Below are 1,153,433 nucleotides of genomic sequence, written 5' to 3'. Positions count from 1 at the left end.
TAGCCTAAGAAAGTAAGGATGTTTGTGGCACATGGTAAGGATGGTGGAATGAAAACAGTGTCTCCAGCCTCCCCTCAAAACACGAGACACCTTTAGCCACAGACCTGCTGATCTGCAACACTGAGATGGCAATACTGGAATGGGACTTTCCGCACCACCACGCAACAAGAGTTGACATGGCAAAGGTTCCTGTGGGTTGGGACCTCTCATGACAAACACCCCTGAGAGCTGGCATGGCCAGACGGAGAGAAAGAGAGAAAGGGAGAGCGAGAGAGACTTGGATCCCCAGTCTGTTTGGACTCCAAAGTTCACCTCAGTTAAGTGCACCCTCAGGATGGTGGAGACCAAAGAGAATATTCTCATTGGTCACAAAGCCAAGCTCTTAGGACATGGAACAAGATAAAAGGAAAAATATGTGTACATTAACAGCTTTCGCTGAGCTTTGGGTCTATTGGAGCCATATTAACACCTAAGAGGTATAATGCCATGGGGTTGGTGACTGTATGTAACCACAGTGTACCTCACTGCACGGAAGTTTTCTTGAGGTTAGTAGGTGACCTAGTGTCAATGTAACCCGTTCTGTGACCAACTTATCCCATCATGCGCATCTTCTTGAGGTGTGAGCACTCTAAGAGGTTTTAAGTGCTCAATCTGCACCCATGGGTTTTGTGGCTTTGGCTTCCAAGATGTCCCTTAGCAACAGCCTTTACCTCATGTGCACATCAAATGACATGACTCCACAGATATAGAGATGTCAGGAGGCTTCCATGGCAAGAAATGTTAACATGTGCTGGCTGTTTGTCAGGTTTCCCAAGGACCTCTCAGCTGCAGCCGTGTCCGGGGCAAGCGGTGTCCAGTGAGTTAAAGTGTCCTACCAACTATGTCAATTGTTGGAGAGGAAAAATGTACTCTTCTCTTCAAGGTCCTTCTAGCTGGACTAAGAATCAAATTGACATGAGACAGATTAACAGGAGAAAATCAAATTTAATCACATATGTGCAGGGAATCCACAGACATGGAAATTCCAAAGACAATGAAGCAACATGATGCTTCTGTGAGCTAAGGAGAGGGGTACGGGTCTGAGCATACAAAGGGGAGAAAGACCATTAACAAGAAGGTGAGAGGAGATGTTTGGAGAGCAAAGGTTTCCTTATTATGTAGGTAAGTTTCATAGGTAGGTAAAGAGGAATCTCTGTTAAATAGCTTTCTTCCTGGTGTAAGCAGGCAGTTGAGGGGGTGGAGAGAAACAGCTTTTCCAGAATCCGCTGGGTTTTGATTGCTTTTAACTGAAAATAACGTTCCTGCCGAAGTGGCCCATCTTGGGGTGGCCTGCCCTTGGCCCTTACATAGAGAAGGTACAAACAAATACATAAGTGTTGGTGACATGGTATTTATGGTTGCAGACATACTGTTGAAACTGCGTGATCCAATTTCCTTCTACTCTTGCTAACCTTAGTGATTCATTATTTTATATTCAGATGTCAGAATGTTGAGGTTAAAAACTCTCTTAAAACTCATCTCATCCATTTTTTTTCCTTTTTAAAAAGATCTTTTTAAATAAACTTTTAATTTTAGAATAGTTTTAGATGGATAGAAAAATTGTGAAGATTGCACGGTACATAGAGTTCCCATATATCCCCACACCTAGTTTTCCATATAATTAACATCTTAGAGTAGTTGGTACATTTGCTACAATTAACTAAATAGAGGTTATGTTTTATTCAGTCTATGTTAGTTTTTAGCTGATGTACTGTATCTGTTCTAGAATCCCATCTAGGATACGATGTAGATGTATTTGTCATGTCTCCTCTCAAGTATAGCAGTTTCTCAGACTCTCCCTTTTTTATTGTTTTTAATGACTTTGCCAGTTTTGAGTTGTAATGGTCAGGTAATTCCCAGACTGTCCTTCACTGGAATCTGTCTGATATTTTTCTCATAATTACACTGGAGAAGAACACCAGAGAAGTAAAATACCATTCTCATCACATTGTATAAAATGTACATATATTTTTTAAGATTTTATTTATTTATTTGACAGAGAGAGACACAGCCAGAGAGGGAACACAAGCAGGGGGAGTGGGAGAGGGAGAAGCAGGCTTCCCGCGGAGCAGGGAGCCCGATGCGGGACTCGACCCCAGGACCCTGGGATCATGACCTGAGCCGAAGGCAGATGCCTAACGACTAAGCCACCCAGGCGCCCCTAAAGTGTACATATTATTAACATGACTTATCTTTGATGTTAACCTTGATCCTCTGGTAGAGGTAGTGTTTGTTAGGTTTCTCATCTGTAAAGTTATTCTGTTTTCTCCTCTTTCTATGTTGTAATGTTTGAAAGGAAGTCGCTATGTGCAGCCCACACCACTCTCCTTTTTTAAAAAGAGAAATTGTAGGGGCGCCTGGGGGGCTCAGTTGATTAAGTGTCTGACTTCGGCTCAGGTCATGATCGCATGGTCCTGGGATTGAGCCCCGCATCGGGCTCCTACTCAGCGGAAAGCCTGCTTCTCCCTCTCCCCCTGCCCCTCCCTCCACTCGTGCTTTCTCCATCACTCCAATAAATAAATAAATTTTTTTAAAAAGAGAAATTGTAGCTCAGAATGATAAAGTAATTTGCCCTAGGCCATAGCATTAATCATACTTAGTCCAAGGTATGATTTGGGCAACAGTAAAAGGATTACTTAATGTATAATAGTTTTTTTTTTAATATTTTATTCATTTATTTGCCAGAGAGAGAGAGAGAGCGTGCGCACAAGCAGGGGGAGCGGCAGGCAGAGGGAGAAGCAGGCTCCCCTTGGAGCAGGGACCCCGATGCGGGGCTCGATCCCAGGATGCTGGGATCATGACCTGAGCTGAAGGCAGACGCTTAATCGACTGAGCCACCCAGGCGCCCCACTAGTTTCATTTTAAAACTAATCAATGTGATTCAACAAATTTTATTTTACTTAAATTTTACTTTAATTTACATGTCAAATTAAGGTTATGGTGGTGGATTTAGTACGTACACAATCTAGCTTCCCTTAGCCCCCAACAACCCTTCTACTCAAAACACAGAGAATTATTAATGTATTTTTTTTCAAATTCACGCCACTGCCGCACACACATAGCTGAGCTCAAAATGAATAAAGGAAAATGTATGCATGTTGGAAACTAGGAAGGAACTAGTTCAAAGAGCAGGAGCTAAAGTTTCACTGGGACTAGAAACTTATACTGAAAGCCAGCCCCTAACAGTTTGCCATCCACACAGGAGAGTCCAGAGTCCTGAATCTTTGAAACATGGTCCAGAAGAGGACAAGAGGTGCATGCCCAGAAGGGTGTGTCTTCTTGGGCTCCTGGATTCCTTGATTCTTGAAGATGGCCACTGTGAATGGCGGGCAAGAGGAACCCTCTAAATGCTGGGTCACACGCCGGGGTCCCAGATATCCAGTTCTGAGGGTGGTGCTGTAAACAGCCATGGGGACTCTACCTGAGGATGAAGAAAAATGTTTGCAGAGTGAAGCTATGAGGTCCGAGAAGCAATGATGAATAAAAGAGAGCAGTAAAACATGGAACATGGTTTTAAAAAGCACTTTCCGTAAAATAACAAGTATAACAATATTTGTGTTTGTGCTTGGAAACAACCTGGAAATAAAACACTTTGTAATAAATTGGAAGTCATTGTTACCAAAGTCAACTTGTCGGTGCACCTGACATGTGGTAAGACACTGGGTTTGAAGCAAAGAAAGCTTTGTTATCAGAAGGGCAGCCCAAAGGAAGGCAAGGGATCATTCTTGAAGCTGTCTTGTCATGTGGAGCCCAGGGGCCGCTTATATACGTTTGGTGAAGGAGGTGGATACATGAGAGGAGAGTGAGGGGTTTCTTGAAACCCTTATGGGGGCGGGGCTTGAGACAACCTAGAGCTATGCGTTTTTTTTTTAAGATTTATTTATTTATTTATTTATTTATTTATTTATTTATTTATTTATTTGACAGAAAGAGACACAGTGAGAGAGGGAACATGAGCAGGGGGAGTGGGAGAGGGAGAAGCAGGCTTCCCGCGGAGCAGGGAGCCTGACGCGAGGCTCTATCCCAGAGCACTGGGACGTGAGCCGAAGGCAGACGCTTGACGACTGAGCCACCCAGGCTCCCCGAGCTATGCGTTCTTTTGGACAACAAGGTACCCTTCAGACCTGCTTCTATCAGGTACATCAGAAAATTTCATGACAGATAGTACCGTCCAGTCCCCATTAGGTTTCTACAATCAGTACGTAAACAGAGAGTCGGGGTAAAAAGGCCAAGTCAATGACTGTGCATGAGGTTAAGAGGTGCATAAAATATACTTAAGTAGGGAACAAAACAGAACGTGGAGCTAAGTTAATAGCACAACTAACACAACTACAATTCTGCTTATGTTTTCAAAACAGGTCCGGGAACCAAGTGTCCGGCCTCATCGGGAGGCAGAGGAAGTTACTCTGTGCCAAGGTCCTATATTTTTCAGTAGGGAAAAGAGATACTGATTAACTTTGACTTTGTCAGCATATTTTAAATGTAAGAATGTATGCTAAAAATTAACAAAAGGCATAACTTCCAAACTGGAAAGTGAAAAGAAAGAAGTTTAAAAAATTGATCTATTTAATGAAAGCAGAAAGAAGAAAAACAGTAAGAATGAATAGTAAAAAAAAAAACAAAAAAATACAAAGATGGTAGAAATTAATCCAAATACATCAATAATTATAATGCATAGATGCAGGTTATACTCACTTTTCTAATACTGGGTACAAAAATCAGTTTGAGATTAAAAAGTGAAATTTGTAAGAAGGTAGATCCTAAAAGTTCTCTTTGCAAGAAAAAATCATGTAGGGCGCCTGGGTGGCTCAGTCGGTTGAGCGACTGCCTTCAGCTCAGGTCATGATCCTGGAGTCCCGGGATCGAGTCCCGCATCGGGCTCCCTGCTCAGCGAAGAGCCTGCTTCTCCCTCTAACCCTCCCCCCTCTCATGTACTCTCTCTCTCTCATTTTCACTCTCTCAAAATAAATAAATAAATCTTAAAAAAAAAAAGAAAAAAATCATGTAACTATGTATGGTGACTTGTGGCGATCATTTTGCAGTAAATACAAATACCGAATCGTTATGTTGTACACCTGGAACTAACATAAGGTTATATGGCACTTATACCTCAGTTTAAAAACAGTAATAATTTTATGCTATTTATAGATATACCTTAAACAAAAGGATTTGGAATGATCAAAATGAAAGGAGAGAAAATGATATACTAACTGAGAAATTTGATATAACAATATTAATATTGAAAAATGTTTATATTAAGAGAATTCTAATAGGATATTAAGGAAGAAATTGAGTAGAGAACAAGAAAGAAAATACACAATGATAGGAGGTGGCCCTGATAGATAAAGAGGAGGGGGTGTCTGGCTGGCGCAGTGGGGAGAGCATAAGACTCTTGCTCTCGGGGTCGTGAGTTTGAACCCCACCTTGGGGGTAGAGTTTACTTAAAAAAAAAAAAAGAGAGAGACAAAGAGGAATATCTCTCTTAGAGACTGATAAGGAGCCAAATTAAGGAATCACCCTGATGAATCATCAAAGTAGGAAATAGGCACTCTCTTGTTCTCCAGTTCAAGATCCGTGGTTCAGTTTGCTTTATAGTGGAGCCCACATATTTCCCCTATATTTCCTAAGTACATATTTTCAGTTCTCCAGACCACCCACAGATGGGGGGTTTAATTTGACCTGAGGAATTGACTTCAAAGAGGAAGTGCCCTTTAAGAAGAATCTTGGAGAAAGAAAAAGGGCAGAGGTTGCTCCGGGTAAAGGAAGCAGTGTGAACAAATGTCCTGACGCTACCAGGGAATTTTGAGTGGTCAAATTTAGTGTAGCTGGAGTGTGTGTGTGTATGTGTGTGTGTGTGTGTGTGAATGAAGGAGGGAGAAATGAAGCTGAAAATCAAGAGTGGGGTCACTACATAGAGCCTGGGATGCCATGCTAAAGAGTGTACACCTTTCCCTGCAGGTGGATGTATCCACGGAAGATATTTAAACAGCAGGATGACTGTGGTAGCTGTTAGAGCTATTCACTGACTATTTCCAGTATTTCCCAGTTCAAAGCCTCTATCGGGATTGTACTTCTCTGCCTGCCTTGAAGTTGGCATGGCCACAGAACTTACGTTGTTGACCAGTGCTAATGAGTGAACGTGACCCATGCCATTTTGGGGCAGAAACCCTAAGAGACGCTATCTGATTTGTCATTGAGCCTTTTCCTGCCTGAGCTACTATGGAAGCATGAGCTTTTGTCCTCGAGTGAGAATGACATAGAGAAGATCCTCAGCTCGCTTGTCACAGACACAAGTAAGACATAAACCATTGTTTTAAGATACGGAGACATGGTGGTTGTTATTGTAGCATAACCTTGCCTGTTTGGGCTATTATAGGTCTTTTGTTTTGTTTTGTTTTGTTTCAGATGTAACACTTGTTAGACTTGGAGCCAAGAGAAAAATTAGGAGACCGTTTCCAATGGGGTATTGGCAGGAGGGAAGGTGAAGAATTGTCTGAGCCTGAGGATAAGGACTGCATTGATTTTACTCATTTATGGGTTTCTGGTACCTGGCTCAGTTCCTGGAATGAAAGAAGGGGGTGTGTAATCCTTGTTTTCATGCTACCAAAAGGACTGTGCCGTGTTCCCCCAAAAGATCTGTTCAAGTCTTAATCCGCAATACCTTTGAATGTGACCTTATTTGGAGGTTGGGTGTTTGCAGATGTAATAAAGTTAAGGATCTTGGGATGAGATTACCCTACATTTAGGATGGGCTCTAAATACCATGACAGGTAGCCTTCTAAGAGGAAGGGGAGGAAGATTTGGCACAGAGTACAGGGCAAAGGCCATGCGAAGCTGAGGACAGGGACTAGAGTCATGCGATCACAAGCCAAGGAACGCCAAGGATTGCCAGCCGCCAGACAGCAGAGAAGAGGTAAGAAATGGGTTCTCCTTTCAGAGCCTCGAGAAGGTACCAACACGGATGACAGCCTTGATTTTGGACTCCTGGCCTCTAGAACCACAGGGCTCAGGTAGGGAGAAAGAGCAAATGTTTGAATTCTGTTCACAAAAGTATACTTTCCAAAATTGCCGACAGCTTAGAGAAAAGAGAAAAAGCTTTCCTTAAATCTGGAAAAACGAAACATTAAAGAACCACGGTGTTTCAACTTGAATGATACCCAGGTCGACCCACCCACCCAAGCACGTTATTAATTTGCTTCTTTACATCAGGGAGGAGATCTTCAACTAAGGTGGAAATCAAGCACAGAAAGTCTAAGTCTGACGGAGTCCCTTTTCTCAGTTGGACCCAGTCTGACCCCAACCTTGCTCCAATTTCCGAGTCGCACCCAGTCGCACCCAGTCTGACCCGGGTCGGGATTAGTTTCCAACTCAGACTCAGTCCGACCGATACCCGGTCTGGTTTCCAAGTCGGACCCAGTCTGACTCGGGCCAGTTTCTGGACTCAGTCCTGGAGAAAAATGCTTGGCGAGTCTGAAAGCTCCTCACAAAATGCGTGAAGCTGGGATGGGAAGGTGACCGCCAGAGCCAGCTGGAATGCAGTGAGCTGAAGGGCTTCAGCAGGTGGGTGGGTGGGCTTGCTCACTGCTCCCGGGACACGTGGTGGCGGTGGGGGGGGGGCTTGAAGAGGGTTGGGGGCTCTCCTTCAGTTCCCTCTCCTGACATGAGAACTGTTAAAAGATAAACTGAGGCACATGTAAAATTTTAAGACTTTATTTGAGCAAAAAGTGAGTCAAATCCAGCAGGCCCAACCTGCAAGTGGCTAGGCATGCTCCACCCAGAGCAGCTGGGGAGAGTTTCTTCTGGAGACAAGGTGGAAGCAAAGTAAGGAAATGATTGATTGGCTACAACTTAAAACCTAGTTGGCTGTGATTGGTGTTTTGATTTTGCAACCTTGAGGCAGAGACAGATCCTCCTGCACTTCAGATGGGGTTACATCTCCATAAACCCTTTGTAAGTTGAAAATATCGTCTTAAATTGAAAATGCATTTAGTACACCTAACCTAAGGAACACCATAGCTTAGCCTAGCCTGCCTTCAACATTCTCAGAACACATCAGCTTACAGTTGGGCAAAATCATCTAACACAAAGCCAATTTTATAGCCACGTTTTGAATATCTGATGTAATTTATTGACTACTGCACTGAAAATGAAAACCAGAATGGCTGAGTGGTTACAGACCAGTTATAAGCCTGTCTGTTATTTACCCTGGGTGATTGTGGGGCCGACTGGGGGCTGTGTGGCTTGATGCCCCTGCCCAGCTCAGGAGAGGGTATGGTACTGCATGCCGCTAAGCCAGGAAAAGATCCAAATTCGAAATTCGAAGTACAGTTTCTACTGAATATATGTCGCTTTTGCACCATCCTAAAGTAGGAAAATCTTACACCATAGGAAGTCAGGAACAGTCTGCATAGGCTGAGATTTTGGTTTGCTTACGTAAGCTGCTACGACATTAGAGTCCCATTAATCAATGGCCTCCCTATTTAATTAAAATTTAATGGAAGCCAGGGTTCTCAATGCTGGGCAGGTGTTCTTTACTGTCCGTTACACATTCCCAAGCACCAACCCTCTCCTCCATCCCCTGTCTCTGTATTCTGCCTTCCAACAATCATACCTGTTTCTTGTCATTTCATTTTGCTTTGCTTTGTTTTTGTCCCCTGTTGGGTCAAGTTTGGCTTGTTCTGCAGAAATAACAAATGCCTGAATGATTCCCCTTCTTCAGAGCTCTGGGGTGAGGTAAAGCTACAGATGTTTATGAGTGGTGACAATCCCCGTTGGCGGATGTAGGCGCAATACTTTTGTTTGGGAATGGGCTATCCTGAATGATGCCAGCCGAAAGGGGATTTCAGGAATTTGCTTTCATGTCGATCATTCATTTAAACACATTGAAGAATGGCCCCCACTTTCTTTAGCTTTCATAAGCCCTTAGAAGGCCCAAATTCTCTTGTGCAGTCTGAGAATATTTTTTTTTCTTTCTTTCATCTGGGTTGGCGGGGTTTGGGGGAGTGGAAGACAGTTGTTCAAAGGGAAGCTCTTTATTCATTCTGACTCTCAAATCTGTTTCATAGGAAATTTTCCATAGGAATTCTAGGAAGAGAAACAAATGACTTAGGCTGAGAGCCACATTTGCTCCATGAAACATTCCAGCAGCTCAGTCTGTGGCCAGTGGGGCAGCCAAAGCCTACGGAATTTCAAGGAACGCAGCACTTTTTAAAAAATTGGAGCCCCCTGTCTGGCCACAGTGCTAATTGTTTCACAATAGCCACTTGGTCCATAGTGTTATGGGGACGTCAATGGTTTCTTTTGTCTGAAACAGTTTAACTCCTAGTGTTTATTCAGAAAGGTTACAACTAGGGCGCCTGGGTGGCTCAGTTGTTAAGTGTCTGCCTCCGGCTCAGGTCATGATCCCAGGGTCCTGGGATCGAGCCCCGCATCGGGCTCCCTGCTCGGCGGGGAGCCTGCTTCTCCCTCTCCCACTCCCCCTGCTTGTGTTCCCTCTCTCGCTGTCTCTCTTTCTGTCAAATAAATAAATAAAATCTTTAAAAAAAAAGGATATGGGAATAGAGCTTGAGAAAGTAATCGTGGGCACCAATATCCCCTTTCACTGTAAGTCGTTTCCTTTTCCCTGCTTCTGTAGTGGGGCGATGCCAAATGCTTGTCTTGTCCTGGGGTTCTCTTTTCCTAGGGAAGGCCATGGTGTAACGGGGCGGCGGACACCGGAATGCTGAAGCCCAACAGCTGGCTTGGGGAACAGGAGTGTAAATGGAGGCTGGTGGTGATTTGAACAAAGCCCAAACATGCCTGGGGTTAGCTTGATTTACTAGAATCAGCAGAACCTGGAAAAGAACCAAGCTGTGGAGCCTTTGTTTGGAAAGTTTTGTAGGATAAAGGCTAGTTGGATTTCAATAAAGCTCTTCCATCAGGATTTCGAAACAAAACATTGAAAAAGAACAGAGGGTGTCTCTATCTTTCCTTCCTACTGGCCAGGTTTGAGTTCCACGACTAGTGAGTTGGAAGAGATGCAGTCAGTGTCTTTGAACAACCCAAGAATCTATTTCGCCCTGGAACCTAGAACACCCTGGGCTTGGATTTATTTCCATCGCATAAGGCAAAAGCTGATTAGTTAATTTTTCCTGATTTTTTATTGTGGTTGAATATAAATTGAAGGCAATGTTAAGTTGACACAGAAAGGATAAGTGACCTAAAAATGGCTGTACTGAGATGTGGCCATCCACTTTCGATTTCTAGCTTCCTTCCCCAGCATGGTCACCAGAGGCAGTTTGAGTCTCAGTATCCTTTTCTGTGCAATGGTAGTACTAAAAATACCAATTTTATTTTATTTTTTAAAGATTTTATTACTAGAGAGAGAGAAAGAGAGCACAAGGTGGGGCGGGGGGGGCAGGGCGGGCAGAGGGAGAGGGAGAAGCAGACTCCTTGCTGAGCAGGGAGCCTGATGCGGGGCTCAATTCCCGGACGCTGGGATCATGACTTGAGCTGAAGGCAGACGCTTAACCAACTGAGCCACCCAGGCGCCCCTAAAAATAGCAGTTTTAAAATAAGTCAAGTGAAAAACTGCCTGTAAATGTAAACTATGACATTCTCATGACTTTGTATGAGTCTATGCCCTAAATTCTGTGGTTTCCCCCAACACATAATTTCATCTTTGTGGAGACGGAGCATACATACATGACACCCATTTAGTATGTGTGTCAAAGTATCATCGTTATGTTCTATAGCAGCAGCAGGCCGACTATAGCTCACACGCCTCTTTTCCTAAATAAAGTTTTATTGAAACGCAGCTACCCCCATTGTTGACTATGGCTGCTTTTTTTGCTACCATAACAGGTTAGTAGTTGTGAGAGACCTTCTGGCCCATAAAACCCCACATACTTACTAACTGGTCTTTTATGGAGAAAATTTGCTAACCACTGCTTTACCTCCAGACTTCTTTACTTTCCCGTACACGATGGATCCATGAATTCTTCTAGAACCATATGTCTCCAAGTCTGTTCCAGGGAACACTCACTCTATGAGCTGTTCCTTCCTGGTTTAGGAAGTTCGGAAAATAGAAATGAATAACATACATGGTGAAGTTTGGCAGTTAAAAAACAACTGTATAATTTTGATTCAGTATTTGCAAATTCATTTGACATTTTAATAATAGTAATTTTTTTTTTTACCAATTAATAATGTTTTATAGAAGGAAGCTTCCTCAGACACAGCTTAGGAAATATGGATAACAGAATTGATTTTGCATGCTAACTCCAGTAAAATGGAAGCGACTAACCAGAGCATTGCACAGAGAGGGGTCACGAGGTACTGCCAAGGGACTGTGGGAGGAATACAGCAATCTTACCTAGATCAGCCATGTATCTGTGATAGCATTTGTCAGCACTTGTTTAGGTCTTACTCAAACTACACTACAGTGATGGTCTATACCGTTTCTACCTCTGATCCCTGCTGCACATGAGATGTGACTTCAAAGATGCTCTTCTTGGGTGGCTTATGATCTAGTGATGAGGAAATTTCACAAAGAGTTACGGGGAGAGTACTTGTCTTATCTTCCAGGAGAAGTGCTTGGAAGATGAAATTTAATTGGTCCTACAGATGCAGACTTGATTACTATACATCATTCCGCTTCTGATATTCCCATTACACTTACTACACTTCTTGTAATTGGTGCACAGCCCTTCCATATTCTGTTTTTATTCAGTCCTCATTCTTTTTGTTTTTCAGATTTTGAAGTTCCTATTGACATTTGCACAAACCTAGAGATTCTTTCTTCAGCCATTTCTGGTCTACAAACAGGCTCATTAAAGGCGTTTTTCATTTCTGTTACAGTGGTTAGCATTTCTTTTTTTTTTTTTTTAATAGATTGCCATGACTTTTTTTTTTAAGATTTTATTTATTTATTTGACAGAGAGAGATACAGCGAGAGAGGGAACACAAGCAGGGGGAGTGGGAGAGGGAGAAGCAGACTCCCTGCTAAGCAGGGAGCCCGATGCGGGGCTCGATCCCAGGACCCTGGGATCATGACCTGAGCCGAAGGCAGACGCTTAATGACTGAGCCACCCAGGTGCCCCTAGCATTTCTTTTTGATTCTTTTTTAGAATTCCCATCTCTCTGGTTACCCATCTATTCTTGTATGTTTTCAATTTTGTCCATTAGAGCCTCAGGCATATTGATCACAGTGGTTTTAAATTCCCGGTCTTGTAATAACAGACCTAATAATAGTTCTCATTCCTGGCATATCTGAGTCTGGTTCTGATGCTTGTTCTGTCTCTTCAAACTGTTTTTTGTTTGTTTGTTTGTTTGTTTGTTTTTGCTTTAGCATGTTTTGTGCTTTTTTGTTAAAAGCTAGACATGATGTACTGGGTTAAAAAAAACTCTAGTAAATAGATCTTTAGTAATGTGGTGGTGAGGTATGGGGGGCGGGGAAGTGTTTGATAGTCCTAGGATTAGGTTTGTCTTTTAGTGAGCCTGTGCCTCCGCACTGTCAACTTCACACATGCTTCTTCCTCCCCTGCCCCTCCCACTTAGGTGGGTTAGGATGGGAGTGGGCTCTAGTTGGAGAGTTCCCATCCCAGAAATGGGTTAGGCTCTGATAAAATCCCAGCAGGTTAGGCTCTCTTGAGAGCAGGTCTTGTTAAGAAGAACAGAATTCTCTAGAGTATTTCAAAATGGATCCTTTTCCCCTTCTGGAAGCAGGAGAGGATTTTTCTCTGATACTCACTGTCTACTTGTCTGCACTGAGCCTCCAGCAATTTGTCAATTACTCTGAGGTTTCCTCCCCTGGTACTGGTTGCAATGGAGGTTTCTGCTGTGATTCTGTTTGTGTTCAGTTGTTGATCTTCAGTTTATTCAGCTTTTAACTCATTGTTAGGGTGGAATGACAGCCTCCAAGCTCTTTTTTTTTTTTTTAATTTTATTATGTTATGTTAGTCACCATACAATACATCATTAGTTTTTGATGTGGTGATCCACAATCCATTGTTTCCGTATAACACCCAGTGCTCCATGGAGTACGTGCCTCCTTAATACCCATCACCAGGCTAACCCATCCCCCCACCCCCTTCCCTCTAGAACCCTCAGTTTGTTTCTCAGAGTCCATCGTCTCTCATGGTTCATCTCTCCCTCCGATTCCCCCTCTTCATTTTTCCCTTCCTTCTCCTAACGTCCTCCATGCTGTTCCTTACGTTCCACAAATAAGTGAAACCATCTGATAATTGACTTTCTCTGCTTGACTTATTTCACTTAGCATAACCTCCTCCAGTCCCATCCATGTTGATGTAAAAGTTGGGTATTCGTCCTTTCTGGTGGCTGAGTAATATTCCATTGTATATATGGACCACATCTTCTTTATCCATTCATCTGCTGAAGGGCATCTCGGCTCTTTCCACAGTAAGGCTATTGCGGACATTGTGGCTATGAACATTGGGGTGCATATGGCCCTTCTTTTCACTACATCTGTGTCTTTGGGGCAAATACCCAGAAGTGCAATTGCTGGGTCACAGGGTAGCTCTATTTTTAATTTTTGAGGAACTTCCACACTGTTTTCCAAAGTGGCTGTACCAACTTGCATTCCCACCAACAGTGTAGGAGGGTTCCCCTTTCTCCACAACCTCTCCAACATTTGTTGTTTCTTGTCTTGTCCATTTTTGCCATTCTAACTGGTGTAAGGTGGTACCTCAATGTGGTTTTGATTTGAATTTCCCTGGTGGCTAATGATGAACATTTTTTCATGTGTCTGTTAGCCATTTGTATGTCTTCTTGAGAGAAGTGTCTTTTCATATCTTCTGCCCACTTTTTGACTTGATTATTTGTTTTTTGGGTGTTGAGTTTGAGAATTTCTTTATAGATCTTGGATACCAGCCCCTTTATCTGTAGTGTCATTTGCAAATATCTTCTCCCATTCTGTGGGTTGCCTCTTTGTTTTGTTGACTGTTTCCTTTGCTCTGCAGAAGCTTTTTATCTTGATGAAGTCCCAAAAGTTCATTTTTGCTTTTGTCTCACTAGTCTTTGGAGCTGTATCTTGAAAGAAGTTGCTGTGGCCAATGTCAAAGAGGTTACTGCCTATGTTCTTCTCTAGGACTTTGATGAATTCCTGTCTCACATTGAGGTCTTTCATCCACTTTGAGTTTATCTTTGTGAATGGTGTTAAGAGAATGGTCGAGTTTCATTCTTCTGCATGTGGCTGTCCAATTTTCCCAGCACCATTTATTGAAGAGACTGTCTTTTTTCCATTGCATATTTTTTCCTGCTTTGTCAACGATTATTTGACCATAGAGTTGAGGGTCCATATCTGGGCTCTCTGTTCTGTTCCATTGGTCTATATGTCTGTTTTTGTGCCAGTACCATGCTGTCTTGGGGATCACTGCTTTGTAATATAGCTTGAAATTGGGCATCGTGATGCCCCCAGCTTTGGTTTTCTTTTTCAACATTTCTTTGGCAATTCGGGGTCTTTTCTGATTCCATACAAATTTTAGGATTGTTTGTTCCAGCACTTTGAAAAATGTCATTGGAGTTTTGATCGGGATGGCATTGAAGGTATAGATTGCTCTGCATAGCACAGACATTTTAACAATGTTTATTCTTCCGATCCATGAGCATGGAATATTTTTCCATCTTTTTGTGTCTTCTTCAATTTCTTTCATGAGTGTTTTGTAGTTCCTAGGGTATAGATCCTTTACCTCTTTGGTTAGGTTTATTCCGAGGTATCTTTTGGTTTTTTGTGCTATTGTAAATGGAATCGTTTCTCTAATTTCTCTTTCTCCAGTTGCGTTGTTAGTGTATAAGAAAGCAACTGATTTCTGTGCATTGATTTTGTATCCTGCCACATTACTGAATTGCTGTGTGAGTTCTAGTAGTTTGGGGGTGGAGTCTTTCGGGCTTTCCACATAAAGTATCATGTCGTCTGCGAAAAGAGAGAGTTTGACTTCTTTGCCAATTTGAATATCTTTTATTTCTTTTTGTTGTCTGATTGCTATTGCTAGGACTTCTAGTACTATGTTGAACAATAGTGGCGGGAGTGGGCATCCTTGATGTGTTCCTGATCTTAAGGGAAAGGCTCTCAGCTTTTCCCCATTGAGGATGATATTCACTGTGGGTTTTTCATAGATGGATTTTATGAACTTGAGGAATGTTCCCTCTATCCCTATACTCTGAAGAGTTTTAATCAGGAAAGAATGTTGTATTTTGTCAAATGCTTTTCTGCATCAATTGAGAGGACCATATGGTTCTTCTCCTTCCTCTTATTAATGTGTTCTATCACATTGATTGATTTGCGAATGTTGAACCACCCTTGCATCCCGGGGTTAAATCCCACTTGGTCGTGGTGGATGATCCTTTTAATGTATTGTTGGATCCTATTAGCTAGGATTTTGTTGAGGATTTTGGAATCCATCTTCATCAGGGATATTGGTCTGAAATTCTCCTTTTTGATGGGGTCTTTGCCTGGTTTGGGGATTAAGGTAATGCTGGCCTCATAGAATGAGTTTGGAAGGTTTCCTTCTGTTTCTATTTTTTGAAACAGCTTCAGTAGAATAGATATTATTTCTTCTTTGAATGTTTGGTAGAATTCCCCAGGGAATCCATCAGGCCCTGGACTCTTGTTTTTTGGGAGGTTTTTGATCATTGCTTCAATCTCGTTACTGGTTATTGGCCTATTCAGGTTGTCAATTTCTTCCTCTTTCAGTCTTGGCAGCTTATAGGTTTCCAGGAAGGCCTCCATTTCATCCAGATTGCTCAGTTTATTGGCATATAGTTGTTGATAATAATTTCTAATAATTGTTTCTATTTCCTGGTGTTAGTCATGGTCTCTCCCCTTTCATTCATAATTTTATTAATTTGGGTCCTTTCTCTTTTCTTTTGGATAAGTCTGGCCAGTGGTTTATTGATCTTATTAATTCTTTCAAAGAACCAACTTTTAGTTTCGTTGATCTGATCTACTGTGTTTCTGGTTTCTAATTCATTGATCTCTGCTTTAATTTAATTATTTCTCGTCTACTGTGTGGCTTAGGCATCGTTTGTTGCTTTTTCTTTAGTTCTTTAAGGTGTAGAGTTAGTTGATGAATTCGGGGTTTTTCTGTTTTTTTGAGTGAGGCTTGGATGGCTATGTATTTCCCCCTTAGGACCGCCTTTGCAGTATTCCATAGGTTTTGGACTGATGTGTTTTCGTTCTCATTGATTTCCATGAATTGTTTAAGTTCTTCTTTGATTTCCTGGTTGACCCAAACATTCTTGAACAGAGTGGTCTTTAGCTTCCAAGTGTTTGAATTTCTGCCAATTTTTTTCTTGTGATTGAGCTCCAGTTTTAAAGCATTGTGGTCTGAGAATATGCAGGGAATAATCTCAGTCTTTTGGTATCGGTTGAGACCTGATTTGTGACCCAGTATGTGGTCTCTTCTGGAGAAAGTTCCATGTGCGCTCGAGAAGAATGAGTATTCTGTTGTTTTAGGGTGGAATGTTCTGTAAATATCTATGAGGTCCGTCTGGTCCAATGTATCATTCAAAGCTCTTGTTTCCTTGTTGATTTTCTGCTTAGATGATCTGTCCATTGCTGAGAGTGGAGTATGGAGGTCTCCTACGATTAACGTATTGTTATCAATATGACTCTTTATTTTAGTTAACAGTTGGCTTATGTAGATGGCTGCTCCCATGTTGGGGGCATAGATATTTACAATTGTTAGATCTTCTTGTTGGATAGACCCTTTAAGAATGATATAGTGTCCTTCTGTGTCTCTAATTACAGACTTTAGTTTAAAATCTAATTTGTCTGATGTAAGAATTGCTACCCCAGCTTTCTTTTGAGGTCCGCTGGCATGGAAGATGGATCTCCATCCCTTCACTTTTAGTCTGGATGTATCTTTAGGTTCAAAATGAGTCTCTTGTAGGCAGCATATGGATGGGTCCTGTCTTTTTATCCAATCTGCAACCCTGTGCCATTTTATGGGAGCATTTAGGCCATTCACGTTGAGAGTGATTATTGAAAGATATGAATTAATTGTCATCATGTTGCCTGTGAAGACATTGTTTTTATAGATTGTCCCTGTAAATTTCTGTTGTATACCACTCTTGGGGTCTTTCTCCTTTTATAGAACCCCCCTTAATATTTCTTGCAGGGCTGGCTTAGTGGTCACATATTCTTTCAGTTTCTGCCGGTCGTGGAAGCCCTGCCTCTCTCCATCCATTCTAAATGAAAACCTTGCCGGATAAAATATTCTTGGCTGCATGTTCCTCTCATTTAGTACCCTGAATATGTCTTGCCAGGTCTTTCTGGCTTGCCAGGTCTCTGGGGATAGGTCTGATGTAATTCTGAGGTTCCTCCCTCTGTCCGTAAGGAATCTCTTCCCCCTAACTGCCCTTAAGATGGTTTCCTTGGTTCTAAGATTTGCAAGTTTTACTATTACACGCCAGGGTGTTGGCCTTTTTTCCTTGCTCTTGGGAGGGGTCCTCTCTGCCTCTAGGATGCAAATGTTTGTTTCATTCCCCAGATTAGGGAAGTTCTCAGCTACGATTTTCTCAAATACATCTTCTAGTCCTCTCTCTCTCTCTCCATCCCCTCAGGGATTCCAATTATTCTGACATTGGAACGCTTCATGGTGTCACTTATTTCTCTGATTCTATTTTCATGGATTCTGAGTTGTTTTTCCCTGGCCTCCTCTTTTCCTTTTTTATCTATTATATTGTCTTCCAGGTCGCTTATTCGTTCTTCTGCCTCAGTTACCCAAGCTGTTAGATTATCTAGATTGGGTTGGATCTCATTGATAGCTTTTTTAAGTTCTGCCAATTCAGCTTTCATTTCTGCCCTTAGAGACTCTATGTTGCCATTAATTGATTTCTCCATTCTAGCCATTGTCCTCACAATTGCTAGCCTGAATTCCGTCTCCGACATCTTGGTTATATCTGCATCCATTTGTAAATCTGCAGCATAAGTCGTAATCTCTGAGTGTTTTCTATTTTGGGGGCTCCTCCCCTAGTCATTCTGTTGATGGGTGTTTGAGGGAATGTATAGAGTCCAAATTATTGACCAGAACTCAAGCAAGATGCACCTGTTTTCTTGGGACCTTAGGGTTGCTGACCTCTTGTTTTCCCAGCCTGTCTTCTGGGGGAGGGGCCTGCTGCCCTATTACTCAGGCAACCCTGTTTGGGCGGAGTTGCCCTGCCCTCCTGTGGCGGGGGAGGGGCTCAGTGGGAATCGTTTTTGGGGCTTTTGTTCTCTGGCGGTTTTCCCTGGAGGCTTTCTGCGTCTTCCACGAGTCAGAGCAGAAGAGACCGTTTCTCACCCTCTGCCTCAGAGCAGAGAGACCACAGTCTGTTCTTCAGTGAGCTCTCCAGGCCACACCGGCTCCGTTTCTGTCTGTGCTACTATAAACTGCAGCCGCCTGGGTTTTGCACTCCTCTGCAGCACCCCCAGTCCTGCCTCCAGGTCGGGGCACGTCTCTGCCCTTTGTGCTTCTAAAACCGCCAGCCACCCCCAGATCACACGCGCGACCCTGCCGCTCTGGGTCTCCGCCCCGGGGACTGCCCTAAAGTCCTTTCCCTGCCATACCGGTCTGTGCCCGGTCCTCAGCATGCGAGGCTGTGGCTCACCGACAGTGGAGGATCCCCACAGCCAGGCTCTCTCCTGCTGCTGTTTATCCTCCGATATCTGCCCGCAGAATCACAGCTTCCCGCTTCGTACCTCGAAACCAACAGCCTGGGATATTCTGTTTGTAGAGATCCAGATCTTCTTACATCTCAGGCTGGTTTCGTGGGTGCTCAGAGTGGTCTGGTAGATATCCAACTCAATTCCAGGGACCAGTTGAAATAGGGTCCCCTACTCCTCCGCCATCTTTCCTTCCCAGCTTCCAAGCTCTTTACGTGCCAGACTGGAAACTGGAAGTCTACAGCATTCTGTATACCTTCCTGGGTCCTAAAAACATAATAAAGCAGATTCCTTGTCAGACCTTGGGTATCAAGGAGATGTTATAAATTTATTTTTTGAAGCTGCATCTTTGCTCCAAACATGTAACAGTATAAAAAGAGAAAATGAAAGAAATAACTACATTAACAAGAAAGAATAACATTTTCCCATACCAGAAACACAACAAAAAGACAAAGCTATGTTTGGGGTTGGGGTTGGACCCCCCTGGGCTGTATGTCTGAAAGTAGATAGGAGCTTCTAGAAACTAGGGTCTGGAGTGAGGCTCCCCTAGTTAAGAAAGGAGACTGGAAAGCTCCTTAGGGCTGCTATGTCTATGAAACTTTGTTTCCAGGAAAGAAAGACACTGTACTAGTTCACAACCCCAAAATGAGGCAAGCCCCAGACAGTGGCAGAGCCTCACTATCTGCAGTACCATCAAGGGCACAGAGGGCCAAGGGCAGTTACAGGTCCACCACTAGAAGTGGGAGGCTGGCTGGAAGGGAAGGAAAGATAGATTTCATCAAAGAGAACTTGAGGTGCAAATTCCAGAACATATGAAGAAATCTAGCCTATGACGGCCAACCAGTGGAGACAAATTCACTTTAGATACAGTGAAAATAATAGAGAAATATGAAAAAGATTTTAAATACATGTTTTTAGGATCCTCAGAGTGGTAAATGAAATAAGGACTTCCAAAGAAAGAGCAAGAATTAACCAAACAAAAATAAGCAGAAATGGAATTAAGAAGTATATATGAAATAGAGCCACTTAGGTATCTTGTGCATGAAAAACATAGACTGAAATAAAGCACACAATAGGTTGCATCAACATGAGGCTGACATATGTGAAGAAAAATAGCGTGCTCTCAATAATTGTATTAGAACTTCACCAAGAATGCAGTACAGAGGGAAGAGGAAAAAAAATATGGAGAAATAAGGGAAGGACATGGAAGACTGACTGAGAAACTTACATCCAACAGGAAGTTCAGATGAAAGGAAGGAGGGTGAGAAGCAATATTCAAAGAGAGACTGAGGGCTTTTCAGATTTGAAGTCACAAATCCTCACATGTAAATGAACAGAAAGGATAATGAAGAGAATAAATAGAAATAGATGCACATGTAGACACAGAATGGTAATATTGTGGAACTCCAAGCAGGGAGAGAAAAGTCTTAAAAACCACAAGAGAGACAGAATGCCTGCTAATAAATACTTATTAGATGAACAACAGGCTTCTTACCCACAGCCAATGCCAGATTATAACAAAGTAACACTTTCAAGGTGCTGATAGCAAATAAGTGCAAAAATTGAATTCTAAATCCAGATAAAGTATGACTCAAAAATAAGGACCGTACAGTTTCAGAAAGCATTAGGAAAATTTGCTGCTTAACATTCTCAGTGAAAGGGCTATTAACAGATATCTAAGAATTGGGATGCAAAAAACCAGAAAATAATGTTATTATTTTAATTAACAATTGGCACTATTCACATACGCACACACGTGCACACACTCAAAATTCTACATAAGAATACCAAGGAAGCAGGAAAGGCAGAAGTGGGAGTTGAGGTCTTTCGATTGGGTAGGAAAAGAAGACTTTGGTTGTTTAGCAGGTGGGTAGAGATGTTCAATAATTCTCAAACTTTGGCATGCGTTAAGAATCATTTGGAACACACAGGTTATGGGCCCCACCTGGAGTTTCTGATTCATTAGGTCTGTGGTGGGACCTGAGAATTTGCATTTCTAACAATTACCAGGTGATACTGAGGCTACTGGTTTGGGGTCCACACTTTGAGAACCATTCCTCCAGACTTCAGTAGAAAAATATTGTAGCTAACTCTGTAGGTCAAAAAACTGAGTAACCGTGGAAAGCATAGAAATGACATATAGTTTTAAAACCACAAAGGAGAAAAAAAATGTATATAAAAATGTTATAAGTATAACAGAAGGCAAGAAAGAAGAAAACATAATGAGGAAGAAAAGGAGAATAGTAAGCACAAATGAGGATAGTAAAACTGAATCTATAGACTGGAAGACAGTTTTTGCAACATATCAAACTGAAAAGGAATTTGTATCTAGAATATATTAGGAACCCTTGCCAGTCTTTAAAGAAAAGGACAAAGCCTTGAGAAAATTTGCAAATGATATGATTAGGCAATTCACATAAAAGGAAACCAGCATGACCAACAAGCCCAGGGAAGTGTTTTGTCTCATCAGCAACCAAAGAGACACAAAACATGCGTTCTTATCCAACACATCCGTGAAAACTTAAAAGCCTGATAATTCTAAATGTGAGTGGGGATGTGGAGAAACAAGACCGAAGTCTCCCACCCAGGTGGTGAGCGGGTACACTGGGATAATTCCTTTGTGAACAATCTGATACTACCTCAAAGGATATGGTCTTCAAAGATGCATATTCTCTGGGACCCAGCAGTTCTGCTTACTGGGATCCTATCAGAACTGTGTACCAAGAGGTGTGGGCATGAATGTTCTTGCAGCATTGCTTGTGAGAATCAAAAGCTGGAAATAACCTAACTCTTTCACCAGCACGTGGATAAAAATGTTGGATCTTCACATAAAATGGAATACTGCAAAGAATTAAAATGAATTGGTACTATGTGGAGATAAATTCTACCTATAGGTTCTTTAATGTTCTTTACTAGACAACATTGTTGACCCCAAATACTTGGAAGTAGCCTCAGCTAAAATTATCATCAAAACATGTAGTTTGCAGTTTCAATGATAAATAAGAAATTTCTATGGGCTTTTGTGAACACAAAACATTGGGTTAGCCACTATTTGTTTAGATTAGAAAGATAATGCAGAAAAGTTAGAGTATTTCCATTCCAGTAACCACAGTTTTTAAATTAATCTATGCTTCTTTTAGATTTTGTTATCATAAAGTTATCTCTATCTAAGTCTGTTGACTAAACAGAACAAAGAACTTTGTATAATATGCAGAACTTTGTTTAATAGTTCTTGTCCAAAGATGGTTGATTTGTGAACTTAAAACAATGTCTGTTTATTTTGTCAAAGAATTTGTAATAGATAATTGTATTTCTTACAAAGAAATAAAGTGTTCTTTTGTTCTTGTTTCAATTAATACAACCAGTATATTAAAAAAATTTCTTCATTAAAATTAAGAAAGCATGGAGTGCCTGGGTGGCTCAGTCAGTTAAGCGGCTGCCTTCAGCTCAGGGTCCTGAGATCAAGCCCCACATGGGGCTCCCTGCTCAGTGGGGAGTTTGCTTCTCCTTCTCCCTCTGCCCCTCCCCACCCCCATGCTCTCACTTGCTTTCTCTTTCAAATGAGTAAATTAAAAAAAAAACTCTTTAAAAAATAAAATTAAGAAAGCATGACTAAAACCTAGCTCTCTGTAAAAGGATTTTTTTTGAAGTAAAATTAACTAGTGTTTCCAACATTCACTTAAAACCATAATACTAAATCTAATTTCTCAGTTACATGTATTAATATGGTCAATCTCCAAAACAAAAAGTAGAGTGAAAAAAGCAAATTGTTGAATTTGTACCTTGAAGTGACACTTATTTAAACAATTTAAACATTCAAAACAATACTATATATATATATATATATATATATAATATTCTTTTCTTTCACTGGAAACTGTAGTGTCATGTTAATATCAATATTGCTCATAGATAATACACCTTGGTGATAAATTATGAAAACATAGAGCGTAGTGAAAGAATCTGGTGATTTCTGGGGACAGAAGAAGGAAGCGGTACTAAGAGGCTTCAATGATACCTATCGTGTTTCTCTCTTTTTCTTTTTTCCTAGCTTTATTGAGCTATGATTGACATATAACCCTGTGTGAATTTAAGGAATACATGTGTTGATTTGATACACTCATATATTGATTTCATATTGATAATCATATATATGATTACCACCATAGCATAAGCTAACACCTCCATCTTGTCATATAATTACCATTTTGTGTGTGTGGTGAGAACATTTAAGTTCCACTCTTTAGAAACTTTCAAGTATATAATGCAATATTTTTTTTAAAAGATTTTATTTATTTATTTGTCAGAGAGAGAGAGAGAACAAGCAGGGGCAGAGGGAGAGGGAGAAGCAGGCTCCCTGCTGAGCAGGGAGCCCGATGAGGGACTCGATCCTAGGACCCCGGGATCATGACCTGAGCTGAAGGCAGACGCTTAACGACTGAGCCACCCGGGCATCCCTATAATGCAGTATTATTCACTATAATCACCACACTGTACATTAGATCCCCGAATTTGTTAATCTTGTAACTGGAAGTTTGTACCCTTTGACCAATGTCTCTGCATTTTCCGCAGTCCCTGGTAACCATCACTGTCCTGTTTATTTCTTAAATGATGCATATATGGCAGAAATAACTTTTGTTGAAGGTAGGTGGTGAGAACTTAGATATTTGGATACTTGGATTTTAAAAGGATAAGCCATCATGTATTCTTACTGATATTACAGAATGTGAGTTAAAGGTATGTAAAAAAAAATGTGTTCCTTCCCTCATAAACATAATGCTTATAACCCAGTGCCACACAGCAGGGTCCTTCTCCATCCTCCTATGTCAGCTCGGGTCTTTTATTCATAGAGGTGCTATGCAAACCTGTGGAAGTCCCGCACCAGGGGCCCTGTGGGGGCAGGAGTGGGCTGTTGGCAAGCCGCAAGCCGGCAGCATCTTTCGCACGGCATGGTAACCTTCCCGCACGTCTCCAGTTAGCAACTTCTTGTTTGTCCACAACTGCACACACCTTCACCAGTCTCCTAACGTTCCCAAGCAGGGCCCCACACTCAGCAGAGGATGCTGCCTAGCATTCAATCAGGAAAATAGAGGTCAGTAGGCATTCCCACCTGAGCTCCTCCTCCTCTGCTTCCTGACCCATGGGTCTGAATCCAAAGCCTTTATTCCTTTCATTCCCTTCCGTTTCCGTGAGAACAGCGGCCCTCCTTCTACGTCTATTCACTGGATCTCCTCTCATTTTGCTTTCTCAGAACATCAGTTTATTAGTGGTGCCTCTGACTCTGGTGTTTTTATTCTCTCCTTACATGTTTTTATTTCCCCTTGGTCTACAGTTATGCTTCACTCTCTTCCAACTTAAAAAAAAAATCCCCCTTGATTTTCTGTGACCTTCCCATTCCCACTATGCCTATTCATTTCTCCTTTAACAGCATTGCTTTTTGAGAACTTTGTCGCTAAATGAAGACATTAGGGTGAAAATCCTTTTCTGACCAGCTCTTACATGCAGTGACATAACCCTTGACCCTCAAATTCCCTAAAAGAGAAAGCTGCTGGTACTTTTGACACTGTCTGCATCCACTTCCATGGTTGTTTGGTTTCTGCCTCCCTTAGTTCACTAAGTTCTCTTGCCAAGAACATTGTCAGTTCACTGTGGCTAAGTACAGTGTTTTGACTTGGCTTCTTGGAAGTAGCCCATAAAGTGGATTCTTTCCTCCTATTGAATGCCTTTCCTGCCATGATTTCAATTTAGTTGAATGAACATTTATTGATGGGACAGATAGGATGTACCGGAAACCAACCTAGGTGCCAGAGGCATGGAGATGAGTAAGACTTAGACCCTGTCCTTGAGAGCTTTAGAGGCTGGAGATTGGGGGTATGGAGGAGACAGGGAAATTGTGCTTCAGTAGAAGGTTATGGGCGCTGGGCTATAACTCTGCTCGTGAGCAAACAGCAGAAACAGTTAGGGTGGTGAGGTGGGGGGAGACCAAGAGAAGGCTTTTCTGGAGAAGGTGGTACCTGACCTGAGTCTTGAAACTTGAGTATTAATATGATTTCCAACTCTTCTTATTTCCTTTATAACTCTTTGGCGTTGTCTTTCCATGTCTCTTCTTTTTTGGTATTTATGATCCTCAGTCTTGCTTCCTTGATCCTCCATTCTCTTCTCATTCTGCTCATTCTTTTTTTTTTTTTTTTGTAAGATTTTATTCATTTATTTGACAGAGAGAGACACAGCAAGCGAGGGAACACAAGCAGGGGGAGTGGGAGAGGGAGAAGCAGGCTTCCCACCGAGCAGGGAGCCCGATGCGGGGCTCGATCCCAGGACCCCGGGATCATGACCTGAGCTGAAGGCAGACGCTTCACTGACTGAGCCACCCAGGCGCCCCACATTCTGCTCATTCTTGACATGTGTCTCTGACCTTGATTACCACTTATGTCCTCCTTAGATCTGTCTCTTAGACTCCAAACTAGATTTATTTCACCACTTCCCCCACCACAGGCTTTGTTGAGATATCACTGATATATAACACTGTGTAAATTTAAGACACACAATGTAATGATTTGTACACATACATATTGTGTAACGTGTTTACTGCACCATTCTTTCTATCTGGTCTGGATATTTTATGGGCAGTTCAACCTAGGGTACCTAAAAGTGGGTAGCTGTTTGCCCCTTACATCCACCTTCGCCCTGTGCTTCCTGTCAGTGAATGCCACTATGATCTCTCTGTCTAGATGCCTAGGTCAAGTGTTTAAGAATCAGCTTTGATCGTTTTTTCCCCCTTACCTACCACGCCTATATGGTGACCGAGAGTTATTGATTTGGCTACTTCATGTCTCTTTAACTCTCTGCTTCTCTGCATCCCACTGCTATTGCCTTGGCTTTGACCTTCCTCATTTTCTGCCTGTTGTACTCACCTCCTAAGTGGTCTCTCCATCTTCAGGCTTTCTCCCCTTTAAGTCTTTCCATATCCCTCCCAAGCAACCTCTCCAAGAACAGGTCTGGTCTCTTCATTCCCCTGATGAAGGTCCTTTGATCACTCCCCATTGGCGTCAGGATGCAGTATAAACTGGTTGAACTGGCTCACAGAGCCTCACCTCGGGGACCTCCATTCCCTGTTCCTGATTTCTCCCCAAATCAAACTGCACATGGTTCTCTGAGCATACCAGTCTCTGTCGTGGTTTTGTAATTATGCATGTGCTGTTTCCTCTGTCTGGGACTTCCTTGTCCCCTTTCTTGGCTGACTATACCTCAGTCACTCATTTGTCACTTCCAAACTGCAAAATGCTTCTCTGTCTCCTTCTTTCCCAGTGTAGCTTACTCCGACCCACAGGCTCTGCAGCGTCAGAAGTTTCCTATCTAGCATTTCTCACACCATACATTTATTACCCCTTGGCTTCTCTGTATCTTCTACTTAATCACTAGGGTGCTTGAGGCCAAGGACTGTGTTTGTGTTCTCTGTGGCCTCAGTTCCTAGAGTAGTGGGGCATAAGACATGTACTCAACAGGTGTGTGTGAAGTGAATAAATGGATCTAGCCTCCCCTAAAAATTTCCCCCTGGCTATCATCCTGGCCCTGGTTCCTTCGCAGTCTGCATTATAAAAATAAAGAAAAAAAGGAAGTAATAGAAATTAGGTAAAAGGATTTTTCAAAAAATTTTGGACAAATGACTCCTGAATAAGATTTTTATAACAGTCAAAACTGACATCTACAGCAAAACCACACAAAAATATTCCTGTCAGGCAAAACAGCGTAAAGGATCAGAAAAAAGTAGAAGACTTTTTGAAATAATTAAAAAATAGCAACACAGTGAAACAAGTCCTGAATAGTAAGTTGGAGGTTTACTTAAAGGCACGTGTTTTAAGACAGTCATATGAGGTAATGCTTCTCAAAGACTAGAAAGACATCCTTAATAATAAGTAGACGTACTTAACAATAATGTGAGCTAACATGAATGAGCCGCTAGACTGAATGTTTTACATACATGATCTGAGCTGGTGTTTACATGACACTGTGAAGTGTGTATATGATGCCCAGGTTATTGATGAGAAAACTGAGGTCTTTGTCTGGATCCAAACCTAGGGCTTTCTGCCTTGCCATAACGAGGTTTTTGCTCGGGGGCAGAGCTCAGCTAGTCAGGGAAGACACGGGCTGCACTTTGTCTTCCAGGATAGAAACATGCCTTGGCTCATGTGGCCACTGGCAACCTGGTTGCCTTTTGTGGATTTCCCTATTGAGGAGACTTTGAGCAGAGGGATTCTCAGGGTCACATATGATAATGGACCAGAGGCTATGGAGGTTGGTAAAATTCTTACTTAATCCCATCTACTGTGGAAAACTTCCCTCTGAGGTCTCCAGGCCTGAGTGCTGAGAACGAGCTGCTTCTTCCAAATGAGGAGGTCATGGAACGAAAGCCAGAACACCTGGTCAGAAGTCCCCATGGAGTCAGGACTAGAGCAGGAGGCCCAGTTGTCACTCCTGGACACTTGGGTGGCTTAAACTGGACACGTGTGTGGGAGAAATAGGACCTTAAGGAAATGCACCTTCATACCTGAGTTATGCCGAGACCACGTGTGCAAACCCGTCTTCGTTGATTTTGAGATTCCTCAAAATCCCTGGTTCAGAGCTCAGCTCACATGTAGACCCTCCACTGTATGTTTTTGATGAATTAGGGAGATTTTATGGACAACTCGTTATCTGATTTAACCTTCACAGACTTCCTTCAGCTAGATGCCATTGATCCTCTTATAAAAATGACAATATGGAGACGAAGAGAGGGAAAGCCATTCCGAAAGCGAGGACTGCAGTTCGGGTCCCAGAGCAGCCGTCCTCATGGTCACGGGCTCAAAGGCTTGCCTCCTGCTCCCAGAGTCCACTGTTAAATAGTTGGGACTTTTCAAGCTGGTTATGAGATTGCTCGTAGCTTGAAATCGCATGGTCTAAGTCGACCACAGAAATTTGCGAACCCTACACATCAGGGCTTCCCTGTACGTGCTGTGAGCCAGTTGACAGAACGGGTTTAGTGGGTCTAACCTGTGACTGCTTCCATGACTATCCCAAGTACCTAGTGTTGCCATTAAGTGTGGGATCTCCACCCACGTCACAGCAGTCTCCCTTCAAGCTTCCGTGCAGCTAAGCCACGGGGCTGCCTGTGATGTGCTCTTTTGTAGGACTGGACTCCTGTGAGTCATTGATCCACGGAGCAAACGGTAAAATTAGTGAGACCCTTTTAAAGAGATGTTATTTTCCCTGCCTTTTATTTCCATTGAAATACCGTGAAACTTTCCTGTCTTCACGAGTTTGGTTGGTTGGTTGGTTTTCTCCCTCCACTAGAATGTGAGCTCTCCTAGGACAGAGACTCCATTTCTGCTGCTTCCCTGCTAGACAGTAGTGTGAAAGAGGATCAGAAAAATCTCTGTTCCTCAAACAGCAAACGTGGTAGAAACTAGCAGTGAGTTCAGTAGCAGCAAGCAAGCAGGGAAATGGTTATAATCTCACTCTCTTAACTGTGAGAACCTGGTAGCCATAGGGAGAATCAGGAGATTCTATAGTGGCTGTGCTTAGCATGGCTTCTTGCCCACTTCCACCTTCCAGAAGCAGCACAAGGGGAGACAGTAAGTGAATTTTTTTTTTTTTTTTAATAAGAGAGGAAGAGGGAGAGATAATCTTAAGCAGTCTCCACGCCTACCATGGAGCCCGACACGGGGAATTGATCTCACGACCCTAAGATCATGACCTAAGCTAAAATCAAGAGTTGGACGCTTAACTGAGGCAGATGCCCCAGGAGGTGAAAGTTCTTATAAAATTTTTATAAATATTGCCAAATTTCTGGAGAAGCAGGTGAATGAAGTGAGTAGGTAGTATAGGAAAAAGTCTGGGCACCCTTGCCCCATGGGAATAGTTTTAGCGGGGGACAGCACTCATAGTTAGGTGATGTGAATTCTTAGGATATTAAGAAAATTTCTGAAAAAATAGAAGAACTTGTGTCCTCAAATTAAGGCTACCCAGAGCCCCAGCAGAGCTCTCTCCTTTTTCTTTGCACCACAGACTATGGAAAAAGGAATCTAAAACAATATTCACTCCTTAGCGCGTAACTCGGGAGAAAACAGTGCAGTCTCAAATGAGCTGCAAAGCTGTCAGTGAGAACTGACTTGCGTTCTGTCTGAGCAAAGAGAAGTTTGGTTAGAGCCGTCCACCTTAAAGGTGGGTACAAAACAAAACACATGGTGCTAGATAGATGGAGAAGAAGGAAGGAAGGAAAAAAGAGAAGTGGGAAGAAAGGAAGAGAGAGTTGAAGGAAGTAAGGGGAAGGAGATAAGGAAGGAAGGGCCAAGGTAGAAGGAAGGAAGGATGGATGGATGGAAGGAAGGGAGGGAGGAAGGGACAAGGGAATGAGAAGAAAAAAGGAAAGAAGGAAGGGAAGGAGAGGGTGAAGAAGGGAAGGAGTGAGAACATAGTGGGTAAAACACAGATGAATAGTTCAATCCATATTTCCATGGGTGCTTTGGGTCATAAAAGATGTATGAACAGGAATTTTTTTTTTTAGAGCGGGGAGGGGCAGGAGAGGGAGAGAGAATCGTAAGCAGGCTCCATGCTCAGTGCGGACCCCGGCGCTGGGCTCAATCTCACCACCCTGAGATCATGACCTGAGCCGAAATCAAGAGTTGGTTGCATAACCGATTGAGCTACCCAGGCGCCCCAGGCATTCTTTATTAGAATAGGAACATAAAAAATAAGAACTGAAGGATAGAATGGCAAAAAACAACAGCAGGAAATGCAGAAGATTTCAGAGCTAAGGGAACAAATTAAGGACCAAAACAACGTCATTACAAAACTTACGCATAAATTAAAGACAACAAAGAACAGAGTACACACAGCTGAAATTCAAATGATTTCCATAGAGAGAAAGCTGAAGATTTCAGAGTGCACCCAGAAGGAAAATGCAAGAGTTGAAAGCAATTAGAACAGAGTCTCACATGACTGGGCTTCTGGCTCATTCTCAAGTCCACATCCTACCAATTCTTCCACTTGACTGGGATTATCAGCCCAATGACCTGCCACGTTTCATAATTCGTCAACCTTTCTCCCCTCACTCCCTGTATCCAGCTTAGATTTACTTGACGCACTCCTTGAAAGTAGGAGTAATACTTCTGTTGCCGTTTTATTTTCTTTTTGGCAAATTCTCCCTGGAACGATAGCGTTTCTGGCATGGCTGGTGCTTGGTTTAGAGCAAGAGATATCCCATATTGAAGGCTTTTATGCTATGGGCTGTCACTGCAGTCAACCCTGAGGAAGCGAGGGTATGAGTTCACTGTGTTGCCTCTCTCTCTTCTTTTATTATATTCACTTGGCAAACAAACAAAAAATAAAAACTCTAAACAAAAACCCTACCATTATTAAATCCAACCATCTGCTTCTTTGAGCACCTGAATGAGGTTGGAGTAAGTAATACAAATAGATTGACCAGTCCCACTTTAAATTTATGCCCATAATTTTCAGAAGAGCCTTTGACACTTCCTGGCTTTCTTTGTGTGTTCTCCTTCCTCTCTAAATCTTCAAAAGGATCTTTATAAACTTTCCTCTCTCTCCTACAACCTTTAGTATAACTCTGTCCCTACACTCTCTTAGCTGATGGCTTCCCTTTACCTGATAAAAATAAACAGATGGTAATTTGGCTTCCTCCTCCATAGATACTTGATTCTCATCTTTCTCAATGTCTCAGCGGCAGAGTGGCCTCTCCATCCTTCATGAATCACTTTCTTTTCTTGGCTTCTAGGACAACACCTACTTCTCCTTTCCCCCCCAGCTCTTCCTTCTCGGTCTTCTTTACTGGACTGTCCTTTTCCCAACCCCTAGAGGTGACTGTATCCAAAAGCTTAGTCCTGGGTCCACTTTTCTATCTACATTGGTGCCACGTTCAATCTTCACATATGCCATTTCGGGGTTAGAAAACTGGGTGCGAGTATTTCTTTTTTTTTTTTTTTTAAGATTTTATTTATTCATTTGAGACACAGAGATACAGAGAGAGAGAAGAGAGAGCATGAGCAGGGAGAGAGGCAGAGGGAGAGGGAGAAGCAGGCTCCTTGCTGAGCCAGGAGCCCGATGTGGGGCTCGATCCCAGGACCCTGGGATCATGACCTGAGCCGAAGGCAGACACTTAACCATCTGAGCCACCCAGGCGCCCCGGCGCGAGTATTTGTTAAAACTCAGATGATTTTGTTGCACAGTGAGGACTGAAGATCACTGTCTACCCATGGTGATTTTCCTCCTGGTGTTAATTTTATCCATATGTTGACCACTTCTAAATTTCTCTCTCCACTGAACTCTAGACTAGACATAGATACCTCTTGTCTACTGGATTTCTGATAGATATCTGAAATGTGACACTCCTGGATCCCTGTTCTTAATCCAACCTATTACTTCTCCAGCCTTGCCCATTTCAGTAAGTGGCACTAATTTTAACCCAGTTGCTCAAGTAGAACAAAACCAACCAACCAACCAACCAACCAAACAAACAAACAAAGCATTAGAATTTGTCCTTGCTTCCATTTTTCTTATTCCTCCATCAGTCATTCCATCCACTCTAGGAAGTTCCATCCATTTTACTTGTGATCTACATCCCAAAGATGTCACTCTCCGTGTCTTCACTCTTACTGCCTGAGTCCACATCATCGTCTCTTGCCTGGATTACTACTATTATCTCCTAACTGGACTTTCTGCTTCTATTTTTTCATCCCACCTCTTCTTTCAGTTCATCCTCTACACGGCAGTCAAATTGGTCTTCTAAAAATGTCAGTCAGTTCACATCCCTCTTCCCCCCTCTTGCTTACACCTTCTAAAGCTTTTACATTGCATTTTGAATTTCATCATCTGAAATTCTCTGTGTGAAATGACTCCTGACTATCTCTCTGATCACATAGGCTCCTCTCCTACTCTCTCACTAAGCTGTAGCTACCTTGACCTTCTTTCTGGTACTTAAATAAGCCACACTTATTTTTACCTTAGGCATTTTCTGTTCCTTCCATGTAGAAGGTTTCTCCTCTAAGGCCTTTTAGTGATGGAGTCTTTTGAATTATTCAGGACTCAGCTTACATGTCACATCTAAAGAGACGTCTTTCTTTGCTAAAATAATTTTCTCCCCTACTCATTCACCAGGTATCCTTACATACGTAGCACTTATTACACACAGTCTGAGAAGTATCTTGCTTTGTTTTGCCTTATTTTCTTTCTCCCCCTTTAGAATGTAAGTTTTGTGAGTGCAGGGATCTTACCCATTTTTCATACTCATCTCCCCAGTGTCCAGATACCCCAAACATATGTATTGAATATACTCAGGAATGGAAAACCTACGGTAAAAATGATCAGTGTTCAGGATGAGATACATTTAAATGGAAAACCAGGACTGAGTACTTGGAGGCTTATAATCACAAAACAGATTTTAAGTATTAAAAACCTTGACAAAGTTAAAATAATAATATAACTTATGAAACCAAAAATGTGAATTACAAAAGGCGAATTTCCTTATTGTACAAAGTAAGGAGTCAGTCTTTATTTTCTAAACATTTCTTCTGTTAAATTCAAGAAAAATGAAATTTTACTTTAAAAAGATTGTACTTAGAGTACAATTTCACTTTACATTTTGCATCTCCTCCCCTACCTATCCATCTTCTTTTTGGATGAAAACATGTTACAAAGGAAAAAAAGATGCATATTTTGGGGTTGTGAGAGTTCCAGTAATTTTTTTTTTTTGCTTCTTTAATTTTTTCCTATTAATTAAATAAAAAAATGATCATACATCAATGAAGTCATTCTGAAAAATAGTGAATAAGAGGGATGCCTGGGTGGCTCAGTCCCTTAAGCGTCTCCCTTCAGCTTGGGTCATGATCCCAGGGTCCTGGGATGGAGTCCCAAGTAGGGCACTCTGCTTAGCAGGGAGCCTGATTCTCCCTCTCCGTCCCTGCTCCCCCTGCTTGTGCTGTCTCTCTCTCTGGCAACTACATACATACATACATACATACATACATACATACATACATAAAATCTTTAGAAAAATAGTGAATGAGAGATGAAAAAGCACAGACTACATGTGTGGAGAACTTTACAAGCTGCCTATGAACTAGAGCATTGAAATAGGGATCGAATTAGAGAGGTTTTCTCTAAGATTTTGCTAGTTTGCTTCTTGTTTAAGAAGGGAGGTACTAGAATAAACCTGAATGCTGATGAAATGGACTCAGAAGCAAGAATGTGTGCATGTGGTATATTTAGGGAAGAGAGGTGATCTATGGAGCGGGGGTCCCTTCCAGAGAAGAGGACAGTGAATGTGTTTCACAGAATCTATTCTGACCTAGCCTTTGTTAGGAGATGGGTGATTTATCTACTGTAAAAAGGGGACCAGGAGAAGATGAGTGTTGGCAGATGCAGGGGTTATGTTGATTTAGAATCGGTGGTGGGAAACTGAGGGGTTTGATGGCTAATTCCTTTTATGACCTCTGAAGTTGGAGATAAGTCATTACTTGAGAATGCATGATGGTAAGTGTAAGGAAATTGGAAAAGGTATAAAAATGGTGGAAAAGCTACTTCTAGAGAAAAACAGCAAGATTAATCGGCCCTGCTAAGGGTTTGGCTGAGGTTTGATTTTAAATGCGAAGTGATAGCAATCTATTCAGTGGAATGATTTTTCTCCAGCTTTACTCAGCTCTTTGGGTAGAGGTATGGAGAACGTGGGTGGTCGAGTTCTTTCATGGTAGGTGCTATGAGAAAGGGGCCTAAAAAATTCAGGAGTTTGCAGGAGGAGGAGGATTGTAATGGACTCCAAGATGATGAAGACAGAAGTGAAGAGTCTGACGGATAAGGGGAAATTGGTTTGGCCTGTAAGTTGAAAGATGGTGATGAGTTTGAAGGAATTTTGTTCCTGGGGCATTTGAGCTGTATGTCTTCCTTCCACATAATGGCAAAAGTAGACTAACTGAAGCATTCGTATCCATTAAGTTCCTTGTCATGGCTGCTCTGGTGTATAACTTTATGGTTTGGCACAAGCTACTTACTTGAGACTGTTTCTTTGTCTGTAAATAAATGGGTTGAGATCCTTGTCTCTCAAACTGAAGGGTGCACACAAGTTACTTGAGTATCATGTTTAAATACAGATTCTGATTTAGTAGCTAGTACCTAGTAGCTCTTAGGTAGGGTCTGAGGTTTTGCATTTGTAATAGGCAACCACGTAATTCGATGCTGCTGGTCCAGGGATCGCACTTTGAGTAGCAAGGAACAGATAAAGTCTATGAGGCTTCAAAATTCTGATGATAAAATCTTTGACCTTGAAATATGTTTCCTCCTCTTTCTTGTCTTCCTTTTCTAAGCTTTGCCAATTCATCTTGAAACTAAGTCTTTGGACACTTCGATAGTTTTCCCTTAACTGAGCAGGAAGTCAATAGAGAAAGATGCAAGCCCCGCAGAATAACCAACGCCCAGCAACGGAAACGGAAGAGTTCTGATGACGTCTTACAGCTTGTGTCTGCCTGGGTGGGGGTAGGTGATACTGCCTTTTCCCAGGCATGGTGTGTCAAACAGGAATGTACTATCATGCAGGAAATGGCTCCAATACAAACAGGGACGCCAGAGATCAGGCTTGAATGAGAGACTGATCGCAGCAAATGGCACATTACAGACAGACACTTAGATCAATTTCCTTCCTTTGTTGTGTCAAAATGTTTCACTGTGTCAGGCTTCCTTTCCTTAAAAAACATATGTTCCCAATCTCATATACAATACAAAGCCAACCACAAGTCCTCCTTTACTCCCCCAACTTTAGGTTTCATTTCGTCTTAAAGCTAAAGACTACTGGAAGGTCAGCTGGTACCGACAAAGGGGAACCAACCTAAACTGTTGCCGTATTGTATATTTCCCATATGTAACCTTCCCATTTCAAAAGGTCCCACCTACAGGGATGTGTTTTTCTGGACCAAACATGTTTTTTGCAGGCAATCAATTCACATTTCAATTATTAGAAAAATAACGGAGTGCTTTAGCAGATTGAATTTGATGTATTTGACCCAAAGGGAAAATTTGTTGTAAGGAGAAATATATGAAAGAAAGGAACATAACATTTTTGTAACAGCTGTAACTGTTTGAGGACAGTTTTCTTTTAATGAGATGGGTGTTAGTGATCGTAGGAAATGCTGAGTATGAGCAATTGAGGGAAAAGTCAGAGTCAACGTTTCCTTTCCTTTTGGGATGTTTCAAAGGAGGAGGAAATCATTCTGAGAAGTACTTACTGACTTATACAGCGCAGGACACTGCCCATAGGCCAAGTTTACAGTAGAATTGAGAAATACATATTCAGGATCTAAATGTCAGTTTCTCGCCTTTTGTCCGGTGGGGCACCCTGCCATCCCTGAGACTGACCAAGGGGCTAATGATATCGAATGGTTCCTTCTTGCTTTCTGGAGCTGGGTTGACGCCATATTGGAAGATGGCAAAACATAAAAGAGCGAGAGCCAGCTTACCGAAGGTCTGTCTGTTAGGTTTTCTTTAAATATCCTAACTTCAGGGGTGCCGGAGTGGCTCAGGTCATGATCCCAGGGTCCTGGGATGGAGCCCCGCATCGGGCTCCCTGCTCAGCGGGGAGCCTGCTTCTCCCTCTCCCTCTCCCACTCCCGCTGCTTGTGTTCCCTCTCTCGCTGTGTGTCTCTCTCTGTCAAATAAATAAATAAAATCCTAAAAAAAAAAAAATCCTAACTCCATTCAAGAAATGTCTTGGAGTATGTTTTACGTTGTGCTGAAATCTAAGCCACTTTTATCTCCAGGAAATGGTGGTGGGGGTCTCACAAATGAAAGTAAGGATGCTTATTGAAAGGCCTTTTGCAGTGGGGCAGGCAATCCACCAAACTAGGAAAAGAACTGTCACAAAAGCCCATTTCCACAGGAAAAGAACATTGTATGCAATAAACACAAATGAACTCGCTGCTGTGCCCCTCACGCTCATCCTGCCACCTCTTATCACGCCTTCACACGTCGTACTGTTGAATCCACAGGCCATGGAATAGGTAGATGACAGCATTGAATAATTAGGCTGAAATAACATAAGAGGCCACTTTAATTATAAGGCCAGAGCTCATCAATGCATTGAAATGAGGAAAAAGGAATTGGAATAACCTTGCTTGAATTGCATTAAGTTACTATTTTGCAAAGCCAAAAAATTCCTAGGGTCTTCACAGTAGGCATTGTGGAGATTTTCTTTTTTTCCCAAAGGGGGTGTGTAGGGGTGCCTGTGAGTGGTTTCTAAAAGACTGCAAATTACTTTGAATAAAGAAGAATTTTTTTATTTTTTTAATGAAAAGGGTTTCTACTACATGTAGCAAATTAAATTCCAGATGTTCGTGGCTACAAAATCTCTACCAGATGTAGGGACTCATGGTGGCTGGGGATGTTTATTGCAAGTAAGGCATTCAGCACCTGTTTAAAGAGACCTCCCCCTTACCTTTTCATGTGCACTAGCATGTTAATCATCAGGGATGACGAAATATTTAGCCTCCGTAATTAGAGAGGCAAGGAAAATTTCTGAAACTAATAATTATTTTACTCTCAATGCCAGTTAAGTCAATGACTACAGTGTTTCTCCTGGGACATTTTTGAAAATCCATTAATCACACTGTTTCAAAATAGGGGATCCATTTTGGGAAGTTAATTCAGAGTGGAAAAAAGGACTTCAGGTCACATAATCCAGCCCAAAGGAAAGACACTGACTTTTAGCAGTCCTGCCCGATTGCTGCTTTAAGGTAACCCGTTTGCTAATGAGTCCTTTTTACAGAGCCTCCCCGTTTATGAGCCACGGTGTTGCTACTGCGTTTCCCATTGCATAAGAGCAAACAAGTGCTGTGCTCTCAGCACACTGTCCATCAGCAGAGCTGGACTGTCCCAGGCTGCTGGAGGAGGGTCCTGAAGAAGGCCACTTCCCCCTCTGCTGTCACACTGCAATCCAAATATCTGTGTGAGCTCTACAGTCTGGAATGCATGTTAAAAATGTGAGTTAATTGAGATTACAGTCTCTGCTACTTCGGAGTGAATGTTTCAGTGTTTCCTGAATCAGTCACAATGTAAGCCACATGTAATGATTGTCATTGTCTTTGGGATTCATTGCTTGGTATGGAGGTTGGGCAAGAGGAAAGAAATAATGTGACATTTTTTGAAGCTCACCATCATACATTCCCTCACACACACATCCTCTCTTCCAATCTGTGGCTCCTTTAGATGGTAAAACAAATTACCTTTTTATGAACTTGTTTTGCCTCCTGAGCTCTGCCCTTATGAACTTAGCTGGAATTCATGTTTTCTGTTTTTTCAATAGACTTGATTTTTTAGGTTCATGATAAAACTGAGCATAAAGTAAGAGAGTTCCCATATATACATCATCCCTCCCCCTCCCCAGTGCTGCCTCTTCTACTATCATCATCCCCCACCAGAGTGGCACACTTGATACAGTTGATAAACCTGTGTTGACACACGATTATCACCCCAAGTCCACAGTTTACCTTACAGTTCCCTCTTGGCGTTATGCTTTCTGTGGGTTTGGACAAATGTATAATGCCATGTGTCCACCAGAGTCATTTCTGCCCTGCGCATTTCTCTCTTCTCACCCCTGGGAACCCCTGATCTTTTTCTGTCTCAATGATTTTACTTTTTTCAGAACATCATGCAGTTGGAATCATTATGGTACGTACACTGTTCAAGTTGGCTTCTTTCCTGTAGTCATATACGGGTAAGTTTCCTCCATGTCTTTCATGGCTGGATTTCTTTTCATCCACATAAAATGTTGGGATGGGAGAATGAAAACACATGGTAGCTTGCCAGGAGTTGAGGCTCCAGTGTTGAAGTCATTTTATGAAAAGGCCCTAGGCTAACCCACCTTGGATTTCCATAGCCCACCAATCAACCTGGAAAGCTTTTATATGCTAGTTAGCCTGAGCCTGTTTTGCCATGTGACGTTCACATGTGTTTGATGTTCCTTTGTCCTCCTTTATTGCCTCCAAAACCAATAAGCATAAGAATCCGATGAGACTCAAGATGGATTGAGGGAAAGAGGATATTTATTCATTTCTACAAATAAAAGGGTATAGAGAGTGTTCTTTAATATAAACAGGACTAGAATAGTTTGTCTTCTGATTCCAGCTTCCTATTTCAGCAGAGGGCACTCTGACCTTACCTAGAGCCCAGTGTTTGTTCATTTGACCAGTTTGGGAAAGTAGCTGGCTTATCAGATCCATCTTTCAGTTTACCTGTCAGCAGTGAGAATACTGTTGAAGTGGAAACCACATGCATCTAGGCCCAGCCCTATGCTGTGTGATCCTGGGGTCTTTCGTTCATCTCTACCCTAAAGCTGCTACTGTTCTCTGGTGTAATCCATGCATTTACATGTAGGCTTTCTGACTAGTCTGTGAACTCCTTGGGGCTGGGACCCATACATTTCATCCTAGCACAATGCCTGGCACAGACTACACGCTCAATAAGTACCTACTGAATAAATGGAAAAAAAAAAAAGAGTGGAGTCCCTGAGGGCACTGTAATGAATGGAAGATGTGCATGCGTTTGATGTTTCTATAGAAGCCACCATTTGCCCTATGGATTCAGTAGTGTTCCTGGTTGGGGTCATATCTGTGCTGCATATTGCTCTACGTCAAGAGGCAAAAACGGCATTGGCCTCAGGTCCAGAGTAGAAGAACCCACTGTATCACCCCATTCACCATGGCATTATGTTTGATCCCCCTAATGGCTTGGTCACAGCAAGTCATGTAGGTAAAGCAACGCTAGATTTCTCAGCAGAGTTTGGACTGACAAAAGCCCAAGACAAATCCAGCTTGCGAATTTGCATGTACCTTTCCCTGGTCCTAACATGTCCCCGTCTTCATCTCTGAATCTCAGAATCTTACTACACATTCAATCACTTGCTCAAATGCCACTTACAGAGTTCTGTTTCAGGCCACCAGGAACCTTTCTGCCCCATCTCCTATAGCGGTGAAAACTTGGAACAACCCTCATGGCACTTAGCAAGTTCTCTCATGCCTTACAATTTTTCATATGTATGTCTTATCTTTCAGAGTTTTATCTCCTGTAGTAAGGGATTTGACATTTTTTTTTGAGCGCCAACTGCATATGTTATTTCATTTAATCCTTACAACATTTCAGTGGCAAATAACCATCCTTAGCTTGCTGATGAACTGGAGCTCAGATAAGCGAATTATCTTGACTGTTACCACCAAGCTAGCAAATGATGGAGCCAGATTTTAAGAGCAGTTTGATGCCAAAGTCCATGTTCTTTCCATTACATTATGCTGCTTAAGAACAGGACCCATTATGCCCCGGAGAGAGCTGAGCCTTAGCAAGTTGAGGGAGGTAGAGCCCCTTTTTACTTTGCCCTGTTTGTAGGTCTCCAAAATCTTTATGCACTATCATGACAAACTGCTCACAGAAGAAAATCTGTGGGCCTGTCATTCATATTACTTATGTATTTAGATTTTAAAAACTGATATGTAATCTACATGAAGTAAAACACCAAAATCTTAAAAGTGTAGCTTGGTGAGGTGTTTTTTTTTTTTTTTTTTTTTTTACATATTGTGCAGGAAAGAGTTAGCCGAGAAGACTTGACTGCTATCCTTAGAAAGACCCGCTTGCAAGGTTGCTAAGAATTTGAAATTTGAAAGGGTTTGTGTTGTTTTCTGATAAGAATGGCTCATTGGCTCATAAGCTCATCTGCCTGGGTGTTGGAAGAGCATGCGACTCTCGATCTCAGGGTTGTGAATTCGAACCCCACATTTGGCGTAGGGATTGCTAGAAAAAAAATAAACTTAAAAAAATTTTTAAAAAGTGGCTCATTGTATATTCATGGGAACAATATGGTACATGCTGAAGACTTGCTTTTCTTCTGGGAGTTTGTAATTTGGTACATGCTAGGCAGAAGCTACCTTTGTGACTAGTTCCCAATAAAAATCTTGGCACTGAGTCTTTAATGGGTTTCCCTCGGAGACACCACTTCACACATATCACATTTGTTGCTATAGGAATTAACAGCATCCTGCGTGACTTCACTGGGACTCTTAGACTCTTGCTTCTGGTTTACTCTGAACTTTGAACCATGTGCTTTTTCTCTTTGCTGATTTTACTCTGCGTCTTTATTTTTTGGTAATACATTATAGCCATGCTTGTCACTCTATGCTGAGTCCTTTGAGTCTTCTCGGTAAACTGCTGAACTTGGGAGTGGTCTGCGGTCTCCTGCCTCACGTATGTACACACCTGTGTAACCATCACGCAGATTAAGATATAGAAATTTCTATCATTCCAGAAATTTCCCTCATGCTTCTTTCCAGTAAAAACCCTTACTTCCTAACTTCCAACTTCTGTTGCTGGTGATTGGTCTTGCCTGTTCTTGAGTTTCAAATCAGAGGATCATAAGATAATTATATATACTCTCGTGCCTGACTTCTTCCACTCAAAGTAATGTTTTTTTGAGATTAATAAAAAATAATCATTACAATATCCATACACCACAATTTATTCTTTCTTCTGTGGATGGACATTTGTGTTGTTTCCAGATTTTGGCTATTATAAATTATAGCTCTGATGAACATTCTTGTATAAATCTTTGTGAGAACATATGCATTCATTTCTCTTGGAAAATAAATCTTGCAGCCAAAGTGTTGGATCATAGGGCAGATGCATTTTTACCTGTATTAGAAACTGCTAAGCAGTTTTCTAAAGCAGCTGTACCATTTCCCATTCCCATTCCCAGTGTATAAGAGTTTGTCACCACATCCTTGCTAATGCTTGGTGTCATCAGTCTTTTTGATTTTAGCTGTTCTAATGCAGGGGTGGGGGGGTGAAGTGATACTTTGCTGTGGCTTAAATTTGACTTTCTGGTGATTAGTGACACTGAGCATTTTTTCACATTATTATTGGCCATTTGGGTGTCTTCTTTTGTGATGGGATTTATTTACATTTTGAAATGATTTAAATTTTTTTTTTTGTATTTTATTCTTCTATCACCTCATTTCTGAGTTTTTTGCATTCTGACTGATAAGGTTTTTGTGTTTTTTTTCTTTGCATACTCTATCATGAAAAAAATCTCCATTAGTTCATTTGAAAAATATTGAGTTATAGTTTTCATCTGTTCTGTGGCCTTTTTTCTGGAGAGCTTTCATTATCTACAGAGATATTTTCCTGTGCCTAGTTTTCGATTTTCTTATAAAAATGTTGTATAAAATTCAACTGTAATTCCTTTCTGTTCCTTATTTTCCCATGAGATTGGTTTTCCTCAACTTCTAGGGGGAAGGGATGGGTTAAGATAGCTTGTCTAGCTTGATTTTCATAGAGTTCTATCTTTCTGTTGTTTTATTGTTTTTGTTCAAAAATATGGTGTCATAATTCTGGAGCTCTCCTGGTTTTGTTCCTCGTCCCCACTTTCTTTGGATCTTCTCTTTTCTTCCTCCTTCTCTTTGTCAAATTAGGTTATATCTCTGGCAGTTTTTCCCTAGTGCAAAGCTTTGTCCTGGAATAGCACTTTGGCAAGTTCACTTCCACAGTTAAGTCCCACATTAATCTGACTTCTTAAAATCTTCCTGCTGTTTCATTGCACTCACCTGCAAACAACCCTTCCAGTTCAGCTGCGGTCCTCAAATCGGCTACCCACACTTTCCAGTAAATATATACTGGCGTGGAGCCTGGGTGGCGTAGTTCGTTGAGTGGCCAACTCTTGGTTTTGGTTCAGGTCTGATCTCAGGGTCATGAGATTGGGCCCTGTGTTGGGCTCCGCACTCAGCAGGGAGTCTGCTTGAGATTCTCTCCTTCTCCCTCTGCTCTTCACCTTGTGTGTGTGCGTGCGCTCTCTCTCTCAAATAAATAAAATATATAGGCAATTCTGGGGTTAGCTTGTTCTCAGATCTGCTAGATGCCCCCTTACTTCCCTTGGCTTCTACCTGTATAGATGTTAATGATACATGAGTCTTGGTGTGTTGTCCTCATAGACTCCAATTCTGGGAATAACTTATTACTTAATGTTATAGATACTGTATGTGGCTTGCAGGTTGGGCTCTGTTTTTATGGGATGATTAGGGATATTAAAAATGCTACATACCCTCACCACTGTCTTCCCATATTATATTTTGAATTTAAGCCAGGGTGGGTTTTTTTTTCCCCTTTAGTGTATTTATATTTTAGGTGTTACCTTAAATTGTGGAACAGGAGAACACATCTCCAGTTAAAGAGCTCACAGGAAACAGATATCAAATTTTTAACCTCTTGAGATCAGACCATGGTAAACTGATGTCTACTGGGCCTTTGCATCAGACTCTTTTGAAAGAAGAAGCTTGAGAAGAACATATAACTCTATGTTTGGCTTTTCTCTTTTCTTTTTAAAAAACCATTCCCCTACTTCCTCTACTTGTTTCCCTTCCCTTGATTTAAATTCCTGGGAGTATATTTCACCAGTTTCTTATGTAAGGGGTGGCAAAAGAAACTTCTTAAACTCTATTCCCGCTTCCCAAAGCAACTATTGACAAAGGTATGGCTTTCAATCCAAACATACAATAGAACACATGGGACTGTTTGAATCTTTATGTAATGAAATTTCTCCATGGAATTCTTGCTTTCTTTCCTATCTCTTTAGGACTCCTCCTATACTGAATTTAGATAATGAGCCTTCTGGTTAGGGAAGTTTTTCCTTATTCTATGGTTAGTGACCAATTTCAGAGTGCTGCAAATTGGGGTAACCGCATAATCCAATGGTTCTCTAACTTTGTCTACATAAGAATCTCCTGGGATTTTTGGATTCCACAAACTGGAGATTCAGAAACAACATTGTAGGGTGGATCTAGGAATCTGCACAGGATATACATCCCAGAAGATGCTGATGCAGTTGGTTTGTCTAGGGATGTCAGTTCGAAAAACATTAGTGTAAGCCAAAAATATTTTCAGAGACCAAATCAAAACTAAGTTTGGTGACTATATTCTAAAATAGGCAGTGAGGTTTCAGAAAATGCTCTGTGTGAACTTTCATTCATTCATTCATTCATTCATTCATTCATTGTTTTAGTTAACATCTTAAATGCTGTGTGTCAGGGCCTGTGCTTGTTCATTTTGAAATGAATAAGAGAAGGATCTAGACTTTATGGCTAATATGAGAGAAACATGCAAAGGAATAATTCCAATATAATGTTAAAAGGTAAAAGCGTTGACCCATGGCATTCTCAGGGGAGGTATCTGTGTCTTTCCAAATTTGCCATATAATTCCTTCCTCAAAATATGTCTGTAATTAAGAATGAAGAGTGATAATTTTAGTGATATGGAGAGTCTGGGCTATTATAATTTTTTTTTTCATTAAATGACCTCCAATTCTGTTCTAATTTTGTTCAATAAAATGATGGCTCCATGTCATGAACCTTCTGGTCTGTCAAGTGTATTAAATCTACAATTACCAAAGGGTATTTGAGATTAAATTATTGTGGAACAGTGCTTCTTAAATTTAAGCAAGCTTGCTAAAACTGAGATTCTCAGGCCCTACGCCCAGATCTAAGGATTCAGTAGGTCAGAAGTGGGACCTGTGAATGCCCAGTTTCAGTAATCTCCCAAGACGTGCTACTGCTGTTGGTCTAAGGACTACATTTTGAATAGCGCAGTTTTCGAAGAGCTCTTGGTAGCACTCAGGAACTAGTAATTAATATCCTAGATTGGGGAGTGACAGAGCATGATGAGAAGAAGGCTCTTCACAAAGGACCTGGGTGTTGGAGATTCAGTAGGGGTTCGCAGTGTGGGAGAGGGTGGATCACAGGTAAAGAGAAGATTTCCAGGCAGATGGCAAAGTAGGTTCAAAGACACAGACACAAAACAGTACAAAGTGTTTAGGGACCTGTTTAGAGACAGATCTTCCTACAGTTCAAAAGCTCACAGTGACTCTGGAGACAGTGGGGAAAACTAAGCTCCTACTTGAGCAGCAGAGGAAATGAAGACAATGGTATGTGAGCTTTAAGGAAGCGAACTGTGCCAAGAGATAGCAGGACGCACCGGTGTATGATGTCCCTTTGAGATATTTCTGAGGAAAGGGTGGCTGGTTTGCTTCCAGGGATGAGTTAAGTAGAGTTCTGTCTGTGTGGTGTGGCAGAGCTTCCTGTGTTTCAAGCTTCCATCCAAATTTCTGATTCTGTGATATTAAATATGCATTTAAAATTTGGGGGCACAAAGAGGAAAAATATACGTATTCCTATTTGATTAGGCTTGAAACTTGCACACAAGTAGAAAGCCAGTTTCTGCCACAGAGGGGGAAAAATCTCCAAAGATCTCTCTCTCTCTTTAAAGATTTATTTATTTGAGAGAGAGAGATAGAGTGCACATGTGTGTGTGTGGGGGGGAGGGCAGAGGGAGAGAATCTCAAGCAGACTCCCCACTGAGCTTAGAGGTGGATGTGGGGCTGGATCTCATGACCCATGAGATCATGATCTGAGCCAAAACCACTAGTTGGACGCTTAACCAACTGAGCTACCAGGCCCCTTCCAAAGATGTCTTAACTATACCTCTGAATATACGCATTTGTGGTTGCAAGTTCAAAGTAGACTTTGACTTCTTGACTGCATTCATGGGCAAAGAATCTGCAATAATCCAGTTTCTCATTAGAATGAGCTGCCAGACAATGTTGTATTACTGGGCAGCAAAGAAGACTGCCCCTGGTCAACAGATGTAATAATTGGGCATTCTCATTAGTGGTGTCCGGAGTTTACAGGAGAGAAAACGCCACATGAGAAAGAACATTTCTAATTGTGGCCCCAAAGACTTTCGCATTGCTGGGTCTTCATGTCTTTACCCAGGAGCACTGGCAAGCCTTTTGCAAGAGGAAAAAATAAGACCCACCAAACCAAACAGTTTGTGCGTGTGTTGTTAAAGAGAAAAAGAATATCCATTTTTACCACAAATTTTTCTGATGAAAGGTGAATTTTCTTCCTCAGCCCTTCCCCTCACAGCTGCTGTGTAATTCTGGAGCCTGAAGTACTTCCACTCTAATAAAAATTTTCATCTTATCTCTCAGCAGCAACTAATAGCAGACCCTAGGCACATGCGAATAGCCTGGCATATTCTCTCTTCCTTCAATTTTAACTGTCCAGATCCGCAAGCGGAGGAGTCCTGTAGGCTCAGCTGCAGAACAAAAGCCAGGGGCTCTTTATTTGCGGCTTGGTAAATGGATTGGTCACAGAAATCCTCTCTGAAAGGAAGTGACCCAAATCTTTGGGCTTTTTTGTATTTATTTTATGCTGCTAAGAATTGGGTTTGACTCTAGTTTTTAAAGAAAGAGGCTTGATAGTTCATTCATTCAGTCATTTATATATTTATGAACACGTATTGAGTATCTGCTATGTGCCAATCGCTGTACCAGGCACAGGGGTACCAGGAGCAGTGAGACTTGGCTTTAGAACTTTCTTTCCAGTGTGAGAATTAGATAAGTAAGCAACTTTTCCCATTATCTCGAGGTACAAGGGACATTTAAGTCTACCCGGGGAAGCTCCCCAGACAAGGAAAATTGTGACCTGACTCTTCGAAGAAGGAGGCATTTGTCTTCCAGATGAAGGGTTGGTTGGGGTCTGGGGAGCTGAGGAAGGCATATAGGATGCAGCAATAGCAAATGCAAAATCCTAGGAACTCGGCAATCTTTGGAAAAGAGGAGGGAGTTTGCACTGGGTGTGGGTTGGGACAGATGGAACTAGCAATTGAACATGGAGATCCAGGAGAGGCCACACGGTGACAGACTCAATACACAAACACAAGGAAAATCCCTGGGATTTCTTTAAGGGTCTGGATCTGGGCATGTATTCTCTTTGTACCCCATGCTTTATCTGTAGAATGGGGTAACGGTTGTGCTTACTTCACAGCATTGTCGTAAATATAAAGTGAGGTAACATGTGTCAGGGTCTTAGCCTGATTACTGGCAATTTTTTGTTCCCCATAAATTGCAGTGATTACAGTGACAGCAGTGATAATAGCTGTTCTTGTTGCCTATGCCGATTATAATATTTCTGCAGTCTTTTCCATCTGGGCCTGGGAACAACTGTGGGGAATCTGAAAAAGAACCCTGGTGAGTCTATTATCATCCCACTGGGGGTGGAATGGTAAGATACTGATTGGAGGAAGCGAGCGAGTTCTGGGTTCCCAGAGCCGAGAATGAACAAAACCTTGATCAGGAGAGTGAGGATGAAGACGCAAATCTGATTAACATACAGGTCTCCCAACTCTCCACCCTAAACTAGGCTCCTCTGCACTTGACACTGCTCCAATGGTGCCCTCTAGTGGCCCATAGGAAAAGAACGTTTCCTATCTGTAGGATCGGGACTGAATACAGTAGTCCCCCCTTATCCAAGGTTTTTGCTTTCTGCCTTTTCAGTTACCCAAGGTCAACTGCATCCGGAAGTGGATCATCCTTCTGACAAAATGCTACGTCACAGTGCCTACGTCATTCACCTCACATCATCTCATCACGTAGGCATTTTATCATTTTGCATCATCGCAAGAAGGGTGAGTACTGTGTAGTAACATATTTTGAGAGAGACGACGTTCACATAACTTTTGTTACAGTATATTGTCAGAATTGTTCCAATTTATTATTAGTGATTGTTGTTGATCTCTTACCATGCCTAATTTATAAATTAAACTTTATCACAAGTATGTGTGTATAGGAAAAAACAATATATATAGGGTTTGGTACTCTGCATGGTTTCAGGCATCCACTAGGGGTCTTGGAACGTATCTTGTGTAGATAAGGGGGGGGAGAACTACTATAAATTATACGCAGACCATGGAATACTATGCAGCCATTTAAAAAGAATTAATTAGAGCAGTCCCAGTCAACTTGGAGGAATTTCCATGAAGGTTTGAGGGAGAAAAGCAGAAGGCAGAGAAGCATAGTTGATGTGAACTTCCTCTTGTAAAACAATAATCAAAAAACTTGTCTCTGTAATGTGAGATGTGTATGGATAAGTGCTTATATAGGATTAAATAGAATTATGTAAGCATAAATCATATATGAGAGGATATAGACTAGCTTTTGAAAGTGAATTCTCTTGGGGTGGGAGTAAGAGCTGATGTATATAGAGGGAAGATAAGAGATTGCAAAAGTCAAACAAACAAACAAAGGTCCATATTTATACATTCATGTAAAATTATGTTTAAATGCATATATTCATAAATAAAAGTTCATTTGCAAGTAAAATAGTCTAGATGATGGAATTAATGAAAAAGGATGTTCCATAAAAGTGAAATAGTATGGAAGATAATTTACTCATCTATTTATAATTTCTGATATGTGACTTTTTTCTTTCTTGCAAAAGCCTAAAATGGCTACTGTTTTAAATTATGGTGTTATAGAAGTTCAGTGTGTACGGTAGGATCTGTGGAGCTATTTCTAAACTCCTCCCAGTGTAAGTTTGTTTTCTGGAATGCTCAACTTTGGTTTCTTACCACAAAAAGTATGAAAAAGTCCCAAGTCTGACCCTGGTACTGTGTTTTCTTCCACTTGGCAGCCTTTATATGTGATAAAACTATGTTTGTGATTGTTTGCTTGTCTTGTAGTGACTTATTCTTCACTTTCATGTGAACGGCAATAAAAATCTATTTGAAGATGCCGACCGAAATCTATAAGAGCAATATGATAGATATCAGACTTGGATCTCAGTTTTATCACTCACTATGTATGTGAACTTAGGCAAGCTATTCTATTTCTGCCCTTCAGCTTCTTCATTTGCAAAACGGGGACAAAAATAGGACATACGCTATAGGTTTGTTTTGAGGACTGAATGAGATAATTAAGGTAAAGTGTTTAGCGATCCTCCTGGTACATGGTATTCATTTATTCATTCATTTATTTGTTTGTTCATTCAGGAACTACTTCCTGAATGCCTCTATGTGCCAGGCTCTGTGCTGGGCACTGGGGATGGGAAGCAGCAGATCTATGTAGCCTACACATTAGCAGATGAGACAGATGAATCTAATGGCCACACAGTGAATAGCTGAAAACTGTGATACAGGCTGAGAAGAAACAGTGCAGGGAGCAATGAGATATTTGAGCTGGCTAGGGAGCCAGGGAAGGTTTTTCTGAGTAAGCAATGTGTAGGTTGAGAAATTAAGGATGAATTAATAGTCAGTAGATGGGGCACCTGGGTGGCTCAGTCAGTTAAGCGTCTGCCTTCGGCTCAGGTCATGATCCCAGGGTCCTGGGATTGAGTCCTTCATCCGGCTGCCTGCTCAATGGGAGTCTGCTTCTCCCTCTGTCTCTCCCCTGGCTTGTGCGCTCTCTCTTGCTCGCTCTCTCTCTCTTAAATAAATAAATAAATAAATAAATAAAATCTTTTAAAAAATAGTCATTAGTTGAAATTGAGCATGCAGAATATTCTAGGCAAAGGGAAGAGCCTTTACAATGCCTGTGGCAATGGGGAGAAGGAGGTGTTCTAAGAGTGGCTTTTTAATAAATGTCTGTTACCATTTATTTCACCAAGCTCACTCCTCATTTTCTTATGATACCTATTTTATGGGGACTGTGAAGATGAAATAATAGCTACTTTGTAGTGTTGTGTGGATTAAATGAGAGAATGCATTTGATGCACAGTACTTAATACATAGTAGATATACCATAAATGCTCCCCCACCTCCAATATCTAGGCTTTGGTGCTGAGATGGTAAGTGTAAATTAGTTATTATTAGCTATAAATGTAAATTAATGATTTCACACATACCTGTGCACCCCCCCCCCACACCAGCCATTGTGTGGACATCTCGTGTTACCCCTAGAGACCTGGTTTTGTTTGTGAAAGGTGAAGTTTTAACCCAGTGAGATCTGTGCCTTCCATTTTTGAGTCTTCGTTTTAAAGTTTTTGCGTTCTTAGTTTCCCTAGCCAAACCTCCAGAAGTTGGCTGGTATAGGGAAAAGAAAAGTGGTATAACCTCTACCCGAATCCTCCAGACTTCAGGTAATAATCACTTCTGTTCTGGGTATCAATGAGGCACTCATTTCAGCTTGCTACAATTTCATGTGTGCCAACTATGTGTTAGGCATCATATTAGTTTCTGGGTAATAAAATGTTGTTAAAACAGAATCCTTATTCAGAAGAGGAGAGGTTCATATAATAACAACTAGCACTTTTTAGGATTCTTTTTTGGAGGGCGGTAAACCAACCGTGGATTCTCAGTTGAAAACAGTGCAGCCTGAAGAAATCTCCAATCCTGCCAAAAACTCTTCTAGTGCATTTTCCTTCTAATGCCGGTTTCTGTTCTCCTCCAGTGGCTTTAGGGATCACACAGGAAAATCTCCACCATTTTAGCACTAAGAGAACCAAACACTCCTGCCACTGTGCTTGTCTGAATATCTAATCTCCTTGAGGCTGCTGTCTTTCTCTTTATTCATTTCTACTCTCAGGTCTTGAATGAATGTATCTTTTTGGTGGAACTTAGGTAACATGCATAGCCCCAGCTGAGACAGATTGTCACAAGTGAAGTGTTAGCTTTCCACTCTCTACTGTACAGGAAAACATGGTAAAAGGGATGGGGAGTGGAATTGAGTGAGTGAATTTGTAATACCTTCCACAGTCCACCTCTTTAGCTGGGTCTACAAAGACTGATAATTAAATTTCAAAACAACAATGACAACAAAAACATTTTCCTGCAAAACAAAATGTAATGATTCCGTACCCTCTTCCCAAAGGGGAGAGTCAAAGTCTCACCAGTTACTGCAAATATCCTGATGCACACTTTTATCCTTTAGTTTAGGATTTGGCAAACTACAGTTTCCAGGTTAAATCCAGTCCATCACTCATTTTTGTTGTAAATAAAGTTTTGTTATTGTTGTTGTTTGTTTTTTTGGAAGATTTTATAAGTAATCCCTACACCCAATGTGGGGCTCAAACTCAGAACTCTGAGATCAGGAATCACGCACTCCACGGACTGAGCAAGCCACCCGCCCCTGTTATAAATAAAGTTTTATTGGAACATAGCCTATCATTTGTTTATGGATTGTCTCTGGCTGCTTTTTTGCCCCAATGGCAGAGTTGAGGAATTGCTATAGATACAGTATGACCCACAACGTCTGAAATATTCACTAAAATATCCGCTAAAATTGGACCCTTTACAGTAAAAGTTTGCCGATCCCTATTCTAGCTAGTTTTAACCCTGTCTTGATATCCCATAACTAAATTTACATTAATCGCCATGAATGCACCATGTATGAAATAATAGGAGAAGGGGATTTCTCTTCAAAAGAAAAGGTTAGTTAGTATATTTGAGCAAGGAAGAAACTGTGAGTATATGCTGTGATCATCGTAACACATTGTAACAATTTCCTTTTCTCACTCCTCATTCTACATTCCTTTTACCCCCAGTGAGCATATAGCCTGTACTTCTAGTTCTTACGGGTCTGAGCCTCAGTGGACCTGTCTTTATGTGGTTGCTAGAGTTGTTCACTATTACTATTGGACATGGCAGTACTAGGAGCGGATCCAGAGGAATCACTTCAGACATGCAGCTTCTCTGCTTATGTTGTGGAGTAGAAATCTCTTTTCCTTTTGATTATTAGACTCCGTCACCTCAACCAACAAAGTATTCCCCCAGCCCTTTCACCAACACATTTAGTGGACCGAGGAGCTCAGAACGATCAGGTAGGATTCTTACTTTCTAGATCAATCATTTTGTCACCTAAAGTTGTTCTTTCACCCTTAGGTGCTCAGATCTCTAAACAAGCTGAGCCCAAAGACACCAGAATGGAAAACAAACATTGTGTCAGGAGTTCATCAGGGGTAACATTGACAAGTGCCATTCTGAATTCTACCCTTTGGTCCCTGTTATGGGCAGAATTGTGACTTCCTCAAAAGTTTGTACATTGAGTCATAGTCCCCAATCCCTGAGATTGTGACTGTATTTAGGAATAGGATCTTTATAGAGGAGATCAAGTTAAAATGAGGTCATTAGGTTGGGTCATAGTCCAAACTGACTGGTGTCCTTATAAAAAGAGGAAATTCAGACACAGACACATATAGAAAAAAGATGAAATGAGGACACAGGGAGAAGAGCAACTACAAGCCAATGAGAGAAATCCGGAGCAGATCCTTTCCTCATGGGTCTTAGTAGGACCAACCCTATTGACACCTTGATCTCAGACTTCCAGCCTCCAGAACCGTGAGAAAATAAATTTTGGTCGTCTAAGCCACCCAACCTGTGGTACTTTATGATGGCAGCCTAAGAAAATGACTATAATCCTGGGCCCTTATATTTTGGCTCTGGGAGAAACAGCACAATATATTACTTACTTGTTCAGAGCAAACTGTAGAAGAGCAGTCCAAACTCCCAACTAATGTTATGACTCTTCAATTGGCAGTTCCACTATTCAGTAGTGTCAACTGCTTTTTTTTTTTAATTTTTATTTATTTATTTGAGAGAGAGAGAGAATGAGAGACAGAGAGCACGAGAGGGAAGAGGGTCAGAGGGAGAAGCAGAACCCCCGCTGAGCAGGGAGCCCGATGCGGGGCTCGATCCCGGGACTCCAGGATCCTGACCTGAGCCGAAGGCAGTCGCTTAACCAACTGAGCCACCCAGGTGCCCCGTGTCAACTGCTTTTGAGTGATGGAGAACATCACAAGATCAGTGCCTCCTGTAAGTGGTCCCCATTGTTTTATTTCTTTTGCTCTAAAATTGAGTTCATTAGTCAGAAGTGGTATTTTTTTTTAGTCTACTTTAATGGAGAGTCCCAGAGTGGCGATGTTGGCATAAGCATGGCTGGCCTGGAAGGCAAATCCATATTCAGAATAAATGTCTAGTCTAGAAAAGACAGATTCATTTCTCCATTCCACCAAGTGGCTGGCTGATCTCCCAGAGGTGTGGTGCTAGCAGTTGGTTTCTGTGGCTGGAAGTTTGAACAGTCATCGATGGTATTAGCCAGATAGACCCTGATGCCATTATACTAGTGCATAACTTTATTCCTGCCACTATTGTTACTTGATAGATGAGCCCATTGAGAAGGGTCTGGATAAAGACGTCAGTTGACATACACAGAATAAGTCATGTTGTCTACATGACTGCTGTTAAACACTCTAAGGAGGCCACTTTGGATGGGTATTAAATACAAATGTGTTAATGACTTGGTTTATTCTGAAAAGATCACACATATACTTCTTTCCAGATATCTTGTCATAAACCCAAGTCCACAACCATATGGACAAAACCAATAGCCTCTACCTTCTGTTAATTATTGTACATCGGAGTCTTCAGTCATTTCTCCTCTATACATTTTCCTCCTGCCCTTCTTTGAGGCCACCCCTAACTAAGGCTGTACTTATGCGGTAGCCCATTTACAGCTGATGCCGGCGTGCTGAACAAGCCCATTTGTAAGTCCAGCTGATATTTTTCCCCCCACTTTAATCAACCTCTAAAAGGCAACTTCCCATTAGTTCGTGTATGTGGCAGGACAACAGGCGTAGGCATATAAGGGATGTGTATATAAAAATACATGCTCATGCAACTTACTCGTGCTCTCGGGATCTACCCGAGCCTGATTTTAAATACAAAACTTCATTAATGATGAGGTGCTGCTGGGCACACTCAGGCTTATGGCTTGGTGGGTCAGTAACCTCCATTTATCACACATATTTCAGATCTCATGGTTACTTTGTATCCCATTGTCCGTCTTCTCAGGACTTAGGACCAAGTCAGAAACAATTTTTTAGAAGGAAAATAGTGATTTGCTAAAAAGTGCGTGGTTATTTCCCAAATTCCAGATTGCTTACACTGTGATCATCCTTTTTAGACTTGCCACTATTGCCACATAACATCCTGATTTGTGACAGATATTTTAAACACTTTGAGTTTGTTGGTTCATAAGGGCCAATTGGCCGAATTACTTGCCCTGCAACTAGTTGGCCGAGAGCCTTCTTTTGCTCTGCCCCATTACTCAAAGCTGCCCCATACAAATTACTCAATGAGGGAGTAGGAGCAACATACCAAAATGAAGTATGTGTTATCACCAGCTGTCTCAAAGCATTAGTCCCTCCAGAACTTTCCTGAAGGGGCAGATACCTGAGTATTCATGAAATTTACCTCTAATGTTCTAACATGTATGTGTCTCATAATGGCGTCTAGTGTACCTGGCCCTCTCTGTCTGTAAGTTACTGTCATCATGTCGTTCAAGTAGTGGGTCAGCATGGTGTCCCATGGAATGGTGACACAAAGTCTCTGCAGAATAAATAATGGCACAGAACCAGAGGTCAGATAGAGCCCTGTGGCAAAAGAATGTAGGCAATCCGCTGACCCCACTAGGGGAAAAAAAAAACTGCTGCTGGGGTTTCATAATGGAAGAGAAGCAAAGCATTCTTCAGATGAATAGTTGCAGATCACATGCCAAGTGCTAGGTTGACCTGCTCCAGTAAGTTGTCTCAACTGGAAACAGCAGCAGCCATTGGAATTAACATCTGATTAAGTTTATAAGACACCTGTTATTCACCGAGAAACAGCTGTGCTTTACAGAAGTCAAACAGGCAAGTTAAACAGAGATGTAACAGTATTACCATCTTGCTCATGGGTTCTCTCATATATGCAGTATTTTTTTTAAAGATTTTATTTATTTATTTGAGAGAGAGAATGAGATAGAGAGAGAGAGCATGAGACGGGGGAGGGTCAGAAGGAGAAGGAGACTCCCCGCTGAGGAGGGAGCGTGATGCAAGACTCGATCCCGGGACTCCAGGATCATGACCTGAGCCGAAGGCAGTCGCTTAACCAACTGAGCCACCCAGGCGCCCCATATATGTAGTATTTTTTAAGCTATTATTTTGGGGGGCCCCTGGGTGGCTCAGCAGTTAAGCGTCTGGCTTTGGCTCAGGTCATGATCCCGGGGTCCTGGGATCAAGCCCCGCATCGGGCTCCCTGCTCGGCGGGAAGCCTGCTTCTCCCTCTCCCACTCCCCCTGCTTGTGCTCCCTCTCTCACTGTGTCTCTCTCTGTCAAATAATAATAATAAAAAAAAGCTATTATTTTGGAAGTTGTCTTAGCTCAGGCTGCTCTGATATAATACCATGGACTAGATGGCTTAAACAACAGACAAATTTTTTTTTTTTTCCACAGTGCTGGAGGCTGGGAAGTCTAGGATCAAGATGTTGACAGATTTGGTTCTTAGCGAAGGCCCTCTTCCCGGCTTGCAGATAGATGGTGGCCATCTTGCTGTGTGCTCATATGACCTCTTTGTTGTTCATGTTCATGGGAAGAGAGAGATCAAGCTCTCTTGTATTTTTTCGTCTTCTTCTAATGGCACTAATCCTATGATGAGGGCACCACCCTCATGGGCCCCACCTCCAAATACATCATATTGGAGGTTTGGGCTTCAACATATGAATTTTGGGGGGTACACAGACATTCAGTTCATAACAGAGGTCTTTACTCAATGGTCATGAAGCCAATGGGGGATGGTTTATGTTAATTTCCAGGTATCTTCATTTCGATCATAAACTCAGGGTGCATGGAAATGACCACAGAGTAGATTTAAAGATCCTCTGAGCCCTCTGTGATAGTCAGTACAAAAGTAGTTTATCAGCTGATTCACATAGGCTCCCACTGTGGCAGGTAGATGGCAGTGGTGTTCAGGGCCGCCAGAGATTAGTATTAGCTTCACTGAATCTCCAAGTGGTATCAATATGTCCCTTTCCCCTGATAAATAGCCACAGTGCAGGTACCTTTGAGGGACCTTCTTTAAGAGGATCAACCTCCTCTTGATTCAGGGGGCCCTGGGGCTGCAAACTGACTCAAGTCTGAAATTGGTTCACAGAACATTAATTGTCCATTGCCAGATCTAGAGTTTTCTGTTATACAGATCATGACAGTGAGTGCGCTGCCAGTTTTCATCTAAGGGACTTCAAGATTTATAAGCCACTGTAGAGATTTTTGCAGGTCAAATCATTCTCATTACCACTTATTTCTTGCTATCATCACAGTAACTACTCTCGCTTTGCTTCTTATAGTTAAATGATGTTACTTGGCCTCTGTTGCTCCAGGATTTTATCTTTCCCTTTGAAATTAGGAAATTTATCTCAGCAGCTATGTCTCCCATCTTCATTTCTGGCCTAGAGAAGACAGACACTAGGACACTTTGAAAAACCCTGCTACTTTCTTCATTGATGTAAGTGGGTTACACCCAATATATCCATTTTAATCTTCCTATATCCTCAATCTTTAGATTCCTTCATGTACCTTTCACCAAGGAATTTCTGGGATCGCAATTTTTGTTAGCAGAGGCCCCATTAGGCTGAGTTTTATTAATTAGTTGGGCAATCAGAGTTACTGCCAACTACTCAAACTGGCATAGTGAATCCAGAATCTGCTAAGTGCATCTGTATAAAAAAGATCAGCCTGATCTTAAATTGGGTTTTTTTCCCCCTCAACTCTGTTTATTACTCTCAGAAGCCATCCCCACCCATCTCCTTTAGGATTATGTTGGTATAAATTTATACCTTGAAATTTTATTGCTGTGTAATTTTATTGCTGAGTCTGTAGTGGGCCTCCTGAAACATGCTGGAATCTGACTTTTTTATAGGTTTGGAGGTAATAAGGAGAGGACAGGTAAGGAATAAAGAGAATTGACAACTCCTTTTAAAGAAACATGGCGAGGTCATTCTCTTACACCATACGCAAAGATAAAAATGGATGAAAGACCTCAGTGTGAGACAGGAATCCATCAAAATCCTAGAGGAGAACATAGGCAATAACCTCTTCAACATTGGCCACAGCAACTTCTTTCAAGACACGTCCCCAAAGGCAAGGGAAACAAAAGCAAAAATGAACTTTTGGGACTTAAGATAAAAAGCTTCTGCACAGCAAAGGAAACAGTCAACAAAACAAAGAGGCAACCCATGGAACGGGAGAAGATTTTTGCAAATGATACTACAGACAAAGGGCTGATATCTGAGATCTACAAAGAACTTCTCAAGCTCAACACCCAGAAAACAATCAAGTCAATAATTGTGCAGAAGACATGAACAGACACTTCTCAAAAGAAGACATACAAATGGCTAACAGACACATGAAAAAATGTTCATCATCATTAGCCATCAAGGAAATTCAGATCAAAATCCCACATTGAGATACCACCTTATACCAGTTAGAATGGCAGAAATTGACAAGACAAGAAACAACAAATGTTGGAGAGGTTGTGGAGAAAGGGGATCCCTTTTACACTGTTGGTGGGAATGCAAGTTCGTACAGCCACTTTGGAAAACAGTGTGGAGGTTCCTCAAAAAATTAAAAATAGAGCTATCCTATGACCCAGCAATTGCACTTCTGGGTATTTACCTCAAAGACACAGATGTAGTGAAAAGAAGGGCCATATGCACCCCAATGTTCATAGCAGCAGTGTCCGCAATAGCTCAACTGTGGAAAGAGCCGAGATGCCCTTCAGCAAATGAATGGTTAAAGAAGATGTGGTCCATACATACAACAGAATATTACTCAGCCATCAGAAAGGATGAATACCCAACTTTTACATCAACATGGATGGGACTGGAGGAGATGATGCTAAGTGAAATAAGTCAAGCAGAGAAAGTCAATTATCAGATGGTTTCACTAATTTGTGGAATGTAAGGAACAGCATGGAGGACATTAGGAGAAGGAAGGGAAACATGAAGGGGGGAATCGGAGGGAGAGATGAACCATGAGGGACTATAGACTCTGAGAAACAAACTGAGGGTTCTAGAGGGGAGGGGGGTGGGGGGATGGGTTAGCCCGGTGATGGGTATTAAGGAGGGCACGTACTGCATGGAGCACTGGGTGTTATACGCAAACAATGAATCATGGATCACTACATCCAAAACTAATGATGTACTGTATGGTGACTAACATAACATAATAAAATAAAATTAAAAAAAAAAAAAAGAAACATGGCAAGGTGTTCAAGTAGGACAGCAAGAGTCCTCTCAGACAGGGTGGCAAAGGGCTACTTTTGCTAATAAGGGAGGTTCAGTGGGATTTGAGAGGATGGGTAACTTGAAGTCTTCAAATTCCACAAATTTCTCTATTCCTATTCTTGAGGTTCCACTCTTTCTAATTAGTGCTCCAATTCTCATATAAGACTCTAAGATGAGGCTAAAATTGAACTTACAGTGTATTTTAACAATCCATAGGATCAGACCCTGCAAGTTCTGTTTAGCTATGTCCGCCCAGCAGCAGCAAGAGATAATGTTCACATTAGGCAAGTCATGGTTCTCTGACTGTGACTTTGGCCAAGAATTTAAAATCTCAAACTTACTATTTTCTTTATTAAAACTCTCCAGCACAGTTTGAAATAGGTAGTTCACATCCCACATAACCATTGCGTGCCCCATGTTGATCGGCATAGCTTTTCATAGCAGTATCTTCATCTGCCAAAGCCTGCTAGGAGCCCCTTTCCTTTAAGATGCCCATAGCGATAAGTTGATACTGAATTTCATGGAAACCCATTAGACAGTGCCCCAACCTCTAATGCTCACCAGCGTTAGCCGACTTTACACCTAAACAGAATAGATAACTGTTATGGACTAAATGTTTGTGTTACCCCCCACCCCCATTCATATGTTGAAGCCCTAATCCTAGTGTGGATGATATTTGGGGAGGGGGGTGTCTTTGGTATGTAATTAGGTTTAGATGAGGTCATGAAGGTGGAGTCCCCATGACGAGATTAGTGTTTTTATAAGAAGAGGAAGAGAGACCAGAGCTCTTTCTCTTTGCCATGTGAGGACACGGCGAGAAGGAAGCCATCTGCAAGGCAGGAAGAGGGCCCTTACCAAGGAACCAGATCATCTGGCGCCTTGATCTTGGACTTCCCAGCTTCTAGAGTGTGATAAAATAAATTTCTGTTGTTTAAACACCCTGTCTTTGGTATTTTGTTATGGCAGCCTGAGCAGACTTAAATAATAACTAACATTAAGTGACCATTTTCTTAAAGGGTCCATTCATGGCAAGTATTTCTGGTGCAAATTTCTATATGGGCCAGTATTATTAGTTGCAGATAACAGAATCTACTCTAAGTAGTTTAAACAGAAAGTGATTAATTTTAGAGCATTAAGTAGCATATCGTATTTCCCAAGAGGGCCAGGGAGCTAAGTTTGTATACTATACAGTCAAACATGGTTTAGAGAAGCTCTAAACCACTTTGGAATTGTTTGAATGAACATTTTTCTGTTGCTATTACTTGCCACTTGACATCTATGATGTTAGTGGCCCCAGAGTAGAATCTTAGTTGCAGTTGCCCCTGGAGATCCAAATGCTTCTTCTTGTGGGCAGATCTGATCTCCCTGCCTCCCTTTGTTTGGTTATGCATTACAATTCTCTAAAAGGTATTTTTATAAGAGAATCTGGGTTATGTAGATATTAGCTTTCTAGTACATGAAGGCGTATACTAAAAAGAGCCTGAAGTGGGTGTTGAGTGCATTGATCTATAGTACCTACTGCCAACTTCCATGGAATCTAATGAGAAATACTTGCGAAGACATAAACAAAGAAGATTCTTGGTCTGGTCTTTTGTTATCAGGTCTGAATATTCAAAAAGACCTCTATTTTGGGAATGTAATTCGTGATGATTAGCCGAGTCTCTGTCGGAAAACAACCCGTTATTCTAACTCCAGTTTAGGGGAGACAAAAAAGTATCATCCTTTTATTTTAATGAGCTTCCCATTAGCACTACATTATTGGACCTGGATGCCTCATTTCCTGACTAGAAGGATAAGCCATCTTTTGCAAGGATGCTTTCGGGAAAACTGGCCATAAGGGAGGAAAACTAGGTTGAAACTTGAGCTCTTTTTTCCTTTTTTTAAGCATTACTTCCCATCTGGAGTCCAGCCTGTGTACCTTTCTCAGTTCTCTAAGATGGAGCTGGATGGCTCAGGGCTTTGTTGTTGCTTTCACGGCAGCAAGGAGCAAGTCATAGCACATGTTGACAGCCCTGTAGCCCACTATCTCCCTCTCTGGTCCTCCTGGATTTGGTTCTTCCAATGGCACGTCAATTCCTTTTTAACCATCCAAACAATGAATTGTGTTTAGCAACGAATGCTGTTTTCTCATAATCTTTCATCTTCTGTGAAAAAGCCATTTGTCTTCTCAAATAATAAACGGCAGGGATTCTTGTCTTCCCACATGCCATTTTCTCACATTCTTAGGTCTGAGTGTTGAAAAAGATGTACAACATTTCTACAAAAATACTATTAAAATGCATCTCTCAGAGCTTGGGTGTCTCTAATAGGAGCAATGTGGCCTTTGGCTAAGGGCAAGAGCTAAGGGGAGACTGGATGTTTCGATGCCTGAAAGACTTTTCTCTTCTTTCTTTCTTTTTTTTTTTCCTGGTAGGAAAAAGAAACATAAAAAAAACAAAACAAACTACCCACTCAGGAACCTTGTTCAGGCAGTGAGGAGAAACTATGGACCATATTTTAATGAGACATGTATTCTGCCTAGGAGATAGATGTTTGGACAAAAAACCATGAAGCGGGTGAGAACGGCCAGGCTATTGCTTTGTTAAGAAATAGTAATATATTCTTTTCTGGAAGGAAAAGAAATGATCTTTGGAAAGAGGAATCTTAGAAGAGAGGTTTTTGAAAGTACATTAGATTTGAATCCAAATCCTAACTATTTTACTTACTATCTAAGTGAGTTTGGGCTAGTTATCATCGCTGAAACATTTAGGTTTCCACATCAATATAATGGATATAAATATTAATAGCTATTAAGAGTATTGTGAAGATTAAATATAATATTATATGGGGGCACCTGGCTGGCTCAGGCAGAGCATGTGACTCTTGATCTCAGAGTTATGAGTTCGAGCCCCACATTGGGGATAGAGTTTACTTAATAAAAAATGTTTTTAAAAAATGTAGTAATGTATAAAATATTTTGGTGCCTGGATATAGCCAGTAGCTATTATTAACATTGGTGATTTTATAAGCATCTTGAACAATGTAAGGTTGCGTAGGAACTTTCAACTGGAAAGCTTCAAGACCACATAGATGTGTACACCCACACACCCACACACACACACACACACACACACACACACTTTTTTTTAGGTATATATGATTGATCTTTTAGTTGTCTTTGTAAATAAAAATAATCAGCAGATATTGAGTCTTTATTTTTTTAAATTTTTTTTAAGATTTTATTTATTTATTTGAGAGAGAGAATGAGAGATAGAGAGCACGAGAGGGAAGAGGGTCAGAGGGAGAAGCAGACTCCCCGCCGAGCAGGGAGCCTGACGTGGGACTCGATCCCGGGACTCCAGGATCATGACCTGAGCTGAAGGCAGTCGCTTAACCAACTGAGCCACCCAGGCGCCCAGATATTGAGTCTTTAGATCGCAGATAAATCTTATTGTCTACACAATATTTTTTCTTCCATTTTTCCTGACTAAGAAAGTCATAATGTGCCCTGCTAAAAAACTCACCTTCTTGCAGTTAGAAGTAGTTAAATGACACAGTTCTGACCAAGGAAAAGAAAGCAGAGGTTTGCAGGTGATTTCTGGAAAAGTCTTCCTTTCCTAATATTGCTACCCCCTCTTTCTTCTTGTCACTTCCAGTGCTGCGTTTTGATTGGAAGGTTGAGATGAGGTTAGAGTTAGAGTTTCCATCTTGAGGCAACAAGGAGACCATAGGATCAGGGCCATTCACCGAGGCCGGCAGAGCAGAGAGAAAGAAAGGAGTAACTCGGGACAGCTGATGATGCTGAAGAGTTGCTCTCTTGGACCACCTCGATGTGAAATTTTTTGAGGAAACAATAAATTCTTATTTGGTAATCTCTGAAGTAGATCTTCTGTTCTATGTGCCGGAATTTATCCCTAACTGGTGATTCTTGCTGTTTGCTGATGGCATGCTAATTGGCTTTTCATGAATTATCTGACTAAACCCTAACACTAGTGCTATCCTGTGACATACAAATATTTCCCTCATTTAAAATATCAGGAAAGGGGCGCCTGGGTGGCTCAGTTGGTTGAGCGACTGCCTTCGGCTCAGGTCGTGATCTCAGGGTCCTGGGATCGAGCCCCGCATCGGGCTCCCTGCTCGGCGGGAAGCCTGCTTCCCCTTTTCCCACCCCCCCTGCTTGTGTTCCCTCTCTTGCTGTCTCTCTCTCTGTCAAATAAATAAATAAAATCTTTAAAAAAATAAATAAAATATTAGGAAAGCTCAGAACTGTTAACTGACTTGTCTGTGGTCACAGAGCCAATACATGGAACAGCCAAGATTTAAAAAAACCAAGACACTCAGACTTCAGAACCATTGTGTATCTACTCATACCTTCATATCGTTCTACAATGGATTTCAGGCTCTTTCAAGAACTACATAAAATAAAAGAAACAAACATCAATAAACCATTAATATAAAACCCCCCCAAAGTGTTGCTGTACAAGAAGGAGGCAAAAATCAAGGAGTAGTGGCCAGGGGGAACAGAACACCGGGGGATGGACCATAGAGTCACTCCAGGGAAGATCCATAGACTTAATCTCTGAACTTTCTGGTAGCTAAGGGAAGGTAAGATATATTTTTGTGTGAAAAGAAAAAACAAACCCATTCTTAACGGGAAACAAAGCTTTTCCATAGTAAGTTCTAAAAGCAATTGCTAACATACGGTTTCAGGTGGGACAGAAATGTGATTAAGAGACCAATTTTTTTTTTAAGATTTTTGTTTATTTGAGAGAGAGAAAGAGAGAGAGCATGAGCAGGGCAGAGGGAGAGGGACAAGCAGACTCCCAGCTGAGCAGGGAGCCCGATGTGGGTCTCGATCCCAGGACCCTGGGATCATGACCTGAGTCGAGGGCAGAAGTGTAATCGACTGAGCCACCCAGGCGCCCCAAGAGACCATGTTAAGACACAGATTCCTGGAAGCTACCCTTAGAGATTCTGATTCAGTGGGTCTGTAATAGGGCCTGAGAATCTGCATTTATTCCCTGCTTCTAGGTATTACTGATTCTGCTTGTCTGTGGACTGCATTTTGAGTGGCATAGTTATAGGACACAGTGCACAAACTTATATGCCCAGAGTACCAGCCAAGTAATATAAAGGAGTGAAGTGGGCCTCATGGAAGACAACAGGGAGGGCTTGCTGCTACAGCCAATCAGGAACTGAATGCTTCGTTTTAAAGAGGTAGTTGCTTCTCAACACCAGCCAGTTGTTGCCTTGTGAAAATTCAGGCAAATATTGCTAGACTTTCAACCATTTCAAGAGAAACCCAAATGTTTCAAGAGAAAGTTACATAAAATGTCTATTTCTGAAAATACTGTTCAGGCCATCTCTCTCTCTGTGTCCCTCTGTCCCTTCTTCTCCTTCTTTTAATGTGGGCTCCATGTCCAGTGTGGAGCCCAAAGTGGGGCTTGAACTCACAACCCGAGATCAAGACCTAAGCTGAAGTCAAGAGTTGGATGCTTAACCAACGGAGCCACCTGTGTGCCCCTAGATACATCCATCTCTTAATAAATGGGCTGTAGGGGGTAAACGTATCTTATTGCTTTTGTTGTAATTTCTCTATATTTTTGTGAGTTTTGTAAAATATTTTTCTGCATGTTACTAATATAGCCATTCATGTTTAAGGAATTCCTCCTGAGATAATGTGTGTTTATGGTTTTATTTATGTCAGCGACTTAAGACCCCTTTCTTTTCCTAATGGAAATTCTTATGTAAGGCGTAGGCAGGCAGCCAGACTGCAAAAACTCACTCCAGTATCTTAAAGCTGAAGTGTTTGCTTCCATTTCCTTGGAGATCAAGGATTAATGGGAAATAATTATAGGGGTCCAAGATCTTGCAGATGAAATTATTCTAGTTTTTGGTCCAGATTCCCTGCAAATATGAGCTAGAAGATTTCACATAATCTTTTCCTTAAGGTAAATTTTTTCTTCCGATAAATGGACAGAAGAGAAATCTCTTAGAAATTTATAGAAAAACTTCTTTTTGTTGACTGGTGATATGCTGATATACTGTGATAGCGCCTTTATTGTTGCTTTGATAATTTCTTCCTTTTTATTTCTTGTTCTCTTTTTCTAGAACTGCTAATATTCAGATATTGACCTCTTAGACTGATCCTCTAAATGTTTGCTCTGTAGCTTTTATGTGGATACTCATTATAAGATAAAGGAAGTTCCCTTCTATTCCCATTCTGTGAATAGCTTTTTTTGTTTTAAGTCATAAATGGATTTTTAATTTTATCAAGTGATATTTTTGCATCTATTAAGATTTTCATGATTTTCCTCTTGTTAATATGAAGGATTTCTTAGACTGATTTTAGCACATTAAATCATCTTCACCTTCCTGAAATAAACTTTATTTGATTAAGGTGTATCATAAATTTTATGTATTTGCTGATTTGATTTTCTAAAATTTCTCTTTATAAGGAATTTTAGCCTATAATTTTCTTTCTTATAATGTATTGTCAGGTTGTGGAAGCAAATTATCCTGGCTTTATCAAATGAGTTAGAAGTGTTTTTTCATATTTATTCTCTGGAAATAAGGAATATTAAATAATGTCATTATTTCCTCCTTAATTATTGGTAGGATGACTGATGAGGCCAGCTGAACCTACAGATTTCTCTGTAGAAAGATTCTTTTTTTCATTATTATTATTATTTTATTTAGATTCAATTTAATTGACATATAGTGTATTATTAGTTTCAGGGATAGAATTAAGTGATTCATCAGTTGCATATAACACCCAGTGCTCATTACATCAAGTGCCCTCCTTACTGCCCATCACCCAGTGACCCCATCCTCTACCCCTTCCCCTCCAGCAACCCTCAGTTTGTTCCCTATATAGTTAGGAGTCTCTTATGGTTTGCTTTCCTCTCTGTTCTTATCTTATTTTGTTTTTCCTTCCCTTTCTCTATGTTCATCTGTTTTGTTTCTTAAATTCCACACATGAGTGAAATCATATGGTATTTGTCTTTCTCTGACTTATTTTGCGTAGCATTATACCCTCTAGTTCTATCTATGTCATTGCAAATGACAAGGTTTCATTCTTTTTGATGGCTGAGTAATATTCCATTGTGTGTGTATATATATATATATATATATATATATATATATATATATACACACACACATATACACACCACATCTTCTTTGTCCATTCGTCTGTTGATGGGCATCTGGGCTCTTTCCATAGTTTGACTATTGTGGACATTGCTGCTATAAACATTGGGGTGCATGTGCCTCTTCAAATCATTACTTTTGTATCCTCTGGATACATACCTGGTAGTGCAATTGCTGGGTGATAGGGTAGCTCTATTTTTAACTTTTTGAGGAGCCTCTATACTGTTTTCCAGAGAGGCCGTACCAGTTTGCATTCCCACCAACAGTGTAAGAGGGTTCCTCTTTCTCTGCATCCTCGCCAACATCTGTTGTTTCCTGAGTTGTTAATTTTAGTCATTCTGACTGGTGTGAGGTGGTATCTCATTGTGTTTTTTTTTTTTTTAAGATTTCATTTATTTATTTGAGAGAGAGAGAGAATGAGAATGAGCAGAGGGAGAAGCAGACTCCTTGCTGAGCAGGAATCCTGACACAAGGCTTAATCCCAGGACCCTGGGATCATGACCTGAGCTGAAGGCGGATGCTTAACTGACTGAGCCACCCAGGCACCCCTCATTGTGGTTTTGATTTGTATTTCCCTGATGCTGAATGATGTTGAGCATTTTGTCATGTGTCTGTTGGCCATTTGTATGTCTTCTTTGGAGAAATGTCTGTTCATGTCTTCTGCCCATTTCTTGACTGGATTATTTGTTTTTTTGGGTGTTAGTTTGATAAGTTCTTTATAGATTTTGTATACTAACCCTTGATCTGATATGTCATTTGTGAATATCTCCTCCTATTCTGTAGGTTGCCTTTTAGTTTTGTTGACTGTTTCCTTTGCTGTACAAAAGCTTTTTATCTTAATGAAGTCCCAATAGTTCATTTTTGCCGTTGCTTCCCTTGCCTTTGGAGACGTGTCTTGAAAGAAGTTGCTGCGGCCAAGGTCAAAGAGGTTGCTGTCTGTGTTCTCCTCTAGGATTTTGATAAATTCCTGTCTCATATCTAGGTTTCTCATCCATTGGGAGTTTATTTTTGTGTATGGTGTAAGAAAGTGGTCTGGTTTCCTTCTTCTGCATGTGGCTGTCCAGTTTTCCCAGCACCATTTGTTGAAGAGACTCTCTTTTTTCCATTGGATATTCTTTTCTGCTTTGTCAAAGATGAGTTGACTATAGAGCTGAAGGTCTGTTTCTGGGTTCTCTATTTGTTCCATTGATCTATGTGTCTGTTTTTATGCCAGTACAATACTCTCTTGACGATTATAGCTTTGTAATATAGCTTGAAGTCTGGAATTGTGATGCCTCTAGGTTTGGTTTTCTTTTTCAACATTCTTTTGGCTATTCAGGGTCTTTTCTGATTCCATACAAATTTTAGGATTATTTGTTCCAGCTCTGTTAAAAATGCTGGTGGTATTTTTTTTTTTTTTAGATATTATTTATTTATTTGACAGAGCAAGAGAGGGAGAGAGAGAGCGCAAGTAGTGGGAGTGGCAGAGGGAGAGGGAGAAGCAGATTTCCTGCTGAACAGGGCACCCGATGCGGGGCTCAATCCCAGGACCCTGAGATCATGACCTGAGCTGAAGGCAGATGCTTAACCAACTGAGCCACCCAGGCACCCCTGCTGGTGGTATTTTGATAGGAATTACATTGAATGTGTAGATTGCTTTGGGTGGCATAGACATTTTAGCAATATTTGTTCTTGCAATCCATGAGCATGGTATGTTTTTCCATTTCTTTGTGTCTTCCTCAATTTCGTTCATAAGTGTTCTATAGTTTTCAGAGTACAGATCCTTTACTTCTTTGGTTAGGTTTATTCCTAGGTATCTTATGGTTTTTGGTGCAATTGTAAATGGGATTGATTCCTTGATTTCTCTTTCTCCTGCCTCATTATTAGTGTATAGAAATGCAACTGACTTCTGTGCACTGACTTTATATCCTGCAATTTTGCTGAATTCCTATATCAGTGCTAGCAATTTTTTTGGTAGAGTCTTTCGGGTTTTCTACATAGAGTATCATGTTGTCTGAGAGGAGTGAAAGTTTAACCTCTTTGCCAGTTTGGATGCCTTTTATTTCTTTTTGTTGTCTGATTGCTGAGGCTAGGACTTCCAGTACTATGTTGAGCAACAGTTGTGAGACTAGATATCCCTGTCGTGTTCCTGACCTTAGGGGAAAAGCTCTCTTTTTTTGAGGATGATATTAGCTGTGGGTCTTTCATATATGGCCTTTGTGATGTTGAGGTATGTTCCCTTTATCCCTACATGATGGAGGGTATTTTATCAAGAAAGGATGCTGTATTTTGTTAAAAGCTTTTTCTGCATCTATTGAGGGGATCATATGGTTCTTATCCTTTCTTTTATTAATGTGGTATATCACATTGATTTGCAGATGTTGAACCACCCCTGCAGCCCAGGAATAAATTCCACTTGGTAGTGGTGAATAATCTTTTTAATGTGCTATTTGATCTGATTAGCTAGTATCTTGAGAATTTTTTGCATCCATGTTCATCAGGGATATTGGTCTGTAATTGTCCTTTTCAGTGGGGTCTTTGTCTGGTTTTGGGAACAAGGTAGTGCTGGCCTCATAGAATGAATTTGGTGGTTTTCCTTCCATTTTTATTTTTTGGAACAGTTTCAGAAGAATAGGTATTAATTCTTCTTTAAATGTTTGGTAGAATTCCCCTGGGAAGCCCTCTGGCCCTGGACTCTTGTTTCTTGGGAGATTTTTTGATTACTGATTCTATTTCTTGGCTGGTTATGAGTCTGTTCAGATTTTCTATTTCTTCCTGTTTCAGTTTTGATAGTTTATATATTTCTAGGAATTTATCCATTTCTTCCAGATTGCCTAATTTATTGGCATATAATCGCTCATATTATTCTCTTAAAATTGCTTGTATTTCTTCAGTGTTGGTTGTGATCTCTCCACTGTCATTCATGATTTTATTTATTTGGGTCCTTTCTCTTTTCTTTTTGCTAAGTCTGGCTAGGGTTTTATCAATCTTGTTAATTCTTTTGAAGAACCAGCTCCTAGTTTCTTTGATCTGTTCTACTGTTTGTTAAATTGCTCTATTATTGATTTCTGCTCTAATCTTCATTATATCTCTTCTCCTGCTGGATTTAGGCTTTATTTGCTGTTCTTTTTCCAGCTCCTTTAGGTGTTAGGTTGTGTATTTGAGACTTTTCTTGCTTCTTGAGGAAGGCCTCTATTGCTATATGCTTCCCTCTTAGGACTGCCTTTGCTCATCCCAAAGGTTTTGAACAGTTGTGTTTTCATTTTCATTTGCTTCCATGTATTTTTTAAATTCTTCTTTAAATTCCTGGTTGACCCATTCGTTCTTTAGTAGGATGTTCTTCTTTAACCTCCATGTATTTGTGGTCCTTCCAAATTTTTCTTGTGGTTGACTTCAAGTTTCATAGCATTGTGATCTAAAAATATGCATGGTATGATCTCATTCTTTTTGTACCAGTTGTGTCCTGATTTGTGACCCACTACGTGATCTATTCTGGAGAATGTTCCATATGCACTCAAAAGGAACGAGTATTCTGCTGCTTTAGGATAAAATGCTCTGAATATATCTGTGAAGTCCCTCTGGTCCTGTGTGTCATTCAAAACCCTTGTTTTCTTATTGATATTCTGCTTAGATGATCTGTCCATTGCTGTGAGTGGGGTGTTAAAGTCTTCTACTATTATTGTATTATTATCAGTGAATTTCTTTAAGTTTGTTATTAATTGATTTATGTATTTGGCTGCTCCCAAGTTAAGGGGCATAGATATTTACAATTGTTAGATCTTCTTGTTGGATAGAACCCGTTATTATGATATAGTGTCTTTCTTGATTTCTTATTACAGTCTTTGGTTTAAAATCTATTTGTCTGAGGGTGTCTGGGTGGCATGAGTTTAGTGGTCTGGCTCTTGGTTTTGGCTCAGGTCATGATTGCATGGGTCATGAAATTGAGCCATGTGTTAGGCTCTAAGTTCAGCAGGGAGTCTGTTTGAAGAGTCTCTCCCTCTGCCCCTCTCCCCACTTGCATGCTGTTGCTCTCTCTCTCTCTCTTTTTAAATTTTATTTTATTTTATTATGTTATATTAATCACCATATATCACATCACTAATTTTTGATGTAGTGTTCCCTGATTCATTGTTTGCTTATAACACCCAGTGCTCCATTCAATACGTGCCCTCTTTAATACCCATCACCAGGCTAACCCATCCCCCTACCCTCTTCCTCTCTAGAACCCTCAGTTTGTTTCTCAGAGTCCACAGTCTCTCATGGTTCATCTCCCCCTCCAACTCCCACCCCCCTTCATTTTTCCCTTCCTACTATCTTCTTCTTCTTTTTTAACATATAATGTCTTGCTCTTTCTCTTAAATAATTAAGTAAATCTTTTAAAAAATCTGGTTTGTCTGATATAAGGATGGCTACTCCAGTTTTCTTTTGATGTCCATTAGCATGATAAATGGTTCTCCGCCCCTTCAATTTCAATCTGGAGGTGTCTTTGGGTTTAAAATGAGTCTGTTGTAAGCAGCGTATTGATGGGTTCTGTTTTTTTAATCCATTCTGATACCCCATGTCTTTTGATTGGCGCATTTAGTCCATTTACATTCAGAGTATTATTGAAAGATATGAATATAGTATCACTTTATTACCTGTAAAGTTGCCATTCCTGTGGATTGCCTTTGTTCCTTCCTAGTCTTTGTTACTTTTGGTTTCTCTTTCCACTCAAAGGGTCCCCTTTAATATTTCTTGCAGGGCTGGTTTAGTGTTCATGAATTCCTTTAGTTTTTGTTTGTCTTGGGCATGCTTTATCTCTCTTTCTATTCTGAATGATAGCCTTGCTGGATAAAGTATTCTTGGCTCCATATTTTTCCCATTTAGCACATTGAATATATCATGCCAATCCTTTCTGGCCTGACAGGTCTCTTTGGACAGGTCTGCTGCCAACCTCATGTGTTTACCTTGTAGGTTAAGGACTTCTTGTCCCGAGCTGCTGTCAGGATTTTCTCTTTATCTTTGTAATTTGCAAGTTTCACTTGCAAATAGGTCATGGTGCTGACCTATTTTTGTCGATTTTGGGGGAGTTCTCTGTGCCTCTTGGACTTGAATGCCTGTTTCTTTCCCCAGATTAGGGAAGTTCTCAGCTATAATTTGTTCCAATAAATCTTCTGCCCCTTTTCCCCACGATTCTCCTTCTGGATCTCCTATAATGGGGATATTATTTTGCTTTATGGAATCGCTGAGTTCCCTAAGTCTACCTTCATGATCTAATAGTTTTCTTTCCCTCTTCTTTTCAGCTTCATTATTTTCCATAATTTTCCGTATCTATATCAATCTATATACATATCTATATCTTCTATATTTCTGTAATTTCCATAATCTATACCACGGATTCAATCTTCTGCTTTGTTCATCTCTGTTTTTATGGACTGCACTTGGGACTGTATCTTGGTTATAGCACTTTTAATTTTGGCTTTACTAGATTTTAGTTCTTTTATCTCAACAATAAGGGATCCTCTAGTGTCTTCTATGCTTTTTTCAGGCCCAGCTAGTATCCTTATAATCATTGTTTTAAATTCTAGTTCAGACATCTTACTTATATCCGTATTGATTACATGCCTGGCTTTAAGTATTACCTCCTGTTCTTTCTTTTGGGATGAATTTCTCCATCTCATCATTTTGTCCAGATTAGAAAAGAAGAAAGAAAGAAAAAAAAAACAATAAAAACGATTTAACAAAAACAATTACAAAAAAAAAAACCCACAAAAAACTAGATCCTGGTTGTGTTTTGTTCTGCTTGTTAAAAGAAACTAGACCCCAAAATAAGAAAGCAAGAAAAAAAAAATATAAATAAAATAAAATACAGTGAAAGGAAACAAAAAATAAAAACAATATATAAAAATTAAAAAAGAATAAAAAGAATTGAAAAAATAAGAAAATAAAAAAATAATAAAAAACTAAAAAATAAAAGTATAAAGGATGCTAGATACTATTTTCCCCTAGAGCTGAAGCTTTGCAGCCCTCTATGATCAGTAGTCTTGGTGGGAGGGAGTTCTTTGTGCTGGTTGTCTGGGGTGGGGGGGGGCTTTTGCCCTGATTCTCAGGTGGACTTGTCCTAGTGGAAATGCGCCTCCCGTGCGCCGGGTGGCCGGCCTTGGTGTAAGTGGCTCCAGACTCCACTAGGTGGTACTGTTTTGCTCCCTGAAGGCTTTCAGCCCTGATGGGTGGGATTAATATGGCGGCACCCTGCTCTTTAGCCCCAGATAAGTCTTCACAGAAGAGCAGTCACTCTTTTCTCCCTGGTTTCCGTCAGAACTCTGTGTTCACCCTGCCTATGTCTGAGCATTTTTATCTTGGGCACATGACTGAGTTTCAAAACTCCAAATTTTAGGGACTCCTGGGGAGTGGACCTGCTCCGTTTCTCCCATGGAGGGTCTTGCCATGCTTCTGCATTTTGCTGGACCCATCCGAGGATAGCAGTCACACAGCTGTGCAGTGGTTCACAGTATATGGCAATACAGAGCAGGAAGCCAGCATGTAGACTTGCTGTTCTCAGATGGCTTCCCAGTGCCTGTGTCTGGAAACCATGCTGCACTTAGGCACCACCCATTCTTCTCACAATCCAGGGGATCCTCGGATCATGGTGTCATACCTGGGATTCTTCCCTGCTTCACTGACTGAGCACTTTTAAGCCAGGCATGTCCCCCACTGTAGGCAACTTCTAAAAGTTCTGATTTTGTGCTCTGCTGCTTATAATACTTTGCGGTAGCCTCCTTAAGCAGGCTCCCTCTCCCACGCCATATACTCAGCTGTATCACCCTGGGTTCAAGTCTCCACACCTCCTACCTTCCGAAAGGTGGTTGTTTTCTACTTCTAGAGCTGGAGTATTTGTTTTCTCAAACTTCCAGTTGATTTCATGGGTGTTCAGAATGATTTGATAACTATCTCATTGTATTCAAGAGATGAGACAGATTTAGGGTTCCCCTACTTCTCTGCCATCTTGAGAGAAAGTGTGGAAAGGTTCTTAAACTTCCAGTTTCTTTAACAGATAAAGGATTATTCAGATTTTCAGTTTTTTCTTATGTTAGCTTTGGTAAATTGTATTTTCCCAGGAGTTTGTCCATTTCACTGAAAATTTCAAAATTTCAAATTAATTAGTCTAAAATAATTTATAATAGCATCTTTTTAAAAAAGTCTTAAATCTGTGATGTCCCCTTTTTATTTCTGGTAAGGGTAATTTGTAATTTTCTGCTTTTTCTTGATATAAATTACTAGGAATTTATTGATTATTAATCTTTTAAAAATGAAACAACTTCTGGCTTTGTTAATTTTTTTCTATTGAATAATTTGTTTACACTTCATTAATTATTTTTTGTATCTTTGTCATTTCCTTGTTTCTTCACTCTTTGTGTGTAATTTGCTCTTATTTTTCTAACTTTTGGAGATGTATTTTTAGGTCACCGATCTTTAGCGTTTTCTAATAGACGTGTTTAAGATGCTATAGTTCTCAGGTGCCTGGGTGGCTCAGTTGGTTAAGCCACTGCCTTCGACTTAGGTCATGATCCTGGAGTCCCGGGATCGAGTCCCACGTTGGGCTCCCTGCTCGGCAGGGAGTCTGCTTCTCCCTCTGACCCTGTTCCCTCTCGTGCTCTCTATCTCTCATTCTCTCTCTCTCAAAAAAATAAATAAAATCTTTAAAAAAATAAATAATCTTCTTGTTCTATTAATTACTGAGGAGGGTTTATTTATTATTTTATTTATTTATTTATTTGAGAGAGTGAGAGAGAGAAAGAGAGCTTGAGAGGGGGGTGGGCCAGAGGGAGAAGCAGACTCCCTGTTGAGCAGGGAGCCCGATGCGGGACTCGATCTGGGGACTCCAGGATCATGACCCGAGCCAAAGGCAGTCACCTAACCAACTGAGCCACCCAGGCGCCCCATGAAGAGGGTTTAGATCTCCAACTATAATTATGGATTTGTCTGTTGCTCCTATTTCATGAATTTTTTTGTTGATTATAAATTAAAAATTTTTCTTTTTAAAAATTTTTATATCTTCCTAGTTGACCCATTATTATTATGAAATATCTCTGTTTGTCTCTAGTAATTTTCTTGCCTTAAAATTTACTTATGTGATATTATTATAGCTAAGTGAGCTTTTATTGATTGGCATTTGTGTGGTATGTATATTTCCATTAGTTTGCTTTTTTAAAACATATGTTGCTTTTTTCCCCCCTCAGCTTTATTGAGATATGACTGACATATAATATTGTTTAAGTTTAAGGTGTACAACATGATGATTTGATGTGTATATATTGCAAAATGTCATCATTTTACTTTTATTCATTTTATATCCTTATATTTAAAGAATGTTAAGTAGCATGTCATTAGGTCTTGGATTATATCCACCCTGACACCTTTGACATTTAATTGGGGTCTATAGTCCATTTATACTTAATACAATTACTGATGTACTTTAGTTTATGTCTACAGTTTTTTATTTTCCCACCTATTTTACATTTCATTTTCTTGCCTTTCTTGCATTTTCTTTGATTAATTAAATATTTCTCATTATTCTATTTTCTCTCTAGTTGCTTGTTATTAATACATTACTCTTCTTTTAATAGTTACCTAGAAATGACAGTCTGTATCATTATTTGTTAGAGATTAATATAAAGTATTACTTTTAATACATCCAGGACAGTGCAAGAAACTAGAAGAGTTTTTGTTTTTTACCTTCACCTACTGGTGTGCTAGTACTGGCTTATATCAGTTCCTGAAGTCTGATTGATAAATTTTCAGAAATTTTGCAAACCAATTGGTAAAACGTTGATAGTTTGCAGTTGGCCATGGTGGGGACTATTTATATCACAGAAACAGAAATAGTCAAAGTAAGATATTTTGTGTTTTCTTGAGAACTTGTTAAACATCTACTACCACATTCCTGTTTCCATCCCCAGCTATTTTACTGTTTCCATATATTTTTCCATTTTTTAAAAACCATATGTTTAATATTATATATATTATTTTGCACAGCTAGTATTCATATATAAGTGGAATGACTAGAATCATAGATCTCTGACAAAACTTCCTAACTATGTATTTTAAAATCAGCATATTTTCCATAGCACAAAGAATTGAAGTACAATGAATAATTATCTAACCAGTTGAATTGACATGAGTTGTGGGCAGAAGCTTTGCCTGATTTTGACTCCTTTTCGTGTTAGCAACTTGAGGAATGTCAGCTCTCCTCTTAGGCATTTAGTCCAGTATGTGCTGAATGAAAGACAAAATTAATATACACATGATCTATAACTTATAGAGAATAAAGATAATATGATCTTTGATGCTACTGATTACTATTAATATAATAACATTAAGAAGGGAACCCCTTTCGTTGTGTACCTGAAACACAGTGTGTGTTCAATAAATATTTGTGGAATTGGTGAATGAATAATTCAAGTTATAAACAAGCACCTGTCCTTACCAGCATAATATTTTCTAAAACTGGGAGTGTTCCTGTTTTATCTCGAAAAGTCTATTCATAGTTCTGGCTTTAGCCCTCTCTGGAAAGCCTTTCTTGACTTTTCCAAGCTCATGGTAGCTATCTATTTGTGCCTCCATACCATCCCAGACTTTCTCTAGTATGACACATTGTAACGCTTGTTTAATTATCTTTTAAATTTTATTTTATTCTATTTAAAAAAAATTTTTTTTAAAGAGAGAGAATGAGAGAGAGAGAAAGCACATGGGGGGGGAGGGTCAGAGGGAGAAGCGGACTCCCCGCCGAGCAGGGAGCCCAATGTGGGACTCGATCCCAGGACTCCAGGATCATGACCTGAGCCGAAGGCAGTCGCTTAACCAACTGAGCCACCCAGGCGCCCTAAAAAAATGTTTTATTCATTTATTTGTGAGAGAGAGAGAGAGAGAGAGAGAGAGAGTGCAAGCAAAGGGGAGGAGAGGGGCAAGCAGACTCTGTGCTGAGCATGGAGCCTGATGCAGGGCTCAATCCCACAACCCTGAGATAATGATCTAAGCTGAAATCAAAAGTCAGATGCTCAACTGACTGAGCCAGCCAGGCACCCCATGTAATTGCTTGTTTAATTATCGATCAATTCACCATTCTGAGCATTCTATGAAGGCAGGGATCATGGCTCTTTTGTTCTATAGTAGATGCTAAATACAATTAACTTGAACATATGAATTACAGATTTTCAAGGGCAGGTGCTAAATCTCATTTGCCTGTTTTTACTTTGCAATGTAGGCATAGTACTACATTGCTATATGGTTTTCAATTAATATTTTTCATTTGAAATTGCCTCCCCATTAGAACATGTGCTCAGAAAAAAGGAAACTGCTTTTGATATTAACTTTGCAGAAAACATAGAAAACCAAGCTTGACTTAAATAGCCATGCAGTGATACTTGAAATATTTTCTGTTGCAGCTTTCCACCTTTTGTTATTCTTCAACTACATAGGTGACTGAGCCTTTTGGCATTTCCAAGAAAGAAAGGGGAAAATGTGGTCACAGAACACATTAATTAGAAGATTTCCAAACATTTATGTGGTATTGGATGGTGATGTTTAGCAAAACTTGGGCAGAAGTGAATCAAATATGGTATCGGAATTAAAGTCAGGAGTTTTGACTTCCAGCTTCATGGTTGCTCAACAGGCAGAAGGCCTTGGGAGCTGTTTGTTGTGCCCCATGCAGTACCTTTGTCCATGTCATACCTAAGAAGGCAGAATATAAGTTTTTAAAGATTTTATTTATTTATTTGACAGAGAGAGGCACAACGAGAGGAACGCAAGCAGGGGGAGTGGGAGAGGGAGAAGCAGGCTCCCCACTGAGCAGGGAGCCCAATGCGGGGCTCGATCCCAGGACCCTGGGATCATGACCTGAGCCGAAGGCAGATGCTTAATGACTGAGCCACCCAGGTGCCCCAGAATCTAAATTTTTAAATGCAGTCATCATATTTCCACAAGCCTGGGCTCCACTGAACAATTGCTTTAACTGAAATAACAATTTTCACTTTGTCTTGCCATTGTCAAAGCATATTGAGAAAGTTTAGAAACGAGGATTATGTATTTGGCACTATGCAAAATTTATAGAACTCCCTGGACGTGGCCTTAGGCTCAGAACCAGTTGGCAACTCCAGTTGGTTGGAAGGGTTAGTTACATTTGTAAAGGTTTTAGTTCTTAGAAAATCATACTCTGGGAATAATGAGAGGTAAAAAAACCCCACAAAAACAAAAAACCAAATGCTCCCCCTCCCCGCTCCCAAGCCCAAAGCCCCTGTCTAACTTGGCTGGGATGAGGCTAGTCATGTCATCTGTCTTAAATTTGTGGGCGATGGAAAGACATTAAGCTCTATTTTTAATGATTACAGGTCATGATTTCCATAGCCTGACTGCATTTGGCAACATGTTATTGTGTTATATGGCACATAGACAGTTTTGAAACCTAAACCATGAGATTTTCTGCCCCCTCCTTTTTTTCTTTTTATTTGCTAATCATAGTTGCTTTGTCTAGAACTTCTCTTTTGCTTTGCTGTTAGAGAATCTTAAGCAGACTTTCCTTAGGGAAGATTCTTTTTCGAGGTTGGTCACTGACCATATTCCTTCTACTTAACAGAGCACTTTTAATGACTAATTGAAATCAATAGATGGTCTTTTGTCTAGTTTGGAGAACTGTTCGGTTTCTTGTGGCCAGAAGTGGCCAGGGCTTTGAAGCGAGATGGTGCCTGTGTTTACTATGAGGGAAGAAGGTTTGCTGCCAGATCAGGTTGGAAGGGTGTCTGCTCTAAGTCACATGCCACATTATTTATCTAGCTCCAGCTTCTGTCATCTCTACTGAGCAAGTGATATTCTCCCCATCTCACACAATCGTGTGTGTTTATTTTTGTGTGTATGAGATGGGATATGATGGGAACCATATATCTTTTTGATTTTCCAACAGTGTCTGATGCCTATTAAGTACAGAAAAAAACTGAGGGGCAATTCAGGGTTACTTAAAGGAGGCAGGGTGAAAGTCCCTCTGTCTAAGGCATTTTCTTCAACCTGTGCACCATATAGGCTCCCACCGTCTCATCTCTGAGCTGTCAGCCCCAAGAAAGAATGCTTGCACAAACCTGCATCCTCTACCTCCTTTCCCTTAGTCCCTTTAATCACTTTGGAAGAGCGGCCTCAGGATAGATTTCTACTGTTGGAAGGAGTGTCCTCTCTGCACTGTGGTAGAACCTGCCTGAGGCCATCACAGGGATCTCGATATTGGAGCCACAGGGTGACTTGGAACTTTGGATTATTGAGAATGAAAACACATTGGCTCAATTCCTCCTCCTTGAAAATAATGCCCTGCTACATGCATTTAAAAAATAGGGTCATAATATCCATTCTTTCAACCTACTTGAAAATATATATCATCGACAGCTTTCTGTGCCCTCAAATATAAGTCTACATTGTCATTCTTATTGATTCCATATGATTCCACTGTAGTTTACTTGACCTTTTGTTGATATAGAAAATAAAAGATTTCATTAATAAAGCTCTTTTGTAATAGAGCTCATAGTAGTTGCTATATTTATTTCAGACCAAAAAGTTGCTACTCCTATACTTTAGCATATTCTAAGACTTCAAAGAAATTCTAAGTCTCTTAAGGTTTCCCAGAACGTTCTAAGTTAAACTTAATGCTCATACCAACTATTAATAGTCAATTGCTGGTGAGGCTTAAGGTCCCATAGAGAAGATTATAATCTATTTTAGGAAAATTCCCTAACTTTCAAGATATACTAATAAATGATTTTTAGATACCCAAATCTGTGTAAATCTGGGTCTAGTTCCTCTGGACAAATGTTGTGTGGCTCCACCATTATTAATATGATGTCAGAAACAGCCTCTTGCCTCAAAATATTTTGCAAAGAATTGAATATCCTGAGATCCTAGGTAGAGTAACCTCATTATATTACCTTACATATTTTATCCTGTGGTTATGAAATGCCATTGCTGTTGGCCTCATTTATACTATGGTGTGAATGAATTTCAGAAGGCTTGTGGATTTTTTTCCCCCTCCATTCTCTTCTTGAAAAACTCTGAGAGGAAAAGAGGATAAGCATATCGGGTACCTCAAGTAGGAAAGTGGCCTGATAAGTGTGATGGGGTGGGTGGGTGGGGGTGGGTGTTGGGGTCTGGGATAACTACAGGGCAGTTTGCCCCGTCCTAATTTTGTCCATCACGATTTCTGATGCGGTCATAGATGGGAGTGTAATTTTAAGGCCTTACTGGTGGGAAGGGGTAGTTCTCACATCCCATGGACAGATCTGATAAGGACCTTAAAGAACAAGACTGATTTCACGAAGTTGCAATGAGGGGCGATGCTCTTTAACTTTCAACAGGTGGCGAGCAGTCCCTTTTAGGCAATATATTGCAGTAGGCAAAGGAACCATAGGCAAAAGAACCTAAAGATGCTTGCGGATAGTAACTTACTGACAGTTGAGTGCCCCCTAGGGGATGGCCAGTAGAGAAGATGGTCCAGGTTCCTGAATTTTGGCCCCTTTTCCATTTTTCCAGTCCATGGAGCAATGCCTGATGCCGCTTGGGGATAAAAAGAGCCTCCAGGCTCATAATCATTCATAATAGAACAATGAGAGTTCCAGCTCTGTTTATGACCAGCAGTTGTGAGAATTAAGGTCAGTGGCAGTACTTTGCCATTTATGAGGTGCCGCACGGATGTTAGTAGTCATTACCGCTGTGACTGTAATGCTGTCTGAGATCTTATTTGGGAGAGAATGTATTCCCTGAGAATAAGGGAAGACACTATTTGAATTTTACAAAACAAAAACAGCTTTATTTTTTTTGTCCAACTGTGGAAATAATACCTACATGGAATATCCCCCCCCCAATAAATGTAGCCAAAGAGAATACATATTTAAAATTTTGATACATATCACTAAAGAGCACTTTAAAAAGATTTAGTCAGTCAATATACTTACCAGACATGTCTGAGAGCAGCCTGCACACTTGCAAATGCTGGGTTTTGCCCATCTTTTTGATCATAGCCAATCTGTTGTTTTATTTATATTTCTTTGATTACTAGTGAGGCTGAACATCTGTTCATATAGGTATTGGCCCCATTTTTATTGAATTACCTGTTCATATCCTTTACCCATTTTTTTCTGTTTCATACTGATTTATAAGAATGTAATGCACTGCACATATTTACCCTTTCCTGGTACATATGGACAAATAAATAAGTAAATAAAATCTTAAAAAAAAAGATGTGAAATTATTCATCTGTATTTTCTTTGAAAGTAGCATTTATTGGGTGCCTACATGTCTTTGTCTCATTGCATGTATAATTTCATTAAATTAGCACCAAAATCTTATGAGGTAAGAATTGTCCTCATCTCCATCTAACAAATAAAAAACTCTCAGGTCAGAAAACATGAGTCACTCAAGGCCACCCAGCGGAGAAGCGGTAGATTGACCACTGGAGGTCCGTCCGATCTCTGACTTTATAGAAGATAAACTTTTCTTTTTTTTTTTTTAATTTTTTTATTGTTATGTTAATCACCATATATTACATCATTAGTTTTTGGTGCAGTGTTCCATGATTCATTGTTTGTTCATAACACCCAGTGCTCCATGCAGAACGTGCCCTCCTCAATACCCATCACCAGGCTAACCCATCCCCCTTAGAAGATAAACTTTTCAACTACTTCATATTCCAGAGATGATCCCGCCTGCAGATATTTAATTTGAATAAATTCATAAGTTAAAAGGAAGCTATTACAAATACTTTCTCAGAAAAAATGCCCAATTCCGAAAAGAATTACTTTAATAGCTTTATACAGGCCGGATAATAAAAAGTAGGAATAATGGCTGAGAATGCCAAGAACTAGTTTATACAGTAAGATTCACTGATTTCTATAACTTGGTGAATGGAATATTTTGGTTGCTCAAATATTCCAGCTAAAATAAAATGTGGGACAGTGTCCTCATGAACCAGTGGATAAACATTCTGAGGTATTTTTCTGGGCAGAAATCATATTCTTCTCTAATAATCAGGAATAAATGAATGAATGTTATGTTTCCTTCTACAATAGCCCCTGACTAAGGGTGACATTTTATTTCTACCCTGCCCACACATTTCATGTGTTAATTTATTTTTACAGCCAAGCCTTGGTAACATAACCTGTTCTCTTTCAATTCAAGTGCTGTTTGATACCATACTTAATTGTTTTCTTTGAATTCTTTGTCATGTTACACATTTGTGACCCATTTCTAGCAAAATCAAACCAGTGAGCTGTGAGATGTTCTGTAAATGAATTATCTAGGTTCTTGCTAAGATGAGAACTGGTTGGCAAATTTTTAAAAACTGTGAAGTATGGTAAGATATTGGTGTTGAGATGAGTCTTTCATGTTGATACTTTGAGCTTTGGGTACTTTCAGAGAACTTGTACAGGAAATGAGATGTTTTAAAATTACATGGAAAAAGTGTTATTAACATTCTTTTGGACATTTCATATCACAGAGAAAATAGTGCTTTTTCTTGACTGGTAATTCAGGAGTTGAGGGTGATTTCCAAAATTTTAAAGCCAAGAAAAAACAATTACACAGAATGGTAAGGCAATGGGAGATAGTTTTAACCACGACAACATGAGAAAGGGTTGCAGAATAATTTTGATTTGCTTAAGAAATGTGTGTGTCAGACACAATATCCAAGGAAGTTCTTTGCTTTTGTTTTTGTTTGGGGTTGGGGTTGTGGTTAAAAAAATAAAAATAATTTGGGCACCTGGGTGGCTCAGTCGGTTAAGCGACTGCTTTCGGCTGAGGTCATGATCCTGGAGTCCCGGGATCGAGTCCCGCATCGGGCTCCCTGCTTGGCGGGGAGTCTGCTTCTCCCTCTGACCCTCCCCCCTCTCATGTGCTCTCTCTCTCTCTCTCTCTCATTCTCAGTCTCTCAAAATAAATAAATAAATCTTTAAAAAAAATAAAAATAATTTTACATACTTGATTTAATGACCTGAAACATTAATTTTAAGTTATGAAGAGGGAAGTTTGCAGGCTACTTATCCATCAAGTAAGGGGATACAGTGAAGGCAGGAGGATGTCAATCCAATCTTTGTTGTCTTCAAGGAATGTTTATTGGACATAAAAAATTCCTTTGAATAAGCAAAATTTCTTTTTGCTTGCTTCTTGTTAAAAACATGAAAGGGAGAGTGAGAGAGACTCTGACTATTGGGTAATAAGTTAATTTCTCTTGGGGGTGATCTGTCCTTGGTGGAGAGAGCTGGAAGATGATGACATGAATGACATGTGGGGAATGGTTCTGTTTACTAAGATGGGACAGAAGAAGGAAGGCTCAGGGGGAGTGGACTGGAGTTCATGACAGGGGTCTGGACCAGACATACAGATTTGGGAGTCATTTCTTGATTGATTTAGTCAAGAAATATCTATGGAGTACCTATTAGGTGCCAGGCATGTTTTGGGGAGCAGTAATGGCTGTTCCCTGTAGCTTTAGCTCATAGATAATTGGACTAACTGGGGGAGTGCTGGGGAGCATGCTTTGTCTCTTCTCACGTCTCTCATTTACTCTGTGCTAAGGGAGAGAGAAAAGGTCCAGCAGTAGCTCAGAACTTGAAGTTAATGGACTGCCTTTTACTGTGGGCGGAGCTGCTGTATTAATGGTGTCTTTAATGGCATGCCTTCTTCTTTTTCTGTTCTCCAGATGCATGATGCTGGCAGGTTAGACAGTCAAGGACTTTCCCCTGTGTGCAGAGCAGCTATTCCCTTTTGCTGTTCTGTCTGGTCCTGTGGGTCGGACTGGCCTGCCAGGTGGCAACTGCAAAGCTGTATCAGCTCAGGGCAAAGCTTTGGAGTGAGCTTGCTCTATCTGTGGCCATCTCTCTGTTCCTCTGTGTTGGGGCTGGTGAGGCAGGCCTCTGCTTCTTGTCCATGCGGGTAGATACGTAAGTGGATTTGGGGTTGCCTGTGCAGTGCTGGCCTTTATTGCTCACTTATTCCTGGCATAGCAGAGTCTCAGCGTTCAAGGCTGGGAAGCAGTGGGTCCCTTGAGCCTGAGCTGTGTTTCCCGTTCCAGCTTTTGCTAGAGCTCTGCTCCGCTAATGCTATTAACAAACAGCATGTTTTATTTGGCAAGTGACGTTTGTGTGCATGCTCTGTTGGCCAGGCCTTGAAGGGAAGGAGGAGAGAGGAGCAATTCAATTCAATTCAACCCAACGCTAAGGGCATTTGAATAACATGTAGGGTACCCGAAGCCTGGTTAGTACGTAGATTAGCCAGGAACAGTACGTAAGATGAGAAAAGAGGGGAAAAGGTGACAGGATCCTAGGAAAAACGCCACAACATTCAAGGGGTAGGTATTAACATTATAGAACTACAGTGAAAGAAGAACTAAGTGTAGGGAGTGAGAAGTGTGTGGATAGTGACCTATGGACACGGATACCAGGGGAGGTTTTCTATTTGTCTTGTTTTTACTTTTTGTACCTTGTTTTTTTTTTTCCCCCATCATAACAATGAGCAGTAGCTACTTTTATTGTAATAATAAAAAAACCTAGGGGTGCATGGGTGGCGCAGTTGGTTAAGCATCCGACTCTTGCTTGGTTTCAGCTCAGGTCATGATCTCAGGGTCATGAGGTCAAGCCCTGTGTTGGGCTCCACACTCAGCATGGGGTCTGCTTGAGTTTCTCTCTCTCCCTCTGCCCCTCCCCGCCATGCTCACTCTCTCACTCTCAAATAAATAAATAAAAGCTTAAAAAAAAATGTTATTTTGCTGTCTCTCTATGAAAGAGGAAACTTCCTTCCACCTTGGGCTGGGGCTGCAATGAACAAACCCACAGTTTGACTGCAGGTACATTAGTAGAGTACTTCTTTTGCAGATAACACATGTATGCAGCAAATACGGATTCTGAGAAAATTCATTTTGTGAGGAACCATCTGGGACAATAAAATCTGAGGCCAGGAAGCACGTGCCACAGCTGGAGAAAGTGAGTGCAAAAGGGAGAGAAGAAACCTGATCTCAGAGTAAAGGAATTTATTTCTCCATTCAACAAACACTCACTGAGTGTGTGTTATGAGTCAGGTTCTGTGCGAGGTGGTGGGAATTCAAGGGTCGACAGGATCAATGTGATTTCTGCCGCCACTGACCTTCCATTATTAGCGAGGATGCACCAGTCAGGAGGGCGTTGAACAGAGTGAAAATGCTGTGATGCACCATTGCTCCAGAAGCATCTGGAAACACCTAAAACAGACCCTGGTGAGTGGTGAAGCAGACAGTGGTGGTCAAGAAGAGCATAGAACTCCGCTGTGGACCAAATCCTTCCCTAGCTACCTATCTGGAGATTTCTCCCCAGACAAGGAATGACATTTTCCCCAATAACTGTATATGCAAGGTTGGGATGCTTCCCCATGGATGTGCTGGTGTTTCCATGACTGATAGAGAAATGACGGTTCTACTAATCAAAAAAATACCTAAATATTATGAGTACTTGGCTCAGCATCCGAATATGCTTTTTAGTTCTGTTCCAGAAACCTCTTTCACTTTAGAAGCTGTCTGGTTTCCACACCTAAACTCAGCTGAAAAGCTAATTTATGAACAGAGGATGTTGAATGCCAAGTCAGACAGGCCGTTCCATAGCAGCTGTAGCAAATTACAGCCTATTAAGTTTGTAAAGACACATGTCACTGTGCTCTTCTGCTTCGAGGAAGCCATATGCTCTATTTTTCAAATGTTTTGGGTCTGCGTTCCCCCAAGGTTTCAGCTCTATGGTGGTGTGTCTTGTTGACACGTAGGGAACCAAGAACATCAGTGCTATGTCTCCCAGGCTTAAAGAAAGGGGGAAATGCATAAGCAGGGATTGAAACAAAGACCGGGATTAAAACATGTAGGCCTATGATTTAACTCTCATTGCCATGTGCCTCTGAGCCTATGATCTGCCTAAAGTGTTAATCCAATTTCTGGTAAGCTTTTCATTAGTTAAGTGGGGATCCCCAGTGTAAAATGCGTGTAAAATGGCCAGGCTAGGTATATGAGGGGCTTGCCTTTGCTTTTTGGATTGAGAGATGCAGGGAGGTTTTTAGGAGAGCATGATGGTAGATGCTAACCTCTCTGGGCCAGGTGGTGTGGGCAGGAGGGTTGCTCTGAGAAGACAATGGAATGGTAAAGTTGGGAGGATTTAATGAGAGAATTGTCAGGAAGCACTCATAACATATAATAAGTATATAGTAAGCACTCAGTAAATGTTCTTCTCCTTTTCTCTCCTTACCCTGGGCCTCAGATCATAACAGTTCTTCTGCCAGCTTGTTTGGGGACACAGAACAGGCTTGGTGGAAACAGAACTGTGTGTAAAGGCCACTTACTTTTTTTTGGCTTTCAGGGCAAGAGCATAGTTTTCTCAAAATAAATGATGGTTCTGGGGCATCCTTGACCTTGAACGGAAGTACCTTCCAGGGTGGTTCAGGGTCCATATCACATCTGGTTACCCAGTCAGTGCCTGAGGACAGATGATCAGAATGTTGGGTGCAAAAGAGCAAGGTTCGGGGCGTCTGGGTGGCTCAATCAGTTAAGCATCTGATGCTTGGTTTTGGCTCAGGTCATGATCTCATGGGTCGTGAGATCGAGTCCTCTGCACTCAGCAGGGAGTCTGTTGGAAGATTCTCTCCCTCTGCCCCTCCCCCTACTCACGTGCATGTGCACCTACGTGCATGCTCTCTCTTTCTCAAATAAATAAATCTTTAACAAAACAAAACAAAATGGCAAGGCTCTCAGTTATAACAGTGTTCCCTCCCTTCCCTCTTTGCTTTCTTTTTCCCTTTCTCCCTCCTTCCTTTTATCCTTTTCCACCAGAAAAAGCAGAAACAATGTAGGTGTAGGAAGATACCTGAATTAGAAATCTTAGTTCGTTGAGGATGATATTTGCTGTGGGTTTTTCATAGATGGATTTTATGAACTTGAGGAATGTTCCCTCTATCCCTATACTCTGAAGAGTTTTAATCAGGAAAGAATGCTGTATTTTGTCAAATGCTTTTTCTGCATCACTTGAGAGGACCAGAGGGTTCTTCTCTCTCCTCTTATTAATGCGTTCTATCACATTGATTGATTTGCGAATGTTGAACCACCCTTGCATGCTGGGGATAAAGTCCCTTAAGGTCAGGAACATCCCAAGGATGCCCACTCTTGCCACTGTTGTTCAACATAGTACTAGAAGTCCTAGCAACAGCAATCAGACAACAAAAAAGAAATAAAAGCTATTCATATTGGCAAAGAAGAAGTCAAATTCTCTCTCTTCACAGATGACTTGATACTTTATGTGGAAAATCCAAAAGACTCCACCCCCAAATTACCAGAACTCATACAGCAATTCAGTCATGTGGCGGGATACAAAATGCACAGAAATCAGTTGATTTCTTATAAAGCAACTGATGTTCTTATAATGCAACTGTAGAAAGAGAAATTAGAGAATCGATTCCATTTACAATAGCACCAAAAACCAAAAGATACCTCGGAATAAACCTCACCAAAGAGGTAAAAGATCTATACTCTAGGAACTACAGAACACGCATGAAAGAAATTGAAGAAGACATAAAAAGATGGAAAAACATTCCATGCTCATGGATCGGAAGAATAAACACTGTTAAAATGTCTATGCTACCCAGAGCAATCTATACCTTCAATGCCATCCTGATCAAAATTCCAATGACATTTTTCAAAGTGCTGGAACAAACAATCCTAAAATTTGTATGGAATCAGAAAAGACCCCGAATCGCCAAGGAAATGTTGAAAAAGAAAAACAAAGCTGGGGGCATCACGTTGCCCGATTTCAAGCTATATTATAAAGCAGTGATCCCCAAGACAGCATGGTACTCGCACAAAAACAGACATATAGACCAATGGAACAGAATAGAGAACCCAGATATGGACCCCCAACTCTATGGTCAAATAATCTTTGACAAAGCAGGAAAAAAGGGTGCCTGGGTGGCTCAGATGGTTAAGCATCTGCCTTTGGCTCAGGTCATGATCCCAGGGTCCTGGGATCGAGTCCCGCATCGGGCTCCCTGCTCCTTGGGAGCCTGCTTCTCCCTCTGCCTCTCTCTCTCTGTCTCTCATGAATAAATAAATAAAATCTTTAAAAAAGCAGGAAAAAATATGCAATGGAAAAAAGACAGTCTCTTCAATAAATGGTGCTGGGAAAATTGGACAGCCACATGCAGAAGAATGAAACTCGACCATTCTCTTAACACCATTCACAAAGATAAACTCAAAATGGATGAAAGACCTCAATGTGAGACAGGAATCCATCAAAATCCTAGAGGAGAACATAGAGAGTAACCTCTTTAACATCAGCCACAGCAACTTCTTTCAAGATACATCTCCAGGGGCTAGTGAAACAGAAGCAAAAATGAACTTTTGGGACTTCATCAAGATAAAAAGCTTCTGCAGAGCAAAGGAAACAGTCAACAAAATAAAGAGGCAACCCACAGAATGGGAGAAGATATTTACAAATGACACTACAGATAAAGGGCTGGTATACAAGATCTACAAAGAACTTGTCAAACTCAAAACCCAAAAAACAAATAATCAAGTCAAAAAGTGGGCAGAAGATATGAAAAGACACTTCTCTGAAGAAGACATACAAATGGCTAACAGACACATGAAAAAATGTTCATCATTAGCCATCAGGGAAATTCAAATCAAAACCATATTGAGATACCACCTTACACCAGTTAGAATGGCAAAAATGGACAAGGCAAGAAACAACAAATGTTGGCGAGGTTGTGGAGAAAGGGGAACCCACTTACACTGTTGGTGGGAATGCAAGTTGGTGTAGCCACATTGGAAAACAGTGTGAAGGTGCCTCAGAAAATTAAAAATAGAGCTACCCTATGATCCAGCAATTGTACTCCTGGGTATTTACCCCAAAGACACAGATGTAGTGAAAAGAAGGGCCATATGCACCCCAATGTTCATAGCAGCAATGTCCGCAATAGCCAAACTGCGGAAAGAGCCGAGATGCCCTTCGGCAGATGAATGGATGAAGAAGATGTGGTCCATATATACAATGGAATATTACTGAGCCATCAGAAAGGACGAATACCCAACTTTTACATCCACATGGATGGGACTGGAGGAGATGATGCTAAGTGAAATAAGTCAAGCAGAGAAAGTCAATGATCATCTGGTTTCACTTATTTGTGGAACATCAGGAACAGCATGGAGGACACTAGGAGAAGGAAGGGAAACATGAAGGGGGGGGACATCTGAGGGGGAGACGAACCATGAGAGACTATGGACTCTGAGAAACAAACTGAGGGTTCTAGAGGGGAGGGGGTGGGGGGATGGGCTAGCCTGGTGATGGGTATTAAAGAGGGCACGTTCTGCGTGGAGCACTGGGTGTTATATGCAAACAATGAATCATGGAACACTACCTCAAGAACTAATGAGGTACTGTATGGTGACCAACATAACATAATAAAAAGAAAAAAAAATCTTAGTTCAGCCATGTACTAAAGCTAGGTACCAAATGTTGCTCCAAACTTCCTAGAAGCAAAGCAAAACTACTCCAGCATCCAAAAGCTGAAGAGAGGCTATCTTGGCAACTTGGAAATAAGACATTTGTGAATAACCCTAACTCTGGCTTGCCCAGTAGACTGCATTGTTTATGCAACCAGAGGCAAAAACAGATAAGAAGAGTGTTTCACTTCTCATTTTCTTCATTGTTCAGTTTCTTCTTTGCATTGATGATTATTTGTAGTTATATAAAATTGCCTATTTACTGGTTTCCCTGTTTAGACTGAAAGCTTCTCGAGGGCAAGGACCGAGCCTGCATTGTTTACTATTGGATACCTATTGCCTAGCACAGCGACTTTTTCACAGTACAATGTTGGTGAACACATGAGTGAATGAATGATTTTGAAAAGACGCAAACATAACATACACAGATGAGTAAATGAAGTCAAAAGCAGCCCACCAAGAATGAGACCAAGGATGAGATTAGCTCATATGTTAAAATTTGAGATCTAAGATCAATAGTAGCTTAGTATCAATCTGCTTCCAATGGACCCAAGATATTGAAGAGTAAATAATTAAGAGGGCTTTGCCAAATTATCTCTCTCCTACATATGTAACTTACAGAACTGAGTATCACATTTGTGTTGTTTTTCTGTCAGAATATTTCATAGACAAGCCCCATAGAATTTCTTCCCCTTAGGTCGGAAGACAGGAATGATCCTATGGATGAAAAAAGAAAGAAAGGGATTACTTGTCCAAATCCAAATGGTGAGTCAGTCACAGATCCCAGAAATGACTAATGAGCCATGGAAACCTCCCCGAGTCATTGAATTCTTTTGGGCCTCATCTGGCAGGTGGGTGTAATAATAGATGCCCTATTACTTATCTCATAGGACTTTTGAGTGAATTAAATCTCCTACTAGACGTGAAAGCCTTTGAGAGACACATTACATAAACATACGATAAGAAATTGTTGTGTTTTGTTTTGCTTGCTAGTATGCAGTTTTGTATTACTTGAGGAAGCCTAAATTGCTGAATCAATTAACCTAAAAGTAACAGCTCAAACAAAAGAGAGATTTCTTTCCTTCCCATGTAACAGTTTGGGCTGATTTGGGTGGTGGCAGTGGTAGGGATCTGGTGGTGGGGGTGGAGTCTTTCCACGTAGTCATTCAAGAACTTAGGCTGACTGAGGCTCTGCCATTCTCAACATGTGACTCATGGTTGCTCTGGGCCTTGTCATTGTCGCTAATGGGAGTGACCGCGAGTTTAACGGCCCAGGCCTAGAAATGGTACCGATTGCCTTGTACTCATTGGAGAGGACTTTGTCACATGGCCACACCTAAGGGTACAAGAAGTAGGGAAATGCCGTACAGTTGGACAGCCTTCTGCCTTCTTCTATGGTAGAATGTGAGAGTGGATTTTGGTGGGTAGCCAGCAGTCTGTGCCCTGGATGGGGTCACATTCTCTCTTTATAGGATCTCACATTCTTCACAGTGGTCCAAGACACAATTACATTTTATGATTATTGGATTCATTTTGCCCCACCAGACAAGGGCAGGGATCATGTCTCTTGTTCATCACGATGTCCAGCACTTGACATAGTGCTAAACTCATAATAGACCTTCAATCAAGATTCATTCCATGAGAAAGGATTGGTTGATTCTAAAGAACCTCAAATGAGACTGTCTGCATGTGTCCGGTGAGGCGTTAGAGCCTTGTGCTTGTCAGGCATCTTTTGCAACTTTTGATACACTTTGGGAAAGGGGGTGGGGTAGGCAGAATTCCAAGATGACCTACAATGACCCTCACCCTTGTATAATCTCCTTTCCTTGAGAGTGGCTGAAACCATTAAATATGATGATGATTAAGTTATGTTATTTGGCACAGATGACTTTAAGAAAAGGAAATTATCCTGGGTGGACCCGACCTACTCAGGTGAGCCCTTGAAAGGGACTGGGCTCTCCTTGAACAGGTTGGAAGTGTGAAAGGTATTTGATGCAAGGGAGACTCTCCGTTGGTGGCTATGAAGATGGAAGGGGCCACATGGCAAGGAATACAGATGGCTTCTAGGAGCGGAGAATGGCCCCAAATGACAGCCAGGGAGATAATGAAGACCTCAGTCCTACATCCACAAAGAACCGAAATCGGTCGACAACCTCAATGAGCTTACTATTGGATTTCCCCCCACGGCCTTCAGATGAGAACTCAGGCTGGCTGATACCTTGGTTTCTACCACAGAAGATCCTGAGCAGAGATCTCAACCGAGATGCACTCAGACTTCTGGTCTACAGAAGCCGTGAGCTAATGAATGGGTGTTGTTTTAAACCACCAACTTCGTGGTAATCTGTTAGGCAGTACTAGGGAGCTAATACAGGTTTATGTTTGTTTACTGGGATGGGGTGGAAGTTGGATAGAGAATGATGTCTGCTCCCGTGAGGGCTTCATAGATCTGGTGCCTCAAACTTAGGTAGGATAACTATTCTAGTTTACCTGGGACCTAGGCTTCTTAAGTATGTGGGATTTTCAAAACTAACACCAGGACGGTCCCGAGAAATGAAGGCAGTTGATTCCCCTATACACTGTAGGAGTTGCTTTGTGAAGAAGAGGTACGGTGAGAGCCATGGTGATTAGCTTTCTTCTGTTCAGCAGACAGCAGGAATGTGATGCTTACTTTAGCCCTCAATGGCTGCTTGTTTTAGAACCACTGGAGGAACGGGCTAGCCATTCTCAAATGTGCTAGGATCACAACGTCTTACATGGTGGATACTGTGAACCCCATTTTGATTATGAGCAATCTGAGGCTCGGTGAATTTACATAATTTGCTTAGGAATGCCACCTGGGGCTATTTTACATGCACGCTAAATCTCCAGGAGATGTTAAAAACAGCTTTAAGAATCAGTACATATAACATCTTCAAAACTCTGGAAGGACTACTTGGGAGAGCCCAGTGGTAATTTATCTTCTTTAGTTGTCTTTGCTTAGCTTAGGAGCTCAGAGCTCTGTGGGGAGAGGTAAGGAACACATTGAGTCTGAAGGGCATCTACCTAGGTTTCTGTGGCCAAAACATACACATTTATCAAGGACGACTTAACTCCAGTATCTGACCAGGAATATCATTATTGTATTATTATTATTTTATTTTATCATTTATTTATTTGGGCGGGGGGCAGAGGGAAGGAGAGAATTTTAAGCGGGCTCCACGCTCACAACCCTGAGATCATGACCTGAGCCAAAATCAAGAATCAGACGTTCAACTGACGGAGCCACCCAGGTGCCCCAGGAATGCCATTATTTTAAAGGCATTTGGAGTTGGATTGACTGAATTAAGTAAAGAAACAAACATTAGCACATATCCTTCTACCAGGTTACTTCATAAAATACAGAATATCTGACAAAAAAAATCAGAAAAACATCATGTTTCCTCTGCATCTGCTCCTTATTTGTGGTGCCAGGGCTAATAACAACCAGAAAATGAGCATCCCTCCTTCTAGCTCCTGTTTGTGAAGAAAATAGATTAAGTTTCTCATTTGCCAGCGAAGGGCCACTGTGTACATTCAGGCAGGTTGTTTACTGCACAAAAGTGCCTGGCATAACAGGCATCTTTTTCTGATTTGCAAAGAGTAAACCCTCAGTGAGCTAGAAGCAGCCCTCCTAACCCCACGTGGTGCCATGCCTCTCTCCATACTGAGGCAGAGCTGAACTAGGCTCTGAAGGGGTCCAGTGTATGCTGGCAGCTGTAGTCTGTCTGTTGGGTGGGACGGGCTTGGGACAGATGGAAAGAACCCAGTCAGCCCCGGAGGCTGGGAGTTACAGTTTTCACGTCCTATTTCTGGTTAGTAGATCAGAGAACATAATATGGGGGGTAACAGGAAGATCTCCCTGTGTCACAGAGAGCTGGACCTGACCCCAAATTTATGAAGGGCCCTGAATTTTCTGGGCCTAGATGTGCCAGTGATAACTCTCTTCGGTTTCTTATAACACAACTTGTCTTTATTGTAAGTGCCTCGTGACAGGACTGACAGGACACTTAATCTCGGTCCATTTTTGCTAATTTCAGTTATGTCAGGTTTCAAGTCAGATAATTCAGGTCTTCCAACCTCCTCCCTCCCCCACCCCCATGAAATGAGTTTATTTCCTGAGTTCTAGGGGCCTAAATCTCTCTTTTTTATTGTTATGTTAATCACCATACATTACAACGTTAGCTTTGGATATAGTGTTCCATGTTTCCTTTTTTGTGCATAACACCCAGTGCTCCACGCAGAACGTGCCCTCCTTAATACCCATCACCAGGCTAACCCATCCCCCCACCCCCCTCCCCTCTAGAACCCTCAGTTTGTTTCTCAGAGTCCATCGTCTCTCATGGTTCGTCTCCTAGGGGCTTAAATCTCATGATGGTACTGCAGGGAGGGGGATTGTCCCCTGTGATTGTCAGCTGTCCCTTTGCTAGGTAGAAGATTAAAGTCATCCCATGTGGACTTTGGTATTTCTCATCTATGCCTGTTGACCTTCAGTCCTTCCTTAGTGTCAGGGTCCTCAGGCTGCACTTGTTCCTAGTCTGCAAGGAGCTGCCCCGTGGGCAAGCCTTTCTCAGCTCCTTCTGCATCCTCTTGGGAATACAGGAAAGTTTTAGCTCTTCTCTCATACCACCCCAGGCATGTGCAAGAGTCTTGAGGCCCCTCCTGGAAAGTAAGTTCAGGTCCTTTCTGCTTTCCAAGCCCCACTGCAGTGTGGACTTTGCTGTCTCTCCCTTGAGACCTGTCCAAAGAGGGTGGGCACTTGTTGGGGACACTTTGCAGGGTCTGACTTTTTTTACTTTTACTTTGCTCTTTTAATCAAATTTGGGCCAGAGAACTGACTTTTCAAGCCATCTATTATTAGTAAGACAAACTTTTCCTCTTGGTACTTAAAACTGAGTTTTTAAGACTCAGCAACATCTTTCTCACCTTATTACCTGTGCTAAGAATTTCAGAACTCTATATGGAGACGGCTGAGACATGACTTTTCTCTGTTCTTCTGTGGCCTTCCTTCCCCTAAGACATAAGCCTGGAGGGCCTGAATGCATCTAAAAAGAGGGAGTAGAAAGCCCAGAGCAGTTAATACTAAAATATTCCTCCCTTACGCTTGCTTGCATGAAATAGGGATCTTGACCGAGGCTGGACAGGAGTAGATGGAGAGCGGGATGCAAGTCATGTACATAGCTGGCTCACTGACAACCCCAAGCCCAGGCAAATCGTCCCCCAAATCAACCTACAGCAGGTCTAGGAAGAAGCCCTGCAGAATAAAACAGAGGCAGCTGGCCGACCCAGAGGAAGGGCAGAGCTTTGAAAACTCACCCACCATTGGGAGGCCTGGCTGGCTCAGTTAGAGGAGCATGTGACTCTTGATCTCAGGATTGTGAGTTCAAGCCCCACGTTGGGTGTAGAAGCTACTTTAAAAAAAGTACTAAAAAAAAAAAAAAAGAAAAAAGAAAAATCACCTACGGTAGCATCTAGCGAAAAAATGTCATCGTCTTCAAAAGAGTGCATTGTGAACAAGTTTAAAAGGGAGAAGGCCTTGCCGTGTTTGTCCCCTACTTAATTATACTTGAAGGAGGAGAAAATGCAGATGACCTTGGCTTAATTCTGTTCACTTAGGGATCATTTTCATCTCTTTTGGTGCCACGGTTGAATCTCAGATGAACTAACATGTTTGGTCCTGCCTTCCCAGCCCCCAAGATTTCTTCTGCTTCTAGATACTGATTTTATTTTTTTTTAAGGAGGCTCCACACCTACCAGGGAGCCCAGTCTTGACCCTGAGATCAAGACCTGAGCTGAGATTCAGAGTCAGACACTTAACCGACTGAGCCACCCAGGTGCCCCCCCCCATATGATTTTTAAATCGCTTTTATTAACTATGTGGAGAACGCAAGTACCTCCTAGACTTGGTGGTATATCAGCCTTAGATTTTGAAAACGAATTATGTTCTTGTCTTTTTCTATTTCTGGTGATATTTTGTTGACAAGTTTGGAGAGGCTACATTGGGGCCGCCACCCTAAACTGGATGTCCCATTGTAAGTTATTTTTAATAACATTTAATAATAGTGCAAATAAATATTTTTATTTGGTAATTATTACAGGCATTTAAAATATTGAAAAACTGGGGTACCTGGGTGGCTCAATGCGTTAAGTGTCTGCCTTCGGCTCAGGTCATGATCCCAGGGTCCTGGGATCGAGTCTGGCATTGGGTTCCCTGCTCGCGGAGAGCCTGCCTCTCCCTCTCCTTCTGTGTGCCGCCCAACCTACTTGTGATCTCTCTCTCTCTATGTCAAATAAATAAATAAAATCTTTAAAAAACATTGAAAAGCCAATTAGTTGTTTTTAAATGTAAGTCATTAATGTTACTGGAGTCAAAGATATCCTAAAAAAGTAACTTTTTTCAAAATAGTTAAAAGTGATAAATAAATAAAATGAGTGTATGAATACTGTGAGTCTGTATAGGCTTTGCATTGCACAACTCAGGGGATGAATGATGCCTTTGGAGTTGATGAATTCAACAGCTCAGAGTAAAATCAACCACTAAATCTACCCTTTAATAAATGCCATAAAGATATTTAAAACTGGAAATTCTTTTCATATACTGAGATCTAAAACCATATATGATTTAAAAAAAAGGTATAAAAGAGGTGGCAAATAATTTTCCTTTTACATAACTGATGATGGACAGCGGCTGTCTGAAGAACTGTGTTAAGAAGGATTCTGAAGCCACGTCTAAACCTAGAGGGAAATGGGTCAGGATCAGTTGTTAATGCTTGTCATAGGCACCAACTGCGATGTGGCAATCAAGACCCGTGTCAAGCTTTTGCTATCTTCAGTATAAGAGAAAAGCATGAGTAAAGAAAAAGAAACTAGAATAAGTAATATGTAAAACTAAATGCATTAGTTTCAAAAAGTCCAAAGATGTCTTTCCCCAAATATCATGCATGTACAAAACCCTGTGCTGTGAGTTCTGCGGAGAGAGAGCTTTTCAATGAAGCTGAGATCCCTTCAGATCCACAGACGTCCATCCGTCAGGCTTGAATGCCAAAAGCTTTTATTTAGGCAGAAGAATATTGACAGTCCTTACACAGTGATCTTACTGAGCATTTTGTGACGTATCAAATTTAGGGGACTTCACAATGATGAAACAGAAATTTGCTTTATTGTGTTTATTCTCACAGTGTTTTTCTGGCATATTTGTTCCAGCATTGTATTTGTTTCCTTGGGCTTCCATGTCAAGATACCAAGGTGGATGGCCTTTACAACAGAAATTTATTTTCCTCAAAGTTCTGGAGGATACAAGTCCAAGATAAAGATGCTGGCTAGGTTGGTTTCCGGGGAAGCCTTTCTCTAAGGGCTGTAGATGGCCCTTTTCCGGCTGGATCCCCCACATGGCCTTTCCTCTGTATGTAAACACACACCCCTCTGGGGTTCATCCTCTTCTTGTAAGGACACCAGTTTTATCTGGTTAGGACCCCACCCTTATGACCTCATTAGATTTAATTACCTTCTTAAAGGCCCTGTCTTAACTCCAGTCACATTGCAAGGGAGGGCTTCCGAACATCAATTTTGGAGAAGCTCAGTTCAGTCCCTGTCAACAACCCCGTGCCTTCAGTGGCACACTGTCTTCTGGAGGAGCCAGGCATGCTCACCTGCAAGGCAAGGAGGATGGAATCAGCAGTCGGACAAGCATACAGGGAGTGCTGAGGGAGTTAAGAGGGAGAGGTTGCCATTAGCAACGACCACAGCCTTCTGCAAGTTAACTGTTTCCTTATCCCTCTGTTTCTCCCTCAACTTCAATCACATCTGCCTCCATGGGGTTTTCAAACTGTGCTCTGCAGAGCCCTGGAGTTCCACGGCCCCCGATGTAGTGATTCCTTAAAACGTGTGATTCAGATTCCATTTAAAGATACACTTCAACCATTAAAACGGTTATAAAATAACATGCAAACAAACTTCAAGAAATAACTCATGTGTGTTATTACCAAATCTTCACACATTACGGATCGCTTACACACCAACTTAGGGTGCCAGGTTATCTCGATTTCCTGTAGGCTTTGGAATAAGACCTCTGCGGTTGCATGCTGCTTGAAGAATATCTTGAGATCATAGGACTAGCTGTAAGGAACAGCTTATCTGTGTGAAGAAACAAAAAAAAAAAAATATGCAAATAAATTGAGCATTGAGGCTAATGTATGATTTTCATTTAAATCACGATTTCTGGGTGCCAGGTGGCTCAGTAGGTGAAGCATCTGCCTTCAGCTCAGGTCATGATCTCAGGGTCCTGGGATAGAGTCCCACATCAGGGTCCCTGCTCAGCAGGGAGTCTGCTTCTCCCTCTGCCTGCTGCTCCCCCCTGCTTGTGCGCTCGCTCTTTCTCTTGCTCAAATAAATAAATAAATAAATAAATAAATAAATAAAAATCTTTAAAAAAATCATGATTTCTGCTTTCTTTAATAAAGCAAATTTACTGACTTAAAATTGTTGCCTATATAAACTAGGAAATTACATTTATGCTAATGAATGGATGTTAATAAATAATGACTTTATATTTATTTAGTGTAAGGGTTCATGTGAAGGTAGGGTTGCCACTAAAGCAAGTTTGAAAACCATTGCTCTGTTTGTCTACATGTCTTCTGTGCTGCCTGCTCTATTAAACTACTAAAAACTGCAGGAGCCGATCATATGCTGTAAAGCAAACAGTTAAGATCAGGCACATGGACGTCCAGGTGGATAGACGTACATGTTCTTTATGTGCCCTTGAGTCATTGGTTTTACAGCCTGGCAGTGAGCAGTCATTCATTATAAACCATTAGAATTTTAATTTAAAAAATTAGTGAAAGGAGCTGAGTTGTGGGGGGCATTAATATGAGTATTTGGTATTAAGATGAGAGCAGCTCGGTAGGAAACTTCCTAATGGAAATGTCACTGATAGTAATTACCCCTTTCCAGTCAAGCAGCTCTTTGATTTTCCTCCAGCATTAGGGGACCCAGCAGTCTGACAGATCCAGTGTAATGAGAAGGGGGATTTTAGAAAGCTAGAGAATCTGGAAAAGCTGGCTAGGGAATTTGGAGACAGCAGTGTGGTTTGCTATTTCTACCATCTGAGAAGTGCGTCTGAGAATCGCGTTGGGTCACGCTTTTCCATCGCTAGGCAGAAACTCGATGGGGGCAAACTGGTGTGGGATACTGAGAAGGAGAGCCGAAGCGCGAGAATTTCAGGACCCGCAGATGCAGATCCGTGCTGATGGGCAGAGGGGGGGGTGGGCAAGGTGAGGGGAACGCTCTTGCACTCCTCCCGTGAGAGGTGTCCCACTCTCAGGGGGCCCATGGGTGGTGCGCCAGTGACCCTGGGAGGAGTTTTAGAACGACGGTTAGCATCATTGTTCTTGTAGGCAGCATTTGAGATGGTTATCATTACTATAACCTTACGAAATCTTGTGTTGATTAAACCGAATGTATGAAAAGCTCTAACTACGTCCCTGAACCAAAGTAGCTTTTTTTAGTTTTTTTTTTTTAATTAGTTCTTGGAATCCTTAAGCCAAGTACCAGCAGCATCCTACTTCCAAAGAAAATGCTTACAAGTTGAAGGGTGAAATTTTCTGATGATTACACAGCCTCTTGCCAATAGATAAATATGTGTGTCTTCCATTCTTTAATTTTCTGTATTATTTTTATCCCCTGTGTTTCTGTCATTCCCTCTCTCATAGAAACAGCCTTGTAACCTCAAAATGAAGAGATTGAATGAGAATCCTGGTCCTGTTTTTTTTTTTTTTCTTTCTTCTTCTTCAATGATTAAAACTTTCTTTATTAAGAACATTAAAGGAAACATGTCAGAGGGCTTAAATTATCTATATTTGAGTGTGACAAGTTAATAATAAGATTGAATTCTTCTCTCTGTCTCTGAAATAAGTCTCATTTCTCTGAGAATATGTAACACACACAGAGAAATACACATTGATATGACAGTGGGCAAATACGGCAGCTATGTTTAAGAATATCCATGGGTGAAATTAGACAAATACTTTTAGTATATAAATTTTTTTTTCTCAAGAAAGGAAATACTGCAGAGACCTCTCTGCGCAGCTATGCTGACTGTCTGATAGAATGTTCAGGGTATTTTTTGGTTGATTTCCTAGCCGTCAGAGATAACATGACAATTCACAGTATTTTATTTTTGGTTGATTTCCTAGCCGTCAGAGATAACATGACAATTCACAGTATTTTATTTTTTTGTGGGTTGGTAGTGGTTCAACACATGGGAGTAATTCAAAACTTTGTTTTTTGCAGGTTCAATAATTCCATCACCACTTAGAAATGAAATGACAGATTTCTTTTTTTTTTTTTTAAAGCAAGTGAATAATGCATGGTGTGACGGGATGAAGAGAGTATTGCTAAAATTCACATCAAAAAGCATCCTTTATCATCCTGCTCAGTTCTCAGAGCTGTTCCATTAGTGCCCCTTTAACATGTAATATTTTCCAATTAAATGTGTTGGTAAGAATTATTCATTTTAATAATTAAAGAGCTTCCCCAGCTCCCTGAAGAGCGTTACCATGGAGGCCCAGCTCCACTGCTAGGAATAATCACAGCATGCTAATGTAAGGAGAGGGTGACAGTTGAATGCTAGTGTTGCCATCGGGTGAAACTAACTTGGGGCTCATTTCAATGGCTGGGCCCTGGGATGCCTGTGAAGTGACCTTTCGCTGTAGCAGGCTGTGATATGGTTTGGTTTTGCGGCTATCATGGACTGTAAAATTTATCAGTTATTATGTATTTAGACTATGCTTTGAGACATTCTAGGATGATCTGAGAAGGCTTTTTGACTGCCTTTAATACTACTTTACTATTACACCGTGATTCCCCCCCCCCCCATGAGAGTTTTGTAATGCCTTAGGGCTGCCATGAAATTCTGCAAACAAAAATTTCTTTCATTTTAATTAAAAAGAAATACAGGGCCTTGGGGCTTTCAGGAGAGGCTGATGTAAAAGCAAACTTTGAGAAGGGGTCATAACTAAATGCAACAGAAATCCTCTGTCTGTTGGCAGCAGCTATGTTGAATCCAGTTCTCTGGGCGAGTAGTGAGACACTGCCTTCTTGGGTATAAGATGCTGGTAAATGTGATCCCAGCTGATAGTATTAGGGGATTGAAAGTTTCCCAAACATTTGAGTTCCTATTATAAAAAGGTTATGTAGTATAATAAAACCAAAACCCCCATCCCATTACTGAAAATAGTGATGAGAATCATGGTAACCACTACCACTACGAATCATCATCCTAGGGGTGCCTGGGTGGCTCAGTCGGTTAAGTGGCTGCTTTCGGTTCAGGTCATGATCTCAGGGTCCTGGGATGGAGCCCCGTTGGGCTCCCTGCTCTGTGGGGAATCTGCTTCTTCCTCTGTCCCTTCCCTGCCCCCCCACCCCCCAGCTTGTGCTGTCTCTCTCAAATAAATAAATAAAATGCCATCATCCTAATAAAAATCTCATGCTTACAGAGTATTGAACATGGAACTCTATTCTAAGTGCATTACATAAACAGACTCATTTAACTACATCTAAAAAGATCAGGTCCTAGATTCTGACAACTTGCTAGAGATATCAATGGTGATAAGTATGTCTACAAATATTAGAACTACCCCTCTGATGATAATGCTTTGTGACTATTTAGTACTACACAGCTCTCAAACCCCTCCTACATTTATTCATATGATTCTTGCAATAAACCATTGAGGCTATAAATAGAGCTACTTTTATGTTAATTGTACAGAGAAATGATGGGAGTTTTCCTAAAATTTAACAGCTAATCTTGGATTCCCAGAATTTTCAAATTGGAGTTATTCCACAGATTTTTATTAGTGAGAGAACTAACAGAGATTTGTGCTCTGCTCAAGCTTTAGGTCTTGTCATTGTCATTCTCATGAACTTCCCATGACATCAGTGTTTTTGCTTTGATTATCAGAACTGGAATGATCATTCCTTAGCTTTCCTTGGTAAGAGGCAGCTTTGCTTAAGGTCATTCAGGAGTGCTCCAAGAAGGCAAAGTACCTTCTATAAAGGATTCTCATGGTTTCCCAATGTGGTTAACCTGAAAAATGAAAAAAAATGAAAAATGACCAAAAAGGATCAGAAAGCAGAGGGAGGGGGGATCAGATTACCTGTCTGGTTTCTGACCCCCTCCCCGGGACAGGAGGAAACTGAGCACTTTCTGGTTTCTCGGGCAATGAGTGGACTATGGTGCCATCCCCCAGAGGATCCCAAGCTGCCCTCAGCCATCTTGGGGTGGCTCGCTCAGACTGTTTTGTCTACATTTAGGAGTAGTCACGATGGAATTGGAACATGTGAAGGGATGGCCAGAAGCCTGGGCCACGTTCCTCCCAGGCCTCGCCACCATGTTCTCTGTAATCCAGGGCCCATCTTGACAGAGGTCCTTATGCGGTAATTATAGCTGTTTTCCTTTTGGGGCGAGCTCTCTCAGCCCTCAACTTATAGTTAACATTTTAGCTAAATCTTTCTCTGTTCTCTTTGGGCAGTATATAGACATGACCTAGTGATTTTCGTACGCACGGGGCACTCTCAATAACTTGCCGATTCTTAAGCTGCAGTACCATAATCATGCACATGACGCTTGCAGCACCCTTGAACCGAAGGTAGAGTCCTCACTCTCCGTTATGAGAAGAAAGAGAGAGGGAGAGTCCTTTCCTGGTTTGTCCCTAAGTCCCTGTGGGTCCCAGGCGTCCTGTTGTGCATGTCCCCAGATTATTATGATCTGCTATTTGTCTGGCTGACTTAATCAGGACACATTTGGTTGCAAGGAATACAACTTTTTTTTTAAGAAAAGGAGGGATTCATTTCAAGGATACAACAGGGAATTTCAAGGTAATCCACAGGTGGGAAATGAAGCCTGGCCTGTTTTTATGGGACTGGGACTTGGAAATAGGGTGCAAACTGTCTGTCTCTTTCCTCTCTTGGACTTTCATTTTTCCAGAGCCTCATTGTATTTGGGGTCTGCTTTTCTTGGTGAACTGTTGGACTGTCGTTTGCTCTCACATGGCTTATCGTGGCTGTCTCCAACAGCAGCTTCATGTCTCCGATTTGCTCTATCTTGTGGTCTCAAGCCGGCAGCCATTTGACCTGAACTCTGCGTATCAGTCCCTCTTCTCTGGTGTAAGCAACAGAAACCACCGTGGCGAATTTAAGCAGGAAAGGAACTTCCTGGAGGATATTACATAGCACGCAGAATTGTTTGGAAGGGCTGGAGAATGGGCAGGAAACAGATGACTCCACAGCCAGAACCACAGCCACAGAATGTGCCACAGAACTGGTCCCGTGGGAAGTTCACGGCTGCTGAATGGTAGACCTGACTCATCCTTGGCCCCCTGATGCTAGAGGCTCTTGGATTCTGCTGGTGCTGCTTTCACGGCTGCTCATCCTGTTCCTTCTGAAATCAGATTCACTAGTGTCCCTGCATCTGAGCATCACTAGCTTCCACTTCAGCATCCAGGGCAGGGAGTTCTGACTGGTCAAGCCTAGGTCATGTGCCAGTTCCTTGCCTGCAAAGGAGGCTGGGCAAGCCAGCATCAGGGGCTTCTGGGCTCTGTAGTGGAAAGAGGGCTATTCCTCCCACCGTGTCTCATAAGGTGGGAAATTTCTCAAACCTAAGAAGGGGATTTAGATTCTGGGCAGCCCCCCAAAACCAAAGCCAAATTATCACTGCACTCAGTGTCCCTGTTCCTCACAACTGATTGAATATAAACAGTCTATTTTGAGTCAGATATCCTTCCCTAGACCAACGGCCTATGACCAGTGAAGCAAGAAGCCTTTATACAGAGAACTGCACTTTCCAGAACTCTGGTTGAGTATATTCTTCTCTAAGAAGCAGGGGTGTGTGTGAAATCATGAGTGGGAAATCATGGCTACCTCTGTTTCTGATAAGGGTTCGTGATTAATATCCTGAGGTGACTTGTAATATTGCTAATTTTCCATCAGTTGCATTAATATGTTCGTATGGTTTTTAGCTTCCCTAGAATAGAAATGGTTACTTTGGGACATTTGTTAGCCTCAAGGACCCAGATCTCTTCTAGAAAGTCCAGTTTCTTTTCCTGCTTAGATAATGGACATATTCAGGCCTACTCCTTGGCTGGAAATTTGGAATTGTAGCTTCTAATATTCACCAGATTGTGTCTAATGAAACAACCCTTTGGGGCTTTGATGAGGGTCTGACAGGTATTATCTTTGAAAACACCTGCCTGTGTATCTCTCAGAGATAGGTTTAGTGTGAAAATGGAAAAATGCTTTGGGAAGATAAAATGCCACTAAATAATAATTTATTACAATTACTTTGTTCACTTGAAAAATACATATTGAGTGCCTTTTGTATGCTCGGCACTGTGTCAGACTTTATTAAAGTTAATTTTTCTTAAATGGGCAGAGGACCCAAATAGATATTTTTCCAAAGAAAACATAGAGATGGCCAACAGACACATGAAAAGATGCTTAACATCACTAATTATCAAGGAAATGCAAATCAAAACCACAATGGGATAGCACCTTATACCTGTTAGAATGGCTAAAATAAAAAAGACAAGAAATAACACTTTTGGTGAGGATGTAGACAAAGAGGAACCCTTGTGCACTGCTGGTGGCAATATAAACCGATATGGCCACTGTGAAAAAGAGTATGGAGGTTGCTCAAAAAATTAAAAATAGAAATACCAGGGCGCCTGGGTGGCTCAGTTGGTTAAGCGACTGCCTTCGGCTCAGGTCATGATCCTGGAGTCCCGGGATCGAGTCCTGCATCGGGCTCCCTGCTCTGCAGGGAGTCTGCTTCTCCCTCTGACCCTCTTCCCTCTCATGCTCTCTATCTCTCATTCTCTCTCTCTCAAATAAATAAATAAAATCTTTAAAAAAAATAGAAATACCATATGATTCAATAATTCTACTACTGGGTATTTACCCAAAGAAAACAAAAACACTAATTCAAAAAGATACATGCACTCCTATGTTTATTGCAGCATTATTTATAACAGCCAAGGTATGGAAGCAAACTAAGTGTCCATTGATAGATGAATGCGCTAAGGATGATGTGGACACACATGTGCGTGTGCGCACACACACACGCGGAGGAATATTATGCAGCCATAAAAAGGATGAGGTAATGCCATTTGTGACAACATGGATGGATCTAGAGGGTATTATGCTAAGTGAAATAAGTCAGAGTGAGAAAGACAAATACCATATGATTTCACTCATATATAGAGTCTAAAAAAATAAGTGAATAAACAGACAAAAAGCAGAACCAGACCTGTAAATACAGAGAACAATTGATAGTTGCCAGAGGGGAGGGAGTTGGGGATGAGCAAAATGGGTGAAGGGGAGTGGGAGATACAGCCTTCTGCTTATGGAATGAATAAACCATGGGAATAAAAGGCACAGCATAGGGAATATAGTAAAAGATACTGTAATAATATTGCATTGTGACAGATGGTAGTTATACTTGTGGTGAGCATATTATAATGTATAGAGTTGAATCACTGTGTTGTTCACCTGAAACTAATGTAACATTGTGTGTCAACTCTACTTAAATTAAAAACAAAATAAAGTAGGCTTTCTTAGCAATGCTCCTGGTAAATTGAAATAAAAGAAATCTCTTTCAACTGTCGCCAAATAAATAACCAGTAAGAACCATACATAGCTGTGCATGGTAAAAGCTATATACAGCTTTTCATCTCTATATTTTAATAATTTGGATATTTGGGATTCGAATGTGGGGAGACTGGATATCTAGCTCAATATTACAGTCCGTCCTCAAGAGAGTTTAACATTTTTTTTTCATTTAATAAAGAATTCTGAAACTCTTTCTGGAGTCTTTGTTTGGGGGTCTGAATTTTAAAAAGTACAACCGGGTATTTGTTTCAAATGAGGTAAGTGGTGCCAGGAGCAACAATTATCATTAATAATTACTGTTATTTGAGCTTTAAGGGAGAAAAAAAGAAAGCTCATGGAAAATACCAAAGTTGGTAAGCAATAAAAGGAGTCTATGGGAAGCAAAACACAACCAAGAATGAATGTTACATGAAAACTCCATCATATTGAGGGGGCAAGCGTAGTAGAAAGAGTTCCTCGATTATATACAGCCAGATTTTAAAAGAATGAGGCTGTTATATTACATTTGGTAAAAAGATTTGGGCTTTGGAAGGAAAATGTGGATATTGAAACATGGGCAAATATTAAAAGAATATCAGTGATTTACTCCATTGTCAACTTATTTTACTAGTCCACCTTATGATCCACATCCATGTCTAATCTCTTGTTTTGAAGGTCTCTCGAGTCCCAAAAGCTGTTGTAGTTGTATTTCCAAAGTAATGGCACAGTTATGTCAGAAAACAGAGGGGCACCTGGGTGGCTCAGTCAGTTAAGTGTCGCCTTTGGCTCAGGTCATGATCTCAGGGTCCTGGGATCAAGCCCTGCATTAGGCTCTCTGATCAGTGGGGAGTCTGCTTCTGCCTCTCACTCTCCCTCTGTGCTCTCTCTCTCTCTCAAATAAATAAATAAAATCTTAAAAAAAACACACACACAGAGTGGTGGGGTGGTTCTTTTTGACAACATGGTTGTATGTGAGATGTAGCAAAATAAACCGTGTTCTTTGATAGCATTTTAAAAGAGAAGAAATATGATGACATATGAAATAGTAATTTGTCTACCCAGTAAGATTAAGACAAATTACTATAGAATAATCTCCTTAGGCTTTAGAGGGACTGAGTTTTCTTTCAAGGGGCAAATACACACAGAGCAGCAGGCCTGACTGTAACTTAGACCCATATGCTATGGAGTAGTCCAAGGGAATAAGACTCGGTGTAGCCAGTCCACTCCTATTCAACAAAAATATGGGTGGATAAAACCCTCCTTATGTTAAAGATGAAAAGCAAGCAAACTTACTATCCAACTGCATTCTCTAAAGTAAGAGGAGGCCAACTTTCTATAAAGGGCCAGATAGCGAATATTTTTGGCTTCGTGAGTACTACAGTCTCTTGTCACAATTACTCAACTCTGCTCACAAAAGCAACCATAGGCAATATGTAAGCAAGTAAGTGAAACTGTGTTCCTGTAAAATTTTATTTATGGGGTGGGAGGGATGGGGTGGCTGGGTGATAGACATTGGGGAGGGTATGTGCTATGGTGAGCGCTGTGAATTGTGCAAGACTGTTGAATCACAGATCTGTACTTCTGAAACAAACAATGCAACGTGTTAAGAAAAAAGAAAAAGAAGAAGATAGCAGGAAGGGAAGAATGAAGGGGAGTAAATCAGAGGGGGAGACGAACCATGAGAGACGATGGACTCTGAAAAACAAACTGAGGGTTCTGGAGGGGAGGAGGGTGGGGGATGGGTTAGCCTGGTGATGGGTATTAAAGAGGGCACGTTCTGCGTGGAGCACTGGGTGTTATGCACAAACAATGAATCATGGAACACTACATCAAAAACTAATGATGTAATATATGGTGATTAACATAACAATAAAAAAATTTAAAAAATTTTATTTATGGGCACTGTAATTTGAATTTCACATAACATCATGTGTCATGAAATATTCTTCTTCTTTTGATTTTTTTTCCCCCCAGCCATTAAAAAAGGTAAAAACCATTCCCAGGTTTGTGGGCCATACAGAAACAGGTGGTGGGCCACATTTGGCCTGTGGGCTATAATTTACCAGCCCTGCTTTAAAATGTACTAGCATTCTCCTTTTCTCAAAGCTTCCAAACCCAATTGGATTAAATGCATTTTCAGGAGGCACAGCACATTTCCTATTGTGTCCCAACTTTGTTGTAAAATATTGTGGTCTCGTCTTTCATGCCCCCTTCCCCATCCAGGTGTTGATAGCTCCCAGTTAATAACGTCAAGAATGTGGGATGTAGGTGAGACTGGTCAGGATTTATAGATTCGGTATTTAACTACTCTCTTCCACGTTATTTAATTCATCTTTTCTCTCCCCAGTTTCGTGGCATAAATCCTAATCCCCTGCTCTTCATTTTCCCCTTCAAATCTAATTTGTATGTGACATATATAATCTTCTTTAGAAAAGATATTTACTGTGACTCAAACAATCCCTCCATTCGCTCTTGGTTTCTAACTCTTGAAATGAGAGAACACACATCTTAGTCTGGATGAATAAGAGAAAAAAAAAGTAAATGGAGTTGAACATCAGCCAAAATACAGGCTTTGTATAAGATGCCCAACTAATTTCCCTCAGCTTTGTCCGCTCTATTAATTTTCTGCCAGTTGCTTATTTTCTCCCAAATCTTACATATCCTCTGCATGCAAAAGCAATACCAGTGAAAGCTCATATTTGAGCCAGAGCAGCAGGGAGAACTCGGCCATTTTTACTATTACAATGAAAAAGCATTTCTTAATTCAATTTAACCAATAGTAAGGGTGTGAACATGTGTTTTTCCATAGACAGTACTATGCAGAATGGGGGATGCTGAAAGCCCATATGGTAGATACCCGCAGGGAACTTGCAATTAAATAATGTACTTAATATATTTAAATACAAATACAGAAGAAGAACTATGCCAGTCCAAGCTGGGCAAGAGGGTAGCAGCACTGGAAAACAACAACATTCTGTCGGGCTTCTTTACCTTCCTTCTTCTGGTGCTGCGCCTTTGAGGAAGTTTTAGTCCTTCTGATGTTCTTAGGCGCTTGGGTTGCTGAAGGATTTCTCACGCATGCTCTCTGTTGTAATTCCATCTGTATGTCATGACGGCTTGGTGTTCCACCTGGTTGAGCGCATGTTAGATCACAGCACAGAAGATTTCTGCTAGCCCGAGTTCCCCTCCTGGACAGTGCCCCAAACCTGAGGGTTCCTGGCTGTCTATTCTCTGTTGTTTCTAGATGGGCACCCTGAATGTTCCTCGTCTGGAGGAAATGTCTTTTGCCCATTTTTGTTATTTGCTGTTGCAATGCACTACCATCTCCCTGGCAAGTTTCTTATCAGATAGAGAACAGAGCTGTCACATTTTAATTTCATGTTAATTGCAGTTCCGTTCCCCACCTCCAGACTCAGGAACTCATCCTTAAAAGACTGCTTTGAATAATTTGAGGGTCAGACACCAAAATATAGTCATCTCTTCCCTAAGAACTTGATAATCTTGACCCAAACGTATGCACCTCCATTCTCTCTTCTCTTAGCATGAACGTCTTCCCCTAAGCTTTCTCAGCCACTCAGTCATCTAGATCCCAGGCCGGGCAAATCCCATAAACCCTACACAAATGCTCCATAGCCACACACACCTTACATTTCCATTCCGGGGTCTCCACAAACAAACATAATTAATAGCCAGAGTAAATCACACAAACAAAGTTGTAGATAAGTGTTTGGAGAGAGTAACATAAAAGATTATGTTTGAGCTAGAGTTGTCAGAGGAAGAGTCTATTAGGAACTAAAATTTAAGCTAGATTTTGAAAGAACAAAAATTTAGGCGAAGAAATCGGTGGGAAAGGCGTTCCTTATATGTTGTTGGTCAGTGCTTTTTGGGGCCACACATCAGAGTCCATATGTTGCCCTGTAGCATGTTTCAATTATATCTGCACAAGATATGAGCAGATTTGTGGGCAAGAAAGGCTTTCTGGAAGAGATGGAATTTCAGAAGTTTCTGATCACTTCCCTGAAGGCGTAAGAGGCTCTGACCAATATTAATTCATAAGATTTGTAGGATAAATTTTCTTGGAATACCACGAAGATGAAACCCTGGGTAAAATTGCTTATTTTTATTTTCATTTTTTTGCATTTACTTTAACAGTTTTTCCCTTGAAGAGATTTTTTTTTAAATTTCTAAGAGGTTGATTTTTTTTTTTAAAGATTGTATTTATTTATTTGACAGAGAGAGACACAGCGAGAGAGGGAGCACAAGCAGGGGGAGTGGGAGAGGGAGAAGCAGGCTCCCTGCCGAGCAGGGAGCCAGATGCAGGACCCGATCCCAGGACCCTGGGACCATGACCCGAGCCGAAGGCAGATGCTTAACGACTGAGCCACCCAGGCGCCCCTAAGAGGTTGATTTTTGACTGAAAAGGAACATTTGTTTCTGTGGTAAACCACTGAAAATGACAAAAAAAAAAAAAAAGCGCATAGCTAGTTGAATTCTCTGGTTATGGTTTTCATGGTTGCGTTTGTGTTGAGCCAAAGACAGTACGGGAGAATGATTAAATGTGGCACAGGACAACTACTAGGATTGAAAACCATGAGTTGATTGTGAAGTGGCAATAGCTCTTAAGAGTGCCTGACTCAAATTCTTCCTTCTCTTTATGGATTATTGTCGTTTAATGGTGGAGGGTACTCATCACACGCAGTTTCTAGGGCTGATGGACCCAGTCATGGTAGATGGTGTCTTGTATGATCTTTGTATTGTTCTCCCTTTTCCCTCTACACCAGCATTTTCACCACAAATGAGGTCAAGGACAAGGAATATTTGTTATCAAATCCTTCAAAAGTTCATTCATGGATAAAATTAAGGGGAGGTTTGAAATAATGCGGGGCTCGATCCCAGGGCCCCGGGATCATGACCTGAGCTGAAGGCAGACGCTTAACGACTGAGCCACCCAGGGTCCTGGGATCGAGTCCCACATTGGGGTCCTTGCTCCGTGGGAAGCCTGCTTCTCCCTCTCCCGCTCCCCCTGCATGTGTTTCCTCTCTGGCTGTGTCTCTCTCCGTCAAATAAATACATAAAATCTTTAAAAAAAACCCAACAAATGTAATCATAATGAAAAAGTTGGAAATATTGTAGGAATTACCAAAATGTGACACAAAGTGAGCAGAGGCTGTTGGAAAAATGGCATGGATAGACTTGCTTGATACAGGGTTGCCACAGACTTGTAATTTGTAGAAAATGCACTCTCTGTGATGTGCAGTAAAGCAAAGCTCAACAAAACCAGGGATGCCCAGAGGTGCCTGGGTGGTGTAATCGGTTGAGGGTTCTTACTCTTGGTTTTGGCTCAGGTCATGGTCTCCCGCTTGTGGGCTCGAGCCTTGCACTGGGCTCTGACTTGCCCTGGGCCCTGAACTTGGTGCTTCAGTTTTTTTCTCCCTCTCTCCTGCCCTCTGCCCTTCCCCAGTTGCATGTGCTCTCTTTCTAAAATGAATAAATAAAATTTTAAAAAGGGGATGCCTGTATTTGTTTTTGAGGGGGGGAGGGTGGGAGAGTTTTGATATCTTCATGGTCCTGTAGCCAATTTTATGTTTCTAAAGCATGAGAGATTATGAATGTCTTATTTTATTTATAAGTCTAGCTTATGGCCATAGCAGGGAGAACATGCTTCCTTAGCCCAATACTTCCCCCTTTTCAGAAGGATCACATTAGAAGAGATAGTTGATGGTGTCAGATACAATCTATTTAAAAATGGCAGTAACTTACGGATTTAATTTAATTTTCTTTTATCACATGTGGGATCATGCTCACTGTAACACTATTGTGTAGGTGGTGTGACTTGGTTCTTATCTGCATATAACTAATGATGAGTTGGATGCACATCATTATTTCAAAGAGGATATTAAAATTTATGCATTTGCAACTCATAAACTTTAACTCTTAATTATCAGTATTAATGGAGATAATAAAAATGTGATAATATCCAATTATTGGGCAATATGATAATCATATACATATATGGATTTATATTGGAAAATAGTTTTATTTATCACACAACTGTTTTTAGCCACCAGGGTTAAACACTGTTTATGTGTTCTTTGATTGAGTCTTGACATTTCTTTGAGGTGATTATTATATTATCATCCCTTTACCAACATGGAAACTGTGGCTAAGAGAAGTTAAGTAACTTGCTGAAGGATGGACATATATAACTTGGTGTAATGCAGGGGCACCTGGCTGGTTTAGTTGGTAGAGCATTTAACTCTTGATCTTTGAGTCATGAGTTCAAGCCCCATGTAAGGCATGGAGGCTACTAAAAAAACAACAACAACAACAACAAAAAACCAAACAAACAAACCCCAAACCACAAAACCTTGGTATCATGGAAATTAGAAACCCAGTTGGTGTGACTCCCAAGACGTTTATGAAGAATGTGGCCATGTGACGTGAAAATTCACAGTGTTATTTTCAACTGGGGGTAATATGAATTTTAGAAGTGAGATTTTTCATTTCCTTATCCTCCTTTTCTGCTGAACTTTTAGCCTTGCTTCTGAGACTGATAAAAGTGTCCACTTACAGCAGTTCTAGCCTCTTCTACCTTGCTGGCCTTTAACTTCCCTAGGGCCGAGTGGTAATTGCTTTTACATACCTCATCTTATTGTCTTGCTTTGCTTGAGACAACAGAATTTATAAGCACAACTGTTTTACAGTCATTTAAATACAAGTAATCTCTTTGCCTTCCAAGTATTAGAAAAACTTGGGTTTTTCTTAAAATTAGCATCTTGGAAATTCACAGCTTTCAGCCCTGTTGCATTAAACAGAATGGTGCTCCCAATTTATGTCTTCTATTGCATTTATTATAAGCAGAATACATAACAATGACATAAGGAATATGCAAGCCAATATATTTTTTGTCCCTAGTAAGAAGCTTTGGGATAAACAGAGATATATACTACCCTTGAGTTTCATTCATTTATTCCCGACGTATGATTCTCCCTTAAAGACGTCATGAGCTCTATATTTGGAAAACAATTGTTAGATGTGGGTGATATCTCAGATATGGAAGAGGCTATTTATTTACTAACTTCGTTTTTTGTTTGTTTATTTGAGAGCCTGCGGGAAGAGTGACCCAAGTGTTTCCCCAGTATCTCTGGGAGCCAGCCTGGGATGGACACATGGCCAAATAGACTATGTTAATGTTTACCTTTTGAGAATGAATGTAGCCCAAATTATTTCATTGTCTTTGATGCTCACAAAAGAGGTGAAAAAGATCTCATGAACAGGCAACATAAACTAATAGTCTTCAACTTTGCTGAAGTGCTGCTGCTAGCTGCGGGCTTTTCAGAGTGCTGGGGGTGATTCTGAGTCCCGAGGTACACAAATAGCACCAGAAGCCACTCTTGGTGAAAAATGAGCAAAAATCAAGGTATAAGAAGAGCTCATTTTCCTGAAGTTGGAATCGTGTTCATCTTTTCACCAGAAGCTGTTTTGCCCATAGCTTATTTCATTCTGAGGTGGCTCAGCATTTCAACCTATCAGAGCATCACTTTGCATTCCGTATGGTTCACTGAGCAGGTATTTTTTAATGTAAAGAAGGAACTAGTAGAAGATTCTTTGCTACAGAGGTTTGCTCACAAGTGTCCTGCATCTGAAGATATGCTGAAGCCCCTGGATGTGTTCACTGTCTTTAAAAATCACCAGCACAACCACCACCTGCTCGTCAGAGTCCTTCAATTCTGTCTGCCCTCCCCAAACACACAGTTTCAACCACCTATACATGTAGTCCTATAGAATCAAGAATGTGATGTGGTGGCTTCTGATAATAAAATGCAAATAGGCAGTTATAGAAGAGCTAGGTTCCAATGCAAAAATTATATCTTAATGCATTGAATGCTGCTATGACTTTTGGGGCGAAGCATCATTTTTTTTCAGGCTGCCTTTCCTGGGCAATGGGGTTTCCAAACAAGCTACTTTCTTTACAAAAGGAAATTATTTAAAAACCAGCAGAAGTTTAAGGACTCTATAATAGGAAGGAAAAATTGAAGAAAGTTTCTAAATGTGGCTCCTGCATGTGTAATGCAATATTCTGGCTTGTAATTAGAATTCCCCAGGAACAGAAGCACACAGGTTGGACAGCTGAGAAAATGAATGCGAGGGATTATGCGCAGATGAATGGTCCACAGAAATATTTCAGAAAGCAGTGCATTGATGTGCAGTCCCAGACTCCCCAAGAAAACTCCCAGACAGGAGGATTTTTGAAGAGGAGATAAATGTCCCTCCGTACATTTTTAGATAAATGATACGAAGAAAACAAAATCTTTTTCCTTTTTTCCTTCAAATTGGTGTGAAACCTGCTCAATTGGGAAACTACTGGTCTAGAAAATAAAGGAATTAGAGTTGACACTGAGATGTGACTTTTCCATACAGCTCTTCGGAATTCAAAATCAACACAGTGGAATGTCAGCTATTGTTTATAACCGGACATGGCTGTGATGGTCCATAAATAATAAATGCTCATTTTGTCTTCTATCCAAGAGCCTGGGATGCTGGGATGACCTTAAAAACATTGCCTCTTTCTCCCTGGCAGTGATTTGAGGACTGTCCTGGCCAATCAAGGTGGAAATCGGCATTCCTATGGTGAAGCACTAGGTTCATGCCATTGGCTACAAGAAAACAAGCTAGTTTGGTTGTGTTCTGATTTCTTTGGAGGTTTCACTCACATTCTCAAATGGGAATAAGATCAGGTAAGTAGGGATACTATTTATACTACCAGCTACATTATTCCTACACCTCAGAGTATGTAATCGTGTATAAGTATCAGCCAGGATCCAAATAGAAAGTACTCTGAGTTGGAAACAGAGGAAGAGCTCATTTTCATGAAGTTGGAATCGTGTTCATCTTTTCACCAGAAGCTGTTTTGCCCATAGCTTATTTCATTCTGAGGTAGCTCAGCATTTCAACCTATTGGAGCATCACTTTGCATTCCGTATGGTTCACTGAGTAGATTTAGTGCCAGGTTAGGAAGGGGTCTAACTTTAGGTAGCTTAAATGCCATTTATAATGAGGAGGGGACATCTGCTCTGGGGCCATCTTTTGACCCCTGGCTCCTACTGCAATGAATGCAGCTTGCCCCACCTGTCCATGGGCATCTTGTCTGGCACCTGCCAGGCTACGGGGCATCGGCTGGCACCTTTGATGATGTCTAGGTCCTGCCATGCCTGTGATTTGAGGGTCTTACATTTTGCATCTCTCTTATCTCAAACTTGGGTTCACATCTTGGCCTTTAGAAAGCCCGAGAAACTTCAGCTGCCTTCTCTGTACTGCCTGAGAGTATATAGGTCCCTCAGGCTCCCATGGGTCCGCCTGTAAGTTCTATTTTGATCACCTAAGCACCATGTCCCTGCACTGCCAGGCTCCCTTGAGGCAGCTTACACTCTTTCCAGGATATTCCCTGGAAAGGCAGACTCAGCTGACTTTCCCTGTTATTTTGCCAAGCCTCCTTGGGGGTCCTATTATTCTACTTTCTGCAACCAAGGCCCAGAGAAATAGGGTGTTGGAAACTGTCTCAGTGACCCACGTAACATGTTAAACCTGTTCTTGCGTTCTCCGAATCCTTCCCTTTCTTCTCGACTTTATGACTTAATTTTGTAAACTGTCTGAGCTCAGTCCTGTAAACTTAGTCTTCCTTGCAGTTCAAAATATAACCCTCTTTCACCTTAGTGCCTCGATCTGACTAATCTTAATGCACTTTGGCTTTTGGAGGATTATTTTTCCTCTGGGTATAAAACAATGTTTTATTTGAAACTCAAAACCTGACAATGACTTCTTTGTTATAGGAGGTATCTGCCCTCCTTTTATCCAGGGAACTTAGCTGTGTGTTCAGGGCTCAGCTTTACTTACTGGTGGAAAGTACAACAACAAGTTCAAAGAAGAGAGGTGGGCGAGGAAATTTAATATCAAAAAAATTCTACTACATTTGTAGTTATAACTTATATTGCATTTGTGCAAGAAATTTATATAAATCTTTATAGTTTTCAAAATGCTTTCACGTATGTCATCTTGAAGCAGTATAGAATAAAGGTTAAAAACCTAAACCTTGGACCTGGGCTTTGATTATGGTTCAGCCACTCCAGAGCAATATGTTGTTGGATGAGCTAATTTAATTTTCTTCATCTGTAAAATAAAGACAAAGGGCATAGTAGTAACAGTATCATTGTAAGGTGTTCAGCATTAAATAAGACTTCATCTGTGTAAAGAACTTAGCGTGAAGACTGATACACATTATTTATAGTTGGCATGACTTCTATTTCAAGAAATTGGGGAGTATAAATAAGGACCACATTTAGGTTCTTAACGTTGGTATTAATCTCTTTGAACCTTCCATCGGTCAGGTTTGTTCAACCTCCAATCTTACTCGTGGATTCCATATCTTTGTCTAAAGCTGGGTGAAGAAGATGGAGGCCCTTAATGGCCAAAATATTTGGCAGTTCATGTGTGCCACCATGTGTATGGTCATTCCACTAGGCGAGGCAGGGCTTGGGGGCTTTGTCAACTCATGCTGGGAAGCTGGGGGCCCTAGCGCAGCTTCGCGACGCGGGAGGCACGGAAGAGTTCCGGTTCTCAGTCAGCCTGCAGCCCTGCAGATGTCTCTGTGTCTTCTCTTTCTCACCCAGTAGCACTTCTTTTCTTCTGTCCTCCTCCGGGACAACCTAACATAATGTCAAGAGGTTGACACTTTAGGAACAAAATGTGGAAGCAGGATTGATGTCAAAGCATTTCTACTTCTGGGAGGTACCTCCTGTGTTTAAGCAAAGGCGTGCTGCAGGAAAAACAAAGCATATGTTAATATCTCAACAGATTATCCTGATATGCATTGAATTCCTGGAAGCAGTTAGTATAGGTATTCCATGATGTGATGGAAAGATAAGGAATTTTGAGTTACACTTTTATCACTTCACCTAAATCCAGTGAAGGAGTTTTAGGAATAAATATTTAATAATATTGAAAATGAGGATAAGACATCAGACTTAATTTCTGTCAGGCTCGTAGAAAGAAGAAAAAGGAATCAGTCCAATACTGAATATTTAAATGATTTTAGGAATTTGTCCTAGCAATTGGAATAAACCTAGAAATCTATAACTAGTTGTCTATGATGATTAAAGATGGAAATGCAAATATATATATACAAACAAAAATTTGCAAGAAATCCTAGATTATACATAGAAGAGGGAAAGAAATTCACAACCAAGACTGAAAACTCAGATCTATAAAAGAAAAATATAGTTATATTTGTCAAAAGTTAAAAATAATTATGGTATCTGATATGATAAAGTCAAAAATAAATGATGGATTTGGAAAAAGTATTGGTAATACAGAGGACAAAGGGGTTATATACATAATCATACAGAGAACACTTACAACTTGAGAAAGGCCAGTAGAAAAATGAAAAATTATGTGCTCAATAAACACAGAAAAGTTGACATGATATATCAATTCACCAGTATTAGGCTGACAAAATTGAACAAACACGGAAATGTCAAGTCCTGCCTTGGGTGACACACACACACACAGAAGCACACATTCATCCATTGATGATAGGATCTGTGACATTTTCTTCTGGAAAGAGACATGGCAATGCCTCCTAAAATTAAAATAAAAAATATTGATATCTGTAGACTTAGCGATTCCACTGATAGAAATGTATTCCATGGAAATAAAAAGTCAACCTCAAAGGGAAATATATGCAAGAATATTTATCGCCATGTTGTCCATAATAGTTAAATAAACTATGGCAAACTCATAGCATGGAAAGCTATGCATCTATTAAAAGGAATGAAATAGAACTCTCTCAGTCATCTTGGAAGGATTTCCATGAAATATTGTTGACTAAGCAAACAAAGAAATGTGTGCAATACAATCTAATTCTTATAACAACTCTCCCATTTAAGACTGACTGTATGTGTGTGTATGTGATTAGAGAGACACACTGTCAATTTTAACATGGGTTCCCTGGAGGAGTAGTGATGGGGTGGAGGTAAAGGAAGACGTTGGATGTAAAGCAAGGAAAAAAACCATCTAGACTAAAAAGCAGATGTACAGTCCTCAAATAAAAATACACACACACACACACACACACACACACACACACACACACAGAAATTAGGGGGGAAAAAGGATAAATTTGGGCCTTGTGAATGGCCTGTAATCTGTCAAGTTTCAATTTACAGAATAATATATAGAGTATGCTATCTTTGTTAAAACAAGTAAATAATCTCATACATATGTATATATGTTTCTATCTATGTGTACATATTCACGCACACACATTGTGCAAGGGAAAAGCACACACTACACTTAGTGTTGCACCCTTTCGGAGGTGGGAATGGAGCAAGCACAGGATTACATCTTTATTTCTTCCCTTATGCATTGTTTGACTTTTTATACTCAACTTCAATGAATTTTAAATTTTAGATAGTAATGCCTAACATACATACGACTTCTAGATCCCATAAATCTGTTGATTCAATCAAGTAATGCACCAACCCTGGCCCGTGGTCAACATTACCAAAGCCAAACTCTGATCTTATCCCAAAGCAAAATTTATTTTCCTTATGCTAAGTGATTGCTAAGATGCCATTTCCCATTCATCTCTCACCTACTTCTCATCAGTAGCCTGAGAAGGTATTGTTATCCCCATATTTATATATATGGAAGAAGGAGTCAGAGGGCTCAGTGACTTGACAAATGTCACAGAGGACCTAAATCCAGACCTCAAGTTCTATTTTTTCCCCCTTTCAATTATATCACAAATGCTGCTAAGAAAATGCTTTCCTAGTTCCTTCCAAAAATCCAACACTTGCCCAGGTCCTAGCAATGGATGGATTTCATGCCACATAGTGAAATTCTCCCCCCTGGTTGTCAAGAGATCATTTATTTCTTCCAATCTCTGATGCCTTCTTTTCTTCCCCCCTCCTTGGCTAAATTCTATTTGTGAAATCATTTGGATACCTTCCAAATGTATGGCATCAAAAGAAGACTCAGCCCTATTAGCTGCCTTCTGTTTCAAGTAAAATAGCGTGGTTCTTAAGAAAGTACATGATCAAGGTTTTCGCAGCCTGAGTGCTAAAGAAATAAGATGAACAACACTAATAAAAAAGGCCTCATAGCCTCAGGCTACTACAGTGAAAGAAACAGAAAAATAGCCAAAATAGAAGGTTGGTATGGACTGAATGTGTCCTCCCCAAATTCATAGATTGAAGCCTTAACTGCCAGTGTGATGGTATTTGGAGGCGGGGCCTTTGGGAGGTAATTAGAGCTAGAGGAGATCCTGCGAGTGGGGCCTTCGTGAAGGAATAAGTGCCCTTCTACAAAGAGGAAGAGACGCGAGTGCTCTCTCCTTCCACCATGAGAGAAGCTGTGTGCCAAAGACAAGAAAAGTGCCCTCACCAGATGCTAATCTGCTGGTACCCTGATCTTGGCCTTCCCAGCTTCCAGAACTGTGAGAAATAAGTGTTTGTTGTTTAAGCCACCCAGTCTGGCATTTTGTTAGAGTAGCCCAAATAGGCGAAGACAAAGGTGTAGCTAGTGAATAGAAATCACTGATACAACCAGTCTTTTCGCATTTGCTATTAGGCAGTGTAGGACTGTTGCACGTATGTGTGTGTGTTTTATTTCTTAAATCATAAATCATACTTGTGGTAGGCAGGATTCTAAGGTGACCCCTGACTGTGTGTAATCCCATTCCCTTGAACGTAGGCAAAACTTGGGTCTTGCTTTTAGTCAATAGCGTATAGCAAAGGGAATGGGATAGTTAGTCCTGTGATTGTGTTACATGACCTAAGACTGTTTTAGGAAACCGGAGAGGGATTCTCCTGCTGGCCTAGAGAATGAGTCAGCTGCCATGTTGTAAAAGGGCCATGTGGCAAGGTACTGAGGGTGGCCTCTGGGAGCCGAGAGTGTTCCCACCTGACAGCCAGCAAAGAAACCCAGGAACTCCAGTCCTACAACCCCGAGGGACTGAATTCTACAAATGGGTGCATGAACTTGGAAGAAGACCCTGAACTCCAGAAACAAATGTGGGCTGAATGACATCTTGATTGCAGCTTTGTGAGACCCTGAGTAGAGGATCCAGCTACACAGTGCCTGGACTTCTGACCCATGCAAACTCTGAGTTAGGAAACATGTTTTGTTTTAAGCCACTAAGTGTGTGGTGATCTGTTAGGCACCAATAGAAAATGAATACAGTACACAACAAGTACCAACCATGATGTCATGGAAACACAGCTCTGGAACGTAGAAGACTTGGCTTCAATCCTCATGTTCCAATGAACTTGCTACGGGGGCATCAGCAACCTTTGGCAGCTTCGGGGACCTGCTCTGTGAAATGAGGGCCTCTTCAAGATCTCTTTAGGGTCTTGTTGCTAACACCTCCAGGCTAGTGTTGACATTAATTACTACAGGATTTTTAGCCATATCAAATGTATCATATCAAATATCCTATCAAGTGCTTGTTATCATATATTTTAATCTGGCTCACTTATTTATTGTCATTTTCACTCTTCCCCTGCCCCCAAGGCTATTAAATTAGCATGCTCAAATTTTTTTTTTTTGCTTTTTCAAAATTTAAATTCAATTAGCCAACATATCATTAGTTTCAGATGTAGTGTTCAGTAATTCATTAGTTGCATAGAACACCCAGGGCTCATCACATCACGTGCTCAGATTTTGATTTAAGAACTCAGGAAGAGGTCTAAGGACTAGTTCAAAAAGGTGTTTAAGAAACATGGTATGATGATCAGTATTACCTTTGAGAAATTTAATTGTAAAAATGAGAAGTAAGACATAGCTAAGGTTAAAAAAAAAAGGGAAGTGGGGATTTTACTTTCCAAAACATTTTCAGGAATGTGAAGGATCGGTCAGATGTGATTTGTGTCTCTATTTCTGGAGCATTGCATAATGTGGGCAAACAGAGCAAATCTCCAGCATCTCTGGAGAGAATGGTGCACATTCCCCAGGTGAGACTCTTGCATCAGAAGGCAGCACCTTCCCATCACCATCAGGATGCTAGTGGTTCAGCAGGTTCGTCTTAATGGTGTGCACTTGCTCATGCATAAAAGAGAGAAGTGAACAACAGTGGAACCACCAACTGTTTTATTGTACTTTGTCACTATCATGAAGCATCGTAGTTCATATTTATTATAAGTAATGAGGCTTGGAGAGGCAAAGCTGCACAGGGTAAGTGGTATTTTCCCTCCTGATCCCACAAGGCGCTGCGAACAAAGGCGATTTCTGCTATAAATAGCACCTGGGTCAGGAAATGCTTCATGCACGTATTAATAATCGATGTCCTACACAGGCAGCATAAGGTGAGGGCTGGGGTAATTATCACTGAGTTAGGAAAACGAAGAAATGACTTCCTATGCTCCAGGTGGCAGTTGGTGTGACCAGATGAAGGAATTCTCTATTAATTTAATTTTCCCTCCTTGCATTGACTTAGCTCTGCCGTTGACACAGGAGTACTGGAGCTTACTCTAGGAAGGCAGCCCTTTGGAGCAGGGGAGTTAGCCATCATTTGCAAACTCACCACCAGACTGGAAGCAAAGCTAGAAGACACAGCTGCCAAAGCCAATAGCTGCAACCTGTGGCAGGCTTCACAGCCTGGGCTCTCCCATCACCCTAGGAGAGAGGTCCCTCCCCCTCAGGCCTCCTCGACGGGCGCATGGGCGCCGGGGGGGCTGCTCTCCCCGCACCTGTCGCACCTCCCGGCTTTGGCAGAATGAAATGAGGAGACAGCTGGAATCATTATAGTTCTGGTGTTTGAAGGTTGCCCAGATGAAAAACAAACAAACAAATCTGGTGAGTTTCATGTTTCTTTTAAGTGTACAGAAAAGCAGCTGCTAAGTGCTGTAGGAGATCAAAGGAGACTTTTAAATTCAGGACACCAAACTGTTCTTCCTGGCTTGATCCTTGGTGGAGATTTGTTAGAAAACTTTAGAAGGGAGTTGCAGAAAAGTATTAGGTCTGTTAAACTTGGCTGAATTGCGAAAAGTTCTTTATAAAGCTCCTTAAGTGTCTTCGTTGCTGCTCTCTGCGGAGAATGGGACAGTGTGGGGGAGCACCTAGGTTGTTATTTCGGGTGGTGAGTCAAGGGCACAGTTGAAAAACATTTATTTAATAGAGTGATGAGGTAATATGTTTGGTTGGCTATTAATTGTCAGTTTCTTAGAAACAAAGGTATATTCTGAAGCCTCCAGTAATTCCAGTACTTGGAATGAAATGAAGTTTAATCTTAGCCCCCAAGTTTGAAGTTGTGTCTTAAAATATAACGATATTATGTAGGTAAAATAACCGGCATATTATTTTCAATGTACATTGCATTATTTTGAGTAGCTTAGACTCCAAATGATTGGGGCAAACAAAAATGTGTATTTGTTTTCTATCAGTACCTCGGCAGTTACAAATTTTCTTAACAGTAAGAGAATGTAAAATTACTTTGTCATTTTGGATTACAATAGAAAAAGTGAATGATAGTATTTGAATATTCAAGGTTTCTGAACATTAAAAAAATCTTATATTTTTTAAAGTTATAGTTTCTATTTTGTCCAGAATGGGTTAAATGCCTGGTTTGGGAATGGTTTTTGCTCTAAAGTCACTTTAATTTGGTGTGCTTTAAATGACTTCTTGATCATGTTACCTTTCCATTTAGCAGCAGAAAAATTTAAAATATGTTATATGGATAGAACTAACATTGCTAATGTGTCCTAGAATACATTTTAGTTACTGTTGTTGATAGTGTTTGTACGTGTGATAAGATCTATTTTGGTTATTCTGAGATTTTTTTCCCCATTTGTTATCCAAACTAAATGAGTTGCTTTCGGCTAAGTTTTTCCCCCCCCTCTGGCTAAAATAATATATCTTAAAAATTAATTTTCACCTGGAATTGTTTTAATCCACACATTTAATTGAGAACTCTCTAATACCTAGTTATTTTGGTCAAGTTTGAATCTTATTTTGACAGTTTTAAGGGGCTTGCCGAGGAGGGGGGGGTGGAGAAAGGGAATGTGAAGAGGCTCTTGAATTAAATAATGTATAAAGGTTAAACATCAAACACTCATGACTGTTATCATAATTCTAAATCACAGCTGACCATAGATATTGATCTCTTCCTCCAATAAATCCGCACCTCCTCAATGTATTTTTTCTTCCGTTGACCTGATTTTCATTTTCGTAGCCTCTGGGATGTAGCTCCATAAAAGGTAGGTTTGAGGTAGGTTTTCATTTTGGATACATGCCACAATTTGGAATTGAAATTACCAGAGGAATTCCAAATGAGGTCCTGGGTGGGGCACATTCTCCAGGTGGTCTTGTCAAGGTACTGAGCTATAGCGTTGGTTGGTTCTCCAACGAAAGGCAGGTGAATATGTGTGCGTATCTAACTGCAAGAGAAATTCTGGTTTTTAAAGGACGTGTGTAGAGTTTCTGGAAATGAAACTTTAAGAACAGTTTAAAGTCATTCAACAAAAAGCCATTTTTATTTATTTGCTCCCCACATTTGAGGATTAATTCACAACTGTTTTAATTTGGTGATCGGAATATGGTTTGTGTGGTTGGAAAAGAGCTGTGCTTGTCTTCTGTCTTCTGTGTGAAATGCCCCCATTTTTTCTTATTTTGGTGCCCAATGGTATAGGTGTAGCTTTTATTTAAAAAATAAAGTCACTCAATTTCAAAGATAGAGCCTAGTATTTGTAAATTAATTTTATTAGAAATTTGACTGGAATATGTGTTTCACAAGGTCCATGGGAGTTGAAAAATTCATCACGGTAGTTGCTTCTTAATTTGTAGTAAAATACATGTCCCTTTGAGAACAAATACTTTAAACATGGTACATGTTCATTGTAGATAGATCAGAAGATATAGAAAAGTACAAAAATAGTTTTAAAAACCACTCAGTCTCAGAGTGAGAGAACTATTAAATATGGTGTATTTATCAGTATAAAGTATGCATATTTTAAAAAAAGTGGGATCATACTGTATGCAAACTATATTCTGCCTTTTCCCATAAAATATTAATTATTTTCAAGCACTCTTGACTATTTTAAGTAGCTATATAATGGTTTTTTTTTGCACAAAATTCAGTTTCTATTATTAAACTTGCATAATTATCTTTTCCTCTTTTGATTTTTTATTCTTTGGATATATCATGTATGAATATGGAACATAAGAATTACAATCCTAATGGTAGAGCATTTACTATGTACTTCTTACCTAAATGCTGAATAGCCTCATATTTAAAATTTTAAATTCATAATGACAAACTCATTGTTGTTAAACATGGATCATTAAGTATCTACATAATATTCTATTAAATGGATAAATCATAATTCTTCAAAATATTCCCTTGCTGACATTTAAAATTTCATTTTAGAGTAAGAGGGTATAATAAGATTTGCTTGGTACAGTTCATTTTATATGTTGAAAACACAGGCTCTTCCTTATTCCCCAAATACGGATGTTTTCACTTCTTCACAATGGAATACTTCATGATGGGCATGGATAAAGGAAGTTCTTTATTTCTACACCTTCATTTTAATTTTAAGCATTGCAAACACCAGTTATTATAACTAATATTGGCTGAGTGGGTTCTATAAAGATTCATTTAAAAAAGACTTAATAGGCCATTAATATGTCAGGTGAACACCTTGTAAAGAGTCCCCCTTACAAATCATTTAGAACACTCTTCTCTCTGATGGGTACCATTACACTTGTATATTTGTAAGCAAAGAGAATATTGGCTTTATTAAAATTCTCAGGTACTTTTGATACAACTCCCTCTAATATAACAATAGTAGTGTCAGCCTGTGGTTTTAGGTGGGGTATAGAATCGGTATGGGGTGATAGATTTTGAAAAACTAATTATCAGTTACTAGCTTAAAATAGCGTTTGGCTAGCAGTTCCTACTTAATAGTTCCCCACTTTACACTAAAATTCTTAGGAAGACATTCTAGAAGATGAATTCATAATACTTCCAAAGACCAATACTGATAGTCAGTGTTGCCAGGATCTGGGAGAAATTTCACCGGACTAAAAAATATCAGTAACTCAAAGGTTCACTATGACCAGAAAATGGGAAGAAATCAACATTTATGCCTTTTTTGTGTGTGTTTGCCTTCTAATTCACAACCTCATGGTCTATACCAAACAGGGAACTGAGTTTCTGTCCGCTTATTGAGTGCTGCTCTTGAGGAAGCCACACCAAAGTACTCTGTCTGTGTTCCTGCTAGATATTAGCATTTCTCTTTCTAAAACTCTCCGTGATGGCAGACCACATCAACAGCTGTGGAGAGAGGGTGGTGGATTACCAGTGTTGATGATGCCATGCACCCCTGTGTGAATCTGTGCAGGTGGGTAGAGGGCGTGGGAGAAGCCCAAGAGCAGTGCACATGGAATTGGGGGTTATCATGTACTCCATCTCTTCAGGCATGGCTCCCTGAGCAGGGCTGCGCAGTTTGTACTCTGCCCGAGTGAACGGCACATGGAGACTGCCTTAAAAAGGAATGGTGCCTTTTTGGTGTGTGTGTGTGTGTGTGTGTGTGTGTGTGTGTGTGTGTGTGTGTGTGTGCGCGCGCGCGCGCGCGCGCGTGCACTTCACACAAAGTCCTTGCATGGGCTGGTGGTCACCTTCTCTTTAGAGCATCAGAAATCCAGACTGTGCAGGTAGGAAAAATACAAAAAAAAAAAAAATGTGCAAATCAGTCTACCTGCTAGCAGCAGAGATCTGAGAAGGGGATGTGAACAGTGCCCAGTGGACCACGACTGAGGCCGAGGGAAATTCTCAAGACCTCTTTCTGTGTTGGTAAATAGCTGGCTGAACTCTTTTTTTGAGATGGAGTGCAATTCTGTTAAATAACAGGTGGCATTGAAAAATACTAGAAGGAAGATAATCTGGCTGTCCTCCATCTGGTGAGATTATGGGGTTAAGAATGATTATTATTTTATGTAAAATAATACACATAATATTTTAATAATCAGAAAAATGAAGGTCCTCCTTAAATAAGAAGAGAAAAATCTGCTGAAAGTTTTATATTCATTGATATTCTAACAATAGAATTGGGGGTCTTTCTTGCCTCTTTTTAAATTTTCTTTCTTTCTTTTTTTTTTTTTTAAAGATTTTATTTGTTTGACAGAGAGAGACAAAGCAAGAGAAGGAACACAAGTAGGGGGAGTGGGACAGGGAGAAGCAGGCTTCCCCGAGCAGGGAGCCCAATGTGGGGCTCCATCCCAGGACCCTGGGATCATGATCCGAGCTGAAGGCAGACACTTAACGACTGAGCCACCCAGGAACCCCCAAATTTTTGCTTTTTTCTTAATCAGTGAAGGTATCTAATAAGATATCGACGGTTCTGTTTTCCTTTTGGACGGATGCTCCAGTGATGGTCACCTTTTTTGTGTATTACACACAGGTTGGTTAGATCTGGTGGTAAGAGGGGGAGGATTGCTTAGTCACCCAGATTTTCCTCCTTCCTGGAGCAGTGACACCACAAGCCACACCTGAAACAACTCTTTTAATCTCAAAAATTTCCCTCCTTGCTCTGGTTAGAGAATGTCAGTGTACTGGGCAACCAAGGTTATGTGATCTAGTGGGCCAGATCTGATTAATGTTTTTAATTGTGATTTCAAGATGTAACACACCCAGGGAGATTTGTTCCAGATGGATGCAGTACAAAATGAAAAATAAAATAAAACCCCCTCCAAGCACAATATTGTTCTGAATACTTCTTTGAGGCATCAGCAGGTTTTAAATCATTGGAAGATGGGCTGAAGGCATTCTCTACATCATTATGCCTTTCCAAGTTATTTGAAAAAAGTTTTGGTTTTAAAGACTTCTCTCTAGCTCTATTTTCTACCTGTCATTGGCGACCTCACCTAAGGTATTAAAAAGAAGTAACAGAGAAAGGTATATAAGTCATAATGTGGATGATTATGACTCTTAAGAGCCTTTTATTTGACTACCTGATATTTTCTCTTAGTGCCTCAAAAGTTCTGGATGTGTTTGTGTGTGTCTGTGCATCCTCTACAAGGTCAAAGACAATATAAAAACTTTGTTTAGAAAATAATAAATTAAATATGAAAGGTATATGAGCAAACCATTTCATAAAAACTAATGAAACAAATATATTTGACTGTTTTCTGTATAAATACACACGTTATTGGGATATTTTAAAATATCAAGAGAGATTAATTATGTAGTAATTTCTGATAGCTATTAGATTCTTGTTACATATCCTATAAAGTAGAAATAAATAATTGAAATGGCTCTTAGAATCTGCAAGCAAAAACAAATTTGGGGGGAGGACATTTTCAAGAGTAAATTAATTTGGATTTAGGTCAATAAAGATCTCACAGACACATTGGGTTTACAAACTGATGAGTTTCATCTTGGTGCTCTTGGTTTAATAGCTAGTTCTTACAACTGACCACTAAGAAAATATTTTTGCATATTAAGATGCTGCTTCATATCTAATGCAATTTTAGTTTAGTTTGTTGTTGTTGGGGACGCTCAAGATCTCTCCCCAGGGTATTTCAATTGTGTAAACACAATTAAAAACCTAGCATGGTTACTTCTCTTTGATTTTGTAATCATTTGCCCTTTCTCTTTGGATTTGGGTAGCCTTAGAAAAATAAAAACTTCCTTAAACTCTCCTCTTACAATATAGAGGAGAAAAGGAATGCATCATAATTGGGGGCATTAGGTGTTTGAGGAATAAAACTCTGTTCTATATTAAATCACCATCCAGAATGTAATTATCGGGTTGAGCATGACCTAGGAGATGTGGATTTTGTCCTGTGTGATCAGATCATGGGGAAAATTTACACATGCATACAAGATGAAAACTTAAGAAAGTTACTAAAGAACATGTTTAAAATATGCACACCTCAGACAGTTTAAAACAGGCCTTTGCATGACTCCACTTTTAGGTGAATCCATGAAGCAGTTAGCCACGAAATTCTTCCTACTGGAGATTCCATAATCTCTAAAACAAAAGAAATAATATAAACCTATTTCAAATGTTTAGGCCATAGTCACTACTATTGAGGCTTTGTTCCCAGAATTCCTTTTGTTTTTTTCAGATTTTATTTATTTGAGAGAGAGAAAGAGAGAGCATGAGCGGGGGGGGGGCGGGCAGAGGGAGAGAGAGAAACAGACTCCCCCGCTGAACAGGGAGCCCAAGGTGGGACTCGATCCCAGGACCCCGAGATCGTGACCTGAGCTGAAGGCAGACGCTTAACCGACTGAGCCACCCAGGCGCCCCTGTGCCCAGATTTCTATATGACGTTAAAATCACATAAATGTAACAAATAGCACAAGCATCTTTGGTTAAATAAACTATTTGAGCTGGTGGGAGTAGTTGCCTTGATTTTTTTTTTTTTAAGATTTTATTTATTCATTTGAGAGAGAGAGAAAGAGCACACAGAGGGGAGGGGCAGAGGGAGAATCAGACTCCCCACTGAGCAGGGAGCTGATGCAGCCTCGACCATGACCTGAGCTGAAGGCAGACGCTTAACCAACTGAGCCACCCAGGCGCCCCTCATTTTTAAAAGCTAATCGCATTAGGAGAATGATTTGTTGACAGCGTCCTGGATTAAGTGTGGAAAAGCTAGGGATCTTTGCGATCTGGGTGCTGTCCTACAATTATTTTGATAGCAAATTGATTCCTTATAGGCCCAGGCGTCAGGTGTTCTCTTTATCTCCAAGTTCCTGAGCTACTCTTTGAAAGCCAAATTCTCAGCCATGTAGCTATCCACAGAACAGATACTTGCAAGTGAGGACAATTCAGGAAGCCAATAGAATAGGAACTGTTTTAAGTTGTTCTTTTGATCTGAATACAGTTGCTAAAATAACAATGCTGTTTGGTTTTTGTACAGGAAAACAAAACATATGCCAAGGATATCGTTTTCCCTTCAGTAAGTCTCCAAGGGACTGGAGAAAACTTCCCAACTTGCATGGTTGAAAGGATATGACTTGTGTAGACCTCAGGTTATGTATAGATATGAGTTGGAAATTTGGGAGCAGAGGTGGGGGGAAATGGCCCAATTACTCTCTCATTCCCTGAATCCTTTGTTGGTCTATTCAATTTTTCTTGGCCTCTTTGGGCACAGTAGATGTGTGCTAAAATTCACTAGCAAAACCTTTCTCTGTACAGGAGTCCACTTTATGTGCTATTTCACTTTCCCCTGTGTCAGTTACCAGGGGTCAATTGCAGCCCAGAAGCAGACGATTCTCCTGCTGACTTACTGTCAGAACATCAACAATAGCCTAACCTATATCACAGTGCCTCCATTGTTCACTTCTCTCCATCTTATCACATGGACATTTTATCATCTCACATCATCCCAAGAAGAAGGGTGAGTATGGTACATAAGATATTTTGAGAGAGAGAGGCCACATTCATATAACCTTTATTATAGTATATTGTTATAATTGTTCTATTTTATTATTAGTTGTTGTTAATCTCCTGCTGTGCTTACCAGAGGTATGTAGGTATAGGAAAAGGCATAGTATATACAAGGCTCAGGGTGGTCCACAGTATATATATAGGGTTCATTACTGCCCAGGAATCCACTGGGGGTCTTGGAACATTTCCCAGGCAGATAAGGTGGGGGGGAACTGTAAACATTGAAAGACCTTGCCAGTTCTAAATTGACAATTTGGCAAATATGGAAATCAGTATTGTGGAGAGGCAGAAATTTCACAGGCAAAATGTTTTCTGGGCGCCATTTAATTTCGTGGCAATGGGAGAGAAAACCTCTTGGAGATGATTAATTTTCAGCAAAAACTGTTGAACAGGTGCTGCATAATCAGCCTGACTATGGCTACTGTTTTCCTCAAGCCAGGCTTCCATCGCTTACCTTTTGTCAGCCATGACTTTACCTTTTACAGAATTTATGCCGAATAGAAAAGTTAAAATTGAATGTGGAGTTGGAACATCTTTTCACTTTTTTTTTTTAAGGTGGCTATTTTGGTTTGTGAGTTATGTAGATTTCTTCCTGCTCAAATCTCATTTTGCAGCTTGTCTCTCGGTATTTATCAAAGTGGGAGCAAAAGCATAATGGCCTGAGATGGGGCCGTGGGATCTGTCTTTTCAACATGCATCTCTAGGACAGCTTTGGGAGTCAATGCGTCAGGTGCTCAGAAGTCACCCCTCTGAGGTGAAGTACATGTCCGTCTCACTCCCCACCCCCATCCAGTAGATCTTTTTTTTTTTTTCTTGGCATTTTGACAAAAGGTTTCATGGGGAAGAAATTAGCCTGGATGGCTAAGACTGGATTGTCTAGAAATTTAGTTTGTCCAGTGCACCACAGGTTAATGCAGAGCGGACATGTAGCATGACTGGTCCAATAATCATACATCGTTGAGTGTAGGTATAACAGTTATGGAAGGAAATTTCCTGAGTAATAAAAATAGGAGGTCAGTTCTTCAACACTATTGTCAGTCATTGTCATTACTGCCATCATTAGCAATGGCAGTTTAAAACACTGTGCTTTTGAAGTTGAGCTAAGAGATCCAAATGGTTTCCAGGCTGTGGGGAAGATCTTGACCTGGAGCTGTTGGTTTATGGCAAAGAAATATTGCTACATAGATGAGCCATTGCTAAAATCTAATAATATAAAAGTCAGTTGTTTGTACCTATGTTGATGTTTCTTTTAAGGGAAATTTTGGCTCTTCACAAGGCAAAGGAATAATTAAATATGTAGATACCCCAAAGTAAACAAAACACACACCATCTTGGTATGCTACTGAAAACAGAATGAGATTTAAAAAAAACAGCTAGGAGGAAAGGCATAAGCTCTTAAAATCTGCTAATTTGAGACTTTTAAGATACATAAATTTAGGAATAAAATGAACTGTATGGACTAAGCCAGATGTATATAGAGAAGCGAGTGACTTGTGAGGGAAACGGTATTTAGTAGTATTCTAGGAGAGCAGATAAAGCAAACTGTTATGATCTTGGGGTTCCTAACATCAAGTAGCTCCCAGCTCTTAGCAGCCCCACAATTACCATATGGTATAATAAGTACCATTTTAGACACACAAATGTTGGAAGAGGAGGTAGGCAGTGTTCTAAGGGGAGGTTCTGAAAATTTCATCAGAACAGATAACCCTAGAGGTCCTTATGGGTACTATGTGCTCAAGAAATGTTTGCCTGTCATCATTATTGTCAATCTTCAGGACAATGAATTGGGAATCAGCTATTTTTCAGATTAATTTTTCACTGAGTTTAGTTTGACTTTAGTCTGTGGCTTTGGATATTGTTGTTTGCTCTCTTTCTTCCTGTCTGTAAATACTGTAGAAGGAGTAGTAAGACCAGTTTGATGTTTGATAGAATGCTTCTTAATAATGCTGTTCAACATGCATTCAAGTTTTAGAACTCAGGGCCTTTCAGCAAATAGCTCTGGAAATGGTGTTGGGTTGCAGCTTTTGCATCCGGGAAAGGATATCGCAGACGTAGATGTCTTATACTTAAAGGCTAGTTTGAGTTTGTTTGTTTTTTTAAGTTGAATAGACAGTGGGTGTGGCTGCTAACAATACTGTGTGTCTTTCTATTCAGGAAGGCTGGTGGTATCCCAGGGGCTGGTTGGTTGGCTTCTCTAATTATTTCCCTCAAAGTCATTTCTTCTTTAAGAGCTAGAAAAGAAATGAAGAAAGCACAGAATTCACAAACAGGGCAAAGTTAAGTAAGGTCTTGGCATTTTAAGTAAGTAACCTGGGTGAGGTGCTTAGATTTAAGAGGAACCTGGCTAAAAATGAGAAGCAGCTTGAGGCCAACTGGATATTAAGCAAAATTGAAACTTTGGGATGAATTTCCTGGAAGAGCATTTCCTGACAAGCTAAGAAAAGTTTGGAACACTGACTTCTAAAACGATGCTCATTTAATGAGAACTTTTGTTTTAATTTGCCAAATTTAAATTTTGCAAGTAGAAAAACCGATCTTTTAAAAATTTATTTTTAATAAATGTTTAATTCAATTATAATTAACATAAGTCTTATAATAGTTTCAGGTGTACAATATAACGATCCAACAATTCTGTACATTACTCAGGGCTCATCACAGTAAGGGTGCTCTATATACCCTTCACCTCTTTCATCCGTCCCCCCCGTAACCATCTGTTTGTTCTCCATATTTAAGAATCTGTTTTTTTGTATGTCTTCTTCTTTCTTTGTTCATTTATTTTGTTTCTTAAATTCCTTGTATGAGTGAAATCATATGGTGTGGTGTCAAATGTGCTGTCTCTCCCGATCGGATGGGGCCCCCAAATGTGGGGTGACAATCAGTCGGGTGGAAGCTGGTGCCGAGGGCAGTGAAAAGAATTCACCTGAAGTAGAACAAAGGCGATAGAAGTTGATCGAATACACCGCATGGGAGCAGCAGGTAGTACAGCAAAGGAGAGGCTGTCTGCAAAGAGGCGGCAGGTGGGGCTGTTTTTAAAGGGGGAAGGTGAGGAGCTATGGGGATGTATAGAACTTTCCCTTTTTTGGTGACTGTGCCTGGTTGTAAGTAGCCCAGTGGTCAGTTAGGGACTATGTATAATTTGAAGTGGCCACCTGAGGGGCCTGTCTGGATTCAACCAGGTGGTCACTGTGGGCCCTTTCGACATTCCATCGCTCAAGACTGTTTGCCTAAAAGTGGCCTCTACATGTGGTATTTGTCTTTCTCTGATTCATATTTCACTTAGTATTGTACCCTCCAGATCCATGTTCATGCAGATGGCAAGATCTCATTCTTTTCTATGGCTGAGTAAAATTCCATCTCTCTCTCTCTCTCTCACACACACACACACACACGCACACCACTTCTTTATCCATTCACCAATGGATGGACACATGGGTTGCTTCCATAATTTGGCTATTGTAAATAATGGGTGCAAATATCTTTTCAAATTAGTGTTTTCATTTTCTTTGGGTAAATATCCAGTAGTGGAATTACTGGGTCATATGGTAATTCTATTTTTAATTTTTTGAGGAACATTTCTACTGTTTCCCACAGTGGCTGCACCAGCTTGCATTCCTACCAACAGTGTATGGAGGTTCCTTTTTCTCCATATGCTCACCAGCACTTGTTATTAAATCTATCTTTTATGTGGAAGATCTGACTGGAGTCATCCACATTTGCGGTAGGGCATGCACCATATGACTTGAATTATATGATGGAGGCAGCCTTGCCACCTAGTGGTGGTATATTAAAATTGCAAGTTTAATTTCAGTTCAGTTCATTTAGGAACTTCTAAAAAATATTTAATACTAAACAGCACAATAGAGAAGTGATGGGAAATATCATCTTAGTTTTTCTTCAGATACACCATATGAAGCATATGGTTAGAAAATTATGGAAATCTCTGGAAAGCTGAAGCTGGAAAAGAGTCCTTTAATTGGCAAAATCTCCTTCACTGATGGGATCTTTCTTATTAAATGTAGAGCACTGAATACTAAGAAAAAATTAAATATCTTTCTTGAAAGGTAAGTGAGTAGAACATAGAGCATTGCATGTGACATTTATCAAGGTTCAGAGAAAAAAAAGAGATTGTCAATCCCTCGTCTGTCACTCATTGGGACAATACTTTCTATATATATTAAGTCAATGATATGCAGCCCACAGAACCACAAGGGCAGGCTGATGTTCTTAAGGAAAAAAAAGGGAGAAGAAGAAGTCTAATATTTTAGCAAGAAATGGGTAAACCTGCGGTTGCTCTTTATGTTTCATTGTTTGGCCTTTGTGGCTGTTACTACTTTTAGTGACCTTTTCCCATCTACATTCTTTTTAGCATTAAGAATGGAATTTCTAGGGCGCCTGGGTGGCTCAGTTGGTTGGGCGACTGCCTTCGGCTCAGGTCATGATCCTGGAGACCTGGGATCGAGTCCCGCATCGGGCTCCCTGCTTGGCGGGGAGTCTGCTTCTCCCTCTGGCCCTTCCCCTGCTCGTTCTCTCTCTTTCTCATTCTCTCTCTCAAATAAATAAGTAAATAAGTAAATAAATAAATAAATATTTTATTTTATTTTTTATTTTTTTAAAGATTTTTAATTAATTTATTTGACAGAGAGAGACACAGCAAGAGAGGGAACACAAGCAGGGGGAGCGAGAGAGGGAGAAGCAGGCCTCCTGCCCAGCAGGGAGCCCGATGCTGGGCTCGATCCCCGGACCCTGAGATCATGACCTGAGCGGAAGGCAGATGCTTAACGACTGAGCCACGCAGGCACCCCTAAATAAAATATTAAAAAAAAAAAAGAATGGAATTTCTAATCAGCCAGACATACCATTAGAATCTATAAATTATCACTTTGGCATTATGCTTGTAGAAACTGAGTTTCCCCAAACTGACTTCAGGATAGTAAAAGCAAAAGCAAACATATCATTTTAAATGTGTTTCTTTGCATAAATCTTCAGGTGTTTTAGCTATCAAGCCATAAAAGCACACAATTCTATTCTCTTTTTTATTCACCTCATTATGAGAGTTTCCTTAGGGAAAAGCTGACAACACTTGGTGAATTGAGTGCTGCCACTCAAACATTTTGTAGAAGAATCTCTTTTGGGGCGCCTGGGTGGCTCAGTTGTTAAACGTCTACCTTCAGCTCAGGTCATGATCCCAGGGTCCTGGGATCGAGCCCCGCATTGGGCTCCCTGCTCAGCGGGAGGCCTGCTTTTCCCTCTCCCACTCCCTCTGCTTGTGTTCCCTCTCTCACTGTGTCTCTCTCTCTGTTAAATAAATAAATAAAATCTTTAAAAAAAAGAAAAGAAAAATCTCTTTTGAGAGGTGAGCGACCAAATGTCACCCTGGACTTTTGACATATGATTGGTGATTTCTTGGGAGTGATGAGGTATACTGGTCTAGTTTTGTGTCTTTCTTGTTTTGGATATGGACCATCCCTTCCACCATTTCCACCATTTGGCCTCCTCATAGGAAAGGCACACCCTGCAGGGTGCCAGTTAGCTATGCTGGCAGAATGACTTCCCAACTTGTTCAGGTGGCTGAGAACCCGGACACTGCGCAGTTCTTTGAACTCAATCACACATTATCTCAAACTGGATTTTCTGATAAAACAAGTGGTAGTAGCGATCAGAAGTTGAAGAAAACTCACAAGAGAACTCTAGTTCTGAAGCCATGGTTTGAAAAATACTATGCTGAGGTCAGTGCGCCTCCACCCTGGATGTATATTAGAATCACTTAAGCAATTTTTAAAAGTCACTTTAATATCTGGGATCTACTCCAGATGGAGTTTATTGAGAATTCTGAGGTGTTTTGCTCAGACACTTATAGCTTTAAAAAATTTCCCAGGTGATTCCAAATGCATAGCCAGGGCTGTGGGCAAGGCCATGGATAGATATTGAAGGAGATCCAACTGGAACCTTGGCTGTGATAGGCAGGGCAGCTTTAATGTTACTCCCCCAGTGTGTTCTGCTTGACTGTAGCGACAAGTCCAGCCAATCAGCTGCTGCAACCTACCAAAGATAGATACATTCAGCGTCTATATCACATAGGCTAATCTTGCCAAGGTATGTCTGTTCTTCTGCCTCCTATTGGCTCCTCATGTGCATGAATTCCTTCAATACCTGGTTAAAATTCACTTGTCCTTAGGGTAGGGAGGATTGCCTAGTGGATAGAGCATAAGCAGTGAGTCAGACAGACTTGGTTAAAATTCTAATTCCAACATTTATATATGGATAGTTTCTGAGGTTTTTTCTTTCTTTCTTTCCTTCCTTCTTCCTTCCTTCCTTCCTTTCTTTTGTTAAGATTTATTTATTTATTTTAGAGAGAGAGCTTGCGCAGGGGGAGGGGCAGAGGGAGAAGGAGAAAAATCTTCAAGCGTACTCCCCACTGAGCGTGGAGTCAGGCATGGGGCTCGATCCCAAGACCCTGAGATCATGACCTGAGCCGAAATCAAGTCAGACACTTAACCAGCTGAGCCACCCAGGCACCCCTGCATTTTGTTTCTTCAACTATACGCTACAGATTAAGATGGAGTCATCACCACATGTAAACAGTACCTGCCGCTTCCTGCTGTTATTGTTCCTGCCTTAGATCTACACCTCCCTTCTGTATGACTTTAATGAACATTTTATGTTTATGGTTACATTTTAACTTTATGGTTATATTGCAAATGTGTTTGCTTCATGACTTTATGGTCTGGGACGATAGCTAGATTTCACATATTTTTGTCAGGGATTCCACCTTCCATTTCTTGGTCTTCACAGTCTTCTTTTCATTGCCCCCAACCCTGATCTTAAAAATATCCCAGCTTTTATATAGTTTCCTGTATGGTAGTTATGTTCTAATTGTTGATGACACACTGTCCTTTCCTGATTTCAAAATGCCATAGACTTCCTAATGTAGACATTGAAAACTGTGCCATAGAATCAAGTCTTGAGTAGATCCAGGACTAAACTATGTAGAGTTACATTATAAGTATTTTAAAATATGATGTTTTGAAATATTTGTTCAGTCCCAAGTAGAATCAGCACTTTAAACTAGTATGGAGGCATAATGGTATTTTCACGTAAAATACATTTTTTCATTAATAATCAGAGGCTGTATAATTATATAAATGCATGCAGAAAATCAGAGACTGTTTTCATTTATGATTTCTTTCTAATGTAAAATCAGTTACTGTGGCCTTTTTTTCTTTGAGCTCAAATATAGCTTTGATTATATCTGGGGACTGTGCCTTGTGGTCCTGCAAACTCTCACACTGTGATGCTAAGAGCAGATGGAAAAAGGTGTTATAATATTGCAATGTAGTCTTGCAAATAGGTGTGAAGAATCAATCTTCTAAAATTTCATGGTCTTTGTCTTCTGGTGGCTGCACCTGTGTAGTTGTTGCAAACAATTTTATAATGTAAGTGACATTTCTTTTTTTTGAGTTTATTATAATTTCTTTTATGCTCCAAGTCTGGTTCCCTAATGACTTATTTGAGCTCCAGCCTATGGAACTGGGACAGACAAGAAGGCTGCAATGTATGTGCAAGTTGTGTTGACTTGTAGGGTCATGGAAGACCATTCTGGATCTGAAGTTGCTTTTCTATTATCACCATCTCATCTAAGGGACTATTTTGCTCTGTGGCAAACATGAAGAAACTCCAAAACAGATATGCTAACTTTGGTTTGGACTTCCCAGCATTTCTTTCCTGCCTACCTCCATTTTGGCATAGGCACTGGGGGATGATGAATGTTCTCTCCATACACAGGCGACTCAAGCTCCAGCAATGTGTGCTGGTGAGGAGCCTTGGTCTCGAGGGAGGGGGATCCATGTGGATTTTGGCAGTGGACTCTGCCTAGAAGCAGTTGAAAAACAAGAATGTAGGGAATGCCTACTTAGCCTTTATAGATAGCATTATTGAGTGGGTGGTATTTGGGTCTTGAATGACCCTGACATCCTTGGATTCTGGCAAAAGACTTTGAGTATTGTTTCATCTCAGGAATGACAACAGAGTGCTTTCCCAGTGATTCTAAATAAATAATTGACCTTGGCATTTGCTTAGGTTGTCTATAATTTTAGGCCCTGTGTAGAAAAATTTCAGAGCAAAAGTTCTGGTCAGGTAAAACGGCGTTCCAAGGCAGCTGTCTTCATATTGGAGTTCACGCACACTGGGAGTGCATGAAGACTTCCCAGACTCTTAACATTCATAAGTACTTTTCACTAATATTAATGCACCCGAGATTCACCATTCCTCTCCGCCTCCCTCCTACCCCGCCACAATTGCTCTTTCTTGGGTTGCCATATAATTTGTCGTTCAAACTGGAACACTTTTGAGAGCGAACTGGGGCACTATTAGTAATTATACCAAGGCAACAAGTGTTGGGATTATCTTGGACAAAACTGCATTGTACTGCCCCCTTACACTTCTCCCATTTTACAAAAGAAATGCAAACCTCTTCCTTCTCTTGATTCTTACTGTGGTGAATGACCATAGGTTTGTAAACTCCTGGATACCAAATAAACAGACAAGTGAGAATGCATGACTCCACAGGGAATAACTAGAGATAGCAAGTCAAAGAAAGTTTTAATAGGGATGGCACTGTATGTCATTTATGCAATGAACTCATGGTGAGTTCATATGACTTCTCTCTCTCTTGTTATCTTAAAATTTGGAATTCACCTCACCTCACTCACTTCATCTCAAGTGAGATGGTTATCATAGGCATGTGTAGTAACAAACATTTAAAATGAAAATGAAACCTGACTTTTCTAGAATGGAACATAAATCTGATTTGGCTGATGGATTTGGACCCCCATTACCTATTAGGTGATGTGACAGATATTGTCCGTAATTCAAATGAGCTAAATCTTTAGCTCTAAGGTTTTGGAAACAGAACAAAACAAAACAAAACAAAACATTCAGCCCATATGCATTTTACCGTGTGCCAGGAGTTACACCTATAGCAACTATTAAACATTTTTAACTAATAACAATTTTTAAGCAATAACTTAAAAGTACAAGTGGTAACATAGTTTTTCATGGTTCTATAAGCAAAAACCTTTGAAAACCATTTGAAGCATTTGCATTGAAGCATTCATGATGTTTACTGTCCTGGTCTCCTGCCTCAGAGCCACTGGTCAGCCACAGCAGGTGCTACGTATTTCCAAATGTCACCTTCCCCCACCCATGTGGGACCACTGTGGGCCCAGTAACTCCTCAGTAAATGAAGCCCATGCTAGAGAAGGTATCTGAAAGGAAGGCTCTACCATCTTGTCCGCCTGGCCTGGACACTTTATTTGTGATTGGGTCTGTCAGGGTCCAAGTATACTTATATCTGGGAAACTTGCTAAGGCCAATTTATTCCAAAACATATATACTTTTCCCTTCTTTTTTCCTATTTGGCAACCACGAGGTAAATTTCTGTTCAAAGAATACCAGAATTACACCCTGGCCATGGTCATCATTCTAATCGGGTCCTTATTTCTGAGATTAGTAAATTTTTCCTGGTACCTAGCAGATAGCTGTTTTGTGTCTTATTTTGTCCTTCAGTGAATCTTAATACAATGACAGAGATGAAACCAAAAGGAAGGTGATTGAAATTTTCTTGAGGAAATTGGACTTTGGTCTTATTGGTCAGTGCACAGAGGAATAAAATCAGGTTTATGTAGGAGAATATATTGATGGGAATGATGTCCACACTCTTCTTTGTAATGCTCTAACTCCAACTTGCTAAAACTCAACTGGAAAAAACAAGGTTTTTGGAGTATGAGATTAAGGAAACAAGCAGATTCAGGAAAAGGGCCTGCTGCTTTGGAACAAGAGACAGTATGGTGGGAAGCTGGCTTGCTCACCTGTACAAAGGGGCTACTGTAAATACTTGTAATCACATAACTACAGGTGGAGGCAAACTTGTTGGTGGGCACCTGGGAATTCCCATCCTAATTCTTAGTTTACATCTGGATGGTTCTGAAAAAGTCCGTTATCTCTGAACATAGTAGCAAAACTAATGTGTCTTTGGTACTTGACAGAGCTACAAAAAGTGGCTTATATTTTTGTGGATTCTTGTAAGAAAATGGCACCCTCTCATGTATGAATCCGTTTGACTTCGACAGGAGTAGCGTACCGCATGTGGACATCACATTCAGGCCGAAGCTGCAGCACTAAGAGTGTTCTTGCAGGGTCGGTAGGTTTATAAAAAGCATCTTCCAGGTTGCACTTTGATTCTGGTATAAATTTAACTCCTATCAGCAGATTAGCCTGTGAAACAGTTAGTTGACTCATGCCCAATTAAAGAATGTCTCTGTATCCATGATGAAAACAATTACATGAGTAATTTACAAAATTATTTTTTAACATTTGACAGAGCTAATTATACCAACGCTGCCACTGTAGGTAACCCCAGACCAACTGCATTGTAATTACAATGCTGGCACAGATTGAACCCGCGGCCTCAGGCTTTCAAAGATGATTTTCCTTCTTCTGCTCCCAAACTAGTAATTTTTCACAAAAGTCCATCCAACCTTCTAAAATAATATATCATTAGAAAGCCAAGGACAATAAATTCATGTTAGGGAACACAAATTGCCACAAATCTGCATGCTACTGAGGTGAAGGAGTGGGTGTAAATAGTGTAATTTGATTGAAATAGATGAGCCCACAGGTGAAAAAGATGGGTTGGCGCACTAGATATTAATATTTGTGTAGGATTTCTCATGTTTGTTGATTTTCACCTAACTTCTTTTTCTTTTTTTGCTAGCAATTTACCACTTAATAGTTATGATGAGGTTTTATTTCTCATGGAAGTCCTTACTTAATAAACTGAAATGTTAGTCCAGTACATGACAGAGGGGAAATTACCTAAAATTGTTATAACCATGAGTCTTGTTCCAGTTTTTCTTCCTCTTTCTGCTGCCACTGAGTAGATTCAGACACTTATTTCATGGTTGGTTTATTGTAATAGCACATTAAGCAGTCTTGTATCCTTCTCATTCACTTCATTCTGCTGATTTAGAGTAATCTTTTTTAAAAAATGTTCTTTTTAGGGGCGCGTGGGTGGCTCAGTCAGTTAAGCAGCTGCCTTCGGCTCAGGTCATGATCCCAGGGTCCTGGGATCGAGCCCCACATTGGGCTCCCTGCCCAGCAGAGAGCCTGCTTCTCCCTTTCCCTCTGCCTGCCGCTCTGCCTACTTGGGCTCTCTCACTCTCTGTCAAATAAAAAAAAATATATATATCTTTAAAAAAATGTTCTTTTTAAAAGATTTTTATTTATTTACTTGAGAGAGAGAGAGAATGCATGCAAGTAGGGGGAGGAGCAGAGGGAGAGAATCTTAAAGCAGACTCCCCGCCGAGTGTGGAGCCTGACTTGTGGTTCGATCCCAGGACCCGTGAGATGATGACCTGAGATGAAACCAAAAGTCAGATGCTCAACCGACTGAGCCACCCAGGCACCCCTGATTTAGTTTAATCTTTGAGTGCTTACTTCATCATTTACACCCCTTCAATAGCTCAATGGCTCATGCAAGCAACAGTTGATATGTAAAGTACTTAGCCTGCCAATCAAAAAGTAGCTACCATTCATTATTTACCAGATACTAGGGGCTATGCAGATACAGTATCTTATTTAATCCTCCCAATAACCCTGTGAAGTAGATACCATTGACCCCTTTTATAGAGAAAGGAAAGTGAAGCTCAGGGAATTTGAGTAGTATTCTCAAGGTTTTACAACTCAAAAGTGGTAGGGCTGAAATTTGAAGGTGATCTACCTGATTTGAAAACCTGTGAGTTTAACTGCTAGGCTAGACTTCCTCCAAAGAGACTCCAAAATCTGACTCTAATTTACCCTTTTGCCCTAATGCCAATTACTTCCTCACATCTAATATCATTCATTCATTCTGAAATATTTCGTAAGCATCTACTATGTGCCACAGACTGGTAGGAAAGGGTTGGTCCCAGCCCCACCCTTGCGTATGGTCTTACAGCGATATGATGTCTGTGCTCCAGGCACCCTGGTCAAATCCCACTGTTCTCTTCTCACTCAAGGCACCTTCCCTCCCCAGTGCCATTTCTGTTCATTCTTTGAGGACTATCTCATGTCTTTCCCCTCCATGATGTCTTTCTAGACCACTCAAACCTATGGTGATTTCTCCATCTCTGAAGTTAAAATTAACACTCATTCTCTAAGTTCAAACACTAGCTCTGTCAGCAATTAGCTGTGTGATCTTGGAAAAATTATTTAACTTCTCTGCACCTTAGTTTCCTCATCTGTGAAATGGAAATAACAGTAATACCTATCCCATAGTGTTATTGGTAGGATTAAATAAACTTACGTGGCACTCGGAATAGCACCTGGCATATATTAAGTACTGGGTTAGCTAGTAATGTTACTATATTATTAGTCTATGGTTCAATTGTAAAGAATCATGTGACATCTCTGGTATACAGGTAACTAGTATCACATGCCTCTTGTATTATTATTTTAAAACTGTTATAGATTTTATTTCTGTGACACCAGAGTTTTTTTTCCCCTGCTCTAATTCTGTTCCGATTTCTTTGTAAGAAAATTTACCATTCAGGGGCGCCTGGGTGGCTCAGTCAGTTGGGCGTCTGCCTTCAGCTCTGGTCATGATCTCAGGGTCCTGGGATCAAGCCGCACATTGGGCTCTCTGCTCAGCGGGGAGTCTGCTTCTCCCTCTCCCTCTGCTCGTGCTCTCTCTCTCACACTTGCTCACTCTCCCAAATAAATAAATAAATAAAATCTTTAAAAAAAAAAAGAAAATTTACTGTTCAAAGAAACTTACTTTAGTATTATTCTTATTTCTAACAGGGTCATGATGAATTAATTAATTGGACCACAATTTTACTACTTTAAAGAATTTTCTTTAATCCAGGCTTTTAATTAATTCTAATTGATCTGCTTTTATGGTTTCCCTTAGGTCTAATTGTTTTACCTGATGTCTCTTTTCTTTTTTCTTCAAATTTTTATTCAAATTCTAGTTAGCTAACATATAGTGCCATGTTGGTTTCAGGAGTAGAATTTGGTGATTTATCACTTATATATGACACCCAGTGCTCAACACAACAATGCCCTCCTTACTACCCATCCCGCCCACCACCCCTAAAAAACAGGGTCATATTTTAGAAGTCCATTGTGTTCTACGTTGTGCAACAGAACCTCTAACAGGGTCATGTTTTAATGGGGTTCCAAATATTGTGTTCCTATTGTGATTTAACCTCATTCTATTTATGTTCATATATTTTACTCAGCCGTATAAATGAATGCAACTTTTTGGGATTACATATTTACTCTATATAATAAATTTATCTTAAAAATGAAGACCAGAGTGTAGAATATGTTAGTAGAACCTTTTGCCTCTGAGTCTGTTAATTGTTACTAAACTCTGGATCCTGAAGCTGTGATTATTATTTGGAGCTCTTACTTACCTTAACTCGTCTACTTCTGACAGCAGCCACAGAAATAATCTAATCAGGAAAATTGCCCCTTTTGGGTGAAACAAATACTTGAAAAATGTTGAAGGGTAGAAGAAAATGTGTGCATGGTAGCAATAAAAATATTGGAGGAACATTTTGTTTAAGGAGAAAAATCAGTTTCTTATCTTTTCCTCATGGAATCTAGGTGCCTGGGATAAACTCTGATCATGGAGATCTTCATGATCTAAAAAAAACATAAATTCCTGGAGAGAGTGGGGACTCTCTTTCTAAAAATCTTTGTATTTTTCCATCCACAAAGGAGTTCTGGATACAGATATATTGTTGATGAAGGATACCCTTAACTGAAGGAAGAAAAGTAGGCATCAGGATTTAGTGGATGGAGGAGAAACAACTCCTAGGAGGGCCACTCTGGGGCAGACGCTTGGCGAGATGTTTTGTATGTTATTTTATTAGGGAATATTTGATAGAATTTTTTTTTTTTCTGGTGGCAGGTAAGAAGAACTCAAAGCAGCTTAGTTAAAGCAAAAATAAATTGTGTTGTTACTCTATTAGTGAGAAATCCAAGATTAAGGCACAACTAGATGTTCTGCTTTCCTTTGCATTGGCTTAATGTTCAAGAAGACTCTTTCCATTAAGAGGCACAGATGGCCGGCCACTGGTTGATCTAGTCTAGGTTTACATTATTCTTTCTGCTAGGAATTTCTGCAAAAGCCAGTGGGGGAATGCTAATCAGCCTTAAACCTGGATCTTGTGCCCGTCCTTGAACAACAAGTTTGCTTAGAGGGATGATGTGATCTGACTGGCCAGTCTGGGTCACTTGTTCACCCTCGTGCTGGTGGACGCAAGCTCTGTGAGGTAGAGGAAGAGCGGCTTCCAAAATGGGAAAATGATAATGAATATCCATATGAATAAAAACACTAACCATATCCTGGGCTAATAAGAGTGGGTATGATAAACATTTCTATAAACCACGGTAAAAGCCTTAAAGCCCTCCTTGATTGTTTGTCCTTAAATCCATGAGGCCCAGGAGGTTGAGCATACTCAGTACACATTTGTAACTGCAGTTTTCACTTCAGGCTCTGGAGGGTAGCCCTACTCTTCATCTTAGAAAGGGGAAGGTCCCATCGAGAGCCCAGCGTGTGTAATTCCCCAGCACTGCCTCCAGGTAGCCTTGTTCTTGCTGTGTCTGCACACGTATATGCCAGTTCCCCATTCATTGGGTCCTGCTATGACTGTTCATTATTGAGTTTACTATGGCTGACTTCCTGTCCTGTCCCCCAGGGTGACACCACCTGTCCCCTTTAACTTTATGATCCACTTCTTTTTACTTCCCTTCCCCAGTTACTGAGAACGCCAGTTTCTGCTCTGTCATTTGACCGAAGCCCTGCTTATTACCCCGGCTCTGCCAGGAACTGAATTTTCTCTCTACAAACTCCTTACCACAGGATTAGGTCCAACACGGGCTTCCTGGTCCCTCTTCTCTGTTTCTGCCCATCTCGCTGTAAGAACATCTTCCATTATCTTGTCCTTTGGGTTCGACTATTTACTTACCCATGTATACTTTTATCCACTAGTTATACCTTTTTTCCTCAATCGATATTATTTCAGGTCTAGTAGGTATTTAGTTCTGGGCTAGGGCTGGAGAAAAGAAGATGAATGGTTCCCACCCTCAATATTTTGAGTTCAGAGAGAAAAGGGTGCCTAATAATCTCCAAATCATTAGAGAGCCCTAGGGTGCATATATAAAGGGCAGGCCTGAAAAGAAAAAGGTCAGGAAGGCTTCCCTGTGAATGTGGTCCTTGAATGAGTAGTGGTTAGCTGGGGCAAGGGATATCAGCTGCCCAAGTTAGCGGAACAGAATCTGCAAAGACTCAGAGTCATGAGAGACTGGAACCAGTTCAGTATGGTGTCCCACATGTGATGTGTATTGGAGAGCATTAGCAGTTGAGAAAAGTAGGTAGAGTGACAAGATCAGTGAGGAACTTCTGAGTCAAAGAAATGAGTTCGGTCTCTTTCTTAAAAAAGCTAACTCTCTCCTGCTTTTCCCTATCGAACAGACCCCTTTTACATTTATCTCATTGGAGGATTTGGGTGAGTGGCAATTAAATTCTGCCTGACTTCCCTTCTCTGTGACAAATACGCAGGCATCAATTCACCATAGCACTTGGATTTCTGACGCATGGCTGTCCTTAAAACACCTCTCCTGCGTCCCATTTCTTGAGGTCCAGATAGCTGGGGCCTTCTCTCTTCCACTGTAAAGCTCTGAAAATTAGCTGCGGGCTGATAGTAGAGATGGTGGAGTAGACATCCTCCTTTTGGAGTAATCTGTTATTACAGAAGGGTACACCTCACAAAAAATACTTTCTCAATCCCGGTGTCTGAGATCATGATTAGAATTATTTCTTAAGGATCTTCTAGGATGAGGGTGGATGTCTGTTTTCAAAGCAACAGGAGAGAAAACGTCCTAGCTTACTGACACATTAGAAGGGCTTTGTCTATCCGATTCAATGTAAGTTTTTATGATGTTTAAGGGAATGAGATCAGAAAAGAGAAACATGGAGTGCTTCTCAAGTCTGTTAGCCTTCACCACCACTAACCTTTAGAAGGGACTCTTGAGCCTGTAGAATTCTGATGGTCTTCAGTTATCCAGTAAATGGGTAAAGGGTTCTGCAGTAATGTTAGCCTAGTTCATATTTTTATGAGAGCAAACATAATTGAGAAGGAGAAAAATACTAGTTACAAGGCATGAGGGGGAGGAAGGTTCAGCCATAGAACCTGAAAGATGAGCTAGATATGTATTCAGAAGTTAAAAGTAGTTCTTGGCCAAAAGAAAATTTTACAGCTCCTGGGAAGGATGGGCTAGACTATCCTCTAGACCATACTAGAAGTGAGCCAATGACATTTAAAATTTACAACAGGAAGCAATTCCACATTTTTACTTGTCTTCATAAATGCCTTTATTGCAAGGAGTAGGGGAAGGGGGTGGGATGGGGAAGAGTAGCAAGTCATCCTCCCTTCTGAAGACGCTGCACAGTTCTGCGGCGATCTGGCTGTTCCTTGGTTCTGAGGGCATTTCCTTCTAAATTCATGGCAATGATTTGGCCTGACCCCCTCTTTGCTTTATTAGAGCGGCCCCATTTACAAAAGACAAAGTCATGAAAGTGAAATTCTATGTACATACATTTTTATGGGCACCAGACCATATCCCATGCTCTAAGCCTATGTCTCCTCCCATCTTTACGCACCTGTAAGGTCAACACGACTCCCTCCTGCCACACTAGAGCATGGCCTAGACTGGGGCTGGCTTTCTTCCAGGACACTATGAGCAGATGAGAAGCTGTATTTATTTATTTATTTTAAGATTAAAGTAAAATTTATTTTGGGGCGCCTGGGTGGCTCAGATGGTTAAGCGTCTGCCTTTGGCTCAGGTCATGGTTCCAGTGTCCTGGGATCGAGCCCCACATTGGGCTCCTGGCTCAGCGGGGAGCCTGCTTCTCCCTCTCCCTATGCCTCTCCCCCTGCTCATGCTCTCCCTTTCTGTCTGTATCTCAAATGAATAAATAAAATCTTTACAAAAGTTAAAATTTATTTTTATTGAAGTATAGTCGACATACATGTTACATTAGTTTCAGGTATTCATTTGTTTTGTTTTTTAGATTTCACATGTAAGTGAAATCGTACGGTGTTTGGCTTTCTGTCTGACTGATTTCATTTAGCATAATACCATCTAGGTTTATCCATGTTGTTGCAAGTGGCAAGATCTCCTTTTTTATTCTTTTTTATGACTGTGTAATATTCCATTACATACACACACACATGCACACACACATATTTAAAATATTCCATTATACACACACACAGCCCCCACATCTTTTTCATCCATTCATCTCTTGATGGACACTTAGGTTGCAGGACCATTATTTAAAACAAGCATATATGAAGTATGACTCATATTTCTTTCTTTGTCAACTCATTGCAGTTGCTTTTACTTAGGGTGAATTGAGTTCTGCAGAGCTGAACCTACCTCGTATATTCTCCACAGGGCTGAGCTTTCCTTTCAGAGCTATGCTTTTGGGCAAAGAACTGGTCTCATGAAAATATGTTAAAAGAAAGCTGCAGAGCTGTAGCATTTAAGAGCAGGAACATAAGAATGGTGTAAGGATGATAAATGCATGGTGTGAATGCTACTTGTCCCCTACCCCTGACCTGTGGCAGACATTGCAAATCAAGCACAACACTGTTTGCCACTAAATCTCAATAAGGCCTTAAAATCCTTGCCCAGCCATGCCCCAGCAGGCATTACCAATCAGTTAGGATTGGTACTTGGAATAAAATCAATCTGCTGTCGGTTGCTTGGATTGAGTAGTTTATAAAATTGGCATAGCAGAGAGCCATCATCAAATAGTGGGTCATTAGAGCACTTATCTTTTGGTAAATGGAGGGAACTGAGGAAAGACAATGTGTCCTGATTGTAGATGAGTGGAACGTTAAAGAAAAATTGGATATAACAAGAATGAGTGTTGAGACAGAGACAGACTTCACAGGTTGTCACTAAACTACTTCTGCTCAGGTGCCTTGTATTTCTCTATGCTCTAATAACAATAGGAGAGCTGAGAGGCTGCACAAAAACATTAATTAAAAATATCCACCCCATTAGTTTCCACCATTCCATAGCACTTTAAGGCTCTAGGGAAGGTCTCTGCTGGGTAGAACGCTGGCATGAAAAAAATCACATTGAAACCCTGTTAGGATCTGAATTTCTAAAATTACGTATTGACTGGAAATTTTTTCTTTTCTGATCTTCTCTGACTACTGTTCTTCAGAGTCATTTCTAATATATTTTAAAAGAAATTACTTCCCGTTTTCACCCTCTTGATCAGAACTTCCAAATGGATAAGCTCATTTTATCCAAAATAAGGTTCTGTTGAGTAGAATCTGTTTTCAGTTCCTCTCTCGGGTAAGGTGTGACATACAAAGAGAAAATATATCTCACTAAATTTAAAAGACCCTCTCTGGGCACGCCTAGGTGGCTCAGTCAGTTAAGCGTCTGCCTTCTTCTGCTCAGGTCATGATCTCCAGGTCTTGTGATCAAGCCCCATGTCAGGCTCCCTGCGCAGCTGGGAGTCGGCTTCCCCCTCTCCTACTGCCCTTCCCCCTGCTTGTGCTCTTTCCCTCCCTCTCTCGCTCAAATAAATAAATAAAATCTTTTAAAAAAATAAATAAGTCCTCTCTGTCACCTGTGTACAGATATATTCCCAGGTGGACAATACTTTAGGGAGCTTAACTTTGGACAACTACATTTAGGAAAAATTTATCAATGTTCTCTGAGTGTCAAATAAGTTTTATTGAGGAGATGTTCCAAAAGGAAGGTCTTGGAATCCAACCCAGACACATTAATGATTGGGGACTGTGGTTTTAGAGAGTGTTTGGATTGCTTTTTGTTTTGTTTTGCAATAGTTAGATATTAAAAAAAAAAAAAAGCTCTATACAGTGAAGCTCATCTATATAATTCTTCTGAGTAATTTTTTCCTGTGCTATTGTTCATGTCTGTGGTCCTGCCAGAGAGAACATGGGCTTCAAATGAATTTTTCCTACACATGCTATTTTGTATGTGTTCTGTCTTTATTTTTGGTTGTTGTGAGGTCACCAATTTTGTTTTCCCTTTGGTATCCAATATTCTTGGACAATTCTCTGTGGCTTCAGAGAGACTCAGAGGGAACAGATGTTGTGTAAACCGTATCCCCCGCATATTTTCCTACTTATATTTTCATTTTGAAAGAAAAAACAGAGGATAGCTCTCTGTGTATGGAACCTTTATCTGTCTGTTTTTTTTCTTTTTTAAATGCCCAGAGACTATTTGTTAAGTCTATCCTACTTCTATTGAGGGAGAGAATGCTCCTTTTTGAATGGTAGGACCAGTAAATTGTTCTAGCTGCTCAGAAAGGTTGATAAAGGACATTTTGTAAAGATACCCATCACTCTGGATAGCAGCTATAAGCCACTGGTTTGCTTACTTTTTAATCCCCTTATGTAGAGACCTTTTAAAACACGTATTAAGTTTCAGCAAAGGTCATCAAGTCCGGGACCATATGGCAAAAATTTCAGCAGTGACTTACCACCCTACTTGGTTGATAAACACAATTTTAGTATCTGTGAACTTTAATATCTGGATATTATATCCACGGGCCTGTTCCAATTTGCCAAGTCAAACCAGAAATCCACGTCACAGCTTTCATCCTTTTTCCTCTGTGTAAATTTTGTGCCCCCCTCCCCTGCAAATGTTTGAAATAAGCTGAATAAACAGAACACAGTAGGTAACCTGGAGAGTGTTCTAATCAGAAATATTTTCACTCATGGGGTAAGGCTTTATATAACCCACCAGGAGCTGTGATTTGAACCACCCATTGCAAGCAATAAAGCACTGAAATAAGGACGTATTTTTATCAGATCTCTAGATCTATATTTATTTATTTTTTCTCAGCTGCTCATGTAAAACTTCATTGTGAGCCGTGCAGATGCATAACTCTGCCTGTCTATTGGGCAATGCATTCAAATGTCAACTTCTATTCTCTGTTAATCTTTTCCATTATGTTTTTCCTTCTGTCTTCCAAGTGTCAGAAGAGAATATAAAAACACAAGTGCTCTGAAGAGACAAATGCAAAATAAAATCTACCCTTGTGCATTGCACATTCAATATTGGCTAGCTGACTTCCAACACATACTGGAGTCCAGTGTCTTCTAAAAAAAATAATTTGGTCCTATGGCATCAGCACAGTGAGATGTGAAAAAGATTCTCTTTACTTAGCTTTCTAAAGCAGATTTTGGCATAAATTGTATCCCCCCAAAAGTTGTGTAATGCCTATGTGTAACATGTATGTACAGTTTAGATTAATAATAAATCAAACAGCTGTTGTTCGCCAACAGCTTAAGAAATTATCAGTTCCTTCAGCCCTTTGTGTGTTCCTTTCTGTTACCCTTCCCATCTGTCTACTCCGAGATCACCCACTTCTATCCTGAAAGTTGTTACCATCTCCTGCTTTTCTTTAAAGCTTTACTGTGCTTTACTTTGCATGTTTCTGGAAGTAATTTTAGAGCAGGCAGGATGTTAATATTATGTTTGTAATATTCATCCATGTTAGTGTGGGTAGCTCTAGTTCATTTATTTTCACTACCACATAGTATTCCATTGTACGAAGAAAAAACCCCTCCGCTGCTCAGTCCTTCTCCTTTCAAGGGACATTTTGAGTGGACCTTCATTTTTTCTTATTTCAAGTAACATTGCTAGAGAGATTCCTGGTCCATGTTGCCCGGTAGTTGTGGGTAAGAGTTTCTCTAAGGTGCATATCTAAGAGTGAAATTACTGAGTCATAGAGTATGGGTGTCTTCAACTTTACTTGGCATTGCTATCCTGCATTTGGTTTTTATTCAGTCTTTTAAAAAAGTATGTATGAAAGAAATCACACTTTTGACTACAATTTCAACATGATGCTAATCTCTCCCTTTTTTCCCATATGCTAAAACAATGATCCCTGGCTTATAGTTATAAGCCATAAATCTGCATGAAGCTGTTGTTGGTGGCTTTGCTGTGTTTTTCTTTCCTGCCCACTTTGATTGTGTGAAATTAGTCTAGACAAGGCTCCTTCCATGCCTCAGTGTAACACCGTGGTTCCTTTGTTCACCTACCTCCAAGGTGTTTCCAATCAGTAAGGGGATGAATAATTTTTCTCCTCATTTGTGACTGTAGCACTCATGGATGGTTTCATCTGAAACAAACTCCACCACCTCCAACACCCTTCTGGGAATGATATTTCCTTTTCTTTTTAAGAATTTTTAAATTTATTTTTTATTGTAAAATACCCTTCATATAAAATTTACCTCTTAAGCACTCTTAAGAGTTAATAAGTTCAGTAGTTTAAATACATTCATATTGTTGTGCAACGGATCTCCAGAGCTCTTTTCATGTTGCAGAGCTGAAACTTTGTACCCATTAAACAATCCCCCTTGCCCCTGTGCTGCTAGCCCTGGAAACCACCCTTCTGCTTTCTGTCTTTACGAATTTGACTACTCTAGATAGCTCACATAAATGGAATCATACAGTATTTGTCTTTTCATGGCTGACTTAGCACATTGTTCTCCAGGTCCATTGGTGTCACAGCATGTGTCAGAACTTTTATAAGGTTGAATAATATTCCATTGCATGTGTAGATCACATTCTATTTATCTATTCATCCATCAGTGGACACTTAGGTTGCTTCCACCTTTTGGTATTGTCAGTAATGCTGCTATGTACATAGGTGTACAACTATTTTTTTGAGACCCTGCTTTAATTCTTTTGGGTGTATAGCTAGAAGTAGAATTCCTGGCGTACTTTCTCTTCTTTAAGAAGGCTGCTCCTACTCCTATTCCAACCATGAGAGAGTCCTTGCAGCATTTATTTTCCTGTCCTTTCCCACAATCATGTGAGCTAATAAATTCCTCTCTTCCCTTAATCAAGTTGAGTAGGACTTCTGTTTTTTTCAGCAGGTGTCCAGACTAACATAGTGCATAGTTACATCCATCTTATGCACTAGGCCAGTTCTTTCTTATGTTGGCCAAGAGTCAATATTGATTCCTATAATTCTGTTGTAATGAGAGAAGAAGAAATATAAAGCTATGAGACAGAATAAGTGGTGTCCTACATTCCTTACTGAAATTGGCAGGTGGAAAGAATGAGAGAATGAAACGGCTAAGGATTAGAACTAAGAAGGTAATGAGACAGGAATGAGCCGTCAGAAGAAAAGACTTGGGTTCATCTCAAATGTTTGAGGAGTAGGCTGTAAACCTAGGAAATATGACTAATAGAGAGATTTCTGGGATTATGGAATGCAGAGCAACAAAATTTTCTGAGAGGGCATATTTATCTTAAATCATAAGAGGGGGTATAGACTCTACTTCCAAATGGCTTTGGTCTTTCCCAAAGTTCGGAAGCTGAGAATAAAACAAAGTGTTCTAGGGGCGCCTGGGCGGCTCCGTCGTTAAGTGTCTGTCTTTGGCTCGGGTCATGATCCCGGGGTCCTGGGATCGAGCCCCGCATCGGGCTCCCTGATCAGCGGGAAGCCTGCTTCTCCCTCTCCCGCTCCCCCTGCCTGTGTTCCCTCTCTCGTTGTGTCTCTCTCTGTCAAATAAATATATAAAATCTTAAAAGGAAAGAAAGAAAGAAAGAAAGAAAGGGTTCTAGCTTAGCTCGTCGGGAAAACAGACATTATATATAGCCTTAACTATTTCCTGGTTATAAGAAACAGAAATCCTCTCCAATGGAATTAAGTTTAAAAAAAAGAAAGAGAAAAAAAAGGAAATTTACTGGAAGGAAACGCTAGTGGCTAAGAATTCAAGGACAAGACCTACAAACTGTGGCCTCATGAAAGACTAGGGACTCAAAGGAGAATGCCCAGGGAGTGAAAGCATTTATTTTCTTGCTGTCTTTTTTTCCTCTTTGGAAATTCTCTTTCTGTCTGTGTTTCTACTTTATCCTTCTCTGTTTCTTTTTATAGTCTGGCTTTCTCTGTTTGCTCATCATATTTCATGCCTTGAACATAGCCACCTCAGCCCTGACTTTACATGTCTTCACACATCCAACACTCGAATTTCAGAGAATGAGAATTTGATTGGCCTAGGTTGGGTAGTATCCCCACCCACTCCAGTCCAACTAGCAGTGCTCAGAGAAGCTTACTGTCAATTCAGCACAGAACAGGCTAGCTCATGACCTGAGTGGAAGATGTGGGCACATTCTCTAACAAAGAAGTGGGCAAAAGAGAGGACATGATTGACTTGTCTAGGTGTTAATCTGGACCAAGTTGGGCACCATATATAATGCTCTAGACCTGGTTGATACAGCATGTACACTGAACTATCAAATTCCTCAGAGTTCTGTCCTCCACTTTTCTCCGATGCCAATGGTTTAGCTGTAGTTTTTATACTTGCAGAACCTTCACCATGTATATTTTTGCTACCCAGAGGATATATATGGCTAACTTCCATGTTAGTGGTAAGGGCATGTGGTCTGGAGCCAGAAGACTGTGGAAGATAATTAGCTACTGTCTAATTGCATGAGATTTGAAAAAAAGTTATAAAAGTTGAATGAGATGTTGGTAGTAAAACTGATTTGTAACGTACAAAGTAGTTCTAAAGAAATAGTAATGAGAACTGTGCTTCTCAACCCCAATGTAGATATCCTGGGATATTATTCTAATTTGTGAGAGATAAATGATTTGTTGCCTGTAATTTATTACTAATCATGAAGAATCTAATATTTATGAAGGCTTTTTAAAAATGAAGAGTATATTCAGAGTTCTGTGTGTAATAGTGTTACCGTCATTTATTTGCATTTGAACATTTTCCGTAGTGGGAACAGAAGAAGGAGTGGGGTTTGGATAGCATGGTGAGAGTTGTCTGTAACTTTGACCTCACCTCTGAGAGTGTGTGCAAATGTGTGTTTCATCTGCCATGGCTATCATGGCAGAATAAGGTCGAGCAATTGGGAAACCAGTAGCCTATAAGCTGTGTGAGGTAGGATCCATGTTGTCTCATTCGCTACTGTATGCCCAGCAACTAGCACAGTTCCTGCCACAGAGTTTCTCAGTAAGTATTTAAATGACCAGAAGCTGACTTCCTATGGGACTACAAATAGTTTTGCTCATGCTGTAGATAGTAGAATTTCATTATTGTATCAAGTGGAAAGGAATATGTCTTCTCTTCACCTTCATTTGAGAAAAAAAAAATGTGATGCTCAGAGTATTTGTAGTTGATTTAAGGTATTAGTCACAGTTGCTAAGTTGTTGCTTTGAGGTTCTAGAGGGAGTTGCGAACAGAGACGTTTATTTACTTGAGAACATCCAATTTTGAGGCATCTCCCGATGTGTACATCCTACACCATGAGGGATTTTTTGCTGTATTAAAGAAAAGAATTGATTGAAAAAATATACAAAATCTTACTGTAGAAGGTGAGTCTGAGGAACAGAAGTTTAAAAGGGTGCTTGCTCCCTTGTTTTGAAGGAAAATGAATCTAAATAAAATTATCCCATTAAAGACTCCAGATGGGGGAGAAATTTGAATTTCTCTAAGAATGAGTTATAGAAGATGGTGGTGGTCAACCAAGGGATTGGGAAACAAGATAAGGAGCTAAAGTTGACGACTTTGGTTTTGAAATATTATTTTATTTTTTTAAAAGTTGGTAACCAGTCATAAAGTGATTTCCTATGGTCTTGGCAGAGTGGGTGTTGGGGAACAATTGCTCCTTTGAGGGAGCTTGTTGGGTGCTTGCCTCCTGCAGTTAGATTTTTCTATTTAAGAGAGCCATCTGCTTCATTAAACTTCCCAAGATCAGGCACTATCTACAGGGAGTTCCACAATGTCTTAAAACTGAGAACTGCAGCAAAGTTTTAAGTTGCTGCCAGAAAACCAGATGTTAACCAGATTGTCAAGTTCTTTTTTTCCTTCCAGAACCAAAGGTTTCAAGTGAGGCTGAATAAATGTTGGACAATCCTTATGGTTAGAATTTGGAGCCAACATTGATCTCCTTTGGCTTCTATTCATGAAGCCCCTCTAAAGTCAGTCAAAGGGAACTCTGTTTACGGCTTTGTTTTTTTGTTTTTTTTAAAGAAGTGTTTTTTTTTTTTTTTTAAAGGAGTGTTGAGGGGGCGGAAATTCTGGCCTTCCACATTCCCTAATGTACATTCCTTGCTGAAAAATTATGCAATGCTAGATGCTGGTGAATTCAATAGATATTCCCAGTGCTGCTTCCTTAATCCAACATGCATTTCTCTGCATTTGGATGGGTATTCATTTCTGATTATACCCTGCAGACTGTCTACTGATCTCAAAAAGACTGAGTGGAGAAAAAAATATGCAGTAGAAACTGAAAATGAAAACTCCTTTCTACATCCCCTAAGAGCTGACATTAGAATATCTGAATTATTTGAACTGGGGCTCTCGGTAGAGATTTGCAGGCAGAAAATAGGTATATCCTCTTTAGAAACAGCTGAGGGAAGGTGTGTAGTCAGATGCTGTGGAGGTAGGAAGGCCTCCATTTGTGTTTTGACAAGTGCTCATTTATTTTCTGGGATTAGGGGGAATCAGAAGTTCTCCCTGCACCAACCGAATGAGGCAACGTTTATATTTCAGGGATCCAAACTCTTATATTTCCCCTTCTTAACCTCTTTTTAAATTAAATGAAATCAAAACACTAAGCAGCTGGACAACAACAAAATGAAACAACAATCCTTCCTTGCCTCTAATTGGGTTTAATATTTTAAAAATAGAATAAGTTTTAGGTGAAATACTATTCGTTAATGATTATCCTCCCATTTTTATGAGACTAAAACAAGAAAAAAAACCCATAGTTTTGTTTACACTTGTTATTAGTTTTTAAGTCTAACATGGCTTTTTAATTTAATTTTATTTTAACTGAAATTGGCCATGTTTGAGCTTAATACGAATGCCAGGCTACTAATGTATAGGAAAACCTGAATTTTAACAGTATTAGGAAAATCAAAATAGACTGAATTCTTGGCGTGACAGAGGTGAAGGTGTTCCACAAGTGTACCCAAAAGGACTGATTCTGCTTTTTGGCCCAAAGATGGATCCTCTTGTCTTGCAAGCAAGAAGGCATGATTTCTCCTTTATGTGAAAGGCGTGATTTTGCTCTCATAATTTCCTATCATATCTTCAAAATGTCCTTACCTCTGCTCATTTTCCTTGAGGACCATGAGAGAGAGAGAGAGAGAGAGATGTATAAAACAGACTCTCCCATTGCTAAGGAAAGAATGACCTACATTTCCTACTGCTTTATTTTTACAGGTAGAATGGTTTCCACCAAGACTCATTTCCTAATTTGGGAAGATGCCAACTGTTACGTCAGTGTTACCTCTCAGGATTCTGTGGGTCTCTCCATAGCTGTTTTTGTGATCACTTATGATATTTCACATCTTTCTATTTTGAGCCTTATTATCCAGCTGAATCAATGTATCCTTCTGAAGCATGAGTTAGTGGCTGCTACAGGAGAAATGTCCTGTCCCTTGTAATAACAATAGCTTAAAGTTGCTGGCATCTAATTGTTCACTCACCACTGGCAAGCAGAACGCTCATTGTCATGGCTGCTTTGCTCTTTTTTTCAACAGTATTTTCTTCTCTCCAATGTATTATCCTGTAATTCCCCAGAAACCCTTGGGTTTCTGCTACTCTAAGAGCAGCTGCTACACACAGAACAGCTTTCTTACCAAATGAGCCATGGATTTTAAAGCTGCCAATTCAACATGAATTAACATGAAGTTTCACTTGAAAAATGAGACTATCTTTCAAAGATTATTTTTCTTAAAACCAAAAAGCAGTCACATCTTCAAAAAAAAAAAAAAAACCCATCAATCATTGTAATCCCTTTCTGAGAACTCTCTTCACTCCTAGGATCAGCAAATAATATGTCCCAGATTTCTTTACAAATCTGAGTAGTCTGCCTTTTAGTTTTGCAAATATGAGAGAGACTTCTTGGCTGTTTGCCTGGGTTCTGCAGCTCCTACACCACCAAACAGAGTTTGAATCAATTTTAGACCGGTGGTGATATGAGGAGAGTAGAAGGCCCTGCAGAGATGTCAGTAATACCCACAGCTAAATATAGCCTCGGACCATTCTAAGGCTAGAATTCAATTGTGAGCTCCTTTTTTTTTTTTTTTTTCTTTTTGCCAGGGACCATGCCTTTTGCTTTTTTCTGTCTTCCTGATTCTGCCCATCACAGAGTTGACCATGTAGTAGGTGCTCGATGAATACTCTGAACAATTATGACTCATTTTTTCTCCCAGTTCAAAAAGCATACTCATTAAACAACTTTAAGAAAATGTAGGAAGAGGGCGCCTGGGTGGCTCAGTTGGTTAAGCGACTGCCTTCGGCTCAGGTCATGATCCTGGAGTCCCGGGATCGAGTCCCACATCGGGCTCCCTGCTCAGCAGGGAGTCTGCTTCTCCCTCTGACCCTCTTCCCTCTCGTGCTTTCTATCTCTCATTCTCTCTCTCTCAAATACATAAATAAAATCTTAAAAAGAAAAGAAAATGTAGGAAGAAGAAAAAAATTACTCAAGACTTCACAAGCCAAATATCAGCACAGTTGGTTTAGTAAATGTGTTGTTTGAAGTAATTTGAAATAAGGCTTCTATTGACTCTGCTGGTGCCCACCTGTCAGGTCATTAGCCCCACCCACTCTTTCTCACTCCCTGTAAACCTAAAAATAATTCTTAAAATACCCTCTATCTGAAAAATTCCCATCTGCCACACCCACGACCACAGCTGGCTGAGTGAGACATCACATTCCTTCTAGTATGCTCCTATGGTTAGGTTTAAGGGAACTCCAAAATCCGTATGCAGAAAATGATATATAGAGCCCGTTTACCCATCCATTCACCTAATTCCATAATATGTGATTAGCGCTCACTATGACCAAGGTCACTATTATTATATTCTGAGACCACAATGGTGAACGAATAGACCAGATCTCTTTTATTCTAGAGCGTAAAATATGGTGGGAGAGAAAGGAAATAGACCAGTAAGCAAGGAAATGAGTAAACATAGAATTCTTAGAAAATCAGAAAGCCAAGAGGAACAGGAAAGTAGACCAGATGTAGTTGCTTTTGATTTCTTATTTGGCTAAGTGCTTGTCTCACTTAGTTTTTCTGTTTGTTTTTGTTTTTTTCTTTGAGCATCAATGCAGCTATTCAGTGGGCATGCCAAGAAACCATAAACTGTACAAAGGTTGTTTGAGTCGAAGTTCTTACAGTAGGAGACCTAGCAGGGTATGCAAACCAAAAACCAAAAAAGGAACAAAGAAGACAAGCTGTATTAAACTGTTAGATTGTAAGTAACAGATAAGTCACTCGGAAGACGGGATGTGTTATGGGGCCTGTTGTGTTTTGCAGACAAAGAATAATGCCGGTAACTTAGTGCAGGCACTGAGTGTACTCTACTTCTGGACAGTTAGAAGTTTGGAGTGTTCAGGACCCTCTTCCACTCTACACTGCTGCTTCACCGTGCTACCCAGTAGTAGTGACTTCTTCAAATATTATTGTAACAGGAGCTTGTTGATAGGGAGATGTTGACTGAAAAATACTTAAGTACTGTGAGATAGGGGTGGGTGGGTTGAGAATGATACTGCATCAATTGTCATTTTATTTCCCTGCTAAAGTCACAATTACTATATGTTGCACTGTAGTTGCAAAGGTACTGACTTTGATATGAGTTGGATACTCATTTCTCTCTCCTCTGTCTATTCCTTTTCATACCTCTTTTTTGGAGTAGTTTCTTCATGATTTCCTATTTTTACTTTTTAATTTTTCCAGCTTTATTGAGATATAACATTGTGTAAGTTTAAAGGTTTACAATGAGCTGATTTTTTAAAAGATTTTATTTATTGATTTGAGAGAGAGAGAGAGAGAGAACGCCAGAGAGCATGAGAAGGGGGAAGGGCAGAGGGAGAGGGAGAAGCAGACTCCCTGCTGAGCAGGGACCTCAACCTGGGACTCCATCCCAAAGTCCTGGGATCACGACCTGAGCCAAAGGCAGATACTTAACTGACTGAGCCTCCCAGGTGCCTCTACAACAAGATGATTTGATATACGTATGTATCGCAAAATGATTACCACAATAAAGTTACTTCACAAATCCATTGCTTACATAGTTACTATTTTCTATTAATTTGGGGGAGGGCTAAGAACATTTAAAATTTGCTATCTTAGCAGATTTCAAGTATATAAAACAGTATTGTTACCTAGAGTCACCACGTTGTATGTTACAGCCTCAGAAATTTTTCATCTTTTAATTGGAAGTTTGACCCTTCGACCAACCTTCAGTGAGTTTTCCCTACCCGCCCCCACCCGCAGACCCTGCCAACTACCAATCTCCTCTCGGTTTCTGTCAGTTCATTGGTTTTTGTTTTTGTTTTTTAGATTCTACATATAAATGAGATCATACAATATTTGTCTTTCTTTGTCTGGCTTATTTCACTTAGCATAATACCCTCAAAGTCCAACCATGTTGTGGCAAATGACAGATTACCTTATTTTTATGGCTGAATAATATTCCGTTGTATATATAAACCCTGCATTTTCTTTATCATCCGCCTGTCAATGGACACTTAATTGTTTTTATGTCTTGGCTATTGTAAATAATGTAATAAACATGGGGGTGCAGGGAGCTCTTCAAGATGGGGATTCATTTCCATTGGATATGTATAGCACCCAGAAGTGGCATTGCTGGATCATATAGTAGTTCTATTTTTAACTTTTTGAGGAATCTCTATACTGTTTTCTATACACCAATTGACATTCCCACCAACGGTACCCAAAGGATCCCTTTTTGCCACATCCTTGCCAGCACTAATTATCTCTTGTCTCCTGTTTGATAACAGCTATTTTAACAGGTGTGAAGTGATAACTCATTGTGGTTTTAATTTGTGTTTCCTGATAATTATTGATGTTGAACACCTTTTCATGTTTTCATTGTACCTGTTGGCCATTTGTATATCTTCTTCAGAAAAATATCTATTCAGGTCTTTTGCCCATTTTTAAATCAAATTATTTATTTGCTTTTGCTGTTGAGTTGTATGAATTTCTAATTTTATTTTTTTCTTCCCCTGTTTTATTGAGATATAACTGACATACAACATTGTATAAGTTTAAGTTGTACAGAATAATGACTTGATTTATATATATTGTGAAATGATTATCACAGTAAGTTTAGTTAATATCCATCATCTCATATAGGAACAAAAAGAAAAAAGTTTTTTTTCTTTGTGATGAGAACTCTTGGTATTTACTCTCTTAAGAACTTTCAAATATACCATACAGCAGTGTTAATTATAGTCATCATGGTATACATTACATCCCTAGTACTTACTGATCTTGCTAACTGAAGTTTGTACCTTTTGACCACTTTCACTCACCCCCCCACCCCACCTCTGGTGACCATAAGTCTAATCTCTTTTCTATGGATTTGAGGTTTTTGTCTTGTTTTTTGATTCCACATGTAAGTAAGATCATACAGCATTTGTCTTTCTTTGTCTGACTTCCTTCACTTGGCATAATGCCCTCAAGGTCTATCCATATTGTCACAAATGACAGAATTTCCTTCCTTTTATATGGCTGAATAATGTTCCTCTGTGTGTGTGTGTGTGTGTGTGTGTGTGTGTGTGTGTGTGTATCTTTTTCCATTTATCTGTTGGTGGACACTTAAGTTGTTTCCATGTATTGGCTATTGTAGATCATGCTGCTATGAGCATGGGGGTGCAGATATCTTTTTGACATCATGTTTTCATTCCCTTTGGATATATTCCCAGAAGTGGAATTGCTGAATCATATGCTAGTTCTACTTTTAATTTTCTGAGGAACCTCCATACTGTTTTTCATAGGGGTTGTACCAATTTGATTTCACCAACAGTGTGCAACAGTTTCCTTTTCTGTGAGTTTCTTATGTATCTTGGATATTAAGTCATCATCAGATAGAGGTTTTCCCATTCTTTAGGCTGTCCCTTCATTTTGTTGAATTGCAGAAGCTTTTGAGTTTGATGGAGTTCCACTAGTTTATTTTTGATTTTGTTGCTTGTGCTTTTGGTGTTATAGCCAAAATATTATTACCAAGACCAATGTCCAAGAGCTCTTTCCCTATGTTTTCTTCTACAAGTTTTATGGTTTCTGGCCTTATAATCCTTTATTTTGAGTTAATTTTTGTGAGTGGTGTAAAGTAGAGGTCCAGTTTCACTCTTTTGCATGTGAATATCCACATTTCTCATTGTAATTAATTGAAAAAACTATCTTTTCTTGGACCCCTCATCAAATATTAGTTGACTGTGTATGTGTGGGTTTATTTCTGGGCTCTCATTTCTGTTCTTTTGATCTATGTGTTTGTTTTTATGCCGGTACCATATTGTTTTGATTAGTATAGCTTTATAATACAGTTTGAAATTAGGATGTGTGATGCCTTCGGCTTTGTTCTTCTTTCTCAGGATTGCTTTGACTAGTCAGGGTCTTCTGTGATTCCATACAAATTTTAAGATTGTTATTTCTCTGAAAAATACACTTGGAATTTTTGATAGGAATTGTATTGAATCTAAGGATGGTTTTGGATAGTATGAACATTTTAACATTATTAATTATTTCAATCCACAAACATGGGATATTTTCCATGTATTTGTGTCTTCAATTTCTTTCATCAATGTCATAGTTTTCAGTTTATACATCTTTCACTTCTTTGGTTAAATTTATTCTTTTATATTATTATTTTTTATTCTATTGTGAATGGGATTATCATTTCTTTTTCAGATAGTTTATTGTAAGTATATAGAAATGCTAATGATTTTTGTATGTTGATTTTGTATCCTGCAATTTGAATGAATTCATTGATTAATTCTAACAATTTTTTTAGTGGAGTTTTTAGGGTTTCTATATATAAAATCATATCATCTGCAAACAGAGACAATTTTGATTCTTCCTTCTGATTTGGGTGCCTTTTACTTCCTTTTCTTGCCTGAGTGTTCTGATTAGGATTTCTAGCACTGTGTGGAATAGGAATGGTAAAAGTGGCACCCTTGTCTTGTTCTTGATCTTAAAGGAAAATTTTACAACCTTTTACCATTGCATATGATGTTAGCTGTGAGCTTGTCATATATGGTCTTTATTATATTGAGGTAGATTCCTTCTACAACCAATTTATTGAGAGTTTTTATTATAAAAGTATGTTGAATTTTGTCACATGATTTTTCTCCATCTATTGAGATGATCATATGATTTTTATCTTTCATTCTGTTACTGTGATATATTGCATTTATTGATTTGTGTATATTAAACCAACCTTGCATTCGGGGATGAATCCCACTTGATCATGGTATGTGATTCTTTAAATATATTCTTGAATTTGGTTTGGTAGTATTTTACTGAGAATTTTTACATCTGTATTCATCAGGGATATTGGCTTATACTTTCTTGTAGTGTGCTTCTCTGGCTTTGGTATTAGGATAATGCTGGCCTTATAAAATGAGTTTGGCAGCATTGCCTTCTCTTCAGTATTTTGGAAGTGTTTGAGAAGGCTTGGTATTCTTTAAGTGTTTGGTAAAATTCACCGGTGAAACCATCTGGTCCTGGGCTTTTCTCTGTTGGAAGGTTTTTGATACTGACTGAGTCACCTTACTTGTTATTGATCTGTTTAGATTTCCTATTTTTTCGTGATTCAGTCTTGATAGTTTATATGTTTCTAGGAATTTACCTATTTCTTCTAGATTGCCTAATTTGTTGTTACATAATTGTTCCTATTATTCTCTTATGATCTTTTGTATTTGTGTGGTTATCAGTTGTAACGTTTCCTCTTTCATTTATAATTTTGTTGATTTGGGTCCTCTCTCTGTTTTCCTTGTTTAGTTTCCTTGTTTCCACGTCTAGTTAAAGACTTGTCAATTTTGTTTATTTTCAGAGAATCAACTCTTAGTTTTGTTAATCTTTTCTATTGTTTTCCTATTCTCTATTCCATGCATTTCTGCTCTAATCTTTATTATTTCCTTCCTTTTGCTAACTCTGTGCTTAGTTTGTTCTTTATTTAGTTCCTTGAGGTGTAATGTCAGATTGTTTATTTGAATCTAACTTTCTTTCTCTCTCTCTTTCCCTTTCTTTCTTTCTTTCTTTCTTCATATGTCTGGATGCCTATAAACTTTCCTATTAGAATTGTTTTTGCTGCATCTCATAAATTTTAGTATGCTGTTCCCATTTTTGTTTTTTTCTCAAGATTTTTTTTTAAAGATTTTATTTATTTATTTGAGAGAGCGAGAATGAGAGAGAGAGAGAGCACATGAGAGGGGGGAGGGTCAGAGGGGGAAGCAGACTCCCTGCTGAGCAGGGAGCCCGATGTGGGACTCGATCCCGGGACTCCAGGATCATGACCTGAGCCGAAGGCAGTCGCTTAACCAACTGAGCCACCCAGGCGCCCTCAAGATGTTTTTATTTCCCTTTTGATTTCTTCTTTAATCATTGTCATTCAGGAGTATGTTGTTTAATTTCCATGTCTTTGTGGATTTTCCAGCTTTCTCCCTCTTATTGATCTAGTTTCATACCATTGTCATCAGAACAGATACTTGATATAATTTCTATCTCCTTGAATTTGTTGATACTTGTTTTGTGGCCTAACATTTCATCTGTCTTAGAAAATATTCCATGTGCACTTGAGAAGAGTGTATGCTCTGCTGTTGGATGGAATGTTCTTTATATATTTGTTAGGTCCATTTGGTATATAGTGTTGTTCAGATCTGCTGTTCTCTTAATGATTCTCTGTTGGATGATGTCTCCATTGTTGAGAGTGAGGTACTAAAGTCCTTAAGTATTATTGTGTTGCTGTTTATTTTTCCTTTTAGTAGTTAGTATTTGCTTTATATACTTAGGCACTTTGATGTTGAGTGCATATATATTTAGCATTGTTATATATTCTTGATGAATTGTCTACTTTATTATTATATTATGACCTTTTTTGTCTCTTGTGTCCATTTTCAGCTTGATGTCTATTTTTTTCTGATAAAATTATGGCTATCTTTGCTTTCCTTTGGTTATCATTCTCTTGGAGTATCATTTTTTATCCCTTCGCTCTCAGCCTATGCATGTCCTTAAAACTAGAGTGAGTCTCTTTGAGGCAGCAAATCATTGGATTTTTTTTTTTTCTATTCAGCCATTCTCTTTTGATTAGAAAATTTAATTGATTTACATTTAAAGTAACTAACCAAGTAAATAAGGACTTGCTCTTTTATTCATTGTTTTCTGACTGTTTTACAGATCCTTTGTTTCTTGTTTCTCCTCTTGCTGTCTTCCTTTGTGATTTGATGACTTTCTGTGGCAGTGTGCTTTGGCTTCTTTGTCATAATCTTTTGCGTATCGACTACAGGTTTTTTCTCTGTGGTTACCATGAGGCTTACGTGAAATATGTTATAGTTACAACATACTGTCTTAAACTGCTAACGACTTAACTTTGAGAACGTACAGGAGTTTTATGTTTTTACTCTCCCCCCTCACATTTTAGGTTGTTGATGTTACGGTTTTCCTTTTGTCCATATTGCGCATCCAGCAAATAATTAATGTACTTATAGCTATTCTCAGTGCTTTTTTTAACTTTTAAACTAGAGGTGTCAGTGATTACTCACCACCATTATAGCATTGCAGAATGTGATTGTCACTATATATTCACCTTTACTGGTTAGTTTAGCACCTTCACGCGTTTTTATGATATTCATTATCATCTTTTCATTTCAGTTTGAAGATTGCCGTTTAGCATTTCTTTGAGGCTGGTCTGGTGGTAATGAATTTTGTCAGGTTTTATTTAAGAATATCTCTGTCTCTCCTTCATATCCGAAGGACAGCTTTTCCAGGTATAGCATTCTTGGTTGAGTATTCTCAATCTCCTCTTCTGGACTTTGTAGGTTCGCTGTAGAAGGGAAAGACCTTCACTAGTCAGCTCAGCTTGGCATACTGGGTGGGTGAGTTCATAGTGTTCATGGGCAGGCAGGGCTTTATCAAGATCTCCAGTTGGGCAAGGTCACTACCTGTGCTCAGAGGTTGGTGGAGGTTGCTGCTAGCTGGGCTCGGTAGGTAGATGGCTCTATTGGCTGGGTTCCATGTTCAGGTAGGGCTACTGGTGGGCTCCTAGTCAGGTGGGGCTGCTGGCTGTGTTCTGTGGTTCACTGGGGCTACTAACTTGGCTCTTCAGTCACCTCTAGTCAGGGAGGGTTGCAGGCTGTGTTCCCCGATAGGGTGGTGCTACTGGTTGGACTCTGCAATTTGGCAGGGTTGCAGGCTGTGCTCTGCAATTGTTACTGGTTGAGTGGGGCATCAGGCTCATCCAGTTGGTACTGCTGGCTGGACTTTCTGTTCAGGCAGGGCCACAGGCTGGGGTTCATGATTGGGTAGGCTGTTGACTGTGCTCTTCTTTTGGGAAAGACTGCTGGCCAGGTTCTCTGGTCAGATGTGGCTTCCAATTGTACCCTGCAGTTGAGGCACTGGAGACTGTGCTCTGCAGTCAGGTTAGGGCAGTGTTTGGGCTCCCTGGTTGAGGGGGGCTGCAGACTATGCTCTGAAATTGGGAGGTTGACTGGCTGGCCTCCCTGCCTGGGTAAGGCCACAGGCTGTATTCAGCAATCAGGCAGGTTCTAGGCACTGCTGCTAGGTGGGGTTATAGTCTGGGCTCGGTAGCTGGGCAGTACTGTAGGCTGGGCTCCACCTCTGCTCACTGTTCAGGCTACCTGATTTTTTTTTTTTTTAAGATTTTATTTGTTTATTTGACAGATAGAGACAGAGAGAGAGAGGGAACACAAGCAGGGAGAGTGGGAGAGGGAGAAGCAGGCTTCCTGCAGAGCAGGGAGCCCGATGTGGGGCTCAATCCCAGGACCCTGGGACCATGATCTGAGCTGAAAGCAGGCACTTAACGACTGAGCCACCCAGGTGCCCCCAGGCTACTGACTATGCAGAGCCTGAAGCTATGCTCAACAGTTGGGCAGGGCTACTGGCTTGGCTCCCTGCCTGGGTGGGCCATAGGATGTGCTCAGTGTCTGCCTAGTGTCCGTGGCCAGGATTCACTGAGGAGTAGTCCTGGAGGCCATGTGCCACAGTTGAATTTGTAAATTTGTACCCTGGCATGGGTGGGGTCGAAGAGTGGTCTTCACAGCTGGTACGGCTCATTGGCTGGGAATCCAAGTCAGGCAGAACTGCTGTCTGAGCTTGGCCTGATGTGGTCAACTGCTCAGCTCTACAAATTGGCAGAGGCTAGGATCTCTGTTTTGGCACTGCTGCAAACTGCCATGATCTGAGCACTATTTCATAAGCCTTGCCTTCCTTCTCTGTCTGTATCTCATCACCTGTGGTTGGGCTCTGCAGATTTTCCTAGTGAACCCTGCAAGGTGAGTCCGAGCAGGCCTCTTGGAAAACATCCTGCAATGCTGGGGAACCCGGTTGTTGACCTTGAGTTCCCCTTCCTCACTGGAGAAACCATAGGCCAGGGGGTAGAGTGGGCAGGAGTGGTCTTTTTGGTGTGGCACTCTGCTTGTCTGGGGGAGGGGAAATGCGGTCAAAGTGAAGCTGACCCTCTTACTTTTCTAATGCAGACCTCCATCTCTTTGGTCCAGGGGGATGGTTCAGGCTCACCCCCAGGTTCTGGGATTTTCACAGTGGTGTTGTCTATGATTAGTTGCTAGTTGATCTTCTGAGGCAGGCTGAAGTCAAGAATAACCTGTGTTGCCATCTTGACCTTACTCCTCTTCTCATGATTTCCTAATTTCCAAAGTTTGTGTTTGGTCCTTATCCATGTGCATGTAGGAAAAAATAGAGCTCTGCTGTGCATTTCAAGACAGTTAATATCTTGACATCATATGTACTCTAACACAGAATTGTTTACCCATTTCTATGGGCTTTAGCTCATGACCTGAAAGGATCTGAAAACAGAACAACTTTACTTTGCTTACATTGTGTGTGTGATAAAGGGCATTTCTAACAAGGGGTAGAAGTTTTCAAATGACTTGAGTCAAAAGTCTTGGAGGCTGCTTGGTCTGAATCTCAATATGCCTACTTGTTACCAGTGTGAGTATGGGCATGTTAAACTTCTCTGGGCTTCAGAAGTGTGCTCATCCATAAGATGGGGAAAATTCCTACCACAGTTTTGTTAAGTATTCAGTAAAATACTATGTGTGGATTTTGATGCCCAAAGCCTGGCATTTTATAGACATTCAGTGAATGTAAACACTCTCATTCATTAATGGATGTTTGCAAGAACCTGTGCATTTTTCAGTATCCAGAAGCTAAGAAGAATTTGAAAGACTCACTTTCAGCTCATATATCACAGTGGTTCTTTAAGACAAATGTTATATAAGTCTTAAAAATTAATAGCTAGTACATTAGACCATTCAGATATGTAAATCATACAGATCAGTAGAAATGGAATAATAGTGTGGTAATAGCAATAAACATAAGAAAAACAAAAATAATGATAGTAGCTAAAATTGACTAGAATCTTATTTTGTGCACAGAGAGCACTGTCTCATTTAATTTTTGCAAAAACATTTGCGCTTTTATTATTTCCATTTTATGGATGTGGATACTGAGGCATAGAAATTAAATTCATTGCTGAAGGTCATGTAATTAGTAAGTAGAAGATCAGGGCTGGAAACTTCTCTGTCTTGATCCAAAACCGAAAACTTCTCTGTCTTAATCCAAAGCCCAAGGTCTTCTATGACCAGTATCATTTTTTTTTTTAAAGATTTTATTGAGAGAAAGAAGAGAAAGAGAATGAGAGATAGGGAGCACGAGAGGGAAGAGGGTCAGAGGGAGAAGCAGACTCCCTGCTGAGCAGGGAGCCCGATGTGGGACTCGATCCCAGGACTCCAGGATCATGACCTGAGCCGAAGGCAGTCGCTTAACCAACTGAGCCACCCAGGCGCCCCTGACCAGTATCATTTTTAAAAGGCCTACAAAAATGGGCCCTTGCCCTGCATCCCACACTTTAAAGGATCTATTCTGACCTTTCTATGGCTGTGTGCTTTCCCAAGAGGCAAGAGCCTGAGGAGCCCAGGGGACATGTTGACCTGCACACAGCTTGTGACCCCTTCTATACCATAATCTGGGTGCTCAGGGCCTTGGAATTCTCTGCACTAAAAGTTCTCAGCCAGATTCCCATACTTGCTTAAACCTATCCCCAGTGTGTCCTCTTGAGCATGGACCATTTGTGGTGTACACACCCCAAGTGTAGTGTGAGAAGGAGTGTCCATAGCTGGGCATATAGGGCACCTTGAGGTGTGGGAATGAAATCGGGGGTGATAAGGGAAGGAGGTTGCATAAACACAGACAGGATGCTGCCTGGCTTTCCCGGGATTGGCTGTTATATTCTGCCCTAGACCTTCAAGGAGTTGAGGTACCCTAAATTTGAATCTGGTCTTTCTGGTCAGAGCAAGGCATTGTTCTCAAGGCAGGAGATACAGCAAATTTTATTTGACAGTTTATTGTCTTGATTTATAATTTTAATATATTTAGTTTTTGAGTTACAAGAGCTGCTTTTTTTTTTTTTAAGATTTTATTTATTTGACGGAGAGAGAGAGACAGCGAGAGAGGGAACACAAGCAGGGGGAGTGGGAGAGGGAGAAGCAGGCTTCCTGCTGAGCAGGGAGCCTGATGCGGGGTTCAATCCCAGGACCTTGAGATCATGACCTGAGCCGAAGGCAGTCGCTTAACCAACTGAGCCACCCAGGGACCCCAAATCTACCTTTTTTTTAGGTCACATGTAAACATAATTAATGAGTTCTTTACTAGTGTATTTCTACTGTTGATTACTTTAGTATATATATTTTTTATTCCTTGGGCATGAATATTGCTCCTTTTCAGACAAGCAGATAGAATTTCATTTTATTTAAAATTTTCAATCAAGAGAAAAGATAATATATCATCAAGGCTTTGCTTCTTGGGTTGATATATTTTTTTCCTGTGCTTAACTACAAAACGATTGAGTACTACCAAATTATCTATCTTTGGACATTTCAAGCATATATCTTACTGATAGTGAGTGGATCAAAGTCATAGGCAATGTGTATATTATTTAAAGAAGAAATCTGATTTTCATGAAAATAAGTGTCTATTTGTTGAAGGCAAAACTGCATTGCCCATTTTCCCTCTTTGTCCTACAACAGCATCGACATATTGGTACTTGAAGTTAAAGGACTCACAGACCCTACTTGCCTCACTACTTATATCCATTGAAAAAATGTAGTAGTAATACTAACTCCAGGTTATAGCACTTCCTTCATCAAGTTTAGCAGTTGTTTTTTAAGCCAGAGCAAGTTCTTTTGGAGCGGTCTAAGTAGTTGAGATAAAATATACTACAGACCAGTAACAGAGATTCAATATCCAAGGATCTTGCTAGTAAAACATAATCCAAAGAGAAAAAAAATCTAAAAAAGATTATTTTTTTCACTCACATGTGCTACTTCTAAATCTCTTAAGAAGGGTACACATTTGAATAGAAGATGTCTGAACACTTGTAAAAACTCTGGGTATTTTTCATTTCAAAGAAAGGTTTCAAATGCATATGATCCTTTATACCAAAATATACTCATATCAATAATTAATAAAAGGAATTCAACTCTGAAGGCATTACTGCTGGTTTCTAATCAGCCCATAAGTCAGGGCAGATGACTGCACTGGAGTCAGGGGTGGTAAATATTTCAGGGAATATGACTAAATAGAGGGGTTTTAACATCATCTGTCCAAGTCAGTTTGCTCTACTTCCTATAATCAACGTGATGGTTCAGACCAACCAAAGAAAAAGGCATTTTGTAAAAATAAGCTACTTTTTTGGGGGAACACTAATATTTGTCTCCTTTTTCTGCCCCCAAAATATATTTTATTCATTAGTGCAAAATTCTATGTATAGCAATTTCTCTGTAATAGCCATGGTTAGAAAATAAGATGTTCTGACAATAAATGTCTTGATTAGTGGAACATGTTATTTTTGGCCCTTCTTTGAGGATTCCTAAAATAATTCAGTATCTTACTGTACTTTGCAGCCATTACAATTACAAACATCATTCTTTTACTTAGATGCTGATTCATATATTAATTTCTCTACAACTCATATGTTGAATATTTTCAGTGTATAAAATACCACGTTATGCATATGAATAAGAATGCTGTTAGAGTGTTATTTAATTGAATAATGTTAAGTTAATCATTATACTTTGAATAAGCTTCTGTGTTTCCCAGATTATGTTTTTCCCATATCTCAGTATACAGTCCAGAGGAAACTGAGGAATAAGCGAATTATTAACTGCCAGAAATCTGGTAGAAGCTGAAACATAAATAGAGCTACCTAAATTTGGAGACATAAGTCATAGTTCTTTTTGCTTTTTTATTATGTTTTTTGACCAGATGGAAAACCAGAACAAGATAAATAATGAACACTATCGGGGCCCCCCAGGTGGCTCAGTTGGTTAAGCATCAATTCTTGACTTTGGCTCAGGTCATGATCTCATGGGTCGTGAGATGAGCCCCAAGTCGAGCTCCCTGCTCAGCAGGAAATCTGCTTGAGATTTCCGCCCCCCCACCTCCCTGGGTGCTCACTCTCTCTCTTTAAAATAAATAAATAAATCTTTAAAAAACAAACAAAAACAATGAAACCAACACGATCTTCTGGAGAAATTTGCTGCTGTCCCATAAGATTTGGCATGTGCAATCTTGATGCCTCCATCTCTGGTGGAAGAGTGTTTATCTTAATTTATGCTCCTCTTGGGAAAAACCTTTCACCCACTCACTGCTTTCCTTTCTCATTCCTTTTTTTTAAACCCCTTATTCTGTGAGTCAGAGACCTAGCATGAAACATACAGAAGGCTCAAACTGAGTAATTGAAGAGCACTTAATAAAAGGAAAATGTGTGGCTAGGGTTTAGGGAAACCAGTAAGTGTCTTTACCCTCCCTAGGACTGAAGGGGCGATGGGAGAGAGGACTTACCTGTTACTTAGACAAAGTAACTATTTAAAGAGGGCCTCCTGACAGAAGCTGTGACCTCCAGGAGAGGAACACAGCCAACCTGTGACAACCTGGCAGGGAGAGACCCAGGGCAAGAAATTCCCTGGCCTCACTCTCTTCCTACATTTTCTGCTACTTCCAATTAAACAAATTCAACCAGCAATTAGAGGCAAGGAAGTCTCCAGGGGCTCAGGGTAAGTAAAAAAGTGTGGAAAATAATCAGCATACACTGCCTTGTATGTTGTCAACTCAGTGTCCCCACCACTATCTTCTAGATGTGAGGAGTCATGTTACCCGGAAACCCTGTCACCATTAGGTTCATCTTTTTTAAAAATATTTAATTAATTTATTTATTTGAGAGAGAGAATGAGATAGAGAGAGCATGAGAGGGGGGAGGGTCAGAGGGAGAAGCAGACTCCCTGCTCAGCAGTGAGCCTGATGCGGGACTCGATCCTGGGACTCCAGGATCATGACCTGAGCCGAAGGCAGTCGCTTAACCAACTGAGCCACCGAGGCACCCCATCTTTTTTTTTTTACTTTTATTTTATTATGTTATGTTAGTCACCATACATTACATCATTAGTTTTTGATGTAGTGTTCCATGATTCGTTGTTTGCGTATAACGCACAGTGCTCCATGCAATACGTGCCCTCCTTAAACCCATCACTGGGCTAACCCGTTCCCCCCACCCCCAACCCCTCTGAAACCCTGTTTGTTTCTCAGAGTCCATAGTCTCTCATGGTTCATCTCCCCCTCCAATTCCCCCCCCCTTCATTTTTCCCTTCCTACTACCTTTTTTTAAAACATATAATGTATTATTTGTTTCAGAGGTACAGGTCTTTGATTCAATAGTCTCACATGATTCACAGCGCTCAACATAGCACATACCCTCCCCAATGTCCATCACCCAGCCACCCCATCCCTCCCACCCCCCACCACTCCAGCAACCCTCACTTTGTTTCCTGAGATTAAGAATTCCTCATATCAGTGAGACCATATGATACTTGTCTTTCTCTGATTGACTTATTTCACTTAGCATAATACCCTCTAGTTCCATCCATCTTGTTGCAAATGGCAAGATTTTGGGTTTTTTTTTTTGATGGCTGCATAATATTCCATTATATATATGCCACATCTTTATCCATTCATCTGTCGATGGACATCTTGGCTCTTTCCACAGTTTGGCTATTGTGGACATTGCTGCTATAAACATTGGGGTGCACGTACCCCTTTGGATCACTACATTTGCACCATTAGGTTCATCTTTAGGGTCTGCCAAGGAAAGCCACTTGTGGGAGATTAGAAGAGGAAGGAAGAAGAGGGGGGATTTATTTTTCTTTGGCAGTGGTAGACAGATGTGTGGGTGACACAACCTTTTGAAATCTTCTATCCTATAGTTTGTAGCAGCTTCTAGGAAAATCCTTGAGTACCACCCACTTCATGTTGAAGGCTGAGCTGGTTGGTTGGAGCACCTCAGAAGTTTGGGAGATTCATAGCCACTTTCCAACAAAAGGATCATAGGTTGTGCTCATGGGTAGCAGTTTTTCTATTGCTTGTTCTCGTAGTACTTACTGTGACCTTGTATGTCTCTACCTGCAAATTTGGGAAATGAACAGTCGCTGCAGTTTTCCTGACTGAATCCTGATTGATACCAAGTACAATCCCTGCCTGCTGAAGTGCCTGAAATTCCCACTTTATCTGAAGAGGGAATCTTGGGAGAAATGGTCAGGTTGGCACTGATACTAGGCTGCGACTGTGAGCCTTAGGAATGTTGGGATAGTGGGAGGCCCCGGGAGTACGTGAGGGTGAAGAAAGGGAAGAATGTATTCAAGAAATGAAATGGAATCATGCAGTGCCCTGGAGTTCCCTGGGGTAGCCATGAAGAAGAATTCATTTGTAACCATGGAGTTGGGTGGTACGATGGGTACCTGGTAGGTGTCAGGTTTGGTTTTGTAAGCAGCAGTCTGCTGTTTCTTTTTTTTTTTTTTTAAAGATTTTATTTATTTATTTGAGAGAGAATGAGAGATAGAGAGCACGAGAGGGAAGAGGGTCAGAGGGAGAAGCAGACTCCCTGCTGAGCAGGGAGCCCGATGTGGGACTCGATCCCGGGACTTCAGGATCATGACCTGAGCCGAAGGCAGTCGCTTAACCAACTGAGCCACCCAGGCGCCCAGCAGTCTGCTGTTTCAAGCATACTGTTATTATAATTGTCAGGACTGTTAACCTCTTCAGAACATGACTGTGTCTCTTTTGCATAAAATTTAGCTCATGGAGATGCCATCTGGTATAGCTTTAATCACAGCCTAAACCAGTGGTATTTAACTTTGGCTCTCTATTAGAATTAACTGAGGAACTTAAAAATATCCCAGATTCCCAGAACTCACCTCAGATTAGTTAAATCAGAATTTCCAGTTATCAGTTATTTATTTGTTTATTTATTTATTTATTTATTTATTTTTGAAGCTCCATAGGTAATTATAATGGAAACCACATTGAGAAGTGGTTCTAGAGCCTTTCTACCCAAACACTGATCCACTAATAGCAGCATGGGCATCCATCCATCCATCCATCCAACCATCTGTCCCTCCCTCCACCCATCCATCCATCCATTCCTCCCTCCCTCCCTACATTCATCCATCCATCGATCCATTGATCCATCGATCCATCGATCCATCCCTCCCTCCCTCCCTCCCTCCCTCCCTACATCCATCCATCCATCCATCCATCCATCCATCCATCCACCCATCCATCAATCCATTCATCCATTCATCGATTCGTCCGTCCATCCATCCATCCATCCATCCATCCATCCATTCATCCATCCATCGATTCGTCCATCCATCCATCCATCCATCCTTCCATCTATCCATCCACTCCCCTACCTTGATAGCAGCATGGGCAGCCTCACCCCAGGCCTACTGAATCAGAATCTGTATTTTAACAAGGTCCCCAGGTGACTTGTGTGTACTTTTAAAGACCAAGATGCACTGGTCCTGGCCGTTCTAAGCAAGTAATATTTACCTTGGTTCCATCATACCTTCCCATCAGCGCTTGACTTTTTTTTTTAAATAGCTTTTTGGGGGGATAACTGATATGTAGTAAGATTTACATATTTAGAGTGTACAATTTGGTGAACTTTGACTTATGTATACAACTGTGGAATCATCACAATCAAGACAGCAAAAGCATCCATCATCACCAAAAGTTTCCTCCTGTCCTTTTTTTAAATTTGACTTAAAGTTTATTTTACTTAGCAGAAATAATAAGGTTCCCCTATGTCTGAGGATATTTTACACTTAACTAATTCATTTTTTTATTATATTCAGTTAGCCACTATATAGTACATCATTAGTTTTTGTAGTGTTCAGTGGCTCATTAGTTATGTATGACACCCAGCACTCGTCCCAACACGTGCCCTCCTTAATTCCTATCACCCTGTTACCCCCTCCCCGCACCCCTACCCCTCTGAAACCCTCAGTTTGTTTCCCAGCGTCCACAGTCTCTCATGGCTTGTCTCCCTCTCTGATTTATCCCCCTTCAGATTTCCCCTCCTGTCCTTCGTAATACCTTCTTCCCACTCCCCTCCTCAGTCTTTTCCCCCCTCCCATCCCTATGTAACCAGTGATCCACTTTCTGTCACTACAGATAAGTGCATTTTCTCGAGCTATTTATGCACACATTCATATTGTATGGACTTTCCTTGGCCTGGCTTCTTTCACCCAGAAGAATTGTTTTGAGTTTCATCTGTGTTGTCATATGTATCAGTGGTCATTCTTTTTCATTTCTGAGGAGTGTTTTTTTTTTTTTTAATTTTATTATGTTATGTTAGTCACCATACAGTACATCATTAGTTTTTGATGTAGTGTTCCATGATTCCTTGTTTGCGTGTACGTGTCCTCCTTAGTACCCATCACCGGGATAATCCATCCCCTCAGCCCCCTCTGAGTAGTGTTCTATTTCATGAAGTCACACAATTTGTTTATTCATTCATCTGTTGATGGACATTTGGGTTGTTTCCAGTTTTTTTGGTTTTCACGAATAAGCTGCTAGAACTTTCATGTACAAATCTTTGTGTGGACAAGTATTTTCATTTTTCTTGGGTAAATACCTGGGAGTGGAATGGTTAGGTCATACAGTAGATGTATATTTCACTTTTTATAAAAATACTTTTCAGAACAGTTCTCTAAGGTAGGTATTATTGTTGATCTCATTTTGCAGTTGAAGAGGGGAAAAAAAGCCCAGGGGGTGTAAGTAATTACGTTGCCTGTTGTGAGATATTTTCCCACTCTTCATAGTGATTCCTCAGTGATGACAAAATTCATATGTTCTTGGTTATTTACGTTGTAACCATTATTACAGTTTGGGGCTCACAGCTGGCATCTCAGCCAGATATGACTCAAACCCTTTGGTCCAGGAGGGTCCTTATATATTCAGTAAGCTCCCTTTTCCTCCGGTCATTATATATATATATTGCGAATTAACAGATGATGCTGGTTGAAGCCAAATCCCACTATGACCTTGAATCAGGTCAAAGCCCATATCCATATACAACTTCTTCAGCTAACAGTATTCTATATTTGTAGTGTATTTGTGAAGAATGTAGACATTCCCTAACTCTTGCCTTTGTCTGGCACGTAACTCATATCTTAGCATAAAGATTTTATTCAACCTGTAATTACTAATAATTACCTTCTGAACAGTTTTACCCAACCTTACACTCCCGCCTCACTTAAATTATTTGCTTAGTCTGTAAAAGAACTCTGCCTCATTGTATTACGAATCCTATTAATTTAGTCAGTTTGTGATATTTTCTTAGATACATAAAACAGAATATATACGAAATGCATACAGGTTGTAAAGTGTAAGGAACCCTCACAAAACCACCACAAACCTAGCAGCTAGAACCTTACCAATCCTGTTGCATTTCTGAGTTTCTCTGTCTCCTGCCTGCCCCCACCAAAGGTAAATAGTATTTAGAAATTTATATTTACTATTATCTTACTCTTAAAATGTATAATTTTACTTAATGTATATTTTCCCCTATACATTATATCATTTAGCTTAACTGTGTATGAGCTTTAAAAAATGGCATCATGTAATAATTATCTGAAAATTGCTTTTCTCATTCAAGACTATATTTCTAAGGTTTGACCACATTATTGTGCATTGCTTTTCATTTATTTTCTCTTCCTCTAGAATGATCCTTTTAGGACAGTCAGTGCTGTGATACGAATATTCTTATACAGGTTTACTGTTGCACTATATAAGAGATTCTCTTAAGAGATGTGCCCAACTTTGTAAGGTTGTTGCCAGTATGTTTTCCAAAGGGGTGTAACCTGTTTACATTCCCACCAGCAGTGTGCAAGAGTTGTCTTTACTGAATCTTTAGCAACAGCTGATGGTGGCTAGAAAATTGAATTTCACTATGATCTTACTTTGTATTGCTCTGTTTATAAATAAATCTGGACAATGTTTTATATTTTAATCACTGTGTTCCCTCTTGTGTGACGTTTCAGGTCATATCCTGCACATGTTTTAAAGTTTTGAATTGTCTTTTTCTTATTGGTTTCTCGGAGTTCTTTGTCTTGGTATTAATCCTTTGTTATATGTATGCACTACAAATACTTTTTCCCCGCTGTGACTTGTGTTTTGTTTTCCCCACTTCTTGATAGGTTTTGAAATAGAAATTCTTATTTTTAGTGTAGTTGAATTTTTCAACATTTTCCCTTATGGGTAGTGTTTCTTGCTTTGTGTTTAAGAGATTTTTTTCCTACTTAACAATAATAAAGATGTTGCATATTTTTTACTTTTATATTGTCCTCAATACACTGGCAATTGGTTTTTGTGAATGGTGTGAGGTAGGCACTCAATTTCAGTTTTTTTTGCCTTATGGATAAACAATCGTCTAAGCACCATATGTGTTAAATTTCCATATACATGTAGGTCTCTTTCTGGAATTTCTACGTTCTTTATTTTGTCATTTTTTTGTATTATTCTTTCTTGCTTTTAAACCTTATTTGCGGTTTTCATTTGCTCACTAGCTTTTCCTATTTAATTTTTTCTCTTACTGGCTTAGAAGTTATATATTTTCCTTCTCTTCTTTTTGTGATTACTTCTAAAATTTTAATGTGTATTTAACTTAACAAAATCTATCATTACTATCTTAATCATTTTCCTAAGTATTACAAGAACATCAGAGACTTTACTGTCACCAGGATTATTATCCAGTATTTTAATTCTGTTCTTTAAAAAGATAAACAATCTTGTTAGTTAGAAACAAGTATTCTATGCCAGCCATGTTTGTTTAAATATAACTGCATACTTTCCCATTTCTTTCCTCACTATTCTTTCTTTAATCTCATACTTCCCTTCTGGGGATGATATGCTTCCTTCCTGAAGTTCCTTTGGTGAACATCTGTTGACTGTAAATGCTTAATCTTTTTTTCTTTTGTTCATCTATTTAAGAATGGTTTTTTGGGTTATAGAATTCTAGATCAGCTATTATCTTATATTAGCACACTGGTAGTGTTAGTTTTATTGATTTCTGGCTTCCATCCTGGCTGTTGGGAAGTCTGATGTTAGGCAAATCATCATACTTCATAAAAGATTTCCGTATCAGTCAGCCATTGCTGCGTAACAAACCTGAAGCCTAAAAGCTTTCATTTATTCTCACGTATGTGAGTTGGCTGGGAGTCAGATGATGTAGGCTGAACTTGGATGGATAATTGCTTCCAGCTGTAGGTCTGACTGAACTTGGTTTTTCACTGTGTGTTGGGCTCAGGTCAGCTCCATTTTTCATCCTTCTGGGGCCCAAATATTAGTTACGATTACAATAATTCTTTGTGAGACCAACTTGCACACTGAATCTTCTAGAAGGGAACTGCCAAGTACATGGGTTGGTTTAGTAGAGTGGTAGAATAGAAACTGCACAAGTTGGGATAAAGAAGGACAGAAGAACACAGATTTTTTTTTTTTTTTTTTTTTTTTACAACTAGGATACCTGTAACAGTCACTGCAATTATTTTTTATCATCTAGTCTGTGAAGAGGCTGACCTGTTCACCTAAGGAATCTTGGCTAAATTAGGGGTCAACATGTCAAATTACACCAAGAATACTGCATCCCATTGTGCCGCTTGAGAAAAACCTGAAAACAACCTGAAAAGCTTATAAAGGACAGTCATAAACTCTAATCTGCAAGTTTACTCAAGGTTTGACTTTTAACAGACTGGTGATCTAGCAGTAGGGAAATAAGTGTAGTATAGTAGGTTACAATGAATATTCTGGCAGAATGTGCAAGGCACAGACCCAAATGACTTTGCATGGGATCATCAAAGTTGGTGATAAGAGAGTGGACATAAATTAATGATTGGCAGGTAAGAGCATTATATGATTTTTAAGTGATAATGGCATTCTTACTCTGAGATACTTCTATTAGCTACAAATACTTTAAATGTCATTAGACAAAATCAGCCTTTGACTGGAATACCATTTCATTCTTTAGTGTTTGTGGCTCTGGCATCAAATAAACATTTTTCTCACTCATATTACCTAAATGCCAGATGAAAATGAAAGCATAATTTGTATAAACATTCAGATCTTGGTAGGATGTCCCAGTCTGTTAATTCTAATTTCAGAAATTCATTGTCCTTACAAAACAAGTGAGATAAAACCACTTGGTTTGCATATAATAGTACCAAACCATCACCATCAGTGGAACTAATTTGATGTGGCATCATGCAAATGAAACATAGGTATGGTTCCTTTGGGTGAATTGCCTTCAAAGATGGGCAGAACATTGGCAGATGATTCATACCTGCCAACCATGGAAAGGGTGATACTCTGGCCAGGGACATTGCTATCTCTTTAATTTTTTTTGTAAACAGAAGCTCTTCACTGACAGGTTAAAAAATGAGTCATTTCCATTTCATAAATTGGTAAAACATTCAACTAACCTTTGCTTTCTTATTAATATCATAACACTTGTTGGAATACAGAATTTGTAGAAGCTGGAGTTCTAATTAAACTCAAATTAAGCCTGTGATATTTGGCTGGGAAAGTAGTATAAGGCAAGACCAGTCCTCCAACTTCAAATTCAGGTCCCTGACACTAATGTTGCTTTAACTTTTGTCTACGACATGCTACAAAGTAGAGCAAGAGGTGTTTTCCTTGTATCATTGTTTCTGTAAGTTGAATGATAATAAGTATATTCAGGGATGCTTATTAAAACTTTAGATTCCTGGGTGCCACCCCAAGCTTCTGATTCAGCATATCTATCTTGGATTAGGCTGAAAAATCAGCATTTTTAGTAAATACCACAGAGATTCTTTTGAAAGTGGTTATGAGCTCCTGTTTTGGTGTACACTTCATTGGACCTTTGTGATACAGAGTAGAACTGTCTCGCAGAGATAAGGGGTGATGTAGCTTAATATCTTGGTATCTCCATGTACCCCCATCACCTCTTCTGGTTGTTTACACAGAAGAATTGAAGCAGAAGTGGCTTAAGACAAATGTAGATTTAAAAATAACCTATTATTAAGAAACAGTAAAACAAGGAAGATTTAAAAACACAATTTCAGTAAGAAACTAAGATTGAGAGATTCAGGCTATCAAATCTCAATTATTTGCTATAATTAAACTAACAACTTGGTTTAAATTCTCCAGGCAACCAAAACAACAGGAAGATATAGTCTGTTCTACAGTGAGTTTTGTTGTTGTTGTTGTTGTTACCAAAATGAGGGGGGAAATACCTGTGCTTTACCAGAATTTTCCCTGGCGTTTCCTTGGCATAGAAGGGCTGGTATGGGCGATATCCTCCATGGCTTGCTTCATCGGTTGGAAGGGATGTTCCAATTCTCTACCTCACTGTTAATTCCCTATTCATGGAAGATGAGGTACGTGTTAGTGTAGTCTGGATACAGGAGGCATTCGTCTGGTCCACAGGGCCCAGATCTTCTCTTTATTTCCTTTGGAAACCGGAGATCAGTACCCAAGGTATTTTCCTCTAACCCTCATGCCTGTATCCTCCCTGTCCTGCCATCATTTGTAGCAGTTACTAACACCAGCCTACTCTCCTGCCATGGAATTGTGTTATTCCAGCTATTAGAGTCCTGCACAGGTGCTACGTTCTCCAGGAGGCCTCCAGCCAGATGATGGTTGTTGCCCCAATTCCATCCAAGGAAGAATGCAGTATGGAGTCTGTACAGTTGAAAAGATGATATGAGCCAGAATTATAACATCTTGGCCATCAATCTCAGATCCCACTCTGTTTTTAGGTCTGGAAGGGAAGAATAAAACTGACCTAGGCTCCTGATGTATCTTGCTCCTGAGTTTAGCAGGATGAGAGGAAATCTTAAAAGTTGCTTTAGATCTTGTCTGGGAAGACAGTTCCCATTTTTGAACCATTGCTAATCTTAGGTGGAGGTGAAATGAGTAGTCATCTAGATGTGTAATTTGTGGGAGTAAGAGGCCCCACACTAAAAAAACTATCTCCCCTAGTAATAAGTAATTTGGGCTTGAAATTCCACCATTACCGACTCATTCCTTTGTTTGGAACTTTCAACTCTGTATGGTTGCATCCTAAAACGTATGATTCAGTGTGAGTGCATTCATCAGCTTACCCTTCTTTGCACCAGTAGGACAAGGATTAATTGAGAACCTTGATATCCTAGGGGCAGGAGTCACTTTCGGAGGCATCGTGATTGTAGAAGGGTGGCAGGAATTAATGATATTTATGTATCTCATAATTTTTAAAAAATATTTTATTTATTTATTTGACAGAGCATAGCGAGAGAGGGAACACAAGCAGGGGGAGTGGGAGAGGGAGAAGCAGGCTTCCCGCTGAGCAAGGAGCCAATGAGGGGCTCGATCCCAGGACCCTGGGACCATGACCTGAGCCTAAGGCAGACGCCTAACGACTGGGCCACCCAGGTGCCCTTGTATCTCATAATTTTATCTAGGGCTATTTTACCTCCCACACTTGGGTGAAATAAAATGAAATTATCTTTATTTTCTCTGTGATGTGCTATGTAATCTGCTCTTATTAGTCTAAGAGAAGAAATCTAGAAACAAAGGAAACACTTTAATACTACGAATGCTTGCTTTTGTTAAAATTCACACATGTAGTGCTGCTATATTTAAAAGGGGCCAGAGGAGATCATAATTAACAGCTGAAGCATGAGAAGGAGCAGACAGGTTGTACAGCGGATCCCAAGGAGAACCTTGAATGACTCCCCCCCGCCCCCAGACAACCCTTACATTACTTGTGCATAGCAAGGTCTGATGCCACTGGGAGAAGTCACAGATCTGAGGTGGATTTTATCCAGAACACCAGGGAGGGGACATTTTCAGAGGGACTGCTAATCACTGCTGTCCCTATTTAATATGACAAAGTTTGTGTTAAGACTCCTGGCAGTCCCAGTATTTGGGTATTCTGTCAAAGTCTGGACAAAATGGAAATGTTATTCCATTTGAAAATGGGTATAGCCTCTTTGTTTCACAAAGTACGTCTTAAGAGAACAGTAAGGTGTAATTGTCATTGCACATAGAAATAAGCCAAACTTTCTCAAGATTAACCTAAGGGAATGGTCCAAACTGGAGAAGGAAACTGTTAACTGGTAAGTAACTGGTCTTGAGAACATTTCAATTACACATCAGAAAGGAAAATTACATCAGCTTTTCATGGAGGGGAAATGGGAAGAATTTGTTTCTTTTTACCTTTTTTAAAAAGACTTATTTATCTATTTTAGAGAGGGGGGTTGTGGAGGGCCAGAGGGAGAGGGAGAGAGAATCTCAAGCAGACTCCCTGCTGAGCGTGGAGCCTGATGTGGGGCTCAATCTCACAACCCTGAGATCACAACCTGAGCCAAAATCAAGAGTCGGATGCTTAACCAACGGTGCTGCCCAGGTGCCCCTGTTTTATTTTATTTTTTTAAATATATACCACTGGTATATTTTTAGAAGCTATTTTGGAAGTATCTAGAAAATCTTTTGTTTTACTCAAACATCTTTAAACCCTATTTGTAGGCTAAAGTCCAGTTTTTCTTTATGAATTACAAAGTCTATATTATTATTTGATCAATTCCATTATTATTTCAATCTTCATTGATTTTTCTTTTTAATATCAATAGAAGGCATAGCACTTAGAATATACACCCATAGACAACATTACCCATAGACGAAATGGTGTAAGTAAAAAGTAGATTCTTTAGTCCTCCCTCGGACATGGTGGAACCCACAATGTGGTCTTAACCAAATCGATTCTAACCACTCTGTCACCTGTTCTTAGACCTCTGTATTCATTACTCTGTGGCCCTCTAATCCTTATGGGTAGTGTTCCTGCAGAGAATAGGATCATAGCAATGAAGGGCAAGCTTGGAGAAGAGGAATGAAAGAACAACTGAAGACTCCATTAACTGTTCTGAGGTGGGATTTGGGAGGGGTTCCATTGCCATTGGAATAAGATAGTTGTTGGTAATTCGTAGCCCTCAGGACTTTAAGGTGGGGATTACCTGTCTCTCATTTTTGAGCATTTTCTTTGAGTGGGGAAAAATTGTTAAATCTTTCATATTGCCCCTGTAGTCAACCAATAAAGCTGGTTGTAGATATTTTCTTCTAGTGGCTCATAAATTTGGAGAGAAGAATTGGTTCAAACTGATTATATGATATAATCTCTGCTTAGAAGTTTGACTCGCAGCCAGAAGCAAATGGATGTTACAGATCAAAGGGAATGCAATTAATAAGAGGTAAGAAATAGAGTTATCTAGGAGATCATTCTCCTTCCAGGTCCACCTATAGGGGATCCTTTTTTCTTAGAAATGCAGTGGATTATATGTTGCGGGGCCTGGGTGGCTCAGTTGGTTGAGTGTTGGACTCTTGCTTTTGGCTCAGGTCATGATCTCAGAGTGGTGAGTTCAAGCCCTACGTCAGGCTCCACGCTCAGCAGGGAGTCTGCTTGAGATTCTCCCTCTCCTTCTCCCTCTGCCCCTCCCCCCACCCCTCTCTCAAATCTTAAAAAGAAAGAAAGAAAGAAAGAAATGGATTATGTGGATTATGTGAATTGGATTATGTGAAGGGCCAGCAACAGGGACACAAATATGGAATTGTGAAAATATTATGCCAGCCAAATAAATAGCCTTTGTCACGTATGCATTATTATATTGAAGCTGTCTTTCTTGTAACGTAAAAGACACAAAATCTTAGTTTCTTGAAAAGACAAGCCCATTCATGGAGGAAATCAGTAAATAAATAAATAAAAGCTATAGAACATTACAGCTGGGAGGGTTCTTAAAGAGAATCTGTCCAGCTGCCTCCTCTAGGTGTGGAAGCGCACTTAGAAAAGTTAGTGACTTGCTCAAGTTTGCATAGCCCGAGGCAGGAGTAGAGGGTTGGACTAGAATCTGGGGTTCCTGATTCCTAATCAAATCTTTTCCCCCTCATTTCTCTACATCCTCTTCCCAGAGCAGTGGTTCTCAAACAGAGGCAGGGTTGCTTTCTAGGTGTTCGTTGGGCAAATCTTGAGACATTTTTGGTCGTCACAGGTGGGTTCTTGGCAGGTGGCTGTTACCAGGAACCAGTGGGTAGAAGCTAGGGGTGCTCTTAAACATCATACAATGCACAAGAAAGTCTCCATGAGAGAGAATGGTCTACCCAAATGCCAACAGTGTTGAGGTTGAGAAAGCCTGCTCTACACCAATAATAACAAATCTCAGTGTCCTGCATTAAGCAAACAGAGAATAGGAAAATCTAGATTTAAAGACAAGCAAATACTTTACAAAGGACTTACCAAAGTATTTTATTAATTGATAATATATTGTAATGTCAAAATCTTAAATAAGTTTTAGTCAACAACAAAAAGACAAATGTCAAAGTCACATGTACTGCCGACAAGCCTGACATTCATGCATGAACTAAGCATGAAGACAAGTGAGAAAAAAACCTAATAATGCTGTTATTTCTATACTTTCTATAGAATATAGAACAATCTCTCATGTATTTTCTTACTATTAGAGTCTTATAACAAGCAACTGAAGAAAGAAGGGCAAGCATTCCTATAAAATATGAACACTGAAGTTCAAAGAGCTCAAAAGATTGACTCCTGTCGTGCAGTGTCGGAGCTGACACCCAAACCCAGGATTTCTGTCTCCCATGACATAAAAGTTCTCTCTACTTTTAACTGTCGTATGTACAGTATATAGGTATTTATATGTGTATATTTTAAGAAACCATAGTCTATAACAAAAGTTCACACATCTTAACGTGTTTTCAAAGAACGTGCACGGAAAACCAGTCTTGCATTATTTTTCCCTGGGAACTGAAAATGAAAATAGTAGTGATATTTTATAGGGACTTCTCTGCCTGAAAGTGGATTAATTTCATTTTTAAAAAAATTTTAAAAGTCACAGCTTGTCAAAAGCCTCTCTTCTTGGGATCACGAGGCCTGTGTTAAGATTAGGTGGAGAACACCATGCCCCAAATCCATGGAGGGTGCCAGGTAACTGTTACATCTGATGCTCTCAGCTAATTTCTCAGATGCTTTTTACATGGTTTCTTTGCTCATTGACTTCAACAGTGTTATGGGCATGCGGTAAAGGTGACAAGACTTCATTATGATTTGTTGAGTCAAAAGGCCACCATCCTCAAGAAATGTCAGCTCTGTAACTTTGGAACTAAAATGTTTATTGTTTAATTTCTCTCTCAATCTGGGTTTCTGTCCCTTTCTGAAAAATTTCAAAAGAAATAGCATCCCCAAATGAGTATTTCAGTGACATGACACTTGATATTAATAGGGTATCTCTGGTGGGTTCTAGATTTTGCTGTATTGTTTTAAATTCACAAGATAATTGTTTCTCCTGTTTTAAGGAAGTGGTAATTTAAAACTTCTTAATTTTGATCTTTTTAATACAGGCATTTTTATAACATGCAAATGCCATAGAGTACATGTTATATACCACTTCATACACCAGGAACAAAAACAAAGTCAGAAGATTTTTATGGGAATGCAGTTTGAATTGTTTGATTTGGCTTTCTGAAGCCAAATTCTGAGTGTCTTTCCAGTAGGCTGGAAGGTAAAATGATTCATTCTTAAGCTCTTTTTCTCTTTTTCATTTTTTAATCTGTCCCATGGCAGAATGAAGGCGTCTTTATTTTCTACTTTTACTCCCTCCCAACTCTGTTTCCATTTTGTACCCAACACTACAGGTCAAGGAAATTTCTTCTTTGAAAGTAACATTCTCCTCAATGTTCTAAGGAAGAAGACATTCATATCTGGCCGGTCCTTGGCATCTCACGGTTCAGAGGCAGGAGCTGGGTTTGGTCTGGGTTTGTTTTGAGCTCTCTACAACATTTTACGCTTGTGTCTACTCTTAGGAATGCTGGCCATGGAAAGACACTGCAGCAGGGGGTAGGGGCTTAAGAGAAAGTGAAGGTTCTGAGCAGCCGTCCCTGGCAGCCCCATGGGTGGGTATAACAACGCCGGGCAGAACAGTTAGAAGTGCAAGAAAATACCCAACTGTTTCAAGATATTGCCCTGGGAGGCTTCTATCCACAGCAACGCATTTGTCTGCCAGAGTTCCATTTACTCATCGTTTCATTCCTATATTCTTAATTCATCCATTTAGGTATTCATTTAATCAAATATCTGTCACTAATTGTGGGTGATTCCCAGCCCTGCATTTTCAGGAAATGAGCTGCCCAGTAGTCTCAGGAAAGACTCTCCTTGTACATGAATTCACCCATGACATGAATTCTCCCAACGAGTAGAAGGGTAGGGCTATATTATTACTTTTAGCAGTTGTGGAAAGTACTTGAATTATGGAAAGTACTTAGGGTTGCATGCTCACATGTGTACACATACAGAGAATCCTTAGAGACCGATGGAAGCATGACTTCCTTGCCGTACAAAGACATCATTATGTGTACAGAGGAGTATTATTGAGGTACTGAAGCTGATTTTATAGTCAGGCATGAACCTTAGTCTCATCACTTTAGAGCTATCACTTTGCACAGAAATATGCTGCAAAGTCAGGAAGGGTCATAATCTGAGACAGAGTCAAAAATGTTGGGCAGGGGTTCCTGGGTGGCTCAGTTGGTTAAGCATCTGACTCTTGGTTTTGGCTCAGGTAATGATCTCAGGGTTGTAAAATCAAGTCCCACTTCAGGCTCCATGCTCAGCAGGGAGTCTGCTCGAGATTCTCTCTCTCCCTCTGCCCCCCACCCCTACTCTCTCTCTAAAATAAATAAATACATCTTTTAAAAAGAATATTGGACAAAAAGATATATCTAGCAATTCCAGAGGGGGATGGAGTCAATGCATATTTGAGGACCAAGGGTAATATTTTGTGGAATTAATATTTTTATAAGCTATTTCCAAAATGATATATAAATGATATTTTTATCTCTGCATGTTATGGGTAAAAATAGAGAAATACATATAAAGGACTAAAAAAGCTTGTGTCCATACTTTCTCAATCCTCTGTCTTACTGAAGAAATAAATATCAGTCTTTTCTTCAGCAAAAATGATTTGTTTGTCATAACATAAGATGGATCAGAAAACATTACTACCTGGGAGAAGTAGCTAAATAAATACATGGAGAGAACTTGAGAAAGAGATTTATTTTTGTGAGTTTTGCAGGCTGTAATATTAGATCTGGGCAGATATAGGGTGTTGTGGTGTTTGTAGCTTCACATCCTTCCAACAGAGCTATCTTTGTATTTATTAAGAGTGTGGAATGCGGGGTGGGACAAGAAAACCCCAAATTCATCACAGCAAGGCTCAACAGGGGAAAAGTACATGTGTAAGAAGCATCAGGAGAAGTCCATTTAGCAATAGGAAGCTAATTGCTTCATTTTTATTCTACAGCAAAATCAAAACCAGGTGGCGGGCAGGCAGCCCACACGTGAAGATGTTTCTTAGAGTTCCTCAGTCATGGGCCATGGCTGCTGTCAGATGAAGTTGGAAGGGTGAAACAGCCATCTGGTGGCCGGTCCTGTTGTTGAAGTCAGTGGCCTCAGCTCCATCACAGAGCTTTCTAGGTAGATCACCTCCTGGTGATCTGCACATCTTTTATCAAGAATCAATAGAGCCACTAATGCTAGCCAGACAGGTAAGGGACACACACCTCATTAACTCACGTAAGGTTGATACGCCATTCTTTGTAGAAGTAGGACTCATCAAGCAGTGTTTCTTAGACTTCAGCACGCATCAGGATCACCTGGAAAGCTTGTCAAAACACAGAGTACTGGGTCTCGATCGCAGCCAGAGTTTCTGATCTGGGTTAGGTCTGGGGTTGGGGGTCTGAGAATCTGCATTTCTAGCAAGTTTCCAGGTGATGATGCTGATCTGGAGCCATTGATTATGTTAGGTATAAATAAGACAAGAACAGAGCTATGTTACAATATATTGTTTTCCCTTCACGTTTGACCTAAAATTTCTGATTCTTTATTTCTGATAAAATTATAAGGCAGGGTTGTGTGTATTAACTTTTTTTTTCATATTGATTCCTCTTGATCATTGCTTCTAGATGATACACTTATCCCCATCCTGTCACCCTGAGAAGTGCAAACAAATTAATGTTCTTATTTAGAATGACTCATTACTTGGTCAGAAAACAAACTCACATCCAGTGTGGGCTGACCTGACCTACAGGCTGGTCTATCAAAAAATATCAAATCTATTGTGCTTTCACACTAACAAGCATTTAATAAGAAGTAAGGTTTCTTTCTTTTTTCTTTTTTTTTTTCTTTTCTTTCCAGGGAACTATATTGACCTACACCTGGTATTCTGTTGCCATTACCATTTTCCAGGGATTGCAGTGATAGAAAAGTAGAGAGCGGAGGTGGGCTGCAGAGAGATGCAGAAGTTAAAAGAGGTGCTTTACCATGTATCTGGAAATGCATGTTATTTCATTTTTAGTAAAAATTATAAAGACAGGCTCTTCACCTACAATTTTAGTATAAATGACTAAAATAAAAGGTGTATCAAAAGAAAGAGAAACTTTTTTGTAACATCAATCTTGAAAAAGAGGAACAATGTAATTCATCAGCATAGGCCAAAAGGAGGCTTGCTGGGTTAGCAGGATGCAATGTCTTTTCCAGTTTGGGGATTTAAGAAAATCTCACCAGTGGCCACATCAATTTCCTTCCTCCCTTCCATTTTCTTCTCTTTCCTTTCCTTCCTATCATTTGCTAAATTTTGATTTGCTTTTAGGATGTAAAAACAATATTCAAGATTATAGGGGAAGAAGATTCTGTCTTCAAGGAAATGTAGGTTGCCCGTTTACAGTGTTTAAATCCACTTGTGCTTGGGGCGCCTGGGTGGCTCAGTCGTTAAGCGTCTGCCTTCCGCTCAGGTCTTGATCCCAGGGTGCTGGGATCGAGGCCCACATCCGGCTCCCTGCTCGGCGGGAAGCCTGCTTCTCCCTCTCCCACTCCCCCTGCTTGTGTTCCCTCTCTCGCTGTGTCTCTCTCTGTCAAATGAATAAATAAATTCTTTAAAAAAAAATAAATAAATCCACTTGTGCTCAAACTGTAATAATTTCACCCAGTTCCTTAATATACATTTGTATGATGATAGATTCCTTTGAAGAGGGACAGAGTTGCCTTCTACTCTCCACCGTGTTTTGCTTGCCCTGGAAATTCCCTCATCTCATCCTGGGTGCCTCTCTAGTAGCCTCTGTCCTTTAATGTGGTTTCCTGATATCTCTTAGTGGGTTCAAATATGTGTAGCTTACAGTAGGTAAGGCTGGGTGTTCCACACTCAAGGGAACCGGGCATTCAGGATGAAGAACGTGTGCCCTTTTAGCCTCTGAACCTCGGCATGTGCCCCAAAGGTGGACAGTATGCCAGAGGTCTGTCAATGGAAGCAGTTACTAAGTCCATACAGCTATGACTAATACTAAGTTATGTTGGTTCATTGAATGGTTTAATGTATGGTCACCAAATTAAATGATTTCCATTCTGGGCATGTTTGTTGATCGCTTCATTGATCTGGAATTCTCAAAGAGCAGAACATGGTTATAGTTTCCATGAGTCTGTCTTTGGGGCATGCTGAGACCTTGTCAGCATTAATATTGGGGGAGGGAAGGAACTGGTGAGTAAGCAGGACTGGGAGGCATGCTTTGGCTCCTGACTGTAGCATTGACCAGTGGGAAGCAGCAGAAGTACAATATATAGAGAAACATAACTTGTCATTGTTACAAAAAAGTGACATGTGAGGAGTCAGGACCAGCTCCACCATCTACTGCCCCATATGAACTCACTCAGCCCAAATTCCCAAGGGCAATAGGGGATCATTAATAATACACAAATTATAGGGTAGTTGTAAGGATGTCGAGAAATATTAGATCATAATAATATCAATAAATATTAGATTGAGTGATTGTCTAGCTTTTTATCCGTGCCTTGAAATGCAAGCCACATATAAGCTTCCTTCCATATTCAAGTGATCCAGTCAGTCCCTTACTGCAGAGATTCTCAAGGCTTGGTCCTCAGTGATAATGCCCTTATCATGGGCGTTTTACTAAAAATGTAAATCCTCAAGCTCTCTGCAGGCGTACTAAGTCAGAAACTCTGAGGTTGGGCCCGGCAATCTGTATTTTCACAAGCCCTCTGGGGGATCTTGATGCATGTGCGAGTTTAGCACCACTGCTCTAAGAGGGCATAGTAGTGTCATTTTCAGCAAAAGGTGATGCTCAAAGCTGGTGAGTGATAGCACCATGGTTCAGGGGATTGGCAAATAGAGCAGAGGCTTCCAGCCATCAGCCGGAGGTACTGGGGATGGGGTCTAACCTTCCAGGAAAGGAGGCTACGGCCAAAGATAGGCAGGGTGGTGGGCTCTGTCCTATCCTTCCCTTACCCGTCCCAGCCAAGCCAACAGGCACTGAGGACAGGGTTCTTGTCCTTTGGGGGAATAGGAATGCTAATCAACAGAATCCCATCATACATCAGGGTGAGGTAGGCAGAGGGGAAGGGAGGCCTGCAATTCTGTAAGCATGTAGACAATCAGATTCCACTTCCTGGAAGAGCCAAACTTGTCCCCAGTCGGGTACGAATAAGGCTCTGGAATTAGGTTGGAAGTGATGTTGAAGATTAAACAGTCTTCATTCCTTGGCTAAAATGAACAAGTTAGGAAACGACAGATGTTGGCGGGGATGCGGAGAAAGGGGAACCCTCCTGCACTGTTGGTGGGAATGCAAGCTGGTGCAACCCCTCTGGAAAATAGTATGGAGGTTCCTCAAACAGTTGAAAATAAAGCTACCATACGATCCAGCAATTGCACTCCTGGGTATTTACCCCAAAGATACAAATGTAGGGATCCGAAGGGGCACGTGCACCCCAATGTTTATAGCAGCAATGTCCACAATAGCCAAACTGTGGAAAGAGCCAAGACGTTCATTGAGAGATGAATGGATAAAGAAGATGTGGTTCATATACACAATGGAATGTTATGCAGCCATCAAAAGGAATGAGATCTTGCCATTTGCTGTGACGTGGATGGAACTGGAGGGTGTTATGCTGAGTGAAATAAGTCAATCAGAGAAAGACATGTATCCTATGACCTCACTGATATGAGGAATTGTTAACCTCAGGAAACAAACTGAGGGTTGCTGGAGTGGTGGGGGGTGGGAGGGATGGGGTGGCTGGGTGATAGACATGGGGGAGGGTATGTGCTATGGTGAGCGCTGTGAATTGTGCAAGACTGTTGAATCACAGATCTGTACTTGTGAAACAAATAATGCAACATATGTTAAAAAAAAAGGAAAAAGAAGAAGATAGCAGGAGGAGAAGAATGAAGGGGAGTAAGTCGGAGGGGGAGACGAACCATGAGAGACGATGGACTCTGAGAAACAAACTGAGGGTTCTAGAGGGGAGGGGGGTGGGGGGATGGGTTAGCCTGGTGATGGGTATTAAAGAGGGCACGTTCTGCGTGGATCACTGGGTGTTATGCACAAACAATGAATCATGGAACACTACATGAAAAACTAATGATGTAATGTATGGTGATTAACATAACAATAAAAAATTAAAAATAAATAAATGAATAAATAAAATCTTTAAAAAATAAAAAATAAAAAATCTTTTAAAAAAATCTTGCTGTTACAAGTGGACTATTTCCTTTATTTCCATTTCTGGGTACTTACTGTTAAGTAGCGAAAAGTCAATAGCTTTTCAAATTTCTGTATTAAATTCTTATATTTTATCTTTAGGCACATTACCGAATTCCCATAGTAATACTGATAGATTTTATTAGAGTGTCTTGATTCTTTGTAGATATACAATCATGTAATTAGCAAAAAGAGGTCATTTTAACTATAACTTTAACTTTCAATGTGTCTACCAGTTAATTTTCTTGTTTTCAAACAATATTAAATATTAAATAATATTAAATAATAATAATGGCAAAAAAAAAAGTCTTCATTCTTCTGGTTGAAAGAGCTTGGCAACGCAGGGACTGAGATGCTGGTTATATTAACACGGACTCTTTGGCAACGTGTAATCAACCTCAGTTCAAACCACCTCTGATCTTCCACTTTGTAGGCCTGTGGCTCTGTGCTCCTGGCTGACAGATTCACAGGCCTCATGGAAAAATACTCTTTACTTTGTGTTAGCATTTTCTTTTTCAGGCCAGCGACGGGCTATGGCCATGCTATTTGTGTCTGGTGGGAGCCGCATGAAGCCCCTGGGATTGCCTGCTGATCTACATACTGTGTCTGGGGGCCCAGGGCTGCAAATCAGTAAGGCGTGTTTGTGGGGGTTACCAGCCTTGGCTCTAGGTGATGCTTTCCACAGTGTTCCTTGTAGAAGCCTCAGGGGAGGAAATCATAGGATGGTATAACTGGGAGGCCTTCTGAGAAGTCATTTAGCTTTGCCTCCAGTGGAGAGCTCAGGACAGAGCGAATAAGGAAAAGAAAAGAATCCTTATTCTCTTCCCTCTTGCCGACTCATTGTCTATTTCAATGCTTTCTCCCTATCTTAGCAGATAGAAGTGAGGGTCAGACAGCCAGTTGGGTTGTTTTTTTTTCTTATGCCCTGTCATTTCAGCACCCACAGTATGGTACTCAACAGCTTGAAAATTTTAGCCCTAATCTATAAGATATAGTTTGAAATTCAGCCTCACAACCAGGATTACAAACAAAATCAAGTTGAATTGATGAGTTACATTGTTATTAAATAGAATTTATTATTGTTATTGAGTAGTGTCATATATATTGTTATTAAATAGTGTCACATTGTTATTAAGTATAAATTAAACCTTCAGAATGTGAATGAGTTCAACAAATATTTTTTAAGTTCCCATTAGGGTGGTTCTCAGATGACAAGTAGAAGAATCATCTGAAAGACTTAATTAATTAATTTATTTTATTTAATTAATTTATTTTTATTAACATAAGGTATTATTTGTTTCAGGGGTACAGGTCTGTGATTCATGAGTCTTACACAATTCACAGCGCTCACCGTAGAACATACCCTCCCCAGTGTCCATCACCCAGCCACCCCATCCCTCCCACCCCCCCCACCACTCCAGCAACCCTCAGTTTGTTTCCTGAGATTAAGAGTCTCTTATGGTTTGTCTCCTTCTCTGGTTTCATGAAAGACTTATTTAAATGGTCCCAGGACCCCACACTCAGAATTTCTAATCCATTGGATTAGGAATGAGGCCCAGAAATCCATATTTTTAACTATTGTTCCCAGATCATGCTCATGTTAGTGCTCTCCAAAGCAAACACTGAGTAGCACTGTTTGGGAAAAAGGACAAATATTTGGTGAGCAGTAACTATGTTCTGGTTCTAGACTGTAAGCTTCCTGCCAGCAGGAATTCTGAGGTTTTCATTTGCCACAAATCATTCAGTGTCATGGCTTTGGATACCTTTTATTTGCCCCAAACTCCAAATCTGTATCTTTAGGCCATACGACAACTCCGGACTCCAGCTTGATGATATACCCAATAGCACCTTCACGCAGATGTCTGGTAGGCATCTCAAAGTGAACATGTTGAAACTGAACTTCTAATTTTCCCCAAACCTACATCGACATCTCAGATGATAGCAAACACATCCCTCCAACTGTTCAAATGAAAAGTCTTAGGGCCATCTTTGACTCTTCCCTTTCAGTTATACCCCTCATCTAGTCTGTTAGAAATCCTGTTACATCTGTCTTTAAATTATATCCAGAATCTGGCTACCGGCTATTTTGTCACCCTGATTCAACACCCTCTATCTAATTTCTCTTGAGTTACAGTCATTTGCCTCTTAAGTGATCTCCATGCTTTCACACCTGCACCTACAGTCTATTGTCAATGTTGTAGCCCGACAGATCCTGTTAAAACATAAATCAGGTGATTAGACTCCTTGGTTTAATATTTCTCATGGGTCTCCCCATTTTTTCATGTCTCCCCATTTTATTAGGAGTAGAGTTCAAAGTACTTACAAAGTACTGCAAAACCCTATAAGAAGCGACTTCTTGTTGACTCTCTGACCTCATGTCTTGCTACTCTCCTTCTTGCTAATTTCACCACATCGAGTGATATTCTGGCTCTTCCTGCCATAAACTTGGAATGTTTGCATGTAGGTCTTTATATTGGCTGTTCACTTTCCCTGGAACACTATTTTTCCCCATGTACCCACATAGCTCACTCCCTCCCCTTCTTCATGTTTGAGTCTTTACTCAAATTTGTCTTTATTACCTTCTCAGTAAGGTCTGTCTTGGCTGCCTTATTTAATATTGTAATGACCCCACCGCCCATCCACTCCAGGCATTTCTGAAGTTCTCCCCTCCTCCCCTGTGCTTTTTCTTCTCTATAGCATTTTTTTAAATTTTATTTTATTATGTTATGTTAGTCACCATACCTTACATCATTAGTTTTTGATGTGGTGTTCCATGATTCATTGTTTGCATATAACACCCAGTGCTCCATTCAATACGTGTCCCTATAGCATTTACCATCATCTAACATACTATGCAATTTACTGATTTATTGTGTTTATTATCTCTTTCTCCCCCTAGAATGTAAGCTTCACAAGTGTGGGGATCTTTGTCCATTTGATTCACTGATGCATCACAAACACCAAGAACAGTGCCGTAGATGCTCCATTAACATTTATTGAATAAATTAATGCTTGACAAATAGTAAATTCTCAATATTTATTGAATGAATATCACTTCATTTAACACATAGCAGCCCTTTTATTCCCATTTTACAGATGGGAAAACTGAGGTTGGCAGATATTAAGTCATGTGATCAAGAACAAACATCCAAATTTGTCTGATTCTGAAACCCCTGTTTTCTATTCTCATTACCTATACAATGTCTCAGGTACTACACTAGGTATTGAAAGGTTACAAAATGAAAGAGGCTTGGTCCCTTCCCAAGGATCTCATCTGGAAAACGTAACTATCCTACGAGGAAGTTACAGGTTATTATGATAGCAAACATAAACAATTAAGTACACTACAAGGCGGATTATGGCATGTATTATCAGAAACGGATGAAGTGTCATAGGAGAGAGCGTAAGCCACTGCCTGTAGTGATAAGAAATTGAATTTTTAGAAGAAGGAAATAATAATCAGTGAACATGTGAATAGTCCTTAGTTACTGAATAATGGGCAGGATTTCATAGGCAGAGATGGTAAGAACTAGCATTTCAGCATGAGCAAAGGAAATAAGCAGGAAAGTGAAGATTAGGTGTGGGGAATATGATATTTTCTAGAAACAGTAAATGAGGTGGCATAAAGGTAACAGCCTGGGTAAATCTGTTGGATCTTTCTCTGAATCTATATAGAAAGCTTTTGTTAATGGGAAAGCTGTACTTTGGGTGAGCCATTCTGGGAGGCATGTATTCACTTATGTAATATTTCTCAAGTGGCGGCTGGGTGTTTGATGAAGGGCTTAAAGTGGAAAGAGACAAGGAGGATGCCTCAGTTCTTTACAGCTTGTAATCTGGTCCAGATGGCAGCTAATTAAGCAAATACAATCCAGTGAAATATATACAATGAAAGGAGACAAGAATCTGTAGCAAGGGACAATATCCTAATCTGGGAAATTATCAGAGATTTACCAAAGGAAGTTACATTTCAGCTGAAGCTTGAGTGCTGTGTAGGCATTACGAGAGCAAATAGGAGGGTGAAAAGTGTAGTAGGCAAAGGAATGACATGTGGGGAGAACCGGAAATGACCAATACCTTTCACTGAGCCCTTCAGGACCCTGAGAAAAGCTCCGAGTAGCTGGGGTGTAGAATGACAAAGGAGGGTGTAGAAAGAGGCGATGCTGGAGGAGTGGGCAGATCAGGTCATGAAGCACTTTGTAGGTATGCAGAGAGTTTAAACTTTATCATACAGGGAAAGGGATGTCATTATGGGTTTTAAGCAGGGAGGGGTTTTTTTTTTTGCTTTTTTTTTTTTTGGTTGGGGTAAGCAGGGACATTTTATTTATTTTTTTCTTTCAAGATTTATTTATTTATTTATTTATTTATTTATTTATTTATTTATTTATGAGACACAGCACATGAGGGGGCGCAGAGGGAGAGAGAGAATCCCAAGCAGGCTCCACACTCAGTGCGAGCCAATGCTGAGCCTGACACAGAACCCAACTAGGGGCTCAATCTCACTATCCCGAGATCATGACCTGAGCTGAAATCAGGAGTAGGGCAATCAACTGACTGAGCCATCCAGGTGCCTCATTTCAGGATTTTATTTAAATTCAAGTTAGTTAACATATAGTGTAGTCTTAATTTCAGGGATAAAATTTAGTGATTCATCACTTGCATACAACACCCAGAAGCAGGGACGATTTTATGATCAGATTTACATCTTCGAAGCTTTACTCCTGCTTCAGTGAGCAGAGTGGGTTGGAAGGGACTAAAAATGGAAGTGGAGGAGATCTGATTAGAGGCGACTGTAATAATCCAATCAGGTGGGGTTGGGTTGAAGTGTATGGATGAGATTGTCAGGATTTGCGGAATGATAGGATGTACGAGATGGAGAAAAGGGAAGGGTCAAAGGTGACTTGCAGGTTTCTCAGTCGAGCATGTGGGTCATGGTAGAGGCAGTTACTGAAACATGACTGGGTACAATGTTGCACATGTGTGGGCATGTATATACGCACAAGGGCACGTGTGTGTAGGAGTAATCAGCTATTATCGTAGACCAGGTACAACACTGAAAAATGGTAACAATAAAATGGAAATCAGGCAACTGATCTTTCATCCAATTCATAAACATCTTAAGGTTATTGATGAGAATCCAGGTATCTTTAGAAAGTGATGACAGCACAGTTTTTCCATAACCCATTTGTCGTTTTCTAGATCATTCCTTGGATAGTCTGTCAGCACACTGAGTTTTCAGTCAGTGCTTCATTTATTTAGTCAATGCTTACAGAGGGAGAAGACTTTAAATCATTTTATAGGATCAAAATTTGTTATTAAAAATCTTTAAAAATATCACTTTATCATTCATATCTCTGATGTAAAGAATGAGTTCGCTCTTCAAAAAAAGTGTTAATTTGTTAAGTACAGAGCAAAAGGAGCTGCTACCTACACGTGAGAATTCTTTTTTAAGAAACACAGCAGTTTGGGAATTGTTAAAGTGTAAATGCTTCAAAAGTAAACAGAGGCAATGAAAAGCCACATACAGCTCATCTACATGAAGGATGGATGCAACTTCAACTTAGTTTGATTCTTCAGGGAGTGATTTTCTTCAAACACTTAGCTGAATTCCCATGTAATATTCATCCAAGTGCCTCATTGCATTTGCAGAAAAAGCCCAGTTGTGGACTTGCAAACATTTTAAAATGGTAAACTTAAACATCACTTTTGAAAGCACCGGTATAGAAAATGAGCCTTCAAAAGCTCTAGTCAGGGTAGTAATCGATAACATGGCAAGCCTCACTGAGTTAAGAATGATGGGCAGCCAGTGCACAGAGGCTACCTCTGCCCATTCTGATGGAGATCAGTAGAGCGAGAAAAGATCCAGCTTATGGGAAAATTAGCCTTTTCAATAAATGCACTTGGTGGGATACTTTTCCTTTCTACCATTTGGAGTAAGCAGATGGGCTTTGTTTTTCATATAATTCTCAGGAATGTGGTCTGCTTTTGTTATATACCTCCCTCTTCTCAGAAAAAAACAGATAAAGAATTCCAACCCTCTAACCAGGCACTGTGCTAAGTGTTGGGGATACAAGATACAGGTTCCGGCTTTAAGAATCTTACAGCCTAGCGGCGGGTGCCTTCCCTCCATGCCATTTCTGGTAATTGAGCCAATAACATGTCGACCTGCTTATGAAAGGTATTCAACAGATAAGTGAAATAATAAACAAGAAATGATTTATAATCCATTCTGTTCGACTTTACCTCCCTGATTCCCTGTAGAGACCCTGGCACTTGGGAGGTCAGGTTTTCATGCCCAAAGGAATACTTTGGGTAAGAAGTGTTTTATGGGCAGTTACTGCAGAATCCTTAAATTTGCCAAAATAGGTTCTTCACTCGAACTGTTGCTATTACCTCCCTGAACCTCTAATATCAAAATGATTTCTTGCTGAACATTTAGCCACAGATGGAGGAGGATGATGAGCAAGTGTGTGGTGGCTTCAGGGGTCTCCAGTTTCTCCTGTCACTATCTTCTCCTCTCCACTGGTGCCTTCCTCTTTGGGTCTCTAATGCCATTCACGTTTCACAATTTGCTCTCAGGAAAGCATCTATAACTGTGAAGAAAATCTTGAAAACTACATCATTCTCCAGGTGGCTCTGAAATTTTAAGGCCCAATTCTCACTGTGAAAAAAATACTTGGTAACTCCATAAAGATTTTATATCTTTTAGGATTTAGTCATGAGGGGAAGGGTAGGAGGTCCTTCTCAGTATCCCTGTAATCAGACCACGCAAGCACTGTCTTTGGTGTCCACAAGAGTGGGTTGCTTCAGAATAAACTTTCAGAATAAATTAACTTATTCATTCATTCCTGCAGTAATTGAGTGGTTAATAAGACTTATCAAGTTCTTGGGGTTTGTGAGGTAAGATGGAGTTATGAAGTGACAGAAATTATGATTCAGAAGTAAAAAGGGAATAAGGGGGTCAGTTGGTGAGAGAGAGGAGGGGAGAAGACGCAGAGAAACATACACACTACCAGGGAGAGTAGCTGGTCTCTAATGTCTTGAAAGGACTGAGATCTGGGCTATACCTGACCCTCATGCCTTTAGAAAAGCATATGGGAAAATAAAACTCTAAGTGGAGTAGAAGTGAGAAGAATGCCTCTCTCCCTTCTAACTCCAGCTCCACCTCTTCTCGTGGCCACTTCTCTTCTTGACATCCTTTCAGCCTTGGCCCATCTGCACGCTATTTGATTTGTTTCCCATTTCCAGAAGACAAATTCCATGAGAGTAGGATGGGCCCAGCTCATATGTTCACGGCGTTGGCGGGACTGATGTCAAGTGCCTATATTCTGGTCTAATCCATCATCCATCAGTGGCTGCCTGAAGCTGGGCCTGTGGGTAAGGCTGTTTCTTTCCGAAGAGATTTGGGACTATGTAGGCATGAAGACTGAAAATTCTAGAACAACCATGAATCGTTAGAAGATAAAAAGAGCTGACTTCTTTGAGTATTTGCTATAGGCTGCATACTGCTTTATACATCTTAAATTTATTGAACCTTAATAACAATCCTTTCAAGCAGGTAGCATCATTATACTCCCTTAATGAGGAAACTGAGCGCAGATTTATTCAGTAACTTGCCCAAGTTGATTCAGACAGTGAAGGGCCGAGTTGAGATTTGAACTCAGGCAGCCTGGCCCCCAAACCTGTGCTCTACTGTCTAGGTTTTAAATTCCATTTTCTCGTTTTACTATGAGGTGTATGCTTCTAGGCCAATGGTATGACTTCTTTAAACTCCAGTTTTTTCAGCCATCCAATGAAGATAATACCTGACCACATACCACACATTGTCAGGATTAAATAAGAATGTATTTGAAAAATTCTTTTTGAACTGTGGAGCAAGTTATTAAAATTTATTTATTTATTTATTTTGCGAAGATACTTGAAATATGTTTAATAATAAAAGGCCACCAACATTCTCTTTTTATTTTTATTTGCATTTATTCTGCAGAATTTACTCCCGGGCCATAAATTTTTGTTTCTTCAGTTTCTTCTGGGATATCTTTTTCTTCTGTGCAACCTCCTCTTCTGGTTTAGGAACAATCTGCTCTTTTTCAGTAAGGATCATCTCAATGTGGCTGGGAGAGCTCATGTATGGGTTAATCCGACCATGAGCCCTGTACGTTCTACGCCGCATCTTGGGGGCTTTGTTCACCTGGATGTGCTCAATGACCAGAGAATCAACATCTAAACCCTTAAGTTCAGCATTACTCTCTGCATTTTTAAGCATGTGCAGTAAAAATTCAGCACTCTTCTTGGGCCACCGACCCTGTGTCCAGTCCCACTGTTTGGCCTGGGCACACCTACCAACTCCACCATTGTAGCGACGGAACGGCATACACTGCTTCTGTAAAGTGACATCTTTCAGATACCTGGTGGCTTTTCGGATATGCATACCGTTGATGGCCTGGGCAGTTTCATGTGTGTTCTTAAAGTGAACACGAAGATTTGAACCTCTTGATTTACATGATTTCGTAGGGTTTTCTGGGTCAAGCGAATAGCGAACCATTTTCAGAGGTCACCTCAGGCCGCTTAGGGGGAAGAGGAAGAGCAGAGGCTCCTGCAAGTTATTAAAGTTTAAAACAACAATATTATCCATAATGATAAGAATAATAAAACTGCTGAGAAGTTTTGTTGAGTAGTTAGCTTTCTGATAGCTCCTTAAAAAATTCATGTCCTTTGCCCTCAAGTTCCATTATAAAATAGCTATAGTAATTTTTACACCTTAACATGACAAGCTTTGGGGGATTTTTTTTTCCTTGAAGCAGATCAGATTACTGCTGTATCATCCAAGAAATTATGATATTATTGAAAAGGGGCAAATGTCCAGGATCGACATCTATTTTTCTCTTCTTTCTCCCACCCATGATTATTTGTAGGGTAGATAAATTTGTAACATGTTTTAAAAGATTTAGATGAAAGGTGTTAATATGCAATTTAGTAACAGTATGCTCTGTTACCTTGTTTTTTTTTCTTGAGATTTTCTATAACAAATTGCCCAATAGAACTTCTTTTGACTTACTACTTATCTCTTAGTTATATGTTTTATTTTACCGTGCTCAGATTTGCACAGCATACATCTACATAAAGCTCTAAAAAAGAAATCATTTCTTAATTTTTTTCTCATCTCTGAGCCTTTCTTTTAACACGGTTCTGCAGAACAAGCAGACGCAATGGTGTGTTTAAAAGGGTTAGGAGGGGAGACAGCTTTTTTTTTTTTTTGCCTTCTAGGTTTTTCTGTCGAAGGAGCAAGCACATTAAATGCCAAAATAGCAATAGCCCCAAGAACATATTAGCTTGCTATGGGATACTTAAAGCTCCATGGTAACAATTATTTGCAGAATTCACAAGATATACTTTTGGAATTAAAAGATGCTTATCTCATTTTAGAAAAAATACCATGCCTAGATGAAGGAGAATAGGGGAGGATTTAAACCAGACTGTTTTTTTTCAAGAACTGACTTTATCCATAATTAATCCTTTCCTGTGGTTATATTTATGTTCTTTCACGTTCATTTCTTATATTTCTCATCTTTTACACTGAAAAAGAGTAGGCTTGTGCTTGCAGTCTGCTGGGGCTAGTGTATGGTTATGAGGTTGGGAAGATATTACATTTCACCTCATAAGTTGATTATGTCCTCAGAGTATGCATAAAAATGAATTTCCCTTTATTTGTTTGCTCTTAGAGAAAAATCCTCAAATAAACTACTTGTCTACCTTTTAAGTAGGTTTACAGCCATACCCTTCTCCTATTTTTCATAATGTTCTTCCTGTGTCCTTACGTCTGGGGCAACAACCTGTATTCATAATCACAGAGACAAGAGTTGGGGCTAGTCACCTATGGACATGATGTACAAGATCAGAGAGTCGGCTATTACCAAGCAGTCCTGGAAGAAATTATTACAGGCATAAATGAAAAATGAAAGGGGTCCTTAGGAGTAGGAGAGTTTAGGAAATGTGAAATGAATATTATCATCAGTTTTTTTCTGGTCATAGAAGCAATGAAAACAATAGATGCAGAAAAAGCGTTTGACAAAGTCAGTACTCTTGTGATTAAAAATCCTGAACAAACTAGGAATAGATAGGAACTTCCTTAACATGATATAGGACATCTATGAAAAAAAAAAAACCCTACAGCTAGGATCATATTTAATGGTCGATGACTGGATTCCTTTCCCTTAAGATCAGGACAGATTTAAGGATGTCAGCTCCCACCACTACTATTTAACATTGTACTAGACATTCTAACAGGGCGATTATGTAAGAAATGAAACAATACAACTATCTATATTTGCAGACGACGTGACCTTGTATGTAAAAAATCCTGAGGGATTCAATTAAAAATTATTAGACCTGGTAAATACATTCAGCATGATTACAGCCTACAAAATCAATATACAGAATCAGTTGTACTTCTGTACACTAGCAATAAACAATCAAAAAATGAAATTTAAAATAGCACAAAAAGAATAAAATACTCTGGGGCACATTTAGCGTACAAAACTTGTACACTAAAAAGTATAAAACATTGTTGAAAGAAATTAAAGCAGATTCTTAATAAATGGAAAAAAAATCTCATAGTCACAGATTGGTAGTCTTATTAGAATATTATTAGGATAACAGTATTCTTTAAATTGATTTACCAACTTGCTGCAATCAATATATACCAAAATCCCAGAGGCCTCCTTTTTCAGAAATGGAAAAGCTGATTGTAAAATTTATGTGGAATTTATGTGGAAATGCAATTCAAGATCATGATGAGATATCACTTTGCTCCCACTAGGATGGATATGATAAAGAAAATAATAAGTGTTGGCACAGATATGGAGAATTCGAGACCTTGATACAAAACGTAAATTGGTAAACCATCTTTCAGTTCCTCAAAATGTTAGACAAAAAGTTACTATGTGACCCAGAAACTCCACTGCAAGTATATATCCAAGAGAAATAAAAACATACATGCCTACAAAAACTTGAAGGTATGTCCCTAGCAGCTTTACTCATTGTAGATAAAAAATGTTAACAAACCAAATATCCATCAGCTGATGAATGGGTAAATAATTTGTGGTATATCCATACAACAGAATATTATTTGGCAAAAAAAAAAAGGAAACAAAGTGTTGGTATATGCGACAGTAGGGATGAACCTTGAAGGTATTATGCTAAGTGAAAGAAGCCAGGCACAAAAGAACATATATTGCATGATTCTATTTATATGAAATGTCCAGAAAAGACAATTTCTAGAAACAAAAAGTAGATTAATGGTTGTCTGGGCTGGGTGGCTGGGAAGCAATATGGGGAGTGATTGCTAATAGGTATAAGGTTTAGTGGAGGTGATGAAATCGTTCTAAAGTTAGATTGCGTTGATAGTTGCAAATTCATAATGAGAACATTAAAAGTCATTGATTTAACACTTTAAATAGATGAATTTTATGGTAATGTGAATTACATCTCAATAAAGCTGTTTTTTTTAAAGCTGAACAAACCCCCAAAAGGATAAACCCAAAGAAATCCATGTCAAGACACATCATAATTAAACCTTAGAAAACTAATGGCAAAAAAAAAAAAAAAATCTTGAAAGCTGTGGAAGAGAAACAACAGTGTCAAAATGACGACTCAAATGGCATTAGATTGTCATCAGAAACTACAGAGGCCAGAAGGACTGGCCTGGATTTGTGGAGCGCTGAAAGAAAAGAATTACCAACCCTGTATTTTATATCACACAAAATTTGCTGTCAGGAATGAAGAGGACATAAATGAAACAAAGGAAAACAATAAAGAATTTTTACAAGCAGACGTAACTTAAAATAATAGCTTTTAAAGAAGTTTTTGATAAAGAATATCTTAGGACATTAGGAAGGAAGAATAAACAATAGAAAGAGCCAAAATATGGTTAAATGCAATGGACTTTCCTTTTCTTGAGTTTTCCGAATTAAGGTCTCAGCAAAAAGTAAAACATTGATGTGGATCTCAAAATATATAGAGGAAATATTTAAAACAATGGTATTATGAATAGAGGAGGATAAAGGGACTTAATGGAAGCTAAGTAGAGTTTTAGAATAGTTCTCTATCCTGATTCCTGTGGTGGTTACAGGACTCTACACAGGTAGTAAAATGGCATAGAATGATACACATACATTTTACTGATGGAGATTTCTTGACTCCGATACTGTATTTTAGTTACACAAGATGTAACTGTTGGACGAAACTGGGTGAAAGGTACATGGGGCCACTCTGTGTTATATTTGAAACCCTGTAAATCTACAGTTCTTTAAAAATGAAGTTTAAAAAAGTAATGATGACCCAAGGACTAGAGAAACACCTATGGTGTATGTGTGTGTGTTTGTGTGTGGTGTGTATATGTATGTGTGTGAAAAATAGAGGGAGACAGGGGTGGGGGGCAGGGAGAGATTGAACTATACTGAATAGAAAGATGCCGAATGGAAGATGTGCAGATATAAAAGGCAAATTTCACGAGTTTCGCAGTCTGGCTTGTGGTAGTTCTCATATTTCCCATATAGTGTATTCTCTTCCCACAACTGATTTCTGATTTTTATCTCAATGTCTTCTGAGAATTCATACACTTTCACTTCTGAAGCCATCATTGTTATATGGTATATCTAAGCAATTACTTGGATCCTATTCTATCCCAAGGGCTGCTCCTTCATCCATTCTCCCCCGAAGACTGGATGCATGCTTCAGTCTTGTGACTTTCACACTTAAGTTTGTCTTTGATGTTTACTGGCATCCTTCATGATTTTATCTATTAAAAGACAGACTTTAAAAAATAAGCATGTGTTTACTAAGTGTAACCTTTGTGCAAAGTAGAGTAAGTTTGGAGATGAGAAGATTAAATGGGATATTTGAGAAAATAAAGGAATAAAAGATGTTGTACCATGTCTTTTAAAACTTTATTTGTAGCAGTTTTAAACCATTATAAGAGATTACACCAGAAATACAAAGTACAATAACCTTACCAAACAGAGAACCTAATTATAGTTAAATCAGACAGAAGGTGGGATCTCTTGTTGACAAAAAGGAAAAATAAAAGCAATGATTAAGATAGTGGGAAGACTTGAAACAAAAAATAAACCCGCTTATAAATAAACAGCCCTTCCCTCATAAAAATGTTGATAAAAAGTTCATGTTAATTTTTATTTCCATTGAGGAAGGCAGGATGTATGAGAAACATAATAACCTGTAAATTTTATCATATTCAATAAATATCCACCTGTTACAATGAATGACAGATGCTTCCTAGAGATCTGCACCTTTGAGCAAAGTGGCAGATTGAGACATTTGAGGGGGAGCAAGTAGGCATGAGGATGAAAAATGAGTGTCATAGATTTGCATGGCATTACTTTTAGTAAGTAGATAAAACTGGGATGTAAATGGGAATTGAACACCATAATCAGATCTGTCAAGAACTCCCTGAACATATCCAAGAGGTACCTCGTACCTGTTCCCAAGCTCAGAAGGATAGCTTGTGAAAAGAGCGGCAAGTGTTTATATATTCATTTGTCAAAGATAAGCCAAGAGTGTTTATAGTTCGATTTTGGAGCTTAACCCAATTGGCATATAAGCGGTATTTGTTTTACTACACTCTTATCTAGCAGAATGTAATGATCTGTTTCGGGAGTAAGGTAGTACAATTCAGGGGCGCTGGCATTTGCTAGAGAGATAAAGAACTAAGGTCCATTATCCTGCGCATTTACCCTTCCCCTCCACTTTGATATCAGAGTGCTGAAAAAAAAAATCCAGCTCAAACAAATTTCAAAAATGAAAAGAAGTAAAAAACTGATGATGTGTATCTCACCACATTGGCTGGCTTGTTGTGGAGGCAAGGAGACTGTGAGTTGAAGGTATAACGAAAGCCCTCAGTTATTGTAAAAAATAATCATTGGTGGGTAGAGCTGCCACCCCCCTCACCAACTGCCTCCATGACTCAGGACCCACTCCATCAGGCCTGGGCAATGGGGAAGAGGGTGGCTGGGCAATAGACCTTATGTAGTATTCAGTTGTTTGCCGAAAAGTTCGGCAAAAATCCGGCTGGTGGGAAGTGTTTCCTGAAGCACTAAAATGCTTGATGACATCATCAGGGATTAGGCCAGAACCGAACCTTGGATAAAGTAGTACAACCTGATGCAAATAAATAGATCATCATCATTATCATTCATAGTCCCCAGCACCATCACCGCCATTGGACAGGAGATAAGAAATCAAGAACTGGGCGACTTTTCTCCATTAAAGACTGAATAAATTGTCAGCTCCTGCGATAGAGCTGTTTAAATATGATTATTTATGTTTTTTAATACTGTTTGTCTCCCCACTCTATCTCACATGGCTGTTGGGAGGATCTAAAATTGATTCTATAAGTAAAAGAGGGAAACAATATACAAGTGCCAAGCATTGTTTTAAAATGTATATTTGTCATATTTTCTCCAGTTTGTTCTAAAGGCAATTATCACTCTCTGTGATGGCCTTTTTTAGTACAATGAGTAGCTCAAATTTTGAGGCACAAAAAAATCATCCATGACTTTTCCATTCTTCACTTACTGTAAAAAGATTATTAAAATAAAACTTGAGAGTACATTAAGTTGATACATTAAGAATAAAAATTTTAAAGCCACTTTTAATCAGACAGCCCTCCCGTCTCTTTCCAAAAGGAATAATAAGCTCAATGTTTCTTTTCTTTTTTTCTCTTTTTTTAAAAGGTTTTATTTATTTCCTTGAGAGAGTGAGCAAGAGAGAGAGCATGAGCGGGGGGAGGGGCAGAGGGAGAAGCAGAATTCCCTGCTGAGCAGGGAGCCCGATGTGGGGCTCAATTCCGGGACCCCGGGATCATGACCTGAGCTGAAGGCAGATGCCTAACCAACTGAGCCACCCAGATGCCCCTCAGTGTTTATTTTCAAGTGTAGCAGCATGCCTTACATATTGAATATATATATATACATATATATGTCAAAATTGGCATCAACAAATTCTCTATTATTGAGGAACACTATTAAAAATAAATAATAAAAATAATAAAAAATAAAACATTTCACAATGTATAGGTTAAATAGTTTAGACAGAAGGTGACAAGAATTTTTATTTATTTTTTTAGAGGGGGGAGGGGCTGTGGGAGAGGGAAAAAGAGAATCTTAAGCAGGCTCCACACCTAGTGTGGAGCCCAACGTGGGGCTCAGTCTCACAACACTGTGATCATGACCTGAGCTGAAATCAAGAGTCGGACATTTAACTGACTGAGCCACCGACAAGAATTTTTAAAACACTTTATTTTGAAATAATTATAGATTCTCAGGAAGTTGCAAAGAATGTACAAGGAAGTCCCTTGTACCCTTTCCCAGCCTCTCACTGTTAACATCTTACACAATTATAGTGCAATATCAGAACCAAGAAACTGACCTTAGTACAACCCGTAGAGCTTATTCAAATTTAACATGTGACGCATGAACTCATGCAAACGTGTGCGTATGTGTGTAGCTCTATGCAGGTTTATCATGCATATAGCCTTGCACAACCACCACTATCCTCAAGGTGGTCAAATGCTCCATGACCACAAGACTCTGCTGATAAGGACTTTAATTATAGATCTTATGTGGTTTGACACTATACAATTATTTATAGAGAAATAAGTATATACTATGCATAAAAACTGATATAAATGGTAGAAAACATTACTTCCCCAGTTTCTCTCTTGAAAATTTGTATATGTTGAACCGTCAGAAAAAAAGCACATGTGCACATGTTTGTGTACGTGGATATAGACAGAGAGGTAGTCCCTATAACCCTTCTGGCAAGTCTGTACAGGACAATGGCAGCAGAAATAATGAGAATAAAAGCAAATTATACATGAATTCCAACTTATAAAAAAAAATAAAATGGGATTATTTGTGGAGAGGAGAAGGATCCTGAGCCTTTGCCTATTCCCTCTTCCCCTAACCTCTTTTTCACTTAAAAAGATTCTTAGAACTTTCCAATCACTATTTCAGGACATACTCTTATATTCCTTCTCTTGCAGCTGCATCTCAGAGCACTGTTCCTTATACCTTACTATCTCAGCATTTTAGTGAAAAGCTCTTCTGGGGGCAAAATAATTTTTTTGTGTGATACTAATTTGTGTTTTACTTTTGTTTCCATTTCAAGAAGGAACCTGACTTTTGATAATTCTTTTCCTTGGGGGAATTTTGGAGTGCCTATAGCAGGAGCCGCTTGAAGTCAAAGGCTGCTTCCTTTTGTTGAGAGAGCCAAAGCTCATTGAAGAGAAGGTGCTGGATCTCTCAAAGGGAGAGGGAAGTTGTGAATGCTCTGGTGAGCAGTAGGAGGAGAAGAAGAGAGAATAGAGGGAACAGAAGTCACGGGCATGGGGTTCTGGAACAATGGGGACCTGTACATCAAATTGTGGCAGGGCCCCAGGAAGGTGGTGAGTGTACAAGGAAAGGAATTCATGAGGAAGTAAGAAAGACTAAGTACAAGTCTCAGGCCTCCAAGCCTTGACAAAGAGTAGGGGCTTGGCAGGGAAGCAACAATGCAGAGAACTTCAAGAGATCTGATATCTCTTTGATTTTAGTGCAGTCAAAGGAGGTGAAGCAAGTCCCAGTAGATTTTCCGGTGAGGTGGCTGTTAAAGAGAAACAGAGAAAAATGCTCTTTCTTGTATACTAGAGTATATGGATTGAGATTCATACTTGCCTTCGAGTTTTATTGATGACTTTCTCTCCTACCACCACCTCCTCAGGTCATGTAAGGCAGAAATCTAGAATTCCTCTAGATCCTCAGTACCTGAAAGAGTTCCTTGCACACAGTAGGGACTCCAGACCTCATTGCCGAATGGAGACTGAACCGGAGTCCATACATGGAGACCATACCTCTTTGCTGAATGAAGACCACACACAATTATTTGTAGTCACCTTTAAGTGTTATGTTTTCATGATTGAGTGAAAGTTTTCATTAGACTCTTGCTTTAGAAGGAGACTTCTGAATCCCCAAAAGCCCCTGGACAGAAAAGACTTGGAATTCCAAGAAAGTAAGGCATAGGTTTAGCTGTTCCTAGTGAAATAATTCTTAGCTCTTTCCAAAGATTTGTCACCCTGATCCCACTTGGAGAGTTTCTACTGTAGACTGTTTCCAATGGGATTAATATTCCTGTAGGTGATGGGGCTATGGTGATGACCAATATATATTTCTAATCTCTATGACTTATACTTCTTGAAAACTTTTTATGTACTTCCTACATACCACTTTGAAACAATGTGAAGCAGGCAGTCTTGACATAGAAAAAGGAAATGTGAGCTAATGCCTTAAAGTGAGGTCTCTGGGATCAGACTGCTTGGGGTGTGAAGCCTTGACTTATGACCAAAGGCAAGTTACTTGACCCCTCAGGCCTTAGTTTCCTCTTCTGCAATATGGGGATAATAATTGTATCTACATCATAGGGTTGTTGTGAGGCTTAAAGAGCTAATAGGGGTAACACTTGGAGCAGTGTCTGGCATATAATAATAACTTCTATTATAATTAGCTTTATTTAACATTACTTATAGATTGTAGTCATTAAAAGGTTGAGAGTAGTTCCTAATCTACAGTAAGTCTTCAATAAATATTGGTTATTATTTGTTACGTGTTTCATTGACAGGAGGTATTTCCTCTGGCTAGAAAAATGTTTAAGAACATAGTTTTCACTTGGACAAGGTTAGCTTTCTTGGAGGAAGTCACAGAAAGGTTATTTTTTTGTATTGTCCTTTGGTTTACATGAAGCTTCTCCTGTGTTCAGTGTAGCGTAAACCTATCCTTTGTAGGCTAAAATATTAAAGTAAAACCATGGATAAACAAAATAAGCTCAGTTTAGAGATTTCTGCTGAACAAAATAAGAAAGTGCTTTGGAATACTAAAATTTACCAGAATTTTGCATAAAGCTTTGCAAAGATAACCTTTCTCCAAGGAGTGAGGTTTTAGTATTGAAAATAAAAAGTGGATGAGTTGATAACCCTAGGAGATTAGGGCATTTGTATTTTAATGATGTCAGTGTGATTCCATTCCCCTCTTCCCTGAAGCAGTAGACCTTGGGTCCTTCCTGCGAGGAATTAGAATATTTGTTTTCCTATATTCACGTCTGTATTACAGGGCATCCCTCAGGGTCTTCATGTTGTGACCTGCAAGCCTGAGCTGGAGCCTGACCAAAGTGACCGAGGGACTGATTTTGCTCGGTCGCCTCTTGAAGTTTATTCTGCACAAGGTTGCAATAGCTTTCTCAGGCTTAAGCCATTCCCTGTAAACAATTTATTCCCCTCAAAATTACACAGATAGGAGTTTTAAATCCTTTTTTTCTGATAGAAGCTCAAAATGCAGGTTATTTAAACTTCCTAAATCCACCAACTTCTTAAACCCCTACATGTTACTGTTTTTCTGCCTTGCTACACTGTTGAAATTATGTGACAAACATTGTCATGATTTTCTTATGTCTTCTAAATGTTGTCATAGCTCCTTGATGTTTTGGATTTCCGTGGTTACTTTTCTAAAAAGGTCTAACTGCCTTTCCATTTACTATTAATGGTGTGTGTGTGTGTGTGTGTGTGTGTGTGTTTGGTGTAGCTCCAATCTGTTATTTTTTTTTGCTTTATTTTTGCAGCTACAGTGTTATGATACAAGCAGTATTGCAAAACCCCTTTGTGGAAGCAGGGTGTAGAAAGTGGTTTCATGACTCTCAAGTTATTGTGGTTTCTACTGTATTGTGACTAATTAACTGAGAGAAAAATGCTTTAATTCTTATATATTCTGATTCTTTGAATTTTTTCCAGCCACACATGCAAAAAAGCAAATAACATTTCTTGCTAAAAATAAAGGAAATCTATTTAAGGGGAAAGAGTTGGCTTGTTTATGAAACAGAAAAGAATAATGCCAATAAAATTATTGAGTTAGTTCCAAACATTAATAAATATATATATGTGTGTATATATGTATATATATAATATATATATATAATATATATAAACTGAAAATAGTACACCTATAGTAAGTAATTATTGTACACTTGGGAAATAATAGGTATCATTTAGCCATTTTATACATGCTAGGCAAGGTATTCTGTGCTTTATAATCACTACAATATTCCTGCTAGATAGGTGTTATTGTGTCCATATTATACCATATTGTACACCACAGCACTGTGGGTCAAATAAATGAAGATATTTGCCTCAAATCACATAGCAAGTAAGGGCTTCAGCCTGAACCCAGATCTGTCTGATCTTCAAATCTTGTACTTTCGACTTAATTTTATTTTTCTGACATACAGTATTTTTTTTCTTTGCAAAGACAAGACCTGATATAAAGGTGAAACTTCTTGGCCTCTCTTGAGTCCAAGATTTAGCTGCAAATAAAAGCATGTTCTTGATAAAACATGTGGTAGTCCAGGGAAAGATCACCTAGGAAACTTTTGTCATTTCTGAAAGGTAAGCTTGTAAGGGAAACCTTGATCTGCCGCAGTGCCAGATTTCTTAGTGCTAATCTTATGGTGGGAGTATTTTCCCCAGAAACTTTCTGAATTTAAGAGAGGATTATAAATATATAATTGTCAACAGACATTGGCATAATATGTATTTTTTTTAATAAATGCCCAAACTACCCTCCATTATCTTTTGCAAATAGAAAAAGCTTTATAATTCCAGGCATTTTGTTAAGGAGAGAGGAAGTAATGAGTGCCATATGGCATGTCTGCTGCAAAAAGTGGTACACTATTTTCTCATCCAGAGAACAGCACTAGGTACCAAACTGGGATCGATGCCATGGGACCACGAAGCCAGGAATACTCAGGGAAGAACTTGCCAGGCTCCTCTAATTTGTCCACATGCATAACCCTCACGTTACCACCTTCTTCAAAGGCAGACACACATTCCCAAGTGTGAGAGGCTAGGCAGCATGGAGCTCAAAGAAAGCAGAACATAAAAGTCTCATGAGTTCTCAGGCTGGTCCAGAGAAGGCCCCAAGGTGATGGATCTATTCTACTGAAATCCTAGAATACACCTTGAAAAGTCAAGAATCCCTGTGGCTTCTTTGGCTCTGGCTTCCCCATGGGCTATTCTCATCTGTTCACAAATCACATTGTTCGTCTTGAAACATAATAAGCCTTTAAGAGAGGAGAGGTGGGTTGAAAGTGGGTGGGGTGTTATGTCTGAGGCACCATCCTTAATCAAACTTTGGATGCTATGTGTCATGTATTGCCCACTTTGGGGGCTGGAACACACACACACACACACACACACACACACACACACACACACACTTCTCCATATAATTCTTCCAAACAGAAAAGAATCTCCTTTGTTGAGATCACTGTTTCTGTTTCTAAAATTCTATGTAAATGTTCAGCTGTAAACTCCTATAGCTAGGAGATATCCTAGGGTAAAGGGAATTAAATACATCTGGAAAAAAATGATTGGCTTTTCAAAGGGAGATTTTACAAGAAAGCCAAAGACTCTAGTTTTGGGGCTATTTACAAATATTACAAATGGAAAAGGAAATCTCTTTCATATCCTCTCTCTCTCTCTGTCTCTCTCTGTCTTGGTCTGTCTGTCTGTCTGTCTCTCTCTCTCTCTCTCTCTCTTTCTCTCACACACACACACACACACACATGCACACACACACACACAGAGGTTATAATAAACTAAAATATAAAGGACAGACTGGGTGGCTTAAATACTTTCCTTTTTCTCTCCAAGGTAATAAACATTGTGCCTGAGTTATCTGCTCATTAAGTCACTGAAAAATGCACCACCAGTTAGTATAAAGTCCTTTGTAAACAGTGAAAGTCTCAAAGGTGACTCCGCACTTAGAAATAATCATTTACTCTGTCAAATTAATAAGAAATTGATGGAGGGCAGATGCTCCTGAGAAAGAATAAGTAAATATTTGATGGCTAGTTTGACAAATAGAATTAACACTCTGTGTACCTATCTTTTTAAAAAGATAAGCAGAAGCATAAGATATGAGTTCAGAATATTTTGAATTTTGAGTTATTTCATTTCAAAAATGGGTAAGACCTAATCCTGTTTAAGTGATAAGGAAGAATGAAGACAGGAGCCCAAAGTAAGAGTCAGATTCATTAAAGTGAATGTATGAAAGACTCAGTCAGAGTCTTTCATACATAAAACATGCACTGAGCCAAACATTTGGATGCCTAATTAAATAAGTTCAGGCCAATGATAAATCCTTCTGACTTTTAGGAAGAATTTAGAATGCTTTACGTTGGCCAAGCTAGAGGAATTCCACACAGCTGACTGGGTATGAGAATGAGCTACCAGGGGCAGAAGACCACCACTGCTCCCGTCCCACATTGTTTTGTGCAAAGCCAGTAGGTATCTCATAGTATGTGGGCACATTCCTATGTCATTCTCCAGAGATGATCTCTCAAACAAATCATTTAAACAGTGTTCTTTAGCCTGGGGCCATGGACTTCATGAAATTGTGGGCAAATGTATGGGGATTACATATAATTCAACTTCTCTTCCATGCAGATGATCTATAACCTCCCAGAGATTTTTCAAACTATTATCTAACCTCCCTCCTCAACCACCACCAGCTTGAAAACACCTACTTGATGTTTTTATTTGGTGTTTTTTGAAGTCAATCACAATTATTGAGATGGTATTTTATGGTGATTCTCTTGTATGATAAGGTAGCCACTAGCCATATGTGATTACTGAACACTTGAAATGTAGCTAATCTAAACTGAGTTATGCTGTAAATGTAAATGCTCACTGGATTTCAAAGACTTAGTATGAAACATAATGTAAAATATCTCAGTATTAATTTTATATTGATTACATGTTATAATAGTAACAACAATATAATAGTAACAGTAAGTTCTAGCCACTAGAAGGCACCTATCTGTAGAGGGAGGGAAGGCAGCTAAGAATGTGCCAGATACCGAGTAAAATGCTTTACTCGTATTAACTGACTGGATTCTCACAACTCCCCTGTGAGAAAAATAATATTGCCTAAGAGAATCCCCAAAAAACTAGAGAACCTCATCACCATCCCCCAGCTTTAAATCCTGAACCAACAACGACAATCCATTATTTTAATAGCAACAGTTATGTTTTTTTAAAATTTAATTAGTAGTATAATGGTTGAATGTACTAAAAATAAAGTATACAGGTGTGTCCCTAGGCTCAAGGGTCAGATACACAGAAATGGAGTCAGGGTTCTCTCGATTATTGCCTGTGTGTCCTGGGAAAGTTGCTTAGACTCTCCAGACCACAGTTTTTAATCTTCAATATAGATGAAAGGATGAACTGAGAAGTATGTGCTCAGTAGTACTTTGCACTGGACCTAATTATATAGAAAATACTCAATAAATATTGGTTATTATTTGTTTATAGGCTGCAACTGTGAAGAGGTCAGGCAGATTGGAGATTAATCTCAATGCTGCAACTTAAAAGTTGAGTAATTGGGGTCATGTTATTACCTTGTGTGAGTCTCTGTTTTTCTCATCTGAAAAAATGAGAATATTTCCTACTTCATAGGGTTTCAGAGATCAGTGATCTCATTCGAGACACTTAGCGCAGAGCATGGCAGAAAGGAAGCAGTCCCGCATCAGGTGGTTATGATAATTATTTCCTCCCTCTGCCTGCTTTCTTGCATATAATGACATAATAATAAAGTACATGGGCTCTGGAGCCAGACTCCTGGGGTCGAAGTCTAGGGTCTGCTGCCATCTCGCTATGTAGTCTTAAACAGTTTCTTTAGCCTCTTTTGTCTCAATTTCCTCATCTGTAAAATGGGATCATTGTGAGAATTAAATGAGTTAATCCCCGGAGGTAGACAGTGCTTGACAAGGTGAATGCTTAATAAATGTTAACCATTTTAATACCATTGTTACTGGTTTTTAGTTTCTCCTGTTCTATTCCTACTTTCATACTTTTACTATCTTTCCTTTTCTTTTGTATTCTTTTCAACATATTCCTTGGACCTCCAGGAATACTATATGAATAAATTGGTGACACTTAGAACTAATGTTACTGCCACCATCATGATCATTGTGTTCACTTCATACCATAAAAAACTTTTGGAAAGAAAGTGGTCATGGCAGACACACAGAGTTTTTTGTTACGCATTATCTTCAAGTTAAGTTTCATCACAGACACAGTCAAGAAGTTCAGATGCACCCCAATGTTCATTGCAGCAGTGTCTGCAATAGCCAGACTGTGGAAAGAGCCGAGATGCCCTTCAGCAGATGAATGGATAAAGAAGAGGTGGTCCATATACACAATGGAATACTACTCAACCATCAGAAAGGATGAATACCCAACTTGTACATCCACATGGATGGGACTGGAGGAGATGATGCTAAGTGAAATAAGTCAAGCAGAGAAAGTCAATTATCAGATGGTTTCACTTATTTGTGGAACATATGGAATAGCACGGAGGACATTAGGAGAAGGAAGGGAAACATGAGGGGGATTGGAATCGGAGGGAGAGACGAACCATGAGGGACTATGGACTCTGAGAAACAAACAGGGTTCTAGAGGGGAGGGGGGTGGGGGGATGGGTTAGCCCGGTGATGGGTATTAAGGAGGGCATGTACTGCATGGAGCACTGGGTGTTATACGAAAACATTGGATCGTGGACCACCACATCAAGTACTAATGATGTATTGTATGGTGACTAACATAACATAATAAAATTTTTAAAAAAAGTAAAGATTCTGAGATCGCCTTTTAAAATCACAAATATTTGTAACATTTGAAATCCAGCTGGCCAGGGCGTATCACTGTTGCAGGGCTGGTTAGACAGAAATTTTCAACCAGCTTGCAAAGTTGTTCACACAAGTGAGCAGTGTGTAGCATCCAGTGGGATCTTTATCAATGAATAGGACAACTTCATGTGTTTTCCAGGGCTCCATGTTGGGTCTGGTTGGAAAATACCGGTAGGCACAAGAAGTAAAGCTGATTAACCAATCACCAAAGACTGAGGCATTGCGTTGGCAGGAATCTTAAAAACCACTTAATTTTCACCTTTAGATAAGGTAAACATTTATCTATAAAGCTTTCAAAGAAAGAAGTTTAGAAGGAGTATGGCTTTCCCATTTGCCTTTCTCATTTTGGTTAAGTTTTTATTTTAACCAGCTTGGCATCACTTTACATCTTCTTGTGCTTTCAACATCCTAAAGAGTTTTGTTTCTATGACACCAATCTGGTCATACAACTTTGCTAAGCTTTTTTACTGTCATAGCATGCATCCTATATTTCAGCCAATCAGATCAGCTTTCTTTTCTAAGTACTTGGCATAACTACATGACCTGGCACAAGGGACTTCCTCTAAAATTCAGTTTAATACAAACCATCTTTTTATTTTTTAATTTTTAATTTTTTAAGGATGTATTTATTTGAAAGAGAGAGAGGGAGAGGTGGGGAGGGTCAGAGGGAGAGGGAGAGAGAAACTCTAGCAGACTCCACGTTGAGCGCGGAGCCCTGTATCTCAGCATGATACCTGAGCCGACACCAGAGTCAGATGCTTAGCTGACTGTGCCACCCAGGTGCCCCTACAAAACCTCTTTTAATGCCAACAGTCATAGTAGGCATTGGAATCTCTGCTGAATGTCTCAAGACCCCATTCAGCAGGCAAAGTTAATTTTAGCGGACTACATTGTGTTGATGACAATAGCCTGTCTCATTTTTAGCATATTGTTGGCTTTGCTTCTTTCGTAGAAGTCAAAGGAGACACGTGAAACACTTGAGAATTTTAGTTAGTTCATTGAGTCTCTGCCTTCAGACTTTTTAAGCTCCAGTAAGGATTTTGCATGAGGAAAGGAATTTTGACAGTACATCCAAGATGGAAAGGTAACTATGCTGCTACTTCTTGTTTAACTAACTGCTTTCACTTCATTCACCTTTGTGTTTTGGAGGGAAACATGCACAAATTTGTTTTGTTTTGAGTAGTGAAAAATGCTTAATAGTACTCTAATATGCTCAGATTCAAAATCACATTTCTTTTCCAGCATGAATAGAAATTGTGACTCTAAGAGATGGAGGAATTTTGCATGGTCACTTCTTCGTCCCCCTTTCACTTTGTTTTGTAATGGACCAGGTGTTACTGTTTGTACTTTTGCACAAAAGGACAAAATTGCACAAAATTGTTCAAATGGACAGTTTAAAAGTTAGTTTCATAAGGCCATTTAATGCACTTACATTTAGGAAACGAAGCATGCCTAAGTGCTTAGCTCTAACCTGTTTCGGACGCTGTTGAATATTTTTATTAACCTGCATGGTGCTTTGAGAAATTCATACTTTATTTAAAATAAAAAAAGAAAAAAATATAAACGTTCTCCTAATGGTTAGCCCCTTCCTCTAAAACTGTGCATTCCTTTTTAAAATGATCTTTGATGTTTTCCTGCCATTTATACTGGACAAACAGAAATAATTGGACTTTAGCACAAATGATTGCCTTCTGTTTTTGTGTTGTAACTCAAGAGCAGGCAGGAAACAATAGTTTACCTTTAGAAACCCCCAGGCACTGGATTCTGCCTTTCTCCTTGACACGGCTGTGTTATATGTCCTTCTCTACCAATATCCTAGAGTTCTTGCTACACAACTAAAAATCCTGACCTCAGAAAGCTGGATAATGAGGGACAAATTTTAAGGATTACTGATTGTAGAAGGAGTTGCCTTTTTAAAGAAGCAAAACTAATGAAATTGTAAAGGTAGAAGTCCAGGCATCTATGAAGCCAGAAAAGGAGTTTGAGGAAAAATTTAGCCTTTCTAAATGGGTAACAACCAATTTCTTTGTTCCTCCTAGGGCTAGTGAGATCTTCTACCAGTTGAAAAGTCAGCTAAGCTTAAACATCTTTTTTTTTTTTTTTTGAGGCTCTTTTTAACATTGAAAAAATTCATCTACTTGGAATTTATCTTCCTTTTTTTAAAATTTAAATTCAGTTAGCCAACATATAGTACATCATTAGTTTTTGATGTAGTGTTTGATGATTCATCAGTTGCATATAACACCCAGTGCTCATCACCACACGTGCCCTCCTTAATACCCATCACCTGGTTACCCCATCTCCCACCCCCCCTCCCTTCTGTAACCCTCAGTTTGTTTCCCAGAGTCTTTCATGGTTTCACTCCCTCTCTGATTTCTTCCCATTCAGTTTTCCCTCCCTTCCCCTATGGTCCTCTGCACTATTTCTTATATTCCACCTATGAGTGAAACCATATGATAATTATCTTTCTCTGATTGACTTATTTCACTCAGCATAATCCCCTCCAGTTCCATCCATGTCAATGTAAATGGTAGGTATTCATCCTTTCTGATGCCTGAGTGATATTCAATTGTATATATGAACCACATCTTCTTTATCTTATTTGAACTTAAACAGGTTATATTTATTTACTATTTTTTGGTATAAGGATAAAGTCTTTTCTTTGAAATGTTACTAGTAATCGAAATTCTGAGTTACCTTTTTACATAAATTACATCTAGCATGTAGGATCTATTTCTTAGTTTTATTCCTTGAAAATAGAGACAGATCTAAATGGTGATGGCAGAGCAATCGGGGAAAGCCAACTTCTATGTTTTTTTCAACTTTGTTCTTTTTTGAAAACAGTTGTCTTGTCCATACCATGTTATTGCTGTTACATCACCCATGGTTTTGCATGTAATAGTGGTTCATTGACTCTCACTGCTGAATAGTATTCCATTGTCTCAATATACCATAATTTATGTATCCATTTTGCCCTCGATGGACATTTGTGTAGTTTCTAGTTTAGGACTTTCACAAACAGTGCTGCTATGAATATTCTTGCAGCCTTTTATTTTATTTTAAGATTTTATTTATTTATTTGAGAGAAAGAGCCTGAGAGAGAGAGAGAGAGAGAGTGTGTGCGCAAGCAGGGGGGAGAGGCAGAGGGAGAGGGAGAAGCTGACTCCCCACCAAGCAGGGAGCCTGATGTGGGGCTCAATCCCAGGACCCTGGGATCATGACCGGAGCCAAAGGCAGATGCTTAACCGACCGAGCCACCCAGGTGCCCTCTTGCAGTCTTTTATTGGTCACATGCATACATCTCTGTTGGGTATATACCTTGGAGTAGAATCGCAAAATCACTGTAGGCATATCATTAGTGTTAGTGGATAGTGCCAAGTACTTTTCCAAAGTGGTCACACCAGTCTTCTTCTACCAGTGGTATGTGAGAGTTCTAGTTGTTCCACATCCTTGGCAAATCTTGGTATTTTTTGTCTGCTTAAATTTTCTATCTACAGAGTTTTATTCATCCTGTTGGGAGTATTTATGAATTTTTTTATTCATCTATTTTATACATTATTTTATAGTAAGTGGGAATTTAGTTCAGTTACATCTCCCTTTCCTCCCTTCTCTGTTCTATTCTCTCTTCCTTCTCTCCCCAATTTTAATGGTTGTGTTATTTTTAATTATATTATTATTTACTTTCATAATTTTTATACCATTTACCGTAGTCATTATCTCTTAGTCTTGAAATAAAATTTCAGAAAACTGTATATAGATTTAGAAAGAGGGAAAACTGTTATATACATATGCACTTATGCAAATGCATCAATGAAAACTAAAGAGGTATTATAGTACACATTCCTATGAATCATAATAGTGTTTAAAGTGTAGGAAGCCTAGATAATTGGAGGATTTTGTTTGTTCTATGGTCTACAGAAAAATTAATAGGCGGGAAGGAAGGGAGAAGGGGAGGGAGGAGGAGAAGAGGTGGAGGGACAGAGGGGAGAGAGGGAGGAAGGAAACAGAGCAGATCTGTTGCTAGGTTCTCTGACCTGCATTGACCTCTGCAGAGAGGACGTGATGGGGTGTATAACCAGGAAGACTTGTCAGCAGGTATTTCAGAGAAGATATGCGATTATTTTTCATTAAGAAGGAGGATAATTTTTCAGGAAGCCATCACCCAGAGAATTTCATCCACATAGATGGCCAATTTGCATAAACCAGGATAACCCTACTGCTCCTTGTCTTGATTAATAGTCGTGGGCTTTGGGAGATTTTTTGCTCGAGTTACAGGAATAATTGTTTCAACTCTCACGGTTGTTTGGCTTTGTGTGAGACTCAGCCCTCATGTCTACTGAAGGGAATCTAATCATGACTAAATGCAGATTCTACATCCTGTTTCCAGCTTCATAGGCATTGACGAAGCCTACTTGTCTGTGAGTCTAGTCACAGTGGCTATGCTTTGAGTGAATTCACAAAGCAGTTGGCCCCAAATTCATTTAACAGTCACATTTAAAAATCTCTCTTAGTACGCAAGAGTGCCAATTCAGACTTTGCTTCCCCGTGTGTGTAAGGACGTGACAGAAGGACATCGTTTGGCTTAAGAGAAGAGATATTCTAGGGGAGTTGTAAAGGCCCTCTTCAAATACCTGATGACTATCACTTGGAAGAGCACATATGTTAAATTAGTGTGGCTCCAGAGTTTAAAATAAAGGTGGAGGCATGGATTTCAGCTTAGTTTATAAAGATGGGCTTCCTAATGCTTAAAATTGTTTAATAAGGAAATGTCCTGCTTATAAGAAAGCAGATATCTAATGCTGAGGTCTGAATGTGTAGGCAAAGGGTGAATGACAGCTTGTTGGGTTTCAAAGGTCAGATCTATAAACATGTAACTCACCATTCAACTCTATGATTCTGTATAACATATTATACTGAAGCTGAGATATGCTCCATTTTCAAAAGCATCCTGATTTGAGAGTGTTAAAATGTGAAAAATTGGGAGAGTTAAAACTGATGAAATATAGTTGATATTCTCTTATTTTGCAAAGAGAGTTTTTGGAACAAACATGGCTTTTCAGTTTTCATCACTTTCTCTATGTTTACCCTCCCCTCTTGTACTTTGCTTGATCATGTTAGTCTCTGGGTATGCCCATGGGTTTCCATGTCCTGGAATAACCAAAGGAAAAGATATTTCCTAGTAACTCTTTTGCAATAAAGTTCATGACCATCTGACTTAGAGCAAATGGGTTTTGGAGAGAGTTTCTTCTGATTATACACTCAACACATGCGACAGGCTGGTAGGATCATGTAAGGTTCATAGAGTGTGTAGGGCTAATGAAAGACTGTTGGCATTTGATATTTTCTTGATAATTTTTTTAAATACTATTTAAAACGCACTTTTCAGAACATTTCACTATATTATATTTGGATTGATTTGTACATAAAGATTTATATATTTGCATTTTTATGTAGAATATCTATTATATAACAATGTAAGTATTTTTTGCCTTAATTTAATGCACAGAAACCATGGAGGAAAAAAAAAGGTTTTTGGCATACTTCCCAATAGTTTTTTGATGTATTTACACTCACCTTTGCAATTGCAGTGACTCTTCCAGTAAAGTTAAGTTACTCTGGAAATGGCTTCTAGCCTTGATTCCAGAATTTCAGTGCTGGTGATTTTAAACGTGTTCTTAGCTTTGATGCTGCCATTCTCTGCTAACTTGTAAGAAAAATGATAGACTTTCCATGTAGTTTTCCAGTTCCTAGTTATTAGAAAATTTGGGAAAAGACAAATGAACATCAAAAGAGGAAAGGGTCAATATTTTGCTTGTCTATCATCACATCTAGTTTAGCCTCTTGTGCAGTTCCCAGATATTTTTTCTTGTACTTGTCAAGTGCAAAAATGAAATGCAGAGATCATCTTCTAACAAGGCTTTAAAACACAGCCCTAAGGTAACAGCAATACAAGGCTCATTTTTGGACCAAACAGGTAAAAAAAAATAAGATATACAATCACTACTCGTTGAATTTTTCTAAATGTATCTAAAAAACTTACCAGGGCTCTGAATACTCATGGATGTCCTGGTGCCGTCATTCATGGTAGATATTCTTTTTATTTCATTTTATTTACTTTATTTTTTAAAAGATTTTATTTATTCATTTGAGAGAGAGCATGCACAAGCAGGGGGAGAGGCAGAGGGAAAGGGCGAAGCAGACTCCCCGCTGAGCAGGGAGCCTGACGTGGGGCTCGATCCCAGGACGCTGGGATCATGACCTGAGCCCAAGGAAGACACTTAACCATCTGAGCCACCCAGGCACCGCCATGGTAGATATTCTTGACAGCAGTGTTATTTCCTCCTTAATGGGCTGATATGGGTGAACCAGGGTCTTGTGGCTCCGTGAAGTGAGTGTTCTTGGATTATGTGCCTTGATACATCTGTGAAAGCCCCTCTTAACTCCTTTACAGGGCTTTTACCATTATAGCAAAAGAATGAACTTTCAAGGCATCCAGGTTAGCACACAGGCTTTTCATCTCCCAAGAAGTTTTCACTTATATTCCCCTTTGTTGACAACGAAAGGAAAAGGCAAACAACTACTTTAAGTCCTAGTTTGCTGACTTTTTTTCTACTCCCTAATTGGTATTTAGCTCTCATACCTGTCTAATCTGTAAACTATGCATAATCATTTTGATTCATTTTTGTGAGGGGGAGAAATCTGGACCAAATTATTGTATTTCCGTGAAATGTCACTAATAGTTTCAAATCCATGAACTTAAACAGGGAGCGAGGAAATGCAAAATGGAGCCTGTGGTTTTCTCATCACATGACATTGTGTGTTGGAAACATTGTTTAGAGCTTCATTTTGTTTAATATGGGTGTGTGATTTCTGGACACAGAGGGTTGTTTAAAAAGGTAGGAAGTGTGCCCCGTGAATCCCTTTGCTTAAAATGACAGGATTAATATTAATGTAGCACTACACACAAGTGTACAGCTGTGGGATTTTAGAGCTCTGTATTCCATTCATGAGAACTAGTCAGTTCCAAAGCCTCTGCTTCATCAGACCGACCACTGACAACCCAGATTATGATTTTCACAACTGGCACCGCAACACAAATTTTCTTACAGCATTTCTCATCCTCTCCCCTTCCCTCTTAATCCCTTTCTACCTTTTCCTCCTGGAAGGACCTGGCCTTATTCAAATTGGAGAGAGAATGCTCCATTTCGGAAAGAAAATGAAAATACATCTGTTGCCATTGCAACAGATAAGCAACCAGACAGCTCTTTTCAACCAGGAGGGATTTTAGGCCTTCTACCCTTTAATAAGGAGTAAGGTCATTGTTTCAGCTTTTGTAAATTTGTGACACCCCCATTGGCTCTCTCTTATCTGATCAAGGAAATTCTTGAACACGGGGACAGCTCAGTCTGGTAAAATAACTGACACAAAACTGAGGAGAGACTGCTGGATTTCCTTCTAATGAGGAGAAGGCAGATAGATGAACCAAGGATGAGGTGGGGGTGTCAAAGAATATTCCACACACAGGAGATCACACATCATCCTCACTGCGTTAACTGCTGTATCATCATCCCGGCCTTGGGAGTGCGAGGGTAAACTGAATACCCAACTCCTACCCCCGAGAGAAAAACGAATTGATTTAAGAAGCATCCACCGTCTTCCCTTCCAAAGACTCTCCTCTGCCCTGTCCCCATAGCACAGGTTGTCCAAGATGCTTAATTGCAGTTAGAGCAGCAAAAATCAACTGGAGAGATTTCAGAGATCCTGATTCCCAGGCCCCAGCCAGGGCAATTAATTTGGACTCTGAAGACTATCAGCATAAAAAAAAAAATTAAGTAACTCCAATGTGCAGCCAAGTTTGAGAACCGGCGGGCTAATCAGAGCAAGCGTGAGAAGGAATTAGTGTGGCATCTGACAAGGAGATGAATCTCTACTCCCCCCAAGGATACTTAGGAGGCAGTTGTTGCTGCAAAGAGGAGAAAGGGAAGAAAGAGAAAAGGCAGGAAGGCAAAATTGCATGCTTCCTTGTCTTTCTCCAGGTCAACTGGAGTCTCCCAGTGTGGGAACATAGGCTTGCACCTGCAGCTCGGGGTGGGGTGGGGTTGGTCCCCAGGCCTGGGGAACTGGACTGGGCGGGGTGGGGTGACTGGAGGTAGCTCCCCAGGGGCGCATCAATAGCCCCAGGCGTGGGCCGTGTGCCCCCCAGAGAAGGCGGTGCCTGCGGGGTGGAGAGCAATTTGGGGGCGCAAAAGGAAGCTGGCTCGGGCGCAGGTGGCGCTCGCAGCCCCAGCCGACAGCTCAGCCAATGGCGGGCGCAAGCGCAGCCTGGTGGCGGCGGCGGTAAGGGAGCGCAGGGCTGTGGCAGGAGCCCGCGGAGGCAAAGGCGGCGCCAACAGAGAGCAGCGCGCAGGCTGGAGTGAGAGCCGGCGGCGAGAGGAGGGAGCGAGAGCTCGGCGCCCCGGTGTTGCCTGGCAGAGCGAGGCAAACAGCATGGGGAAGAAGTGGAGGGATGCGGCGGAGATGGAGCGGGGCTGCTCCGACCGCGACGACAGCGCGGAGAGCCGCAGGCGCAGCCGGAGCGCCAGCCGGGGCAGGTTTGCCGAGTCGTGGAAAAGGTTAAGTTCCAAGCAGGGATCCACCAAGCGCTCGGGACTCCCATCGCAGCAGACTCCGGTGAGTGGCCCGGGGAGAACCCCTAGGTCTCTTCCTCCCGCCGCCCGCGACTCGAGCCCTTTCCATGGTGCTGAACTTGCCTCCTTAGGGGCTCGAGCCTGGGAACTTGTGGAGTCGCTTCTAATGAAAGTGTTGGGGGCTGTGAGGAGGGGCAAGAAGGAACGATTTCCCTTTCTTCAGAGAGGGGAGGGTCTCCTGACATATGTGGTATCTTTGCAAAAAATGGAGAAAACGTTCGAGAGGCGAGGGGCTCACTGTCAGATCGTTAGAGTTTTGCATTTAACGGAGTGTGCGAGATGTTGCCGAGGGTACTGTTGTGACTCCTCTGCGTCCCGAGGGTCTGTCTGTGCAGCATGTTCGAAGGTACTCGGCATCCGCTGAATGAGGGCGGCATAGGAAGGGCATGCCATTTTTCACTCTCTTAACACTTGCTCTTTTTCCTCCCACACCCCCACTATGTTAGTGGGTGCGTTTAATTGTTTGCAGAATGTATTTGCATGCAGAGAATAGCGAGAATATCCCGGGTGCTTATAATCCTACTGTTAACACAGCATTCAGAAAACAGTTTTCCCATGCGTCAGCTCCTCTTCAATGTCTAATTAGTGTGATAAGAGCACTCAGTGAAATTAATATAGGCATCGTATGTGTGTAGAGAACTACAGTTGATAAAAACTTTAGCTGCATATGCATTTTTAGTAGTTAAATATTATCTGTTTTCCTTTAGCCTAGAGGGAAAGAACTGTTCCAGAAGAGAGTGCAGAGCCCTCCTGTTGCTCCTAGGGAACAAGGGCACACCACTTCAACTTAGGAGACATCATTAAGAACATCAGCGTGTGTGCGTGCTGGTGTGTGTACCTATGTTTTACATTCAGAGGAGTTGACAGCAGATATTGTATTGTATAGAAGAGAAACTGAATTAATTTTTTAAAAGGGTGGTACAAAAGCATTGTATCTCATAGCGTGAATAGAGGTACCTTCTTCTGTTTTCAAGAGATCATCACTAAAGGATAAAAATTAATCTGTAAAAAGCAGGATGTTTAAAACATTACTTCAGTAGAATGAAATATAAACATGTAAAATTTTTGGTATGTTTATTTTGTTTGCTGTTCACAAAAGCTAGCAGAAAATGTTATTAAATTTGAAATATTTTTCCTAATATTAGTGTCAAGTTTTTTTTTAATCTAAAGATGGATATAGTACACTTAAAATGCGATTAATTTTATTTCAAGCATTGTAATATCATTTTTAAATAAAGGTAAATTTAATATTTTAGAAAGGAGAATATTATTCTGAAGATAGGAATTGATGACTTCTGGTTTTCATCAACTACGTGAACTAAGAATTTTATCCCCCTTTTAATAGAAAGTATTATTCTAAATAACTTCTTATACTGCTTCTTTGATTCTGTTCAACAGGTGTATGCAGAGTCTCAGGAACATATACAATCTTCATATAACCATAGGTTAGGCTCAATAACTTACAGGTCTGTTACTTAGAATAAAAATATGAGAGAGAGAGGGCATAATAGGATACCATGACAACAGAAGACATCTGGAAAAGTAACTGTGTCCTCCTGTTTACTAAGGGTAATGATGGTGTTATATTTCTCTGTAGTACTTGTTAATTGAAACATTAGTAATTCAGTTAAAAACCAGTCATGGCAAAAGCCTGTGCTTACTCTCACATTGCATGACCTGTTTGATACCGATTTTGTTTTAAAAATCTAATAAGTGCTCCTAGCCATGATTTGAATTATCAGAATATTTTAAACAAAGGTAATGAGATTTTGTAAATTTTAGAGCTGGGATGGTGGTTTTTAATCGAGGTTTGATTCCATTAGTTGTTAACAAAGACTTTATACTTCATCTGTAAGTGATACATCCAACTTACTTAGGCAAACAAGAGGGAGGAAATAATAAGGCTTGCAGCAGACATGCTGATAAAAGTTTTTAATCTTCAAGGGAAGATTTTTTTTTCTGCCTCCTAAGGTGAGTTGGTGCTATTTTCAACTTTCATTGTGTTTTATGTAAAAAAAAAATAGCTTAAATTACAGAGATTAAAGGAAGTGATTAAAGCAGTTAATATGGTTAATGCTGTTTTTTATTTATTCTTCTGAATAAATAAGATATTCTGTGATGTGACTCTGGATCTTATTCATTTTGTGTTGGACTCAGAAATGTTGTGGCATCATGGTAATAAAACTGGTAGGAGAATTTTTTCTTTCTTTGAAGACGAGGTAGATAAATGTGGAAAAAGGTAGTTAATAATACAACATGGGAGCATTCTTAGATCCTTCTTTCATCTTTCTTTTGAGAATGTAAAATGATTATATAGTTGTTTAGTGATGTGGCCTTTGTTACTGTCTTTTCTGCTATAGTTAGAGTCTTGAAATCACTTCCAGTTCAAGTTCTTCCCAGGGAACAATGACAGTCCATGACCCTGTCCCCAGTGGGAATGACTACATTCGTTTTCATTTTCACTAACAACAAAGCATGCATACATCATAGATAATGGGGGAGATTTTCTTCCAGCAAGCAGAGGGCTGCCATATTCTTGATTATCCAGAAATTCTTTTCTTCTCTGATCTGAGTCATGGTGTTTTATGTGTCAAGGGTAGGGGAGGTCTGTTTGAATCAACCTTGGTAATTAGATTTCCTCTCTACTTATCACTAGATATGTTGGCGTTTTCTTACAGAAAGCTTAGAGGTTGGGCTGGACCCATGATTTTGATGTCAGTATGAGAACTCAAAAAGTCACATTTCTGGCAATCTCTTTAGCACTCAGAAGATGGTCTAGTGATGTTCTTCGTGGACTGTGGCAGGCCCAGGGCAGGACAATATGTGCCATCCTTGCCTCAGCTCCCTGGGGCCTGCTTCTATTCTGGCACCAGGCAGAAGCAGCCCTACTCCATACGATAGTGAGGGGAAGGGGCAGCTGATCTGGGTCCTAAAAGTGGTATTTAAAGGCCCTGTCCAAGTTCTGGGCCACAAGAGTGGATGTGTCTAACTCATCAGTCCTTGCTGATTTGAAAAGATTTTTTCCCCAAGCAACCTTCTTCTTTCCCCTTATTTTTAGGCTTCGTGGTTGATAATTCACAGCCTAATTCAGTAATCTGCAGTACTCAAATTATACCCCAAATCATACAATTCTGATAAAGTAAAGTAGGATTTAATCATATTCATTCCTTGGAATCTGTTCCCCCTTGACGTGGGTCATAGATTATTTTTTAAATCTAAAAATGGTGGGGTGTTTTTTCGGTAAAATAGTAAGAGAATTTGATACCAATTTTATAGTTATATTAATATAAAAGTTACATATTTGCATTGTGGATATGAAATTGGTTTTCTGGACATTAATATTTTACATAATGCCACCGTTAAATTGGTCAGTAGGCGTAAAAGGATTTTAAAACTTCTTTGCCTCTATTCAATACTATCTGGATTTCATATTTCTCCTTGAAGTATTATTCTTATTATTCCTATTACTTGTTTTAATTCTATCCACACAAAAATACATGGGAAATCTACTGAAAGGTGATTCAGCAAGTGCTGTCTGGTGTTACAAATATCACATGTTCACCTCAGCCTGTAGATATTTTTAATTTTGAAAGGTGATTTCCTCCTCTAGTCCCACAACTATTTCAGGGCTTGTTTTCAAATAGATGCAGATTTCATTTAATTTCCAAGTAAGCTCTGTGTAAAAGGGAAAAAAAAAAAGGAAAGAGTTCTAAGGGAGTAAAATGATGGAGTTGTAATTAGAGTTGTTTTTCAACCTTAGATGGCATGCTTGCTTCCACTAATGCTATAATTACCCTAATCAGCAGGTGGCAACCACAGAACATCACGCCTTGTGCAGACAAGTGGGCAGCTGAGAGTGTATAGAAACAACCACGCTGCAAAGGAGACCAGTCCGGTACAGTTGGGTACCAAATTCAGTCTTCCTACAGCTGTCTGAGAGGCGATGTGGGCAGGGAGGGATTCCGGGAACAAATCTGCTTCCGGTCCTGAGGCGCACTTGTCCTTTCTGCGCCTAGTAAGTGCCTTCCGGTTACTCCTGCCAAAAGCTGGGTCCTTCAAGATCTTATAAGAAATGAGGAAAAGCTGAGTCAAAGGCAGGGCTAAAGTCAGAAAAACCCATCTCCCACCCAGTTGCCCATTTAAGGATGATGGGGATGGTAATTCTCGTGGTGGCTGTGGTGGAAACTGCCGCAGATTGGTGAAAAGGATCCTTGCTCCTTTTTCAGTGTTCTGATATGTGATTGCAGTGTCATTAAACCCTTAATGGTTTGTTCTTGTTACGCAAAGGGCTCTCCTGGTGAAAGCAGAATGAATCCCCTGCAGGGCTAGTCCATTACTGAGTAAACCATTTCTTGACAGGTTGATTTTTGTCTGCTTTTTACAAACTGTGTTAAAAAAAAATAAAAGGGGACAATGTTGTATCACTCAGGAGTACAGACGTATTTTCTTGTTATTGTGAATTTTTGATGGGAAGAAAACCATTTTCTGATAATGGTTTATTTTGTTTAAGCCCTTCTGAAATGTTATCTTTTTTCTAGTAATTAACAACTAAGAAGCTTGTTCTCATTGATCACAGTGAATAGTGAAATAAATTTAATTTCATCTTTAATTTGAGGACCACAAATGTATTAGGTGGCCAGTGAGTAATTCAAATATTTTAAGTCTTGAGGAGGAAAAGATCCTTGTACGGTGATGGTTAAATGTGTTTTCAGTTATTCCAAAATATATTAGAACATTTCCTCCTGCCATTATTTATTGAGATCTTGAAAAACAATTGAATCATTAAAAATCATTTATAAATAGTAGCAACACATTATATTCATTTGTTTCAACCAGCTGTGATGTTCTGTGCATTGGCTTTACTTTTTGTTTCTTTCATTTGCAAAGCCCAAAGAGGACTGGTGGAGCAAAAACGCAAGGATGATAGAGAACAGCATCAAAACAAACTTTTAATTTATCTAACATTCATTGAGTACCTAGCAAGTGCTAGACACCATGGTAGGTACTGGACAACTTTTCTAATAGAACTGATGGCTTCATACAAGACAAAGCAACCAGACAGAGATATATGCAGTCTAGCTTTATGGTCAGAATACAATGGAGTAAAGGTTAAAGTAGTGAATGCCTGTTAAGGGATGTTAATGAGAAATTTAGATAAGACGCTTCCTCCACTTGATGCCTGATTCTCAAAAGGTGAGGAAGAGAAAGAGTTGTGTGGATCTGGCAGTTTGGAAAAAGGGCAATAGTATCTTTCTCAGTCATTTCAACGTACTCATGCGGGTGGATGCCTGAATGCAGTGAGTAGAAGCCAAGGCAGATGAGAGAGAAGTAACCACATCAAGAGCAAATGCACTTAGTATGTGCCAGGCACTCTCTAAGCACGTCACATAATTTATTATGCGTTGCCTGACTTCAACTAGAATACAAGCTCCACGAAGGTAGGGATCTTTGGTTCACTGATTTATCTGGATGCCTTGAACAGTGCCTGGTGTGTAGCAAGTCCTCAAATGTTTGTTCAATGAATGAATTGACCAATTAATAAATACATTAATAGACATGGTATTTTCTCATTAGTATGAGGTAGACTTTAAGTTCTTGGCTGTGAGAGCAAAGAGAAATAGAGGCAGAAGAATTTTTCTTTCCTTTTTCTTGTGTGGCAAGATGGGAGAGATTTGAACATGTTTATTTGTTGAAGGAAGAACCTATTAAAGGGTTTAAACAAGTAGGAAGAAAGAATAGCAGTGAATCTAATCCATAGCCTTGGAGGAGTTGGGATTTGTTGTACGGGAGAGTTGAAGACCTGTTTTTTGGTTGTTTTCAATCCTGGCTCTGTCCTCTCTTTGTCTAATGAACTTGCCTGGTGGACACTGGATTTGATTGCTAATTCTTTTGCAGGTTTTACATAGTACATATTTAGTCTATAATGTTGGTAAATTAAATCACAAGTTATGCAAAAAGAATGTATTTTTATGAAAACTTTTGTTAGTAAATCAGAGATGCTGAACTATAACTTTGTATCTCCCTTTGACCTCTCTAAATACCTCAAGGAATGTGGGAAAATTCTCAGACAGATTTCAAAAAGATGGAAATCACTACTTTAGCTCTTCAGAAGATAGTTATCCAAGTTCAGAGCTGACACATCAAACTGCCAATCCGTGCGTTCAATGTCATGAGATTGCATATTCATTACAAATACCTCTCTAAAATCCCGGAACTTCAACCCCGAAATAGTCACACAAAAGGGAATACATTCATGCTAATAACCAGCTAGGTTTTTGTCCTCCCTGAAGGTTGATTTTTCTAGGACTTCCTTGGGAATGAACTTCACAACAGTGAGATTAGGAGGGAGGGCTCTAATGATAAGCATTCTGAGGAGGAGGTTCAGTTTGAATGCAGGTCATCTCTACTTTGGGAGTTGTATGGAAAATCCAAATGGGTCTTGAGAATAATATGGTGCTTTGGAATCAACCAGATCTAGATTGGAATCTTGGCTCTGTCCATTATGAGTTGTGTGGCCTTAGCTGAATTATATTTCTAGGTCTCTTTTCTCTTGAATTCTATCAGGAGAATTCCTTTTTCCTTTCCCGCTGAGTGTAAGATTCACTCAACTCTTTGTCTTCTTTTTATATAAAGAAAAAGTATCTATTTTTATTTAAAATTTAAATTGTCTGAAAATAGAAAAAAAGAAAAATCAAAGAAAATATTATGAAAAGATTCCACATACTCATAATACATATTAAACCGAGGTTAATAATTTGGCATATTTTCTTCATATCTTTTTAAAAGAAGTAAAATATTATAGGCACAGTTAAAATACTCCCCCGTACCATTCTCTTGATTCCTTCTCCAAAGGTCAGAGATATTCCGGACTTGAGGTTCATTCTTCTCATATAATTTTTTAGATACCTCTAGTATATATATGTGTGTACTCATAGAGTGTGTAAATAGTATGGTTCTGTGTGTCTAAAAATTTTACATGAATTGTGAGACATAGCTTCTTTTCAATTTGCTTTTTTCACTCAACATTATATTTTTGGAGATATATGGTTATATATAAATGTTGCCTTTTATTTTAGTATGTGTTTGTACCACAAGTAATTTATTCATTTCTCTACTATCAAAAATTTAGTTTCTTTTTCTCTTCTTTTTTTTTTTTGGCGATGACAAACAATATTCAGTTACCATCTTTGTACTTGTCTCTGGTTCTTGCAAATATTTTTTGACAAGATAAAAATTCAGGAACTTACCTTGCTTTTTGGAAGACATAAGGACCGGGGCCTCATTTGTAGTTGTTTTGCACCAGAGAAAGGTCAAGCTTGTCTAGATCCTAACCTCTGAACAGAGTCAAAATTTGCAAGGGGCTGAAGGGTAGTGGCGCTCTTCTTTTGCTTTGAGATTATATTGGCATTCAAATCAGACAGACTTGATTTTAAGTCTGTCTCAGGTCATTAACTGATTTTGCAACTTAATCTTTCTGTGTCTCAGTGCCTTCATCATAAAATGAGGATGGTAATCCCTGTTTCCAGGATGAATTGTGAAAGTTAAATGTATTGTGTAGCTAGTACATCTTCTGGCAAGAGATACTTGCTACATGGAAATAGTTACCTAACTCCTGGTATTAACTAGAGGTGTTACAACAAATACCAAAACCAAAGTTGCCTTTGCTTGATGGGGAAGTGTTGTTTGTGGTCTTCAGTTCTTCTGGGATTAGAATGTTGTCGGTTATAGTCAAGAAGTCATATAAGGCTAATGATTGTATTGGGCTTTTTGTTTGGAAAGTATTTCAGAAAATAAAATCAGCTTGTTTTCTCCACAGTAGGTCCTGGTCTTTGAAATGTCCATTACTCTATGTTTTTACTGAAGGTGAATTCACTGACCTTTTTCGAGATAAAATATGAAATTTCTACCATATTGAAAAATATAAGATACTCTTTGCTTTTCGTATTTTTATCACTGGGTTCTGTATCATTGGGTTTTGAAACAAATTATGGTTACCAAATTATTCTCTTCATGACCCTCAAGACCTTTGAGAAAGGATTTTTCAAAAATCCTTTTATTAAGGAAAATTCAACCATGTACAGTAGGAGAGGGGGTAGTATAATAACCACATATACCCATAATCCAGATTCAACAATTATCAAATCATGACAATTTTGCTTCATTTGTACCTCTATTTTCTATTTCTTCCCTCCCCACTAGATTATTTGCAGGCAAATCCCAGATGTCATATTATTTCTTCTAAAAAATATCTGAAAGATAAGGACTCCTTATTAAAACAAAACTAGGGCACCTGGGTGGCTCAGTCGTTAAGCGTCTGCCTTCGGCTCAGGTCATGATCCCAGGGTCCTGGGATCGAGCCCCACATCGGGCTCCCTGCTCCACGGGAAGCTTGCTTCTCCCTCTCCCGCTCCCCCTGCTTGTGTTCCTGCTCTCACTGTCTCTCTCTGTCAAATAAATAAATAAAATCTTTAAAACAACAACAACAAAAAAAAAACACAAAACTATAACACGGTTATAAAATGTAAACAAATTAATAATTTCCTAATACCCACATATATTAAGAACACATTTCCTTAATGATCTCATAATTCTGTTTTTTACCCTCAGTTTGTTTGAATCAGAATACAGTTGTAATTGGCACATTGCAATTGTTTGGTTTTTCATCCCTAAGTTTCTCTTCCTGATCTTTTTTTCTTGTTGAAGATCATTTGTCAAATAAATTTATTTGTCCTGTAGAGTTTCCCACATTCTGTATTCTGCTAAATACATCCCAATAGTGCCATCTTATGTGTTCCTCTGTCCCTTGTATTCCGTATGACTTGACAGTTTGAGCAGGAGCCTAGATCAGTTTTGACTTTTTTTCCACGTAGGTATTCTGTTTGCCTCCTATTTCAGGTATTAGCTACCATTGATGATCATCGCTTAGAGTAGGGGTTGGCAAATTTTTTACGCAGAGGGCCAAAGAGTAATTATTTCAGGTTTTGCGCACCATAATGTCTCTTACAACTACTCACCTCTGCTGTTACTGTTTAAAAGCAGTCACAGACATTGTGTAAGTAAATGGACATGGCTGTGTTCCAAAACCACTTTATTCATAAAACACTGAAATCAGAATTTTGTATAATTATTTATGCCGCGAATATTATTCTTTTGATTTTCTTAATCACTTGAAAATGAAACAAATAGTTCTTAGCTCACAGGCTAAGAAAAGGGGCAATGGACTGGATCAGGCCCTTGACTAGAGTTAATGGATTCCGGGTTAAGATCCAATGCTTCACTAGGGTGTTGCAAAATGGTGATATTACAATTCTGTCTTTCCTTTTTCATTTAATAGCTCAAACATTTTTATAAATAGGAACCCCCATCATCAACTATTCACTTATTCTGAGTTATAGTTCATACAGTGAAGTCAAGATAAATGCTTGAGATAGTTTTTTAAAAGTTGAACCAATAATAATAGGAACTATGTATTGGCATTGATCTGTAGGTTTACTGTCAGGCCTTAGATTTTAATTGGGTCATGTGTTCAGTTAACTATGAGGAACTATTTGGTCTATTTATTGTGGAGGCCAATTAAACTCTCATTAAGAAATAGAATGTATAAAAATATATTGTCAAGTTATTCCTATATTAAAGTTTTTGCTTTCAGCCCTAAAAAGAAAGTCCTGGGGAGGCGGAGCAAGATGGCGGAGGAGTAGGAGACCTAGATTTCGTCTGGTCTCAGGAATTCAGCAGAATAGGGATCAAACCATTCTGAACACCTACGAACTCAACAGGAGCTCAAACAGGAGAGTAGCAACAACTCTCTGAACAGAGAAGCGACCACTTACTGGAAGGTAGGGCGTGCGGAGAAGTGAATCCGAGGCGATATTCGGGAGGATAGACGGCGGGGGAGGGGCCTCCGCCGGCCGCTTCTGGCAAGTGCTAGAGCCGCGGAGCACAAAATCGGACCTTTTAGAAGTTGGCTCGGCGGAGGGACGTCGCTCCAGTGGCTAAGTGGGGGGTGGAATCCTCCCGGGACAGTGTGGTCTCAGGACCCTTGGGGTCACAGAGAGACCGGGGGTGCCTGAGTGCGCCAGAGCTCCCAGGTATCGGAGCAGGGAAGCCGGCTGCAGATACGGAGCAGAGTCGCGGGCTCTCAGCTCGGGGTTGCCATAAACTGATCTGCGGCCCAGTCGGGGCACGGCTCCCCCAGCAGGGACCCAACAAGCAGCAGATCCGGGGAGACTCCCCTTCCTTCCCGGGGAGGAGCGGTGCGGGAACGCACTGCAGGGATCTGCTGGGTTTGGAGACTCCGCGCGGGGTCGGGTGCCAGAGATAGAAACGCTCGATCACGGGCCGGGTGAGCACAGAGTGCGGCCGGAGACCGGGGACACGGAAGTGACTGCTTTTCTCTGGGGGCACACTGAGGAGTGGGGCCCCAAGTTCTCGGCTCCTCCGAGTGGAGATTGGGAGGCCACCATTTCTGCCCTGGTCCTCCAAAGCTGTACCGAGAGCGTGCAGGGAACAAAAGCTCCTGAGAGCAAACCGGAGCAGCTTCCTTAGCCCGGACCGACAAGGGCGGGGCAATTCCGCCTCCGGCAAAGACATTTGGAAACCACAGCAACAGGCCCCTCCCCCAGAAGATCAACACAAACAGCCAGCAAGCCAAGACCAAGTTGATCGATCAAGGAGAATAGGAGAACTCCAGCGCTAGGGGAATACTGCACATAGATTCATGGCTTTTTTTTTTTTTTTTTTTTTACCATGATTCATTATTTCATCAAAGTTAATTTTTGTTGACTGTTTTTTTTTTATTTTTCTTTTTCCCTTTTTCAACCAACATCTTATAAATCCTTTTTTAAAAAAAAAAACATTTTTTATTTTTCATTTTTAGAGTCATATTTTATCCCTTCATAGTAGTTACCCTTATTTTTGGCATATATATATATAAGTTGTTCTCTCTTTAAAATTTTGAGGTACAGTTTCTTCTAACAGATCAAAATATACCCTAAATCACTAGTGTATGGCTTTGTTCTAGTCTCCTGCCTGATCACATTCTCTCCCTTTTTCCTTTTTTTTTTTTCTTAAATCTTCTTTCTTTTTTCAAACAACTTATCTTACCAAGTCCTTTTATAAAATCTTTTATAATTTTCATCTTTACAGTCATCTTCCATCCCTTCATTGTATCAACCCTTATTTTGTACATATTTGTCTTTCTTCCTTTAAAATTTTAGGAGGCACTTTTTTCTAACAGACAAAAATACGCCCAAAATCTAGTGTGTGGCACTGATCTATGCACTAGCCTGATCATATTTGATCATATTCTGCCTTTTTTGTATTGTTTTGTTTTTGTTTTTATCTTTTTTTTTCTTTTTCTCTTTCTTTTTTCTTTCTTTCCCTTTCTTTTCCCCTGGTTTCAGGTCTTTTCTGATTTGTATACAGTATATTTGCTGGGGATGTTGTAAACCTGTTAGCATTTTGTTCTCTCATTCATCTATTCTCCTCTGGACAAAATGACAAGACGAAAGAAATCACCTCAGCAAAAAGAACAAGAGGTAGTACCGTCAGCCAGGGACCTACTCAATACAGACATTAGTACGATGTCGGACCTAGAGTTCAGAATCATGACTTTAAAGATACTAGCTGGGCTTGAAAAAAGCGTGGAAGTTATTAGAGAAACCCTTTCTGGAGAAATAAAAGAACTAAAATCTAACCAAATCGAAATCAAAAAGGCTATTGATGAGGTGCAATCAAAAATGGGGGCACTAACTGCTAGGATAAATGAGGCAGAAGAGAGAATCAGCGATATAGAAGACCAAATGATGGAAAATAAAGAGGCTGAGAAAAAGAGAGAGAAACAACTACAGGATCACGAGGGCAGAATTCGAGAGATAAGTGATATGATAAGACGAAACAACATTAGAATAATTGGGATCCCAGAAGAAGAAGAAGAGAGAGAGAGGGGCAGAAGGTATATTGGAGCAAATTATAGCAGAAAACTTCCCTAATGTGAGGAAGGAAACAGGCATTAAAATCCAGGAGGCACAGAGAACCCCTCTCAAAATCAATAATAATAGGTCAACACCCCGACATCTAATAGTAAAACTTACGAGTCTCAGAGACAAAGAGAAAATCCTGAAAGCAGCTCGGGAGAAGAGATATGTAACCTACAATGGTAGAAACATTAGATTGGCAACAGACCTATCCACAGAGACCTGGCAGGCCAGAAAGGACTGGCAAGATATCTTCAGAGCACTAAACGAGAAAAATATGCAGCCAAGAATACTATATCCAGCTAGGCTATCATTGAAAATAGAAGGAGAGATAAAAAGCTTCCAGAACAAACAAAAACTAAAGGAATTTGCAAACACGAAACCAGCCCTCCAAGAAATATTGAGAGGGGTCCTCTAAGCAAAGAGAGAACCTAAAAGCAGCAAAGAGCAGAAACGAACACAGACAACAGACAGTTAACAGTCACCTTACAGGTAATACAATGGCACTAAATTCATACCTTTCAATAGTTACCCTGAATGTAAATGGGCTCAATGCCCCAATCAAAAGACACAGGCTATCAGATTGGATTAAAAAACAAGACCCATCAATATGCTGTCTGCAAGAGACTCATTTTAGACCCAAAGACACCCCCAGATTGAAAGTGAGGGGGTGGAAAACCATTTACCATGCTAATGGACACCAAAAGAAAGCCGGGGTGGCAATCCTTATATCAGACAAACTAGATTTTAAAACAAAGACTGTAATAAGAGATGAGGAAGGACACTATATCCTACTTAAAGGGTCTATCCAACAAGAAGATCTAACAATTGTAAATATCTATGCCCCGAACATGGGAGCAGCCAATTATATAAGGCAATTAATAACAAAAGCAAAGAAACACATTGACAACAATACAATAATAGTGGGGGACTTTAACACCCCTCTGACTGAAATGGACAGATCATCTAAGCAAAAGATCAACAAGGATATAAAGACTTTAAATGACACACTGGACCAAATGGACTTCACAGACATATTCAGAACATTCCATCCCAAAGCAAAGGAATACACATTCTTCTCTAGTGCCCATGGAACATTCTCCAGAATTGATCACATCCTAGGTCACAAATCAGGTCTCAATCGGTACCAAAAGATTGGGATCATTCCCTGCATATTTTCAGACCACAGTGCTTTGAAACTAGAACTCAACCACAAGAGGAAAGTCGGAAAGAACTCAAATACATGGAGGCTAAAGAGCATCCTACTAAAGAATGAATGGGTCAACCAAGAAATTAAAGAAGAATTAAAAAAATTCATGGAAACCAATGAAAATGAAAACACAACTGTTCAAAATCTTTGGCATACAGCAAAGGCAGTCCTGAGAGGAAAGTATATAGCAATACAAGCCTTTCTCAAGAAACAAGAAAGGTCTCAAATACACAACCTAACCCTACACCTAAAGGAGCTGGAGAAAGAACAGCAAATAAAGCCTAAACCCAGCAGGAGAAGAGAAATCATAAAGATCAGAGCAGAAATCAATGAACTAGAAACCAAAAGAACAGTAGAACAGATCAACGAAACTAGGAGCTGGTTCTTTGAAAGAATTAACAAGATTGATAAACCCCTGGCCAGACTGATCCAAAAGAAAAGAGAAATGACCCAAATCAACAAAATCATGAATGAAAGAGGAGAGATCACAAGCAACACCAAAGAAATACAAACAATTATAAGAACATATTATGAGCAACTCTATGCCAGCAAATTAGATAACCTGGAAGAAATGGGTGCATTCCTAGAGATGTATCAACTACCAAAATTGAACCAGGAAGAAATAGAAAACCTGAACAGACCTATAACCACTAAGGAAATTGAAACAGTCATCAAAAATCTCCCAAGAAACAAAAGCCCAGGGCCAGATGGCTTCCCAGGGGAATTCTATCAGACATTTCAAGAAGAATTAATACCTATTCTCCTGAAACTGTTCCAAAAAATAGAAATGGAAGGGAAACTTCCAAACTCATTTTATGAGGCCAGCATTACCTTGATCCCAAAACCAGACAAAGACCCCATCAAAAAAGAGAATTACAGACCAATATCCTTGATGAACATGGATGCAAAAATTCTCACCAAAATACTAGCCAATAGGATCCAACAGTACATTAAAAGGATTATTCACCACGACCAAGTGGGATTTATCCCTGGGCTGCAAGGCTGGTTCAACATCCGCAAATCAATCAACGTGATACAATACATTAACAAAAGAAAGAACAAGAATCATATGATCCTCTCAATAGATGCAGAAAAAGCATTTGACAAAGTACAGCATCCTTTCTTGATCAAAACTCTTCAGAGTATAGGGATAGAGGGTACATACCTCAATATCATAAAAGCCATCTATGAAAAACCTACAGCGAATATCATCCTCAATGGGGAAAGGCTGAGAGCTTTTCCCCTAAGGTCAGGAACGCGGCAGGGATGTCCACTCTCACCACTGCTATTCAACATAGTATTAGAAGTCCTAGCCACAGCAATTAGACAACAAAAAGAAATCAAAGGCATCCAAATCGGCAAAGAGGAAGTCAAACTCTCACTCTTTGCAGATGATATGATACTGTATGTGGAAAACCCAAAAGACTCCACCCCAAAACTGCTAGAACTCATACAGGAATTCAGTAAAGTAGCAGGATATAAAATCAATGCACAGAAATCAGTGGCATTCCTATACACCAACAACAAGACAGAAGAGAGACAAATCAAGGAGTCGATCCCATTTACAATTGCACCCAAAACCATTAAATACCTAGGAATAAATCTAACCAAAGAGGCAAAGGATCTGTACTCAGAAAACTATAAAATACTCATGAAAGAAATTGAAGAAGACACAAAGAAATGGAAAAACGTTCCATGCTCATGGATTGGGAGAATCAACATTGTGAAGATGTCAATGCTACCTAGAGCAATCTACACATTCAATGCAATCCCCATCAAAATACCATCCACTTTTTTCAAAGAAATGGAACAAATAATCCTAAAATTTGTATGGAACCAGAAGAGACCCAGAATAGCCAGAGGAATACTGAAAAAGAAAAGCAAAGCTGGCGGCATCACAATTCCGGACTTCCAGCTCTATTACAAAGCTGTCATCATCAAGACAGTATGGTACTGGCACAAAAACAGACACATCGATCAATGGAACAGAATCGAGAGCCCAGAAATGGACCCTCAACTCTATGGTCAACTTATCTTTGACAAAGCAGGAAAGAATGTCCAATGGAAAAGAGACAGTCTCTTCAACAAATGGTGTTGGGAAAATTGGACAGCTACATGCAGAAGAATGAAACTGGACCATTTCCTTACACCACACACAAAAATAGACTCCAAATGGTTGAAAGACCTCAACGTGAGACAGGAGTCCATCCAAATCCTAAAGGAGAACACAGGTAGCAACCTTTTCGACCTTAGCCGCAGCAACTTCTTCCTAGAAACATCGCCAAAGGCACGGGAAGCCAGGGCAAAAATGAACTATTGGGATTTCATCAAGATAAAAAGCTTTTGCACAGCAAAAGAAACAGTCCACAAAAACCAAAAGACAACCGACAGAATGGGAGAAAATATTTGCAAATGACATATCAGATAAAGGGCTAGTATCCAAAATCTATAAAGAACTTATCAAACTCAACACCCAAAGAACAAATAATCCAATCAAGAAATGGGCAGAAGACATGAACAGACATTTCTCCAAAGAAGACATCCAAATGGCCAACAGGCACATGAAAAAGTGCTCAACATCGCTCGGCGTCAGGGAAATCCAAATCAAAACCTCAATGAGATACCACCTCACACCCGTCAGAATGGCTAAAATTAACAAGTCAGGGAACGACAGATGTTGGCGGGGATTTGGAGAAAGGGGAACCCTCCTCCACTGTTGGTGGGAATGCAAACTGGTGCAACCCCTCTGGAAAACAGTATGGAGGTTCCTCAAACAGTTGAAATTAGAGCTACCGTTCGATCCAGCAATTGCACTACTGGGTATTTACCCCAAAGATACAAATGTAGGGACCCGAAGGGGTACGTGTACCCCAATGTTTATAGCAGCAATGTCCACCATAGCCAAACTGTGGAAAGAGCCAAGATGCCCATCGACAGATGAATGGATAAAGAAGAAGTGGTATATATACACAATGGAATATTATGCAGCCATCAAAAGGAATGAGATCTTGCCATTTGCAACGACGTGGATGGAAGTGGAGGGTGTTATGCTGAGTGAAATAAGTCAATCAGAGAAAGACGTGTATCACATGACCTCACTGATATGAGGAATTCTTAATCTCAGGAAAGAAACTGAGTGTTACTGGAGTGGTTGGGGGTGGGAGGGATGGGGTGGCTGGGTGATAGACATTGGGGAGGGTATGTGCTACGGTGAGCCCTGTGAATTGTGCAAGACTGTTGAATCACAGTTCTGTACTTCTGAAACAAATAACGCAACATATTTTAAGAAAAAAGAAAAAGAAGAAGATGACAGGAGAGGAAGAAAAGGGGAGTATGTCAGAGGGGGAGACGAACCATGAGAGATGATGGACTCTGAAAAACAAACTGAGGGTTCTAGAGGGGAGGGGGGTAGGGGGATGGGTTAGCCTGGTGATGGGTATTGAGGAGGGCACGTTCTGCATGGAGCACTGGGTGTTATGAACAAAGAATGAATCATGGAACACTGCACCAAAAACTAATGATGTAATATATGGTGATTAACATAACAATAAAAAATTAAAAAAAAAAAAAAAAAAGTCCTGGGCCTTGTGTTAGGTTTCTACTGTTGCCATAAAAGTTACCACAAATTTAGTGGCTCACAGCAATATGAATTTATGATCATACAGAGTTCAGAAGTCTGACATGGGTTTCACTAGACTAAAATCAAAGTGTCAGCTGTGTTCATTTCTGGTTTCTAAGGAGAGAATGCATTTACTTGCCTCTTCTAGATTCTAGAAGATACCTCAATTCCTTGGCTCCTGCCTTGTCTTTTTTCTCTAAAATCAGTACAGTTGCATCTCATTGATCCTAGTTCTATCATTAGGTTGCTTTCTTTGACCCTCCCTTCTGCCTCCTTCTTCGACTTTTAAGGACTCAAATGATTACATGGGACCCCCCTGGATAATCCAGAACAATCTCTTTACTTTAAGATTAGGTGGTTAATAAACTTAATTACGTCTGCAACATTAATTCCTCTTTGCCATGTAAAGTAACATATTCATAGGTTCTGGGGAGTAGGATGTGGACCTCCTCTGGAGGCCATTATTTCGCCCGTCACAGGCATCGAGACGTTGCTATTTGGTTTGTTAAATCTTTACTGGACAAAATTGCAAAATGGTGGTGAAAGACCCTCTTTAAGGTGCCTTTAAGTTCATGATAAATGCTCGTCTCTTTGGAATGAGATTCTGCGGGCAAACAAAAGAACAGAATAGATGAAGATTCACTGTATTCTTTTATCCTCCCCCCAGCTTTATGAGCTATAATTAACAAATAAAAATTATATATATCTAAGGTGTACAGTGTGATGTTTGATGTAGTATACCTTGTGAAATGATTATAACAATCAAGCTAATTAACATATCCATCACCTCACACAGTCACCGCTTTTTTGTTTGTGTGGTGAAAACAGCTGGTATCTACACTCTTAGCAAATTTCAAAAGTACCATAGAGTACTAGTAACTATAGTCACCATGCTGCACATTTGATCTCCAGAATTAATACATCCTGCATAGCCAAAACTTATATTCTTTTGCTTTCTGAGGGTTGAGTTTATAATGATGATTGTAGACATGGAAATTACCTTTCCTACCAGTGGATATTCAGTAGATTTGGGAATATGAATGATTTGTTTTGACATACATTTTTTTTTCTTCTTTAAATTTTTTATTGTTATGTTAATCACCATACATTACATCATTAGTTTTTGATGTCATGTTCCATGATTCATTGTTTGTGCATAACACCCTTGACATACATTTCAATGAGCACCCACTCTGTATAAAACCTCAAATGCTACAGGAGAAAGAAATGTGAATAAAACTTCTGGAAGACTTATGATGGTGGGAGGGATGAAATAATTTGGTGTATAACATGATACAAGCATACTGAGTATATAGTTAGCAATTATAAGTAAATGTTCTATTATAACAATTATTTGTATTTTGAGTATATTAAGATTGCCTTAATTATATTATTTGTCTGCTAAAAAGCTTGGTAAGACTGGTCAAATCAGTGGGAAAATCAATTGGTTGGAACAATAAACAAACAAAGGATGGTATTTTCAGTTTCTGATTCACCAAATTGAAGCTTCCCAGGTAAAATAATTTGGGGGATATTCTTATTTAATCTTTTCTATATAGATGTGGCAAACAGCAATTTTTTACTAATTTTTAAATGTTTTATTGATTTTTTCTTCTTAATGAATGAAAATAACCCTCCACTTAAAAGTTTGAATCACAACTTTTTTCCTGTTATTTGAAGACGTCTGATTTTTCATATAAGTGCTTGTCTCCTGTACTCAATAGACAATCATTATAACAATAGATAATTATTACAAATTACTGTTAATAGGCTAGAAAGAAGGGCAAATAATTAGCACCAAGTGAGGACACAGCAATAGAGACTGTCTTCAAATGCTAAGGTTAAATAAGGGGAGAAGTTGAGTCTTTCTTTTTAAGATCATGCCTATTTCTTTTTTTTTTTTTAAATATATTGGACATATAACATTGTGTTAGTTTAAGGGGTATAATGTGTTAATATGATACACTTACATATTGTAATATCCCTAAAAAACAAATTTTGATGTGGAAGACAAAATTACTGGAAATATAACTGAAGGTCTGTTATTTTGAAGGAAATATTACATCTTTAAAATAATACTTTGATGATAATTTTCTAGAGCACTAGACAGTGATTGCCTGAGTCTACCAAATTGGACAATGAACAATTAAACTATCAAACTTTGGGGAAGCAGCAAGCAGGTTGTTTTCCCAGAAACATTTGTCTCAGAGGATAGAAGACATTCAATGGTGAAATTGGGAAATTTCCAAGGTGCACTGAGGCCTCTAAATTGGGAGAGCAGAGAGCTAGGAAGTGAGAGAAACTCAGGCCTGGAGCTGCCATCTTCCTGTCAAACATCAGAGAGGGGTGGGGGAGAGAATTATTCTGAGCTGGTATTCTTGGGTTAAGTCTCTATAGCAGTCATTTGTGCATCTGGGGAATGTTTTGAGCTTGACATTCTAGCACATGTTCAGAATTAGGGAAAAATAAACAGATATATTTGTAGATATACAACTGATGGAGATTATGCAAGTGGTTGGGTATCGAAAGCTCAAAAATTCTACAATCTTTTTTTTAATTTTTATTGTTATGTTTATCACCATACATTACATCATTAGTTTTTGATGTAGTGTTCCATGATTCATTGTTTGTGCATAACACCCAGTGCTCCATGCAGTATGTGCCCTCTTTTATACCCATCACCAGGCTAACCCATCCCCACCCCCCTCCCCTCTAGAACCCTCAGTTTGTTTTTCAGAGTCCATCGTCTCTCATGGTTCGTCTCCCCCTCCGATTTCCCCCCTTCATTCTTCCCCTCCTGCTATCTTCTTTTTTTTTTTAACATATATTGTATTATTTGTTTCAGAGGTACAGATCTGTGATTCAACAGTCTTGCACAATTCACAGCGCTCACCATAGCACATACCCTCCCCCATGTCTATCACCCAGCCACCCCCTCCCTCCCACCCCCCACCACTCCAGCAACCCTCAGTTTGTTTCCTGAGATTAAGAATTCTGAAGGGATACATGCACCCCAATGTTTATAGCAGCAATGTCCACAATAGGCAAACTGTGGAAAGAGCCAAGATGTCCATCAACAGATGAATGGATAAAGAAGAGGTGGTATATATAGAGATACAACGGAATATTATGCAGCCATCAAAAGGAATGAGATCTTGCCATTTGCAACGACGTGGATGGAACTGGAGGGTGTTATGCTGAGCGGAATAAGTCAATCAGAGAAAGACACGTATCCTATGACCTCACTGATAATGAAAAATTCTACAATCTATTATTAGTGGCTGCAAAAAAGTACCAGGGAAGTAAGGAAGAGGAATTAGAGAAAGCTGAAGACTAGGTCCGTAGCAAGGCAGAAGGTCCAAGATAAAGAGAAAAGATTTGAATCTTGACTCAAGATAGAGACGTTTTCCTTTGTCATTCCTGACTAAGGGTTTTACTGTGGTTATAGCTATGTGGTATGTTGTTGGTGTTATTAGCAGTAGTAGTTATTACAACTTGTATAGGTCATCAAGTACAAGGTCATTGGTATGTAAACTCTGTTCATTTAATTTTGTTGCTGTTGTCTTTATAAAGTCTGTCAAAATGGAAGTCCTTCAGGGATTATTGAGGGGTTGTAGCAGAAATGGGCCTGATGGACGTCTGTTGTCACCAACCCACTGCCCAGAGCAGGTGCCCATTTCAAAGTACTATTCCCATTCCTTTTGACTTTGTATCACAAAGTTATCTCCATGTAAAGACACATTTTGAATACAACACTCAACTTTAAATTTCCTTTAAAAGCTTTCCTCACTGTATGCTAACTAGCTGGAATTTAAATAAAAACCTGGAAAGAAAAAAAATTGCTTTCCCTTGTTCTGAGTTATTGGCTGCCATTTTGTGGGAAATAAATATGAGTTTTTAAGCATTTAAAATTATTATCCTGCCCCAGCACTAAATGAAATTAGTTTTCTTTAAAAGATAAACAATAATGATTCAAATTACTGGAGCCTAGGACAAAGTGGAAATGATTTGGGTTATAGCGACAAAAAGAGCTCATTGTTTAAGAGGTGCACCAAGTTATTGGATGTAACTATAGAATGCACTGGTAACAGTAACTAAAACAAGAGCTTAATTCATGTTGTGAAGACCACATACTCCAAATAAACAGACTATGAAAAATGAATGCAGAGGAACCAGAGATAAATAATGGCTAAGTCCTACTTTTGTCTCATTACTTGTTAAGTACAGCTGGGGGAAGGAAACACATTATTTTTTTTTTTTTTGCAATCATACCGTGCCTTGTATGACTGGTGCCTTTGGGTCCACCGATGGAGACAGACAGGTAGGCTGGTGTGATAACATCACAGGACTGTATTGATCTCAGCAGTGAGGTAATTCACAGGATATTGTATTACTGTATAGTTCATGAATCATACACATTGTAAAACCTTTGGAAGGCTGGGCATTATTTCTTCTTCCTAGGGAAAATGTCTGATTATCAAACATAACCTTAGATGTGATTAGAGTAATTTAGTCCTTTGGTTTAGGATCTCCTTCAGGATAAGAAATGCATTTTGTTCATTGGTGTGGTCCCAGATCTTGCTCAGTGCCTGGAATGTTATGGAAACGCGGGTGTGGAGCCAGGGAAAGAGCATAGTGAAAGAGCTCTAGACTTAGGTGTTTCATATCCTGGACAGAAAAAGGATGAAGAAGGAGAGGAAAGCGAGCATCATTTCGGTATTTTTTTAAATACCAGGCACTTAACAACGATCTCTTACACAATCTTCTTGACATCTTTCTGAGGTAGGTTTTATGCAGATGCCCAGAGCACAGAGGAAGAAACTAAATTTCAGGGAAGTTGTTAGTTTTAACCGGGATAGCTGGGAAGTGGTAGAGATAGAATTCAGATGCAATCAGTCTTTAATCTTTTTTTTCAATACCCTGCTGACTTTTGAGTTAGAGATAAGATAATTAAAAAAGCATAAACAAAGCTTATGTACTTCTTTTCCCTCACAAAGGTGATTTGTGGGGGTTGCTTAACGGTCACTATGGGGGATGCCTGGGTGGCTCAGTCAGTTAAGTGTCTGCTTTTGGCTCAGGTCTTGATCCCAGGGTCCTGGATGGAGTCCTGCATCGGGCTCCCTCGGCCTCTGCCTCTCTCTCTCTGTCTCTTGTGAATAAATAAATAAAATCCTTAAAAAAAATAAAGGTCACTATGGATGGTGAGACTAAGTCAGGGCAATAGGAATAATGAAAGCAATTGAACCATGTTGTTAGCAGCCCTGCGAACAAGCCTAGTTCCAGGAATAAACTGTTGAGGGGAAAAACAAAAACAGGTAATTTATTTTTGAGGCTCCTTCTCTCACTGTTGTTGGGTGAGAATAGGGCAATATGTTTGTATTCACATAATTTTAAGACTATTTCCTTTATTATTTTTAATGTGTTGAATTTTTTAGTTATTCTTTCAGATTTTAAATAAGCTGGCTATTTAATTATGGGATGCCAATCAAAACTAGATCTAGAAAACTTAAAATTTGAGTGAAACTTGAGCATAGAATCCTTGTTAAATAGGCTTTGTGTGTGCGAGTGTGTGTGCAATTTACTGTTAGAAAAAATGTGACAAATAAGAGCTAGATAAGAGCTTTTATTGAGAGTTTCATTTGAGAGAGTAATTACCTAGGTGTGTCTTGGGGTCAGAATAAGTTTGGGTCAACATGCTGAGTCTTCAGTATCTTCAGTTATATCAACGGGGAGCCAATGTCTGTGACCATGACCCTCAGCCAAGATGTTGTACTCAGACTTAAGAGAAAGATGGATTTCTCTTCCGTCTTTCCTACTCACTAAGGCAAGGGAGTGCATTAAGTTCAGGAAGAGAGTTGTTCAATAACAATGGGTGAATGAAAATGAGTTGATGATTGACTAGAGAAATCACTTAATTAACAAACCTGTCTTTTCACAAGCACTCCTAGTTAATCTTACTCTGTGTACACGTAGGAAGTATATGCCCGTATTTTCACAAGCGAGTATATTTAAAATCTAATAGGACATGCTGACTTTTGCTGCAAACTTAAATAATAACGGTAACATTGAAGAGTTTCCATTCGTTCTTCTCAGGTCTCAGGGACACAGTGAGGGGATGACAGTGGTTGCAGGGAATATAAGAGAAGCAAAACGTGCCCACTCTCTTCATTTGTTATCATGAGAAAAGAGCAGAAATGAACATTTGCTACATGCTCAGCGTTTTGTTAGACTTTATATTTATAAAGGTGTTATATTTTATACATGTTTTCTCATTCAATCCACAGAACAACCTGATGAGGTAAGCGTCATTTCCATTTTACCAAATTCGAGCTCTCCCGGAGCTTATATGCTAGTGAGGGCTGACAGAAGAGACACAAACAAGCAAATAAATATATATAATAAAATGTCTAGTGATTATAAAGACGACGAGGAAAAACAAAGCAAGCATGAAGAGGGGCACTATTTTAGCTACAGGGAAAGCCTTTCAGATTGGTGTTATCGGACAGATGTCAGGATGGAGTAGGGAGAAAGCCCTGGAGATACCTGGGGAGGAATGTTTCAGGCAGAGAGAACAAGTTCAAGTGTGCTGAAGCAGAGGAGGGTTTGAGGAACAAGAAGGCCAGAGACACTGGAACAGAGGAAGCCAGGAGGAGAGGTGAGGGAGATAAACATTCGAACCCGGGACCATCTGCCTCCAAACCTGTCTACAGTGTTCCATTTACACCATGAAATGGGGGACACAGAACAACTAGAGAATGACACAGGAAGTTAAAAACAACTCTAGGCCTTATAGGAGAGACTGTAAAGTATTGCAGAAAATCAGGAGGCAGACAGCAAGATGCTTTGTTGAGGGCAGGATGACATGGGCTCTTGGGCTTAGGATCTAGGAGAAAGGTCAGTGTGGATTTGCAGATTCGACTGCAAAGAGCTGTGATGTGGGACTGTTAACAGTTACACATATTGAACTTATGTGCCAGAACCTGCCCCGTGAGGCTTCCGTATATTGAATGATTTGTTCCTTATAATAACCCCATTGTGCCCATTTTACTGATGAGGAAACTAAGGCACAGAGATATTAAGGAATTCGCACAATGCCATGGAGTTGAGGTTTGAAATCAGGCTGCCTGGCACTATATTCTGTGTTCTTAAAAAATGGGGAATAGAAGAAAATGTGGGTTCATTTTTTCTTTTATTATTTCTTTTTTTTTTTTTTTTTTTGCCTTCACCCATCACTTTCCTAAAATATGGAGCAAAGATTGACAGATGAACTCTTAGGAGGAAAAATTTACTCTGATCCCTCTAAAGAATATAAAAGAAAATTTGGGAGGAAAGAATTGGGAGGGTGGTGAAGATACATACTTAGTCAAAGTACTTCCTCATTTTTCTCATTCTAGTTTCCCTCTTGGCCGGGGTGAAAATATGATTAACCAGTGAGGTGCAGTACCATGCATATAGTGGGTCCTCACTAAAGAGCTTATTAAATCTGCTTTGAAATGTTCTTTATATTAAACTAAGTCAAGAAGCCAATTACTAGAACATGGGACAATTTGATGATTATAATGTATTCCATAGGTGCTCCACGGTTAAAAGAAGCCAGAATATCTTTTTGTTTGTGCGGTCTGTGTTTTTCACTAGGCAAGACTTTTAGGCTGGTTTCAGTGGCAGTTTCCTGAAATATGCCAGAAGCGTCAGAACAAGTAGCTTCAGATCAAATTTGTCAAGGTCTATAGAGATAGATACATCAGTGAGATAAAGGAACAAACCAACCACCACCTATCCACCAATTCTGCATGTAAAACTGTTCCTCAAAACGTGTAACTGATTTGAAACAGACATGGCATTAGAGAAAGTTTCCCAAAGCTGCTGGCCTCTGAACACCTGGGTAGAGGTTAAAAAGACAGATTCCTGGACAGGCTACACCATGCCTGTGGACACTCTATCTTCGGTGGCAAGGCTGGGAAAACTGTAACTTGAAAAGATCCCCAGCTGATTTAGAGGCTATTTGGAATGACAACTTCAATAAGTTTTACCTGTGATGGTGGGTCTCAACATTAGCATCTATTGGAATCACCTGCAGGGCTTGTTAAACCACCCTCCAGGGGGCCCGACCTTCCCGTGGGCCCCCTCTTCCGGGTGTTTCTGAATAAATGGACCTGAGGCAGGGTTTGAAAATTTGCGTTTCAAGCGAATTCTTACACGCTGGCCCTGTTGCTGCCCTAGGCAATGACTTTGAGGACCCCTGGCATATAAGGATTATCAGAGTTAAGATACGGGAGGCTGCAGGACAGGTAAGTGACATCACTTTCATTAATGGCATATGGAAAGCTCCCTGGTCCGGGATAGAATCACTAATTGCTTAAGAAAAATAATATAGTGGGTAAGGCGACGTTATCGCTCTAAGGTATATCTAAGCAGTTTGGTTGTTTGGGGTTTTCGTGAGTTTGTGAATTATGGGTTAACCAAAAAGCCTTTGATTGCGTTCTATGTTAAGAATTTTGAAAATAATTTAGTTTCATGGGATTAGAAAGAGTCAAGGTGGGAAGGAAATACTTTGAATGGGCTCAGACTTAATGGCAGACATATAAAAAGGAGATAAGCAGACGTATCTCGACATAGAAAAAGAAATAGTTACCTCTGGGATTAGGTCTGGAAATTTCTTTCTTAACACTACTAAATGCCTTACAGCTGTGAAGGCAGTGGTAAATCACTGTTTCCTTAGATCCAAAATTCTGCCTTGTAAGAAATGCCAAGCTACTAGGAATAAATTGAGGTAGCTCTTCACAACAAAACCTGTGGTAGAGTCAAGAATGGCTGGGTAATTTGTGGGGCCCAGCGCAAAATGAAAATGCAAGGCCCCTGTTCAGAAACTATTAAAGATTTCAAGACGGCAATTCCAGTGCATTAAAAAAGCATGGGCCCTGTGTGGCTAAACTAGGTCTCTTGCCTGGGAAGCCGGCTCTGGGTTCATCAAAGGGATTCAAAAGATGTCTGACCCAGTTGAATTCTGACCCTGATGCTCTGTATCGTTGTGACTTGCTTTTGCTCCTCAGTTTCTTTATATGTGCAGTTTGCTAACTGTGCAGTTTGAAAATTGTGGTAGTGCATGGCATAGGGCAGACAGCAATTGAAAAAAAAAGACAAAACACAAAACCTAAAAAAAGCCTTGGCAGGGCTGGAGAGCTGACTGATCTCCCCACTGTAGTTGGGTCACTTCTCACCGCCTTATAAAGCTAAGGTGTTAAAGAGATGTTTGTTGATTGCTCATAAAGTGCAATGCGGCGTCCTAGGTGCCGGGCTCCTCCCTGTCCTTGGGCAGGTCACAGTCTAGTGGGAGAGGCAGTTGCTAAACAAGGTGATGGAAACTTCTATGAAACACAAAATGCAGGTAAAGGAAATCACCGGTACGGGGTAGATGATTTGGGAGGAAGGCCAAGAAAATTCTCCTGGAAAAGGTGACTTCTAAGTTGCTACAAATCTCAGGTGGAGGAAAGTTCCATTTAGGGAACAGCATTCTAGGTAAAGAGGACAGCCTCTTAAACCGGAGGGTCCTCGATGTGTTTGAGGGACGAAAAGAATGCCAGTAGGCTGCAGAGAATGGGGGTATAGGGTGCTAGGAGATGAAACTGGTGGGGGGACCTGGGGCCAGATACGGATCCCCTTATGGGTCATGGGAAGAAGTCTGGGTTTTATTCTAAGCACGATGGGAGACCATTGAAGGAGAGTTCTGAGCAGGGAAATGATGCGAGGGGGTAGATTTTGCTAAATCTGGTTCTGGATGGTTTGTAGAGAATAGTTCAGAGGGACAAGGGAGGAAGTGAGAGGCTGTTGTGGGAAAACATGGTAAGAAATGATCTGGGGCACCTGGGTGGTTCAGTCGGTTAAGTGGCTGCCTTCAGCTCAGGTCATGATCTCAGGGTCCTGGGATCGAGCCCCGAGTCGGCCTCACCTGCTCATCGGGGTGTGTGCTTGTCCCTCTCCCGCTCCTCCAGCTTTCTCTCTCTCTCTCTCAAATCATTAAAAAAAATTCAAATCATTAAAAAAAAAAATGCTCATGGCCTGGACCAGCTCGGTGGCGATGGTGATGGGAAGAAAGGGACTTTCTAATGTATTTTGGTGGTAGAAGCAAGGGGCTCTGCAGCTGGGATGCGTGTGAGTGTAACGAGAGACCATTGAATCAAGAACCGATTCCAGGTTTCTGGCTTGGGCAACTGGGTGGGTGGTAATAGTCACAGAAATCATGAAGATGTGGAGGCAATCCGGCTTTGGAGGAAAGTCAGAAGTCCAGTTTTGAACAGGCAGATTTTGAGATGGTATCAAATTGAATATATGTGACAAATCGAGAGGAGAGGTGGGAGCTAGAGATCCTTTAGATGTTACCAGTTTATAGATGGTTTTAAAGCCCTGGGAATGAAGGTTGTTAAGATGGCCGTGCATAGAGCCAGAAAGGGGCTTAGGAAAAGCTCCTGTGGATTTACTTAGTAGAAGGGCTATTGAGGGAAACAGAACTAGAGATGCACACAGGTAATTATGTCCCAGCAGCATGGGGAGGAGGGTCCTTCAGGGGGAAAGTCACCGAGAGGGTTGAATAGCAAGAAAAATGATGACACTTGATATCCTACTGTATTCAGCAATTTAGATACCTGGTGTATTTGCTGAGAGCCATTTCATTGCAGGAACAGGGACCAAAGCCAGCTTGGAGTGGGCTGAGGAGTGGGGTGAGGTGGTGGAGATGGTGTGTGTACTTGGTATTCTGAGAAGTTGAATGTACAGGGGCCGAAAAATGGGATGGAACCCTGGAGGGCATATGCAGTCAAGGTACTTCTGTCTTTGAGATGAACAGTACCACAGCTTGTGTCCTGATGGAAATGATCCCACACAGAGGGAGGGGATGATTATGGAGCAAGAGGGACATCTATGAGACACAGTTGTAGAGCCCACTGGAGGGATGTGTCAAGCTGTGCAAAAGGATGGATTCTGAGAAGAAGAGGGTGCCAGGGTAACCCTGTCACTGTCCATAATATTGGAAGGAACTATGCCCTCCCTGCCTTATGGCACTGCTTATATTTGCATTATATAACCTGTCTTGGATATTTTGTTTCTCTCCTTGGCTTACCCGAGGGGAAGAGAATATGAGGTGCCAACTATAGGAGTTTCCTGCAGTGTTGTCGGGAGAAAAAATGAATTTGAACCCAGATCTTAAGACTTGGTAGATGGTTTGCCGTAAGGCACAAAATGGCTGTACCCTGAACAGTATAAACACACAAATGCAAATCAAGACTTAGGGCTGTGGACTCGGAGTATAAAACAGTGGAGAAATCTCATTTCACAAAACACTGTATGAAATGATCTGTAAGCAACCTCATGACCTTGTAAAGTTGACGGTAGTATATAAGACCTCCTTAAGAACTCGGGTGACTTCAACTCCGGGTGGAAGGCAAAAGGCAGACCTGGAAAGTTGGAGAACTATCCAACTGTGCTCACTGCCATAGGCAGGGTCTGGAAGCTCAGCCAGTCTGATTTCATTCAACCCCTATTGTCAACTTGTCCCAGACGAGGTGGAAACATGACTGAATTTGGAGGAAAAGCAGACGAAGGAAGTAGGTTATTTATGGGAAGGCGTGGTTGATACTTGAATAATTCTAGCCTTGTTAAGAAAATTGCACTTTTCTTGGTTATGAAATTGGGGGCTGAGGCTAAGTGTTAGGAAGAAATAAACTGTCAGATCTAGCAGAGAAACATTAAGTAGATTAGGTGAAACTGTCATCTCTCTAGGAGGTTAATATCCTCGATCATCCTAGGTTTCTTCAGAGTGAAGTTTCATAGGCTCACAAAGGTATAATGTATGTTGTCTTCTGTTTCTAGACAAACATAATGTTTCCTATCCACAGAATTTCGGTAAGGAGCGTGAATACTGAGAGAAAACAAACTTAACCTGTTTTCATGCCAGGGCCTTACTTCTGGAAGCCTGTTCTGTAGAGAATGGTGACCATAAAACGAGAAAATCAAGGTATGGCTACTTGGAAAATGCCCAGTTTCTTCATCATTTAGATGGAGGGTTTGCATCTCCTGGATTCTGGTCACATTCACAGGTAGTCTCAAAAGGATCACTCTTAAACAAAAATGGCAAATTTGGATTGGTTCTTAAAGGGTAGTTCATAAAAAAAATTGCTATTTAAGGTTGTTTGTTTTTTTTTTTCCCCTGGCCATTTTGAATCTTTGCTGTTTAGGTCTAATGTTCTTAGAGTTACTGTCAAAGCGAACATCTGCTACAAACCTGAGAAGTGAATTTAATGTTCATGAAAGCAAGTTGCTTGCAGCGGGGAAATGGAGGTTTACTCAAGGGTCTTTGCTTTGGTGAACAAGCGATGGCAGACCACAACAAAAGTTCTAGGACCTGGGCAAGACTAAAGAATCCACTGTATCGGGGCTCCTCATGGAATGCACTTGAGTTGACTGGGCTGAGATTTAGACAGCAGGTTTTGCATTGTAGATAGTCCATCTTAATGCAGCAATATGCCTGGGGAGCACTTCAAAGGTCCTCTATCTTACTGGGGATGTGTGGTGAGCTGATAGTCAAAGGTTTGAAAATTCTTAAATCTCCACTGAACACAAAGGTATCTGACTTGTCTCGAAGGTTTAGAGATACTGGGAAATAGCTATCTGTGTGTCTTAATTATCAGCTGAATAATTTCCAAAAGCTAACGGTTTTTAAGAAACCAAGCATAGCGATATGATATGGGTTCAGCCAGATGTGTCTCATTGAGAGTACCTCTTTAATTTCCGTGATGATGGAAATGTTTTTAGCTCCTTTAGAAGTCTTTGGAGGTATACTTACTAGATAAAAGCTGACAAATCCTCTTGTCTGTACAGTGTAAGGGGACAGTGATTTTCAAACTCTATTTGGTGAAACCCTAGGTTTTCATCAAGGGTCAATTGGGAATCCCTGGGAAACTGGGCCTGTGGTCAAGGAGTCCAGCCCTTTGCCACTAGGTCAGTAGCAAATAGAGCTGGAGGGATCTCAAAGGCAGAAGGGTCCCCTGAGTCAAGAGGGTGGAAAACCATTGCCCATAATATATGCTCTCAATATGTATGGCATTGCTTGTCATGTCTGCTTATAATTGTATCAATGATCTGTCCCATTGTCCTTCTTAATCTACTCTAGGATTTTTCATTTCCTCTCTGTATGTTAGAATAGTCCTGGTTCCTTCATAAGGTGGTGGTTGTATCATCCTAGCTCTGTGATACTTGATACATTTATTACTCCCTTCAGAGTATGTTTTACACATTTGCTCTACATATCATACTGAAAGAAGGGAGAAGTTTGTATAAAATGAGCTTGGTCACAAGTAGGAAACTCTTTGAGGGGGTAAGTGGTCCATGGAGAAAGCATCTGCAGCATTTTGTCCTCCGTGTTTTCCTTTGATCTCCTTCAAGCTCTCCTTTGCCTGTCCCTTCCTTACGAGGCTTTGCACCCACACCACCCACCTTGTGATGTCTCCGATCCCTAATGTTCTCTCCTCCTCATGAAGAGTAATGAGAGCGAAAGAGAGCAGCTAATGTTCATGAAGATTTTCAATATGGAAACAATGAGAATTTTTATTTAAAACAAGCTGTAGTAGAACATTTTACAGGTCAGATATATAACCAGTTGGTCTTTGATTGGTTGACTACTAGTAATTCATGATTGGATAGAATAGTCTTGGGTTTCATTGAACTGCTGAAGCTTTAATGTTCAGAATGTCAGAATTAGACCCAATATATGCATCTGAACTATCTAGGAGCACAGTTGTGCTTATGACTTATGGAATAGAAATAGTAGAACTTTTATTATGGGAAGGAGATAAGCCAAACTATTTATATTGGAACTTAATACTGTATTTTAATTTTTTTTGTTAAAATGGTAATATTTCCTGCATATTTTACATTAAGTATACAGTTCAATGGCATGCATTATGTTCACATTATACAGAACTTTTAGGGAAACATCTTGTGTCCTGTATTTCTGGTTATAAGCTCTTGGTGAATGTTTTCTCTTTTGCTATTATAAGAATCTAAGCACATTAAGATGTATAGCCAAAAGAAATTAACTGGCTTGATACCTGATTTTTTTTTTCCCCTTCAATTTGCTCAGAAATTTTCTGAGAACTAAATTCCTCAGACCAACAGAAGCCAACCATTTTGCAAACAAAAACACCACTAGAAAATAGGGTGTATTTTATATATCTTAATCTCGCAACCTTGAAACCTTGAACAGTCATTTGATTTCTGGGTCCTTGCGTGGGGAAATGCTCTTTAGTAGTAGTCAGAACAAAGATCCACATCTTACTATCATTATGATTAAATCCTATCAATAAAGCCTTTTATTAGTCCAGAAAGTTATTCTGCAAGAAAAATTGCCTTAGGAAGTAAAGGGGGTGTGAGGATGAGCAAAACCTATAAAGCAAAACCCAACATTATACATTTTGAGTGCTTTTCAGTTTTATTTTCCTTAGATTTGCATCTACTGTGTGTTTTCAAAGATTTCCTCTCTAAGTTAATATGCTTGCAATGAAATGTTAATATTTTCTGGGTGCCCTATGGCTTTTAAAGCCCTTTCGCACACAAAGTGCATTGTTAGACCTTTCAGGAATTCCTTTCAGTAGGGGAGTAGGGTCCATTCTCGGTGGAGTTTTAGAGGTTGAAAGCTTTAACTTCCGAGGTCATTAGTGGAGAGTATTAGTTCTGACCACTCTGGACCTTTTTTCCTTTCCTAACACATGAATACCCTAGATACCGTCGGCTCGGATGGTAGTGAGGGGCCCACCAACACCTGGTCATCAGGGCAGGTGTGAGACCTTAAGCATAGGTAGTGGCTCCCTTTTCGGAGGGTGGCCACATTCCTTGCCCTCAACAGAAGCGTGTCTTGATGAGACTGTATCTGCTGAGAATTGCTGAGCTTCCAGGTTCCTCAGTCTAGAATTGCCTTGCTTCCTGTCTTTTCCATGATGGCAAACGTCCTGGCAGTACTATTAAAATTTTTATATTTTTTAATTAAGATTTTTGAGAGAGCGCGTGTGTGCGCACAAGTGTGAGGGGAGGGGCAGAGGGAGAAGAGCATCCCAAGCCAACTCCCCGCTGAGCGCAGAGCTTGACTCCTGGCTGGGTCCCAAGACTCTGGAATCATGACCTGAGCCTACAGCAGACACTTAACTGACTGAGCCAGCCAGGTGCCTGCCCCCAGTACTTGCTGCTTGTAGGTTCTTTATACACTAATTTAGATGAGGACACTGAGGTCTTAGGATTTGTGATAATACTTTGGAATACCAACAACATTCGGTCACCATGTGAGTGCCTATGGGACAGGTACTGTGCAAGAGTGTAGGTATCTACCTTTCAACAAAAGGTATAGTCCCTGCTCCCCAAGAACTTTGAACAGGGATCTCACAAAAGATCTATAAATGGCCAATGCTTAATATTAGGGAAATACAAATCCAAAGCACAGTGAGGTGTTTGGATACACACCAAATGGAGTGGCTAAAATTAAGATTGACAGTACCCAGTGTCATCAGGGAGGTAGAGCAATTGAAACTCCCATATGTTGTGAGAACGTAAGCCAGTATAGACACTTCTGAACACTTTAGAAAACAGCTTGACCGTTTCTCATAAAATTAAACACTTAAAATATATCCCAGGTATTCCCCCGTGAAAATATATCCCCAAAGACCATCCTGTGAATATTCATAGAAAATATGAGCTGTAGGAGCCCCCAAACTGGCCAAATGTCCATTAATAGGTGACTGGATAAACAAAGTGTAGTGCATCCATATAATGGAATACTCCGCAGTAAAAGGATGAATGGGGATACAGCTGTATGGGGAAGTCCTAAAGATGTTGAATGAAAAAAATCAGACACAAGGATACACATCGTATGGTTCCATGTGTATGAAACAGGTAAAACCAGTTTAGAGTGACAGATCAGTGATTGCCTAGGGCAGGGGTGAATGTTCCATCTGGGAAAAAGACACAAAACCTCTTGGTGTGAGAAATACTGTGTATCTTAGGGAGGTAGTTTCATAGGTGTTTAATTGTTAAAACTCCTTGAAACACTTAAAAGGGGTGTATTTTATGGTATTGTACTTCAAGATCATTGACAAAAATACAGTTGGATACTGTTCTTAAAAGACTTTTTTTTTTCCTTAAAATTAGAGAATGCATGAGCAGGAGGGGCAGAGGGAGAGAATCTCAAGGAGACTTTGAGCTGAGCATGGAGCCCCACATGGGGCTTGATCCCATGACCCTGAGATCACGACCTGAGTCTAAACCGAGAGCTGGTTGCTTAACCAACTGCGCCACCCAGCCACCCCTAAAAAGACCTTTTATAAGGCATATTTGAAATATTTTAATTATAATGAAAATATCCAAAGGTACTTAATAGTTACATTTTTAAAGAGTATAGTTCTAAAAAAAGTATAGTTCTTTGAGAATCTTAAAAATTACCATCTATCAGAAATGATCTAGGATGAGGAAATTATCCAAGGAAGTAAAGTACATATTTTACTGATGATAAACAATATTTTAATTGTGGAACAAGAGTTAGATAAGCCCTTATCTTTAATTAGCTTGTGGTATTTGGGAAAAAAATGTGAAAATAGCAAAAAAAAAAAAAATCCTCATAGATGGTAAGAAATTTTACTACCCGTCACCTATTTCACCCATCTCCCCTCTGGTAACCACTAGTTTGTCATCTGTATTTCAGTCTTTTTTTTTTTTTTTTTTCTCTTTAATCTTTTGTTTCTTCCACTTCTGAGTGAAATCATACAGTATTTGTCTTCCTCTGGCTTCACGTCGCATTATACTCTCTAGATCCATCGATGTTGTTGTGAATGGTAAGATTAAACGATCATAATTTCTAAATCTTTGTCCATATTTGATTATTTCTCCTAGAACTTATAAAAGCCATATTACCGTGTTTAACTTCTCTTATAACACCTGTTTTAAATTATATTGATTTACATTGATCTAAATTAGTCATTGATGTTGAAATCCTAAATAATTCTTTGATTCTTTAGGTAAAATGCATAAGTCCTTATTTTTCTTTGTGAAATAAAAGCCTATAAAAAATTTATTGGGAAGGGCAGTTCTCAGCCTACTGTCAACGAATGGAAAGTAATACTTTAACAAAAGTCCTTGGGATGTTATAACAGGATTATTAAAAAACGTGTTTCTCCCAAGGCCTCAGGCAATAGAAATTCAATATTTTTCTACCATCCATTCCTTTAATGCAATTTCAGAGTAAGTTGTTTGGAAACAATCTTGCAAATTACTTCAAATTTTCACTCTTCTAATGCTTCTTAATTTTTAGTGTTTATGAAAATCCTTGCACCCTAAATAGAGGCTGTTATAGATGAGGACCTGTGCCTCTCAGCCATTGGGGAGGGTTACAGGAAACTCTCCCAGTAAGGCAGCAACAGAGGGGAGGTGAAGCACTTTCTAAGCTGGGATCCATTTCAATATTAAGAGTTTAATGGCAGCTGAGGTTTATGACTGCTTAACGTCTGTTTGCCTCCCCCCCCCCCCCCCACCGTGGTGAGCAGAGGAGGGGCAGAAGGGGGGAGAGAGAGAGAGAGAGAGAGAGAGAGAGTGTGTGTAAGTGTGTGTGTGTGTGTGTGTGTGTGAGATCTTCCCAAGTAGGCTCCACACCCAGCGCAGTTTTCTCCAGTCATGACCAAAGCCAAAATCAGGAGCTGGAGGCTTAACCAACTGACCCACCCAGGCACCCCTGTTTGCAATTTTTAAAAACTGTTCTGAAACTTACTTGAGGGTCTACCTCCTTGAAGCATGGGTCAGTATCACCCTTCTATTCATAATGTATGGAAAAGATTTTCATAGGTTTTTAACAGATTGAGATGAACAGAAAAATGTGTTTATGTATTTGAAGAATAATAGACAGTAATGCTGTATCGACAGAATCATGACCATTTTAGTTACCTGTGGCTAACAACCATGAACTTGATGGTTGAAGACGACAGAAATTTATTCTCTCATAGTTGTGGAAGTTGTCAGAAACCTGAAATTATTATTAGTTGAAATCAAGGGGTGACAGGACCACATTCCCTGCAGAGGCTTGAGAAGAGTATCTTTTCTTGGCTCTTGGAGCTTGTGGTGGTTATAGGCATTCCTTGGCTCATAGCCACATCAATCTCTATTTCCATGATCCTGTTGCCTTCTCTTCTGTCTGTGTCAGATTGGCCTCTGCCCTCTTCTGTAGTCACTGATTTCACTTAGGACCCACCCAGATAATCCAGGATAACCTTCTCATCTCAAGATGCTTAACTCCACCCTACAAAGACCCTTTTTCCAAATAAAGTAATAATTATAGTTTCCAGAAATGAATTAGGACCTCCTATATTTGGGTGCCATTATGCAGGCTACTACAAAGATATTAAAAAAAAAAACAACCAAAAAACCTGCTATTCTAATTATATTGCTCTTTTTGCTGTCACTTCAAAGCACATATGGTCTTTACTACACATTGTATAGTTTAAGTATATTTATTTACTCAGACTATTTCTGTTGTCTAAGATACTGTTGTCGTTTGTAATCAGAAGAATCTTCGTTCTCTGCTTCATGAGTTAGTGTTTTGTCTCTAGCATGATAGTAGAGACTTAGAGCAGAAGAACTATGTGTGTATTATGGCATGCATGCTATAGCCGAGAATTGCCCTGACAATACCAACTTAAAATTTTCAGTCCTGGACACCTGGGTGGCTCAGTCAGTTGAGAGTCTGCCTTCGACTTGGGTCACGATCCCAGGGTCCTGGGATTGAGTCCCGCATTGGGCTCCCTGCTCGGCGGGGAGTCTGCTTCTGCCTCTGCCCTCCCCCCTGCTCATGTTCTCTCTCTCTCTCTCTCTCTCTCTCAAATAGATAAAATCTTAAAAAAAAAATTTACAGACCTGTTGTGAACCACTGTATCTGTTGAATATTACATTTTTGACTTAGAAAGTGTGACTGTTGTATACGATCATCTGGCAGAGTAAGCCTTCTAAAAGTATTGGTTCAGAAAATAAGGGCATCTTAATTTTTCTTCAAGCTTGTCTAGTATATCCCCCTTCTATTTTCCTTTTGGAAGGAAGTTAAAAGGTAATCAATGAAGAAGCTGTTCAGAGAGTGGGGATATCAAGTCTGTTTCACAACAGCCTATTAGGATGATGAACTGATTCTTGTAATAAGGCATTGATGCAGGAAAAAAAATCCATCCTATTAAAATTTCATTTCCATGGTCTTACTTAGATGCTGGCAACTGACCTCAAATGGTATCATCATTTTTAAATCTCCCTACCTTTTAGCTTTGTAGACTGCAGAACATGCAGCCTGTTGGAGAGGTTGGAGCTACCCTATACATTGTGAAGAAATAACAGTTGAAATACAGTGGGACAAATGAAGCCTAACCTTTTAATTGTGTTATGTGAAAAATTATGTTTGTTTAGCCATGTGATTATTACGAAGCAGAGGGTTATTCTTACGCTTTTAATTCAAGTTAACATGCCGTGTTACATTAGCTCCAGGTGTACAATATAGTAATTTAGCAGTTCCATACATCCCCTGTGCTCATCACAACAAGTGCACTCCTTAATTTCCATCACACAGAGGGTTATTCTTAGAAGCCATTTTTAGAGAAGTGTCCACAGATGGATATGAAGTACAAAAGTGTGGAAAGTGAACAGACTGTATAAGAGCCAGGGAGGAGGTGAACATGCCCGGGAAGCACTATTCGTCCACTCAACAAATACAAAGAGATTATAATACTGATAGACTTGTTAAGGGTTTATTTTGGGGGGCTGACCACATGCATACAAATCATGACTACTTATGTTATGACCTTGAGAAGGTTATCTATAGTATTATCTAATATCTTAGGTTATCTATAAAGATAGTTCATATCTCAAAAGTTGAGGGTTAAATTAGATAAATTGTACAAAACCTTGGGGACTGGCACATACTGTTCAATAATCTGGTTTATTGATTTTTCAGGTTTTGAACTAGATGTAAAACCATTTATGGAGAAAATAACCAGCTTGATGGAATTGAAACCACCACCTCACTCCCCACTGATCCAAATTAATACATAGTCCATACTCCATGCACATCCCAACCAGTTTTTCTCCTTCAGTGGGGATCAGAACTTCTTGAAAACCCCACACTGGCTCTTGAATCCCCTATATCAAACCTAATCATCGCTCTAAACCCGCATCCCTACAGTCTGAGTTCTGACTGTAGACCATCGTGTTGTCTGAGTTGAATCCTTGATCGCTCCAGCAATACGATCATCTCTCTTTTCCAAGAGAACTCAATACCCCAAAACAAAGTCCCCTAAGTCAATGGAAACTAGTTCTAGTTCATGAAGGCCATGACAGAGATGATCTGATTGTAACAAAGGTGGTAAAACAGCATCTTTGGGTTGGGTTGGGTTGATTTCAGGGTCCTCTAAATCTCTAAAGACACTTTGGCCCCATTGATCTTTCTCCACTCCCTGCTCCATGGACAGAACTTCCATTTGCTCTATTATTTATATATATATATATATAGTGTTGTATTTCTCTTGATAAACTGCTATAAATGGCTTCCTTATTTAGGAAGGCTGGCCTTGGCTCAATACTGAGATGAGGTTTAAGTTAACTTTCAGATGGCTTCTTCCTTTGGAGATCTCCCCTTACCGGTATTTCTCACTGTCCTCTTATTTCTTGAGGAAAATCTTGGCCAACTTTTCATGTTTATTTCTCTTTTCCGTAGAAGTATCTGAGTACATGGTTTTCCTTTTTACGTTGCTCTACATTCATTTCTTGTTTCATTTACCCAACAGATATGAAGCATTCCGTGTATCCCGGGCATTGTCCTACGCACTAGGGATAGTAGTAAACAAAATACAGGGCTGGAGCTTCTCATAAAGGGAGCTATTTACCAACTTTTTATTGTCTTCACAAATAAAGCCTTCCATAATTGACTATAACGTTATCTCTTTCTTGTTCTCACTCTATTACTTTGAATGTTCCTGTGCTTAGACATGAGGCAAGGAAGAATAGTTACCTAGATGTTTTCTTAGCCTTTGGCATCCTTTACAATGTTTTCATCTTGACTATGTATTGTCATCTGCTAACTATTTATAACTGTGCTTTGAAGTAGCCCTGGTACAGGGAATAAAGACAGTTTTTTGTTTCTTTTTAAAGAGCACTGCGAAAAAAGAGCCATTAGGAAAAGAAGAAACTTATAAAATGGCATTTTTATTATAAAGCAATTATAATTAGATTTCAATATGTAAGCAGATTTTCTAACAGAACTTTAGTTTATGGTGGTTAGAGTGGTTTGCTTTTGTCTTCTGTTCCTGATGGTAGAAGACCCCTATCGATTCATACAACATTGACAAAAAGAAAAAAAAATCTATGTGGCTGAAGTGTCAGGATAAGATCTTCACAAGTAAAAGAAAACCTAATTATTGTGAAATACCTTTGGGGTTGGATGTGGCAGCTAGTTTGTATATTTACCTAATCTAAACCAGGTGTCTAATGATCACTTCTGCCTTGTTCCAAATTCGTGGAACTTAGCACAGGAGAAAGGATTCTATTTCTTCTTGACATTTGTATATCCCCTTGGGCACAGGACAGGGCCATACATGTATTAGGTAAGGAAGTGCTAAATTCTGCTAAACTCAGAATTAAGTTGTTATATGATGGAAGAACCTGTGAAGGCAATCAGACAAGGAATAATTATCACTTAATAGTCCACAAATATTTATTGGTAATTAGTATCAAGCAAGAAATATGGAAGGTGTTGAAAATGGGAAGTCAAATGAGACCGAATCCCTGCTTTAGAGAGAACCACAGCTTAGGCGTGACACGTGCATATTGATAAAAGTACAAAGTAGGACCACCAAAATGTAGATCTCTGGGAAGGACCGCAGGAACTGGAGGGGTCCATGGACCAATTCTGCTTGAGTAAGATAGAGGAGGGCCTTAAAGAACAGGAGATGCTCGGTCTAGGTCTAGAATGTTCTAGGTGTCAAACAAGACTAGGGTCAATGAGCCTGGTTTGTGGGGAAGTGGCAGAAATTGAGGCAGGGAGGTTGGATGAAAGCCAGGGAGGATGGCGCTTGTGGGGTGTGAAGTCCAGGCCGAGCCCCCCATGCAATGGGGAGGATGTAAGAGGACTAATGTCCTCCTCTTAAGATTCCATCAGCTAGTTCTGAGAATGGGCTAGAAGGGAGAGAAAGATCTGAGGAAGCAAAAGCAGTCAGAAGGTGATAGCACCAGTCCAGTCAAGAGATGACCAGGGTTTAACTGACCCGAGCCACGAGCAGGACAGCTGTAAGATTACGTTAGGTAGATTTGAAAGAAATTGGGGAATAATTAAATTGTGGGGAAAGGGAGAGATGAGTAAGAGAAAGATACTGGGAGTAATTTCAAATCCTAAAAAGAGTCCCATGTTATGCTGTTAAGTGGAAATGAATCTGAGTAAGGTCGACAGTTGCTAAATTCACTTCCTAGTGAAAATCTATTAATGCAACAATTACGAGACACCTGTTTATTTCTCTTATGTGTTGGGTACTGATTTCTCTTTAAAAATTCAATGATAATAACAAGCTTTATTGAGCTGCTCTATGTTAGGCAAGGTGCTAGGAACTTAGATGTTTTTAATCATCTTCCATCGCCTTGGGATGTGTATTATAGCCCTTGTTTTATGGATAATACCAAGGCTCTGAGTAACTAGCATCTTGTGTACCTTCCTGAACTTGTAGGTTTCATTAGTAGGACAAAAATTACATTTTTAATTCTAAAACGCTGCTCTTCTCACTGGCTTGCTCAGCCTCCATATGTCAGAATTCCCTATACCTATGCTTTCAGGATTTTGAAAAGGGAAATATTGCTGATTAGACATTAGGAAGCATCAACTTGTTGACATGTTCTAACTTCCTTTAAGTTCTTATATCCATGTTTCCTTAAGAAAATCCTCATCTGCTTTATATTGTGGTGGCCTGTGGGGTTCCATAGGTCCTAGCTGCTTTTTTTTTTTGTTTTTGAGCATAGTTGACACACAATGTTATATTAATTTCAGGTGTGCAACGTAGCGATTTGACGAGTTTTTGCATTATGCTGTGCTCACTGCAAGTGTAGCTACCATCTGTCACCATACAGTGCTATTATAATGCCATTGACTATATTCCTTATGCTGTGCCTTTTATTCCCGTGACTTATTCCATAACTGGAAGCCTGTATCTCCCACTCCCCTTCACCCATTTTGCCCAATCTCCCACTCCCTCCCATCTGGCAACCATCAGTTCTCTATATTTATAGGTCTGATCCTGCTTTTTGTTCATTTTCTTTTTAAGATTTCACTTGAGAGTGGATTCATGGTATTTGTCTTAGTCTGACTTATTTCACTTAGCATAATACCCTCTATGTCCATCCGTGTTGTTGCAAATGGCAAGATCCCATCCTTCTTTTTATGGCTGAATAATATTCCATCGTGTATGTACTACCTCTTTATGCTATCGATGGACACTTAGGTTGCTTCCATATCTTAGCTATTGCTAATAATGATGCAATAAATGAAGGGGTACGTATTTTTTCAAGTCTGGGTTTTCATTTTCTTGGGGTAAATACTCAATGGTGGAATTAGTAGATCAAATGGTATTTCTGTTTTTATTTTTTTATAACAAAACTTTATTTTTCTAAACAAAGATTTTATTTATTTGACTCAGTGAGAAAACACAAGCAGGGGGAGCAGCAGAGGGAGAGAGAGAAGCAGACTCCCCACTGAGCTGGGAGCCCGATGTGGGGCTCCATCCCAGGAACTTGGATCATGACCTGAGCTGGAGGCCGACGCTTAACCAACTGAGCCACCCAGGCGCCCCTGCTATTTCTATTTTTAATTTGGAGGCCCCTCCATACTGTTTTTAACAGGGGCTGCACCAATTTGCATTGCCACCAACTGTGGAGGAGGGGTCCTTTTTCTCTACATCCTTGCCAACACTTGCTGTTTCTTTCTGATTTTACCTATTCTAACCGGTGTAAGGTGATACTGTGGTTGTAACTTGCATTTTTCTGACTAGTGAGGTTGGACATCTTTTCATGTGACTAATGGCATATGTCTTTGGAAGAGGGTCTATTCAGATCCTCTGCCCATTTTTTAAATCGGATTGGTATTTTTTTTTTTTTTTTTTTTGGTGTGGAGTTGTAGAAGATATTTAAGTATTTTGAAAGTTAACCTCTTCTCAGATTATTTGCAAATATCCTTTCCCATTCAGTAGCCCTTCTTGATGATTTCCTTAGCTGGGCAGAAGCTTTTAATCTTCTGCAGCAATTTGTTTCCTTTGCCTTAGGAGACATATGTAGAAAAAATGTTGCTATGACCTATGTTAGAAACTATTCCCTGTGCTCTCTTCTAGGATTTTTATGGTTTCTAGGTCTCATATTAGGGTCTCTAATCCATGTCGAGTATTTTTGTGTAGAGTGTTAAAAGGTGGTCTAGTTATATTCTTTCACATGTAGCTGTCTGGTTTTCCCCGCACTGTTTATTGTAGACATGATCTTTTCCCTGTTGTATTTTCTTGTCTCTTTTGTCATAGATCAATTGACCATATAAATGTGGGTTTATTTCTGGGGTCTTGATTCTGTTCTGTTGATCTATGTGTCTATTTTTGTGCCAGTACCATACTGTTTGGAGTACTACAGCTTCTTTAAGATTGCTTTGCCTATTCAGGGCCTTTTGTGGTTCCACACAAGTTACAGTAATGTAGTTTTGTGTAAAATGCTTTTGGTATTTTGATATAGATTGCACTGAATCTGTAGATTGCTTTAGTTGGTATGGACCTTCTAACAATATTCTTCCAGTCCGTAAGCATAGAGTATCTTTGCATTTGTTTGTCTCAATTTCTTCAATATTTTAATTTTCTGAGTGCAGGTCTTTTACCTCTTGAGTTTATTCCTGGGTATTTTATGGTTTTTGGTGCAATTGTAAATGTTTTTCTTCATTGTCTTCATTAGTATAAAGAAATGCTACCAATTTCTGTGAATATTGTATCCTGCAACTTTCCTGAATTCATTACTAGTCGTGATTGGTAGAATCTTTAGGAATTTCTTTGTATAGTATCCCGTCATGTGCAAATAGTGACCGTTTAGGCTTCTTCACCAGTGAGGATGCCTTTTGGTCCTATCTTTTTCGGTATTATCTCCCAAGGACTTGGTGGTGATAACTACTTTTTATTTGCCTTACGAATGGAATAGAGCTTAAGAGTCAAACTGCCTGGGTTTGAACCCCTCCCCTGTCGCTCAGTAGCTATGTGATCTCACTGTGATTCCCTGCATCTGCTTGCTTAACAAAGGAAGGTCAGTCTTTCTTCATATGACTATTACAAAGAGTAAATGAGCTACCAAATGTAAAAGCTCGTAGTCTGGGCGTATAGCAAACGTTAAAAAATGTTAGTCATTATGGGCATGTAATTTTCAACTACCTAAGCATGAAGTGCTTTTGAATCCAGTGCATGGTTATCCCTCAGGCCATATTTCTTCTCATTCCCCAGACACACTCTGTGCTCTAGCCACTCTAACCTACACAGTTTCCAGAAATAACTGTTATTTTTTTTTTTTAACTTTGCCATCTGTGCACATGCTTCCTTACTTGGGATGGCCAAACTCTAGCTCCAAATCCTTCATCTCCCCTTTCTCTAGAACATGAGTTGGCAAAGTTACTTTGCAAAGGTCCCAGTCGAAACTATCTTAGGCTTTGAGGTCCATGTAGTGCCTAGCACTTCTGCCATTGTACTGTGAAAGCAGTCCTAGACCATGATCGAAGGAATACTTGGGCCTGTGCTCCCACAAACCTTTTTCTTTTTACTTTTTTTCTTTTAATGTCGAGCTGTATTAGACCTGCAGGCATATAGTTTGCCAATCCCTTTCCTAGAAAATTCTCTTAGAGCTCCCAGTCTGAAGTGGGAGGTGGGTGCCCTTCTAGGTGAGCCTTTAGCTGTTCACTACCTATAACTAAGAACTCTCTGCACCTGGGAAATTTTCTCTTTCTCCCTCCCTCCCTCCTTCCCTCCCCCCCCATTAGACTGAGAACTTTGAGAACATGGATTGCATCTTCAACTTTTTACACCATTTCCAAGGGTAGAGAAGGCTCATTAATTTTGAGTGAATGGATGTATTCATCAACCGGATGCTATGCACTAGCTTTGTGATTCAAGTGCTCTTTAAAAAATTGGGTTTAAATGACTAAGATTAGTGGAAGGTTCAAACTGAGGCCAAAGCAAGGTGGATCATTGTTAGGAAAGGCGTGGCGTCTCTGCATCAGATAACCCAAAATAGGCATAAAACACCTTTATGTTTGCTTTAAAATAAGTATTTTCCCTACAAAACAGTAGAAGCCATAGAAACGAAACAAATATAAACTGTTCCTTTGTTTCTCAGAAATGGGATATTCAGTTAAAGTGAATTTTAAGTGTGAACTTTTTAAATTTAGTGATAGAAGGAAAGATAATTGGGAAGGGGATGTTGATTGTATACTTCAGAAATAACTGTCAAATAGATTGAAATAATATTATAGACCTTTGCTACACCCATATAAGACCTTAGGTCATCTTCAACATACCTGAGTACGGAGGATAGGGGTTATCCACATTACTAAAGAACAATTGATCTGGAAGAGAGGATAAACCAGGTGATAGATTATGATCCGATTTAAGACCTTGTTTCTTCAATTTCAGGATATTCTATGTACTTCTTATTGACTACTAAAACAGGAAGATTTTATAGCATCTTTTCATGTTTTCATTAAATTGTCCTGCCACATAAAAATGAATCTCATCTAAAATAGCTTTGGATTTAAATTTATTTTGGCATATGTAAGCAGCAAAGCGACAAGCTATGTAGACTTGCTGTTGATTCTAATTTGTCATAAGTAATTGATGACCTTTTGTTTGAATGTTTACTTCTCTCTGCATTTCAACTTTGCTGGCTGAAAGTTGGCAGAAACTACTCTGATATGTAGGCCAGCCATCACTTTACTATTACACAATGATCATTTATGGTGTGCTTTTAAAGAATGGTCTTTCTCCTGGTAACCCATGAGAATGGGTGGATAATAACTTTGGGAATTTCAATTTTTGCCTCTGCCTAAGGCTTTTCAGGTAGATAAGTAATTTATTTGAAAAAATTCCATTATTCAGTTGTATGTGGTCATATTTGAGTCTGAGCTTTATTTTGACAGAGCCAAAGGAATCGGTTTCATTTCCTTTGAAATGGCAAGCAGGTGCTTTGCTTTCTCTCCATTCTTTTTTTTAATTTTTAAAAAATTTTTTATCGTTAATCACCATACATTACATCATTAGTTTTTGATACAGTGTTCCACGATTCATTGTTTGTGCATAACACCCAGTGCTCTACGCAGAACGTACCCTCTTTAATACCCATCACCAGGCTAACCCATCCCCCCACCCCCCTCCCCTCTAGAACCCTCAGTTTGTTTCTCAGAGTCCATCGTCTCTCATGGTTCATCTCCCCCTCTGATTTACCCCCCTTCATTCTTCCCCTCCTGCTATCTTTTTTTTTCTTAACATATATTGCTTTATTTGTTTCAGAGGTACAGATCTGTGATTCAACAGTCTTGCACAATTCACAGCATTCACCATAGCACATACCCTCCCCCATGTCTATCACCCAGCCACCCCATCCCTCCCACCCCCCACCACTCCAGCAACCCTCAGTTTGTTTCCTGAGATTAAGAATTCCTCATATCAGTGAGGTCATAGGATACATGTCTTTCTCTGATTGACTTATTTCGCTCAGCATCACACCCTCCAGTTCCATCCATGTCGTTGCAAATGGCAAGATCTCGTTCCTTTTGATGGCTGCATAATATTCCATTGTGTATATATACCACCTCTTCTTTATCCATTCATCTGTCGATGGACATCTTGGCTCTTTCCACAGTTTGGCTATTGTGGACATTGCTGCTACAAACATTGGGGTGCACGTACCCCTTCGGATCCCTACATTTGTATCTTTGTGGTAAATACCCAGGAGTGCAATTGCTGGATTGTATGGTAGCTCTATTTTCAACTTTTTGAGGAACCTCCATACTGTTTTCCACAGTGGTTGCACCAGCTTGCATTCCCACCAACAGTGTAGGAGGGTTCCCCTTTCTCTGCATCCCTGCCCCAACATCTGTCGTTTCCTGACTTGTTAATTTTAGCCATTCTGACTGGTGTGAGGTGGTATCTCATGGAGGTTTTGATTTGGATTTCCCTGATGCTGAGCGATGTTGAGCACTTTTTCGTGTGTCTTTTGGCCATTTGGATGTCTTCTTTGGAAAAATGTCTGTTCATGTCTTCTGCCCATTTCTTGATTGGATTATTCTGTGGGTGTTGAGTTTGATAAGTTCTTTATAGATTTTGGATACTAGCCCTTTATCTGCTATGTCATTTGCAAATATCTTCTCCCATTCTGTCGGTTGTCTTTTGGTTTTGTGGACTGTTTCTTTTGCTGTGCAAAAGCTTTTTATCTTGATGAAATCGCAATAGTTCATTTTTGCCCTGGCTTCCCGTGCCTTTGGCGATGTTTCTAGGAAGAAGTTGCTGCGGCTGAGGTCGAAGAGGTTGCTGCCTCTGTTCTCCTTTAGGATGTTGATGGACTCCTGTCTCACATTGAGGTCTTTCAACCATTTGGAGTCTATTTTTGTGTGTGGTATAAGGAAATGGTCCAGTTTCATTCTTCATGTGGCTGTCCAATTTTCCCAACACCATTTGTTGAAGAGACTGTCTTTTTTCCATTGGACATTCTTTCCTGCTTTGTCGAAGATTAGTTGACCATAGAGTTGAGGGTCCATTTCTGGGTTCTCTATTCTGTTCCATTGATCCATGTGTCTGTTTTTGTGCCAGTACCATACCGCCTTGAAGATGACAGCTTTGTAATAGAGCTGGAAGTCCGGAATTGTGATGCCGCCAGCGTTGCTTTTCTTTTTCAACGTTCCTCTGGCTATTCAGGGTCTTTTCTGGTTCCATACAAATTTTAGGATTATTTATTCCATTTCTTTGAAAAAGGTGTTATTTTGATGGGGATTGCATTGAATGTGTAGATTGCTCTAGGTAGCATTGACATCTTCACAATGTTTGTTCTTCCAATCCATGAGCATGGACTGTTTTTCCATGTCTTTGTGTCTTAATTTCTTTCATGAGTATTTTATAGTTTTCTGAGTACAGATCCTTTGCCTCTTTGGTTAGATTTATTCCTAGGTATCTTAGGGTTTTGGGTGCAGTTGTAAATGGGATCGACTCCTTAATTTCTCTCTCTTCTGTCTTGTTGGTGTATAGGAATGCCACTGATTTCTGTGCATTGATTTTATATCCTGCCACTTTACTGAATTCCTGTATGAGTTCTAGCAGTTTTAGGGTGGAGTCTTTTGGGTTTTCCACATACAGTATCATATCATCTGCAAAGAGTGAGAGTTTGACTTCCTCTTTGCCAATTTGGATGCTTTGATTTCTTTTTGTTGTCTGATTGCTGTGGCTAGGACTTCTAATACTATGTTGAATAGCAGTGGTGAGAGTGGACATCCTTGCCATGTTCCTGACCTTAGGGGGAAAGCTCTCAGCTTTTCCCCATTGAGGATGATATTCGCTGTAGGTTTTTCCTAGATGGCTTTTATGATATTGAGGTATGTACCCTCTATCCCTATACTCTGAAGAGTTTTGATCAAGAAAGGATGCTATACTTTTTCAAATGCTTTTTCTGCATCTATTGAGAGGATCATATGATTCTTGTTCTTTCTTTTAATGTATCGTATCACGTTGAACTTTCTCTCCATTCTTTTGCCACCACTGGAGTTCAGCTCTTCACCTCTGCCTCCTAGCTCATGGTCCATTCTCTACTCTCTAACTCCCCTACATGTTCATTCTGCTTTCAGAATATCATCATTCCAGAATATTCAGTGCACTCCTGCTGTTTAACACATAAAGAGCAAACTCTTCAACTTGGCTTTTTAGACTTCTAACATTGAGCTCTATTCTGTCTATCCAACCCTTGATTCCTCCCCCCAACCCCCTTTACCTAACTTAAAACACTATTTTCATATCTTGGCTCTTGTGAATAATGCTGCAGTGAACCTGAGTGTGCAGAGGTCTTAACTTCTAAGAAGTAGAATAGAATGGCAGTTAGCAGGTAGGACAAGGAGAAATCAGGGTACAAAGTTACACAAGAGGAATGGGTTCTGGAAACCTAATGTCACCATGAGCGTGGTGATAATAGTTAAGAGGACTTAATACTGTATTGTATACTCGATTTGCTTAGAGGTAGACCTTAAGTCTTCTCACACACACACACACACACACACACACACACACACACACACGATGGTAACTATGTAGAAGTGATAAGTTACTTAGCTTGATAGCTTATCTCAATATATGCATATATCAAAACATCAAGTTGTATACCTTAAATATGCACAATTTTTTATGTCCAAGATCTCTCAAAGTTAACTCCCAACAGATGAATTTACTGTCCCCCGAAACTGCAAAAACCGTGTCCTCCATCTGCATGCCCTTTCATCAGTCGTCTGCTCGAATGAATCCTGGATGACCTCTGAGATGCTCTAAGTACCTCCGCCTACCCTCATCTGATCCTGTTCTCTTCCTCCTATCCTGTGTGCACTTGTTTCAGTTAAATGGAACTAAATCTCATGAAAGCAGAAGTTGCTGGCTATGTTATTGATTCTTAATATGTGTTTGGTTTTACTAATGAAAATTAGAAACCTTTTCTTTGAATGTATTTTTATAAACTTTCTTTCCATGTCCCTAAACCTCTGGAAAACATAGGAGTAAAATTCGCAACCTATCTTTAGAGATTTATTTGAGATGGGGAAGGGGCAGAGTGAGAGAGAATCTCAAGCCGACTCCTTGCTAAGCACGGAGCCCAATGTGGGGCTCAATCTCACGACCTGAGCTGAAATCAAGAGTCAGACACTTAACCAACTGAGCCACCCAGGCACCCTGTCATCTATTTTCTAATGATCTAAAAATAAGTGTTCTCATTTTATAGGTTCCTTCTGTCTTTTTCAATATGTATTTAATATATAACTATAATCACTGGATGAAATTCAGTTTTCTATCTAGTTATTTCTACTTAGACTCTAAGCTCCATGAAATAGATTTGCTCCTAGTATCATGAAAATTCTGTGTATGCTAGGCATTGACAAGCTCAATCCATGGTGATTATTGCTACATTAGTCTTCAAAGTCATGGCTGTTAATGGCTTCATTACCTTCCATCTTTGAATTCTATGTTATTTAAAACATCCCCCTTCTACATTATTTTAAACATCCTATTTCTGTGCATTTAGGTTGTTAACACATTTTCCCCTATAAAATTGCTATGAAGCTTTGTGAACACAAATACTTCTGTATATATTTTTAAAAAATACTGATTTAGGAGCAAATAATACGGCCAAAGCCTTTCTATTTAAAGACAGATTGTGGATACTGTTAATGCCCTTAATAGCAATTTTGAGAGGTTTTTCTTTGTTTAATGGGTAAAAGAAGCTTAAGGTTTGCATCATTCATGAAATTAAATTTTTCCTAACATTTGTGGATAATTTCCTTTTCACTCTGTGGCCCTCATCTTAGGAGGCACGTTTCTTTACATTTATCACTTTCCAGTTCTCTAGTGACTTAGAGATGTGAAGTACATACAGCCCTTCATTTACCCATTTATAACAACCTTGTGGGATAAATAGGGCCCTTTAGGAATCTTACTTAATATGAAACTTAAACTGCTTACTCAGAGTAATGGGCTAACAAAGATGCAGCTGGGACCTGAAACTGGCTTTTCCCCTCCATTCTACCTAGTCTAAAGGAAACCTTTTCAAAGGAGAGATCTTTGAACTTGTAAAACAGAAATAAAGACTACTTGAGAATCAAGTATAATTAAACAGAGGTATTGTGAAGCAGCTGTGTTTATGCCAGCATTCGATGCCTGTAGAGCACTTAATATATGACTGCAGAGTAAATGAGTGGACAGTCTATTTTATTTTTATTTTTTTGGACAGTCTCTTTTAGATAGACTGGATAAAGTTGCTGTGAGGGTGCATGTTATGGTTGAAAATCCCAACGATTGGGCTGGGAGTTTGGCTGGATAAAGGATTCTGCTTATCAGGCAAGGTTCAGATCTAGGTTTGAAAGCCGTTTTTGTCAACTTAATTTAGAATGTGGGCTCAATGAGGCTCGATGGACTCATTCTAGAATACAGACCCCCCATCTTTTTTTTATGATGTAAAAGTTAGTTCTGAATGTATGTATTGTAATAGACTCACAAGTTTGTTGCTGCATTGCAAATTGCATAATCTTCCAAAATTTCGTTTCAGGCCTCTGATTTAGGTGGTCTGTGGTTTAATGCCAGAGTATTAATTCTTTGGCATTCCTTCTGCTTTGGAAAGAATGTGCCCAAAGAGAACCTTGATGGGGTGGAGGAGTGCCAATTCTTCCTGTGTGAAGTTTGCATTTTTCTTAGGTTTAATTCAACTTCACTGTGATGCTGTAATAACAGACCATAGGGTGTCAAGAATCTGTGAAGATATGGCTCATAAGATTATCTGATTTCAGAAAGACATTCTATAGTGCATAAAAAGGAAATAGCAAAGGTTGAGAAAGGGGCTTACACTTACAGGTATTAAGCCAGAGACTAGAGCAGGACTGGAACATCATGCTTTATGAACAAAAGAAAAAAAATGATCCTTACGTAAAGGGAAATGCATATCATCATTGGAAGGACATGGTTTTATCCTGATCACCAGCTGTGTTCTTTATGTGGAAATATCTTATTGTGCTATGTTAATGTTACTGAATTCTTTGTTGGAGACACTTTTTTGTGATAGGCTTTATTTTTTCCTGCCTAAAAAATTAACATAGTTAAGTGTGAATATAAAGTGACAAAAATTTAACCTTGTATATTTTCTTCATTCAACTGTGTCTCTATTTTTTTTGCCTGAGGGATTTTGTTCCGAAGATGGACTATTTTTCCTAGATACGGTTCTTAAAACCTCGTTTCTCCTGAGTGGTTACTCCTATGATTGGGAGTTCCCAAGTATAAGAGGACTACTCGCATGTACAACTATGGCTGTCTGATTGGAAAACTCTTGAGTATAGTTGACAGTTACATTAGTTTCAGGTGTACAACATAGTGATTCAATATCTCTCTACGTTGTTACACTTCCCACAAGGATAGCTACCATCTGTCACTATACAGCACTATTACAGTATCGTTGACTATATTCCCTGTGTTGTTCCTTTTATTCCCATGACCTATTCCTTCCGTAACTGGAAGCTTGTATCTACCCCTCCATTTTACCCATTTTGTGCATCTCCCTTCCCTCTGTCAACCATCAGTCCTGTACTTACAGGTCTGATCTTGCTTTTGTGTTCATTGTTTTGATTCCACGTATAAGTGAAATCTGTTACTTGTATTTCTGACTTAATTCACTTAACATAATCGCCTCTAAGTCCATACATAATGGTTGCAAATGGCAAGATCTCATTCTTCTTTATAGCTGTATAATATTACGTTGTACATATATATGAACCGCATCTGTATCCGTTCATCTGTTGATGGACGCTTGGATTGCTTTCATGTCTTGGGCATTGTAAATAATGCTGCAGTAAACATAGGAGTGCCTGTATCTTTTCAAATTAGTGGGTTTTGTTGTGTTTGGGTAAATACTGAGTAGTGGAACCACTGGATTATATGATATTTCTATCTTTAATTTTTGGAGGAAACTCCATACTGTTTTCCACACTGTACCAATTTCCATTCCTACCAACAGTGCATGAGGGTTCCTTTATCCCTACATCCTCATCAACACTTGTAATTTCGTTCTGATTTTAGCACTTCTAACAGGTGTGATGCCTCATTTTGGCTTTAGTTTGTGTATCCCTGATGAGTGATGTTGAACATATTTTCATGTGTTTATTGGCTAACTGTACGTCATCGGAAAAATGTCTATTGAGATTCCCTGAGGTGCCCTCTGACCTTTAAATACTCTATTCCATTGCGACAAACCTATTGCTTTAAATGAAAATGAAATTGCTGTTTTTATAAACTGTGATTACAGTGTATAAGACCAAACTGTCACTCTCTGGACTTTGAAATATTATATGAAAATGTTAAATAGTGCTTTGATAATTATATGTAGGTGATCTACAACCATGTGCACATCAAGAATATTTAAAACAATAGTTGATGAACTTGAATATAGAGAAGGTGTATGTGCTAAATCTGTGATAAATCTTAAATATCAGGAGCCAGAGCAGAAAACAACTTACAAAATCATTTGTCACTTGATTGCTTGAATCCTTTTATGGTCTTAGTAGTTGCCCATTGATCATGGAATTAAGACAAAATTGCCCAAACTCTTTTTCAAAGTAGTCCTATTTTTTTTTTAACTTTTATTCTCCCTTTTCTCCATTTTAGCTTTTCCAGGTCCTTTTCCTGAGCATTTCCTTCACCTTATTTTTTTTGGTCTCCACTCCTACCCTTGCTCATTCCCCGAATTCATACTCAACGGAAATTGTTCCCCTGCTTTCAGATTATAAATTCCTAGGTATTTACATTAATTCTGTAATTCCATCTCTCCCACTAAATCTTCACTTAACTGGTTAAAGAAGGGCATCCCACCATACCTTTTTCAAAGAGTGTAATTTTTTTGTTACCATCTTTTGCTTCAAGGCTCTTTCTCCCTCACCACCATCATACTAGGTCCCATAAAATTCTTTATTTCTATACATAGTAAAATTTTGCTTGTTTTGTTTTTTTTTTAATTTTTGGAAACCACTAAAAAATAAACTTGGGTTTTAATTGGTATGAAGTTTCCCAGCATATGAACCTAATAAATACTTTTTAAAAAATATTTAAATTCAAGTTAACATAGTGTTAGTTTCAGGGTAGAGTTTAGTGATTCATCAGTTGTATATAGCACCCAGTGCTCATTATATCACATGTCCTCCTTAATGCCCTTCAGCCAGCTCCCCCATCCCCCCACCCATTTTCCCTCCAGCTACCCTGTTTGTTACCTATACTTAATAGTCTTATGATTTGCCTTTGGTTTTCTATTTTCCTTACCTTCCCCTCTGTTCCTCTGTTTAATTTCTTAAATTCCACATATGAGTGAAATCCTGTGGTAGTTGTCTTTCTCTGAATCATTTTGCTTAGCATAATACCCTCTAGTTCCATCCATATTATTGCCAATGACAAGGTTTATTCTTTTTGATGGCTGAGTAATATTCCATTGTGTGTGTGTGTGTGTGTGTGTGTGTGTGTGTGTGTGTGTGTGTGTACACCACCTCTTTATCCATTTAATGTGTTGATGGGCATCTGGGCTCTTTCCATAGTTTGGCTATTGTGGACATTGCTGCTATAAACATTGGGGTGCATGTGCCTCTTCGAATCACTACTTTTGTATCCTTTGGATAAATACCTAGTAGTGCAATTGCTGGGTCGTAGGATAGCTCAATTTTCAACTTTTTGAGGAACCTGCATTCTGTTTTCCAGAGTGGCTGCGCCAGTTTGCATTCCCACCAACAGTGCAAGGGGGTTCCCCTTTCTCCGCATCCTCGCCAACATCTGTTGTTTCCTGACTTACTAATTTTAGCCATTCTGGCTGGTGTGAGGTGGTAGCTTGTTGTGGTTTTGATTTGTATTTCCCTGATGCCTAGTGATGCTGAGCATTTTTTCATGTGTCTGTTGGCCATTTGTAGGTCCTCTTTGGTAATAAGTGCTTTTGATCATGATAAAGAATGAACTAGAGTTTTAAGACCTTAGCTAAGATGTCTAATCAGAATGTTGACATAAGCTTTCATTAATTTGCTAGCAACTAGAGAAATCAGAAAGAGGAATATTATGTGATCTTCCACTTGGGTACCAGTGCTGCTACTGTCAAGTTCTAAATTAAGGTTAACTTCAGCTCAGCATGTACGTGGGTTTTTTGTTTTGTTTTGTTTTTTCCTTGTCGTTCTGTTTGTTTTGTTCAATGACTCTCCCTAGAAAGTCTAAAGCTATTACAATATCTGACTTTTTTTCTGTACTATCTATCCTGGTTTGTTCAGAGTCCTTAGCATTTTCCTAGATGATTGTATTCAGAATTTTCCTAGAGGACCATGCCTTTGAGAGCTAATACTTCTGTTGAGGAGAGCAAAGCATTTATATATGAAGCTCTTAAATTCTCCTATAAGAAATCATATGATTTAGTACCATATGAATACAAGAGAAGGAAATAGAAGGGATGCAATGAGGTGCTTGGGGAAGGTTCCCTAGAATAGATGGATTTGGACTTGAGGCCTGCAGAAGAAGAAAGGGTGGGAAGAACACAGGCAAAAGGCTCCATCTTTCTCAATAGAGATGCTATTGGCATTTTGGCAGTACAGCTCTTTATTATGAGGGACTGCTCTTGTGGTTGGCTGTTGAGCATCCCTGGCTCTTGTGTTCTAAATGACAGTAGTAGCCCCTGGTTACAGTGATAATCACAGTATCCCACACAGGTCCAAAACAGTAGCTTGGGTGCCCTACTACCCTTGGCTGGGAACCACTGCTGGAACATGCCATCCTCCTAGGGATGGTCCTGATTTTGGCATTCTCAGGTACAGCATTTATGATGCCAAGGAGATGGAGGTTTACTGACAATTTTAGAAGGTGTAGACTTGTATACTTCTAAAGGACAGGTCGGATTTTTCTCTTCAAATTATTTCTAAAGTAGAGTTTCTATTACCTGGGAGGAACCTTATTATGGATTAGAGAGGGGGAAGTCTGTACTATGAGATAAGGAGATCATATATAATCAAAAAGCCTGGGATATGAGGACAATATATGCACCAACAAAAGAATTTTCTCAAATTGGTGGGTATCCAGAAAAATCAGAGTGGGTCATTTTTGGCTGTCTCTTTAAACCCACATAGGCAAAGTATTCTTCACGTTTAATCTTGGATATTTAATCTCCATGTATCTTTATAAATTACGTACAAACATACAAATTAAACCTAATATTCAGTACATGCTGTAACAATTTGGAGAACACAAAACATCTTGAAAAACTAAAATTTATCTTTTCTGAGGGAGAGAGTATGAGCGAGGGAGTGGGGGTGGTGCAGAGGGAGGAGAGAGAATCTTAAGCAGGCTCCATGCTCAGTGCAGAGCTGCCACAGAACTCGATCTCAGGACCCTGAGATCATAACCAGAGCTGAAATCAAGAGTTGGACCCTTAACCGACTGAGCCATCCAGGTACCCCTAAAATTGGGATCCTTGAGGGACTTTTCCCCCCCCAAAATACATTTTCTATGGTTGAAATCCTATAATATATACAACTTAGTTTCCTGCATTTATTCCTTTTAATGCATGTAAAATACTTGCATAATTTTAAGTCTTTATAAGGATATCTATTATGCAGCAATAAAAGGATATTAATATGAATGGTTGAGTCAGTTGTATATATTTTTCTATGAGAATTGTCAGGATTTATTTAACATGGTAAGTAGGTATCATTGACTTTATCCTTCAGAAATAGTTTCTAATTTCTTATATCCCAAATCTCTGAGGATCAAAGGAAATCAGTAGGTCTCCCTTCAGAAAAAGGCATATATGCACATACAGAAAACTTCTAGATAATCTGAAGACTAAGGATCTCCTGAAAGAATATAGACCTTGGATTATGACATCCTATTTTTTCAACATAAATAGGGGGATTTTCAACAAATGTGGGGAGAAGTCAGAAAAGAATTGTACTGAGAGGTCTATGACTTGGTGGTGGTCTCCGTGGTACTGAATATGCTGTGTTCTGTACTTCTGCCAACTGTTCTGTACTCCGCGGCCATCTAGAGTTTATTCTAGACCGTTGTACCAGAACTTAATTATTGATGGAACTGGCTATGTGGAGTTGGAACGGGTATGTTGCATTCTTAAATTAAGCTTGTACTGCAACTCTGCCCCCAACAAGCACCCCTAAGTAGCTCTTGGCAACATTCCCCTTTTCGGTTCTTGCCCTGTTACTATCCCTTCTATTTTATTCTTTTTAACCTAAGCCAGGTTCTGGGACATGAGAATGAAAATAGATATTTTTCTCAATACTTGGAGTAATTTCTTCTATATTATGCCATTTAGTATCTGGAGAAACACCCAGAAAGAGGTGTTCTCTCTCAAACTTAATTCTATGCTTCCTCTAGGTGGTTTTATTGCCATAGAAACCTGAACAGATCTAAAGTCAACTTACTTCTCTCTCTCTCTTGGCCTGAATCAGTCTCTGCTTTGCTTTTCTTACTATGTTATTTTAATCCCCTCACACTGAACTTCCCAGTCATCTTTGACTTGTTCGTCTCACTGGCTTTTTAGAACCATGATGTCCTACTTCTTCCCAGAAAACCAATCACACCTTCCATGTAGGTACTGGTGCCCTGATCCAGGCCAATAATTCATGACCTAGATTTCTGGTCTTCTTTCTATAATGTTCTATGTTCCTACCAAATAGCTTTCCAAGACATTACTTTGATTGCATTACACATGTACTCTAAAACATTTAATGGTTTCCCCACTTCCTAAAGGGTAGAGTGCTTTCAGGGGAATAATGATTCAATTTCCAGGTCTTCAGTGCCATTTTTCTATGTTATACAGGGTACAAATGTGATTGAGATATAGTTTCTCAAACTCCGCGTAGTAGGAAAACCAAGATAGACATGGCTAACTACAGTGCTGGGTAGAAGGTTCTGTAAGTCTTGAGAGATGAAAGGTCCTAGTGAACTTGAAGAAAGTGGTGATGGCTCCCTCTGACTGAGGGATGTGGGGCAGACTTGTTAAAGCTAGATCCCAAAAATGAATGGGAAATAGATGAAAGGGGGAAAAAAATGCAGCAACAGGCTTTGAAAATGTTCTAATAGGAATAGTGATACTGAGCCCAGGCACATCTATGAAAATTCAAGCCATCTAAGTTTAAACTTGTTAGTCTTATGTTGATGGCCTTTCCGACCTTGGCTGACCTTCTTTCTGGGCTTATCTCCTCCCTTCTCCTTCTGAGCAGCCTTTGTGCTAACAAACTGGCCTTTGCTTTCTTATCTGGCAAGCGCCTTGATTGTCCTCTTCGCTTCTCTGCCTTTTATGTTCTTTTTTTTTTTTTTTTTAAAGATTTTACTTATTTATTTGACAGAGACGGAGACAGCGAGGGAACACAAGCAGGGGGAGTGGGAGAGGGAGAAGCAGACTCCCCGCCGAGCAGGGAGCCCGATGCGGGGCTCGATCCCAGGACCCCGGGATCATGACCTGAGCCGAAGGCGGATGCCTAACGACTGAGCCACCCAGGCGCCCCTGCCTTTTATGTTCTTATAGGCTTGCTGAATTTTCTAACCAGAGTTCACAGACCATCAGTCTCAAAACCTTCACTTCTGAAGATGTGTTTTGTTTAGTAAGTACAGTGTTTGTTTTTAAAGTAAATTTGAGTGTCTGAATGCAAGGCACACACACTTTATCTAGTTCACTACAGTGCCCTTAATTTCTGTTGTCCTTAATAGCTTTTCTTCTTGGTTCTACCCAGGCCCTCATCAGCATTTGAATTTGCCATCCCTCTAAGCCCCATCACATTCTCCTGAATTTTTAAGGTTTTCCCCAAGTCCCTCTAGCCCTTGGAGATGTCTTGTCTTTAAACTATCTTCTCTCTCTGAGCTTACCGTTTTATGCCCTTCAGTTGGAAATTATGTACTGCTTTAAGATACCTGGATTTAAAGATAAAATTCGGTCAAATGCTTAAGTTTAAACCTTGTCCCTTCAGCAAGCTGAAGGAGTTAGAAGTGTTCTATAATCTTTTCCATGCTCATGAGAATGCCATACATTCAGCATGAATGAAACAAATACTGGGTTGAACTGCATGAAATTATTTTTGTTGATTCAAATGGTTGAATATTAACAATTTCAAATGGTTCAACATAACAATCAAACTTGATTTTTTTTACTCGCAAATTTATGAAACTTCCTAAGATGGATTTTTAATATGCATAAACGTCTATTTCACATTCTCCATGTGGAAAATTCCAATAACATTTAATAACACTTGACTATTTAAAAATTAGAATTTTAAGAAGAGACTTTAATCTGAATATAAACAATAATTAACCTACATTTGAATAGGAAAAATTTTTGAGAAAATATTTCACAAGAATCATTTTATATATTTTACTAATAATTCTTCCAAGAAACAAGGAGATAAAGGGAGATAATTGTAGTTGCTGAGTATCACTGTGGAATCTGTTGTCCAGAACCAGAAATTAAGTTCGGATAAGTTTGTTCTTTAGCTTTTATTTTCTCCCAGGTTTGTTGGGAGGATCAAATAAGCTAATAACTATCAAGAGGCCAAAGATGGTACCTAGTATATAATCGATGCTCATGTCTGTTTCCTTCCCTTTAATGTGCAGGAAGGCATGGTTTTAGGGAGGAAGTTGGTGGTAAATGCAGGTAATTTATAATCCTCAAGGCTAGGGGGAATGTTTGCTTTTTTCATATTCTACTGACTTGGGTTGCCTGATAACTCTGGCCTTGTGTTCAACATCTTTACCTCTTTGGTCTGCTCCCTTTGTTCCAGCCAACAACATCACGGTATCTTTCAATCTTTGCTTGAACTGCAGTCTTCCTCATACTCATGGGGACACATCTCCCAGTTCCCTGGGCTGCTTTGTCCTTGGTAGCACTTCCCACAATTGCTTTGAAAAGGCAATCATGTACTTAATATTTAATAGCTCTTCCTTCACTAGATTTAAAATTGCAGTTTCATTCATTGTCACTACAGAGCCAAGCGTGGTACCTAGTCCATAGCAGTGTAGTGCTTGGTATTTGCAGAGTCAATGAAGAACAAATCTACTTAGTCTAGACCTAGAGTGGCACGTGCACAACCAGGATGGACCAAGAATGTTAGGTGGCCTCCTTAAGGTCACTTTTCAGCTATAAGATGTGTCCAAAGGAGGGGACTGCTGGCCCTTATTTATGGAGCTGGTAGTAAGGAGAATCCTGTCTTTAGCCAAACCAAGGATGTGGGCTTTACATTTAGAATTGTCAGAATTTAAAGATTTGCAAGTGACTGAAGGTGAAATTTGGAGAATTCCTAGAAATAGATGTGCTGTTAAGATTATAAGAGCCCAGATCAATTGTTAACTCAGATGACGAAAGTTATTTAAATTTCCAGTGTATATGTGCATAATGAACTTGACAGAGTACATTCATTCCTTCTTCCTTCCTCTTTCCCCTTCTCCTTTCCTTTCTTCACCTAAATGGGCTCCTAATAATTTCACCTCTTGTTTTATTCTAAGTGCCACTGAGATCTATCCATCTGTCTTTTGAAAGGAGGATGTAGACCAATATATGTGCATATGTCTTCTTTCACCAATACTGTTAAATAATTTTCTAGATGGGTTATTGGAATGTTACACGGGGATGAGATTATCTTGTTTCCCATTATATTTGATTCTGTTCTGTTTTTCACTCAAAGAAGCTGTTTGGCTGTAATTCTTCCAGCAGGAGATGCTATTTTTCAAGTGGCCAAACCTATGCACATTAGTTCAAGTCCTCAGAATTCTCCTCTTGCTTTCTCTGGGGAAAATAGACTCTGTTCTTTGGTCTCCAGACTGCACATGTACATTTCTTCAAACTGTGGGTACTATTTCCTGAGGTGCTGGACCCACATAAAGAAAATTAGAGACACAAATTCTTTTGTTCGTGAGTTTGAAATGAGTTTGCTCTGAAGCTAACATTCCCCTTGCCTGGTCTATGTAGAGCTGTTAGAGAATGGAGAGGCTACCAAAATGTGTGTGCAGGGCCCTAATTTACTGTGCCAACTACTCTCGAGGCTGAAGTAGGTAGACCTGACAGGAGCATGGCTTAATTTCTGCTTCAGCATCAGATGACTTACATGTTCCTTAAGGTACTTTTCACACTGTCCCTGGCTTACCTGCATGCATCCCACATTACCAGGCCAAGATAATACAGCAGATGGCTTGCATGTACTCCAAGACTTACCTCTGAACTTTGGTGGGGAGGAATTTGTGGCAAATTTTTTTTTCAATTTTTAAGTCTTTTTTTTTTTGTAGATGTAATTTGACTCTCTCAGACAGAAGTAATTAGCCAGAGTATGTACTTTTTTTTTTTTTTTTTTAAAAAGATGATGATCTTTAACTTTATGGCCCTAAACTTTATATGCCTATGTTTGTGTGAGACTGGAGGAAGTAAGGAAAGACAAACCTGAAGGCAAAGGCAAGATTTTTCCCTACTGGCTCTTCTCCTGGAACTGGTGGTGTGTCTCCCCTTCCCCCCCTACCCCCACCCCTTGAATTTGGCTACATAAAATGGGTACTGCCCAAATCTTCTGGACAGTGGCACAGAAATCTAATGAGCTGTTGATTACTGTGGTTTCTTTGAAGACAGGAAAAGAACCTTTCAACTTCTTAGAACCGGAGCTATCCAAAGAATGTTGTTTGGCAGGCAGTAGAAAAGTTATTGGAGAAGAGACAAGTATGTGTTTTAATGTGGAAATGTATTCACAATCTATGGTGGATTAGAAAAGCATGACACATCATAGTGTCTAAAGTAGGATATTTTATCCAAAGAGCAGAGTTCTGTGTATATGCATCTGTGAGCTTTTATCTGTCCATATTTTTCTGAATATGCATTTTGGTGCTAATATAAATTTTAAAGTTAAAGTAGTGCTTATTACACGTCAGGCATTGCTGAAGCCTCATCTAAATTATTTCACTTTTCATGTAATATACATATTTCAGTAAGTAATATTAAAACCATGAAAATGTTTTATAGTTTTTAAGATTTTATTTCTTTGAGAGAGCGAGAGAGAGAGAGAGCACATGGGCGGGGAAGGGTCAGAGGGAGAAGCAGACTCCCTGCTGAGCAGGGAGCCTGATGCAGGACTCAATCCCGGGGCTCCGGGATCATGACCTGAGCCAAAGGCAGTCGCTTAACCAGCTGAGCCACCCAGGTGCCCATAAAAAACATTTTATTTTATTTCATTTTTTAAAAGATTTTATTTATTCATGAGAGACGGAGAGAGAGAGAGGGGAGGAGAGAGAGGGAGAAGCAGAGGGAGAAGCAGGCTCCCAAGGAGCAGGGAGCCCGATGTGGGACTCCATCCCAGGACCCTGGGATCATGACCTGTGCCGAAGGCAGACGCTTAACCATCTGAGCCACCCAGGTGCCCCCATAAAAAACATTTTAAAAAAGGATGTCCCCATCTTTCCCCTTCCTGCCAACTAAAAGTGAGGTGTATAAATATCAAATATTTAATTTGAAAAATTATGGCATTAATATTCCTTGTAAAGAGTCCGTCTTAATTTATTTCCTTTAGTTAAACCTCTTGATAGATTTTGTGTGAAATACCATGGTTCTTGGCTTAAAAAAAAAAAAAGTAGTAGTATTGAAGATCTTCAGGTCATCAGTGGATGTGCCAACACTAAATTTTTCTGAGTGAGAACCCACAGATAATCTGATGCTATTGAATTAGAGATCAGGTTCTCATCTCTGATTTTGGGACCATGAGGATATAGAATTCAGAAACCATCATGTTTGGCGATTGGTAGCTTCTGGTACTGGTGGTCTCCAATTCAGTGGTTCTTGAGGCTGTTGAGGAAGCTGCTTACCTGGCTCACTATCCAGAATCAGGGAAGATGTTGCTCTCTTTACAGAGGCAACCTAAGTTTTAAAATACTGAGTGCAGTTTTCTTCTTATAAGCTCCTAAATCATTGCTCTATTTATAGTCCCTTTCTTTGCCAAGAGCATTTGCCTCAACTTAGTGGCCCACAACCTCGGGGTTCCTGGGTGAAATTTGAAACTGGCCCTCTTACATGGAGGGTAAGGGGAGAGACCAAAGGAAGCAGAGCACTGCAGATGGGTAGGTAAGGGTGGACTTACTCAGCAACAGAGCTTATGAACAAGCCCTGTCATGGGCACAGCTACCAGGCGAGTTGATGTTAGTACCTGCCTGCCAGAATCTTAAGGCTTTCTCTAAAGCCCTTAAGTGACTTAGTCACATGTTCAGCCCAAATGGTCTCAACCTCTTACTGTCTCAAGGCTGTATCCTTGAAAAACTTCTCGCGTGGGTGTAGTAGGTAGAATATACATTTCAAGGACAGGGGAGATGGTGTAAGGAGCCTCGGATTGCCTGGGGCCAGATTACTGGCCAACTGGCCGTTACATCCTCTTAATGACCAACTGTAACCCAACTCTCTTTGACCTGTTCGATAACTTGAATGAGTGTGGGGAATTAATCAGTTGAGTAAATGTCCTCCCTGCAGAGAAGCTGCATACAAGCACATTTTCCAATATTCTGATTGTTACTCAGCTGTAGCTCTCCATGCCAAGGGGGAAGAACATGCTTTTACTAGAAAAGTACATGTTTGTGCTCCATGTATATGTCTCAGTTAAATCATATGGAAAACTAAGAATCAGACTGATACTGTGGAACATTGTTATTTTCTTCAGGCCATTTCCTAGGCTTTTGAAGACTCTTTAAAGTTACTGCTATCAATATTTTGAGTACCTATCCATGGCTTACGCTTACAAGTCAAGTATGAGGGATCTAGTATCCTATAATGAACACTACTATGTAGTATTAATTTTTTAGAAATTACCATCAATAATAGCATGAAAATTAATGCAAGCTATGTATACATTCCCCCAATATTGACTCCCTGCTGTGTTTGTACCTTGATCTTGCACAGCTACTACAAGGCCAACATTTCCAGATTTTCATTAATGCTGTTCCTTTAGTCCCTCTAGATGTATCTTCTTGTATTTTTTAAAGGACTTAATCATTTTTAGAACATGTACACATACAGTATGGGGGGGAGGGGCAGAGGGAGAGAATCTTCAATACACTCCCCACCGAGCATGGACCCCTTGTGCAGGGCTTGATCCCACCACCCATGAGATCATTACCCAAGATGAAACCAAGAGTCGGATGCCTAACCGACTGAGCCACCCAGGCGCCCTATCATCGTCTACTTTATTCCAGGGATTTGCCTGTCACACTTTTCCCTTTCTCCAACCAAGAAATCTCAGTCATTCTCAGTTCCATTCTTTATCTTATAATTTCCGCATCCAACCAATCACTATTTCTTATGGGCTTCATGCCTGCATAATCTAAGGATCACATTTTCGAGTGTGACACATGTTTTTATTGTAGATAGGGACTAGTCATGCCATTGGAAAGAGTGCCATAGTCTGGTGGTAATGCAGTTGGGAATGGCAGGGATTGTGCTAAGCCAGAGAGTAACCATGTGGAAGTACTCATGTTTTCAGATATCTCAGTGTCTTTTTTAAGAGGGGGGTGGGAGGGAGAGGGCAGGGTGTGGGGGCAGAGGCAGAGGGAGCAGCATACTCCCCGCTGAATAGGTAGCCCCACGCGGGGCTCAATCCCAGGACCCTTGGATCATGACCCGAGCCGAAGGCAGATGCTTAAACGACTGAGCCACCCAGGCGCCCCAGATACTTCAGTGTCTTAAGAGAAGCTGGGAATCTGAATCTGGGGCTGCTCCTGATTTTTAGATGGAATATGCCAGGCCAATTGAGTTCTAGAAATCTAATTGACCCTTTGGGTTGCCAGTTTTAGATGTACGCATATAGATCATGTTGGCTACCATGTTTCATATACAGTTAACTTTTTTCTTAAGTTATTAAATAACTTAATTTCAGAAACTGGTTTTCTAGATTGAGAGGCTGAGAATACTGAAGGGGCAAATGTGTAATCATGTCCCCATTGACTTATCTTAGAGATTCCACATCTTATTTCCTGGTTACCCTTTTGCTGAAAGGGATGGACTTCAAAGTCTATTAGTTAAGTAACTTTTCCTCTATTACTTGAGAGATTTTTATTAGGAATTAGTGCATTTTATGACATTAGAAATCTCTTTAGAATTTTTAACTGCTGAATCGTTTTAAGGCTCACCTGGGATTCTATTAAAATTATTACTAACATGGTGTTCATGCCATAACATTTGACTGAAATAAATTTTTGCACTTAAGTACAGGAAATGAAGAGTTTTTGTTTTTCTTTCTGGCCTTGCCAGAAAGCCCTAAGACTGCTAAAGGTTAGGAAAATCATAGCTGAAATTTCAGTGGTATCTATGGGAGCATCGAGGAATAGAAAGGCTAGTGACTGGCAGTTTCCATGGCAACAATGGAATTTCGGGGCTAGAAAGATGTGTAGGTTACACCATCAAATGTGTCAGATTGGTCTCCATGACGACAGCAATGTGAATGGGGAAATGTATGCTCATGAGATTTTTGTTTCAAAAGCCTATTGGATTGATTTAGATGAAAATGCTTGCCAAATCAATATTTTTCATATCTTTAAAAAAATTCAAAATAAGGGATTCCATTTATTCTTGTATTTTTGAGAACATGACATTCTTGAATATTTGTGTTAAGAGGGGTTATTGACTTAGAAATAACTCCTTTGGCAACATATCTGAAATGAAGCACCCAAAGAATGGAGATTTTTTTAAAATTTACTTTTAAATTTCAGCATTTATTTCAGGGAGCCCTGCCTCCAAATGTGAAATAACTCGTTATTTCACCTTTGTAATGTTTTTGAACATGAATCAACCACCAGAATGCATAATGTATTAAAGCTTTATTCCTGTTGCCTCTAAAAGATAATAGGATTTATAACAATAGAATAGAAGGATGCTCAAAACTAATTACTACTCAAGTTCCTCCCATGCTTCAATTTGTAACAGCTTTTGCTGAAATTCCCTTATTGTTATGTTTTGAAATCTCTAATTTAACATGAGGACCAGGGACATGGACCATGCCTTTTAGTGTGTTGTGTGCATAATTAAGGACGCATATTCAAAGTATTAGTAAGGGATCAGTTCAGCCCTAGAAACAAATGCTGGCCTTATGCCTAAGGTTTAAAACCCTTTGTGAACACATTTTGTTTTTGTTTCATGGGCAGATGCTTGTATAATCACTTCTTGAGATCTGCCTGGTAAGATTAATCTGTTTGTGTCGGTGGAGAAATGTATAACTTACAAAACTGTAAATGGGGTTTTGGGAAAAGTAAAGAAGGGTTAGTATACTCAGGACTGGTACTGGCTGGGAGCAGTTAGACTAAATGGGACAGGAGGAAGGAGGAGAATGCCTGTGGGGGAGAGTCACTGGATAGGAGCCGCTGCCTTTGGTAGAGGGACACAGCTGACTAACTTGGAGCAGCCTAACAGGAGCAGGGGGATACTGCTCTCTCCACCCACCACTCTCACTGACTACTCTTCCCACACTTCGCAGTTTCCTGTTGGTGTCACCCACTGGTTGAACCCAACAGAACCGAGAAGACCAGGACCTAAGTAAACAAAGTCCCTCAAGGCCCATCTACCAGGGCACACAACAGGGAAATGGGGGGACGATGGATTCGGTGGGCCAAACACAAGCTCTCCAGCATCACAAGTAATGACACTTTTTTTGAAGAATGAACATTTTTTTTATCTAAAAATAGCCTATGCAATATTATGCAGCCGTCAAAAGGAACGAGATCTTGCCATATGCAACGATGTGGATGGAACTGGAGGGTGTTAGGATCAGTGAAATAAGTCAGTCAGAGAAAGACATGTATCATATGACCTCACTGATATGAGGAATTCTCAATCTCAGGAAACAAACTGAGGGTTGCTGGAGTGGTGGGGGGTGGGAGGGATGGGGTGGCTGGGTGATAGACATTGGGGAGGGTATGTGCTATGGTGAGCGCTGTGAAGTGTGCAAGACTGTTGAATCACAGATCTGTACCTCTGAAACAAATATGTTAAAAAAAAACAAAAGATAGCAAGAGGGGAAGAATGAAGGGGGGAAATCAGAGGGGGAGACGAACCATGAGAGACGATGGACTCTGAAAAACAAACTGAGGGTTCTAGAGGGGAGGGGGTTGGGGGGATGGGTTAGCCTGGTGATGGGTATTAAAGAGGGCATGTTCTGCGTGGGGCACTGGGTGTTATGCACAAACAATGAATCATGGAACACTACATCACAAACTAATGATGTAATGTATGGTGATTAACATAACAATAAAATAAAAAATAAAAAAGTAAAAATATCCTATGCATACATGTATATATATATATGTGTATTTATTAGTTTGGGTAAATATTGATGTAAATATTGATGTAAAAGTTTAGAAATCTTGTTATACTCTATAAAAACATTGAAGAATGTAGATTATTGACTTGAAGTATTTTTGTTTGAGTTCCATTCATTTTTGATCATTTATTCAGTATCCATATACCATACGCAATATTGTTTGGGGTTTATACAAAGTGAGCTGAATAATGCAGTCCCCTTTTCTAAAGTTCAGTATCACAGACCTGAAAAGGATGATCATATACTACTTTAATACTTAGCTTTCAGACAAGACATTATAAACTAAGACTATCTTAGTGAGTGGATGAGTAAAATTCATATACTCTTGATTAAGGTAGAAAAAGGAACTATAAAATGTAACCTTCAGAGAGCTGGTCATCTAATGGAGAATTTATGTTTGAGGCACTGGAAGACATAAAAAGCAATATGTGATGAACTGCTTAACAGATAAGAGTTTTATGTTGGGAAGTTTGTTGTTTTTCAGTATTACCAAGCAAGAAGAATCAGAATATCTCTGATACAGGGATCATCTGGTATTTTCACTGGGTCTACACAAGGCAAGCATTTTCTATTCTCTCTCCTGTAGCCTTGTGTGTAGATCTCTTACTCTTACTGCTTAAACTTAATTATAAATACCACTGTACTTAGGGTCAACAAACATGAATTTAAATCTTGGTTTTATCCTTTTCTAGTAGTAGGATTTTGATTAATGTATTAGTGCCTGTTTGTGAAAAAACACGGAATAAAACAATGAATGGAAAGGCTTTTTACCTGTAGCTGAAACACTGCAAATCCTGTGAATGAAGTAGTCCTATCTTTTGTTTATCAGCAAAACAGTTAGTTGGGTTTTTTTTGTTTTTTTTTTAAGATTCTATTTATTTAGAATGTGAATGGGCAGAGAGGCAGAGGGATCTCAAGTGGACTCCATGCTGAGCAGGGAGCCTGACATGGGGCCCAATCCCATGACCCTGAGATTATGACCGGAGCCAAAGTCAAGAGTCGGACGGCCAGCCGACTGAGCCACCCAGGTGTGCCTCAGTTGTTTTTTCTTTTTTTTAATGAAGTGTTAGAAGAGTAACCATTTCTAAAGTTTAATTAGAAGTCTCATTGACTTTTTTCTAGTCTATGACTCCTTTTCCGCTAGGTTAAAAAAAAATTTACTTCCAAGGACTCCATTGGATAACTGAATCCTTAGACTGGCTCCACGAGGTATCCAACCTTAGCTTCTCACCAACTTGTAAAAAAGATTCCATATTCCAAGTCTGCAGGAAATACGAATTGGTTTCTTTAAATTCACGGACTGATGTGGCGATTACGCACACATGAACAATAAGAAAGGTAGACATTTGTTCATGTTCACACTTGTTGATGCTTGTGTCTAGTGGCACAAAAACATAGGTGTATTAGATCACAGGATGCCACCACTTCTAACACAATAAGGATAGCATTTGAGTGCTTATCCAAGTCAGAAATAGCACTAAGGCTTTACATACGTGATTTTACTTGAATGGGAACCTGTAACTCCTAGGTATTCTCATTTTATGGCTGAATAAACTGAAGTTTTGAGAAATTACGTTGCTTGTACAAAGCCGGGCAGCTAATAAATATCAGGGATGGGATTCAAAATGAAAGCGGACACTAAAGCCATATTCTTAACCAATATCACAATTTCACATACCTTAGCTGTGTTAAATGGCAAGCATTTATTCATTCCCTCAGCCTCGGCAGGAATCACAATAGATTATTACAGTTAACTTCTGTCTTCTGTGAGTTTGTTAGCACTGTGAGGTCAGGTCCAAGCAGAAACGAGTTGCTCCAGAACTGTAGAATCGCTCAACATTTACTGAACCCAGGCCCTTCTCCAGGTGTTGAGGACAAATAAGAGTGATTCTTTTCTCTGAAAACTAAGCCACTCCCAATACTAGAGAAAAGTCTGTAGCATAATGAATTGTATGGGCTCTGAAATACATACATGCTTTCACATCTTAAGTTTCTTGTTTTTTGAGTAATCTTAGTGGTTAGTAGTGGCTACATCATTATGTTGTTAGCATTGGTGTGCTGCCAAATATACACACCCAACACATGGTCACTAGTTATAATACTTGAGTGTCATCTGTTTTTCAATCCAGCAACAAATGTTTTTTCAACTTTGAACTTGGCAGTTGCCTAGAATCCCACTTAATAAGTGCATGAGGGTACACACAGGGCATTCCCAGTCAGTGAAATGGCCAGGTTCTTGCTTTGCCATACTTGGGAGACTTAGTTCCCACCACTCTGTGGTCTCCAGGGATGTGCTCACTTGCTCTATTCTACCTCCGATTTTCATTATGTTCACCATAGGTCTGGGAACGTTCTGTTTTCTGTTCACCCATCTGAATATTACTAGCTCTTTAAGACTCAATTCAATCTTGATTGTTTTAAAAAGTCTTCCCTATTTTCTAGTACTTATTGATGTGTGAGTGTTCTAGGCCTTTCCATAAAATACAATATTCTCTCTTACGCTGTCTGAGGTTGTCTGATAGCATTCCATTCGCATGAGGCTTAAGGGTAGTGGTTATGCCTTATATTCCTATATAATATTAGATATTGGCTGTACTGGTTTCTGAGTTCTCTGCTGATGAAGTTTCTTTCTCTGGGGAACCGTGTGTTAGAGAGATTGATCCATGATCCAGCCCCATGGACTTCAGTTGGTTACTGTTGCTCCAGAATCAAGATGACCTGCCTCCCTCCTTAGGAAATGACTGATAAAGATGAAACCAAGTTTAAACTTTTCTTAACTGTGGTATTATTAGAGGAGGAAGCCCAACTCTTTGGTAATATTAAACAAGCATACAAAATTTCTCATAACCTTGTGCATGATCTAAAATATTTACAGATGGGGGGCATCTGGGTGACTCAGTCAGTTGTTGGACTCTTGGTTTTGGCTCGGGTCATGATTTTGGGATCCTAGGATTGAGCCCTGCGTCTGGCTCTGGGCTCAGCAGGGAGTCTGCTCGGGATGCTCTCTTTCCCTCTTTCTGCCTTCCCATACTCACGCTAAAAAAAAAAAAAATCTTTAAAAGTATTTCTGGAATATTGCATGTGTGTGTTCCCTCATGTGCCAGGTACATATGTTGGGATTATCTCTTGGAACTAAAACAGCCCATGACTTGTATCAAGCTCAAAGAACATCAGTGACGTTTTGGTAGCCTTCTTCAAGAAGGAAGAACTTCCCTAGGCAAAGAACCAAGACACAGTGAGGAAAAACTAGGGTCCCTTCTAATGCAGGGAATGTTGGGTGTTAATATCTTAAATCAAGACTACTTGAATCTACATGTTTTAGTCAATTGGCTGTGTTGAAGGATTGTGAAAGCAGTGAAAACTAATGCTTTCACAAACCTGACCAATCTGTAGAACCTTATTCTACAAAAACTGATAGTATTTATTGTTCCAAATACTCTTCAGTATTTTATATCTGCATAAGATTTAGTTGAACAATGCATGCTGTCATGCATCATAAAGATAAGATAAAGCATATGTATTTTTTTTTTTTTTTGAGCGTGAGAGCGCATGAGCACGTGAGCATGTAAGTGGTTGAGGGGAGGAGAGGGAGAGAGAGAGAATATCAAGCAGACTCTGCTGAGTGCAGAGCCCAATGCCAGGCTCGATCTCACAACCCTGAGATCATGACCTGAGTTGAAATCAAGCGTCAGACCCTTAACCAACTGAGCTATCCAGGTGCCCCTAAGCCTATATATCTTCTACATAGGCTACTTGATGTTTTATGTTTGTCTAAAGTTGAAAGATGATTTAAGTGTTCTACAAACAGAAACATGGTCTTTTCAGTCAAGGTAGTTATATATTTGTGATGCAATATCGAGTTTAAAAAATAAGACACCACTAATATTTAGCACTTAAAAATTGTGCTTTTTAATTTTATCTTCAAGCTTATGGTATACAGCAATTCCAATTTTACTATTGCTAGAATTTGATGAAATTACCTCTGAACTGTACCATTGTGTTTGAGATGGTTGTGTACATTATATATTACTCAATAATACATAATTCTATAATGGTATATAATATAAAGGCTGGACATGCTTAGATCCTAGCCAAGGGAGTTAATTTTTTTAAATTAAACCTCATTTGTTAAAAAGTTTTTCTTAGAAAATTGAAGATGTCCACTCAAGGGCATTATTATAGATATATTCTAAAGTTTTGATAATTTGGGGGTGTTTCCGTGTTCTCACTATGCAGAGTTTCCAAAGGCAACCACGGGAAGCATCTCAGTGTGAAAATACAAAGGAGAATTAAGTTGGAGTCCTGTAGACTTAGAACTCGGTATGAGGTCCCTATGATTTATGTAGTCAGTGTTTGTTGACTGAAGAGCACTTGATTTTGTCAGAACCAGGAAAACGATGGTCCAGGCAGGTCTTCAGCACCTTGGAATGGCTCTAACTATAGCATTATCAAGTGAGGAATACTACAGGTCGTGGTGCTATGAACATTTTTGCTCAGTAGTTTTCTGAAATGTTTGTACCAACTTACAGAGTGGTTGTATCAGCAGTACGCCTAAGTTCTAGTTGTTCCAACTTTGTTGCCAACACTTGATGTTCCGTTTTTTGTTTTAGCCATTTTAATGTATGTATAGTGGTATCTTTGTAAACTTGCATCACCTTGCTGATGAATGAAACTAAGTCCTTTTTGGGATGTTTATGGACAATTGGCCTATTCTCTTTCTTGAAGTTCCTTGTTGCAAGTCTTTTCTTTTATAGGTTAATCTGTCTTTTTACTGGAATTATTTATGTATTCTAGGTATTATTTAGCATATGTATGGCAAATATCTTCTCCCACTTTGTAGCTTGTTGCTTTATTTCTTGAATGTCCCTTGACAATCCAAATGTCTATCAAGAATAGAATGGATAAATGAGAAAAATGGACTACAGCTACGTGGACAACATAGATGAATTTCACAAACCTAATGTGCAGTGAGAGAAGCCAGGTACAACAGAATATATAATGAGACCTGTAACATTCACAAATGGGCAAAAGTAATTGATGGGGGAGACTAGTAATGTCCTATTTTTATATCTAGGTGCTGTTCATGCAGATGTTGATTACATTGTGTTTCATGAGTAAAGAGACGTGGAGCTACACTTTAGGATTTGTGTTTTTCTGTATATTTCTATACATTCTATTTTCTATACATTCTATCTTCAATAAAAACTTTAAGATAGACTGAACACATTTATAAGAATGTATCAAAGTCAGAAATAATCTTACAGAGGAAGCAATTAATGGGCATGATTTATTACAGATCTGCCTCACACTAAGTTTGTTCTGATCAAAATTTTGGCTATTGAATGTAAGCAATGGAGCCAACAATATCTCCTATTAAGCTTAAAATTTACTTAGTTTAAAGAAACTTAGACCATCCATATGATCCCTTTATCTTATAAAATGACTCAAATGTTCATCTTCAGATGGTGGTTATTAACATTCCATTTCTGAGGTTAAAAGTTAATTTCTTAGATTTTTAATGCTCATACACCCTGTATTTATTATATTCAATTACCAAAATATCTTTGGTTAAGAGAAATTGTTTGAAGGAATGACTATCTAAATATTTTATCCATATCAGACAGTATAGCATGGTGAAAAATTTAAAATGACTTGGCATCTCTAAAAAGTGGTTTAAACTCTTCTCTACCATTTATCAGTTGTTTGCATTGGGTAAACTTCTTAATTTTTGAACCATCTTTTAGTTGGCTAAGAAACCCTCTCGTGGCATATGGTAGCTATTCAATTTTTTGAGCCTTTCAAATTTTACAATCTAAGAGAATTTCAATTACAGTGAGAGATAAAAATTTTTTATAAATCGCATGGAAAATAGAAAACACTTTTAAATTTAACTTAAATATTGAGCAGAAATCTAAGCATCTTTGAATCCATGCTTCACTGTGCGTTTGAGTAGAAACACAATTTCCAAGTTTTGTTTTCTTTGTATATTAAATGAGAATAGAATTGAATGTAAATCCTACTACCTATTTGATGACTAGACCCTGGAAGTACATTTAATTTGGAGAAAAGGAGTTATTCTCATGGTCAAGATGATGATAAAGCAGCCAGCAATTAGTGGGCTCTTACTATGTGACAGGCAGTTTTATTACACATTTCACTATTTAATCCTAACAACCTGGATTGAAATAGAATACTACATTCCTATTACACTGAGTAGGAAAGAGAAAGGTTAAGACCTCATTTTAAACATGCTAAAAATATAGAACTCTCAGAAAATTACTTGTTATATAGCCTTTTACTGATAATTATGAAATGCAATGTTGTAGATTTCAAATCTCATTCTATTTAAGGAGTTTTCTGTAAATCACTTGCAGAGGGGAAAATTGTTCTGAATCGAGAGTTGGCTTTAAAATTCTTAAAGCTCCATTATAGTGTTCCGATCTCCTTTAATCATAAATGAAAATAATGAAATATAAAAGCTAATTTTCCCCAGACTTCTAGGTTAATTCAGCAGAATTTGGAGTATGACCCTTACCCCTTTACCACCCAATATTAGAAATTATGATCTATGAGCTGGCGGCGGGGGGGGGGGGAACTGTAGTCTTGTCAGGAAGTGTCTAGGTATGTAACTTTCTTTTTGAAAGAAATGGTTTATTGTAGCATTCCGTACAGGAAAAAGTGTACAAATTAATAAGCTCAGAAATTGAATATTCATAAACACACCTGTCTAACCATAACCTCAATCCAGAAATGGACTACCACCAGCAAGTCAGAGATCCCCTTCCAGATCCTTCCAAGCACTGGGCCTCTAGATACAGCACTAGTAGACTGTCCATCTTAGTTCAGCTTTTCTAAGTGGACTTTAAAAAAAAAAAAAAAATACGCCCTTTTATCTATATGTGCAAGTATGTTGGCATAAAGTTCATAATCTTACTATTTTTAAATAGAAGAATATCCCTTTTGATCAGTATTAGTGGTCGTTTCAGAAAAAAATTTCATTTCTCCTTTGTGTGTTTTCCCTCCCATTTCATTTATCTGTTCGTACTTTCACTATTTTTCCCCCTTTTTGCGGGGGGTTAATTTGTGTGTGGTGGTTTTCTTTTCCCCCCTTAAGATGGATAGTTAACTCATTTTAGTTATTACTGATCTTAGCTTTTACAGTTTGTGTATTTAAGACTCTATTCCCCCCGGGTACAGTTATTTTTTTCCCCCACATATTTTGGTATGTTCAATTGTTATTACCAGTTTATCCATTTTAAAATTTCCACTGTGATTTCCTTTTTGACCTTTGTGTTTTGGGGAGTTCTGTTTGTCCTGTATCTTATTTATTTTTTAAAGACTTTATTTGATACAGAGAGAGGGAACACAAGCAGAGGGAGCAGCAGAGGGAGAGGGAGAAGCAGACTCACCAAGCAGGGAGCCTGATGCGGGGCCAATCCCAGGACCCCGGGATCATGACCTGAGCCGAAGGCAGACGCTTAACTGACTGAGCCACCCAGGTGCCCCTGTTTGTCCTACATCCTATTTTCATATGTATTTTTATGTGAAATTGGGTGGATTTGGAGTCTATTATTACAAGTTGCCTGACTTGTTTGGTATTTGTCTCGTTGTTATGGAACATATAGAAAACACATCCTTTTTTGGGGTGCCTGGGTGAGTCATGATCTTTCTACATCCCAGCAAATGGTTTAACAACTTAAGAGGCAGAGTAGAAATTAATCTGCCATATTAGCATTTAGATAGTAAAAATGTTCTAGAGTAATTGCAGGTAACCAGAAACTTTAACTCAAAATTTGGTATCCTCTGTTTTGATATTAAGCTCACAATTTCTACAATGAAGATTAACTCCATTGTTAGGCAGAAAATTGAGAGGATCTCTGCAACAGGGTGAAGTGAGATTTTTAAAAAAATGGGTATGTGGGGTATTCTTAAAACAGATGCATGTAGTGCATTTGAGGTTTCTGGTGAGGAATTTGAATCTTCTCAAAGCAATACTCTAGGTGTAGGAGATAGTAAAGTGAGGGTTTTTTTTTTTTTAAGTTTGAGTAAATGAAATTCCTTTATTTTAAAAACTGTGTTTATTTGTATTACAGTTGCAAACTGTCTTTAGAACTTACTACCCTTTTTCTCTTAGCTTGAAGTTACAAGTGTAGCTTTTTTGCAAATTGTTAAGGGGACTTAACGATTTGCCTCTGCAAGATGTCCTATAAACAAACCCATTTGGGTTTTTGGGTGGGGTAGGGAAAGGGGACAATTCCTGAAAAAATTAGTTTCCATTAGAATAGAAGGCATGAGTGAGAGCTAAATAAAATAGCTTTGGACCTAGGCTTTATGAAGGCAGGTGACTTGATGGCCCTCATACGGTGCTGCTTTTTCCAAAGCAGGTCTTTGGTGTGACTGGCAATTAAGACTATTTTGTTGTGTTATGGTTCCTGATGTTGAAATGGCTTCAGTTAGTCGAACCAGTAATTCTTAAACCTCTTTTAGCTCAAAATTTTCTCTTTAAAGTTAAGGAATTGACTTAAAAAAATTGTCTGACTACCTTATTTTACTTATGCAAAGGATGGTGGGTTATTGGTCAACACTGCCTAAGTCTACAAATAGGGAATTTAAAAAACTTTAGAGGAGGATATATTTATAGATACGGTTTTATAGATTTATTATTTTCAGGCTACCACTAGACCATCTTAGTGACTACTGCTAAAAAGCATTACCTACATAACCAGCTAACTTGAAAACTTAATATATTAACTAGCTAATCGAGCTATTGACCAAACTTTCCTTTAAAAAGGAAAATGAAAAGGTGAAGAGTAATAGAAAAAAGAGGAAGTGAGACCGTTAAATGAAGAATGTGGTTTGAAGTACACAGGGCCATATGTGTATTTGGTGGCAGCTCTTAATAAATACTTGCTAAAGGTGCAGATCATGTCTGCTGTATGCAATGGAAATACACCATCTGTTGTAGTAGGTTGTAACACTAAGAGATTTGATGAATGCTATTAAGCAGGAAATTCCAGGACACACAGAAGTACTTAAGGCATATTGAGAGCTTTAAGAAATCCTATGATCTGTGTCTCAAAGCTTCACTGGAACAAGTTCTGGTATAAATGATAGTAAGTAAATTCATGTACTTGTGAATTACCCTGGAGTAGCTGTGGGTCTCCAATCATAAAAATACCTCTACTTTGCTTCCTCCCTTCTCCCCCAACCCCAGACTCCGTTTATGGACTTTGTGGGGCTCTGCTTAGAACCTCTCATTTTATTGCAGGTCTGTTCATTCCCTCAAACGTATTTCAGAGCATGTCACTATATGCTAGCCCTTTTGCTGTCTGTTGGGCAAACGTGATAGAATAAGAGACATGGTCCCTGCTCTCAGGGGGCTTTCCATCTACTGGAAAAAAGGCAGTTATACCCCCCCATTGTGGACCCCCCCCTCCCCCCACCCCCGACAGGCTTTGGTATAAAAGTTTCTTTGCTATCACTAGGATTCACATCGGAATTCAGGCTTGGAGTTTGGCCAGCTGCCTGAGAATTTTCCAGTCACTCCGTTTGTTAGTGAAAATTTCAGGGTGGCATTAGCTCCCTTGAGCTAATGGACACATTCTGCAGCTGTGAAACAAGTAATCAGAGGTCCAAATCAGCTTCTGCAGTTGTACTCCCAATCAAAGGGAACAGCACTGCTGGGAGTCCCATCACATTTTACCAAAGAAATTTATTTTAAGGTCACTGTGGCTCATCTAAAATCTTGGTCCTCTCTTAAGGGGTTGCAGGTCTGTTTCCAGTTACTGATTTGTCTTAAGTGAGTGAGCCTGATGTAGATACCTACTTAGGAAGACCCTATAACAGCAAGTTGGAAGACGAGTTGTTTAAGATCTCTGAAGTAGGGGAAAATCTCTATCAGGAGTTAGGAGGATGGCAAAAAAGCTACCACAACCACCCTAAGAGTAACTGAACTAGGACCTATGCAGACACTAGCTGCATACATTGCCGAGAGATGTGACCATTTCTGCAGGGGTATTCTGCCAGTCATTTAGCAGGCTGGGGACCTGGCTAATTCCCGAGGCCTTGTTCTTTGGTTCAGAGTTCTTTTGTCTTCATCCTGTTATTTGATGGTTTTGGCAGCTCTTGACCTGGATTAGATCTTTCTGGCTGAGAAAAGAGGCCGGGAGAAAGTGGGGACCCAGTACTTGAGCTCAGGCCGCCTTTTTCCTCCTGCCACTAGTTTTTAAGAACATGATTTTGTTCCTAAACAAGAGAATTAAAAAAGTTGATGATATTAACTTTTGCTGAAGTGCACCAAGAGGTCTACGTGTTACATAGTAAATCTCCATGGCCTGATACACAAATTGAAGAGAATAATAAAATCTCCCTCAGGGAGTTCTCCCGAGGATTTCAGGGCTTTGGTGCCAGCATCTGGGACAGAAGCACACACGCCAGGCGGGTCAGCTGGTACAATGCAAGACTTGCCAAAATGCTTTCCTGTGCGTGGTCTCTGAGTTGTTTATATACAGCCTTTTCAAATTGTGCTCTTAGCCTGGGGTAAAACATTTCTAATATCACCAGATTTTTCAAGCTATTGTTTTAAGGAAAATTTGATTCGGAGATTACATTGAATGCTTTTCTTAGAATCATTTTGTTTTGTTTATCATCTTGTTTGCACAAGAGAGTCCTAAAAATCTAAAAGAAATTCCTTATTAATTCTATTCATCATAGAAAAGTTAATGCCCTCTGTCTCCCTGGCATTTTCAAACCATCAATTAAATAGGCTCATTTGCCTTGAAGTCTTCAACTTCTTTCTACTGGTGGAATCACATCTATAAGAAATCCATTTGAATTTGTAACGACCTTTAAATTTCTGAGTATGCAGATTCATCACTGCCAAATTACTTCTATTAGAGAGTAATCTGCATTGAAATGACTGAATTCATTTTTTTGATCTCTCACATAATAAAAACATGCTTAAAACGTCTCAGTGGCAGGGGGACTCTTAAGACCCACTGCCCTATGGAATAAATTATGAGAAGAATGTTCTCTTGGGGGAGATATTTTAAGATAGCACTGAAGTGTGTCCTTAAACTATAAAGGCCATCACAGTGGCTCTATAAGGTCAAGCCCTAAGCAAGCAGGTCACATGAGCAGCCTTAGGTGTGCAGACCCAGATTTTCTTCTCTTCTCCCCACACCACCTCAACCTATTCTGATGCTTGTGCCTTGAGCCCCCAAGCTGCCTGGAGGGCTGCAGAGGGCTTCACATGGTCCTTCACTTAGGTCAGTGTGTGTCCCAAGCCCCGTGTACCTCCCTACTCCCTTCCCTGGAGCTGTCCCAAGGTGTCATTCCTTTAAGCTCTAACTCCATTTCTCTTGTTTTCCAAGGAAACCGTAGTAGGAGAAAGCTGCCCATGGTAAGGTTCTTGTGGGTACTCTCGTACAAATAATAACACTTCAAGTTTTAATAACTTGGACCTTAATGATAGAAAAGAAAGGAACTCAAATTTTTGTATGTATCAATTTTTGTAGGAGTGCTTTTGCGGTACTAAGCATGTACTTTACTAGGTCCTTTGATCATCATAAACTTTATTAATCTCTGAAATTCTTTGGGCAGCCTTTACCGCCTTTTAGTGATGATTCAGCTCAAGTGTAACCTCTAAAAGGCCCTCCTATCTAGCATGGCTCCCATCTCTGTCCATCTTTGTCCCCTTTTCTTCTGTTCCATTTTATTTCACATCATTTATCACTGACATTAAGCCAATACTTATTCTTATATTTGCTTATATTTGGACACATCAGCTAGAGTGGTAACCCCATGAGAGTATGCCCTTTGTTTGCCACTGTATCCCCCATAACTAGAATAGGTGTTACATATTGAGTGAGGGTTAGACATTATCCCCAATTATACAGTTGAGGACGCTGGGTTCAGAACAATTAATGAGATTAAAGTGTCATAGTAGACAAGTGTAACAAACTCTGTCCTATAAGCAAATAGGTGAGTAACAAACTCTGTCCACCTATTTCATAAATATTTGGGTGCATATATTACGTGCTGGGCCTGGGGACACAGTGGGCTCTGAAACGTGTTCAGGATCTACCCTCACAGAACTTAGGCCGGTGGGGTGGCAGATTCATTTAGCACCGAAGTCTATCAGGATGTGATTTGGTAGTGCACGGGAGTGATGGGGACGTGAGTCAGGGGTCTCCCGTTCGGGGAGCAAGGAAGAATTCCCAGAGGAAGTGTGATATAAGCGGAGATCTGATGAATAAGAAGTTAGCATAGACACTTTAAAAAGCACACGTGTACGTTGTGCTTCCCAGCTTTTAGTTCCGGCAAATGTATTTTCTGTAGATGGCTAGGGACAGAAGAGTTTTTTTTTTCAGACAACTAGTAATGAAGTTGAAAATACTAAGATGTAGAACTACACTGTATGCGGTATGTGGCAGCCTAGTAACCTGAAAATTAAACGGTACTGGAATGATGGGGGCTTGGGTTCAAATCCCACCCCAGCTGTTCAATAAACTGTGTGTCCCTGGACGGGTTACTAAACTAAACCAGCCTTGAGTTTTCTCTTCTCATTTGTTTAAATGAGGTCTAAAGTATCAGCATACAGTAGCTGTTGTCTAACAGATACTATTTTGTTAATCTTTCAGGACTCTTGGACAGGATTTGAAAGCCATTTATCAGCTTAAACATCTGCAGTAGGGTGAGCAAGTAGCCTACCAGAAGGCATTTGAGGGAATTTGGCTCCCTTAGTCATGACATGGCATAGGTACCTTTTTCAGGATAAAATTACCTCGTGCCAGGAAAGATGGTGATTGTCATTGCAATGGGCTTGCAATCAGTAGTGAATACAAATGAAGTTAGTTTTACGGAGTGAATTTTGTATGTTCCTTATGGGTGCAAGAACCTGTGTCAACATTTTAGAGTATTCCATTACTATGTAGTTTTCTGAAGCACACTTTTGGAGTTCTAGTTTTTATTCCTTTAATGTAAAAATGAATTTTATGGAACTAAGAGTATTTAATAACCTCTCACTTCAGATTCTGTGGAAAGCATTTCCACTTCCCATTTAAGCAGCATGCATGGGCATCTGCATGGGAAGTGGTCCTGGTGGAGCCTGGGGACTTGGATTTCAGAGTTACCCTGATTATGTTCTAGCTGTGGCTCTGCTCCATATTAGCTTAGACAAGTTAATATCACTAAGCCTCAATGATGGTTAATAATTAGAATAATGATTATAGTAATAGCCACCTGACCGTGATTTCAGGGTCCATTAAGATAATACAAAGCACATACTACATTCAAGAGCAAGTGATAATCTTACATTTAAGAGTAGTAATTATAATCTCTCAATTTGGTTTGGAACATAAAAGCACAATTTCAAGTCCATCGGTAGACTACTTATTTGTCTAGTATAAGCAAGACTTAAGACAAAATTACTAAGTCCGTGATCACCCTTAGAAATGGTAGAATGATGTTACTGGCCTGGGAGTAATAGCAAGTATCCTCTTACTTTAGCAGTGTTTCTCATAATATACTCCTAACTCTCCAGTGGTAACTGGGGATCCAGCAGAGCCCACATGCAGAAATTTTGCCATGTGAAAATTTGATTGGAATGGTCCCTCCGGAGTAGTACAGGTAGTAAAACAAATAAAAAGAACAGTTCTGATTTGTCAACCTGAGCATTAGCAAGCCTTCTTGGTGCCATAGTATTGCCCAGAAGATGATTTTGCTTGTTTAGTTCGTTTGGTTATTTCAGATGAAAGGATTTACTGTTAGCTCTTAAGCAATTCCAGTGAAATGCCAGTGTGCTTGCCCGAATCCATGCCTGCTAACTTCCCTAAGATGGTTATTTTATCTCTACAAGGTCTAGAATAAATCTCCTGTATTCATGAACTAGTTATAATGTGTGTTCCCAAGTCACTCAGCTTTAGCAGGCATAGGTACTGTTTAATTTAAAACTTGAGATCTAATTCATTATGTTAGAAAAGTTATTTAATTACAAGTTACAAGAATTGTTACCTATTATGTTCAGAAGGTTTACCTAGAGTCCCAGGGACTGGCAATGATGTTAAAAATATCCTCCTGAATGTTGGCTGCTTGAAAGCTTGAACTTCAACTCTTAAGATTTTCAGAGTGGGTGAGCGCATGGCTACCCTTGCTGAAATTTCCTTTACTAGCCAGGAGTAACAATGTATCGTCCTGGGGCGCCTGGGTGGCTCAGTTGGTTAAGCGACTGCCTTCAGCTCAGGTCATGATCCTGGAGTCCCAGAATCGAGTCCCACATCGGGCTCCCTGCTCAGCGGCGAGTCTGCTTCTCCCTCTGACCCTCTTCCCTTTTGTGCTCTCTATCTCTCATTCTCTCTCTCAAATAAATAAATAAAATCTTAAAACAACAACAACAATGTATCGTCCTTCAGGGCCACCACAGGGGAAGGTGGAGTTTCCCTTTGACATGGTCATAATTTTGGGTACCACAACTCTCTTTGTGGTTCTGAAGAAAGCCCTGAGGCCAACATCCTGGACTTCCTATTCACTGGAACTTCCCCTCTCTCTAAGGTCAATATCCTTTGTTCTGAGCTGACTGTGAATGGCTCCAGGTACATCTCCCCCCGACGGCCCCGGGAAATTAGTTGTGTAATTATTTCCACATAAGGAAACCTTAAACTTGTGCAGTGAAAGATGTGCTGTGAACCATGCGGGGATGGAGGAAACCTGCCTAAAATTTCTGTAGTCACCCATATATACTTGTGTGGCCTTACTGTGGGCATGATTAACGCAATAGAGTACCACCCGGGACTCAGCCTGACCGCGCACTCCAGTGTGGCATTAAGTAAGGTGCAGTGGTCTTAAATCACCCTTAATCTGAGCCTTGGGTCTCTTACCTCTAAAATGAAGAGACTTCAATTCGAACATTCTGTGATTCTATAATCTCTTTCGTCTCTTTTTGCACAGCTGCTTCTCTTCGGCTGCAGGTCAAAAAAACATGGCAGGGTTTTATTTTTCAAATATTTGAAACTGATCAGGGAAAAATGACTAGTCCTCCAAGTGTAATAAATCTGGTTTAATGCCATCTTTTTGGCAGAGTTTGTAGTGGAGACTGAGAAAATCTAGAAGAATTTCATATGGAGGAATTCATTAGGCACTAGAAACAAAGCCATTTTTTACATGCCAGAAATTTCTCCATTGCTGTGGTAGTGCCAAGGGGACATGACCAATAAATACACAATGTGGGGAAAACATTGATCTTTAGATACAACCAAACACAGGTGCAAGAGAGAAACCCTTGCTGTCTTCTTCCAGCCAGCTGGCCATACCTGACTCCCTCCCTGTGGCCACTACTGTGTGACCTTCTGGGTTATGGTCAGCCCCAAGGACTACCCATGAACTGATCCCTGCTGCCATCAATACTTCTGCCTCAGGGAGGTGACATTTTTGGAGACATGTTTCCAGTCCCTTTGCTTTTCCTGCAGATCTTTGCATGTGAAACTTAGCATGCCAAGGTCTCTAAAGACCTCATCGGGACATTTATTTTCCTCCCCTAGCCATTACTTCTTGGAAATGCAAAGCCTATTTCAAAGTTAGATGGTAGTTAAGATTTGTTAATGCCTAATTTTTAACTTTGGAATTTCTGATACACACAAAGGGGAAAAACATAATAAACTCCCCCCACCTATCTAATCTGGATTCCACAATTTTCAACATTTTGACAATCTTCTTGATTATTCTTCTGGAGCATTTTTCTGTTAACTCCACTGTTAACAAAAAGGATGATATTTGAAATTAGAAGTTAGAAGTTGTTATAGATTATAGAAACTCCTAATGTACAAGAAACTACAAATAGTCTCTGATTATATAGCATTATCTCTTTGGAATTAGGTAAGAGTTTATCTCCAGGGGTTAGTATATGATACTCTCTTACTCATGAATCCCCTACTAGAATGTAAGCTTGTGAGAGCACCTTTTTAAAAAGTGCGTTCAGGGGCACCTGGGTGCCTCAGTTGGTGAAGTGTCTGCCTTTGGCTCAGGTCATCATCCCAGGGTCCTGAGATTGAGTCCCGCATCAGGCTCCCTGCTCAGCGGGGAGCCTGCTTTTCCCTCTGCCTGCCGCTCCCCCTGCTTGTGCTCGCTCTCTCTGTCAAATAAATCTTTAAAAAGTGAGTTCACTTAATATTTGGTCTGTGGTTATCTATATAGGGATTAGAATAATTTAGAAATTTAGAAATCTAGAAATTGAGTCTTTGTTACCTTTTAAACACCCAACTCTAATATCTAATCCAACACCTTATTGTAAAATATCTGACTAAATTTCACTGGAATCCACTTTAAAATAACATCCTTCTGAGGTTCTTAACATTTTCACTGTTCAGTTCTCATTTTTGGACTCAGAAATATTAACAAAATTATCATATTTGTCATTACTATTCTATCCGTTCATTGATGACCAAGATAGTAGAGACTTGTCCAAAATAAAATTATGTATGGTTGAGTGATTCCTGATTGAGACCAGGACATTTATCACTCTCCATAGTGCTTTCTAAAATCCAGTAGAAACGTAAATAACTATCTTACGGTCTCTCAGCTGGGAAGTAAAGATTAGGAAAATATGATGTAAGAATGAAAATGATGAAAGTAATTATTTTAGCTGTGTGCCAGCCATTTTTCCATCTGCGTTGTTCATTCCTTAACATTGACTCTTAAGTGTCCAGTCCTATTCTAGGTGCTAGAATGTAGCAATAAGCAAAGCCCTAAATTCCTGCTCTAATGCATCTTACGGTATAGATCCTCCTACTTGGATCTATGCAGCAACTGTACGGATAGCCACACTTAGCTCCATTTTATTGTTGGGGAAATTGAATCACTGGGGGTTGAAGTATCTGAAACCCAAGGTCACACAGGTGGGATGTGAATACATGGTCTTGTTTCAGAAACCTAATCATGAGCATCATGCTATACTGTGTCTATATTGAACTCCAAAGCGTTTATCTGTAACCACTCTGCCATGCTGCCTCTCCAGTTGTGCATTTCTTCCTGAAGTTCTTAGCTTTGTCAGTGAAAATGAAACCATGGATCGCAAAACATAGGTCCGTATGATTCAGCCTATTTCTAGGGAACTGCTGGAGGCAAGGGGGCAGTTTTATCTCCACACTCATTTGAGCCCTGGGATGTGAGTCAAGATCCTCGGTTGTGACTGTGATTTTTCTGATGGCAACACAGACTGCTGGCTCATCTCAAAATTTGAGCAGCTTTGTTCCTCGGGATCGTTCGTAGAGTAGCTTTGCTAATATGCCCTAAGGTAGCCCATATAAAATTGGATTTAGAGGGAAGAAAGATGGATTTAGAAAAAAAATCACAGCCACATTTTAAGCATTTTAATTATTTCAAAAGAATAGTTTTTTTTTTTAATGGAAAACGAGAAGTAGGTAAAAAAACCAAACCGTGTATTTCTTGTACTCTCTGATCAAGAGTAGATCTGAAAATAAGATAGGTAGTAATCAGCCATAGAAATGAATTAAAGCAGCCAGAAATTGACAACATGGGAATTTAAAAAGTTGCTTTTAGCAACAGAAGCATTCTCTTAAAGTGTTCCATTGAAAATAAGCCAATTGATGAACTATTGGAGCTGAAAAGGTAACACAGGTATTCATAATCCAAAGTCAGGTTTGGTTCCCTTTTAAAGGCTTTATACAGAGTGTTTTTCTCCTCAGTGTGAGCTATTAAATAGGGGTGTTAACGATATTAGGTTGGGTCTTGAAGACCCTAAACTGCGAAAGTTTCTATGAAAGAACCCATCTATGGAAATGGCTATGAAGAATTCTGAAATGGATTGAGACCAGTAAGGCATTATAGGCATTTCTGTTATGAGGGAAATCAAGGGTAATTCTTGATTAAACCTAGCAGCATTCATAACTTACCTTGGCACTTTGGCCTGGGAATCAAATACTACCTCTGTGCCCCTTCTGTTAGCCTGAGTCCTGAAAATAACAAGGTTTTCTGCCTAATGTGAAGATCCAGGAACATCTTAAAATCTGGGTGGAATATATGCCCCAAAAGAAAATTAAGAAAACAGAGGGCCCATATGCCCCCCCCAAAAAAAACCCTTAAAAATACTGTCATAATAACAGAGAGGTTAACCATATTTGCCATTAGTAATTAAACTAAGATGAATGCAGTGGGTTTCAAATTTACATTTTAGAACAACAGGCATTTATTTGGACGTATCTCAGAATTTTCTGTTACAGTTCCAGTGACTTCCATTGGAGAAATTTTTTTTTTTCCCCATGGATATAGTCAGAAATACATGGATGCAGATCATAAATACTGTACCCAAAACATATGTTTGCCCTTTACCTCATTAGCCATTATTTGAGTCTTAACGAAATGGATTATGTAAATTCTAATGGCCATTGCCTCATATTCAAGCTGTAAGCCTCTTGTACATACTGATTGCTCTTCCCTCATTCTCGCTCTGGGTGGAACAGGGTAATTTCTATAATCCTCCCCTGACTTTGGTTCTGAATATTTAGATAAATGACACCTAGCCTTGGTTTCAAGGCTCAATGAGGCACCATAGCATCGAAACAGGTATGACCAAATTCTTGAATTTGGTCAGTAGAGTTAATTGAAATTATTTTGAGGTGTAAATGTCCTCCATCTTTAGAAAAACTGAAAAAGCCTTGAGTTGGCAAAAAACTTGGAAATTAGAGACTGTGCCTGTTCATCCCTTCGGCGAAGCATCTTTGTATTGTGAGCCCCGATAATCGCCAAATTCATACAATTTCTGTAAAGCTTAACCTACAAATTATTCGGTTCATGATTTAGGCTTTATGGGTCTGTTTGAAGAAATTTTTTTTGATCCTGAGGTTGTACATCTATTCTCCTACATTTTCTTCTAGTAGTTTTCATGACGTTTTTTTTCTCCCTTCTACTTTTATGTCTTTGGTCTATTTTGGACTTAACTTTTGAATATGCTATGTGGTAGGAATCTAATTTTACATTCTTCCATAGAGAGAGCTAATTTTCCCAGCATTATTTGCTAAATAACTCATTTTCAAATTGACATATTCTAAGTTTTCATGTAAATGCTGTGTTTCTGTATTTTTTTTATTAGATTTCGTCATTCTACTAATAGTTCCAGAATTGTGCTGTTGTGAACTCTGTGGATTTATTATAGGACTCAACATATGACAGGGAAAGTCTTCCCTTTTTTCCTTCTTTGAAAAACTAATTATCTCTGTATTAAACTTCTTCCATGGGGAAAATAATTCACATGTCATTTTTTTAAATGTACTTCCCTATGATGAGCTCCTTGGGAGAAGACAGCTATCCCATCAACACATTACAATTTCTGCTGACCTCCACTTTTACCTTGCCTTGTTTTCTGCTTGCTCTTGATTTTTCTGGCTACCCCTTATTTTCTATTCTTACTGGTAGCTTTCTGTTTAGGGTTTGAAATTTGAAATACCGTGTGATGAGTGGGGTTGTCAATACACTGTGGAGCCTGTAGGCTCAGGTCCATTTAGTCTGAAGAGAACAGAAAGCTTGAGCAAATGGATATGCTCACAGCCTTTGATTTTTGGAAATTACCTTTGAACGCACAATCAATAGTGTAGATGTCTTCAGTTTGTCCAGTATTGGTGATGGACCGTGTTGGTTTAGCCATAGATCTTGCTTGGCCCTGTCAGACAAATAATAAGCACTTCTTAAAATTTGTCTAAGGCCTAATGCTGTGATTTTTTTTTTTTTAAAGTGATGTACAGGTAACAGATTCATGTAAGGACTGAGCCCATAACCTTGGTCTCCTCAAACCCTCCCAATGAGTGAGTTGTTTAAAACAAACATGGGGAATGGTAGTTCTTGATAACAAAGTAAGTTGATGGGAGTCTTTACTGAACTTCCAGAGTACTTGGCCAAAAGTGAGATTTGAACCTGAGCTTTATTGAATTTAATTGAAGGTAAAATGCCTGTTACTTTCTAGTCAGTAATTAGGTTCAGTTAGGGGAACTAATGTATTCTTTTAAAATAATAAATATTCCATGTCCATTGTGCTGTTGAGTTGTTCCTGCACTTTTTCCTATTTCCCAAGGCCCTTCTTGCATTAAGATCTGGGATAGAAACATAGAATGAGTGACCTAGCCCATTTTGACAAACTGAAATTTGTTTGCAACGTGCGGTATTCTCTCTCCTATGCTTTCCAAGTGCTCTTGGAATCCCTTTGCTTCATCACAGATTCATGGCAAAAAGCTTTAGAACTGAATAGCTATTTGACTATGGGTCTCTCTGTATAATTAAAAAATGCATTTCTTTTGAGGATGGCAGATCACTCGAGTGTGAAGCAGTTAGGCCTGCTTTGAACTTAGTCCCAGTGAACTGAGGGCATGATTTGAATTTCAGAGGACAGTTAATTTTGGTGTGGGACATGACAATGTTCCCAATTCCAGCCAAACATCTGACACATGCATGCTGTTCTTAGACTGGACCAGGAAATGTTGGTGGACCTAAGTTCATGCCAAAGCAAGGGGAGAGGAGTGCTATCTTTGTGACAGAGATTTGCCGTGAATTTCTGTACAATAAAATGTGTCTGTTTATCTTTGTTTTTGGAACTTCTAGGGTTCATCAAGTGACACTTGTCACAACTTCAGCTAATGGCACTTAAAGAATGTGAACGTGGTTCTTAGGAACTATTCACACTTTAGGATGAAGATAAAGGACATGAAATTGTATCTTTAACATGGGCCATTTCCTTCTTAAGAATATTGGTACTGCTGCAAGAAGTGAAGCTTACCGCGTTAGAAAAAGAATGAAAGAAATCCGTGGCAACTGATTTTTTTTCTTAGCCCCCCTTCCCCCTCCCCCCCCAGCAAACCTAATGTTGTGTTAACTCTAAATGCAGGTATTTGCTGGAGGGTGGGTTCTCTCTTCATACACGTCCCGCTGTTCCTTTTTCAGTTTCTTTTCATGGGTGCCCTCACACAATCGAGAGCTGCTCTGGGAGAATTTTTTGTCCCCATTTGGACCCATTGTGTCTTGGTTCCTGCCCTCCCGCTAGCCTCCCAGCTCAGGCTGGAGTACAGAAGAACATGAGAAAGATTCAGAACTAAATAAGTATACTAAACAGAACATGATACAAGTCTCTAGGTTGTATGTCACCAAGTCAAAAAGTTATGTTCTTAATAGCCATTGCTAGTACTGAGAACTTACTGTGTAACAGACCCTGACTCAGGTGGATCCCATGGACTGTCTCCCTGGCTTCCCAGAGCATCCTAATGAACTCATCCCCACGTTAGAGTTGTGAAACCGGAGGCCTAACTAGTGGAGGGAAGGAGCTGAGATGTGAGTTCAAGTATTCTGTCATCACTTGACTGTTCTACCATTTTAGAGACGTTAACCTCTGAGTTTCTGTAGACACACACACACACACACACACACACACACACACACACACAGTTCAGTGTACATGATATTCTGGGCCACAGTCAGTGTAGCTGTTCCCATTGGCTGAACAGATAATCACTTCCTTGGCATGATTTCAAGTGTGGCAGAGGGACCCACCTGCTTGTTATAGCCTGAAATTTTATTTTATTTTATTTTATTTTTTTTAAATTTTTTATTTATTTTTTTTAAAGATTTTATTTATTTAGTTGAGAGAGAGAGAGAAGGAGAGATAGAGAGCACGAGAGGGAAGAGGGTCAGAGGGAGAAGCAGACTCCCCGCCAAGCAGGGAGCCCGATGCGGGACTCGATCCCGGGACTCCAGGATCATGACCTGAGCTGAAGGCAGTCGCTTAACCAACTGAGCCACCCAGGCGCCCAGCCTGAAATTTTATGATTAGGCTTCGAGTGCTCGCTTCGGCAGCACGTATACTAAAATTGGAATGATTAGGCTTCGATGTGTTTTCATGCCTGGAGGAAATCCCTAATCAACAACTACCTGGCAGGTTTGTTCTTCCTGAAGTGTGCTTTTTCTAAGCAGTGTGATTTAGATTATTTGGATGTTAAAAGATTTTTTTTATCTATTAAAAATCTTAATTATTTTCCAGTGTGTTAGGTCCTTTGAAGGGATGAAGTTATAGCCTCTGGAAAAACCAGGATAAGACTGTATTATGCTGTGGTGAAAACACCCCTATGATCAGTAGTCTGCAGTAACAAAGGTTTGGTTGTAGCTCATGCTATGTGTCCATGTCCATTGTAGGTTATTAGACACCCAAGCCAGAGGGAAAGCATGGGAGGGTCTCACATCAGTGAATTGTTTTTGCTTGTAATACATGTACTTCCCCTTATAGCTTATTGGAGAGAAATAGTCACAGAACTTCAAGTAGCCACAAGGGGACTTTGTCCTGGCAGCCACAGGAAACTAAAACAAACTGGGTGACTTAAGACAACAAAGTTATTCTCACAGATCTGGGCTGGAAATCCCAAATCCGGGTGTTTGGTAGGATTGGCTTCTGTTGAAGGCCTCCATAAGAATCTGTTGCATGCCTCTATGCTAGCTTCTGGTGGTCATCAACCATCCTTGGCATGTCTCTGCCTCTGTTTTCATGTGGGGTTCTTGGCTGTATGAGTCCATCCATGTCAGTCTCAGGATTTCTATCTTATAAGGAGACCAGTCATTGGATTAGTGCCCATCTTAATCTGGTCTGACTTCATTTTTTTTTTTTTTTTTTTAAGATTTTAGTTATTTGACACAAGAGCACAAGCAGAGGGAGAGAGAGGGAGAAGCAGGCTCCCTGCTGAGCAAGGAGCCCAATGTGGGACTCGATCCCAGGACCCCGGGATCATGACCCAGGCCAAAGGCAGCTGCTTAACCGACTGAGCCACCCAAGCGTCCCTGGTCTGACTTCATTTTAACTTAAATCTGCAAAGACCCTTTTTCCAAATAAAGTCACATTCACAGGTATTAGGGATTAGGATTTGGACATATCTCTTTGGGGGAGGGGGTCAATCCAACTCACAACAGGGACTGTAAAGCACAGTTGGACCAGGAGGTTGGAAAGGAAGAGACGTGGAAACAGATGGTGAATAGAGCATGACAATGGCTACATTGCCCTTTGACACTGGAAACAGGAGACCCTTCTTTGCAGAATTTGGTAGGAGTTTAAGAAAGGTTAGCAGCTCCAGGAATTAAGACACACTTGATTGTGAACATAAAGCAAATAGTCTGACCTATAAAAGAGCGTTCAAATAAAAGCTACTATTTGGGAAAGTAGCCTCAAGGATATTTATAGTCTCAGTGGTTTGAGACCTCTGCATATCTTATCTCTGCCACCTCATGGAAGGAAGTGAATCAGCTTTTGTGACCATAGGGATGGAACTCAAACCAAATCCTTCTACCCAACTGGGTCATTTTGTATGGGATGTGAATATTCTCTTGCTGGTGATGGGGACAGAGGATAACCTAAAAATAAGACCTTTGGGTGCCAGGGCGTCTCAGGTTGAACATTTACTACAAAGAACATAATCTGGTTACAAACGATGTGTGTGTGTGTGTTTGTGTGTGTGTGTATAAATTGATGGAGAAGTGCAGGATTGATTGAAAAGTTGACAATGTATATCTCTGGTTAATTATTGGGTGTCTTTTAAAATTGCTTTGTGTTTAAATTCTGTAGGTTGGGGTGAATTTCTATTTGGATAGATAAGCTGTAGGAAATGCATGTTTGATATCTCTGGGGTTAAGCAGGCCCCCTCAGAAACTTGTTTAAAGTATACATGAGTCAAATCCATGGGATTTGGGTCAAGAGTCTAATATAAAGGATGATCCAGGATCCAAAGATCAAAGTAGTAGCAACGTGTGCCAAGAATACTGTGTACCTAACTAGTAGGCAGGTAGTTGGGATGTCGAGAGTGCTTGGGATCTGCCAACTGGCAAAATGGTCGCTGAGATGGGGGCATCTGAAAACACCTTTCCCTAAGGGCCATCTCTTATTACAGGATGAATCTGCTTGTAGCTGGACCCTTCTCTGTGGCCTTTTGCTGCTTGACTCTGTGTCTCTCCATTGCCTGTCTCCCATAGTTTGGAGGGGTTAGGGGTTGGTGATGATGAGACCCTTCATCAGAATCTCCAATGTCAATATAAAGGGACAAAATATTTCACGAGTAAAGAGGGTGGAGAATGTGGAAATGAGTGAGAAGGGCTACAGCTGTGGTGTATGAAGAATGGCGTAGATCCAAAGGAAGTCAATGGTCAATCAAAATGAGAGGCCATAAATAGAGTAGAAAGTCCGCAAGACAGAGGAGCTGGGTTCTAGGCTAAGCTTTGTCACCAACCACTTACGGCTCAGGCAAGTCACTCCTCTTCTTTGTAATCAAAATAGACCTTTCCTAAGCTCCTTTCTAGCTAGAACACAGGGTTAAGGATATTTGCAACTTTCTGTTCATCAATATATGTGGTCAGTTGTTCATAGAGAATAAGGAATTGTCAACATTAGGGGGAAGGCTTTCATAAACCCGCCAAGTGTTCATAAGAGCGTTATCTCAGGTTTGGTATCAGAACTGTATACCAGGAACATAAAAAAAGTACACTAAATATTTATTGAGTATAATCATAAGTGTTTGTTGATACTGTTCTGTTCTCTGTGCATTTAATTTTCATACAGTCCTAGAGGGGAAAAAAAAAACCCACAGAAGGTTAAAATAATTTCCCAAAGTAACACAACTAATGGAAGGCAGCCTGATTGTTGAGTCTTTGCTTCTAACCCCTGCATCATAATGCCACCCTGGTTATATACATAGACATAGACATCAGGTGGGGAGTAAAGCCAGGACTCTATAATGGCCTGAGACCTCACTTAGTCTATGTGTCCACCATTTACTCAACATTGACTTTGCACTTACTGAATGCCAGGCATTGTTCCAGCTACTAAGGATAGAATTGTGATCAGAGGTCCAGTTCCTGCCTTGAGTGTCCTCAGTGTAGTAGAAGGACGTAGGGAGTTCAGCTGCATTTAGACAGAAATGCTGCTAAAGGACCAGGTAGTTAAGAACATGTGTGTAGGGAGGTCAACTAGGAAGAAATAACACTCAAACTATAACTTAAAAGCTAAATACCAAGGTGAAAGTAGAAGGAAGTAGGTGAAGAAGAATGTTCCTAGCAGAAAAAAACCAGTGTGAAGAATCCAGAGCTTGCTCTTCAACTTTGGACTGGCGCCGACGGGGCTGCTTTCAGCATCCCTTGAGATTCTGACTTGGTAGATGTGGCTTGGGGGCTGGGTGTTTATAGTGTAGAGTGGTGTGAATGCCAGGCTGGTTTTGAACCCCGAATTTTGGGTGGTTTTCACTCTAGGAGTCTCATAGGCAGGTGGGGTGGTTGTCAGGCCCCCGCTGGAGAACCTGAAACGTTTTGGAAGAGGGCACGAAGAGAGCCTGGTTGGGTATGAAAGATGACCATTTCCGAGGGAGCTTCCTGCCCTGGTGGACTTGGCTGGTGTCTGAGACAGACAGACTGGCTGTACTTTCTGGGGAGGAGTCAGGGAGAGGCTGGGGCTAGCTGGGGGCATAAGTTCGAGGAGATGCTGAAGTGACGTGGGTGGGACCTGTTTCCCTCTCATTAAACTATTTGGGGGGATATCTAATTCTCAAGGACTTGTGGCAGAGATATGTCATGGGATGAATAAGATTCACTTTGTGAATTTTTGTGCCTTGTGAACCATGTGGTAAATGTGTTAGTAATGCAATGGCATTTGTAGATACTTCGTATCAACTTCTTAGGCCCAATGCTGTGGTGGAATATCCCCTTTCTATCCGTAAATAACCATAAAAGAACATAAACAGGATCACTTTTTCATGGTGTCAGTGACATATCTCTGCTGTTTCCTAGGAAAAAAGAATTCACTGTTTAATGTAGTGGGAAAAAATACCTGAAGTTACACAGTATTTGAGTTGCTTTCAGAGTACTCATGAGAGAAATTCTTGTTTTTAAGAAATTGTTAAATATTCTCTTGTATTACAGTATTTTTCTAATACATAAAATGTAAAAAATGATCATCTATATATACACTATTTTTTTTAAAGATTTATTTATTTGACAGAGAGACACAGCGAGAGAGGGAACACAAGCAGGGGGAGTGGGAGACGGAGAAGCAGGCTTCCCGCTGAGCGGGGAGCCTGATGCGGAGCTCGATCCCAGGACCCTGAGATCATGACCTGAGCCAAAGGTAGATGCTTAACAACTGGGCCCCCCAGGCGCCCCTATATATACACTATTAACTTAAACTGTTCCCTACTCCCTTTCCTTCCCCTTACTTTTTAATCACCTCCCCACCACCCATAGGACTTCTTATTGAACTTGCTGTTGAATTTCCATTGCTTTTGAATTTAAATGTTTTAAATATCGACCTATATGTTTTAGGGTTATACAGCTACGTAGAAAATAACATTTAGGGCATTTAAAAAAATATCCTAAAAACAGAGTAATTTGGACATTTTAAAACATTATTTAAATCCTAGCTTCCTGTATGTATCTTTCCAGAACATTCTTGCCCAATGTCATATTTTGAAGATGATTGTTGATTAAATATATGTATGTCACTACTTCATTTTCATTGCTTTATAGTATTTCACTATAGAAAAAGACCATGATTTATTTATTCATTCTTCTGTTGATAGACATTTAAATTGGAAACAATCTAAATGTCAAGTTCTTTGACTAATCACACAAATAATTTAAATTATTCAGTCTTTGCCATTTATTGCTGTCTCCTTCCATTTTCAGGGATCCTCTAAGTTATACAAACATTATTTCTGAAAGAAAATGAAAGAGAAAACATTTCAATAACAAAATTTTGCTGTGTGAATCCAGTTACAACTTGAAAAATGTGTGCCTAAGCTTAAAATTAGAACTAATGATGACTTTCTAAATGGAGAGTAGTTGGTTAACCATAATAAAGCTGAAGCTCTGGTTTTATTCCATAATTGAGTACTTTCTGGCTCCAGTGAGTTTATTAAAGGGGCCAAATGAATTGGTAGCTATCTGCAGGAAAATATTTTCATATCCACTTCTTTAGGATGACTTGGCAGGTTCACCTTTAAAAGATGGACTTATTGTAAGAAAAGGTCACCCAATCAGATCCTGTCACACTCTTGGCCTTTTCAGTGTCGAATTCTGAATTTTAAAAAGCCCTTGTTTTTAGCCATTCCTAATTTCTGGAGAGTCATAAAGATATTTGTTTCATGAGCTTGGAGGTAGATGTCAATATGGCCTAATCACTGGGGTGTATGTGGAACTAGGATCCTCTCCCACCAAATACCTCCCACACCCGTTATCATTGATGTTTCCAGTGTTTTCACCAGAAGACATATTCTTTCTGCTGTATGACTAAAAATAATGCTTATTAAACTTGAGTGACACAAACCTTGGAAAATGACTCGGAAGCTAGATGACAGAGCCGATAATTTAATACACTTGAAGGAGAAATCCAAGTCAATAAAATAAAATTGAACTCTAGAATGAATGGAAAAATTAAAAGAATCAATGAAAAGGCAGTAGATTGGGTCAAGTATATTTGGCAAATTTCCGTGTGGGAAAAACATGTCGGGATTTTGGATTACACTAGTGTTCTAATGTAAGTCAACAGTTCAATTATGTGGTGAAAAGGAAAAAGTAAACTGACGGCTGCATTAATAGAAGTATAATTCCACAGCCAAGGGAGATAATGGCCTATTCTACTCAGGGACTGGTCAGACCACAGCTGCAGCCTTGTTTGCAGTTCCAGGACATGGATTTTCACTGGCACATTGATAAACTAGAAGTCTGGAACCTGACCAGAGTAGTGCAGGGTTTGGAAATAGTGCCACTGAAGAATTTCTGTGAAAGTTTCTTCATAATTGCCTATAGTTCTAGTGTTACGATCCGCCACTTGACACAGAACACATTGGACAGATGGAAGCACTGCAAATTGTGACTTATTCTCTTCATATAATACATAAATTATTTTTGAATAGACGTCATCATGACCACTGCAGACAGGACAAATCATAAATAGGAAGATGGAAAAAAGGAATCAATTTAATATATTCTCTAACCTGTTGATAGAGTAATTATCAGTATGTGGAAGAAAATCAAAATTTAGGAGTGTGTGTGTGTATATGTGTGTGTGTGTGTATATATGTACACAACACACACACATACATGCTTTGAAGAGAAAAGTGAAAAACCCTTAAGTCAGAGCAAAAATTCTTCAGCTTCCAAGCAGGTTTTGAGGTCCTTCTATAGGACTACAATATAAATAATATTGGGAGGGGTGATGGACTCCAGGTTCACACACTATGACTCATCCCTGTGATGAAGAGTGGACCGTCTATTCAAGGAGGAGATGAACGTGTCCTCCCTATGTAGCAAAGGGAAAAAAAAATCATGGAGGGGTAAAGATTACATAGCATGAGTGAATTGCTTTAGAGGCCTCCTGACAAACATGTTTTAGAAAGAAAATTAGTCAAAGGAAAAGACATTAAAATCATTATTGATAGTAATTATGCTTAAATGTGCATGAGAAAGGGTGTTTGTTAACTTTAAAAGGAATTTGGGAACAGACCTTAAAAAGATTCAAGATTCTAGTGAAGTAGAATGTCTTGGGGTTTTAAAAACCTAACATGGGGCTCATGGGTGGCTCATTCGGTTAAGCGTCCCACTCCTGATCTCATCTCAGGTTTTATCTCAGGGTCATGAGTTCAAGCCCTCTGTTGGGCTTGATGCTAGGCATGGAGGCTCCTTAAACCACCGCCTCCACCACCAAAACCTAAGGTCAGTCTCCAATTAGGGAGACCATTTATAGAACACTATGCTGAGGTCTCCTTAGTGGAATTTGTCTCAACTGGTTTTCTGGAATGTGAATTGCTAATTCTCACTGTTAAACTTTGGTCATGCCTGGGGAGATGTACATTTCTGTTAAGCTTTATGGTGGGGGTTTCATCTTCTCCACCTGATAACCTCTGATCAACTGAGCCTTCCAAAGAGTACAAGGTCTTGATATTGGACACCTGTAGCTTTATAATTTTCCTCAAGTCAAATATTGCTGTAGATTTTGATTCTAGGATACTAGAGAGACTGTTTCAGAGCCATCATAATACTGATAAAAGATGTATTTCTATATTCATATTTCTGCTCTACTCTGAAGTCCTCCTGTTGGAGCAGGCAATCTTCAAAGTAACAAAGCCTTTTCTGGCTTTAATATAAAGCCAGTTGATATTCTCAAATGTATAATGTACCTGAAGGCTGGGAAGGTGGGGTTTAAAAAAACAGAATATTTACTTGTGATCTCCTATATCGGCTAACCTAACTGATCTTCAGTAGCTTTTTAAAGGAAATGTCACAAAAGAGAAATATAAAACTTACAATTGATTCTGATTACTGAGATGGAGTTCAAGGGCCTTAAAAAAAAAAATGTCGTTCTCCTTATTTCTGCCCTAATGGTATCAGGGATTTAAAAGTTAAACACACAGCGCCCCCCCCCCCCAAAAAAAATTAAACACACTGCAGTGAGCCCGGGTGATGGTAATTCACATAAATGTTTGTGATGATTCAGAGATTACCCAGAAAAGGGTTTGTGGCTTATTAACAAATCACTGCTACACTTCATCAAGTCTCTGTATTCATTAGGCAAATTTGTTACTTGTGATTGAATATCTTAGGGCAGCAACATTCTCTCTTTCTTTGGGGTAGTTGATGCTGTACTAAGCACTTTCACAAACAGTATAGTTGAATTAATCCTCAAAATCAAGAAAACGTTTTGTCATTTTTGCAGATACTTTTTCAAATTCTTCAGTTAACATGGTATCACTTGGATAGGTGATCAGTTTTAAGTTGATAGCAGTTTAATTTTGAACACTTTCCAAAACTACAACTTTTTTCTCCCTCCCCCATGTTTTATAGTTTTGATGTCACGTTTACATTTTTATGCACCCCTTAATTGTGGTAGGTTTTAGTTAATTGTACTGTTGGTGTCTTTTAGCACTTGGGCTAGCTTTATAAGTGATCCTCTGCTCTTACTACATATTTACCTTTTCCAACGAGATTTTTACTTACATATTTGTAGCTGTTGTTAATTAGTGCCAATTCTTTTCAGTTGAGAGAAGTCCCCCTTGACATTTCTTCTAGGGCCAATTTAGTGGTAATAAATTCCTTTGGTTTTTGCCTATCTGGGCAGCTCTTCATCTCTCTAGTTCTGGATGATACCCTTGCTGGCTTGGACCTGCTTTTTCTTTTAGCACTTGGAACATGTGATGCCACACTCCTGTGGCTTGCAGAGTTTCTGCTGAAAAATCTGCTGATAGCCTTATGGGGTTTCTTCTCATGTAAATTCTTCTCTTGCTGCTTGTAAGTCTCTGTATCTTGAACTTGTGTCATTGTAATGATAACGTGCCTTGGATTCATGTTATGTGGAATTGTGTGTTTCCTTGACCTGGATGCCTGTTTGCTTCCCCAGGTTAGGGAAGTTTGCAGTGATTATTTCTTCAAAAATTTTCTGGCCCAGTCTTCTCCTTGTGGGACTGTTAGAATGTGAATGTTGGTCTGCGTGGTGTTCCAAAGGTCCCTTAAGTTACCTTGATTTAAATTTTTCTTTTTGTTGCTTTGTCTGTGCAGGTTCTTTTTGTCTTCCACCTTGCTGATCAGAATTTCCGCTTCATCTAGTCAGCTGTTGAACCCCTCTACTGTATTTTTCACTTCAGTTCTCACTTCTGTTAGGAGCTTAGATTTTGTTTTTTAAATCTATTTGAGGATTTCATGGTGCTCATCAGTTCTCCAAAGTTTGAACATTTTTATGACCATTACTTTGGTTTCTGTGTGTGTGTGTGTGTGTGTGTGTGTGTTCACTTATTTTGAGTATAGTTGATAGTGTTATATTAGTTTCAGGTATACAACTTGGTGATTTCATAAGTTTATACATGATGCTAGGTTCACAGGTAGAGCTACCATCTGTCCTATTACATCGCTATTTCAATATCATTGACTGTATTCCTTATGTTTTTATTTTTTTAAAGATTTTATTTATTTGACAGAGTGAGCGCGAGAGCGCACAAGTAGGGGGAGCAGCAGACAGAGGGAGAGGCAGACTCCCTGTAGAGCAGGAAGCCCGATGTGGGGCTCAATCCCAGGACCCCAGAATCATGACCTGAGCTGAAGGCAGATGCTTAACGACTGAGCCACCCAGGCGCCCCTGTTCTTTTTATTCTTATGAACAACTCATTCCATAACTAGAAGCCTGTGTCTCCCTCTCCCCTTAACCCATTTGCCCAACCATCTGTCTCTTTCCCCTCTGGCAACCATTAGTTCTCTGTATTTATACTTCTGTTTTCTTAAGATTCCATTTAGGAGTAGAGTCATATGGTATTTTTCTTTTTCTGTCTGACTTATTAGCACAATACCCTCTGGGTCCATCCATGTTGTCACAAATGGCACCATCTCCTCTTTTTAGTGGCTGTATAATTTTCCATTATACATAAGGTTTTCCATATCCATTTGTCTATTGATGGACACTTAGGTTTCTTCCATGTCTTGACTATTGTAAAAATGCTCCAATAAACACAGGGATGGATGTACTGCTTTGAGTTAGTGTTTTCATTTTCCCTGGATAAATACCAGTAGTGGAATTATTGCATCATATGGTAATTCTATGGGGTTTCTTCTTGTGTAAATTCTTCTAACTTCTTGTGGAACCTTCATACTCTTTACCCCAGTGGCTGGACCAATTGACATTCCCAGCAACAGTGCATGAGGGTTCCTTTTTTCTCCACATTCTCACCAACACTTGCGTCTTGTCTTGATGTTAGCCATTCTCACTGTTGTGAGGTGATAATGTAGTTTTGATTTGCATTTCCCTGATGATTAATGATGAGCATCTTTTTATGTCTTTTGGCCATCTGTTGCCCATTTTAAATCAGATTGGGGGTTTTTGTGTGGTGTTGTGTAAGTTATTTATATAATTTGGCTACTAACCCTTTATTGGATATATCGTTTGCAAATATCTTCTCCCATTCAGTAGGTTGTCTTTTTGTTTTGTTGGTTTCCTTTACTGTGCAAAAGCTTTATTTTGACGTAGTAACAATAGTTCATTTTTGCTCTCTTTTTCTCTCCCGCCCTGTCTTAGGAGACATATCTAGAAAGAGGATGCTGTGCTTGATGTCAGAGAAAGTACTGTGTTTTCTTCTAGGATTATGATTTCAGGCCTCACATTTAGGTCTGTAATTCATGTTGAGTTTATTTTGTGTATGGTGTTAAAAAGTAGTCTGAGTACAGGTAGCTTTCCAATTTGCCCAGCACTATTTTTTTTTTTTTTTGGAAGAGACTGTCTTTTTCCCATTGCTTATTCTTGGATCCTTTGCTGTAGATTAATTGGCCATATAAATGTGGGTTTACTTATTACGTCCCTATTCTCTTCATTGAACTGTGTGTCTGTTTTTGTGCCAGTACCATACTGTTTTGACTACTACAGCCTTTAGTATATCTTGAAATCTAGAATTTTGATACCTCTAGCTTCATTCTTCTTCCTCAAGCTTGCTTTGGCTCTTTGGGGTCTTCTGTGGTTCCATACAAGTGTTTAGTATTTGTTTTAGTTTTGTGAAAAAATGCTGTTGGTATTTTGATAGGGATTGCATTGAATCTGTAGATGGCTTTGGGTAATATAGATATTTTAACAATATTAATTCAATGTATGAACACAAAATATCTTTCCATTTGTGTCACCTTGAATTTCTTTCATCATTGTTTTATAGTTTTCAAAGTTGAGGTCTTTCACCTCCTTGGTCAAGTTCATTTCTAAATATTTTCTTTTTGGTGCAATTGTAAATTGTTTTTAAAAATTTCTCTTTGAAACATTGTTAATGTACAGTAATGGTACTGATTTCTGAGTGCTAATTCTATATCTTGCCACTTTGCTGAATTCGCTTGTTCCAGTTTTTTGGTGGAGTCTTTAGGGTTTTCTATGTAGAGTATTGTGTCATCATCTGCAAATAGTGACAATTTAACTTCTTTACCAATATGGATGCCTCTTACTTCTTTTCCTTGTTTGATTTGCTGTGGCTAGGACTTAAAGTCCTATGTTGAATAAAAGTGGCAAGAGTGGACATCCTTGTCTTGTTTCTGGCCTTCCAGGGAAAGCTCTGTTTTTCACCACTGAGGATGTTAGCTATGGATTTTTCATATATGGCCTTCATTGCATTGAGGTATGTTCTCTCTATCTCTATTTTATTGAGAGATTTTATTAGGAATGGACGTATTTGCAAATATCCAACCACACTTGTATCCCAGGAATAAATCCCACCTGATCATGGTGAACGATCTTTTTAACGTATTGTTGGATTTGGTTTGCTAATTCTTTGAGGATTTTTGCATCTATATATGTCAAGGATATTGGTCCATAGTTCTCCTTTTTTAGTGGCATCTTTGTCTGGTTTTGGCATCAGGGTAATGCTGGCCTCATAGGAAGTATTTGAAAGCTTTCCTTCTATTTTTTTTTTTTTTTGAATAGTTTGAGGAGAATAGATATTAAGTGTTCTTTAAATGTCTGGTAGAATTCACCTGTGAATCCATCTGATCCTGGACTTTTATTTTTTGGGAGGGTTTTGATTACCAATAAAATGGAGTTATTTGCAACTGGTTTGAGATTTTCTATTTCTTCCTGGTTCAGTTTTAGAAGATTGTAGGTTGCCAGGAATTTATCCATTTCTTCTAAGTTACCCAGTTTGTTTATTTTTTTATAGTAATAGAAGCATTTGTATTTCTGTAGAGTTATTTGTTACTGGCCCTCTCATTTCTGATGTTTGTTTGCGTCCTTTCAAAAAACGAGCTCTTGGTTTCATTGTTTTGGTTTTTTGTCTCTACATCATTTATTTCTGCTCTGATCTTTATTTCCTTTGACTCACCTTGGGTTTTGTTCTTTTTTTTTTTTTTCTCTAGTTACTTTAGGTGTGGTTAGTTTGAGGCTTTGTTAAGGTAGGCCTGCATTGCTCTATCTTTCCCTTTTAAAACTGCTTTCTCAGTGTCCCAAAGAATTTGGACTTACTTTCATTTTCATTTGTCTCCATGTATTTTTTTTTTTTTTTAATTTCTTTGATTACTTCATTGACCCTCTGGTTGTTTAGTATGATACTGTTTGGTCTCTAGATGCTGGTGCTTTTTTTTTCAGGTTTTTTTCCTTGTGGTTTCTAGTTTCATAGTACTGTGGTCAGAAAAGATGCATGGCATTATTTCAGTCTTCTTAAGACATAAAACAGGACTCAATAAATGTAATATGTGATCTCTTCTGAAGAATGTTTCATGTGCCCTTAAAGAGTGTGTGTTCTGTTTTTGGATAGAATGTTCTGAATATGTTATGTCCACCTGGTCCATTATGTCCTTCAAAGATTGTTTCCTTACTGATAACTCTTTCTGGATGATTTATCCATCGATGTGAATGGAGTGTTAAAGTCCCATGTTCTATTACCATCAATTTCTCTCTTAATGTTCATTAATATTTGATTTATGTATTTAGGTGATCCAGGGTTGGGTGTGTAGATACTTAAAATGTGATATCCTCTTGTTGGAGTGATCATTTTATCATTATGTAATGCCCTTAATTGTCTTTCATTAGTGTTTGTTTTAAAATCTATCTTGTCTAAGTATTGCTACTCTAGCTTTTTTTTTTTTGTCCACTTCCATTTGCATGGTGAATGTTTTCCCATCCCTTCACTTTCACTTTGTATGCATCTTTAGATCTAAGGTGAGTCTCTTGTAGGCAGCATATAGATGTCTTTTTTTTTTTTCTCTCTTTAAATCCATTCTGCCACTCCATGCCTTTTGATTGGAGCATTTAGGCCATTTACATTTAATGTAATTATTGACAGGTATATACTTGTTTTTTAAGAATTTGTTTTCTGGTTGTTTTTGTAGTTCTTCCTTTTTGCTCTCTTTGTGATAGATGAGTATCCATTGGGTTTTATTTGGCTTTTTAATTTTTGAGTGTCTATCATAGATTTGGGGTGTGTAGTTACTGTGAGGTTCATATATCCTAAGTAAATAATCCATATTAACTTGGTTATTTAAGTTCAATTATGTTCTAAATAGGAAAAGAAGAAATCCTTATTTTTCCCCTTCTTTTCTCTTGACTCCCTTCTCCACATTTTATGTATATGTTGTCATATTTTACATCTTTGGTTTATTTTACATCATGGTTTTTCTTACGTCTAATTATGGCCATTTGTTTTCTACTTAAAGAAGTCCCTTTAACGTTTCTTGTAAGGCTAGTTTAGTGGTGATAAACTCCTTTATCTTTTGTTTGTCTGGAAAATGTTTGTGCTTGAGATTTGAGGGAGAGATAATCTTATTGGGTAGAATATTCTTGGTTGTATTTTTCCTTTCAGAACTTTGAATATATCCTGCCATTCTCTTATGGCTTGGAAAGTTTGTGCTGAAAAAATCAGCTGATAGCTTTATAGGTTTTTCCTCATAGGTAACTTTTTTTGTTGTTTTTCTCTTGATGCTTTTAAGATTCTATATTTTTCTTTAACCTTTGACATTTTAGGGATGCCTGGGTGGCTCAGTCATTAAGCATCTGCCTTTGGCTCATGATCCCAGGGTCTTGGGATCGAGCCCCACATTGGGCTCCCTGCTGGCGGAAAGCCTGCTTCTTCCTCTCCCACTCCCCCCTGCTTGTGTTCCCTCTCTGTCAAAAAAATAAAATCTTAAAAAAACAAAAACAAAAACCTTTGACATTTTAATTACATGCCATGGTGTGGACCTCCTTGGATTTATCTTGTTTGGAACTCTGTTTCTTGGACTTGGATATCTATTTCCTTCCCTTGATTAGGGAAGTTGTCAGTTATTATTCAATTAAGTTTTTTTTTTTTTTTGACTTTTTCTGGAACCTATAATGGGAATGTGTGATTGATGTTTTCTAAGAGATCTCTTAATTTATCCTGATCTTAAAAAAATTCTTTACTCTTTTTGCTATTCAGCTTGTGTGTTTCCCATTTCCCTGTCTTCCAGATTGCTGATACATTCTTCTGCACCCTGTAATCTGCAGTTGATTCCCTCTAGTGTTTGTTATATTTAACTCTGGTTGGTTGTTTTCAGTATTTTAATATTTTCTACTTACTGAATATCTCATTGAGTTCTTCTGTTTTCAAGCCTAGTGATCTTCATGATCATTACTTCAAATTCTTTATCAGGCATATTATGTCTGTTTCATGTAGCTCTGTTTCTGAAGTTTTTTTTCCCCTCATTCTTCTGGAGTATATTCTTTTATCTTCCCATTTTGCTTGACTTGCTGTGTGTGTTTCTATGGATTAGGCAAGATGGCTACTTCTAAGCTTGAAATAGTGGTCTTGTGAATGGTGTCCTGTATGTACAGTGTGTGTGCTTGGTGACTTGCTGGCTGGCTGGAGCCATGACTTTCTATGCTAGTTTTTCTTTTAAGCTATGGCTTTTTAGTGAAAGAAAAAAAAAAGTATAAGAAAGGAAAAAATAAAAACAAAAACAGGAGAAAATAAGTCTTTAAAATAAAAAAGTAAAAATTAAAAACAAACCCCCACAAAACTATGGCTGCTGCTTTTTGGTGCCCCAGCATCTTAGGGCAGCTGTTGTGGGCTTGAGGACCCTGAGATTGCTGAGGTTGCAAGTTCCCTGTGAGGACCAGACCTACCAGTTAGGGAGTCTAGACCCATTCATTATGGTGTTGGGACCCTCCAGTTACGGCATCCAAACTTGTCCCTTATGGCATCCAGACCCTGCTCTGGTCTGGGCTTTTAAGGTGGATGGTGGGGGGTCGGGGGAGAGCATTCCCATAGCCCTTGACCCTTTTAAACCCTGGTCTCTTTTCTGTGCTCTGGCATGACTGCAGCTGGTGTAGACCTGGGCACCCTGAGCTTGCTGAAGTAGCCAGCTTGCTGAGATGACCACACTCACATGTTGTGGAGTCTGGATCCTGCTCCAGTCTAGGTATTTAAGATGGGGTGTGAATGTAAACTGGGTTCTCCAGTCCCCCTGACCTGGAGAGCTTTCCTGCAGCTCCTGCACCATTTGGCAAAATTCCAGAGTTGGCTGTTTTATATGCTAGTTATTTTTTTGTCTTCTTAAACTATAGTGGTTTTTTTGGTTGTTGTTGCTTCGTTTGTTTGTTTATCAAGGACAGAGGGATTGGTTTTCAGTCTCTTAGTACTACCCTCCCCACCACCATCTGCAGTGTTGGGGATGGGGTTTCCCCTTTTACTGTATTTCTGTGTCTCTTGCTGTTCTATCTTTGGTTTAGTCATCTTTGTTCTTCAGGAGGGATTGTTCTCTTAATTTGGTGTGTTCCATGGAGGAGGTGAGTTCAGAGTCTTCCTAAGACCAATTTGAACTAGAAACACCTGATGATGACTTTGAACTCTTAATTGGATAGATGGCTAATCTTCATTCAGTGTCTTTTTCTGATGTCTTGTTCTTCATTTGGACTGTATTCCTCTGCCTCCTCATTTTGCTGGACTCTTCTGTGTTTCTGTGTGTTAGGTAAATCAACTGCCTCTCCCAATCATGGAGTGGCCTTGTGTACAACCTGTTATGTGAAGAACGGAAGTGTAGTCTCTTCTGACCACTAGATCTAGGTGCTCAAGGGTGTCCTCTGTGTGCCCATCTGCAGTATGGTCCAGGCCCTTTTCAAACTGGCATTTTTGTGCTGAGTTCTAGGGGAGTGAGTCTGTGCATAAGTCCTTAAGGAGTATGTTTTCCTTTCCCTGCAGATCTGTGGTTTTCCTGCATATAATCCCCATTGTTTTTCACAAAGCCCAGCATTTAGAGTTTGTGTTTCTCACGCAGGATCTAAGGGTTGGGGTGTCCGATGTGACCTACAAATCCTCACTTCTTAGGGAAAAGTTGAGTATTTTTGAGTGAGATCCCTCACAATTGTGAATCATTATACCTGGGTTTTTTTTTTTCTTTTGATGAGATGATGTCTGTGCCTCTCCTGTCGGTCAGAATGCTGTCCTTTCTGTTCTTTGTCATAGAGGCTCTGTTTATACAGGTTTTTTTTTTTTTTTGGTCTTTTCCAGAGGAAATTATTCCCCATGTAGTTGCGTATGTGTTGTATCTATGCGAGAGAGGGAGTTCAGGATCTTCCTATACTGAGCTCTTTGAACCCAAATCCCATATAAATTTGTTAAAATCCAATTCCAAGCTAATCCCACAAGGTTCTTCTGTGCTTTTTTTTCCTTTCCATATTTGAATATTCTTTTTTCTTTGTGAATGTCTTAGCTCCCAATAATATCCATACATTTATTTATTGTTAAATATACACATAAAATCCAGAATTCCTGCCCAATGCCCTTGTGAAAGACAACCTACTAAAAAGTTCAAGATTGGTTTGAATACTCTCCCCACACCTACAATGAAGGTATATAGTAAACACTGTGATGAAAAGCTACTTGGACTAGTTTTTTCCTCTTCAGTAGCATTGTTTTGAAATAAAATTTGGTACATTCCTTTGCATTCAATACCGAAGATTTTCCTTATTCTTGGTTTAATTTTATATTCTACATCTGTAGGATATTAATATGCTTACAGAAGTCAAAATCCTACAAAAAAAAATGATACCCTATACTTTCTCTTGCACTAACCCTAACTCTAAGCCTCTATAGGAAATAAGTTTATTCTCTGGTTTATTCTTGTTTTCTTTGGCAAAAATATATATCTTCTTTTGCTTTTTTTTCTTACACAAAAGGTAGAATGCCATAGATACTACTTGAAAAAAAATTTTATGGACTTAGGAATACGTATTTAGGAACTTAGTGTGTTTTCATAGCTTGATAGCTTGCGTGTCACTAAATATTTCATTACATGAATTTTTAAAATTTACCTCTTAAAAGAGAACTTGATTGTTTCCAATTCATAGTAATTGATATTGCTGTGAATGTCAATGTATAGGTTTTTATACGGACATAGTTTTCAACTCCTTTGGTTAAAAATACCTCGGGATTGCGTTGCTGTATTGTATAAGCCCATCTTTAGCTTTGTAAGAAAATTTGTAAGAACGTTTTTGCATTTCCATCGGCAATGAATGGGAGGAATTCCACATCCTTGCCAACAATTGAAAAGTTTATTATTTTTCACTTGACTTTTTTCCCTAAACATGTTTTGGAAAGCATTCCATATCAATTGATGGAGCTTACTCTGTTTTATGCCATATAGCGCTCAATTGTGTGGATGTCTCAGTTTATTCCACCAATCTTCTAAATTTGGTCTTATTAGTAGTTTCCAGTGCTTCTGCAATGATAAATGCTGCAATGAATAGCCTTGGGCACTTGTGTTTTCATACTTTGGAGGTGTAGCTTCAGGATAAGGATTGCTGAAGAGAAGAGGAAAAGGCTAAGTGTTTTTCTTTTGATATCACCAGTTTCCTCCATAAATTTGGGCCCAGTTTCCATTACAGCTAGCAATATTTGAATGTGCCTGTTTCCGCGGCCTTGCCAACATATCTGATGGATGAGAAGTAGTGTTGGAGCATAGTGTTAATTTGCATTTTTCTTATGGGTAAAGTTGTTTATCTTTTCATATGCTTAAGGTCTTTTTTTTTTTTTTAACGATTTTACTTAGAGAAAGAGAGGAAGAGAGAGGGTGTGTGCTCAAGAGAGCAAATGAGGGGAGGGGCAGAGGGAGAGGGACAGAGAGTCTTAAGCAGGCTCCATGCTCAGCACAGAGCACAATGTGGGGCTCGATCCCATGATCCTGAGATCATGACTTGAGCTGAAATCAAGAGTTGAATGCTTAACTGACCGAGCCACCCAAGCTCCCCACCGTTCCTGTTGAAAATGGGTTTTATTAGGTGTAGGTGTTGAATTTTGCCAAAGACTTTCACAATCAAATATTATATTTCAGGAATTGCTTTTTCTTTAGCTCTAGAATTTCCATTGGTTACTTCTATAGTTTTCATATCTGTTTGAAATTCCTCTTTAACTCAAACTGAGAGCTTCATAGGAATGATCAAGGTGTATACTGTGCTCCTGAATGAATGTGAGAAGCAGCTGCTAGAGTCTCTAGTCAGCTCTTTCAGCTTTCTAGATATTTTCCCCCTGGGTTGTGTGGAGTCTTGCCTTGAACATGTACAGTTAGGAGGCATCAAAACATTTTGAGAGAATTTTATGCAGATTTTGGGACTCCCTACTTTGTGGCTCCCTTCCTTCAGGGAGTGTCTTCCTTGATTTATAGTTTTTCTGGTCACCTCAGACTCTGACATCTGATCCTTCAGTCCATTAAGATTACCAGTTTTCTTTTCTTTTTTTTTCCTAGCCCTTGCTCTGGAAAGAACAGATAGTGCTCTCAGAAGAATGGCTGTATACATGTGGATCTCATTCAATGTCCTTTGCATCTTTCAAGGGATGGATTATTTCTAGTTTTATCTACTTTTGGTCATTCTATAACCAAAGTTACACACATTAAAAAATATTTAAAAAATATTTTGCCTGGAATTTTTTTATTGGCATGATACAGTACAGTCTGATATGGACAACTGTGCCATTACCTGGATTCAGAAGTCTGATAGGACAAAGGAGTTTGATTCTTTTCTTGGTATTTTCAAAGCCAGCGTTTTAGAAAACACATGGTAGTATTTTTAGAGTGTGGTACTAAACAAATAGTTTTTTTAAAATTTTTTTATTTTTTTTTAAATTTGTATAAATTGGTAGGTTGGAGGTACAACCATCTTGAATATTATCTCCTGGACTAATTCTCACTGACCCTGTAATTTTCCTGACTTGAGTAAACCTGTCTGTTGTGTTTATGCTGTTTATGTACAGAATCTAAACTCAAAGACAGCATATCTTCCTACTTTTAGCGGGGTGAAAGATACTTAGTCTTGAAGCCCAAAACGTGTTTCTAAATGATAGATTCTAAAAGCTTCTGCTTGATATTAAACCTTACTCATATATTTCTCATGTTTATAAAATTAAGTTGAAGACTTGGAAAATATATATGCTAAAATTTGTAAGAGGAAAAACTCATTAAAAAAGATTATTTGCTTATTCTTTAAAATAACCCAGTTTATTGGTCCTGTAGGCATAATATCACACTAACATAGTTTTCTTTCTCCTATTTTAAATGGAAAAAAAAAACCTGGTGAATTTAATTTTGACAATTGTCTTCAGAATTGTTTCATATCAGCCATGAGATATTTTCATGTGCAGCTTTATCAAGTTATTAAGTGTTTGGTGTGTGTCATACTGGGAAGAGTATAAAGGTATGTTCTATTTTAAGTGCTCCATATATGAGAATTGAACCACTAAAGAGCGGCTACTCCGTGAAGTAGTATTTTCTTAGTAATCACTTTATATAAGTCTTCTGATAAATTGAAATAAAATGTAATCTAAAAGTGTATGATTTGCCCAAGTTCTCCCTAGGGTTTTAGGAGAGTCTAGGTTTACTGCAGTCTATGATAACTAATCTTTTTGAAATAGCAAATCTTGCGAGGAGGAGAGCTGACCTCAGGTCCTTAGTGAGCCAAGATCATGTCTTATGTCTGCAACATTATTAATACTTGCAGGTCATTAAAATTGATTGCAGTTGGTTTTATCTGTAACTTTTGGTTATTCACTATCTCCTTCCTAATGCCTCCTTGCTTAATTCATTCCATTATGGCAGTTACAAATTCGGTGGTAATTGCATTTTGTAATGCAGGGCAAAATTCTGTCTCATCATCAATCACTGACATTTTATTCAAAGAGCTCGATATTGGTATAGATGTGTAGTGTAAGTGGATAGTGAGGGAGTCGTTGGAAAGAAAAAGGTGAACAGAAGAAAATAACATAGCAATTAGTGTGTTAGTTGGTGAGGGCTTGAACCAGTATCCTTTGGGAGAGCTAAAGGAAGCAATGTTTAAGATACTTAGGTTAGATGTTATTTGTTTAATCAGATTTGGTAATGGAATGAAACTATGGTCAAGTAGTGCAGTGGGGGGAGATTGCAGAGAAGGGACTGTGGAATAAGACGGAAGGCTGAGAGAATCAGTTGTAGCTTAGGGATGTGGACAGGGGCAGAAATGCATATTTGGGATTCATTCTCATAGAAGTGATAGATGAAATGTTGAACAAGACAAGATTAACCATCATCTAGAATAGAGCAGATGAGGTTGTGCTAATTTTGTGGCACAAATTTATAGAAACTTTTATCCTAAAATATTTTAGTATGACTTCTATCCCTGAGTACATTTCTGTATTAGAAATCAGCCTCTTTTCCCTAGCAGTTAGCAACTCACGAATATTAACTGTAGTATAGTTTAAGTTTTTTTAAAAAGGAGAAAATAATCCCTTGGGTTTACTTGGCTGCGTGCTTATTATCATTCGGTAGAAACACATGAGCAAAATGTTAAGCAGACTTAATATTAAAGGTTTGATTGATTCAAGGTCTCTTTCTGCCGAATTACTCAGTTACAATTTTTTCTTCTCGTTTCATTACTGACTGTCATACCTATTTGCAACAGAAACATCTTATCTTTCAGTATACCAGCTCTGTTGTCAGGTTCAACTTGATGACAGGAAGAAATACTTTTTAGTATATTTTACTGTAGAGGACTTCTTTCTCATTCCACGTGTTTATCAATGTGTGTTCACTTTTGATGATGATCTCTGGCATTTTCCCTGTTAGTGTATCAATGAGAAACAAGAAATTCCTAACCCCTTTTATCTTTAGATGTGGCTACATATTGATCTATTAAATGGTTTTCAACTTAAAAATAAAAAGCTGAGAGATTTCATACACGTGAATCTGGATTTCCAGGTGCTTTAGAAAAATGAGAAAATTTGACATTCTTCCTTAGCTATCTACTGCTTAACAATATTCCCGATCTCATTATCTATCGGTCAGGAATCCAGGTGCAGCCTAACTGGGTCCTCTGACTCAAGATCTCTCACAAAGCTGCACTTTAGGTGTCCTCTGGAATTACCGCCATTTGAGTAATTGAGTGGGAGAGGATCATCCAAACTCACTGTCCAGGTTTTTGGAAGGATTCACTTCCTTCCAGGAGGTTGGGTAAAGGCCCCCCTTGGTTCCTGTTCACATGGGTCTCTCTAGAAGGCAGCTCATCACATGGCATTTTATTTTATCATAACAAAAATGAGAGCCAATAAGAGTCATAGCAAGACCCCAAGTCAGAATCTTTTGTACACTAATCTTGGAAATGCCATCCTGATGCTTTGACTGTGTTGTTGTTGTCTTTCCACTGTAAATAAGTTACTAGGTCTGGTCCATGCTCCAGGAGAGGGGATTTATCCGAGGATGTGAGTGCCCTTGGGAGGCACTGTAGAATCATCTGGAGCTCACTGTTCTGTTGCCCAGCAGCTGTGGGTTGGTCATGAACTCTTGGCTCCACAGCAGACCTTGTCCAGTCCCGTTCACCTGTTTAGATTCCCTGGTGGGACTCTCGATGCAGCTCAGTTTGTGATCCCTGCTTCATGTCATGGCTACCATCTCTTTAGTAGGAATATTTGTTCCATAGTTGTAAATCCCTCCCTTTCTCTGACCTGTGGAGACCGTATAAGCACATGGAGTCACAGGAATAGCCTTGAAGAAGCAGAACTAACACTGTAACTTTCCATTCCATGATTTCACATTTTTTGACAAATCAGAGTCGAATGTATTTTCATTTAATTGACTTTATAATTAAATTATTTTAGGTGAACTTATACTAATAAAATACTACTTTCAGATTTAATGGGAATATTGTGTAAGAAAGAGCTTGAACAAAGGGTTTCCCTACTGGAAAACACAGGGAAAACCAATGATGTAGATTAATTTTCCTTTGGGTTAGATAAAGGGACTTCAAAAGATTTCCAGAAGAAAAACTTGCTTTTGATAATAGTTACAAGATTTAAGATACTTCAGGATATCACGTGTCAACATTTGTATCTTTTTAATCCTTCAAGATATGATATCCATAGTATAGTTGTCAAGGTGAGGAGATTGTCAGTTATCCAGATATGTTATTTGACAGCTCTATTCAGTTGGCCAGAATTTTCTGTTCCCTGACCACACCATGTCGGTTTATCTTAAACACTGCACAAGGGCGCCTGGGTGGCTCAGTTGGTTCGGCAACTGCCTTCGGCTCAGGTCATGATCCTGGAGTCCTGGGATCGAGTCCCGCATCGGGCTCCCTGCTCAGCGGGGAGTCTGCTTCTCCCTCTGACCCTCCCCCCTCTCATGTGCGCTCTCTCTCTCTCTCTCTCATTCTTGCTTTCTCAAATAAATAAATAAATAAAATCTTAAAAAAATTAAAAACGAAAACACTGCACAATAACCCCTGTAAACATTTAGCATATTTACCACGATTTTCCCTATTTTAAATAATTTAAATAGTAAATATAAAGTATGCCTAGTTATCTACCGGGCTACTGGGGTTCCTCGGTGAGGTTGTTCCTGCCCTCCCCCACTGTGGACAATTTAGTAGAGAATTGTAGCTCTGTGCAGTAACAGTATTAGCAGATCAAATATTAGTTAGCCATATTTGTTATAAACCTATGTTATAACCTAAGTCAATATGAGGGATAGTTACTATGAGGCAAAAAAAACATGTGGCTAGCTTGTTACCTGAGCATTAATAAAAAGTTTCAGTATCTTAGACAAACATTCTGAGAGCTCAGTGTAACCTTTTTGAGTGGCCATTGTATAATAAAATTTTGCAAGTTCATCTGAAAGTTTACCTAATTGAAAGATGTTTTGATTGGATTATAATGAACACTCACTTAGGGTTATTCTCAAAATCTTCCCAACAATTAGTGTTTTGTAAAATCAAATCACATAAAACTATATATACTATCTCAGAGTTCTAATTTTAATTTTATAGATGAAAATGGAGATCTAGGAGTTGAACTAAGTTGTCCAAGATCTCCTAGCCATTTAAAGATAAGGACTTTGTCCTGCTTCTCAAGCAAATCCTTTAAGAAAAATGGAGGCTTGATCTAGGCCAGGTTTCCACCTCTGTTAGCTCCTGCCACACCTGAGGCTGTAGGGACCCTACATGGAAAGACTCTGGTTTCTCACTGATGTTTGTAGGCTTTGCCTCCCTCAGCTGCTTGTGTCTTTCTCCCTGTCATCTGGTGCCTTTTGCATCTGATTCTGATTGCAACCTTCTCATTCAGGACAGATACTAAGGCCTCAAACGCTGTGTACCATATCCCTGCAGACTGTGCCATTTGCCAAGACTGCACGTGAACGTTGCCCTCCAACAGTGTGCAGTGCTCAAAATGCGCAGGTGCATGGTAGCATTATCCTTCAGCCCGTTTGGATGGACCACCTGTTGGGATGGTTTTCCTTCCTTTGACACTTCCCCCACCACATCCTTGTCTCTACTGCAAACTTTAGCACATGCCTTAGCGTTAGCCTTTGAGATACCTGTCACCTTTGTTGCTGCTTCTCTCCGATGAAGTGAGAAATGTTTTCTGTGCTCTCCTATACAATAGTAAGGATTTCCTCAGTATTAGAAGAAAAAATAGACAATAATAAACTCTAACCTTTCAGGCATTTTGTGATCATTAGTATAATACCTAGTAAATGGTTCACATTCAGTAAATAATATTCATTATCTTTTTAGTGCAGCTGATTAGTGTAAGATATTCCATTTTGGCAATGCTACCTATGTATGAATTAATACAATGATGAAGTTCTTTCTCTCATGAAAGTAGTCCCACACCAAATTGAAAACCTTTTGTTAGCCTGAGTTACTGTATGTTTTCAAAAGTAAATAAACTAAAATAAAATTTAAAAAAACCCTGCAATTTCGTTTTCCACAAATTCAGACTGCAATTATGGCTGTGATTAGCCAATGTGAGTGAGCTGTTCCTGTGGGGGATGGGACAAACATGAGCGTTCCCTGCATGAAGGGTGCCCCAGGACTGTACGTTAAGGATGTTTAGGTGCTACATTGGAAAGTAGGCTATAGCTCCTACCAGGCTGTGGTTTCTGAAGGGTTAGCGTTCTATTGTCTTTCTAAATTTGGATCCTTTTTTACTCTTTTTTTTTTTTTTTTGGTCTGCCAACTCACATCCCATAATTGCTTCAAACTGAAACTTGGACTATGATGCTTCCAAGAAACTTTCTATATTTGTTTGTACAAATGTCTATGAGTACTTATGTTTGAGTTACTGGGTGCTCAGCACACACCAGCTGCTCAGGCATGTTCCTTTAATAGAATTCAGGAATCATAAACTTTTTTTTTTTTTTGCCTTGTTTTTGGAAGACTATTCATTGTCCCCACCTCCAAATTCTGGAGTCCTATGTGTACCTTTTTCTCTCAGGAAAAAATGCAGGAAGAATGTAGAGGAAGCCTGCTGCAGAACTGAGATAAATGGTTTGATGTAAGACATCTAAGATGAATATTGATTTGTCTTCATGGTTGCATATTTTGATTACCCATGGCAATGATTTTCAACACCTCTTTTAAACTCTTGCCCCCTTTTACCCAATTTCAGTTTTATTTAGGTCTCCAATTTCTGAAACCTATGGAGATTCTATAGTGGTAGCCACATCTTCTTGTCTTCTTTGAGCCCTTTGCTACATCCCCAAGGCTCAGCTCGGCTATATGGCTTTGGGACACTCTACACTCTTCTTGACCAATTGAAATACTGAAGAATCATCACATAATTAAAACTATATTCTGTATGCTCAGAATCACATTAGCAAGTGTAATTGTACAAAATACATTTGCTGGCATTCAGGGTTGTCCATGTGTGAGTGTGGAAGGTGTTAGCCTCTGGTGCATGGTGATAAGGATGCATTTCTTTGTATGACAACAGTGACGGTAGCAGTTAAAATACAAATGAGAGGTATTGCTATAATGCAGTACAGGAGACAGAGTAAAAAATCAACTGAATAATCCTTTGTATTTTGAAAGCAGCTTCATATATGTGACCATAGATATGAATTTATCATGACAAGCTACAGTGTTATAATGAGTATTACTGTATGCATTGGAAAGATGAGGAACTCTACCAAAAGACCTTAAATGACTTGTCTTAATGGGCTAGGGATAGATTCTGGCAGGGGAAATCAGTATCCCAGACTATTTTCCATTGAGGCTTTCTTCAGAATTGGGAAACAAAGTAAAAACAAAACAACAACAACAAAACACTTTTGTGGGATGCTGGACTACTTTCATTAACAATAGTTTTCAATCTATAGCAATGATCCATGCTTCTCAAGTATGATAATTTAACACTGATTGCTTGAACATGGGTACTTGATATGTAACAGTTTTTCATTTTTAAAGAAATCGTTCAAACGCCTCTGGAATTTAACCCTTAATTATTTGATCCCATTCTGTTCTAATAACAATCATGGAGGAATGTAGACATGCTAACGTGAGACCTAGTGGCAGTCACCTAGAGAGTATAGTGATGGGCAGTCTTTAGATTCTTGTGGTTAATTAGTTCCTGTATATTAGTAAGTTAGCAAATACCATTTCTCTCTTGGCTCAACATCTCAGACCCCATTTCGGTCAGGTGTTGAGCTTCTGGTCATTGTACCCCATGGTTTGGTGGGCAGGGAGAAGGTGGGAGAGAATCGGGGTAAACGATGACGTGTCCTAGTAGGACACCCTAGTGACAAAGTGGGGACAGGTTGAGCTCCTTGGGATGGAGCAAAGATGAAAGAGAAACCAGAGAGCACAGCCAGAGGACTGGGGACTCTCTGGTTTCTTCATCCTGGTCACTAGAGTTTTTTTTTTTTTTTTTTTTTTTTTTCAGAAAAGTAGTAGATCTTTTCTTTGGCTAATGGCATCTATACTCAGACCCACTCTTTTTGATTCCAGAGGCTCATCATCATTTCCCCAAAAGAATTCAGCCCTGCAGTGCTGGGGAAGAGCTTCAAGGCACAGCTTCAGGGCAGGAGAACTGGTTACTTGAAGGGCTGCATTCCCATTGTGCTACTTAATGTTAAATACTACACATAGCTGACACGAAGTAATTCCCCTTACAGCCTTTTTGGAAGTCGGCAAGGTATAATGATTAATACAGTACAACATTTTTAAAATATAGACAGAACTTCTCAGAAAAGTGGTAGTAGGCACAGATTGTTTCAGAAGCAAAGCCAACTTCGGAAGGGAATTCAGAGGTGGTTGGAGAGAGAAAAGAAGGGTTGAAAGAACCTAAGAACAGTGTATTTTGTTCCAGATACACAGATACAGCGTATGAAACACTGTCTCATTCACTGTTTCATTGCATCATTCTTTTGGTTTGAAAGCCAGTAGGTGATTTGTTCTGTGCTGTTGTATATGGTTGTAGTGTTAATCTCGTATTTCATATTTATCTGATGAATTTTGTCTCAAAGGCAGTCAGTGTGACTCCTGTTGTGGATAAAAGACTTCTGTATCCCCTGAAAGCCCCTATATCTCTGCTGGAGGGTCCATTAGCTGGGCGAGGCAGAGAATATGGTGTGGCTGATCAGCCTGCTCCAGCATGCTAGGTTCTTAGGCATCCCCAGAAGTACTAGCTTTGGCTGGTTGTCCCTTGCTCTCCACAGCTCACCTGCTTTCAGTGATCTTTTGGCCCTTAGAACATCCAAACAAAATCCTAACTTGACATCATATCTTTAGCTTCTCTCTAATAAAAGCTAAGGCATTCAGTCTCAGTACCACAAGGAAGCAGAGACCAGCGCCCAGGGAAAGTAGAAAAGCAGCGTTAAGTCCAAACAGCAGGTCCTAACAGCCAGTGTAAGTGTTGTGAACTCAGATCTATAACATGGGAGAGTTTTCTGTAGGAGTAGAGGCTCTGCACATATAATGAGTAGCCCATGTACCCTTATCTAGAGACACAGTCCTGATGTCATCATGACAGATGAATTCCTAACCAGTGTGTTTTGTACTTGGAGTGAGAACTCCAGAGAACCAGGGCTTGGGAGTCACATCAGCCATGCTGGCCCTGTTCTTTTTTTGTCTTCTGGATCAGAGAAGGGGACCCTCATCCATTACTAGGGCTCCGAGTTCCTGAAAATAGGAAGGTATTTATGGGCCTGAGGAAGCTACAGCTGTCTCCAGTCTCTCCTGTTCATCTTCCCTGTTTAAGGGAGTATCCTTGGGCTGCTTTGCAAGCCAATCAGGAAGGCACAATGATGTCATCAACCATGGTAAAGATTGCATTAAAACAGCTGTCATCTACTTTTAATTCATGCCTGAAAAGTTTGAGTTGGATTTTTTTGAGTTCTTTACTCATTCAGCTGATGCTTACAGCATTCTCAGGTTGAACCAGTAAGTTGTTGGGTACTGTTCATGCAAAGATGAATGAAATACATATTCTGTGCCGTCCAAGAGATGGAGCTAAAGAATCCTAATACAAAGAGTACCTGATAAACATTGCTAACCTGCTAGTCATTTGGGGAAAGCCTTAGTTTCTTTATCTCTAAAATGGAAACCTTCTATGAAAGAGATTCCTGGCTCTTCAGATTTGAATTTCCAGGATTCCTACTGACCTATTATCAACAAATATCATGGTTCTTGGGAATATATTTTATTAGGGTAAAACTGTTCAGTCACTACCTGTGCTCCTGCCCAACAGTCTTAAGGAAGGATGCCCAATGTTTGTATTTTAAGGCTTTAAAAACCTAAGCAAAGGAAGAATGAATGAGAGGGGTGCCTGGGTGGCTCAGTTGTTAAGCATCTGCCTTCGGCTCTGGTCATGATCCCGGGGTCCTGGGATTGAGCCCAACATTGGGCTCCCTGCTCAGTGGGAAGCATGCTTTTCCCTCGCCCACCCCCCCCCCCCCCCGGCTTGTGTTCCCTCTCTTGCTGTGTCTCTCTCTGTCAAATAAATAAAATAAATAAATAAATAAATAAATATAAAATCTTAAAAAAAAATGAGAATATAGCCAGCATCTTAGAGAAGAAGAAGGGAAGTTGTGTGTTTGTTGACTTGGTTATTGCTCTGATTCTTGCCCTCAACCAAAGCAATTCTTTCATTCACTAAGAAACTTACTATGTGAAAGGCAGTTCTTTAAAATGTGTCTTTTCCCGGGCATCTGGGTGGCTCAGTCGGTTGAGCGTCTGACTCTTGATTTTTGTCTCAGGTCGTGATCTCATGGTCATGAAATTGAGCCTGTGTCAGGCTCTGCACTCAGCAGGGAGTCTGTTTGAGATATTCTCTCTCCGCTCCCCCCCCTCCCACCCCACTCTTGCTTGTTCCTGCTCTCTCTCTCTCAAAATAAATAAAATATTAAAAAAAAAAGTCTTTTCCTTTCTCTCACCTAAAACTGGATTTGAAGTTACACGATGATCCCTTCAGTTCTTAATTTTATGACATAAAATCTCTGTGACTAGACTCGACAACCTCAATTTGATCACCCAGGAAATGGAGGAACACTTACCTCATCAGGGCGGTTGTGAGGGTTAAACAAACATGTATTAGAATAAAGGTCACAGATAGCCCAGCTGCCTGCAAAGATGACGAGTGGTGCTTGAAGACCTGTCAGCACCTTTTCTTATACGTTGACTCTAAATGTAGAAATTGGCTTCTGTCGACATTAGTCTTGCTTCACAGATATGTGAAACAACAGGTTTTTACCTGTTTTAAGACATGTTCAATTAAAACGGGTCTGCCTTTTTGATTTCAGTTATAGAAAATAGTGATAATTGTGTACCAATTATTCAAGAGACCTGATTTCTAATTATTACATTTATGTATTTTTTATTGACCAATTTTTGAATGATTTCCATTTATAACAACTCCATTACATTTACAAAGTAACAGTCTATATATAGAGAATAGAAAGACCTACTGGTGAGCACATGGACACTGTTTAAAGGGTCAAACAAATGAATTCCATAAGGAAAAGATTAACAATGTGACACATGACAAAGAACATTAGGGATAAAGAGCATCGTGATTCAAGTCCTTTGTCTACCACTGTTTTTTAGTCAAGGCAGTTTTGGTTGTGACAGAGCCCACGCAGCCCAGCCTAAGCAGAGGGGTTTACTGTAAGTCTCCAGTAGTCAACTAAATTGTCCTACAAGGTCAGGCAGTATGGTCTCATCAGACCTCATGGGCATCAGAACTGGAAAACTAGGTATGAGATCCCTTTCTTCTAGGCTGCATGGTTCCCTTCATGTTATATTCTCTCTAATCTTAGTATGTCAACTTAGTTTTATTTTCTTTAGTTTCTTTGGCTTGTTCATATTGGAAATGGTTTAGATAGATCATTTCCTCATCCGTCAGACAATAGCATGGGCTTCCATTTCTAAAGTCTACATCCAACTGACAACAGTCTGTCTTGGTTCACATTCTCAAGACCATCTCCCGGGTTGTTGGTTTAGGGTCAAATATACATGTCTAATCCATTTAGCAGTCTTGGGTGGGGAAGGGTGCAGACAGTGAACCATATTTGGTAAAGCCCTTCCTAGTTTGGTAAGCTTGGATAACACTCAAGTAAATTTTGTCATCTGGAAAAAAGACAATGCTACTTCCTTCAAAGTAGACTGTGAAGATTAGATAGAACAACATATGTGATACTGTTAGGTAAAGTGTCAAGAGTTCTGTAGCAAGAAGGAACTATTGGGGTTCATGGTTACTGGGTAAGTTGAGGTGTTTGGCAGCTGGTATTCCTGAGACTACAGCTATTCTACTTTAAATTCACTCCAACTCATTTTCAGGACTTGAGCCTGAATTGTGCTAGAAGACAGGGAGGCTAATGAAATGGTGTCTCTGAAGAACAGAGACTGCACTGTGTTTAAATGCCTAGCATGTGAAAATAGGATGAATTAGTTTGAACTGAATAGGAGAAAAAAAAGCTGTGTTCTGAAATGTTGAAATATTAAATACACCATCCCATCTTGACGTTTAGAATGGATTATCTTTGTCATTACAAAGGGCAAAAAAGATTTAGAAATACTCCAAAAAGGTGAATAAAAGTGGCATTTTGTTGTTGGCAAACATTTTAATAGCTGAACTATTGCATTCAACTTGAAATAACCACTTATTTTTTATCAAGTCCATGTATTTAATTTATAGTCTATCTTAAGTTTTACTTTGGAAATGATGGGACCTAGGGAGAACTGCTTAACCATGCAACTCACATTGAAAGTATATCTGAACTTGGAGTTTAGCTGAGATGATAAACAAAAAAACAAAACCAAGAACAAAAAACACCCACACAAAATTAGCTAGTTGATGTGGTGCTTTTACATGAAATTCTGGGCTACATGTCTGTACAATGTAAGTTTATTTCTTTAACGGTCTCTACTGAGCCCATAAAATAGAAGACTCATCCTTGCTCCCAAAATGTTCATGAGATAGGACTTGACATTTTCCTTGTAGCCCCCCTCACTTTCACAGAACAGGGTGGCATAGTCTAACTTTGCTATGACCTGGGGCAATATGGCTGCGATGTCATTTCTTGGATAATATATCAGTTTGGATAGCTAGTTACACATGCAGATACTTAATGAATTCTTGTTTAAGAGAATTTACTGTAATCCTACAAGAAATACTTCAAATAACAATGTTTAACCTGACAATGATATTATCTTCTAATTGGACGAATCGCTGGGTGGTTTGTTCACATGTGAATGATCAGTGCAAAATTTCCCTGTCCACATTCATTTAACACACCAGTAGGGTCTCTCTTGACCTCCCAAATGGCTTATGGTCAAAAGAATCACAACTGATTTTAATGATCTAAAATATTGAAGGAACATATAATGGAATCTTAAACTTGATTAAGTATAATGGCATACCATTATTCCTCACCATTGCAAAAAAAAAAAAAAACCCAAGTTTTCTATTCAACCAAAATTTATCCCATGAAAGCTTTAAGTCAAAGCTCTTGCCTAAACCCATAGGTTACTTCACCTACAACTTTTTATTAAAATGTAATTCTTTTATTTCTGTTGACTTTGCATAAAGTTTTTATGCACCTCTTAATCTCCCTTGCCTCCCTTATTTCCTTCTGTGATAACTTCTGGTCACATGCTTTTAAACTTTTTCTCATAAATTAGTTTCATCTCAAGTAGATGATGCGCACCTTGAGAGTAGTGAAAGACCACTTGAAAGTCTGTATGTGCTAAAAGTTGCTTAAATGTGCATGGACTAGCTACTCAATAAAGCCTTTCTGAATAAAAACTTGTCTCCTTACAGGTCATAGTCCCAGCTCAGACCCCTCAGCAGCTCATAGACTTATTTAATCTCTCTTGTCTAGTAGGTAATATTGACCAGGAAGTTCTTTTCATGGTAACTATTGTCATTTAGTCTATGAAACATGTATGCAATACACTTTACATCTTGTTCAGCAAATGTGCAAAATTTCAACTATCTATTTTTATGTTGTTGGTGTCATGACATATTCTAAAAATGGGAAGCTTCATATGAATGCCTTGTAAGATGAAAGTGTCATTTATGTGTATTCATAATTTTATGTTACTGGTTTTTCTATTTGTATGATTTCAACTCTGTAGTTAAATGAGAGCAGTATAATCTTTTGCTTTAGGATGATCAGTTTGTATTTCTAAGTGAGGCAAAGACTGAAGATAGCATCCAGTTTCAAAGTGGTTGATATAATCTAGGCAAGAGATAAGATATGTCAGAATCTAGTTTAGTGGCTTTGGGTTTGGGGAAAGGTGGATATAATTAAGAGATATTTAATAGGTAGTCTAAAAGATGTTGGTGATTGTGTTTCAGAAGCTGAGGAGCAAGAGGGGCTGGTTGGTGTTTTGAAAGATCTTCTGGCTGCATTGCAGAGAATGAATAAGAGGTTGGGAAGGTATGGGATGACTTGCTGGGGAGTTACTGCAGCTGTCTGTGATGGCAACTTGGATTAGGACAAAATCAGTGGAAATGGATAGAAGTGGACCAATTTAAGAGGAAGATTATGTTTGGAGAGTAAAGACAACTGATGATGGCTTAAATATGGGAGGGGGCTGAGGGTGAAGGAAATGTCAAGGATGGCTCCTATGCATGAGTGGCTGGGTGAATCACTCACTGAGACAGGGAATTATGGAAGAGAATCTTGATTGGGAAGAAGACTAAAAGTTTATTTTTGGCATGTTGATTTTGAGAGGGCTTTGGAACAGTTAATAAGATTTTTCAAGTAGCTGAGTGACTATGTACCTCTAGAGTTAGGAGCAAAAGTTTGGGCTGGAGGTGTGAGTCATCATGTATAGGTGGCAATTCAAGGCATGGGAGTGGACGAGGTTGTCAGGAAGTGAAATGAAGAGGGATGACTGCTGAGCTGAGAGAAGTTACAGCATTTACACAGTAGGTCGAGGAAGTTAAACCTGCAACAGGGCCAGGAGGAATAGCCAGGGTTATGTTCTACTGGCAAGAGTGAGGAAAAGACTATTTAGTGATGAAGAGCATGAAAGATAATGCCAAGAGAATTATTTTTCTCTCCTTTCTGATGAACTCTGGTTCTCTTATTTCTACACAAATCTTTGTTGCTCTGATATAGTTGTGGAGACTCTTGTGATAAGCAGAGAATTGTTTCATGAGCATTTGCTCAGTGCTTGGTCCATAGGAAATGATAAGGGAAAAATCTGTGTCCTAAGATGGCTGACCCGGCCAGCAAGGGAGTCCCAGCCCCTGCCCTGGGGCCCTTCTGGGTTCTTCTCCCTGCTCTGCTTCCTGCGCACGCCAATCCGGGTTCTTCTCCCTGCCCCGCTTCGCGCACGCACCAAGAGTGCCCAGTATGTGGAAGTAGAAGTGTGTAAATTGCCCCCTTTGTGCTCGGGGCTCAGACCTTTGGAGATCACTCTCCTCTGAGCCCCCTGGCCTTAAATAAACCTCCTATCCTCCAAGATCTCCCGAGTGCCACTTGGTTCTTCTGTCGGGCGACCCAGTTCAGGTTCTGTAACAGGAATGCTAATACTGCAAATACATTCACAACATCAGAATTACAGGAAATGAAATTCTAGGATTAGCTTTGCTATATATCTTGCTGCTCTTCTTAATGGACATTTCACACTTGAGGGAAGATTAAGAGTATCTTCTCTTGTAGGATGGCTGGGGCCCAGAAGACGCCTGCCCAGCCCCCTGCCCTCCTCACCCAAATCCCTATCCTTCTGAAGTTTTACTGGAAGTTGTTTCAACTGATCCATGATCATGTTTTAATTAGAGTAGTACAAATCTTAAAATAAGCACAAAAGTCTTCTCGTATGAGGATTTTTGTAATACCTCCTTTTCAGATGTCCCAAGGGGAACAGTGGTGGCCCCGGGGGAATTTATGTTCCTCCCCTGCTCAAAATTTCCTTCCCATTCCATGCAGTCAAATCCCCAGCCTGACTGACCCCTAAGGGCCATTTGCTTGTTGCCAAGGTACTGGAATATCTGAGGTTGAGGTTAACATTTTTAAGTAGTAGTATTAAACTAATAATACATTGTAAGGTGCATGTAGTATTTGAGTATAGAGATGATTATGAGTCCCAGCTCCTGATTTACCCACTGAGTTCGTTACATGGACAACAACAACAAATGTGATGCATAGTACTCATCGATGAGAAATGGAAAGCAGTTCAGTGGTGGTTGGGGGTACCTAGGGAGGATGACCAAGGGGCAGGGGGAAACTTTAGGAGATAACATTTCATTATTTTGATCGTAGTGATGGTTTCAAATGTCAAAACTAAACACGTTATGTACTTTAAATATGTAGAGCTTATTTTACTTCCATTATGTCAAATTAAAAAAAAAACACTAAAACGTAAGGAGTCAATGGTATTGAAGCTGTGCTGTATGGTGACAGATGGTAGCTGCACTTGGGGTGGGCACGACCTAAAGAGTGAGTCAAAAAATCCATTTTAATGTTACTTCTAACTCTGACTTTCTATGATTGTTATTTTAGAAGTGAGGGAACCAGAGGTAAAGGACAATGTATCTTAGAAGTTACCTCTAGTATTAGAGCTAGTTGGTTGATGACTAATGGCTTGTTCAAAACAACCCGCCACTCTAACAGACCATCTTTTCCTTCTGAGAACCTAAGCTAGTGGGGAAAATGCTCTGAAATAGTAACATGTTGGTTGAAAGAGAGATGTATATGTTGTGAACGGTTACTAAAACAAAATAAATGTTACCATTGAGACGTTCTTGAATTACATGCTGTAGAACCTCATCATCAAAATGTAGAGGTGTGTGAATCCTGTCCAAACTTAGAACAAGTCAGAATTTTAGATTTTGAAAGGAGATATCATTCTAGTTATCAAAAATGATAGATTAATGGAAGATGATTACATTTGGAGTTAAGCCTCTATTACATAATATCTTTTTAAAACATCTCATTTGACTACTTTTTCATAACTTGGATTTCAATGATGAGCAAACATTTTTGAATTAGCATGAAATCTATTAGTAGACATCACGGACAACACTTCACTTTTTCCCAATGTATTTTAAATGTTGAAGCCCAACATTCTGCTTAACGATTTTTCCTGGATGTACTTAAATAATACGTTTTTGTCTTTCAAGCATTTGGTCATAGATGGTCCAAACTTAATCAGTGCTGTTTTTGATAACTTCGGAATACTTAAAAATAAAAGTATTTCATTAAGTACAAGAATGAATGAGAATAGCAGTTCAAAAAGGTAAATATAATTAAAATGACAGGGTTTTTCATAAGAGACTCTTGACACTGGGAAACAAACTGAGGTTGCTGGAGGGCAGGTGGGTGGGGGGATGGGGTAGCTGGGTGATGGGCATTGAGGAGGGCATGTGATGTGATGAGCCCTGGATGTTACACACAACTAATGAATCATTGAACACTACATCAAAAACTAATGATGTACTATATATTGGCTAATTTAATTTTAATAAAATGGCAGGGTTTTTTTTTTATACTTTGAATAATTTATTTTCTTGGCCCTATAGAAAACACAAAAAATGTTTTTATCAGTCATCACCTCTTCACAAAGCATGGTTATCATTCTGGCCAAAGTATTCATGGTTTCTACTGGAAAGAACTGATCTCTTCTTCATGCATTCATGTTTTGCATTCATGTGTGCCACGGTGAAAACCTATGACAGGTCAGAATGTATCTGGGTCATTGACAGTAAGTACATTCTTGACATCTGGGGGAGGGAGCAAAATAGAATGACAGAAACCAGGGGCGCCGGGGTGCCTCAGTTGGTTAAGCATCAGACTCCTGATTTTGGCTCAGGTTGTGAGATCAGCCCCACACCAGGCTCTGCCCTGGGCATGGAGTCTGCTTAAGACTCTCTCTCCCTCCCCCCTCCAACCCCTTTTTCCCTCCCTTTGCTCTTCTGCCCCTCGGCCTTCTGTCTCCCTCTCTTTCTTAAAAAAAAAAAAGGGGGGGTAGCACAGGGAATATGGTTCATGTAGAACCTCAAATCTTTCATGCCTCAAGTTGAGGATTCAATATGTACAAATTGTCTTAATAGGAAAAAAAAAGCCTTTAAAAGTACAATCACAATGCTGTGGATGACCCGATGCATCTGAAAAGCACACCAGTCACTTGGCCCACAAGATTTTTTTCCTTTAAAATGTGATTTAACCTTGTGGGTTGTTTCAGTTTCCTATTGCTGTCATAACAGAGTCCCACAACTTGAGTGGCGAAAACAATAAAATGTAATCTCTTCAGCCTCTGTAGGTCAGTCCGATGTGGGCCTCGCAGGGGTAAAATCAGTGTCAACAGGGGCTATTCCCTTTTTGGAGGCTCTAGTGGGGGATCCTTTTCTTTGCCCTTTGCGGCTTCTAAAGGTCTGCCCTGCATTCCTTGGCCCATGCCCTCCTTTCTGTCTTCAAAGACAGTAAGTGTGACCTCTCTCTGGCTCTTAGCCAGAAAGCTTCTTCTAAGGACTCAGGTGATGAAGTTGGATTCACCTGCACGATTCTGGGTAATTCTTTCTCAAGGTGCTCAATCTTGATCACGTCTGCAGAGTCCGCTCTGTAGTGGACAGTAACCCAGTCACAGCTTCCAAGGATTAGGATCTAGACCTCTGTGGGAAGCCACTGTGCCCACCATACGGCTGAAACACAAGAGGAGGAACTAAAACCAAGGACAGGAGATTGAATTAATGGATGTGTTTTGGAGGGTGTCAGTTGGTGTGGTTTTCAACAGAAGAATCCACAAATGAAAAAATAACAGAAGTAGCTATTAGGATAATGCTTTTAATTTACCAGTTGCCACACTTTCACATACTGATTCTCTTTGTTCGTTCAGTGTTTAACCACACTAATAAGCCCTTTTGGTCTGCTGTTTCTCAGTCTGGGTGGCAGATGGAACTCCATTTAGGTACTTAAAATTCTATGGCAAACATTTGTGTGCATTAAACTATTAAGATAAAATAGAGCTAGGTTCATACAGTTATTAAACTTTGAGTTTCTTGCTTACAGCCTACTTAGGATCCATAAGAGAATGACAAGGACCATAGACCAAATAAACTAGGGAGCAGATATTTTCTTAGAAGATGTTTTCTATTTAAACAGATAAGACTATGATATGTGAGTGTCAGCAGAAGGGCAGGGTTTAGTTCTCGCTTTTAAAGTAGCAAAAAAAAAAAAATTCCAATCTTCACAAAACTAAGTCGATAAGGAAAGGCATATTACATTTTAAAAATCATTTTAAAACATGGCTGGATAATAGCCTGTTTTAGTTAATTAAATGCCTTTAATTTCTTACAGAATCCTTTTAAACTGTATTTTTCTTAAATTGATTTTAATAAATGAGCTGGGTTGAATATTCTAGTGAATCTAATAGCTGCAAGCATAGCTGGATTTGATTGTCTTAAAATTAATTGTAGTTTGAAATTGAGAGCGGAAGCTTCAAGATCAGTGACAGGTGAGGAAAGCAGAGATCTGCACAGAGTGGGAAGATAATTTTGCATGATTTAGAAAATTCCTCTGCTTGAAATGTATAGAATTTGAAAACTGCCTGTCCCCCAACACCTTCATAAAAGCAGTAACTGGTTTTACATAAAAATAGACCAAACCATTCTATTGCATAATCCAGCTATTTCTAAAAGTTCACTTGTGATTGTAAATGAACACTGTGTTTATGTGTATAATTCTAGTTCTACTTCCGGGAGTGGGTTGGACAACCTAGAAAGAATCCAGGGTCTTACTGATCTCACTCTTCCCTGAGTCAGGAGGAGCCAGAGGAAAGATCGAGGGAAGTAGAGGTGGTCTAGGACAGGGCAGGAAATGAATGCTTAATAAACACCTGCCGTGTGTCAGGTGCACAGCTGCGTGCTTCGCACACATTGCCATAGCTCTTTGAATTAATCATCCAGCAGAGAAATATCAAGACTCAGAGCAGCGAAGAACCTGTGCAAAGTCAAACGTACCCTAAGCAGCGTAGCCTGACTGGACTCACATAGACTTGGCTCTAAAGCCCCGTTCTTGCTATTGCCTCCATGCCGCCTCCTGAACCTGGAGACCCATTTTTCTGACTTCTCCCCTCGATAGAAGGCACTGTGTGCTGAAAGGAGAAAGCAGGTGGCATCTGTTCAAAACCTCTGACCTGGACCAATCCACAGGATTCCCCGGAGCATCCCAGGGCCCCCAAAGCAGAAAAGTCTTCAAATCCCGGAGGCCTTCTCGTTCTTCTGGTTGTACGATCCATTCACCCCAACCTAAGGCATCACTCTGCAAGTGTGGTAGTACCTGGACTAGGGCATCGGCCATGATGACTGTGCGGTGATCGGACCTGGTTGTACTGCAGCTCACATCTTCCGCATCTTAGCAACTGGCATGAGATTCTCTGAGGACTCCTTCTTCCTTGTCTATTCCTCCCCTTTTCGACTCATCAGGGGTTATTAGGGTAGGATAGAAGGGCAAAATAACTGTTAATAATTTTAAAAGAACTTCAGTAACATGGACTATAGCTGAAACCAGAGAATAAAAAAAATTACACATAGGCTACTGAAAGGGGCAAAACAAAACAAAACAAAACACACCCAAAAACAAAAACAGAGAAACCCACTAATGAGGAATAAAGGAGATGTGAGACTTGGGAAATCGTTGGATAATAGTGATCCAGATATATCTGACATTTTATTTTTTGTGATAAAGAAAAATATGACATTGATGGCCTATCTATTACAGGTATATTTGAATTATATCTAAGACCATTAAGGTATTAAGCACCACCTGCAAGGGGTGCTTAAAATGGAGGCAGGCTTTCCTGTGAAAAGGTGTTCATTGTAAAATCCTACTGCCTGGCAACAGGAAAATGTTTAAATAAAGAACAAGATGGGAAGTTAGGGATATGATTTTTTTTTTAATTATGAAGATCCATAAAAATTCTAAACAAAATGGCTAAAATGCTAACAGTGGTTGCCTGGGGAGTTCTGGTTTATTGCTGATACTTTTTTCTGCTTCATTATATTCTTGGACTATTTACAACCAGAAAAACAAATCAGATTCTATGATGAAAAGGAAAAGCAGAAGCTTGTGAGCATTTTCAGTGACTAGGGAGGAAACAAAAGATCTTTCTGGCCAGATAGGACTTACCGTTGTTGCCTGTTAATTGATCCAGTGATCCTTCTGTTGAAAGGAAAGCCAGTAGGAATAAGGTAGTGACTGTGCACCTAAATATCAGGTTATCTTAGCAACAGGAAAAAATAATTAGAAAGTTAGATAACCCAAATCTGTCAACTTTGCTAAATCAAGAAAAGGCCTATCAGGACTCCTGTAAGGAACATGTTTTAAATATCACAATGTATTTACTTGTGGAACATTTCTATATTAATTATATAATCTTTAAGTGCAATATGAATCTTAATGCATTTGCTATGTTCTCCTTTTTGTTACATCCTTTGATTTCCTGTCTGAAGAAGCAGTTTATTTAGAAATAAAAACCAGCTATCAAGTATCAGCTCATCCTTTTAAAGCTATTAAAGTACTAGATTTGGGGATTCATATCAGTAAGCAATAACTTAGGTTCTATAACTCCTAATGGTATTAGTTGACAAAGTTTTAGTGTTTCATTTCTTTTAACTGCCTTTTCAAGAGCAGTTTGAGGTTTATAGCTGAGTTGAACAGGAAGTGTATAAAGTGGCCGTATTCCTGTATACCTCCTGCCCCTAGACGTGCTCCTCACCAACCCCCTGCCCCGGTCAACATCCGCACACATCCCATGTTTGGTACAATCGATGAGCCTACCCTGACACAGCATTATTACTCCAAGTCCAAAATCTACATTTCAGTTCACTCTTGGTGGTGGTACATTCTATAGGTTTGGACATATTGATAATGATACGTATCCACTGTTTGAGTATGTTACAGAAGAGTTTGACTGCCTCCCAAATCTTCTGTGCTCCACCCGGTCATTTTTCTCTTCATTAACCCCTGGCAGCTACTGTTTGTTACTTTTTTCCCTTACTATCTACATAGTTTTGCCTTCTTCGGAATGTCCTGTAGTTGGAATCAAACAGTATGTAGGCTTTTCAGATTGGCTTCTTTTGTTTAGTCATATGCATTTAAGATTCCTCCATATCTTTTCATGGCTTGATAGCTTCTTTCTTTTGTGCTGAGTAATAGTCCCTTGCCTGGATGCACCACGGTTTACCCGTTCACTTACCAGAGGTCATCTTGGTTGCTTCCAAGTGTTAGCAATTAGGAATAAAGCTGCTATAAAAGTGTGCAGGTTTTTGTGCACACAGAAGTTTTGAACTCCTTTGGGTAAGACCAAGGAGCACAATTGCTGGATTGTATGTAAAGACTTAATAAGAAATTGCAGAATTATCTTGCAAAGTAGCTAAATAATTTAACATTTTTAGCAACAGTGAAAGAGAATACCTGTTGTCCCACACCCTCATCAACATTTAATATTGTCCGGGTCTGAGATTTTGGCTATTTTAATGGGTGTACATTCTAATGGGAGTACATGTATAATGTAGAGCCTCTTTTCATATACTTGTTATCAATATATCTCCTTAGATAAGTTGCTGTTCAGATCTTTGGCTCACTTTTAAATTGGGTTTTCTTGTTGAATTTAAGAGTTCTTTGTATATTTTGGATGCTAGTCCTTTATTAGATGGCTCTTTTACACATATTTTCTCCAAGTCTGCAGCCTGTCTTCTCATTCTCTTGACAGTGTATTTCACATAACATAAGTTTATAATTTTAATGAAGCCCAGCTACTCCATTACTTCTTCTATAGATCATGCCTTTGATGTTGTATCTAAAGGTCATCACCATACTCAAGGTCCTCTAGATTTTATTCTATGTTACTTGCTATTCTACTTTTGAATGTTGGTGGTCTATAATTTTTGTGTATGGTATAACATCTGTGTCCAGTTTCATTGCATGTGGATGTCCAGTTCGAGTACCATTTCTTGAGAAGACCATCTTTTCTCCACTGTATTGCCTTTTCTCTTGTCAAATATCCACTATTTATGCAAGTCTATTTTGGGTTCTCTATTCTGTTCTTTTGATCTGTTTGTCTCTTCTTTTGCCAACACCACACTGTCTGGAAGAGATAATACTTCTGCAACTAATAATAGGTAGAGATCTTGATACCCCCTATTCTAATAAGTATGATACATTCTCTACAAAATAATTGTGTTCTTGTAGACTATGTTTCTCTGATGTTGAAATTAGATCTAACATCTCAGAGCTTATGTAGTTTCAAAGATTAATTTACCAAAAAATATACTTGCAATTTGGCTTCACTATATTAGTGCACAAGTTTTAAGCTATTTCTCCAAGAATGGATATGAGAGAAAATACTACAATGATACTAGGTTATATTTGTATGTGTGTTTGCATTTTCTTTAAAGTCACTGCCCAAAAAAGCATATGATGAAAAAGAGCTAAGAAAAGAGAAGTGTAACATTATGGGTTTCATTCACCACAATTCTAGGATAATTTTTGTAGGAAGTTCTATTTAAGGATGAAACTCAGTTGAGGAGCAGATTGGAAAGTTAAATCAATATCCGATTTGAAACTGTTACTTTATGTCTTGATGGGTTCTGGTGTAAAGATAAATACATTAAGCTATTTCAGGTTGAGTCTTGGTGCCCAGATTTTGGTAAAGAGTGTTATTTAGGATATTGTTCTATGCTTGAAATCTCAGAGCATATCTATTCAGCAGGCAGTTAAACAGCCTAAAAGATTGATTCATATTAGCTACAGTCACAAGAGATTGATCTGTAAGTCTTAATGCCCACTCATTAATTTACAGTGGAAGTTACATTTAGTACAAAAACTGGATCAGTTAACTGGAAAAGACACTCCCTTTGGGTGAGTAGATGTACGCTGGTGGCCAAATTATAGTAAAGAAACTTGTTGGGAGGCTATGAAATTAGAGTAATAGGAATTGAATATTAACAGATATTTCTTTCCATTTAGGAGAGCCTGATAATTTACCCTTTGTCCCCTCCACTGCTAGGATTTTTCTATTATAATAACCAGAGACATTGCCCAGATTTCCCCTTAACTATTTTTACCCTACCATTTCTTTCTCTAGATTGTTTAAAGTTATTGTAACATACTGTCACTAAATCGTCCTTTATGAAATGTTGCTATCTATTTCTAAGATGGTATATTTCAGATTTGTTTTATTTTACTATGGGTTCATTTTGCTGACTTTTAGTTCAGTAGAGAAAGATCTCTATCTGAAAATAATAAGATAGGTTATGATGAAATCCAGTTAGGTATTCTTACCTTAATTTCAGAGATTGCCATAATTGACCTAGGGTTCTGTCCTATTCTGTGGGCTTGGTGGTTCTTTCCTTGTAACATTGAATGATAGGTTACCTATGTTCTGAATTTTAATTTGATATTTTATTTTGATGGTTTACAAATATCAGTAATTAAGCATTTTTGCTACCACCTCAGTATGTGTTACATTCCTTTATGAAAGGTAAGTTCTTTTTGAAGTTTTGTTCTCCACTATAAATTTCTTTCACAAACCTCATAAATGTGCTAAAGGACAACATAAATCCTTCATTCAATTTCAAACCCCACAAATGAATTTTTAAAAATAAAATAGTTGATCTTGGAACAGCTCAGGGGTTAGGGATGCTGACCCTCTGCATAGTGAAAAATCTATTGCTTCTGACTACCCCAAAACTTAACTACTAATAGCCTACTGTTGACTGGAAGGCCTGCTGGTAACAGTAGCACACATTTTGTATGTTGCATGTATTATATACTGTATTCTTACAATAAAGATAGAGGGAAAAAAAAGGTTAAGAAAACCATAAAGAGAAAACACATTTGGGGCGCCTGGGTAGTGCAGTTGGTTAAGCATCCAACTCTTGGTTTTGGCTCAGGTAGTGATCTCAGGTTCCTGAGATTGAGCCCTGCGTTGGGCTCTGCACTCAGTGCAGAGTCTGCTTGAGATTGTTCTCTCCTTGTCCCTGTTGCTCCTACTTGTGCTCTCTCTCTCTCTCTCAAATAAATCTTAAAAAAAGAAAAAGAAAATATTTATAATACTGTACTGTATTGATCTAATGAAAATCCATGTATAAGTGGATCTGTGTAGTTCAAACCCATATTGTTCAAGGGTTAACTATGTAGCCAGCTGGCAGAATCTTGATTGCGGTCATTTTTGTCAATTCTGCCATGTGTTCATAATGCACTTCTGTTGTGAATTAACATGTCAACATAGAGTTTGTGGAAAGTATGTCATTGTAAGAAACTGGAATCGATGGATTCAATATTCATGTGGCTCCCTGGGCGTGTTTTCAAATGCACATTATTTCAGAATTCCAGCAAAATATAAGATCAAGAAAATAACTGGAGATCCAGCATTGGGAATAGGCAGTTGTGTTGGATTTGCAAAGCTACTTTATTTTTGAGTGATCAGTGGTTATAATGATGGCTGGGATAGTTCCATTGGTCTACTAAGTAAAATGAATTCACTCACCTTTAACAATCTCTATCGAGACATGTCCATTGTGTTAGCATTAAAAATGTAACTATGGTGTTAGTATTTTTCTGAAGAAAACATATGAAATGTTTACTATATTACTTCGAGACTGTTTGTATTAAGAACATCTATGAAGCAAATGGAAATTGTACCATGAATACCACCTAACAGTAGAATATTGAGGAAACTCAGCTCAAAGCCTAGGTGTGCTAAATAGATTGCATTGCTCCGGGGAAATGGGCAATAGACAAGATTGTTGGATGTGAGTCATTTTTGAAAAGGAAAAACAATCTGGAGAAGCCACACACCTCAATGGACATGAAAAAATTAAAAGTGAGTTTCAGATAGCGGTGTTAATTTGTCTTACACCAAGTTCTGTTTCTTCAGGTGGCTCCTAGCATGCCTTGGAATATGTAGCAGCAGCTTCAAACATGGGCCAGACAAGGGCAAGTTCCTACTCAGTGGAAAACTCTGACAGCTCATTAAAGTCCCAGTGAATCTTCTGTTATGTCCTTCAAGGAGGAAGACAGCGTAATTCTAATGCTACCTTTCAGTGCATTAGAATCGGCTTCATGTGTACTATTACTAAGGATGGGGAGTCCTTTTTTCACCTGAAGCACATTGGTTTATATTTCTTTTCAGGAAAGTTTACTTGGGTTTTCTCCTTCTGTGGTTTCATAATCTATCTCTGAGCTTCAATTAGAGAGCACAGCAGTACTGTTTATGTCAAAGCCCCCCATTACTTTGTTTGCTGAAGTGTAAGATAATTTTCATTCTGAGCCAGACCAAGTCCTACTAATTTCCACTGGCCCTGGAAAAGAAAATGATGAGGTCCTTTAAGGTTGTTAAATACTACTTTTAGGACAGACATTTTAATGAAGTGATAACTAATCATTAAGTAGTTATGACAACTACCTTCTGCCTGAATTGCTAGGAAGACCGGATAAATGTAGTAATCACAAATTGATGTTTAAATTAGATGTGTAAGCAACCTTATTAATCTTCCCCTCAACTCTCCTGGATTCATGCTGAGAAAATCTCAGCTAACCCTCTATACTTAGGCAGTGACAATGTGTGAAAACAATTGTTTTAAAGAAATATTTCTTAATTATATTTTCACATAGATTAAAAATAGAATTTAGTGATTTTGGGAAGGGCAGGATGTTAGAATCTATTTGGAACTTACCTAAACCTTAAGCAGTTACTTACTGGAATCAGTAAAAGTCAGATGTAAATATTTTCGAGAGGTAACACACAAAACATAAAAAAACTCTAAGCCTGAAACATATCTATTGTTTTGGAGACCTAAAAGCCTATAATAGAAATGTTGGACAATACAGTAAAAGAATAAGCCTACCCAGATATCTCAGATTTATCCTAGAATGTATTCAGTAGTAATAAGTTCACTAATGCAAGAGATCAAAACTGCCAACCAGTGGAAACCAATAGGGTTATGTTAATAGATGGGGGAAAAAGTATTTAATATTACCACAAATTCATCTGAACCGCTCAAAATACACTTTCTTGACATAGTTAACATGTATTCCAAAGTAACGTGTTTGTCTAGCTAAAAACAATTTTAATAAAATGCAAATAGGTTTATCATGATTATTTTAGCATGAGACTATTAATGTTTTGGATGGTTTGACGAATGCAATATAATATAGACCCTACAATATCAGTATTAGAATAACCAGGAAAACTCACATACAATTAAAAATAACTTAATAAAAGTCTTCAGTAAAATAGATGAATAGAAGTAAAGAACGAAATGCCTCAGAAGTACTCATTTAGAAGTGATAATGAAAAAAATCAACTCCTAAAAAGAGCAGATACATATGAAATAGCTAAGAATCTGCAGAGAGGATGTGCATTTCTTAGGAAACTTAGGTAATAAAAAGCAAAGGTGAAGAAACAGACATACTTTCAGTGGAAAAACTAAAGTTGATAAATATGTTAGTACATCCAAAACTGATCTTTAAAATGGCACTGTTATAAAAGATGAAACACGAGTTCTTGGAAAATTGGTAACAACTGATTAAATCTAATTATAATACATTCTCTGCTTAATCCAGCGGCCCCCCTGCCCCTTGCAGTCCTCCCAAAAAGGAAAGATGGACTATATAAATGGTTGAGAATAAATGGTTGGCAGTTTGGGGAGAAATTTAGTTGGATGCACTCATTATACCATTTGCTATGATAATTTCCAAAGAATCAAATTACAATATGTAAATAAATAAAATTGAATATAGCTCTTAGAGGACAAAAATCTAAATTTAGAAGTGCTAGGAGAAATCTAAAAGAAAAACTTAGATACTTTTCAAAAGATAGGCAGCCCCCCCAACATCCAAAATTAGGTAATTACATAGAATACTTGAACAACATTAAGAGCAAATAAAGATATTCAAGGGACAAGATACATACTTACATTAACATATAAACATATATGTTATATGTACTTACATGTAAATATTAACATATTTAAATATGTAATGTTGAAAGCGTTTGGTTAACTAGATAAAAGGCCAAGTCAAATATAAAAATCAGAAAAGAGGAACAATATTGGTAAATAAACATGAAAACAGAGAAAGATCAAAGCACCAGTTAGGAAAAAATTAAAAGAAAAAGGAAAAAGAAAAATAAGAAAGGAGAAAATGGTTTCTCTTGGTAAGGTTGCCATTAAACCACCTATCATATGTATTGCTGCAGTCAGCCACATAAAACTGACTTTGAAGATGGTCAGTATTCACAAAACTTGTTCACAGCCTTTAACCCAGTAATCTCACTCTGGCATTCTGGATTGATCCCAACGAAGGTCAAGATAGAATCATTGGGCTTAAAGACACACAAAATCTTTAGCATGGCAGCATTTATTCTTGTAAAAAATTGGAAGCAAACTAAATCGTGAATAATATATGCAGGCTCAGGTGAATTGTTCTCTAGTAATGTCAAAAGAATATTTTTACAGATAGTAACAATGACACTGCAAGGGTATTTCCATATTCTCCTTAAACAGATATTTCAAGGTTTTAAAACTATAGATTTAGACAGATTGGTAGATCTATTAGAATAGTGAATTTGCATATAGTTTGTTAATATGAAGAATAAATTGAGGTATAAAAAACTATATTGGCTATGTCTATCACTTAACAAAATATGAAATAGGGAAATTAAAAAAAAACATCCGCGGGGATGCTCCTCATTCAATTCTGGCTGGAATGCTCTGCTGTGGGGTGCCAATCACAATCATTTGCTGCCTGGCTAGCAAGAACTCAGATAAGCGAGGAGAGATAGTTCAGCATATTACAGAAAAGCTAACGAATCTGTAGGAATTTCCTGTTCAGTCCAGAATTGAGACTGCAGGATTATGATTTGGTCTCAGTAGCCAAAATGTTTCTTTCCCACCTTTTAAACTGTAATCAACCAAATAAGCTTAAGATAAATAGTTAGCAGGGCACCTGGGTGGCTCAGTTGTTAAGCGTCTGCCTTCAGCTCAGATCATGATCCCAGGGTCCTGGGATCGAGTCCTGCATCGGGCTCCCTTCTCAGCGGGAAGCCTGCTTCTCCCTCTCCCACTCCCCCTGCTTGTGTTCCCTCTCTCAATGTCTCTCTCTCTCTCTCTGTTGAAAAATAAGTAAGATCTTAAAAAAAAAATAGCAAACAGCAGAACCAGGCCATTTCCCATCTGCATTTTTGCTTGAGAGACTGTGCACTTAAAACAACGATGTATATGAACTACAGTCAAACATCCTTTCTACTCCTGTCCACCATAAAACACTCTAGGAGGATTAAACCACCAGCTTGAAATGCTGACTGGGAAAACATAGCATACACGAGTCCCCTTTCTCAGCTGTCCTCCTTGCAATTAGAGAAAATAGAAAAAAAAAATCCTGATCAGGAATAAGCCATGACTGCGACAAGAAATTTCCAAAAGAAATTGGGTATATAAGGTAAAGGCTGTGAAGAACAGGCCCTGGGACCTACGTAGGGGGAGAAAGCAGGGTAACACTAGCTCTTTAAAACTTGGAATCTGAGAACTCACATTGTACATCCTCCTGTATTCTGTAGAGTGATTCTCAACCCCAACTGCACGTGAGCAGCGTCTTCGAGTGCTTAAAAATTACTGACGTCCAGGCCAAGGCAGAGAACAATTAAAATAGGATCTCTGGAGTTGGATCCCAGGCATGAGTACTGGGACATCTCCCCGCGAGATTACTTACATGCGACAAGTGTTGAGAACCAGTGCCTTAATGAAATACCCGTGGTCTAAGAGTTATTTCATAGAACGAGGGTTGCAGATAAAAATATCTGGGGGGTCCAATAGGTAGTGAAATGAATGAAGCTGGCCAGGTGTGTGTGGGTTCCCCGCCCCCCATAATAGTGTCTTCGGTGGCATTTTTTCAAGCAAACACTCTGCTTATGTAGTCCACATGTTAGGAATCGTTTGTTCTTGGACCAAAGAAATTTGTTCTCTGTAAAACACATGGCCATTTGGGGCTATGTTTTGTTTGCCCAATTTTGATAGAGACTTGGCACAAAAATACTTGACTTTCTACTTAATGTATAAAGACGTAGCGCTAGGGTGATAATAAAAAACAATTAGCATTTGTAGGCCACAGTAATGCAAGCGACTCTTCAACCCTGGCCTGTGGTCACCACGCAGGGTCCCACACCCAGTCCTTGTCGCAGTTTCAGATATTTCAGATGAAGACAGATTTAGGTTGGTATGTGAAGTCGCTCGGTATTTAAACATTGGCAATTAGATTTTTTAAAAGACTCTGTATCCACATGACAAGCCAAAGAACACATCTGTGGGCTTTTTCTGCTGACAGATGAAATCTGGCTGGTAGAGTGGCCGTTGATAATTTTTAAGCTCCGTTGATGGAGGCCCCATGATCCCTTGACCCTTACTGTATCATTTGAGCAGGAATCAGTCATTGGCTATAAAAAAATAGGTTGGGGATTCAGTTAGAAAAAATATTTGGTCTCAAAAATAAGGTTAAGATGTTAGAGTGAAGGCACGTGATCAGAGTTAGATTATTAGCCACAGATTTGTTAATGAGGGACCTTCCAGAGTAACACTAGATTGTCTCTTACCTTGGCGGGGCAGGTTCCATAGACCCTGGCCAGGTTTGTAAGGTTTGAGGGAAGATGGGAACTCTAGGAACAAATGGACCAACCATCCGTTGAGTCTGAGTCCTTGGAACAGATCTTTGTATTGATGCCTGTGTGGCTTGTTGACGTGGAAACCACATCTGCCTCTTCTTGGTTTCACGATCTAAACAGCTCCCTTAATCTTCCATACTTACCTTTGTACCAGGTTGCTTTTTAGGAAGAATCCGGGAAGAAAAATATGTTCTCTTTTGGGTGGCTAGACAAAAGAGCAAAAGTTACATCCAGGGAGCGTGGTCCTCAAACTTCAGGGGGCATCAAACGCACATGGAGGATTTGCTACAACACAGCTTGCTGGGCCCACCCCTGGGGTGGTGATGCTGATGAGTAGGGGTGAAATGGGACCCGAGAATTTGCATTTCTAACAAGTTCTCAGGTGATGCTGATGCTCTTGCATTGGGCATCGCATTTCAGATCCTCGGGCCTTGAATCTGCAGGCCTCATTTTCCCGCTAACCTGCTTTTGTACGCTTTGTCTCTGAGTTAGTGGGATGTGGCACTCTTGCAGCCTATTTGTTACAGGGCTTCTTAGAATAAAAAAAGACATAAATGCCAAATAAAAGTTACAAGGTATTTCATAAGGCTTGCACTGATGTTTGGGTTCTATTAACCAACAGTTTTAGGAGCTGCTTGCGATCCTTTTCAGGAAAGCTTTCCAGGACGATCAGTGGAGGCTGTTCCTGCCCTCGTCACCCCTGCCAGAGTGCCAGGAAATGCGTTGACAGTTGAACCCAGAGCCCGTACCTCATAGTCCAAGCACATGGGCTTGGATCATCTGGTTGAAAGTTGGGGTTCTTTTCTTTGTCTTTATATATATGTAATGTTATTTTCAAAGATACTTGAATCATCCTGGAAGAGGTTCATCATTGCCTTGTTAGTCTGATGTTCCTGACTCCAGCTGCCATTTGTCAGGCCTGGTCCCAGTAATGGAACTCTCTGGAGGTCAGAATTACTCAGAGGGAAAGCATTAGCATATTCACTTCAGCCCAGATATTTTTTCTGTGTTTTCCGGGAGGGATACTATGTGTATTAACGTCATTTGAAACAAATCTTAACAGGCCAGTGGTCCCCAACTATGGGTGTGAGACAATAGAGAATTGTAGGCATCTTTGGGGTGGGAGGCCAAAGGCCTGGGTTCCACCCTAGAGTAATTGAAACTAATGCTCCAGGTGGAGCCCTGGTATTGTTTTATTTTAGAATCTTCCAGAATCAGTGGTTCTCAAATTTTGGCCTAGGTCAGAATCAACAGGAAAGCTTCTTGGGGATTCCTGCATCCCACCTGTAGAGTTTGATGGAGTAGGTTGTGTTGGGAGCCCCCCCAGTTTGCATTTATAACAAGTTCTCATGTGATGTGGATGCTAGGACCATACTTGGAAGACCGCTGTTCTCAGTGATGACCGTGTACACCTCCAGATAGTCTGACTGCTATGGGCAGATGTTGCGTTGTCTCCAAGCTTGGCTGTTCTATTTCATTAATCTTGGCTTGCCTAGCAGGCTACATAAGCCTTAAATCCACTGCGAACACTTCTTTGTAGACTACAGTATTTGGGGGAGTTATACTCTTAGTTATTTTGGAGTCAATTAAACTATATGGCAACTTAATTCTGTACAAAGCGATAATATTTGTATCAAAACTTGTCAATCTAGCTCCTTCTAACTAGATCAGTCGGCTTCAAAGAACTCTCTTTGCTGACATTTTTCACTACATTTTCCTGTAATTGTATTTACCAGATCCTTATGTTGTAGAAAAATAGCAACCACAGCATCAGCAGGCCTAAAATAAATTAGATCTATGTGGGCAGTTTTCTGTTATACTCCCCTGGCATGAGAAACGCAGTCTTCTTTTTATGAAGCTTGCCATTCCAGGAAAGGTTATTTTTACCCAAGTGTCTAAAGATCATTCTCTGGCTCAGTGAATCTTAGGAGTTTCCAAATCTTGGCTCTTGGTTTTATTCTCTGGAAGCGTTCTGTATATATTTTAATCATAATTAAACCTTTTAAAATACATATGTACAGTGGTTTCCTCTCAGCACCTGTCTGTGCCTCTCTTGCGAGTGTAAAGAGAGAGCAGCAAGACCTTCACAGACAGATTGGTATTATTATTACTAGCTCAGTAGGTTTGGGCTAATTACTTGCTCTCTCTCCTACCTTCTTTTTTCTTACCTGTAAAATGTTAGACTAATTCTTGTCTCACAAGAATATTCTAAGCATCAAATGAGATAAGGCCAAGTCCCTAGCATAGCACGTGCTATAAAGTTCTCTAGAAGTAGGGACTATTTTTTGTGGTGATGATGGTGTCTCAGAGGCTCTTGGAATCCTATATGTAGGGAAAAGGTGCCCTAATCAAAACTAGGGATTGACCCAAGCCACAGAACCAAACCCAATGTCACTCTACCACAGAACTCTCTTTGATCTATGCACAGAGTCACTACGTGTCTACATTACTTGTGTACTTCTTGACATATGTCCTCAAGAGAGAACATCACAGGCCGGATTCCCCTTCTTAAAAAGAACTTTTGCAAATGTAACTACTGACCTAATTTTTAGTCCTATATTTCATATTCACAAGGAGGCATGATGTGTCTGTCAGACACTATTTTCAGTGTGGAGTCTGGGTAGTAATTCGTTTAAGCTTAATTAAAAGTGGAACTTGATTTCATGAAAGGATTGCCTTCACAATAAAAGCTAGTTTGGGTTTCTTTGAAGTTTTGTTAATCTTCCTTTTAATTATCATGTGGCTGATGCCTTGTGAGACTATGCTTATTTACAGCTTACAACCGTCCTTGTACGTCTGACTTCTCCTTTCGGGGTACAAAAAAGGGCTTTTGGAACTTTACCCTCCTTGGAACGAGGTGGGCACACAGAGCAAGCGACTGCCAGGTTTTCAAAGCTGGTGCTCATTTGAAAGAAATAAAGTCCAGGTGAAAAATCACCAAAAGCACACCTGGAGAACTCTGATTACTCTTATCTTGGTGTATTCATCCAACAAGTCCACTTGTTACCTTGACTATAAAACGAAAATTATCCTGTAACTACATAACTCCCTAGACAACTTATTCGAAGTATGGGAAGCATAATTTGTTGCATCAGTTTTGTGTGCCGTTGCTTCAGGTGAGGAATTTTCTACATTGGTCCTCAAGATGTGTGTGTCCCGGTGTTCACAGGAATGTTTATATGAGTGTTTTCTGTAGAAGTCTGAAGAGGAGGGTTTTTGTTGATAATTCACAGAAACAAACCTTGAATCAATGCAATATAATGAACATAACACATAGTTTTAGTTTCCTTAAGTATTTCTGTTAAAACACCATTGAAAAATAACATAAAAACCTCTATAGTCTACCTTGTCTCTTGGGCTCTTGATAATAGAATTTAATTTTTTGTACCTTTTTATATTTTAATAAGCAAGTGAAACAAACTAGCTCTTAGATTTAATGTTGCCTAACTCTGGGTAAGAGATGAATTTTCTTATGTAGAGTTGACCATGCCTCTCCTCTCCTCCTCAGAGACCTATCTCTTCTCAGTAATGAGCTAGACTTAAAAAGAGTCAAGTGCCGTGCTCGCTTCGGCAGCACATATACTAAAAAAAAAAGAGTCAAGTGCCAAGAAATGCATGGGATTATGACTGCTGGCATGAGGACATCGCCCTCATCTTGTCTTTCTTGCCAGCTCTTTTCTTCTGCCTTGAGATTCTTAAGTACTTTTGCTTCTGTTCTGCCAGTGTTCAAAGCTGGCATCTAGACAAAGAAGGAAAACATTGTAGTCTTAGAATTTGCACTACAGGATGCAGATATACAGAAATCTGACTTCTTTCCCCCTGCAGTTGCACTCAGTTTGGTCCTAAGCTTCCATTTCTGTTGATAGTGGGGGGAAAAAACTTTTTTTAAACTTTATTTTCTTCTTTATGTTAATTTAATTTTATTATGTTAGTCACCATACGATACATCATTAGTTTTTGATGTAGTGATCCACAGTTCATTGTTTTTGCATAACACCCAGTGCTCCATGCAGTACGTGCCCTCCTTAATACCCATCACCGGGCTAACCCATCCCCCCACTACCTCCCGTCTAGAATCCTCAGTTTGTTTCTCAGTCTCTCATGGTTCATCTCTCCCTCCGACTCCCCCCCCTTTCATTTTTCCCTTTCTTCTCCTATTCTTTTCTTCGATCTCTTGTTGAGTTCATAGGGGTTCAGAATGGTTTGATCCCTATCCAGCTGGATTCCTGGGACCAGACGAAATCCAGGTCTCCTACTGCTCCGCCATCTTGCTCCTCCCTTCCTTCTCCTAATGTCCTCCACGCTATTCCTTATGTTCCACAAATAAGTAAAATCATATGATAATCGATTGACTTATTTCACTTAGCATCATCTCCTCCAGTCCCATCCATGTCGATGTAAAAGTTGGGTATTCATCCTTTCTGATGGCTGAGTAATATTCCATTGTATATATGGACCACATCTTCTTTATCCATTCATCTGTTGAAGGGCATCTCGGCTCTTTCCACAGTTTGGCTATTGCAGACACTGCTGCTATGAATGTTGGGGTGCATATGGCCCTTCTTTTCACTACGTCTGTGTCTTTGGGGTAAATACCCAGGAGCGCAATTGCTGGGTCATAGGGTAGATCTTTTTTTAATTTTTTGAGGAACCTCCACACTGTTTTCCAAAGTGACTGTACCAACTCGCATTCCCAGCAACAGTGTAGGAGGGTTCCCCTTTCTCCACAACCTCTCCAACCTTTGTTGTTTCTTGCCTTGTCAATTTTTGCCATTCTAACTGGTGTAAGGTGGTATCTCAATGTGGTTTGGATTTCAATTTCCCTAATGATGATGAACATTTTTTCATGCGTCTGTTAGTCATTTGTATGTCTTCTTCGGAAATGTCATTGTCGTCGTCGTCGTTGTCTTCTATGTCTGTTCATGTCTTCTGCCCATTTTTTTGACTTGATTATTTGTTTTTTGGGTGTTGAGTTTGAGAAGTTCTTTATAGATGTTGGATATCAGCCCTTTATCTGTAGTGTCATTTGCAAATATCTTCTCCCGTTCTGTGGGTTGCCTCTTTGTTTTGTTGACTGTTTCCTTTGCTCTGCAGAACCTTTTTATCTTGATGAAGTCCCAAAAGTTCATTTTTGCTTTTGTCTCACTAGCCTTTGGAGATGTATCTTGAAAGAAGTTGCTGTGGCCGATGTCAAAGAGGTTACTGCCTATGTTCTCCTCTAGGATATTGATGAATTCCTGTCTCACATTGAGGTCTTTCATCCATTTTGAGTTTATCGTTGTGTATGGTGTTAGAGAATGGTCGACTTTCGTTCTTCTGCATGTGGCTGTCCAATTGTCCCAGCCCCATTTATTAAAGAGACTGTCTTTTTTCCGTTGCATATTTTTTCCTGCTTTGTCGAAGATTATTTGACCATAGGGTTGAGGGTCCATATCTGGGCTTTCTATTCTGTTCCGTTGGTCTATATGTCTGTTTTTGTGCCAGTACCATGCTGTCTTGGGGATCACTGCTTTGTAATATAGCTTGAAATTGGGCAACGTGATGCCCCCAGCTTTGTTTTTCTTTTTCACCATTTCCTTGGCGATTTGGGGTCTTTTCTGATTCCATACAAATTTTAGGATTGTTTGTTCCAGCACTTTGAAAAATGTCATTGGCATTTTGATCAGGATGGGGTTGAAGGTATAGATTGCTCTGGACAGCATAGACATTTTAACAATGTTTATTCTTCTGATCGATGAGCATGGAATGTTTTTCCATCTTTTGGTGTCTTCTTCAGTTTCTTTCAGGAGTGTTCTGTAGTTCCTAGAGTATAGATCATTTACCTCTTTGGTTAGGTATATTCTTTTTTTTTTTTTAAAGATTTTATTTATTTATTTGAGAGAAAGAAAGAGAGAAAGCACATGAGTGGGGGGAGGGTCAGAGGGAGAAGCAGACTCCCCGCCGAGCAGGGAGCCCGATGCGGGACTCAATCCCGGGACTCCAGGATCATGACCTGAGCCGAAGGCAGTGGCTTAACCAACTGAGCCACCCAGGCGCCCTAGGTATATTCTGATACATCTTACGGTTTTTGGTGCTATTGTAAATGGAATCGATTCTGTAATTTCTCTTTCTACAGTTGCATTGTTAGTGTATAAGAAAGCAACTGATTTCTGTGCATTGATTTTTGTATCCTGCCACACTACTGAATTGCTGTATGAGTTCTAGTAATTTGGAGTTGGAGTGTTTTGGGTTTTCCACATAAAGTATCATGTCATCTGTGAAGAGAGAGAGTTTGACTTCTTCCTTGCCAATTTGAATACCTCTTAATTCTTTTTGTTGTCTGATTGCTGTTGCTAGGACTTCTAGTACTATGTTGAACAAGAATGGTGAGAGTGGGCATCCTTGACATGTTTCTGATCTTAAGGGAAAGGCTCTCAGCTTTTCCCCATTGAGGATGATGTTCGCTGTGGGTTTTTCAAAGATGGATTTTTTGAACTTGAGGAATGTTCCCTCTATCCCTGTACTCTGAAGGGTTTTAATCAGGAAAGGATGCTGTATTTTGTCAAATATTTTTCTGTATCAATTGAGAGGACCGTATGGTTCTTCTCTCTCCTCTTATTAATGTGTACTGTCACACTGATTTGTGAATGTGGCACCACCCTTGCATCCCAGGGATAAATCCCACTTGGTCATAGTGGATGATCCTTTTAATGTATTGTTGGATCCTATTAGCTAGGATTTTGTTGAGGATTTTGGAATCCATATTCATCAAGGATATAGGTCTGAAATTCTTTTTGATGGGGTCTTTGCCTGGTTTGGGGATCAAGGTAATGCTTGGCCTCATAGAATGAGTCTGGAAACCTTCCTTCTGTTTCTATTTTTTGACACAGATTCAGGAGAATAGGTATTATTTCTTCTTTGAATGTTTGGTAGAATTCCCCAGAGAATCCATTAGGCCATGGACTCTTGTTTTGGGGGAGTTTTTTTTTTTTCCAATTATGTTAATCACCATACATTACATCATTAGTTTTTGATGTAGTGTTCCATGATTCATTGTTTGCGTATAACACCCAGTGCTCCATTCAGTACGTGCCCTCTTTAATACCCAGCACCAGGCTAACACATCTCCCTACCCCACTCCCCTCTAGAACCCTCAGTTTGTTTCTCAGAGTCCATAGTCTCTCATGGTTCGTCTCCCCCTCTGATTTCCCCCCCTTCATTTTTCCCTTCCTGCTATCTTCTTCTTCTTCTTCTTCTTAACATATAATGTGTTATTGGTTTCAGAGGTACAGGTCTGTGATTCATCAGTCTTACACAATTCACAGTGCTCACCATAGCGCATACCCTCCCCAATGTCTGTCACCCAGCCACCCCATTCCCTCCCACCCCTCACCACTCCAGTAACCCTCAGTTTGTTTCCTGAGATTAAGAATTCCTCATATCAGTGAGATCATATGATACATGTGTTTCTCTGATTGACTTATTTCACGCAGTATAACACTCTCCATTTCTATCCACCTTGTTGCAAATGGCAAGATTTCATTCCTTTTGATGGCTGTGTAATATTCCATTGTGTATATCTACCACATCTTCTTTAGCCATTCATCTGTCGATGGACATACTGGCTCTTTCCATAATTTGGCTATTGTGGACATTGCTGCTGTAAACATTGGGGTGCATGTACCCCTTTGGATCCCCACATTTCTATCTTCGGGGTAAATACCCAGTAGTGCAAATGCTGGGTCGTATGGTAGCTCTATTTTCAACCTTTTGAGGAACCTCCATACTGTTTTCCAGAGTGTCTGCACCTGCTTGCATTCCCACCAACAGTGTAGGAGGGTTCCCCTTTCTCTGCATCCCCACCAACATCTGTCATTTCCTGACTTGTTAATTTTATCCATTCTGACTCTTGTGAGGTGGTATCTCATTCAGGTTTTGATTTGGATTTCCCTGATGCCGAGCGATGTTGAGCACTTTTTCACGTGTCTGTTGGCCATTTGGATGTCTTTGGAAAAATGTCTGTTCATGTCTTCTGCCCATTTCTTGATTGGATCATTTGTTCTTTGGGTGTTGAGTTGCTAAGTTCTCTATAGGTTTTGGATACTAGCCCTTTATCTGATATGTCATTTGCAAATATCTTCTCCCATTCTGTCGGTTGTCTTTTGGTTTTGTGGACTGTTTCTTTTCCTGTGCAAAAGCTTTTTATCTTGATGAAGTCCCAATAGTTCATTTTGCCCTTGCTTCCCTTGCCTTTGGCGATGTATCTAGGAAGAAGTTGCTGCGGCTGAGGTCGAAGAGGTTGCTGCGTCTGTTCTCCTTTAGGATGTTGATGGACTCCTGTCTCACATTTAGGTCTTTCAACCATTTGGAGTCTATTTTTGTGTGTGGTGTAAGGAAATGATTCAGTTTCATTCTTCTGCATGTGGCTGTCCAATTTTCCCAACACCATTTGTTGAAGAGACTTTTTTCCACTGGACATTCTTTCCTGCTTTGTTGAACATTAGTTGAACATATTGTTGAAGGTCCATTTCTGGGCTCTGTATTCTGTTCCATTGATCTATGTGTCTGTTTTTGTGCCAGGACCATACTGTCTTGATGATGACGGCTTTGTAATAGAGCTTGAAGTCCGGAATAGTGATGCCACCAGCTTTGCTTCTCTTTTTCAAGATTCCTCTGGCTATTCAGGGTCTTTTCTGGTTCCATACAAGTTTTAGGATTGTTTGTTCCATTTCTTTGAAAAAAGTGGATGGTATTTTGATGGGGATTGCATTGAATGTGTAGATTGCTCTAGGTAGCATTGACATCTTCACAATATTTGTTCTTCCAATCCACGAGCGTGGAACATTTTTCCATTTCTTTGTGTCTTCCTCTATTTTTTTCACAAGTATTTTATAGTTTTTTGAGTACAGATCCTTTGACTCTCTGGTTAGATTTATTCCTAGGTATCTTATGGTTTTGGGTGCAATTTTAAATGGGATTGATGCCTTAATTTCTCTTTCCTCTGTCTTGTTGGTGTATAGGAATGCCACTGATTTCCATGTATTGATTTTATATCCTTCCACTTTACTGAATTACTGTTTGAGTTCTAACAGTTTTGGGGTGGAGTCTTTTGGGTTTTCCACATAAAGTATCATATCATCTGCAAAGAGTGAGAGTTGACTTCTTCTTTGCTGACTTGGATGCCTTTTATTTCTTTTTGTTTTCTGATTGCTGTGGCTAGGACTTCTAATACTATGTTGAATAGCAGTGGTGAGAGTGGACATCCCTGCCGTGTTCCTGACCTTAGGGGGAAGGCTCTCGGTTTTTCCCCATTGAGAATGATACTTGCTGTGTGTTTTTCATAGATGGATTTAGTGATTTGACGCATGTACCCTCTGTCCCTATACTCTGAAGAGTTTTGATCAAGAAAGGATGCTGTACTTTGTCAAATGCTTTTTCTGCATCTATTGAGAGGATCGTATGGTTCTTGTTCATTCTTTTATCAATGTATTGTATCACATTGATTTGCGGATCTTGAACCAACCTTGCAGCCCAGGGATAAATCCCACTTGGTCGTGGTGAATAATCCTTTTAATGTACTGTTGGATCCTGTTGGCTAGTATTTTGGTGAGAATTTTTGCATCCATGTTCGTCAGGGATATTGGTCTGTAATTCTCCTTTTTAATGGGGTCTTTGATTTTGGGATCAAGGTAATGCTGGCCTCATAAAATGACTTTGGAAGTTTTCCTTCCATTTCTATTTTTTGGAACAGTTTCAAAAGAATAGGTATTAATTCTTGAAATGTTTGGTAGAATTCCCCTGGGAAGCCATCTGGCCCTGGGCTTTTGTTTGTTGGGAGATTTTTGATGACTGCTTCAATTTCCTTAGTGGTTATAGGACTGTTCAGGTTTTCTATTTCTTCCTGGTTCAGTTTTGGTAGTTTATCCATCTCTAGGAATGCATCCATTTCTTCCAGATTACCTAATTTGCTGGCATAGAGTTGCTGATAATATGTTATTATACTTGTTTGTGTTTTTTGGTGTTGGTTGTGATCTCTCCTCTTTCATTCATGATTTTATTTATTTGGGTCCTTTCTCTCTTCTTTTTGATAAGTCTGGCCAGGGGTTTATTAATCTTGTTAATTCTTTCAAAGAACCAGCTCCCAGGTTCGTAGATCTGTTCTACTGTTCTTTTGTTTTCTATTTCATTGACTTCTGCTCTGATCTTTACTATTTCTCTTCTCCTGCTGGGTTTAGGCTTTATTTGCTGTTCTTTCTCGAGCTCCTTTAGGTGTAGGGTTAGGTTGTGTATTTGAGACCTCTCTTGTTTCTTGAGAAAGACTTGTATTGCTATATACTTTCCTCTTAGGAAAGTATATAGGACCTTTGCTGCATCCCAAAGATTTTGAACACTTGTGTTTTCATTTTCATTTGTTTCCATGAAATTTTTTTTTAAAGATTTTATTTATTTGTTTGAGAGAGAATGAGAGATAGCACGAGAGGGAAGAGGGTCAGAGGGAGAAGCAGACTCCCTGCTGAGCAGGGAGCCTGATGCGGGACTCGATCCCAGGACTCCAGGATCATGACCTGAGCCGAAGGCAGTTGCTTAACCAACTGAGCCACCCAGGTGCCCTCCATGAAATTTTTAAATTCTTCTTTAATTTCCTGGTTGCCCCATTAATTCTTTAGTAGGATGCTCTTTAGCCTCCATGTATTTGAGTTCTTTCCAACTTTCCTCTTGTGATTGAGTTCTGGTTTCAAAGCACTGTGTTCCGAAAATATGCAGGGAATGATCCCAATTTTTGGTACCAGTTGAGACCTGATTTGAGACCTGATCGTTATCTCTTCTGGAGAATGTTCCATGGACACTAGAGAAGAATGTGTATTCTGTGGCTTTGCGATGGAATGTTCTGAATATGTCTGTGAAGTCCATTTGGTCCAGTGTGTCATTTAAGGTCTTTATTTCCTTGTTGATCTTTTGCTTAGATGATCTGTCCATTTCAGTTAGGGGGGGTGTTAAGGTCCCCCACTATTATTGTTGTCTATGTGTCTTTCCGTTTTGTTATTAATTGGCTGCTCCCATGTTAGGGGCATAGATATTTACAATTGTTAGATCTTCTTGTTGGATAGACCCTTTAAGTAGGATATGCTGTCCTTCCTCATCTCTTTTTATGGTCTTTGGTTTAAGATCTAATTTGTCTGATATAAGGATTGTCACCCCAGCTTTCTTTTCGTGTCCATTAGCATGGTAAATCATTTTCCACCCCCTCACTTTCAATCTGGGGGTGTCTTTGGGTCTAAAATGAGTCTCTTGAAGACAGCATATTGATGGGTCTTGTTTTTTTATCCAATCTGATAGCCTGTGTCTTTTGATTGGGCAATTATTCCATTTACCTTCAGGGTAACTATTGAAAGAGATGAATTTAGTGCCATTGTATTGCCTGTAAGGTGACTATTACTGTATATTGTCTCTGTTCCTTTCTGGTCTCTGTTACTTTTAGGCTCTCTCTTTGCTAAGAGGACCCCTTTGAATATTTCTTGTAGGGCTGGTTTCGTGTTTGCAAATTCTTTTAGTTTTTGTTTGTCCTGGAAGCTTTTTATCTCTTCTTCTATTTTCAATGACAGCCTAGCTGGATATATTATTCTTGGCTGCATATTTTTCTTGTTTAGTGCTCTGAATACATCATGGCAGTCCTTTCTGGCCTGCCAGGTCTCTGTGGATAGGTCTGTTGCCATTCTAATGTTTCTGCCATTGTAGGTTACAGATCTCTTATCCTGAGCTGCTTTCAGGATTTTCTCTTTGTCTCTGAGACTTGTAAGGTTTACTATTACATGTCGGGGTGTTGGCCTATTTTTATTGATTTTGAGAGGGGTTCTCTGTGCCTCCTGGATTTTGATGCCTGTTTCCTTCCCCAAATTAGGGAAGTTCTCTGCTATAATTTGCTCCAATATACCTTCTGCCCCCCTCTCTCTTTCTTCTTCTTCTGGGATCCCAATTGTAATATTGTTTCATCTTATGGTATCACTTATCTCTCAAATTCTCCCCTCGTGATCCAGTAGTTATTTATCTCTTTTCCTCAGCTTCTTTATTCTCCATCATTTGGTCTTCTATATCCCTAATTCTCTGTTCTGCCTCATTAATCCTAGCAGTTAGAGCCTCCATTTTTCATTGTACCTCATTAATAGCCTCTTTGATTTCGACTTGGTAATATTTTAGTTCTTTTATTTCTCCAGAAAGGGTTTCTTTAATATCTGCCATGCTTTTTGCAAGCCCAGCTAGTATCTTTATAATTGTCATTCTGAACTCTATTTCCGACATCTTACTAATGTCCGTACTGACATTAGGTCCCTGGCTATTGGTACTGCCCTTTCCCTTTTTTTTTTTTTTTTTTTTTTTGTTGAGGTGATTTTTTCCATCTTGTCATTTTGTCCAGAGGAGAATAGATGAATGAAAGAACAAAATGCTAACAGGGTAACAACAACCCCAGTAAAATACACTCTAAACAAATCAGAAGAGTCCTGAAACAGGCGGAAAAGAAAGGGAAAGAAAGAAATAAGAAAAAAAAAAAGAAAAAGGAAAAGATAAACAGAAAACAGAATATGATCAAATATGATTAGGCTGGTGCATAGATCAGTGCCACAGACTAGATTTTGGGCGTATTTTGGTCTGTTAGAGGAAAGTGCCTCCCACAATTTTAAAGAAAGAAAAACTTATATATGTACAAAAATAAGGGTACATATGATGAAGGGCTGGAATATGAGTGTAAAGATGAAACTTATAAAAGATTTTATAAAAGGAATTGATAAGAACTTGGTTGAAAAAAGAAAGAACAGGATTTAAAAAAAAGCGAGAGAATGTGATCAGGCAGGAGACTAGAACAAAACCATACGCTAGAGATTTAGGGTATATTTTGGTCTGTTAGAAGAAACTGTATCCCAAAATTTTAAAGAGAGAACAACTTATGTGTGTGTCTGTGTGTGTGTGTGTGTGTGTGTGTGTGTGTATGTGTGTATACACCAAAAAATAAAGTTAACTACTATGAAGGGATAAAATATGACTCTGAAAAATCAAAAAGATTTTTTAAAAAAGGGATTGGTAAGATGTTGAAAAGCGGAAAAAGAACAATTCAAAAAAAAATAAAAAGAAAAACGAAATTAAAAAAATTAACTTTGAAAGACTAAAGAATCTGGGAAAACAGCCATGAATTCTATGTGCTGTATTCCCCTAGCGCTGGAGTTCTGCTGTTTTCATTGATCGGTAAACTTGGTCTTGGCTGGCTGTTCTTGCTGATCTTCTGGGGGATGGGCCTGGTGCTGTGGTTCTCAAACATCTTTGCCGGAGGCAGAACTGTCCCTCCCATGCCAGGCCAGGCTAAGTAATCTGCTCGGGTTTGCTCTAGGGAGCTTTTGTTACCTGCAAACTTTCGGTACAGCTTTGGAGGATGAGAGTGAAAGTGGTGGCCTCCTGATCTCTGCCCCAGAGGAGCCAAGAACTCGGGGCCCCACTCCTCAGTGCGCCCCCAGAGAAATGCAGTCAATCCTCCCATCTCCCCAGTCTCTGGCCGCACTCTGTGCTCACCCGGCCTGTGACCGAGCATTTCTATCTCTGGCACCCGACCCCGTGTGGAGTCTCCAAGCCCAGCAGATCCCTGCGGTGTGCTCCTACGCCACTCCTCCCCGGGGGAGGAAGGGGGTTCTCCCCGGATCTGCTGCTTGTTGGGTCCCTGCTGGAGGAGCAGTGGCCCGACTGGGCCGCGGATCATGGTTTATGGCAACCCCGAGCTGAGAGCCCACGCCTCGGCTCTGTCTCTGCAGCCAGCTTCCCCGCTCTGATACCCGGGAGCTCTGCCGCACTCAGGCACCCCTGGTCTTTCTGTGACCCCGAGGGTGCTGAGACCACAGTGTCCCAGCGAGGGTTCCATCCCCTGCTTAGCCACTGGAGCGACGTCCCTCAGCGGAGCAGACTTCTAAAAGTTCCAATTTTGTGCTCTGTGGCTCTATCACTTGTCAGTAGTGGCTGACGGAGGCCCCCTCCCCCGCCATCTATCCTCCCGAATATCACCTTGGATTCACTTCTCCGCACATCCTACCTTCCAGAAAGTGGTCGCTTTTCTGTTCAGAGAGTTGTTGCTATTATTTTCTTCGCTCTCCTGTTGAGTTCATAGGTGTTCAGAATGGTTTGATCCCTATCTAGCTGAATTCCGGGGACCAGACATAATTTAGGTCTCCTACTCCTCTGCCATCTTGCTCCTCCCTTTTGGGAGGTTTTTGATCACTGCTTCAATCTCATTACTGGTTATTGGCCTATTCAGGTTGTCAATTTCTTCCTGTTTCAGTCTTGGTAGTTTATAGTTTTCCAGGAGGGCATCCATTTCATCCAGATTGGTCAGTTTATTAGCATATAGTTGTTGATAATAATTTCTAATAATTGTTTCTGTTTCCTTGGTTTTAGTTGTGATCTCTCCCCTTTCATTCATAATTTTATTAATTTGGGTCCTTTATCTTTTCTTTTGGATAAGTCTGGCCAGTGGTTTATCGATCTTACTAATTCTTTCAAAGAACCAGCTTTTAGTATCGTTGATCTGATCTCCTGTGTTTCTGGTTTCTAATTCATTGATCTCTGCTCTAATCTTATTTCTCTTCTAATGTGTGGCTTAGGCATCGTTTGTTGCTTTTTCTCTAGTTCTTTAAGGTGTAGAGTTGGTGAATTTGGGATTTTTCTTTCTTTTTTTTAATTTTTTTGAGTGAGGCTTGGATGGCTATATATTTCCCCCTTAGGACTGCAATTGCAGTGTCCCATAGGTTTTGGACCGATGTGTTTTTGTTCTCATTGGTTTCCATGAATTATTTAAGTTCTTCTTTGATTTCCTGGTTGACCCAAACATTCTTGAGCAGAGTGGTCTTTAGCTTCCACACGTTTGAATTTCCTCCAAAGTTTTTCTTGTGATTGAGTTCCAGTTTTAAAGCATTGTGTTCTGAGAAGATGCAGGGAATAATCTCAGTCTTTTGGTATCAGTTGAGACCTGATTTGTGACCCAGTATGTGGTCTATTCTGGAGAATGTTCCATGTGTGCTCGAGAAGAATGAGTATTCTGTTGTTTTAGGGTGGAATGTTGTGTATATATCTGTGAGGTCCCTCTGGTTCAGTGTGTCATTCAAAGCATTTTTTTCTTATTTTCTGCTTAGATGGTCTGTCTATTGCTGAGAGTGGAGTATTGAGGTCTCCCACAATTAATGTATTGTTATCAATATGACTCTTTATTTTGGTTAACAGTTGGCTTAGGTAGATGGCTGCTCCCATGTTGGGGGCATAGATATTTACAATTGTTAGATCTTCTTGTTGGATAGACCCTTTAAGAATGATATAGTGTCATTCTGCATCTCTAACTACAGTCATTAGCTTAAAATCTAATTTGTTGGATATAAGAATTGCTACCCCAGCTTTCTTTAGAGGTCCTTTGGCATGGAACATGGATCTCCAGCCCTTCACTTTCAGTTTGGATGTATCTTTAGGTTCAAAATGAGTCTCTTGTAGAGAGCATATATGGATGGGTCCTGTCTTTTTATCCAGTCTGCAACCCTGTTCCATTTTATGGGAGCATTTAGGCTGTTCACGTTGAAAGTGGTTATGAAAAGATAAGAATTTATTGTCATCATGTTGCCTGTGAAGACGTTGATTTTATAGATTGTCCCTGTAAATTTCTGTTGTATATCACTCTTGGGGTCTTTCTCCTTTTATAGAACCCCCCCCCTTACTATTTCTTGCGTGGCTGGCTTAGTGGTCACATATTCTTTCAGCTTCTGCCAGTCTTGGAAGCTCTGCATCTCTCCATCCATTCTCCATCATGACAGCCTTGCTGGATAAAGTATTCTTGGCTGCATGTTATTCTCATTTAGTACCCTGAATATGTTTTGCCAGGCCTTTCTGGCTTGCCAGGTCTCTGTGGATAGGTATGACATTATTCTGATATTCCTCCCTCTGTATGTAAGGAATCTCTTCCCCCCTAACTGCCCTTAAGATGGTTTCCTTGGTTCCAAGATTTGCGAGTTTTACATGCCGGGGTGTTGGCCTGTTTTCCTTGATCTTGGGAGGGGTCCTCTCTGCCTCTAGGACACAAATGTTTGTTTCATTCCCCAGATTAGAGAAGTTCTCAGCTACGATTTGCTCAAATATATCTTCTAGTCCTCTCTCTCTCTTTACCTCCTCTGGGATTCCAATAATTCTGACATTGGAGTGTTTCATGGTGTCACTTACTTCTCTGATTCTATTTTCGTGGATTCTGAGTTGTTTTTCCCTGGCCTCCTCTTTTCCCTTTTTATCTATTAAATGGTCTTCCAGGTCACTAATTCGTTCTTCTGCCTCAGTTACCCTAGCTGTTAAGATTATCTAGATTAGACTGGATCTCATTGATAGCATTTTTAAGTTCTGCCAGTTCAGCTTTCATTTCTGCCCTTCGAGATTCTGTGTTGCTATTAATCAATTTCTCTATTCTAGGTATTGTCTTCACAGTTGCTAGCCTGAATTCCATCTCGACATCTTGGTTCTATCTGAATCCATTTGTAAATCTGTGGCATGAGTCATAATCTCTGAGTCTTTCCTATTTTGGGGGTTCCTCCTCCTAGTCATTCTGTTGAAGGGTGGTTGAGGAAATGTACAGAGTCCAAATTATTGACCACAACCCGAGCAAGATGCACCTGTTTTCTAGGGCCTTAGAGTTGTTGGCATCTTGTTCTCCCAGCGTGTCTTCTGGGGGAGAGGTCTGCTGCACTGGTACTCAGGGTGCCAGTGTGGGCAGAGTTGCCCTGCCCCCTGTGGGGGGGGATGGGCTCAGTGGGAACCGGTTTTTGGGGGCTTTTGTTCTCTGGCGGCTTTCCCTGGTGGCTTTCTACGTCTCTTCTGAGAGAGCAGAAGAGACCATTTCCAACCCGCTGCCTCAGAGCAGAGAGATTACAGTCTGTGCTTCAGTGAGCTCTCCAGGCCACACTATCTCCGTTTCTGTCTGTGCTGCTGTAAACTGCAGTGTCCTGGGTTGTGCGCCCCTCAGCAGTGCTCCTAGTCCTGCCTCCAGTTTGGGGCACATCTCTGCCCTTTGTGCTTCTAAAACCGCCAGCTGCCCCCCAGTTCACACGTGGGGCCCTGCCGCTTCAGTTTCCATTTGGGGGGCTGCCCTAAAGTCTTTTCCTCACTTCTACCGGTCTATGAGTCTGTGCCCGGTCCCCAGCACAGGGGGCTACCACTCACCGGCGGTGTAGGATCCCAACGGCCAGGCTCCCTCCTGCTGCCATGTATCCTCCCATGGAATCACGGCTTCCCGCTTTGTACCTCGAAATCAACTGCCTGTGATATTCTGTTTGTAAAGATCCAAATCTATCTTCTTACATCTCAGGCTGATTTTGTGGGTGTTCAGAGTGGTCTCGCACATATCCAGCTCAATTCTGGGGACCAGTTGGAATAGGTCCCCTACTCCTCCACCATCTTTTCAAGAGTCTCCATCTTTATTTTCTTCTTAAATCGTTTTCTTTTTCTGAAGATTTTAATTGACAGAGAAGAGAGAGAGAGAAAGAGCACACGTGGGGGAAGGGGAAGGGTGGAGGGAGAGGGGGAAGCAGACTCTCCTCTGAGCAGGGAGCCGGCTGCGGGACAGGATCCCAGGACCCCAGGATCATGACCTGAGTGGAAGGCAGACACTTAAATGACTGAGCCACCCAGGCGCCCCCAAAATAATTCATTTTCTTTATACAGTTGAGAGTCTTTATTTAAGGCAACAAGTCCAGAATCGCTTTCTAGTGTCCTCCTTCCCTTTCCTTTTCTTGGGAAAAGGGGTGGTGAGGTGGGAGGGGGTGTGGTGTGCAGGGTGGGCTCTGGGCTCCCTCTGGCCCAGGTAGGTGAGGACATGAGATTTACTCAGCCTCTGCTACTATTTCTGGAGTCTGTGATAGCCTCAGGCCTTGAAGTCCAGGAACTCTGTACACATCATTAAATTTCACTGTAGCCACCAGATACTCTCCCAGAGCCTCAGATGTGGAGCTAGGGCACAAAACTCTTCTACTTTAAGGTTTCTCTTCAGTCTATCTGGAGTTTTTCGGTGGTATAGGCAGTGCCTTAATGTTAGACTTCTCCCTGTATGATCTCTTCAATCTGTAGTATAGTTGTAAAGGGCTTTTCTAAAAAACTTTTTTGGTACTTCGCAAAAATAAAGTATTGAAACTATACTATACCAAAATAAAAAGCTTTTGCACAGTGAAGGAAACAATCAACAAACTGAAATACTGAATGGGAGATACTAGCAAATGTATATTTGGTAAAGGGTTGATATCCAAAGTACATAACTTCTGCAATTCAACACCAGAACCACAATTATCTGACGACAAATGGGAGAAGACCTGGATTAAAATTTTCCAAAGAAGACTTATAGATAGCCAATAGACACATAATTAATGATGTTGTGCATCTTTTCGTCAGGGAACTACAAGTCAAAACCACAACGAGCTAATCTCCTCACACCAGTCAGAATGGCAAGTGTCAAAGAGAAGAAATAACAAGTGGTGAGGGTGTGGAGAAAAGGGAATCCCTCTGTTGGTGGGAATGGGAGTTGATTAAACCACTGTGAAAAGATGTGGTACAGACACACACACACACACACAAACACACACAATGGGATATTACTCAGCTATAAAAAAGAATGAGATCTTGCTATTTGCCATGACATGGATGGACCTAGAGAGTATTATGGTAAGTGAAATAAATCAGAAAGACCAATACCGTAAGATTTTATTTATCTGTAGAATGTAAAAAAACAAACAAAAAAACAACAACCAACCAACCAAAAAGCATAAATAGAACAATTTGGTTCTAGTTTGGGGATGGGTTGGAAGGATGCAAAATAGATGAAGGTGATTAAGAGCTACAAACTCCCAACTGTAAGTCACGGGAATGAAAAGTACAGCATGGGGAATATAGTATTTTAATAACATTCTATGGTGACAGATGGGGACTACACTTCCTATGGTGAGCATTGTGTGTAAGGTACAGAATTGTCAAATAACTGTGTACCTGAAGCTAATACAAGATTGTATGTCAAGTATACTTCAATAAAAAGTATTACATATTTGTATTTGACATTGATCATCTTTCTGCTGCGTCTTCCACCTTTGACTCATTGGGCCTCATACATCCAACCTGTCAACAATGCCTGGCTCTTAGAAATAAAAGCTTCTGTTCTCACAAGTGTTGTCTCTGAAATCGACATTTAGAACCTATTTTGGAATTCAAAAATAGGGTGTTATTTTTCTCTGCTGGATTTTGTCTTTCTTTTGAACCAAAGGAAATCTCAACTTCAGGGTGCGTGGACTAGGGTTAAGGAGAAGTAAGGCAATAAAATTCAGAATTCCTTCATACTGTTACTTCAGATTAGCTTCTGTGTTGCAAATCTTGTGTTAATAGTTCTGTCTGGTAGTGTTCCATAGAAACTTTTGGTGGTTTTTGGACTCTGATATTAAATAGCCCCACTTACTCAAATAGTCTGTTGGCCCTTCGATTTAACCATAAGAATCGGTAGTGAGAATGCAAAGAATATTTACTAGTATTTGTTAGACTTATATGATCCCAGACCTATTAAAACCTATCTGCAATGACTCTTAATCTGTGTGATTTAAGTAACCAAAGTTTAACTGTGTAGATTTTTAAAACTATAGTTACATAGGAAACAATTTAAAAACCTGTGTAGGAATTGATTTGTGACACTAAATTGTACATCCTTTTTGTTTAGTTTTATGGAGACATTTGGAGTTTGCTCTGTTATTCCCAAAGCTATGGCAATTACCTCTAATGGTTCAGACTAAAGCGGCGTGGGGGGGGGAGACATAAACACAGAAGCTATTTCAATAAGGTTCATTCAATGCAGAATTTGCAGGGAGAATAATTGATCAGATTTTCTAACTGTTGAGAAAACCCCTTGAGGGCAAATCCGTGTTTCTACAGAAACATAAAGAGAATTAATATTTATGAAGCTTCTACCATGTGCCAGGCACTACACTAATAGCTCGTATGTATATGATGTTTTATTTAGTCCCTATTAGGTAGGAAATTCTTAAAGTAATGAAAGAACTGGCATGTGGCCGAATTGGAATTTAAAAACTGTCTGTCCCTATACCCCTTGCCAAACACAAAAATTGTCTTTTTATAATCTCTTTCCATCAGATGCACAGCAGGTGATTTGCCATAAAATACCTTTATTCTTATATATTGACTCAGTATGTAACTCTAAAATTCAGTGTGAATGATTTTGAGAACAATTGAACACAATAGTTTGGCATAAATTCAGTTACTCTTCGGAGGTGGGAATAAGAAGGAACCAACATACAAAGCATCAGTTTCCCCTTCTGAGAATTATTTTACAAATCGAAATATTTCTCTTAGATTTTCATGTTGCCTTCTCTACAACATGGAAAAAAAATACTCAGTGGTTCAGTTCCCCCAAATATCACATGGGTGCCTTTGGCAGGGTGCTGCACCACAGGCTCAGAAAATAAACATGAATAAGACCTGATCTCCTAGGGGCGCAGGCGTGGCTCAGTCAGCTAAGCATTTGCCTTCGGCTCAGTGTACGTGCTGCCGAAGCGAGCACTGCCCTCGGCTCAGGTCATGATCTCTGCGCCCTGGGATTGAGCCCTGTGTGTCGGGCTCCTGGCTCAGCTGAGTGTCTGCTTGTCCCTCTGCCCCTCTTCCCGCTCATGCTCTCTTGCGTGGGCTTGTTCTTGCTCTCTCAGATAAGTAAAATCTTAAAACACGATCTCTTATGTGAAATCAGATGTCCGAACTAAACTAAAATGCTTTTGGCACATGCTGCCGTGAGACTATTCCCTGAGGACAGGTATGCTGTTTTTTCCTTGATTTCTTCTTGTGTTTAAAATATTGTATAGGTAGGAAGTGTTCTATACATACTCATTTGGTGATGGCATGAAAGCATGGGAACATGGAGCCTCTGTTGAGTAGTGTGGAATCAAGTACCTACTAGCTATTGAATATGTATTAGTCATATGAAGTTGATTTTGAGATGCTATTTAAGGCTTGACTGAGGGCCCAAATCTGATCCTGAGAACATGATTGAGTAGCAGGTATCATTCTAAGCTCTGAAATCCCACGTATCTTTTGGGGTCATCATTGGGTTTAGGTTCTTTTTTTTTTTTTTCCACTTCATAAGAAAAAATATTCTTTGAACTATATCATCTAGATTAATTACAGAATTTGGAAAACTGGCAGGGCTTTTCTTAATAGACTTTTATATTGTAAGGACTGACTTTGAGTTAAAAATTCTAAACTAGGAAGTGGAGAAAATTCCTGATTTAGAATTCTATTTAAAACTTTATTTTTTATTTTTATTTAAATTCAATTAGCCCACATAGAGTATATCATTAGTTTCAGATGTAGAGTTCGATGATTCACTTAGTTGCGTATAATACCCAGGGCTCATCACATCACGTGCCCTCCTTAATGCCCATCACCCGGTTACCCCATTCCGCCCACCCACCTGCCTTCCACAACCCACCGTTTGTGTCCTGGAGTCAAGAATCTCTCATGGTTTGGCACTCTCTGATTTCTTTCCATTCAGTTCTCCCTCCCTTCCCTTTGATCTTCTGCACTATTTCTTGTATCAACTTTATGTCTGTACTTAAAGGATATTGATACATAAACAAAAAGTCTTCCCATATTCGTCATTCAGGTAGTCGTTTCGATTTAACTGTACTTAGCTGAAAGGGTCTGTTGTTGTAAGTTGTGGTTAAGTGGGTAAGTCTTACACCCTCACTCTACATTTGGACAAAATAGAATCATTAGGAATGCAATAAGGAGACCTTGTGTGAGCTCAGAAATGCACATACTTTACAACTGAATGGAGAAAGAAACCAATTAATTTGCTACCCCATTAATAGGCCTTCTGGTTCTGGGCTTCCATGACCGAGCCATTAAAACCAGCTCCCAGCTTCATGAATTATTGAAAGTGTGTTGTGACCACCCATGAGAATATATGTAAATTTTTATAAAGTTAATGTGTAAGATACTGTTCCTTTGGTTGACTTATGATTAATAATATTTCACCTTTATAGGGATCCTTTTATTCTTAAGAGCCATGAAATGAAGGACAGTATCAGTGATGTCCTGCTTCTGTATAGCTTCAAGCACAGAGAGGGATAATTTTCAATTAGAAATTCTATTTCCTCTCTATGTATGGGAAATAGCACATGGAGGCTGATGGGACAGCTGCCTCGCTAATTTTGTTGGACTTTCCTAGAAAGACTCCCACCGAATCTCTCCCATACAAATGAGCCTTTCTTGTGAATTTTTATCCTGTTTTCTCTCTGTCACATTGTAGTCTAATAAATCCATTTAAACTTGGATGATCTTTGCCCCCATGCCTAGATTCTTTTAATGGTTATATTTTCAAAAATTTTCTTTCGTTTCTGTGTTTATTGAATACGTGCAAGACAGTTTGAGGGATGGCTTGCCATCTGAGCCACCCAGTGGAAAATACTAGATTTATTTTTCAACTGTAACAGCTTCCTACTTGGAAAGTCATCGTTGATTTTTCTGGAACTGAGAAGCAAATTTTGCACTAAAATTAGGAGTTCAACAGTGATGTCGTTGGCAAACTGGGATAGTTTCTCCAGTCCGTAATCTTCCTTCTTTCATTCCTTCCTTCCTTCCTTCCTTTTGCATTCTTTTTCTCTCTCCTGTGTCCTAACTCCTCCATTTTTTATTTTTCTTCCCTGTTCTTTTTCTTCCCTTCCTCTTTTTATATTTTTTGTGCCTTTTAAACTTTCATTTTCATATAATTGTAGATTTATAGATGAGTTGTAAAGATATTATAAAGAACTTCCAGATGCCATTCATCTAGCTTCCCCCCAAGTTAATATTTTATATAACTATGGTATATTTATCAAAACTTATATTTCTTATGTACCTGTAAACTTAGTGTTACCTAAATGTTAATTGGGGATGGGTGATGATATTCTTGGTTTGCTTTTGTCCCTAACTCATTGTGAGACGTTGAGCAAGTCCCTTCACCTTAACAATTGTCACATTCTTTTTAAGGGTTGACAGGGCTGGTGATCTGTTATTTCAACACCTGTTAAGCACTCCCATGCAACAGGAATGGTTTATCGCTCGGCATCAGGGAAATCCAAATCAAAACCTCAATGAGATACCACCTCACACCAGTCAGAATGGCTAAAATTAACAAGTCAGGAAACGACAGATGTTGGCGGGGATGTGGAGAAAGGGGAACCCTCCTATATTGTTGGTGGGAATGCAAGCGGGTGCAGCCACTCTGCAAAACAGTATGGAGGTTCCTCAAAAAGTTGAAAATAGAGCTACCGTATGACCCAGCAATTGCACTACTGGGTATTTACCCCACAGATCCCAATGTAGGGATCTGAAGGGGTACACGCACCCCAATGTTTATAGCAACAATGACCACAATAGCCAAACTGTGGAAAGAGCCAAGATGTCCATTGACAGATGAATGGATAAAGAAGATGTGGTGTGTGTGTATGTGTGTGTGTGTATATATATATACACACACACACATATATATCTATATTCCATTATATATATATATAATGGAATATTATGCAGCCATCGAAAGGAATGAAATATTGCCACTTGCAACGATGTGGGTGGAACTGGAGAGTATTATGCTGAGCGAAATAAGTCAATCAAAGACATGTATCATATGACCTCACTGATATGAGGAATTCTTAATCTCAGGAAACAAACTGAGGGTTGCTGGAGTGATGGGGGGTGGGAGGGATGGGGTGGCTGGGTGATAGACACTGGGGAGGGTATGTGCTATGGTGAGTGCTGTGAATTGTGTAAGATTGTTGAATCACAGACCTGTACCTCTGAAACAAATAATACCTTATATGTTAAAAAAAAAAAAGATAGTAGGAAGGGAGAAATGAAGGGGGGAAATCAGTGGGAGAGACGAACCATGAGAGACGATGGGCTCTGAGAAACAAACTGAGGGTTCTAGAGGGGAGGAGGGTAGGGGGATGGGTTAGCCTGGTGATGGGTATTAAAGAGGGCACATACTGAATGGAGTACTGGGTGTTATATGCAAACAATCATGGAACACTACATCAAAAACTAATGGTGTAATGTATGGTGATTAACATAACATAATAAAATAAAAAAACAGAAATGGCTTATGTCAATGACGGTATTGCGTATTACACAAGGATACAGTTAAATAGCCTCAGCCCACATCCTCTTTTATTTCCTCTCCTACTTAGGTTATTTATACTCTGGTAGTGTGTTTCGAGTGATTTTTTTTTTAAAGATTTATTTATTTGACAGAGAAACAGAGAGGGAACACAAGCAGGGGGAGTGGGAGAGGGACAAGCAGGCTCCCCGCAGAGCAGGGAGTCTGATGTGGGGCTTGATTCCAGGACCCTGGGATCATGACCTGAACCAAAGGCAGACACCTAAGCAACTGAGCCACCCAGGCGCCCCTCGAGTGATTTTTTCCTAAAATTTTTCTTTATTGTAATGATCTCCTTCAAGAGTCTCTTGGCAGAGCTCTACAGTGGTTTGATAATGGCCAGAATTTATGCCTGGGATGCTGAAGCCATTTCTGGACTGTATCCTTTGTCTCCAGTCTTGGCACCTCCATCCTTTCTCCCGTCAGCTGCCAAGGTGATGTTTCTAGAATGTACATCTGGATCATGTCATTCTCCTTCAGATCTTTTTAGTGAACTCACATGGGCACTATGGGATATTTTAAATGTGTAGGTGATACAAAGCAATATATCTGTTGCACATGCTCAATACCAGCTTTGGGGTAGTTTTGTTTCTGCATTAGATTGGCTACATTCCTTTTGATGATGTCCTATTTTACAAAGCTGGGTTTTCAGTGGCTGCTGTGTTAAAAGCAAATAGCTCACGAAAAACAATGTAAAACAAAGGTGGCCCCATCCAGTCTGACTTTAAAGTCTGAAGGTACATGGTTCCCAGCCAAGCCTTTCCGATTTCTAAGTAATGTGGCTGCTAAGAATAAATTAAAATGGTACTTTGACTTTTGATAGGTGTATATTTTTCAAATGGTTACTAAGTTTTTAGGACATAAATGTTTATTTATATATATTTTTTAAGAGAACTGTTGTATCTTTTGACCTAGAGTTTCATTGGAAAAAAATTGCTGAAATTGAATGTATCAAAGCTTGCACATCTCTGGTCTATAGTATAAAACTCAAACTCCATGGCAAGGTTGGCATCCATTTTCTCATCTCATCTTACCATTCGTTTAAGATTTCTAAGATTTCAATGCCCTCCTTTATACAATTAGGATAATATTAGTACCTAAGAGGCATTAAGAAAATTGCTGAAATGAAATAAGCATGTACTGGCACTTACCATACTACATGGTACGTGGCAAGTGTTCAATCAAGTTTTGGTGATTAAATACATGGTTTTTACTTGTAAAATTAACATCTGAATCAAAACACATCTCACTTAGAATCTGAGAATGCCAGTAGTCTTAAGAATCCTAGTGTGTGTTGGGGCACTTGGGTGGCTCAGTTGGTTGAGCATCCAACTCTTGATCTCAGCTCAGGTCTTGGTTTCAGGGTCATGGGTTCAAGTCCCATGTTGGGCTCCATGCTAGGTGTGGAAACTCCTTAAAAAAGAAAAGTCCTAGTGTTTGTTGACTCACTTAAGGTATTTCAGCTCGTTAGTGGCAATGTGGAAACTCAAAGGATGACCCTCTTGGGTCTTACCAGCCTTTCCTTTCCTCTGCAAGCAAATCAGTGATTTTCATCAATCCAGAAGGTGCGCATTAGGAAGTACTTGTCTTGAGTAGAAAAATTATTTGGGTTCAAGGAAGACCTTAAGAATTCAAATCCAGTAGTGTTTTTATTCCTTTGGGTGAATGTTTATCTGGTATTACATTTGTGGAAGTGGAAGGAATACAATACTGAGTTGTTTGCCTTTCCTAGGAAAGTAGGACAATGTGGGCTCTAATTTGAATTGGTTCTTGTTCCCATCTTGCTTTTCTGATTCTGTGTCCTCTTTCTCCTTAAAAGGGAGGGTTCTATAAAAATACTTAAATTTATTCTGCAGGTGAAAGCACATTTGTGTAGTGACGCAAGTTCTCTGAAGGGGGCCTGTTTTGAGCTAGAGAGAAGTGGAGAGACACCGTAGATGTGACATTAGAAGGTCTTGCCCATGTCGCTACCTGCAGGCTGGTCCTGGGCCCTGGCCAAGTAGTGATGGGGCATCTGTTTAGGCTCTGAATTCCTAATATTGAGAAAAACAGAACTAAAAATAAGGAGTAGATGATGTCTCAGGGTTAGTCAAGGACCATTATTAAGCATACTGCTGCTGGACAAACTTAAGACTGGGAACCCAGATTTCCTCATCTATGCAAGAACAACAAAACATTTGAGGGGGCTATTTCTAATTTCCTTTCTTGTTCCATGACAATTTGGGGGATCCAATTTTACCGTCAGCAGGACCATAAACTCCTACCCTGGGGCTTATCTTGGTGCATGAGCTTTCTGATCTGTTAGATTGATCCAGCTGTGTCTGTGGATGTTTCCTGAGGTCATGCAGAACAAGCAAGCAACAAAAACAAAGGATTTCTAGATGCAGTAAGTTCAGCGTGTAATACATCCTCTATTCCTCTCAGAGATTCATAATATACATTACATTAAAGACTCAAGGTATGCTTCAGTAAAGGCAGATGTATCTGACTCAGTTTCCTAAAGGAACTTTATTTTGGTGACATAGTTCATTCACATAACATAACTCAGGAGTATATATAAATTTCAACTGTAAATATTTTGAGGCTATGTTTCAAAAAAAAAAAAAAGACCAGAGGAGTTAGTCATCTTCTCTTTGAGTCCTATTGAGCTTATACCATTCACCTGTAATTATATGTGGGGGTCAGTTGCATTCTGGGTATGCCAAGTAAACCATAAATTGAGCAGTCAAGTAGTCAGAAGTGAAGAAATGGAACCAGACTGTCTGGATTCAAGATTCAAACCCTGCTTTTGCCACTTAACCTGGAGACCTGATACAGGTTAAGAAACCAGTGCTTTGTTTTCTGTTAATTAAACGGACATGATACCACCTACATCTTCAGGGTCAGATCAGGACCTGGTACATAATCAACTCTCAAAAGTGTTGCTACTCCTGCTCTGATGATGATGATGAGGAGGAGGAGGATTACTGAAGGAAGCTACAGATTTCTCTTCTGGAGATACAGAGAAGGAATGGGAAGACTCTCATCCCATGTTTGTGCGTTGTTCATTTTCCTCTCTTTAAACCTTCTCTCCACCGTTGTTTTCTGTCTCAGTAAATGGCGTTACCCCTCAGCCAATAGTTCCGGCCCCAAATGTAGGAGGACAGTTCAGTTACTTTCCCCTCTATCTTCAAAATCTGTCTCAAAACTAGTTCTTTAGAGATAGTTACTGCTGTCATTCCTCTGCAAGCCATCACTGTCTCTTCCCTGGGATCCTGCAATAATCCTCTAGTGATTTGTGGTCCACCATAGTCCTTTTATCAGTAACAACTAGAGTGCTAACTTAAAATCCTACATCGGGGGGTGCCTGGGTGGCTCTGTTGGTTAGGTGTTTGACTCTTGGTTTCAGCTCAGGTCATGATCTCCTGGTGATCAAGCCCTGTGTCAGGTTCCCCCCTCAGTGGAGTGGGGGGTAGTCTGCTTTCCCTTTCCCCCACCCCAATCTCTTTTTCTGAAATAAATAAATCTTAAAAAAAAAAAAAAAAGCCTACATCAGATTATTGCCTAGGACCCCGGGGCATTAGAATAAAATTCAAACACCTAACCATGATCTTCACCATCAATACCTGCCTCCCTAATTTCATCTGCTTTCCCAGTGCTTTTGTCTTCCTAACCAGACACACAAAGCTTCTTTTCTTTCTTTCTTTTCTTTTTTTTTTTTTTTTTTGTATTTGATGTTTCTTTTGCTGGCAATATTCCTTCCCCAGATCTTTATAAGCCCGGTTTCTTCATTTTATTCTGAGTCAAATGTGACCTCAGAAAGACAATCCTCCATCACCCTAGGTAAAAGTAGCCTCCAACACATTCTGATTGTTATGTTTGTGTTCATTTTCCCATCCTCCTCCTAGAATTAATTGAAAGTTGCATAGGTGTAGGGACCATGCAGGTCTCGTTCACTGGTATAGAGTAACTATTTCTCTTTCACTATGTTTAATAACTGAATGCAGTTTTGTTTAACAGCTCGATAGTACCCACCTCACTGGCTTGCTTTGAAGGTTAAAAGAGAATTTATGCATAAAGCATACAAGTTCAGTGCTTAGTATGTGGAAGATGCTGAGTATTTGCCCTTAGCATTTCGGAGTATTTCTATGCCACTGCCACATTTTCCCGTTGTTAACACCTTCAAGGGTCCCAACGAAGAGGCTCAAGAGTCTCTTCTAAAATCTGGAGGGTGCAATGAAGCAGAGTCAACACTGTAGGCTGGATCTTAGGGCCTTTGGTCCAAGGATTTCTCTCACTATAGCACCCAAGTTCTGTGGGGGATTATAACCAGCATTTAAGTTTTCGGAGACAATAGATGTATTTTTGTACTTCATATGAATAAATGATAATCCCTTTCAAAAAAGAAGGAAACAACAACAGATTGTGATCCCATGATAGAGTTAATTCACTCTCCTATAATCATATAAAATCTTTTTTATAGCTAATCATCTATTTTTTTTCCCCCGCTTATTTTAAGATTGACCATTTTGGTTCTCATTCTGTAGTAATCCACTCAGTCAACTTCAACTCTCTAATATTTTAAACTTTTATTCCCAAACTTTGAAAGTACTACCATCATTATCTGACTTTCCATATCTAACCCCCGTTCTAACCTTCTGAATTTCATGGTACTTACAGAATGAATTAGGAAGACTCTCCTATTCAGGTACCTATATTACTGATAACATTGTACATATTGAAAAGTATTATGAAATAGAGCATACATACAAAAGTGTGTGCAACAGGAGTATATGTAATAGTTTTCAGAAAGACAATTAAATGAACATCTCTATTTGTCCTCTCCAGGTTATATACAAACAGAACATGTTCAGTACCACTGATACTCCTTGTATGCTCCCCTCCACTTACAGAGGTGATTGCATTGAATTTAGTAACATTCCCTTGAGTTTCTTGATATTCCTAAGCAACTTAAGTTTACTTTTGCCTATTTTTGTTCATTTCATACAAATGGGATGATACTGTACATGTTTGGCGACGTGCGTTTTCACTTTAGCTTCTGTGTTTGAGATTCATCCCTGCTGATGAATGTAACTGTGATGTAGTCACGCTGACTTCAGTACAGAATTCCATTGTGTGAATAAGTCACAATTTACTTCATCTTGCTGATGGATATTTGAATTGTTGACAGGTTTTTGCTATTAGGAACAGTGTTGCTGTGGATAATTGCTTATGTCTGCTAGAACACATGTGCAAGAGTTTTTTTTTTTTTTAAAGGTTTGTATCTTGAATTGGTATTACTCTGTCATAGGATATTCTTAAATCGAACTGTGCTGTGCAATACCTACTTGTTTTCCAAAGTTGATTATATCAATTTACATTTCCCTCCTGTTGGACATGAAAATTCATGAAGCTTTCTATCTTTCTGAACATTGTCAAGAAGATTGTCAGGTATTTCAAGTTTTGTCAGTCTGGCAGGTGTGAAATGGTATCTCCTTAAGATTTTGATTTGCATTTCCTTGCTTACTAAAGAAACTGAGACTCTTTCATATACCGATTTGGCATTCCCATTTTCTCTTCTAGGAAATGTTCATGTTTGTTTTCTCATGGATTGTGGGTATTTATCTTACTGATTTATAGAAGCTCCTCTTACATATTCTATATACTTTTATGTCTGTCATATGTAGAGCAAATGTTTTCTCACCATTTTCGGATTGTCATGTCATGGTTCCTCTTTATAAACATAATTTTTATAGTTGGCAGAGTTGAATTGATGACTGTTTTCCTTTTTCCTTTTTGAAGTGGTACGTAAAACATTCTCCATTTTGATGCCACGTCTTTGATGCCAAAGACAATCTCCTACATTTAAAAAAAAAAAAACTCTTAATGTAAGTCCTTGAGTAGATTTTTGTAAAGTCCAAGGAAGGAATCAATTTTGTATTATTTTGGGTATGGATGTGTAATTATTCCAGCATAACTCATTGAAAAATGTATCCATTGCCCACAGATGTGCATTACCCAGTCTGTGCTATACCCAGTCTTCATACATACACAAGTCTTTTGCTGAGCTTTGACTGTCCTGTTTCAAGTCCTATAAAACATGCTATTGGAATTGCATTGAAAGTATAGGTCAGTTTGGGAGAGGGGGCCGATAACTTTATAACATGGGGTATTTTTATCCACGGACATAGTATATTCCTCCACTTATTTAGCTATCTTTTAGCATTTTTCAGTGAAAAAAAATTGTAGTTTATACATCAGGATTTGCCCGTATTTATATTAGAATTATCCTCAGGGACCTTAATTTTATTTATAAAGAATATAAAGCTTTGTTCTATTGAAAAGTAATTTACTATTTTTATTAACTGTAATAATTTGGGAATGCTTATCTTCCTGTACATACAGTGTCATGCATGAACAATGAAAATTTCATTTCTTCATTTACAAACCATTTGTATGTTATCTTTTTTCTTGACTTAGTGCACTGATTCCAACATCAAAGGTAATGTTGAATAGAAGTGACATGGCATTTTTTTTTGGAGTAAATTCAAAGTAAATGATTTCACTATTTCAGCATTGAATAAGATGTTCATTCTGTTTTTTGTAGATAGCTGTTTTAAGATAAAGTTCTTTGATTTCGAGTTTTTAAAAAATTATTAGAAAAAAATTATTAGAAACTTTTGCTCAATTTTAGAGCATGCTTTTACCAAATAAATTGATATGAAGATTTTCTTCCTTTGAACTATCAATATGATGAGTTACAGTTCTGATTTCCAGTATTCAATGAAGTTTACATTCTTGAGATAAAACCAGTGTGGTCATAATATATATGTTCTTCTTATTATGTTCAGTTAGCCAACATGTAGTACATCCTTAGTTTATGATGTAGTGTTCAACGATGCATTAGTCGTGTATAAACCCCGTGCTCATCATAACTCTTACCCTCCTTAATCCCCATCATAATAAATTTTTAGCTTTTGTGTGCTTTGCTGTGTTTGATAGGCATGCTATTTTAGATGCATATCTATTAGATTGGCCTGATATTTTTCTTTACTGCTATTTGCTTATTTGATTTTAGTGTCATGGTTAGATTCAGTTATTTGGAGATTGTTTTCTCCTTTTCTATTTAAGAATAATAGTAGTATATTGAGGTTATTGATTCCTTCAGGATTTGTAAGACTTACGTATACAATGATCTGGGTATGATGTTTCCCTGAAAGATTTTTTAAAAATGGACTCAATTTTTAAAATGTCAGAATTATTCAAATTTTCTCTTTTCTTGAGTCTGTACTAGTCTTTTACACATTTTAGGTCATTGTCCTTTCCACTTATGTTGTGGTTTGTAATGTTCTTTTAAAATGTTACTTTTATTCCAGTATTACTTGTGCCTTTAAAAAAAATCAGTCCTTTTTGAGATTAATTTTACTATTAAATGTTAATTTTGCTAATCTTCTCTATTGATCTTTGTTTTCTATTTTTTCTGTTTATGCTTTCAATTATGTTGTTTCCTACTGCCACCTTTAAAAAAAAAAAAAAAAAAGGTTCTTCTTTTTTCCACTTCTTAAATTGATTCCGTAGCCTATTTTAGCCATCTCTGTTTATGTGTGTGTGCATCCTATACTTTTCTTCCTGGATTTTGCTATATTGTGTTTTTTTATCCTCATCCTTTGGGTTGTAAGCATTTCTTTTTTATTTCTTATTCTTTATTTTGTACATGTGCCATTTAAAAGCGTGTTTTTTAAATTTTTATTTTCTGTCTTCCTCCTCCTGATTCTACCTGCTCTGGTCATCCGCCTCTTAGCTTTTCTATTACTTGCTTATAACTTGTTTGTGTTGAGAGAACATGATCTATAGGATAATGATTTTCTGAAATACAGTGAGTCTACCATATGTCCTACATTGTGGTCAGTTTTTCCAAATGCCCCCTGTGAACCTGGGAAGAATACACAGTGTTCAATTCCTGATTGCAGGATTTTATTTGTCCATCAGATCAAGCTTCTACTTATGTTCAAATTTTTGCTGTTTTCACTACTTTGATTTTTACTGCATTATAATATCAATTATTGAGGTATATGAGAACCTCTTACTATAATGGCAGATTTGTTATTGTTTCTTGTATTATTCCTTCGTGTATTTCTGAGGTTATTAGGGGCATAGAAATTTGGAGCAGATACACATTCTTGGTAAAGTAAGCAATTTATAAACAGTGACTTACTCATACCTCTGCTAAGATTTTTGCCTTCGGAATCTTTTATGATTAGTAATAACATACTACTCTAGGTTGGTTCAGGTAGTTTTTGGCTAATATATCATGTGTTTGCAAACAGCACATATTTGGATTTGATCTTTTTTGAATAAATCTGATTGATTTACATCAGGTATTTCTAATACATTTGTCTTCATTTCTAACATATTTCTTTTCTATTCTTTAATTTGCTTGCCTTTTTCTCCCCCAGAATTTTTCCTCATTCCATTTTCTATGAGTATAGAACTTATATGTGCTATGTGCATTCTTTAGGCCCAATATATTTTAAAGAGTATATTTAATTTAGCAAAGTCTAATGTTCTTGCATATTTTACCATCCTCCCAAATAATGTAAGGATTTTAGAACGACATTACTCACACTATTTTTTTCCTGATTTGTATAATAGTGCTGGAGTTTAGCTATATCTTGATTCTTTTAACTCTACAAATAAGGCATGTATTATTTTTATTCTATACAGTTTACTCATATGTTTGCAAATTTCCCTTGTTAGTTTCTTGAATCTTACATATTCCTTTTGAAATCATTATCTTTTTTCTGACATTCATCCTTTAGAAGGACCTTTAAAGTGTCTTTTGATTCTAAACTCTTGCTATTGATCTGAAAATACCTGTGTTCTACGTTTGTTCCACGAGATGTAAAATTCTTGGTTGACTTTTTCTCTCCACATTTTGAAAGTACTATTCCAACTACTGGTCTCTTGCCAGTAAAAAAAAATTCATTCAATGTAAATGAAAATGAAAATCCTTTCATTTGTAGGTCTTTTTGCCATTTTAATTATCTTTTTCTTGTTTTTAGTGCTCTGAAATTTCACCATGACATATTTAAGTAGGAACTTCTCTTTATTTAATCATAGGACATCTTGAAATTTTTAAATATGTGTATCAGTGTATTAGAAATTCGAAGTCAATATCTCTTCAAATATTGCCTCTGTTCCATTTTGTCTTTCCTCCCCTTTGCGAATTTTGACTAAATCTGTGTTGTACTTTCTAATGTTTGTTCTTTTAGCCTCTCTTTTATGTTTTGCCTCTCAGTGCCATGTTAAAATAATTTCTTCAGATCTAGTTAAGTTCACATATGTTTCTTCATTTGTACCTAGTCTGTTAAACTCATTAAGGTTGTGATTTCTGTTAGAAGTTTTCTCTCTAGAAGTTTATTGCTTTCTTTTTTGAAATTTCGTGGTCATTTTGGGTCTCTTTCCCTTTTAAATACTCTGAGGATCATCTTCTATTTATTTAAAGCATTTATAGATATTAATATTTGTGGGTTTTGTAGGGCTAATCCCACAATTTGCATTTTCTGCTGACTCTAGCCTACTGTTGGCTTATCTGTTGTGTGAATTTTTTCCATATGAGCTTATAATTTTACCTGTGGAAATTCTTTCAGGCTTTGTTGTACAGTGTTCGTCCAGTGAGGATTTGGGTTTGCTTTGTATGCGGTGCTCCAGATGCTACCCATCCATTAGCTCTTTAAATGTGTACACCAGGGGATCCTGGAGCCACATAGGCTGTACAAATTGTGTTCTCGCAAAACACAACTGGACCTGGGATTAGAAAGTCTCAGGGAGAAGGTTTCTCACCGTTTCTGTCTCGAGTGAAGATCAAGAGGGCATCATGCCCAATGTCACTCTTCCCACGAGAATTTTTCCAACTCAGACACTTGAGGGATTCCAACTTCCTCTATGCAGGTCTTCTGTCTGACTTACCATCTACTTGGGCCTTACGCTTTTTTTTGTCCAATTTTCTGATCATGCAGCCTGGAAAAAAACAGGATCTGGGTAGCTGTGGATTGGCCAGTACTCCCGGAGTGAACATGGACTTCTGTGATGTTCTACCTCTGTGGATTCATTCTTTCTTGCCATTTCTGTCTTCCACAAATTTTCTTCATTTCTCCACCATCTCAGCCCTGCATTAAAATTATTTTTTTTAATCCATCACTTTTAGTTTTGTGTTGCAGTGTTGTGTGTGTGTGTGTGTGTTTAAAACTAGTCCGTCATTCTGTTGGGACCCATGTGTGCATAGAGAACTTTGTTAGGTGTAGATGAATCTTACTTTTGGCTGTGCATATGTATACATATGTCTGTATATATGTGTATACATGTGTAGATAGATACAGATACACAGGAAACAATTTACTGCTGTGGATAAATAGTATCAGTAAATTTTAATTTTGCTAACAATGAAACAACGTTGGCTCCACATACAGAAAATAGCACATACCATAGACTGCATTATGGATTTAAGAACTTGTTCCTGTGCCAAGATGTCTTCTCCACTCTGTAAGGTATCTCTTTGTTTAATGGCATAATTGAAATAAAATAACAGATTTAGAGCAAGGAATATGAAGGGGAAGAAAAAATGCTTCACTTTAAGGAAGTAGCACATGTTAGAAAATTTCCATCCAGCCAACAAGGAATAAACCCCTTTAATAATAAACCCTGTAGGATTGGACTGAGTCACAGAGAAGAGACTGACAGAGGTGTTCTCTGTCTTGCAGGAAGTTGAAGTGCAGGGCCATCGGTATCTGTCTTGGGCAGTACTTGAAAATGTCTGGGCAAACTGGCTGAAGATTTCTCAGATATGTGACTTTGCCTATAGGACCTGCTTCTAGAGGTCAAATCCCAGCTCTTAGTGCATATGTGATATTAGGTGCCTTACTTAACTATCCTTCTTTCATTTGTTAAATGGGTTTAATGAAAATAATAAACACATCTGTCTCATATAGCTGCTGTAAGAAATAAGAGCTTATTCAGTTGGGTACATAGTGCATGGCGGGAGTAGAATATTAATACCCAGATGGTTTTGTCTGTACCATACACTAGGTAGAGCCTTGGCGCCAGCGCTATAGTGACGGTCCAGTGTAAAAATTCTTTGCAGTTACCATAGCACTTTGGTATAGATTTCAAGATTCCTGACACTCAGTAAGGAAAAGCAAGTCGTTGTTTCTTCCCTGAACACCTATCTGTAATTATCCCTCTTGGCATTTATGCAATACATCCAGGCATTATTTTCCTTTCACTCTTTATTTCTCAAATGAGATGTAAATTCCCAGAAGATGGGTTTCCTGATATACTTTTCTTTGGTTAATTATTTAATACAAAGTTTTTGAGAATCTTGTCCCTCATTCATTCATTTCACAAGTATTCACTGAATACCAAAGCGGGGGAAAAGCCCACTTAAAAGTTCTAGGCTTTAGGGTTATGCGTATCAGTGAGCAAGAGATAGGAGGACCTAGTCTCCTGGAATTGTATGGGCTTAAGAGACACAGGAAAATGAACAAGTAAATGAAGAAGGATTATAAATGGTGGTAAGTGGGATGGAGTCGTGAGCATTGTAGGATGGGAGGACCACTTCGGCTACAGCAATCAGAGAAGGCCTTTAGAAGAGGTGGCCTTTGAGCCTGAAACAATGAACAAAGCCAGGTATGTTCAGATGTAAGAGAAACAGTGCTACAAGGGGGGGTCGGGGGGAGAGGTTGGCATTTTGAAAACCAGGAAGAAGGCCAGTGTAGCTGGAACATAACAAACAAGGTGTAGAGCGGAATTAGATGAAATCTGAGAAGCAGACCAGGGCTACATCATTTGATGTATAATTTGCGTTAGCAGTATTCCAGGGGAAATTGAATAGAATTTACCATGTTGACTTCTATTTCATTTTGTCTTCCCCCCTATGAAATTGTTGTTCCTTTGCTCAAGCTGTTGATGCCAGTAAATGTCTTCTCCTGGCCTATCTTTCCACATGCATCGTAACTCCTTTGGGCTCAAGTGACCAAGAAAGCTGGTTTGGTTAGTTAGGCAATAAAGAATAAATACATTCATGGGCTGGATTCTCTGGGAAGAGATTTTCCCTCTCCAAGGAAGACAGATTCTGCAAAGTGAGCTTTGTACATGAAGGGCAGATCACAGCAAGATTCTGGCTGCTTGCAATAAACAGATTGGAAATCTGAATACATTACATGCCCTCCCTTGGCTCAGCTTAATTTGAATTACTGTTGTCTAATGTGAGGTTCCTGAACTGTTAATCATGATTTATCAACAAGTTAATTGGAAGTTATAAAACTCCTATTTCTGATCTGATGACAGTCTCATTACAGAGTTTGGGGGTTACCACACTTCGCTGCCTTCTGTGGGGAGCTCATGAAAAGAAATTCTTAGGCACTTAGGGGACACTATTTAAACTGTCATTACCTTCTCCTCTGAAGCCCTTGATCTTGTGGCTCCCGGGTCTCTGGAAATGCTACTCTTCTGAAACAAGGCTTTTTGCCTGGGAGGAAATAAGCATTGGAAGAGATGAGGACTTGGAGGAAAGTTACAAACAAATACGAGTAACTTTGCGCTGTGGCACTGTAAATCTTTTTTTGCTTCTGTAAAATGGATCTATTACTCTTTTGAAATTACGGGGCATAATAGGTTAATTTGCACCTGCAGAGTGATTGTCAAAGGAAGTCTACGTGGCAGTACTCTGCGAGGCTTGAGTTTGAAATTTGGTGCAAACCCCAGCTGGGAAGTTAGGCCACAGAAACCACAGGAGCAAGCTAAATGTGTGCAGAAGCTGGTGGGGGCGGCACTCGTTCTCAGCAAAGAGAGCCTCATGTGATGTCTGAGCACTTGAATGGCTTGGACTAAACAGCTTCAGCATTATTTGATTTTGACGGAGTAGCCCTGGGATGAAATGGCCTTTCATTCAACTTTGTTAAACAGAAGGGCATGCTGGGCTTTGCTTCCCTCCGAGTTTGCCAAGTACAAGGTTGGCAGCTGTGGGGCAGAGCAGGACATTTCTGCCCTATCAGTCTCTTGATGGAAGCACTCCGAACTAATAGGCAGCCTTTCAGTTCTGAGAGTTTCCCTGTTTGCTCAGTGTTTCCCTTGCTTGTTTGGGTACATAAAAAAGGAAGAGAATGAGTAAGAGCCACAGAGGTTCTCTTTACATTATGTAGCTAGGGCCCTCTAGTGGACGATGGTAAGTATGCAGGTAAATTGAACAGCAGGTCTGGAAAAACGGAATTATTTCTAATTCTCAGAAAAATGATACATACGCAGGCAGGACTAGGTATGCGTTCAGTGGGGCTGAAAGCTTATCCAGTTGAGAGTCCCCTTTAAAAAAAAACGCAAAATATTTGAAGTCTTACCAAATATGCAAACATATAAACACAACTAGGTTTCCTCTTCTGTCCTATTTAAGGTAGATCCGTCTCAGAATTTACTGAATCTGTGTTTGCTGATTTTAAATAAAAGAGAAATTCATAATGTGAGGGAAATAAAGCTTTTTGGTTTATTAGAATTTTGTCCAAAATAAGTTTTAGGTACATTTTAAGTCCAATACAAAATCCAGACTTAATTCACAACTCTTTTGTAGTAACTAATCTAGCTTTTACAGCGTTTCCTAGAGTGAATATTCTTTGATTTCCCAGCTGAGTTCAGAAATGTATGCACCAAGTTACATAGAGCACATTAGTCTTTAATCTACAAAATCATAATGGAGTGGGGCGCCTGGGTGGCTCAGTCATTAAGTGTCTGCCTTCGGCTCAGGTCATGATCCCAGGGTCCCTGGGATCGAGCCCCGCATCAGGCTCCCTGCTCAGTGGAAAGCCTGCTTCCCCCTCTCCCACTCGCCCTGCTTGTGTTCCCTCTCTCTCTGTCAAATAAATAAATAAATAAAAATCTTTAAAAAAAAATCATAATGGAGTATGGTAAAGTACAAAGTTAGGCATGTTTCCTGAATAACTTTGTCCTCATTAACCTGAAGAGAGTATTTTAGTAGTCAGTAGGTTCAGTTTTCCTTATTGTGGTAACTACAGAAAATTGTGAGTCTTACAATTAGAAATTTTGGAATTCGCAAATCGGCCTAGAGATGAGCCAACTGAAAGGCAGAACCTGCCAAGTGAACTGAGGAGATTGATTTAGTCTTGAAGTGCAGAAGCAAACACTCAAAGATATTCTCCTCTCAAAACTAGGGCATTAAGAAGTCCATCCTTGAAACAACCCAAGAACTCCATATTTAACTGTTGCCTCACATGAAAGGAGATAGTTTCGTGGTTTTCTCCCTTACAAGCTTTTTTGTAAGAATGATAAGAGTTACAAGTAAAGTTAAACTTATGTCACAGGATTTTCTATACCAAAAAACTCCAAAATAATGATGTATAGATGTTTCTGCTTTCAGATAGTTGAATTTGTGGGTAGGGTTTTTCACATCAAGTGTGTTTATCCTCAGAGATGTGCCGTCTTGCCATTCAAAAGAAGCCTACACTAATACAATGGCATAGAGTATCAGAAGGAAAAAAAACCCAGAAGACAACATGTAAGGCCATCTTGTTTGGACGACTCTGATAAAGAGTTGTGTTCTCCAGGTGTCCTACACATATAAGGATGGCTGATTTTAAAGAAAACGTTACATTGAACTTCTTGATCTCCATGAACACTGAGGCAAGCTACATGATGTGTGAGCAGCACCAGACTGTTAAACCTGAGTCACTGGCTATTTTTAGACAGAAATAAATTGATTTTATTTTTGCAAAGTTATTTTTTTATTTTTTAAAATTACTTACTTTGATGTAGTGTTCCATGATTCATTGTTTGTGTATAACACCCAGTGCTCCATGCAGTACGTTCCCTCTTGAATACCCATCACCGGGCTAACCCATCCCCCCACCCCCGCCCCCTCTAGAACCCTCAGTTAGTCTCTCATGGTTCGTCTCCCCCTCCGATTTCCCCCCCTTCATTTTTCTCTTCCTACTATCTTCTTTTTTTTTTTTTTTAAACATATAATGTATTACTTGTTTCAGAGGTGCAGGTCTGTGATTCATCAGTCTTACACAATTCACAGCGCTCACCATAGCACATACCCTCCCCAATGTCCATCACCCAGCCACCCCATCCCTCCCACCCCCCACCACTCCAGGAACCCTCAGTTTGTTTCCTGAGATTAAGAATTCCTCATATCAGTGAGGTCATATGATACATGTCTTTCTCTGATTGACTTATTTCACTCAGCATAATACCCTCCAGTTTCATGCACGGCGTTGCAAATGGCAAGATTTCATTCCTTTCGGTGGCTGCATAATATTCCATTGTATGTATATGTGTGTGTGTGTGTGTGTGTGTGTGTGTGTGTGTGTGTGTGTGTGTGTACCACATCTTCTTTATCCATTCATCTGTCGATGGACATCTTGGCTCTTTCCACAGTTTGGCTATTGTGGACATTGCTGCTATAAACATTGGGGTGCATGTACCCCTTCGCATCACTACATTTGTATCTTTGGGGTAAATACCCAGTAGTGCAATTGCTGGGTCATACAGTACCTCTATATTCAACTGTTTGAGGAACCTCCATACTGTTTTCCAGAGTGGCTGCACCAGCTTGCATTCCCACCAACAGTGTAGGAGGGTTCCCCTTTCTCCGCATCCCCGCCAACATCTGTCGTTTCCTGACTTAATTTTAGCCATTCTGACTGGTGTGAGGTGATATCTCATTGAGGTTTTGATTTGGATTTCCCTGATGCTGAGCGATGTTGAGCACTTTTTCATGTGTCTGTTGGCCACTTGGATGTCTTCTTTGGAAAAATGTCTGTTCATGTCTTCTGCCCATTTCTTGATTGGATGATTTGTTCTTTGGGTGTTGAGTTTGATAAGTTCTTTATAGATTTTGGATACTAGCCCTTTATCTGATATGTCATTTGCAAATATCTTCTCCCATTCTGTCGGCTCTTGGTTTTGTTGACTGTTTCCTTTGCTGTACAAAAGCTTTTTGTCTTGATGAAGTCCCAGTAGTTCATTTTTGCCCTGGCTTCCCTTGCCTTTGGCGATGTTTCTAGGAGGAAATTGCTGTGGCTGAGGTCGAAGAGGTTGATGCCTGTGTTCTCCTTTAGGATTTTGATGGACTCCTATCTCACATTTAGGTCTTTCATCCATTTTGTGTTTATTTTTGTGTGTGTGGAGTAAGGAAATGGTCCAGGTTCATTCTTCTGCATGTGGCTGTCCAATTTTCCCAACACCATTTGTTGAAGAGACTTTTTTCCACTGGACATTCTTTCCTCCTTTGTCAAGGATGAGTTGACCATAGAGTTGAGGGTCCATTTCTGGGTTCTCTATTCTGTTCCATTGATCTATGTGTCTGTTTTTGTGCCAGTACCATACTGTCTTGATGATGACAGCTTTGTAATAGAGCTGGAAGTCCGGGATTGTGATGCCACCAGCTTTGCTTTTCTTTTTCAACATTCCTCTGGCTATTCTGGGTCTTTCCTGGTTCCATACAAATTTTAGGATTATTTGTTCCATTTCTTTGAAAAAAGTAGATGGTATTTTGATGGGGATTGCATTGAATGTGTAGATTGCTCTAGGTAGCATTGACATCTTCACAATACTTGATCTTCCAATCCATGAGCATGGAACGTTTTTCAATTTCTTTGTGTCTTCCTCAGTTTCTTTCATGAGTATTTTATAGTTTTCTGAGTACAGATCCTATGCCTCTTTGGTTAGATTTATTCCTAGGTATCTTATGGTTTTGGGTGCAATTTTAAATGGGATAGACTCCTTAATTTCTTTCTTCTGTCTTCTTGTTGGTGTATATAAATGCAACTGATTTCTGTGCATTGATTTTATATCCTGCCACTTCACTGAATTCCTGTTTGAGTTCTAACAGTTTTGGGGTGGAGTCTTTTGGGTTTTCCACATAAAGTATCATATCATCTGCAGAGAGCGAGAGCTGACTTCTTCTTTGCCATTTTGGATGCCTTTTATTTCTTTTTGTTGTCTGACTGCTATGGCTAGGACTTCTAGTACTATGTTGAATAGCAGTGGTGAGAGTGGACATCCCTGCCACGTTTCTCACCTTAGGGGGAAAGCTTTCAGTTTTTCCCCATTGAGAATGATATTTGCTGTGAGTTTTTCATAGATGGCTTTTATGATATTGAAGTATGTACCCTCTGTCCCTATGCTCTGAAGAGTTTTGATCAAGAAAGGATGCTGTACTTTGTCAAATGCTTTTTCTGCATCTATTGAGAGGATCCTATGGTTCTTGTTCTTTTATCAATGTATCACATTGATTGATTTGCAGATGTTGAACCAACCTTGGAGCCCAGGGATAAATCCCACTTGGTTGTAGTGAATAATCCTTTTAATGTACTGTTGGATCCTATTGGGTAGTATTTTGGTGAGAATTTTTGCATCCATGTTCATCAAGGATATTGGTCTGTAATTCTCCTTTTTGTTGGGGTCTTTGTCTGATTTTGGGATCAAGGTAATGCTGGCCTCATAAAATGAGTTTGGAAGTTTTATTTCAATTTCTATTTTTGCAACAGTTTCAGAAGAATAGGTACTAATTCTTCTTTAAATGGTAGAATTCCCCTGGGAAGCCATCTGGCCCTGGGCTCTTGTTTGTTGGGAGATTTTTGATGACTGCTTCAATTTCCTTAGTGGTTATGGGTCTGTTCAGGTTTTCTATTTCTTCCTGGTTCAGTTTTGGTAGTCTATACATCTCTAGGAATACATCCATTTCTTCCAGACTACCTAATTTGCTGGCATATAGTTGCTCATATTATGTTCTTATAATTGTTTGTATTTCTTTGGTGTTGGTTGTGATATCTCCTCTTTCATGATTTTATTTATTTGGGTCCTTTCTTCTTTTTGATAAGTCTGGCCAGGGGTTTACTAATCTTCTTAATTCTTTCAAAGAACCAGCTCCTAGTTTCGTTGATTTGTTCTATTGTTCTTTTGGTTTCTATTTCATTGATTTCTGCTCTGATCTTTACTATTTCTCTTCTCCTGCTGGGTTTAGGCTTTATTTGCTGTTCTTTCTCGAGCTCCTTTAGGTGTAGGGTTAGGTTGTGTATTTGAGACCTTTCTTGTTTCTTGAGAAAGGCTTGTATTGCTATATACTTTCCTCTTAGGACCGCCTTTGCTGCATCCCAAAGATTTTGAACAGTAGGGTTTTCACTTTCATTGGTTTCCATGAATTTTTTAAATTCTTCTTTAATTTCCTGGTTGACCCATTCATTCTTTAGCAGGATGCTCTTTAGCCTCCATGTATTCGAGTTCTTTACAACTTTCTTCTTGTGACTGAGTTCTAATTTCAAAGCACTGTTGTCCGATAATAGGCAAGGAATGATCCCAGTCTTTTGGTACTGATTGAGACCTGATTTGTGACCTAGGATGTGATCTATTCTGGAGGATGTTCCATGGATTCTAGAGAAGAATGTGTATTCTGTTGCTTTGTGATGGAATGTTCTGAATATATCTGTGAAGTCCATTTGGTCCAGTGTGTCATTTAAAGTCTTTATTTCCTTGTTGATCTTTTGCTTAGATGATCAGTCCATTTCAGTGAGGGGGGTGTTAAAGTCCCCTACTATTATTGTATTGTTGTTGATGTGTTTCTTTGATTTTGTTATTAACTGGCTTATATAATTGGCTGCTCCCATGTTAAGGGCATAGATATTTACAATTGTTAGATCTTCTTGTTGGATAGACCCTTTAAGTAGGATATAGTGTCCTTCCTCATCTCTTATTCCAGTCTTTGGTTTAAAATCTAATTTTTCTGATATAAGGATTGCCACCCCAGTTTTCTTTTGGTGTCCATTGGCATGGTAAATCATTTTCCACACCCCCCCCCTTTCAATCTGGAGGTGTCTTTGCATCTAAAATGAGTCTCTTGCAGACAGCATATCATTGGGTCTTGTTTTTTTATCCAATCTGATAGCCTGTGTCTTTTGATTGGGGCATTTAGCCCATTTACGTTCAGGGTAACTATTGAAAGAGATGAATTTAGTGCCATTGTATTGCCTGTGAGGTGACTGTTACTGTATATTATCTTTTTTCCTTTCTGGTCTCTGTTACTTTTAGGTTCTGTCTTTGCTTACAGGACTCCTTTGAATATTTCTTGTAGGGCTGGTTTCGTGTTTGCAGGTTCTTTTACTTTTTGTTTGTCCTGGAAGGTTTTTATCTCTCCTTCTATTTTCAGTGACAGCCTAGCTGGATATAGTATTCTTGGCTGCATATTTTTCTTGTTTAGTGCTCTGAATATATCATGCCAGTCCTTTCTGGTCTGCCAGGTCTCTGTGGCTAGGTCTGTTGCCAATCTAATGTTTCTACCATTGTAGATTATAGACCTCTTGTCCCAAGCTGCTTTCAGGATTTTCTCTTTGTCTCTGAGACTTGTAAGTTTTACTATTAGATGTTGGGGTGTTGGCCTATTTTTATTGATTTTGAGGGGGGGTTCTCCGTGCCTTCTAGATTTTGATGCCTGTTTCCTTCCCCAAATTAGGGAAGTTCTCTGCTATAATTTGCTCCAATATGCCTTCTGCCCCTCTCTCTCTTTCTTCTTCTTCTGGGATCCCAATTATTCTAATATTGTTTCATCTTATGGTATTGCTTATCTCTCGAATTCTGCCCTCGTGATCTAGTAGTTGTTTATCTCTCTTTTTCTCAGCTTCTATATTCTCCATCATTTGGTCTTCCATATCACTAATTCTCTCTTCTGCCTCATTTATCCTAGCAGTTAGAGCCTCCATTTTTGATTGCACCTCATTAATGGCCTTTTTGATTTCGACTTGGTTAGATTTTCGTTCTTTTATTTCTCCAGAAACGGTTTCTCTAATATCTTCTATGCTTTTTTCAAGCCCAGCTAGTATCTTTATAATCGTCATTCTGAACTCTAGTTCCGACATCTTACTAATGTCCGTATTGATTAGGTCCTTGGCAATTGGTACTGCATCTTGTTCTTTTTTTTTTTGAGGTGATTTTTTTCCATCTTGTCATTTTGTCCAGAGGAGAATAGGTGAATGAGAGAACAAAATGCTGACAAGGTAACTATGACCCCAGAAAAATATACACTAAACCGATCAGAAGAGACCTGAAACCGGGGGGTGGGGGGGGGGGGGAGAAAGGGAACGGGGAAAAAAAGAAAAAAAGGATACGATCAAATATGATCAGGCTGGTGAATAGATCAGTGTCACATAATAGGTTTTGGGCATATTTTGGTCTGTTAGAAGAAAGTGCCTCTCAGAATTTTAAAGAAAGAAAAACTTATATATGTACAAAATAAGGGCAAATATGAAGGGATGGAATATGACTGTAAAGATGAAAATTATAAATGATTTATAAAAGAAATTGATAAGTTGAAAAAAGAAAGAAGAGAAATTAAAAAAAGAGAATGTGATCAGGCAGGAGACTAGAACAAAGCCATACACTAGAGATTTAGGGTATATTTTGGTCTGTTAGAAGAAACTGTATCCCAAAATTTTAAAGAGAGAACAACTTATATATGTATACCAAAAGTAAGGTAAGCTGCAATGAAGGGATAGAATATGACTCTAAAAATGAAAATTAAAAAAGATTCCAAAAAAAGGGTTTGATAAGATGTTGGTTGAAAAAGGGAAAAAGAAAAATTCAAAAAAAAAAAAAATTAAAAAAATTAACTTTGAAAGACTAAGGAATCCTGGTAAAAAAGCCATGAATTTTATGTGCAGTATTCCCCTAGTGCTGCTGTTCTGCCGTTCTCATTGATTGGTAAACTTGGTCTTGGCTGGAGGTTCTTGCTGATCTTCTGGGGGAGGGGCCTGTTGCCATGGTTCCCAAATGTCTTTGCCGGAGGCAGAACTGCCCTGCTCTTGCTGGGTCTGGGCTAAGTAATCTGCTAGGGTTTGCTCTCGGGAGCTTTTGTTCCCTGCAAGCTTTTGGTACAGCTTTGGAGGACGAGAGTGAAAATGGCGGCCTCCCGATCTCCACCCCGGAGGAGCCAAGAACTCGGGGCCCCGCTCTTCAGTGCGCCCCCAGAGAAAAGTAGTCAATCACTCCCATCTCCCTGGTCTCTGGCCGCACTCTGTGCTCACCCAGCCTGTGACCGAGCATTTCTATCTCTGGCACCCAACTCCGTGTGGAGTCTCCAAACCCAGCAGATCCCTGTGGTGCGCTCCCGAGCCGCTCCCCCCCGGGGGAGGAAGGGGAGTCTCCCCGGATCTGTCGCTTGTTGGGTCTCTGCTGGAGGAGCAGTGGCCCGACTGTGCTGCAGATCCCAGTTTATGGCAACCCCGAGCTGAGAGCCCGCACCTCGGCTCCGTCTCTGCAGCTGGCTTCCCTGCTCCAATACCTGGGAGCTCTGCCACACTCAGGGACCCCTGGTCTTCCTGTGACCCCAAGGGTCCCGAGACTACACTCTCCCAGTGAGGGTTCCATACCCCGCTTAGCCACTGGAGTCACGTCCCTCAGCGGAGCCGACTTCCAAAAGTTCCAGTTTTTTGTTCCACGGCTCTATCACTTGCCAGAAGCGGCCGACGGAGGCCCCTCCCCCGCTGTCTATCCTCCCGAATATCGCCTCAGATTCACTTCTCTGCACGTCCTACCTTCCAGAAAGTGGTCGCTTCTCTGTTCAGAGAGTTGCTGTTATTCTTTTCTTAGATCTCTTCTTGAGTTCGTAGGTGTTCAGAATGGTTTGATTCCTATCTAGCTGAATTCCTGGGACCAGATGAAATTTAGGTCTCCTACTCCTCTGCCATCTTGCTCCTCCTCCCAAATGATTTCAATTTAAAATGTAAGGTAATAGCTAGCTTTTTTGTTTGTGTTTTATAGCGTATTGGTCACTGGTACATGTATCATTACAGTGCTTTCTCTCCTCATGGATTATTCTCCTTTATCGTTACAACAACCCATTGAGGCTGGTGGTACAGATGAGAAAACCAGGGGCCACAAAGGTTAAGTAAACTGGGTGGGAGTCATCCAGGGTCAGCTAGGTGGCAAGTGGCAGACCAGGGCTCCTACCCAGGCAACCTGGCTCCCAAAATACTGTCTATCAGAAGACCTTGATGGGGCAGGGGACAGATGAATGCATTAAACCAGAAGGAATAGACACAGGATTGTAAATCCTACACGTCAGAAGATAATGTGTGCACAGTGCTCTGGATAAGGAGCATTTTCACTTCTAGATGGACCTTACTGTTGTTGAGCATGTTTGTGTACACTAGAGAGTGACTGTTGACTGACCTTTTCAGGACTTCAATGAGGAATAATAAGATAACTCAGGAATCAAACAAATTTTAAAACAGTAGGAAAAGCACACATGGCCAGTTTAGGAGAGGACAGCAACATGGAGAGAACATCACAGTGACCATTATAAAACGTTTTTTTTCCAAACCCTCACCAGCAGAACTCATTCAGTCATTAAATACTGAGTGCATTCTGTACCAGATACTAGACATGGGGAGATGGTGGTGGGCAAAACACTGTTCTCTGGAAATTTATTACCCAAAACAAAATAGGTCAACAAAATGGAGAGTGTGGTAGGTGTAGGTGAGTTGAGGAGGTAGGTGGCCACTTTCCCTGATGCCATAAGTATCTCAGGGTGTTAATGTATTCTTCGTAATAGTCATTCAACTGGTGTCCCTGTCACTGTTGAAGTTCACCTTTCCATTGTCCCTTGTGCCCTGAATTGTTGCTGCCTTCTTGTCCCCTTCCCTGATGTGAGGTAATCTTGCAAGGTTACAACCAGCCAGGGTAGACCTTTAGCACATCGGTAGACTTCTCACCTTCACTTTCAGGGTCCTGCTTTGGTCTGTGGCAGCGTCCCCTTCCCCAGTGTATTTATTGGTTATTTCCACTGATACTGATTGAGAGAGTATTCTATGTCGGGCACTGTGCCGGTGCTGGGCGCATAGAGGTGATTAAGACCGGCATGCTCCTTGCCTGATGGAGCTTACCATCTTGATAAGGAAAAAAGTACAAAAGCACCCAACACCCCTCAACTGAGTCCGATGAGTGCTATGAAGGAAGCAAACGATGTTGAAGGAGAGAATGATGGAAATGACTCAAGTGAGAATAATGGAAATTACTTGACCGATGATATTCTGTGAATTCCTCCTTGAAAATGCATCATTTAAGCTGAGCTCAGAAGAGAGGAAGAAATCAGTCTTTTAATTGACATGTTTGTGTATGTGAGTATTTGTGTGAGAGGAGGGTTGCATTTGAGGCCACTAAACAGCATGCACAGAGGCCTTGAGCCCATGGGAACAGAATCTGGCACCTTAAAGGATCTGCATAAAGGTATCTGTGACGTTGAGTTGCAATTGGAATACTAGGTGGCCTGAATCTGTTTCTTATAGCAAGCCACACATTAACCTCTTCAGGGATTTCATTAGCACTGTCTCAACTCTGTCAAAAAACCAGGGAGCTGTTTCTATCTGTGCTGAGTGTTGGTACATGTGACTAAGTACGTATCAGCATTGCTCCCCAAATGACCTGTCCCTGTCTACACAGAGTCACACCGCCTAGACTCCCTTCTTCAGAGGTTGCTCTCTGAGCACCCTGGGGGACTCATACTTCCAAGTGTTTCCACGCTGTTGAACCTAGGATGCGGTGGAGTCCCTACTCGTCCCCCCATGTCATCCCAGACCACCTCGGTGGCTTGACCCTGTTCTGAATCCTTGCCACAAACACACGTGCTTTGGGGGGCGGGGAGGATATGATTTCCATTTTTTTTCACCTAAATAAAACATTTTTTCTTGTAAATCTAGATTCACTTTCTCTTTCAAAAATATTTTTCAAAAGTGCCAGATGGACAAATATTGAACTACACCCTCTGCTGTCTTGGCAAAACTCTGTGAGCCAACATACCTTGGAGCTCTGTTGTATAACTCTCCATATTTGGGCTTTTCTTTTCTTCATAGTATATTTTTTACCCAGTGGTATCACTACAGCTCTTGATACTTTCACAGGAAGGGGTTGTCCTACTCTGCCTGTGTGAACATTTTGGGCTTAGTAGCTGGGCCAAAGGAAATATTTGTAGTAAAAGCTGCTCTGTTAAAGAAATTAAATTACTTCATTTCCACTACATGGTATTCTTCAGCAATTTTACTGAAAGAAAACAAAAGGAGCATAAATGGTCATTGGGGGTTGCTGTGTGTGTGTGTGTGTGTGTGTGTGTGTGTGTGCATGTATGCACACACCTAAGCAGGATCAGTTTGGTGAAGAGAGAACTTGAGAAATGTAGTCTGATGACCAAAAATAGTATCTTAATACTTTAACGCTCATTTCTCCGATTACTATTGAGATGGACAATGTCTGAGCTTCCTTTTTAGCCACGGGCATTTCCCTCGTCCCTTCCTGCTGCTTATCGTTACCTGTTTTTCTCCTTGAGGCTTGACCTTCCTTATTGATAGGAAAGCTTTCTATGTATGTTGTATAGGGATATACTAGTAAGTATTCATTCTCTCTGTCACGTGTTTCTAGGTTCTTGTTTCTGGTCAAACCTGTCCCTTTATATCAGGTTGAGCCTTGTGCTATTGCTGTTTGTGTCCATCAAACATGGAAAAAAATTGGCAGTTACATAGGGTTCAACCTAAATAGTTTGTGCTTCTGAGGTCAGAATTAAAGAGTTGGTACTGCCCCCCAGATGATAGAAAGTGTCATCTGCACTTTATTTTGCCCGTGTGTGTCTAGTACCCTTTACTTATTCCCTGATTTAAGAATTGTTTTTCTATCTTTTTTTTTTTTAACATATGATGTATTATTTGTTTCAGAGGTACAGGTCTGTGATTCAAGTCTTACACAATTCACAGTGCTCGCCATAGCACATACCCTCCCCAATGTCCATCTTCCAGCCACCCCATCCCTCCCACCCCCCACCACTCCAGCAACCCTCTGTTTGTTTCCTAAGATTAAGAATTCCTCATATCAGTGAGGTCATATGATACATGTCTTTCTCGGTTTGAAAAATGAAGGGGGGAAATCGGAGGGGGAGATGGACCATGAGAGACTATGGACTCTGAGAAACAAACTGAGGGTTCTAGAGGGGAGGGGGTGGGGGATGGGTATTAAAGAGGGCACGTTCTGCATGGAGCACTGGGTGTTATGCCCAAACAATGAATCATGGAACACTGCATCAAAAACTAATGATGTAATATATGGTGATTAACATAACAATAAAAAATTAAAAAACTAATGATGTAATGTATGGTGATTAACAAAACATAATAAAACAATAAAATAATAAAGAATTGTATTTCTTTGAAAATAATCACTTTACTTCTCCTTAGAGTATTAAAACGACTCAGTCGTGTTCTGGCGTTAACTGATTGAGTACCTACTGCTTTTGTTCTGGTTCTCCTACGGTGGTGGTCGTACCCTTCCCTAACTCCTTCTAGACTGAGCACAGGCATCAGCCCCTGTGGGACACGTTGGGGTCAGTGCCACAGTGCTGTGCTTCGGTGGGACACGGTGGGTACTTCTCCCATGGAATTTACGGTCTCTGCTGGGATTGCTAATTTTTCCACCTCCCAGCTGTAACCAAATTCTGTTTACTTGCAGGTGCTAGGACCCAGGAAACAGGTTGCCTCACGATAAACTCCCAGTTAGCGTTGCTTTTATCTGAATTGAACTAATTGAGCAAGAGTTACCTGTGGATCAAGGAATAGTGGCTACTTTTACAGCTTAGTGCTGTGTGATGTGCGCTTGAGCAGCCTCCCCCACTGAGTGCCTATGAGACTAGCAGGAGCACCAAAACAAAAGGTGCTTTATTGCACAATTGCATTGTTATCCTACACTCTCGTTATATCTTTTTTTTTTTTACCTTTTCATTCATTTTCCTTCTTATATTTTTAAAATAACCTCCTGCCTTTCATTTCTAGTTTCTGACTTTTGTCTCTGCATGCTATTTTCCTGAAAGGCATCTGTTGGAGTATGGTGCTGATTTCGTGTGTATGTGGTGTTAAACTGTGATGAAGTGTTTTCCTATTCGAATATTTTACTCATCATTTTATTTAAATATAGGTTAGATGTTTGTTGAAAACACATGGCACTACAAGAGTCCTCTCATTATATTCAGCCTCTACCATAGGCATTTTCTACTTGGAGAGATACTCTGCATTTTACCTGAGAATAGGAACTTTTAGATTTCCCACCGTATACTATTCTTTATTGTCCATATTTTTTCTAAATCAGTGTTAAAAATATATGCCGTTTCCATGTTACCGTCTTTTTTTCCTATGTAGCCCTTCAGAGGGGGACCATTATCCTGAATATTGTTAATTATTCCTTGCTTTTCTGAACTTTTTAAAAACAACCTTTGTAGGCATTTCTAAATACTATATTCAGATTTGTCTGTTTTTGTAATTTTGGTTATTATCTAAAAGCATATTATGGATTTCTTTGGCAATTTGATTTTATTGTTTGATGTATTTTTGAGACTTAGCCTGTGTGATGAATACAAACTTAAGTTCAGACTTTGCCATGGTATTAGAGTATTCCATGGGAGGGATTGATCCCAACTTATTTTTCCTTTGGAGGTATATATAGGGGTTTTCCAGTTTTATTGCTATTATAAATAGCATAATGATAAATACTCTTAAGCCTATTTCCTGGGGCACAGGCGCAAGACTTTTTTTCCAGGATAAATATCTAGTAATGAAATCCTGCATCATAAAGTAGGCACTTGTGTGGCTTCCCTCCCTGATTTTCCAAAGCAGTATCCATTTCCATATCTCTCTTCAGTGGATGCGAAACCTCTCTGTTGTATGTTCACGGCAATATTGACTCTCATTCCTACATTTACAGTTTTGCCGACCTTGTGGGTGTGAATTGTATCTCATTACGATTTCAATGTATGTTTCTTTGATCACTGGAAGAGTTAATATTTTTCAATGTGTTTTGGGTCATCTGTTTTTTTCTCTTTTATGAAATTTGTGTTCATTTCTTTACCATTTTTCAGTAGTACTTGACTTTGTCTTACTCGGAGTTCTTTATATATACTGCACAGTAACCCTTTATTGGTGTCATGTCTTTCTAAATTTGTAGCTTATATTTTTCTCCACGATGGCTTTTGAGGATAGAAGTTCTCATTTTTTTTATGTAATTGCATTTACCAATTTTACTCTTCATAATTTGCCTATTGTATGCCTTTACTAATTTCTACCCTCCCAAGATAAAATTGCCAAAATTCCTTCTAAAATTTTGTCTTCTACATTTAAGTGCTCAGTTCATCAGGGATTGATTTACATGTATGGCTGGAAAAGGAATTTTTCCCAAATAGGTAGTCAGTTGCCCCCATACACTTTATTTTAAAATTTTCTTTTCTCCCCTGATCTGCATTATAACCTCAGTCATCTGGTTTGATTATGTAGTTCTCATTCTATTTCTGGGCTCTCTGTTTTGTTTAGTTGTTCTTTTTGTCAGTCCTTGTTCCAATACCTGGCTGTCTTTGTGAACATAGTGTAGTATCTATTGGTCAAGTTTCATGATAATATTCTTCTTCCGCATTAGGTTATTGGCAATTCTGGGAACTTTGAAATTCCCTACATATTTTAGAATCAGTTTGTCAAGCATCATGTATAAAATACGCATGCACAGATGGAATTTTGACTGGAATTTATAGATCAGTTTGTGCTCAAATAACATTTTTGCAATATTGAGTGTTCCAATTCATGTATGTTTCCATTTATTAAGTTATTTTAATAATCACCAAAATATTTAAATTGTCTTTAAACAAATTATAATTTCACCGGAGTCTGCGTACAATTTTTATACTATTATAAGTGATGTTTTTTTTATTTTCGTTTTCTAAAATTTGTTGTAGATGAAGAGAAATTCACGTGTCTTGTGCACAGATTTTTATGACAAGCCTTGCTAATTGTGTAAAGAGTCATAATAACTTACTGGCAGATTTTTTTTTTTATCATCTACAAACAATCCTATCATGATGAATAAAGAATCGCCCCCCACCCATCCTCACATCTTCATTTTTTCCTTGCCTTACTGTGTTGGCTAGGAGCTCCAAAACAATGATGAATGGAAGCAGGAGAGAGCAAGCATCTTTGCTTTTTTTGCAAATTCAAAGGAGATAGTTTCAGTATCTCAACACGGAGAATCAGATGGGCTTCCCCTGTCTGCATTAGATCTTAACATGTAAGCCCCTAAGAACTGAGATAAATCCCTGAAGACCAAGGAAAGGATTCCAACTTAAGGTTGTTCCTGATGCAAAGCATATTAGAGATTTTTACTTTAAGTTTGTATTAGAGAAAAACAGCTCCTGGATACCTAAGTTTGTGGACACACGTACATGCCCACTGTACAGTGAATAGATTGAACAAAATGATATGTCTTCCAGTACAGAAAACATTGACCATTTCCTGAGAGCGCTTTCTGGCTCTTTCAGTGGGTAATCTTTGTAAAAAGTGTCCCTATTAGAGAGCAAGACCGTGGCTACAGATTTACTAGCAGTCTTAGTAGCATTACCCGGAGAAGCAAAAGGTGGCCAGGTACTTGCAGGACCCCTGAAGTGCCCCCTTACATGTAGGGAAGACCTATTGCTCTCTCCCCTTACGGGGTGGTACGTGGAAGTGATGGGGAGACGGGACAAAAGTACTATCCAGCTGTCTTATTCTCAAGTCTTACTCCGTAAAAATCACTCCGTTCTATCCCAAATAAAAAATAGAACTCTCAGTGCTGGTCCTTACACAAAGAAGCCTTTCTCTAAAGTAGGCATGTGTCTTTTGAAATCCACTTGGAGACTTGTGAAGTCAAATTCGAGGCACCCTCTTTCTGGCACCACTCTGTGACCGTGAAAGGGGCTGAGCCCCTGGGAGCAGCCTGGAGTGCAGGTGAGCCAGGGGATGGGGCAGATGTTGAGCTTACAGTTTGCAAGGGGGAGGGAGTGCGTGTTACACAGAAACTATTGCTGACAGATGAAGAAATGCATGGATTTTTCTCCACAGACGTAGGTTATTCTTAAGTCCTTGCTCAGAGGCAAGGAATGGCAGACCCTGTGTTGTCAGGAACTGGAATAGAGACACAGGATATCTCCGGAGGGGAGGGTCTTGGAGAAGAGCGTGTAGGATGTAACTGGGATATTGGGAGGCTCCTACCACGGAGTTCAGGGTGGGCAGAAGGCATATTTCATCATGCCCAGCAGACATGTGTTTAAAGCGCAGTAAGCCAGGCTTTGTGCCAAGAACAAACACTAGAAAGGTGCTGAAAAGTGAAATGATTTTTAGAGTTGCATGATCTCCTCCAAGAATTCAAAACCAGTTAAGGGCACAGCATGCTTAATTGGCACTTTAGGGAATAGACTAATAGCAGACAATGTAAAGCTCCCAGATCCACATAAAGCCTTCCTTTTGATGATATGACCTTACTGACATCCTTAATGACAACCCTAACGGGGAAACACAGGGCACAATGCTACCTTATTGAGTTACCACTTAATGATACCAACTTTGCCTGACAGTGCGAACGCCCTTTTCCTGTGGCAAAAGATGAAAGAAAGAAGACAGGACAACAAGACTGGTGGTGAGAGGTCGGGTCCATCAAACAATGTCCTGTTTTTTGTCAATACCGCATGAAGCAATTTCGGCTTGGCTCTAGCCGTCACTGTTGAAAACTGTGTAGATGGAATTGGACTGACCTCTGATGGCAAAGGGGGACATAGAAGAAGCCAAAATTTGATGTCTTACTTGAACTTGAGAATTCTGGTCCTATAGAATTGTTAAAGAATCAAACTTGCTTCAATACAATTTGTATAATTTCATGTACATTTTTAGATTCTGGCTCCTTTTACCTTACTAGAATCATACATTTGAACTCTTCACATAGAGCATAATTATGAATATATAACATGATCATGCGAAATGATAAAATTATATAGAAATTTATGAAGGCCTTTTTTTTTTTTTTTAAGATTTTATTTGACAGAAAGCACAAGTACAAGTAGGCAGAGGGGCAGGCACAGAGAGCCCGATGCGGGACTTGATCCCAGCACCCTGGGATCATGACCTGAGCTGAAGGCAAATGCTTAGCCGACTGAGCCACCTAGGCATCCCAAAAAAATTTACAAAGAATTTATTTGGTTTTATTATAAATGGACTAATTTCACAGCAGCATCCTCTAGGAATACACTGTGCATAGGCATGTGAGGCTGGTCTAGTGGATACATCCACATTTAAGCTTCATAGATAACAAACCTGAGTCTGTTCCATCTTTTTAACTCTCAAGTTGCTTAAACACTTAAGAAATGAGCAGGTCCATGAATGAGTGAAAAAATTAAGTGAGCTAATATCTAAGTACAGAAATACATAGCATGAATTTCTCTAGCAAATGTGGTTAGTACATACTGGCTTATTTGGGCTGTGTGCAGTATTTTGCCAAATAGACTTTCACTTATTTTATACCCTTCACAGAAATAGACAAACTTATGGGTTTTCTTGACTTGACAAAAATTATTTTTGCTTAGAATCTAGCTATGTGAAATTGTAATCACCTTTTAAAAGTGTTGGTTTCTTTCCATGTCTCTTCTATTTTCCTGATATCTTAATGATTGAAAAGGGGAAAAACATGTAGGAACACCCCAAACACTGCCCTTACACCCAGGTACCGTGTGAATAGGATGCACACTCATTTCAATTTGCCACCTGCAGGGTTCATTTCTAGGATGCCTTTGAAGCACAGCTCTTCTGAGGTTTGATTTAAGAGGTATTCCGTCTGTTACCCAGAATTATGTCTCAGACTCTCCATCTGGCACAGAAGCCTAGAGTAAGTAGTACTGATCTGTCCCTCTCCAGAGGAAGGGCAGGAACTGGTAGTTTGGCCCCCCAGGAAGGGCGTATGAGTCCACCCTTATTCCTTTTTTATCCCTCACCACAGTCGTGTGCACCCCTCTCCTTCATGTCTTCTGATTGGAAAGTTGTACTGTCAGGAATGCGTTGCAGGTATGTGAGGATGTGTGCAGGTATAATGTTGCCTCCTCACTGAGAGCTAGGATTAAGCACTTTGTGCAGCTGTGACTTGGTACAAATGGCAGGACCTCAGCCAGAGGAGCTGAATGAGCTTTCTGAAATGAAGCCAAGAAACAGATCCAGTTTTCCCCACTGAATCTTCAGAAGAAACAACATAAAAATACGTGCTGGGTGTGTGGATGTGCATACTGGATGCGTATGGACTTTTTTTTAATCTCTATTTTTGGTCACGGAGTGGTATATATGGCATATCTACTGTCTGCTTGTGAAGTCTTAAACCCATGTACCTATGTTGAAACTTTAATGTTTTATTTAACAAAAGAAGTAGCTGGCTATAGAGGAGTTTTCCCTTCCTTGGCTCATAAAACTGCTGTGGACAACTCACATGTGTATATTTTTAGCTGGTCTGAAGGAAACGAGATTACATATATTATAATTGCTTTTCCATCTCATTTATACTTTTTTTTCTCCTTTTTTCCTCAGGGATTATCTCTTCTACCTTAACTCTGAACTTCTAATATTTTTACCAGTTCTTGCTAAAAAAAAAAAAAGTCCTTTTCTACATCATATTCATTTCTACTAGATTTTCATATTCTCTGCCCTAAAGTCTTCCCTAAGTAGTGGTTATCACTCAAAAAACAAACAAACAATACAACGCTATCCTTTCTGCAGTTGAGAACATGAAGTTTCGCTTGAGGGATACCTGAGACCCCTGGTTCCTCCTCCTTGGTGTGTACAAAATATTTCCTGGCTCTTGTACAGAATCTGGAGACTGATGAGCACCACATTGGTTGGGAGAGGGATCCAATTAGTGAACCTCATGTATGCTGAGCAGAATAAGTGAAATCAAATTTTCAGAGTATTAAGTTATTTTTTCCAATGAGTATGTGTTAAGCATCTACTCTAGCTGACCCAATTCTGGGGATAAACATTGATGAATTAGGCAGACTAAGTTTCTGCTTTAAAGAAACTTACATTCCAGGGGCGCCTGGGTGGCTCAGATGGTTAAGCGTCTGCCTTTGGCTCAGGTCATGATCCCAGGGTGCTGGGATCGAGCCCCATGTCTGGCCCCTGGCTCAGCAGGGAGCCTGCTTCTCCCTCTGCCTCTCCCCCTGCTTGTGCTCTCTATCTCTCTCTGTATCTCTGTGTCTCGAAGAATAAATAAAATCTTTAAAAAAAATTAAAAAAAAAAAAAAGGAAACACGTTCCAGTGGAGGGAAACAAAAGCAATAACAAAAAAAGAACAAAATGAACAAGGTATGCATAAGTACAATGACTAGGATAACACTAAAAAATCTCATAATATGGGACAGGCCTAGGGTTTTCTTGGTTGGGGTGTCAGGGGAGACCAGTATGAGAATGTGTAAGAGTTACTGCTTTGTAACAAATGACCCCAAACCTAACAGCTTAAACATTTTTACTCTGTCACGTGATTTTTGTCATACAGGATTTCAGTAACGGCAGAGGCAGTTCTCTCTGAGAGTCTAAGGGGATTGCAGTCACCTGAAGGCTTGACTTGGGTCGGAGAATGTACTCTCATGACTGTTGAAAGGACATTTCAGTTGGCTTCAAGATAGGTATTTCCATAAGGGCTGTGTAATTGTTCTCTTGACATGTTGACTGGTTTCCCCCAAAACAAACGATCCAAGAGAGCAAAGCAGAGTAGCAATACATTTTCTTAGCTTTGGAAATCATGTGATGTCCCTTCTATTCTATTCTGTTGGCCACACATATGAATGCTGCTGTGGTGTGGGAGGAGCCGGCCATAGGGATATGAATACCAGGAGGTGAGGATCTTCAGGGGGCATCTTGGATGCTGGCTACCGTCGGAAGGGATAGTTGAACTGAGACCAAAATAATGTGAAACAGTCTGTTGGGTGAATACTTGAGGGTGTAGGGCGTTTTAATTGGGGAGAACCAATGACCCTGAGGCAGGGAAACCCCTGGATTTTCAAGGAATCGACAGGTGGCTACACCGAACAAGAAGGAGAATCATATGGAATGAGTCCAATAAGCAAGGTCCAGATTACATAGGACCTTACCGGGGTTTGGAATATATTTTGAGTGCGGGGAGAAACTGAAGCTTTTGAGCAGAGGAGTAATAAAAACTGCATGGCCATATGGGGAACAAAAGTATAATCCTAACAACTGAATTGGACCTGAGAATGTGTAACGCTAAAGGAATGAGTTAGACTAAGAAGTTTAACTTTCACCCTTGATGGTCATATTGTGCAAACTCCTATAGAGATGTGCAAATATTTATTCTATTCTGTTGAGCAATAGAACAAAAGTGATCCAGGGATTTAAACATAAAGTGTCAACTTCTCTATAGCAGCTCTGACCTCCTGTTCTGTCCTCACAAAAGAGGCTCTTCTTTTGATCCTGGCCATTTACAGGAACCAAAAATCCATGGGGAGTTTCAGGCAAGAATATACCTAGAAGGTATTTTATAAACATTTCAAAGATCAAGTTGCTTCTCTGCTCAAGCAGTTGACGATGCTCCTGTTACTTGCCAGATAGTGTCGTTCATTCCAATTTCCCAGTTCCTTTCATGCTGTTAAAAGGCAGCTTTTAACTCATTTTTAGAAAATTCACTTCAGACATGAAAGAAGAGCTTTGCTTTTGACCCATGTTTCACCCCTCCAGCTCACTGGCCAATGATGAGTCTTGCCCTTTATAAGGTGGTTCCAACCTCCAGAGAAAATGCAGCCTTTTATTTCAAATGAGATTATTCTGCTTTGCTGCTCTGTGCAGGTGCCGAGATTCTGGCCATGGTTCACTGACTTTGGAGGAATGTATTCAGTCTTACTCTTAAATACCTGCCATGCTCCCTGCCATGCCCCTTGAAATATTTCAATGGTAATGGAATGTAGCACAGAAAATTGTTCATAGTCTGTTTCCAATCATGTATGCAAAATTAACCTTTTCTCTAGGTCTAATGGTTTTGATGTGGTGTTCTTATCTGTTCTTTTTACATAAGAAAAGGAATACTTGAGCTTTTTAGAGCCTTGGATATAACATACTGGCTCTTCAGATATGTATCTATTAAACTCTGAGTGTTTTTGTAATTCAAAGTATTTTTAATAGTAGGAATGTACCTACATAATAGAATTCAAAAATGTTTTGATTGATCCTCCACCTGTGCCCAAACCCTGAACGTGATGGTGTTACTCACCAACAAGTATACCATGTACTTTCTTATCTTCACTGCTTTACACATGTGGTTTGCTTTGCCTGAAATGTCCTCCAACCTTATTTTTTTCAAAGCTCATGCAAATAACCCTTCTGAGAAGCTTTCTCTGATCACTATGGACAAATATAATTCCTATTCCCACCACAAACCCATGCTAGGACGTTGAGGTCTCCATTTAAGAGCGTTTAGTTGAAAGTACCGTAACTGTTCAGTGACACAACCCGATTCATAGTCTTTGATATGTCATAGACTCAATAAATGTTGTTGATCTTAGCCACTCAGCTCAAAACCCTTTTAATAATCAGTGTAAAGTATTGCAGTGTTTCCCAGCACATTTGCTTCCATGTCGTTTGGTCATCAGAACTTGTAACAACTTCAAGAACAGGAACAACTTCTGGTTGACTGATTTGAAGGGATTTTAAATACACTGAGATAGAAAGTCATCTCTGTCTTGTCCATATACCCTGGAAGCTATGGTAGCAACAGTTAGGAGGATCTGAGGTTTGATTGACTTATGCGGTGATTGTTCTCATTTATCACCCACTGGGAGTATTACCAAAAATGTTAGAAATCTGTCTTCTGTCATGTTCATTTAGATTATGTGGCAGTAAACAAATGCCTGTTTGCCTCTCTGGGCATTCTAAAAAATAAATAATCACACCAAGAGAGTGAGTGAGCCTTGGCATTTCAAGTGAGGTGTGGGCTGTGGAGTTTGAGGTCATCTGAGCAGGGAGGGCAGAGATGATGAATCATCTGAGTAAAGAGCCTCCTTGGGACTTCAGAATCTCTCTGTGGTCTGGGGGAGTAACAGGCAAGAACTGCAGTACAGAGTCTTTGGGGGAAATTACCCATTTATTTGTGCATTCCTTTATTCCCCAACCATCGGTTGGGCATTCCCTATGGGCAGCCACCATCCTGGGTGTTGGAGGTACAATGATGAATGAAACAGAGGTAGATCCTGCCCTCATGGTGCTTCTAATCTAGAAGGGAAGACAGGTGTAATTACTTCAATAATTTGTTTACTGTATTTTTGGTAAGTGCCATAAAGTAATATTCTAGGGTATAAGAGCTTCTTATGGTAGGTGGGAATGTGGGGGTTCTTAGGATGCTTTTCTGAGGAAGTGATGTTTAAATTTAGTCTTAAAGGATAAGGTTAGTCAAATAATGAGGATGGGACCTGGGGAGGAGAAGGAGGGGCAGGACCGGTAGGATGGGGGGTAAAGGGGGTCAGCTAGTTCCAGTTGATGAAATAGGTCCTAGGACACTTGATGAATCCACCATAAATGACTATCAGGGTTAACTTTTTTAAGTTTGAATCATGTGGAATTTTAAAATTAACTTTTGTCATTTGGCAGGACTTCTTTTTAGGGGGAAGAGAAAGATGTGGTATTCAAAGGAATAAAACTGTGTTTTCTTTTGAAAACCTGGAACACACTAAAACTGTACTGAAGCTTCTGTGCTTATTTTGCCACTTAAGGTGAGAATTAGAAAGGGGAGAATTAATGGGGAGCAAAAGCACAGGAAGAGAAGAGAGAAGAAAAGGTAAATAGAGTGATGCCCCCTATGTACCAAATATTAAAAAGAAATGGTTTTGTCTTTTCTTGCTAGGACATCAAGGTTCAGGTTATTTCATCATTCCCTCACGACAGAAAAATTACGAGATTAGTCAATGTTCATAGCCCCTGAACTTTATTTTGACACTTTTTGGGGACATCTTTAAATAAATGATTCTCCAGGTTTTGGTACCCAGAATCCTATAAATGTGGGTGCTGGGTAAAATCAAGGCAAGAGTCCAGACAAGCTTCAGTTTACTACCACTGTGTGTGTGAATCCAAAGGGGTGAACCAGAACATGACAATAGTAAGGAACTAGCAGGAACATCTTAGCTTTCTGGTTTGGGCTGCAGTGGACTTCATGAAAGAGAGAATAGTCTTGGGTTAAATGAGGTTACAGTTGAGGGAAGGACTGCATCCACAGGAAATAGTCCAATAACCCAGCTAATTGTTGGGTATTAGAAAGGAAAATGAATATACCAAAGATGTTCATGTTACTAATACCAAGGGGAATTGTCCATTGTGCTTGAGACTTATAACAGACGTATGAAGGGTCCTAGGCTACTTATAATGGAGGAGTGAAAACAATGAAAAGAGGCTTGAGCATCGTTTGAAAACAGATGTTTGAAAACAGATGATGTGGGTAGAGAGGCACTGGGAAATAAAATTAGTAAAACTGGAATCAAGGATGAACTTTGCTTAACTTGATGTTGTAGACTCCACTGACACAATAAAGCGATCACTTTGGCACACACACTCACGCATCCCAAATGTCATCCTTTTCAAAGATTTTTAAAACTCAGTCTTCCTAATTTATGGTTCCATCTTTTATCCAGATGAGTCTCTTTTAAAGGATGCAAGAGAAACAAATTTGATCATCTACACAAACAATTTAAATTACTGTCAGTTGGGGTGCCTGGGTGGCTCAGTTGGTTGAGTGGCTGACTCTTGATTTTGGCTCAGGTCATGATCTCAGGATCCTGGGATCGTGCCTTGCATCAGGTTCCATACTCAGTGGGGAGTCTGCTTGTCCCTTTCCCTCCCCCCACTTGTGCATGAGCTTGTGCTCTCTCTCAAAGCAGTAAATAAATCTTTATAAATTACTGTCAAAAGCATAGGCCAGGTGGGACTACTATAGGACATTATTATGCTCAAAGACAATTTAAAACTACAAAATGATTTGATTATTTTGAAAATGTGTGATATATTTTGTAAGTGATATGAGAGTGGCCGTATCCACTTTTACTTATTTTCCTTGTGTTACAAAAGCTCCAATTCATTTTTTCCCTTAATCCATTTTATAATATTAAAAATCCCACACTTGGATTTAAGAGCACAGAGTGGGTGTTTTGTACTCATAAAAATACCTTTCTCTGCTGTCATCCAAATTTAAGTGTATTTCTTTGTTAAGACACCTTGTGGTAAGATGTACACATTCTTTTCTCCAGCATTAATGAGAAGTGATACACCCACATGCAAACATGCTTCTAAGGCTTTTTAAAAATAATTTGGCATTAAGTAGATTTCCAAAATATGCCTCATCCTAGAAATACTCTGCTTTGGGATGCAGAGAATGGAAGATGAAATACTTTTATAATGTGAGGAAAAAGGAAGGCAGAAATGAAGCTTACGGTATGGGTTTCTGTGAAGATCTGAGGTTCGCTTCACTGGATTCTTACTCAGGTTCTGTTCAAGGGCAGTCTTGAGTAAGTCAACCAAACTTTCCTTGTCTGTTTCCCTATCTGCAAGATGGGTCAGAGTGGTTCCCAGCTAACAGGGGTTTTTTAAGGATCAAATAAGTGACTGTATGTAAAGCTCATAGACCCTGCATGTGGTGAAGCCTTATCTGTTACTTTCTTTCTGAGAGGAGGCGATTCCTATGCTGATTTGGGGACTTTCCTTTGGGTCACTTCATGTGGTTACTGAAACATCATCCACTTGTGTTTCCTGGGCATATCAGGCAGTAAGTAGGGAAGATAGAGGAGTTAAACTCCACTATTGTCAATATTAATTCTCTCCAGCTTCTAGAGGGAGCACACCATTCCACAGTGTGGTTTTCTTCCTCAGCTCATGACCCTTTTGTACTTCGGAATCTTAATTAGGTCCAAGGTGATGACATTGTGTGGGCTAGACCAAGGGATAGGGGTTAGTTCAAATGAGAATTGGGGAGAAGTTTGTGTATTTGAGATCTGGGGTGGTTCTTTCCTTGGCTGGTTCTGTGGCCCTTGTACACATTCAGGGACACCTTCCTTCTGGTCTCATAGTGATTCTGTCCAAATTGACAGCTAGCCTTGCTTCACTGGAGAGAGCAATTTAAGTGCTATCTAGCCGAGATCACTTAGCCTAAGGAATGTGTCATCGCCAACATAGACTGTGTTAACTGACCCTTCCTTGGAGATCTGTGATGAGCTCCACGAACGATGGCCGGAAGAACTGAAAGATGAAAGATACTGTTATGGGCCGAGAAGACTTCACTGACTTTCCTTTCCTTCTCATGGTCTTGAAAGTAAATTTCAAGCAAAGTAGTCTTTTGACTGCACCATCAGTCAACTGCTTGTTTTTGAAACTTGATTTCATAGAAGAACCCAAAAGAGGGGGAAAAACATGTGTACACATTTGGTCATTGTAACTTAAAAAAAAAAAAATAGGTAATCGTGAGCGAACTAAATGCAGATCAATGGAGGGAAGTTAACTATGTTATAATGTCAATGACATGAAAGAAGATGTAGCCATGACAAATGAGAAGTATACTATAATAAGTAAAATCAGGATGATAAGTTTTAGAAGAGAAAAAATTAATGGTAGTTACTGTAAATTGTGTGATTATCTTGATTTTAGCTTTTTCCAATTTTCCTTAAGGCCGTTGACATTCTTACAAATGTAGTGTTCAGATAAAATTGAGGAGGTCAGGTATTGAACTTATTATCATCCAGAAATTAAACTTATCAATCCATCATAATTCCCTGAAAAGTAAGTAGAGTATACATTTTAAGAGGACAATTTTCAGGGTGCTGAGACCAGGGAAATTTCTTTATGCCTTGGGATCTCAGATGGCTTATATGTAATATACTCTGTTGATGTTGGGAAGATTAAATATGATAGATGCATGTAAGGTAATTACCACAGTCCTTGGTATTCAGCAATCAGGGGAAGATTTTAATTTAATGTGTTGGTATGTTTTAGAGGATTGACATATTAACAATAAGGACATTGCTTCACGCAATAGAAATTAAAAATGAAAATCCTAGAAGGCGACTACCAACTTAATGTTCTAAGTGATTTATTTTTGAATACGAAAATAAGAGCTAAGAGGAAACTTACTCTCAATGTACAAAATCCAGATGATGGAGAGCTGTGCTCCTTAAAATAAATAGAATCCATGGGGACAGCGGGGGGCATAAGCTTGAAAGGTCACTTCTGGGCAAATGCAAATAAGGGACTGCCGGAGGATCGGGAGCTCAGACTCTAGAGCCAGCCTGCCTGTGTTCAAGTGCTAGTTTTCGTGCATGAGCTTGAACACGCTACTAAATTACAGTTTCCCCACCTACAAAGTGGGGTTAATAACCGCACCCATTTCCTACTGTTATGGTCGGAATTAAATGAGTCGCTATGTGTGAAGAGCTCAGAGTGCTGGCTACTGGTATGTTACTGGTTGCGATGTAATATACCTAGAAAATGTGACTGTGAGGACTTAGGCCCTATCGTATTTTCGTTGTCATAATTTTAGTCATTCATCTGCTTTTGCTTTAATGGGCAATACCACTTATGGTGTTAATAAAATAAAATTTTTGGAAATGTATGTCCTGATGCTTTTAAATGGTGAAATCTTCAGATGTAGTTCTTGAGGTGTAGATACTTAGGAAATGGGTGTAAGCAAATCATCCTACAGAGCAATTAACACATAGTGACCAAATTACCCTTCCTCTAATTTGAGGTAGTTAATAACAAAATCACTTTATTCTCAGGAAGTAATCAGACCACTGAAAGAAAATTAAAACTATTTAGTTACCAAGATACTAGCTATAATGGAGGAGTCTTGACTGACAAATGACATTATCAAAAGAGCCTCCAGCACTCTGCTGGTCTCAGCTTAAAAAATCAGTATGCATGCAAGTGCACACTTAGTACAAGGAGACATTGATCTGTGATTACAGGTTTTTTGAAAGTATTTCCCTTATGACTGCTACAAATACACAACTTCTCTTGCTGTACATAAACTCAGTTTATATTTATATATATAAATATGTAAAGAAAAAGGGTGCCTGGGTGGCTCAGTCATTAGGCGTCTGCCTTTGGCTCAGGTCATGATCCCAGGGTCTTGGGATTGAGCCCCACGTCGGGCTCTCTGCTCCGCGGGAAGCCTGCTTCTCCCTCTCCCACTCCCGCTGCTTGTGTTCCCTCTCTCGCTGTGTCTCTCTCTGTCAAATAAATCTTTAAAAAAAAAAATGTAAAGAAAATGTTTTAAATAGCTTTATCAGACCCATACCTTTGCTATTATATTGAAAAAATATTTTATATGTAATATTGTAGTCCTCACAACCCGTTTTGATTGAACAAACATGGAGCCCATGTGTAGCTCTCCATTGCACCAGCACTGAAATCATTATTTTGCTCCCAACCTGCTTTGCCTCCTATTTCCCTTGTCTGTCAGATGATGCCCCATCTACTAAGTTGCCCTGTTTGACAACTTGGGGTCCATCGTCTTCTCCTTCTTTCTTACATGGTGCCCCCACCCCCCCATCCAGACAGTTACCATGGTTTCTGAAATCTCTCCTCTACAGATACTTTATGTAAGAGCTCATCTCTTGTTGTCTGGTTATTTGAAGGCCTCCTCACCTTCACCTCTACTATTATAGCACTTTCCTACCTGTTTCTCCTTCAAATGCATCCGCTAGAATACTCAAGAAGATGGCCTCAAGATCGTTCTTCTAAAATGCAAATCTAATTACATGAGCAGACATTTCCCATATTGCTCTGCAAACACTCATTCTGCAGAATGTTAAAAATGTTACATTATGGACATTCTGGGTTAAATCATGTTAAACAGGACTCTTCATTGTAAGACTTATCAGAGCTTTTGGGATTTACACATCATGGTTCTCTAAAAGGCTGTTACCTTATGTAATCTCTCCTAAAACTTACCAAAATCTTTATTTTTTTATTTTTAATTTTTTGGAAGTCCACCAAAAGAGGAACTGGAACACACTTTATGAAAGATGAATTTATTTGCCTCTTGAAACCCTTACAAATCACAGTGACCTATGAGATACAGCAGAAGTTCCTTAACATGCTTTCTAAGAGCCTCTGTAGGCAGCCCCCTGCTATCACCTCAGCTCTACGCACGACATTTGTTCTTTCACATCTTCTGTTCTGGCCTGTCCAACTCTATGCCTCTAGATCCAACATTATATATATTGTCCTGTGAGACACAGGAGAACACACTGTTCTCTTGACCCAAAACATTTCCCCCTACCTTCTCCTGCTTGATGAACTTGTCTGTCTTTCTTTTTTCTTTTAAGATTTTATTTATTTGACAGAGAGAGACAATGAGAGAGGGAACACAAGCAGGGGGAGTGGGAGAGGGAGAAGCAGGCTTCCTGCTGAGCAGGGAGCCCGATGTGGGGCTCAATCCCAGGACCCTGGGATCATGACCTGAGCTGAAGGCAGACGCCTAATGACTGAGCCACCCAGGCGCCCCGATGAACTTGTCTTTCAAGATGGGGTGCAAATAACACCTCCTTTGGAAAACTTTCCCTGACCCACCCAAGCGGTGGATCTCTTGCTCTAAGTATACCTCCCTGGCACTGACGTCTCGTGGAGTTCTCATCCCACTTTCTTAAAAATAAAGTATTTGTACATAGACCCCCTTCTGTGCCCAACTGGGGAATTCCTTAATAGTCAGTGCTCTTTTATCTTGTGTCCTGGCACCTGGCACATAGTTGTGGCCAGCAAGATAAGGAATTGTGCTACTCTTGGAGGTGAAGTGATACCCTGTTCTCAGGAGAGAGCAACAGTGCCATTAAGTTGGGACTGTAACGAAATCACAGAGGCAAGACTGTGTTTACTAATTAATACACTGTAACTTCAGACATGAAATCTTTATCAGCAGGAATGGCATCTGCATTTCAACTCCATTGTCTGCTAAAAGAGATGGCCTCAAATCAAATGATGAGCATTTGTAACTTTGAAGGTTACTTCCTACCTTCTCTCTCTTCTGCTTTCGTAGTTAACCTTATCTCTGAATAAAAGAGAAGAGGAACAGAATGGCCTTCCAAGGGGCTGAGATCATTATTGAATATGTCACATCTCAGATCTTGGAAGGAGATCAAAGGAGAAACAATAAATAGGGTTTTTTTTTCCCCTTTTGATTTAATCACTCACTCTGGTTGGCTGTAGATCATTCATTTTTGAAAAGATAATTGTGGCAACAGCTGTCTATAAGAAGCAAACAGCAGAGTCGTCTCTATCCCAGGAGGAAGGATATTCAGAGAATGAATTTACTCAGGCAATAACATGATAGGTTTTACAATTAAGAGGCATATAGAACCCATATTATTACACATAAGAAAATAATACTGGAACGGGATAAAAACTTTCCCAAGGTCACAAGAATCAAACATAGACTTTGTAGGTTGCAAAGATATGTTTTTACCCATGTTTAAAGATCATCAAGGCAAAATAATACTGTCAAGCTTTTCTTTTATCTTCAATTTGTGTGTAGCATATGTCTTTTAATTTACTTTTACATGTTTCATGTCAGGAGGTCTTTTTAGCGGAGAGCTACATGGAGAGGGTATCCAGGAATGAGTTAGGAAGAGATGGGTAGTGGTTGTAGACTCAGGCAGCGTGGGTGGATGCTTGGCTAGCCAATGGATGTGATGGTGGATTCTTCGAAAGCCTTCTTTCATTTTCATTTATTTTTGTTTCCTACTTTAGGAGACCTCAAATTGACTAACCAGTCAGTATTTCCTTCAAAGTGAGCGTTTAAAAAAATAAACAACAGACCTCTTCACCATTTACAGAAGCCAGATATTTTATTTTTTTTATTATGTTAGTCACCATACATTGCATCATTAGTTTTTGATGTACTGTTCCATGATTCATTATTTGTGTGTAACACCCAGTGCTCCACGCAGAACGTGCCCTCTTTAATACCCATCACCAGGCTAACCCATCCCCCCACCCCCCTCCCCTCTAGAACTCTCAGTTTGTTTCTGAGTCCATCGTCTCTCATGGTTCGTCTCCCCCTCCGATTTCCCCCCCTTCATTCTTCCCCTCTTGCTTTCTTCTTCTTCTTTTTTTTTTTTTTTAACATATAATGTATTATTTGAGAAGCCAGATATTTTACATAGGTGGCAGTGGGAAGACAGACATCAACAGAGATGGCCTCAGTAGTAGGTTCTGGTTGTGTTTGCTCAGAGCAGGCCCAGCAATGGACTTATGGTAACTGTAGAGACTTGACTTTGTGTGTGTGTGTGTGTGTGTGTGTGTGTGTGTGTGGACTCAGGTGGACTGGCTAAAGAGGATGGACACAGTTCCACAGCTATAGAAATCAGTGTAATCCAACACTGGATGTGGCTTTCCTGGAATGAGTGTGATCTATGAAAGAGGTAGGGTCGCTCTTCTGATGATATTGTGGAAACTTCAGCGAACCTTGCCTGAATGAGAGGTAAGGAGGGAGAGTTGATCATCTCTCCTTGCCCTTACCACCTCTGCACTTGAAATCCTGCATGAGATTCGATCTTATCATTGTCAATAAAAATTAAAATCAGATCAGTAAAAAGTATTTAGTAAGAGGTTATTGTGCACATAAGAGTCCACGCACTGGGAGCTTTCGGACCCAAAACTGCTTTTACAAAGCTCTGAGGCCTGATGTTACAAGATGGCCTGTAAGGTGAAAATGAGGAAATTGTTTAACCTTGGCAATGATTGGTTATTACAACGGGGGTTTCCAGGAGAAAGAAGATGGGTTACAAGTGATTACCTTAAACCATTTTAGGAAGATGGCTTAAGTTTTGTGATTGCCTTCTGTGATTGTCAGAGGTCATTTAGAAGAAAGAGACCTAAGTTTTGCTTATTATCATGAAATAAGCTAGATATAGGTTTGCTTACGTGCTGTAAATCGTTTTGCCTATGCAGAGAATTCTCAAGTTGGGTCGCCATCTTGTACTTCAGCACCATGTGCACACGAAGCTTTTACAAACCATCTAAAGATCTACAGGGCCAGAATGCAAAAATGTTGTTGCATTCAACCTCTTCAAAATACTGTTTTGGTAGATCATGAGACTTTGGGTAAAACCAAAGCAATTTCTAGTAGGATAAATTGGGGCTGGTGTCCCATTTTAATACATGTTAAGAGTAATTGAAATCTTAATCTAAAGGTGTGGATGTCCCTACCTTGGCTCTACGGGTGTTCTGGATCATATGATGCTTTGTTGTAGATGGTGGCCCTGCGCATTGTGTGGTGTTGAGCAACATTATTGATCTCTATCAGCTAAATGACAGTAGCAAAACCCACCTCTCAGCTGTGACAACTAAAAATACTGGCATATGTCCCCTGGAGGTCTAAATTGCCCCCGGTTGAGAATTACCTAACATGTAATGTGTGGTTTCTCGCTGTAAAGTAAAAACTTGTCTTTGAGTCAGGAAATCTTTCAATCTTTCAGCCCTTTTCCTTTTTCTTTTTTTTTTTTAAACTAAAACAGTTGACAATTTTATTTTCCACATTTCACAATACAAATGAATTTTTTTTTTTTTTTGGTCCCACTACTCCCTGGCAAAAACTATTCTCTCTCAGCCCTTTTTCTTTATTCATCATGAGTTGAGCATCTTACAGTGAATTAGATGCTGGAGATACAAAGCCAAATAAGAAACTGCCCTCACTGTCTTATATTTTAATAAGGAAGACAGATGTATGAAATAAACCATTACTGTATCGAGTTGGAGTGTGATTCTCTAGAGGTAAGTCCCTGGTGCCACGGGAGCCCAAAGAATGCAGAATCAAATTTGGAGTGATGAACTCAGGGGAGTTGTGTAGTGAAAGGGATTTCTGCACTGTTTCAGAATTGTTTCTCATGTGTTAGATCCACTCCCTGGAAGACAAGGCCCCATATGGCTCCATAGATGAAGAAAAGTCATTAATTTTAGTTACTAAAAATTCCCAATAAAAACTGCACGTTTTTTTGCTGAAAAGTCCTGCTGAGTGATTTTTACACTATTCTGTTTTGATGAGGGAGGACCCTGAGACAGAGGTCATTAGTATTAAAAATTTTCATCGTTATGAGAAATAAGAGAAAAGCAAAATCTGTATCAGGTAAACAGGTATCCCGGCTTTAAAGAAAATTAACAGAACCTAGAATATCACCTAAATGCTCAAGAAAAACTATCTCATCACACTAATATGCTCTATTCCCCTTGTCTGAAGAACTGAAAAGCAGATTTTTATAAAGAATCATGTATTCTGGGGTGCCTGGGTGGCTCAGTCAGTTACGTGTATGCCTTTGGCTCAGGTCATGATCCTAGGGTGCTAGGATGGAGTCCCGCATCGGGCTCCCTGCTCTGCGGGGAGCCTGCTTCTCCCTCTCCCTCTGCCGCTCTCCCTGTGTGTGCTCTCTCTTTCTCTCTAATAAATAAATAAAATCTTTTAAAAAAATCATGTATTCTGCCTCAGTTGTCCATAATTAGAAAACTTAAACATAACGCCAGATAAGTTAGCTTGGATCTACATTGTCCTTTAGGGAGGTGAAGATTCTAACTGGAAGAATTAAAATTCCATGGTACAATGAATTAGTATTATACCTCAGTTTTTATTTAAATATTTACAATGAAGTTGCTAAATACAAAGGGGAGTATTCTGAGATTGCAGGGAGAAAATACACTTTTTTTTTTTTTTTAGAGCATTTATAGTCTTGGAGGAAAGATGAATGCAAAATACCTGTTAATTCCCAGGGAGGTAAGGTGAGTGCTCTGAAGGGAGAGTTCAGAGGAGAAAGTGATTTAAAACTAGTGAAGGAGGCAACATGAGCATCACCTGTTCTTGCTTCCTGAGCGCCGGAATATCTATCAGGAACATACGCAGGTCAAAAAGTGTTCTCCACTAGCATTCATGAAGCTGCTAGAAAGCTGTGATGTGGCTTCAATAGATTGTTAACAAATTCACTTTTCTTTTTAGAAACAAAAGTAAAAGGAAACTTTCTCTTAAAATGTGAAATTTCCGTCCCTTCCAATCATCCATGCACCTGCCCAATGGCAGTTGTACTGATCTTTTGAAAACAAAGCAAATTGTTATTCCTGTGATTGAATCCTTTCCTTGACTTTCCATTGCTCATAAACTAAAGTCCGACTCCTTCCCAGGACCTAGGAAAAGCTGTGATGAGCTGCCACCCCCCGAACCCCGCGACCTCAAGTCCTAGCATTGTGCACCTTGTTCAGCGTGCTTCAGCTCTTCTGTCTTTGCCCATCTCTGGGTCTTGGCATATGCACCTGCAGTTCGCTTCCCGTTGCTCTTCCTTCCTGTCCTCCCCTCTACCGGCTCCTTTTCATGTTTCACATCACAGCTTGAATGTCACTTGCCTGGGAAAGGTCCCTATTACACACACTATTCACTTCCTCCTCTGTGTTTCAAAGTGTTCCTCGAGAGTAGGAATCCTTCTGGTTTGTTTGTTTTTTAGCTAATATATTCCTGAACACAGCTTAAGAAAAGTGTATGCTTAATGCATATATTTTGAATGAATCAACAAACACCTCTCAACAAATGTTCATGACCTACGCTAGATTATAATCTTCGTGAGGGCAGGGTTATGTATATTTTGCTCATCATTACAGACCAGTTTGATAAAGATTGTCAGATTTTTTTGAAGATAGAAATGAGTTAATCAGTTGATCTATGAACTCTATTTCAGGAAAAAAGCAAAAGCACAAAATGAGAGCAAAAACAAATAACTATGATCCTACTAGTAGGCTGGGTTGGAAAGAAAAATAAAAATCTGATGAACTAACTAAACCTAGAGCTTCAAATTTAAATAGAGTTGCAAAAATCTACTCAATTTGAATTTATCATGGAAAAATTCACTAAAAATCATTTATTAAGCCAGATGGAATGATTTTAAACATTGTCCCCCTCTCAGAATTGAGAGTGATAGTCTATCAGTCATTAATATTTCTTAGAAATCTGTCATTAGTGTAAATGGCATAATAAGGAATATTTCTTAGAAATCTGTCATTAGTGTAAATGGCATAATAAGGGTTGTCAACGGAGTTTCCTGTGGTAAATTATGGACAATGTGAAAAATCTATTCACACTGTATAGTTTTATCAGTCTAAAATGATTTCCAGTATTGGCCACCAGATGGCAAAGTTTGGGAAAACCATTCTCCACTTGAGGAAGAATTCTTTCTTCAGCCACTTGATGGCATCTCTCCATTGTTTTCAAAAATTCTTGACCTACTCCTGACTGTGTATTCTTGGTCTGCATTGCCCTTCTCCTGCAGTTCTTTGCTATCACGCATTCCCACCTGCAATACCAGTCATGTAGAAGGTCCTAACGAGATCCTTAAGAGATTTCTTTAAATAATAATCACTGTGAAAATTTCTCATTTTCCTCATTAAAACTATACTTTAAAGAAACTTTTCTTCTCTTTTAAAGGAAATGGAAAGCTGCAAAGGATTTTTAAAAAAAATAGCAGAAAATTATATATATAATGGACAAAATGTGTATGTGAGTGTGTGATGGTTTTGTTTACTAGCTTGCACAGTAATACCATGAACTATTATACCATAATTCCATATAGGGAGCTTTAACCTGTACTCTTTATAGTAAAACAGAATATTTATACCTCCTTTGCTTATAAAAAACAACAAAAAAAAACAACCCTAAGGTTTGTTTTAAAATATTTAGGTTAATATGTACAGCCACATCAAAGCTCCAATGTACTGTTTGGTTTTATAGTATTTGGTTTTATAGTATTTGCAGGCAAATTGAACCTTTTGAATGTATATTTTTTTCTTAAGGACTGGTTACCTTTTCTCTGAATTTGGATATTTCCTCATTAACTTATAAAACCAAGCTTTGGGGGAATCCTCCTTTGAGGGGGACACTCATGCAGAGCATTGTAAAGATGCTCCAGATGAATTTGGCTATTAATAGTTTGCAAATGAAATGAAGCAGTTTTTACAAATGCTATTTTTTAAGTCACGGTATATTCTACACAAAACCTCGTTTTCATTGCCTACTGTTTAAAAAGCAAATCATAGGCATCTTTTTTTTAAATAATTTTTTATTGTTATGTTAATCACCATACATTACATCATTAGTTTTTGATGTGTTCCATGATTCATTGTTTGTGCATAACACCCAGTGCTCGACGCAGAATGTGCCCTCTTTAATACCCATCACCAGGCTAACGCATCCCCCACCCGCCTCCCCTCTAGAACCCTCAGTTTGTTTTTCAGAGTCCATCGTCTCTCATGGTTCGTCTCCCCCTCTGACTTACTCCATTTCATTCTTCCCCTCCTGCTATCTTCTTCTTTTTTTTTCTTAATATATACTACATTATTTGTTTCAGAACTACAGATCCGTGACTCATCAGTCTTGTACAATTCACAGTGCTCACCATAGCACATACCCTCCCCAATGTCTATCACCCAGCCACCCCATCCCTCCCACCCCCCCACCACTCCAGCAACCCTCAGTTTGTTTCCTGAGATTAAGAATTCCTCATATCAGTGAGGTCATAGGATACATGTCTTTCTCTGATTGACTTATTTCACTCAGCATAACACCCTCCAGTTCCATCCACGTCGTTGCAAATGGCAAGATCTCATTCCTTTTGATGGCCGCATAATATTCCATTGTGTATATATACCACTTCTTCTTTATCCATTCATCTATCGATGGACATCTTGGCTCTTTCCACAGTTTGGCTATTGTGGACATGGCTGCTATAAACATTGGGGTACACGTACCCCTTCAGATCCCTACATTTGTATCTTTGGGGTAAATACCCAGTAGTGCAATTGCTGGATCGTATGGTACCTCTATTTTCAACTGTTTGAGGAACCTCCATACTGTTTTCCAGAGGGGTTGCACCAGCTTGCATTCCCACCAACAGTGTAGGAGGGTTCCCCTTTCTCCACATCCCCGCCAACATCTGTTGTTTCCTGACTTGTTAATTTTAGCCATTCTGACGGGTGTGAGGCGGTATGTCATTGAGGTTTTGATTTGGATTTCCCTGATGCTGAGCGACGTTGAGCACTTTTTCATGTGTCTGTTGACCATTTGGATGTCTTCTTTGGAAAAATGTCTGTTCATGTCTTCTGCCCATTTCTTGATTGGATTATTTGTTCTTTGGGTGTTGAGTTTGATAAGTTCTTTATAGATTTTGGATACTAGCCCTTTATCTGATATGTCATTTGCAAATATCTTCTCCCATTCTGTTGGTTGTCTTTTGGTTTTGTGGACTGTTTCTTTTGCTGTGCAAAAGCTTTTTATCTTGATGAAATCCCAATAGTTCATTTTTGCCCTGGCATCCCTTGCCTTTGGCGATGTTTCTAGGAAGAAGTTGCTGTGGCTGAGGTCGAAGAGGTTGCTACCTGTGTTCTCCTTTAGGATATTGATGGACTCCTGTCTCACGTTCAGGTCTTTCAACCATTTGGAGGCTATTTTTGTGTGTGGTGTAAGGAAATGGTCAGTTTCATTCTTCTGCATGTGGCTGTCCAATTTTCCCAACACCATTTGTTGAAGAGACTGTCTTTTTTTCCATTGGACATTCTTTCCTGCTTTGTCAAAGATGAGTTGACCATAGAGTTGAGGGTCCATTTCTGCGCTCTCGATTCTGTTCCATTGATCTATGTGTCTGTTTTTGTGCCAGTACCATACTGTCTTGATGATGACAACTTTGTAATAGAGCTGGAAGTCCGGAATTGTGATGCTGCCAGCTTTGCTTTTCTTTTTCAATATCCCTCTGGCTATTTGGGGTCTCTTCTGGTTCCATACAAATTTTAGGATTATTTGTTCCATTTGTTTGAAAAAGGTGATTGGTATTTTGATGGGGATTGCATTGAATGTGTAGATTGCTCTAGGTAGCATTGACATCTTCACAATGTTTGTTCTTCCATGAGCATGGAATGTTTTTCCATTTCTTTGTGTCTTCCTCAATTTCTTTCATGAGTATTTTATAGTTTTCTGAGTACAGATCCTTTGCCTCTTTGGTTAAATTTATTCCTAGGTATCTTATGGTTTTGGGTGCAATTGTAAATGGGATCGACTCCTTAATTTCTCTCTCTTCTGTCTTGTTGTTGGTGTATAGGAATGCCACTGATTTCTGTGCATTGATTTTATATCCTGCCACTTTACTGAATTCCTGTATGAGTTCTAGCAGTTTTGGGGTGGAGTCTTTAGGGTTTTCCACATACAGTATCATATCAGCTGCAAAGAGTGAGAGTTTGACTTCCTCTTTGCCAATTTGGATGCCTTTGATTTCTTTCTGTTGTCTGATTGCTGTGGCTAGGACTTCTAATACTATGTTGAATAGCAGTGGTGAGAGTGGACATCCCTGCCGTGTTCCTGACCTTAGGGGAAAAGCTCTCAGCTTTTCCCCATTGAGAATGATATTCGCTGTAGGTTTTTCATCGATGGCTTTTATGATATTGAGGTATGTATCCTCTATACCTATACTCTGAAGAGTTTTGATCAAGAAAGGATGCTGTACTTTGTCAAATGCTTTTCCTGCATCTATTGAGAGGATCATATGATTCTTGTTCTTTCTTTTGTTCATGTATTGTATCACGTTGATTGATTTGCGGATGTTGAACCATCCTTGCAGCCCAGGGATAAATCCCACTAGGTCATGGTGAATAATCCTTTTAATGTACTGTTGGATCCTATTGGCTAGTATTTTGGTGAGAATTTTTGCATCCATGTTCATCAAGGATATTGGTCTGTAATTCTCCTTTTTGATGGGGTCTTTGTCTGGTTTTGGGATCAAGGTAATGGTGGCCTCATAAAACGAGTTTGGAAGTTTTCCTTCCATTTCTATTTTTTGGAACAGTTTCAGGAGAATAGGTATTAATTCTTCTTGAAATGTCTGACAGAATTCCCCTGGGAAGCCATCTGGCCCTGGGCTTTTGTTTCTTGGGAGATTTTTGATGACTGCTTCAATATCCTTAGTGGTTATGGGTCTGTTCAGGTTTTCTATTTCTTCCTGGTTCAATTTTGGTAGTTGATACATCTCTAGGAATGCACCCATTTCTTCCAGGTTATCTAATTTGCTGGCATAGAGTTGCTCATAATATGTTATTATAATTGTTAATATTTCTCTGGTGTTGGTTGTGATCTCTCCTCTTTCATTCATGATTTTGTAGATTTGTGTCATTTCTCTTTTCTTTTTGATAAGTCTGGCCAGGGGTTTATCAGTCTTGTTAATTCTTTCCAAGAACCAGCTCCTAGTTTCGTTGATCTGTTCTACTGTTCTTTTGGTTTCTAGTTCATTGATTTCTGCTCTGATCTTTATGATTTCTCTTCTCCTGCTGGGTTTAGGCTTTATTTGCTGTTTTTTCTCTAGCTCCTTTAGGTGTAGGGTTAGGTTGGGTATTTGAGACCTTTCTTGTTTGTTGAGAAAGGCTTGTGTTGCTATATACTTTCCTCTCAGGACTGCCTTTGCTGTATGCCAAAGATTTTGAACAGTTGTGTTTTCATTTTCATTGGTTTCCATGAATTTTTTTAATTCTTCTTTAATTTCCTGGTTGACCCATTCATTCTTTAGTAGGATGCTCTTTAGCCTCCATGTATTTGAGTTCCTTCCAACTTTCCTCTTGTGATTGAGTTCTAGTTTCAAAGCACTGTGGTCTGAAAATATGCAGGGAATGATCCCAATCTTTTGGTACCAGTTGAGACCTGATTTGTGACCTAGGATGTGATCAATTCTGGAGAATGTTCCATGGGCACTAGAGAAGAATGTGTATTCCGTTGCTTTGGGATGGAATGTTCTGAATATGTCTGTGAAGTCCATTTGGTCCAGTGTGTCATTTAAAGTCTTTATTTCCTTGTTGATCTTTTGCTTAGACGATCTGTCCATTTCAGTCAGGGGGGTGTTAAAGTCCCCCACTATTATTGTATTGTTGTCAATGTGTTTCTTTGCTTTTGTTATTAATTGCCTTATAAAATTGGCTGCTCCCATGTTCGGGGCATAGATATTTACAATTGTTAGATCTTCTTGTTGGTAGACCCTTTAAGTAGGATACAGTGTCCTTCTTCATCTCTTATTACAGTCTTTGTTTTAAAATCTAATTTGTCCGATATAAGGATTGCCACCCCAGCTTTCTTTGGGTGTCCATTAGCATGGTAAATGGTTTTCCACCCCCTTACTTTCAATCTGGGGGTGTCTCTGGGTCTAAAATGAGTCTCTTGCAGACAGCATATTGATGGGTCTTGTTTTTTAATCCAATCTGATAGCCTATGTCTTTTGATTGGGGCATTGAGCCCATTTACATTCAGGGTAACTATTGAAAGGTATGAATTTAGTGCCATTGTATTGCCTGTAACGTGACTGTTACTGTATGTTGTCTGTGTTCCTTTCTGATCTATGCTGCTTTTAGGCTCTCTCTTTGCTTAGAGGACCTCTTTAATATTTCTTGTAGGGCTGGTTTTGTGTTTTCAAATTCCTTTAGTTTTTGTTTGTCCTGGGAGCTTTTTATCTCTCCTATTTTCAATGATAGCCTAACTGGATATAGTATTCTTGGCTGCATATTTTTCTCGTTTAGTTCTCTGAAGATACCATGCCAGTCCTTTCTGGCCTGCCAGGTCTCTGTGGCTAGGTGTGTTGCCAATCTAATGTTTCTACCATTGTAGGTTACATATCTCTTCTCCCGAGCTGCTTTCAGGATTTTCTCTTTGTCTCTGAGACTCGTAAGTTTTACTATTAGATGTCGGGGTGTTGACCTATTTTTATTGATTTTGAGAGGGGTTCTCTGTGCCTCCTGGATTTTGATGCCTGTTTCCTTCCCCACATTAGGGAAGTTCTCTGGTATTATTTGCTCCAATATGCCTTCTGCCCCCTCTCTCTTTCTTCTTCTTCTTCTGGGATCCCAATTATTCTAATGTTGTTTCATCTTATCGTATCACTTATCTCTCGAATTCTGCCCTCGTGATCCAGTAGTTGTTTCTCTCTCTTTTTCTCAGCCTCTTTATTTTCCATCATTTGGTCTTCTATATCACTGATTCTCTCTTCTGCCTCATTTATCCTAGCAGTTAGTGCCCCCGTTTTTGATTGCACCTCATCAATAGCCTTTTTGATTTTGACTTGGTTAGATTTTAGTTCTTTTATTTCTCCAGAAAGCGTTTCCCTAATAACTTCCACGCTTTTTTCAAGCCCAGCTAGTATCTTTAAAGTCATGATTCTGAACTCTAGGTCTGACATCATACTAATGTCCGTATTGAGTAGGTCCCTGGCAGACGGTACTACCTCTTGTTCTTTTTGCTGAGGTGATTTTTTTCGTCTTGTCATTTTGTCCAGAGGAGAATAGATGAATGAGACAACAGAATGCTAACAGGTTAACAACGTCTCCAGCAAGTATACTCTATAGAAATCAGAAAAGACCTGAAACCAGGGGACAAGAAAGGGAAAGAAAGAAGAGAAAAAAAAAGGGAAAAGAAAAAGATAAAAACAAACAAAAACAGAACAAAACAAACAATATGATCAAATATGATGAGGCTAGTGCATAGATCAGTGCCACACACTAGCTTTTGGGCATATTTTGGTCTGTTAGAAGAAAGTGCCTGCTAAAATTTTAAAGGAAGAAAGACTTATATATGTACAAAATAAGGGTTGATACAATGAAGGGATGGAAGATGACTGTAAAGATGAAAATTATAAAAGATTTTATAAAAGGAATTGATAAGCTGTTTTTTAAAAAAGAAGATTCAAAAAGAAAAAGAAAAAAGAAAAAAAAGAAAAAGGAAGAGAATGTGATCAGGCAGGAGAATAGAACAAAGCCATACACTAGTGATTTAGGGTATATTTTGATCTGTTAGAAGAAATTGTATCTCAAAATTTTAAAGAGAGAACAACCTATATATATATGCCAAAAATAAGGGTAACTACTATGAAGGGATAAAAATATCACTCTAAAAATGAAAAATAAAAAAAAAATTTAAAAAGGATTGATAAGGTGTTTGAAAAAGGGAAAAAGAAAAATTAAAAAACAGTTAAAAAATTTAACTTTGGAAAACTAATGAATTATGGTAAAAAAGCCATGAATTCTATGTGCAGTATTCCCCTAGTGCTGGAGTTCTCCTGTTCTCCTTGATCGGTAAACTTGGTCTTGGCTTGCTGGCTGTTAGTGCTGATCTTCTGGGGGAGGGGTCTGTTGCCGTGGTTCCCAAATGTCTTTGCCGGAGGGGGAATTGCCCCGCCCTTGTGAGTCCGGGCTAAGCAAGCTGCTCCGGTTTGCTCTCAGGAGCTTTTGTTTCCTGCAAGCTCTTGGTACAGCTTTGGAGGACCAGGGTGAAAATGGTGGCCTCTCAATCTCCGCCCGGAGGAGCTGAGAACTCGGGGCCCCGCTCCTCAGTGCGCCCCCAGAGAAAAGCAGTCACTCCCGTGTCCCCGGTCTCCGGCCGCACTCCGTGCTCACCCGGCCTGTGACCGAGCGTTTCTCTCTCTGGCACCCGACCCCGTGTGGAGTCTCCAAACCCAGCAGATCCCTGCGATGCACTCCCGCGCCGCTCCTCCCGGGGGAGGAAGGGGAGTCTCCCCGGCTCTGCTGCTTGTTGGGTCCCTGCTAGAGGCGCAGTGGCCCGACTGGGCCGCGGATCACAGTTTATGGCCACCCCAAGCTGAGAGCCCACGCCTCGGCTCCGTCTCTGCAGCCGGCTTCCCTGCTCCGATACCTGGGAGCTCTGCCACACTCAGGCACCCCCGGTCTTTCTGTGACCCCGAGGGTCCTGAGACCACACTGTCCCGCGAGGGTTCCACCCCCTGCTTAGCCACTGGAGCGACGTCCCTCTGCGGAGCCGACTTCTAAAAGTTCCGATTTTGTGCTCCGCAGCTCTAGCACTTGCCAGAAGCGGCCGACGGAGGCCCCCTCCCCCGCCGTCTATCCTCCCGAATATCGCCTCGGATTCACTTCTCCATACGTCCTACCTTCCAGAAAGTGGTCGCTTTTCTGTTCAGAGTGTTGTTGCTATTCTTCTCTTCGATCTCCTGTTGAGTTCGTAGGTGTTCAGAATGGTTTGATCCCTATTGAGCTGAATTCCTGAGACCAGACGAAATCCAGGTCTCCTACTCCTCCACCATCTTGCTCTGCCCCCCGCAAATCATAGGCATCTTAAAGCTCATTAAAGATTATCTGCTTTGAAATAAATTTGTTTTCATATTCTCCTTCTTGAAGATTTTTATCTGTATCCTCAAATGGTTTTCCTTGTACTTTGTAGTATAAAGCTCTCTTCTTTCCACAATACACAGAATTTAGATTTCTGATCTTGAGGGCTCTTAGAAAATGTTGGTGTTCAGGGAGTTTGACAACCTTGGGGAGCTGTGTAAGTGTATAAAGAATAATTGACATACCTTTTAACACTTACCACCAGTGCTCTGTTACAAGTACCTTGGCTGAATGGGAGAGTCAATCAGACAATGAAAGAAATTGGTAATTAGATGAGAATAGGGACTTTATCTCTCCTCTGCCCACCTTTAAATCAGTTAAGATGGAATTTGCTCCAAGTAACAACAACAACAACAACAACAAAAAACAAACCCCAAAACTCAAAGTGAAATATAAGACAAGTGTTTTTTTATCTCCTATGAAAAGGCTGACGTATGAGGTTTCCAGGGTTGGTTAATATAGAGTCTGACACATATCCTGTCTTCCCTTATGCTGTTCCCAGCTTGTGTCAGCTCTGTCTTCTGGCTTGTCCCCACCCCCGTGGTCACAAGACGATTATATATTTCCACAACTCACATTCAAACACCAGGATGTCCAGGGGGGGCAAATAAGACAGTGTCTAACTGTATTCAGAGGCCCTGTAGCCAACTCCCTCAGGTCACATTGGCCGGAATTAGTTATATACTCCATTCTAAACCAGTCCGTGGCAAAACGATTTGATTTCCATGCTTGCTCAGACTATTTAGTTGACTGAGTCACAGAGTGGAGGGGAGAATTTTGCAACGGAATGCACCCACGAAGAGTTGAAAGGGCTTTGGGTAAACAACCAGTGATTTCTGATGCCCTGACTTTCAATCGTGGGAGGTGTAGGAGAGCTTGAACAGATTCAGTAATCAGATAAGAATGAGCGTTTGCTTAAAATTGCAGTGTCTTAATGGTCTTAGATCATGGACCTTTTGGGAATGATAGTCCATCAGCCTTTGAGATTGGGCTGCCAAGTGGGTAACGCTGGTCTCCTTTATGTTCCCTCAAATATTTCACTAATAACACCTACTTTGAAACCGCACTCTTGCTCGCATTATAGTATTTATTACAGAGGTTTGCGGTTCCGGGCCTCCTTGTTTTAAACCCTCGTTCATAACTGGCTACTTGTCCTATTTCCGTCATGAGTGGTTGTTCTAGGCCATCGTTAATAACTAGGCAGGAGAAAGGAATCTGTTGTCCCACCAGCTCATCTCCACAGCAGCTGTTCCTCACTCTGAGCCGTTGGCCTCGTATCCCTGAGAAAATATCGGTCGGCTCATAGGAATCCCATCAAATGAGACTCCCTTTGTCATCTCAGAGGCTCCCCGTGGCTCCCATATTTGAGTGTGGAATATTTCTGTCTTCCAGTTGTAGTCTCTCTGCCAGTGCTTTGGTTTTGTTTGTTTGTTTGTTTCTTCCTCCTGACTCTTTGACCTTGTCATCCTTTTCCATGTCACCCAGGCAGGACATTTTGGATTTGACTTTGACCCCTCCCTTGACCCCCGCATGCAATGAGTTGCCAATTTCGATCAACTCTGCCTCTCCGATATCCTTCCCATCCCTCCCTACTGCCCCTGTTGTCTCTTGCTCACATAGTTTTCAATTCTTGGAGCTCAGTAGATATGTTCCTTGACTCTAGTTGTGTAACAGTCTGGCATTTGAAATAGTTTCTATTTTGCTATATATATATATATATATATATATTTAAGTATTCTGAGAGGTAACCTTTTGGTAATTTATATTTGCTTTGCAGTTTGCAAGAATTACAGGGTGTACATAAAACCTAAAGAGGCTAAAATGGTACCAACTAACTACCAAGTACTGAGAAAGCACTAATTAAAGTGTCTTACCACTAAATCTTCCTGATATTAGGGAGATAAATTAGAACTGTGTGAATTTAGAGGCCAATTTTGAGATGGCAAAATAAATCCTGTTATTATTCGCGCTCTGAAAGTAGGTTGATAAAATTGTAGGCGAGTGTCAGTTAGTTTTGTGAAACTGGTTATTTGTATAAATGGCTATTAAATAGAGCCAATTCAATTCTGGGTGCTTTTCGTTAAAAGCATTGTTGATTTTTCTTTCTTTTAGTTAAAATCTCAATCCATTATATATCAGGGCCCAGATTGAAGGGCTTGGTGAAACATCTCATTTTCCAGAAGCATGTGCTGAAAAGTGCTTAAGTAATTCCGTTTAGTTTGTATACGATGCTCTGTTGACTGTTCTGCTTTTGTTCTCATTGATCTCATCCATTCACAAATCCAAAATGTGATCAGTCTGGTTTGCAGACTTGATGAAAACATGACTTTTCTAATTGTATTCCAAAATATAAATACTGAGAAAATTAGAAATCGACAAACCGTAGAGAAGAAGATGAGACATTCTTGTAAAAACTGTTAAGAGTATTAAAATGGTCACTGAATTACTTGTCTGCCTATCACTGGATCCAGTAAAGGGTACATTATGCAACCCAATAAGGATCCACATTATCCAGGCATCCATTTCTCAACCCTTAACCAAGTCCCATTACATAATTTAGAAAATTTCAGAAACAGTATTTAAAACCCTTGGCCATATTCCAAACTCTTCTTTCTCAACTGATGACCTTGGGCTTCTGCTTCACTGAGAAAATGCAAGACCTTCTTTATTAACTTCATCAAATAACCTTACTACTCTTCTGTCAATCTCTCGTCCATTCCTCCCCTACCTGGGGTAGGTGAGACCCTCCTCTTTTCCAGTGTAAACTCCAACCCCGTGTATTGATAACTTCTGTTGCTGTCCCCTGAAACTTTGGCTACTCTCCTTTTTAGTTGTCCAGGCTAGACCCTTTCCCATCATCGCCCGCCCCCCTCCAAGGGGCTGTTACAAGTGATTACCTACTGCTGTTCATTCACCTTTGCCGTAATTCTATCCAGTTCTTTGCATTTTCACCACTACTGCGCTGTTAAAAGTTTCCCTTACCTGCACAGACTTCGTACTACTAACATAGTCTCCTTACAGACTCCTTCAGTTGTGTTCCTAAAACAGTTGGAGTTATGTGATTCCTTGCCTCGGAAACATGCACTCAGTGCCTTCCGTGACCTAAAGATAAAATTCAGATGCCTTCAGATTTCATTCAGAATCTTCCCGTGTGACACAGACCATTTTCCCAAACTCTTCTCACCAAATATTCTTTGATCTATCCGCTCTGCACTTGCCAGTGATGTAGCAATCACTGATTGTCATGCCTCTGTTCCTGCTGTTTTGTCAACTCAGAATGTCTCCCCCATCGACCTGTTCAAGTCCTACTTAGCTTTCAGGATCCACTTTGAATGCTATCTGGATTTTCCTAGAATCCCGATTCTTCAGTCAGAATTAAAGAAACATTGTCTGTATTCCTAATCTAAATTCCTTTAGGGCTGCCAAATCACTCCACTTACCCTGCGTTTTACTATATCCAGTGGCGAATCTGCATTTTCCCCATTGGATGACACTTCTTTTGAAGGTGGTAACTATATCCTATTAATCTCTGTAGTCACGTCCATGCCATTTCCCCAACCACTTAGTAGAGTGTTCTACACATTTTACGCCGGCAAAACTCAACCACGTTTGCCGGGATAAAATGACCTATGTTCAAATCGTCTGGTTTATGCTTTGATGTGATCTTTATAATTTTATGGAATTTACAAGGAAAAGTAAAGCACAGTGCTCAATGTTCTCATGCTCAGTGCACTGGTTTGCCTCAAGTGGATTTTTGATGTGTCTAAACATTGATCCTCTTAGCATTCAAGGCAGCATGGCAGGGCTTGGGGTGGCTTGAACGATTTACCTCAGTTTGCATTACAAGCATCATTTTATATGTTGACTGGGATGGGAACAAGGTTGTCAGAGTGGTCAAAAGCGTGAGTCCTGGAATCAGAATGGCTGCAAAAGAGATCAGACTCTGCTACTCACTCTTTGGAGACGCAAACTTTGGAGTCTTTGATATTTAGAGTCCAGTCAAAGGGGCTGCTTCTTTGAGAAGCTCTGCTCTGGCCAAGCCCGTCTTCACAAGATGAAGCGTTTATGCTGCCAAGGGGATGTGCTTACCTGGAGCCTGTATCTCCGCTTCTAGAACAAGTTCTGGATTCCTGTGACCTTCTGCCCAGATGACCTTGTACCCACTTTCAGGACCTTGCCAGGCCTCTTTCCTCAGCCTGTCTTGCCGTGGCCACTCTACGGGGAACAAAGTGTTCCTCAGGGGTAGCTGTTTGGTGGGGGTGGACTGAGCTTAGACCTGCAGGCTGGAATTTCCACAGACTGTGCACATAATGTCCCTTACAGGGTGGGACACAGCCAGGGTGAGAGATAAGGGAAGTAGACTGGAGGGTGGGGGTCCAGAATGATCTGTTTCTATGTTTCTGTGTCCCTGTTGTGGAATCTGGGGAATTCAAGCCTGACTGAACATGTTTTTACGAAAGTACATTGCTAAGATAAGATTAGAGAGCATATTTTATATAATGGTTTATTAGCGTGTTTGTAACTTTTGAAAAGTGAGACTCAGAATGTGTGGGTCTCCATTTGTCATCTTCCCTAAGCTTTGCATCTCCTACAGACTATAAAATTATGACCATTAACACTTTTCTCCCTTACAAGCACATAGTATATATCAGTTACGATCATGCAATCACAGTACTTTGCCTGGCTCTTAGAAAATGATCAGCAAATATAAGCTCCCAGTAGCGTAATATTTATGCTTCCGTTCATTTGTTCAAAATATTTTTCCCAAGTATGTACAATGGATCCGGCACAACTTGACATGAAAACAGACAGGATTCCTGCCCTCATGAAGTTTACATCTGTCAGAGAGACAGACAGTTGAGACTTAAACAGAAAAGTTGCAAGTTATGCCAAAGGCAATAAGAGTGGTGAAATGATATTGCAGAGAGCAAGCAGTAGGGTATCTCCACATGAAGGGTAGAGCATGAGAGCTCCAGGTAGTGGGAAGAGCAGGTGCAAAGGCTCTGGGGCAAGAAGGAGGGCAATGGGAGCTGGTGCCCAGTGGACAGTATGAAATCAAAAAGCTGGGGGAAGGTGGTGTTGAACAGGATAAGCAGCTCGCATTTTACTTTGAGCTAATGGGCACTCATTGGAGGCCTTTAAGCCTAAGGGGGTGATAGGATGTAATTCACGCTTTGGAAGCCTCCATCAGGTTGCGATATGGAGAGTGGATGATGAAGAGTAATGCAGGCAATAATGGATGATAAAAGGGCAAGAGGAGAGGTAGAGAAATCAGTGAGAAAGCTGTTACAGAAGGCCGGGCAAGGGGTGCTTGTGGTAATGATAGCATGATAGCAGTGGCCATAGGAATAGGAATAGTACTAATGATGTCTATAATGATGTCATTATAAAGGTGACAGTAATATTAGCATCCGTAATAGCCCTGGTAATAGTAGCGATAATTACACAGACTTTGTCAGGTTCTGAATTGAATGCCAAAGAAACCAAGTTTTATTTTTTATTTTTTTAAAAAGATTTACTTATTTGACAGAGAGAGAGAGAGAGACAGCGAGAGAGGGAATACAAGCAGGGGGAGTGGGAGAGGAAGAAGCAGGCTTCCCGCGGAGCAGGGAGCCCGATGCAGGGCTCGATTCCAGGACCCTGGGATCATGACATGAGCTGAAGGCAGACGCTTAACGACTGAGCCATCCCGGTGCCCCAAAACCAAGTTTTAGACAGCCAACTTAAATTGAATCCTTGTGTCAAAATCTAAATTCCTTCCCTGGCATGTTCTGTTAACAAAAGTCAAGCGTAAATAAATAGGTCATTTTCCCCTGCTCAACCAAGTAGCGACCTGCACTTTTCAGAGCAGTGCTCTGTGCTGATAGAGGGTGTTTGGCTGCAGGGAACCAGACATTTCTGCAGCTAACTGCAAACAGAATCAGCCTCTTAGAGCTGAAAGTCATCTTGTGGATAATGTGGTCACTTGCAGGAGAAGAAACCGTATCTGAGGGCTTAGTGACCTGTGCTGGAGGTGCCTTGGTTTCTTTGTGGCTTCTGGTCTGTAGAGACGTGCACTGTGCATAGCCCAGTACCTTGGGCTGCTGAAGGAAAATGGAAGTTGATGCGTAAAATACTGCTTTCCACATCTGTTTTCTACAGAATGTTACTTAAAGCTCTTGAGAGTCTGTGATTTCCCCAAGTGACCCACATGCAAATGTGAGAGATGTTTTTGTCTTCAAGTTTCCTTCTCGAAGCAATAAGGTAGATAGTTCCCCTTATCTGTAGATTCACTTCCCATGATTTTAGTTACCCACTGTCAAGAGTGGTCTGGAAAGCGATGATCCCCCCTCCCACACAGACTAATGTCAGAAGGTCAGTAGTAATGTTAATGCTCTGTCACAGTGCTTACATCATTCACCTCACTTCATCTCATTGCATGGGCACTTTATTATCTCCTATTATCACAAGGGTGAATGCAATAAAATATTTTGAGAGAGAGCGAGAGAGGGAGGGAGACAGTATTTACATAACTTATTACAGTATATTGTTATAACTGTTCTATTTTATTGTTAATCCCTTACTCTGCCTAACTTATCAGTTAAATTTTCTCATAGGCATGTAGGTATAGGAAAAATTAAAAATAGGGTTTGATACTATCCTCGGTTCCAGGCATCTGTTGGGGGTCCTAGAGTGTATCCCCTGTGGATAAGGGGGATTACTGTATCTTAGTCCTTCTGATGCAGTGTGTCCACTGGAGAAATGAGCATTGCTGCTGAGTAGCTGATGAAATGAATGTCCTGAGTAAAGTCACATGAGAGATTTTTACCCAACAATCCTTATAATCAAACACTCATCAACAACCATCAACATCAAGCACAAAATCCAAAGTCTTTCTTTTCAACCTTTAATTTTAAAGTGAGTGTGCATATATCACCTTTATTGCCAGGATTTCTGTTGTTTTGCAAGATGAGTTTAGATTTCATAGCACGTCGTATCCGCAAGTTTATGAAGTGTTGCTATGTTACATAATGGAGTTCCAATATATTCTATAAAAAAAAATTATTAGACAAACCCCGATTTCAATCCAGAATTATTTTTGAAGTGTTGAACCAATTGAATTTTTGGCTAGCTACAACTAAGAAGGCCACCAGAGCTGTAGAGAAAGGAACTACAAAGAACATGAACAAGAAGAGCTCTAATAGCTTTACCACCTTACCCCTGGAAAAGATGTTAATTTTAAAGGTGTGAAATGGGAACCGGCTCAGTGTGTGATTACCTGAGGTTCAAGGTCTACTCAAAGGACTTGGCGTTTAGGTGAAGTGATGTATTCTGCTGTTAACTTTATACCCTACAAAGAAGTGGTGATTTTGAGGTATTGTCCTCCATTTGCATTTCTCTTGGAAGCCAAGTAACTCAGCATTTTAAAAGCTTTTTGTCTTTGGAAAGAAAAATACTTGAAAAAGGACACAATGTTCAGAAAAGTTCTAATGATCAACTCATAAAGCACAGTCCACATTATAGGGAATTTTCAACATAAAAATTGGGTATTCTAGAAGCCAAAACAGTTCAATTAAAATTTTATTCCTGGCATGACCTAGATACCACCCTATGAATTCTTTTTAGCAGACTAATCCTGCAATGGGTAGTCTACAGACTTCTGTTTCATTGTGCTTTTCCTCCCGAATGTTGGTGTTTTTCTCTCCCTTTCTTGTTTTTCCTCCTTTCTGAATTGACTTGAAACACTAAAATTGTTTTTGTTTAAGTCTTAAACACAGAAATTGTTTTCAAATTTCTGTCTTTGCTCCAAACAAGAAAAGATATATTTGTTGTTGTTGTTTAATGCTGGGTATTTGATGCAAACATTTAAAGCTGTATTGACACTTGCATGAATTATCTGTGTTAGAATCACTGTAGACTTGGATATAGGATGTTAAAGGAGTTAAGTAAGGCCAGATGGTAGTGATAATGTATCCCACTGGCTGATAGTCATGGCTAGATTTACAGTGTTGCTTATTCTTTCACTCACTGAAGACAACTCACGTTTATTGCTCACTCTGGTAAGTGGGGTGCCAGGGATAAAAAGATGAATATGACATAATCCTGCCCTCCAGGAAGTAGTAATCTGGCCAATCTGTCTTGATTGTCATTTTGAAGATTATAACAATTGAAAATTTCCATTAAAAATAAAAATAATGGGGCGCTTGGGTGGCTCAGTTGGTTAAGCAACTGCCTTCGGCTCAGGTCATGATCCTGGAGTCCTGGGATCGAATCCTGCATCAGGCTCCCTGCTCAGTGGGGAGTGTGCTTCTCCCTCTGACCCTCCCCCCTCTCAGGTGCTCTTTCATTCTCTCTCTCAAATAAATAAATAAAATATTTAAAAAAAATCAAAATAATGACTCAGTGTCCTAGAAAATTATGTTTAAATTTACAAAATAGAATTTTGATAAAGAATCTGAAACAGGTGCAAAAAGTGGTACATGGATGTAGGGCTCATCCAGTACCAGTGGGAGAGAATCTTTATATTTATGTGATGATTTTTAAGATCCACTAAATTATTCCCCTAAGCTATATTTAGGTGCTACAAAGTTCTCTTCAGTTAATCCCTGACAAAAGAATGAAACCTTTCAAGTGAATAAATTCTTAGGTAGCAAATGTGAATAAATTCTAATTAATTCCATTTTCTAAATACAATGAAATCCCTCTTCTAACAAAGATCTAAATAGGCAAAACAGCTTTTGAAAACTCCAATTCATGAGGCTCTGTCATGGTGATATAATAGTTTCAATGCATAACTTTTATTTTTGGTATACTTAAGGACCTGGAGTCAATAAATGGCATGAAAATATATTTTTCTCATCCCTATTTAGGAAGAATAAAAGGTCATCCAAAAATTACTCATTCTAAGAAATGCATGGTATATTACCATGCTAAAGAGTGAATGAGTATATTACATTTCCTCTTAAATTATATTCTGAGTTTGTATCAAAGGAAACAGGCAAATATTTCCTATAATTGATATAATCCCTATTTGGATTCATGACTTTGGATGTAGAAAGGTGATTTTTTTTTTTTTGCTTTTTAGTGACATTTACTTTCTTCAAAACACTCATTTGATGATTTTTGAATGACAAATTCATGGATCAATGTGGTTATATATTTTCCTATGGAATATCAAAATTATAGTGAATGTAGCTTGATATTTTAGCAATTAAGTATGCTAAAGATACTTGAATTGCAAAAGATGTGCATTTTGAAATGTTTATCTGTGAAATTTTTCAAAACGTGCCAATAATTGTAGTAAACTTGTTTTATTCTGACATAGGAAATGCTATCCATAAAAATGTATTAGTGTTGCTAAATTTTATTGCATAAAATGTTAAAAATACTACATTGTATTTGTATCACTAGGTTTTTAAAATTTTTTCTTCAAGGGAAGGAGGCAGGGAAGACCATCCCAAGAAGAGAGGTACATTTGATCCAAAACAATAATAAACATTTTTTGGAATATTCCAGTCTGAGATCTTTTGTACCACTTTGTATTGTGGTGACCACAGGCAGAGCTGGTAGAGGGCCATATCAAAGAGGATATTGATACCTCTTAGAATGATGGCTGACAGTTTTTCAAAAAGTGTTCTTCAAAAGTAATAGCAATACTCTTGAGATATACTAGGGAGAGAGAAAGCCCAAATACCCTTCCACGTCGAAGAGTAGATGATAGTGTGATTTGATTTTTGAGTAGCACCAAGAAGATCTCCTTTTCTCTTTTCTTTTCTTTTTTAAGATCTCCATTTTTCTAAGTTTTCTTGACAACTTTCACATAGGCTCATTGCTTAAAGTTCTACTGAGGAGAGATACATTGAGTTTATAAGTAAATGGCCGCTGAAGAAGAAAAATGTGTAGACCCAATTTTGTCTTCCTAGTACCTTCATTTCATCCTAAGTCCACACATACTGGAGCACTGGGGCCCTGAGGAGAACAGAGACCTGAGAGAGATGGGAGGGGGAGGTAGCTAAAATTAACTGAGGGCTCAAGAAAGATGGACACCAGAGCCTCATTTCACTTTGAACATCTTTCCTGTGGTGGAGTTGAAAATTTACATCATTGTGTAATATTGGATAGGGAGAGACAATTGCCATTTCACTTGTTAGGGAATGATATGTGGAGAAGGAAACCAGGCTTACCAAAATATTAGCCATCATCTTTGGTGGCAGCCATTGTTCATGATCCATGTGTAATAGAGTAAAAGTAGATTTACTGAGGAGAAAATGGACATCCCAATAATTAAATGGTACTACTGCTTTTTTCTTCAGTTGCATTATGGGAATGTTGAGATGGTACCTTGAAAAACATGTTGAATATCTGCTGATCCTTCATTGCAATGAGCCATTAGAAATTTCATAGGTATAAAATTTGATAGGTACTTGACAGATATTCTGAGGGGGAATATGAAGGTGAAAAATCTGCCAATCACTTTTTGAGTCTTCCAGTCTTTTGCTTGGGAGATTCATGTTTATGTTGAAAATGGGGTCAAAATTACCAAAAAAAAAAAAAAAAATTAAATCTTACCAAGAATGCCTAAAGATTTTAAAATGGAATTCATCTTCCAGACCACCTATTAAATAGAAGTATAAAATGTGGGCTTTCTACTGCTGTCCACACTTTCTCCCCCAAGCAACCTTGTGAGAAAATAAAGGAGGTGTTTGAAACGATGTGCCTAGATTAAAAAAAGAAAAAAAAGACTATTGAAAATGTCAAAAGGGAAATATTTCTAAAGGATAGGATCTAGAAAAATGTTGAAGTCCTATTGGACCTGCTCTAGAACTATGCTCATATTATCATCATCTCATTCAGATAAAAATAACATTTGATTCAAGAGTCCTCTAACAAGACTGAATAGAGTGAATTATATTGAGTTAAAACCACACAGCCTAAAAGTACCCATTCCTTGTACAGCTCAGAATCCAGCTACTTCAACATTTAGCAACTTTTTAAAAAAAAGATTTGGGGGAGGGGCGAATGGGTGGGAGGAGCAGAGGGAGAGGGAGAAGTAGACTCCCCACTGAGCAGGGAGCCCGATGTGGAGCTCGATTCCAGGACCCTGGGATCATGACCTGAGTCAAAGGCAGATGCTTAACTGACTGAACCACCCAGGCACCTCTTTAACAACTTTTGTATATGGATCTTATTTAATTTCTTGCTCAAAACATATGAAAACACGTTGTACATAAAACTTGATGTAGTGAGAAAAAAACTGACCTATTGTGAACAATTTTTGAGCATCCTAGTTAGATAACTGTTATATAGGACACATATTCTACTGCTTCTGTCCTGAGGGGACTTAATGTTTGTGACTAGGGTGTCTTGTATGTGGAGAGGTCAAATTATGAAAGTCATTGTCGTTAATTGAAGGACACCTGTGTTTATTTTAACAGATACTAGCGGAGTGGTGCATTATTTCTTTCAGTCTGCGGTGTGTATTGTATGACCCTTTATGACCTGAAATGTAATCATTTAATTCATCCCTAGATGAGTCTCTGGAGATGTGGGAACAGCAATCAAGGAGAAATGAATAGTAAATAACAACCTTTCGATTCCTAACTGAAATCAAATTATTTACTTATAAACTGCTTTTCCTAAACTTGTCCAGCTACCTTATGTTTCCCTTTATAAATAAGAGGGGGAGATGGAAGAGAGAGGTTGAAGAGAAGTAAATGATAGGGCTTTAGAATCAAAAGAAACAATACACATTGGACAGTCACTCCTTGATTTATAAACAAGGGAATGAATGTCCAGAGAATTTAAATGCCTTAGCATGCTCCACACATGCTTGTGACTCTAACACTAGAAATCAGATCCTCAAAATCGCAGCTAAGGGACACATAATACATAACAAATGCAAGAATGGAGATAGATAATTTCTGTGTCTCTGGAAATTTTTTTGTAGGTTATGCCTATTAACCTATCTTAATGAATCTGTAGACCATAGAGAGTTGCTGAGCCATTTAAACTTTTGTCAAATCAGGATATGTAAAAATTATTTTACAGGCCCACAGTTTGATTTTCAGGTAAGAAATGAATATACAATAAGGAAGTCATGAAGCATTTTGCAAGCTTGATCTTTGGTGTATGTAATGTCTTGTTAGAGTAAAGAATTACTTTTACCTTTATGGTTGAATTTTGGGTAATGTACAGAGACTATGCATCACCAGAGAGCTCTTTGCAAATATAGGAACTTGAGTTTTGGAGAATTTCTAGGAAACCTATCCAGATTGGCAGCCATAGGTGTGTTTGATTGTTCAGCATTGCATAACATCTACATCTCAGTCACATGTGTAAGGAAAACAAACATTTAGTTGGCATTTCCAATGTGATTAAAGTGATTTGCTGAAATTCAAGGAAAATAAAAGTACCCTTTTAGTGACCAGAAACCCTGGAAGATGTAGATCATACGACATAGATACCACCTTCATTCATCTTTTTCTGGTTCATCTACTAGTCTGGTTGCCCCAACTAACCTAATTGTTATGTATTCATTTCTTCAACAAATAAGCATATTGCTTGTCTAATACATACTGTTTTCAGGCACTGGGGATACATAGTGAACAAGATAAATCTTCAATTATCATGGATCTCATTGGCTACTGTGAGTGATAATAAAGAAGCAGAAATAGGCCATTTCAAGTAGTGATCTGTTCTTTGATAAAAAAAAAAATCAGAGTAAAAGTTTGGAGGCTAACTGGGGAGGAGGGAGGAAGAGTAAGAAGAGTGAGTGGTCCGGGAAGTTCTGTTTGAGAAGGACCCATCTGAGCAGAGTCCTGAGTAAGTGAGTAAACAAGCCGTGCAACAATATAGCAGAACATTCCACAGACAATAGCGTGGGCAAAAGTCCTGCATGGCAATGAGCCTGTCCTATTACGGGAGCAAGGAGGAGGGAGTGGAATGAACAGGCAAAAGGGGAAGGAATTAGGTTGAGAGGTAGTCAGGGGCCAGATCAGATGGGGAGAGCTCAGTTCACAGGGCATTGGCAGTCTCTGTCTTCTCAGAGCTTTCTCCCGAATGCCCATGACTTACATATAAATAGATAAGAAATAGTTACTGGTTCACTATTGAAGCAATAGTGACTTTGAATATTTGATTTTACAAGTCCAAGGACAAAGGGTCTCTGGGGTGAAGAAGGTGCATCACAGGGTGTTAGGGACGGGATTGTGTGCCACCAGGATGTATACGATGAAGCCTAACCTCAGTACCTCAGAATGCGACTATACTTGGGGATCCAGTCTTTTTTTTTAATTAAAGATTTTATTTATTTATTTGAGAGAATGAGAGATAGAGAGCATGAGAGGGAAGAGGGTCAGTGGGAGAAGCAGACTCCCCGCTGAACGGGGAGCCCAATGCGGGACTCGATCCCGGGACTCCAGGATCATGACCTGAGCCGAAGGCAGTCACCTAACCAACTGAGCCACCCAGGCGCCCCGGGGATCCAGTCTTGTAAGAGGTAAAATGAAATCATTACGCTGGGACCTAATCTGATATGACTGGTGTCTTAATAAAAGATCAGGACACAAACGCAGAAGACTATGTGAACACATAGGGAAAAGACCACAATCTACAACCAAGGAGAGAGAGGTCTCAGGAAAAACTCACCGCATTAACACCTTGATCTCAAACTTCTAGCCTATGGAACTGTGAGGAAATAAACTTTAGTTTGAGCCATCCAGTCTGTGGAACTGTGTTACGGCAGTCATAGCTAACGAATGGTTCTGGAGTCATCAGAATTTTATAGTTGAGGTACTCAGCCTCCAAGATGGTGGCCGCCAGTGATCCCTGCCTCCTGGCATTCTTAGCCTTGTGTGGTTCCCTCACACAAAATAGAATTGATTCATGTAACCCAGAGAAAATATTGATGACTTCCAAGGCCAGGTCATAAATGATACTGTGGCTTCCATCTTGCTTTCACTTGAACCATGCACTGTGGAAAAAGCCAGCTGCCATGTTAGAAGGACACACAAACCACCCTATAAGGAAGTTCACAGGGCAAGGAACTGAGGTGTTCTGACAACAGCTAGGCGCATTAATGAGGAGCCCTAGAAGTACACATTGCAGCTCTGGCTGACATCAGGATGGCAACCTCATGAGAGATCTTAAGCCAGAACCACCCAACCAAGCTGCTCCCCAATTTCTGACCCATAGAGATAGTTGAACAATCACTGTATATTGTTGTTGGGAACTGCTCAGTCTGGGGTAATTTGTTACATAGCAATAGATAAGTAATGTCATAAAGAGAAAGGCACTCTGCAAGACAGCCACATTCCTTCTTGTGAATCTGAAAGTAGGTCAGTGGAATCTCATTCAGTCTGAACTAAAGGAAAAGATTTTGGAGCTTCACTGCAAAGGGAAAACCCAAGCTTAGAATGACATTCAAAAGGCCTAACTGAATTTTTGGCGAGCGTCTTTGAAATGTGGGCTTCTTAAAAATTCTGGAAGAGTTTCTAATGCTAATGAAAACATCTACAATTTATTTAACTGTAATTTTAAACACATGTTCACATGTGTTTAATTTAGTCCGGAAGATGGCAATTCTTTCTGTAGTTTCTTAGAGTTTGCATAGTTTTCTACAGTTATCAGGTCTGTTCCCCATGGAATGATAAATAAGATTTTTTTTTTTTTGGTGGTTTTTATGGCAGAGATAATGCCTCTGCAAAGTAGAATGAGATGCTCTGATTTTAACATGCCTTTTGATTTGTGCATAGACTATTTAAACCAGGAAATGAGCAGTTGAAGTTTTCTGCACATAATTAAAGTGGGTATGTTGACTGCAATATGAGTATTTGGTATGGAAACTCTATCAAATTGTAATTTGGAGACGAATGAGATGTCTGTTGGCTATAAGTAATTACAGCTTTTACAAAAAGAAATAAACCAGAGTCTTTGATAAAGCTAGTATGGATTTGTTCTCCTTTTGAATTTTAAAAGGGAAATACAATTTATTTTCTTTCTCTTATTACTAGGTTCATTAATCCAATAGTCTTACGCTGTTCTCATGAGGAATAGTGTGTACTGTTGGACAGTAATAAAGCAGGATAGTAAAACGAAGACCTGGGTTGGCCTTTTCCTGGCTACATGAGACATTTGAAGGGCCCTCCTGGATGGAGGCTGAGGATGGAGAGCACATCCCAGCCCTCTCACAGAAGGAAGGTGCTTTCCACCTTCTCCCACACAATGCGGTGATAATGGGGACTAGAGGGTCAGTCCACCAAAGCAAAAGAGCAAAGACAAAACAATGAGGGAGAAGCAGCACAAACTTAAGAATGGGCCAGGAAGGGAGACAGGCACAACTTAAAAGGACAAGTACCTGGATACTCATCCAATTTATGCATGCATTAGGATATGCACCAGGGAGAGGATAGGGTAAGGGAAATGAACAGACAGTATTCTTGTAGCAAATACACGGGAGGCAGATGGGTAGAACACTGGTAGTTGGAACATTGGAGTTAGACCAGCTTCGGTTCAACTCCTGGTGTCACTATTTACTGATCAATAGTGTGATCCTGGAAGGTTGTTATGATGGTACAACAAGGTACCAATGACAGGCCAGACTACCATGTAAGAGATGCAAACAGTGCTGGTTCCAGTTCATTTCCATATGGGAGGCTCAGATTCCCTCTGTTGGCTGTATCCTTTTTCCTTCTTGGACTCTGCCCTGTTTGGTAATGGGACTTACTTGAACGTTCTGTTCTCAAAGGCTAGTTTCATTTTTTAAGTTGTCAAAGATGGTAGCTTGTAGCTAGCAGGGACTTTTTGTTTCCCAAGGAACACACTGCTTTTGGGATACTTTAACTACTTGAAAGGACTAATAAAATGTGACCTTGAGCTCTGATTTTTAAATTATTTTTCAAATGTAAACGTATGCATATAATGTTTATGTATGAATTTCCTATTGCTGTTAAAACAAATGACCACCAACTTAATGGCCTTACAAAGCACATACTGATTCTCTTGCAGTTCTGGAGGCCAAAAATCCTAAAATGGGTCAGCAGTGTCATATTCCTTCTGGAGGCTGTAGAGGAGAATCTGTTTCCTTGGTTTTTCCTAGCTTCTAGCAGCTGCGTACATTCCTTGGCTCACAAGTCTCCTTTCTGTCTTCACACCCAGCTGTGGAGCCTCTTCCCTCCCTCCCTCCTTCCCTCCCTCCTTCCATTAGCACATCTCTCTCCCCAATCCTCCTGCTTTTACAAGGCCTATTGTGATTACATTGGCTCCACTGGAAAATTCAGGCAAATCTACCCCTCTCCAGATCCTAAACTTCATCATATCAGCAAAGTTCCTTTTGCCGTGTATGCTAACATATTTACAGGTTCTAAAATAGGGGCGTGACCATCTTTGGTGGTCCATTATTCAGCCTCCCATAGCCTACTGACTCAAGGCAGTGAGACAGAAGAAATTCTTACTCAGTTCTTTGTGTTTTATTCAGGTCTGTTGATTTAAATGTTGATTTCATCTAGAAACACTGTCACAGACATACCCAGAGTAATGTGTGACCACATGCCTGGGCACCAAGTGGACTAGTCAAGTTGACAAATAACTGTCAGGTTCTGAATAGAGTTCATATCCTATCACAATATAGCTAAGTTAATCCTCACCATATAGGAATATAGTTCTTTACTGTCCTGATTTAAACACATCCACACTGGAGGTGTTGACTAGCTTGTCATAGTCCATGAAAGAACTTTATTCCCCATGCCAGAATTGGGGAAATTGAGCCAGATGATACTGGTTAAATTGTGGCTCAGAAACCTGGTAAAACTGGAAAGTAGTAAACCTATTTTCTCTCTATTTCACCATAAGTACTTTTTTGTGATGTGAACAATTTGAAGTTTATCTTGAGAATGTAAAAGAAAGACAATCCCCAAAAGCCAAAAAGAGAATTCTGTGCTTTGGAGCAAGGCTGGAGAAATGGCAGACCTGCATTTGCAATCCTTCAGTCTCCGAAGCTCGGCAGTAGCCTTAGGTTGTCCTCTGTTTCTGTCTGGTTTTGGATTTCACTGTCTTGAAAGCTATGCACATTAGGGCCCTAACCTGCCCAGAGTAAGAACATGAGCAGTTGGGACCAAGTCTACTAGGGAAATGCAGGGTTTGGGGCAGAAATTGGCTGAGTTGGCCTATTAGTACCTTTGTATCAGTTTGCTTTGTTAACATAGCCTGTGTTAATGATTGGAAAGGGTATGTATGGGTGCCCTGAGAGGATCTTACTGCCCCTCCCCCATAAAGCACACTAACAGAAGAATAAAGAATCACTTTCTGTTAATAGAACAATTCTTGGTGTTTGTCAATGAAACTTTGCTTCTTCAAGTTTAAGATTCTAATCCTTATTAAACCCTAAATGTCCTGGGGAGATTGACACTATTATCAGCTGAAACACTGAAAACTGGTTTATTACTCTACTTTTAGTGACTCATGCAGACAATAATTCTTTACTTAGCAATAGTCTATGGCTTAGTTCCAGCTTTAATGTATTTGAAGGCCAAGCTAAGGGCCAAGCACCATGGTAGATGCCAGGATCACATACAAACATGAATATAACATGGTTTTTGCCTTGAAAGAGCTAATGTTTCTCTAAGGGTGTATAACAAATGTAAGAATTACTTCAAATCTCGGTGGTAGGGAGAGTGACATTTAATTTTATTAAATTCCAGCTGTGCATTCACACTCGTTCATTGTGGCTCAGGGTGGCTTCATCTTCTGGGACTATCATTTCCCTCCATCCTTCTCCCTCTGCATGCTCACCTTTCCTGCTGTTTATCTTACCTGACTTATGTTCTCTGATTTGTCTCCCCTAGGCCCCAGAGTTACCCATTGCCTTACAGGGTTCCCAGAGGGTGTGTGTGTGTGTGTGTGTGTATCATTGACCTAGCCAAAGCCTGACCACATAGCCACTTCTGTCTTCAGGACCTTTATTTATTTTTTAAAGATTTTATTTAATTGAAAGAGCTATTAATTGAGACAGCACAAGAGAGAGGGCCCGAGAGAGAGGGGGAGAGAGAGAATCTTAAGCAGACTCCCCGCAGAGCGTGGAGCCAGATGAGGGGCTCAATCCCAGGACCCTGAGATCAAGACCTGAGCCAAAACCAAGAGTTGGAAGCTTAACCAACTGTGCCACCCAGATGCCCCTGTCCTCAGGACCTTTAGATCAGTATGGTAATATGTCACCAGCAGCTACTGAGCCCTGGAAATGTGGCTAGTCCAACCTGATGTGTTAGAGAAGTACAAGACCCACAAGGGATTTCCAAGACTTAGTATGGGGAAAAAGAAAAACCATTCATTTGTAATGCTTTTCAATATGTTGGATTAGTGACAATGTTAAAATAATTCCTTTACTTTTTAAAAAAGCTACCAGAAAATTTGAAATTATGTAATTTATGTAATACACATATTACATAAGATTTAAAAATTAAAAGCGTGTTATACTTCTCTTGTAGAGTCCTGCTTTAAGGCAGAGGTCAGCAGCTTCTCCAGTAAATGGACAGATAGTAAATGATTTTGAGTTTTGGTCATAGACAATATGTGATGAATGGATGTGGCTATATTCGGGAGCTGTACAGGACAAGGGCAGGCCAGATTTGGCTGATGAGCCAGAGCTGATGGACAGTTGATCTAGACTTTAAGCAGTAGGAGACTATTTCCTCCAAGTATGTTGACTTTGGTTGGTTTTTGGACCTCTGTCTCTACTTGAGTCATTTTCATTAATAAATGCACACACATCTCTGATTCCAACAATGCTCTATGTTTGACCATTCTCACATTGTACGACTGTCTTGGAGTAAGGGCCCCCATGACAGAATCAGAACAGCAGCTAATTTTCGTGTAAGACAGAATATGATAAAGCAAAGTGCTTTGATACAGAAGGTTGTGTATGGGCATGAGGTAGTGCCAGTAAGTTGGTTTTTTTTCCTTGAGAGCACCTTTTGATTGAAGGGTGGTCATATGTTTTTGCATGAAATACCCTGTGTCAGACACACGTTTTCTCATTTACTCTTAAGAACCTGTGAAGTGGTCCTAACTCCATCTTATAAGGAGACAGTGACTTAGGCTAAGTAATGAGCTCAAAGGAACATTGTTGATAGAGGCAGAACTGGGATTGGGCCTGGGGCCTGAGACCAGAGCTCATAGGCTTTTTTGCTAAGTTGTTTGGCTTCCCATGAAGGTCCGGGATGTCTGATGGTATAAGTTGAAATCTCAGAACAGGGCATAAGCTAAGAAAATTTCACTTGGCCTTTGAGGTAGCTAATAAATTAAAGGCTATTTAGAATATGTGGTCTGGGATCAGTTTTCCTTCCTTAACTTGCCTATTTAGGTCAGTTGGTAAAGTGAGCACAAAAGAATCGGACTTTGAAAAGTTAAACATTATGTGTAAGTATTAAGCACAGTGGCCACAGAAGGAAGTAACACCTACTAACTGTTCTGTTATCGCCAGGACTGGATATCCTAATATCCCATAGTCTAGATATTGCCTTGGCCTAGGGTGGCTGGTATAATGTGTGGATTAGTAATCCCTCTTAGGTCACAGTTGACTTTTGTTTTTAATTTTATTTTATTGTGTTATGTTAGTCACCATAGTACATCATTAGTTTTTGATGTAGTGTTGTCCCTTTTGAGTCCAATTATTTAAAAAACAATACCGAAGAGGCTTTTAAACAGGGAACTTCATGTGTACATTTTATTTTATAGTCAACCAGGCATAACTATATATAATAATGAATTTTAAAACAATGGGAACCCCATATCAATTTCTTTCTAACAGTGAAACCTTTTGGCTTAATGGTCTTAGAGGTTTTATTGAGAGGGAGGAGTGAAAGGGAATATAGTCCATTCTGAGATTATGATAAAAATCAATCCTAGAAAAATGTAGGTTTGAGTATACATACCCAGTTGTGTATACTGTATCAGTCAGTAAAATCGTTGAAGGCTACCCATATGCTGCGTTCTTAAACTCCCGATGTATATTCATTGTCCCACATTTTCTGTTGATGCTTTGATCTAATCTCTGTTGGGAAATCTGCCTAAATTCACCCAAGATTCCCTGGTTCCCATCTTCCCAGACTAACATTGTTCACACTACATTAATATCTAAGACACAGTGTCTGTGGTTCTAGAAAAATCTGTATGGTATCCTGTAGCACATGCTGATGTCCTTGTATTAGAAATGTGGAGGAAAGTTCGGTGTATGAGTATGCGGTTTTTCGTTATCCTGAGATAGTAGCAAATGGAAACGTTTTCTTTTTCTGAATTCAGGACAATTTTATTGGTTTCTTGGATGGCGGATACTCTTTCCTGTCAATGATCTAAATATTTTAAGAATGATGAGGCTGGTTAAACTTATCCCTTAAAAACTTAAGGTGTAGGTTTAAATACACAGAGCTAGCTATAAAGAGTTTCAAGAATTTGTCTATATGAGAATTAGAGAATACACAGATGTGGGCTTTTTTTGTGTGTCATGGTGGCAATGTTGTGTGGATGCTCGTAATATTTCAGAAGTTGCTGAAAGCGAAAGCGATTGAGACCCATGCAAAAAAGCAAAAAACAAAACCACAAAAAACCATGACCCCTCTCACCAAGCTTTTCTGAAAGCTTGGCTAGGCTAAATAAATCCACTGCAAAGAAATAAAATGCAGCCTTTTCTTACTGGAAAATAGGAGCATGATCATAATATGGCCATGAAACCACCAGTCAGTATGTTTCTCATCCTGTGTTAGACTTGGTTAAATGATCATTCACTATGTAAAAGGCTCCTTCCCTTGGCAAACAGCCTCCCAGGCTTCTGTGCTCCAGTAGCGTTTTGAATTGACGACGTAGCACTTGGAATATGGGCCTGCCTTTCCCACTTGACTATAACATTGTCCTCATGCATCTTTGTATCCTTGACTCTAAGCACAGTGACTTGTGTATAGTAGGGGTATCGGATGGATGAGTACATGGGTAAGTGTCTGTAAGAAGGGCCAAAAGAGATCAGCCCAATCAGATAGGCAGATGAAGGACTTCACTGTCTGTGACAGAAAATTAAAATTCACTCTTGGTGATGATCCTTGGCAGATTTCATAGGTGAAGACCTGTAGTATAACTTAGTGATTATTACTGGGTGCAAATCCTGGCACTACTACTCACTAGCTGTGTGACCTTGGGCAAGTTACTTAACCATTCTGTGCTTGAATTTAGTCATCTGAAAAAAGTGAAGAAAGTTTATACATTGTGTTCGTTATGTTACTTTAATTAAATGAGTCAATATTTGCAGCGCCTGCCATGTAAGAAGTACTACATTAGAGGAAGTTGTTATTGATGTTGTTGTCTGTATATTTGGGGTGGAGAGGAATGAACGAGACAAATGACATGCCCTGTTCCACGTCCCAAAATTCCATGTGCAGGACCCACTGGGATCACATGGATGGGAAGAGTTACAGCAAGAACCAGACTGACATTAAGTTAAAATACAAATAACGACATATCCCTTATATTTTGCCTTTAATCAAATTTTGCTATTATCATATGGTAAAAATCAGTTAAGCAAAGCCCTCTTTTTCTTACTGGAAAAAATTTATTTATAAATAATTCCAACAGCCTGTGATTCCAGTGAATTGATTTGCAGTTTGGCAAGGAGCTGTTTGGATGGAAGCTTCTTTTCCAGGTCCTGGCCCCTCCAGGGTCATGAGCTGGGTGACAGAAGAGGGCCCTGAATTCTTCCAGATGCCCAGGCTGCTGTCAAGTAGAGGCCCAGCAGGGGGGCCCTGGAGGAGACACTGTGGCCAGGATGCAGTATTGCATAAGGCTTTAAGACCATGACTCCAAGTTTGCTGCTTTGGTTCCCAAGGAGACAGTCTGGCTTTCTCCAAAGCAGAATGATCTGGCAAAACAAACAAACAAAAAACATTGGATTTAATCAGGAGAGATGGATTTCAATCCAGACTTCAAAACCTTGCATGCATTAAGCCTTTAGATGTCACAAGGTTTCCATCTGTCTTACCGTGGTATTTTATTAAATTACATGAATTGATACATTTTTCTTGTGTTCCCTGTAAGAATGATCTTATGCTAAATACCTGGACATAAATCCTGGCTTCACAGGGAAGTGATGGAGGTGGCTGAGTAGAAGACTACCTTGCCTCATTCTTAGCTCGATCCTAGAGGACAGACCTGAGACATCCCTTCCTTCCCTCCCCACCTCCCACCGCATGTATACCTTAGTACCTGCAAAAGTGCCATGGCTCGGCTTTGCTAAATATATGACCATGTGCTTCGTCACACAGTCTAGAGAAAGTTCTAAGAGAGGGCCCCTGAATAGGCATGAAGGAGGCTCATTTCACAGATTACTGCTAGGGTATTTTCATTGGATATTGTGATGAAGTAAATTTTCTTGGGGGTCAGTGTGCAAATACTTGCCCTTTCCTAAGTGATAAGCCTAGAAAATTGATACTCATTCAATGCTGCAAATATGTATTGAGCACCTATTATGTGCCAAGTGCTATTAACATACAGAAGTGTGGATAGAGATTCATCCCTTTTTAAAAGAAGTTTACAGGGAATAGAGTCTCATAAGATCTGAATATGCTAGGGTGGGTGCCTGGGTGGCTCAGTTGGTTGGGCAACTGCCTTCGGCTCAGGTCGTGATCCTGGAGTCCCAGGATCGAGTCCCACATCGGGCTCCCTGCTCAGCAGAGAGTCTGCTTCTCCCTCTCACCCTCCCCCCTCTCATGTGCTCTCTCTCTCTCTCTCAAATATATAAATAAAATCTTAAAAAAAAAGATCTGAATATGCCAGGGAGTATACTGAGTTCAATGAAAACGTGCTCTTTGCTTAGCTTTTTACTTTTCACTCAGCCTTACAGAATAAATGACAAATGAACTACCTTTCTGTCTTAGAAGTCATTATGGACCTATGTACAGAAATGTGAACACAAAGCCCTAAGTTAAATTCCCAACCTTCTGCCAAAGTAAAGAGCTACATTGTATTATTTTATGTAGATTAAAGTATAATAACTGCATTAGCCCTTTTAGGTAATGACAGTGTGAAAGTGATTTATAATGATCCCTTTAACCCTTACCAAGAATTAGGCAGACATAAGAGACACACAAGCATACATATCTCTGAATCTATTTTAATCTGTTAGATAGGTATCTGTGAGATCAAGTCAATTCAATGAAAATACCCTAGCATGCCTATGAGTAGAAAAATTATTAGTATTACAATTTAACTGTTTGTAGTAATTCTCATTTCATGTAATCACATCTGTTAAAAAACAAGCCAGAATTTTGATAAGCCCCCTTCGTTGGAAACAAACTTCTGTCAGCAATTTTATACTTCAGTTATAATCAAGTCTAGTTCCCCTTAAGCTTTTAGCTTTCATGTTAAACATAGACTGGACCCTTTTTTTTTTTTTTCTCCAAATCTCTGCTGGCTCTGGCCTGTTAGCTCTTCACCATCTTTAGCTCTAACCTGTGCTTCCATCTTTACTCCTCTGGGCCCACTGGAGGGAAACATCTCCATCTGGTGTAAGTAACTTTTTGATAGTTTCCCTGCTACTTAGTGATATTGACCTCCTCTGTTTTATCCTGAAATGTCTGTTCATCCTGGCATTAAAAATTAAGAAAAAGGAAAGCCATGGAAAACTCTTTTAAAAAGCAAATAAGCAAGTGCCTTATACAATTAAAACTACAATTAAAACCACCAGCAAAGAAAAATCTGCAATTCATTCTCAAGGTGGAACTAGATACTCTAGAAATTTCACTCAATTTTACTTCATACTTAAGTAAATCTCCCTCCCAAATTTGCCAATTTCTTAATGGCCTTAATTTGGACTCCCACAGATGTCAAGAAATTAGTGCATCCACCGGTAGTGGTCCAAGAATGCATTTAGTTAAGAGAAGTTCAATGTTTTTTAAAGTCTGAGTGCTTCTGGAAGGAATCCCTTAAGCTGAAAAAGAAGAGGAGTTAGGACTATGGAATTATAGAATTTCCTCACATTAAACTTGTGATCTTGAGCAAAGGTGAATTGCGAAGCAGAGCCTCCCCTTCCCGCAGTCTAAGAACTTTGCCAGCTTTCACGGATGAGACTATAGGAAATGCCTATTGCAGTCATTGGAACATATGCCATGGAACAATAATTGTTTTTACCGTTGGCTATTTGCATGCTATACCATGAGTTCTTGTTCAGAATCTCCTCCATATGCAAGCCATTTTCAATGTCTTAATAAAATAAGTCAGGTTTTTTCTTTAAAGTTGCTTTCCAGAGAAAATGCGAGTAGTCGTGTTCAGGGATATTGGTATTTAATAAACACTTTATGAACCACAACTTTTAGTCGGGTGTTCATGTTAAGTGTGAATAAGACATTTTTCCTATCCTCACGGAGCTTACGGTTTTAAAAATTTTTATTTATTTATTTATTTGAGAGAGAGAGAATGAGAGATAGAGAGCACGAGAGGGAAGAGGGTCAGAGGGAGAAGCAGACCCCCGCCGAGCAGGGAGCCCGATGTGGGACTCGATCCGGGTTCTCCAGGATCATGACCTGAGCCGAAGGCAGTCGCTCAACCAACTGAGCCACCCAGGCGCCCTAAAAATTTCTTTTTTGAGCACGGGTGGGTAGGTAGTAAAGTCTGGCTACAAAGTAAAAAATGATAGAATTATGGCAGCAGTGAAGAGGCCTCGGGGTACTGAATGACAGAACAGTGCACCTGGGACCGTGGAAGGACTCCAGAAAGGCAATCAAGGAGGAAAGACTATTTTGCTTTTGACCTAGTAACTCCTCTTGTAAGGTGAAGAAGATGGGAAAGGGCATTTCAGTCGGAGGAGTGTAGAAGCTGGGATGTGGACTATTCAGGGCTAGGTCGCTAGCCCATAGAGCTGGGATGCGGAGTGTGTGAGACCTGCCCGTGGTACCTGGAAAGGGGGTTTGGTTACCAGCTTTTGTAGTTTGGGCTTCATCCTGCCAGTAATGGGGAGCCCTCAAAAGTTGAAGAGAGAAGTGACATAACGACAAAAATTTGAGAATGATGAATGGAGCCACCACGTAGGAAAGCTGCAATATTTTGAAAGCTATTGTTGGAGGGTCTAGAGCAGTTAGTAGGAAAGATGCGATATTTTGAAAGCTCTTGTTAGGGGGTCTAGAGCAGTTTGTTTCTGCTTTTTGGCTATATGAACATTTGTGCACAAGTCTTCGTGGAGGTGTATGTTTTGATTATTTTTAGGTAGATATGCAAGACTGGAGCTGTTGGATTCTGTGATGAATATATGTTTAACTTTTTACAAGAAACTTCCCAACTATTTTCCTAACAATTTTTTGAAATGCCTGGAAATTCTGATAATATCTGATAACATTAAGCTGTGATTCAGGTTCCATTCTTAAAACTCCTGGTCCTTTCCAACAAAATTTGCTACCCAGTTCTCTCTGTCTGCTCATTCTGGGGATGCTGACAGCCTGCCTAATACCTTCTTTGTAAAAGTTGAATGAGTTGGAGGCATTTTCTCCAACCAAGACTATTATGTAATTCCCCTTTTTTTTTTTTTTTGCTATCTTTTAAGAAACTATGAGATTTGAGATAGTAGTTAAGGGAATGAATATCATATCCCAAGTAAGTTTCATTTTAACTTGGAGGCAGAAAATGAAGCATTTGATGAAAAGATCAAAAAGATCACAACACAAGAAGATCTGCACTTGAATTTTCAAAGTAAATATAAATCTACACTGGGATCTGCCATGGTGAACAGGTTGTGTGTGTGTGTGTGTGTGTGTGTGTGTGTGTGTGTGTATTGTATCAGAAAAAAACCAGATACTCTTGACTTAGATATAGTGAATGGATGGGATAAAGAAGTACTTACTTAATGGAAATGAGGAGCTATGTCTTAGACTTCTGGTTAGAATTTTAAAATTGGGGATTTTTATAATATCTCTTGGAAGTATTTCCCCTCCAGTAGCCTTAAGAATTGATGTTTTCTGGGATGCCCAGGTGGCTCAGGTGGTTAAAGCATCTACCTTCAGCCCACATCCCAGGGTCCTGGGATCGAGTCCCACATTGGGCTCCTTGCTCGGCGGGGATCCTGCTTTTCCCTCTGCCCCTCCCCCTCCCCGCTTGTGTGTACTTGCTCTCTCTCTGTGTCTGAGAAATAAATAAAATTTTAAACAAAAAAGACCTAGGGAGATTAATTAAAAAAAAGAATTAATGTTTTCCATTTGTTGTTCTATCCCTTCCTTAGAAGAGTGAACTCAAGAAGATAAAATAAGTTTTGCGACTCATGATACCACTCTACAGCATCTTTCGAAGTTCTTTATCCTGAGATCAAACAGAACAAACCAAGGAAAGAATAAAAGCAAATATCCAGTTCACTGGCTTGCAAACTTTTTCTGTTAATGGGATAGCTAGGGCATATTTTAGATCTGTGCACCATGCACACGGTCTCTGTCACAGCTGCACGCCTGTGTCAGATACCATGAGTATCCATGGCTCTGTTCCATTAAAACTTTATTGATGGATGCTGACATTTATATTTCATGGACTTTTCATGTGTCAAGAAATGTCCTTTGAATTCTTTTCAACCATTTTAGAGTGTAAAAACTATTACTCCTGGGCTACACGGAAACAGACAGTGGACTGCTTTAGGCTGTGGGTGGTAGATTGCACCCCTACCATGGAGAGTTCCTTCTATCAGCAGGTGCTCTTTCCTCTTCTGAATTTTGCCAAGCTCACTGATGTTCTTCGTACACCTACCATATCTGGCAGATGTTAGGGAGCAAATAACATGGACTCCACTACTTAATAGTTTTCTTCTTGGAAATATGTTGAAAAGTTTTTCTTTTACCCAATAGGAGATTTTATATTCATGTTAGAGAAGACAATAAGTTCTCCAAGGAAACTTTCCTCTCTCTCTCTGTCTGTCTCTCTCTCTCTCTCTGTCTGTCTCTCTCTACTTTAAAGCCCCTTTTCCTTGGTTACATGTTTAAATTCCTAAAATTACTCTGGAAACTGCCTTTCTCATCTGAGAGTTTAAAATTACAAACTAAATTTTGCTTATGGGAATGCAAACATTCACTTCCTAATGTTTATAGAGAAATTACAAGCTTATTTCTTAAAAAACAAGCAGATAGGGGTGCCTGGGTGGCTCAGTCAGTTGAGCATCCAACTCTTGGTTTCGGCTCAGGTCATGATCTCTGTACTCAGTGTGGAGTCTGCTTGGGATTCTCTCTCCCTCTCCATCTGCTCCCCCCACCCCCCATACACACGCACATGCATGCACACACACACTCTCCCTCTCTCTCTCAAATAGATAAAAAAAATCTTAAAAGCAGTTAGTTTTAACAATCATGATGCAGAATACCTCGATCTCAGCCAAAAGGCCAAGAAACCATATGATTCAGAATAGAAAAGGGGCATCAATTTGCTAATTACTCTTTTCCATTATAATATCCTCCTGAATTCAGTTTCTGGCAACGGTGTGTGAACAATTAAAAGGATGGAAGTTTCATGATGTATGTTGTGTATGAAAGAGCTAAGGTGTCTATATTCACTGAAATTCTTCACAAGTAAGTAGTTTCATGGACCACTACTAAAAGTCTTGAGATTTGCATTTTAGGTTTACTAGGGTTCCCAGATGCAACAAACTCAACTATAATTTTTAAATCACAGAAGGTTATATCTATGTTTATATTTCCCTGGCCATTTCGGGTTTTTTACCTTGGAAAGTGAGACAATAAAAGGGAGAATTATAGTGTCTCATGAGCACATATCACAAATATCTAGAGATATTTTGACCATGAGATCTATTCTTGTGATAGTACATAATTGTGATTAGATAATTTAAAAGTTACATGTTAACTTCTTGTATAAGCCTTGGTGATATTAATATAAATAGGATGCTCTGATTTCAATTGACTACAAAGACTGAAATTCTTGATTCTTCCTTGGAACCTGACCTCACAGTCAATGTAAATGAATGCAAACCAAATTAGGCCTTCCTAGAACAATTTGAACTATTTAGTCCTAACACTACCACCCCCTTCACCACCAAATGTTTGCCTATCTTCCACTGCAGGAATATTTTCAACTGACTTTTATTCCAGTTTTGTGGGTAAAGGATAAAAGTGTTTGTTTCAATGTTTCAAAAGCTTTTTAATACCTAAATTATTGACTCTCTCTCTCTCTGTGTGTGTGTGTGTGTGTGTGTGTGAATGTTCTGTTCCAAATGACAACTTAAAGCTGCAGTGACAAGTTGTATTCCTCCCTCTCCCTTCATCCCAGCAGTATTGTTGCACCATTATTATTTTTTTGCACCATTATTCAGTGGTCAGTTCTAGCTAAGGTGAATGTCAATTCCTGGTTAGATAGGCGTGCCAGATAAAAGTAATTGGCTTTAAATCTGATGGTGTCCTGTCTACCCTGTTGTTTTAGCAAAACACCTGTGCAAAGTTAGTTATCTTTTTAGGATCTTCTTGCTTATCAGGGCTAGACAGGGAAGAACAAATTGGAAATAATTCTGGCCCTTCACTCTTTTGCTAACTGCCCTCCTTCCTCTTCACCCCTTTAATATAAGATGCCTTACTCCATTAGTCAAATGTGGACTTAAGAAAGCAAGGCTTAAAAGGAAAAAGAAAAGAAAAAACACCGCCTTAAAAAAATATATGTGTAGAACATGAGTATGGATGTTAAGAAGTAACTGTGGTAAATTGTGGGAAAAAAATAAAGTGCTCTTTCTCCTCAAAAAAAAAAAAAGAAAGAAAGAAAAAGGAATAAAGAAAGGTAGGCTTTGAGAGGAAACAAGTCCTATCAAAGAATGGACCAGCATAATTTTCGAGCAATTAAGGAAGCAACAGAAAAGTTTAGTTAAGCTGTATTGGGGAACCGATGAAAAAAAACTTGACATATGTCAGCTCTTTATGTTCTTTTATGTTGATTTTTCAAAAGGGCAGTAAAGATCTGTTAAAAAGCATTTAAAAAAAAGCAAGTGGTTCTATGTGGCCTATTTTTAAATATTTAAAGTTCATTCTCATTTTGAACAATAACTAATTCAGAGAGTACACTGTCCATTACTATTTGGAAAGTTTATAGTACCACCCTAGAAAGTGCCAAATGTCACACTGGTGAGGAATTAACCAAATGATGTGCAGTGTCTATTACAAAATATATGTTGAATACCTCACTTTATCTCTTCTGTCAAAAATCACTTTTAGGAAATGCAGCCAGTTTGACTTAATTGGGCATGCTATTGGAGAAACGCAATATGTATTTTTTCATTTAAAAATGTGAAATATGTAAGAGATGTATTGTTTATCCCAGAAATTAGGTCAGTAATTGCTAGTAAAATGTTAGGTGTTTTTATAGTGTCTTAATCCATTTCTTTAAGAAAAAGCAGTTTTAGTAGAAACTGGCTGTTTGTTCCATGAAGTTTTAAGGAAAAACATATTCTTAGTGTCCAGGGGTGTAGCCTGGAAAGAAAAGATGAACACATGATTTTATACTAGTAGCTACCTTTTAGTCTCCTTGTTAAGCTTCTGTACCCACTTGAGTTGCTGAAAAGAGGACCTTCCCAGGAAGGTTGTATGGGGTAGTTTTGGGTTCATGAATTATTCATTCCTTGAGGTAAGTTAGAGAACCCATTTAGTACATTGTAAATCATTTTTGTCCTGCAAAGCATTTTACAAACCTCTGTGTTTTCTTTACTTGGTGAGCTTTCTTTTTATCTCAGCCATCTACTACCCCTCATTATAAAACTCCATTTTCCTTTCAAATTCCCGAAGAATGTTCTTAGAATGGAAGCCAATGCTTCATTGGCTTATTTTCGTCCCCTGAGGTGACTCTTTCACACTTGTATTTTCCCTCAAATTATAGTGTACAAACATAGGGACTTCTGTCCTTTCATAGAAAACTACTAGCAGACGATTCATCTTGTTCATTCTGATGACAGTCTTAGGCGGGAGACATTTATTAATTGGTGTGAATGAGTCACTTTTATTACTACACAAAATGTAAATTTGGGAAGGATGAGTAATTCTTGTGCTAATATCTTTCTGACTACATAGTATAATAGTTCAATGTATATCAGTGTATTATTTTTTTTCAGGAAAGCGCATAATTAGTAAATACAGCTTTTATTTTGTCTGTGTTCTCAAACAATCCCTAACGTGTTTTAACACTTCATGTAGCATTGCATATAATTGTATTTAAAAAGTTTTCGCCCAATAAACATGGCATGGGCACCGTTCCATCTACTTTTCACCTCTTCTGTCCAGGCCCACTCTTAAACACTCTCCACCCTACTAGGAAAAAGAGCAGCTGGGCATGGACACTCCTAAAATGCAAGCAAATTCAGTGGAGAACACGTTAAGTTCATTTTGACTTCAATGAGTAGGTGTTTTGTTTTAAGTTTTGAAAAGAAAGACTCGTGTGTATTTTCCCAGAAGTAGTCTTTTTCCTTCATTTACAGTCGCATCTTTGAAATGGGATTGCTATGATTCTATTGCTCTATGTGGCACTGAATTGGCATTTAAGGTGATGATGGTTGATGATGGCTGATACTTGCAGAAAGCTCCTCACATTGTGCTAGGCACTGTCCAAAGTACCAGAGGTATATTAACTCACGTAACCCTCACGACAATCTTAGGAGGTAGTAACAACTATAATTGCTGTTCCATAAATGCAGAAACTGGCACAGAGAGGTCAAGCAACATGCTCGAGAACACACAGTCTAGTCAATAGTAGAGCTGGGATTTCAACCCAGATAATCTGTCTCCAGGGTAATTCTGCCTGATATCATTAATACTCAGTTTTACACAGCTCTTATTGAGCTTCCAAGACCTAATTTGAGCTATAGAAACAAATGAGCAACTAAAAGTTAAAAATAGACTGGAGTTTATGTCTTGCATTTTGATACAAAATGAAGCCTAGGGGATTTGGCTACAAGTTACAGAGACCCGTGAGAAGGACAAGGGGGGGTCACAATCGTGCTAAATACGCATGCCCAGCTAACCATCATGGTCCTACGATGAGGGTTATTTTCCAGATTTGTAGATAAGGGAGAAAGAAGCCAAGAAAGATTAATACATGTGCCCAGTATGACCTCTTAAGTGGTGCACCCGGCATTGGAAACAGCGCTGTCCTGCTCCAAAGCTGCTCTGTTTCTCTAGAGAGTGTGTGTGGGTCAGTATCACCCAGAGAAGCAGAACCAGTTATACCCGGATGCTGTCCAAGTGAAACATTTCTGCGGACCAACCTGCAGGCTACCGAGTTGCCACCTGGCTTTCAGTACTTGACACTGATTTCATACAGTCAGTGCATTGGGCACACCACGCTATGAATTGCCAGTGTGGGAATGTGTCTTGTATCAAAAAATGCACTATTCAGTATTTACTACCTTGCTTGGAGAACTTCTTTCTCATACCTACCATATATCAGACACACTTTTAAGCTATTTACATAATTTTACTTGCTTAATCCCCATAACACATCTATGAAGTTAACTGTATCATTTGGTTCATCTTACTAATAAGGGTACAAACAAATAAACAGTCTAGCTGATGATTCTTACTCAAGTGTGACAACAAAAAATGCTGTTTCCTGTACTGACATACAATCACCGATTGTCCAACTGAGTACCTGAGCCCATTAGTCTTCTCCATGAGGCTGATACATAGCCTACTCTATACCCGTAAAGATGCTCAGAGCAAGCACAAGGCAAAAGTTGGGAAGTATTAAAAATAACAACTTGAGATCTCTGTGAAGTCCATGCCAGAGAATTCGATAACAAGCTTCTGTTAAAACTGTCATTGACTGAATCCTCCTTTGAAGTGCACACCGAGACTTAACTTATAATCTGTTCTGCCTTATTGCAAAGAGTGCTGTGCAGTTGTACCTGTGTGCATAAAGAATGGTTTAATTTTCTGCGCATATATTAGTTTTCTTTGGAAATACATAGAAGTCATAAGTATCCTTAAATAAAATTTAAGGAAAGAGGAAAACCTCTTAATCTGATATTTATTTGATATTGCAGGAATTTAATTGCTAGGTGTCAATTAGGAAACCAGACGTATTAAGATGGTTGTAGCCAAAGTTAGGGGCGGGTGACAGCATTGCAATAAGTCAGTGTATGGGGATGAAGGAGAGAATGTGGTAAAATACACATGACATTTACTAGAAAGCATAGACTAGCAAACTCCATCTGTCACTGTCGGGTAGAATTGCAAATACTGAATATGCACATGAACCAGGACCTAAGGGTGACAAATTTTAAAATATGCCATTGGGGATGGGAGTATGGGTGATTTTTTTCCCTTCTGTTATCTTGCTACTCTCTGAAATAAAGTATTTAAAAACAAAAAGAGTTAAGACCAAGTAGTTGTGAAATCAAATAAATAAATCACAAATAGAACAAATAAGAACAGAACACTATTTTGTGGTATTTAAAACATAAATATATCTGTTACAATATTCTTGAAAGTGATGGCTAGTGCCTATTCTAAACAGCTTCTTAATGAAATGAAAGGGGTATCACTGTTTCTGTATGCAACACACATTCCATCAATCCTTAATGCACTACCTACTTAGAAATTCGTTCAGGGTGACTGACCTAAAGTCAACTTAAAGCTACACACACACACACGTACACACGTGCGTGCACCTGTTGTAAATTTCCTTAAAGGAATTTACATTCATTTATTAGCATCCCTAAACTTGGACCTTAAATTGCCAAATTGCTGTCAGAGAGGAAAACTTGATGCCTGTTTCCTCCCCACCCCCTACCTCCTCCAGAAGCCTAGATTTGGAAGAAGAGAACATTAAAAATGCTATAAAAAGGAGAGACTCACAGTGATACCTTTTGGATTTCTTGTTCAATAATATGTGCTTTTGCTATATTTACCTAAAGGTTTAAGACACTGCCTTCCTTAAGCTTAGAAATAAAGGTTACCACATATGAGATACATTTTTCTTTTTTCTTTCTTGACCACTCCTCAAAAGGCAGAGCAAAAAATGTAACAGGTCTATTAGAATGTTAGATTCATTTCTATGTAAGGGAGTAAAGCGGCCAAAGGGCACCTTCTCTTCAGCTCTCCAGATAATAAGAAAGGAAAGGTAAGGAGCCCCATAGATATTATATTACCCTGAGGCAGGGGTCCCCAGCGGCTGAATTCACGCTTCAGTTCTGATCTTTGATGATGTGGTGGGGTCAGAAAATTGTTAAATTTAAGGAAATAAAAAAATAAATAAAATAATGGGTCCACAACAGAAGAGACAAACTTTATATTGGAAAGAGATCAGCCCCAAGTTGTCAAAACAATAGTGCTCCCAAAGAATTTTCAATCTCATAGTGTTATAGGCAAGTATAATACAATCCAGCACAGAAAATGCCTGTATCAGCCATCTGTGGTGGGGGGGAGGGGGGCAGACATTCAGGCAGGCGGTGTATTCAATTTAAGAATGAATGAGACCATGTGAATAAAAATAAGTGAAAAACAAGAGCAAGAAATACATAAATGTGGCAAGGAAGGAACCATGAATTACAGAGACACAGAAGTGAGCTGGAAAGGCCAGTGGCGGAGAGCATTATAGGAGAATATAAACTTGAGCTGAAGAAAGAGTGGGTGGGCTTTGTCATTATAACCAAAAAGCAAGTGAACACGCAGAACCCACAGGATCCTGTTTTATTTACTCAACAAAAGTTTATTGAGCGACTGTTAAATACTGAGCACCATGCTGGTCACTGAGGATAGAGACAAGGGTTGAAGTCAGAAATTACAGACCTGTTCAGTATAAAGCTTGAGGTTTAGGGGCGCCTGGGTGGCACAGTTGGTTGAGCGTCTGACTCTGTGCTTTGGCTTGGGTCTGATCCCAGGGCTGTGAGATCGAGCCCCATGTGGGGCTCCACACTCAGCATGGAGTCTGCTTGAGATCCTCTCCCCCTGCTTGCACACATGCATGCATGTGCATGCACGATCTCTCTCTCTCTCTCAAATAAATGAAATCTTTAAAAAATATACCTTCAGGTTTAAGAGGGTTGGGAATGAGTATGCAAATTTTAGCTACATTGTTTTCTAGCTGTATGGGCTTGGAAGAGTTACGTTATCATTTTAGGTTTAGATTTCCTCATCTCTAATCCAAGAGGTGATGTCTCCCTGGCAGGCCTATTGTAAGGACTAATGAGTAAACAGACGTCCGCTATTGAACACGGTGCCTGGTGTATATATGGTAAGAGCTCAGAAAATGAGAGTTGCTTTTCCTTGAATGGAGCTTACATTTAGCGGAACAGGAGATTTTTTCAGGGTGCTTACTTGGGAGACTGTGAATGTCTTTCAGGGAAATTGGGCATATTCTTTCTATAGGTCATACAAGGGCCTTCACAGGTTTCTGCCCACGGTAGGGTCATGATCACGGTGGCTGCGTAACATGGACTAGAGCAGGGGCGTGAGGCAGCCAGGCGGTTAGCTTTCAAAGCTTGACATCCTGGGATAAGTGACATTGTGGTTCTCTGTACTTCCGTCCTATTTCATAAGGAAGCACGTCTCATAAATTTGTCATAAATTTATGGAATTTATGACATCTCCAGGAGTTTACGAAGTGTCTATACAAAGTTAAATTATCAAATGTGGAAAGATGGTTGTCTTTGAGGTAATTGCTCTAAGACTCTGTGACAAAAACTTGAGCATGATACTTGGATATGAAAGGGAATACCTTAATTGGGGATCTAAAAAAGGGCTGGCCTTCACTCAGCAGATGCTCATTGAATGCCTCGTCCTTGGGCATTTGTGCAGCTTCTTAGGGGCACAGTGGACTGAGCTGCTGTGTTCAGTGTGTTAGACACTGTGCATCCCAGCTCGGGCATTTCAGTACCATTGCTACCCTGGCTGAGCATCTGCTGCTGCTCGGGCTTTTTATACTAAACTGTTGGCACGGTGAAGCCGGTCGAGTTGTAACACAAAGTCAAGGCCAAAGGCAAGGTATTTGGTTTGCTCTTTCAAATCCTTACATCTCTGACAGCCACCGGGGAGACCAACTGTTAACTTAAAATGTATAAATATGACACCAAACTCTATTGAAAGGATGGAAGGCCAAACCTCTGGTGGTTTCGCAAAGTCTTTTGGCGTTACCATGGACTGCAGGTGAATTTTTATATGAATGGTGCATGTGAACGGAAAAAGCTGTATAGGTAATATGTAAAGTCTTGGATGTGAAAAACTTAAAAAGCACATCATAGGTATATCTTCTCAAAAGACCTAGAATCTCTATGAACGGGGAGAGAGAAACAGATGAATTATGATACATGTGGCAAGAGCTTACTTGAGACATATGCAGAGTGTTGAAGGGAGAGGGAGGGAGGAAGAAGGGCAAATGGATGGAAGAGACATTTGACTTGGGCATTGCAGGATGAGTAGGAGTTTGCTACGTGAGGGGTGGAAAGGACAGAGTATTTTTAGGCAGCCTGGGTAGCTTGGTCACAAGCACAGAGACCTGAATAAGTGGAGGCTATCAGGGAGCCATGGAGGGCCAGGTAGAGAGGAGGTTGGAAGTGAGTGTAATGGAACTGAAATAAGAAAGCTGGGTAAGTTCCAGAATGCAAATAATCTTACCTGCCCATGAATCATCTGCACATCGGGTTGAGGGGTTTGTGCATGTGCATTAGTACCCTACGTAACACGTAGGTAATTTTGAAACAACACACACTCGGGTGGACCCAAATTAAATTTACATTCCTGTTGTGATTGACTTACGTGGCAAGAACAACAGGTTTGCATTTGAACTAACCTACAGTCATCTTCCCCTCGAAAATAAAGCTTTTTCTCTCTCTTTTGGGGGAAGGATAATAAGACTTGAGGTAACAGTAAGCTTTTGTTTCTCATTTCTCAACGCTGCTTCCTTTCAGGGTATCTAGCTTATACTGGAGATGGAAACTTTCAAGGGCATAGGAGAAGCCGAATTGTAGAGTATGGTACTCTTATTAGAGTTTTTAACCAAATATGCCATAAATGCTGTTTGAGGAAGAGGCTTCCTCTCCACATCTGAAACAACAAGCTGAATACTTCTCAAGCACAGTGAACCAAGTAAAGAGAGGGGCTTGGAAAGAGTTTCAAGAAGGTGGAGTGTGGACTGGCTGACCTTTATCCCAGAAACCCGGGACACCAGAGAGGCTACTGCTGATGGAGTGGCTTTGAGAAGCATTTATATTGAAGTAATGTTGGCACAGATGGATTTAAAACCAGTTCTGGGATTACATGTTGAAGGCTTGGGGATGAGAACAACCTGTGTCTTCATTTCTAGGATTGGTAAAATGGGTCCTTTTTTTTTTTTTTCTTAATGGACCCACACACAGAATGCACAGTAATATAAAAATGCCAATTTTATACGTTTACTCTGTGCCAAGCACTGTGCCTATTACTTGAAATACATCATGGAATCTAATGTTTACACATCAGTTTTAAGAGATGAATCTTAGTTATCTGCATTTTACAGAAGAAAAAAAGCAAAGTAACTTGTTCATTGGTGCAAAGCTGGTGCGTGGTTTTTTTGGATTTGTATGCAGGTGAGGAAACATGGTGGCTCCTGGGTCATGCATTCCATCCTGACCTGGGAGCGTGGGGGAGGGGTGGTGCTGGGATGTCCTCCTCGAGCCTAGAGCTGTGAGTGTGTGAGAGACCTTTGCTTTCTCCCCAGCTCCTGGGCTGTTCTAAGCCCTGTCTCCCAGGGCTCATCCAGCTACAATTCAGTGTTTCTACTCTGCAGCATCATAATCATCAATATCACATGGCATTGAAAGGATCATCTAGAAGATGAAATAAGAAGGGGAAATATAATTGCTTGTACACTGTGATTACAGTGATAAAAACCCATCTGGGGGCACAGTCAGCTTATGCACAGCAACTCTGGGAGTGGGTGCTGCTGTCATGTGCACATGAGTTTTTCAATTAAAAATTTCCCTTTTCCTAATCAGATTGGAAAAGATTAAGATGATAGTGGGGTTTGGCAAGAATATGGGAGAGCGTGCGCTCTCACACAGTGCTGCCAGGAATGTAAACTGGTATGACCTTTGACATTTCCCACTAAAATTAAAACTGTGCACAATATTTAGCCCTTTCTTCCTCTAGAAACTTATCATGTAGATATACATATATTTGTGGCCAAAGGAAGGTGGGCACAAGGATGTTTCTTACAGTTTATAATAGGAAAAAATAGCCTAAATGTTGATGAGGACAAGTGTTAAATAGTGAAATATGATATAGGTATATAATTGAATGCTGGTTAACTTAAAATGAACAAAGACATAACTATATCTTGTGACATGAAAAGAGAAGGTAGATTCACAGAGAAGAGTACTGCAAAATAACGTAAGAAGTATGTTCTTTTTGTGACGTAAAAAGTACATGCCTATGTATAATCATAGATTCTTGGAAAAGGTCGAAATAATAAAATTAGGAGTGCGAAGCTTTGGGTAATGGGGAAGGAGGAAAGGGAACTTTTAAATTTATTTTGTTCAGGATTCTTTACTATTCTCAATATTCTGAGTTTTTCATTTCATAAACATGTATTTTAATAAAAATGAACTTTAGGTTTTAAAAAATCACTTGACTTTGTTATAGTTATCTCTGAGATGATTATGTATTTTCTAGTTTCATGAATCCCGGTCTCCCTGCTCTAGTTTCCCAGAAATTTCTTGGAGTGAGTGGTGCCACGTGCATTGGTCTGGTTAGGATGGCAGGGCACATCTTTCCTTCGTCGCCTCCATTCTTGCAGCTTGTAGGCCTTCGCTTGTGTGCTGAGTATCCAGGAGGATGCAGTGGTAAACAAGGCAAGCCAGATGTTGGCATTGTGAGCAGGAATTTCCTGGAGGAAGCTGTAAACTATGTGTCAAGAGATGATTCAGTTGGAGCAAACTATGTAGAAACAAAGATAATGGTGCTAGCGAACAACCTCTTCAGTGTAAATTGCCTAATTAGAAAGGAGGGAATATTTAACCTAGAGTGAACTAAAGTTTAACTTCATCTGATCTATGAAGAAATTTGCCAAGCACAATAGTAGTGTTATAAAGATAGCCAAAAGCTTGCTTAATCTGCTGTGTCGAGCTCCTATTAAAGATTTCATAAGCTAATTATTGGTACGCAAATAGGCCAGTAATTATAATTCAGGCTTATCTTTTAATTAAAACTAGCCCAGAATTATGTGTGTTCACCTGATAAAGTATTATGCACTATTATAGATGATTTCTAAGAAGAGTTCTTAACCGATAGGGGAAAATATGCTTGCGAGGTATGTTTAAACCCCTGTGGCAGTCTCAGATTTGCTCATAGATCCAGTTGAACCATAATGAGATAGTTAGACTCTTGCTAGCTCACCTTCATGTACACAGCATCCGTCTGACCACAATAAGTGTGAGATAAACTTAAAGCTTTTATAGACATTCAAATCTATTCTTTAAGTAGCTAAATAGAATAATAACTAGCAAATTCTGCTGCTAATATATTCCTAATTAGGAATGTTACAAATTGTTGTAAAATTCTAACATATTTTGTCCCCGATCTTGTCCCTGACTGCAGATTGCCATGATTTATTTGTGAACTTTTTCAGACATAGTCTATTGCAGGACATAAATCAGTTGCCTTCCCAGATGATAATTTGCAAACTAAATATGTTGGAGATAAAAAGTTTAAGTAGAGCTAGAACTTGCCCTTACAAAGTACATAGTCTAAGAGCAGAGAGGGTGTGAATTTAAGGAGAAATAGAGGCTTGGTAGCCTTAATAATGAGTACTTAGATTTTTCTAAGTTGATGGTGTACAAGTAATTTACATTTATTGGTTAGCTAATCTCTACAATGTTGTTAGTAAAGTACATAATCTGGGAACTAAAATATTTACTTAGAATGATTTTCCCACGAATGTGTGATTATGATGCTTCTCACGTGCACAAGCTCCAGTCCCTGCAAAGTGCACTTGGTACTCAGAGTGGTCAGTGAGTCCAGGGAAGCATTCCCTTGGCTCTGTGAGCCTCAGGGTCTTGATCTGTAAACCACTTAGGCTGGTACCTCATAGCAAGGTTATGCAGTGAGACCACGTATAAAACATGGAGCACAGAGCTTGGCACGGAACAGATGCTTAAATGTGAGTTTTCGAGCAGTACCTCTCTAGGAGTTGTGCAGGACAGGAGATGGCTCCGTGAGAAGCTTTGTTCAAAGTCCGTCCATCCTTAGTGTCTGAGGAAGAAGAGCTTGGTTGTTATCCATGACTAGCTTTATACTCCACCTGACCCAAGGGCTAAGTCGGAAACAAAGAGGGTTTCTCTACTTCTGAAACAAACTTTGTTGTTTCTGTTCTGTTTGGGTTTTTTGTTTTTTGTTTGTTTTTTTGGCTACTCTAGGTGAAAATGCGGATGTCTGTGGAATTTCTGCAGGTTGAAATCTGTGCTTTCGGTCCAGGGACAGTATGACACTCTGCAGTGGTGAAGAGCAGGGAGAAAGGGTGAACATGAAGCAGCTAGGGTTGTGCTAAGTTCTGTACCCGGGGCTGCTCTAAACTGATGGCTTTCATAAAGTCTCCTCTCCTTTCATATACCCGTTACACACGGGGTTTATTACCATAGGTTGTAGATTTCCCCATGGCAACTTTTCTGCCCGACGGAGTTCCCTGTAGTTGACCCAAGAGCACGATCTTAGAAAAGTTGCTTGGTTTCTCTGAATATGCACTTTGCTCATCAATGCATGTACTTGCATTTCTGCTCATTAAGACCAACAATTCTTAGTCCAGTCATCCGGTATCTTGAATTTACTCTTCAACTTTGAGTCTTGATAGCCTACTTCTTAATTATCCCCCCGTTTTTTATAAGAATGAATCACACCTCTTCATCAGTGAAAAATAAGACTTACATGCAAATTCATCAGGAGTAAGCAACATATGGAGTTCAGTTTGGATAAGCATGGAAAAGTTGTCAGATCCTTGCCTGAGAGCAGGGTCGGAGACGGAAGTGAGCATTAGGAGAAAGAATGAGTCAAGGAGACAGAAGAAAAGGCAAAGGTTGAGACTGCCTAATGAGAATTTTTGCCTCCTTCATGATTTTGCCCAAGGCTAGTTCTAGGTTAATGCCTCACAACGAGAATATTGTCTGCCTGCTCAATGCAAATACAGAATGTGCCCAAATAGCACCACTGCAGAAAACAGTTACGGAATGAATGGAGGACGAGCAGATGTCAAGAGAGGCCCAGACCGCATTGATTTTTCAGAGCTTCAGTAATTTTACAAAGAAAAGTAATAAATGACAAGCTGGTTCACAAGAACTGTAATATCATGTAAATGATTACAATCAACAAGTAAACATTTCTTTTCCTTTCTTTCATTTCTTTCATCAGTGTAGATTTGAGACCCTAAGAGTGATCATTGGGCCAACTGGACCACTTGAAGCCCCCATCTCAGGTCCTGGCCTGGATTGATATCACCAGTTATCCTCTGGTTTATTCCCATATGATATGGGATTGATTATTCTTGAGTAATAGCAATAGCTCTTTGCAGGTGGGGTTCTTGACTTCTCTAACATCCACGTACTGGCGACATCCAGAAGAGAATCCCCACAAGCTGCTTCTGGAGAGTTACATGAAAAAGCCGGCTGCCTTTCTTGCTAAAAACCTGTCCTGATGGTGGCTCAACTAATGGCAGGAGTTGACATTTCCTGACAAGGGTGTGAGAGATGACGAGGCAAAGCCACAATACCGTTGCTCACCATTTGTCAGTGGGGTCCTGAGTGAATTGCTGTTGACTTATCTATACCAGAAACTACAGTAAATGTAGTAGCCTCAACCTTGCAGGGTACGTCCACTGTGCTGATCTAACTGGGACCCATTTTAGTAAGTTCTGGATCAGAGACATTGGTTTGATTTTAGGCCTCACCCTCATAGTGAATGATGGATAGTCCAATAAAGTACATGCGTCTAGGTACCAAAACCCCTATTTATTGCCTTGCCTGTATATACAGTCTGTCTCTATATAACCAGATTGGTGTCTGTCTTATGCCATTTGGGGAATGTGTTATTTCATTCCCTTTCTTGATGTGCTTTTCACTTTTGCAGCAGTGAGTACTTTTGGGCATATAAGTAAGCCATTACACTATTTTGTGTTTTATTACGTTTAATTCCGTCATATCTTAAAGTAAAAAAAAAATCTTTTTGGACAAATAGGCTCATGTATGTTTTTGCTAGCTGTACCTGAAGTTTAGGACTATGTTCTTCCTTGAGGTCCTACTTGTCATAATAAAAAAAAAATTATCAGATTTTGCTTGGCCATATCAAATTATTTAATGACTCAGAGGAAGCCAGATTCTTTTCATGGCCTCAGAACCCTGGAAGGCAGCTTTCCTCCATGGCTGTCATTTGAGGAGAGCAATTCAGTGGGGTGGGAAGCGTGCATCTCGTGATGGTGGCCTGGTAGATCAGCAATACTCCTCTCACACACATCCACACCAATGATTGTTCCCTTTCCTAATAATCTCTGCTGTGACTTCGACTCAAGAAACATCTCCGAAAGTACTAGGTACTTGGTATTAGTTTCAGGAGAGAAAAATGTTTATCCAACACATACTTCCAAGTGCCTGTTAAATATTTGTGTGGGTCTCGCAAAATATGGTTCATGTGTTTTTTTTTTTTTTTTTTTTTTTAAAGCTGAGAATGACATAAAAAAGTAATTTGGAGCATGCATCATGCAGAGGCCATTGTTCTGATCATTCATTGTGCTTTTAAAAAATGGTCTGTGGCACTTGTCAAACATGCAGATTCCCAGGCTCCCACTGAGTCTGATTCTGTATTTATGGAGTTGCTGTGGAATTTGTGTTTTCACGAACACACCAGGGGATTATGATGCAGGTAGTATAGGAAACACAAAGGGGGTCATCTTAAACCTGTGCTTTACACCATGGGGGATAATCTTAAAAGTTTTCGGGGCAGACTTTGGCACAGAAGTAATATCTAAGGTAACTCGCCAGGTGGTTGAGTTACAACAGTTCCATGTGAATGAGTGTGTAGCCGAGAAAGGATAAAGAAGGGAAAAAAGACCTCCTGTTACTAAAGGACATGGTAAAGTTGACATCATTTATGTAAGCTTTAAAGAGAAAAACTGATCTGTAGAAAGGCAATAATTACAGTATTTACCTCAGAGAAGATTAAACAAGAGAATGATTGTGAAATAATTCATAGTATTTCACATGGCGTCTGATGATAAGCTGTTGAATAAATGCCATGTATTCCTTTTATCATTCCTTTATTATTTAAGCTATGCATTTCCCATTCACTGCTATATTTTTAATATAGTTGACCTGAGGGCCAGGTTTATCATCTTGTCGTTTGAAGAATAGGTTTTCTCTGAATCAAGAGAAAATAGCAGTTTCTGACTCCATTCTTCTTAAAAATAAAACAGATATTTTGATTAAAACAGAAGTTCGAATTAAAAAAGGCTAACATACTTTTCCAAATAGGGTTCAAAGCAGTTGGAGGCTGTGATAATATGAGATCAGTTTCCACACAATTTCAAAGAGAACCTTGGAGAGTCTGAATGGTGAATGACGGGCATAGTTCCTTTGTTCTCCGGAAGATCACACATCTTCCTTGCTCTGTAAAGAAGGAGTATTAAAAAGAGGCAGAGTTAAAAAAAAAAAAAAAGAGTTAAATTAATTTTAATAGAAATGAATCTAACTTCTGAAGCATCCGGGTCCTCAAGTAAGGGCAGTCTTGTCAACGTCCTGTGCTCACATTACCATGATTAAAATAAACACGGTGGAGCCTTCACGAACCCTTTGCTTTTATTCTGGCAACTTAATTCTCACAGGACTGAAAGGCCAAAACTCTAAATAGTACTTTTATTCTATAATTAGAAGATTCAATATGCCAGAGTTTTGGGAGGGAAGTGGTGTGGGGACTCTTTACAATGACTATTCGTCTTTTATTTACTTTTTACCTTCTTAATCTTGGGATGTAGGGCATTTTGACTGGGGTCACATTGTTCCAACTTGCTTTATACATGAGAGAAATGCCTTATGATGCATGCTTTTCATTTTGGTGAAAATTTTCAGAATTTTTTTTTTTAAAGATTTTATTTATTTGACAGAGAGAGACACACAGTGAGAGAGGGAACACAAGCAGGGGGAGTGGGAGAGGGAGAAGCAGACTTCCCGCCGAGCAGGGAGCCCGATGCAGGGCTTGATCCCAGGACCCTGGGATCATGACCTGAGCTGAAGGCAGACGCTTAATGACTGAACCACCCAGGTGGCCCCAGTTTTCAGAATTTCTTAAGCAAGAGAGAGAGCCTGTGGCCTTAGGACATGCTCCACATGTCCCCACAGCAAACGCACTGCTAGTTTCTTAGGGAACTATAGAGCCACACTGCCTCCTCTTCTATCCAATAGGGCACATTTTCAGAAATTAATTTGACCTTAAAATGTCTGTTATGGATTCCCATGTGAGGTATTGCAACTCACATTTCTCACTAAGTTCAGAACTGACAAAGGTACAGGTTTCTTTCTAGAAATGGGGTCAAACCGTGACCCACACCTTAGGGAATTATGTCCATGTTAAAGTCCTTTTCAGATGAACTGAATCGCACATACATTAGGAATGATGTCCCTTGCTGAGAAAGATGGATGGTAAGGCTCTCTCCCTTACTGTGTCCTGTAGAATCTATTGCATTCTTCTGAGAGAGATTATTTCCAACATGGTAGTTCCAACGAAGCAATTTCCTGCAATGATGAACACCAGCGTCCCAGACACGTTAATGCCATATGGTGAGTCCTGCTGCTATTGTCAGGTGAACCACTAAATTTTACTTTCTATTTTGGGATGCAGATTGGATTAGGAAGTCTGATTATGAGTTTAAAATTGTGTTTACATAAGGTGTTTGTGAAAAAATACTCCCTAATGGAAAATTTCCCAAACGGGAATATAGGTTGGTTATGTTTCATTGGTACAACAGGTAAAGTGCTTCTAGATCACAGTGGATCACAGCTATTCTCAGCTGAGTCCGTATCCTGCCCTTCAGAAAAGCATAGAGACTGGTTTCTTCATTGCCTTGCCTGGCTTAGGACCATTTTGTTTTACAGTTTCAGGGTTTACTAAGTAGATTGCATTTTTTTAAGTGATTTGTTCAAAATTATCTAAACTGATAAAAATCAAAAATAGTGAATTCCCCATTTTGTTCAGGTAATACGAATTTGGACTTAATTTCTTTTTCTTTTTTTTTTTTATTATGTTATGTTAATCACCATACATTACATCATTAGTTTTTGAGGTAGTGTTCCATGATTCATTGTTTGCGTATAACACCCAGTGCTCGATGCAGAACGTGCCCTCCTTAATACCCATCACCGGGCTAACCCATCCCCCCACCCCCTCCCCTCTAGAACCCTCTGTTTGTTTCTCAGAGTCCATCATCTCTCATGGTTTGTCTCCCCCTCCGATTTCTGCCCCTTCATTCTTCCCCTCCTGCTATCTTCTTCTTCTTTTCTTTCTTTTTTTTTTTTTTTTTTTTTACCATATAATGTATCATTTGTTTCAGAGGTACAGGTCTGTGATTCGACAGTCTTACGCAGTTCACAGACTTGATTTCTAATAAAGCAAAGTCAAGAACATGCAACAGGAGTGTGGGGAGCCTGCTTATAGTTGGATGGAGTGAAAGCTTTACTATTTTGCCAGACAAACGGATGTCTGTCTGGTGACTGTTACTTCTCTTGAGGATCACACATGGTGCTGCCTCTTGCCTTTTCTTGTCCCCTACCCCTTCTTTTTGAGTGGAGTTGACACACAATGTTACATTAGTTTCAGGTGTACAACTTAGTGATTGCACAATTTCTACATTATGCTCTACTCAACGCAAGCATAGCTACTGTCCGTCTCCATACAACTCGAGTACAATACCATACATTGACTCTATTCTCTCTGCTGTACCTTTGAGCCTCATGACTTATTCCATGACTGGAAGCCTGTGTTTCCCACTCCCCTTCACCCATTTTGCTGCCCCTTTTAACAGTCGGCTCCTCCGATCAAGTCTTTCCTGCTCAGTCTGACGAGACCAGCCCAGGATCTCACATTGGAGCAGAGCTAACTTTTCATCCTATGAGGGGTTGCCAACCTCTTGGAAGCAGGTGAAATATTGGGGAGGGGATGTGCTGTGGTGAGCGCTGTGAATTGTGCGAGACTGTTGAATCACGGACCTGTACCTCTGAAACAAATAATGCAATATATATTAAGAAAAAAAAGATAGCAGGAGGGGAAGAATGAAGCGGGGGAAACTGGAGGGGGAGACAAACTATGAGAGACGATGGACTCTGAAAAGCAAACTGAGGGTTCTAGAGGGGAGGGGGTGGGGGGATGGGTTAGCCTCGTGATGGGTATTAAAGAGGGCACGTTCTGCGTGGAGCACTGGGTTTTATGCACAAACAATGAATCATGGAACACTACATCAAAAACTAATGATGTAATGTATGGTGATTAACATAACAATAAAAATTTAAAGAATAAAAAAAAGTATCAAGGCCAACTCTGGTAATCAGTATCCCAGTGCACAGTGTGATAAAGTCAGGTAAACAGTCATTATTGCAGAATATTGTACAGAGCTTAATGAAGGTAACTAGTTTTCTGTACTATTTTTTCTAAAATTATAGTACTGTTACTTTTATTTTTTTTAAAGATTTCATTTATATATTTGACAGAGAGAGACAGCAAGAGAGGGAACACAAGCAGGGGGAGTGGGAGAGGGGGAAGCGCGCTTCCTGCCGAGCAGGGAGCCCGATGCGGGGCTCGATCCCAGGGACCCTGGGATCATGACCTGAGCCGAAGGCAGACGCTTAACGACTGAGCCACCCAGGCGCCCCTTAGTACTGTTACTTTTAATACAATAACATACAAATTTAAAGGCAATAAAAATAAATAACACACAAAAAAATACTGGGATAAAAGAACTAGGGAAAACCAAGTTGGATATCCCATGGAAATTCCCCTTTATCCAGTTTATCATTCTAAGGCATGAAATTTTATTTAATAAAAGTTGAATCTGTTCTCTTAAAAATGTTTTTGAACAAAAGTTAAAAAGTTAATTTTTAGAATCTAGGTTCTATGGCAGCTGGAGTGTCACTGAGGGAATAAAATGGATTAATTACCTTGACTTCATAGAAGTAAATCCTCTGAAGTAAGACACGCATCCCTTGCTTGTCGGGGTTTCAGAGCGAAGGAAGCAGACATTTTTAACAACAGATTGGAACAGTAAGGATAGAAGGCTGATGATTCTGATAGTGTTATGCATATTGTAATATTTGAGACTTCGGTTTTGTTGGAAAATATTCTTAGAAATGGAATGAATATTACCAAATGCTATTTTCTCTTCAGCTGTAGTATCTTCTCATAACTTGCCCATTCTTTAGTAATTATTCCTTCAAATCCTATCTTCTAACTACCAGTACCACGAAGATAATATCCCAAAAGAAATACAGCCTTAGATATTTCCACAACAGAAAATGCATTGTCTTAAAAAATAATTGTTTGCCAACATATGCCATAGATTTATTGAATCTTAAAAGTCTTAGATGTGGACAAGTCTAAACTCTTGTTTGACAGGGGCCTTATTGAGTAATAATAAATAATGATTAATTTGAACAAAAAATAAAATTGCCCATCATCTTAGAGTGAAATTGTATTTTGTTTTTACTCCCCTTTCATTTTATTTTTCCAGCTTTATGGAGATCTAATTGACATATAACACTGTGTAGTTGCAAGGTATACAGCATGTTGATTTGATACTTGTGTATTTTGCAGAATGATTACGATCATAGCATAAGCTACCACCTCCATCCCATCATGTAGTTACCATTTCTTCTGCCCTCCATTCTTTTTTTTTTTTTTTAAAGTAGGCTCCACGCCCAGTGTGGACCCCAACACAGGGCTTAAACTCTCAACCCTGAGGTCAAGACCTGAGCCAAGATCAAGAGTCAGACCCTCAATCAACTGAGCCATCAGGTGCCCCATCCCTCCTTTCATTTTAAATTGCCTTGATGTGTACCCTCAATTCAGATGTTGTTCTATTAAACTACTATGAGAAACATTATGTTTCTACCTAAAACAAAACCTGTTGAATTTATGTACCCACTTCTGTAATAGGCTCCATTCTGTTGTATTTGAAGTTGTAAATATGGATAACATGTGCATAAGAATTCCTCCTTGAAGTGTAGTCTTGGCAATTCAAGTGCAGGGATACCTCGTAAGTCCCGTATTACCCATGGCTACATCGGTCATTGTGTCGGTCTGTTGCATTCTTTGAACAGTGCGGCTGTGTGATAAAACTCTTATCTAGAGGAAAATAAATTCCCAGAAGTACCAAGTTGAATGAGGCTTACACTCCTACTGAGTTTAAGATCAGATCTTGGTTGACTATAAAACATCTTTTTTCAGCAAAGGCAGGTTCATTAGAAGCATTTTTGTTTTAAACTATCCTTCCTATTGTGGTACAAAACTACAGTCCTCCTGAAGCCTAAGGAAAGCAAGGCAAATGAAATGAAAACCTCATAAAAGTCAGTGTAGGTTCTAACCCTTTATGATACGTCCACAGGACTAAAAACTAAGCATCTGGGTGCTAGTCTCAAAGTCAGAGGAAGCAAGAGCTGAAAATCTGAAAACTCCGTGCAGGTTGTGGTGTGGGTTGAATAAGTTTGGGGACATTTAGAATATTAGTTGGGTCTTCTTGAAATTGAGTATTTGGGTATGAGGAAAAGCTAGGTTTTTCCTAATGCACCAATGATAGGAATCCTGTCTGTGAGTGTGAAAACTTGGATACTCTGTGTGTTTGAGAAGCATGTCTCATGGGCACGCCATGAAATCATGGATTGCTTTTCATACCTTCCCGTATTTCTGCTCCTGGCTTGGGTTTTTAATGCCTCGTCTGTTCATGTCCTTTACCATTTGAGGATTTTGATTTCAATGTCAGAAGCCAATCCGATTCCTCCCTCACCTGGCTTTATGCCACCTTTGATGGCATAGTCATTCACCAGCAGCCCAGCACTGAATACAGCTAGCCCCTCTTTGTCTCAGAGATCTCTCTCCCATCCTTAGTCTCTCACACTGCCCCCGCCCCCACCCGCCGCCGCCTGCCACCACCGAGACACGTCTCCACTCCAGCCTGTCTGCCACCCCCAACATAACTGGCTGCTTTCCAGCTCATCATCCACTTCCCTCTCTTGGGCCTCCAATCTTCATTATATTGGAGCTTTTTTCCCCCCACTCACAGTTCCCTTGTCCTGTGCTCTGCCTCCTAGCTTCCCATATGCACCGGTAACACTTGCAACGGTCTCAGCTCACGCTCTCTGCTCTTCTGCTCCTCAGCTGCTAGGCTCACTGGGGGAGAAGCCTAGAATCACATATGCCAAGCCTATTACACGTCCACACAACTTTCGTTTGGTTATTAACGTAGCCCCACTGGCCGATTGACTGCTCTCTTGGGCAACCCTGAGCGAACTGTCGCAGAGGCTACTTGTGACCTCCTTCCTCGTCTCTGACGACGAGTCCTGCCTTCCCTCACTTCCGCACTGAGGGCCGAGATAGTCTGGCGGGAGCGGCTCAGCCTCTTTGGTCACGTTCACCTCCATCTGTCTCCTCCTTCCCATTGGTGCTCTTCTCCCCAGCCCTCCGGTTCCAGAACATGGCTGCTTCGAGGCCCTTCATGCTCCCCTTCGCTCCCGAGAGCCCCAGCTCCTCCTGCACTACTTGTCCAAGGATTGGCTCTCACTCTCTGAAAATAAGACAACCAGACAGCTTGTGCATGGCCTGGCTTTCCTCTCTGACTCCCCTCCTACCTGTCCTCTGTCCCTGCAAGGGTATGTGGACTCTGGCTGCTAGCCTTGCTAAACCCGCCTTCTGTCCGACAGATTCTCCCCCTCTTATCTGATGGCTTCATTTTCACCCTTCAGTCTCAAAAGAGGAATGTTGTTAAAAATTTTATCCTTGGGCACCTGGGTGGTTCAGTCCGTTAAGCGTCCGCCTTCGGCTCAGGTCATGATCCCAGGGTCCTGGGATCGAGCCCCGCATCGGGCTCCCTGCTCAACGGGGAGCCTGCTTTTCCCTCTCCCACTCCCCCTGCTTGTGCTCTCTCTCTCTCTCACACACTCTCTCTCTTAAATAAATAAATAAAATCTTAAAGTTTATCCTTGATAGTTTGCCCTGCTGGGTTTTTGCCCAGCATTCCCCAGTTTCAACCCTCAACTGCATTTTCATTTCAACTGTATTTTCATGATGCCCCAAAATACACCTCCACACAAATCTCTCTTCAAAATTACAACTCCATTTTCAGAGACCTGCTGGACATGGCAACTCAATTTTCCTACGATGTTTTCCATTTTAGCTTGCCTACATTGTAATCAGTTACATTTCCCCAAGACCTTTCTCCTTTGGCTTTCCTTCCCCAGATGCCTTTTCATTTCCAAATTTATTTTATTTAAATTTTTGAGGAAAAAATATGATATAGTAGAAACATACTCTTTTGGTTTGGTACTCAAATAATCACATGCCTAGTCAGTTGACACTTCTACGGATTTTGAAATATTTTCCTTCATAGAAAGTACATTGGATTGCAGATGATGATTGAGATCGGGTTTATCTGGGAGTGCAGTGAATGTGGAATGACTTTATTTTTAGCAAGTTATAATAGAAAGCAATGCCCAGATCTTGTCAGTTATTTACTCATCAAACTTGTTGTCTTTGTACAAGCAAAAGCTCACAAGAATAGTAATTTCAAGAAATAAATTGGTGTTCCTAGGTAATATATCTAAAAACAAATTAAAAGTTGACTCAAGCTATCCCGCAGCCTTTCCAATATCATTCTTAGATGGCGGTAGGAAAAAAAATGTTTGGATGATTTGTAACATGCTTGTCTCCAAAGGTTATTTACTGGCAGGTAGTGATCTGTCTCCCTGCTGCCCCCTCCCCCCATGGAATTTTCCAGAAAGAAGCCAGGCACCTCCATCAGTACCTAGCCATAGCTCGCTCTCCTCCCAGAGGCAGGGGCAGCCCTTGCCAACTACATTTCTAGGAACAGCACTCTTGTAAGTACAGCTTGTTTTTTCCTTCACTACCAAATAGAAGACTTAGAAGGTAACTAAACTGCCTTTTCATATGTGTTCTGTAGGGCAGGAGAAAGTTTCCCTCTCTCCTCTTAGTGTCCCTGGAAGCTTCTGGAAATTAGACTGGCAAAGACGGTCAACAGGGGAAAAGCTTACACGTGAACTTCAGTTTTCTGTGACATGGGAACCTTCACCAGGAAATGGAGACCTGAAGAAATAGTTAAACCTAAGTATTTTTAATGGTAGGTGTGATGAAGAGCGTGTGGTCATGTGTTATAATAGGTCAAAGGGTATGAGGTAACTGTCGTACCTCACGTGAGGATTTTATGACCTGTTTCAGGGGAGAAGTTATGTGGGAAGGTCTCAGTGACCTTCCTGCTTCTACTGTTTTCTCAAACATTCATAAGGTGCCGTATGTTGGGATAGCATGCCCTGAACTCCCTAAGTTCAAAGTATACCTCTTGTATCATTTGTTTCTCTAGTTGTCCATATTATTCTGTAATTAGGAAAGTTGTTTATAATGCTTTAGTAAGGAAAATAGACGTTCAGAACAGGAGAATTTTTTTTTTTTTAATTGAACTGCTAAGTGTGTGTACAGAAGTTTGGAGATTCCGGGGCTATGTTCAATGCATGAGAAAGAGGTAGAAGTATTGAAGGCATAGAAGAGAGATCAGGGCAAATGGTAAATATGCTGCCCCAGTATATTCCCAGAAAATGGAAAGCCCCAGTAGGAGGCTGTGTGAAGCGACTGGAAAAGGAAAAGGAACACGTCCAGTGGGGATTCATAAAGTGTGCTTGGAGAAAGGTAAAATGCCCTCTCCAGTTATACTATAAAACATTGAGGAGTGTCTGCTTTGCTCGCTAATCCTTTTCACTGTGGCTAGATTGTTACTGGGAAATGTGAAGGATCCTACACACCGATGGCAGTCATAAAGATTGCATGGTGGCAGTTGCACACGGTGGTGGTACAATTCACAGATCTTAAAGCAGTCTGTGGTGCTATGGTGTTCTATTCCTATGCATCATCCGTATGGATTCGTGCCACAGGTTCATGCTCAAGGCACTGTGGAAAATGGAGAGTTATGAGGGGAGACATGTAAAATCTAGTATGAAGAAAGAGTAAAACATCAGAAAGACAAGTAGGGCATCATTGACAAGTGGGTGGCCTAGTCAGAAGGTCAGAAGGTATCTCCCTCCAAGGAGGGAGACAGGATGGTTGAAGGAAAAAAAAAAAAAAAACCCTACTAGCTGTATCTTTCCTTCTCATATCCATGTGGCTTTTCCAGGTTGTCACGGTGTTCTGCTCATGCCCCCATTTACTTCACTAGTTACAAAATGCCTTTGGCCTTCAGAACTCTCTTGACCATGCGCGGTATCCTTGCTATACTTGACGCCATCTTTAATTTTGAGTTTCCTTAGGCTGTATCCTGAATCAGTCCATTCCGGTTCAATGAGAAGAAATCTATTCAGATATTCTGTTTGGAGAATTCCTTTATGCACATCACGTTCAGTAAATCTGGGCTACAGTGAGAAAGCTTTGATTGTTTCTGTCTGAGGCCTCCCAGTTAAATCTCTGACTCACCATTTATGTGGTGGCAAATGTCCTTTAAGCATGGCAATGATGAAATTATTAAGGACGTTTATGTTTTATTTTTTCAAGTTTCTCTATAGAAACAAGATCTTTCCTATTCCCTTTCCTCCCTCTCTCCCCCAACCAATTTCTGTATGGCTAAATTCTACTTTTCAACTCAGTCCAGGAGCTTTTGAGACTTAGTCCAGGAGTGATTTCCTCCAAAAAGCCTTCTGTGGCACCAAACTAGTCTCAGGTAGTGACACTGCCACATCATACAGTTCCAGGGAACACCATTTACTTCCACTCTATGTGAATCGAACCTCTTGCCTTTGTGCAGTTCACAGCTTGAACAGCAGTATATATCAGCCTTGGGTACTTCTCCCAGAGAACCCAATGTTTTCCTCCATTACAGGACTGCTTCTATTTATGTTTGTCCCGTAACACATTGTATTTTTAGAGACAGAAACTGTGACTTAATTCCTGGCCCATAGTAAGTACAGAATAAAGGCTTATTTTATTAATGAAAAAGAAATGAAGCTGTGTAGAAGAACTTCTTTCTAAACTTCATACTTGAAGCTGAAAGATCTAGGCTTAACTCAGAGTGTTGCGACATATCCTGACTCCCAGGCTTTAGTGGCCCAGACTTTCTCCCCAACTTTGTCCTTGATCCAAAATACTGGAGTTTCCATTTCTTCAGCCTTGCACACTTGTGATCCTCTCAGCTCCCTGCCCCTTTATCTTTGCATTCTCTGTCTGCTGTAACCTGGTGCATTGGCCACTGTCGCCTCACCCCGCAACCCATTAACTTCATAGAAAGAATACTAGGGGAAACTTGTCAAAAGTCCACCACCTTGAATTTCTCCTCCAGGGTCTTTTCCCTCTTATTCCATTGTGCACATCTCGCCGTTCTCTTCCACAGCTGCCTCCAAAAATTAGAAATTCAGCGATATAGATTGATTTTGGCTTTTTTCTATCACCATGTATTTCTTTTCCCTGCCTTCCAGCCCAATGGGGGGAAAATTATAGTTTTAATAAAGTCAATGAGGAATCAAATCTGTTTGTTTAACTGAAACTAAATCACTGAATAGAGCACTTGCCTCTAAATAGTTTTTCTCCTATCCATAGTTTTCAGTTGGCTTTCTGGACCCACCCCTGCTCTGTATGCTTGGCCCACATTCTGCCCTTCATTTATCTATTGCATATAAATAATATTCACCTACATTACTCTTACTTTCCAAGGCTTCATTTCCCAATCTCATCTGACACAGAATCAATTTTGGGGGTCCTGTTTCCAGCCACTTGTGAACATGAAGAGCAAGCCTTGCAAACTGGAGCCTTGAAGGTGATATTTGACCTGCAGATCTGTTTTATTTGGACAGTGCACTACTTGGAAAAATTATTTTTCAGTCAACATATGAAAATTGGAAAGTTGAACATAAAAATTAAGCATTCCCGGTTTTCTTAAAAAAAAAAAAATCCAACCGGTGATCCACTTTGACAACATGGGAAAACTCAGTAAGGACTTAGTAGCCAATCTTCATTTGTAGAGATAGCCACTTCCCACAGGCCACAGTCCCCCGCCATCCCTCTTGTTTCTGGGATGTGGAGGCCCAGGGCATGCTACATTCATTCAACTCTGCTCTTTCATTGCATGCTCTTGCAGTGGGAAAATACTTCCTTGTATCCATGGCTTGGTCAATTATAGGAGAACGAAAGATGTCTGGAGAGCGCAGCTTATTTCAAGCAAAAACTAGAAGCTAGCTTATTTCTTCGTGTCATTGGAGCACATTCTTTTATTTTTTTTATTATGTTAATCACCATACATCACATCATTAGATTTTGATGTCGTGTTCCATGATTCATTATTTGCTTATAACACCCAGTGCTCCATGCAGAACGTGCCCTCTTTAATACCCATCACCAGGCTAACCCATCCCCCCACCCCCCTCCCCTCTAGAACCCTCAGTTTGTTTCTCAGAGGCCATAGTCTCTCACGGTTCGTTGTCTCCTCCGATTTCCCCCCTCATTCTTCCCCTTGGAGCACGTTCTTATATATCAAATGCAAACCAGAAGTGTGCCTGGAACTCTAACCAGGCGTCTTCACTCCTTCAAGACACTTCCTTCTTGTAGGCATGGACGTTTGTGATTGTTGAAAAATGAAAAGCATGATTTTACGGTTAAAATTTTACCAACATCTCAGGAAGTAACTCATTGCCAGTGGCACAGGATAATCCATGTGGGAAGAGGGTCAGGGTTAAAGGCATCGGAGATGCTGGAGTTGTGAATAATGGTAAAGTGGGGGCTCTGGCTAAACCTCCCCTACCACTCTGCATGTTCACACAATGCTCACTGCTCCCTTGGCCTCTCCACCCATTTGGGGGGCTGGACTGAGAGAGGGAAGATAGTATAAAATCTGTCCTCATTTCCCCTCCAATATTAAAAAGTACAAATGAGTAAAAAATAGACCACAAGGAGAGACAGCAGATAAGTAGCATATTCAGAGTCAATGTAGTCTGTATGCCCCTTGGAAACCGAAGTGTCTGGTGGCTTCAAAGCCAGGCAAATAAATACCACTAAAGAGAGTACAGTGATGGGTGGTAGTTTTTAATTTGGTTTGCTTGCTCATTAAAGGAACATTTTTGGCAATCCCTTTTTGTATTCTTTGCAAAATACAAAGATAATAACAGTTTTTTCCTCTAGATGAAGTTATGTCATAGTGCACTTATTTTCAGCTTCAGCAAAAACAATTCCTTAGCAGTCTATTTGTCATGGTATTATACCGCCGCTGGTAAGATAACTGTGTACCTAATAAAAACGATTGTTTCATTTCTTCTATTCTCCCACATCCTGCCCTCCACTTAACCTTTCTAATTTCTCAATTTTTTTCTTCTGCGTAATGCAACTAGAATGCTGCTAGATTTTTTTTTTTTATTATGTTGTCATGATTCCCTCCATAATTGGTTAATGGGAAAGTTGGGTAAATCTCTCATAGCTCAGCAGGGAAAACATTAAAAAAGAAACACTCAAGTTGTGCAAGGGGTGACATTACTGGGGAGTCTTAATTGGAACTTCAACCATGAGCCTGTGGTTCTCAGGATTCTGAAAACTCCTAATTAGGTTCTACTACGTTAATCTTTGCATGGGATAGAGACTTTGTTGAATTCAGGAATGCATGGTCACTATGTGGAAAAGTGAAATCTGTAAAGATTCCAAAATGAAATACGTCATGAGAGAAAGAATCGTGTTTGTTTTCCTTTTTTTGGTGGGGTTGTGGTGCAGGAGATATTTGGTTGTGTGGTCGGTGTTATGGACAAAGTTAGGTATTACTCTGGTCAGTTCACGCTTGTGTTTTTCAAGTCTTCTAGTATAAAATTTGGGGATACCGAAGGAAGTAACCATGAAATTTATTTTATCTTATTTTTATTACTATTTTTTTTCTTTCTTTCTTTTTTTTTTAGAGCAGGCAAATGCACAACTGGAGAGAGAGGGAAAGAGAGAATCTTAAGCAGGCTCCATGCTCAGTGTGGAGCCCAACACAGGACTCAGTCTCCTGACCCTGAGATCATGACCTGAGCTGAAATCAAGAGTTGGATGCTTAACTGACTGAGCCACCCAGGTGCCCAGTGAATTTTAAATAAAAGATAATATCTTTATATAATACCCAGTGATCTTAAGGAAACCCATATGATAGAAATAAATAGGGAAATTACCTATCTAAAGTAGGTTGGGCTGAAATGAAGACATCTTTTTCAAAATTATCTGGATGTTGTTCCACAGCCAACCACTGACGACTAGCCCAAGTAATGTCTTAATCTTGAATTGTAATATATCACATATTTATCTTGATTCAAATTTTTGAAACTTTGGGCTTTTTTTTCATTCATTTTGTTTTGTTTTGGTAACTGTGGAACAGTTGGTCTCTAAAATCTAGAGACCAACTCTTGATACTTGCTAGATAGGAGAATGGAATAGTAAATGGAGTTTTTGAAATTCCTTCTGCAATTTACCTCATTTTTTCTAAAAAAATGGTAAGAAATTGAAACGGTATTGACAGTACCCGTGATATTTCCAGGTCATTTGATATGCTATAATGTCTTTAATCAGTTCCCGGTGAATGATTCCAAGTCCTTTGTATGAGATTTCATTCTGTGCAACCCATTATTTTACTTTGTCACTCTCTTAGTCAACTTCCAAATATTTTATGCTTGGTGATATGGCTAAATTTACTTTAATATCATCAAAGATAGACTGAAGTTTGACTTTTTAGCCTCTGCATTGATGACCTGCCAGTCTTTTTATTTTTCTCTCCAGAACACTTTCAAAAGAATCTGCCAACACAGAAACATTATTTTTTATTTCCTTAGTCACAGCTTTCAACCTATTAAGTTGAATTTCCTTCTGGTTCATTTTAACCAGATACCATAACTTTCTGGTCACTTTGGGTCATTATAATTAATCTAATCCTGTTGAAATTCCATTGTCATGTCTAATTCAAAGTTCTCTTTGTCCAGGCATAAGCTGTGATCTTGGCCACTTGGACTTTGGAGAGTAGGAGGGCCTGGTTTCTAGATCATCATTCTCTTTTCCTCTTTAAGGTCTAGTCTCTTGAAAGAGGAGTGAGAGGAATAGTGGAAGCAGAGCTTATTGTAACTAAGCTGCTCTGGTTCTTTCTGGTCCTATTTATGCTCTGAGGGAATGATTTCTGTAGGTGCTTCTCATTTGTGGGGGAAAGTCATTGGGGGTAGTGAGGGCTTTGTTCATCCTCCTGTTGGTGACTACTGTTCCTCACAACTACTAGAGAGAAGGACAGCTAGAAACCGTTGTGTCCTTCCAGGAGACCATGTTTCTAGTTCCTTCTTGTGGAGGGTACTTTCTCATTTGTCTCTGCCTTCCTCTGTCCTCCTTGTTCCTTTCTGTGGGGCCAGATGAATCACAGGAGTTCTCTTTTGTGCCCATCGATGGCCTCTGGCACCTTAGAAGGGGCCTGACTCCCGTTCTTCTTCACAAATATAAAGGGATTAATCCTTTTCAGATCTGGTGACATAGACTACTCTGAAGGGCTTTCTGCCTTCAGCTCCAGCCCAGAAATGCATACCAGGTTTGCCCCACATTCCAGGGGACAGGTGTTAACCTCACCTAAGAACTTGGTCACCGTGCTCAGTTCCAGCTCAGGAATCAACTGCCAGGTTCCCTGACCAACTGCTGTTTGTTGAGTCTTCTCCTCCCCTGAAATGCTGGCTCTAGAAACAAACTCTTCTTGCCTGTTACAGTTGGGACAGGGATGAGTAACCTTTCACCACAAAGCATGCATACCTGTGGGATCTAAGGCTGCCCTTCAGGTTCGTTCTTCTGTGGCTTGGGGAATAGAGGGTTGGTGAACGGGGAACACACCTGGTACGTTAATACAGTTTCCTACATTTCCTGCAACGTATGCAGTCCCGCTTAACGTGCCGTTAGAATGTTTGTGTGTGTCTGTGTACATGCACGATAGTTTCTCTCTCTCGCATGAATTTTAAGCTACTTTGAGACAGAAATCAAGTCTTATAAGGGTAGTTCGTAGGGATGAAAATAAGTAACAATAAAAATAACAACAGGGATGCCTGGGTGGCTCAGTCAGTTGAGTGTCCCACTCCTGGTTTCGGCTCAGGTCATGATCTCCAGGGTCGTGAGATCAAGCCCTGCCTTGGGCTCTGTGCTCTGCATGGAGTCTGCTTGAGATTCTCTCTCTCCCCCTCCCCCAACTCGTGCGCGCTCTCGGTCTCTCTCTCAAATAAATAAATCTTTTTTAAAAATAACAAGAATGGGCGCCTGGGTGGCTCAGATGGTTAAGCGTCTGCCTTCGGCTCAGGTCATGATCCCAGGGTCCTGGGATCGGGTCCCGCATCGGGCTCCCTGCTCCTTGGGAGCCTGCTTCTCCCTCTGCCTCTCTCTCTCTCTCTCTCTCTGTCTTTCATGAATAAATAAATAAAATCTTTAAAAAAAATAAAATAAATAAAAAATAACAAGAATGATAATAGCAAACACTTAAATGGTACTTAACTGCAGGTCAGTCCCTGTCCTGAAAGCATTATATGTATTAATGCACTGAATCCTCACAAACCCTATGAAGTCATTATTATTGCTGCAATGTTGGCTTGTGAAACTAGATACAGGGTAGTTGAGTAACTTCCTAAGGTCACACATTTGATAAGTGGTGAAGCTGGGCTTGGCACCCAGGCAGCCTTCTGAGGCTCATCTACACTGATTGTTCTTGTCATAAACATATGGCATCACTGTGAACAGGTGTTGTTGGTAAAGCTGATTAGACATGAGGACACTTTGCTCAGTCTGATTGGTATGTGAGGGAATCTATTACATTTCAATCTTGGTGGATTACTTAGTTTGAAAAAATCAGATTAGTACTACCTATGCATGCAACTTCCTAAGTTATTGTTGAACTCAGTGAATATGAAATTTTATGGATTTAAATATAAGCACAAAGATGACTCATGAAAGAATTGAGAATATTAAAGCAATTCCTTCTGAAGAGTCAAAGCAGTTATTTAGTAAGTGTCCCAGAATGTATTAGATGTTCAGAAACAAAAACAAAAAGTTCAAAACCTCTGGTTATCTAGTCTCAGATGCTATCTAGCCCTTCTGGTCTTGTTGATAGGAAAATAAAATGCAGAACAATGCCGTTCATTGTTCTCCCTTTGCATTTTCTTAAAATTACTGGCGATCCTCTCCTAGCTTTAAACAGATGCTTTTCGGACCTTACCTCTCACTCCCATTTTCACTTACCACCCACCCCCCTCCGTCTCCGCCTCCGGCTCTCATCTGCCTGCACCTGTTTCCCCTTCAGTTCATCCACAGCTCCAGCTGGGATGTACGCTGCCTCTGCTCTCATCCAGCTGTGGGTCTGCTGCCTCTACCCCTTCCTTGGCCAGCTCCCTTCAGCTCTAACCAGGCATAGCTGGGACAAATTGGACTCTCTTGACAATGCTACTATGGAGGGAGAAAATAAAGAAAATTGGTCCATTAAAGCACAGCCTAAATTTTTTCATGAGCTCTTACCCCTACCCCAGTGAATACAGATTTCTGTAAACCATTTCAAATTGTTAAAAGCAGCAAGTAAGTTAGATGAACTGGTTGGTGAATGGGGTTTCAGAAGACAGTGGCCATTCAGCCAGTTGATGAAATGGTGAATTACCTCTTGGGAGGTACCCTGAGGCTGCCCTGGGTCCTGCCTTCCTGGTTGTTGAGTTCATCCTTTGATGCCATGAGCTCTCCCAGCCTGCTTTGTGCTTCAGCTTGTTCTGGTTGGCATGTGTGACTTAATGGAAACAGTCCTGACGGACACTTCTGGACCTTCGTTCAACTAGTCCTTTGAGTGTTTCTTCTGGGAGTGGCAGAAGCAGAAAACTCTAGGTCATCTGGCACTCCTGTTTTCAGACTTTCGGTGATTACATATGGCCTGTGTACCTGTCTTGCTCATAATATAAACCTGGACTTTTTAGTGTGTGTATTATAGATAAACACACCAGTGGGGTTAGGATTAGGGTTAGGGTTACTACCTAGCTTAGGGATGGATTTTTGACTCTCTAATGAAATTTCTCTATGCACAGTGACCATTGACCTCCATATGGCCAAATCAAGTAGCTATATTTCTCTCATTATATTTCTTGACAATCTTACTGCTTTTTTGCCATGTTGACAATTCTCTACTACTTAAAATATCTTTGGTTTCCAGAATCTTCCTTTCCAGGATTTATGGTCTCTTTTCCAGATGTTACCTCTGCCACCTTGACAAATCTCTCTTCAGCCACTTACTCCCTTTAATGGTGTCTTTCTCTTGGACTGAGCCTTTGACCCTCTGGGTTCTTCCTTCACATCTGTAAATGTACTTCTTTGTGTCTTTGACGCCAATGGAGGCATCTATACTGACCATCCCTAACTTTATAATCTCTTGTTTTGGCCTCTCTACTGATCTCCAGACACCTATACAACGGTCTAATTGTTACCTCAATTTGTTTATTTCACGAGCAATTCAAACTTGCCATCATTTTTCTCCAAATTGTGCTCTCTGACATTGCCTATCTGATAAATGGTGCCACTGTTAAGATACGAAGCCTTCTCAGCCAGCCTTGTTCTGTCCATTCAGCCACCAAATCCTACCATTTCCATCTCTCAAGTCAACATCAACCACTGTCTGCCCACCCCCTTTCCCTTCCTTATCACCACTGCTCCTGTGAGTGCAGGTCTGCCTCTCCTCTCCCCCACATCACCAGAACTGTTCCTCAGTGATCATTTTCTTTCTGCTCTGATTGTGTCACTTCTCTGGGTAAAAGTTGTCATTAGATGACCATTCCTTTTTGAACGAAGTGTCCTCTAATTATTGTCAACATAAGGCCCTTATAACCTGGCTCCTGCTTAGCTCTCTAACATTTATCCTTTCCCACATGTGTCCGTTTTTCAGAAATAGTAAACATGACATTTTCTAAATGTCCCATGTATATTCTTAAAGCCTGTTTGTAAGACCTACATAAAGCACACCTTCCCAAAGAAACTTTCTCTGACCCCTCCCCACCACCTGCCGTGGATGTTCTTCCTTTGGGAGGAAGGCTCTACATAAACATTTCTACCTTATCAGACCCTTCCAGAATAGTCTGTTGACTTTTCTGCCTCTTACACTAAAAAGTTTGGTCAAACTATTAATTGTATGTCCCCCAAAACCTAGCCCAGTACACAGTGGGTAATCAGTAAGGGTTTATTGAATGAATGATTAATATATAAATGAATGAAATAAGAAACTGAAGATACCCGCAGAATTTTTCTTCATTAAAAAATTCAAGTGATTCCTCTGAACAATTCCATTTATGTAATATCATTTCTATTTTCAAATTCTATTCTGCGTATTAGGAGAGCAGTTACATTCTTGCTAATTAAATGTTTCAGTTAATACTGTGTAAAGCTATTTATGCTATATAAAGTATGCCCGTTTTAGTGAATAAGAATATAATAAAATATGTGGAACAAAAAAATTGTACTCTAAATGATTCAGTCTACAGTGTTTTCCTGTCCTTTGTCCATTGTCATAACTGTCGGTTGTTATGGTAGATAAGAGAAGTGTAGGTTAGCAGAAAGCCAGAGGTATTTATATTTTATTATGAACTAATCTTACTCTAATCCCCAAAGTAGCTCTTTCCTTTGAATAAGGGTGCTCTCAAAGACCTTCTGGCCTCTGCATATACTCAGTAATTTGAATATAGCAAACCTTTAGGTGTTTCACTCTTCTCTGTACAATGTTTTAAATTACTAAACGTCTCCCTTTAAAAATTTAAATTCAATTTAGTTAACATATAGTGTATTATTCGTTTCAGGGGTAGAATTTAGTGATTCATCACTTGCATATAACACCCACTGCTCATTCGATCATGTACCCTCCTTAATGCCCATCACCCAGTTACCCCATTCCCTTGCCCACCTTCCCTCCAGCAACCCTCAGTTTGTTTCCTGGAGTTAAGAGTCTCTTATGGTTTGCCTCCCTCTCTGTTTTTATCTCATGGTTGCTTCCCTTCCTCTGTGTTTATCTGTGTTGTTTCTTAATTTCCACATATGAGTGAAATCATACGGTATTTGTCTTTCTCTGCCTGACTTACCCTCTAGTTCCATCCACATGGTTGCAAGTGGCAAGATTGCTATCAAAATAGCACCATCATTTTTCCCAGAGCTGGAGTAAACGATTCTAAAATTGGTATGGAACCAGAGAAGACTCCAAATAGCCAAAGGAATGTTGAAAAAGAAAACCAGAGCTCGTGACATCACAATACCAGACTTCAAGCTGTATTACAAAGCTGTCATCATCAAGACAGTATGGTATGGCACAAAAACAGACGCGTAAATCAGTGGAACAGAATACAGAGCCCAGAAATGGACCCTCAACTCTATGGCCAACTAATCTTTAACAAAGCTGGAAAGAATATCCAATGGAAAAAAGACTCTCTTCAATCATTGGTGTTGGGAAAATTGGACAGCCACAGGCGGAAGAATGAAACAGGACCACTTCTTTACAGCATACACAAAAATAAACCCAAAATGGATGAAAGACCTAAATGTGAGATAGGAATCCATCAAAATCCTTGAGGAGAACACAGGCTGCAACCATTTTGACCTCAGCCACAGCAACTTCTTACTAGACATGTCTCTGGAGGCAAGGGAAACAAAAGCAAAAATAACCATCTCCTTTTGAAATAATTTTCCTGGAATGTATTATCTTTCCAAAAGTCTAAACCTTACCCCTAAATAACCCCACTTTTCTCTAGAGTTTGACTCATCAGAGATTCCCTTCCTCACTTCTTCCTTAGCATAGTACCAGATACTAAGCAGGGTCTCAGTGATGGTATTTTGAGTGCATTCTTGAAACTGTTCTTACTTTTTAGTGTGACCATTTTAGAGGATTTCTGACCCACCCAAGCCCCTAAGGTATTCTCTGCAAAGCCAAAGGTAAATTTAAGGATATAACACAGTAGAGAATAGGAAGTAGAGTGAGTGTTTCTTCATCTCCATGAGATTGTGGACTCCTTGATAATCTGATAGAGTCCTCTCTCAAAGAGCATGCACATACTCATAAACTCACAAGTGTTAACAACAGGTTCAGGGGGTCATAGAGTCCATGGAGCTCAAGTAGGTTGGCTCTGAAATCAGGTTTGGTTATTTCTGGAGTAAAGAATGTTGTGTTGGGACAGGGTAGAAGATGAGGCCAAACCAGAGAAAACCAGAAGATGGAAGAGGGCTTGGATTCCGTGAAAGCAGTTGGAACTTCCTCCTAATGAAACATTAAAACTAAATTGAAGCATATTTACAAAACCAAGACCAGTAAGTCAGAAAGCAAACTTTTCATTTATTATGATGGGGAAGAGTGATAGAATTTTACCTAAGTTTTTAAGGGGAATATTGGATTTCAAGAATCGCCTCGTTGGTCAATAAATTTTCACCAAGTAGGAAACCTCAAATTTCATCAGACTGAATGGATTTGCATTGAGTTGGGAGTAGTTAAGTACCATTGTCTACAAAGCATAACACTTATTGTCTAATAGTTTGTCTAGTAACAATACATAACCACAAAATTATGGCCGGTTCAATTTCATATGTATAATTAAGTGCCTAATAAGTGTCAGGCACTGTGCTAGGCTCTAGGGGAATATATAGAGGATTTTTTAAAAGACTATAGCTTCTTGGACAGCTTGAGAGAGACATAACTGTGATAAATGCTGTAACTAAAGTTATGGGAAAGAAAGAGGATTTAATATTCTGTAGTGGAATGTGGGAAGACTTTATGGAGGAGACAGAACTTGAGCAGGCTTAGAAGAGAGGTGGATTTTGACAGGTGGAAGTGAAGTGAGGAAACCATTTCATTACAAATGTGTTCCAAGCAAAAACGTGGACATTAGAGCAAAATGAACAGTCAGTAGTCTGCTTGTGTTGGGGCAGAAGTGACATGATGGAAGGTAAGGAAATGTCCTTACGTGGAAGAACGTGCTTTGAATTCAACAGGTGTTCAATAGTTAAAATGTGCAAGTAGACAAATGATAAACAATAATCGTAATAGAAGAATTAGGATTTTAGAGAGTGATTATGTGCTACAGAAATAAAGGGGAAAAAAAGCAGGGTAAGGGGGACTGTTGTGCCTTATAGGTTGCAACTGAACATGTTAAATTGGGTAGTCCAAGCATAATTCATTGAGAAAGGGACCTTTGAGTGAAGACTTGAAGGGGATTAGGGAGAGAACCATTCAGATATCTTAGGGGAGAATGTTCCAGCAAGAGAGTGATGAGACAAAATTGTGCCTGGTGTGTTCAAGAAATGACATGGATGTCTATTACTGGAGCTAAGTGCAGAGGAGAGAAGTAGAAAAAGCCAAGAAGTAAAGTCGTGTGTGGTGGTGGGGGCCTAGAGGGTGTAAGAGAAGATTTACGGTATCTCTTGTTCCCTCTGCCAGCTTCCCCCAAACATTCTGTAGTTCCAAGGTTCTGGAATCTCAGAGAAAACACGTTCTGCTACAGCTTTCCCCTAGAAGGGATGTGGCGATTCATCTATTCTTACCAGTGGAAAGGAATCAACTTAGTTTCTTTCTATTGTATTTTGAATTTTTGACTCAACCTCATAGATCTCTGAAATGGAGATGATTTTACTAGACTTCAAAAAGAAAGGAGGCAATATTTCAGATTGTTATGTGTTCCCTGTGACGGAGACCTACCCGTGCTGCATTAGACACAGCAGGTGTGAGTTATTTTCTTGGAAAGGGTTTTTACGCCAAGGATATTCAAAGGAAATTTGTTTGAAAGAGGGCTGTTACGAAATAACTTTTTAAAAAACAAAGCATGGGGAGAAAAATATGTTTGTAGCTTTTACATGTGTTAAGAATTTTTTTTAACATACATGTGTTTTCTTCAAACGATGAAGTATGCATTTCAATATATTTGATTCCACATATTGATAGTTGAATTCCCTCTTCTAACTTCTAACCACAGATGGTCTAGCCAAGCCTTAGTTTTTCCATGTGACTCTATCTACAGCAAGGGTATAGAAAACATGTTTGTGTGTGCCTGAGTGTGTTAATGGCCTTGTATGGCTCATGTGTTCACTATTGTGTGTACTATATTTCTTAAGCTTACGATGACTCTATAAAAGAGATACTTTCATTCAGATTCTAAAGAAGAGTTACCTGAAGCTTACAGAGATTAAAAAATTTTGTTCAAGCTGCACAGCTTATGTGTCCTTGTGCTGTGGTATTGGTGTTGCTTTGACCCCCAAGTTCTTTGTATTTGCACACGATTAAACTGTCATCTTCTTTTTAACTCTCTTCGAACCATAACTAGAGTCTGGTAGAGGGAATAAATTGTTAGTAGGTTGATAGCTACTGTGTGTTCATCTTGACTAGACTGTGGAAGGTAGTAAGGGTATGAAAGTCCTGTATTCAAAACCTAGCTTTGCCCCTCATGATTGGTATGAGTCTGGTCAAGTTACCATACACTTTTGAGCTTACAGTTCCTGATCTGTAAATTGAGGATAATCACATGTGCTCTGCAGAGCTTCTGACAGAATTGAATAAGGATATATTTTAGACTGAGTAAGCATGCAGTTTTTGTTAGTTGAATATAGTAGGACCTTTACTTTGTGTGGTTGGTGAAGCATGTTTCTATATCAAGTATTAATAGTCTAGTCTGTGTCATACTTAAAGATTACATGTAATATAACTCAAGGTATGATATGATAATTAGGTTGGAAGAAGAAAAGTTTATTACCAGTCTTGAATGGCAAGTTGTATTAACCTCATTTAACCCAGTCAAGTGTTCTGTAGCGCCAAAGGCAGAAATTTTTTGACAATCTGTCCTCGTGGTTTCTCCATAATTTAATTATTCCAGTTTCAACAATCTGTCTATGTGCTCCTCGGCTTACATTGTCCCTTACTGAACTACTTGATTCCTCTGATTCACAAAAGAAGATTAAAGTATATTCTAACCCAATTCATTTTTTTTTTCAAGTAGATCTTCCCTATGTTTTCTTCTTTAAAAAATTTTTTATTGTTATGTTGATCACCACACATTACATCTTAGTTTTTGATGTAGTGTTCCATGATTCATTGTTTGTGCATAACACCCAGTGCTCCATGCAGAACGTGCCCTCTTTAATACCCAGCACCAGGCTAACCCATCCCCCCACCCCCCTCCCCTCTAGAACCCTCAGTTTGTTTTTCAGAGTCCATCGTCTCTCATGGTTCATCCCCCCCTCCGACTTACTCCCCTTCATTCTTCCCCTCCTGCTATCTTCTTTTTTTTTTCTTAACATATATTGCCTTATTTGTTTCAGAGGTACAGATCTGTGATTCAACAGTCTTGCACAATTCACAACACTGACCATAGCACATACCCTCCCCAATGTCCATCACCCAGCCACCCCATCCCTCCCACCCCCCACCACTCCAGCAACCCTCAGTTTCCTGAGATTAAGAATTCCTCATATCAGTGAGATCATATGATACATGTCTTTCTTTGATTGACGTATTTTGCTCAGCATAACACGCTGCGGTTCCATCCATGTCATTGCAAATGGCAAGATCTCATTCCTTTTGATGGCTGCATAATATTCCATTGTGTATGTATGGATACACACACACACACACACATACACATACATATACATACACCTTTTCTTTATCCATTCATCTGTTGATGGACATCTTGGTTCTTTCCACAGTTTGGCTATTGTGGACATGGCTGCTATAAACATCAGGGTGCACGTACCCCTTCGGATCCCTACATTTGTATCTTTGGGGTAAATACCCAGTAGTGCAATTGCTGGATCGTATGGTAGCTCTATTTTCAACTTTTTGAGGAACCTCCATACTGTTTTCCAGAGTGGCTGCACCAGCTTGCATTCCCACCAACAGTGTAGGAGGTTCCCCTTTCTCCATATCCCTGCCAACATCTGTCATTTCCTGACTTGTTAATTTTAGCCATTCTGACTGGTGTGAGGTGGTATCTCATGGAGGTTTTGATTTTGATTTCCCTGATGCCGAGCGATGTTGAGCACTTTTTCATGTGTCTGTTGGCCATTTGGATGTCTTCTTTGGAAAAATGTCTGTTCATGTCTTCTGCCCATTTCTAGATTGGATCATTTGTTCTTTGGGTGTTGAGTTTGATAAGTTCATTATACATCTAGGATACTAGCCCTTTATCTGATATGTCATTTGCAAATATCTTCTCCCATTCTGTCGGTTGTCTTTTGGGCTTGTTGACTGTTTCTTTTGCTGTGCAAAAGCTTTTGATCTTGATGAGGTCCCAATAGTTCATTTTTGCCCTGGCTTCCCTTGCCTTTGGCGATGTTTCTAGGAAGAAGTTGCTGCGGCTGAGGTCGAAGAGGTTGCTGCCTGTGTTCTCCTTTAGGATGCTGATGGACTCCTGTCTCACATTTAGGTCTTTCAACCATTTGGAGTCTATTTTTGTGTGTGGTGTAAGGAAATGGTCCAGTTTCATTCTTCTGCATGTGGCTGTCCAATTTTCCCAACACCATTTGTTGAAGAGACTTTTTTCCATTGGACATTCTTTCCTGCTTTGTTGAAGATTAGTTGAACATACTGTTGAAGGTCCATTTCTGGGCTCTCTATTCTGTTCCATTGAACTATGTGTCTGTTTTTGTGCCAGGACATACTGTCTTGATGATGACAGCTTTGTAATAGAGCTGGAAGTCCGGAATTGTGATGCCGCCAGCTTTGCTTTTCTTTTTCAACATTCCTCTGGCTATTCGGGGTCTCTTCTGGTTCCATACAAATTTTATGATTATTTGTTCCATTTCTTTGAAAAAGGTGGATGGTATTTTGATGGGGATTGCATTGAATGTGTACATTGCTCTAGGTAGCATTGACATCTTCACAATGTTTGTTCTTCCAATCCATGAGCATGGAACGTTTTTCCATTTCTTTGTGTCTTCTTCAACTTCTTTCCTGAGTATTTTATAGTTTTCTGAGTACAGATCCTTTGCCTCTTTGGTTAAATTTATTCCTAGGTATCTTATGGTTTTGGGTGCAATTGTAAATGGGATCGACTCCTTAATTTCTCTCTCTTCTGTCTTGTTGTTGGTGTATAGGAATGCCACTGATTTCTGTGCATTGATTTTATATCCTGCCACTTTACTGAATTCCTGTATGAGTTCTAGCAGTTTTGGGGTGGAGTCTTTAGGATTTTCCACATACAGTATCATATCATCTGCAAAGAGTGAGAGTTTGACTTCCTCTTTGCTGATTTGGATGCCTTTGATTTCTTTTTGTTGTCTGATTGCTGTGGCTAGGACTTCTAATACTATGTTGAATAGCAGTGGTGGTAGTGGACATCCCTGCCGTGTTCCTGATCTTAGGGCGAAAGCTCCCAGTTTTTCCCCATTGAGAATGATATTTGCTGTGGGTTTTTCATAGATGCCTTTTATGATACTGAGGTATGTACCCTCTATCCCTATACTCTGAAGAGTTTTGATCAAGAAAGGATGCTGTACTTTGTCAAATGCTTTTTCTGCATCTATTCAGAAGATCCTATGGTTCTTGTTCTTTCTTTTATTAATGTATTATATCACATTGATTGATTTGCGGATGTTGAACCAACCTTGCAGTCCAGGGATATATCCCACTTGGTCGTGGTGAATAATCCTTCTAATGTACTGTTGGATCCTATCAGCTGGTGTTTTGGTGAGAAGTTTTGCATCCATGTTCATCAAGGATATTGATCTGTAATTCTCCTTTTTGATGGGGTCTTTGTCTGGTTTGGGAATCAAGGTAATGGTCGCCTCATAAAGTGAGTTTGGAAGTTTTCCTTCCATTTCTATTTTTTGGAACAGTTTCAGAAGAATAGGTATTAATTCTTCTTTAAATGTTTGGTAGAATTCCTCTGGGAAGCCATCTGGCCCTGGGCTTTTGTTTGTTGGGAGATTTTTGATGACTGCTTCAATTTCCTTAGTGGTTATGGGTCTGTTCAGGTTTTCTATTTCTTCCTGGTTCAGTTTTGGTAGTTGATACATCTCTAGGAATGCACCCATTTCTTCCAGGTTCTCTAATTTGCTGGCATAGAGTTGCTCATAATATGTTCTTATAATTGTTTGTATTTCTCTGGTGTTGGTTGTGATCTCTCCTCTTTCATTCATGATTTTGTTGATTTGGGTCATTTCTCTTTTCTTTTTGAGAAGTCTGGCGAGGGGTTTATCAATCTTGTTAATTCTTTCAAAGAACCAGCTTCTAGTTTCATTGATCTGTTCTACTGTTCTTTTGGTTTCTATTTCATTGATTTCTGCTCTGATCTTGATTATTTCTCTTCTCCTGCTGGGTTTAGGCTTTCTTTGCTGTTCTTTCTCCAGCTCCTTTAGGTGTAGGGTTAGGTTGTGTATTAGAGACTTTTCTTGTTTCTTGGGAAAGGCTTGTATTGGTATATACTTTCCTCTTAGGACTGCCTTTGCTGCATCCCAGAGATTTTGAACAGCTGTGTTTTCATTTTCATTGGTTTCCATGAATTTTTTTAATTATTCTTTAATTTCCTGGGTGACCCATTCATTCTTTAGTAGGATTCTTTTTAGCCTCCATGTATTTGAGTTCTTTCCGACTTTCCTCTTGTGATTGAGTTCTAGTTTCAAAGCATTGTGGTCTGAAAATATGCAGGGAATAATGCCAGTCTTTTGGTATCGGTTGAGACCTGATTTGTGACCTAGGATGTGATCTCTTCTGGAGAATGTTCCATGGGCACTAGAGAAGAATGTGTATTCCGTTGCTTTGGGATGGAATGTTCTGAATATGTCTGTGAAGTCCATTTGGTCCAGTGTGTCATTTAAAGTCTTTATTTCCTTGTTGATCTTTTGCTTAGATGATCTGTCCATTTCTGTCCAGGGGGTGTTAAAGTCCCCCACTACTATGGTATTGTTGTCAATGTGTTTCTTTGCTTTTGTTATTAATTGCCTTATATAATTGGCTGCTCCTATGTTAGGGGCATGGATATTTACAATTGTTAGATCTTGTTGGATAGACCCTTTAAGTAGGATATAGTGTTCTTCCTCATCTCTTATTACAGTCTTTGGTTTAAAATCTAATTTGTCTGATATAAGGATTGCCACCCCAGCTTTCTTTTGGTGTCCATTAGCATGGTAAATCATTTTCCACCCCCTCACTTTCAATCTGGGGGTGTCTTTGGGTCTAAAATGAGTCTCTTCCAGGCAGCATATCAATGGGTCTTGTTTTTTAATCCAATGTGATAGCCTGTGTCTTTTGATTGGGGCATTTAGTCCATTTACGTTCAGGGTAACTATTGAAAGAGATTAATTTAGTGCCGTTGTATTGCCTGTAAGGTGACTGTTATTGTATATTGTCTGTGTTCCTTTCTGGTCTATGTTGCTTTTAGGCGCTTTCTTTGCTTAGAGGACCCCTTTCAATATTTCTTGTAGGGCTGGTTTTGTGTTTGCAAATTCCTTTTGTTTTTGTTTGTCCTGGAAGATTTTTATCTCTCCTTCTATTTTCTGTGACAGCCTAGCTGGATATAGTATTCTTGGCTGCATATTTTTCGCATTTATTGCTCTGAAGATCTCATGCCAGTCCTTTCTGGCCTGCCAGGTCTCTGTGGCTAGGTGTGTTGCCAATCTAATGTTTCTACCATTGCAGGTTACAGATCTCTTCTCCCAAGCTACTTTCAGGATTTTCTCTTTGCCTCTGAGACTAATAAGTTTTACTATTAGATGTCAGGGTGTCGACCTATTTTTATTGATTTTGAGAGGGGTTCTCTGTGCCTTCTGGATTTCGATGCCTGTTTCCTTCCCCACATTATGGAAGTTCTCTGTTAAAATTTGCTCCAATATACCTTCTGTCCCCCCCTCTCTCTCTTCTTCTTCTGGGATCCCAATTATTCTAATGTTTCATCTTATGGTATCGCTTATCTCTCGAATTCTGCCCTCGTGGTCCAGTAGTTGTTTATCTCTTTTTCTCAGCTTCTTTATTTTCCATCATTTGGTCTTCTATATCACTAATTCTCTCTTCTGCCCTCATTTATCCTAGCAGTTAGAGCCCCCATTTTTGATTGCACCTCATTAATAGCCTTTTTGATTTCGACTTGGTTAGATTTTAGTTCTTTTATTTCTCCAGAAAGGGCTTCTGTAATAACTTCCATGCTTTTTTCATGCCCAGCTAGTATCTTTATTTTATTTTATTTTAAAGATTTTATTTATTTACTTGACAGAGGGAGACACAGTGAGAGAGGGAACACAAGCAGGGGGAGTAGGAGAGGGAGAAGCAGGCTTCCCGCAGAGCAGGGAACCCGATGCGGGGCTTGATCCCAGGACCCTGGATCGTGACCTGAGCTGAAGGCAGATGCTTAATGACTGAGCCACCCAGGCGCCCCCCAGCTAGTGTCTTTAAAATCATGATTCTGAACTCTAGGTCCCACATCTTACTAATGTCCTTATTGAGTAGGTCCCTGGCAGTCGGTACTACTTCTTGTTCTTTTTGTTGAGGTGATTTTTTCCATCTAGCCATTTTGTCCAGAGGAGAATAGATGAATGAGAGAACAAAATGCTAAGAGGGTAGCTATGTCCCCAGAAAATATACTCTAAACAAATCAGAAAAGATCTGAAGTTGGGGGAAAAGGAAGGGAAAGAAAGGAAAAAGAAAAATGAAAAGAAAAAGATAAAAACAAACAAATATAGAACAAAACAAAAAAACAATATGATCACATACGATCAGGCTGGTGCATAGATCAGTGCCACACACTAGATTTTGGGTGTGTTTTGGTCTGTTAGAAGAAAGTGCCCCCCAAAATTTTAAAGAAAAACATATATGTACAAAAATAAGGGTTGATACGATGAAGGGATGGAATATGACTGTAAAGATGAAAATTATAAAAAGTTTTATAAAAGGAATTAAGTTGTTTGAGAAAAGAAAGGATTTCAAAAAAAGAAAAAAAAAGGGAGAGAATGTGATCACGCAGGAGACTAGTCAAAGCCATACACTAGAGATTTAGTGTATATTTTGATCTTTTAGAAGAAACTGTATCTCAAAATTTTAAAGAGAGAACAACGTATACATATATCTGCCAAAAATAAGGGTAACTGCTATGAAGGGATAGAATATGACTAAAAATGAAAAATAAAAATGTTTTAAAAAAGGGATTGATAAGATGTTGGTTGTAAAAGGGAAAAAGAAAAATTCAAGAAAAAAAAAAGATAGTTAAAAAAATTAACTTTGAAAGACTAAAGCATCATGGTAAAAAAGCCATGAATTCTATGTGCTGTATTTCCCGTGCTCTGGAGTTCTGCGGTTCTCAGTGATAGGTAAACTTGGTCTTGGCTGGCTGTTCGTGCTGATCTTCTGGGGGAGGGGCCTGTTGCCATGGTTCCCAAATGTCTTTGCCGGAGGCAGAATTGCCCCGTCCTTGTCGGTCCGGGCTAAGCAAGCTGCTTAGGTTTGCTCTCAGGAGTTTTGTTCCCTGCAAGCTCTCGGTACAGCTTTGGAGGACGAGAGGGAAAATGGCGGCCTCCCAATCTCTGCCCCGAGTTGCTGAGAACTCGGGCCCCGCTCCTCACTGGGCCCCCAGAGAAAAGCAGTCAATCACTCCCGTCTCTCCGGTCTCCGGCCACACTCCGTGCTCACCCGGCCTGTGACCGAGCGTTTGTATCTCTGGCACCCGACCCCGTGTGGAGTCTCCAAACCCAGCAGATCCCTGCGGTGCGCACCCGCGCCGCTCCTCCCGGGGGAGGAAGGGGAGTCTCCCCGGCTCTGCCGCTTGTTGGGTCCCTGCTGGAGGAGCAGTGGCCCGACTGGGCCGCGGATCACAGTTTATGGCCACCCCGAGCTGAGAGCCCGTGCCTCGGCTCCGTCTCTGCAGCCGGCTTCCCCACTCCGATCCCTGGGAGCTCTGCCGCACTCAGGCACCCCCGGTCTTTCTGTGACCCCGAGGGTCCTGAGACCACACTGTCCCGGGAGGGTTCCACCCCCCGCTTAGCCACTGGAGCGACGTCCCTCAGCGGAGCCGACTTCTAAATGTTCTGATTTTGTGCTCCGCGGGTCTATCACTTGCCAGAAGCGGCCAATGGAGGCCCCCTCCCCCGCCGTCTATCCTCCCGAATATCGCCTCGGATTCACTTCTCCGCACGTCCTACCTTCCAGAAAGTGGTCGCTTTTCTGTTCAGAGAGTTGCTGCTATTCTTTTCTTTGATCTCCTGTTGAGTTCGTAGGTGTTCAGAATGGTTTGATCCCTATCCAGCTGAATTCCTGAGACCAGACCCAGTTCATTTTATTATTTACCATCTGCACTCAGGTATCAAGTGTCAGTTAAATGTGAGGCCATCACAAATCTATAGTTTTTGCTTCCTGTAGTACTTAAACACAAAAATGATGCGATAGACCAAGACCGTGGCTTTAGACCAAGAGCGTGGCTAATTACTGAAGTTGATCTGAGTTGTGAGTTTCTGCAAAAAATATGTGCCGATGAAAAATTAGAATGGCTTTGCTTTGACTTGAAGTTTTTGAAATCCTCGAATTTAATAAGATTACTTAGAGAGTATCATTGGTTTAATTTCATCCTGCTCATATTGTGAAAGAGGCAAGAGTTAAAGAAATGATGCTATCTGTATCTTCAGGTGATTGGAGGACAGAAAATTGTAGAGATTAACATCTTTGATCTTTTGAAATTGATGGCTATAGCCTTTAAAACTTTCCGGAATAAAGTAATACTTAGAGGGGCACCTGGGTGGCTTAGTGAAGCATCCAGCTCTTGATTTTAGCTCAGGTCATGATCTCAGGGTTGTGAGATGGAGCATCCCATCAGGCTCTGTGTTTAGCGGGGACTCTGCTTGAGATTCTCTCTCCCCCTCTCCCTCTGCCCCTCTGCTCACTCACATGTGCACTTGTGCACACTTTCTCTCTCTCAAATAAATCTTTAAAAAAGTAATACTTTTAAAGATGTTTAGATAGCATTATAGAGACATATTCATGATAATTTGTATCTGATATACACACACACACACACACACACACACATATATATATAGAGAGAGAGATGTAATACTGATACACACACACACATAGTGGTGATACTTTGACATTTGTTTAGGCAAAAGTATTCTTTGCCTTCAGAACTGTAACATTTGTTAGCTCAGCAAACCAAAATGTTCCCTCAACGTTGTGTAGGTGTTATGGTTTTTGCTGATAATGCACTGCTTTTCAACTTTTATTAATGTTTGGAAAATAAACCTAGAGTCTAAGAAAGTGACTAAGTGTTCAGTGTGGATTATTATATTCAGAGAAGCCCTCACTCATCCGTGTGTGGGAAGAAAGCAGAAGTGGAGCATTTAAATATTTAATCAAGTCTGCTTTATGGAAATTATACTGGACTTGGACATTTTTAGACACAATCTCATGGACACCTCTGTATAACAAGGGTTATAATTTAAGCACTTTCAAGTGATTTGGTCTTGGAGAATGGTCGTCGTGAAGATGCCCATTATCACATCAAGCTATAATCATTTTTCTTTCCAAAGCAATTTGAAATGTATTCACACGTGACATTGAGCATTCTTTCATAAAAGTCTGCAAATTTTCAAGAGGGTAAAACTCCCTTATCCTGTGTTAAAAATAAATGTACAAGTCTCCTAAGGATCCTGAAGAATGCTTATAGCAAGTTTTCTTAAGTATGGTGGTGAGTAATTTAGAAATAGAACTACATTTTTTGTGTTACTCATAATTTGAAGGCATTTAACAAAATAATTATATGGTATTATATGGGTAGCAACCTAATCACAATTAGTTCTTCCCATTTAAAGCATTAAAAGTGAATCTTGAGAACAAATTATATTTGTTTCTTTTTTAAAGTACATAAAGGGACTAGGCTCTTCAATTAAAAATTATAGTTGGTACTTATCAGTTACCACATACTTGGTGCAGTGATAAGCGTTGTATGTATCATCTGGTGAACAGTCATGTAGACACCGGCGGTATACTCATAATTTGTAAAGAGAAAGAAACACTTAAAGAAGTCAATGACTTGCCCAACTCTCTACAGCTGATGAGAGTATTCATTCCTGATGAGAGGAATGATCTGACTCCAGGACTCACATCCTCAGCCAGCACACATTATGGCCTTTCTCAAACTCCCAATATACCTGAACTAACAAAAGTCAACCTACGGTTGATCATTAGAGTGAAGGACCCCAAAACACAGTCTGGTTTCTAGAATATGGCATTTTCCAGATTAACTTAGAATGATGGCTTTCAGTTCCCCTTATGTATTAGAATTATCTGGAGAATTTTAAAATATACTGAGATTCTGATCCACTTGATCTTGGGTGGGCCCTGGGCACTGGTATTTTTAATTGCTCTGTAATTGATGTTAATGCATAGCCACTTACAGGTACATTTATTTAGAGCAAACCATGTCTTCTAGGACAACAGAATTCAGTGGAAAAGCTTCAAGTTTGTTTCAAGTTTAGTTTTTAATACATTTGAACTACTAAGTAGTTGTAATAAAAAACACATTCAGATGTATGAGGTACAAAAGTTTAATCCCAGAATGAGCCAAGCTCACTTTAGCCTCAGGGTCTTTGCAATTGGCCTACGATACTGAGAAGCTTTGCCTCGGTGGTTTCCTCTCTTGATTAAGGTTTCTACTCTAATGTTCCTTCATAGAGACTGCCTGTGAATGTTCCCAAAATAACTCCCCCCCCAAATTGTTTATCATATTTAAAATTTTTTTTCTTTAAAAGCCTTTAATTTTCTGCAATACTATTTTTGTTTATTGTTGCTGTCCTCGCAAAAATGTGAACAGAGATCTTGTCTGTCTCCTTTTAATATGTGTGTATCCCTCGTTCAGGGAGTGGAGTTTGGTACCTAATAAGTCTTGAATGAATGAATGAATGAATGAATGAACAGCAAAAATTTAGGACAGATTTTTGGTTAGCTCATCTGTCCTAACTTTGAACACAAATTTATGGATCATTTTCTAGGTAATTGAAAAGGGAACACAGCTAGTGCACAAAGAGAGGTATTCTATTGTCAGTTTAAAATTAAGGTTGTTTGATAAGGCCTTTGTTATAGCTGGGATGGTGACTCATTTGAGGGTAATACTGTATCTGGAAAATATCAGTTATGTTTTCCGGTAAACTAACCCCTTTATCATGTAGCAAGCCTCAGTTTTTAGACTACCCAGCAAAAAAACAAAGAAAAAAACCAAGATAATGCTTTTTGGATGAGTTCATATCATTAGTAATGCTAGATATAATTTGTAGCTATATCAGCTTGAAGGGAATCTTGGGTGTTGAATTCTAAACAATATCATTCTTTCCTTTGGTGACAGTGGGTTCCAACCTGGGCATAATATTCTTTGGAGAAAATCTGGGAAAAATTCCTCCCCCAAATTCCCTTTTTCCCAAGAGATAGGAAGTTGGAAAGTACGGAGTAATGAAAATATCTCATAGCAGAGGGTCTTAGCCTTTGTGTGCTTATTCCTGATGGCAGTTTCTAGAAACTGCCCAAGCCAGGTACCAATTCCTGGAATAATAGAAAGTTTACATCTTAAGTAAAAATGGCTTGATGATGATTGTGGGATGGGGAAGTTTGCTTCAGTTAGATTATTTTGAAGGAAGGGAAGGACAGTTGGGTTTCATTCCATGCAGATATATTTTGACCTGCTACCGACTGAAGTTCGTTGGCTTTCAAGGTAACAGTGGACTCAAGGCACCTTAAATTGTGAAGAAGCCTTACGTATTGTATCATTTAGTTCAGTCACTTCATTTTACATCACAGAAAGTGAAGCCCAGAAAGAAGTGACTCTGGAACTCTGGCTTCCCTTGATGACGGCAGTGTAGTGCATGCTGTGCTTTCCTGGCTAATGCACGTGATGGCTCTCTGTGGGCGTCTTGTGTTTATTCTAGAAAAATCAATTTGCTTCCTACTTAAAAATCCCAGAAAAATATGTTTTAAAAATAATGAGGGTATATGTATATTATAAATGCAAACTATCCCTGGATAAGAGATCTAAAGCGTATGCAGGTATTTGAAGTGACAATTTGAAGCTTGTTTTTCTGCAGGCATTCCTACGATAGAATTATATTAATTTGGAGAACTCCAGGATTATAAACTATGAAGTTTTGTGCCACTTAAGAGTTGAATGTTGCTATTGCATCTCCCTACAGGTTCACTCTCCGAACACCAAATAAATCTCCTGATGTTGTCAAATTGGCCTTATAGAAAGATGGATGTGTACGCCTCAAATGACACAATGGTAAAGGAGTTTGTGGGAAAATACCCTAAGTTAGGTTATGTGCCAGGAAGCGAGGTTGCTGAAGTACAAGAAAAAAATGAAGGTGCTCCCTGTCCTTGTTGGGTCACATTTGGCTGTAGAGAATTCCTTTTCCTTCTGGGAGATGTAGTAGTGAAAAATTGGGGACTTCAGAGTCCAGTCACCCGGCATGCAAGTCTCACTCTACTACTTCAAGTCAGGGCCCTGGGGCAAGTGACAGGACATCCCTGACCCTCCTTTGGATCACCTGCAAAATTACCTTAAGATAAAAGTAGAGTCAGCAGGGGTGTGTCCCAAGGCACCAATGTTAAGAGAGTACAAACACTTTAAAAAAAATTAAAGGTTCGAATGCCATTTACAGTGGTGTGACATTTACATAGTGATAGCATATGCATTGAGCATAGCACGAAGTTAGTTAGCAAGAAGGAGTAATTAAAATAGGAAGCTACTATGTGACAAGCATCGTTACTAATACCTACAAGCATCTAGACACATGACCAAGGTGATCTAACGGCATCCCTTCCAAGCTCAGTGTTGCCAGTGACTGTTCTGATGATGCCAGCCTCACAGGTGTTACAAAGATTCCAACGAAATGCTGCTATGACTGTATAAATGGTAGAAATTGGTCATTATGGCAATTTGGGGCTCCTTCTCAGTTCTCTAGATTTAACATGATGCTGACTACTTGATCAACATATTTTCTACCAGATTTTCTGCAGAGGGAGGCCACTGTTTCATTCTTTGTGTCTACCAAGCCCTATGCCTGATATGGAATAGGTCCTAATCTTTGTTTAAGATTTTATTTTTTAAGATTTTATTTATTTGAAAGCAAGCACGTGCAAGAGTGTACACAAGCTGGGGAAGAGGCAGAGGGAGGGAGAAGCAAACTCCCTACTGAGCAGGGAGCCCAACGCAGGGCTCGATCCTGGGACCATGACCTGAGCCAATTGACGGTTAACCAACTGAGCCACCCAGGTGCCCCAAGATTTGACTTATTTGAGATAGAGCACGTGCAAGAAAGAGGGGGGAAGGGGCAAAGGGAGAGGGAGAAGCAGGCTCCCCACTGAGCAGGGAGCCGGACATGGGGCTCGATCTCAGTATCTTGGGATCATAACCTGAAGGCAGCCACTTAACTGACTAAGCCATCCAGGTGCCCCTGGAATAGGTCCTAATCTTTGAAGAGGTGAAATGAATGTACACCATCATCCACAAGTTACCTAATTGAAGAGCTTGTTATCATTTTGAAAGTTCAGATCTCTGTCCTTAATAGGATAATGAGCTAATAAAGGAGTTGAGTCCTGATTCTACTCATGAACGGCTTCAACTTTCTTGGGCTGTAATCGACGAGGAAGAGCCAGTGATGGTCACTCCAGTATTAGGACAGGCTATGTGTATATTTTATCTCTTACTGGCTTTTCTTTCTTTCTTTCGGTTCACTTGAAATATGGGGCGAAATTCATAAAAAAATTCTCCTTTATTTGTATTATTTTTATTGGACATTAATGATCCAATTGAATGGAAAATGAAACTTATTTTTTGGTCAGAGCTGTGTTTGCTCTTCCATTTGACAATATCCTTGAGGTTGAAACCTGTCAGTAATGATGATTTACTCCCTTAAGTTACAATAATAATTATAAAGGAATTTGTCAGGTCCTTAAGTCCTTAGAAGAAAAGTGCAAGGCAATCAACATGCAGCACCTTTCTTGAGAAGAAACAACATACGTTCTCTAAAGTGACTTAGTTTCTAGTGGTGATGGCCTTGACTTGGAAAATAAATCCTCAAGATACTCATGCAGTAAATTTCAGGATCATTTCTCTCACAGTTTATAACAGAGCAAGTTGAAGGTGATGAAATTCTTATCAACAAGGAGTTTACAGTTTTATCTGTGATTAAGGACATGCACTTCTGGTCATTTACAACATGCATCGAGATTTTAAAAACTCTCGTGATCATAAAATCAGCTATGACATATAAATTTATTGAACAAGAAGCCATAGTTCTTACACCTCTTCTGAAAGGAAAGCAGATCTATTCTAGTATGGTTTTTATAAGGTACATTTTTCACTTGTTGATGGCAGATACTGAAGTAAAAAACTTACAACCTTCACATGAGAGCTTGGCAAATGTTTTTGCAGTAATGGAAATAGGTGTCACCGTTAACTACCTTGCTTTTTTCACTTGGAGCTCATTCCATATTTGTACCTATAGGATTGCCTCATTCTTTGTAAGAGCTTCCAAATATCCTTTTATTTGAATTTATACAATGTAGGTAACCATTTTCCTATGGATGGAAATTTATGTTGTTTATAAACTTTTGCCTTTATAAATGATGTAAAGAATATCAGTGTGTGTGCCATTGAGCTAATGTGTTAGGACTGTGCAGAATGAATTCCTAGGTAAAAGTGGTAGGCCCTAGGGTCTGTACAATTTTTAAATTTTTTTTAAAGATTTATTTATTTCAGAGAGAGAGCGCATGTATCTGAGTAGGGGGATAGGTAGAGGAAGACAGAAAGGGGGATAAAATCTCCAGTAGACTTCCCACTTGGTGTGATTCCTATTGGGGGCTCCGTCCCAGGACCTGAGCGGAAACCAGGAGTCAGACGCTGAACCCACTGAGCCACCCAGGTGCACCAATTCTTAAATTTTTGACAACAGTGGCCAAATTGTCCTTTATAGATTTGTTGTTTATACTCCCACTGGCAGTGTGAGAAGATACATAATTCGTCACATATGTATATCAAGCTTTTAGATCCTCACCAATCTGGTAGATGAAAAATACTATCTGTATACTTTTAATTTACACAGACCTTGTTACAAATAAGAGCATTTGAGGTTATATCTATTTCATTTGCTTTGAATTCTCCCTGTCTTTTCTGTCCATGTTATCTTGGAGAGTTGGCCTTTTTCAGATTTGTTGAAAATCTTCCCATGTTGGAAAAAAATGCCTTTTTGATAGGACTTGCAAATATTTTCCTCATTTGTCATTTATCTTGTGGCATTTTTGTGATATGTTTTGCTTTGAAAGAAATTAATTTTTTTTCTCTACTAATCTTTGATTATTTCTCCTGGCAAACAGATACATACACACACACACAAACACACAGACCCTTGCATACACACAGAGGTACTCTTATTTGTTTCTAATGGTTTTATCTAAAATTTATTTGATATGAGCTAGGTATTTATCTTTGGTTTTTCCCAGGTGGCTTCCCAATTGTCTCAACACCTTTTAGTCCCATTTCCCTACTGGTTCAACATTCCACTTACATCCTAGCCTAAAGTACCATGTGTATATAGTTGGATTTTTGTCTAGACTCCATTCATTTATCTATGTTTTTATGCATCAGGACCACAATATTTTAATAGCAGTAGACTTATATGACTTATAATAAGACTTATAAGTTTTCACTCTATCTCCTCTTAATTAGAATTCTTTAATAAAAATTTCCCTTTTTGGCACATTTATTTTTCCATATGAATTAAATAGCTTGGTGTAGGTCTAAACAAATAGGTTGCAGCCGTATTTAAGGTGTCTGTATCAGTTTTCTGAAGTGCTGTTGGTTGGTGGTTTTATTGGGAGACTATTTCATTGGACTTTGGCATCCATATTATACTGGCTTCATTTTAAATAATTTAGGGGATTTTTTTTTCTTTCTCTCTGCTTTAGAACTATTTCAATAGTATTGGAAGATACAGTGTTGGAGCTATTTGCTCCTTACAGTTTTTTTCACCTGGGAATTACTGGTGACACTGGTACTTTTTCAAAGGTATAAGGTAGTGGTGGGGTGGGATGGTGGGGGTGAGGGGAATCACTGTACTAGCATTTCCTCAATTTTGTTTTCACCAACTGAGATATTTATAGATTCTGCCATTCTAGGTCAGTGTTTTTTATCCTTTATTTTTTAGAGCAGTTTTCTGTTTACAAAGAAATTGAGAGGAAAGTATAGAGATTCCCCATATAATGCTCTGCCCCCACACACTATAGCCTCCCTCCTTATCAACATCACTCACCAGAATGGTAACTTGTTTTTTGTTTTTTGTTTTTTTTTTTTTAAACCAAGGAGGAACCTACATGGACACGTCATAATCATCCAGAGTCCATAGCTCACCTTAGGGTTCACTCTTGATGCTGTATATTTATTGGGTTTGGACAGATGTACAATGACATGTGTCCATTATTATAATATCACACAAAGTACTTTCACTGCCCTAAAAATCCTGTGTGCTGCTTATTTGTCTCTTCCCTGCTCTAGCTCAGTTTTTGCAAATTATATTTTCCTAGGGAACCATACATTTCCTACAGATTTTCAAGCTCATTTTCAAATTGCTGAGAAAAGTAGCAGTCTCTTATTTTAACTTCCTCAGTTCTTGAGATTATTTCCTTTCACCTTGTGTAGGCATGTTCCTCCCATTTTTTTTCTTGGTTGTGTTGCTTACCTATTCGATTGTATTTTTTAAGAAAAGGATCTCTTGTGATCCCAGCGTCCTGGGATCGAGTCCCGCATCGGGCTCCCTGCTCCTTGGGAGCCTGCTTCTCCCTCTGCCTCTCTCTCTCTCTCTCTCTGTCTCTGTCTCTCATGAATGAATAAAAATCTTTAAAAAATAAAAAAATTAATTTTCAATAGTTCTGTATTCTAATTAGCTGCTTTTCCTTTTTTCTTTACCATTTCTCTCTGCTTTGCTTTCATTTTGCTGCCCTTTTTCAACTTTCTTGGGTAAGATTGGATAAATCTTTTAGTAATTTCATTTTTCCTGGTTCTACAAATATTTAAGACTGTACATTTTCTCCTTAATCTGGCTTTAGCTATTTCTCAACATTTTTAAAAGAATTTTTATTGCATGTATTTTCTAAGTATTCTGTAATTTTATATTTATTTCCTCTTTAACTCATGTGCCTATACTATTATATTTTGAGGAGATTTATTGAGGTTTTTTTATGTGGCTTACAATTGAATATTTTGTGGCTATTACATCATTACTTCAAAAGGAGTTATTGTCTTGGTTTGTGGGTTATGTAAATCTGTATCAGTTACCTTATTAATCTTGCTCTTTAGGCCTAAGATGCCTTGGTTATTTCTAGTCCATTTGCTTTTTTGTCAGCTGGGGAAAAGAAATTGAATCCTCTATGTTTGATAGGATTCTGTCTATATCCTGTGTTTCCTGTAGTTTTTGCTTTTTGAATTTTAGTGCTAAACTGTTTTATTCACAGATGTCATAGCGGTTAAATCTTCCACGGGTTACATTCTTAATCATCACAGAATGCCTTCTTTGTTTTTGTTTAATGTTTATGGCCCTGAATTGACCTGTTTGGCATTAATTCATAACCTTAATTCCTTTTATTTACCTTTCCTGGAAAACCTTTGTTCACCCTTTTATTTTCAACCATCCGTAGTCACCTTTTTTAAGTGTATCTCTTACATGTGTATTTAGTACATGTAGTTGTTCTACTTTCAAGAATATCATTCAACAGAGAAGGATATTTTTATACTTAGAAGACCAGTTTGGCCTAATTCTGTTTTTATTTTCTGTGCTGTGTGTGCTCCTGTTTATTTAGACAAGATGTGTCGGCTCTCCTCTATATGTGGTGTTTCAATTACTAAACTTCCCCTTCCTCTCACTTGCCTTCCCTCCTGTCTTTCCTTTCACAGTTTAGGGTGATTATATTTTTTATTAATACTGATACTTTTATTTATATTTTTGACTATACCTCTATTTCTGTTACTTAATTTATCCACTATGTATGGTAACTTTTGAATCCCCAGTTCTGAAAAGACTATCAGTATATAATCAACTACCATCTCCTTCTTATTAAAGTTTTGGTAGTTATATTGTTTCTACATTTTACGATTCAATTACCATAACGGCCACAGTTGTGATTTTTTTTTCTTTATTCTAGGATTAAATGTCCTCAGAAGCCCCTGATACTGCTTTTCTTACTCCATTTTTCTCTTCTTCACCTGGAATGTATCCTCAAACTGCAAGAAGTTTTAAATGGTTTCAAGAAAGCTTTCTTGGAATAATATTCTCTAAGTTCTTGTAGTTGAAAAATACTTTTCTTTGGGCTCCATGCTTAAGCAATTGCTTAGCTGGGTATAAAAATCTTGGTTCATCCTTTTCCTAAGATCTTCTCAGGCATTGCTCTAAAATGTGGTTGTTGTATATTCTGCTCTGGAGAATTCTGTGAACAGCTAACAGAAGAACAAGAGAGGAGATTTTTAAAAATCATAAAAATATAAATGAAGCCCCCCAAAGTGAAGCCTTTTGAAACAACGTTCCATATGCCTCAGTTGTATCTGAAAACATTATTGCAGCATATCACATAATAATGGTATACATTATAATGTCTCAGGGTGTTCAGAAAAACATAGATTACTTTCAGTGTTAATTATAAAAACTCAGGGAAATGCATAATTTGTTTTGGAAGTGTTCTAGTAATTAAAGAGATCTAATATTTTTTTTAACATTATCTGGTCATTTTAGCTGATGAAAAAATTTGGTTCTTGGGATTTATCTCCTAAGGACTCAAGCAATATTTGGTACTTAAGCCTATAACAGGTTTTCTAAAATGGGAGAACAAGTATGTCATAATCACTTGAGAAGATTTTTAAACTTCAGACAATTGTGTTCTCCCAGTTCCTATCATCCCCATTTGGGAATTAGTAATTAAGTCCCAAATGAAACCTGTTAGTGAGAGGAAGGAGGGGACATTGTTGACTAGATTTTTCAAAGCAGGCTTCTTGATGAGGTGATTCTTTTTTTTTTTTTTAAGATTTTATTTATTTATTTGACACACAGAGAGCACAAGCGGGGGGGGGGCAGGGCAGAGGGAGAGGGAGAAGCAGACTCCCCGCTGAGCAGGGAGCCTGACATGGGGCTCGATGCTGGGACCCCGGGATCATGACCTGAGCCGAAGGCAGATGCTTAACTGACTGAGCCACCCAGGCGCCCCATGATGAAGTGATTCTTAAGCTGGATAGATTTTTGTCAAGGTAGAGAGGAGAGGGAGAATATTCTAGATCGCTGGAAAATGAAATGTTGGTCAGAAAGTACCATATAATGAGTGCCTCTTGTGAGGCCCCTGCTCACCATGCTGCTGCTGCTTCAGCAGGTCTGATTTAGGAGCTGAGTACCTGCCTTTGTCCAGAGGCAGCATTTTCTGTCTGCGAGAACTTGAATCAGCAAAGGTTGGCAGCAAACGGTTATTTTTTCAGGCTGTTATGTGATTAGCACACTTGAAATAGGCTGAATTCCAAAATGCAATCTTAACCTGATTTCCATTCGGAGTGGAGATCAGTTTAAAGAAATCACTGAGTACAGAATCCAGATCTCTTGAGGGTTTCTGTCATGTGTGGGCATAGGACTTCAGAGAAGCCCTGGGAAAGAGTTCTCTTAGGAGCCAGAACAGTTGAGTTTGGTTTCCATTAACCTCTTCCCAGCCAGTCCAAATTTCATTGGAATTTGTGGTATGGGGGGTGGTACTGGTGTGGGGGATGGTACTGGTGGGAGTGTTTAATGATAGGCATGTGTATTTTATTTTAATACTAAAGAGAAATGGTTATCTGGACTCTGGCCAGTTATAGTTCACATACTTTCTCTATGAAATTTGTTCTAAAGGTTCCAAGTTCTATTTTTAACACATAGCAATTTTAAAACAGGGGCAAATTAACCCATGCCTTTCAGTACACTATGAAACCTCACAGTAATTTCTAGGCTTTTCTGTTTTCTAAGACACAGCTAAAAGTATGTTACTTTTTTTTTTTTTAGGGTTTTTTTTTTTTTTTTTTGAGAGAGAGAGAGATAAAGGGAGAGCACAAAGGGAGAGCACGAGGGAGAACCAGACTCCCTGCTGAACAGAGAGCCCGAAGTGGGACTCGATCCCAGGACGCTGAGATCATGACCTGAGCCAAAGGCAGATGCTGAACTGAGCCACACAGGCACCCTGTATATTACATATGTTTATTCTTTTATTCAACAAACAGTTGCTGAATACTGTGAATTGAGGAAACAGAGGTGTAGAGGAGCACTGAGAGTCGATGGGAGCAGTGGTCTACAGAGACCAACTCCATGGGAACTGTGTGAAGTACCCAGAACTAAATAGGAGCTCTGGTGTGTTTGGCATTTCTTGGCCTTAGGGCTTCGTAAGCATCCAACTTCCATTTCCCAAATTCTGTGGCCTCCCTAGTAGGTCAGGCCTGTGGTGCGGCCTTCTGTTTACCCGTTTCCCTTCTAAGCAGTGCTCACCCTATACCAGAGAAGATAAACGTTTTCATTCTAGATGCACTTTATGACATGTTTATAAACTTGGTATTTGTAGACAGAGGGATAAGGGTCAAACTGCACCTCTGAGACTTATTAGCTATGTGACATCAGGCTTTTAATTGGATCTGTAAGAGAAGAATGATGTGAAGGGCCCTTATGAAGACTAAATGTGGCATTGTAGGTAAAGGACTTAGCCAAGTGCCTGGCACAGAATAATTGTCAACAATTATGTGTATATGGTATATATTCCTCATAATTATTGTGTGTAGTAAATTGTGAATTCCTTAAAGGCAGGAAGCAAGTTCATTCCGTCTTTCTGTTTGAGGATTAGGGACATTGCTGTGCCTGAGACAGTAATGTAACAAATGTTTGTTCAATGAGGGAATATTAATAAATTATGCAAGGCTACCAGCCACTGAGATCTTCAGGAGAAAGTGTGTTCTTTCAAGAGTCTAAGAACATGGGTGTTGCCTCATTTCCTACCACCAACAATGCCATCTAGGGCACATAGAAGTCAGGTGCTGAGTTTGAGAGACCTGGAGTTGGATGTTTATTGTATCATTGTGTAGAATTATAAAAGAAAAAATTCACAGAGGTATTGATTTTCCTAATGGATAGACCTGATGATGCATTGACCTCAGTGAAGCTATTTCATAGCATTTAAAGCAGATGGATCAACGTCCGCTGATACTTGATGGAGCACTACAACATATTGATAAGCAAGTGGAGCAAGATGCAGAAAACAAAACCGTACATAAAATGATTCAATTATTTAGAACCATATGCAGGATAATTGTCTATTCATTTACCCGCACTCATAGATCTATCATTTTCACACTGATATCTCTAGAAGAGGCTCTCATTCCTTCGTACATCTACCCATTGGCCCCCTTCCAATCTTCTCTTTATAAACATGAAGAAAAAGTAGTTCTGAGGATACAAGCTCAACTGATAAAAATGAATATGGTGGAGGATTGGGATGGTCAAGGGAAACTTTTGATCTGTAATATCATAATCCTTTGCAAGGAGAATTCTTGAAGAAATTTCCTGTTTGGAACTCTATTTAATATTACATTAGGAAGCCATGGAGCTATTTCTTTGTTGAAAATGTTGTATCCTGTCTCTGTGGGTTGCAGGTGACAGAAACTGTATTCAAACTGGTTTGAGCAAAAAAGGAGTATTTGGTTCCCCCGCTGGCAGGTCCAAGTTGGTATTATTGGTTTTGGACAGGCTAGATCCAGGGGCTCAAAAAATGTTACCAGGTTTCTTTTTGTCTCTCGGTTCTGCTTGCCTCTACTTCACTTCATTCTCGGAGGCAATTTCTGTTATGGTGTATAAATACAAGGGAATATTACCGGCAATATGTGACAACAGGGGTAAACCTTGAAGACCTTCTATGCAAAGGAAATCAATGCAGAAGGACAAATACTGTGTAATTCCATATATATGAGGTATCTAAAATAGCTAAACTCCTAGAATCAGGAGAGTAGAGTGGTGGGTGCCAGGGGCTAGAGGATGGGAGAAATGGGGAGAAGTTGGTCAAAGGGTATCAACTTTCAGCTATGAGATAATATTGTATTACCTGGATTGGGGTATTAGTAATGGTGTCATGGATAATGGTATCATGACTTCTTGCATATATCCAAACTCAACCAACTGTACCCACATTAAATATGTGCAGTTCTTTGTATGTCAATTACACCTGAGTAAGCTTTTGTTTTAACAGAAAAAGATGATGAATAAGTTCTGGGGATCTACTGTACAGTATGGTGGCCATACTTAATGCTTTTTTGTAACTTTTCACACTTGATCTAGTAACTTTTCAGAGAAACTAGATCTCTATTTAAGTAGAGTTGACAAGGAAGTACATCTTAAAAACAATTTTATTTGTTTGAGAGAGAACAATTGGGGGGGTGGGGTGCAGAGGGAGGAGCAGACTCGCCACTGAGCAGGGAGCCTGATGCGAGGCTCGATCCCAGGACCCTGGGATCATGACCTGAGTCGAAAACAGACGCTTAACCAACTGAGCCACCCAGGCGCCCCCACAAGAAAGTATATATTAATGTTCCCAACACACACATACATACACACACACACAGGCTATTATGTGAGGTGACAGGTGTGATAACTAACCTCAGACAACGTTATATGTCAATTATATCTCAGTAAACCTACAACAAATTAAGGAACTTCTGAATACGTATCTAGAAGATAGAAGATGGTTTGGTCATCTTTTCTTCCAATCCCCTAAATACACAAAGACAAGAAGTGTTTATTCATGTTGTCTGCAAGTGGAGAATTGATCTAAATAGCAGACATGCCTGAAAGAGTAAATAGAACTTACCTTATTATCAGAGTACATCAGATTGGCCTCGAAATGTCTACATAAAGAACCTGCTATTAGGCAGACTTTTTCTTCAGAATTTTTTGCTAGACTTGATGCACTGAGAAATATAATCTGGCATCAGGGGAGGAATGAAAATGTTTAATTTTATACTTTAGCATCCCCTTAATTTTCATGTTTTATTCCAATTAGTTTATAAGAGTTTCCTTTTTTAAAAGACATTTTTAGATACTATTGGAAAACTTTAATCTGAAATTTAAAATTTATATATATATACATGCATATCTTTTTAGAGAGGGAGGGGGGGAAGGGGCAGTGGGAGAAGGAGAGAGAGAATTTTAAGCAGGCTCCATGCCCAGCACAGAACCTGATGCAGAGCTCGATCTCACAACCCTGAGATCCTGACCTGAGCCAAAATCAAAGAGTCAGACACAACTGACTGAGTCACCCAGGTGCCCCTAAATTCCATATTTTAAGATCTGTTTCTTTCAATGCTTCATTTTTTGTACATCACAATAGCAGTATGCTTTACTTTTCCATTATACAAAAGAAAAATTAGGATTCTACATGACAATACAGACTTCGGAATGCCTGTTTTATCCATTCTTCATACTGATATTTTCTTTCCCAGAAATTCAGTTTTCCTGCAGGACGCCTCCAGAATTCATCACTGTTGAGTAGGGCTTTCCGCGTGCTCTGAGTAAACACAATCTAACGGTGTGGTATTGGCTGCTTTCTCACTGACAGAATATTCCAGAATCCATTCTTAAAGTCTCATTTCTAAAGGGGCTTACACCTCTTACTGGAAAAAGAAAAGAGTTGCCTGGATACATTGACTCTTTCTTCAACAGCAGTTTTCCGCTCACTCGCGTCTATCAGCACCGGGGAAGTGACTCTAGACGACTTCCAAATGGAGTTCCATCTGCTAGCTTAGGTAGCATGCATATTTTCTCCTATGTTCCTATCTTTCTGACTTCACCATAGTCTGAAGGGTATGTGACCCCTTGCCTCTTGCTCTTTGTTACAATTATGATAATAAATAGTTTTTCTGATTTCTCTAACAATACTCAAAACATTTCACACTTTACGATTCGCCAGTGAAGTTTTTGTTGGACTATTTGCTAGTGGATATTTATGGAAACAAATCATTTTATCTTATTACAACATTTTAAATAATTTACATACTTCTGGTGGCATAGCTATTTGAAACTCAAAAATATAAACCTGAGTTGTCATGGATACATACATGCAGAAGCTTCATCAATTTATTACAAACTATTTTTAGCATGTAATGTAGTTTAACCAAAAATACCGCTGTTTGATTGAGGTTCATTTTCTTTTTCACTAGGTTTATTTTATTAAGCATATTGTTCCTTAATTGTTTTGAATTTTTTTTTTTTTTTGCCAAAGGGCGCAGTTTAAACTGTGTGTCAAAAGGACTGATCAGCAGTCTGGGTTGACTTTTGCTGTTTTTCCTTTCTCCTGCTGATGTATCAAGTAGGGTTTATATATAACTCTCAGAATAATGCTTATTATAATGTGTTAGACAAACCCACTAGGGAGCTCATAGAGATATAATTGACCTAGAGGGGGGAAAAAGTGAAACCTTGGCTCCCCCTAAAAAAAAGTCCCCAAATCTCACTGTGTGCGCTATTTCAAGGTACTGTAACAATTATTAAGAAGGGACTAGAAGCAAAAAACGAACTGAATTGACTGAAACCCAAGAAGGAAGGAGAAGAAAATTCATTGAGGGGGTAGCTGGAACCAGATCCAGGTCACAGTGCCCATGAGCAGAGAGTTGGATGAAAGGATTTGGGAAAGGTTCTTTTGTCCTGTCCTGTGTGTGTGTGTGTGTGTGTGTGTGTGTGTGTGTGTGTGTGTGTGTGTAATAGGCCAAGATTGGGTAGAACTAAAGTAATCAGATGAGTCTTTTAAAAGTAATTTCCATGGATAAAATATACTGCTGCCAGATACATAGACTCAAACCTGGGTAATAAATTGAAAAAGAAATGAAATTTAGAACTCTCTTAATCATTTTGGGTTTCTTCTTTTCCCTGGGTATGGCCATAAAGTAAGGGATATTTTGTTGAAACATAGAGAAAACATGCATTTCAGAACTGACCAAAATAAAAAGCAATAAAGTCATTTAGAATATGTTTTTAAAATGCAGCTCTATTAACCAATATAATTGCTAATGGGACAAAGTTCTAACAGTGGAAAAATACACAACTGCTTTGAAGACTGTGTACTATTTATATAAAGTAACAGAATCTGACAGTGCATGAAAATTGCATCTTCACATAAGCAGAAGAGACAACTTGAATATAAATTGCTAGACAAGCTTCTTTTTATAAGTTATCAGTGAAAAGTAAATTTGGGCATGTTACCTTTGTTAAAGTGACTGTGCTCAAAATAGCCTGGTTGGTGGTTTTCTGATAATCTGATTTTAATTGTACAATTTAAACATTAGATCTGATCTCAGGTTAAATTACATATATCATATAGTTATTGTATATTATATAATATCAATAGTATATAATATGTTATAATTTAGTATTAATAATATTCTTATATATATATATATATATAATGTATAGAATACTGGAAAAGTCCTAAGCAGTACACTGCTTTAAACACATTAGGTAGACATCCAATATATGCTTGTTGGAGCTGCCACTGCTGAATGAACTTTAAACTTCTTGGCCCACCAAGTTTTTGATATTACGAATTTGATAGCAACATTAAAATGTCAGCATCAACTACTCAACTATTTAGATGTCTAAGTAGTTTAAGAATTGCAGATAGGGATAGCTATTTGGCCCAAGCAACTATAGTGACTTCTTTTTTTTTTTTTTAAAGATTTTATTTATTTATTTGAGAGAGAAAATGAGAGAGAGAGAGAGCACATGAGAGGGGGGAGGGTCAGAGGGAGAAGCAGACTCCCCGCCGAGCAGGGAGCCCGATGCGGGACTCGATCCCGGGACTCCAGGATCATGACCTGAGCCGAAGGCAGTCGCTTAACCAACTGAGCCACCCAGGCGCCCTTCTGTATGGTCGGTTTCCTTAGAGAAATGAGTGAAGGGATGGCTTGGCAAAGGGTACAATTACACAGAAGAACCACAGGTTTATCCAACAACATCGGTCAAATAGATGGAGGTGGACTACAAGGTAGAGATAGAACTTGGAGTTTAACGGGGAGATACGTACATGATGTGACCATTCCTGTAATGAAAGCAGGTGGTACAGCAGAGCTCAGGAGTCACAGAAGCTGTTTACAGATGACGTGACAGTTGAGCTAGTCCAGAGGATGCTCTTCTGGGTAGATATTGGGAAAGGGGCAGTGACCTGTGGTGTAGCGACCCGTCAGAGAGCAGCCATATCCCTTCAGCGTACTTCAGTGCATACTGGCCCAACTTAAAACTGCTCCCACCTGCATCTCCGCTTGAGAACATCCTCTAGCAGCTAGAGCCCTGTGTGGCAGGATGGACATGCTGTGAATAGCACCCTCCCCTCTCCGTAGCCCTCAACCAGTGACTGACAGGAGTTGGTGTACAAATCCTGTGGTTCCTTCAGCCTTTAGATGAGATCACTCTGGGGAGCAAGTTCTACTGTGGGTCCCAAAGCATCTGGTGATAGAAGCTCCAGGTGCTCATTGTGGTGACTTAGTAACATCCATTGTCTTTCCCTAACCAGCCTCAATTCCCACTTTCCTTCCATTTGCTGGGGTAGCTACCAAACAAACTGCTTGCACTCACCTTCTTGTTCCAGGGTTTGTTTGGGAGAAGAACCCAACCTCAGATATTTCAAAACAAGTGCCCACCACGTGCAGAAGCATTTTGGAGATATGCCCGGTCAAGAATTGACCCAGCTTAAGCCGCTGTCTTGAGAAACAGGAAACAGGAGGTCCAGAGAGACTGAGGCCTACTCCAGAGTCACAAACAAAAGAGAGCGTATTCTACCCCCTGGACTCCAAATTTAGTGTTATTGACTTGAGCATTCTCAACATTTAAAAAATTTTTTAATATAACAGAAATAAAGATGAAGATAGAAATACTTTAGTTGTGATAAAAACCCTTTCCGCTCAGTTTTGAAGACATTTTTTTGATGACATCCTTCATAGACAAGGAGCTTGGTTATATTACAGGCCAAGTGAATGGAATTCCAGGAACAATCAAAACACAAGATGTTTGGTAACACGGTATTAGATGGAAGAAACTTCATTTCATGGGAAATCAAAAGGCCATCCCAGAGTAATTGGGATTTTGTAGGACAGCAGCTATCCGAATTACAAACATGAGTGAAAGTGGTGTGTAAAAAATATTATCAACATATGAAATGTAATAAATTTATTGTAAGTGGTAGTAATATTAATTCCATTGTTTGAAGCCTCAGAGATATACTTCAAACATTGTCATGTTTTGCTACAGATCCAATCAGATGCACATGTAACCTCATTAACTCAGAGTATTATAGATTTGTGTTTGAAAAGCCCCTATAGCTTAATAAATAATGGGGAAAAAGCATAACTTATAACAAAAAGATGAATTAAGAAAGATCTACTTTGAAATTATCAGTAAAAAAAAAAAAAAAATCAGAAGTCAAAGGACAGTTACAGCCATCCCCAAATTAGAAACTAAATGTTCACCACTTGTTATAATCTTTTTGAACATTAAAATCCATCTTACATATGAATTTCAGTATTTTTATGTATTTATATTAAATGTTCAAATGTTTGTAAGTTGTGCCAGGATATCACAGTCTCACTCAAGTAGAAAGATATCTGAAGTCAAGTGCATTCGATAATACTTGAGGGACATGCCAACAGTCTAGCCATCTTAGTGTTTTTGTGGAAATTTTAATTTTACATGTAAAGTTAAATATCATGTTCAATGTACTTGATTTTGGTTCTTGTAAATATAAAAAGGTAAACCTAGGATATGCATAATCTTAATATTTTAACATGAATGAACACATGACAAGTGAGTTGGACGTCAGGAGTTTTATCTGCCTACTTTTGAGGTTAGAGACTATTAAATTTGAATGATATAGTCTACCTCAAGCACGTACCCTGTGAACCCGAGCTAGTTGCTTTATTCCTCTGCTAAAATAATAGCTTGTTTGTTTGTATTGTGCTGGTCACTGTGATATGTTTATGCAGTATATTAATAGTATTTTTCTCTATAGGTACACTTACGACTCGACTGTTAGGCACTAGTCCTGTGTATCTTTACCCTTGCTACTTATATCTCGAGGCCGGGCACATAGAAACTCAGCACACGTTTGGGTGGGTGGATGGATGGATGGATGAAATGTTAATTTAGGGCAATCATTGAAAGTTATATGCCTCTTGGCTTGAAAGGTACCATGACATTAAAATCTTAACAGACATTATTTGAGGATGGGATAAAGGACCAAATGTGGTGAGTTGTCAGGATGCTGTATTAAGGAAGTGGGGGAGAGAAGAAGGAGTTGAATTGGAACAAATTAGGAAAATAAAGAAAGCAAGCAATGTAGACTCTACTTTCAAATCCCACACTATTTCATTCGTAAATGAAAGACAATGTAGAGCAGGTACTTAAAACGCTGCTGACAAAGTGCTTGGGTTGCGACCATGTCTCTGCCACTTCCAGCCTGTACGGCCTGGAGGTTAGCTTTTCTCTCTTTCCATCTCGTCATCCATAATTTGCTACCTAGAGCTGTTTATACTGAAGCATCAAGCTGCAAGTAATAGAAACCCTGTTAAATAATAAAGGGATCTAGTTATCTTGTATAACTAGAAATGTTGGAGATAACAGATTCTCGGGGAGCTCAACAGCTCAGGACGTGAGGCCACTGGGTTACCAGGTCTGTCTGCCTTTGGGCCTCTCACTCAGGGTTTCAGGTTGATTGCTGCAGTTCCAGGCCTCCCCTCCTCAAATGACAGCATCCGAAAGGTAGGGAATAAGTGGAGGGGACAGTAAGTGCCTTGGTGAGGGGGCTGCCAGAGAACTGGGTGCTCTTCTCATTTTTCAGAAAGGCAAGTCTTTCCCCCAAGCCCCACATTCTTTCTTCCCCTTTTTGACCAGAACTGATGGGAAGGGAGGCTTAGAAAACAAGCATCTGAATCTTAGTTTTTCTAGCAGAAGGACAAGTAAGAAAGAGGTTGTGAATGGCCATTGGGGCTCCAGCCAAGAGGATATGTCGCCGTTGTTACAAGGATTATTCCTGCTTCATGCCATGCCTGGCACAGATTTGGTACATATTTGGTAAGAGTTTATTTATTTGAGAGAGAGAGAGAGAGAGACCACACGAGTGGGGGGGGGAGGGAGAGAGAGAATCTCAAGCAGAGTCCACAGTGAGCGTGGAGCCCAACATGGGGCTCAATCCCAGAACCCTGAGATCATGACCTGAGCCGGAACTAACCTGTCAGACACTTCACCGATTGCGCCCCCCAGGCGCCCCCACCCAGGATATCAAAGCCTGAATATGCAGTATTACTATTATTACTGTGACTACCCTGGACTGCACTTAAGAGAAATAGTCCAATGAAGTTAAGATTTTCCATGGTAAAATAGGCTACTTCTTACCACTTAATTTTTTTTTTAATAAATTATTCACAAACTCAGACACTGTTGTTATCCTTTACATATTATCTCAACTGCTGTCTTGTCTTTAATCCCACTCCCACTCTATTTTTGTGCAGATTCCAGCCAAGAGAAGGTGTTCATACCTGTTTTCAGAACTGAAATATAAACAGTGGTTTTTCTAAAATATCCATTAAGATGAGTGGAAGTTTTTGTTTTAATTATTTTTAATATATCCTCAGGAATTCATGTGAATTTTACTTCAGAGCTTCACAACTTATAAAATTTTCATGGCAGAAAACCTCTTGGGATAGTACCTTGCCACACGGCCATTTCTATGTGGCCTATTCAGCTAATGGGGGAAAATGTGATATGCTATTGTCATCACATTAATCTTGGAGGACGTCCCTTGTTTCAGTTACAACATGAGTTGTGGCGAGAGCAGACAGCATTTGGGGAAGATAAAATAGCATGTATTCAGGGAATTAAGAACACTGAGGAGTAAACAAAACGCAAATTTGCAAAGGAGAGAAAAAAAGCTTGAAAGTAATAAAATCTACAAGAAACCCCTTTGAACATACTAATCACAAGATACAAGTTATATACTAGTGTAACTTGCCAAGTCAGGGGCCTTTGGGAACAGTATTGTTCATGTTTGTAAGTGGAAAAAGAAATCATGTTTTAAAAATAATTCTTTAAAAAATATTTTAATTATTTTAGAAAGAGAAAGAGCACACACAGGTGCAAGTTGGGGAAGGGCAGAGGGAGAGAGAGAATCTTGAGCAGACTCCCTGCTGAGCATGAAGCCCAAGGTGGGGTTTGATCTCAGGACCCGAGGTCACAACCTGGGCTGAAACAGAGTCGGCTGTTCAATTGATGGAGCCACTGAGGTGCCCCTAAAAACCAATTTCTATGTTGCAGCAAGCCAAAATGTACATGACTTTGAAATATATGTCATTAATATACTGAAGTGGTCAGAGGACAAATTAGAGAAAAGAGAGACTCTAACCAGAGAAATCTTATGAATTCCACCTAATAAATAGTTGAAATATTAGGGAAAATGGTACTATAACCCAGACCTGTTATTGTTTACTTATAATCTGGTTCATATTTTAAAAGAGCTTTATTGAGATACAATTTACATACGATAAAATTCACCAATTTGAACTATACAATTCAGTGGTTCGTTCTATTATTTTTAAATAAACAGAAAACAAAGAATGGACAGAAAATGCTGATTTTGAATTAGAAACTCACGAATACTGAAAAACCATTTGGATAACAAATTTTTCATTTAAAACCTGAAAGTAAGTTAAAAAAAAAATTTATGCACTGCTTTGGTGTCTATGCCCTGAGTTTGAGCATCCTTATGCACAGGATCCTCTAGGAAGCAGAAAAGCACCAGATGCCTGGGAGCAAGTAAAAACAGAGAGGGAAGGCTAGGTAGAGAAAGAAGTTAAGGAGACCTTTGATGTGGAACCAGGTGTGTGAGTTTGAGAAAGGAGGTTTTGTTGGCATGTTTCCTTTCTGCTTTTTCTTGATTCCTAATACAGTAGTCTCCCCAACCCCCACCTCCCCCTTAGCCACAATTTTGTTTTTTGCGGTTTCAGTTACTGTGGCTTGTGGTCAACTGCTGTCTGGAAGCGGATAATCCTCCTTCTAACAGTGTCAGAAGGTCAACAGTAGTCTAATGTGACGTCACAGTGCCTACATTGTTCCCCTCACTTCATCTTATCACGTAGGCATTTTGTCATCCTGTATCATCACAAGAAGGATGTGTAGAGTACATATGATATTTTGAGAGAGACCACATTCACACAAAGTTGATTACAGTATATTGTTACAACTTTTCTGTTTTATTAGTGTTAATCTCTTACTGTGGCTAATTTATACATTAAATTTTATCATAGGTATGTATGTATAGGAACAAACATAGTAGGTGGGGTTGGGTACTATCCACAATTTCAGGCATCCATAGGGGGTCATACCTCCCACAGAGAATGGGGGGGTTAGTTCCTCTTTCCAAAGTTCCATTGTCTATTTCTACTTGCAGAAGTTACTTAACCATGTATTTTAACTATTTAAATAATAGAAAAATGTTACTTTCCTAAAAGTAATAGTTGAAAAGTATTATCTAAGCCTGAAGCTTCCTTTTGGACATTTTGAAGAACTCTTGAATCTTTTGCCCATGAGACCTTCAGTGACCTATCAAAATAAGGAGCTGGTGAGGATTACAGCTCAAAGTCATGTGCTATTCCGTGTGGAAAATTAAAGATAAATAAGGGAAGAGCCATCTTTTTTCCAAGAAGAAAAAAGATTAAAATAATTGGAATTGCTCAGCCATTTTACCTAAGTTTATTGACACCATTGCCAAATATATTGTCTATAATCCCACTAATGAAACTTTCAAACTCAGTTATCGTTTCTTCATGTTAGTTATGCTCAGACAAGCTTGTCCGAAGTATTTGCTAAAGTATTTAATCTGTTCGCTTGATATTTATTAGACTCTTAGATTTTTATTTGATGTTCTTGGTACAGGGGAGAAGCTGGCTCAAACATAATAGATTTTTGTCTTAAACCACGAAAATGGTGACACTTAATCTTTATTTCTTCGAAGTAATATCCTTTTCTTGTCTCTTGTGTGTGAACTTCAATACTTTTGTATTAGGTTTTAAGGAATAGTCACAACATAAATAATTTTGCATTATTAAGCACATGCTTGGAGCATTAGGTTGGTCTCAACTCTAAGACAATGTTACCATTGAGTCTAGAGGTTAAAGAAAAATATGTTGTCAACCACAAAAAAAAAAAAAATGAATTATTCTTTGTTTTCCTTCCTTGAGTCATCCCCTACCATGATCCATTGGCTACACATCCCCCACTGTAATCCATTGTCTACACTGATCACACTTACTCCCAGGCTTTGGGACTTCCGGACTGTCCCCACCCCATCCCCTTTAATGATACAGTTCAAGCATCTTAGTTGAAACTATCACCGTCTACCCCCAGCCTGTTCTTTTGCCATACAAAATTACTTCCTGTCCTCAAAAGGTACCATGGGCCCTCTTCCTTCCTTGCCTTTACCAAGGCCTGTTCTATCTAGAATTCCTTTCTCTGGCTAAATTGACAAAAATCTTGTGCTCCCAGCAGTAATTTAGAAATTACATGTCTTCCTGTACTCCATACCGTGAGACCACCCACAGGTACTCCCTCTCCTGTACTCTTTAGCATTTTGTGCATCTCCTCATCTAGACCTGGATTAAGGAGCAAAGCTAGGAGCACCTACCTGGTCCCTGTTGTATAATGGACATTTGAATGTCATTAGGCATACCATAATACTACTGGAAGTGTCCTAAGGAAGATGATAATATATTTATTAGAACTTCTCTCAAGGAGACTAAGGTATAGGGTTGGGAAAGACTGAAAAGTAAGTAGGGTTGAAGAGTAAAAATCCCCAGGAACTAGGTTCCAGTCCTAGCTCCAAACTACCTTCTCAGGTGGATGAATCTGGGTACCTGTGATACTTCTGTTTTATTGGCTGGAGTGTCCATATTTGGGGTCAGAGTTGAGTGACCAGTAGCTAAAGAATTTGTGTTTTTAGTTTGTCAAGGAGGCTCTCTGTCCAATCTTGCTTTTCGTCTGCATTTACTATGCTGTGTGAACTTCTTGTTTTCTCAAGTAATGTGATTATGTGTTCCCATCATTGTGTGGATTATATTTTAACCTCTTTTATCCTCAGAAACTGGCATAGTGCTGGACACATAGCAGAGATTCAGAAGGAGTTGGTTGGATTAACCAATATGTCCAATTAGTGCAGTCAGTGTTAATTAAATCACCTTTAAACATTGTCTTCATAAATGTGCAAAAATCTTAAATTCATGATCAGTTTGTGAGTATGGCATCAAACAAATTCCAGGCCTAGAGAAATATGTTTATGTAATTCCTCAGCAAACAATAATATTTGTCTTCTATATTAATAGCTTTTGACACATGACTCTATTTCACTCTGAGAAAAATAAAGCACATCTAAAATTTGCTAATATATTTTTCTTTTTGCCTGAAGATAACCATATGCTGAGGTATATCTGGTCCAGATGTTTCGTAGCGTAAACTCCTGAAGGATGCAAAAGTCTCCATTTATATCTATGATTCCATTCCATGTGGCTTGAGAGATGAATTTAACCTCTTAGGCTGTCCTATTATAGGTAAATATTAGACAATGGTAAATATTAGGTAAGTATCTATGGTATATATTGGGCAATATTCACTTTTTATTCTTAATAGATAATGCTAGAGATGCTTTTTTTGTACTACCCTGAAAATGGATGGAAACAATCTAGGAAGGCATAAGTGTTAAAATCTGAAATGTTAGCTCTGGAAAGAACTCACCAGAGCATCAACATCACTCTTACTTTATACCATCCTCCTGAGGCCCAGAGCAGTGAGGTGCCCTGGTAAAGTTCACACTGCTACTTAGTGCTACACAGGGAGAAGAATCCAGCTGCTTGGCCTCCATACTACTCCCATTCTGTGTCATCATGTCTCCGTGGCTTCTGCCCTTCTCTCTGCCCTACCCCCTCAATGAACTAGAGATAACAGATGGCAGAATTTGTTGAAAGAGGGGAACCAGGGAGGTGAAGGGTGGCTGAGAATTTGCTGTCCAGTGTATGGACAAGCTGCCAACAGCAGATGACCTTCTGAGTCCAAAAATAAGTTTTGGCTCCAGATGAATGCTTGAGGAGTCACTCGTCATTCAAGGATGCTGAAGATTCTCCTAATAATTCCAGAATGTTGGGGTTTAGGTAAGTGTGCTCTTAGGAAGTATATTTATGATGTGTTCCTTTTGTCGACTTAACTCTTTGTCTGTTTGCTTCTTGCCTATCTTTACTGTTGTGAGGGTTTAGTGTGTTTTCAAATTGGATTTTCCCCCAACTGGTTTGGGGCCAGGTTGACAGCTCTAAGAAACAGAAGTTCTCTATTTTCTGGCTACCAGTCCAAAGAGCTTAGTTCAAGCTATTGGCTCTGATCTTCCAAGTCTCTAGTGGCTTGGATTCCTTTATTCAGGGGCTGGCCAGTAAGATAGCATTCAATTCACTCATTGCTGCTTCCTGTACATTCTGTGGTAGAGATCACTGCCACTTTGAAAGCTGCAGGATTGCATCTATCAGAGACTGAGATGCCTGAGATTCCAAGGCGGTTGGATTCTTTACTCTATGGAGAGAGTGTGAGAAAGAAGAAGCCCTTAATAATATTTGAAAATACAAAGCAACAGGCCTTATTTAGAACAGATTGTAGATGGTATCATGGAACAGAAGATCCCTGTATTCACAGTTGCTGTTTAAGGAATTTGATCACACCATTTGGATGGGACTATAATAAAGAGAGTAATAGAGGATTGCAGTTCGGTTAAGTATCAGCAAGGAAATTTTAGTCAAAATATTTAAAATACAATGAAAGAGAGGGAGAGAAATAGAAGCACACACAAGCACATGCTTTCATAGGTAGTAGGCAAACTGATGAGGTCATGAAGGAAGGAGAGCAGAACAAAGATGGTGTTGAGAGCCCTGACCACGGAACAGCTATGAGAATATATAAATGGGTGTTGATCTGAGTGTGAGTTGGCAATGGCCTGCCTTTAGCACAGCAACTATAGTGGGAGATACAAAGGAAATGATTGCTAGATTAGAATGTATAAATGTTAAAAATTTCTTCTAACTAACAAAGAGACAAATGGAAAATTGTAAAAATACCAGCAACTCCTATGACTGTGAATTAATACCCTTAATATAAAAGAGCGGTTATGAATTCATAAGAAAAATAAAAAGCTAATACAAGAAGAAGGGCTTTACTAGAAGAATTACAAGTGGCCACCGGAAAAATGGAGCTTTATAAGTTACCAAATCAGTGCACGATGTTTCTTTTTCTGTGATCAACTTGGCCAGAAGTTAATTTAAATTAATGATATGACTAGTTTTGTCAATGATTTAGTAATAGAGATTCTATTTTATATATTGCTGAGGGGCATGTAAAATGGTACATTTCTGGATAGCAGTTTGGAAGTACCTATCAAGAGCCTGAAAAAACATTCATGACTTATGAGCCAATGATCCTTCATCCTAAGTTGTATCTTAAGGAAATAATCAGAGATGTGCACAAAAATATATGGTCAAGTATATTCATAGTAGCATTATTTATAACAATAAAAATGGAAGCAGGTGGATTATCTTGCAGTGAATAACACACAGAATTCCATATAATCAGAATATTCAATAATATGAAGATTATTTCATGATATCCTAATCTTATTAAGTTGTAGGTAAAGCATGGTTCCTAAAATACCTGATGGAATTTCCAATAATCTCATCAATGGTTATTTATGAGTAATGGAATTAAAGGTAATTTTTATTTCTTTATACTTGTATGAATTGAAAAATTTTCTATATTCAAAAGTTCTTTCACAATCAGAAAAAAAAAACGTAAAAGTTTTCCCCAGCCTTCTCATGTACAGAAAATCCACAAATTTTGACTGTATAGTTGGATACATTGCAGCAATTACATTACAGTTGAGTAACTGCCATTGCTTTCAAGATAGAAAACATTTCCATCACCCTTAAAATTTCCTCATGTCATGACATGATGCAGTCAGTTCCATCCCCCCAAATAATTCCTGACAACCACCGCTCTTTCTGTCACTGTTGTTCTGTCTTCTACAGAACTTCAGTATGATTTTAAGATTGATCCATGCTGCTGTATATGCTGTATTTTGTTCTAAAGAATATATTCTGCAAGAATACTCATTGTGTGGTTCATTCCAAAAATTAACCCTGGGATGAAGAGGCAGGCCATGGGCATAATAAGGAGAACAATATTACTGAGTCTGGAGATCTTAGACAAGTCATTATTTTCTGATTCTTAGTTTGCTCATCTGTAAAGTGAGGTTAATAGTAACACTTTCCTTACCCATACTTCAGCATTGTGATGGGTAACAAATCAGAATATGCTTATTTAACCACTTTGTGAGGATGAGCATCAGTTTCTGGTTTTATTGTCATTATGAGTCTAATTAAGGTTGTGGGTGGGTAGGTTGGTCTTCCTATCCTTGAAAAGGAGATTTGTCTCTGCAATTTCTGACATTAGGTTAAGCCCGTGATGAATTGCCATCAGGGAGATTGCTGAGAAATGGGCCAGATGTTTGAGAACGTTTCACCACAAGGGGTAATTGATAGAATTCTCTAGCATCAGTTATTTTCAGATCCAGGTTTTGATATCCATACTTTTTTCTTCTTTTGCTTTCTTTTCCAAATCCCTCTGTGTTGAGAGCATTGTCTCTACTAATAGGTTAGAGTGTATGAACATCCTCCTCCTTTGTGAATCTTTTGTTACCTAATAAGCAATTCTTTGACTTCTCAAGGCAATGGAGTTAAGATTTGGGGGAACAAAAAGACATTGAAAAACCAGGAAGAGTTCAAACCGGTTTGCAGACAAGCACTAGACACTAGGAACTAGCTTTAAATGACTTGCAAGAAAGGATACAACAAACATGTCTGGGTCATTCATGACTCATTTATTTACTCATTATTCGTTCAACCAACCAAATTTTGGTTGTTTACATCATGTTCTAGATATTCTGTTGAGATACAGTTGATAATTGCCTTATTGGAAATTATATTCACGTAGGAGAGGAAGACCAAAAATCAACAAACCAACCAATTAAATAGTTACAAATTCTGATGAGTTCAAGAGCTGCAACAGGGATGCCCTAACTCCATAGGGAGAATTGGATGGTTTTATTAATGAGAGTGACTTGATAGGTTTTAATCCTGGATGTTTTCATAAAACAGAACTGATCATTCTCGCATCTGTTGCCAGCAGTTTATTTGCAAAGAATTTAATTAAAATGCAAGGAAAAAATACATTAAAGTTTTATTTCGTTATTATTTCCTAAGACAATAATTTATCAAGATTTTCCCTTTGGGATAATGTCAGGTACTATAGAGCACTGTGGTCTTCCCTCTTAATAGAGGGAAGAATAATCTGTCCACTTATTAATGGGGAAGGCTCCCCGCCTGGGGTTCCCATTTCAGTGAGCCAGATACCCAATGCCAGCACATGTATCATTTAGGCTCCTGTGGGTGGTTTTGGCTGGATTTAAAATAATAGCAGTCAGAATCTGATTTATTAGCCAACTGAGCTATTTTAAATCAAATTCTTTGGTACCTTCATTTTCTAACAGCAGCTTCAGGTCAGTAGTAGAGTTTTGATATTTTTTCTCCCCAGATATTTTGCATATGTCATGGAAGGGTCACGTAACCTTGAAGAATCATCCTAATTTTTTATATGTTACACAGATACCTTTGCTATTTACTTACCATGATAGTTATCGCGTTTTCTGGCCAAGTGCATCTTCTGTGTGATTGCAACCTCCTATGGCCCTAATAAATATTTGAGAATATGGTCTTTCAGTCATGAAGAATGATAGACCGTGGTTTTATTAGTTATCTAACTAAAGTATCTGAAACTAAGTTGCCTTAAAAATAGATTTTATTTTTCATTGATATATTCTAAGGCAGTATACAATATATCAAGAGTTTATATTTGAATTAAAACCATAGCTTTGGAACTTCCTGCATGAACTTGGGCAAGTATTTAAACTTTCTGTGTCTCCGTTTCCTCATCTAGAAAATGCAGGTGGGTATAAAAGTAGGATAGCAGTGAGAATTAAATGAGTTCGCATGTATAAAGAATTTAACTCATATTTGCGAGAATCATGTGAGTCCTTCAGGAACATTCATTTTTCCACTTATTAAATATCGTGTCCCAGGCACTGTTGTTAGATATTGGCATACTAAACGAGGAAGGATAAATCTTTGTCTCAGCAAGAGGCCTGAGCTTCTGGCCCAGGGCAACCTGCCCCAGCCAGATGGACATGGAGAGTAGGGGAGTGTGGAAACTCAGAGCCATGGGGAGACCCTTGGTTCTTCTGTGCTCTGCAGGATTTTGATATTAAGGTTAGATCCATTGAGTTGCTTTTTCTCTTTTCGGATTGTGTTAGTGATCAAATACTACCTTGCTTTTGTAAAGCCACAGGAAACTTGTGGAAGTCTTTGTTCTTTTTTTTTTTTATTTTTTAATTGGAAGTAGCACATGGTAGTGGGTAGGGGAGCAGATTAAAGAATCAGATGCACGCAGAGTACAAAATCATAGACCTGGATTCCAGTCCATTTACCAGCTTTACCTCTTACCAAAGAGGTTAAGAAACTTGCAGGTTTCTGGTTCCCTGAGAGTACTACCTCATCTATTACCCATACTAAGAATATGAAGATCATAATGCTGCAAAAGTTGTCTGCGAACAAAATAGGTTTGTGGTAAGAACTAAAAGAGCTATGCCTTTAGAAAGCTTAGCACAGGGGCACCTGGGTGGCTCAGTCATTAAGCGTCTGCCTTGGGCTCAGGTCATGATCCTGGGATCGAGCCCCACGTCGGGCTCCCTGCTCCGCGGGAAGCCTGCTTCTCCCTCTCCCACTCCCCCTGCTTGTGTTCCCTCTCTCGCTGTGTCTCTGTCAAATAAATAAATAAAATCTTAAAAAAAAAAAAAGAAAGCACATTTAGCACATGGTATGTGTTCAGTTACTAACCATCATCTTACCATTGTTGTAATTAGTCATTATGTTTCTTTTAAGGTAAAGATTCATGAAAGCTATTTGAATTGCCCAGTGACATAACATGGATTCAAACCCAGTTCTTCCTGATTTCAAAATGCAGGTTGTTTGCATTGATGTCATGCCTCCTCATGAGAGAAACAAAACAAAAACTGGACCAACCTCTCTGAAAAACTAAAGTCATGTAATTCCTGCCACTACTATTAGTCAAAAGAAAAATAACGGCTCACCCAGTTGTTAAAAATATTGGAGTAAACATTAACAGTCATACATTTTATGGAAGGATGATCAAAATAGATGGCAAGTACGGTTTCCTTAGCTTTCTTCGTTAGTATTCTCTACCGTGCAGAGCTACCACTCTGACGATTTTCCAAATCCCAGCATGTTTCTGTTTCCCAGGTGAGTGTACCTTATGGTTCAACCCAGTGTGAGCCATTTATTTCAGAAGCCCAGATGCAGGGGTGCCTGGGTGGCTCAGATGGTTAAGGGTCTGCCTTCGGCTCAGGTCATAATCCCAGCATCCTGGGATCGAGCCCTGCATTGGGCTCCCTGCTCGGCGGGGAGCCTGCTTCTCCCTCTCCCTCTAATGTTCCCCCCACTTGTGCTCTCTTGCTCTCTCTGTCAAATAAATAAATAAAATCTTAAACAAACAAAAAAAGCCCAGATGCAGAAAGGGGTGTGTGGCTGGGGCAGGCTCTTGTCTCATGGGTGGGAGTCAGATGGTGTCTGAGAAGGGTATATGTGAGGCTTAAGTTTGAACTTGTGTCTTGAGTATCCATTGACCAAAAGATCTGTCTTACACTGCTGTCCCATGAGTAATGAAATGCTGAGCTTCCCTCTCATTTACACGATTTATTCAAACAGTAACTGGAGACTCAAGGTTTAAAATCCCTTTGCCAAAATGTATTCGTTCATGAGTTCCTTACCAAGTTGGTCAGAGTCTTGGTTTCATAATGGAAAATTATCTAAAATATCTATATTCTGTGCATGTATATATACACGTGTGAACGTGTGTGTGTGTGTGAGAGAGAGAGAGAGAGAGAGAGAGGGAGGTCTGGGCTCACAGCAGAGACCATCTACACTAATGAATAGCATTGCAGATATTAGAAGAAGCATATATTAAGTCGTTTAGAAATGCGTCTCTCAAATTCTTATATTTTTAACAAGCCTCTATGGACTCATTAAAATTTCAGAATCCTACAAAAAATTATCCCGTTTGTAAATGGAAGTTTTACATTTTCAAAGCTTGAATGAGGATGTATTTTAGCTTTTGGACTTTGAATATTTGTTATACAGTTTATGTGTGTCTGTTTCTGTGTGTGTATGTGTAGGCTTTCTATTTTTGGTGAGACAGAAGCTGCTTATATGCCTTAGGGTTTTCCAAAGTGGAACATTTTTATATTAAAGTTTTGTACTCTATTAATGGAATATATGACCCCTTCAGCTGCAGAGAGGAGAGCCATAAGCGAATCCCCATGTGCTTTTCCTCTCGTGTTCTTTGCAGCTTATCTTCTTCCTGAAGGAAGCAAAGGAGGGCATGGAGATGTTGTGTTTTTGCTTTGCTTGTCCTAGAGCAGTGGCTTGGGGGAAAGACAGTACATAGGACTTCATATTGGTAGTTTCAATTGCTAATACTTTTTGAACTTTAACCATGTACTAGTTTCTCTTTATGGGCTCTGTGCATCTTAGCTAATCAGCTTCGCAGTATTCCTCTGACATAGGGAGTATAATTACCCCCAGTTCGCAGATGAAGAAATTAAAGCATGGTGAGTTTAAGAAACTGCTCAAAGCTACATGTACATGGTAAAGGGCATTCAAATCCAGGCCACTGGTTGTATGGCTTGGGCTCTTAAGCGCTAGGCCCGTGGTGTCCATGGAAGAAATAACCATCATCATCGTAACCATAACTCCATTTAAATGTATGTTTACCCTGTAAGCATTGTGCTAATTGTTTTTTATTTTCACGAAGACCTCAAGGGGGAAACTATTGTAGACCCCATTTTACCACGTGGAAACCAAGGCTGAGTGGTTGTGTAACTGGCCCAGAACCAGACAGCTAGTGAGAGGGGGGACTTGAGTTTGAAATGAGTCTGTCTGACTTCAAAGTGGGCAGGTAAAGATACAGAGCAGGAAGCACAGATGGCCCAGTCTCTACCCATGACTTGATATGAGCATGGGCTTCTCCTTAGCCAGGGCTCACCACAACCTCCCTGATGAGTCGGGGTCAAAAAAGTAAATTACGCACAACATTGCAGGCGTTGGGTACCACGGAGGCCACTTTGCAACAGAGGTTCTCACTTCGGAGATTGGGGGAAGAGTCCGTGTGTGCCTGCGTGTGTATCTGCTGTTACTTAAAGCTCTCAAAAGGACCTTTATGGGAAGTAATTGAAGGCATTTAAGAGGATTAGACACTAGGATATGGAAAGTACCTTTATAACGTAATGTAGACAATGACCCTAAGAGGGTTTCTTAGTGACTGCACTCCAGCATGTCCGAGATGTCCATGTGGAGAGGAAGTTTCAGGGGAGCTTGTTGTCCATCTGTACATTTGGAGAGCCATTCTCTGGAAGAGACTTGCCTTTGAAGTTACTGGGGGTGGGGGGGGACTTCCTGTCAGCTAGAGCTGCCCAGCCATGGAATGGGCTGCTTCAGAGCCTCACCCGCTCCCCGTCACTGCAGGTGCCCGTGCGGAAGGTGGATTAGCAGGCAGGGAAGTGGGGAGAGATCCCGGTACTGGGGGCAGGGTTGGGGGGAACGGAGAAGGAAACTGTTCTGATTCTGAGATCTTGTCCTTTTACACAAAATAAATGCCATCGAAGCTATAAATGCGAGCCATTTATTTTAATAGATTTTAGTGTACTTTAGAATCTATTACCTATAAAAGATGCCAAGAAGAAAAATACCTTCAGAAGAAAAAAAGAAGATATTTCTTCTATTGGAAGAACATACACTTGGAAGTAAGTTAAGGACTCTTGAGTATCAACGGAATCTATAAAGAGATTTGCTATTTTGGAAAATATTGTAGAAGCATCTAGAAATTCCTAACAATATTATAGCTGTATTTGAGTGTAGTTAAAGGGAAGAAATGGGAAAAGCATGTGTTTTTTTTTTGTAAGAATGTTAAATTGCCGGGAGTTGACAACATGAATGATTTTCTTATAAAAATGGTGAACTATCAAATGCAATAAAGCTAATAGCTGAGGCCAATCAGAAAGCAAGCAGGAAGTTAATATCGAGGTTACAGAATATCGTGGCAAATGGAGTTATCTACAAAGGTTTGACCATTGGGCTTCTTCCAGCATTTCCCTTGGATGCTTGCATGTTACTTTTCTGCCCTTATGTACGTTAGTTCACTGTTAGAGGCTGAAAATAGCTGCTCAATTAATGTCCAGATAACTATGAATTTCAGTATTATACTGTGAAAAATTGGAGTTTTTTTGTTTTGTTTTTGAGCATTGGGTATAGAAGGCTTTGGAACACTGAACTGCCTGGGTCCTTTCCTTTCTGTTGTCTTAGGATATAGGTCAGGCCCTTTTATATTTAAAGGGTATAAAGGAAGATAGTGTGCAAAGTGGTACCTTGAGGATGCCATGAGTTTTTTTTTGTTTTTTTTTTTTTTAAAGAGAAGGAACTTGGTTTTCAAAAGGAAGGGATGCAGAATGTGTATACTGTGGCTCATTGTCAACCATGAGACAGCTCAAATCTTATACTGATTCTTAAATTTAGCGTCATTTACATAGGAAATAAAATGCAGAGATGATCACTGGGAAGTGGGCTTATGTGGCATGAAAGAGAATTAGTTTGTGCAAAGGCAGACTTCAGAGTGCAGAGATTTGCTGTGTTGGGTTTGCTATTTGTTAGGATCCTGAAAGCTAATGTGGTGACATCAGATTTTTAAGCCTGCTAAAATTTCTTCTGTACATTTGTAAACATCCATGTTCATAAAATTGGTACACAGCATTTTGGATTTCTGAGATGCTAACATCCAGGGCTGGACTTGCTCCTCTCAGCTCTTCCCTCATTAGACTTCTCTCTCCAACCCCGGAGAAAGTATCATTCCATGTGAAAATTTAATTTCTTGAAGGGGGCGTGGTCCTGAAAACCCGGCTTGAGATGTTTTGGTAACAGACCATTCTGACCCAACTACTCCAAAGATGGAAGAAAACCCTTCTCTCTCACACTGCCTTCCCTCTTTGAAATATACCTCTCTTGCGGTGTGGTCTCCAAAGCAATTCTCGGGAGGTTCTGTGCTTCTCTCTAATTGCCATTAGAGAGAGCTGAGACTCCTCCTCCTTTGCCGTTCTGCAGGGTTCCTAACTATTCTCTTTGACTAAAGTTATTCGCTAAAAATTAAAGGGGCTAGGAGGATCAAAGGCTGTGTGTTTTCAGAATGATGCTGGCATTTGTGTGGGGGTCCTTTAACAGTTTGGAACAGTGAGGGGGCAAGGGGAGAGGCAACTGCATGTTTCAGCATTTTCTTGGGGCGGACTTGTCTTTGTAGTCTAATAGATTGTTTTCCATCTAAATTCTGGTTTTACTAGTTACGTATTTTAGGCCTGTTACTAATTTCTCAAGTCCTTTGAAGTGGGGATATGACCATAGCATCTACTTGATAGGGTGCTGTTGACAGGAACTTTGGTAATGCATTCAGAGTGCTGACCACAATGCGTGTGAGCTGTTATTATTTCAAAGCTATCCTTAATCTTTTGTGGAAATAGAACGGTGGCAGAAAATGAACCAACTGTGTGGGGGAATCTTTTAAAGTGAAATTGTTGAGTAGAAGAGACTCAGACACCGAATTTTCTACAAGGCAAGTCAATGGTCTGGATTCCACCAATAGATGAAATTTTCTGCAAGTGTCCTTAGCTCCCTAAAGCAGGGCCGTCGTGAGGGAAATAGTGTTGTAATGCAGTGTGTCAGGTATTTATTACACTCCAGGGAGGATTCAAGTTGTCCCCAAATCTGAATTACAGCAGGGTCCCAGCCTGTCACATCTGCTCTCCCCTCTCTCGATTCTGCTTCGGAATGCATAAGCTGTGGGGCTAGGATTTACTAATCTCCTCGAGGTCATTAGAAATGGAAAATCAGAGTAGTCATGGGGAGGGAGTTAGGAAAAATCGGGAAGATGGCAATGCTATAAGGATGTGGGGATTCTCCTGGGCAGCCAAGGGTCAACTACACCCACCGAGGTCTGACGCCTGGTGAGGGGTAGGGGGCGGGCAAGAGTTCACACTGGGTTGTGACTTGACCTTCCTCTTGCCAACACCAGAACTTCACCACTTTAAGTGAAATTATCCAATTTCTACCTTCGGATGGAAAGTTCTCCTTTATTCCCTCTTTCACCACAGGTGCCGGAATCACCCTAACTCAGCCACTCTCTCTCACTCTTAAAGCCGTCCTTAGAAAATGATGGGGGTGGGGATCCCCACTTGAGGAAACTCGATCTTTAATGGAAAGCATCCTGTGTGGCACGTTGAGGGTTAAATTTTTGTTGCAGAGAAAGAGTATCAAGTGGCTTTCCAGGAAGATATAAGCCCCAGTTTAGAAACTGCCATTTCTAAAAGGTAAGCCCAACATACATTAGTTTGCACTGCTTTCTGTGAAAGGAATAACTCGCTGCTCCCAGTGGCTGTGTGTTAGTTTGCTTCTGTCAGTCCGCCTGTCATCCATATAATGTATATATCAGGGCGAGGACCTTCCATTACAGTTAATAAAAATCCCGGAACATGACAGAGATCCCTTTGACTGTAGATCCATTTTACAACAGCTCTCCGTTTATCATGTCACATAAATCAAAAGGCAAGTGTTTATCTTATCATTTGGAGGCATCCTTTCTCCCTCTGTGTCCTAGCCCCTCCCCTTGTGCCAGTTTCCAGCCCCTCAAAGATGCTTTGTGCAAGAAAGTGCAAGTTGCTCGTTCTGGCTTTATTGGTTTTTCCCTCTTGCTCTCCTGCTGGCTCTCCCCCTCCCCAAAGCAAGCGAGAACAGAGCAAATGGCCCGGGTGCTCCCCGAGTGCCTGACTTGCGTTCCCTGGGAGGAGAGCCGGAGGGGGAGCGCGCATTCGGAGCAGGCTGCTCTGACTGCGACCACAGGCTGGTTCGTGCAGGCTGTCCTCCCTCAAAACCGTGCATCCCCTCCCCGAAGCAGCCGGCACTGTGCCTCCATTCAGCCACGTTTGGTATGCATGAGCACGGCTGCAGGGAGAGGGGAGGTGGCTTTCTTAAGAAGGTTCAGTGGCTCAGGCAACGCCACTTGACTAATCTCCCAAGTTCCAGGAAGCCTCTGCCCTGATGGAATTTGCAGGTGTGGAGATGACCATGGGATGCCAAGGTAGTAGGGGACCGTTTATTTTCTAGGCATTGCTCAGGTTTGCAGTTTTTGGTTTTCCCGGTGGAATTTGGAAGGGGTCATGAATCAAACTGATGCTCCTCGTCCCCTAAACTGGACCATCCGGAAGCTGTGCCACGCAGCCTTTCTCCCATCTGTCAGACTTCTTAAGGTACTGTAACTTGCTGCTTTGAATGGCTCTGATTGTGCTTTTCAGGTCTAAATACCCAACTTCGCACTTGGGCTGGGACACACCTTTTGGGGAGCACAAACGCTTACGGTGCTGGCTCGGTTGCCCAAGGCTGGGAGCGAGGATCTCAGTGGTCCATCACCACCCCTTGGTGTCAGGGAGGAGAGATGGTCTGAGCCACATTTGAGAATGAGATGATGGTGGCAAAGAATGGGCTGCCTGAGTGCTCGCCCCCCTCGGCCCCCCGCCCTAAACATCCCTAAAATAGAATTAAATTCTTTGGGAGGGTGGGAACCGTAGTGGGAGTGAAATCTCTTACTCCTGGGTGTGTGGCTCTTCGGGTTTTTTTTTTTTTTTCCCCTCCCTGGGGAAGCCCTTCGACCCACTTTCCCTTTAAATGGAACCTGAGAGAACAAAGGATTCTCCTCACTATTTTAAAAGCCCTGTGTCCTTAGGTGGTCACTCAGGTAAAGACAAAGAATGAATCTCATCAGATTGTGACTTCTTTGGTGTCCTTGTTTTTAGAAAGGCATGATAATTTTAGTCTCCTAAGTGAAGCCAGTAGTGGGAAAGTGTTGTTAAATATATATTGAACGTATGCCTTGAGCTCCGGCTCTGAGTTACACAAAAGAATGGTACTACACCTGAGCTTAGAATTGTCACCTTGTGTTTGCAGCATTCTAGAAGCAAATACATTAAAGATACCGAAAAAGTCCCCACAACTCCATAATAATTCACCTTCCTCATCTGTCTAATGGGGAAGAAAATAGACATCAAATTTAAAAGGTGCAGAAAACAAGTATTTTTTCCTAGAAAAGAGAATGTGCTAACACTTTTTTGGGAAAAGTACGTATCTCTGGATGTCCCACATCCATGTGAAGTTAAAAAGGCAAAGTTCTTTATTCTCTTTTCCATATTAATGTGACTGTGATTTAATGACCACTGGATATTGAGCCTAACTGACCATAATGAAGAATTAAAGAATTAGTCCCTAATAAATGACACTTGCAGCATTTTTTTTTTTCCCCTGAGGCTCTGGTTTGGTTGGGTCAAGTTTGATGTGGACAATTAGTTGCACAGCTAAGTGGCTCCTCACAAGAGAGCATTACCCCGTATCTGAGTTTTCCTTATCCTGTTCAACTAAAATCCCATGTTAACTTTGACAAAGGCTGCCCCATGTCCTGTTCAAACCCCCATCATATTGTTGTCATGGCAATGGTTTGCTTCCCTAAGAGAGTATTGAGGAGGAAAAGCCAATTTGGGAATAAGGAGTGGGAGAGAAGCGTCCTTGGATATAAGTGTTTTTGCTGTATAGGAACAACGTGTGTGATAGGGCATGAGAAAGAATGGGGCCAGGGAATGAAACAAATGAATATAAATTTTCCTCCAGCATCACTATTGAATCAAGGGTCTGGGACAAAGGATGTCTTGGCAAATCTAACAAGGACTAAGAAATTCGACTCTAGCAATCCCATGTGCAATGAGAACCATCTTTCACTTAAAGTCATTCATTGCCCCTACCCCCCAAATAATCCTTTTTAACTTACATAATAATGTTCTTAACAGGTATGTGCATAGCACATGCAATATATTATTCATTAATACTCTAGTTGGTTTTTTTTTTTAAATGGAAAATGTTATTCATCATTTCCTAGTCACAAAACCAGCAGAGAAGTATCTATTTGAAGTAGATTGCTTATTTTGAGAATAGCTGTTGTCTTTAATGGAAACTACAGTCAATATTGCACCAATACTGTGATTGGTATACAGTTGACGCCCACCATGCGTTTTTAACATGGTGCTTTATAACAAGTCATCTAATAAAGTATACTGATGAGAATCTTCCAATTCTCTCAATACATGAAAGACAGGATGTGTCTTACTAGAGAAGTTCCTTTCCAAATGACATCTGTATTTTTGAAAGATCATACCTGTCCTAGGAAACTTCAGATAGTGAACATATTTCAAACTCTTTAAAAAAAAAAAAGTGATACCAGATTCTTTCAGCAAGACTTAAAAAGAAAGGAAAGCTACTTTTGTGTATCAGTTTTACATCACCAACATTCTGGATATGAATGTCGTATAGTTTTTTCCCCCTTTGGATTACTGCTGTCTTATCTGCTTTGCTAGTCCCTACGTATTCTTGCCCTGCTTTTATATTTCAAGTAAATTGGAAGTTCCTGAGTAATCATTTGCATCTTTTGGTCTGTGTTCTTCCTGGCTTAGTTTATAAATTAAATACTTAATAACTGTGATTCTTACTGTTCTTTCCTATTTCCCTCCCTCCCTTCCCAGTCTCCTGTTCTCCCCCTCACACACTTTCACCACCATGGTAATTTAGTGGATGGGTTCTCTGGGCATCCCTGAGTCTATTGAAATCATAAGCTAACAAACCCAATTCTCCCACTCAACAGGTTATTTTTGGTCCCGTTCCAAGCATCTTTCTGGCATGTTTTTTTCCAGTGCTCTGACTTGTCAGTAATGCAGTAGAGGGTGTGATGGTATGGTCAGATTTAGCTAACCCCAGATCACTCACCATTTCTCACAGATTGGGCTCAAGCCACTTTCCCTCGCTGCCCTCCCCTTGAGAATGTATGTTTCTTGGCTAACTTATTTCAGCACCATGTTAATACTTAGAAATGGCTTTATAATCCTGTTTTCTCTATTTCCTAATAGAAACAGGATACTAAGGAATTAGAAGCGGAAGGCTGGCATCTGAAGCATGAACTAAACTCAATGAATGAATGTTGGAATATACTTATTATTCCTTCTGAAAACATCTCATTTGTTGCTTTGTCCATCTCAGAGCAAATTTTGAACATGCCAACCAACTCACATTTTGAATTTGAGATTGCATTTGGAAATAACACTTGAAAATGAATTTTTGGACAGGCTCATGATGATGATAGCCAAAAGACAGAGGCTGTTTTCAAACGGACACATTTCAAATGGGACCCTGTCCAAGCTATTTCTCTTCAGTTGTCCTTTGCTTCATTCTTAAGTGTTTTAAGATTTCATCTTGCTAATCACAAGAAGTCAAGTTTATTTCAGTGACAGAATGTTCTTAGCATATTTCATATTCATTATTAGGTCTGCCTCTGCCATTGTTTTATTTGGGAAATTTTTATTTTGGTAACTTAGGATGAATTTGAAGGTTAATTTTAGGGCGGAGAGCTTTGTTTGTATTGAAGTCTCAGTGGACTTACTGAAGAGAACGCTTCTGAAAATGGTTGCACTAAGGGAAGGGGAAGCTCTGTAGTTGAACAGATTTTACATACAAACATTTAAGCCAGTTTGTCAAGACCAAGACCTATCATTTTAGGATTTTCAAAGTTTTATACTGAGAAGGAGTCTGATTTTGTACTTGGAGCAATGTCAAAATAGATTAAAAAAATTATATTCTGGAGAGTTACATCTAAACACTGGATCCAAATTCTGTTGTGTTCCTAACCACCTGTGTGACCTTGGGTAAATTACTTAACCTCTCTGTAACTTGGTGTCATCTTCTTTAAAATGAAGAGGTTAGGTTAGGCCTTGACTCGTATCCAGTGCTAAGATTCCATGTGGTAAAGGCTACCATCTTCTGTGGGTATGAAAGAACATAATCTCTTGAGGCTAAAAATAGTTCAACTGGATTGGATATTCAAATAGAAGAGGACTAGAACATTCAGCAGCATTAAAAATCATATAGGGCCTTAGCTGCTAAGCTAAGACATTTGACAATTATCCTGAAAACCATGGAGTATGATCAAAGGGATGTTAGCAGGGAGGTGACTTCCAGATTCAGGTATTAAATAGATTGCTCTGGCTGCACCATGTAGTATGGGTAGAAGATGGTAGGATCGACAACCTAGAGGTGAAATTGGAGGCCCAGAGAATTGGTGAAGATGTGGCCTAAGGCGGTAGGAATGGAGGTAAAATAAACAGGGCTTTGTTAACTTGATTAATTGTGCTGAAGGGAAGAATTTAGGCTGAGTTCTGAGTTTTGATCTTTGTAGCTAGTTGGTTAGAGGTCCCCCTCTCTGAGAATAAAGAAAAGTCTTGAGAAGGAAGGATAGAACTTCTCATTTTGTGGTTCCTCTTTCTTGAGTTGGAAAGGGTATGTCAGTTATTCCAGAGGGATTGAGGGAAAAATAAAGTAATTCCATGTCATTGGTGAGTATGAGCCCCAGTGAATACTTGATCACAGGACTCTTTGAAGTAAATAATATGCAATCAGGAATATCTCTTCTAATTTTTTTAGATTATATGCATAGTAAACTCCCAATTTTTTGGAATCTAGTGAAAAAGCTCACTTTTCTCCTCTCTTTCCTATTATTATCCAAAGGATTAGTGAAAGTGAACTGGGTAACAAAAGGGGAATTATTGAGAGTAGTGATCAAGGTAGGCTACAAGATGAGCATAAATTCTGCTCAGTTACTAAGGTTTTCCATTTCTATAATTCCTTGTAATGGTAACCAGTGTCCATTATACTGTCCCTGAAGCATAGTGAGATCCTCATGACAAGATGAATTGAGCTCTGTCTGCTTCTACAGTTGATGCCAGGCATTCCGGAAATTGACTTCCCTTTGATGGTCTCGAACTTGTAGGAAACAGTTAGATTGAGATTCATTTCAATGTATGTTTTAAATTTAAGACTTCCAAAATCTTTTCACATCTGAAATCCTGAATTTTTACGTTGGCACATAGAGGAATGTCAATAAACCAAAGTTTTTTGCTTTGCCAGCACAAGGCCCTCCTGAGCCACCTGCTAGTGAGTAGCAGGTAAGTTTCCACCACGGGAGAGGAAACACACACGTGTTCTATCTAGATGTGTCAGTGAACCTTGGTGAGCAAGGTCAGGGAGTGTCTTAGGGACCACTTCTAAGTGCCTTAAAGATGAGACCCTTGAAGAATCAATTGCTTGTAGGCCAACATAGTGTATTGTCAGGAAAAATGTTAAGGGCTCCTAATAAAGAAACTTGCGTCTTTTCGTCTCAGCAAGCGAGCCTCAGATTCCCTTTAAGAAAATGAGAGAAAGCAGAGAAAAAAGAAAAGAAAATGTACTCAAACTGAAACGCGGGAGAGAGAAAAATCTGTCCGGTGTGTTTCAGATGGTGGCTTGATTCAGGCTGCTGAGCAGTCACCATGTGACTTGCCTTTTTGTGAAATGTTCCTCGGGCAGCCTGACGGAAATTCCTGAGGCAACAAGAAACCTCCTTTCTCTCTGGAGAGCTCTGTCTTCTGGTGCCCTCTGTTACAGAAAAAAAGACTGGAAGTGTGTGGTCGCTGGGGAAAGAGGGAGGATATGGCTGGCAGTCTGAGTGCAGGGCCACCTGGCTCCGGGATGACTTGTGGAGTCCCAGTAATACGGGGCAAGGTCCGTCTCAAGGGAAAGGTTCCGCCTTCCTTGTAGGTAGGACTTCCGGAAGCTAAAGAGAACACTGCCCCTCCAGCAGTGGACTTTCCTCCTCCCCTCCCTCATCTTGTTGCGGTGACATCAACTGGCTCCAGGCTCATCGGCAGGCAACTAGATCTTATCCTTTCTCCCTCTCTATTACTGACATGAAAAGGAGTTTTAAAAGCTCTGGCTGACCAAAAAAAAAAAAAAAAAAAAAGCATTCAGTAAATGTTTATTGAAGAATAAACAAATAAACAATGCAAGTATGTGGAATCCTGAAGATGCTTAGGAATCACCTGGGAGCTTGTGAGCCCCGCAGATATCCAAGCCCATCCTCAGGGGTGCTTATTCAGTAGGTAGGTGGTGGGCCTGGGAATTTGCATTTTAACGAGCTCTTCAGTGATTGTGATGGGAACCGCTCTTAGAAGGACCACACATGGAGAAGAGCTGACATAGATTCAACTGAGCTGGAGGGAAACTAGATTAAATGCCCTTTCTTATGCTGGCATAGTCACAGATTTTGTGATAGTAAACAGTGAGAGCAAAAGGCTTTAAGTAAACCGTTCAGGTTTTCAAAATTTAATCATGAGCGGTCATTTGCAGGTGAAGAAGTAAATTGAGTTCAGCTGCCCTGTTTTGATTTGTAGATGACAAAATCTGGAGGAATGGTTGTCCCTCTGTCTCTGTTTTGTTTCTATATTGTTTCCACGAGTTGTTTTCGGTCATGTGACATACAATTTCAGGTGTTTATATTCTATTGAATTCACCTGGAGATTTGTGAACCTGAGCTCCCAAAGACAGTGTGTAGGGTAAAAATTATGCAATACTGTATCTATGCCCCCTTTATCCTTCACCTGTGCCCTTGGGATTGCAGAGGTCACTCAAGTGCATGTTCCTCTGATTCCAATGGAATGTGGTTGTACCAAGTGAGCAGTGGCCTATTTACTTGGGGGCCAAGGCCAAAGCAGCCATAACCAATGCCTACAGTGGTAGAGTTGCTCCGAACTACTCTTGCCCACTCTACCCTACAGCCTTCAAAAACTAATGCAGGAAGAGATTCTGGACCAGAATGGGGAGGGGAGGAAGAGAACATTCTGGGCTTTCATTTGGAAAAGCACATTCAAAATTTAAATTAGTTTTATACTTGAAATTTTTCTTAAATGATGCCTAATATTATTAAATACGGAGAGCTGAGCTGAACAAAATTGTCTTGGCTCTCGAGCACATGAGAAGGATACCGTAGTATAACTGCTATGGTGGGGTGGATGCAGGCATAACAGAATCTCTAGGAGAGGGATTTGAATTTGTACATTTATCACACATTTATTTTTAAAAGCATTTGGAAATTCACCGACCGGTGGCTGCTCTCTACTTCCATTTTCAGAGGCATGTGCATAGGAGTTGAGTTTCGGGTTAGCATTGATAACGTTTACTTCTTCTCCCCCAAATAATTAAAGATTTTTCAAGAGTGGATGGATGGATACATAGGTGGGAAGGAAGGAAGGAAGGAAGGAATTGATTCTATTTATAAATCTATTAACAGCAACATCTTCCATATTAAATTGCCTTGAAGGAAGCTGTATGCACCAAATGAACCCTTGAAGTGTTTCTCAAAGTGTGTTCCAAGACTCCCTGTTACAGAATCAATTTCTTGGGAGTCCACCCAAACCTACTAAGATAAACCCCTGGGAAGACCTTGAGAATCTGCGTTTAAACAAGCAATACAGATGAACCTTATGCATTGTAATATTTGGAGACTACGTCTTCTGAGGTGTGACACTTAAGGAAAGAGACACACTGGCTTATTATGCCTCTGGCATGACCACACCTCAGTATCTGATTTTTTTTTGTTCAAATTTGAACACACAATATCTCTAAGTGTATATAGGCCCATGATGTTTCCATATCTTAAAAGTCCCCATGCTCACAGAGTATTGGAACTTTCATAATTGTCTCTCAAGGGATCACGCAGGGAGCTAGTTTAGGTGCTAGAAATGTATAGCAGATAAGTCGTATCCTGTGTTAAAAGAAAACGTGGCGGGGCGCCTTGGTGACTCAGTGAGTTAAGCGTCTGACTCTTGATTTCGGCTCAGATCATGATCTCAGGGTTGTGGGATTGAGGCCCACTTTGGGCTCTGCACTCAGTGGGGACTCTGCTTGAGGATTCTTTCTCTCTTTCCCTCTTCCTCTGCCCCTCCCGCCCCCCCCCCCCCCGACACCGCACGGTTGCTCTCTCTCTAAAAGAAATCTCTTTAAAAAAATAAAGCATGGCACGTCAACCTCTTCCTTGTTTATGTAAAGAAATGATGTACTTACATGGATTGGAGGCAGAAAAACTCAGCAGCAAAGAAAGCACTAAGGCTAATATTTGCCCTGATCATTCTGCCATTGCTGAATTACTCAAGCTCCCTTGCATCTGCTGCTTCTCCATACTTTCACCCATTTTTCAGTGTCACCCATTCACCAAGTTGTCTGAACTAGAAAACCTGGGCTTATGCCTTTTACGTTGTCAGCTCCCATCCCTTCCATAATCAGCCAATTAGTTCTGCCAGGTTTCCTCATAAATTTGTCTCTGCTCTACTCCTTCTGTCTATTCATAGTTCCCAGGATCAGTCTCTTACTCTTGGATCCAAAAATACTACAGTTGTCTACTTCAGATTGATCCTTCCTACTGGCACCAGAATGGTCCACTTAAAACGCACGTAAGAATAGGATGCTGCCATATTTGACATTCTTCAGTGGTTCCCCTTCTCCTGTAGACTCAAATCTAACCTCCTGGGTATGGTATATAACATCCTCAGTGATCAATCCTTTGCCTGCTTCTTTACCTTTATATTTTGTCTTTCCTTCCTCAAACCTTGAAATTCCTTGTAGCTGGGCTTTTTACACAAGCTATTTCCACTGCCTGGGAAATCTGAGTCACGCCTCCTACTTAACTCCTGCCCATATTTTAATACTGAACTCAGGTGAGCTGGATGAATTTAGGAAAAATTTCCCCAAATCCCCAAAACCAGATTAGGATCTCCTTTTATGCATGTCTATAAAAATTGTGGGTATTTCTATCTTTGCTTTTAGCATGTTGTAATATTCTTTCACCTCACGAGAATCAAATCTTAGACAATTTGGTGTGTGCATTTGGCAAAGAGCTTAGAATATTTTGAGTGTTAGATGAATTACACTTGACTAGGTAAATGTCCAAATAGATAACCGCGCTCTTGATGCAGTTCTCTGAAGTTACTATGGAAAAGAACCAAATGCTATTACAGGGTCTTGGCATTTTTGTCTAATTAAAGAAAACTTTGGGCTTTAGTGGGTATACTTCCTATGTTCCCCAAATTGGATGATTAGTTAAGGAATTGAACCAATAATTAATACTCAGTAAAAGTGATGCAGAATAAAATTACATACTCAAGAAAGAAACTGTAAATAGGTAGCACCAGATACCTGCTTTGAAAATATTTGTTGAAAGAGAAGGTGAGAGACTGTAATTACCTCATCTGTTGATTATGTCGGAGAAAGGGCATTCCTTAATTTAGTGATCTAAGAGACTTTAACATATTATCTTTAATAATGTTGAATTAGAGAAAGTATTATTAGAAGAAATACTACATAGTTGTCCTGCTGGGCCATTCTTTTATTTTTTTGAGAGAGAGAGAGAGAGCGCGAGCAAGAGAGAATGTGATCCAGAGGGGAAGGGCAAAGGGAGAGAATCTTAAGCAGGCTCCACACCCAGCACAGAGCCCAATGCAGGGCTCTATTTCATGACCCTGAGATCATGACCTGAGCCGAAATCAAGAGTCACACACTTGACTGACTGAGCCACCTAGACGCCCCTTGCTTTCTTTAAATGTGCCTTTTGCAAGTGTCGAGAGATAACGATGTAGATATAATCCTATTGAAGCATCTTGACATTTCAATTTAAAGGTAAATATGACTTAGAATTTGTTTTTGTTAGCATTAAGGTATTTTACTTTATCAGCTGTTATGGATAGAATTAAAATAGAAGTCTGAATTTATCAGTTTCCTACTGGGAAGAAATAAAGTCAAAATAAATTTCTCAGGAAAGATACCAGAATCATTAGAAAAATTATTCTAGTACTGGCTGGTTAAGATCAACAAAGAAGTAGCTGGAGAAAAGGTAAATAATTTTTTTTTTTTTTTTGCATCATCTTCACGCTTATCCATCTATTTGCTGGGAGAAAGAAATGAATAAAAATATTTAAAAGAATGAACTATTATACAGGCATCCATAAAAACATATTTGTTCTATAGTGCTAGTTCAGGAATGAATGACGGCTTGATATTTAAGCTCTGGAGATTTAATTTGTAATTGCTGAGTGCTTTGGGCTAGCCCAGCGATTTCCCTTTAAAACAGGGTTCCTCAACTATGGCACCACTGACATTTTGGCCTGGATAAATCTTTGCTGTGGAGGCTCTCTTGTGCACTGTAGGATATTTAGCAATATGTCTGAATTTATTCACTACATTCCAGGAGCACCTTCCTCCCGTATCCCATTGTGACAACCAAACATGTCTCCGTACATTGCCAACTATCCTTCAGGGGACAAAATCACCCCCAGTTGAGAATCAATGCTTTAAACATTAAGAGCTGGGTAGGTAATTGATTTCACCGGATACCCAATAGAGACCTTCTGGTGATGTGAAGGGGATGCTTTAACTTTAGACAGACTTTCTTTTTTATTTTACAAAAGACTGAAATTCAGCTTACATTTGGGAAATAAACTGGTCGAGTTCTATTCACTAAGCATAGAAAGACTAAGGAACTATTTTCTTTATCTTATTGTCAATCATCTCTTGTAAGAAAATTGAATGTGTCCAATTTGTCTGAAAGTGTTTGAATTTTCCATATATTATTGCTTTGTAATTTGAGTGCAGAGCATATTTTCATGTGATTGATGTATCAAGTGAAATATTTAATTTTTATCATTTTGTTCTACAATAACTTCTACTTAGAACTATTTCAGGATAATAAGATAGCAAATCCACTTCAGTGAACACATGAAAGTATTTTACTTCAAGGTGAATTTTTGGTATGAAGTTAGTTCATGTGAGCAATCAAAGATTTTAAGATAAATAGAATAATTAGCACAAGGAAGCTATATAATTTAAAGATGAGTAGTGACATATAGCTATGTTGTGCACCTGAAACTAATATAACCTGGTGTGTCAATTGTATTCAAATAAAATTAATGCCATAAAAAATATAAGTAATAATGACAGCTAATTTTTCAGTCATTAAATTCAGCGTGATCAAAAAATGGACAGAAAAACTGGATTTTAGCCTTGATTCTGCATTACATAATGGGCTAGCTGAATTACTGAGAATAAGTAGTTTTATCTTTCAATGCTTTAGTTTCCTCCTCTATAAAATGACAAGATTGGGTTAGATCATGGTTGGCAAACTTTTTCTATAAAAGGCCACATTGTAAATGGCTTTGTAGGTCATAGAGTCTCTGTCACAGCTCTTCAAGTCTGCCATTGTAGCTTGAGAAAGCAGACATACACAATACATAAATAAATGCAGCTATGTTCCAATATAGCTTACTGGGAAAACCGTGCAATGGTCTGAATGTTCATACGGCGGAGATTCATACTTTGAAATCCTGATCCCCAAAGGTGGTGATATTAGTAGGTGAGGACTTTGGGAAGTACTTAAGTCTTGAAGCTGGAACCTTATGAATGGGATTAGTGACTTCTAAAAGAGGCTCCCTAGCCTCTTCCATCATGTGAGGACACAAGTTTCTGACCCGAGAGAGGGCCCTCACCTGACCATGCTGGTACCTTGATCTTGAACTTTTCCCTTTAGAACTGTGAGCAATACATTGCTGCTTTTTTTTTTTTTTAAGATTTTATTTATTCATTTGACAGAGAAAGAAACAGAGAGAGCATAAGTAGGCAGAGCAGCAGGCAGAGGGAGAGGGAGAAGCAGACTCCCCACTGAGCAGGGAGCCCGATGTGGGGCTCGATCCCAGGACCCCGGGATCATGACCTGAGCTGAAGGCAGACTCTTAACCGACTGACCCAGGTGCCCCACGTTGCTGCTTTTTATAAGCCACCCAGACTGTGGTATTTTGTTACAGAAGCTTGAGCAGACTAAGACTCATAGTTGAATTTCATATAATTGTCACATGCCATAAAATACTATTATCATTGTTTTCAACCGTTTTTAAATGTAGAACTATTCCTCGGTAACTGGCTGCACACAGAGAGCAGGCGGTACTTGGCCTGTGGGCTGCAGTTGGCTGACCATGACGTGACAGTTAAGGTCCCTTACAGGTCTAATGTTCTTGGATAAAGTAGGGATGAGAGAAAGTCATTGTGTGTCCTTAGTTATCTTAAAACTACCTTAATACCTGAAAGAGCTGAGAGTAAATGGTTCATTAAGTAAAATAACGTAATGTAGTGCTTACTGGGGAGTGGTGTGTGGTGGGCTTGCTGTCTCACGATGTAGCTCACATTTAGCAAATGTTTTCTTGTTTGGTCCTTGTTTTCTATTGCTCTGAGAAAAGGAATGCTCCAGTCCTACAAAAGACGTCATTTTTCACGAACTCTATTGAAATGCACAGAGATGGAAAGTGAAATGGTTTTAAAATGTAACATTTGTAAAGTTCTTTTCAATTTGCAGAGTACCTTGCTTTACATCAAAGGAACTGAAATTCACAGCAACCCTGCAAAGCAAGTATAGTAAACAATTATTCTCCTTTTTAGCTGAAAAAAAAAAAAAATAGGCCAGGAAGATTAAGCCACATACTAGTGGGCTTTTCTTTTCTTTTTTCTTTTTAATTTTTTTATTGTTATGTTAATCACCATACATTACATCATTAGTTTTTGATGTAGTGTTCCATGATTCATTATTTGTGCATAACACCCAGTGCTCCATGCAGAACGTGCCCTCTTTAATACCCATCACCAGGCTAACCCATCCCCCCACCCCTCTAGAACCCTCAGTTTGTTTCTCGGAGTCCCATCGTCTCTCATGGTTTGTCTCCCCCTCTGACTTACTCCCCTTCATTCTTCCCCTCCTGCTATCTTCTTCTTTTTCTTTTTTCTTTTTTTTTTTTTTTAATTTTTTTATTGTTATGTTAATCACCATATATTACATCATTAGTTTTTGGTGCAGTGTTCCATGATTCATTGTTTGTTCATAACACCCAGTGCTCCATGCAGAACGTGCCCTCCTCAATGCCCATCACCAGGCTAACCCATCCCCCTACCCCCCTCCCCTTTAGAACCCTCAGTTTGTTTTTCAGAGTCCATCATCTCTCATGGTTGGTCTCCCCCTCTGACATATACCCCTTTTCTTCCTCTCCTGTTATCTTCTTCTTTTTCTTTTTTCTCAAAATATGTTGCATTATTTGTTTCAGAAGTACAGATCTGTGATTCAACAGTCTTCCACAATTCACAGCGCTCACCGTAGCACATACCCTCCCCAATGTCTATCACCCAGCCACCCCATCCCTCCCACCCCCAACCACTCCAGTAACACTCAGTTTCTTTCCTGAGATTAAGAATTCCTCATATCAGTGAGGTCATGTGATACATGTCTTTCTCTGACTGACTTATTTCACTCAGCATAACACCCTCCAGTTCCATCCACGTCGTTGCAAATGGCAAGATCTCATTCCTTTTGATGGCTGCATAATATTCCATTGTGTATATATACCACATCTTCTTTATCCATTCATCTGCCGATGGGCATCTTGGCTCTTTCCACAGTTTGGCTATGGTGGACATTGCTGCTATAAACATTGGGGTGCACGTACCCCTTCGGGTCCCTACATTTGTATCTTTGTGGTAAATACCCAGTAGTGCAATTGCTGGATCAAACGGTAGCTCTAATTTCAACTGTTTGAGGAACCTCCATACTGTTTTCCAGAGGGGTTGCACCAGCTTGCATTCCCACCAACAGTGTAGGAGGGTTCCCCTTTCTCCACATCCCCGCCAACATCTGTCGTTCCCTGACTTGTTAATTTTAGCCATTCTGACGGGTGTGAGGTGGTATCTCATGGAGGTTTTGATTTGGATTTCCCTGATGCCAAGCGATGTTGAGCACTTTTTCATGTGCCTGTTGGCCATTTGGATGTCTTCTTTGGAGAAATGTCTGTTCATGTCTTCTGCCCATTTCTTGATTGGATTATTTGTTCTTTGGGTGTTGAGTTTGATAAGTTCTTTATAGATTTTGGACACTAGCCCTTTATCTGATATGTCATTTGCAAATATTTTCTCCCATTCTGTCGGTTGTCTTTTGGTTTTGTGGACTGTTTCTTTTGCTGTGCAGAAGCTTTTTATCTTGATGAAATCCCAATAGTTCATTTTTGCCCTGGCTTCCCGTGCCTTTGGCGATGTTTCTAGGAAGAAGTTGCTGCGGCTAAGGTCAAAAAGGTTGCTACCTGTGTTCTCCTTTAGGATTTGGATGGACTCCTGTCTCACGTTTAGGTCTTTCAACCATTTGGAGTCTATTTTTGTGTGTGGTGTAAGGAAATGGTCCAGTTTCATTCTTCTGCATGTGGCTGTCCAATTTTCCCAACACCATTTGTTGAAGAGACTGTCTTTTTTCCATTGGACATTCTTTCCTGCTTTGTCAAAAATAAGTTGACCATAGAGTTGAGGGTCCATTTCTGGGCTCTCAATTCTGTTCCATTGATCTATGTGTCTGTTTTTGTGCCAGTACCATACTGTCTTCATGATGACAGCTTTGTAATAGAGCTGGAAGTCCGGAATTGTGATGCCGCCAGCTTTGCTTTTATTTTTCAGTATTCCTCTGGCTATTCTGGGTCTCTTCTGGTTCCATACAAATTTTAGGATTATTTGTTCCATTTCTTTGAAAAAAGTGGATCGTATTTTGATGGGGATTGCATTGAATGTGTAGATTGCTCTAGGTAGCACTGACATCTTCACAATGTTGATTCTCCCAATCCATGAGCATGGAACGTTTTTCCATTTCTTTGTGTCTTCTTCAATTTCTTTCCTGAGTATTTTATAGTTTTCTGAGTACAGATCCTTTGCCTCTTTGGTTAGATTTATTCCTAGGTATCTAATGGTTTTGGGTGCAATTGTAAATGGGATCGACTCCTTGATTTGTCTCTCTTCTGTCTTGTTGTTGGTGTATAGGAATGCCACTGATTTCTGTGCATTGATTTTATATCCTGCTACTTTACTGAATTCCTGTATGAGTTCTAGCAGTTTTGGGGTGGAGTCTTTTGGGTTTTCCACATACAGTATCATATCATCTGCAAAGAGTGAGAGTTTGACTTCCTCTTTGCCGATTTGGATGCCTTTGATTTCTTTTTGTTGTCTGATTGCTGTGGCTAGGACTTCTAATACTATGTTGAATAGCAGTGGTGAGAGTGGACATCCCTGCCGCGTTCCTGACCTTAGGGGAAAAGCTCTCAGCCTTTCCCCATTGAGAATGATATTCGCTGTAGGTTTTTCGTAGATGGCTTTTATGATATTGAGGTATGTACCCTCTATCCCTATACTCTGAAGAGTTTTGATCAAGAAAGGATGTTGCACTTTGTCAAATGCTTTTTCTGCATCTATTGAGAGGATCATATGATTCTTGTTCTTTCTTTTGTTAATGTATTGTATCACGTTGATTGATTTGCGGATGTTGAACCAGCCTTGCAGCCCAGGGATAAATCCCACTTGGTCGTGGTGGATAATCCTTTTAATGTACTGTTGGATCCTATTGGCTAGTATTTTGGTGAGAATTTTTGCATCCATGTTCATCAAGGATATTGGTCTGTAATTCTCTTTTTTGATGGGGTCTTTGTCTGGTTTTGGGATCAAGGTAATGCTGGCCTCATAAAATGAGTTTGGAAGTTTCCCTTCCATTTCTATTTTTTGGAACAGTTTCAGGAGAATAGGTATTAATTCTTCTTGAAATGTCTGATAGAATTCCCCTGGGAAGCCATCTGGCCCTGGGCTTTTGTTTCTTGGGAGATTTTTGATGACTGCTTCAATTTCCTTAGTGGTTATAGGTCTGTTCAGGTTTTCTATTTCTTCCTGGTTCAATTTTGGTAGTTGATACATCTTTAGGAATGCACCCATTTCTTCCAGGTTATCTAATTTGCTGGCATAGAGTTGCTCATAATATGTTCTTATAATTGTTTGTATTTCTTTGGTGTTGCTTGTGATCTCTCCTCTTTCATTCATGATTTTGTTGATTTGGGTCATTTCTCTTTTCTTTTTGATCAGTCTGGCCAGGGGTTTATCAATCTTGTTAATTCTTTCAAAGAACCAGCTCCTAGTTTCGTTGATCTGTTCTACTGTTCTTTTGGTTTCTAGTTCATTGATTTCTGCTCTGATCTTTATGATTTCTCTTCTCCTGCTGGGTTTAGGCTTTCTTTGCTGTTCTTTCTCCAGCTCCTTTAGGTGTAGGGTTAGGTTGTGTATTTGAGACCTTTCTTGTTTCTTGAGAAAGGCTTGTATTGCTATATACTTTCCTCTCAGGACTGCCTTTGCTGTATCCCAAAGATTTTGAACAGTTGTGTTTTCATTTTCATTGGTTTCCATGAATTTTTTTAATTCTTCTTTAATTTCTTGGTTGACCCATTCATTCTTTAGTAGGATACTCTTTAGCCTCCATGTATTTGAGTTCTTTCCGACTTTCCTCTTGTGGTTGAGTTCTAGTTTCAAAGCATTATGGTCTGAAAATATGCAGGGAATGATCCCAATCTTTTGGTACCAGTTGAGACCTGATTTGTGACCTAGGATGTGATCAATTCTGGAGAATGTTCCATGGGCACTAGAGAAGAATGTGTATTCCGTTGCTTTGGGATGGAATGTTCTGAATATGTCTGTGAAGTCCATTTGGTCCAGTGTGTCATTTAAAGTCTTTATTTCCTTGTTGATCTTTTGCTTAGATGATCTGTCCATTTCAGTCAGGGGGGTATTAAAGTCCCCCACTATTATTGTATTGTTGTCAGTGTGTTTCTTTGCTTTTGTTATTAATTGCCTTATATAATTGGCTGCTCCCATGTTCGGGGCATAGATATTTACAATTGTTAGATCTTCTTGTTGGATAGACCCTTTAAGTAGGATATAGTGTCCTTCCTCATCTCTTATTACAGTCTTTGTTTTAAAATCTAGTTTGTCTGATATAAGGATTGCCACCCCAGCTTTCTTTTGGTGTCCATTAGCATGGTAAATGGTTTTCCACCCCCTCACTTTCAATCTGGGGGTGTCTTTGGGTGTAAAATGAGTCTCTTGCAGACAGCATATTGATGGGTCTTGTTTTTTAATCCAATCTGATAGCCTGTGTCTTTTGATTGGGGCATTTAGCCCATTTACATTCAGGGTAACTATTGAAAGGTATGAATTTAGTGCCATTGTATTACCTGTAAGGTGACTGTTAACTGTCTGTTGTCTGTGTTCGTTTCTGCTCTTTGCTGCTTTTAAGTTCTCTCTTTGCTTAGAGGACCCCTCTCAATATTTCTTGGAGGGCTGGTTTCGTGTTTGCAAATTCCTTTAGTTTTTGTTTGTTCTGGAAGCTTTTGATCTCTCCTTCTATTTTCAATGATAGCCTAGCTGGATATAGTATTCTTGGCTGCATATTTTTCTCGTTTAGTGCTCTGAAGATATCTTGCCAGTCCTTTCTGGCCTGCCAGGTCTCTGTGGATAGGTCTGTTGCCAATCTAATGTTTCTACCATTGTAGGTTACATATCTCTTCTCCCGAGCTGCTTTCAGGATTTTCTCTTTGTCTCTGAGACTCGTAAGTTTTACTATTAGATGTCGGGGTGTTGACCTATTTTTATTGATTTTGAGAGGGGTTCTCTGTGCCTCCTGGATTTTAATGCCTGTTTCCTTCCTCACATTAGGGAAGTTCTCTGCTATAATTTGCTCCAATATACCTTCTGCCCCTCTCTCTCTCTCTTCTTCTTCTGGGATCCCAATTATTCTAATGTTGTTTCGTCTTATCGTATCACTTATCTCTCGAATTCTGCCCTCGTGATCCTGTAGTTGTTTCTCTCTCTTTGTCTCAGCCTCTTTATTTTCTATCATTTGGTCTTCTATATCGCTGATTCTCTCTTCTGCCTCATTTATCCTAGCATTTAGTGCCCCCATTTTTGATTGCACCTCATCAATAGCCTTTTTGATTTCGATTTGGTTAGATTTTAGTTCTTTTATTTCTCCAGAAAGGGTTTCTCTAATAACTTCCACGCTTTTTTCAAGCCCAGCTAGTATCTTTAAAGTCATGATTCTGAACTCTAGGTCCGACATCGTACTAATGTCCGTATTGAGTAGGTCCCTGGCTGACGGTACTACCTCTTGTTCTTTTTGCTGAGGTGATTTCTTTCGTCTTGTCATTTTGTCCAGAGGAGAATAGATGAATGAGAGAACAAAAGGCTAACAGGTTTACAACTTCCCCAGCAAATATAATGTATACAAATCAGAAAAGACCTGAAACCAGGGGAAAAGAAAGGGAAAGAAAGAAAAAAGAAAGAGAAAAAGAAAAAAAAAAGAAAAAAAAAAGATAAAAACAAAAACAAAACAATTCAAAAAAGGCAGAATATGATCAAATATGATCAGGCTAGTGCATAGATCAGTGCCACACACTAGATTTTGGGCGTATTTTGGTCTGTTAGAAAGAAGTGCCTCCTAAAATTTTAAAGGAAGAAAGACATATATGTACAAAATAAGGGTTGATACAATGAAGGGATGGAAGATGACTGTAAAGATGAAAATTATAAAAGATTTTATAAAAGGACTTGGTAAGATAAGTTGTTTGAAAAAAGAAAGGAGATTTAAGGAAAAAAAAAAAAAAAGGAAAAAGGGAGAGAATGTGATCAGGCAGGAGACTAGAACAAAGCCATACACTAGTGGTTTAGGGTATATTTTGATCTGTTAGAAGAAACTGTACCTCAAAATTTTAAAGAGAGAACAACTTATATATATATGCCAAAAACAAGGATAACTACTATGAAGGGATAAAATATGACTCTAAAAATGAAAAAAAAATAAAAAATGTTTTTTTTTTTTTAAAAAAAGGGATTTATAAGATGTTGGTTGAAAAAGGGAAAAAGAAAAATAAAAAAAAAGTCAACAAAAATTCACTTTGATGAAATAATGAATCATGGTAAAAAAAAAAAAAACAGAAGCCATGAATCTATGTGCAGTATTCCCTTAGCGCTGGAGTTCTCCTATTCTCCTTGATCGATCAACTTGGTCTTGGCTTGCTGGCTGTTTGTGTTGATCTTCTGGGGGAGGGGCCTGTTGCTGTGGTTTCCAAATGTCTTTGCCGGAGGCTGAATTGCCCCGCCCTTGTCGGTCCGGGCTAAGGAAGCTGCTCCAGTTTGCTCTCAGGAGCTTTTGTTCCCTGCAAGCTCTCGGTACAGCTTTGGAGGACCAGGGCGAAAATGGCGGCCTCCCAGTCTCCGCCCGGAGGAGCCGAGAACTCGGGGCCCCACTCCTCAGTGCGCCCCCAGAGAAAAGCAGTCACTCCCGTGTCCCCGGTCTCTGGCCGCACTCCGTGCTCACCCGGCCTGTGATCGAGCGTTGCTATCTCTGGCACCCGACCCTGCTCGGAGTCTCCAAACCCAGCAGATCCCTGCAGTGCGTTCCCGCACCGCTCCTCCCCAGGAAGGAAGGGGAGTCTCCCCGGATCTGCTGCTTGTTGGGTCCTTGCTGGGGGAGCCGTGCCCCGACTGGGCCGCAGATCACAGTTTATGGCAACCCCGAGCTGAGAGCCCGCGACTCTGCTCCGTAGCTGCAGCCGGCTTCCCCGCCCTGACACCTGGGAGCTCTGCCGCACTCAGGCACCCCCGGTCTCTCTGTGACCCCAAGGGTCCTGAGACCACACTGTCTCGGGAGGATTCCACCCCCCGCTTAGCCACTGCAGCGACGTCCCTCCGCCGAGCCAACTTTTAAAAGGTCCGATTTTGTGCTCCGCGGCTCTAGCACTTGCCAGAAGCGGCCGGCGGAGGCCCCTCCCCCGCCGTCTATCCTCCCGAATATCGCCTCGGATTCACTTCTCCGCACGTCCTACCTTCCAGTAAGTGGTCGCTTCTCTGTTCAGAGAGTTGTTGCTACTCCCCTGTTCGATCTCCTGTTGAGTTCGTAGGTGTTCAGAATGGTTTGATCCCTATTCAGTTGAATTCCTGAGACCAGACAAAATCTAGGTCTCCTACTCCTCCGCCATCTTGCTCCGCCCCCCCTTTTTCTTTTTTCTTAACATATGTTGCATTATTTGTTTCAGAAGTACAGATATGTGATTCAACACTCTTGCACAATTCACAGCGCTCACCATAGCACATACCCTCCCCAAGGTCTATCACCCAGCCACCCCATCCCTCCCACCCCTCACCACTCCAGCAACCCTCAGTTTGTTTCCTGAGATTAAGAATTCCTCATATCAGTGAGGTCATATGATACGTGTCTTTCTCTGATTGACTTATTTCGCTCAGCATAACACCCTCCAGTTCCATCCATGTCGTTGCAAATGGCAAGATCTCATTCCTTTTGATGGCTGCATAATATTCCATTGTGTATATATACCACCTCTTCTTTATCCATTCATCTGTCGATGGACATCTTGGCTCTTTCCACAGTTTGGCTATTGTGGACATTGCTGCTATAAACATTGGGGTGCACGTACCCCTTCGGGTTCCTACATTTGTATCTTTGGGGTAAATACCCAGTAGTGCAATTGCTGGATCGAATGGTAGCTCTATTTTCAACTCTTTGAGGCACCTCCATACTGTGTTCTAGAGTGGTTGCACCAGCTTGCATTCCCACCAACAGTGTAGGAGGGTTCCCCTTTCTCCGCATCCCCGCCAACATCTGTCGTTTCCTGACTTGTTAATTTTAGCCATTCTGACCGGTGTGAGACGGTATCTCATTGAGGTTTTGATTTGGATTTCCCTGATGCCGAGTGATGTTGAGCACTTTTTCATGTGTCTGTGGGCCATTTGGATGTCTTCTTTGGAAAAATGTCTGTTCATGTCTTCTGCCCATTTCTTGATTGGATTATTTGTTCTTTGGGTGTTGAGTTTGATAAGTTCTTTATAGATTTTGGATACTAGCCCTTTATTTGATATGTCATTTGCAAATATTTTCTCCCATTCTGTCGGTTGTCTTTTGGTTTTGTGGACTGTTTCTTTTGCTGTGCAAAAGCTTTTTATCTTGATGAAATCCCAATAGTTCATTTTTGCCCTGGCTTTCCTTGCCTTTGGCAAGGTTTCTAGGAAGAAGTTGCTGCGGCTGAGGTCGAAGAGGCTGCTGCCTGTGTTCTCCTTTAGGATGCTGATGGACTCCTGTCTCACGTTTAGGTCTTTCAGCCATTTGGAGTGTATTTTTGTGTGTGGTGTAAGGAAATGGTCCAGTTTCATTCTTCTGCATGTGGCTGTCCAATTTTCCGAACAGCATTTGTTGAAGAGACGGTCTTTTTTCCATTGGACATTCTTTCCTGCTTTGTCAAGAATTAGTTGACCATAGAGTTGAGGGTCCATTTCTGGGCTCTCTATTCTGTTTCATTGATCGATGGGTCTGTTTTTGTGCCAGTACCATACTGTCTTGATGATGACAGCTTTGTAATAGAGCTGGAAGTCGGAATTGTGATGCCGCCAGCTTTGCTTTTCTAATATCCCTCTGGCTATTCGGGGTCTCTTCTGGTTCCATACAAATTTTATGATTATTTGTTCCATTTCTTTGAAAAAAGTGGATGGTATTTTGATGGGGATTGCATTGAATGTGTAGATTGCTCTAGGTAGCATTGACATCTTCACAATGTTTGTTCTTCCAATCCATGAGCATGGAACGTTTTTCCATTTCTTTGTGTCTTCTTCAATTTCTTTCATGAGTATTTTATAGTTTTCTGAGTACAGATCCTCTGCCTCTTTGGTTAGATTTATTCCTAGGTATCTTATGGTTTTGGGTGCAATTGTAAATGGGATCGATTCCTTGATTTGTCTCTCTTCTGTCTTGTTGTTGGTGTATAGGAATGCCACTGATTTCTGTGCATTGATTTTATATCCTGCTACTTTACTGAATTCCTGTATGAGTTCTAGCAGTTTTGGGGTGGAGTCTTTTGGGTTTTCACATAAAGTATCATATCATCTGCAAAGAGTGAGAGTTTGACTTCCTCTTTGCCGAATTGGATGCCTTTGATTTCTTTTTGTTGTCTGATTGCTGTGGCTAGGACTTCTAATACTATGTTGAATAGCAGTGGTGAGAGTGGACATCCCTGCCGTGTTCCTGACCTTAGGGGAAAAGCTCTCAGCTTTTCCCCATTGAGAATGATATTCGCTGTAGGTTTTTCCTAGATGGCTTTTATGATATTGAGGTATGTACCCTCTATCCCTATACTCTGAAGAGTTTTGATCAAGAAAGGATGCTGTACTTTGTCAAATGCTTTTTCTGCATCTATTGAGAGGATCATATGATTCTTGTTCTCTCTTTTGTTCATGTATTGTATCACATTGATTGATTTGTGGATGTTGAACCAACCTTGCAGCCCAGGAATAAATCCCACTTGGTCATGGTGAATAATCCTTTTAATGTACTGTTGGATCCTATTGGCTAGTATTTTGGTGAGAATTTTTGCATCCGTGTTCATCAAGGATATTGGTCTGTAATTCTCCTTTTTGATGGGGTCTTTGTCTGGTTTTGGGATCAAGGTAATGGTGGCCTCATAAAATGAGTTTGGAAGTTTTCCTTCCATTTCTATTTTTTGGAACAGTTTCAGGAGAATAGGTATTAATTCTTCTTTAAATGTCTGATAGAATTCCCCTGGGAAGCCATCTGGCCCTGGGCTTTTGTTTCTTGGGAGATTTTTGATGACTGCTTCAATTTCCTTAGTGGTTATAGGTCTGCTCGGGTTTTCTATTTCTTCCTGGTTCAGTTTTGGTAGTTGATACATCTCTAGGAATGCACCCATTTCTTCCAGGTTATCTAATTTGCTGGCATAGAGTTGCTCATAATATGTTCTTATAATTGTTAATATTTCTCTGGTGTTGGTTGTGATCTCTCCTCTTTCATTCATGATTTTGTTGATTTGGGTCATTTCTCTTTTCTTTTTGATCAGTCTGGCCAGGGGTTTATCAATCTTGTTAATTCTTTCAGAGAACCAGCTCCTAGTTTCGTTGATCTGTTCTACTGTTCTTTTGGTTTCTAGTTCATTGATTTCTGCTCTGATCTTGATTATTTCTCTTCTCCTGCTGGGTTTAGGCTTTCTTTGCTGTTCTTTCTCCAGCTCCTTTAGGTGTAGGGTTAGGTTGGGTATTTGAGACCTTTCTTGTTTCTTGAGAAAGGCTTGTATTGCTATATACTTTCCTCTCAGGACTGCCTTTGCTGTATCCCAAAGATTTTGAACAGTTGTGTTTTCATTTTCATTGGTTTCCAAGAATTTTTTAATTTTTCTTTAATTTCCTGGGTGACCCATTCATTCTTTAGTAGGATGCTCTTTAGCCTCCATGTATTTGAGTTCTTTCCGACTTTCCTCTTGTGATTGAGTTCTAGTTTCAAAGCATTGTGGTCTGAAAATATGCAGGGAATAATGCCAATCTTTTGGTATCGGTTGAGACCTGATTTGTGACCTAGGATGTGATCAATTCTGGAGAATGTTCCATGGGCACTAGAGAAGAATGTGTATTCTGTTGCTTTGGGATGGAATGTTCTGAATATGTCTGTGAAGTCCATTTGGTCCAGTGTGTCATTTAAAGTCTTTATTTCCTTGTTGATCTTCTGCTTAGATGATCTGTCCATTTCAGTCAGGGGGGTGTTAACATCCTCCACTATTAGTGTATTGTTGTCAATGTGTTCTTTGCTTTTGTTATTAATTGCCTTATAAAATTGGCTGCTCCCATGTTAGGGGCATAGATATTTACAATTGTTAGGTCTTCTTGGTGGATAGACCCTTTAAATAGGATATAGTGTCCTTCTTCATCTCTTATTACAGTCTTTGTTTTAAAATCTAACTTGTCTGATATAAGGATTGCCACCCCAGCTTTCTTTTGGTGTCCATTACCATGGTAAATCATTTTCCACCCCCTCACTTTCAATCTGGGGGTGTCTTTGGGTCTAAAATGAGTCTCTTGCAGACAGCATATCAATGGGTCTTGTTTTTTAATCCAATGTAATAGCCTGTGTCTTTTGATTGGGGCATTTAGTCCATTTACGTTCAGGGTAACTATTGAAAGTTATGAATTTAGTGCCATTGTATTGCCTGTAGGTGACTGTTACTATATATTGTCTGTGTTCCTTTCTGATCTCTGCTGCTTTTAGGCTCTCTCTTTGCTTAGAGGACCCCTTTCAATATTTCTTGTAGGGCCGGTTTCGTGTTTGCAAATTCCTTTTGTTTTTGTTTGTCCTGGAAGCTTTTTATCTCTCCCTCAATTTTCAATGATAGCCTAGCTGGATATAGTATTCTTGGCTGCATATTTTTCTCGTTTAGTGCTCTGAAGATCTCACGCCAGTCCTTTCTGGCCTGCCAGGTCTCTGTGGCTAGGTGTGTTGCCAATCTAATATTTCTACCATTGTAGGTTACATATCTCTTCTCCCGAGCTGCTTTCAGGATTTTCTCTTTGTCTCTGAGACTCGTAAGTTTTACTATTAGATGTCAGGGTGTCGACCTATTTTTATTGATTTTGAGAGGGGTTCTCTGTGCCTCCTGGATTTTGATGCCTGTTTCCTTCCTCACATTAGGGAAGTTCTCTGCTATTATTTGCTCCAGTATACCTTCTGCCCCTCTCTCTCTTTCTTCTTCTTCTGGGATCCCAATTATTCTAATGTTGTTTCATCTTATCGTATCGCTTATCTCTTGAATTCTGCCCTCGTGATCCTGTAGTTGTTTCTCTCTCTTTTTCTCAGCCTCTTTATTTTCCATCATTTGGTCTTCTATATCGCTGATTCTCTCTTCTGCCTCATTTATCCTAGCAGTTAGTGCCCCCGTTTTTGATTGCACCTCATCAATAGCCTTTTTGATTTCGACTTGGTTAGATTTTAGTTCTTTTATTTCTCCAGAAAGGGTTTCTCTAATAACTTCCACACTTTTTTCAAGCCCAGCTAGTATCTTTAAAGTCATGATTCTGAACTCTAGGTCCGACATCGTACTAATGTCCGTATTGAGTAGGTCCCTGGCTGACGGTACTGCCTCTTGTTCTTTTTGCTGAGGTGATTTTTTTCGTCTTGTCATTTTGTCCAGAGGAGAATAGATGAATGAGAGAACAAAATGCTAACAGGTTAACAACGTCCCCAGCAAATATACTCTATGCAAATCAGAAAAGACCTGAAACGAGGGGAAAAGAAAGGGAATGAAAGAAAAAAGAAAGAGGAAAAAAAAAAAACGAAAAGAAAAAGATAAAAGCAAAAACAGAACAATACAATAAAACAGAATATGATCAAATATGATCAGGCTAATGCATAGATCAGTGCCACACACTAGATTCTGGGTGTATTTTGGTCTGTTAGAAAAAAGTGCCTCCTAAAATATTAAAGGAAGAAAGACATATGTACAAAATAAGGGTTGATATAATGAAGGGATGGAAGATGCCTGTAAATATAAAAATTATAAAAGATTTTATAAAAGGAATTGATAAGTTTGAAAAAAGAAAAGATTTAAAAAAAAGGGGGAGAGAATGTGATCAGGCAGGAGACTAGAACAAAGCCATACACTAGTGATTTAGGGTATATTTTGATCTGTTAGAAGAAACTGTATCTTAAAATTTTTAAGAGAGAACAACTTATATATATATGCCAAAAATAAGGGTAACTACTATGAAGGGATAAAATATGAGTCTAAAAATGAAAAATAAAAAATGTTTTTTTAAGAAAAGGACTGATAAGATGTTGGTTGAAAAAGGGAGAAAGAAAAATTAAGAAATTAAAAAAAATTAACTTTGAAAAACTAATGAATCATAGTAAAAAAAGCCATGAATTCTATGTGCAGTATTCCCCTAGCGCTGGAGTTCTCCCGTTCTCCTTGATCGGTAAACTTGGTCTTGGCTTGCTGGCTGTTCGTGCTGATCTTCTGGGGGAGGGGCCTGTTGCCGTGGTTCCCAAATGTCTTTGCCGGAGGCGGAATTGCCCCGCCCTTGTTGGTCCGGGCTAAGCAAGCTGCTCGGGTTTGCTCTCAGGAGGTTATATTCCCTGCAAGCTCTCAGTACAGCTCTGGAGGACCAGGGTGAAAATGGTGGCCTTCCAATCTCCGCCCAGAGGAGCTGAGAACTCGGGGCCCCGCTCCTCAGTGCTCCCCCAGAGAAAAGGAGTCAATCACTCCCGTCTCCCCAGTCTGCGGCCGCACTCCGTGCTCACCCGGCCTGTGACCGAGCGTTTCTATCTCTGGCACCCGACCCCGTGTGGAGTCTCCAAACCCAGCAGATCCCTGCGGTGCACTCCCGCGCCGCTCCTTCTGGGGGAGGAAGGGGAGTCTCCCCGGCTCTGCCGCTTGTTGGGTCCCTGCTGGAGGAGCAGTGGCCCGACTGGGCCGCGGATCACAGTTTATGGCCACCCCGAGCTTAGAGCCCGCGCCTCGGCTCCGTCTCTGCAGCCAGCTTCCCCGCTCCGATCCCTGGGAGCTCTGCCGCACTCAGGCACTCCCGGTCTTTCTGTGACCCTGAGGGTCCTGAGACCACACTGTCCCGCGAGGGTTCCACCCCCCGCTTAGCCACTGGAGCGACGTCCCTCCGCGGAGCCGACTTCTAAAAGGTCCGATTTTGTGCTCCGTGGCTCTAGCACTTGCCAGAAGCAGCTGATGGAGGCCCCCTCCCCCGCCGTCTATCCTCCCGAATATCGCCTCGGATTCACTTCTCCGCACATCCTACCTTCCCGTAAGTGGTCGCTTCTCTGTTCAGAGAGTTGTTGCTACTCTTCTTTGATCTCCTGTTGAGTTCGTAGGTGTTCAGAATGGTTTGATCCCTATTCAGCTGAATTCCTGAGACCAGATGAAATCCAGGTCTCCTACTCCTCTGCCATCTTGCTCCGCCCCCCCCAAGCCTAGTGGGCTTTTCTGATTCCAAATTCAGAATTCCATCCTTTGCACTCCTCTGCATCATATATCCTTCCTCCATTACTCTCTCTTCATCCGAGGCCCAACTAGACCATCGAGTTTTCTTTTGTACTGGTTATACAAACAAATACATCATTTAAGTACTTGACAACAAAAAGAATTACATGGCATAGCCTCAGAATGATCATTGACAAGTTACAAAAGTTCTCAGAATCTTAGTTTTCTTAGTTGTGAGTTAAGTAAAAATACTGCCTTCTATTTGTTTGGGAAATCAGCGTCACTGGTTTGGGCATACACTATAGTTGGTGTTCAGTAAATCTGAGTCCCTTCTTTTCAATCTAATAAAACAGAAATGGTGCAGTGCAGATGAACAGAATTCAGGATGTCTTTTGTAATAATTTGGACTGAGGGCATACATATTTATGTGCAACTAATTACAATTTGTAGTTATTGCACATTGTTTTAGTAAGGGTTCTCCAGAGAAAGAGAGCCAACAGGATGTGTATGAGTGTGCCTAAGTATGTATATCTATATCCACATATGAGGCAGAGAGAGGGAGAGTAATCTGATTTTAAGGAACTGACTCATGTGACTATGGAATCTCAGCAAGTCCAAAATCTCTGATGGTGGAGACTGGCAAACTGGAGACTCAGGAGAGACTGGCATTTTGAGTCCAAAGGCTTTCTGCTGTAGATCCAGGAATAACCAGTGTTGCAGACGAAGTCCAAAGGCAGTCTTCGAGAGAATTCCTTCTTCCTTGCGGGAAGGTCAAACTTTGTTGTATTCAGGCCTTCATCTGTTAGATGAAGCCCACTTACATTATGAAGGTCAATATGCTTTTCTGAAAGATCACTGATTGAAGTTATTAATTATCATCCGGAACACCTTCACAAAAATATCCAGAGTAATGTTGAATCATATGTATACTAGGCACTGTGGCACAGGCAAGTTGATAAAAATTAACCATCACCTAAGTTATTATTATAGTTAAAATTGCTCTTTCAGATGTAGTTTGCTTGCTAGTAACAGAAATCCACTCACACTAACTTAATTTTTTTTCTCTAAGGCCAATCTCTAAGATATCCAGCAACTGGAATGGAAATGAGGCCAGATAACATGGGGATGCAGGCTTCTGTGTTATGGGGCTCTAGAGTCTCATTTCAGCTTCTCTTGCCCATCTATTCTATATTTGCGTTTTTCTTTGTAGACCAGCTTTCTCTATTACTCCGTATTTTACTAAGACTTGCCATAGTGTTCTGTACTACATGATCTTACAATTGCATTCCTTCTATCTGACCAGGTTGCCTCTGTCACTCTCCTATGGAATCTGACTGACTCAGGTTTGGACAGGTATTTACCCTTGCTTACATAGCTATAGGTAGGGAAATTGAATCACCAGAGAAATATATGGCACCTAGACCCATTCTTCTAGTAGGTGATGTGGGGCCAGAATAGATTCTCTTTAGCATGGATATAGGCACAATGTTTCACTAATTCAATTAGCAGGGATCCCCTAGATACATAATAGCTTAATGATTCTGGAAGCCACCCAGGCCTAAAAGGTACTGCATTTCATCTAAAACTAAAAGATTTCATTCTGCAAGTGAAGCTAACCAACTAGTCTGCACCTTTTGCTAATACATAACAGGAGGAGATGGACTCCCAACTATAGAACCTGATTTTGGGGTGCCATAAATAGTATTTCTGAGAAAGAGGCTTAATGAACCTGGAAAAATAGTAAGCTCTCCTCCATTGGAGGAATACATTAAAATCCAGAAGAAATGCTTTTAGAGTGCCCCTGCAAGATGGCTTGATGGACTCCTATGTCCCCTCAAATGCCTCCCTGAGTTCTCCCTTGTTCATGGTTTCATGACTGCTAAAATGTTGTATGGAACTTTTAATGGGGTCTGTCAACTCTTCTGGCTTAATGGCGCCATCCCAAATCTATATCCCTGAGAAAAGAAAGCAGAATAACACATTGTTTAGAAGTAGCAATAGGATGGTAAACTGAATATGAGAAAAGTTTTAGGATTTTTTAAAAATTAACCACACTTAAAGGAATTCAGTATAATAGAGATTAATGTTTTAATCAGAGTATTCCTCTTTCTGTGGGCATTCTTTTGAGGGGGAAAATTGATACACATTGAATGCTGTCACAGTGAGTATTTTGTTTTTAGGTGTACAGCAATTTACATATCAAAACAAGAATACAAAATTAGCTTTTCTCCCCCATTTATTCATGCTTAACACATTTATTCTGTAATCATCTATTGCTCTGTGTCCAACTACCAAAGGTATTAGAAGTTCAAGGATGAAAAACTACTAGGCCCTGATCAAAAGGAGGTAATAATGGAGTTAGGGAGACAGACAAGCAAATCGGAAATGACCCTATGGCTTCATAGATGTTTTCATAGTGATGAGCCTAGATAAGGGGCACCAAATAAGCTGGGGAGTTACTAGAACGAAGCATGGAAGGGGATCCCTAGGGAAAGTTGAGATAGAAAGCATATTCCAGATAAGTAGGGTGGCACATCCAAAGGCAGGGAGGCATCCTAGGGCGTCTAGCGCATGAAGGGAAGCTGAAGCACAAAGAGTGAAGTGAATGCCGGGACAAGAGCTGGGCCTGCTCCAGGTGGCGGGTGTGGGGTATGTTTATGTTGCTCTGGTGTACAGCTCATACTCAACAGTCTGCCCAGTCGAGGCTGCTCAGGTTGAAATGCAATGCTGCTACGTCCTCACCCACTACCTCAAAGAACTCTGTAGATAGGCTCACTGTTGTCAGCTGTGCAAATGCAGAGGCGAGCCCAGATTCATTAGTCCTTAATGCAGAATGGTTTAGCAGCCACAGAATGCATTCTTTTTTTAAAAAAAAATTTTATTTATTTTTTGACAGAGAGACAGCGAGAGAGGGAACACAAGCATGGGGAGTGGGAGAGGGAGAAGCAGACTTCCCGCCGAGCAGGGAGCCCGATGCGGAGCCCGATGCAGGGCTCGATCCCAGGACCCTGGGATCATGACCCAAGCCGAAGGCAGATGCTTAACGACTGAGCCACCCAGGCACCCCCACAGGATGCATTCTTAAGAGAGTTACACTGTAGGAGGGACCCTGGCTTTGCTTTTCCTTTTTTTGTTTTGTTTTTTTGTTTTATGTTGTTTTTGGTGCCCGTGGCAAACTCATTTTCCATTTCCAGACACCTTTGCAAACTGCCCCTGTCATGGACAAATGTTTCGTTCCGTTGAATACATACTGTTTATTTTTAAGAAGTTTTTGTTTAAGTATTCTGTACAACCAATGTGGGGCTCGAACTCCTGACCCAAGATTAAGTTGCATCCTCTTTGGACTGAGCCAGCCAGGCACCCCCTGTTTTATATATTTTAAAATGTCTTCATCTAGAGTGATAGAATGGCCTTATGAGAACTCTAGTAAATAGCAACTGTGGCACAGAACATAGCTTGTTCTCTTGTTCCCGACGGCTATCAATTGTTAGCCAAAGGGAATAACGAGCTTACTTTGCTGTTGTTAGTAGTGCTGTATCACTGAGGAGAAGGAGTGAATATGCACTCGCATGTGTCCTCATGCAACAAACAAATGAACTTTAGATTCAAGACTGTTTAAATTTAAACTGAGTTCTCGGGGATGGTTGTGTTTCACCATCCTATGAAAATTTCTAACAGGTGAACTACTCAAACTGTTGAACGTCATCAAGAAAACTTGGTTAAATTGAGGTAAACGTACATATGGTAAAACTCATAAGCTCAGTAATTTTGTTATAAATCAAATCACTTATGTGACCACCATCCATATCAAGATATATCAATTTACTTTACCCTCAAAAGTTCCTTGGTGTCTTTCCCAGTTGATACCACAGCACCCACCACCCGAGGTAACCACCACCCGAGGTAACCACTGTCAGGCTTTTATCATTCTATTATTCGTCTTGCCTGATGTAGAACTTGTGAATAGGTGGAATCAGACAGATGTAGTCTTGTCTGGGTTCTTCTATTCTACGTAATCTTTCTGAGATTCATCCATTTTGTTTTTTCTGTCATTTTGTGTAATAGCATGTTGTATGAATACAGCATAACTGATTTGTCCTCTTTCCTGTTTATGGACATTTGGCTTATTTCTCATTCTGAGCTCCTACAAATAAAGTGGCTATGAACATTCTTGTGAACATATGCACTCGTGTCTTGTTTTTATAGTAAGAATTGGATTGCTGGCTTATAGGGTAGGCATATGCTTGCCTTTAGTAGAAACTATCCATTTTTCAGAATGGTCATACTGTTCTATGCTCCTTTTAACACAGCATATGAGAGTTCAACTGCTGCATATTCTCACCAAAATGATCGTCTTAGATTTTAAATTTTAGCCCTTCTGATGGGTGTATGGTTTTATCTTAATGTATTATAATTTTCATTTTTCTGATAACTAATGTGATACTAAATTTCACATATAACAGTATTTTATTTTTTTAAATTTTTTTATTGTTATGTTAATCACCATATATTACATCATTTGTTTTTGATGTAGTGTTCCATGATTCATTGTTTGTTCATAACACCCAGTGCTCCATGCAGAATGTGCCCTCTTTAATACCCATCACCAGGCTAACCCATCCCCCTACCCTCCCCTCTAGAACCCTCAGTTTGTTTTTCAGAGCCCATCGTCTCTCATGGTTCATCTCCCCTTCTGACTTACTCCCCTTCGTTCTTCCTCTCCTGCTATCTTCTTCTTTTTCTTTTTTCTTAAAATATGTTGCATTATTTGTTTCAGAAGTACAGATCTGTGATTCAACAGTCTTGCACAATTCACAGCGCTCACCGTAGCACGTACCCTCCCCCATGTCTATCACCCAGCCACCCCCTCCCTCCCACCCCCCACCACTCCAGTAACACTCAGTTTGTTCCTGAGATTAAGAATTCCTCATATCAGTGAGGTCATAGGATACATGTCTTTCTCTGATTGACTTATTTCACTCAGCATAACACCCTCCAGTTCCATCCACGTCGTTGCAAATGGCAAGATCTCATTCCTTTTGATGGCTGCATAATATTCCACTGTGTATATATACCACCTCTTCTTTATCCATTCATCTGTCGATGGACATCTTGGCTCTTTCCACAGTTTGGCTATTGTGGACATTGCTGCTATAAACATTGGGGTGCACGTACCCCTTCGGGTCCCTACATTTGTATCTTTGGGGTAAATACCCAGTAGTGCAATTGCTGGATCAAATGGTAGCTCTAATTTCAACTGTTTGAGGAACCTCCATACTGTTTTCCAGAGGGGTTGCACCAGCTTGCATTCCCACCAACAGTGTAGGAGGGCTCCCCTTTCTCCACATCCCCGCCAACATCTGTCATTTCCTGACTTGTTAATTTTAGCCATTCTGACGGGTGTGAGGTGGTATCTCATGGAGGTTTTGATTTGGATTTCCCTGATGCCAAGCGATGTTGAGCACTTTTTCATGTGCCTAACAGTATTTTCTTAAAACTAGAACAAGAGCAAAAAAAATGGGTAAAGTCAAAAGGGGAAGAAATGAACTTTTATCTAGAAACCAAGACACATAATTTATACCATGTCATTTAATCTTTAATGAGGTGTTATGTCCAGTTTTCAGATGAAGTTGTGATAAAGAGACATTACATAAGATAGGGATAGTAATATTACTTTGCAATGTAGTTGGGAGAAATAAATAAGTTCTATACAGTTTTTTTTAAAAGATTTTATTTATTTATTTGACACAGAGAGACACAGCGAGAGAAGGAACACAAGCAGGGGGAGTGGGAGAGGGAGAAGCAGGCTCCCCGCCGAGCAGGGAGCCCGATGCGGGGCTTCATCCCAGGACCCTGGGATCATGACCTGAGCCGAAGGCAGATGTTTAATGACTGAGCCACCCAGGCGCCCCTATATAAGTGTTTTTTAAGTAAAGAGCTGAGAATAGTACCTGCCACATGAGAAGCACTCAGTGTGTTTTTGCTGTTTGGAAATATAATACTATAAATTTTATTTTATTTTTTTTTAAGATTTTTTAATTTATTTGACAGAGAGAGACACAGCGAGAGAGGGAACACAAGCCAGGGGGAGTGGGGGAGGGAGAAGCAGGCTTCCCGCAGAGCGGGGAGCCCAATGTGGGGCTCGATCCCAGGATCCTGGGATCATGACCTGAGCTGAAGGCAGACGCTTAATGACTGAGCCACCCAGGCGCCCCAATACTATAAATTTTAAAGTTTTCTTTTTAATGTATTTGAGGGGGGGGCAGAGAGAGTGTGTGAGCAGGGGCGAGGGGCAGAGACAGAGGGAGAAGCAGGTTCCCTGCAGAGCAGGGAGCAAACATGGGGCTCAATCCCAGGATGCCAGGACCATGACTTGAGCCAAAGGCAGATGTTTAACCAACTGAGCCACCCAGGTGCTCCTAATGTAAATTTTTAAAAACAAATTAACCCTGTGGCTTGGGAATATCAGGGTGTGACAGGCTATGAATTTAATCCAGCTGAAGTTAACATGAGAAAATTTTATAAAATGTTGGCTGCAACACTAAGGACGTGTCCATATTAGTGGTAATGGTCATCCTTGAAGAGATGCCGAATGGGTCTGATTGTTCTCCACTACAGTTACTACATGGACCTTGGTTTAGGTGGAAAGTGTCCACATTTCAGAAAGAGGACATAGCCTATTGTTAATTGAGCCATGGATTCACTGATTCCATCAAACTTTTCAAATGCATTCTATGCATGTCATACTGAGCGCTGGTGATGCACACTTGTACAGTGAGTGTGGTTAGCCTTCATAGAGCTGAAGAGAAGAAAAGGATTTTTCTGGGTATACTCGTATCTCCCCAACCTCATGTGTAGTTTCTTACTTAATTATACTTAGACCACCTCGTGTGGTCTTTCCACGGATTTACTGGCTTCCAGGTCTCTGTAGTTAGCTAGATTGTTGTGTTTGCGGCATGGGGTAGTTTGTTTTATTTTTGTGTTTGTGGGTTTTTTTTTTTTATGTCCCTTGTAAGTAAATTTCAAAGATCACAGTGACACAAGTTTCTGTGTCAGTATTTCGTAACTTTTTTTCAACTCTGGCTCCTAAAATCGCAGGCCTTATTTGGCAGACTTCTCGAATACATAGTCCTTTTTTGATTTCAGCAGGTGGATAGGTTAGTTTTCACTGGATACTCAAGAGAGAAGATACTTGTCATTTTATTCTAAGATTCCTGTTCCATTTTTCCTTTTTAATAATTCTCAGTTTATAATAAAACTTAATTGGAGTATTTACCTTGGTTACAATCAGGATTCAATAGAAAAAAATAGTACAAGTGTTTGAGAAAACTTCAAACAGTGCAATTCAGCGTGTGATTTACTAGAGATATGTATTTTTAAATGATCAAAGCTGTTACCTTTTTTACTTATTTACATAAGTACATATTTATTGGCTCTCTTGTTCTAAAGAGGATTTGACTTCTATGACTAATTTTTAAAAAATTTTTTACACTACCTCTAGAGTTTTATTTAAATATTGGTAAGGGGGGAAATATGTACTAGTTAATCAGAAAGGGGCAAAGTAAAGTATATGTGTTGGGCTTAGAATGAGAAACCAATTTAATTCAATAAATATTTTTGAGCATTTCCCATGTTCTAAGCTCCATGCTGGGCATTAGCAATACCAAGATGAAAATGTCATAATTAATACATTCTAGGATCTGACCAACTAATGGGAAAAATGGGCATAAGCAATTAATCATAATGCTTTCTAATAAAACATACCATAAAACTATTCCAGATAGAAGAGTGTACAAAATAATTTTGCCTGAGGAAAAAGACATTGTAAAATGGGTTATGTTGGGGTTATATGAATTTTAAAAGATGATTAGTGAAGGAGGGAATGAACATTCCAGATGGAAAAATGGGTATGTGCAAAAGCATCATGGTGTGAATGGGGATGCCGTGTTGGGTGATTTGAAGTTGATCAGTGGAGCTGAGTAAAGTAGGCTCAAGGGGAATGTAAGCCATGTGACAGGAACTAGGACAGGAAGTGAGAAGGGCTTCATGGGCAATGCTCCGTAATTTGGATTTTTACATCTGAAATTGTTTCTAAAATGTTCTTAGGGGAAAATGTATTTGACAAATAATTAAAGAAATCTGTGTGGCAGAATCTGAACTAGGCACTGAGAGCACAATGAATAAAAATTCACTCCCATCTCTCAGAAATCTTAAGTGGAGGTAGACCAACATAGAAACAATGGCAGTTGATTCGGGGCTGGGCGGCTCTTTGTACCTCATGGGAAGGAAGATGGGCGAGTAAGGGATGGGCTTTGTTTTCTTTACCGGTAAAGGAGTACATTCCACTCACTACCAAGATGAAAATGTTCATGTTTTGAACCAAAAACTTAATGTGTCTGCAATGTCATTTCTGATTTTTTGGTGTGGAGGAGATGACTGAAATGTATTTGAAAAGAACAGTCCGTGCTAAAACTCTTCTTTCACAGATCTGGCGTTCAAAGGACACACATATCCCTCTAAACAGGAAAGCTGGAACAGAGTCTTGATCTAATAGATTCTTCCAAACAGCCCAGAAAACTGTTGGACTTTGCAGGCCCCTACCAATTTCTTATCAATAATACAAAAGATGGATGCTTAAATGTAGCTTCCTCACAAGGGAAATGCTGCCTCAAGAGCCAATGACCTAAATTGTCTTTGAGCATCAAACTTTCTAAAGTGAAGAGAACACATCTGCCCTTTGAATATTAAACTAGTCACTAAACTGGGTCAGAAGGCCCACAAAGAGCGCATTTACAGCACTCGCCCGTCTTCCTCTCAGGAAGAGATGTCTTGGGTGTTCATTACCTTGAAGAAATTCATACAAATGAATGAGAATTGCGTTCAATGCAAGATGCTTTTGCAGCGTTCATCTTTGACAACATAGCCCTCTGCCAATTTTTTTATTTCCTTAGCTGAGTTTGCATGAGTTCCCTGGAAATTACTCATCTCACCTTATCTACATTCCCACTTCTGTCTTCTGTCTGTCCTCAATCACACAAACATGTACAAGTCAGCCCTCCCTTCAGTCATTAGAAACATTCAGCAATTGGTTGAGACTATTTCTGCAGATTTTGTTACATTAGCTTCCTTGAAATGAGGAAGTCAGTGAGGATTGAGAAAAGACCCTTGGTTTGAGTGATTTGGAGGATCGAGGGTGACCCATTGAGGAGCTATGGTAGGGTGCTCAAGGAACAAAAACACCTACAACCATCTCAAGAGCAGAGATTGTAACACCTACACTGAAGTCACAGATGCTCATGTTTCCTGAATGGATGAGCACATGAGTAAGCTGAGGTAGAGGCCATGGATATACTCTAAGCAGTGGAGGAGAGGACCCAGAGAAGGTGGGCTTCAGATGGTGACATGGCCCCAGCTTTTAGGCACGTAAGTGAAAACAAAAAGAGAAAAGGGTATTTAAACTTGAAGCATGATTTAAGAAGACAAGAGGAGTCAGAATCAGTGGCAGAGTTTTTCTTGGAGAGGAGAAATCTAATAGTGGGCACATAATATTTGTTGAATAAGTGAACATGTAAGGAATGACACTTCATCTTCTAAGACAGAAGGAAGATGGGTTAAAAGTACAATGGTTTTGATGAAGACGGAAAGGAGTTTGGAGACTCTCATTAGTCCTCCAACGTAATTGTGGTAAAGATTTAGGAAATGATGTCTGTGTGCCAGGTAGCATGTTGTGTACTTTAGATATGTTGTCTCATTTAATCCCCACCATATACCTGCAGGGTGGGGGTGGCGGGGTTAGTATTCTGGTCATTTATAGTTAGAGGAACTAGGCTCAGAGAACAATTGGAATTGAGCTAGGATTTGAACTTATACAGCTGTGCCTCCAGAGGCCATCACTTTCTGATAGTAAGGGAATAAAGCTTAGGGGCTTGAGCATCATTCTAGTTTTCCAATGGTTTCTTCAGTGTTTGTGTCTATTGCTATGTGGATTATATATTCACAAAAGATAAAAACATTGACTTGGTGTCTCTGATTCTCTCTCAGTTGCTAACAAGATTCCTGGTTCAATGTAGTCAAATATCTGGACGGATTTTTTAATCAAAGGAATTAAAGTTGGAGAGATGAAAATTAAGAATTGAAAGTCAGGGCACCTGGGTGGCTCAGTCAGTTAAGCATCTGCTTTTGGCTCTGGTAATGATCCTGGAGTCCTGGGATCCAGCCCCGCTTCAGTCTTCCTGCTCAGTGGGTAGTCTGCTTCTCCCTCTGCCCCTCACCCTGCTCATGCTTGCTCACTCTTTCTCTCTCTCTCTCTCTCTCTCTCTCTCTCTCTCACTCAATAAAATCTATTTAAAAAAGAATTGAAAGTTAGAAATAATTTTTATAAAACATGATGCAAGAGAAATGTAGCAATTCCTTGCCGTGTGGCCAGTGAAATCTGAGGTCCTGCTAAGTCAGGTAAAACTTCTAAAATAAAGGCATATTTAACTTCTTCCAGTGTTAAAAATAATGAGACAGACTACAGCCTACTGCCCAGCATGTAACAGGGTCAGTAGGCATCCACAAGGATGCAGAATGCCATAGGCATTATATATGCCCAAATCTCATCTCAAGTCACTGCACACTTTGGGCAAACTAATTTCTGTAAACTTCAGTTTCCTCGCCTGTAAAGCAAACGATACCTCCTTCGGTGGTTACGAAGATCAAATAAGGTAACACACTTAAAGCATGGAGGGTCTTATACACGGTAAATGCTCAGTCAATATTAGCTCTTATTTGGTGCTGAATGAATGAAAGGGACCTTGGGGTCCTGACAAAACGTAGCATGGATCGGGTACAGACCACATTGCATCTTCTATCCTGGTAGGAGTATTGCTGGCGCAGGGGGCTTGCCACAGGCATTTGGGGAAAGACTGCATCCATGCGTACAGTCACAGGTGAGCTTGGATCATTATAAAGGCCCTCCACTGGTGAGGAGGGGGGTGCTGTATGCAGCCTTGCTCCCACTCTGTTCATTTCAGGAGACGGGGATTATACATTAAATATAGTGGGGAGACCGGGAGCTCTTTTGCTCTAGAGTGCCTGAGATGTTGGAAGCATGAGGTAACAGTGCTCTGTATTTGGCAGGGTGGTGTGATGCCTGCGGACTGGGAACCAAGCACTGCCCCCTCACCTGAGCAGCCTGGCTTTGGCACCGCCGGCAGCACCAGGCTCACAGCTCCGGGAGAGGAGAAAGTAGGGATGGCTAGGGAGGTGTGGGGATCACTTCCCAAATGCTGGTGCTGTCACTTGTGAGCTTTCACTGGCCACTGACCTCTCCAGGGGACTCAAAGACCTCTTTGGAAAAGACTTGAGAAAAATGAGCAATCCTTTAGGTTGACGTTAGGGGTAGAGAACTGTGCCACACTTATATCCACACATTTACAATTTGCAGACCGGTATGGTCGAGGAAACTGGAATTATCTGTAATTCTAGAGCTGAGAACAACTCATCTGGTCCGACTGTAACCCTTAGCCCGTGGTCCAGAAAGTCTGAGTGATGTTCCTAAGATCACCTGTAATGAGAATCTGTTTAACGAGGTTTGGGGAACGGGGGATCATCCACCAGCGCATTTGCCCATGAGCAACCAGCATCATGAAAAGCGTGGCTGGCTTGAGGAGGGTGCAAAGGTGGTTTCATGAAACCAGAAAACACCAGCATGAGCAGCCAGGCAGCCAGGCTTGGTTTGTTTCCCCACACGTATCTGCTCCTTTATCTCTCTCTCAGGATCGCTAGCTAACTGATGATGTGAAAACAGACTTCCTTAACTCCGACACACTAAATCAATTAATCCTGGGGTACCGCTAGGTTCCCACTGAGAAGCGTTGACTGCTTTATTTTTAGCTGTTGCTCTCATGACTTTTGGGTTTGGGACTGTGTTAGTCAAGTGAGGACACCTGGCATGGTCCATGGCCCTGGTACAGGGGCTAATCGGAGATAAGTAAACCTATGACACATGTTCCAATTTTGACTGCTGAGCCTTTGGTACATAGTACAGCTCCTGGCATAAGCATGCATCCAAGAGGCCATGCTGGTATTGGCTGAGTTTTTGCATCTTCTTTCTTTCCTCTTTATAGCAGGATCCTCATGAGAGTCCTGGATGGTTTTAGGAGCTTTCCTATCTGCATCTTTCCCTTCTTTTCCCTACACCTCTAACTGCATACCATCTGTGATACTTGGCAGCTGCTAGTAACATTCAAAGTACCCTTTGGCCCCAGCATCTATCAGAAATATTTCATCTGTTGGCAATGTCTTTCAAAACCATAATTGCTTATTTTGTCACCTACGATATTGGGATAATCATTTCCCTTCTACATGGCACTGTTGGGCACTTGGACTTCTGTTCACAGCTATTTTTAGGCCCTAAAATGTAGAGGTGTGTGAGCTTGAATAATGGGAAATGTGTTTTTCCTTTGGGGTGTGTATTTGCTTTCTGGAGAAATTCAGTGGTACCAATAAGAATAAGGAGAATTGAAAGTGTCAGAAAGTTCACCATGGTGAGTTTTAAGCTCAGAAGATTTTAGAAGAACCCAGGAACTAAAAAATATGTATTTACATATAAATATCTTTTGTCTACATAAATTAAGTGTAAACGCTATATAGGCATGGTAGTTAAACATATGCCCTACCTTAAACTACGTATATGTGTGTGTACGTATGTGAGTGTGTATGCGTACATAAAGTGTTGGTTGTGGGGGGGCACCTGGGTGACTCATTCGGTTAAGCATCGGCCTTCAGCACAGGTCATGATCCCAGGGTTCTGGGATCGAGCCCCTCAGCGGGGACTCTGCTTCTCCCTCTCCCTCTGCCACTCCCCCTGCTTGCACTCTCACTCTCTCTGTCAAATAAATATAATCTTTAAAAAAAAAAGTAAAAAAAATAAAATGTTGACCACTTATGTATGTATATGTATCCGAAAGTGTTACTATCACTACGTGACAAAATTACAGACAATTTATATTTTCTATGTATTTTCAGTGTTTTCAAAGTTTTTCAATGAGCATGGAGGCTTTTCGTAAAAAGGAACAAACATTATAAAGCAAATCCACGCTTGAATCTTTTTGACAACAAACCGTAAAAGCTGCCAGAATCAGGAAGGACACAGAAATTGCTAATGTTACCTGGGCTCTGGCCAAATAGGTCACAGGAATTGGTTTCTCCCCCCTACCTCCTCCTCTGAGGCACTGGCTACTTTGAGCCCCACTTATATATGTGACCAATGAACTGAGTGCTGTCCTATCATCAAACAGATCACTCCAGCAACTGGTCTGGAGACAAGAGTCTGATTATGTTTGAATTCTGCATCCATATTTTTTCTCCAGTAGCCCCAGATAGCGTCTTCCACTTGCTCACAAAATTTGCAGAAACCTAAATTCAGACCACCGACGGATCTGAAAGTTAACATTTAATTATGAAGGGTTATTTGTGCACAAAGAATAACTGCAGCACCCCAGCTACATGAACTCTGCCATTGCTGTGGTAGCTCCTTGTACTTTCTCCACAATTTTACTACACTGAGTGTGTGTGCACACAGAGGATGGGGGTTGCAGGGGTCGGCAGGGGATCCTGCCGACTTCCTGCCTGCTGGGTCCCGTTCTCACTCTCTCCGCCTCTGGAAGAGTTCCATATCGCCCAGAGGCAAGGTCATATGCACTCTGTGCTTTGCTTCGTCTGAGGTTTCATGACTCAGGTTCTCATGATTTTCCATTAGAAATTCAACCACGGACATGATTTTCTTTGTCCTTCAGATCCTAGCAGAGTAGTTCCGGCGATTTTTAGTCGTAAAGAGAAAAGCACCTAGACACAAAAATCAGTTGCAGAAAGAAGCTACCACCCTCTGTGCTGTCTTAATTCTGGAGAGAAGCGTAACGTGTATAACATTTTTTATTTTTCGGGGGATTTCCATTTTTTTTCTGACCACTGATCTATTTTTAGGTGGGAGCAACTGAACTTACGATTTAGCAACATGAACTTCACTTAAAATCAAATTTGGTCCTCCAGAGGCATGAAAGCTAATATTGGAAAGTTATCTTGCTTGAATAAATGCCTTTGTTTAACTCTTAACTGGATAAAGCCAGGCTGGTTCCCAGAAAAGAAAACCACAGGCCCACTTTGATTTTTATGACTGATCTGACAATGGAAGAGGAGAATTGTAATTCCTTGAGAAGTTCTTCTGATGAAAATCTCAGGTGTCCACTCCATATCATTGGTAGGTATTCGGGGAGCGATGGGAATAACCTCATAACTATTTGTAGAAAATAAACTTAAATAGAAAATTCTCAACTCCTCCTGGCTTGGCAGAGGTAATTTTCTCTTCTACCTGTTTTAGTTTGTGGTTATGGGCTCATAAGAAACAGTGAAAGTGCCCCGTGGCATCCCCTCCCCCATTCCATGTTCTTTCATGAGAGAAGAAAAAGCAGGGAATCGGGAAAATGGTTCTAGCTTCTATGCAAGGTAGTGGAGTAAGTTGGACCCCTTCTCTCTGCATTTAATAAGCAGATCTTTTGTTAGTGAAGACAGGAGAGTTTTTGTTCACATAAATTTTAACAGGCAAATGTAATCAGAAACTCAGTCCAAGAAGCACAAAAGGGAAATAGTAATATGTTCTGAGTCCTACTCCAGATAAAAGCCAAGGCATTTCCCAGGGCTTGGATTACAATCCATATTGTAGATAGTCATCGGTGGGGATGGTACAGTTCCTCTTAGGAATACAAAGTAGTTGTTTCGGATGGGTTTTGCTAAGAGGCCCTTCAGATCTTCCTAGAGCTGTATGTACGTCCCATCCTGGAGAGCTTTGTGGTCATCCTTTACCTGGCCCTACATGCAAACCCAGACTGTATCCAATGAGACCAGTGTCATTTTGCTAAGTTGATTGTCTACATTTGGAGGATGGATTTTTTTTTATTGTTCAGTGATATAAGTGGTTAAACCAGAGGCAGATTTGAATTTTAGAATGCACCTTTATATTACTTAATGTAGCACAGAAAAATTATGGTGTGACCGGCACCGTGCTTTTTGTCTTTCATACATTTATCTTGTTGATCTTCCCAACAGCCCTGTGACATAAGATCACCCTTTGTACATACAACTTAGAGTGCCAGATGTGACTCTGCTAGTAGTTGGTGGTAAATGGTAGCTGACATTTGATCGTGCTTGGTGCCCTTAACTACTAATTGATTTCTTCCTCCTGCGTTCATCTTACTCAGCTCTCCTCTTCCATGGAACAATAGGGATTCTCTAAAACAATAAAGCACAGCATGTAAAAAGTGGAAAAGAAATAGAGATGCAGTCAAGCTAATGTAATGAGAATATGCAGGCTTGAAAGAAGATTCAATTTTTTAATCCTGAACGTCTGTCAGAGATTGTTTCTACCGGAAGAAGCACCATGTCTTTTCTTACTTGCACTGCTAGCACCTAGCACAGTGCTTGGTACATGGAAGCAACCAAATGTGTTTAAATAAATTAGTGTTTATGTTACACCATCCATAAATGTATCCCAATGTTTAATATAAAAGATACATTATAATAAAAAACCAAAGAGCAGAGGACATTTGATTTTCTCAATACAGATGAGTGCAGCCATAATGGTCTTAAAGATTTAGAAATTTAGAATCAGAGCAGAAAAATGAAATACTTATTTTCTCCGTGTTATTCTTAAGTCACTATTCCAGTCAATATAGTGTTACGGTTACAGAATTACCACTGACATTATATGTGGATATCTTTCAAACCAGATCCTGAAATTTCAAAGCCAGTGTGTTTTATAGCTTATAAAATATTAAGAAGGGAAAGCAGAAAAATCTTTACTTGGTAAGTGAAGAAGTTAGTCTTACTGCCATTAGGGGAACATATTTGTGAGAAATCACATTTAAATTTCAGTAAACCCACGTCTCATGTTTATCATGAAGAGAGATAATCAGTGTTGTTTTACTGTCTGTAGTTGAGAAGCCTTGTTCAGGTGTCTCCATGGCACAACTCCAGGAGGCGCCGTTTCCACTGTAGTGAACCTATGTGAATGGCAGCCTGGCCTAAAGGGTGCTCCAGTTTCTTAAACATCAGTAGACCTGCCTTTCCTTCTCTTCAGCTAGATTGTTTAGTCCAATGCAATGATTTATTTCTATTTGCAAAAAGAACAATTTATCTAGGAAATTTTTTCCCCATATTCTTATGATAATTCATTTTATTATTGCATTTATTGAGTACCTATGTCAGATTTTGGGCTAGAACCTTGCAGATGAGTAAGACATGGTCTCTAAAAGAGACTCACCATCTGTCAGAAGGAAGAACACTAAACTGAGGTGACAGTATCTACAGGCAGATGTGATTGATCTAGTGGTATGATAGATGCATAGATGTGTAGATGTATAGAGATATAAATAATACATGCTCATGCTTGGAGAGCTAGAAACCAAGGTTATTATGATACTTCACATTGGGGGCATGCACACACAATTCTTTACCCCTCGTATTCATTCTGATCACAGTAGCTACGACTCCTTATTTCCGTGGGTTTTCTGATACCGGAGGATGCTCGGAAATGCCTTTTGTAGGGTTTTTATATCCTTGATTTTCTTTAGTGATACATGGAACTAGTGATTTCATTTGGATCAGCTTTGCTTTTTTTGTGAGCAGAAAATGACAAAAATCCAATCCCAACCAATTGGAAGCACGAAGTAGCTTGATCGGGTCCTCTAACTGTGAGCTCCAGGAGTTAGCTGTTCAATTCCAAGTAGACAGTGTTGCTAGTATTTGGTTTCTCTTCTTCTGTCTTTTTATTATGTTGTTTCTGGGTTACTTCTGTCCTCTGCATGGTCTCATCTTGAGGTTCAAAATGACTGCGGCAAGTCTGGACTCACATCACTGTGTTTCCCAGGTTCTGATTGGGTCCTACGGTGAATTCAAACCAACTATTGTTGCAAGGGGAGTGTCATGCTCTGAGCAGCTTAGGCCGACATTACACCTTTCAACTTCGAAGTGGGATAGATTCACCAGCTGAAGAATGGAGGCCAAAACTGAGAGAAGAGGGATGGTGCCCCAGAAGTTTAACGTTCCATTACCAGAAGTGGGGTGAGACGAATTCTGGGAACAGAAACAGTAGATGTCGATTACAGAAGCCATAAAGAGAAATTTGACCTTGTCTATCTATCCTTTACCAAAATCAACTCAATTTTCTTAATAAAAGCTATCGCCATGCCAAAGGAGATGTTCTGTCTGCAAGGGAATGGCAAGCATAGTGTTTTCCTGCTTTGATGTTTCGAGGAGTAGGGTAGTGAGCCAGAATCCAAAGGTAGGGTCAGTAGCCATTAAGCAAAAATTAATTTAGAAGGTAGGAAATGACAGTAATTTTTTATGACTTATTAAAAGAAGAAAAGGGTGGGGGGGAATGTTTGAAAATTTCCTGATAGTGATAGAAACCAAGAATCTGAAAGTTTTATTGGAGCTTTTAAAATCATTACATATGAATGTGCTACTAATACTACCTAACAATTTTTAGGTCCTTGCTGTATGTCTGGCATTATACTGAATACTTTTAATCCTCACATAAAGCTCATAGTAAACCCATGGCAACCCCTTGAAGGTAGCTACTTGTTATCCTCGTTTTGCAAATGAGGACACTGAGGGCTGGCCAAGTTAAATCACTGGCAGAATGAGTGAGTAGTATAGCTTGCCTTAACCTTTGATAGGTTTGAGAGACAGTGATTTAACCTGTGCCCTCAGCTTCTTCCATGCACAGCAAGGGAAGCAATGGTCAGTCCAGGGCAAGTAGAAGGGCAGTGTTACAACCTAAGAGGCAGACTGTAGGGGCAACCTTCAGAAACGTGAGGGTGTGGTGTGCAGAATGGCCAGGATACTGATGAGTCCGAAAATTGGCTGATGAGAAGGTTTCTATCAAGGAAAAGGGACATGATGGCTTCTCCTATGCCTCAGTTAGGCTGTTGTAACAAATCACCATAGCCTGGGTGGCTTACACAACAAACATTCCTCACAGTTCTGGAGGCTTCAAGTCTGAGGTGAGGGTGCCAGCAGGTTTCTGGTGAGGCCGTCTTCCTGGTTCCCAGATGGCAGTCTCACTGTGCCTCACGTAGCAGAGAGAGAGAGGAAGCAGGCTCTCTTGTGTGTCTTCATATGAGGGCACTAATCCCCTCATGTGGACTCCCCCCTCACAGCCTCATGACTCCCCAAAGACCCCATCTCCAAATACCATCACCTTGAGATTGGGATTTTGACGTACGAATTTTGAGGGGACAGAAACGTTCAGTCCATAGCATCCTACTTAGGAGAACCAGCTCCTAGATAGAGAATTATACTTACCCTGCTTGGAATGGTTGCTGGATGTTTCAGGGAGACAGTTTGCAGCTAAGCAAAGATGTTAGCAATTACCCTTTGGGAATGCACTGTTCCTTCTGTTTAGAATGCTCCTCCACCCTTTTCATATCTAAATACACCTTGTCCTTGAAAGGTCAAAATGCCATTTATTCTCTGAGGCCTTGCTTAAGTCCCTTCACCACTGCCATCGGTTACAGTATCTTCCAGTAACTCTGAGAGCACTAAGACTCTGCTCTTCCTCAAGATACTCATCACTCCTACCAGGTGCTGTCCTTTACTAATGTGGAGTTCTTCTCGCTGAGCCCAGCCCATAAGCTCTCTGAGGACAAGTGCTTTTGCTAGCTTCGTCCATGAACCCTGCGGGAGGCCTCTATTAGCCTTGCACACAGCAGATGATTAGGGCTGCTGGCTGGTGAGACACAGGATTCTGTCCCTGGGCACCTGCAACAGAAAACTGAGGACCATAGTTACCAGTGGTAAATTACTGCATTAAGCAGATGGTGCCTTATGCGACTTCAAAGACCCCATTTCATTCTGTGATATTTATGGCATAATTTTATGCCTCCTTTGTATTTTTTTTCACATCATTGTTCAAATATCACTTTATGCATCTGAGAAAAAAAGTCCTAAGTGAATTTCTGGCTAGGAAGTATTTAGATGTCTCCATTTAGATAGAAATAGGAAGATGCAGATGATGCAGACATAAGAGTCTGTTACTATCTCTTATCTATTCCTAAGCAGATGATCTGTATAAGCTATATGGAGACAGAAATGCTATGTAAAGAAAAAATATGTACTGTATGTATTCTTGCCCGTATGCTCTTTTTAAAAGATTTTATTTATTTGAGAGAAAGAGATCATGGGTGAGAGGGAGGGGCAGAGGGAGACACAGACTCCCCATTGAGCAAGGAAGCCCAACATGGGGCTCGATCCCAGGACCCGGGATCCTGACCTGAGCTGAAGGCAGACGCCTAACCAACTGAGCCACCCAGGCACCCCTTGCATGTATGCTCTTATATAGCATGTTTAGAGTTATAAAATACTTCTCCAAAGCTAATTTTATAGCTATATAGAAACTATACCTATGTATCAGCTAATGTTTGAATATATAATGTAATGTACATAACCAGATATACATACATTGTGTGTGTGTGTGTGTGTATACACAGTGATTTGCAAGGGTGGCTTGATATTTGAGGTTGTCTTCTACTTTGGTAAGCTGGATCATTTTTCAGAGAGAGAATTTACCGGAGAAAGATGAGAGCAGTGTCTCAGAAGTTGGGTCCTTCCCCCTCCAGTTTCCATTACACCTTCTTCCCACTCTCTTTCCATCTCTATACTTTTGAATTTTATCATCTGGTCTCAATGCACAGTGCAGATAGCAAGTTTGGATGGAGTGACTTCTAAAGTCAAAAGAGCATGAAGAATCTTTCAAAGAGAGGAACACTGGGTGAAGTGGTGTTTTAGAGCCAGAAATGAAATCCCCAAAATCCACCTGCTAATTATGTTACCTTAGGTGAATTAAGAATGAGGAAACCTCATTCTGCCTTTGAAATTCTGCTGCTTATATCCAGAAATGTTAGTTGGCTTTTCAGTTAGCATGGGCAATTTTGGACTTTCTAAAATTAAGTACTAGTAGTTAGCTTGAATCTAGAACCAGAGAGAAACATTGTTGATACATTTGGAGACATATTGGGTAACCAAGTAACTATAGCTTAGTTTGTATAATAAACTATTATTAGATTCTATATAGAGATTATCTTGGCTTCCAAAGATATTTTATGTCAATCTTTAAAATATGATTTAGTACAGCTTAGCATACATCAGACCCATTCAGAATTCTCTATATTTCTCTTCCGACTTCAGAGAAGACAGTTCCTCCCTTGCTGTCTGGAGCAGTCCCGCTCAACCTCCAAAATCTGTTTCCACAGCTTCCATCCTACAACCCATTTTCTCTTTTTTGGTATAACCAAGCGTCCTGTCCTTTACATAATTTGGGTTCCCACATGCGTCCCTCTACCAGTGCTTGTCTGTTCTTCCACATCAAGCTATGGAGTCACTGGAACCTGACAGGTGTAACTGTATCTCCCATTGTTGACAAGAGCTCACTGGCGGTTTCCTGTCCGCCTTCTATTTCTAGCCCCTAGCACAATATGAAGCACAATGGAGACACACAGTAAACACTTGATTAAAAAGAATGAATAACAGTGTAAGAGTTAAAGCAGATGGACTGCCATAGACCCAGTTTCTTCATGTCACCATATGAATCCAAAGAACATCATGTTCACATTTTTTGAGCTTTTTAAATATTTGCGCTTCTAGTACATATTTGCTTTGTATGCATGCAGATTGTAATTTTCAAAATACAATTGCACCATGTCCTCACCCTGAAGTCATTTATTAGTTATAAGTGTTTTCCTAGTCTTTAGGAAAGACAGTAGAATTGGCCTGAACGTTCAACAGCCTATGTTTAAAATCTACTTTGCTGATTAAAAAAGAAATGAGCTTGCACTCGCTTGCTTGCTCTCCTCAAAAGCTTATTAATCCATGTACACCTACTTTACAAAGGAACGTACTCAGTCATGCAGTGAGGTGCAAATGGATTGAGGCCCCACCATGTGCCATTCATTGCTGGATCCTATGGGAGTACAGAGACAAGTGAAATAGGCTCTTCCCTCCAGGAGGCCAAAGGGTGATCATAAAACAGATATAGCAGCAAATAATGTTTTTATAAAAGGAGCACTGACATCCATGCTCAGTTATTATTGTGAACAAAGGAAGTGGTAAAACAAGGAAGGAAAAAATTAATTGCTATGGGTGGAATGTAAAAAGGCCTCCCAGAGGAAAGGGCATTTGAATCAAGCTTTGAAGTATACGCTGTAAGCATTGAACATACAAGCAGTATAGTGAAGGGAACTTTCAAGAGGAAGATGTGTCCTTGTCATAAGGCTGAAAACAGCAAGGTTAAAAGCTATTTTTTTGGCACAGATGGGATGTAGGAGTGGAGATAGGGTATGAGATAAGGCTGCAAAACCAGATTTGGATCAAACGTTCTTGGTGAGAGGTGAGGGTCTTGGTTTAATTGCCCAGGCATGTAATGAAAGTTTTTGAGGCAAGGAAAAGATGAAACAAGCCAAGGTGTTCAAAAGTTTTCAAGAACCAGACATCAGAGTTAAAGGCCAGTGAATTGATAAGTAGGAGGAAATTTGGTAATTTCGCAAGGAAAGGAAATGTTCAGACATAACTCTCCTTCCAATAAAGGCTGGGACTGTGGAAAAGCATGTGAGGTGCATAGGGTGTAAATTTAAAGGAGGCACTCATTCTGCTGGTCGTGTAAGTGCATGAAATGGTACCTCAGTTACCTTAACCTAGCTCGGGCGCTGCCTAGAATACTAACTTAGTATCACTGTAATAGACATTTGTAGCATTTCCTATCTCTTTTCCTGCATACTCTTCCAGTGGTCAACTGGATTCTTTGCTGCTCGGCCACCATTTTCAATTTCTATAAGGGGAAAGGAAGGCTAATTCGCATAGAAATACAGCACTGCAATGAGATCTTTCAGTCAACCAGGCCAACTAGAAAAAGAAGACCTTAGTCTCCCGGAGGCTGAAGCTGTCACTTACCCTGCCAGGATATGCATAATAATTCTTGGGTCTTCATCACTTGGACCTAGGTTAGATTTTTGGTGTGAGGTAGAGAAAGGACATCTCTGATGGGTGATGAGCACCTACCTCTGAGAATGACTTTGTCAGTGGTCCGTTATGATAATCCAGACTTAGCACTCAAGGTTAAGGTTACTGAGAAGAGGAGAAAAAAAAAATTAGAAAGAATCTCTTCTTTTTAAAACCAAGAAGTAGGTGTCCTAGAACACTTCCTCATTCATTGACAAGCTCCCTTCATGTTGTTACCAGTTCATTATTGAGTCCTACGTGAAGCCATGTACAATCATAGATTCTTAGAGCAATTTGTTTTATAAATATACTGTGCGGTCCATTGTTACAATTAGTGTTAACTCTCCTTGCCTATCCAGTCAAGAATATCTACTCAGCTACAGTCAGTCAGCATCATTTATCACCCATGAGAAACAAAGGAGATATTTAGGAAGCACCTATCACAATATTAGCACATTGTAGGCCTTCAGTCAAATACCAGTTTGCTTTCTTCTTCTTCTTTTTTTTTTTAAGTTTTATTTATTTTATGAGAGAGGCAGAGCACAAGCAGGGGGAGAGGCAGAGGGAGAAGCAGGCTCCCCGCTGAGCAGGGAGCCCGATGCGGGACTCGATCCCAGGACCCTGAGACCATGACCTGAGCCAAAGGTAGACGCTTAACTGACTGAGCCACCTAGGCGCCCCTGCTTTCTTCTTTCAGAAAAATTTTTCCCCTGTAGAATTTCTTCCTTCCACATAGACTGGGTCCATATCACTGTACTTCAAGATTCCCCTGCTAAATTAATTGCATTCTTTGAACATCCTATGCCGGATGATTGACTGGTTTTAATACATGTCTTACCTCCACTTCAAAGGAAAAGTTGGTTAAAATTTTTATATATAATTATATATATAAAATATATCTGTATACACATACATACATGTCTGTATATATATATACACACACAGATATGCTAAATATATACAGGTACATACTAAAATCATACGTAAGCATACATATATAAAGAATATATGTTGTATATGCCAGTTGTGTATACATTGCTCTGGTATGGTGTATACAGTATTGATATATTGGGGGTGTGTGTGTGTGTGTATATATATATGTGTATATACACACACACACACATACCCCCTTCAATGTACAGGTCTAGTATTTTCAAAAACAACAAATGTGTAGAGTAATAGTCATTAAAAATAAGGGCTACAGGGGCGCCTGGGTGGCTCAGTTGGTTAAGCCTTCGGCTCAGGTCATGATCCCAGTGTCTCAGGATTGAGTACTATGTCAGACTCCCTGCTCAGTGGAGAGTCTGCTTCTCCCTCTGCCCCTTACCCCACTCATGCTCGCTCGCTCTCTCTCTCACTCTCTGCCTCAAATAAATAAGTAAAATCTTTAAAAAAAGATAAGGGCTACATTTACTCCTTTATACTTTCTCATCCATCGAAAGCAATGCAGTGTGCCATCAGAGAGTTGTGGTGTTGACAATTTCAGAGTATGTGGCTCTTAAGATTAGCTCAGCCAATAAAATGCAGAGGCAAGGTGGATGATGGGAAAGAACATGAGCTTTCATTCAGTATGGCTTGGCTTTCAATTTCCCATCTACCAGCCTTGTGACCTTGATCATGTTGCTTGCCTTTCTGAACATTTGTTTCAGATATTAAATTGTTTCTCTGTGATGCTGTATTAGATGAGATGATACACATAAATCATCCAGGGTAGTTCCAGATCCATGGTACACACTCAATAAATGGTAACTATTATTACCAGCCTGATATTGATTACAATTTTATGAAATTATTTCCAACTCATACAATCACTCAGCCACTTCATTCCCTGTATATTCCAAGGGATTTGCTTGGAATTCAGACTCATACCTCTTTTAAATGCTCATTAGATTCTGTGAAATGCATTACCTGTCATATTGTATCATCTAAATGAAGGCTATTCTTCAGAACACACACATAGAGATATTTGCAAATTTTCCCTGTTCAGGACGAGCTAGAAATTTCCACATGAAATTTCCATATAAAGACTTGTTCAAATTGTCTTCCTCGATGTTATTGGCCCTATTCCTGCCTTTTTAATTCCTTCCTGCTCTTCCAAAGTCTCTTACAATAGAAGTAAAATTTAGCTCCTTGTGTTTTTCTGTGAGTTTTCTTGTCCCTACCCCTACAGAGGTACTATTCCCAGCAAAACCACTCTCAGTGGTTACATTATTAACCTTTCAGCTTCTTTTTCTTGATGTGGGCCATTGTTTAATTTCAGTAACAAACTGTTCCCTCTCTGCTGATTTGACAGGGGATCAGGCCTGTAAGATCACATAATCTGCTAACGATAGAATCATAGACCATTAGAGCGGGAAGGCAGTGGACAGAGTATTTCTAGCTCCCTTTGTCCTTATACACAGGATGAAAGGGAAGTTCTGAGAAGTTAAGGCACCTTGTGAGCTATCATGCAACAGTGTCTGTGACTTATGTCTTGAGACCAAACATAAGTTTCCTTTACCTGGAATGAGGTAAGAAGGCAACTCTAACTTACCTTACAGCCCTTCTCTCTTTGCTCCCTAAGGTTAGTAGGAATCACATGAGAAGACACTGCAGAACAGTAAACTTAGACAACCTTGTTAATAAGATGACATTCCAAAAGAAAAATAAAATAAGGTGATATTCCATCAATGTCAGGAAAATTGACATCATTCGAATGGTTTCCTGACTTTTATTTTCAGTATCCCCTATTGGGCCCTCTTTTAGGAATGAGTGCTTGTAATTAAATCCAAAGTACCCAAACGATTATCAGTAAATGCTAACGGAATTACCCTTGTACATTTGATATATTTCCATGATCCTTGAGATTGGTGCCGGGCTTAGTTGATAGTGTGCAACTATTAATTGAACACCACAGTTACCTAATTGGTATTTTAGGAACCCTATAACATATAAACATTCACGGCCAGATCGAAGCACTTTTTCTGCATTCTTTCCAACAGGAATTATTTTAAAACATCAGTTGATGTTACATCTGTACAGGGATATAAGGTTCTGCTTGTAGAAAAAGAAAAGATTGATGGATAGGCAGATGTGGCTTTTATCTTATTCGGAGTCATCCTAAATTATAAACCAGAGTGGCAGTGTAGCTAAGGAAAGAGCCAGAATAAAAGACAGATGTTTGCACGCTTTCATTAGAACTGCTTAAAACCAAATCAAGACTCCATGAGATTGGAAAAACCACCAGTAATCATTTAAAAAATACCTTACAGAGGATATAGTTAAACTAAGTCTCTTATTTCTCAGTGGTCCCCTATGTGTGTGCACGTGTGTGTGTGTTTTCAAATAACAACATAAAGCATTTCCATCTAGATAGTATACCAAAGATCATTTCTAATGAAAGTTTTTATCTATCTATCTATCTATCTATCTATCTATCTATCTATCTATCTATGAGAGAGAGAAACAGCATGAGAGGGGAGAGGATCAGAGGGAGAAGCAGGCTCCCCGATGAGCCAGAAGCCCAATGTGGGACTCAATCCCAGGACCCTGGGATCATGACCTGAGCCGAAGGCAGTCGCTTAACCAACTGAGCCACCCAGTCGCCCTCTAATGAAAGATTTTATATGAAGCTCACAGTTGCCTTCTTAGCAATGCCGTACAAATTTTCAGTAAACTTAATCTTTGTCCTGGCACCTTACAAATCTTTCCCTGATGATCCTGAGTCCCTCAAAAACTTTTGTTCTTGGAACCTTTATTTTTTAAAGTTTTTATTTACTTAATAGAGAAAACAAAGGGGGTGGGGGAGAGGCAGAGGGAGAGGGAGAAACAGACTCCCCACTGAGCAGGGAGCTGGATCCCAGGACTCCGGGATCATGACCTGATCCAAAGGCAGGTGCTTAACTGACTGTGCCACCCAGGTGCCCTTCCAGGTAGTTTTTAGATACGTTATTGGCATTGTTCCCCTTTATATGCTTGAGGGCACAGTAAATTTTGGTTTGATAAAAACCAGTTCGGCTTCACATCCAGAAAGCTGAAGGTAGAGTTTGTGGCCTGGACCCGCCGAGGTCAGAGCTGGAAGGTATAGTCCTGCCTCCAGCAAACCTGGCATCTCCATCCTCTCCCCTCAACTTCTGCTCCCCGGTCTTCCCTTTTGAGGAAAAGACTGACCCCACAGTGTGTATGTAGAAGGAGTTGAGGATTAGCCATCCCTGTGGAAGGAGGAACTTTAAGGACTTGCATGCCAGTTACGTAATTTGCTAGGCCTTATGCAAAATAAAAATGTGGGCCCCTTATTCAAAACACAGACAAAAGTTTATTCCTTTCTTCTGTGGTCTCTCTTTCACCAGGTCATGGTGATTTTTATTTGCTGTTTAATGTTGTGCTCCCTGAGCCATGGGGATATTCACTGGGTGAATGCACTGAGAACCCCTGAAGGAGAGAGAGGGAAGGGGGGCAATTGCTGGGTTGGGTTGAGATTGGAGATGACCAAGAATCCGTCCCAAGGAGCACTGAGAGATGGGACTGCAGCTTAGCCTTGGCTCCAAAACCCGAGAGAATTCTCTGTTGTCCCATCGGACCTCACAGAATACAAATTCAAAATAAAATTAAGAATTTCAAGAGAGCAGCTGCAGAGTATTAAACCCCAAGGGCAGCTCCCTCTTCTGAGTAGGGGGCCTGAGCAACTACACTGCTTGCCAGTCTATGAAGCTGGCTCTTAATACATACTTACTTGGTTTGGCTTCGAAGTCAGAGCTGACAGAAAGTATGGCTGAAGCCCCTTCTTGCTCTGGCCACTATTGGGGAGATGGCATCCTTTGAGGTGGTGGTGGCTGTCTCATCCCAATGACTAGACTGCAAATCTTAAGAGGGCAGAGTCTCTTCTGTGTCCTTAGAAACATGCCTAAGGTAAGCAGAGAACCACAAGAGTCCATTTCAGGGTGGACCAGCTTTCTCAATCCAATGGAGGAGGATGTGCACCATGATGGCAGAGTCTTCAGGGCCAGTGGCCCCACTGAGAAAACCAGCTGGAGAGGGAGCAGCTGAGTGTAATTTTGCATAACCAAGCACTACATTCCATCAGGAAGACTCATGTGCATTTTTAATAAAGAATGATTTACTTTCCAGCTCATCTCCAAATGGTCCAGGTCTGAACGTGCAAACTGAAAGGGACTTTAGAAAGTATTCTTCCTACTTGGGCCCTTGAGCAAAGAGAAGGAGGAGCCCTGGAGAGGTGACTTGACTTACTAACGTCACACTCCCCCTGTGATCCAATTTTCGTTTGGCCTGGTCTTTATTACATACAGCACACCTTTCCCCAGAACTTGGTACAAGTTCCTTGGGGCAGAAGCCAACCTGAGGGAACAGTGCAGAAATCCTCTCATATATTTAAAGAAGCAAGATGGTTAGGGGAAGATAGTTTTTGGTAATCCCTTTAACATTGCAAACTCTTATGTAACAAAATGTTATACTTACATATACACATGTAAGTCTAAATACTTTAAAACTTTTCAATTATGGTAGTTTCTGTTTTTAAAAAATTAATAATAAAGTAATACCAGCCATGGCAAAACTTAAAGAGTACAAGACAGCATTCAATGAAAAAATCATATGATGTCTCATTACCAATAATTCTAAATTCTCTTTCCCAAGATGCAGTTACTGTTAAAATATTCCTGGTGTGTGTCTTTCTAGAAATTTGCTTTGTATAAAGGAAAGTGTGTGTTTATGCGTATGGGAAGAAACTTTACATAGTATCCTGCATCTTTTTTTTTTTTCACCTAAAATTATATCTAGGAGACAGTTACATATCAGCACAAATAGATCTGTCTCACTTTTCAGCATCTACATATATTTCCATTTCAAAGACGTTCCTTAATTTGTGTAACGAGTCTTCCAAAGAGGATGATTCCTAGATTTTTGCAATTACAAACAACAGTGTAAAAAAAAATCTCATTAGTATGTTTTTGCCCACATGCTCACATAAGTGTATAAGATGATTTTCTGGAGGTGGAGTTACTGGCTCAAAACATACATGCATTTACAACTTTTGATAAGGGTTTCTAAACTGTAAGGAGTTTGTGTGACTGGCTAGCATTGGAATAGGGGGAAAAGAAAGACAAATAGGAAACCCAAACAGGTGACTATGAATTGAATTAAAATGTTACAACATAGGGGCGCCTGGGAGGCTCAGTCCTTAGGCGTCTGCCTTCGGCTCGGGTCATGTTCCCAGGGTCCTGGGATCGAGCCCCACATCGGGCTCCCTGCTCAGCGGGAAGCCTGCTTCTCCCTCTCCCACTCCCCCTGCTTGTGTTCCCTCTCTAGCTATTTCTCTGTCAAATAAATAAAATCTTTAAATAAAATAAAATAAAATGTTACAACATACTAAAAGCATAGATATTTATTTATTTTTGAAGATTTTATTTGAGAGAGCATGAGAGAGAGAGTGTGCACAAATGGGGGAGGGGTAGAGAGAGAAGCAGAGTCCCTGCTGAGTGGAAGCCCAATGTGGGACTTGATCCCTGGACCCTGGGATCATGACCTTAAGCTGAAGGCAGACACTTAACTGACTGAGCCACCCAGGCGCCCAAGGAGATGGTAATTTAAGAATCTAAAAGCAATGGGTACTTCAGTTCAAGTTTGTCAGAGTGTGTGCTGAGCAATGCTAGGTGGATGGGAAGGAGCCCGAGGGTATGGGGATGAGTATGGCTGCAGGCTTGTCTTATCTTTCAGAGATCTCCGGTCCACTAGTGGGGGCAGGTGTTATCGGAGTGCAGGTGAGAAATTTTAAGATAGGGAGGGTGCTGGTGGGGAGGGCACTGATGTTCACGGGACACTTCTGTACCTCAAATATATTTCTGCTTCAGCCTATAGGATTTATCAACAATTCAGGACAAACTGACTGATTTATAGGCTACTCCCTGTTTAACCATGGGTTGAATTCCAAAATCCAAAAGTTGGTTAAGTCCATTGGAACTCAGAATACCTTTCCTCCGGGAAACCGTGGCATACATTGTTTCAATTCCGAAACCGTCATATAACAGTATATCTTAGGCACAATGTAGCAGAAAAATTGTACATCTGTGATGAAAGAAGGCAACAATATTGTAAAACTAGGTAATTCCGCAAAAGATAGAAACAACCAATTTAAATCAGTAGCTTGCCATCACTTGAAGACCACCAGGTGTTGGTAGAGGAAGGAGAAAAGATCTTTGGAGATTCTGAAGGGTGCTGGTTGTTTCTCTGGAAACTTTAAGGGGCTTTAGGAGTTAACTACTCTGTCCTGACTTTTCCTGTTTTGTCCTTTGACTCCCTTTTTTGTGATTCATGGAAATGGGTCAGTGGGAGAGGTTTTCCTGAGGTGAAAGGAGTTGGACTAAAGAGTGGAAAGAAGAATGAAAGCGGTGTCCTGCAGTGGAACTGAAGCCCCTATGACGAAGAGCCAGGTGATGAAGCCCAGCATCAGACATGGTGCAAACTGCCCCACGGCTCCTGATGTTTCTCCCAGACCCTCGGCTGGTCTCTGGAATGAGGGTGGGCTTTGGCAATGCTTGCTTTACACCAGTGGTTCTCAACCCTGGGAGCACTTCAGTGTCATCTGGAAATTTTGGAAATGCAGATTCCTGGCCCCAGTAGTGGAGATTCAATACAGGATGTCCAAAGGCGGAGCCCAGGAATTGGTGTTCTCCTGCCCCCGTGTGTAAGGTCTATGGGCGATTCTGGCCAGGATCAAGCACCACCACACGGTTGGACGACATAGCCTTAGGTGATAGGGAGAGAAGACTGTGGACACCTGTTGATGGTATAGGAAACCTTTGTTTAGGCCAAGTGTCTGTAGCATGTGGAATGCCTGTTTGTATCTCCAGAAAGTGCCTTCTCTTTTTGGAAAAGTACAGGTTGTGAATCCTCTGCTCCTGGGGTCAGGATAGTAAATAAAGTAGATCCCTGCTGTCAGATTATATTCTGGGTTTTGCTCTATTCAGTGATCCCGATGAGTGATTTTCAGTCACACTGTACCTAATGCCCGTGCTTCATCTTCAGATGGGCTCCACTGGTTTCAGGATTGGGCTCAAACTCTGACATACTTGTAAGCTTTCCAGGCAGAAGTGTTGGGAACCTTGTCTGGATTTACATGAGTTTGAGGAGGTAACAGTAACCTCTCTCCAGCTCTTCTTTCCCAACTTAGCTCCCTTCCCCTCCTTGATTTCTGGTGGAGGAAAAGATGCTGGTATTATCAAACTTTTTTTGCAATGGGGAGAGAGAGGGTGTTGTTCATTGTCCTAGCAGTGGAGGACGCTAAGAGCATCAGAGCAAAGATCTTCAGTGAGAGCCGATAAAAGCTTTTCTCCTCTTCCCAAGTTTGGCCCCTTGATCCCGCAGCAAATTAGCCCGTTGTTTTTATTAGAAGAGTCAGTGACGTGCTACTGAATCCTTAACAACCAGCTCTGGAAAAAAAATACCAAACCCCTTATTGGTAGCCTTTGCTAATTTTGTGGTGTAAAGACTCTCCCATGGCTGATTTCACACTGTTGGCAGTTGAACACCTGGCTTGCAAGTTTCCTGAAACCTGGATAAGCAGCTCTCCTGAGTCAGTATAAACCAATTTTCAACACACCGCTAGATGAATCCTTCCCTGAGCCCCCACATTCCAGTAATTTGTAAAATTTTGGTAGTTTCTTTTGCATAAATATACAGTTGGCACTTTATTATATATAAGTGATACTGATGCTGGCAGGTTGAGTCCAAGGACCCAGAAGGGGTCCTGCAGGATCAGCCAAGAGGGTCCCTAGTTGCGCTCAGGATAGAACTCCAATGCGAGCCAGCAGCAGGTGAAAGCCATTTATTGAAGGCATAGAGAGAGTGCAGGTACAGATGGAGTGTCAGGGAGACTCAGAAAGGAAAGAAGGGAGTCTCATCTTTGTTCGGAGTCTGAAGCTTTGTATTGAGGATCGTGGTCTGGTGTACGTGCCCTCTTAGGCTTCGAGGAACCGGTTAGAACAAAGATGAGGGCCCAGGTGTCATTCCGTGGAGCCAGGGGGCCTTGGTGTTGAACTATCTAGCGCCGTGCTCTGGAATATGCCTACGATAGCTTCATTCTCACCTGGTCGGTCCTTAGATGTCATGTACCCTAAAAAAAAAAAAAAAAAAAAAAAAAAAAAAATTAACTCCCTGTCCCTCACAAGAAGGACATAACCAATTTGCATTCTGAGGCATGTGTAAAGTGGGGTGCCTTAGCGAGAATGGAAGCAGGAAAAGGCAAAAAGCAGATTTTTATGGGGTCCTTTGGTTTCCCTATCTCAGTATCTCAATTAAACAATAAAACAAAAACCCAAATGAAGGATTGAGGCTAAAGTTTCATTCCTTTTACTCTGGCTGGTGATTTTCATCTGTGTCCTGTTTAGTTTTACATTATAGAGACAACTTACCTTATTGCTAGTTAATATGTACTCTTAATCTCCATTCAGTTGAACATCATAACTAAAAATAGCATACAATATTTCTATTCTGAGAGATCCAGTTATAAAACTTAAGCGAAAAGAATTATAGTTTTCCTTCAAGCACAAAAAAAGTTTTTTTTAAAGATTTTTATTTATTTATTTGACCGAGAGAGACAGAGCGAGAGGGAACACAAGCAGGGGGAGTGGGAGAGGGAGAAGCAGCCTTCCCGCAGAGCAGGGAGCCCGATGCGAGGCTCGATCCCAGGACCCCGGGATCATGACCTGAGCCGAAGGCAGATGCCCAACAACTAAGCCACCCCAGGCGCCCCATAAAAAATTATTTTAGTTATACCTATGACTTATGGTTTACTTATGACACACAAGTCACTTACTAGATGGCTTTTTGAAGCATTAGCTGGGCTCATCACGTGGAAGTCTTGTAGATTTTTAAAGATAAAACAGATGTGTACTTAAATCTATCAAATGGTGTAGGAGAGGGGGTGGTTTTTTCCTCAGCATTTCTTATCCAAATCTCTATGATTTGGAACAATGTTGCACAGGGAAAGCAAAGATGACCCTATCAGGCAAATATTTACAAATGAATTAACCACTTATAAAATTAGCCCCCATTCAAACAACCCTCCCACTTGATGTCTTGTCTCTTTAAACACTGATGAAAATGTAATGAAAACTGATTAAGTGAAATTGAAAATCCTTTCGTATGTGGAATTTCACCGATGGCAATGTTGCGGAATGGCCCGAATCTTGTCCAAAGCCACAAAACAAATGATAATCTGATTGAGTTAGCTGAATCAAGAATTGAAGAGATCTGAGGATGAGTACAGGATAGGTTCTTCAGAAGTGAATTATTCAAATATCAAAACATTGAGATAAACCTTTGCAAAAATAGGTATTTTTTGCCAAAATGGCTATCCGAATAATAGCACTATGACATATCATGCGAATTTGTTAGGAAACTTAGCTACATTCCCATCCACCAAAAACAAAAACAAAACATAATAAAAACAGTAGAGCCATGTATCCTTAGAAACTCATTCTAAGAATCAGCACATCGATGGAATTAAGACTTAGTTTTCTGACATAAAATTTCATTTTTCCCGGATCATTCAAACTTTTTACCCCCACTATTTATAGCAAAATGTGTTTTCCTGAATTAAATAGGTCATTTCCAGTTAGCATCTCCCAGGTAATGGTTAGTTTTAAATCACCACAATGATGTCCTTCTGAATTCTATCCAGAACTCGGCAAGTCTCTGCTTTTTTTTTTTTTTTTTTTTAGTGATAATGACAATAGTAATAACTGAGAATCTCTGTACTATTCTGTGACTATGACTACTATAATTTTATTCTAAGACATACAATGTGTCTTAGAACAAGTGTCATCTCTTTTAATATGTTTTAGAAGAAGTATCCTCTCCTTTAACCCTTACAACCCTGTGAGGGAGAAAGTTACGTTGTTACCATTTTAGCTCTGAAGCCACTGGAGCAGGAAGATGGTCAGTCACTTGCTGAGGAGGGGAAGCAGGATTTTGAAACAGGTAATTGGATGCTGGAGCCTGCTGCCAATGTTTGTCAGTGACATCACAGGGTCGAGAAACACCAAAACTCACAACTACTTGAAGTCCAATGGTGGTGTGACCAAAAGCCATATTCATTGCTACTCTAAACACACAAAAAGGGGCACCTGGGTGGCTCATTTGGTTAAATCTTCTACCTTTGGCTCAAGTCAAGATCCCGAGGTCCTGGGATCGAGCCCCACATCGGGCTTCCTGCTCAGCAGGGAGCCTGCTTCTCCCGCTCCCCCTGCTTGTGTGCACGCTCTCTCTCTCTCTCTCTCAATAAATAAATAATCTTTAAAACACACACAAAAAATTTATATGAACAGGAGTAAATAAACATCCATGCCAGGAAATTCTCTCCTCCTCAATGGCTTATTCACATACCAGTTAAGAGTAAAAGCTGCAAGAGTCCACTGCACAGATTGCTTACCTCATGCCTAGGAAAATACCGTGTAATATTTAGACAATAATTTAAGAGCTAACCATATATACCTTACCTGTTTGGATAGCTACGAAAATAGAATTAATTGCAGGCTGTTGAATTATATTGTTAACTGTAACCGTGCTGCTACTGGGCTCTCTGTTCGTAGAGAAAATCTATTTTTGTAGATTTTAAAGTTATTCATGTAAAAGCCCTGATTTAATACAATCAAAAGATTCATTTTTACAGAGAAGGAAAATGGGTCTAGCCAAGAAAGTTTAAATTAGAACAGCGTTACATGATAGATGCATATTGTTTTCCTTTGATCAGTGATTTTCCAGCTTTCTAATAGCTACTTAGGGAAATAACATCAAGATAATCATAAACGTCTTTGTATCACTAGAAAATTAAGCATTACTTTTTCAGCATTATCTCAGCAATATTTTTTCTGGGTTAAAAAAAAACTGAACAACATTTCATTCATGCATATCATGGAGTTCCTGCTGTATATAAGCTACTAGTTTGAAAAGCAAAACTCTGTACTTTAATATTATGTGACAGAAGAAATAAGATTTGCTAAACAAATTGGTTTAATGTTCATTGATCATCTGTGGACCGGAATGGGAAAGGCATGACAACTTGTTACCACGAAAACATAAATGGGTTTGTTGGAATAGGGGCATTAGTTGAAGCTACATCTCTGGCCAGCACAACTGAAGCAGCTGGATGGTGTCAGGGACTGGCTCCTCACTCATGAGACCTCCCTACGTCCTCAAGCTCAGTGCAGGGAAACTAACTGAAGGGCTGGGAATACAGTCGTATAGTAGGTTTTTTCTTCAAAACTAGTAGTCTTCCCTTTGCCATAGAGTGAAAACCACACCTTAAATCCTGTTTTCCTTTTTGCCTCAACCTCCCAAGAAGTTCAGAGGTATGATTTTGGCCCCAATTCAGGATCTTGCATTAAGCTTACATTTTTGGCTGTTGGGTCTCAACTCGCTGCCACCCTCCATCATCATCCTTGTTACTCGGCTCTCCCTGTTTGGTCTTCTGTTCATAGTTTTATTTTCTCTGGTTTCTATACCTAATGCTGTGTATAGTGTTAGTTTTTGCAACTTATCATGAGACCGTGTAAGTGCCTGGGCTCTGGAGTAATCCTGCCTGCATCTTGATTTTGGCTCTGCCACTCAACGACCTGTGTGATCTTGGGCAACAGGTGAATCCCGCTATCACTTGTGGCTCCTCATCTGCAGAATGGGATAATAATGGCACCTACCTCCAAGGGTTAATGTGAAGTTTAAATGAGTTAATATATGTTAAGTGCCTTAGAAGGGAGTCTGGCGCCTGGTAGGTTCTTAGTAAGTATTAGCTATTGAGGAGATGGATGGACAGACATAGTCTGGCGGGGGGGGAGGATACATGGGCAAATATTTCGTAAAATGTTTTGTAGAAATAATGGTAAATTTAACTACCTTATAAAAAGTTAACTGATGATCTGAAAACAAAATGTGGTCCTGATACTCACCAACTATAAGGGCAAATAGAGAAATCTAGAACAATGTAAAAGGTTGTCATAAATGAAGGCATTCCATAAACTGCTGGAAACTAGATCTGAAACGTTTGGGTTTCCCTCTATAAAGAAATCAGATAGGCATGTATTCTGTGATACTAGTTTCACTCAGTTTCTCTCTGAAATTATGTCTTAGAGTCCTGGGCCTAGTAATCTGAGGATTACTACCTAATTAAGAGGTTAGCCTTACCCAATCAAGAGATCCAGTACTAAAAATATTCAAATTCCATTTCTTACTCTTTCCCCTTACCTCCTTTTCTTTCTTTCCTGGCACTAAGATGTCTGTGATATTCCTCAAAGGAATAGAAGACGGATAAATACACCTGACATTTATTGATTGCCTTGGTATGAATGAGGTCTGCTGCTAGAAGCTCTAAGCCACATCCTTTGCAACAGGCAGGGATCTGTTTCTCCACTTGCATTATAGGTTCAGAGGAGTTAAATGAATCTCCCAACATCTTTCATTTTAAGTAAGTGGCAGAGTTGGAGTCAAACCCTGGTCATTATGGCGCTAAAGCCCATTCTCTTATAGAGAAGCCCCGTTTTGCATCTCTCATCCCTATAGCACAGGCTCTATGGATAAAGGTGCAGCTATAATGCACTAATTTGGTCTTGCTTAATTAGGAACTTATAAACAATGGATGTAGAGGAGTCTCGGTTACAGTTCCCTGTAGTCAATTTCTGAAGAGGGGCTTTCCTGAGTGGTTTAATATTACTCATTTCATTTTCATCATCATATTCCTGTGGGTTCAACTTTCTAATAATCTCTCACCTTTTACTTGATTCGTTGTTGATTACGCATAGCTAAGCTCATTTCCTAAAACGCTCTCCTATATCAAGCCATCTTTGTTAGTTAAGGCATAAGGTATATTTCTCTTTCATGTAATAGTTCAAGACTAGCAAACACCTCTGCTATCCTCAAAACATGGCTTTGCATGTTGCCTCTTTCCAAGGAAGGGAGAAACAGGTAGTCCAAGGCAAGGAGATGGCCCAGGAATGGCCTACATCACTGCTACTCTTATCTTACTGGTCCAGACTCACTCATACAGCAACATTATCTACAAAACTAGTGAACCTTCTAACCAGGCAGGTGCATGGATGAGGTTCTCCTGCTGAAAGGAAAACATACTGGGACACAGTCAAGGGGGTCTCTGACTCCCCCCAAAGTAACGAACGCTCGCGAGTCCCACCGTCTCTCCTATTGAACCTGACCTAGATTCCATTACCCTCTCCGAGGTCCTACCTTGCCCGTTCATTTTTTTCTCTGGACCCTCACCAACATAGAGTTACATCAATTTTAGAGCTGAAGAGAGATCTTTTAAAGCAACAATTATGGTCTTGGTATATATAAAAGTCTGTATTTTAAAAGCTGATCAGCTGAGTTGGAAAAATCTCTAGCCCTTCTCCAGGATTGGGGAAAAATGAGATTTCTGTTTATTCTAACTATAGAGACAAAGACTTATATTTGTGTTGCAAAGAGGCAATAACTAGACTGCAAAGATAATTCCAGATTTGCATATCTCTTCTTATCCTCTCTCCCTTTGCAAACGTCAGCATTTTTTTAAGTGACTGTGTTGTTGTTGGCAGGGACCATTCGGCAACTTAGAGTTCTGCAAATGTTGTTCTTCTAAAATATCTTGCTCTGGTTTTGTGTTGTTTTGATTTTTTTTTTTAAAGAAAATACATCTGATAAGAAATCTGGCCCAAGAGAATCCAGGGAACAAAGCTTACAGAAATTGTAGTGGGTTTGCTCCATAAGCTGGTACGGACGCAAAAGCAAAGTGAAGACCTGTTTGTGCTTTTCTCCCAGTTTTCTCTGTTTCAATCATCAGTGGAGAGCTTTGTAGCTGAACCTCTTGTAGCACTATGCATCATTCATGACCTGATGGGGTAGACAAAGTGCCCAACAATCGATGGAGAAATCCCGCTGCACAAATAAGTTCACCTGTCGGTTACGGACTTCTCCTGTTTGTTTTCTGCTGATCTAGGACACTCCCCCCCCCCCTTTCAGGAACAAATAACTGATACATTTTAATAATAGCTCCTCATCCAGATGTGTCCCCCCTTAATTTGCAAGTTGATTTGGGTGATGAGAGTTTTGGCAACAGTTAGAGCGAAATAGAATGATGTCATGGTCAACACCCATTAAAATCTAAAACAGAAGAATGATAACTTGGCATATTAAATTGCTAGGCTGGTGGCTTTAAATTCACTTTTTCTTGGATTAGAATGAATTTATGTTACAGGAAGAGACTAAAGGGCATGCTTTTAAAAAAAATTAATTTCAGCTTCTCCTGTTCCTCTCTCCCTGTCTGTTCCCACCCTGTGATCCCTGCTGCTAACCATTTCTATTACTTTCTTAATGTATAAGTGCAGGTACCTATTCCCCTGCCTTTCTTATGGGAAAAAGCATGTAAGTTCTATATATATCCTGCTCTGCACTTTGCATTTCTCACATAAGATATCTTAGTTTTTGGTACAAATATATAAACTGTTTCCTCATTCTTTTATAGGGCTGCAGGCTTTCCTACTGTGTGGTTGTGTCAGATTTATTTAACTAGTCTCAGGGGAATTATGTATTCAACTGCTCTAATATCCTCAACTACTCTTAAGGTAGGGAATATTAGCCTGAATTGTCAGAGGTAACGAAAGCCCTGGGAGCTTCTCTGTGCTTCTGTGGTGATCTCTCTCTTAGGGTCTGAGAGATGGATTCCTATTGTCCCGCCCCGTGGAAGCAGTAATATCGGTTCTTAAATACTAGGTATTCTTCAGAAAAATCTTCTTCCTCTGTATGCTCACAAATAAGTTTTTGTACGCCGGAGGTTCTCAACTTCAACATATAAGAGAATCTGGTGATGCGTTTGAAAATGCAGATTCCCAGGCTCTGCTCTCATAAGTTCTCATCGGCACGTCTGGGGTGATTCGCTGGAACACATCTATTAGGGGAGCCCAACCCTAGCATGGCCATTCATGTAGAATGGTGCCTAGATGTCCTGCTTGGCAATCTTCATCTTGAACCAATACCCCAGGTGATCTGGGGGCAGTGAGCCCTGCACCACATTTTAGCCCATAGCTGTAGATGGTCTCTGGAGGCCCACGTTATTTGTGTAGGGCGTCATGTTGGTAGTCAGCAGCATTCCCAGATCCCACTGCCATCTAGTTCCACGGTAGTGCTTTGGGCCAGGCCTTGTTCTCCAGGGCACTTTGCACAGGCTGCCCTAGGCTCCAGTGGGTGCAGCAAAGCATAAGGGCTGAGTACCTCTTGTGCCTTTGGGATTGAGAAAGACCACAGTTCTCTGTACCAAATTAGCATATAAATAAGGTGTTAGATTCCCAGATCCTGAGTGCACCAGGAATTGAAAGTATGTGCCAGAGATTTAATTAGGAAACTCTTACAATCTCCAGTAAGGCAGAAACCAGAAAAATCTTCAGTGAGGAAGAGTTGCTTCCTGAATTTACCTTTTACCTTTCACCTTTTTCTTGTTTCCACAATAGTCAGGTCAGAAATCTTAAGAATGGGACCTTTTTATGGAACCAACCGCCACAGAATGTCAGAGCTTCAAGACCCATCAGAGATCATATAACATAAGGTTGTTTCATCTGAGGTCCCCGGAAAAGACCCTTGATCTTCCAGGGGTCGGTGGACATCTGAAGTCCTAAACAGAATGCTTTGTCAAAGGAGTTTCTAGTCCCCTCAAAATGAATCAGATCCACCAGTGTAGCCTCGCACCTTCATTTTCCCAATGATGAAGCAAGGATTTAAAGGATTGCAGTGATTTATCAAGGTCACATAATTACTTGCACAGGGATGGGACTGGAATATGGGAATCTTAATATGTGGTCATTGATGTCTCCAGGACTTTGAAAATCATCTATAAAGGTGGCCCCCAGTATGAGCCCTTGGCAGTGAATAAATATGCCATTACCAAGTCCCATGGTCTTTATGATTGAAGGTGTTAATTGACCACTTACTTGGTGCTCATGACTGTCCTAAGTACTTTACATATTAACTCAGTTGGTTCTCATAATCATTCCATAACACTCGTGTTGCCCTCTCCATTTTATTTATGAGGAAAATGAAGTACACAGAAATTAATTCATTTGCTGGTATTCCAACCCCAGCAGTTTGGCCCCACAAGCCCACACTCCTCATTATTACATTAGGGCCATTTCTTTCTGGGAAATGATGACTAATGCCACCTTCAAGAGTAATGACCAAAGCTTTTACCTATCCACGTTTTTATGAAACATAATAGAATCTTGGCTCTGTGCCTGCTAACTTCTGCACTTGAACATAAGCCCTAAAATGAAGAAACACCACTGAGATGTTTTCAGTGATAAAAGACTAGATGGTTATGTACTCAGATGTCAACAGTGATTATCTCTTGATCCTCAATACGTGTGATTTTATTTTCGCTTGGCACTGATCTGGATTCCAAATGTTCTACAAAAGACATCTGCTACTTTGATAGTCAAAAAGAAAATAAATATTATTTTAAAAATACTATACACAGTATAAGCAACCTGGAGATTCATCGCCTCCTTCTTGTCTCAAACCATTGAAAGGCTTCCTTGACTTCTGCAGACATTCACTGTCAGGTCTCGGGCCTCGGGGGTATATTCTTGTCTGTCTTCAGAGTGCTCTTGTACTGTGGGGATTTCAAGGGCTGACAGAATAGCTTGAAGGCCTTCATGGGTTGAAATATGGCACCATAGCACCAACCCCTAAAATCACTGAGGAAGACAGATCTTCTCCATATTTTATTGGTACAACACTATGAATTGGGTGGATTGCAGGAGTTAGCTTTTGGATACAGCCAGGTGGACAAAGACTGGATACTGTAAAGAGAGGGGATGAAAAGGGGGAACAGGGACCAGGAGGGATCGGCAGGGGGGAATCCTTTCAGATGGACCGCGTAAGAAAGAATGGTCTGAAGAATAAATTGTGTTCAGCCATGATTTCCCACTTTAAGAGAAAAAAAAAAGTAATTTCATATGCAACAGCCTTCACTGCTAGTCAGCTATGATTCATCAGTGTGTGTCTATAATGCCAAAACTCCGAGTTGTTAATTAAACAACAGCCTGAAATGTGACCCTGCTCTGCGTATCAGGCCGTCAGAGGCCCTCTCTGTTCCTTTCTGTCACAATACAGTATTAGCACACCTCAAAGTCTGCACCCCATCTGCCAAGACCCCATTTACAGAACAGTTTTAGAATCCATTATTTATGACCAGGAAGGCCTGCATCGTAGAGTTTGTTACAATTTCGAGTCTCACGTTAATGGGCAATTACTTGGAAAGTACATGGAATTCATCTCTTAGGATTGCATTTCTTGGTATGAAAATCAGACCGTATGTTAGTTTCTCGGGCAACCTAATGTTTCTCAAGTGTCAAGCTCTGTCCTAGGCAGGTTTTCCAATATTTTAATAATAGAGGTTACAAAGTCAAGTCTTGTTTAGATATTGCTGTCATCAGGATATAAAATATTTCGCTTGAGTGAATGTTTTTTTTTCCCCCAGAAGACCGAGTTTTACAACTTGAAGGTGTCATAGTTTACTGTCTCTAACTTTAAACACGTGGGTAGGAACAGTTCTTAAATGCGTGAAACTGTCCCTTTGAAACAAAGCCCTGTACTTTGGGGTGGCTGGGGGGCCAGTCACCATTGTACACACAACTGATTATTTTTGAAAAGAATTGATGAGTATGCAGTAGTTTCTTTGCACTTAAATTCCAGCCTCCTGTCCCGGGTTATTTTGTGTGTCTACCCTTGAATTTGTGATCTCTTCCTTAATAGGCCGCTTCCAAGTGTCCTTCCTTACTCTTCCCAGCATGCCTGTCACAAACATGTTCTTCGAATTTTGGCTACTTTGCTCAATCTCCTGGGTTCCAGGATTACTTTAGGTAGTTGAGACCATAAGGTGAATGCTTTTTAGGTAAGTGAATTTTTTCCTATGAGCATCAATAGATACTTACAATTTTTTTCTTAAAACAAATTTACTTAATGATATGCCCTCAAAGTATTCAGAACATGTTAGTGGCCCCATTGTTGAGAAATGCAGGATGAACAACTGAGTCACAGATTTCTGCGACTGTGATTTGACCATATTACTTAGCCAGTTAGAAACAGCACACATGGTTTCTAAAATCTCCCAGGATTCTGAGCTCTCATTCATTCATTCACTCCCTCATCAAAGTGGTATTTAAGAAGGATTAATTTTGTACTTGTATGCAGAATGATTTCAAGGCTGCAGAGGCTTAAGAGGGAATGGGGCTTCAAAGAAATATGCTAAAAGAACTTTAAACCAGTTAGAGGCATTTTCAATAATTGAGTGTGAAAAAAATCACCCTTACTTGATATTCCCCCTTGAACATGTTTTCTCCATCCATTAGCTTTGAGAATCTTCAGTGACTATTACCTTTTCCAATAAAAGTTTTATAGCATGGTTCATCATTACAGGGATTTGCACAAGTGACATCCACAAAATATTCTGAAAGATCTGTATATAAACTGCTTACAAGCCCTATCACCTAATTAGAGGAAAGCATGTTTATAAGCAAGCAACTTGTCATTGGCCTCTAATTCTCTTTGTTTAAAACTAGATTTCCCAGATTTTTTTCTCAAATTATTTTCTCTTTCTAATATGCCTACATATTAACTCTAGTTTTTGAACAATTACAATATGTCATGCCCTACCCCCAGGCACTTGAGACACAGTCCCAGCCTGTAAAAGTTTATGGGTTAGAAAAGAATAACAATAGGGGCCCCTGGCTGGCTCAGTCGTTCAGCGTCTGCCTTCGGCTCAGGTCATGGTCCCTGGGTCCTGGGATCGAATCCCGCATCGGGCTCCCTGCTCCGCGGGAAGCCTGCTTCTCCCTCTCCCTCTCCCCCTGCCTGTGCTCTCTTATTCTCTCTGTCAAATAAATAAACAAACTCTTAAAAAAAAGAAAGAAAAGAATAACAAATCAGTAATTATCCTTATTTTGTTGCAATTATGGTAAAGATTATGAATTAGAAGTGCAGCCCATTATGGGAGTATTAAACCCAACTTTTTAAAGCTTCTTTTATGGGGGCTCCATATCATAAGAGTTTCCACTGCTTATTGGTTATTTCCCCGTTTGGCCTATATGTCTATGTCTTTTTTTCCTTTTTTCACGTTTTCAACCCAATTTGAGCTCTTCTCATTTCTGTAGGCATGCTTTCCAGCTCTCTCCAATCCAGGACTTTTCCAGATCTTCATTTCAATGACGTAGGACCTCTTCCACACCTGTCTCCCATTTTGTCCTTTTTTATGCCACACCCCCAAATTAAGCATCCACAGGTGTCACCTTGAATGCAAAAGTTCTCTGCTCCACAGATACCTTCGGTGGTCCACTATTGCTCCCACATGGAAAGCCAGCCTTTCTAGACCACATTCTAGGCTGTTCTCCACCTGGCTCCAGTGTACCTGTCCATTCTTATGTTACATTATTTCATTCATTCATTCACTCATTCATTCATTGAAGGGAGGAAGAGCAAGTGGGGTGGGGAGGGGGAGAGGGAGAGAGAGAATCTCAAGCTGGATCCACGCCCAGCACAGAGCCCAAGGCAGGGCCTGATCTCACGACCCTGAGGTCATGACCCGAGCCAAAATCAAGAGTCGGATGCTTCACTGACTGAGGCACCTAGGCACCTATGCATTATTTATTTAAACACGCTCTCCCCTCAGCCACCCCAGTCTAATCATTGTCTCCAGAATGTGCACTTATGCACATAATCACCTCTGTCACAGATGTTCTCCTACCTCAAAGCATTGAATCCACCAATCCTCATATTTCAGTTTTGATTATCCCTGGAAAGACTTTTATATCCACAGAGGGTTCTTTCCTTTCTAAGTTCATACTATTAGTATGCATTTGGTATTTAATAACACCATTTTTTCTATTGTTTTATTGTATTGAAATGTGATTACATATCTAGGGCTGACAGTGTCTAGATATCAAGGACTACGTCACCCTCAGGACACAGTGCATGCCTTGCATAAAGTGGGTACCAGGTAAATATTTATTGATTTCATAAAAGAATTCTGACTGTACTCAGCAAAGGTGAGGACATTTTATTGATCAGCGTCAGTGCGAATCTCCATAGGAACCAGGCTCCCCAGAGATATCAGATTTAAGAGCTTTAGGACTCTCCCAAGTGGCAGTTTATGGGAGGAGTGTAAGTCCTATGATAGGAATGTGAACCTGCTTTGAAGATGTGGCCAGAATGGCTGGATTCCAGACATAGAATAGCAGTAGTGTTGTTTGATTGTTTACTTTAGAAAGTAAGATTTGTCTTCCATGCCAGTTCTTATATCATCAATATTTTACTACTGTTTTTTTTCTGGAAATGTAAGAGTAAGTATATTGAATTTTCATTTACTCAAACAAAAGTATTTAGTAAGCAAAATCAACAGCTTTAAGCATTTTCCCCTGGCTGTAGTGAAGTGGCTTATATTTTATAAAATTTGCTTTTGTGTGGTTTCTAGTATGTTTATATTGCTAGATCTTGCAATTAGCAGAATGTAAAGTGCAAGAAATGACTAATTTTCCTTGGTCTTGAATAAGAAGTTGAAAGCATAAAAAAAGAAGCTATTAAGACAGTAACATTGGCCAGCTAAATATAAAGATATAAAGATGAAATGCCCTTAAGACCACCTTATTAGACTCATTAGTACATCCTGTATTTTAATAAAGCGCCCATAGATTAAAGCTATAGAACATTACAAAATTGGCTTTCTGAGCTCCCGATGATAAGATGGCATATTCCTGGCAAATCCAGGGCTGTGGGACTGGGGATTGCAGGTGGTTGTTTAATATTTATGATGAATCTTCCCTGAAAGTTGGTGTTTGTCTTTAAATTTTCATTGCACAGCTGTGGATCACTGCAGATATTTCTATACCTTAAAGTAGTGAAGTAGCTACAGAGGCTGCAGGTCCCCAGAAGCAAAGAGACCATTTCAGGCCACCTCAATGAGCTCTTGTGCTGTCAGAGGGGAACTCCTGATTCCATGGCCACTGTGGGAGTTAGCAAGGTCACACCCTGTGTAAGGGATTCCCAAGACCAACCCACCCCCACGCTGGTGATTCCCTAGCAATACTCACAGAACTCATACAGTTGTACTCATGGTAAGATTTATTACAAAGAAAGGACACAAAGCCAACTCAGCCATAGAACAAAGATGCATGGGTTGAAGTCTGTAAGAGACCAAGTTCAAGCTTCCCGAGCCCTCCCTAGAGAGTCACACAGCATGTGCTGATCCCTCTGTCAGAGGTGTGACCATATGTATGAAATGGTATCTACCAGGAAGGCTCATTAGGTGCTCAGTGCTCAGGGTTTTTATTGGGGGTTGGTCACGTAGGCATCCTCTGCCTACCCCATTCTAGACACCTGAAAGAACGCAGGTGCTCAGCATAAACCATAGTGCTCCCACTAACAGTTTAGGCACACTGAGCCACTCTTATTGGTCGTGGGAATGGTGGGAACCTTCTGAATGTCCAAGTTTCCTGATGCCAGCAAGGGGCCCACCTTGCAAGGAGGACTTCCTATGGATGGCGATCTCTCCAGTCTGCCCTGTTGACTTTTTCTACACACTGCCCAAGCCTCAGATGCAGCTGCACTTGACTATGACTGGGGTGTCCCAAGCCACCAAGTTACCTCTGTCCTTACTCATTTAAAACCGTTCCATATTCTCTGGAAGTGGTCTCTGTCACCTCTCGATTCCCCTGCCTTTTTTCTTAAGAAAAAGTCAGCCACACTGGTTGTGTTTGAGTTCTTCCTGTGCTCTGACTTTGTTTCCTGTTTCAGGGCCTTGCTCTGCACTGCCCCCTGGCTAAGCGTGCGCTTACTTCAGCTCCCACCCTGGCACCCCCTTATTGAGGGTCTCCCCTAACCCTCCAGTTAGGAAGAAGATCCACTTTTTACTCATTCTCAGAGTATGCATTTCTTCTCCTTCTCAGCATTGATGACATTTGTAATTAAATACTTAATACATTTTAATTTAATATTTGCCTTTCCTGCTAGATGTAAGTTTCTTGATGGAATCAAGGTCATGCCTGTGTTGTTTGTACCTGCATTTCTAGATAACTAGTACCTGTGGCCAACCGGTATTTATTTAACGAAAGAATATATTTCTTTCACTTTGACTGCTTTGGCAAATAAGGCATGGCTATATCGCAGAGAAATTCTCCTCACCCCATTGGACTGAAGGCTGCTGAATGTCTAGTTAGGATGCATGTGCTAAGGTTTGAAAAGACAATGGCCTGTGGCTCATGCATGTGATTTGGAGTCCTCCTGTCACAGGGAAGCCCAGTGTTTCCACATAGGGGTGCCTTGGGAGTCAGGTGGACCTCGGTTTGAAACCTACCACTTCTCTACTTGGTGGATGATTTTGGACCATCCCTTGGGAATTGACGCAGCTCAAAAGGTTAGTGGACTCTTGTGTCTCTTGATCCCAAATTTGCCTGCTGTTACCTCTCACCTTAGAGCCAAAATTCTGGTTTCTGGGGCGACACAGAACAAATCTGATCCCTCTTCCACATTTCAGCCTTTTTAATGTATGAAGACAGCTGTCTGATCACGCTCGGACCTCCTCCTTCCAGATGAAGTATGTGTGGTGCTGTCAGCCACGCCTCACAGACCAGAGTTTCCAGTCCCCCTGCTTTCCAGACCCCTTGCCCTTGGCTGTCTTTCTGCACACAGGCTCCAAATGGGCCGCAGAACCATCACAGTTCTCCAGAGAAGCAGAACCCAATGGGATAGATGTTGGTTGTCTTTTTATTTTTTTTTTATTTTAAGGAATTGGTTTGTGGTATTATCTCGGGCTGCCAAGTCCAAGATCTGTAGAGCAGGCCCTGGCAGGCTGGGAACTCAGGCAGAACTTGAAGCAGAATTTCTTCTGCCTGGGAAACACGTTTTTGCTCTTCAGGCCTTCGCTTGATTGGAGGAGCCCCTCTGCCCCACCCTTCCCCTGATTATTGATGGTAAACTGCTGAAAGTCAACTGACTGTAGGTGTTCAGCACATCTACAAAATACCTTCACAGCCACACCCAAGTTACTGTTTGATGCAGTAACTGGATGCTCTTGTCTTGCCAAGCGGCCATAAAATTAACTTTCACAGGCAGTATGCTTAAAGTGTGATGCCAGAACCTAGCACCACACATTTGCTCTGACTAGGGTCCAACACAGGGAGAATGTTAGCTCCCTTGATCCGGAAACCACTTTCGTGTTAATGTGGTCTAAGATGGTATTCCCTTTTTAAAAATAGACCGCACTGACTTGTTTGCACAGACTGTATATACTCCCCTGGCGAGCAGGGCGCCTGGACCCTGTTAGAGAAGCTCCTGGTCCTGGTGGGGGAGTGCGTGACAACACAGGAAAACCCCAGATCAGAGGGAGGGTGGGGAGAGGGAGGAACTCTGTCCAGGAACCTGGAGGGAGGGAGGGAGGCACTTTTCTTCAACAGGCTCCTACTCTGTTTTCATTAGCCTTTAACATACCCATCCCCCAAGCCTAGTCCAGCCCTTCTGTTCACAGGTTCCTTCCTGCCACCCAAAGCCACTAGCAGAGTATAGGAAATAATGACTTAGAGTGTCCTTTTTCCTGCAAGTTACTTATAAGCTAATATATGGCTCTTGAAATTTCCCACACACGGCATAGAAACGTATTAATTACAGCAGAACTTCAGACTTCAAAGACAGGCGGAGACAGAGATATTTTGGGAAATGGGCACAAGATTCAGCAGGTGGACCAACTGTATGCTACTTGCCTGAAATCTCTTCCCTCTGCCCGACAGGAGGCTGACCTCTCCAAGAACTGCTTGCACTTGATTGGCCTATAAAGCCAGTTGCTCTACAACTAGGCGTCTGTCCCTCCTTTGGTTTCCTGATCCCCATATCAATATCATCAGGGACTGTGGGGCTGCAGAATCGCCAGGGGAAGATGAGAGTGGAGCCGATTACTCCAAAAATAGTAAGAGTCAGGGAGCCTGGGTGGCTCAGTCGGTTAAGCCTCCGACTCTTTTTTTTTTTTTTTTTAAAGATTTTATTTATTTATTTGACAGAGAGACAGTGAGAGAGGGAACACAAGCAGAGGGAGAGGGAGAAGCAGGCTTCCCGCTGAGCAGGGAGCCCGACGCGGGGCTCGATCCCAGGACCCTGGGATCCTGACCTGAGCCGAAGGCAGACGCTTAACGACTGAGCCACCCAGGCGCCCCAAGCCTCCGACTCTTGATCTCAGCTCAGGTCTTGATCTCAGGGTCGTGAGTTCAAGCTCTGCTTTGGGCTCTGGACTGGGCATGGAGCCCAGTTAAAAAAAAATAAAGTGTAAGTCTGCAATACCCGTCAGGCAAAGCTCTAGATTTTAAGATACTGCCAGGTTACTGTACAACTTGCTTAAAACATCTGGCTAGCAGCTTCTGGGAAAACATGCGAGGCTTGTGCTGGGCCCTGCCCTAGGTTCATTCTGTTCATAAGTGGTATCGGTTTGCAGTGCAGTGTTTCAAAGACTATGGCATCTATACCAGGGGTGACACAGGACAATTTTAGATTCTATAAGGATGTTCATATTTTATTCGACTAATGTGCTTATTTGTTTTAGTGCCTATTCATGTAAAATGTAATGTTGAATTCATTTTAATGAATATTTATGGACTATAACTATTGCATTAAGCTATATAAAAATACAGTTATTGCGTATTGCTTAAAATGACATTAAGGTAAAACTTTGAAGAAAAATGTTAAATAAAAGTACGAACAGTAGGCAGATATGATCAGTGTCATGGCAGTGACATGGGAATGACAACAATTAGAAAACATGGGTCAGGTGAGAAAAAGCTGGGTTTTACTGTCAGGACTTTGTACAGATGTCACCTCCTTTATGGCCTCTTTAAAGTCTTATATTTCTCATCCGTAAAATGGAAGTGTTCGTATTTAACCTTCAGGACAGATTTGAGGGTTAGAGCAAATAATACGAAGTGCTGGCCACATCATAGAAACTCCATAAATAGAAATTATTGCCTTTAGTATGTTAGGTCTGTTAGAAAAAGAATGGCATACCACTCAAAAACCTGGGAACGAAAGTAGAGATCCAGCAGCAAGACATAGAGACAGTAAATGCCGTAAATCCGGGAGTCTGCATCAATACAACTAAACAGTAGTTCAGCTGAGCCTGTTGAGAACACTTCATTATCCGAGTAGCTTCACATACAGAAGCAGAAGGGGAGGGCAACCATCAGGCTGAGGCCAGCCTCCACTCTGTGCAAGAGGAGACTCAATGGAACGGAAAGTGTCATGAAAGATTTTCAGGGGAAGGTGCAGAGGGGAAGGGCTGACAGCCTCGCACCCTTCAGAGGAAGGGGGAAAGTAGCAGGGACCCCCTGCTCAGGTGCAGAAGCACCGAGAAGGGCATGGAAACCCAGTCTCTGTAGAGGCCCTCATGAGCTCATCATGTGGGTGTCAGGAGGCTTAAAATGACAGTGTCACTGCAGCTCAAATCTTTTGTCCCCTTCCTCTGTTTTTTTTTTTTGTTTTTTTTGTTTGTTTGTTTGTTTTTGTTTTTGTTTTGGAAACCTAAAAGAGAACACTCTGGGGCCTCCAAAGCATTTCTTCTCAGCATTTTATCCATCTCAATCAATATGCTGATATGATTTTCCTCACAAGGGAGCCCAGGTTCTGGAGTGTGGATGACTCCCAGCAGGCCTTAAGTTTGGCTCGGGCTGCCCTAACAAAGTACCCCAGATGGAGTGGCTTAAACAACAGAAATGTATTGTCTCCTCTTCTGGAGGATAGATGTCTGAGGTCAAGGTGTTGGCAGAGTTGCTTTCTTCTGAAGCTCCTTTCCTTTCTTGTAGATGGCCTTCTCCCCAGGTCTTCACATGGTCTTCCTTCTGTACCTCTGTCCGAATTTCTTCTTCTTGTCAAGACAGCATCCATATTGAATTAGGGCCCGCCCTCATGACCTCATTTTACCTTATCTCTGTAAGACCCTATCTCCAGATGTAGTCACATTCTGTGGTACGAAGGGTTAGGACTTCAACATGTTAATTTTGGGAGATAAAACTCAGTCCAAACATATGCCCATTAACTGCTCCTGGAAAGGAAATATTCAGTGTGACGCACTGACTAGACCGCAAGCTTCATCTCCATCTTTGTGAAGAGTAGCTAATTATCTGTGTCTTTGCGCTGCATCCTAAGAATTAGAGCCAAATAATCATCCTATTCTGAAGTTTTGAAACTAATAAAATTAGATTTCCTTTGAACCTATGAAAAAATTGCAAGAGGCTGCACACTGGGATCGATGTTAATTTCCATTCACAGCCAATGAGTACTTTGTAAACACTGGAATGTAATATATTCTGCCTCAGTTCTAGTCTCAGTTTTCTAGTCTGCAAAAAATTTCACCCCCAACATAAATTCTTCTAATACTCCTTTGAACTTGATTTGAATCATGGCTCTGACACTAGCTACTTGAGCAGCCGTGGACAAGTTTGCTTATATAGGTCTCAGTCCATTCTTCTGTAAAACGGGAATAATTTCCTGAAAGGGAAACTAAGGAAATAGGAGGAGATGTGCTCTGGAGTGCTTTCTGCAATGCCTGGCATACAGCAGGCACTCAATGCATGATAGGTAAAGCCATAAGGGTTATTTCTATAAATGGTATATGGGAAAAGGAGTGGATTTTTAGATGTTGAGTTGAGAAGAGGTTGAGAAAGAGGTACTCTCCTTCAACTCTTGGTCTCTGCTAAGAACAGAAACTACTCTGGATTACTTCCAAATCACTCATTCCAATCAACATTCATTTGTGAATCAGAAGGACACACTCACCTTGAACTGTAGCATCAGCAATACATGTGAAACTGTCTTCAAGAAATTGGTGTGAAGATCTGAACTCTTATGACTTCCTTCTACATCATCAATTCCTTTAAGAGAGCAAGCCACAAGGCTGGAGGGTCTATACTGTATCAGGCCAGCACTGCAAAGCTGTAGGTGATAGTGCCTGGACGTGCGTGCATTTGAATTCTGAGCCCACTAAAGCTGCGCTTTTGGAAAAATGTTTCATTTAGATATAAGAAAGGATGTGTGTGGAACGTTATTTGGCCACTCACAAATCCAGGATATATAAACATATGCTGAAAAATAGGAAATTGGAAACCTTGTCTTTCGCCCTCTTGATTCTCTTGCTCATCCTGAATTGTCTCCTTTTCTAGGTGCTATATTTTAAATCTTGCAGACACCTCTAATTTTCTCTATTTTATTCTCCATCACCAGTGGCGTCTAATTATCCTTAGACCACCTGTTTGTTATTTTCTATATCTTTTGCACTGACTTTACCTTAAGTTCCCACTAACTTTTGCCAAGATTATTATTTTTATAAGTAGTCTCCTTGACTTTATTCTCTGTGCTCTCCAATCCATCCACTTGCCTGATTAAGTTTCTTCAAATGTAACTCTGTTCAACCCACCACCTGCAATAGCAAATTTTTAGTCAGCAGGCTCCCTCCCAAGTAGTTGAAGCACAACCTAATCAGTGTAATTAAACAATGCCTCCCCTCCTCACTTAGGTTTCAGATGAATTGGAATCTCCAAATGTATTCTCAACTCACTGCTTGAGCTACAAATACAGCTAATGTTTATTGAGTGCTTGCTAGCTGCCCAGCATTGTGTGTCATGCTGTATGTGTATCAGTTTCTTTAAATCATCACAATAACTGTCTAAGAAATCATTAGAAGATACTGTTGTTATCCTCATTTTATAGAATGGAGGGGGGGGTTAAGGAGGTTAAGGGGCTTTCCCAAAGTCACGGATGGAGGTGGGTTTACTTGACTCCAAAGCCATCTTCCTGCCCTACTCCCAGTCCCTGCTGCTGCAGATCTACCAATGAGACCTTTGAGCATTTCCACTAGTAAGGTGAGCTACTTTATTACTGGGACCATGGAAGTATCAACGGAATATATCCTTTTATTACTCATAAGATGCAGCCCAGTGTTAGCCTCAGAGGAGACACTCAATGAATGTTTGATGAATGAGTGGATAGAATGGATGGTTTCAGAGAAAGCATAACATGAAAGTAAAAAAGCAACATGGTACCTAGTGCTACTGTATGGACTTACCCCAACCCTGAGCTGAATTAAATTCCATTTTATTTCACAACTACCTCAGTCTGCCTCAAGGGCAGAATAAACTACTTCTGTGAACTTGATTTGAGTTTGTGCTATGAAAGAACGTTGCTGGTGTGTGGCCTCCTACAAGAGGGAATAGAGTTTCCTAGAGGGCATCCTGAATAACCAAAGATGCAGAAGGCCGAATGGGGGAAACGTCTCAAGCCAGTCCATAAAGCAGGCTACTGCCCCTCCTGAGAACCATTCTGTTCACTTAGCCTCCATACGACTGACTGGGTTGTCTTGGTCAAGCCACTTCACCTTTTTTGACCAAGTTCCTCATCTCTGACCTGAAGAGGCTGCTGGAGATTGTAACAGCTAGTCGGGGTTCAGGGCTCAGAGCATGGTAAAGGCATACATACGTCGGCGTGGATAACACAGCTAGCATTGGGCCAGAGCTAAGATTTAAGCCTGCTAAGTGAACTTAAGGGTTTTAATGCCAAGGCCTCTTCCAGCTCTAAAATTCAACGATTCTTCCACAAGTTCTTTTTGACTCTGAAGCTCTTGAGTTGGCTGGAAGCTCTCGTGCTCCAGTGTCTGATGAGCCTTCATCCCATTTTGTGAGGTTTGGTCAATATTCTGTATTAATGACTTTTGTAGTTCTACCCCATGGCGGGGGTGGCCTGCTGGACAGATTTCCATCATGATGTAGCTTAGTCTGGCTCACGTCTGCTGGGGGCATCCTGACTGGGGAGTGTAAGGAGGCAGAATAGACACTAGAAAGAAGCTTCAGTCGCCAAGTCCCTGTCACTGAGAAGCAATGTGATACTTAAACAGAAATTTTAAAATGTTCTCACATTGTCAGAAGACCTCTCTAATCTGCAGCAGAGCCAAAAAATAACACACATTGGTCAAAATTGGGCTGTGGAATTACGACGTCTGTACCTCTTTTATCATCTTGTGTTTCATACACAGTAAACAAGTCGGCACTCATCCTCGGCCCCCATAACCTTGAGAGAGGGCCTTCGATTCTCCAGGCCACAAACTCTGCGTGGGTATTTAGCAATAAATCTTGTCACTTCGGGGACACGTCTTCTTCAAAATCTCTGTGACTTAAGAAGCACTTAAATGAATGTGATGGGAAATGAGCTGGGCAGCTCTGTGTACATGAAGATAATCAGGCAGAATGAGTTAGCGTGAGAGACCCAGGCTTGCACAGACGTCTGCTGAGGGCATTGTGCTTCAGCCTTCCATCACACTTTTCTTCGACAGGGACTTGAAATTAATGATCCTAAAGTCCCTTCGGGTTGTTAATGGCAAGATTCTAAACATCTACTGCTAGGCCAACAACTTCCTCCTCCTCTCTCTGCTCAATTTTTTTTTTCTCTAACATGATTCTATGAAAGAGTCGCATTGGTTTGCAGATGATAAAATTTCTTGTGCATCATTGGTGCCAAGAGAGTTACTGAAACCACTTTGGGTGGGTATAAATGTTTTGTCGTTTTGTTTTTGTTTTGCCATGAAAATAGAGCTGCTGATGGTCATTTCAGTCAGAAAGATAAATAATGTCTCATGTGGACTTATGGGAAATTTATTTTATCTGGTGAAAATGAGTTGTGTTTTGCTTGTGTACTGAAGAAAGCAGATGATGGCACCTTGGCCATTGGCAGAAAACTCCCAGATACTTGGAATTATAGGATTGTCTAGATAGTTATGGTTTTTGGTTTGGTTAGTGAATAGAAGAAGAAAGCTCTTAGTCTGACTATCATGGTTAAGAATTGCTGTAAAGTATTTGCAATGAGCATTAGTTATTTTCTGATTTCAGTAGTTAGGGTAAAGCTCATGAAATATGGAGCACTCATGTCCCCGCTCCCTCTTGCACACTCCTTAGACATAATTAATCAAACATGGCACTTTTTCATACTGGCGTGGGTCAAGACCTCAGAATCCTTTCTCAACATGGCAATTTAGGAAGCTACTCTTGGCTCCTAAGAGTTACTACCTGAAGCCCAGCTGCTATTCCAAGATTCATCCCTATGGGCATCCAAGGAATAGATCTGGGTTCTAAGTACAATACATTTAATTTTGCTTGATTTGGATTAAGGAGCTCATGCCTCTTTACTGTAGCTTAATTTTAACTTCATACTAAACATCTACTTGGATGAGACTATGCATCCTTCAGCTGCTGTTTACTACCCGTGTGACTTTGGTCAAGTTTGGGGTGTTTTTTTGGTGTGTTTGTTTTTTTGTTTTTAAAGATTTTATTTATTCTAGAGAGGGAGGGGGGAGAGAGAGAGTGTGTGGGAGGGTGGGCAGAGGGAGAGGGAGAGAGAGAGAATCTCAAGCAGACTCCATGCTTAGTATGGAGCCCAACACGGGGCTTGATCTCACGACCCTGAAATCATGAACTGAGCCAAAAGTAAGAGGCAGACGCTCAACAGACTGAGCCACCCAGGTGCCCCTGGCCAAGTTTTTTCAAACTTATTTCCCTGCTATGAGATGGGAATAATAATAAGTGCAACAAACATATTAACATGTTTCTTTAACATGAAGCTACAGTGTGCCCTAAATTTTCACTCATCCCATGATACAGAACCAACTACCAATGACAACACTGTGCTACCTTTATACGTTCTCTTTCACCTTGCCCAGCTTTCTTCTCCTTCTGACTTGGTTATTCCAAGGTCAGGCATACATTTGATTAGAAGAAGTAGTACAGAAGCAGGTAGGGCATGCTAGACTTGAATACTAATGGGGAGGAAGTTAAATGATAATTAAGTTTTTCCTCCTATCCCCTAGATAATGATGATGGAAGTGAACACCCAAACTGTGTGTTCTGTGATAATCCATGGTGACAGAGAAAAGAAACAGCCAAATAACATATTGGCCTCGACACTTAGGGCATATTTGCAATGCAGAATAAGACTAAACAGTCTGCCTCTCTGCCCTTTCTTCCCTCTGAGGTATAGTACCATCTGAGTGGGAGAGTAACCCTACACGGGTGAGGCAGTCCCAAGGGAGGGACGCTGCCCTTGGGAGCAGAATACTTGTGCTCTTGTGTCAGCTCTGTAACTAACTACCTGTATATCTTTAGGTCTGTGGTTGACCTCGACAAGCCTCAGCTTCCTAATCTTCAAAATGGAGGGGAATAGTAACATCGACCTCACAGCAATGTTGAAGCAAGACTGTGCGTGTGATTTAGTGCATTTAGTAAACTGCAAAGCACTTAAACATTTTTAGTCTCTGAGGCTCAAAGGCTTGCTGAATGAATGCAAACCAATTAATTTGCTTAGCCCACCAACCTAACAGATTTTTTATAGTATAATACTTTGTTCAAAGAAAGTCTTCTATGGCAAGCTGATAATTAAAACAGATAAAAAAAAAAAGCTGGGGTGCCTGGGTGGCTCAGTTGGTTAAGCGACTGCCTTCGGCTCAGATCACGATCCTGAAGTCCCGGGATCGAGTCCCGCATCGGGCTCCCTGCTCAGTGGGGAGTCTGCTTCTCCCTCTGACCCTCTTCCCTCTCGTGCTCTCTATCTCTCAAATAAATAAATAAAATCTTAAAAAAAAAAAAAAAAAGCTGCCCAGATTGAAGAAGAGTCCCAAACCCCAGCCCAGTCATACCCCACCATACCGAAACTCCCTAGGGACGAGTAGAGACAGTTTGCAAAGCACTGGCCAGGTCTAAATCTCTTGTTTTATAGATAAGGATACTAAAGCCTATGGATGTGAGAGACTCATTTCTCATGAAATGGTCATTGCTGTTCAGCCAACACACCAGGCCTTTCCCCATCCCATCTTATCAGTGCCCTCATGGAATTAGACATTTTTCTAAAGCCCTCCCTCTTCTGTGAAGACCAACTTTGAGTTCATATTAGTCCTTTTGGTATGGCGGCTGACCTGTGTTCTGTTGGCATGGGCCCATTTGCAACTGTAGACGAGTGAAAAAAAAGTCTGAACAATCCGTGTACTTCAGAGTTGTGGATACACTTGGGTATGATATGTAAACAGAAGTGTGTTTTAGCAAAAGACACTTCTGGTCAACAAGTAGTATGTTAAGATAGGACTTTTTGCGTGGTAAAATATACCTGATGTCAAGACATAATTTTTCTTATTGAATTATACAGTAATAATTACATTTTAATAACCCGAGATATGTCTTTTGTTTTCTATGTGTCCTTTTTTTCTTCCCCCTTTACTGTGGTTTTCCTGTTTTTCCTGTCTGACATGGCAGGGACTCCAGGATGCATCTGAGAAACACTTCCTTTTCCGTAAGCAACACTGTACCTTATCACTGCCCTTCTTAAAGGTACAAATTGTAGTTTATTTCTACTTATTTTTAAAATTCTCTGTTACCAAGGTGTATTTTCTGAGACCTACATGAGTCTTATAAAAAATAATTGACACATCTCATTCATATGTGTAAATTTTAGTTGAGAGCTTCTTAGGTCCCAAGCACCATGCTCCACGCCAGCAAAACAATGATGAAAAAGTCACAATCCCCATAGAACAATTTCCTGTCTGTGTTGTTTCCTATTATGTGTGTGATGCTGAGGCGGGACTTTGTGGATTACAATTAATAAAGCGTTTGAGCACCTTTTGTGTTCCAACCCCAGTTGTTATTCCCCTTTGTGTTATTTTATTTAAATCTCAAAATAACCTGGAGTGTTTTTTTGTTTAGTTGGGTTTTGTGGTTTTTTTCTTTTCTTTTGATTGTGACAAGAGCACTTAACATGAGATCCACACTTAACAAAATTTTAAGTATACAGTACATTGTATTGCTGATTATAGGCACAATGTTGTGTAAAAGATTTGAAGAGAGGTTGTTATTAACCCCAGGGTCACAGATGAGGGAACAGAGTCTCAGAGAGTGAGGTAACTTGCCCAGACTCATAGAGCTGGAAAGTGAAGGAAATGAAATTTTAATCTTTGCCCCTGGGACTCTAGAACTTTTTTTTTTTTTCCTATCATACCTCAGTGCCTCCTCTGCCTTCAAAGAGTGTACCCCACCAGAGCCAATGCTGTGTACCCATAATGACCAGGCAAGGTGTCAGTCTCTTTAAGAGCCTTCTTATTTGGTCATTTCTTCCCTTCCCCTCCCCAAACCCTGCAACACATATGCCCCCTTACTGACATGGGCTCCTTGGAGACACCCTTTCCCCTTCTTCGCACGAACCAAACAGGAGTTGGCTAATTTCTGGTTTGATTTCTTGTTTTAGGGACTAAAATCTACATTTCAGATATGGACAATGTCAGAGCATTATTAGATAGTTTTCTCATATGCTGAAAGATGGGTTCTTAACTCTATGGCCATGACTCCGAGTGTTTTGACAGACGTGGCTATCACTGGGTGCAAAACAGGAGCTCTGTGACTGCAGAGGGTCGAGCCGCTAAGGCAGGTCAGAACAGCCCTGGGTTGGGAGGACTCAGAGCGTGCTTTGGGATAAAATGGTAAGTGAGCTGGAGTCACTTATTTTTTTTTTTAATTTAAATTTTAGTTAGTTAACATACAGTGTAGTACTGGTTTCTGGAATAAGAGATGGACGTCACCTATAATGCCCGTGACACAGGACCACGGATGGTGCCGAAAATGTTAGTGCAGCAAAGATACGGTAAAGAAAGTGAGGATCCTCAGACTGCTCTGGAGGAAGACGCATTCCTTCGTCCTATTTCCCTGGAAGTGAAAGATTGTGGCAAAGCTCTTTCATAAGATGGCATTTTAAGAACGTGAGTTTGGAGGGAATGAATAATTTCCATCTGCTTTCATCTCATAATGGCTAATGCAGGCAAGAATGGAGCCAGGGCTCAGGCTCCTGATGGAAAATCGTATGTCCTTTTTACATTAGCAATGAGTGATTTCCAGTCCCTTCAGTTATTTCATACCCCCACGGAAATCCATCTTCCCATTCCTCCCATATCAGCACCAAAGTGAGAGTTTTGCTCTCTGAGGCAGTCTCAAGAATTACACACTGCTTTTGAATCACCTGCAGTTTCTATGCACGAGTTTGATTGTCTGCAACCGTTCACATCCTTTTCAGGGCAAGGCTCAGATTCTAAACACAAGTAAAACACAGCATTCAAATCACAGAACCAAATGAGGGAAGTGAGACAAGGCTGGCTGCCTTGGCTGGAGCGGTGAACAAAGTACCCAGAGAGGAAACAGAAACAAATAGGTATTCTCCTGTTTTATATGGTAGATGTGAATCACAGGATGGTTGCTGAAAGCACGCACTGCCCAGCAGGCCTGCTGGGGAAGGGTTGGGTACCTTGTAAATGGCCGTGAGTGAAGGTACTCCCACAGACACAAGGATTTGAGGCCATTTTCCGTGCTCCTAAGTGAAGGCCAAACTCTTGAGCAGTTTAGTCACTTATTTCTTTGGCATAAAATGACATAGGTAATTCATAACTAAATGCTCTAAAAAGTTAAAAGATGGTTTTAGCTATCCTGTCGTTTAAAAAATATGTCAAGCACCCGTTTTGAGTAGAACATTGATCTCAGCTACATGTGGGATGGGATGATGAAAATACTACTCTTCTCCTTTTTTTTTTTGAAGTGGCAATATCATCTTAGATTAAATATTTATTAGAGTTGAATAATGATATGAGCAGAGTAGAAAAGATGGAATCCTTCATTTGTCCAACAGACTTTTTAAGCACCTACCACGTCAGGCACAATATAAAGCATCGGTGAATCATTGGTGAATGAGAGAGTCAAATTCTCTGCCCTTAATATGCTTTTGTTCTAGAAGGATGCACCCGGTAGGCTTGCATTTTGAAGGCAGTGATTTTCTGTGGTGATTGCATATGTATAAACTTGCAGTTGTATAATTCTGACTGTGAGGTAGATTGAACCATTGGATTGAACCATTGCTAGCCTTCTCTGATCATGAAGGAAGGAGTTCTTGCATGTGGTGAACCAGCAGACCAGGTTGCATCTTCTCCAGATATTTTTCAAGTGAAATAGTCAAATGAGCAGTATTTGTCTTATCTAGAGGATAATCGAAGTTGCAGCAGTTTGGGACAGTTTCCTTTCTACCAGAATATTTCAATCCCTGCATGATATCAGCCCATCAGTTGAATTCTTCTTAATCCTATTTGTGTCACGTCTAAATTCTTAATGAAGGATCTTGATTCTGACACATTCAAGTAAAATATTTCATAAGAATTTCAGAAAAAAGAATTATCAAAATTTTCTTACCTGATGATCAGTTCAGACTAGAGCCTTGAATGTATAGAAGAAAACCAACAAGAACTGGGGTAATATAAAAATAAAGATCCATGAATGATCACAGAGTATAACCTATTTATATATCTATGTAATCAGTATTTAGTAATTCCTATTAATCCAATTATCTTGATTCCAAGTTGCCAGGGAGATAGCCATATAGGGAATTAATTTGGGACCCTCTCCATCTATTGGAAAAACATTTTATTAAATTTATTTTACACAAACACACACCCACACAGACACACACACCCACACACACACACACACACACACACACACATTTTCTTTCCCTAAAGGAACAGTCCCGAGGAATTCATCCTCAAAAACATTGCAAATGCAGCTTGTATTTTCTGTTCAAGATACAATGAGGGGCAATTCTTGAGAGCTTGCTTGGAGGTTCTAGCAGGGAAGCGCAGCTACTCGTATACCCTTGACCGAAGAACGGTCCTCCTCTATCGGGGAAGGTCGTCCTCTTCGACCGAGTGCGCAGCTTCGGGAGGGACGCACATGGAGCGGTGAGGGAGGAAGGGGACACCCGCCTAGCCAGCCAGATCAGCCGAATCAACCCTGGCGATCAATGGGGTGACATGTCGCAGCCAGATCGCCCTCACATCCCAGTGAGGGGCAATTCTTAAGGATTACAAGGGTAAGATTATTTTGGCATATGGGTGGAACTCATGCGGTATTTGGTGCTTATTATTTTAAATTATTGTTTTGAACATTTCTTAAGTAAATGTCATGGCAAAAAAAAAAAATGGACCACAACTATGAAATATCACAGTCCAGATGGAATATTCATTCCATTCTAATCAGTTTCTTATTCTGTGCCCACATGCAAATATCGATTTGATATATATGTTGCTTTAGCAACACTTTCAAGTTGTGGTAAATCCATTTTAAATTATAAGGGCCTGAGAGTTGTGAGTGTGTAGTTAATTTTCTCTCTTCCACCTTCCTGGGATTGTTAAGAAGATGCCTACAGAAAAAAAAGTGTCTCACACAGTGAGAATAGAAAAGAGGGGTGGGTGGTTGGTGGTGGGGGATGGAGCTGGAAACAGGCAACAAATAACTGGTAGTCTGGGAAATCCTCTTGGGAGAGGACACTGTGAAGCAGATGATATTTTGGATGCTTGAAATGGAAGTGCCCCCTTTCTTGCCATTTTATGGGCTAGCTAATTTGTTTTTTTCCATTTCGAAGGTCATGAATATTAAAATTGCCTTTAGTTTCTTATTTAAAAGCTCCCAGTGTTCCCCAGCATGAGTTCATCAGCAGTGCTATTCCTACACGATGCTCGGTGATAAAAGAGTGTTGTGCCAATAGAAATGTAGGAGATACCTTGGGTTGCAGACCATTCTAGAAAGTCACACATTAGTAAGTGGAAAGACCTAGAAAGTTGTACAGACAAGAACGCTGTTTATTTTTGTTTGTCAGATTTCCCCCAATTATTTGATTTTAGAACTCCTGATTTTATGGACTATTAGCTATTCATTGTCCCCAGAACTCAGCACACGAATGCTTATTAAACATCTTTCCCCTGACAAATTGTGTGCTAGTTACTGAAGTGAGGAAGAAAACCTTAAAGACCAGCTCAGTATCTGTCTTCAAGGAGGTTACAATCTAGCCAAGAAGAGAAGGCATTGTATGTGTTGTTATAGTAAACTGCAGATGTGCCACCTGCCATCAGGGAGGTATAAAGGAGGTGAAAATAGGGGAAAGATAATGTCCAGGTGCGGGACACCTAGGAAGGAGACATGGAAGAGAATTGAGATGATACTACATGTTGGGTGAGAGTGTTAAAAGGTACAGTTACAGAAATATAAAAATAGTAAGCGTAGAGACTCTTCAATGGAGAGTCTCCCAGCTTGGCTGGAATATAACAAGGAGTGGTATGAACTAAGCCTGGAAAGAAAGTTGGGAGTCATATAATAAATAACGCCTGTGTCAAGATAATGAATGAAGATTTTATGTGGAAGGCAGTGGCAGATATCAGAGAATCATTGAATGTCTTTATAATGATGCATTATTGAGAAATAATTATCTTAATAGCATTGAGAAAATTAACTTAGTAGCAATTTCTAGAAAAGAAAAAAAAAAAACCCAAGTGAAAAAAGACCAGAAGCTTGGTCTACTGGGAAAGTGGCGGAAATGCCACTGTGGCAGAAAGAATGTACAGAGGCTCAAAAAGACTTGGCAAATACTCAGTCATGGAGTGAATTAAAACTATGGAATGAGTCTGAGTCTCTAAGTGTAGTCTGAGAGTTGAGAGAGAACTAGGAGAGCTGAAGAGCAGCTGCTTTGGGGGTGGTGAGGATGGGGTGTTTGGGTTTCCATGTCTTCCTTTCAAGAGGCCATGGATCATGGGGATGGCATTTCCCTGCAAGTGATTTGAAACACAAACTTGAAGACTAATACAGAGACTTGGATAAAAGACACAATTCTAAAACTCCTGTAATTATGGGGCGCCTGGGTGGCTCAGTTGGTTAAGCGACTGCCTTTGGCTCAGGTCATGATCCTGGAGTCCCGGGATCGAGTCCCACATCGGGCTCCTTGCTCAGCGGGGAGTCTGCTTCTCCCTCTGACCCTCTTCCCTCTCGTGCTCTCTATCTCTCGTTCTCTCTCTCTCAAATAAATAAATAAAATCTTTAAAAAAAAACCCATACCTCCTGTAATTAAATAAATAAATGAGATCATCGAGATGGCTCAGGTCCTCATGGGAGATTGTAGAAAGTGAAAGAAGGAGAGATTTAACTGGAGAGAATACCAGATAATAGGGAAAAAAAGAGTCAATGAAAGAGATCAAGGAACGATGGGAGGTGAAGAGAGGGTAGTACGAAACCACAGGGAACAAAGGAGGAGGAAGTCTCAAGCAGTAATGTGAAATGTGGACAGAGTGTGGTGCTTACAGAGGTAGAGAAGGATCCAATTGGAGCAAAGACCACTAGATTTGGTGAATCAGAAGTCATTACTGAACTTTGTGAATGTGGTTTCCAAGAGGGCAGTGGTTCTGACTGTAGTATGCATTGGAATCCATTGGAGGGCTTGTTACAACACAGAATGCTGCTCACTTCACCTCCCTAACCACCTCCTGCCAAAGATACTGATTCTGTAGATCTGCAGTGAGGCCAGTTTCCTCTGCTAACAGATTTCCAGCTGATGCTGATGTTGCTACTCCACGGGACCACACTTTGAGAACCACTGTAATAGAGTGATGGAAGACTGTAACAGGTGTAAGAGAATAAGAGGATAAATGATAGTCCAGATGTCTGTGAAGCAAATGGAGGCAAGATCAAAATAGTTGCTTATAAAAAGAAGATGGCAAAAGGCCATACATCTGGGGACTAACATTCCCTCCCATAGCACCCGGCACTGCAACTTACATGCATTAGGTACTGAGGAGCTCTCTCTGCGTTGAAGATAGCCAGTAGCCATTTCTTTCTCCTTGCTCTGGTAGCTAAGACTTCATAAAGGTAGCCTTCAATATAGTCACTCACCTCTTCAGAACTCCTTCATCTCTTCTCCCCAGAAACTGCCCTCACGTTCCATTTTCTATCCAAAATGTACCAGTTGTGTGACAGTCATCCCTTATCAAAGTTGGGATGTAGCAAGGTTTGAGGCTCTCTGCAGAGAGTTTAGCTATTAAAGGATCGGGGGGACTGTGTCAGACATCACTTTAGTCTGAAAAAGGCAGCAATGCGTGCCTTCTTGTATTTATGTGCTAAAGCTCAAGATCTGTTTTGCAAAGATATCAAAATTTCTGTTTCTTATAAAACTGCAAGAAGTTGGCAGACAGTGTCTGCTCTCCACCAAATGCAGTCATGCTCACATGTAATCCTGGGCAATACAAATTAATGCAACTCTTGCAGTTTAGAAAAGTCATTTCAAAGTCTGTGCAGTGGTTTTCTTTATGACACTATGATTTTATTACCTATAATTTAACACACCGTGGTGCTTCCTGATGTACTGCTTATGGCCCTTTCATTTTTCCCAACTGCCAGGTGTGTAATGCTTATTTAAATTCAATTTTTCCTCTCTCATTCAAAACCCTTTAAGAACTCTGCTGTTTGCAAAAATTGACCCTTACCTTTGTAAGAGGAAGATGAAGAGTTACACAAATGTAATCAAAGGCTGTCGGAAGGCTGGAGTTTCTATTAATGCTTACAAGTCAGCTTCAGGACATTTAGAGGTCAGTTAGTTTTCATGTAAATATTAGCTTGGATCCAGGAAATTGGAAGAATGAAAATTCAGGGAGAACTAAGGAATACTGTAAGAAGAAAGAAGACCTTATAGGAGGTTGCCTGTGCCCTGCCAGTGATCATGGGATTTTTATTGAAAACCCACTATGGGCTCAAAGACGTGAAGGAGACTGAAGTATAAGGCACATCCCATTCTTCAAGCAAATATCTGTTTGAGTGTCAAGACAAAATTACATAAAATAGCAACACTTTTCTGAAAGTAGCTGTTGAATGGCATGGTGCACATTAAGTAGGGAATGCTGCGTAGTTGCATGCACATTGAAGAATAGCAACATAAAATAGCATGGTAGAAGCTAACCTAATTTCATCTAATACAGTCTGTCCTCAGTGTATTTGGTCATCGTATTCTCTCCCCCGCCCCTTTTTTTTCCCCGAATAACCTCCTCAGTATTCTAAGGTACGTACTTTAGGAAATAAGTGGGGAAAAGACAAAGCCAGGCAACTAAAAATTGTCTTTCGATCCTGTTTCCTGAGCTCTAAAATTGGAATAATAATGGTTACCCCATAGCATTACAGAGCCATCTTTACCCTTAACTACTTCGGTGTATTTCCCCCAAATGGGGATGTTCTCTTTTGTAATAAGACTGCAAGGATCTAATTCAGGAAATTAGAACAAATACAATATTACCTAATCTACATACTTTATTCAAATTCTGCCAGATGTTTCCTTCTCTCCTTCCCTTGTCCTTCATGACCTTGACAGGCCAGTTATTTTAGCGACTCTCTCAATATTTGAGTCAGTCTGCTCTCATCTCAGGATGGCATTCGGGTTATGTGTTTTTGCCACAGAAGTATCGTTGGGTTCGTACCAGTGCATCACATCTGGAGGCACCTGATGTCTCTTTCTCATTGCAGGTGCTAATTTTCATCTGGGTTAAAGTGGTACCTACTGGGTTTCTCCTGTTCTCCTCTGCTTCACTTTGCAACTATGTAAAAATACCCTGTCACAAAAAACTTATACTAGCTTTAGCATCCCTTGGTGATGGTGATTCTGAATCAGTTTTTACCCTGATGGTTCCCTAATGGTGACTTCTAAAATTCCACATCAAGAGCAAGTTTTAAAGACTGTATTCAGGGAGATGCTACTCTTTGTGAATAACTCCAGTTTATAAAATGCCACCCTGAAATCAAAATGTTTTATAGAGAGCTTGGAAAAACCTAAGCCCCAGCTGTGACTGTTAATGCCTAGGGGCTAGCCCTGCTAAGAAGGTACGGGCAGCATTACCAGGCTGATGGACAGCTACGCATTCCAAAGCTTCTGTTAGAGAGAAAGCTTCGTTCACTAACGTTCATCTTTAAAATAAACTGAGAAATAGTATATGCTTTGGGATAAACTGTTTCTTATGAAGAACTCCAGCTCTGGCTGCCAGGATGTGCTTCTGCTGAAAGACATGAAGAATTTTGTCTTTTGCTTTTACTCAAGCAGTAAACTTGTTTGTATTTCACTGAAAGCAGACTAAGAAGCCTTAAAACTCTTGTCTGAAACAGGCACAGGCTTTCTCTTCCCTACACAGGGGCTCCTGCTCTCTTTTCCCCTTCCTTGAAAATGAAGGCAAAAAAAGAATTCTCATAACCTCTATGAGATGGATTGGACAAAGAAAAAAGTTTGGCCACTTTTTTATTACCGTTAAAATCAAATTATTAAGTATTAGCATTTCAAACATCACACTTTGAAATAGGACCTTCATATACCCTGAATAAAAAAGTGTAATATCTGCTTATCACATATGATGCTCCAGGTACAAGATATACTAATATGTTCTATATATTCTCATTTAATCCAAAGCCACCCTGTGAAGTACTATCCCCATTTACAGAAGACAACTCAAGCTGAGATGGAGTTTAGTGCTTTTCATTCCATTTCCAGGGTTGACAAGTCTTATTCATGAATGCTGAGGGCTGGGATCTGTTTTTTGTGTATCTGTGTTAGTGAGAACAGTCTTGAACAGAATTGACCGTACCTATGACCCAAGAGGCTCATCCATGTTTCCTACTTATGTGTCCACATCTGGCATTTCCAGTCCCAATATGTTTTCTTGAAATAGAATATTCTATCATCCCTGGCAATATCTGGTTAAAGGAAGGATATAGATTTACATTTCTGTAAACCCACTGTATCATTAAAGAGCATCTACTGATAATATGATTTAAAACATTTACTTTAAAAATATTATATACCTTTTGACCCACTCATTGAATGTTTTGGGTGTTTGTTGAGTTCTTAATATGCCTGGCACTTTGCTGAGCTCTTCACATGTATAACCTGCTGGTTTCCTACCTCCTGGATGATAGTTTTGAATTTTAATTCTGCACATGAGAAAGCTGAAGCTTAGCCATAGAAAGATTTACTCACGACCAAAGCCCCAGGAAGTTCACAGTCTGAATTAGATTCTCTGACTTCTCTGATGTCAGAGTCCAAAATTCGTATACCACACTGACCCCACAGGCTTGCACAAGGGTCCAGGGACATGTGGGTAAGAAAAAGACCACCGTGCATGGTTACGGTGCCAGCATCTTTTTTCCTGATTGATTAGGTCAAGATTTAAACACTATACGGGAATGAAAATATTCTAGAGGGAATGTGGGGCTGGGGACTGGGGCCATGACTTTGAGGCCAGAGTAAAAAAATAATCTTTTGCCTTTGCCTGGTGTGTCAGTTCTGCAGAGATCCCCCTAATGGCCTCTTTGAGCAGCTTTCTGCCGTGGGACATTAGCACAAACAATTTCCTCTGCCCAGAATGTTATAGTCCCCCATTCCACAACAGGCTTTCTTTAGGTCTCGCTGTAAATAGGACTTCCTCAGAAGGCTTTTCCTGACATGTCCATGTGCCCATTCAGGAACCCACCAAATCCCTAGTCCCTAATGCTATGCCTGGCACATAATAGATACTCAACAAATAATTGTTAAATAGATGGATGGTTAGGGAAATGAAAGAGAAAGAAGCAAGAGAGCAAGGAGGGAGGGATATCAGAAAGACAAGAAAGGAGGGGAGAGAGGGAGGAAGGAATGTGGGGAGGGGAGGGGAATTGTTGAGGCAGGTATATGATAAACATAAGGTAAAAAAATCACTGGACTGAAGGCTAGTAGAAATGAGTTCAGGTGCCCCTTTATTTACTTGCTTTATGACATTGAATAAGTTATCTCCCCTCTCTGAACTTCTAATTTTTTATCCGTAAAATTGGAATCTGAACTTGAAGACAAGAGGCATCTCCGATTTCTTCAAACTCTATCATTCTCCAGAACTACAACTGTTAGCAGATAAGTGTTCTCAAATCCTAATATACACTGAGATGCACTTCTCTTCCAAGCCCCCCCCAAAATAAAATGACCCATGGCCCTGAACAATGCAAATCTGTTTGAAAACACTTTATACTTTGTCACTTCAGCTTTTCTTACTAAGCTAAGACTGTTGAAAATTGAGTAGGGTCATTAAAATCAATTCTTAGACCTCTGTTCCCTTGTAATCAAGATTTTTATTTATTTATTGAGAGAGAGAGTGATAGAGAGCATGAGAGGGGGAGAGTCAGAGGGAGAAGCAGACTCCCTGCTGAGCAGGGAGCCCAATGCAGGACTTGATCCTGGGACTCCAGGATCATGACCTGAGCTGAAGGCAGTCGCTTAACCAACTGAGCCACCCAGGCACCCCAAGTTCCCTTGTAATCAGTAAGCCCAACTATATTTTGACTGAAGAAGACTTAAAAAAAAGTGTAAGAGCTTTAGCTGCAAGAATGATAGGCTGCGCCATTTATTTGAATGCATAAATGCCCTTTTCTAGAAGCACTGATGTTATTATCAGGTGTCTCTTGATTAGGATTCTCCTGTGGCATCCACACTTGGTGGAACGGTGAGTGGGCAGGAGGGAAGAGCAGCAGGTTGGCTTGTATTATGGGCTCTTGTACATTACTGATCAGATCTGATGTGATAAATTTCACTGAGAGGTTTCTGCAAGGACCGGCCGCATCGTACTAAAGTTCTGCATGCTCTTAGCTGAGAAATGAAGTGAACCAAACAGCACACCGTCAGCTAAATGGCAAGATTTGAATAAACAAGAAGTACAGTCTTGTAACTCCGCACTGGAAGAGTTGTGCTCAGTGGATGGGTACGCATGTGCGCAAACACGGATGTATAAGCTTGTCCCATTTGAAGCCACACACTACCTGCACACATATGTACGCATACAAATGTTCGTGAACACACAAAGCTGCAGTGACTTTTAGGAAACTCATGGATTCCGCCCAGCAAAATTAAAAATCCAGTCAAAACACTGGATTTGTATTATATATTCAGACTTTAAACGTGATAAGTCCCAGGATACTGAGACTTATTCTGAGGTTGAGGCAGTGGCTACTAATTGGTTAAATTAGTCTAGTCTTGAATACCTAAGTATCCAGGTGTTGAAACTCTTCTCACTGTCAGAAGTTGGAAATAATCATAATAAGAATTGATCAAGGCTGGATGTTCAAGTTACAGTTAACTCTCGATACCCTTAAGAGAAAAGGAAGTAAATGTAGAGTTATACATAATATAGTATACCTTGTCACATGGGATGCTTTTTAAAGTTTTGTGTTATTGCTGATGCTTCTGCTGTTGCTGCTGTTATTGGTCATGAACTATTAGAGTATAGCAACTAGGTCTGATCTTTCTTGCTATCTCCATCATAGCTTCTTGCCTTCGTAGATGCTTAATAAATGCTTGCAGTCACATTGGAGTGGGTTGTCCTAAATTTTGCATCATTTAAAAATGGCCAATTTGTGTTTGTCTTTGGAATGTCTCTTTATGCATATTTAAGTATCTATTGGTCTTCAACTCCTATTGAACCACCCGGTGACATCCCCGTGGTACAGAGGAGTTGTCCAGCTCCCCGTGCTGCCCTAAGTGGCTTCATAAAGGTAGGCAGCTACTTTGCTTCAGACGAATGCAAACTTAGCCTTCTTTCAAAACACCTCTTAATCTGGGCAAGGGGCCAACAACTTCTGTTTCAAAGAGCTCTGCTCAGGCAAAGTAAATTGAGGGAGTTCCCTCGTGGATTCGCCTATTCCTTCCAACATATTGTGCCAACAAATGTGTAATGAAGTCATTTCACTGATAATTTTCCAGTTAATGCCCAGCAAGTAGAAATAAATAATTAAATGAACTGGGCTCTGTGGAAAAACCCGAAGGCAGTGCAGATAATATATCCACAAAATAAGTGAAATGTGGTTGCCCCAAGTTGCTATGGTCTTACTGAAAACTATGTCAAGGTGCCTGAGACATAAGTGCTTTTTCAAGCAAATTGAAGAGGCATAATTTACAGAGATGTGACCTGGAGGCCCATGCTTCATGCATCCTAATTAAGTAAAGCAGTCACCAAAATTGCTTTCTGTCATCTGGATAAGAAGCAATTATAGCTACTCTTCTGGTTGCTGGTTTGTTTAGGGAATAATGTATTATATTTAGCTGACTCCTCCAACCAACTAAGGGTTAATAAATTAATGTCCATTTTTGTGAAGATGTGATGTGGCAAAGGGGGAAAACCCCTTAACTGCTTAGAAGCTGGGGACTAAAAAATCCAGTGTGAGACCCACCCTTCCCATACCACAAAGTTAGGGTTGGTGATAATTTTGGTTTTGTCTCTTCCTAAAAACTGAAAAACAAAATCCCCAGATTGCTAAAAAGCTCATATTTGCATCACCAAGTTGAGTTTTAACATGGGAGAGAATAAATATAATTAAAATAGATTCTTTATAAAACATCTTCTCCTTATCTCTGTGTAAAAAATATTGCAATATAGTTTATGATCTGACCTCCACTAGATGTTGAGTTCTTCAAGGGTAGAGGCTGTGAGTTTTTTCTTGAAGAGATCCTAACTATAATGGACCTCCATAAAATTTGATGAAAGAGCAAAATTTTATATTATGTTTTTATGCAATACAGGAATCAGCAAATTTGTGTCTCCTAGCACCTGTTCTAGAAATATACTAAGTCTTTAACAGTAGTTTCTGGCTTGCTGTTGTTACTGTTTTTTTGTTAGATTGTGAAGTTTTCAAACAAAGGTTTCACCTTTCTCTTCCTGAGTAGTCTACACTCTATGAATTGCCCATTACTTGATGGGTGCAGTTAGCTGAGTGGTTGTTAACCAAGTTTCTACTAAAGAAAAATAAATGAGCTTAGGCCTCCTGGGTGGCTCAGTTGTTAAGCATCTGCCTTCGGCTCAGGTCATGATCCCAGAGTCCTGGGATCGAGCCCCTGCATCGGGCTCTCTGCTCCGCAGGAGGCCTGCTTCTCCCTCTCCCACTCCCCCTGCTTGTGTTGTCTCTCTCTGTCAAGTATATAAAATCTTTAAAATATATATATAAAAAATAAATGAGCTTAAAAGTAAAAGCTTTGGAATAACTCTAGTTAAGTTCAAAAGAAGGGTTGGCCTACTAAAGTAAAGAATTGGGTTGAATTCTCAACAGGTTGAGATTAGTCCACTGTTAACAACTTGCCTCTATACAAAAATGAATAAGTAAAAGGAAATAGGAAATAGAGTTGAGGTTCATAGCTATTAAAACATATATCTGATCATTTTTTTTTCAATGCATGGGTAAGCTAGAGCAGTCTTTAAAGTTATTTTGATTAATTTTCCAGAAATTAAATTTCCGGGATGTATGTGCATACACACACAGACACACATTGAGTGGTGTGCTGATATTTACTTAACGCAACAGCTCTCTGAAAACAGCAATACACAGATGCCCTGATTTGTAGCATTGTTAATTTCCATGGTGTCAAGACTCCATCACAGCCAGTTTCAAGCTATGAGGTTACATCACTGAGTGCAGAGTTGGGAATAGATGCACAGTCAGCTCTTCCACTGAAAACCAACTCACACAAACCACTGCGCACTGCACCCTCGTATACCGCTTACCCTTGTATCTCTGAGACCCCACTTGTGAATCCTATATACAGGTGACCCAGTATAAAATCATCTAAATATGTAGAATGATATATTTATCTTTCTTTTCCCTATGTTTCAGTCAGTGGACTAGAACAGTGAGGGTTGCCGCCTCTTGTGAATAAGCTCACGTTAGTGAAATATGTTCAGTTGATAAATGATCTCTACAAACATGAAGCTCTCACCAAACCTATCAGTTTGCCAGTGAGTCAGACTTACTGACCAAGCTGAGTGCTGACTGGATCACTACTATTCCAAGCAGAGCTGGGGCATGACCACCACGAGGAAGGAAGAGGAAGGTCAACTGTAGAGTTACTGGCTTGAAGATATTAAAGTCAGCTGTGTCCCAGGGACCCTTGCTCTCGGTACAACCTGATTCTTAGAACAACTCATTCTGGCTCTTTGGCTGTACAACAGTCTAGGACCCCTTTTCTGCAGCCCCTACATTCCCTCTTACTCCAGAGACTGGAAGCCCCAACTTGCTTGAGATGGGGAGATGACTCGTCACTGAATATCAGATGGATGCTCAAAGCATCTGAAGGAAATAGATCTGATTGTTTAACTCTGCTTATGATCAATAATTGGCACTAAGTGAAGCAGGGCGTTTTAATCAAGGTAAATGAGACTATGATGAATTGATAGATAGATGGAGTCCAGGACGTAATAGACTATAATTCAAAAAGGTTACATTTAATCCAAATATGTAAAATGCTTCTGAGAGGGCGGACGGTTACTTCCTTACACATTCTGGAAATACAGTTAATGACTATATACGGAGAACCCTTGAGGTATAAATAGCCATGGACCTGGTTCCACACTCAGGAAATTGTTTTCCTCTAATCACCAAATATTTTCCAAAACCTACACAATTTAAGTCTTTTGTCAAGTCAAAAAAAAGTTAGAGGTACATTCATCCTTGATGGGATTTGATGATACAGAATTGATGGCTAAGCAATCTAGCATGCCTTTTCTTGTAAGAAAACAAAATGCTTCATTACTTCAAAATCCTCTGGCAAAAGGCTGAAGCTTATAGTAGAAATTATCACAGAAAAACTGCCATAAAACAAATTTAAAGCATATGAGCACATACATGCCCATACAGTGGTGTGGTAGAAAAAAAAGAAATGCTTACATTTTCAGACTCAAGGTTAATTGGACATAGGAGATTGCTTTTGCAACCTATGGGTCCAGATCTTTTCATTATGCATACTTTTATATCATCCCTTGTTAATAAAATATTATTTATATTTATGTAGACTTAGAATAACCGTCTTCCTCACTTTTAAAATTTTACTCTTCTTCTGTCATATTAGCTTGTTCACCTCTGCAATTATTTAGACTGTATTTCAGTAATATGCTGAAGTTAATGGTGGATTTGTAACCTGATGTCTGTGTTTTAAAACCCTGATATTAGTAAATACATCCAAGATGGGTCTCACTATCTTCTATCTACTGTCAATAAGTAGCAAGTGTCAAACTTCAGTGGTTTTCCAATTATGGTTCATGAAATAGATTTTATGGAAGAACCTGGCTAAACACATTGAGGGTGGGATTAACACAGTGTCTCCAACCTTGACCATCAAGTTCAAGTTTTTACCTGTGTAAATAGAGTGTGTAAATCTCCCATGATACCAAACACTGGAAAAGCCAAGGCCCTAGTTGAATATAACTTAACATGATGCTTTTAAAAATTTAGTAAAAATGCCAACAACCACAAAAATAACAATAATAGTGAGTATGCTTTTTTAAGTATCTACTTTGTGCCAGGAATCTGACTTTTCTTAAGTACCATTATTGTACTGAATGCTTCACTTGGTACTTCAGATACATTGTATGATTTTTCACAGCAACTTCACATAGGAGTTATCACTATCCCGTGTTTATAAATGAAGAAATTGAAGTTTAGAAAAATTTAGAGAGAAATATGAGGTGGAGCCAATATTCAGACTCAAATCAGGCTGACATAATTCTGCTCTCTTACTACTATGGACATGTGATTTCAAGCCTTGAAAGGGCAAAGACTGTGTCAGTCATGCACAGCTTTCCATTTCTAGTACTTAATAATTTGCTTGGCTTTCAATGTATGTGTCTGAGTTGAAAGAATAAGTGAGCATTTCTCCCAAGCTCTTGTTAGCTGTTGTGTTTTTTTTTTCAGCTGTAAAGTGAGAATTCTAATGTTAAAATTGTGTTAAACTTCCAGACATTTAATGAGACCATATGACTTAATGAGTTTGCAGCAGTGGGGAGTAGTTGGAGCCCCAGATATAATGTAGGAAAGACTACTGAGATGCTGAAATCCAAAAACTGCAGGAGTTCAGCGATTCACCATTTGACTCCTGTAATTTTATCGGTGACCGGTAAATATATTCTGTGCCTGCATAATTTCTTTTCAGAAGTTTTGTATCAATATCAGCATAATAAATGCAAGAATTAAAGTCTCAGGAAAAAAATAGCTTGATACTCATTCAGTCTCTGTAACGCAGGTAGAACTACCAAATAGCATGGACTGTTTCCTGGGTGTTGAATTCACGAATTTGCTGTTGCAACTTAATACATTTATTCTTTACGTCCAAGCTAGTGGTGTCACGCTGGATTCCAAAATGAATAATCTTGTCTGTACTAAAATAATGTTTAGTGTTCTTAAAATGCCATTTAGCTTGATTAGCCAAGAAAAACCTGCATGCTATTTGGGCAATCTCTAAGCAGCATTAAAATTGAGGATTTTGTCATAAGGGAAAAATAGAAGTATTACCAAATAGATGTCTCTGTCATCTCTAAAAATGAATTGATGGCAAATTATTTTTAAATAATTTTAATAACTCTAAAAGAAGTATATGTTCGTTGAATAAACTTTGGAAACTATAAGCAAAAATAAGAAATCCATCTCTTGGGCCTAAAATAGCCAGCATGAACACTCATTAACATTTAATTTCTGTGTCCTAAGAGATTTTACACTCTATTTATAGATATGCAAGTCAGTATAAAGGGAAAGGGAACCAGACATTCTTGTCTTTAAAGAAAGCTTCAAAAAATGTCATTTCAGGTATGGAGACCCCTAGAGTAGATCCTTGTAGCTAAGAGATCAGTGTATATCCTGGTACACGACTCAAATGATAAGAATGACTCACTAAAGCACTGCCATAGCCCTAATTCTACTCTGATTTTCCTTCTAAAGATACTTTTCTGAATTCAGTTGTCTATTATTTATGATCAATACCTATAATATTGACATTTCAACTCATAGCTCTGTAAGGGTCTGAAGTGACTTAATGTGGTTCCTTGAAGGTCTCTTAAAATGCATCCTTATATACCTTGGTTCATAAAGACTTTATAATGCCTGAAGGACTGTTCTCAGGATTACATGTATTGAAAAATCTATTGATTTTCTTCTTTTTATCCTTAAGCTTAAATTGTCTAAACTTTATTATGATATTTTTCTTCCTTTATCATATCTTCATATAGTAGTAGAATTTTGAATGGGTAAATCTTGAACTTTTTATTGATATAATTTATACATATTAATTTGGTATGATTTTATACTTTGGTCATCTTTCAATATGTAGTTTTTATTCAATACTGAATTTTCTATATCTTTGGCATTAGAAATTTGTGAATATATAGAACACATTAAACAATCTTTTTTATTAATATTAAGCTGATTTCTGTAAGTATTTTATTTTTTTACTTTCTCTTTATGAGAATGTTTTTGTCTTGCTATAGTTCAGGAGTTCTTTACCTGGAATCCATAGACTCCCAAAGCATTCAAGGATTAAATTCATAAGGTCTTTGAACTTGGATAGGAAAAAATATACACATCTTCATATTCACTAGCCCCTAACCGAAATGTATCAGTTTCTCCAATTATAAATGTAGACAACAAACCACAGTAGTGTCAGCAATATCTATGACTTTGTCACCAATGAAATTCAGATATTTTCTTCTCACTTTACAGGTGTTAGAGATATCTTAACATAATACATTCATCACTAGTTTGAAATTACCATGGTTAATAGACACTGATATTGATATTTAATGTATTAATAAAAGCTTGAATATTTTATTCTATTAGCAGTTTATTGTTTTAATATTTTAACAACAAAATTTGATATTTTAGTATTTAAATATAATAAGTTTCCTTTGTAAATGTAGTTTATTTTGTGCATAAAAAACTATTTTGCAAATAAAACTCGAATCTACCTATTTATTTTAGTCCCCCAGAGATTAGGATAATATACCAACACATAACAATAATGATATCATAGCTTACAACATTAAGAACTTTGTAAGGCTAGATGACCTTTAAAATCTGATTAGTTAGATATTTTTATTTAAGATGTATATTTTTAAAACATATTTAAAACACTACTAATTTCAACCTATTTTTATTTGATTTATGGATGGGTATCGGCCATATTTCCCACTCAGAAATAACTACTGTTATTTGATGGATGCTCTTCCCGCATTTTCTTAGGCACATGCTTTATTTTTTTTAGTGGGATGATATTATGCATAGAGTTTTATAACCTTTTTTAACTAACAATATACCAGAAAGATCATGCCTTACTATTAATTTTTTTACACATTATCTTAGTGACTAATACAAAGGAATTGTGTAGATGTGCCATATAAAGCCAATCTTTCTTGATACTTAGGCTTCAAAAATATCTTTTGATTAATTTTCACACTTTAAAAAAAGATGACTATAGAACTTGGATAGGAAATTGGGTAGAAAGAACTGGATAGAAGACTAATTCAAAGCAAAAGAGAATGATTAAAAGATAGATGGAGAAAAGTAAATAAGGACACGCTTAAGTGACCCTTTTAAAAGAGGAAAGTTCCATCATTAGAGATGATGCTAATCTTATCCAGGGAATGAGTTGCCACAATAATAAGGACCATTTCAAAAAGACCTGGTAAGACATGGTAGATGTGCTTTCATGGGGAAAGGTAATACATTTGCAGAAAACCATTCCAGGAAGAGGATTATTGCATCTTGAAGAGATTGTTGACTGTTTCCCAAAGTGTAGTGTTCTGTAGGCAGTGATGCTTTCCCACTCATCCACGTCTCTGCAAAGCTGATAAACTTCAGGAAAAGTTCCAGAAAGAAAAATTGAAAATCTGGTTCAGATTATGTGTCTAATCATTCTATGCTCTTGTCCAATGTATGTTTCTGGTGCCTGGCCTTATACAAAAAGAAAGGAGAGTATGGAGGAGGTTCAGTAGGTGTGACCTAAAATGATCAGGGGAAGGATGTATGCTTGACTTGAGAAGGTGAGGACTGAACACACACCAGGCCGATACATTCCGGGGAGTATAAAGAAGATGGAGGTGGCTCTTTGAGCCAAATTCCAGAACACAGAACTCTTAAAGGGGGTTTGATTTAAGAAATCAAATTGAAAAAGTGATAGAACCACATGCACAGCAAGCACTAAACATATGGAACCGGTCATCCCCAAAGATGACATTTGTTAATATTAATAAAAAAAGGAGGCTCCAAACAGTTAAGTGTGTGAATGGTAGGTTTCTAAGGGGATTTCATTAAGGGAAAGTAGAAACGATAAACTCACATGCCTAAATTTCTGACGTTACTGACAGAGAGGACAACCATTGCCTATGACAAAATCTCTTTTAGCGACGTTAACAGGAGCCACACAACGGACTGTATTCTGATGTTCCCTCTGTGTGGTTTTTTGGTGTTTCCATGGCTACGTGTTATGTGTGATATGCCAAAGTGATGGTTGCCAAGTCCGTGCTTGTACTTATGAAAGAAGAGATGTGCCTGTAACACCAACATAGTATTTTCCCTAGGAGTGCTCATATTATGGTTCATTAGAAGATAATGAGTCTCTTATAGCTCATGCCCATAAATTAAAGAAATATATGTATTTCTTTTTTCCATAAATCACGTATTCTTGCCAGTAAAGCTCATGCTCTCACAGAGTGGAATTCTCTCGGCTGTCATCCGTCTCGATCATTACTGTCTGTCAATCTTCATCAGTCAAGGGGGTTGCAAAATAAGGAAAAAATTGGTCAGCAGGGCTAGGAAATGATGATTAGAGCTTCTCTTTGGGGAATGAGTGTTGCATTTATGCTGTGGCAAAGAATAAACAGATTGCTTGGTGCCGAGAGGGTGAAGAAACTGCAGAATTACCTCTGATTTGCACTGGACTAAAGCAAAGATATGTTGGGAATGAGAGCCAGGAGAAGGGGGACTGGTTCTAGTGAGATGCATTGATGAACCAATTTTTCTCTCCAAGTAGTATTGCATGTACCTGGATGGGTAAGCAGCCAGGCTACACAATATTGTGCTGCACTGGCCTGCTTTCAAATAAATGGCTTTAGAAATCAGAGATGGATAGGTAGCAATTCCCCCTTAGACACTGTGGGATGAGCTCAGAGAGTGGAAGCTTCAAAACCCAGTAAATGATAAGAAAAAAAAAATAGAAAAATGATAGCTTCTGTTATCATATATGATAAATGCCCTCTCTGGTCAGGCAATGACACAACTAGCTAAGACTGACTGAATCCCAGGCAATTTTCTACCATTTTTATATACATTACCCTCTCTAGTCTTCATGATAACCTTCTGGGACCCATGTATTAAGAGTAAACTGAGGCATGCAGATGTTTCAGGAACTTTCCCAGAGTCAGGACTGCTCATAATTGACAGAGTCGATGTCAGGCCTCAGGAAATCCATTTTAGAGCTCACACTCAACAACTACACCCTGCTGTATATTTTGGCTGGTGATGTATTCTGTTCAGGAAGGCACCATGATATACCTTCCCTGGATTTTCATCCCTGGTTAGGAAAAGCTTGCTTCCTCGTTTAAATCTCAGGTTCAGTCTCTTTTTCCCCCTAAGATTTTATTTATTTATTTATTTATTTGAGAGAGCGTGCACGTGCACATGCACTGTGGGGTGGGGGGTGAGAAGCAGAGGGAGAGGGACAAGCAGACTCTGCGCTGAGCACAGAGCCAGACGGCGGGCTGCATCTCACAACCCTGAGATCATGACCTGAGCCGAAATCAAGAGATGGACTCAACTGAGTGAGCCACCCAGGCGCCCTTCAGGTTCAGTCTTAGCTGGTACTTCTACTTCTCTGATGTTATTATATTCAATTTGTTCTTTCATTTCCAGAACCTGATAATGGCTCAGTTCTTCATATTTTGCCTCTCTGTCCTAATGTGTGTGTGAGGTATCTGTATCTATCTTTCTATGTACATATACATAGATGTATATACATATTTTTTCCTGTGAGATTATTGAGGAGATATTTTTGTGTTGATACGATTAAAACTTTTAGAATTCTATTTTGGGGCACCTGGCTGGCTCAGTTGGTAGAACATGTGACTCTTGATCTCAGGGTTGGGAGTTCAAGCCTCAGGTGGGACATGGAGCCTACTTAAAATTTAAAAAAAAAAATTTAAAACTTTTTTATTTTGAGGTAAATATAATCTTACATACACTTGGGAGAAAAATGGAGAGGCCCTGTGCATCCTTTAAACAGTTTCCCCCAGTAGTAACATCTTGTAAGACCATAATGTGATATCATAAGCAGGAAATTGACATTGGGCAATTCACTAATCTCATTCAGATCACCCAAAGTTTATTTGTGCTCGTGCGTGTGTGTGTGTCTATTTCATCTTATAGAATTTTATCACATGTGTATGTTCATGTGTCTACACTACAGTCAAGATACAGAAGAGTTCCATCACAAGGATTCTTTGTGATCTCCCTCCCACACCTCCACTTCCATGCCCCTAGCAGTAACTAATCCATTCCCCATCTCTAAATTGTTGTCTTTCTGAATGTTTCATATAAATGAAATCAGTATGTAACTTTGGGGGACTGCTTTTTTCTTAACTTAGCATCATCCCCTGGAGACTCTTCCAAATTGCTGCATGTATCAAAAATGTGTTTCTTTTTATTGTTGGATCATCGTCCATAGTTTAACAATTCACTCAAAGACACTTGGGTCACGTCCACTTTGGGCTGTTGTGAGTAAAGTTGCTATGAACATTCTTGCACAGATTTTGTGTGAATATAAGTTGAACATAAGTTTTCATTTTTCTAGGATAACTGCTTAAGAGTGCAATTGTTGGGTTATATGGTAGTCAATCTTTACTTTTGTAATAAACTCCCACACTGGTTCCTAGAGTGACCACGAATGTATGTTCCCACCAGCAATATATGAGTGATTGAGGTTTCTCTGCATCCTCACCAGCGTTTGGTGCTGCCACTATTTTGTATTTTAGCCTTTCCAACAGGCGTATAGTAATAGCTTATTGGGGTTTTCATTTGTGTTTTTCTGAAGTCTGATGATGTTGAACATCTTTTCACGTGCTTATTTGCCATCTGTATTTTTCTTCTGTGCGATGTCTGTCCGTGTCTTTTGCTGATCTTCTAATTGGATTGTTTAGTTGTTTTTTTCCTTTTTTACCATTGAGTTTTGAGAGTTCTTTGCATATTCCAGTTAATTATCTTTTGCTGGATATGAGGTTTACAAATATTTTCTCCAATTTTGTATCTTGTCTTTTTGACTTGTTAACGGGTTCTTGTGCAGAACAATTTTTTTTTTAATTTTGATAAGGTCCTCAAATGATTTTTTTTTCTTTTAGGGACCATGCTTTTGGTGTCAAGACTAAGAATTCTTTGCCCATCCTTATATTTCAAAGATTTTTCTCTGTTTTCTTTTCTAAAACTTTGATGTTTTATAGTTTACAGTTAGGCCGGTGATCTATTTTGAGTCATTTTTGTATGAAGTGTAAGGTTTAGGTCAAAGCTAAACTATTTATTTACTCATTTTGTCTGTGGATTCCAATTGTTCTAGTATTATCTCTTGAGAAAACTATTCTTCCTGATGAATTGCTTTTGCACCCTTTCCAAAAGGCAGTTGGATGTATTTGTGTGGACTGTTTGTGTATTCTCTATTCAGTTTCATTAATCTATGTGCACAGTTCTCTACAAATACAACACTGTCTTGGTTAATGTAGCTATCCAGTAAGACTTGATTTTGGGTAGAGTGATTCCTTCCACTTTATTCTTTTGCAAGTTTGCTTTAGCAGTTTTATATTTATATTGTTACTTTATAATGAAAAGCAACAGTCTCTGCTCTACTCACATCCTATGCCAACCTCTAGAAGACAACAACTATAGACTAGTCGCTGTAAGGTTATTTTTGGCTGTTGACTCTTTATCTCTAAATAATATGCTTAGGTTGCTACCTCTTGATTTATCAATTTTTGATATTATGCATTTTTTTCTGCCATGACATACAAGATCTTGGCTCACTGAAATCAGTCCCCCTTCCCTCTTTCTCGTTCCTTCTCCTATAATTAAACAACTGTTTTTAGTTTGTTCACTAGCCACCTGTACATCTTCAAAAGACGTACTTGAACCTTCATCTCTTGACTCCCCACTTTGTAAGATGACATTATCGTTCCCCCAACCCTTTGACCTCAAATGCTTTGTCCTAAACATTGTCAGACTTTTCAACTTTTGCATTCTCTTTTATAATGATGATTGTCTTATTTGTCTGCACCTGGATTTGAAGAGTTGAACATCATTCAACATTTTCAGCGTTTTAAAACTGTGACTATTCAGTTGTAAATTTCTATACCATGCCAGTAACAACGCATGGGCCATTCCAATACACATGTTCCTAATACCAAGGTGAAATAGACCATCCCCACCAATTGCTCAAAATTATATCACATTTCATATTACTTCATACTTGAATGCATATTGTCAGTCATTTGGAATAAATTTTTTATTGAAGCACATGCATATATTAAAAGCGCAGATTATAACTGTATAACCCAATAAAATTTCACAATAAATAGAACATTACCAGCACCCCCCAAAACCTTGTTATGTACCACCCCAGTCACTAGTCCTTCACCAAGGATAATCATTATCCTGACTTCAAACACTATATACTTGTTTTAGACTGATTATGAATTTCATATAAATTGAGAGGTACTATATTAATTTTTTGGTCTAGCTTCTTTTACTTAACATTAAGTTTGTGAGAAATACCCATGTGATTGTATGCAACAGCAGTTCTTTTATTTTTGTTGTTGTCAAGTGTTGTGTTTGTTTGTTTTTTTTTTTAAATTAAAATACCACAATGTCTTTATTCCAGCTCTTACAAGTATTTGGGGTTTTTTGGCTACTGTGAATATGTTGCTATAAACAGTCTTTGACCTGTCTTTCTGTTGGGCGTATGTTAGGAGTACATTTACTGTTTTATAGAATATGAGTATTTTCAAGTTTAATAGATACTGATAAACAGTATTCCTCAGTTTTGCTATTATACAGTCTCACCAGCATGTGTGAGAATTCGGCTTGATCATCTCCTCCACCAACATTTGGTCTTGACAGTTATTTTAATTTTACCCAGATTGGCAAGTAGATGTTTTTATCTCATTCTGGTTTTAATTTGCATTTTCCTCGTGACTAATGAGGTCGAATACCTTTTCATATGTTTTTTGGCTAGTTCTTTATGTATTCTGAATGTGAACTCATTGTTGTTACTATGTATTGCAAATTAGTTGTCCTGTGACTTTGCTTTTCATTTTCACAAAACTGTCTGGATAAGCACAAACTCTTCATGTTGTCCAAACTATCACTCTTTTCTGTTTGGATTAGTGTTATTTACCCCCTTTTAAAACATATTTGCCTATCTCAAGATTACAGAAGTATTCCCTACTAGTTTCATCTAGGAGCTTTATTTTACCTTTCATATTTAGATCAACAATGCATGTGAAATAAATTGTGTATGGTGTGAAGTAGGAGTCTTATTTTTTTCCATGAGTATGCAACTAATTTGGTTCCATTTCTTTAAAAGACCATCCCTTCCCCAAAGTTCTGCAGTAAAACCTTAGTCATTAATCAATTGTCCATATATGTGTGGGTCTGTTTCTACACCTACTATTCTGTTGCATTGTTCTATTTGTCTGTCTTTGCACACTCTGTATTGACACACTCTAGCTCTGTACTAATTCTTGAAATGTGGTCAAGTCTTCCAGATTATGATTATATTGGCTATTCTTGGGTCTGTGAATTTCCAAAAAATTCTATAATCAGAGTACCGTTTCATTTTAATCTGTAGATTAATTTCAAAGATATGACATCTTTACAATATTACTATTCCAGTCCATGGGTCTGGTATAAATCCCCCCCCATTATTTAATTCTTTAAAAACCTTTAAACATTTTTGTAGTTTTCTGGGTACTTGCACTTCTTTTACTTATTTTGTTAAAATTATTACTAGGTATTTGAAGATTTTTGATTAAAACAGGAACTTATAAAACTTTCATTTTGTATCAGTGATGTATAGAAATAAATTGATTTTTTTGTATATTGACATTTTAGCCAATGACCCGAATAATTTCATTTATTCTAAAAACTTATTTGTAGATTCTTTTGTATTTGCTATAATTCTTCTGCATTTTTAATTAAAAGACAGTTTTATTCGTTCCTTTCCATTCTTTTTATTTTATTTTCTTGCTTTATTAAATTGTCCAGGGTCTTCAATAAAATATTGAATAGAAGTGGTGGTAACAGGCATCTCGTTCTTTTGCCAGGACTCTCGAGGGAAGCTTCCAGTATTTACCATTAAGAAAATATTTCCTATAGGTTTTGTTTGTTTTGTTTTTTTTTTAGGTACACCTTATCCTATTAAAGATATCCTTATTCCTAGTTCTTTATATGCATTTTTGAGATAAGCATATGAATTTTATCACTCACCTTTTTTTAATGTTGCAAAATAATCAAATTTTAAATCTTAAATCATCCTTACATTACTAAAATAATTATGACTTGGTTGTAATGTAGCATCCTTTTTATATATCACTGGCCTTAGATTTACTTAATTTTTATTTAGCATGTTTTAAGCTAAGATTTTGAAAGGCATTAGCTTGTAATTTATCTTTCTTGTAGGGTTCTTGTCAGTACTAAGTATCAGGTTTGGTTGGTATCATAATAATTTGGAAGTTATGCTCCCTGTTTCTGTCCTCCAGAAGTATTTGGTTAAGATTGGCGTCATGTTTTCCTTAAATATTTGCAAAAATATTCATCTAGGCCAGTAGTTTCCTTTGTAAGGGGGTTTTAAATTATGGCTTTCATTTCTTAAGAAAGATGACGGATTTTCATATTTTACTATTTTTCTTGTATCATCTTTGGTGTTTTATTTTTCTAGAAACTTGCCCTTTGCATCTGAATTTTCAAGTTTATTAGCATAAAAATGATCACAATATACTCTTTTTGTGTTTTCAGTGTTTATTGGTTGTAGAATAATGACCACTTTTACATTTCCAACATTGGTTTTGGGCTTGTGCATGCCCTCCCCCACCCCTCGACCTTAATCTATTTTATTAGTACTTTCTGAAAAACCACCTTTGGCTTCTTTATTCTACTTTATGTTTGTTTCTTATTTCATTAAGCTCTGTTCTTATCTTTATTATCTTCTTTATTTTACTTGATTTCATTTGTTCTTTTTTCAGCTTCTTGAGATAGAAGTTTGGATCATAGTTTTCGGGCTTTTTTTCTTTTCTAATATATTCAACCAAGGCTGTAAATTTTCTCTCTGGGCTTTAAATATATCCTTCATATTATATTATGATTTCATTATAATTCATCCTAAAATATTTTATAATTTCATTTTGATTTTATATTTGACTCATGAGTTCTTTGGAAGTGTATTGTTCAGCTTTCAAACACTGAATATTATTCACTTATCTTTTCATTATTGAAATCTATTCTAATTCCGCTTGATTGGAAAAAAAATCTGCTTGAGTTCATTTCCCCCTTTTACTTATTTATTTATTTATTTTAAAGATTTTTATTTAGTTAAGAGAGAGAGAATGAGTAAGCATGAGAAGGGGGAGGGGAGGGTCAGAGGGAGAAGCTGACTCCCCGCTGAGCAGGGAGCCCGATGCAGGACTGATCCCTGGACTCCAGGATCATGACCTGAGGCGAAGGCAGTTGCTTAACCAACTGAGCCACCCAGGCGCCCCTTACGTATTTATTTTTAATTTTTTCAAAAACTGAGGTATTATTGACACACAGTGTTACCTTAGTTTCAGGTATACATCATAGTGATTGGACAAGTGTATACATTATGTTGTACTTACCACAAGTGTAGTAGCTAGGATCTTTCACCATACAACAGTATTACAATACTATTGAGTATATTCCCTATGCAGTATCTTTTTTTTCCCCCCTATGCAGTATCTTTGAACGCCATGACTTACTTATTCTGTCACTGCAAACCTGTATCTCCCACTCCGCTTTACCCATTTTGCCTATCCCCATTCTTCTCCCCCTCCCCACTGGCAACCATCAGTTTGTTCTCTGTATTTATGGGTCTATTTCTTCTTTTTTTTTTATTCATTTTTTTTTTATTTTTTAAAGATTTTGTTTATTTATTTGACAGAGACACAGCCAGAGAGGGAACACAAGCAGGGTGAGCAGGAGAGGGAGAAGCAGGCTTCCCGCGGAGCAGGGAGCCCGATGCGGGGCTCGATCCCAGGACCCTGGGATCATGACCTGAACCAAAGGCAGATGCTGTATGGACTGAGCCACCCAGGAGCCCCCATTCATTTGTTTTTTAGATTCCACATATAAATGAAATCCTGTGGTATTTGTCTTTCTCTGACTGACTTGTTTCACTTGATGTAATACCTGCTAGATCCATCCATATTGTTGTAGCTGGCAAGATCTCATTCTTTTCTACAGCTCGGTAATAACCCATTATATATATATTTGTGTGTGTGTGTGTGTGTGTGTGTGTGTGTGTGTGTACACACAGATACCTCATCTTTATTCTTCTATTGATGGACACTTGGGTTGCTTTTGTATGTTGGCTATTGTATACATAGGGGTACACATTAGTGAAGTAGCTTTTGTTTTCCTTGATATCCAGTAGTGGAATCACTGGATCATATGGTTATTCTATTTTTAATTTTTTGAAGAAACTCTATGCTGTTTTCCATAGTGTCTGCACCAATTTCATTCCTAACCATACACAAGAGTTTCTTTTTCTTTCTTTCTTTTTTTTTTTTTTTTAAAGATTTTATTTATTTATTTGAGATAGAGAGAGAGAAAGAGAGCATGAGCAGGGAGGAGAGGGACAAGCAGGCTCCCCACAAGAGTTTCTTTTTCTCCATATTTTTGCCAATACTTGTTATTTCTCGGCTTTTTGATTCTAGCCATTCTGGCAGGTATGAGGTGATATCTCATTGTGGTTTTGATTCGCATTTCCTTGATAATTAGTGATGTTGAGCATCTCTTCGTGTGTCTGTTGGCATCTCTCAGTCTTCTTTGGAAAAATGTCTATTCAGATCCTCTGCCCATTTTTTAGCCAGATTGTTTTTCTGGTACTGAGTTGTGTAAATTCTTTATATGTTTTGGATTTTGACTCCTTATCAGATATGTCATTTGCAACATCTTCTCCATTCAGTAGGTTACCTTTCTGTTTTGTTGATAGTTTCCTTCACTGGGCAAAAGCTTTTTATACTTGATTTCATTTTTAAAACTTTTTAAGACTTGTTTTATGGCCCAGAATATGAACAATTTTGTCAGACATTCTTTTTAGTATTTAGAAAGAATGTATGTTTAACAATTTTTGGGTGTAGAGTTCTCTGTATGTCAGTTAGGTCAAGTCTGCTGTTTTCTATTACTTGATGATATTTTTCCCACTTATTTTATCAGGAGAAAGATATGTTATAATTTTTCACTATTATTATGGAATTTCTTTTTTGGGGGTCTATCAATTTTTGCTTTATAAATTAAGGCTTTATAATTAAGTATATGCACCTTAATTCTATGTGAACTGATCTTTGGTTATTTTGAAACAACCTCCTTTATTTCTAGTAATGCTTCTTGCTTTAAAGCCTGTCCTGTCTGATATTAGCATATCTTTCTTTGCTTCATGTTTATAAATATATATTTTCCACCTTTCTATTTGAAACCTTTTATATTCTTATATTTATGATAATGTTTTTTATAATCAGCATATAGTTCTTTCTTGGTTCTATGGGGGAATTTTTTGGTGGTTTGTTATTTGCTTGCTTGTTTGTTTTTTTCTGATTCAGGGTACTCTTTAGCCCTTACATTTTTTCTGTTTATATTTTATATACTTATGTGCATCTTATGGTTTAAATATGCCATCATACTGTTTGTTTTCTGTTTGTCCCATATTTTTTATGTTCCTATTCCTTTCCTTTCTTATTTAGAAGGTTAAGCAATTTATTTAAGATCAGAAAACCTAGCAGAGCAGAGATCTGTCAAGGCCGCTTTATCCAGGTCTCCTTGGGCACCCTTTGGAAAGTTTCTTTGATTTATTTACATAAGAAGTAAACTAGCTGGGTTTTCTGTATGCGCTGAATGTGAAAATCTTTGTAAGAGTATCTCACACAATATCTGGCACATAGTGGCCCCATTCGGTTCAATTGATTGCATGTGAATCTTGTGCTTACAATGTAATGGAATATAACAATAATAGAATAGTGAAATATAACAACAGAAGCACTAAAACATGTTCCACAATGAGATACCCTTTCATACCCACCAGGATGACTATTATTTAAAAAACAAAACAACACAAAAGTCCAGAAGATAAAAAGGGTTGGTGAGATATAGAGAAATTGGCACCCTTTCCACTGTTGATGGAAATATAAAATGATACAGCTGCTGTGAACAGCAGTATGATGGTGCCTCAGAAAATTAAAAATTGAATCGCCATATGATTCACCAATTCCACTCTGTGTATATACTAAAAAGAATTGAAAACAGGACTTTAAACAGGTATTTGTGCTGCTATGTTCATAGCAGGATTATTCATAATAGCAAAAGGTGGAAGCAACTCAGGTGTCTGTGGACATATGAATGGATAAACACAATGTGGTATATGCACACAATGGAATATTATTCAGCCTTAAAAATGAATGACATTCTGACACATGCTCCCATGTGGATGAACCTTGAAGGCATTGTGCTACCTGAAATAAGCCAACCCAAAAGCTCAAATACTATATGATTCTATTTGTATAAAGTACTTAGAGTTGTCAAAGTCATATAGAAAAAGAGTAGAATAGTGATTACCAGGGGCAGGGGGTAGAGAGGGGGGAATGGAGACTTACTATTTATTGAGTACAGGGTTTTAGTTTGGAAAGATGAAAAAAGTTCTAGAGATGGATGTTGGTGATGGTTGTAGAACAGTGTGGATGTATTTAATGCCATTGAAGTGTATACTGTAAAATGGTTAGAAAGATAAATTTTAGGTTATGTATATTTTACCACAATTTTAAAAAGGGATACTAGGAAGATCTGCAGCATATACGTGGTTGGTAATGTTTTCAGAATTTCCTTACCTCTCTTATGATATTTTTTTATGAGGCCAAAAGAAGCTGTATCCAGGGATCTACCCAAAACCTGCTCCTCAGTGTGACAGGTGAATATTTCATTCAAAATGAAGATATGACAGAAGTCTTCAGTGAATTAAACAACACAACTCTGGTTCATTGGCTTTCTTTTTGCTTAGCCTGTGTTCACAAGGAAAGCTTTGGTTTAATCTATTGAGAACGGAGAACAAATGTGAGATAAAATTCAAAGTATGATAATGGGGATGCTCTTTAATAATGGCAATGGGTAAACACCTTGAAATCAAGAAAATTTTAAAATTAAGATATTTTGCACTACCCTATGCAAATAGATTAGGAATCTAGCTGAAATGGATAATTGCCTAAAATAATACAATTTGCCAAAATTGACCTGGAGAGATTAAAAAAAAAAAACCAACTTAGACCAATTTCCATAAAATAGAAGTAGTTAACAAAGTATCACCTCACAAAAAAATGCTCCTTTAGCTATTTTCACAAGCAAATTCTACTAAACCTTCAAAGGCTTGATCATCCCAAATGTACCTACGTTTGTTTCACAGCCCAGAAATACAAACAAATGGGCCCAAAGTATTCTTATGAAATAAGTATGGTGTCCATTTTAAATATTACAAAGACAGTACAACAAGGAAAGCAATAGTTTGGTCTCACATATGAATGTAAATGCAAATATCATAAATAAAACCTAATAGCACCTAAAATTTTTTTTAATTTTATTATTAAATTTTTTTGTAAAAAATTTTTTACGACCAGGAGAGTTTTATCCCAGAAATTCAAAGATGGTTCAGGAAAGGAAATCCACTAATAAAATTCACCATAGCCATAGATCTAAGGAGAAAAATCATATAATTACCTCCATTCAAAAGGCATTTATTAAAATTTTCCACCCGTTCCTGAGTTAAAAGAGAAATCAACAAAATAGAAATTAATGGATCCTTCTTCAGTATGACTCTTTTTCTCTTCTCTCTCTCCCTTCTCATATGTAGACCCATGTATGTATGCATGTGTATAAATACATACATATTTGCACATATTACATGTATGTACATGCATGTGTGTAAATATATATGCCAAACCCAGTACCACTAAGGAAACATGAGGTGTTCACATTAACATCAGGAACAAGGGACAAAGGCCAATACCCTACTTCTGTTAAATATTGCACTGGATGTATTAGCCAATGAGATCAAACAAGAGTAAATATAGAGTCATAAGAATTGGGAAAGAAATAAAAATTATCTGTATTTATTAATATGATATCTGAAAAAGTCTTAGAGTCTCCATAATGAAGACAAGAGAAATCATAAAAGAATCCAGTAATGTATCAGAATATAAAACAAACAAAAATGTTATTAGCTTTCATGCATACAAACAAAAGCTACTAGAATAATGGAAGGAGAAACTTCAAGAAATGTGCCAAAACAATGAGGAAAACCTCAAAGCGCTCATAAAAGACCCAAAAGTCGAAGTGAACAAGTTAACATAGAAAAGCAATACTTTCCAAAACAATACGTTTTGTTCTTCCTGGCAACAGACAAGTTAATGCTAAGTTCTTAGGGAAAAATTAACGTGTATAATAGCTAAGAAAATGCTGAAAAAGACCAGCAGTAATGGAAGGACTGACCCTACCAGATATTAAAGCAAACTATAAACTTCCGTATTTAAAACAATGTGGCATATAAATAGACACACAAACCAAAGAATGGAATAGAAAATCAAGAAACAAACACACATATGGAAATACAGTATATGAAAAAGTGGTCTCTCTAATCACTGGGGGTAAAGATTGTCTTTTTAATAAATAGTGTTGGGAAAACAAAAAATTGAATCATTACCTCACACCATATAGCAGAGTAAACTTCAAATGGGTCAGAGGTCAAGTGTAAAAAAAAATGAAACCACACAACTACTAGAAGAAAACGTGGGTGAATTCTTACATGATCCCTATATGAAAAGCCTTTTTGTTATGACTCAAGCAAGATGCAGTTAAATGAAGAAGCTTATAAATTTCAGTATATAAAAGTAAAAAACCTCTTACATAAAAAAACATGAGATTTGAAATCAAATAAAAAATTTGGAGAAGATACCTGCAAATACAACACAGATAAAGGGCTAATCTTCCTAATAAAGAACTTCTTAAAAATGATAGGAAAAGAAATACCAAAAACCTGATAATAAATGGGAAAAAGACACAGTTGACAGAAAATATAATGCAAATAGTCTCTAAAATAAAAAGATACCAAATTTTATCCAAAAGAATAATGTAAATCAAACTATAGTGAGATCTAGTTCTCATCCATCAGATTGATAAAAATTCAAAAGATTGGCAACACACTCTATTAAGAAGAGCCTATATTGTCAGCAGGAGTGCAAGATGGAACCACACCTATGGAGGGGAATTTAATTCTATCTATAAAACATAAGTATTCATTTACTCTTTGACCCAGCGATTTCAATTTTAGTAATTACCCTGGAATTACACCTTAACAAATACAAACAAACATATACACAAATTTCTTTATTGCACCACTGTTGATGTAATGAGATACTGGAAACAACACAAATGTCCATCCACAGAAGAATGCTTGAGTGACCTTTGCATAGCAAAGTACTATGCACATAAAGACACACAGAATGAGGAAAATGTCCTGAACTGTGATACAGTGATTTCCAGGATATACCGTCAAGTGGGAAAAAAAATTAAAAAGCAAGACTCAAAGGATTAAAAAAGTTCATGCTGAATCTAGCCTTGAAGCTACAATCACACAAAGCAAACTGTGGAAAATCACACAAGATATCAGACTGCAGGACGCTTTAAAAATGTCAGTGTAACAAATGACCAGAAAAAGAGAAATATACAAGGCCGTGGACCTGTTCTAGATTAAAAGACACTGGAGAGACTTGGCAACCAAATGCAGTAATTAATTTTTGATTGAGTCCTGGATCCAACAACAACAGTTATTAAAGACATTTTTGGAAAACTCGAATATGGACTGCATATTAAATCACACTTTTCAGTGTTAAATTCTTCGTCGTGATATGGGTATTGTGGTTGTATAGGAGGATGTTTCTCTTCAATGTAAACAAGGTACATGCTGAAGTATTTAGGGATGCGGTGTCGTGATATCTGCAACTTGTATTCAAAGAGTTCTAAAGGATATATGTAGATAAAGGTATATAGGTGCTCAGTGTACTATTCAACTCAGAAGCAGATTTGAAATTATTCAAATAAAAATGTGAGAGATAAAAGAGAGGTCAAGAATGAAAGATAATTTAAAGTAGGGCTATGTCTTTTATTTATTTTGTAATTCATTGGAATTTAGGTTTATATTTTAATAATGTTTAAAGGTAAAAATTGGTCATCCTAACCAAATAAACATTCACTGATGCCTGTTATATTTGAGGTATGGTAGAGGACAGACGAACCTAATGAGGTTCCTAAAGAGTAGACATATATAGTAGAAGGAGAAAAGAATCAAAGGAGAAAAATGATCAACATACTGGACCAAGTTTTAGTGAAAACGTGACTGTAGGATAATTATGTTGTGTGTCTAAAAAGTTGGTCTTTCATTTCCTCTGAGAGCTCTCATTAAAAAGAAATGTGGTCCCTTGTATTAGTTTCCTGGAGACCGACATTCCTCTTTAAAGTTCAAAAGCTAAAACCACTGGCTCCAATTTCAGTCTAAAGAAGTATTTTTAGCAACTGATGATTGCTTATAGTGTGCAGTACATGAAATTACCTAGTAAATAGAGTCAAGGAATGCTTCCTTGATGAAATGATGTCAAAATGAACTCTGAAGGATGGGTAAGAATTAACTCGGCGGGGCACCTGGGTGGCTCAGTCGGTAAGCGTCAGACTCTTGATCTCGGCTCAGGTCGTGATCTTGTGGTTGTGGGATCAAGCCCCGCGCTGGGCTTCACGCTCAGTGAGGGGTTGGCTTCAGATTCTCTCTGCCCTCTCCCTCTGCCCCACCCCTCGTTCATGCTCTCTTTCTCTCTCTCAAATAAAATCTTTAAAAAAAAAAAAAAAAATGAGGCAAACGGGTGGATGAGAAAGTGTTGTAAGCACAGGGGACAGCTTGTGTAAAGAACAAAAGCAAGAAAGAAACATGGCACATTTGGGAACTAAGAGAAGGCCAGTATGGCTGGAAGACAGAAAAGGAAAATGGGAATAGTAAGAAAAAAGATCGCATTTTTTTTCCTCCACTCGCCCCTCCCTCTACTGCTCAGTTCCGCCATCTGTATTGGCATGGCAACCACAAGGAGGCACCCAAGACCTGATACCCGCTCTGTGACCCAAGAGCCGTCCCAAAGGTATTTCCTCTGTTCTTTATGGTTCTGCACAACCATCCTGGGCAGCTCCCACCTCTTTCCCATATGACCCTGCCAACTGAACAGCAACAGCAAAATAGAAGGGATTAAGTTTCAAGTTGCTGTCACCACACAATAGATGCCATGTGTCTCACCCATCCTCCCTCTTGGGTTAGAAATTGAGATAGCTGCCTGGACACATGGGGGTTAACAGTACCTTCCCCCTTTCATTTAGAATGCCTTTTTTTTTTTTTTTTTTGCTTTGGTTCAACATCAAAAAGACTAATCTTTCAGAGTTAGGGACTTGATGTTTTTACAGGGGAAAAGAGGAGAGGAGAATGTTTGGTTTTATTTTTTACAATGCCCCTATTGTGCCTGGCTCCCCCACGCACCTTAATAGGACATTGTATGGTACAAAGACATTTAGAATTAACTCAGCATGCCTGTTCAGAATGAATTTGGATCGGGAGGAATATTGAAACTTCTGATACGAGAAGTGTGAGATACCAGAAATCTTAGGTTTGGTGAGATAGAGTGAAGCTTAAAATGACCTTAATAAAACACAAATATAAAGACCTGAGGGAGAATGATGGCTTTTTCTCCGTCTATTTCTGTGTTTGTTATCCTCAGGTTTATAAACTGAATCAGAAGGGAGGGTGTTACGCTGAGTGAAATAAGTCAATCAGAGAAAGACACGTATCATATGACCTCACTGATATGAGGAATTCTTAATCTCAGGAACAAACTGAGGGTTGCTGGAGTGGTGGGGGGTGGGAGGGATGGGGTGGCTGGGTGATAGTCATCGGGGAGGGTATGTACTATGGTGAGCGCTGTGAAGTGTGCAAGACTGTTGAATCACAGATCTGTACCTCTGAAACAAATAATGCAATATATGTTTAAGAAAAAAAAAGAAGAAGATAGCAGGAGGGGAAGAATGAAGGGGGGGAATCGGAGGGGGAGACGAACCATGAGAGACGATGGACTCTGAAAAACAAACTGAGGGTTCTAGAGGGGAGGGGGGTGGGGGGATGGGTTAGCCTTTGATGGGTATTAAAGAGGGCACATTCTGCGTGGAGCACTGGGTGTTATGCACAAACAATGATTCATGGAACACTACATCAAAAACTAATGACGGAATGTATGGTGATTAACATAACAATAAAAATTTAAAGAAAAAAAGGCACGGTGACTTTTGAGTTGGTTATAGACCTATAACCCTACATTGGGCTTACTTTGGGGGACACCCAGGCATTGTCAGACCATAGCACCTATCACAGTCCGGGCTCCTGGTTCCCAGGACTGGAGTGACTTGGAATGGGCTTCTGGGTTCCAAAACCCTAATCAGAATTTACTCAATAACCCATCCACCAGACACTGCCCCCATATATTCTACACCAATCTTTGATCAAAATGGAAGGCAATTAGGTAGACCAGAGGAAATTCAGCTGCCAAACTCTCACTTTGTATCCTGCATGTAATTTGTTGGGACCCTTCTAATAAGAAAAGATGTTTTGTTATCTAGCTGGCATTAGGTTGAAGAAATAAAACTTATCAGACAAGTATTTCTTCTACAGGTGTGATAGGACTGTAGATTGGAGGACAGAGTGACTGCAATGTATCTTGATTCTGTGAAGATTGTTATCTATGCATACTAGTGAAAACAATGGGAAGAACAGCCCACCTGATGTTTCACAGTGTGTCCCCACTATGAACTAGATGACAGATGCACATTTTATTGTCAGCTTCTTAACTACGGGAGGGGTCTTAGTTAATGAAGTAAAGGGCAAGATCCCTTTATTTTATGATGGTAGATGATGATGCTACTTAATCAGTGAACTGTGTTTAACTAGCTCTAAAGGTAATAAAGGTAGGTAAGTTTCACTATTAATTGGCAGAGCAAAGTCAAATAAGTTATGAAGCCAAATCTGAATTTCTCAAGATCTCAGTTAGATGGAGAAAAATTTCTTTCAGTTGTATGTATACACTTAAAATTTATTTTTCACTTAACAGTATACCTCAGGGGATTATTTTTGCACCAAGAAAGCCCGCTCATGGATCTGAAAACCAATTTAGCACTTTTCTTTATTTCCAGAATTTAGCAGTATTTTGGAAGTGGCTAAAGAAAAAATAATAGCTAAGATGAGATGGAATTCAACCCTTCAACCCCAGTGCTCGGCCAAACAGAATCTAAGGCTCTGAATTGTAAACTCATTCCATTAGACTTGATTTTAGGGTCACATTGAGCCAAAACTAACTTATGTGTCTTGAATTCACGGCTTTGAACTGAACAGTAAACTGTTTACTTGCTCCCAATGGGAGTACATTATGCTGAAAGATCACTTCCTGTTTGTCCTAAAGGGGTTTCCCTTCCCTGAAAGAAGTCATAATTTAGGTCAGCTGTCTCTGCAGGGGCCATCCCTGACAGCTTTCTCAGGATAAGTGAGATCAGAAAAACACCAGGCTGTCGCAATACATGAAACTAAAGGCTTTGCACGGCCCCTCGCTCTGTGCAGGGCTTTAACTTTAAAAACGGCCTGAATGCTGAGGACAGAGAAAAAGAACACATTTTGCCCCAAGTGACTTCTGCTGACTATCACAGTGGATTGTTTCAGATGCTCCTGAAAGCAGTAGGAATGCTACCCCATGTGGATATTTTAGACCCTCTGTAGGAGGAGTGCCCAGAAAATGTTGTACCTTTTTCTAGTGTGACATTGGGAGGTGCGGGAGAATAAAAATAATCCTGCATCCACAGGAGTTAAACACTGCGCTTGTCCATTCTGCAATTAGGGAACAAAAACTTAAAATGCCACCTTGCCAAAAATAACGGGCCGTTAAAGTATGCCAAATTCATGATACTACATGTGGTAGCCAAGCGTTCTCCAGAAGCATCATTATGGAAGAATAATTATACTGGAGTGTTCAGTCGTTCACTTCGCCTGATGTTACCTCCTGAACTCTTTACCTTCTGCATTTGAAAAGAAGTAAAGGTGTCTCTCTTTTCCTCTTCTGGATTCGTCCAGGGTAGGATCATCCCTTCTGCTTATTATTTCTGATCACTGTCACATCAAGGAACTACTGTGCCCTGTCCTGGTAAATTGTAAGTATGATGCTGAATTCTGGCATGAACTATTATTGCCTGAGTGAGTCCCAACAAGAAAGTGTGGACATCCAAAGATTGGCCCCTATTCACACATCTGGCAAAGTCAAGTCAATTGAAAGCACATATGCAATCTCCTTCAGATGTGATGGGCAGCATATTACCAGGTCAGTGCCTTCATCATTCTTTCTAGTGAGGCCCTGTGGGAGCCAGGCCAGATATTCTGACTCATCGTTGCCGAGTGCTTTCATTCCATCATGCCCCGAAAGGCAACCGGAATTGAAGAAAAAATGGAAAACCATTTGAGGTGCAATTGGAAGGGACCAAGGAGCTTAAAGGAGACAGTGACTGTCAGACAACAATAGGGGGCTTTGCTAGACCCATGCCTTTTACATGTGGCTACCCTCAACCACAGTGTCTTATATATGGCAAGTATGTAGCAACAACAAAAAATGATGAGAAGTGTGAAAAAGGTGCGTGCACTGTGTAGCATGACGGGATGAGAAGGTAGAAAGCTCATTTTAAGAGGATGCAAAGACCATTATTTTAAAACAGATGGAAATGCAGTTCTAGGTCTTGAAAACCACACTTGTGAAATTGTGTGTCTCACAGTGTTGTCATCCCAGTTCTAAGAGTAAATAGTGTACCCTCGTAGCAACAATGTAAACAGAGTGGGAAAGAGGGAAAGGGTACTGTACTAGAAAACAATTTAAAAATAGTGGTAACGATACAACTAAAATTCCATGACGGAGGTTACATCAGGATAAGAAAAACCCTAAAACGGAGAAATACAATTGAAACATTGTGTATGGAGTATATAAATGGAGAAAAAAATTTAAAATGGAATTTTTCAGCAACAGCCGTACCTCAAGAACAATAGGAACAGGCTCGAAGGCATATGGACTAGGTATTTCTTGTTACCGTGTGGGCTGTGGGATGTGGGATATTCTGTTGCGAGGCTTTGAGAGATCCTGTTAGATGTTGTTTAGCGTGTACTAAGTGTGGGGATTTTGTAAATGACTATCACTTTCAAGAAAGTAGACACACCAGCAGATCAGACAGGGCATACAAGTTCATCCAAGAAATGCAAAAAATAAAAAATAAAAAAATAAAAAAGTGAAATTTCTAGTAGAAATCCACAGCGGATTATAGTTAACATTGATACCCAGGAACCGTGAACTGAAAGACTGTCAAGTCACCTACAGCGAGCTTGTGCTACAAAGATCATCTGGAAGGAGACAACAGTGACGGGCCCTGGGGAAGAAGCCATTTTACCTTTTCAAGGGGGAAAGTGAAAGGTTTGGGGAAGTCCTCTACCCTGATTTACTGGATTCCAAAAATACTGGAAATGATAGACTGGGAAAGAATGGGGGAAACTCCGATTTTGAAAAGGCCGAAGAAAAGTATTAAGATGAATGAGTATTTAAAAATAAATAATAAATAAAAGCAACACAGGGAGGAGAAGAAAAGAAGGGGGAATACATTCCTCAAGTTATAAAACAGTTTTGAGGTCTGTTGTTGGAAAGTATGTTGTCCATCTAGTCCTTCTTAGATGAAAACAACAAACCATACTCAATAGAGCATTAAAGAGAATTAGGGCAGAAGAAGCCCCAATACTACCCACAGGAGGAAAACAAAACAAAACAGGACTCATAAACCCCTAGTAAAGGGATATTCATGAGTGATTAGAAGGCTGCTCTCACTTGTGAAAAGAACGGCCCACTCTAAACTCCTGAGACCCAAAAAAGTAGTTTCCACATCTGCATGGTTATGCATGCCAAAGAGTACCAGAACAAATTTAATTAACATTTTTAGCTACTTTGACACACAAGGTGATCAGCGTTAAAACTTTGGAGGAAATCTCATCAGATAGTTAGCAAACCCAATGAAAGAAAGCTTCAAGCCGCTGTTAAAGTGAAAGGAAAAAGTGAAATTCCAAATAAACTGTTAAACCAGATAGTATTCAGTGCATTAGAAATGACTCAGTGAGTTGAACTGAAGGTGCAAAATTAGTGTGATTTAATACTGTGACTCAGCCAGGGATTCACTGTTAGCATCAGGTACGATCTGATTGCCATGGCCATGGGATGTAACTGTAAGGTGGGACCCTATATTTACCATCCTACTTTGTTCAGTGCTTCATAAGCCAACATAACAAATGTTCCTGGGTATCTTGTTCACTTGGCTTGACTATCAGAATTTGTCGGTAGTAGACCTAGGTGGTCTGAGTCCTTTGGTGTCATTATAGAACAGGAAACAAGGAGAGAGCATTTTTTTAAACCAGATTTCTCATGAATTCCAACTATTTTGGATCCAAGTATTTCACCACCGAAGACTTCGCTGTCTAGGTAGACCGAGCAAGGTGAATTCACATCTGTAGATCAAAGTCCCTAACTCCTTAAAATGATAGGCAGAATTTTGTCTCTACAGATACGTGGTCAGTTTTTTTGAGGAGGGGTTATCATTGGTTGTTTATCCGAAATGGTTAAGAAAGACCTTTTGTTAGTTCAACGATATAGTGCCTTAGGTGTATATGACAGCAGATTCTGTGATTATAAAAGTGAATGAGACAGTAATTGCCCTTAAGCTGTTCTGAGTCCCCTGGGGTAAACAAGACCCAGCCAATTTCAACAAATGCATCCTGCATTACAGTAAAGAGACATACAGAGCTAATGGATCCAGGGAATTACAGAGGAAAAAGCAACAGGATGAAGGTTTCTTCCTGAAATTGTCTGAAGTAGTGGCAATTAGAAATGAAAGTTGAGACACCAAGGCAGGACAGTTAAGTAAGTCCAGAAACCTAAGCCCAGGTGTGAATGGGAATGTACGGAGGCAGGCAGCAGCTGGGCTTTGCAGGGATTTATTTTGAGCAATTGATTTTTTTTTAAGATTTTATTTATTTATTTGAGAGAATGAGAATGAGAGACAGAGCAGAAGAGGGAAGAGGGTCAGAGGGAGAAGCAGACTCCCCGCTGAGCAGGGAGCCCGATATGGGACTCAATCCCGGGACTCCAGGATCAAGACCTGAGCCGAAGGCAGTCACCTAACCAACTGAGTCACCCAGGCGCCCTTGAGCAATTGATTTTTAAGAGTGTGGAATGCTGAGTTTATTTGCCATCTTGCCCACACATCTGGAAAGATGCTAGGAACCTCTGACATAGCTAATTAAAACAAATGACTCTTATTGTGGCATTACCAATGGCTGGGCAAGCAACAGCTCCCTTTCTCTAGCACATTCTGCCACAGCCTAATGGAGGAAAAATGTCAAAAAGTCCTGCCAGTTGTCTTTCCTAATTGATACAAGTACTTGATGTGCAGGGATGATAAATGCCAAAAAGAAAAGGAGGTATAAAGAAAAATAGATCCAGTGTTGGGTTTGGAGATTACATACCCTTTAGGAAGGGCAAGAGTTAAAAGCAAGTGATCCTTCTCTACTTCTCATCTGCCTTGAGCTAGAGAAAAATTGCTTGAACTGCTGATTTTAAATGTATTTTTGAATTAATCCAAAACCCTGATGAGGAGAGTTCAAAGTGAGTTAATTAGATCCTCTAACCTGAGAAATGCTGACTGTTTAAGAAAGGGTCAGCATCCATGTGTTGCTCTATAAAGATTTGTAGACTCCTTTTCAGCTAAGCGTAAGGCAGGAAAATGCTGATGAGATTGTGCACACACACAGACACACAGAAGAGGGAGCAGGTACCGTGGAAACCTCCATGCTGAGTCCTGCTGAAGTCCCCCATATGTACCTTGGCAGTGTTGGTTCATTAGGAGTGTCTGCGTGGATCCAGTGAATCACTGGTGCGGATGCAAAGCGAAATGGAGAATACGCTTTGCAGAAAACAGAAAAGGGGGTCTTGGAGATGACCATACTGGGCTGGAGGCATGTTTCTAATTGATCAGCAGGGATACATCAATCATCTACCATCTCTTTGTTTCTTACATTCAGAGTGGCTGGAGGTTTATTAAATAGAACGCACGGTGAAAGTAGAGTCAACAGGAACATAGCTAGTCCAAGTGTTTAACTGCAGGTTGAGAAAAGAGCAGTCCTGATGCTTTGGTGGTAAGCTCTGGATGCTGAGGAAGCTGGTGAAGTTCCCCTGAGAAGTAAGGTGGGTTGGGAGGAGGAGAAGGGGAAACAATGAAAGGAAAGAATTTGCTCGGACTTCTTTTGAGAGGGTCTATCAAATTGAATACTTGCCTGTCTTAGAGCAGAAGGCAAAACCAGTTTCAGGAAAGAGTACTTTCCAATAAAAAAAAGTTAAATTAAAAGACTATTTTTAGGGAACATTAGAGAAATAAACAAGAGTAAGAAGGGATAAAGCCAAAGTCAGGTAGTTCTCAAGCACAGTCATGGAACCACGGGAAGGAAGATCACCAGCTTTGGGGTTGCATACACCTGCGTAAATTTCTTAGGCGTGTTGCACAGTAACCAGGATTACTAACTCTGGTCAAGGTATTTTGTATCAGTATCTAACACATTTTGGTCATTTATTATGTGTTAGGCATTGGGGTTTTCTGCATTATTTTACTTAATTCTCTCGGCAGCTCTATTTTATTGGTGAAGTTTGGGAGACCTTCAACACCTCGTCTAAGGTTACGCAGCCAGAAAAGGGTAGAGTGGGATTTTAACTGAGTTAAAACAGTCTATATGATTGTTTATTAGTACTCTAATTACATTCTCTGTGAAAAAAATGGTGCTGTTACTAATCTTCTAGGGCTTGTGGGTGGACATAGTAGCTAGTAAAATGTTGGTTCTCTTTCTCCTTGACTGTACCCATTTGTTCAGAGCAAAAATCAGACTATGCCTTTGTGTTGTGCACTTTGGGTCACTGATGGTTGGGCCCTTGGAATTGGCCTATTTTTGCCCCAAGGGGAGAATGACCCTCACCTGAAGGGAATAACCATCCTCGCTGGTCATGCTCAGTCCTCCTGGAGTGCTTTCTCTTTTCTGCCTATAGCCACTCCAAAGGTGATCTCCTCTAGGCCCTCAGCTTCAAAAACCATCTCTAATAGTTAAGTCCCAGATCCACATTCCCAGTCCTGACACTTTCTCAGAACTCCAGACATGACATTTCCACTTGCACATCTAATAGGTATTACACTTGGCATATTCAAAACTGAACTCTCCATTTCTCAACCCCAATCTGCTCCTTCTCCAATTACATCCCAGTCAGTAGCATGATCCATGCCATTGCTGAAGCCCCAAATATGAGTTGCTCTTGATCCCCTCTCTTCATCAGTCCAGAAAATTTTGTTGACTTCACTTGTAGAATATATACTGATTCTATTCACTCCTCTCTACCTCCACAGCCATGACCCTAATCCAGAACCGCCATCCCCTCACACCTGGGTTACTGTGATCATTCTGCCTGGACTCCTGGCTTCCGTTCTGCACGCCATTCTTCGCATAGGCATCAACATGAGCTTTATGAAATGTGGATAAGATCATGCTGTCCCCTTATTGAAACCCCTCCAGTGACTTCCCTTTGCTCTTGGAAAACAAATCTGAGCTCCTTACACTGGTTTACAGATCCCTGCAAAGTGGCATCAGCCCTCCTCTGACTTCATGTCCTACTTGAGGCACATTGCCCTTTGTATCCTTCAAACAATCAAAGCACATCTCTCCTACAGGCTTGGTACTTGTTTGCTCCCTCTGTCTAGAATTTTCTTTGTCCATTTCTTCCTGTAACAGAATCTTTCTTGATATTCAACTCTAGGCTCAAATGCCACCTCCTCAAAGAAACTTTTTCTGACACCCCATTGACTCTACATTGGCCTACTTAATTCTTAGCCTTGGCATTTCTCAATATCTGGGGGATTTCTTGTTTTTCTGGTTGTTAGGCGTTTGTTCACTTACTCGTTTCTACCACGCATTGTAGACAGTATGGTGCCCGCTGCCAACATATGGCTGTTTTCACATACAGCTAAGTGATTACCATATTGGACGGTGCATATATGCATTTCTATCATCACAGAAAGTTCTAGTGGACAGCACTGCCCTACATTGTAAGCTTCGTTAGAGCAGGGGCAGGGTTTGACTCATTCACTGCTGAGTTCCCCCCTGCCCCCAACAGTCCCTGGCAGGTCATAGACTCTTGAAAATATTTGCTGAGTGAGTGAATGAACAGATGAACGAATTATGTACATAAAGAGGAATGTAATTTCTCAGGAGGAGACACCACTTGGAGATATCACAAAGAGTTAAGCTGTCGACTATGGCTCTTTTACCAGAGAAGTTTCCTTAGGAGCATTCTGAAGATATAAATTGATCCACCCAGAGGGGCTGGGAGAATTTAGCACTCATATTTGGCATTTAACAGTTCTGCTTCACAAAGAAGCTATCTGCAAGACAAATTAGTCCCACTTCACCTCAACTGAGAATCCTACACTCGCCGTAGAACCAGCTTTGGGGCCAACTCGAAATTTATTTTTTCATGTACCCCTTGTGGATAGTAGTCAAGCTCAGGTGCATAAAAGGCCTACAATGTGCTGGGCACTGTTGGAAAACAGACGGTTCAAAGAGCTCCCAGACTCACAGCCCCTTAAAGAGACCTATACGTACACAACCATGATGCCCCGTGGCAGGTGCTGTAATGCAGGTGGCAGGAATAGGGGCGGAGCAGAGGAACACGGGATTCTCCCGAGTCTGGAAGGGATGAAGAGACATTATGTCAGTGTCTCAAGGAGGTGACCTTGAGCTGGGTCTTGCAGAATGAGTAGGAATTTACTAGCAGTTAGGGAGAGACTTTTTTTTTTTTTTTTTTTAATCAGAGAGAACTGCACCCATAGACAAAAGAGAGTTGTGATGGTTCAGTGCATCTGGGAGCTTGAAACAGTTTGGAAGAGATGAAATGCAGAGTACAAGGCTCAGCACACAGGTGGCAAGGCAGTGGAGGGAGATTAGATCATGGAAGGCCTTCTGTGAGCCACCGAGGATTTGAACTCTATTAGGCAGATGACCTGCTACCATTAAGGAAGTTTAAGGGCATAACATTATGAGAATTTTATTTTAGAAAGATCCAGAGTGGAGGTTCTTAATTCTTGTGTGTGCATGCCAGGGACTCCCTTTTAGCAGTCTGGGAAGGCCAAAAGGTCCCTTCTCAGGGTTAAGAAAAAAAAAAAAATAGACACCTAGAATTTCAAAGGAGACCAATTACATTAAAATACAGTGATCCAAATATAGAAAAAAAAATTATTGCTATAGCAATGTATGTACTTCTGTATTAAAGGTATTAAATAATAAGATCTAGCAGCATTTCTAATAACTGATAATTTTGAGTGGTGGTGAGCATACATGATAGTTGGGAATATTTACTGCAGCTATAATGAGATAGGAAAGTGTCTGTGATTGGTGACAAAGGTCACTGCTATGACAAAAAATATTGCGGTTTGTCGTCTCCATTCTTGACAGAAAGAAATGCCAAATGTGAAAATACAGATTTTTAAAAAATCCAAGTTGATGGACCCTGCTCGAGGTGATACGGGGGATGAATTCGTGGCGGTAAGGAGTAAGAGCAGGTGCCATGAGGCTGAACATGGGGAATGCGGTTAGAAATCCATCAGCCAAGTTCCCATGAGGGAGGAGGATGCCTGAGTTGAGCAGTTCCTTTAAACCAACGTGGCACACATTCACTTCTAATTTAAGAACATTTAAAGGGCAATTATTTGTATCAGAAATGATTCATTGCAGCTCTCCTACAAATAGGCACCCCCCCCTTACCTCATTTAAGGTATAATGTAATTTATAGAACTTGGAGAGAGGCAAGCTTCAGAGACACAGTATTGCTGGAGAGATGCAGTTGTGCTCATTCTATTTCCAGAGCTCATTTGGAACATGGTGGGAAGAAAACTGAGTAATCCTAAAATATGTTTTTCCTGGAAAAGAAATCCCTTTTGTGCATCTCATGGCTTTGTTTTGCTTTTAAATATGTACACACACAAACACACAGTTCAACATCCTGACATCAGTGACATCAGGACCGAGAGGAATGGATTGTGCCTTCCTTCATTTCAACCTGAGCACAGAGTGTTTTGGACCCAAGAACATGTGATAAAGGAACAGAGATCCAGGGAGTCACCTTTCAAGACCCATTTATCTCATAACTTGAACTGAAAGCTTCTATCTTGTTATAAACTCTTAAATTGTACTGTCTGTTTTATGGCGCCTTATTGAATTTTCAAGGCTCTAGGCAGAAGCTTTAAAGTAGGCTTTCTTATTCTTCATTTTTATTGCCAATAGCAGTGGTGAAGAAGAGAGAAAGGTTTGGACTCGATCCATTTCTAAAGATGTTTCCTTGTCTCACACCTGTGCATTTTGCCTCCCCAGGGCAGAGAAAACATGCTTTGACATAAAGGTCCTGCATCTTCTGCTGAATGCTACACTTCGCAAGCAGTGGATCTGGGGACTGAGAGGAATAAAACCTCTCGTCTCAAAAGAGAAAAGACACTAAATACACAACTCGAGAGCCAGAATTTCTGGGTTCCCAGCCCCTCCACTTACTAGCCGTGTGATTTGGGGGAAGTTATTTAAATACTCTCTGTAGTTTCCTCATTGTATAAGAGGCACAAGGTTAGAACCTGAGGTTCTTTTCTCAGAGAGATATTATCAGAGTTAAATCAATACACCTAAAGTGCCCACAGTGGGGTCTGGCATATAATTGTTCAGTAAATGGGAGGTGCTGTTATCTATGTGGGAAATGCACATGCTTCCTACACCAGTGGAAATGGCTACAGAGAGTCGCTTTAGGCTATAAAAAGAAGGAAAGAGATCGTTAGGCTTCTATTAGATCAGACTTCAGGGAGACTAAAGATGATTTATTTTTATTTGAAACACATTAAAAGATACAGTTACTAATCTAAGTTCCTCGTTTAAACAATCCAAACCAATTGGGATTGAGTTTGAACAACATATAAAGCTTACTGTTACTACCGAAGCCTAAAGATTTTCAAAGAAATTTTTGATCTTGGTCCAGGTCAGAAGGGCAAAAAGTGCCAATCCCTTCCCCCCAACAATAGAGAAGGACTAAGGAAACAAAAAGTCAACAACAGTAATCGGGGAGAAAGCTCTTCATGGTTGTAAACCTTTGGGGATTGCTGTTTCTCCAAGTTAAAAGTTCAGTTGCTGTTTCTTCTACACTCTTAGCTAAGCCTGTGGGCAAGATGGGAAGGTTATTTCACCGTAGGGCATTTATAACAAACTAAAGGAGATGGAGTGAAAGAGATGTGCATTTATGTAGTCCTCCGTGATATGTCACAAGAGTAGATATGTTCTTTTTCCTTCCATTTGTCCCTTGGAAGACAAGAACTGTCACTTTGTATTTATATTATAGATAGATGCACAGGTGGGTGGCAGAAAAGGCGAGAGGAAGAATTTGTTCTTCAAATAATGTTACCTTTTAAAAATGTAATCACATGGCACAATTACGTTGTAGATATTTTCTTCTATTGCCGTGTAACAAATCGTCACAAACCCAGAGACTTAGAACAATACTTGCGGTTTGAGTATTATGTAGATCAGAAGTCTGACACAGCATAACTGGGTTTTCAGCTCAGGGTATGACAGAGTTGAGATCTGGCTATCAGCCAGCTGCATCCTCATCCAGAGACTCAACTAGCGGAAGATCTCCTCCAAGCTCCTTCAGGTTCATTTCCATGCATTTGTAGGACTGGGGTTCCCTTTGTGGGCTGTCAGCTGGGGACTGATCTTAGCAACTAGAGGCCACTCTCAAGGCCACGCCATGTGGCCCCATGGCAGTTCACAACAGGGATGTTGACTTTCTTCCAGGACTGCCTGAGTGCACCGCGCTGACTCCTCCAGTGCTTTTGAAGGGCCCATGTGAATTGTCTAAGTTCCTTATATATTTTAGATACTAACCCCTTATCAGATATATCATCTGCAAAGATCTTCTCCCACTCAGTAGGTTGTGTTTTTGTTTTGTTGATGGTTGCCTTTGTTTTGCAAAAGCTTTTTATTTTGAGGTGGTCCCAATAGTTTACTTTTGCTTTTGTTTCCCTTGCCTCAGGAGATATAGCTAGAAAACTGTTGCTGTGGTCCATGTCAGAGAAATTACCACCTATGTTTTCCTTTGGGTTTTTATGGTTTTGGGTCTCATGCTCAGGTCTGTAATCCATTTTGAGTGTATTTTTGTGTGTACTGTTAGGAAGCATTAGGAACCAGTTTTATTCTTTTGCATGCAGCTGTCCGGTTTTCCCAGCACTATTTATTGAAGAGACTGGCTTTCCCCCCATTGTATACTCTTACCACCTTTCTCATAGATTAATTGCCCATATAATCGTGGGTTCATTTCTGGTGTCTCTATTCTGTTCTGTTGATCTGTATGTCTATTTTTGTGCCAATTCCATACTGTTTTGACTACTACAGCTTTGTGGTATATCTTGAAACCGGATTTTGTGATTCCTCCAGCTTTTTTCTTCTTTCTCAAGATTGCTTTGGCTATCCGGGGTATTTTGTGATTCCATACAAATTTTAGGATTATTGTTCTAGTTTTGTGAAAAATGCTATTGGTATTTTGATAGGGATTGCATTCAGTCTATAGGTGGCTTTGGGTAATATGGACATTTTAACAACTTACACACTCAACATAAAAAAATGCAATTAAAAAATGGGCAAAGGACCTGAATGGACATTTTTCAAAAAACAACAACAACAAAAAGACATACAGGTGGCCAACAGACAAGTAAAAAGATGCTCAACATCACTAATCATCAGGAAAATACAAATCAAAACCACTATTAGATATCACCTCACACCTATTAGAATGGCTAGAATAAAAAAAACAAGGAGTAAGGCTTGGTGAAGATGTGGAAGAAAAGGAACCCTTGCGCACTATTGATAGGAATATATATTACTATGGCCACTTGTAGAAAACAGTGTGGCAGATCCTCAAAACATTAAAAATAGAAATACAATATGATCCAGTAATTCTATTGGGTATTTATCTGGGGAAAGCAAAAACACTAAATCGAAAAGAGATGTGTACCTCTATGTTTATTGCAGCATTATTTACAATAGTCAAGACATGCAAACAAGTTAAGAGTCCATCAGTGGATAAATAAGGAAGTTGTGGTATGTGTATGTACACACACATGTACGGCACACACACACACACACACACACAGGAATATCACGCAGCCAGTAAAAAGGATGATATCATGCATAAGTCAGAGAAAGACCATACCATATGACCCCACTCATAAATGGAATCTAAGAAAATGAATAAAGCAGAATCAGAACTATAAATACAGAGAACAAACTGATGGTTGCCAGAGGGAAGGGAGTAAGGGGTTGGGTAAATGGGTGAAGGGGGAGGAGACACATGCCTTCACTTAGGGAATGAGTAAGTCACAGGAATAAGAAGCAGAGCAGAAGGAATACAGTCAATGATAATATAATAGTGCTGTAATGGGACACTTGGGGTGAGCATAGCATAATGTAGAAACTTGTCAAATCACTTTGTTGTAACCTGAAACTAATGTAACATCATGTGTCAACTATACTCGGATAAACAAACAAACAAACAAATAATAAATAAATAAAAGAAAAAAAAAAGCAACCTCCATGACAAAAATCCAGGAAATGTCACAAGGTGTCATCTCATAGGGGAACAAGCTAGAGTACGTTAAAACCTTTGAAATAAAAGTTATTTAACCCAAAAGAAAGTCTTATACCCTAATTACATGGTAGAACTAACACAGATCACCAGGTATAAGCCTAAACATAAAAATAGAACATACGCTCTGATCAACTTAAACTGCGAAAGTCAAGAACCAAACTTAAGGACATTTTCTGGTCATTAAAAGCTTTCAACTTGTAGCTGAATAAAGCCACTTTGCTCTCAATAAATAAATAAAAAATAAAATAAAATAAAAGGCTCATGTGATTAGGCCAGGCCCACCAGAATAATCTTCTTAAGATCAACAGATTTGGGACTAAAATTCCTTCACAGTGGTACCTAGATTTTTAGGTTATTGATTTGTGTTATTATTTGTAGATTATTGATTCAGTAGTCAGTGATCAGGAATTTGGGGGGACCATCTTAAAGTTCTGTCTATCAAAACATACATATGCAAGATACAGCATGATAGATACTTAGATATATCTACAGGGTTTAGAAAAGAACTGGTGTCCTTGGGTTTCTATTCTAGATCAGGTGCTATTGGAAACATCACACTGATTAACATTTTCTCTTCTAATAGCCCTTCTAATTTATAGGTGAGATAATGAAGGCTGAGAGACTTTAAGTAAAGCATCTTAGGTCACTCAGAAAACAGCAAAGCAAGCTTTTGAACTTTTGAGTGTCTGCATTCAAAGTCTGTATGTTTGACTCCATACTAGTGGTTCTCAACATTAGGATGTATTTGAATCAATATAAAACTTGTTAAAGATGTTAATTTCTAGGTCCTCCTCCAAGACATGCTGATTCTCTTGGTCTAGAGTTGAAAGAATCTCAGTGGCTAGTGTAAACTCGCCTACTTTAAGAACAGATATTTTAATACCAAAAAAATCTAGAAAAATGTCATTACAGAATAAAACACAATCATTTATGTCCTTATTTTTCTAACTTCTCCATGGAACGATAACAGATTTGTCAGTGAATGCACTAATCCCAGGTCTGGCATTTGGGAACCAATACTCATAGTTGGAGTATTTTTTGATTAGTTATTTGTATAACATGCATAACATTACTTATTCATGAAAAATTTTTCATATAATTTAAAATATATGAGTATTTTAATATAGTGCTAAAAATTTTTTAGCACTTCAAAGACTTTTCACAGTCCAACAGATAATTAATCTTTGTTCTATTGGTGTGCAGAGATTACTTAATGGAAAGTTCCAGCTCATAGATTACTACATTAATAATATACTGTGTATGCATGATTATATCTTCAGCATGATAATAATGGCAGTAAGAACTTCTTTGATCCTCTTTTCACAAGTTCTATTCCCAAAGAGTTTTCATTGTTCACAAATACAGTAATTTATGTGTGTGTGTTTACCCACATAGAATCAAATATGTGTGAACACAAATTCTGACTTGTTAGTGACAGTTGATGTACCATATATACTTGTCTCTGGCTTTCAAGTTTCAAAAACTACTAGAATTAGTCATTAGGACATAATCTCTATGGCAATAAACTGATAACACATCAGAAATAATATTTATGAAATGTGGGGGAAACTAACAGATTTTAGAGACCTCAGAAGGAAAAGGGCACAAGAAATGGAAGAATGAAGCAGAATTTCCCAAAAAATTGGGTATATTTCAAATCCTATCTACATCAAATAGAGTACATCGAAGTGACATCTTACTCAGAGCCTGTGCCTAAAATTCAGCAGGAGACGCAAAAGGTACATGAAGTCAAAATTATCTTCACCAACCAGATAAAGGGATAGAACAGATCATACTTTCTTCAGTTAAGCATGAGTGCAGATATTTGACTTAAGTTTAAGGGCTATTTTGTATTTAAACAAAACATATCAGTTCTTGTTTGTTGCCATTCTAGTACCATCCTTGTTATTGTGTTGTTTTTGCTGAGTCCACATGATTTCACTTGAATTTAATGGACATATAGTACAGTTCCACTTTTAAGCTTCTTGAATTGGATTTCTATCCCTTACTGACTGGGGCGGGGGTGGGTTACAGAGATGGTGATGTTTGAGCTGAATACCACTCAGTTTGAACAAGTATGGAAAAAAGGCATAGAGAGAAAGAAGAAATGAGCCGAGGATTTAAAAATAAAAGGCAACTGTCCACATGTGTTCTCACCATTATTTTAGACAACATCTCTCAAAAACTGCTTTCATGGAAGCTAAAATAGTATTTTTAGTTTTGTTGATAAGGAAACTGGGAATTTTTGCTAGGCTTGCATCAACAAAGTTTGCAAACCCTTGCATTTTACTTTTTTTTTTTTTTGGTAATTAAAAATTTTTTCCACCTTCACTGATTTCACTCCTTCCCCAGCACCCCACTCCTTCATCCCCCAACTTCTGGCAGCTACCAGTCTGTTTTCTGTATCTGTGAGTTTGATTTTGTTCTGTGTTTTAGATTCCACATACAAGTGAGATCATACAGTACTTGTCTTTTTCTGACTTATTTCACTTAGCATAATGACCCATAGGTTTATCTACGTTGTCACAAATGGCAGGATTTCCTTTTTATAGCTGAATAATATTCTATCATGTGTATATGCATATATATGTATGTATCTTATTTTTTTATCCATGTAGACTAAATAAGACTCTATTGTATACATATATACCACATCTTTTTTATCCATTCATTCATCTGTGAAAGAGATTAAGGAGACCTATGATCTGTTTCTATACTCTTCAATAAATTAAATGTAAATAGAAATTAGTTAAGCAAATAAAAAAATCTAGTTTCTCAGTCACACTCGTTATAATTCCAATGCCCAGGCGTAACATGTGGCTAGAGGCTACCATATTGGAAAGATACAGCAGAGATACAGAACATTTCCATCATCCAGAACGCTCTATTAAAAGATATTGATCCACCATTGGTTAAATGATTCTCTTTGAAGGGTAAATGTGACCTGTGGTCTTCTGAGGTGTTAGTCTTTTTTTTCTAATACCAGAGATCTGAAGAGAGTCTACTAGATTAAACATGTGTTTTTGCACACCTGCCTGTATTCTGTTGGTCTACATTTTTGGGAAATCATAAATGCTAAAGAAAGAGGCAGATTTAACTTCCAAAGACCAGTCACCCTAGGTTTCTAGGTTTCGGAAATGGGACAACAGTAGTGACCTCAGGTGGAAATTATCTGATTTGACTTAGGTCATTCAAGGGGAAGATATCTCAAAGCAAATGGTTCTGAATCATAACAAATTTGCTCTCGAAATGAATGTATAATCAAGTCTGTTTATTAAAGTATAAATAATAAAAAGATATGAATCTCAAGGCAAACGTATATATTACTGAAACCCAGTTGCAACCAAAGAATTATCTAGAACTTGGACTCAAAAAGTGTTTCTTCCAGGAGGAATATTTGATCATTGAAATTATTTAGAATTGCTCGTATATGATAAAAAGCAGACTGAAATTTTTGTCAGCTTTATTGCTGGTTTAAATTCTCTCACTCCATCCTGCCTGTGGTACACCTGGGTATTCAATATACCTGGTTCAGTGGCTCATTCTCTCTCCAAACTCTTGGCTCTTTGAGTTCCCCTCCCCCTCCCCTTTTAAAGATCTGTGTATTCTGTGGCTAGAATCTCTGCAAACAGAATGTTTCTCTTCGCCTGATAGGTTATAAGTTTCGTGAGTACAAGGATCATATCTGGGTCATTTTTATGCCCCCCAATATAGCCGTGCAAAGTCAGTTCTCAGAAAACACTTGACTTCTGAGCTGAGATGACTAGCAAGTACTTGAGATGGATTTAGAAGCCAAACTTTATCAATTTTCTTTTTATTTTTTATTTTTATGTTTTTAAAGATTATTTTAGGGAGAGCACATGAGTAGGGAGAGAAGCAGAGGGAGAGGCAGAGAAGCCAACTCCCTGCTGCATGTGGAGCCGGATGCAGGGCTCTGATCTAGGACCCTGAGATCATGACCCGAGCCGAAACCAAGAGTCAGAGGCTTAACCAACTGAGCCATCCAGGTGCCCCCAAGCTTTATTTTTTAATGTAGCATTTTGGTTATAATGCTTTTGACCACAAGTGATAGGATAAATTTCTGACTAAAAATTAATATAGAAATTCCATTGCCTCTTTAAAATGAACTTTGGAAATGTGCATTCCCCATGGCTAATTCAGAGGCTCCATGCTGTAAGAACACTGGATTGCCCTCTCCAAAATTCTCTTGGTCTTTTCCTCATGGTCCCAAAATGGCTGCAAGAGTTGTATGTGGCATGCCCTCACATCAAGCACGCCAAACAGGAACAGAAGGAAAGGTCCTTTCTTCACCCATCTCTCTTTAAGAAAAAATTCTTTCCCAGACATCCTCCAGCAGAAGTCCCTTTAAATTAGCTAGCACTGGGTATCTGGGTAACCCTTGACATTTTCCGTCTAAGGAATGTCTGGTACTGGCCCCAACACCTGCTGCCACAGTACAGCTGACCCTAACTCCTATAGATAATAATGCCATAATTAGACCTTCTTTGTGATCTCATTTCCTTTTCCTTTTTCTTTCTTTTCCCCCATCTGTTCCTACGGCACTCTGTGCCATCTGCTGGGTATTATTAACATCTGCATCTTAAAGTATATTTAATTTGAGATAACCCAACAGCAGAAAGCTGGAAACTGGGATGTAGATGCAGGAAGCTCCACATGACCCCGTATTCTGTGGGGTAAATGAGACAGTGGATGACATTACTTTCCTATTGTTGCTGTGACAAATGACAAATTTTGTGGCTTGAAACAATGCAGTCTGTTCTCTTACAATTCTGGACATTGGAAGTTTAAAAGGAGTCATAACTGGCTAAAATCAAGGTGTCAAAAGGGCTGTTGCTTCCTGGAGGCCCCAGGGAATCTGTTTCCTGCCTTTTCCAGGAGGCACGAAATTCTACCCCCCTCGAAAAGCGGAGATAGGCAATGAACAAAATCCCTGTCCCTGTGGGATCTTGCATCTCGAGGCAGCATGCTCTCCTTTACAAATGAAGAGACATGACTTACCTGCATTCACTGTTTTGGAATCCAGGTCCAAGACCAGGGGTCTGAGTCACAGCTTCTAACAAGGATCAGGCAAGAAAAATGATCCATCAAACGCAGCAGCGTATTAACACTATTGCGCCTGCCCAAACGGATTATGTGTGATATGCACAGGAGCTTTAATTTTAAGTGTTTAAGGGGAAGTTAATCCTGGGGGTAGAAAATCAGAAAAACAACAAAGGAACCTTCTGTTTTCACATGGCATCACATCTCCTTTCTACTTACTATAAAACGTTATTCTCATTTATTTTTAAGATGTCAGGTGGATACAAAAAAAATAGTGTGGATACCAGTGCCAATGACAGATAAAGTATGAGGTCATAAGAGAACATTTTTTAAATTGTTTTTAAAGATTTTATTTATTTATTTGAGAGAGAGAGAGCACAAGCAGGGGGAGGGGCAGAAGGAGAGGGAGCAGGGATCCCGATGCGGTGCTCGACCCCAAGACCCTCGGATCATGACCTGAGCCAAAGGCAAACGCTTAACCGACTGAGCCACCCAGGCACCCTGAGAACAGTTTTTTTAAAAGGCCACTTTCTGAAGTTTTTTCCTGGTTCCAAAAGAGGATTTTCCAAATCAAAGGCACTTTGAGCACAAATAAGGTGGGTTTGAGAGAGGCAAACACCTCATAACCAGGATTTATTAAGCACCTAAGGACTACAGAGCATTACTGTGCCTTGAGAGAGCAGTTACAGGAATCCTTAAGGGGGACTCATGCATCCAGAAATAAGCAAGAGGTTAAACCATGGGTGGAGGTATTTTGGGGAAAATTTCTGAGGATTGGCCTGGAAATAGACTTTAAATAAAGGAAGAGTGTAAAAACGAAGAGAGGAGGAATTCCCATAATAGCATCTAGGTACTAGGTACTCAGCCTGATACATAAATAATGGCAAATCCTTACAACGTGCATTGCCCAGATTGTATAGGGAAAAATTCTGAGGCTCCTGGGGTCATAGAGCTCATCAGGAGCAGGAGCAGAGTTCCAAATGACGGTCTAACTCTAAAGCCCACATTCCCTGCACTACTCTGCTATGCATCCTGTAGGGACTAAAATGTTTATTTCTTGAGTAGTCAAGAAATCTTTGAGGAAACAATGTGCTAAATTGACAGTCCCCTTCCTTTTGAATGTGAAGTGAAGAAGAAGGAATAATCTGCCATGTATTTGTGTCAGAATAGACAAGAAATCTCTCTCTTGTTGGGATCACACTAATAATGTCTAGTAAATATAAAAGGAAAGAAACTTTCCATGAAAGCATATAACAAGAGAACTTGATTTGGACAGGGGATTTCGGAAAGGCTTCCCTGAACCTATGCTTTAGCTTGAGGAATGAGTAGGAGCAAATTCAGCAAAAGAGGAGGGGTGGTTGCCTTCCAAATGTTGGGGACAGCACATGCAAAGGCCCTGTGCTAGGAAGGAGCAAAGTTCATTCCAAGAACTGAAATAAGCATGATTGGAATACAGAGAACAAGGGAAAGAGTAATAGATAACAAGGTGGCTGAAGACTTAAGCAGAGGATGGGCTGTGGAGGACTGTTGTAGGCCGTGCTAAAGATTTTGATCTTGACCCCAAGAGTGAAGCCATTACGTTTTTAGGTAGGAGCAGAAAGACAGGTTCATTATATGATCAGAAAAGCAATGAAGGGGCTCCGGAGCAGTGCAGAAGAGATGTTATAGTAACTGATAGCAGCAAGCATGGAGAGAAAAGACATCAATGATACTAAGGAGATGATGATGATAGGAAGAATTTGGTGATAGGTTGGAAAATAGGTGGATAATAATTTCAGCTAATATTTATTAAATGCTTACCATAAGAAGTGTGGTGGTAAACAACTTTTTCGTGAATTACCTTATTTTTCACAACACCTAGATAATAGCATTATCAGTATATTTTGGCTTCTGGTCTAAGAAATGTTACTATGTTGCAGAATAACAGCAGGTAGGGTAGTTTTAATGTTGAATGAATTCATCAGCTCTATCCTCATGTGGGACCGAGAGTCATTCTGTATCCACTCTGTCATCATCAGTGAATACTGTGACAATTCTTTTTTTTTAATTATGTTAATCACCATACATTACATCATTAGTTTTTGATGTAGTGTTCCATGATTCATTGTTTGCGTATAACACCCAGTGCTTCATGCAGAACGTGCCCTCTTTAATACCCATCCCCCCACCCCCCTCCCCTCTAGAACCCTCAGTTTGTTTTTCAGAGCCCATCATCTCTCATGATTTGTCTCCCCCTCCGATTTCCACCCCCCCTTCATTCTTCCCCTCCTGCTATCTTCTTCTTTTTTTTTTAAACACATAATGTATTATTTGCTTGAGAGGTACAGATCTGTGATTCAACGGTCTTGCACAATTGACAGCGCTCACCATAGCACATACCCTCCCCAATGTCTATCACCCAGCCACCCCATCCCTCCCACCCCCCACCACTCCAGCAACCCTCAGTTTGTTTCCTGAGATTAAGACTTCCTCATATCAGTGAGGTCATAGGATACATATCCTTTTCTGATTGACTTATTTCGCTCAGCATAATAGCCCCCAGTTCCATCCACATCGTTGCAAATGGCAAGATTTCATTCCTTTTGATGGCTGCATAATATTCCATTGTGTGTGTGTGTGTGTGTGTGTGTGTGTGTGTGTGTGTGTGTGTGTGTGTGAGTGATACACACCACATCTTCTTTATCCATTCATCTGTCGATGAACATCTTGGCTCTTTCCATAGTTTGGCTATTATGGACATTGCTGCTATAAACATTGGGGTAGATGTCAATGCGTTGGATCCCTACATTTGTATCTTTGGGGTAAATACCCAGTAGTGCAATTGCTGGATCATATGGTAGCTCTATTTTCAACTTTTTGAGGAACCCCCATACTGTTTTCCAGAGTGGCTGCACCAGCTTGCATCCCCACCAGCAGTATAGGAGGGTTCCCCTTTCTCTGCATCCCCGCCAACATCTGTCATTTCCTGACTTGTTAATTTTAGCCATTCTGACGGGTGTGAGGTGGTATCTCACTGAGGTTTTGATTTGGATTTTCCTGATGCCGAGCGATGTTGAGCACTTTTTCATGTTGGCCATTTGGATGTCTTCTTTGGAAAAATGTCTTCTGCCCATTTCTTGATTGGATTATTTGTTCTTTGGGTGTTGAGTTTGATAAGTTCTTTATAGATTTTGGATACTAGCCCTTTATCTGCTATGTCATTTGCAAATATCTTCTCCCATTCTGTCGGTTGTCTTTTGGTTTTGTGGACTGTTTCTTTTGCTGTGCAAAAGCTTTTTATCTTGATGAGATCCCAATAGTTCATTTTTGCCCTTGCTTCCCTTGCCTTTGGCGATGTATCTAGGAAGAAGTTGCTGTGGCTGAGGTTAAAGAGGTTGCTGCCTGTGTTCTCCTTTAGGATGTTCATGGACTCCTGTCTCATGTTTAGGTCTTTCAACCATTTGGAGTCTACTTTTGTGTGTGGTGTAAGGAAATGGTCCAGTTTCATTCTTCTGCATGTGGCTGTCCAATTTTCCCAACACCATTTGTTGAAGCAACTGTCTTTTTTCCATTGGACATTCTTTCCTGCTTTGTCAAAGATTAGTTGACCATAGAGTTGAGGGTCCATTGCTGGGCTCTCGATTCTGTTCCATTGATCTATATGTCTGTTTTTGTGCCAGTACCATACTGTCTTGCTGATGACAGCTTTGTAATAGAGCTGGAAGTCTGGAATTGTGATGCCGCCAGCTTTGTATTTCTTTTTCAACTTTCCTCTGGCTATTCGAGGTCTTTTCTGGTTCCATACACATTTTAGGATTATTTGTTCCATTTCTTTGAAAAAAGTGGATGGTATTTTGATGGGGATTGTATTGAACGTGTAGATTGCTCTAGGTAGCATTGACATCTTCACAATATTTGTTCTTCCAATCCATGAGCATGGAACATTTTTCCAACTCTTTGTGTCTTCCTCAATTTCTTTCATGAGTATTTTATAGTTTTCTGAGTACAGATCCTTTGCCTCTTTGGTTAGATTTATTCCTAGGTATCTTATGGTTTTGGGTGCAATTGTAAATGGGATCGACTCTTTAATTTCTCTTTCTTCTGTCTTGTTGTTGGTGTATAGGAATGCCACTGATTTCTGTGCATTGATTTTATATCCTTCCATTTTACTGAATTCCTGTATGAGTTCTAGCAGTTTTGGGGTGGAGTCTTTTGGGTTTTCCACATAAAGTATCATATCATCTGCAAAGAGTGAGAGTTTGACTTCTTCCTTGCCAATTTGGATGCCTTTGATGTCTTTTTGTTGTCTGATTGCTGTGGCTGGGACTTCAAATACTATGTTGAATAGCAGTGGTGATAGTGGACATCCCTGCTGTGTTCCTGACCTTAGGGGGAAAGCTCTCAGTTTTTCCCCATTGAGAACGAAATTGCTGTGGGTTTTTCATAGATGGTTTTTATGATATTGAGGTATGTATCCTCTATGCCTATACTCTGAAGAGCTTTGATCAAGAAAGGATGCTGTACTTTGTCAAATGCTTTTTCTGCATCTATTGAGAGGATCCTTTGGTTCTTGTTCTTTCTTTTATTGATGTATTGTATCACATTGATTGATTTGCAGATCTTGAACCAACCCTGCAGCCCAGGGATAAATCCCACTTGGTCGTGGTGAATAGTCCTTTTAATGTACTGTTGGGTCCTTTGGCTAGTATTTTGGTGAGAATTTTTGCATCCGTGTTCATCAAGGATATTGATCTGTAATTTTCCTTTTTGATGGGGTCTTTGGTTTTGGGATCAAGGTAATGGTGGCCTCATAAAACGAGTTTGGAAGTTTTCCTTCCATTTCTATTTTTTGGAACAGTTTCAGAAGAATAGATATTAATTCTTCTTGAAATGTTTGGTAGAATTCCCCTGGGAAGCCATCTGGCCCTGGGCTTTTGTTTGTTGGGAGATTTTTGATGACTGCTTCAATTTCCTTAGTGGTTATGGGTCTGTTCAGGTTTTCTATTTCTTCCTGGTTCAGTTTTGGTAGTTGATACATCCCTAGGAATGCATCCATTTCTTCCAGGTTATCTAATTTGCTGGCACAGAGTTGCTCATAATATGTTCTTATAATTGTTTGTTATTTCTTTGGTGTTGGTTGTGATCTCTCCTCTTTCATTCATGATTTTGTTGATTTGGGTCATTTCTCTTTTCTTTTTGATAAGTGTGGCCAGGGGTTTATCAATCTTGTTAATTCTTTCAAAGAACCAGCTCCTAGTTTTGTTGATCTGTTCTGCTGTTCTTTTGGTTTCTATTTCATTGATTTCTGCTCTGATCTTGATTATTTCTCTTCTCCTGCTGAGTTTAGGCTTTATTTGCTGCTTTTTCTCTAGCTCCTTTAGGTGTAGGGTTAGGTTGTATATTTGAGACCTTTCTTGTTTCTTGAGAAAGGCTTGTATTGCTATGTACTTTCCTTTCAGAACTGCCTTTGGTGTATCCCAAACATTTTGAACAGTTGTGTTTTCATTTTCATTGGTTTCCATGACTTTTTTAAATTCTTCTTTAATTTCCTGGGTGATCCATTCATTCTTTAGTAGGATGCTCTTTAGCCTCCATGTATTTGAGTTCTTTCCGACTTTCCTCTTGTGATTGAATTCTAGTTTAAAAGCACTGTGGTATGAAAATATGCAGGGAATGATCCCAATCTCTTGGTACCAGTTGAGACCTGATTTGTGACCTAGGATGTGATCAATTCTGGAGAATGTTCCATGGGCACTAGAGAAGAATGTGTATTCCGTTGCTTTGGGATGGAATGTTCTGAATATGTCTGTGAAGTCCATTTGGTCCAGTGTGTCATTTAAAGTCTTTATTTCCTTGTTGATCTTTTGTTTAGATGATCCGTCCATTTCAGTCGGGGGAGTGTTAAAGTCCCCCACTACTATTGTATTGTTGTCAATGTGTTTCTTTGCTTTTGTTATTAATTGCCTTATAAAATTGGCTGCTCCCATGTTCGGGGCATAGATATTTACAATTGTTAGATCTTCTTGTCAGATAGACCCTTTAAGTAGGATATAGTGTCCTTCCTCATCTCTTATTCCAGTCTTTGTTTAAAATCTAATTTGTCTTATATAAGTATTGCCACCCCAGTTATCTTTTGGTGTCCATTAGCATGGTTAATAGTTCTCCACCCCTTCACTTTCAATCTGGGGGTGTCTTTGGGTCTAAAATGAGTCTCTTGCAGACAGCATATCAATGGGTCTTGTTTTTTAATCCAATCTGATAGCCTTTGTCTTTTGATTGGGGCATTTAGCCCACTTACATTCAGAGTAACTCTTGAAAGATATGAATTTAGTGCCATTGTATTGCCTGTAAGGTGACTGTTTATTGTCTGTGTTCCTTTCTAGTCTATGTTGCTTTTAGGCTCTCTCTTTGCTTAGAGGACCCCTTTCAATATTTCTTGTAGGGTTGGTTTCGTGTTTGCAAATTCCTTTGATTTTTGTTTGTCCTGGAAGCTTTTTATCTCTCCCTCAATTTTCAATGACAGCCTAGCTGGATATAGTATTCTTGGCTGCATATTTTTCTCGTTTAGTGCTCTGAATATATCATGCCAGTCCTTTCTGGCCTGCCAGGTCTCTGTGGCTAGGTCTGTTGCCAATCTAATATTTCTACCATTGTAGGTTACATATCTCTTCTCCCGAACTGCTTTCAGGATTTTCTCTTTGTCTCTGAGACTCGTAAGTTTTACTATTAGATGTCAGGGTGTCGACCTATTTTTATTGATTTTGAGAGGGGTTCTCTGTGCCTCCTGGATTTTGATGCCTGTTTCCTTCCCCAAATTAGGGAAGTTCTCTGCTATAATTTGCTCCAGTGTACCTTCTGTCCCTCTCTCTCTTTCTTCTTCTTCTGGGATCCCAATTATTCTAATGTTATTTCGTCTCATGGTATCGCTTATCTCTCGAATTCTGCCCTCGTGATCCAGTAGTTGTTTCTCTCTCTTTTTCCCAACTGCTTTATTTTCCATCATTTGGTCTTCTATATCACTAATTCTCTCTTCACTAATTCTCTCTTCAGCCTCATTTATCCTAGCAGTTAGTGCCCCCATTTTTTATTGCACCTCATCAATAGCCTTTTTGATTTTGACTTGGTTAGATTTTAGTTCTTTTATTTCTTCAGAAAGGGTTTCTCTAATAACTTCCATGCTTTTTCAAGCCCAGCTAGTATCTTTAAAAATCATTCTGGAACTCTGTTTCCGACATCGTACTAATGTCCGTATTGAGTAGGTCCCTGGCAGTCGGTACTGCCTCTTGTTCTTTTTGTTGAGGTGATTTTTTCCGTCTTATCATTTTGTCCAGAGGAGTATAGATGAATGAGAGAACAAAATGCTAACAGGGTAACAATGTCCCCAGAAAATATACTCTAAACAAAGCAGAAAAGACCTTCCAGAAAGTGGTCACTTTTCTGTTCAGAGAGTTGGTGCTATTCTTTTCTTTGATCTCCTCTTGAGTTCGTAGGTGTTAGAATGGTTTGATCCCTATCCAGCTGAATTCCTGGGACCAGACGAAATCCAGGTCTCCTATTCCTCCACCATCTTGCTCCGCCCCCACTGTGACAATTCTTTACGTTCCCATCATGGTTGCAAGCTGGCTGCAGCAGCTCTGGTCATCACTACTCACCCAGCTAAATCTAAAAGGAAAAACTTGCCACCTCTGTCTACTTCCATTACCTTCCTTCTTCTTTAGTAGGCATCTGTTTTAGTTTGGGGGTTATCCTTACATTGTGTCTTTATGGAAACAGAAGCAAATATGTAGATGCAGTTCCCTTCTTTCTTTTATAAAGGTAGCATGCAGTACACATTGTTCTGCCCATATATTTTTGTCACTTAACAATATATCCTGAAGATCACTCATATAAAAGGTCTTCCTCACTTCTTTTATAGCTGCATAGCACTCCATTTGTGGCTGTCCCATAGCTTATTCAACTAGTCCTTTATTGATAGACATTTGGGTGCATTCTAGCCTTTTGCTGTTACAAGGAGTGTTATATTGAGTAAGCTGCTCATACGTCCTTTCATATTTTTTCCAGTGTATCTTCAAAACTGATTTCCAGAAGAAGGATTGCTTTGTTAAAGGGTAAACACATGGCAGCTGTAGCAGGCCGTACCAGATTGCCCCCCACGGTGGTATGCTGTACCTCTTTGTCTTCCTGTGAGCAACATATGAATGTTTGCTTGGTGATAGCCTGACCAGTGATGGTAATTGTCAGCCTTTGGGTTTTTGACATTCTGAGAGGTGACAAGTGGAATCACATTATATTTAATTTTGCATTTACCTTATTAGAAGCATGGCAGAACATCCTCTCCTATGATTAGAGCCATTTATTCTGTGAGCTCTGGTCTTATGTGCTCATTTTTCTGTTGGCTTGTTAGTCTTAATTTTGGAAAAGCCTTTATATATTACAGGTTACAGTTCTTTATGATTTAATTTACAAATACTTTTCTCATTTTTGTCACTTGGCATTTTATTTTACTACTGACGTTTTTTGTCAGGCAAAAGTTTTTACTTTTATGTAATCAGTGGGTTTTTTTCCTCATAATTAATTAATGAAAGCACTTGTGCGAGTTAAATTTTTTTATAATCAGTTCCCTGCTCTTATGTGGAATTAGTCTTGGCTTACTGTGTGAGCAATTCATCCCGTTTTATCTTTTTCCCTGTTTTCTCTCCATTGTCAAAACTTGATAACCTTATTTCCCCTCACATCACTGATATGAGATGGGTACTTATCGTATTCTAAATTTTCATCCGTCCTTGGGTCTATTTCTACATTTTCTTCCCTGTTCTATGGGTTTGTCTCTCTCCTCATTACATCATTGTATACTATTTTAATTGTAGAAGCTTATATAATATTTTAATATCCGTTAGCCATCCCTAACATTGCGTTTTTAAGTTTTCCTGGAAATTTTTGCTTGCTAATTTTTCCAAATAAACTCTGTGGCTGACTTATCTGACTCCAGAAAAAGACTGACTGGTGTTTTCATTGGAATTGTGTCCGATATGTGAATGAACTTGGGAGAACTGACCTCCATTTGGTATTGAGTCTTTCTTTCCAAGAATGTTGGATATCTTTCTATTTGCTCAACTATACTTTTTTTTTTTAAGACCTAATTTTTTTAAGAGCAGTTTTAGGTTTGCAGCAAAATTGAGGGTACAGAGATATCCCTTATACCTCCTCCCCTGACACACACACCGCCTCCCCTACCATTAGCATCTCTTACAGGAGAGGTACATTTATTGCAATTGATGGACCTATGTTGACACATCGTGATTACTCAAAGTCTGTAGTTTGTATTAGAGTTCACTCATGGTGTTGTACATTTTGTGAGTTTGGAAAAATGTATAGTAATGTATATATCCACCTTTATCGTGTCATATAGAATAGTCTCGCTGCCCGAAGAATCCTTTGTGCTCATCCTCGTACCCCCAGTTCCTGATACCCACTGATATTTCATTGTCTCCATAGTTTTGACTTTTTAAGAATGTCATATAGTTAGAATTATGCAATATCTAGCCTTTTTAGATTGGCTTCTTTCACTTAGTAATATGCATTTAAGATCACTCTATGTTTTGTCATGGCTTGATAGCTCATTTTTATCACTGAGTAACACTCCATTATGTGGATGTTCCACAGTTTATTCACCTACTAAAGGACATTTCACGTGCATCCAAGCTTTGACGGTTGTGAATAAAGTTGCTGTAAACATTTGTGTGCAGGTTTGTGCATGGATATAAGTTTTCAACTCCTTTGGGTAAATGCCAAGGAGGATGATTGCTGGATGGTATGTTAAGAGTGTATTTAGTTTTGTAAGATCCTGCCAAACTGTCTTGCAAGTAGTGAATGAGCATTCCTGTTGTTCTACATCCTCACCAGTATTTGCTATTGTCGGTGTTATGATTTTTTATCATTCTTAGAGGTGTGTTGTGTTATTTCATTATTGTTTTAATTTGCATTTCCTTGATGACATATGATGTGGAGCATCTTTTCATATGCCTATTTGCAACCTGTGTATCCTCTTTGGTGAGGTGTCTATTAAGGTCTTTAGCCTATTTTTTAATTGGGTCATTTTCTTATTTGTCAAATGCCTTTTCTGTATCTATTGAAATGATGATATGGTTTTTAATCCTTTTTTCTTATCGATGTGACATAACACATTGACTTGCAAATATTGAACTACTCTTGCTTCCCAGGAATAAATCCCACTTGATTGTGGGGAATGATTTTTTCAATGCATTGTTAAATTTGGTTTGCTAATATTTTGTATTATTTTTTTGAGGATTTTTGCATCTATGTTCATCAGGGATATTGGCCTGTAATTCTCTTTTTTTGCAGGGTCATTATGTAGTTTTGGAACCAAGGTAATTCTGGCCTCATAGAATGAATTTGGAAGCTCTCCTTCCTCTTTTACTTTTTGGTATAGTTTGAGAAGATTAGGTATTAACTCTTCTTTAAATGTTTGGTGGAATTCACCTGTGAAGCCATCTGATCCTGGACTTTTGTTTATTGGGAGTTTTATGATTACTGATTCAATTTCTTTGCTGGTAATAGGTCTGTTCTAATTTTCTATTTCTTCCTGATTCAGTTTTGGGAGGTTATATGTTTCTAGGAATGTATGCATTTCTTCTAGGTTGTCCCATTTGTTGGCATATAATTTCTCATAATACTGTCTTGTAGTCTCTTGTATTTCTGTGGTGGTATTTCTCCTCTTTCATTTATGGTTTTGTTTTTTAGAGTCCTAAAATGAATCTGGCTAAAGGTTGGTCAATTTTGTTGATCTTTTCAAAGAACCTGTTCCTGGTTTCATTGGTCTATTTTTTGTTTGTTTGTTTTTAATTTCTGCTCTAATCTTTATTATCTCCTTCCTTCTACTGGTTTTGGGTTTTGTTTGTTCTTCTTTTTCTTACCTCCTTTAAGAATAAGGTTAGGTGGTTTGAGATTTTTCTTGTTTCTTCAGGTAGACCTATATTGCTACAAATTTCTGTCTTAGAACAGCTTTTCCTGTGTCCCAAAGATTTTGGACCATTGTGTTTTCATTTTCTTTTGTCTCTGTGTATTTTTTTTATTGCCTCTTTGATTTGATTTCCTCTTTGATTTCTTGCTTAGCCCCTTCATTGTTTAGTAGCATGTTATTTAACCCCCATGTATTTGTGGTCTTTCCAGATTTTCTCTTGCGGTTGATTTCTAGTTTCACAGCATTGTGGTCAGAAAAGGTGCATGGTATGTCTTTGATCTTTTTGAATTTGTTGAGACTTGTTTTGTGGCCTAACATGTGATCTGTTCTGGAGAATGTCCCATGTGTTCTTGAAAAGAACATGTATTCTGCTGTTTTAGGATGGAATGTTCTGAAAATGTCTCTTAGATCCATCTGGTCCAATGTGTCATTCAAAGCCACTGTTGCCTTGTTGATTTTCTGTTTGGATGATCCATCCAGGTGAGTCAGTCAAGGCATTTGCCAGAGATGCTGAAGCACTGAACTGCAGGGCACTTTCCCTGTGCTGTCCCCTGAGAAGCTTTCATCAGTGGGTAGCACCACAGTGGGACTGGTGTATGTGTGGTTATCTTCCCCTCAAACCTCACTCCCCTTCCCTTCACCCCTCATTCCCCTTCCCCTTGGAGTGGGACCGGCCCCTGTCAGGGTTGCTCTCACACTGCCAGGCTTGTGGCACTGCTTTGGATGGGCTCTGGCCACGGGCGTATTGGAGGGGTCTGATCCAAGGAGAACAAGGTCTGTGCTGGTCCTCTGTGGGAAGGGACCTGTAGCAACCTGGAAAATTCCTGCCAGGTCAGGTGAGTTGGGGGGGGTGGATCCACTTACGTGCACAGGGGTGGGGTGCGCCATTAGCAGGATAGGTGGAGAGTGGGGGGCTGTGCTGATTCCTGCAGGTGTCTGCATGTCTAGGCTGGGGAGCTGGGGAGGGAAATGGCATCCACCAGCTCCTTTGTTCCTGGAGAAGTCTCGCAAAGATCCCTGTCCCTCCAGTCCATGCTCTGAGATTAGTAAATAAATCTACTTCCTGGGGGCGTGTGGGTGGCTCAGTTGGTTAAGCCTCTGACTCTTGATTTTGGCTCCAGTCATCATCTCAGGGTCATGAGATTGAGCCCCGCATCCCGCTCTGCTCTGGACATGGAGCCTGCTTTTCTCTCTCTCCCTTTCCTTCTGCCCCTCTTCCCCAACCCCCGCTCACGCAAGTGCTCTCTCTAAAAATAATTTATAAATAAATAAATATAAATAAATAAATAAATCTTCTTCCTGTACACTCCAGGCATTTTTCAAACTGGGCTTCTGTGCTGTCCCTCCGTGGGCTATTTGTTCTGCTGTCTCTCTAAAGGTGGGGACTCAGTTTCCTATTGCACTCCCACTTTCCCAGAGCAAGCCTGATGATTTTTGAAGTTCCAGGCGTTAATTCCCACTGGTTGTAAGAACTTATGAAATTTGGCCCCTCTGGTTTTCAAAGCGAGATGTTATGGGAATTCATCTTCCCTATGTGGACTCCCCAGTGTGATGGTCTATTTCTCTCCCCTCTCCACGCCCATGGACCCCTTCCTCTGGTGGCCAGACCCATAGGGTTTAACTCCGCACTGCATCTCCACCCTTCCTACACTCTTCAGGGTGCCTCTTCTCTTTATTTAGCTTGGGGAGTCTGTTCTGACAGTCTTTGGGTCATTCTCTGGGTTACTTAAACTGATGTGTGTTATCTAGTTGTATCCATGGGACAAGATGAGCTTAGAGTCCTCCTACTCTGCCACCTTCCCTGGAAGTCTTGGATAACAGTTCTTTATCAGATATGTCTTTTGCAAATATTTTCTCCCAGTCTGTGATTTGCTTTCTCATTCTCTTGACATTGTCTTTCTCAGAGCAGAAGTTTGTCATTTAATTAGGTCCACTTTATCAATTATTTCTTAAATGGATCATGCTTTTGGTATTGTATCTACAAAGCCATCACCAAACCCAGGGTCACTGAAGTTTTCTTCTATGGTCTCTTCTAGGCATTTCATAGTTTTGCATTTTACAGTTAGATCTTTGGTCCATTTTAATTTTTGTGAATCTTATAGAGTCCATGTCTAGATTTATTATTTGCAATTGGATATTCAGTTGTTCTAGCCCCATTTTTGAAGAGATTATCTTTCCCCATTGTATTATCTTTGCTCCTTTGTCAAAGATCACTTGACTATATTTATGTGGGTCTACTTCTGGGTTCTCTATTTTGTTCTATTGAACAATGTGTCTCTTCTTTCACCAATACCACACTCTCCTGATCCCTGTGTCTTTATAGTTAGTCTTGGAGTCCAGCATTGTCCGTCTTTCTGCTTTGTCCTTCTCCCTCAATATTGTGTTGGTTATTCTGGGCTTTTTGCCTCTCCATGTAAATTTCAGTACCAGTTTGTCAACATCCACAAAATAACTTGTGGCGATTTTTATCGGGATTACATTGAATGTATAAATCAAGTTGGGGAGAACTGACCTCTCAACAATATTATATCTTTATCTCCATGAGTATCTCTCTACTTATTTAATTTGTCTTTTTTTCCCTTAAATCTTTCTTTTTTTTAATTTGGGTATAGTTGAGCCACAATGGTCTATGGGTTTCAGGTATACAACATAGTGATTTGACAAGTCTGTAAGTTAGGCTATGCTCACCACAAGTGTAGCTACCATCTGTCACCACACAGCTCTATTACAATATCTTTGACTATATTTTCTATGCTGTGCCTTTTATTCCTGTGATTTCTTTATTCTATAATTGGAAGCTAGTATCTCTCAGTCCCCTTCTCCCACTAATTCAAAAAGATAAATGCACTCCTATGTTTCCTGCAGCACTTTACAGTAGCCAATATATAAAAGAAATCTAAGTGGCCATCTATAGACAAATGGATAAGGAAGATGTGTGTATACATGCACACATTCACATACACACACACTGGAGTATTTGTGGCCATAAAAAAGGATGAAGTCTTATCACTTGCAACAACATGAATGGACCTAGAGGGTATTATGCTAAGTGAAATACATCAGACCAAGAAAGACAATTATTATGTGATTTCACTTATCTGTGGAACCTAAAAAAACAAACAAATGAATAAACAAACAGAAAGGAGAAATCAGACCTATAAATACAGAGAACAAACTGATGGTTGCCAGAAGGAAAGGTGTGTGGCGAAGTGGGCAAAATGGGTATTCAGTTTGTCTTTGCTTTCTTTCATCAGAGTTTTATAACTTTCTTGATGGAGATCTTGTACATATTTTCTTTGATTTATACCTAGGCATTTCCTTTTTTTGGATGCTAAAATAAATGGTCTTTAAAATTTTTAACTTTGCTCTTTCATTGCTAGTATATAGGACAGTAATTCACTTTTGTATATTAATCTTATATCCTGTAACCTTGCTATAATCACTTATGATATGTTATCTAAAAAGGTAGGTTAATGCTTTCCTCCCCAATTTATATATCTCTTATTTCCTTTTTTTATTGCATTAGTTAGAACTTTAAACATGATGTTGAAAAGGAGTGGTCAGAAGGGACATTTTTGGTGATCTTAGTGGGAAAGGTTTGATTTTCTCACCAGTAGGTATGATGTTAGCTGTAGATTTTTTATAAATATTTATCAAGTTGAGTAAGTTCCCTTCTGTTAGTTTTTTTAAAGGCAAGAAAAATATTTCTAGAAACCTCTCAGCATGTTTATTATTCTATCTTATTAGCCAGAATTGTATCGCATACTTATTCCTAAAACAATTGCTGGTAAGGAAATGGAATTGCCAAGATTGGCTCAGACTAATCAAGATTTACCATAGGGCTGAAATGAGACTCAAGTTGCACTAAGCACATGATCAATTTATACATGGACATAATATTTTATCAGGGAGGGAGCAGTGAGGGAGGGGAGACAGAATGAGAAGGACTGTTGAATTGGCTGCCAGCAGCATCTGCCAGAGTCCACCTCCGTTACTGCCCAAGGCCTGTAACATCCATCACCCCACACACTCGTCGAAGAAATGGCGTATCTACATAAAATACCCTTGCCCCCTCTCCTATGAAGAAGATTTTAAATCCTCAGCAGTTATTTATTCTGCTGGGGTCCCTGGTGAGATGGCCTTCCCCTGCATCAGGTCTGGAAATTATTTCTCATGTTCAGGCCCTCAAACTGTAGAAGACAAGTTGTTCAACCCCATTTGTACCAGATCGCTATGTCAAAGAACTAAGTGGATGGCTCTAGTGAAAACTACCTTTCAGAAGAAGGGAAAGATGAGAAGTGACACAGACGATGAAAAATGGCATATATCATATCTCATTTTACAGGAAAGTTGAGAACTCTCCACTCTGGTAGAGGTCATTCAGCCAGTCTGGTCTTCCTGGTTCTGCCTTAAGATCTTTCTTATCTGTTATCTTTCAGAGTCATATCTGTATATGTATTGGGTAGAATGTCCTTTTGAGCCACACAGTTTTAGCCATCCACTATGGAGCCATCTGCTCCATATTATAAGATCAGAGCCAACAGTCTCCTTGTGCATAATCCTTGGGAATATCTGCCTTCTGATCATTTGTCCATCTCCTCAGCCACTCCCAGTAGCTTTTGTTTTAATGGCTCCAGTTAAAATATGAAATAGTATCTTTAGCAGCATGGGAAAGCACCTCTTTTAAGCTTGTCTTTGCCATTACTTTTCTCCTTCATCAAGCAGAGAATAACGAAGAGGAGATGCTTGGAAGATGCAGCAGGGTTGGGTGGGGCGGGGGCGCATAGTTTTCTCAACAGTGTATTTCCTACCTCTGTCTGTGGGTTTACACTAATTTGAGGTGAGAATTAATGTATTCTAACACTACAAGGTTTCAAATTATAGAAGTCTTAGCTGATTTAAATTTCCAGCTATTGGCAGAAAGAGCTTCTCTTTGCAAGTTTGACTCTTAAAAGACTATACTGAATTCTGCAAGGCTGAAGCTAACACAGAAGAACAGGCCTAATTTTCCTTATTTTAGTGTCAGCCTTGTTAGTAAAATTGTCTTCATTCTAAAGTAATAAGGCAATAACCAATCCAAATATTTTGACATTGAAAGCTTCTTAACTTTGAATCTTAAGAGTTCTCAGCACCCCCATCTCTTCTCTTCTTTCAATCAAATTCTCATTTTAGGCCCTGTTACTTATAATGTGCCATTCCTGATTATCCTTGGACCAAGCACATAGCTACTAGGTAATGCTGTTAACACTTCTAGAAAAGTGTGGGTAGTGGCTTTTGGGTAGGCAATAACTGTGTCAGACTTGGATAAGTCTCTCATTCTCCTAATTTTTAGTTTAAGTAAACTAAAATTAAAATAAAACTTAAGTAGCTTATCCAGTGTGCACAGCTCATGTGTGCTGGACCTAGGAAATAAACAGTGTGATTCCAGAACTCATATTCTTATCATCATGCTATATTGCCTCCTTAGCTTCTGGTTCACACAGCTGGATGGATGGAGTTGAGAGACTATATATACAAATGGGCAATGGGAAGACTATATATAAAATAGAATTCTGACCCAGCAGAATTCTGATCCTGCAGCAACCAGCCCAGGAAGCTAACCTACTATATATAGAGTACCAGTCCAGGAAATCAGACAACTGGCTCTAGCAACCCGTTTAGGAAACAGACAATAATCCCTGTAACAATTGGCCCCAAATGGCCCAGGCTTGATTAACAACTAACATCTTCCCTAATTTTTGCCTCCACTTCCAGTATAGCACCAACTGGAGAAAGCTAAATATGCACCCTAACCAATCACATAGGATGCCCACATCTCGTTAGCTCGCCTACATTTCCCCATGCCAACAGCCTCTAATCAGGGCATACTTGAAGCCTTTTTTTTTTTTTTTCTTCTCCACTATGAAATATTCTTACTCCTCTGCCTGCCTTTGAGTCTCTGCCAAACACCAATAATGGTGGCTGACTCCCTTACTCTTAATAAGTACAGTTGACCCTTGAACAACATCGATTTGAACTGCATGGATACACTTATACATGGATTCTTTTTTCAATACATACACTACAGCCCTGTAAATATATTTTTTCTTTCTTACGATTTTCTTAACATTTTCTTTCTTCTAGCTTAGTTTATTATAAAACAGTATATAGTGAATATTCAAAATATGTGTTAACCAACCATTTATGTTATAGGTAAGGCTTCTGGTGAATGGTAGGCTATTAGTAGTTAAGTTTGGGGAGGAGTCAAAAGTTATGCTCAGATTTTCAACTGCACGGGGGCTCAGTGCCCCTTACCCTTGCATTGTTCAAGAATGAATTGTAGTCTTTACTTGCTCTCATTTGGGTGATCTTTTTTATTTCCACAGATATATCTTTCGATGAGAGAGAAAATGCTGTAGTGAGAGAAAATGGATCTTGGATAGGGTGGGTGTGATGTCTTTGCCGCCTTGAAGTCCACATGTCAAGTCGGCACTTAGATATACTGGTCTGAAGGGTCTAAGCTATAGAGGGTGGGTAAAGTTGCCTAGCAAAAGGTATAAAGTGAGAAGATATGAAATATTAGAACTGATCCTGAAGGAAAAAAGCAGCATCAGCCTAGAAAAGAGTGTGAAGAGATAATAGGAGGATAAGGGAAAAACTAGGGTAGTGGGATCATGGGCATCAAGGGAAGGGAGGTTGCTGAAGGTAGGGACTGACACCATCTAATGCTGAGAGCTGAGTGAGTTAGCAATATGGGTGTGCGTTGGCCAGGATTCCAAACTCGTGGAGGTGGAGTAGGAAGACTGAAAGTTTAGAGGACATGAAAATGTACTGGGAGCTGGAGTAGAATGTGAGGATCAGAAAGCGTTGCTTGAAGACATGTGAAGTTCGCATTTATTTATTTATTTATTTATCTTTTTTTTTTAATTTTAATTTTTTTTTTTTAGAGAGAAAGAGCATATGCGAGTGGTGGGTGGGGGAGGGCCAGAGGGAACAGGAGAGAGAATCCTAAGCAGGCTTCACACTCAGCATGGAGCCTGACGCAGGGCTTGATCTCAGGACTCTCAGATCATGACCTGAGCCAAAATCAAGAGTCAGATGCTTAACCAACTGAGCCCAAGTTTGCACATATTTAAATGTTGACAGGGGGACCCCTGGGTGGCTCAGTCAGTTAAGCATCTGCCTCTGGCTCAGGTCATGATCCCAGGCTCCTGGGATCAAGTCCCACATCAGGCTTTTGCTCAGCAGGAAGCTGCTTCTCCCTCTGCCTGCCACTTCCCCCTGCTTGTGCTCTCTCTCTCTGGCAAATAAATAAAATCTTCTTTAAAAAATTAAAAAAAAATGTTGAAGGGTCTATTTGAAAGGGGTTGGTTGACAAAATGGGAGAGGAAAATAAATAACCATGTCATGATCCTGAGGAGAGGGAGCAAAAGCTTAAATGATAGAGGGAATAACTCCTTTAATCTAACAAGAGAGAAGATGAGGATTGTTGGGTAGGCCAGTGGGTGTGTTATTTTTATGAGGGTTCCTTTGGAAAGCTTTGATCTTCTGGGGAATATGAAGCGAGATTAGAAATGTTTCCAGTAGTCACTGTGGAAAGTAGGAGATGCAGTTTACGCAGGAAATGATGGAAAGAATTCCAGGCATAGTTGAAGGCCCATTTGAGGTTTAAATCTTGAATGTATTTTTATAACAGTAAATTGACCCAAGAATAGGGGGTTGTACAGTATCACTGACTTGGAGAAATGAAATAAATAGAGATGTGGGGCTGGGCTGAGAGGGAAAAGAGAACATTCATGAGGGATGAGTTGGAATTAGTTTGGAGAGTGGATATCATGGAGAACTGAGGTTTGGTGAGGGGTCATTGGTGAAATAGTGCCAGTCCTCCAAGGCTTCAGAAGGAAAAGGAAGCTTTGCAAGTTTTGCTTGAGTCAAACTAGTACATCAAGGTACCTTAGTATACGTTCCTCTTTGGATCATTTTATAAATCTCCTAAGAATACTCTTAGTGCTTTATTGGATGGAGTCCAATTTGGAGATAATAGAAATAATATTTTCTAAGCTTGGGATGCTTCCATGCTTTTCTATTACTTTTTTGGATTCTCTATTATGTGTGTCTTAGACCCATGAGCTTCAAACTGGAATGGGGGGAAAAGATGTTATTCTAGCATAATAATAATTATTAGCATTGAGTGTTTACAGTGAGCCAGACACTGTGCCAAATGTTTGTCTACATTACTTCATTTCATCCTTGCAACTACCATATAATTTAGATACCATTATTATCTCCATATTACAATCAGGGAAACTAAGGTTTCTGGAGCCTCGGGACCTGCTGGAGGTTCCTCTGCTAGGGAGGGATGGTGCCAGGACCAGAAGCCAGGCAGGACCTTCTCAGGTGATATTGTGATGTCAGCAGAAGTGATCTCCAAGAAATTCCCAGTTGTCCTGTGACTGCCTCCCTTTACTTTGCCTTCTCAGACCTTGCCAGACAACCCCACCTCCCCAACATGACACGTCTTCCATCTCCTTTCCAAGCAAAGCAACAAAAACAATCTTTGCTGATGGGTTAATCATGTACTCCCAGAGGTCATATTCATAATTTATTAGGAAACTTTCTGAAGACCGTGGCCTAAATCAAAGAGATCACTCTAATGGTGCTTTTACTGTCCCATTTTCAAGCCATTCTGTGCTACAAGGCCACAGAGGAGACAGCAGTACTGTTTTAATACACTAGGGCCCTAAAATCAAGACTTCCAAAGCTCTGGACCAAATCACACTGTCATCTTTCTCAGTAGAAGTGAACAGGTCTGTGGGGGGTGGGAAAGGAGAGACAGAGACTCTAGGCTTATTAGAGCTCATGCTAATTTGGAAGCAACTGCTTTGATGTGGCTCCTGAGAGTCCCAATCACCCAAGAAAAGACACATTCATTTTTTTTTTTTTTTGAAAGAGAGAGAGAGCACAAGCAGGGAAGAAGCAGGAGAAAGAGAGAATCTCAAGCAGACTCCACATTGAGCATGGAGCCCAACTGGGGGCTCGAGCTCATGAACCTGAGATCATGATCTGAGCTGAAATCAAGAATCAGATGCTTAACCAACTGAGCCACCCAGGCGTCCTGGAAAGAGGCATTCTTGGGCAAGTGTGTGCTCCTGCAAGTGTGTGTGTGTGTGTGTGTGTGTGTGTGTGTGTGTACTGAAATTCCTTTATGTTTCTGTTTTGTGTTCTTTTTTTAAAAAATTCAGCTTTATCGAAGTATGATTGACAAATAATTATAAGCTATTTAAAATATAGATCATGGTGCTTTGATAGATGTATATATTGTGAATGTGTCCCCTCCCCCCATCTAGCAAACTAACATGTCCATCACCTCACGTATTCTTATTCATCTTTTTGTGCGTGTGAGATAGATTTCTTAAAACAAATGAATATACTGTGTGCTTCCTGGCTCCTAAAATGTAGGCAAAGGTGGGAAAAGGAGAGTAGGGTACAGTCATGTGCCTATCTCTGTGGTGAAACAACATTTAGCTTACATTCCGGGCCAAGACAGCAGAACGCACCCAAAGATGGCGTTCTCACATTTAAAAAAGAGTTTGCTTGATTTTTAATCACCTGTGCCCACTTTTTAAAATTTATTTTTTTAAGGATTTATTTATTTTAGAGAGAAAGAGAGCACATGTGTGCACATGCATGAGCAGAGGGAGAGGGAGGGAGAGAATCTCAAGCAGACTCCCCGCTGAGCGTGGAGCCGTACACAGGGCTCGATCTCACTACCCTGAGATCATGACCTGAGCTAAAATCAAGAGTCAGACGCTTAACCCACGGAGCCACCCAGGCGCCCCTGTGCCCACTTTTTTAGAGAGAAGATCAAGGTAAGGCCGCTGAGGGGGATATGTATTAGCAGGGGCCAGGATGCTACTAAACAAATTAATTGGGGGTGGGAAGCAATGGGGTTGGAACCAGATGAATAAGGGTAGAGGGTGAGTAAATCAGGCAGCCTGCAGAGAGTTGGGAATAACATAAGAAAATGAAGCAGGGAGACAGACCCCTAGGGAGCATCAGACAGAAGTGCACAGAGGGAGTAAAAGAAAAGTGAACACCTACACACAGCTGGTGTTGATGAGCTCCCTACTTTAGGAACACAAAGGCAAACCACTTTAAAACCACTTTAGAAAAGCAAAGGGAAAATAGGAAAACTCTCCCCAATGGGCCTCCCCGTGTCTCTTTCTTTCTTCTCGTTCTGATCCCTCTCATGCTGCTTGCTGCCGCTCATAGTATTATCCTTCCTGTTATCACTTAAATCTGTCTTTCCTGAAATCCCTGGTTCTCTAGAAAGCCTTTCCTGGCTCAGTAAGAGAGCTCACACTGACCTCTCCCTCCAGCAAACTGTCAGCACACCTCCCAGAGCATACCGTGGGCCTGCTTCAAGAAGCTTGTCCTCAGTGTAAATGTTTCATCTCCAGTGGTCTCCCCATCCCATTAGCTCTTGGCTTACGTGCCGTGTGTGTGGAATGCTATCGAATGAATTGCGCCCCTGCCAATTCATAGGTTGAAGCCCTAACCCCCAATGTGACTATATTTGGAAATACAGTCGTTAGGAGAGAATAAAGGTTAAATGAGGTACAATGGGTGCAGCCCGAATTTGAAAGGACTGTGGCTTATAGGAAGAGGGAAGAGCGAGATCCCACCTTCCCCCTAAAACCCCACCTCTCACTCCCTGCCACCACCTGAAGACATGCAGGAAGGTGGCTATCTGCAAGTCAGGGAAAGAGTCCTCACTAGAAACTGAACCCTGCTTGAACCTTGACCTTGGACTAGTGGTCCTTCAGAACCATGAGAAGGTAAACTTCTGTTGTTGACAGCACCTGGCGTGCTGTCTTTGGCTATGGCCACCAGAACCGTCTCTGGCTGTGTGTGGGTGGTGGCAGTTGTGAAGAGTGTTGGCTGAATTTGGGTCATCCGTGATAGAATACAAGTCCCACAAGGCAAGAATTGTCCATTTAACTGCGTTTACAATAAGCAGAGTGTTTATATAAAGCAAGTATCTAGTAAATACCGGTAAATTCTGCTGTTTCTCTTAATGTGCGGGTGACACATGTCTTCTGCCTCTTTTCGTTTATGCTTCCAGTTGGCTGCCCCGCTTGACTTTCCCTCTCTGCCTTTTGTAAACTTCTGTTTACCTGACACCGGATACAGCAACATTGCATGATCTGAATTGTGCGGGACAAGTGTGGAGTCAAGTTAGCTAACAGCCTGGAATATTGAAAGCCTGTGCCGCCGGTTAGGTGCAGATCTTTCATGCTATAGAAGTTCCACTGAACTAAAGCTATAGTCATCTGTATGCATCTTTAGGTGTAGCATTCAACTCAGATAAATTGCTTCAAGTAAGGACTCCCGCAGTTATCAAGAAGTAGCTGCTCGTGGTGAGCATTGAATAATGTATAGAATTGTCAAATCACTATGGTGTACACCTGAAACTCATATAATGCATGTCAACTAAACTTCAATAACAATTTTTTTTAAAAAGTAGGTATGTAAGAGCCTCGCTGAAAAAGTACCTCTCCCACTACCTTAATCTCTGTGTGGTGACACTGTCTAGAAACCTGGAAGTAATTAGATGCTATTAAAAGTCGGTAGAAGGACAAAGCTTTGTTCTCGTCCCTGAGCCAACACACCCACACCATAAGTTATATCAAGGAATCCTTCCCTTTGACTCAGAAAGAGGGTGGTCCCTGGGGGGCTTCTCAGGTGGGGAGTAAACGCCCCCTTGCAGAGTCACGCTCTTTAGTCCTCAGATACTCTGATCCAGCAACGTGAACCTCTATGAAGAGTATTAACAAGGTTGGCAAAAAGCACGTGTTTGCCTTCTTGAAGGCTTGAGAGCCAGCTGGGAGAATAAAATGGCAGTGGCCAGTTAGCAGGAAGATTAATTCTGGTCCTATTCCCATTACTGTGGGGGAGAGGGGTGCATATTGAGATCTTCATTTTTCTGACAGTCATTATTTTTTCTACACTGTATACCTCACCGCCCCAGAAGTTTTCTCTGTGCTGGATTTTGTATTGCATATATCAGTGAGCCAGGCTGATCCCTAGCTCTTGGGGTGCTGGCCAGTTAGGGGGAGGGGAGGGAGCCCTTGCTCGACACCCACCCTTCCCACCTCCATCCTTACCCCGTAACCCCCATGAAATCAGCAGAAGTCCCGAGGTCAGGAGCCAGGGCCCAGAGTTGTTCCCTCAGCTGGGACCACAGGTACCTTTCTCCCCACAGAACGGCAACCTGGGTGGGATTAAGACCTTTGAGGCCCTAGGGGAGCCTGGGTGGCTCAGGCAGTTAAGCCTCTGACTCTTGGGTTCACTTCAGGTCATGATCTCAGGGTTGTGAGATGGAGCTCTGTGTGGGGCTCCATGCTCAGCGAGGAGTCTGCTTGAGGATTCTCTCCCTCTGTTCTTCCCTGACTCATGCTTATACTCTCTCTCTCCTAAATAAATAAATCTTTAAAAAAAGGTAAGACCTTTGAGGCACTAAACCATCATATAACAATTTCTCATACGTAAGTCAAATGTACAAAAATGTAAACAGGCCTAAACAGGACAGTCGTATAACTTACCCAGACCTCAACACTAGCAAGAATGCAAGAAAGGGCCGCTGACACACACATGCTGGGACAGTGGGTGTGAACCAGGAGTGTCCTGAGCAACGGGATGCGTACTCCCCTAACCCCAAACCATAAAAGCGGTTTAAGAAAGTTCTGGTTTTTTTGTGATGACTGATCTGATTTGGAAATTTGGAGATTTGGAAATTCTTACCAAAAATATCTTCTCTTCTATACTTGTTTTTTTGTTTTGGTTTGTTTTTTTGAGTTGATACCTGGTCTGCTCATTGTTGTTAATGGTCCTCAAGTGTAGTCCCTAGACTGGTTTCATCAAGAATCATGTGGAAAGGTGTAATAAATACAATTCTCAGGCCTATTCCACACCCACTGGGGGTGGCACCCAGCGGCTCGTGTTTTAACAATCCCTTTGGGCGATTCTGATGCACGCAAAAGTGTGGAAAATGATTGTGCTGGTCTGGAGGCAGCTTGTTAGGGAGAGTCTCCTGGTATTTGCTGGGAGTGGTTTCCTCTCCAGTGGGAAAGGGAAATGCCCAGACAGCTGGTAACCCTGCTGGGGGCAAGCCCACCTGTGCCGAGTTGCCTGAATCTGAAGAAGGCGGCTTCTGCACAGGTCACAGGTAGGGTTTTATAAATTGGTTTAGTTCCTTGGGACTGGTCCTCAGTGTAAAGCCTGCAAGTATATTGTTTGACTTTCAGACCATTGTGTTTCCAACATACCTTCAGAAATTTGTTATGTGTCATAGAGGAATGTCTGGACTTCCTGGCTGTGTGACATTGGGGAAGTAATTTCTCCATCTTCCACGCATCGATTAGGGTAGGTTAGATGGTGCTGTGCTCTCAAACAACCCCCAAGTCTCAATGGCAAGATGACAAGGCTTATTTCTTACTCATGCCTTATGTCTGTCATAGTTTGATAGAGTGGGGAAGGTGGGGGGGTTCTGCTCATTGGAATAACTCGGGGGTCAAATATACCATCCACAAACATTGCTGATCTCCGTACAGAAGATAGGAGAGTTCTAGAATGCCTCACACCAGCAATTAAATGCTTTAACCTGGAAGTGACACATTTAACTTCTCACAGCTCTTGGGCAAGAAGCAGTTACATGGCACAACCCATGAGGGCATCAGATATTAAACACAAGACAGAGATAAGTTTCATGGTAGGTGAGAAAGTGGTAAAGGTGGTGGGGGACGAAGACCAAGCAGGTAAAGAGGAAGGTTGTGCTAGGTGAATGAGAAAGGGCAGGAGGTTACAATTTTCGGGTGGTTAGGGTAGATCTCAGGGATAAGGTAACTTTTGAGCAAAGACCTAAAAGGAATGAAGTCAGCCATGAAGATACCAGGGGGAAGAACCTTCTAGGCAAAGGAACGGAGGCAAAAGGTAATTCAAGCACAATGCCATGATGTTGGAGCACAGCAGATGTGTTCAGGGCCAGCAAAGAGGCTGCTGGTATGACACAGTGGGGGGCAAGGGAGGGGGGTGGAGGAGCTCAAGCCAGGGACCAGACCTCAGTCTTTATGAAGGTTTTGGCTCTTACTCTGATCGTATTGATGACAACCTAATTACAAGCATTTGGGAAGGGGACCTACATGGTCTGACTTGCATTTTAAACTGCCTTGTTGAGAACAGGCTATAGGCTGGCAAAGGTAGAAGGAGGGACTTTATAGGAAGCTCTGTCATGACCTGGGCACAAGATGGTAGTTCGAGCCAGGGAGGCGGCAGAGACGTAGGGAGCAGAGATCAGATTCCAGATGCATTTGGAAGGTAGAGACGACTGAGATTTCGTGACAGACTGGACGTGAAATGTCGGAGAAAGAGAAGAGTCTGGGACCCACTTAAAGGATTCAGCCCAATAAGTCAGGGAAATGGAGTGGCCATCCCCCGTGATAGGGAAGGCTAAGGAGTGGGGGGAGGGAGTAGGCTTGTGGATGGGGGAGGTCAAGAACTCAGATTTAGTGTGAGATGGGAAGACAGCTTCCTTCAAAAGGCAGCGCAAACCAAAGTGTTGACAGTCTTTAAGCGTCAAGTAAGAGAAGTAGAGAATCCCACATTTCAGCGCAGGCTAGCTTACCTGATTGCACTGATCCGGTCAGATACAAAAGAGACCTGGGACAATTCTTTAGACAAAAGGCTATGATTTTACTAGTTATCAGATGTTTCATAGAGATGCCTCAGAATGCCGTAAGCTGACTGAAGTTAAAAATTAGAAACCTAGCAATTTGCCCTATCCGTCTTTGTATTCATCGTGAGTAGAAAATCCACGGCACATAGGAAAATGCAAATATTTTATAAATGAATGAAGGAAATCCCCGCCCCCTGCCCCTCGCCCTCCGTCTCCCAAGGATGAGCAATGGCATGACCCAGAGAAATGTAACAGGAGGTAAGAAGAGCCACTCAAAAGGCTTGGGCTGAAAAGACTAATCACGTGTCCCAAAGGGGACTCTGTGTCTTGACCCATCACTGGTATCAAGAAGCAGGACACAGCCTTCCCTTAGAAGTAGTTATATTGGTTGGAAGTTCTTTCCTGCTCTAGAAAAGTCTTTCTTTGAGATAACTTATCTCACAATCACTGCCAGGACCGTAATACTCAATCTTCTGATTTCCTTTCTTCCCTGTGGGGGGGAGGGGGAATCTCTTTGACATTTGTGGAAAAAGTATCATTGTGCCATTCTGGAGCAATTGTGTTCATTTCCCTAGAATATGGGTGGCGTCCAACCTTGGTGTTTTATGTCAAAGGCCCTGGCAGGATACCCAGGGAGCTTGTAACCATGGCACTAACTTCCTCCCATCCAACAGAGGCACCTGCCACCGAAACAAGTTCATTTCCATTTCATGCCATTTATATTTTATGAAGTTGTTTAAATTATGCTCATGGCAAATGAACGCTAAGCTAAATGCCTTACCCCGTGACAGGAGCTACAATACTCCCTGGTGAAAAGGGTTTCAGGAATTTATCTTGCAAACAGAAGCATGGAAATGGCAGGCATGCTGATGTTCCTGAAGGCCTCACAGTGTCTCTGTTGTAGCTGAAACTAAATAAACAGAATTGTTTCTGGGAAAAGAGAACGAACCCACGTTTTGGAAAGGGAGAAACCCATAAAGGGATTTTTTTTCTGAGCAATGTCAACGGACTGCAAAAGAGCAAAATACATTATACACTGAAAGACAGTTGGGTGGGCCTGGGGCTGGTTTTTCCTACACTCAGCAAGCTGAATTGCACTTGCCTCCATCACTAGGCAGAAATATCTAAGCAAGCAGCAACCTTGAGAAGCATCCAGGATGTTTTTTTATTTCACGTGTGTACATTAGTCAAAGCTGTGCCGTAGATAGTGGGGGGGGGGGTGTTGACACATCCCGTTTCTCCCCAACACACAGGCAGAATGGGTTTTCGATTCTTAGTATTCAGATGTATTTCTTAAATGTTGTTTTGCCCTTCATCCTTAAAGTAATGCCGTGCCTTGCTTTTCTTCACCTTCTTTAAAAAAAAAAAAAAAAGCTCTGTAATTAAAGGAGAATCACATTAGGATGATTCGCAAATGAGAAAATCACAATTCGAAAGGATCGTTCAGAGATTTGCCGAGGGCTCAGCAGCAGCAGCAGTACCAAGGGCCCTTGGTTCTCAGGCAAGGAGTTTTTGGTATTAATACCTTGTTGACAAAGCATCCATTAGATTGCAGTACACGGTGCATTATCTCATTCAATCCTCACCATAATCCAGGGAAGCAGAGACTTTTATTCGTACACTTTTCCAGAGGAGAAAAGTTAGGCCCAGGGAGGTTAAGTTGACTTGCCCAAGGCTGCACAGCTTCTAAGGGAAGGAGGCAGGCATTAAAGACAATCTGATTCTCAGATTCCATGCCCTTTACCGCTGCATACACTACCTTTTTAAAGACATAAGCACGTTCAAAGAAATGAACTTCTTTAGAAGCTGCTTGCAAATTGTAGCATACCTAAGAATCTCCAGGAACCGTCTGATTTAGAAACCTTTTCTGTTCATTTCCCTGTAGCTGGATCCCATGCTTTGAGTACATTTGCCGTCTGGGATGAGTTAGGATGCTTTTGAATCTCTTGACTTGAACTTGTACTTTGGACATTCTGCCCAGGACCCTGGTGTCCTGAGAACTTTACCTTGTGTGGCTGTTTGTGAATCTCATTAAGAAATCACCAGCTGCAGTGACCTCCTTGGAAGAGGTTGAGCTTCCCTGGTCTGTGTTTACCTTCACAGGGGACAAACTCTTCAACCCCCTGCGGTTTGGGCTCACGGGATAATATTTAACTCACCTCGCTCCTTCTTGACCAATGTCTCCTGCTGAGTTGTTCTTTGCCAAGAATGTGAACCTAGCTCTGCTCTCCTTCTTTTTGTCTGGTGAATCTCGCCATGGCTTGTGGGCTCTGCCCTGGAAGGAGACAGCCTCTCACTCAGTAGTTGTACTGAAATTGTGTGCTGGACACAGTGAAAGAGACCCCCTGGATTCATTCTCAGGCTGGGACTGGAGATCAGGCTTGGGGGAGGAAGGATGGAAAGAGGGGAAACTAAGACATGTGTCCTAAGTACTCGTTAAATGATCTTCAAGGAACCTTGAAGCTCATGAAGATGTCCGTGTTCTTATAGATGAGGACCCTAGGTGCAGAGAAGTTAGGTCACGTGCCCAAAGTTGTTTAGCTAGAAGATGATGACTCAGAATTCAACCCCAGCTTATCTGATTCCAAAGACTCTGTTCCATCCATGATATCATGCTGGCTTCTGGGAGGAAGGCTGGCCAACATAGGGCGGGCAGCTAGCTGGGGCAAGCTTCCGGGTGATGCTAACACAGCTGAATACAGCGTCTTTAACCTTTGAGCTGCAGCTGCCTTCCAGCAAGTGCAAAGTCCTCCCTGAGAGGTTCCCGGGGCCAAAGGGCTTGCATGGCGTTGATCCCCTGCAACAGATTCAAGAAACTTCCTGAGAAATTGTGACTACTTGATGTTAGATAAGTGTATGTATAGGACACCTAGTTTTTACTGATAGGAATAAAATATACTCTGGCTTAAAGCCCTGGGTGGTATTCTGTATGTGTTCCAAGAGGCGCATTAAGATGTTCACAACTTTGTAGATTTTTCCACAAGGTATTTCCTAGGAATGGCTGTGGTGCAAGTAAACAAGCTCTTTTCCGGACAGAATCCTAAATTCATCTCTTATTTCTTGCTCTTGAAGGCACATTTTGAAATAGGAGTACCTTTATACGGTGAAATGGCTCAACAACTCCGTTGCTGGAGTTTCTTTTTTTTTTTTTTTTAAGATTGTATTTATTTATTTGTCAGAGAGAGAGGAGAGAGAACACAAGCAGGGAGAGCGGCAGGCAGAGGGAGAAGCAGACTCCCCGCTGAGCAGGGAGCCAGAAGCGGGACTCGATCCCAGGACCCTCAGATCATGACTTGAGCCCAAGGCAGACACTCAACCGACTGAGCCACCCAGGCATCCCACGTTGCTGGAGTTTCTTTAACACACACGGATGGTCTCTCATTCTCGTGGAATTGCGATCAATTTTGAATTTTTGTCTTTATGAATGTTTATTAACCTTTCCTGAATTTCACAATTCTCTTGTTAAAAACAAACACACACACACACACACACAAAACCTTTTTCATTTATATCTGGGAATGGTTAATATCATTCAAAAAGAATAGTGCATGTGAAAAGCTTCAGTATGCACAAGGAGAAGGAATTTGCTTTCAGACCCTGATGACTGGCATACTTTTCAGGATTAGCCTGCTGATTCCTTTGGTTGGTAGGCAGTTAATAACATCTGTATCATTCCTTTTTATTTATGTAGTACACCTATGTACCTCACTGACTCTACACCAGGCATTTTGTGAATAATAACTCATTTAACTTACTGGGAAATATCCTTTTAGGCATCAACCCCTTTTTTAAAAATTCTTTGTCCATTGGTGAGGAATTTTACCATGTCTTTGCAACTGACCCGGTCTGTGCCGTATGATTTATAGAAGTTTATTTAAAACCTGTGCTCAGTGATGTCTTTGTTATAATTAGTAGTCCTTTTCCAGTGATGTTAGTCTGGGTTTTTAATTTCTTTCCAAAGGGAGCTAGTTTTCACCCAGTGGTGTGCAGTAAATGTTCAATAACCAGATGGATGATGTTTAATACCCAGGTCAGGGGAATAGATGGAGACCCTAATTTGTATCATTTGCCGGTTCCCCTGGTATAAATACTCACACTGTGGTTGATTTAATGCTCCCAACAGGACATCACAATGTGGAACTGGGAAGAGATGCCAACAATCAGATCCCTTAAGTGTAGCTTTTTTAATTTCTTATTCTTAAAATGCTACAAATTTTAATTGAATTTAAATTTTAAAAAATCTGTACATTTGAGGTTAGTGAGAGGGACCTAAATACATAGAGAAGCTCAGAAAAGAGTACGTGTCTCATAACGTGCCCAATATTAGTTGCCTGACAGTTACTACTTTCCCATGCAGGTATAGTCGATAAGGTTTGAGATGTCATGTGGGCACAAACCAATGGGAGGACCATAGAAGGAGGAGTATACTTGCATGAGTCACTTTTACTAGAAATTAAATGCATTCACAACTGAATGGGAACTCCTTGTACTTAGATTAACTCAGTTAATCTAAGAGTAAGCAGTGGCCTTGTCAGCATGATAAGAAGACTAAGAAGGAGAGACCCCTGCTAATATTAACCCCCTACAACCTGTCCCTGATGTGATCGATCAGCCCTTTGAGTTGGTAAGTGGTTGTACACGGTACCGTGTAAAGGGGACTCTTGGCTGTCAGGCAGCAGACTCAAATTCTGGGGTTGCTTCCTGCCTGTGTCTCTTAGGCCCCAGTTTTTGTATCTTCACATTGGAAATCATCATTATTAAAAAGTATAAATGCCAAGATGCTTTAAAAACCAAAGGTATTATACAAATATCACACATGAATGATGAGGTAGCGAGAGGATGCTTATAGCTTATGTAGGGATTACATTCCACATCAGAACACGAGAAGGCAGAAGTCATGTGTAACCTCCGTCCAGGCTTCCGATCTTTTAGATAGCAGAGTTTTCATAGGAAACAATAATAATGGTTGATCACACTTGGCGTCCAGCTGAATGACACTTACTAGATGAAACCTTACTCACAGATATGAGCTGATATCATCCAGGGTCTCTCTGCCCCTGGAGATGGAGGGAAATAAAAACACACACACACACGCACATCTGCAGTGGTACAAGTCCAAAGATCTCTTCAAGAACCTAATAAATTCCTGGAGCACTGATGCTCTTTTTAAAGCTACTCAACAGCTTTGTAGAGAGAGAATTCACATACCATAAAGTTCACCTTTTAAAAACACAGAGTTACCATATCCCTTAGTAAATCTTACCCTAGGTATATGCCCAAGAGAACTGAAAATGTGTGTTCTCACACAAAAACTTGTGTATGTATGGTTGTTGATATCAGTATTATTCATCATAAAACAATGCAAACAATCCAAAGGCCCATCAATTGATGTGGAATACCATACCATGGAATGTTATTCAGCCATAAAAAGGAATAGAATTGTGATACATGCTACAACATAAATGAATCTGGATGGCATCATGGTAAAGTGAAAGAAACCAGACATAAAAGGCCACATATAGTATGATTCGGTTTATATGAAGTATTCAGAAGAGGCAACCCTATATAGACAGAATGTAGAGTAGGGTTTGACAGGAGCTCGGGGAAGGAGGGAAATGAACGCTGACTTCTAACTGGTACAGGGTTTCTTTTGGGGGTAGTGAGAATGTTCTGGAGTTTGTGAAAGGATGCACAACGCTGTGAATATACTGAGTCCATTTTGAGCTATTTTTTTTTATATATACAGAGATACGGATGCTTTGATGGTACTTCTGTCTTTGAGCTATACGTGGCCTTTTAGTACAGAGTGTCCCCATTCTCACACTGACACAGAGGAAAACCAAGCCCTTCCTTGATTTGTATGCACACACAGAGACACACACACATATACCCAAACTCCTCTTTCATAAAACATCCATGGCATAGACTTCACATAAATTTTAGTAGTCACATCATATATCAGATGAACAACCTAAAATCACATTTTAGACATCTCTAACGTTCAAAGTTATTTTGGCTGAGGGATGTTTCGCTGTTAATCATCCCCATTATAATCCCCTTCCTAAATTGTTCTTTTCTTCAACTTGGCCCTTTGTCTCTCCTGCTCTTCTCCCCAGGCCTCTCAAGAACCAAAACACAAATTTCTCTCATTTCCTCATGCAACACAGCTTAATGTCTTCATTTCCTTACCTGAGTTCCTCACTTTCTTCCTTGCAAGAATTTATTTTCCCCCCAAAAGACAGTTGTCTCTGTAACAGTTCTGGTACCATTTTTCACACCATGATTCCAGGAAAGTTGGTAGAGTAATGGATAAAGACTAGTCCTGGGGGTAGAGAGCCCGGGTACCTGAAAAGCAAAAAAATAAGAATCACCAAGTGAATAAAAGAAAGGCACCAAAAGGGGAGACCAAAACCACTTAGGATGATGAGCTTCAACTATTTCTGCATGTTGCCAACAACTGAGGTGGCAGAAGGGGTTGGTCATCTAGAGATGGTGGGGGTGGGGGTTGTGGAGACATTAATCTGTGGAAGGGGGAGAGAAACCCACTTTTAAATACACAAAGTTTTGATATTTGGGCTATACAGAGCTACATTCCATTGGAGCTAGGTACGTTTTGTAATTCAGTCTTTTTCAGATCTTAGAAAAGTATTACGGTGGATGTACCATATGTTATATAATACCCTGGTAGGGTTTGAGGCAGCATGCCATAATCAGACACAACAGCAAATGCATATAACACAAAGGGGGTTGAAAACTCTAAATAGCTTTGTATCAGTTTAAGTCTGGTTTCGTTGCCAAATGAATTAGAGAAAAAAATTCCTATTTTCAGTTTTGGTTTTTCTTTTCTTAGTTCTAAGTGCCATATTGTGGAAATACAAGATCTCTTTGTGGGCGATAAGCCGCCCTTCAAATGTTCTCTTTTGCTGAGACCACTCAGCCAGGCCGGTGATGATGAGGATGTTTCCCAAGCGCTAAGCTTCTTTCTAGCCAGTGCGTTACTTGCCGGTCATTTCACCGCGCACATGAGCTCTGCTACCCAGAAGCATTCCCTTTAGCCTCAACCCCCTGCCCTCACCGTCTTTCTAGCTTCATCTTTTATGGTTTACTGCAAGGAAATAGAACGTAAGGTGATGAGCAAATGCTGTTCAGGACAATAATGTGAGCTCAAACAGGAGAAGAAAATCACTACAGAGAGAGAAGAGCAAGGCAGAAAAGAGGGGACCAGACCAGGTTTAGGAGATTGCTATGCCTCCCCATCAACAAAGGGCCCATAGGCTGTACCAACTCTCTTTGGAGTGCCTTGAATGATAACAAATGAGCACAGGGATCTAACAGGAGTGACCGGCAGCCTTCATAGACTTGATTTGCCTTTTGCTTAAAAGGAATTCTGGTGCACCTTTGTTGTAGTATAAGATGCTCAGGATTTGGATTCAGGGTACTGGGTTTTAGCCAGCCTCTTCCTCCATATGACCCTAATGGGCATCATTCAATTTCATTAGTGAAGATCACCCTTTTGTCAGAATCACTGTGATAGGAACATTTTACATAAATCAGCTCGCATATTCATAACAGCCCTGCAGTCCAGGTCCTCACATCCTCCTATCATCAGTGAAGGAATCGAGGTTTGGAGAGGTTAGCCAACTGACTCACGTTGTACAGTAAATGATCTGTTCTACTGGCATTCGACACAGCTCCGTCTCATGCAGAAGCTCATGCTCTTTCTATCACTCAGTGTGTATCTTTAATTGATATGCTGATTTTGCCATTGGCCACATGGATGTTGAATTTACTGCTTAGTGTAGAGACCCACAAACCTGGTTTCAAATATAAGCCTTACCATATGCTAGTAGTAGTGGTAATATTTACTCTTTACTATGTATCAGGCACTACTCTAAGAAGATAACGAGCTAGTTAGCTGCTAGACAGATAGAGGGAGCTAGATGATAGGTAGGTAGGTAGGTAGGTAGGTAGGTAGATAGATAGATAGATAGATGATAGAGAGAGAGACAGATAATGGCATAATGACACTAGCTTGGTTTCCATGGAGTTCACATGGCATAATGTGAACCAGCATTTTCCAGGATGCAGTGTAGGGACTACTAGACACTTGAAATATCCCAAGAGAATTTTATGCGTTAGCCTTGGGGCTTTCCAAATATTTTGACCATAGAACCTCTTTATCCAGAATTTATCTTTTAACATCTGCAGGTTCCATGGAACAGACTTTGAGAAACGCTAACATGCATGCAAGTCCTTTGCATGCTTCTATAAAGGACATGATCACCCATGTTATTTTGCGTAATTATAGTGTATGTTCACAAAGTAAACAGTTTCTTTGGGTCAGAAAATGTGTCTGACACTAGCTTCTCATTCTACCCATGGGTTTTGTCTACTTGGATTTTTTTTTTTATTAAGATTTTATTTATTTATTGTCAGCGAGAGAGCACAAGCAGGGGGAATGGCAGGCAGAGGGAGAAGCAGGCTCCCCGCTAAGCAGGGAGCCCGATGTGGGACTCGATTCCAGGACCCTGGGATCATGACCTGAGTCAAAGGCAGACACTTAACCGACTGAGCCACCCAGGAACCCCTTGGATATTTTTTTTTTAATAAAAAGCATTTTTAGAGTTCTGTCTTAGCATCCAATTCACCCCACTCAAACCCTCATCAAGGTTTCTCTCTTTTACAAAATCTTCCCAACACTCCCTCCCCTCTTGCCCACAGGGATCCCTCTGTTCTCTGACCTGTCTTAGCACTGACTGTCCCCAAGGAACTGGGTTTTCGCAGTCGTCTCTAAGAAACTAGAATTATGCAGAATGAAAATGTCCCACATTTGATGGAGCTGAATAGGATTAGAGTGAAATTTGTGAGAAAACCACAGTTTTAAAAGAAACGGCAGCATTTCTTCCTCAGAGGTCCAGAAAAATTGCACACAGGGAAGCTGCTTCTTTATTTTTTTTTCTTTATTTTCCTTCTTTCTTCTTGTTTTTTTTTGTTTGCACCATGATTCAATCCTGAGTTTACAATTATAAAAATTTCATTTATCCAGAATAGATAGTAAGTTTGAGTCCTCTAAACTTGGACATGGATTTACATTTAAATTCTCATCTTTTTGTAAAAATACAGCTGCAAAAGATGATGATGATTCTCTGCCTTGTGTGAGTCCTTGATTATTTTTGACCTTCAGCTCTTTCCAACTATATTGAAAACTATGAGTTTCTATTCAAGATCACTTTTTAAAAAGTGATGAAATGCAGCATTCCTAATTGAAATTTATCACATTATTTGTTACCAGGGCCCCTTTTATTGAAGTTGTAAAATCAAAGTACAGTGTTTACTCATTGTAAAATCTCATAAATATGCTCAGTGCTGCTCTTGCAAATGAGATGCTCTTTGGCCTTCTGACTGATGCACTGATGGAAATGTTATCTGTGGTAAACGAAAATGCCCATTAGCCACTTCCACTGTGAATTTCAGGGGAAAAAAAAGATAGCTTGAGGGCATGACACTAGCTATCCTTGGCAAAGCTAGGTGTCAGACTGAGGGTGGGGATGAGTGAGTTAAAGAATTACAGAGTAGTAAGATCAGCAACAGTGGGGTATGGGTACAAAGAGATGGTGTCAGATGCTAGTTTACTACACTAAAAGCAACCTCAGTGTAGTGTTCATCATATTATAGACAGAGAATTAAAATTAGGCAGAGAAATGAAGATTGATGCAAATTTCTATTTCATGTAATAAAAAGGAGTCAGAAAAGATTTGATTTTGACAATCTTGCGATTTATGAAAACAGAACTAAACACCTAAGCAGGATCTTTGGAATGCAAAGAATGATTTCTTTAAAGCCCTGTCCTTAATTACAATATCATTATTCAAATCCAGGTTGTGATTTAGGAAAATGAGTCAAGGTAAGGAATCATCCCTGTGTCTCAAATTCGAATTATTATTATAATTCACATTGGTTCAGAATATAACTGGAGATCTGTCTAGGATCTCCTCAACCAGATTATTCCACCCCACGCACAGGCCCTTGAATGTAGTAACTGCTCAGTAAACACCTGCTGTCCAGACTAGTCATGTTGGTAAATAAACCAGAATGAAGAACCACAAGGAAACAAATAGCAATCAGCAAGATTATTGCCTTGACTTTAGAAATGTTGCTTCTGCCATTTACCAGAATGCCTCATAATTTTTAAATCATAGTCATTCTATTTCTGCTCTGTTAATTCATGTATTAATTTAAATATCCATTCACTCAGAACCTCTTCCTTGAGCTTCTCCTCTGTACCTGGTACTGGGCACGCACTCTGCCCTCATAGGGTTTATGATCTAGTAGGAGAGATAGGCCAAAAACACTGAAAAAATATAAAGTCAAAGCTGGGATAAATAATAAGAATAAAAATGAAGACAAATGATAACAAATATCCAGGAAGGATGTACTACTTCAGCATGGCCGCTCTAAGTGAGCAGAAGTTTCACCTTCCTGTGAGAAATCATTGCATTAAACTGATTTGTATTCACTGATCTGCCAGCAAAGCACCACAAAATTTATGTATTTTTCCAGTTGCTCTCCATCCTTGCCAACGATTGATGTTACCTAACACTCTTTTAGCTATTCTCATGAGGGTATCCTGATATCTCACTGTGAATTTAGTTACTCTCAGGACCAACGGCTGTTGAACATATTCTTAGGGGCTTATTGACTCATCCATTATTTTTTAATAAAGTGCATGTCCCTTATTTTGCCCATTAAAAATATTAGACTGTTTATCTTTGGATTATTGATTTGTGGGACTTTTAAAAATATATTCTGGATTCAAATCCTTTGTTAGATATAAAAATTTTCTCACTTTTCATTTTTCTTATTGTTGTCTTTTAAGGAGCAGAAGTTTTTAATTTTAATTAAGTCAAATTGATCAAATTTCTCATTTTAAGTGCCATTTTTGACCAGTTTAAGTCTTTGCCTACTCCATCAGATATTTTCTTATATTTTTTAGAATCTTTATAGTTTTGGGGTTTAATAAAACTCTGATCCATCCTGAATTAATTTTTCTGTATGCTGTAAGATAGGAGTTGAGGTGTTTTTTTTCCTGTACAAATATCCAGCTGTTTAGCATCATTTCTTTTTTTTTTTTTAAGATTTTATGTATTTGAGGAAGAGAGGGAGAACAAGTGGTGGGGGGGCAGAGGGAGGGAGACAGAGAGAGAAGCAGACTCCCCACTGAGCAGGGAGCCCGAGGCGGGGCTCGATCCCAGGACCCCGAGATCATGACCTGAGCCAAAGGCAGACGCTTAACTGGCTGAGCCACCCAGGTGCTCCTTAGCATCATTTCTTGACAAGACTTTTTTTTTCCTTTTTGAATTGCTTATATGACTTTGTCACAAATTACTTAACTGTATTTATCTGGCCTGTCTATTCAATTTTAATGATCTGTTTATCCTTATTTTACTGACTCAGGTCCCTGGACTCTCCAAACAATAGAAATTTACTAGAGGCCAAACCAGCTGTTCCAGACCCAGCTTTTACTGGGACTGATGCCTCAGTTTTAAAGGATAGAAACCATTCTAACTCAAAGAAAACATTACCAGAGAAAACTCAATTTGCAAGTAAAAAAAAAAATTAAAGATGATAGGCTCTTGAATGTCCTTCCTTAGTTAGAAAACAACAAAAGAATCTTGCTTTAAAACATTTCTTTCGGACCCCAGACAGAAGTTTCTGGACCACAGCACAGCCTACTATTGATGCAGAAGACTCATTTTTTTTTATTCACCCTCTTTGAAGGCAGCAGAGCTTGGGGAAGACTGTACATTTTCGTGCCCCATCTGAGAAACACGGATAGGAATCCATACCCTTCCAAAGCTTTTCCACGTGAAATACAGCGCACTTAAAAAATGCACAAAATATGGCTATATAGCTCAGTGAATTATCACCAAAAGAAATCTGTGTAGCCACCCCCCAAACCAAGACATGGGCTGTCGTCAGCCCATCAGAATCCCCCCTTGGGGATTGGGGGCCCTTCCAATGGCTTCCCCTTTCTCCTCTCCACAGTAACCACTTTCTTGACTTAGTTTTTACACTAAAATTTTGTGTTGTACTCTTTTAAAACCTTTATACCTATGAAATCAAATTAGATGCACTGTGGAGTGTCTGGCTTCCTATACTGAGGCACACTCCTATGTCTGTAAAATGGGAGGAAATGTTGTGTACCTTATACTGTGATCATGATAACTATGTGGGGGCTATGCAACGTGTGAGGGGCTGGACTTCCATCCAGGTGCTTGAAAAGCTGAGTGTTTTACCCTCCCTAGTTCGGTGCCCACAAGCAATGCATACACATATGGAAGTGCTAGTGACAAGGATGGCGGTGGATGTGGAAATGCTGGATAGACCTGACCTTGGCTCGAGGTCTACCACTAAAATACGGCCGTTGATCCTGCCATTAATTCTTCTCTATGCCATTCCCTCCTGGGCAATAGCTCTTCCTGCTGCATTCATCTCCAAACACACTCGGTTGGTCTGTGCCCTGGAGGATTTATAGAAGTGACCCAAGCAGGTTTCCAGATAGAACAATAATCACAAGTAATCTCTCATGAAGCCTCCTTATGGGCTGGGCACTCTACTGATCACCTCCCATGCCTTATCTCATTTGACCCTCACTGCAGCCAAATGAGGAAGGTATTCATATTATTCCCATTGTAGAGATAAGGAACTGAGGCCAGAGAGTCTTGAAAGTTGACCCAACCACTAAGAGATGGAGTTAGGATTTCAACATAGGCTGCTGGTCTCCAGAACGTGGACTCGCTGCTGATAGGCCAAGCCCCGGTACAAACAGATCCTGTCATTTTTTTTTTTTTTTTTTTTTTTACCGCAATCATTTAGGAGATGCTGTTGGTTGTAGATTTCAGCTTACCATTGGAGAAGGTCTTGGTTGGAAAAATAACAGGAAAGCCCATTACACATTCCTCTGTATCCTTACTAGGAAATGTCCTCGGTGTCTCGTGCTGAATGGAGCTCGGAGGACACAGGCCATATAAATGCCTCATTGAAAGCCCTAAAATTTAAAGCCCAAATCTATATTTATTGTGTTACTTCTGCACTAGAGCATTTCAGGCTGTCTGGGAAGAGCTTTGGGGGATTTGAGTGCCTTTCTGGTTGTACTACTTTTTTCTTCTTTTTATTTTTGTAATATTTGTGCCTGTTGCTTTATTTTCCATTACTGACCAGTAATCACAGCCCCACAGAATCATTCTGTGATGCAGCTTTAGAAGTCTCAAGAGCCTCTGTGAAAACCCATTGCCCCGTTTAATCCTATGAAGTTGCTGCTAAGAAGGGCTATTTGCACATTTTATAATAAATCTTAGAGCATTATTTCATATGTCTCTGTTGACAAAAAAAAAAAAACACCTAACAAATACCTATTTAGTGCTTTCTTTGTGCATGATATGACCCTAGGAACTGTGGGTAAAACAAGAAAATAATATGACTTAAGCCCCATCTACAGAGTACATAAAATTCAGCTGGGGAGGGGGACAAAAGTATGGTCACAGAAGGATAAATATTTATTCAAAGTAGTAGTAGAAATGTTATGGTACTACCTATAAGTAAGAGGACATCAGGGGTGGTTTCAGAATAATTACTAGAGATGTCCCGAGAAAGCAGGAATCCCTTGGTCATAAAAGAGGCGGAATTGAAGGTGATCCTGGAGAATGAATAGAATCTGCAGTGAGACTGTAAAACAGTCAGCTGATAAAACATGGCTTTCACAGGGATTCAGGAAGATGAGGGAAGAGAAGGTACAAGGTGTGCGCACTTGCTGCTGTAACAAATTTCCACAGACTTGGTGGCTTCAGGTAACAAATATATTATCTAACAATTGTGTATGTCAGAGGTCCAAAATGGGTCTTATGGCTAAAATCAAGGTGTAGGCAGAACTGCATTCCTTCTGGAGGCTCTGGGGAGAACCTCTTTCCATGACTTCCCTAGCTTCTAGAAGCCACCTGCATTTCTTGGCTGGCGGCCCCATCCTCCATCTTCAGAACACACTTCTCCAGCATCTCCCTATGTCATCACATCTTCCCTGACTAGGACCCTCTTGCCTTCCTCTTGTAAGGGTCCTGTGGTTGCCTTGTGCCCACTGGAAAAATCCAAGATTATCTCCTCATGTCTAAGTTAACTCAATCACAGCTGCAAAATCCTTTTTTTGCCTAGGTGAGAGGACATACTCACAGGTTCCGGGAAGAGGACCTGGACATGTGTGTTGGGGGGCGGGAAGGGGCATCCTCCTATCACTTATGGTCAGCGCCACGTTGAGGAGCTTTTTAAGAGAGAGGCTTTGAAGTTTGTCCTGCACAACTCAAAACCACTGAACATTTAAATTTTGGGGAGTGACATGAGCAAAGCACAGAGTAAAAGGAAGAGCCCTGTGAAGAAACGTGTAGAGACAGGGAGACCAAAGCAGAGGTTGCTGAATCTATCACTGGACAGTGTAAGTGTGGTGTGGTGTGGTGTGCTTGCTTGTCTGTGTGTTTGTCACATGGGAGCAAGGCAGCACCCACATGCCCACCTACATTTGTACTTGTGAACACAGTCCTTACTTACGCCAAGTGGTATTTGCTTCGCCATGGAAAAGCAGCCCCCTGAGGAGGACTGTGACCCTTCCTGCCCCCCAATATGCTAGAATAGGAGTCATAGGCACATATTTTGGTTTCTGAGGAATCACTGCCATGCTCAGAAATAGGGGCTATTCAGAGAGCTAGGAATGACCTCTCCACACAGACTTCCCGGGGGTTCCCAAAGGGGTTTCTAGTTAAGGAGATAAAGTAGTCAACGCTGGACAATTCCACAAGCCGCAGTGACCTTCCAGAGAGACAGTTTTTATTGGTGGTAGGGACGACCACGTGCCGGCCGCCAGGAGAACTGGTCTGATTCAGAAGAAGCCTGAATGATGTTCACAGCAGAGTTGAGACGCTGTGCATGAACTCTCTGTTGCTTTCCCTTTCCATGTTGTCCATAACTTAAAGTAAGTTGTCACATGCTGTGAGTTTTGACTCAGATATTCCTCTCTCGAAACTTGGGATAGGTATGGTGCCACATGGTGTGAAATTAGGAGAAAAACAAAACCCAAGAATCAAATGAGTGAGCAGATGAGCAACAGACCAAGAGATTTTTTAGGGGAATTCTCACTAATGGGAGCGAGGGCTAGAGTTGCCTCCCCGGGTACACAAACTCAGATAGTTCAGGAGTTAGCAAGCCCAAATGGTTTGTTAACTCACTAAGGGGCCCTATTACCAGTATAGTTGCTTATCTAGGGTAACCAATTCAGATGGGATCAGATAGCTGTACCCTACGACTTGATAACATGGAATTTTCAGAACAAAAGTGTGTGCACTCAGCAATGGGAGAGGAAATTATAATGTTGGCGTTCAGACTTGGAAGAATTATGACGCGATCCGAGAGGGATGGACGGTACGAAATGAGCACGGTCTCCTCTTTCCAACGCAGAACATGCGGCAGACTTATTTTGGTGGCTTTTAACTATTATGATGTTCAGTAGCAAAGAAAGATTGTCAGAAATAAGCCCAGAAGTCTCTGAGGGAAAACATAAATACTCAGCTGTGTTTTTAAAGACTTGGTATTTTCTTTCTTAATTGTGTTTACCTTTTAAGCAACAACAAACAGAAGCTAAAAACTTGGCAGAGGGCTGCTTTTTAAGGAGAATGTCTTCCTTTGCTGCCAAATGAACACGCCTCTCTTTTTCACTTGGTTCTTTATCCTCAGAAAAGAAAAAAAAAAGTGATATTTCCCATTTCCTTCATTCAAGAACATTTTACCCTTTAGCCATCAGGAGTACTCAGACTTTAGAATGTGGGGGTCCCAAAGAGGACAAGTCAAGAGCTACGCTTATCAATATGATCGTCATTATTGTTATATTCTTGCATTAAATTATAATAAGCACTTATTGAAACAGGGTATAGGGCATTAGAGGTACACTAGATTGAGAGAAACATTTTCATAAATAATGACTGCATGATACAGTAAGGCATTTGTGCTTAAAAATTAGAGTTTTATTATGATCAAGGGAGGTGACCTCTAGTGACTTCATGCACATGTTTGCTACCTTTAAAGAGTCCTTTACCTTATAGAACAAAACCAAACAAACTGCAAAGCAGTAGCAATCTACTCTTTTAGTCCCTGTTTCCCATGCTCGGGGTGTGGGACAAAGGGGACCACTGCTTTGGAGTCACTGACGTCAGGTAGTAGCTACTGTGGTGATCAGGAGAGACCCCAAGGGGAAAGTGACCTCAAGTCAGGGATCTCCGGCCACCCAGTGTCCCTTTCTGTACTTCATCTGGAAGTTGCAAGGCTGCACATCTAGTTATGTGTCTCCTGCATGCTATTCCTGATTTTTCTGGTGGTTAAACCCTCTTCCTTGGGCACCCAGAGAATATCTCCGGAGAAGTTTGTTCTGAAGGCAAAGCACTCTCTTTTCTTACATGGTATTCCTTTACAGAGGCTAAAGTTTGGCAAGAGTGCTGAAGAACCAGGGGGAATTTGACATGATAGGAGAAGAAAGTCTGTTTCCTAAATGTGAAGAGCTCTGCCCCTTCTTACTGATTGCGTCTATGTGGGCACCACAGACCGGGTGATGTCTGGGGAAGGTAGAGCAGGGCAGCTGCTGGGTAGAGTGCTGGAATTATTGTGACGTTTATGGAAACTGAGGGAAATGAGCCTTTATGGCCAACTGTGAGCCAGGCACTCTGCGAAATAATTTAAATACCTATTCCATTTCATATACCTTTCAAAACAAAATATGAGTTTCACAAATGTGAACACTTACAAGAGATTACCCAAATACATGATGGTTCCACAACCATTGGGTGGCAGAGCTGGAGTTTGAATTTGGTCCTTTTGACCCCAGAACAGTTTTCCACCTCAACGCTGATACCACCTGGGCTAGTCGGTAACACACAGTCGGTGCTTCCTAAGTGATTACTGGGTCTAAACCTAATAGGCCAGGTGTTCTGTTCTGAAGCTGACTTTGTCATTGCGATTGTACACAAGTCTACTTACAAAGCGTTTGCTTTAAAAATAAAACTTCAAAATGTAGGCGAATTTTTAAGGTAAGAAGTAAAACCATGCAAGCTTTCATTCACTGAGGCATGATACGCTCATCAGCACGTACACATCCAGCCATGTCTTTAGTCAACACTACGTTCCTACAGATTTTCAACATCTCTCCCTTTGCTTTAGGAGCTGGCTGCCACTCTTCTATTTGCCTTGCTGACATATTGCAGTTTATATATTTTTCCTTATTTTTTACATTTAAAATTTACTGTCCTTAGATGGAAATGTTGAATTTATTAATGGGAACCAATGCTTTCTGAAGTTAAAAATGTACATTTTTTCTCTTAGTAAAGTCTTAGCTATTTTTATTCACATGATTAAAAAAATCCTAGGAGACACACGTGAGTGGCTCAGTCAGTTAAGCGTCTGCCCTCAGCTCAGGTCATGATCTCGGGGGCCTGGGATCGAGCCCCGCATCGGGCTCCCTGCTTAGCAGGAAGTCTGCTTCTCCCTCTGCCCCTCACCCCACTCTCGTGATCTCTTTCACTCTTGCTCTTTCAAATAAATAAATAATCTTTTTAAAAAATCTTTAAAAAACTAAAAAAATCCTAAGAACTATCCAGATTCTCCATTTATTCATACATTCAGTATCGCCTGTGGTCTGTTACTCTTGATATTACCCAACTCCTTTATTTTTATTCTGAAAAGTTTATGTTTGAGTAAGCAAGAAGTTCTGTCCCTCTGGGATTCTCAGTTGGGTGCCCTTTAAGTGACATTGTCAAATAGTCCAATTAGAATCTTGGGAGTTTCTCCAATAGGAAAACTCATTCAGTAGATATTAGACCACTGACTAATTGGTATTAGCCACTGAAAGGTTGTCAGAGATAATGATATATTGTCACTCCCATTATTATACTTTGTCAGTATACCAAATATATTGGATGCCAAATAGCAATCAAAGAGCTGCCCCCTCAATGATCTCACAGTTACCCATTGAGCTTGTTAAATTAATTTGGAGAATGAGATTCAAAGCATTGACAAAGACTTGAAATGTATTCACACAAAAGAAACGTTATAACTCAAAAGTTCATAAGGCTTAAACTCTAGGAAATTTCCCAGATCACGAAAGTTCCATGCAAGAGTTGCCATCTTAACTTGATGAGATAGTAGAATACTATTAGACACCCTAGAATGGTAGTGGTCAAAAATCTTGAAGTCTAGTCCTAGCACATTCCCTGCTTTTCTAGGTGGCCTCGAACGAATCACTTAACCTCTCTGGGTCTCAAATTTTCCACATATAAAATAGGAAAATATAATGCCATTCCATTCAAGTGATAAAATTACCGTGAAGATCAAGTGAGATAACGTATATTAAGTGTGCATTAAAAAGTGTTAAGAACTAGAGAGATGTTAATTGCTACTGCTACTATTGTTGTACAGCCACATGGGTAAGTGGAGAGTATCTACAGACAGGGGCATGAAGTACAAATAAAAGTAAGCGCATGAGACAAGGGAACTAAATAAAGCCAAAGAATAGTCCTCAGTCTTCCTGTAATGTCTTTTGTAACACAGAAACAGCTTCTAAAAAGGCTACCCCATAGCTGTTAAAAGAATCTGTTAGCTGAAAGCAGAGGAGTGTTACATAGGAAGAAGAACATGACTGTCACTTGTTTTCAGTCACTCTAAGCATTTCGAGCAGAAAAGAATGCAGTACAGGGAATTCGAGGCTGATAGAACTGTTGGAAGGGCTGCAGGAGCAAAGGTGGTGGTGGGAGGTAGGAAATGCTCCTGGTTTTCAGGAACTTTGCAAATGTAGGAAACATCGAAGAGCTAGTGCTAATGATCTCCATCACCTCCAACTCCCAAGTGAGTCACAGGCACTCCCCTCAAAAGCCCCCGGCAAAATCTTCCATAGGTGTCTGTCATGCTCTCCTGTCCATGGCTGGAGGCTGCAGGCTGTTCCTCCTCCTCCTCCACTTCTCTCCAGATTTCCTGCAGGTGAGTCCCATGGGCAGAGCTCATGTGGGAACCTAGCTGACAAGGGATCCCAGGAAGTGGGGGTCCCGGGCTTCTCCCCAGGGATGGGGAGTAATGTGCAGTTGACAGTAGACAGACTAACACCCCAGCCGATCCTTCCCTTCAAAGCCATTTCTTTAATAACACTTAACGTGAAAAGACCAAAGTTACAAACCAAGGATTTCAAAGATTAACTCAGGATCATTTGAGCGTGTGAAACTAGACTTGATTCCCATGCTCTTGGACGTTATACTACTTCCCCAATTCCAAGATTCCAGTGCTTGGGATGCACCATTAACTTAATAAGAGCTTTTAAAAGAACAACGGTGACATGAAAGGCACACGTCAAATGTGAGACTTGCCTTCCAATCACTGGTGTTAATAGTGTAAAGATGAGTCTTAGAGACAAGGAAATAGGATTTAACTGCAATTTGGGGGGTCTAGTGGACACGGAAACCCCTCATTCCCTCTCACATACCTCTACACACTTATATCTGATCCTTTAACAGAACTGGATCAGGATCAAGGCATTTCACTCCTCTACCGAAGAGGTCTGGTGGACATGCTGAAGGATTTTATATTGGTCGTTGAGCTATAGGAGTAAGAGGGAATGTTTCCCTGTCCTGAGCAGAGAAGGAAGGAAGAAGAGGGACTGTCACAGTCTCTCTTAGTCTACGTGGATTTTCTTACAGTGCACTAGAGAGAAGTAGCTAGCGCCCCCTTAATCTTGGTTTCCTTCTGATCTTTGTCCCCATGTGACCAGGGTGGAGATGGTCCATTTTCTGCTGGAAGAAGCTTAGCTTTTTCTCTCTGTTTCTTTGTGGGATGCTATTTCTTCAGGGATATTCCTGATGACCCCAGCCTCAGAAGACCTATGCAAGCTTTTCTAGACTAAATCTGCAGTAGGCATTGCAGAACACGTTTCTTTGATCTTCCTCTTTGAGCTCTTGGGCTGGCTCTGTATGAGAGTCTTTGCAGTGGCATGGTGGGGTCTGAGATTTGGGCTTGGGCACGGGGGCGCCCTCAGTCTGCCTCAGCCTTTGGTCTTTTCAGCCAACCTTGTTTAAGCCATAGGGGTTGAACCTAGGGCCCCTCCCAGGTCCCTGGCTGTTCTGCACTAGAGCTTGGACATTATGTGTCCAGAAATTTCCTTTGAGACCTGGGGAGCAATGGCTAGTTTATGACCCAGATTCTTAGGTTCTTGGTCACATTCTATAGTCATCTTACTTCAAATTGAATAATGCCATTTTTATTGCCTACAAAATAATTTCTAAGAATGTTAACATACAGTCCATGTTGAACAATTGACATATGTTGCCTCTTATCAGGAGTAGAAGTTTGGACACTTCTGCCCACTGCATCTTGGTATCAAAGTCACCAAGGAAAACAATGCAGTCAAACACTTGAAGAAATAATGCTTAACTGACACAGAGCAGTAGTAGCTTCAGTAATAGATGTTGGTCCCACGTGGCCAGTGAGTCCCTCCCAGCAGCCAATGTAGGGCCATTGGCCTGCCTATCCTCCAATTTTGCCACTGAATGAAGGACCCCACTCCCCTTCCTGCAGAGGACAGATAGAGCAATGGGGCCATATGACACAAACGCTTATGCTGGGCAGAGGAGTACACACTGAATCTGTGAATCTGAAACAGAGAAGGATAGTCTTGCATAGATGGTAAGTTCGGCACAGGCTATGAGGACTTTTTTTTTTTTTTTGTAAAAATGTGTTTTCCATACAAGGCCCATTCTTAGGCAGCTAAGAGGTGGTCAAAAACTACATGTCTAAAACTGTTTTCTCAACCCTCAGGATTCTCAAAAAATAGATTTCCTGGTTTCTAAAGAGTATGTGTTCATGATGAAACATGTAAAATGTTTGACAATATCACAGATTTTTCTGGAAATAGGGTTGTGTTCTTACTCTAACTTATTTTTTTTTTTTTGAGACTAGAAGAAAAATATTATCCACGATCATCTTCTATCCACGATCATCTTCCCCGGGGATAATTAGTTCATTCTTCACTTTGAAAGAATGTCTATGGGCCTCATCCCCCAGTCATAGGTTTTAAGATGACAGCCTTCTCGTTGGACCCTCCGTTGGTTAGATGACCCTGAAAAGCAAAAGCACTTTGAAAAATTCAATAGCCATGACATGGTCCATTCTCAGGCAAACCTCCCCGCCCCCCCATCAGAAAAGAAAAGAGATTATAGAAGTTCCGTTGAGTGGCAATGGAGCGTGAAACATTTGGTGTCTCACAGCTATGGGCCCCATCATTTGACTTTAGTCCATATACCTGTATAACCAGAAAAGAAACACCTAGTTTTAAGTCGATTTTTATGTTATTTGGGTCAGTAGAGAAACCATTTTTTGTCACTACTTGGCAGAGCTGCAGAAAAATGGCTTGAATGCTCTGCCATTTCTTTGAGGATTCTAATTGGTTTTGTCACTTCCCTGCTTAAAAATTCCTTCAGTGGCTCTCCCTTGTTTTCCGAATAAAGCCCAGAATCTTTCACATGGCTCTGCTAGGCCTGTCGGCAACTGGTTCCTATTTCCCTCTCCAGAGTCAGGGACCTCCCACGGGCTTTCTTCTTCACGGCCGACTCAATAAACTGCTGTCATCCCCCCAGCACTCTGTCTGGATGCCTGTCTTTCCCTATCCTCCCTCACGTCCTTGTTCAGTCTTCCAAGTGAAGTTTTACTTACCCTTCAGGAGACTACACTTTAAACTCCTCCCAGAATTGGCCATGTCTCATTCATCTCCAAATTCCCGGAGCCTGTCAGAAAGCCTGGTCCATCACAAGTGCTCAAAACAATTGGTGTGCCTGAAATGAGCTAAATGATTCTATATTATCTCTTTCCCAGTGTCAAGAGTCTTCTGCTTATGCTCTGTAAACAATTATAAACTGCTCATTTAATTTTTTGTGACATCTCGCTAGCAGATCTTTTTGGTCATTCCCAAAGTGCCTATTAAGAGATGGATTATGAATTTCACCCATAAAAACATGTCCTAACACACCATTTAAGAATTCAACATAATCGCAGTTGTAGGAGCAAGATATCCCCTGGCTAGGGGTTCAGGCTGTAAGATGAACAATAAAATTGTGCTGCTCAAGAAAAACGTGTTTTCATTAGTGCTATGAGTGCATCAAATATGAGAGTCTTAGTTGAAAGACAGTGAGCAGATCTTTTAAGGAAGAAACATGGGCTCGTGGATGATTAGGAGAATGGCCTTTTTCTATTCAGGGAATTGCATTTGTTTTCTGGAGGATCCAAGACTTCTTGGTTCATGGATCCCAGGAGCCTCCTGACCTTGAATATTTTGGTTTGCCCTAGAACAGCCACTTCCACCAAATGAAACAGCCTTGAAGTCCAGGGTAAAGTTTTGTTCAATGGATCACAAATTCTAGAACGCTGAAATGCAGTGACACAATTTATGGGTTTTTTTTTTTTTTTTGAATGCTTATTAGTTGGTTTGTTTAAATAGAATTTGGTCCTCATTACCAAAACGCTTGACATGTTGAATGGTAATAGAAAACAGGAAAGAACAAGAGGGCCTTCCAGAACACATTCCTTTCACTCTGCAAAAATCTGTATTTCTCTGGAAGTTACTGGAGAGACACTCAAGAACAGACTGTAATAGAAATGTTATCAATGAGTGTCGCTGCCCCTGGGTTATGCAAACAACAACACTTAACTAGTTCTGTTCTATTTCTCAAATTCTAAAAGTACCATAATGGTACAATATGATTTATACAGTGTGTTTTGTGAAGAAGAACCAGCAATGTAATAGGATAAGATTGAACAAAGGGTTAGTACATTTTAAAAGATTTAGTTTACCTCTTCATGTTGTACTTCTATTTTCCTTCATCTTTTGTATGCACAATACATATTTTGACATTTAAAGCAAACTCCTCTAGTCCATGTTATTACTTACAGAATAATAGAATGCTGTCACTGTCCTCTTTTTTTTTTAATCATCATTATTTGTTGACATTCTATCTCCCCACCCGTTCAAATATAATTATTTGTTGACCATCTACAAAAGCTGACTCGTAAGATATGAAATCTAACAGTTGTTTTCCCCAAGCTAAGTTGATTGAATCAGAGTATTTTCCTATAAGAGATCAGGGAACCTTAAAGGCTGAATAATTGAAAAACAAATCAAGCAAACCAGCAAGGTTGAGGTGCTATGTGAAAGACTACAAGTAGGCTGGAAACGATGGATGAGAGTGAATGGGCCTTCTCATTCTTAATTTCAATGAATGCATAGGCCATCATGTCAGCTTTCTCCTCTGCTCTTCATTTTGGTTAATTCCATTTGCCTCAGAACCTGTCTGCCCATTAACTGTGGAGCAACCTCCATTCCCGGCGCCTCAACTCAAAGAATCCTGTTTCTTGAAAGAGGAGCGTTCTCCAAAGGATTCTCGTGCAATCTGTGTAATCCTAGGCGGTCTCAGTTTTATCTATTCTCAACCACGTTTTTTTTCTTCAGTGACACTGTCAGGTGCACACAACTAATACAACACCCAAACCCATGAAAATATTGTGGAGGTTTGCCCATCTAGGTTTGATGGATCAAGTCAAAAATGTATTCTAGTCACTTGAAAAATAACACCATGGGCTTGTGACAGCTCTTTGTTAAGAGCAAATAGAGATTTCCGAAAAGGTTTTTTGAGGCCACAAATCATGTTCTGCTGTGAGTTTAAATGCATCTATACTGTGACACTACTTAAAAAGAAAGCCATTTTGCTACTTAAATACTTTCTAAATTGTTTAAATAAGGCAGCTTTAGAGGGTTTTGCTAGGAACTACAACTCTGTATAGGCTTTGCCATCTCCATTTAAGAGAAAGATCATGACTGCACAGAGCTTTTCAAATCATTTTTCTTCAAATCTAAGTAAACAAGGTACGAACATCTCATCAGCCATGCCGGAGTGAATTGCATTAGCATTCTTCCAAGTTGCAGTGCCAAATTAGTATCTGGGAGCTTGCAAGTTGCACATGGACTCCATCAGTGGGAATCAGTTGGCCCTGTGGCTCAGGCATGGGGAAGAAAAGCAGACTACCTTGACCAGGCAGTGACTCCCATGTCTCAGATGAAGGAGACGATTCTTACCACTAGAAATGAAGGAATGTTGAATCTCTTCCAGAAACTTACATCATTTTTAAGAAAAATAATTCCTGTGAACACACATCTGATCATCATTATATTTCCTTAGTATCCTCCATTGGCTCCCCATTCATTATCTTTTGGAATTTTTTTTTTTTTAAGATTAAAAAAAAATTTTTTTAAGTAATCTCTACACCCAACGTGGGGCTCAAACTCATGACTCCAGATCAAGAGGCACAATGCTCTACCAACTGAGCAAGCTGGGCACCCCCCCCCATTATCTTTAGGATTAAGTTCAAATTCTCTGACATGGCAGAGAATTCCTTCTAGAATCTCACCTCCTCCAAGCTCTTCAGGGTCACTTCCTCCCTCTCCCTGAGGCTGAAGCCATATGGAAACCCCTGTGGTTCTGCACATCCGTCCCATGCTGTCCACACGCAGCCGCATCTTCATAGAACACCGCGCCACCCCCACCCAAACCATTCCATCTGTCCCTTCCTGTTTTCCCAGGCTCACCTGATGAATCACATCATTCATGAGAACTTTCAGACACATGGGACCACTTCTGGCACCCAAAGGACTTTATATACCTATTACTTTTTTGTGTATCTCAGCTAGATTGTAAGCTATTATGAGGAGAAAATGTCATGTTAGTTATCACTGTATCCCCAGTGCTTGACATAATGCTTAGCACATTGGAAAGCACCTTTTTGTTTTTTAGGGGGGTAGAGAAGGAGAGAGAGAGCACCAGCTGGGGGCCAAGGGGAAGAGGGAGAGAGAGAAGCCCAAGCAGACTCTGTGCCTAGTATGGAGCCTGATGCAGGGCTCCATCTCACGACCCTGAGATCATGACCTGAGCTGAAATCAAGAGTCAGATGCTTAACTGACTGAACCATCCAGGTGCCCCTGGAAAGCACTTTTTTTTTTTAATTCAATTAGCCAACGTATAGTACATAATTAGTTTTTGATGTAGTGTTCAATGATTCATAAGTTGCATATAATGCCCATGCTCATCACATCACGTGCTTTCCTTAATGCCCACTTTTTTTTTTTAATTTTGATTTATGTGTGAGAGAGAGAGCATGAGCAGGGGGAGAGGCAGATGGAGAGGAAGAAGCAGGCTCCCTGCTGAGCCGGAACCTGGGATCGTGACCCAAGCTGAAGGCAGATGCTTAACCATCTGAGCCACCCAGGCGCCCCCTTAATGCCCACATTTTAATGGCAGGTGAAGGAGAGAAGGGAGCTAGCCATGAAAGAGATGACATTATGCGATCACCACTACATAAATAGATTTTTATACCAGTATGCTTTGAAATCACTTCACTGGAAGATTTTAGAAATGGAAATACAAAAATGTGTTTTTGTAAAAAGGAACTTGCTTTATTAATCTGATTATAAAAGTAATATAGGCTAATTATAGAAGTGCAACACAATACAGAAAAATGAAAAAGAAAAATCACTGTCCAGATATAACCACCATTAGTATTCTCTATTATGTTCTGTCCTTTTCATGCAAGAGTATTAAAAATATGTTAGACATACTATCTGTATAGTTGTGTAACCTACATCTTAGACTTTACGATGGCCAGCTTTCTAAGTCAGTAAATGATGATAACAATATGCAACATGCAAAGACACGACACTTTTTTAATTCCTTTACATATATTGACTCATCTAAATTTCAAAACAGCCCTATCTTATATTATTATCTTCACTGTACATATAAGATAACTAAAGCACAGAGAAGTTGTATAACTTGCCCAAGGTCCCACAGCTCCTAAGTGGCTGCACCTCAGTTTGGACAGAGGCAGTTTTGTTCCAGGAGCTCTATTCAGAACCATTAGACACCGCTATCATCCATCTCCAATCATGTTTTTAATAACAAATACCTTTGAATTATAAGTATAAGCCTTAATCTATTGACTAATCCTCTTATTGTTATACATGAGACCTATTTTTTCAGTTTTCCAGTATGATAAACATGCCATGATAAATAGCTTTCTGTATTGTCCTTGTACAATTGTCCAGTGATTGCATTATGATAAATCTCCACTTACAACTTGTTCTTCTCTTGCCTTTGGACACCATGTTCCTGCCACATGTACCTTTTGTTAGTTCTACAAACTCAGAAATTCCTTCCATAAACTGTTCCGACTGGATCCCCGCCGTGGATGTTCACTATCATTGCACACAATTTATTGCCTTTAAAGCATTGAAATTATCATAAAATAGATGTCTGATAGTCTACCTATTTATTGCCCTCTCCCTCACCCTCAGTGGACTATGAGCTCCATGAATCCATAGATCATGCCTATTTCATAGAACACTATTTGTCCAGGGTTTATTTCCCTGCTCAGGCTGTAGTGGGAAATACTAATTGAATAAACAAATTTAAGTGTAATTGCTGAGTCAAGGAAATGTCATGAAAATTTAAGCTGAGGGCACTCTCTCCCTAAAAACACAATGTAGAAAAAAATTCCAGAATCAACAAAACAGCAGACCTGTTTGTAGTAAAGATACAATATGATTAAAACTTTGAAGCAAGAATCCTGCATTAATTACCAGGAAAATCCATGTCCAAGGTGACCTTGGGTCCAATGTCATGTTGGGAGTTCACCAAGAGCAGGGACTACTTTTTGGACCGGCCACCTACCATGAATAGTGGCCGGAATACCAACTGCCGGGAACAGCGGAAATCCCGTTTGCTGATTCTAAATTCCTAATGAGGGTGCTGTTTGTTTAATAGTCTCTCTTCTGCCCAAGACATGTTTTGGAAGACAGTCTTTCCAATTGTTAATAGCTTCATTCATTTTTAATCTACAGCCCAGACTGCTGGTCACAGTTTCAATTCTTCATAGATGTACCCAAGCCAAAGAGCATGCCACACTCTAACAACTTACTGCAGTCATCAAAGGGCTCTTTGTTTTTCAAGCTTAGTGTTTCATTACAGAGAAAGACAAGGAAAGATCAGAATAGCGCTGAATGCATCCAGTTGGAACCCTTAAAGTATATTTTGCTTTCAGCAATGTTCAGATTGGCACAGGTGATTAAAAATGTACCTCCTGACCCAAATTTCCCAAGCTAAAAAAAAATCATTTTAAATAATTTATATTTGAGAAGACTTCTTGAGGAAGAAGTTTCACATCAGGAGAAAAACTGTGATTTGGCCATAAGCCAAGAAAATAAATTCATTGGTTGGAATCCTTTTATGAGAATGAACAATAATTTAGTGTTTTATATGAAAAGTTTTTAAAAAGTTGGCTTTTGCGGGTGAGAATGAAAATGTAGGAGCTGGGGGAGGGGTGCCTGGGGGTTCAGTCAGTTAAGCATCTGACTCTTGATCTCAGCTCAGGTCATGATCTCAGGGTTGTGAGTTCCAAGCCCCATGTTGGGCTCCATGCTGGGCATGGAGCCTACCTAAAAATATATATATATATATTATGTGTATATGTGAATATATATGTTTATATATATTAAAAAGCATATGGTTATATGTGAAACATATAAAACATTTATACTTACAACATATATATGAATAAATAAATATGGGAGCTGTATCCTGGATGATACTAATGCTGTTGTTTATAAAATCAAGTGAAGTTTAGGGTGCCTGGGTGGCTCAGTCGGTTAAGCGTCTGCCTTCAGCTCAGGTCATGATCCCAGGGTCCTGGGATCGAGCCCCGCATCGGGGAGTCTGCTTCTCCCTCTCCCTCTCCCCCTCCCCCCTGCTTGTGCTCTCTTCTCTCTCTCAAATAAAGTATTTAAAAAAAAATCAGGCGACGTTAAGAAAGCAGGTGGTAGTCCTGCGCACTTTTGTAAATACAAATAAAAGCTTAAACAGGGTGTTTTACAAGTGATACATCTTACAATAGCAACTTTTCTCTGCTTAGCATCCCTACTAAAAAAACTTTGCAGGAAGTGAGGGAAACTTAGGTATACCTCTGTGTGAACAATGAACATAAAACTTAAAACCCCAAACTGCAATCCTGCATTGCCCTGCAAAATACTCACAGGCTTTCTTTATTTTCATTGTTCTCAACATGCACCAAAAGTGCTTCCCCGCTCACACACCTGGCTCCGTTTCAGACATAAATGTTGTCAAAGCACCTTGCAGTGACTAAAAATGGTGTCATGGAGCCTCCAAAAGTAGGTCAGCTTCCCTTATTGTGTGCTCCCTCCCCTCCCCTGTGCTCTGAGCTGGCCTGCAGAGCTGAGATAATTTTTTAATCCCGCTTTGAATGGCAACAAAAGGAAGAGCAAAAATGTCTTTTATGGAAGATGCCCTTTCTTCCCCGCCATTACCAGAAGATAATTCTCTAAATTACAAAAGGGGAAAAAACGTGAACACAAAATAAAAATAGTGAATACCTTCAGTTTCTAAATCAGGACTTAGAAGTCCCTGTAAACCTTTGGAAGGAGAGATTTTTTTTTTTTTTTTTTTAGAAAAAGTGGGGGATGCAGAGAGACCACAGGCTTTTGACCTAGAAAAACCTAAGTTTAGTTTAAATCTTGACATTACTTCACGGAAGAAGAGATCCAAGTGCCCAATAAACAGGTGTTCGATTGCGTTAGTCATCAAGGAAATGCAAAGTAAAATCACAAGGAGATGCCTCTCTGCCCCCCTCCGGAATAGCTGTAGTAGAAAAGACAAAGAAGTAGACTCCCTTTCACTCTGGATGGGGGTGTCTCTTGTACAGCCACTTTGTTTTACAGCCTAGTCTAAAGCTGACTGTGTTCATACCTGGTGAGCTAGAAATTTCACTTGTAAGCATGTAACACATAAAAATGTGTACAGTGCCCATCAAAGAGCTTTGGGAGAATGTTTATAGTGCAACGATTGATAGTGGCTTAAATCTAGGAACTACTCAAATGCCTATCTACAGTGAATTGGATATATAAATTGGTAAATTCCTAGTACCATACAGAAAGAAGAATAAAGGATTTTTATCTATACACAGCAACATGAATGCATCTCATAAATACAATGTTTGGTGGAAGAGGTCAGATAAAAAGGGTATGCATTGTGTGGTTCCTTTTATATAAGTTACAAAAACAGGGAACACCTGTGCTGTGCATGAGACGTCAGACTGTGGATTAATCTGGAGGAGGGAGGGTGATGGGATGGGAAGGGGAGCATGAGGGCAGCTTTTGGGTGGAGACAATGTTCTGTGTCATGGTCTGGATGCTGGTTGCATGTGTGTTCAGTGTGTGACACCCATCAAGAGACATGTAAATTCTACAAGCTTTATAAAAGTTCTGCTTCTCTACAATTGCTAGCTGTGCATCCTTATGTATGATTAGTACCCACTCTGTGCCAGTATTCTGAGTGCTTTGTAAATGGTAATGCAATTAATCACCCTAACTACCCTAGACGGTAGTTACAATCATTATCATCGCTGCCTTACAGAAGAGGAAACTGATGTGTGGGCACGTAAGTAACTTGTCCAAGGTCCCATGGCTGGTATGTGTTAGAGCTGGGTTTCTAACCCAACCTGTCTCTCCACCACTATACTGTTGCTGCTTCTGTAGGAACTAAACATCTGTGAACTACCATTTCCCCTCTTCTAAAATTGGGATAACAGTACATCAAGAGTCATATTGTATTAAGGAGTAAATGATAGTAACATATGGCAGTCACTGGGGTGCCTGGCTGGCTCAGTCAGAAGAGTGTGTGACTCTTGATCTCAGGGTCATGAGTTCAAGCCCCATGTTGGATGTGGAGTCTACTTATATATGGCGGTCATCTAGCCCACAAGGGACTTAACTAATGTTGACAAAAAGCTTAACTGTTCTACCTTTCTTATCATAGCTGACCCTAGAGCATCCCAAATCAGGGTCAACAAAATTTGTCACTCACATACCTATCTCTCCTTTTCTGGTCCCCTTGGGACCCCGTGTCCTCCACACCCTGTCTCATTTCTCTCCCCCTCTCCATCCTCCTAGCCAGCTCTTTCTACAAACTAGGGCTGCCCTGCCTGAATAGGACAGAATGTTCCTCAATTTTACATTTATTTCAGAATTAACTTGTTCTATATTGTAGAGTTGCTAATGGTTGCTAAGTGACAAGAACTCACCTAATTAATATTATTCCACCAAGGTAAGCAATTTACACTTCCACAATAGTCAGCCAAAAGCCAACTGAGGGAGTCTGATGTTGGAATTTGTGAGCCAGGAACTATTTGGGGAAATGTTTTGGGTTAGGTAGTGTCTTGTAGTAGTAAGGATAACATTTCTTGGCATATCACACCATCCACTTTAGTTTATGTAGACACAACTTTACTGGATCTTCACAGCAATCCAGTTGGGTAGGTAGCAGTATTTTGCTCATTGCCAGATGAGAAAGCTGATGTGTAATAGATTTAAATTCATCTATTTGATAAATAAATAATAGAGGGACTACCCTATACCAAATATTGTTCTGGGTTCACTGGAGCTTCCATTCTTAAGAGAGGAGAGGGGCCATACACAACTAACACACAAGGCTATAAAGGTAATTGAAATGGTAGTAATGTTATGAAAAAAAAAAGCACTGAAACAGAATGATGGGTTAGAAAAGAACTTGCAGAGCTGGGCAGGGGCTCCGTTTCATCCTGAGAAATTTGAGGCAGGATCTCCTGTAACTTCTTGCTTCCTTGTAAATAATATTTCTCCACTCTGGCTGCACATAAGTATCGCCAAGGAGTTTTTTAAAAAATATCTGTGCTCATGCTCTACTCCCGAAGAGACTTTTTAATTAGACATGATACCTTTACAAGCAAAACACAATTGAATGTGGCCTTAAAAATGACAACACTTGTTTCTGTCGATGCCTTAAGTTTAATGTAAAATATGGACACACATACATAGGTCTCTGATCACTCAGTTTTACTGAAGCTTTTATGTGTTGTCATTTTTTTTTCCTGTGAGCATGTAATCTATTTCTATGCAAGAGGAGAAAAATACAGCCTACAAAACATAAATGAGCAGAAACATTTCCTTGCAAACCACAAACGATCCCTTTTGAAAATTTAAAAAATCAGGGGATTAATGCTGTCCTTCTGGCCATTTTAATCAAGAAATCTTTGGGAAGTCCTAAGGGAAATCTTAAGTTGTGTTATTTTCCTAAATGTCTCTAAATCAAGTTTCCCCTGCTATTGTACACTCTCTGCATGGAGGAATTTCACTTGGTATCAAATGACATTATCATCCACACTGAAGCCCTTCAGGCATGCGGGGTGTTTGTAGAGGAGGAAAGGGGAAGTCTTCATAGGAAGAATCTGGTATAACTCTTGACTTGTTACCTCATTCACTGAAGAATAAAGAGATCAGAAAAAAGGGAGACAAAGGAAAGGACTAAGAAAATGAGAGAAATTTGGGGGCGTGGAAATGAAAGGGAAGGATGTGGGCTCTGTGGTCGAAAGCCCACTCAGAAGTCAGAGAACAAAATAAAGAAACACCAGAGAAACACACCCTTGTTCCAAGGTTGTTGCTCACTTGGGCTTGTGGCTTCCTTTTTGCTGATTGGAAGAGGGATTATTCAAGCAGGGTGGTCATTAATGCTGCTGCTGCTTGTTTTCTCTGGCTCCATTCATCTACCTCCAGCCCTCCTACTACTTCCTTCTTTGTACTGCCAGCTAGAGCCGAGGCCAGACCCAGCTTGCTTCTCTGTTGCCTGTGTAACCCTATGGAGTCCCCTTTTATATATATATTACTTTCAAATCATCATCATCATAATGACTAATACCCAATAATAATACAATTATTATTCAATATCAGACACTTTGGAGACCTTGAAGTCTACACAAAATCTTTTAACCAAATGATAAGATTTTCTTCGTTTAATGAAGGGAGAGAAAGACTTAGCTCAGAAGCTTAGTTCCATAACCCTGACCCATGTTTGTGGTTAGCTATGATTTGGATCAGAAGAGGAGATGCACATCGTTAATAAAAATAACTTCTAACCCAACAAAATAAAACTTGTTACCAGTCAGTCATTCTGGAAGGTCAGCTCAGGGAATTGAGTGGATGTAAGAAACCAACAAGTTTGACAGGAATTGCGTATTACATAATTAAAGTGTTCTGTGTCAGAAATTGAACTCAGTTTCATGGGTAAATGCAGTCAGTGGCAAACATATATTCAATTTCTATATTTATAATCTATTGGAAAATTCTTGAAGGGGTTTTCGTGGAGCCAAATCCACACAAGTTTTGTGTCTAGATGGTTCTAAATGGGTAAACACAAATGGAAGAGATTCTGCTTTAGCCAGCATCCATGAATCACCTCCTGTGAGCCACCTGATCTCATTAAATTCATGACCCTTCAGTGTGGGAATTGCTATCCCTATCTGACAAATGAATACATTGTGGGTCACGCAAGTTGAGTGACTTAGCCAAACTTAGTAGGCAGTAGAACCCACCAAGGAAGTCAGGTCTTAGAGTCCGAAGACAAATCCACTTTCCATTTTACCACAAAATCCCAGTTAGGAAACATTTGTGGATGCCCAGGTGCTTGTTAAAGTAGCTCATCTTTAATCTCCCAAATCACTGAGTATCAGAATCACCTGGGGAACTTGATGAACCTACGAATGCCCAGACCCTAGCATCCTTTAATGAGCTTGACTTCTGTGTTCTTTATTAGCTCTCCGCCAAAGTTTGAAAGCCACTGGTCAAAACCATCCATATTACAGATGATCTGCAGAGGTTAGTAGTTTCCCCAAAGGCAATGGTGGAGCCTTAGGTAGAGCTCCAAATGGTGGAGCCAAGGCTCAACCCAGTCTGACTCCAAAGTCTTTGCCTCTGAACTTAGAATGTAATACCAGTAGAGATAGAAAGTATGGAAGGCATATGCTACATAGAACTGATACTCATTGCTGAAGAGTAAAAAAAAAAAAAAATCATATGATCACTGATAAAGAAAAGAAGCCTTGTCCAGCGAACTTTCCAAGCATTGTTTTGATCTCTAAGAGCCAGAGTTGATTTATAAATAACATGTCCGTGTGCCAACGTGCTTGTTGATATTGGGATGCTTACCTCCTCTTTCTAAATCTTGACATCATTTTCCTTCGGCTCTCCTCTTGGACTTCCATGCATTTTTGGCCTAAATGTGTTTGTCAAATCTCTGCTTTGTTTGAGACTCCCTACTACACCTAAATGGTTAATTCAACTCTGTGTGTGTGTGTGTGTGTGTGTGTATATGCGTGTGTACACATGAACATATAAGTGTTTGTTTGAGATTCTCAAGGTAAGCTCTAAAAAGAATAGCAGAAGAAATGGTGTTAGGGTAGAGTTTTGGGAAGGAAGATTGTCTCTACTTTTTCAAAGGTCTGTTTCTGAAAAGTATCTCAGTCAAAGGGTGGTCAATTGTTCCTGCTAGTGCTGGCTAACCTGAGCTGCGTGACCCATTTGTCTCACACATGAAAAGCAAATGGCATCTAAAGAGAAGCTGAAAAGCATACGTAGGAAGATTTTGTAGGAAAAATCCTACAGGTTTAGAGCAAAATATTTTACAAGATTTCCAAGAGCCTCTACTGATTGTTTTTGGAACTGATAGAGACAGACTGTTTTTGTTGTTGTTGTTTTTTAAGTAATGATTTGGGGGTGGAAACTACTTGCTGAATTGAAGAGTCAAGATAAACAGTAATCATACTCATTTTTCCAGAGTCCAGTGAGTTCCCAGAAGGAGACTGAGATTCAGGGGAACAAAATCTGATCAGATGCTCATTTGGCACAACGCAATCCCTCTGGGTCTTTCGCAGTGTGAATTGGAAGCTGGTAGTTTGCCACTTTCAGTAAAATGCCTCTTGCTTTTCTGCATCGGCCTGTGCATCAACAAAATCTGCAGGACATGGTGTCACCGCTCAGCCCAGGGCAGATGCCACACTGATACCCTTTACTTTGCACTCAGATTTTGCTTTACGCTCCAGAATGATTTTCAGATTCTATTCTTGCATTCGTTAAGTGCAAACTATTAGAAATCACAAAATGTTCATCACTCCAAAGAGGAATCTTAAGTAAATGCTTCATCTGTAATGCTATCTAAAAAGAGAGTCCGTTTTATCTGTCATTAAGACACCCCAACGCTGGCCATCCTTCACTTATTCAGATATGAGCCAGCTCCTTCTCTCCTCAAGCCCGGGCATGGTGCTCCCTCAGCATCTAGCACTCCCCTTCTCTCCACTCCCCATCCTGGCTCCCCAACTTCTCACTGCTAACTTTTTCCCCTTCCATCTTAGCCCAGGTGCAGCCTCCCTAGAGAGGCCTTTTCTAATGACTTAATGGGAATAGGTCCTTGCCTTGGTGTCCTATTTGCTTCATGATGATTTCTTTCTTATACACTGTTACAGGCATGCGCGCACACACACACACACACACAGGTCTTTGTTTACTTCCTTTGTTATGGCCTTCTTTGTTTAGTTCCCCAATATCCTGAGAGCCCCCATAATGGCAAGGAACACCCTATCACCTAGCATCGCACTTAGCACACAGTAGGTGCTCAAGAAATTTTGAATCGATGGACCAGCAAGACTTTGAAATTGGGACTGAGTCACTTTCTTGTCTCCATTCTCTACCAATTACCCTCCAGTCATGTCTTTATATTCCAGGGGAGCCCTAACAAGTTTTCAAATAAGCTTAAAGGGATACTATCACTTGATGATGAAAAACATAAGCTCATCCCCCAGGTTTGCCACTTCATAGAGAACTCAAGCAGAATGTTTTATCTTTCTGTGGGTAACTCTCCTCATCCATAAGCTGGAGATAATGACTGCATCTAACTCAAAAGGTGGTAATGACTCTTAAATAAGTTAAAACATGTCATGTGCTTTGTTTTTTTTTTTTTTTGTTTTTTTAACAGTGGCTGGCACATACGTTCTGGCTAGACTTCCCCAGGAAATAGCTCCAAAGGCCTCATACAAGGGTTCCAGCACCTGCAGGAATCCTAAGTGCACTGCAGGAGGTTAAAGCCACCCAACTGAGTGCCAGTGTTGTGTGTTTTAAATAATGATTCCTCACTCTAGCTTCTTGAGCTGGAAAGTAGGGTACTGTAATTATAATGGAGACTATGCTTCAGCAAGCTGAATTCCAAAGGACTTTTCAGCACTCTATATCTATGCCACCTTCACGCTTCAAGAAGCAGCATCTTATGTCATTAGCAGGATTAATTAATTTTACCTTAATAGGTGGGTACATGGAAGAGAAAGATGCCCCGGGGCCAGAGGAAAAAGTGAACAGAGATGCTTGGGAAAGGTTGTAGCAACTCGAGTTCATAATTCAGCACTCAATCAAAACACGGAGCTCTCTCTCATTCAGATTTCCTCTTCTATCTCTCAATATAAATTTTAATTGGATTTATCTTAGGAAATTTCTCTTTCCAATTGTTCACTGGCAAAATCAACCCTTGTGGGCATGTCTGATCACTATAATGCAATTAGGAGTTTGTTGATTTATCTCAAGAAACTGTTCCTTGAAGCGTATTAGGTAAATCTTCCTGCTGCTATTCAGATCCTGTACTGCTCTAAGCAACTGGGCTGACTAATATTTGCTCTCCTGCTGAAATCAGAGTGAGAAGTCATTAATCTTACTGAATAATTAACATATATGAGAGAAAGGGAGGAGTTACTATGCACAGCTGAGAGCAGTTTCAGGGGCAGTTGGGTAATTAGCAGCAATAGTAGGTAGAACCTCTTGCTCACTTGTGAAGGTTCTATCATCAAGAGAGACAATAGCTTTGGTGAGAATTTTGGTAAAGAGGAACAACGTTAAGCAAACAAAGAGTCGGTGGTGACCCTAAGGAGGGCAGGCTCGGGGCTCAGTGAACTGAGAAGGGAAAAGGACCTGAGGAAGGAGAGATGATGTGGCTGAAATTTGTTCTTCAGAATCTACCCGGATGTCTGGAGTGTTAGAAGCAACCTCACCTAACAACTCAAAGCTCTTGACAAAAACTTTGAGCACTGTCGTTTGCTCTGCCCCAGCTCTGCATACCCAGCACCCCTTGCCCTTACAGTGATGCAGCCCCACATTCTAGTCCCCATTCCAGCAGATGTAAGGGTCCTAAAAGTAGGCCCCCGACTTCTGCTTACTTGACAGAATGTACTGGGACACTAATAGAAGAGGGTCCTCATAGGAAATTAGAGAACATATTCTCAGAGACCACCTAAGAGGTCAATATTCAGAATAGGAGTTCTTTAGAAGCAACCCCCTCCCAAAACATTGCTAGCTTTTAGTCTGGGAATCTAGCCAGAGCCTCAGCTGATTTCTTCAGGATGTAGGAGAATCACAAGAAATCACAAATATAATTTCTGGAACCCTCCTGCCTCAGGAATTTGGAATGATTTCACAATCCACCCAGTAAGCATTCAAATCTCTGTTCAATGATGGCCACCTTTTCAGTCAGGCGCATTTTAAGGCTGCTTTCCTGGTGAGATTTCCACACTAAAGAATCAATGAATATGCTACTTAAAAATATGTTTAATTTACTTTAACCCAAGAATGGCAGTCAATTAAAATATTGTGCCTTGCCTTCCTCTTCCACAGGGAAATTTGTATTGTCTTAGTAACTGGATACTTCCGTCTGGAATGTGTTACAAAGATATTTCAGCAAGAATGAAATGAGATATTCTAAAATATTGCCATGTTTACTGTTTCCACTATAGCATCTTACAATCTAGATCCTCAAAGGATTGATTTTAGAATCATAAATAAATCTTTTCATGGGGGTGTGGTGGTACCCTGAAGGAGAAGTAGCTAAGGGATTTGCCCAAAGATGCTAGTTTGCGGCCAAACTACCAAGGGAAACTAGAGAATAGAACCTAAATCTAATTCCAAGCTCAGTGCCTGTTTCTATGCCTATCTGTCTACTTTTAACTAACCACTTTGAAAAATTTATTTCATTTTGAAATGTACGATTATGAAGTTATCTCAACTCTTGCCCTGTGGGGAGGTTGCAGCAAAATGTATAACATTGCCTTTAAAATTCTTTTTAGTTCATGGCACATTTCCTCATTGTGTTAGTATTGAACAAAAGCATAAGATAATTAATACCTTGGGCTGATTTGCTTCGGAAGGTGTATGAGATAGCAGAGATTGAAAAGGGGTGATAAGCCAGGTATCTTTTGTATGGTCTGGGATCTTGAGAGCCTGCAAGTTCTTGATAAATATGACTTAGAGCAGAGAAATCATATTTGAATTTACTCTTCAGGATGCCAAAGCCTGGAGTCATATGAGCTGAGTCAGAATGAGCTTGGTCTTAGTTCCCATCACCTACACAGGGACTGCTTTTCTTCTGAGCAGAGAGTGTGTCCTATTAAGTCCTAATGAAAAATCTATTTACTGAGTCAGAAGTACTCTAAGCACAGGAGGTTCATGTGAAACAGAAGCTCCCAGAGCCCCTGAAGATAAGGATGGTAGTTTCCAGTTCACCTGAACCATTACCCACAACACCCACTCTTGGTAGTGATCAAACCATGGTCGGTGCTGTTTGCCGCTCCTCTACTATCCCATAGTGCTATCAGAATAAAACACTTGCTCTCCAGCTGAGCTTTCCCATTTCTACCAGTTCAGCCTGGTTTCCTTATCTGATTCTAAAGAGTAAATAATGAGGCATTTTATCAGGGGCTATAAAGTACAGAACCCCACTCTTAGCTGAAGCTTAGCAGAGGACGGACATACTTCTCTCTCTCTCTCTCCATGACTGCCAGGTCTTCATAATAAAATATACTGAATGGACTTAAGTTTTTGTTATGTTGTATTTTGTTTCAGAAATCTCTGAAAATTGAATCAAAGCGAGCAATACTATTGTTCACATCTAAAGATCAGTCCATTTAGTCATTTCTTTATGCATTAATTGGCTATACTTATTGAACTCACAGTACATTTATGCCATACAATTAACTGTAAAAGCCTTACAAACTGTAAATTATAAAGTTACTTCTACGGAACCATTGCCCCAAGAAAGCTCTCTCTTGCATGTTTTGGGGCCAAAGTGAATCCTGTTGCTAAGCAATGCGAGGTGTCCTTGGCATTACCAGAAAGTGTCTGAAGAAAGGAATGTGTATAAAGACAAGTATTTGCAGACGTGTTTTTTTTTCCAGCACTTACTCGACCACAATACTCCTTTTCCTAAGCCTTGCAGCTTTGAAGCACATGAGAACAAATTTGAAAATGGGGAACTGATCCCAGCGAACAGCATAGCAGAAGATGCGATGCAGATCATGTATCATGCGAGGGGAAAGAAACCTCTTTCCTCTTTTTAAATTTACAAATATAAACAAGAGTTTGTTTAAGTCTCTTCCAGATACCACCATGCAGATGTCAATCTATTCTTGGAATCGGACTAATTATGAGATATAGCTAGTTTGTTGGGGTTCCTGGTGCTCAGTGATCCGCACAGATATATAGAACATACATCCCTGAGGAAAGGGGGCAGAGTAGATGCAGAAAGACAGTGGATAATATGTTGCATTTTCAATATGTGCAGCTCAGAGGTTAGGCATATTTGCAGGTCACCTGTAAAGAGTGAACAGCTTCCTGTTTCGATGGCATTATTTTGTAATAGAGATACATGTTAGATAATTGTGCAAGCCAGCCTTGTTATTTAAAATATCCCTAGCACTCATTCTTTAAAAAAAAAAAAAAAAGATTTTTATTTATTTGACAGAACGAGACACAGTGAGAGAGGGAACACAAGCAGGGGGAGCGGCAGACAGAGGGAGAAGCAGGCGAGCAGGGAGCCCGATGTGGGACTCGATCCCAGGACCCTGGGATCATGACCTGAGCAGAAGGCAGATGCTTAACGACTGAGCCACCCAGGCGCCTGCCCCGCATTCATTCTTGACGTCACCTCATGCTTGTTGAACGCCATCCTCTGGTACCATAGTAGACACTGATGCCCTCCCCAAAATGAATTGAGTCCTTCTCCCCCGGGGTGCTCACAGTCTGGTGTGAAAGTCAAAGCCATTAACAGATAAATTCAATACAATCCAGTAAGTATTATAATCGAGATATGCTCAAAAGTCTCAGAGTGCTGTAAGCCTAGAGAAGAGAGGAAAACCAACTACCTGGAGAATTTGGGAAGTCTTCACAGAATATTTGAGCTGGGTGAGTGGGAGTTAATGAGTTAATGAGATAAGCAGTGCGTGTGGAGAGGGACAGAAAGGGCTGAGATGGAGAGAATGCTCTAGTTGCAGAGCAGGGCATTAAATCGCCTAGGGCTGTACCTCCGCGACACACCTCATTCAACTTTTGTTCTGAGGGAAAGGGAAATTTTATTGTTGTAGGCATTTTACATACAGCTCCATGAGTCTGTGGTCCCAGGCATTATTCAGTCCTCATTTTTAGGATGAGGAAGTTGAGGAAACGCATAGTAAGAGTAGTTACCTAGCCCAAATTCACGGTCTTACTAGCTTTGAGAGTTGTACTTAGTGTATTCCAGGTGCTATGCACATTATATATACATATGTATATATATTATGTATATAAATATATATATATATATTGCCTGCTTTAATCTTCACAACCCTATGAGATCATATTTTATTCCCTTTCAGTGTTGAGGACACAGTGTTGAGGCTAAAGGCTAAATCACTTGCTCGTGGCACAACTGGGATTTGAAACCAAGTGTAGCTGATTCCCAAACCAATTTTTCCCCATAACGGTCACTTACACTCATAAAGCAAACCCGAAGTGCTCCCAAGCTTTTCCCAGGCCTGATCCTGGAATCATCAAATATTACATTTTTCTTGCCAAATCCTCCCATCATCCTTCCATGCTGCTCATTTATCCTTCATGTCCTTCTTTGTTATTCCTGAGTCTGCCCAGGACTCAGCACACGCTGATCCTGTATTGTGTACTCCAAGGACTTGGGCGCACTTATAAAAAGAGGTTGAAAAATACTTGTTTTGCACAGGCAAGAGAAAATCCTTTAGCATCCAGCAGGTTGGGAAAATGATAGAAACCAGGGAATGTGATTATATGACTTAATTTCAGGGGCCGAGTTTAGTTAGAGTTGATGCACTAAGGAGAATGTTCGATTATATGCTCATTAATCTAGAAACATAGAAACGTGTGTGATAGGAAAACTGCAAGATTTATCATAAAATTGTGATTTTAAAGTTTTCCGCTAGTCCAAAAAGCATTGGTGAAAATACTAAAAGATGTGTCATTTGGAGAAAATAATATCTTTCCCCAGAGAGTTCATTTTTCCATATCTTGTTGATCCTTCTACTCTGAAAAAAGCAAAGAAAAAAAGACTGAAATGGTGTTTGGTCCTACATTTCACTTGTTTAAATGAATTTTTTTTTTCAAACTTCATTTTATTGTTGCCAGTTGAAAGCCAGGAGGTATAATCTTTGGATAGAGCTCTATTTTCTGGGTTCTGTCTATGTTCAGCTTCAACCATCAAGAGTTCACATTTATGAAGCCATTCTTATTTTTCATTACGGACGTATTTTCTTTATGCATTCTCTTAATACATTTGAATACACTGTCTTAAAATTACATAAACTTTGCCTTTTTGTTTCTTGCATTCCTTAGGAAATAAGAGTTTTTAAAATTTACTCATAGTTTGTTTCCCAATGCAAATTACACATTTCTAATTTTTCTTAAAACTTATAACTTACACATGCATATAAATGCATTTACTGTAAGGACAGTGAATGTTACGCAAAGCACCCTATGGAACATGAGTTTCTGCAGATGCTGAACATTGTCTACCCTAAGTCACATTGCTTATCATTATTCTTATATAACTCATAAAGGTCGGAAACGAATTGGTTACATTCAAAAACTGAAAAATGCGGGGTGCCTTTGTGGCTCAGTCGGTTTAGCGGCTGCCTTCGGCTCAGGTCATGATCCCAGGGTCCTGGGATCGAACCCCACGTCAGGCTCCCTGCTCAGTGGAGAGCCTGCTTCTCCCTCCCCCTCTGCCTGCCTCTCTGCCTACTTGTGCTCTCTCTCTCTATCTCTCTGTCAAAAAAAAAAAAAATGAAAAATGACTTTTTTGGAAAAAAGTCAATAGTACACTCCTTTATCCAATCCAGAGCTTGGAGGATATGGTAACACTGGAGCCCCAGCGTTCAAGGTTACCTGCATCTTCTCAGTCGGGTTATTGCATTTGATGCGGGGGACTATGTGTACTATACTTCTCCTCAGCCGTTTTCCTCTACCCTGTTTCTTCTGGTCTCTTGAGCCCCACATCTCAGCTAAACACACCAGTAAGATTTGGTCTTGTTTTTAATGAATATTGAAAATGAATTCTTCTGGCCTTTGCCAAAGTGTTTATGGAAATGACTTTCGATATTTAAGTTAATGGAGTTTAAATCATATTTCATTACAAGAAAACAGTCATGCGATCCTGTTCTGGGACACCCTCATTCCTCAGTAATCCTGCATTTCATTCTGTAGCAACTCCTAACATACATTGGTAAGAATATGTGATGCTCTGCTCTGTCAGTAACTTTTTATCTATGGTGGGCTCAAGTCATAATGTGGCTTAAGTGTTAAGATTTACATACATAGGCCAGTGACATACAAGTTACACTTTTTAAATAATCAAAAAACAATTGTAAGCAGAAGGTAATAAAAGATGATAAAAGGAAATAGAAACATTCACCCAGATACACAGTCTTCATGGCACTGCTGAATCCTCACATCAGACCTTACTGCATCTGCATGAAGTAACAACGTGGACAAATTCTTGAACTGCAGCTTTGAAAATGATGATAAGAAGTAGCCCTCATTTACTGTTTGCTCTCAGTAAAAGGCAGTACGCTAGGAACTTTCCAAATGTGACTGTATTTCTATCGATTGTTTTTTCCCACCCCGCCCCCACTCTCCATTGTCTCCTGTAGATCGCTTCATTTCTCCCCTCCCCCCCATGGATGGGTATAGAAAGTAAAACTGTGGGAAGCTCAAGATACTGCCTCCCACCTCCACCATTTACAATATGTACTTTGTCTTCTTCCAGAAAAGAGGAAAGAGCCTCAGTTGCAGAAGTAAAATGGGAACAAAATACCTACCTCATAAAAAATGTTGTGAGGAACAAATCACACTGTGTACATCCAGTGGCTGACACTTAAGATTTCACAGTTTCTTTCTCTTCTAGCTGGCAGACTAAAGAGCTGACATTTTGACAGTTAACTCTAATTCTATACAGGGAAGGGAGGCTAGAGTGAGGAGTTGGGAAAGAGGGTTGCTAAAGTGTCCTAAAAAACAAAACAGAAAAAACCCTAAGTATGTTCAAGCACTTAAGAGAAGCTGTTGGTCTTAAGGTAAGGGCCCTGTGCCAGAAGCTGTAGGAGAAGCCGGTGTTTTTGTTTGTTTGTTTGTTTTGTTTTTTGGAGTATTGTTGACACACAGTGTTACATTAGTTTCTGGTTTACAGCATAGTGATTCACAACTCTACAAGTTACTCTGTGCTGTGCTCACCACAGGTGTGGCTGCCATCTGTCACCGTCGGACGCTGTAACAATACCCCTGACTATACTCCCTATATTGTGCCTTTCATCCTCATGACATACTCTTTCCATAAGTGGAAGCCTGAACCTCCCACTCCCCTTCACCCATTTTGCCCATCCCCCCACATCCCTCCCCTTTGGCAACCATCAGTTGTTCTCTGTATTTATGGGTCTGTTTCTGTGTTTTGTGTATTCGTTTGTTTTGTTTTGTTTTTATAGATTCCATATATAAGTGGAATCATATCATATTTGGCTTATTTCATTTAGCATAATACCCTCTAGGTCCATCCATGTTGTCACAGATGGAAAGATCCCGTTCTCTTTTATGGCTGAGTAATATTTCCATATATATATATATATATATATACACACATATATACATACATACATATATATATATATATATATATATATGCATTGCACATCTTCTTTACCCATCTGCCTAACAATGGGCACTTGGGTTGTTTCCCTATCTTGGCTATTGTCAGTAACACTGCGGTAACCATAGGAACCTTTTAAATTAGTGTTTTCATTTTCTTTGGGTAAATACCCAGTAGTGGAATTAGTAGATCATATGGTACTTCTATTTTTAATTTTTAAGAGAACCTCCATACTTTTTTCCACAGTGGCTCTACCACCAATTTACATTCCTGCCAACAGTACATAAGGTTTCCCTTTTGGGAGAAGCAATTTTTCTCTGTCCATGTTAAGGATAGATTTTGCGGTTTTCAAGATCAGCTGTAAAGAGACTCATCTAGGACTCAGTAAACATGTGATTTTGGATAGAACTGTCCTCAAAGACCACCCAGAATGTGTGATTTTTGTAAAACGCAACTGATCATGTGGCTTAGACTCCAAAGACATGAAAAAGTATGAGGAAGAATCACATTTCAGAGATGAGGTAAAAAAGAAGGCAATGTTTGAAGACCATTGTTATTTATCAGCTGCTAACTAAATAAACCAAGAGACTTTCCACTCTTTGTGAAAATGGCTAGAACAACTATGAGAATGTCAACTCCCTTCTCCCCTAGTCTTCCTGGGACTGTAAAGGAAGCCACAGTTGGTTAGCCAACTAAGAATTAGTAACTCACATCTCACATGGTGCTGTGCCAGAACAGGAACCTAGGGCTTTTTTTAGGGACAACTTGGTTGCAAGCTATAGAACCCTATTCCGGCTAGATCCTGTGGTAGGTGGTTCATTGTCAGGACAAACTCTGAGATAACCAAGGGCAAGAAGCAAAGGTAAACCAGGTCTCCCATGAGGTTGTGTGATAACCTGCTCCATCCTCTCTCCACACACCTGCTTTGTCCTCCCACTTCTCTCCGTGATCATGTTTCTCAGAACCTCCTGGTTTCTATTCCTCCATGTCATCAATGGCTCAGGTTTGTCATCTTTCCTTTTCATCCAGTTGAAAATGTTCAGCTGTGAGATACAATGAAGCATCTGGAGGGGCAAGCCCATGTTGATAGTCAATATCACAGAGTTCCTGTGCTCTGTATTGTCTCAACTATATTTTGTGTGTGTCTTTTGGGTTAAATTCTCAAGAAAGACACCATAATTGGCCGTACTTAATCCCTAGATGGGTTCCCTTGGGATCAGGTGTCCATGTTGCTCTGTCAATGTGGCCAGAGGGTCCAGATCACCTGCATTACGTCTGACTGTCCCTAGGATCACTCTTTTGGCATAAACCGAAGAGAAGGCAATTTTTTTAAAAGGAGTGAGGGACATGGTCTGCTCAGACAAGGCCAGATGCTTTTCACAAAGCATTAGCTTACAATCCTGGCAGTCCATAGATGAGGAAACTGAGGCTCCAAGACATTAAAGCTTCCCTTTTCACATACCTAGTAATTTACAGAAATGGCAACTGATTCCAGATCTCTCTCTCTCTGACCGCAAAACCCATGCTTTTCCTATATTGCCTTACTAGCTAAATATTCAGATGGCCTGCGAAGATGGGGGCAATTAGTTTGAAGTCATGAGAACTCAGAAAGAATGAAGGTCTCTAAAATAGCTTCTACACTTCCAGGCAGTATGCTCATTATCTTGGAAATAAGAGATTTCTCAGAGCAGTTATTAATAAAAAATAAATGCTGCCTAAAAATGCTATTAGAAACCTAGTAATTCATGAGAGGTGAAGAAGCTGCTCCTGACCGGAAAATGGGGAGGAGGCAGCTTAAATTTAGGGGGCAGTGGGTGATACCCAAAAGCAAAAGAGAGACCTGGTTGATTGTGCTGGTCTCATAGTTTTGCCCTAAATTATTCCTGCTGGCAGGACCTATAAGCTGCTGTGATTTTGCCACATCTCCCTTTTTTGTAAATGGGAACTTCAGACTCTCTGTGTCCTAACCTTGGAGAAACACTGGAAGAAGAAAGAATATGGGAGAAAAATATTCAGAAAATACTTGTCAGTAGCAAAGATCATTAACCCAGTCATTGGAAGCTGGCAACCCAAGGAAGGATGTAATAAAACATATTCTCTCTCTCTCTCTCTCAGAAAACCCTAATGTACTTTTCTAATTTACAAAATTAAATTGGAAGATTTGGATGCCTTTAGGCCTTTGCTAGTTGCAATAAAACTCCTTTACCTTTTCTGATGCTGTGAATTTCCTGAAATTTCGTCCATTAATCTACATAGCTGTCGGACGATTGCTTTGTGGATGGCGTTTGCCAGTGTCATTCAGGGAGTGTTCAATAAGCTACCTTATCTGTAGCTTGAAGTATTTTTACCTCCCCACGGCAGAACATAATAGTATGGCGGCGCCTGGGTGGCTCAGTCATTAAGCATCTGCCTTCGTCTCAGGTCATGATCCCAGGGTCCTGGGATCAAGCCCCGCATCGTGAAGCCTGCTCAGCGGGAAGCCTGCTTCTCCCCCTCCCACTTCCCCTGCTTGTGTTCCCTCCTTCACTGTGTCCTCTCTGTCAAATAAATAAATAAAAAATCTTAAAAAAAAAAAGAACATAATACTATGAAAGGAAATTTAAATTTCCATGAAAGGTAAGGAGACACTCTCCCTCTGGCTTCCACAATAAGAGAACTTTCCATGAAAGCTTCCCACGAAAAGAGCACTAGAGGGCAATAAATTCAGATACAGTGATGATAAACAGAAAAACATTTCAGTATGTTGGTAATAACGTGTAATATAAAACCATGATCAGTAAGACTGAGCCCTTCAATTGTGACAGTCATAGAGAATTCTAGAATAAAGTTGCGTGTTATTTGAAATGGAATTTCCTTCTATATGGTGCATTTTCAGGCTAGCATTCAACCTTTAATTTGGAAATTTTCTGATTAAACCCAATGCCTGCCATGGGGAGAGCTGTCAACACAGGTCTCCTCTGATTGGAAGATCTAGCTGACATGTTCTGCCTTGTGAATATCTGTGATCTCAAATCTGCAAGGTTTCAGACACCTTTGAAAATACCTTCCCTACGCACACCCAGCCCCGAGATGATTTCCTATAAGTTATAGTGCGTACAGTAGCAACACAGCCAAGTGCATCAGATAGATACGTGGAAGATGAGGTAAATTATAGCAAATTTCAAATAATGGATCACAGAGAAGTGGTTCTGCTTGTTAACTTCTATTATTAAAGCCCCAGACTGGGTGGTGAGTTGAATTAGAAAGTGCTGTCATGTTTCTTTGCAGGAGTAATAGGTGAAGAAAAAGTTGTGGCTTTTTTCTGGGACGTTTTAAGATCTAAAAAAGTAAGTTTACCTTTGGTATCATTCTGCCTCCTTTTCCAATGCCACTTCTTTTTGGGAGAGCCTACTTTTCATTTTTTGGTTAATCTCTCCATGGAATCACATGCAGTCTTGAGATTCTGCAAAAGATTAGGCTTCATATGTTAGTATCTCTGATTTATATAGCCCTAAATCTTTACAAATAAATACAGATAACTTCACAAGTACGTTAGTTTGGGCTGGACCTGAAACACTTTACAAATGTTACTCTGTCTCACTTGAGTCTTGGGGACACTGCACTCTGAATGAAGGTCACACAAACTCAGATTTTAAGTTTATTTCCATTTCTTGTCAAATTACAAATTTGGGAAGGAAACCATTATAGGTCATCTTCTTGTCAATACCATTGATTATCAGTCTCTTCGCCAGCAACCTATGGATCGTCTTCCGTCTTCCTGAGACATGGATGACTTTTCTGTGTGGATTAAGAGTAGTTGGTTGAGATACGCAGATTGTACTTTCGTTTTAAAGGAGGTTGAAGGTGTTTTGGATTGTTTTCAAACACACCTTTTTATTTCCTAGTTATGAGCAGATCATAAGATGCCTCTCTGAAACTGAGCTCTCACTGAAACTGATGCTGTTTTGAGAGGAGTCGGTCTGGCTTCATTTCTACATTGTAAACAATTTCTGAACCCAGGAAAGGCGCTGTTCTCCTCCAAGCCCTAATTGTGTTTGAGGGAATGTCTAACTTGTATTGACAGTGAGAAATTTGTCTCCATTGGGCTGGCTGAAAGGAGATATTGTGCTTCTTCATCCATCTTAACATTAAATTATTTTGGAAGATGACACACTGCTGATGCTGCCCTCCACCACCCCTCCCCGCCACCATCTAATCCATATTCCACCAACACTCGTTCTGTGATATCTACCATAGAAACAGTATAGAATCTGTAAAATGACTCCTAATCTTTCTATAGCTGCTCTGTTTGAGACCCGCCCATGATTCCTATATAGCCTCCCCAAAGCATTAACCTTTGCGTCTCTAGGAAAGGGGTCTGGTTTAATAGGTCATTGCTGTCGGGTGGTGATTCATCATCTATTTGCCCTTAGCACTCTCAAAAACGTATTTTTCCACCAATACTGAGCAAAGACTGGTTTTGTATTTGAAATATGCTTCTCATTTTCAGGTTCATTTGGGGCTTGTGAGCAATTTCAATAATATCCATATGCAAAGTAGACTTCATTGAACACCCTTAAGCAAGCCGGCTCAAATCAAAAGTTGCTATGTAGTAAATTTAAATGTTGGAAAAACAGCACCATCTGCTGGAAAGGGGCAGGTAGGGAAACACTTGTTAGCCAAGTATTGGAGAATCTGAAGGCCAAAATCCTTGACTAGCTCAAATCTGTGCATGTCTGTGTTCAAGTAATTCACATTACAAAATGGCAGGTGTGTCATCTCAGTGATAATGAGGCCTCATGACTGAGTAGAAAGCGCACAGAATGAAAGTAGGCTTCTTATCCTGGTTCAGCCTTCTTCATCTTATTTTGTCTTCTTTTTTTAATCTGCATGTCCTTGAGGAAATCGCTTCTTTAAAATAAGAGTGCCTTGGGAGGGAGTTAGAGATGCAGAGTAAATAGGGGTTAGGAGTCCAGGCTGTGATGTCAGCATGACTGGGTTCAAATCCCAGGACTTCCGTTTAATAGGTGTGTGGTCATAAGCTGGCTCAAACCCTCTTCCTCATCCTCAGCTGTAAAATTGCTGGAGGGGTGCTCATCAAAACAAAGCCATTGAATGAAATGAATGAATGAATGAATGAATGAAATAAAGAGTTCCTTATGTGTGTCTGGCGGGGGCGGGGGGGTGGGGGGGGGAGGGAAATGGTACCTAAACTTCCTACCTCCCATTAGTCAGCTGAGAGAATGTTTGTCAAAATACTTAATACCCTGTACGTCACATTAGAGCTAGCTATAAGATATGAGTGTTAACATTTACTCAAATTTTAACTGAGCAAGATGTGGTAGAAACAGCATGGGCCTGATGAGCACTCTAATACACTGCCAGAGACAACAGTGTTAATTGAAAAAGTAATTTGGCAACAAGAGGAAAAGCTTTAAAAACATTCATTTAGTTTGACTCAGTAATTGTACTTCTAGGAATCCAACCAAAGAAAATCATTAGAGACATGGAAATAGGTTTATGGTCAAAAATGTTCATACCAACATTGTTTATGATGTTGAAATACTGGAAATACAATGAATGATTATCAGGAAGGAATAAATAAATCACACGATAGAGTATTATGCAGCATTAAATATCATATTTTGAAGTTTCCTGATTTAAGGAAATATTCAGGATACAGGGTATGAAAGCGGATGGCCAGTGTAATCATAATTTTGGGAGGAAAAAGAAAAGGAATGAAGGAAGGAAAAAAGATATTAATGGACACTCAACAAAATGTCAAGAGTGGTTATTTCTGTTATTGGAGGATGTTCAGAGGCAACCCTGGTCCCCAGAAGTGACACCCAAAAATGTCTCCAGGCTGTTAAATGTTCTCTGAGGTGGGGTGCAGAATCACCCTTCATTGAGAACCACTGGTTTTTTTGTTTGTTTGTTTGTTTTTATTATGTTATGTTAGTCACCATACATTACATCATTAGTTTTTGATGTAGTGTTCCATGATTCATTGTTTGAGTATAATACCCCGTGCTCCATGCAGTACATGCCCTCTTTAATACCCATCACCAGGCTAACCCATCCCCCCACCCCCCCTCCCCTCTAGAACCCTCAGTTTGTTTCTCAGAGTCCATAGCCTCTCATGAGAACCACTCGTTTAAAAGAAAGAAGTAAAATCAAGTTACTTCCGTGCTTGTGCATTATTAGGCCCAGCTTGATCAATAAACTGGTTAGAGGTATCAAACTTGAAGAGTGACTTACCAGCTTTCCAGGGTCTTGCCTAAAGGAAATTCTCAGGAAGTGAATTTGACATCTGGCAAGAAGGACTCATAGGAGATACGGATCTATGTACATGCTGAAAAAAAAAAAAAAAGATTTTCTAACTCATGACTCTGAGAACTGAAGCGTCTTTCCCTTCATATCAGCTATATTACTTTGCAGTCATCTCTTGGGCAAGAGAGACTCAATTCTCATCACTGACAAGTGATGATGATGGTTTTTTTTTTTTCTTTTTTGTATTTTCTCCATGTTCCATACTTGGGTACAATTAACATGAATTAATGTTATCGGGGGGGGGGAAAAACTTAAATATGTTTGAGAAACCCCTGCAGCAGTCTAGGAAGCAAATGCTCCAACCCTGGCTTGGAATCCTTACACATTTCATCTTCTCTTTGTGCCCCTTCCATCATCTCAACGTAGGACAAGCCTGCATAATTGCAGTAGTAAATATGAACATGTACTGAAAAGTGTGAAATGCCACGGGGATGAAAACTTAGTTGCCTGAAGTCGCATTTCCCTTCGGGTTTTCTAGACTTTGTTTTCGTCAGCTCATTTACCCAGCTTGTCAAAGAAAAGAACCAACCGAGCCATTTGTAGGATGCAGTGAATTGTCCCCGGAGACGCACCGTAGTTTCTGATAGGTGTGCTAGCCTATGCCATTTAGGAAGCCAAAGTCAGGAAGGTCAATCACTTTTGCCCTCAGTGTGGGCACGATTTCTGATAAGCCAATCAGGAGCCCTGTGGCAGATGAGCTTACAGCCGATGAGCTGTGCAACGTGCTTACAGAGTCTCTTCTCAGGGTCCAAACATTACGTTTTATATAACCTGCTAGTTACCTGCAAAATCTCCTTTTGAAAAAGAACCTCTTTGGAGATCCAGCCTCAAAATGTGGAGGGAAAACAAGGGTGAGACCACTTAGCTCCACAACAATAACCGAAATCACATAAAATGAGCCGGCCGCTTCCCTTAACCATTTTTTGAAATGAAATTTTCTCACCAGTGGAGTATCAGTGTGTGAGGGTGTAGCCACAAGCTAAGTTAAAGGAGTTGTAATAAGTTCTGAAAGCAATGATTGAGTAGAAAATGTGGTAATCAGAGGAAAAGATTATGTATTTTCGAATAACAGCAGGAAGAGTATCTGCAGAAGACACAGATGCGAAAATGTAGACTCACTTTGTGTGATGTAAACTTTTGTGAATAGCTTTATCGAAGTACAATTCACAGAACATTAAATTAATTTATTTTAGGTGCATCATGCAGTAATTTTTAGGAAATTTACAGAACTGTGCATTTTCAGCACACCAATTGAACTTCTTTTTGAGGCCTAACACATTGGATTGTCCAAGTCTACCGTAATAATGTAATGCATGGGGACACGTGTGTGTGGCTGAGGACAGGATTTGGAGAGGTGGTGTTTATTCAGCACTGAATTCCTTTTGCCAAGAATTGATTCTAAAGGAATGTAGTGCATGCGAAGAGAAAGATGCGTAGGTTCTTCAGAGTCCTAGTTCAGAAAATCTTTTTTCAGTCTGCACATAGATATGTATGGAATAAGGTATTCTTTGGTATATGAATTTCCGCTTAACATTATGTTAATGAGATTCACCCACATGGGTGCACATAGGAGGAGTTGATTTTTTCTCACTGCCACGTAGCATTTCATTGTGTGAGCATGCCACAATTCACTTATCTCTTCCACAATGAATAGAAATTTGGATTGTTTCCAGCTTAAGGCTACTATAACTAATGATACCATACACGTTCATCTACACGTCTTTTTTCTGAACACGTGTATGTGTTCCTGTTGCTATTTGCCTGGGAGCAGGATGGCTGGATCCTAGGGTATGCATATATTCAACATTAGTAAGAAATTCGAAGTAGTTCTATCAATTTACACTCCAACCTATAGCAATGTATGCCCCGCCTAGCATTCAAGAATTTCATTCTTGCTTCATCACCAATGTGTCATATTGTTGGTCTTTTTACTTATAGCCATTAGGCGGGAATGTACCAGTATTTCAGTATTTCATTGTGGTTTCACTTTTCATTTTCTTGATGACAACGGAGGCTGAATACATTTTAATATGTTTATTGGTCATTTGGATTACTTCAAAGGATCTCATCAAGTACTTTGCCAACTTTTCATTAGATTGTGTGTTGGACCCAATTTCTATTCCCTCCCCCAATTAATGCAGTCCTTCTAACCCCCGCTCTTGAACCCATAGCTACTTGCTCAACGGACAGCATAAGTGGCTAGTGCTGTGGTTTCCTTTCCTATGCCACAGGCTGCTTAGGGCTCCCCCAGCCTAAGAAGCTGGTCATTAGCATGGTCTTCCTCATGCCCACTGTGCTAGAGCTACAGTAGTTCTGGCTCCCAAGCCCAACCTATAAGACTATGGAGAGTCTACGTCTCCCACCACCTCCCTAGGGCTACCTGGAAAGGCAGGTGACCTAACCTAGAAATGTAAAACAGTTAATGCCCTAGTGCAGAGTACTTTGACAATGAGAGACCGGAGCTAGAAGAAAACCAGCATACAAATTCTTCCCCTTCCCTCCTTGCGGTATACTCTTCTGACCTAGGTATTTGTGTCCTGTCCCTATGTCTTATATGGAAACTGAGCAGTTTATCAAGTTCTGGGTAGCTAGGTATGTGCCTTCCCTTCTTCCCTACCTCTCTCCCTCACTCTTGCTGTCCTGGACCTTTTATGTTCCAATAAAGCAGTATTTCATTAGCTTTCCCTCAGGGTTGGTTTTTCAGAGGACCTGGACTATTGATTTGTATTTATTGACACAAACTCTTAATTGATTAGATGTATTACAAATATCTTCTATCATGTGACTTGCCTTTTAGTTCTTATAAATGGGTTATCTCTTGAGCGTATTTATTAGCTATAGAGATGACAAATGGTTATTCATTGCACATCTAATTTCCAGGTATTCATCAAGTGCTGTTGCATCTATTTATGGCAGTATATCTGTTGGTCTCTTTGTACGGTGGTAGGTTACTCCTCAGAGTAATCAAATTCACTTTATTGAGAGAAAAATGGCATGATTACAGCTAAATATTTGTGCCCTTTAATATGTTAATGTGTATTGGGTATCTCCAGAAGGAGATTATAGTGTGTACAATCTCAGACATACTTAACTTCAGATGTCTATTAAGCGACATCTTGCAGGAATAATGCTACAAAAGGCATAGATTTGGAAATAGTACTCCAGAATGTGACCTACATTACATTTGTAGGCCTAGACATTCTAGTGGAGGAAAATGGATAATTAATGATTGGCAGGAGCCATATCTATTTGTTATTGATGCCCAGGAGATGGCTTTTTAGGATTACTGGCTTCTCCCCCGCATATCTTGGAACCTGCCAAAACTGTTGAGTGTTTACTTACCTGCTTCATTAAACCACACTGAGTGAAGCAGATGCGATGAGACTCGGGGATCATTAGAAAGAAAGCTTCCCCATCCATAAGGAAATTCAGGCTTCAGAATATAAACAAAAATTTTAGAAAAGCTCCTTTCAGATTTTGTTAATATCCAAAGAAGCGGATGTTCAGTGAGAAGACCCCCTCTGCTCCTCCTTGAAGATGTCATTAAGTTAGTAAAACTTTACTTCAACACCTTTGAAGAGAAAATATTCTAAATGATTACCCTGTCTTCCCAAACTCAGTGCAATGAATCCAGTTTAGTCCTTCCTTGAAAGGGGCGTCATTTTGTGACATTTTATGCTGAAAGTCAGCACTGCTTCACGTCCATTAATATATGTTGGCCATTTACCTCATCCTTAGGTGGCCCAGGTTGCTCTGTTTTCTGAAGTTACTTCTTATCTGCCTTTGAGATCCTTCCTTATCCCCCTTCTTCATACCCCTCCCCCAGACTGCTTCTAATCTGCTAGGCTCTTGGAAACCACGTTCACACACCTGTTGGTAAAGGTAGTGAATTAGAGGGGCAGGTCCAGAACCAACATCTAAGTTGTGCTTCTTTGATTAGAAAGAAGTAACTTCTCAGAAACTTTCTTAGTTTTTTCTTATTAGGCAAGTATTCGATCAACAATTATTATTATGGCTTGGGGCTGTGTTATGGATAGTCATGTTTGCCAGAAAAGTAAGGAATCTTTACGTGTATTAATTAATCTTATTTGTGTTAATTAATTTCAAATAAGCAAAAAATAAAATATATGACAACTTCAAATTCTATGTGACTCTTTACCTCAGAGAAAACATTTTCTCCTTTCTATTCTTACATACATGTGATGAATGCTTAATTAAACAACAACTAAATAAACTTATTTATTACCTCATATATGAGAACCCCGCTATTTGCCAGAGATACAGCCAAAACTATGGTAAATTAGATCCTAGTAGTCCTAGCCAATAAAGTGAAAAAATACTCTACAGCAAAATTTAACTTAAATCACTTTTTAGTGTTTTATATTCAGCATTTTTCTTTTTTCACTTTTTAGTGATAAACTCAACAAAATTTCAGTGCCCCTGTCAAGAAAAAAAAATATGTGATTCCTAATTGTGATCCCTTTCTTTTTACCCAATTCCGTAAAAAAGAAAAAAAATCCCAAGGAACACTTTAAGCAGAGTATTTTGAGGGAAATTATCTTTTTTAGAGAGGTGGGCAGAAGCCACGATTCACACTTTACGAGATAGAGAATGTTGGCGTAGGGATGCCAACTTGGCATTTCCATACAATGAAGCTAATCCCCACAACCAAACTTGTCAGTCATCTCTCTCTGTGTATTAATGCCCAACTCTCATTTAAATAGCCAGGAAAACTCTGATCTTTGTTTTAAGTGCAAAGCCCTGCTGATGAGCCAACTTTGTTTAGGCCTCCGGCACATTGTTTGTACTTCATGACCTGGAAAAAAGACCCATTATATCTGAAAATGTTAATGTTTCAACACAGGAAAGGACAGTAAGGTCTAAACCAATACGGAGTCATCTTTCCTTTGTACTGGATTTGGTTTCTGAATTATTTCCTGGGAAAGAGATCTGGCCGTAAATTCCCCCCGGCCATCTACATGGATAACATCTTCATATCCCCCGTCCCCTTTGCCTTCTCTTTCACATTGACAGCAGAGAACATCCTTGTATTATGGAATCATATGTGTCTGGGGCAACCTTTACACCAGACTATAAACCAGAGGCAGGAACAGGGTTATGTCGCTCTATTTATGGCACAACTGTGAGCTCTGGAAAAAGGTTCTGTGACTTATTCTGATGAGATCCAAGCCAACGACTTTGTTTTACCCGAAACATTATTATGTGCAAGTCAGAGGTCATTCATTCACTCATGTATTAATTCATTCATCAAGGATGTATTAGGCATCAAGCACTGTGACATTCTTCAGGGATCCCCAGCACCTCGCATGGTGCCTGGGGCTGAGTGTGTCCACAAAAATTGAATCATTGAGTGAATGGCCTGTGTTTAGCTCACTGTAGCTTCTCTGGAAGAAGAAAAAAGCAATTAACATGATTCTTATTCAAATAATAGATGAAAGATTGGGAGGAAGACCAAAGGGACCCTAACTTGTCTCATACAGATGCAAAGAATTTGTGTCTCTTGTACAAAATCTGAAATCTGTGTCCCTCTGTTATCTTGCTCCAAATTAAAATGCTTTGGCCTTCAGAGTAACAAAATAAATCTTAATTGGTTCCCATTCAATCATCAGCATTTATTAAATGAGTACAATAAGCAGCAAGCACAAAAGAGATGAGGCATCCCAGATCTTGAGAGTGATAAGGTCAAGCATAACCATAGCTTTGCTGAGTATGGGGTGTGAAGAGATGAAGGGACTTGCCTAAACCAGAGTGGCAGCCATGACAGACCTTGCAAGATAATGCGTATTTGCACGTCAGACTTTTCTGATCCTGCCTTTGCTATGTATCATTCATTTGCAGGTGTGGTGAATTTGGATCCTTATCAGCTAGCCATGTTGCAGAGAAGTAGGCTTAGTAAAAGGAGAGTTATGTAATATAATTACAGCTGTATGATATCCAGTGTTGACCCTCATGTTCTATATGACTGCACCCCAACCGCCAAAGAACCAGAATGTCAGTGCATAAACCTTGCTTTGTGTGGCCACAGGTGTCTTTCAGTGTCATCTTATCCTAATTGTAGCAACAAGCACAATATTTAGTAGATGCATAATGATGATAATGGACATTTATCAGCTGGTTGAAAGTTTACACAACACTTTTACCTATGAGCTCTCGTGTCCTCTCCTATCAGAAGCCATCCTCGGGGGACATTAATCAATTATTAATAACTTGAAAACAAAACTCAACTTCTCTCTATTCTTTTGTGCCATTAAGTAACATCAAAACATTAATGCTTCCGATTGTCCAAGTCTCGTGATTGTACATAGCTGCATATATTTCTGCTCCTCCCAAGGTAAACAATATTTTTTGAATGCTTAAATTTTATAAGTATTTAATGAATTTATTTCTGGATATAAAATAAAATTCCTGAGTATATTCTTTCCACAGTATATTTCAAATTCCATAAAATGGTTTACCACTATGGACATGTTGCTAACCTAAGTCACATTTAACCTACCTTGTCAGGATAGAAAAGGTGAATGCAATATCTTCATAAGTTACGCACACAAGATAAGCCATCAGATTAAGGAATGTACCTCCGAGAATGTCTGGCCTTCCGTGTTACTTGGCAATATTTGGAGCTGCCTCATGGGGATTTTTCTGTCCAAGGACTGGCTCTCTGTTATTTGGAAATGCTTCAGGGGTCCTTAATCTACTGTCCCCTCTGAGTTTAGTGATGAAGGGTGTTTCCCTTGGTTTTAATTTGTGTGATCACAGCCACACCCATAACCGTTGTGTAGGTCATTACCCTATGCGCTTTCACCTACTTCCTATTTACATTTTAGGTCCCCCCCCCCACCTTTTTCTTTCTTTCTTATCCATACCCCTTTCATTTTAGGCTGTTCCTGTTCCTTCTGGAACAAGGCAGTATAGAAATAGTGCTGAAACAAAGCACAGTGTTAAGGCAAACCAATCAGGAATTTCTCTTGAAAACAGATGAGGGGGCGGGGGGAGTTGCCCTCTCTATCCCACTGCAAATATAGAACACAGTTTTGAAAGCTCTGTATAAACCTCAAAAACATATGTGTTCCAAGTGTCTCTGGCCCAGAAGGAAACTCTTGCCCTCATGGAAGTATTTTGACGATAGCTGCCTCTGAGACCAGACACAGATTCTTCCTCCGTCATTTTCAGTCCTTTGAGTCTGGACCATCAGCATAATTTAGGGTAGAATCAGAAGGCCTGCCCGACCATCAGGTTGTGTAGTAACTTGGGCTAGGAGAAAAATGGGAAGAGTGTATGTGTAAAGGCTGGTCCAAGGGAACCATCCACTTACAGTGGGAAAAGGCCAGAAATTCTTATTAAAAGATATTTGTGGAGGGGCACCTGGGTGGTTCAGTGGGTTAAGTGTCTGGCTTCAGCTCAGGTCAGGATCCCAGGGTCCTGGAATGGAGCCCTGCATCAGGCTCCCTGCTCTCGGTGAGGAGCCTGGTTCTCCGTCTGCCCAACCCGCTAGCTAGCTCTGCTCTCTCTCTGTCTCTGAAATAAATAAATAAATAATCTTTAAAAAATAAAGATATTTGTAGATACTTCCTAGTTATGTGCTGTAAGTTAAAGAATATGCCTTTTGAGGTGAAGTATGTAATTCCTTGATTCTCTCTTAATTTTCATAATGTATTTCTATAATGCTCTGGTCTGTTTATTTTTTTCTTTTATTCCTTATTTATGTTCCAAATAAGTTCCAAATGCCGTTACTGTTTTTTTTTTCTTTTCTTTCTTTTAGCTTTCTTGATCTCTGCAAGAAGTCTCTAAACAATGACCCACACTTGAACCTCATTCACTTGATTTTCTAGAGATCTATTTCTTGACCTCTAATATGTTTGATTGTATCTATGCCATTAAAGTTATAATTCCCATAGTTGGAACTTGATTTTTCTATCTTGATGAATTTATTTTTAAGGGCACTTTCAACCCTGAGATTCTCTAAAATGTCCCTTTTGTCCAAGAAAGGAAAGGATAATGAGGGTTTATACAGTGTCTGTCCTTAACATTCTTTATGGATACTTTAAAGCAATTATAATACCACAATAGTATAATTAAGACCAATGTCTTCAAGTATACATTGATCCAGTGGTTGGTTGGTTGACCCATTCATTCATTCATTCTTCAAACATTAAGTGACTTCTCTATGTAAGCACAGAGCTAAGAACTATTTCTATGGTAATAAAGCAGAGAGGGTTCCTCACCTGGAGGAGTTCACAGTCTGGTGGAGATAAACACACAGTTAAGCAGATGCCATCAAGTGTAATCATTACTATGGTCTAGGCATCTGTGGGGTGCTTTGGGGCACAAAAGAATGGGTGATCAGATTTCCCTCTGATATAGGTAAGAAAAGCCTTTATAGATGGCTTCATGATTCAGTTGAGTTTTCCAAACAGCAGATCCCACGAGGCCAGGGGAGGGGACAAGAACTTCGGTGGTTTGGGTGGAGCGTATAGTACAAAAAAACCCAAGGGACATAAACCGATATAAGCAGCTCAGGATCTCAGATGTAGTTCTGTGGCTCAAGTGTGAGGTGTGAAGGGGAGACTAAGTAAGAAATGAGAAAGTATAGAGACAAAAAGGGCTCAGAAAGCCGTAAGAAGTTTGGGCACAAATCTTCAGCCAGTGAGGATCTATTTGAAGGATATGGTCAGATTTGCCTGAGGGACCATGTTTTCATACATAAACGCTAACTGTAGGATTACCTGCAGGAATGGCAAGTCATCTTTTAAGGCTATAACAAAATGTGGTGCAAGTTTACAATCAAGGATGGTCATTTGGGTTATCTTAGAAAATGAAAGCTCTCTTTCCCTCTTTCTACTTTGGTCTGCTCTATTGCTTTTCCATCCCAGTTCTACAGATATCTCTCAGCCTTTTCCTAGAGGCTTCCACGCCCTGCTCCCTTCCGTCTGTAACATCACATTTCAGGTTCTTTCAATACTTTGTGCAGGCACTGGCCCTGGCTTCAGCTCTTTTCCCTGGCTGCTTTCTACGGAGCACATTTATTTCTGTTGTCCAAGCTCCACGTTGGTAACAAGCTCGCCAGTTAGGCACACATTTCCCAGAGCCATTTGGATTGCCTTCATTCCCCGGAAGGGTTTTGCTTCGAGAGACTTGTTCGGCTCAAATTCTATCCCAAGCTTCTGCTATCCTCTGTCTGCTTTCAGATTGGTAGAAGTAGAGAAAAACCAAGAAAACCTTTCAAAAACATTTACTTTGAAACTTCCGGTGAGTTGCTGAGTGAGAGTTTAGGTTCTCACAAGGCCAAAATAAAGACTGTACGGTCGCTTAGCACGTAACACTTGTCAGGGATCTCATTTGAGCTGGGGTATCTCCAGAGCTAGCAAAGCTCCAGAAATTGGAGTTAACGCTTTATTTTATCTTGAACTGTTAATTACCTATGGTTTAATGACAATTGCCCAGACAGCTTGAGCTTTGTTATAATTTACCAGGCTGCCCCTCCTTGACCTTCACAAGAGATACTATTAATGGCCAGTGAGCCGGTGCACAGCAGTCCAGAGAATTGTCTTCTAAGTCATGAGCATAATTTAGAAGCCATTGTTTGCTTAATTTACAAACCATTAGCATACTCTGCTTCTTCCCTTCACTAAATGTTATCACTGCCTTCTCCTAGGTGGAGACATCTACCTACAGATCTTATAATTTTTTTCTAGGAGCCTGCCTCTGGGAAAACAATCTCCTCTTCAAAACTTCAGCCTAGGGCTTTTTCAAACTTTCTGGAGCAACTATCCAATATAATCAAAGATCTCTACAAGGAATGGTTGGAAAATCTGGATCTAGTTCCAGCCCTGATATTCACTATCCCTGCTGCACCTTGGTTTTCTCACCTGTCAGAAAGATTAGTCAGAATGTCTGCTTTGCTCTGAAGGGCTCCATTGTGCGAGGCAATTCTTTGCACTGCTCTGTCACATAAAAAACTACTGTAAACTAGAGAAATTGGTTTTAAAAAGACATAAATCTCTTGGTTGAGGCATTAGTCCCTATAAATCTCTTTATTGTTATTTGTCAGAGGTAATCTTTTAATTAAAATCTGCCTAACCTAATCCAAGAGTGATAGACAATGAATTTTGAGGCTTTTATTAATAAATGTTAAAGTATCTCATGCACAGTGAGACTCAGTCGTGATTAAACAGCTGTATTTTTTTTGTTTCTTTTGTTATTGAAAGTACTCATTGTCTCTACAAGTTCACAAATTGATTACTGCCTTTTTTTGGTATAATAATTCATGCACATTCACTTTGGAATTCTTTTGTCTTCTAGCATCTGGTTCTTTATTTTCTGTGATTGTGTCTCATAAAAGAAATCAAAGATATGGCGGTTATCTGCTTAATGTAATCAATATGTGTAGCTGAAGTCAAAAATTCATCCAGACCCTCAATATATTTTGAAGGGTGTCAGCCTTCCAATGATCAGTTTCGCTAACTACATTTATAAGATTAAATCGCCACTTTCCACCAGACTGTAGAGTCATACGGTGCACCCAAATCTTATCTAATTCTTGTGCTGTCTCTAGTCAAATTTACTCTCTCTTCCAGATGTGTTCCTTATGCCAATTACCCCTTGGGTTTTGGGGGTGTTTTGAGGGTTAGTTGGTAGTCTCTTTTGGTAAATTATCAGTATCACTTAATTTTTAAGGTCCTTCTATACCTATACAATATATTCTCAGTGCCGTTTCCCTTAAAATGGCTTGTGGCACAGGAAATCCCTTGCAAATGGTGTTTTAAAATGTACTACAATGTAGAAAATTATCTAAAGGAATTCTCTTCACTCACATATACTGGGAATTTTCTGTAATCCATTCATCTTGTCATAAATATTGGGAGTTGCCACAGGTCACCTTTAATCGATCTGCTTATTGTATTAGGGAATTCTAATGAAAATATCAAATGGGAAGGAAAAGAAAAGTTGGGATTCCATGCAGTTATTAGTGACATAGTTTCCTTTCAAATAGCTTGGGCCAGTTAACATGCTCCTCTAGACTTTCAGTGATGTAAGCTATTTTGTAGATAGATGTGCCTCTTTGGAATGGGACGGTGGTCCTGCCCAGTTGTAGGAAATTTTAAGGACTTAAAAAAATCTTCTGAAAAGTTGGGGCGCCTGGGTGGCTCAGTCGTTAAGCGTCTGCCTTCAGCTCAGGTCATGATCCCAGCGTCCTGGGGTCGAACCCCGCATCGGGCTCCCTGCTCCGCGGGAAGCCTGCTTCTCCCTCTCCCACTCCCCCTGCTTGCGTTCCCTCTCTCACTGTGTCTCTTTCTGTTAAATAAATAAATAAAATCTTAAAAAAAAAAAATCTTCTGGAAAGTTAGTACGCATGAAACCTGAGAACAAAATTCAGGGTGGTGCGCACTTGAGAATTCTATAAAGAACACAAAATGCGGCAGAGTCCGAGCACAGATCTGTGTGTGTTTGGAATGGCATACAGAATTGTCATACCATTACTTAATGCTTATATCGCACTTGACACTTTGCCAAGTGCTTTCACGGACAAGATCTCATCTAATGTTCAGTACACCTGATAAATAAGGATCCTTGTCATCTCTGTGGGTTGCCAATAGAGGCTCTGAAGAGTTAAGGATCTTCCCAGGTCCTGGCCCCAGCACCCAGTAAAGCCAGCACTCAAACTAGCTGTTGTCTGACTTTTAAACTTGTGCTCTTTTGCTCACCTCAGATTCACAGACCCAGCAGCAGTGTCGATTCACAGACCTAGCAGCAGTGTCCAAGTCCTTTAGTAGGTCCTGTTAGAATCAGTGTGGCACTGAGATGTAAGCTTCTTAGAGACATAAGCCCTCAAGAAGGTCTGTTGTAAGAAGTGGTATTGTCATGATACTAGTAACATTTATGTAGCAAATTGTCAAGTGTTATATAATTGTTAGTAATACTGGGACAATTTCCTGTGACAGCCCAAACAGAGATCTGGGCCCCAGAGACAGCCAGTGCCTTATTTTCTATTCTTTACAGAATTCGCAAGTGCTCATAACCTTGTATTTTATTCTTATCTTCAATACTCTTGATCAGCGCTGTACAACTAGGTGCCTTCAACAGTGTCTGGGACATGGTAGGTGCTCAAGGAACATTTGTTGATAGGAAGTGATGAGAGTAACCCTGGGCTTTGTACCAAAGGCATAGACCTTGATATATACAGAGATACTCCATGAGATATAAACACTGAATATAGCAAACCAGGGTGAAACAGTCCCAGAAAGCCCATGTGATGTCCCAGGGTCCCACTCACCCAGGTATCCATTTACCCCATGGCCCCGGGCAAACCTTGGCTGGGTCCTAAGTTTGACTCTGCTCCTAGATGGCAGAGCCATTGGACAGCTGCACAGAAAATGTGCCTTTTTGTTGGCTTATGTAACAGTCCCCAAAGTGTTTTCACAGACATTGCATTTGAGCTTCAGAACAGCTCTGAAAGGAAAAAAATCCCAGGTCCTTGCACCTTCCTGGGCTCCTTGATCTCTAAAGTTCTTTGCCATTCTGGTGCTATGATACTCTTTCCTCACTTACAAGTTAGGGGCATGCAATGAAATTACTTCCCAACTTTTAAACAAAGCAAAGCAAATTTTTCCTCTAGTAGTTGTCTGCATATCTTACTTTTTTATTTTGGTCTTAGATCGTATTCCTGATTGTTTATGATAAAAGCACCCAGAACCCAGAACCCCCACGCATGTGCATGTGTGTGTGTATGTGTGTGTGTTCTCTGGCTACACATCATAATTAGATGACTGTGTACATACAAACACAGACATGTGTCTTCTGCATTTGTACATAATGCCATATAAGAAAACTTGTATCTTGTAGCTCAACAAGAAGCACATTAAAAAAAAAAAAAACTTGTTGGTGTTGAAATGTGGTGCGATGACTTTAGGCACCTTTTCATTCTATCTACTGTACATGTTCTCCTCTAACTCTTCCAAACAAGATTTTCAATGTCCTGGACATCCATGACCCAATTTGCCTTCCAGTGTAGTATGATTTCCCATATGTGGAGTCATGCCTTAAGCATATTATAATTTCTGCTATTTTCCAGTAGAAAAAAAATTGTGCTTACCTCGTCATATTTCTCCACTTCTTTAAAAATAACTGAGAGGCTTAAAATGCTTTGCATAAGGACTTCTTTCATGTCCCAGGCCTTCTTTGGGAGAAAAGAGAAAGAATCCTTTGATGTAAATCTTTTTGGATGTAATCCTTTTCTAATATTAATCTTATTCACTCTGTGTCGATCTTTAATTGCCATTAGCCCTTTAATCTGACCACGTGTGGGATTTGGGGTGGGGGGGTGCTTTACTACCACAATAACATGACTCTAGGTGCATGCATTTCAGTTTTCCTTTTCCAAAAAATAAGACTACAGAGCCCTAACCATTCCAAGTCTAAGAGGTATACTTTCAATCCCAAAGTTATCAAGATACAACTAAAAAGTTGATGGTCACCACGGGGCTTCATGACATTTTTGTTATGCCATTATTTGTATTAGTAGTCATATCATTATAACGTGTATCTTTATGGTACTTTAGCATTAAGGAAAGAGTTTCTTGTATAGTACCCATTCACATTATGTATTCATCTGAGCCTAGCAAAAGCCCTGTGAAGCAAACAGGCTTCCTTTTTATGCATGAGAAAATTGGGGCTCTGAGTATTCTAGTTTCTGCCCAAGGTTCCTTGTGACGAAGCCAGCTCTCTGACCCCAGACCTGAGCATGGTCCATGTGATCTTCACAAAGCAAATCTCTGCATTATGAGGTCCTTCCAATTTGGAGGACTTAAGGGGAGTAGTTTCGTGAGCAAATGTGTTACTGCTGTCTCAGACAGTACCTGCACCTTGATATTATAATAACCATCCGGTACAGGAGACCATGCTCTGGGGAAAGAGATCATCGGTGTTGCCTCTTTTATAGAATAGGCTGTAGAGAGATGGTGCTTTGTGCCTGTTTAAAATGCCATCTCATGGGGGTGCCCGGGTGGCTCAGTCTGTTAAGCGTCTGCCTTCAGCTCAAGTCATGATCCCAGAGTCCTGGGATCAAGCCCCGGTTGGGCTCTCCGCTCGGCAATGGGCATGCTTCTCCCTCTGCCCCTCCCCCACTCTCTCTCTTACTCTCAAATAAATTAAATCTTAAAAAAAACCAAAATGCCATTTCATGTCGCAAGTAGTTAAGCAGCTGGCATATTTTCTCAATTTTATTTAAAAGCATATTTGGTCATGTCACTAAGTGATGTTCCCAGACATGTTCAGGTAAGTAACAAACAGAACAAGGAAACTATAGCAGTTTTTTATTGTTCAAATTATTTCCTTTTCCACCTGTGGCGTATGTATGATTAAAATAATAATTGCCAGTATTAACCGCTTACATCCTCATATTGATTAAGAATTAGAATGGCCTCTTTAACTGAAAATCCTTAAACTGCATTCAAGTATAGATTCCCTTAGAACTGGTTTTAACCAATCTCGAACATGATAGTTTTTCATAAATGCTTGCAGATTGGCTAATTTGTTGATCCTCTTTTTTTTTTTTTTTTTTTTTTGAGGTCAAACAGGCAGGTGTAAAGCTTGACTCCAAAGTAGAGAGAAAAATGTATTAATTTGAGACTTTTTTTAAATTCCAAAAGCACAAAAAACTGAAGTAACAAAAATTGAATCGAACCACGGTATTTCTTTCAAGATAATTATTTTAAAAATAAAAAGTGGCACAGTATCAGTAAATCAGCTAAAAATATTCCCCAGAATGTAATAAAATTCCAGAAATTGGCTTTGTTTTTAATCACAAAACGCAAGGTCCGACCCCATTAACATAAAGGAAGAAAGTGTTGATCTAGGAGAATTATTCTGTTTCTAGATATTCCTAGCAATTCACAGATACCTAGTTTCACATTCTTACTGTAATAGGGGCTTCTTTCTCTGAAAGACATTGAATATTGTTGGTTCATTCCACTTTTGGTGATGTATACTACGCTATTGATTAAAACAGTAAATCCTTTACCCCCGCGAAGAGTTAATTTCTAAATATGGTTTTTCAAAACTTTTTTTTTTTTTAAATCTCCGTCTCTCATGTTAGAGGCTTTCCTCAAGTCCTAGAAACGTTTGGTTATTATTATATCTTAAAGTGAGGCACTGAAGTGTAAACTGGGAATTCTTTGTCCTGAGGTAGTACTTACTACCTGGTGACCTGTTCAGTAAGTCCCCAGATTTTGTTGGGAGCGCCCCCAAAGCCAAGACCATTAGGTCCTTGTTTGGTGCTCTTTAGTGTTTCCAAAGAAAAGTCCTCCAGTGTTGTACCTGAAGATGTGTGCAGGGCGGGGTAGGCGTGGGCAGGGGTCGTGCGGAAGATATTCAGCCGCGTTGCTCATGTTCTAGCAGCTGAGAGAGGCAACAACCCGGGGGCTCTCAGTGGCCCTTTTGAAGACTTCCGCTTGATCTTTTTGTTTCCAGTCTGCTGCCTTATGCCTTCTCTCAGCTGTGCCTCAGGACCCAATCCTCTGAGGTTCAACTTTTCAAAAGAATAAACCTCTGGTTTTCTACCTGTACAGAGAAGGGTCATTTTCCTGGCTATGTGGAGTGGAAGAGGAAATTTGGCTGCCTGTCTTAAAGACTTTAAACCAATTGTTCATATGGATTTGACCCTACAACCTAACCACTCTTCAGCTGCTTCCATCCCTGAGCCTATCTGAGATTCAGCCGAGTGAACCAGCCTGTTTCTTGTTGGCTTATGCCACGCTTTCCAGTCACTTAATCTTAGAACGATCCCAGTCAGGTCTACGAGTTACCACTCATCCACTTAAAGCTTTCAAAATCCTGTTGGCATCCATCATGAATTGCCACCTTCTTCTCCATGCTCTTTGTCCTTGGGGGATACGCCTTTACTGTCATTTTAGAATATTTGAGAGGAACCAGGAAAAATGCACATATTCAATCTTCCATGTTTGATCAGAAGCACTATGAATGAGCACTCTAAAATGTACATGATCACCTTATTCCAAATGTACATCATCACCTCTTAACATAGACGAAAGTCAGCCTGAAGGGAGCCATGCCTCCTTGCTATTCTCTATGCCCTGGAGTCAAGTCAGTGTCTCTACTGAGCTGAAGTAGCCAAATGGAAACGGTTAGGGAATTATCACCGGCTCAGGAGGAGGATATTGTACAGCTAGCCCTCCCAATTATCACAGACATTTTTTTAAATGGTATGGATTATACATTAGCAATGGAGATAAGACAATGGACAAAGTTGAAAGCAAAATATGTGTCTGTCAATGACAAAATAAGTTCAAAAACAAGATTCCCTGATGACTAAAAGATAATCTTTTGAGAAAAGTCTTGGAGTATATATACTATTGGATCAAGTATCTCCAATTTTGTCTTAAGTATCCAGAAAATTTTATATCCAAGATTGGACAAACCACACACACACACACACACACACACACACACACACACACACAAAGCAAAAAATACTCTTAATTCCTATTAATCCAATAAAAAATCTTAAAAAGTGAATACATTGTCTTAAAAATTCAAATTTTTCAGGCAACTACTATGTGTTAGGTGGTTACAACAGTTGATAGTAAAGACTGAAGCTAAGCTTCCTTCAGACATAGAAAGCCTCATCATTATAGTGACTTAGGGATAGCCAAATCTAGTTAATACGCCTTCTTGGTTCTATGGAGCATACTACAGTCTGTGCCAAATGCAATTAAAGAATGGTTCAAATGGCAATCTGTAGAGCTTTGAAGATATCCGTGGGAAATAGGCTGCCTGGCTGTTCATTACTGTTGTAATAGATTAGAAGTGACATTGGTTTAAAAAAAAAAAAAAAAAAGGCAACTCATCATTCTGGTCCAGTTGACCAATTAGGGCATTCACACTTGTCATACTGCAGTTGCACAATTGTTGACATTATTTTTCATCGGATGATGGTTATGGGAAAGATACATGGTCTTTGATAGACTCTTGTAATATCTCTGCCTCAGACCAAATTTAAGTCTTCATGCACATGTGAGTCTACATACACGTGTTATGGCACAGAGGTAAAAGGGACCAAACCAGCATCTGGTGACAAGAAATAAGTGGGTTGATAACTTAAAAAGCGGACGTTGAAAAACAGATAACCAGACGGCAAGAAAATCCAAGATTTGTATGAGCTGCCTTACTCCCCTGCGACATAAATGACAAGACTCATAACTACAGGACTAGGAAACTTACAGTTCCCTGACAGAGTTTTCTTCTTGTCATTGCAGATATCCAGGGAAACTCTTCTATAATAACTCATCAAAAGAAGGCATTTTATACTGACATAAATATCATAGCATCAAATTATACCTGTAAGATTTGCATCACATATCCATTCCAGAACGCTCTTTAAAAATAGAACAGGAAGCCTTTTTTATACTTACGATCCTTATATTGTTTCCCACTGTTTTACTAGCACTTCAGATAAGGAACAATATAGTCAGGAATCATTTTGTCAGTGAACCATTAGCTCTTCGAAGATCTTTCCAGAACGTAAATCATCTCACACTTCCCTTTTGTAACTTCAACACCGAAGTTAGGAAGAAGACTGTATGTAGATGTGCCACAATTTGGACTTAATAAGACCTGGACCAACCTAAATTAAGTCACCCGAATTCCTGTTCTCAGCCCTCTCTCTTTCTGAGCAGGAACCCAACCAGCTAGACGCGGGTGATGTGTTTAAAGAAATCGAAATGACATAGGACTTATACTGGTAAACCCTAGGCAGAATTATAGATTTTCATGAGGAAGGAAGGGCCTCTTTACCTTTGGTTTTGGTTTTATTTCCTCCAGATTATCAGTTATAAATGTTGACACCTTATAAATGAAAACAAAAGCTCTCAGAGGACCTCTCCCACCACCGTCATTTCTTCCTCAATAGTCCCCACCCCAACCCCCTGAAGCCCTGGTCTCCCATCTCCCTCTGAATTCCAGGTAGTTAAGGTGGTAGAAATAAGCGCTTTAGAGGCTGAGACTGGATGGTAGGTGTGGCCTGGATGCATTTGTTATGCAACAGCAAGAAAGGGCACAAGGCAATGAGGGGAAAATGTAGACAAGTTAATTGCTGTGAATTACTGCAATTGTTAAACCAATAATAGAGTAATTCCTAAAACCCCCGGACTCCTTGGGAGTTCTCTTTGTAACAATTCCACCATAGGTGCTAACACAGCACCTACCTGAATCAGTCCTTTTCAAAGATGACTTGACGTATAATTTATATCTATTAAAGGAAAAGAAAAATACTAAAGTGAAAATGGCTTATGGGCTGGTTTGGGGGTGTATGGTTTTACTTAATAGAAGCTGCTTATGGGTAGTTTGGTCACCTGTTCTTACTAGTTTTAACATAAGTCTAGTTAAGGACTTAATGCCACTTGACTGTTCTGATATGTTGATGGCTAATACCCTGGCTCTAAGCATAATGCTACAGGTCTATAGTACACACATTTAGTTTTATTTCCATTATTCCTTGCGAGTCAGTTACAATATATGGATTTTAAAAAATGTTAACTTTCTTTGGTGGGCTTTATATGTCACATTTTTATTTATATATTATTTATTTATTTAGATACTATTAAGGGCCAACTTGTGCTTTCCCTATGCTAAGTGATAGTGACCTGGTCAGAAATAAGGTCTGGTCTTTGCAATCCAAGGGAAAGAGATGGGCAAAACTTTGGTTGCAGGACAAGTTTGAGTAAGCTCTATATAGAGGCACAGGTGAACATGTGGTACACAAGGAGGGAGTTGACAGAATTAGGAAAAAATCAAGAAAAACTTTGGAGAAGATGAATTTTGAGCTAAGCTTTGAAGGAGTCAGGTTTTCCTGGGAAAGCAAGCAGAAAAAGAAAAGGGTACTCAAGGCCTGAGAAAAAGGAGAAGCAAATGTACAGAAGTGTGAATGGCTCAGTTTGGTGAAGAGTGAGGGTCACTGAGGAGTTTAACAGTAGACAAGGCTGGAAGTGTGGTTTGGAGACAAGTCACACAGGTGCTTGAATGCCGTGGTAAAACATTTATACAATAGAGGAGACCAGCGCATTCTTCCCTAAGGTTTGCGAACTATGGTTTTCAACCAAGGTCAATTTTGCCCCAAAGGGACATTTTGCAATGACTGGAGACAACGGTGGTTGTTGTAACTGGGGGTGGGGATGCTACTGGTTTCTAGTAGTTAGAGGCCATGGATGTTGCTAAGCCCCCTACAGGGACAGGACAGCACCCCACAACAAAGAATTATTCAGCCTCAAATGCCAGTAGTACTGGGATTGAGAAACTCTGGTTTCAGAGGATATTTCTATGGTACCAGGGAAGATGGAAGAGGGAGAGGGGGCTGAGGGCAGAGAGCCCTGCAAGAAAATTCCAGTCACGGTATTGGAGCAGGATGACAAGACTACAGTAAAGCAGCAAAAGAGGGTTTGGTGCATTGCAAGGAATCCTAAGTAGACAACTTTGAGGAACTCAGACCCCAACCAGTGACCAAGAGGAAACGTTAGCAGTGTATCTCAGAGAGTCGTTCACAGAATCATCTGTGGTTGTTACTTAAAAACTGCGATGCTGGAGACCGCACCTTACTGACAGGGGCAGAATCCGTGAGCAAGAGACCAGCATGCACGTTTTTCACAAGCTCCTGGGATAATTTTTCAGCAGGAGATCCCCCTCAAATCCTTGATTCCTACACTTGTTTTTTAACGCATCAAGGATGCTTATGATTATCTCCCAGATTGCCGTGATTCTTTTTCATCACTCAAATTAGAAGAATACATGTCCCCCAGCTTGTGAAGCAGGGGCATAAAGCAAACACAGTTGAGATGTTGCAAAAACAAAGGTATAGGTGTGTCTTCTGTATACAGGAACTGTTTGGGGTATTTGTATGAATACCGCATCTCTCCTGAAAGAAGGCACACCTTCACATTTCACATGCACACTTTGTCCCATGCTGGGGCCATTGCTAGTCCTGCCACTCACATGCCTGGTCAGCACATTCTCAGATGAATGGTTAATTCAGTTCTGCATGCTCTCCCTGGGTCACCGCGTCCCAGGGGGGAGATCAGACATTTGTCTTGCAGGCTTCTGGGCTATCTTAGACTTTTCGACCAAGAACATACGCCAACATGTTACCAGAGTTCTCTCGGGGTGGGAGTCGGGATTAGAGGTAATAGGTATTTTCTTCTTCTCGTATAACTATTTCCCAGAAGGCCCTCACTGAATCAGCACAGCTTTTGTAATACAGAGAGAACATACAAAACGAGTTGTCAAAGAGCAACTTGATGAGTTTGCATTTGGGCACCGTCCCTGCAAGAGATCACTGTAAACCATGCCCGAAAACCGAAAGAGACCCGGGGAAGCCCTTTGTTGTCAACAGCGGCAAAGGATGGAGCCCAAAGGGGATGGATTTCACTATAAATATCTGTCCCTATATTTCTTGAGACCCTTAAGCTATGTTTTCCAATGCAGTCCAGAAAGCAACTGCCCAAATGTTGAAAGTCACGTTCCTTTAGATTCGTCCCGTTAAGTGAAACGTTGGCACAGCCAAGACCCATGGATGTCAGAGCGAACACTGTGATTCCAAATGCAAAATCATACCTCGGATCCTGCCGCTGGTACAAACAGAATGTATCAGCTTTTTTGTACTTGTCCTTCAAATTAGCCCCTTTCCAGAGATGAAAATACTCTCATCTTAGAAGCCAACCAACTCTGCCTTCCACACAGAGCGGTGAGTATGATGTGTCTGGGTCAGAATCGTTGGCTTGAATCCTGGCTTTGCTAGTTGCTAGTGGTGTGACCTTGAGCAAGTCGTATCCGCTCTCCGAATGTCAGTTTCTTCCACCATGGCGCTCAGGTAGATCAAACGAGATGCTGCCCTTGAGAGCTGGATCTGTGACCTATGAAGAAATAAGGTTTTTTTTTTTTGGTCTCTTTTGGCTTATTTGATTTTACTGGTACGTCTTCTAGCTGCACTAGTAAGAATACACTTAAGTTACTTCAGGAGAGAGGAAATTACTGTGAGCCTAGAAATCGACTGGAATTGAAATGGGAAAAAGATCAGGAAGCAGGACTTTTCCCTTCATCTCTCTGTCTTCTGTAGGCTACCTGGTTTCTCTCTCAGACACAGCATTTCTGCTTCTAACTCCATGGGTCCTATAGAGGACTCTGATGATGCGTATGTTCCCCTCCTCCAGTTTCTACTTAGCCACAGGTGTTGTTGCCTTTCTGGAACTTTTCTCTCCCTCGAGACTTCCCTGCATTAGTTCCCCATGGTTCCTGGCTCATATTTTTTCCAAGTGTCTAAGTTCGAATTTCCAAGGAAAGGAATACGAATGATCAGCTTCTCTTTGGGGGCTAATGCATAAGTCAAAGGGAGTGGCCCACCTAGCAGTTTTTTGCTGTGGAGTCAGGCACCATCACTGGTCCACTGATCTGTTCCCCTCTGACCACTGAGGCTGGGCCAGGAGGTAGTATCATAATAAAAATGGCTACATGTGGACCGAAAGGCACTGACTGAGAGCTCTAGGAGGTATACCGGTATAAATACTTGACTCTAACTCCTGGCTTTAGCACTCTTACCTGTGTATCCTTTTGAAGTTTCTTGCCATTCTATTCTGTTCTGTGGTATAGGAAACATACATGTCTAGGGATGTTGCCTTGGGAAATGGGTCCATGGTTTACAAGGTCTGCAGTCTGGAAAAAAGTCACTACTCACTCGGGTTTCATTCTCCTTTGCTCTTTATGCTATCATAATGTCCCTGGGGAAGAGTTTCCATGACCTGCAGCCAAGCATCCTTGCTAAGTCACTTGGTAGAATCTTTAAGGGATAACTTTGTAATAATTCAATGTAGACCTCATGCAATCTAGAGAATGAAGTGGGAGACAAGGAAGTGGGATTGAGTTTTAAATTAATTTTAAGGAAAGTGATATCTCCCAGAATACTCAGCATTGCTTGCCAAGTTTGAGGTTTGGGGTGTCACTCTGAAAAAGGAAACTGCCTGAAAAGGCAATGGAGAAAAAATCCAGTATCTGTCCCTGAGGCCTGAGTCTCCACACCTGCAGTCTTGCTGATGTTCTAATATTCAGGGATAGAAGAGGGGGGAAAAAAAAGAAAAAGAAAAAGACTGACTTTAGAAATTCATTTACAGCCATTGCAAACAGCTTTGGCATTTCCTGTTAAGAAATGTTATTTATGTCAGCTCCCCCATTGTAGCATTTTCCACTGTCTGGCTGGTGATCCCGTTAGAAATATGGTAGACCAGCAGTCCAGCGGAATAAGGACTCTTTCTCCTCATGCATGCCACCAAATCAACTGAAGTCAGGACTGGGTCATGTTAACACACTAAGTTAATCTGTTTAGCCAACTGACTTGGGCTAAATGCTCTGTGTGGGCAAGAATCTATCAGATAATAAATCATCATTTCACTCATTGATACAATCTCTTTCCTCTGTTGATTCAGTCTTTTGGCTAAAACAACAACTTGACACCCCCTCTAAGACTAACTTCCTGGAATTTGAAAGTTTGGTGATAATGTTATTTGCAAGCATACTTTGTAATTATTTAAAATAATTTCTTAATTTGGTGCACAGACTGAGTGTCACAACAGTCAGATGCTGTACCAGTTGCTAAGGACTCGTATGAGAGACCTGGCCTCTGCCCTTGAGGGACTTAAAATCTGGACAAGGGGATGGATGAAAAAGTTTAGGGAAAAGTTATGACTAAGGTAGAAGATAGCCTGCTCTGAGGTGAATATTTGAGCTCAGGGCTCACGTTTCATGTGACTACATCTGTAATTGCTCTTGAAGCGAAGTGATTTACAGGTGCTAGGTTTGGGTGTCGCTTGAGAGAAATGCACAGAACTCTAAAGGCCGGGCTCCAAAGGAAACTGCAGAAATGCAGAAATGGTCTAAAGCACCATTGTGATGTCACCTTTTATTAGCCCACTGAGGAGATGTAATTATTCTGCTAAGTCTTTGTTTGCTATTTGAGAGCAACAAATTAAACCCCACTAATCTACCTTGCTGGATGGTACTTATCAAACCTAAGAGGCTTCAATTATCAACAGCTTAATAAAGTTACTAATCTGCATTAAATGAAATCCTTTGCAAAATCACGTTGAAACAATGCTTAAGTCATAATCAGCCTGCCTGGTGTCTACAGCCTGATGTAGCTGAGCCCCCAAAAGCACTGTGTAATCAAATTCCATGTTACTTAAGCTCAGAAAAATTCCCATTGTGTGTGTGTGTGTGTGTGTGTGTGTGTGTGTGTGTGTCCTTTTTTTTAGTCACGTTAATTTATAGAGTGCCTTTTTAATCCAAAGAAAATTGACATTTAGGTATAAGACAAACAAGAATGTCATTTAAAACTGCTTAAATTCAGCCACCTGTTATACAAAGAAAGTTTAACGGAATGTTTTATTTTGCATACAACAAGCTCGCACTGTAGCTAACAAGTCTTCATATGATACTCAGAGAATCCAAAGCTGTCAGTACATAATCAATTCAGACCACAGTACCGTGGGAGGTAATAAGAGATAGGCACTTTGCTTTAGGCTTGCAAAAGGAGAAACTGAGGCAATGAAGTGCTTTGTCCTCAGTCATAATCGGAAACACAAGCAGGCTATCATTGAATCTCTCTCTCTCTCTCTCTCTCTCTCTCTCTCTCTCTCTCTCTCTCTTTCTAAGCAGTCCAGGTAAGAGAGGACTGTAGGAACAGAAGCACCAACCGAGTGGTTTAGCATTCACGCAGATATTCTCCAAATTTCTTTTATTGATGTCTGGCACAAAAGCTCAAGTTGATAGTAACAGTGTCTTGAGGAATTCATCACTTAGGTCTGAAGTGTTAAATAATGGGCAGAGCAGTACAGATGTGGGTAGGAATTGTGCATCTAAGAATACAAAGAAAGGGAGCCCTAGAATTAAACTGAACAAAGCACTTCAAGATGTTGTCCTCAATCTGTGGACTAATTTATCATTTAAACCTGTCCAGGGCACACAGAACTCCACACCTATGCAAATACCAACTAACATCCAGCCATTTAGGATTCTTGTGGAGCAATTTCATTTTTTTAGCATAGAAAATGCAGAACTTTCTTTTTGGATAAAACAGAATCTAGCAAGGACTCTCATTTAAAGGCTACCTAAGAAATAAAAGTCCTGATCTCTGTTATTTTGAATGACACTGACTAAAATTATTTTTCGGATCATCTACCATCAGCCTCTATTCTCTAAGAGCTGAAAACTTTTGAGCAAAGGAGTGGTATAACATGATCTAAATTCAGTGGGAAAACATAATTGATGGGCAATTATACTAAACAAACGGCTGAATTTAAATAATGACATCTATTGACACTAAGAAAAGACTTTGTGTACCTTCAAAATAACATGGCAATCAAAAGCCTTCCTAAGGCTTCCAAAATATTGATTTGGAGGCCCATGCATTCAAGAATGATAGCATGGACCCACTGTCCTTCAAATGTGCTAATAAGCTATAATGCCAGTCAAAGGAAGGGTGGAGATTTGATACATTTTAATATATTTCTCTCTTTTCAGTGCTTTCCAGCATGTTTTCTGTAATGTAGAATTGGTGAAAGCAGAACTTGGAGTGTGTCTACCAGATTCCAACAACATTAAAAAAAAAAAAAAACCACGTGCTTGGGTGCATGCACGGACACGTGACCCAGCGTAATCACTCAGCCACTTCATTAGTGAAGCCTTAAGACCAACAAGTACATTTGGCCCAGTATTTAAGGCTCAACAGTTCCAGTGGTGCAGAACAGGTTAGGAAGATGGAAGAGTGAGGTGTTCCATTAATGAATATCTTAAAGCATGCTTCATCCACAGTCGCTTGATCTCTTTCTTGATAACTGTGTAATATTATCCATTATTTTAACAAATGTTTCTTGAGGGTCTATTAGGTACCAGGCACTGGGGTTAGGGAAGAGAGTAAAAAGCTAAGTAGATAATGGCCCCAGCTTTAAATGAGCATGAGGATATAGAATAACTGCATACCATCAAGAAGTATAGAAAGCCTTAACAGGCAGGGAAGGAACAAAGTGCTTGTAAGCTCAGGAGAAAACACTTTCCATTGTAGAGATGGAAAGAGGAGAAGAAAGGAAAATTAAAGCTATATCTTAAAAAGTGGAAAGCCTACGAACAGCTCATTAAATTGAAACCACCTCCCTGAAGTTAGAGAAATAATGAAGGACAAAAGTCAATTAATTCAAAGAAATGCAACAAAAATCATTTAAGTGCCTCCTCTACGCTAAGAGCACCAGTGGTCCTCCAGACCCAGCTCCAGTTCCTCTCTTGGCCAAAAGTGACCCTTCCCTCCTCTGAACATCCCAGCTCAGTCTGTCTCTGCATCTCTTACATCACTTACGCTATTCCGTGTGCCTGATCCTGCTCCCTAGCTGTGTGACATTGAACAGGAGGTGTGACTTCTACTGCCGCATTGTCCCCGTCTGCAAAACGAGCACGATAAAAGCACTTACTTAACAGGTTTGTTAGGTTCAAATTAGTTAATATAAGGAAGTAATTAGACCAGTATATATATGCATATTGTAAGGGCTATAAATCTGCTACTATTGCTATTATTTTATGTTATTGTAGCTTTTCTTTTTTAAGATTATTTATTAGAGAGAGAGAGCACGAGTGGGAGGAGGGGCAGAGAGGGGGGGGAGAGAGAGAGAATCTCAAGCGGACTCCCCTGTTGGATGCAGAGCCCACGCGGGACTCAATCTCAGGACCCTGAGATCATGACCTAAGCCAAAACCAAGAGTCAGATGCTTATGCAGCTGAGCCACGCAGGCACCCCTATAGTAGCTTTTCATCCATCTGATTGATTTCCCTTCAGAACAGTGCTTTTCCAGCTTTAATGTAAAGGAATCACCTGGAGATTTTCCTAAAGCACAGGTGCACATTCGAAGGTTCTGGAGTGGGGCCCAGGAATCTGCTTTTCTAGAGAGTTCCCGGACGCTGCAGATGCTGCTGGTTCACGGGCTACACATTGGGTCGGGCTTTAGGGTCCATGAACTGGTGCTGGTCCACAACCTGTTTGTGAAAGACGAGAGAAGTGCAAAAGCTGAGAATAAACATTCCAAAATTCCTATAGCAGTTTACTATTGCCACAAAGTCCAAGTGCATCATTTCGTGGCATTTTTCAAAACTATCAGTTTGTAATTGATTGAACGTTTTTTTAAATAATGATCCTTCACCGCAGATCGCTTGAGAAGCATTGTTCTAGCACACAGTATAAACCAAAATGCAGATACAGGGTCTTTGTAAAGTTTTGTAGTTCTGCAACTAAAACAATTTTGCACGTGATCAGTGTTCAACAGATGTTCTTGAATGCTGATGTAAATTAATTAAAAAATAAGTGAATGCAACTCTGATTGCCCATTTTCAGATTCTCCATGCAATGGTTAAGAGTCAGAGCTCCAGGTAGCATCAGCTTTAATGAAGTACAATTAGCAAGTCCACAACTAAGCTTTTGTTTACATTTTATTCTTTTTTTTTAAAGATTTTATTTACTTATTCGAGAGAGAGAGAATGAGAGACAGAGAGCACGAGAGGGAAGAGGGTCAGAGGGAGAAGCAGACTCCCTGCTGAGCAGGGAGCCCGATGCGGGACTCGATCCCGGGACTCCAGGATCATGACCCAAGCGGAAGGCAGTCGCTTAACCAACTGAGCCACCCAGGCGCCCTGTTTACATTTTATTCTTAATGGTTGTTTAAAGACTTCTGCATTAAAACTGTTAGCATAGAGAAATTGTTTTCTCTACCTGGTTCTCTCTTGTGGAGTATTGGATTTGTACATTTGTGAAATGCATGCCCTCTCTCATAATAATTCACTTTCAAATAACTTACCCTGGGATTTGAAATGGGACAAAGTACATACACACATGTGTGTTCCTATGTGTCCTATAGTTCATCACTGTTCTTCATTTACTGTGACCTCAGGTAGACTCAGTATTTAACAATAATGCACACCTCAGTATGACACGTGGTACTCAAAAAGGAAAAGGAAAAAGAAATACCTATTTGAACAGAAGAAACAGTATTATCTTGTGCGTGTGTGTATGTCTGTGTGTGTGAAAATCAACTAGTACTACAGTCTATTATATGCCTTTACCTGAAGAGACAGTTTTAATGAATGGTCACATACCATATTTTAATACAGGGACAGCAGTCCGGAGTCAGGAATTTCATGTGAGTGTGTGTGTGTTTTATGACTTTCCTTTGCAGTTAGATCATGAGCTAGAAACAAGGTGTCATTCGCCAGAAAGAAGTTAGTTTTTTACTAAATGTTGGAGGAAGGACTTAAGATCTCTTGCAAACTTAAGGTTTGGAGTTTAAGTTGATCAGTGAAACAGGGTACTTCGTTTCTGCTCTATGATTTCGCAGTGATTAATGACCTGACTCTACTTCCAAAATAGTTATCACACTTACCCTTCATATGCCAATAGGATTCCTAGGATAGATCACATTAGCAAATTAAATCAATCTGTAGAGAATTGCTACTTAAGAAAATTTACATTTGAAACATCAAATCATCCACAGCCTCCTCCACTCAGGTCATGAGTATTATCTGTTTATATTTCCTCAAAAACTAGTTCAAATTTAAGACTAACTTATATTGTGTCATTTTTACTCTTCTGTCTCTTTATCTGGAGGAATCACAGATCTGAAAGAAGGTTGGTGTGGCCGGAGGTAGTGAGCTGGGATGCGAAAAGTATGCAAAGCTTGGGACCAGCTGAGGAATCTAAATTTTCTTCTAGAAGTAGTGAGAAATCACTGGATGATTTTTGGGGCCAGGGAGATGGGATGCCATGAGCTAATTCATTATTTTTATTATTTTTAATATTATTATTATTAGAGAGAGCGTGTGTAGGGGGAGCAGGGCAGAGGGAGAGAGAGCATTTTAAGCAGGCTCCATGCCCACTGCAAGGCCTGATGCAGGGCTCGATCTCACGAGATCATGACCCGAGCCAAAACCAAGAGTCGGATGCTTAACCAACTGAGCCACCCAGGTGCCACAACTAATCCGTTATTTTAAATGGTCATCACTAAAACTCTTCCATATGATGCCACAATGATAGAATCATGATACTATGCATTTGGCAAAACTCAGAGAACTGTATACCACAAAGCAGGAACCCTGATGTAAACTGTGGATTTAACTGAATGAAAATGTATCAGTGTCAGTTCATAAATTGGAAAAAATGTAGCACACCAATGCAAGACGTTAAATAAGGAAACCATGGGGAGAGTAGAGGGAGGGAATATAGGAGAATTCTCTGTACTTCTGCTCAATTTTTCTTCATACCTAAAACTGCTCTAACAAAGTCTCTTAAATAAGAGGGGAAAAAAGATTATTGCTGGATGGACAGTGAACTGGGGGGACAAATTAGGAAGCTACCACAGCTACCTCTGTCATATTTGACAGAGTGAGAGACAGCAAGAGAGGGAACACAAGCAGGGGGAGTGGGAGAGGGAGAAGCAGGCCTCCCACTGAGCAGCGAGCCCGATGTGGGACTCGATCCCAGGACCCCGGGATCATGACCTGAGCCGACGGCAGACGCTTAACCGACTGAGCCACCCAGATGCCCCCACAGTATGTATTTTGAAATAGATTTATTAGCATAACTTCTTTCAGAAGAATAGTGCTATCGGAAATTCATTTTGGTATCAAACATTCAAAGATGGGAATTCTTGGGGCACCTGGGTGGCTCAGTCAGTTAAGCATCTGCCTTGGGCTCAGATCATGATCTCAGGGTCCTGGGATCGAGTCCCACATCGGGCTCCCTGCTCGGTGGGGAGTCTGCTTCTCCCTCTCACTCTCCCTCTGTGCTCACTCTCTCTCTCTCTCACACACATAAATAAATAAAACCTTAAAAAAAAAAAGAGAGAATTCTCTACATTAGAGTAAGGTGAGGTGGTAAGAAATAGAGGAGAAAAAAAAAATCCCGTTGCCATTCAATGGCACACAAATTGGAGATTAAATCTATATTTCTCATTACCTACCGTTTTTACACCTACTTTTGTATTTGTGTTCATTTCCATGTGCATCAAATTTAAATCAATATATTTAGAGAAAGTTAATACATGTATCTGTGTCTTCCAGGGCCTAAAATCTTCCACAGAGATTTTATATTATAGTAAGATAAGGATAAATCAAAAAGATAGAGCTTAGGTTGGTAGTGAGTATGTAAGGGAAGACATTGACAGGATTTTGAAGCTAGGCCTAATAACCTTGAACTGTCTTAAAACTTTAGTACAACATAACCAGAGGCTGAATTTATGTGGATGGATTTATTTCCTACCTAACAATCTAGTAATTTGACCAAGAAAGATGGCTATAAGACAGAAATACATTTACACTGCATTAACTTAGTATCTAATAATTTTTCATTTCCAGAGAGTAATAGGAATAGCTTGGCATTTACATCACTGGACCTGTTTGCTTATAACTTGCTTCTGATGATAAAAATGGGATTGATTTGATCTCAGCCTCTCCAGTTAAATAATTCTTGATTGCTAGGTTTAAAAAAGAAGAAGAAGAAGAAGAAGCACCAATCATTGGCAGTCTCTGCATAGTCTGACCTCCATGATCACCAAGATTTGATTCACCATTTGGTGGTGGAGGAGATCAAGAGAACACCAAGTTCTGGTCTTGAAAACTCTCTCAATGACCGAACTTAGAAATGTCAACTTATTAACTAATTGTAATAATGTCTTAATAATACTTGGAATCTTACTGAAACAGAATTAGAACAGCTCATGTGTGCCAGATTGCTACACCAGGGGCTTTCTTAAGAATGGTTGGCATCTAGTGAGAATTCTTTCAGGGATTATTTATTAATTCAAATCTCCTTATGTACTTTGTCTTGGTAGGCACAAAACCTCGTGCTCTGCTACATTTTTGTTTGTTATCGAAAGAATAATGGTTCCACGAATTTGTAAAAATTAAAACAAAAACACCTTATTTCAAAATGCCTCTGCACGTACTCTGTACACAGTAATGAGGGCAGTGTTGTTGGGTTCTGATTCCCTGAATCCTCAGCTCTAAGAACTGGGGATGACCTAAGAGACCACCAAGATGAAGTCACTTCCCCAAGGTACATGCATAATTTTCAACAAGCCGTAGCTAGGATGTGTATCTCGGGACTCCTGACCAGTCAGACTTTTCTACCGGGCTCTGCTTTATAAGAGCTTTGAATAGATAAAGAAAATCAGGGCTTCAGAACTAAAATCCCACAGCCAGATTTAAGTCTGTCCCTTGTGAGGATACAGAGTTTGACCTGAGAATTGAAATCCCTCCTTGATTAAGATAAATCAGTATCACAAATAAACCAGAAGCCTTTAAAGTAGCTAGGACTCATGATAAAGGAACTAAAAATAATTGAAAAATGTGTATATATACAAATGTTTAGAGGTATATGTACATGTTATATAATGTTATAAATATATTTTAATGTTATAAAATATATTTTATAAATAAAATATGTAAAATTAAAAACAAATATAAAAATATGAGTACAGTATAAAAATAGTAACATAAAATGTAGAATATATTATGTCTTAATATAAAAATGGAAATATGGAAATATGAATATATATTTGGATATATTGTAAATTTTATATATCTATGTATTTATTTATATATCGAGAGAGAGAAAGAGAGAGAGAGAGCAGGAGGGAAGGGGAGGGAAAGGGACCCTGGTTTCCTTAGCAGTAAATTCTGATGTGGGAACTCTATACAAATACAAGTGTAACTACGTACCCATCCTCACCCGCTTCTCGACATCTTGGTCCTTCCAGGGCAAGAGAGGTAAACAAAATGGAGATTAGCCTCTGAATCTGTGATACAGTCACATAAATTCCACATTTCTACATAACACAAAATGTTTCCGTTTCACGACAGCCTCTTTCTTTGGCTCCTGACAAAGAAGAGTACAGGAGTGAGTAGTGAAACGTAAACAGGATTAAGAGTGTAGAGGAGGACATCACCTGGCCCCCACTCGTCATTTACTGGACAGAAAACAAAGTTGTATTTCCCATGGGGGCAGCCTCCAGGAATACAGAAACCACGACTCCCTCTCTCCCCCCCACCCCCCCAGCCTGTCACTGGTTGTGCACCCATACTATTACACAGATATTTCTAACAAATGACTCAGCATTTTAAACTTCCTGGCTCCTGCGGAGTGAGTCAAACCTCATTCTCATAGTTTTGTTGGTCATAATTTTTTCTTGTATTTTCTTCTTCTCTGGGTGAAGTTTATCCTACCATTACCTTGAAATAGGGTCGGCACTACTGTAGTCCTGTTTTTCGGTCCATGAAGGCAGTAAAGTCCCTAAGAGTATGTATGTGGCTTTTAGGTGTTTATGTTACCGGGTATGAAATCAGCTATTACATTCAAACAAATGGTCAATCCTAGACTCTAACCAGGATGCTTTTGAAATAGAGACCTACATCATCATGCATTGCTTCAGCAGTCTATTAGGCTTGATGACGTGTGTATATTTTATTAAGATCAGGATGATTAAAATGCACTTATTCCACTATGAAGAAGAAAAAGATCATTTAGCACCCCTAAAACCAGTCACAGAATGTAAAAGAATGCAGGATTCTCTGTACCCTAGTGAAAGGAATCATGGGGCTTGGAGCCTCTCAGGCTAAGCTGATGGCTGATGTGTAACCTCTGTAAGCCCCGGTTTTTGATTTGGGTAATGGAATTTTATAATACCTGCCTTACAGAGTTACTGTGAATATTTCATGAAATGCTATTTGTAAAAGCATTCTGTGAACTGTACAATTCTTTATAAATATATGTTATTGCCAAGTAGTGATTAGCTGCTTTATGATGAAGAAACAGTTTTCCAAAGAAACGTGGAAGTATATTTTTAAATGGTTTATGAAAATGCCTTTGAGATTAACATATATGTATATATATATATTCATGTTACCTCTACCTAAGAATTCTGAATGCATTTATAATTTATACAGCATGACCTACTGATAATAAATGAATTTCATTTTTAATCGTAAAGCATAACTTATTGAATCTTTTCCCAATCTGGTGATAAAATACAATTTAGCTTTATGTTAAGTTGTATATGATTTAAGTGTAGAGGCTATAAAGTGAATTTCCGTACAAATAATTTCAGTCCACAAAGAATTATCCCCCAAAGATGATTTATTAAAAATGAGGAATTCATAGTCCCATAGAAACCAGGGTAACAAATAGAAGGAAGAAGGGACATGTTCTAGGTGAGGCATCACCGTAAGAGACCCAGAGCATTGAGTATTGACAATGGTTGATTATGAATTTCAGTGTGAAAATAAATCATTATGACCCTGGGTGACTTCTCCCCTAATGAAAGGATGGGCAAGGTACGGAAGTGGAACGGTAGTTGTGATGATTCACTGTGTCTGGCGCTGGCCAGCCAAGCCTCGTAGAGAACACAGTAGTTTGTCCAGAGTCTGGAAGAACGAAGAGGCACTTACTAAGTACAGATGCTAGAACTTAGCATTCCAGGCAAATGGGACAGCTTCTTCAAAGGTTGAGAAGTCTGTTTTTAATTTTTTGAGGAACCTCCACACTGGTTTCCAGAGTGGCTGTACCAACTTGCATTCCCACCAACAGTGTAGGAGGGTTCCCCTTTCTCCACAACCTCTCCAATATTTGTTGTTTCTTGCCTTGTCAATTTTTGCAAGTTGGTACAGCCACTTTGGAAAACAGTGTGGAGGTTCCTCAAAAAATTAAAAATAGAGCAACCCTCTGACCCAGCAATTGCACTACTGTGTATTTATCCCAAAGATACAGATGTAGTGAAAAGAAGGGCCACATGCACCCCAGTGTTCATAGCAGCAGTGTCCGCAATAGCCAAACTGTGGAAAGAGCCGAGATGCTCTTCAATAGACACCTGGATAAGTAAGATGTGATCCATATATACAATGGAATATTACTCAGCCATCAGAAAGGATGAATACCCAACTTGTACATCAACATGGATGGGACTGGAGGAGATGATGCTAAGTGAAATAAGTCAAGCAGAGAAAGTCAATTATCAGATGGTTTCACTTATTTGTGGAACATACGGAACAGCATGGAGGACATTAGGAGAAGGAAGGGAAACATGAAGGGGGGCAGGGAATCAGAGGGGGAGACGAACCATGAGAGACTATGGACTCTGAGAAACAAACTGAGGGTTCTAGAGGGGAGGGGGGTAGGGGGATGGGTTAGCCTGGTGTTGGGTATTAAGGAGGGCACGTACAGCATGGAGCACTGGGTGTTATATGCAAATAGTGAATCATGGATCACTACATCAAAAACTAATGATGTAATGTATGGTGACTAACATAATATAATAAAAATTAATTAATTAATTAAATGAAAGCAAACAAAACAAACGGTTGAGAAGTCTGGAACAGCCTGGTACACAGGAGAACAATCAATAATTTAGTTTACTGGAGTGTAATGTGTTCAAAGATTTGGAGGGAAATTGAAAGATTTGACTAAGATACATCCAGGACCAGATCCTAAAGGTTTAAATACCTGATGGTGACCTGATGGTGCTGGGGATGGGGATCCATGGAAGGGAACTGACCAAGGGATGGCCGCCGAATCAGTTATTTTAGGAAGAACATGCTGGTGGCAGCTAGCTTTATGATGTTTCTCAGGCATTATTTTTCACTTTATAGGTCAACTGCAACTCTGACTATTAGAGCCCACCATATATTTATTTTCAGGCATTAGAATAAGAACAAGGAACATTTAAGAGGGATTGGTCCTGTGTTTCCCCACCTTCAGTCTGTTTTGTGACATGTCATGATTTTTCTCTTACCTACAAATGGTTTTTACTCTAATTTGTTAAATATTTTTTCACGACCCCAAAAGGGAAAATGTAGGTCCCCAAGCAATAACATTTGTTAAGTTGCAGGGTTAGCCACTGCTCGTATATTATATTTTAACATAAGCCCAACTATTAAAAATGCCCATCAAGTTACTACCCTAAAATCCCCCTTTAGGAAATACAAGTCCATCTGCTGCTGTCACCTTACAGGTGAGGAACTGATGTGCAAGTATGTCAAATGATGTGCCTACGTCCTTATGTACGCCTATGATGTCCCAAACACAGTTCTAGGTGCTGGGGCAACAGAAATCACAAAACGAAATCACTGCCCTCAAGCACTCACATTCTAGTGGCCGACGGAGACAATAGACAAATAATGATGCAAGGAGGTGCCATACCGCCCCATACGGTGAAGGGCTGTGAGAAAGACACAGTGTGCCTTCAGGTAGCTTGTCAAGGAAAGCCTCTTAGCGGCCTCTGATGTGCTCAGGGAGCAAGCTGTGGGATATCTGAGGATGGAGCTGTCCAGGTAGAAGAACTAGGAGCAAAGGCACCTGGATGAGAACTTGCGTGACATGCTCAAGGAAGAGCCAGGAATTGCAAGGAATGGTGCCATGAAAGCCTGGATCTTCGGCCACCACCCCTCCCCTGCAGACCCATCATGCAGACCGCTTTTTCCTATACCAAGGGCTGAGCAGCACACACCAGTCCCAGCCCGCTGCCCGTTTCAGGGGAACACAGCCATGCTCGTTGGGTCGCGTGTCGCCCATGACTTCTCTGGTGTTACAACAGCAGAGTTAAATGGCACAACAGAGATTATATGGCCCACAAAGAGCCTAAATGATTTGCCATCTGGCCCTTGAGAGAAAATGTTTGCTGACTCGTCCTCTGTATCATGCTCTTTGTCACTGTTGTCATCAAATGTGGACATCACAGAAAAAAAAAATGCCTTGGACATCTTTGTAACAGTGAAATATGCATTTTCCATTTTAAAACCTAGTTTTTACGTGTAGAAAACCTGATTTCCATTTTTAAAATTGAGTTAGGTACCAGTGGAAAGTTTTTAGTATATTCTATTCGAGTGTGATTTTTTTTTCTTCAATGATGAATTAGGAGAATAAGGTAACTCTGCCACTACATAAAGAACAACCACAGTCAGCATTACCCTTGTGGTTTCCTCTTGTTAGTATTCAAATTATATTCTCTCTAAACTACATCTGAAACAGGCTGGAAATATATCCTGTCAGGAGTTGCGTTGTTGGGTGATGCACAAGATTTTAAAAAGATCCATATGGACAGTGTGGCCCAGAGCTACAAGTCTCTTTGGAACTAATTACCTTCTCGAATCAAAGGGTCCTGAAGATCATCTGTGACCGCATGTGAAAGCATCGTGGTCTGACTTTACCTTGGGCCTCCCTTTCTCTAAACAAAAGTGCTCCTGGTTCTGGTGATAATTCTTTTGTCTTTGGTCTAAAGTTCATGGAAGATGCCTCATATTCTTGTCCCTATCAAATATTTCTATTCCTATAAAGGAAAAGTAAGCAAAAGGGGGGGAAAATGAGTAAGACTAGAGAGAATAGAATTGAGAAGAATATGGGGGCAGTACTTAAAATGCTCAGTATGAATGTGAGTGAACTCAAGATTTAGAATAAGTCAGATGAAGGCTTGAAGTAGTATCTGGTGAGGAAGGAGGTTGAAGAAAGCTGAATTTTGCAAGTATTTCTTATATCGGAGGGATCATCTGTAACCAATTTATTTAGTCATGCAGACGGTCTACAGACTACCAGCCCCGTGTCTCTCAGGTGCTTGCCTGCCCGCCAGCCACCCCCCTCCCCTTCCTCCTCCTCCCCCTGCTCCCCCTCCTCTCCCTCCCACATCTGGTCTTTCTCCTTCTCTTCTCTGTTCCCTTCCCCCACCCCTCCTTCAGACTCTAGAAGACTCACCCAGTACATTATAGAAATTTTCTTCCCACATGTTCTCCACTGAGCCCTTCTCTATTCTTTTTTAAAGATTTTATTTATTTATTTGACAGAGAGAGAGAGACAGCAAGAGCAGGAACACAAGCAGGGGGAGTGGGAGAGGGAGAAGCAGGCTCCCCGCCGAGCAGGGAGCCCGATGTGGGGCTCGATCCCAGGACCCCGGGATCAAGGACCTGAGCCGAAGGCAGACGCTTAACGACTGAGCCACCCAGGCGCCCGAGCCTTCTCTATTTTTAAAAGTAATCCCTACACCCAATGTAGGGCTCACACTCATGACCCAGAGATCAAGGGTTGCATGCTCTACTGACTAAACCAGCCAGGCGCTCTCTTTTGGCTGAATTCTTCCTAAGTCGCTTCCTGAACTGCTCATCCCAGTGGCTTCCTGTTATCTTAAGCTTAAGGAAACCTTCTGATCACAAAGAATATAGTTTTATGACTACAAATATAAGATGACAGGAAAAAAACTTAGCAAAATATAGAAAAACAAAAGGAAGAAAATAAAAATTAGCCACAGTCTCCGCTTTAGTATAGTTCCCACCTATTATGTCTGTAGGTATTTTAAAAATCTAATTATTATTCACTATTTAATGCCTGCTTTTCACACATGAGAATGTGAAGATACATATTTCTCTATGTAATTAGTCTTCTGAAACTTGATTCTGATCATCGTAAAATGGCAAGTTCCATAGTTTCATTAGTCTCCCGTTGATGGCCTTTTGTTTCCAATTTTACTGTATTATAAATAAAGCGGCAATGAACATCTTTATGTGCTCACATCTCTGGTGATTCCCTGAGAATAGAATGCATGGGAGTGTTCCCACTACATGAAAAGTGGGGATGCACATTATGGAGGCTGTCACTCCATACCATTCTGTAGCCAAACTCCTGAAGACAAGCACAGGGACTTCTCCATCATGTGTTTAATGCTAAAACTCAGTCTGCTGTTCCACTTGCACGTACTGCTTCCTCGGTTGAAGGTCATTTGAAGCAATTTATTGATTTTTGTGTCTGGGGAACCTCAGTATGCGACAGACCAGAGTTTGAAGGAGATCAGTCTTGGAAAGAGCAGAGAAGCAAGGAGAAGGTGAAGGATTCCATCCAAGTTTGGGACAAGTCCTCCGGTTATGCTATGACTCCCCACGAGCATTCGCATAACGCCTACTAGGTATTTTCGGGAAAAGTGAAAATCAAAGTGGCCCTGCCCTCAAAGATTTACAGCCCAGGTGGTTGACCATAAATACCCCTTCTCTGCTCTGACTTCTGTCCGCAGGGAGAGAGCGGTCCTTTGGAGATGAAATGCTTATATATTTATTTTTTACAAAGTATTCTTGCCTTGTTGAAATTGGAGCTCTTTTTCCTCCCAATTTGTTCACTTACGTAGGTAAGAACTACGGTTATCTGAAAAACTCACCCTTGGGTGATGTTTGAAAGAGCCCCTTTTGTGTGAGCCAGAAGCTCCCAGTTGGGTCACCGCAGGTCAAAAACCATCCTGGTGTGAGCTGCTTTCAGTCCGCGTCCGTATTCTGGAATGCTCAGTACTCCTCTCTTTTTCACAGGGAAATGGGAGAGTGTAGGTTTCTGATCACACATTTGCAATTGCAAGGGAGGGGCCAAGGATGAGAAGTGCAATCAGACAAGTTTTATCATTTATTGACACTTTAGAAGTTGTGGAAAGCCACTGGCCAAGTCCAATTTTATTCTGCTTGGGCTCATGTTCAGGGACCAAACTATTCTTTGTGAAACGTGCAGAGCTGTGAGCAGTTCCTCTTTAAAGAAACACTATCATTCCATTCTTTGGGGAGGCAGGAACAATGCCCCTTGTGTATTCGAACCACTCAGAGCATTAACACACTGTTTCCTTAGAAAGGTTTGCTTTCCCGAGTTGAACTTTGCAAAACTCAGAACACCTTATCACACTTTCAGAAGCCTTCTCTCTGAAAATGGAAAAAGGAAAGGGGGGAGAGCCTGTCGGGACTTGTGCCAGTTAAATCCGATCTCTCCGGGGATTTGTTTTTCTTCTGGCGTCAGATTAGATGTTCAAATCAAGCAGTGTTTGAGGGCTGCAAGGGAATGTCCATGGGATTCTTAGTGAGGCTAATCCCAAAGCGGCACATTCCAAGGGGCTAATCTGCCCAAGTTCATTGCTTACTTGAAACGTCTCTTGGGGGAAGAGCTGGGCAAGTGGCTTTTTTTCCAGTGGGCGGTCATAAGAGCATTATTAACGGGATGACCAGCCCCAGACACAGCAAAATGAAAGCAACAGGACCTGCTCGTGGGACTGCCTTTGCCACCACCCAGAGTCAGTGCTCAGGTAAAATGATTTTGGCTCGTTTTCTTCTTGTTCAACCTCCCAGTAGTGGATCAGGGGAACCTAGAGGAAGACCAAAGGAATGCCCAGGTTGATGCTGAAGGAAAGCTAAAGTCAAAAAGGAATACAGGCGTTCAGTACCTTTGGGTCTTTGGTGTTTTGTTCCGATTAGGACAGAGTGTACATTTGAAACAAGAGAGTCTCAAAATAAGGAACATAGTGAAACTTCACTCGGTTGGTTCTATAGATTCAGTGGACTCTTTTTTTCTCTCTCTAATCTTGTGATTACTGGTCTGGGTTGTTGTTGTTCTGTTAAGTTTTGTTCCTAAAGGGTGGATTGCAGTAGCACTTTCCAAGACTTTCTGGAGACAGATTTAGTACATACTCGATGTATGTACTTGTAAACCATTCCTGCCTGGAGAAGTTCTTGATCCTATAGCTGGTGGGGAGCCAGGAGTACAAAGCATCAGAGTAATTGGGGCAACTAATGTTTGTAGCAGAATCTTTGTGAAAAAGAAGTGAAACCTGACTAAATGAAATAACCTAATTTTTTTTTTCCCTTTAGAGGCAATACTTACAGCCTTTGTTTGTTTCTATCATTTGTATCCTTTATTGACTGTACATTTTACTTGCAAAATTAGTACTTTATTCTTTGAGGGTAATCATTATACTTTGTTCAAAATATGAATGTCCTCATTTTTGTTTTCAATACGAAGTCCTTTAATTATTAGCCTTTGAAACCACTTCCCTATTACACATCACACATGACTGATAATGCAGAAAGACAAGAAAGAAAATAGCCCTTCACAAACTCAGTTATGGTGATGTGGCCGTTCTACCTTTAGAAAAGAATGTACAAAGTGATTTTCTAAGGTCTGATGGAAGCCATCTTTTCTGAGTACATGAGGCTTCCAAAGCATATTTAAAAAGACAAGATTTGAGAGCACCCTGTCCGTTGAAGTTTTGCATTAGAAGAGAATTAAAGGGTCAGTAAGAAACATGGCATGTCAAAACTATTTCATGCTTTCTAACAACAAGGATAGCCATTCTGAGCTAACTTACTTGGATATTGAAGCCAAGGATGAAGCTCACGCAGAGCAGTTCAAAGTCTTTGGACAAAAGAAAAGGTAATTAGTTTGGGGAACAAGTTAAACCATGATTATACATCAAATTTGCCCTCTTCAAGAAAACAATTTTAAAAATCTAGTATCTGCCCACACTGAAGACCTGAATAAAAGCACAATACAGCAAAGCCCACAGTAGAGCATAATCAATTATGCATGATATTTTGTAGAATTTCTAATTCATGTGTTATACATGCACTCTTTTTATTATGTATTGTACTTTTCTTCTTTCAAAAACAGAATTCAATTCAATTATGAATGTTGGACAGATTTTTTTAATATCACATTCCTTCCCCACCCCCTCCCAATTTTCCATGCCTCTGCAAGGGAAATGGTTAATCTGCTGGTAATAAGAAATGGAAATTGATCTTCATTCCTTTCACTAACAGTGAGGTAGGATTTTCACCTTCAAGAAGGTAATTAAGTTGCTAAACTGAAATAAGTCAAGTTACTTTATTTTTAAAAACTAACAAGTTGGCAATCTCTCTATGTAGTAATTCTGACTAAAACTTCCAGGGTCTTCCAAGCCGAAACTGGGATCCATGAGTGAGACAAATAATCAAGGTGTCCTTGGGAAGTCTAATTCATCTGTCATGGTCCCCCAGATTCTCAAGTTAGGAATCCTGTTGGAATCACATTTCTTTGTTGGAGCTCTTATAATGATCCACCTTCTTTTACTTCTTGTTCCTATTATAATGTCTTCCTAATGTCCCACCCTAATCCTTTATCCTAAAGAGAGAGGTAGAACACAGAAGAGTATGTATTACTCCACGTGTGGGGACAGAAGTGAGGGAAGAGGAGGGAAAAATGCAAGTATGAACTGGGTCTAAAGTCATGCCTCTAGGGGCGCCTGGGTGGCTCAGTCGGTTAAGCGTCTGCCTTCGGCTCAGGTCATGATCCCAGGGTCCTGGGATCGAGCCCCACATCGGGCTCCCTGCTCAGCGGGGAGCCTGCTTCTCCCTCTGCCTCTGCCTGCCTGCCTGCCTACTTGTGCTCTCTCTCTCTCTCTCTGTCAAATAAATAAATAAAATCTTAAAAAAAAAATAAAAAAAAAATAAAGTCATGCCTCTAGGAGTCCAACTCTGTCCAAAAACCAAGGCACTCCCGGGCATGCCCAGATAGCACTGCCCAGATCAAGGGTATTTAGTATCAATAATATGTAATTTGGAAAGGCAGTTTAGCAGAGTGGGTAAGAGTGTGAACTCTAGTCAGACTGCACAAGTTCAAATTCTGGCTTTAAAATGTACTTGCTGCATCTCTCTGCCTCAATTTCTTCAACGGTAAAATGGATATAATAGTAGTACTTCCCTCATGGGGTAGTATGAGGATCCATGGAGATAATACATATATGGCATATTTCCAGGCACATGAGGAGCCCTTTGTAAGTGTTAAATATTGAGCACCTACTGAGTTCCAGGTGCTCTCCCTGAGTCATGTGCTTTGGTAAATACAACAATGTTCTGAGGTGGCTATGATTATCCTCGTTTTATAGAAAAGACTCAGGGATATTAAATAACTTTTCTATATACCATTTTTAGTGGCCAACTAGGCCTTCTTGGAGCCTATGATCCCCAGTGCAAAGAGAAATCAAACTGGGTCAGGTCTATTATAGCAGGTTCATAGCGCTCTTGTGTGAACATGCATCTGAACTTTTAGCACCAGAACCAACCCAGCACGGGTCCCTTTTCTTGAACTGAAACATGGTACCCAAATAATAATGATAACAACTTGGTGTGTCAGCTATTATTATTGTGCCCATTTTATAGATGAGAAAAACTGAGGACCACAGAAATTATGTGACTTTGTCCAGCCCATAGAGTCCCACTCATGCCACTTTTTCTAACAGCAAACCTCTCACTCTATCCGTAATACTGCCATGCCTTCTTTCTCTTGGGGAGTATTGGTTGGCACTCCCCAAAATTTGCAGATCCTTCCCCAAAAGATCCTTCTGAATTCCAGCCAAAGTGGGCCACAAAGAAGAAAGGAAAGTGCATTCTCCCTTTCCTGCTCCCCAAGGTGTAGGGAAAGTTGGTTTCAAATGTCCAGTGAGGAATATTTTTACCATCTTTCTGCCAAGAGATGTTATCAATGAAAGTATTCAGTGTCTAGGAAAAAATCACAGCCTATGAATAGTCTAACTTACAGGCTTTTCGCACAGATAAAGCCTGGTTATCTACGCTGCTCAGCTCATTTCTGTTGCTAAGATGCAGCCACTAGCTTTTCCTATATATTTGAGAAGAAAAATCTTTGTGAATAGACACTGGGGCTTTCTTCATGCCCAGCTGACAAACAGAATGGCAAACGTTACCTTTGTGGTTTGAGGGTGCAGAGGGCCACCTGGACCCAGGGATCTCAGAGACAGGCTAGGTGCTCCTCTTCATGTAGATAGTGCATAAACACTGAGAAGTGCAAGCATCCCTCATGTTGCTACTTTTACAATGTTCTTTGTCATACGAGATAACCACTGCCTTCTGCGCTACAGGCTTGCATAGACTCCATCATGAGAGAGGAGAGAGGTGGGACCCTAAGGGTTGAAAGCAAACCAGACCCTCGCACAGTTTATATAGATGTTTGGGTCCTTGGCAGATTCAGTATTAATTACAGCCAACATACAGGGGCTTGTTTAACAGTTAACACTGGTCACTGAGGCCAAGTAAACTGCTAAGTTGTACTTTGGCCCTGTATATTTTATTTATTTTTTTATGGCCCTGTGTATTTTAAGGGCATAAATTTAGTCCTGATACTGTGTTAAAGATGATACCATATGGAAATAACTTTACAAGATGCTCTAACAACTTCTGTCTTAAATGCTTAGAAAAGGAATCTTCTGAGTAGCTTATAGGATCTCACGGGAGACTCCTGTACTTTTTCAAGAGCTGGCAAACAAAGGGGTAAAAGCTATGGGATGTACACTGTGCTTTGGAACAAAGATGGTACAGTTTGCTGGAGCTTCCTTTATCCTTCAGGGAACCCAATCTCAGTGGCCGGACTTCCTGGTGGACAGTCCCAACAATGCCCATTCTAAGAAGCTGTGCTTCCTGTGCTTAAAGACATGTGGAATTAAAAAAGAAAAGAAAGGAAAAGAAAAAGTGCTATCTTCCTTCCTTCCAAAAGCATTACCTGTGAAGTTCTGGACTGTGATAAAGACATTTATCTTCCTTATGCTTCCATTTCCTTTTTTTCCTTCTGTATTTAAGCACTGCTAATTAGGATCTTAGAAAAAGCATCATGATGGATTAGAGCTCTTGAATTATATAATTCTCTTACCATTTCTCTTTCTTTCTTTCTTTCTTTCTTTTTTTTTTTTTTGAGCAAGAGAGGTGGGAGGAGGGACAGAGTGAGAGGGAGAGAGAGAATCTCAAGCACCTTCCCCAACAAGCGCAGAGCTGGACTCGGGGCTTGATCTCACAACCCTGAGATCATGAGCTGAGCCAAAATCAAGAGCTGGATGTTCAACTGACTGAGCCACCCAGGCTCCCCAATTTCTCTTTCTTTCTATAAGGAAAATCAAATGGAAATGTTAGCCATGAGAACTTCATATTTACTTACATATATATCCCCCACCACTGAATATTTGTTATTTACAAGGATATAAACCTACTGCTCTGTGTTTTTCATTTCCTCCATAAAGCAATGTTTTTCTGCCTTCAAAAATCATTAAGAATTTGTATATGGTTCCATCACTAATATTTTTTTTATTATGGTCATTTTCTTTGACTTGATATTATAATGTTGACCTAATCAACAACTTCTGGTAGCAACTGATTTTGTTATATGCGGTGTCTATGTGTGAAGTAACCACAATTTCAGTTCGGTTTATGAGATACTAGTCTATTACGTGATTATGAAATTTTGTTTCCTATGCAAAAATACTTGGAGGTTATGTTCACCTTTCTTCTTCTTCTTCTTTTTTTTTTCAGGCTCAGAAATCCTGGATAGAAAGAGCATTTTATAAAAGAGAATGTGTTCACATCATACCCAGCACCAAAGACCCCCATAGGTAATCTTGCCATTTCTATAATGAAGTGAGAACACAGAGTAGCAATTACGGGAAAAAACTGCAATAGTAATCACTCTCCATTGCAAGGGAACCAACGTCAAAGATCATTTCTTTTAATCTTTGCTGCACATCTCTGCAGCAATATTATATGTATATACCACATAATATGCCATGCCTGCAGTTAATTCTCTAACAGCCTGTACAAAATAACAGATAACCCATTGGGAAGGAATTAATCACTGTCTATAAGTGGGTTATATGTATTTTTAGTATGGTTACTGATTTTTCCTTTTAAGCATTTCATCAAAATGCTTAGTTTGTACCAACATTCTCTGTTAAAATGAAAAAAGCTTTTTAAATAAAAGACTCCTAGCAGATTACTAATTAGACTGCTGACCTTCAGATTCCCGTCCAAGCACATTTTTAGTATCCTATTACCTTACCTTTAGTATCCTACCTACCTCCCTGATTTTGCCTTAAAAACTAACAGCATATAAGGTAGAAAGCATTTGGGATGCAGTAACATATGAATGTCTGGAAATGCCTTTATGAAAAGGCAACATAATCAAGCAATTTAAAATACAGGCTGTAGAGTCATATAGACTGGCTGTGTAACCTTGAGCAGATTTCCTAACCTTCAAAACTGCAATATTTTACTCATAAAATGAATGTGACATCGTTAGTGTTTAATAACTGATAACTATGTAACAATATTATTATTAATAGTTATAATAGTCACACAAGTAAAGTATGAAGGGTATGTATCGGTATTATGACTAATAATAGTGGTAGTGGAAAAGTATGAAGGACATTTTCATGATGTGAGGAGTGAATTTTGTTTTCAAATATCTTGTGAATAGGATTTTCACCATTTCTTTGGGAACACTTAAGCTGTAGATTTTTATTCTCAGACTTGGATATTTGACAGTGAATGTCAATTGAGGAAAGACAAGTTAGGTGACTCACATATGAGTGAGAGCTCTTATTAAATGTGCATGTTAAGATTCTTCCTTCAAAGCTGTTCAGTGGTTTTCATGCAAGATTTGATAGATGGGAGGAGTAAGAAGTAGAAAAATCTATAGGGGGGTGCCTGGGTGGCTCAGCCGATAAGCGTCTGCCTTCCGCTCGGGTCATGATCCTGGGGTCCTGGGATCGAGCCCCGCTTCGGGCTCCCTGCTCGGTGGGAAGCCTGCTTCTCCCTCTCCCACTCCCCCTGCTTGTGTTTCCTCTCTCGCTGTGTCTCTCTCTGTCAAATAAATAAATAAAATCTTAAAAAAATCTATAGGGCTTTTGTTCACAGGTTCTGATCCAGAACAATATGGCAGGTCTGAAAGGTGTGGGTGGAGAAGGCCTGGAGGCATGTTATAGCTTATCCAGCTAAAGGATAATGAGGAGGAGCAGAAAAGAAAATCTGTATGTCAAGTAAATCCTGAGTTCATTATTTGCCTGATAAAGCCACATCATGGGATTCTGCTAAGAGCCGACTGACTGGCTATGGTCTGTCGATTTCTCTGGCAGGTTGCCCTTAGGTGGGTGTTCCAATAATGGCAGATACAAGGGATTCACTTTGACCTCCTCTGATGCAGGTGTTGCTGTGGGCGTCTGATCGGCCAGCATGTGGGCCTCACTCCCAGTATCTCCGTTCTTCAGAATGAGAAAAATGAGAGTCGCCTCTCCCGAAACGACATCCAGTCCGAGAAGTGGTCCATCAGCAAGCACACTCAACTCAGCCCGACGGATGCTTTTGGGACCATTGAGTTCCAAGGAGGTGGCCATTCCAACAAAGCCATGGTAATCAGAAACCCATTCAGTCGCTTCCCAAATTCTTTCTCACGTCCTGCAAGGGAGAGGTGAAGAGCTGGAGATTGAGCCTTTGGGCTCAGTCCCACCTCTGCCAGATCCAGGCTGGGCAAGGGGCTCTGATGACCTTGGCCCTGTGCATCTCTGCTCTCCTCTACAGAATGGGGGAAAGAAAATTCCTCCCAGGACTTTTTAGATAATTAGTATGATTATCGGATGCAGTGACTATTGTTATTATTAATAATAACAAGTAGCTTTCTATAGTGATCCACTGTTTATTATGTTACTCTCTGGGTCTCATCCCTTGGGGCATGTTTTTCTGTCTCCTTTGGTAAAAAAGAAAAAAAAAAAGGAAAAAAAAATCTTACCTTTAGGTTTCTGTTTTGTTCTATTGGTAACTAGCATTCTTCCAATTCAAGGTAGAAATGATCAACCCAGACTGTTCTAACAGAGGTCTTGCCATCTAAAGTGAGTGCTTTTGCTCCAAGCAGCTGTGTTCAATATAGTTCTCAGTAGAAGAGCTCCATATGAAAAGCGTTTTGTTTGGAACGGAGGCTTTAGGAAATAGTACAGATTTTACTTCTAAGCGTTGTTGCTTCTAAATTTCAGCTTTCATCATGAACCTCTCCCTACTTGGCCGACAGATTTTTTTCCAGGAGAAAAGTATACCATATGTTTTTGGAAATTCTAGAAATGCTATATTTCAATAAGCTTGCTTCTAACAGAGAGTTAGTTGAGGGTGGGGCAGTTGGAGGTGACCGCTCTAAGGCTCACGAAGTTTTCCGAGTTTGGAGAGGAAATTTTGCTTAGAGAAGCATACTGCAAAATGCAAGGGAAACCACTTCACACTAGTCACAGACTAAAAACGTGCAAAAATCCACCTCTCTTCCCTCTTTCATCTCTCCTCCCCTTTCCCTCTCTTCCCCTACTCCTGCAGGATTTTCTTCACCACGAATGGCTGACTGAGCTATTCTCTTAGTTTTCCCCTAAGAAAATCAATACTGAGCTATACATTAGAGTAAAAACAATTTTGAGCAGTGTATTGGGAAGAAGAGGATGCTATGCTATGTGCAGCCCCCTGTATGGCCTGGGGGGGAAAGCTGGGGGAGGGGTGTTAGTCTTGGCCTGTACAGAACCAAGGGTAATGGAAATTTGGCAATGTCCTCATCCACCCAAGGGATGTGTTCCCCTACACAAAGTCATTAAGAGTCCCCAGCCCAGCACAGTTCCCATTCACAGTATGGGATTGAACCATATACCCTGGGGATCCTCTGGAACCATGCATTAATTAAAAGTCATGGGGCGCCTGGGTGGCTCAGTTGGTTAAGCGACTGCCTTTGGCTCAGGTCATGATCCTGGAGTCCCGGGATCGAGTCCCACATCGGGCTCCCTGCTCAGCAGGGAGTCTGCTTCTCCCTCTGACCCTCTTCCCTCTCGTGCTTTCTATCTCTCATTCTCTCTCTCTCTCTCAAATAAATAAATAAAATCTTTAAAAAAAATTAAAAGTCATGTAAGTTCATCCTTTAAGAAAAGTGCTGCAAAAGAAAGAAAGAAAGAAAGAAAGAAAGAAAGAAAGAAAGAAAGAAAGAAAAGAAAGAAAGAAAGAAAAGAAAGAAAGAAAGAAAGAAAGAAAGAAAGAAAGAAAGAGAAAGAAAGAAAGAAAGGAAAGAAAGAAAGAAAGAAAAGAAAGAAAGAAAGAAAGAAAGAAAGAAAGAAAGAGAAAGAAAGAAAGAAAGAAAGAAAAGAAAGAAAGAAAGGAAAGAAAGAAAGAAAGAAAGAAAGAAAGAAAGAAAGAAAGAAAGAAAGAAAGAAAGAAAGAAAAGAAAGAAAGAAAGAAAGAAAGAAAGAAAGAAAGAAAGAGAAAGAAAGAAAGAAAGAAAAGAAAAGAAAAGAAAAAGCAAAGGGATGGAAATGGATCCATGAGGGGCCAAAGCTCTTCATTGGAGATGAGACTATGATAATGTTGAGAATGAAGTGCGCCCCCAAAAGAGAGAAAGTCCCACAGATGAGGAAGTGGCTTATTAGGCAATGATCACTGTGGAGTGGTACACCCAGTGATGTCATAGGGTGTTTGAATGGTGCCTGCGAGCTTTGTGCCCCACGTCGCACAGCTGATATATGATGTATGTATATTATGACATTTAGCAGCAGAGGAAAACCTTGAAGAGGCAAATCTTTCCCTCTCCTCTGGAAGTGTGAATTCATATGACATCGAACTTTGATAGCGCTCCCCAAGCCCCACGTAGCTCTATGAAACCCAGAACTATCTGTCAGCAACCAGGTTAGGAAGGATCAGCTACATGATTTTAGATCCCAATGTAAAATGAAAATGTAGGTCCCCAGCTGGGGCAGGGAAGGCAGTCCCCCGTTGCCATGGCTGACAACCCCAACTCACAGTAGACAGGCAACAATCTAGGGCTGTCTCCGTAGTGGGACATGCTCGGGTTCTGTTGTGGGGGAATCTTTCCACCAACTCACCCAGGAAACACACCACAGCACGACTAGCCTAAGGCAGAGACAGCTACTTCCTTGCTCTGTCCTGAAATGCTACAGGAAATACATCTAACCCTGCCCCTCCCCTCGCCTGCCACCAGGTCCCAGTCAGTGATGGAGGGTGATGATGGAGCACAAACCCCATTTCTTCCCCAGGCGAGATTGGGCTGGGGAGGCTCAACTGGCTGGGACACCAGAGGTGAGAGCAGGTGGCTGAGATCCCCTGTCCCAGGGAGGCAGCAGGAGGAGGTGGGAAATGGGACCGTGGACCACATGTGAACTGAGGCCCCAAGCCCTCTGTGCATGCTCTACCGTCCCATCAGACTTCATGTACAAAACACAGATTCAAGGATAAAACTGTTAAGGATTTCAAGACAGCAAGTGCAGAGCATTAAACTCTAAGCACTGCCTTTCTGAGCAGTGTGACCATGAAGTGGGCCCTGAGATTAGGTCTCGCATGTCCTTGATGGTCTCAAAGCAGACACTACAAGGAAAAACCTTTCTTTCAGAGTCTAATCAGCCAAACGAGGACCAGTTTTCTTTTTCTTTCTTTCTTTCTTTCTTTCTTTCTTTCTTTCTTTCTTTCTTTCTTTCTTTCTTTCTTTCTTTCTTTTTCTTTCTTTCTTTCTTTCTTTCTTTCTTTCTTTCTTTCTTTCTTTCTTTCTTTCTTTCTCTTTCTTTCTTTCTTTTTCTTTCTTTTTGTTTTTCTCTTTCTTTCTTTCGTTTTCTTTCTTTTTGTTTTTCTATTTCTTTCTTTCTTTCTTTCTTTCTTTCTTTCTTTCTTTCTTTCTTTCTTCCTTCCTTCCTTCCTTCCTTTCTTTTCTTTCTTTTCTTTTTGTTTCTTTTCGTTTCTTTTCTTTTCTTTTCTTTTCTTTTCTTTTCTTTCTTTCTTTCTTTCTTTCTTTCTTTCTTTCTTTTTCTTCCTTTTCCTTCTTTCTTTTTGGGGGGTGTGTACAACAAAATATTTAGCCAATGAGAGTCCCTGCTATTCAGAGACAATGAGCATTTTGTCTGAATACCTGGTCTTGAATGATTCTGATTCTCCTGTCTAGACCAAGGGGCGGAGCTGACAACAGGTCAGATGTCCGGCTTTATCAGGCGGGGTGGTGGTTTTGTGCCAACCTGGGCCTCCCTTACTTCTTGCCCTCCCCAACAAACTGGCATGCAGTTTGGACAAAGGAAAAAATCAGCAACTACTGTCTGTTAAAGAATGTTAGTCTTCAGATGGGGAAGGCAGGGTTAAATATTCACCACGATTGAAGGGAAACAGGTCAATAACTTACTGTCTTTGATCCCTGTTCCTGACAAGAATATTTGGAAGTTGAGATGATTTTTAGCAAAGTGAGCAAAGAACTCTAGAGGGCAGATTAATTTTGACCTTTATTATTAAAAAAAAAGAAAAAATATATATATGTAACATTAATTTTTACCTTCAAGACTGCCCAAGATGAGGCACTTGGGTCTTCAAAATGCCATTGTGGTCTGGATACAATGTGAGGCAGAATCCACTGGGGTATGGTAGAAGGTTCAGTTGGAGAAAAGACAATCTTTATTAAAATGTGGTGGGCCATGGGGAAACCTTATCTGCTCAGAAACGTTATGTCCGTGTGTCTTCACCTAGGAAGTACAGTGGGACGCCACAGAGCTTTGGTCACCAAAGACACTGGAGGGAGTGATGCAGTGGTTCTCTGCCTGGAGGATCACAATGACCCGTGCACTTCTACAGATGCCGTGGCCAAGAATCATTGCCAGAGAGTCTCCCTCACTGGTCTGAGATGGAACCTGGGCCTTTGAAGTATTTTAAAAATGAGCCAGGTTATTCCATTCAGCCAGGCTTAAAAAGGACTAAATCATCTCAGTCTCTCTAACCCGTTTTATAGACGAGGCAACGGGAGCCCAGAGAGGTTAAATTCTTTTCTGAGAGTTACTCGGTTATATAACGACAAAGATAAATTCTTGCACCCAAGTTCGTCAGGACTCGCCATCCGTTCTGTTTCTTCTCTGTCGTGTATGCTTGATATAGGAGATGTTTTGAGGGGAAGCTAATTACTATTATATTTCTCGCTGTCTTGTAAGGGTTTTGAAAACTTTTCAGTAGAATTAGAAAGTTACTGTTATTTGATGAGGTTAATTAAACTCCAAAGCTAAGAGCAGGAGGAGGGCTTTGCAAAATTACATCCTAGGTTAATGGAGCCATTTTCTGAGCTTTTCCCAGCACTTTGCGGTATTCTGTCCTCAATTCCTAGCCTCAACAAGCCTGGGAAAGTGTGGTAGCAATGGATCCAGCATCCCTCTCACTTCGCAAAGAAATCATGACCCGGGCAGGAGACACCCTGGTAGCTGACAGTGAGTGAAAGATCCTCACTCCCTTCTCCTCTCAGCACCAAGCCACGTCCTACCAAATTGGCATGCCCCAAATGCCATTCCTGGGCTATTGGAGGACCTGGCAGTTCATTCAGGTGCCTCGTAAAAGTTAGAACATGAGGACCAAGGAAGAAGATAGTAAGATACTAAAGCTCTGGGTTAGACATTATCTTATTAGTGTGAGTTCTAGGTAACTTTTTAAAACTGACTTAGAGAGCAGTCGCAAGATGGCCCCGCAGCAGACCCTGGGCCCTCTCTCAAAGACTCTTTATCGGGGGCTACAGCTGTAAGTTCTTTAGAAAAGGGGACAGTGCTGGACTTGATTATACAGAATCTTATTTGCTACAAATCGTCTCTTCCAATTAATGCTGAGCTGACTTGTGGACCAGGTAAGTATAACCTAATTAAGGACTTGTATTTAAACCTCTCAAGTCATTCACATAATTATCTTCAGGTTTTCCCTTGCTATTCACTCTGCTTATTAGATCGGGTTGAGCCCCTTATTATAGTTTTTATATAATTTAGGTAATTGTTCCTCTGCCTCATTGTCACACTTAAAGCTCTAACCATCGAGTCCGCCAGGATGAAAGCCTTCTACGCTGAGCATTCTCAGTGGGAGGATGGAGGTGGGGTCAGGGAGTCTGTTGGTAGCACGTCATCTACAGTCTTAGACTCTTAAAATGCTATGGGATTGAATTTGATTTTTTTTATTGTCTTTCTTTGAATTATGCAAATTTAATCTGAGACTCATCACTGACTGACACATAGCAAATACAAAACTAAATGAATCCCATTTCACAAAATAAAACAGCTAATCCCTAGACACTGGCTAACTAAGCAGCTTTCCGTAAGCATGGTAAGGTATTTGAGGGGTTTGGTATTTGTTCCATTGATTCCTACTTTCTACCTTTTAATCTTTAGGCCACTGAATTAGCAGTACCTTTGGGAGGCCCTTCTGAAACTGAGAATAAAACTAGAATTTATCACTTAAACTTCTGGTCCCAATCATAGACCTATAGGAAAGGAAGGGAAGAAACCCATCTTGCCTTTAGAAAATTGCCATCTCTTTGCCTCTCGAAAATTTTACGCTAAATAATTCTGGCAGAAAATGCAGAGTACCCCCCCCATGACCTATTTATATGCTCAATCGAGTTTGATATTTCTAAACCTTTAGTTTAGGCTTCTCAGCCAGCAACCGTCACCTGGAAGTACCTGGTATCTAACGCTAAGGAATCACAAAAGCAATACAGACTAAATTGCAATGGCATTTTTCATTTCCAAAGTTTTGTGGGTCAACAAACTAGGAATGCAATCACCAGTGACACCACACATTTGCTCTCCAAGTAGTTTCCTTCTAGGGAACTTTTACGTGCATGAAACCACCATAAGTATTAAACTCTTGCTGCAGAACTAGCAACTCCAGGGACTTAGAAAGCTGGTATCAGCAAAATTGTCTTAGCAGTCTGATATGACGTGTCATCCTTCACCGCAGCTTTAATTAAAAGTACTCACTTAAAAATGTGGCTACAAAGAATTTAAAAAGTGAAATGATGCTTATCACATTTCTCAACAGAAAGGAAAATGGGCCGAATGTCCCCCTACAGCCTCGGAAGCAAAGCATTCAAAATAAGTGTTCAAATAGAGTTAGCAGTGGTATTACCATTACTCTAAACAAGCACTACTTACAAATACCAACTGATAATTTCCAGGAATTAAAGACAACTTCACAGTATTAGAAAGAGGATTTACCCATTTCCAGGAGTGTAGCCAGATTTATCATTCTGCAGTTCTTTTACATTTTCATTTAAAAAGCTGGGCAAAGTTACTGGAATAAAAATTTAGGACTGAAGAGGTGACTCATTCATTATCAGAGCCAAATTATTCCACCAACTCTCAAGTTCAGAATTCCAATCCAGTCCAGAATTTTTATTATATTTTAATTAAACAACCCCAGCCTGTCCTAAGTTGTAATGAATCTCTCTCTCTCTCTCTCTCTCTCTCTCGCGCACGCGCATGTGCACGTGCACGCACGCACACACACACACACACACACACACAGAGCTTTTGCCCACCCTGGGTTAGTTATAAAGTCAGAATCATATCGTCTAGTCTCTGACGCACCTGTGACCCACAAAGGGAGGCCCGTGGGTAAAGTCAAGTCCTGTTTTGATAAGTGAATAGTAATGTTTCTCCTGACAAAGCAGTAAGAGTGGCTTTAGAAAGAACTCCGGTGAAGTCACCTGCTACACAGAAAGACCTTTAGCATCAGGCAGAACAAAAACTCAAGCGTCAGCTACCGAAGCCCTGTGCCATTTGAGCAAAAGAAATCCCTAGTTTTCTATCAGAGTCTTACAAGTTTGTGGTATGGAACTCAAAATGTGTGTTCTTTGTGAAAATCATGCTGTATGCATTGGCCTCAAAAGCACCTAAGAACAGATCCAATAGGACAATTTCAACCAGAGCGAACCCCTATTTTATATAGAACATTCTTGAAGTGCTGTTCTGGATGTCATTAGCTCATCACACAGGCTTTCCACTACCCAGCGGGGGTGCTAAGGATAGAAAGGAAAAGATTATTCTAGGCATGGGCAACTTATTTGAGCTCAGTTTATCTCTAGAAATTATAAATTGAGGAACTAAGGGTAAAGAATGGTTAGGCAGCCCAGAGCAAAGGTAGTATTTTTGCTCTCGACAGGTACTTTTATGTAGATAAACACTGGCACCAGTCATTTCCCCAGATAACTCAGAGCTGAGAAATAAAGTGCTCCTTTAAGCTATCCGCTAAAGAGTTAAAGGCAAGTTTATTTGGATCCTGTTGTACACAGAAGTCATTTATAAGGTGAGTGTTTGTAACCTTCATTCAATTTTCACGTATTGGTTTTTCTGCCATACCAGGGGATTTTCCACAATTTAGTCCTCATTGTGTCCTGTGAGGTGGTCAGGATCACCCCCATTTCATAAGAGAAGGTGTGCAAATTGGCCAAATGACTTACAGGGCCCGTGCCTGATGCTAGAGTGTGATGCTGCTCATGACTGGAAAATCTATAAATGGAAACACATTTCACCACATCAGGGTACTGCCCAGGTGACAAAATGTAGTATACCCATCAGGAAGATTTCTTGTTATTTGTAAGGTGATCCCTTAGCAATCAATGAGCTCACAGGTGGACGGTCAAAATTGCTTATCTTGACAACCAAAATAGCTCCTAATTTCAAATCACATCGACTGCTTATTAATTGCTCCGGGGACAGCCATTTATGACCTTGAAGCTGCTGATTCGGCACATGAGTTAGCTGTTATATTACAAGCATCTGGAGAGTTCCTGACTAACCTGCTTTTTATGGGTATAAGAATATAATTTAAAAATTGACATCTTCAGATCACTGTCAAATGTCATTTTATCCCTTTGTTTTAATTAGCCTCTTATCCCCCAAATCATTTGAGTTACTAAACCATAACAATAACAAAAACAATTAATAGATTTATTTAAATTCTTCCTTTAAAAAAAATCTTGCCTTTTATTCTCCAAGGGATTTAGGTCATTGGAGATAATTTGGGTAGCTGAAAATAGCTGTGTTTTCTTACTTATTGTCACCTAAGTAATTCCTCCGGTATCTTCCCCATTCCTCTCTGTGAGTTTCACGTAAAATATTGAGTGTTCTTCCCATCCTTTGGCCCAATGAGAAACACAAGACACCACTTAGAATCTTTGGTCTGGGGAACAGTTGTAATCTTTGCTTCTCATGTGGTCCCTGGGGAGCTAGTCAGAAATGCAAAACCATAAGCCCCACCCCAGACCTACTAGATCAGAACCTGCATTTTTGACAAGGTCGCCAGGTGAGTTGTGCACATTAAATTCTGAGAAACACAGCTCCACCGAGAGTTTTCAGTGCACCAGTAGCTTTAATCATGAACTAGATGAGTGGTTGATTATTAGACAGCTAGCGTGGAGGTCCCAGTCACTCACTTTCCCTGGCTCTCCCTGTCCTTCCCTGTAAAGCAGAAGAATTGAACTTGATGATTTCTAGGTCCCATGATTGCTAAGATACCTCTAAGTTCCCTTCCATTAAGACTGACTACTTCGTAGCCAATACGAAAGTTTTATCAAAAATCACAGTCAGGTCAAACATGGTCCCTGCCCTCAAAGATCCTATGACGTGGGCAGATAGAACTGACAAGTACAAGAAACAACCAGGAAAAAAAAAAAATCCAGCTGGGTTAGGTAAAGAGTTATGCTGCATCGATATGAGCTTGGATTCTCAGGAAAAGTCAGTAAAAGCCTTTGATAGATGAGAATGATTTCTGTAGACAAGAAAGGGAGGAACTGGGTAGTCTACGACTTAGGGAACAGCATTAGCCAAATACGGAGAGAAGTGGGGTAACACCTCTAGGTGGGGTCAAGCCAAAGCAGGGAGGACCAGGACCGGCAGAATGAGAGTTTACATATAATGTAACACTTTGAACTGAGAAATAATGGGATCAAAAAGGAATGGGAGAAAGAACTCTGTCTGTTGGTGTCTTGGTGAGGGTATGGGGTTGAGAAGCCTTTTGGAGGCTGATGGGTCATTAGAACTTTGAGACGGCTTATAGGTGAAAGAAAAGGAGAAGAAGAGAGGGGCATTTTTACTTTGAGGTCAAGAGCAAGGACTCTGGAGTCAGCAAACCTGGGCTATGGACCCTGTCATTACCACTAACTATCAGTTGAACTTGAGAACCTGATGTATCCTTTCTGTTCCCCAGCAGTGAAATGTGGATGACACCAACCTCCTCATTACTGGGAGGAGTCATGATAATGTATGTGCTGGGGCACAGGAAATACAAAAAGGTCTTGGTATGGGGCTTGGGGTGGGGGGGCGGTTCTCAATAGAATTAAGAAATTGAGAGCAGAGAGAAATATGTGAAGAGGGCCCACCAGCAATGTGACCTTACACAGACTGGACAGCAAGTGCCTTTGTTTCCCCATCTGTAAGACAGAGCTGGGGACAAGGTGATCCAAGGTCATTCATTCCCTACTAGAGCACTCAGAGTAACAAGAGTTCTGTGATCACAAGCAGGCTTTTCTTAACTAGGAAAAAGATTAGGCTGCTTCAAAAGGAATTTTAACACATTCAGTAGATTTCTTTTTTTTTTTTTTGTCACTTTCCTAGGGTTCTTTTTTTTCTTTTTTGAAGGTATAAGAGTGTAAAGGAGAGAACAGTAACTTAAAAAGCAATTTTTTTTTTTTTAACCATCTCCCACACTAAGCATTTTTGGTTTGTATAGTTTGGAAGCCTTGGGAGTCCCAGCCCTAATTTATCTCACTAAATATCCCTTTCTGAAATTAGTCAAAATGACATAAATTCAGTGGGGCAGCCAAATTTTAACTACAGTGCACAGGCACAGAAAACATTTTATTCTTTCATCTTATAGCATCTATTATCTAGATGTTTTTCTTAGAGTCGCTCAATGAGTTAATAAATATAACAATAGAGAGAGATAATAACATAGCCTTTATTTAAGAAACATTGTGCTTGCTTCTACCACTACAGTGCCCACTCTTCAGCCCCAAGGCTCCTTGCGTGGCACAAAAATGCACATTGTTATTGAAAATTTCTGTGGATACCTATTGGAAAGTTCTTGCCCTCTGCATGAAAGTTTGTGCACAAAATATGCCACTTTTCATCTTGTGAGCTCTAGTTAAATTCTGTTGGTATAATGCACTTAGCTAAAATTGCCAACCCTTACCCTTTCCATTCTGAAATTGATTGTTGCTCCGTAGATTAAATTAACACAGAACCAGCTTATTAGATTCCAACACCTCTTTGAATTTCTAGTATACATATATATAGGAAACTTTAGCTCTTTGGTATTTCTTGATGATGCAGTTTATGTTGTCAAGCTGCTTTCATTTTTTCTTCTACTTTGCCTCTCATTTCAGCTAAGTATATTTAAAAAGCATTTTAACAAAAGAATTGACAATTTCTGAGGTTTTTGCAACAATGGGGACTCCTAGATCCAAAAATATTCCAATAAATTGTCACCTCCTGCATAACCTTATTTGTTTATACATCCAAAAGCATATGTTGGTGTGGTTACATGCCATTCTATTCTTTCTGTGGTTATGCTACCTCAACATTAATACTTAACAAATTCCAGAGTTAATCAGTACCTTTCTCTTCTCTCCCACGCAACATACAGACTTTAGAATGCTTTCATCCTGATAACTTCCACCCAGTTAAATGTTGTATTGTCCAGTGCTTTAGTTCTATACCTTCCCACCATAAATTAGATATTATCATCATTTATATTCTACACCCAGTGCTTTTTTAGATTTACCGTGTATTTGCTAATATCTTTGTTAGTGATTCTTGTATCCCAGATCATCCATTTGGGATCATGTAATTTCTCCCTGCTATATATATATATATATTTTAAAATTTCCTTCAGGGAAGTCTGCTAGAGATAAATTTTCAGTTTGAGTAGTCTGAAAATGTCTATAATTTGCTCTCATTTTTGGAAGATATTTTCTCTGAATATAGAATTTTACACTGACAGATAATTCCTCTTGGCACATTGAATACACCGGCTTGTGGCATCCATTTTTGCTGTTGAGGAATAGACCTTCTGTCTTAAATGACTGTTTCTTTGTAGGTGATTTGTCTTATTTTCTAGCAGCTTTTGAAGGTTTTTTTATTTCCCTCCCTTTGGTGTTCTCTGTGAGGTGTCTCTGAGTGGTGTTTGTTTTTATTTATCCTGCTTGGGATTCATTGACATTCCTGGATCTGAGAATCTGTATCTTTCAACATTTCTAAGAAATTCCCAGCCAGCATCTGTTCGAGTATTGCTTCTTGCCCATTATCTCTTTTACTTCCATCTAGAATTCAGATCATCTTCTCCAAGGTTTTCGACTTTGCTTCCGTTTTTAATTCCTTTGTCCTTCTAGGCTGCGTGTGGTCGATTTCTCTGGATCTATTCATTAGCGTGTCTAATCTGTAGCTTAATTTTTCTATTGTATTTTTCTTTAAATTATTACTTTTTTATTTCTTGAAGTTGCTTTTGATTCTTTTTCAAAAGTATTGGTCATACCACCTCACACCAGTCAGGATGACTAAAATTAACAAGTCAGAAAACGACAGATGTTGACAAGGATGCGGAGAAAGGGGAACCCTCCTACGCTGTTGGTGGGAATGTGAACTGGTGCAGCCACTCTGGAAAACAGTTATGGAGGTTCCTCAAAAAGTTGAAAATAGAGCTACCCTATGACCCAGGAATTGCACTACTGGGTATTTACCCCAAAGATACAAAAGTAGTGATCTGAAGGGGCATGGGCACCCCAATGTTTATAGCAGCAATGTCCACAATAGCCAAACTATGGAAAGAGCCTACATGTCCATCAACAGATAAACGGATAAAGAAGATGTGGTATATATATACAATGGAATATTATGCAGCCATAAAAAAATGAGATCTTGCTGTTTGCAATGGCATGGATAGAACTAGAGGGTATTATGCTAAGCGAAATAAGTGAATCAGAGAAAGACAATTATATGATCTCACTGATATGAGGAATTTGACAAACAAGACAGAGGATCATAAGGGAAGGGAGGGAAAAACGAAACCAGATGAAACCAGAGAGGGCGACAAACCATAAGAGACTCTTAATCTCAGGAAACAATCTGAGGGTTGCTGGAGTGGGGGTGGGCAGGGATGGGGTGGCTGGGTGATGGACACTGGGGAGGGTATGTGCTATGGGGAGTGCTGTGAATTGTGTAAGACTGATGAATCACAGATCTGTACGCCTGAAACAAATAATACATTATATGTTAATAATAATTTTAAAAAGTATTGGTCATTCCCCATAGCCTATTATTCCTTACTGATACATTCAATAATCTCATTTGTGTTTTTAACATATTAAATATAGCTATTTTATATTCTCTGAATATTTCAATATCTTTGAGGATCTTATTCTGCTACCTGTTATTTCTTTTGGTTCTCATTCATACTGCTGGATTTCCTTATGTAAGACGTGATTTTATTTTTTTTCTATGAAATGTTTATTTTCCCATGGAAACTATCTGAGCTCCAGAGTGAGGGCTCATTCCTCCACAGAGGATTTGCATTTGCTTATGCTGATTATCTGAAGCCATTACCCAGTCAGAACCATTTTAAATCAAAGACTCTGGTGTTTTTCAAGCCACACTGATAGTGTGAATGTGGATCAAAGTCTTTGTGAGGGCCCCTGGTTTATAAATAATCAGAGGGGAATTTTTTTCCCCATCCACTCAGAACCAAGGTAGAAGCAGGCAGACTTCCTTGCTCTCTTCTTCTGTACATCAGACTTTTGCTCCCTTTTTTCTTCCTTACACTTGAGAATGGAACCCTTTGAAGTATCCCAGCTTACATGGGGTTCCTGCATTAAACTTGTCCGCACTGCATAAAGCCAGTAAAGCAGATGCCCACGTCTGCCAGGGTTTAGGAGAAACCCTCAAGTCCAAAGCCTGCTTTGGTCCTTCCTTGTCTCCTGAGGTTCCAGCTTCTACTTTGTTTGGGAAACTGAATATTGGCTCTTTTCACGCCCGCTCAGCAATGCATTTCAAAAGGCTTTCAAATGTATTTGCCCAGTAATTTGTTTCCAGATAAAGATGGAAGTCTTTATATAATTAAACTGAGACCTAAATGAGTATGTATGTGATTATATACATGTTTATCATTGTATGTATTTGTGGCATTTCATTTATATATACTTAGTATACTTATTTCCAGGTGCATCTGCTAATAACTTGAAATCTGATATACACTTTAATTTTTTTCGATTATTCTACAGGAATGATTGGCATGCCTTTTGTCACTTGTCTTCTTTAAGAAATATTTAATATGCAGTTATTATAGATTAAATAAATGTAGTCAGTTGTTACCTGGTTTTAAAATTCTCATTACATTAGGTAGAACTGCAGAATTTTTCAAAACTGCTCAAAGTATCAGGGTCACAGAAACAGTGATATTCAGGCCCAGTTGATATAACTGGGAAAAGCTGGCTTGCACTGCATTTTAGAAAATCAAACCATTTTAAAGTTTGTAATAAATCACAATTTCAATAAAACCTTTAAAAATGGGAATCCCTTCATCAAATGAAGACTCTCTTGGTAAAGAAAATGATTTGCCTTTTTTCAAAAATCAGATTTCATATGAGAGGTTTTCTTCAAGTACTGCACACATCGTTCCAATCAGTAAAGATAAGGCCCCCCCCCAACCCCTAGCAGCCCTGCCCTGTCTTCCTAACTGGTGACCCTTCTTCTTCCAGTATGTGCGAGTATCCTTTGATACAAAACCTGATCTCCTTCTGCACCTGATGACCAAGGAATGGCAGCTGGAGCTTCCCAAGCTTCTCATCTCCGTGCATGGGGGCCTACAGAACTTTGAACTCCAACCAAAACTCAAGCAAGTCTTTGGGAAGGGTCTCATCAAAGCGGCCATGACAACTGGAGCGTGGATATTCACGGGAGGGGTTAACACAGGTAACTGGAAGTGGGACAGAGAAAGGCAACCTAAGGCCACGAGAATGTTGTAACTAAGACCATTTTCTCCTAAAGCTAAATATATTTGTATTCCCCCACCTCGTCTCTCATCCCCGTGTGTCCATATTCACTGGTTCTCCATCCTCTGATACTTCTGCCCTCCGTGACCAGCATGATAACCATACAGGTAGTTCTCAACCAGGAAGAATTAAGCACACCTGAGAAACAGGTTGGGCTATTTAATACTTGACTCTACAGAATTTGTAAACATGACTGATGGAATTTCACAGGATATTTTCAATACCTCAGGTTGCCAGATAAGCATCCAGTAATTTTTTAAAGAATAACCTTTGCTCTAAATTGGAAGCTCTGTGTCTGATCTTTAAGTGATTTTAAGTTTGAGGCAAATAGCTTTAATTTTTGTAAAATGCCCATTACATCTGGGACATAAATTGTGACAGCAAAGTCTGGAGTATTGTGTGTTTATTATTTAAAATATTTTATTAAATCAACTCTGCACCATTAGAAGACACATCACACTCTGATTTCCAAACAATTTTTTCTCCTGCCAAATGAGTTTCTCTATATTGTGATACAGGTAAGCTGTCAAATCAATTCTCACAAACCCACTTACAGTAAAGTGCTTACATGCAGCAGATTATTAATGGGCAACAGATAATGGAATGGATGCCTCTAAATTGCTTTGACGTATTCCCCCAGCCTGAGTCAGAAGTGCCGATTGGAAATGCACCAGGAACACTGCAGTAAGTTCATTTAAACTTGGTTCAAGGCTCTGAGTCTGTGCAGCCCGCACACATTTGGAGCTGGGGAACAGTCTGGGCATAAACCTGGCCAACTAATTTTAAATAAGGTGTTATCTCAAGATTGTTTATTCATTTGTGTGCAGTTTGGGTAATATTTGAGCAAGACCTGCACTCAGAATTCTCCCCAATACCTAGAATTTGTGAACATCCAGCATGCGACTCCATAGGCGCATTTCAGCAGTGAACGCTGCAGATTGCACATGCTCATCATTGTTCAGTGGATTCGTGACTCAGTCTGTAAACTGACATGATCTTAGAGTGACCTGCTCAGTCAGCTCTTTACTGTTTATCTGGCAATAATCAAATATCTACAGAGCAATTATCTTTCAGTGGCTGTTCAGGCTTTAGGCTCCAGCTTTCATTCAGTGTAGCGACCTCATTCACGCATGAGTATTTGTGGTCTTGTGTTTTCCTGGCATCCCCTGCACCTCATCTACAGACCCACTCAAAGGTTTCTAAAGGTTCAAAAGAAACTCTTAACAATCTTCTGTTTCTGGGAACTCGGAACGTTCTTTACTACCTTTCTTCTTTTATGAAATGCACCCAGTATCAAAGGAAGAAGTAACAGCATGAATACTGTAAACCAAAGAGTTCATCTCTGCCTCGCCCCAGGCTAGCATTCAATCCAATACCCAAAGTGAGGTTCTAATGGTGGCGTCTCAGATTAGGTAAGAGGTAAAGGTAGGATTGTGGCTGATGGAGGGCATACCATGAAGTTAAACTTGTCCCTAATGGGCCCTGAAAGGAGTTTTGCATATAAATGGGGGGGAATGAACACTGATATTCCCAGCTTAACTCTTGTATTTACTTTTTTTTTTTTACCATTACTTTATCTTAGAAGAGCCCTAGAAAAGTTCCCAAGTGAAATTGATATTCTAATCAACACCGCCAGCATGGCTCAGTATGGATTAGTGCTATTTACACTCTTTTATTTGATTTTTTTTAAAGGAGGGTCTTTCTGTTTGATCTTACGAATATTTCAGAATGGCATGATTCACACATGTGTCTCCTCTCCCATGATTAAATTGCCTGGTGCATTTTGTGTGCTTAGTTCCGTGCAGTGTTGGGCCCTTACTCTGTGCTAGCACCTCAGGCACGCAAAGGTGAAGTAAGACACTGACCCCCCCAACCTGCCCCACAAGGAGTTTTACCCTCACGTGTGATTGTGACTCACGGAAGAATATGTTACATAACATACTGAGCGATTCAAGATACGCAAACTGCAATCCCACTCAAAGGGAGAAAAAAATCAAATCCAACTCAGCTTTCCTATAGGAGATGGCAGTAGGTGTGAATTTTTCCTTGAGAAATAGGTGGAATTGTGATAAGTGGACACAGCTTTTCTTAGAGAAAATATTTTGCGTCTATAAAAATGATTACTTCAGAGGGAGGTTAATGGATTAGAAGTTGCATCTTCTTTAAATGCAACTTGTCTTTATTAAAATATAAAAGATAGGTTCCCTACCATCTTATAAATGAGTTTTTTCACTTTTAACTGGTGAGGAAGGCCACGGTGATGGGGAAGGTCATTATGACAGAAGAGGAAAACAAATTAGAATAATGAAGCTAAAAAGCTATATTTATATATTTTCAACATAAATTTTCCATAGAATATGCCAAGGCTTTCTTTACAAGTAGGGTCTCCACATCATGTGTCAATAAATAGGAAGATGAGATCAAGTTTAACAAAATCTGATCTAAGTAAATACTCTATTTGAATGACCCTAACTCATACACAAACTCTGGTGTAGATTTCGTATAATATTCTATACGGTGCTTTTTGTAGGATATACTCATGGTATTGGTTCTTAGCCATACTAAAATCATTGTGCTTATGGTACAAGAAAAAGATTCCCTAAGTTTAAAGAATTGTATTTATTTTGTTTTGTTTTTTAAAACATTGGATGCTTTTTAATTTTTTTTTCCTTAGGAAAAAAAGAACTTAAAGTCGAACACGAAATGCATTGCTAGAGGGGCACCTGGGTGGCTCAGTTGTTGGGCGTCTGCCTTCGGCTCAGGTCATGATCCCAGGGTCCTGGGATCGAGCCCTGCATCCGGCTCCCTGCTCAGTGGGAAGCCTGCTTCTCCCTCTCCCACTCCCCCTGCTTGTGTTCCTGCTCTCACTATCTCTCTCTCTCTGTCAAATGAATAAATAAAATCTTAAAAAAAAAAGAGAGAAGTGCATTGCTAGAGTTCATATACAAGTCCCACAAATGTATCTGACATTAGAGCCACAGATTTATGTTCTCTTCTGAACATTTGTGTAGAAATGTATCAAAATTTTATATTCAGTGCATTTAAGCTTGCGAGACACATTTATCACAATTTCCTTTAGAACAATGGAGAGTAATTGCTTTAAAAGAAAGGGTAATACTTCTTTTTCTCTTAGGTGTTATTCGCCATGTTGGAGATGCCTTAAAGGACCATGCATCCAAGTCTCGAGGGAAGATATGTACCATAGGCATTGCCCCCTGGGGAATTGTGGAAAACCAAGAGGACCTGATTGGAAGAGATGTAAGTCCTAGAAACTGCCCCTGTCTGTGACTTCTCCTAAAGGTGCTATCAAAAGAGTAAAATAAAATTAGAATTCAAAATATACATATTATAGTACTCTTTTGGTCCCCACCTCCCAAAATGAAATTCATGTGAGGAATAGTTTATTCGAAGACCATGTATTTCCCAAAATCTACCTATATAAACTCCATCAATTCTTATGACCAGAAAAAATCCTAAGTAAGACTTACTAACTACCCTCTTGGTTTGAATCAAGCAGTGGTCTTCCCTCACCCATCAAATCTTACAAGTGCTGTTGGCACGGTTCGGTTGAGATTAATTAACACCAGGTAACAAATTCAACAAGGTGCCGACCTCTCTTTCCTTCTCTCAGGTCCAGAGCCACACACTGAGTGATCAGTCAGTTTTTGCCAGAGAGAACTTATTTTATTCTTTCTGAGTCATCATCTTCCTTCTGTTTCTTCTAGAGTCTTGTTTTTGTTGTTTTGTTTTGTTTTGTTTTGTTTACCACAAACAGGTTATCCCCAACCTCCTTTAGAGGGTTTTCTCTCCTACTAACCACCAGACTTTTTCCCCTATATAACACTTCTCAAAATTCCAATTGATAGGAATTGTAGTTAAACTATATATAATGGCCATACTTTATTCACTGCTTTTTTCCCCTGGTAATTTTAATAATTAATTATTGATCATTGCACCTCTACATAAGGTCAATATACTCTTCCCTTCCCAACCAAGGCCTGCCGTAGGGCATAACAAATGTGCTCAGTAGTTTTTCCAAGTTCCATGAGGTCTCTGAGCCAAAAACTCAAAGAGCTTGAGAATTAACTGGTCTTAAATTGCTTCTTCTATTGTGCAGCAATACAGTGAAACCATCTTATTTCAATACAACACAGCCTCTGCAATTTTTAATACAATGCAAAAATACTTTGAATAAAAAAAATCAAACATCATGAAATGCAAGAAAACACTCTTTAAATCCTTCAGGACCTTTAAGTGGGTAAGAAGCGTCCTTATCAATACTACACAATGACCTGTAGAAACACTAATTTATCTAGAAAACATGGAGTAAGAAATTAAGAGAAATCAAGAAAAGAGATATTAATTTTATCAATGTAATAGTCTCTTAACTAAAATTTACTGGCTGTTTTATATCACTGATTTACATCATTGATTATCTCAAGCAGCAATTTCTAAAGTGATACATAGGCAGAACCGACTGGAAAAACAAGCATTGCTAATTTTTTTAGAGTATCTGGAACTAGTCTTTGATGAAATATACTTGGGTTAATGCTTGCCTCAGATTCCAAGCTGGCTTTGAAGTTGATGGTGAATTACAAGTGCATTTTATTAATAAACGACTCAATTATTTAAAAATGTGATGATTCAGAAGTCATTTTAAAATGTTCATTGCTTCAGGATCTCTATTGTAAACCTAAGTTACATTCGGTTTTTTTTTTAAGGATTTTATTTATTTATTTGAGAGAGCGAGAATGAGATCGAGAGAGCATGAGAGAGGGGAGAGTCAGAGGGAGAAGGAGACTCCCTGCTGAGCAGGGAGCCCGATGCGGGACTCGATCCCAGGACTCCAGGATCATGACCTGAGCTGAAGGCAGTCACTTAACCAACTGAGCCACCCAGGTGCCCTATTCAGTTTTTTTTGGTAGGGGGAAAAGCCATTTTGGAACTTTCTTATTCAGATGAACTATGAATAAATGGAAGCTGATGATTTCTTTATTCAAGATAGAGTAACCAAATGATTACCTCAATTGCCTAAACATTTGCAGAGAAGGCTGACCTACTGCCTTTTTGTGTCATTTTGTGTGCCTTGTAAATTCTATGTGAGTGCAGAAAGACAGTACCTTATGTTACGTTTACTTGCCTTGCTGAGTTGGAAGGATAACCCCTGATTCATCTTCCTCCAGTCTGAGGTCCTTTCCTCTGATTTCACCTCCTCTTGCGCTTCTCCTTTTTACTCTTATTTTCTTTCTACCCATATTTGTTGCCAGTTTTACGTCAATAGGAACTTACATAGGCCTATGCCAGTGGGTCTTAGTCGCATTGTCTGACTTCCCAATAAAAAAACTAGTCTCGATCCCCACGCAGAGGGCAAAAGGAGGCACTCATGTTCAGTAAAATGTGCACATTCATTCTCCCTGCTCAAAAGGGGGCTAATAGAGGCAAACCGTGGCTCACACAGATCCAAGTGAACCTGCAGAGAGACCATCGAGAAAAGGATTGACATTGACAGATTGTAAAGAGCACAGGAAAAACGGTTGTATTTTTCTTTCTTAATAAATCTTTGACCGAAATCTATTGAATTTCATTTTTTTAAAGATTTTATTTATTTATTTGAGAGAGAGAGAATGAGAGAGATAGAGAGCACGAGAGGGAAGAGGGCCAGAAGGAGAAGCAGGCTCCCCGCCGAGCAGGGAGCCCGATGCGGGACTCGATCCCGGGACTCCAGGATCATGACCTGAGCCGAAGGCGGTCGCCCAACCAACTGAGCCACCCAGGCGCCCAATCTATTGAATTTCAACCACTCTAGTACAACCCACTCCTCATCCTCGCCCCATCAAATTGGGGAGTTTGGAACATGCATAGGGTTTCTCAGGCTCTTGTATAGCAACAGAATTTGTTTTTCACATTGTAAATTACTTGGACCAAAGTGCTGTTTCTGGTGTAACAGGATATATGACATAGTTTGAGGGAAATCGGTATATGTGTTTACTCTTCTAATGTTACAATTAAAAAGGAATATGGTGCTAAATTGTCACAAAAAGAAGTATTTGAACACAATATTAGTGGTCACATTTGAAAGTTCCCCTAAAAATCATTGAAGTAGAAGTGTTATCTGATAAACTTCTTAAGTAGTTATAAGAACTTTCATAGCCTAATTTAGCACCTTCTGTCCTTTTCCTTCCATTTTATATAACCAAACTTCCATTTTATATAACCAAACTTCCATTTTATATAACCAAACTTCCATTTCATATAATCAAACTTACACGTAATAAACATCAAGAAAATAAACCTTAAAGCATCAGACATCAGGTATCCGAGGAGAAAAACTGACATACTATTAAAAATTTTTACCACTTCAGAGTTCTATCAAAATGCATTCATTTAAAAAAAAAAAAAAGAATTGTATTTTTGGTCTGGTCTATGTCAGTATTCCAGAATAAGGTTGAAGCGGCACAAACTAAATGTCAAGGGAAATCTAAGAAACCTCCTTGAAATAAAAATATAAGGATAAAAGAAAGGCTTCATTTCTTAAGCCTAATATTTTATTACAGTAGACTTTTTCGAAACTGATAGAATATAAAGATCCTTTTATTTCTGTGGGAATGACTCTCAGATGAGCACTTTTAGAAGCTGAACATTCAAGTAGTTCTATAGTTATTTTATTGGTAGAAGTGGTAGACACAGCAGTTACTATTCATCCTATCATTGATTGTCCCTTCGGAATGGCACTATAAAGGCAAAGACTAGTCCTACACATAAAAAAGAAAAATTAACTTTCCCTTGGGTCTGCTTCTAGATATCCTGAAGCACCTACCTCCCTTCAGCTCTTATCTCTTAGCTAGACTTTAGGTGAGACTTTAAAGATATAGGGCATGTATCTTTGGCTTCTCAGAGTTCACCTTAGAGCCTCACATGTAGCAGGTACTCAGGAAATATCGAGGAAGACAGATTGGGCATGATGAGATTCAGGCTACGAGGAAAATTAATGTTACAGGAAAAAAAATGCAATGATACATCTTACCTAGTTCACAACTTTACCACAGTTTCATCTCCACACATGCCCCCAAGCTTGATCATACTTTAGTAACTATAATTAAGGCATTTTTTAATCAACCATCTAAATACAAAACTATTTTCTTATGTAGCAACTCAAGGTGGGAGGTGGATGGTGAAGCTTCTACATGTTGGATATGGGCACAAAGAAGAACGAAATGAGAACAGGCTTTTCTGTAACCCCTTTGAGAGACACTTGATCCACCCAACTGGGTAATGAACTAGCCTTGGTTCTTTAAATTTAAATATCTTCTGGGCACCTGGGTGGCTCAGTCGGTTAAGCGACTGCCTTCGGCTCAGGTCATGATCCTGGAGTCCCGGGATCGAGTCCCGCATCGGGCTCCCTGCTCGGCAGGGAGTCTGCTTCTCCCTCTGACCATCTTCCCTCTCGTGCTCTCTATCTCTCATTCTCTCTCTCTCAAATAAAAAAAAAAAAAATCTTAAAAATAAAATAAAATAAATTTAAATATCTTCTACTTTATTCAATCAAACCTCCAATTAATAGATCAAAACAGCCAAATTTGGTGAGAAATAATGTTATGAATACTGAGATGGTAATAATTTTTGCTCTGCCATTAAACGTGAAAATGAATATTGTTCAACTGTCAAGTTTTACTACTCCTCTGTAATTTCTCCGTATGATTTCTACCGCCCCGTTCTTTTCTTACAACCCATAATCTACTCTTCAGCCAAACTGAGGTCAAGGCTCACTTCCACTAAGATGTCTTCCATGACTAACTTCACCCATAATGTCACATCCCTGATTATAATTCTCCTACCAACCATCCTCTTCCCCAGTTTAGGTAAGAGTTCCTCAAAAATAGAGATTCAGTTGTTTTCTTTGTTTCTTGTCAACCACTAATATAATACTTTGCATGAACATGAGGTACTGACCTGTGACCTAAAACTCTGTAAGAGTTGGTTCCTTCATCTCTAAGTGAACTATAAAAACCCATGCTCTATCTTTATACAACCTGTATGAGCATAATCATAATAAGAGTAATTATAATTATTGAGCTCCTATTTGAGGAAGCTCTCTGAGATTGTATATATTAGCCTTATGAGGTATTATTATGTGAGGAAACTAAATAAGGGCTAAAACCAAGATCCACTATCTTCAAGGCTCATACGCTTAACTAGTAGGATGCCAAGTAATACAGAAGAAAATATTTAATGATGTTTTTATTGTTAGTTGAGATACTGGCAAATATCTCATGCCTGTAAATTGAACTAAAAAATAGACTATGAGAATGACCAGAACCCTTTTCTTTGTCCCTAGAGAATCTTGATCTGGATAGATGATGAAAGTATCCCCATTATAAAGTCAGGAAAGAACTTCCATTGAATTACACTTTTTACATGACTCATTGTAGCCTTAGATTTCCCTACTTTGGAAAACAGTCTGACCAGAATTGTTTCAGGTAATTGAGCAGTTCCTGAAACCTTTACAATTTGTCATTTCCCAAATCTAGACTAACAAAACACAGGCCAAATTAAAAACTCAGGCATGATCATAAGAAAAAGCACTTTTCATTTTCACTTGAGGATGAAGATTGTATTTGGGAAGATTTCCAACACATCATCTTATGTGGTTATTAAATTATCATGACATTCAATGATGTCTTCTGTTTTCCCCTAAACCGTAGATTTATTCTCAGAATTTTATAACCTTTAAGAGTTCTTATATTTAATTGGAAAGTATTCTTTTGATGCCATCTTTATATTTCAAGCCAAGAAAAATCAAGTTTAATAACGCACCTGATTGATAATTCTCATGTAGTTATCAACTCAGTGTATTTGTCACCTATTTCTAAAGCAAGCCAAATATGACTTCATATTGTAAGCTCAGAAAACTTCCCGGTAATGGTTCTCGCATGGACTTTATTGGACTTCCATGACTAGGTTATACAAGATGTTTCCAGAGGATGTGAGAGGAGAAGTTCAGAGACAAGGAGACTCACCCAAGTCTGTTAACAGTCATATAGGGGGCCAACTCTAGCTAACCCTGGACCACATTCCAATCCTGGGCTGCATTAGTCACATAGGGAATGCAGTTTCAGTGAAGCTAGTGTTGAGTTTGGATTTGGACATGTTGATTTCAAAGTTGCTTTGAGAGATCTATGTGAAAATGTCCAGTAGGACAGTAAGTTTATGAGGTGGAGTCTCAGGAGCAAGATCTGGCTATATAGTCAGACTCAGGTGACATCTGCCTATAGATGACAATTAAAGCCATTGTGGTGGATGGGCTCGCCAGGGGAGTATGTGTGGAGTGAGGAAAAGGAGGGCCTACACCTGGATCCTGATGGTATCCAATATTTAATGGTTGAGCAGAGGGAAAACAGACTGCAAAGAAGACCAAAAAAAAAAAAAAAAAAGGGCCAAGAGGTAGAAACAAAACCAGAGAGTGTTGTGGAAGCCAAGGCAACAGTGTGCTTCAGAAGGATGGAGTGAAGGGCAATGCCCGGTACACCTGAGAGACTGAGGAGGGTGAGGACTTGGAAGTGTTCGTTCTATTTTTTTTTTTTTTTTTAAGATTTTACTTATTTGACAGAGAGAGACACAGCAAGAGAGGGAACACAAGCACGGGGAGTGGGGGAGGGAGTAGCAAGCTTCCCGCCGAGCAGAGAGCCCGATGTGGGGCTCGATCCCGGGACCCTGGGACCACGACCTGAGCCGAAGGCAGACGCTTAACGGACTGAGCCACCCAGGCGCCCCTTGGAAGTGTTCGTTCTGTTTATCAAAACAGATGTCATTGGCATCACTAGTCAAAACGATCTCAGAGAAATGATGAAGGGGCAGGTCACAGTTCAATGGGTTGAAGAGGGAGAAGTGAAAAAGTAGAGATGGCCAGGAGAAACCACCTTTTAGAAGTTTGGCTGTGACGAGAAGTGAGTAGCTGAAGGGAGCCGTAATGTGAGGAATTTTTCTCTAAGAAGGGAGGGACTTGAGTTTGTTTCTGTGTTGATGATAGGGGAGAAAGTAGGGATAGTGAGAACAGAATTGGTGAAATAAGCCCTAAAGTGGCCCTGAGGTGATGGGGTCCAGAGCTAAGGGGGAGAGGAACCATCTGTATCCTTATAAGTGAAGGAGAAGAGGAAAGAGTATGCATTGCAAAGGGTTGGTGGCAGGATATTGAAGTTTCAGCCTGGAGGTTTTATCATTTATCACTGAAATAATAATAATAAATAACAGCAACAACAGTAATCAAAATAGCAACACTTTTGTTGAGCTTAATACGTTTCAGCGCACATCATAGATGGTCACTTAATTCTCATAATGGCATTCAGAAGTTGTTTAGGATCACTGCCATCCTTCCGTGTCTTCAGTTGTTTTTAGTATCACTGCCGTCCTTCCGTGTCTCCGATGGTAAAACTAAACACAGAAAGATTAAGTAAGTTGCCCAATGTTACATGACTAATAAGTCACTTAGCTGGGATTTCAGCCTACACCATCCAGCTCCCAAGACCACATCCTTACCTAGGATGCAATACGACTTCTCTGTAGTCATAGCAGCAATCATTTATATGAGTTCATATGTGCATTGTGCCATGCGTTTTATATCTCATCTAATATTTACAGCACCCCTGATGAGGTGGTTATTATTATTATTAATCTCCATTGACATAGGGAGACGCTGAGACACAGAGAACAACCTGCTTCGGGTCACCCAACTGCCAGGTGTGTAGGTGTGGGAGCGAGGCCATCTGCCCAATGAGGAAGGATGGTGTGAGGGCTCAGACGTGGGCAGTGAGAGAGTGGAGGATGGCGGCCATAGCCCCGGGGGAGAACAGGAACCAGAGCTGACTGGGGCCCAGGGAGGATGCAGGGAGGCGTTAGAAGGCACAAAATTACGATGCGCCAGTGAATCCAGAATAGAGGGGAGAGAATACATTTTGAAGTCTCAAGATAACAATAATAGAGTATTGGGTTATCTACTGGTGTGTAACAAATTACCCCCAAACTTAATGGCTTGACACAACACTGTGTCACAGTTTCTGTGGGTCAGAAATTTATCAGCAGCTTATCTGTGTGGTTCCGGCGTGGGTCTCTCTTAAGGTCACAGTCAAGATATCAGTTGGGGCTGCATCATCTAAAGGATCGAATGGAGATACGGTACCTTCTTCTAAGATGACTCATTCACATGGCTCTTGGTAGGAGTTCCTCCGCATGTGGACCTCTCCAGAAGGCTGCTTTATTATGGCAGCTGGCTTCCCCCAGAGTAAGTGATCCAAGAGAGCTAAAAGGAACCCTTTTATGACCTAGTTTTGCAAGTCAGCACACCATCACTTCTATTTTATTCTATTTCTTAGAAGGGAGTCACTGAAGGCTGCAGACTGGAAGGGAAGCTTTTCAAAGAATTTTCTAACGTATTTTAAAACCACCCCCCTGATACATGGTGATTTCTAAAGCGAGTGACCCCTTTTAGAACTTAAGGGCCTTTTTCCACTGTAAGTAGGTCCTTAACCTGGACAGTCCATGGATTCCCTCAGGACGGGGCAAGGGGAGATGAGCCTGAAATGAGGACAGTGTAACCCTCTGCCAGCCCATGAGTTGAGGGACACGTTTTCAGAGTGCTGCAAAAAGACGTAATTGTTCACGGGTGGATTTTAGCGCAGATTATGCAGCTGAGGTACCCGGGCACTCTTTGGCATGGATGCCGGGGTTTGCTGGTTTCTTGTTTGGATTGCTGGGCTCAGAGGCAGCATCTGGGTTTCATGTGACCCTGCTTTATACCTAGATGTGCAGCTGAGCTGCCGGAGTGGGAAGTCACCTGCCCAGTCTCCTGCTGGCACAGGCCTCGCTACGCTTATGAGGACACACGGTGACTTTCTCTATTCGGTTTTCATCTCCTCCTCTCAGTTCCTGTGTGCCTTGTTCTCAGGCACAGAGGGTGCTGCCCCCGTCTCAGCAGTACCCCCTCATCTCTCCCAGAGATGCATGCCTGATCCTAAGAGAACCTTGCCCATCTTTTTTGCGTCTCTTTCTCCAAAGTACAAACCCCATCTTGGCTCCTGCTTCTGCCTGTCCTGACCTCTGCACCCTCTAAGGTTCTAGATGACTCGTCTGGAAGTAACCTGATCCGCTCTCACAGGGATTTTAGTGCTCAGCTCATCTTCCCTCTAAATGTCTCCCAGCCTGTAAAGGAGTCTAAGACCTACGTGCTGTGTAGATTTAAAGGAAGGCGTGTTGGTGGGACATGTTTGACCAAAAGACTTCACTTCTCTGAGCATCGATAGTTTTGCCCACAAAATAAGCTTGGAACGGATTAATCCATGGGGAAGTGTTTATCATAGTGCCTGGCATATACTAAGTGATCAGTAAATCTTCATCGTCTTCCTGCCTAAATTAAAACCATGGTGCTATTAGGAGGGAAAGAAGGGTTTGGTGTTCCCCTAGCCTGCTACTTGCCAGGGGCATACTGATACACACCTCACCAGGTCACAAGTTCAGGGATTGCCAAAGGCCTGTGATTAATGACTCAAAAACACAATTTAGCTCAATTCAGTTCTGTTCAGGAAAGGAGTTGCAGATGAGCCAACTGCCCTTGCCTTGTAGAAAGCACTAGAAAAGGGAAGAGACCCCAGGACAGGAATGAACCACCTTTGTGGCCTTTTTCTGCACTAACTTGGAAGAAGCAAATGTACTTTTCAACACAGGCTGTCCCAACTCAGTCTTAGAAGTAGAAAGCCCTCAGAAACTACAGTCAAGTCCTCTACTTTATAGATGAGAAACTGCCATCCAAAAAGTTTCTTTCAACCTGTGTAACTTGAACGTTTAGTGAAAGACATTACCTAGATGCAAGATTATATGTCTCCTCAAGCCAGCACAATACTCATCACATACATTTCCCCAAGACATTCTTTTTTTTATTATGTTATGTTAATCACCATACATTACATCATTAGTTTTTGATGCAGTGTTCCATGATTCACTGTTTGCGTATAACACCCAGTGCTCCACGCAGAACGTGCCCTCTTTAATACCCATCACCAGGCTAACCCATCCCCCCACCCCCCTCCCCTCTAGAACCCTCAGTTTGTTTTTCAGAGTCCATCATCTCTCATGGTTCGTCTCCCCCTCCGATTTCCCCCCCTTCATTCTTCCCCTCCTGCTATCTTCTTCTTCTTCTTTTGTTTTTTTTTTAACATATAATGTATTATTTGTTTCAGAGGTACAGATTTGTGATTCAACAGTCTTGCACACTTCACAGCGCTCACCATAGCACATACCCTCCCCAATGTCTATCACCCAGCCACCCCATCCCTCCCACCCCCCACCACTCCAGCAACCCTCAGTTTGTTTCCTGAGATTAAGAATTCCTCATATCAGTGAGGTCATATGATACATGTCTTTCTCTGATTGACTTCTTATGCGTGAATAGAGGAAGGAAGGAATGAGTTGAAAGACTTGCCCACGGTCACAAATTAGTAGCTGGAGGAACTAGAACCATCCCCCGCCCCCCAATCTCCTGACTGCCCACTAAGTACTCCTGAGTGAGACCAGAACATGCATGAAAATAGCTGGGAAAACTCAAGCAGGTATCTTAGATCAGCTCCCAAATGATCCACTTAAGTCCATCCATGGGTAAAAAATGCAGCACACCAACACCAGCACATAAAGAATGGTCAGATTTTCCATGGTGTCTCTAGATCAGTCCCCACCTGGCAACAGTAATGACCCTACAAGTACATCAAGGGCCTTCACCTTCATTAATCTCTTTTTTTTTAAAGATTTTTATTTATTTATTTTGAGAGAGAGAGAGAAAAAGTGTGGGGGGTGGGGCAGAGGGAGAGGGAGAGAAGCAGACTCCCCACTGATTGCAGAGCCCGACTTAGGGCTCGATCCCACAACCCTGAGATCACGACCTGAGCTGAAACCAAGAGTCAGCTCTTACCCGACAGAGCCACCCAGGTGCCCCCACCTTGATTAATTTCTTAAGCAGCTTCTACTTCATTGCCTCTTTGTTTCAGAGTCAAGATAGAGGCCTTGGAACCAGAATTTTACCAATCAGCCAGTATAAAGTGGTATAGATGTATTAAAGAGTGCAGAATTCTCCCATCTCCCCTTGAGGGACAAGAAAGGGGCAAAATGTCATGCTGGCCCATGATACCCGAAGAGTGCAAGGTATCTAAAATCCGTTTCTAAGCAAATTTCCCTTCTAGGTACATATAATTCCGTTTTTACCAATCGTGAAAGGTCACATGATATGTAGGCCTTTCAGATGCTATTCAACCTTCATCAGCCCAGACTCCACATCTGAAATATGAACACGGAAAATTATTTGAGCGACTCTCTTCTTAATTCCCTCAAAGATGATACATAACCTGGACCATCCTATATTCTTAGGAGAGGTGATCCATTATGTATGGGCATTAGGGCTTGATTCTCTCAAAAAACAGTGGCTGAGAAACATGCTAGAGCCGTCTAACATGCTACATGTCCTGAACATGTCACAGTTGTGTGGCTATGCACTCACGTGCACACACACGCACAAGTGCACGCACACACACACGTTTCCCAAAAAAGCCCTTTTTTTAATGAGCTCTTAACGATGCAAGTGGATACATTACCTCTAAAATTTTGTCAGAGGGAAGAATTCATTTGTATTCATGTGACACAAAGGCATTGTTTCTTTTTCCTATTTGAGAAGCATTAACAGGAAGATCAGCAAGTCTTTTGTAGATATGCAAATTATAACTCAAACAAGAATAGGCTGCTGGTATGTTTGTTATGAAGAATATTAAGTGGATTTTGTAGGCAAGTTAGACCAACATGCATTCCTCCTGAAGCATTTGGGAAGGTCTTTCCAACTTTGCAGTTAATCCACCAATAATTCCGGAGCAGCGCCCTCTTAAATGGCCTGAGAGGAGGTGATGGAGTAAAAACACGTTGTGTGTTTTGCCAACTGATTGGTAATTTTTTTTTCTTTACTTAAATTGATTGATTCAAATCTCTTGTGGAAAACAAAAGTCCGTGATAAGTCTGTCATCTTGTCATTTTGGTCACTAGTTTGCAATGGTAAAATCAGTTTATAGGTGGTAAAATAAAGCCAAACTTGAGAAGGAATTCACATTTATAGATTGCCTGCCAGGAACCAGGCAAAGTGCCAGGTACTTTGCACCTATAATCTCATCTAACCGCCTTGAGGTAAGTGGTGTTCTCATATCCCTTTTACAGATTAAAAATGTGGGCCTCAGATTTACACAGCCCCTGACAGAACTAATGGGATTCAGACAGATGTCCATGGCTCACGTGTTCAGGGTTCTCAAGGATTCAGCAGATCTTCCTCCAGTGATGACAGGAAAATAAATTAGGGCATTTTACTTACTTTTCAGATGTATATCCCCTATTATGCAGCAGACAAAATCTTTGCCAAAATATGACCACCTTTAACTTACCTTCATATAAGATCAAATGGAATGGGGAGCAGTAAGATGAAGAAATTAAAATTCATGAGTGATACTGTAAACTTGACCCTCTTGCCATGGCTGATTCAAAGGAACAGTATTTCCAAAGAGCTGGTGTGCCATGTTTCACAAGAAAAGGTAAAAACTCAGAAGACTGATGCCCCACTGTCCTTAGAATCCTGTGGTGGAGGAAACATATAGAATATAGTTAGATGATTTAATGATGTTCTGTTATTCTCAGACTGTGGTAAGTATGTCAGTTGGCCCAGAATTATTTTCACTACCTTATTCATTTGAAAATTTCAAGTTCACTGATGGTCTTTAATTAGGTTCCCAGGAATTAGAAAATGTGTTCTCATGTCTCAGCTAGAACAAGTGTCTGGGATTCACTATCAGGCATCATTTAACTTCTAGAAAATCCACTGTCCCTGCCTCTTAAAGAAAGAATTTGGGTCTTCCCCCTCCTTGACATGGAGCCTTGGGGACCTGCTCAGAAAATAGAGAAGAGTAACTAAAGTATTTTCTTTTGTCCAAAAGCACAATGCAGAGGCACGTTAAGGATAGGAGAAAGTCCTTCTGCTAAGCCTCTTGCAACAAAGCATTAATATTTATTAACTTGCACTCTGCTATAGAATGAATGTTTTATGATCAAAAATGATTAACAACAAAATGGGAATTTCAACCACAAGCGACCCACTCTTCCAGTGATAAAGAACTCAGGATGGAGTTAGCAAACCACTGTCTCCGTATTTTGGGGGACTCTCATGCACTCATCCAGACAAAGGAGTAATTGAATACTGCTCCATTACTGGAAAAAATCCCATCCATTACTGGAAACAATAATCAAAAAGTTATGAGCTTCCTTTATCACTAAGAGTCAACTAAGATGAGGCTATGAATTAATGTTATATTAATGCTACATTAACAAATAAGACATACATTAAAAGGAATGAGGGATATTGCAAAAGCTCAAAATTACATATTTTAAATTTAGATTAGGTCAACTCCCAAACAATTCAGAAAAGAGAGGGCTCTTTTTTTTTTTCCAATTTTGAACAAAAGCATGCCTGTCTCAAGTTTTCCTGTTCACTCATTCACTATGTATTGAGTAGATTCTGTATGCCAGGCACATAGAAATGGATTTTGAAATTGGAATCAAGATCTAAAAAATGACTTTTATGAGATCTGTACTATTAAAGGCTGCCCTTACTAAATCACTTTGTGATTTCTTTAACAAACTACTCAATCTTATTACAGCTTTTCATGGTGAGTTATTACATACTGAACATGAACGAGAGCATCTCAACTCCATAATGAATGTACACACCGCACAAAGGCACAGAAATAAAAACCCAGTAGCATTTATTTCTGTCCTGTCAATTCTGATGATTCAGTACAGGGATAACTGTACTGGACCTTGTAACAATGAGCTTGTTGAATGTTCCTTTTCATGGTCTTGAGTGAAGTCTCTACCTAAATATTTTAGGAGTAGATTTCCAAAACATCTTGTTTCCATCGTGTCTAAGCAGTGTGAGGAGGGGGACAAGCGAAGATTTTGGAATCAGACCTGGGTGTTAATTCTGGTTTTGTGTGTAAGAGACTCTTGAAAAACCTATTTTACCTCCAGTTCCGTTTCTCCATCTACGAGATAAGCATGAGAGCACCCACCTTGCGAGGATTGTTGCAAGGAATACAGATAATGTTTATAAAGCAACTAGAACTAGCAACTCAAACTCACGATAGGTTTTGCTTTTCTTTTGATATCAAAAATCTGAAGGACTTACTCTGTTTGGGGCAGTATAATTCACCACGAAAGTAAAATAATGCAAAAACAAACAAAGACAGAGATGAACATTTTGATTCACGCTCATCTCACGAGACACGTGTTTGACATTCAACATTTCCACTTAAATAAGGTGTCTAATAAGAACAGTGTTGATTTTTGAATTAACAGACCTTCAGACGACTGAATGGGCTTGACTGAACAGATCACCCTGGCGCCCACCCCCTCCCCAACCCTACTCCAGAATTCCTTGATTGCTCTGCTGTGCCCATTGGAGTATGGACATCGTGGAGAAGAGAAAGAAAAAGCAAAATGAGCAAACGTTAAAATTACTTGTGGTTCATCAACAAATGAAAGATCGACCTCACAATGACACAATCCTTCACATGTCAGTTCTTGAGTATGATGAGAGCACAGACTCTAGCTTCTGTATCAACTCAGCATATAAATGAACACATTACTCTTCAAGTATAATCTTGCTGTGACTGGGGAACATTGACCATAAAACCTGCTACCCACAGTGGCATTAGGAGGATGCAAACTCTGTTTTCCCTGTACCGAAGAATTGGTTTATTTAGCCTTCTCTCTATTTCCTCTCTGGCTGGTTCTCCTTTTCGTATTTTGCTCTTTTTCCTCTGACTGCCGCCTCTTCCTTTTGAAATCCTGCAGGTCGTCCGGCCATATCAGACCATGTCCAATCCCATGAGCAAGCTCACTGTTCTCAACAGCATGCATTCCCACTTCATTTTGGCCGACAACGGGACCACCGGGAAATATGGAGCCGAAGTGAAGCTGAGGAGACAACTGGAAAAGCATATTTCTCTCCAGAAGATAAACACAAGTAAGTAGGCTGCTGTTCCCACTGCCTGGCCTCGTAGGAAGCCTGTGGAAAGTGAGTAACTACAAGTATACCGTGTGGCAATGTTATAAGAACTTGAGCAAGTTTCAAACAGGGATCATTATGAGTCTGCCGGGCCGGTGGTTAGAACCCGAGGGAAGTCGTCTGGGGGAGGACGCCTGGACACGGAAGACAAGGGATCACGTGATTAGCGGACTAGTGCTCATTTGTCATATGCGAGAAACTCAGCCCCCGCTGGGGTGTAGGCAAGCAGATACGCTTTTCTTTCCAGACTTTTCCTACATCCTTTACACAGTACTCTAAGGAGGAAAGGCACCCTAGAGAAATTGTTTCTATTTGTTAAGCTATTTTTGTTGGCCAGAAATTTTATACATACGTATGTTTTGATCTTAGCAGAGATCTGCCTATGGTTGGGAATTTCAAGGCAACTGGCATTCTCTAAACAAAAGTACTCTGTGTAAACATCTTCATAAACTTTAATTCTATATCTTAATTCTATGTGTGTATTTATTCATTGTCTTTAAATATATATATATATATATATTTAGATATATGTGCCTGTTTATGCGCACTACAAAATACATATCTGTGGCGGTTATACTGAAATTACCTCTTAGGTATTCATGTGTTCTATGCTGTATTTATTGTGCCCACAACTAACTATGAAAAGGTAACACTGTGCAAACAGCAGTGCTCCCCAAATCAATAAGTGGCTTGCATTTAAATGTAACAGAGGTATGAAAGTCATCTACCATCTCTCCTCACAGTGATTTTAATTTCTTTCCACAAAGTAACCCTTGAGGAGGATTCGTGGCAGGCTCAAGCTTTAGGGGGAATTGTGTGTCTCCTCAGGACAACTTGGATCTAATTGATCCACCTTTCAAAGCCTGCAATCCTAAATAACAAAAGATTCCCTTTGGCTAGATAAGTTTCCAAAAGCTCGGTGTGCTGTGATTCAGCTTGTCCAAATGGTTGCTCTCTTTTCATTTCTCTGTAACTGTCTGGGGTGGGTTTTCCCTGCCAGAGCCACCTTCCTCCCAGAACTGGAATGTTCGCCCTATCAGACCACACCTTCTCTTTCTTATACTTGCTGTGGTCTCAACTTCTGGGAGCTACTACTATTTTGTCTTTTTCACAGAGGTGTCTGGAATAGTACATTTTGGCCTGGGCCTGAAGTCCAAGTTGTATTAGGAAACTGTCTTCTATCCTAGAATCCCCAACTGTCTTTGGAAAGAGAAAACAGGATTATCCCAAGCTAGACATCTTTTGGAAAGAAAAAAAATAGAAAAGACTAGAAAATCTATCCAGAAATTGGCGGAGATCAAATGTAACAAAGCACTGTAACCAATAGGTAGTAGGTTTTGTAATACTAAAATTGAATTGTATTACAATAGTGGATAGAAAGGGCAAATGTTATGTTATGCGTGGTATCTATTAGATTTTGACTTTTTATACACCATCAGGTTAAGAAGGAGAACCTCGTGGGAGTGACCTGAAAGATGCAGGATGGGAGCAGGACAGACAAAGAGCAAATTCAGGGTCAGATTCAGGGTGCTGATGAGGCGAAGCCTGTCCAGACCAGCAAAGCCTGTCACTGGGCTAGGCGCCGGGGTGGCAGCCGGGCCGGTTAGTCAGTGGTGAGGGGAAGAGCTGGGTATGTGGTGGTGCAAGTTATACACCGAGCTCAGGGGTGCCAGGGGGCTTAAAACCCCGCCAAGGCTCTGCCTGCCAAGCTCCGTGCCTTACAGGCTGACCAAGGACAAGATGCTTTTTTTCTAACTGGTCATCCTAGAGGGAACATCTTTTTGTAATTTATCTGCCTTGATGGACACCTCTCTTGTAAAGCTCCCAGAGGCGCTATATGTGTGGACAGCCCTGCAGTGGGGGGAAGGAGGGGGAGAGGCTCCCATATAGTGAACCTGGCCACAGTGAGGCACAGAGCCCAGAAGCATGGAGTCGAAGAGCGGGCCAGGGCTGGTCAGGATGCCAGGGATGCTGGAGGAGCTAGGACCTCCTGCACAGGCCTCATGCCATTCATAGAGACAGTGGACCCTTGCTGGATTACCAAGGCAGGTAGCAGCACACAGAAACATTGACAGGTGGGGGCCCAGTCAAGGGTCTAGGGTGAAAGATGTAGGGGAGAAGCATGCACCGCGTACAGAGCTGAGGCACAAGGTCAGAGAGGCAGGGTAGACACTCTTCAACTGCTCCAAGTCCGCAAACAGGATTAGGTCTGGGGTAAGGGATGAGCCCCCGTGGGTTAAATGACAGTAGTTGGAACGAGGTGGGGGCAGGGGAACCACATGGTCATTGGAATTGTCATAATTTATAAACATAATTTTCCTCCATGCTTTGAGATACTTATTTGAGGATTTGCAGAAACCCACAGGCTCCCATTCAGTAAAAATAATTAAATGGGAAGAAAAGATTAAAGACACCCAGAGGAGATCTCTGAGGTCACAGGAAGTAAAAAGGCTCAGGGTCAGCAGTTTGCTCACAAGCTATAGTGAAAGATGCCATGAGTTAGCTTTCACACCAGTTCTGTCCCTCAGCTTAATCTGAGACGGTGATCAGCTTGTCCAAGGTGCCTGAGACCGTCTGTGATTTATCACTGAAAGCCCCATGTCCCTGGGTCCCCTCAGTCCCGGGCAAACCAAGATTATCCTCTAAGTGAGTGACTCGTGAGTCATTAGGTCTTCTTGTCTTTTTCCTGCATTCACCCCAAAAAGCAGGGAAGGGGCAACAAGGTGTTCAGACCTTAAGGAGCGTCCCAAGGAGTTCCCCAAAGGAGAGCAGGACCTTGAGGCCTCAATTCAGTTAACAGCAAAGTGCCCACTGAGAACACAGAAGCCTCCAGAACAGGACTAACAAGGGGTAAAGTTGACCCGGTTATAACAAGAAACAGCAGAAGTCAGAATACAAACTTTCCATGCAATCAATCCCCAATCAATACCTTGGAACAGCAACTCTACTGTCTAGGGTGGACACTATTTCTTTTCATTACATGACAATTAGCAGTAACGTAGTTCTTCCTATTAAAAATAAAACTGATTCTTAAAACCTCACTTACTTCTTTAGTTCCCTCTTCAAAAGTTGAAGAAATCTAAAACACAAAGGTGGAACTCAATTTTGGGCCCCAGCATGGTCTCTCAAAAAATGAGACACCACACCACAATTAACAGTGCTCATCACCCGTTCCACCTCGGAGGACACCGGGATGCTGCGACGGCACTCAGCGTTTTCCTAAAGTGCCATTCCTCCTCACCACTTAGGGGTGCCCTGCCTACCACGGTAGCCTTTCAACAAGTCTGTTTCTTCCTTAAATGGCGTAATCTTCTGAAGGATATTTTCCTTAAGTATTAAGTGAATCCTGTTCGGGAGACCTTTCAACCCTTTCTCATCAAAATGCCAATTATGAATGATAATGAATCACCAGCACCGGTGCCTTCGATTTGTCTCTGCACCCTGGCCTCCATTATCTCGTCTCTCCCCCGCCCCCCACTCATTCCTGCTGTCACCAGACCCTTCTCAAGGATTGTCCCTGGTCCCTGAAAGACTTGGTTTTTTAAAGGAGAACGCTCTTGGGCATGAGCAGTGACCTGCTTTGGAACACTCTTCCACGTGCCACTTACTCAACTTCACATTTAACGTGCACAGCCTCCAGCAGCTCCAAGCATGCCTTGTAGGATGCAGATATTTCTTGAACTCCTGTTATAGACCAGCCATGGCTGAGTTCTGCCAAAAGCAGCTGTCGACAAATCATTGAGCTTAACTCAAGAGGGGTAGAGTAATAGGTAAATAAGGAAACAAATAAATATATGATGTCTGGTAGTGAAAAGAACTGTTAAGAAAAAGAGAGCAGAGGAAGGTATAGGACTGGACCTGCAGGCGCGGCTTGCACGCATGCGCACCTGCGCGTCGAGGGGCTGGTGTAGAGCAGGTGGGCAGGCAGCAAGGGCCTCTTTGAGGAGGTGACGCGGAAGCAGAGACCTGAATGAAGTCAGGGAGCCCACTGTAGGGAGAACATTCTGGAAGGGATTGAAAGTAGGGACAAAAGCCCCTGGTGTTCAAGAAAGAGCAAGGCCTTTGTAGAGGGCTGGGTTTTATTCTAATAGAATTGTGATCTGGCAAATTGTAGGATCTCCTTTCCGGCTTAAAACATCACTCTGCTGCTGTGTGCAGAGACCAGACTGAGGTGGGGGGCAAGCTTTCGAGCAGGGAGATGTGTTGGGAGGCCGTTGCAATCATGAAGGTGGGCGTGAGCGGTTTGAAATAGAATGGCAGCGACAGGGGAAGTAAAACGTGGTCGGATTCAAATATATGCATAGATATTTTCTTAACCGGGCTTTTTTTTTTTTAAATATAAAATATACATAACATAAAAGTTACCGTTTGAACCATTTTTAAGTGTACAGTTCAGTGGTATTAAGTCCATATACATTGCAGTGCGACCATCACCACCGTCCATCCCCAGAACGTTTTCATCACCCCACACTGAAAAACTCTGTCCCCATTGAACTCTAACTCCCTGTTCCTCCCCACCTTCAGCCCCGGATAACCACTATTCTGCTTGATATCTTTACGAATTCGCCTATTCTAGGTGCCTCATATAATCATATAATATTGGTCCTAAGATATATCATGCAGGTAGAACTCAAGAGGACTTGCTAATGAATTGGGCATTCAGGGTAAGGAGTAGACACATCAAGTGAAAGCTGCAAGGCCATTCTTAGCAACACTGGTATATTCTTAAAACAGGGGGCTAGGGAGAGCCCCGAAGGAGTAAGCTTTTACAGGGAAAAAAGGGGGGATCTCTGGGGGAATTGGGACAAAGTCCCTTAGAGAGAGGGAGGTGGTGAGATTCAGTGCACAGATAAAGAGCTCGGCCGTAGGATGTGGAGAGCTTCATCCTGCATAGCAGGAGGGAGGGCAGAGCATATGGGCACACACATGGGTAGGATGGAACGTTTTCTGCTGGGATGATCAGGTACTTCTCTGTAGATAGTTTCTTTATAAAGAAAAGAATATGGGAGGTCATCAGCAAAGAATGTGGAAGGGGAGGAGGGAGAGGAGATTAGGGAGCAAAAGGAACTATAGTTAACGGAGAGACAGGGAGAATGACCGGACCAGGGAAATGTAGCATTACCCCACGGCACCCTGGTCCCACCCGGTATTTGTGGTTGTGAATTTCGAGAGGCATGGATCACTAGGGTTGTGTGTTTTCTTTGCAGCCATGTTCAGCCCCAGTAGTAGAACAGACACAGAAATGGGTTAAGCACCTGTTGGGATTTTGCCTGGCAGGTAAGAGGAAGAGAGAGGCAAAGGAGTGAGGCTGTACTCTGTAAGCCTGTATACCCATATCCCAGGAGTGTCACCAGTGTCTGTGGATGAAAGCAATGGTGTGGCTGACATTCACAAGAACATAAAATCGTTCCTCTCAAAGATCAGACTGAGGTGCAGGGAAGTGATTAAGAGAATTATCAAAGGTGACCCACACCTTTCATGAATATTGCCAAGCACCATATACTAAGTTTGAACTATTTAAATAAAAAAAAAGGTGCATAATCAAAAATTCCTCATATTTATTTTATTGCTGTTCACATATTCACATAAATTGAGGCAACTTAGCACATTGCTGGGAACATAGTAGCTGCTCAGGAAATATGAATGAGCTGAAAGACTACCATGGAGCTGCTCTAGAAAGTAGCATATAAGCAGCCTCGTGGGACTTTAAAATCCTAAGCGTATCTTATGCGTATGTCTTTATTATTAAAAAATTTCACATACAAAAAAGTTGGAGAATATTATAATAACCCACCATGACTGTCACCCAGTCTCTACATTTAGCAGCCAAGCTTAGAATCTCTCTCTATATAGCCACCTACATCCTCCTCTGGATAATTTTCAAGGAAATCCAGATGGCATATCATTTCATCCATAAATATTCCAGTATTAAAGCATCTCTCTTAGACTCTGTTTCTGGATCTGTGAACTCTAATTAAATGAGTTGACATACGAGTCAACATATGAAAGGATTCTGGCACGTGGCCGCCCAGAAACAACTGGTTCTCCTCCCACCTTCTTGGTGGTACAGTGGTCCCCCCGCGGGAAACCATGTCCTGTGTTGATAGAGCCTGGCTGCCATGGGTTCCAACCTGAGACCAGACCATCTCATTTGAAGCCTATGAGAGTCAAGGGTATCCATCACTATATATATTAGAGTGATATATATATATATATTTTTTTTTTAACCACAAATCAGACCTGGCTCTGCTCATTAAGGAGGAACCATATATGTCTATAGTTACTGAAAAGGTCCAGAGGGGAAAAATGAGGGCTCAAAATTATGTTCTGGAACTTATCATCAGTCCTCTGTGAACATGATTTGTTAAAGAGTAATTGATTTAAAATCTTAACCATTGCAGCAATAACCAGCAAACTCTTTTGTCTTTTTGTATATTGTCAAAAATATATTCTACACTGCAGTTGTTCTTCCTGCCTGAATAAACAGACCATGATGGAGAAAATGTAACCTTTCTTTAGAGATTCAAGCTCTTCCCGTGTCCTGGAGCAATCATGGTGACTGTCAGTTAGGATTGTTGACTACTGTATTTGGTGAAGGTGTTAGAACTTGGGCTAAATGTGAATCAGCCCAGAATATATCTCATACTTTAAATTTTCTTCTTGTAAGTTACCATTTTATTCAAAAAGGGGATTGAAGGGAGATGACAGGAATCTAGTTATCTTTGGGCTCTATTTGATTAAAATGTTACTCCTTTGTTGTTTGAATTTTATTTTAGGTTTGCCCAAATGCAAAGTTTTATTCAGACTGCATATCTAATTATATTGTGAACATCAGTGTAGGTTGTAGGAAATTTCGTTATGAGGCTAGAAATCTCTGACTTTGTCATCTCCATACTAGGAAGTGAAATCTATGTCAGACTAAATCCAGTCTACGGGATTATGTCCCTATGTCAGACTAAATCCAGTCTACGTTTATTTTGCTATATTAATTAATGGGGGTGTCTGGGTAGGTTTCGATTTCCATAACCAGTACTTTTGCTACTGTCGGTGTTTGCTTGAAAGAGAATTTGATTCTCCACATTTTCTCTGCCCCAGCGTAAGGGCGGACATTTAAGCGTAGCCTCGTCTGATGAAGACGTGGAAAGTAGTACTTCTTCTAAAGCAGCGGCTTAAAATGGGCTTGGTATTTCTGAGTAAACAACTGGAAGAAATGATGGCAGAATTCATAAAGCATAATCACATTTGGTCTTTGAAGATACTGCTATTTAGAATTCTCTAGGAAAAAATATATGTTTTTTTATGCAGTCCCTAAGCCAACACACCTCTTTATATATGATTGTATGCTTACTCACCCAAACTAACAAAAATAATGATGAGAATAATGTCTTCCAAGAGTACAGGATGTCATCCCTAATGAATTATGCCTTACTGTGGAAGCAAATATATCCCCTTTCCACTGAGTTATAGGATACCTGAGCCACAGGAACATTCTAATGCACAGATTGAGTCAGTACTGGTAAAGTCCACGTCGCTCCAAGGGATTTTATTTTGTTTATTTTATTTTGTTTAAAAGATTTGATTCATTTATTTTTGACAGAGAGAAAGAGAGAGAGCACGAGTAGGCAGAGTGGCAGGCAGAGGGAGAGGGAGAAGCAGGCTTCCCGCTGAGCGGGGAGCCCGACGTGGGGCTCCATCGCAGGACCCCGGGACCATGACCAGAGCAGAAGGCAGCCACTTAACTGACTGAGCCACCCAGGTGCCCCTAAGGGATTTCATTTTAAAAAGCTCATCTCTATGACATGACACACATCAATTTAAAGCATTTTGTTTCCATGAAATTTCCATTGTCAGAAATAAGTACTCATGACTGCATCATTGATATCCTGCTTCCTTTACCACCATTTTGGGTGATAATTGTTAAACATGGCTGTAGTGGTTTACAAGTAGGGTGACCCTGCCTCCCCTAGGGGGCATTTAAAAATATCAGGGGGCCTCAGGGTTGACATGATTTCTTGTGCTCCTGAATGACATAAGAGAGGAGGCAGGAAGGTTAATATTCTGCCTTGGGCAGAACAGTTTCACATGAAGACCTGCCTGGCCCAAAGGCCAATCACATCCCTCAGGAAACGTTACTCCAAGTATGTTTCCTTGAGTTTTCTTCTTGTTTGTTTGTTTTTGTTTTTGTTTTTTCAAATCTTTCCAATAGCCCACACCTGATTTGTCAAGACCGCACCCACAATACTCATACCTAAGACAAGAGGCAGCCATAGCCAGCCAGCAGTGAGATTTAAAATCTTTGACAACCGGCGAAGACTTTGGCTTCCTAAACCAACAGCATTGGCTGGAGGTCAGCCCTGGCATGCCCTTCTGATCCTAATGTCACTTGCTGTTGGGAAGTTCTTCCTTCTATCTGACTTCATTTGCTCTGAGTCTGTTCTCTGCGGGGTGAGGACCAAAGTCATTGTCTAAATCCATGCTCTTGGCATATTTGAAAACTGTAAATGGACTTGAGTTGACCTTTCTGCCCTAATGGCTATTAGGAAGCTGGTTTTCATTTGAGGAGACACACTGACTTGCTTAACAGGCAGAACTGACTCATGAAGTAAATCAGATCAGTATTTCCAATTCAGCAGCACCTGCTCTGAGCGCCACGGCTTTGTATGTTTCAGGCTCAGTGACTCCAGAAATGTGCTTAATGCTGGGAGCTCTCCTGTCAGAGTCCCTGATACTCAGAGAAATCCTCCGGTCCACAGTTATTCCCTGATGTGGCGGCAGAGGCAGAGATGGGGTTCTGTACCCAGAGGCCCCTGGAAAGCCTGCTCAGTACAATGCATTGCCCAGGGAATATTTTAATAAATCAAGGTTCTAGTAGAATAAAGAGTTTGAAATTGAACACAAAGAGAGCTCTAATTTTTAATCTATAAATTACTGAGAATTTGGGCAGAAGTAAGGGAGGAGGGCAGGAATATAAATCTTGAGTGAATGAATAAAATCATGATATAAAACTCAATGAAGCAGAGCTTTTTAAAAATTCACATTCCATTTCTGGTGTATATTTCTCATTTCCCTGGACTATAGTAGACCCCTTATATATATCATTTTTTTATTGTTAAATTGTGAAGTCATCTTACCCAGGAAATTTAACATAGATTGTCTGAAGAGTACCGTTGACATCCTTAATTGATTACCAACCTCTCGGACACCCAACCTAACAATGTTATGCATACATAGTAAGTGCTCAATAAAGACTTGCTGGTTTGGCATGAAAGAAATTTAAGGCATTTGATCCAGTCCTATTATTTTAAGAAACGTATGGATTTACAACTTCAAAAAAATTCCAAAAATATTTTAGTAATGACAGCATCATTGAAATAAGCATATAGTTTCCCAGGAGGCTATTTTAAAGGATTTTTAAAAGTCATTTACATAAAAATAAATGGTATATCCTAAATACTACACATATTACTTATTTTTATTATGATTGTAAGTCAGTCTCATTTCTTAGTATTTGCACCAAATACAAAGAGGTTAAGCCTGAAGTGGTTAACAATAGCACAGAGAGGGAGATGGGCATATGGCCAAGGAAAGCTATGATGTATGAGTGACATGAAAGGGTTTTTTGAGAGTTTTCCATTTTGGAGTAGGTTAGCTCTCCATACAGTAAGAGGTTAGAGTTGGCCGGAGCCCATCGTGTCCCCCGCCCATAGCTGGGGCATTGCAAAGCTAGCATGATTTTTCCCACTGAGCCTTGATTCAGCTCCGAACCATTTTGCATTCATTAGGACACAGGTTCTGCTGCTGTAACAAGGACTCAAAACACTGGATGCCTAAAGGAGACAAGAGTTTATTCCTCATGTACATGTTATTCTGAACAGGTGTCCAGATTTAATGTAGTGGCCTCACAGTGTTGAGGACTCAGTTTCCTTCTTTCTTTTGCTCCTCCCATCCCTGTCTTCATCGTCCATCTCATCTACCTTCTAGCCAGAAAGCATCAGGATAAAGGAGCAAGGGAAAAAGTCATACCCTTTCCCTTTAAAGTCACCATGAGGAAGTCATACACACCATTTTGACTTCCATCCCATGTGGTGATATTTGGTCACACGTTCACACCTAGCTAAAGGGGGATTTGAAAATGTAGTCTTTATTCCTGGACAAGTACATCAGCAGCTAAAATCCCATCACTATGAAGGAAGGGAAAAATAGATATCGGCGTATAGCCAACAGTTTTTGCCATATCTTTTCAGCTTAGCGTTCCGGATTATTGTTAAGGAATGGCTAGAGTTGTCACATGAGAGAAAAAACCTATCTGCCTCTCATAAATGAGATACGCCTATTATGGTTCCGGTATGTTCACTGGGGAGCCTTGTCCATAAATAGTTCCTGTAGCACATGCTTCGTACCACACTCTTTCACTCTCTACCTGTGAGTCTTTCAGTGATCGGTAGTTGCAGAGTCTTTCACTGGCTCTGGAAATTGCAATATCCATTGAAATTGGATTGAGACAAGATGTCTAAAATTATATAGATTATCTTAGACTGTTCTGGTTTTGTTAACATCTTAAGTTAACTAACTCAAATAGATCCCCTAAGCCTCAGAGTAACTGCATATGCTGTGCAGTGCATAATGCATGTGCATCCCATAATGGATCCTTAATGGAGTCACATATTTTGTTGCACATCATTTGGTAACATTTTAAATCCCAAAATATTAAAAATAAATAAGAAGAATTCCGTGTTTCCATGACACTGTACTCTTGATACAAATGCTTCAAAGATAAATCCTGGAAAAAATTCTCATGTGACCAACACATCACTGTAATCTTGGCGATGGGCAGGAGGATGGAGATTGGTCAGCCTCTCAAAGCCATAGGTTCCCACAGGACGTCAGCCCTGTTGAGAGAAAAGGACAAAGGAGATGACTTAGGGAATAAGATATCCCCCCACTCTGTTGAGGAAACATTTGAGGAGACCAGATGAGCAGATGAGTTTCTCAGGGACTGAAATCCTTCTTATGCCAATTATCCAATATGACATTCCTACATTGTAATAACCCCTAAGTGATAACTAATAATTTGGTGAGATACAGCTGAAGGGCTATTAAAATGTTTCGAATGTCAGTAAATGTAGAGTTGAGAGTATTTGCTGACACTGACAGTTATAAAAAGATTAATTCATGAAGCTTCTTGGAATAAATGGTGAATTGGGTCACCTTGTTTTAGAGACCGAGGTACACATGTCCTTGTTCATCCAACCGTAGTTAGTTTTCCTTTTGATTTTAGCTTGTGTTATTCAATAAAACCCCAATGGTAGAGCTGTAGACAGTTGGAATTTCCCTTCTAAATGAATAGAGGTATGAGGATCTAATGCCTTACAGATTTAATGAAACCACGGGCAGGTGATTTGAAAACAAACCTCACCTTTCCTCTCTGGATACTCCACATGTGAAACTGTTACTTTCCCTTGTTTCTTTTCCCTTCTTCTTTTAATAATACCAAACTCGGAGCTGTTGTGACTCATCCATCCATTCACACAAGCTAAGTTGCTGTAGAAAACAAATTCAGTGCTTAGAAGCCGCATTAGAAAATACTAGTTCACGGGCACCTGGGTGGCTCAGTTGTTAAGCGTCTGCCTTCGGCTCAGGTCATGGTCCCAGGGTCCTGGGATCGAGCCCCGCATCGGGCTCCCTGCTCCGTGGGAAGTCTGCTTCTCCCTCTCCCACTCCCCCTGCTTGTGTTCCCTCTCTCGCTGTGTCTCTCTCTGTCAAATAAATAAATAAAATCTTTAAAAAAATAAATAAATAAAAATTTTAAAAAAAGAAAATACTAGTTCAAAAAACAAATGGCAAAGCAAAGCATATAGATACAACCATGACAGAGGGCTTATTTCCATAATAAACAAAGGACATCGAATCCAAAGAAAAAGAAAAATTCTCAAAGAAAATGGGCAAAATATATCAACAGGAAGATCACAGGGAAGAAGGTACCAATTTCCTTACTCAAAATTAAAGAAATGAAAATTAAGACAATGAAATGTTTTCAACCTATCAGTTGGCAAAAAACAAAGTTTACAAATATCTACTGTCAAGAAGTATATATAGAAATATGCATTATGGTGTGTGCAAATATGGGCAACCTTATTTGGAAGACAATTTGGCTACCCTATTAAATTTTAAATGTGCATACCCTTTAGTCATGTATTTTTACTTCTAAGAATGCTATTCATATTTATTACAGTATTTTTGACCCAAAGATTCATGAGTAAGTGACTAATTAAATTTTATATTAACGTATAGTGAAATACTCTGAAGTTATAAATAATGTACTAGCTCTGTTTGGGCTCATATGGAAAGATATCCAAGGGTATTTTTTTCTTAAGTTAAAAAGCCTGTTGTAAAACAGTACCACTGTGTGTTTATGATTACATTTATGTTTATAAAAATTTGAAAATATATATATATATATACTTATAAAATATCTGAAAGGAGACAGGTGAATAATTATCAGTCGTAGCTTCTAGGGAGTGAAACCTGAGGTGGGGGAGGTAGGATGAGAACTGATGTGTTCCAGGTATACCTTTTAAGTACTTCTCAATGTTGTTTTTTTACAATGAGCAAATACAGCTTTTGTAGTGGAAGGAAGGAGAGAGGGAAGGGGAAGGGAGAGGAGGGGAGGGGAGGGGATGTGAGGAAGGAAGGAAGGAAGGAAGGAGAAGGAAGGAAAAGGAAGGAAGGAAGGAAAAGGAAGGAGAAGGAAGGAAGGAAGGAAAAGGAAGGAAGGAAGGAAGGAAAAGGAAGGAAGGAAGGAAGGAGAGAGAAATGGACAAGGGGAGAGAAGGAGGGAAGAAGACAACCTTTGAAGTAGTCAGCCTATGCATGTAATATGTGAGTTCAGAACCTTCCTCCCTCAGGTGTATGTATATCATTCTTGACCTCTGGGTAAGGAGACAGCCCTGCCACGTTTTCTCTCACTCACTCAACCTGCTGGCAATCCTCTGCTTCCTCTAAGACAAGAGGAAAGAGTCAAGTCAGGAAACCTAAGAGAAGAGGCTGGTTAAGGACACATAATAGAAAATAATATTGTCCAATCATATATAAAGGATGTGTATAAAAATTATGAGACCAGGGTGCCTGGGTGACCAAGTCGGTTAAGTGTCTGCCTTCAGCCCAGGTCATGATCTTGGGGTCCTGGAATCCAGCGCCGCATTGGGATCCCTGCTCAGCAGGGAGTCTGCTTCTCTCTCTCCCTCTGCCCCTCCCCCTGCTCCCGGTCTCTCTCTCTCTCACTTGCTCTCTCTCAAATAAATTGGAGGAGATATATATATATATATATGAGACCAGTGTAACAGATTTGATGCCTACATTTGACAGTAGCTGAAATCAGAAGCAAAATAATCTTCCCTGTTGGGATTTAGTGAATGATAAAACAACCTAAATTTATTCCCAAGCCTTAGCCATAGCCAGACATCCTAGTATAATGGGACTCCTGAAAATGTCCTACTTTTATATCTCTACTGTGAGTACAGTTCAGCAAAGTGGGAATTGTTCATTTTCCCTTCATTATGCTTCTGGCCATCCCAAAATCCAGCTCCCCTCTCCCAGGGTCCTCCTCCCTGAGATGGAGCCGGGTCACACAATGGCTCACTCAACAACTGTTTCGTGTTGGAGATCATCCGTGGCGCTCACTGTGGAAAAGTGGCTCCTGCAATATTCTTTATTCCACTGTCCCTTTAAGATGTTTCCTATGGAGCCAAAACACAGGCTTAAAGTTCTTCAGCTTTTCAAAATGTAGCAAAATGAGAACTCCAAATATCCATCATTTACAATAAATAGTGATTGTCCCGTCTGTTACATTTCCCCTTGATGGTATTTCTATGGCTCTATCAGTATTGCCTTGTGCGCCTGTAACATTACAAAGCACCACAGGGGTTGCAACATAAATAAGGCATAGTTGTGTGCTTGAAGAACTTAGAGTTTTACAAATAAGTGAACAATAACTAGTGTTTAATTGAGTGCTATTCTAAACACTTTGCAAGAAATATGATTTACCCCTTATGACAACCCTAGGAAGTGAGTACCGTTTATTATCCCCACTGACCAAAAGAAAACTGAAGTCAAGTGATGGCCCCAACATCAGACTGGCAATAAGAGGCCAACCCAAGAAGTCCACCTGCATCAGAGCCCCCACCATCAGGCTGTTTCCACTCAGGAGACAAAGAGCTGCATTACAATAGGCAGCAAGTGTTAAGTGCCCTTTAATGACATGAAATACAACAGGAATTCAGACAAAGAGTGTTTCTAGGTGGAATGTTCAAGGGACTACTCAGCAGAGGTATTTTCAGTAAGATTTTGAGGGGTAGAATGTGAGCAATGGATTGCAAGCCATGTAGGTGAAAGCTTTCAACATCCAGAAACTGAGCGCCTAGCATGCGGTCTAACTGAATTTGTTCTACTCTCGTTAAGTTGTTTATCCTATCTGGTTGCATTACTTTAGCTGCAAATATAAACAAGGTCTACATGTGAACTGGGGTTAGTTTTTTAGGAAATACAAATAACAAAATCACAAGGAAAAGACAAGTATGTTTCATTGTTTTCTTTTTCTAGATGCTCCTCGACGGGGATGTTAAGATAAACTATAGAATAATATATGATAACTGGGATATAATTACATATATAGAGATATACAGATGGGGCAGGTGCAAAGCTACTCATGCTCATGGGTTCCGTATAACCATATACATATACACTATACACATATACACTATTATATATATATATGTATATTTCACCTAGTTCATTGGCCTCATTTTCCAGATAGGAAAGCCCCCCTTGGAAACAGTCACGCATCCTACCTCTTTTCATATGGTGCATTAGCTGGCACAGATCTCGGCTCAAAACACCACACTTCTAGTCTGCTGCTCAGCATAGTCACTGTGTTAGTTTGGGAGGTACTTTTCTTACTCTCTTTAACGCAACACCGGAGAACTCAAATTAAGAAGGTTTCTCCAGGCACCTCAGCAAGGAATGAAAGCAGGGTACTTAGGGCATCAACTTCATTGGAAGCACAATCCTTGGCCCTTTATTTCCTGATTTTCCCCTTTGAGACCACTTTTTCCGCCGTGCCCAGAAGGGTAATCAAGGAAATAACGAGACAATTGGGGTCACAGTCAACAGATGCCAGATGTCTAGACATTTCCATTTTCAACCATGCAACAAATCTCCAACAAATCTGGTTAATCTTCACTAAAATGTCGTTTTACCTTTTATTCGTTAGGGTTTGGTAACTAGAAGGAAAAAAGAAACAAACTGAAAATACCAGGATGCTGTTCACTCTGCAGAGAAGACAGAGCTAAGCCAGTTTTGTCATTGGTTCCGTAAACAAATGCTTGTGTTGTTGTCTATTTGGGGCTTTGCTCACAGTATTTAGCCAGCAGTCTAATTGTTGTACACAGTGGTAGAGTGGCGTGGGGAGGCGTAGGGTCCCAAGTTGAATCTATGTTCTCAGGAACATGCTAATTGGTAACTTTTTCAAAAATACACAATAGTTACTCTTGGCTTGTTATTTTACAAACTATTAAGAATCCAGAGGAACCAACCCTTTGCATTTTGTACTTGAAGGGATATTGCTTTGTCTTTTCCCCACTGAATACATTCTTATGACAGGCAGCTAGGCCAGGTTGTGGGCAATGAGGACTCACCAAATGATATTCCATAAAAGTGGGTAAGACCCTACTGCGTCTCTCACCGACCAGCTACCCTCTGCCCAACCACCGGCCCCAGTTGAGGCTGCTCTAGAAGTCTGGCTTGATCCTACGAAGCTAGGGCCAGAAGACATAACTTGAGGATCTGGGGGGGCTTCCGTAAATGTTGTTTCTAGGGAAGGAACAAAGAGGGGCAGAAACAGCTGTTCGTGGGATTCTCCTCTGAGGCCTAGATTTGAAATGAGATACTGAATCATCTCATCCCAAGCTAGCTTCTTTAGTCAATTAACAACTCCAGAGGCATGATATTACAATTAAATTTACCTCCCAGTTTGGGATAGTATAGCCAAATTAATAAGGAAACCTATTATAATGAAATGGCTTTGGTGACTTCTTCTGTAGACAGATAGATACCTACATTCGTACATAGAAGGAAGGAAGGAAGCAGTAGACAGATGATATAGATAGATAATATATATATATGGCTGTATCTAATTAGTCATGTTCTTGGCAATAAGAGAAAGAAAAGAGTGAGAAATGGGGCAATCTTTTCAGAAAATAATATGCATGTTGAGTGACCTGTCAACATTGGTTTCAGTTCATCTTTAAAAGGAAAAGAAATCAAGTACATTAGCCAATGGGGGGGGTGGGGAGGGGGGGACTATTCCATTTAGGTCAAAAGTAAGCCAATCACCTGAAAACAGGATGCATATCCCCAAAAAACAGAAAAGCATTTTTAAAAGGAGAGAGGGGACAATCCAGTTCTGCTCAGTCTTGGAAAACACAGAACCAAATTCATGACTATTATTAGAATCCCTATAAAAATGGCTAGTGTTTCTTGAGGATTTACCTAAGGGGTAAGCGTCCTTACGGGTACTCAACACAGAGTGCCTCGTTTAACCCTTTGACCACCAGAGCAGTCACCTAGGTTAAAACAGAATAATAAGGGATGCTTTCTCCAGCAAAGGGGACACTGATTTGAAGGACTCCAACAAGTGAAAGAGTGATAAGACACGGTAGAGCTGGTACAGAGGGCTGTTTGATACTTTTTGAAAGTCTGAATATGCAACTTAGATTTCCATCACATGTACACATTTATAAGTTGGGTGAGTCCATCTGCTTTAATAAAATGTATATTCAACCATCGGGTTGTGGAAATTTCAAAGATTTTATTTTTTGACAGGATGCCTGCCGTTTTTCTCTCTTGACTCCCGCTTGTTTTATTCATTTTGGGGTAGTTGCCAATTAGACCCAATTGGTAAGTATAATTAATGGACGATATGAATCTCCTCTTAAACCCCAACCAAGAAAATTAACCATAAAACCATTCATTTCCTTTAAAAATTCCTAACGCTATCTCTGCCTATGACTGCTGCTTATCTCTTTCTAAGACTTCCAGCCATGTCGGAGATTAGTTACTCGCTCTTATTTATCATCCTAAAATCCCACATAAGAATAAGACAGGGAGGAGGGAGATAAGCATTTCTTGAGGCCCTGGTATGTTCCAGGCACTATGCTAGGCATTCATATGTACTGTCTCTTAATACTCACAGCAACCTTTCAAGGTGGGGATTATTATCTTCCTTTTTTATAGTTGATGACACAGCATTTCAGAGGAATTAAGCCCTTGTTCTAAATCCAGTTAGTGGCACAGGCGTGGCACAAGCCAGGCTGACATGATTCCAGAACGCTTGCTCCTTTCACCCCGCATAAGGAAGCCTTATATCATTCAGAAAGACACTTACCTAAAATCTTGTTACCTTGGAAGGTTTGGGGGTCATTACTTCATTCAACAACTATTTGAACACAAACTCCATGTCACACATGGGTTGGACATTGGTTCATTTGGAATTATTTCATCAGCAACAGAACTTTGGGCAGAGGACAGTGGTTAGTGGCAAGATGGCGGAGGAATTCACAGGAGCAACAATGAGGAGGAAATAGAGTAGGGTGTTGGCATGGAGGATGGGGTGAAGAGAAACAGAAGCTCCTGATCGTGTACCCATGGCTACAGTCTTTCTTCATGTGACTCGTGGACTTCCCTTTGTCATCCTATGCCTGAGAATATATGAAGGAGGCTGGGAAGGCAAAGGGACGTTCAATTGTCATCACTGGCATCTTTTTTGATCATTGCACCATCTTCAAATGCATTGGGGTAACCATGACATGAAAATTTCCATCATTGAGCCCATAACGGTTCCATGAGATCAATAACAGTTCCATAGATTAAGGGTCATAGCAGAACTTCATCCAGGGAGACCTGGAAGTAAGAAATAATGAATTTATATTCCCATAGACTGACAGCCCTGGGTTCAAACCACATGACTTGAAAAGGATGTTAAACTTCCTCTGGGTGGATTACATGTATATCAGGGACATTTCATTGCCTTCTGTGGATGCTCTAACCTGTTTGGACTTTCTACAACCTGTAGACTCAACCAATGAAGTAAAAGACCGTCCAAAATACAAATATCAAATTCATGATCAGTTAACTTTGGACTCTAATGACCAGCCATTTTTCAGAGGCTCTCAGCTGAACATGTTGTTTGAAGTTTTCCCTACCTTTTAAAGAATTTTCCTTCTAAAAGAATAGGTTGTGTGACGAAGACAATGCAGTGTAAACATCTGCCCTCTCTTCGTCTTTTGAAATGGCCTGATACAAGTTGGCTGTCACTGAAATGTTTGTCATGCTTGGTACTAAAAAGTCGCTTTGTCAATCAAGACAATAATGGAGTCAAATGAATAATGTTGGGGGAGTAGAACTAACGTTAGCAAAACCTGTTTCTAGGTAGCTGCCTATCTTGTTTATCTGACTTATTTTCCAATTCAAGCTAGGAGCCTTTTTCTCTTTGGGGAACGCACTCCTTTATGCATTAGGATGACTTGTTCAGGGACTGGGGCAGCTCCTGTAAACAATCCACCATTCCAGTAAGATCTCCTAGGTACTTTTACATTCAGGGAAGCATGCTGAGATCTCTTTTCGGATTTGAAAGATTTGTGTTGCAAATAGTTGGCATTTTGGTCTCAATGTCGGCAAAATCTGCTGTTGTTGGTCAGATCTAATAGGTTATTCTCATGATAACATAGACCTTCTTAATGCGACCCAACCTCTTTCTGGCTTCACTGCTAAAGGAGTGTCTTTCCGTATCTTTTCATCTGTTGTTTTTCTAGTTTCTCCTTCCATCATGCATGTGGATCTTCTGCTCCACCCATTCCAAGCTACTTACAGTTTCCCATAAATGACATAGTGACATACCTCGTCAGATGTGTTTTCCTCCTGTTTTGACATTTGCTGAAATTCCAACCTCTTCCAACTCTAGTTATTGACAGAAAGCTACATTCCAAGCCTCAGCTTGAAAATCTTCTCTTCTGTGAAATCTTATCATAACAGACACACACAGACACACACACACATGCACGCACACACACTGTGATTCTTGTAGGCTCAATTATTTGTCCCATAACTCCTGTTGCCACAGTGCCCTGTGTAAGTCGGTGTAAGAGGCTCTGTCTCTTCCGGCAGAGTGCTTATCTGTCTGCCTGCACCGTCCCCTCCGTCACCTGTAGATTGTGAGCTCCTTGCGAGCAGATCCTGAGTCCTACTCATCTTTGTCATCCGGCAACCCTAGCACAGTGCCTGGTACGTGCAGGTAGGTGCTCAATAAATGTTTATTGTAAACATCAATCCATGTTTTTCTGGCCTTATTTTTAGCTCTGGTTTCCAGCCTGACATAAAAATGTAATAGAGGAGCTTAGATGTTGAAAGCTACAAAGGAAGGACATGTAATAAAGCAATAACACATAGACAGACTCCGGGAAGAGAAACGAATAGGAACATGTACAGGCAAAGACCATCGTGAAGACTTCTGACTGTCATGGGCATGAAAGCATTTGTCCTGGAAATTTGAATGTGTTCCTGTTGACTCGTGATTCTTGTTAAATTGTTGCCATCATACGAACTCAGAGAGTTGAAGGATATGTAATTTTTGTAGCAGCCTACGCCATGGTGGCTTCATTATTTCCATTTGCACAGAAAAAGAAATAAGTATTGATTTTCCCCCACTTATTTAAAGTGATAATTGCCCATGGCTGCTTTTCAGTCTAGATTAGGATCAACCATTCAGTAGAAATGCATAGCTAACTTTAGAAAGTTAGGCAAACATGAAATAAATGGCAGAACTTATGCTGACCGAGTACTTTTCTGCCATAATCAACAATTTTACAGTGGGATATATTTAGAGAGAATAAGGTATCTCATTCTCTAGGGGTCTAAAAAAAAAAAAAGTGGGCTGAGATTTTAATTTGCTTGTAAGGCCAGGGAATTTGTCATAGGACCCCTCCAAGCCCCTTCCCAGAATTTCAAATAATATGCCTCTCCCTTCAAGTATTATTTGGATCATTTCAAACCACTGAAACTGATGGCTAGAGAAGTGAAGTCGATTTCAGATAGGCTTGAAAAGTGACCAGAAATAGGGTTCCCAAGGTGTTAGTAATAAAATTACTAATTTTATTATCTATCAGATATTGTGACAGAATACAAATCTTTTAACCTTGAACCCTCAGCAAAAGATATTAACCCCTAAGGAAGAAAAAAAAAAAGGGAGGAAAATAGAGATGTTATGCCCTAATACCAACCAAATAGGCAAATGGTTGATTTTTTTTTTTTCTTTTCTTTTTTGGCATCCAGAGCTGAAACAAACAAGCAGCTCTTCCCCTCAATGAACAGGCTGTCCCTGTTCCACAAGGATGCCAGATTTCAAAAGCTGCATGGAGTTCCACATGCCATGGCCCTGCAGGGAAACACTGAGGTCCTAAATCTCAGGCAGTGGAATCAACAGCGCTTGTTGGCTAATGAGCCTTGGCGTCTTGGCATCCACATGGGGTTCTGTGGGCAATTCCTGCTGGAGCGAGGGAAGATGAAAAAAACACAGGTGCGCCTTTGCTCAGCCGGGGGCATGAGGATTGAAGAGTCAGCTTTTCTGGTCATCAAACAAATCTGAGCTGAACTCCTCATTAGCAGCATTTCTTCCACATAGGAAGTGAGGACCGGCTCGGGAGCATATCAGAATTTATTAGGAAATCATGGGGGAGATTCTGAAAGAGACAATTAAGCATGGTGTGCCCACGTCAGGAGTTGGGGGAGAGATAGAAAGTTCTCCTCACCCATGTATTTCCATCCCTGGACTCGGTTTCCATGGCATGCACCGAACAGGATTTGTCTTGTTCTGTCGACTTACTTCTTTCCATTATTCAAGTAATAAGAACTGTGGTAGTGAGTATGAATTATGGTTCATAAACTTAGGTATGTAGGAAATGTCATGTAATAAAAATTTTCCTTAATTCAAATAAATCCAATTCCAAGCCCTCTTTCCATCTAGTTTTGGTGAATTCAATCTCAATCTTTTAGGTCTCTCTCTCCTTCCCCCTCTCACGCTCTCTCTCTCTCCCCTCCCTCTGCCCCCTCTCCCACCTCTCCCCTTCTCCTTCCCTCCTTTCCTGTCTTCTCCCTCTCTCTCCTCCTGCCTGCACTCTCTCTCAGGCTGACAGCATACCTGGGAAATTGGGAAGGGGCCTCATACTTTCCCTCAGCCAAGGTAACCATTGCCCCAGCCGGCATGGTCCCTCCCAGGCCGGGCAGAAGGCTCAGGAGCTCCAGTGCTGAGCAGAGTCCCAGGGTGCACCTCACAGTGATCCCCCTCAGGCCAGGTGTCCATGCTCATCACACCCTCCTGGAGCTTGCATCTGGGTGGAAGGAAACAGGAAATAAATAAGCAAAACATATAGCATATTACATAGTGATAAGTGTTAGGGAGATTAAAAGTAAGTAAAAAAAGGGAGCGGAGGAAGGAGCTGCAATTTTAAACAAATAGGTGAAGGCCTCGCTGGAAAGGAGACATTTGAGTGAGGACCTTAGGAAGTGAGGGAGCAAGTTATGGGACATCTTCAGGAAGACCGTTTCTGGGATAGCAATGAAAAGGCCCTGAGGCAGGAATGTAGGCAACATGATTGGAGAACATCGGGAGGCCTGCGTGGCCATGTGGATGGAACAGGGAGGAGAGGAGCAGGAATGGAGTCTGGGGAAGGAACGAGGGCCAGATCCAGTGAGGATGGTAAGAACTTTGACTTCTGCATTCTCCCTATATGAAATAGTAGCTTGCAGAGTTTTGAGCAAAGGAATAAGTGTTCTTATATGTTTCAACAGCATCACCTTACCTACTGAGTTGAGTAGGCTTCCCAGGGAGTGGGTGTGAAAGCAGAAACACCAGTCAAGAGACCATGGCAATCATCCAGGCAAAAGCTGGTGGTGTTTAGACTAAGGGTGGTAGCAGTTGAGGAGGTGAGAAGTATATCATTCAGGCTATAATTTGAAGGCAGAACAGTCAAGATTTACCATTAAATTAGCTACAAGTTGTGAAAGGGAAAAGATGAGTCTAGGATGACTCCAATTTTGGGGGGCTGCCCAGCTAGAAGACTGTGTTGAGGCTGTGGGGATGGGAATGGTATGAGATATGAGGAGCTTACCTTTGGGCCTGTCCGATCTGAGGCATCTCACAGCCCATGTGGCAATGTTAAGAGGAGCCCAGTTGTGCGAAACTAAATTTCAGTGGAGATATTCGGTCTGGAGATGTAAATGTGGAGGTTGTCTGTGTGTAGCCAGTGTATGAAACCATGCTGGTAGGTGGGATCATCCAGGGAGTGTGTGAGGAGAGGAGAGTAGGGGACAGCAGAGGACCAAGAACTGACTCCTAAGACAGTCCATCTACCAGAGGTCAGGGAAATGAGAGGGGAGCAGCAAAGATGAAGAAGGAGCAACCCACGATGTAAGGAGAGGGAGCTGTCCGGAAGCCAAGTGAAGGACATATTTCCAGGAGGAAGGAATGGCCAACTGGGTCAAGCAGAAGAGACATGGGAACTGACAGGGAGACTGTGAGTCCCTTCTTCCTGTGTCATCAGCTCCCACTTCTCCCTATCAGAGACACTTGCCTTTCCCTCTTTCTCTTCAAGACATTGGTGAGCTCAGGTTCTTAACAAAAGCCATTCAGTGAGTTCACCCTCAGGCCAGCAATGCCAACTTTCCCTGAGGAAAGACAGCCCAGTGGGCCCTTTTGGAAATAAAGAGAAAGAGAAACAAATGGAAAACAAAATATGAATTAATTAGTAACTCAACAAATGATCATGCTACACAGAAACTTATTATTTCTAGGCAAAGTACCAAGTAGAGAATACATTCTATATAGGTAAATAATCAGCGGTACAGTGAAACCCCTACTGAAATAGGATGAAGTGGGAAGCCATTCGTCTTTAAATAGTTGGTTCTAGTGGCTGAATGGCAAGACAAGCAAATATCTTCCAGTAAGGGCCATGTTTTCTCAATGGTATACAACGAAACTGGATGTCATTGCTTGGCTTATATGGTCAGATTTCCAGCTTGGTTAGTTTCTCATTGATCATGGACATACTCAGGCTTGGCCAACTAACAGATGTTGCCTCATAGGAATCATTTTTAATCACAATAGTTAGACCAAAAGGTTGGCAAACTACAGACCGTGGGCCAAATCCAGCATGCCATCTGTCTTTGTAAATAAAGATTTATTGGAACATGGCCACATCCATGCTCATTCTTCTGTGTACCATCTATGGCTGCCTTCACACCACAGTGGCAGAGTTGAGGGCTTACAACAGAGGCTGTCTGGCCTGCAAAGCTGAAAATACTACCTGGCCTTTTGCAGAAAAAGTTTGCTGACTCCTAGTTTGGACTTTTTAGACTACTGGAAACATAACATGGGTGTTTCAATCCCACTCCATGGCTTTCATCGTAAGTTACTGCAGGGGACACAGCTTGGATTTCACTTCTTTTCGTCCATGGAAGTCTCCTCAACTTACAGTTTAATGCCGGGGCGGTGGTTCTCAAAGTGTAGTCTGTGGACCAGCAACAATAGGAACTTGGGACCTTGTTAGAAACGCACATTCTCAAGTCCCATTTTAGACCTACTTAGAAGCTTTGGGTCATTCTGATGCATGCTACACTCAAAAGCCATGCGCTAGAGCAGACACTGATCAGAAGAGCTAAGAACTTGACGTGGCATTTCTACACACCCCTCTCAGGGATAATTTTCAGTGCACAACCTAGTTCTTTGTACATTAGCATTAGGGTTTTAAGAACAGTGCCTGGAGGGCCACTTTCTTATATATAACATTAGGGTCATGCCCTTTCTAAGATGATGGTATTAGCACTTACTATTGCAGTCAAAGGATTCTTGGTGGCAGAGTAGGAAGAAGCCAAGTGGCTGTTTCACACAAACATGACAGAGTAGGATAATGAGTGAGTGATTAAGGACCCAAAGTACCATTGGATGCCCCTGGGCCATGACCGTCTGCCGATTCCTCATCCCGGCACTCCAATGTGTTTAAGTGATAGAGTGTAATGAGGTATTTATTTATAAGAGAGAAAAGTAGAAGTGATTTATTTTCGGCACCATCAAGGATATGCTAGAATGAGAAAAACTTTAAGTCAGTATTTTCCCCCTCCAGGATTTATGCAGGTGCTGCCAGATTGTAGATGCTATTTTCCTTTGCTTAATGATCTAATCCTTCCCTGGAGCTTCATCCCTCTGAGTACCTAACAGGAAGGAATATCTCTGATAATGAATAGCTGTGGTCTAGAAGGAACTGGAAACCTGATCCCAGGGAATCACAGAGGGGCAGCAGTGAGTCTTGGCCTTATTAAGCCAGGAAGAGATGTAGCAAAGGAACAGTGAGCAGACTTGGGCCCCTTTCTAAATATCTGAGGGTGGCATCCATGTTTAAAATCTTCCAGAAACGAGTTTGAGATGCTAAGACATGAAAAACTTAGAGTGATCTTATGTACTGGTTTGTCCCGGACCAGATAGTTCTGGCTTATACCTGTCATCCCAGAAAAACTATTAAGGATTGATGACCCCTTCCCTTGCAAAAGTGTCCTGGTCTTTGAATACTAAGTCATATGGTCACCCCTGTGAGAGATAACCCAGAAGAGTACAGTGTCCAGACTCTGCATTTCCTAACAAGGCCCCTGTTTGAAACCCAGTTCAGATAGGCAGTTTATTCTCTAGGCCTCAGTTTATTTAACTATAAAATGGGGATAGTAATATCTCAATCATAGGGTTGTCAAGCAGACTGAGTCAGCCAGTGCAACCCACCTGGAGGCTGCCACACCTGGTAGGTGCTCAACACCTGCTCCTTCGCCTAAGAGAAAAAGAAACTGCCTTCAGCCTCTTGGCTGAACAGACTTCACTACATGAGGTCATTTGCTTTAACTCAGAAATTCATAAGCGACCTTGTTTGGGCTCCATTTGTAACTAGGTTTTTTTAGCATATTGTTAACTGTTGCTTCCCTTTCAGGAGCTATAAAAACATAAATAAAAAAAACTGTCTTTCAGAGAAGGCCGTATTTGCACTTGAAAAATAATTTCACGTTCACAGGTTTGAACTAGAGGCTCAAGTGTGTTAGATGCTCTGCTGCAAAGTGAAGGCCAGAAAGAGAAATGACAGTATTGTAATTCATGATGTTGGAGCTTGAGAAAGCCCAATAAATTATACATCACCCTTGATGGGACAAGATTGAAATTGACTGAGAGTCGGACACCAGAGTCAGGCAGATGGAGATCAAAATATCATTTTTATTAATGGTGAAGTTGTTGGAAATAATGACTTAGTGTGAGGGCCAAAGGGGTTTGCCTACTCGCTTCAGCCTCCAGATAGCCAACCAGAGAAGAAATTTGTGTCTACAAAAGACACCTTTACTAACAGCACTGACTGGCACTGGTCCATGGAGGACAAGGAAGAAAGAAGCTAAATTCTCTTCAGTGGAAGACTGTGAGTAGATTTATTCTATCTGACTGAGAAACATGGCCAGACATCAGTCACCACCAATGAAGTTGCTCAATTTTATATGTGGAGAGGAGTAAAGGAAGGACAAGGGGCTAGATGCATTACCCTAATAGACCTGCGTCCACACAGAAACTTGAAACCAGGGGAAAGAAGGTTCCTCGTGTCGTTGTCATTCATATTTCTCACTGAGCATTTAGTCACAATAAAGATTTGATTAGACTTGACACATTGTCTTTTAGAAAAGATGCCCAGATAATCAAATACAAATTTATCATTTCTCCCAACTGCTGGTCGGAAATTGGACTAAATGCCATTACTAGATCCCAAATAATCAGAACACTCCCTTTGTCTCGTATGTGATAGGGCAGTCGGTTATTTTAATAACCGTGGTGGTGAATGAAGGTCACTCTTAGCCTACAGCACCTTAGTGGCTGAATCATATCAATCACCTCAGAGGGAACAGAATTAGGTTGTCATTTCAGTCATGAAGTTCCCTATTCATTTCATCTGGAGGAAGTAATAGCTTTCGTGGATATTGTTCCAGCAAAGGGAAGAATGTAAACCTCTATTTACGTCTTTCCCCCTCCATGGCCAGAACACGTTGTCACTCCAGCTGGGTGCAATTCTGAGAAACAATGAGCCTTCAGTTTAAAAGTACAAGGCACGTGAACTGATTTGGCTCTTTGAGTCACTAAGAATCTGGACTCATCCAGACCTAATCCAAATGGACCAAGTGAAATATGAGCACCCACCTGGGTGACTCAGCATCTCCTTCTCTAGGTCTCTGACTACTGCTGCTTCCCGTTAGTTAAGGCCTAGGAAAAGCCAGCATGAGGCCACTTTTGAACCATTTATGGTTATCATCTCTACTGTCAGCCGGACACATCAATAGTATGAGATAAGGCACTCAGTCCCTTTATAACCACCAATTTATCCCTGTCCCTTCAGCTGTGCTGGTCCCAAAGTCTAGACCCCAGACATTGTGCATTTTAATTTTGTTTTATTTCACAAGTACTTAAACTACCTTCTATGTGTGAAGCACTTTGGAAACCAGGATATTGCCTAAGAGGGTCCTGTCCCAAGAAATTTAGAATCTAGTGGGTAAAACTTTCATTAAAGCAAGACAGAATAAAATAACTGCCAAAAGGTAGGTAAAAGAAAAACAAATCAACAATGGACTACAAAGGAATGAATGATTAATACTACCCAAGGGAGCTAGGAAGTGCCTCAGGAATTAGTAACATTTGGACTGCACTTTGAAGATGGAGTTGGGGGGGTCTCTGAGGGACCACAATACATAGCACCTGTCTTCCTCATCCAAATGCTGAACAATTTGAGAAATAAAAAAAGTACTTGATGGGACTCAAAATACCAGTTTTTGTTGTTGGGCAAGTTAGCAGACATGGCTTTAAGTCTGTTAGTCAAGTGGGCCTAGGGGCTCCCCCAAATCAGATAGCATCCCACAAGGAGCCTTCACCCCCCACCCCAGCACTCACAGCTTTGGGCACAGGGCCCCTGGAGAAACTGGGAGACCTCATTCTTCTTCATGAAACCAGGAGTGGGAAGAGATACTTCCCTCTAAAAATTAGGATGTCTAGGAATCCTAGATGGCAGATCATGATGATAGTCTGATGAGACTAGAATTAGGGTGAACAGAGGGTTCTGGAGGGAGATGAGGCTGCAGATGGAGGCTAGGGCCAGAACGTGAGGAGCCTTGCCTGTCACATGAAACATGTGAGCTTTTGTCTATGAGCAACGGGAACCCACTAAAGATGGCTATAGAGAAGACAGTGTTTATGATGGTAACTAGCTGGTGGTGATCATTGTGAGGCAGGGAAATCAGGATGCACTTCTGGGAGTCCACAGGAATGAGCATACCAATGAACATAGAAACTGGGCATTTGGAATAATTCCTGATTCCATGAGAATTTAAATCAAATCTCAGCACCCTGGAACCCAGGCCAGTTGATTGAGGGGAAATTGCTTATGTCAGAAAACATCAAAAACTTTCTGTGGAAATAATTATATTGTCATTTAACCTATAAGAAATCAGGAGATACTTGACGGTAATGCAGTGCCCTGCCTTCCTGCCTTCCTTCTGTACCCCAAGTTTTAGGGAGCATCTACCCTGTGTAGAGCCCTGTATGGTGTGCAGGGAATACCGAGATAAACCCACCTAATGGAGAAAAGAGGTGCCTAGACATGTCATTAATGAGCTAAAACTTCAGGATGAAAGGTGCTATGAGAATGTTTTTATTTATAACAGAGTAATTGATGGACAAAGTTATAAAATATATTCATTGGCATGGGCTTTTAAAAAAAACAAATGCTATGAGGAAACACAAGTGAGAATGGTTAATTCTGCCCGGTGGGGCAAGGGGGAGGGGGCTCAGGAAGACTTGTCTTTGAACCTGAGAACTGAAGGATGAGTATGAATTCCTCACAGAGAGTAAGTCAAAAAGAACATTCCCTAAAGAGAGAAAAGACCTTTTCACATTTGGGGCAGGAAGAAGTAGTTGCAGCCTGTCTCAACTAATACAGAAAGGTTTTTGTTTTTTGTTTTTTGTTTTTTTTTTGGAAGGGCAAAGTAATACACATGCCACCATTTTGCCATTACCGGCAACATTGCTCTTTCCTACCGTCTCCCTCTCCTCCCACCTCTGTCCCGCCCTGGGGGCTGGGTCTTTCCATGTTTTGTTTAATCCATAATTCCCTGGCCTGCTCTGCTGCCTGCTAATTCCATCCAGAAGCCAAACGAACTTGTATGGGCCGTGGACCCTGGCACATTTATCAGGGAGGATAGGCAAAGTATTATAAAGTAAAATGAGTTAGAACCACTCTGATTACCTTACATCTGAGAAGGCAAGGGATGCCTTTTGATGTGGGGATTTTGAACAAAGTAGAAACTAAGAAGACTCTAGCTTTGTTTGGGTGACTTTTCTTGTAAACTTAGATCAGTTACATTAAGACATTCAGCCTGCAAACAATGAACTCAAAGAAAACACTGGCTCTTTCCTTTTATGAAAATAATACTTGCACCACAGCCCCTGGGATTGGCTATTCCCTTTCTATTGAAACGATTCACAGAGAGTGCTACTTGCATGTCCTGGTAATAAGCGAACGTTAATAGCAGGATATTTCAATCAGAGCTGGCTGGCCATAAGGGAATAACTGTTTTCCATTGACTAAGTCAAAGGCCAAGTTCCTTCATTAGCATATAATATACTTGGAGTTGGTTTATGGGTTTTTGTTCTTTGGCATTTACATCTTTGTCCAACCCACAGAACTCAAAAGGCTTTCCAAGCTGGTTGAGGAGAGGCCCAGGGTAGAAGGCATTTGGGGAGTAATACAAGAAGTCACCTAACCCCCCTCCAGAAAGAGTCACCTACCCCAAACCAGAAAGTTTTAGCCTTTTGGATACAAGATAAAAAAAAATTTGTCTTCCTGAGCATATTATTGGTCCGTGTGAGAGAACATTCAAACTTTGGAAAAACGTGTTTCAGATTTGTTAGTGCATCCTTTTGATTTAAACATACGAAATGCATTTATTTTTCTTTCATCCTCATGAATATTTATGTATATTTAAAGTAGAAATCTTTTATAAGCTTAATAAATATAAATAAGAATCTTTATATTTATGTTTGTTTAACAATATGGTTCTCAAGTGCCAGACTCTGTTTTATAAATAATGACTAATTATAAATCTCTCTCTCTCTCACACACACACACACACACACACCACATACACCCTTTCATTGCCCTCACTCAGGTCACATAATCTCTTCTCCTTGGTACCCTCTGTCCCTTCCTTTCTTCCTGAATACACTCTTCTCTGCTTGCTTAAACACCCTTCATGATCCCACCAGAGCCACGGTTCATGGAGGCTTCACTCCCCACCAACCCACTTTCCAGTTACTCACTCCAGACCTAAGGATCTCCATTCTCATTCCAGGAAGGCAAATGTGGCCCACTGCAGGTCTGCAATCTACCTCTAGTCCAACCAGCTTTGAAAGAAGCCAAATAAGGCCAACCTTCTGTGGACGGGTCAATTCTGTGACAGGCGAGTGTGGACATGGAGGACATGACAGGTGTTTCTAGTACACGTGCCACAGTGTACCATGACCAGCCATGGCTGGTCTACAGGATAGCTCACTTAATCCACTCATCCGCCCTCCCAGTCTGTCCTTTGCCCTCTGACGGCTGGACAGAAAATCGAAGCAAGACTATCTCCGAAATGAAAGCCAGCTGGCGGGAGCTAGTACAGAATTCCTATGAAAATACTGGTGGCGTTGATAATGCACAAAATAGATTAGTTCAACAGTATTGAAAACAAGCTGGACAAGAAGGGTTTTGCCATATTAATTTGATAGATTCTGCATTCTCTGTCCCCCCAGGAAAAGAAAGGCTACACCATCAGCTTTCAGTCATTTATCACTGAGAGAGGCTTTCCCATCAATTCGAACTCTGTATCTTTAGTGTCTTAACAACCGCCTGTCTCCAGCCAAATTTGCTGAGATTTTAAATGGCAAGGTAAAATACACATGGCTTATTGGCATTAGCTGTAAACAGGAAGGACTGCATAGGGAGGGGACCCATTACGTTAAATATCAGTAAGGGAATTGCCATAGGAATTGGTGAATAGGAAAGGACATTTAAGAAATTCGCATTATTTCCCCCCTACCTAGTCCTAAAGGGAATTGGAAATTTATATGTTGGGAAGTCCCAACCACCAGGAAAGACCCCAGCCATCTTTCCAGGAATTTCCTTCCCACTCGAGAACCATAAGTATCCAGAAGTGAAGCATCTTGTTGTGTGTGGCTTTATTTTTGCTGCCTGAGAATTTGTGTGGTACTTTATATCTCCAAATGCTTTCCTAAGCATCAATTTAGGTGCAGAATTATAGTGGCAAAAAGATATAGTAATTACAATGACGCACAGGAATGGTTTGCAGGGTTTGGCATTTACCAATTGTTACATCACCGGGATTCACCAACAGAAAATTGGGTTTCTTACCCATTTCCAAATAAGGCCAGCCACATTCCAGTTATAGTTCTGTCGTCTTGAATAGATAGTATATTCTACCTCTAAACATGAAGGCAATACCCAAAACATCTGCTTCCACAGGAGACTGAAAAGATCTTTTCAGAAGAAGAAAAAACGTTTTCTTATGTCATTTCCTAGATATTTTCTTGGGCTTGCTCTGTTCCTTGGTAGCTCAATGATTTCCAGTTGTGTTCCCTTCTGCAAAATACAGGATATTAAAATATTCTCTTTCTGGACAATAATATTCTATAGTCATATAGAACACTGAATATTCAAGTATTATGAGTCTTCCTAATGATAAGAAGCACCTTAAACTTAATAAACAAGAATAGTGCTAAGTGTTGTCAGTTGAACACAAGTGATCACAAGATTTATGTACTTTTTATCAATCTATCCACAATTTCTCTGAACATAGGAAGAGATTCACTAAATAGATAAGAGCATCAAGAATCTCTATCTGTTGAAAGCTGTCTATTATGCCAACTTCAGCCATTACTTCTCAAGTAGGTAGCAAATTGGTGTCCATTAAAATGAGGCAAACAGCTTACTGCTTCTCTTCCCATCACTATAGTAATTGCTAATGTCCCCCAAGTCTGTGCAAGGTTCTGTTTGAAAAATGCAAAATCTTAGGCAGTTGCTGAGTTTTTATGGCTTCATTGTGTAGTCCAAATACAGAAGATAGTGACCAGTGTTCTGTTGGTAGAGGCCAACCATTGAACCAAAGACCAGGTGATTGAAGTGAGAAGTTGGATGAAGGGGACATGTTCAATGCTTTAAAATTTTATGCCAATTTTAATTATGTAACTTTAAAATTGTGAAACATAAAATATACTGGTAAAGTCCTACCATATACATAATCTCAATGCATGTGAGTTCTCTACACAAACTTCCAAATCATCAAGAATCACATAATCCCAGAGGTGGCAAGGCCAGTGAATTAACTGTGTTCATGTTATTGCTGCACAATTTCAGGGGCTTGACAGAAATACCCACCCACCATTGACAGACTCAGTCTCGAATACATTAAGATCTTCAGGAAGCCATCTCTCACAGAAAGTTTGAACCCTCCTTTCTAAATGGCTTCTACTGTAATAATCATATGATCTCTAGCCTACATCATTATGACCTCCCTGAGATCAACCTTCTATGCTCCATCTTCATGTAAATATGAACCATTTCCCAACAGAAAATAAATTATTCCTTAGGCCCATAGGCATTTTAGATCATATATGGTGATGTTGACATAAAAGCAAAGTGTTCATTTACTTAATCAAAATTCTCACATTATCCAGGCGTTTCACTACAACAGGCTGAAGGTTTTCACAAGTGCCTGAACTGATCATAGATTATGATCTCAAGTCAGCATAAAGAAAGAAGGTGGGGGGGCTTTTGGAATTTTAAGACTTTCTCCTATTCCTGCCACCTCCCTTCCTCACAACACCCAACCCAGTTTTTGCTTAAGCCAATTTTGACACTTTCTGCCTCATTGGGAGCCCAAGCTAAAGGACATAGCAGTCAGAACAAAATGTAACAAAAGTCCAAGGGGTTATTTTCTGCAAAGAACAATGAATTGGGGTTCAGTTTGTAATTTGAAAGCCCTAGCTCAACTTGGAATGTTATAGAATGTAGCTGTTAAATCCATTACCCAAGCCCACAATTTTGAAGGCTATGCTTCTAGCTCCAAGATTGCAAAATCTCAAGCGTGTGGCAAGCATCTTGCCTCTTCCTGCTTAAGCAACTCCACATTACTCTAAAATTAAATTCTAATGGAAATCTCTGAGAACTACTGAAAGCCTTTGGTTATGGTAGAAAATGAGGAAAATTATTGTGATCAACTAAGGAATTAACCTATTTTTCCCCAAAAGCACAGGAAATGTATTCACACACACACACAAAAAGTCCCTGAGGGCTTTAGATAAAATGAAAAAAGTTTCCTGAATAATAGAGGTTATATTTTTTAAAACTATAAATCTGAACAACTATTTTTTTTTTTTTTGTGAATGGCTAGTAGGTTTAGCTGAGTATGGTATAAATTTGCAATTATCTTCAAAGGAATTTATATTAATTTTGTTATGGGCATAAAGAAAGTAGTAGTGAGCCATGTGAATCGAGCTGAATATGTAGTGGATTCCAGAAAGAAAAGTGTTTTGTTTATGTCATTAATAGAAAATGTCCTGTTCTTGATAGTTTAAAAAGCTTTTTCTTTACTAATGAGGTCACATACTACAGAGTCTAACTTTTATATTTGTGACTTTCTCTAGGGTATTTTTAATAGCCTGTGTCCAAAATGTAACTTAGGAATTAAAGTGTGAACAGAAGAAATAAAGAAAAACAGGAGAGAGAATGAAGGGAAGGGTGATATCCTACAGTGTTTTCTATGGAAGTTTAGCCAGTCGATCTAACTGTACAGGAATAGTATGGTATAGTTCCCTTGGGCACAGAGTTTCGTTTGAAAACCCATTCTAGAACTTCTCTCACAGGTTTCAGGGAGCTTCATAAAATAAGGCAAGCTGATGCTCTTTGCAGCTGCAACAATGTGCTTAATTTAGGGTGGAGTTCTGTAAGGGTCTATTCACAGGTTTTTCATGAATCGCTCTCAAAGATCCATAAACCCTTGAAATTGCATAGACACATTTTTTGACTATCCATATGTGTGTTTATTTTTCTGGAGAAAGGGCCACTAGCTTTCATCAGATTCACAAAAGTATTCAGAGACCCTTGTCTCCAAAAAAAATAGGCTAAGAACCACTGCTTTTGTTCATCACTGATTATCTGATATCATTTTCCTTTCACAGAAACAAAGGTGGTGTGTGTGTGTGTGTGTGTGTGTGTGTGTGTGTGTGTGTGTCTTGACAGGAACTTAATGTTACCATATTCTGGCAGGTTTAGTTTACATAAAGCATGATATTTTTAGATATAGCCTCATTCTCTACCTCCCATAACTAGGAAATTCAAAAGTACTTTGTTTTAGACTATAAGAGCTTTTGTTGTCTATGGAACAAATTTCCATGTATTATCACTGTAGGAAATGGAAGAGAATTTGGAGGCCAGATATATTCAGTACTTTTGAAAAGGGAGATTCTATCTTGATACTTCATCCAATTTTTAGCACTGGGTCATAATATTATAGTAATAATATGAGTTAATATAGTTGTTCTCATCCTTGTAATTGATAATGGCTTCATTCTAAATATAGGAAATTTGATCATCTAAAATGTTTCTCTGTTTCTAGGGGTTACAACAATTTGGTACAGTAATAAATACATTGATATGAAATCATTTGACAGTTTATTGCTCTCAAGTCACGCTATGAAAATTGATCCTTTGCGCCTTTGTATCCTCTCAAAGGGAAGAGATGTTTCCAACTATCTTGCCTATTGTCCGGTAGATTGTAGATGATCGGAAATTCTAGAAGGCCCATTCTAAGTCTTCTCTCGCCATGAGAACGTTGAGTGGATCACGATTGGTCTGTGATTTGGAGTAAAGATTCCACCGACAGAATCAGTGCCCAAGATCAGAATTTGGCAAATGCCTCTCTTGGAAGATCCTAGAATGAGTCTAAATAAATCATTTGGTATAAAACAGCAAACACAGTGTATTGTTCCTTGGTATGAAGCAATACAATAGCATGTACTAGCACAAGGAAAAGGGAAAAATTAAATAGCACAGTTCTTTGGGAAATACCTCATAAAATAATTTTTAAACATTGGAAAAGAGACCCTTTTCCACCACATATTAAAATACACATCCACGTAGGGGTGGGTATTTCCTATGTCAGCAAGTTCTCTTCCAAAAGCAGTGTGCTGTATTAACATTTCAAGTTAGCCCTTAACTTTCAAAGAGCCTTTCAACAGAATTTACTTACTCCTCGTGATCAGCAGAGGGGAACATGTCTCCTTCATAGACGTGTAAATAGAGTTTTAAAGGGACATTTTGTCTGAATCATTAAGGGCCTTTGAACCAAAGGGGAGTCGCACTGATCTTTCTCTTCCCTCTCCTTGGATTTGAAGGAGGAATTCTCAAAGCTTTTCCATCCACAGAAACATCGAACGGCACCACGGGTCATCGCTCTCTTCCAACTCCCTCTGGAGCACAAAAAGAAATCTTGGGACCCACAATTGTCATTTTCTTACATTTTTAAAATGTTGATTTAAAAACAGCACCCATTTTTGTGTAACTGACATTTTGGGCATTCCTTTAAGATGAAAACCAAATCATCAAAAACACTGACTTAGAAAAGAGAAGCCCCCAGGATACTGATAATACTGTGGAAGTATAACAGGGCACCCAATTCAAATACAATCTCTTATTAATGGAGCAAGAAACAAAACCTCATACTATTATTTCTCACAGGGCAGCAGGTTCTGGATAAAAGAAAAAAAAAAAAAAACACAGCAGGAAGGGGAAAGGGAAAAACTGAGATGACTAAAGGCTTTTTTTTTTTTTTAGTTCGTATTTACAGAAGTGGTACAGAATCTTGATTATTTCTTTTTTAAGATAACTGCTCTGTACAAAACCATCTCATTTTTATGGTACTGCTCAATTCCTTAACTATTCTGGGAAGGTGAAGAGTGAGAAAATGCAGCATGATACCAAAATGAGCACAAGATGTTATCCGATGAACCATGATGACCCTTGAGAGGTCACTTGAAAATGAACTTCATTTCTTTTTCATCGTGTCTCATTGGACATTCATTTTTAATACTCATCTTTAATATGTTAGGTTGAACCCCACATGAGTATTGATGTTAGGGCAATTTTTAGGTCTTCTAGCTCACCATTAATAACTTAAATACTTTAGAAAAGGTCTGTGACACCCCAGAATTCAACAACTGAATTCAACCACTGTTTCCAGACCACCCACCATGTGCCTGGTGCCTTGCTCAGTGGTGAAGGACACAGTAATGGCAGGCGGCAGATGGCAGGATGCCATGTCTTCTGGGTTCTTTATCATGACTGTTATGCTCTTAAGAACCCATAATCAAGTGGATCATTTATGGTCAGATATAGATAGACCCCTAATGTAGCCAGCAGTTGACTCAACAAGTGCATGTATGCCCCCAGCTGATTTTGATAGTCTTTAATAAAGTGAACCATTCAGATGTTTTCTTAGTTAGCACTGTGATGACATCAGGAATCTGGCCTGCTTTAAATTCCCATTTTTCACATAAGAAACTGAACCACTAGGTACATAGGAGACTTGGTTAAGGTCACATTTAGCTTCCAGTCTTTGGTTGCTGGCTCAAGGCTTGATCTACTAACCTTCCTTCCTCTCCTTCCTCACCCTATGCACCCCACCCCCAGTAAAGTATGGCAGTGGGTCCCTTCACCGACCCCAGCACCCCGGGAACTCTGGGGAGAGGGCAAAGTCAGATAGACTCTGGTGGGAAGATTCTGTGAAAGGAAGCAATTTTTGCTCCATATTTTATCCCTTCATATGTTGTGATCTCCCCCGTGCTCAGTAATTTTAGTTTGTGCTTTTTGTTTCCCTTTTTGTTTCTTTGGTTTGCTGGCTTTGTGTTCTTTTCTCTTTTTTTCCCTTTTCTTTTCCTTTTTTAATGCAGGAATCGGTCAAGGAGTTCCGGTGGTGGCACTCATTGTGGAAGGAGGACCCAATGTGATCTCGATTGTCTTGGAGTACCTTCGAGACACCCCTCCCGTGCCTGTTGTTGTCTGTGATGGGAGTGGACGGGCATCTGACATCCTGGCATTTGGGCATAAATATTCAGAAGAAGGCGGGTAGGTAATTTGCCAGGCCCTGTAAGAAACCTTTGAGTACAAAGCTGTGTTCCAAGCTCAGGAAGATGGTATCAGTTGATGGAGACATTTGGTCTGGGAAGGTGGTGGGGAAGGGCAGGGGAATATATTCTAGATGTCCTATGAAGTGAGAAATTCTATGAAAGCCCCACAAGACTAGACTAATAAGGAAGACAAGGGAAGGAGGGGTCATAGCACTTGGTATCCTTTCTCTTCATTTCTTCTCTCTTCTGCTCCTCCTACTAAGGAGAAGCAGGGACTGGGTTTGAACACATAAAGGACAGCGAATCCGGACCCTATGGTTCATGTGAGTACCTTGGGAGAAGCTGGAATGTGTAGCTTCCAGGCTCAGTTGCCGAACACCAGCTTCACCAAACTGCTGTATGTTCACAAAGGCCAAATTTTTACCAAAACTTCGGGTGGCCTGTGCTGTCAAATCCTTCTAGGTCAGCTCAGAAAGCAGAGCCTCTAACCACTCTGTACACCCTTACTGGATTCCACCCCCCCCCCCATGCATTTTCCCTGGTCTGTCCCTACTGCTATTTTTAACAGTCCAAAGCCCCAACCCCAAGGAGGACTTGTCTTCCCAACCTTCCCTGCCAATCTGAGGTCCCACCCAGTGAATGGTAAAATCCAAGCACTCGTGCATATTATTAGATCAAAGTAATTCATCCCAAGGTGTGAATGAGTTTAAGGAGGAAAACTCAGGAGGAGTCATTGAATTTTTATTTTTTTAACTTTTTTAAAAGTTTTTATTTATTTAAGTAATCTCTACACCCAACATGGGGCTCGAACTCATGACCCCAAAATTAAGAGTTGCCTGCTCTTCTGACTGAGCCAGCCAGGCACCCCTGGTCATTAACTTTTTAAATAAGGAACTTCCTCACCTAATCAATTCTCCTAACCCATGACCCTGGTGAGAGAAAGGAGCTCTTCCTACCCTCAAATAGCTCCTAGGAAGTCTAGTAAGTAGACAAGCATGTAATGATAATAGTGAGCGACCGGTGAGCTTGCGGACTACAGGACATTCCCTGCCCCACCTGTCGGCCAGGTAGCCATTAACACAGGCACCCTGCCTGGGGAAGAGTGTGGACCTAAATATAGGAGAGTCACGGGCCCTCCAATTAACACTGCAAACAATAACAGTGATGTCAGGTCCCCTGATGAAAGCTTTTGATATGAAAACAAAAACAAAAACAAAAAACCAATATTCCTAAGCATGAAATTGGAGTTTGCTTCCTGGCAAATTTAAATGACTTTTATCTTCTCCTTTCATTGTAAATATCGGTCCATTCTCTAGCTAAAAAGCTGAAAAGAACATTGGCCCAAACGCCTCCATGTTGGTTACTAACCAGAGCTCAGGATCCTCAACTGTGCTTGGCTTTTATTAAAAATTTAGCCATAGTTCATATCAATTTAAATATAACAACGTGTTCCTTTTTCAAACATAACTGAAGAACTTATACAGTTTTTTGCTTTGGCTTTCTTTTTGGCTTCCCAGTGCTTGTAATTATTTTATTGTGTTTCCACAAAGTAGATACAAGGTTGCATTCAGAAGGCACATTTCCTTTTCAGAAAATTCATGGAAAAGTGAGCTGTTCATCTCAGTATTTCAGGTTTTCTAGGTCTGCACACAATGAAGGTCTCGACCCAGGGCCCCCTTTTTGTCCTTATTGTGGGTTGTATACTTTGAAAATGTTACGATTTTTGATTAGTTGCTCTTCCTGATTCTGTTTTTTCATACAGGGGAAATATTACACATTTTAGAGCTTGGGTGGAGGGGCAGGGTCTCTATATTATTTAACTGAGAGGACAGAGATACACAGAGCAATTATGTGCTTGCCCATGATCCCAGGCCAGGATTTTTTCTGGTCTAATATAAAAATTTGCTGAAATGGATTTTGTGGTATGTGCCTTCATGCTTTTTATGTAGTACTTCAATGATACTGTTGTTTGAATATAAGTTCCTTTTAGCTTCCCCTTTGCTTACAATTTCTTAATTTTTTGTATTATTTCATGCATTCCCAAAAAGATAAAATCAATGCATTTCTGGTTGTAAACCAATGTCCAGGCTGACAGTTGTGGGTTCCTTTTCTCTTTCCTCTTTCTTTTTTTTAAGTTTTTTTTTAAGTTTTTATTTAAATTCTAGTTAACACACAGTATATTTGTTTCAGGTGTCATGTAGATTTTTTTTTTCCTTTTCCCAATCCAGTCCCAAATTAAGAGTCAGAAATACCATGCCCTTTTAACTTTAATTAGCAATTTTCATTTTAAAACCAAAGTTTTGTTTTAGTTCTGACTATTTTATGACCAAAATATGCAAAAGCACAATCTATATGGGATCTGTGCAAATATATAAACCATGGTTGATTATCAAAGAATTAACTAGCGTGAACATAAAGAATTGAGATATAATTTCTTCCCTTGGGAATTCTTGAAATTAAAACTTTAAATATTTTAAGAAACATCTAGAAACCGTGATTAAGAAAGTAGAAACTTCAAGAGAAGTTTTGTAATTGCCGATCCAAATATATAAATCTACATTTATTTATTTTATAGGCTGTTACGATAAAAGTAAACTCTTGCTCTAGGAAAGCAATTATAAATTTATCCTGATCCAGTGAATTCATGACATTTCTCTGTGTCATCTGAATTGCTGCCAGAATTAATCATGTTTACTTAGCTTGAATAAGAAGTTGTCTAGCCACACATGTGCAGCCGATTTAAAAAAGCATTTCCAAAGAACACTATTTTGCAGGAGTGTGTTTTCTTTATGCTTAAAAAAAAAAGATGGGGGGCGCCTGGGTGGCTCAGTTGGTTAAGCGACTGCCTTCGGCTCAGGTCATGATCCTGGAGACCCGGGATCGAGTCCCGCATCGGGCTCCCTGCTCGGCAGGGAGTCTGCTTCTCCCTCTGACCCTCATCCCTCTCGTGCTCTCTCTCTCTCTCTCATTCTCTCTCTTTCCAATAAATAAATAAAATCTTTAAAAAAAAAAAAAAAAAAAGATGAACCCATCCCAGACTTCATTCACCAAGAATTTCTTCTTTAATTCCCAAAAAGTCCAACAGATTTGGGACATGTTTCACTACAAATAAATATAAATGTATAACTATATGTTCATATAAACAAACCTATATAAATAAAGGGGTATAATTGTACATATAAAATTGGTTATAGAAAACACACACACCTTGTTTACAAAACCTGAATCAGAGTTTGGAATCATTGATTTTTACTTTTTGGTTATTTTGGTAATTTAAATATGCTTTAAAATGTTTTAAACTCATTTACAGATGGTTAAATAAATAATACAGGTCCAAGGACTCATAAATGTGTATATTCAGCTCTAAAGCTTTTCATTTTATAATCTTAAATAAGTGAATGAAATTTACACACCTTCTATTTTAACTTTTGTGAACTTGATATTTTGCCTTTAAATTCCCTATTATTAACCATCTTCCAAGAATATGAATTTGAAAGGGCATCACTTTGGAAGCAAACTATAATTGGCAAAACTTATTAACTTTTGTAGATGAGATTACTTGAGGTAGGGGGAGACAGGCCGCATCTATCCCAACACAAATGGGTTTGGATAAACTAGGAGGCATTTGCAATTAAATTCTTACCTTTGCCTTCTCCTCTGTCTCTGCTCCATGGCACAAGCCCCCCAGAAGAAATGGCCAAACTCTCTCTTTCCCTTATTGTCATCCTAAAGTTTCTATTTCTCATCAAAGTTTAAAATGAGTCACAAGTCACTCTCCCTAACTAATTTCATTCCTTAAAAATCTTATCAAATTTTCTTTTCTGAATCATGCATGACTAAATACTGCAAACAGAAACAGATTAATGCCACCTAAGGGGCAGTAGATTTGATTACCTACATTTTCAAATACCAACATTTCGCTTTTTGCTGCTGACCAAGCAAGCCGACCAACATCACCCATTGTCAGGGATACCTTTCAGGTGATAGGTGCCTGCAGTCGAGGTCAGAGACTGCTTGAAAATTCATAATCTAAGTTTCAGATTGCAGAGAAACGTGGTCTAGCTCCTCATTTATCAGTGAGAAAGTGCCACATGGATGAAAAATGTCAGCGTGAAAAAGCATCTGAACGAATGTGCATTCTGAGATGATGCTCCTCATTCATCTGGATTTTATTGCCGAGCCTTATATTTATTTTGGTGTCTTTTTCCCCATAAGTGATATGGATTTACCACTTTTAGAGAGCCCAGGATGAGAAGCAGAACCTGTGGTAGCAGAAAGCCTTAAAGATCTTAAGTAGTCTGTTGATAACTTTTGGGAAGTTATCAATGGGGCCAAACACCAATAGACTCTTCCCATTCTTATGTGTCAGTGGAATTGTATTAGATATTGTGGAGAAACACTGAGGAATGGCCTGATCTTGAGGACAGGAATAGATTTTAAAAAATCAAATAAATCAAATAAAATCTCATTTTGCTTGTTTAAAGGGAGCTTAATAAAGGTCCTTACCTTTTTTGATTAGCTGAGGTAAAGGCATAAATGGAAGACAAAGTGGAGATGAATAAGGAAAAATAGGTTGCATGGCTTCACATTATATCACTGTATTCTAGCACAGATGTAACAAAAGTGTGTTTCTCTCTGAGTATACATCAAAATGACCAAAATCAGGAGGAAGTCGTCAGAAAATTAGCCATTTTAGAAATCCAGGTGGTAGTCTGTATTCTCTAGGGCATATCACTCTATGCAATGGTTACTAATGCTTTCTTCTGCTGCTTGAAATTTCCATCTGAGGCTGAAGGATGTCACAGCCCTATCAATTTGTCTCTATGAGATCTGCTGAAAGGAAATAATTGATCTCAGTGGTTTGTATCCCAGTATGATTTAGACATAATTGGAATGTCAAGTGAGAAAGGAGGAAATAAATATCCAGCATGCTGACTTCAAGTGTCCATTTCAGTTTCCATTAATTTCATCTTACCTTGTCTCTTTTCTAGATTTTCCATAAGAAATTAGCATGTCAAAACTTGATTCTGTTTTGTATCTTCCCCAGAAGGAAGGAAAGAAAGTTGGAAACGTCTTGTGCAGACAAAGGCTGCTGGGGGCTTTATTTATAAAAAGTGTTGTTTTTGTAAACTGTTCTCTAAGTTAACATTTACTGAGTGCCTACTCTATGCATGGGGCTGCTAGAGAATTAGCAAGACATGGCCCTGTGCAAGAGTCTATAATGGAGATTAAAACATGGGCATGAATACAGATAACTGGAAGGTCACGTGTGCTGTGATCAAGGTACAGAGTGTTTCACGAGCCCAAAGGACAAAGTACTTGAGTGTGGCATTGTTCCCAAGAATCTATTCAATGGAACAGAGTATGTTAATTACCCACAAAATAGCAATATAGTGACTCTGTTGCTCCTGTTCTCCTTTTCCATCAAAAACTGGATCCAAACTGAGGATCAGCCTGAATGACCAAGAAAAAGCTGATCTCCGACCCTCTTTTACATAACTCAACATAAAAAAACAAAGAATCAGTCTGCATAGTATTGAAGGAAAGTCAGTAAAAGGGATAATTTTACGAGATAGTGTGTTTGTAGGTGTGTGTACATATTATTACACTGAATTTATATATACTCAGATTTATATATATTTAAATATATAGTATATATTATAACATATAACATTAATTATATATTTATATAGCTATAATTAAAATATAGTAATATAATATGTGAATATATTATAAATATAATTTAAATATATATCGATATTATATTTTACATATTAATATTTTATTAATTATATCAATATATTATATATTTATATATTTAATTTCTATATTTTAATTTAATGAAATCCATTTAAATGACAAATTAATTATATATAATTAGTGTATATATGTGTGTGTATATATATATATATACGCTAATGCCTGTAATTATTTAATTGCAATTTTGCAATTTTTACTTTGCAGTTTTTCCCTCCATGGAATGTATTAAAGATACTGCTATATAGATACCTGTGTCATTGTCTCCCAAGTTCCACAAGGCTGGAGTAGCTTCAGTTATTCAAAATAAAATATGGCTACTTGATCCCTCCATGTTGTGTCAGCATGGAGAGAACAAAGCATTGACTTTAAAACAATTACCTAGCTAGCATTCATGGAAGAAAGTACTAGTGAGGGGAAAAATTTTATTGATCTCAATTGGTCAGTCAGTTCTCCACACTGATAAAATTTGCTTTAGAATTGCTCAGCTCCAAGTTGGGAAAGTGTGGCCTTGAATATAAACAGCAAACATCAGAAACAAACACAGAGCCGAGTAATCCATTATGATAAAGCAATCCTTTTCAGAGAACCACTGCCCATGACTTTTAGACAACCCATCAATGCCAGGTGAAGACTTCAAAGGCTGGGTTAACTACGTTCCTCTGAGATTTGCTTAGCTAACTTCTTGACCACCTGTTACACAGAAAACATTGAAAATAGTCATGCAGTTATCACACTTCAGCCATGTCTGAGAATGCATTAGGAAACACAGATTCCCCTGAATAATCCTGAGTCAATGTACCTGGGCTGGGGTGCAGGAAACTGTCCTTGAAACCAAAATCCCAGTGATGCCAGGGTGCCTGGGTGGCTCAGTCGGTTAAGCATCAGACTCTTGATTTCAGCTCAGGTCACAATCTCAGGGTTTTGGGATCGAGCCCTCCATAGGGCTCCACCCTCAGCAAGGAGTCTACTTGAGATTCTGTTTCTCCCTCTTCTTCTGCCCCTCCCCCAGCTCGCTGGCTCTCTCTCTAAAAAAATCTTAAAGAAACAAAAAACTCCGGTGATTCCAACCAGAGTGGTCCATGGACCACACTTTCAGAAACTCTTTTTAAATGTATACAAATGAGCTTTGTCTTCATACTTCCCTGATGTTTTCAGAAAGAGCTTCCTCACTTTCTGCGTGTCACATTCATGCTGGGCACACCAGCCATTGCTTTGTTACCACAAGCACTTTGTACCCACTGCCAACTTATGTCTCTGGAACCCAGTTGACTTGAAAAGTTTATTTAGCATGAATCACCTCATTTATTTCTTGATCACAGCTGTTCTTGTTTCCAAACATCTGTTAGACTTGAAAATGCCTCCCTTGAAGAGAAAGCTATGCCACAGAAATACTCACTTTGACAGGACTGGTAGATTTCTCTGTTCATGTTTTTATTTACATGGATTTCTTATGGGCATTCAGTTCACTTCTTTCTTTTGAAAATGATTTTCTGACTAGGTCAAAATGGATGACCAATTTCAAAAGGGAAAAGAGAAAGAGAAACGTAAAAGTATTTAGACCCCAAATGGTGCTAGTTTGAATGACGGCTCTCTCTGCTGTTGGAGACACCACTGACAGCCATCAAAGCCACTACGTTCAGCATTAGAAGGTCCTGGCTCATTTTCCTTAGACTCTATAGTTGCAGGGGACAACCCTTTAAGAGTCCCAATTTCCCACTTGCCTGTAGCATTTGAAAGCCCTTGGGTCCCTTCTCATTCGAAACCTCAGAAGTGCAATATATGAGACAGACAAGATACATACATGTTTACTCTGGTAAAGCTGGGGTGGAAGGCCTAGACCAGTGGTTCTCAAGTGTTTATCTTGCATCAGAATCACCTGGAGGGATTATTAAAAATCAGATAGCTGGGCTCCATCTCAGATTTTCTAGTTGGGTCTGATTGGCCAGGTGATTTGTGCTTCCAAGAAGTACCCAGGAGATGTGGATGCTGTTGGTCCAGGGACCATAATTTGAGAGCCACTGGTCTAGAGCCTCCCTCGCTCTGCCTGGCTCTCACCCATGAAGGCAGCTCTGGGGCAGCTTTGGAGCACCTCCTCAAAATTCTAGGGGCTTCTTTGTGGAACCCAGTTAAAGACCATTAATCCACAGGTCAAGTCCACATTCCTTTGCTTGGACTCAAGACCCTTTGCATTCTGGCCCCAGCCTCTCCCTAGGGCCATCTCAACGAACCTTCCATTCACCAGACAACCAAACTGATTTGTCCTCCCCACTGCTGCCGTAAGCTTCTCTGTCTTAGCAGGAGATGCACACATACATTTCCTTACCCGCTTCTACAAGATAGCCTCTTTCTCTTGTGAAAAGAAGTTGTGAGGACTTTAAAATCCACAAATACGTTTAAAATGTATCTGAGGGAGCCTCAGATAATAAAATGCCCTGGTATTTAATCCCTCTACCTTAGAGGAGATGAATTTTGAATCATCCTAGCTGACATGAGAACCTGCAGCTTCTAGAAATAGAGTGGATTAACAACTCACCCGGTGGTATCATTAATAATAGATAATGTTTGCAGTGTTCTTAATAGATTTCCATTAGATTCCCCACACAATTCTCATTGTTGATTATGGACCACAGGATTCGTAAAAACCGAATACAGCAGTGACCACCTGCTATAAAAGCTTCTTCTACCAGAGACACACTAAAGATGCATTCATTAAAGTAGCATTCCAAGGTTAACTCACGTCTGTACTACTGTTGTCAAGACAAGTCTCCACTCAGCTTCAATAAGCTTTCTCTTTAGTTGTCGTAATTGCTGGACAACTGTCCTAGAGTTGGTATACATATTTATTGTGTTTTCTGGAGATATTCAGTGCAAATCAAGTATCCACAAGCAGTGATCCCTAAAGTAAGCAGTAAAAAATCGATTCCTTTAAGGTCACGGAAGTCCTAGTTCAGTGTCTTGGAGACAAACCTAAAATTTGGAGTTCTTCAATCCTGTGATATCCTTGGTATTCATCATTTTATAGTATATTTGAGATTTTATTATCTCTAATGCAGGCATGACAAATAGTTCTCATCTTGAGTGTCAACAACAATCCGCTGGTACCAGCATCCTAGAATGTTGTGTTGAGAATGAGTCTGAGGCCACGTATGGGCTCAGGGGAAAGATTTCTGTGGTGGATTAACAATGATGCAAAGAAAGAAATGTACAGTCAACATACCATGGGTGGCTACTTTTATTCTGGAGTGAAGACCAAGTGTTATAGATAACCCCATATATCACTACCAGGCAGTCATCAAATAGCACATTGAATTATGAAGCCAAGGGCAGAATAAGAAATTTATCTGCCTGAAAGATATCTGGGAAATAGTCAATGTCTCATCAACACTGTGAAGTGTATCAGTCTAAACTGACAATATAAGTCTTTCCCTACAGTCATAATACATAGGATATCAAAAACAAGAGGCTCTTTGTTGTGGGGTACTGTTTGAAGCTGGACTGAGGGACAGATTAACTGAGCAGTTGTCCATGGATAATTTATAAGAAAGAATAATTTAAAAACAGCAAGGAATTAGTCCATCACTAATCCATCTGAAAAAATAAAATTATACTTGCTCCCACATCTCATAGAGTAGAATATGGGGTTAGAAGGAATCTTTGACACATGACTTTGAGAGAGAGTTGAGATTTACCTCACCCTTTCCCCCCACACCTCTGACCCTCTTCCCAAAAGCATACTTGAAAATTTGAATATTTTTTAAAGCTTCTGCATGCAAGAACCTGATCTAAACACAGTCTGTCATCTACTCTCTGGGGTAGCTATGATAATTATCCCCATTTTATAAATAAGGAAATTGAGGACAGAAAGATTAGGAAGTTTGCTCAACATCTCACCACTAGGGAGTGGTCTGTCCAGGGACACTGGGGCTGGAAGCTACGCTCCTAGCAGCTATACCATGTTGCCTCTCAGAAGATGAGACCAGTAACTGCAGGAGGCTTGCTTGCCCCAGAGCTGAGTGATTGTTAACAACAGCTTCCAGCTTCCCCCCTTCTCTCACATGCTGATGAACGGTTCCTCTGAATAAACGTTGGACCAACTTTTAAAATATGTCAGTTAAAGAGGTGCTAATGCTTTGGCCTGCCCAGGAAGCTCATACATGTAAGTCCAGCTCTGATTCTGTCTTTTATGGAGGGCCTAAAACAATAAAAATCCCACTATTGTTCCTGCCTGGCTACATGCAATGGTCATTGATGGGATTTCACTTGGAATGAACACAGAGGATATGTTTTCCCCTTTAATTTTGGCAGCAGAGAAGCTACCTGACCGTGTGGCAGTCCCTGTATGCTTTGGCAACACATAACAGTTTTCACTCTTGGGTATGTTCATACCCGAAAGAAGGAAAGGAGAGAAATTACAGAGACACAGCCAAAACTGCTGAGGATTTTTTCACCTGCCTGTCCTGCTAGTTTCTGCCCAAGGTAAAGAGCTTGGCAGCCCTGTCTGCCTCAAGAGCACTGCTGTCCAATAGAACTTTCTGTGATGATGGAAATATCCTCCATCTGCCCAGTCAGCCACTGAGCACTTGAATGGTGGCTAGTGTGACTAAGGATTTGAATTTTAAATTTATTTAGCTGTATTTAATTTAAATTTGAATTGCCACATGTGGCTAACAGCTCCCATATTGGAGAACATAGCTGTAGTATTTATGTAATTGAGCTCCACCACTCGGGGACCCCTTGAGTGTCTGACGGATTTTTCAATGTTATTGGATGTTGTTCCCTTCGTTTTTTAAATTACATTCTTTCATCCAACCGACATTGTGTGTTCAGTCATTCAACAAATACTTTTTTGAAGATTTATTTATTTATTTTAGAGTGAGAGAATGCATGAGCTGGGGGAGGGGCAGAGGGAGAGAGAGAATCTCAAGCAGACCCCCGTGGAGCATGGAGCCCGATGTGGGGCTCAGTCTCACAGCCCTGAGATCATGACCTGAGCTGAAATCGAGAGTCAAACACTTAACTGACCCAGCCACCCAGGCATCCCTCAACAGATATTTTTTGAAAACCTGCTATGTTTCAGGCACTCTTCTAGACACTGGCAAAAATACACCTGTCAAGAAAACAAACAAAAATGTGGTCACAGAACTTACATTTTGGCAGGGTCAGATAGATAATAAGTAATTAACTTAATAAGCACATTGTATAATACTTTAGACAGTGATATGCTATGGGAAAAGAGAAGGGTGAAGGGAATCAAGGTAAGGGGTTAGTAGGAAAACTTCTATCTTCAGCACCTTGATCCTTGATGAAGACTGGAAAAAGAGAATACATAAGTAATATCACGTGTCATCATCCATGCATCCAAGGAGTTAATCTAGTTAGGATTTTCTTGGATTAATCTGTCTTTATGAAATGCCACACATAAAATGCCCAGCCCAAATCTTACCTTATAATAGATTCTGAGTGCCTCTCTTTACAACGCTCAACCCCACTGCACCACCCCCCCTTCTGTTTCCTTTTGTATGTGTATCTGCGCCTTCTGTTTTACCATATCTAGCTCAAGATTCTAGAGTGGATTTTAAAAAAGTAGAAAAAAAATAAGGAGAAAGTGAACAAAAATAAGAAATGCTCCCTCTGTGGGTAGTGGTAAATGAAATTTTTTGAACAGATTGCATCCACAAGTGTGCATCCTTCCCGATTACAGGCAGCTTCTCCAAGATCATTCTCACTACCTCGCATTACTAGATAGAACCCTCAGGAAAAGCCCAGGTGAACCACTTTTCTAAGCTACATATTAAGACAAGATTAGAGGTACTATTTTCACAGGTCTTAGCTGATAGAAGACATTTGTATCTGGAGTTGATCTTCAGTAAGAAGCTGGGCAAAGTAAGTCCCTCCCCATCCCATCCCACCTATTGGTCACTTCCCTGGGTTCCATTCACATCACTTAACCTAAGAGTTCCTCTTCGGGATTCCAATTGTTGAGCAAAATATTTGTTGGCTCTCAATTAATTAAAAGGAACTTTGGGCATCTGAGAAGCTGGGGAGTAATTCTGGGGAAATACTGGATCTTCGGAACCACGTTACTCGGTCTCAGTCTTCTCACACATAAGATAAAGAACATCCTGTCTCAGGGATAAAACAGAAGCAATCTCCACTTGCATCTAGTCATTAAACAACAAATCACTAACTTTACATAACCACACTGAGTTGAGCCTACATATTTAGGTTAGTGTAGTTCATTATCAAAGATTCTTCCTTCCTGACTCTCTTGTCCTCTAAGTTTGGCTCTGATGCTTTCAGATATATAATCTTTAGCAAGTTAATTTCCCACTGCAGGTTCCAGACTCTCCATCTACAAAACGGTGACTCCTAAATTATATCAATTAATTTATTCCAAAGTTCAAATCCCTCAGCGGAATTTTCAGATGAGCAACATACAAACTCCAGAAATATCAGAAGTTGAAATGTTATCTTACTGGTGATGAGAAGCTACTGCAGGGTTTTAAGAAGGATGTGATGGAATTATCTTTGCTTTGTAGAACAAACATTCAATCAAATGTGTGGAATGGATTAAAGGAGGATAGAAAAGAAAGTAATTCGTAGTCTGTTGGTACCATCTGAGTAAGATCTGACAAGGGCCCAAACAAAGGTAGATCGAGAATAACGTAAACTGCGGTGCTTGTGTGGCTTAGTCGGTTAAGCGTCTGACTCTTGATTTCATCTCAGGTCATGATCTTGGGGTCATGAGATTGAGCTCCTCATTGGGCCCTGTGCTGGGCATGGAGCCTACTTAAGATTCCCTCTCTCTTTCTCCCTCTGCCACTCCCCGCCCCCCCGCCAACAAAGAATAACATAAACTGGAACAATACATTAGTAAGTCAAAATTTCTCTCTAGCTTTTGGCGGGTGCTTGTTGTTGCTTTTCTTCTCTAAACAGACCTCAAAGCGAAATGATGGCACCAAGAAGACACCCCACTGTTTTTGGTGGTGACTTAAGCTGGGCATTAAGGCTGACCCAAGCATGCACACATTTGACTGAAGATGTCCCTTGCACACTGCATTTGATAGGGACAAAGTATGATGATGGTATCCATGGAAAAAAGGCTCCGGCCGATGCCCAAGGCCTCAAAGAAATACCTGGTACATAGTACGCGCTAAATAAATGTAAATAGGCCACTGAGTCAAAAGAAAATATTTGCAGGTTCTATGCTTCAAATCAGTAATAACATTCTGAAAATACTTCTGAGTGGTTAGCCTATCACTTTTAAGGAAAATGGTGATTTTCATAATCTGCTATTAAAAGAAAAAATGCAAAGTAAGACAGCTGAGGCTGTTTATCATTAAACTGTGGAAAAGACTGATGCTTTATAAGGTCTCATCTGAACAGAATCCCTTGATGGATTTGCTGGTCTCCAAGATGATCACCTTCAATATATTCCTTCTCTGTATATTCCTGCTTTCCTTCCACCAAGAGATGGAGTCCCTCCCTCCTCTCGAACCCAGGCTACTCTTAGACATGCTTGATTAATTGAATGTAAGGAAATGACATTCTGGGACTTGTGAGGTTAAATCAGAGGAAGTCTTGAAGTTTTTGCCTGGGCCTCTTCGAATGCTCTCTCGGAATCCTCCATTTGAGAGAAGCCAGCTGCTGTGTACAAAGTCCATCCACTGTGCAACCACCAGAAAGAACAATGAGCCAGTCCTCAGTGCTCTCAGCCATCCCCGGCTGGGTACCAGACAACAGAGCAAAGAAGTCATCTTGGACCTTGCATCCCCAACAGATGTCCCATGGAGAAGAATGGAGCCCAAGACATACAGCCAGCCATTCCATCCTGTCCAGCTGAGGACCCAGCGGTCACGGAGCAGCCATGAGTCATCCCCACTGTGCTCTGCCTCAATTCCTGACCTACAAAATCAACACAATTAAAAAAAAAAATGCTCTGTTATATCACTAAGTTTGAGGGTGTGTTACCTATTATTACCAAAATATATGGCTTACAGCCCTATGAGTTCCTTGAGGCTAGAACTAAATATTATTCATCTCTCTACCCCTAGCAGAGTACCTGGCCCATAGTAGGCACCAGTATTGTTTGTTGAATGAATAAATAAATAGATGTGCAGAAGACTGCATGGAGTGTTTGCAAGGTTTCACAGATGATGAAGCCTCCTAAACCTATGTATCCCTCTTTCCCAAACATAAGAAAGAACTGGTGATCTCTGGCCTCTCTGAAATGGGAAAGTTCTTTCTCCAGCTTGGATTGGGAGTGGCCTTGTACTGTTGGGCTGAGCAAGGATGCAGAGCACCATTGGTCCCAGGAGAGAGCTCTGTATTGCACACAAAGACCCCAGCCACTGGCCATGCTACTGAACAAGAAGGAATATCAGTGAGCCAGGAGCCGTGTGGGACTGTGTTTTAATAACACAAATGCTTGCATAGACCTTGCTACGCATCAGGCCCTCTACAAAGATTAACTCATTAAATATTCACAAGTCTATGAGATAAGCACTCTTATAATTCTCATTTTACATACATGCAAAACATGACATGGAAAGACTAAACAGCTCGCACGAGATCATATAGCTGGCAAGTGACAGCTTCGCTCCAGACAGCCTAACCCTGGTGACTGCGATGGTTTTTACCCACAATATGGGTTCCCTCTCCGGGACGAATCAGGCTGTTACTTGTGACCCCCCCCAGTCATGGCATTTGGGAGGAAGGGGTAACTTTTACTAACCAAGAAGAAGGAGGAGGAAGAGGGGAGGGAGGAAATGGAGGAGGAAGGGGATGGGTGGAGGAGAAGAAAAGAAAAATGCCATTCTTTGTGACCCTTAGGCAAGACATGTAACCTTTCTGTCTCCTAGGGTTACATGTAGTAATTTGCTTTGGCATGAAGCAAATGACAAAATTTCATTTTTCTTTAGAGCATTAGAGATTCTCTGGGAAATGATGTCTTTTATGTACCAAATTGTGGTACTATTAATGATCTTTATTTATATAGGTAAAATTTTCTCATGTTGTATCTGAACAAGTGAACTGAGAGCATGTGTGGAGGGCAGGAGAAGGGCTTCGCTCCTTGATGAAAGCCATTAACCTAAGTCTAGCTCTTCGCGTCCCATTGAATTCTAAATGCATTTTCTAATTTTTAAATCGAGGAACAAAACTCTGATATGGCAGGTAATTAAAGTCATTCCAAGAAAAGTGTGCACACGTGGGTTGTGTTGCTAGCCTTTGAACAGAATGCGAGTAGCCAAGGGTGCGAAGTTCCTTTGGTTACTCCGAGCACTGGATGAACAGTGACCTATTTCAGATACTTCTGTGACTCATCCAAAAAGCTCCAGATCACAAGTTCAGCATTTAAATGGAAACACAAATGCCATAGTATGGAGATTTTCCTCACTTCAATTTTCCTCACTACCCTTGCTAAATCAAGAATCATTCTAATTTGAGGTATACCAAAAATAGCATTGGTCCATATGGAGCCACAAATTAACAGTTTCTATAAATAGGCACCATTTTGTCAAAGACCCAATTCTAAAATGAAAATTTTATATAATACTCTGACCGTGTTTTGATGTCAAGCAATTCTCAATCGCTATTCTTGTGCCATAAAAAGAAATCTAAAATGGACTTATTTCTATTTTTTGCTGGTGATTAAATATCACGGTCAAGATTTTTTAAATCCTTCCAGTGTTGGGCAGGAAAAACAAAAAAAACGGGAAGAGCTAGGAAAGCAATAATTTCAAGAAAGCAGGCTTCCCAATATCCTACAGAAATATGGTCACACAGTAAGGAAGGGTCCTTAGAGAAGACAGGGGAAGTCTTTGTTGCCAAATAGAAAACATCTCATTTAGCTTAGCAAATACTTGTGAGGAAATCAGAAGCCATAGAATCTTCAACATACGAAATGCACTTTGCCATTGTCCTCACTCTTCCCCGTATCTTCAGATTTCCTTCAGATGTTCTATCACAAAAAGGAAGAGCAATTCCCTAAAACTAATATACTTAAATTTCTACTTCCAATGCAGATGATTAGGAAACTAAAAGACATATTTAGAGGTTTCAAACAGGAAAAGCAGCACCACAATGGAAGGCTGAATTCAGCAGACTCAGCTCAAGCACCAAGATCATCAACCTCATTTGGTCTTGTACAAATCATTTGGTCTCTTTGGGCCACAGCCTCCTCTTCTGCAAAATGGAATTAATACCTGCTTCTCTCTCAGATTGATGTGAAAATCAAATGATATGATCCCATTGTATGTCCTAAACCATGATGTGCTCTGAATACATCAAATGCTTTACAGGATCTTCTTTTAAACGTTCTTAAACTCTTTCTGCAAAAAGCATGGGACCTAATACCTGTTATTTCTTTGCCAAAAGGGGGAGATTTACAAATGCTCATGAGCTAATAAAACCAAAGAAACATCAAAAATGTGATTTTCCTCTTGATGCAATCAGGATGGTAAAAGAACTAAAGCCAGAGTAACAGTTACTTAATGTTTAATGAGTATAACTTAAGGCTTTGGAAAGACTAAATCATCTTTGTCTCACCTAAAACCACTCTGCTCTATCAGTGATTAGCACCCCACGCTTTAGAAAACACCAATCTAGAGAATCCTTGTACTTCTAGAAGTAGAATTCTGGGTGTTTGTTGCTAAATGATTTAACCAAAGGCACAACTTAATTCAGTTGCGAAATAAAGATCTTATACTTTTTAGTATAAAGACGTCTTCAGTGTCTTTCAGCTCTCCTCGCTAACAAAGCTCACAATCAACTAAGTTGCACATGATGTCTCAATTTTTACAAAGTCATAGGCTACATACAAATAACAGACAGATCCCTCAGTTAATGACCTCAGGGAACTGGGATTTCACTACAGATGGTTAGCAATGGAAAACAAATCTCGAGTTGTTATCAAAATTAAACACCTGCAGGGCGCCTGGGTGGCTCAGCTGGTTAAGCGACTGCCTTCGGCTCAGGTCATGATCCTGGAGTCCCTGGATCGAGTCCCAAATCGGGCTCCCTGCTCAGCGGCAAGTCTGCTTCTCCCTCTGACCCTCCCCCCTCTCATGTGCTCTCTCTCTCTCTCTCTCCCTCTCTCTCTCAAATAAATAAATAAAATCTTTAAAAAAAATTAAACACCTGCAGATGAATGATTGGATCTATCAAGTGGCTAATGAGGAGAGTCTCTTCTTGTGTTGTTAATCATGTACAACATCTATGTATACTCAATATTGCAGAACTCTCTAGACCCATCCACATGGGTTGCCTGTCAAGTAGAGTGCTCACATCTTGACCCTTCAGGAAATTTGGCAACACAAATGGGATCATGTCACTCGCCAGCAGCCTCTCACTACCTGTGGGATGAAATCCAAAGTCTCTAACACCATCTCAAAAGTCCCCCATGATCTTATCCTCACTCTCTCCTTTTGCAACACCATCTTGTTCCACTCTTTCTTTTGTTCTCCATATTCTAGCCATACTGACCTTATTTTCTCAAAACTGGGCTTTTCATCTTTTCACGCTATTTCATCTGCCAAGAATGCTCTTACTTAGCACCCCCGCCCCCAACGTGCTAATGTTCATTTATTCTTCAAGTCTCAAATTAAACAGCACTTCCTCAGAGGAGTCTTCCCTGTACCACCTAGATTAGATTATATTCAGCTGTCACAAGTTCTCTACTTCTTTACCACTACCAATCACAGTTAAATTGCTAGGTCCCATCTTCCTACTCCACCGGTGTATTAGCTCATTGAAAGCTGGGAGAGTGTGTCTCTCATCTATTCCTGTGGCCCTGGCAGGCACTACAGTCTCTGACACGAAAAAGACATCACTAGGCAATTGTTGAATGAACGAATAAGTGAATGAATGGTTTCAGATTGGTCTACACCTAAGGCCACAGAGTCATCCAGAATAATTTAGTAATCTTGAGAGGATCTAGTATTATTTTTCAACTTCATCTGGATCATTCTCTTTTTCTAACTATTCATGATATAAACCTTCCTGGGGGGCAGAAGGCGTAACCCAATCCTCCATCGAGCTGCATGACATTCCAGGATCCTTGGTATAATCCTGTCATGAGGAATGCACCCTCCTCAAAGCTTAGGGAACCCATATTGTCCAACCTAGTGGGTTCAGGTGATCTTCACACAATCCTGGGGCACAGAAGGATTATCCTCAAGCCTCCCGTCTTGCTTTCTTTGAAGCAACAAAACTTGTTCTGCTTTCACATTAAAGCATATGTTATAATTTGCTTCTCAAGTAGCCACAGTGAGGAAGAGAGGCCAAGGTATAGTGCACTTGGTGTAATGAGAGACAGTAGTGTAATGGAAAGAGTACAGGACAAGGAATCAGAAGACCTAGATTCTGGTTTTAGCTCTGCCTCTTAATTGCTGATGACCTTAAGCATCTGGCTCTTTCCAGCTAAAATACCCTTCCCTTTTAAATTGTACAGACCTTTTGCCTACAGGGTTCCCATGAGCACCAAATGAAATAATTATATTTTACTGTTGTAGATAGGAGTTTCTGGTTCTTCAATTATGGGGAAAAAATGACAAAACCATAAAATGCTAGGCAAAGTATGATAATTTTGTCGCTGGTCCTTGAAAGAAGTTTCATCTTCCTGCTTTTGGACAGAATCTATGAACAGTAAAGTGATTTTTCATCCCCTGATGGCAAATAAAGATAACCCAGTTTTCACCAGGTCATTTAGTGAGGGCGAAGTTAAAAGTTAGCTGGTTCGGCTTCGAGAGGCAACAGGGCAGTGGTTGGGTATCATGTACCTCCCTTGCTTTCCCTCATTCTTCTATAGCACAAAAACTCTCTCTTACTGAAATAGTCCATATTAGACCTCCTGTGGATCAGACTCTTTGGCTGTAACACAGCCAATGCTTGACATAAATGATGACCTGAATCATAGGTCAGATAAGTTACCACCTACAGGAAATGGTTTTAGAAGAAACATAAGTCCCATTGCTCCTCATTGGTGCTCAAATTACTGAGATGGAAGCTTTTCCCCCACAATTAGAGATGAAGTTGAAATTTAAATCTTCATATAAGTAATGCAGTAAATTTTTACCAAGATGCTAATGAGTAAGGCTTTCTTTGATAATGGCACTTGAGGAACAGGGTATTAGACACATGCCATATAAAAGAAAAAAAGAGACAGACAAAGGAAAAAAAGAACCAAATTCATCTTCTGACTAGTTTTTTAGGTTCTGAGACATTAAAATGGATTGATTTTTAAGTGCACTGTTTTGTTTTGTTTTTTTTAATTATCACAGTTGAAATAACTGTGGCAAGAAAAACACAGGAAGAAATAACTCCTGTCTAAAGTCAATCCCCACAGGGCTTTCCTGTGTTCTAGAATATTTCTCGGGAACATGTACTGAAGAGGATCTGGGTTGACCTGTGGTTGACATTGTTTCTAATTGCAGACTTATCAATGAATCTCTGAGAGACCAGCTGCTGGTGACCATCCAGAAGACTTTCACATACACTCGGACCCAAGCCCAGCATCTGTTCATCATCCTCATGGAGTGCATGAAGAAGAAGGAATTGGTATGTAAACAGTGTTTCCCACGAGTGGCAGAGTCCCCTCCATATTCCCTTTGTCCATCGAAACATTTTCTTGAATCACACACCAACTGTTCTTTATTTCCAGCCAAAGCTCACAACGTTCCTCAGTTTCCATTGGCTCCTGTAGCCTCCTCCCCTCAGTAGCTAAGACACTACTTTTTCTGCCCAGATTTAATGAAGTGTGTGCAACGGGGCCTCAGCACCCTCTTGAAGCTCACCCCAATGCTTCCGATTGCCTCCACCAAATGAGTTCAGGAGGGAAAATAGGTTTCCTCCTGGAAAATACTTCCCTTCAGGGCTTCCCTTTGCTTGGGAGTAGGGAATCACTGATGGACTTATTGTCAAATATCTTAGTGACACAGGACTGCTATGCTCACATACTAATCCCTGCAGGTAGAAAAGGGAGGGCCATGCCTGCGGAATGCTGGAAACTTCTGTAGCTTCTGAAGTGTCCTCCAATAACTACTGAAATATTTCTTACATCTGGTGCAAGTGTCTTACAAATGTGGCATCATCACAGAGACCTTCTGTTAGAGTGAACAGAAATAACATGAGTTAACATTTAACGAGTACTTGCCATGTGCCAGGCAGCATGCTAAATCTTTACATGTATTAACTCCTGCCATCTTTACAACTGTCCCAAGGAGAGAGGTAGGATCATTATCCTCACCTGACAGATGAGGGGAGTATTTCACCTCTGTGGGAAATGCTCTTATCAGATATTGTCTCACTGAACCCCCTTTGGGCAGATTCCCTGGCCACCTCAGCAAGCAGAGACTATCCTCAGAGGTCACTTGAGCCTGCCAGCTGACAGGGGAAGTTAAAAGAGCGGCCTAAACCTGAGCAGAAGCCTCACTCAGGCTTTGAACCACCTCAAGTCTGTGTGGGCATTCTGGAATGATTAACTTTGGGGACTCCGGAGCGGGGGGGGTGGCACTTCTCCTTCAGAGGGATGCCAGGACCAGACCCTGAAAGGTTCAACCACAGGGAGGCAGCTAGGGTAGGGAGGGGCTGGCGTGAGTCACTCTCAGCAAGTTCCCCGACCAGACCCTCAGCTCCTCCAGGCGTGGTCTGGAGCTCACGATGGTGTCCCTGTGCCCAGGACTGTGGCAGGCTCACTGAGACTCCCAGGAGGGAGGGGAGCAGGGGAAGGAGGCAATTTCTGAGTTTGAGAAACCGAACATTTAGGAAAACAGGACTTGATTCAAGTAAGCAAGACACATGTCCGGAAAGCATCTGCATGACCTCTGTGAGAAACTTCAGCCCCTTCCAGGTTTGGTGTGAAAGTTGCCACCTCTAATCCTCGCGTGTCCATAGACCCAGGTAGTCTGGCCACCTTGTATATATAGAGAACCCAGGGCACAGATGGAGTTCACAGCCACAACTGCTGGTACCCGCAAGGAGATTCAGTTCAAACACTTCCTCCAGCCCCAAAGAGGTGCATGAACCCCGGAGCCTGCTGCATGTAGGACAGATTTTCAGCTGACCGAGTGCTAACAGTTTCCCCAATGCCAACCATGAAAATTTACCAGAACTATCCATTTCAGTGATCCTGTAAGTTTCCTAGAAAATCTAGAGACTCATTTGCCACCTTCCATTTCCACACTGACATCTCCTCCTATCTGCTGTCCTCTCTCAGCTGCGGGCCCCCACAGGGGCCACCTTGCCACCCCCTGTCAGTCACACCTGGGAGTCATGTCTGCATCCAGAACATACACTGCTCCCAAATCCAAGACTTTAAAATCCACACACACGTCCCTGCAAACACAGCTACCCTCCCTCCTCCACTCACCACCATCACTTCATTCATCTCAAATTTGAACACCAAGCTTCTCCATAATTCGCTCCTCGGAGTCCAAACTCCATGGAGACAGAGTGTAGCTGATTGCAGTTTTCTCTGCCCTGTGCCTCACAGAGAGTCCAGGCTGTTTCCCCTCTTTGCTTGCCTGGGTGCTCTGACTTACCCACCCCTCTGCCTGTGGGCCTGGTGCTTCTCCATACCCCTCCGAAAGTAGAATCTTCTTGCTCTTACTCAGATAGGCCTCCAGGGACATCATTCTCCTCTCCTGCTCCCTGCCATTGCTATAAACCTTGGTAGTCTCCTGATGGCCTCTCGGGGGCCTTTGCAGTACATGTCACAGTCTTTATGGTACGGCCACACGAGCTTCCTGCTTCCTTTCCTACAGCTAGCTCTCCTGTGCGGTAGTGATTCTAAAGTGTAGAAGCAAACTTTGCAACTAGACTATTAAGGATGCTTATCCGGTCCATCAATTCAGGCTGTATGGGGGGAGGGGAGGAATAAACTGATTTGTCCTTAAACCTCATCAGTCGAGAAGCTTCCAGAGATGCCGCAGGGACACGGAGAAGAGCTTGGGGAGAATTAGAGGGGACCTGGGATCAAGCTGTATTTGGAAGATGATGGACACATAGTCTGAGAGGCGAAACTGAAGGGGTAGCTCCCTGTTCTGTCCTAGCAGCCGAAGCGGTAGCATCTCGGTATCGTCACATTCTCACTGGGGGAGGGCACCTTGAGGCAAAGATCGGCCAAGGGCATAGAGCATGTGCTAATGGAACAAATGGAAGCAATGATATTAGCTCAGCGGGCTTGCTCGTTCCTCTTCTTCCTCCCCACTCTATAAACAGACACTTATCAAAGATCGATCCTTGGCTCTTTCCCCTTTCATTCACTATTCGAACTTCAGGTCTCATTTTGAGACAACTCCCAAGTACACCAATATCCAGCTTTGTCTCCCTCCAGCTCCTGCGTTTCCAGACTCCACCGTCTCACCCACACCCTCTTTGTCTTCCTTGTCTGGACTATTGCTGTCCCCCCGTAACTTGGTCTCCCCTAATCCAGTACCCTCCAGCAATCCGTTCTATATGCCAAGGGGTTGGCAAACATTCAGGTTTTGTGTGCTGCAGAATGTCTCTGTCACAGTTTCTTTGTTTATGTGCTTCTTTGTTTTTAAACAACCCTTCAAAATCTCAAAGCCATTCCCTACTTACTAGCCATCGAAAAACAGGCCATGGGCCAAATGTGGCCACAAGCTGTGGTTTCCTGGCCCCTGCTGCTCAGTAATGCCAGCTACTTCCTACCAAAGCACAGAACCAATGGCATCACTCCCCTGCATGGAAGATGTAACGTGTTGCTTCTATTTCCGGTCTTAAAATCCACCGCTTTTTTATGGACCTTTCATGCTAACTAAACCAGTCTTCTTGCAGTTATCTTTTTATTGCCAGCTTCCCTGCATTTGTTCAAACCTAGAGCTCTTTCATTCACCATAACCAATTGCCAAACACGTACGTGCCCACGAATGCACATGTGTGCATGCACGCGTTCACACCCACACCCACCCACACACACCCACATCCACCCACATCCACCCCTAGAATACACTGCACTCCTTTATCTGCAACTGTCTTGTGGTGCTCATCATTTATACCTTAAGTCATTTACATATATCTCTGACTTCTCATGTAAGCTCCTGAGAGCGGAATCTGTGTCTAACTCATTATTCTGTTTTCCCTGCACTCACTCATCCCTTATTCCTCAGTAGCACAGCGTATACGTAGCAAACACTCGATAAATCTTTATTTAATAGACGAGCGAATGAATGAATTCAGAGGAATATACATTAGGGGAGAGATACATATTTAATATCCATTAAATTGCCTTAAAATCTCCACTAATGCAGTGTTACATCTCCTTAGGGAGTCATAGATTTGGTTTATGGACTCAAGTTTGATTCAGGACCATCTGCTTCAGTTATGGGCGGTGTGCTCATGTGGTGGTTATGCGGAGCATGCTCTAGAAGCAGACAAACCAGGATCCCAGTTCTGGCTTCATCACTCAGGTGACTTAACTCCATGAAGCCCCAGGACCATCTGCTTTAAGGGGGAGTGCTAATAATACCCATGTGTTCTAGGATCGGTCATATTTCCTTCTCTTGGTACAGATTATACTTTGATCCTTTTTTTTTTTTTTTTTAAGAAACACAATGAGGGGCACCTGGGTGGCTTAGTCAGTAAAGCCTTCAGCTTAGATCATGATCTCAGGGTCCTGGGATCAAGCCCCACATCGGGCTCCCTGCTCAGCAGGAAGCCTGCTTCTCCCTCTCCTGTTCCCCATGCTTGTGCTTTCTCTCTCTGTCAAATAAATAAAAAAATATATTTTTTTAAAAAAATGTTAAAGGAACACAATGAGACAAATATCACAATAGACCAAAAGATCAAGATTGAACCGAGGGTCTCACATGCCCTCTATCCATATCCTGCCAAGGACGAGGCTGAGCAGTATCCAGATGTCATTCACACAGCTTCCTTTTCTTGTTTGACAGTCCCAGGCTCCAGAGCTGGTGAATCTCGCAGAGATACTAGGGAGGGCAACAGAGGAGTGTTGTCCGTGCCCTACCGATGAGACTCTGGAGGCCCAAGACTGCCACCTTCAGTGCAGGGAGATGTGTTTCCTTATGAGGGCATAGTTAACGTGTATGCTCATATCCCATCACAACCTCTGCCACATTTGGGAAACTGAGGGGCAACTTTCTACCCATCTTTTCACAGATGCATAAAAACCAAGCAAACATGACTTCTAAATGAAGAGGTTTCTTCTCTTTTGGCCAACAGGCCTCTTATATCCAGGGAAGGACCACAAAGTCCAAGATGTTCCTTGCTTGGAAAAGTTGATGCTTGTCAGACTCTTAATACCATGGGCAGGTGGCTGAGTGTCACTTGGCAGGTTAGGTTCTCAGCATCGTGTAAGAAATGTTCTTGAAGACCCCAGTTACTCTATGGCCCTGAGTTACTGAGAGAATTCAGCATTCTAGCATGGGTAAGGAACGTTGGCATAGCGTGTGGCTTCTAGGAAGCACTGGATGGCTTCTCACTGTAATTACATTTATTCTACGAGTAACTATAGAGACTAACTCAAGTGTAAGCAGAGATGTCTACTCTTGCCCTTGTGTTTTTGTAGTCCTTGCTAAAATTGTCAGTGAGGGACAATTTGACCTCAGAGACTTGTTATTCCACCTTTACATTCCAGCTCCCCTCTTTGCTCATCTTAATGGACAGAGAGTTCAGACAAGAGGAAACACAGACGTAACCTCCCAATGTCTTCCCTGTTGAACACCGATGCCCAAACAAGCACAGTAGATTCCTAAGGTCATGAGGGAAGAACACTCTTCGAGCTGCAAAGGAAGGGGCTTTTTAGGCCAAATGGCTGAAAGTCATAGAGTCACGTATCAAGTTTAAAAAACAGTTCTCTCCAACACAATGTCTGGGAAGAAATAGAAATGCTCTTTGAGATAGATGCTGAATTGTACCTAACTCCTTTTAAATTCATCTAAATGTCATCTTAATATAATTTAAATCTAAATATTTTAACTGAGATCATGGGAAAAAGATGCAGAAGAAGTACTGCTCCCTTAAAAATGTTCTCCATATTGTGTTCTCAACACACAGTGGGGTGCAGGTTGACTTTTGAAGGTTCTGAAACTCTTTTAGATGATTAGAATATCACTTTCTAGGAATAAGGATGATGCAGGTTTTGGAATCCATTTGCTTGGCTTCAAATCCCAGATTTGCTATTTAATGCATGGCATTCCACAGACTATTTAATCTCTAGGTGCCTTTGTTTTTTCCTCCAGATAATAATAATTGCATTTATGAGATTAATTATAAGAATTGAATAAGTTAATGGATGCAGATAACATAATAAACACTCAATAGATACTTTCATTGTGACAATGATGACAACAGTGGTGATGACGTCTATATAGTGCTTCATACTTAACAAAGATCATCTTCATGTCATCTTATTTGATACTACAATGAACCTTGCTAAGGTCACTATTAGTATCTCCACGTTATGGAGGGAAACCAAAACTCAAGGACTTATACGACAGGCCCAGAGTCATGCAGCTAGTTAGTAGCAACTTTAGAACCTGAACCAAGAGCATCTTTCTGCAAGGACTGAGCACTTCCCACCATATGTCAACTGATTCCATATTCTAAATATCAGGTATGACCATGTTAAAAATGACTTTGAAGTAGGAACCCATTTGCTCTCTCATTTCTGGAGGAACCTGAACAAATATTTATTAGACTTCAAGATTCCTGGAACAAAAAGAACACACTGTTGGTTGCTATTTCTGGAATGCCCGTTATGCCCCCTATGTAGCAGCCATCATATGCCTACAAGGAAAATGTAAGCACAATGACCAGGCCACTTGATACTTCTGCATCAAGCGCAAACTGAAATTATTCTTGTCCACAATAGTATTTTAATCAGACCAACTAGAAGCCCCCCATTTGGAGACTGACTCACTCTATGTTCTTCTCGCAAAATATTCGCTGAAATAAAAAAGAAATTTGAAGGAAATGTCATTTACACAATTCCTTGCCAGGACAGCTAATAATGATGCTAACATCTTTCATCTTATATAATGTAGAAGAACACCTTATAGTAGACAAAGTTCGGTTGCATCCCTGTGTCATTTGAACTGTATAACAATGGGGTAAGAATTTTATCTATTTTTCAGCTAACCAGAAAAATGAAACAAAATGGAAGAGTCCACAGAAGTGTACAGAAAATGCCCACTTGACTTCCATTCTCACTATCAAGGTCTCAGACTCTCTCAGAACCCACAGAAATGCCCCTGACCTTTCCCAGCCACAGTCACCAAACATTATCAGTGGATTCGAGGCAATAGAAAAACACAGAAAATACTCTCTTTTCCTGAGAAAAATAAAACAATACAGTAAATACAAATATACAAGAAATAAACATATTATTGCATTCCCTTTAAGAGCTGACTTACAAAGAATTTACCTAACAATTGGCTTGAGTGTCAATTCTAAGATGGCCTTTCTAGACTGAGTTTCAGAGACTTCACATCTGGCCTCCACTATGCATTCCCACTCTGCCTCCTAGGCCAGGGTCTCACCATGTTTGCCTTGACCAATGCTCTCTGCTTGGCCGCACCACCACCAGCCCCTCCGTTCCAGCTGACACTTGACTATGGAATGACACGTCTTAAAGAGCAACTTTCCTAACATAACCGCCCACCCAGTCAGAAACCCCTACTGTCCTTAGCAGTGTTTGCCAAAGCGAGGAATACTGATTGCATATGAGATTATTTCAGGAGGAAGGCAAATCAATATTTTTAAGAGGCATGTATTAATTTGCATATGGATTACAAATAATGACAACAAAACCTTGAATAGTAAGTCTAAATAAACACAAATTGTAAAGGGGACTCAATTTGAAGAAAACAATCTGATTGTAGTGTTGGTATATAGAAATGGCGAAATAGTGAGGACTGTACAAGAAAGACTATTAGGTTGGAACATACTGGCCTTCAGAATTAAGTTTCATCTCCTTAATGTAGCTCTCAAGGCCCTTTCTGGTCTGGATCTGGTCTACCTTTCTGGCCACAACTACTAGTACCGCTACTTTTATATTCCAGTCTAACCAAATCTAGTTTTCCTTGAGGAGAAACACCATGCCTTATACATCTTTCTGTATTTTGTACAAGCTCTTGCATCTTCTTTTCAAATGTTAAATGCACTAGTTTCTAGAAGCACTGGGATGGATTCTCCACCCCTACCCTACAGCCGATTCTCAAATAGGAATATTACTATCCACAAAAAGGAATACATGGACCAGTGTTTTCCCTGAATTCAGTAGAGTAAGAATTCTTAGCCTCATGTCTAAGAACAGCAATAAGTCTTCATTAAGTTCTGTGAATCCCCTGAAAGTATATGCAAAATTTTGTACATATAAGCATATTCTGGGAAGAATGCATCCAATTCTCAGATTCCCCCGGGATGAATCACTCGGAAGAGTTAAGAACCACTGTAGTAGATGCCTTTTCATGGCAACAACTAAGTTTGGATCACAGGAACCATAAACACTGCCTTACATTCCTTCTAGTTCCTCAGAGATACCTTGTCTGGATGAACATTTAATCTCTGAGCACTATTGAAATGTGTGCACCTCCATATTTCTCATTAACGGTTTTTGTCGATGTGATCTCTTCCATGACAAACAGTCAATCATGCATTTCAGGAAGCCAGCAGCTTGTAAATGATCTATTTACAGCCCAGAACCCACTGTCTCCTAAAGCCATGTAAATAATACAGCAAAATTCTGGTTTGCTATAATGAGACTGAGAACAGGAAACCAAGAAGTGTAGTTGCAAAGAAAAAGATTGTCATCTCCTTCTCTGGGACAGGATTGACCCTTGACAAAATTGTTAATGTATTAACATTTTAGAACCTGTTCCCTCTTTCTCTGCAACATTGCTCCCGGAGCCCACCCCCCCACCCCCGGAACCAAAAAAGCCTCTTTGGACACCCGAATAGAATTTCCCTATCTCATTCTTCTAGCATTGCCCATCTCCCATCTGGTACAATGCCATGATCTTACTGCAGATGAGCTTGCCTGGGAATCTGGAGGCCAGTATTATTGAATTCATATTCATGGATGTGGGACTGAGAGCCCTTTGGTCTCTGGAACCGACTTAAGCTTCTGACGGAGGATGCGTATGGAGCTGAAGGAATTTTTTTTTTTAAGATTTTATTTATTTATTTGAGAGAGAGAGTGAGAGAGAGCAAGAGCAGGGGGAGAGGCAGAGGAAGAAGCAGACTCCCCGCTGAGAGGGGAGCCCAACACGGGGCTCAGTCCCCAGGACCCTGGGATCATGACCTGAGCCGAAGGCAGGTCTGACCAACTGAGCCACCCAGGCGCCCCGGAACCAAAGGAATTATTGATTAGGGGACTCTAAGGCAGTATAACAAGTGAAGGGGGGAATACAGGGGGGCAGGGTTGGAAGGGCTGAGCTATCACATAGATTGTCCAGTCTTATTTGGAAATCTCATGTCAACTCTCATATTCACATCCTTTCCAAACTCTGCTTCTTCCAGCATCTCCTTCATGGCCAAATGCAAGGAGAAAAAGCGTAACAGACGCTGGCTTACCCTTTCTGTGTTTTCAATTTATCTGAGTTCTCTAGCCCTTCCCAGTAACACTTCATTTGACCAAAGACTGTAGAACTACAGTTTGAAAACTACAGCTCCAAAGGACACCGGTGGTTCCCAACGTATTTCCTTCCATCGCTTCAGTCCCGCAGAATGTACTCAAACCTGTATGTTCTGTTGTGGTTTGGACCCACGGTGTTTGCAGGAGGGCCGAGGGGAAATTAAATGGGAAGGAGCTAGAGAGGCCATTGACGAGCGCAGGTTATTTGTAAACCAGGTGTCCAAGAGCCGGATACTTTCTGCCCTCTCTTCCATGCTAATCAATGTGTATACAGTACCTCCTGTCATTTGAACGCATTCACCCTCATTTCCATCTATATTAGTATTTATGCTTCTTATTAGATGTGATGCCCAGTAAATGAATACATTCATCAAATCCCAAGGTTTCGGCCCCGGGGCCATTAGCCTGATGCTGATCGTGTGTCATCTAACAGGCCATTCTCCCAATTTATTTTCTGCCTTCACCAAACCCAAACCTTGACCAGTGAAAATGATCCTAATCGGGGAGGACAAACATACACTGCATAAAAATGATCACTGCCACTATCATCTCTATCGTTTGTCTTTGATTTTTATCTGCTTTACTTAGTTATTTTCTCCCTCAAAGAGAATTGAAATGCCCTGCCTGCCAATCTCCTCCTTTCTTTTAAATCGGATTTGCTTTTTTTTTTTTTCTTTCTCATCTGGCCTTTTTCTCTCTTGCGTTTTCTTTATTCTCCTGCCCACTTCCACGGTTTGTGATCAGCTGCGGCCAGAGCTCAGGCTCCCTCTGGAGCTGGTCTGTCTTCTTCATCTCCATAATGACGTGACTCACACTTCCCTGCCCCCATCCTCGTGGACCATGGCATTGGCCTCTGGTGGCCACACCATTGCAGTTTCCTTCTTCTTCTCCTGCTCCTCCTCCTCCCTCTTTTTATTTTATTTTTTTTTAATCTTTTAAAAAGATTTTATTTTTTAAATAAAAATCTTTTATTTAAAGAGAGAGACACAGCAAGAGAGGGAACACAAGCAGGGGGAGTGGGAGAGGGAGAAGCAGGCTCCCCACTGAGCAGGGAGCCCGACGCGGGCCTCGATCCCAGGACCCTGGGATCATGACCCGAGCCGAAGGCAGACGCTTAACAACTGAGCCACGCAGGCGCCCCCTCCTCTCTCTTTTTAATTCATAGAAACATAGACACATAACCCACAGGAACATAGAGGTTCGGGGTGTTAAGAAACCACACAGCAGCGGTTTCAACATGGGCCACATGTTAGAATCACCTGCGGAGCTTTAAAAACAACAGGCACCTGGATCCCACCCCTGGAGGCTCATGACATTGGCCTGGGATGTGGCCTGAGTGTGAAAGATGTGGACAGTTCTCCAGGTGGGACTTTCTCATAGAAGGAAATTCTTGCTTCTACACCATTACCACTTACACATCCTAGTTCCTTCTGTGCCTTTGAGCCTAGAGAAGTTCTGGTATAATTTGTCACAAGGAGATGGGCTTAAGTTTTCTGGAAAACAAATTAAGGTTTCACTTATATGAAACTCCTCATTTTCCAAAGATGCTACCAAATGAAGTGTCATGATATATTAAGAACAGGCATGGTGGGGGGCTGGAACAGAGAAAAAAGCATAATTAGGTGCAATTGGCCACAACCAACTTGATTTTAAACTCAGATCTTCCTCAACTCACAGCGGGGTTATGTCCTGATAAACCCAACATAAGATGAAAATATTGTTAAGTCGAAAATGCATTTAATACAGCTAACCCCCTGAACATCATAGCTTAGTGGAGCCCACCATAACACGTGCTGAGGACATGGTAGCCTACAGTTAGACAAAGTCATTGAACACAAAGCCTATTTTATAGTAAAGTGTTGGATATCTCATGTAATTTCTGGAATACCGTACTGAAAGTGAAAAACAGAATGTCTGTATGGATACAGAATGGTTGTCAGTGTATCGGTTGTTGACACTCATGACTGTGGGGTTGGCCAGGAGCTGCAGCTGCCACTGCCCAGCATCACGGGAAAGTGTCCTAACACACATCACTAGCCTGGAATGATCCAAATTCAAAATTTGAAGCCTGGTTTCTACTGAATGCAAATCACTTTCACGCCAGAGTCAAGCTGAAAAATTGTAAATTGAACCATCGTAAGTTGGGAACCATCTGTACTGTGATCACATTCTTCTCCACGCACTTGGCCATGACTTCTAACAAGTGGTCAGAAGAACTGTGGGGCTTCACTACCATCCTGAGGGCTCTGCACTTGCCCGTGATGAGACAGTCAATGATCAAGGACAGAAAGGAGGGAACAGAGGAGTGACAGACTCGTGGAGAGAAGAGAAGGAAAGGCAGGAAGTAGAAGAGGAGGAATAAATTAATCCCTAGTTTACCAGTTGCTTTGTAGTTTTATCTTCCCCACAACATTAAGAGACAGAGAATATCCTCCCTGCTTTTACTGACTTGAGATCACTCAGCCAGTAAGTGGTGTGTGATCGGGCCTCCTACCCTCACGCCCACTGCCACTGTCCATTCAAAGACAACCGCCCTGCTGCTTCTCGAGAAAACACCAAGTGTCAGATGGCACCAATGTGGGGGGTGGGCCCGGGAGTCCCAGGGGTGATGGAATGGGAGACCACAGTGGCTTCTCTATAGGCCAAAGACAAGGAATGGATGCCTGTCACCAAGCTGCACCACCTGGTCAAAGACATGAAGATCAAGTCCCTGGAGGAGATCGGTTTCTTGTCCCTGCCCATCAAGGAATCTGAGATCATTGACTTTTCCTGGGGGCATTCCTCAAGGATGACGTTTTGAAGACTATACTGGTGCAAAAGCAGACCCGTGCTGGCCAGTGGATCAGGTTCAAGGTATTTGTTGCCATCAGAGATGACAATAGAAACGGCAGTCTGGGTGTTAAGTGGTCCAAAGAGGTCGCCACTGCCATCCGTGGGGCCATGATTCCAGACAAGCTTTCCATCGGCCAATGTGGCGAGGCTGCTTGGGGAACAAGATCGACAAGCCCCACACTGTCCCATGCAAGGTGACCGGCCGCTGTGGCTCTGTGCTGGGGCGCCTCACCCCTGACCCCAGGGGCACTGGCCTTGCCTCAGCCCCTGTGCCCGAGAAGCTACTGACGGGGGTCGGTAGAGACGACTGCCCCCTCTCAGCCAGGGAGTGCACTGCCACTTCTGACGCCATTCCCAAGACTTACAGCTAGCTCACACCGACTCTGGAAACGGACTGCTTTCACCGAGTCTCCCTATCAGGGACTTGCTGACCATCTTATAACGACCCACACACCAGATTCTCCGTGCAGAGGACCCAGGCTCCCGCTGTGGCCACCACATACTTTATACAAGAAAAAAAGTCAATTAAAGCCTATAAACAGAAAAACAGAAAAACACACACAGAAAAATGAAGATAACCACCCTACATCTGGTGTGAATGAAATAAAGTTCCCTTGCTACTTCCCACCAACCTCGTTCTGGGGGGAGGATGGGCAGTTTCTGCCCAGGGGAGAGGGAGCTCACCTGCCTCAGGTGGAGGCAGGCTGACTTGGGGCCCAAGAAATAAAGTTGGAGTTTTCCTGGCAGCATGCTAACCTCCACAGGGCCCTGGGGCAGGGGAGAAACATGACTTCCTCCAGTAGATTCCAGCAGGTGCTACATGAATGCCAGCCCCAGAGTGTGAGTCCTTTCATCTCCGCCCATGGAGAGAGCCAGAGGACTTGTGCCATGGATCCAGTGGTTCTCATGGAGAACCACAGAACATTCACAGAAGCACACCATTCTGTCATCTAACAACACTAACAATCAAATGCCAAAGAGTCGAATAGAGGCAGACCACCTGACTTCAACAAAGAAGCATCATTTTGTTTCCAAACCCATAGAGGACAGACTCATAACCAAAAGGAGAAATCTCATTATTAAAAAGTGGCATGGGGGGGCGGGGGCAGGGGGAAATAGTAGACCCTCAGGAGAAGTTTTCCCTGGGAATGACTGCCAATACTTAACACGTGTGTCTCTTTCCTTACTCTGGCCCCGGTCTCTCATCTCAGCCACTTTGGGTTTCTTTGGTCTCGGACGTTGGCTTGTACCCTTCCTTCTGCCTGAAACTCTTTCCCTCCAGTCTTCACATGGCTGGCTCTTATTATTTTTCATTCTCAGCTTGAACCTCCCCTCCTCCAGGAAGCCTTCCCTGACCACCCTATAAAAAGCTGTTCCCCCATTCACACTACTGTTTGTTTTGTGATGGTACTTAGTGCACTTCTCTCATTTATTCGTATTTGCATGTGTTTTTGTCTACCTGCACTTTTAACCTCTAGGAAGACATGTTCTTGTCCAGCATGTCACACGTCTCTAGATACAAAGCAGATGCTCGATTTAAATATCTGCTGAATAAATCGATAAATAAAGCAAGCCCAGGTCTACCATATCTGATGCTGTATTTTCTCCCCCTGCCCTTTTTTTTTTTCAACTACTATTTAGGGAGGAGTCTATTCCAGACCCTATGCTAGGCACTTTGCACGTATATTTCATTTAAAACTCAAAATAACACTATGTGATAGGTGTTATTTCTCCAATTTCACAGATTAAGAAACTAAGGCTTGAGAAATTAGATTTCTTGCCTAAGCCAATATCATAACTGAAACAGCCAGGATTCAAGCACACATGTGTCTAATTCCAAAGCTTTTGCTTTTCTCACTCTATGACACTTTCTCTGTTGGGTGGGGGGGAAGACAGTATCAGGGAGGTTGAGTAACTTTCCAAAGACTTGGACAACAATGCTTCTCATTTATCTTTCTTCCTCTCCTTGTATGTGTTCATTCTTTCTACCCATGCTCCCATTTCACATTGCCAAAAACATGCACGTTCCCTGGCAGGAAACACAGTAGTCATTCCTGCCAGAGAGAGCGCTTTCTGGAAACAGTGAAGTCAGGAAGTCACTTTGAACAGCAAGTTCCTTTTCCATGGCTCTCTGGAAATCTTCTCTCTTAATACCTCTCTTTCCAGCGCCTCAGTGCACGTCCTCAATCCTTGTACCTACAGAATGATGCCCCTGCAATGGCAGAATATTCTGGAATAGGACACAGTGCCCAGATAACACACCCACTGGCATCCCAAACTCAGGACTCACGAGAGCCAACTTGCAGGTTCCATTATGGACCAAAACGGGGGCAGGACGATGAAGGAGAGGACCCCATCCTGACACCCGTAGAGCCCAAGATGGTCCGGACCTGTCATTGGCTCTTGTGTGGCATTAAATGCCAATGTTCCGGCTCTGCCTAAGACAAAATGTTTCTCGACAACCTGATTTCTAACCAGACCTCCACCATCTGCCATCCATGAGCCGTAATCTCTGTCTTCCTCTCTCATTGGTCCTCCAAAGTTCTCCATCCCCACTGCAGCTCTTTTAGCTCCTTGTGTGGGGTAATGTTGTCGCTCTGCCAGCCTAGCAGTACTTGGTAGCTTTCTCAGCCCCAGTAGGGGAAGCCAGAGAGCTCAGAGAGGAGAATTTTCCAACCTCCTTTACAACATGCCGGCAAACTCTCAGATGCCCTGTGGGCACGGGCACACAAAGGGGCGGGAAGCAGAACAGATGCCAGGCACAGCACACATGGTACACAAACCATCATGGGCACATGCAGTAAAGCTCACTGCGGGAAAATCCAGGCAGGAAATGCATCTTTTTTTTTTTTAAAGCCAAATCATCACATATGCCAATAAATGATGAGCATGGAACAGAAGTCCAGAATGTATTCAGGAAATGCTCATGGTGTCCATGGGGTGGGCTTCAGGTGGGAACATTCATTCACATTCCATTTAGGGTCCCCTCCTAAATCGCCCAGAGCAAGCTCGAGTCTATGTGTTACCTATTCAACAAACTCTGTTTGCAGTTTTTCATTCGTTTCTTAAGTGCCTGCCACGTGCCCAGCAGTATTCACGGGGCTGGGGTTACAGCAGTATCGATCCTCAAACAGCCTACATGCCAGTGGAGGAGAGACAGTAAAGAAATAACAAATACATGGAACAGAGGAGGGAATGGTCTTGTGCTCATATATCAAGTACCACCAGGATTAAAGATCAGCCACCAGATTTAGCAAGATGGATTTCGCTGGTGACCTTGAGGAGTGCGGTTTCAGTGGTGGTATAGAAGAAAATCCCAAATGCAGTGCGTTCAAGAAAGGATGAAACTTGTGAGAAGTAGAAACGAGTGGGAATAAAAAATGTTTTTGAGGAATCTTGCAATTTAAAAAAAATGAGGAGACTGGAGGAGGACAGGTGTCAAGGGATGGTATCACAGTAACTCTCGTCCACAAAAAATTCCATGACCTTAAATATTTACCCTCTTCAGTATTGGAAGATGCACGCAGGACAGAGATTTCGGTAATTATCTTCATTCTCTTCTAAACCTGAGAGAAATGGCATTGAAATACTTTTGGCCTGGGGGCCACTGAGGAATCAAAGAGATTCAAATAATAATGTTTAAAAGCTGCCATTTATTGGGTGCTTATGAGATACTAGGAAATTATACATATTCCCTCCCCCCTTTCTCGCTCTCTTTCCCCCTTTTTTTCTCTCCCCCATCTCCCTCTCTCGTTTAAATCAAAAACCACCTTAACAACTAGGTATTATTGTCATCTTTCCTCTTTAAAGCTGAGAGGGTTTAAGTGATTTGCCCAAGGGACAGGTAGGGTTAAGTAACAGCCTCAAGATTTGAATCCAGACTTGTTTGAATAAACCTGCTGAGTACTTTCCACTTCTCTCGGCTAATGTAAGAAGGACTGGCTTTTAACTGTCCAGCCTAAAAATCTCACCTTCCAATGACTTGATTAGATGGAATACACAATCTAAATGACCTCTGGGTCCCAGCCACCACTGCCTCTCTTGGGTTCCAGTAATTCATTTACAAGGTCAGTCTTCTTCCATACTTGAGGTTAATTTTACAGCTCTCAGGGAACAATCATCTTGAACCTGAGTGTGAACATACCTTTGATCCAGTTCATTTTTTCCATTGTAAAAGCAATGCATACTGATTAAAAATATGTTTATTATCAATTTAGAGACTACCACAAAATAAAAGGAGGAAAAATATTGCCCACAGCCCCACAAGCACAATGACTTTTGTTAAATTTCCTTCTAAGGTGTTTTTTTTTTCCTATATGTGAGTTTTTAGATTCGTTTTAAACACCGTCGTAACCATGTATATATTTGTACAACGAGATTTTTCATTTCGCATTAAAACATTTGCATTGTTTCATGTAATTCATAAACATACATTTTTAAGGTAGACTCTTTCATTATTTGATAGTGGGATTCCCCCACTAAAAACATTACGTTGAGTTTTAAACTCAGGAAAAGACATGGATCATGCACCTAAGCCCTCCTACTCATACTTTTAGAAAATAGCAGGTATCTGGTTATAAGGATACCAGAGTTAGTGCTACCAACAGCTACTTCTCCCCTCTCCGCCATGATTCTCAAACCCGCTTTCTGTAAGGTGTCTGCCTGGACGAGAATTAACTTTGTGGTCATCCTATTATCAACATTATGAATTATCAGTGTTATGAACTCTACTGAAATACTTTAAAACACTTTGGATTTATTAGCAGGCCGATCCTACGTCACCTTAAAACCTTCCTCACCATTAAAATTGTGCTCGAATGCTGTTTATGAGCACCTACTGAAAAATGCACAATATTCCTGCATTTGAACAAGGGATGATTGTTAAATATGATAATGCAGAAATCGCCCTTACTACTGGACCCTTTTCACTCAGGAAGTTTATATAATTAATTTTAATTCATGTAATGTCCAAACATTTTGTTGGGCGATTTGCTGAGTGGGAAAGTGTCATGGATTTTTAGACATGGCGGGATTTGACTTAGTCAAAGCCTCCTAGAGAACCTTTGTCCCCTGCATACGCAGTCCCTGTGAAGGCGCCACAGGATAAGAAGAAATCCTGTGACAAAAGGAAATATGAAGACCCAGCCTGGACGTAACATCACTGATAAATGCAGTCTTTCACTGATGTATTCCTACCAGTCTCACCTTGATTGAATTTGCATTCTCCATGAATGTGACTCTAATGTTGGCCCGGGAGAAAGTCCCATTGTAAGGCTCCTGTTTGCTGAGTAAAAGACAACCAGCAAGGTTACCTCCATACCAGGTAGTGACCAACGAAACAATGACCTATTATTGAATAGTCAGGGTTTGTTGTTATTCTTCACGTGCAACAAAGGCCATGTCAGGAACAGTGGTAGAAACCCACTAGAACCACCAAAGAGAATCCCTCTTCACACCTCCTCTCACGTAGGCTCTATTTCTCTTTTTGTCTTTCTTTTCCCTTTGAATTGTTTTGCAAGCAGTGTAACCAATAAATCTACATCTGATCAGAAGTGGTTCATTTTGTAAAACTCCCTGGAAATTGAACTACTGATGAATAGTATTTTTTTCTTTTCTGGACAGTTCTCTAAAACAAACAAACGAAAACACCCATATATTCTTAACTGCTTCGTCTCTCACCGTTATTTTTTTAAATACTTTTTCTATGCATTTGGAAGCAAAAAATATAGCCCTCAAGTTGGGTGGAGGCAAAATACTGGGAAATGTAAGGAAAAAATACCTTTTTTAGGAGCGGCCCTACTCAACTAGCTCAAATCCTAATTTTAAGGAGTTTACAGCCCCCAGGACTAGTGTTTATTCTGCATAGGAGGACACTTGAGAAAGAGAGCAACTGCTTGGGGAATGCAGGATTTACCGTAGCAGTTGTTGGAACAACTGGCCCTCAGCCTGTCCAAACATTCTCCCGAATTTATAACATAAAATTGCCATGTCAGAATGAACCTCCAGGGAGCTACAACCACCAATTGACAAGCTGTTCTGCTCTCTGTGAAGGCTGAGCGGGGGTCTCTCTCCTGGATTCCCAAAGCATTCAAAGTTAAGCCAACTAGTTAAGCCCCCAGGAGGAATTACCTGGGGCTGATCATTTCATCATTCTGGCATTATTAAAAAAAAAAAAAAAAAAAAACAGAAACAGAAACAAAAACAAGCATAGAGACAGAATAGTTATTTTTATGCTTCTATTTGCTACGATGGCCCACTCACTCATCTAGGATATGGGTCACTCCCTAGGAAGTTAAAGGACACCACAGCAAGAGAAAGAAACTTTAGGGACAATCAAGATTAAATCTACCCATTCAAGGTACCAATGAGGACATCAGGGCTTTAAATGACAGTAATAGCAACAGCACCTACTGAACACTTACATTTTCCAGGTGGCTTGGTTTTTTGTGCCCATCTGTTCAGGCTAGTTCATCTCCAAGAATATGTCGTGGTCTTTTCTGACTGTGTTATACATATCAATTCACTTTTCTCACAACAACCTATGAAGGCAATCTTTTTCTTAAATTCCATTTAATTAACATATAGTGTATTATTCGTTTCAGAGGTAGAATTCAGTGATTCATAATGTTGTCAGTGTCATCATCTGTAAAACAGATGACATGCTCAAGACCACAGAGCCCATTAAGTGGCCCAAAATATTATATGGTTATCTTTTATTCTATTATCTATAACATGTTATGTCATGATAAAATAGAATGTCATAACAAAATTATGTTATATAATAAGTATTCTTTTTAAATTTTTTTTAAAGATTGTATTTATTTATTTGACAAAGAGAGACAGAGTGAGAGAGGGAACACAAGCAGGGGGAGTTGGGAGAGGGAAAAGCAGGCTTCCCATGGAGCAAGGAGCCCAACACGGGGCTCGATCCCAGGACCATGGGATCATGACCTGAGCCGAAGGCAGACACTTAACGACTGAGCTACCCAGGTGCCCCGATAATAAGTATTCTATATTGAAACTTATAAAAATTCATTTCTCTAAAAGATTCTCTGCATCAAATATTTCAGTCAAGAGTGTTGCAATCCATCCAACATGCGTTGGTGAGGCCAATCAGGAAAAAATAATATGCCATATCCCACGTAATAAAGGTCCTCTGATTTCACTAAATATTAAATTGAAACACCAACCCTGCATCTGGAGAAAGTGTTCAGAAAATATCTACTAAATCAAAATCTGAATGTCACTCTTAGAAGAAGTGAATACAGTGGATCACATGGGTCCAGAAACCATAGTTTCAGTACTAAAATCTAGACTAGATGGCCTTGGATGTGAGCTTCCAACTGGGTGGAATATTTGAAATAGGAACGATTCTGGAAAATTCCATGTGTGTAGTCAGTGTATGTGTTTGATGTGTCTATATAATGTGTGTATTAGACATGTGTCAGTATAAATCGTGGAATGCCATTTTTTTTAACTTCTTTGGATTGACATCTAGTCAAATATTTGTAAAAGTTAAAAACCTGATCATTTAAAAACTATAGGTAAAACCCAACTAAAATTTGAGCTGGAGTGAAAGCAGGAGCATCCAGAATCCTTTCACAAGTCAGCATAAGTAAGTTATGAGTGATAAAGATGAAGTCTTCCCCCTGGATTCCATCCCAGTTCCAGAAATACCTCTTTTCCTCTTACATATCAGAAAGTCTAGGATCCTTCGGTATGAAAAGGTACATGTAGAATGCTTGTTTCAAGAAAGCTGCTAAAATATCCTTTTGCTTTAAGGGACTTTCGAGTTCTTTCCCCCAGCCTTTGCCACATTGGCCTGGGTGGTTCTGTCATTGCGGGGTGTGTTCAATTAAGCCGTGTTTGGAAGCAGTCGAAACCTTGAGTTGACTGGACCTTAACTGCAGCTGTCCTGCTTGAAATTACAAGCTGGACTCTTTGAAATGAAACTTGCCATACCCAGCAAAGCTGTTGACTGCCTGTCACATCTGGGAATTCTTGGATAAACTGAACTAGCCTGACAGACAGACTCAAAACACCCAGCAACCTGGAACATGTTCACGAGGCTCGTCCTTCCTTTGCAGTATCAGGGATGCTGGTGGCTGTGGGCTGTCTTCCTTGTTCGTTCCTAGTGGCATGGTGGTCATGTGTTAGGTGGCTTTTTTCTTCTTCCCTTTTTTTTTTTTTTTTTTAATGTAGGCTCCATGCCCAGGGTGGAGCCAAACACAGGGCTTGAACTCATGGCCCTGAGATCAAGTCCTGAGCTGAGATCAAGAGTTGGATGCTTAACTGACTGAGCCTAGGTGGCCTTTTTTAAAAGTTGATGAGTGATACTTGACAAGATAGTGTCTTGAGTAAGTAAAGGATTTGTCACTCACATTTTTCTTTTGGAAAAAGAAAAATCTTCCTATTGCCTGATTTATTTTAGGGACAGCCTGCCTCACTTCTATCAGGTCTTAGGCTCATGGAGTTACGGTGTCCACGAACTTGGCCTTACCTGCCCTTTCAGATTGACAGTATAATTACGAAGAGACACAGTAGTGTCATGCTCTCAAACAGACTCTACTACCTAATAAAAACTAGGTTTTTCTTTTCTAGATGATAAATAAATATAAAACCTGGTTTCCTTTCAAGGAATTAGAATTGTCCGTCTTACCCCATGGTAAATTTATAATTTTGTAATTTTTCCCAATGGCTAAATTTAGCTTCACTAAGCTGTTAATATATTCTATTGTGTCTTGTTTTGTACCACTATGGCCAGAAAAAAAAAAAAATATATATATATATATATATCTTAGGTACATTCTTCTTATTTTGTGAAAACTATATTCTTTTAACTAATAACATTGCAGTTTTTAAGGTTCTAAACTTGGAACTGAGCTTTACCTAATCTGTATAGTTCCTATTCCAGAGAAATAAATATCTCTGTAGAATCACAGTATCATTAAGCTTTAGTAAAATGTTTATTAAGTTGTATGTACTCAATTATCCAAAACATGAGATAAAGAGCAAGTGATCCCAAAGGCAGGCACAGTACATAAATATAAACAGATGTAGATAATAGAGATATATTCCTAGGCATGTGTAGGTATGCGTGAATATATTATATATGATATCTGTGCGTGTACATCTAACACATATCAACCAGTAGCCTCTAAGTAGGTCACCGTGGAGGTGACTATGACCTGGCACTTTAAACATTCCTAGTTAATATTTTAACTAAAGGCTCCCGGTAAATATGTGTATATATATGTATACATTAATTATTGATAATTAGTTATTACTTATATTATTAATATATTTATATAGAATACACTATATTAAATATGATTAATATGTGTGTATGCACATATTAACTAGGAGCCTTTAAATTTATATGTGTGTATATTATACGGTGCCTTAATATTTTTGGAAGGAAGGAAAGAAGGAAGGGAGAAAGGAATGAAGAGGGAAAGAGGGGAGGAGGCTGAAAATATAACCAAAAAAAAAAACGCAGGGTTTGTACGAGGGAGGGACTCAGCATTTCACCGTTCCTTGAATGTTCCCATGTGTCTGTGTACATACTTCCAAGCTATGTGACGTTCCGCTGCAATGGGCTGATAAGGAAGAGGTTAAAAAGCAGAGCAGCATCTCTCACCGATGTCCAGAAGTGAACAGTAGAGCGGCAGACTCAAAGACAGGTGTTGGACAGAAAATAATTACATTCCACTTTGCACCACTGTCACCTCAATTAAGTGCAGTAGCTTTCTAATTGCTAGCTAAAAATATGCACCTTTTCATGCCCTCTTCCCGTGCCTATTTTTGGGAATTTGACTTTCTTCAGCAGCTTGCTTTATTCCATGTTAGTTCTCCTGCCGGGCATCTAGGGACTTCTCTAGTCAAAAAAGCAACGTCCAAAGGAGCGGCTGATCAGTGATGGATAGAATCTGTTTGGATGATCTAACCAATCAGTAGGTGCTCTTGCCAAAGCAGTAGAGGGGAAGTTCAAGGCTGGGTGGTACCGTGTCTCTTTCTTTGTAATCAGGTTCTTCTTACCCACTCCTCTGAGTTGGTGGTTTTCCAGGAAATAGGAGATGAATTCTGACCTTTAGAGAACACTAGGGAGACGGGCCAACCTCTGTGATTATTTCTTTCTGCTGGGCTTTTCTTTTCCTTCCAGCCCACTGAGTAGATGACCACACAGCACCCGACAAGGGGAAATGAGGCTCCCGTGACAGGGCAGCTGGTCAGGGGGCCTGAGAGCCATCAGGCCTCCTATGGCACCTGCAGGGCTCTGCTGCCCCACCCCTTCTTCCAGCAGATCTTTACTTGCGTGCAAGCAGTGGCCGTGGGCATCAACGATGGAACACTACCTCTGCCCTCAGTGTGGCTGCCATTCCTTCTTCTGTCCCTCCATCGAAGCCTGGAAATTAGAATGAGCCATCCGGCAGAATGAGTGGGGAGGTCTTCAACCGGTTCGTGTCTGAGAGCACGGCCTGGGAATGCCAACTCTGTGACTTTGAATTAGTTACTGGACTTTTTCAAGTCTCAGGTATCTCTCCTGGAACACAAGAATGATGACACTGAGGGTCTGGGGGAAGAACCCACGAGAGTCACACGTACAGAACACTTAGAGGCGCACCTGCACAGCCTAGCGGCTGTTATTACCAGGAAGGGCTCATTTCCGTTCCCACCTTAGGCAGAGGTGCTGATTTCACTTAGCAGCTGCTCCCCTTAAGAGTCTAGAAATGTTCAATATCCTTCCTCCCTAAGCAGGGAGTAGCCGGAGGAGCTGAAATAAAATTAATTAGAAAATTTGCCTGCTAAAAAAAGAAAAACATGACAATCCCTAATTTATTGAAAGATCTCTTATTACAGAAATGTCAACTGCGCTGAACCAGGAAATAAGAAATGAAAAAAAAAAAAAGACTTATCTGAATGTCAGCATTGAGATCAGACAATCTGTGCACGAAATCCCACATGGTCATAGGCACTAAATGCCACAGAAATCACCACGCTTCTGCTCCAGCTTAGCCTGGTCGTCCTGCCCTTTGCAGCCAGAAAGTGGGGAGGCATAATGAATGAGCACTGTCAGAAGGTCAGTCAGACCGAGTGTCCAGAATCTATAAACAGCAGATACAGGGTCTCTAAACGTGAGAAGCTGGGCCATTTAGATAGGGCCAAATGGGCCTACCTCTCTTGTCAACAAAAACACCACGAAATCATGCCAGAAGAAAAAAAAAATGAATTTTCATTGTATCTAAGAAGAAAAAAGTGTCCATTCCATGGTAGAAAATTCCACCCAGGAGAATTAACATGTTTTCACTTGGCAGTAAGGGATAATCCATACTTAACGAGAAAATTCTCTTCTGTGGAACACTTCATTCTTTTATGTCTCTAAATAGGATAGACACCGTTGTATAACTGGACAATCGGTGTAACGGGTGTGTGAGAAAATACTGGTATTTGATTGACATGGTAATTACAAAGTCAAACGTTTTTCTGAGGGTTCTTTGTGGGAAGGGCAATGCTGGTTAAAATATACATTCTGCCATCCAAGAGAAACACACTCAAGCTGGTACCAAGTCGCCTTCTGGGACAATGGTTGGCATATTTAATATGGCCCTAGTCACATGACTCATAAAAACCACTGTGTGTGTGTTGTGTGTGTGTGTGTGTGTGTGTGTGTGTACACATATCTTCCTATTGCCATGCTAGGCAAGCGGGTGTATATAAAACCTCCCTCCAATTTTGCAGAGCAACGGAGAGCAATTTGATGAGAGATTCTGTTTTCTTAGTCTTGGGACTCTCCACATACACACACATTGCTCTAGGGCAATAATACCCTTAAAAGCTGTTGACAGCCTCTCAGGTTTGCCAGGGTCAGGAGCTCTCTTCAGAACCTCCCCAGGGCTGTGGTCTAGCTCTAGAGAGAGGCACTTTAACAAAGAGGTCCTTCTTTTTGCTCCCCAGCGCAGAGGTCTGGACCGCATGTGGGCAGCAGAGACTCTAATGGTTTTGGTTTCGATGCAGGGCAGAAAGCTGTCCGAGTCACCCCCTGCCTGGTGGGGTCAGCCCTGGGCCTCCGCTCAGCTTTTAAGTCAAAAAGGTTAGAAATGATGGATACACTCCTCACCTTCCTCCAAATCAGCCTGGTTTCTGTCTCTGTTAAGAGCCGCCCCATGCTGTCAGCACCAAGGCAGAAAATCTAAGTCATCTTTGCTTCCTCCCTGATTTCTGACCCCTGAAGGTCAGCCCACCCTGTGATTCTCCTTGATGCCCCTCGCGCGTGCCTCCTCCCCATCATACAGCCACCCACTAATCCGGGCCCTTGCTATCCATCTCAAGCCTGCTGCAACAGCTCTGAAGCTGGGCCCCGACTCCAATCCCCACCCCGAGATTAGTTTGTGCCCGATAGCGTTTGACTTCAGCAAGATGGCTTAGAGAGGCTAGGGGTACAGCCTTTAGAACCGCACAGACCTGAGATCCAATCTTGACAGTCAGGTTCCAGCTAAGCGCTCCGAGTAATCAGTTTAATCTCTGAGCCTCATAGGATTGATGTGAGGATTAACAAGGTAACAGGTATAAGGTGCTTGGCACCAGGCCTTGTGTGTACTGAGTTCTGTCCAAATTCCTTAGGGCCTGAAGATCATTCATAGCTTGGCCTCACCCTTCCCTTCTAGGCTTGCTTCATGAGTCACGTTCCCTTCACCCAGGGCTCCAGCCAAACTGAATATTTGTATTAATGTCTTAATGTTAACTTTTCTCTTATTTTCTCTTACCATTTTCTTCTTCCTGCTCCTCCCACCACCACACTTCCCTATTGAAATTCAAACTACCTCACGATGTTCAGACCAAATCCTGGCCTCCTCCTTGAAGTCTTCTTGGGTCACAGCAGCCAGAAATGACCTTTCTCTCCTTAGTCTTTGTATCCTGAGCCTAGTTAGGATTTTCTCATGGTGTTCATCACAGCATCCTGATTTTGAGCATCTCTGAATCTCTATTTCTTCCCCAAATGTTTTCCCATTGGACATATGTGCATATGGCCTGGAACATATGACATGAAACAGTAAACCAACTCTTAGGGAGACAGGGAGGAAAGAATTGCTCTACTTGGGACAAAAGTTATCCTTCCTAAACAGTCATGCTCCGAGAAGTCAATAGTACTAACACCTTGGCCTGCAATTTTTTGGGGGGACAGGGGGTGGCCAGACCCCCCCTTGGCCTCAATTTATTATGCTAAGACTTTGACCCTGGGATAGTTAGCAGCTATGGCTTGTGCAATGAGCAACAAGGAGAATGAAATCAACTGTAAAATGGAAGGATACAGGGCTGTGTGTCCACATTGGCCCAAGGAGAAGAGGTTACTTGGGTTTAGAGACAAACAATGGAGCTGATAAACTGAATTGTGCTTTCCTCGAATCAACCCCATCAGGGTTTGAAAGAATAGAAAACTCTTCAAAACAAGGTTCACTGTAGGCTGGTAGAATATGACAGTAGACGGGCCCTGGACTCATACTCCCTTTTACCATTGAACAAATGTCATGTCCTGCCATTGTCGGGCCAGACAAGGCACGGGAGGCCTTGCATTCTCCCGCCAGCTTTATTTTTAATTTGCCAGGCTGGTTTAAGGGGAAAACCTACCAGAGCTGCTCTTTGTTTCCCTTTGTGTTTTCATTCTTGTCATATAACAAAGGAGGCTCTTGATTCTTATTCTTCTCGAGCATCCATAGAAAAAAGCTGTGGAGAGAGCACACACTGAAATCAAGACCTGCAAAAAGGAAGAGAGAAAAAAAGGCAGCGTCCCCAGGCAGGACATTGTGTACATAAACAAGGGATTTTCTCTGCCCCTGGAACCGTCAGCCAAGCACACAGGAACCAGGAGAGGAGAGCAGCCCTGGGCTGGCATGCAAACTTAAAGGCTGAGGAGGGTCTGGAGAAGGTCTGACTCTAGGTAAATGATCTTTGTGATTTTTCTCTCTTAACTACCATTGTTTAAGACAAGGATCATTATACCCTCTTGTATCTCCACTTGCAGATGCTTTCGAATACATTCATTCAAACAAACACATAAAATTCAGGATTATCTTGGGTCAGACACATACTCCAGGACATCCCAACATTGGCCCAACATGTCCTTCCAACATGGGTCCTTCCATCACGTGGTTTGTGTACTCAGCCACAAAGCCACTCGGAAGGTTTTCTTTCTTTACCCTCTTACTCAGGCTATGAATTTAATTTAATATTGGTTCTTACGACCACTTGGGGACATTCTTGACCAAATGGCAGCGTCAGTTTTGCTTCTGATTAGCATACAAGGGTGCACATGAAATGAGTCCTAATGCTTTAGGACCTGGGTGTCCTTGGAATATAGGGCTGAGCTTGTCTTGTCTTTACTGGTGAGACTGGGGATGAATATTAGGTGGAAACCTGACTTGTCGCTGGATGACAGACAATGCAGAGATACATAGACGCCCAAACCCAGAGGCTGAGCATCTAAGACCCCAGCCCTACCTTTCTGGAATCCAGTGAGGACAGTTCAATCTCAGATATGTTAAAGAAAAAAATATTCTGACACTTGGTAAAGACAGTAAGAAAGCCTTTATTCAAGGAGCTATGCATTGGGGTTTGCAGCAGAAGAGAGAGATTGGGCTCAACTCTGAATAGAAAAAGAAAAGTGGGAATTTATAGTCAAGGAGTAGAGGGAGGGGGAGGGGGAGTAGAGGGAGGGGAGTGGGAATTTATAGTCAAGGAGTAAAGGGAGGAGTAGAGGGGGGGAATGGGAAATGACTCAGAGAGTAGGAGGATTCTTTTTTTTTTTTAAAGATTTTACTTATTTATTTGAGAGAGAGAGAGAATGAGAGACAGAGAGCACGAGAGGGAAGAGGGTCAGAGGGAGAAGCCGACTCCCCGCTGAGCAGGGAGCCCGATGTGGGACTCGATCCCGGGACTCCAGGATCATGACCTGAGCCGAAGGCAGTCGCCTAACCAACTGAGCCACCGAGGCGCCCAAGAGTAGGAGGATTCTTGCAAAACAGACCTAACAAGGTTCTTGCTAAAGGCAGGCCAGGGTGCTCAGATATCACTGGGGGAGGGTGGAGGATAAGGAATTTGGCCAAATATGGAGAATGATCCCAGATACTGAGGGTGGAGGATTCTTGCTAAAACAGGGCAATGTCAAGATGAACATGGAAGCCTAAAGTTTGGAGCATGGTAGAGAAGAGGGTTCGGAGAAGCCAGGCTAAACTTTGGTCAAGGAGAGAGCCTTTGTCCTGCATGGTCCCCATCTGAAAACCACAGACCAGATTTGAACTTGGGAATGAAGGATTCGTTCCACATTCATCGGACACCCACAACATGCCAAGCACACTCCTGGGTAACAGAAATGTAGAGGTAGAAGAAGGGCTCTTGCCTTCCAAGAAATCAGAGACTATTGGAGAAGGGAGACAAGAAAACAGGAGACCATGCCCTCAAACCAGGCCTCCTGGCTCTGAATGCACCCCAGCTTTTCCTGACTGCATGGCCTTCCAAATGGCATCTAACCTCCCTGGCCTCCAAGTCATCATCTGGGCAATGGGAATCGTCATAGAAACGAGATGATCGATTTCTGTGGGGTCAGCCGAAGTCTGTTTGTGAACTGCTTTGCGCAGTGTTTGGCACATTGTAAATACACAACAAACAACCTTAGTAGTATTGTGGTCACAGATGGCGACATGGTTTATAGTATAGTGTCAGCGCCATGACAGAGGTGTCAGTACAGAGGACAGACATGTAACCCCAGGGAAGGCTGCTTTGAATCAAGATGCTCACAAGAGATGATACGTGAACAGTGCCTGAGAGGACAAGGGGCAGATAGTCAGGCAAAGCTGAAGGGACCAGACGCATCATCAGAGAGAAGAGACAGGACAAAGCCACTGCCGTGGGACAGGGAGCAGGCCCAGGGAGCATACCCAGCTTAGCCCATGGGAAGGGAATTAACAATTATTAAGCCCATACAAGATACTAGAAACTGCACTATATGATTTTAAAAGATGATCCCACAGAAAGTTTTGCAATAATCCTGAGACAAAGAGCTATCCCTACTTTTTGCACAGAAAGAATCTGAAGCTCAGAGATTTGCAAGAGCACCTCAGCAGTAACCTAAGGTTGCCCATCTATCAGCTGGCATGATTCACTTCGGAGTCCGAAGGATTTCAAAGCTCGGCTCTCGTACACAGTCTGTCCTCTCTGAGCCAGACCATAAACTGTGTCGGCGTCGGGAGGGCTGTGGGGGGGTGTGGAACATACTCAGGGGCTAGGCCAGGAAGCCCCAGGGTTCACAGTAAGGGGTTTAAGTGTTACCCTGGGAGTATCAGCTTTTTCCTGAACAGAGGAAGGGTTATCACTGATTCCAGGGGCACAAGAGCTGGGCATGTAAGTATCACCAATATGGCCTTCAGGGCATGGAACAGAGATTATGGTGCTGTGGATCGACGACCTAAAAGGAGAATGTTTTAAATATGGTCATTTGTTTCTATGAGTTTGGCTTTTTTAGGTTCCAAATGTAAATGATATCATACAGTGTTTGTCTTTCTCTGTCTGATTTATCTCACTTAGCATCATGTCCTCAAGGTCCATCCATGTTGTCACAAATGGCAGGATTTCCTTCTTTCTCAAGGCTGAATAATATTCCAGTGTGTGTGTTATCATCCACTCATCTGTTGACAGACACTTAGGTTGCTTCTGTATCTTGGCTATTGTGAATAATGCTGCAGTGAACACAGGAATGCAGGTATCTTTTTGACATCCTGTTTTCCTTTCTTTTGGTTGTATACTCAGAAGTGGGATTGCTGGATCATATCATTAGCTAATGCTACAGTGGTAATCATATCGCAATATATAAATGTATCAAATCAACACACTATACACCTGTAATGTATAAGCCATTCTATGTCAGTTACATCTCAATAATAAAAAAAAAAAGATAATTTGCCCAAAGCTAATGAACAGATGAGAGTGAGACAGCAAAAGGAAACGAGGTTTTCATATGGTACCATGCACAAAAACCAAGGTCCCTTCTTAGGGATGTTCTTGAGGGAATCAATGTATCAAATAAGAAGCCAAACCTATTAGATGCTCCCAGTGCAGATTTTTCTGCCATTTTTTGCATGAAGAAAGAAATTCTGTGATCTCTATAAGGCTAAAAAGAGCCCAATGATCACCTCGTCAAAGTTATTATTTCTTTTGTAGATGGTAAAATCAAGATTCAGAGAAGTGAGGTGATTAGGCCAAGATCCTTTTGACATGTGACATCTGCCATATGAAACTAACCTCATCCTGTCAGGCGTACAAAAAAATCCCAGGAATCTGAAAGCATTCACACAGGCAGGTGCCCAGAGGGCTGCACCAAGGTCATCTGTCTACCAGCACTGGAAACTGACAAGATCATTGTTGGGGGAACTAGACTGGCTTAAGAAGGGTCACAAGAGAGCCCCACCATCTGTAGTACTTTATGTTGCTTTCCTGGCATTCTCTCCTGTGGGAGATCACAGAAATATGTGGTGTCTTGATAAATATAATAGGGAAGTCAGAAAAAAGATATAATGCTATCTTGTAATGATGAAAAAATAAATAAAGCCACCAAAATAACGCCTAAAAATCATTACAGCCCCAAAAAGAAGCCCATATGGTGTTGGCCTTTGAGAACCATCTGTGGTCCTACATATTCCCCTTAGAGAGATTTCTAATTATTTTTTTTAAATATATAAGAAAACGCACATGAATCCAATAATGCCCTTCCTGAGACAGAAAATAATACTTCAGGTCAAATTGAATTTTCACCCATCTGTCTGGCTGACAAGATGGTAGATGACAAATATTCTTGATTCTGCTAGCCAAAGCCATGAGATATATAAAGAAGCTCCTAGAAATGTTTTTGCTGGACCTGTAGGATCTGTCATGTTGGCACCCGGTGAGGTACATCACATGGTTATATAACTAATGAAAGAGGTAATGTCAATTGTCAGGAAAAGAACTGAAAGCAGGAGACAGTAGATGACAGATTGTCATATAGTTCCAACCCCCAAAGAGCCCTGCTGAAATTTCTCCAAAGAATTAATAGATGAGGAATTTAGCCTGTTCCCATTTTTTGCCCTCATCACAAAATCAGCTGGGCTGCTTTCTCTGCTCTCCCTATGTGTCACCTTAGGATTTTAAAGCGTTCCTCAGACTGTGAAGGATATGTCAGTCATGATCCAGGGAGCCTTGGTTGAGTTCCTGACCCATATTTAACAATTTCCTTACTGTGACATGACAGAACGTGCTGAAGAGCAAAAAAAAACAAAAAAAAGATTAAGTCTCCAAAGCTCATGTTCACCAAATGATTTCATTTGCACCTTCCAGTTATTTAAGCCAGTGCTGCCCTGGGACCAAGGCAGCAAGCTAAGGGCTAAAGGAAACATCAAGAAAGGGAAAGTAGGAGAAAGTGATGAGCTCATTTTGTTTTTCAAGACCCCTTTTCCCACAAACAAGAGCCGGTTGTATGTAGTGTTACAAAAAGACAGCAGACAAGAGCTGATCCTGCTCAGAGCTCCTGTGTCTCCAGATCGGAAGGCTGCACTGTGAACATGGAGTGTGCCGGTTTCCCATTGCCATTTTGTACAACGAGCTTGGTGAGCGTTGTCTCCCTCTGTCTAGCACCTTCACTGACTGGGTTGGATGCCATTACAGCAAATCTGGTTCAAGAACAACACGAGTGTTTTTTGTTCTTTTGTTTTGGGTTTGGGGGTTTTTGGTTTTTGTTTCTGTTTTACTTCAACTCCCTTATTATGTACTGAAATAACTCATTTCTAGCTGTGAGACAATTTGTGACAAGGGATCCAAGCTTTTGGGAATCTATCCTAAGGACAGAATGCCACATACAGATCAGGTTTTAAATGATATTCATCCCATTGTTATTTATATCAGACATTTAGACACAATATAAATGTCCAACAAAGAAGGTATTTGATGAGCTCTTCACATCTATTGGACAGAATATTCTATAGATACGGGACATTACGCTTTTAGAAAAGTTCCCAATAATACAGGAAAGTGCTTAGTTATCAGGCTAATGGAAAAGAAAATGAGAATACAAACTAGTACTTCACAAATGTGCCCACCCCCCAACACGCACATATATATATACCGTGCCTATGGGGAAAAAAAAAAGAAAAAAGAAAAAGAGACTTGAAGGAAATATACCAAGGTATCATTAGTAGTTATCTTTGGGTAGAACTTGGGATTTTGGAAATTATTTCTCATTTGATTTTTTCTAAACTTTCTATAATTTTTCATGACAGTCATGCATGGCCATGCAATGCTTTTATAATAAGAAAAAAATGATTTCTCATATTGGCACCAGTGGGCTTCTGACCTCTGAACTGTATTTCTTAAAGGGAGAAACAAACACTAGTGTTCTTGATTACAGTGGGAAAAAGAGAAAGGAGAGTCAAGGGTTAGAGTCAAAAGAGCAAAACCTCCTCCATTCTCTGGCGCTCAGGTAATTGCCCAGTTGTGCATGCATGAAGGTCCCTTGAGAGGGCATGGCGTTATGGTAATGTGGGTGGGCTTTAATCTACTAAAAGCGACCTAAACTGAACTGTGTCCCAAAAGTAGGGAGAACACACCTTTAAAATAAACTGGCAAATCAAATCAATCAATACACTGGCAAATCCAATGTGTAATAAAATATCCTTTCAAAAGTCAAATAATCGCATATTTTATCCGATGTGTAAATTCATACATCCGACTGTTTTGAAAGTAGGGCATCCTAGACTTACAGTAATTCATCCAGTTTCTACCTCCATAACATTGCTTTTTATTCAGCCACTTCAATATGAGACTGTGAATCTTTTCCAAAAATATTACACGGAGAGTCAATATATAGTTTATATGGAACTCCATAACAAATAAGTATACTTACTTGGTATTAATTTTCTCACAAAAATTTTGACTCACTTTCCGCTGATCTTTGCTTTGCTCATTTCCAGATGTGTTTGAATTTCCTCTGATTTCCTCCTCTCCTCCATATAAATCAGCATGTCCGTTTCCAAGCCTGCACCTTTGGCACAGTGTTACCTGTAAGAACTTTGTCCACCAGGAGCGCCTAGGCGGCTCAGTTGGTTAAGTGTCTAACTCTTGATTTCAGCTCAGGTCATGATCTCAGGGTCATGAGACTGAGCCCTCTGTCAACCCTGTGGTCAACACAGAGTCAGCTTGAAGATTCTATCCCTCTTCCCCTTCCCCTCCTCACTCTCTCTCTCTCTTTCTCAAATAAATAAATCTTAAAAAAAAGAAAGGAAAAAAATTTTGTCAACCAAGAGGAGTTCTCTTTCACAGATGGCGGAAATAAAATAGGAGTATATTTTAGGTGCATAGGATCCTATTCATCAAGTTGCATTGTTGTCTTCCCTGTCCCAAGTGACCTTTAGTTGTGCCAAAGTGAAAACTGAAGCCAGTATCTGCTCAAAGGCCTTTTGTTACCCACCACAATTCCTGTTTAGATCCTTATTAGGGGCCTTGTATCATTCTGCATCTTGATGAACATAGATTTTTGCATTTCCTATTAATCACTCAATTGTTTCAAATTATTTTGAATATTAATATTTCATCAGGGAACTAGTCTGCTTAGTTGGTGATTTTCTTAAAGATTTATTTATTTTAGAGAGAGGGAGAACATACACATGAGCAGGCGGGTGGGCAAGAGGGAGAGAATTTCAAACAGACTTCCTGCTGAGCAAGAAGCCCCATGCAGCGCTCAGTCTCATAACCCAGAGATCATGACCTGAGCTGAAATCAAGAGTCTACCACTTTACTGGCTGAGCCACCCAGGCGTCCCCTTGCTGCTGGTTTTTAAAAGTTACCACGTTATGATGATTGAATGACTTCTGGGTCTAATCATCTCCCTCTCTCCCTACTCCTGTCCTTAGGAGACACATCTCCAGATTTTATTAAGAAATTGAGTGAGTAAATAGGAAACATTTCAGAGATGGTTCTTTTAAGAAGTTTCAGATGTAGCATGTTAATGTCCTCAAAGCTATTGGTTAACATTATTATAGGTGGAGTCTTCTAAATCCCTACAAAATCATAAGAATTTTGCTGATTATCTATTGTGTAGCTTTGGTGTTTCTCTAAAATTCTCTGACATGTTCCAAACCACTTGTCAAACCCAGGTATCGTCTCTTACACAGCTAACACAGCATGAAATGATTGTGGCATGTTCCTTTCTATTTTTGATAGATGGAGCCAAAGTGTCCTTGCAACTTACAGATATTTTTCAGCTTAACATCATGGTTGTTTTCATTTTCAAAAGCTTGCCCCAATCTCCATGTCAATTTTCATAGATTGATTGCCCGCTCAGACATAAATACAAATCACAAATTAAGCTAATTAATAGACACCTTGAAAAGGAGTCAGTTTAATTTTTCCAATATGTTTTTCTGTACCTTCATCTTGTTCCGCTCCAGGACCTGCTGGGTTTCAGAAGGGGAAAGTCCATGATTAATTCAGCCACATATACTCTATTTTATTATTTAAGCGGTGAATATACTTGTTTGTTGCCCAGAAGATGAACCAGACCATCTTCAAATATAAAATTATTTCTCCCAAATCATTTTTCCTGCTTTGAATCTTTTTCTATATTATGGTTTAATCTACATGGCACCAAAGTTTCAGACACTTTGGTGAAACATACTTCTGGGTTAATCAGTGCTACCTGTATCTCAAAAATGTCACATTCATAATCAGCCTCAAACAATTTCTAAAACTCGGGCAGCCCAGTTTCTATCACATAATGTTTGACTACGTGCTTAGCAATAATACAGTGTCCAGTAGACTCTTAATTAAATTGACAGTTAACACTTGAAATATGTCCTTGGTGTGTAGCCTAACATGGCCATTCTCTTTAGCTATGTTACCATTCCATGTGAACTGTGCTACTTTTTCACTTACCAGTTTCCTTAACACAGCAATCTGGTAACAATCCATCCACTCAGCAAACAATACTGAGCAAGGACAAGCTAGTGATCCTGTCTGCAAACAGGCTTCTTTTTTATACGGAAGAGAGAGAGGCGTGTACAAATAAGGGGAAGGGAGGGCTAAAGCAGAGCGCCCGAGAGCCTCGCAGAGTATGCAAGAGGCACAAGGAGGGGTGAGGGTTCTATCCCCGTTCTACAAAGTCTTCCTCAGTGGCATGTGTCAGATGAAAGGCTTTTGGTTTGTTCTGCAAGCAGAGGGAAGGGCACTCCAAAAAAAAAGGGGGGGGTGAGGACTGAATAGACAAAGGCTAAGAGGAGAGAAACAATGCTGGGGGTCCTTAAAGGAGCAAGTTGCTCAGCCCAGCTGGGGCATGAGGTGTTTGGGGCTCTGGCTGTGGTGGGCGGGGGGGGGGGGGTCGCAGCAAGGGTGCAGCTGTGACCATGAATCCACAAGAGATAAAACTAAAGAACTAGATGGGAGTGTGATACTGGCATTCCTTGAATACCCTGCTAAGAATTTTTAGCCGTGGGGGCACCTGGGTGGCTCAGTCGGTGAAGCGTCTGACTTCGGCTCAGATCGTATCTCAGGGTCCTGGGATGGAGCCCTGTTGTCTTCAAGCCCCCTGCTCAGCGGGGAGTCTGGCTCTCCCTCTTCCTCTCCCTCTGCCCCTCCCCAACTCATGCTCACGCACTCTCTCTCTTCCTCTCAAATAAGTAAGTAAAATATTTTTTTCGCAATGGAAGACACAAAAATTTTAGTAAAGGAGGGTGATATAATCAGGAAGATTGCTTGGGTAGCAGCATGGGGAATAGAAATGGAAGGACCAGCATGGGGAATAGAAATGGAAGGACCAGCATGGGAATAGAAATGGAAGGACCAGCATGGGGAATAGAAGTGGAAGGACCAGCATGGGGAATAGAAATGGAAGGACCAGCATGGGGAATAGAAATGGAAGGACCAGCATGGGGAATAGAAATGGAAGGACCAGCATGGGGAATAGAAATGGAAGGACCAGCATGGGGAATAGAAATGGAAGGACCAGCATGGGGAGTAGAAATGGAAGGACCAGCATGGGGAATAGAAATGGAAGGACCAGCATGGGGAGTAGAAATGGAAGGACCAGCATGGGGAGTAGAAATGGAAGGACCAGCATGGGGAGTAGAAATGGAAGGACCAGCATGGGGAGTAGAAATGGAAGGATCAGCATGGGGAATAGAAATGGAAGGACCAGCATGGGGAATAGAAATGGAAGGACCAGCATGGGGAATAGAAATGGAAGGACCAGCATGGGGAATAGAAATGGAAGGACCAGCATGGGGAATAGAAATGGAAGGACCAGCATGGGGAATAGAAATGGAAGGACCAGCATGGGGAATAGAAATGGAAGGACCAGCATGGGGAATAGAAATGGAAGGACCAGCATGGGGAATAGAAATGGAAGGACCAGCATGGGGAATAGAAATGGAAGGACCAGCATGGGGAATAGAAATGGAAGGACCAGCATGGGGAGGACCAGTAAAGAAATTCCTGAGTACTTCTGAGTCTGCAGGCTGAATAATGGCGGTGGCAGTGAGGCCTAAGAAGGAGGAGGAGGCTGTGAGGCACCTGGACATACCATTATACGTAGTCACTTCCCTCTGCCTCTCCTGTATAGAATGCACTAGAAGGAGGTAGACTCTGGGAAGGCAGGAATTGTTTGTCAGCTCTGTTCACTGCTCTGTTCCCAGCATCTCCACGGTGCCTGGCACAGAGACACTCAATGGATCTGTGTTCCACAACTCCCTCGTTTGCAGGGGGTGCGGGTGACAGAGCCGACACCCTGACTCCCAAACTTTGAACGGGGTGCAAAATGAGAACGAGAACATAAGCACAAGAGCTGCTTAGCAGGCAAGTTCAAGGGGCGGAGAATACGGGCATCTTGTCATCTGGAAAGACTCAGCCTTCCTTCAGTCTGAGAATCAGAATTGCATCTGGGCTAAGGCCATTTGTCCGCAAGTGAGCTGAAGATAGAAAATGTCAACCTGAATTTGGGGGAACGTTGTGCGTTTTTTAACAAAATATTTGAGGTTTGTTCTTTCAAATCTTGAAGAACATTTTTTTTTTAAGATTTTATGTATTTATTTGACAGATAAAGAGACATAGCGAGAGAGGGAACACAAGCAGGGGGGAGTGGGAGAGGGAAAAGCAGGCTTCCCGCCGAGCAGGGAGCCCGATGTGGGGCTCGATCCCAGGACCCTGGGATCATGACCTGAGCCAAAGGCAGACGTTTAACCGACTGAGCCACCCACGCGCCCCCAAATTTTGAAGAACATTTAATCTTCCTATATTTCATAGCGTTTTGACAAAATAAGCAACCATGTCAAACAAAACCAAGAGTTACTTTTAGGGTACATGTTGAAAATACGAATTTTATGATAAAGGAAAATCAGGCTTTATTTACTAAATCAGTCAATCAAAATAACTAAATAACTTCTACATAATTAAAATTTTTTTTCTATTAAAGGTTACATTGATGAGATTTGATAGAATGACCGTATGTGCCTCTCTCCCTTCCTGCCCCTCAAATGACAATAAAAGGCAAAAATAACAAAAATATATATTTTTTTTGAAACAAATCCCTATCAATGCTTAGCACAGAAGAAGATGAAAAAAGATCCCATGCTAGGAGACAAGAAATTCTGAGTAATTTCTGGAATATTAAAAGCAGGTATAGAAACTAAAATTTGCAAGGGCACCTGGGTGGCTTAGTTGGTTAAGCATCTGACTCTTGATCTCAGCTCAGGTGTTAATCTCAGGGTCATGAGTTCAAGCCCTGCATTGGGCTCCATGCTGGGTGTGGAGGCTACTTATAAAAACAAAAACAAAAATTAGAGCTTGCAAATTATTTTAGGAGAAAAATATATACTGTGACGTTAAAAATTATTTCAGTTACCATACAGGATCAGAATAAACAAAGGCAGGAAATAGGAGTGTTCTACAGATAGACTCAGCCATGTGCATTCCCTGCAATGGTGTTTATCATGACCAAAGATAGGGAGCCACCCCAATGTTCATTAGTAGGGACGACTGGTTAAATAAATTGTAGTCCATGCATATAATGAAACATTTGGCAGTCAACAAACAATGAAGCAAGCACTCTTCACGGCTGAGTGGAATGGTCTCCAGGATAGATGGCCAAGGAAAAAAAGTGAAGCGTAATAATGCGTAAAGCTCGCTACCACTCGTGTTAAAAGGGAGAGATTTGTGCCTTTCTGTTTATTTATGTGTAGAACACCTCCAAAACTGGTCATACTGCTTGATTTGTTGAGAGGTGCTGGAAAACTGGGAAGAGAAATGATACCCTTCATTTTCACCACATATTTCTTGATGCTGTTGGGATTTTTTTTTTTTTTTGCCATGTGCCTTTATTATCTAAGGAAATATATTTTTAAAGGAAAAGAAAGGTAAAAGGGAAATGATAAAGTCTAGAAAATAGAAAACATAAAATAAGATGGAAAAAAAGATGAAAGAAATCAGTAATAATATTAAACCTAGCTGGATTCTTTGTTACCTTTAAGAGAAAGATATTCTGATTCAGTTAAAAAAAAAAATCTACCTTGCTGTTTATAAGATACACAGCTAAAACAAAATGACCACCAAAAAGCGACCAAAAAAACCCCGCAAATGCACAGATAGAATAATGTATCAGACACATTCTAATCCCCCATAAGAGTATATATGGCAATTAAAATATAAATACCAATATTATATTAATTATAATTATATTAATTAATTATATTACTATAAATATTAATATAAAGTAAAATATAATATAAAGCAACAACATTAAATAGGAAAGGGAGAGATTTTATGTTGAAAAAAACTGCAACCCACCAAGAACAGACTGTCATGAACCTTTATACATTTTTTTAAAGCTTCAAAACATGCAAAGTGAAGACTATTTACTTTGAAGGAACGATTGTGAAGTGTGTACTCATCATAGGAGATTTCAACATGCCTCTCAGAAATAAGTAAATATATAGAGTATTTGAATAAAAAGTACGTGTAATCTGTACCTAAAACTCTGTACCCAGCAAATAGAGAAGACATGCTTTTTTAAAGCAAAATAGCATGTTTACAAAATGTTACAAATACCACACACATTGTAATATTAAAAACAATTTTAAGAGAAAATAAGTGACATATATTTTAAAATGAGTGAGAATGACATAATGCATATAAAAACATGTGAGATACATAATCTTAAATGCATTCATTTATTAGGAAACAAGAAAGAATAAAAATAACGTGACCACCACATCAACTTAAAATTCTAGGAAAAGAATGGCTAAGGAAGCAAAAACAGAAGAAATGAATGGATAATGATAAAAGCAGAAAATAATCGCTTCAAATTATAAATAATAATATTGATCAATAAAATGAAAACCTGGTTCTTTGAAATGATCATGATTTTGATTAAGTTAAAAAATGAAGAATAAAAAAAATCCATATGATTCTAGACATAAAGGAGATTTTTAAAATAGTAAGAGAATTCTGGAGGTAGCTGGGTGGCTCAGTCATTAAGCATCTGCCTTCGGCTCAGGTCATGATCCCAGGGTCCTGGGATCGAGCCCCGCATCGGGCTCCCTGCTCAGCGGGAAGCCTGCTTCTCCCTCTCCCACTCCCCCTGCTTGTGTTCCCTCTCTTGCTGTCTCTCTCTCTCTCTGTCAAATAAATAAATAAAATCTTAAAAAAAGAGAGAGAAAGCAAATTCTGCATATAACTGTGTACCCATGAACTTGAAATCTGGATGAAATATTTGATTACACAGGAAAATACATGAAACTGACTCAGGGAAAGGCAGAAAATCTAAATTGATCAATAATTGCTGGAAAATTTATAAAGGTGATCAGCGATCTATTCTTTTGCTATATAAACAGTTCTGGGGCATAAGTAAATAAAAAAAGACTTTCCAATTCATACTGAAAAGTTAGTGCAACTCTAACACCAAAATGAGGCACGATTGATGACATGTACCAACCTCATTTCCAAACATAGTTGTAAAGACCCTAAATAAAATATTAGTGTTGTTAAAGAATCATACATCAATACCAATGAATTTTTATCAACCTATCATACTCCAAAACTATTATTTTGATTCACAGCCCCACAAAGAATATTTAAGAATACCTGATTTTCCACATCTCTGCCAAACTTGGGGTTGGTAGAATGGCTCTGATTTTATTTTATTTGACCTTTTTCCCCCTGAGGTTAGCTATATACATGGTGTAATTGAGATTTTAAAATGTTTTAAATTTCAAATAAAAAAGTTTCAGAGTAGTGATGAGAATAGGTATCTCAGGTCAGCTCAAGGCAAAATTATGAAATAAATTTTGTTTTTGGATCCTCCAGCCTCTTCTTAGTACTTCCTTCTCATCTTGAATAGGGGCATGGACAGATGGACAGCCATTCCCTCCACATCAGTTTCCCAGAAAAACTATGAAGCCCTGGCATACAATTCTACTTCAGGCTCCTTGACAAATAAAAACACAGGGGGGGGCACCTGGGTGGCTCCTGGGTGGTTCCATCCATTAAACATCCAACTCTTAGATTTCGGCTCAGGTCCTGATCTTAGGGTCACTGGTTCGAGCCCTGCGTCCAGCTCTGTGCTCAGCGCTGAGTCTGCTTGAGATTCTCTCTCTCCCTCTCCATCGGCCCCTTCCCTCTCTCTCTAATAAATAAATAAATCTTAAAAAAAAAATAAAACAAACACAGATCTATGTCTCCACTGCCTCTTGTCCCAAATCCTTTAGAAACCCTACATTATACACCTTCCTACCCCCCCTCCTCAAATCTGTTCCTAGGAAGGCCTGATAATGTTATATTTCAAGGTAAATTTTTCTATTTCCTGCCTCAGAAAAATTTGCATAAGAAATGTGATCTCTAATTAGGCAATAAAATGAAGGCATTACAGAACAAGTGGGTCCCATGTTTAAGGAACTCTGATGCCTAAGTTTTAAATTCTTCTAAAACAATGAGCTCACATATTATCCTGATTCTCCTCAGCTTCCTCCCAGCTAAGGACATGATACCTTACAGACTATAGCTGGCCTGCTCGAAGAGTTAATCTGTAGGGTTGGCCAAGTTCCATTTCTGCTCCCTGGTTCTTAATCCTGTGGACCTCAGATTGTCTTCCCAATTCACGCACCTGCTCCTGAGTTCAGAACCGAGAAGAGATGCCTCTCTTCTTCCAAGTGGATTTCGTGGTGGCATCAGTAGCCATTTGGGAGGATGTTCTGTTGGCCCTTCAGCCAAACCTATAGCCATGCAGAAGCAGATTTCAGCGCAAATCTAATGGAGCTGGGGCACGCCTCCACCCAATGGTCCTTACCAGAGATCACAACTTCGGCCCCTGAGCCAAACACAGTGTGTAGATAGATTTTGTTTGGCTCTCTCTATTTTTCATGTTTTTGAGTTCAAATGCCTACGAAGGCATTTCAGTCTACAGTCTCTGCTTTATACTCATTGCACAGTCTGACCTCAGGACATAAACAATCAGGATACAAAAGAATTAAGCAGCTCACAAATCAGATGTTTGTATAATCTTTCTTCCCCTCTCTTCGTCCCTGTGTTTAAGGCACAAGACAAGAACGTGAGAGCTCTTGAGTTCTAATCACAACTCTCCTAACCAACTCATTTTGTGACCTTAAGCAAGTTACTTTGGGTAGTGGACTAGATTTCTAAGGCAACTGATAGTTTAACAGTCTCTGCGTCTGTCTGTTCTCTCCCTCATACTGGCAAAACTTAGAATTATACATTAGCAAATGCTATAAAGTTTACTTCCTAGATAGTTGGAAATAGGCAAGCACTATTATTTTCTCATTTTACAGCTAGAGAAACCTGAAGCCTAAAGCAGCTGAGAAAAATAGTAATTCAGTGTAAATATTCAAATAAACTTTTGGCTTCCCTCTGACTTGGAGAAAAGATCTTTGCTATTGTTCCACATTATTTTGGGACCTTGTATTAATCCTCCATCGCTCTATCTTTACCCTCCTTCCTGATATTCATCCCTGGAGAATACTTTTCTCCCCTGGATTACCAAAAGGAAAGATGTTATTGTATTATCTGTTTTCCTCTTCTTACAACCTGGAAATAATTGCTAAGTTATTTTCAAGGGAGTTCAAGGTAATTTTTTTATTTAAATTCAATTTTATTAACATATAGTGTGTTATCAGTTTCAGAGGTAGAATTTAGAGATTCATCAGTTGTATATAACACCGAGTGCTCATTCTGTCATGTGCCCTCCTTACTGCACATCACCCAGGTACCCCATCCCCCCACTGACCTCCCCTCCAGCAACCCTCGGTTTGTTCCCTAGAGGTCAACATCTCTTATGGTTTGTCTCACTCTCTGTTTTCCTCTTATTTTATTTTTCCTTCCCTTCCCCTATTTTCATCTGTTTTGTTTCTTAAATTCCACATATGTGTGAAATCATATGATAATTGCCTTTCTCTGACTGACGTATTTCGCTGAGCATAATACCCTCTAGTTCTATTCACACTGTTGCAGATGGCAAGATTTCTTTCTTTTTGATGGCTGGGTAATATTCCATTGTATATGTATACACCACATCTTCTTTATCCATTCATCTGTCGATGGGCATCTGGGCTCTTTCCACAGTTTGGCTATTGTGGACATTGCTGCTATAAACATTGGGGTGCACGTGCCCCTTCGGATCACTGTGTTTGTATCCTTTGGGTAAATACCTAGTAGTGCAATTGTTGGGTTGTAGGGTAGCTCTATTTTCAACTTTTTGAGGAACCTCCATACTGTGTTCCAGAGTGGCTGCACCAGTTTGCATTCCCACCAACAGTGTAAGAGGGTTCAAGGGGGTTCAAGTTTAGCGAGAGGACTGAAGGATCTAGAGCCGTCCCAATATCAAAACCCTTCATAACTATTGCTGAGGAGTAAGTGTGGTGATGGCTTTATTGTACACACTCAGATACATAAACACACGTGCGCGCGTGCGCGCGCACACACACACAGACACACACACACACACACACACACAGTAGGCCCACTTACTGAAGGGCATACTAAACTAGCTACTTTTAAACAATTTCTCAACTCACAGCTTACATCGCAGCTTACACATTTTTGTAAATCCAGCAAGTTTTAATTTCAAACTGAAACGATAGAAGAGGACATTTTCCTTCATTGTTTCTCGTCGTTGTAAACATCATCAGTGCAATTATGTGAGGTGGTCCCTGTTAGGAGGCTATGAGACATCTTCCTCTTAATGAACTGCAGAACCCTCTAGCCGAATTCTGGCTTTGCCTGCTTTCCCTGTGGTGAAGACTCTACCTTGTAGATATTAAGACAGTCTGTGTTCAGATATGGACTCATTGATCGAATTTCTCTTGGGGAAAAACATGCATTGCTAATGGTCACCTTGTCTCAAATTGCAGATTACGGTCTTTCGGATGGGGTCAGAAGGACACCAGGACATTGATTTAGCTATCCTGACAGCTTTGCTCAAAGGTAAAAGAGTTTTTCTGTGTCCAGAGAGCGCAAAAATAATTTAAATGGGTTAACACAGCAACTTTGTCTCCCAACAGTAGATATAATCCCAAATGATACTGTGACATCCAATTATTAGTAACCTAAGGACTTCTCCTGGAAGACATTGTTCCTGCTGTGAAATTCTTCTATGATAGATAGAGCTGTCAAAGTACGACTCAATTTCATAAAGTTTAAATATATTACAATTTGGTCATGTCCATTGAGTCATAAAAATATACAAAGTAAAAGGCTAATGTAATATGTAAGACACTAAGTTACTGAAGTTATTCAATAATTAAACCCTGTCTACTTCCAAAAACCATTTAATAGGGCATAGATGATAGAGAGAGAGAGAGAGAGAGCATCATGCATTAAAAATGGAAAATCAAAATCATTGAGAGAAAAGAGGAAGAAATAAACAAACAAAAAAATGGGCTACTATACTTGTTGTAATGGAACATTAAATTTAGCTCTAAGTGTCCTTGAAGTCCAGGCAAAAATAGGAATGCCCTGGATTTTTTGATTTTCCTTGAAGGTGGATGTTTGTCCCGTTCTCTAGTCCCCTTGCTGTCAAGAGGTCGCACTACATGTGCTCATCCTTAGGACCATACTCAAGAGAAGAGCAGTTTCCTCTGGGCTCCACAGATCAAATTCTGCCCTTAATGTCCCCTAATAGGTCTATACATTTGACCCATACCATTCAGCATTAAATAAACAAAAGGAAGTTCTCTCTGTTAAGCACTGAACTGAAAACTGGAACTATAAGATGAAACAAAACCACAAATCTTGTTGAATGTGGTTCTGAGGTCGAGATGTCACCCTTGTTTTCCCGAGCCCCATACTTTACCTGCTGCCCCATTTATCACAAGGTTGGTGACTGCCTGTTGGCAAGCCTTCCTGGATCATAAGCTCTGTGAGGACAGAGAATGTGCCTTTTCCATTCGTGGATAAGACACACCTCAGCACCTCACATAATCCCTTACACATGGCAGCATTCAGTCAATTTTTGTTGAATAAATGAAGGAATGGATTACTAAATGAATGATTACTTAACGATTCAGTGATAGACTTAACATTCCAAAATTGAAATTCGGAAGAGCAACCATTGTGTTCTATTTTCCAGTCTCCCTACCCTTTTTCCACTATTAATTCTTCCTTGAATAGCCATTCTGTGGCAGCCATTATGCCTGATGCTAAGCTTTTTACAAACCCTATAAACATCGATTATTACGGCAACTGTATTGTGTAGCAGCTCTTTAATCCCCATTCTACAGACAGATAGTGTCTGTAGTGGAGCTACCAGATTTAAGTAACTTACTCAGGGTTACCATGCTAATTAATAAGCCTGAACTTAGATCCCATCTAACTCTTCACTGCGCCACGTATGCTCATGATCGTGATGCTAGCAGCCATTGATCCCCCCCATGTATCCCCCAAACGTGTATTTGCACATTCGTTCAAAATCCCAATCACATCTCAGAAATTCGCAATGCTGCAAGGTGTGTCCTGTGTCCCAGGTTGAGAAGCTTTGCTCTGAATATTTCATTCCCGTGAACTGACAGAGACATGAAGAAGAGTTCATGCATGGGACCCTGTGTGTGCGGAACCACAAAGCACACTTTGGCCTCCGTTCTCCGATTGTCAGAGAGAAAAATTAAAAGTTTGAGGCAAGAAATTCTCTAATGCTGGCTATTCTTACACGAAAATAAGAAAAAGTAATAAAGCCACCTAACTAACACTTCTTGAAGACTTGCTAAGTGCCAAATGCTGTGTTAGATACATTCTGTGTATAAATGCATTTAATCTTTACGAATTTGATGACCAGTTCATTGCAAGGCTCATCTTATCAATAAGGGGATCGAGACACAGAACAATTCAGTTACATGCCCAAGATAAGCTGACCTGGAAATTGTAGAGACAGGCTGCCCCCATAGCCCTCACTTACGTAAACCACCAAGGCATCCCTAATCGCATTGATAATAAGAAGTAGAACTCCACATTTATCACCTTGAACCAGAACTCAGCAAACAGAGAAGTGGCCCCGTTATTGGTTAAATACATATAAGCCATCACAATATCTTCTACTGTAAATATTTTCTTCTGTTTTCAGCAATTTGTGACTTAAATTTGTGTTTCACCTGTAGATCATACAATTTATTTGTTATAATATAGGATAATTGTATCCTGACTGCATGACAGACCATATGAAATACATTTTATATTGTAACCAAGTAGTTAGACTTAAGTTTTTAGAAAGCTGAAGTTAAAGCACATGAAATTATATTTACATTGTATACAATGAAATTGGATATTTTCTATTCTATTCTATTCTCTTTAATGCTGATTATATCCCACTAAATTGATTTCATGACCCACTAATGGGTCATAATCTGGAGTTTAAAAAACACTGCCATAGTAGATTAAAGGAAATTATGATTGCTCTAAGAAATTAACATTTCTAATCACTATACTGAATATTATTTATGCAACAGTTGATGCTAATGGGGATTTCTGCCATTAAAAGATTATGATGTGTCATCTCTATTTTGCAAAGGCTTTTAAATGCTCTCTGATTTTGACCCAGTTGATGTTGAAGGATGTCAAGCTTAATCCTTTCGCTGACTTTCTTGGAGGCCAAGAGCATACTTATATCAGTTTCAAATTCTTTAGTTTGTTAAATTATGCTTATGTATTTTTTTAAATTATGCCAAGGCACATAACGTGGTTTAACACTTAACTTTTACAATTATACTTGGTTTTCAATTATCCCATGCATGAGGGATTTTTTACAGTCAAGTTTTTATTCTTGCCATCATCTGAAAAAACTAGAAATTAGATAGGAGGAGCGGGAGAAAACCGTGAGACTCAACACTGGTCCATAAATCCAGAGCCCCACAAAGAAAACAAAACAAAACAAAACAAAACAAAAAGGACGTGTTAGGAACCAGGTGGCCGTAAGGAAATTCTACCTTTGCTGACCCCTTGTTTCTGATCCCACTGGGTTGTTTTCTTCAGTATCTGTATATATTAAAGAATACTGTTTATAGGACACGGACTTATCGGGTATCTGTTCAAAAATGAAGAAAGAAGGGGGGGGCGCCTGGGTGGCTCAGTCGTTAAGCGTCTGCCTTCGGCTCAGGTCATGATCCCAGGGTCCTGGGATCGAGCCCCACATTGGGCTCCCTGCTCGGCGGGAAGCCTGCTTCTCCCTCTCCCACTCCCCCTGCTTGTGTTCCCTCTCTTGCTGTCTCTCTCTCTCTCTGTCAAATAAATAAAATCTTAAAAAAAAAAAAAAATGAAGAAAGAAGGAGATAAAAAGAATGTTGTTCCAGAGGTCTTAGAGGCTCACAGTTTCCTCAAAGGCTGACCTGGGGTAGCTTTTGAGAATACATGATATCACATCTGTCTTTCACGTTAAGGTAACTGCTCTCTGAGAGTGGTGGTCTGAGGCTAGAAACTGTCCAACCTACAATGCTTCTCCTTTGCTGCTCTCTCCTCTCCCCCGCCACACATACCCAAGGGGACCCAAGGAAAATGCAGAGAAAATGCAGGATGTTGACTATTCAGATAAACAACAAACACATTTTTAGCATAAGCATGTCCCAAACATTGCCTGGGACATACTTATACTGAAAAAGCTGTTTATTATTTATCTGAAATTCAACCTTAACTGGGAGTCTTGCATTTTTATTGCTAAATCAGGCTTCCCTACTCAGAGGAGGCCTGGTACCATGAATATTTTTGCATTTCAGACACTTTGAGTGGTTCTAGGGGGAAAAGTACTCAAAAATCTAGGGAAGTCACCTAGTTCCTCTCTATCTGCCTCCTTCTCAGCCTGGCCCTGCCCAAGTCATAGCAACCAGAGGCTTCACTGGAAACAACCCCAGACTTACCTTCGTAAACTACCCAGTGTTTACCAACCTGCTCTGAGTCACCTTTTCCTAGCCAACGGGCTCATGCCCCTTGCTTCAGCCCCTCCTGCTCCAGGCTCATAAAGCCAGAAAACATCTGCTCATAGCAGGGTCCCTCGGCCCTCTCTGTGAATATAATTACTTCCAATTTTTAAGTCTTCTCTTGTGCACCTCGGAAGTCAAATCATGTGGGCGTGTACCCTTTCATTTCTATGCATGTACTAAAGTAGAGTATGTGGTTGGCGATCGCTATCCTCCATAAGCAAGAAATTCTTTTTCTTTGGCTTTAATCTGCACTGGTAAAGACATTTTTCTGTGGCACAGGAAAAGACATTTATTGTTTACTTCTTTTTTTCTGGAAAGCATTTTTTAAAAGCTCCAAGGGCCTGCAAAACTCTATGTTCCTCCTCAAAACTGCCAAGGTCATCAAAAACAAGGGTAGTTTAAGAAATTGTCACAGGCTAGAGGAGCCTAAGGAGGCGTAATGACCACATGTAATGTGGCTTCCCGGATGGGATCCTCAAGCAGAAAAAAAGAAAGAGTATTAGGTTTAAAACTAAGGAAATCTGAATGAAGTATGGACTTTCATGGGTTTTTTTTTAAGGTTTTAAGGAAAAATTAGGATAGCTGTGCTATCATATATTTTGGAGCTGAGCAAGAAACATACTGGCACCAAGAAAATCTTTCATGTCATGTCAAAATGACAAAAAAGGAGAAAGCATCTTATGAAATTAGCTGTGAAAGTCAGGTACATATGTAATCAAAGTACTGGACTAGGTACAGGCAGTATTTAATATATAAAGTGTCTATATAAATCAGATAGGCATGGATAATAGCTGATCACTATAAGAAATGATTAGAAATCTCACTGGGGAATCTAGCAGGAGATATTTGAATGCAGGACTAATATGAAGCACTTTGTATGAAATCCAATTTCCCTATGGACTTACACAGTCATTTCAGAGAAAATTATCTAGTTCTTCCCTTTTTTTTTTATGTTTTGGCTCTTCAGACAAAATTAATCCTATCGATAATTAATAAAGTAATTAATTATTTACGATACTTATAAGTGGAGGGCGACAACTTCTTTTTAAGATACACATCTGTAATTTTCTTGAAACTATGAGGGAACGAGTTTGAAAAAACGAAATGCCAAACAAAGAGCCGGTATGTTCTAACTTTAGAACATTCTCAAGAATGCTGTTGATTAGATCATACAAAACAATGAAAATCACTATGTTCTGAGCCATTTTCCTTTAAAATTATACTTTACAAACAACTAAACTTGAAATGGAAGTGGATAAAATGTAAAAAAAAAAAACCAATATATTTTAATGTTTTGAAACTACTTCTGAGTGCATGCCCCTCTCACTCTATTAACTAGAAAATCAATTATTATCACAAACTAGCCCTGACATCAAGAGGCAATTAGTCTTGCTAAATAACTCATCTTAGTTTTTAAATGACTTAATTAATCCTAGTAAAACAAAATTGTGGCATTATTCTGAAGTAGTGTATGTCCAATAATTCTATGTACCCGGTAGATCGCAAAAGCAACTAGCATCCAGAAGTGTTTACTGAGAAGCTACCTTGCTTGATCTCAGATGATTCATGAATAGATTTAATGGGAATTAATTATGGCCTTGCTTTGAGGATAAAAAATTATTTCTGATTATAGGTTCAATCTGTCCCATCCCTCTTTCTTGTGTGTAGGCAGCTTAAAACAACACATGCATGATTGCTTTCCCTTTTTTTTATTGCTTTCCTTTTAATAATATTTTTTAACCTAGAATTGTTTAGATAGCCTTAATATGGCCAAAAAAAAAAGAGAGAGAGAGAGAGAGAGACATTCATGTTGACACTGTCATCACTTATATGAGATGCAAAGTTACCGTAGTTACTAAGTATTACACAAATGGAAGTAGATGAAATTTTATCCAAAGAGATTGACAAGCTCAAAATGTGTGGCACGGTCACTTTATTTTAAGCTTAAAATGGCATGGGAGGGGGGTACCCGGGGGCAGTAGTGAAATATATCAGTTAGAGACAAAAGTCACTAGGTAATTTTTACAATGAAGATTCTTTCCAAAAGTGTCCAGCCCTTCTCTGCGTAAGGCCACGTTTGGTCTTCCTTCTGTCCTTTGACTTCTCAGTCAGGCTTCCCCATGGGCACCTGTGTCCTGATGGCTCATTTTACCCCCTTTTGTCAAATCTTTAACTTAGATGTCACAGAGCACATCCACCAGAAGCAGGTAGAGTCCTGGCATGGGCCCCCCAAACCCTTTATGGATCAAGACATCTGCTTCCTTAAAACTCTCTGAGCACTTAGCTACCGGATGACCTTGGCTCACACAATATCTTAGTGACGAAACCAGAATGCCCACAATTTCTCCGAATGTAATGGCAAGGATCAGTGTGATCTGACCTTGTTTTATTTTTAAAGATTACATCACCAGTGGAATAGGGTTTCAACCAGGAAGCTTTTTGGTGACAAGTCACAGAAACACAATTCAAATGAGTTCAAGCAAAAATAAATAAGATGGGTTTGTGGGTTTACATGACATGAAAGTTGAAGGGTAAACTGAGTTCAGGCAAAGTAGGATCCAGGGCTCAAATGATGTTGTCAGGGTCTGTCCTCCGTCTCTCAGACATGAGTCTGTTTACCTGTTGCATAGAATGACCATCAGCAGTGCGAGGCTCATACCCAACCAACTAAGTAAATCCCCATTAAATTCCGGGTAATTAGGGCAGAAGGGACCCAGGGAGGACTTGCAGATGCTTGCCTTAGATCAGTGCCCATCCCTGAATTCATCCCTGTGGCAAAGGCCATCGGAGAATGCCTGTAACCATGAAATGGGAGGTGGGATCAGCTCCACCCAAGTCACAGAATTATGGGTCCCCTCCACCACCCCTCAAAAGATTCTGTAGCCACGAGATAGAGAAGGAGAGTGCCAGTAAGCCAAAATCAACTAAAAATATATATACTCTTCTGAAGTTGTATGAAAAGAAGTACTGAGGGTCAAAGTGTGTCAGATTTGCCTCAAAAGCAAATGCCTCAAAATCTGTGTATCAGGAATAAATTCTTCATTCTGGAGGCAAAAAATAGAAACTAGGTCAAATGAATACTAATCAGGGTCCAGACATTCACCCAAGCCATACTCATAAGGTTTACTTCAGGTAGACCTAAATATATAACTTATTAATATTTTTTACTACACAATGATTATGTATTATTATAATCACTATTACCTTTTTCAGTTTTCATAGTCTGTACTTGAGTCTATCTGCCAAATATTTTAAAGGAAATTACATTTTTTTAAGATTTTTTTTTTAATTTATTTGACAGAGAGAGAGGCAGCGAGAGAGGGAACACAAGCAGGGGGAGTGGGAGAGGGAGAAGCAGGCTCCCCGCTGAGCAGGGAGCCTGATGCGGGTCTCGATCCCAGGACCCCAGGATCATGACCTGAGCAGAAGGCAGATGCTTAACGACTGAGCCACCCAGGCGCCCCAAGGAAATTACATTCTTACCACTTTTTTCCCAAGACTAAAGTCTATTCCTTAGAAAAAATGATTCCATAAAGGCCAAATCACCCCAGGCTTTCCCCACTGGGCTCCTACACTGCCACCCCAGCCCCTCAGTGGGCTACCAGCGACGGCAGGACTGCCCAGCTAAGGTACAGATCATAGTGACAATGACACCCATATGCAAACCATCACTCTTCCCTGTTGATCAAACAGCTTCCCCTCATTGAAGCTCCGTTTCCTAATCTATAAAACCCAAAGGATTATAATCTCTCTCTCACAGCCGTTGTCACCACTTTCATCGACAATGCAAGTTAAGCATTGAATCCAGTACCTGGAAAAATCTTTTAATAAATGATGGTCTGACTGATGATGATGATGATGCCAAGCTAGATATGAGAACAGACACCAGCTCTGTTTTACTCACCGCCATGAACACACCAACACAGCGCCTCACACGTCATCAGTATTCAAAACCTAAAAAAAAAAAAAACCTATTGTTAAACTCATGAAGGAATGGTCAACAGGCTTTAGAATCAGATTAGATACATACTTAGATCCTAGCGCTTTCCTGGCTGTGGTATTTATTAACTAGGTTACTTAACCTCTATATATGTGCCTCAGTTCCCTTCCCTGTGCAAAAGAAAATCACAGTTCTGTCATGTGCAGGGATATAAGAGACACCTGAGACATTGACACTGGGAGCTCGTTGAGGGCAGGCACTCTGCCTTCCTTATGGTAAACATCTAACAACTAGTATTTTTATACCTTTTCCCTTCTCAAATAGGCTTTAAAAATTCCTAGAGAACTGGCATGTCCCCTATGTGCAAAATGCAACAGAATCAGAAAATGTTAAATTCGAAAGGACGCATAAATCTGCAAACAACAAGCAACCAATAAATAAACCTCAAGCACACATGTAAGGATCTAAAACAGATCCACAAACAGGAGTTTCATCTTGAAACTGGTTGAGAACATGCTAAGCTGCCTTAAAATGAAATTAATTTTCTGGCAAGTTTATTTTCTTATAAATCCAAGTAGATCTTAGAGCAGTAACAGAGACCAAGGTAGAGAGCAATTGTAGACATTTTTGGCTCAGTAGGAGAATGAAATAAAAGAACTTAAATCTTTTCATTTGTACATTTTACAATTCACAAAGCATTTTCGCATAAATTTTATCTAATCTTTGCAACAACTCTGTGGAATGGTTATCAGATAATTTATCTCCAAACTGAGATTTTCTTGGCCATGAAAGTGAGCAGTATTAATAAGTATGCCAGAAAAACTAGAATAAACCAAGAATATCCAGGTAAACTGGGAAGTGTGATCATCCTGATTACAGACCCACCGTCCATAGAAGTTTCTGGAGCAAAAGGATTACGTCTTCTTTGTCTTTGTATCCTAACACCTAGAAAAATGCTTGACATATGGTAGGCATCTTATATATGTATATGTATATATATCTGTGAATATATGTGAATATCTATGAATATATGTGAATATGTATATGAAAATATATATGATGATATATGATCATCAATGCAATAATTCCAGAAAACGTCCCAGAACTCTGGAACACACATTTCTAGATTATAAGGTCCCATTGAGTGCCCAGAACAATGGTGAAAATAAACCCCTATCAAATTGTATTGTAATATTGCAGAATATGGGAAAACAAATATATGTATTATATTACGTAGAGTTTAATATATTATAAATATTATATTTAAAAATTATATTTAATATATTTTAATATAATATTTATATAGTTTATAAATTATATTACCGAATATTATATGGTATTATAAATATATATAATTTTATATATACATATATAAAACATATATATACATATCTACATATATACACGTGCACATACATATATAGATACACATATATACATATATGTACATATATATAAAATTCTCCTATGAGCTTCCAAAGAGAAAAACAGGTCTCATGCAAAGGAGCCAGAATGCTTTAGACTTCTAAACAACAATGTAGAAATCGACCGTGCAATGCCTTAAAAATTCTGAAGAACATTTATTTGCAAGCTAGAATTCTATGCGTAATCTACCAGCCACTTGCGACCATGAACTATTTCTTTGGAAATTGCTGGAGGATATGCACCCCCAAAATGAAAAAGGAAACCAAAAACAAACAACAACTGAAAGAGGAGACATGGAGTACGGGAAGCGGGCGCTCTACCACGGGAGGGAAGTGTTGGCAATCCCTGGAGGACCAGACTCAGGGACACCTTCTGCACCCAGCATAGCAGCCAAAAGCAGGAGCTACCCGACCGTCTTCCTAAGACTCAGTCAAGCCTGGAATCAGCATCGTGTCATTTCTGCTGCATTCCATGGGCACATGCCATCACAAGAGCAGCCCAGATTCAGTGTGAATGCTGGGAGATAATCTCGTTCCTTAGAAGCTACCTTCAAAGACTAGCTACGGTGGAGAACCAAAAGAATCAGCTACAAGAAGGGAAGTGCTTTCCTCTGGGTAAAGAGGCCTGAGATGATGAGATCTGTGATTTTATAACAAATCTTGTTGGAATAGATGACTCTCAAATCTGTGCATGTATAACCTTAGTAAAAATGAAGTACAAAATGGATTACCTGGTTCTCAACGAAAGAGACAGAATGAGTTAAAGACAAAGGAAGAGAGAACAGAAGATAGGAAATCATCAATGCAGTAATTCCAGAAAATGTGCCAGAACCCCAGAATGTACATTTCTATATAATCCTGCTAAAATTCACAATATGGAAGATGCAAATATTTTACTTACTCATCCATGTAAATGAATTCATTTTTGTCATATCACAAGCAAGCAGGATAAGCCAGTAGAATTTTTTTTCTTTTATTCCCTCTGTCTTAAGTTGATAACGTTTCTCAGTTTTGCATATTGTGCATAATACAGGAACACTTTCATAAAGTTTTTTTTAACATGTTAATGGGAGACTTCATGAAGTATTGGCTTCTTTTATTGCAGAAAGGGCACAATGAAGAGGACTCATCCATTTAGCTAGGTTGGCAAAAGGAAGGAAATAGTGTAGTGCTCCACAATGTTATTAATCATAAGCCATATAATTTCATTTGTCCTTTTTGCTTGCATATGTTATTAGGACACAAAGAAATAGTAGCAATATTTCCTGTAGAAACTCTTGGCAAATATCATCACATAGACAACCAGACTTTGTAAGGTTTTTGGGGAGTGTTGGTCCATAAAAGTCTTGCACCCTAACTCTGAAATGAAACGAACTGTTTTTCCAAAGTGAATGAGACCTTACACAGAAAACACAGACCCAATACACTGGAGAAAAACAAAACAAAGTTTAATCACCACCTCCTCCCACCGCTAGATTCAGTGTCTAGGAAATGCAGGGACCCAGGGAGAAAGAGTTCAGCTCTTACTCCAGGCAGGGAACAAGGTTGTGGGAAGTCAGTCCCCACAGAGCCTTAAGTCACCTCTGACGGGCTGGAGAAGGTGCAGGAAACCCTCAGCAGGCTGCAGCCAAGTGTCCTGCACAGGAGCGATGTTCTGTTACACCAGGCAGCCTGGGGAAGGGCCAGAGGCACTTTCCTAATTGAATGTGGGTATAGATTATATGGGAAACACCCAGTATCTCAGTTTACATTCCTACAAAACAAACGCGTTCTTACATTTCAAAGAGATCATTTCTATCTAAACTCTGCCTCTTGCTGAGCTGTAACAAACGGACCTCTTCTTGTTCATACCAGCACCTACAAGCTTCCGCTCACCTAATGGAGTGTCTGAAGAGAAAACCTCAGTAGAAGGTAGCATTTGATTGATTCCCCAAGCTCTATCAGAGGACCACTCCCCAAGCCCTGCAGCGATTCTGACACACGCCTAAGCCCTGGGTAATTTAGGGAGTGTCAGCACTTAATTCTGAGAATTCCTGTTTTACTACGTAGTAAGTATTCCTTTTTGAAAATTCAATCACACCTGATCACTCACAGCGACCACAGTAGAAACTGTAGGAATAGTCTGGTGGTAATTGTTCTCCATCAAGGAGCGTCTGCCTGCCAATGGCATTATAACAGGATAGTTCATTAAATTATTATTAATCTGGCAAATTCAGTGTTGGGAATAGTAAGATACTGAAAATACTTGCACAGTGCTTTAATTTAACAAAGCAGTTTTTTCCATCTACTTTTCTATTTAACCTTCAAAGCAATCCCCGGAGGGAGATATTACTAACCTCATTTTATATAAGCAGCTAAGTCTGACGATAAGTAACCTCCCCAAGCCTCCACAGGAACTAAATAAGCCCTTTCTCTTCCACACACAAAAAAGTCCTTACGGCCCCTACTTCACACTTACCCCACCCCTACCCCCCAAAGGGTAACCTGACACGGATCAGAATTGAACCAAGAAGCTGTTGCCAGGCTAGTAACTCATTCATAAGAGGCCACTGTGTGCCAGTCTTAGTATCAGAAGTTAATGACCTAATCCCCGGAACACCTACAAGGCATTATCTTAAGTTGTACAAGTCTTCAAAGTCTTAAAATATGGTAGAAGTGCACATCATAAGAAAAAGTAAATAAAACGCTAAAAAGGTGCAAACCAAGGGGACCCCTGGTTTCGGGGAAAATTTTATTATAGAGGCAACATTTGAAATGCCTCTCTATGGTTCAGAGTGCCAACCTGTGATGTCAAATAAACTGCCTAAAGAAAGACAAATAAATAGTATGCCAATTACTTTTTCAGAGGAATTTAAAATTAAGAAGATAACAAAAAATAAAATAAAATGGATACTTTTTAAAAATCTTATTAATCCTTAAATTCCACATATGAATGAAATCCTATGGTATTTGTCTTTCTCTGACTTACTTAGCATGATAGCCTCTAGCTCCAGCCATATCATTGCAAATGGCAAGATCTCATTCTTTTTATGGCTGAGTAATATTCCATCATATATATATACCACATCTTCTTTATCCATTCATCTATCAATGGACGCTTGAGCTCCTTCCATAATTTGGCTATTGTACATAATGCTACAATAAGCATTAGGGTGCATGTATCCTTTCAAGTTAGTGTTTTTGTATTCTTTGGGTAAATACCCAATAGTGTGATTATTGGATCATAGGGTAGTTCTATTTTTAATTTTTTGAGGAAACTCCATACAATTTTCCACAGTGGCTGCACCAGTTTGCATTCCCACTTTAAACTTCATTAAGTTTAAAAACTTAATAAAAATCTTATCAATCATGAAAATCAGAACATTCAAATAAACAGGATCTAGGAATATCCAGACAGGGCTCATATTGCCCAAACAGGTGTACATCGTTGTATCCAATCAATAAGTTCCTTAAAGTTTATTGACAAACTGTATCTTTTGAACTGCATCCTATTTTAGATACACTTATAAATGTTTTTAAATAATAAAACCAGATAAATCAATCAATCGATCTCCAAGCCCAAATGGCTTGGCTGACAAAAAATAAAGATAAAAAATAATTAAGCTGATAAGTGAATTTTAGATCTCATTTTATCAATTTTGGCCCTGATGATAGAGCATTAGAGAATATTCTGGCTTCCTTCATTCGTGCAATGTGGGTTGTTTTATGATAGAGAACACAAAAGCCTGTTTGCCTACTTCCCTTTGTTTGTATCATGAGTTCAGTAAAATTTCCTAAGTTCCTATGAATTAAAAAAGAAAAAAAATTCAGCTCTAAAATCAAACTGCCTTCGTTTGAAGCTTGGCTCTGGCCCTTCCTGGCTACTTAACCTTGGACAAGTTTCTGTGCCTCAGTTTCCTTGTCTGCAAAATGGGGGTAATGGCACCTCATAGTTTGTTGTCTGCAAAATGGGGGTAATGGCACCTCATAGTTTGAGAATTTAATACATGAGCACTTAGAAGCAGTGCCTGCCACAAGCTAAGCATGAAAGAAATATTAGTTTTATTACCTTATTTCCTAAAGATAAACCGAGAAAGAAAACCCTATCCTCCTGCAAAGGGCTCTTTCCACTCAGCTGCCTGTTTTGTCTCTTACAAACTGTGAATTTCTTCCAGCTAAAGTTAATCCAATTTTTCCTGATTCCTTTTAAATTTCTCCTGGGAATCTACCTAAAGTTATTTTTACCAAAAGGAGATAGTTATCATTCAGGGCAAGAAAATAGAGCAAAGAATAAACTATACACAGACCTCATCTACTTTCTTATGTGCATGTTTCAAGCCTTTAATTTGGTTTTTCTCCATGTAGCAGCCACATCCCTAAGACAGGCTCACCAGGGTAGGTGGGCGGCTCTGCTCTGGGGGACCACTGAAGCTGTCTCCTAGCAACCTAGTCACATGACAGGGTCCTTCAGCTAGTTTCCTTCCACCTTTGTGGTTTTCATATAGGAAGAGAATGTGATGTCTTTAAATGAATGGATGGTTAGGTTTTCATTGACTGAGACCCTATCGCATTTCGGCGCAACATCTACAAACAAAGTAAATTGATGGAAATGAGCAGAATCCCTAGGACGCGTATATAATCCAGACAAGATTCCTCAGATAAAACACGGAAAGGTCCAAAGACCCCCCACAAGAAGAAATGTTTCTCAACTAATACAGAGATAGGTGGTATCATCCTACGGATCAGACGATCATGGCACCACTAAGGACGTTGCAAGGTCTGCAAATCCTGCCCCCTCCACCACCCCAGTCCATCAAGCAGGACCATACTTGAACTATCAAGGTCAGATGACGCACCTGACATTTTTATTTAGCAACTCTCTCACAGGGAGTCCACAACTCCATTTACAAGCCACCAAAGTATTTAGTGACCCTCAGGGTATTAAAAAAATAAAACCAAAACAAAAAATCTTTCCTCAAACACTGAATCTCAGGTCCCTAAATAAACATTCCCTGCAATATGTGCCTTTGGTGCTATGTCATAGTTGGGAGGTCTCACTTCACATGGACCCTAACTCTGCTCCCAAACCCCCTCCTTCTTAAGACCTCAGCCTGTGGCATGTTCTCCACGTTCCTCCTTTCTCTTCAGCTCCTCACTCCTGCTCACTCTCAGCAGGTGGTATCCTCTCTTACTTCACTTTCAGTATTTAGCTTCATCCAGGCTCCCTTCCCCCCCTCCCTCAGGAATATTAGTTTCTCCACTCAGCCTCACATTTCTTCTTTGCTGGCTGACTGCTCCCTGGCTTCCGGGCTTCAGGATCTCATCCACCATATACTTGTACTTCCCTCTCTGATTGCTCTTTCCCTTCTGCTCTCAACATAGTCAGGCTCTCTGTCACCTAAGGAGACCTTGGCCCCTCTCCACCAAGATCCTCCAGGAAGCATCTGCTTTTCCCCTCTTTACCACCCGGCTCTGAAAGGCGGTCTGCCTTTCCACCAACTGTCCTTACCATCCACCTACTCTGACTTCTGGGCTCACTGGCTCACTCTGCAAAGTTTTGTATTCCCCCTTTGACCCCGTCCAATTTTCTCACACAGCTTTCAGTACTCCTGAAGACCCCAAATACTCTTCTAATCCCGATGATTATTATTATTCCTGAACATTCAGCAACTTTTGACAGTGTTGACTTTATCTCCTTTTTTTTAAAGATTTTGATTTATTTATTTGAGATAGAGCAAGAGAGAGCAAGCGTGGCAGGGAAGGGCACGGGGAGAGGGAGAAGCAGGCTCTCCACTGAGCGGGGAGCCCAATGTGGGGCTCAATCCCAGGACCCTGGGATCATGACCTGAGCCTAAGGCAGATGCCCAACTGACTGAGCCACCCAGGCGCCCCAACTTTATCTCCTTCTTACTGCAATTCTTTTCTAGCCTGAGAGAGGCCTTAGTTTAAAGCCTGGTTCTACAAGTTACTCCATCTCTCTGAGCCTCTGTTTTCTGATCTTCAAAGTGGGGATAGAGACATTCACTGTACAGGGTTTTTGTAAGTATTAAATGAGATAATAAATGTAAAATACCTAGTATGCAATTGGCTTTCAATAAATGATGGTAATCGTATTTATTTTTACCTTTCCTTGGTGTCAGAGGTATTGAGTGTTCTACATTTCTGACTGCTCCTTTGTCTCCTTCATCAGACATTCTTACTTCTCAACTCTGCCTTCTGTCAAAATTATAAAATACCATGGCTTTAATATCATGTCTGCACGAATGACCTCCAGTTATATCTCCAGCTCCAGCTTCCCTCCCTGCCCCCTTTTCTAATTGCCTACTGGACAGCTCCCTTGGGTGTCACTATGCACCCCGAATTCAAACAAATTGTCTCTAAATCTACATATATTTTTTTTAAAAAGTCATCTTTCCCCAAAAAGTTGATTTCTACCTGAGTTCCCCAGTTATGTTCATACAGCCCCTATCTGTGAAGTTCTTCAGGCTCAAAATCTCCATCACATTTTTCCTCCCTTTGTTCAAGCAAATTCTTACTAATTTGGGGCATTTTTACCCCACAATATCTCATATGTCTATCCCTTCTTTTCCTCCTTGTTTAGCACCATTAGACCCTTCAGGACGTTGGACCTGATTAATTGCAGTGGCTTCTTGCAGGATCTTCCCTGTATGCTTCTTATTGGCATAGCCCTGTCCATCCTCAGTACTTCAATTAGAGGAACACTACTAATGAAAAGGTCTGATCAAAAACACTCTTCTACCTACAGAATCCTTCAGGATGTCCAGTGCAAACATGGCAACACAAATTCATCAGTCTCTTCTTCTAGAAAGCTTCAAAAACCAATAATGAAAAGAGAAGGAAGAAAACAAAACTCTATTTTTGGTAAAAACTGGGAAATATTCCAAAATATTTGTAAATGCAAGAGCTCTGTGGGAGGAAAGAGTAAAAGCTGAGGAGAGAGGAACTAGCAGCAGCAATCCTCAGAAAGCACCAAAATGTAATTCCTAGATGTGAGGAATGCCCTAAGGTGCAAAGTTCTCTCCTTTGCCTGGAACAGCATGTGCAAGAGCCAGAGTGAGGTCGATGGTCACCCCTGATCCTGACTTTGTACCTAGAAATAGAGGTAGTTGGCTACATAAAGAATTATACAGTTAAGTCCTGTTTGCAGCAAAGAGCTTGTCTTTGTGGGAGCTGAGAAGCTTTCCAGTTGTGAATAATAAGTAGCCTGGAATGCTATCCTGGGCCCATTGTAACCCCACTCACTAGATGATAAATAATAAAAAAGCAATTAGCATATAGATACAGTCTAAGAAAAAAATAACAAAAGGGCAAAGTGTATGCACAGAAGAATACTCTGTAAAAATGTTTCCAGAAAACAGATAAATGTTATGAATAAATATTTTACCGTGACCTTTGAAAAAAATTAAAACTCAGTGAAGCACTTAATCTATGAAGTAATACTTCCAAGTTGGAATACCAAAATTCTGGTAAGAGTAGGTGAGGCAGCAAGAGGAGATAAAATGTGCGTAGCATTCAGGAATGAAGTCAAGGGGGAAACTGAAATCAGCACAAAATTACAGACTTGAGAAAGGGTGCAAGATCAAATATGCATCGTGAAAAACCTAGTGCAGGGCACAGAGGATAGAAATGAGGAAAGTGAACAGAAATAAAATTGAAACAGAAATAAAGAGTTAATTAGAATTAAGGAGAAATTATATTTATAGAAGACTGAAAATGGAGATCCAGCATAAGCATAACTGGTATCTCCAAAGAAGAAAACCAAAGTAATGGATCAGAACACATAACTTAAGAATTTTTTCATCAAACAAGTTTTGAAACTTCGATCTAAATATTAAAAGGGCCACCTTGTGCCAGGTTAAACTGATTCAGAATCCTCAACACCTAGAAACATCCTAGTAAAATTACTGATCCTCAAAGAAAAATAAAGACTACTTTGGGCCACCAGGCAAAAATGATCAAGTCTTTCATGAGATTAAAAAAATCAAGTCATCTACAAACCTTTTCACAGTAACATTCAATGCCAGGAGATAATAGATCAACAGATTTTTATACTGAGACAATGTCATTCAACTATAAAGACTACTTAAAAAAAAACAGTTTAGAACATTCTAGAACTCTGACAATATTGTTTCCATGAGTTCCTCTTGGAAAAACTACTAGAGAAGATGCAACCTACCAACGAAGAGATGCTTGGGTACATGCTGGCAAAATTACTAATTGTAAGCATTGATACTAGAATCTAACAGAACTAAGAGAAAAAAACAAAAATGGGACTTTGAGTAACAGAAAGGAATTTAAGTGTTTCCTGCTTTCCAAGGTAGGAATAACACAACAACAAAAAGCAATTAAGAGGAGAAAGGATGGAGGTAGAGGTGGTAGGCTTTTTGACTCATTATAACATCTGTACCTTTTGCCTACTACAGTAAGGAATATAATTTAAGACTGACAATTCAAATATTAGTAATAGAAATGTAAGCATATTTAACAGAACCAAGTGAAACACTAAAAATATAATGGTATATTCTGAAATCAAATGGCGGAGGAGAGAAAAGGGAGCAAGGGTACATGCACAAGATTAATCATTGCTCATAGTAGTAATGAGTGCTGTCTAAAGAAATAGAAATAGTAGTCCCACCCCAGACCAACTGAATCAGAGTCACCATTTAAGCAAGATTCCCAAATGAATCATATGCTCATTAAAGTTTGAGAATCCTGCACTGCACTACAGCCAACATGTTAAATACTCCTGCTTTCCCAACTCCATTTTACCTTCTTATCTTCATGGTTTACCTACAATAGTATTTTTAATGGCTAATAGTTTTCTTTTACTTAGAAATTACCACAAACTTAGTAGCTTAAAACAAAAGAAAAAAAATTCATTCTCTTATAATTTTAGAGGCTGGAAGTCTAAAATTAAGGTGTCAGCAAGGTTATATTCCTTCTGAAACTTCAGGGGAGAATCATTTCCTTGCTTTTTTCGGCTTCTGGAGGTTGTCCACATTCCTTGACTTGTGGCTCCTTGCTTGCATTGGTCCGACCAATGTTTTCATCTTCACATGTCCTAGGACTACTTTGAATCCCTTGCCTCCCCCTTATAAGGACCCTTGTGATTATATTGCATTGAGCCCACCAGATAAGCCACTATAACCTCCTTGTCTCAAAATTCTTAATCGCATTTGCAAAGTCTCCTTTGCCATGTAAAGTAACATCTTCACTGGTTCCCGGGATCAGGACATGCACAACTTTGAGAGGTGGGGGCATCATTCAGCCCACCACACACTCCATTTGTTCAAATCTCCACCATCCTTCCCTACTAGAATCAAAGGCTATTTCCTCCTCAAAGTGACACAGCTGACAAGGAAATATTCTGGGCTTATACGTATAGTTTCTATAGCACTTAACCACTTCGTTCTTTGGTAGCGTGATTTGTAGATTCTTCCTAGCTCTCTCTTTACCCATCCCACCTCCATGCTTATTAGATTGCATTCTCCTTGAGGGAAGAGATTGCAGACATGCTTTTATTCTCATACTCTACTAAAGGTGCACCCACTAACATCGTCAAAGACTTCTTAACTGCCAAGTCCAATGCACACTTTGGGGTTCAGTTCATTCATTCAGCAAATGGTCATTGAGCACCCGTTATGTGCCAGGCACTGTTCTGAACTCTCAGAATACAACAGTGAATAAAGTAGACTAACTCCCTGGCCTCTTGAGGTTTACACTCTGGAGAAGGAAATAAATAATAAACTAATAGATACATAAGCTGGTCCCTTGTAATAAATAGAGTTGTAAAGAAGGAAAGCCAATCGGGGCGTCTGGATGGTTCAGTTGGTTAAGCATCCAGCTCTTGATTTTGGCTCAGGTCATGATCTTGGGGTCCTGGGATCTAGCCCCAGCATCCAGGGCTCTGCACTAGGTGTGGAGTCTGCTTGAGATTCTCTCTCTCCCTTGCCCTCAGCCTCTTCCCCCCACCCCACCCCAGCTCGCTCTCTCTTTCTAAAATAAATAATCTTAAAAAAAAAAGAAAGAAAGAAAGCCTATCTTTTTTACTTGCTGTCTTTGCAGCCTTTGACCTAACAAGCACCCCCTCTTTCTTAAAAGTCTCTCTTCCCATAGTTTAGGGCACCATGACCTCCAGGTTCTCTTCCTATCTCTCTGTTTTCTGTATGTGCTTGTGTGTGATTTCTTTCTAAAGATTTGCCTTACTTTCATAGCTTTTATATATTGGTGTTATTCAATGATCCATCCTCTGCTCTCTTCTTATCACCTTTATGGTAATATTTTCTAAATCTCTTGTCTCCAGACTCACCCTTCCTCTGCCCCACATTTCAATATCCAGTGGCGTCTGGTTATTCCCACTGGGATGGATATACCACAGGCATTTTAAGCTCAATATATTCAAGAATGCAATTTTGCTGTCCCCCAATACTTGTTTTTATCTTGCATTGCCAATCTCAGTTGGTCATTATGTACCTGGGTTCCCAACCTAGAGTTAGGAGACCACTTTTGACTTCTCTTGCTCCCCACTTTAAATCTCTTACCCAAAGCTATCAACTGTGCTTTCTAAATATCCCTCCATCCCAGCTGCCCCTTCAGATCATTATCCCTTTCCTAGAATATGGCAAAACTTTCCTTATTGCTCTCCCTCCCTCCAGTCCAATGTCCCCTCCTACCTACCCTTCACACTGCTGCCAAAGGAATTTTTCTAAGAATGCATCTGACTGCATTCTTTCTTTCTTTTTTTTTTTTAACATATAATGTATTACTTGTTTCAGGGGTACAGGTCTGTGATTCATCAGTCTTACACAATTCACAGCACTCACCATAGCACATACCCTCCCCAGTGTCCATCACCCAGCCACCCCATCCCTCCCACCCCCCACCACTCCAGCAACCCTCAGTTTGTTTCCTGAGATTAAGAGTCTCTCATGGTTTGTCTCCCTCTCTGGTTTCATCTTGTTTCATTTTTCCCTCCCTTCCCCTATGATCCTCTGCCTTGTTTCTCAAATTCCACGTATCAGTGAGATCACATGATAATTGTCTTTCTCTGATTGACTTATTTCGCTTAGCATAGTACCCTCTAGTTCCATCCTCGTCGTTGCAAATGGCAAGATTTCATTTTTTGATGGCTGCATAATATTCCATTGTCTATATATATATACACCACATCTTCTTTATCCATTCATCTGTCGATGGACATGTAGGTTCTTTCCATAGTTTGGCTATTGTGGACATTGCTGCTATAAACATTGGGGTGCCCATGCCCCTTCAGATCACTACATTTGTATCTTTGTGGTGAGTACCCAGTAGTGCAATTGCTGGGTCATAGGGCAGCTCCATTTTCAACTTTTTGAGGAACCTCCATACTGTTTTCCGGAGTGGCTGCACCTGCTTGCATTCCCACCAACGGTGTAGGAGGGTTCCCCTTTCTCCGCGTCCTTGCCAACATCTGTGTTTTCCTGACTTTAGCCATTCTGACAGGTGTGAGGCGGTATCTCATTGAGGTTTTGATTTTTATTTCCCTGATGCCGAGTGATGGTGAGTACTTTTTCCTATGTCTGTTGGCCATTTGGATGTCTTCTTTGCAGAAATGTCCGTTCATGTCTTCTGCCCATTTCTTGATTGGATTATTTGTTCTTTGGGTGTTGAGTTTGATAAGTTCTTTATAGATTTTGGATACTAGCCCTTTATCTGATATGTCATTTGACTGCATTATTTCTGAAACAAGGTGTTCCAGTGGTTTCCCCACATCTTCAGAATAAAGGGAAACTCCTCCAATATCATGTACAAGTCCTTCCATTCTGGTTTCATCTCTCTCTGCTTCTAACTCACATATACCTCAAGCACTGATTCTCCCTCAATGTCTTCCCATGAATTTCCCAAACTCACTGGGCCATTTAACTCTCCCAATCCTTGCATAGGCTGTTCCTTTTGCTACAATGCTTTTCTTCATCTCATTTGCCTAGTGAACTAATCCCTCCCTTAAAACTATTATCTCAAATACTTTTATTTAAGATTTTATTTAAGATTTAAAACACTTAAATCTTCCCTGACCTCCCGCAGAAAGAGGAAATATTAAAACTCTATTTTTTTATGTCTTAAACCTATGTGTATTCATTCCCACATCAGGGCCTTTATATTTGATGTTCCCTCTTCCTGGAATGCTCCCCCACTCCTGCCCCCTGCCCAGATCTTCACATGATGGCTTTTTCTAATTATTTAGGTCCCAGTTCAAATGTTATTCTCAGGGAGGTCTCCTGTCCATTCATCCTAATGGAGCAGCTCCACCCCTACCCGGGTCATTATCAGTACCACCATGAAGCCAGTATTTTAAAAGGCCTTCTCCATGCCCACCTGGGATCTGGCCTCAGCCAGGGCCACAGTGTCATATGGATGGTGTACCCTTAGCCCAAACCAGGATCTTCATGGATCCCCAGACCCATTTCAATATTTCAGGGCATTTTCCAACCCTCTCTTTGCCTCACAGGACCAACCAGATGCCCCAAAGGACACCCAGACTTGTATCTATGATGTTATCCAATGGCTTCATACTCAGCCCTGGTTTCAGTAGGGCATCCTGGCCAGCAGATCACTCCAGTTGATTGGATCATGTGAGGCTGGGTAGCCAGAATGGTGCCGCCACATTGACTTGGAATGACTCAAAGTGTTCCTCTAGACACAGGTCCCACATCTCTCGGGAATGACCGTGCTCCTTCACAGCACTTACACAATCAGAAAGTACCCAGTTCCTTAGTTTCCTTATTCCTTTACTTTCTGAGTGCTGCCCCTCCATGGGTAAAAGTAAGTAGTAAGCTCTGTACACAGAGTGACCTTAGCTATCTTCCTCACCACTGGATGGATGTTCAGTGATAAAACAATTCCTGCCATAGAAGGTATTCAATATCTGTTGAGGAGATAAATGAATGACTGCATGAGATGATGTATTTACTTACTGACCTAGCTCTTCCTCTAGAATGTAAGCTCTCAAGACAATGGACTCTGTTCTACTCACCTTGGTCCTCAGACTGGCGTGGTGCCTGCCATAAAAGAAGGCATGAAATCTGGATTTTTTTAATGTGTAAATAAATGAATAACCAGGGGAATAAGTGAATGATATATTATCTATCCTATTATGTTATTATCATGTATTATCTAGCCTCAAGGTTCTTCGCCTTGTCTTCATGATTCTAATGTGAAGATAAGGTTAAGGACCTCTTGTTCTTAAAAGCTCTTGGGGAGCTTTTAAAAACTGCAATGCCCAGGACCAATGAAACCAGAATCTCTGGGACGGCTCCCAAGCACGAGTATATCTCAAGCTCTTCAGGCAAATTCCAGCATGCAACTGCAGTGTCGCATAGGGTGACCAGCCATCCAGGTTGGTGCAGGACTGACAGGTCTCCCAGGACTGACAGTGCTAACAGCCTGACTCTCCTGGGCAGCTGGGATGGTTGGTCACCCAAGTTGAGAACCTCTGATCCAAACTGTCACCCAGCATCACTTTTGAGTGATGTATTTTCAATTTTTGAGAAGTCAAGACACACTGGCTTTGTGATTTCACTTCACAATGTAACTACATTCAGGTAGCTCACATTGACCCCAGTAGCTGCTTCCTCCTTTGTTCTTGTTCAGATTTGTGCTGCTACCTTTGACTGGGTGACATACAAATTTGTGGCATACAAATGGCAAAGTGAATGATTAAACCATTACAGCAGGTCAGCAACGACCAATAAAGCCTCTAAGGGAGCAAAGTATAAAGTGCTACCTTTCCAAACGCATCCCCAGTGAGCCTTCCCTTTCTTTCCTTCAAAAAAAAAAAAAAAAAAATTCAAAATGATGACTGTACATTTTGACATTTTCCTATTTATCCCTTGTTTACACCAGTTACCCTGGTATTAGTTTGTGGTTTCTGATGTTATCACCTGAGGTGATAATTTTTAAAAGAAAAATCCTTCTGTAAACGGATAATATTCATCATCCCAAACACTAATTAATTTACTACAAGTAAGTGGTTTATACGGAACCCATCCATGTGTAGACACCAGAATCAAAATGCCCTTTGCCCTGTGAGGGAAAAGTGGCACACAGCTCTCTAGGGTCTTTGTTATTCAAATGAAAGTCTCAGCTCATCAGCACCAGCACCACCTGGGAGATTAGAAATGCAGAAAATCAGGTCCCACCCCAGACCTACTTAATCTGATTCTCTGGAGGTGGGGCCCAAGACTCTGTTTTAAAAAGCTCTCCAGGTTATTCCTATGCATGCTCAAATTTGAGAGGTGCTATCTAGAGAGCATTTTGCTCACCCAATTCTTAACTTTAATATCTCAGAGCCAAGAAGGAAGAGTTAAGGGGAGGCAGCAGACGGAATCATGTAGCACAGTGTTCCCCAAGCTCTGGGGCACATTGGAAACACCTGGAGATTTTTAAAGCTATCAAAGCCTGGCTCCCACCCCACCAATGGGATGTGGTTGTTTTGGGGTGCAATCTGGGCGTAGGGATGTTTTAAAAGCTGCCCGGGTGATTCTAATGTGCAACAGACTTTGTGAATCACTGCTTTATCACCAGCAACCCTATCTGCTGCTAATTGCTTCGAGCCTCCACTGCTAAAGAATCCAGAAAACTGGGCAGTACTAGCATTTGCTAGCCACCCCTCCCTCACAAACATCAGAATCAGCAGAGGTGGAATGAAGGGAAAACTCACTGGGGCTGAATCTCACGTCTGGCATGATAAATGCCTCTTCTGTTTCCGTTCTGTTAGTAGCTATTTGGTTTTTAACCTCTCTGGACCTCAGTTATCTTCATCTGTCAAACAGAGACAGTAAGACCCATTTCCCAGGATTATTTGGGACATTACATATGATAACACGTGCAAGTGCCTAATAGGTTGCCTAGCACACAGTAGATGTCCAAAAACTCTGAGGCAGGTAAGAGCGCTGTCTCTATACCCTGCTCCCCTCTGGTGGGACATCTAGCAGCATGGGGTCAGGCAAATATTTAGGGATGAGTCCTGGTCAGGGTACCCAGGGTATTAACTGCAAAAACCCAGTTCACATGTGAATTCATTTATATGATCTCACTCTAGTCTCCCATCCCAGCCAGTAAACAGGATCATTCTTATTGTTCCCATTTCACAAGGTGATAGAACAGTGGTACAGAGAGGACCAAAGTCACACAGCTGTAAAATGGCAGACGTGGGTCCCCTGACTGTAGCCCAGTGTTCTCTCTACCTCCCGTTCTCAGGCCTCACACCCAGCTGCTTGGCAGCTCGCATTTATTGACAGGATGCATTGATCTAGACCAGCCCCTTTCCAACAGAACCTTCGATGATGTTGGAACTCTTCTGAATCTGCACTCTTCAAGTCAAAGACCACTAGCCACATATGGCTCCTGAGCATTTGAAACGTGGCTAGTGTGACTGGAGAATTAAAGTTTTTGTTGTATTTCATTTTAATTTAGCTTTAAATAGCCACTCGTGAACCACACAGGTCTAGCCACAGAGTCTGGAGAATAACAGGAAACTGAAATTATTCCAGTGGCTTCTACCCACCAATCAAAAAAAAAAACCTAAGCCACTTGTTTGCCTTTCTCTTAAAAGATCTTAACTCTTTTTCTATAGACTGGCCAAGCTGGCCCACTAGTTGACAAGGGCATAGCCCTGTGCAACATACATTGGGAGCAACGCTTCGCACCAGTGATCAGCCAGCAGAAACAACACGTGTTACAGAGTCCTGCTTCTCAAACTTGAATGTGCGCATGAATCATCTGAGACCTTGTTAAAATACGGATTCTGATTTAGCAGATCTAGGGTGGGGCCTGAGCATCTGCATTTCTAGCAAGCGCCCAGGTGCTGCTGCAGCTTCAGCTCCACGGGCCACACGTGGACTAGCAACAGTGCTGAGCGGTCATCTTCAGTGAGCTGATTTTGTCTCTTTCCTTCCTCCTGGAGGCATCTGGCAGTGTCTGGAGACATCCTGGATTGTCATGACTTGGGTGGGGGTGTCATGGGCCTCTACTGGGTTGAATTCAGGGATGCTGCTAAATAATCCACAATGTGCAGGACAGCCCCCACAGGAGAGAATTATCCTGCCCCCAGAGGCCAGTAGTGCCCCGTCTGAGAAGCCCTGTTGCCCAGCTGAGTCCACTCTTCAGGAAGAGGGGGTGTTGATGGGAGAGTCGTGGAGTAGGTCTTCTTGGTATAATAACTCATCATTGCTTTCTCTCTCCCACTCTTTCTTCCTCCTTGTCTGCACAGGAACAAATGCCTCAGCCCCAGACCAGCTGAGCTTAGCTCTAGCCTGGAACAGAGTGGACATCGCTCGCAGCCAGATCTTTATTTATGGGCAGCAGTGGCCGGTAGAGTATATGTCACCACCCCTGCAAAGCCCACTTGCTTGGGCAACGGTATTTGCTTAAGGAGTCTCCGTCTGAGAGCAGCTCGGAGAAGCTGCTGCCTCTTCTCTAGGATGCAGATGTTCCCTCCCTGGTAGCCCTCCTTGGGCTCAGGGCCCCTTTCTCATATTTAGGAAAACACTGCCACCTGGTTGACGCCATGACAAAGCACAACTGCAAACATTCCAGACAGTTCCCATCTCCGGGTGGCCTCTGATGGCAACGTTCAGCTGCAAATGATGCCATCTCTTCCATACGTCTGAGAAAACATAGAAGACAAAAGTCTGTTCGTGAAAGTGAAGGAAGGCATAGAACTAGCAGTTTGTTTCTGATTGTCTCTGAGGTTGCTGCTGCCATGCTAGCGTATGGCTCCATCACACCTCAGGACGCAGGATTAGCAAGCTCCCGCATGCAGGTACCATCTGGTCCTGGTGGCTGAGCACAGGTCCTCTCTATTCCCAAGCACCACACAGAGGGAACCAAAGCTTTATATAACTGTTCTTGGTTTGTTTCCCTCAACCGACATTACCAAAATTAAAAACTTGGAAAATTGGCAATTGGGTGGTTGGTGCCTGGATCCCTAGGAGGCAGCCAGCAGTCTGAGATTTGATTTCTGTGCTAGAATAACTGAAGGGCAATACCCTCATGGACAGGTCTTCTTTAACCCTGTCTTTCCCGCACAGAGCTGCTGCCCCCCCAGCCCCCCATGAAACCCCTGTCTTTATTTAGTGCCGCTAGTAGATGGCTAGTGTGGAAAGATTTGTCAAGGAGTATAGACATTGGGAAATTTTCGTGAAATGAATTGAATAAAACCCTGGTAAACAGACCAAAGAACCTAAATAGTTGCTTCATCTCTGCATAGAAATGGGTGAGGCAGAAGCAAGGTAGTCTAACACTTAATTAAAATAAAGAAGGGCCTACTTACTGTATATTTTTTGCTGGGGTCCCTCTTTTCAGGTAGTGGGGGTCTAATTCAGAGCCTCAGGAAGATGAAAAGGAGGACAGCAAAGTACCCACTTCGGCACTTCACTAGTACTGCAGAAGTTTGGTCAGAGAATACAAGGAAAATTCTTGTATACCCTGCGTCTTCCTAGGATCCAGAAGGGAAAAAAAATGGAGTCAAGGAGGGAATAGCTTTTGGAACTAGAAAACTTTGAATTCTATTTGCAAAGGCAGGTCCCAAAACACAAGCGAGATTGTGGCTGTCCCAAAAGTGGTGTTGGGAACGGTCTTGCTAGCATGTTCTTGGATGTGTTGAAGGTTTACCAGATGTCAAAGGCATGTCTTAACTGTTCAGGTGAACACCAAGGAACTGCATCCCTAGAACCTGGGGCAGACTAACTCAGTGACTTGATTTGCAGGTGGGGTCTTTGGAGCAAGCCATGCTGGATGCCCTAGTTCTGGACAGAGTGGATTTTGTGAAATTACTCATAGAGAATGGAGTAAGCATGCACCGCTTTCTCACCATCTCCAGACTAGAGGAATTGTACAATACGGTAGGACCAAGCTAAGGCACTTTTTATTTTCTCTGTGTTTTGTTTGGTTGTTTGTTTTACCTTCTCCTGCCCCCGCACACGCCTGTGAGTCTCTTCCCTTCCCTCCAAATGCATGGATCATTTTTCACAAGTGTTCCCTTAGACCTTTAGACAACAATGCCAAGTCACCAAGATTCCACTTGTTTTAACTGCTCAGTTGTCAGCATCTAAGGGGGAGAGTTATGCGATCACACCAAAAGCTAACATTCTCAGATTCTTACACAAACCCACGAGGCTCTGAAAATTAGAACACAGTGTATGCTGTAAGCCCAGAGGGCATTTGAGGCAATCAGCAGAGGAGAACTGATTTAATCCAAAGTGTCAAAGGAGACCCATTAACTATCCCACACCATCTTGTTGTCCTCAGAGCTATGACATTCATTCCTTTTCCTCTATAATGGAATAAAGTGTACAATACCCCTTGCTTGGAGTTACCACAAAATATTTTTTGTATTGTTTTGTAATAATTTGCTACTTCATTTACTAGGGACACCAAGGAGTAATCATAAAGAAAAACTACTATTTAGGAAGTTGTTTATAGTATTCAGTGAGTTAAGTATGTTGGCTCTGAGCTGATACTCACTAAAATCCAATGACGTTTAAAGAGTAGATATTGGAAACTTCAAGAGGAAACAGGCCGCTTGGAGAGTACAATTCAGGAAGGTTAAGAAATCTTTCTTCCCGAAGGTTCTGGACCTACCTCAATAGCATTCGCTGCTTGTTCTTTTGTTTTGAATTCCACAAAGGCAAATCCCTTTGGATCTCCAGTAGACTATAATGTGGTTTATACTTATATAAAAACAACATTGCTACATTTCCCAAACACTCTTTCAGTCCAGCTGTGATTAGCATTTTTGGGAAGTAATTCCTATGATACATTAGAAGCAGTATTAAATATGCAAGACTTCTTAATCAAGATCAATACATTTTTACTTGGAATATTAAGAAAAAGAGTAGGTATTGTTTTCCTGCATTTTACGGATAAGAAAACTAAGGCCAAGAAGTGAATTGGTTTATTCAAGTTCACAAAACTCCTAAGTAAAGAAGAAAGCCAGTACTGAACCACCACTTCTGTGGTAGAGGTTATTCTTCCCCTCATTTGTCACTGCTTCTCTGTCCCCCACGCACAGCCCTAATGAGATAGAGCTTATTGACCTTTCCTCCAGCCAGTGATGGGTGTTAGGTGGTACCACACTGGCTCTCTCTCCTTCCTGCTGCTAGAACTAGAAAACAGTTTAGCAGAGCGGCTCCAGGTGTCTGTTTTCTCTGCAGATTTTTCTTGCTTCTGCATAGTGACACTTTCAGTATGAATAGACTGAAAATGATAGAGTAGGAGGTCCCAGTTTCTGTCCCCACCAAAAGATCAATAATTAGCCCTAGGTGAAATGGATAAATTCCCAGAAACATGCAACTGACCAAATCTGAATCATGAAGAAATAGAAAAATTTTAACTGACCAATAACAAGTTAAGGAGATGGAATCAGTAATCAAAAACCTGCTGACAAGAAAAGCCCAGGAGTAGGTGGCTTCACAGCGGAATCTTACCAAACATTTAAAGAACTAACCCCAATTCTTGTTCAACTTTTCAAAAAACTTGAAGAGGCAATACTCCCAAATTTATTTTAGGAGGCCAGCATTACACCGACACCAAAGTGAGACACTGTAAGAAAATAAAACTACAGGCCAATATCCCTGATGAATATAGGTACAAAAATTCTCGACCAAATACTAGCAATTGAAATTCAACAGCACACTGAAAAGATCATACACCACGACCAAATGGAATTCCATCCCTAAATGCAAGGATGGCTCAATATATGCAAATCAATAAATGCACATCACATTAATAGAATGAAAGACAAAACTCATATCATCTCAATAGGGAGGGAGGCAGGGAAAAACAGGCACCCAATTTGGAAAAGAAGAAGTAAAATTGTCTTTGCTGATAACATGATTTTGTATATAGAAAATCCTAAAGACTTCACACACACACACACACACACACACACACACACACACAAAACTATTAGAACTAATAAATGAATCAAGTAGTTTCACGATACAAAATCAACATATGAGGGGCGCCTGGGTGGCTCAGTTGGTTAAGCGACTGCCTTCGGCTCAGGTCATATCCTGGAGTCCCAGAATCTGAGTCCCGCATCGGGCTCCCTGCTGAGCAGGGAGTCTGCTTCTCCCTCTGACCCTCCCCCCTCTCATGTGCGTGCTCTCTCTCTCTCTCTCATTCTCGCTCTCTCAAATAAATAAATAAAATCTTTTTAAAAAATCAACATATGAAAAGCAGTTGAATGTCTATACACTAAATGAACAATCTGAAAAGAGAATAAAACAATCCCATTTACAAAAGCATCAAAAACTATAAAATACTTAGAGATAAATTTCACCAAGAAGTAAAAAAATCTATAAAGCAAAAATTATAAGACATTGATTAAAGAAATTGAAGAAGACACAAATAAATGGAAAGCTATCCCATGTTCACGGATTAGAAGTGTTAATAATGTTACATTGTCCATATCACCCAAAGCCTTTTATAGATTCAATACAATCCCTTTTGTCGGAGTCCAGCTCCAGCGGGGGAAGGGTCCTTGAAGGAAAGGACGGCGTCGGCGAGTGAGGAGACACGGACACAGGATCAGGTTGCAAGCATCTCCCGCCCGATAGCCTCGGAGGGACTCTTTTTATTCATTAGTGTTTCCTTGTTTTTCCATTCTTCCATGTGATCTTATTTTTTTTACATTTTATCGCAATCATTTTGGATTTAGAAAACAGAGCGTGATCTATGAAGATTATCTACTTTCTCCAAAGGCAGTTTACAATGGGTGCACCCTATTTTATCAAAGTACTTATTCCATTTCTATATGTCTCTTGTCCTTGCTCCATAGACACCACGGAGGATCACTCCTTTCCCAGAGGCTGTCAGATGATGCCCGCACCCTTTTTTCCTTTAATCTTATACCATTTGTTTATGTCCTCATTATCAACTCCAGTATAGGGAATGGGAGGAATAGGGGCAAGGAAGTTATCCTACACCAGGGGCTTGCCTCGAGGGGCATACCAAAGGTGGCCTCCTATTTTGTATACAACATAGGGAGGTTCCTGTAGTGTGGAATGTCATGAGATTTTTCTAATGTTTCAGAGGTGCCTGAGGAATCTCATCAATAGGAATTTTTACTGGGCCTGGATCCAACACCCTTTCAAAATGCCAGTGGCATTTTTTCATGGAAATAGGAAACACAATGCTAAAATTCACATGGAACCACGAAGGACTCTAAATATCCAAAGCAATATTGAGAAAGAACAAAGGTAGAAGTGTCACCTTTCCTGATTTCAAACTACTTCACGAAGCTATAGTAATCAAGACAGTATGGTATTGGCATAAAAATAGTCACATAGACCAATAGAACAGAGTCAAAAGTTCAGCAATAAACACATGCATATACGGTCAACTAATATTTGAAAAGGGAGCCAGATATAAAAACACAGTTTGGAGGATCCTCAAAATATTTGGGGCTGAAGGGCGGGAAAAATGGGAGATGTTAGCCAAAGGGTATAAACTTTCCGTTACAAGACTAATAAATTCCAGGGATCTAACGTACAGCATGGAAACTATAGTTAACAACACCATATTGTATAATTGAAAGTTGCTGTGAGATTAGAGCTTTAATGTTTTCACCATAATCAACAACAAAATGGTAATTATGTTAAGTGAAGGATGTGTTAACTAACCTAATTGTGATAAACAAATCACATTGTACACCTGCAACTTACACAATGTCTTATTCAATTATATCTCAATAAAGCTAGGGAAAATGGGGTTTTCAGTAAAACAAATAAAATAAAACACAGAGTTTAATGACTTGCATATCAGTTAGAGAATCAAGGTGATGTATTTATTCCAATGATTGGAAAGAAGGAAGTAGGAAAGTTCTAGATCAAGAAAGGCCAATAGATTTCATCACCCAAATCAACTGGTGGTGGTTCCCCAGAGAACTCTGTCAAGAAGGATTATGGGACTGCAAATGGCCTCAGTAATAATAAGGAGCTTGCACATAGGCATAGCTGGTAGGCAGCAGAGCCGGGTGTGGAGCCAGGCATTCTGACTCCAGAGTTTGTGTGTTCAATCCCTATATCAGACTGCATTCCTCAGTGGAAAAAGAATTCTGAGAAGGATGTCGCATGAATGGGCAGGGAGTTGAGGTGATACCCATACCTGAATGTGTTCCCACAGCACTGAAAGGATTTGCCATCCCTATTTGAGATTCTCCAATAGGGTCACCAGATTTTGCAAATAAAAATACAGGATGCCCAGTTAAATTTGAATCCCAGGTCGACAATGAGTAATTTCTAATATGAGCATGTCCCATGAAATATTTGGGATATACTCATACTAAAAATTATTTCTTATTTATCTGAAATTCAAATTTAACTGGGCATCCTGTATTTTATCTAGCATTCCTATTCCTGAAAGATGACAGGGATAGCAAGTCATTTCACATTAACCTCTCTTTTCCTTCCAAGAGCCTGTGGCTTTTTCTTTAGACTAGATTTGAGCAAACTGCTACCAAAGAGTCAAATCCAGCCCACTGCCTGTTTTTGTATGGCCTGCAAGCTAAAAAGGTTTTTTAAACATTTTTTAATGATTGCAAAAAATCAATAGGAGAATGATATTTTGTGACATATTAAAATTATATGAGATTTGATTCTCTTTTGGTGTCCATAAATAAAGTTTTATTGATACACGGGCAGGCTCACTTGTTGACATATTATCTCCAGCTGCTTTTGCACAATGGCAGAGCCGAACGATTGCAATGAAAAGTATATGACCCACAAAGTCTAAAATATTGACTCTTTTTCACAGAAAACTTTGCCAACCTGTTTTAGACAATTTCTCATTTGTTATGGGTAATAAACAGGTTGTGATCAGCCATGTGCTGAAGTGTATTTCCAGTGCTCTAAATCGGTCCCTTTTATCTCCCCCCGCCTCAAAACTAGCCCCTTTCATGATGTTTGGGCCCAGCTGTCCACAGGTTGACAACCTCCTTTACAAAGTTTGAACCTAGAACCTCAAGCGGTTTTTCTCAAGGAACCACAATCCAAAAATCTGCCAGCGTGTTGGTTTAGAAAAGGCAGGTACAACTGAGCAACTACAACAAGGTTCATCTTAACGAACTGTCCCTCCGCCGGCCAGAACCCTTCCTTCCAGATCCTTCTTGCCTTACCAATGAGAGCCCCTGACCAGCAAAACCATTTGATTCTTCTTTATTGTTTTCAGAGACATGGGCCCTCAAACACATTGTACCACTTGGTCAGGGATGTCAAAAAGGTAAGAACCCTCTCGACTGCAGGTCGGAGGCCCTGTCTTGACTGCTTCCTGTGATTAGAAAGTGCCTCTGTTTTGCATGAGCTGCCAGAGCGTGCCTGTCCCTGCGAGCTCCCTCATTTCAGGGCACTGTGTGTATGTCGCCTTTTAACGATGACTCTGCTTACAATGCAACTGCGGTTTTACCTCCCGTCTCTGTGGTTTTAGATGCTTTCATGGGACATAATGTTTTTGGATAGCAGAACATGTAATATTTTTGGATAGCTTTGCCCCACGCTGCGTGGATTTCTGCCATTGCCCATTTTCTTCCATATGCCCCTCACTGTTTGGGGAGCTAGTTTCCATGTTGTCTGACTAACCATAGGAGGTATCTTCATGTCCTAGCTCCTGATGCCATGCGTCACTGTCACTTCTAACATTATGCAGAGCACAGGAAGCGTAGCTCAAAAAGTCTCGGAGTATCAGAGACAAAAACACATATGTGCATTCCATTCTTCTAACACTTTATTTTTTCCAGTAGGTTTTTTCACGTTATCATCTAATTGATGGGGGGGGGGGACGGAAAGGCAGGAGGTTAGGATCAAGGAGAATTATTCCCATTTTACAGATACAGAGGCTGAAATGTAAGGAGGTGAGAACTGTAGTACATGGTTAGGGAAGAGGCAGAATTCAAACTCAGATCCTTTGATTAACAATAATAAAATTTTAGTGACGACCAGGCACATGGCACTAATCTAAGCCTGCTATACGTTGCAGCTCGTTTCATCTTCATGACAATTCTATGAAGTTGAATTATTATTTTATTATCATTATTATATAGTATGATTCCCATTTATAGATGAGAAGAGTGAGGTGCAGGGAAGCTATGTTTAATCTTAGCTAAGTGCTTGTTTTTCTGCCCCATTCAATCTCTCTTAGAGGTAACTTCATTCCAAATCCTTGACAGCATTCCCAGAGACTGCTGTTTTAACTCCAAAGGAGGAAATAGATGGGGGCACTTTCCCCACCCCCTCCACATACATATGCACACCCACCCACCACTCACCAAAGCCTATAGGACCTACTCAGAGGAAGCTACAAAGTAAGGTCAAAAATAGAGTACAATTCCTTCATCTCATATGGAGTCATTGTCTAGAACTTCTCTTGGGTGTTTCCCTTGAAAGGCCAAGTAAAAGTCCTGAGGCTGCTTAGAATGTTCCTATTAACCAACTAGACCTTTGCTAGTAACGAGTGAAGGGTACAAAAAATAAACAAAAACCTTCTGTTGGCTCTTGGAAACTTTCCTCTCATCGCTACACAACCTTACTGAAGGATTTTTCATCTGTGTGAGTGAATGAAGCCTGTTGTTCTTTCAAAGCAAGAGAAACAGATGCTGTGCATTCTATACATCCAACCCAACCACCATTTTACCAAGATCACATCTTTCCCTGATCTGCCCCATTTCGAGCCAGAAGCACATCTGCCCTCAACAGAGCCCTTTCTCTTACCCACAAGCCTTCCAATATTGTGTAATTTACCCCGGCTTAAAATTGCCTGGAAACTAAATAGGGGGAAGGATCTCGAAAGATTAAGTGTACACATCTAATGCATATTCTTTGCCATGATATTTGTCGCTCATGTACAATAAAATGTCCTGAGAGTTTTTAAATGATAAATAAGATATTATCCCCTCCCACATCACCTTGAGCTAGTCTGTGTCCCTGCAGGAATTGTGAGGCTTGCTGAGGAGACAGCTGTGCCTTTGTCCCTCAATCTCAGCCAGTGGCCAATTTGAGCCTTCAAATAAAGTCACTGATTCACCTTCATCCCCTAGTTTCTCAATATCTTGCCTGATTTTTAAGGGATTTTTGCAGTTAGATTTCATTGAATATAAATGATCAAAATCCCTCCTCTTAGGTTCTCTTCCTTGTACAGCTCTGCTTTGCAACATCATTTTCTCCCTTCTGAAATCCCCTTTGCTGCCTCTTACATTGGCTCATGTCACTTGCATTAGAAGGCATGTATTTTTAAGGTAGGGTTTTTTTTTTTTTTTTTTAACTTCTTAGCTAAAGATGTACTTCAAAAGTAATATAAACTAACGAGAAAGAATGGGATGGTAAGGATTTGGGAGGAAGGAGTATTAGGATCGGTCTTATTTTTCTTTCAAGTGTGATCCAAATATTGGAACAGAAATACATAAGGATTCATTTAGGTACTGAATTAGTAACTGGAAGAAGTGATTACAGATGACCCAGTGTAGTTCTGAACTGGCTTAGGAACAATTTATCCTTTTACCTGGGAAAAGAGATTGCCAATAAGGTGGGGAGAAACAGACAGCCTGTTTCTCGTTTCTTCCCTTGGGAAGAGAGAGGAACAGGAAAAGCAGACTCCCGTTTATTTCTATGATAAAGGTGAGCCTCTGACTTGGACAACAAAAAGGTATAACAGTGGGAACCAAAGGAGCTGGAAGTCTCTACGTTTTATGTAATATGGATGAAGGGAGCTAAAAATGAGGGGTTTTTGTGTTTTCTTAAGAAGTAAATGAGAGAGGGGCGCCTAGGTGGCTCAGTCGGTTAAGTGTCTGCCTTCAGCTCAGGTCATGATCCCAGGGTCCTGGGATCGAGCCCCGCATTGGGCTCCCTGCTCAACGGGAAGCCTGCTTCCCCCTCTCCATCTGCCTCTCCCCCCACTCATGCTGTCTCTCGCTCTCTCGCTCTCTCTCTCTCAAATAAAAAAATAAAACTTAAAAAAAAAGTAAATGAGAGAAATTAACATTGGTGCTCACCTTCCTCAAGTGGTTTCAGATGACTTCCAGAAATTTAGGCCAATGCGATACGCAAAGTCTACAAAAGCTAGGTTTAAAATGCTAAGAAAATCTTGGGCAGTTTAAGCAATTTTCAAAATTAAGGAACTTGATAATTAGCATGTGCTTTGTGCTTTATGATTGTAGGACTTTATGTTACCTATTAGTTGATGTGATCTGTGACAAAAAAATATTAACCAGTAAGTGATAAGCCCTGGTACAAAATGCTACTCCTATGTTAGGATCCTAGTTCTGAACCTTAAACGTGTTCGATGATATATCTGGAAAATCAAATGCAAGTGACTCTTAGGAATCCAGGCAAAGCATTTAGGAATCATCAAACGGTCCCATGTTAAGAGCATGATTATCTCCAAGTCCAACTCTCCCTTGATATCGAGAGAACTGAGTTTGGAGAACTGAATCTCAAATTACTAATTTCAAGGGAACAATCTAGGAGCAAGGAGGTAAAAAGTTGTTTATACAGCATCAATCAGAAATTTAAAATGATAAGAGTCCAGCCCAGTTCCCAGAACCGCTTTCCTGCATAAATCCATTGGATGCACCAATGAGACATTAATCCAGAGCAGCCCGAGTCTGTCTGCTTTTCCGTGAAATCTAACTTGCTATTTTTAGAAGCTAACTGTCTGCTCGATTTGTGCCTCTATATGTTTTAAAGTACTAGTTTTTCTTTCTTAACTTAAATGTGCTAATACTTCAGATGACCTGTACTATCATCCCCCACCAAGGGAGGGTGATAGTTGAGTATTATATAGAAATAGTTGTGAAATTATGATAGTTTAAAATTCATTCACATGGGAATTAAGACCCAGAGCTTTGGCAGAATGAAAGGGTGGGGGAAGAATTTAAGACACTCTTTGGATAAAGAAAGGACATTTTGATAATCCCATCTGCCAAATTCATGCAGATTTGCAAAAGCGTTTTTATTTTTTAAAAGATTGCCTGGTCTATAACCAAGCTGAACATTGCGGGAATGTTCTCTTTTCCTTGAACTTTCACTAAAAGAGACTTTTGCCCACCCTTCCTTGGTAAACCCAACAACCAGCAATCATTTTACACGCTACATACACTGGAAGGAAGCAATCTTGTTCTGAAGGCTTGTTAATAAGTTTCCACAAACTGTGTTTCCTAAACAGCTGAAATCTGATAGTGATATCATGAGCTGACTTCTGAAAAAGAGCATATTCAGAAGAGCAGATCCAATACATGCATTTAAACTACTCTTTTAATTAAAAGTCATCTGTAGGATGGCATGGATTAAAACTTAGCTTCAGAGAAGTAGCTCACGGCATGAGAAAAGGGGACAACATTTTCATGTTGTCAGTTTGTATCTACCAATAGAGCCAAGGTTCTCTGTTTCGCTCTGTGGATCAAATGGTTTGAGTCACATGGCTTGCAATGTGTTGTTGAGGCATGAAAGGGGACATAAGCGTTCAGGCATTACCAATTACCAAAGTAATTACCAAAAGAGGGAGGAGGGAAGAACAGAAATGACAGAAGGAGCATTCCTCCAATGTCGTTGTTGGCTTCCTATTTGAAAAGCACCCAAGCGAAGGAAGACTCCTCCAGAAGGTTTTTGGACATTACCTGTGGTATGTGAGGTGCTGTTCACTTTCTCTGCTTTTTCCAGAGGAGGTGGATGTGATGTGCACAACAGCATTCCCGTCTAGCCCTTTACTGTCCCTGTCTCTGAGCCCTCAGCTCCACTAACCACATTTCAGGGGCGATGAGTAGAAACTATGTCAACCCTGCACGCTCTGGACAACAATCTTTGCCCAGTGCCCAGGCAGCATAGAAATAAGAGCAGCCTGCCAGGTAGTGGTCAGACAATTGGACCTTTAGAAATAGACATGACCTTTCGAAGTAACTCTGTCCAAAGTGCCTGTTTTCAGAGTGTAAACTGAGGCACAGAGTAAAGAAATGATCTGCCCAGGGTCACAGAAAGGCAGAGCTAGGACCACAGTCCAGCCCAGTGCTGTTTCCACTGCGGGGTCATACTGCAGGCTGTTCTCTGCGTCTTTGACATCTAAGGTCACCGGTGGCCAAGGCCGTCAGCCCGGCACGTCAGACATACTCCAATGCTCCCAACCCCTTCAGGGTCATCCAGGACACAGGTATCACAAGAGGCTCAAATTGTACCCGATTTTATTAATTTTATGAAATCTATTTCTTCCTCCCCAAAAGATTTCCATTCTTCCTAGTAAAAATTGTGAAACTAATTTCCCTTAATTTCTGCGCTTTCAAAGCCTCTGGAGGGAAAAAAAAAAAAAAACAGATGCAGTCTTGCAGGCTTTCAAACACATTACTTGGTAAAGTAAGCTCTCCCTCCTCCAGATATCACTTTAACAAGGGCATCTGACTCTGACTCTCTCCTGATTTCCAAATCCTCCAATCTGCTATATTCATTTACATCGCCTTGTTACACATATAAAACAGAACAGGCAGGTAAATGCTGGTGGAACCGCCATTGGCTTTGGTCAGGTGAACATCGCCCCCTTGTGGTCAAACAGAAGGCAGGCCAGTTCCTTTAAGGCCTGCGCTCCAAGCTAGGCAGAACCCAGAAGGTTCATTGAATCCCTTCTCTGGCTTGAGACCAGATCCCGTAGAAGTCACTTCAAAATAATCAAGCTTTACATGAGAAGTTCCTACAAAAAAGGATTCCAGCACCTTCTTTGGTCGTATATAAGCCTAATAGCCCTTTATGAATAAATCATTTGCAAAAAACGTTTCTTTGCCCCTCTCAAATTTTTATTATTTTGAATTTCACCATGATCGCTTTCCTGATAACCCCCACTCCTATAGACAATCCAAAAGCATAATTATCACCGCTCACTATTGGTCTTCAGGCAATATTGGTGTCTTGTTCTTAGAATTCAAACCGATGTTCACACACTGGTGTCTCAAAAGAAAATCTATAGGGGTTAGTTTCGCTGTTACTCGTGTGTTTTAAATTTAGAAAATTCTTACAAGGATTGCAAATGGGCACAAATTCGTAGACTTGCTATCCTGCTTTTTGACAGCATCACACTAAATCTCGTAGGGATGTTTCTGCAACCTGGTACTTGAGCATCATAGACCATAGAGGCCACCGAGCTCCACCCCTTGTACAGGGAAGAAAACTGAGGCTTTGAGGGAAATTGGTTGATTTATGAAGGACAGACAGAAAGAAGCTCAGGGCAGTTGATTCTCGGCCAGTGTTTTTTCCCCTGCCTGCCTCACAGTGCCCAGGAAAATAACACAAATGCAGGGCCTCCTCTGCAGGTCATCCTTATGGGAGCCAAATGCAGAAGAGAGGAGGCTGACCCGCGCGTGTCCAGCCTCTGGGGCTCCTCTACTCTTGAAATAAGAGGCCTGCCTAACCGTCAGGTACAGCCCATCGAGATAGAAACTCGCAGCCTTGTTTACCTGCCCCCGAACAGTGGAAAAAAGCAGTTGCATGAGGAATATTTTCAAACTGTTTCGTGTTTATGGAAAGGGCAATCCATGAACAGTTACCATCTTCACACTTTCTCTAAGTTCCCTTTTCTCTATTTTTGCCATGCTTTGCATAAAGAGGTCAGGCAGGTGGCCTTTTCTGATGGCCTGCGGGGACGTTCCCCTTGCCAGGTCCGTTAGACTGATGAGCTGGTCCTCAGAGGAGACTGTGAAATTCTGAGCATGGCAGGCAGGAGAATAAGGCCATTTTTATGAAAGGACGTTTTGGTGGGGGTTCTGATGAGCCAAGCTCAAGGATGGGAGGGGTTCTGTGCCTCAAGGTGCTTCCACCACAAATGCAACCGACTGCCTTCCCACTGTCCCATTGAGCTCAGCTGGCTCAAATGAGGTCCCCCGAGACTGCTTTGTGCCCCAAGCCAAGGGAAAAGTAGAACCTGATGCGTAGGACTGGTCAGGGACAGCAAGCAAGTCTAGAGGGTAGCACCAGGATCTCCTATGCTTACAGGCTGGTGCGTGAACTGCTATCCCTTCGTTCCTTCCCCACTGAAAATACCGACAGGGCGTATTTCAAGTCAAGTTTCCACAGTGACGTGGGGCTATCCCAAACACAACTCATAGACTGTGACTAGTTAGTTGTGTTACTGACAAGAACACAGTACTGAGAAACATGAAACTGAGACTTGATCCCAGCCACATCAATGAATTGCACTGTTTTACTCATTCGCATCCTGAATGCCTGCCACACACCAGTCACTATAAAAGGCACCTGGGAATACAAAGATCAATAACACTATCAAAGCTATAGTTTGATGGAAGGATACAGTGGGCCCCCTCAAACCCTGAATCCCCTTCAAATGGCTGCTGTTGGCCATAGCAAAGCTGAGTAAGGATAACGGAAAACCTACCCTCAGTTCTGCAAAAACAAGTGAAGCTCATTTCCTAATGACAATGTTTATACACCATGAATTTTCCAATTCTGCCATGTGAGCCCACCTGACCCACCTTATTTAGTACAAACTTTGTCGTATCTCAGAATCACCTGGGGAGCTGATAAAGCTCATAGAAGCCCATAACTTGAAGCCAGTCTTCTGCGCTGTCACCAAGTTCACCAGATGATTCTGATGCCACCAAAGTTGGAGAGCCACCACCATGGCTACGAGCCGCTTCTGTGAAGTGGCAGAAATCTCACACAGCATCGGGGTGGGTCCTCCATTAAGGACGAAAGTAGACAGAGCCCTCACGCCTCTCCAAAATATATGTAAGGACACAGTGTGCAGGGCTTCCTACACAGGGCAGTACCCTTGTTATTCATGGTAGAGAGCACGTTCCTCCATCAGAAAACTGAGCCTGACAGTGAGTTAATTATCCACACCCTTTGGAACTCGTGGTGCGCTCAGAACTTCCCGCAGATGGAATTAACTCTTCCTTGACCTAGAAGAACAGGTATTTTCCTTAGACCATACAGAGCGCCCTTTTGATGTCGAAACCAGTGATGAGTAGACAATGTTAAAACCTCTTGTGTTTTTGCATCTATATACGCAAGCAGCTAAAACTTACCCTATCACTATCTTAAACACAATAGTGTTTAAGAACCATTATTCTCTTTGAAAGAAAATATCCAGGGTATTAAAGAGGGCACGTTCTGCGTGGAGCACTGGGTGTTATGCACAAACAATGAATCGTGGAACACTACATCAGAAACTAATGATGTAATGTATGGTGATTAACATAACAATAAAAAATATGATATTGAAAAAAAAGAATAATTTGACTTAAAAAAAAGAAAGAAAATATCCAAAACCTCCTTAATTCCAGGAAAACAAATATTCCCTCAATAAAATCTCTTCTCATGCCACCTCCTTTCTCTTTAACCACAAGGGGTGCTCATAAATGACTTCATTCTGACATCCATCCACTCTCCTTTTATGAAAAAGTGCTCGTTTTTTTTTTTTCATTGTTAATAGAGGTTTTGCCAAGGAACCCTAGCATATCCCACCCGATGTAGGTCCTGGTAATAACAATCACCTCCTGGAAGGAGTCTTCATTTAGTCAGTGGGAAGAAGTAAACGATCAGCAGGAGCGTAGTAACAAGCCTGGGTCAGAGGCAGAGCAGAGCTGGGAGGGGGCCCAGGGAAGGCTTGGGGAACCGAGTTGCTAGCGGCTAGGACTCAGAGCATTTGCCATGTCAAGCCTTGTGTTTTTTCTGCTACACTGGTGTTTTTTTCTCCCCAGCTGAAGACTTGAATAAATATTTTGATTTTCTGTTATTGCCGACGATTACTGCATCTTCTTATTTAACTTATGTCTTCTTTCCAAGCGAGAATATCCAGGTTTCGGTTGGATCTATTTTAAGGTGAATTAATTAACCAGCATAATACTACATTCATATGTTTCTTAATTCATTTTTTTTTTACTCTAAAATAGTTACAGAACACATGGCATCGAATCCCTAGTAAACCACGCTGTCTTTTGGATTTGTTTGTGTGTGTGTGTGTTTCGTTCTTCCCTCACAGGGGAACCTGCCCCCAGACTATAGAATCAGCCTGATTGACATCGGCCTGGTGATCGAGTACCTGATGGGCGGGGCTTATCGCTGCAACTACACGCGCAAGCGCTTCCGGACGCTCTATCACAATCTCTTTGGCCCCAAGAGGGTGAGTTTTGCAGCAAGTTCCCTTTTCTGGACTCCAGGGAAGACTTGGGTGGGACACATTGGGGAGGTGGCCCCCTTAGCTCCAGGGGAGAGATCAGATAAGAAGGCAACTGGCCCACCCACCTCTTCCTTCCACCATCACATCCATAAAAAAAAAAAAAAAAGGCAATGTATTGGGTGATACATCCTTTCTTTTCCTCACTAGGTCCAGTTCAAATCAGAAACTGGCACTGGGAGTGAGCCTTAATGATCAGGGAATAATAATTAAATTCAAATTCATCTTATCTACCTCAGTCTTTTTCAAGATTTTTGGTATTGGGATCTATTTATACCTTTAAAAAATTATTGAAGACCCCAAAAAGCTCTTATTTATGGGCGTTCTATCGATCGCTATTATTGTGTTAGAAATTAAAGACTTAACAATGTTTATTAATGAATATTAATTCATTTTAAATTAACTGTAAGAAGCCCATTACATGTTAACACAAATGACATGTTTCTGAAAAATAACTATATTTTCAAAAACAAAAATTTGTGTTAAGAGTATCATTGTTCTATATTTTTTTGCATGTTTCTGTAATATCTGGCTTAATGGAAGAAAGCTAGATTCTCATATCTACTTCTGCACTCAGTCTGCCAGATGTTTTGGTTGAAATATACCAAGAAAATCTGACTTCACACAAATATGTGACAAATATGACATATATGTGTCATATATATATAAAGGAAGGAGTATTTTAATAATCTTTACAGATAATTATAGATATTCTTTTTTGATGCTACATACATCAAAACTCAGTTTGGCAATTTCTTAAAGATTAGTTGCAACACAAAATCTGAAATGACATCAATGAACTTTTCATACTCTGCTACTTTAAAATGCATTGATTGAGCTTACACTTTGTATGGATCCTGGAACATGGTAGACTGGTCATTGTAGAATACTGGTTTGTTGAGTTATGTAGGTCTGATGGTTGACACATTTCATTAAACAATTTTAAAAACTCACCTTCATTAATATCACCTCCGGTTTCATCAGAAAAGTCTTTAACTTCTGAAAAACTGTCCAGGTCATGGGGGAAAGGATATGTAAGTTTTCAAAAATTCTAATTTTTTCTAATTTCTGCTTGGAAAATTTTGTCATTGGCAACAGATACCATCAGTTATTTTCCTTGAAATGACAGACCCACTTCGGCCATTTCCAAAAATGTCTGCCAAATGTCCAAGTCTAAGTAAACCACGGTTTGTCTGCCAGTCGTTCCTTCAAGTCGATTGCCCATGAAACAGTGTGGCCATAATCCAAATAACTGCATGTTTGTCCTCAGGACAACCTGTCCTGGTTCAGTGTGTAGCAGAAGTGCTTTATGCACATTTCCCATTTCATCCCTCAAAATAGTCAAAAGACATTTTTTAGTATCGAGGGTAGAGATTTAATAAAGTTAATATTTTTTCTTAGGCCTCATCAAAGACTTCTTAAGTACAACTGGTTTTTTGTTTGTCTTTAAACTTCAAATGCATAACAGTGGAATCTAATGACAACTAGTAAAGTTTGGCGTCACTGCCTTCTTCATTCCTGCTAAGGCCTCCAGCAGTTTGCTCACCACTGCCTTTGCACCATCACTGCAAAATGTTAACATGGTGTCAAAACCAAATAGCATCTTAGTATTCTTAGGAAAACACCCTTGACTTCACAGAGCCCCAGAAAGGATCACATGGTTCCTGGACCACATTTTGAGAACTGTTACTCTAGCTGGTGGGGGGCATGATTTCTACTTTTAACACAGCTGATCTTCTGATGATGAAAGTATTTGACGGGGCTCGAAGACCACTTTGAAAACACCCAAAAGTATAAATAAGGAGAAAAAAAAATCACACAAATTTCAAACTGGTGGTCACTTTAGAAGCTAAAAGGGAAAGAAAGGGAGAGAGAGAAGTTTCAGGCTATTCCTACTTTTATTTTATTCCAAAATAAAATTTGGAGGAATGGTGAGTGCTGTAACCTTATTAGTTACCCGAACAACTTCCAAGATAGCGCTCAACCATTCTGTAGCACTTAGAACACAGCACTGGAATTCCTGACCCCTGAGATGTAATTTCGTATCTCCACTTCTTAGATATAAATCAAGTTCTGTAATTCGCTGAGATGCCTTCTCTCTCCGTCTTGGCCTGCGGCTGTTTTGCACATTCCCAGCATGACCAGTGATGCCACTGTATGTGCTGACACTTTCTGTGTCATTGAGCACCTTCTGCCACGGTCAGCACATGCCTCTGTAGCCCCACTCACCCTTGCTTTACTGGACAGCTACATAAGGAGATGGCCGGCATGAAGCCTCTAAACACATACTCTGAATAGTATTCCAAGTCTCCAGGTAATAGAGGCCTTTCAGAGGTTTGAGAAACATCTTATGGTTTGACTGAACATTTTATGGCTCACCCAAGTGCTGGAGGTCATGGAGATGTCAGCCAACCAGGACATTTCTGGAAAGATGGAAGAAATTTTGGTCCATAAAAGAGATTACCATCCTGCAGGCTCTACCCTTGGGCAATCTCATTATGCCTCTCTGGAGTTCTAATTCTCTGTGATTCACCAAAATCACCAAATCCCTGATTCTCCTAGAATTTCTATAAATGGGTTCCTCTTGTGGTGTTTTATTTAGTGAAATGAATAAATGCTGTATGGTACAATAGAGTTCTTCTATTACCTGGTTAAGATATAATAGGATTCTTTTCTTACCTCTATAAAGAAAGATCTAACTTTATGTATAACATTTTTTTAAACAGCCCAAAGCCTTGAAACTACTGGGAATGGAGGTAAGTATATGCCCAAATTATTAATGTCAATTATTCTCTTTATTATACATTTTAAATATATATATATATACACACACATATATATGTTCATTTAATTGGTAAGGTTTAGTACACGATTCTAAAATAAAGAAGGGAATTTTTTTCCAGTATTGAAGGGGGGGACAAGTTACAGTAGCTTTGAAAATTCCACCACGGGTTTGCATTAGCATTACAAGTAAGAAAATAAGTCTTATTTGAAATACTAACTTGAAAAGCAAGGAAACATATAAATCCCAGTGAGTGAAATCTATTCATGGGTGTTTACAACTGGCAACAGATCCAAAGGCCAGAAATACTTCACAAATGCACCTAAGAAGTATGTAGAAACTGGAGCTAGATCATCTGTTTCCCATTTTCCATCTTTTGTTTGTGTGGGTATTGTCATTTATGCACCTGCAAGAATAGGATGTCCTTGTTCTTTCAGAGAAAAGGGCAGCGCTATCCATCATGAGGCACAAATAGCCTTACCTGTAGGAAAAAAATGGACAAAAGTGAAAGAAGGGAGGGAGGGAAAGGGAGGGAGGAAGGAAGGAAGGAAGGAAGGAAGGAAGGAAGGAGGGAAGGAAGGAAGGAGGGAAGGAAGGAAGGAAGGAAGGAAGGAAGGAAGGAAGGAAGGAAGGAGGGAAGGAAGGGAGGGAGGAAGGAAGGAAGGAAGGAAGGAAGGAGGGAAGGAAGGAGGGAAGGAGGGAAGGAAGGGAGGGAGGAAGGAAGGAAGGAAGGAGGGAAGGAAGGAGGGAAGGAGGGAAGGCAGGAAGGAAAGAAGGAAGGAAGGAAAAAAAGAGAAGAGAAGAGAGGAAGGGAATGACCCGTTAAAAATACTTTTTAAAAAATTAAGTATAACACTGGCATGTTCCCATAGGGTTGTGCTTATACACTCATTATAACTTGTTTTAAAGTTAGGCATGAGGGCTTTTAGGATAGGAGCTGGGATAGGCTAGTTCATTTCTCTGTCAATCCCAGAACAGGACCCATAATAGATATACAATAAATAACTATTTTAAAATTTTAACTGATTCATTTCTAACTCCACCTCTATGTTTTTTCCCTAAAACTACAGGATGATGTCCCCTTAAGGCGAGGAAGAAAGACCACCAAGAAGCGAGAAGAAGAGGTGGACATTGACTTGGATGACCCTGAGATCAACCACTTCCCTTTCCCTTTCCATGAGCTGATGGTGTGGGCTGTCCTGATGAAGAGGCAGAAGATGGCCCTGTTCTTCTGGCAGCACGGAGAGGAGGCCATGGCCAAGGCCCTGGTGGCCTGTAAGCTCTGCAAAGCCATGGCTCACGAGGCTTCGGAGAATGACATGGTGGACGACATCTCCCAGGAGCTGAACCACAACTCCAGGTTGGCCAGCCCAGCAGGTGGGGTGATCGGGGGACGAGAAGAGAAGGCGGGCCTCAAATACCGGAGGGTCCTAGCTACCCAAACCTTTAAGTGGAGGCAGTATCGCCTCAATGGTACAGACACACAGAGGGTGGGCACAAATAATTAGCATTTGTGGCACACGGTGCTAGATATAGAAGTAATAAAGATACACAGATTTTTATTTCATCATCTCAACTGCCTCAAGAGGTAGGTCCTCTTACTGTGCATATTTTAAAGCTGAAGAAAATGAGACTGGGAGAATTAAATAACTTGTCCAAGATCACACACTTGGGGTTGATAAAGCTCCAATATGAACCGAGGTCTGTTCCAGTTAAGAAGACCTACTGCACTCTAACCGTTGGTATTTTTAGTCTGCCTCCCCCACCCGTAGCCTTGAATTGGGGGCCTTGCGTACCAGGACCAGGTCCTGCTTGACTTATGCCCCCAGCACATAATGGATGCTTAGTCGATGTCGACTAGCTGAACGAATGAACAGACTAGACCCTGTATGAAACAGTGAGATCGCACAGTAACCACCTCCCGTGGCTTGGCCACTGGGTCCCTGCTTTCATCATCTAAGTCTCCAAGATGGCCAAAAGACACCTCCTCGCATTCTGTCTTCCAGGGACTTCGGCCAGCTGGCTGTGGAGCTCCTAGACCAGTCCTACAAGCAGGATGAGCAGCTGGCCATGAAGCTGCTGACGTATGAGCTGAAGAACTGGAGCAACGCCACCTGCCTGCAGCTAGCTGTGGCTGCCAAGCACCGCGACTTCATTGCACACACGTGCAGCCAGATGCTGCTCACAGATATGTGGATGGGCCGACTCCGGATGCGCAAGAACTCGGGCCTCAAGGTCAGCACGCCCAGGAGGCCCCGTTGGCTAGGAGGACCAGAGGGTTGGCTTGGAGCTCACCAAGCCAAGTCTGCAGCGGGACTGGGCATTCTCTTGTCTCAGGAGGCTGGTTTTAAGCCCCAACTATGTATCAGAATCTTCTCCAGAGTCTCTAGAGTGGGTTGTTTTTTTTTCATATAGAGACTAGGGCCTACCCCAAATTCTGCTAAGTCAGAACCTCTAGAGATGGCATGCCCAGATGTTAGTATTTTGCAGAGGATCCAGAGGTGATGGGCACACAGAGGTACTATAGGAGGTATGATTTGCTCTGGCACAAGCCATGCTGCACCAAGAACCCCTTACTGGGCAACCTGTCACCACCACCTGAGCCTGAATGTCTTGGACCTCCTTTGTACCTTGTCGTAGAGACACTGGCTCTTAGCAGCTATGCTTGAGACATGTTTTAAACTGAAATAAAAAGGAGATGGATTTATATGTAAAGATGTTGCTAGATCATCCCAATCTATTCTTAAGTGAAGAAAAACAAGTTGTAGACCAGTTATATAGAGCCTGAGTCCATATTTGTTTTTTTAAGCATGTACGTGCATAGTTATATCTGTACATAATTTTGTTAAGTAACCAGGAAGGATACACCATAAGTTGTTTGTAGTGGTTACCTCTGGGCTCGAAAGCACAAGACGTAGGATGACATGTGGCTTTGCTTCTTTATGTTTTCTGTACTGTTTCACAAGGAAGACAGACATTAAACTGAAAGAAGTACAGAGAAAGAAAAAAATGGGAGGGAAAATTGAAAGAATGTTTGCAAATGCTTTCTCTGTCTAGAGTTTGTGGCTCTGACAACAGAAGTCAAGCTCATATTTACCTGGAGCTACCTGGTCTAGGTAACTCTGAGGTCAGCCCAAAGCAGAAGGGCCATCAGACCAGAGCATTTTGCTGAGGCCACCCTGATGGAACCAGCACTCCTCTCCGATGCTACCCTTCCTGTGGCTCTCGGCCCAGAGTCACAGAAGGGCTCCATGAAGTGGGTCGTGGGCGCTCCACAGCCACACCAGCGCCAAGCCTGGCTCTCAGCTCCGAGGACAGGGTGTCATGTCCCCTGAAGGCTGCCAGCATGCCACCTGAGCCTTCCCAGGCCTGCCAGGCACCCCGACTTCAGGCACCACCCTCCCTTTTCTCTTGGCTGCTCCCAAGTCCCCGTGGGCATTCAAGCACAGGCTGTCCCTGCCTCATTACTTGAGGATCATTTTCACTTACTGTTCGGGATCTCTCTGAGCCCCTCACCTTGATGTGGTTTCTTCGAGGAGGCTCGTATTCAGAATCCTTGTATAGCAGAACCAGTTTAGTGACTGAGAGGAGAGGCGGGAGAAGATTGTGAGGGCACAAGTCACATGCCTGAATTATCATTCAAAGGCAGAATGAGATCGTCCTCTCAGGAGAAGGGCCCATGTATTTATTAGCATCACATGGAGATGGAAGCATGTCGTTTATACATGAGAGGCACACAGTGCTGAGCCTCCTGGAGTCTTTGTGTAGGGGGGTTCTCATGGCGAATACTGAACCCACAGGTGTGTGTGTGTGTATGTGTGCGTGTGCTATAGTAACAGATGCCAGGGGAGTAATTGGCAATGAAAACATGCTTTCCCACATGGACTTTCTCAAGGTCAACTGGGGACAGCATTTTTTACAGAATAACAAGATGACGCATAATCAGCTCCACTTGACATGTTAGCAAATAAATGCCAATGGACATATGTATGAATTGATTTCACAAAGCCAAGTGCTAATGGCTAAAGGAGAATCTGAATTCTTTCCCACTTTTGCCTTGGGCAGGGTCTGTCACTTTCCTCAGTTTCCCCCGTGCCAAGTGGATGTTAACTGAGTAAGATGTATTTGAGCAAGATGCTCTGTTTCTCCAAAATCGGGCTGAGCTACCGCTGTGTGTGACAGTTCTCAGACGGGCAAGAGTGACCCCTCGGGCAGTAACATATGTAGGTCCTCGCTCGGGGCACACACAGCACACGCGCGCATGCGTACACCTCCCCCCACTCTGATTCTAAAAAAAACCCCGCCCTAATCTTAATCCTTTAAATGTGATTATTATTATTATCATTATTATTACTTTAGGTAATTCTGGGAATTCTACTTCCTCCTTCAATTCTCAGCTTGGAGTTCAAGAACAAAGACGACATGCCCTATATGTCTCAGGCCCAGGAAATCCACCTTCAAGAGAAGGAGCCGGAAGAGCCAGAGAAGCCCACGAAGGAAAAAGATGAAGAGGACATGGAACTGACAGTAAGGAAAACTACACGGTCATGGTCCATGGGCAGCAACCCTAACCCACTTGTCCCGATGCTACAGCTTAAGTCTCAGTCACTCCCGAGCTCACCCTCCAACCAGGTGCTTCACTGAAGTACTGAGACCTGGGTATTATAAAAAGGTCTTCTCTGTGCATAAATAGCATAACTATAGGGACTATTTCTGTGCAAAATCCTTCAGCCAGAGTCAGTGGCACAGGACAACCCAGGGAAATTCAAAAGCAAGGCACCCTCAGCTTTCCAAACAGGCAATGCTTTATACATAAGCAGGTGAGAGGGCAGTCTGCGCCTACCAAGGAGGCAAAGGCATTTTTGCGGTGGGAGCAGCCAGTTTCCCTGGGCTGGAACTGTGCTGGTGATCAGATGCTACGCCTTTTTCTGTCTTCAGGGTCAGGCTCACAAACACAGGACTAATTGAATTTTGAGGTTTGTATGGAAGGCTTTTATTAGCTCTCCCTGGTATAATTATAGAACGTGGATGCTTTGTTCTGCAGGGAGAACGGGGCAGCTGGGCATGGGACAGCTTCCCACAGCCCCCGCCTGAGCAGCATGACTGCTACTGGATTGTACCCAAAGTCTAAAAATATCACATGCCATTAAAGGGACAGACAGGGCTTCAGAGTTTTGGAGACATCAAGTAACAACTCCATAGGCCTTCCTTGATATCCCCCACCTTCCCCACCATGACTGTGATGACCCAAAAAACAAAAATTGGTTTTGCTCTGGTGACAAAAGGCTCTTCGCATTATTATCCTGGTGGGACCACCCTGTAAATTGTTTTTCTTCCAGATCAACAATATTTCCTTCCTAAAGGAAACAATCCCAACCCCAGGGCAGGGCATAGGCATCTGACAACTCTTTTGATTGATTAATCATTCACAGTTTTGACTCACAGAGTTAAGTTTGTTTTCCATTTCAGGATTCTTATTAAAACGAGTGGACAAGTCGGCTTGCCTCTGTGATAAGATCAGATGACTGTCTTTCCCTAAAGATTTTACCGTAATGTTGGCCTCTGAATCCTTCAAGGATAGGGAATGATATTTTAAGCATTAACAGAAACATTAGCAGTAATAATAGCAAATCTTTACTGAACACTTCAGTAGAGGGGTAAAGCCAGAATCCTGCTCGAGCACCTACTCATGGTGGGACCTGGGGCACAGTTGCTTAACCTCTATCATGGGAATAGGAACATTGTCTAGCTCCCAGGTGGTTTTTCAGTTTAAAAAGTGTACATGTAAATTCTCTAGACCAGGGCCTGGCACACAGTAAGCCTTGACAAATGTTTGCAAATATTATGATAATAGTGACAAATGTTTGACGTGCGCTTCCTCATGGAATCCGCACACAATCCCATGAGGTAGGTACTATTATTATCATCCTGTTTTACAGATGAGGAAGCTGAGACTCAGAGAACTTAAACTGCCCGAGGTTACCCAGCTAATTAGTTGCAAGGCCAGGATTAGAACTCAGGCATGGAGATCCCACTGGTCATGCTTGGAGGTCTATAGGCGCAGGGATGCAGAGAATTCCTTCTTGGTCTCAAATGTAGGTATTCAGTTGGTTCTGTCTACCATATAGCAGAAAGAACCCAAAAGTAATGCATGGGCCTCCTACGTCAAGTATAACATGGCTTGAAGGCTCAAGGAAGGATCCTATGAAGGCGGCCTGGTGCTGAATCAGCATTCTTTCTGGTTGGGTCTCAAGCAAGAAAACAAAGGAAGCAGCTCCCTTCTCCTGCTCTGGGTATAGCTTTGAGGATCTGGTCCAAAGTCTGCTTCCCAGAGAGTCAGCCCTGCTGTTGTTTACTGAGAACCCAAGTAAAAGCCAGCCCATGAGCAGTGCTGCCTGGCCTTCTTCCCCACAGGCAGAAAGAACTAGGAGGAATGGAAGAAGGGACTTGTGGGCTGATAAAGTCAGGGCTGGACAGCAGATATCTTTAAGGTGGAGCTTGCTTTGACCCCAGTGACAATTCTGTCACTGCTGGGTCACTGGTCTTCACTCACCCCGGGGAGGATTGGAGAATGCAGCCTGTTGACACCTCCACTCTTTTCCTAGAAACAATATCTGGATTTCCGTGTTAAGCCAACATCTTTCTTGGACTGGGATGTTTTCCCGTGGCCCTTCCAAAATTATACACAAAATATGAGTCTCAGTTTCATCTTGATAGCCTTTCATAGATCTTTCCCAGACTTGACATCTGTGTCCAGCCAGCAAAAAATGCTTCAATCCATATTGTGCAGTTTTGCCTGTATTTGACCCTATTACGTTCTGCTAAAGGAATGTACTCAAAGGAAATGTTTGGCTACTGGGAAGAGAAATCAAGAAAATCAGTGAGTTAAGCTGCTTAGGCTGGAATTAATGAAATTTCGAAAATGCTTTCCTTAAACCCACAAAAGAAAAGCTTTTTAAAAAAAGCATTCACTTGGGAATGTATCAGAATTATAAAGGCAAAACAGGCTGTGGTGTTTTTGTTTTTGTGTTACCTGCATTGCCAGATAAGTGTGTTTGCACTCTGCCTCCTAAAGTCCCAGCCTGTCCATGGACCCAGGGCATTGTTTCAACTCTGTTGGGGAAGCCACTGTCCCTAGAGGTTATCCCAAGATGTCACTCTCCAAGATGCCTAAAATTCCCCAAGCTGCCTTTACTAACATCCTATTATGTCCCCAAACGGTACTGTATTATTGAGCAGATAAAGAAGTAGAACAGAAGCAGGATAAGTATGTTAAATAAATTATAAATTATAGAAGGATAAATACCATGGAACTTCAGAGTTTCTTGAGGTCAGTGGTCAATATTTTTAGAAGTCTAATGTGCTATATCCATCATGAAGGTTGACCCAGCTCACTGATCCACAGGAAGACTTGGTTAGGCCATCAAGTGGGATCTTACCTATTTGTGAAGTCAAGGTAACTTTCTAGCCAGAGAGTCCATATAGGAATGGAAGTTACCCTGTTACCTGCTCCAGAAATCCCATTGGTTACAGGTTCATCATTTGTGACTGTTATATATTTGAGTAGGTGCGTAGGTGAGGCAATGACAAAAGTAGTCGAGGCTTACGTATGTATGTCTTGAGTAAGGTGGTTTGAAACCAGAATTATCTGTTCTCAAATTCAAGATAAACAAATTATTTCTGAAGTTAGATGTCTCAACCGTAAACCCATATCCCAGTCCTTTTCCTTGTCCCAAATCCTTGCCAGTTTCTGAGCAGTTAGAAGGATTTGCCCTGTTCTTACACTTAATAAAAGTCTCATTTCCCTCAAAAAAAAAAAATAAAGAGTCTCACCATTTGCAACGATATAGTTGGAACTAGAGGGTATTATGCTAAGCGAAATAAGTCAATCAGAGAAAGACGATTATTGTATGATTTCACTTATATGTGGAATTTAAGAAACAAAACAGAGGAGCATAGGGGAAGGGAAGGAAAAATAAAATAAGACAAAAACAGAGAGGAAGGTGAAACATAAGAGCCTTAACTCTAGGGAACAAACTGAGGGTCGCTGGAGGGGAGGTAAGTGGGGGAAGGGGTAACTGGGTGATGGGCAGTAAGGAGGGCACTTGATGGAATGAGCACTGGGTGTTACACGCAAGTGATGAATCACTGAACTCCGAAATTAATAATACACTATATGTTAACTAATTGAATTTAAATAAAATAATACAAATAAATAAAATAAAATCTCCCAAACATTGTAGAACTAACCTTGCTTTAGAGTAATATTGAAAGAATTAAAGCCAGCACACCTGGGTGGCTCAGTCGGTTAAACATCCAACTCTTGATCTCAGCTCAGGTCTTGATCTCAGGGTTGTGAGTTTGGACCCCATGTTGGGCTCCATGCTGGGCATGGAACCTACAGAGAGAGAGAAAGAGAAAGAAGGAAGGAAGGAAGGAAGGAAGGAAGGAAGGAAGAGAGGGAGGGAAAGGGGGAGGGAGGAAGGAAGGAAGGGAAGGACAGCCAATAAATTATGCTTTTTTAGACCCCTGATAAAACACTTTTCTTTTTTCTGGTGAGAGATTCCCAACTAGATCATTTCAGTCAAGAGTATCCAAGGAAGTCTCAGTTCATTGTGAACACTAGCTAGAATATACTGAGCACTTATTAAGTGCCAGATGCTTATTGATTTATGGACCAATACTATAAAAGATGCTATTATTACCTCCAATTTAAAGATAAAGAATTCAGAGAGGTTAAAAGATTTTCCCAAGGTGCCATGGATTCTGAGTACCCAAGAGAGGATTCAGTCTTCCTTCTGAGTGACCCAAAGTCTGGAATTCTTCACCAATAGGATCTTCAGCCATCTTTGGGACACTTATCCTTCACTTGCTGCCCAGAGAGGTGTGCATTTGCCTTTCCTCAAATTCTGCCTTTTTTGTGATGTTCAGTCACGGTTTTTGCTGTTTCCATTGCCATGAGTGAGAAGGAAACAATTGTGTTTGTAAAGAAACTTCCAACAGCTTGGAGATGAGGCCTCTCCAGGTCGGGCCCTGCTGCTCCTAGTCCCACTTGGCTGACTGCCCCACACAGAGGAAGGTGGTATGCTTAGGAATTGCCATGAAACTGATACCAGCAGTAATTCAGGATTTATGGGGTTTGAAATCAAGGAACCAAGGTTTATGCCTAAGGGTTGAGGAGGTGTTTCTCATCTAACTAACGTCCAGGCACCTCCAGATAATTTAGCCTGTGGAACACTCACAATGTTTGGGTAAGTTAGGTATTACTGGTCCAGTGTATTTTTTTACTTAAGAGTCATTAGCATGACTGAAGACAGAATTTGAATCCAGATCTGCCTGTCTCATTACATGTATGGGGAGAGGGGCTGGAAAGAAAAAACAGATTCTTGCTTTTTCAGGCTATAATTTTTCTCCCTCTCAGAACTCTGGGTGTCTTCCCTCATGGACATCTTCCAGAGCTTCCAGGGTAGAAGAAAAGAGAGTAATCAAGAGCTATCCCTAAGGCCTTCCATCCCAGGCAAAAACCTTTGATTCTATATATAATGCAAATGCACCCTTAGGGAAGGCACAACCTCTGAATCTCTGGGGACCTTGGACAAAACTCTCTAACTCTATGAGCATGCATTCCTGATTTGTAAAATGAGCACATTAAACTACCTGCTCCCCAGAGCCCTGCCGTGATGGTATTGATTCTCTTCCACTGTAGGCAATGTTGGGACGAAACAACGGGGAGTCTTCCAGAAAGAAGGATGAAGAGGAAGTTCAGAGTAGACACAGGCTAATCCCCCTGGGCAGAAAAATCTATGAATTCTACAACGCACCCATTGTGAAGTTCTGGTTCTACACGGTAAGCATCTTCCTTTTTCGTCTTCCTCATGGATGACCACAGAGAGTCAAGGTCAGGTTCGCATGCACCTACCCGGTTTCCTCTGTGAGTCACAATGTAAGGATCGCACAGGCAGGAGTGAAAGCTTTTCCCAATGTTCTGCAAGATGTGTGGAGTTTGTGAGGCAGCTTCCACAGTGTCTGCGTTTCTCCTCCTTGCAGAAAATAAAGGAAATGGTAGAAGTGAGAACTGACAGAAATAGAGGTGAGATGAGTATGAGTCTAGTCTAGCAGGAAAATAGATGTCATTTTCTAAAACACTTCTGTGTTCTGGATGGATGAGTGCTGGATCAGAGTTGCCCATTTTTGATGCCAGTCCTGAGTTTGGGGAACACGTGAAGGGTAAGGGCTGAGCAGAGTGTTAAAAGTAACACCACTAAAGGGGGGGTAGCCTAAGTGTGTGACTACTGCCAACCTAGGAGTGTCATCAAACAACCTTTCTTGCTCAGACACAATTAAACAACATGCCAACCAAAGCAGCAAAAACCACTCACAATAACCTACAGTCACAGCAAAGACAGTCCAGTGCCCACCACGCAAGAGTTTTCTGCCCACGAGATGAAAGATGGTCCCTGAAATAGCCTCTGGATATGGTAGAAATGGCTCGACTGTTGGTTTTCCACTTCTATGTTTCATGGTATTTTAAGCCGAAGGTGAGCTCGGGCCCAGGTCAGCTCTGTTCTCCCAGCCACGGTGGCACTGTCCCAGACGAAGGACGGGTGTCTGTATTTTTGGCCTTCCTCACAACCAGCTACACACACACCAGTCACCTGAGTCAGCAAAGGAAAATCCGAGTCTGAGGCCAAGGTGACTCAGATGACTAGCTGAGGTCTTGTTCTGTGTGGTTCTGTATGCTAACACTTAACGCCGGCTTTTAATCAGGCTTTCGGAACCTCAGCGCTTTGACGTGTTGGGCAGAATGATTCTTGGTGAAGGAAGACTGTCCTATGCATCATGGCACATTCAGCAGCAGCCTTGGCCTCTGTCCACTAGATGCCATGGCAGTCTCCAGCCCCCGAGCGTAACAACCACAATGTCTCCGGATATGGCCACACGTCCCCTTATGGGCTGACGTTGCCACCAGCTGAAAACTACTGCTTTCAACTATGGTCTTGGAAGAGGATATAATCAAAATATAATTACCAGATTTTTTCAGTGAAGTAAAAACTCAAATTTATGAATATTACAAAAAAATACTCCTCTGAAAAAAAGTAAGACTTGCAAAAATAATTTTGATTTATATATTTTACATATATATGATTTTTACCTTGCAGTAAACGAGTTAGTGGTGACCAGCATGGACTTTGGGGTAAGACAGGCTGAACAGAAATCCTGTCTGTGCCTCTCAGTATTATTGTGTGACCTCAAACTAGCTACTTGAGCGCTCTGTGCCCAGTTTCCTTAAGATGGGGATAATAATAGTACCTAATTTGTAGGATTTAGGAAAGATTAAATGTGTTAAAATATGTAAAGCACTTAGAACAGTGCTTGGAACATGTAAGCACAATATAAATGTAACTGTTTTTATTCCGAGGCTAGTCACATTGCACAGCGATAGTGTTTTTTATTCATCCATCCACTCAATAATGATATCATTCTTTGAACACCTACTGTGAGGCACTGTTATAAGTGCTTTACATATACTTTCCCTAAACTAACAGTTTTATCAAGATAATAATTTTACTGCATTTTCCACCCATTCCTGTCCTTCCTCTTATACCAGGCTGCCTCAATTGTCCCCGCCTAGAACAGGGCTCCACAAACTACATTCCCACAGGGTGACTCCAGTCCCAAATCCAGGCCCCGTATTGTGGACTGTGAGCTACAAATGGTTTTTATATTTTTAAAGAATTGAAAATAAAATCAAAGGAAGAACACTTTATGACACATGAAAATTGTATGAAATTCACACTGCAGTGTCCATAAATAAAGTTTTATTGGAACACAACGAATTTCAATTGTTTACCTATAATCTGGCTGCTTTTGTGCTACAAGGGTTGAGTCAATTACTTGCCATAAAGACTTTCAGGCCCACAAAGCCTCAGAAATTGACTTTCTGGTCCTTTACAGAAGAAGTTTGCTAACTCCCGACCTAGAGCGTAAAGGAACCAGGAGAAGCAATAGTATCGAGAATTATCTATCACCTTTACAAATACAGGACTCCCTTCTCTTATCCTTACAAAACATCTCTTTTTTCCCTTGATCTTTGTTCAGTATTAACTTTATTTCTTTGATTCCCTTGGTCCCCATTTATTCAGCTGTGGCAATTTGTTAGCCAAGGATGCTTTTAAACCAATTCCCTGGACAGTGGTTTTTCAGGCTCGGCTACACATTGGAACCACCTGGAGTACTTTAAAAAGAAAAAAACAACACCTGGGTTCTATTTAATCTCTATCTTCATCTATTTTTGTAAAGGCACCTGGGTTCTCTTTTCAGCGATTCTGACATAATTGGTCTGGGGCACAGCCCAAGCATCGGGATATTTCAAAGCTCCTGGGTAGTTGTAATGGGTAGCCAGGGTTGAGAACCACTGCCCCAGACAGAGGGCTGAGTTTTTAGCCCAGTATTTTCCCAAAATTCTATGATGATAAAGAATCTTGTTAGAAATGCAAATCCTGGCCCCACCACAGACCCATGAAATCAAATCTCCAAGGAGGAGATGAGGAGGCTCTGGGTTTAACAAGCTGCCCAAGTGAGTCCTGTGGTTTGGGGAGCCTGGGGACACACTGCTTTCCTTGTATCATTAGTCGCAGGTCGTGAAGCTGCCTCTGAGAAGGGGAGCCTGTGTGTCTAGCTCCCTTCTGCATAGCTGACTGTAGACAGGACGCCCCAGTCCTGTTCAGTTGTGTTCACATGACTTTCAGAAATCCACGTTTATGCATTTGCAAAGCCCAGGCCTCAAGGAAGTACACGGAGACGAGGAGCACCCAATTTTTAAGTCCCCAGGGAGGCTTAACAGTAGAATTCAGCTTTAGATCAAAGGTCCCCTTGGCTTTCGGTTGTCTTCTTTTCTGTAAGAGTATTTCCCACTCTGATTTCAAAAAATATCCCCTTCTATGCTCTCAAGTTTCTGAAAGATAGGACACACCTCAATTCCTCATAACCTCACTTCTAATATCTTAGCAAGCTTCCGGAAGAGCAGGTTAGGTCCTCTTCTGTTCCAAGAAGAAAGGAGGCAGGGATTCAACTGGCTCCCGGACCTGGTTTGTGATGAGAGCCATTTCAAGTGCCCAGCTGGAGAGGATGCCAATTCAAGGTATAAAAGAGGACCCAAGTCAGAGAGCAAGGGACGTGCTCTGGGCTCCTCCAGCAGTGACAGACTCCTTCCTCCATTTCAATGCCACGTGTCCCCTCCACTCTCCAGCAGCAGTGGGAAAAGGCCCACCAGGGATCCACGCAACCTGCTGCAGGCTGTGCGGCTTGCATTGCATAGTTTAGGAGTTGTGCATCTTGGTCAATGGTAAATTTATACAAAGAATATAGAAGCCAATAAAATACAAGCCCTTATAGGATTCCCACTGACTTCAATAAGAGTCATAAGGTTATGTTTCTGTTCAAAACGTTGACATTCTACACAGAGCTTGTTAAAGCTTACAGAAGATATGTGTGTACGTGTCTACACACACACACACACACACACACACACGCATGAAAGCATGTCACGTTAAGGTAATCTGCAGCAAAGATCCCATGAATGTTGGTGAGTTCTAAGATAGGTTGCCTCCCAGACAGCCGCCAGTCCTCTGTTGAGCCATTTAAACACGTTTAGAGCTGTATTTTTGGAAGTCTATATTTTGAGAGTTGTCCCAAAATGTTATATTGTAGCCTGATTATGGAAGGAAAAGCATTATAGAGTAACTGGGATTTAAAGAACAGGCTGATCATGGAAGAAGCCTAAACAGTAAGGAGGGCAGTTTAGAAAAGGAGAGGTATGACTAGTTAATGGGATCAAAAGGAACCAAGGAGTGAGGTAAGAGGAGACAAGAGGAATAGAAGTTTCTTGAAAAAAGGAGGCAAATAATAACAGTAGCCACCATTCATTGGGCCTCTACTGTCAGGAAGGAGATACACATTCTTCCCCCCACTCTCCCCCCCCAATCCTTTCCAAAGCTCTGTAAGGTCAGTAGCTATCATCACAGGATTGGAGGCCCAGGCAGGTGATGTGATTTGCACAAAATGATACGGTTCGGAAGGACCTGAGCTAGGACTTAAATCCCAATTTCGCTGACTTGGGTGTCTACATTCCTTCCACCAAACGAATACGCTAGACCTGTTTTCAGAGGACAGAGGCAGGTTGGAGGAGTTAAATGCTAAAATGCCGAGGTTCTGGGAGAATGGTGTGGGTGTCACTGCGCCTACATGTGACAAGAGAAGATAATGCTTTGGAATGTGTTGCAATGAATTGGGTAAAATATTAAACACCAGGGCAGTTAAGGAGATTGGTTTCTCCTAGAAGCAATGGAATGGGACCCAACAAACAAAAAGAAGCAACCGGAAAGAAGGATTTCAGGCCGGAAGGAGGCTGAGAGTATGTTTTAGAGTTTAGCCATTGAAGTCCACTGTGTCTTGAGAAATACTCATGGGGACCAGAGAGTGGGATGCCAGTGTATAATGGAAAACAGGAACCACACGAACCAAGTTAGATTTTAAACAGCATCCTACGTGATTTTAGGTAGAGCTGACTTCTCAAGTGAGGTTTGCAGAGGGTGCTAATGATCCTGAAGGGGAGGAGTGGGACCCGAGGTGTGGAACGGAATGACAGTCCCTGAAGGGGTAGGCGTACAAGAGCGCATCCGCAAGGCGGAGAATGAGCCCTCCTGGCCCTCCGGCCTCTCCACGGCTTCCGCACCTCATCTAATGGAACTCGGACATCTGTTCACCTTGCCAGAGATGAGAAATTATAGGGTTGTGTCTGTAAATGCACCGGCGTCAACAGGGTCTTTAAAAATACCTTTGACTCCTATTAAGAATCTATGTATCCCTTTTACTGAAAAAGGAAAGAAAGGAAGAGAGAGAGAGTGAGTGGCCCCATTAGCAGAGAAGGCAGCTTGTCTTTAGCTCTGTAGGGCTGCCAGTTCCCCTCTGCCTCCCAGCCAGGCTGCGCCTTTCTCCACCTGCTAAGCTGCCCACCAGGGCTCCAAAGCCACACCGTACCTCCAAGGCCTCAACCTTTTTGCCCACACTGTGTCCTCTTCTTTGCCATGTGGGCTCTGAAGAGTGCAGATAGGAATAGACTCACTCTCAGTTCCCACTCACAGCCCCGAAGGCCCCCAAGGCCAGCGGGCATCTTAGTCAGCTCGAAGCATTGCCTAGAAAAGGTTGAGCTTCTGTGCCATTTGCCCGAGGGGGCCTTCTTCTCCAGAGGTTCCTCGGTCCCCTGTGCAAGAACCCCACCAGCCCTCCTCCACTCCACCCTACTCGTCGAGATATAACTGAATCTTCCAGTGACCGTCACCAAACACCAGACATCTGGCACTTCAGCCAGTCCTGTCAAGATTCAACCAGGATTCAAGCCTCGTGAGGATTACATCCCACTCCAAGCTACGGTCAGCCACATAGATCCATTCCTTTCCACACATCGCTTTATCTTCTCTTGTTTTCTTTCGAAGAAGCAGAAACCAGGGAGGAATATCCCAACTTGGATAGGGTAGGGAGGTGGTGCAATGGAAAAATAGATAAAACCCTCCCAGGGTCCCACCAAGCCAAACACATTTAAGGTAGGAGGAAAAAAAAGAAGAAGACATGATATCAGAAAAGAATTCAAGTGGGACTTCGAGATAAAGTCCAGTCTATTTTCACGTTGGTTTGACCGGTTTACAAGTACAGTATGTGTCTTCCTTTCCTTCCTACAGACATTTAATCTACCTGGCCTCCATTAGGCACAAATCCACCATGTGCCCTAGTTCAGGAACCTGAGGCTCAGGCATGAGCAAGAATTGCTCTGACGGAAGAGGTTCCCTTTTTAGCCAGAAAGACACGAGAAACGGGGTAATTGCAAAACAAAATGGACGCATCATGACACAGAGGTATAAGCAAAGTACTGGGACCCAGAGGCACACGTAAGGGTCAAAGGAAGACAGCATATCATATGATTTCTATTATTACAGTCTTTTATTATTATTTGACTAGTTGAAAGCTTTGAGGTTAACTCCGCCGTGAATTCTGCGTCCTGCTTGCTGACCTTGTTCTGTCCTGCAGGGTGGTGGCCTTGTGCAAGGGCAGGGCCCCTGGGTCTTCGGAGCCAGAGCGTGCTATTTATTGTGTTTCCTTACAGCTGGCGTACATCGGATACTTGATGCTCTTCAACTATATCGTGTTAGTGAAGATGGAGCGCTGGCCTTCCACGCAGGAATGGATCGTCATTTCCTATATATTCACCCTGGGAATAGAAAAGATGAGAGAGGTAACTACTTTTGTAAAAGAGAACATTGGAGAAAGACGGTGGTTAGTTACACTTGTGGGTGGAAGGGAGAGGTGGCTGCTACGGATCCAAATTAAGCCAGAAACTGGGTTGTCTAATGCTGCCATAGAAATAACAGACTCGGCCTTTATGGCCGCTGACAAACCTGGGGAAGCATCACAGTGTGTCTAGAGGCTGCCACTCAGTGCATGCTTAGGGTTTGCTCTAGCTTTTGCACACAGAGCTCTTGCCCCAAGAAACCCTCTAGTTGTCTTCGACACTGTTTACGCCTCTCTTTTGTCGACTCTATAAACAGGACTTCTCAAGTTGTTCCATTTGCCCACTTTTAACTCCCACCGCAACCCTTGACTCTGGGTCTCTTTGGACACTGTAATCCAATACCTCTGATTCTTCAAATGCGTTTCAGCAGCTCTGGGAGGAGGCACTATGCTCTCATTCATTAATTTATCCTCTGGTTTATTCCTTCTCAACATTTATGATGCACCTGCTCGGCACCAGCCTTGCCACCAGCGCTGGGCATCACTGAGGTGAAATGAAGATATTTCTTGTCCTTCAGGTTGAGGGTGTGGGTACCCCTCTTCTCCCCCTAATCCCCATCTTGTAAAAGGAGCTATGGTAACCCCACTCCCATAGGACTTGCTTGAAGTCAAAGCCAGTCTCAGGGGCCTTTCAGAATGTGAGCTGCTAAAATGAATGTGCTCAAGCAATGGTCCGCCAGGGGGCTCTGCAACCCTGCTCAACGTGCCCCACAAACTCCCACTCCCTAGGCTGGAGGGATGTGCTGTGTGATGCTTCTTTTGAATCTCCCCCTGGAACTACAGTCAGCAGGCAAGGTCTTTTCTGGAAGAATTACTCTCCGTCAAGTCCACTGCACCCTCAGGAGCTCTGGAACAATCCTACTCATTATACTACAGTGAGTGGGAAAGTATATCACGGTCCACAGAAAAAAAGGATTCCTACAAATTCATAAATTCACTCTTGCCTTCATTACCAAGACAGGTGAAAAGACCCTCAGTATCTTAGGTTATAGCTCTCGAATGTTCTCTTCCAGAAAAAAGGGATGCAGTATCTATAAGATGCCATCATAGGGGGAATCACCCCCCCAAAAAAAAATCTCTTAAATATATTTTAGAGCCCTTCTTTTGGGTTTTTTAAACTGCTTTGGGGATACTTAAATTCTAATCGGCATGCCCCCATCCTGAGAGTTTGGAGGTGTACACTAGTCCCATTCTATGAGACTGGATTTTTTTTTTTTTTTTTAATGGATGATGCCTTGCCTGGCCTTGTTCCACTTGACGGTCTACTCTTAGGTCTTCCTATTCACAGTGCCTTCTACTTCCTGACCAGGGCTGTGGACTTCCCGTTTGTGAACTGAACAACTGTAATAAATTTGCTGTGGTCTTTGCGTCGCTCTCTTGAGAACTGAGGCCTGCTACCGCTAAGGGCTCTGCGCTGCTCAGTAGGAGCTCCTCTCCCGCGGTTTAACGCCCTGATGCATGTTCCTTCCCCCATGATAAGCAGAAAAGGGAAAAGACTTGGGCAGGGAGACTGGAATCCCTCCAGGGACCAGACTGGAAGAAGACAGGGAGCAGTCTGTACTCCACGGACTGTTCTGGAAGAGGCTGCCAAGGAGGCGGGCTGCCAGGCACCTCCCGGCCTGGATATCCATTTCTCCTGAGGCGGCATGTAACAGTGGGCAGGGCAGAGCTCTGCAGGCTCGGGTCAGCAGGGGGTCAGCCCAAGAGTCCCGGCTTCCGAGGAGGCCGAGCAGGAAGGCGCTGACCACCTTCCTGTCCGACCTGTTCCTCCTCGGCCTGGCGAGGCGGCCGCCCACGCCCGACGTCCCTGGACCCATCCGAGATGCTCCACGGCCCCGAGGCTGAGGACCCCACAGGTCCCGCCTCCGCGCCTCCCGCAGCGTGCGGGCATGCAAGATCCTGGAAACGTGGAAAAGTCTGTAGGTTTCCCGGCCTTCCCATATACAAGTAGGGCTTTGTGGTTTCACACGCGGCCCTCCCATGCCCAGCACCACATACTTCTGCGCGCAGTCACCAAAACAAGCCTCGGGGATCCCCCAAGGGCCCGGAACTGTTTACGGCTCGCGTGGGCGGACGTCGTCCCTCCCGGACCCTCCTCCCAGCAACCCCGCGAGGGCGCGGCGGGGCTGCGGCCCGCCGGCCACGCCCCCTCCCGCCGGCCACGCCCCCTCAGGGCCTGTTGGAGAAGTTTTAGCGCTGGGGTCTCTGTGCTTCTGCTTCCCTGCAGCCGCTCAGCCCTCATCTCTTTTGTTTACGTTGAGATTTCACAAAGATATTTGTGCCGGTTAAAAAATGAAGCTGTCAACCTCTGTGTTGACCCGTTAGGTGTAGGAAAGTGTGGACTCAGGGTTAGAAAAACTCCCAAGTCATTTCCCATCCCCCCTTTGCCCACACACACGGAGTTTTTCCTCCTTAAGATGGAGCCCGGTGAGAAGCCACCAGGACGACAGCAGGTGCGGGAATCCCTGACGGGTAGGACAGTGGCCCTCAACCTGTTGTCACCAGCTTTACCTGGGAACTTGTTAGAAATGTAAACTCTTGAGCCCCACACCAGGCACACCGAAGCAGACTCTCCAGGCGTAGGGCGCAGCCATCTGTGCTTTCGCCAGCCCTCCAGGTGATTCTGATGCATGCTGAAGTCGAAGAAACCCTGGGCTAGGGTTTAGGAATACAGCACTGCAGAGGAGGAAGCATGAGGCTACCAGCTGGCTCTCGTCTCTTGGGCAGCACTCCAACCCCTCGTCCTAAGACCTCCCTTCCTTAATATTTCAGGCTAAGGTAAGCCAGGAAAGGTGACACGAGGATTCAAATAGCTGCAGATTAGACCTGCCCCCTGTCTTTGCTTTCCTCTCCTTTGAGAGGAGGTCCTGGGCTGGGAAAGGGGGGCTGGTGATGGCTCGAAGGGACGGAAGTCTCAGGGTAAACAGAGGATTCGTGAAGGTAGCCCAGCTATACAGTCTCACTAGGCCTCCCTCATAGCCTTCCTGGCTCGTCACATCCACCCAGCAAGCTGTGCTGTGGGACGGGTGGTAACTCCCACCATCCAACTGTGCACTTCATAGAGCCTATGTGTGGCAGCAGAAAAGCCCCTCTAGATTTAAGGTCAGTCAGAGCCCCACCCAGCAGCTGATGATAGAGGAGGGAGAGGAGATTTGCTGTGAGGTAGGTGTCTATGTAGCAGTCAGTCAACAAACATTTATTGAGAATCTATGATGTCACAGGCCCTGGGGAACGAAGGGTCTGTCCTCAGAGTTTACAGTCTAGTGGAGATGATAATTAGGTAGACAGATACATACAACATATTTACGTGCGTACAGAGGTTGATTTCATATAGTGATAAAATCTTCAAAACATAAGGGTGATATATTAGTGGCTGACTTGGGGATGGGGAGGCCCCTGCAGGTAGGCTAGTCAAAGACGGTCTTCCTGAGAAGGGGACATTAGAGCAGAGATCTTGAGGATGAGGCGGAGCCAAACATGTAAAAATCTGGGAGAAGAAAATGCCCAAGAAAAGGAACAAGTGCAGATACCCTGAGCATAGAATGGACTTGTTATGCTGAAGAGCACACCACTGTGTCTGCAGGTGTGGAATGGCAAGAATATGGTGGGATGGGAAATGAGGACACAGGAAGGTGTTTGGATCTTTCTCTATTTGTATCAGAAGCCATTGGACGATGTAAATATTCACTTACCACAATTTGCTTTAGTTTTTGTTGTTGTTATTGTTGCTCATGCATCTCTCAAGTCTCTTGCTTTTTTAGATGTGGCATAATTTACCTGTAAGAAAATGAACAACTCATAAGAGTCCAGCTTGATGAGTTTCTGTCTACCTGTACAACTGGGTAATCACCACACAGATCATGGCTTCAGTTTTTAAAGATCATTCTGTGTGCTGCTCAGAGAATGGATTGAGGAAGGGTGTGCAACAGTGGTGGCAACGATACTAGTTAGAAGATGTTGCAATCATCTGGTTGACGTGATAGGACTTAGAATAGAGTGGCAGCAGTGGGTAGTGGTGAGAAGTGGTTGGATCAGATTGTATTTAGAAATAGAGGTGATATTGATGCAATTCTCTGGATGTGAAGAGAAGACTGAAGTAGTCCTCCCTGGGGATCTGAGGAACTCAATATGGTTGCACCGAGATGGAGGAGAATTTAAGAGATTTACAGTGTATTAGGAGCAGTAATTTTATAGCAAAACCCTAATGCGTGTCTTAGAATGGTAAGGCAACCCAAAGGAGCAAACTTCTTGCTTATATTTGCCTCTGGAATGTTTGTATCTACGTGGCCTAAGTTTAGCTCACTTGTATATTCATAGCATGCACGTATTCAAGTAGACCCAGGTAAACGAAACAAGCTACTGGTGTCAACTAACAGACCGGGCATTTTCCAACTGGACTGAAAACATAGACTGAAATCAGACCTAAGCCCCTTTCTTTCCTGCCTTTTAGATTCTGATGTCAGAACCAGGGAAGTTGCTACAGAAAGTGAAGGTGTGGCTGCAGGAATACTGGAATGTCACAGACCTAATAGCCATCCTTTTGTTCTCTGTCGGAATGATCCTTCGTCTCCAAGACCAGCCCTTCAGGAGTGATGGGAGGGTCATCTATTGTGTGAACATCATTTACTGGTACATCCGTCTACTAGACATCTTCGGCGTGAACAAGTATCTGGGCCCATATGTAATGATGATTGGAAAAATGGTAAGCAGGGTCCTCTGATTCCATGTTATAAATTTGTAGAGGAGGAGTGGCAATAACAGAAAGAGGAAAAAAATTCATTTGGGCCTACTGAGATGGCCCTGGGGGTGCTTTATTTTTTTTTTTTCATTCCTTTTGATTGGGAGTTTGACTACATCTATATACATCACTGGAAAATCAACCATCACTCACTGGAAAATCAACCATCACTCACCCGTTTACTTACTGAAGAACAATCACAGATCATCTATTTTGTGCTAAGCATTGGAGTAGGAGTTGGGTATATAAAGGAGCTCATTCCATGAGATCAGAGATGAGAGAAAGAGAAGTAATTACCATACGGTGGGAGAATGCTGTGATAGAGATGCATATAAAGTATAAAGGAGCATAGAAAAAACAGTGTAGGTCAGGGAAGGCTTCCCATGGAGGTTACATTTGAGCTGGATCTTGGAGGAGGAGTGGGTGTCACTCCAAATTTTTAACAGATTTTTCGATTTGTAACATTTCTCCTCCTTCTTTTTTTTTTTTTAATAAAGTGCTTGAAAAATGCCTTTCCCTACACAAAGGAAAGAAAACATAATCTACTTTAGCTGAGTTGAGCTAGGTTGAATTTGAGTAAGTGTCCCTTACTTCATCTTCACAGGGCATATGTGGAAAAACCAAATACCTCCCTCCTACCATGGTAACTCTTACTGAAAAACCTCTGTGCTAATAACCTCCACTCCACTTCTAGTTGTGAGCTGTTGAAAACGAACCATTAGTCAATAGATGTCCTTTATCATTCTCAGTCAAGTTTTACTATATACATCATCGCTGCTGACCTTTAGGTCAGCAAATCAATATTTGTTGTTATTATTATTAGTGTGTATGTGCATCTATAACTCTACTGAAATGAATCTTAAATAACCAAGACTCTTCCTACAAAAGCACTGACAAACACATGCCAAGAGGAGAATTTGAGTCCAAAAGGAAGGGGTTGTGAGACCTTGAGCAATTTATTTAACCCTTTTAAGACTCAGTTTACTCATTTAAAGTAATTATAATAAATGCAAGGTTGTATCTTGCAAGGTTGTTGTGATGATTAGAAATAACATGCTAAATAGCTAATAGTAGGCTCATAGTAGGTAGTTAATAAATGGCATCTGTTAGATTTATATATTTATGTTCCAACAGTTTTATGTTTGTTAAAGTGTAATAAAAAAAGGTTGGGGGGATTGGTGAGCCTGGTTAGTCTGCTCCCTTCTTTTTTTTTTTTTTTTTAAAGATTTTATTTATTTATTTGACAGAGAGAGACACAATGAGAGAGGGAACACAAGCAGGGGGAGTCGGGGAGGGAGAAGCAGGCTTCCCGCGGAGCAGGGAGCCTGATGCAGGGCTTGATCCCAGGACCCTGGGATCATGACCTGAGCCAAAGGCAGATGCTTAATGACTGAGCCACCCAGGTGCCCCTAGTCTGCTCTCTTCTTAACCATTTTGTTAAGAAGAGCTTGAGATTTATAACACCAGTATTGCTTAAGGGAAATATCACCAAGCCCAGTCTAGAGAGGAAAATTTGAATTCAACAAGCCTGAATTATTTACCCAAAACCGAATCCCAGTTCGATTGGGATTTTTGACTAGATAAAAAAAAAAAAAAAAAAAAGTGTATCTTACTCTGTTGCACAGCCTGTTAAATAATCTCTGTGTTTTAGTAATGAATTTGAGATTGTGGTAAAGATTTAGATGTCTAAAAGCAGAGACTTTCAACTTAGAGTCTTTGGGAGAGATTTAGGAGAAAGGATTCGTGGACCCTCCACCCAATTTATATATAAAAAATACATGAGCGTATGAATTTCCTGGACAGTTAGGACAAGCTTCCATGAGATTCTCAAATGTATTTTCAAATGAAACCAATGAAAGTGAAGAATTATAACAGCTGCAAAATTAGGCTAAGTTTTCTCAACCTGGACCCTACTGATATTTCAGATTAGGTAATTCTTTATTGTGGGGGCCATCCTATTCATCATAGGATATTTAACAGCATCACTGACTTCTACCCACTAATGCCAGTAGGGTAGATGCACGCACACACACACACACACACACACACTCACACACTCTCACCACAACAAAAACATCTCCAGACGTTTCCATATGTCCCTTGAGGACGCAATTGCTCTCTGTTGAGAATCACCACAGTAGACAATTACATAATGTGATGGCTTGTTTTTTCTAATTGATTGGTTGCCTTGTTTTGTTTCAATAAATAAGATCTGAAGTCTCAAGCCAGCCAAATATATTACTTTAAAAAGGTTGGGTGGCATTGAAATACTGGAAATATCTAAAGTCACACTAAAACAGCAAGCTTATTGTAAAATCCCCGTCTATCATTTTAATAATGGCATAATTATCCCCAGTTTTGACTTGAATGAAACCTTACTATGGAGTGAGCAAGAGAGATGTACTGCATTTTCTCTACCTTCCAACTTATGAATGACTTCACTTATCAGTCAAGAATAAGTAGAAAATGAGTGTGTTTGGTGGCTTTGTTCTCTTTCATGGAGCTTTTAAGATACTTAGTTCAATAATTGAGTACTGATCCAGAAGGTAGGTAAAATATGCCTATAGAATTTATCAATGAGCCAGATGGACTGCCAGGCGGGAAACTTAACAAAATATGCCCAGATGTGATTATTCTGAAAGCCCCGCAACATTAGAGAGTTCCTATTCGGTACTAAACAGCCAAGTAACCCACTGTGTCCTGTGGTAAGGGATAGACAGACAGCTCCTAAGATACCTGGGCACAATATTGATCCACTAGGATTCCAAATGATCGTGAAATTCAGGATCAGTTACTGGAATCCTGACCCCTTTCCTCTATATTTCACTTCTCAATGCAATTCCTAGTACTCAATGCAATGCCTAGTACTAAGCTCACTTATATAATGCAGAATAAAAACAACAATAATAATAGCTATCATTTACTCTGTGCCAAACAGCATGTCAGACATGTCATCATCACTACAACCCCATGAAATGGCTTTTAGTATCTTCATTTGGCAATTGAATAAACTGAAACTGGGCAAAGAACAAAGGCAGGATTCCAGCTTGTATGGGTCTGACTTCATAGGCTGACCATCCAATGCTAAAAATAACAATACATTAACATTTACAGAGGTCTACCCACATTGCTTCACGTATTACCGCATTTAATCCTTACAAAATTAATATGCATTGTTATTGTCTTTATTATCCCCATTTTGAAAATGAAGAAGAAAAAAAAAAACAGGATTAAGTAACTTGCACATGACCACCTAAGCTATTTTTACTAGCAGAGTCAAGATGAAAACTCAGGTGGTCTAACACCTGTACAGGATGCAACCAATGGGTTTACAAGAGTGAGACAGAATCAGCTCTCTTCATATTGAACCAACTGGATGACTTAGCTATAAAAACAGAGGTCCCCAGCCCTAGTTTTTACTAATAATGTTCTATTTCTGCACGCTAGCAGATTTTAGTATTTGTGTGGAAGACTTTTTTGAAATCTATGAAGTTGAGTGGGAAGAATCTTTTTTTTTTTTTTAAGATTTTATTTATTTATTTTACAGAGAGACAGTGAGGGAGGAAACACAAGCAGGGGGAGTGGGAGAGGGAGAAGCAGGCTTCCCGCTGAGCAGGGATGTGGGGCTTGATCCCAGGACCTTGAGATCATGACCTGAGCCGAAGGCAGACACTTAACGACTGAGCCACCCAGGCGCCCCGGGAAGAATCTTTCTTGTCTTTGGTTGTTTTGGCCCCTTGGGTAGATAGCTGACTCAATCTGAACGAAAACAGCCCTGAGAAACTAAATTAGAGCAGTTGCTGTGTGTACTGGCAGTTTGCTTGGGTCAGAGTGGCTCCTAAATTTCATGAGTACATACCTTCCTCTTCCCACCCACATTTGAATCAATCCAAATACACAACATGAAGGACCCATTAGTGTTTTTTCATTGATAAAACTTTCTGTAAATAAAGGATGAAAGAATTTTACAAAATAGAGGATGAGCAACAGGCCTATGTTTCCTATAAAACTGTTTCAACACAGCTGGCTTATTCACTTTTAAGAGAGTTCTGAGGCCGCTATGCTGTGAAAGGAATAACCAATTAAGTAGCATATATTTTTAAGAACAGTGAACAAATATGAATGAACGTCAAGTTTTGAGAGATTCCTCTTGAGTCTCAAGGTCAGACGATACTTGACAGCTGGGTTTGGAAGTTGCCTTGACGGTTGATTAATTGACTTAAAATATATTGAGCCCCCAGTGTCCTCGGGCAAACAGGAAGGCTCTGGTGTTTTAATTCTAATAACAGGCACCATGGCATATATTCTTTTAAAATAAAATTTTAAAGCAAATTTAAAGCCTTTATTATCATTGATAAAATTATCATTAGTGTTTCTTTGTGAAGGGGTATCCCTTCAGGAAGTTTGATATCCAAGAGAAGGTCATCTTTTGTATTAGATGGTTTGATATGAGGGATAGAAGCCAATCTCCAACTAGCTTAAGCATAGGAGGGATATACTGACTTCTAGAAGGGCAAAATGAAACCGCCCTTAAGGGCTATTGCAGTCAGGCCCTCAACCACTGTCAGGACATACTCTCTCTCTGTCTGGAATATCTGCTTCATTCACTCCTCATCAGTTTCACTAGTGGGAGCCTCAGCCTCAGACACTCTGAATTCATATTGTTACAGAAAAAGAAAGGGAGCTTCTCTGTCCCAGCTTCAGTTGAAAAAAAATCCAAAGAAAGGATTCTGATTGGCTTGTCTATGTCACATGCCTATCTCCTATCACTGTTGCCAGAGGGTGAGGTACCATGATTAACCTAGCCTGGAAAAGATACCTATCTTTGTGGCCAAAATGGGTGGGAACTGCTTCTAAAAGAAGGAGGCAATGGGTTCTGGCCAGGCAAAATAATAGTTATTACATCCCCATCTATTTTTGGTGATAAAAGGAAAGTAATTTGGCATATGAGAAACAGATCCCAGATAATATGTATCATGAAAACAAGCAAAAAAGAAAGGAATCAAGAGGAACATTGTGCTCAAATGCAGTCAAGAGAATGTTATAAACATGTCAAGATGAAAACCCAACATTTCAACAGCAGACACAGAAATGGGCCATTAGACAACCTGATTCTATTGCCTACAAAAACACCATCCATCCATAACTGATAGGATATGCTACAAGAGAATTAAATACAGAAAGAATGGTTCTCTGAGGGACTGGTTTGTGGTAGAACACTGGACGATGAGGTGGTACCACAAGACTAAGAAGGTATATGATGGATATTTGGGTTGTCCTAGCTTTGTTTGCAAATTATTATTTTCTTGAGCGTTCCAACTCTTCATTAGCCTTTCCAACTTAGGGAATTTACAGCATTGCGATAGTTCTTGAAATAGTTCAATTATCCCAATTTCAATTTTGCTAAGAAGAAAGAGACCCAAGGAGGACATTTGCCCTTCCCAGGAACAGAGACAAAGTTAGTACCAGATTCGTAGCGAGACCCGAGCTTCATGTGACTCCCATGCCTATTCTTGACTAGGTGGCCCAGACAACAATGAAAAATGAGGGGGTTCCGTTCTATGTGTGCTTTTTTAAAAATGATTTTTGAGTTACTGATAAAGTTCTGTGGAAATTGCTTCAATAGACCAAGTGTTCTCTTTCTTACTTGGATACAGCTGTCTATCTGTATATCCCTTAGCAGTAATATTAAAACTGATCCTCCTTCAAAGGTCTCCATCAATGTTGGTGTCATAGGAACATCCAGTCATATGGATTTTCTTTTGTTTCTCCCTCTGCTTCCCCACCCTTCCAGATGATAGACATGATGTACTTTGTCATCATTATGCTGGTGGTACTGATGAGTTTTGGGGTCGCCAGGCAAGCCATTCTCTTTCCCAATGAAGAGCCATCCTGGAAATTGGCCAAGAACATCTTCTACATGCCCTATTGGATGATTTATGGGGAAGTGTTTGCGGACCAGATAGACCGTAAGCAAGTTTATGATTCTCATACACCAAAGTCAGGTATTGAACTTCAATTGGGTCATGTCTTTTCCGAGTTCATTTGTTTGTTCTCAATAAATGGCTCAAGATAGAGGACCGATTCCTAGCTGGCTATCTTGGAGGAAAGAAAACAATTACAGAAGGCGAACATACAATTTTCATAAAGTAGTCCTCAGGTATTTCTGTAGGTATGTCCTTTCTGTGACGCAAATCGATATCTGACATCCCAAATTTGATAAAGAACCATATAAAAAGATCTAAATTATTTGGGGATTCTAAATCCTAGGGCCATGTGTTGAATATTTCAATATTATTAAAATACTATGTCATTACTCCCCACCCTACCCCAGCCCCCAGCCTGTAAAAACTAAATTCCTTGGGTTTGACTTCAGAACAAACAAACAGTTCTCTATTTTGCCATCAGAATTCAAGAGGGCAAACATCTGCATGGTGTTTTCCTTGCAATGGAAACTATTCTTCAGCTCCTTTTCCCACTGTCTTAAATTATGTGCTGTTGAGACTCAAAAGAAGCTAGTATTCATTGCCTGGAAGTATGGAAAATGCCTTAGGTTATAAACTGAGTTGCTTGCTGTAAACGCCAGAAAAAAAAAAAAAAAAAAGTATCTATATCATGAAATGGTTCAGTGTGAGGAGCAAGCACCAGCAGGCCCCCAATGTTTCGTGCCCTAATAGATGCCAAATCTCCATAATAAACACCCTCTTATACAGAGTTTGGAGGTAGTTGTATCCGAGGAGTCTGCTCCAGCATTTTATTTGGACCAAATGTCAGGGCACGCCAGGCTTTGGGAAGTTATTTGGGAAGAAAGCATCAGGAAAGAAGTACCTTCCAGTATGGAAGAGCTGAATCCCTAAAGCAGCTATTTCTCATTTTCCCCGAGGAGTTTAGCTCTAGAAATAACATCCCTCCAACATTGTCGAATTAACATTTTTGAAATGTTTTTTTGCTGACAAGCCAGCCATCTGAGCCCTGGACTGTGGTCATCGATCGGGGTTACATAACCAGGCAGTATAGTTTGTGAAGCACAGCAGCAGAGACCAGTCAGGACCCGCCTCCTCCCCAGCCAACCCCAGGTAGGACTGACACCAAGGAAATAAGGAGCAAGCACCAGAGAGCGTGAGCCCTCTGGACCTGTGAGGAGTATGTTTACACTGGCAACAGGACACATTAATATGTCATTTTCCCTCCTGTGATGGATTCTGAACAACTACCTTTCTTAAACTGAGTCATCTGAGGCAAGAAGTCTTTCTGGAACACCTAATTGGAACAAATATTCATTTCAGGAGACTTGGCCAAGCTCACTGAGGAAGAATTTTAACCCCATCTCCTGGTTGTAAGATCTTTGGTTGGCAATGTGCAGCCTTCCCCGAGACAGCTTTTCAGGGCCTGGGGAAAACCTTTCGGGGATCCTCCTTTCAAACGGTCCCTAAAGGCAAAACAACTTAAAAGCCCATCTACGATCATTCTCCTCAGAGATTAAATGTATTATTTCCCCCCAAGAAATTGCTTTCCACGTACATTATTTTGCCTTTTTTAGTTCTCCTTTCTTCCCCAAAATGAGATTAAGCCCCCATGGGTGTTTTGACAGGGCAACATTTTGGGAGGGGAGAAGGCAGGAAGTGTAGGTGTGTTTTATAAATGGGATTCTGTCTGTCCCTCTACAAGTGGCCATTTATTGATGTTGTACTATGAGCCCAACCTAGTGCAACAGACACCACCATCTGGCTGAATAAGAGGATTTATTATTGTTATTCTAAAAGAAGGGCTGATTGTAGTTTAGAACTGGAACCCCACCCCCACCCCCAGAGATGGAAGAGAGGTGTTTTGTGTGAGTGAAGTATGAAAATAGATATCCCTTATTGTTCATTAGATCTGTGGTGCTCTGTGTGTGTGAGAATAAATTTCTACTCCAAATCTCAATATAGAACTGACCCAGCCTTGGATGGATGCAACCTTCATGACACCCTTCCCCCACTTACCTTCCTTCTTGACTTTCCGAAATTGGCTGCAATGGTAGCCACTGTTCTAAGCTAAATCAGCCAGTTTGCTGTTTAGAGTGCTAAAGAGCATTTGTCCTTTCTCAAATGGGTATAGGAGGCTGCCCCCAAATCTGTCATTACATTTGGCCAAGGTCATTGAACGTCCATCCCTATCTTGGAGATAATTTGATTTTCATGTTGTGGCACTGGACAAGCCCAAGGGGCATTAGGTGACTGCCCCACCTAGCCACACAGAATTGCCTGGGAGACCCAAGAACCAAGCTATTTGAGAAAGGTACAAATCATTGACGCTGCCCTACGGTGTCTTGCCTCTTTTCTGTGCCGTGTCCAGGCTGGTTTGTGAAGCATGTGTTCAGGCTGATGGGATCTCATATCCACCTGGACCCGCGGCCCTGCCCAGGGTCTGCCAGTCCCATCCTGTGGATGTGGCCCTGTGGGGGCCTCTTCGGGGCTGCTCATTCACACACACCTTCTCAGAGCAACTCATTTCTAATGTGATGCACGTGCTCCATATCTAACTCTTCCTGTTTTGAACTGCAAAACTGCTGAACCCATTTCATGTTTGGGGAAATAATCTTTCTTGGGATGAAGGTACGTGGATGTGTAACAGAGCCCAAGGGGTGGGTTAATAACGTCGGCCTTCCACCTCAGACGGGAGGGCAGCTACAATGCCCTCACTTCCGGGAGGCCGTGTTTCTGAACGACAGGTTTTTTTATATATACTCCCATTTTTTTTTTTCTTGTAGTTTGTCCTAAACCCAGAGACTTTCAATAAGGCCAAAAAAGCTGGAATGAGGCTTCTGAGGTTACTTTCCAAATGTGCTTAAAGACTGAAAGCCAAAGACATAAGAAAGAATGGAGTCACTGTAAAATCACAAAATAGTTTAGGGGGTGTTCACCTCTAAACTAGGTTAGATTAACACAAATGATAGTCTGGCATGAGCTCAAGGGTCTGTAGAGGCTAAAAGGTTTGCTTTGTGTCAGGAGCAGATGTGAGTGCAAGATCGTGATTGGCAGCAGCGGATGATGAAACTGGGAAGGGACAGTCATGGTCTGCTCTGCCAGGATGTTTTGCCTAGCACCATGATGAACTAAAGAGAAATGACCTTGCTGTTGTCATTGGGTTGATGTTTAAGTTATATATAACAGCAACCCTCTACAGCCCAATCTATGGGTTACCGTTCAGTAACTTGGGCCCCCGCTTGCTAAATGCATTGCTACCAAATGATGACATCCTTTTAAGTGTCTCATTAAGGTGACCCATGTTGCATGGCATGTGAGAGCTGGTCAGGATCCAACTGGAGCCTGAGTGGGGAAAAAAACATTTAGAGAAAAGGAGCAACAGAATAAATTTCCAGCACACTCATGCCAAGGCCAGGGCAAAGCTAATATTAGAGGCCCTCTCTCCAGTTGAGAAATGTGGTTCCATGGTGGATGAGGTACCTAGATATACACCTTTGTTGGCCGAGAAGATGGGGTGTCTCTAGCTTCCTTGAGCCTCTGAATGAATGAGACTTCCCTTTATTCACAGGGCATCCTTGTGTTGCCTGTCATACACGCAGCTTACCCAGGCTGTACCGGGACAGGGGAAAAATGAATCACGCTTTTGAATGCGTTAAATCAGAGTCTAAATTTAGTCCTTCTTTCTGCTGCTCTGAGTATTTTTACAAGTTTGGGTACTAATAGGAAAGCAGAATGTCCAAAACTTACTTTCTACCATAACCACTTAATATTATTTGGCCGTTCCCCTTGGCCCAGGTTAACTATCCAATCTGCTTAATGCATGGGTCAATTTTTTTTTCCCCTTACTGCCTATAGGGCTTTCCATCTGAAATTAATAGGTAATCTGGAGTGAGAGGGCTTACTTTTGTTGCAATTTGGTTTGGTGTTGCTCTATTTTATTTCTTTATTTAGTACAAAAGTTTTGCTATTTAAAAGACAAACAAACAAAAACCTTGCTCTTTCGTACCCTTAAGGTGTCTGTGATGTTGACTGGATCGAAAGCACTGTTTTTGTCAGAAAACAAGGAGCCTGTATGTACATGTAAAGCTAAAACATTGCCTTGTATTACTTTTCTGTCTCAAATTATTTGTTCTTCACTTCACGTGTGGAAGTTAGGATAGCTCAGGGCTGGTCTCTAAAATATGCCTGCTTATGGCAAAGCTTAGAACAGCATGAACAGAGAAGATGGTTATTGTTATGCCTTTTGATCCTTAGACTCCTGTTCTGGAAACTCGGGGCTCTGCAGCTGTTTGGTATTCAGGACTGACCTTCTCTAATGGATTCCGAGCACACTAATGCCTAACAACCATAGCGTGGGCGGTGTTGCCTGACCAAAGAAAGTATTTTGGAAAAGAAAAACTTGAGCCAGGGCCAACTTTCGGGAAATGGGGAATTGTTTTTGCTGGGTTTTGTTTTCGAAGATTGCTAAGGAAGCAAGCCAGCAGAAGGCACCACCCCCTTTTTTCTGTCCCTGGAAGTCAGCTTACATTCTAGAGAATACCCACCCAACTTGTTTGCTAATGCAAACTGAGACTTAGTGAGTTTACAAACAGCAGAGCTATCTGCAGACAAGCCTTTGTGATGATTCAGTATGCTATAGTGATCAACATTTGTTTCACTGTCACAATATTCATTTAGCCTTTGCTCATAGGTTGGGCACCATTTTAATCCATACATTCTTCATTCAGCGGATATTTATTTTGATCCTACTATGAGCTGGGCACGAGGTAAAGAGATGCACACGTCAGAGATATTGTCTTTGAGGAAGTTTACAGTCCAAGAGAGGCAAACTGACATTGACAATAGATATGTGGAGGTGGAGCCCCCAAAGAAAAGTAATCGGTTCTTAGGGGCACAACAGATGAAGACTTGCAAAGAATGGGAAGGTTGAGCTGAGGCCTGAAATATGAGCAGAGATTTGCTGGGCAGATGGGAGCAGGGGCGTGTAAAGGAGAAGAATGGCATTCCAAACTGAGACTCAGCATGGACAGTTCCAGACCCAGCAGGTAGTTTAATATGGCTGACTGTAGGGTGAGAGGCAGGAAGCAGGAAGCAGGGACACATGGGTCTGAAGAGAGAGACAGGAGTACAGATCTTGGAAGACTTATGCTCCATGTTCAAGGTAGTACCACGATCTGACATGTTTTAGTCAGAGCTCTCAATCAAAAATATAAAGATGGGAGGTGAGAGCGCACTAGCTAATGCAATAGCGGTTGGGATGGAGAAGATAGGCAGCCTGAGACTTTAAGAAGATCAAATCAGAAGGACCTGGGCAGAAGTCAGATGGCGCACAGGGTGGTAATGGGGACGTGGAAAAGGATTTGAGATGGAGAAGTTGAAGGTCGCTCTAAGGTTTCTGGCTCAGTTGAAAGAATGATGTCATTTAGTGAGATAGAGAAACGAGGAGGAAGAACTATGGGGAGAGGTGGATTTATTCAGCTGGGGTCAGATTGAGTTTGAGGTTCCCATGGGAATTCCAGGAAAACCATAAAGGAGGCTATTTTGTGCATGGATCTCTGGAGCTAAGTAGAAAGACCTGGCCTGGAGATACAGATCTGGGGATCAAAAATATAATTCCAGTTAAAGCCACGCAAGTGGGTAAGCTTGCCAGAGAGCACAAGTAGAGAGAGGCCAGAGCAGAACAGTAGAATGGAGGAATCAACAGTATCAAAAGCAAGAAAGAACTACAATTAGCTCTAAATTTAGAAAAAGTTCAAAAAAAAAAAGTTCATTCAGTTAGACCTTTAGGAAGTCAGCGGTAATGTTGGCCAGAGAATTTTCATTTCAGGAGTGAATGCAAAAACAAACTGCAGTGATTTAAGAGTAAATGAGCAGCTGATGAATCACAGACCTGTACCTCTGAAACAAATAATACATTATATGTTAAAAAAAAAATAGAAGATAGTAGGAAGGGAAAAATGAAGCGGGGGAAATCAGAGGAGGAGACGAACCATGAGAGAGACTATGGACCCTGAGAAACAAACTGAGGGTTCTAGAGGGGAAGGGGGTGGGGGGATGGGTCAGCCTGGTGATGGGTATTAAAGAGGGCACGTTCTGCGTGGAGCACTGGGTGTTATGCACAAACAATGAATCATGGGACACTACATCAAAAACTAATGATGTAATGTATGGTGACTAACATAACATAATAAAATAAAATTTTTGTAAAAAGAGTAAATGAGCAGCAAGGCAAAGCATTTACTAGGGAAGAGAGAGAGAGAGGTGTTGTGTCCCTGTGATGGTGGCAAGGGCAGGAGGAAGATCAATGAAACGAAGGAGAAAGAGTAATGTTTTGTAATCACCACTCAGGAAAGTCACTAAGTACGCATCAAAGGATTGCTTAGGGCCACCTGTTTGCATAGCTGGGTTTTTTGTTTTCTCAGTCAAGACTCAGCAGCCCAGATCAAGAACAACAAAGTTGGATTAATCCAAGATTGAGGCGTTGCTGCGGGCCGGTATGGCAGAAAGGAGACTAGGTCTTTTGATGCTTGCGGGGGGGGGGGGGGGGGGGGGGGGGAGTTTAAATTTATGCATTAGGAGGTCTGAGATGGAAGGAGAAGAAAATTAAGGTATAATATTGGTAAGTGCCTCGGAGGAAGAAGGAACAGTCAAAGGACAAGAGTCCTGGCCTGAGCACCAAGTGCTTTGAGAACTAAGGATCCCGAGAGGTGTGATGACAAGATGTTGTGGTCAGAGAATGATAAACTGATATTCGGAGTGCAGAGGTAGAACAACTTAGGAGAATGATAAGGTCCAGAAGGATAAGATCCAGAATCCAGGAATCCTGGATTCCAGGATATGCTGGAATTGAGGTCAAGCATCTTGAAGCTAGGTTCTTCTGTGTTTGTCACTGCAGCTGTCGAAGTGTTTTCTGTAGTGACAGGAGAGAGAGCGGACAGAAAGACTTTGATCAGAATTACCTGAAACTCAAAGGAGAAAGGGCTTTTTGTACCAGAGTGAAAAGCAACAGGTCGGAAGAGGCAAAGCATCAGTGACAATGCAGACATTACTTATGAGAACCACAATGGTGGATGTACAAGAATGTGCAGTTTTCATTTGAGAAGGTTACAGGGAAGGGGTGTCTTTCTGCAAAGTGGGATTTGGTTAAGGCCAAGAGAATGGGGACTGGGCTTGTAGAAGTCTGAGAAAGTAGAGGAGTGTGTATTCAATGACAAGGGTGTTCCAGAAGGCTCCAGGGCAAGGGAGGAAAGGGAGAAATGATGGGAAAATTCAGTGGGCAGAGAGCCCAGCATCACCTGAGGACAGGAGCATAGGATAGTTGACCAGAGGAACTTGCACTGTAGGAATCAAGGATGGTAGGTAAGAGAAGTAGGGTGGGAATAACTATTTAGAGTTTTGAGGCAGCTGAAGACTAGAGCCCTGGTAGTATAAGGGCGCAAATTAGCCTAGTGGCAGCTTGGCCTCATAGGCAGTCTAGAGCAACTTTTGCTCAGGTTTCCAAGATTGTGTTGAAGACAAATTGTTCTGATACTCTCAATGGATGAAAGTGGAACCTTCATGTAGTGACGCCGAACAACCAGATTCTAAAGAGGAACCACCCCAGATGGCTTGGAGAATTCTCCTATCTTGGGGGAGGCCCTCCTTTTGAAATTAGCAGTCTCCTGTGATACTAGGGAAGCATCATCACTCGTTACCTTTCACAAGAATGAGCTCTTATTTTCACCCTGGAGCATTCCATTTTTCTTGCCTATAATTCAATGTAGTGCTTGGCCCGTCCTGGCCATTTTCAGCCTCTGTTGTAACAGAGTTGTAACTCTGTTACAACAGAGTGCCTTTGATACATGGTAGGTTTGCATGACTCCAAAGCCCATACTTTTTCTACTCTACCACAAATACTCCAAGCAGTCCTACATAGCCAGCCCCATGGAAAATAAAGCATCAGCAGATGGGATATATTTAAAAATTTTGAAACTTTCTCAAAAAAGCTCTAAACCATTTCCCAAAGTTTACTTGGGAGAGAAAAGTTAGCTTCGCCTCTAGCTGTTGAGACTATTTTGTCACCTATGGGGAGCTGACTTATCACTGGGGACAAGAGATATAAAAAGTATGTATCCCTCCACATAGAAGCAAATCAGTAGGGTTTTCTTTAAAACTCTGGTGGAATTTGTCCTCTTTAGCACATGCAAAAATAGAAGGGGATTCTGTAAGATACAGAGAGAAAACTAGTCTCTGGCAATGCTGAATACTAAGCCAACAGTGAGGGACAGAAAGAGTTCATGTTTTGTGCCAGGAGAAAAGTAGCAGAAAGGTTTACTAAGAGCATGTTTAAGATGAAAATGGTCATTAAAAACCAGTAATAGTCTGGGGCACCTGGCTGGCTCTGTGGGAAGAGCATACAACTCTTGATACTGGGGTTGTGAGTTCAAGCCCCACGTTGGGTGTAGAGATTACTTAAAAATAAAATATTTTTTTTAAAAATTAAAAAATTAAAAACGAACAAAACACCAATAATAGTCTGTCCTCTAGCCAGATGCAATTGACTACAGGTAGGAAAAGGTAATCAATATAGATTGAATACTGGAGACACCTACATGGTGTATAACTCAAACCGAAGTGATGCTGAACGTTATCTAGAATAGCATTAAAAGCAAAAAAAAGGGGGGGGTGCTATTTTTACCTGATCTCGAGCTGTGGCATATCTGTGCCTGGACACTGAGGATGGTGCCGGTCACTGTCTCTCAAGAAAGACATAAATGCACTGAGCCAGAGAAGAGCAGCCAGACTCATCGAGGGAGTGAATGAAAAGCTGTGATTTGAGGACAGATCAGGAAGATGAGGACTCTTTGCTCTGAAAGATGAAAACAACCACGTCTGGAGTCTGTGAACTCCCCAAATGAATCTCTCTGCAGAGAAAGTGCATACGACGTGGGTCCCCACATCCCGGTGCACTCAAGCCAAGGATCCACTGAAGTCTGAAAGCTGTACACTTGGGTCAAATAAAAGAAATGCCATTCTACAGAGTGGGTGGAGAACTTCAGGGATTTATTTCCCCTTGGAGATGTTACAGGAGAAATTATACAGTCTTAAAGCGAATTTTGAACATTTTATCTTTTTAATCATAACAAGGGAGACCCTGAACAAAAAGTGCCTTTTTTGTTTGTTTGTTTCCCCCTCCAAAATTTCTTTTGAAGAAAAAGGAAAAGGATGAGGGAAAAGAGGAGGAAGATTCTGCCAGAAACCGGAGGGCCCAGAGCGTAGCGATGGCATGGATGATTCAAAATGGCCTATAATCCCAAATCACATGTAAGCACTTGTGGAGAAGACATGCAGTCTGGCAAGTAGCAAATACTGTTAGTCCCCTTGGCCCGGATAGCCCCGCTTCTCCTTTACCAAAGTGCTGTTCATATCGTCTGGTTTCTGTGTGCTTTGATGCTAAGGGCTCTTAGCTATGAACTTCACCCTTGAGCTGCAGGTGCCTCTTCACCACCCAAAGAGCCTAAAGCGCCTGAGAGTTTTTGTACCTCCAGGGCCTCCATACTCTCATGCTGCCTGCTGGCGAAGAAAGGATGACAGGGCATAAAAGCCCAGTTCCTTTGACTCTTGGCTTTAGTGGAAAAGCTACTATCTTGGACTCTGAGAAACAAACTGAGGGTTCCAGAGGGGAGGAGGGTAGGGGGATGGGTTAGCCCGGTGATGGGTATTAAAGAGGGCACGTTCTGCGTGGAGCACTGGGTGTTACGCACAAACAATGACTCATGGAACACTACATCAAACACTAATGATGTAATATATGGTGATTAACATAACAATAAAAAAATTTTTAAAAAAAGCTACTATCTTTAGGACTGCATAGTCACTTCTTGAATGTGAAGTGCAATTCGTACTCCAAAGATCCCAGTAGGATCAGGCTAAGGCTTGGACTTCATCTGAAATTGCACCTTGTTTTTTTTGTTTGTTTTTTTTTTTCTTTTTTTCCCCACTACTTATTCTGTTTCCTCCCCTTTCTTCTGTCTGGTTTCTCTTTTGGAGCACGGCCTTAACAAATCACTTTCACGTGAATCCTTTGCAGAGGGTCACTCCTGGAAGAACTCCACCTAAGAAAGGCACACAGGCCATGTGTATTGGAGGCTTCAGGACCCTGCCTTGCAGGGCAGAGCAGGAGACCGTGGGCACCCAGACTATATACAAAGCAAGACAGTCGATCTGGTCATCTGTTGTAACAAGGCAACAAGATTCTCTCTCTCAATACAGATGACAGAGACTGATTTGCACCTTGTCCTTCTTTAACACTTGAAGTTGATTCTGTAACTCAAGGAATTATGTTCCCAGGAGTCCATGAAGGAGGTCATTCTTGAAGCAGGAAGGTTTATTTCAGCCTTAGAATCTTTTCCACCATATTTTCAGATCCCCGCTCTGCACCTGCTCCTCCACCACGCAGGCCCTGCCAGGAAACAGGAGATGTATAGACACTGTCTTAGTCTGTCAGGAGGTTTTAATCTGAGCCAAAGGGTCAGCAGACTTTTTTCTATAAAAGGTCAGGTGGTACTGAGAGCCATACCGTCTACATTGTAACTCCACAACACAACAATAAATAAACTAATGGGTGTGGCTGTGTTCCAACAAAACTTTATTTACTAAAACAGGAGGCAAGCAAGATTTGGCCCGTGGGCAATAGTTTGCTAACTCCTCATCAAAACCATCCAGTTCTGCGATGGCATGGGCTTCCTCTCCCCCCTTACTTGCGTGGATGAACTTGCGAAACCAGAGCTCCAGGATGGAATCAATTTCCTATTTGACGTTTTATCCAAATACAGAAGGTGACACTGCTTTGTGCCTTTATTTCTTCCAGGAGAAATGTTGCCTTACCAAATCAAGTACAACAGACCAAAGGGGATGAGGTCTGTGGTTGTTGAGTTAGTGTACAAGGAAACCACACCACGTGAGGAGTGGGTATGGCTCCCAGACCACAGATGTAGGTGCTGCCAGAAAATCAGCTTTATTTTTTATTATAACTCCATTGATTTCTGTTTTGAACATGCATGCCCGTAAGCTGGAGGAAAATCACAACCTGAGGCTCAGCCCTCATTACCTTCCCAGAGGTGGGTTAAGGTGGAAGTGGAGGCAGGAGGTAGTGGAATTAGCACACAGGTAGCTGCTAAAATGTCCATCGTCCCAGTCGGTTTGACCCTTCAGGTCTGCTGGACTCAGGATGTCTCCCCGCTGTCCCAAATCCTAGACACTGTATCCCTCTGGGATCCCACTGTCCACAACAAAACGGCCAGGAAAACCATGCAGCCTGAGCCCACAAAGCACATGCAAGTTGGCCTTCCCTCTCAAACCCCCTCACCTGTGTGCACAGACAAACATTTCTCCCTCCTCTCCAGTCCTGCTTCTGCCGAGACGTGTTTACCTATTCCCCAAATCCTCCTTTCTGTTGCGCCTTCTACAAATGCTCGAAGGTCCTGAGCTTGTACATTGGGACCGTAAAAGCAGCCAGAGACTCAAAGGCTATTTCTGGATTCTGACCTACAGCCCCTCCTTCCCTGATACGGAGCCAATACCTGCTTGAAAGACAGGAGGGAAAAAATGAGTATTTCAAAAGGCTCTTCTGCCACGCTGATTTAGCTGTCTTGTAAGTAAAACAGGATGCTCAAAATAAAAATAAACTCACTGGCTCCAGACATGCAGGGCATAAGCTCCATGTTTCAAAGGGTGGGTTGTATGTAAAGGAATCGTGATCTGGTATCATAATAAGTCATCTCATAGTATTGCTATGGGGATTTCTTAATGTCTCAGAATGGTAGTGGGTCTGGCAAATTCCTCCAGAATAGCCTTGTTCAGTAGAGTCTTCTGCAGTGATGGGACTGGTCTGGATCTGCACTGTCCAATACCTAGTTGCTAGTCACGTGTTGTTAGTGAGCCCTTGAAATGTGGCCAGTACGAAGACAGTGAATATTAAATTTTATTTAATTTTAATTAATTTAAATAGCTGCATGTTGTTAGTGGCTACCACTTTGGACAGCTCAGTTCTAGAATATAAAACCCTTTAAAATGCCAGCCCCATGAGAAAAGAGACCACCTCTGCCTCGTTCCCTGCTGTAGCCTCAGCATCTCAGATTGTATTTGTCCCATAGTAGATGCTCAGAGAATCCTGCACGAATTAAACCCCGTGAAGCAAGGAGGAGAAAGAGATAAGGTTATTATCTGCTTTACCCCCAAAATTGTTTTGAGTTAAGTTAAATACAGTGATAGTGGATTCATGCATCACACACACACACACACACACACACAGAAGGAAAAGTGAAATTAGCTGAATTTATGTTCAAGAAAAGAATTATAGCCAGGCTCTAGGAATATTTACTGAACAAGTCCTTATTCTAGTCTGTGTATAGGAATTATTGCTGGACAGCTGTAAGGAAGGGAAAGGGAAAGGGAGGGATAAAGGGAAAGAGGAATGGAAGAAGGCAGGCAGGCCGGCCCTTGCTTGCTGAGGGCAGCTGGGGAAGGAAGAGAGGGCTGGGCGGCCCCGCAGTGGGACTGGACGAGCCCCGTGCAGACAGCCCTGGCAGCTCGGAGCTGTGCTGTGCGGAAGGGGGTTGCCATGCCTCCTGGAACTGCAGTCCTTCCCAAAGGCACAGTGTTCTGACCAAATGCAGTGAGGCAAATGGCTGCTTTCTACTCAGAGCAGAACAGAGTACACCCCTTCAGTAACATGGCCAGATTGTAGCTGATCCGTATTAACAGCCACCAAAAAATAGACCGATCTCCACGCAGGTTAACTATTAGCAGATAGGCTCACATGTTCATTGTTTTTTTCTCAGATGTGATAGAGTCCAAAGAAACCTGCAGCCTCGATACGTAGGGGGAGAGTAAGGTGCTCAAGATCTCGTACAAGATACTGTCCAGTGGAGCGAATAGCTTCCTCTGGCTAGATTTCAGGCCATGTCTGCCAAGTGATGTTTGACTGAACTGCTTGGCTTTTAGCCACATTTGTGGTATCTGGAATCTCGGGCCTGAGGTTCAAGCTGAGGACATGCTTTGCAGGAGACCCCAATAACTGCAGGTCAGATACGGAATTTTGAGTAGTTGTCTTCGTGACACACTCAATTGGAGTAGATGACACCCACTGATGAGTTAAGAATAGAGGGGAGCAATTTCTTGACCCGGGTTGTGGTTACATGGGTTTTCATTTTATACCAGACATATATGTTTTATGGACTCTTCCATATAGAATTCTCACGATGTAAGATAAAAGAGAATAAAGCAGGCAACCTGCAGTCACATCTTCCAGATTCTAGTTTGAATGAGCTCGTTCATACAGTGACGTTTACTGAGACCTTCTGTGTGCCAGGCACTGTGCTAGGAGCTGGGGGTTAAAAAGAGATATATTTCATTGCCTCAGCTTTGAAAAAAGTGTACTGGGGAAGACGGACAAGTAAACACATCATTGCAAATCACCATGATACTATTTCCATAGAATGGATGTTTAAGCTTAAAGAAAAGAACACATTTGAGGGTGAGCAGGGGGAGACATGGCAAAGCAAAGCAAAGCAAGAGAGGACAAAGTATGATCAGAGAAATTCTCCTGGGGATAGCAGATAAGCTGGATCATGAAGAGTTTTCCAGACAGGAGAGGGGAGGGCATTTAGACAGAGGGACTGTCAGGTACAAAGCGAGAAAGAGGTAACAAGGTGTGCCCAGTATAGGCATACTGAGAAAGCCGAGAGACTCCCTCCCTGGACCAGCCATTGGGTTAGTACCCCCTGCAAGGTGCTCCCAGGCCTCCTTGACCTAACCTGGGCCAACACGTGGCATTATATCATTTTTGTCTGGTTTGCTTTGTATAGCAAAATACACTGGACAAAATGCATTTTTGGAGAGTTGGATACCAGGGTCTGTTTCCCATCTTTTTCACCAAGTTCGAGTGAATGAATGGAGAAGAGGTTAGAAAGGGAGATTGTAAAGGGCTTTGTTGGCCAGGCTTAGGAATTTGGGTCATTTTTTTGATGCAAAACTCACAGCTCACCTTGCATGGAGCCCCTGTCTAAGTTAATTCTCCAGTTTATGGATCATGTAGGCTGTGCTCGCTGGGCAGGGAGACTGTGACTGGGAAAAGACACAGGCAGGATGCTCATTTCAGGGAAACTAGAGGAGCCACGGGAAAGTCCTTTGTTTCCAAGAGTCTTCTAGAAGGGGAGTAGCAAGCTTCAACGAATCAGTGGTTTAAACCTACTGACTCTTCTCCCCTTAGTGTGAGGTATTTGAATCTTTAATCTTAACCCCCGAAGTAGCTGAAATCAGCATCTGGGTAAGGAGAGTTAGAATGGGGGCAGGTAATGAAGCAGATGGCTCAGGCGGGGCAAGGCCGACTTTGAAAAGCCAGAGGACCCCGCAGGCTCAGGCGACTGTGTGCCTAGAGGGCAGAGAAAGTGAGACAGGGCATGGGCGAGGTTCACAAAGAGAGGTGGTGGCAAAAACAGCTTTGCCTACACAGCAGTTTTGCCAAGGGCCCCAGCCGATGCCCGGAGTGCCTCCAGAAACTCTTTCACCCTGCTGGCAGTAAATCGCTGATGACCGGCTTGAAGTTCGAAAATCCTCAGGCCCTCCCAGTTTAGTCTGCAGGCACTGGGCTCCCCAGCTCCAGCTTGTCCAGTTCAGCCAGGGTGCCCCTCATCTGCGCCACCCCCCCACCCTTCACTGCTAGAAGACTAACAGGTGCAGACGAGAGGTAAGAAGCAGAGAAGAGGAATCAAGAGCATTTGGGTAACCACCCTCTCAAACCTTTTCCTTTAGTTCCTCCTTTGCCTGTCTGCAGGTCTATCAGAAATCTATTTTCCAGGACACTCAAAGGTCTTAAAGCCCCAGGACAGCCAAGAGAAGCTAGAATATTCCAAGTTTTCATGTGACCATGCAATCTCCCACAGCGAAGGTCTACCCCACCGGTTCTCCACCAGGGGCAGTTTCGCCCTGCCCCCTGCCCCCAGGGGACATTCGGCTGCCTAGAAGTATTTTCGGTTGTCACAACTTGGAGGGGCTAGCAGCATGTAATGATAGAGGTCAGGAATGCTACTACACATCTTGGGATGCACAGGACGGCCCCCCCCAAGAGAGAATTGGCCAACCCAAAATGTCAGTAGTGCTGAGCTTGAGCAAACCTTGTCTATCAGAATCCAAAATTCAACCTCTTATTGCTTCTCAAAAAAAAAAAAAAAAAGTCACAAGAGAGTTGCTCTCGACATCTGCAAAGTCCTCGAAAACAAATCCGAAAAGATCCTAAGTCCTCACAACCTGAAGCCAGGAACAAAGTGCACCAGCCCCCATGTGCCATCCCTTACAGAGTTCCACATCCCCCTCTGCTCTGCTCATTGTCTTCAGACCAAAGACCAAGTCGGACATCACGCAATGATGGCATCACAATGACCAACGTGACAAACCACCTTTGGCAAGCACCCGTAGGTCCCATCTCCTGCTCTTGGGCACCAGTTTTGGATAGAATAAAGCCAACTGCCATTGCAGTGAAGAATGAGAAGAATCCAGAGGCCTGACTGATCATTCAGAATTCACCAAAACTGTTGCTGATCTAGGCGGGGTCTAGCAAACTTCAACTCTTCCCTTCCCAAGTATATATCTGAGAAAAGTCAATGACCTTTTTTTTTAAAACAGGAAAGCACCATCCTGCACTAACAGAAAAAGTGGTTTGCGTGACCTCAGATGTCCTGTGACATTGTCCAGTTCAATCAGTCCAGATCATCATCTGGGACGAAGCGGGAAGGAGAACCACACTGCCCGTGATCGGACTCCGTTGTGATAGTTACTGACCAGCTTGAGCACCACTGGACCCAATTCAAAACCATCTTTAAACATTTGCTGGAGCCAGCGACTCTCTCCTGAGTAGACCACGGGGTCCAACTTTACAAAATCACAGTCCTTGAAGCAAAGGAATGAAGTCTGCTGCATGCCCTTTTTAATATTCTGAACAAGGGCTTCCGAAGCAAAATGCCACTGTGAACTGAGTAGTTGCAGTACGCTTCCAGGAAAGCCAGTTGCTGACAGGTACTTCAAAGTCACTTATGCCACCTGAGGAACATAGTGTTCAGCTACCAAACTATATGTGGTGCATACGGTTCTATTATACAGCAAGTAATTGAATATACAGGGGAGGGACACCTCTCTCAAATAGGTCATGCACTAAAAGACTTGCTTCTTTTCAGTGGATTTAAGGCTCTACCCCCTCTCAGGAGTCTGCATAAGATAACCAAGTATCGAAAATGTCACTGCTTTGTGAAAAATATATGGTAGTTATACTTACGTCGATTGTACCAAACATAAGGACGCCCGAGTTCTTTATTAGCTGTCAAGTGCGTTACAAGGGCTGTCATGAGTTTCATGGATTTCTTCTGGCATTTGTAAGGGAAGGGAAGTCAATTAACATTTGTTGAGATCCTAGTACCGGGGTTGGCACAGGCCCAGGCACATGATATCCCGGAGCTGAATCCTGGTTTACCGCAGATGCGCATAAAGAGCCGACACGAAATAACTTGCTTCTGGCACACGGCCGGGGAGACAGAGGTGGAAATGGAGCCTAGGCCTGTTGAACTCCTGAGTCTGTGTTCTTATTTCTCCATGAAAACAGAAGTCTGCATCCATATGATCCTACAGTCCTTCCTTTTCCCCTGCATCTTACTGTGAGGACTGGACCCCAGTCCTGAGTTTAAGTACTTAACAACAACCTATCAAGTTGCCTTAGTTGGCACTGGAGAGAAAATAGTAAGCAAAGATCTCTTCTTTTTGTGGGACTTACATCCTACTGGGGCAAGAGGGAGATGGGCCATTAGTAGACAAATAAATAAGCTATTTGGGGGTCATAACAAAGCCCATAAAGAAAGTAAGTCCAGGTAATAGACAAGGGGGTCATTGGTGTGAGGAGTTGAGGGTGCAGTTTCCCATAGGATGGTCAGGGAAAGGCCTTGAAGAGATAAGATTGAGCTGAAACATGAATGATGAAAATAGGTGTGGCAAGAACTGGGGAGGGAATGTTCCAGTCAGAAGGAACAGCAAGGACCCATGCCATGTGGTTGGAATTATATAGATATGTTCAGCAAGGATCAGAAAGAATACCAGTGTGATTGGAGTTTAAGGTCAAAAGCAGCTCAAGTTGGTGTAACGTGTCATGGTGGAATTCCTGGGGTCCAGCATGTGACTTAATTCTAAATTATGGACTGAATTTAAAAACAGGATCAGCAGCTCTGCCATAGTTTAGGAAACAGCACACCACCATGTGCTGACAGGAGGGCAGGGAATCTTCCAGAAGTCGGTGGCTTCCAGAGTCAGGAGGGGAGCTCCCTCCAGTGTTGGATCCATCCTGGGGCCTCACTGAAGGTTTCCTATGGCCCTGGAATGGTGATGCCTTGACAACTCTCAGAAGCACCATCATGGATGAATTAGACACTCACATGAAAAATACGTCATCCCTCCCAAGAGGAGATTTACCTGAGTCCTATGAGGATGGGAGGATAGCATTTATCATCAAAACTGTGAACATCCCAGTAATGTAAATAAGAAGAATGAAGCATTTGTAAATGAGACATGGCTCACAGATGGCTCAGAATATTACAAATTGGGAAGAGCCAGCTAAAAGGTGTTGACTCCCCAGGTACCAACAGCATGTACTGGATATGACATTCTCAGGGGAAAAGCCTTACAGAAGAGTCTGCTTTGAGGAGTGATCATTAGTCCCATCACAATTCACATTTATGGAGTGCCTGGTGTGTGTGGAGAACTCGGTTAAGAATGGTTTGAGTTCGTGTGACAGGGACAGCCCAGGACAGAGCCAGGAGCCAGACACTCTGAATCCCAGTTCTGTCAGTGCTGATAACTCTGAGACCTTGAACAAGTTAGCAGACCTCTCTTTTCGTCAGGATTCTTAGCAAATTAAGGACTGTAAGGAGGTCTGCTTTGGTGTGCCTTCCCCCCAGGAACACAGTGAAGAAAGAGAGCAATCCTTCCCAAATGAATGTAACAAGCCCCAGCAATGCAGCAGTTCATGCATATTAGTGTGTGTTTTGAAGCTAAAATCTGCATCAATGTCAGGGCGTGATGGGTTCAAAGAAAAACATTAATAAATAATAGCACTGGTGATGTGCAGATGTGCCAAATTAATGAAAGCAATACCCAAAGGACTGAAGTTTGGGGAAGAATGAAACAAAACTTGCACTTTAAAAGGCACAATATCAAGGACTATTCAGAGATAGGATGATATTGGTAATACCAGGGGAAGGAAGAAGTGTACCAGGGGTACCTGTAGAGTTGAGTCTTATAAAGCCGAAGCTTGCAAAGCTATTAGTTGAAACTCCAGTTGCTTCTAGCAGGGAAGCTAGCTCCAGATAGATGCAGGAGCTTTGAATTATCTAAACAGAGGTACCTCCCAGCCTCCTCTATGCTATGGTGTCCTTTTGAAACCAAGCCCATTGAAACAATGAAGCCAAAAGAAACGGTCCCAGTTAGCATGCCTCTCTGTCTTCCCAGCAAAGTAGAACCAAGGTTCCATTGCTACTGCCCGTCATGAAAAGCCATGATTTTGTGTGCCCTATTGTGTCTGCCTTCTAGCCAACCCAAGAGTCATTCTACACACCTAACGCAATTATTCGTCCCTTCTTGAGTTTGCAAAGATTTAGAAACTCCTCCGTTCCAGGCCCTACGCTCTGTGCTGGGAATACAATAATGAGGAAGGCCAGTGAAGCTCCTGCATCTTGGGGAGCCTAGTGGAGGCATCAGATTCAAACAGAACTACACAAATACTTAATCGTAAGCTCTGATAAGCGTATATTCAAGAAATAGAAGAAACTAGAACATCTAAACAAGGAGACTGAGGGAAGGGCTTTCTGAATAAGTGACTTTTAAGCTATGCTATGCAGAATAAGAAGGAGTTTGCCAGGCAACAAGTAGGAAAGGAGCTGGGGCGGGGGCGGGGGGGGGGGGGCGCAGGTAGTATGTGCCAAGGCCCTGTAGCAGGAAGGAAGTAACTCTTGCCAGTAACTGAGAGAAGACCAGCATGGTAGAAGCATAACATGCAAGAGGGGAGGAATTACATGAAATAAAGCTGAAGGGGCAAATGAGGTTCAAGTTGAGCAAGGCCTTTTTGGCCAGTGTAAAGAAATGAATATTCTCCTATATTTAGTGGAAAGTCTATGAAGGGTTAGGTGCAGGAGGTGAGTTGTGGTGATGATGGTGGGGTGCGTATAGGCATGTGTGTAGGAGTGTGCATAGGTGTGTGTGTAGGTGATGTGAGTTGCATGATTTGATCAACCAGCGTCAATCCAAGAGTTACCAGTGGATCCTGTTGGGGGTTCAACAAGCACCAGATTATGCAGGTTAGGAACTGGCAGACCTGACTTCCAGGCTAAGTTTTGCCCTCCTGTGCTGGCTACATGGACCCGAGCCCAGCTCCTAGGTATGAATAGAAGCCATTGAACATCGACAATCGGTGGTGGTCTTAAATGGGGCAGCATGGCCCCCATAGTTTGGAAATTTTATCTTGAAAGTCAAGGAGTCTGTCTCTTTGCCGTCTCTGATTCGGGTACACCACTGGCATGTGGTAGGGGGAGTCCAAGGAAGGCCCACGTCCTACAATGCACAGGACATTTCCACAATCGAGCATTGTTCTCTGTCCCACACAGCTTTGCACTGTTCCAGCACACACACATGTAAGTGGAAAACCTGGTTATGATTATCGGAGCCTAACTCCATTGTACTTTTGAGGGCACAATATTTTTGCATGGTTTTCGTAAGCAGTGAATTTTCCCAGGAATAAAACACCATGAAAATTGAGGGTGATGGTTATTTTGTTGGCTTTGGAGCTTTCCCGAGGGTGGTTTACCCCTTGAGAAAAATCAGCTCACCAGTGACAGTGCCAGTCATTGCCCTTGAGTCCCTGATCAGTCTGTAGATTTGTGCCTGTCTCATTTGTGAATGGCCTTCATATAGGTGTAAGCATCTGACCGCATCACTAGGGCTTGTAGAATAGTCAGACCTGAGCATTTATGTATGGAAATGTTTATTATTTTATTACACGTCATTTTCCTTTGATTGTCCCTTTATATTAAAATGAGGACATTATGTTGATTTTTCTGTACTCATTGATCATGAGTACAGATAAATTATACCATCTATAAATTTTTTTTCTCAGAATAGTAAACAAGGCATTTGAAAATATTTATTATTTTAAAAAAGGTGTTGGGTCTGATAAGGTTGAGAACAACTGAGCAGGCCTGTTCAGTGCTTCAACATGCTGTGATTTTTGGCAATGTAGCTACTTACTATGAGTGTTTGGATGGTCTCTCAGTAACTTTAACATGCCAAATTCTATGTGAAAATCGTAGACCCACAGAGGTATCAAGGTTGACATCACCAATGAGAAGTCATATTGGTATCCTATACTCCCAAAATAATATGAGAAGGACATTTGACGTTTCTGATGTTCCTCCCAAAAGTCCATAACCCCAGTCTAATCATTAGGGGGAAAAAAACAGATAAACTCAAATCAAGTAACACTCTGCAAAATGCTGGACTGCAATTCCTCAAGACTGTCAAGGTCATGAAAAACAAGGAAGACTAAGAACTGTCACAAACCAGAGGAGACTAAGGGGACCGAATGACCAAATGCAACATAGAGTCCTGAATAAGATTCTGTGAGAGAGAAAGGACTTTAGTGGAAAACAAGTAAAATGTTGGATCAAGTCTGAAGTTTGGTTAATAGAAGTGGACCCATGTAGATGTCTTCGTTTTGGCAAATGTAAAATGGTTGCAGACGATTTTAACATTAGAGGACACTGGGTAAAGGGCATTTGGGAATTCTCTGTACTAGCTTTGCAACTTTTCTATAAGTCTAAAGTTATTTAAATTATTTTTTAAGTCTGTTAAAAAAACACACATCTAGGAAGACTCTAGGAGGTCCCACACTTGGATAGAACGGAAGGATTTTTTTCTAAAGATAGAAAATAATCACCCCTTGGAAAAACACAACATAGAAGAAATGTCATGTCCTCCCTAGACCCTCACACCCCAGGGTCAATATGTGAAGAAGACAAAGATACCATGGGAAACACAGGCGGGTAATGGGAAACATCGCGTCCTTGGTAAGATACAAATGCCGGAAGGCATGGTAGCAATGGAGGGAATGTGGGGGGTGGGGGGCAGTTGACGGACTGAGACCAAGCCTTGAAGGACAAGACGGGCATTGCACAGGGGCCAGAAAGGTGGAGTGACAGAAGCAAAAAGAATGATTGCTAAGCAGGCTCTTCTTGGGGACAGTTTGTGTCAAGTGGTAATGAGATGTGAGGGTAACACAAATAATAAGAGCAAATACTTAAGGAGCCTCTCTATATATCAAGCACTGTCCCACATGCTTGTGAATGCACCCTCCTTTACTCCCCATAATAATCCTAGGAGGTGGGGTTATGGCCCCTGGTTTTAATGGACAAGTGAACGGAGGCACAAAGAATATCTCGCACACACTAGATTGAACCCTGTGACATTGCCATTTCCGTAGAAACCAGTCACATGGCTTGACCTAGTAAGTAACTTGGCCTCAGGTGCACAGCTACTCGGGAGTTAGAGCTGGACTTTGAGACCTGGCAGCTGGCTCAGGAGCCTGGGCTGGGGGCCTCTCAGCCAGAGGGCCTCTTACAGAAATGGCTGACATTTACTGAGTGCTCACTATGTATTGGGCACAAAGCTCTCTGTGGATCAACAACTCATTTCCCTTTGCAGCAACGCTCTTGAGGTAGGTGTGATTATCACCTAACTTACAGTAGAGGAAAGTGAGGCCCAGAGAGCCTCAGTGGCCTGCCATTGGTTACCCAGCTAACAAATGGCAGAGCTGGGATTTGAATCCAGGCTGCTGGGTCCAGAGCGTGGGTCCGGGGCCCTCTGCCTCTCGTGCATTTCTAGATGCAGTATGGCAGCATTGACGGAGACCAGCTTTCACAACAGTTTGAGAATCTGGAGAGAAGAGGCTTTCCCTGTCAAACCTCAAAGCGGATGTCAAGGGCTTTGCATTTGCTAGGACATGCAGGAGGGGGACGTTGGATCTTCTGGCCAGCTCAAAACGAATGGCATTGTTATTCTGGGGGAACAGAAAATTGACCTCAGAATGTCTTCAAAAAATCAGCATAGAAATGAAAGAGAATAAAAGACAATGGAGCAACAGAGGAGAATGTTGAGAGACTGGAAACAGCATTGCTGTGCTGGAGCTGTTTGGAATCCAGTACTTGATTTGTAATTGGCTGGCTTCTCTCTACTCTTAAATGACTTGCTGGACGTCCCATGGACATTTGGTGCTTGGATCTACTCTATCCAGCAGTGATGTGGTCATGTCAGAATGGCCCAATACTTAATCAACTTAATTTACACCAGGATTCTCTTGGGCGGAGAAGACAGAATATAGCCAAATGTTGCTTGAGCTCAGATACTCCCACACTTCCACCTGTTGGTAAAGCCGGGTCCCTTTGCTTGATAGTCCTCAACTCCACATCATATTATGATCTGGGATCAGTTGGAGCAGTGCATATCCATGGCAACCATGGATATAACCAGTTCCTTCGCTCACCTAATAACGTGAAGTAATAGGCTAAGTGTTCATGACACACAGCAAAACAAGATTTGGCTTTGTTCATTGATTATACATTATTTGAGGCCCTTCCTCGGCCTCTTCGCAGCAGAGATCCTACTGCAAACCCAACACCATGATGCTAAATGAAGCCATCGGTCACAGCGGGTGCAAACAGCTGTGCCTAAGCCCACTGCTTATGCTTGGGCCCATCTACCCCTTCTAGTGAAGTGGGGAGATCTCTGTGTCCTTGGGTTTAAAACAGCCTGTTTACACAGTTGACTGGGATAAGGGAGACCTGAAGAGGACTGAGATCGAGTCTTCGAGCCTACAAGATGAAGCAGCTTGTCCAACACCCTGTGAATGGCACGTCCTGGCCAGGAATTAATTGTTCATGCCTCTTGCAAAAAATATCAGTTTATTCATTTCCAAAAGCAACAGTGGACAGTCAATAAAATGAAAACTGGGCTTTGTAATTTCTTGCACTCTATTTGTGGTGATCAATCTACATTTTCCATTTACATTGAATGTATTATCCACAGAGATGTGGTTCTAAAGTAAGCGTGTTGGCCAAAAATTACTTATGCTCAAACTTACTCTCAGAAGTCTTTATACAGAGTATTCCCTATGGACATCACCCTTTGGGGGCCCCTGACCCAGACAAAAGAATGGAACACAAGGAAAGTCTATATGAAGATGTCTGGACATTCAACTTTAACATAGCTGTCGACTCCCTCATCATGAGAAATGAAACAGTATGGTAGCTAAGATGATGGAATGTCTTAGGTTTGAATCCAGGCTCTGAGGCCTCTTACTAGCCGTGTGCCGTTGAGCAGGTGACTTCCTATTTGTGTCTCAGTTTACTTATCTGTAAAATGGACATAATAGTACCTACCTGTTATGGACTTAATTATTTCTCCCAAAATGTATGTGTTGAATCCCTAACCCCCAGCATGACTGTGAGGAGACCTTCGGAAGGTAATTAGATTTAGAGGAGATGAGAGGGACCCTCATGATGAGATTAGTGCCCATTTAATAAGAGACAGGGGAAGGCTTGCTTCGTCTCTCTCTACCATTTGAGGACATGATGAGAAAATGGCCATCTGCAAACCAGAGAGAGGGCTCTCACTGGAGAACCAACTCACCTGGCACCTCGGTCTTAGGCTTCCCAGCCTCCAGAGTTGGGAGAAGTTAATATCTGTTGTGTAAGCCCCCCCCCCCCCCAGTCCGTGGCATTTTGTTAGGACAGTTTGAACGCACTAAGACACTACCTTATATTATTTTTTCTCATATTTTTTTAGGAGCTAAAGTCTATAAAGCATGCAGAATAATTCCTGGAATATAGCAAGTGTTTTATTAATTGTCGAATGGCACTACCTTATATTATTTTTTCTCATATTTTTTTAGGAGCTAAAGTTCTATAAAGCATGCAGAATAATTCCTGGAATATAGCAAGTGTTTTATTAATTGTCAAATGGAATTTTAAAAAGTAAATGAACAGATGAGAAATCCTCAAGTGTTTCTTGCAGGATTTTCACCATGTTGTCTTAATGTTCAGCCTCTGTAACCTTAATATCTTTTTTATAAACGTATTTGTTACTACAATGATTAAATGAGCTAATAGATGTGAAAGCATTTGGCATAGAATCTGACATAGAATCTCCGAGTTGGTTGTAACTACAGTTTGTTTGCTATATAATTCTAAATCCTTGCTGTACCTGAGTCTGAAACTTATTTCATCAGACCCATATCAACCCTGTTCTTTGAAAGGCCGTAGATGAACATCTGCCTTATGTCTGTCCACGTTGGTATGTCCTCTTGTGGCCCCATGGAACAGTGATCGCTCTCGTTCCATCAGACATTGGCTTTCTCCTGCCTTCAGTAGCAGTGCATCTCACACTGGGATTTGACTGTAGCCAGGTCAGATGTTAAATGCACACAGGAGGCAGCTCCTCTGTATCTTGCTAGCTAACTTAGCAGTCAAGCTGAACTTGACCCCACAGCTCTCTTTTAGCTCCCCTCACTCCTCTCTTCCTGGGCATGGCTGTGCGCGCACACACACACACACACACACGTGTATGTGTCATCACCGAGCGTGCAACACAGAGCCTGCATATTCATCATTCTCCTTTCACTCAATGGTGTACAATATACGGGGAAAGAAAGAACATTCAGTTATAAACTCCCCACAAGCTGGTCCACCAGAAAGCCCAGAGAACAGCCTTTGCTTCATCATTAGGCAAGGGATAGGGTGGGGAAGCCCAACTCGTTCCTTTTCTAGGCAGGCCTCGGAAACTAGCCCACTTTATACTGCTTGTAATTTAGTGTTCAGTCCCGAAGGTCTGGCTACAGGAAATGTCACCACCCGGGGTTATTTGGAGTGGAGCTGCGTGAAGCATAAACTTGTTAAAAAATGGGATGGCCGTGTTTTTAAAAAAAAACAAATACAGGTTAGCTGTCACATCAGTGGTATGTGCTCTGTGCAGTGACAAAGTGAAGTCATCTTATCCTCCAGCACGCTAAGCAACATGGTCAACTCAGCAGTTCATTTGCGAAAACGGCCACATCCGTGGGTGGGGTGGGGAGTACCCAGGTCTGAGAGGAAAATACAGTCACTACAAAACCCTCTATTTCACTCGCAAAAGCAATCACAACCTTCCTGTCTTCGGGAACTGTGAACTTAAATCCACCCTTTCTCTTCATAAACCGTGCAAGAGCTACGCACACTGCTGAGTACAGCTGTCCACACATTTTTCAGACTAACCGCTGGCCACAGCTCTTGGTTGGGAGTCCTGCGCCAGGAAAGGTTAAGACACTTAAGGAACTGAGGGGGTCCACCTGTCCCTGAGCTTGGTGGTCTTTGACACAACGGGTACGGCCATTGGCACTAAGGAGCTGTGGCTAAGGGGTTTCACTGCAACCAGAAAAGGCGGGTTTGTGTTCCGAAGCCATTGGAGAGAACCCTGTTCCCTCCCCCAGGCTCACACCGTGAACGTTTCTTCTGTCTAGAAAAGGTGATTTCGCTCAAGTCGGATTAGAAGTCAGCTCTCCCTAAGCAGGAGGCTGTTTGGTCAGTAAAGGCAGGACAGTTCTTCACGTGGGTGGGATCGTGGGCACGGGTTTTGATGAGCACCCCGTTGCTTTCTGGCAGGGGGATGCAGAGGGGAGTCCAAGAGTCCCTGTTGCAGAGTGCGCAGCACCAAAATTCAGCCAGCTTCAGCCCTCCCACCTGGAGACAGGGGTTTGGTCCCGATTTCATTTAAGGGCATCGGGGAGCTGTTGAGAAAAAAACAGAAGCCATGAAGAGAGGGCTTATTTAGTAGGACAAGAAACCATCAGGCAGGAGCTAAACTGGGTGAAGGGGAATTACTGGTTCTTTAGAGCCAGGAAGGATGACAGTAAGTAATAGCACCTTATCACTCTCTGACTGGATCCTGGGAGGTCCTACCCAATGCCCCACATAATGCCCTCCCTCCACCCCTCAGTGCTCTTTCTTCTTCTTCAGCTCCTGTCCCCTGCACTACTTCACACACGAGAACGCACCTGTGGCTCACAGAATGCAGTAGGCACGCGACTGCCCCAGGGCCTTTGCACGGGCTGTGCCTGCTGCCTCAAGCACCCTGTGGCCAGAAAGCCTCTTGACCAACCCCCTCATCTGCTCCCACGTCTCCTTCTCCGTGTGGCTCCCAGCCACCCACACGCCCTCCTGATCCTTCTTGCCCGGCCCTTGCCTTGCCCTTTTTTCTTCCACATTGCTTATCACCTACACATGACTTTGTTTACTCATTATGCTATTTATTTTCTGCCCCCCCGCCCCCCCCCACCACCCCTTTCCCAGCGCAGGCTGTGGAAGGGCAGGGGTCTCTGCTGTGCCATCACTGGTGTACCCCAAGCCCTCAGAACAGGGTAGAGACTCTGTAAGTGCTTGAGTGAATGATGAGGGAAGCTGGACATGCATCATGATTATTAATATTATTTCTACTATTATGACATCAGGCTTAGACGTGAGGACACTGAGGCTGAGATACAGGAATTGACCTACTCAGTAGTACACTGAGTAGTACACTCTGTAGTACACAGATGGCAAAATACCCGATCTAGGACTCAGACTGAGCTCACCCCGGTCAGTGCCTTGTGTCCAGGGACTGCAGAACGGTGACTTAGTAAGATGGATCCGTTATAGGTAGATCCCCGAATGGGAAATGTACGCCAATGTGATTATTTACAATATTCAAACCATGATTAACAGCAAAACGCTTTTCCCATCCTGCACCTCCCTGTACCCCCCACCTTGTGTCTCCACTTGACCCGCACCCAAATTTCTTATTTTTAACAGATCTCTCGTTTAAGGTGAAAGTGTTGATTGTAACTGGCGTGTGTCAGTGTTGCCCTGGGAGAGAAAAAAGTTGTTAATCTACTATATGTAGGTGTACTGCCCCCAACTGTGTACTAGAATCACAATGCTGTTTATATGCAGCATACAGCTGGACTTGTACTCACAATATGGCAGCAAGTGATGGGAACCGGTGAGCCCGCCCCCGGGGAGTTTAGGTTTAAGGAGAACGTGGACCAACTATGATTTGGATTCTCTGCTGTTTGAGGAGCATCCGTAGAAGTGTGAAAAGCTCACGTTTTAACAGTAAACAGAGACAAGGGGGCAGCCTGGCCTTAAGGTAACAGGAGAGGGGGTGGGGCAAACAGAGCCTGGGCAGGAAGGGACCGAGGGCCACAAGAGGGAAATGTGCCAGCACACAGAGCCGGGAGCATGATCTGTGAGTAGAAATGCGTCTCTTGCGTTGTTGTTTTCCAGGGAATTCGTAAAGAATGTCAGCGGGAACTCGTGTCTGCTTGTAAATGCCTTACTGAGTATTAGGGGCCACACTGATTGTTTCCCTTGAAGTCCTATAACTCCAGGGGCACGAACCCATGGGAATCGGCAGGAGCCACGGATCACTTTTGTGGAACCGGTCTAGCTTCGTGTCCGTGATGTACATCCACACAGAGACATGAACAGTCCGGCGCTCTGGACTGATCCTTCTCGGCACAGAAAGCCCTGCAGGGAGATTGCTGGTTCTTTTGATAAGACGCTCCCTCTTGAAGAAGAGCCTGGCTCTTCCCTCTCCGGACACCTTACAGAATAGATGTGTGGGTTTCTGAAAAATCACGCAATCCCTTTTCAAACAAAAACAAGAAGCATATTCCCGTGGCGTGACGGCTACGGTGGGGTGGACCCACTGGGGAAGCCTTCCCCGGTGAAGGCAGTGAGAATGGATTCAAGCTCCCCACATCTGTGACGGAAGGGGAGAGGGTATTGTGGCCACAGGAGGAGCTGGGACAGGAAACTCCCAGTCAAGAATGACGGTGGGGTGGACAGTGGCACATAGATCTGGGAGAGTAAATCATTTATTTGACTTTTTCTCAGGCTTTTGTTTTGTTTTTGTTTTGGTCTGAAGAAGAAAAAAGCTCATCTAATCCTAGTTTTTTAGGCAAATCTCAAAAGGAGTGAGGTGAGCCCTCAGTAAAACTCTAAGTTAAATGCTTTTTATTTCTGTCCTTCCAAACCTTGCCCTGAGCCCCCTCCCTAACTGCCATGAATTCCCAGCGCTCTGGATCATTGTCCCCTCTGATGAAACTTCCAGCCCCAGGCGCTGATTCTCTCTAAGGTGTTAATGACTGCCCTCAACCAGAGAAAAATGGTAGTTGTGAGAAAACAAAACCCACGCGAACTAGAATAAATGGAGAAAGACCGACTCTCCGTGTATAAGAGGAAACCGCAGAGACATTCAAAGACAGGAAACGAAGCATGATGTGAGCTGACTGGAAGTGAAACTGGAAGTGGTTTGGGGGAGCGAGACTCTGCAGACAGGACCGCTCTCGTCTGCTTTTCTCACCACTTCCCTCCAGCCTCAGTCAGTCCGTCGTGCCCCCGGCCCTCCCCTTCCTTCCTCCGCTCACTCCCGCTCCTTCTCTCCCAATGGCTTGCTTTCCTTTGACATGACCTAACTCTGGTCTGACTCCAGTTATCTTTCAGGGAAGCCCCTGGCATCCTCTCCCTAAAGTTCCTGCACCTCAGTTTAAGTTTAAGTTCTAAAGACAGAGTCTGATTAGTCACTGGTCATTCAGTGAATTTGCTCCTCTTTGGGTAATGATGGGAATGGCCCCAAACTGGGAAGGGCGGGGGGGGGGGGTAGTGAAGAACTTAGGGCTTTGTCCACCTTGAAAGGCAGGCTGCCTGTCCTAGCTGTGAGCAGTGCAAAGGAAGTTGAGTGTGTGTATCAGGTATATATTGACATTATCTGTTGGCCATGGATACGGACATTACCTATCGCTAAAGCTGTGGGACCCACCACCCCAGAAGGCGGTGGCTTAAAGCTGTAAGCACGTGTCGAGTTCAGGAGGATGTGAGTTGGCTGGACAGTTCTCCTGGTCTTGGCTGGTCTTGGTCACGTGCCAGGGACTCAGCTGGCTGTCAGCTGATCCAGAACAGTCTGAGCTTCAACGACAGAAGTGACTGGAATCAGAGGCCCATGTGTTTCATCCTCCAGCAGGCTAGCTCGGGCATGTTCCTCATGGCTATGACTGGGGAGGAAGAGGGGAAACAGAAACACTCAAGGGTTTTCCCTGGGGTCTGTATGGATCACATTTGCTAACATCCCATTGGCCAAAGACACTCACATGGGCAAACCCAGAAGCAAGGAGCAAAGAAATAATTTTTACCTGCTTAGTGAGAGAAACTGCCAAATCGTATGGCAAAGGAGCTTGGATATGGGGGGAGGAGAGAAACTGGAGCTATTAATGTAGTCGATCCAGTGTGTCATGGCAACAAACTCGCAGACATGTGCGACAGGCTACATCCTGCCCCAGCAAGACTTGCCCAGAATCTTCCTGATACTAATTCCTGATCCCAAAGAATGAATTACCAAGGAAGCTTCTCAAATAACAGCAAAAAAATGACAATTTTGTCTCCAGGTAAACTGCATGTATAGAATAGCAAGACCACAGAACCAAGACAACCGAGAGAATTGAATTTTCCCCCATAATGCGTGCCCTGCCCCCACCCACAACTCACACCTGACCTACCTAGGCTTGTGACAGTCTGCTTTCTAATTCACTGGATGAAAAAATGAGGCGTATTCAGTTTAATAGTGCTTTTTAAGTAGCTCAAGGCTGAACATGGGTGCAAATAGCAAGTAGACCAGAAACCCTGAAGAGTCAAAGCCTTTGTCGCTGGTGCCCCCGACTCCCTGATGGTGGCTGGGTTCCATGTCAGGCAGTGGGGGCTAATCATTTGATTGCTTTTGTGCCAGGAGTGGAAAGAACAAGGCTTCTACAAGTGACCTACAGTTAGCCCCAGGGATGGATGATCCAGTCTGAGAGTTATTCTGGTCTTTGGCTCCTCGTCACAGAAACACAGAGTAATAGAATAACAGGGCTAGATGGGCTGGGAAATCTTCTAGTCCAGCATTTTTCCATTGTTAGTCACATAAACCATTCATTGTTTTGTAGAAATGTGTTCCACTCTTTGATGGTTTTAGAGAAATTGGCTTCTTTTTCAAACCTAAATTATTTTTAAAAATGTATTGTCACGGCCATAAGTTGAAAAATCAGTGTGATTTGATAGAAACAGAAGATAACCATAAAATAAACAGAATGACAGCCACGTTGTTGTGAAATTCTGTCCAGTTGTTTGAGCCTTCCAGGCTGCCCAATTTTCACTAACAAGGGAGTTTAGCAGACACGAAGGGAGTGTTACAGAAATATTATCCTCAAACTGATGTATTCTCTCTGATGGCATCAGGGAGATCAAAGGGGATTTGAAAAGGTCATCAGTCACTCACTCTCCGCCTCAGTGTTATTTAGGGCCCTGTTCCTGTATTCTAAAATGGTCTTGGACTTCCTGAGTTGTCGTGTGTGCCCCGTGCTGTAGGGAATAGCCATGGTCCTGATCCCTCCATTCACAGATGGAGAAACTGAGGCCTCCTCTCCTTCCTGACAGTTACCTTTGTGCTACGTCACTACTACTTTGCCTCTTACCTAGCAGTTTGGCTAGGGGGAGGGAAAAGAAATGACCCGCAAAAGAAGTCAAAGGCAGATGGTGCTTTTGACTCTACAAAGTTGGAGCTTCCCTGCTCTTCCTGTCCTCTATTACTGGGAGACAAGATGGTAGCCCTCTTGAAAGGAACAGAAAGTTGCCCCACACTTCCATAAAGAAAACTCCTGTCTGGCCCCACCACCATCTAAGACATTGAGATCAGGAAGCTTCTAGAAGGGTGTAGTCATACGAAGGAAGGCATCTCTAGTTATCTTGCCCAAAAAACGCGTTGTGTGAGAAAAGAGCAGAGCCATCTAAATCTAATTCATCCTTGGAGTAAGGCATAGGAGCTGAGCCAATGGAATTCTAGATCCTCTGGCAAACTGTATGGGTTTTTGAAAGGAGGTGGCGAAATCCTCCTTGTCTTGTTATCTTCTCAAGATGGATTTTTAGTTGAAAATCCTTTCTTTAAAAAAAAAAAAGATAGGATAAATGTAGTCATACACTCAGCTAAGCTCTTTATTCCATTGCCTGTGATCTGGAATAAGCTTTTGAGACGTTTCTTAAGACAGGAGAGGAAGGGACAATCTTGGAGAAATATCCTTCTTCATCATATTTTTAAGGATGGTGCTGATCATATCAAACACTGCTTAGTGTTTCATTTTAAATTTCTGTTACTCTTTGGGGATGAGGTAGTGTGTACATTGAAAAAAAATGTTTCTTTTCCCATATATCATAGGATGAAATCAAAAGGGCATGCATCTTAATCTTTGCGACGTGGGTGCCTACATCTGATACCTATAATGTGAATCAAATTTCTTTCTTCACACTCCGAATTTCAGTGTTCAGTACATTTGTTGCCTCATCTGAACAGCTCAGGCCATTATTCATGTTGATGGAAACAAGCAAAATTCCGACGTCTATCAGCTTGTGTCTGCATTTGTTTATAATAGAAAGACTCCCCTCCACCCTATGTTGGCCCTTTCTTCAGAGGCATAATGGGGACTGCGTAGTCAAGAAGGCTTGCCTGGACCTCCTGACTCTGTTCTTTCTGTCTCTGAGATCCTGACAGGGATCCTAAAGCTCTCTGGGCCTCCGTTCTTCGTCTGTGAAATGGGGATAAGTATATCTATTGTGTCAAAATGTTGTCACGATTCAAATAAGGCGATATAAGTAAAGCTCATAGTACAGGGCCTGATATTTAAGCATGCACTAGGTGGTCACTACTATTATTATGTATTACTACCTTGGAAAGGCCACATGAGATAAATCAGAGTACTTACAGGCTGTGGGGCCAGAGAGAAGTCAGGACTCACTTCGTCATTCATCACCGCATCTCCAGTCCCCGTTATGCTGGCCCATGGCAAGAACTTAGTATTTTTTGGATGAATGTTTGAATGGTTCTGGCATTATCCCTTATTAGCTCTGTGATCTTGGGTAAGGCATGTCACCCCTCGTGAGGTGCCCAGAGCAGAGCCTGGTACATACTATGCTTTCCCAAGTCCCTACTGTCCTTCACTTTTGAGCATCCCACGTAAAGAACTGGGATCAGCATTTCCTGGGGAAGATGGCAAGGGAGACTTTGTTCAAGGGGGTGGGGAGCTACTACAATGGCGGTTCGCCATAGGAGAGAGAGATCAGGCCCTGCTCTGAATGCAGCCAGGGAAACTGGAAATCGACAGGTAGGTCAGTAGATGGAAAATCAGGGAAGAGGAAATACCAGGGTAAGGGGGATCTGGCCCTACCGGCCAAACCGGCGTCTTGGTGAGGGCCGGCCAAAGGTGATCAAGACACAGGCTGGGGAATGGTGGAGGATGAGAAAATGGACCAGATATTGATGGTGATGAGTGACTAAGGGTGGGAATTCTAGCCAAACTGGCTTAGCAGGATTCTCGCTGAAACTGACAATGAGTCCAGGCCCAGCTGAAAAAGAGCCTGAGCAGGGCTTAGCCAGGCAGAGAGTCTCTGTCAGTATGTGCCCCAGTCTTGGCTGGAAAGGGCCAGAAAGTGAGCTGGGGTGGGCTCCAGAAAGCTCCAGAGTGAACTTTGAAAACTCAACAGGATGCACCCGGGTGGAGCATGGGAGTGGGAGCAAGGTTTCCGAGGGGCCTTCTGGAAGCAAAAGAAGCATGGCTGAAAATCAGGAAGTAAGAGAGAGCATGACATTTCTAGGAACCGCAAGAGACTCAGTCCAGTTTTTGCGCTGAGGGAGGGGTAGGAAGTGGCAAGAGATGGCCCGGGGCCAGCCACCCTCAGGGTTCAGACTTCATCTTGAAGCACATGGGGTCCTCCGTCACTAGGTTTTCCTTCCAAGGGAATAAATGATCAGCGCCTTCCAGAGGACTCTCTTGTTTAGTTCCCCAACCGCCAATAACAACGATGCCTTGCTGTTGGAACTCACCTGACTCCAGCACACAATCGCCTTGCAGGCTGATCCAAAGGAAGCTTCTTTTCTGGCCATAAAAAACAGTGTCTTAGTGTCCTGACATTATTAAACCCCTCTTAGGCTAAGAACGTGCATTTTTGGGCTTGAGAGCATACGCTTGCCAGCCTAAGTCTAGCTCAGTGGACTCTCCTGAGTGGCACCTGGGAAGTTTTTTTGTTTTGTTTTGTTTTCTTTTTTTTTTTTAAAGATTTTATTTATTTATTTGAGAGAGAGAGAGAATGAGAGATAGAGAGCACGAGAGGCAAGAGGTTCAGAGGGAGAAGCAGACTCCCTGCTCAGCAGGGAGCCCGATGTGGGACTCGATCCCGGGACCCCAGGATCATGACCTGAGCCGAAGGCAGTCACTTAACCAACTGAGCCACCCAGGCGCCCCTGCACCTGGGAAGTTTTAAAAGAAATATCTACCCTTGCCTGGGCCACCCTCAGAGATTCAGATTCAGTTGTCTGGGGGTGGAACGGGGCATTGGCGTATTTAAAAGCTCCCCAGTGCAGCCAGGGTTGAGAACCATAATGGAGTACACCGCATAGCAACGTTAGCTCTTGAGAAGGGAATGGACCCCCCCCTTTGCCAGATACTCCAGCCAAGATTCTGGGCCAACATTGCAGACCTTCCTGGCAGATCTTCAAAAGCTGTCTGTGGTGACTGCTGAGACCACTGCATGCCCCACCTGCTTTGCACAGACAGGCCGCCTTCGAAAGCCAACAGCCGGCAGCTGGAGAGGGAGAACGACCTCACCTCTCCCCCGCTCACCTCGGGGCGTGATCTCACTCCTTGGCCACGTTCTCTGTGCAGCACCAAGGAGCTCTGTCAAGGATTTGCCTTTCCCCTGAATTTACCTGGAAACTCCAAGCAGGCCTAATTAGCACATTACTCACGCTCCCCCAGTCCCACACATCACCTCCCTCCTCACCCCCACCTCCAGAAATTTCTTCCCACCCCCCCGCCCCCCGCTCGCCCATTTATTCAGTGCAGTGGGGTTTCGTGCCCTGGGCCCTTGAAAAGCACATTTTGGGAATGGAAATGCTACCGGGAAAAGGCAGGTAACGAAGGTCTTCAGGGTCCCAGCTCATCACTTCTCACTGGCCTCCCGGCGAAATGCCATCCATCAGGGGCACTGAGCGACAAGCCCTCCAAATACTTCCCAAGGCGCTGCCCTGTTTTATGCCTTCCATGCTGAGACAGCACATCGTTAGCTCGGAGCCCCTGGGTTGTTTCCTGCAGCAATTAACTGCTGCCTCGGTGTTAATTCCAATCAGTAATCTCCCGCCCCCAGCCCCCCCCCCCCCCCGCCGCAGCTCTTACAGCTGCCTGGAGGCTGCGACCTCCATAGCACATTTTGGAAGTAACTTGCTGGGGCAGTGAGACTCTGCACCCCGGGGCCTCTCCCCAGGAAAGCCCTCACCAGGCTTCCTTATGACAGCAAGTATCGTTCAGTGAGTGTTGGGGGCAAGGGACAGCGTGAGCAAGCAGGGGTCCCAACATCTCTTTCATGTCCGGTGACAACTCGGGAGACAGGCTGAACCAGCTCCCCTCTGCTATCCCTTGGGATATTCACAAAGCTTTCATTTTTCTATTTTGGCTTTTTTAGAATTCTTTTGTTTTTTTTCTTTTCTGTTTGTTTTGAGATGGCTGTCTTTTTCCTCCATCTAAAAAAAAAACCCTCTCTCATTCAAATCAGTCCCCCCCCCTTTTTTTTTTATCACAGCACCACGGTTTCTCATTTCTTGCTTCTGTTGCTTCCTTCAGCTCCCTGTGGACAGAATGAGACCCGGGAGGATGGCAAAATAATCCAGTTGCCTCCCTGCAAGACAGGAGCCTGGATTGTGCCGGCCATCATGGCCTGCTATCTTTTAGTGGCGAACATCCTGCTGGTCAACCTGCTCATCGCAGTCTTTAAGTAAGTGGGTCCTTCCTCAGAGGGCTTGGGACAGAGTGGAGGCCGGGGGAGGGCAGGCTCTGGTGCCTCAGAAAGGAGTGGAGTTTCTCGCTTGATTCTCTCTCATCTCTATTTCAGCAATACATTCTTTGAGGTAAAATCAATATCCAACCAAGTGTGGAAGTTTCAGAGGTATCAGCTCATCATGACTTTCCATGAAAGGCCAGTTCTGCCCCCACCTCTGATCATCTTTAGCCACATGACCATGATATTCCAGCATCTGTGTTGCCGATGGAGAAAACACGAGAGCGACCCAGATGAGAGGGACTATGGCCTGAGTAAGCTTCGGGTGACAGCCCTGGGCCACCACAAAGTAGGAATTCCTACGACCTCCTGCAGACAGTCATGTAGGACCCCGTGCCCACCTGGTTCCTCTGGCATCCCGCAGACTGCTGACAGCTCTAAACACTCAGGAGGGCCCGGGAGGGTGCGCTTCCGTGGGAAACAGTGCAGAAAAGACATGAGAGGCTGAAATGGAGCATTCGTAGCCTCACATCTTCCTTAGGGAATAAAACCAGTCCTCCGGCAGAGCTGTTTTAGCACCTTCACAGGTTCTAAACTTCGTGCTGTCCAGAGACGCCCCACCGCAAAATATATGCACCATATTAATGTGCTCCCGACGCTACATTATATATAAGGCAGGCGTCATTACCTGGGTTGAGGTGGGTTGCAGGTGACTAAGTTTGATTTTCCATGATCATTTCTGGACCTGTCATTTTCGGGGGGTCTTAAACATTCCCCAAGTCTTAGGAAGTCATGTATGACTTCATGAGGAAGCCAGCCCTGCTCTCTATTAGTCAAAGGAAAAACAGAAAATGCTCCACCATCCACCTTCTACCCAGTGTTTCTAAAAGGAGGTTCTATTGGCTTTGGGGTGGAATAATTCTTCAATGTGTGGGATTGTCCCACACATTGCAGAAGATTTAGCACATCCGGCCTCCACACACTGAATACCAATAGCTCCTGCAGGTCCCTAAATGTCCCTTACTACCCCACCCACAGTTAAGAACCACTGAGAATCCAGCCCCATACAAGCAAGCTCCTGTGGTTTCTCAAAGTGTGTCAAAGAGACTGCCTATACTAAATCTACTGAACCAAAGCCTCTGGGATTGTGGCCCAGGAGGTACCTCTCGGTGATCACTAGTGCTCTAAAGCTCAAACCAAAGCCACTTCCTCAACTGCTTCTCGAAGTCTGAAGTTTTTAACAACTTCCCTGACAAAGCAATGCCCAACTTCGTTCTAGACATTAAAACTAGACAGCTGAAGAGGGCCAGGAATTCCAGAATTCACTGTTTCCACCAAAAACACAAGTCTAGGCAAATAGAAAGCTTCGAGGGAAAAAGGTTCAAATTTCCACTAGGCTCTTTGTACGGTGTATCACTAATGAATTACTCTCCGTGATAGTAACAGAAAACCAGACTAACAACACCACAGATCAATAAAGTTCTATTTTTCTCAAGTAATAAAGAGTGAAGAGGGTCCAGAGCTCAGCAATGGCTCCCTGAAGTCAAAGACCCTGAGTCCTGTTTTTAGGCTCCGCTATTTGTTATTGCACTGTCTTACCTCATGGTAGCAAAATAGCTGCTGTGTTCCCAGTCATCACATTCATGTTCAAGGCAGGAAGAGGGGGAAAGGTGAGAAAATGTAGAGAGAAGCAGCTACCTCTGAATAGTTTAGCAGGAAAGCAGAACCTCTTCCCAGCACACCACCCCTCCCTGCAGCAGACTTCTTTCTCTGGAGCCGAACTGGGTCCTGTGGCTGCTACCAACTTTAGAGGGGGCTGGAGATGTGGGGATGTGGCTTTCCAGCCTCAGCTGTGGGTGTCTGCCTCACTCCACAAACCAGAAATTGAACTTTTGAGTAACCTGCTTTTCCTTTGATTTAGCTCCTTTCTCAGCCTTACAATATGTATAATTCTAACCAGTCCCTGCAGTGAACCAGATACACTGAGGACAACTTCAGGGCTCCATAGTGAGTCTAATGCACGGGAGGACAGTGACAGAGGTTGCCCAACTGGGTTTGGATTTAGCCTGTGACTTCGTAAAGAATCTCGGCCCCTTTTCTTAATCTTGATTAAATGAGGAATGTCATTAGGCCCACAGATCACGTGCCATTGCTTATCCTTCCTGTCTTATATCTCTCGCCTTTTTTCCACAGAGCTGTTCATAACTGATGATGAGCTCAAGAAAGTACACGATTTCGAAGAGCAGTGCATAGAGGAATATTTCAGAGAAAAGGACGATCGATTCAACTCATCTAATGATGAGAGGATACGGGTGACTTCGGAAAGGTATGTTCCATGGGCACGTGCCTCTCACAAGGATGTTTTTTGTCGTGGCATGCCTTATTGATTGTTTCTGTTTGCACAGTCCCCCAAAACAGAGATCCCCCATGTGTTTATTCTTATTGTCCAAGCTTATGAGAGAATGGAACATTGTCTAAAGCCTTTAGAGACCAAAATCCCCTACTTACAGATCCTGGACTTCTGCAGGAGGCGATAGCACCCACTCTCCTGGACACTAGGTTGTTGAGTCTAGGACAGGGCTTGCTGGCTCAGACCAGAAATTGGAATGTTCCAGCCCAGACACCAACCATGAGAGACTCAGCCCAATGCCAGGGTCTCCAGCAGGTTGGTGTTTCATGTAGATCTCTGGTCATCTTTTCGGGAGGAGTAGAACAGCCCTCGTATGTGGTTTATATGGGTGTTCAGTGCCTTCTGAATCAACAGCAGCGAGAGACTTGTGAATTAGTTACAATAATGGGTGAGGGATTTTTTTCAGAATTATTTTGTTTTATGTTGATAGAACAAGATAAAAGCAAAGGAAGAGAAGCAGATTCTTCTACCCAGTGGTGACATACTTTTAGATCTCACTGGCCAAATAGTTTTTGTGGACCAGTAAGACTATAAGAAAAAAGAAATCCCAAAATATAAAGAAGAGAATCCTGGAAATGTAATAAATCTAGCTTAATGCAAAGGAATTTACATTTTCTGATTTTTCTCATTTGGCTGTAGACTAATAAAAACTTCATTCTGGGCTGGCATGTTCAAAACCCAGCATTTGGGAACCACTGTGATAAAGAACGTGCAGACTATTACAAAGCATTGATGTAACTTTAAATTGTTAGCCTTTGAGATATGAAGATGGCACTATTATAAATAGTGGGAAAAGGCATTGTATTGATGACTTCAGTTGATATGATTTAGACTTCTAAGATATGAGTCAGTGACCTCAAGTTTTCAAGAAATGACATTTTATCTGCTCACCCACTTCGTACACTCTCTAGTGGCTCTGTAGAAATTACACAAGGGGCATTCTTCTGTCCCTGGCTCTTCGTTTCTTTAAAGGATGCAGTCTAGGTAAGCAGGTATATACATACATGCCATTGAGTGATTGTATCCATTGGTACTCGGCCAATATTAACGAAGTTTAAAGCTGCGCACAAATGCTATGCACATCTGTCATTGCACAAAAGAGCATTCTAGGGCGATATGATGTGAAGCAATTTTCTGGCAAACAGAGGAAGAGGAGCTATAAATCTAAAAATCTCTCATTCTGAGGCCTTGAAAAAGCTTTTTCTTAATGGACATATAGCCATGTGTTTTCCAGAAAATTGTGCCACATGGACACATTGCCTATTGCTCAAACATATTTCCAAAGCATATATGTACCAGAGACTTTGCAGTGTTTTTTGGCCTCAGAAAGCTACAGACCTGGGAGCAAAGAAAGGTAGGGGGAAGGAGCGTTGAGATGCAAGGAAGCCTTCACCTCTCTGGGGAACTGGAATGAGAGGTACAGACACCAGCACCTGTGAACGTGTTGTGACTATGTCACCGGTTCCTTGGAACTGGATGGAAACAGGAAGGAACTATATATAGCACCTTCACCTGAGCCTCTCCCCCCCCCCACCTGCAAACACTTCCAGGAGACCCCTTTCCCAAGACCCTCTTCCTCTTGGGGGTGGTTACAGAGCTCTACCCTCAAGGACGATGACCTAGGTGAGCAATCCCCAGAAATTCCGCACCGATCATAGGCACCCCCTTCCTGTGTCTTCCGGATGAGCTGGCTTTCTGGAGGAACGGGGTGGGAGGCCTGGAGGACCAGGACAAGTTCACAACCACGCCCCGGTGCCGGAGATGTGAACCCAAGCCCAGGCTTCATCCTACTTCAATTCCTTCTGTCTGTGTTTGGGGTTTGATTTTTGGTGGTGGTGGTGGTGGTGGCAGTGGTGGTTTGTTTTGATTTGCAAGTGTACCCAAAAGTAAATCTCCAAACACTAGAATTGCACGCCACAAAACAGAAACGCCACAAGGTGCACGAGGGAACAAAGATCAACCAAGGAGATAGAGGACCCGTATTATGTGGCTCACGCATTCTCCAGGACCTCTTTCTGAGCAGAATGGCAGGCGAAATCACCTGTCCTGTTTACATTCAGTAAATATATAGATAATAGAGATAACAAACGATAGATAATGGATAGACAATATATCGCACATTGGGATAGGTACATATGTTTAATTTACATAATTAACTATACCCATAGTATACAGGGTATTATTTAATTCTCCCTTCACGTTAGCCCCAATACAGGGATTTGAGGTCAGAAAACTTAAGGGCTGGCTCTGCCCTGCTAAAAGACTTGGGAAAAGGGTTTCTTTACATAGCGAGCCCCACGCTCCTCTCCCTGCCACTGCCTGTAAAACATAACTTATTTATATAAGTTTTACTTGCATAAACCTTTTTAGAAATACAAAGATACTTCCATAATTGTCAACTTAAATGCATCATTCCTAAGTCATAGTTTTGTACCCAAATGGTATCAAAAGAGCACGATACAATATTCGGGAGATCATTAACACCTCATAAGAATCGATTCTGAAAAATCCTTCTTTTTCCCATTTTATATGCATATTTATCTTTTTCATTTTATCTCAAGACAGAACCAAGACATTGGCATGACTCCAAAAATACCTTCCATGACAGCACTGGCCCCCGTTCTACCACCTCTCCTTTGGTTAATAACCAGCCAGGTATCCACGTTTCTCCCCTCAGCCCAGTGTGTCAACCTCCCTGCTAAAATCACAATGTACTCCATCAAAATATGATGCATCTGCGTTACTGTATTGGTCTGGATTATCAAGATAAGATGAATACTGTGCCCATAAAGTCTCCTGTTAATGGACCTATCTTTTTATTTTTTTTTAAAGATTTTATTTATTTATTTGACAGAGAGAGACATAGCGAGAGAGGGAACACAAGCAGGGGGAGCGGGAGAGGGAGAAGCAGGCTTCCCGCTGAGCAGGGAGCCCGATGCGGGGCGCGATCCCAGGACCCTGGGATCACGACCTGAGCCGAAGGCAGACGCTTAACGACTGAGCCACCCAGGCGCCCCTGAACCTGTCTTTTTAAAGTACTCAAAAGGTACTGAGCTATTCCATAATGCTGTCTAGAATTTACGTCGAACTCATATAATTCCTAGAATTCAGGAACTTTTCATATAAGAAAAACCTTTTCCTATCTCCAGTCTCCTGGCATTTCTTTATTATTTCCCCACTTGTTTTTAAGGGTTGCCTACGTTTTCTGGTGATCACAGCTGCAAGTTCTTTTCTGGTTTCTTTAACTCATTTAAAGCACGGTTTGCAAACTGGTGGCTCGTGGGCAACATCTGCCCACAGAGTGCCGTTGGGTTAGGCTTGCAGTGATTGTTAAAATCCATTCTGAATGCCTCTGGCCTGGGCGTGCCCTCGGCTGCCACAGAATCCCTGCTTCTGTCCTCACAGGCTTCTCTGCTTCACCTGCCTTCTCCATCTGCCCTCCCCGTAGGCATTTAGTTCTCAGGCCCCTCACTTACAGCTTCCTGATCATCCTTCCCATCACCCCACCTGTCAAGTTCCAGCTGTCAGAAGAGGTTGCAGTTGGAATTTTCTTCTCTCCAGGAACAATTTAAGCGAATAGGATATATATTGTTTCTAGCATCGTTTATCTAACATTATCTTTCCTGAGCCAGAGGGCTTTGTGCCCTTTGTGCTCTTCACCTAGATCCAAAAAAAGGAATAGTCATGTGACTATTAACAGTGTATTCAACTTCTAATTTCCATAACAAAGGGAGAGAAGAATAACTTAGGATATACGAGTCTCATAAGTAATCAAAAACCAGTATAAGCCAAAAAAGAACTTCACCCACCTCCCGACCGTATCTTTTTCCAGTGCTGATATTTGGGATCCCCACTGACTGAGTTGGATTTAAATTGCGCTCCCTTTTTCTTCCCAGAATGACGAGAAGGATGACTGGCCCAAAGGGAAGGGCAGGTGACCCCAAGGGACTTAAATAATTCCCAAATTAGATATCAGTCTGTGGATAAGCAAGAGTTTGCTTTATTTGTTCTGCATCATTGCCTTTCATTTGAAAACCTGTGTAAGCATGCCCTGGCCTTCTTTTTTATTTTCCCCACAATGTGCCCTGTGATTGGTTCGTGTGACATGGGGTTGTGTTTGCCCTTCCTCCTGTAGCCATTCCACTGCTAGCGCTCCAGGGAATATTTTTTAATTTAAATTCAATTCAATTAACATATAGTATATTATCAGTTTCAGAGGTAGAACTTAGTGATTGGTCAGTTGCATACAACACCCAGCGCTCATTCCATCACGCGCCCCCCTTAATGCCCATCCCCCAGTTGCCCCATCCCCCCCGCCCACCTCCCTTCCAGTGACCCTCAGTTGGTTCCCTAAAGAGTCTCTTAGGATTTGCCTCCCTCTCAGTTGTCATCTTATTTTATTTGAGATTTAAAACAGGCGTGGTGGGGGCGCCTGGGTGGCTCGGTCGGTTAAGCGTCTGCCTTCGGCTCAGGTCAGGATACCAGAGTCCTGGGATGGAGTCCTGCATCGGGCTCCTTGCCCAGTGGGGAGCCTGCTTCTCCCTCTGCTGCTCCCCCTGCTTGTCTCTCTCTCTCTCTCTCTCTCTCTCTCTCTGTCAAATAAATATATAAAAAAAAAAAAGACCTTCAGGTCCTCAGACAGGGGAACCACATCCCTCTTATTCCTCCTTGGGGCACCCTGAAACGTGTATTCTTCTCTGATGGAGGTGTTGCTACTATTAACATATTGCCGCCGCCACCCACCGCTTGCCCCCTTCACAAGAGCTGGGGGGACCCAGCTCCAATTCCCACCATTGTTCCGTTGTTCGTAAAGCACATTCTCTACCCGCCGGCGTGTTTCTTTGAAGGGTCAGCCGTCAGGGGCCTTACTGTGCACACTGGGAGTATTGGAAAAGTATCTTTATCTTCAGCCTCTCTAGAAAAGTTGTGAATGGATCTCCTGTAGAGCCTCCCAAAGATTTGACTTGGGGCATTTCACAGTGAAAGTTGGAGGTCAAAGCAAAGCTTGGCTCTGGTTTCTCCTTTCCCAGTCAAGTGAAAGCTGTGACACAATTTTATTTTATTTTATTTTATTTTATTTTATTTTATTTTATTTTATTTATTTATAAAGATTTTATTTATTTAGTTGACAGAGAGAGACACACAGCGAGAGAGGGAACACAAGCAGGGGGAGCAGGAGAGGGAGAAGCAGGCTTCCCGCCGAGCAGGGAGCCTGATGCGGGGCTCGATCCCAGGACCCTGGGATCATGACCTGAGCTGAAGGCAGCCACTTAACTGACTAAGCCACCCAGGCGCCCCACAATTTTATTTTAAATATGTGGACTCTGTCTTTGTAAATAAATATCCAGGCAGCCTACTAGACCATTGGAATCAAGTTCATAACCGCGATTGTCTAGGTGAACTGTTAGTGACACCTGGCAGCATGGCAATGGAAAAAGGAATATGAGATAGATCACGCCCTTGAGAATTTCCAGTGGGGAGGGTAAAGACATCTAGAAATAACTGTAAAAGAAGGCATCTGTGACCAGCTACCCAGAGAGAAACAGAGAGAGAGAGAGAGAGGAATAGCAAAATTTACTTGTTGATACACACTCCAGGGTTTACCACAAATTACTTTATGTAATCTTGGTTAAATTCCTTGATGTTTGCTTTTCCTTTATTAATGAAAGGCTTGGGTTAAATTAGATCACCTCCAGGTGCCTCAGTGACAGGACTGTATTAATTCCTTTGGAGGCGCTAAATTTTAAAAAGATTATTGTGAATGGCAACAACAAAAAGAAAGATTATTATATAAATGCAAAATAGGGTCACCTGGGTGGCTCAGTCAGTTAAGCGTCTGCCTTCGGCTCAGGTCCTGATCCCAGGGTCCTGAGATCAAGCCCCAAGTCCAGTTCCCTGCTCAGCAGGGAGCCTGCTTCTCCCTCTCCCTCTGCTGCTCCCCCTCCTTGCACACACACACACACTCTCTCTCTCTCTCTCTCTCTCTCTCTCTCGCGCTGTCAAATAAATAAATAAATAAATAAAATCTGTAAAAAAATAAAATAAATGCAAAGTAAAAATAACCCCAGTCCATACTCCAAGTCTTCCTCAGTCTCGTGGACACTGCCACGAGAAAAGCTGCCTTCTAAAATTCTGTTGTGCACTTCTGAGTAAAGCCATCAAAAGACAACATTCTCATTTTGGTGGTGACTGATTAAGCCGACGCCCTAATACTTGGTTAGTTCATTAAACCCCACCCCAAGTCCCAGCTAAGTCATGAGGTGCTTTGGCCCCACTCCACTTCAATAAGAACTAGTCAACTTTGGTGTTTATTGGGATTGTGCATTAAATTTTACTGAGTGGAAAGGGGTTTGGTAGATAAATACCACTGGATTAGATCATCTCTCAGGCCTCTTCCAGCTCAAAACGATTTAGATTCTCCAGAGAGGAACCCGGCCTTGCGTGACCCTCATTCTGTTTCTCGCCCAGGGTGGAGAACATGTCCATGCGGCTGGAGGAAGTCAACGAGAGAGAGCACTGCATGAAGGCCTCGCTCCAGACCGTGGACATTCGGCTGGCACAGCTCGAGGACCTCATTGGGCGCATGGCCACAGCCCTAGAGCGCCTGACAGGTCTGGAGCGGGCTGAGTCCAACAAAATCCGCTCTCGGACCTCGTCTGACTGCACAGACGCCGCCTACATCGTGCGCCAGAGCAGCTTCAACAGTCAGGAGGGGAACACCTTCAAGCTCCAAGAGAGTATAGACCCTGCAGGTGAGGAGACCATGTCCCCAACTTCTCCAACCCTAATGCCCCGTATGAGAAGCCATTCTTTCTATTCAGTCAATATGAGAGACAAAGGTGGTATAGAAAAGTTGGAGAGTCTTTTTAAAGAAAGGTCCCTGAGCCTACACCGGGCTACTAGCTCCCACTCTGTAGCAAAAGAGTCCAAAGCTCCTGCAGCTCCTGCAAACACCTTGGCCATCGTTCCTGACTCCAGAAGACCGTCTTCGTGTATAGACATCTATGTCTCTGCCATGGATGAACTGCACTGTGATATAGACCCTCTGGACAATTCCGTGAACATCCTTGGGCTGGGTGAGCCCAGCTTTTCGGCTCCAGCACCTTCCACAGCTCCTTCGAGTAGTGCCTATGCAACTCTTGCACCCACAGACCAACCTCCAAGCCGGAGCATTGACTTTGAGGACATCACCTCCATGGACACTAGATCTTTTTCTTCAGACTACACCCACCTCCCAGAATGCCAAAACCCCTGGGACACTGAGCCTCCAATGTACCAGAGCCTCGAGCGTTCCAAAAGCAGCCGCTACCTAGCCACCACACCCTTTCTTCTAGAAGAGGCCCCCATCGTGAAATCTCATAGCTTTATGTTTTCTCCTTCGAGGAGCTACTACGCCAATTTTGGGGTGCCCGTGAAAACAGCAGAATACACAAGTATTACAGACTGTATTGACACAAGGTGTGTCAATGCCCCTCAGGCAATTGCTGACAGGGCCACCTTCCCTGGCGGTCTTGGAGGCAAAGTGGAGGATTCATCTTGCTGCCATCCCGAGCGAGAAGCAGAACTGAGTCACCCCAGCTCTGACAGTGAGGAGAACGAGGCCAAAGGCCGGAGAGCCACCATGACAGTACCCGCCCGGGAGGGTGATAACTCGGACAGAACCCTGTCCAACAACATCACGGTTCCCAAGATAGAGCGTGCCAACAGCTACTCGGCGGAGGAGCCAAGCGTGCCATATGCACACACCAGGAAGAGCTTCTCCATCAGTGACAGACTCGACAGGCAGCGGAACACAGCAAGCCTGCGAAATCCCTTCCAGAGGAGTAAGTCCTCCAAGCCAGAGGGACGAGCGGACAGCCTGTCCATGAGGAGACTGTCCAGAACATCCGCCTTCCACAGCTTTGAAAGCAAGCACAACTAAACCTTCTTAATAAGCATGGCAGGAGGCTCAAGAATCCAGCCCTAAAATTCTCCCCGAACCCCACCTGTTCCCCTTCCTAGAAACATACCTGCTTTATTCTTAGCTGAGCAAAACAAGCGATGCCTTGGGAGGTGTTAACTCAAAGGTGACTTCTGGGCCACAGATCGAGAAAGCACTCTGTCTATAGCCCAGCACCAAACACAGGGGCTTTAAGTCGTGTTCATACTTGATGGGTAGGGAGGCAAGAGAGGGAGAAGAAGGGTTGCGTTGAATGTGTATGTTTGGTGACTTCAGAAAGCCATGAGCTCTGGGAAGGAAGGGGCTTCGAGCACTCTCCATGCCAGGAGGCATCTTTCCATTTCTGACCATTATCAGGAGTTTTAGGATACAGGGCTAATTTGCGAAATAAGATAAAATAAAGTAGCCAGCATACAAATGAGATATTCTAAACTTCAATTCTGTTTTCTTTTCACATTGGCTCCATCACTGGTGACTGATGAAGAGCATCCTTTTTATTCAGTATAAGCCGGCAGCAAGCAGTTCTACCTAACGTCCCACATCCTTCTCATGCCAACACTTCTGTAATTGATCATTATAAAGAAAAAACAAGGTAACAGTCATAGTTCACCTGTCTCTTATATATTCACTTCTGGTGCCACAACTGTTTATCTTTCTTGAAGAAAATAAAGGGAAAAGAAATGCCTTTTTGTATTGCAATCAAAATGAAAGAAGAATTGAGGCTAAAAACAAATGTCAAGTGGTTTATTATATACAGTGGGCATTCGAGTATAGTTGAGCAAGCTCAGGATGAATGTAATTAAATAATTTTATATTTTTTAATTTATTTTGTACCTCACCTGTCATCAGTCACGTCACTCACTGAATATGTGATAGTGAACTAAAAGAAAGAAATATATGCAGTGGGCAGAAGGCACCTTAAATTGCCATGTGGTATACTGTTACATTCTCACCATCCGTGTCTTGTGTCATGCTGCTGTGTGATTGTCATCATTTGCATGGCTCCACCATGTCTTCTGGACATCTCCAAGATGTACCTGGAAATTCTTCACACCGCTCATCACATGACCATTTTGTATATGAAGATCTGCTCACACATGGATATTTTCATACCTAGAGTTTTGCTGTTTAATCTGAGCTCAGCATAAATTTCATTGGAGTTTTTCAAGGGCTGGTATCTTTTTTATGGAAATGTTCCAAAGTACTTTTTAAGGAAGTTTCAAATCATAAATAACCTGAGAATTGACTGGGAATTTGGTATCAACCCAAAGCCATCAGTTGCAGGCATACCATGAATATTTTTCTTATAGACAGAGCTATAAAAATGATACAGTAGACTCAAGTAGAAAGCAAATAAACTACATAAAGACTTCTATAGTATATGCTGCTTATATACATATATGTGCATTCACACAGAGACATGTTTATATATAGTATCTAAACAGGCATATAGAGCTTTCTTAAGATTTCTTTTCTATCACCGTGAGGTATAATCAGGATATTTTAATATTCAAGGAGTTCCATTGAAAGAGTTCATTCTGTCACGTTGGATTTTTGACAGATGTTGAAATTATGTTTTTTTTAAATCCCTGTGACCTTAACTCTTCCTTGCACCAAACTAAAGTTGCCAAAATGACTGGCTTCCTGCCCTCTGCTTGTTTTCTGTCCGGAAACACTTGCTGCAATGACATCCTATTTAGTCTGGTTTCTCCCGCACAAAGTGATTACGCTAAGTACAATCTGAATTAGACATGCGCATCTAAACCGGATAGTATTACGGACTCTTTAATACAGACGTCCACTACTAGGTCAGAATCTGGATTTGACGGGGGATAAAGAAATACTGACTCTCAAATCTTCCGATTCCTACTTGTGTCACTGATTTTCAAAAGAATAAAATCTTTAAGGAAAATGACCTAATGTTCTTGGCCCCCAAAATACTATGTGGTTCTCCTGTTGAGTTGTCGTTGTGAGCTCCAGATTTTCTCATAATGTGAAATCAAGTAAGTACGTGGACAAAAGCTCTAGCCTTTAAGTTTGTTTTTGTTTTTGTTTTTGTTTTTAACCCCTCTGCCCCTCTGAACAAGCCTTTTGGATATAGATATAGTTATGAGGCCACATATAAAGAATTAAAGAATTCCTTTTCACTCTTTGGTATTTGGGTGAATCGGACATAAGCAACCAGACTCCCTCATGTGTAATTGCTCTAGAAATGCTTACATTTTTTATTGAGCCCCACATTGACTGTTTCCGTTCCAGCAAACATGCCTTTGGTCTGAGAATAAATCAGTTGCCCTTAAACTTCCTTGAGTCATGCATCTCAGTGAGAATCTTATGAAAGCTCTGGGCCCTCTCCCCAGAAAAAAATATACATACATGCAGAGTTGCAGTGTAACTTGAAAGGGTTCATGTACCCCTGGTTCCATGTTGCTTGATAATGAGGAAGAGGAACCATGTTTGTTCATAATCAATACCATTGTAATAGGCACTTTACATTTGAGACCATTTATCTGTGATTCTCAGGAAGGCCAAGTCTCAGCACCAGAGTTGGAACCAGGATTTTGTTCTTTTCGTCCCTTAGATTATATTTTGCTAGTTTGATGTCCTTGTATCCTAATGTTTGATGATTTAAAAAGCCAGAAGGCTCTCTGAGTGAGTCTGTAGAGGAATCCAAGGAGGAGGTGAAACCATTATTCTTTGGCCACAGAGCAGGACATCACAGCACCTCTAGGGCCCCATTCTGGACCGGACGGAAAGTGAGGGAAAGAAATTATGTGCACAAGTGTTTCCATTCATCGTGATTTCTGGAGAGAACAGAAGAGGACCAGGGAAACGCAGTCCTTACCAGTCCTGACCTTGTGACTGCCTGGTTCTTTGGTTGTACAGGAAAACAAAGATCTTACATCTTTCGTGACGTGTGCAAGATATATAAGCCAAGTCTAAAGGACGTTAAATGTAAATCGTGCAATTCTCGTGAGCCATTTCTTTCCTGTGCACAGACGTGTGTATTCTCTTTCAACCCATTTCTTCCCATTTCTGGGTTCTCTGCACCCCACTATGGCCTTGATTCAGTGGCCTTGTGCAGTCAAGTTTATGTTCAGCTCATTTATTCCATCCTGTCCCTGATCAAGGAGACGTTAATTACCTGTCTCTGTGAATTAAGCAGCTCATGAGCAGCACATTATTGAGGAACATAAATAAAGTCATAGAGAGCTCATAGAAGTAATAGCTTTGGTTCCATCATCTGCTTCTGAGGTGCCAATTTTTACATGCTACTATATGTAATGATTTGTTCTAAGTCGCTTGTTCCTTTTGAAAAAAAAATCAAGGGTGTTTTATGAAAATGGCCATGGAAATTCCCTGATTGACCCACATACTTATAGTTAGAAACTTCCTCCTGGATGGCTTTGAATGAGGAGCTGGAAATCTTGGACACAATTGTCATGGCTAGTTTGTATATTTCTCCAAGCCAGAAGGCATATTAGCAGGCAGAATACAGCACTTTACCAGAACTGGCTTTCCTTTTAAGTCTAAGCTTCCAGGTCCAGGATATATATTTAGCACTTTGAAAGTCCCCCTTAAAAAAAAAAAAAAATACACACACACACACACACACACACACACACATATATATGAATAATCCAATGGGGAAAATATACTTGTAAAAACACACAGTGTGTTTCTTCTGAATGTTTCAAATGTATTCTAAAAGATGGTTTCTATAGATAATATTATGGTAGATAACTGGATAGTACATTAATTTGACTTTCTGAGGCGGCTATACAGTCTAATCTTCCCGAATGTTTGGGCTGTTTAACTTTCATCTTGGTAATCAATATTATCCAGTCATCCATCATGCTCTATCTATAGACTGTACCATTCGATGTGTCGAGCAATGCTGTATTATAAAACACATGTACACATATATGTAACCCATGTTTCACCCAGCATAGTTGTAGCATGTGGTTGTATTAATGAACGTTACAGGACAGCTTTATAATCATTGACCAATCTGTAACATTCAATAAAGAAGCACATGTTGCAAGGATTAAGTATGTTCCCAACTCCATGTTATTCAGCATCCTCGCAAAATGAGCACTTTTGTTCCCGATCTGCTTTATGGTTTTCACAGTCCTCTAGCCCATGAGGAAATACTTGCATAAGCCGATGTACATCCTCTAACCAGCCCCGTGAGCCGTGGTAGGCGAGTTGTGTTTTGCGAAAGACGAACTGGCATGTGATGCGAAAGACTCTCTGACAAATGAACTTAAAATAATAATTTAAACTCCAGTTGAATTAGCTGTTTGTTTACATCTGCTAACCCCCTGCAGAAGCAGTGTACAGTATTTTATAAATATGTTCATTTAGTAACACTGATATGTTTGTTTCTAGATAAAGTGATGCTACTGTGTAGGTGGTTATATATGTTCTAGATATTGCATTATGACTCACTATTCTTTAACAATAGCAATGTAACTTAAACGAAGTAATCCCTCTCCAAATCCAGTCTTTATTTTGTGGCAACAAAATGCATGCACTGCTTTATGCGTTTCTTTTGACTTTTTAAAGGCACTTAACATTTGACTATTGCCTGCTGTAACACTTAACCCAGCTAGGAATTCGCTCACGTCGTTGGGCTTCTTACACTGTTTGGGGATTATGTTCGATTTTTAAAAATTAAAAACTAAAAAATAACCAAGGGGTTTTTTTTTAATCTTTTTTTAAGCTCCGAACAAATAATATGAAATAAAGTATTAACCACAGGGTGTAGAACCAGGGGACCCAGAGATGACTGGCCAACACCCGTGCAGGTGTTGGTGCATCTGTGATACAGGAAAGACACGTTTCTGATTCTTTAGGGCCACTGGGTGCAAATTGCAAAACCAGAGAGGAGAGTGAGAAGTCCATTTGGACAGTGCAGAAAGCCACAGATCATTATGAATGAGTGGCCCAATGATGCATGTGACCTCGCTCCTACCTGGTGGCTTTTCTACCTTGTGTGTGAGCCTGGTCCGGGGGAGAGTGAGGGGTGGGTGACTGGGGGTCTGATCAAGAACTGGGTGACTCTGAAGAGCCTGCCCTTTAAAGAAATCACCATGTCATTATCAGAAGCCATTCATTCAACATTTGGAAAAGAGAGGAGCCACTTTGCATAGTCTTATAAATGACTACTCTTCCAGCCTGGAGAGAGAACTTCTCTCGGCCTGTGCTGGCCTAAGCTTTCTCTTCTGTGTCAAACATTCTCTTTCCCCAGATCAGAGTCAACCAAAGCAGGGCTTGGTTCTGATTTAAGGGAAACAAGATTTTTTTTCCTTTTCTAATTCACTCGAAAGAAGGTCATTTTGTTACCTTTTCTCTGATGAGTTCCTTGTACTGGTCACTGCTAATGACATCAAGACACGGCGATTTCTATATGTCTGTCTAAGAAAGGATTTTGGTGGCCACGTAATCCACCTGGCAGTAAGAGTGAGGTGAATTTTCCCTTCCCTAAGTTCCCTCGTCTGCCAGCCCCCTTAGGCCTCCAGCCCCTTGCCTGTTTGCACAGCGTTTATGTGCTGGAAGGTGAAAAGGGCACGTAGGGCCACAAGTCCGTGGGCTATCTGCAGAGCGTCGGGACCAACCTTGACCCAGGCGTTCCTCAAGAACAGGCAGGCTGCCCAGAGCATTGGGTCACAGAGGGAAGTTCAGCTTTGCACCTGGATGTGCAGCCTTCTTCACCCCCTTAACTTTCTTCCTTTCTCTTAACCCAGCACAACATGCTTTTTGCCAGACCCACAGACCCTTGGTCCTATGACCTCAGTACCCTGTGGAGCCTGGCGCAGTAATCTGAAACAGTGGCCCCTTGGAAAAAGTCAAGCTTTCAGACTTTGTCCAGCCCTCATCTTCCCACTAACCTAGGCTCCTCCCTCCCCGCACTCTACCCCTTACCCCAAACTCAGCCGGTGTTTGTGTCAGCCCCGTCCAATTCTTTGCCTGTCTGAACCCCAGAAGAGTCCCTCATGTCTTCACCCCAGCTCCCCACGTTTCATAAGAACCATCCATCTGCATCTAGTTGGTGGGGCTGCAAGCTCAAGTACATGCAGGGGCTGGATGCAAGACACAAATGTGCCCGTTGGACTCGGGAAAGGCAACAGGAAGAAGTAGGGTTTGTACGGCATGAGAGAACACGTGTCCCACGACAAAAACATTCACATTCTGATTTGTAAACACTCTGCTAGCCAAACAAACATGTCTGCCAACAGCATTCAGTCCCAATAGCAATAGTTTGGGACTTCTGATTTAGGGCCAACCAGGATCATGTTCTTGATCCTGACTTAGTGTATATAAGAAATACACCAAGAACGGAGGTGGGGGGCAGAGAGGAACTCACCCTATTCAGGGTTATTCCTGTTCTCCTGAGAGATGCATGTGTATTTGCTAGCTGCATCTTTCTGGACCCAAAGGCAGGATCTTCGTGAGGGACATATGGAAGAAGAGTACCATAGCATCGTATCAAGGCTTATCTGCTTCTTGTCACTACAGCGTCTAACTTGAGTTTATATTGCTGTTCCTGCTGTGCAAAACAGTACACACAGTATATTGTACTCATAGTCATTTCATAATCTAGGACTTAGACTCTCATTTGTAAGCATTCTAACCATAGTTTATAATGGGGGAAATTATTCAAATATCATTTTTAAATGAATTCCTATGAATACAACAATTTTGAAATTGGGTTTGTTAAATATATATATACATCTTTTCCTTCTTTGTGTATGGATAGACCACGGTTGGCATATCTATCGACATTATAAATATATATAAATCCTTAGAGGAATTGTTCTTTTTTAAAGGTCTATTATTGGATTCACAATGCACTTTGAGCTTGTTTGTTTAGATACATAATTCGAAGCAGAAGTTGGCAGATACCATGGGAAAAACTTTCTGAAATTTCTGTAACAAATGTTTTGCAATAAAAAGAAAAAAACTCAGTAGTTTAAAACATGACTTGGGTTTCCTTGTGCATTTATTTGCTATCACTTGATCTCCACTATCTTCATGCCAAGAAGGGTTGGGGTACGCAGAGATAATTGCCTACAGCCCCATCAGTTAACTTGCAGAGCAGAAGCTGCAAACTGGTAGCCTGTGGAAAAGGCTACCCTGGGATGTGCCTAAAGAACAGGGAGGGTTTAATAAGACACAAGGAGGAACTTCAGGTAAAGAGAACACTACTTTGACCAGCCTTCAAATGTTACAGTGCTTCATCCTGGTTGGAACTTCCAGGCAGCTCCATGGAATCTCCAGCATCTCCAGCATCAACCCCGGTTTTGTGAATGAGGCTTTGCTCCAACTAGTCTCTTCCTCTGTACCTTTCCCATTGGCTCTGTCTAGTCAATTTTTTGAAAATGGAATGGCTGGCATAGGAATTTATCTATGTTTATAAATATGCACATTTATGTAACACACAATCTTCAACCACGCGCCCTCAGATTTCTTGGAAAATCAGGTCCACCATCCTTTGCTACCAAAATCTCAGGTTTGGAGCAGCATAGAGCTTCCTTGAAGGAGATACTGATGAAGGTTGAAAAAGATTAATTCTCTAGGGCTAAATTTAAAAGTTAATTTAGATTTAAAAGTAATTTGTCATTACTTACTTGTTGACATTACCCTATTTGATTAAGAGCCAGAACATGGCTTGTTGTATAAAGGCCTAGATTACACATCCTTAACAGTGGAAAGTTCTCAGGAATTACTCCTTTTTTCCTTCCCCTGATCTCTGGTTGTTACCTTGGCCTCTGCCCAACCATCACCACACTACTTTCTTACAGTTTCAGTATCTCTCAGAAGCCTTGTGCTATATCATAGTCATTATCTTATGACACAATACAGTCACACTAGAAAGGCCTTTACTCAAAATCATGAGCCGTTGCCCCAGTATTCTTCATCTCATGCACTAAACACCAATTTTATTTAAGACTAGTTTAGTTTGCTAGGGCTACCTTAAAAAAAATACCACAAATTAGGTGGCTTACATAACAGAATTTTTTTGTCTTACAGTTCTGGAAGCCAGAAGTCCAAGACCAAAGCGTTGGCAGAGTTGGTCCCTTCTGAGGGCTGTGAGAATCTATTCAGTGCCTCTCTCCTAGCTTCTGGTGATTTTCTGGCAATCTTTGGCATTCCTTGGCTTATAGAAGCATCACCCCAATCTCTGCTCTCTTCACATGACACTCTCCCTGTGTGCTGTGTCCAAATTTACTCTTTTACGGCACTCACTCTATTCCAGTGCAATCTCATCTGAACTAGTTATATCTGGAATGACCCTATTAGCCAAAAGTTCACATTCTGAGGTTCAAAGGGCTAGGATTTCAACGTAGAAACAGTGGGGGAGACAAAATTCAACCCTTAATACTAGGTGAATTTATGTGTAAGAGTGTGGTGGTCATTTACCTTTTAATATCTTTCAAAGTAGAGAAATTGGAATTCAGGAATCCGTGGAAACAATCTATGTACTGATCAGTAGGAGAAAAAGACCAATTGTGCCATACCATGGAGCCATTAACAATAATTAAATCTTTGTATATCGACATGAGAAGGTGCCACTGGTATATTGTCAAGTCTTTTTTATTTTTTTTATTTTTCTATTATGTTCAGTTAGACACTGTATAGTATAGCATTAGTTTTTGATGCAGTGTTGAACAATTAATTAGTTGCGTATGACACTCAGTGCTCATCACAACACGTGCCGTCCTCAATACCCATCACCTGGCTACCCCATCCCCCCCCACCCCCCTCCCCTCTGAAACCCTCAGTTGGTTTCACTGGAGTCCATAATCTCTCGTGGTTCATCTCCCTCTCTGATTTCTCCCCCTTCAGTTTTCCCTCCCCACCCCTATGGTCCTCTGTGCTATTGCTTATGTTCCACATATAAGGGAAACCATATGATAATTGTCTTTCTCTGCTTGTCAAGTCTTTTTTTAAAAAGGAAATGCAGAGCAACATATAGGGTCTAATCCCAATTTTTGTCAAAATTAAACCAGGGATATAGATGTGGATATATTTGTATGTGAATAGTAAAGGGTGAAAGAATACAGAGGAAGGAGTAGAAGTTGTGTTGCGGAAGTTTGTTTTGTTTTTTTCCAAAAATTCAAATACTGTTGAAGAGGGGCGCCTGGGTGGCTCAGACGGTTAAGCATCTGTCTTCGGCTCAGGTCATGATCCCAGGGTCCTGGGATCGAGCCCCACATCGGGCTCCTGGCTCAGCGGGGAGCCTGCTTCTCCTTCTGCCTCTGCCTCTCTCCCTGCTCATGCTCTCTCTCTGTATCTCTGTGTCTCAAATGAATAAATAAAATCTTTAAAAAAAAAAAAAAACAAATACTGTTGAAGAATAATCTAAAGTGGCCCAAGAAAAGTTGGTTCAAGGATCAACAGACACCTTTGCCTTCTTTCTGCTCAGACATCATCACAATAATCACAAGCCCTGGAAAGGCAACATGTCTCCTCCAAGGAATGGTAAATTTGAAAGAAAAGGAAAGTGGTAGCAATAGTTTAACCACTAATGTCGTGAAATTGTCATTTTAGGCAGAAATACAACCAATGTCTTTTGAGCAGCTACTTTGTTCCCCTGGAAGAACTGAAAATTTTATTAAAAAGGCAAGACTGTCATGACTAAAAAGATAATTACATGGTGTAGTTATTTAATTAGAGCTGTTGAAGAAATCGGGATGAGCGGCCCAAATTTAGCTCATCAACACTGAAACTGTTCACGTGGAAGCAAAATGGCCGCCAGGAAGGCAGTGTGTGGATGGTTTCCCACATTTGGGGAGGAAACTGGACTACGTAACCTGCTCTGAGACTGCATAGAACAAACAAGAGATGCTTTTCGAGTAAGAGGAAAGCATGAACATCTGTAGCCCTAGCAGGGCCTCACGGAATAGACGGGTCTGGGGAAGACAGGAGGTGAGAAGCGGGCGTTTATTTCCAAGGCTGTAGGAAAACAAAGCTGTAGCCATGAGAATAATTAAGGCCTGCTTGAAAAACAGTTAGAAGCCAAACTGATCAGGTCAGAGGACTCACACTGGAGAGTCGTGGGAAAGTATCACAATCCCTTATTTCCACTTCATCTTCTCAACACATCTATGAAATTGGCATTATTATTCTCCTGTCCCAGATGCGGGGGCAGGGGAAGTGCTCATCATTTTACACATGAATCCAGATTGGAGTTTGGACTTTATTCTGAAAGTGACTAAAGAATTCTGGGCAAAAATGTGACATGGCCGGGGAGGGAACAGTGCCGTGGGACTGACTACAGGATTCCAGGCAAGGTAATAAAACCCCACGGATGAAGACACTGAAGAAGTTTTACAACTCAACCTAACTTCAACAAATAGTTCATGGAGACTCACTTTTGGAAAAACACATGACTGAGTGCCAGCACATTCTATTTGAAATGTCACCCTCTTACTTAATTCTCTGGTGAACAACCAGTCATCCTTTACGGAAGACTGTGTTCTAGTGTATACCCAGGTGAGCATCCCTTGAGATGCTTCCTTGCTGGCAACGATTTTGTACATTGTAGAAGAGCTGTACCCTTTGCCTACCGCCAGAGTTTTGGCTAGATCTTTGGCAAAGGGTAACATGGACCCAAGAGTGCCAGTCAGAGCTTTTTCCTTAGGAATTTGGAACAAAAATGGGGGTGGCAGTCTCTGGATAGTGAAACCATAACTTACAGGCTCAGGAATTCTTGACAATCGAGTTCCTGCAGATGGCTGAGTTGCAGAGAAAATCAGTCTGCCATGCGAACGGAATCTAGACACAGAGACAGGAGAAGATACGGGAAACAGAAATTCTAGACTCCTCCTGAGACATAACCATAGTCCCATCATTGGGGTTTAAAAGCATATCAGTATGCTTTAAATAAATTCCCTATGTTGTAAGCTAAGTAATGACCTCCCAAAGATGCCCACATCCTCACCCCCAGGACCTGTTATCATATATGGCAAAAGAAACTTTGCAGATGTGATAAATTAAGGATGTTGAGATAGGCAGATAATCTTGGATTATCCAGGTAGACCCAGTGAAATTACAAAGGTCTTTATAAGAGGGAGGAGGGGGGTCAGAGTCAGAGAGCAGGTGTTGTGACAAGGGAAGCAAAGATTGAAGTGATTTATGCTGAAGATGAGGGAAGGGACCAGGCACCGAGGAATGAATGCAGGCAGCCTCTAGAAGCTGGAGAAGACAAGAAATGGATTCCTTGCCTGGTCTCCAGAAGGAACCAGACCTGCTGACATCTCAATCTCAGCCCCTCAAGACTCATTTTTACTTCTGATCTCCAGAACTGTAAGAGAATAAATTTGTGCTGTTGAAAGCCGCTGCGTTTGTGGTGATTTCTTAGAGCAGCAATAGGGAACTCACACACCTTCCATACACACACTTTTATTTAAAATCAGGTTGGTATCTGTTATGTGCAACCACAAGAATCTAAGTACCCTACCTTAATACTAAGCTGCCACAGACCGTAAGACACACTTGCCAAATTAGTGTCAGTGTTGGGGTGGAAAAGCAACACTACCACATTATATGTATACATGATCAAAAGACACATTCTGGTTTCAAAACATGGGGGAGGGGGATGTGTACTCTGAATTAATGAAATAAGGCAATATATCCTTCAAGTCAGAACTCAACCAGCTGTACCTGCATGAAGCCTTCTCTAATTCACCATAATAAACTCTCCTTTCTTGACCACGTGTCAAGCCTTACTTGTATCCTCCGTCAATTGTCACCCTACTTGATGGTGGTAGGTTGACTTTTTGTCTCTCCAGATAAACCATGAGCACCTTCACGCAGTGTCTGATGCCTAGTTCAGTGCCTGCACATGGAATGAATCAGGAAATAAATGAATAGACGGTCTCTGACTTCAGCAAGCTCCCAGTCCAACTGAAACAGATATGTCACTATACAAATCAGAGTTTTCAAGGCACCAGGAATAAATTACATAAACAAAGCCTTCTGGAGCACAGAGTGTGCTTTTTGAAATATGCAATCAAATTTGCAATAACTGGAGAGCAGGGTTGAGGGAAAGTTTGCGGGGGGGAGTTCTCAGGAGGGGTGACAAACCTTTGAGCTCAAATATCTCAGCCTTAAAGGATGAGTGGGATTTTGAAAGGCAGAAAAGGGGGAGAGGTGGAAGGATTACAGGCAAAAAAGTATAGCATGATCAAAAAAAAAAAAAAGTCACAATGGAATGAAGAGATAAGAAAGCACCAGAAAACAGGTAAGTAATTCATTATGGCTACAGATATGTCAACATGTCATAAAAACACAGGGCGAGTCCAGAAAACTTGATCTAGTTGAGAGGTAAAGATGACCGGAAAGGGGAAATGATAGAAGCCAAAGTGGAAGAGGGGCAGGACTTGCTGATGGGGTAAAAGGGCCACGGATGGAGTTAAATGCAGCAGGAGAAATCAAGTAGGACACACACAATAGGGTGAGGATAGAAACGGCCCAATGGAAAGGGGAACATGGAAGACAACTCTTGAGATTTTGTTTCTCAAATGTGGATCCTAGAATATTCTGCTGGGTGTCGGGGAGGGGGGTGAGAAATTGTATATTCCACTTGTGAGCCAATCAACATTTACCAAATACATGAGTGAACACATAAATGAATTACAAAACAAACGAGTGATGAGTTGAATGGCTGAACATATGAACGATGATGGTTCTTTGGCCAAGCTGTGGGAAGTGGGAGTCAGTCTGAGGTCGAAGACAGATGGGACCTTTTCTAGAGTACTGGATCTGGGCTGAAAGGTATTTTGGAGACCATGGTCATAGACACTTGGCCCACCAAGGTATTTTCCTCATTGTGGCATGTCTGAATATGCCCTCAGTGACCTCCCAGTCTAGGAGAAACGTATATGAAGTCCAACAGATGTCCCGTAAAGGACATTTTGAACTTGGCATAAAAGTCAGTGCAGTTGTGGGAAGATGCTGCTAACAGGTAGATCCACTGGGTCACTGGATGCTCAGGAGTGGCTGACAGCTAGGGAAGTGGCAGAAAGGAGATGGGAGGCAGAGGGAAGCTTCCTGCATGACCAGGAGCCACTCACAACAGGGACAGAGGCAGCTTCAGGACACACCAGACCCTCCATCTGGCACTCAGGCCCTTGGAGCCTTTCAAACATTCCTTTAATGGTATAGAGAACAAACCGGTGGTCACCAGAGGGGAGGGGGGTGGGGAGATGGGGGAAACATGTGAGGGGGGATCACTTACCGTGATGAGCACTGAGTCATGTATAGAATTGCTGAATCATGACATTGTACACCTGAAACTAACTTAAAACCAGGTTAACTATACTTGAATTTAAAAATTAAAAATAAAAATAAGATAAAAGTAATTAAATGGCTTGGTTATAACGATTCTCGAACCCCTTGATATGCCCCTATCACTCTCAATGTTTAATTTAAAGAATCTTTTCTGTTTTTATCTTGCTCATTGGGTAAGCACAACAATGCTTCATCAAATAGAGGGCATTCTCTGTTTCAGAAAGAAAACTGAGCTTTCTTGGTTCTCAGTTCTGCCAGAACTCAGTTCTGCCAAGGGACCCACATTTTTTTAAAATGAGTTGGAGGGGCCAGGTGGAGAAGAAAGTGGGTGGAGCAATAGAATTTGTCGACATTAATAGTTCTCCATGATATTCTCTTTCTCAGAGCTCAAATGTAATTCATGCGAAAGAGTCCAACTGATCTCCCCCATGTCACTGGCTTCTAGAGACTGCAGAGCCTGCTCCCAAATTATGTTGCCTTCTTGGGGATTTCAACCAGACTTGTCTCTGCTATTTGGGGTTTCTATGCTGACAGCAAAATCTCCCCAGTGGCTCTATTTCATTCAACCGATTTTACTGGCCCATTAGCTCAGTCTGCAGTGTCAGAAAACCAGGTCAGTTCTTTAAAGTATACAGACATTCCAAAAATTTCAATAACTGTTTTTTTTTTCCTAATTTGTTCTCTCATTTTTTTCTGTCTGCTATGTGGGGTGTAGATGTTGGACCAGATCAGTGGCTCTTAAATTTCTCAACTTATAACCACTTATTGGAATCTGTTGAAAGATAGGAATCTTTCCTAGGGAAGAAAGCTTAGATCCAGGAGACTGTTGAAAGGCGTTCACGGAATCCCGGAAGCCCATGCACAGTCACCAAAGGAAGAATCTACGAGCTCCAGGTTAAGAATCAAACGTCTCTCCAGGTCTAAAGCTCTGAGACTCCACACAGCCTGGCAAAACAAAAAGCATACACAGTCATTCTCAAACATCTGTCTGCAGAAGAAATCGGGCTGACAGCTGGATGAGCCATGATGCAAACAGCAGGCTCCCACCTGCCCTCCACAGCTGCTGAGCCAATGCACTGAACTCGAGACCATAAGATCCTGAATTAAATAAGTCAATCTATTTCCGATGAAGGCAACGCGAACAGCCTGCGCACCTCCAAGTCTCCTGCAAACCAAAGATTCTCCCACTGTAAACTCTGCCTACAAATGAAGATTAGTTAATAGTCCTGTCAATTACCTCAATCGTCTTGAGATCAGTCTCCCTGCCTCCACCTCAGGGAGGACTACCTGCTGCCCAGAAAGTCGCCCCCACCCCAGACTTTAAGGGACTGACATTATAGCTAGATTTCCTCTCTGTCACATTGTAAAGTCTAAGTGAACAGGCTTCATCTCCTTTTTTTTTTTTTTTTTTTAACCAGTATGGGCTGCTGGTCCACAAACAGGTAATACAACGATTACCATCTCTTAGCGGGAAGTCTAGTACCAACTCCTGAGTCCCCTTCTCTCTTCTTTTCCTCTTAATTATGAAAATTCTCAAACATACAGAGCTGTTGAAAGAATAGGATGATGAACACTTTTATACCCTCTGCCTACGTGCAATGATTCTTGACATTTTGCTCCACTTGCTTTATCTCTCTCTATATTTTTTCCAAAGCTATAGGAAAGTAAGTTGTGATAACTGGGACACTTCACTTCCGTATACTTCAAAACTTATCTCCTAAGAAAAATGATATTCTCCTCCATAACCACAATACCATTATCGTGCCTAAGAAAATTAGCAATTACCCTTAATTTCACCTAATATCCAGTTCGTGTTCAGATTTCCCCGGTTGTTTCTAAATTTACTTCTGTGGCCAATTTTTATTTTCCAAATCACTGCATTTGGTTGACCGATCTCTTTAGCCTTTTAGTCTAGAAAGCTCCCCTAGCACACACTTAATATTTCATGACGTTGATTTTAAAGAGTCCAGGCTAATTGTCCTGCAGAACGCCCCACATTCTGAATGTGTGTGATTATTTCCTCGTGTCCTGTTCATGCTCCTCTCTCCCCTTTATTTCCCACACACTGGAAGTTTGGTCTAAAGGCTTTAGCAGATTCAGCTTAAACATAAGCTGACATTATATTTGGCAAGAACACATCACAAGTATCTTAAATACTTTTGCCTCACCCCTGGAGGCACATAATGCCACGTATTTCCACTAGGAACAGTGGTGCCCGGTCTGACCACTAGATCTCTCCAACGTAAAGTTATATTCCACCTTTACAATTGGTGAGCAACCTATGGGGTGATACTTAGGTAACACGAGTGTGTGTTGTTCCCCCAATGGCTTTATCGATTCTCACCCAGTGGTTTTATCGACTGCTGGCTACGAGCCAGCCAATTTGACATATGTCAAATTGCATATGACATATGACAGCCCTAGATGGTGGGCAGTATTATCCCATTTTTACAAAGAGATTCTATCTCTTGCTCAAGAACACACAAATATCAGGTGACAGCGTTCAGAAATCCCAGGTCCGTGTGGCCAGAAAGTCTGGTAACTCTTGACCCTCCTTCCAAGTGGTCTCTCCTCTGTTCTTTGATGACACGTGCCAACAGGAGAGCCACCAAACCCTGTGTTAGACCTCTAGAGACTTTAAGCTGAAAGAGAACCCTACTAAATCATCTAGTTTCAATGGCTCTTTGCCTCTCTCCTCAGCTGTGGTGACTTACAGTTCCGGGGCGAACCCATTCTGGGCTCACTGTGCTCCCATTCAAGAAGGCACATCAGAACTCAGATAAGTAGAGCAGACTTATGATAGGAAACAATGCCAAATATGCCTTAATTTTTTATTAAATCAATATTTCTAAACTTTGCTCTTTTGTCTGTTATTTTATCTTTCATTACTGCTCTATGTATTACTATCTACAATTTTATCATCATACTGGGTTGAAAATCTTGATTTGGTCCAACCAAGAGCCAAGGAAGAGGAAAACCCTGCCCAGATCATACCATTCCTAAGTGGTTTTGCTAAAACGAGTCTTCCAAAGCAGGTCTTGGTTCCCACCACGACACCATAATATCCCTCTCCCAGTCCTGGGCGTGGAGAAACTTCTGTTCCTAGCACTTCCTGACTCCCCTCTCCATGCCCTCTCCTCTCCCTGAGGCCCCTCCTGCTACCTTCTCGCGTCTAAGTCTGTCCTCCATGGGTAGAACCCACCTTTCTCCCCACCTGACTCCCATGCCCAGGGCCTTTCTCAGCTAGCTATCTCAGAGAAAAAGCAACTCAGCCCACCTCCCAATGAAGATGGCTAGGCACTGCGCATGACAGCGATTCTCAAATATTTTGATCTCAGGATGCTTTGCGCTCCTCAAAATTATAGACAATTCCAAAGAGCTCCAAAATAAACAATCAAAAAAACTAGCGAGGAGAACGGCATTGTCTTGTATGTTTGCAAAGCTCTTCAGCGTCTGACTTATTAGAAGACAGCTGGATCCTCCTGTCTGCTTCTGATTTGAACTGTTGTAACATCACATGTCCCGTAGCCTCTGGAAAACTCCACCATACGTCCATGAGGGAATCAGAGTTTAAAAGGCAAATACTGTCTTCATAATACTATGAAAATAGTTCTGACTTCACAGACCCACCTCAGGACCCGCAGGTGTCCTGGGAACATACACTGAGAACTACTACAGAGACCAATAAATCTGGAGTTGGAGGAGCCTCACTCTTGGTGACCACTGACTAGCTATGTCAGCTTGGGCACGAATTCATGGGTAAGGAAGAGGCTGGTACAGACAGTAACCCTATTTTAAAAAGCTTTTTTTAAGCTTCTCCCAAAGATATTTATATAAAAAGAGACCACGCCTAGGGACCGTGTCTGAATACCAAGATATGGCTCTCTAGCGATGGGGTATCAGGCAGGTAAGGAAGCAAAGACGGAAAGTGAATTTTGCAAAATGGCAGCGGTGGTGGTGGTGGGTATCCCTCAGGTCACCCCTTCCTGACATCCCCTGGTTCACGTCATGCGCGTGTCCTCCTGATGGAAACATTCCAGCTAGGGTTTGCATGTGTTCTGTTTAGGCCGGCAGTGGCTATTATATTTGAGTCTCAATCCACACTGGCTCATCTGAACCCACTTCTGCCCACGGCACTGAGCACGCAGTTTTCTGCGAGGTTGCCCTGTGGAAATGAGTCCTTTTGATTAAATGACCTATTTGAACCTGCCGTTGGGCCTCTCTTTGTCCCCATCTGGGGAGCCCTCGCCCTCCCACCCCCACCCCATGCCATAGGCAGGGATGGAGTCTGGAACACATCCCCATCTATTTTCTCACTAGATAATGAGCAGGAATTCTTAATTAGACTGAGTTCTTTAGGAATCGTTGCTGTGGGTGTTATAAATAATAGAGTGCGGTCTGCGTTCAGAACTGTACAATGTATTTTTGGCAGTCTGGTGCACTCTGCTATCTTTCGTGGCCATGTAGGACCAAGAACAAGCACTAAGGCCACAGTCCTGCCAGTGAGGAACCAGGGTTTCGAGGATCTTCCGACTCGCGTTTTAATCGAATCACATGGCCCAACCCCCAAAGGAAACAAAGGCCTGAGGAAGGTGGTGGGGCCTTAGCTGCGCCCCCCCCCCCCCGCCCCGCCCCGGGACTTGCAAGAGCTCTTGGTTTCCATTTGAATATGTTTGGAAACCCGTGACTAAAATGTTTGAAGGAAGAAAACTGTGGCAAGGGGGGAAAAGCAAATGCCATTATCTGCTGCCTTAAAGTAGGCATTACTGATCTGATAATAGAGCAGGCAGGTGACAGAAATAAGGGGACCGCAGTTAGCAGGAAAGCGCATGCTCCCCCTATAGGGGGCGGCACCTCCCGCTGACTGCTCCCTACCACACCACACACCGAGCCCCAAGGTGCCCAACCTTCGGATTTTTCAAGAGAGCCCAGAATCTGGATTTTTTTTTTTTAATGTGAAATCTCCCAATCCTTAAATGTTTACCCATTTTTACACAGTACGTTTTTCCCCAATAAAAATTCAACCAAAACATTTTCCAAAACAATTTTAACAAAAAAGCAAGCTTGCATCCCGTAACCCACAGTCTCGTTTCTCAGACCGCAAGACTGTTTCTCCCAACCCCAAACACGGTGGCTCCTGCCTCATACCGCCCAGGGCTCTGTTTCTCTTTGTTCGTGACTCCTCCGATGATGAAAATTTGCACTTCACACTGTCACAGAGCACGGAGTCGCGCAACTGATATTTCACAATTTTGGGAGCTGATTTCCTGTACTTTTTACAGATCTGACATGTTTACACAAGAAATAGTCTTCCTTCTGGAAGGTTGCAGAAACCACCGGTGCCTCACTACCCAGCACCCCCAAGGTGCCTCGCTACCCAGCACTCATTTCCCGGTATGCCTTGGCAAGGATGAGTCCAGGTGGAAATACCAATCAGACTAGTCAATCAAACCTAAATCCTAGGGGAAAACCGGAAGGCAAGGCAGGGCAATGGGCAGACAGAGGAAAATAATATAAAAACAATTCCATTTACAAAGTACAGTTCTCTCTTCCCAGGGAGCTCAGAGAAAGAAGGGTTTTGTTCATGTTTTATTACTGTTACAATCTATTTAGGTAGCCATAAACAGCACACAGTATTGTTTTGTAGATTTTAATCTTACACAAATGATAAGTTATACCATATTCATTCTATAGTCTTTTATTCAATATTATGTTTTTGAAATCTTTGTTGCTATATATTGATCTGTTCTATCACTTGAATATATAATAATTTATTTAGTCATTCTCCTTTTGATGGACATTTAAGGTGGGTTTTTTTTATGCCCACTATCATAAATAATGTTGTATGCCTGCAATATTAAGAGTTTCTCTAGGGCGCCTGGGTGGCTCAGTTGGTTAAGCGACTGCCTTCGGCTCAGGTCATGATCCTGGAGTCCCGGGATCGAGTACAAATCGGGCTCCCTGCTCAGCAGGGAGTCTGCTTCTCCCTCTGACTCTCTATCTCTCATTCTCTCTCTCTCAAATAAATAAATTTAAAAAATCTTTAAAAAGAAAGAGTTTCTTTAGAAAAAAAATTGCTGGGTTGGAGCAAACATACTTTCATCTTTTCTAGATTTTGCCCAAATGGCCTTTCAAAGTGGTTCCAACGATTGACATTTCCACTAACAGTGCATGAGAAGTTCTTCTAAAAGGGTCTTGTTTTTCCCTGTGCAGTCCTGAACACTGTTAAGGTCTAGATAGTCCATGAACACAGTTAAAAATATGACTCTATGGGAATGCAGAACATCTCCATAGGCTACTCAGGGAAACCTTGAAAACTAATAAGTAGAAGGACAGAATCAAGCATTTACTCTGCTTTCTGAAGGAACTGTATGTCAGGACGACCAAATGGTTGACATGGAAAGCTTCTCTCCATAGCTGTCTCCCAGCCAATAAAGAATGATAAAATCAGAATACGACCATTTTTCAACAGTAATGAATTAATATGTCCAGACAATGAACATCAGTGGTTGCTCACAACCCTAAGGGAGAGATAACCCGACAGAAAATACAAGGCCAATTCTGAACTCTTAGCGAAACAGGAAGAACAAGGGAAGAATCTGACCAAACCCTTAATTCTAAAGACCACTGTGCATGTGCCACAAAAAATAGAGAAACTCATGACACCAGGGGAAGATGTGACACAGAGCCAGCAGGATGGCCGGTTACCAGGTTGCTCTTGAACCAATACTACCGTCAAAACACTAAGACTCTGGATGAGTCTTAATGCTCCTTGAAAAATGCACTCATGTTCAGGGAAGCTGAGCCATTGCCCCTCTTCTTGACTTCCACAATCGTATCCTTAAAATAAACCCCCGTTAACTGAACTTCCCCATCCTATCTGTTCCTTCGCAGAAAGGCATCCTACGCATGCAGAGGGCAGTACAAAATTCCCTCCCTAGCCCTGGTACCCAAGTACTTCCCGCCCCCCACCCCGCAGTTCCACTGACACACCCACTGAATTAATTCAGAGAACACTGGGAGCCAGTGCTGAATGGGAGGCAAAGAGAGGACTCCTTCAAGATAAAAGATGCCGTTTGCTTAATTTCCCTATGTTGGGCAGCCATCAGACCACCAGGAAATAGAAATGATCATTCGTGGAGCTTTATCCTTTATACAAAAATAAAAGCCAGAGAACATCTCCAGAAACTGTGACCATGCAGAGGGCTCTGACTTTTCTACAGGGAGGGGACTTCTGAGACACTGTAAACACAGCATCAAAGAGATGAAATGATTTCTTAACAGAGGGACTAAAAAAAGCAGAACAGCTCCCCTGCTTCCCGTGGTGTCTCAATCTTTCCATATTTAGTGAGCAAGAGTCAAAAATACCCAAACTCCTGGGAAATTCTCAGGAAAAGAATTTATTTTTTGCTCAGCATAATTTGGTTCCTTTTGTGGCTTTATCATGCGAGGCTCTGGATCCCTTATCCTTGAGAGAGAAAGAGATGGGAAAGAGGGTGGTGCATGATTGTCAATCAATGATCCGAAGATTCCTTCATCGTTGGGCCATCCTTCTAGCAAGTTCATAGGAAATTAAGGAAATGGAGTCAAAAAGAATAGGAGCATGGCCTTAAATAACACATCACCCTTAGATGAAGAACATGAAGCTGGGATGTCACCATCTCAGTCACCCAGGATGACAGAGACCTCACATCATCCGTGACCAGATAGCAAAGGAAGCGAATTTACTGATAAACCATCCCATGCAACGAGGAGGGCGTTGATTTTAATTGCCCTTAATTTATACTGCAAGTCAGACAAAAGGCGACACTTCAGAGAAAATCATGATTTTTTTTTTTTTAAACCAAAACCCTGCTGCAATCATGGTGTCCGTGAAGACAGAGAAGTGGGTTCTGCTGGAGCCATTCTCTAAAACTGCAAGAAGACATTTTTCCCTCTTCCTCAGAACAGCTATCTCTACCTACGGTCCTGGGCTGCCAGCCCATGTTCAAATTTGGGACCTAGAGCCAGATTTGAAGTGACCGTGAGTGAAGGACTCCAAACATCAGCTGAAAGGGAATTCAGTGCAGTTACAGCTGAAGCAACGTCTAGTATTTGCTCCAGGTGTTTTGTGCATGCTTTTTTTAGCCCATTAGTAATGGCTGGTTTAAAAGTTCGCCCCATCCAAACTGGACTAAACCTTGGGAATTAAGCTAACTCCCAAATGACAGGTCTGCTTGCTGTGGACTAAATTGTGCCCCCTCACCAAATTCATGGGCTGCCGCCCTCCCACCCCCCGTGACCGTATTTGGAGAGAGGGCCTGGCTGAGGTCATTAAAGCTAAATTAGCTCACAAAGGTAGGGCCCTAATGTGGTAGGACTGTGGCCTTATAAAAGAGGAAGAGCGGCCTCCAGCTTTCTCGTTCTCCTGCGCTCACTCTCTCGTGCTCGCTCAGAGCCCACACCCAGGGCCAAGTGAGCACACAGTGAGGAGGTGGCCCATCTGCAGGCCAGGAAGAGGGTTGTCCAGAAGTCAAATTAGTGAGCACCTGGGACTCGGACTTCTGGCCCTCAGAACGGTGAGAATTAAGTTTCTCTTGTTCAACCACCCCCCCCCCCCCCCGCCACCAACCGTCTGTGGTATTTCATTAATGGCGGCTAGACTAGCTGACTCTCATAATACTGCTACATTTCAAATGGCCATGACAATGCTACAGACAAAATCCATCGTGTCTTATAATCTCAGGTTTCCTTTTTTAAGATTTATTTATTCATTTTAGCACACGTGTGCTCACGCGCAGGGGTCGGGGGGGGGCTGGGCACAGGGAAAGAATCTCTGGCAGACTCTCCGAATGAGCCACCCGGGTGCCCCTATAATCTCATCTATCCAGTCTTGTGTATAGTCATACAATTTGAGGATCTTTGAGTTTCACAGAATTCTAAAATATGTCCATCCTGGGCTGTCTTGCGTTGTGTCACTGGCAATGCACGTCTGGGGCAGTGTGGGGAGGACTCTGTCGATGGTTGAGCTCAATGGGAAGAGAGCTTAGATCAGTCAGATCTGTACTGCCACCTCTTGATCTCTGGGCTTGTATGTGGGGGTAGTTGGGGGGGCGGGGGATGCGTCAATTACAGGTACCACAGATTTGCCATCCCTGCTCGGGTCCAACATACCACGTGGAGACCAAAGACCCAGCTCTACCTCTAAATTCTTCCATTAGCTACTCTGGGCCAGAAACATTAGAAAGCAAAAAATAAGTCCTCTAAAAATATTGGAGCCTGGGCTTGTTTTCTCACCAGCAGTCAAATGAGAATAGGAATTAGTAATACCTGTTCCAGCTCTCAGGCTAGTTGATGAGATCAAATAAGATCACGATTATGCAAAGGCTTTGTAAACCCAAAACTCTCCTATCAGACGATACAACACTTAGATGAAACCCATAGGGATGGCCACTTACCTTTCACCCAAATGTAACCCCTTCTGACTGCAAGCCACACATAGGCATTTCACCATGATTACAAAATAAAATCAGATGGGACCATTTTTAAGCATTGAGGGTTGGGTTTTTTTGTTTTTTTTTTTTTGAGGGGTGAATATTTTGCAAAGTTTCCACTTATTATATGTGTTTGAGGCTGCATACAAACTGTATAAAAGTGTATGCAGTAAATAATAGAACCAAGAAGAAAGAACACTGTCAGACAAGATAGAAATTTTGGATCTGAGCTTCCTGGCAAGCAAAGAAAACATAAAACAATGCAACGACAGAATTGTCATTTTCAGAAAGAAGAAAAAAAGTTTTACTTAAGAATTGTAAAGCAAAAGAAACTGCCTTGTACCGCAGATAGCCAATATTTTCCCGCTGAGCTTCCCGTTTGCCTCTGTAAATGCGGACTCAGTGAACAATGTCTCTCAAGAGAACTCTAAATAGAAGATTGTCAGTGTCCCTGAGAGCGAGGAGAAACTTTGTGGCAGAACATGAATTTCAGAAGCACCGGGTGTGCCGGTGAGGCAGCGTGGAACCCTACTAAGAACATGGAATGGAGAATCTAAAAACCGGTCTCCCCATGTGTTGGTTGTGTGGCCATGGAAAAATACTTCTGAGTCCTGGTTTTCCCATAAGAAGGAATAATTAGGGGCGCCTGGGTGGCTCAGTCGTTAAGCATCTGCCCTAGGCTCAGGTCATGATCCCAGGGTCCTGGGATCAAGCCCCACATGGGGCTCCCTGCTCCGCGGGAAGCCTGCTTCTCCCTCTCCGGCTCCTCCTGCTTGTGTTCCCTCTCTGGCTGTGTCTCTGTCAAATAAATCTTAAAAAACAAAGGAAGGAAGGAATAATTAGGCTGACCTCGGATGATTGTGAAAAGGCAAAAACAAAATCTGGGCAGACACTTCATCTGTAAAGTGCTAAGGACACGTTTATTAACCTTCCTGTTTTACAGGCCTGAGTGTGTCTAACGTAGCAATGCCCAATGTGTACTGAATGCATGCTAATCTGACACGCTCCCTCTTGGAGATTTAATGTGTCCGTTGGCATCTTGCAGGCCTGGGAAGGCCTACAAACAAAATGCTCTGTTTAGCTCATTTTCACTCAGCATTTCCAGACTGACTTGACTACGAAGACCCCACTTCCCTTTTGCATGACCCCATTCCATGATGCATCCTTTGAGAATATGAAACTAACCCAGTGTTCTCCCCCTACCCCGGCAGGAGACATATGGCAACATCTGAACATATTACTGATTATCACAACTGGGGTTGGGGCAGGGGTCAAGGTGCTCCTGTCGTCTAGCAGGTAGAGGCCAAGGATGCTGCTAGACCTCTTACAGTGCACAGGACAACTCACAGTGCCAATGATGCTGAGGTTAAGAAACTCTAAACTCACCCTTTCTTTGAAAGTACATTTGTTTTTATTATTTATATTCTTACAGGTCTAATAGGCCCAGAGATCTATTCTCTTCTGGGATTCCACAATATCTTCCCTCCAATCCCGTGTAGTTGGTCCAGCTCATGATCTTTAGTGCTCTGGGACTTCACGCACAACCCAGGGGGCCCAGCCCTCACCCCTGATGATTCTGATGAGACCTCCTGTTAGCCACGTGCTTTCTAGGCCTCAGTCCTAGTCACACAGCTGAGATGCACGTCAGCACCACCCCACCAGCTTCCTCCTTCTCTCAGGACTGCCCACCCTGAGTCTTCTTCCAGACTGTAGGTCCTCCTTGGAGAGCACTGTCCAGATCCCCACCCAGTACTCCAGATATTGGGGCCCTGTCAGGGAACTGGATGCTTCCAAGAAGAGACTACCAATACACAGTCAAGAGCCAGAAAACGTCACCATCTAATTACAGTCTAGGAAATGCCTTTTTTATTAATTCATTTACTTATTTGAGAGAGAGAGAGCACGACTGGGGGGAGAGGGAGAGGCTGACCCCCCCCCCCCCCGCTGAGCAGGGAGCCTGATGTGGGGTTCCATCCCAAGACCCTGAGATCATAACATGAACCAAAGGCAGATGCTTAAGCGCCTGAGCCACCCAGGCGCCCCTGGGGAGTGCCTTTCTATGTGCGGTGCATACAAATATCAGCTAAAATGTGCCCACGAAGTAACTTTCTTTGCTTTCCCATGATTAAACTGAAGTTTCCTTTTCAGCTCCCATTCTGCTCAATAGCAGAAATTTTGTCTCCCCAAACTTAGGATCCCTGTAGATGATCGTTTCCTCATGTGTCCCCAGATGCCAGGGGAAGTGGGGTTCCTGGGCCCTCTGTGTCGTCATCTACCATGCTGGTATCACAGAGAGGTCCCCACCCTCACTGTCTTCTGCCCTGTTATTCTGGTTCCTCCCTGTGTCCCCTGCCTCTCTCTCTGTGGCATCCTTGGGGCTCTCAGAAGCTCAGGATCCTGCCTGCGCTTCTCACACTCCGCTGGGCTTCAAGAAACGCAGAGGGTTTGTCTCAGGCTCTCCACCTTCCACACCACGCTGGGCCCTTTCTTGAGCTTGGCCCAGGCAAGAGGGGTACAGGTCCCCTTTGGCCGCAAACCTTGCTGGGGAGCCATTATTCCTCCAGACGCGACCCAGGGACTTGCAGGGCCCAGGAGCCCTTGTCAGAGACTCCCTGCTCCCCAGAATCTCTCCTCCCCAGTCTCCAACCTCCATTCCAGGGCTGCTTTTCCCTGTTTGCCTGCTTTCATTCCCTTTTCTACTCCTCCTGTATTCCCAGTGCCCTGAGCTCCCCTTTGGAGCCATCCTTTTGAAACTCCAAAACTTAAGCTTTTGAACGTCAGATGCTTTTCTTGTTTCCCCCCCCCCCTCGAATTACCATCTCTGCCAGGAGTTTCAAAAGTCTGTTTAGACTCTTAGCTCTCTCTGCATTTTTGCTGAGTCATTCGCTCACTAAGAGAATAAAAGCAGAATGTCTTTAGCCTGAATTCAGGGAAGGGCTAGGGGTACCATGGAATGAGGGGGGAAAAAAAAAAAACAAAAAAACTTCGGTTAAATCTCAAAATGTAATTATCACATAATCACGAGCCCCGCCCTTGCCACGGTGAGTCCACTTTAGTGGCCTGTTTGTCTTCTTATATCCAATCTTGAGAAGGTTTAGAATTTCATTCACTGGAAGAAGTGTGTGTAGGGATAGCAAATAGGTTTCCATCTCAGTTGCCAAATTCAATTGATGGGTACTGGCTGCCGGAGTAGCATTCAGAGGCATTTTGAGGCCTCAGCTGGGCTCCAAGGGCAGAAATGGATTAGTCACACCTGCCATGGGTCAGGGAGGAAAAAATGTGAGAGCCTGCAAGCCAAGAACTAGCCATCACCGGCTTCTTGTTACCTGCAAACCTTGGAGATTCATCTAGAACCTTCCTTTTCCAGATCGTGTAAGCAAATATTATTAGAAGCCCTGATGGCAAGCCTAGGATAAGAAGGAACCCCAAGTGTAAAGGATGTTTGGCTAAAGAGACAGGATCATCCCAGGACCAACACTCCAAGCGGCATCCCCTGGAACTGGGACTAGGAGACGGGCAGGTGACAGGATCCTGGCAGGTGACAGGATCCTGGCAGGTGACAGGATCCTGGCATATTGATCCTCGCTGCTCCGCAGCTCCCAGGCCTGCCCCCAGGGAGAAGTGGCAAAGCTTATGGTTTGTACTCTCCGGAGGAAGCACGAAAAGCCTGATGGCACAAATCGGTTATTCATTCCATGGGCAGTGGGAGCCACTGAAGGGTTTTGAGGGGAAGAATGACAAGCTAAGAGACGGCCTTTAGCAAAATGAATCCTACAGCCACAGATCGAATGGAGGGGAGAGTGTGCAGGCCAGGTGTCTTTCCAGAGTTGATGCAATCGTCCGGGTGCGAAGTCTTCACGAGGGAGAATGCACACGGAGCTAAGGCGGACACAGCAGAGCTCAGCAGTGGGACCCCTCACCTGGACGCACGCCACGTCACAGGCTTTAGCAAAGCTCCAGCATTATCAACTTTCTTGATAACTCCTTGTGCCCGTAGGCTCTGCCTTCACTTTTAAGGGAGCAAGGATTTGCAGGAGTCAGAGTTCTTCAACAGAATGTTGCCGGTCAGGCTGGAGCTAGGGAGGGCCTAGCTGGGCACCCAAAAAGGAAGAAGAATACCCCCAGGGCCTGGGGCAGCAGGCAATGGGCCTGCCCCCTTCCAGGTGCCTGCGTGGCTGAGGGAAACCTCTGGTGTCCGGGTGACTCTAGGCCATCCTGAGAAAGGTCAGGTGGCACTGGGGTTGTGACCGTGGCTCCGTCCCTCTGGGCATTCGTCCAGCTCCGGGAATAATTCTTCCAAGGCACAGGTCAGCTTCTCCCACTGATATAAACTAAACCAGAAACACAAAAGCAAAGCTGGGCACAGCACAGGGAGGACTTTGCCAAGGAGGAATACACTCTGGGCTGGGGCTGCTTTGGACTGTTAAGGCAGGTGACCTGAGAACAGGATGATGGTGTGTCCTGGGTGAGGGGAGGAGGAGTAGAGAAAAACAGAGAAACAGTAGGAGCCAATGGCCACGGTCTCGTCCCTTCGGCAAGATGAGAAAGATCCCGTTTCTCACCAAGGTTTGGGATTCCTAAATCTATTCCCCTCCCCCCACCCTTCCCCTACATTGACTTGCCCTTTCTCTCTGTTTCTGCCTTATCGTCCCTCCCCAATTTGCCTTTCTTGCTCCCTCCCTGCTCTCCCTTTCCCCCATCCCTCCACCCAAACCTGACCACAACAGAATGTACTTCGGGCTCCGCCTGAAGAAACCCCAAGCAGAACGTGTATGACCATCTCTTCTAGATGCCCAGTCCCAGCACGACCCGGGCAGGTGTCCCTGGAAGATGGAGGAGCTTCCAGAGTCCCCTTCCTCACTCATTCCTAAACTCACACTCACCAGCCAGGAAAAAGTTTTGGGTTCTGTGGCCTTGGGTAATCACCCTTCTGTCTGGCTCTGCTGGTTTCCCTTATTGAAGACACATGGCATGAGGGGATGGGTGGGTCAGCCTTCATGCTGACCACAATCAGTGGGTCAGTGAACTCACCCCGCGACCCCCCTCCCCCACCAAGAGAAGAAGAGCTGGAGGGCCAGGAAGGCCACGAAGGGACAATGGCAAAGAGCCTCCCATCCAGGAAGAAAGAAAGCATGTTCCACGTGGGGATGGCAGAGTAAAGGACCCCAACCCAAATGGAACAAGCCCATTCTGGAGGCAGTGAGTTGAGAAGGCCAGCCTGAAAGGAGCTTTGTGTTGGGGGCAGTGAGAAAGAAAGCGTTTAGCTTTCAAACTAGGAACTAATTTGTCGAGGGCCTTGAATGCTAAGTCAAGAGTTTGGGACGGATCCATTCATAATAGACATGGAAAGCTGCTGAGTGGGGGAGGAACGTTATCAAAATGATGTGTAAGGAGACATCAAATAGGACCTTCCTGTGGCAGGTTGGCACTGGGGCCTGCAGCTGAAAACAACAGGAGCTAAATAGCACAAATGGTCAAGAATAGAGGGGGGAAATGGGGCCAGATGCCACACTCCCCCGGGACTTAGTACCTGTGCTTCCACTGTAATCTGCCCGCTTCAAGCTAGGTAAGCACTTTCTGCCAGGGAGGCAGTGGCAATCAGGAGACACTGGCCAGTGAACACAGTGGCTTTTCCTCTCTGCATCGGGGATGTGCCTTCTCCATCCCACCCCCTACCTGTGTCAGGAAGGGATTCCCATGGAGATGCACCCAGAGGGGCTGAGAACAGTCCATTCCCTGCTTAGACAAGCAGGGTGCTTCTCTTCCTCCAAGCCAGGAAGAAGGAAACCAGAGTGACAGGTGGAAAGAGGAGGCATCTGTGGGGCACCTGCCTGGCCAGTGTTTGGTACGACTATGGTGGATGAGAGTCCCATGGGTCAGGGGGACACCTCAGAAAGTAGCTGTGCTCAAAGACCTAGATCATATGATTCCATTTATATGTAATATCCAGAATAGGCAATTTCATAGAAAGCGAATTAAGGATTGCCAGGACTGGAAAGAGGGTAGAAATAAAAAGTAACTGCTTAATGGGTAATGCTTCCATCCCCCCCCTTCCTTTTGGGGGGATGGAAATGTTCTGGAATGAGGTAGTGGTGATGGTTGCACAACACTGTGAATGTAATAAGTATTACTAAATTGTATACATTAAAATAATGCAATTGGTAAATTTCATGGTAAGCGTATTGGAGCACAATAATTTTGTTTAAAAAAAACATAGCAGCTGAGCTTCAGACATCTTGTCAGTTATCTCCCGGGGGGTGGGGGGGGCTGCCTGTGAGGAGTAGAGACCTGGAAGCAACGTGCCAGGGAGTGCGCCTTCAGTGATGGGAGGCAGGGGTCAGGCGTGCGCCAGCTGCAGTCTGATCTCCGCTGCCAGAGAACAAGGCCAGGCAGACCCTTCTGAAGAACTCATGTACGTGCCCTGTGGTAGTATCAGTACTGTTCGCGAATATCTCAGACCACCCCTTCTGGGCAGGTGGAACTTTGGCATTTCCTGGCCCCTTTCCAATTGAGTGGAGTCATGTGACTAGTTCCGGCCAGTGACATGCATACCAGTATCAGTCACTTCTGGCTCGGACATTCCAGTCCTGTCGCAGGATCTTCTGTGAGTGCTTGTCCTGCTGGTCGAGCAGCAATGTTGTGGAGACAGAGGCTGCCCATCAGCCTGAGTCCCTGAGGGATCTGGTGAGCAGAGCTTCCGCTGACCGGGGGTGGACATGCAGCATAAAGAGCAATCAGGCTTTGCTGATCTGAGTTATTCAGATTCAGGGGTGGCTTGTTACCACAGAATAACCTCACCCATCCTGGGAGAATCAGCATTTGGACTCTTGCCCCTTACACAGCCTCACCGGGCCCTCGGTGTCAGCCAGAGACTTTTTATGGACAAGAAAGACAAAACTGTCTCAGTAGCTAGACAGGGAAACAGAGATTTGTCCCTCTTCCTCCTCCCCCAACACATACTGAACGCCTGGTAGAAGAAGACATGAAAGTCTCTACGACGCCTTCCTTCTCATGTCCCTGTCCTTGAGGGGAGGCCAAGAAATGAGAATTAAATTAGAGAGGACATTAAATTTCTAACCAGACTGGGCTAAGCTGTAATACATTGGGGTGACCAGAATGCTGTATGAGCTCCCGGTGTGACAAGAAGGGGGAGTTACTGGATTTGACTGAAGGTGGTGATTGGGGTCCCAGCAGGAAGCAGAAGTCACCCTCCAAATGAAGGTCATTCAGGAGACTTTAATAGGACAGGGCAATGTACAAAGGGGTGACAGGTGAAGGCTAGCAGCCAGTAGGGAGACGTTATCCGCCCAAGACCTGAAGGGGAGAAGGAGCTACGGTAGGGGGGCCATCTGACAGCAGCTGTGGTCTATGCCAGAGATGCATGGCCCCTGCCAACCCTGTGCCCACCGGGGAGGTGGCCCAGGAGAGAAATACCCCAACCTCATCTTCCTCCCCTGCTTTCCTGCCAGTGCTTCCCAACTGGCTGAACCCAACGGGAAGGTAGCAGGCGAGGGAGCCCTTTGATGCATTCATGCCGGTCCATCTCCCAGGGCTCAGGGCAGCATGGAGCCCGATGGAGGACTCATCAAAAGGGGTAAACGGAGGCTATCAGGAATCTCCCCATCTTTTTTTTTTTTAAATAAAGATTATTTATTTGAGAGAGAGAGAGAGGGAGAAGGAGAAGCAGGCTCCCCTCAGAGCAAGGAGCCTGATGCGGGCTTCCAGGACCCTGGGGTCACGACCTGAGCCAAAGGCAGATGCTTAACCGACTGAGCCACCCAGGCGCCCCCGGAACTTCCCTAATCCTGAGTGAGACTGGTCCATAAATTGGTTCTAGGTGTTTGGGGAAGATTTTTTAAAAATAGAGCTGTATGGGGGCGCCTGGGTGGCACAGTCAGTCAAGCAGCCAACTCTTGGTTTCAGCTCATGTCGTGAGCTCAGGGTCCTGGAACTGAGTCCCACATCGGGCTCGGCGCTCAGCGGGGAGTCGGCTTGAAACTCTTTGCCCCTCTCACTCTGCCCCTCCCCCCTGCTCTCTCTCTCTATTGCTCTCAAATAAAATCTTTAAATATACCGTTGTATGTTACTAATGTAACACATTGTTACATGAGTTTCAGGTGTACAACAGTGATACAACATTTCTATATGTCATGCTGTGCTCATGGCAAGTATGGCTGCCATTTGTCACCATACAACTCTATCACAATACCACTGGCTATATTTCCCATGCCGTACCTTTCATCCCTGTGATTTATTCACTTCATAACTGGAGGCCTGTATCTACGGAGGTTATTTTTTATCGCTGATGTTCTAGATGAGGCAGAATGGCGTGGAAATAAGAGGGCCATTTAAGAAACGACTATGATGGTTCTCATCCGACAGTGAGCAGAAAGGTAGAAGGGAAGGAGGATGGAATAGCCTCCAGGAACCTACAGGAGGGACGAGGAACAAGAAGAAGAATTAACCCGGGTGCAGGTGGCTAAAGAGATGGGCTGGGGAGTTCTCTTGGTGTCCCTGGTGACCATCCAGGGAGATACTCCAGAAGAGTGGCAAGGATGAAGGCTGCATCAGTTAGTGGTCGCACAGGAAACAGATGGACACCTTCCAGTCACCCGCTGTGCCTCCCAACTAGAAACCTGGGAGCAAGGAGCCCAGCAGGGGCAAGAAAGGCAGAGAACGGATCTATGGGGAGCAGGGGCCAATCAGAAAAACCACCAACTGGGAGGAAGCAGGAAGTAAAAGCAGGGAGACAGGAAATTGCAGGTAAGTAGCAGACTCCTTTCTGGGTCCCAGAAGAGGGATGAAGGAAGAACAGTGGTGTCCGGCAAAGGTGGGTGCTCCCCAGACCAAAGAGACCCAAGAGCATTTTGCGCTGAGACTCGGTTCACCTAAACCACAGCCCTGGCGTCGTGGCGATGGGTTAATCCTGGCTCACGTCATGTTGAAAAGTCTCTACCATTTCAGGTGTCCCAGAAGATGCCAAGGATGAAGCGAAAGGGGTGACAACATTGCAAGTTCCTGTTGGCTCTCACTATCCATCTGTCACACAAGAGAAGGATAATCTTTTAAGAAGAGAAAGACTTTCAGTGATAGTAACACAAAAGCTACTGTATTACATCCCTGGCTCCTTGGAGGCTGTCTGGATCTAGTTCAAATCATTTCTTTCTGGAGTTGCTGTTGCCAGAGGGATTTAGAACAGCAAACAGTGGTGGTCAGTCTAGGTGAAGCTGCCTGTGCTTTTCATCCCTTCTTCCTGGGCATTTCAGAGAAATCGGCATCTGACTTTCCAGCAACAGCCAACTGTGGAGTGCCGATTGCACTGTGTTCATTTTAAAGGGTGAGCCACCCTCTGCACCATCAGTCATCAGCGTGGTTAGAAAGGAAGGAGTCGCTTCCCTGCCGTTGGAATGGTGTGCAGTGAGCATCTGAAAAGGCCTGGCCGATTCTGAATCGCCAGTGGGTAATTAAATAAGAGAGCCCAGACTGCTGCATTCAGTGTGAAGTGAAAATGCTCAGAAGAGAGGAAGATGATAAATGGTTTTGAAGGCTTAGACAAACTTTGCCAGGAAAAGGAGTTAGGCTTCCAGAGTTCAGTCTGCTCGATAGTCCATCACCAACGGCAGGGCCACAAAGTACAGCTGTGCAGGTTGTGCACTGCATAGAACTCCCCACCCCTGCGTGGTCACCTTCCTGCCAAGGGGGCAGCAACAGCTGAAATCCAGTATGCTTTCCACTCACCGAGCCATGCCAGCTAGTGTGCAGGTGTGTCTACCTAGGGGAAGGGGTGATTTTTTTCTTAAGATTCTAACCATTTGTCAAGCCATGTTACCTGGGAACTACATCACCCAGAGGTGGAAGGAGGGGTCTATTTCTAATTCTCTGAAAGATGTCATGTAGGCTTACAGCCACCTTGGCCAAATTCCTTCTAGCTGCTACTGAGGCATTTACTCCCTCTGGCTTGCATGAAATCGCATTACATCATATTCAAAGCATGAGTGGGAGAAACTCAGAAAAGACAACAGTAATGACAAACAACAACAATCCTTCATTTGGGTTTAGCCTTTAACATTTAAAAAAGTACTTTGCCCTACAGGATCTCCTTCAATCCTCAGAAGGACCCCAGAGGCGAACTGCATAGGGGAATCCCTCCCCAGTGAACTTCTGTGGCCTGAGACCTCCTCTGATTTCAAATTCTCTGCTCTGTGCACAATATAAACCCAACAAAACCTACACATTTGGAAAAGCTTCTAGTTACTGAGTTGGGCGGCCAGCACCAATTTGCCTGTCTTCTGGGTGACAGAACAGTAATTTTCCTCTGGGGATCTGCTGCCGTTCGCAGTCAACATTCTTTCCAGGGAGAGAGAGACCCGCAACTCAGGCCTGGCCCTTGAGACCACCGCCGCAGCGTTTGGCGCAGAAATGGCCATGTGATCCACCAGAGCCAGTGAGAGCCCTGCCGTCCACCAGGGCACTGAGACAGGAAGGGGTTCGCCTCCTTTCCGCTGGTCTTGGGCCAGGGTGAAGTTGTGTCTAGAGTTGTTAGCTATCAACTAACCCCATGTGGAATGTGAGAATAAGTAAAGCCAATGTGGGTGATAGGACAGCCAACAAGTGACTAGAGGCAAGGTCCTAATGACATCATTTGAGCCTATAGATTGAGTCACACACCCAAGAACTTTTTATTTACTTGAGCCAATATAGTTCTTTTATTATTTAGGCGGCTTGAAATGCATCATCTATTTCTTACACCTAAAATATCTTGGCTAGTTCAGGTACTTTCTTCCTCTCCTATCTCATTTTCCACACGCAGATGCCATTCACAGCCCTGGGGACCAGCCTAAGGTTCACCTGCTGAAGACTGAGCCACAGAAATTCCCACAGTGCCGTTCTGTGGCTACTGACCAGCTCTACGCAGCAGCCTGGAAAAGTTAGAAATGTTCCCTTTGCCCAGATGCCCAGTTGAGCCGCCTCGCCTGCTGCCTGCTGGGAATGGTGGGGTAATCGAGTCGTATAATGAGGACACTTCACTTAGTAGAAGTTCAGTGGTGCTCTGATTGTGCTTGGACACCTGCATCAGAGAGACCCCTGATGGCTCCCACTGGGAATGGAGGCGACATGCAGGAAAGAGAGTCTTCTCCCCCAAGCGTGGGACACAAGTCTGCCTGGGCCACCGTAGGTCACATAGTCACCACAGGATCCATAGCAGTTACCAGGAGAATGCCTTACATTAGACTAACCAGGATCTACCCTGGTGCTGGAAATGGTGTCACATTGGGCATCCCTAAGTCACAGTGGGAAGGACAGATGCCCAAATTGGAATTCTGTTGAGAAGAAACAAGTAGGGACTAGATGTTTGAGTTAGATCAAGAATGTTCAATAATGTCCTTATAACCACTACTTGACCATGTGACCCTGGGCATATCCCTCTAACTTTTTGGGCCTCAGTGTGTGTGTCTACAAACTAAAGAGGAGAGAATCAAGGACGCTGATTACTTTTGGAATTTTTTGATGTTTGTTTTTTATTTGAAGAATTTCAATGTGTCTCCACACTTGAGGGAGGATTACAAGCTGTCTTGTGAGTATGGGAAGGAACTAAGGTGACTTTTAAAGACAGTATGGGATCCATGTGTCTTCTCCCCAAATGTGCTTTTTGGCACTCAGTGTTTTTTTGGGTTTTTTTAAGATTTATTTTTTTATTTTGAGAAAGAGAGCTCGAGAAGGAGCAGAGGGGGAGGGAGAAGGAGACAGTCTCCAGCAGACTCCCCACTGAACACAGAGCCCCACATTGGGCTCAACCTCACAACCCTGAGATCATGAACCAAACCAAAATCAAGAGTCAGACGCTTAACCGACTGAGCCACAAAGGTGCCCAGACAGTGTTCTTAAAAGTGAGAGATTCGGTATTCAAATCCTTATGTATGTCTTCTCGAAAAAAAAAAAAAAAAATTGGCACCAATCAGCCACCCTGAGTCAATGTCACGCCTTGAGCTAGGAAGGACTCCTGCCTTACTGCAGGCCTATAGCTCCTTGTTCTGTATCCTGCTCATCTCCTCCAGCATTTAGCTGCCTGACCCCATCCCCACCTCGGGCAAGTGTGCAAGGCTGCAAATCCTGGTTTACAGGGCACTGCCCCTCCCTCCCGCCCCCGCTACTGCATAAGCGCAGGTAGGGCTTTACCAGGATCCTATGGGACATGCAAGGTGGAGACTTTTCCTCCCCCCAACTATAGTCAAAAAAAAAAAAAAAGTTTTTTCCCAATTTCTTTATTAAAAGTCATATTCTGTGGCATATAAAAAGTAAACCCTAAGCAATGATAACCTTTATAAACAAACTCTGGATTTAGCCTTTTCTTTTTTCTTCCATGCATGGTTAGACCACACAACTACAGCACATTATAAATAGCTGGCAAGATTTTTCAATCCTGGTGCCAGATGCACCCCAGACCACAGAACTCAGACTCTCGGTGGGGTGGGGAGGGGGTGGGGCAGACAGGAGAAGTGTTTTAAATCCCCGGGTTTCTTTCTTTTTTTTTTTTTTTAAGATTTTATTTTTTATGTAATCTCCACAACCAATGTGCGGCTCCGACTTAGAACCCTGAGACCAAGAGTCGCATGTTCTGACTGAGCCAGCCAGGCACCCCTAAAATCCCCAGTTTTCTAATGTGACCTCCCGGCTGAGAGCCACGGCCCAGGAGACCCACAGCCTTAGCATCTGCCCAAAAACCAATGACTACCCAGCTTCAATGAAGGAAAGCACCTGGGTGAAATACTTCCCAGCTCTTGGCTATAGGAAAAATACAACTGTTACCAGATCTTTAAAGTCTAGCGATTCCCTGGATCTTGGCAGGAGGGGAGGTGGTGGTCTGTCTTTGAAGGGAGTCTGAGCTTTCTTAATAGGACCGAGCTGAATGGGAAGTCCTACTCCTAACAGGTTCTAATTAAATCATAGTCTCTGGTAGGATTGCTCATTACCCACCATCTCACATGCAGACCGGTGGGTGGCCTTACTTCTGAACCTACCTCTAACAGGAGCTATTTATTGGACTCCTTTGCAGAAGACCCCTGTCATCGTTTTATGACTGGACTGCAGAAGACCTTACCTAAAAAGGGCCAGAAAGGGCGCCTGAAATATTCCAACTATTCACCAGGCAGAAGCACTTAAGCAAGAGAGACACCTTCAGCTGGAGAAGCTCCAACTCGGGCCTGAGCCAAGGGCGTGTCCACGTGTGGCCTTGGCCAGAGATTAGACACAGGCACGGGAAGTCCGCTTGGGCGACCTCAGGACATTGAAGGTAAGGCAGTGATTTAGTGCAAAGTATAACCTGCTCTGTGAAAATATTCTCAGGCGTACTTGGTCATCCCTTGACCCAGGGGTGGAGGTGAGCACTGTATTGGGAGCCAAGAGTTTGTTCTCCTTGTGTTCGATCTTTGTCTCTACATAACGTCGAGGCTATAAAGCATTATTAATCACCAAAGGTGTCTATTAGGCAGGTATTGGCTTAGGGCTATGGAGGATGCCTGGCAAGGTCTGGCTCTAATTTCTAGTTGGTGCTTATTAAATACATGCTGATCGATTGATAAGAACCTCTCAGAGAACAGATGAAGCACACACCCACTGACCAGCCCTCGCCCACAGCCATTACTAAAATGCAGACCACTCTTTTTCTTTCCTGGTTCTCACTGTATCACCACCACTTATAGTTTATAAGCCCCCTGTAGACTTAAAAGCTCATTTCTATAACTCTTGCCTAACGTGAGGATCCCATCACATTTCGAGATATGCCTAGCCTATCAGATAATAGAGGATCGCCTCTACCATTTGCAGAGATATAAACCCAACTATTGACACCAATGGGCCAACATGAGGCAGCACAGAAGCTCCAGGAATTCACTCAGCAGGTGAAGGCTATCAGCGCTGGGCCAGGTGCCATGGGAAGGATCTGATGTGGGGAGAAGGTGGTTGCTCCTCTATGACAGAGCTGTGTGAAATCAATTGACTCACTTTAATCTGACCCTCAACCCAATCTGAGCTGGAATGGGAATGAAGCTAGGCTAGTTAGAGCCGGTGAGCAGTTCAAGGGCAGATGCCAGGGAGCTATGCCGTGACCTCTTCTCCGCTTGTACATCACTACGGACCATGGATCCCAAAGGATGCATCACAATAGTTAGAGCTCTTGGAATGGGACATTACTGAATCTCAGCAAAAACCAGCCTAAGCAAGAAAGAATGTAATGGCTTTCTGGTACAGTCGTGGCTGGATCCAAGTGCTTAAAAGGTGTCATCCAGAATCCCTCAACTCCGATGTCCTCCATGTCGGTTTCACCTTCAGACAGGCCCCCTATAAGTGGTGGCAGTAATAACTGCTAGAAGCTCCTGGCTCATGTTCCACCAGCTTAGCATCCCCAGATAGTTCTAGCAAGAACCCGGGACTGATTTCCCACTGGCCTAGCCAGGGGCACACCATCTCTGAACGAGTATCTGTGACCGGAACAGCCCACCCTCTGGCACATGCCCCCTCCTCTTTGAAAAATGGGGAGTCCAGCTCCTATAGCTCTTCCCTGCGCTGAGCTGGCCCTGTTTGCGAATCCTGGAGTCGTGATACCTCTTCTTACCTTCACTGTCATAGATTTTCCTCATCTAAAACTTAATAGGCAATTCAATCAATAATTTTAAAATGAATGAGTGAAGGGGCGCCTGGGTGGCTGAGCTGGTTAAGTGTCTGACTGTTGGGTTTCGGCTCAGGTCATGATCTCAGGGTCGTGAGATTGAGCCCCATGTCCGGCTCCTCAGCAGGGAGTCTGCTTGAGACTCCCTCTCCCCCTCCCACTGCTCACACATGCGCTCACTCTGTCTCTCTCTCTCTCTCTCTCTAAAATAAGTAAATCTTGGGGTACCTGGGTCGCTCAGTCGGTGAAACATTTGCCTTCGGCTCAGGTCATGATCCAGGGTCCTGGGATCAAGTCCTGCATCAGGCTCCCTGCTCAGCAGGGAGCCTGCTTCTCCCTCTGCTGCTCCCCCTGTTTTACTCTCTCTCTCTCTCTCTCTCTGACAAATAAATAAATAAAATCTTTAAAAAAAAAATAAGTAAATCTTTAAAAATAAATAAATGAATGAGCAAATGAATTTGGTTGAGGGTAGAAACAGGGACCATTTAAATATTCTACAGTGTTTGGTGATATTCCTCAATGGATGATAAAAAGCAAAGAGACTAAGATAGAAGAAGAGATCAGGGGAAGCCATCAGGGCAGAGGCCAGATTGGAACGGAGTCTTCAAGGATGGATAAATACAGAGGGGGAAGGAAGAGGTGCGTTCCAGGCAGGGACACAACATGACCCCGGGCACTGAGATCGGACAAGCCCCATGCCTCCAGGGTCAGAGAGAAAACCTGCCAGGCTGAGCTGCATACGGGGAAGTCATGGGTCAGGAGAGGGGACGGTAGGTAGGGCAGGGCCAGTTGTAAGTCTGGGATGGCCATGTGAAGAGGAGACCCTGCATTGGCATTGAAGGGAGAGAGGAAGGGTTTCAGTTCGGGTCAGGGTGAGTGGGCCATGTCAGCAGAAGCACGGGATAGAAGAGTGATGATGACGGAGCTGTTTGGGAGAGATAAGCCTGGTGGAGACGTGGGGGTGGAGGATGGTCAGGGCGGAGACAGAGGCAGGGAGGTCAAGGTGATGAGGGCCTGTCCTCTACCCCTTCAGACAGCCTTTTCCAGCCCAGCCTCAAAAGGGCATTCATCAACCTGCCCCACAGCTCCCTTACCCTTTCTCTCTGGCTGTCTTCTTTTCCTGCCTCTGCTTCTCGAATGCATGTCAGATACTCAGTTATATTCAAGAAATTTTTAAAGGCACGGAGGACACACTGAGAGAAGAAATAAAGAGCACTGTGAAAACAGACCCAGGCGTGCAGAGGGACACTTGCTGAGGGACTGACGGGGATGACATCAAGTAAACCAAGGAAGATACAGCTTATTGTCACCGTTCAGCAAGCCAGCTGAGTTTGAATCTCAGTTCTCCATTCATGGGCAGATCATGGGCAAATTCTCTCTGAGCTCTGATATTTCTCATCTGTATAATGGAGGTAATAATTACATTTCCCTCAGAGGCTTGTGATGAGAATTGTTAATAAAGTATGTAAAGTGCTTGATTCAATGCCTGTCATGATTATTATTATTTGCATCTGGGAACAACATAAGCAGCCCTTTGGGTAGAACTCACCTAGACTTCCTCCGAAAGCTAAAAATTCCTCCAGGAAAGAGGGGCCTTTGGAGATGGAGTTATTAAGTTCTTATGCATGGGCCTTCAGGCTGAGCTAAGACTAACAAGCTCTGGTCTCTCCTGAAAAATGCTAACCACTAGAGGGAGAGTGGACTTCCGGAAACCCCAGCCCTTAATCCCAGTGTCTCTTGTGATATCAGCTCCATGGGACCCAGCTAGAATTTTTTTTTTTTTCTTACTGGAATAGAATAGAATAGAAAATTAGCATCAGTTGTAGAAGAAACAGGTAGATATTGTTTCAAAAAGCCCTTTGTCTTAGATACATAATTCTATATGCGTATGCAACTTGTATTTCTCACTGTGGGTCATGGTCAACCAACAAGAGTTGAAATACTGCCTTGAAAGATATGCAGGAGAAAATTATCTATTTTCTTTCATTCTCAGACAGGCACCAGACAGATTCTGTATTAAAGAAGTCATCGTTCTTTTTTTTTTCTAAAGACTGTTTATTTAGAGAGAGCACACATGCAAGTGGGGGGAGGGGCAGCGGGAGAGGGTGAGAGAGAATCCCAAGCAGACTGCACTGAGTGTGGAGCCCAATGTGGGGCTTGATCCCACGACCCTGAGATCATGACCTGAGCTGAAATCAAGACTTGGACCAACCAACTGAGCCACCCAGGCACTCCAACTTTTTTTTTTTTTTTAATTAAGTAAACTCTATCCCTAATATGAGTCTCGAACTCATGGCCCTGAGATCAAGAGCTGTACGCTCTATCGACTAAGCCAGCCAGGCACCCCCATCATTGTTCTGTATTAAAGAAAAATCAGATACGGGAGTGGAGAACTAGATGGTTATTGTTAGGAATTTGAATTATTTCTAGAATGCTCTTCCTCTGGTGTTCATTAATATAAGTACCTCTCAAGGTCTAACCGGGCCCTCTTCCCCCCACAGGCCTGTAAATGACCTGCATAGCTCTCTTTCTAGGTGATAACGTCCACTCTCAGTGCTTCCATTGGTTCCTCTGTGTGGCTAAATTTTGAAATACTTGTTTAGCTCTTAACTCCAGATCTGTATTTCCAAATGATGGCTCTCTCTCCCCCCTCAAATTTAGCCTATCAGAAACTCAGTGTATCATCTGCTCTTTATAAAAAGAAAGGTGAAAAGCTTTCCCTGTGGATCCATATACATTTTAGGATTTTTTTGTTCCAGTTCTGTGAAAAATACTATTGGTATTTTAACAGGGATTGCACTGAATCTATAGATTGCTTTGGGTAGTATGGACATTTTAACAATATTAATTCTTCCAATCCACAAGCATGGTATACCTTTCCATTTATTTGTGTCATATTTAATTTCTTTCATCAGTGCCTTACAGTTTTCAGAGTACAGATCTTTCACGTCCTTGGTTAAATTCATTTCTAGGTTTTTTACTCTTTTTGATGTGATTGCAAATGGGATTTGTTTTCTCATTTCCCTTTCTGCTATTACGTTATTGGTGTACAGAAGCACAACAGATTTCTGTATATCAATTTTGTATCTTGCAACTTTACTGAATTCATTTATTAGTTTTAATAATTTTTGCTGGAGTCCTTAGGGATTTCTGAGTAGAACACCGTATCATCTGCAGATAGTGTCAGTGTTACTCCTTCCTTACCAATTTGGATGCCTTTTATTTCTTTTTGTATTTGATTGTTGTGGATAGGACTTCCATACTCTGTTAAATAAAAGTGGTGAGAGTGGACACCCTGTCTTGCTCCTGATCTTAGAAGAAAAGATTTCAGCTTTTCATCATTGAGTACCTTGTTAGCTGTGGGTTTGTCAGTATGGCCTTTATTATGTTGAGGTATGGGTTTTTTGTACCACTTTGCTGAGAGATTTTTTTATCATGAATGGATGTTAAATTTTGTCAAATGCTTTTCCTGCACCTATTGAGATGATCATATGATTTTTATCCTTTGTTTTGTTAATGTGGTGGATCATGATGATTGGTTTGTGGATACAAACCATCCTTGTATTCCTGGGATAATCCCATTTGATCGTGGTGAATAATCCTTTTAATGTACTTTCTAATTTGGTTTGCTAATAATTTGTTGAAGATTTTTGTATCTATATTCATCCAGGATGTTGGTCTGTAATTTTCTTTTTTTGTAGTGCCTATAGGATCGGTATCAGGATAATGCTGGTCTCATCAGATGAATTCAAAAGCATTCCCTCCTCTTCTAATTTTTGGAATAGCTTGAGAAGGATAGATATTAACTTTTCTCTAAATGTTTGCTAGAATTCACCTATGAAGCCATTTGGTCCTGAATTTTTCTGTGTGTTGGGGAGTTTTTTGATTACTGATTGAATTTTGTCTGTTCAGATTTTATATTCAGTATTCAGTCTTTATAAGATTGTATGCTTCTAGGGATTTATCCGTTTCTTCTAAATGTCCAATTTATTGGCATATAATTTTCTTTAGTAGTCTCTTATCCTCCTTTGTGTTTCTTTGGTGTCAGTTGTAACTTCTCCTTCATTCCTGATTTTCTTTATTCAAGTCCTCTCCTTTCTTCCTGATGAATTTGGCTAAAGGTTTGTCAAAGTTGTTTATCTTTTCAAAGAACCACCTCTTAATTCCATTTCTTTTTTTTTTTTTTTAACTCTCTAGTTCATTTATTTCCCTTCTGACTTCTATTTTTCCTTCCTTCTACTAACTTTGGGCTTTGTTTATTCTTTTTTGTTGTTGTTGTTCTTTAGGCATAAAGTTAGATTATTTATTTTAGATTTTTCTTGTTTCTTCTATAAACTTCCCTCTTAGAACTGCTTTTGCTGTGTCCCAAAGATTTTGAACTGTAGTGTTTGCATTTTCTTTTGTCTCCTGATACTATTTGTTCCCTCTTTGATTTCTCTATTGACCCATCATTTGTTTAGGAACACGTTGTTTAGCCTCTGTGTGTTTGTGTTTTTCCAGATTCTTTTTCTTGTAATTGATTTCCCATTTCATACTGCTGGAGTCAGAAAAGATGCTTGACATGATTTCAGTCTTCTTAAATGTATTGAGACTTGTTTTGTGGCCTAGCATGTGATCTACCCCAGAGAATATTCCACGTGTACTTGAAAGGAATGGGTATTCTGCTTGGGAGGGGCATCAGACCCGACTGAGGCTGCCCACCAGATGTGGCAGGGTGGGAGCAGCTTCGGAGGGGAGGCTGCTAGGGTGGATCCACAAGATCCACAAGGGACAAGCAGGGCGGGGTGAGCAGTGCTAGCCAGTAAATGGAGAGTGTCAGAGCTGGCTTCTGCAAATTTTCGGCTACCTATGCTAAAGGAGGGCAAGAAAATGGCACTCACCAACACTTCCGTTCCCATAGAAAGCTCCTACAGATCCCTGTCCCTCTGGCACAGATCCTAAAATTAGTCAACAAATCTCCTTCATGTATAACCCAGGCATTTTTTAAACTGCTACTTTTGTGCTGGGTGTCGGGCTGAGCAATGAAGCCTGCTGGCTCTTTAAGGGTGGGGACTGGCTTTCCTATAGCCCTCTGTCTCCCCAGAGTGAGGCTCTACTATTGATTTTCAAAGCCAGATGTTATGGGTACTCATCTTCCCAATACAGGACTCCAGGGCTTGATCCCCTCCCTCCTCCAGGCTTGTGCTCTCTTTCCTACTTTGCAGGTAGGTGTGCTGGGTGTTTGGTTCCCGACTGCATCTCTTTCTCTCCCGACGTTTGCAATGTGGCCTTCTCTTTATGACTCCAGCTGTGGAAGATGTGTTCTTCCAATCTTCAGGTGGTTTTTCGAGTGAGTTGCAATATGTGTAGTTACTGCCTTTGGTGTATCTCTGGGAGGGTGTAAGCTCAGGATCCTTCTACTCTGCCATCTTCCCTGACTCCAACAAGTGGTTTTATTTCAAGTGCCAAAGACTGATTGATTGGTGGTGGCTGCTTAGAGAATTGTGTTGGGTAGGATTCTGAGGCTTCATACAAACTCAGGAAGAATGGTTAGCAGTGGGCATAAGAGGGGGAAGTAGACATCCCCAATCTAGGCTCAATGTATTTTTTTGATCCTTCCTCCGTCCTCAAGTATCAACTGCTCAGCCGAAAGAACTACTCATTGATACCAAAATATACTACACAATCCTATTAACCACAAAGACCATCTATTTTTGTGATTTCTGTATTCTCTCTAGACTGCGCTTGGCTCAACTTACACTTTTTAGAATCCCTCGTCTTGTTCCTGTAATACTCTACCTTCACATTTTATAACTTGTGCCTCCATTGGACATGTATTGACCTCATTTGTATTATAAGGAGTACATAAGTATTATATGTGTATGTATGTGTGTATTTCTGCCTCTCCCGCTGGACAATAAGCTCTTTGATGGCAATGAACATATCTGCCTTATCTCCCAATACGGGAGGTCCTTATCTTGATCCCACCCAGTAACTTAAACATAGCCAGTATTCAGTAGCATTTTATGGAATGAATGAATGAATGAACCAATATTCTGATGGCATGTTAACTTTAAGAAAAAAAAAGTAAAAAGGTCAGAAAGTCACATGGACTGTCCAGGGAACTGGAGCCATCTCAGTAGACCCTCTTGTAGGAATCTCGCAGTTTCCGTCAGTGAGCAAGATCCATCAGACAGTGGGCCCCCAGTGAGGAGGCAGGCGGTACGACTGCAAATTCAAGGAGAGAATCTCTTTCGGTGGTGTCTCAGTAGAGCACTCGACACTTACAAATGATGTACATGTACACGAGACCAGCTTTGCGCCCCTCTCACCAGGCGAGTTTTAAAAGACATGGCTTGCCCCGTATCACATATACACTCACAAGTGGGAGACTCGGACCCCCAGCTCACACTTCAAATCCATGACTCACACAAGGTTGTGCTCTTCTGCCTTACCAGTGAGTTTGGGGTAAATAGGAATACAAAGAAAGGAATCCATTGCTATTAAAAATAATAAGTTGGACTCCTATAGAGGTCTCACGCTCAGATCCTCTAAGCAGACCCCCTCAACTGTTGATCAGAGTGCCTCCAAACTGGAGAGTGGGCCCTAAGACTAGGCAAAGATGGTTTTCAAAGAGAAATTTCAAACCACTTTACCAAGCATCGGCAGCTTCTCAAGTGGGTGATTTAATGAAGGCCATCAACCCAAAGACCTCGCTGTCAATTCTCTCAGGCCATACAACAAATTGGGGAACACTATTTTGTAAAATCATGATAGCCTGGACAACTGAAACAGAAGTCACAGGCACGGGCAGCCTTTCTCTCCCTTACAGGAAAAATGGCTTTTGTTGTCCCTGTTCCTTTAATGCCTTAAAGGGAAGAAAGAAAAACACAGAGAGAGAGAGAGAGATGGTGAGAGGGAGGGAGGGGGGAATGGGAAGGAGGGGAAAAGAAGAGGAAGAAAGGAAGAAGGAAGAAAAAAGGAAAGAAAATAAGAAAAGAGAAAGAAAAATATCAAAGGAGAGTGACAGACTTGTTAATTTCCAAAGTTGAAGCCCGTGCCCTGGACTTAGACAAAGGACATCACAGGCATTTTGTTCTTCCAAGAACTGTAATGCTTCGGATTGTTCATGATGCGTAGTGAAAAGCAACCGATCTGGGCCAAAACCAGAGAGAACACAAGGATTTCAACAATTCGGGGGTTATCTTCCCTGCCTTTTCCCCTCTGTGTCTTGTGTGATTCCTCAGACAAAGTGGGTTGGAGAAGTTCAAGCTCAGTTCACAGAAGAGAACATTCTGTACTCTGCACAACAGGCTGGGCTGCCTCTCTAAAACAAAATCAACAGCATGATCTCAGCCGCGGCGGTGGCAGGCACCGCGCCGCCAACCCACGGCCCGGCGTTTGAATAGAGCGGCTGTCAAAGGCCCCCCGCGGCTGGTCCCCGAGGTGCCGCCGCGCGCACATGCGCACCACAGGCTCCCGCGCGCGCACGCACACCCGCCCCGGGAGCCCGAGGCCGCCGAACTGCTTCTCTGCCCGATTGTTACTTCCTTCCCCCTCCCCCCCGCCCCCAGCGGGTCAAGGAAGTTGTTTGGATATTTCTTTGGGGAGAGTAATTACAGCTGAACATTTCCAAGGAAACAAGCCCCTGCGTGTTCACTTCTGCTCTGGCTTTGATTGGAGCTTTTCTGCCTGTTTGGATGTTACTGTAATCAAAAGACAGCCTTAAGTCTGAATCCGCCCCGCTGCATCTGTACGGGGGGGGGGGGGGGGGGGGGAGTTGACTGCTGTACCCCCAACCCCACTCTCTAAGCTTTTCCGTTTTCTTTTGGATCCCCGTACTTTCTTCTTTCATCTGGAAGTTAGCATGCAATTCAGTAAATATTTAATTAGTGCGTATATGGTACTAGGGACCGTCCATAGAATAATAGCTGTAGCAGGATTTTTCGAGTGAAGGGAAAACCTAGCCTCGAAGCCAATCAGAAGAGGAAGAAAAGAGGGAAGTTGTGTGTGTCCACACTGTGAAGGTGGCAAGGGAAGGAAGGATGTTGGGGGGGGGGCAGGTGGTTTCTGGAGACAGAGATAGCAGAAAGCCTCGATATGGCTGGGTGTTCCTCAGTTAAGTGCAGACGTCTGGAATGGGGCTGCTTCCCTGGTGTGCTTTTTATGCTGAATTCAAGCCCATTTGCTAGAGGAAGGAATGACGACAAGAATGCATAGCTGCCCACAGCAGGGGAGTGGCGGTGCTGGGGTGGGGGTGCTTGGACGTCCCTCTTTCTTGTGCTGCTGCAGGAGGCAGAAGCCAGCAGGGGTGAGGGGCAGTGTGGAAAAATGGAAAGTGGAAAAGCAGGGGCTTTGGTGCTGACCAGAGGCTTTGAATTCTGGTTGTTTACTGTCCGTGAACCTCGGGCAAGATCCCCACGCTTTGTGCCCATGAGTCTGTGTCCCCTTCTTGGCTATTAAGGGGAACAAGGACTACCTATTTTGTAGAACTACTGACTGTTGTAGAATTTAAGGAAATTATATATGCCTTTGCATGGCATCGACTAGATAATAAACAGTAATGATTGTTATTAGTAGCGGAAGTACCGTTCGGAGAAAGCTGGTAACTGGAATCAGTTAAGAACTTCCACCAGTGTGTCCTCTCAAATGTTTTCTTGCCTACACATTTGCACCATTATTGACTTAATGAATGTCTACTGAGCACGGGCACCTAGCACTGCACTCAGTGCGAGCCACTGCACCAAACACTGGGGTAACAAAAGCCTTGTTCTCAAGATGCTTCCTGCCTTTCAAGGGAGGGCAGTTTACAAGGGGGCGCCAGAGCCCTGGGGTTTGATGAATGTTTCCTTATAGCCTACCCTCTTCACGCTCAGGCTCCTTCCTTCTAGGTCCCAAGCCATCCCAGAGAGAAAGAAGCTGCTAGGGAGCAGGGATTGGTTGGGAACAGCCCTGATGCAAGACATTTCTCAGGATTGCTCTTCTAGAATGTAAACAGCCTTTCTCACTTCAGCACTGTGGCTCCTGCCAAGACTTTGAAAAACAAGTTACACAAGCACCTTTGGAGTGGTTGGACATGCTACCTCACCCTGCCGCTGGCTCACGGGGAGGCGGGGTGGGGGACGTGGACAGAGGTAGCCTCAAGGACTCAGTCGGGGACAACACATGAACCTGAAAACACAAGGCTCGCTAGGCTGGGAGTTCAAGAAAACACAAGCCCTCAGGCACCATACCAAGCCCCAACCTACGGAAGGAGTCAGTCATTGACAAATTCACAGATGTCCCTGCTACCGTCACAGATAGGATCCCAGGGTTCAATAGAAGGATCATCTGCTATGAGAGCCAGGGCCCAAGGTAGGGCTTCCTTGGAACTGGTCACCATGACACCCTCAATTCTTTCTGCCCCACGAAGATCACCTCCCTGACTACCCACCACATCGAGGGCCCTGTTTAAAATTTTGGCAGCAGAGAGCAGGTCACAAAAATCCCCCCCCCACCACCACCACCACCATCAGAGTCCTTTGCCAAGGGCTACTGCCAACTCTGGCCAGTTGCAGATGGAATTTCTCAGAATACCAGAGTGTGCATGGGGCAGTAAAAGCAAAACCCCAGGGATCTGAGGTAGACCAAGCTAAATCAATTCAAGGACTAGGCAAGTGACCAAGATCTCAGAGGGAGTAAATGAAGGGAAGTAGTTCCCAGAGAATTAAGCAAGATTTCATACAACCCACACACATTTGATGGGAGGAGAGCCTAAGAGAATGACGTTGGTTGCCCATTCATTATGTGCCAGGCGCTTTACATACGTTCTCTCATTTAATCCCCACAATAATCCTATATAGTAGGTAGTGATATTATTCCTGACTCAAACAGCTGAAATAACGGGCCCCCGGTCATGCAGCCAAGTACCTGGTGGAGCTTGCCCTTAAACCCAGGCCAGTCCAGTGTGAGAGCCCAGGTTCCTATCATTATGCTCTTCTGCCTCTTCGCTTGTGAAGATCTTAGTAGAATACTGTTGGAATCATCTGGGGCATTTCTTTAGAATTTCCAGAGACCAAAGTCTCAGGTTGACGTCCTGACACCAAGTTCTACTCTCCAGTCTCCTATATGTACCTTATCTCAGTATATATACTCAGTCAGCAAAAGTTTTTGAATGTCCAGGGGGCATTGTGCTATGTTCTCTGGGGGATAGAAAGGTCACGTGTTCATGCGTGCCGCCCACAAGGAACTTACAGTCTGGGTAGGACAGGTGGTGCTATCATGCCACTTTATTTATGTAATTAATTTTCAAATAACCTCTGAATCGAGCTGGTACAACACCACCACGGTTGACTGCTTGCTCACACCACGTGCCCATTGTGAATCAGCTGGACCCTTACCCAAGACCCCAGGCTAGTGAACAGTCCCCCAGATACCTCTAACGCTGCCAGTCACTGCGTTGAGGGGAAGACAGCGTGATCAATCACTCACCAGCTCTTAATGCTTCTTCCTCTGCAAGCTTCTTCCCCAAAGGGGCTCAGTTCTGCTTACCTTTCACTGGGCAAAGCAAGTTAAAAGGGCACACATAACCACATAACTTCAAGGGGTAAGATAATGGGCAAAAGACCTGAAAATATTAGTCACTACGTATAATCACAACCACATTCTGGGAAGAGGAATGACTTCAAAACCTCATACCCCCAACTCCACAATAATGTAAGTCTGGATAATTCAGTGCCACCAGAATGGCTGCAGTCAAGGCTTATAACCTGAGGACTCAAGAGAGTGAATTATGTCTAGACTGGAGACCTCAGTGACATATCCGGAGGTCAGCTGGGCATCGAGCCTTGAAGAGTGGACCTACAAGACCAGACCAATTGCATCCACCTTGGCCTTCAATGGGGTGATGGTAACCCCACCACCAACCACTCTCGTGAGTGACATCGGTTATTCCAGGCCTGGAGAGACGACTGAAGTGAACACCTGAAGGCAAGATTATGCACAGTGGCCTTGAGGGGAGAGGGCTCCTCACAGCTGAACTGAGTGCTAGAGTCAGGGAGAAGTGGCAGTTGGCCGGGGCAGGAGTGGAGAAGGTATGGAAGGTGTTTGAGCAGAAGAAAAACCGTGGTCACGGTGGAACTTGAGGGATTTTAATCTGTGCCTATATTCTTTTATCCTTTCATTTCATTTCACAAATATCTTAAATATTTTGCATGGGAGACACCAAGGTGTATAGGCTTGATTCCTACCCTCAAGGTGCTCCAGTCTTTAGCAGAAAGAGAAGAAATGTATTTGGTGTTGTTACCCTTGCCTTTTAAGAGGGATCTCAAAGAGAGAGTTCGTTTGATGAAAGGCCCTCAAACTTCAAGGATGTGAAGGATTTTGAGGATTTCTCCTTTATGAAGGAGAAAGAGTTGAAAGGGCTGAAATGCTAAATGGAATTGGGGTGACCACGAGGCATGCAGGTGGGAGGAGGTCAGAGGAGAGTGGAGAAGGAAGGAGACAGCAGAGAGAAGCCTGCTGGTAATGAGAGAAAAGGCTTTTGGAATGGCGGCGATTTTATGAAGTTTGGCCGTATGGTGTTCAGTGGAAGCCCTCCACTTACCTCCCTTGTGAGCATTTCAATAAAATATACATTACTCAAAATGCTTTGGGAAGAGGCTTGAGAAGTCACAAGGGGACAACTGCGTAGCAATGGAGTATTGATTATGGCCTCAAAATGTACAGGGTGTGAGCAGGGACTCCCCGAGAGAGCCCAGTCATGTTTGTGTTAGATATGTGCACTTGTGCGGGATAAAGTGGCAGTTCTAGGAGTGGGAGAATGTGTCAAGAAAAGCTTCCCAAAGGAAATGAAAGGTTATCCTGGACCCGGGTAGTGAAATATCAGAAAGTGTCCCCAGCCCACCTGGATTAATGGGAAGCATTCCAGTCCAGGTGCAAAAGGTAGCACGTGCAAAGGTCCTGGGGTGTGGAACAGCCTGGTTTATTTGAACTCCTCCAAGCAAACATTAATGGGCAGGATTACGAGGGATAAAGTCAAGAGGAGCAAGTTCAGTTATCTAGTCCAGTAATCGGGGTTTGTGGAAATAAGGGCATGTGTTTACCTTCAAAATTATTTACTCAGCATTTATTGACAGTCACATACTCTCCAGCTTTTATACTGTTACAAAAGTATTTTGTTTTGAGTTGGTAAAAAACCCGGGAAACTCATGATTTCTTATTCTATTACCTATTGATAAGAAAAATGGTGGATCCAGAGGTGAGATTTTCTAAGGCTATCCTGACTTATTTATATTCACCTCTCACATATAGCATGCCCGTATTTACCTTGCTGCTGAGCGCCACCTTTCCATGAGCAATGGAGGGAAAGTGCCACGATCCTTCAGGTCCTGTGTCCCGGGAGGTGAAGGATTGCCTGAGACAGCCGCACACAGCAGCGGAAAGCTAGTGAGTATTAAAACACACTTCTTGATTTACAGTCAACTGTCAAGTAGGAAAATTTATCCCCGCTGATCAGAGCAGAAAGTACTCTGAGTGTGGGGTATGAGTGTATGTGGGTGCCCGGGTATATTTTAACTATCCACCTGGGAAATCTCTCAGTCAGCACCTATTTCAATACTCTCATACATTCATATGGCACCTTTCTCCACAGATGCTTCCAAAGCCGTTTGTAAATTTTATATAGCTGGGGGATCGTCATTTCTGGAGTAGAAAGAAATAGGCTGCTTATCAGCTTCCTAATGAGACCTCGGGACCTCATGTGCTCTTGATGAGAAGGACAGGGATCCAAGAATGTGTATTTAGTTCACGATGTGTATGTACTTAAATGGCATCATAGTTCATTAAAATAGTATTCAAATTTCCTGCTAATAATCCATTCAAATTTTACTCAGCCTTCCAGGCTCACCTCTGGATTCAGCTCCATAGTTGATGGTAAATTTCGGTCCCCCCGGAGCAAAGTAATGTCACCTTGCCCTAAATACCCAGAAGAATGGAAGTGGGCAGGAGGCCTTGTGTCACCCCTGTGGGTTATATATTATGCATTTCTGGCCCATGCAGAGGCTGAGGAGTATCCGGAAGGCCAGTGAGCACCTGTGAGAAAATTAAACTTCAAATCATTCATTCAGTAAAAATTTATTGAGCAATTACTGTGTTCTAGAAACTCTGCTAGGGTGCTGGGGATACAGGCGAGAGCCTCCTGACCTCCTGGAACCTACAGTCTAGCAAGGGAAATGGTCACGGGTGAAATAATCAAACAGATCATTGCAAACTGAGAACTGGAAATTAGCGCTACAAAGGATGATCCTGAGAACATAAGCAGGGAACTTCCAGTGGATGGGGAGTCAGGGAAAGCTGCCTAAGAAAGTGAAGCTCAGATTTTTGTCTGACAGATGAGTACCATCTAGCAAGAGGAGGATTCATGTGAACGTGATTTATTAGGAAGAAGCCCCAGGAACCACTGCTTCAGAAGTTGAGGAGTAGGGACACCTGGGTGGCTCAGTTCCTTAAGCGTTGGGCTCTTTGCTCTCTCAGCTCAGGTCGTGATCTCAGGCTCATGAGATTGAGCCCAGTGACTGGCTCCTCCTTGTGATTCTCTTTCCGCCTCTGCTGCCCTCTCTCCATCTCTCAAAAAAAAAAAAAAAAAAAAGTTGAGAAAAAGGGAACGGAAGGAGGCCAAGCAATGCCGAGTCAAACAAAATGCCATGGACCAGAGAACTAGAGATAAGGTTGGTGACTCGGGGATCTGGGGTGCTTGTCCCCTGCCCTGTTTGGTTACCTGTAGGTCCCAGGCACTTCTGCTCTCCAGGCTGCGATGCTAGGTAGTTCCAGGGGCTCAAGGACTATCCCCCAACACGGAGCCACCACCACGCTGGTTGCTGGGGGCACACGGCTCGTAGTGATAAGTGTGCAGGAATATGGTAAGGCGGGGAGGGCGCCTGGGTGGCTCAGTCGTTAAGCGTCTGCCTTCGGCTCAGGTCATGATTCCAGCGTCCTGGGATTGAGCCCCGCATCAGGCTCCCTGCTCGGCGGGGAGCCTGCTTCTCCCTCTCCCTCTGCCGCTCCCCCTGCTTGTCGCCCCCCACCCCCTGTCAAATAAATAAAATCCTTTTAAAAAGGAATATGATAAGGGACACGGGCAGAGACAAAGGCACTGGCCTCATAGGATGCAGTGAGTGTAAGGAATGGTGCACAGTGCCAGGTGCCTAGGGAGTGCTCAGTAAATATTAGCTCTCATTGTAATTCTTATGTATCGGCTACACAACCGCCATGGCCTACACTTTACCCGGTAATCTCTGCCCACTCCAGTCCTGCAGGACCCCACTCTGCCGCCCACCACTCCCTGCTGGCTCCCCTGAGGCTGCTGGACCCCACTCTGCCGCCCACCACTCCCTGCTGGCTCCCCTGAGGCGGCTGGACCCCACTCTGCCACCCACCACTCCCTGCCGGCTCCCCTGAGACAAACGCACATATAAATACAGCAATACATAATTCTATTTCCCAGGATTGTCACATTTTGCTGAGCTCATAACGGAACCGAACAAATAGCCCTGTCATTCTCTCTCATATGTCCTGTCATTCACTGAGGCTTCATCACTCCCTGTCCTCCTGGGCTCCTGCAGCTCAGAAATTCATGGGTCTGGCCGCTTAAATGTGATCCGGACCAACCTGACGCAGTCCTCGGGTCTACACTTCCTGGGCAAGTTGATAGAATTTGTAGACCAGAGGGACCTCCTCGATCTGCTCCTCTTCCTGAGTGGTCCATGGAACATTTGTTGGCTCCTTAAAAAAAAAAATCAGCCTTTTAAATAAAAAGGAACAAACTGAGGATATGTGAACAACAGGAATGAATCTCAAAAACATGATCCCAGGTGAAATAGCTAGACACAAAAGAATACTATGGTGTGATTCCATTTATTGGAAATTCTGAAGCAGGCCAAATTAATCTTTGGTGACAGAAAGTGGGTCACTGGTTGCCTGGAGCCGGGGTAACTGCAGAAAGCCCTAAGGGAAGTTGGGGGGTTACACAAGGTCCCTGTCTTGGTTGTGGAGACATGGCATCCATGCACACATTTGTCAGAACCCGCAGAACGCTATACTTAAAACTGGTGCGTTTTATTGCATGTAAATCACACCTTTACAGAGTTCTTTTTTTTTTTTAAGATGTTATTTATTTATGTATTTGAGAGCGAGAGAATGAGAGACAGAGAGCACGAGAGGGAAGAGGGTCAGAGGGAGAAGCAGACTCCCCGCCGAGCAGGGAGCCCGATGCGGGACTCGATCCCGGGACTCCGGGATCATGGCCTGAGCCGAAGGCAGTCACCCACCCAACTGAGCCTCCCAGACGCCCTAAAGAGTTCTTTTAAAATTAAATAAATAGGCATTTTATTGCCTGACCAAGAGATCAAAAGTTAGATCCAGGACTAATCACAGGGAACTCCGTCCGGCCAGACACACAGAATCCTTTGTATTGTTTTCCATCCACACCCTATTTTTTTTCTTTTGGCAAGAAGTTGGTCTTTATTATTTGCACAAATGGAGCGAACAATGGCCCAGAGAACTCTGAAAAGAGAAAATACACAAGGCATTTACATCCAGTGGCTCTGGAACATACTTTTGTTGCCTACCTGGTGTTTGACTAGAGATGGGCCTGGCGGACATGCCTAAAATTCACTTCACATGAAATAACGAAGTTTTTCCCTATAAAGACCTGAGTTGTTGGAAGCTTGGGAGCCCTTCACTTTCGCCACCTGACCCCACTTCTCCCTGCTCCTCCTGAGCAGGAAATGCAACATTTCACCCAGTCCCAGGCCTTCCCTCCCCTCCTGGGTCCGTGTCTCTGACTTCAAGAGACGGGGTGCCCCTGTGTTAACTTGCAACAGATGCAGAGGGAGTTGAGATCCTCAAGCTATTGAAAAAAGAAGGCTCAGAAAAGTTTCCTTGCAAACGGAGGGGAGGGATCGACTTGCAGATAAATGAGAACAGATTCTACAAAATTTAGTTTCTCATATTTTGGGTGCAGTTTAGCTGGATTTGGCTCTCTGCTGGCATACCCACAGCCCCCCCACCCCCCCGCCGCCCCAGCCCTGTCAGGCTGAGCCTGGGTTCGCTGCCCTGCTATTTGCACCCCACCTCTCATGCCAGCACCCTGGACTTTATCCTTCATGGCCCTCACCACGTGGAGGGTGAGTGCCTGTTTACTAATCAGTGTCCTGGACCTGACCGAAAGCTCTCTGAACGTGGTGTCTGCTGAGGTCACCACCGTCTACCCAGCCCCTTGAACAGCACCGGGCTCATAGTAGGTACTTAATAAATAGCCGTTGAGTTGTCATGATTCTGAACACATCACAACAGAGTTTATTTAAGGTTTTGAAAATCAACTGCACAAACAGGAAAACTCTGGCACTTCCAGATGGAACTCCACCCAGACAGAGCTCCAGCAGGAAATACCAAAAAGTCAGTATCTAGTGCAGAAATCACTGTGTGTGTGTGTGTGTGTGTGTGTGTGTGTGTGTGTGTGTGTGTGTGTGTCAGGGCAAACTCTCATGAGCTGATCTCTGAAGCCTCCAAAGCAGGTGACAGCCTGCAGGTGGGCGTGGGGGGAAGGGAGGGGAAGTGCTTGAGTGAGGAAGAACTGGAAAACAAAAAATGCGGGGGACTAAGGGAAATAGTTAAACCCAGATTAAGCATCTCAGGTCATGCCTTTCTGGCCCCGAGTTGTAGTCAGCACAAAATCTTCTCTGAATATGTCCCTACCTACCTAACCACAATCCAAGCAAAGGGTTTTATAAATAACATGTGCCAATACATTCAATAAATATTTATCATACCTTCTGTGGGAGAGGCCAGGTGAGAGAACCAGCATGAATCACATGGGGGCTCTCCTGAAGGAATGTGTCTGGTAAATACTTGACGACTTAAATAGAAAGGTTGAGATACCGTTTTCCAGTTTATCAAGGGCCATAGCGTCTGGCCGGTCCCACTGGCAGGCAGCGGTTTCCCCAGAGCCTATAGGCGAGCTCCCTTGCCAGAGTTGTTGAGACACGGGGAAGGGTCTACGGCTGGTCCACCACTGTGGTCCTCATGTCCCCCAGTAAAGTACCCAGCACTGTGACACCTATAAATACCTTTCTTCTAAAGGGTGCAAAAATGGACTGCAGTCATCTACATGATTCTTGCAACAGTTGATGAGATAAGCAATGCATTCAGCTGAAATGTCTGGATTCCCATCTTTTCCCAATTGCATGCTCTACCACTCTCCGGCGGATGAGGGCTACCCCTATTTCCTGTCTCTTCAAACCTCACCACCTCTCTCTCCTGTCATGCCTTCCTCTGGCCACCGACAAATCATTGGCTATTTGTTCAGAGTATACACCTACAGGAGCTAGAAAGCCAATACACAGAAAGCCTCTACCCCACTAACTGCAGTGAAACTCAGGGAGCAAAGCAGGAGGGTGCGTCTCTCACACAGCCAGGGATAGGGTCAGAAGAAGGACCAGGTCCTTGACTTCTTGCCCTCCATATACTGTCTTTCCAAGGAATTTGAATCCCCAGTTGGAAGAGAGGCGTGATTCAAAGAGCTGACCCTGAGGACCGCAGAAGTATGGAAACAGTCCCTTCCTTGTGTTTATTGACTTAGAACTTAAAGGCTTGGGGGCAATGTTCTGTTATATGCAGCAAGTGTGTGTGTATTCACATGCTTCCTGGTGCGTATACGTATCCATCTGTAGCGTTAAATCCTAAGATGTGTGTAAATATAGCATTATTGTATATTATCGTATATATTATATATAGCTTTATTGCATTTATTGAGCATGTATGTATTTTATATAAATTTATGTACGTATGTATGTATTCAGACTGGCCTGGTCAGCTGTTGGGGTTGGCTCATGAAGAGTTTTATTTGCTGAGGAACCAAGGTGCTTCCTGAGAGAGATTTCATCCTAATGAAACTTGCATCTCAATGCGTCTGCTTGGTTAAGAAGGGTTAGTTTGCACTTGAGAAGGATGAGGCTGGGTACTGCCTGGAGGGCTGCTATTTGGAGTACTTCTGCCCTCTCTTCTTGCTCTCCATTCCTAAAGTTCTCCCCCTCCAGTTACCAGATGGAGGAGGCTGGAAAAAAGGGTCTGTCAGCAGCTAAAACAGCAGAGGGTTACACCTCATGCAGGGAAGGGAGCCGCATCCCCCACAGGAAAGGCCAGGGCAGGCTTGGATGCAGGTGCACAAAGAAAGGAAACGATTTGTTCCGTGAAAACTGGTGAAGGCCTGAACCAAAGAAACTATCTGCTTGTCCCTCGGCCTTGCAGCCAGATCAGCCCCACCCCCACCCCCAAACACTAGACTTTAGCCATCGATACTTGAGGAAGTCTTTTCCTCACCCAAGTTTGGAACCAGTTGAGAGAGAGTCACAGGAGTCAGGCAGAAAAAGACAAAAATACCGTCTTCATTACAGTTCAGTGGACTGAATATGTGTCCCCCAAATTCACATGTTGAAACTCTAACCCCCAGTGGGATGGTATTTGGAGATGAGGCCCTCGGAGGGGCTCCACCCTCATGACGGATTGGCATCTTTATAAGAAGAGACACGAGAGCAGATCTGCTCTCCACTGTGTGAGAACATAGGGAGACACAGCCATCTGCAAACCAGGATGGGGCCCCTAATCAGAACCCAACCATGCTGGACCCTGTCCTTGGGCTTTGCAGCCTCCCACCCTGTAAAAAATAAGTGTTTGTTGTTTAAGCCGCCCAGTTTATGATACTTTTGTTATAGCAGCCTGAACTGACTAAGGCATGAGTCCTAAAGACTGGGTGGGAAGATATGGCTTTGGGGTGCAGCAATAATGAGCTTTCTAATACTGAATTCCAGAATAGGGCAGACCTCCCCACCCAGTGATGGGCAGCACTGAATGATGACAAGGCCCTCAACAAAGGCAAAGTCTGCCCTCTCTAGAGGATGCCTTAGCAGAGGGGAATGGGGGCTCTCTGCTGCCAGGTCAGCTCCCTCTCTCAGACTCCTCATCCTATCAGGTCACCAGTCCTGAATGAATGGACTTCTGAGAGTCACAGTGGTCAAACATGGGTTAAAATGGTTACAAAATGCTCCAAAATTCAAAGTAATTAAAATATCCAGCCATAGAGAAAATGTAAAGAAAATCATGGTACATCACCTTATTTAGAAAACTATGGTAGCCCTAAAAAAAAAAAGCACATGAATGAAGAATTTGTGAAAAGATAGAAAATGTACTATAAGATTAAACACAAAACACCATCATATACAGAAATAAGCAAAAATCTTCAGTTGTTTTTCTTTCTGCTTCATATCATTCTTCTATAGATTCTAAATAGTCTTAAATAAAGCATGATAGTTTTATAGTTCAAAAGTTAACTTTTCTTTAAGAATTAGGTCATAAATCTAGCCAGAAATCCTAGAAATCAAAGCAAAAGATGGAACAGGTATACCCACTTCAATATTTGCCTTGAAATAATGACTAGATAGGAAAAATGTATATATGGATATAATAAATCTCATTAACCCACCTCAAATGAAGTTCTGTTTCTAAAGTTGGTTTATATATTTATTCCATTCGCTTTAACATGACTCATTCTGTCATTTAAAAACTGAGATTTATATTTTATAAATCACAAAGTGGCTCATAGGCCTGACTTTTCAGTAAGGAAGAGAAGTAAATCTTAGAAATGTTGCTATGGTAGCCAGCCTCCAAGGTGACTCTCAATGATCCCCACCCCTTGGTCTTCATGCCCTTGTGGAATTCCCTCCCCTTGAGCATAGACTAGATTCAGGGTGACAAGTCCTTCCGGTTTGCCCAGCACCAAGGGGATTCCCAAGATATGGGACATTCGGTGTTAACATAGGAAAGCTCCCAGGAAAGTGAGGATGAGCTGGTCACCCTTGCTGGATATAGTGACTCACTTATAAATAATGGAATACAGCAGAAGTGATGAGTTACCACTTCCACGATTATGTTACAAAAAGACTGTGGCTTCCGCATGATGCTCTCTCTCATGCTCTCTTGGTTCACCTGCTCTAGGAGAAGCTGGCTGCCACATCATGAGGCAGCCTTGCAGAGAGACCCACAGGTGTGAATTTGGAAACAGATTTGAGGCCTGTCAACAGCCTCGTGAATGCAAGCAGAAGCAGATCCTCCCTTAAGCCCTCAAATGAGGACAGCCCCAGACAGTGCCTGACTGCAGCCTCCAGAGAGACTCAGAGCCAGAACCACCTTACAGAGAAACCGTAAGATAATAAATGTTAGTGGTTTTCAGCCACTGAAAGTTGGGCAATTTGTTACATGGCACAGATAACAAATACAGTGGTGATAGCTTTGGAAATCCACTCTGAGGTATAAGTTATTTTTGCGTCTAGGATATAAAGGAGGGGGAGGGTGCGCCTGGGTGGCTCAGTTGGTTAAGCGTCTACCTTCAGCTCAGGTCATGATCTCGGGGTTCTGGGGTCCAGCCCAGAGGGGGGCTCCGAGCTCAGCAGGGAGTCTGCTTCTCCCCCACCACCCCACTCATGCTCTCTCCTCCCTCTCAAAAAAAGTAGATAAAATCTTTAAAAAAAAATTTAATTCAAATTTAAATGAGCTGTATCACACAAACCATAACTACTCTCCCCACCCACATTTATAGAAGTGCCCAAACCCTAGCATTATCTTGTTCCACATCACCCCACCCCATTATAACCATTCAGACCAGGTCCCTGACTTTGTGCAAGTCAAAAACCAACCACTTCCTACTGGGAAGTAGTCCCTTGCTTTTCTGCCTCTCTCCAACCCCAATGTGGGGCCAGCACTGGTGATTACTATGACTAGTACGTCAGTTCATCACAATTTTACAGAATCATATAATCAAAGATTCATAAGATTAGAAAGAGCCCATTGGGATTTCTTTGATTATAAATTTAACAAAGGTAAAAACTGTATGCCCCATTGGAGAGGGGATCCTTACTACCTTTTCCTTCCCCTACAAAGAAAAGCTAACAGAGACAAGAGTCCCTGAAGTTCTTCACTTGTAACACTGCATCACAGAAATATTCATCATAGAGAAGTAGAGAAAATAATACAATAAGCCCAGAACTATTGTAAGCATCTCTTATCTTCAACAGTTACCAGTTCAAGGCCAATTTTATTTCATCTCTTGCCTCCCCTCCTTTGCCATACACTTAACCCCCACCCTGACCCTTTGGGTTATTTTGAAACAAATTTCAGACATTATATCATTTCATCTGTAAATACTTCAGTACATATCTCTAAAAGATAAGAAGATAAGAACTTTAAAAAAAAAATCACAATGCCATTTAAAAAAATAATTTCTTAAGGTCATCAAATATCCAGTCACTGTCTTATTTCCCCCAATTGTCTCAGGTTTCGTTTGTCTGTTTGTTTTATAGTTAGTTGGGTTTGTCCAAATCAGGATCCAAACAAGGTCTACACATAGCTTTTGGTTGATACGGCTCTTAAATCTGTTTTGCTTTATGGCTTCTCCCTCCCTCTGCCCACCACTCCCCATCTACCATGCCCTGCACTAGGGGTACATTTTGAGACCATCTTTCCAAGCTGTAGTAAACATGCTGCTTTCTTTTTTTTTTTTTTTAAAGATTTTATTTATTTATTTGACAGAGAGAGACAGGGAGAGCAGGAACACAAGCAGGGGGAGTGGGAGAGGGAGAAGCAGGCTTCCCGCTGAGCAGGGAGCCCGATGCGGGACTCGATCCCAGGACCCTGGGATCATGACCTGAGCCGAAGGCAGACGCTTAACGACTGAGCCACCCAGGCGCCCAACATGCTGCTTTCTGATTTCTGGTAGTGACTCGTCTCTCCCGATAAACAAATGGCAGCCTACTGGAGCCCCTCTTTAACGTATCACTTTTTGAGGTATTCTTGAACTTGGGTCCATTTTCAAGGATCAAAATTTATCAAAGAAAGACACTCTGATTACTCACTGTACTGGAGGAGACAGAAGTCAATTTCACACCACAGTTGATATCAAGTTTTTTAAAAGTCACTATTGGGGGACGGTTCTCGAATGTCAATAAGTATTTTGCTCCGTTGACACTGCCCTTGGTATCTCTTTTAAATAATAAATAGGAAACGAGAAAGCATTTCAACAGCAATTACACATCAGCTACATCATGGTGACCGTGGCCCTCCTTCCTAACCCTCCTTCGGTATTTTTTTTTATCTTTTGTTTTGTTTTTTTTTTTTTCTTATTTTCTCTCTAGGAAGTGGGATAAAACTAATAGCTTCACAGGAAAATTCTCCCTGAGGCCTTTTCCCAAGTACTTCCCCAGCTGAGGCATCTCTGGGGAGGGTCGGTGTGAAGTGAAAACACAGGCAGTAACTGATATCTGTGAATTTATTTAGGTCATCATGATGCTATTAACTGTGGGGTTTTGACAGGATTGCTGTGAAATCTCCTCCCAAGACTGGCGTCACTTAGGACCCAGGAGGAAGCACATTCTAGGGCCCTGTTTACTTTTCAGCCCTGCCCCCTACCTTGGGCTTGCACTTCACCTCTGCACTTAACACCTGACCAGACAGAGTTGGGAAGGGGTGGAGGGGGCGCCCTCCACTTGGAGGTGTGAGCCTCATTACTGCTTTTCCTATGGTGCCTGCCTGGGATTTGTCTGGCATTGGAACATGCAAGGGTTCAAAGCAGATGGCACCTTTTCATGACTTGAGTCAATTAAGGAGAGAGTCCAAGCCCAAGCTGGCCTGGAAGGCCCAGCTGCCAGAAGGGCCTTGGAGAAGCAGCTGGACTAAAACTAATAATTACAACCAGGAGCAATTTGTGAAAATGTCAAGGCCAGCACAAACATGCTGACCCTCGTAAACCTTGAGGTGAACTTGGAGAAGTTGGCCCCCACCCTGCCTTCAGGATGGCAAAGGGGGAAGGAGGCTGATGGCTCCTTGCCAATTGGCGGGTCTTTCCAAATCCCCCTCATGCCTGGCTCCGTTGTCCGAGCACCTCTCCTGAGGTAGCTCACCCCAGTGGATCAAGCATCTGGGCCATCCACTTTTTCCTCGAGGTAGACCCTCTTTCCACACACAACTCCCTCCCATGATGAATGGAAGGGTAGCTACCAGAATGGGCTAAAGGGCTAAAGCCTGTGAGCCTAAAGGTCAAGCCCCTCTCCCCTGTGTGTACCTCTTGCCCTTCACACCTCCAACCTGCTCTCCGTTCCCAAAGGCACCATGCTCTTACACACCTTCTTGTCTTTGCTAATTTTGTCTCCTCTGCCTAGAAGCCTGTCTACTCCCTTCTTCTAGCAAAGTCCTACTCAGATGTCACCTCCTCTGCCTTTCTCTCCTGCTTCCTGAGACCCTGTAAGCTCTGCCCGCACCCCCGCCCCTGCTGTGTTGTCACTGTTAGAAAGACACATGGTATCTCTTCCTCTGGACAACTTCTTTACCAGATTATAAACACCTAAAGAAGGGACCGTGCCCTGTTTATCTTTGAATTCCTAAAGCCTTGCTCAGTTTCTGAGCCATAGAAGGTACTCAATAAATGTCCCTTCACTGAATTTAATTGACCCTAACAACAGCCCAATAAAACTTATTACTTGGCTCCTCGGCATTGGCTCTCTTGCCAAAACTGTTCGCTTTTGGTTCCTTTCCAGTCGGTGGTGAACACTTGATCATTTCTGGCCCGCGAGATGCAGCTCCTCATGCAGCCTCGCCTTGCTGAGCCTCCTGTCGTGGGCCAGGCTGGAGCCTGAGCAGCCAACACCCGCACCAACTATAATAACCGCTACATGTCTCCCCTACCAACAGCGGCCAAGACTCAGGGCAAGGTGAGCGTGGCCACTGGAAAACACTCGGTCTTTGCCAGTTGATGGAGCCTTCTTTGGTCCCCTTCTGAAGTAGCAGGCAGCAGGTAGAATTACCCTTCCCTGGAACAGAGATGTCTGGTAGGATACGTCCCTCCCTCCCAACCAAACCACCTTTTCTTCCACATGCCTTTGCAATCTAGACGTCTGTCTCTCTTCCCTAGATCTCGCCTTCTTGGGGTTGCTTTTCCAGCCTAAGAGGGCAAAGAATCATCTTGGAATGCTCTGAGTCCTGTGGGCAGTCGCACTGCTCTGGGGGGTGAGGGAAGACTGAAAACAGGTTCAACGCAACAAGCACTGGGTCCATAAAGCATTCTGTTGAAAAATTAAAATAATGGAGAACATTTAGAATTGCAGCATGTCCGCATCAAAAAGGGCAGTAGGTAAGTGCCCAGGTGTCGTAGAAGCAACTTAGAGATCAATAAGCCCACACTCCCATGTTACAGACAGGAAACTGAGGCCAGGAGATGGGGTGTGGCTTGCCCAAGGTCACACAGCTGGCTCACACCGAGCCTGCTCCAGAAGGGGCTTTTTCCAGCTTCCATATGTAAGCTCAAGGACTTACTGGTAAAAATGGAGCCCAGGGGTTCCCAGCACCTCCTCCCCGCTCAATTGCTTTGAAGGGGGTTGCTTTTCTCATCTGTGGCCTATTTATTTGAAGTGTTCATCTATCCGCTCAGCAGCTGCAGAGCGTGCGTCCTGCCCCATGCACTGGACATGGTTCCACGTAAGCCACGGTTTCTAAACCTGCACCAGACTACCTGGAATGATTTTTTTTAAATACAGAATCCTGGTCCTCATATTGGTGTTTTCCATTTCAGGAGGATGGGCCTCAGAAAGCTGTAGTCTTGAACTCCTTCACGAGTTCGCCTATAAGGCAAAATCTCAGGACCATTAAGCCAACTGCCCTTTCTAGGTCCTTCCTAACCTGGATATTCTGTGCATGGGAGAAGTCACAAACCTTTTCAACTATAAATACCAGACTCAAGAAGCTGGAAACCAAGAGCTGGCTGAAGACAATTGCTCAGTGATCCAAAGGAAGGTTCCTATAATCATTGCAGACCCCTAGAACACTACTTATATTTGCTTTCTACACTGTCTTCACCCCAACTCCTGCTCATCTCTGAGCTGCCGGAAACACAGACTTATTTAATAGAATGCCTAAGAAAGCCTTGAATAAAATTTAAGTTAGATGTATGGGATTTCACTCCCTCACCTCTGATTCACTGGCAATCCATCATTCCTAATTTAAAAAAAAAAAAAAGATACAGTCAGACGTATGGGTGTGTTATCTAGACTCCCAGCAAGAAAACAGGCATCCAGAGAGAATGTGAAAGTCACTCAAGGTCACCAACAGACTGCCTCCATCCATAGGGGAGCCCAGGACTTTTAACTCACTGACCACGAGGTGATGCTGTCCTATGGAATAAAGCAGCAGAAAGGAGACCTGTGACCCTGAATGACTCAGCCATTGCCCTGCAAGGTGAAGGTCGATTAATGCCTATGCACCATCTCTTCACCCATGACATGAGAGCGATAATGTTTGCCTCCATTTCAGGTGACAGAGCTGCTTAGAAAACACCGCAAGTATAAAAGTGTTAAGAGAAGACACGCTGCCTTTTCAAAATAACTCAGACATGATATTCCCCTTTAAGTGGTTGTGTTGAGTAAAATTTCCACCGAGATCCACACTACCGTGTGGATATAACTTGGGCTGAATGGGTGGCCTCAATCAGTGTGGCCAGTTCCATTTATAATTTATTGAAATCAGCCTAACGCCAAGATACAACTTTCTCAGGTCATTGATTTCTCTTAGTCTCCAGTCAAATCCAAAACCCTGTTATAGACCTTGCAGCATGGAAGGTGCCTCCATGGGAGAAGTCACAAACATTTTCAACTATAAACACCAGACTCAAGAAGCTGGAAACCAAGAGCTGGCTGGAGACAATTGAGGAATGTTCCTATAATCATTGCAGACCCCTTGGAGAACACTTAACGCTCTCTCTCTACACTGTCTTCGCCCCAACTCCTGCTAATCTCTGAGCTGCCGGAAACACAGACTTGTTTAATAGAATGCCTTAGAACTGAGAGCTTAAGAAAATCTTGAATAAAATTTAAGGTAGATGTATGGGATTTCAATGACCACCATCTCCTGAGATTTAAGATCTGATAATGCTGAAATTGTTTTTGCCATTTATTATGTTCTTCCACTTCTGTGCACGTAATGCTCACGCTCAGAGGTCCCTACAGTTTCTCCATTGGTCTGTGGAACAAAAAGCTCTCGCTGATCTTCACATACATTAGTGGGAAGCTTCAGAGAGGATAAGTATGCAGAAATACAGGGGAAAGAAAGAGAGATTCGAACAAATGGAGCACTGGTACAGGGCAGAGAGAGCGAAATGGACACACCGTGAAACTATAAAGTCATGTATGGAAACCAGAGAAGAAAATGCAAAACCTGGGGAGGAGGAAGGGGAAGAGAAGAGAGAATAAGGTACCTACATTTCAAGGAATGCATACGCCAGGTAGGTGGTAAATGCAAGACACAGTTCTCTATTCCAGATTGTTTTAAGTTGAGGCAGTAGGAGTAGAGGTGAAGCGTGACAGTTTTGCTGGGTGTGAGGAGGAGGAAAGTCACGCCTGCTGTGTGCTAACTGCCCAACGCAACCCTGGACCAAGGAAGCTGCAGTCATCCAGGCCAACCTGACAGACTAGAATCAATATGGTGGCACAGCTGGTTTCCAAGTCCACACAGAGTACAGGCCATGGTGTCACCTTGCGGAAGAAGAGAGAATTCCCAGTGGTCAAAACAAATGAGGATCTTTCCACAGAGTGGACTGGAAACTTGAAGGGACTCCATGCTCAAGTTTGCCACCCAGAACAGATGAAGGCCTTCCGGGCTGGTGTGCAGAGGAAGGTCCTGAGGGTGAGAAAATTAGACCATATGCTTGGGCTCTTTGCAAAGCCAAGGTCTCCAGGAGAGATCATTTTGTCATTACACATAGCATATACTGAATGATCAATAAAGTGTAGCTAGCATTCTTCCAGAATATTGCTTTCTGCACTGGCTTCTGCTTGGGTTTCTCATCAGCTCTGCTATCATTGTGTGCTCCCCAGTGTTCTCAGGCTTGTCTCACACAATAAGGGTTTCTTCTGACCATACCAGAGGGCCTTACCATGCATCCATCCATTCGTTCATCCTTCATGCATCTTTCTTTTATGCATTAGCAACTTTTCACTGTAACACCTCTTGAAAGTCATACCACTTGTGACTTCCTTCTCATATATATGTATAATAACTCTTCTACTCAAAAACTGACTAAATAATGAACAAGTGCTATTTCTTCATCAGGGTTTCAAACAAAGACCACTCACCAATTTTCTTGACACAACACTTTATTGCGGGGAATATTACTTGGAACAAATTTGAATTGTAAGCCATGTTGGTATGAGCCCAAAACATTTTGTTGTGTGTACATATGCCCCATGAGAGGACTGAGGAAGGGCAGCATCTATGACTCTGTGTCCTGTCGTGTGCACACACTATTTCCGTGTATTTCCACGCACACACGTTTAACGTTTATTTTACCCTGGAAATATTTTTCTGGGCCATAATTTTATTTTTAACCCCGTGTGAATGCAGAAGTCACCAAAAGTTTATTTAAAAAAAGTAAGTACAAGAAAGTTTTAATACATTGGTTTTCTGTAGAAACTGTATTGATTAAAATTCCAAATTGTGCTTATTTTTTATTTTTTTATTTTTTAAAATATTTTATTTTATTTATTTGACAGAGAGAGACACAGCGAGAGAGGGAACACAAACAGGGGGAATGGGAGAGGGAGAAGCAGGCTTCCCACCGAGCAGGGAGCCCGATATAGGGCTTGATCCCAGGACCCTGGGATCATGACCTGAGCCGAAGACAGACGTTTAATGACTGAGCCACCCAGGGGCCCCTGTGCTTTTTTTTTTTTTAATTAAGTAATCTCTACACCCAACGTGGAACTCAAACTCAAGACCCCAAGATCAAGAGTCACGTGCTCTACCGACTGAGCCCCCCCCCCAGGTGCCCCAAATTGTGCTTAGTCTTTAATTTGTTGCCATTGTTCAATTGATACATTGTTCTACCGGTGAAAATTGTTTGGCATTTCAGGATGGGATATAACAGTTTTTCCCACTAAAATGAATAGAGGTTTGTTTGTTTTCCACATAACAGCTTTTCACTTAGTAGCAGAATTTTTAGTCCATTTTAAAGTCACTTAGTGGGGGGCACCTGGGTGGCTCAGTTGGTTGGGCGACTGCCTTCGGCTCAGGTCATGATCCTGGAGTCCCGGGATCGAGTCCCGCATCGGGCTCCCTGCTCAGCTGGGAGTCTGCTTCTCTCTCTGACCCTCCCCGCTCTCATGGTCTCTCTCTCTCTCATTCTCTCTCTCAAATAAATAAATAAAATCTAAAAAAAATAAAAATAAAAAATAAAGTCACCTCGTGGAAGATGAGTATACTATGTTCAGGGCACCATAGGAGGCACTAGAAAGCCAAAGATGAATTGAACCCCGATCCTGCCTCCAGCTCGTAATCCAATAAGAGACACTGATGGGTAAATGGACAACTTAGCAGTAGCAGTGAGATGAACGCTCTAGAGAAGGTGCAGGGAGTTTAGCGCAACCAGGAGAGGGGGAGTTCTCAGTGGACATGTGATTTCAAGGTTGGAGACTGTTCAGGGCTTTTGCTTCATCCTTCCTCTTTGAGCAAAGCAAAGGTACTTGTATCTTATCCCCTTAGTAATTTGCAAGTTTGCTTGTTAATCTGTAATGAAGTAATTCAAGGTGAGGAGTCCTCCAGCTGTCTGCTGGACAGCTCCATGGACACCTCGAACTCACTCTGTAGACAGAGAGGTATTCCTAAAATACAAGTCTCCTTCCAGGCTAAAGCCCTGAAGGGCTTGCTGTTGCCCTTAGGATCAAGGACCTATGGATATTCAAAGCCCGTGAAGAAGTGACTCATGCCTTCTTTCCCAGTGGGGCCTCCCCACACTGAACTTCTTTCAGTTTCTCCCCCCCATTTTTATTTATTTATTAATTTATTTATTTATTTATTTATTTATTTGATGTGTTCCATGATTCATTTTTTGCGTATAACACCCAGTGCTCCAGGCAGAACGTGCCCTCTTTAGTACCCATCACCGGGCTACCCCGTCCCCCCACCCCCCTCCCCTCTAGAACCCTCCGTTTGTTTCTCAGAGTCCATCGTCTCTCATGGTTCATCCCCCCTCAGATTCCCCCCTTCATTTTTCCCTTCCTACTATCTTTTCTTTTTTTTTTCTTCTTTAACATATAATGTATTGTTTCAGAGGTACAGGTCTGTGATTCATCGGTCTTACACAGTTCACAGCGCTCACCATAGCACATGCCCACCATAGCACATATCCATCACCCGGTCGCCCCAACCCTCCCACCCCCCACCACTTCTTTCAGTTTCTTGTAGGAGCTTAATCTCTCACCTCTGGACTTTGTGCTTGCCACTCCCTTTCCTAGAACATCCTTTTAGCCATTGACCCTCCTTCCTACCTAACTCCCCCCTCAGCTTTGTTCTCTGTCTCTCCCTGATGCTCTAAGAGGATGAGGGACCCCTGTTATATTTTCTTTCATAGCACCCTTTAATTCCCCTGACCTAGCGCTAATCACACTGTATTTCAACTGATTAGTTTCCTCCCCTTGTGCGCTGTAGGACTGAGAAGGCAGGAGTCCTGGGTGTCCTGGTCAGTATTACATCCCTACTACCAATCCAGTGCTGGCATATAGTGGAGGCCCAATCTGCTGAAGAATGAATGAATGAATGAACTGCTTCCTTCATGAGTAACTGCAGCAAGTCACCTATAGGCCTTAACTCAGGAAATAGGTCGTTAAGGACATTTTCGACAATGGTGGTAGGCATAGGGTAGGTATATCTGAAAGGGCCTTATCCCAAAGTGGGCTCTTTTTTTTTTTTTAAAAGATTTTATTTATTCATTTGAGACACAGAGATAAAGAGAGAGAGAGAGAGAGAGCATAAGCAGGGGGAGAGACAGAGAGAGAGGGAGAAGCAGGCTCCATCCCAGAACTCTGGGATCACAACCTGAGCCGAAGGCAGCCGCTTAAGCATCTGAGCCACCCAGGCGCCCCCCAAAGTGGGCTCTTCTTGATCCCTAAAGGGCTGGAACACAGGTCTGGGCTCCCTATGAGGTTCCTCTTCTTCCTCTCAGGGTCACCCCCCCACCTCCCCAGGGACAGGGCCACACTCTGATCCTTGCTGTAATGTAACTACCCTCCCCAAATCTGAAGACCCGTCTCTGAATAGCTTCCCCATTCCCTTTCTGTTGGTGGGTTCTTCAGAGCCAATGTGAGCACTGCTGTCTGCTTCCACAAGCAGGTCTAGAAACCCGATCCCCAAGTGCTGCTGAGTGACCCACCATTTCCTCTGCACCAGTAAGTTATAGAAAGAACAATAAAAGATAAATTTAAGGATAGACCAGCTATACAAAAACAAAGCAATAATACATGAGTTTTGTGACAACAGATACACTCACCAGTCAGATCCATTTCCTCCTTTGGGGGGGTGGGGCGGGGAATGACATATTGGAGCACAGGGAGGGTTTCTAATCAGACCCCCTGAGTTGGAAGAGCCGAGGACCAATTTGTTGACTTCTCTGCTCTTGTTTTTGCTACTGCTGGAGACTGTTGAGGGGAACTCTTGCAAACTTCCTTATCAACACCATAACGAATTTGTGGTTTCCCAGGCAACTCCCTACGTTGGCAAGTAACTCAAACTGGCATAAACTTTGTGAAGAGCAATTTGGCAAAATGTAGCAGCCCTGGTATTTTCCTCTCAGCTCCATTCTTGTCCCTCTGTGCTCTGCTCAGTAGGACCAATCACATAATTTGCAAGGCCAGTGCAAAACAAAAATGCAAGGCCCCTCGCTCAGAAAATATTTCGCATTTCAAAACAGGGACAGCAGGGGGCTTCTCAAGGACGGGGCTCCTTACAACTGCACAGATCCAATGTCCTTGATTCTGGCCCTGCTGTTCTGTCTCAGTTGGAGCTGGATGCTGCAAATGACTTTTCCAGATTTCTTCGCCATCTTGCTTCTGCTTAAGTTCAGTCAATGGGAGGCACGAGCGAGATGGGAGGGGCCCCTGGAAGGCACGAAGGAAGAAGGCATTTGTATACTTCTCTGCATCCACCTATCCACTGACCAGCTATTCAACTTCTAAGGATTTACACTAAGGGTATAATCGAGGAGCTGGAGAAGATCTAGCCAAAATACTGTTCATTACAGTGTTTTCTGTAATAGCAGGACACTGGAAATAACCTAATTCCTAAATATCCAACAGTGCACCCATTAACAAGAATAAGATAAGAAAGGCAAATACTAATGGAACAGAATATGATATAAAAACCCAGAAATGTACTCAAAAATGAACAGAAATTTAGTATATGGCTAAAGCGGTATCTCAAATCAATACATAGCAAGGATGCTACAAGAAAGGCAGTTACAGACCAATATCCCTCATGAACATAATATAAAATACCTTAACCAAGTATTAGCAAATAGAATCAAGTAATATATAAAAAGGATAATAAGTCATGACCAAGTAGGGTTTACTCCAGAAATGCAAGCTTGACTTCAGGGTCAAAAATAAATTAATGTAATTCACTACATTAACAGAATAAAGACAAAAAAAAAAAAAAGCATACGATCATCCCCATAGATGTAGAAAAAGCACTTGTCAAAATTTATGATAAAAACCCTCACCAAACTAGGAATAGAAGGGTACTTTCTAAATGTGATAAAGGGCATCTACAACCTACAGCTAACATCATACTTAATGGTTACGGTTTCCTAGGCAACTCCAAGCACGGCAGAGCAGTTCAAATTGGTATCAACTTTGTGGAGAGTAATTTGGCAATGCAAGCCAGGCCATCGTTTACCGATTAGCTCACGTGTAAGATCAAGAACAAGGCAAAGATGCCCACTCTCCCTACTTTAGCTAACATTTTGCTGGAGGCTTTGGTAAGTACAATGAGGTTAAAAAAAAGGAAGAAAAGGCATAAAGCTCAGAAAAGAAGAAAAACCATATTTTGAGATGACAAGACTGTAACATGTTAAAAAAATAAAATCAACACATGGGACTAGAACAACTGAATATCACTTAGAAAAAAATTAAAACGGGGTATATGCTTCACATATGACACCAGAAAAAATTTTTTAATCACTAAGATCATAAACACCTGAGAGGAAGCCATGAGACACTTATTTCATAATAATATGGAAGGCATTTCTAATTATGAAATAACATCTAAAAGTAAGGAAAACTGAAAAATACAACAGTAATATTAAAAACCCCTGCATGGTACAAACAATAAGTAAAGTTAAAAAGCAAGTGACAGGTTGGGGAAAATATCTGTGACCCGTACTCACAGATAGAAGGCTAATGTCCTAATGTAGAAAGACTCTTTAGGGAGAAAGCTTATGGTTTTAAAGAAAAGGGGTAATAGCTATGGATAAAAAAAAGAAATATCAAAAGCTCTCAATCACGTGAAAAGATACTCAAACCCACCTATAATGAGAAGCTGAAAATTAAAAGCCCCCTGAAATATCATTTTTATCAATCACATTGGCAAAGATCAAACATGTTTTCAACCAACTTGTTGATGAGGATGTGGAATAACATGCACTTCTGTACACTGACTTGTACAAAGTCTGGGGAAAGCTGTTTGACAGCTCCCAAAATTACAAGTGCAGGTCTCTTTTAATCCGGCATTTCATTTCAAGAACTTTATCCTACGGCTACATTGCCCCAATGTGAAAGAAGGTTATTTATGGTAATAATTCTTGAAATTCCAAAAGACTCAAAGTAACCTAAATGCTGAGCAGCGGGGGACTTGTTAAATAAATTAAGGTACATTTATATCAGAATTCTTTTTTTTTAAGATTTTATTTGTTAGAGAGAGCACAAAGCAGAGGTCGGCAGGCAGAGGAGGGAGAAGCAGGCTCCCCGCTGAACAAGAAGCTCATCGCGGGGCTTGATGCCCTGGGATCATGATCATGACCTGAACCGAAGGCAGATGCTTAACCAACTGAGCCACCCAGGTGCCCTTATATCAGAATTCTATGGCAGCCCTTAAACATGAGGAAACTATATATATTGATCTGTAGTGATCGTCAAAACACATTATTAGGTTAATAAAGTAAGGTACAGGGGTGCCTAGATGGCACAGTCAGTTGAGCATCAGACTCTTGGTTCCTGCTCGGGTCCTGATCTCAGGGTCATGAGATGGAGCCCCACCTCGGGCTCCATGCTCAGTGCAGAGTCTGCTTGAGATTCTCTCTTTTTCTCCCTCAGTACCCCCTGCTCGTGCTCTCTCTCTCTTTCTAAAATAAATAAATAAATCTTTTTAGGAAATAAAGTAAGCCACAGAGCACCGTCTTGATATTAACTATTTGTGTATAATGTGAGCAAGAGATATGTATTTGCTTGGATATAGAGAAAATATCTCAGGAAGGATTTATCCCCAAAAAAGGGCAGGGGGACGCATGGGAGGGTAATATTTGGTTGCTTCTGAAAAAGGTAACAACAAAAGGGGCAGGGTTGAGAAAGAGATTTTTCTTATATAGCCTTTTATACTTTTTTAACTGAACCATGTGAATTTACTTATTCAAAAGATAAACTATCTTTTTAAATAATAAGGTAGAAGAATGTAATGTGGAGTATGGAAAAAATTGACAGAAAACTGTTAGCTGAAAATGAGATTTTAAAAAGTATAGCCTGATCTCACTTTTATTTTTCCTAAACGTAGAGATGTAGGACACCTGGGTGGCTCAGTCTAGTGTCTGACTCTTGATTTCGGCTCAGGTCATGATCTCAGGGTCATGAGATCGAGACCCACGGTGGGCTCTGCGCTAAGTGTGGAGTCTGCTTATGATTCTCTCTCTCTCTCTCTCTCTCTCTGTTCCTCCCCCCAGGCTTGTGTGCATGCACTCTCGCTCTAAAAAAAAAAAAATGTAGAGATGTTTGTGACTAGGTTCACTTATGTCGTCTTATGCATCCATATGGGATCAGCCTGAGATTTGGACAGAGTTTATTATGCCCAGAATTTGGAACCCTTCCTCTCTAGCTCTTTTCTGAAATTTATTCCCTTACTTTCCAGCATGTGAGCGCCCCAAAACTTACCCTGTGGCTCTTCAAGCTAATAAAGCTGTTAGCTTTCTATCAATATTTTAACCATTTTATTTTATTTTTGAAGATTTTATTTATTTATTTATTTATTTGAGAGAGAATGAGTGGGAGGCAGGGGCAGAGGGAGAGGGAGAAGCAAACTCCCCGCTGAGCAGGGAGTCCGATGCAAGGCTCATTCCCAGGATCCCACCATCATGACCTGAGCTGAGGGCAGAGGCTTAACCCATTGAGCCACCCAGGTGCCTCTATTTTAACCATTTTAAATGGTCCGAATTAGGATCTACCCTCAGTTCAAAAGCCATAATAAACAGGACATTCTCTTCATGTCATTTCTGCCTTCCATATGCCAACTCCTTTCCACTATCTGCCTGCTTTTGTTCACTCTCCAGGGACCTCGCGTAATTGTTTTTTACATTTTTGTCCAGAGTTTATCACTGTCATCTCTAAAAGGATTGGTCCAATAAAAGCTTACTCAGTCATACTGGACATAGACCCAAGAAATATTTCTAGCTCTTGGCCTTCTGGGCACCTAGAAAGATTTTGCTTTCTGTTCTCCTTATGGCTGGGAACGTGACATAGGAGATGTAAGTAGAAATTATGACTTGAATGTTCCAAATGGTGCCTATTCCATCAACCTGGGTCTTAAATTAATAGAGACCCCAACCAATCCTTGTTTAAAATGTATTGTGAGCAAGAAACAAATCTATCGCAGCACGCTCTTGCCTACAAATATGCCCAACATTTTCACAAGTAGCCAAAATACTCTAGGGCAAGCCAAATACACAGTCATGTCCTTGCCCATCACCCTCACCTTTCCTTCAGCATGAGTCTGGAGTAGGGGAAGGGACCTGGGGGACCCATCTTGCTTCCCCACACATAGGTGACCTCTGGAGATGTCACAAGCCAATATCCTTCTCCACAGCTGGACTGCAGCCACAGCTTTTGCTTATTTGCGGGGCACAATAATGGAGAGCTTAGGAACATGAACTCTGGACTCAGGAGTCCTGAGCTCAAATCCAAGCTTGGCTACGGTGGGAACTTGGCTTTGTCATTTGCCATCTCTAAACCTTAATTTCTTCATCTATCATCCAGGAGTGCCAAGACCACACAGTGCATGTTGGAGTGCCCGGCACATAGCCAGCATTCAAAAAAAAAAACAAAACAAAACTATAGTTGTTGATCCCCTGTTTACTCAACACTCAGCAAATTTTACTGAAAGTTTATTATCTGCCAGGCACTGTTCTAGGCATGAAGACTACATCAGCCAAAAAATAAAAAATAATAAAAATAAAATACAAGGGCCAACAAACCAGTTTGTATTTAGCAGGAGACAGACAATAAACAACAAAGGTCATAAGGAAGCAGACTGTGTAGCATGTCAGAATATAAGTGCCACAGGAAAAAAAGAAAACATAGGAATGAGCAATCACAGTTCTCTAAATAGAACAGCCAGGGTAGGTAGACCACTTTTAGAAGGGGAGAGGGGAACAAAGACCTGAAGAGGGTGAGGGAGTGAGCCAAGCAGACCCCCCTTTTTTTAATAGATTTTATTCATTAGAGAGAGCACGAGCCGTGGGGTTGGGGTAGAGGGAGAGGGAGAAGCAGGCTCCCCGCTGAGCAGGGAGCCCAACACAGGGCTCCATCCCAGAACCCCAGGATCATGACCTGAGCCACCCAGGCGCCGCAGGCAGAACCGTCTTGGAGAAGAGGTTCCAGGTAGAAGGAGCATGGATAAGGACTTCGATAGTTACTCCAAGTGAGATGGGGAGCACTGCGGAGGTCTGAGCAGAGGAGTGATGTGACCTGACATGGGTGTCAAGGAGAGCACTCTGGCAGTCGTGTTGAGAAAAAAAAGAAGCCAGGGCTCGGCGGGAGCTCGGAGAGCAGCTAGAAGGCTACAGCAGTTAGCAACCCAAGAGACGAAGGTGGTTGTGAAAGTGACAAGTGCCAGGTTCTGCATATATTTGGAAAATACAGCTGACGGGATTCCTGATGGCTTAGCTGTGGGGTATAGATTAAAGAGCAGAATGAAGGATAACTCCTCGGTGTCTGGCCTGAGCAACCGGAAGCACAGCAATGCCTTTAACAAAGATGGGAGGGCTTTGTATGGAGCCATTGTGGGGAGCCAATAGTTCCGTTTGAATATGCTAAGTTTGAGATGCCTGCTAGATTTTCAAGTGGAAATGATGAATAGACAGTTGGATAGTCAGGTGTGGAATTCAGGAGTGAGGTCTAGACTGAAGATAAAAATTTGAAAGGCAGGGGTGCCCGGGTGGCTCAGTGGGTTAAGCATCTGCCTTTGGCTCAGGTCTTGATCCCAGGGTCCTGGGATTGAGTCCCTGCATCAGGTTCCCTGCTCAGCGGGGAGTCTGCTTCTCCCTCTGCCCCTTCCCCCCAGCTCATGTGCTTGCTCTTTCTCTCTCAAAAATCAACAAATAAAATCCTAAAAAAATTTTGAGAGTCATTGGCAGCTAGAAGGTAAGGATTACATCGCCGAGAGAGCGAGTGTAGGTGTGGAAAAGATCCAAAGGTCAGGAGACCTGAAACCAGCAAAGGAGATGAAGAATTAAACTCTTTTCCCCGAAACAATGTCTTCCCTTTGCTTCTAAGATGGCATATTTTTTCTACTTTCCTCTTACTTTACTGCCCACTCCTTAGTCTTCTTTGCTTTAATTTGCAGGAAATGAAATGCCTAGCCAATGGATATGGGAGAATGGAGCTCCTTTGTGACCTTGACAATAGCAGTTTTGGTGGCAAAAGGATAGTGAAAGTCAGATTGGCATGAGATCAAGAGAGAATAGGAGGTGCAGACACGCAGGCAACTTTGAGACGTTTGCAGCCAGGAGAAAGTGGCAAAAGGAGTAATAATGGAGGGGAATCTGGGGCTAAGGAGATACGTACAAAGACATAATAAGAAAGGAAGGGGCACCTGGGAACCTCAGTCGGTTAGGCGTTGGACTCCTGATTTCGACTCAGGTCGTGGTCGCAGGGTCATGAGATCACGCCCCACATTGCACTCTGTGCTGAGCATGAAGCCAGCTTTAAGATTCTCTCTCTCCCTCTGCCCCACCCCCCCTGCTGCTTGGGCATGGATACTCTCTCTCTCTCTTAAAGAAAAAGGAGGGAGTGCACCATGTTTTGGGGTCCACATGAAATTATTTAGGAGAGGGGGACAACGGATGAGCAGGAGATGAGGGGATAATTCCAGAAGGAGTCATTAATAATCGAAACAGAGAGGGACGGTGGTTCCAAGTGGAAGGGTCTGCTTTAGATAAGGGCAGGGATACTACCTCTGTGTGACAGGAAGGAAGGCAGAGTCAGGGCAGAGAGGCGGGTGGGGTGGAAGCTCTGGTGCTGGGAAGATGAGGCAGTTCTTGTGAAATGGCTTTTATTTTGTCAGAGATTAAGCAGCAAGATTTTCAGCTCAGAGCGAGGAAGGGGAGAGGTGTGGGATAGTTGAGGACAGAAGGTGCAGGGTCATTCAGTGTGAGAGAGTGAACAGAGTAGGGAAAGGCAGAAGGGCAGTGTTGAGAGCCCACTTGAGATTTATGATCGTAAAGTCAGTGGCGACAGCACTGTTGGTTTTGTCCAGGGTGCGAAGCTGGACAGAATCAGGGTTTTGCCCGGTGAGTGGTCCCAGGAAGAAGACAGGGAGGGGTGTATGGATGATACAGTGATAGACAGAGACCATGAAATCTAAGCTGGATAGGAGGGATGTGAGACTATAAGGGCACCGATGAACAGTGAAAAAGTAGATTGAAGGTCAAAATAAGGTCAAAGAATGGTTCAAGTGGGGTTATTAGAAAAAATAAGGTGGAAGGGAGAGACGTGTTGGTCAGGCACAGGATGGCTTGAGATGAAAAGAGCAGAGGCAGTGCCGTTATTTAGAGGGTAAAAAAGGTCCAGGGTATCCACACGACAAAGGTCCAAGGTGGGGGGAGGAAGGGTTGCAGTGTAGGGATTGGGGTTCCAGATAGGTCATTATTCCGCAAGGCTGCTAAATTCCCCGAAAACATTAACAGGGCTGGGATGGAAGTGGAGGACTCTGAGGCAGGTGCTAGAATCTCCGGGAAGGAGAGGGAATCCACAAGAGACGCTGCAGAAGGGGGTGGTGTAATCTGCTGGGGGTGCAGTCCCAGCAGCTGGGGGGTTAAGGCTGGGTAGAGAGGGGAGAAGAGTCTGACTTGAGTAAGATTCACCAGCGTGGGTGGACCTGTTCTGTTCTGAATTCCACTCTCTAGTAGCTCAATCGGCTCCTTTCCCTCCTCTGACAGCTGAAAGGCCAATTAGGGTGAGGGATTGATTCAGGGTCATGGGGTCAGAAGGCAACCAGGGAACTGTCAGGACTTTCGTTCTCTCTTCTCCACTACCCAAATACCACGGCTGTGTTTGGGAGACTTAAAAGAACACTTAAAATGCCCCTGTTTGTTTCCGCCTCTGTGCAACGTTTGTGCTGCCGAAGGACAGGGAGCTGGTAACCATGGTAGTGGAGCTGAGAGCTATGGTGAAGAGGTGGTTTTTAAATGGGGGTGAACTTCAGGCAGGCAGCCCCCAGAGCTCACCCTCAAGGCCTCCTCAGAGCTCTTTGTTCATTCAGCTTACTTAGGAAGAGAGGCTGAATTCTTCCCTGCTGGGAAGCAAGCTTTGCAAGGGAAGGTTTTGCCAGACTCCATAAGGAGAGGGTGTGTCCCTGAGAGCAGGTTTTGGGGGCTCTGCCTGAAAACCTTGGTCGGCAGGGAACTTCGGGCACCCTGGCACGAGCACAACAGGCTGTGATGGCAAATAAGCCAGCCCCGCAGCATTCTGGATACAGAGTCCTTACACACTGCCCGTTCTCTCACTACCCCTCCCCAGACAGGTGGCCGCTCATGGGGGTGGCCCAGAGCCCTGGCCAAAAAGGCAGCCAGGCAGGGCCCCCACAGGATGGTATCTGGTGCCAAGGGGGGGGGGGAGGAGAGAGGAAAAGGGAGCGAGGGGGGAGGCTGTCACCTCTCCCACGTTCCTGGTTGGGGAGCCCCAAGAGCCTTTCTTTCCAGGACCAAGTGCCCCAAGTGGACACAGGGCAAGGCAGGGCAAGGCAGGGCAGGACGGGGCAAACCCAGGCCACAGCTCGGGTCCAGGGAAATCTCATGACTGCAGTGTTGTGCGGCAGGTTTCCCAGCTGCTCGGGGGCGGGAGGCAGCGTGGGGTGGTGGGGGCGAGGAGGAGGGTGGGGAAGAGGAGGAGGGAAGTAAACAGGAGACCACAGAGGGAGCCAGTTCCCTGCGTTCAGAGAACACCAGCCGCCTCCGGTCCCCGGTGGGTGGCTGTCTGTGTGCAAATGAAACAGGGAGGGGAAGGGAGAGAGGAAAGGGTAAGCACGCACTTCTCGGCTGTTATCCACCCACCTCGCTTTTCCCGCCCCTCCAGCCCACTCCCCTCTGGGGTGAGCGGGTGGGAAGGAGATGTTCATGAAGCGCCCACCCCCAAGTACGCGTCGCTGCTTTAGCTGTGAATCAGACACTGTCTCAGCAGCTCGTCACCTGCGCTCAGGAGGGGAACAGGGGGCGGCCTTGGGAGAGGGGAGGTTGGGTAAGTGGAGGACCCAGTACTGGCCAGAGCGCGGGGTGACGCCTGGGGCTGGGAAGAAGGGGTGTCTACCTCCCAGCACCTACGCAGATCCTGACCCGGTCCCCAGGACAGCGGGCCAGAGGGGTGGGACGGCGGCTTGGGGGCACAGCTTGAGCGGGAATTGGCAGCAGGGGTGGGGCCGTGAGGGGGGGGTGGGAGTGTACCACCCCGGGAAGCGATGGGGTGCCGGGCTGGCGGGGGCCGCGGGGCAAGCTGCTGCCCGCCGCCTGCCCGCGCGGGGTTATGCGAGGTAACCGCGAGCCGGGAGGAGGAGGGAGGCGGCGGGGGCCGCGGGCCGGGGTGTCTGGCGCTCGTTGGACAAAGAGATGATGAAACGTGAGCGCTATATTTACCAAGGGGGTGGAGACCGGGCGGGGGGGGGGTTGGTAAAAAGGACAAACTGTTCCACAACAACCACAGGAAACACAGCCCATCTGACTCACCGGGAGGGCCGCGCCGACCCCCTCGCGGGCGTAGCCCCGGGGCAAGCGCGAGGCTGGAGGGTGTGGATGCCCCCGGCCGACCCACCCGGGGCGCTACGGCTGGGGGTTGGGTTGATTTATATAAATAAAGACACCTTAGATCCCAGGGCCGCGTGCGTGCGCACGTGTGTCTGTGGCTTTTGTGGGGCAGGAGAGAGCGCAGAATGGCAGGAACGTTTCCTAACCCCATGGCCCGACCATCGCAGGCGAGATTGCCTGCAAACTCCTGCGAGCAGGATTCCTGCAAAGTCATCTCCTCCCGCACGGCCCGGCCGGCCGGCCCGCCCCGCCCGCGGACAGCAGCACCCGCCTCCCTGCGCTCCCCTTGCTCCCGCCCCAGCCTTGCTCGCAGCGCTAAGAGTTGGGGTGCGGTGCGGGCTATGTTTAGAAGCTGATGTCATCCCGACACCCTACTCCGCAGTGATCCCAGGGGAGACCGCAGGGCAGGTTTTCCTCCTCTTCGCGGGCGCGGGGGATGGGGAAGGTGCCTCTCTCCACTCCCCAACCCCCGCCAACACACACACACACGCATACACCCCTATGCTACTCCGAGGAGTTAAAAAGAAAAAAAAAAATGCAACTCGATAGAGTTATGAAACAGGGTAGTGGGGGCGGTACACGCCAGCGGAGGACGCAAACCCTAGGGCTTGGGCCTCGAGGGGCCAACAGCCGGCCCCCGCCCACTCTCACCCCCGCCAGCCTTCCCCACCTCCCGCCGGGGTGCGGGGGCTAATTTCAAGGTTAGCTCACGTGGGCGCGGGCGCCCGGAGCTCCTTGCACGAGTTTGGGGCGGGTTCCTCATCCCCCAATCTAGGGCAGTTTGTTCAACTGCAGTAAAGGGAGCTTGATGTTCCAGCAGGGAAGGGATTTCTGAGAACTGGGGCTGTCCTCAGATGAACTCGGCTCCTCCGGCTGCTGCTGCGGCGGCCGCCTGCGGAAGACTTTTTAAAAGGGCGATGCCAGGCCGGGGCGCGCCGCCCGCCAGTCGGCTGCGGGAGCCGAGCGCCCGCCCCCGAGCGCGGGTGATGCACGGTGCGCCGCGCAGGGCCTCTCCGCGCGCGGGGGGCTGCTAGCTAAACTTATCCTCCTGCATATGTATGAACGTGTGGCCTTTCTGCTCGGCAAAGGAGAGGCCTGGAGTTTTTGCGGAAGGCTGCTAAGTGCAGCGAGAGCGAAGTAGGGCGTTGTGCAAGTTTTCGCGCGGGCCGGAGGCCCCCCTCCCCCCAGCCCCTGCGTGTTAACTGACGTTACGGCCACGGGCGTTTTGGCAGATAGGTCTTTACCTGATTGTGTTTCAAATCCAGAACACTGCCTTTGCTGGGAGCCCCGATCCCTTCGGCCCGCCTCCTCCTCCTCCCCAAACTCACCACTTTCCCCTAATTCCCCAGCTCTCACTAAAGTGAACGCTACTTTTCCCCCAGATATATGCTGTGTGCCTAGGTGGACGCGCTGGAGCCGAAGGACCTGGGTCCTGAAGGAAGTCTGGATCCAGCCCAGAGTGAGGTCCGACACGTGATCCCCTACCCCCAGCGGGCCATCTGTTCTCCTCCTTCCTTCCCGCCTGGAAGCTGGCAGCTCTGCCCAGCACCGTCCACGCCTCCCAGCAGGAAAGAGTGAGAAAAGCCAGAGTTCTAATCTAAACCTCTCCGGGTCTTGGGCAAAGATGAGACTGGGCAATAAGTATTTTAGATTAAGCCCCAGGTGGTAAGCTCCACCCAGAGTTGGGGAAACTCTGCGCAGGGTTCAGTTTGGATTAAAATCTCCAGGGAAGGGGACTGGGAATGGGCTGCCTTCGCCTGGAGATACCTCTGCTGCGGCTAGGGTGGAAAATCTGCACAAGCTAGCTTGAAGAGAGAAAAAGCAAGACCATGAAATTAAGGAGGAAAGGATTTAAGGGATTCCGGACAAGTTTATATTGTGCCTGCTATCCCATTAAATATTGATTTAAGACATTCTGACCTTCATTGCCATGAAGACCTGTTTGTAGATGCACAGCAGATGAGATGGTGTTTAAAGAACCCAAGTCTTGCTCAGTTTTTTTCCCTATGATTTTGGGGGGGGGGTTGGGGGGAAATCCCAAGTGTATTTGGAGTTTGTAAGGGACTAGGGAGATGTATTCATCTAATGCCCTTAATTCACAGATAAGGAAATAACTCTTAAGAGGTTGCCTAGGGTCATGCTGCTCATCTCAGGCCCAGGAGGCCCCTTCTCTGCCCCACGCTGGCCTAAGCACGTGCTCAAAGAATCAGCTCAGGGTAGGCACTACCTCTTCTAGAGGTGATAATGATAATTATTTTAGGATGCACAGAAAAATAAGACTTCTGGCTACAGGCCCATAAACGGTTGTTCTTGAGAACTTGGATAATAAAGCCAAGCCTTAGACAGAATTTAGAGATGAAAACACATAATCTAGAAGCACAGTTACGGTCTGAATTCCCGTGCTCCTCCCAGTTGGTTTGTGTTGGTTTGAAATGTGTATTTACAAAGACTACACTGGGGCAAAACAGACCTCTCATATTTATGTGGCATAATATATACTTTACTGGTAAATTATTCATTGTAATTAGGAATGATTCCTATTAATTTGGGACAATTTACTTTGCCAGAATTTAATTGGGACAACTACATGCTGGCAAAACAGTGTAAGCTGATTTTAATCAAAGAACTATTATAACACACATCCCAACAGAGCAAGGGGAGCTTGTTGGTACACACACACACAAAATCCTGATGTAGCAATTATTACTTGTGATATATGTTTTGTGGTATATATAATTTGTTTTTAACATATAAATCTCATGGAGGATAGACTGTCTTTTCATTCCTGTACTCCCCCATGCCTAACTCCCTGACTGAAACATAAGTATCTAGAGAAGGAATGAGTGGAAAAAGAGATAAAGGGGAAGGTATTCTATAATTTTAGAATTTCTGGGTTTAAAAAGCTATTCTAAATCAAGTCAAGCAGCAGATACATTTATAAATATGTGAGAGAAACTCGTGTGCGTGAAATCTGTTTTCTTTTATTACTTTCTTCTATAACTGTGAAATGAATGAGTTGGAAGAATTCAGGGTTTATGTCCAGTCCCAACAAAATTAAATTAAAGGTAATTAGAAGAGGGCAAGAAGCAAGGGAGGGGAAAGTTTATATTTTTCAAAAAAACCTATGATGATTGATTCATTCAAGTTCCTGGATTACAATGTCCAAGGAAAGATAGACTTTCCTTCTTTTCTAGAATAACCTCAATGTTAATTAACTCTAGGGCAATCTGGAGGTGCCCCGTGCAATGCCTGTTGCAATGCAAGTTCAAGAGACTGTGCAGGAGGTGATCATAGAGACCCTGGAGAGATCCCATTGGTATTTGTGCTGGACCTTGAAGAAGCAAGCAAAGGTGCAATTTCTAAATGATCATGTATCCTTGGGGACAGAGGTTGTCCCAGAAAAATTATGAAGTAGGCAAACTCCCCTGCGCTTCAGTGAATTCTTTTCTAAAATTAAGGGGATTGGAATACAAGAACTTTAAGCGGCTTCACTTTTACATACCATGATGTACCTGCTTTACCGTGATGGTGATGATAATATTCTCAGTTGACCGCCACCCCTTTTCCATACTTCGCTTTTCCATATAGTCAACCTACTGCTATCGCTTCCTGTACCCCTTCAAAAGCAAAGTCAAAATAAACTATACTGGCCTTCAAACTGGGAGGGCTCATATGGAACTCTAAAGACCTCTCTAAAGACCAGGAAATTGATGTAACTTTCCCAAACTTTAACCAAAGGCTAACAGCCAGTGGGGGCCATGGCTGGACCTCAGCAGGTCTGCATCATACAGAGGTAGGTACCTCTCACACCCCATTAGGAAAATCAATGTATTTTTAACCAATTGTGTCCACCGTTCGCCTCCTGCAAGAGACATTAGCCCTAGATTCTTTTCTCAGCTATCATGATGGAAAACAACCCATCATTCATTCAGAGGGAGAGGCATTAGACTCCAAGACCCATGCTAATCATTGATCAAGTAATGCCACAATATTCAAAAGCTAAGGATCTCTGGCTTGTTCCAGTTCTTAAGAATCTGTTTAGCACAATTAATATTTCACAAAATCGAAGAGTTCGGTTGTTGTAAAGCCCAAAGGGCTTGGAATCAATAGATTTATGGTTTGAATTGAGCTCTGTCACTATCTACCTGATAAGACAGACAAGTCACATCTCTGTGTCTCAGTCTTCACAGCTGTAAAATAAGGGAAGAGAAACAAGCCCTGAAATCCATCCAGGGGGTCGATGGAAAGAAAATGGTGTCTTTTAAAAAATCATACAAATTTTGCATTTGTTTATTTTCTTTTTATTTTCATGAGTGTTTGCTTTATATATTTGTGCCGGTTAATATGCATATGCATATTCTGAAATGTTACATCTTCCAGAAGAATTAAACCTTTTATCAGTCATTCTCTCTTTTTAAAAAATTATGTTTGTTGGGGTGCCTGGGTGGCTCAGTTGGTTAAGCATCTGCCTTCGGCTCGGGTCATGACTCCAGCGTCCTGGGATTGAGCCCCCGCATCCAGCTCCCTGCTCAGCGGGAAGCCTGCTTCTCCCTCTCCCACTCCCCCCTGCTTGTGCTCCCTCTCTCGCTGTCTCTCTGTGTCAAATAAATAAATAAAACCTTTAAAAAAATAAAAATAAATAAAAATTGTTAAAGTGTAAAAAAATAAATCATACAAATTTTTGTCTCCAGTTCATTGACGGTGGGTTACAGTAGCTTCAAAACAGAACTAAAATAACTTGCCTAGAATAAATTGCACTAGGGAAGGAGAGGAATGAAAAGGCATCACAGAAGCAAAGATGGGGTGTTTCCGTGTAGGAATAGTGAGCCATTAAAAAAGTCTGGTTTAATAGGAACTTTTATCAGCTCTACATTTTTCAGATGAATTAGTCATAGTCAATGCGCTAGATAGAAGGATTATTAAAAATCTGCCCCGAAGTATGCTGCATCCCCAAACTAAAAAAAAAAAAAAAAATGAAATGATGCTTTCTCATTTGTGTTTATACTTGGGCAACTTGGCCTGACATACTCGGTTTAGGGTTTTTTTTTTTTCTTAAAGTATTGACTCGCATTTTATTTACTCATCACCCCTGCCCTTCCATACATATCTCACTTTTACTACCAGCCACATAAAACACAAGGATGTGTCCAGTTTCACTACAGCTCTTGGCGTTTACAAATGTGGAGCGCTTGCTTTCGGAACGCCCTTCTGATTGGCTGGGCCAATGTCAGTGACATCAACCAACTTACTTTTGATTGGAAGGCTGGTTGCTGGGACTCTAGCGTTTGCAGGAAGTCACTTAACTGTTTGCAAGCTGGAAAACCGAATCTGAAGTTTTCTTTTGTCACGAGAACGAGCGCAAGTGACCGGGGAAGGTGTGTCCCCACGGCTCCGCGGGCGGGAACGCGAGCCAGGAGACCCGGAGCGGCTAACGGACCGAGAGGCGCTCCCGAGGATGAGCCGCGGCTCCCTTCCAGGCTCCCGGCTGTTACCCTTTTAAATGTCAGCGTTCGAGGCTGTAGGGGTAGCACGAGGCAGCGAAACGGAACAGTCGGATTGGCCGCACGCCTCAGTTCTAGACGCACCTCTCCGCCGAAAGGCCGTTCTGACTGGCAGGGGGAGAAAGTAAACAGAGTTGAATCACCCTCCCCACTGGCCAATTAGAGGGGGTTTGGATTGTGACGTGATGGGATTCTGCGAAATTGTTACTGAGCAAGAGAATGCCGGAACGGTGCGGACCGGCAAAAGCAGGGGCTCAGAAGGCGTCGGTGGACTGGGGGAAAAGTGTCTCTTAGACCTGGCGCTCGGTCCGGCCCTCGCCACCCGCGTCAGGGTGGTCGGGTGAATGTCTTGGGGCTTTGGCTCGACGGAGAGGCGGCCGAGGGCGTGTACCTCTCTTGCAGTTTCCTCTCCCAGCGCCTCGGGGGCGTTTTCAAGCGAATAAACTTGCGGCCGCCACGTGTGGCGTCTTTCCAAGGGAGCCGGCTTGGAGCGGCCGGCGCGCCCGTCGGGGGGATCGCGCCGGGCGCCGGGCGCGGGCGGCGGCGAGCGGCGGCAGCGCGGCGGAGCCCGGGGCCGTGGATGCTGCGTGCGGAGGCGCTGCCGGTTACGTAAAGATGAGGGGCTGAGGTCGCCTCGCGCTCCTGCGAGTCGGAAGCGCCCCGCGCCCCCGCCCCCTTGGCCGCCGCGCCGCGCCGCGCTCGTCGTCCGAGGCCAGGGCAGGGCGAGCCGAACCACCGCAGCCACCGCCAAGTTTGGCCGCGCCGCCGGGGCTGCTGTCGCCCGCACCATGTCCGCGGCCGCCTACATGGACTTCGTGGCTGCCCAGTGTCTGGTTTCTATTTCGAACCGCGCTGCGGTGCCGGAGCATGGGGGCGCCCCGGACGCCGAGCGACTGCGACTACCTGAGCGCGAGGTGACCAAGGAGCACGGTGACCCGGGGGACACCTGGAAGGATTACTGCACTCTGGTCACCATCGCCAAGAGCTTGTTGGACCTGAACAAGTACCGACCCATCCAGACCCCCTCGGTGTGCAGCGACAGTCTGGAGAGTCCGGATGAGGATATGGGATCCGACAGCGACGTGACCACCGAATCTGGGTCGAGTCCTTCTCACAGCCCGGAGGAGAGACAGGATCCTGGCAGCGCGCCCAGCCCGCTCTCCCTCCTCCACCCTGGAGTGGCTGCGAAGGGGAAACACGCCTCCGAAAAGAGGCACAAGTGCCCCTACAGTGGCTGTGGGAAAGTCTATGGAAAATCCTCCCATCTCAAAGCCCATTACAGAGTGCATACAGGTTAGCGGCGTCTCCCTCTCCCACCGAGCTCTGGGGTTAGTTAACCTTTGGCCGGGCAGTCTTTCTGGGCGTTAAGGACACCACGCTCGGCCTCAAGGGTGCCAACATTTTGGATAAGATGCTGTTTTAACTCTTTAAATGATTGAGCCGTGTAGAGACGGAAAGCTCCGTCTCGCCTTAATTGTCTCAGTCTCTAGAAGCCATGGAGAGCATGAACCTGGCAGGCAGAGTGAGCGCGGAGTGCCAGCCCCTGTGCGTGGCTGCGCGGGGAGTGGTGCTGCACCCCCCCCCCGGCCCGCCCCGCCCCCAGGACTCCCGCACCCCGCGACCGTGGGGCCACCCCACCTGGGCAGGTGCTGCACTGGGGAGGTCAGATGGCGTATCTTTTATTTGATTCTCTTGAGGGATTGCAGCGAAATGGCCAAAACCTGGGGAGAAGCGGCACACTTCACGTGCAACCTTTTAAGGATGACTAAGGACTCATTTAGCTGTATGCTTGCTACTTTTCAGGGCTTGCCAAGGTGGTTTTAAATTTGGCCAAGAGTCCCCAGGGAGGTTTAAAATAACACTGCTTCAGGCGGCAGAGGAATTTGATCAAGTGATGGTTGGTGGGTTAACTTCATGACTAGTTAGCCTTTTTAATGAGATTCCAAGGCTGATTCCCCCCCCCCCCCGCCCACACACACACACACACACACACACACACACACACACACACACACACACACACGATTGGTGGCACCCTCTACCCTGAATAGTTAGCGGGGAGGTGTGGTCCTTGCCTGAGGTCAAGGCTTGGTAGAGAACGTGGGCCTGGAGGCCTCCTGGAAGGGTCTCTCCCAGGGAGACCAAAAGGCCGGCGCTGGCCCAAGGAATGTGGCCAGGAAGACATATGCAGTATAAAAACGGGCTTTGGAGGCTTACAGAGACCTTGGTCAGCCAATTCTGCTGGTTCTGTTTAACATAACTGAGAAAAAGTTGGAAAGGGCTGGGCCATGCTATCTCACCATCTTTAGTGAGGCTCTTCTACAACTGCTATTCTGATAAGGAAGCACAGGACCTGATCCTTTCATGCAACTTCTTTTCCTTCGACCCTCTGACACCATATTGAAGAGGCCATTGGAGTTCCTTAGCCAACTATTGTCTTTTTGGGGTGTGATTGTTGGTACTTTAAGATGAGGCCCTGGGCCTGTGGTTTTAAAATGATCATTGGTTGGTTTGGTTTTGCTTTTGAAAAGCAAGGCCACATAACTGCATTTCGGATTTTATTTCCTTTGGAGGGTGCTTCTTGTGGAGGCGCCTGCTGGCCCAGAACTGCAATGGAGTTTCCTGCGTGGTTAATGCACAATCAGGTTCTGTTTGGGGGTGTCATCTAAAGCTGCCCTCAAACAGCAGAGCTGGAAGTTTATATCTGTAAGGCCGTCGGAAGGCAGATGTGTGCCCGAATGGGGGGATGTGACCTTTAGCGTGACTCCCCCGGGGTGAAGCAAGGGTGTATTAACCCGAGGGTGTTACTCACCAGCAGCTGTTGGGCGGGCCTGGCCTTGTCAGCCATGTTCCCCGAGTTCAGTGGCTCACAATGACACTCACTGCCACCTTGAGCAAAGGCACTTTCTCCTTCAGAGAGCTGCCTGGTTGGGCGGCCGGGGAGGCCTGCAGGGTTTCTGTGGGAGCTACCAGAGTCTTTCTGTCTTAGAAAAAAAGATTCCTGGAGTTCTGAACCATTCAGCTGAGTGATTTTTCTCGGGCATTTATAGAAATGGCTGCTTATGTGTGCGTGCATGCGTGGTGCTCTTTAATTCTCCATAAGGCAAGCCGGCTCAGCTGTTCCAGGAGAACCTTTTACACAGTCAGGAGTGGAAAACCGAGGGAAATGTTAATCCCATTTTAAATGCTACAGTCGGTCTTTTGAAACTAGTGATAGGGTGATAGCAGGTGTCTTGTTTATGTTTGGGGGCTCTGTAACACCAGGACACGGTTGAACAAAAACCTTGGCCTCTGTAAATATTGTGGGAAGCACACTCCTACTGAAGAAGGTATGTGTCAAAGATCCTCTTTAAATAAGAGACTTAGAGGTCTTGTGCATTTGGAAGTTGCAGTTTCGGCTTCAAGTTAGATTGTCTTGGGGAGGGGGTGGAAATGGGGTAAGGAACTTCCTGGGGTTTTTTTGTTGTTGTTGTTTTTCTTTTTGCTGGTATTAAATCCGGAAGGTGGACCTGAGATAGCCCTTGGAATGTCTGTATTCTGTGAAGATTTTAACAGCTAAAATTCCAGCCACACCCCCCTGTTCAGTATGGCCCAATAAGAGTCCTTCCTGCTGCTTGCTCATCTCCTAGAGCCTCCTCCAGCTCCCACTTCTGCAGACCCAGGGGCTTTAAGAAGTTGAGTCATTTAAACAAAATTGCATTTAAGCCACAGTGCAGCTACATCTGTCGTGTCCTAAGAGAAAATAACGATTTTGAGTTGGGTTCTCCTTTGTCCTCTTGTCTCCTAGGTGGGAGAAACTTCAAGTTACTTCAATTCTAAGTTTGCAAACTAGAGGCCTGCCGCTGGGTTGGCTTCACACATCTGTTTGGCATGGCCAACACAGAGTTAATAGAAAATGTAATTAGTTACGAACATCTGAAAATCCGAAGATTTGGCAGGAATCCAGAGTTCTGGCTTCTCTGGAAAAATCGATCGATCGGGCAGTACTGGGCCTGAATTCCTATCCAGCAACAATTGGCTTGAACTGATCATTTTTTACAGGGCAGTGTCCTTTATTATTTTAATCATTTACATCATCTCTGTTGGCATGTAAGTTTACTACCCCTTCTTCGTTTGACCCTCAGCTTCTTAATCCACTGGGTAGGCTGTTATCACTGAACCTCCTCATAGGTTCTTGTGCAAAGATTAAATGACATAGACAAAGCACCTAATATAGGATTCCACATACAGAAAGCCCTCAAGAAATTCTGGATCTTATAGTTCGTGTGTAATAGAGAGGGATTCCTCCAAATCAGGAACCAGGATAAACTTATTTTTGAGTAGTACGTCAGTTTACATTTTATAATACTACGCTCAATTTGCTTTTCTTCAGCCTCTGCGTCAGATATTCTTCCCCAGTAATGTACTTCTAACCTTTAAGCAACGGATCTACGGTTAATCTGAAAAATGCCGCATAGACATTCTTTCTCGTTTCCAGACTTCTGGGACACTTTAGAGGGTTTTTATGGTAACATTTCAGCTTCACAATTAGACCCATTACAGTACTTTGCCTGAAGACACATGGAGCATATATATATATTTTTAAATGCAAGCAGTTTGAAGTTTATCCTGTCACACCCCCCACAGACCCACACCCACATCACCACCATCATCTACGTGCCCGTGTGCACGCGCACACAGAAGTCCCCTCACAGCCCCCACATCCACACCCACACACTCCTTCCCCACCTCGGAGCATATACCCCAAACTGGCTCCACAAATATGTGCTCACTCTGCAGGCCTCCTGCCACACCCACATCTCCTCAACCACCCATGAGCACTAAAAAAAAAAAAAGAAAAAAGTTTATCCTGTTTCCTGACTATGTGGTCACCTTGCACAGTTTTGGGGGGGGCTGTATCTTTGGGGGAAGGAAACAGCGACATCCAAATTCTAGATCAAAATCTTCAGAGCCAGCTGGTGTAGACTCATGCTAGGCTGACATCCCAATGATAGAGACCTTAGGCTTTACTCCCATGCCGAGTGCCATTTTACTTTCTTTTTAGAAGGACTCAAGTCAGCTCTCCCCAAGTGGTGACAACGGGTTGAGCTTGAGGACACTTGGTTATATCACTCCAGTTCCACAGAAAAAGTTTTAAAAACAACACTTTTCTTTTTAATAGAGCATAAGGACATTTGTGTAAAATTAAGGAGACACAGGGTTGCAAAACCCCCAAGAGTGATTGCTTCTGTTTCTTCTTCCCCTGCTTGCACATTTCCCTGGGATACTTGAGACTATCTGGCAGAAGGGATCTGGAGGGCCCTCACCGTGGAAGGTCTCCTCCAACCCTGGAAATTGGTTTTCTGGCCTCTTACAGAAATGTCCATTCAGCCAGGATGTTCCCTCCCTGAGACCAAAGGTTTAAATTTTTGCTAATACGGATGCCAGGCCTGCCCTGAGCCTCTTGTACTCTTCTCCTTTAATTACTGCAAAAAGCTTTAGAGTCCACTGTTTGATTCAGGAGAGTCTAGTGGCCCTCAGAGGTGGGAGAAAGGACCCATTCCGTTACCCGGGAGGCAGGGGTTCAGGGACAGGGCAAGGTCTCGCTTTGGCTGCAGGCCCCAGACTGGGGGCCTCAGCTCACAAGTGGCCTCCAAGTAGGCTATTCACTAGCCGGTGTCCAGTCTCCGCCACTTTCTGTTCTCTTCCTAAGTAGAAGGGAGGCCCTGAGTGTGGGTCCTTGAGGAGACATTCTCTCTGCCCTGTTCTTTTTTCCATAGGGCTCCCCAAGTGATGTGGATTGTTGTATTTCATAACCTGACACGCTTCATCCAAAATAGATTTACAGCTTAGCCTGAGTGGGGCTTGCTTGCACAGGTAATTGTTTTTTTACTTTATTCGCCCCCCGCCCCGTTTTCTCTCCCCTAAGGAGACTTCAGACATTTTTTCCCCATAACTGTCCTCCCCTCCCATGACATTTTAATGCCACAGGAATGCTGTAGAGCTGTTTGTATATGTACCCCTTTAAAAGGCCACAAACCACAGGACGATAGCTAAGACTTTTTTTCACCTGCCAAAGATCCAGTTTTTGCCCCCTTAGGGCAATATCCACCCCACTCCCCAGTGAGACTATCTAAACAACCTCCTGCACCGTGTTGGGGGTGGGGGGAATGACAATCTGCATTCGAGAAGAAGGCAAAGAGCTGCAGATGGCCTCTAGCTGTAGAGGATGTGAGGTTTCTAAGGGTCACAAGGATGGACTCCTGAAGGGAGTGCTTCTGGGTTACAGACCAGAGGCCAAAACCCCCTCTACTCCGAAGAATGATGGCCCCGGCCCCGGCCGCCCGAGCCCCAGCCGGCTGCTGGGGTCAGCCCTGGGGATTGAGGCCTTCCAGGGGACCCAGCTGCTCTTTGTTGCCAGTCCCCAAGGTAGGGCCCGTGGCTCCTCTTCCTCACTTCCCCTGTTCTCGCAGAGACAAAGTGGGGCTCGCCACCTTAGAAAATCTGCTGCTGCTGGCAAGGTTACTGTTTCACGACAGAAAATACACGCGGAGTAGAATTACCGAACGAAAACATTATTCCCCTCTTTCCCCCTCAGATCTTGGAAGAGTGGTGAGGAGAGGGGAGGGACAGGTGGGGCCTGGGGTCCGGGAGGCGGTCGCGGAGCAAATGTAGAGCTGTTTGGATGGCAACACCCCCTGACCTTCAGACGCAAAGATGTAACCTGAGGGAAGTGAATCCTTGGATTCTGAACATAAGGGTCAGATTTACATTCTTGTCTCAGTTGTTGACGCTTATCCCAAGAACTAGTCATTCTGCAACGCCTGTGGGAAATTCCCAGCTCGAACTTCCCAGGGAGAACTATCATATGACCTATTGAGAAAGCGGCTGACAATGGTCTTCCTGAAGAAGTTCATTGGGAAGAAAAGTGGGCGGATGGGTTCCAGTCTTCGCTCTTCCAGGAGCTCCTGAAACAGCCTGGTGTGTGCTGGTTAGAGTCAGCTTTCTGGGCCATCAGTGTGATTTCTGAATTCCTTATGGTCACTACCATTCTTGATTTAAACAAACAAGACAGAACCAGCTTTGTCATTTTCGTTAGTCTTGACTTCCAAATTTTTCGGGTTGTTTTCTCCCCCCTCCCCTTGGCTGTTCTAAGGCTCGGAGAAAAAGCTTGCTGCCCTCCAGGCCTCCCCCACATCCGACCCTCCCACCTGATCCTAATGTTTCTCCAGCAAGCCCAGCGCCTACTGAAGAACGCAAATTAGTGCCTAGTAATTGGTACAAAGGCACTTTCTGTTTCTATGCAACAGGCAGAAAGGAGGGGCGACAGGAAGGGGAAGAGAACCCCCCAGATGGTTAAAAGGAAAGAAACGGGACCCTCTGCAGTGGTCTCTGAGCAATCCTGGGTGTTGCTCCACCCCACTCTTTGCTGGGAAGCTAGTCACAGGCCTAGGCCTAGATCCAAGCCCTTGGTGGTGGCAGCTGTCAGTAGCGGGGAATTTGGAGCTTGGAAGTGACCTTGAGGGGTCATCACATCCATCATTTTGCCTTTAGAGGAGGTCAACACAAGAGGGCGCCCCGGACTCTGAAGGGCTGTTGAAGACGTGCTAAAGGCCCCAGCGTGGCCCAAGTAGACGCCTTCCCTCAATGTGAATTCTTTGCAATTCTTTGATCTGAATTCTTTCCCCACCCTCCACCCCCCACCCCCACGGTCTCCCAAGAATTCCAGTCTGTGGTTAACATTTTTAAAACCCTGGTTTAAAGAGCTGCTTCGCAGTAACCAAATTAACCAAGCAAAAGGGCAGAGGTGGAGTCAGCCCGGGGACTTCTGCCCTTTTACTGCGGGAGCAGCTCACTGTGAGCCAGCCCAAGGCCAAGTGCCAGGGAGATTTCCTACCCCACCCTTCCTGGAGCCCTCCTGAAACTTTAATACCTTTTTGGTGCATTAAGGCCAAGAGTAAACATTTGTCTTACCCTGGCCTCAAGCAGTCCCCTCAACAAATAATAGGACTCACATTATTATTCATGGAGAATGCCTTCCCCACCCCTTGCCAAGGGAGTGAGGTGCATCCACTTTTTATGCGTGGGATCTTCCAAGGCATTCATCTCTGTTTGTGCTCGGAGCCCGTGTTTACGAAGGTGCACCCACAGGCTTCCCTTTGAATCTGGGTGCATCGGGAGGTATCTTAGCCTCTGGAGTCCTGAGCTGTGAATGAACATCTGGATCTGAAATCCAAGGATTCTAGAGCTGCAAGAACCAGCTAGCTCACTGGCTAAGCCTGGGGCCACTGGGTGTACGCGTTTTTGTTTTTGTTTTTGTTTTTATAAATAAAATGAAGAATGATCACAGATTTGAACAGGAGAATGGAATTCATCCCTGATTGAGCCTTTTTAAAAAGCGAGGACATTATTTACATAGATGAAAATAGAGGGGAGCTTAAGCCCTGCAAAATTAATGACAAGGATTTGAAATGCAGGCAGCAGTATTTTATATCAAACAAAGTGTGAACATTTTTCCAAGGCGAGTCTCTGTCGTTTTGGAAGTGAGTGCCTCCCAGAGTCAACTGGAACCAAAGTGGGAACCGGCGGGGCAGGCAACCGACAAAAGCTTTGCAGACATTTCAGAACTGGAAAGAATTTTATAGATCATCTTGGTTCAAAGGGAGGGAAAAGAAGGTTTCCCCAGCTTTCCCTTCCAGGGGACCAGCTTTGATGAGGTAGAGGCAGTCAGAAGAGTGTGTGATGGGGAGGCCAGCCCACTCTAAGGAGCTCGCAGGCAGGGCATCTCCAGGGGAGGCCTTTGTTTCAGTAGTGAGAGCAATCAGAGCATGGGCTTTGGCTTCCTGCCTCTGCCACTCTCCCATGGTGAAAACTCTCTGAGCCTCAGTGTTCCCATCTGTAAAATGGAGTTCAGTGAAGTTGTTCTGAGACTAATTCAGATGAGGCGTTTAAAGCATTTTGGACGGTGTCCCCCCTACACCAAGAATTATAATTAAAAATAATTTATAGGTGTTGCCCAGAAGCCCTTGAGGTTCCTAGAATTTTTGTTTACAATGCCGGAGCAGTCCAGCAACAGCTCATTCTTTGAAAGAATATTTGTTTATTGAGTGACTGTTACACGCAGAGGGCTGTGCTCAATGTTGAAAGCAGGCATTGTGAACATTGTGAATAATAGTAATAATGGAAATGTATTAATATTAGTAGTAATAATAATAGAAATAGCAATAACATCCAGCATTTATTACATGCCAACTTCTAAGCCAAATGGTTTACGTACATTGTCAACATATAAACTCATGGAAGTCCTATGAGATAAGAAAGTACTCTTATTTTACAGGAGGAATTTAACTTGGAATCAGTTACCTTGGTCCAGGGTTACTCTGGAATTTTCCTAGTGTGTTTCTAACTACCTGGAGTTATGCATGAATTGTTGTTGACCTGGACCCCTTGGGGTCCACCAGTGGGAAGACACCCTGTCTTGCATGCCTCTCCTGGACTTGGCCCCAAAGCCACGGGCCCTTAGTTCTCTACTCTTGTGTTCTAACTGGTGCCTGGCTGGTTTTGATGAACCTTGGTTAAGAATATCTACAGCAATCTTGGACTCTGACCAAACCTATCCTATATTTTCCAAGAGCTGTTCAGAACCTGCTTCGTTCCCATTGAAAAAGACACCAGTTCTGGGTCCCCACAGTTGTATTAGTCAGGATTCTTGGTTGCAAGCAACTGAATCCAAACTTGGACCTGCTCAGTAAAAAAATAGAACTTTATTGGTTCAAATTATCCACCCATCCGGGGTAGCCCTGGATTCGGGGACTTGGTGTCTGGCTCTCTCCCTGGCTCGGCTCTGCTGTCCTTTGCTTTGGCTTCATTCGTGGGCAGGCTGTCTCTGGATGGTGGTAAGGTGGCCGTTGGCAGTGGCCGACTCCTAGCCTGCCAATTCAGCAAGGAAAGAAAGTTCTCCTTTCCTAATAATTCCAGCAAAAGTCTCGGGCTTCAGTCTTCATAACTGAATTAGAAGTTTGTGCCTGTCCCACAACTCAATCATTGTGGCATGGCTAGGTCATATCAAACCTCTGGGCTTAGGGTGTGGGGTCACCTCTCCCCGCCCCCCTCCCCGAGAATTACATAGACTCAGAGTGGGGAAGGCGTAATTTCCACAAGGAAATTCAAGGCATGCTATTTATTACCCCAAGGAAGCAATGGATGCCAGACAGGCAAAGCCAGCAGATACCCCCTCTATCTGCCAGATGTTCCAAAAAGCAGAGGTTTGACAAAATGAGCGACAGATTAGTATGACGACATCCCCCCCCCCCCCCCTTTGAAGAGAAAGGACTCAGAGCTATCTCTGGAGTTCATCCTAAAAGATAGGCCACCGGTGCATGTACTAAATGGTCTTGGCAGGAGATAGATGATTTCAACATACATTTCTTGTGCTCAGGCTCATACCTCATACCTCTTCGGTGGACATTCTAGAAGCCAGTACCCAAAGCCTCTCATGGAATGAGGTTAACAGCAACAGTGTCTTAAGCAGCACCATTCGCATGGTCTTAATTCCAGTTGTCTGTCCATTTTAATGCCCAGAGAAATGAATTGTGTTTACATGAATGTTTGTCACCCTGGGTGTGAACAGAGAAAGGCCTCATCTTTGCAAAGATGGGCTGTTTATAGGACAGTTCCCATTGGGATTCCGGAGTCCATTCGGTGTGCGTCATGCCCAACAACAACACCCTAATAAATTGTGAGGCAAAAATTAGCTCTTAAAAATAACTTACAAAAACACATAAAAATGACTTAAACTCCTGTGCTGCCATAATTCTACAGTAGTTTTGTACCACTGCCGTTTTCATGAAAATAAGCAGAATGACAACCAAACAGCCGGCTTTTCCTCGGTCATGTTACACAATCGTCCCTGTGGCCACCCCCTAAATGCTTGTCTAGTGAGCAATATCCCTCTGAAGCAGGGGTTTCCGGTGTAAAGAAACATGGGCTCTGCCCCTCCAACCTGAGTCATTTCTCCTCGATGTCCTGCCGGTTTCCACATGGCAAAGCTCTGCCCGGGAATGCCTGCCCTGGGAGCGCCGGGGGGGCCGGGCGGGGGGCTGCTTGCGGAAGGTCGGACAGCTCAGCCCTGGCAAGCTTTGTGGTCTTTGGTGACGAACACCAGGCCATAGGAATCCATGGCCCATCCCATTAAAGACTGAAAAATTATTTGACGGTGGCCCACGTGGCGTGTGGTCATCACAACCTTACTGTGGGTCCAGCGGTGTAACGAGGTTGAGCCCAGAGGGCCAATGCTGACACCACGTGCTGGAGAAGCATCACCAGTCACTCTGAGCCACTGCGAGGGCCACGGCCTGGCTGGCAGGCAGAGTAGGCATTTTTCTAACCAGACAGCAGTCTCATCTCCTGTACTTTTGTCTTTTGCCCGTTGCTTGATCCGAGCCAAAGGCGTCAGCTCTCTGGATCACGGTTGCTCCAGAGTGGGAGCTGCGGACGCTACATATAGTTGTACGTAAGTGTGCAAACAGAAAGGTGATCCTTGTGTTTGTGAAGGAGGCCAGAAGTCTCAGTGGCCCTTGTAAAGCAACCATGTGCATCGGGCACAAATTTCCCAGTCACAAGCCTGGGGTGTGCAAAGATGTAAATAATGTCTGTAACCAGAGCTGAGTTCTTGAGCACTGCCCCATGTTCCTCCTCCCCCCACCACCACCACTTTGGGCTGTTGATGGAGAAATTTTTATCTTGAGTCCTGTTCAGATCTCTCTGTCCCTTCTCTATTGAATTGTATTCTTCTTTAGGTAAATGTTTGCAAAATCAAGAGTTCTCTCTCCCCCTCCCTTTGCCTTTCTTTCTCCTGGGAATGATCTAGTATTTGGTAGGCAAGAAGTCCACCTCTTTTCTTTTTGGCATCATGGGAAGCCTGTTGATGTTGCACACCATCCTTTGACCTTGATGGTCTCCCCTGGGGTGTCATGCACTAGCTTAGGTCTTGGTCCTTGTGTGCTGGCAATCCTCTGCTCAAGAGGGCCTCTGGACAGTGGCTCCAGGTCGTAGAACCTTGCAGTCTGTGACTCAGGACCCCTGGGGCGTTCTCCCAGCCGTGTGGTCCTGGGCTCTGGAGCGCCCAGTCCCTTTCCGCACCCTACATTTGGAAAGGTGAGGCTGTGAGGCGTGCACAGACACCCTCCTCCAGTGTGGCTGCCTGACTCAGTCAGTCAGGTGCCCTGGCGTGTTGGGGGTGGGGGGGATGGAACTTCCCCAGACGGGCTGGTGCAGGCTCTAGGCCAGGCAACGGTGGCCATCCCCTGGGACTGCCCACACCTGTTACTAACAGGACAGTACAGAACACAGGGCATTTCTTAGGGACCTCTATGTCTGTTCTCTAAACTCAGCCCCTCCAGCCTCTCTGTAGCTCAGGTCTCGGTAGGAAGCGCTGGCCAATCAAGAGACTTCAAGTTTAAGGACTTCTGTGCTCTGCTTTCCATTTTTAAAACTCTAAAGCTCAGCAGCACATATCTGTTTTAAACTGTTAAGTGCCCTCCCGAAGCCAATCCATCTGGGAAGAAGAACCCGGGAGTAAGAGAATGAGAGAAACCTGTGGTAGGAGGCTCTCCCTCCAGTGAGTTAGGGCCTTTGCTCTTCTTTCACATCTAATCTTGTCTCATGCTCCAAGCTGAAGGAGGCATTTGAAAACCGGTTCTCATCCAGGCGTGTCCTTGGACAAGTCATCTGCCCTCTGAGTTGGCTTTATCTGCCAGGCTTGACAGGTTTTAATTTGATGGTTATCAAAGTCACCCAAAATGCAAAGATTTAGAGAATCTATGTTCTCAGGATAGTTTTGCCATTAAACATTTATATCCTGCTCGATGTTTAGCAAGTTCATTGATTATTTTTCTTTCCCACAAACAACTGGGCAGAAGCAGCGTAGTCTGGGATGGACAGGAAGAGCGTGGGCATGGGAGTCAGCTAATCTGAGCCAGGACCTAGCTGTGTGCTTGTGGAGAGGTCACTCCACCTCTGTCAAATCAGAGTTGCTGCGATGGGGCCCTATGACTGAGACATCAGGACTTTTTTCTTGCTAGGTTAAGAACCCAGAGTCCAGAATCTGGTGTTCCCTGTCTCTCCTTCTGAGGTCCCAGCACATGAGCTAACTCCCCAGATCAGCTGAGGTCGGGGACACACGAACAATATTCAGACAGCCTTGCTTCCTAGACACTAACACCCAGTGCTCCGTGACAGATGTTACAGACACACCCCCACTTCCCCGCTCAGAACCTAAAGAATGGGACAAGCTGCATTGCACAGATAAACACAGGGGCCAGGAAGTAAAATCACACATTCAAACTCTGAAATGACTCTGTTGTATCAACAAATAAAATATAAAAAGAAACCAAATCACAAGAGGGATTCAGAGAGGGGCCAAGAGCAAGTGGCAATATAATGGCGATGACACTGAGGCAGGATGATTCTTCCAGAGCCAATGAAATGTTTTTATTTTTTCAGAGCATCTGCATGTGCAGGTCGCAATATTTCTGGCGAACAGGAGACTTGATTTTTCTTTTGACTTTTGGTTTCTTGATTTTTGAGGTCATAGTTAACTGGAACGGTTCATGCAGGGAATTGTAGAATTGTCTGCTCCCACGGATGGCCTGCATACCTCCTTTGTCAAGTGCATGGTGCTCCATGTGGTCATGGACACGAAAAAGAATAGAGCAAAGGCTTACATTCTGTACCTGTAGGTCAGCGTTGCTCTCCTATAGGAACAAGGACCGATGATAATGGACAATGGGGTAGGGATGCTGAAGTCCTAGGGTTGGGGCAGGTCTGTGTAGCTCTGTGCCCCACCAGCCTCATCCATGAACGCCGTATTGGACCCTGGGCTTTGCACCTCTGCACGCACTTCCCTGCTTCCCAGTGAACTCACCCCTCGGGGGGGCAGCCTTAGCCATTATTGCCTATGTAACTCTGAAGGGAGATTCCTGTCTGTCCTTGTAGGGGCCATTTTCCTTTCACGTACAGAAGAAGTAGGAGGGGAAGGGTGAGCGAGGGGTGAGGAAAGAGATGAAGTGTGTTTTGAAAGTTTCTTACTTTCTAACAATTTGAGAAGGAAACAGAATGATAACTCCTTTCTTTGGTCTTGGACACCAGAGTGTTATTTCTCAATAGAAAGTAAATACCTGGCCCCCCATTCTCCATGTAGAATATATTCTTGATCAACGATCAACCCGTATGTGGAAAAGTTTAAACTCAAATGCATCAGTTTCCTTTGTTTTGTGTAAGACTCTTTTTCTCATAAAAGAAATGTGTACTTAACTGTTTTAAAAAAGAATCGGAAAATATAGGAAAATTACAGAAAGAAAGTGTTACTCTTTATCCCCACCCCCACCTGTAGATAGCTACTGTTCGTATTTTATATATATTCTTCCAGGATTTTTTTCTCTGCATAGATGTTGCACATACATACATATACAGCCGGTCATACACTGCTCTTTTCCCGTAGTGGTATATTGCTAACATTTTTCCATTTCATTCTGTAACAATCTAGTACCTTTGTAATAAGTACACATTATTTCCCCGTGTGGATACACTACAATGTATCAAAAAACTGGTTCTCTATTGTTTGTTAAGTTGTTACCAAGTTTTAGCTTTTATGAACAATGCTGGTATCCCTGTATACTTTTGTGTTCCTATCTAATTATTACCAAAAATAATTCCTAGACGATTATATTGCCAGATAGCCCTCGATCAGTTATAAGTCCCACCTATGCAGTAGAGGTCTGTTTCCTCATGCCTCCACCAATGATGGATCCATGTACAAACTTTTTTTTTTTTTAAGTAGCCCCCCCCCCGCAGGGGGCTTGAACTCATGACCCTGAGATCAAGAGTCAGATGCTCAACCGACTGAGCCACCCAGGTGCCCCGTATGCACATACTTTTTAACATTTTTACCAGCCTGATATATATTTCATTAGTGTCTTAATTAGCCCTGTTTTGATTATTTGTGAGATTAAATATATTTTCATATATTTATTGGCCATTAGCATTTCTTATTTTACAAATTACCTATTTGCATCCTTGCCCAATTAAATTGGGTTATTAATTTTGATTTGTAAGTGTCCTTTTTGTATTACAGATTTTAACCTTTTGTCTTATGCTGCAATTTCCTTTATTAGTTCACCATCTGACTCTTAAATTTTTTCACTTATGTATATTTTTACTATGCAGAAGTTTAAAATTTTTTTATGTGTTTCACAACTACTCTTCCAATAGGATTTTTTTTGCCTTTAGTTTCATGTTTAGACAGTCTCTTCCCACTCCAGGATTCTAAAAGCAGTCACCTATATTTTCTCTCACCTCTGTGGTTTTATTTTTTACATTTATGTATATAGCTCCTCTGGGATTTATTGAAGGGAATGGTATAAGGTAGAGATCCAGATTTAATTTTTCAGATGTCTATGCCATTTACTGAATTACACATTCATTTCTTCGCTAATTTGAAACACCCCATCCCTATCGAGTCTTGGGTTTATTTTCAGACTTGACTCTGTTCCACTGAGTTGTCTTTTCCTGTGCTGGTCTTGCACTATCTGAATTATTGCAGCTTTAATCATACATTGTAATAACTGGTATCGCAAGTGTTCACTTACTGTTGTTCTATTGCAAAATTTTCTTGGCAAGTCAAGTGTATTTATTCTTCCAAAATCACTTTAGAATAATTTTGTCAAGTTCAAGAAAAAAGAATTTCTATGGTATGTGTTAATTTCATAGACAAATTTGTACAGCATTGCCATATTCACACCACTGAGTCTTACCATCCGAGAACATGGGAAACGTTCCATTTATTCATTTTCTTTTATATCAGGGTCTGATGATTTTCTTCATGCAGGTCCTGAACTTTTATCTCGAGGCTCACCCTGACTGGCAGTGGTTAGCATATAAGAAAACCATTGCTCTTCTGTATATTTATACCTGAGAATGCATTTTTTTAAATTATATTAGTTTTTTTTAGGTATTTCTCTTCAGTTTTCCAAATAGGAAGGTGTATCAACCGCAGATAATTCTTTTATCACTTCCCCTACCAGTGATTTACTTATTCTGTTATCTAATTGCACTCACTAGCATTTCCTGAACAACATTAAGTAGCGGTAGCGATGGGGACAGTGTCCACTCACTTGACTTTAATAGAATGCTACCTTTATTTTACTGTTGACCTTGCTGGGGAAAGGTTTCAGATCTATATTTTTCTAGCCTGTTAAGGAATTTTTCTTCTCTTTTCCTACAAGCTTTTATTAGGGCTGGATGTTGAGTTTTATCAAACACTATTTTGCATTTTTCAAGGGAAAATGTGTGTGGGGTGGTGGGTATATTAGTCTGTTAAAAGGGGGAATCATATCAGTATGATTTTCCAATATCAGATTATCCTTTTATCTCGGGAATCCTAGTGGGTTTTTTACAATCAGAACCCACTATTTTATCCTCAAGAAGCGGCCCTGATTTTGTCCATCTGCAGGAAGCTGTGATTCCTAATTGGCATTTTTGGAGTTCTGTTCTGCAAAGGAGGCCTCACGCCCTTAGATCTGTTTTACGAGCCGGAGTTACTTTTGCTGGAAGCCATGGGAGGTTCAGAGTTTGTATTTTTAACCTTCCTGCCTTGATTAAGGTTAGCCCATTTTAGGCTCTTCCATGGAACTGTGGAAGGGAAGGGGAGAAAAGCCAGGTGGGAAAGCAGGTGTGTTGAGACCATAGGTCTCCCAGACCCTGGGCCAGTATCTCAATGACAGTCTGTCTGAGCTCAGGGAAGCTTGGACAAGGTTAAGGTTGAGTGTCACCAGTTGGCAATGCCCACACTGCCCTCTTTCTCCCTCTGCATGGAGAACTCACCACTTGGCGTTGTGGGCTAATCACCAAGTAGAGTGGAGGCTCCTTCTTGAAAGCAATGAGCTGTCCTTTGTACTAAGTAGGCAAGCGCATAGCCTGCAGGCTCTACTCCACTCCTCTTGAACCCCTTGGAGGCCCAGGAGACTTCTGGAGGCCTGACCTGTCTCTGCAAAGAAAGTCTCTTACACACCAGGTGCGGTATTCAGTAGCCGTTTTGATCCAGTTTATTTTATACTGGAAGCCGAGGCTGTCAGCGAGAGGTGCTTAGCTTGTTGCCGAAAGGGGAGGGGAGTGGTATATAAATAAGGAGAACGCAGAGGAACTTGTGCCATTAACAGCTCTGCTCCAGTAAAGCAAGAGTTTATTGTGTCACTGCCTCTGGGTATGTTTTCCTGTAAAGGCCAGAAATAAAACACGAGTACATGCCTGTTCTTCCCCCGCCCCCCTCCCCTGGAGGACAGTAACTCTCTCATTAATACTAAAGACAAGTTTAAAGATTCTTTAATTGATAGTTGCTGTGCCTTATGATTTGTTCGGTGTGAAGAAGGTTAACTGTTCTTTTGTGGGCCTTAGCCCTGCCTGAGCTGAAAGGCCTGACTTGGTTTCCCCTTGGCTGTAGGATGAAGGGCCAGCCACAGATTCTCCAAGACCCCTCATTTCCTCCTCTGCCCATGATCTCTGGTCCCATTCAGCCTCAAATTGTGTTCCTTCTCTACATAGGATTTCTCCATTCCATACTTTCTTAGGTACAAAACATGTATCATTTTTTAGATGATACCTTATTATGTGTCTACTATTAACGAACATGCCGAAATGTATCCCAAAGTAGGTCGTATGCAGACTCTTCACTGGGTTAAGGAGGTGGGTGGTCTCAAAGGGCTACAAATTCTAAGTCCCCTAGAAGAATCCAGGCTTCCTGCACACACACATTGTTTGGCTGGCACAATGCTTTATAAGGTGTTGAATCTGAATGCCCCTGAGGGAGCAAAGCAGTATCCAGTTGGCCATGACTCCATTACAACCCATGATCAAATGCACCTGGCATTTCACCCATTTTCACTATATGTCTGGCTCCTGAAGCCATCTGGATTTGCAAACTCTGGTGTACACAGGTACAAGTTCAAATCTTCAGGGTGAGATCATGGGTCGGCCAACTTTCTCCCCCCAACTATTTGGTAAAAACCAAAGTAAGAATGGTGTTTATACCATTTTTAGCTCACGGACTTTACAAAAATAGATGGCAGGTCAGATTTGGCCTGTGGGCTGTAGTTTGCTAAACCCCTGATTTAAATCACTAACTCAAAGCTCCTAATGTTTTTCCAAAGGATCCAGGAAGAATGAACATGATCCTGGAGCTTCTACACTAAGAATTCACTTCCAAGGAGATATTTTTTTAAATGCTTAGGAACTGTAAGGTGGAATTATACAAGTTATATGAGTCTAACAAAGGCTGCTGTTGGCTCGGATTTGCTCTGGGCTCAGTAGGTGGCCCGCTCTTCTCTGAAACAGGGATAAAGATGAGACGTCAGTGGCAGCATCTGGGTTAGAAGCAAGAGAACAATCACATGGTGACAGGCATGAGAAGCAGTGAAGACAAGGTAGCCATAAGCCAGACTGAAGGTGAATTCGCTGGGAAGGGGCCCTGATTTCACTTGAAACATACATAAATCATAAGCATAAATACTTAATAGTTCTGTACGCACAGCTGATTTAGGCTTCGTGCTCATTTTCCACTGACTATCCCTTCCATAAAGGCATCTTCCTAAAACAGAGGGAGTGCCTTCTTTCTTTTTCCAATCCAGAGCATGGCAGAGTGGTCTTCTGATCCATTTTTCCCACAGTGGACACAGATCCATTCCAATAAATTAACCTCCTCTCGTGACTCACTTGAAAGAAACATGTGCCAGTGAGTAAGCTAAACCACATTACCACTCCTCCAAGAAAAATCCCTCTGATGAGTTTTAGTCCTGACAAGCACCAAGAAAACACTGAGCCTTTCCTTTTCGTCGCTTTTCTCACCAAATCACAAAGCCGTGGAGAGACGGCTCCAGTACGGAGAGAGCAGTGAGGGTTGTTCTGTTTGGCTTGCTTTGGTTTGGTTTGGTTTTATAATTCATTGCTGTATGAATTCTAACCCTTCATTACATTTTTTAACATCCCATGTTTAAGAGAACATTTCTCCCACAAACCTTTCACTGGGATCAAGAGGACCTCGGCTGCAGTGTAATTCTGGAAGAGGCAGGAGTTTTCTTCCCCAGTGATCTGGGAACTTCCGAGCAGGCTTTGGTCATGTGAGTGACCTCAGCTGTACACACACACACACACACACACACACACACACACACACACTTAGGCATTTACTAAATGCTTGGCAATATAAGTAGCACAAAAATCAGACATGATACTGTCCTCATCTCAGGAGGGGACTGTTCAGGGCGTGATGACCATTACTCTGCTGAGAGAATAGCAGATAAAACCTTAGCCATGTGTGGACTGTCATGGAGATGACACAGGCTTGGTTTTGTTGTTATTATCAGCATTTCTACATCTCTGGCACAGTGTAGGAGAAGCCGGGGGGAAAGGATGAATAATATTTGGATGACTCAGATGCGCCACACTGGACAGCCCTCAGCCTTTTGAGTCTCTGGGTTCCAGGAAGGTGGGGACGGGAGTGAGAAAACATGCACTCCTCACACCTACCAAAGGGGTGCCTGGAGAGTTCTGTGGAAGGCAGGAGCTGTGTGCCCTGGGTCTGTGTAGCAGCTGCCTTGGGCTGTGCTTGAATGAGGTGGGAAGTAGGCAGGCAGGCGCTCACAAGAGGGGCACACAAGACTCTCTCATCTTAGAACAGCTCATGGTGCCTTTCAGCTTGTGTGTGGGTCCAGCAAACATGGCCACAGGTGCTCTCCCGCCCCGGCAGGGGCCAGGAGGCCCCCAGTGCTAACCTGATCACATCTGGAGGGTGAGGCTTAGCTGCATTTTAATGAAGTGGGACATGGAGACAATATGCTGAGTCTGAGAGTGACGGCAAAGGAGGGACTGCTGGAAACACCAGGAAGTGCTAAGCCTGTTTCCTCATCTGTGAAATGGGCCACCTCCATGGGCCGTCCTGTGAGAAACCGGTCAGATAGTGCATGTGAAGCCCTTAGCTCTTACTATTTGAGAATCATGTTCATACTTTTATGAGACAAATGGAAGAGGCTGGGACTGCTTAGTGTGAACGGAGACTAGAGAAAGACAGGATAGCTCTCTTCAGATATGTAAAGGATTATTATGTGGCAGAGGGAACAAACATTTTTTAGTAACAAACATATTTTTAGTGAACAAACATATATTTACTATGACTGGGGGCACCTGACTGGCTAAGTTGGAAAAGGATGGGGACTGTTGATCTCGGGGTTTGAGCCCCATGTTGGGCATAGAGATTAAGAATAATAATAGTAATAATAAAAATGAAGACGATATGACTTAAAATATGGCCTTCAACAGGGAAGCACATTCCATGTCTCTAAAAGTGTTTGTTACCAAGATGCTCAGGAACAAGCAGGCTTTCTTGTCGGGTGCCAGCCTCCCTGTCACCGGACCGGCCCTGACAGAGGCTCGGTGGCCACAGCACCCAGGAGCTCGAGGGGAAACACCTGCTCCAGGTGAGAGGTCGGTTGGACTCGCTGCCTCAGTCCTGCGGTGCCAGCAAATCCAGCAAAGGGCCGAGGTTCCTGACTCTCTGGGAGAACCTGTGCAACCAGCCACCATGTAGAATAACCACCCCCTCTCCCCCCCCCCCCGTGATAATAATTGCCAAGGCTCTCGGGGATCCACTGGGCCTAAAAGAGCAAGTTCTTTTGCTTGGAGAACATGATTCTGGGAAACTTCCTCATGGTATCTATTAGTCTGTTAGGTGCCAGTCTGGGGGCGGGGGGGGAGGTGGGGGGGGACCGAAATGTGTTTCTCAGCGTGGGAGGCTAGAGTCCAGGAGGAAGGAGTCCGCAGCGCTGGTTCCCTCCGAGACCTCCCTCGGTGTCCTCTGTGAACACTCTGTCCCCACATGCAGTCCCGTCTTGAGGTCCCGGGGGGTCAGGATGCCAGCCCAGGGATGCGGGGGTGCTGGGGGGGGGGGGACACGCCCTCAGCCCACGGGCCTCGCCTGCGGGGCCGTGTCGTGCGCGTCCCGGGGATGGTTGGCGCGTTCTGCGACCCTGCTGTCTCACCCGCGTCCTGTCTCGACCCCCTCCCCGCAGGTGAGCGGCCCTTCCCCTGCACGTGGCCAGACTGCCTTAAAAAGTTCTCGCGCTCGGACGAGCTGACGCGCCACTACCGGACGCACACGGGCGAGAAGCAGTTCCGCTGCCCGCTGTGCGAGAAGCGCTTCATGAGGAGCGACCACCTCACCAAGCACGCCCGGCGCCACACCGAGTTCCACCCCAGTATGATCAAGCGCTCGAAAAAGGCGCTGGCCCACCCCTTGTGAGGGGCCGGCCGCGCCCGCCGGACCGAACTGCTCCCGGCGCCCGGGGACGCGGCCGGCCGCGAGGGGGCGCGCCGCGGGCCCGCGGGTCCCTGCCCTCCGGCCGCCGCCGCGTTCCTCTCCCCGCAGCGTTTTCTAAAAAGCACATCGTAGCCTGAGATCAAAGTCCACACTTGGTCCCCTTGCAGAGGCAGCTCGGAACCGTCTCTGACTGTTGGAGGGAAGGCGAATGCTTTCTTTTTCTCTCTCTCTCTCTCCTTTATTTTTTTTGGGGGGGGTGGGGGTGGGGGGAGGGGGGCAAGGCCAAGACGGCGGCGGCGGGGGGCGGGGCGCGTAGAATTTTAAAGATTTCAACACTGGTGTACATACGTCTGACCCGGTGAGCGGACCTGTGGCGTCACACGGTGATTCGGGGCCCTTTCTGCTTGCTGTCTCTCAGAATTGTTTTCTTACCTTTTGGGTGTAAATGACGAGTGTGCTTCGGTTTCTTTAGCAAAACCACTCTCTTGAACAACGTCAACCTTTGAGATAAAAAAAAAAAACAAAAAAACACAAAAACACAAAAACCGACAAAAAACACGCCATAGCACAGCTGTCTTTATGCAAGCAAGAGCACATCTACTCCAGCATGATCTGTCATCTAAAGACTTGAAAACAAAAAAAGTTACTTATAGTCAATGGGTAAGCAGTCTGAATTTATACTAATCAAGACAAACCTCTAAAAGGTTACACTAAGTACAGAACTTTTAAACCTTGCTTTGTATGAATTGTACTTTTTGAACATAAGCTGCACTTTTTATTTCCTAATGCAGAGGATGAATAAGTTAACTATGTGCTTTAAGGATAGAAGCAGACATTCTGTTTGGAACCACGTTATAATCTGCTTTTTTTTTTTTATAGTATACACTTTTCCCTATGAAATCATGGCAAAGATGGGAGGGCAGAATATATATGACAGATGCTGAAGGAGAAGGAGGGTAGTATTTTTTTAAAAAAATTCAAAAAGAACAAACAGAATTTTAACTCTATTAACTTTTCCAAATTTTCCGATCCTTTTAGTTAACATCACCTTACTGTTCTAATGCCACGAAGGGAGAGGGTTTTGACTCTGTTGGGTTTTATTTGAATGGGTGCGTAACAGTGACTTCTCTGGAAACACCGACTTTGTGAAGAAAAAGTGTGTTGGTCTCCTTCCCGTGTTCCTACAAACTCCCACTAACAGGTGCAAGAGTTATGCAAAAAGGAAAAGGAAGCTGACGTGTGAAAAGAAAAATGTATCCCTGTTAAGTAGTGAGTCCCAAGGGAAAATACCATGATGATTTCCAAGGTGACTTCGAAATTGTCCCTTTTGGAGAACGAAGGCACACAGAATGCATGTGAATGAAGACACATCACTGTATCTTTGACATCAGAAGCCTCACCACTATATATCTTGTATCCAGGTGTCTACAGTGGCCTAAACCACTACATCCATAAAATGCCATTTACCTGAAAACTTAATTTTGGCCTTCACGCGGTCAGAAAAAAGTGAACTGTTTTCATAGCGAAGAAGAAACCTCAAGTAAAGGGAGTCAGCAGTGATCGTGGGAGAAATGTTTACATTTTCTTTTGTCAGAAATAATGCTTTCTGGCAATTTTATCTGCTATTTAAAACAGGGAGCTATGGTGCACTCTTGTTTATACATGTGCTGTAAGCTGTGTCGGGTAAACTTAGGGTGCCTCCCCGTCAGTGAACTCGTTACTTCGCCTGACACATGCTCGTTGCCAGGTTCAGAACCAGTTGTGAGCTCCTACAGCAGGCGTGGGGCATGGCTGACTCCGACTTCCAATACAATAGCCATCACTAGCACGGTGTTTTTTTTTTTTGTTTGTTTAACCAACATAGTTGTATTAGTAGTTCTATAAAGAGAACTGCTTTTAACATTAGGGACTGGGAACAGTCCATTGAGATAAAAAGGAAAGTGTTTTCTCACGGGAAAACATGTCAGGAAAAATAAAGAACACTTTCTACCTCTGTTTCAGATTTTTGAAACGCTTATTTTAAACCAAATTTTAATTTCTGTGTCCAAAATAAGTTTTAAGGACATCTGTTCTTCCATACGAAATAGGTTAGGCTGTCTATTTCTTACTGAGCTCATGGAACGGTCCTGCTTGTGATCCTCTGCACGCTGCCTTTTAGTGAGTGAGGAGTTTGGGGTTGCCTAGCAACCCACTAACTTGGACAAACTCATCTTCCCCTCACAGAAAGAAATGAAGGAAAACCAAGCAAAGTCAGTGAAAGACAATCTTTGTAGTTTCAGGAGTAAATCTATATGTGGCTTTTGTTCAGCACTTGCTTAGATGGATATAAATGCAGCAACTTGTTTAAAAAAAAAAACAATGCACAATTTACTTCCCAAAAAAAGTTGTTACTTGCCTTTTCA

The 1,153,433-nt window shown here is 41.1% G+C and overlaps 2 protein-coding genes, 2 long non-coding RNA genes and 1 pseudogene across 9 annotated transcripts; 3 read left to right on the top strand and 2 right to left on the bottom strand.

Moving 5' to 3' along the window:
- Nucleotides 1–194,361: 194,361 nt before the first annotated feature.
- LOC114197894 (large ribosomal subunit protein uL22 pseudogene) lies at nucleotides 194,362–195,027 on the bottom strand (annotated as a pseudogene).
- A 23,681-nt stretch (nucleotides 195,028–218,708) lies between these two features.
- TRPM3 (transient receptor potential cation channel subfamily M member 3) lies at nucleotides 218,709–1,046,576 on the top strand. Of its 5 annotated transcripts, XM_088019086.1 has the most exons (27): nucleotides 218,709–218,891; nucleotides 797,389–797,468; nucleotides 799,055–799,259; nucleotides 813,410–813,623; nucleotides 816,837–816,961; nucleotides 831,620–831,791; nucleotides 848,712–848,786; nucleotides 868,006–868,180; nucleotides 887,376–887,499; nucleotides 929,815–929,887; nucleotides 955,478–955,578; nucleotides 956,976–957,110; nucleotides 962,440–962,490; nucleotides 971,040–971,075; nucleotides 971,236–971,376; nucleotides 974,157–974,186; nucleotides 975,283–975,572; nucleotides 976,219–976,447; nucleotides 978,572–978,739; nucleotides 983,919–984,059; nucleotides 990,372–990,500; nucleotides 995,007–995,258; nucleotides 1,001,089–1,001,263; nucleotides 1,036,092–1,036,242; nucleotides 1,036,360–1,036,559; nucleotides 1,038,439–1,038,571; nucleotides 1,045,124–1,046,576. In XM_088019086.1, exons 1-27 carry the CDS (start codon nucleotides 218,709–218,711, stop codon nucleotides 1,046,574–1,046,576), a joined length of 5,241 nt encoding a protein of 1,746 aa, XP_087875212.1. The 5 variants fall into 5 exon arrangements, with proteins under 5 accessions (XP_087875212.1, XP_027944883.1, XP_027944886.1 ...); XM_028089082.1 differs by lacking the exon at nucleotides 848,712–848,786; XM_028089085.1 differs by lacking the exons at nucleotides 848,712–848,786; nucleotides 971,040–971,075.
- Nucleotides 1,046,577–1,097,110: 50,534 nt separating this feature from the next.
- LOC114197907 (uncharacterized) lies at nucleotides 1,097,111–1,114,542 on the bottom strand. 2 transcript variants are annotated; one of them, XR_003606985.1, is made up of 5 exons: nucleotides 1,114,405–1,114,542; nucleotides 1,110,344–1,110,761; nucleotides 1,098,660–1,098,773; nucleotides 1,097,770–1,097,985; nucleotides 1,097,111–1,097,617 (listed from the first exon to the last, which is right to left on the bottom strand). It is a non-coding gene; the product is annotated as an uncharacterized LOC114197907 (long non-coding RNA). The 2 variants fall into 2 exon arrangements; XR_003606984.1 differs by lacking the exon at nucleotides 1,110,344–1,110,761.
- Nucleotides 1,114,543–1,123,326: 8,784 nt separating this feature from the next.
- On the top strand, nucleotides 1,123,327–1,128,779 carry LOC114197896 (uncharacterized). The gene is made up of 3 exons (XR_003606982.2): nucleotides 1,123,327–1,123,409; nucleotides 1,125,570–1,125,761; nucleotides 1,127,409–1,128,779. It is a non-coding gene; the product is annotated as an uncharacterized LOC114197896 (long non-coding RNA).
- Nucleotides 1,128,780–1,130,235: 1,456 nt separating this feature from the next.
- On the top strand, nucleotides 1,130,236–1,151,262 carry KLF9 (KLF transcription factor 9). The gene is made up of 2 exons (XM_028089091.2): nucleotides 1,130,236–1,130,981; nucleotides 1,150,784–1,151,262. Exons 1-2 carry the CDS (start codon nucleotides 1,130,477–1,130,479, stop codon nucleotides 1,151,011–1,151,013), a joined length of 735 nt encoding a protein of 244 aa, XP_027944892.1. The 5' UTR covers nucleotides 1,130,236–1,130,476; the 3' UTR covers nucleotides 1,151,014–1,151,262.
- Nucleotides 1,151,263–1,153,433: the final 2,171 nt, after the last annotated feature.

This window comes from Eumetopias jubatus, unplaced genomic scaffold (genome assembly GCF_037043125.1).
Source record: "Eumetopias jubatus isolate StellerSeaLion01/CBP00866 unplaced genomic scaffold, mEumJub1_p1.0 scaffold_15, whole genome shotgun sequence".
NCBI lineage: Eukaryota > Metazoa > Chordata > Mammalia > Carnivora > Otariidae > Eumetopias > Eumetopias jubatus.
This window is presented reverse-complemented; position numbering and strand designations above follow the sequence as displayed.

Bases quoted from the DNA above. Each gene is read 5' to 3' on its own strand.
- TRPM3 (XM_088019086.1), top strand. From the start codon at position 218,709: ATGGGGAAGAAGTGGAGGGATGCGGCGGAGATGGAGCGGGGCTGCTCC. The intron at 929,888-955,477 runs GTAAAAGAGTTT...TTGTCTGCACAG, and splicing joins CCTGACAGCTTTGCTCAAAG to GAACAAATGCCTCAGCCCCA. The intron at 978,740-983,918 runs GTAAGGAAAACT...CTTCCACTGTAG, and splicing joins AAGAGGACATGGAACTGACA to GCAATGTTGGGACGAAACAA.
- KLF9 (XM_028089091.2), top strand. From the start codon at position 1,130,477: ATGTCCGCGGCCGCCTACATGGACTTCGTGGCTGCCCAGTGTCTGGTT. The intron at 1,130,982-1,150,783 runs GTTAGCGGCGTC...CCCTCCCCGCAG, and splicing joins CCATTACAGAGTGCATACAG to GTGAGCGGCCCTTCCCCTGC.